The sequence below is a fragment of the Pleurodeles waltl genome, chromosome 8, assembly GCF_031143425.1.
Source record: "Pleurodeles waltl isolate 20211129_DDA chromosome 8, aPleWal1.hap1.20221129, whole genome shotgun sequence".
Lineage (NCBI taxonomy): Eukaryota > Metazoa > Chordata > Amphibia > Caudata > Salamandridae > Pleurodeles > Pleurodeles waltl.
The window spans coordinates 783,933,063-785,086,495 of NC_090447.1; positions in this window are offsets into that span (position 1 = coordinate 783,933,063).

Consider the following 1,153,433-nt stretch of genomic DNA (forward strand, 5'->3'; position numbering starts at 1 on the left):
GTTGGCCACATGATCCTGCTTTGGCCAGGACTGGCCCGAGACATACACCAGGGGGTTGGAGACTACATTGTGTGAGGGCAGGCGCAGCCCATTGAGGAGAAAGTGACCAGTCCTCCTTCCACTCTAGACCAGATGGCTGATCAGGATATGCAGGCAATACCCAGCTCCCTTTGTGTCACTGTCTAGTGGGGATTCAAAAACAGCCCAACTGTCAGTCTGGCCCAGACAGGGAATACACAAGCAGGCAGAGTCACAGAATGGTTTAAGCAATAAAATGCTCAATTTCTAAAAGTGGCATTTTCAAACAGACAATTTAAAAAACACCTTTACCAAAAGGTGTATTTTAAATTGTGAGTTCAGGGACCCCAAACTCCACATTTCCATCTGCTCTCAAAGGGAAACCGCACTTAAAAGATATTTAAAGGCAGCCCCATGTTGACCTATGAGAGAGAAAGACCTTGCAACAGTGAACAATGCATTTGGCAGAATTTCATTGTTAGGACATTTAAAACACATCAGTACATGTCCCACCTTTAGCATACACTGCACCCTGTCTACGGGGATACCTAGGGCCTACCTTAGGGGTGCCTTACATGTACAAAATGATAAGATTTCGGCCTGCAAGTGGGTACACTTGCCATGTCGAATTGGTAGTTTAAAACTGCATACACACACACGCACACACTGCGGTGGCAGGTCTGAGCCATGTTTACAGAGCTACTAATGCGGGTGACCACACCTAGTGCTGAAGGCCTACTAGTATCATTTGATCTATAGGCCCTGGGTGCCTCTAGTGCACTTTACTAGGGACTTGCTAGTAAATCAAATATGCCAATCATGGAAAAGCCAATTACACATACAATTTACACAGGAGCACTTGCACATTAGCACTAGTCAGCAGTGGTAAAATGCCCAGAATACTAAAAACAGCAAAAACAGAGTCCAGCACCAGTCAAAAATGGAAACCAGAGGCAAAAAAGGCAGGGGAGACTTCGCCAAGGATGCCAGGTCTAACAATGGCGCACACATGGTGGCGTTAGATGGGTGCTAAATGACGCAAGAAAAGTGGTGTTGGACTAGGTGCAGCTCCAGTTTTTCATATTTCTGCTCCATTGTCTTTCTTAGCTGGTGATGCTGTATTCCTATGTGTGCGGCCAATGCACCAGACAGGTGAAGGTGCACACATTGGGTACGTCTGGTACATTTAGGTGATATGTAGTTAGTGCTGCACACTTGGATGGCATTTGATATTGGTGCCACCCGGAGGCTTCGACAACCCGACAAATGTGGGGCTGTGCCCGTATGTGGCTTTCTTCACATTGACATGGCCAGTGCCATTCACATAGCTGAGCTATTCATTGTTAAGTGTTATGTGTGTGGGATCTATATTTAATTGTCAACCAGTGGACACTTGGAGTGGTTTGGGCCCAGCTTCTCAATGCAAAGAGGACAGAGCTCCAACTGTCCTTCACATGGTGTGCTGGACACATTGTGGCTGTATTATGTAGATATGGGTGTATATGTGTGTGATGCGCAATGAAAGCGGCACAGTGTAGCATGTGGCATATGTGTTGTTGTCTGTATATCTGTGTTCCCCTGTCCAAGTGTGTTTATTGTGGTGTATATATTGTTTTTCCTACAAGGTCGGTGTATTGTCTGTGTAATGATTGGTATGGTGGCTTACCTACAAGTAGCCCATTGTCATATTGACAATCCTGGAACTGCTCGTTGATGGTTGCGTGCCTGAATATGTAAGCATCATGGACGCTGCTGTTCTATTTGGCTAGGATGTTTCTGATGAGCCCATGGTGGTCCACCATGGCCTGCACATTGATAGAATGGATGTGATTACAGTTCCTGTAGAGGTGTTTCATTGCAGTAGGTGGCACAAGTTGGACATGGGTGCAGTCTATTGCACTTAGCGCATGCAAAAACCCAGCAATTCGGTAGAAACTTTGCTTGGTCTCCTGCTGCAGTTGCTGGGTGTTGGGGAAGCAGATGTGGTGGGGTGTGAAGTGGATGATTGCATCCAGAACCTTTCGTAGCATGGCCAAGAAGGATGGCTGGGAGATGCCAGCTACTTGTGCGCCCATTGTCTGGAATGTTACTGATGCCAGCATATGGAGGACAGCCAGGAGATTGATCATGGGTGGAATCATTGTAGGAGTTTCCACCCTTGCTATGACTTCTGGCACTAAGTGGTGCAGCAGGTGTACAATGGACTCCCGCTTCACACAGTAGGTTCTGATTACATCTTTTCCATGGGCACAAGGATGGCTGTGCACTGTTGAAATATCCTCTCCCACCTTCTGTGCTGTCTTAGTGGCTGCTGTGGTGGTGTTTGGGGTTGAGTTACTGCAGTGGAGCTGGTGGGGCCTGTTGTCGTGGCTTTCGTCTGCAACGCTTGCCAAGCTGGAGCATTAACAGTCCCATGTTGTCCATGGGGTTGCCAATGCTGCTCTTAGATGTTTTCCTTATGTAGTAGTGTGTGAGCCTCATTTTAACGCCTGGTCTGACTAGCCACTCAATTTTTACCCTAATCGTACTTTGAGTCATTTTTTGGCACCGGTTCTTTCATGTACCTCATTTTTGCATGGGGCAGTAAATATGGTGCTGGATAGCTAGCATCATTTTTTGTGAGTGTACGCCTACCTTGCATATCATTGTCGCAAAATGAGGAAAGGTGGGGTGGTGCTTCCAAAAAAAGACACTAACTCAGACAAGTTATAAATATGTCACTAGATTAGTGCCACTTTTGTGTCAAAAGAAGGTGCAAAGGCGGTGGTAACTTTTCCTAAATATGGGCCATAGTGTGTCCATGAAATTTTGGCACTTGATTAAATCTGGGTAAATGGGTTCCTGGTTAATAATTCCCTATCAGGTCAAGGAAGGGGCGTCCTTCCGGAGGACTTTCAGTATGGGTATCATGAAAATTGAACTGCAAATTAGATTAAGTAGGGCGACCAGCCATGTCATCCAATGGGCAGCATGTGAGGCTTTGGTTTGTGGGCCCTGAGGGTGGGGTGTTGATAATGTGAATGTGAACATTCCACCTGGTGATCTGCAGGAATTTTATTTCTTATATTAAAAGTGTCAGAAAGGATGTGATTGATTGCAGGCTGATCGGGATGGACAAAGGAGGGATGCATTTCATACTGATCTGTGGAGATTTTAACACACAACCCTCTGATGCCATTAACAGTAGTGAGACCATAACGGAGGACCACTGTTTAGGCATTCCCAAAACAACTATGAGCTGTTTCAAATCAACTAAGAAAGCTGATGCATTTTCTGACTACTTGTTAAACTGCCACCTGCATTTTTTCAATGGTTGTACTGTTTCGGACAGCACTACCAAGGTGGCCTTTAACAATGGTAGAAGCTCATCACTAATTGTTTACATAATTGTCAATATAGAAGCCTGGGAGTGCGTGTGTGATTTGGCCGAGTGGAGAGTGATCACAACCCTGTGGTACTATGCATGAAGTGGTGCTCTGTGAGGTGTGCTTGTGTGAATGTTTGATCTGAAGGGAGTTATGGACATTAGATCATCCCATCCAATAGCAGGAGGAGAATAAGATGGGGCAGTGAGAAGTATCTGCTTAAACTCCTGCAGCTCGAATGTATAGTGATTAAGTATGGTGCCTCAATCATGAATATTCTGACCAGTGATAGTGGCAGGATTTTAGCTGCATACAATGGAATGGTAAGTGAGTTGAAGCCCTGTAGTGTAGGCATGCTGTGTCCAAGATAGCTTATTTAAATGGTGGGAGGTGAATAGCAGAGAATGGCAAGTATGACGAGGACTGTGCCAGAATGAAGAGAGTTCCCCTGATGCAGCATCACTTCAGCCACCAGAGTGAACTGGATTTCAGAGAATGTAGGATAAGTACAAGTGTCTGTTAAATACTAAGGGGCTGATTTAAGAGCCCCTAGCGCTATCCTAACAACACATAAGCGTCATTTTTTTATGCTAATGGAGCTAAAATGATGCACCATATTAACAAAGTGGCGCAATGCATGCATGCCACTTGCAACCCTTTGCTCTACATTATGCTTGCACCAGGCATAATGTATGCAAAGGGGTTTTTCCCCATTGGGTGGCTGAAATATGGTGCAAAGAAATCTAAGAGACTACGGTCAGCATTTTTTATGCTAATCCTGCAAAGCTCACAATTAGTGTAAAAAATGTTGGCGCTAGTTCCCCTAACTAACACCATGGTGCGATGTATTTTAGATACAGCGCACAAATGGTGGCGTTAGGGGGGCGCTAATGGGTGCAAGAAAAGTGACACTGCACAATGTGCAGTGACACTTTTCTTAAATTGGGCCATCAGAATTTGCTGTTTCAGAAGGCACTATGGGTAGAACTTAGGGAAGTGTCATCTGAGAACAATGCCAAAAGGTTCTGGGAACTTGTAACAGGGGCAAGGAAGGGGGTGATGAATATCTTGAAAACCTATATCGGACCCACCCACATGGGTCCACAATTTCAGTAGCTTATAAAGTACTAATTCTACATGTTTACTGGATACCCTGCTGATGCAAAAAACCCTATCCCTGGTTTTTTTTGCAATTGATATTCTGATTCCAGAAGTGGAAAGATAATTCAGTGCCATGAAGAGGCACAAGGTGCTGGGCTTGTTGATGTCGATGTTTATCATGAGGAGCCTCACCTCTAGGCCACTATTCTGACTTACTAAAGTGTTCAACTCAGCCCTTGCTGGTAGTGTCATACCACCCTCCTGGCACTCTACCACCATTGTTCTGATCTACAAAAAGGGTGTTCATGGCATCCCCTCCAACTACCACCTGATTTTTCTTCTTGATGGGGCAGGGAAGGTTCTTGGGAAAGTCCTGCTCAGTCACCTGCAGGGATGGGTGGATGTCCATAACATCATGACCGAAGTGCAAGCTGGCTTACGGTCTCGTATAGGTACCATTGACCGGATCCTTTCACCTATATATGATCTCATACAAATTCACGTTAGTGAGAGAGTCCTCCCTGTATTTAATCTTTGTACACCTGAAAGCAGCCTTTGATCTAGTTCATAGGGACACACTTTGGAGATCACTGGTAAACATAGGGGTTTACACTACCCTGAAAAAGGCCATATTGGAACTTCACTCTGGCAACATGGCCAGAGTCAGATATGGACCAGGCGGTGAGGGTATGGAAACCTTCCTAGAAGAAAAGGGCATCAGGGAATGATGTGTGCTGGTGCCTTTACTTTTTAGCCTCTTCTTGAATGATGTAGCAGATTATCTGCTAGAGGAACCACTCGATCTACCCACCATAGCTAGAAAGAGGGTTCCAATACTATTGTTTGGAGAGTACGCCATATTGATGGTGCATACGGAAAATGCAACCCACAGGCTGATTAACAGCTTTGTGGATTACTGTGACGAAAAGTCACTGACTATCAATAGTAGTAAGATGAAGAGTATGGTTTTGCAGCCGTCCCCTGGCTTCAAGTGGAAGCCACTGATTGATGGTGTGTCCAAAGAAACTGTTCAGCACTTTGACTCTCTGGGTATCTAATTTGCAGAGAATTTTCATTGGGGTAACCATAAAAGGATGGGAACCATAGTCCTGAAACAAATGGCTGGGGGAGTCTTGAAGTTCAGGCACAAGGTGGGTGCTCGAAGTATCAGTATTATCCTGCGTATCTGTAAACAAAAGGCAATGGCTGCAGCACTCTATGGGGCCGAGCTTTGGGGGTTTTCGAATACTAGCCCATTACAACTGGCTGAGAATAACTTTCAGAGAGTGCTACTGAGGCTGGGACCAGTAACCCACCCTAATGGCAGAGCTTGGCCTCACACCAACATTGGAAACAGTAGCCCTGAGGCCAGGGCTCTATTGGATAAGGTTGGTCCCTAATCCTAAGGTAGCAATATAGTTGAGAACCCTGGAAGAAGCCACCTTGAGTGGTGTCTGTAGGGGGTGCTCATTGGTGTCGAAAGTGAAGAATGTCCCTAGAGAACTGCAGCTGGAGGCCTTGTGGGCACAAACCTGTACAGTAAGGCAGTATACCGCAGAGCAGATTAAAGTTCAATATCCTGAATATCAGTTGACAAGGGCACTCCTCACAAATAGGCCAGGATCAGTCTTATGCAACTATTTCAACAATGCTTATGGTCCCCTTGTGCTAGTTTTGTGGATCTGATATACCTTGAGCTTAAGTGAATGCTGTATGTAGAATACAGGTTCAGTGTGCTGCCGACCAGGGCCTACCTAATCTGTACATAGAGGCTCACGGCTGGGTTTGAGCACTGTGATTGTAGCTTTGGCAGAATAGACAACAACCTATTTTATCTTGTTTTGCAAAAAATATGACTCAGCACAGCAGCAGTGGCTACTCCCTCTCTTCAAGTCCTATGGGGTAAAATGTGTAAACACAGCACTGGCGCTCTCCACTAGGCCTGGCGATATGAATTTGCACAGCTCCATAGCATCATACATGTGGCCCGCATGGCCCTGTCTAAGAGAGCAGCCAATCAGGCTTGGTCTTATCCTTTCATGAGAGTACTTTGAGTCTACAGAGCTGTACTTGTGGGCTGAATGATCATGCCCGATAAATCTGTGGCACTCCCTTCCGTTAGAACAGTTCTATGTATATTGTGATATGTGCAGCGCCATGCATCAATGACAAAATTGTCATTTCTCTTAAGTTATTTATGTACATGCACTTTAGCACAATTTGGGCCTACATTGATAAACTGGATAGCTGCCTACTATGAACTGAAGAAAGTACTTAATGCACTGTGCTGTCAAGGCATCCAATTTATCGTATTTTACATGTATTTTAACCAAATTCTGTTTGTATTAACGAACTAGATGATTGTTTTATCGAGACTGAATGCAGCTGAAATGCTACTAGTTGACTATACTGCACATCTTTTTATGATCCACTTTATAATTCTTATTGTTTTATTCTTTCCTATTTTTCTTATTAGTGCTTTTAATTATTATAAGGCTGACAGCTGAAACAATAAGTAAATGGATATTGTTAAACGTAAAAAACATAAAAAATCACTGTTATATTTATGGTTATCTATTATAACTTGTGCCCTAAGGTAAATATAACTTGTGCCCTTGATATGCACAATTTTTTCGTAATTTTTTTTACTTCAAATATCACATTGACATTAATATTGATGTTATCAAAGATTTCATAAGTGCTGTAATTTGCCGGGTAATTAGCAGTGCATGGCGAGCGTGTGAGTTATAGTTATGTTAGGGCACGACTTATAGTTACTTGAGATAACTATAACTATAACAGATGAATTTCTTTGGTTTTGTATGTTTAAAATGTGAACCTAATTATGACATCCCTGTAAACTTCTTTTTTTATGGGAATATCCATGTTTTTTTTAAATTCTATTTCTTAACTATAATGTCCCTGTAAACTTGGATTTTTTCCAGTGAATTTCAATGTGTTTTTTTTACAGTAAAGTAATTTTACACGGCAGAGTTAGTGGAAGAGTATGTGTACACTAATTGTGTGCAAGAGTGTAGGAGGTTATGACTGAGACAGTCTTTAAAATTGTGTGTGAGTGTTTGCATGAGAGTTTGATGGCATAAAAGAGGCAATGTGTGTGCTTAGATGCATTGATTTGCATGAATGTGCGTGTAAAAGTGTGTACATGCCTGTATTGGAGTGTGACAGAAATCGCCTGTTTCGGAGAGAGGATGCAGTGGTGTGACAGTGTTTTGAATGTATGAGTGAGAGAAAGCATGATAATGAGCGTGTGTAGCATTGTTAAGAATGAGTGTCAGATTATATGCGAGAGAATGTGTGTGTGCGTGTTTTACAACACAGGTGTGTAAGACTCTGCCTGTGTGCTTTTCCAATTGCTTTGCTTACTAGTTCTGGGGACCCTCTTCCACACACACATCCACGTCAACTTTCAGATCACATCGACAGAGCCTAGTTTACAGAAGATGTTATATGCTGGCTAAAAACATCTCAAACTACCTTCAGCAAGAGTGTACATATCCAGGCACACGTGCAAGCAGAAACTGAACATAGATACTGAGTTTAGTTTCACAAGGGCATGCTTGGAATTGTAAAACACACACACAGAAACCAGTGAAAGGTTGCTGGCCATGGAATGATTAGGTGGTCCAGTCACTGGTATATATGATAACACATCAGAAGCAGAAGAGATTGGCTGATGCGAAGTAACATTAGATACAATCGGGAAAATTAGATACAATCGGGAAAATGGGTCCTCCTGAAGAAATGTTCTGGTTACCGCAATTAGTCGATGCACTCTAAGGGAAAGATGAAAACATGACAACTAAACCTGCAAATTAATGAGCTTCAGCTTCTCACGTCGTCATCAACACTTAAGAAACCACTATATCACAGATAACAAACTGTGTTATTGAACTGGGCAGTCAAAAGGCAAGCTCTTCAAGAAATAACTCAAGAAAATATATTAGCCTCTATCAACATCCCAACAGGAGTTTAAGCTGTATATTCTGTGCAATCATTTCCAGTCGGAGAGAAGTAAAACACACATATGGGTACAGGGATGTTATAGTTTTTTCTCAAATAATTAGACTGCTAATATTTCAGTGATATTTTTATTGATGTTTTAAAGGTTGTCATGAGTGCTGCAATATCTGGGGTAATTAGTAGGCCATGAGTTATAGATACCTTAAGGCGGGTGTTATAGTTACTTGAAATAACTCTAATTACTGCTGACTTTCTATGGTTTTGTACAATTAAATTCGGAACCTGTCCCTGTAACCTTTTTTTTTCAGTGAATTTCTATGGTTTTTTAACATAAAGTAATTTTAATTACTGTACGTTAATCCAACCACTGCTGCGCACTTCAAGTAACTATAACTTGTTCCCTAAGTTAACTATAACTCGTGTCCCCTTCATGCACAGTTTTCTCATCAATAATGTTGATCCAAATGTGACAGTGATATTATCAGTGATGTTATTAAGATGTCATGAGTGCAGTAATATGTGGGGTAATTAGCAGTGCATGGCAAGGGCGCAAGTTATAGTTACCTCAGGACACGAGTTATAGTTACTTGAAATAGCTCAAACTAGAACAGCTGAGTTTCTATGGTTTTGTACAGTTCAAATGTGACCTAGGGCAAATATTTAAAAATATGTGAAATCGTGGAGCATATACAGAAAATTCATACTCTAAGAACAATGTTGACAGACTGCAAGAAACAAGTGAACTGAATTATCCAAAGTTACAATTTAAATATCCTTTCCTCATACCTTTGATGCCCTCACACAGCTGGGGCAGACCTTCTCCTCGTCTGCTCACTAATGGTGACATGAATTTGCTGAGATTAAATTGTGCCTTGATCTAGTCTTTTGCCTTCTTCACTGGACTCCAGCTGTGAGTAAATTAATTTGAAAGCCAACTGTCATTGGCCTTCTTCAGAGTGTTTGTTTTTCATTGGCTGAGTAGGAAAACAATTTCCCGTTGGATTCTAAGAAATTTTGCTAAAATGTGGCATTTGTACATAATTTTCAGTAGTACATGTCTGACATATTAGAGTTAGAAAGTGAGGTGCATGTCAGGTAATCATTAAAAATCCTGACTGGGCAGAATCAGTAATATAATCAGTATTGCATCAAAAAGGGTGACACTCTTAGGATGGAGGAAGTCACTGATGTACCTGCACCCACGTATTTCTGATTGACAACATTTGAACAATCTCATGATAAAAAGTGACCAAGCATTACAACACATAACAGTCACATTTGTGAAGTGCGCATTCACTGTGTGGGGTTTCACTTTTGTGGTGCTATAGACAAATAACAGATTTGTATTGATCTCCAACACCATGGTACTCATTTCATGGAGCTCGGAAGGATTTAAGGCTGCGGTGACCTGCTTACATTTCAACCTGTGACCAATGGGCCAATTAGAGATTGATGTAGTCGTTGTATTAGTCCACTGAGCTATCACTGTCAGCAAAATACAATAATTTTGACAAATGTAAAAATACTATTATATACACAATTTTTTAAACATCTTTCTATTAATTTTTACAGTAAAAATGCAACATTCTACAAGTGTTGTTCGCATTAAGCAAATCAACACAAGGAATAGAGCTGTGCAGAGTTTTGGCACATTTCCCTGTAGCTGGCAGGAATTCATATTTAACATCAGAGTCAGTCAAGTGTTTCGTACCCCATGATGACACCTTACCACAGTAATTATATTTTCTTCATGCATCAGTCTAGATCTTAGGTTAGTCGCAAGAAGTTGTGGTGCTGGCTTCTTGTGATGGAGGTGGACCTGTATATGGTGCTTCTTTTAAGTAACCTACATGCCCACTTCTCAACCACTGTGCAGTTCTCCCAAGACTTGGCTTGTACCCAACCTTTTAGAATCAGTAGGGAGGGTATGTCAGGGGTGCATTCTTATACACCTTCTTGTTTACCCTTTACATTATTAGAATGAGCAAGCCCTCCTCTCGGTTAAGGCCGACTGTCCAAAGTTGGGGACTAGACTGCTTTCTGTGATACTGTACGCTAGTGATTCGTTCCTCATGGTGAGGACCGCAATTGGCTTGCAGTTGTTACTGGACAAATTCAGTGGCCAGTCTGGATCTCGCTTTTAACTTCACCAAGTTGATTGTGATGGTCATGGGCCCCTGGTCCACCAGAACAAAAATACTTAAGGTGGATAACCATATCCTGGCCATAGTCTATGTTTTCTCATGTCTTTGGATCTTGTTTGGCTCCAACATAAACTGGAACCCTGTGACTGATATTAAGAAGCTGGAGCTCATCAAGGCTAATGCTGCAGTAGCTAGTTTTTCTCAAAGGTGGGGGTGTAGACCCCTAGTATTTTAACCAAGGTTTACAAGACTAAATGTGCCTCTAAGTCTTAATGTGTTACTGAGGTATGGGGATACATGAAAGTTGATAACATCCAGACTGTTGAAAACATGTTTTTAAGGCCTATGCTGTGGGTCTCTCAAAGTTCCCCATCTTTTGTGTGCATGAAGAGTTAGGAATAACATATATAGGAGATTTGATTGCTCTCAGACCACTGCTGTGATGGATCAAGTTTTGGACAAGGGAGGTATCCAAGTTGAAGGGGTTGATCCTCACAGATTGTCTGTCCCTGGACCATGCTGATAAGAGTCTATGGCCCTCATTATAACATTGGTGGTAAAAACTGCCTACCGCCGCAGCCACAGCCCCCAAAAGACCATCGCCGCAACTACCATCCATCTGCCAAATTATGACCGTAGCTGAAATTCTGGCAGAAGGATGGCGGAATTCCGGCTGCAGCCATGCCGGCGGATGTCAGTAAGGTGTTTCTGCTGCCAGCAGCAGCGCAGCGCCAGTAGACCGCTGCAGACCGTATCATGACACATGATACGGCCTGGCGGTGTTCTGCTGGCAGACGCTGCTGCTGGCAGCAACGCCCCATCCCGTCTTCTGCTAGAGGACCCCCTGAAATCAGGTGAGTTGGGTGCTCCGACTGGGGGGGGGGGGTGGGAGGTGTTGTGTGTGTGGGGGGGTGTGAATGTTTGTGTGTGGGCGGATGCGAGTGCCCATGTATGGATGTGTGAATGCGAGTATGTTGTTATGTGTGAATGCGTGTGTGCATGTATGTATGTAAGTGTGTTCGATAGTGCATGAAGGTGTGTGTATGTTGAGGGGGTCTGGAGTGGGAGGGGGGAAACCAGGGGAGGCGGTAGGGAAGACCCCTATCAGTGACAGGGAAGGAACTCCCTGCCACTGATAGTGTCTACTGCCATGGTTATTATGCCGGTAAGGAAGCCAAGAAAACCATGGTGGTAGGCGGGGTCATAATCCAGCGGGTGGGCTAGTGACGGCCATCTGGCTGGAGACTGAAGTCTCCAGCCTGGCGGCTATTACCGCTGTGGCAGATGGAGTGGTACTGGCTTGAGCCAAACCGCCAATGTCATGATATTGGCAAATGTGCCGCCAGCCTGCTGGCAGTACATTTCTCCATTTTACCGCTGTCCGCCAGGGTTGTAATGAGGGCCTATGTCTTTTAAGGCTTCTTTCAATAGTCTGGGTTAGGAGGACTTATTTTACAGTCCCCAGTCCCTGCATACCTCGGAATTAAAGTGGGTGGGGGATCCTTTCTTGAAATGTAAAGCATTAGGAAGAGAGCAGGTAGAGCTGATCAAACCCAAGGTTCAGGGGTGTTTGCTTTTAAAAACAGTCCAAACTATGGAACTCAATTTATGCAATGTATCTAGTGAAGTAGGTGAAGGATTTTCCTCCAGCCGTGGTCTTCCTCATGCAAAGTACTGTGAGAAGTGCCTGTTGAGAGGAGCGGAGAGGTCTGGTGGGGACGTAGAAGGTGTCGCAGAGGTTGAGGTGGTTGGGTCCCAGGCTGTGGAGGGCCTTGTATGCATGGACGAGGAGTTTGAAGTTGATACTCTTCTTGACGGGGAGCCAGCGGGGATCTCTCAGGTGTCCAATGATGTGTTTGCGGCGGGGAACGTTCAAGATGAGTCTGGTGGAGGCGTTCTGGATGTGTTGTAGTTTTTTTAAGTTCTTCTTGGTCCTTCCGGCGAAGAGGGCATTGCCGTAGTTGAGTTTGCTGCTGAACAGGGTGTGGGTTACGGTCTTTCGACAGTCGTTTGGGATCCACCTGAAGATCTTCCAGAGGATTCAAAGGGTGTGGAAACAGGTGGAGGCGACAGAGTTGACTTTTCGGGTCATGGTGAGCTGAGGTTGCATGCCTGGTTTGTAGGGGGAGGACTACCTAATGTGGTCATCCACCAGGAGTCATCCCAGGATGATGTGGAGGGTCCCAGGGTGAGTATCTCTGTCTTGTCTGAGTTGAGTTTGAGACAGCTCTCCTTCATCCAGGCATCGGCAGCTTCCATCCAGTTTTGGAAGTTCTTCTTGGCTGTTATAGGATTTTCAGTCAGTGAGATGATCAGCTGGGTGTCATCGGCATAGGAGACGATTTTCAGTCTGTGGCTTCTAACGATAGATGTGAGTGGGCCATGTAGATGGTGAAGAGTATGGGGCTCGAGGAGGAGCACTGAAGTACTCCACAGCTGATCTCCGTAGGTTTTGACAGGTATGGCAGGAGTCTGATTTTCTGTGTTCTGCCGGTCAGGAAGGAGAATATCCACTGTAGGGCCTAACCACGGATGAATGTTGTGTGAAGTCTGGAGCAGAGGGTGTGATGGGAAACCATGTTGAAAGCTGCCGATAGATCTCTAGGATGAGGGCTGCTGTTTGGCCATGGTTGAGGAGCGAGCGGGCGTCATCTGTGGTGGTGAGGAGGGCAGTCTCCATGCAGTGGTTGGGCACACAGTTTAACTCAACACACAACCTGGGGAAGAGTGTTAGTGATGTTTCATGAAAGGATGGGTAGAGCGAATTAGGGAAATGTGGGAAACAGACAAATACAACATTCATCAAGTCCATGAGTAAATCACATCTATTTTGGAAGGAGATGACAGTTCAGTTTCTAAATGCAAACAGTCCTTCACCTTCTGAATACTCAAGTTTTCTTATTTCATTTTTACAAAAGCAATACAAATGTAAATTTGGGGATGGCCAAAAGAGTTAAAATTAGGAAAATGATACAAATATACTGTATACAAATGGATGGTCCAGCAGCATTGTTCTGGCATTGCCCATCTTGGGGGCAGAGCTGAAATGAGGGCAGTAGCTCCATGGAGCTTTCTTGTTGCACAAGACAATATTGGAGAGTCAAGGTAACAATGGTCCATGAAGCAAAGCATGTGCTAGTGCAGTAGCGTGCCATTAACAAAGAAGTGAGAAAAAATTATCTTGTACCACCAATCTCAGACACCTTACAGCATGTACCCAGGTGAATCACACTAACAATAATAACATTTGGCTGAGTCCATCTTGAGTTAGGACGGTCTTCCTTTCGCCACTTGTGAATAGGATTGGGAGTGAGTGGATGCAGAGTAGCCCCATAGTCAATATTATATTTTCCTAATGTAAATTAGCAATTCTGGGCCATTTCTTCACTGACTCTCAAAATACACAGCCTCAGCTGTGTCAGAATTGAGGACCATAGGTTGGGTGTGGGTCTATGGAGCAGGCAGGGCAGTCAAGGGGCAGATTTATCATTGTTTTGCATTGCCCTTGTGCCACACAAGATGATGTAGGGCCACACAAACCTAGAATTAGATTTATCAAGCCATAAAAGGCCACCCTGTGAAGATTGTATTGCTCCCACTGTAGGCACATGCTTCCACAAGCCATGGACCAAGCTGCCACCACTGTTTCTGGGTTCTGAGGTTTGTCTAACTTTAGACTCCAGTTCTTTCAGCCTCCTCTCATGCCCCAGCAGCATTTCCTTTTATTTCCAAGGCTCTCTCAGCCTCCAGTCTCATTTTGGATAACTGCAGCTTGAGCTCCCTTTCTGATGCCCTGTTCTCCAGCTCCTCTGGGGACAGGCCCTTTGAAGACACCCTGTTTGCTGCCTTTATACTGGGTTTTCTCTCAGTAGGCAGAGGACCTCCTTCCTTTGGAGTTTACTCCACATTAGGGTCCTCATCCTCAGAGGTCTCAGACTGAAATTGTATCCTACTGATTTCCTCAGGCAAGAAGGACTATTGGAGGTCCAGTTTCATGGCCTTCTTTCTAGCACATAGCCCCTCTCCCTTGCAGAGTTTCTGTAGCTCAGTTCTGCTAAGGTTATCCACTTTGATCACCTCCAATTCCATGGTATGAGACAAGTAGAAAGGTAACTTACATTTAAGAAAAAAAGGAAAATAGCCAATCAGAAAAATAGGATTCTGATGGTTCACCACACATGTCATCCTGAAACAAACTTCAAGAGATGGTGACAGGTAAGGAGGCAGCAGGAAACAGTGCAAAATTGATGCAATGCCTGTGATGAACAAAAAGCGTGACCCCTTACTGCATATGAGAAGTTGCCAGGCATCATCTTGGGACTTCTTCATTCACACCAAATGCCATCTGCTCTTCTTGTTCATTACAACCCCCTACCTAATAAACCTCTCTGGTTTCCAATCTCAGACACTCTCCACCAATTTCCATGCCCTCTGAATGGTCCACTATACATACAATAACCAAAGAAACAGTAGGAAATCATGCAGTCCTTCTAGAATCCATCCACACCCAACGACAAAATGTCCAAAGAAGCCCTATGAGTCTCCCTTTTAATATAGGGTGTGAGTCATCTTAGGCCAGCAGACCAGGCCAGTGGTGGAGATTACCAATTGGACAAATTTGACAGTCTTACCCCTCCTCATATGCTAGCTGAGTGTCTCCAGTCCTGAGTGCTATTGTGTAGGTCAGGTAAGATATATGGGATAAGGGCACAAATGATGCTTGGAAGGGTACAGAAACGTCAGGCCCCTGTCACAAAATCACCTGGAGATGCCTGCCAGGGATACTCTTGACTTAGAACTATGGCAGTGATTTGCCAGTTCATTTCCCCCACCTGCAGCAACAGAGCTTCTACTTCCTCCTTACTTTCACCTTCTGCCAGCCAGTGCTCTGCCAGTCATCAATCATGGTGAGCTGCCACTATTAGCTGAACACTTGAGGTCTCCATGATCCCCACTATGAGCACACCAGCTGTTAACAAATTGAGTGCTGGAATTCAATGCAACTCCTCTAGCCTTGTATACACAACTTTCCTACCAATACAGTCTGGCACAAACCCTAGCCCTGACACAAAAAGGTGTTCCCAGGTAGTGCATTGTTAGTACCAACCCATCTCTTCCTGCCTGAGCAAAAAACCCTACCACTTCTCAAAGACAAATTAAAGTCCAAAAAGCAGGCAACAACCAACTACACTGACTGACATCCAACTTCTCAGTCCCCATAATCCCACACCTCCGCCAGAGTCAAAACTCATGCACCGATCTCTCCATTGAGTTACAATATGAAAACCTGTCCTCCATCACCCTGCTGACATCATTGCTCAGGATAAGGAATGGCCCATCACCCACCCTCTTACCAGGAGATGTAAGAAACTTAAAAAAAATAAAGGTTCCAAAACGAATGTGGATACACACACCACATTTAGAACTGCAGCAGTGGCAAACATTATGGCCTTCATTATAACATTGACGGCAACAACCACCTACTGCAGCGGCGCTATCATATTATGACCACAGCCGGATTTCCACCAGAAGGATGGCAGAAATCTGGCTGTGGCCATGCTGGCAGATGGCAGTAAGGTGGCGCCTCTGCCAGCAGCAGCGCCATGCCAGTAGACCACTGCAGGCCATATTATGACGCTGCTGCTGGCAGCAGCGCCCTGTCCCGTCTCCTGCCGGAGTACACCCTGGACAAAGGTAAGTGGGTACTCCAACAGGGGAGTGCGGAGGTTTTTTTTGTGTGTGTGGGGTGTGGGGGTGTTTGTGCGTGCGTGTATGCAGGTGTGTGTTGCATTTTGTATGTGTGTTCATGTTTGGGGGTGTGAGTGCGTGTATGTTGAGTTGTGTGAATGCATGTCTGCCTGTCTGTATTTAAGTGTGTGTGGATGTGTGTGTGAATGGATAATGCATGCGTGGATGAATGTGGGTATGAGTGTGTGTATGCATGTGTGCGTGTGTGAAGGGAGGGACATGTATGATGGGGGTCTGGAGAGGAAGGGGGGTCGGGTTGAACCTGTGGAGGGGGTCATAATCACGCAGGTGGTCAAGTGACGGCCGCCGGGCTAGAGATTGATGTTTCCAGCCCGGTGGCCATTACCGCCTTGGCTGTTGGTGTGGTACATTGGCAGTTTGGCTTCAACCAAACAGCCAATGTCATAATATCAAGGAAAGTACCACCAGCCTGTTGGCAGTACTTTCCTCTATATTACCGCTGACCGCCGGGGTCAGAATGCCCCCCCTATGGTATGTATGTGGAATGGATAAGTGATGTGGAGGGTAATGCTCATGGCCATACTTGGTAAATTGCCCCACTCCTCCATCATAACTCCATCATTAATCATAACAAGAGTCCAGAGAAACGAAAATTTCCCATAGTCAAAGAAGGTCATCCTATGAGTTTGAGGAGGCAGAAGGCAGATCCTAAGTACTGAAGCAGCTCTCCCTATAAACATGCTGAAAGTGGAAAGGACAACCACGACTCCCCCTTTCAGCAAAAATGTAGGACTGGGGGCATGGTTTAAAAGAGAGGGGGGCATGAAGCCTTCACAGCAGAAACCAAGGCCAGTGGTGGAAGTAAGGCCAGGTCCAGGAAAACCCCAAGTCAAGTGAAACATGGCCTTCATCAATAATGCCGTTCAAAAAGCTCACATATCCAATCAATTGCATGGCTGAACAATTAAGAATCTACACATACTTCCATGGCTGACACTGCTCTCTCCTTTTGAGTTAATCTTGCACCATTACCCGGGGAATTGATCTTTCTCATATTCCCAAGCTCACTTCTCTCTCCACCTGTACTGTTTAAAACAAAGTAATCCGCTGAATGAGCTAAACATACTGTCATTACGTCAACCCTACCCATAATTATTCCTTTCCCAGCCATGTCTGCTCTCCAAAATGTGAAGCAAAGATTTCCAGTCGTGTTGAAACTTCAGTATGCAGACACCATCAGTAGAGTGCCATGAGCAGAACACAATGGGGACCCTTGCACCTGTGTGCTTCTTGCTGAAACCTTGTTGTTCTCTGAAGATCTGTGAGGTGAATTACCAACCGAACTACGCAAGTCATTCACTGCCAACAGGACAAAACCAATACCAAATAGTGCTTCAACCACAGAAGACCAGAACATCATGGTGGTTAACAACATTGGGATATTAGTGACTTATTTTGAGCTAGTTTGAAGATTTGTGGGTGCATATTTACAATGAAGTGGCGTAGTGCAGTGCTGCAAGCCATTTTGTTGCGCTGCCCTATGCTAATTCAATTGGACATAAATGCACCATATGTACGAGATACAATGCGTTCCTGTTTTTTCTGCCAGCACAGCGCACAATTTGATGGCTGGTGCCAATGCAGGCCCCTTTGCACCATGGTGCAGAGGTGTCTGTGTTATAGACAGGATTGTTTTTGTGCAAGAGGGGGCATCCTCTTGCACAAAAACAATCTAAGTAGGCTTTTTCCGCTTTCTATGTGGAGAATGCAGCCCACATGGAGAGAGGAAAAACAAGGAGAAATAATGATGTTTCTCCTCGTTGCGCCTCCCCAGGAGAGGTGTGTGGTTTTGATACATTCCCAGGTTTACCTGTCCTGCAAATCTAGGAATGCATTAAAACCCATGAGTGTTGCGGGAAAAACCCACATCAACGCCAATAGAATGCCCCCTGAAGCAGTGTAAGACAACGTAGCGACTTGCTCTACACCATATCTACGAGGCCATGAAAAGCTACACAAATTGGTTTTGTGTGACCTTATAGACATGAATCTGCACTCTGCTCCATTGGAGTGTCATAGAAAGTGATGCACCGGCAGCACAATGGAGTTGTAAATATGCCCCTTGGTTTAAAGATAAGCCGTGACATCTTTTAGGGCTGCTAAAATTCACCAATGATCCTCTCCTTCTATATGAATGCAGTGCACAACCTATAAAAGAATCATCTCCTTATTGAGTTTCAGAACAATCATTGCTCTCAGAAATGAGTATTATACATGAATGATTTAATTTTACTATATCATGATGTTGATAAAGAAAAACATGTTATTCTCAGAGAACTACAAATATTTTAGAAGTCCTCAGGGAATGAAATTAGCCTACTGAAACCATTTCTAATGCACTCTTTTCAGGATGGACTTCTAATGGGGAAACCTCAGGTCAAATTTGTTACTGAGCCTAAAAACAAAGCCTAAATAGAAGAAACAATCATGACTAATTAGGATACTCAGATCAAGCAAATGTGTATTTTTTCCCAAAAAGAGGAGAAATGAAACCAGCTTTGTATTGAGTGACATTTGTTTGTTTAGGTGTGGTTTGGCTTGTTTTGTTTTAGATGCAGAGGCCCTCTCAAGGTTAAATGAAGGGAGTAGTTTACTGGATAACTTTAATTGTTTCGTAACACAAGAGCTCACAACACACAATACAGACTCTCCACAGTATAGTCCAATGTCATTCCGTCTAATTTGTATGTGTCTTTATCAAACATTTGAAGCTTCTTTTGGCTGCTTCTGTCACAAATTATAGAGCGGGATCACAGGCATGTGTTCTGTGACGAGCAGTGGCCAGACATCCAGAGCACTAGTATGTTATCATTGAGCAGAAAGAGTGACAGGAATGCTGTGGTACCCAAACTGATTTTTGTGAGTGGTTAGTTTCATCACAGTGCTCCAGACATGTCATCATGTGCATGTGGGTTACCCAATATTTCCAGACTAGCTTCAGAAGCCTGATCAATGAGATCACTGATGTTAATTTAGAGCACAGGATTTGAATTCAGCAGGACAAGGCAGGGCAATACTTTAATCATAGCATTGTCATTCAAGAGGGAGCAACAGCAATAACATTGATTTAGAACATAAGGTAGTACAGATTAGTACAAAGGGTTCAGTTTCAATATTTTTCCACTTGACTCATAGTGCTCATTGTGTTCGTTTAGTGCCAACAGGAGTGCGATTCCGGTCGATCCTTGACATTCATAAGCGTGGATGGTGAAGAGTATAACATAATACCAGCTACCACCTTCTAAATTTCTGAGACATTCTGAGCCAGTTGTTCACCATCTTTTGTGAATACATTTATCCAAAGGGTGTCCAGTTAGACCTGGGGGTCTAATGAATAAGATTAAACCTAGGGGTTGATGTTTGAAAGTTTTTCTGGAGTAATACATCAGCAAACCTGGCATTAAAAGCTATGATATGAACTATGTAACATGCAGCTTTTTCTTTAACTTTCAAATTATGTTTTTCGTAGTGAAAATATGCCCACCTCTCTTTTGTAAGAGGTCTTAATAATTTGCAAATTAAAGTTGTACAAGGGTACAAATTTCAGTTGTACCCAGCAACGAACAACACATGCTAAGTACATGGTCACACATTAAACTATAGTAGCTCCAGTTTTGGTTTGGGAGAAAATGAAAATGGTGGATGACCGGCACTGAAAATTCTTTCAAAATTTTTTCACGTCCTTCAATTTGGATCTGTTAAGTGAATTTCAAAAGGTATTAAGTAGAGACATTGTGTTGTATAGCTTTATTGATTCAATCATAGATGTTCTTGCTAAAAAAGGACAAGGACCACACATTGTGCATACCAGACCACAATATTTTTATTATAAAAGAATGATAACATATTTGCTTAAATATAGACAACAATGTGATATTTGGTTATTAATAAAGAGTAAAGTATTACACAGAGGTCAAAAAGGTTTTATATGGAGTAGGGCTGTGACAATAAATGTTAAATCATGTACAAGTGAAACAGCAAGCCAAAATGCATTTTGACACCCCTGTGTGCATGTCGAGGTTGCAGAAAATACATTTCAATTCAGCCAGAGAATACATTTTGAATACATAATAAATTAGAAAGCAATCTACTTAATTGTTATCTCATCACTATACAAACAACAAAAAGCTAAAAATAGTTGCATTAAGTACAGGAATAAAAGTCCTGAAACAAAGCGGAATAAGCCGTTGACGTTCACTGTCACAATTACTATTGCTCCACATCAAACCTTTGATAAATTTGCTAGAACTTCGGAAATTACTTCTCAGGATCTTATGCTAAGAGTAAAAAAATTACATCAAACAATAAACAGATGCTTCGATCAGCTGCCAACCACATTTCCAGCCGTGCATAAAACTACTATAGAATTTGAGCATCAAAAGTCAAAAAACGAAAAACAAAAATACAGTTTTTGAAGTCGAAAGAACCAGAAGAGGTAAGGAATATTGTAAAAAAAAATATATGAAGATGTCAATGCCTATATATGTAGGAAATGTTTTCTAGCTTGATGATGAACCTACATAGTGGTATATCTTAAAGTCATTAGCCAGCATCTATTATTGACAAAATTAATTACTTGAAGATGATCGGTCCTATGGACTTGATAATTGTGGTTATTCATGCTGTGACATGTCTATCAAAACCTGTTTTGAAAAGAGCTTGCAACATTCAAGATTAATCTTGAGCACCAAGAACTCTTTCATTGCAAACAAAACAAATTGCAGCTTACACGTTCAGAAATAAAGTCTCCAAAGGTTTGATCGAAAACACCCCTATGGTGGCTTCTAGTCGTATATTTGAAAGCATTAGTATACATGTAAAATGTGACCTATCATAGATAGCAAGTATGATATCAATATATCCTGTTAGTGGATATATATTTGTATATTGGGAGAATTGGATTTGGAGAAAAAGAGAAGACATTAAAACTACACTCTAGACCACTGCCAGGCTTACAAAATAGAATATCTTTAGAATATCTGGTAGTTCGGTCTTGTGGTACAAACAAAATCCTTTAAATTTTGAAGACTTTAAATGGTTATATTTGTTTTGAGGAAAAGCCAACCAGAAAAACTGGTTCTGAAGAATCTTTTTTGTCGAACCTTTGATGACAAATTATTTGCGAAAAACTGATTTCACCAGGCCAGAGAAGCCAGCCTGTTGTATGCCAATATTGGTGAAAATGTCATTCTTCCAGATTGTTTTTTCCCTTAATTCATTTATTTGAAACCCCGATTCAAACCATTTCTGTTCCTTGTTCAATATCCTGCCCTTTTTTAAGAGAGTGTCCTTCCACCTTAAGCCCTGCTTCCTTTTCTACCTCTTTTTTATTTCCTTTCTTCTAATTTTCTTAGGGTACGTTTAACCCTACTGCCCTTTATCCTTTTTATTTCTCTTCTCCTCTCCCTCTTTCCCAAGAGTAATGAGACTCTCTATCCTCCTTTTCAACTTATTTACTTTTTTTTTGTTTTTACCCAGTAGTAACCCATACCTTTCTTTTCTACTAACCTGTGCTTTTCTTATCTTTCCTTCTTTCTCCACACCGTCAGCTTCTTCTCCTATATTTCTCATTGGAGGTAGACATAGATAAAAACTACATTGACCCATTTTCTACCATTTTCTTTTTTCTTTCCTTTATCTTTATAATAATGGCCAATGGTTTGGAAATTTTAAGACTTTTTAAAAAATGTTTTACAAATACTGGTTCCAGCATTCAAACCTCGGTTCAGTTTATCTTTTTCATGAAAAACATAATTTTTTCATGGAGAGGCACTTTTGTCTTTATAGTATTCTCAATATTCGAGTTTCATCAATCTTTTTTGTCAGGCTGGCATTCTTTAATAAAGAGTTTTGACAATTCAGGGGATGAATCTCAGATATTTCTTTATTATTAGTTCAATAATAATTTTATTGTACATCTCTCCTAAAATACATAAAGCAGCTCACCCCGTACGATGTACAGTATTTATCAGAATATACTAACCTTTCATTACTTAAATGTGTCCCGACATTACCCTCATATATATATCTTACAAAACTGAACCTAAATATCGTTACTCAATATCAATTTATAAATATATAGTCTTAAGTATATACTTCTATTTATTGCGGGGCTTCCATGAGACAGTGATGTATGGGAAGCCAATAGAAGTAACATGCACAAAGTTTCTGTCCGAAACACTGGATGCTCAGTGTTCATAAAAGAAACTTCACAAAGATTAGCCAGAATAGTACTGAAAATGAACGACTTTTCTATTTAATTTGACATGTCAATTTTAGCAAATGCCTTGGCACCTGAGTGTTTAGGAATCCTAAAAAGTAATTGCAACCCACAGCATATTCGAAAAGCATCCTCAACACTCTTGGAATATTCTTTCTTACAGCAGGTCGGTTCAAAGAAGTGCAAAAGACTGACAAAAGCATCTTCTTCCAACAATAAAATCATGACAATTCCTGTTGATCTGCCATGCTCTGATCCCCAGGATTGTCATCCATAACCCTTCTAAGATTAAGACTCACGTTATATAATATTGGAGTGCCAAACTACAGTTTTCTGTCCCCATAAATTCATATATTTCAAATTCCTCTGGAGTTCTGGCAACCTCAGACAAAACTATTTTGCAAAAAAATGTGCTGAAGATTAACAATGGAATAGACTGGAAAGGATGCAAAGATTTTGGTACCACAATCATCGTAATAATATTTCATCTTCAATTGAAGCTATGAGGGAGTCAAAGAGAACCCACAATTTTTCATAGACTGTTGCAGTATCAGGACATTGTTAGCTTCAAAAGTGTCAGATAAATCAGAGCTGTGATGGGCATATTGCACAGATGCCACATTCTGTTGCCAGCTTCACTTTAAAAAAAGGATGGTGTGTTCTAGGACTCAGGGATTGTTGTGACCATCTATTCATGCTAGAGGAATTGGAGAGAAACCAGAAATATGACATATCAGAAAACCTTAAAAAATTCAACCAAAATGCAATCCCCCTTACCACTGGATAGGTTGACATGATCTATTTCCACCTCTTTCATAGTGATTGGGGCATAAAGAAACAAAGCTTCTTTATCTTATAATCTAGCTAAAGCAGCATCTTCAAGGTATAAATCAGTTTCTTTCAGAGTGACTATCTTTCATATACACATTTTGGTAAAGCATCTGAAAGACTTTCTATTAATATCAGCTCCAGAGTCTGGCTGCCTTGCCTCACTCTAGATGTTGGATAAATTATTTCATATGCCCGCCTCCATGTATCAATGTGGAATATACTTCCCAATATTGAATTTACGGCCTGATTTAGAGTTTGTCGGACGGGTTACTCCACCACAAACGTGATGGATATCCAGTCTGGCATATTCCAATTGCCATAGTCTATAATGGGATTGTAATTAGGGGTGGTTGGTTAATAACTCTGTGGAATTCCATGGGTGCGGACTTCCTTGAGATGTGGAGGGGCCCTGAATGCACCTGCACTTGGAAGAGCTAAGCAAGGTCGGGCCTCATTAGGCCTCACCCTGCTGCATCAAAGCATACCCACAGACGTTTAGAGAAAAAATGAAGGAACAGCCAATCCAGCAAAGCCCTTGCCTCATTCAGAGCCGGAACCATCTTCATCAAGGCCAGCAACTTCCTGGACAGCTCCCAGTCTGGCTTCAGCAGCAATCACAGCACGAAGACAGCACTCCTGGCAGCCACTTACAACATCCGATTACTCGTAGACCACAGCCACACCGCTGCACTTACTTACTCCATGGCCTCTCAGCAGCTTTCAACATAGTCTCCCACAGCACCCTGCACACCAGACTCCATGACTTAGGAATCCACAGAAGAGCCCTGGAATAAATCCACACCTTCCTCTCCAGGAGGACGCAGAGAGTCAGACTCCCACCCTACACTTCCAGACCCTCAGGAGTCAACTGCAGAGTACCCCAAGGATCCTCACTGAGTCCCACACTGTTCAAAGTCTGCATAGCCCCTCTTGCTGCCACCATCTGAAGCCACGGTATGAACATAGTTTCAATTGCCGATGACACACAACTGATCATTTCCCTCACCGAAGACTCGGACACAGCCAAAAGGAACTTTCACGCAGGAATGGAAGCCATTGCCACCTGGATGAGAAAAAGCTGCCTCAAGCTCAACTCCAACAAGACGGCACTCATCATCTTCGGAAACACCACCTCAACTTGAGACAACTCCTGGTGGCCCACATCTCTCAGCATTCCCCCTTGCACAGACTGAGCATGCCAGCAACTTAGGAATCATCCTCGACTCCAAGCCATCCATGATCCGTCAGGTGAACTCTGTGGCTTCCTCCTGCTGGCACACACTCAACAAATTTCGGAAGATCTTCAGATGGATCCCAGAAAGACTGTTGCAGGACAGTCACCCACGCCTTAGTCACGAGCAAGCTCGACTATGGCAACTCCCTCTACGCCGGTAGCTCAACTAGGAACATCAAAAAACTTAAACTCACCCAGAACACCACCGCCAGACTCATTCTGGTCCTCCTTTGCCGAGAACACATCTCCCAACACCTGAGTACCCTCCACTGGCTACCGGTCAAGAAGCAAATCACCTTCAAGCTTCTCACCCACATGTACAAGGCCATACATAACGCAGGACCAGTCTACTTGAATCACCACATTTCCTTCCACACCCCCACCAGATCCCTCCGCTCTGCCCAGATGGCCCTGGCCACTGTCTCTCACATCTGCAAAATCACTGCTGGGGGACGATCTTTCACCTACACTGCAGCAAAGAGATGGAACAACCTCCCCCTGCACCTCAGACAAAGCCTGTCGCTTACCATCTTCAGGAAGAACCTCAAGATGTGGCTCTTTGGATGAGGCCCCCCGCGCCCTGAGACCCTCATGGGTGAGTAGCCAAACTTTACAAATATTGATTGATTGATTGATTGATTGCTTAGTGCTTCTGAGATCAGGGCCATTTAGGACAGGGCCATAGCCTGCAAACGCTGCAGTTTCAAGCCTTTTGTGCACTGGCCTGCCCCGTGTGCAGTCAGTGCACACACAGAAGGCCGGTGCACAAGAGGCCTGAAACAGCAGCTTTCACTATCTACGGCCCTGGTCTGAATTCAGGCCAGATTCATAAGCAGTGAAAGCTGCTGTTTCAGGCCTCTTGTGCACCGGCCTGCCCCGTGTGCAGTCAGTGCACAAGTGGCCTGAAACGGCAGCACACTCAGAAAGAGTAAAAAACAGGGAGAAATAAATATATTTCTCCTTGTTGCATCACTTTTACACCACCCCTGGGGTGGCGTAGGGTTTTGATCCATTCCCAGGTTTGAAAAACCTTGTAAATCTGGGAATGAGTCAAAATCCTTGGGTGTTGTGTTGAAACACTCACACAACACCCTTGGTAACGCCTCCCCAACTCAAAGTAAGGGAACGCATTGACTTGTGCTGCATTGCCTTACTCTTTCTCTACAAGGCCATGCAAAGCCATGCAAGGTGTCTTTGTTTGGCCTTGTAGATATGGGTCAGCAGTCTGCACTGCCAATGTCTGCGGCACAGACTGCTGGAAAATCTGGACCTAGATAAAAATCTGTGATCAACCAGACTTGTCAGCCATTAAATGGACTGTTTTGCTGTCATAGTTGATGACAATTTATGTTCGAGCTTAAGCAATGTCACTCATTGTCACCTCCTTCTTAATATTTTTAGCACAATATTCCTTTCTGACTAGTTAATGGATTCCAGTGATTTCACCTCAGTTGTCCAAAAGTACGATCTACAATCCCACATAATTTTTAATTCTGAAGAAAGAACTTGCATATATAACATTAAGAGGGTGTACCCCCTGAATACTGAATCAGCAATAATGATGGGACACAATATCAAAGACAGAATATTGAAACTAAAATATTGACAAGTAAGTCTAGATTTTCTATACCTAACTCCTCATACATGTACCTGTGTGATATATATATCTTAAAGGTACGTAGGTGTGGTGTTAGGATTAGTTAATCTATACTTCAGTATTTGCGCTTCCCTTTCAATATTTTGTCCCTCTTTCCTTGATATTTGCCACAATATTGTTGGGATCAATATTCAGTAGTACAATCCTTTAGGGGAATTAACTACCTGCCAAAGTCTCCTTTAGAGCAAAGAAACCAGGCAAGATAATAAAGAGAATCGGTTCACCATGACCAGGTTGCTGGGCATGTTCGTTAGTAAATCAGTTGCTGTAAGAGATAATTATTAATACATTTTAGAAAAGTTCTAGGTTTCTCCAAGTCTTTGCCAATATTTTTGTGGGTATTATGTCATAATCTGAAAATATAAAAGGAACATCTATGTGTTTACTGGATATGCAAGTTCAAATTCCACAGAGAGAGATCATGGAAGGTTTTTATGGTATTGATAATAAATTACCTGGGTTCTGAGCCCTCAACCCACTACTTTATATCCAACATCTTCAGGTTCTTTTTAGTTGTTGCTCAATTTTAAAATACTAATTATTTCATTTACTTTTTGCCAGCTGTTTTTTAGGATCCTCCAGATGTTCAGCAGTGTGAACCATCCACCTATTAGCTTCATCCGTGCGTTTTTCTGGTTCTCTTATTCGTATAGTCATGTCCCTGAAGTACATTCATATTTTCCACACAGAAATTTCAGTTTTGAGTAAAGTGGCCTTGACAGCAAGGTAGAGTTGGCTGGTCTCTTGCAAATGGGCTAACATCAATTGGTTAATTAATCAAAGCATGTTCTCTGTTCTATGCCCAGAATCAGGATCAGTTCCCAAGGATGGGATATTTTGCAGTTAGGTCTTACCTGGCAGCAGACTTCCCTACAGCAAGATGCCGGCCATTATATCATGATTTAAGTACTAGGGAATCTTGCGGACCACCTGCTGAATGGCTAAATAGTGTCATTTTAAAGTCTCTTCATTCTAAGTATTGATTGAATATAAACTAATATGGGACGCATCCCAGCAATTACTATTAACAACCAAGTCTGGCTGTGAGACCGCACTACCAACATTTTCATTAAGTTCTTCCATCAACACATCAAACTGTGAAGAAAATGGTTCCAAGTTATTTGTAGTATTAAACTCCTTTTGAACTCGCTGATTGCTTATTACTTGACTAAGAATCTTCCTTAAAGCCTGACAGTCATCTCTTCCTGAGGGAGATTGCAATAGAGTATTTGGATAGAAGCTTTCTTGTATGTTACTTGTTGCTTGCAGGCTGTCAGACTCCTCAGGATAAATAGCAGTGCTGAAGGCAGAAACAGCAGCATCCCCAACACTAGGGGCCAGATGTATCATCATGGCCCATTGCGATTCGGTAATAGCGATTTTTAAGAAATCGCTATTACCGACTCGCAAAGGGCCATGTATCACATTTGCGAATCGGTAATAGCGATTTCTTAAAAATCGCAAATGCTATTACCGAATCGCAAATTGCGATACCGGCCCCATTCGCACCTATGGGCCTGTTGGCCCATAGCTGCAAATTTTTTGCATTTCCAAAATTGCGATTTCTGAACCAGAAATCTCAATTTTGGAAATGCAAAAGGCCAGGGTGCTGGGGGCCTAAGGCCCCCTCTCCTGCACTCCAACATTTTTTTTTTAAACATGTAAGGTACACACATGCCAAAAGGGCATGTGTGCTTTACATGTTCAATTTAAAAATGCAGTTTAACTGCATTTTTAAATGTTGCACCAGGTTACCACCTGGTTGCATTTCATGGTATTTTGCAAGTGCAAAATACCATTTTTGGAAAAAACGCAATTTGCGATTTTTTCCAGCATAGCCTTGTGACCTGGAAATTGCGAATCGCAAATTGCAACTCGCAATTTTCAGGTCGCAATGCAAGAAATCGCAATTTTAGCAATTTCTTATTTGTGGTCTGCGAATGCATTTCATGCATCGCAGACAACTGTTTTGCACTCGCAAACGGCCGAATTTACCGATTCGCACCGTTTGCGAGTGCAAAATGTTTTAATACATCTGGCCCTAAGCCTCAGCATAGGCCTTCTATGTTTGATAAAATCTCAACTCTCAATATTAGTAAGCAGGATGTGTTTTTTTGGCATCTCATCAGAGCACTTCTCCTGATCACCGTCTTCCAAACTCTGTTTTAAGGCTCTCTTACTCCTGAGCACACAGAGAACAAAGAAATGACAGTTTGCACTGCAGGCATAAAATGCAGATCTATCAGGCTGTCAGAGCTCTTAAATTTGTTATCAATGACATGAGACGCAATTTAGTCTATCCCTCCTTTGTTAACCTTGCAACTTCCACCACTCCAAGAACTCACAGAGACCTGTCTCATAATCCTATGCAGAGTCACTTCTATGGGCATCTTCATGGGTCAGAGCCGCTGACTTCTTCTGGTAAGATCTAGTCTCAGATACTACTTCAAGCAGTTCTGCCCAAGTCAGGTACAAGCTCATCTTCCCTACACAGCCTGTGCTTCTGTCATCAATGCTTCCTTCCAACTACTGGATATGACCTGAACCTCCACAACAGATCCCCGCAGCACTCTTGAACATGCCATGAGCCCGCTTACGGCTCAGGATGTTGCCATGGTTGTAGTGTTCTCATCTGTACCATGATGCCATTACTTCCTGCACCTCCCTGCTCTGATTGTGGGGATGGGAGATTGGCTATCAACTTGAGGTTTCTGGCAATCAAAAAGACAGTCTACTTCATCATCACTGTGATGATGGTGGTGGATTCTTTCTTTGCAGCTGAAATATTAATGCATTAGAATACTATGTCTAAAATCAGTCAGCTGTTGTGGGAAGCTCTGGCATGATCCTGCCTTTGCGTAGACGAACAATTAAGGACCATGACAATGGTTACCTCTGGGCACTCCAAACCTTTGTTAAGCAGCACTAGATGCTTGTGAGGCTAATCAGGAGACTGAAGAGATGCAATCTTTTTTCCCTCTGAGTTACTGGGAAATCAACGATGAAGCGATCCAGGCATTGGCGTAACATAAGCCCCTGAAGCTCCTTCCAAGCGGGGGATGGGAGGCCCTAGCTCAAGGGTACCCCCACAACAGAAGTGGTAAGTAGTGGGTTGGGGACGGGGCCCTCTCCAGGTACTTTGCACGGGCCCCCCTCAAGTTTCATTACACCACTGGATCCAGGAAGGTTATGAATGTCATGTCATAGCTGGCTTTCCCACTGAGAACGTTTGAAGATGCAACTCGTACTATATTTATATTGGGCCTAATTCTCTTCAAGCCAGAGATTTGGAACACTAGAAACATTAATGGGGAGATTTGTTAAGAGTTCATACAGCACAGTGAAGCAAGGCAAGTTGCTCCACTGCATGAATGTGAGTGAACAGAAGAGCAACATATTTACAAAGAAATGGCACTCTTCACCTCCCTGCCAGTGCTGGAGAACTTGTGGATTTCTAACACCAACACAGTCAGCTTCCTCCATTCTGCAAGAGTGTATGTGTTATGGGTAGGATTGTTTTTGTGCAGGAAAGGATAACTTTGTGCACAAAAACAATCCAAAGAGGCATTTTTCTCATTCATTGTGTGATGGAAAATACAGCAAGCATAAAAAGAGGAAGTAATGAGGAGAAACAAACACATTTCTCCTTGTTACATCTCCGGGTGCTCGGTGTACACATTTCACGTAATTACAGCTTGGTTTATCTGGAATTACTTGAAATCCATGGGTGGATTCATAGGAACACCAATGCTCCACCCATGAAACACCTACCACTAAGAAATCTAACGCAACCCAACTCCTATGTTATGTTACATTTGTGTACAAAGCTGCGTAAGGGCATGCAAATCAGTTCTTGCATGGCTTTGAAAATTACCTACAATCTTTTGCGTTGCTATGCATGACACCAGGGTTTAGTAAATCTGGGCCTATATTTGTATTGTACAGTATATATATATTGACCCTTTTCATTTCGTACTTTATCTCATTGAATGCATTTCTTTTTAAATTGGCTGTCTCCATGGACAATGACTTTCCATATTTATTCTTGTATAACCATTCCTATGTTTCGAAAATACAATAAATATTTCAGTGAATGTCATACAAGGTAAATCCTATGATCTCGATTACAAGAGTGTTACATTCATGTACTCGAGCAAAATGAAGTTTAATTTAGGGTTGGAATTCCGAGTTCTGTAATTGTTATGTCTAACCAACTGCATATGAATGTTCTAAAGAACTACATTAAAACAAGCTATTATTATTTTTATTTCTCTTGCATTAGCCCTCCACTCTCATTGCATTTCTTCTTTCTATCAATCGGCCACCGTAGCTACATTTCTCTCGTCCCCAGGGTCGCTCGTTTCTACTGTCATTCAATTGCTCATTATCTTCGATTCCTCTTTTCACCTCAGATCCTTTTATCCCACTCTCTCACTGAAATTAGACAAAGTCTAAAAAATGTGTAATTGTATTTCCGTGCTGGGTGATTTACTATACTTCTAAAGAAAAACATCGATTTGCAATTGTTATCCAATTTGTTTAAGGTCCTTGTGAAATAATTGTAATATATTTAGAGGAAAACTTTTGTAAAATCATTTTTTTGCCCTTACAGCACACACTTCTTTATATCTGACATATTGTCAATACAGTGATTAAACAAATGGCAGGCATATAAAGAGATGCTGTAGTACACCCAACACCCACAGAAAGAAACTATATTGTTGGAAAGGTTGCTGTTGTACATTAACCCCTTAGCTGCTGGGCCTTTCGCCCCCCCAGTGCTGAGCCCTTTTTTGGCTATTTGGGGTAGTTTGCGCTTAGGGCTTCATAACTTTTTGTCCACATAAGCTAACCACGCCAAATTTGCGTCCTTTTTTTCCAACATCCTAGGGATTCTAATGGTACCCAGAGTTGGTGGTTCCCCTAGAGGAGACCAAGAAAATAGCCAAAATACAGTGAAAATTTAGTTTTTTCCAAAAAAATGGGAAAAAAGGGCTGCCGAAGAAGGCTTGTGGTTTTTTCCCTGAAAATGCCATCAACAAAGGGTTTCTGGTGCTGAAATCACTATCTTCCCACCTTTCAGGAACGGGCAGACTTGAATCAGAAAACCAAATTTTTCAACACAAATTTGGCATTTTACTGGGACATACCCCATTTCTACTATATTTGGTGCTTTCAGCCTCCTTCCAGTTAGTGACAGGAATGGGTGTGAAACCAATGCTGGATCCCGGAATGCTAAACATTTCTGAAAACTAGACAAAATTCTGAATTCAGCAAGGGGTCATTTGTGTAGACCCTACAAGGTTTTCCTACAGAAAATAACAGCTGAAATAAAAAAAATATTGAAATTGAGCTGAAAACAACAGCCATTTTTCTTTATGTTTTACTCTGTAACTTTTTCCTGCGATGTCAGATTTCTGAAAGCAATATACCGTTTTGTCTGCTGGACTCATCTGGTTGCGGGGATATAAAGGGCTTGTAGGTTCATCAAGAACCCTAGGTACCCAGAGCCAATAAATGAGCTGCACCCTGCAGTTGGTTTTCATTCTATACTGGGTATACAGCAATTCATTTGCTGAAATATGAAGAGTGAAAAAGAGGTATCAAGAAAACCTTTGCATTTCCAAAATGGGATCAAGATAAGGTTTTGAGGAGCAGTGGTTATTTGCACATCGCTGAATTCCGAGGTGCCCATACTAGCATGTGAATTGCAGGGCATTTCTCAAATAGACGTCTTTTTTACACACTCTCTTATATTTGGAAGGAAAAAATGTAGAGAAAGATAAGGGGCAATAACACTTGTTTTGCTATTCTGTGTTCCCCCAAGTCTCCCGCTAAAAATGATACCTCACTTGTGTGGGTAGGCCTAGTGCCCGCGACAGGAAATGCCCCAAAACACAACATGGACACATCCTATTTTTTTTATAGAAAACACAGCTGTTTTTTCCAAAGTGCCTACCTGTAGATTTTGGCCTCTAGCTCAGCCGGCACATAGGGAAACCTACCAAACCTGTGCATTTCTGAAAACTAGAGACCTAGGGCAATCCAAGGAGGGGTGACTTGCGGGGCTCGGACCAGGTTCTGTTACCCAGAATCCTTTGCAAACCTCAAAAAGTGACTAAAAAAACAAGTTTTCCTCACATTTCGGTGACAGAAAGTTCTGGAATCTGAGAGGAGCCACAAATTTCCTTCCACCCGGCGTTCCCCCAAGTCTCCCGATAAAAATGATACCTCACTTGTGTGGGTAGGCCTAGCGCCCGCGACAGGAAACGCCCCAAAGCGCAACGTGGACACATCCAAATTTTTGGAAGAAAACAGAGGTGTTTTTTGAGAAGTGCCTACCTGTAGATTTTGGCCTCTAGCTCAGCCGGCACCTAGGGAAACCTACCAAACCTGTGCATTTCTGAAAACTACAGACCTAGGGGAATCCAAGGAGGGGTGACTCGCGGGGCTCGGACCAGGTTCTGTTACCCAGAATCCTTTGCAAACCTCAAAAAGTGGCTAAAAAAACAAGTTTTCCTCACATTTTGGTGACAGAAAGTTCTGGAATCTGAGAGGAGCCACAAATTTTCTTCCACCCGGCGTTCCCCCAAGTCTCCCGATAAAAATGATACCTCACTTGTGTGGGTAGGCCTAGCGCCCGCGACAGGAAACGCCCCAAAGCGCAACGTGGACACATCCAAATTTTTGGAAGAAAACAGAGGTGTTTTTTGAGAAGTGCCTACCTGTAGATTTCGGCCTCTAGCTCAGCCGGAACCTAGGGAAACCTACCAAACCTTTGCATTTCTGAAAACTAGAGGCCTAGGGGAATCCAAGGAGGGGTGACGCGCGGGGCTCGGACCAGGTTCTGTTACCCAGAATCCTTTGCAAACCTCAAAAAGTGGCTAAAAAAACAAGTTTTCCTCACATTTCGGTGACAGAAAGTTCTGGAATCTGAGAGGAGACACAAATTTCCTTCCACCCGGCGTTCCCCCAAGTCTCCAGATAAAAATGATACCTCACTTGTGTGGGTAGGCCTAGCGCCCGCGACAGGAAATGCCCCAAAGCCCAACGTGGACACATCCAAATTTTTGGAAGAAAACAGAGGTGTTTTTTGAGAAGTGCCTACCTGTAGATTTTGGCCTCTAGCTCAGCCGGCACCTAGGGAAACCTACCAAACCTGTGCATTTCTGAAAACTAGAGACCTGGGGCAATCCAAGGAGGGGTGACTCGCGGGGCTCGGACCAGGTTCTGTTACCCAGAATCCTTTGCAAACCTCAAAAAGTGGCTAAAAAAACAAGTTTTCCTCTCATTTCGGTGACAGAAAGTTCTGGAATCTGAGAGGAGCCACAAATTTCCTTCCACCCGGCGTTCCCCCAAGTCTCCCGATAAAAATGATACCTCACTTGTGTGGGTAGGCCTAGCGCCCGCGACAGGAAACGCCCCAAAGCGCAACGTGGACACATCCAAATTTTTGGAAGAAAACAGAGGTGTTTTTTGAGAAGTGCCTACCTGTAGATTTTGGCCTCTAGCTCAGCCGGCACCTAGGGAAACCTACCAAACCTGTGCATTTCTGAAAACTACAGACCTAGGGGAATCCAAGGAGGGGTGACTCGCGGGGCTCGGACCAGGTTCTGTTATCCAGAATCCTTTGCAAACCTCAAAAAGTGGCTAAAAAAACAAGTTTTCCTCACATTTTGGTGACAGAAAGTTCTGGAATCTGAGAGGAGCCACAAATTTTCTTCCACCCGGCGTTCCCCTAAGTCTCCCGATAAAAATGATACCTCACTTGTGTGGGTAGGCCTAGCGCCCGCGACAGGAAACGCCCCAAAGCGCAACGTGGACACATCCAAATTTTTGGAAGAAAACAGAGGTGTTTTTTGAGAAGTGCCTACCTGTAGATTTCGGCCTCTAGCTCAGCCGGAACCTAGGGAAACCTACCAAACCTTTGCATTTCTGAAAACTAGAGGCCTAGGGGAATCCAAGGAGGGGTGACGCGCGGGGCTCGGACCAGGTTCTGTTACCCAGAATCCTTTGCAAACCTCAAAAAGTGGCTAAAAAAACAAGTTTTCCTCACATTTCGGTGACAGAAAGTTCTGGAATCTGAGAGGAGACACATATTTCCTTCCACCCGGCGTTCCCCCAAGTCTCCAGATAAAAATGATACCTCACTTGTGTGGGTAGGCCTAGCGCCCGCGACAGGAAATGCCCCAAAGCCCAACGTGGACACATCCAAATTTTTGGAAGAAAACAGAGGTGTTTTTTGAGAAGTGCCTACCTGTAGATTTTGGCCTCTAGCTCAGCCGGCACCTAGGGAAACCTACCAAACCTGTGCATTTCTGAAAACTAGAGACCTGGGGCAATCCAAGGAGGGGTGACTCGCGGGGCTCGGACCAGGTTCTGTTACCCAGAATCCTTTGCAAACCTCAAAAAGTGGCTAAAAAAACAAGTTTTCCTCACATTTCGGTGACAAAAAGTCCTGGAATCTGAGAGGAGCCACAAATTTCCTTCCACCCGGCGTTCCCCCAAGTATCCCGATAAAAATGATACCTCACTTGTGTGGGTAGGCCTAGCGCCCGCGACAGGAAACGCCCCAAAGCGCAACGTGGACACATCCAAATTTTTGGAAGAAAACAGAGGTGTTTTTTGAGAAGTGCCTACCTGTAGATTTTGGCCTCTAGCTCAGCCGGCACCTAGGGAAACCTACCAAACCTGTGCATTTCTGAAAACTAGAGACCTAGGGCAATCCAAGGAGGGGTGACTCGCGGGGCTCGGACCAGGTTCTGTTACCCAGAATCCTTTGCAAACCTCAAAAAGTGGCTAAAAAAACAAGTTTTCCTCACATTTCGGTGACAGAAAGTTCTGGAATCTGAGAGGAGCCACAAATTTCCTTCCACCCGGCGTTCCCCCAAGTCTCCCGATAAAAATGATACCTCACTTGTGTGGGTAGGCCTAGCGCCCGCGACAGGAAACGCCCCAAAGCGCAACGTGGACACATCCAAATTTTTGGAAGAAAACAGAGGTGTTTTTTGAGAAGTGCCTACCTGTAGATTTTGGCCTCTAGCTCAGCCGGCACATAGGGAAACCTACCAAACCTGTGCATTTCTGAAAACTAGAGACCTAGGGGAATCCAAGGAGGGGTGACTTGCGGGGCTCGGACCAGGTTCTGTTACCCAGAATCCTTTGCAAACTTCAAAATGTGGCTAAAAAAACAAGTTTTCCTCAAATTTCGGTGACAGAAAGTTCTGGAATCTGAGAGGAGCCACAAATTTCCTTCCACCCGGCGTTCCCCTAAGTCTCCCGATAAAAATGATACCTCACTTGTGTGGGTAGGCCTAGCGCCCGCGACAGGAAATGCCCCAAAACAGAACGTGGACACATCACATTTTTTCATAGAAAACAGTGCCTACCTGTGGATTTTGGCCTCTAGCTCAGCCGGCACCTGGGGAAACCTAGCAAACCAGCACATTTTTGAAAACTAGAAACCCAGGGGAATCCAAGATGAGGTGACTTGTGGGGCTCGGACCAGGTTCTGTTACCCAGAATCCTTTGCAAACCTCAAAATGTGGCTAAAATACCACGTTTTCCTCACATTTCGGTGACAGAAAGTTCTGGAATCTGAGAGGAGCCACAAATTTCCTTCCACCCAGCGTTCCCCCAAGTCTCCCGATAAATATGATACCTCACTTGTGTGGTTAGGCCTGGTGCCTGCGACAGGAATAGATCACACAACGGTCAATGTTGGTCCTTACGTGAGGCAGCTGTTGACCATGGGGTGATCCATTCCTGACACAGGCACTAGGTGTAGGCACTCAAGTGGGGTAGTGTTTTTATCAGGACAGTGAGGAGTCACTGGGTGGTAGGAATGTTGTGGATCCCAGCATATTCCTGTAGTTTGTGTGACAGAAATGCGAGAAAAATAGAGTTTTTTTTCAACATTTCAGCTTTGCAGGGTATTCTGGGTAAGAAAACTTTGGGGAATCCACACAAGTCACACCTCTGTGGACTCCCCCGAATGTCTAGTTTCCAGAAATGTTTGGGTTTAGTGTGTTTCTCTATATGGCCGCCAAATCCAGGACCAAAAACACAGGTGCCTGCCTTACAAAACCAGTTTGTTTTGCCATAGACAATTTTGATGTCTCCACAATATGATTTGGGTGGTGGAATTTGGGGCTGAACTAAATTGGTGAGCTCCCAAGAGAGCACTCTCTCTCTGCTTGCCGCCGCATTCACCTGCTCTCTGCGTTGGCCTAACCCACTATTACCCAGTTGCACGAACAGCTTGCGAAGGGACAGCAGGACTGTCCTCATCACCTCCCTCATAATGTACTGGAAGAGGAGTTTTCGAATGGACTCCTCTGACTGAAAAATCACTCCCAGAGTCTGCGCCATTGTCCTATCCCTCAGATGCTGTCTCAGTATCTGATGTCTCAGTCTCTGATCCTATGTCAGAGCGGTCCTCTATAACCCGAGTGCAGGCAGCAGTCATCCATCAAGATGCCATCTCTGCTATTGGCTAAACTGTTGCTCTAAAACACTAGCCTACGTAGACAGTCACAAAATCGATGGTGTGTGTGAGATACGTGCAACAGTAGAGGCCACCTTACCTGCGCTTCTTCCCTCAATCAGCACGTACTTTCAAGACACTCAAAAAACACCTTGTCACATACCATTCGTCACAGTCTTTAGCACCTCCTGCGCCCAGTCCAACAATCATTATTGGTGCTCCCACTCCCTCCTCCTCGGATTCCCTCATTACCACCCAGCAAAAGTGCCCTTCATCTCTCCATAGACTTTACTAATGTACTCAGCTATTTACATAAAATACAGATGTGCTCTTTGCAGAAGGCATATAAACCTTCTGCGCTTCTTTATGGCACTAAAACTGCCACTAGACAAGTCGGACCCTTTTCCCCCCAGGGAAACCACACACATATTGACAAAAGTGATGTATATATGACAGCCAACCACCTGAAACTCAACTCAAGCAAAACCGAAATAATCCTCTTTGGCCCTCACCAAAAAAACCTGGGACCCCCCATGGTGGCCCACCACGCTAGGCCCTGCACCCACCCCCGCCAACTACGCACGCAACCTCAGCATCATCCTAGACTCCTCCCTCTCTATGACCCAACAAATCAACGCTCTTACCTCCTCATGCTTCAACAAACTCCGTATACTGAAAAACATTCAAATGGATCCCCACAGAGACCAGAAAAACTGTCACTCACGCACTCATCAGCAGCAGGCTTGATTACAGAAACGCCCTCTACGCCGGCACCACTCTAAAACTCAAGTGCAAACTACACGCATCCAGAACTCAGCAGCACGACTCATCCTCGACCTCCGCCGACACGAACACATCTCTCCACACCTCAAATCCCTTCACTTGCTCCCCATTGACAAAAGGATCACCTTCAAGATCCTCATCCTCGCACACAAATCACTCCACAACACAGGCCCTGCCTACCTCAACGAGAGTCACCTTCCACACCCCCACACGAAACGTCCGTTCAGCTGACCTCTCTCTCGCCTCTGTCCCCCGCATCAAACACACCACCACCGGGGGCAGATCCTTCTCCTACATTGCACCCAAAACATGGAACGCACTCACAACCCACATTCGCAAGACCCAAAACCTACTTCTTTTCAGGAAGGGCCTCAAAACCTGGCTTTTTGAACAGTGAACCTCCTAGCCCCTTTCCCTCCCCCCGTCCCCCCCCCCAGCGCCTTGAGACCCTCACAGGTGAGTAGCGCGCTTTATAAATCTCTTTGATACAGATCTACCTATATATATATATATATATATATATATATATATATATATATATATCTACATAGATATATCTATAGATATATCCATTTACCTAGATATATCTATCTACATAGATATATATATATAGATATATACATATATTTTTTTTTAGTTGTTGTATGGTTTCCTTGGGGGCCAAAATGGCCCCCAGGGAAACCCTACAACATCTAAAAAAAAAATTGCCCCCACAGGGGGTCACCCTGCCCACGGGCGACCCCCTGTCATTTCATTTTTTTTTTTTTTTTTGAAAAAAAAAATCCCCTGGGGGGGGGGCGCGATCCCAGGGGGCACCTACCTTTTTTTTTTTTAAAGAAATTTATGCCGGGGGGGGGGCGGCCCGTTTTCCAGGGGGGGCGCCCCCCAAAAGTGAAATCCCTGGTGTCTAGTGGGGTTTCCTGGCCCCCGATCGCAGCTGTGCTGCGATCGGGGGCCAGGAAACCGTTTCAGAAGGCCTCGTAAGAAAGGGGAGACTCTCCCCTTTCTTACGAGGCCTTTTCAAAATGTTTCCTGACCCCCCCGATCGCAGCACAGCTGCGATCGGGGGAGCCAGGAAACCTGAAAGTGTTTCCTGGCCCCCGATCGCAGCACAGCTGCGACCGGGGGCCAGGAAACACTTTCAGGAAGGCCTCGTAAGAAAGGGGAGTGTCTCCCCTTTCTTACGAGGCCTTCCCAAACGTGTAAAAGGCCGTTTTCCCCATGAAAGCAGGAAGCGGCCGCAAGGCTGCTTCTTGCTTTCATGGGGAAAACACCTTTGCAACGTCGCGCTGACGTCACAAAGGGGCGGGTGGGGGGCCGGGGGAGACACGGTAGCTTCCGTGTCTCCCGGGGGAGTAAAAAAAAATAATAATAATTTTCGGGTGCAACGCACCCGAGGATTTATTAATGCCCTTCCTGGTGTCGGCCACTGGTCGTGACCCGCACCAGGGAGGGTGTGTGGGCGTCGGCCAGTGGCCGACGCCCGCACTTAAGAGGTTAAGCATACTGCCTAATAACACGCTCGCTAATGCAGTTTTTAGGCAGCTGCTACATATATATATATATATATATATATATATATATATATATATATATATATATATAGATATATATATATTTCCAAGGCCAGTGGTACTCAACCTTTTAAATTCTGGGGACCCCCACTTAATCATTACTGGATCCGGGTGACCCTCACTGAATCATATTTAGGATCCAGTTGCGTTATTATTGGAACCCGGGGGCCACTGGACTAAATATTTCCCAAACCAAATCAAGGGTGAGGTCATGGGCTTTGCATCTGGAGTGCATGTTTGGTTTCCATAACTGCTCTGTGAATTATTATAGATATGTACATTAATAGGGGCTATTACCGCCTGTGTCAATTGCCACTGTGTAGTTATGGTTAGGTTAAATTTTCAATATGAAAGGTAATTGTTTATTTAATAATTTTGGCACCATTTGACAAATCTATATAGGAAACTGGGCTAGGAGACATGCAGGATATGAAGCCTGCGCAAGAAATAGGTCCACAATTTCCCCTTATTGTGAACCAAGCACCCCATTGTAGTGCTTGACCCATGCAGGGTAGTAAAGTAGAGCAGTCTAAGGCCTACTCAGGGGAAGTGGTGTGAGCTAGTAATCACCATTGGCTAGCATGCATAATTAATATCAAATAATGATAATCCAGTCAGTGATTTTTCTTTAGAAAAGGAAATGTAAATGTATTACATATATAGTGCTAAGTACTATGCATTAATTTACAAATATATATGTATATAAGGTAGATTGATAATACCTTAGGTGATCATCTGCAGTCATATTTGACCTCTAAAGTGTCATGAAAGGCAAAATGGCATTATCCACCCACCTATACCAGAAAGCACATCACAATATTGGGGGGTAACTTTTTAAATGAAACAGGCCTATTGGGTTTACCAACGGTTATTTCAATATATATGGCAACCCTTTTGGCTTTGTCAATATTTCACCATATTAAAAGACCAACATACCACATGTTAAAAATCATCAACGTTTCACTATCATCATTAAACAGTTCTAAAGGCAATCCTTAAAGTCATTAAAGCATTTTAACATTGATCAAAAATCACGATGAGCATAAATGGTAAATAAAGGAGTGAAAATTAACATACCATGGGTCTGTGTCTTTTTATACACATTCAGGCTACATAAAATGCAGCCATAGAAGCAGCTGCAGAGCAAAAGCTCCAGCTTTGGGAGCGCTTGAAAACATAAGGCGAAAACCAAGGGGCGCCATAATTATTTTGATTCAGGAAACAAAGGGTTACTCTAGAAAGTTACTGGGAAGGGGTTATTGTGCCTCCTGCAGCCCCCCCCACAACTTTGTTGGTGGTGCCTCTTCTCATTTTGGAGCCACCACAAAGCACCATTGTAAATCAAAATAAGGCCCACAGGGCATTAAGAGGCGTTCCCTCGAGAAGCCATGGATATTTTATTAGCTGCTTTGATGCTTTCCTTTAGCAGCATGCAGCCTCACACCTTGAGCCTCTTTTTGCCTCTTTCATTAGGGGTGCCCAGTCCCACCCACTCTCCCTCAACTTTCAATCTTTTGGGGCCGCACGGCAAGCTGACTCTTGGATGGCACGCCGGCTCCCCACCTGACTAGCACTGACCTTGCTTCATGGGAGCCATCAGTCTTCTTCTCCTTGCCTGCTCTGTGTGGGTAGGATGCTCCATCTGGGGGTGGCTGCCACACTTCCCTCAAACACAAGCATGGGGAGCATGGAGGACACACCTGCAATTGAGGAGGCAGGACAGCATTCACCATGCTTCATTTGCTTATTAGAGCCTTAGGATGGTGTCCCGGGCCCCTTTCTGACATTGACGCCTGGGGCATGTGGGCCGGGGCAATCAGACACACCCACTCTCCCGGGTCATTCTTTAATAGGTTTCTGTGCCGACCAAGTAGGTTCACAAAAATGGTGCAGTGGTGCCCCATGTGGTCCCTACCTTGAGGGTATATGGTCAAATTCTTTGGGGAAGAATATATTGTGCACGAAGGAAAGATTTAAATGATTTGGGGCTTAATGTACTTCTGATGGTGAGCTCTAGCCACCAGGCTCAGTTCCAGCATGCCCGCTGGCCTTAAAAGCACTATGCTTTGCAGGGAGCTGGATTCAATGCCTCCTTGCACCAGCTTTTGTCCTAGTCTCTGGTGCTCATCTCTTCCTTCTGGTCCTCAAGGGGGTGTAATGGGATCAGCATCACTGGCCCTTCTGGTCCTGGAACAACCATGGGCAGAATCCTTAGTTCTTTAGAGCATCAGAAGGATTTTCCTTCCAGTTGTCCATGGCTGTTGATGCCATTCAGTTCCAGAAAAAAGCTCAGCAAAATGCACTCTTTCTCCCTTGTGCAAGAGTTTCTTAATGGGTGGAAGATTCTAGAAGTCAGGTACCCCTGACCAATCCTAATGCGCCACATCTCCTCTCCACCCCTGTCCCAACCCTCGTTCACAGCATTTTGGGACAGGGCAAGATGGTGCCATCCAGAAGTCACTGGTCACAGCTCCCCTGGAAACCTCAGCTCCCCCTCTCCCTTACATCACTGATAGGGCCTTTCCTACCAAAGCTTCCTCTTTTGTTCAGTGGGTCTGAGCTGCCTCTGCCCAAGTACAGTATGATGGCTATTCAACAGTTGAATATTTTCTTCAACACCTTTTCTTCCTCAGGAGCTGAGGAAAGCACTACTAATTACTCTTTTTGCGTGGGAAGGCCTTTGTTCCCTCTGCTGGGGAGCAGAGTAATTAACTGGCACAGCAGGGTGACAGATGACCTGCATCCTGATCATGAGATGAGTCCGGGAAATATGAGAATCCTTGATGACACATAAGATGTACATTTATCTGCTTAGGACTTCCATATGAGAATTGGGTGCACACTTTTCACCCTATGTCGTTATCTTACTTGGCTTTGTAGGCCAAAGGCAAGCAAAACTACACTCTAAGGCATATTTTACCCTATGTGTATATTAAAGTGTCACTGCAGAGAAAACAGTAAACCATACTGACTTTACCTATGAGTGCCCACTAATATCATAAGGCCTACCTTGAGTCAGTATCTAACCTTGAAGAGCTCCCTCTGCACTTGACTACCTCTGCACAGTTACTGGGCTGCACATGCCAGTAATCTTGCACATACAACTGCCCAAGTGCCCTTTACCCTTACTCTGTTGCAGCATCCTTACCTTCAAAGCTGGACACTTGTTGTACACATGCACAGTATGTTTGACATGTGACTATCATGGATAAAAACAAAAGTACTGAGACTCACCCACAGTAAAAAGTCCCAAACTGTGTGATTACAAAGCAAACAATCTGGGCATACTAAATGGGGCGCAACCTATTTTGCTACAATCTGCATGAAATGTTCCAGAACAAAACCAGTCACATTGCCTGCTTCATGGAAAATGTTGCTCTGATTCGTCAAGCAGGGCTACTAAAAGAGGGGGTGGTGTCCTATAAGTGTGATTTCCCACGTTAGTTCCCATAGGAATGATTGCTTTCTGACTTAGAAAAAAATGGCTGAAGGTAATTAGACAAAATTTGGCAAAAAGTAAAAACTTTACTTTGATTTCCTTAATGATGAAATTGAACATGCCATCATTGTTGTCTTAGGTTAGGTCATGAACAATGCATGGCAGGGGTGAAAGATATTTATAGATATTACCTACTGTCTGTCAACAGTAGGTAGTTATAGCTAAGACCTAGTTTCCATAGAAGAAACATTTTTTGTTTTGTGAATTACTTTGACGCTGTTTGACAAATCTTCATAACATTTTCAAAACTAGCATAGTAGTTACTTCAGCTGATGTCTGGAAATGTTCAGGGTAATCCATTAAGTGGGGCTAAGAAAAAGGGGGGGCCCAAAGGGATTTTAGACATGACTACAACCTGAACCGCTTCACAGAATTACACCAAATTGGACAGAAAGCTAGCTCTTGGTCCAAAAAGAGTGCTTTTTGTAATTTTGTTTAAATCCATTCAGTAGTTTTGGAGGTATTAAAGAAAAAAGAAAGATAGATTTCAAGGACGCGATTCTGCTGGGGAGCTGACAGATCTCATGCAACCAAGAAGTGTTGACAGTCATCTTGGGAGTTAGGACTCACTCCAAGTCCACCCAAAAACGGGAAAAAACAGATAGAGGCTGTGTGCACCCCTCCACTGCACACAGCAGCACAGCCACATCTCTCAACATGTTAAGTCCTTCATGCCGGATGTGAGCTTCTGCTTGGAGATGGAGGGAGAGTGAGGAGGCTCATTGGTAGGCTACGTGCCTCTTCTCTTTGCACTCAGGGGGCAAGTGCTCTGAGATCAGCAGGCAATCTTTATTTGCATTCAAAGCACAGTCTTGCCAAATGATGACATTTAGCTATATAGGGGCAATAAATACGAGTCTGCTGAGCCATACTTCTGAGCATGGGTGGGTGAGGGAGGGACAACTAAGTGTGAATACCGCATAGCGAGCATTCCTTATCTTCAACACTGTGTTAAGCGTTGAGAGGCTAAATATAGTTCTTTGGCGTGTGGCTACAGCCCCAGTTCCAGATGACAGTTATTGGTGGTTTAAAAGACCTTAAGTTCATGTTTACTGTTTTACATTTACCAGATACCAACCATGGTCCCATCATGATACCAATCATTTTGTATACAACAAAAAGCATTTCTATTATTTGAACTGAGGACATATAGGGTCTGACGTCTCAGCTCTTCCAGCAGAAATCTGACTCATCTTTGGACAGAAGTACAAGTAGGTGCCTGGCGATTCTGCCTGGAATTGGATGCACAGTCCATAGTTACTAATGCCTCATCAGCAAATCTGCTCCATTTCCTCAAACGAGTCAAAATACATAACAGCACAACAAAAAACAAGAAAAACCATCAACGTCTGACCTGTTGAATGTCTTTTTGTGATAGTACTAGCCAGGTCCTTCAGCGAGGCATGGTCCAATCAGCGGTACCCGGAGCAGCTAGAGGAAGAGGACAGGCCCAAATACAGCACCTCAACTCTTATGCCTGGCCCTGGAACGGTGACAACCTCACAGTTCATCGAGGACGGTGCCTTATTCAGGGGCGTAGTTTGGTCTGTAAGATGGGGGGGTGAGCTTTGTATTTCCCAACAATCAATATGTCACATAATGTTGAAATACATTATACAACAAGCTGGTGCACAGGAGGAGCTTTGGAGCAGCAGAACGGGAGAGGAATGCAGATTGGTAGGGACACCAAGTGAGAGAAAGCACATTAATTTTAGAAATTAGTAAAAAAAATTAAGTATTCCCAAACAGATTGAGGGAGAGAGTGTGTGTGCATTTTTGTTTGTGGGTGTTAAATTCCTGGTGAAATCCGAGATGACACCTACTACCCAACTATTTATCACAAGATACATTTGTTAGGGTGGTGTAACACCCCACCCCCTGAAGCTAAGCCCCTGGCCTTGATGTGTCAAATGGTACGGAGAGGGTCTATTAGAGGCCTATTTCAGTCAGAGAAGTGCTGCCCAAGGCAGGGAGAGGAAGAGGACAGGACAATGGAGAGGGCCCGGCGATTGGACTCTTCATTGTGCCTGAGTGAGAGATGTCTGCCTTGTGTACTTGTGTGTCAAGCAACACAACCAAAGTGTGCTAGCTGCCTGGTCCAGTCAGCTCAGCCCTAAGCAGGGCAGATAGATGAAGGCATGTCCAAGCTGAGCGCCTCGTTCCGCAGTTCAAGTCAGGAATGATCACTGCATCGTGCTTTAGTGATATGACGCTTCTTTGTATCCGTTACTTTAAGCAGCATTGTAAGGTTTTGTTAACGACCTTAAGGACCCAAACAATCCCAGAATCTTTAGCTGTTTTAAGTTGCAACTTAGAACTAGTTTCCAGTGCCTTAAGTTGTTTTTTATAACTGGTTTCTGATGAAGCCTAATGATTTCAGTTAGTGATTTTCTTTAGCAAGTGGCTTTTCCAGTGTTCATTCCCTTGGTCAACATTCATACATATTCCTGTTTCCATAAACTGACTCACAGCAGCTTTATTTCATAGGTATATTCAGTAATTCTTAAATTGGGCCTTCTTTTACCATATCTTCATAATGTATGTGAACAAAAACAAAAGTTACAGGGACGTTATTGTTCGGAAATAGAATTAAAAAAACCTTAGAAATTCAATAAAAAAACATAGGTTACAAGGATGTTATAGCTGGGTTCAAATTTTACATGCACAAAACCGCAGAACTTCAGCAGTTATAGTCACACTTATCTGAAGAAACTATATATAGTGTATATAGTATAGTATACATAGCATAGTGTGTGCATATATATGTGTATGTGTGTATATATATATATATATATATGTATATGAATACAGCAGTTAGAGTAACTATAACTCGTGGCCTAAGGTAACTATAACTTGCTACCCTGTCATGCACAGTTTTTTCTTCAATAGTTTGACTTCTAATGTTTCCTTTATATTTTTATTGATGTTATAAATGTTGGCATGGGTGCTGTAATATCTGGGGTAATTAGCAGTGCATGGCAAGTGCGAGAGTTATAGTTAAGTACGTGAATTTCTGTTTTTTTATTCGACTTCCTAACTGTAACGTCCCTGTAACCTTTGGTTGTTTCAGTGACTTTCTATGTTTTATTCCTGTAAAGTAATTTTCATTACTATAAGTTAATCCAACCACTGCTGTGCATGGCCTTCGGCAGTGATGGCAGAGGTTGGCCGCAGGGCCTAGTATGTGGTCAAGCCTTGCAGCCAACTCGCTATAACTACCGAACTCTGTGCCACACATGGCCTTTGGCCATGCGTGGTGGGGTTGGCTGCAAGGCCTATCTCTCTGGGTGTGAAAGTTTGTGTGTGAGGATGAGAGTGGGTATGAGAATTTCTGTCTGGGTGTGAGAGTAGGTGTAGCAGGGTGTCTCAGGGAAACCATCCCCCAGGGTCTGGCCTTAATTAAATGGAGGAGGGAGGATGCACTATCCCCTTCCCTGGTCTGATTTTGGCTCTGGGAACCCCATCCCCCAGGGCCTGGCCATCCTTCCTGGGCCTCCGTGGAGGGAGCCTCAGGGCCCCTATGGTCCCAGCTTTCTTCTAGACTCCTGAGGGAGCCAGACTTGTTTTTGTAAATAGGGAGCTGCTAAACATGTGGCTCCCTATGTGCAAGTGAAATAGTTTCATCTCTTTCCCTGTCCGCATCTCTGAGGGCAGGTAAAGAGATGAAACCTCTTCTTCCAGTGGACTTTGACAGCTCTTGCCCATTGGAACTGGAGTGTTTGCTGTAGCTTGGTGAGAGCTGTCAAAGCTCCCACCAATCAGAACTAAGACATACGTCCCCGGGGAGTGGCACTCTGGGACATATCAGGAGCCGGCCTTGGGGGGTTGTGGTCCCCATTGCCATTATTGGCTCCACGAGTGGGCCCGTGCAGCCCCCCTCCAATGTTTAAATTGCCCCAGGGAGGTGGTGGTCCCCAGGGCCAAGGGGCTGCAACGGACCCCCTACATCATTTTATTTCAGCCCTCGGAGGTGCCAGTCCCTGGGGCTTTGGGAGGGCCATATAGCCCCACCTTATTTGGAATGAATTGCCCTGGGGAGGTGGTAGTCCCAGTGGCCGGGGGTCCACAATAGACCCCCTTCATCATTTCCTTTCAGCCTAGAGGAGGTGGCAGTCCCTGGGGTTGCTCAAGGGGCATGTGGCCCCTAACATATAATCGAATCAGCCCAAGGGAGGTAGAAGTCCCTGATGTACAGGCATCCACAGTACCCCCCTATTGTAATTAAGGAATGTTTCCCCAGGGAGGTGGTGGTCCCCACGATGCTGGGGGCCACATGGTCCCCCAGCATACTATTGAATTTAAGTCCCGGGAGGTGTCAGTCCCCGCGGCTTAAATAAGCCCAGGAATGGCACCCTGTGCACCCTCCTGCTTCATTGATTTTATGCTCCTAGGACCTAGCCCACCTGGGAGCTCTACTAAAACAAGCGTGGGAGACCTCGCTCCCTTTTTAAAAATGTTTTTGCAGCAAAATTGTGACATCAACCCAAATTTGCAGCAACATTTTTTTTAAATAAATGCTTTGTTGCCCTGGTGGGGGTTCTCTGGGACCCCAACACAAGAGCTAAGGGGTCAATGTGTCCCTACCCTGGCACCCATTCTTTTTTTTCACTTTTATCAGGGTCTAGGCTGAAGCTGAGTCCCAAAATGACTACCATCACTTCCTGGTTGAAGTTTTGGCAGCCAATGAAAGCTCTACAGATCTCTGCACAAGCTTGTTATTATTCCAGCAGTGATCGGGGAGGAACCATTGCCCTAGATAAACAAATTTGGATTTCCCTAAATTTCTCAACAACAAATGAACAGATTTGCACCAAATAACAAAAAGTACAATCTGCAGGACAAAACCTTTCTGGCAAATTTGATGTAATTCTGCCCAGCTTTTTGGGCTGTAGTTGTGTTCAAAACTCCTCTGGGACTGAACATGGGAAACATAATTTTTTGACCCCCTCCCACTTTTTCTTGGCCCCTGCTTGATGGATCACCCCGAACCTTTCTATGCACAACAGGAATGACAGCACACTTTCTTGGGAAAATTTAATGAAGATTCGTCAAACGGTGCCAAATGTATAGGCAAGTCAAAAAATGCTTTTACTATGGAAACATGGTTCTATTACATAATGCATGTCATCACTGATAACATCTCAACTAGAATCATTGATGACAACACTGATTACATCACTGATGACATCACCCATTTTTTTTGTACTAATTGCTCAATAACGTGCAGTACCATTAAAGACATGGCAGTGAGTGCAAAATAGCTCAGGTTAAGTTGAAGCACCTTTACTGTTATCATAGATACAAAATTCATAGGTAAAGCAAGCCTGTGTTATTTGCAACATTGAATCTATACCATACTCTTCATTGGTAGCTGTCTTCATGTTCACTATGGTCCAGAGATGAAAGGGTAACCTATCCTGCACACAGTGGTCAATCTGTATATAACTGTTCTGGGAAAACCCAGTTCCTCCTGATACTTAAGCTCTGTTACATAACTAATGCACCACAGTCAACAGTCTTTACCTGTATGAAACCCCTGACTGTCACTGAATCTACATGGAGGAATGAAGTGGATATAGGTAGAAAAGTGGGTACTGTTAACACCGCATACTCTATGGAGAGAGTTTACTTTGTACCATACTGTTTGCAGACAGTGAAACCTTCATGAGAAATATACCACGGAGTATTAAAAAATATCCACTAAGCACACTGAACACTCTAAGTAAAATAAAATATGTCCAAAGAGCTACTATTCACTTAACATTAGCAAGCTATGAAAGTGTTAAAGATCATACCACCTGCAGCTTCCAAACTATGGAAAAAATTTACAGATAGCCATCTTCTGAAGCAAAACAAGCACATGTACATAAGTTAGTACCTGGTGCACACACTCTTCTTTGCTCAGTGGAAATTGTCATGTTAAGACGATTCTGTCTAATAACTGAAGGCTGCTTACAATACTCAGGAGCATATTTTTAAGCCATGCATGCCACTGGAAGAGTTACTTTTTGTGATGCATCTCAAAGACACTTCACTGCAAGTAACTGCATTTCATAATTTAATTTGATTTATACTTTATAGGGCATAACAACTACCCATAGGCATCAAGGTGCTATAGTCACAGCAGTCTGATACAAGCTGACAGCCAAGCATCTCATTATGATATTAAGAACTGCCTAAATCTTGTCCAACTGGGTCTTAAGTGTCTTCCTAAAAGGCAAATGTTCATTTATCATGGTCAATGACTGAGGGAGGGAATTCCAAGAAGGCCCTGCCCCCATCTCTTCTTACGAACTTGAGGCAAGATAAACAGATTGTGATGAGCAGAATGGAGATTTCTGCCTAGGATGTACCAGTGAAACATCTCCCTGATTCCAGCTGGACTTGCTTGGTAGAGAGCCTTGTGTACAATGCAGATAGCTTAAAACTTAATCCGCTTACGAATAGGGAGTCAATGCAGTTCACGCAGTTCTGCAGCAGCAGAAAATCGCTTCAGAATGTCAAGAATCACTCTGGCATGAGTGTTATGTGTTGCCTGCAATTTTGCCTGAGTACCGATATTAGAATGCAGATACAGCACATTACAATTATTCCTCCTGGTCATGATCAGTGCCAGAGCCACCCACTTTCGTGCTGAGAGAGGGATATAGGGAAAAACTGTCTTTAGCTTCCTTGAAAGCCAGAAACAGGTTGTTACTTTACAGTTGGCCTGACCATTAAGTGAAAGTTTGCTGTCAAGGATCACCCCAAGATTATTGGCCTGTTCTGCAGGAACAGGGAGAGTATTTAAAGTCCCAGGATCACCAGTTGTCATTCCAAATCGAAAATGGACCCCAAAGAGCAACATCTCAGTCTTTTCTCCATTAAGTTTGAGAAAAATCCTTCCCATCCAATCTAAAACCGCAGATAAACAGCACGAGAAGTTATCTGCAGTAGCTGCTGCGTTCTTAGGAATTAGCACAAAGATCTGTGGGTCATCAGTTTATGATATGGCATACAGTAAAAAAGAATGAGTAATAGTAGCAAGTGGAGAAACATAAAAATTAAACAACATAGGACCCAAAGATGAACCTTATGGTACTCCACATTGCAAAGGGAAGACATCAGATTAATGCTGCTTAACCCTTTGTGAACAATCCTTAAGGAAGGAGGACAATAAAGCCAGAGCCCTGTCTGTAATACTTATTTTTTGTAGACATTCAACCATTAGAGAAGGAGATTATGACTTTAGGAGCACCTCCTGGCCCCTTGTGCACCAGCCTGTGCTTTACTGATTGGTCCCCTAGCTACCATACAACCACGAACACTCCTCTCACAACTTCACTGGCCCTTACGTTGATATATAGAACCCCAAGGCAGCCACCTCCATTTTGTAGCACCAGTTTCTCTGTGCCCTAAAAAGCCTAGTGAGCAAAGAAGGTGGTAGGAACACAGACTTTGTTTTGTGTGTTTCAAAGCTTTAAAACTGCTTTTTTCCTCTACCCCTGACTGTTTAAATGTATCTCTTGGTTTCTGTGCAATTTGTACTTTTACAACAGCTGTTTTTTTTCTACGTATGACTCTAAATTTCTTTTCTAGTTTTTCCCTATTCTGTGCTAGGGCCTCTAGAAAGCAATCCACCCTTACCCATTTTACAAGCTAAAAAGGCAAAATACACACCAGATGCTAACAAGAGTGTGTTTAAAAGACTGCTTCATCTGCTTTGTGGTTTAAATTGTGTTTGGAAAGTGTATGTAGCTCTCATTTTTCAACTACAAAAAGTGATATGTTTAAGTGCATCAAAACACTATTTTTATTGGCTTAGGATTTGGGTTGAACCTGCAGGGTTGAACAGAAATTGCAAAGTGTGGATTGACCCTGTCTGTATCCAAGGAGGTTCTGACTTCAGGAGCATCTTGCAGCCTCCCTGCACACCAGCCTGTGCTTTACTGATTGGTCTTCTAGCTCCCTAGCAACCCTGATCCCTCATCTCTCACCTGCACAAGCCCCTGAGTTTTTAGAGGCAAATCCAAGACAGCCACTTTCATTTTGTAGTCCCAGCGACTATGTGCCCTAAATAGCCCTGTGAGCAAAGACAAAAAAGATGGTAAGAAATAGACTTTGTGCTGTGTGGTCTCAAACTTTAAAACTGCTTTTTTCATCTACCCGTGACTGTGTAAATTTATCTCTTACTTTCTGTGCAATTCATACTTTTAAAACTGCTATTTTTTCTACCTCACTACCCCCTTGCGCACCAACTTGTGTTTAAGGTCAGGTGCACCTTACATAGGTTTCTTACTGGTTGTTGCATCTGCACATATGTCTGGTCCATAGGGCTAGGGTTTCTATTGGACCTAGGGTTTAGGATTTGAGATTTGATTGACTGATATTCATGGGGTTCAGATTGGTTCTGATTGGTTCCAAGGACTAGGGTTTATTTCGAACTTAGGGCTTAGGGTTAGAGCTATGATTGGCTGAAAAGTCCAGTTAGAGTTTTGATTGGTTGATAGGTCTGGTGTTCTGATTGGTTCCTAGGTTTAGGGTTACTGTTCTGATTGGCTGCTAGATATAACATTCTGATTGGTTTCTATGGCTAACATTTCTATTGAACCTAGGAAATCTCATTTTGGACTTGTGTCACTCTTGCACCATGTTATGTGGTGCACGAGCAACACAACGTTGCTCAAAAATTTGCTCCCATATGATTCAACCTGTCATGCAGGGAAGTGCAGCAAGCCACTTTGCTGCACTGTGCAGTGTACAAGGGAAAGGGCAGGAATGTTTCAAATGTTAACTCCTCCATCATATAACTGTTATTCCATTGACCACTCACAATCCATTCAGTCCAGTCCTGCCAGCCAAGTTTCCCTGATCCATGTGTGATGTGTTACACAGTCCAAGTTGTCCTTTGAATCCTGGAACTTGTAGTGTAATCAATAACAATATTGACCAGGACTACAAGTCTCACAGCATAAAGGAAAAAACGTGATGAGCAGCACATCATGCTTCTACCCTGGAAACGTAGCAGGCATGTCTGTGCCAATGCAGGTCCAACTTGACAAGTTTGCTTGTCTTGGGGCTAGGCAGCCAAAAGTGTAATGTAATAAAAGGTAAAGTAATGTGGCTTGGAAGAGGGTCACTTTGTCATCTCAGAAGGTATCCAGGTACTGGGTATGTGCAGGCCCTCCAACTAAGTTCATTTGAAGAGCCTGTTGTACAGCCACTAGCATAAACCTATAATGTACGCAGAAGTCCTGATGTGCTTGATGAGGTTTTTACTGGTGTTTCCTGACATGTAAGGTACCATCCTAAGTCATGTCTTGCTCACTTGGATATTGGGGGTGGGAGTGAGTGCAAGTGATACAGAGCAGAGGTTCATGATGTTTGGTGGAAGCATAGATGGTGTGTGAGCTCAGTCCGTGTTAGTGTAGTGACTTATAAGTGTGGCTGATCATCTTGAACTGCGAGTGTATCTGGATAGGGAGGCATCGTATTTTGATGAGGTGAGGTGTGGATAGTGAAGGGTAGACTGAATAATAGTCTCACAGTGGTGTGATGGTAAGTTTGCCTCTGTACAGACATGTTGGTATAGAGGGTATTGGACTACAGTCTACATGTGATGAGGGCCTGGGTAATGGTCTCACAGGTATCAGGAGAGAGCCATATGAACAAATGTCTGACCATGCTAATAACCTGAAAGGAGGTGGAGTTCATACTGGGATTATATAGTCCAATGATAAGGTAGGTGTCCATGATGAAGGACAGGTTTCTGGGATAGTTGGAGTTTGAAGGATTTGGCTCAGTCATATAGGAAACTTGGGGTGAGTTCATTTAGCAGAATATCAGCACCACCATTTAGTGAGGTTGAGCATAAGCCGAGCAATTACTCTCCCTTAAAATCAGATGTGATGGTCAATGGCAAAATGTAACACATGTTGGTGGTGTTAGTGTACTAAGAGTTATTGTATGATCTGGGTGTCATCAGTGTAAGAAATAATGTAGAGTCCCTGGGTCTGAATTATGTGTGCCAGAGAAGTCATTTAAAAGTTCAAAAGAGTGGGGATGTGTCAAGAGAATTGCTATGCTCTGCAGATGAGCAACTTGGGTTTGGAGGAAATGGAGTGCGTCTCAGCTATTGTATACTTCAAAGTGTGATGGTGGCTATCCCCTTCAGAGATGGTTCTCAGTGTTTACTGTTGTAGAGTGTGGAGATGACTGTGTGAGTGCTAGGAAACTATAGGATTCCCTTGATAAATTTAAATTATGACACATTCATGCCTACCCCTTTTTCTACAGTGGAACAAGGTTGCTTGATGTGTAGAGTTGTATGGGTGTGTGTCAAATATGACACCTAGGGCAGTATATTGCACAAATTGCATGCAAGAGAGTAAAACAAGGCTCAATGGTGGGGTGAGGTATGGGAAAGGCTGAGTACAGGATTGTGAGAGTCCTGTAAGTCTTCCAGTATTAGATCAAAGTCTAGAACCTGCTACACGAAAGACCATCTATTACAAATAGGAAAGCTGAATAACAACCTTACACTAACCCCCATTAGGGAAGAGGTGACCCTCCCCTGGTTCCGAACACGTGAGACACAATGAGATGTGGCCTTATAAATGTGATATCTTTGGTAAAACACTCCTTGGAAATCAATTTGATGCTGATAAAACTGATAAATAGGATGACTAGGTACAATTGGAGTCAGTGGAGTGGATGAGCTGCTACCTGTCGGAGGGCTGTTAGGTGGGCTCACTTCATCCATACCGGTCTGACTTTCAAACCATAAACCATGGAGTTATACAGGCTTCAGCACACAGCCCAATTCTCTTTAACATTATTAACATTAATTAAAGCCCACAAAAGCAAGCTGGTCAGCTACTCTGTTGCCAAACAGTTGATTTTTTTCGTTTGAAAACAACCCACAGGATAACCTGGACTCTTTACACAACTGCATGATTGACATTGTCAACTGGCAAGATACAAATTCCCTTAAATTCAATGGGGATAAAACTTAGTTTCTGTGCTTTTCATCCAACAAACTCACATGAAACTCAATTCCAACTTCTCACCACTAACTAATGGTGAAGAGCTGGATCACTCAGAAACAGCCTACAACTTGGGGTCACCTTTGAAAACGAGCTGTCAATTGGCAGCCATGTAAACAAAGTTTTGAGCCCCTGCTTTGCACTTGAATAACACCAAAAAGGAAAAATGGCAATTGTTACAGGTCAGGCAAAAATAGGAAGAGTAGGCCCAAGTATGAAGTTGTATTGTACACTGAGTTACTATGTGGTATTGCACTAACTCAAGTCCTCTCCTCACCACTGACCACCAATGTAAATAGGGTCTCTAGTTGGCAGAGGTTTGCACCCTGTCCAAGTAGGGACCATCACTCTAGTTAGGGTAGGTCAATTACATAACCTAAATTAACCTGTGCTCATCCTCCAGTATTTTGCCACAGAGCAGGCAGGCTTAACTTAGAAGGCAATGTGTAAAGTATTTGTGCAACACAACACACATCAATACAATGGAGACATGACAAAAATACTCCACACTGGTTTAAGAAAATAGATGAGCCTATGCTCCACTCTTTTTGATTCCCTAACAAGCCCAATTTCTCTCTTCCTGCAATTTGTTGAAAACCCTTCCTTGTAATGTATCACAAATGCAACACACACTTTGAGATGCACAGAGACAGGTTGGCTCCCACATACACCAGTGTATGTCCCGCACAAATTGATGCCTTGCTGCACTGCCTAAGTCCATCTGGTGTAATACCAGTAATCCTCATGTTTTTACCAGGCAGCCATGTTTAATGCACAAAGGAAGACAAGGTCTTCCATGTAATGTTTCGGGGCACCCACTTCTGTACTCAGAGGTACATGTATGAGCCCAGTTGTGTGGTGCATGCAGCAAGCAACGTGGTACATATGCAGTGTAACTCAAAAATGAGATTTGAGAAGCCATGCAAGGCCACCTTGCATAGCCCTGAACAGCTTCATAAATCTTGAGTAAAGCAACACAGCCCAAATTGCTGCATTGCCTTACTCTGCGCTAGGGAGGCATTCCATGTTCATTGGTATTGGGTTTTCCCGCACAACTCCCATGGTTTTTGACACATACCTGGATTTACCAGAACTGGTATACCTAGAAATTCACCAAAAAAGATACACCTTACAAAGAGAGTTATAACAAGGAGTAATATCTTTATTTCTCCTTGTTACTTCCTCTTCCATTCTGCAGCACACATAGATAGATAAATAAGTCTCTCAGGATTGATTTTGTAAAGGAAAGTTCCACTTAATGCACATCAACAATTCTGCATGCAACACAGGCACCCTTGCACCATGGTGTAAGGGTGCTTGCGTTGGTGCTAGTTAGCCAAAATGGCACCAGCACAGGGGAAATTACAGGACTGCGCTGTATTCTTTTAAATACAACACATACCTTCTCTTTCCCCATCAAGCATTGCAGCACAGCCAGGTTATTTGCTGCGCTGCCCGGGGGGGAAATCACATAGCTATACCCCTCAGTGTACAGTAGCAGGACATTCAGTGGCCAGTACTGTGATCCACATGTATCATGCTACCCGCATCTTCCTGAAATGAAGCACTCACTATCTGTCTGTGCACACTGTTTAGTTCTACACTTCTTTTGAACTGTACTATAGTGTGTCACATTGTACACACACTGCCAGCAGACACACATTTTCCATGTGCACACTGTTCCACACTTTGACATATGTGCTGTGCATGTCTTGTATAGACATATTTATTATGCACATAGTTTTATCATGCTCACACTTCCTGATCAACCTGATGTTGGACAGAGGTGAGTGTAACACACATCAACTGAACGTTTGAAGAGGTGAGTGAGCCTGTAGGCCTCATTGCAATTAAACAGGGTTGAGTGGACATGTTCACTACTACTGTTTACTAAACAGCATGCTGCCACCCCCATTTTAGTTCTGTTTTCCTCCTGGCAATGGCAGTTGTGTACAGCTACTGTGAGGGCAGGTCTAAGTGTGGCCCTCTCGGTCAAAGCAGACTGCAATCCATGACACGGGCCTATGTCATGGCACACATGCATATCCCATGTTCCCCTTTGGGATTATACCAGTATTAGTGAGCCACACAAATATGCAATTTGGTACTCAGGGGAAGGGTAGACTACTCTTAACATGTAGGGGACAAATCCTACCCAAAACCTCCATTGCACCATGTTCAATGGAATTGTATATGCACACATACATTAGTTGTTGAATTTTGACATGGAATCTTCACACATTAACCCACTCTGTTTCATGCTGCAATGTGATGGTTGACAAACATCTTCCTTGTCTTGCTTCTCTGGTTAATGCCACACATTGCTACATTATCATTTTATTTTATTTTGTTACAAGTCTTTAAGCCCCCCTTCCATTGTTGAGCAAAGCATGGTAAATGTGTATTTTGTCAACTGTGGCCAGAGGTGGTATTTACATCAATACACCCAGGAAAGGTGTTAGACGTGTGCTGGTGTGTGAAACAACACACATGCATGAATGCATTCTTTACAAATTACATTTTGACATCTATACTTGAGACTAGGCCTTTGTCCGTGACAATTTTTACCCAGGATCTGTGATGGTATCTGCTGAAACATTTGCTCTCGCAAAGTGTTGTTATTCTGCATATTTGTCCATATGTGAGATGCACTACAATTAGGAATTAGCCTCAGGGACTAACTTTTTTTGTGAGATTTAGGATCCATCACACTGAGTACCATATGAAACAAACTTTGATGCTGCAGAACAATGGCAAGATAGATTGTTGTGTTGCACTGTACTGCTTAAGTGTGTGAAGACAGGAATGGCCCTTTACTATCTAGCTATGTTGCAATCTTGCCCTTTCCCCTTTAATGCAGTACACTGCATCATATTGGCTTGCTGTGGAAAAACATTTGGGGAGTATTTTTTTTAATTTTTTTTTTATTCGGTCTAAAGTTAGACCATTAAAAAACATAAAAATAAACCATACATACAACAAATACAGAGATCATAACCATCCTGGAAATGGAAAAACAATAACAAATAATACACTGCTTGTCCAACGGACCGAATGTTAAGTTGTACTCCTCAGTTGGTGCCTCCTAGCATTTTGAATACCATTTACCGAAACAGTTTAAAAGAGAAACAAATGATGTACCAAATCTTTCCTGATGTTACCTACAAAAGCTATTCTAGAACAAATTATACTTAAAAAGTAGTTCATAATACTTCATAAAATACTTCAGGCTTGCGAAAATTAAAAACCAAACAATTAAAAAGGTGCCATAGGGTTGGCCTCGTGTCTTAAGTAAATTGTTCAGGGGAATTTAATCTTACCATTTTCAAAGTGCTATGTGCTAAAATACTATGAATCGGTTTAAAGCAGATGGTATACCAAATCATTACTAATGGTACCTATAAAGACTGTTCTAGAACTAGTTATACATGAAAAATGATTCATAATGCGACGTGAAATATTTCATACTTATGAAAATTAAAAACCAGGCATTTAAAAAGGTAACATGGAGTTAATCTCATATCTTAAATAAATTGGTCAAGGGAATTAAATCTTGCCATTTGCAAAGTACTATAACTAAGATACTGCGACTTAATTTAAATGAAAAAATCCGCTAAAAACACAGGCAAGAATAAAATCTGGTATCCTAAATAAAACAACACAGATAATTATATTTGAATTCCCTAACTGCCTAGAGATCCTCGTCCACTAGCTGTTGGACCTCTCTTCAGCCAGTAGACTAGGGTCTAGAATAATCCTGCTACGAATTGTCCATGCTGCTGACAGATATTTAGAAACAGAGCATACTATCAGTGTGGAAGTGTCATATTTACATAGTCTATAGGCACTAGTTCAGTTTAGTAACAGCAATACCTTACACAAGGGAATAATCCACCTTCTTCTAGGACATTTATACAAGGGGCAGAAAAATAGGATATGCTCAGGAGTTTCGTTGCATGAGTGGCAGTTTATGCATTTGTCAGACATGGGGTTATTAGTCGGCCAGCGGGCCGTGAAGCTGTTCACTGCTAATGTTCCGTACCTGAACTGGAGGAATAAAGCTCTGGCACGTGCTGGTATGGGGAGGTCCAGGAAATTTTTGGACCGAGGTTTGTGTTTGACCAGCAAAAACTCTGCTGTCAGCCGACCTGGCCCATTACGATGGAAAGACTCCTCGTGGACTTTTCCCCAATATCGTTCTTTGATCAGCAGTCTGGCGTTAGCAGGAATCATCTCAGGATTTTCCCAATAATGGGAAAGGCCCAACTTAACCCAGGCAGATTTCATCTCCCTCAACCAACAAACTTTTTCCCATCCCTGAAATGGTGGTATAAGATCTTTGATTGCTGTTCTAAAGGGCTCAAGTTCTTCCGTTTTCCAAAGTCGAATCCAGTATAGAAGCGGCCTTAAGCATGCTGTATCTTTAATGCTATTTATGCCCAGATCTAATCTTAGGGGAATCATCGGCGTACCCTTCCCTAACCCAGATATATGTCTGAAAAAATAGTTTTCTTTGGTTTGGAGGGTTTCCAATTGCCTATGTGAACCCCAGAGTTCTGCTCCGTACAGGGCGGCAGCACAGATTTGGACTTTGTAAATTTCAGAGATAGGAATCAGAGGGGGGCTTGCTACAGTATTAGCCTTTCGTTCTAACACTCCGCTTCTTTGTCTGATAATGAGTGACCCTTTTCTTATGGCTGCATCCCAGCTGCCCTTATCTGATAGTCTAATGCCCAGATAATCGTACTCTGTTACCCTCTCCAAAGGGACTGAATCCATTTTTATATTTGTTTTCAGCTTCTTATTCGGGGTACTATATATCATAAGTTTGGTTTTCTTGGCGTTGATGTCCAGCCCGTAATCTCTGCAAAATGCACAGAACTGGTTAACCAGATTTTGGATTCCCATAGGTGTTTTGGTCAGCAAGATAGTGTCATCCGCATAAAGCAGGCAGGGCACTTTATTCCCTGCACGCTTAGGGGAGTCATTGGTGCAGTTTGCTAGATAGTTAATGCAATTGTTTATATATAGGAGGAAAAGGATAGGGGCTAGGACACAGCCCTGTCTGACTCCTTTTTCGATGGCAACTGGATCTGTTAAATCGCCATCCTTACCACTCCTAATTTGTGCATAGGTGTTCTCGTGTAGTCGGGCCATAAGTTTCAAAAGACCATTTGGGATGCTCATGTTGGCTAATGTCAGCCATAGCTGGTTCCTGGGGACCAGATCAAATGCGGCTCTAAGATCAATGAAGACCACAAACAGGTTACCCCTTCCTATTTCCACAGTCTTCCATTTGATTGTTAGAAATCTTAAGACCAGATCTATGGTGCTGACTGCTGGCCTAAACCCAGCTTGCAGATTGGAGATGGCGTTGGTTTCTAGAATCCATTCTTCGAGACGAAACAGAACTTGCTTTGCAAAAAATGTTTGACAATTATCAAGTAAGGAGATTGGACGGTAGTTAACAGGGTCAGAGGGGCTACCTTTCATGAATATGGGAACTATCTCCGCTCCCTTCCAGGAACTCGGGACAGGCGCTCCTGCAGCTACTGCATTAGAAACCAGGTTCAGGTATGGAGCCCATATATCCGGACTTGTCTTGTACAGGTCACCTAGGATTTTGTCAAGGCCAGGGGCCTTTCCCCATTTCAGTGAAACAATCGCAGCCTTGGTTTCTGCCAGGGTGAATTTGATTGGAGAGGTCTCAAGGGTCATAATATGATTCAATTCCCTGGTAGTAGCATCTGTAGACCCTGAGTACAATCGGCCAAAGTGATCTGTCCACTCTACAGGGAGTATTGAGGCACCGGGCAAACGGTTTGGTTCTTCACTAGCATCAGCCACCAGTTTCCAAAATGTCGAGGTATCATTGGATTTTGCAGACTCCAGAAGGGAAGCCCATCTGAGCTCATCCCATCTCCTGCGGGCTCTTCTGAGTTCCTGTTTGTAGTTTTTCCTTGCTTGCCTTATATGCTCTGTCTGGCCCCCTCTTAGAGCTCTCAATAGATTGTGCTGTGCTTCCCTGCATGCGGGACTAAACCACCCTGCATTACACTTTTTATTTCCTTTGTTAGCAATCTCTTTAGTGAAAAGATGTTTTAAGGAATTAAATAATAGTGTGTGGGCTGCTATAAGCCCTTCACCATCTTCTAAAATCAGGGGCATACGCTCCATATGGTCAGCCAGCTGGCTATACAAGGATATCATGGTACCTGGGTCAGTGCTCACACATTCCCATTTGACATTTCGTCTATTGTTTGTCAGTGCGAGCTGCTGCTCATAAATCTTGGGGCAAGGAGCTTCAAGTAAAGGTAGTAGGCTCCTGACCGATAAAATCAATGGCTCATGATCGCTTTCCTCGTGTTCTAAAATCTTCATATCAGCCTTATGACCCCACAACCGAATGTCAAGCAAAATATAATCTATCTGGCTCTGGACTCTACGCCTAAATGTGGAGAGTAGGTCAACATCCGAGCGGGAGCGGCCGTTACAGGCCCGAAGACCATGTGCCAGTGTGATGTCCACGACTTGGTGTGTTAATCTGTTCATTCTTGGTCTTTTGCTTGACACCAATTGGGGGTTGCCCCAGTAAGCATCCTCTTCTTTATATAGTTCCTGGGACAATGGGTAGGGCTCAAAGGTAATATTAAAATCCCCTTCGATAAGAATAAAGTGAGAGGAGGTTTTACAAGAGAGAAAACTGTCCAAAATAGCCAAAGTGTCTGACTCATATTTACTGCCCAGGCTCCTGTTATAGATGTTAATTATTAGGAGCGGTTTCTCCTTAAGTGATGATATTGATAAACCCATCAGATCGGGACAGCCCATATCTACTATTTCAACCCGACATTTGAGGGAGCAGCTAAGCCATATGAGCAGCCCACCTGAGGGTCTCCCGGAAATCGCCTTACTTGCTGGGACCCAATAGCTTTTAAAACCAATTCTGTGTTTGGGCTCCAATGCCCACGTTTCTTGAAAGAGGCATATTTTATGTTCATCTATAAATTTGCCCCATTCAGGGATGCCCATTTTATTCTCCAGCCCTGCAATGTTCCAACTAAGAACTGTATCTAAACCATCTATTTTATCTTGGGAAGCTTTGGCCATGGAGTGTCCTCTTGCAGATGAAGTGCCATGGGGAGTTTTAGCATCCCTTTCCATCATAGGTGGACTGGCCTTAGTTAGGTTATCTACTGCATTATCACCCATGATGTTACTCGCCCCATTTAAATCGGGGCCTGGCATAGTCAGTTCAAATGCCCGGACAGGCGGAATGAACCTGTGATTGCTGGTACCTGTTAAATCCGGGTTGATCTCATAAGCCATGCCCTCCTTACTAGCTCCCTAAGTGCAGATCTCCATACTCTGGTCACAGGGGAAAAAAGAGGAGGTATTTTCCATCCTAGAGAGTTCAGTCTGAGCTGGTAAAAAGATTGGTGTGGAGCCTCTGTTGTATGCAGTGAGCCTCAAGACTGCGTATTCCTATTCCTTGTGTTTTGGTAATTTTGGTTGTAAGATGATTCTTATCCCAATTTCTAGATCCTTGAGGCTTGGGTAAGCCATGCGCGGAGCTGATTTTTAGTCAATCAATTTCAGAAAGAGATGGTGAAAGGGAGCTGCGTCCTGACTGGGGGGCAGGCTGCATCTGAGAGCTGGTGGAACCTCTAAGTGGCATTAGCGCCCCCTTAATAGCTGATGAGACTATATAAGGGTAGAAAGCCTGGAGTCTACACAAAGATACTTCTCCCCCTAGAGGGTTGGATTTGCAAACATTTAAAGAGAGCTGCTGGACAAGGGTGGGTGAATCAAAATTGATAACAATACAATCCCCCGTACCGGGGTTCTTAAGTGGGCCCACCCAACCCACCCTTCTCACCATTAGTATTGAGGGTACCATGTGAAATGCAAATCTAGCGTTGCTATGTAACCAATGTATAACCTTGTTTTTCAGTTCTGTGAATGATTCGGCGATATCAGGTTTGAGTTTAGGGACGCTCGTGATAACAAGAACATAAGGGCAGGATTCCGGCGGTAGATGTAAAGTTCTCAAATTGGTTCCTTCATCCCTATGCATCCGATCTGTTGGTGAATAGTTCTGATTAAGGATATCTTTGTAGGATTTTGAGCCCATGTTATTGGGAGAAGCAGCTCCTCCATTCCCCTTCAGAAAGGGGGTAGCAGTCTTAGTACACTTATCCTATGAGGCGGTAGCCACCCTGGCAGTTGAAGCCCTCTCTGGTTGGTACAGAAGATCAGGGAAGTTCATTGAAGGGTTGCGGACCATACCCAGTGGTAGGGGGAGGTTACTGACGCTATTGCCTGGTAGGCTCGAGGGGAGAGTTTGGCGGGGAAACTGCAAGTCCAGTGAGAAGGGAGTGATCATCTGCTTGGACTTAATAAGGCCTTCCAGTTTCTCTTCAATGGCTTGTAGGCGAGTTACTATAGGATGTAGCCTTTTAGAAAACTCGTCTTTTATGTGTTCGATTATATAGTCAATTGCAGAACGGTCATCCGTAGATGTTTGAATTAATATAGGGTCCTTATTCCGAGTTGGTGTACAGTGATTGGGGGAACTCAAAATGCGGGCCCGTTTGCTCCTTAGATTTACCTCGCCTCTTTTTCTTTTACCTTTTGTATTGTGCTCGGAGTTGGGTAGAGACCTGCTTAAGGGTGGCTGAGTAAGTTCTGGTGGCTGTGTGGCATTGCTCTGGGTCTCCACGATAGACTCTTGGATAACGGGGGGAGACTGTAAATAGGGTGGATGGAGGGGATGTATTGGAATTTGCGGTGGGGATAAACAAGGGCAATTAGCTACCGTCAGTAGGGGGGCAATTAGACGGCGCTCCACCATTTCAATTTCCTCTTCTAGTGCTCCAACCGCTTTTTGGAGAAAACCGTCTAGAGTCTTGTTGTTACTGGCCTTTTCCAAGGGTGCCCCCCCTTTAACCGTCTACCCATCTTGACTCTTTGGACTCCTTTTGTCTAGCAGGTATTTTTAGTCAGCTTTTTACTGTGGGCACTATGTCTCCCCTATTCCCACCCTGTTTTCCCCTCACTGGGGCCTTGTTGAAGAAACTAAAATGTCAAAAAGGTACAAATACTGCTCACCTATAGCAGTGTATTATCCTCACGGCTGCGGTGGGTTCAAACGCTCCAGTCGCCGGACGGGCGCAGGATGGGCCCGCCCTTGGCCCGGGCTTTGCCCGGGCGCCGCCTGCGCGCATCCCGCAAGGCAGGAGTGCAAGGAAATGTTTAAAGGGCTCCTGCCCTGTGTGACGCCACCTCCGCTGATCGCGCTTCCCGCGAGGCGGGAGCGCAGGGAAATGTTTAAAGGGCTCCTGCCCTGTGTGACGCCGCCTCCGCTGATCGCGCTTCCCGCGAGGCGGGAGAGCAGGGAAATGTTTAAAGGGCTCCTGCCCTGTGTGACGCCGCCTCCGCTGATCGCTCTTCCCGCGAGGCAGGAGCGCAGGGAAATGTTTAAAGGGCTCCTGCCCTGTGTGACGCCGCCTCCGCTGATCGCGCTTCCCGCGAGGCGGGAGCACAAGGAAATATTTAAAGGGCTCCTGCCCTGTGCGACACCGCCTCTGCTGATCGCGCTTTGGGGGAGTTATGGCCACATGATTCACACCTCAAACAACATGATTCACACATGTTGTGGCCAACATCTAGTTGATAATAAATAAAGGGCTACATTTTTACATTAACATTCACACATACACAACAGAATTTATAAGTTCCATAAAATATTTATTTGTTGATAACCTGACATATTTGCTGTCACTATTACCATTACGTGCTGCTGATCAGCAGACCTGCCATTGTGTGCTGGATACTTCCAACATTATCTGCATCCTCTTCCAGTCATCAGGATTTTGTGGACCATGTCTCCACGGCACATACATTTTTAAGCAGATATTGTGTGATATTGCACATACAAGGATGAATTTAAAGACCATTTAAGGTAAGTACAATAGTCGTTTGCCTGACATGTCCAGACAGCGGAACCTCGACTTTAGGATTCGAAAGCTCCTCTCAACAACATTTCTTGTCTTGGTTAGCACGGAGTTACATCATTTTTCTGCTTCCATCTGGGGATTGTTGAATGGGGTCATGAGCCATGGCTGCACACCATATCCTTGGTCACCTGAACAGTGCAAAAAGACAATGTTAAATGATTTTGTACATTGTTATTTTGACTTAACTGACACTGTGTTTTATGTGTGGTGGCACACTAATACAAATTTCTTAAACTTTTACCAGATATGTGTTAGATACTGTTGACCATTGCTTTAAACATGTATCTTCAGGTTCTATGTGTCATTGCTTATATTGTCCATGCCCTGAAACATATGCCAATTATACATGCTGACTATAATGTTTAGGTGGTAGATAACTATGATAGGTACTTTTGAATGTTCTTAACAGCTATGTTATTTGCACCCACAATGTGTGCAGGGTTAGAAACTTGCAATCAGACTTTCTTGCATGTCAGTTGTCCTTTTCTCATCTATGATGTCCTTGATTGCCTATATAACATTAGCACTGCCTTTGACTTGTTTACTTAATTTAGCACTGCTATTTGCTAAGTACATGTAATGAAATTCCTACATGTGACATGGATAATCATTTAGGTTTTTTCAAACAGATACTGTTTTTTGTATGGCAAGGTCATGTGCTGAACTTAGAATGACACATAGGTATGGCAATGTAGGCCATTTTCATATGGGACCAACTGATATATTTAAAGGTAACTTTATACTACAGGCCTATCCACAACACTTTTGATTTTACCTGTATGTATGCACATTTCCACTGTAGGTGATTCATAACTTATATGCCTTGATTATGATGCTTTGATCCACACTGGCACTGCTGGGGACATGCCGTCCCAGAAATCTTTTGGAGGAAGGAGGAAGGGTCACCTACCACATTCTACGCACCACTCTAAAGCACCTTGTCATCTTCATTGTGTGGGATGCTTTGATCTGTGCTGGTACTGCAGTCAACTCACAGTGCCAGAATTCTTGTGGAGGAAAGAGGGGTACTACCTGCTGTATTTCCCACACAACTGCGCTTTAAAGCGCCTTGCTATTTCTTGTGGCATGGGACCCTTTGATCAGTGCTGCAACTGCTGGGAACTCACACTCTCAGAATTCTTGAGGAGGAAGCAGCAGGGGCCACCTGCCTCATTTCCCATGTCACTGCACTTTAAAGCACCTTGTTATTTCCCACAACATGGGACACATTAATCTGCGTTGGCACTGCTGAGGACTCACAGTCCCAGAAATCTTGTAGAAGAAGAAGGAGGATCCGCCTAACACATTCCCCACACCACTGAGCTTTAAAGTGCCTTGTTATCTCCTGTCGCATGGGACACTGGCAAGCTGTGCTCAAGTGAAGCCCATGCCAAAGGTGGGCCCCTCCTGTGTCTATCAGGAACAGGAAGAGGCAGAGCAGGGCCACCCCCCTTGGCTCTATGGCTTGGTGTTGCTTGGCATTTCTAGAAAGATCATCTTCACATCCAGGTACACCTTTAATTGCAGTCACTGCCCATACCGCTTCATCTGACTTCTGCTGGAGTAAGACTTGGTCTCCAAACTTCCATGGCCATAGAGATAGGACTGAGGGATAAGCATGGGGCCTCTTGATGCTTGACCCTTTTTGTTGAGCTTGTATTCAATCTCTTCCATCTGCTCTTCAGTGGGGGTTTCGGGGAGAGGGCCACCAAAACCTTGTATTTAAAAGTTAACCCTGGAGAAGGGACTGAATCATATTAGTGCCATCAAGTGTGTTTGGCTACTGTGACACGGGTTGGCAAAACGCTGCATTTCAGCTTGCATTTGTGCCCCCAGTTTCAAAGAGAAAATCCACTTGTTTTGTATTCCTTTAGTTTTTATTTGTCCCTGTTAATGTTCCCTCTGTCTGAAGTGGGAGAACTAAGTGGTGCCGACCCCCCATGACTGGATTTGTATTGGCTTCTGTTTACAGTGGTGAAAAGAAAAGCACCAGGTGCTTTGCCACCCCCACTCCCCAGATAAAGTGTACTTGGATAGACCAGAAGCTGGAGAGGGCAGTTGGGGTTATAGGCATGTAAATAGCTTTCACTGAGAGGAGGTTGTCCTTTGGTTTTTGGAACAATCCAGCACCTATTTAGGAAGCATTCCTGGATCTTCTGTCAAGCCCCCTTTCTACTTGCTCTAACTCTGACTTTTTTGCAAGCCGAAAAGCCTGCTCCTTTGAAAACTTGGGAGTATAAGGCACCTTCCAAAGTTAAACATCTTAAGAGGGGGGTGTGGCATAGAGTATCTGATGAAGCCACACAGACATATTCCCCAGCAGATATTGCATCAATGTTGGTTTGAGTGAACCCTGTAGACCAGTGTTTTGAAACATAAGTGACAGGCATGATTGTCCCTTTATCTGATTCCGTCCACTACTTATTGATGACTGTAGCACTAAATTTGAGGCTCTGGTACAGGATGAGTTTTCTCAAATTTTTGCTCATTATGAAGATATTGAAATCCAGCTTACGTCCTTTCTGGCACTGCAATCTTTGCTTCCCCAAAATTCTTCCGAGGATATCATGTCAAGTCTTATTGCTCCAGCCAGACAAGAAAATTCCTCCAGCGAGCAACTTTCAATGCCAACAGGGATGGTTCTTCCATTCAGAGGCCCTGCTCATCCTGTTTATCTAACCCCACTGGCACCTCAAATACCTGCAACAATCTACAGGGCTGGGTATTCTGTGGCCGAAGCATCTAACCTAGATTTTCTTCCTAACTAAATTATCATACATCTTCCCCCTGCTGTGTGTCGCTATGTTGTGTTTTTTTACTATTGTACCCCCTTTACCGAAACATTGTGAGGAGTTATATGGAGAACTGCACACCAAGGTATTGAATTGGTTAGTGTTGCACAGGGACGTTCACTTTTCTCTTTCAAATGAGATTTTATTTACCCGACAGATTGGTTGGATTTGTCAGGGACCTATCATCTCTGAATCCCTGTCTGTAGCTCAGGCTATATTGGGCTGGAACCTGAGTATATCCAATCCTATGATCTCTATAGTCCCGACTCTCATGTTTCTTTTTATAAACCACAATTTTTACCTGCATTCCTCCATAAATCACAGTCTTCGGCAAAGAGTGTGGGAAGGGTCGAGTATACTCTGGGAGGTAAGCCCAGTTCCTATTCAGCACAGCTCCTCTGTCATCTCTTTCATTCCCATTAATGTCCGCTTTAATGTTCCTGTGGGGAATCGGTTGGATATTCTATCTGAATTCAACTGACTGCCATAAGCTCCCTCCAGAAGTCTGTTTACTGATGTGCCTGGGAGGTGCAATTACAGTGAAGGGGTTCGATGCAGGGCCGGTTAGTCTCAGTTATTCTTTTTCACCAGTAAGTTGGGGTATGACAGGGTTAAATGATAAGATCCAAAACCCAGATTTGTTGGATTTTATTGATAAATTGATTTTGTTGTCATGCAAGAAATCTGGATTATTAGTTTGATTTCATGTCGGGGTTTTTCCTGTTATTTTTGCTCTGCCATACCCTCTTTTTATGAGAGAGCTAGGGGTAGCCTCTCAATATGGGCAAAGTTAAATCTCAGGGTAGAAGTGTCAACTATTGACTCAGGAAGCCCTGAATAATATGCTCTACTCTTTCAGGATAGTCAGAATTATTTTTATTTTATTTGATACTTAATAATTTCTCTTATTCTTTTAGTTCTTCATTTGAGGAATTGTTTTGCTTTATAATGGGCTTGAAACCTATTGGGAGTGGTGCCACACTCCAACCTAGATTTTCGTTATGTGGAGACTTCAATGCCAAACTTGGGGATGTGTCTGGGGAGTTGTGCTTTATGGGCTCTGCAGCGAAAGCAGGACCATTGGACACTAGAGGGAGAAAGTTGCGGAATATCATAGTTTCACATGATCTTGTAGATGTAATTAACTTCTTTCAGGATGAAGGCCCAAGAAAAACCACCTTCATGGGGAGGATGTCTGCTATTGACTACATATTTGCTCTGAGAAGCTTTCTTCAGTGGTGCTCTAACTGTTCAATCATAGAGACCCATTGGGGAGATCAGAATGCATTGTCAATGAAAGGGGGGCTCCACCTGGGCAGGGACACACCACCCATAGTATGTATCAACATTAATTGGCATTCAAGAGATGGGCTCAGATTGGTTTGGATTCTGAAAGATCCTTCTTTTATGCTTGGTCTCGTTGTCAAAACCTATCCGTCAGTGTTTATGGAGAGTTTAACAGAGGATTCTAGGGAAGCCTTATTTTCTTCCTATCAGATTTTATGCACCTGCATTAAGAATCACTTGCTGAAACCCCATCGTCCTGCCCTAGACCATCCATGCTGGCTTGATGCGAATTGTTCAGCGGCGAATTGCCTTCTGAGGAAAGCTTTGTCTGGTTTCATATATGCTGCATTAACTTGGGGTTACCAAGAATTAGATGAATCAAAGGTAACACTAAGGTAGCTAAAACTCTGCACAGAGCTCAGAGAATGATAATTCAACTTTAGAGATGACATATTCCTCCTGCCTGGCCCACAGACCGTCATATGTGATTTCTTGTAAAAATTACCATCAATGAAACAAAGGAGTCTACCAAAATGCGCAAGGCGCTAGATGTTCTAGCCATTAAACAGCATCGTCAGCGCATAATAATGAAGGGACGAAAACATTGGTGATTTTTTTTACGTCTCTGGTGGAGATGGACAAATGGGTACTAATTTCATTAATATAAATAATGAAATGCAGAGGTACCAAAATGCATCAATCGAGGACTCCCTATTCAGTCTGTTGAACTGTATGACCTCATCGTCCCTGAGGTCAATGAGGAATATGCACTGCTGGACAGCACAGTCCCTCCTCCTTCACTGCCTATGTGGTGATGGTGCTATCCTACTACTCCAAGTTGCAGTATGACAAGCTCCATGGCGTAGTTGAGCTTGTCAAAGTGTTTTGTGATGTTGATATTGTTAAATTATAGCCATGCGTCATTTCTTATGTCTGGTTTGTCAATCATCAGCAATTCTGGTGCCTTTCAAGCTTGTGTTGTGCTACCCAAAGATGCATGATGCAGTGGTACACCCACAAATAACAATGTGTTACAGAGGTCTCGGAATTTTGAGGGTGAACATCTATATTGCATATCTTAAATAATGTATGATGCATCTGCTCTCAGCACAGCTTTTGTCCCACGCAATCCTTATAAAAACAATTGCATTTTTGCAAATGTGTACTTTTTTAAAATATAACTTACTGCTTTAGCTGCCGTTGCACCACAATTTTTGGCGCTACGGCGGTGCAATCCTCTCATAATTATGCCCTTCAGTTCAAAGACTTTATGAGTGGCTTCAAGAACCATTTAATATCCTAATACTATTAGGAACAAAACAGGACAAAAGAAAACAAGCACCTTGGAGGAATGCAAAACGCAAAATACATAAAACAAAAAATTGCACGGCTTCAACACATTTAGTTCACAACAAATAGCAAGTTACACAAACTTCACCTACACAAATTTAACAGAATATGCAAGTCAACAATCAGTTGCCTTTCAGTGTTTTTTAATTTTGTCTCCTGTAATGTCCCTGTAACCTTTATTTTTTATTTCTATGTTTTTTTAATGTAAAGTGATTTTAATTACTATGGGCCCGATTACAATCTTGGCGAACAGAATACTCCGCCACAAATGCGACAGATATCCGTCCATCACATTACGATCACTACAAGATTTAATTAATTGTAATAGAGCTGGCAGAATATCCGTCGCATTTATGATGGAGTAACCTCATTCACCAAGATTGTAATCAGGGTGTGTGAGAGTCTGAGTGGGTCTGTGAGTGGGTGTGTGAGTGTGTAATTGGGCGTGTGAGTGAGTTAGTGAGTTTTTGAGTGGATCCATGAGTGAGTGCATGAGTCTCTGAGTGGCTCTGTGAGTTGGTGGATGAGTGTCTGAGTGGGTCTGTGAGCCTGAGTGGGTCGGTGAGTGGGTGCATGAATGTCTGAGTGGTTCTTTGAGTGGGTGTGTGAATGTCTGAGTGGACTTGTGAGTGGGTGCATGATTCTCTGAGTGGGTGTCTGAGTACGGTTGTGATGGGTATGTGGGTATCAGTGGGGGTGTGTAAGTAGCTGTGTGTGTGACTTGGCCACAAAGAGATCTCATCTGCCCTTTCATTCAACAAGAGTCTACAGCTTTGCATAAAAAATCTACCCTATCTTTCTGTCTCCTTGGGTAAATGTCCAGTATGTATTATACACTACAGCTGTGTAATGGACCACGAGGAAACATCACCAGTGACCTTGTGTGCGTTCGGCAATGTAATTGTTCCTCCTACGTCTTTCTCTAAAATGTTGTTATAACATAATTCCTCCCTGCCCATGCGGCCCCCTCCTTTCATTTTTATATGCCTGGGATCCTGCCCCACCTGGGTGCTTTACTAAAGCAAGTGAGGGAGACCACACTTGTTTTTTTAATATTTTTGCCACAAATTTGCTACCCCGTCATGAATATGTGGCAATTTTTTTAAATAAGCGCTTTTTTGAAGTGTTGGCAGCCTATCAGATCTCTGCACGAGAGAGGGAAGATTCACAAAGCCTTCACGCTCTAGATATACACATTTGCTTTTCCTTTAATTTCCCTTCAACTTCTGAATGGATCTGCACCAAATAACACACAGCATAATCTGACTGCCAAAATATACCTTTCTGCCACATTTAATGTAAATCCATCCAGTAGTTTGGGCTGTAGTCTTGTTCAAAGATCCAGGGAAAATTAACATGAGAAATGCACTTTTTTGACCCCACCCTTTTTCTCTGTCCCCCCTTGACAGATCACCCCAAAACCTCCCACAAGCAACAAGAAACACAGTACACTTTTTGGGGGAAATTTTGTGAAGATTCATCAAACGGTGCCAAAGATATAGGCAAAGAACATTTTTTCTATGGAAACGTTGTCCTAACTATAACTACTTACTGGCGATCATCAGGAGGTTATTACAAACAGTGTCTCAATCAAAAGTAAACAACATAAATATAGGCAGAGGACTGTCCATGTGGCTACAATGTTAAACACAGACAATAACCTGCCATCTTAGACTGTAAACAAAGGAATGAATCACATCGAAAAGTTATAGGAATATCCATAGTGTTACATGTTTGCATGTATGCAGTGTATACCAAAGTAAAAGGAAAATGAACAAAAGCTGATCATTGACATATTGTAATTGACACTGGGGACAAGCTGTGGAGTGTGTGTCTAATGTCAAATGTCATCATCATGCCGGCCGCCCTGAGGTGGAGCTTATGACAAGCACAAAAGGAGCTCATGATGTTAGAGTGAAAAATCAAATGTACCAATATACACAATAAATATGAAGGTTCTGTGCTGAACCCATCATATGTGTGCATATCCTAAATTAGGACTACAAGTACATAGTGGAAAACAGGTCACTGATGTGTTGATGTATGACAAGAGGACACCCAAACAGGACGCACCAGGGTTCTACAGGCCAAGTCAACAAATTTCAAGAATATAGTTACAGGTATCATCCGAACATAATCAAGAGTGCTTGTGCAAATAAGAACAAAGCAACTGAAGGAGGGGAACCCATGCTGGTTTGTACGCCATCCAAACAACCAAAGTGCACACAATAGAGCCTAAGTAGGCTAAAATAATGGCAGCACAACACACCCTGTGGAAGACATCAGAAAACCTCATTACAGTCACTAAGAAGAATTGCCTGCCAAAAGTCAATCATAACTGAGAAGCTGAAAAATGAAAACTTGCAAAGTATATCACCCAATGTGTCTGAAGTTCCTGGAAGAACCGGGTAGGGTGCCTCGGCCTCCTCTCAACACCAGCGCACCAGGTGAGAATCCCTTCTTCTCTTCCCTAGAAAAACAGAAAAAAACAGGTTTCACAAAGTGCAGAGAAAGTCAAAATGCAAGACATAACATAAAACAATAACCCCAAATTATATGCAATTCCAATGTACTACATGAAAATCATCATAATAAATTTACAGTAACATTGTAAGTGGACATTCAACTCTTCATCTGGGTTCAGAATGTAGGAATCTTTCGTGTTCAGCTCAATAATGAGGCTAGATACACATTTCCTGAGTGTAGCGATCCAATCAGCACCCCGGGGTTCAAACCTGACATGTTTGATACCAAAGAATTTGAATGATTACCTGTCACTGTAGTGATGTATTTCTAAGTGACTAGCTATGGAGTAGTGTTGGTCCTGGTTAGGGAAAGCCTTGATGTGCTCAGGAATTCTTTTGGGTACCAGGTGTATGGTATTCCCCACATATCTGAGCTTGCAAGGACATTATAGGACATAAATAGCAAAGGTGGTACTCCAAGTGATAGACTGAGCTATTGGTTTATGTTTATTGGTGTGAGGTACAAGGAAGTTGTTACAGTTGGTAGATTGTCCACAATCTTTGCACTTGCAATAAGTGTAAAAACCTGTAAGTGGTTGTCCTATCTTACTGTGTGTGTCTACACCTGTGTGGATGTCCATCTGGACTAGCATTTAACATTGTGACTTTGACCTGCAATACGTGATGTTCAGTTTCTCACGGACTTTACTCCCATTGACACAATCATATTTAAGGAGATCCCAGTTGTTGGCCCAATACCACATACGTTCCCAGGATTAAACGTAGTATTCAACCTGGTTTGATTTGCTGTGTTACACTTGCTGATCCCCCTGTTAGGCTGAAACAGTATCTCACTTCTTGAACATGTGCTACATTTTTTTATGGATTTGTCAAGGACCCATTTTGTCTAGACCACTGCAAGAAATGCTGGATCATATTCTTTTGTTCAATATGAAAGGTGCTCTCATTGTTGCAATTTCTTTTAGCCCATACTAATTCCCTTTAAGGGATGCTGCTCTTGATCTGGCTCAGCTGGCTATTAAAGTCATGAAGTAGGCTGTTGCCTGCAGTTGGTATTCTGCATAATTTTGAGGTGATATTATTGTTAACAAAGTTCACTTCCACATCCAGCAAAAAAAAAATGTTTTCCCTGCTCAAACTACAGGAAAATTCAAAATTTAAATCATTGTTGTTAAGGCGAGTCACAAACCTGGTAGCATCATATTCACTGCCCTGCCAGCACCCAAACTGTGATCTTGTTCATATCTCTTATGAATTTTTGCACAGTACGCGATGCGTCACGCTGGGACCGTGCTGGCACTGGGCTGCGTTGGCATTGAAAAAGCCACCAGGGCTTGTGAGGACTTGTGCTGAGATGCATTGGCTTCAAGGGAGAGCTGTGTTGCACTGAGCTGGAGTCAATCTCATTCTGCGTTGTACTGCATTGAGATGTGTGAAGACATGCGGAAAAACCCTCCTATGTCCTTGTATCTTGAACAGGAGGCCAGCCGACTGCCCCTTGTAGATTCCTTGAAGTCATGGGTCCACACAGGAAGACTGGATCCAGCAAGGCAGCTTGCATTAGCAGACGAGTCCTGGCGCAGCAGCAGCAGGCCTTGGGCAGCAACGTAGTTGTTGGTCAACAAGCAGGTCAGCAGGACAGACTTCACAGCTAGGCAGTCTTTTTCCTGGCAGAATCCAGAAGTCATCTGAGGAACTGAGCCTAGAGGTTCACTACTTATACTTTGTGCCTACTTTAAAATGGGAGAAGCTTCTAAAGTCCTCCCCCTGCAGAGGTGTCTGGAATTTCCTTCCTCCCTGCCCTGGCCCTAGTTTGTCTGTGGGCACAAATGACTAGTGTCACATCCTTTGTGAGCATGCTGGGACAAAGTTTTTGTTATGTGCAAGTGTGGTAGGTGACAGCTCCTCCCCTTCACCTTACAGAGATGCCCCATCCTGACACACCTATTCCCTCTCGACTGAATGTTTGAGAGTTATATACAAAGACTAACAGCCAAAGCGCACCTACTCATGTGACCTAGGATACAGACTGCTGGCCTCAATTGGTTGGGACAAGAAAATACCAACTTTCTAAAAGTAGCATTTTCAGAATTCTGACTTAAAATTAAACTTTAACATTAAAGAGGGTTTAAATTCCAGTCTTTAGAAACCAACCTTGACTTTCCTACTTTCTCCCTATTGAAGGTTGTCATTTATTAAATGTAATATGGTAACCCAATATTATGCTATGGGAGAGGTAGGCCTTGCAGTAGTGAAATACTAATGTAAAGGTTGTATCATTTTATATATACTGCACCCTGCCCTGTGGGCTGTTTAGGACATAACCTAGGGTTGACATATGTATTAAAAATGAAGGCTTAGGCCTGGTAGAAGGTTTATTTTGCCATGTCAAAATTGCTGTTTAAAACAACACACACAGGATGTAATGACAGAACTGGAACAGATTTAAAAGGGTAGTACAATCAATGCTGCAGACTAACTAGAAGCATTTCAGGGTACTTGTAGGACCACTTTTCTAGATTATTGCAAGTAAATTAAATGTGCCAAATGGGCATAACCCAATTTCACTGTGTGTAAGAGAGAGAACACAAGCATTTTAGGACATGTTAACAGTGGTAAGATACACAGAGTCCTAAAAACCAACAGAAAAGAGATCAGAACACAGGAGGATGAAGGCAAAATGTTTGTGGATGACTGTGCTGAGACATTCAAGTCCAATACCACATTTATACAGATCTCTGCATAGAAATGATAGGAGAGGATGAGAAGGAGATCTTCACAAGTTGGTTTATGAATAACATTTGTAGTATGTGAATAGAAATATTGCAGTACTATTAAATACTCTACAAAGATTTGTGATTAGGCCTCTGTGTATTTTCAAATTTATATGTTTCATTTATTGAGTGGAGGCCTCACAGGAGGGAAGGTGTTGTTGCTACAAATCATTCACAGTCTCCCCACTGCCCTAAGTGATCCAGACATAAATATATAAAAAACAAAAAACTAACAGTGCAACTGGTAGTGTATAATACAAGTATTCAGGGTTGTGAAGTATAAGCTTTTCAACTTTGCACACTACTACTTGGTTACATAGTCAGTGGCTATTTTAAAAAAAGGACATATAATTTTGCCCTAATGGATCTACCTGGGATTTGAATGTACTACACAGATTAAAATTAACTAGTTTATTCTTATACTAACCATGCTCCATTTTAATGTGTCATTGATGGTTTGTTAAGTTGTGGAAATCAGTGCTTCCCAGATCTAACACTGAAATGTAATTTTCACTTTTTGACTCATTGCTGGTCTTCTAATTTGCTCCCACCACCATGATGAAGGTGCTAAAAATATATTACCAAAATAATTTCTAACCTTGATTAGCAATTGCGGATTTATTCGCAGTTTGAACTCCTGTGGAAATCTATTATTTGCACTAACATTCTCTCACTGGGTGTCTTATAATCACCTTTGGTATTCCTCTTTGCTTCCTGTTCAGTTAAATAGGATTCTCTAGGTGCATAATATTACATGTGACATGTTTTATCATGTCAAGACCAACAAAAGTTGCACCCTTCCTGACCTGCTGACACCTTAATCCTTTTTCTGAAACCCACGATGCATTGTCAATCCATAGGCCATTTAAGACATTGTTTTACCTCCCTTAAGTCCAGTATGTTCAACTGAGGTTATTGCTGGCATTTCACTGTTTCTGCACGTCCACTTTTTCTTCAGTACTAATCAATGAGCTAACAGTCTTGTGTACAGTGAAAATAATGCTAATACCCTAACCTGGGAGCATTTGTTGAAGGCATTGCATGTACTTCAGTCGTTTACTACGTTGTTTGCTTGCCAAATCTGAAATAGATTGGGCATAGTCATAAAGATTTCTGAATCTTGGGAAAAACATAATATGCTTAAGAAAATCTCCTTAATGCATGGCGGGACTTTATAACTTCATTTAAGTACTATGGAGCATGTTGATATAATCAGTGTTACATGTTTCAAATGATTATGCTGCATTTAGTGGTGCTTTTTCAAGACCCGTATATAATTAGATATGCTTTGTGCCTTGATTAGAATTCTAGTGCTAACAATACGGGGTATGACCCTGTTCAGGAGAATGATGAGAGGGCTACTTCTAACTATAAGAAAGAAGAGGGTTCCTCATTCATCATAAATTATCATTTACTTCATGTATTTTAGTAAAATGCATTCATCCTGTCATCATTCTTTTCTTTCATCAAGTATAATTTAGTTATCATTGTGCAAGCCAAATCATATATGTCAATAGAGATTTTCAACATTATAACATTGATATGTACAAGACATACATTTATATGACAACATAACCTTTAGCAAAAATGATTCTGTGCACTTAAAACTGTGAGAGTTTGGGGTGAGCCTAATTCCCTGCTTTTGTTTTCCAACAGTCCTTGTTTATAAGGAATAATCCATTACTATATTGTCCCCTGATTGGGTGCTTTGTAATGTCCTGGAATCTAGTGCAAGCTTTCTGTCTATTTAAAACAATACAAAGGCAGTGGAATGCTTTGATGTCCTGTTTTAAACAGACAGAAACCTTGCACTATAGTCTGTTGTTTCAATGTGTTTGTGGTAATGTTTGCAGGGAAGGAGGCATTTACAGTAAATGTTTGTTGAGAATGCCAGTTAATTACATGAAGTGGCATAATGGCATAATGCTAAGAATTTCAACAAGCATAGCCCTATGTTCCCACAATTTCACAAATTATGCCAGTGTAATTTAAATTTCACTCAGACACAAATTTAATTCAGCTTGCTTTGGTAAGCTGTGCCCTTTCAATGGTCGATCACTAGCCCCTAACTAAATTCACTAAACCAATAATTAAATTCTGAACCTTTGGAGTGTGCAAAAGGGAATATATTCCTTATGGACCTTTACTTTGCTAGCTCCTACCAGAGAGTTGGAACTACTTCCTGTAAAAGTCATACCAAATGCTCGGGCAGATGAAGTCTGAGTAATAGTCAAATGAATCAGTGGTAGTGGCTCAGTGTTGACCAACTGCAGATTGTGAAAGAATATAGGTATTTAGGTATCCTTCTTAAAAATAGCCTAAACTTCAAATCATATATTTATAGATAGGAAAAGAGCAAATGTGGTTGCAGGCACAACTAAAAAAGATGGACTCTGTATTACGTTACAAATCTGTTGAATTAATCAGGGAGACCAATAGTTCATAAATAACTATTACGTTGCTTTGTGAATGCATCTGGAAAAATGGTTTGCATTACTGTGACTTTCAGTAAATAGTTTATTTAGTTTAGAGAAGGGTTTAATGAATATCAGTTTTAAGTATTGACAAAGAGTACTGAACTATTGGTTTTTATCTCTAATGCAGTGGAAGGATCGTTGCATCAACTCATCAAGCAACATCTACAGTCCAATAAATCGGAACTATGAATGGAGAACCTACAAAACATCTAATTTTGGGGAAAGTATTGTTTCTCATAGGAAAAAACTGATAAGACATATGGTCAAATAAGGATCTAGAGGTCTCCAGTGGTTGATACCATGGCTCTAGTAGCTAGAATGGCATTTATTTGAAGCGATTAAGCTCTTCCCATATTTTTGACTCATTTTCACTACTAGCTTTAAATAGCATGATAGGCATATCTGATTGGACTGGTTCAGCTCCCATTATCTAAGCTTGTATCTGGATGGAACTCACAAAGAGCTGCTTCCTCAATTGATCTTTCAATCCTAAACCCAATGCCCTTAGAACAAATGTCATGAAGGTCAGTTTTTAAGGACTGGGGAAGTCTATCTGAATAATGTTTCTATTACTCACTGTAACCACAGCTTCTAATATACCTTGCAGTACCATTTGGATAAACATTAGTATGTTCAACGTAGAAGATAAAGATTAATCAACTACAAAAGAGTGAGTGGAAGTGTTAAAATCTATTAACATATTTAATACACCATCATCTGCTGAATTTACAATTCCATGTCGGCCACCATTGGACCTTCTGAGTATGAACTGATCCATGGAAAATCATAGTGAGACAAACATAAAGAGAGTGATAACTATGGAGGTCTTACTATATGTTCAGATCCAGACTGGTGTATAGCTACTTCTAATAAATCCATTATGTAAGTGTCCCAACTACTATTTTGTTGAAGAGGGTTTTAAAATGTTTTTTCAACAAAAGCTTGCACTGGTTTTGACAGAGGTGAAGATGTGTCCTCTGACATTTTAGAGGTCTTAATTTATCACATTACAGATTTAATTATAGTAATACTCACACTATAGCGTCCCTCTACAACAGCATCTAAACATTCAGAGCAGACATTACTACACTTTACTGTTCTTTACTGGAACATGGGAATGTTCTGTCTACAGACTCTTGCTAAAGTAGAAAGACTTTGGAAAGAAATACAAAATATGAAGCTTTCACTCATCTGCCAAAAGCTCAACATATTTTGCTGGGAGGAATATGGCTTTCATTCAGTCTAGACCTTCTTAAATTATTGAGTACAATCTTTGCCTCAGCTGAAGTATATCACTTAGTATTACACAAAAAGATGCTGAGGCAACATAAAACATCACCTTTCAGTATATTCAGTGAAAAGTTCACTTCAATAGTGCATGAGTCAGGAAAGACAGACATCTTAACTTCCCACCCTGAGAAACTCCTTAAACAATTCATAAATAGTAGAATCAGCACTTATTTGATTTAACCATTTTAGTCAATGCATCTGCTTAAAAAGACAAGCATTGAGGTGAGGATGCCACAAAACTCACAAACTCCTTTGTGTTCATTCTTGGAAAAATACTATCTTTATTCAAACTGTCCTTTAATTGAACAATAAAACATCTTCATTTTGATACAACATAGCCAGCACATTTCGTCCACACGGACTTCCTCAAGGATACAAGATATATACAGAATACATATTTTATAGCAATACACACATGGAAAACTATACAAACACAATTTTTCAGAAAATCAATATTTCAGTAATACCAAAAACTGGCAATGATGAGAATGTCCCTCTCCATCTGCATTCACAAGATCTGGATTAAACACTATTGTGTGCTCGCCTATTGCTTTTATAATTTTTTAAATAATGAATACAATCATCTCATGTTACAGGATCCTATGTGATTCACTGTGCGAGGTCAACTCTTAGCTTCTGCGCTTTGGAAATTACAATTATTACAACACCACCATGAGTCCTAGAGCAGAATTAAATGATATTGCTAGTCTATAGATTACTCTAACATAATTCATCTTGGTGGACCTGCATTTGCATGCATGATCAGAATGTTATATACTATTATACCTCAAGAATGTATAATTCAGTCTTGAACAGAAATACCGGGTGCAGTAAAAGTTCAATCACGTGTAGTTGTCAACCCAATATACTAAATGCAACAAGGTTCTCTTAAGTCTTGTAACACTTATGGGACCGCATGTATGTATTTTTTTTTTAAACGAAAATGAAAATACCTGATCTGATAAGCTTTTTGCTATCAATTCAAAAAATGTAAATGTACCTTAGCGCACTGTAAACTCCCTCAGTGTAATGAGGTCTATACAGCCAATTTGGGAATCCATTGTAAACATCCTATGAATCTGTAGGTTTCATGGTGTGTCTCTTCAAAAAGATTTCATTAGCCAATCAATCAGATATAGCCGGTCCTATAGAAGTAAAACTGAAATTACTATTGTTGACACATGGAGCTTGATAGCATGTGCTGACAGAATTAACCTGGTGAGAAAAATTGACTTAAGTCTATTAAGCAACAACATATAATAACACATTTAAGAGGGAACCTCCTAACTTACTAGACAAATTGTCCCGCTCATAAGGGAGTCCCTCATAATGAACATGACAAAATTATCAGTTTACAGTGTAAACCAACAATGAAGTCAAAAACCATAAAAAGGGACTATTTCCTTCTGGAAGGTGAATAATTGCTAGCAATGGCGCACCAACAGAGCACTTGGCTAAATAAATGGATGGTTTTTTACAACCTTTTGTTAGGAACCTTCCATCTTGCTTGAAGGATAGTAATGATCTATTGTGTAAATAAGAGGACTTCCTAGGGACAGTGATGATTTAATGTTTGTCATCATTGATGAAGAGAGCTTGTATACATGCATAAAGATGGGCTGTGGTTTGGAGGCTCTGAAACATCATTAATATAAATGCAATACATGTCATTTGTAACACACCCTAATGTTGGTAGAGATGTCAAGGATCAATCTTAGAAATAATGTTTTCTTACATGATGGTGTATGGTTCCTGCAGAAACAAGGCATAGCCATGGGCTCCAGGTTTCCATTGTCCTATGCAAACCTTTTCATAGGTGTGTTTGAGGTGGAGCATGCCTGGTGTTCCGAAGCATGGAGCTGGACTGATAGCATCATCTTTTACCAACGTTTCATAGATGATATTTTAATGATCTGGAATGGCACAGTGAATGATCTTTTGTCATACCACACATATCTTAATGGTGAGATCACTTTAAATAAGGAGAGACTAGAAAGGGTTACTGAGTTTGACCATCTAGGTGTTAGATTGGTGGACTCAGGATCATGGTGTCCGCAACTAACCAAAAACTCACCGGTCATTAGCCACAGGGGATGGGCCATATTAGGACAGCAAAGAAAGCACAGTAAGTTCCAGTCAACCCCAAGGTTGATATCTACGAAATGCAGGCAAGGGAAGTAGCCCTATACAGGGCAGAGCTCTGGCAACAGAGTAGTTTGAACATTCTTGGCATAAAGGAGAAACATTTCCTCAGAATCATTACTGTGGTGGGGAAAGGGATCACCCTGGTGCCCCTTAGATTAGATTTTAGTATCCATTCTATCGCAGTACTTGCTACTTTAAGAACTTTGCTGTATTGGATCCGTGTATGGTTCACCATAAAATTGCAAAGCTATAGGGTTGGTTTTAGTGATGTACTGGGGCACATGTAATCAGTGCAGGAGATTGATTGGCTGAGGAATTTGAGGAGCTCATGGGATGTGCTGGGGCTACCAGAATTTTGGAACACAACAGTTGCAATCTCATAGAATGCCATCCCAATTCTCAAGAAGAAATTTAGGGAGAGGATATTGTTCTGGATTGAGCAGTTTATTGGCAGAGGATCACTGACTAGAGGTTAACTGTAGTTTAAAACTATACCTATGGCTGAGGCTTTTTTTGGATGTCATAAGACCAATACATGGCCATACTCTGTTGCTACAGTTTAGGTGGCTCTTTGCAACTAGCTGCCTTTTCTGCACTCTGGGCTTCTTCTGCAGATGGTGCCAAAAATGGTAAATTCTGCATTTCTGCAATTCTGATGAAACAAATGAGCACCTACTCTTTTTCTGCCCTAAAAATGCTGTGCCTAGATGTAGGAGGATTGCTCCATTATGTAGGAACCTGTCCATAACAGCTTTGCAAGAGCGATTCATCTCTAATGATAGTGTTTGAAGTCTCTAAATTCCTATTCACAGCTGCTTTGGCCACTAGACAGGAAGAACTCTTGGTAATGCAATGAATCTGTCCATGGGACTTTGAGTTTAGCTCCCACATTTTCTACTAATTGTTGCTGTGGTTTATAAATATGATAGCTCTCTGTTTGTAATTTGTTAGCTGTGTATGTCATTTTGAAGTTTTTAAATTGGAAATGTATATACTGAAATGTAGATGTTTTTATCATTATGATGTTTTTAGATTATTACTGTACTGTATGACAATGGAATCATTAATTTCAATCTGTCAATAAAGCTTCGTAAACTTCAACTCCATGAAGTCTTGTCAGTTGCCACTCTATTATGGCAGTGAAGTATGTATGTCTATAAATCCTCATTATGTGTTTGCAATTTTTTTGCGAACTTGCAACAGTTTCTAACAGTTTGATTTTCAATACTAGATGCTTCTTTACTTTACTTTACTTTACTTTATTACTCTCCAGAATACAGCAGCCAATAAAAACATATATATTTTTTTAAACAACAACACCCATAATATTCAAACGTTACATCATCTTCCCAGTACCAATCACGGTGCACCAATATGTGTAAACCAGCGAGCAACCGATAAACATCTTTTATTGCAGCTCTGCTACAAGAGAGATGAGTATTGTTTTCCCTCTATCTGTACATTAAGTTATATTGGCAGTGTTTCAACTGCGCTCACTGCAGCTTACACGCATGCCTTAAGTTTGGAGATAACACCTCACTGGATGATGCAGAGAAGCAATTACTCATTCTGTGCTTTCCGCGTTCACCCGCTCTGCTTCACTCATTCCTATCAGGCTGCATTTGTTTGTTGCACCTGGCTGGGTGTGGTGAGGCAGAGAGACAGAGTGCTTCGGTGCGAGAACATTTGTCCTCTTTTTGGCTTGCTGTCAATGCACGCGTGCAAAGCGCCGCGGATCAGTTTAATCTTCAAAATTGAAAAGCGAGTTCACACCCTGACTCTGCAAGCCTGGAGTCGGCTCCCGTTGTCAATTTCGCGGTCAAGCAGAGCATCCCTCCTACATCTGTTTGCTTTGGCTGTAAATTGGGCTAATACAGCTTCAGTCCTGAGGGGAGATAATTGCTATTGTTATCATTCTTCCTACAATGACAAAGGAAGTTATTGAAGCCTCCCTAGCAGCCTACTATTCTGGGATATATCCCCCCATTACAAACTTCGCAAAAAGGCCTTTTTCTCAGCCTACTTTCCTCAATTAATTTACAAGCTTAACACATTGTAGGCCTTTACCATGGCAGATAGGCAGATCCCTGAAAAGGCAGCGCTTTACCAGGGGCAAGAAGACCTGATCCTGGCTGAAGACATTCAGCATGCCCTAGACACCTCAGTAGCACAGTCAGTCAACAGAGCCCCAGCAGTAGCTCTATAGTGAATCGTCAGGCAACTCAAGAGGTGCGTCTTGACAATACCCCAGGTATGGGCAGCCCAGTCCAACTCCTTCTACTTCCTGGACGGACAGGTTCTTCTCCCGACTGATTGGCCCCATGCAGCTCCCTTGGCCTGACTTTACAAGAATATGGCCACAGACCACTAGTATTCGGTGCAACTTTCCCCCAGTGTCCAGGCTATCCCCCTTTCGCCTTCTGACCCACACTCCCCCCACATGGACTCTGACAATGACACTTTTCAACTCGCATAATGAAAATGTAATTCTCCTGATGGCCCCAATCGCACTAATGGGGCTACAGACCTAACTTCACCCCTTATTTTTGACCTTGATGCAATCATGCACCCTAGATCTTCCAACTGGAGAACCCTACCATCAGTCACAGAGTATGCTCAGACACAGCTTAGGAAGCCCCGAGACAAAGAGGTCAGGGACCATCCTCGTTCTGAGTGCCCCTGCCCTGATATTCCCTGGAGAGTAGCCCTCACCCTTGAATTGAACCCCAACCTAGCAACCTGTAATCAAAGACCCTCGAAGGACCCAAAAAAGGGAATCAATAGGTCCTGGAAAGTTTGCCAGGGCAATATATTGAACCTTGCAGTTCCCCTATGCAAAATATTGGACCTGGTGGTAGCTGCAAAGGACTCTGGCTCCTACTTCGACCCAGAAACCCTGGCTAGATGGGCACAGCACGCATTATGTATGCTCTGCAACGCTAATTGCGCGCTCTTCCTGGAGAGAAAGAAATCAATATTGCTGCGTGTCGACCCCAAGCCAGTAGATCTAGCCAATGCAGACCCAGGACCCCTGGCCAAAGGTCTTCTCTTCGGGGACAAATTTGTCCACACTTTTACAGCCTTGGATAGGGCCCAGACATCTCTTAATAAAGTGTTCCAGCAACTCATTTTTGCCAGGGCCGTAAGAAATTGAGGGCATCTCTCCGGCGTCTCCACCTCCCATATCCCTCTCATAGGCTACGGTACCTCAGGCAGGAGATACACGTCACAGGCCAGAGACACCTTATACCCTGTTAGAGCGTGAACAGAATGTGCCTGCTTTAACCGCAGCTTCCACGCCCAAGGCAACTTTAACGCTAGTGCCAACCCTGAAGATAAGCCTGATACCACTGTCGTCAATAACATGAGAAGGTAAATTCCTCCTTCATCTCTATCTTTAAAGTTTCATCCTGAACATCCAAAAAGCTTTCTTATTTCCCCATGTGGTCTAGACACATAGGCCCTCATTCTGACCTTGGCGGGCGGCGGAGGCCGCCCGCCAAAGTCCTGCCGTCAGATTACCGTTCCGCGGTCGAAAGACCGCGGCGGTAATTCTGACTTTCCCGCTGGGCTGGCGGGCGGTCGCCTTCAGACCGCCCGCCAGCCCAGCGGGAAAGAGGCTTCCACGATGAAGCCGGCTCGGAATCGAGCCGGCGGAGTGGAAGCTGTGCGACGGGTGCAGTTGCACCCGTCGCGTATTTCACTGTCTGCGCAGCAGACAGTGAAATACATGTAGGGGCCCTCTTACGGGGGCCCCTGCAATGCCCATGCCAGTGGCATGGGCACTGCAGGGGCCCCCAGGGGCCCGCGACCCCCCCTACCGCCATCCGACCGCCGGGATCTGGATGGCGGTAGGGGGGGTCGGAATCCCCGCGGCGGTGCAGCAAGCTGCGCCGCCGTGGAGGATTCAATGGGGCGGCGGTACACTGGCGGGAGCCCGCCAGTGGTGCCGGTCCGACCGCGGCTTTACCGCCGCGGTCGGAATCCCCATTGGAGCACCGCCGGCCTGTCGGCGGTGCTCCCGCGGTCCTCCGCCCTGGCGGTCAAAGACCGCCAGGGTCAGAATGACCGCCAGAATGTCAAGCATTGAGATTACAATACTTACTTACTTACTCCTACTACCCCTCCTGGGGAATAGGCCATCAACCAGGACTCTCCAGCCATCTCGTTCCTCGGCTTTTCTTTCAATCTAACTCCATCTCCTTGCAGTCAGCCTTGAGGTCTTGACATCAGGTGATTCTTGGCTTTCCTCTTTTCCATATCCCTTGAGGGTTCCAAGTGAGGGTTTGTCTGGTGGTGTTTGATGTAAGTTTGCGGAGGGTGTGACCTATTCATTTCCAGCATTGTTTCCTGATTTCTTTATGAGCAGAAAGTTGGAAAGTCTGCTGGCAGAGGTCATAGTTGCTAATGGTGTTTGGCCAGTGGATTTGGAGGATTTTCCTTAGATACGTGTTGAGGAAGGTATGGACTTTGTTGGTGGTGGTCACTGCTATCCTCCATGTTTCTGCTCCATACAGTATAATGGAGGACCAATTTTACTCTTATGTTAAAAAACCTGATCTTGGTTTTCAGTGGTAGGTCCTTGGAACTCCAGATCTTCTTTAGCTGAGTAAAGGCAGCTCTTGCTTTGTCAATTAATATGCTGAAATTGGTATTTGTGCTGGCCTGCTTGCCTGTGTCACTGCCAAAGTGCATTGCCTGCAAGAGTGACTCTTGTGCTGGGCATGTTAGCTTTCAGGATTTTGCTTTTAGCCCTGTGGATGTTGAGGCTAAGTTGTGCTAATATGGCTGACACATTGTCGGTTTTCTTTTGTATCTGCAGATTGGCATGGGAGGATAGGGCCAGTTGATCTGCCAAGTCCAGGTCATTTTCCGCACAGAGCACCAGATGTAAAACATCTTAAACCAATTTTCTATCCTGTGAGAAATTGGGTTGTTTGTTGAAAGTAGGTTAGGGGTGTGCCCACTGTTAAATAAACAACCACAATCACTGGCAGGTTGAACCACAAAAGTAAATACATGAACCTGTGCTTAACCCTAGGTAGATTGACACAAAAACAATCTGGCTTAATTAGAGGCAATGTATAATGTACTTATGCAGCACACAAGCGTAATAAAGTGAAAATAACATCACAAGAAAATCCACACAAATTTAGGAAAAAAATTATAAATTATTTGACACCAAAACAAGAAAAAGCCAATCTGAAGCACCAGAGATATGAATTTTTGAAGTTTTTAGTAAAAACTTGCACCAAAAGATCAAAGCGCCCAGTGTGGGTATCTAGTGGGACAAGGTCAAAGTAAAAAAATATGTCTGACCACCATGGAGTGCTGGTTGGATATAGGAAGTGCATTGAGCCAGGTCACTGCTTATCATTCACACTTAGAAGATATTTTGAAGAGAAAGTCTTAGTGAAGATTTCTACCTTCAGACCTAGTAACTTTTTTGGAAGTTGAAAATCTCCTGGGGAACAAGGCAAGAGACATTAGCCAAGGAAAATTCCAGGCTGCCAGATGCCCATTTGGCGAAAGACCGCTGAACAGGATTAGCTGCTGCAGAAAACAATGTTAAAATACGTATAAAATATGTTGGAGCTCATTATTCCTTCAATTCAGGAGAAAGGCTAAAAAGCCTTTCCACCAACAGGAAAGAACATCTTCCTTCAGTAATCATTACACACAAAATATATCCAACCCTCTCACCAACTTCAGCTCTCACTATGTACCCGTTCCTGATATCTAAACTATCCCTAAACCTATCTCCATTTTTCTTCTCCCTTGGTCCTTATTCCAAACCTTTCCTCCATCCTAATCAGAAACCTGACTCTAACTGTAAACAAATCACTTAGATGTATGCTTTTTGCCACAAACTCCACTAAAGAAGTTTTGCGGCAAAGGTTTAGCTCTGACATGCATCATTTATCAATGCCAGCCGGGCGCCGTAATTATTGAATGGTGCAAGACGATACTAAACTTAGACTAGCATCTTCAAGAAAGACGCTAGCCAGGTGGGGGTGGTGGTAGGGAAGGAGGGGGTTGTGCATCAGTAAATAACGCTAGCCTGGTTAGTGGCAAAAAGTATTGCCTCTAACCAGACTAGCACCATTTCCTGGCGCACAACCACCAAAAACATGACTCCTGTCTTAGGAAAGACAGGACTCATGCCTACCACCCCAATGGCCAGCACAGGGGACAAGTATCCCCTGGGCATGGCAATTGCACCCTGTGCCATGCAGGGGCCCTAACTTGGCATTAGAAAACAAATACTTACCCTACTCAGCTGGGATGGGGTACCCCATCCTCTGGTGTCCCTCTGGTGTGGATGGGGGTGTTCCTGGGACTGAGGTACCTGACCTCAGGACACCCCCGCGCCGCACGGCCACCAGTTGTAGCGTTTGCGTTCCCCCGCTGCTGTCCTCAGCCTCGCTGAGCCCGCCCCGTCGACCCTGCCCCCCGCTGTATTATCTTGCGTGTGACTTACTCTTGTGCTGCCTTTTCCGTTTTTTCCATTCTGTACTGTCCCCCATATTGACTGCCTGTTTCCCATAGTGTGTGCCTTATCGTTGTTCTGTGCCGTTCTCTGTGCCCCTGTGCCCCCCGCCCCGCTCCCCGCTTCCCGCCGCCTGCGTGCGGTCACGCCCCCTTTACCTTCTGTGCCCTCCCACTTCGCCATAAATGGCGACTGTGCATACGCGCAGCGTTGACGCGCAGCGGGCGCGCCGATTGTGCGCCAAAGGCGCGCAAAAGGTAAGCCCGTCTGCGCCTGTCCGCGCCTGGACCGCGCCCAGGGCCAGGACCCCTGGCCCCCGCAGACGCCAGCCCGTCCGCCGGACCTACACCACCACCGAACTCAACGCACTCAACACCGGACGGATCCCGGGATGCTACCGAGCCACCCCGAGACGAACCCACGGACCCTTCAGCTGCCACTCCTGCAAGTTCACCTGAATCCGGACCTGCACCGCACCCGCCAAGCCAAGCACCAGCAGCAACCACCTGTAGTGCATCCTGCTCAACACCCGCAACCAGACGGGAGGAGGCATCGCCATCATCCACAGGAACACCATCCACATCACGACCAACTCCGACGACACCCTCACCAGCGCCGAACACCTGCACTTCCAGACCCACACCGACCCCAAGACCACCCTCAGAGGCACCCTCATCTACAGACCCCCGGGACCACGCACACAATTCAGCGAAGACATCGCCGACTTCATCAGCCCGCACACCCTCCCCTCCACCGACTACATCCTCCTCCGGGACCTCAACTTCCAGCTGGAGAACAACAACGACCGCAATACCGCCACCCTGCTGGACAACCTCGCCAACCTCGGTCTCAAGCAGCTGGTGACCACCCCCACCCACTACGCCGGCCACACGCTCGACCCCGTCTTCTCATCCAGCAAGGACATCACCTTCAGCCACGCCACCGGACTCCACTGGACGGACCATAGCTGCGTCCACTTCAGCTTCAGAAGGACCACGATCCACCACCACCAGCAACAGGTTGCACGCAGAAGCTGGAACAAGATCACTGCTGACCAACTCGCGAATTCCCTGAGCATGAACCCTCCCACCAGCGCAACCAACCCAAGCCAGGCGGCCACCAACCTCGCAAAGTGGATCAGCAACTGCGCAGACGACCTCACCCCTCTGAAGACCCCGCCTAGCAGACCCGGCAGCAAGAAAGCCCCATGGTTCACCGACGAACTCAAGAGCTCCAAGAAGAGCTGCCGAGCCCTCGAGAAAGCCTGGCGCAGAGACCCAACACCGAACAACATGACTACCCTCAAACTCGCCACCCGACAACACCACCAACTGATCCACGCCACCAAGAAAACTGCATTCAAGGAACAACTGGACAACAACGCCCACAACAGCAAGGAACTCTTCAACATCGTTAAAGAGCTCTCCAACCCCAACGCCGGAAACAACGACATCACCCCTTCACAAGACCTCTGCAACTCCCTCGCCTCCTACTTCCACAACAAGATTGCGGACATACACAACAGCTTCAGCGCTCAACCGACGCACGCCACGACGGAACCACCGCTCCCCTCCACCACCCTCCGCGCCTGGACCCCGATCAGCACCGAAGACACCGTCCGCACGATGAACTCCATCCACTCCGGATCTCCGACCGACCCCTGCCCTCACCACGTCTTCAACAAGGCCGACGCTGTCATCGCACCCCACCTGCGGGACATCATCAACACCTCCTTCGACACCGCTACCTTCCCGGAGAGATGGAAGCACGCCGAACTCAGCGCTCTACTAAAGAAGCCATCAGCCGACCCCACCGACCTCAAGAACTACCGCCCCATCTCGCTGCTCCCGTTTCCGACAAAAGTCATCGAGAAGACCGTCAACAAACAGCTGGCCGCCTTCCTCGAGACGAACGGATCCCTCGACCCCTCGCAGTCCGGCTTCCGGGCCAACCACAGCACCGAGACCGCCCTGATCGCAGCCACTGATGACATCCGAGCCCTGCTCGACAACGGAGAAACAGCGGCCCTCATCCTCCTTGACCTCTCCGCGGCCTTCGACACTGTCTGCCACCGCACCCTAGTGCAGCGCCTCAGCAACGTCAGAATCCAGGAGAAGGCACTGGAATGGATCATCTCGTTCCTCGCCGGCAGGACACAGAGAGTCCGCCTCCTCCGTTCAGATCAGAAGCCACTGAAGTCATCTGCGGCGTTCCTCAAGGCTCTTCGCTCAGCCCTACCCTCTTCAACGTCTACATGAGCCCCCTCGCAGCCATCGCACGCCAACACAACCTCAACATCATCTCCTACGCCGACGACACCCAGCTGATCCTCTCCATCACCAATGACCCCGCCACCGCCAGAGCCAACCTACACGAAGGGATGACAGACGTAGCCAAGTGGATGACGAACAGCCGCCTGAAACTGAACTCGGACAAGACGGAAGTCCTCATCCTGGGATCTTCACCCTCCGCCTGGGACAACTCCTGGTGGCCCCCCGCCCTGGGCAGCGCACTCAAACCAACAGACCAGGCACGCAACCTGGGCTTCATCCTGGACTCCTCCCTCTCCATGACCAGACAAGTCAACGCCGTCTCCTCGTCATGCTTCAACATCCTGCGCATGCTACGTAAGATCTTCTGGTGGATCCCCACCGAGACCAGAAAGATGGTCACCCAGGCCCTTGTCACCAGCCGTCTGGACTACGGCAACTCCCTCTACGCCGGAACCACCGCCAAACTCCAGAAAAGACTCCAGCGGATTCAGAACGCCTCAGCACGACTCATCCTGGACATCCCCCGTCACAGCCACATCTCCGGACACCTGAGAGGTCTGCACTGGCTCCCGGTCAACAAGAGAATCACCTTCCGTCTCCTCACCCACGCACACAAAGCCCTACACAACCAAGGCCCAGGATACCTCAACAGCCGCCTCAACTTCTACGCTCCCACACGCCAGCTTCGATCAACCGACCACGCCCTCGCCGCCGTCCCCCGCATCCGAAGAGCCACCACAGGAGGAAGGTCCTTCTCCTACCTGGCCGCCAAGACTTGGAACTCCCTCCCGACCCACCTCCGCCTGACCCAGGACCACTGTGCCTTCAGGAAGCAGCTCAAGACCTGGCTGTTCGAGCAGTAGCGGACCCCCCCTCCCCTAGCGCCTTGAGACCCTTCGGGTGAGTAGTGCGCTATATAAATGCTTTGATTGATTGATTGATTGATTGGGGAGGACACTGTGGACCTATTACATGCTGTTTAATCATGGAAATGGGTCCACTGGTCCCCTGACACCTGGTGTGACCCATGCATTAAATAATGATGCAAAGCAAGCTTTGCTTCTTTATTTAGCCACTCCTCCCAACGTGCATCTTTTCATCATGAGGGATTAATATGGGGCTATGGGGATAGCATAATTTTTTAGATGGGAACGCCTACCTTACATCTCATTGACACAAGGTAGGTTCAGGCTTTCAAAAACTGGTGCTAACTCCAATATTTTGACGCTACATGTGTCTAGTGTTAAAATATAAATATGGAGTTAAGTTTGCCCCGAAAGTGCATTAAAAAAAATGACGCAAATTCGACACAGAGTATAAATATGCCCCTTAATTTAGAAATACAAATAGTAATTTTTTTACCTCTGCCATGGTGCTATTTTTTTAATCAAAACTGTTTCTTTCAAACGAACAATTCAGGACATTATTGGCCTCTTTCAGGCTGCTTGCACATGGAGGTCTGACTTACATGCATACTTTGTAATTCATAGAAGTCAGTTTCATACTCATAAAAAGATTTAATCACAGAGGTTTCGGTGTGATTAAATTTTCTTCTGTGGGAGGGGATTGGATGTTCCAGAGTGAAAATACCATTTGTTTGTTTTCAAGCCCATTACCACACTGAAATCAGTTGGAATTGTGCTCCTGTCACAGGCAGTAAAAAATTAATTTAAAGGGTAGAATGAGGAAGACGAAGGGTGTAGAGGAAGTGGTTTTCTACAAGGGCAAATTAACAATTTGGATCAGCCCGCATTTAGGGGCATATTTATACTCAGTTTGCGCTGAATTAGCGACAAAATAAATGACACTAATTCAATGCAAACTTAACTCCATATTTATACTTTGGCGCTATACCCGCCTAGCACCAAAGTTATGGAGTTAACATCATTTTCTGGACGTGGAAACCTACCTTGCATTAAATTAGATGCAAGGTAGGCATTCCAGTGCAGAAAATAACGATATGGCCTTAAAGCCATATTTATCCCCCATGCTAAAATCAAGCATGGGGGATTGGGGGCCTTAAATAATGGCGCTAAGCCTGCTTAGCGCCATTATTTAATGCCTGGGTATGGGCAGGGATTAGGGGACCTGTGGGCATGCTTCCATGGTCAGAGACCATGGAAAGAGCCCACAGGTGCCCTTCCCTGGCCCCAGGTACACCCCCAACCACACCGGACAGACACCACAGGATGAGGGACCCATCTCAGGTAAGTCCCGGTAAGTATTTTATTTATTTATTTTTTCCCTCTCGGGGGCCCTAACTTGGGGCCCTCTGCATGACACTGGCCCCAATGGCCATGCCCATGGGACATTTGTCCCCTGGGCATGGTCATTAGGGTGGTGGGCATGACTCCTGTCTTTACTAAGACAGGAGCCATGTCCATGGGGGTTGTGAGCCAGGAAATGGCGTTACTCTGCTTAGAGGCTTCTTTTAGACTCTAAACAGTGTAGCACCATAATTCGGCGCACAACCTTGGTTCTCCCTTCGCCTCCCCACCTGGTTAGCATCATTTACATTTACTCTAACCTGGCATTACCTCCGGCTACCGCCATTCCATAAATATGGCGCCCGGCCATTGTCCAGGATTGGCGCTAGCAGGCGTTATACTTTTACACGCAAAACTGCTCGAACACAATTTTGTGTGGAAAATTATAAATATGGGCCTTAGTATAAACTCAGTACAGTGGGGGCAATCGGTCAGGCTCCTTCATCCCTTAGTGTTTTGCCAATGTCATTTAGGGGCATATTTATACTCGGTTTGCGCTGAATTAGCATCAAATTAAATGGTGCTAATTCAGCGCAAACTTAACTCCATATATATATTTTGGCGCTAGACCTGTCCAGTGCCAAAGTTATGGAGTTAAAGTCAGTTTCTGGATGCGGAAACCTACCTTGTGTCACTGAGATGCAAGTTCCAGTGCAGAAAATGACGATATGGCCTTAACGCCATATTCATTCCCCCCTGCTGAAATCAAGCACGGGTATGGGGGACTTAAATAATGTCGCTAAGCTTGCTTAGCGTCATTATTTAATGCCTGGGTATGGGCAGGAGTTAGGGGACATGTGGGCATGTTTCCATGGTCAAAGACCATAGAAAGAGCCCACAGATGCCCTTCCTTGGCTCACGGACACACCCATCCACACCAGAGGGGCACCACAGGACGGGGACACATCCCATGTAAGTCCTGGTAAGTATTATATTTATTAATTTATTCCCTCTCGGGGGCCCTAACTTTTGGCCCCCTGCATGGCACTGGCCCCAATGGCCATGCCCATGGGACATTTGTCCCCTGGGCATGGCCATTGGGGTGGTGGGCATGACTCCTGGCTTTACTAAGACAGGAGCCATTTCCATGGGGGTTGTGAGCCAGCAAATAGCATTACCCTGCTTAGAGGCATTTTTTAGCCTCTAAACAGTGTAGCGCAAAAATTTGGGGCACAACCTCAGTTCCCCCTACGCGTCCCCCACCCAGTTAGAGTCATTTACAATTACGCTAACCGAGCATTACCTCCGGCTACCGCCATTCCATAAATATGGCGCCCGGCCGGCATTCCGGAATGGTGCTAGCCAGGGTATACTTTTACACGCAAAACTGCGCTAAAGCAGTTTTGCATGTAAAAGTCTAAATATGGGCCTTAGAGTTTTGGATCAGCCCACATTTCATCCATATGCAACATTGATATGTAAATTAGTCCTAGCAGGAGAAGACGTTCAGAAATCATACTTCAGCCTCACCCTCTGAGCGTCTTGCTGAGAGTCACCACTATCTGAATGCCATCATGTGTCTAAAGAGCACATATTTTGTTTTACTCTCCAATCATTCACAAAGACAAGCAGGTAAGGAGTGGGGGTTTCAACCTTCCTTATGCATTCAAGCAAGGCACCAGCAAATCTTTATAATCAGATTGCAAATCATCATTTTTCAGGTATTAAAATTTATGGAAGATTTAATTGCCACGTGATGTGCTGATGATCATCATGGTATTCAACAACAGATTTTAAGAGCATGATTGTGTTCCTGTGTCCACAAAGATATGTATGCCTTTGAAAAATATATGAACATACTACAGAGTAAACAAAAATTACAACGCATTATAGTAAACAAAAGAAAAGTATTTTTCATGAAATACACATAGATTTATAAAACTAAGATTTAACTTTGAAATTATATTTAGGGGAGGCAGCTATAGTAGAATGATTGCTCATACTTTGAAATTGTATTTAGGAGAGGCAGCTATAGTAGAATGATTGTGCATGTCACCATATGTTACCAGAATTTGTGGTTAGACATAGGACCTAATGAAGTCCCGGAAAGTGCAAGTAAAGAAAATGTGCTGAGCTGGTAGAAAAGACAAAGACGTAGTATGGCAAGGGCTCTCTTTGACAAATATGTCTCCTCTTTTATTCTGTGTAGCTCAAAGTAAATTTTACTTGACATTGTGAGCCTAGTGAATGGAAACAATCAGTGGCAAGGTCTTCTGCTATTTGGGCCTCATTTGCAAGGCGCATGGAGCAGAGCAGTGCAGCAAGTGGCTTGATGCACCCCCCTGTGCTACCTGCACCACCGGGAAAGGGCAGAAGTGCATCATATCTATGCAGAATGCAACACACGTAGAAAGAGGAAAAAACCAGTAGAAAAAAAGATACTTCTCCCCTTTGCATCATTCTTACGCCACCTGTGAGGTGGCATAGGAACCTGATGCATTTCCAGACTTGTAAATCTGGGAATTCATCATTTTCCTTCTGGTTCCATGGGTGTTACATGGAAACACTACAAGAAAAACCCATGGAATGCCCCTTTCACGCAATGTTATGCGTGAAAGGGGTCCAAATTTAGAAGACCATGAAAAGCCACACGTTTGGCTTTGTGTGGCCTTGTAAATATGAGCTGAAACACTGCGCCACCAGTACATCAAAAAAATGGCAGTGTGCAGCTAGTGCCTCATAAGTGAGGCCATTTATTCTTTGTGTCCATGAGGACAACTCAAGTGTTTCATTGCAATGAACTAAGGGGCTTATTTACAAGCCCCTTGCACCACCAGTGCGTCAGTTTTTATTTGGGAAAAAGTGACCCAACGGTGATGCAAAGGGCTTGTAAATAAGCCCCTTCATTCTATAGTAACGTTAATATAGTCACAGCTGCGAGTAGTGAATGCTATACTAAAACTGTATTGTGTGTGCACCTTTATTCAAGCTTTAACTAAAATGTTAATTACAAAAAAGACTACAAATATTCATAGATGAACGGCACTGATCATCCTTGAACTGAAAAACATGCTATTGAAATCAAAGTGATACCTGCCACTAAATAAATAACTTTGTTATGTCACGTCCTGAATGAAGAGTGTAAAAAATGTTGATTTAAATATTGACGAAAATGCACCAATTTTCAAAATAAGTATTCTTATTATCTTTACTGTTAAACGAGGTGCCTGGTTTCCCAAGGTTGTGGGTGGTGTCATGCTAGTGTTCTGTTGAGGAGCCACCTTAAGTCAAATAATTTACACGAGATACAAGTGTGTGGTGTCCGGAGAGAGTGGGGTTGACAGCCCTACGCCTCTGCTGTCTCTGAAGTCTGATATACAGAAGAGGAATGTGTTGGCCAAATAGTTTTAGAAGGGTTGTAGTCTTGAGCATTACAGAAGGGATATGTCAAGTCCACAATACTGTGACCAAAATATTGAAAAACAAAGGCCATATGTACAAGAAACTGGTGCAGTATGGTGCTGTGCCAAAATTAGCAGCACCACACTGTGCCAGTTTTGAAACAGAGGGATATGCTGTATTTACAAGAATACCCCTGCATTTCCCCATGCACCGGCGCTGGCATCCTTGCACCATAGTGCATGGGTGTCTGCGTTGAGGGGTGCGATTGTTTATGTGCAGTAAAGTGTCCCTTCCTCCACACAAACAATCATCTATGGCATTTTGCTTCTTCTATGTGTGCTGCAAAGTGCAGCACACATAGAAAAAGCAAAAAACAAAGAGGAATAAAAGCATTCCTCGTCATTGTGCCATGCTAATGCCACCCCTGGGATGCCATTAGGTTTTGGTGCTACCACAGCTTTACGCCTTCTTGTAAATCTGGGGCAAAGGCAATGGATGTTGTGGTGGAACACTTTAGGGCCTTGAACATCTGGGCCATAATATCGAAGAGGTAAGTGCACAGAGGGAAGTGTGAATTCACTCCTCTTATCTTTCTCTCCACCTCCACGAACCTTGAATTTATTATCAAGGTTATTCAGACCACTTAATAGTCCTTCCGTGATATTGCATACCCCCACCTTTTAATAGACCTTGCATATGGCATGCCTCACTTATTTCACCTTATTTGGTGCCTGTCATTATGAACAGTGTGACTAGCTTTTTTTGATTTTAGGTTCGAGACATATGTCTAACAGTGTTATCGTTCAAAGTGAACAATTTTTTAAGCTATTATCTCAGCAGTGCTATCTAATAGGTTTTCAGGAGCTGGAAAGGAATGACAGACTCCAGCAGGCAATCATTTGGAAGCATGATTTCTCCAAAATACAAATATCACTTGTTTCACTACAGAGAAGATTTCCATTCAGAAGGTCATATAGTGAATGCTTTCAAATATACTTTGGTTTGGTACTTGTCCTTCAGACTTAGTAAAAGAGTACTTGCTTGTGTTTACACACTCTGGAGATTGTGTTTTATTAACCCCTTCCTGTATGGTGTCTTTATTCATTATTGAACGCGATGCCTGAATTGTGAAAACATGGGAAGACTAGAAATAAATGATGCAAGGTAACCTACTTGAGAAAGAGTGGTGTTACAGAAAGACTATCCTCAATGTTTTAAGGCGAAAGTACCCTTTTAAGAATGTAGAGAAGAGAAAGGGCAAGTAAATATGCCTGCTAATGTGACCCCTCCCCACCGAAAATTATATGGTGTAGATTTATTATTTATGCTCTTGATTTACTTGGTGAAAGATTACAAGTGCCTAAAATGTCGACTTCTCTTTTTTTTCTAGGGTAGGTTAAGCTCTGCGAAGAATTGGTTTACCCAGTTCTTAGTACGCTTTGGTTACTGAGGATAGATTTCTACTCTCATTTAGCTGTATAGTCACTCGGCAGTCAAACAAGATTGTACTACTGCCAGGTTTTTCACTCACCTTTTCTGGAGCTTGGCAGTCTAATTGACGCTACACACGAAAAGAAAACTTCAAACTCATTTGGGCCAACCCAAAGTTCCAATAGGTTGTCAGGTTAATTCAGAATAAACCTCAAAATTAAGCAAAAAATTACGGGAAGCCGTTCATGTCAAAATTACAGCTCCCTATGTAGAACTACTCCTGAAATGCACAGCATTCTGCAAAATGAATATAACACACACCAGAATTAATGTACCATATACCAAAGCGAATATGAAATATGGCAAAAAAATAGATCTTGACCCAAAACAAATATGAAACAAGTTAGAGTGAATGTGCTACCTAAATGAATAACACACACTCTGAGTTGAAAAAGAGATATACTGAAATATATATAAATCCTACTGAAATGAATATGGCACTCACTGTAAACACTCACTGTAAACATTTTAGAAAGCACTGAAATTAATACACTATGCATCAAAAATAAATTGATATTTCTTGAAATGTCTGACATATGCCGAGAGGAATATGACATACGCTGAAATGAATATGCAGATTGAAATGAATATAAGTTACTGAATTAAATATATTATTTTCTGAAAAGAATATAATGCACATTGAAAATAATATGACATATATTGAAATGAACATTACACATGTTGCAGTGAATATGAATTGCATTTAAATGAATATTACCTGGATTGCAATGAGCATGACATATACAGAAATGAATATGAGAAGGTTAAAAATGAATATGACTTGTGTTGAAATTAATATAAGCCCCATTAGAATGAATTTAACATGCCTTAAAATGAATATACATAATGTTAAAATTCTCATGACACAAAATGAATATGGCTGTCTTTGAAATGAATGTGATACATATGGAAATGAATATGGCATATGTTAAAATGGGTATGTTGCAAGTTAAATTAATATGAAAATTCTTACTATGACTAGGAAATCCATTGAAACAAATATGACATCAATTGAAAGGAATATGACATGTTAAAATGAATATAATGCTTTAATATGACAATAAGCTTCATTGAAATTAATTTGACATGCTTTAAAATGAATAAGAGTAACATAGAAATGAACATGACATTTATCAAAATGAATATGGCTGAAATTTAAAGGAATATGATCCATGTTGAAATGTATATTATATGTACTGAAATGGATATGACTCATGTTAAGATTAATATAAGAGGTGTTAATATGAATGGGACATCCACTAAAAGGAATACAACACATACTAAGATAAATATGTCATACGTTGAAATTAATAGAAAGGCCACTGAAATTAATTCAACATCCCTTAAAATGAATATGACAAATGCTGAAATTACAATGTCACTTGCCAAAATGAATAAAGTATGCTTTGAAATGTATATGATACATAGAAATTATGATGTGTATTGAGTTGATATGACATGTTAAAATGGATATGACCCATGTTAAAATGAAAATGGAAAGAGTTGATATGAATATGACATTTATTGAAATATTTATGACATTCATGGAAAGGAATTTGACACATTAGAATGAATATGAACCTCTCTGTAATGAATATGGCACCTGTTGAAATGAATATGGCCCACATCAAAATTAATATGACGGTCATTAAAATCAATATGACACTTGTTGAAATGACTATGAAACTACATGAGATAAATGTGGCATGCATTGAAATGAATAAGACACATACTGAAATGAACAGAATCTATGTTTAAATTAATATGACCCATGTCTAAATGAATATGGTGTTCACTGAACACATGTTGATTAACTTTAACATTAATATTACATATTGAAATTACTATAACACATTATGCAAGCATATGATAATGACTAAAATAATTGACAGAAAGTAACAGCCATTAACACGCATTCATTTACCATGCAGGTAAGTAACATGCAGGTAAGTATGTTTATCTTTGCCACACAGTACTTTTCTACACAGGTAACTATGTTTTCATACAACAATTATTTAAGTGCAGGTAGAGGTAAAGGTAGGTAAGGGTGATTTTAGGGTGTCAGGGTGGGGAGAGGAAAAGGGAGATAAGGGCAATTTTAAGAGCCTATTTACAAGAATCTGACACATCACCATCGATGCATCAGATTTCTTGCGCTGCCCTGCACTCCTCCAATGATGCCATCATAGCACTGTATTTACTATACAGAGCTCCATGGCACACAGTGTCCACAGATGTGTCAGAAATTCTGACGCATCTGTAGCGCTACAATGACACATTGCTGGACTAGTGTGAAAAAAATGATGCTCCTGCTGCAGTGTAAAAAGACCCCCATTCAGAAAAGCCCTGCATCAGTTCAACGCTTGCTCTGAGCTGACGTTAAAAAAGTGACTTTGCGAAGGCGCAGAATGATGCAGTGAAATCTTGTACATTTCACTGCGCCAGTTTTGCGTGCCTTCTAACGGGCGTTCATCTGCATGTCTTCTAACGGGCATTCATCATACCTGGCGCATTTATAATGTGGCGCAAGGCTTTACAAACTGGCACAATGGTCCCATTACACCAGTTTGTAAATGCGGCACACTGTGGGGACTGCTTTGTGCCACCGCAGCGCAAAAAGAGAATGAGGCAATGGTGGTGCAAGGGGCTTGTAAATAAGCCCCTTAATGTTTACAGTATAGGTGGGTAGAGATAAAGTAAGGTATGGGTAATTTTAGGGTTTAGTGGTGGGTAAATGTAAAGGGAGGTAAAGGTAATTTTAGGGTTCAAGTGTGGGTTAACAGTCAGGGAATATATGGAGGGGGTCGAGGTAAAATGAAATAAGGAATTAGAAAGAGGGATTACTTCTGTAAAAATAAAAAGCAGACAAACACATATACACAGACCCATATATCTATGCTTGCATGTATAAATATATGCAAATATGTGTGTGTGCTCACACACACATTTCTATTTCTCTTTGTACACAAATATTTATACATCTATATTACCTACTGGCAGTTGTCAGTAGGTAGTTACAGTTAGGGCCATGTTTCCATAGAGAAAGCATTTTTTGACTTGCCTATACCTTTGGTGCTGTTTCATGAATCTTCATGCAATTTTTTTAAAAAGTGTGCTGTGATTCTTGGAAAGTTTCAGGGTGATCCGTCAAGCAGGGGCTGAGTAAAAGGGGAGTTTAAAAAAGGTGTGTTTCCCATGTTAATTCCCATAGGAGTTTTGAACACAACTACAGCCCAAACCACTGGACAGAATTACACCAAATTTACCAGAAAGTTAGTTTTTGGTCCTCAAATTACACTTTTTATTTGGTGTAAATCCATTCAGTACTTAAAGGAAAACCAAAATTGTATATCTAGGGCTGCAGTTCTTCCTCAATGACTTCGCGAGTAATAACTACCTCATGCAGAGATCTGCAGAGCTCTGATTGGCTGCCAAAACTTCAACCAGGAAGTGTTGTCAGACATCTTGGGACTCAGCTTTAACCGAGTCCCTGAAAAAAAGTGAAAAAAGGGCCTGGGTAGGAACACCCTAACCCCTTAGCTCTGGTGCTGGAGTCCCAAAGGGACCCCGCTGGGGCAAAAAATGACTTTTTTAAAATACAATTTGCAGCAAATTTACCACAAATTAATGGCATTTTTTTTTCAAACAAACACGTTCTCCTATGTTTGTTTTACTAAAGCCCCTACATGGGCCAGGTCCTGGGGGCGTATCAAAAATAATCGAGGGGCAACATGGAGCCACCCTCCTGGGCTTATTTGTGCCCTGGGGACTGCCACCTCCCCGGGGCTGAAATAAAATAAGATAGCTGGTCCATTGTAGACCCTCCCTCCCTGGGGCTGCTTAAATGTTGAAAGGGGGCCCTTGTGGAGCTAATAATGGCCCTGGAGACAGCCACCCTGCAGGGCCGGCTTCTTCTATGTCCTCGGGTGCCCACCCAGGGACATAGCTGCTTGCTCTGACTTGGCGGGAGCTTTGACAGTTCCCACCAAGTCAGAGCAAACCCAAGTCCGCTCCCATCAAGCAAGAACTGCCCAACAGCTCTTGTTTGCTGGAAGCAAAGGTTTCCTTTGTTTCCCTGCTCGCAGACATGCAGGCAGGGAAACAAAGGAAAGGATTGCTCTCACAGACAAGGAGCGGCATGTTTAGCAGCTCCCTGTCTGTAACAGCAATTCCAGCTCCTGCAGCAGGCAGGAAGCTGGCTGGAACCATGGGGGCCTTGAGGTGGTGTCCCATTGCACACTGGGTTCCCTGGAGGTCACCCAGGAAAGATGGCTGGGCCCCAAAGAATGGGGTCCCTAGGGCCAAAATCAGCCGAGGGAGGGGACCGCATGGCCTCCCTCCCCTATTTAATAAAGGTGGGCCCCGGGGAATGGGGTGCCGGAGCTAAAATCAGCCAGGAGAGGGAAGTCACGCAGCCCCCTCCCCCATTGAATAGTGGTGAGCCCCTGGAGATGGGGTCCCTGAGGCAGTGGGTCTCCCTTTAAATTGCTAAGAGTATGCAAATGTGCAAATCACCTGTGTGCCGTGGCTATTTGGCACCACACCGTCCACTTTAGTAATATGCATATTTTCCTCCCTTTTGCTATCTTTTGCCAGGTGGATGGACAGCTTCAAAAGGGGTAACCCATGGTGCCTCACTCCAATATGGCCACACTTTTGTGAGGCTGTTTGTGCCAGGACCATAATCCAGCTGCATCCAAGTGGCACCCGGTCCTAGGAGCACCCATTGGTCCCTTCAGAGCATGCTAATTCGAAAAATATGCACTGAAGCTGCAGTGAGCAAGCAGGAAAACCCCCAGCTCTCAGATAACATCCAGCCTGGCTAAGACCAAGATGGCGGATCCTGCAGTGCACTGAAATCAGTGCCCTGATCTGGATAAGGAGTGTTGGTTATGGTGGTGCAGCACACTTCCTCTTGGGAGCACATGTAAAAAGGCTGGGCCACCCCATTTGTCATCTTTGTGCTGATAACAGGAGGCATCCTGGAGAGAGTTGACTGAGGAGAAAAAAATAAGCGGGCCAGAAGAGACCAGTAAGGGCCTGGAGTGCTGGAAAGGGCCCTGCTCAAGCTTCCCAGTATTGGGGGTATGCCAGGATGGCTAGGTTCCCCTTATAGGTACCAACCAATAATGACAGGTTCCCATAGAACTCTCAAGGACCTTGGGTTGTAGAGGGCGTGGTCCAGGCCTGCTACTGACGCTCACCACTGTGGCCCATACATCAAGGTAAAATCCAGTCTGCTCCTGCTCTATGTACAGGCTCTATGCAGCACATCCTGGCCCCACTGCCGATGCTTGGCCTGGGACAGGCCCCAGCATGTAGTTTGGCACCCCTGCAATCCTACTGCAAACTGATTTGCTGCTGTGCCATGCTATAGGGACTAACTGTCCCCAAAAACACTTTGAGGGGAACCTGTTGGAACTCCAGTTCTGTTTGCGAAAGTAGACATGGACCCCAATGCCTTCCTCGTGGAACATTCCGCCAGATGTCTAGTCCTTTGCCAGAGCAACATTGGGATGAGTTTGGGATGAGTGGACCACATAGAGAATGGTGAGATTTGTGGCACGTACACTGCAGGGTGTGTGGCCTCTTCTTGCAATTGAGTTCCACCCTTACTGGCAAAGGGAGAACCCCAGGCCCACCTGCCTTCACCCTTATATTCATAATGGGGAAGGGTAACACCATGCAAGCTGAATTGCACTTTGAAGGCAGGAAGACACTCACTGAAATGAAATGGTGACGAATGAGTACTTTGAGACCAGATTGTGATGCAACAACTTTAGAATCATGGGTATCCCTGAGAGAAGAAACACAGGCAAAATGGCTTCTAAATCATTCTTTGAAGCTGACAGCTTTTTGCCATTATTCGCTGTGGAAATGGCCACCAATCACTGGGTCTTAGACTGTCACTTGGAGCCCAATTATTGCTAGATTGTTCAACTTTTGGGAACAGAACTTGGCCCTGCATCTGGCCCAAGAAAAGCCGACACTGACACACTGTCACACAAGGGCCCCACTCTTTTCATCTTTTCAGTTTTCACGCTAACAGTCCAAGAGGCCTGGCGGGAATATTTGCCCATTAAGCAAAGACTGCGCCAAGCTGAAATAACACATGCACTGTGCATGCATTACAACAGGCCTCATTTTTTTCTGTTGCATTTAAGTGCTTTGCCTTTTCTGAAAAAACATCAAAAATTCAAGAGCTGCCTCCCACCATGGGTCTACTGTCTTTGAATAAAGCTCGAGCACCATAGACTCAGCTAAGCAATAATTTGCCCTTTGAACTTCGTCCACCTTACAAGTATAAAAAACCTTTTCTGCATATAATTGAGTGAAACCTCTGATTGAGGCAACCACTTGACAGTTGCACACAATGGTCTCCGACCTTCTTTGCCCCAGGACTACTGATATTGACACAGCCAGATAAAGAGTTTGAGGGATGGGGCAGAGCTGCTCTAGGCCACGCAGTACCATGCTTGACATGACAGCTTGCTCCTGGGTATTTAGGAGACTGCAGTGCCTTGTTACTTAACACTAACTAAATAATGAGGGGCATATTTATACTCCGTTTGCGCCGGATTTGCGTCGTTTTTTTTTACGCAAATTCGACGCAAAACGAACTCCATATTTATACTCTGGCGTTAGACGCGTCTAGCGCCAAAGTCCATGGAGTTTGCGTCATTTTTTAGCGTGGACACCTACTTTGCGTTAATGATATGCAAGGTAGGCGTTCCCGTCTAAAAAATTTACTCCGAGGCATGTGCGCCGTATTTACACTCCCGGGCAAAAATGACGCCCGGGAGTGGGCGGGTCAAAAAAAATGACGTCCAGCCGCTTTTGCGTCGTTTTTTAGCGCCTGGTCAGGGCAGGCGTTAAGGGACCTGTGGGCTCGGAAGGAGCCCAGAGGTGCCCTCCCATGCCCCCAGGGACCCCCCCTGTCACCCTTGCCCACCCCAGGAGGACGCCCAAGGATGGAGGGACCCATTCCAGGGAACATAAGGTAAGTTCAGGTAAGTAATTTTTATTTTTATTTTTTTGTGGCATTGGGGGGCCTGATTTGTGCCCCCCTACATGCCACTATGCCCAATGACCATGCCCAGGGGACAGAAGTCCCCTGGGCATGGCCATTGGGCAAGGGGGCATGACTCCTGTCTTTGCTAAGACAGGAGTCATTTCAATGGGGGTTGGTAGTAAAAAAAAAGGCGCAAATCGGGTTGAGGCGAAAATTTTGCCTCAGCCTGACTTGCCCCATTTTTTGGCGCCCAAGCTCCATATTCCCCTACGCCGGCGCTGCCTGGTGTACGTCATTTTTTTTCACGCACACCAGGCAGCTCCGCCGGCTAACGCCGGCTAACGTCATTGAATAAATACGGCGCCCGCATGGCGCTTCAGAATGGCGTTAGCCGGCGTTAGATTTTTTGACACACAACTGCGTTGGCGCAGTTGTGCGTCGAAAAGTATAAATATGGCCCTTAATCAGTTTCTGATCTAGGTCTATAATAGTCCAGGCAGGCACCAACTCTTGTGGTGGTGTTGATAGGCTAGCACTCCGCACACCCCCACAGGATTGGAAAAGACACAGGTGCAGATCTGCCTGCAGTTTATATTATGTTCGGTTGGGGTTGGTTTGTATATGTTGTACAGGAATGTTCTGCTGGCAGGTTAGAATTGCTAGTGTGCATGTTGGGTGGGGGGTACAGGACTGGCAGAATGTTATTTAGTGCAATGCTGCTAATTTCCGCTACACATGCCTGGTTAAGTGTAGCTATTTGTGGTAACTGTCCTCCAGATGGTAAAAAAGAGTATACTGTACCTGGCCAATCAGACCAATGGGGTGATCCTCCATGACTCCTAAGCAGAGTAACTTTATCCCTGTCCATTTCTTAACATGGAATGTGAGAGGCTTAAATAATCCCAGCAAAATGGGACAGGCTCTGGCATTTCTTGATCACCACAAAATAGATATAGTTCTTCCCCATGAAACACATATTGGCGTACATTCAAAGTCTCCTTAAGCTTAAAAGTGGAGCAGCCATAAGTGACTATCAAGCTATTCCTCATATGCCTGGGGTACAGCCATGTTAGTGAGGTGATGACTCCCTCGTTAAATTACTATACACAGAAAACAACACATTTGGAAGATACAATATACATCAGGTCTGTAAAGGGGGAAACACATCACTATCCTTCCTTGCTACAGTCCCAACACTGATGACCCTGATTTCCTCTGGCAGATATGAAGCAAGTGCACTGCACTATCATCACAACTGCACACAACTATATTGTGTGAAGGCTAATTCAATATCATCCTACATAGATATCTGGATTGCTGTAGTGTCACAGCACATTGCCATCATTCAGCTGCGGAGGCTCGCTTTTAGGGCTACTAATGGGTCGGTAGACATATGGAGGTGAAGGTTCCCTACTAACATGAAGGGTACACGTATATCCACTGTACATGTTTTTTGGGCAAGGCTGGACTATGGCATATTTAACACCTTCACTCACAATTTCATGCCATTCTGCCACCATACTGACATTAGAACCTCCACCACCAAATCCCGCAAGTTCACATCCTGCCTCCCTCTTCAGGCTGTTTTAGACACAGTATTTATAGAGCAACTGAAAACTAACATTTATATTTTCTCTTGAATGAGGCCTCCATGTGAACATTAGGCGCTCTGTGGAAGTCTTGTAATGTGTGCATGTGGAGAATATCCATGGCAAAACAACACTGCATTTGCCGAGTCTTGCGGGTTAGGTTAGATAGACTGGAAATTACCTCAAAAACTTGGAAGAGAAAAAAATATACACACTCACTCTTCCTTAATAGTTGCTGGGATCAGAGCAAAATATATAAAATTTGTGTAAATTTCAGATCAAGAGGTCAAATATTCATGTAAATATGGCATGGCAGGACATATGGGCACACTGATAGACTGAGCTGGACTGTCGCAGTCTTCACACACCCTTTCTGCCTATCAAAAGTCATTACACACCCGGAGAAGAAAGATGGCACCATGCTGTCTGATGCCGTTGATAAACTATCAAAATTAGTTCATTACTACTCCAAAACATATACCTCCTTCATTTCTATGCCCCAGGTTGACAAAGACATGTACTTTGAGCACACTATTCTAACATGGATACAGGTTCCCCCATAGACAGTTCTTGGATATACCTCTTACACTATAAGTATTTACTGCAGCAATTTCCGGTCTCCTTCTATGGAGGGTGCCGGGTGGAAATGGGTTCCTTACAGAGTTCTGCAAGAAATATGCCTTGTAGCTTGCTCCTCGGCTGCAGAAGGTCTACTACGAAGTGCTCCAGCTAGGTGATCTCCCACTCACTCACAAAATCTACAATCATTACCCTCCTACAGCTTGGTAAACCAAGCTCACATCCTGATTACTATGGTCCGCTCTCTTTAATTAATATAGATACAAAGATTTCTGTCAAGATACTGGCTCAGGTTACTGCTGTTCCTCTCTGACCTTGAATTGCCAAGCAAGGTGGGTTTTATCTCCCGGAGATCAATTGCAAACAATCTTAGGACACTTTTTGCTCTCATACAGCAAATAAACCCAGATCCAGAGGTGGTTCTTCTGTTCCTAGATGCCACCAATGCTTTCTAATCCCTGAAGTGGCAATACTCCCTTGCAGTCCTGACTCGGACTAGTGAACTTTGTAATCCTTATGCGTCAACTATACACCAAACCATCCTCTCCAGTCCAAGCAGACTGCTCTCAGATCTTTTTCCAATTGTGGGTGGCACTCGCCAGAGGTGCCCACTATCCTGCATACCTATGCCCTTGCATCTGATCCACTAGCATATGACATACAACAGTTGCATGCAACAGGGCTTGCATTTTCCCCATGGAATCTGATAGTCTCTCTTTCTTGATAATATTACACTGTACTTATCCAATCATCACAAAACCTCAGTCCAGTCATCCAAGAGTTCACATTATGAAGAGCCCTATCACCTATTGCAATCAATTTTAATAAATCCACAATCCTCCCATTAATACTGGCCATGCTGCCACAAGAATTAGATTTTCCCCTCCCTTGGAGCACAAACTCCTTCAAATATTTGGGTGTGTGGATCAACTAAGATAGTGCTATAGTAATCTCTGGAAACTATCAACAGCCATAACACACACTGAAGAGGCCATCACTGGACATAACTCCTGCTATTGTATTAGGCAGAGTTGGCCTTATGAAGATGGTGATCTTACCCAAATTACTTTAATTTTTCAACAACATTCCCATCACTGAGTCAGCAATTTTTCAAAACACTGAAATCATATATGACCACCCTGGCATGACGGGCAAACAACCTCAGGTTAGGTGGGAACTAGTAACTTCACCTTACAAACGGTGCACTGGTGGCAGCAGACTTTGAACTTTATTATCATTGCACTCAACTGTGCTTTGCCCTCCCCTACAAGGTACACCTAGAGATTTAACATGACATAGCAAAACTCATTCCACTGAAGGCACTGCTGTTGCAGGTCCCGTGCCACAGTCAGGAAGAAACAGAATCACTGACGTGCAAGCCACTGGCATGGGAGGGGATCCTGCACAATCCTTGCTTCATTTCCCTTAAAGACTTCTCACTAAACTGAAAACTATCCTAAAGATGTTAGCTAAATGGGGAACCCACTAGCTGTGTGAGCTATCCCCCATTGGCCAATTTTTGGGTTGCCTTACAATAACAAGCACAGCAGATGATTCCCCAGTGGACACATTCACCTACTTTTGACTTTAGGCATTGGTCAGGGAGCACTACACTGCATTTCCCCAGGACCCGCCAGAACCCAAACCATTAACCATGTTCTTAAATGCACAATCGATTAGACACATGTTAACCAAGTTCTACTCACCACTTAGGCCTAGTTACAACGTGCCCTGGGAGGCAGACCTTGGAGATGTACTTATGGATAAAGAGTGGGCCTACTGTTGTAGCCAAATCGAGGGGCTATCATGTAATAGTAGGCTGCGTCTTTTTCACTTTTACTACTTATACCGGGACAATTCCATACTCCCCTCAAACTTTTTAAAAACAAATACTGGCCCACTCCCAGTGTGTATGATGTAACATGCCAGACGTAGGCCTCCTGCACCTGGCAAGCACCTGCCCACCAATCACTAGGTACTGGGACAAAGTATTTCTTGTCCTAGCGGAAATGAATAGCATGGATATAGACCTTCCCCAAACCTGGCTTTACTGGGCATGCCACATATGTGTGGAGCAGGGATCACATACCTATGTTAAGGACCTGGTTGCATGATATGATATAGTTCAACGACCAACTGGAACACTTCTATTCCACTATTCCATGGACTATTTGGCCCAATTGCAAGCACATTTATTAACTTATTATCTCAATGGCATTAAAGCCAATGAAAGGTTGGGCAAAAATGTGCAATGGGGGAGTGATGAGAACGTGTATATAGACTAATTCCCAAAGAAGGGCTACAAATGTATTGGTACCTGAAGTACTGCTGTGGTCCCATTTCAGCCGTGATGAATGACACTGTTTTGGAGGTGCCATCCTGATGTGCGGAAAGGATGTTCTGGGACAAGGGGGATATTGCTTAACTGTTGATGTATTATATAATATGCTGTTCCATGTGTGTAGTGTACTGTGATCTACTGCAGGCATGTGTACTGTTTTGTATTGATCTGATATAACATTAAAGCTAATTTTAAAAATTAATATTATAGAATGACTAAAAAATAACAAATCTTAAGATGGATATAAATAAAAATGAAGTAAATAACCCTGTTCTCAAAATGAATTTATGTATCATTGATATTCTATATAAATCACGTCAAGGTGCCTAGAATACTGATTGAACTGGAGAAGAGTATAAATGAAATAGATTTGGTAAATTGTGTGCATAACACACTGATAAGCACATGATACTAACAGCCAATCACAGTGGAGTTAATGCACGTTGTAGAGCTCACTGTGCAGGAACAGAAAGAACACAGTGTTGTCAATCTAGTAAGGTGCGAAGGTGCTACCAATTTTGGCCCTATATATTGGTCTGACCCAGCCCTCCTGCTCCACATTATTTAAGCACTTCCTCCTCCTCTATCCAACATTGGTGGGGCACACACTTGCTGTCCTGATGAAGGGCCTCAGGCAGTGAAGCCTCCTCTTCTCCTATTGGCCGTGAGAGGTTGTGGTGGACAGTGGCAATGGCAATGACTGCCTGCCAGTGCTCAGCAGCCACTCCAGCCAGCCCCACATTTAGCCAGGACGGCAGCCGAACCCAGACCCAGACTAACTCTCAAGTCTAGCAGCTTTGGAGCTCCCTTTGTACGGACCTTTGATGCTGGATTGGGGCTGGTAAATGGGGAAGTGAAGATCTGTCAGACCTCATCACAGCACATAAGAGAACATCGAGTCACTGGACAATTATGTGTGCAGGTCGAGCTCTGGATCATGTGTGCTGTACGTAAAAGGATTCATTTTTGTAAACCGCACATTCTGAACTTAAGTATTTAAAGGCACTCTCATATATGCTAATTAGGGCATTACCACATGAGAGCACCATAAAATATGTGAGTTCATGATGTGGGCTGAAGACAAATGAATCCTTGTTTGCAGCGCACACTATGAACAGACATATTGCATGGCCACTCATATGTGGACCCAAATCTTTGTCACGTAGATTTTTATTGCAGAGAGAGCAACATTGCAATCCAATCCACTAAAAACAAAAGGTTATAGGATATCGTGCATGCTAAACACCCATATTTAAAAGCTCTCTCAAATATGATAATGAAGTTAAAAAAATCTTGGTGAACTATAATGTTTGCTCGAGATCACGCATATCCGTCAAGGTCAGAGCATATGACAGCAGGAAAGAGTGTATCCAGCCCCAGGAATGAGTGTGTGTGCATGTCATTCACTCCAGGTTCCATCCATGCCATCTAGGCATCTGGTGCTCTTAATGGTGCATGATTATTGTAACCTAAATGTGCAGTTTGGAGGCTGCCAGGCACGGCTGAATGGTGGTATTGTTAATGCAGGCAATGGTTTGGGGAGTCAGGGTCGTCCGGTGCCTGTCTGAGTGAGACTAGTACCTCACTCATGAGATGATGAGGTGCAGCTGTGCTCTTATGTGTTAATTATCTCATTAGCACATATGACAGCGTTTTTATATACTTAAGCTCAGGGTGAGCATTGTACAAAAAAAGATAAAAATGTTTACAGTGCATGTCCTGATCTTGAGTATTAAAGGGCACTCTTATATGTGCTAATAGTTCACAAGAGCACCTTGAAATAAGCAAGCTCAGGAGCAAGTGCGCTGTACAAAAAACATACACATTTTTGTACAGCACACATCTTTTAGAGTGCCTTAAATGATAAATCTGAAGATGTGCACTGGACAAATATGAATCCTTTTTTGTACAACGCACACCTTGAGCTTGCCTATTTCAAGGCACTCTCATATGTGCTAATGATATAATTAAGACATAAAAGCGTCGCTTCACATCCTCATGTCATGAGTGAGGCACTAGCATCACTGAGACAGAAGCTGGACAGCCCTGACTCCCCTAACCCCTGCCTGCACTAACAATACTACCACCCAACCACTCTGACTGGCGGCCTCCAAACTGCATATTTAATTAACTCAATCATACACCATAAAGCCCATCAGCCGCCTATGCGGCATGGATGGAACCCTGTGACAAAAATGTATGATCTGCACACACACATTCATCTGGGGGCTGAATGCCCTCTGATCTACTGTCAGGCACTTTTAGCTGTTTTACAATACTGTGTGATCCTCGGCAAATATTATATTTCAGCGAAATGCATTTTTGATTATCATCATATTTGATAGAGATAAAGATGTATGCATTCAGGCTGTAGACTATCCCATAACCTCTTTTTTTAATAGTAGGCAATGTTGCTCCATCTTTAATATACATCTACATCATAAAAATGTGAAAACACATATAAGAGCACATTGCAACACATCTGCTTAAAGGGGTGCTTTACTAAAAGGATTCATTTTTTTCCTGTCCACATCATGAGCTCATTATTTTAAGGTGCTCTGATGTGTTAATGTCATCACTAGTACACAGGAGAGCCCTTAATCTCAGAACATGCATTTTACAAAAAAATATATATATTTTTACAGTCCAGGGCACATGATCCAGCCCTGGATCTGCACACATAATCAACAGGGGCCTGGATGTCTCTTACCTGTTGTGACGGGGGACCTGCTCAAGCCCAAGAGTCCATAACTCCAGAGCTGCTGGGCATGAATGTTGGTCCGAGGCCAGGCTTGGCTGCTGGACTGGCTGCCTAGACCTGCAGGCAGGCATTGTCAGTGCCACTGTACACCACAAGCTCTCCTTCAGCCGATTAAGGAGGCTGAGGCGGCATGGCTTGAGGCACTGCACCAGGATTACAAGTGCATGCGTGTTCCACTGACGTCCGATACAGGAGGAGGAAGTGTTTACATAATGTTAAGAGGGAGCGCGGGGTAGACCAATATAAAGTGGCTTTATTGCTAGCGCTGTCGCACACTACTAGATCTATGGCTCTGTAACCCAAACACCACAAAAGAGAACAGTTTAACAGGACTATGTATGTCCTGTTCCTGCACATTATCAACATGCTCCTGCCTACAACTCCACCTCTTGCTGAGCCCCTCTGCCCAGTTTTCAATTCGGGCTATGCTGTTTCAACTTATCTCCACTGTGATTGGTTGTCAGTGTCATGTGCTTTTCAGTATGTTATACATACAATTCACCATATCCATTTAATTCCTACCCTTATTCAAATCAATTAGTATTTTATGGACCTCAATGTGGCTCATATTCAATTTCAGGAAAGAACACATTCATTTCAAGAACAGTGTTTTTTACCTCATTGTTATTTATATCCATTTCAAGAGTTGTGGTCTTTAAATCATTCTTTAATGTTTATTTTTTAAATTAACTTTTATGTTGTATCAACTTAATATAAAACAGTACATTTGCCTGCAGTAGGTTACAGTAAGTACAGTACAAGCATGTAACAGCATAACGTATCATAAATTAACTGTTCAGTAGTATTCCATTTGTCCCAGAACATCCTTTTTGCACATTATGCTGGCATCGCCAAAACACAGTGGCATTAATCACACACTAATTGGGGCCACAAAGGCATTGTAAATACCATTACATTTGGAGCTCTTGTCCAGGAATCAGCCTGTATACACAGTCCTATAATGATCCCAACCCTTCATCACTATGCGTGCTTGGCCCAAGCTTTAACTGGTTTTGATATCTTGGGTTAACAAGTATGCTTGCAATGAACCCCAGATGTTCTTGGGACGAACATCCTGGAGTATAGTGGAATAGTAGAATTCTAGGTGGTTGTTGCAGTATATCATATCATGCAAACAGGCCCTCACAGTAGGTATGGGTTCTCCGTCCCACATACATGACACATGTCTCTTTGCTAACAGTAGTGACATCGATGTGAACAGTCTCATAGTGCATAGGATTTCCTTAGCATACTCCAGTAAACAAATTTCTGGGATGGTTCCATGTCAATACCAATCATTTCACCTTGAGCACAAGATATTTTGCTTCAGCACCTAGAGATCGATGGGCAGGCCTAGGCCAGGTAAAAAAAAAGCCCACCTGTGGCTCATTATATCTTATACAATCCGAATGGACCCATAATTTGTGGGTAAACAATTTGAGGGGAGTATGGTATGTTTTGTGTACGTATTTCAAGTGAACAAGATGCAGCCGACCTTTAGGAGATAGCCCCCCGATTCACCTACAATAGTAGGTCAACTCTTTATCTTGAATTACATCATATAAATCTGCCTCCCATAGCACCTTGGAACTAGGCTTTAATGATGAGGCCTCGGCCTGTATGGAAGGGTAGAACTTGGTTATCAGTTGTCAGTCTGACTGCGCATTTAAGTACATGGTTAGTGTCTTAGATTTCAGGAGCTCCTGGAGAAACGTAAGGAAGTGCTCCCTGCACAATGCCTGAAGGTGAACATAAGTCAAATCAAATCAAATCAAATCATTAACATTTATAAAGCGTGCTACTCACCCGTGCGGGTCTCAAGGCGCTAGGGGAAAAAGGGGGGGTTATCGCTGCTTGAACAGCCAGGTCTTTAGGAGTCTCCAGAAAGCGGAGTGGTCCTGGGTGGTCCTGAGGCTGGTGGGGAGGGAGTTCCAGGTCTTGGCCGCCAGGAAGGAGAAAGATCTCCCACCCGCCGTGGAGCGGCGGATGCGAGGGACGGCAGCGAGTGCGAGGCCAGAGGAGCAGAGGAGGCGGGTGGGGACGTAGAAGCTGAGGCGTCTGTTGAGGTATTCCGGTCCCTTGTCGTGGAGGGCTTTGTGTGCGTGGGTGAGAAGTCGGAAGGTGATCCTTTTGCTGACTGGGAGCCAATGCAGGTGCCTCAGGTGTGCGGAGATGTGGCTGCTGCGGGGTACGTCGAGGATGAGGCGGGCCGAGGCGTTTTGAATGCGTTGCAGGCGATTTTGGAGTTTGGCTGTGGTCCCGGCGTAGAGGGTGTTGCCGTAGTCCAGGCGGCTCGTGACGAGGGCGTGGGTCACGGTTTTACTGGTGTCGGCGGGGATCCAGCGGAAGATCTTGCGGAGCATGCGGAGGGTGAGGAAGCAGGCGGAGGACACGGCGTTGACTTGCTTGGTCATGGTGAGAAGAGGGTCCAAGATGAAGCCGAGGTTGCGGGCGTGGTCTGTGGGGGTCGGTGCGGTGCCGAGGGCCGTGGGCCACCAGGAGTCGTCCAAGGCGGACGGGGTGTTGCCGAGGATGAGGACTTCCGTTTTTTCAGAGTTCAGCTTTAGGCGGCTGAGCCTCATCCAATCTGCGACGTCCTTCATACCCTCTTGTAGGTTGGTCTTGGCGCTGGCGGGGTCCTTGGTGAGGGAGAGTATAAGTTGGGTGTCGTCGGCGTAGGAGGTGATGATGATGTCGTGCTTGCGTAAGTGAATGTGTCCATCGGTGAAAATCTGCTGTGTTTGCGAGTCTCAGGCAATCCAAAATTGGCTGGTGGGGCATAGGCCACTCAGCAAGTGGATCACCCATGTAGACAACTTCTGCAGGATACCTTTCTCTTCAGTGAGAAGTGTTACAAGGACGTGATGCAAGGATTGTGCATGGAAATTGCGTATTGGTCAACCCAGCCGTCTATGGACCCTGTCCCATGTCAAACACACTACTGAGTCGATCTCTACCTGTCTGTGGTGCAGGGCCTGCCCCAGAAGGACCCCAAGTGGAGTAGGGTTTGATGTGTCATGTTTAATCACAAGGTGTGCCATGAAGAGCTGCAACCTGATGCAGTAGTGTACAAAGTATGCTTGAGCGCAGTGATACTAAAGCTCAAAGTCTAGCTCTGGCAGTTCACCTTGTTCAGTAAAGTTCAGTGTCTCCTATCCAAGCTGAGGTTGTTTGCCTGCTCAGGTCATGGTGATCATATGTGATTTCAGTGTTCTTAGCAATTGCTGATGGAGTGGTATAGTAATGTTGTTAAAAAGGTAAAGTAGTTTGAGTAAGATGACAATCTTCATAAGGGCAATTCTGCTTAACAACAATGGCAGGCGTTGCTTCCAACAGCAGACCTGCTCTTTAGTGTATGTCATAGCTGTCCCATATTTATCCATGACCATTATAACCATATATTGGCTGATTTACATACCTAAATATTTGATTGAGGTTGTAGTTCATAGGAGGGGAAAAATGTAATTCTTGAGATATTGTGGCCTGTTTTAATGGAAGAATTGTGGATTTACTGCAATTTATTGCAATACCCGATAGTGATTTATACAAGGTGAACACTCGGATGAATGGGCTGAGGTTTTGGGCTGGGTTGGATAAGTGCAACTGTCATATCGGACATGGTGGTGTCTCTTATGCAACGGCACAAAGTTTGGTGGGTAGTGGGCACCCCTGACAGTGCCTCTCTGAACTGGAAAAGATCTGGACAGGTCTGCTTCATCAGATCTGAGAGAAAGGTTTGGTGTATAGGAGGTGTGCAAGGTTTACAGAGTTCACTGGTATTCCCATATGAGTCAGTACTCCAAACAGGTATTGCCATTCCATGGAGGTATCCAAGAACACTGCCACCAACTGCTGATCTAGATTTAGCTGATTATGAGAACAAAAAGCTTCCTAAGATTATGTGCAGAGGATCTCTCAGGGATAAAACCAGCCTGGTCTGGCAACACAAGGTCATGGAAGAGCAGCATTAGCCTGGTCACCAGTATCTTGGACAAAATCTTTGTATCTATATTAATTAGAGCGGTCTGTAGGAATTAAGGTGAAAGGGTGGTTTACCAGGCTCCGGGAGGGAAATGATTATAGTTTCTCTAAGTGGGAAGGAGTGGAGAACAGCCTTCAGGAGCACCTCATGGTAGACCTGAAGCTGCCGAAGAGCATGTAACGAGGCATCGCTCTTGTAGATTTCCGCAAAAAAACGATCTTTAGCCGGCACATTGCATACAGGGAGCCCAGAAATTGGTACAGCAACCTCTTCCAGTGTAAGGGGCATATAAAAACTGACCATGGGGCCATCTATCCATGCCGGAGCAGTGTGCTTAAAGTATATGTCATAGTCAACCTCAGGGCCTGGAAATACGGAAGGTACATGTTTTGGACTAGTAATTAACTAATTTCTCTAATTTATCATTGGCATCTGATAGCATGGTGCCAACGTGCCATCTTCTCCCTCCAGCTGTGTAATGGGTTGTGATGGGGGGGCAGGGCGTATTAAGAGGGTGAGGGTCCTGCTCGAGCTGTCTGTGTTCCCATCTGTCCTGGCCTTGTCATACTTGCATGGCATGAATGTTTGACCTCTTTATCTGAAATTTCCACAAATTCAATACATTTGTCTCTGATTTCAGCAAGTATTGAGAAGAGGTAGTGCATGTGTATATCCCATCAAAGAACTTGAGTTCATATTCCAGTCTATCTAGCATACCCCAGCAAAACCTTCTGAATGATGTGTTGTTATGCTATGCAGATTCCTTGCATGCACATTGTAAAAACCTCCTCTCCCAGAGTACCTAATGTTTGTACAAGGACCTTGTTCGTGAGCAAATAGTTTGAAATTTTAGTTCCTCTCTAAATACCATGTCTAAAAGAGCCTGAAGGAGGATGCAACATGTGAACCTGCAGAGTTTGTGAACAGAGGTGTCTATTGTCAGTTTGATGGGAGAATGGTCTGAAAGTGTGTGCAGAGGTGTTCAATATGCCTAATCCACCCACATATATCAGGTGTGCCTAGACAATACTCCAGCCTCACCCAAGAACCATGTACAGTGGATATATGTGTACCTTCCGTGTTAGTGGGGAACCTGCATCTCCGTATGTCTACCGCCCCATTTATATTCGTAAGGTACAAGAGAGTTGCAGCAGCCGAGTGATGGGGATGTGTTGCGGCACTACAGCAATCTAGATATCTATTTAGGATGACACTGAATTCACACCTTCCCTTCCCACAATACAGTGTGTGGTGATAGTGTGGAGCATTTGCTCCATCTCTTCTAGAGGATATCACGGTCATCAGTGTTGGGACTGTAGGAAATAAGAAAGTGAAGTTTTCCCCACCTTTTAAGCCCTGAATTATAATGTATCTGTAAATAAATTGGGTTATCAGTAGAGAGGGGTGGCAGTCCCATCAAATAATAAACACAATATTTGTCAAGGTGAACCACAAAAAGTTACTCAATATCGTGGTAGCTTGGAAAAAGCAGTAAGGCTTAACTTAGAGGCAAGCTGTAACGTATTTGTGCAACACACAAACAGTAATAAAGTGAAAACAGAACACAAGAAAAACCCAAACCAATTTAGAGATATATAGTGCATTTTAATAAATAAAATGACACCAAAACAAACTAAATATAATCATAAGAGAGTTTTTCTCTTTTTTTATTGCAAAACAGTGCCAAAAAGAACAAAGCACCAACTTCTGGTATCTGGTCTTGCAAGACAGAGCTAAGTCACAAGGTAAGGCCAACCGCGATGGAGCACAGATTGGATAAAGACACCAGAGTCGCCCCAGTCAGGAGTTACCTTCAAACTTGGAAGAAATGTTGACAATTTCCTGGAGAAGGTAGAGCACTCAGCAGGGCCAAGCATGTAGTCAAAGAGGTGGTGGTTGTTGAGGAGCCACTGAACGAATTATCTGTGAAGCCATTGATGAGGTGGAGAAAACCTCTGAGCAGGAAAAGCTAGCTTTCTAGACTGAGGGGTTGTCACTGTCAATGGGGAGCGGGTCAGCGTCGAGCCCGGTGAAGATTTCCGCCTCTAGACTTGAAAGTTTATCTGGCGTTCTAGTTACCCAAGTTAAACGAGGCTATGGGCTGTAGCCAAAGAAGGCTCAATGGGGCCAGATACTGCTGTCTGATGAGGATTTGCTGCTGAGGAAAAGGACTTAGCACAAACTCTGGAAAGGCCATTCCCACCGCCGATGCACCTTTGTTGGCTTTGCTTGCAGCTAGGTCCCATATTCCTGCTGGCTTCCAGAGCAGTTTTTCATGGAGAAGTTTTGAAGTCCCTGGTTTTTCTTTTGGGTAGAAGCAGTACACTCTAGCTGCACATCAAAGGTCCAAGGACCTGGGGGAGGGGCTGCACTTGAGGGCGAGGCTTCACTCCAGTAGAGGCCAGCAGCAGGCAGTGTGAAGGGTCCCTAAAGCTTATTATATCCCTGCAGCATACTCAGGAGATATGTCAGCTAGCCAATGGATTTGCTCTGGTGGTTCTGGGTTCAAGGATTAGGCTCAGTCTTCCTTCCTCATGCAGAAGGGCAGATCTTACAACAGCAGGGCAGTCCTTCTTCTGAGTTTTCCACAGGTCAAGAAGTGATCTGGTTTGAAATCTGAGAGTGCCATCTTTTATCCTCAGTGCCAGCTTTTCTCTGGGGGGTGGGCATTCCCTAGCCCATATCCAAACTAGTTATGATCAGTTCCCTGTACTTCCTGGGTTCAGCTCCTAAATGTCTAGGCTGACACAAAGTAGGCTGGTAGTAGGTTATTTTCTGAGTGCTGCAGAAAGGCTACCACCCAGCCATCCTATGTCACCTACTTCCTTTTTGTCCTCATTTCTACAAGGAGTTAAAAACCCATTACAGGAGATACAACCATAGTCATGTGACCCTCGCTCCAGACAGAAAGGCACTGTTGATTTTGGCACAGAAAACCCAAGTTTCTAAAATTGGCATTTCTAGAATTGTGAGTTAAAAGCCAACTTTGCCATTAAAGAGGATTGGATTTTAATTTAAAATCGTTTGAGTGTAAAACTCATTTCTCTATCCGCTCCCATTCTGGAGTTAGCACTTATTAAAATGTAATAAGGTAGCATGGTGATAGTCTTGCTTTTTAAAATACCATGCACCCTGCACTTGGAGCGGTTTAGCACCTAGCTTAGGAGTGGTTTACGTGTTTTAAGAAGGAAGGTTTAGGCCTGGAAAAAGGTTTATTTTGCCTGGTCAAAATGGTAGTTTTAAACTGCTTCTTTAGTTGCTGGCACAATGGTTGCTGTGGGCCCACTGGTAGCATTTACTTGACATGCCCAGTGTACACATAGAACCATTTAGTAGGGGCTTGTAAGTAAATTTAATGTGACGATGATTGACTCATACTGAGTAAATGAACATACTTACAGGTACAGACCTCCAGACTATGCAAGGAAGTGATTTCTCAGACATTGTCCTGTATAATAGACAAACATTGAAGCAGTAGATGTCACCAGCTTGAATCTTATCACATACCACACCAAAGTAATCTAACATCACATAATCCAAGATTCAGATAGAGAGCAATACAACTGTTCCTGATCACAGGGCCCTTATAATCCAATGCTCATGCATCTGGTGATATGACATAAACATATGCCAGTTTTTTGGCACAGGCACTGTGACCTATAATGATGAAACACATCTACAGCAACATACAGGTCATACAAAAGTGTTTAGTCAATGTGAAGGAACAATGACTGGGTCATAAGCTAGGACGATATATGTGATGACCACATGGTGACATGCATGATGCATCATGTCCCCCACAGGACACAAAACAAGTACAATGGGCACTTCTGAACCTCCACCCAAACACTGTGTAAACTGTCTTGGTACAGGTCAAATACACCCAAACTCTGCGACCTACATTACCTGGAACAATCCATGCCCATTTTGTGTGTCAGAACAGTATCACATACCTACCAATTTCACAGCTCTGAAATGCCCACATGAAGTTGTTATGTTGAGAGTACCTATACAAAGAACAAAACAAAGAGTATAGCCTTAAAACCATACATGCGACACAAGTCACACAGCTCGCATGTGGCAAACAAGCTACATTGCAAAGAAACTAACACAAACAAAGTAATATCATCCAGGTGGGGATGTGTCAAAAACTATCTTACCATGTATCCTTTGACTGATTTTTGCGGAGTATCAGCTCCCTATCTGTTTCAAAAGCACTAAACTCTACACATTCTAACAATTACAGTTCATTGTACAGTCACAGTCATGACATCACATGACATATTTACACTCATGAGACATAGCTGTGGATGAGATCTTCTTGCCAGTCAGCTCCTTCCTCTTTACCACTGTCATCTTCATTTGGCATTTCAGGATTCTTACTCAGTGGCCCTGCAGGCTCCCCCTCCTCTGGGATGTAAGAGATATTTCTCTGCAGCGCAATGTTGTGGAGCACACAGCATGCCACAATGATCTGACACAATTTCCCGCGTGAGTAGAGGAGGGTTCCACTAGTCCTGTTCAGACAGCAGAATCTGGCCTTCAGGAGACCAAAAGCCCACTCCACTGCCTGCCATGTTCTTCCATGGACATCATTGAAGAGGACTTCCCCTGGCGTAGTTAGATTCCTCAGCGGCGTCAATAATCAAGGACAGTTTGCATATGCTGATTCTCCTGTTAAGGAATGGGACATAAGTGCAACAATGAGTTACTCACTTCATGATTGTAGCACCTGACATTGTTCACACACAATCAGCACAGATGTGTCTTACCATAAATGCCAGGCTTTCTTTTGGTTGCAATTGTGATATCAGCTGGGATATGCTGCTGTTCCGCATTACAAAGGAATCATGGGCTGAGCCAGAAAAAATGGCCACACACATTTCAGATGTAGAGATCCACCAAACAGACAACTTGCACATTGATGGAATGCATTTTACTGTTGCAATAGACTTATTCAGTGGCCTATGGTAGCTCTAAGCCAACATTTGTGCCATCAATAGCCCCCACCACATATGGGATGAGAGCAAAACCATAGAAGTCAGCCTTCACATTGGCTAAATCCTCATGTCGGTCGGGGGAACCTGACATAGCTGTCAATGTGTTTCAACATTGCTGATATGAAATCTTTCAACACCAGACTGAACATAGGTTGGGACATGCAAAGATAGGGCCACTGTATGTTGGAAGGACCCCGTAACCAGGAAGTGCAATACTGACATGACTTGTACAATGGGTGGTATGCAGTATGGATTACTGTTAGATGGCATGAGATCTGTCTCCAGCTGTTGGCATACATCTAATATTGATTGCCTAATCAGATGGTAGAGCTGGATGACGTGGCGTTCCTCCATGGTCTGAAGGTCTGGCAATGGACGGTAGACTGCTGGCAATTACACAAAGGTCAAATTTCTGAGTGTGCGACAAGCAGTATTTCAGTTTTTTTTTACAATCTCTCCCTTACCTGGAAAGTAGACACTGCTAGCTTGGAAGTGTGGACTCAGCCTGTCTGTATCCAAGGAGATTCTAAATAGAGCAGCAGCTCCCTCCTCCCTTCCCAAAGGGGCTGGGGCTTGCTGATTGGCTCTCTGAGTCCCAGGCAACCTGAGCCCCTCCCACACCTGCCCTGGCTCTTTAAGTTTGTGGAGGGAACCCGAAGACGGCCACCTCCATTTTGTGAGCCCAGCTTTTTCCCTCTGCCCTAATACAGTCCAGTGATCAAGGATTCCTAGGAGACCTGGGTAAAGAGCCCCAGACGTTTCTGGGACATTTTATTATTTGTTTAAACGTGTTTTCTACTGCTACCCATGCCTGTTTACTGTAGAATTTTTGTGTTTCAGGCAGCTTGGCCTTTTTAAAATGCTGTTTTTTAGCCGTGACAATTCCAAATTTACCTCCTAGTTTGTGACAAAAGACTGCTTAAAGTCACCCCCCCCTTCATTTTTAAGGAAAAAGGCTACATACACCTCAGTGGCTAACCATAGGGTGTTTAGGAGAGTGCTTAATTTGTTTCTGTGATTAAAATTGTGTCTAGGAACTGTGTCTGCATCACCTGTTTTTGCCTTGAAAAAGTCAAATTTCTTAGTGCGCGACAAGCAGTATTTCAGTGTTTTTTTTACAATCTCTCCCTTACATGGAAAGTAGACTCTGCTAGCTTGGAAGTGTGGATTCAGCTTGTCTGTATCCAACGAGATTCTGAATGGAGCAGCAGCTCCCTCCTACCTTCCCACAGGGGCTGGGGCTTAAGTTAACTTGGCCCTTATATACGTTTCTATTAATTGTTGCATATGTGTAGGAAAGTACCATCTTGCCTGGCATGTTACCCCCATTTTTACATGTATGTCAGTTTGTTTTTGCCTGTCTCACTGGGATATTGCTTGCCAGGTCCCCAGTGCTCATAGTTTGTAGACTGAATGTGTGTACCTGTGTAGTGACTAACTGTGTCACTGAGGCTCTGCTAATCAGAACCTCAGTGCTTATGCTCTCTCTGCCTTTAAATTTGTCACTATATGCTAGTGACCACTTTTATCAATTTCAATTGGCACACTGGAACACCCTTATAATTCCCTAGCATATGGTACCTAGGTACCCAGGGTATTGGGGTTCCAGGAGATCCCTATGGGCTGCAGCATTTCTTTTGCCACCCATAGGGAGCTCTGGCAAACATTTACTCAGATAACGACTTGCAAGAATTCAACAGTTCTTCTGCACCTCTCTTTTCAACTTCTGCCAAGGATCGACCGCTGACTGCTCCAGGACGCCTGCAAAACTGCAACAAAGTAGCAAGAAGACTACCAGAGACATTCTAGCACCTAATCCTGCTGGCTTTCTTGACTGTTTCCTGGTGGTGAATGCTTTGGGGGCTGCCTGCCTTCATTCTGCACTGTAAGCCAAGAATAAATCTCCCATGGGTCGACAGAATCTTCCCTCTGCTTCAGCAGGCACCAAACTTCAGCATCACCTGTACTCTGGGACCCCTCTCATCCTGACGAGCATGGCCCCTGGAACACAGGTGGTAGACCCAAGTGACCCAGACTGTCCAATGGTCCAACTGTCCAAATTTGCAGGAGGTAAGTCCTTTCCTCCCCTCTCCAGACAGTGATTCTGTGCACCATGTGAACATCAGCTACAAGGGCTTCTGTGCACATTTCCATAACATCCTTCATGCACAGCCAAGCCTAGGTCCCCAGCACTCTGTCCTGTGATGTTCAGCTCCCTGAGTTGATCTCCGGCTTCGTGGGACCCTCTTTTGTTGTGTTGAGACACCTGCTGTGTTCAGACTTCTTGAACCAGTGTTCAAGGACTTCTGCGGGTGCTATCTTCTTGTGCATCAGCTCTCTACATTGCTGAGGGCCCCCTCTGTCTCCTCTCCCAAGTGGTGATATCCTGGTCCTTCCTGGGCCCAGGCAGTCACCTTTGTCTTCAACCGTGACTCTTGCAGCTAGCAAGGCTTGTTTGCATTATTTTGCCAAAGAAACAACTCTGCATCCTCCAGCACTCCATGGGACATCTTCTGCATGAAGGAGAAGTTCCTAGCACCTTTTGTTGTTGCAGAATCTTCAGCTTCTTCACACTGAGGCAGACATTTTGCACCTTCATCAGAGGTTTAGTGGGCTCCTGCCCCCCCGGACACTTTTGCGACTTTTGGACTTGGTCCCCTTCCTTTGCAGGTCCTCAGGTCGAGGAATCCACCTTCAGTGCTTTGCAGTCTGTTGTGGTCTTTGCAGAATCCTCTATCATGACTCTAGTGTGTTTCTGTGGAAATAGTAGTACTTTACTCCTACTTTGCAGGGTCTTGGGGTGGGGTATTTTGGACACCCTTAGTGTTTTCTTACACTCCCAGTGACCCTCCACACACTACACTGGCCTAGGGGTCCATTTGTGGTTCGCATTCCACTTTCTCAGTATATGGTTTGTGTTGCCCTTAGGCCTATTGCATCCTATTGTATTTTACAGTGTTTGCACTACTTTCTGACTGTTTTACTTACCTGAATTTGGTTTGTATATATATTTTGTGTATTTTACTTACCTCCTAAGGGAGTATATCCTCTGAGATATTTTTGGCACATCGTCACTAAAATAAAGTACCTTTATTTTTAGTAACTCTGAGTATTTGTTTCTTATGATATAGTACCTATATGATATCAGTGGTATAGTAGGAGCTTTGCATGTCTCCTAGTTCAGCCTAAGCTGCTCTGCTATAACTACCTCTATCAGCCTAAACTGCCAGAACACTACTGATCTACTAATAAGGGATAACTGGACCTGACACAAGGTGTAAGTACCATCAGTTACCCACTATAAGCCAGGCCAGCCTCCTTCAATATGGTGATGTGATGGGTTGTTGGGGTTGGTCTTTCTACTGGCCTAGGGATTAAGATTGGGTTTGTGATTGGCACTAGGGTTGAGATTCTTATTGGTTCCTGGTTTTAGGGTTGGGGTTGTGATTGGTACTAGGGTTGTGATTCCTATTGGTTCCTGGTTTTAGGTTTGGGGTTGTGATTGGTACTAGGGTTGAGATTCCTTTTGGTTCCTGGTGTTAGGGTTGGGGTTGTGATTGGCACTAGGGCTGTGATTCCTGGTTTTAGGGTTGGGGTTATGATTGGTACTGGGGTTGTGGTTCTTATTGGTTCCTGGTTTTAGGGTTGGGCTGTGATTGGTACAAGGGTTGAGTTTCCTATTGGTTCCTGGTTTTAGGGTTGGGGCTGTGATTGGTACTAGGATTGTGATTCCTATTGATTCCTGGTTTTAGGGTTGGGATTGTAATTGGTACTAGTGTTAAGATTCCTAATGGTTCCTGGTTTAGGGTTGGCGTTGTGGTTGGTACTAGAGTTGTAATTCTTATTGTTTCCTGGTTACAGGGGTGGGGTAGTGATTGGTACTAGGGTTGTGATTCCTATTGGCTCCTCGTTTGAGGGTTGGGGTTGTGATTGGTTGTCAGGATTAGGGGTATGATTGGTGAATAGGGTTGGGTCTCCCATTAGTTGTGGATTTACGGTTATAAATCTGATTGGTTAGGGTTAGAACTAGGTTTCTATTGGCCAGTAGGGCTATCTAAGCCTAGGGCTCAGGGCGTCTCAGCCCGGGCGTCAAGGCTAAGGGTGGAGAAAACAAGGACATTTGCCTGTTTGGGACTGTTCGGGACTGGTCAGGCCTAAGGCTAGAAATGCTGCCCAATTCTTCATTGACCAGAAATTACCTTACTCCCTACACATCAATCAACATGCAAACACATTATCAGCAAAGACATCCAACTCTTGCATCACAAACTAACCTCATACAGATTGCAGTGTCTCATCAACCAACACAAAACCCCATATACCACACCTATGCATATATCCACCACAACTACAACAGTAAAACACCTTCATTTGCACACAAACACTAATCTGTCCATTCCCACTAACACAGACTGCCATCACCCACACAATTGAAAACCACATTATAATTACTCCCAGCCGTCCAGATACACACTCTCTGTTCATATAAGCCAACAGCACCATCCTCTATTCCAATATGGCCGCTATTCATTTCATTTGTGCAATGTGGCCCGTCAGGCATAGTCCGTCGACTATGTTTACACTTTCCTTCCGCGTACGGCGTTTTTTAATAAATTTTTTATAAATTTCCGGCATATCTTTCAGTATTCTCGTTTACCTTAAGACGCGTTATTTACTTTACTTGACGGGTGGCAATACGGCCGGGCCCGTCTCTCTTTTCTTTCGTCTTGCTGCTGACCGGCCCGCTATACTTTATTTACCGACAAACGGCATATACTTACACTTTTCAGGTAAGGCTGACAAACGGCCCCTTAACTCGTAGTTATGACTTGGTCAATGTATTTAATTGATTTTTTTGGATATCTCTTACTTTATTTCATTATATGCACTCTGTTATGGCTTCATGCCGCCTCGAGCCCATACTAAGCCCCCCAGTCTGCTTTTATCTAATATTGGTGACATCTTTTTGGATATATGAATCGCTTTTCTCTTTGTCTTCCCTTATTTATTTTTAGCATTCTGAAACTTGGTTCGCGTCCATACATATCTTGCGAACGACTTTTCAATACAGTTTGGAACTTACCATTTGGTAGGTGGTCTGCTGTTTATGCAAATTAATATTTTTTAATTTATCTTACTTCTGTCTCACTTTAGTCTCACTTTAGTAATTTCACTTTTCAGCTCGTATCTAGGGCTTTTCGTTATTGCATGTATAATGATAGTTTTCTAAAACACACTGGTATGGTGATGCTGGCACCATTTCGTTCAGGGTTCACTGAATCATTTCACTTACCATAGTTTTTATGGTGTTCTGATATCGTGCACACCTTTTTCATTCCTTGTTACCCATCATTTCCCTTCCCCCCGTCTTTCTTTTCCTCTCTTTCTCCTTACTTTCTTCCTTGTCGGTTCTATTCTCTACTCATAACTCGAGGTTGACTTATACACAGAATTATGCCGAATATAAAAAAAAAAAAAAAAAACATCTTCTCTTTCTGTTGGGACTTAATTCACAATTATATGTAGATATTGTTTTGTGCTTTGCACTATGTAATTTTATGTAATTTTTTGTTTGGTCTTATATATTGTATGACATTAGGAACACTACTGTCATTCAACTCTTTTATGGTTTTATGTTACTCTTGCAGCCCTGAAGAAGCCCAATTGTATAGGGCGAAACGCGTTGGCTGCTTTCTTTCATCAACTCACTGTTGCAAAAAGTATTCTTGACCAAATAAAATGATTTTCTGGAAGAAAAAGAACAGAAACTTTGTATCATCACCTGCTTAATTATTTGGGACTCTTTTATAATTATTATATAAATAATATGTCTACAACCTAAAGTGGTGCACCACCCAATCCTTTCTTCTTCAACAATTGGGGTGTGCTTTTCACCCCTGTGGTTCCTTGGTGCAGCAGGAACTTTGGTGGAGGTGCACACTATATTCTACTCTTCAACATTACTTGTGTTCATTGTGATTACTTGGAAACTATTAGGGATTGATGCGTTCCTCTATGAGCTTGCTGCACTCTGTCTAATTAAGCACTATCCTCTATTTGCTCCTGCCAGACCCCCTTTTATCATGACAATACCTACTCCCAGCCTTCCAACTCACCATCTGCAAACATCCTTCCCCTCTCTTTACCAATTAAACACAAACATACAATCCTCACACTGTGTTCCACCACACATATTCCAGTCATCACAACTAACACAAACACCCCTGACATACATCCATTCCCTCTTACACACCTCATACACGCATCTCCAAAACACATCAACACCCCCTGTAATACTCTAATACCACTCAAGAGCACTAACTCACAAACAAATCCTCCACAGAAAACCACAACATCAATATTCCCTCTCGCTATTCCACAAAAATAATACAGACCACACGCCACATCAGCACATCAAATTAACACAAACTTTAATTATACTTTCCGTCACACTCACTCCCACCCTTATGACTAGACAAAGAATACAAATCCTGACCAATCTTTACCCCTATATTCTCACTCTTCACAAACATCTACACAAAAACACCCCAACACAGCCACATTCATTCATCCGTCTTTCATCCACTGCACAATTTAAAGCCTTGCATTATGATTCACATGCTCCTCCACCACCTTTAACCCATACTCCTTCCACACTAAACATACGCAAACAAAATAAACAACATGCCACTCTTAACAACTTCGCATCCCCTTGTCTATTAGATTATAAGGGTACCCGACAAAACAAAGTACACTCTTCATGTCTCTCTTAGCCACCAAGTCCACCACTGACACACACAGACCCTATAAAAAGCCTCCTAAGCCTGCTGGAAGACGAACACTATATTGAAAAGCAGGACTATTGTGACCCTCACAAAGTTATCACAACTAACAACACACCTGCTTCAAGCTCAAAATATACTGTTCACCCTTCACCTAAAGAAAACACTGCGAGTAATACACTTTTTCTAAACTGCCAGCTCATAAATGCTCGATCACTCCAAAAAAATAAGCACCACATCTACAACCTGCTCAAAGACACACAATCTGACTTACTATTCATAACAGAATCATGGTTGGGAGATGACATGGCCCCAGTATAGCATGAAGCCTCTCCTCTGGGCCACCAAACCATAACACAAAAGTGTATAGGCAAGAGAGGAGGTTGACTAGCTATTATATTCAAACAAGCAATAATTCTCAGTAAAAGAGACAACATTTCATACAAGGTTATGAAGCCCTCCTCACTAGATGCCACCCTACTCCAACTTCCTCCTCTAACTTTCTCCTCCTTTACACACCTCCACCTAACAACTCAACATTCCCAGACACTTTTCTAGATACAGTCTCAAACCTTATTATATTATACTCGAACCTATGCATTCTTGGGGACCTAAATATTTGGTTTGACAAACCCAATATGCCCCTTCCAAAAGCTATCCCTACTGGCCTAGTCGCATTGAGTCTACATTAGATTGTACACAATCCCACACACATCACTGGACAAATCCTAGATGTCATTTTTGCGAAGCCTGAACTAGTTACCATGTATAGCATCATGCCAATCACATGGTTAGACCACCATTTGATAACTTAGCAACATAAAACACCACAAATCAACACACCCCACAACTACTTACATACATGCACCTATTGACCATGGAGCAAACTCCATTTTGAAGACTTAGCAACACAACTAACAGCCAACGCAGATCTAGATGCAATTAAGTCTGTTTTCAAACGTTATGAGTGGCTACAGGAAGCTTTTGATATCCTAATACAACTCAGAAAAACTAAACAGGACAAAAGAAAACCAACACCTAGCTCAGAACACACAACATTCAAGACAAACTTCAGGGACTCAAACTTAACAGAAATTACAAATTATCAATCAAAAAAGCTAAAAAAAATGTACCACTCAGACAGAATTCAAAATGCTAAATCTGCAACCAAAGAACTTTTTAAAATTCTCAATGAATTTCGAAAACCAAAATGCATGGAAGGAAGTCATCCCACTACTCAAGATTTCACATACAAACTGACAACTCAAAACACGATCAAGGTAGAAACATTGGTCCCCTAGTTAAAACAAAAGAAAGCCATCACCACCAACCTCTCTCCTAAAATATCCTCTAAGAATAAACCTACCTAGCCTCTACAGTCCTTCAAACAAATATCACAAGGTGAATCGATGGATTTGGTCAAAGCTAGCAGGCCTTCCGGTTGCTCTTCTGACCCTTGTCCACAACACATCTCCAAGAACATTCTTTTATCTACTTCTGCTGCCACACCTGTAAGAAGAATCATTCCTAAAAAAGGCATGCATATGCCCATTATTAAAGAAAACAAACCTAGACCCACAGTCCCCCAACAACTACAGACCAATCACAAATGGACCTTTCCTGGGCAAACTGATAGAAAGAGCAGCATTCACCCAGATGTCACTATTCATTGAAGACAATTCAATACTTTCAGACTACCAAACTGAATTCCGCCCAGGAAGAGATACTGAATCAGCACTCATAGCAATCTGGGATGATCTTAAAAGCACAGTCGATCGCAATGGAGTTGCTGCACTGCTTCTCTTGGACCTCTTGACTTCCACTGATATGGTTGACCATGACACCCTAATTCAAAGACTCCACGAAGCAGCCATAGAAGGGATTGCTCTTGACTGGATTACATCCTACCTTCAAAACAGAACTAATATTATCTATTCTCCCCCCTTCTCGTCCAAACAGTACCTCACAAAAGCAGGGGTCACCAAGGATCAATCATCTCACCTTTGTTTTTCACCTTTGCTTTTCACCATCTACATGATATCATTACTAGAATTGATCAATGATTTCAACTTACATGCAACAACTATGCAGATGACACACAAATATTACTTACATTGGAATGCCTCAAAGACATTGAAAACTCACAAATCTTCAGCTGCCTCAGGGCCATTTGTTAGCTGCACAAATTGTTAGAGAGTATTTCTCTCTCTTTCCTTTTAGTATACTAATACACATTATTGACTTTTAATTGCACAAAGAGTTGGAGATCTTAATTATTGAAAATCTAACAACACCACAGAAGGGTGTTACACTTCATAGATAATTTGTCATGTGAAGGAATACTCTAGAATATTTTCAAAAGAATTTTGATGAGACTTCAAATTTATTTTATATATCATTTATAAGTATTATCTCTCCATGAGTCCTGAAGAGGCCCATATGTGAAGGGGCCGAAATGTGTCGACTTTTTGATAAGGAAATTGCAAGTAATATTGAGTGTATGGAATTTGATTAGAGCACACATCTCCCCTTTAACAAGCAGTTATGGAAAATAGAAATCTATGATGTGATAGCCGTTGCGACCATCTCTTTTATGTGGATTAGAGTTTTAATATATTTTGACAACCAAATCTTTCAACAAAATCTCGGAAAATAATGAAGACAGTTTTTGTTATGATTATATATAAGTTATATATATGTTACTGTAGGTAACTGTGATGTAAGTCTATTGTGTAGTGTTTTATGTGTGTCATTTTAGTTTTTATGTCCAAAACATGAATTTTGCTGTAATTAAAGTATGCTTTCAATGACCAATTAATAAGCTCATTGTGAATACATTAGTATTTAGATTTTTCCCTACTATTGTACCATTTGTGTTCTTAGATTGGACTCAGGAGTGGTTGTCTTGGAGCCATCTCAAACTAAATACTTCCAAAATGGAAATACTCACATGTGGTGACTGGTAAACTTATGACCCACTGTGCACCTGGCCTGATGATCTCGGACCACCTCCTCAATTAGCCAAGAAGTTAAAAACCTTGGAATTAACATGGACTCCAAGTTAACAATGAATGCCGAAGTGGACAAATTAGCATGAACTAGCTTCATCACCTTGAAGACTCTGCGATGCATCTTCCCCGCCTCAGATTTCCATACAAGGTGCAGGCTACTATCTTTCTTGTACTATCCAAACTGGAATATGCCAATGGCCTTGTAGACGGGTGTCGTCCACCTCGTCTACGGACGCACTGGAATGGCGCCGATCGCGCGCCCCCTCAGAGACCGTCCCACGTCGCCAAGGCGATGTGCGGGGTCGGGACGTCGTGTCGGCCCCGGATTTCCGGGTCACCGAGCCAGAAGAGGAGAAGACGGACTTCGGGGAAGAGGAGAGGGACGCCGGATGCGAAGGGGAGGACGCTGCCGAACGAGAGCAGGACGAGGAAGGAACACTCCAGAGAAGGAAGACCGTTTTGTCGTGAGGCGATGAACCGACGAACAGCCTGAGCAACGGAGCACGGAACGAGCGTCAAGGAGAAGAAGAGCCCTGCCACGACCCAGGAGGGTCGTGCCTTAACAAGGTACGGGCTTTGTTAAAGGGAGGTCGAGGAAAGGGGATTATAGGGGACAAGGGGAGTAAGGGAGGGACAGAAGGAAGAAGGAACATTGGGGAGGGCAGAAGGGAGGGGGACAGGTTGAGTTGAGTGCTGGGAACCTGGGGAAAACACCGCTTGCATTATTACCCTCTCACCAGCCTTCCCTTATCACCACAGCAACCTTCTCTTCTCTCCCCCTTATGCCTACACTAATGTAAAAGCACTGATCCCCGTGTTTCCTTCCCTCGCCCTCCCACACCCATACTAACACATCAAGAAGACATCCCCATACCTCCACACTTCCCTGGCCTTATCTTCTTCTTTCTCCGAGACCCCATTGGAAAAGGAACCAGGAAGAAGCAGCTGAAGAGCATCACCGCCTAAGGGAAAACAAAACGTTAAGGATTGATATGACTAACAAGACCTTCGCAAGAACCCCACCAAATAAAAAAAGGACAAAGAGAAAGGAACTGTATTATCATAATAGTTATAATCCCAACATAATAATAAATAAAATCCTTAATTCTGCCCTTTTGGGGCTCCCTGAAAGTACGAGTCAGAGTCCTCTGTACCGCCGAACCTACCACAGTGGTGTCAGAAGTGGGATACAATCCCCAGGTGGTACGGAGGTGTTGTGATCATGGAAGAGAAACCCACACTCGAGGACATGATAAAACAACTGGCAGAGGGACAACGCCACCTGCAATTGGTATGGGAGACACAACAAAGGGAGGCCAGAGAAGACCGAGAGGCCCTCCAAGCCACCCTGAAAAGTCAGGCCACTATAATGGCTAATAATCAGCTGGTGCACGAAACCGCCCTTCAAAAACTGACAGATACCATTGCTGCCAGCAAGGTACACCGTAATGTGCCTAGCTCGGTACTACAAAAATATCAAGAGGGTGAGGATCCTGACTCATTTTTTACGAACTTTGAAAGAGTGGCCTCATCAGCCCAATGGCCGGAAGACCGATGGGGTCAGTATATCGCCCCCCTCTTAACAGGTACCCTCCAAACCACCTATCAGGCTGCAAATCCCGGTGGCACTACTCCTTATTCAGACATTAAAAAGAGTATTCTTGAGAGAGTGGGACACGATACGGAATATTTTCGGATGAAGTTCCGCAAAGTTAAATGGGGACATAATGAGGATCCACGTACCTTTTACTTCAGGGTCAAGGACTTAGGACTGAAATGGTTGGGCCCCTTAGGGACCAACCACAAAGACGTTATTAAAGCCATCATTTTGGAGCAATACCTAGATTCCCTTCCTGGGAGTACCCATAATTGGATAAGACAGCATCCGAAGATCGACACCGAACTGGCTGTCGATTTAGCTTGTGCCTATCACCGGTCTGTAGATATTAAAAGCCAAACTTCCAGACCCATGAGTAAAACACCCATAGGTTCTCCCCAATATATACCCAGGCGAGCCCCTGATGAATCCGGTCCCTCCAGGAGTGCGGAGCGAAACCCCATGCAACAACCACAGTGTTTCAGTTGTGGCGAATGGGGCCATATAGCAAGTGGATGTCCAAAGAAGCACGAGGGTGTTGAACCAATGGAGATAGGGGTTACTCGAGGGAGAGTCCTGTGCATAGGAAAGGGAGATAAGACATACAAACATACTTTACAAATAAATGGACAGTCGGTCAGGGCCTTGGTTGACTCCGGATGCAGTCAATCAGTAATAAGCCGAGATATACTTAAATCTGTAAACCCAACCACAAATCAGTGGGTGACGATATGCTGCATCCATGGGGACAGGGCCAATTACCCCCTGGAGTTGATGGAAGTAGAGTGGGACACTTATCGAGACCTCCTTCCCATGGGAATCATGGACGACCTGATAGAAGATTACGTCATTGGGACTGATTATCTGAGATTTCCTGAACTCTTAGATCAAATACGTATATCCAAACCTATCGACGATTGGTGGTTGGACGCCCCGTTCTGTACCACTCCCATTAATGGGCCCCCAGAACGGAGAAAGCTAACCCGAAAAGAAAAGCAGGAAGAAAAACGAAAATATGCTTTAAATCAGACACGGGGATACCCAGAGAAAACAGTGGCTAGTATAAGCAATGCCCCAGTTTCGTTTAGAGTGAGCCAACGGGAGGACCCCACCCTTAGATATGCCCTCAGATGCGTAAAAAGTGACTCTACCAGGGAGGTAGGTCCACACTTTATAATCCATAAGGATCTTTTATATAGAGTTACCTCGACGGTAAACGACGAAAAGAAGCAACTAGTGGTTCCGGAGCCTTACCGGACTCAGGTATTATTCCTAGCCCATAATCAACCAGGAGGAGGCCGTTATGGCCGTGAAAAAAAGGAGGAATACTTACTGAGACGTTTTTATTAGCAGGGAGTCTATGCCTATATTCAAAAGTACTGTACACAATGCCCGAAATGTCAGTTAATCGACCCAGGAGCAGGAAGGAGGGCCCCTTTACATCCCCTACCAATTATAGACACTCCCTTTAGAAGAGTGGGTATGGACTTGGTCGGACCCCTTTTACCATCTACTAAGGGACATACACATATTCTCGTCCTTGTAGACTACGCTAGCCGATACCCCGAGGCGATCCCTCTCACCAGTACCACTACCAAAACAGTTGCACAAGCCATGATAAAATTTTTCTCCTGTGTCGGGTTCCCCGAAGAAATTCTCACAGATCAAGGCACACCCTTCATATCTAGTCTCATGAAACAGATATGTAAGACACTAGGAATTGCCCAGATAAAAACAGCAGTATATCACCAACAAACAGATGGTTTAGTGAAGCGGTATAATCGCACCATTAAAACACTTCTACGGAAGATAGTTGACAACTTGGGAAGAGATTGGGATCAGAAATTACCCCTAGTGCTTTATGCAATACGGACACATGAACAGTCCTCCATTGGGCATAGCCCGTTCGAGCTAGTATTCGGGAGACAACCCCGTAATTTATTGGACATGGCGGCAGAAATGTGGGAGGAAGAGAATAATGAAGAGAAACCCCTCCTAGACTATATCCACAAATTAAAAACACAATTACAAACCGTCTGGGAAGATGCACGACACCATTTGGAAAAAGCCCAAGAAACCCAAAAGAACTATTATGATCAGGGTGCCAAAGTAAGGGTTCTTCAATCCAACGACCAAGTGCTGATTATGCGACCTACCTCTGAGCATAAACTACTGGCAAAGTGGCAAGGACCGTACCGGGTAATAAAAGCAGTCTCCCCTGTTACTTACCTTATTAAATTAAGTGATCACCCTAACCGGACTCAAATTTATCACATTAATTTATTTAAAAAGTGGGAAAACCCTGAGAACAACAGCGGTCTTCCCGCTACGGGATACCTAGTAACACCCACCAATACATTAGGACTGGACCAATGTCCCACCACCCAACCCGAGAACCAAATACATCCCTATGTCAATGACTCTCTTTCTAAAACTGAAAAACATCAATTATTCGAGTTAATACAAAAACATTCTGAGTTTTTTTCCGAGCTCCCAGGCCGAACATCTCTAATCCAACATCAGATTCGGACACCCGAGGGCCAAACTGTACACCTACGGCCCTACCGGATTCCCGAGGCGAGAAAAAATCTTATAGAAGGAAAAATAACAAAAATGTTATCTTTAAAAGTCATCGAACCCTCCACAAGTCCGTGGTGCTCCCCAGTTGTTTTGGTTCCGAAACCAGATGGTTCAGTCCGGTTTTGTATCGACTTCAGAAAACTTAATGAGATATCATTATTCGATACGTATCCTATTCCACGGGTAGACGAGTTCCTAGAAAAGATAGGACATGCACGTTTTATGTCTACCATTGATTTAACAAAAGGGGATTAGCAGATTCCATTAGACCCAAAAGACAAAGAAAAGACGGCCTTTGCAACCCCTTCCGGTTTATACCATTTCACTGTTCTTCCTTTCGGACTTCACAGTGCATCCGCTACATTTCAACGCTTAATGGACCGTCTCTTACGTCCCTTCCAAGAGTTTACTGCAGCGTATCTCGATGATATTGTCATTTTTAGTACGACCTGGACAGAACATCTACAACACCTAGAGAAAGTATTTTCCGCGTTGGCGATGGCCGGTCTCACAGCTAATCCTAAAAAGTGTGTACTAGGGCAAACCCAAATAGCCTATCTCGGGTATGTCATTGGTATGGGGGCCTTGCGTCCCCAAAAGGATAAAGTAGAAGCCATTAAACGAATTCCCCTTCCTAGAACTAAAAAGGAACTCTGTTCTTTTCTAGGGTTGGTCGGATATTATCGTAGATTCATCCCACAATATTCCACCATTACGGCTCCCCTCACCGATTTGTTAAAGAAGCAATATCCTGCCACCCTTCCTTCTTTTTCACCCTCTCAGCTTCAAGGATTTCAGTTTCTCAAGGAGGCCCTCACGACCGAGCCGGTATTAAGTTGTCCTGATTTTTCTAGACCCTTTCACCTCTTCACCGACGCTTCCAACGGTGGCCTTGGGGCGGTTCTAGCCCAGCCCGACAACCTAGGACATGACCATCCTATCGTATATATTAGCCGTAAGCTATTACCAAGGGAACTCCACTACCCTACCATTGAAGAATGCCTTGCCATAAAATGGGCCATTGAATGTTTACAGTATTATCTCCTAGGAAGGCCTTTTGTCCTATATACTGATCATGCCCCGTTGACCTGGTTGGCCTCCCATAAGGACACTAATTCCAGGGTTTTACGCTGGTTTCTTGAACTCCAGCCTTTTACTTTTCAGGTCCGCCACATCTCTGGGTCCAGCCAATGCCCCGCTGATTTCCTCCCCCGCTGCCCGGATTCTACGGTCCTATACCAGTCCCGTTCTTGGGATGGGGTGTGTAGACGGGTGTCGTCCACCTCGTCTACGGACGCACTGGAATGGTGCTGATCATGCACCCCCATAAGAAGCCCGTCCCGCGTCGCCAAGGCAATGCGTGGGGGTGGGATGTCGTGTCGGCCCCGGATTTCTGGGTCACCGAGCCAGAAGAGGAGAAGACGGACTTCGGGGAAGAGGAGAGGGACGCCGGATGCGAAGGGGAGGACGCCGCCGAATGAGAGCAGGACGAGGAAGGAACACACCAGAGAAGGAAGACCGTTTTGTCGCGAGGCGAAGAACCGACGAACAGCCCGAGCAACGGAGCCGAGAACGAGCATCAAGGAGAAGAAGAGCCCTGCCACAACCCAGGAGGGTCGTGGCTTAACAAGGTACGGGCTTTGTTAAAGGGAGGTCGAAGAAAGGGGATTATAGAGGACAAGGGGAGTAAGGGAGGGACGGAAGGAAGAAGGAACATTGGGGAGGGCAGAAGGGAGGGGGACAGGTTGAGGTGAGTGCTGGGAACCTGGGGAAAACACCGCTTGCATTATTACCCTGTCACCAGCCTTCCCTTATCACCACAGCAACCTTCTCTTCTCTCCCCCTTATGCCTACACTAATGTAAACGCACTGATCCCCGTGTTTCCTTCCCTCACCCTCCCACACCCATACTAACACATCAAGAAGACATCCCCATACCTCCACACTTACCTGGCCTTATCTTCTTCTTTCTCCGGGACCCCACTGGACAAGGAACCAGGAAGAAGCAGCCGAAGAGCATCACTGCCTAAGGGAAAACAAAACGTTAAGGACTGATAAGACTAACAAGACCTTCGCAAGAACCCCACCAAATAAAAAAAGGACAAAGAGAAAGGAACTGTATTATCATAATAGTTATAATCCCAACATAATAATAAATAAAATCCTTAATTCTGCCCTTTTGGGGCTCCCTGAAAGTACGAGTCAGAGTCCTCTGTACCGCCGAACCTACCACAGTGGTGTCAGAAGTGGGATACAGTCCCCAGGTGGTACGGAGGTGTTGTGATCATGGAAGAGAAACCCATACTCGAGGACATGATAAAACAACTGGCAGAGGGACAACGCCACCTGCAATTGTTATGGGAGGCACAACAAAGGGAGGCCAGAGAAGACCGAGAGGCCCTCCAAGCCACCCTGAAAAGTCAGGCCACTATAATGGCTAATAATCAACTGGTGCACGAAACCGCCCTTCAAAAACTGACAGATACCATTGCTGCCAGCAAGGTACACCCTAATGTGCCTAGCTCGGTACTACAAAAATATCAAGAGGGTGAGGATCCTGACTCATTTTTTATGAACTTTGAAAGAGTGGCCTCATCAGCCCAATGGCCGGAAGACCGATGGGGTCAGTATATCGCCCCCCTCTTAACAGGTACCCTCCTAACCGCCTATCAGGCTGCAAATCCCAGTGGCACTACTCCTTATTCAGACATTAAGAAGAGTATTCTTGAGAGAGTGGGACACGATACGGAATATTATCGGATGAAGTTCCGCAAAGTTAAATGGGGCCTAATGAGGATCCACGTACCTTTTACTTCAGGGTCAAGGACTTAGGACTGAAATGGTTGGGCCCCTTAGGGACCAACCGCAAAGACGTTATTAAAGCCATCATTTCGGAGCAATACCTAGATTCCCTTCCTGGGAGTAACCGTAATTGGATAAGACAGCATCCGAAGATCGACACCGAACTGGCCGTCGATTTAGCTTGTGCCTATCACCGGTCTGAAGATATTAAAAGCCAAATTTCCAGACCCATGAGTAAAACAGCCATAGGTTCTCCCCAATATATACCCAGACGAGCCCCTGAAGTATCCGGTCCCTCCAGGAGTGCGGAGCGAAACCCCATGCAACAACCACAGTGTTTCAGTTGTGGCGAATGGGACCATATAGCAAGTGGATGTCCAAAGAAGCACGAGGGTGTTGAACCAATGGAGATAGGGGTTACTCGAGGGAGAGTCCTGTGCATAGGAAAGGGAGATAAGACATACAAACATACTTTACAAATAAATGGACAGTCGGTCAGGGCCTTGGTTGACTCCGGATGCAGTCAATCAGTAATACGCTGAGATATACTTAAATCTGTAAACCCAACCACAAATCAGTGGGTGACGATATGCTGCATCCATGGGGACAGGGCCAATTACCCCCTGGAGTTGATGGAAGTAGAGTGGGACACTTATCGAGACCTCCTTCCCATGGGAATCATGGACGACCTGATAGAAGATTGCGTCATTGGGACTGATTATCTGAGATTTCCTGAACTCTTAGATCAAATACGTATATCCAAACCTATCGACGATTGGTGGTTGGACGCCCCGTTCTGTACCACTCCCATTAATGGGCCCCCAGAACGGAGAAAGCTAACCCGAAAAGAAAAGCGGGAAGAAAAATGAAAATATGCGTTAAATCAGACACGGGGATACCCAGAGAAAACAGTGGCTAGTATAAGCAACACCCCAGTTTCGTTTAGAGTGAGCCAACGGGAGGACCCCACCCTTAGATATGCCTGCAGATGCGTAAAAAGTGACTCTACCAGGGAGGTAGGTCCACACTTTATAATCCATAAGGATCTTTTATATAGAGTTACCTCGACGGTAAACGGCGAAAAGAAGCAACTAGTGGTTCCGGAGCCTTACCGGACTCAGGTATTATTCCTAGCCCATAATCAACCAGGAGGAGGCCATTTTGGCCGTGAAAAAACTGAAGAATACTTATTGAGACGTTTTTATTGGCCGGGAGTCTCTGCCTATATTCAAAAGTACTGTACACAATGCCCGAAATGTCAGGTAATCGACCCAGGAGCAGTAAGGAGGGCCCCTTTACATCCCCTACCAATTATAGACACTCCCTTTAGAAGAGTGGGTATGGACTTGGTCGCCCCCTTTTACCATCTACTAAGGGACATACACATATTCTCGTCCTTGAAGACTACGCTAGCCGATACCCCGAGACGATCCCTCTTACCAGTACCACTACCAAAACCGTTGCACAAGCCATGATAACATTTTTCTCCTGTGTCGGGTTCCCCGAAGAAATTCTCACAGATCAAGGCACACCCTTCATATCTAGTGTCCTGAAACAGATATGTAAGACACTAGGAATTGCCCAGATAAAAACAGCAGTATATCACCAACAAACAGATGGTTTAGTGGAGCTGTATAATCGCACCATTAAAACACTTCTACGGAAGATAGTTGACAACTCGGGAAGAGATTGGGACAAGAAATTACCCCTAGTGCTTTATGCAATACGGACACATGAACAGTCCTCCATTGGGCATAGCCCGTTCGAGCTAGTATTCGGGAGACAACCCCATAATTTATTGGACATGGCGGCAGAAATGTGGGAGGAAGAGAATAATGAAGAGAAACCCCTCGTTGACTATATCCACAAATTAAAAACACAATTACAAACCGTCTGGGAAGATGTACGACACCATTTGGAAAAAGCCGAAGAAACCCAAAAGAACTATTACGATCAGGGTGCCAAAGTAAGGGTTCTTCAATCCAACGACCAAGTGCTGATTATGCGACCTACCTCTGAGCATAAACTACTGGCAAAGTGGCAAGGACCGTACCGGGTAATAAAAGCAGTCTCCCCTGTTACTTACCTTATTAAATTAAGTGATCACCCTAACCGGACTCAAATTTATCACATTAATTTATTAGAAAAGTGGGAAAACCCTGAGAACAACAGCGGTCTTCCCGCTAAGGGCTACCTAGTAACACACACCAATACATTAGGACTGGACCTATGTCCCACCACCCAACCCGAGAACCAAATACATCCCTATGTCAATGACTCTCTTTCTAAAACTGAAAAATATAAATTATTCGGGTTAATACAAAAACATTCCGAGTTTTTTTCCGAGCTCCCAGGCCGAACATCTCTAATCCAACATCAGATTCGGACATCCGAGGGCCAAACGGTACACCTATGGCCCTACCGGATTCCCGAGGCTAGAAAAAATCTTATACAAGGAGAAATAACAAAAATGTTATCTTTAAAAGTCATCGAACCCTCCACAAGTCCGTGGTGCTCCCCAGTTGTTTTGGTTCCGAAACCGGATGGTTCAGTCCGGTTTTGTATCGACTTCAGAAAACTTAATGAGATATCATTATTCGATACGTATCCTATTCCACGGGTAGACGAGGTCCTGGAAAAGATAGGACATGCACGTTTTATGTCTACCATTGATTTAACAAAAGGGTATTAGCAGATTCCATTAGACCCGAAAGACAAAGAAAAGACGGCCTTTGCAACCCCTTCCGGTTTATACCATTTCACTGTTCTTCCTTTCGGACTTCACAGTGCATCCTCTGCATTTCAACGCTTAATGGACCGTCTCTTACGTCCCTTCCAAGAGTTTACTGCAGCGTATCTCGATGATATTGTCATTTTTAGTACGACCTGGACAGAACATCCACAACACCTAGAGAAAGTATTTTCCGCGTTGGCGATGGCCGGTCTCACAGCTAATCCTAAAAAGTGTGTACTAGGGCAAACCCAAATAGCCTATCTCGGGTATGACATTGGTATGGGGGCCTTGCGTCCCCAAAAGGAGAAAGTAGAAGCCATTAAACGAATTCCCCTTCCTAGAACTAAAAAGGAACTCTGTTCTTTTCTAGGGTTGGTCGGATATTATCGTAGATTCATCCCACAATATTCCACCATTACGGCTCCCCTCACCGATTTGTTAAAGAAGCAATATCCTGCCACCCTTCCTTCTTTTTCACCCTCTCAGCTTCAAGGATTTCAGTTTCTCAAGGAGGCCCTCACGACCGAGCCGGTATTACGTTGTCCTGATTTTTCTAGACCCTTTCACCTCTTCACTGACGCTTCCAACGGTGGCCTTGGGGCGGTTCTAGCCCAGCCCGACGACCTAGGACATGACCATCCTATTGTATATATTAGCCGTAAGCTATTACCAAGGGAACTCCACTACCCTACCATTGAGAAGGAATGCCTTGCCATAAAATGGGCCATTGAATGTTTACAGTATTATCTCCTAGGAAGGCCTTTTGTCCTATATACTGATCATGCCCCGTTGACCTGGTTAGCCTCCCATAAGGACACTAATTCCAGGGTTTTACGCTGGTTTCTTGAACTCCAGCCTTTTACTTTTCAGGTCCGCCACATCCCTGGGTCCAGCCAATGCCCCGCTGATTTCCTCCCCCGCTGCCCGGATTCTACGGTCCTATACCAGTCCCGTTCTTGGGATGGGGTGTGTAGACGGGTGTCGTCCACCTCGTCTACGGACGCACTGGAATGGCGCTGATCACGCGCCCCCATAAGAAGCCCGTCCCGCGTCGCCAAGGCGACACGTGGGGGCGGGACGTCGTGTCGGCACCAGATTTCCGGGTCACCGAGCCAGAAGAGGAGAAGACGGACTTCGGGGAAGAGGAGAGGGATGCCGGATGCGAAGGGGAGGACGCCGCCGAACGAGAGCAGGACGAGGAAGGAACACGCCAGAGAAGGAAGACCGTTTTGTCACGAGGCGAAGAACCAACGAACAGCACGAGCAACGGAGCCGAGAACGAGCATCAAGGAGAAGAAGAGCCCTGCCACAACCCAGGAGGGTCGTGGCTTAACAAGGTACGGGCTTTGTTAAAGGGAGGTCGAGGAAAGGGGATTATAGGGGACAAGGGGAGTAAGGGAGGGACGGAAGGAAGAATGAACATTGGGGAGGGCAGAAGGGAGGGGGACAGGTTGAGTTGAGTTCTGGGAACCTGGGGAAAACACAGCTTGCATTATTACCCTGTCACCAGCCTTCCCTTATCACCACGGCAACCTTCTCTTCTCTCCCCCTTATGCCTACACTAATGTAAAAGCACTGATCCCCGTGTTTCCTTCCCTCGCCCTCCCACACCCATACTAACACATCAAGAAGACATCCCCATACCTCCACACTTACCTGGCCTTATCTTCTTCTTTCTCCGAGACCCCATTGGACAAGGAACTAGGAAGAAGCAGCCGAAGAGCATCACCGCCTAAGGGAAAACAAAACGTTAAGGACTGATAAGACTAACAAGACCTTCGCAAGAACCCCACCAAATAAAAAAAGGACAAAGAGAAAGGAACTATATTATCATAATAGTTATAATCCCAACATAATAATAAATAAAATCCTTAATTCTGCCCTTTTGGGGCTCCCTGAAAGTACGAGTCAGAGTCCTCTGTACCGCCGAACCTACCAGAGGCCTCTACCATGGATCATCTCTATCTATTATGAAAAAACTACAACTTATTCAGAGCTCCGCTGCCTGGCTGCTATTATGCATAAAGCCACAAGCCCACATCTCTCCTGCCTTGGGAGCACTATTCTGGTTACCTGTTGCCAGAAGATCCACCTTCAATCTGCTTTGTATCACCCACAAAGCAATGCATGGAACAGGACGACTTTTTATCAGAAACAAAATAACCAAATACATTCAACAAAGATTGGCACCCCGCCTTAGAACACCACCATACAAGCAAACGACTATAGGTGTTACATCCTTCTCCGTTCAAACAGCCAAATTCTGGAATTCATTACCCCCAAATATAAGATCCAAGGATAACTATCTGTCTTCAGAAGACTACTCAAGAGTTGGCTCTTTCCTTCATAACCACCATGTTCAAACAGCAATGGACTGCATGTGCATGTGTTGCTAAATATTTGTAATCTGATTATGTGTATATTCTATATATGTATAGTTCTTTAGGAAATATGTATCACTACTATGTCATAACAAAAAATTACACTTACACTCTTTAAACCTGTTTAACAGATGTATATTTACTCATGGTTGGGTATGTATATATATATATGTATATATGTGTATGTGTGTGTGTATGCATGTGTGTCTGTATGTATGTGAATGTATATACATATATATGTGTATGTTATTCTGTGCTGAAAATTTTCATAGGTCATTGCATAGCTCCTAGATAAGTTGTTATATTAGATACTTATGAATCCCTGCTCTCGTTTTTATATCACACTGATCAAATGTTTTATTATCATAAGCATTTCACTATTCAGAAATGGAGGAAAGATAAATAAATGTTAGAAAAGTACACTTATTTATTAACTTCAAATATTACAAATCTTGAAAGTCTGTGTTTATACAATATTACTTTTCTTCTCATATTATTATACCCATATTTCTTGAACACATACTCCCTTACTATGTACATATCTATTTATTTATTACTCTAGTACTACTGTACTAGAGAAAAATTAAATACAAATAAATACAATACAATCTATAAAATTCAAATGATAAATAACTAAATTAAAGTTAAAAATAATAATAATAATAATTAATAAATACATCAAAGAAACATAAAAATAATGATCAAAACATGTATATATATATATATATATAGATATATATATACATATATAGATATATATTTAAAATGTAAATTATAAATAAATACAAATAATATAAATGTACTCTCTTGTAAGCTTTACTCTGTCTATCCTCCATCTCCACTCTGACTCATCCCAAACCCATTCTACTACTTTCATCTCCAAAATAGCCCTGCCTAACCTCTTCCCTCTTCTTCCACATCTAGCTCACCTAAACCTCAGTTTACTACCATGATCTCCTAAACAACCCTACTAAATTCTCCCTCATTTATCTCACCTTTGACTCATCCAAAACCCCTTGTGCTACTATGACCTCCCTAACCCTTTCCACAGACTCTTCCCTCCTCCAACTCTCATTTACTCATCCCAAGCCTCATCCTATTACTATAAACTCCAATTAACGCTCCTGGATTCTTCCCTTCTCTATCCCTCCATTACTCTAGTCAATCCAACTAAGAAACTCACATATCCTCTGCTCAAATTAACTCATAATAATACTAAAACTGTACTCATATTTCCCTATGCAAATCCACCACTAATTCCTCTTGGGTTCTGGAGTAGCGTGTTATTCGCCAAAAAGCACTTTGACACCTCATCAGAGGTAGTAAGAACTATATAAATACTATTACAATATAACACAATACAATACAAATTAATACAAATGTGACCCCATGTTTGTGAACACATGTCCACAACATGGATTCAGGCGATGCCCAACTATCTGCTTCACAGTTGCTCCTCGAAATGTGACTGTATTTTCCGACCACCAAAAATACTGTCAGAAGTGGTCTCCTGTGGACCGCCATCACATGCCATCTGTGCCCTACAACCCACTACACCAGTGATTGTGTAGTTGGACCTAAACAACAAGACAGATTGAGGATGTTTGTGATGATATTAAACTTATATTGTTATTGAGATTGAGAACAGGGCCATACACAGTCTTTCAAGACGCCAAAATGGCGGATGCCTTACCTACTCTACTGGACATCAGGAACCGCCAGCAGCCACCAGCGGACGTCATCCGCATGGTAGGCAGTTTCAACTTGCGGGGACACAACCATAGGCTAAAGTTGTTGCATGTGGCTGTAGTGGCCCAATGGTTGCGCCCATCGGTGCTGATGACCGTGCATGTGGCGTACGTGTATGCTGCATTGTGCAAAATCAGTGACTTGACTCCTGACACTGCTGCCAGCAACACCTCCACCACTTCAGCTGCTGTGTGCCATCTCTAGAAGCAATCATGCCACGTCCAGCAGGTGAGGCCCCTGCCTTCTCTGCAGAGGAGCTGGAGAGGCTTGTGAGCGTGGTCCTTCCCCTGCATGATCAGCTCTATTGCTCACCAGAGGAGCACGTAAGTACCTCATAATTGACTCTGTTCAACACCATCCTTTCCCTCCTCACAGGCTACAATGTGCACCTGTGTGACAGTTAGATTTCTCGTGTGGGTCTGTTGTTGCAGTCTGTGTGGCACCAATAGGATGTACATGGCGCTGGTATTGGAGACCAGTACACTATGTTGTGTTCATTGACATAGGGGGTGATTCTAACCCTGGTGGTCGGTGATAAAGCGGCGGCCAACCCGCCAACAGGCCAGCGGTCCAAAAAATGGAATTCTGACCCTGGCGGCAACCGCCAACACAGCCCGCCACATTAACACTCCGACCGCCACAGCGGTACAGACAAACAGCGCGGCGGTCACCGCCAACAGGCAGGCGGCAGACAATGTACCGCCCACAGTATTACAACTCACCAATCCGCCACCTTTTCCGGGGCGGGAGCTCCGCCGATAAAAACACGGCGGAAACAGACTACGGACGGGAAAACGCTCACCAAAACACACTCCACGAGTACGGAGGACAGCATGGAACCCGAATTAAACATCCTACCTGCTCTCGTCTACCTTCTCATCTACCACGAGTACGAACACCGGCGCAGACGACAACGGTGAGTACTGCACCTACGACACACGGGAGGGGGGAGGAGGAAAGGTTACGGGCACACACATATGTGACCCCCACCCCCCCAAACTATGTACACACCAATGCAGAGCAACAATGCACAGTGACACCACCCAAACCCCCCTGAAAAATGCAAAGACATAATTAAATTGTGAAGAAAAATTGATATAAAAAATAGACTCTGATATGTATCGGTCAACTATGCAAAATATCCATAACAAAATAATACTATACACACTGCCATGGAGAACCGAGGCAATTAGTCCTCTACATCAAAGTTAAATAGAACAGTCCGTGGGCTACAGTGTAGCGACACAAGGGCAAAGCCCACACAGGAGACCTGAGTCCTTTGGAGAGAACACTGCAGGGGCATCTGATGAAAAAACTACAGGCACCTCAGGGGGAAGGGAAGGGAGGGGCACCACAGCCACATGAGTCCACGACGCCAGATCCACGAAGGGGCCACCATGCCCACTGTGCCATCCTGGGGAGTGCAAAGCCACAGTCTCTCAAGTCTCTAGAGTGGGTGGGTTGCCCACTGTGCCATCCTGGGGAGTGCAAAGCCACAGTCTCTCAAGTCTCTACAGTGGGTGGGTTGCCCACTCTGCCATCCTGGGGAGTGCAAAGCCACAGTCTCTCAAGTCTCTACAGTGGGTGGGTTGCCCACTCTGCCATCCTGGGGAGTGCAAAGCCACAGTCTCTCAAGTCTCTACAGTGGGTGGGTTGCCCACTCTGCCATCCTGGGGAGTGCAAAGCCACAGTCTCTCAAGTCTCTACAGTGGGTGGGTTGCCCACTGTGCCATCCTGGGGAGTGCAAAGCCACAGTCCATCAGGTGGATGACAGTCTCCACTGGTCAAGGAGGAGGCATGGTGGGCACAGTGAACCATAAACAGTGCTTGACAGGAAGGGCCCAGCGGAGCGGTGCTTGACAGGAAGGGCCCAGCGGAGCGGTGCTTGAGACGGCGGGGCACAGCGGAGCGGTGCTTGACAGGAAGGGCCCAGCGGAGCGGTGCTTGACAGGAAGGGCCCAGCGGAGCGGTGCTTGAGACGGCGGGGCCCAGCGGAGCGGTGCTTGAGACGGCGGGGCCCAGCGGAGCGGTACATGACAGGAAGGGCCCAGCGGAGCGGTGCTTGAGACGGCGGGGCCCAGCGGAGCGGTGCTTGACAGGAAGGGCCCAGCGGAGCGGTGCTTGACAGGAAGGGCCCAGCGGAGCGGTGCTTGAGATGGCGGGGCCCAGCGGAGAGGTGCTTGAGACGGCGGGGCCCAGCGGAGCGGTGCTTGAGACGGAGGGGCCCAGCGGAGCGGTGCTTGAGACGGCGGGGCCCAGCGGAGCGGTGCTTGAGACGGCGGGGCCCAGCGGAGCGGTGCTTGACAGGAAGGGCCCAGCGGAGCGGTGCTTGAGACGGCGGGGCCCAGCAGAGCGGTGCTTGAGACGGCGGGGCCCAGCGGAGCGGTGCTTGAGACGGCGGGGCCCAGCGGAGCGGTGCTCTTCTGCACGGCGGGCCCTGTTCAGCGGTGCCTATCTTCACGGCGGGCCCTGTTCAGCGGTGCTCTTCTGCACGGCGGGCCCTGTTCAGCGGTGCTCTTCTGCACGGCGGGGCCCTGTTCAGCGGTGCTCTTCTGCACGGCGGGCCCTGTTCAGCGGTGCCTATCTTCACGGCGGGCCCTGTTCAGCGGTGCCTATCTTCACGGCGGGCCCTGTTCAGCGGTGCTCTTCTGCACGGCGGGCCCTGTTCAGCGGTGCTCTTCTGCACGGCGGGGCCCTGTTCAGCGGTGCTCTTCTGCACGGCGGGCCCTGTTCAGCGGTGCCTATCTTCACGGCGGGGCCCTGTTCAGCGGTGCCTATCTTCACGGCGGGCCCTGTTCAGCGGTGCTCTTCTGCACGGCGGGCCCTGTTCAGTGGTGCTCTTCTGCACGGCGGGGCCCTGTTCAGCGGTGCTCTTCTGCACGGCAGGGCCCTGTTCAGCGGTGCCTATCTTCACGGCGGGCCCTGTTCAGCGGTGCTCTTCTGCACGGCGGGCCCTGTTCAGCGGTGCTCTTCTGCACGGCGGGGCCCTGTTCAGCGGTGCTCTTCTGCACGGCGGGGCCCTGTTCAGCAGTGCCTATCTTCCCGGCGGGGCCCTGTTCAGCGGTGTCTATCTTCACGGCGGGGCCCTGTTCAGCGGTGCCTATCTTCACGGCGGGGCCCTGTTCAGCGGTGCCTATCTTCACGGCAGGCCCTGTTCAGTGGTGCTCATCTGCACGGCGGGGCCCTGTTCAGCGGTGCCTATCTTCCCGGCGGGGCCCTGTTCAGCGGTGCTCTTCTGCACGGCGGGCCCTGTTCAGCGGTGTCTTCTGCACGGCGGGGCCCTGTTCAGCGGTGCTCTTCTGCACGGCGGGCCCTGTTCAGCGGTGCTCTTCTGCACGGCGGGCCCTGTTCAGCGGTGCACATCCAGTAGGTTCAAGGGAGCCAGACCTGGGCTGGACTCCCTGCTCAGTCGCCCTCCGACCGTGATGTTTCTGGACCCTTCGGTGACGGAGTCCTGGGCCCTTTGGTGTCCTCCTTTACAGCTGGGATGTGGGGCCCACCTGCTCCGCGCTCCTGCTGGCTGACTTCTCCGCCCTGCTGCCCTTACGCTCCTTAGATGGGGCTCTCGGGCCCTTGCCTCCCCTAGATGTTGTGGCTGGTGAAGTGGGCGAACTCTGCTCCTTGGGGGCAGCCGTGTCAGTCCTCGCACGGCGGCCCTTGTGTTTCCTGGTCCTCTTGCCGGGGGGGGGGCTGGATGTGTCCTTGCTGCTGATGGAGGTGTCACTGCTGGCAAAGGGTGGACTCCAGAACCCATGCACAACAGTGACACCCGAAGCTGGGCTGGTGGTGGCTGTGGTGCTCTTGGGACTCTTCGCAGATGGAGGGGGTGGGTCATCGGAGGGAAAGAGGTCAAGATTAGCCAGGAAAAGTTTTTTAGGGCCAAGGTAAAGGGTAGGAGAAGTGGTGATGGGAGTGGAGGAAGAGGATGTGGTTGTAGGAGAGTCAGGTGTGCTGTCATTGGGTGAAGGTGCTGGTGCTGTAGGCTGTCGTGAGGTGGATGTCTGTTGGGTTGGTGGCTGCCTGCGTTTGTGTGTCTTGGAAGAGGTGGTGACAGACACAGTGGGAGAGGACACAGGGGACGTGTAAATGGCAGTGGGGGTGGTGACTGCACGCGTGCGGACTGTACAGGAGGGTGTGGTGGTGATGGAAGCACTGGCTGATGTTGGTGTGCATGCAGGTGTGAGTGTAGACGTCACAGGGAGGGAGGAGGGAGACGAGGAGGAGGGGGACACAGGGGTGGTAGTGACTGTTGGAATGTCTGCATCTGGGTGTTGCTTTGGTGAGTGTTTGTGGGATCTGTGGTGCTTGTGTCTGGATGAGCTGCCCTTGGGTGTTGAGGTGTGTGCAGGCTGGTCAGATGGTGTGGATGGGATAGGCTGAGGAACAGGAGACAGAGACAGGGTGGAGGCAGTCAGAAAAGGGAGGCTGGAAACAGGGACAATGGCTGCCGTCAGTGCTGAGGCCAGAGCAGTGAACGATCGTTGATGGGCAGCCTGACCCGAATGAATGCCCTCCAGGTAGGCATTGCTCCGATGCACCTCCCTTTCTACCCCCTGGATGGCATTCAAAAGGGTAGTCTGCCCAACAATGAGCGTCCTCACAAGGTCAATGAGCTCCGCACTGAGGGCAGCAGGGGTGACAGGGGCAGGGGCTGAGGTGCCTGGGGCGAAGGAGACGCCCGCCTTCCTGGGCGAGCGGGCACGGAGCGTAGGCTGAGGGGCTGCAGGGAGGGCGGGGCTGGTGCGCTGGGTGGCGGCTGTACCTGTAGAGGCGGGGGGCACTGATGTTGCTACCACCGCTAGGGAGCACCCATCCGAGGACGTGTCTGTGTCGCTGCTCTCACCACCGGTCCCCGTTGTGGTGCTCCCCTCGCCTTCCGGCTCACTGGTGCCCTCGGTGTCTGTTCCTGGGCCCACCGGGGCCTTGTGGCTTGCAGCTCCCTCGTGCTCCGATGCCATATCTCCTCCGCCTGATGATGCTAATGCACACATGCACAAGAACATGAAGAAGAAGGGTGGGGGGAGAAATAGAAGACCTGGTTGAGTGCATGCAATGTCAACACCGTTGGCGGAGAGGACAGACACAGGAGCCGCATGCACTAAGCCGCGCATTCGGGTTACACTACTCAGTACTTCTGACTAGGACAACAGGTCAAGAGACGACAAACGCGCACATGTGTGAGGCTGGACCATCAATAGCTGTACTTGTCACCCTACAGAGGTGGGGGCCGGGAGCACAGGGCCATGCCTAAGGGAGAGGACTACACTACAGAAAGCGCCCTGGCCTAAAGTCACCCACAACCCTCCTCCCCCACCCAGACGCCTCCACTGCGCAGAAAGATAGCAGAATGTGCTGATACTCACCCCCTTGTGTCTGCTGTGATGCTCTCAAGCGCCCATCCAAATCAGGGTAGGCCACCGCCAGGATCCGGGACATCAGGGGGGTCAGGGTACGACTGGCACCCCTCCTAGGTTGGGAGGCCATCCCCAGCAGTGACTCGGCGGTCTTCCTGGTTCCGCGGCGGATGTCCTCCCACCTCTTGCGGCAGTGGGTGCCCCGTCTGACGTGGACCCCCAGGGCCCGGACTTCCTTGGCGATGGCACGCCAAATCTCGACTTTCTGATGGGCGCTGACCTATGTGACATGTACAGGGTGGGAAGGAAACATTAATCAACTTACTGCATGTTAGATGTGATTGGCACCCCCTCCCCAACCTTGCAATATAGCACATGCTCTCATCTGTCGTGCGTTGCACTCCTCATTCGCCCCCCACCCCACCAACTTACATCCACCCCACTCCACACAGGCATCGCCCATTCCATGTGCACCCGGTGTACTCACCTGTTGGTCTGGAGGACCGTAGAGTAACGCATACTGGGGGAGGACCCCATCCACGAGCTTCTCCAACTCTTCAGACGTGAAGGCAGGGGCCCTTTCCCCAGTCGCAGCAGCCATTGTCTCTTCCAGACCGAGTTCACAGCAGCACTTGCAGTATAGGTCCTCTCCTGTGGATGATCAGGTCTCGAGTGATTAAGCAGATATAAAATGGCGGTCACGCCCGCGGCGGTGCGTACCGCGGCGGTGCGTACCGCGACCGCCGGCGCACATCGTCATTGGCTCCTGAAACCCATAGGCTTCAATGTTATCCAATGCGGCTCCGTATAGCAGTCTTCGACCGCCTACCGCCACGGTGTGCTCCGCCAGCGCAGTGACCTCACATCCCATTGTCCCACTTCACAGGTCAGGCAGCCGCCATTTCAAGGGCCCACATGGCATAATTTCTACTGCGACACACAGGCCTAGGCCTTGCATTGCCACACATACACGCCTTTCAATACATAGATAACCGTGTGCTATGCAAGCTGTGGTGAACGTACCAGTGATTAGCTTGACTCTGTGCTCCATGTTGTCATTCCTAGGCACCGTCCACTGGGACTTGCGAGGAGAAGGATGAATCCTCGCGTGTACCGACCGCTGGTGGACCTGTCGACAATGGAAGAACGCCACATCATACTACGATACCGACTTGACCGTGCCACTATCCATGAACTGTGTGCCCAGCTGGAGCCAGCCCTGATGTCCCCCATCCGCCAACCCACAGGAATTCCCCCTCTGGTGCAGGTGCTGTCAGTCCTCCATTTTCTTGGAAGTGGCTCATTCCAGACAACAGTGGCCATGTCATCTGGAATGTCTCAGCCAATGTTTTCAAAAGTTTTGTCTAGAGTGTTGTCTGCCCTGACGAAACACATGCGGAGTTACATTATATTCCCTGAGGAGGTTGATTTGCCCACTGTGAAGGGTGATTTTTATGCCCTTGGACATATTCCCAACATAATTGGTGCCATTGATGGGACCCATGTAGCCTTAGTCCCCCCAAAAGACGATGAGCAGGTGTACAGAAACAGGAAAAGTTACCATTCTATGAACGTCCAGGTGGTCTGTTTGGCTGACCAGTACATCTCCCATGTGAATGCCATGTTCCCTGGTTCAGTGCATGACGCGTATGTGATGCGTAATAGCAGCATCCCTTATGTGATGGAACAGCTACAGAGACAACATGTGTGGCTAATAGGTGACTCTGGTTACCCCAACCTGCCTTGGCTATTGACCCCAGTGAGGAATCCCCGGACCAGGGCTGAGGAACGGTACAATGAGGCCCATGGGCGAACTAGGAGGATCATAGAAAGGACCTTTGGCCTCCTGAAGGCCAGGTTTAGGTGCCTGCATATGACAGAGGGATCCCTGATGTACTCACCAAAGAAGGTGTGCCAGATCATCGTGGCCTGCTGTATGCTTCACAATCTGGCATTGCGACGTCAGGTGCCTTTCCTGCAGGAGGATGGTCCAGATGGTGGTGTTGAAGCAGCTGTGGAGCCTGTGGAGAGTGAAGAGGAGGAAGACTCAGAGGACGACACAGACAACAGGGACAGAGTTATCCAACAGTATTTTCAGTAGCACACAGGTAAGAATCACACACGCCATTTTAATTTTCCTTAAAGCCTCCAGCTTCTCAACTTTGTCTATGACCCCCCAGTTCTTTAAAACTGATGTTTGATTTTCCCTTCCCTTTTCAGTGCTGTATGACCCACTGCTTGACTTCTGCTTGGTTAGCCCATGGACTAATGCTTATTGATCTCGGTATGTGTTCAGCACAAAGTTAACAGAACATAATTGATCGGTAATGTGTTATACATTTGTAAATAATACAGCCTGACTCCAGCATGATTTCAGTGCATTGAGTGATTTATTTTTGGTGCTAGACAATGGTACATGATATTAACATGGTGATACGTGGGGGTGGAGTAATGTCCATGGCAGAGTCCAGTTCTCAGTCTCACAGGTGCATTGTCCATATGCCTGTGGAAGGATGGAGCAGGGGCAGTTCAAGGTTGGACAGGGTGGCAATGTGGGACAGTGGGATGACTTCAGGGGGTATCTCATGCTGGCGGGGGTCTTGACATCCTACTCTGTCTTTTTTTTGGATCTCAGGCTCCTCTTGCGTGGTGGTTGTTCTTCAGCAGGAGGTGGGGTTCTGGTGGCCTGTCGTTGTGGTGGGGCCTCCTGTCCACTAGCGCCGGCGGAGGTGGTAGGCTGTTCCTGGTCCGGGCTAGTGACAGGGGCCCTGTGTGGTGCCACATGGTCCCGCAACGTGTCTTCTATCCGGTTGAGGGCCTGGACTATGCTCCCCATAGCGGTAGAGATGTTGGTGAGATGATTGGTGAACCCCATGTAGCGTTCCTCCTGCTGTGCCTGGATCTCCTGGAACCTGGCCAGTACCGTCGCCATCGTCTCTTGGGAGTGGTGGTAGGCTGCCATGATGGTGGTGAGGGCCTCTTGGAGAGTCGGTTCCCTGGGCCTCTCCTCCCCCCCCTGTCGCACAGCAGCCCTCCGAGTTGCCCTGTTTCCCCCGGCCTCTGTCCCCTGGACGGTGTGCCCACTACCACTGCCCCCAGGTCCCTGTTGTTGTTGGGGTGGTGGGTTAGCCTGGGTGTCCTGTAGTGGCAGACACACTGCTGATTGACCTGTCCTAGATACAGAGGCATGGGCCCGCTGGGTGGGAGCTGTGCTGTTGTTCCCAGAGGGGGTTGGGTCTGCTGTGGCCTGTGTGTGGGGAACCGACTGTCCAGAGGTCCCCAATGGTCTGGGCTGGTCATCAGGTTCCAGGTCGACAGAGCTGCTGTCATCACTGGGGGCCTCTTCCGGGGGGGGATGGACATTTCTGGACCCTCCTGGCCGGTGTGTTGGCGTTCGGGTCCTGCATGGGGTAAGAGAGTATGGTTATTGTTTCTGTGTGTGCTATTGTGTGCGATTTATGGGTGCCCTTGTCCCCCAGTGCTGTCATTCCCTTGGGGGAGGTGTTGTGGGGGTGTTTGGGGGGGGTATGTGCAGTGGTCATGCTTAGGTGATGGGTGTCCATAGTTTGTGGTGGCATGCAGGGGTTGGTGTTGGGTGGGTTGTGCTGGAGAGACATTCTCAGGGAGGATGTGTGATGGGGGGTTGGGGGTGAGGGTGGTGGTGGGGGTTAGCATGCTGGGGGGGTGTGAAGTAGTTGAGATTGTACTTACCAGAGTCCATTCCTCCGTGTACTCCAGCGAGTCCATCAGGATGCAGGATGTTTAGTACCTCTTGCTCCCATGCTGTGAATTCGGGTGGATTGGGTGGGGGTCCCCCGCCAGTCTTCTGCACTGCGATGTTGTGTCGCGAGACCATCGAGCGCACCTTTCCCCGTAAGTCGTTCCAGCGTTTGCGGATGTCGTCTCGATTTCTGGGATGCTGTCCCACCGCGTTTACCCTGTCCACGATCCGCTGCCATAGCTCCGCCTTCCTGGCTATAGTGGTGTGCTGCACCTGTGAGCCGAAGAGCTGGGGTTCAACTCTTATGATTTCCTCCACCATGACCCGGAGTTCTTGGTCCGAAAAGTGTGGGTGCCTTTGGGGTGCCATGGGGTGGTGTGGATGAGGTGTGGGGTGGTGTATATGGTGAAGAGTGTGTTGGTGTGTGGTGCTTTGTGCTTCTATGTGGTGTGTGTGATGGTGTAGTGTGCCTCTGTGTGATGTAGCTCTCTATTCTGTGATGTGTCTCTCTCTCCTTCGTCTCTGATCTTCGGTCGTAGGGGTTTGTGGGTGATGTGGGTGTGTGTTTTATAGTTGATTGGATGTGTCGGAGTGTTGTTTGTATGTGTGTCAGGTGTGTGTATTTCAAATTGTCCAATGTGGCTGTGTTTTGGAGCTGTGTGTGTATTTTGACCGCAGCGGTGTGTACCGCCAATGGAATACCGCGGTTGAAAGACCGCCGCGTGGATTCGTGGGTCAGAATGGCATGGGCGTGTTTGTGTTGCCGTGGCGGTGGAGGTTTGGTCATCTCCAGTTTTCCGCGACCCGCTGATGAGGCGGCCTTCCTTGGATGTCGGGTTTTTGGCGGATTCACAGTTGGTGGTCAGAATGACTGTGGCGGTTTACCGCGGCCGCAGCGGTAGTATGGCGGAGTTCTGACCGGCGGTAAGGGCCTTTTACCGCCAAGGTCAGAATGACCCCCATAGTGTTGAGTGATGTTTTTTGGAGCCATAGATCTTCCTTGTGTTGGATGCACATAACTAGGCAAGGAGACTTTACTGCAATGGCATTTTTTTGTTTATGATGGCTGTACATGTTAGACAACAAGTATGTGCATGACAGCATGAGCTGTGTATGCATCTTGCCTGAGTCATTTGAGAATCTTGTAAGCAATATGTATTGTGCCACAGATCTTTTACCCCACACCTGGCCTTCCCAAACTGCTGTCTGGAAGGTATATCATGACTCTCTCTGCCCTTCAGGGTGCCCCACAAGCCACATTGCTGATGGCCACATGATGTAATGTCATGCATGCAAGTGGTGAAAATGTGACTGTCATGTAGGTTCTGTATGCTCAGCCTGCAGAGACCAGGGCCGGTCACATGTATCTCCCAATATGGGACATAGTTCAGGCTGTGGGAGAGTCACTGTGGCTATGCAACTGTATCACTGTTCCTACTCTCTGTAGACCAGCAGATCCTGTCAGGTGGCCAATATGAGACTCTAGTGGCAAAACTTGCCCTGAATGCCTCAGTCAAATGACTAGATTAGGAATGGGTACAGAGGTAAATCCCTGAACTAGCCATTATGTGCATTTGGCATCATTGTCAATGTATGTCTTTGACTCATGACAGGTCTGTTACTCCCACAGTTCTGTTTTCACCTTCACACAGGTCATATTTGTCCTGTACTGGCTTATTGAAAAATTAACAGACCCATAATGCAGACAGTGTGTAGATTCCTGGGAGGACATGGCATGTGACTCAGTAGCTTGGTTACATAGCAGAAATTATACAGTACATGCCTTTGTATCTTAGATGCCATCTTGGTAGGTTTGAAACATATGTCCAAAGAGTGTTCTGTGGTAAAGGTACATGCCACCAAAACCTACCCTGAAGTGACATGATACTGCATTTGGTAGGCCACATGTTCACACATGTACAGGGAAGACACTTTTCATACCCACCATGCCAGTCCTTTCATTGTCACTAAAGTGTAAGGGTGAAGTCTGTACTACGGTAGTTGCCTGTAGTGACTGTATGCATTGAGTCAATGTTACAGAGTGTAAGGGCCAGATGTAGCAAGCATTTTACATGGTGCAAACTGCGAAAATCGCAGTTTGCGCCATGCAAAATGCTCATCGTGATGCACATTCACATTTTGCGAGTCGGTACCGACTCGCAAAATGTGAATGCGACTCGCAAATAGGAAGGGGTGTCCCCTTCCTATTTGCGACTCGCATTGCGATGCCAAATTGCTTTGTGACCACGAACGTGGTCGCAAAGCAATTCGCAGTTACCACCAGTGTCACACTGGTGGTAACCCATTCGCAAAAGGGAAGGGGTCCCCATGGGACCCCTTCCCCTTTGTGAATGTTGCCAAAAAGGTTTTTTCAGAGCAGGCAGTAGTCCAATGGACCACTGCCTACTCTGAAAAAACGAAACCAAATGGTTTCGTTATTTTTTTTGTTTTGCAACTCGTTTTCCTTTAAGGAAAACGGGCTGCAAAATAAAATAAAAAACTGCTTTATTTAAAAAGCAGTCACAGGCATGGAGGTCTGCTGTCTTCAGAAGGCCACCATCCCTGTGAGTGCAGGGACTCGCTATGGGGTCGCAAAATGCGACCCACCTCATTAATATTAATGAGGTGGGTCTTTGCGACCCCATGGCGAATCGCAGATGGTGTCTGAGACACCGTTCTGCATCCGCATTTGCGTTTCGGAAATTGAGACTCACACCTACTCGCAATTTCCGAGTCGCAAATGCGGAAATTGCTACATCTGGCTCTAAATGTGTTTGTCCAGTCAGGCCTAAGGAGTTATCCCTGGTGTTTTATTGTAGCTAACATCACAGTACAAGTTGCTGGAGCATGGGCTGCCTCATGTCGGTAGGCTTGCTTAGTCATTGTAGGCCTTGAGCAGGGTAGTGGGTTAATCTGCAGATGAATCCAAAAGTGAGTCATGTCTCTGTACTTGTTGGCATGTGTGCTTCACTCTTGTGGTATGTTGACAAATTGCCCATTTTGTGTTTGGTGTTTCTGACATGTGTGTGACACAACCATCAGGGCAAAAAACTTGTGTTTGTAATCGCTTGATTTGTCTCTTGCATCCATACAGGTAAACACCCATTCAGATGAAGGAGATTTAAAGAGCCATCGCCCAGAAGGTGCAGACCCTGGAGGTCCATAGCCAGCAGAGCGCCCAATGTCACAGGAGAAGGGAGGACCTGAGATGCTGGGTCCAGAGATCGCGGGGGTTTAGCTGGGGCTGTCCTCCCAACGTGGGTGGGGTGAATGTCAGAGCATGTCCACCCTAATGGCCCGCATTCTGGCAGTGGCATAACCGGACCTTGATGGACATTTGAGGGGACCACAGCAGCCACAAGGGTGTGAGTACAGGGCATATTCCTGCCTGTCACACAGCCAAGTTTATATGTTCGTTTCTGACATCTCCTCCTGACGATTGGGGATGGGCCATGTGTGACACACAAGATGGGTAACTGTTTGTGTAGATATGTACTTTGGTGCATACTGGTTTGCCTTTCCTATTAGCTCAGGGACATAGGACACAACTGAGTACAATCCACAAAAAAATTGCTCTCCAGGGACAACACATGGCTGTGGACAGTGATCAATCAAAAATTCTATGCAATAGACCACTACTCCTCAGTGTTGCAGCCCAAAGAAAAAGAAGTGATGAATCACTGTATTCAGCCATGTGTCTAGTCAAGTGAGTAAATAGGCATCTACTCCTCAGAGGCCACTTATCGTCAGTGTGTGAAGAGTTTCGGTGCCTCACTACTGTCTGTCATGTGAAGGTGGCCATTATACATGTGACATAGCATACATTGTTCTTTGGGTGCAGCTACAGTTCAAAACTTACCTTTGGTAAGTGGGGAATGTCCATTGAAATGATTTATGGCCTATAACTGTTGCCAATATTCTTTGTGCCGATATGTTAGCATGTGTCCCGCTCTCTTTTGACAAAATGTGTACACTGCTGTTTCATGCATCGTCTACCTGTGCACATGGGATGATTTCTGCATTTCCTCACATATATTTGCATGCCTAACTGTCTTTGGAATTGGACATATGCAACAGGTTTACATTTCATGTGTTGCCACAAACAGGAGTGTGTCACTATTGATCGTTGGCTCACACATACCCTCACCCGTCATTGCATGTCAGTTGGCATGTACAATGCGGGACATGACAGGTAGGACTAGAGTTTGACACACACTGTGCATTTCCATGCCACTGATGTGGCATCATGTGGCAAACTACACTACACACGTAAAAATGTGGAAGATTTGTTACCTGACTGTTGTCATACATCGTGGAGTGTCTTGCAGTTAATTTGGAATCACATGTCATTGGGTACAACCATTTATCTGCGGACATCCTGGTTTGCAGGACCAAAATGGAGACAGTGAAATAGCTTCCCCTTGGGCAACATTTTGAGAGCCTTCCACAAATACTTGCAAATCCCTGGACTTCTCCAACATACAAAGGACTAATGGCTTCTACTGATGCACTCAGAGTATGTCATTGTAAGAGGTGCCACACAGTAGTGGTGATTTCCCTATGGCTAGCTGATTCATTGTGTTGTGGATTTTAGAGACAGATCTCCCTGACAATATGCACATTTTGTCTACAATGTACATTTCCATTCCAAATGTTTAGTATATCTGAGCAACATTAGTACTACCTCCATGACTCCATTAGGACAAATTTATCATAGTGAAGTATGCCTTGTTGATATGTTTCCAATGTGACATGAGTATTTCCATGTCACCTTTTTCAGGATATTGTACTGTTGTCAGCAACATGGCAGGATTTTGGTGCATCATTTATTATTGCTGTGTTAATGTGTATGTGACAAATAGATGACTGCGGGACCTTGTATGGTATCTGTGGGAATGAACTTGGCATTGGCTTACTATTGTATGACAACAGGTAACTGAGGTATGCTCCATGAGACAAAGCATTGAAGGTGATATGGTCTCCTACTTGTTCAATGGTTCTTGTGATTGCACAACTTCACCCATGCAATTGGAGTTGTCTGAGATCCTGATTTTCCTGTGGGCAACTGTTGACAGTTCATGTGGCCTGCCTGCATATGGTATGGTACATGTAGGAGCTACTTTGATGTAGATGGTTGCTGGGGCCTACTCCATATCATGATAATGTTTGCTAATCACAGTTATTGTTCAAGTGTGATCAGGAACATGTGGTGACCCTTTTCCCCTTTGTATTTGCAGCATCATTCCAGGCAAGCAAAGGAGACAGGGCACAACCAAGTGGGGAAGCATCTGGCCACAGTACCTCCAGTGATGGCCAAGTTGCCCGGAGTGTGAGAGGAGTACAACGGAGGACACAGGATCAACCTTGTCATCTTCAGATTCTATCTCCAGTGGCCACTCCTTAGTGGTGACGGACCCATCAGGACCTGCTCAAGTACCATCCTTGCCCACCACTCCCAGTTCTATCACCACCCTCCTTGTTGCTCCACACCCAGTTGGCCATGCCCTCTCAACCAAGAGGGTTGGCGTCTCCATTGCCCCAGGCACCTCAGCCTCTTTTACCTCTGCCGCCCTGAGTGAGAAGGCTAAGGACCTCCTGAGGAGTATCTCTGTGGGGCAGACTGCCATTGTGAATGCCATCCAGGGGTTGGCAAGCCAACTTCAGCAGATAAATGCTTTCTTGGAAGGCCTTCATAGTGACATGTCTGGTCTTACAGTCTCTGGCCTTCTCACTGATTGCAGCCATAAACCCCTCAATCCAACCACCTCCCCGTTCCCAATCCAAATTCCCTATTCCCCTTCCTGTCCCGAGCACGCAGACACATCTGCACACCCACCGCAACACACAAAAACAGCACACATGGACACAACCACCACAAGACACACTGGCATGCAGGCACTCAGCATGCACCCACAGACACCACATCTGCCAGCATTTCAACAGACACCCCCACCACCCCCACCGACCAACACACCACATCCACCACACCCAAAGACACCACCACAACACCCAATGACACATCCACCACACCCACCACACACCCAGACAACACCTCACAACCCATGGGCCCACACACCTCAGACACCACCACAACACCCACAGACACATCCACCTTATCAGCAATACCTGCAGACCCCATCCCAACATCCACAGACACATCCACCACATTCACCATAACCATAGATACCACTCCAACACACAGACACATCCACAACATTCACCATACCCACAGATACCACTCCAACAGACACACACACACACATCCACCACTCCCACATCACCCAGCACCTCCATCTCCCATCCCCCAAGACACGCAAATTCCCACACTCACGCACACAGCACACACCACCCAAACACAAGCATACCTCACACACATACAAACCCATGGCATCTACACCCACAGAAAAGTCCACCACTCCCTCAAACTCCAAATCCCTAACCCCTTCTGATGACCAACCCGTTTTCCCAAGGAGGTTTCCTTTTCAACCTTGCCCTTTACCCTGTTACCTGTAACCCCCCTTCCAACCCTAAGAGGCCCCGCTCATATTCCAACACATCCTTACCACATCCAAGCCTTCCCTGTCACACTTGCACCTCCTGCAAGCTCCCACATTCCACCTAACCCCTTCAAGAAGAAGCCCACCCCACTGAAGAAAAAAGCCACCTTCCCAAACCCAGTCATCCAAATTCTGACCACACCTCACCCAAGGATGATCCCTGAGGTGCCTACTTGTTCACTTGATGCACCTTCCTGTGTAGGTTGCTTGGCAGTGATTGGAGTCAATGATAGGCACAGTAATGTGCATGGACTCATATGGACTGGCCAATTGCCTTTGCTCTTCAGCATCTGAATTGAATAAACTCACTTTTTTTTTTGTTGGGTACACATTTGTCCTCCCATTACTTTTCTACCTTTATGTTGTTCCTGAGTAACTTGTGTTGTATGCCTACAGTTGTGTGTGTTTCACCCTGATTGCTGATCCATTTGCTGTTGTTTGCAATATCTGACTTTGTGGGAAGTGCTGGTATCACCCAAGACAAGGGTAGATGTTCACTGTATGGATAGGTGGGTGTTGATCCAATTGGGGTGTCATTGCCTTGTATTATGTTTTGCTAGAATATGTCATCTTGTGTTGGCTAATGTCAGCATGTATGGTGTTAGATTTGTCCCCCTGATATGGATTGTACATTTGTCTCATGTGCAGGAGCTAGAGTGTAGTTTGTCCACACATGAAGGGTATTCAATTGTGCTAGCTTCCTTTGCATTTGACTGACCATGTGTGCATTTTGATGTGTATACCTTACAGCTACTTCATCAAATATGACCCAAGCTGTTGTATGAACTTTCTTGACTTCCACTTATACATTTGGAAGAAAGGTATGTCACTTGGCTCAAATAATGTCTGCGCTGCCTGGAGCTGCCGGCTGAACAGCAGCAGTCTTTCCTCTATGGGACCTCCAGCATCGTAATATGGTGCTCTAAAAACCAAGCTAATGGAGGTGGGACCACTGCCACCACCATGGCAGTGCACGGGCCGCCGAACTCGTAATGAGGCCCTTAAACTTTGAAAATGTATATCTTTGCTTGTGTATGTCTGATTTTTTTGTCATTTTGGTTTTGTTTTACTCAGATAAATATTGGCTATTTTTCTAAACGGGTGTGAAGTAATTTTGTGGTGCTTTCACTGTGTTACTGTGTGTGTGCGTATGGGTACAAATACTTCAGACATTGCCTCTGAGATAAGCCTGACTGCTCGTGCCAAGCTGCCAAGGGGGTGAGTAGGGGATATCTTAGCTGTGAGACTCCCTTACCCTGACTAGAGTGAGGGTCCCTACTTGGACAGGGTGAAAACCACTGCCAACTACAGACCACATTTCTAACACCTCCCTTTACCTCTATGTGTGCATAAAAAATTGCGTTATTTACAAAAATACTTACCTGCGTGCTAAAGTACTGTGTGACAAATATAGAAATACTTACCCGCATTATAAATGGATGCTTGTAATGGATGCGTGGTAAAGGCTGGTACCTTGTTCTGTATTCTGTTAAAAGTATGGTATATTCATTTTAGCTAATTCATTTTAGTCCATATCATATCCTTTCAGAATATGTAATATTAATGTCAATATGTAATTTTAATTGTAAAGCAAATCAATATAAGTTCAGTGCAAACTATATTAATTTAAACAGGGGTCGTATTAATTTCACCATGGCTTGTTTTCATTTTGGCTGCGCTTAATTCATTTCAAAGCATGCTACATTTATCTCACAGTTTCATATTCATTTAAAAAAGTGTCATGTTCATTTTACAGAATGCCATACTACTTTTGATGTGGGCTTTATTCGTTTTACCAGGTGTCATATTAATTTCAAAGTGGCTCATATTCATCTTAACATGTGCCATATTGTTTGCAATGAATGTCATTAATCTCAATGGATGTCATATTTACCTCAACACCTGCCATAATAATTTTTACATGGGTAATATCCATTTCAACATAGGTCATATTCATTACAATATATGCAATATTTATTTTGTTGTGTATTATATCAATTTCAAAGCATAACATACTCATTTTGACAAGTTTCATTTTAATTTCAGCCTTGGTCATATTCAATTTAAGACATGAGAATTAATTTTAGTTAATTTATATTTGTTTCAATGCAGGTCATATTCATCTTAGCATGTGTCATATTCCTTTCAATGGATGCCTCATTCACATTAGCACATCTTAATTTTAACATTAATCATATCTACTGCAACACATATCATAATCATTTCAATGTACATCATATTACTTTTAATGTAAGCCGCATTCATTGTGATAAATGTCATGTTCATTTTAACATTACTCGTGTTCATTTTAAAACATTTCAAATTCATTTCAATGAAGGTCATATTCAATTCAACTCATGTCATATTCATTTTAATGTGTTATTTTCCTTTCAATCAATGTTATATTTATTTCAACGGATAGCTCATTTATATTAACACCAGTCATATTCATTTTAAGATGCAACTTATCCATTTTAACATATATCATATTCATTTGAATATTCATTGTAATAATTTCAAGGCCTGCCATATTCATTTTAAACAATGTCATGAGAATTTCAGCTATGGTCATACTTATTTGAAGGCATGTCAACTTCAATTCAATGGTTACAATAATTTCAACACAAGCCATATTCATCTTCAATCATCTCCTATTCATTATTATATGTCTCATATTCATTGCCACCTGGGTAATATTAATTTCAACACAATTCAAATTCATTGCAACATGTTTAATGTTCATTTCAGTGCACATTATATTATTTTCAATGTGCATTATTTTCTTTTCAGAATATAGTATATTCATTTCAGTACCTCATATTAATTTCAACCTGTCATATTCATTTCAATGTTACCATATTTCTCTTGGCATATGTCAGTCATTTCAAGCAATGCCTTATTCTTTTTTATGGAAATTGTGTTTGTTTCAGTGACTGCTTTATTGTTTACAACAAGGGCCATATTAATTTCACTATGAGTGATATATATTTCAGTATATCTCTTATTCAATTTGGAGTGTGTGTTATTCATATTAATATCTAAGTAGCATATTCACTCTACCAGTTTTCATATTTGGTTTGGTTCAATTCAGATTTACTCTGCCAGGTATCGTAATTATTTTGACACATAGTATATTAATTCTAGTGTGTGTCATTTACATTTTGCAGCACCCTATGCATTTCAGGAGGTGTCCTATATGGAGAGCTGTAATTTTGACATGAACGGCTTCCCATAGAAAATACTCCCAGAGGGAAATGTGCAAACTCATACATCACAAGTCACTTGTCTAAATGCAAAATATACTTGCAAAATCACCTTGCTCTAATGTTCTCTGAGCTTCACACACATTTAAAAAAAACATAGCCACTATGTCCAACAGGAAAAGTAAACCATATCATAGGTCAATACTGTGCAATGTAACAAAATCATAAAGGAAGAATGTCACTTTGAATTGACTCACATTTTTATACCTTCAGTTCTGTGTAATGAAATGTCACTCTAAAGTGCATTGCTATAGCTTGAAATAACAAGAACGTGTATTATCAGGTTGCCTTAGTTGTGCAACTCGTTCAGATGAAAACTGATCTGCTCTAAAGATAATTCAGTTTTGCAGAGGCCCTTTTTGGTATATGTACTCTTTTTTAAATGAAACACATAACATGATTTGGAACGCTTCATCGTTGTATCCCTGCTTTTCCTAGGTGTATGTTGCAGTTTGCAAGAAGGTACTGCATCTGTGTTAACTGAGGCACTATACAACTCCATAATCTGAATAAACTGTCTGGATCCAGTTCTCAAAAACACTGACATTTTTAGCTGTTTTTTCCTTACAGTTGAAACAAGTTTAAATATTTATCTATGTGTGGGTAATTAAAAATGTGTTTTGTTAGAAACAGAGGTTAGTGACAAAAAATACTTCTACTCTCTGGTTGTCTATTTCGAGCCCTCTGACAACAAACCCCACCAAAGTCAAAAGAATGCAGAGATTTAATAAAAGACAAACCAACATAATATTTTCCCTAACTTAACGGTTCATTTTACATTTACCCAAGTGATGTTATGGTGCTTATTTGTGCTGCTTTGTCAGCCCAGGCCAGACCAGAAGACCAGGTTTGTGAGAGGGCTTAGGAACAGGCCCTATGTTTGGGAAATCAGAGACCAGATATACTTCTGGAATTATCGCTTGCTTTTGCACACTCTCCAACTCCACTTCAGCAGCAGCTCCTGTCCTCCAACTCACCACTCATGTCTGAGCCTTCTCCTTGCAGACTTTTCTTAGGCTCACACACCTTACTCTCTTGCCTGGGGATCAGCTATATCTGTCTCCCCATTATAGTGAAACATAGATCTTCTCCGACAGATGTGGCAGTGTTGGTTCACAAATCATTTGATAAAATCCCTTCATTCACTTGTTAGCTAGCTTGTCACTATAATGAATGTCTGTCTATATAGGTTTTGCTGTGTCCTTCTATCTCAGAGAAGTGAGGCTCATTACATTTGAAAAGATCCAGGTTTACTTCTTCAAGGCCTCTGATTCACATAAGTTCCATTGCCATTGTTTGCTGCCAGGAATTTTGGAATTAATATTTTGTACATCAGGGAGGGCCTCTGCCTAGCGTTCTGCATTTAGAAAAGGAATGTTGTAGTCAAGTTTTGCAGTGTAACAACTGTCTTGCAAAGGAGTTCTGACAAACTCAACTAAATCTCTGATTGTGAGGAATTTCCAAAATCTGCACAAAATGGATGTGTTAGCGTGTCTGACCTTCATGAGTAAACTTACAAGGGGAATCAAATAGGCTGATGTACCTTTTGACTCGCAATTAAGATGTTCTTACCATAGCTCCAGTACATAATCAATAACCAATACACGATTATCAATAATCATTAGCAATCAAAAACAGCAATAATCAATGGAGTCAGTAATTGTCACGCATCATGACCTTTCAGTCATGAATAACCACACCTTTCAGTGACAGTTAGAATATTTATTTCCATATATTAACCAGTTCTGTGCCTTGGACGAGGTCACCTCGTCCAAGGCTACAGTTCCAGTGTGCCTTGGACGAGGTCACCTCGTCCAAGGCACAGGAACTAGGGGGAGCGTTAGCCCTGTGCACCCCACCCACCCCCCCAAGGCGGGGATGGAAGGGGAAGCCCTTCCCCTTCCACCCCCGACCCCGCCACCCCCCCGTGACGTCAGCGCGCGCTGATTTGTCACACGGTCTCCCCCATCGCGCTGGAAGCTCTGATTTATTTTAGGCCATTTCTGCCCCCCCCCCCGGGGCCGGCTGAGCTAGAGGCCAAAATCCACATGTAGGCACTTTGCAAAAAACACCTCTGTTTTCTGTGAAAAAATGTGTTATGTCCACGTTGTGTTTTGGGCCATTTCCTTTCGTGGGCGCTAGGCCTACCCACAGAAGTGATGTACCATTTTTATCGAGAGACTTAGGGGAACGCTGAGTGGAAGGAAATGTGTGGCTCCTCTCAGATTCCAGAAGTTTCTGTCACCGAAATGAGAGGAAAAAGTGTTTTTTGGGCCAAATTTTGATGTTTGCAAAGGATTCTGGGTAACAAAACCTGGTCAGAGCCCCACAAGTCACCCCATCTTGGATTCCCCTAGGTCTCTAGTTTTCAAAAATGCATAGGTTTGGTAAGTTTCCCTATGTGCCGGCTGAGCTAGAGGCCAAAATCTACAGGTAGGCACTTTGCAAAAAACACCTCTGTTTTCTTTAAAAAAATGTGATGTGTCCACGTTGCGTTTTGGGGCATTTCCTGTCGCGGGTGCTAGGCCTACCCACACAAGTGAGGTATCATTTTTATCGGGAGACTTGGGGGAACGCTGGGTGGAAGGAAATTTGTCGCCCCTCTCTGATTCCAGAACTTTTTGTCACCAAAATGTGAGGAAAATGTGTTTTTTTAGCCAAATTTTGAGGTTTGCAATGGATTCTGGGTAACAGAACCTGGTCAGAGCCCCACAAGTCACCCCATCTTGGATTCCCCTAGGTCTCTAGTTTTCAGAAATGGACAGGTGTGGTAGGTTTCCCTAGGTGCCGGCTGAGCTAGAGGCCAAAATCTACAGGTAGGCACTTTGCAAAAAATACCTCTGTTTTCTTTAAAAAAATGTGATGTGTGCACGTTGTGTTTTGGGGCATTTCCTGTCGCGGGCGCTAGGCCTACCCACACAAGTGAGGTATCATTTTTATCGGGAGACTTGGGGGGACGCTGGGTGGAAGGAAATTTATGGTTCTTCTCTGATTCCAGAACTTTCTGTCACCAAAATGTGAGGAAAATGTGTTTTTTTAGCCAAATTTTGAGGTTTGCAAAGGATTCTGGGTAACAAAACCTGGTCAGAGCCCCACAAGTCACCCCATCTTGGATTCCCCTAGGTCTCTAGTTTTCAGAAATGCACAGGTTTGGTAGGTTTGCCTAGGTGCTGGCTGAGCTAGAGGCCAAAATCTACAGGTAGGCACTTTGCAAAAAACACCTCTGTTTTCTTTAAAAAAATGTGATGTGTGCACTTTGTGTTTTGGGGCATTTCCTGTTGCGGGCGCTAGGCCTACCCACACAAGTGAGGTATAATTTTTATCGGGAGACTTGGGGGAACGCTAGGTGGAAGGAAATTTGTGGCTCCTCTCTGATTCCAGAACTTTCTGTCACCAAAATGTGAGGAAAATGTGTTTTGTTAGCCCATTTTGAGGTTTGTAAAGGATTCTGGGTAACAAAACCTGGTCAGAGCCCCACAACTCACCCCATCTTGGATTCCCCTAGGTCTATAGTTTTCAACAATGCATAGGTTTGGTAGGTTTCCTTAGGTGCCGGCTGAGCTAGAGGCCAAAATCTACAGGTAGGCACTTTGCAAAAAACACCTCTGTTTTCTTTCAAAAAATGTGATGTGTCCACGTTGCGTTTCCTCTTGCGGGCGCTAGGCCTACCCACACACGTGAGGTATCATTTTTATCGGGAGACTTGGGGGAACATAGATTAGCAAAACAAGTGTTATTGCCTCTTGTCTTTCTCTACATTTTTTCCTTCCAAATATAAGAGAGTGTGTAAAAAAGACATCTATTTGAGAAATGCCCTGTAATTCACATGCTAGTATGGTCACCCCGGAATTTAGAGATGTGCAAATACCCACTGCTCCTCAACACCTTATCTTGTGCCCATTTTGGAAATACAAAGGTTTTCTTGATAGCTATTTTTGACTCTTTATATTTCAGCAAATTAATTGCTGCATACCCGGTATAGAATGAAAACGCACTGCAGGGTGCAGCTCATTTATTGGCTCTGGGTACATTGGGTTCTTGATGAACCTACAAGCCCTATATATCCCCGCAAGCAGAGGAGTCCAGCAGACGTAACGGTATATTGCTTTCGAAAATCTGACATTGCAGGAAAAAGTTACAGAGTAAAACGTAGAGAAAAATTGCTGTTTTTTTACCTCAATTTCAATATTTTTCTTTTTCAGTTGTTATTTTCTGTAGGAAACCCTTGTAGGATCTACACAAATGACCCCTTGCTGAATTCAGAATTTTGTCGTCTTTTCAGAAATGTTTAGGTGTCTGGGATCCAGCATTGGTTTAATGCCCATTTCTGTCACTGACTGGAAGGAGGTTGAAAGCACAACATTTTTTAAAAATGGGGTATGTCCCAGTAAAATGCCAAATTTGTGTTGAAAAATGGGGTTTTCTGATTCAAGTCTGCCTGTTCCTGAAAGCTGGGAAGCTGGTGATTTTAGCACCATAAACCCTTTGTTGATGCCATTTTCAGGGAAAAAGCCACAAGCCTTCTTCTGCAGCCACTTTTTCCAATTTTTTTTAAAAAAACTAAATTTTCACTGTATTTTGGCTAATTACTTGGCCTCCTTCAGGGGAACCCACAAAGTCTGGGTACCTCTAGAATCCCTAGGATGTTGGAAAAAAAGGATGCAAATTTGTCTTGGCTAGCTTATGTGGACAAAAAGTTATGAGGGCCTAAGCGCAAACTGCCCCAAATAGCAAAAAAAAGGCCTGGCATAGGAGGGGGAAAAGGCCTGGCAGCGAAGGGGTTAACAGTGCTAAGGTCATATAGATTAATCTTTTGGAAGTTGTGGGATTTATTATAACAATTAATTTGATACCAAACTCTTGGTATCTGTTACTTAAGAGGACTTTTAAAATTAAAATGAAGTCTCCCCATTCTAGCCTATGGAGGCCATTCACTACAATGAGGGAAAAACACATTTGGCTGTTTTACCTCACCAGGGCTTATAAAACTATTTTTATAAGGTCCCCGCTAATAGTTACATGGCACCCAGTCTTAGGGGCACATAGGGCATACCTTAGGGTGACTTATATGTAAAAAGAAGGTAGTTTAAGACTTTGGAACTACTTTTAATTCCACAATCGAATTTGCATATGACCTTAATTTAAAAGCAGCCAGCAAGGCAGGCCTGCCATTAAATTTACACTGGGCACCTCAGCAGTGCACCTATGGGTGCACTACCTATGCTGGGGTCCATAAACCTACATGCCCTACTATATACTAGGGACTTATAGGTAGGTTGACTTAGCCAATTATAATTAGCCTAATTTGAATACTGATTTTACACAGAGCACAGGCCCTGGGACTGGTTAGTTGTACCCAGGGCACCATCAGAGTCAGGAAAACACCAGCAAAAAGTGGAAAATGGGGGCAAAAAGTTAGGGGCCCTCTGCAATCAGCCCTGTTCTCTCACAGCTTCCAAAGTACCAGTATTTTTGCACACAGCGTATCCAGCTCTCAATGTCCCTGTGTTGTCTCTTAGACAAGAACCTTCAACAAAGATAATTTGGTCATTTTCTTTCAATCGGGTATCTCTAATGTCAGGTCTCAGTTTTGTGCACAAATCAGTTACTTCAAGACAATCATGCTCAACATCTTCCCTCTTGCTCAATTTTGGCATTTTCACTTGGAAGTAAGGTTGCCGGGTTCCGCACTGTACATCTTTTCAATGACACATTTGGGACCCTATGATACTCGTTTCATATCTGGTCAGCCTTGCACCAGTCAAATATTGGGTTTTTGTCCTTCTACTTAAAATCTCAATAGAGTTAGGGACCATTACCATCAGGGGATGTCCCATCACAATGCCTTTACACTGTGTAAGGCTCTGGCCAACTGTTGCAAATGTGCGCAAACAACCCGGTGAGGCTGCTGTAACTGGGTCCAAAGTAGCTGAAGAATATTCTACTGGGCGATTTACACCTCCATTGACCTGTGTCAAGACAGACAAGGAACGTGCATCACACTCATGACAAAACAATGTGAAAGGTTTTGTGTAATCAGGCATACCCAATGCTGGAGCCCTGCACAGACTCTCTCTCAATTCAGTGAACGCTTTCATTTCAGCCTGGTCTAGAACTATGTGATCAGTGACTTCCTTATGAGTCAGCTTCTGCAGTGGTCTCAAAATGACTGAACGATTTTGAATCCATTGGCGACCATAGCCTACCATCCCTAAAAACATCCTGACATCTCTCTGTGTGGTCGGAGGATTTATCTGCAATATGTTTGTAATCCTTTCTCTGGATATCTTTCTTGAACCCATCTCAATCTGATGAACCAAATATTTCACTACTTTCTGACAGTACTGCAATTTAAGCGGAGGCACTTTGTGACCATTCTTTCACAAGTGGTTCAAGAGGGCAATCGTATCATACTTGCACTCACCCCTTGTTTTGGACGCAATCAGTAAATCATCAATGTACTGCACCAAGGTTGATTGGAAAGTCAATTCCAATGACTCCAAAGTATTATTTAAGATATGATTGAATATGGAAGGTGACTCTGAAAACCCTTTATGAATTCTGCACGAGCAATAAACTCAATGCAGGAATTTGAAACAAAAGAGAAATTGACTAGCCTCATGAAGAGGCACATAAAAGAAAGCTTGTGACAAATCGATGACAGTGAACTATTCGGCATCTCATGGAAAATGAAACATTATCACTGTGGGATTTGGCACCCCAGGACAACATTTGACCACAATCTCATTTATTTTACTCAAATCCTGAACAATTCTAACTTTCCCACAGGGCTTCTTCAAACCCATTATCGGTGAATTACATGGACTACTCAGTACTTCCTTCAGAACCCTTTGCTTTACAAAGTCTGAAATAATCTGGGCTACTTTCATAAGGACATCTTGCGGCATGTGGTACTGTCGAATTTGAGGAAAAACTGCATTCGGCTTCACAGTAACTTTAACTGGCTCAACTCCTTTCATCATACCTACTTCATTTCCTGTCAGATGCCACACTTTCTCTTTAACTGTTCCCTGCAAATCCGGATGAAGCTCTTTCACTGTGAACATCGGGAAGAATTCAATCAGAGGGTACTCCTCATTTGTAGATTCACACTCTGTGTCTGGGGCTGGGTCATCTTCATCATCACTATTCAGCTGGATCTCAATTCCCTCATTTGAACAAGTAATCAAACACCTCGTTTTATACAAAAAGGGGGTCATTACAACCCTGGCGGACGGTGTTAAAGCGGCGGTAAGATCGCCAACAGGCTGGCGGTCTTATTTTTGGAATTATGACCATGGCGGTTACCGCCATGGTCATCCGCCGCTTCTCCGTTCCGTCCGCCAGGGCGGAGACGACCGCTGGGCTAAAGACCTGGGTCTCCAGCCCGGCGGTCGTGAAAATACCGCCGCCGGTATTTTGACCCGCCTTACCGCCGTGGATTTCCAGCAGTAGGAACCGCCATGAAATCCATGGCGGTAAGCACTATCAGTGCCAGGGAATTCCTTCCCTGGCACTGATAGGGGTCTCCCCCACCCGACTCCCTCCCCTACACCCCCCACCACCCCTGTGACCCCCCAAAGGTGTCAGGACCCCCCTCCCAACCCCGACCCCCGACATTACCTTACACACACACACCCGACACGCACGCAGGCACCACCAACACACATACACTCACACACACTGACACACGTGCCAACATCCACACACACAGACATGTACACCCACATTCACACATTCACGCACACATCCACACAGACATACCTACAGACATACACGCACTCATTCCCAAAACACGCAACACCCCCGCAACCATACACGCACTCACACCCCCCTACATACACAGACGCAGACCCCCACGCACCCACACAACACACAACACCCCCCACCCCCCTCCCCTAACGGACGATCGACTTACCTGTTCCGTCGACCCGCCGGGAGGGGACAGGAGCCATGGGGGCAGCTCCGCCGACACCACACCGCCAACAGAACACCGCCGCGCAGAATTCCAGGACGTGATTCGGTGGGCGGTGTTCTGTTGGCGTGGCAGTGGAGGTGGAGCAACCTCCACTTCCCCGCAAGTATGGCTGTTGGCGGCTCTCCATCGGAAAAACGACAGAGGGCAGCCAACGGTCATAATACGCCGAGCGGCAAACCGCCACTACTGGCGGTCTTGCGCAAGGCGGTCCCTCGGCAGTCTTGTTAAAAGACCGCCGAGGTTGTAATGACCACCAAAGTCTCTTCCCAGTAGGGATACTGGACATGAATCGCAGACTACAAATTTATGCAATTCCTGGAAGTTGCCAATCTCAACTTGAACTGGATCTGTAATTGGGGTTGTTAAATACTGGTTTGCTACTCTCACAACTTGAACTGTTCTACCTGAAAGGGACAAATTTGGAACTTCTGTACTTCTCGCTGTAGAGCGTGTAGCTCCCGTATCAACCAAGGATGAAATTCTGTGCCCCATGACCTTACCCTTCACATAGGGACCTCTTTGATTTACTTCTAAGGAAGTTGCAAGCACACCTGGCTCCTCATCTGAACTGTCACTTGTCCACTCATCATTTATGCCATTCTCACTGTGTAATGGGAATTGGTGCACTGTTTTACTACTTTGGTTATGCCTCTGACATGTTGAGGAAGCATCATCTGTTGCTGTTCCATCGGGGCTTGAGCTATTTGAATGTGTTGTCTAGGTACCTTGGGAACCTGGTGCTGCATTGGCTGCAACTGTGATATTTATGCGCGTGGCATTTGCACTTGCTGCATGGGCTGAAAATGTTGCACTTGATTAAAATTATTATTCTGAAAATTTGGATTAGGACCTCTCACTGTCGGTCCTCTCACATTCTGGAATGAGTTGATGTCATTACTCTGCTGAACAACATCTTCCTGCACCATCATCGGACACTCCTGTTTTCAATGTCCAACGGCACCGCAAATATGACATGGCAATAACTTCTTCATTCTCTGCACTTCATTCTGGACTATGATTCTTATTTCCTCCACAACCTCTGCCTATCATCTGGGGCTGAAACATCATGTTCCCCTGCTGCCGCTGAGGTAACTGCTGCAGAAAATTCCCTTTCACCCCTGTTTGAGCTGCTTTCATCTGCATCACCATCACTTTCTCTTTCAACTTTTTCTGCTTCAACTCAATCTCATCATTACAGTATTTTGCATACTGCAACACCTCATCAATCGGCTTTGCTTGTCAATAAATCAAATGACTCTTAATCATCTGGCCAATTTCAGGTCTCAATCCTTCCACAAATTTGAACACAAAATGAAGCATGTCTTTCACCTCAATTGTTTTTGTACCACTGTAATGCTTGAATGCCTACAACAATTTCCCATAGTATGCATGTATCGACTTCTTTGCTTCCTGAGCTGTCCTGTCAATTCTCATTTTCAAAAACTCAATCACCTTATGGTAATATTTCATTACCTCAGGAGATGGTGCACCTGTATTTTTGTCTCTCTCGGGTTCACTTGTTGGCCAATCTACACTCCTCTTACACTCGAAACACAGTTCAGCTGGAACTACTATCTCTAGTTATGTGTTCAAGTCCTCCCTTAGGCACTTTGCAAGTTTAACAAACCTGTCAGTCTGCTGATACCACTCTACTGGCTTTTCTCTCAATTTTGGATAATCATTTGTGAATGACAAAATGTCACTTCTGCTCCACTGGACACAAACACAATTTTCCCCTCGAATCTCTCTCATTGGTAAAAGTTTCACTGGATCTTCATCCTGCTGCACATTTGCAGTCAGCTCCAAAAAAATCCCCTTTTCTCTTGTCTCTTTTCTGTACCCATCTGCCTTCCCATTTGTCTAATGCTCCCCACATTTGGACACTTTTAACTAGTTCCTTAAGGTGTGCCTTCATTCCGTCGGATCTCATGTGTTCAAAATCTTTTGTCTCAAAATCTAATCTGCGACTCGCCGCCAGCTCCGCAGCTGAAAATCGCAGTTCGCCGGAAAAGCGACCGAAGAATCAACGCACGGAGCAGGAGAAACGATGTGCAGCATCTCTGACAGAGGCTGGGAGATCGCAACTCGCGCTGCGTGGTTTTCGGATCATCGTGCGGCTGGATTTCTGACTCAAGTACCGCTGGGTGTGTAAAAACAACGCAACGCCTGCCCGGACCTGAGAGTGCTGACCAGATTGACACAACGCTCTCCTGCAGAGAGAAGAAATTATGCGCCCTGATCCGATGAAAGGAGAAAAGACGCAAGGTCCCGCTCGTGAGTGGAGTCGACGCATTTCAAGCCCTTTTTGACGCCCACTCGCCCCTGCAGGGTTATTTTTGACGCACCCAAGGTACTTTTTCACGCTAACAGCATTAGTGTGTGTTTCAAACTACTTAAAGACTCTTTTTTGCATTTTTATTAATAACTTGACTTGTGTATTGTGGATTTTTGTAATTTTGGTCTTGTTTTGTTTAGATAAATATTTCCTATTTTTCGAAACCTGAGTTGTGTAATTTTGTAGTGTGTTCATTGAGTTACTGTGTGTGTTGGTACAAATACTTTACACCTAGCACTCTGAAGTTAATCCGACTGCTCTGCCAAGCTACCAAGGGGGTAAGCAGGGATTAGCTGAGGGTGATTCTCTTTTACCCTGACTAGAGTGAGGGTCCTTTCTTGAACAGGGGGTAACCTGATTGTCAACCAAAGACCCCATTTCTAACATCACCTCTGCCTCTTTGTAGGATTCTAACTTATTCAACCCCATGGTTCCCTCAATGAGTTCATCCGCTTCCATGCTTAGCCTAGCATACTTCAAATACTCCTCTTCCTTAGGAGCACTCTGAGGGGTATTCAGCTTGTCTAACCATTCAGTCAACTGCTGACCTTTCAATCCTTGTAACAAAATGTTACTTGCTTGAACTGGTGGCACCTGCTGTGCAACTACATTCGGGGTCTGAGCTGTCAATAATTTTAAACTCTGACTAACGTTTGGCGCTGCCATAGTAGCTGGAAGTGTTACAAATAGACTGAGGTCTAACAATGATCTAGATCTGTCAAAAGTCTGTCGGACAGGAGACACTACCTGAACATTTTCATTATGTCCTCCCCTCATTATATTCTAGGGCATTGCTCCCTGTTCACCTATAGTCGTTTTCTTCTGTGCAAATAGGAGTACCGCTGGACCAATGGTAATAGGTAACGATATAGCATCTGGTGCTGTTCTGGCCCTTACGCTCTGTGGGAGAGTAACTCCCACATTTTGATTCATTATCGGAGTCATGTCTGACTGTGTCCCTGTTACTGGAGTAAATCTTGGTATTGCCTGCAGCTGCACCTGGGGCTGTAAAAATGAAGTTGGTTCAGTCTCTGGTACACCTGTTCTGCAGGCACAGTTAAGTTCGAAGTTGTTTCCAAAATGGGCACATCAGGATAAATTCTCTGAATCTGCAGCGTTCGCATCTGGTTTTGCACTACAGGAGTAGTAGGCACATTAAGACTACCTTGTATCGCATTCTGTGTCAGGCTAGCATTAACCTGCATCGGACTCATTGTCCAATTCACCTGTGTTGGGGCTGTTGGATCAGCACAGGTACTCAGACCACTGCCATGTACTGTATATGGTGGTGGGTGATCCCTCAATAACTGTGTAATAAACTCATCATCATCATCATCTTCCTCCACTGTTGAAGGCTTTTAGTCTCCTTAGTCACGGACAGACTTTTGTTAGTCTTTCTAGGTCTTTCTGCCTTTCTTATCCTCCTCTCAAATCTCTGTTGCTGTTGCTGTCAGTCTACAAGCTCCCAAATCGCTAATGCCTCAAACTGTGCTAGTGTCGGAAGGGCTTCGATTCACATAGCACCATCCTTAAATGCTCCAAAACCCTCAAATCGAACATTCCATTTGTAGGAAACGCTAAGGGGGTCATTCTGACCCTGGCGGCCGGTGACCGCCAGGGTCACCGACCACGGGAGCACCGCCAACAGGCTGGCGGTGCTCCCAAGGGCATTCTGACCGCGGTGGTTCAGCCGCGGTCAGAAAGGGTAAACCGGCGGTCTCCCGCCGGTTTACCGCTGCCCCATTGAATCCTCCATGGCGGCGGAGCGCGCTCCGCCGCCATGGGGATTCAGACACCCCCTACCGCCATCCTGTTCATGGCGGGAAACCCGCCATGAACAGGATGGCGGTAAGGGGTGCCGCGGGGCCCCTGGGGGCCCTACAAAGTATTTCAGTGTCTGCTTTGCAGACACTGAAATACACGACGGGTGCAACTGCACCCGTCGCACCCCTGCAACTACGCCGGCTCAATTCTGAGCCGGCGTCCTCGTTGCAGGGGCATTTCCGCTGGGCCGGCGGGCGCTATTTTGGAGAGCGCCCGCCGGCCCAACGGAAATGTTTGAATGGCCGCCGCAGTCTTTTGACCGCGGTGCGGTCATTTGTCGGCGGTACCTTGGCGGACGGCCTCCGCCGTCCGCCAAGGTCTGAATGACCCCCTAAGTTTCTATCCTTCTCTGTCAGTTTGCACCATTGCTTTAGCCAAAGACATTGTGCAACATCTTTCTCTTCTATTACAATGTAAGCCGGTGTACCTTCTGGTGGTGTAGCCTCGCCTAATGTACGTACCCCGCCTTAGGTCACTCTTTAATGCTTTGAAAAATTTCATCTTTTCAACCTTTTTGTAATTCAAAATCAAATCAGGAAGTGACTTTCAATCCCAAGATTCCTTTGACCTACATTCTCAACCAATTGCCTCTCACGAATGTCTGCCAATCCGTGCACGATCCTTCTCACCAACCTCCCTACCCCGGCGTGGCTCCAGTGACGTCACACTCACACGTACTGCGGCTGACAAAGTCTTGCGGCTCATCCTCCCAACTCTGATTCACACAACTAATGCAAAAAATGCGAGCACTATTAAAAAAACAAAAAACAAAAACAAATCCAAATCTTCTGGTTTACTACAAGAAAGTTAACACACTCACTTCAGAAACCTTACGGATTTTTCACTGACGGCTCTATCCGCACTTACAGCTACTCCTTCTTTCTCAGTCTCCCAGATTGGGAAGCAAAATGTGACCCGCAAATTTTATCCTCAACTGGTCAATGGGTCTGTCCTGGTGCACATAGGACTCGCCAAATCTCAGTCGAAATTTCTCTTTCACTCCCTTTGCTCACTCTCTGACTTATGGAACAAGTCCGATCAACCTACTAAACCAAACAGATTACAACATAAAACCAAGTCCCTGATTTATATTTTTTGGTGCAAAACTGCACCAATGCAGTTTTGCACAAAAAGTTTAGCACCGGCTTGCACCATTTCTGAGCACCAGCTGGGCACCATATTTATTGAATGGTACAAGCTGGTGCAAAGGGTAGGCTAGCGTAAAAAAATGACATTAGCAGGGTGGGGCTGGCGGTATGGAAGGAAGGGGGTTTGCACCAAAAAATTATGTTAGGCAGCTTAGAGTAAAAAAAAATTACTCTAACCAGCCTATCAACATTTTCTGATGCAAAACCATCCATACCACATGACTCCTTTTTAGAAAAGACAGGAGTCATGTCCACCACCCAATGGCTAGCACAGGGGACCAGGGTCCCCTGGGCATGACCATTGTACCCACTGCCATGTAGAGGGACCCACTTCAGAGCCCCCAATGGCACTTTAATGAAAATAAAAAATACTTAACTGTACTTACCTATACTTACCTGGGATGGGGTCCCCCATCCTCCGCTGTCCCTCTGGTGTGGGTGGAGGTGTCCATGGGGCTTGGGAAGGGCACCTGTGGGCTCATTCCATGGTGTTCCACCAAGGAAATAGGCCCACAGGTCCCCTAACGCCTGCCCTGACCCAGGCGTTAAATAATGACGCAAAGCCTCCTCCCCCCGTGCGTGATTTTAGCACGGGGATAAATATGGCGCTAAGGCCATAGAGTCATTCTTTCCATGAGAACGCCTACTTTGCATCTCATTGACGCAAGGTCATTTTCCACAGGCAAAAATTACTTTAATTCCAATATTTTGACGCTAGACATTTTGTTCTAGCTTTATTAATTGAAGGCCTTAACTTAGCGAGTGTCTTGGCCCACTTGCCAGGCCTCATGTAAAAGCTGCATTTCTCAATGTTTAATAAAATGGCTGTCCTAGAGAATTAGACTGTGATTTCTATTGTTGTTTAAATGTACTCATAACGGAAGGTTTCTCATGAGAACTGAGTGCTAGAAGATGCTGTTCCTCTGAATGTAACATTTTATGTGTAATGTGTGTGAGACTGACTTTCTCAGTAGAAGAACAATGGAGATACTGACTAGAGTGGAAGCTGCAACAATATTGTTACCTGACAAGACGGATGATGAGGACATTGCAAGACAAACCAATCAACGACATGTGAACGGAGTAATAGAAGAATTCATAGATTTGAAGTTTTAGTTTTATCAGACAAAGGGCCAGATTTATACTTTTTGACGCAAACCTGCCATTCCAGGACGCCAGCCATGTGCCATATTTAAGGAATGGTGCAAGCCGGTGTTAAGGCACGGTTAGCGTAAAAATAAATGACGCTAACCGGGTAGGGAAGACGTAGGGAAAACTGGAGGTTGTGCTGAAAAGAATGGCGCTAGTCAGGTTAGAGTTTAAAAAAAATGACTCTAACCTGACTAGCGTCATTTTTTTGACACACAACCCCCATGGACATGACTCCTGTCTTAAGAAAGACAGGAGTCATGCCCCCCATGCCCCCAGCCCAATGGCCATGCTCAGGGGACTTATGTCACCTGGGCATGGCCACTGGGCACAGTGCCATGTAAGGGGGCCCAAGTTAGGCACCCCTATGGAACATTTACTTGGGACTGAGCTCTTTAATTTGTCTATAGTTCCCTGAGATATGAAATTACTTGATTACTTGCAGACAGTTGTCTTTTTTATTGCGTAAAATATGAGTAGACAAAAATTAATTCAACACATGGGCCCTCATTGCAACCCTGGCGGTCGTTGATAAAGTGGCAGTAACTACCGCCAAATTATGACTATGGTGGTGATATCTCAGGTAGACAGCCACTTTACCACACCAACCGCCAGGGCGGAAACAACAGCCACTACGGCGGTAGCCGCTTACAGCTGGCAGAAGCCAATGTACTGCACACCATATTAAGAGATGCAAATCCGCCACCTTTTCAGGGACAATACCAATGACATCAAAAGCCTGGCAGAAACAGAGATCAGAAGTGAAAGGACTCACCTTTGGAGACACAGGGAACAACCACACCATCATGGAGCCTGAACTTCATATCTTCCCAATGATTTCCTATGTCCTGCTCCATCATGAACACCAACAATGGTGAAGACGACCACGGTCAGTGCAGCCACCTAGCACACAGGGGAGGGAGGGAGGGAGGAAAAACAGAGTGACACACACACGCACAACACACACACCATCCCCCAACACCATACACATGTACAGCTGCAGTAATAGAACATATTGACCGTAACCCCTCAGGAATAATGCAAGGACAACAGGAATTGATGAAAGTGAGTGTAATATTATAAATACAGTAGAAATATGAAAATTCAATCTAATGGTAAATACATATGTACAGTTCAAGGGACACTGCCCATTCCTCAATGTGCATTGGCCACAGGCCAAAGTCCAATGCCCCACTTGTCACCTGCAGCAACACGGAGAGAACACTGCAGGGGCATCAGTTGGAAAATAGGCAGGCACCTCACAGGGACAAGGAACGAGGGGGGACCTCAGCCCGGCAGATGGAAAAACACCACTGGTCCAGGAGGGGACAACATGCCCTGTGCTTTGTCCTGGGGAGTGCAAGGGCACAGGCTCTCCAGTGGGTGACTTGCCTACTGGTTCTGGAGGGGGCTTTGTGCCCTGTGCTCTGGATCGTGGGGAGGATTGGGTGAGTGGGTGTCTTACCCACTGGTTCTGGAGGGGGCATTGTGCCATGTGCTCTGAATCCTCGGGACAATGGGGTGAGTGGGTGTCTTACCCACTGGTTCAGGAGGGGGCATCGTGCCCTGTGCTTCTGATCCTGGGGAGGATGGGGTGAATGGGTGTTATACCCTCTGGTTCTGGAGGGGCCATCGTGCCCTGTGCTTCACATCCTGGGGAGTGCAAGGTCACAGTCTCTCAGCTGGTTGTCATTCCCACAGAATTTGCAGGGGGCAGGCCGCACAGCAGCCTATTGAGGCAGGACTACAGACCGTCCACCGGCAGTGATGGCTGCTCAGTGTGGTGCTGCTGCTTGTGGTTGTGGGGGGGAAGCTCCAGCCTATCCCCTGCAGCCTCAGACGGCTGCCCACTGCTGGTGGTGGTAGAGCTGCTGCTCATGGTTTTGGGGGAAGCTCCAGCCCATCCCCTGCAGCCTCGGATGGCTGCCCACTGCTGGTGTTGGTGCTGCTGCTGGTGTTTGTGTGGGGAGGCTCCAGCCCATCCCCTGCAGCCTTGGATGGCTGCCCACTGCTGATGATGGTGTTGCTGCTGCTGCTGCTGCTGGTGGGGGGAGCTCCAGCCCATCCCCTGCAGCCTCAGATGGCTGCCCACTGCTGGTGGTGGTGGTGCTGCTGCTGGTGGTTATGGGGGGAGGCTCCATCCCATCCCCTGCAGCCTCAGATGGCTGTGCACTGCTGGTTGTGGTGTTGCTGCTGCTGTTGGTGGTGGGGGGAGGCTCCAGCCCATCCCCTGCAGTCTCGGATGGCTGCTCACTGCTGGTGGTGGTGGTGCTGCTGCTTCTGGTGGGGGGAGGCTTCAGCCCATCCCCTGCAGCCTCGGATAGCTGTACAACCATGGTTGGTGGTAGGGGCTCATCAGAGTCCCTGCACCAGGCCCCTTGTCCTTCCCGCCTGCTGGTGCAGGGTTCTTGCTCTTCGGGGAAGCAGCTGGGGCAGGCACACTTTCTTTGAGGCTGGCTGGTGCCCTGGATCGTTTCCCACCATGAGTGGGTGTGGAGACTACTGGGCCTGTGGACTGGGTGGCCGAGGTGCTTGCCTAGGTTTTTTTTCACTTTTGCCAGATGTGAAGGACGGGGGAGGGGTAGGGAAGAGGTTAATGGTGGAGAGGAAAAACCTCTTAGGGACATTGGGGCGGGAAGAGGGAGAAGGTTTGGGAATGGAGGAATAGGGAGTGGTTGTGGGAGGTTTCTGTCTGCTGTGTTTGGGTGCAGGTGCATAGGCTGGATACTGTTGTGAGGTGGATGGCTGTTGGGTGTCTGAGTGCTTGCATTTGTGTACCTTGGGAGGGGGGTGACAGACACAGTGGGAGAGGACACAGGGGACGTGTACATGGCTGTTGTAGAGGTGTCTGCCAGTGAGGTGTGTGTTCTACTAGGTGTGGTGGTAATGTATGCTGGTAGTGGATGATGGTGTAGTGTATGCAGGAGTGAATTTAGATGGAACTGGGAGAGAGATGAAGGAGGAGGATGAGGGGGACACAGTGGAAATTGTGGATGTTGGTATGTCTGCATCTGGATGGTGTTTGTGTAAGTGCCTGTGGGATGATGTGTGGTGCTTGTGTTTGCAATGTCCACTCTTGTGTGTTGTCCTGTGTGCATGTTAGTCTGTCTGTGTGCTTGGCATAGGATGGGGTTGAGGGGAATTGGATTGGGAAGAGTAAGGTTGAGGGTGGAAACAGGGACACTCGTTGCCATCAGAGAGGAGGCCAGAGCCTGGATTGATCTCTGTTGGGCCGCCAAGCCAGTGTGAATGCCCCCTAGGAATGCATTTGTCTGTTGCATTTGGGCTGCCAGCCCCTGGATGGCATTCACAATGGTTGACTACCCTACAGAGATGGATCGCAGGAGGTCAATAGCCTCCTCACACAGGGCAGCAGGGCTAACTGGGGCAGGGCCTGAGGTGCCTGGGGTGAAGGAGATGCCCACGGGCAACTCAATGAGGGGCTGCTGGGACGGCAGTTCTGGTACGGGGATGGTGGTACCTGTAGCTGGGTGGTCACTGAAGTGTCTGCCACCACCAGGGAGCTTCCATCGGAGGAGGTATCTGTGTCTTAACTGTCCCTTCCAGTCTCCGACGTGGTGCCCTCACCGTCAGTGGACCCGGGTCCTGTTGGATGCAGCTCCCTCTGTCGCGGGTCCCTCAGCTCCTCCGCCAAATGATGCTAATACACATTAGGACAGGATGACAAAACAAAAAGGGGGTGGAAGAGACAAAGGATACACTGGGTCAATGGCTGCACCAACACCACCGTTGGTGTACACACCACTGTCACACACAGCTAACAGTCCTACGCACTATGCAGTGCACTACCAGTAAGAATGCTAGCCACCAGGGCATGGGGAGGGGCACATACCGCCAAATGCAGCACACCTGGGACCCACACAGCCCTGACCAGTAGTGGATGCCTTCAAGCTAGGTAGCAGGATTATCACTTCAGAACCATGCCCAACATGAGACCTACTCTGCAATATCAGGCGTGGCCTAGGGGCAACCACAGACACACAACCCCAACCCGGGTACCCCCCACCATGCGTAAGGTGTAATAATGGGCACTATACTCACCCCCTTGCAGCTGCTGTGATGCCCTCAAGCACCCACCCAGCTCCGGACAGGCCACCGCCAGTATGCGGGCCATCAGCAGGGTCAGGGTTCGACAGGAACATCTTCCTCATTGGGAGGCCATCCCCAGCTGGGCCTCTGCCATCTTCCATACCCAGCGTCTCAGGTCCTCCCTCCTTTTCTGACAGTGGGTGCTTTACCTGTCGTAGACCCCCAGGGTATGCACGTCCTAGGCAATGGCACCCATATCACCTTCTTTTAATGGGCGCTGACCTGCAGATAAATACACACAGGAAAAAGTATCAGTCAGACCTTCCTGCCTGTTACACTTATGGCCCACCATACCCCTTCACATCTCCATTTGCACACACAGGGCCCAGCACACAAGCTGCACGCCGCCCAGGGGACATCCACCAACCCCCCCTACACAAGGCCTTCACACACACCACTCCATGCATTCATGCCCCATGCATCATGCTCACAGTGTACTCACCTGTTGGTCTGGAGGCCCATACAGCAGTCCGTACTGTGGTAGGACCCCATCCACCAGTCGCTGCAACTCCGCTGAGGTGAAGGCAGGGGCCCTTTACCCAGTCACACGAGCCATGGTAGGTTCCAGACACAGGTCCCAGCAGCACATGCAGTGTAGGTCCTCTCCTGCTAAAGGTCAGGTAGCAAGTGAGTGAACAGATAGAAAATAGCAGTTACGTCCGCGGCAGTGCATACCGTCACCGCCGGAGTATATTACCATTGACCACTCTACCCCATAGGGCCCAATTATAACCAATAAGGAGTTGCACGGCAGATCCTGACCGCCTCCCGCAACAGCACACTATGTCAGCGGAATTACCTCACTTCCACCTGCCCTCCACACAGGACAGGGAGATGCCATTTCAGGGGCGGGCAGGTCCTGGATAATAACTGTGTCACAGTTAAAAATTGGACACACAAGACAAATCCCACTCATACATTATAAATTAACATCATGCATTGTAATGTTGTGGCTACGATGTGCAGTTTGCGACCGGCTCCTCACTCTTTTGCCCCATAGATTGCTACCGCTGCGGATGAATAGGAGATGGAGACATACCCCCATGTACAGACCCGTGGTGTGCTTGGCAAAAATGGAAGACAAGCACATTATCCTCACCTATTGACTTGACAGTGCCACAATCACAGAGCTGTGTGCCCAATTGGAGCCTGGCCTAATATCTGCAATCCATCGCCGTACTGGGATCCCGCCTCTTGTGCAAGTCCTATCTGTGCTCCATTTCCTGGCAACAGGTTCTTTCCAAGTGACAGTGGGCTCAGCAGCAGGAATGTCACAGCCAATGTTCTTAATAGCGCTGACCAGAGTGTTGTCTGTCCTGATTAAACACATGTGCAGCTACATTGTTTTCCCCCAGGTGGAGGATTTGGCCACAGTGAAAGCTGACTTATATGCAATGGGACATATCCCCAACATCATTGGGGCAATTGATGGAACACACATTGCATTCGTCCCCCCCTGGCAAAATGAACAGGTGTTCAAAAATCAAAAGAATTTTCACTCAATGAATGTCCAAATGATGTGCTTGGCGGACCACTACATCACCCATGTCAATGCAAAGTATCCTGGGTCGGTGCATGATGACTTTATTCTGAAGAATAGCAGCATCCCAAATGTGATGGGCCAACTACAGAGGTACAGGGTGTGGCTAATAGATGAGCCCTGGTTCCCACCCAAAAGATGATGGTGTATGGGTATGGTGTGGGCCATATGGGATAGTGTGGTTAAATGTTGTCCCTCGTCGTTTGCAGGTGATTCTGGCTACCCAAACCTATCATGGCTACTTATCCCTGTGAGGAATCCCAGGACAAGGGCCTTTTTTTGTATGAGGAGGAGGCTAGAGATGGCCGTGTGGCAGCAGTGGACCCTGTGGACAGTGAGGATGAGGAGGTAGAGGATGAGGATGAGGACAACAGAACTGCAGTGATTCGACAATACTTCCAATGACACACAGGTAAGACAGTGTTACTTCACATTTCATTGACAATTATTTGCATATCTTTGGCACTGGCATGCTGTTATTTCCCACTTCTATGCCCACTTACTGTACCCTTTGGCAACTCATTTTGCAGATGTTGGTGCCCCACTATTGTTCCTGGTGTGATCACTGCAGCCAACTACAGGTCTTTCCTATTTGAACATTACAGTACATTTGAATTGCAATGTTTGAACCTGGTTAAACAAATACATACCTGAAACATTTGACACACTCCATACTTCTATTTTTCAAAGGGTGTTTATTTAAGTGCTAAGAAGAAGAGGGGCAAGTGCAGTGGGATGTGGTGATGATGGAGGAAAGTCCAGGGTATTGTTCCAGTCTATTTGTAGCACAGGCGCATTGTCCATGGGGCCATACGAAGGAGAGCAATGGCAGTTCAAGGTGGACAGGGTGACAGAGTGGGACACAAGGGTGACAATCAGGTCTCATTTCCTGGCGGGAGTCTTGGCAATAGTCTCTGGCTTCTGTCTGGATCACAGGGAACATTTGTGGGGTGGTTCACCTTCTGCAGGGGGAGGGGTGCTGGTGGACTGTTGGTCCTGTGGCTGGGCAGCCGATCCACTTGCGGCAGCGGAGATGGAAGGCAGTTCAGATGTCTGGCTAGTGACAGGGGCCCGCTGTTGTGAGGCTGCCTCTCTCATGTTGTAGGTCATGTCTGCCAGCACTCTTGCTATGGAAACCAGGGTGGTGTTAATGGCCTGGAAGTCCTCCCTGATCCCCTGGTACTGTCCCTCCTGCAGCCACCTGTTCTCCTGCACGTTGGCCAGTATCTGGCCCAGCGTACCCTGGGAATGTTGGTAAGCTCCCAAGATCTCGGTGGGTGCCTCCTGGAGAGTCAGTTCCCTGGGCCTGTCCTCCCCTGGCACACAGCAGTCCTCCCAATGTCCCTGTTGTCCTGGGCCTCTGTCCCCTGAACCGTGTGCCTACTGCCACTGACCCCTGTTCGTCTTTGGTATGAGGTGGGCCCTGGGGTCCCTGTAGTGATGGATACACTGCTGATTGACGTGTCCTGGGGACAGAGGTATGAGTACACTGGGAGGGTGCTGTGGTGGTGTCTCCTGAGGGGGGAGGCTCTGTAGTGGTCTGTGACTGTACCTGGGTAACTGACTTTCCAGAGGGCCTGATGGGCCAGGTTGGTCATCCAGATCCAGGCAACCACAGTTGCTGTCATCACTGTGGGCCTCTTCTGTTAGGGGACTGGATAGTGCTGGCACCTCTTCGCCGCTGACATTGGCTGGGGTACCTGTGGGGATGTAATGCACTGTTATTGTTTCAGTGTGTGACATACTGTGCATCGGTGGCTTGCCCTATTTGGTTGTATTAGCCCTGGCAGCTTTCACTTGTGTAAGTTGGTATGTGGTGGGCTAGCTGATTCGGTGATAGGTATTAATGCAAGTCTGTGTGTGGTGTCCATGCATTGTTATGGCATGCAGGGCTTGGCATTGGGATGAGTGATATGTGATGGTGGGGTTTGTGGGAGGTGGTGGAGTGATGGGAGAGAGGGTGAGGGTATGTGATGGCATGCAGGTAGGGGGGTTGATAGTAATAGTGTGTTGACTTACCAGAGTCCAATCCTCCTGCTACTCCGGCCAGGCCCTCAGGATGCATGATTGCCAAGACTTGCTCCTCCCATGCTGTTAGTTGTGGGGAGGAGGTGGGGGTCCACCGCCAGTCCTCTGTACAGCAAGTTGGTGTCTTGCTTCAATGGAACGTACCTTCCCCCGTAGGTCATTCCACCTCCTACTGATGATATCTCTGGTTCTTGGTGCTGTCCCACGGCGTTGACCCTGTCCACGATCCATTTCCTCCACCATGAACCCTAGCTCCTCCTCTGAGAATCGGGGGTGTCTTTATGGTGCCATGGGTGTTGTGTGAATTGTGAGGGAGAGGGTGCGTAGGGTGATGTATTGGGGTGTGTGACGTGGGGAGCGTGGGTGGTGTATAGGTGATTGTGGTGTTTGGCTCTCGTCTTGTCTGTGGTCGTGGTGTCTCTCTGGTGGCAATGATTTGTAATCGTAAAGAGTTGTGGGTAATGTGGGTGTGTGTTTTATAGTGGTGTGGATGTGGTGTTATGTAAAAGTTAGAACATTTATTTCCCTATATTTACAATGCTAATATTACGTAACTTAGGCCTTCATTATGAACTTGGCGGTAATCACCGCCGACCGATGTGCTGATGGTGACCAAAAGACCGCCAGTGCCGGTGAACTGCACACCCCCGAATAATTATGCCAAAAAGAGAAACCTCCAAAGATCCTGCAACCTCCACCTACCTCCAGGTCCAACGACGGCAGAAAGGCAGCACAACCCATCCCGCCAACGTCATGCAGACAAATCCCCCACCCACCAAATAATGATGCACAAATCCGCTTTGCGGTCAGTGAATGCCAAACAACCATTGGCGGTACGGACTGCCACAGCCAACAATGGGACCCACCAACAACAAATGCACACAATGGCAACTTTAAAACCCACATCCACAACACTATAAAACACACAAACACATACCCCACAATCCTTTGCATCGCCAGTAGCACAACTAAGATAGACAACACAACACGCATACACTGAGCACAACAAAACACAAGTCACACACACAAATACACCACCAAAACACATATAAACCCCAAACACCTTTATATGTCACACACACAACCACACACCAGCACCCTCACCAATACACCCACAACACACCACCCACAACACACACCATGGCACCCCCTAAGCACCTCCGCTTCACAGATAGGGAGCTAAAGACCATGGTGGATGAAATACTCAGGGTCGAGCCACAACTATTTGGGGCACAGGTGCAGCAGACACCTCCACCCGTCCCAAACCATATGAAGAAATGTACACAAAGGGACCTTGCATGCCATGACAGGGGAACATAAGCACAAAATAGGGCAGAGCAGTGCATCAATTGCCCAAAAAGTATCTGACACCCACATGTCCATTCCCTCCCCACAAGCACCACTACCCATGCCACCTGGACTGAAACGCCAAGGAGTGCCAGTGCCCCACATGAAGACAGAGGCCCCACTCAGGAGAGTGCTGAGGGACGTATGGAAATTGAGGAATACCCTGGCCCATCACACAGTCCTGGACTGTCACCCTCCAGAAGCCCCTGCCAGGATGCCACTGACAGCCCTACCACCCAGCCACCATCATCAGCTCTGGCCAAACGACCCCACATGAGTGTCTCCCAGCTACGGACTGGCTGCCCAAATGTACATAGGCCAGAGTCTCCCCACAAACAGGCAGGATGATGGAGGGCCCAGTGCAAGTGCCAGACCTGTGCAGGGGACACAGGCACAGGGGGCTAGGGCCAGTGGGAGGGCATCAGTGGCCCAGGGGAGTGGCCAAAGGATGGATGCTGCAGCCCATGAGGTGATATCTGAGGTCCTGGGAGCATACCTCAATATCCAGGACAGGATGGGCCACCCTGGAGCAGAATCAGAGGCTGCAGATAGCACACCACCAGGAGGCCATGGAGCAATGGAAACAGCTCAATGCCACCATGACCTCCATTGCAGGGGTGCTGCATCACCAGTACCCCAGCCAGCCTAAGTCCTCAACTGACCTGCAAGCCCCTACCACTAGCCAGAACACTGCCCTGCCTTCTACATCTGCAGCATCCACTGGACTGGTGGTACTGCTCATAGGAAACCAGCACCCCTACCCCTGCAGAGCAGCTGCACCTTTGCAAACATGCCATCAGACCCAGATATCCCACTGAAACACCAGTCAAGACCAAGTCCAGCGCCAGGAAGTGACTCTGCCCTGAACTGTCTCCCTTGTGTGCCACAGAGCTACCTTGTTGACATGCCAATGCCATCACACCATCTTCCAATGGCCACATGGACTATACCCCAGTGCAACCAACAGCTGAGCATATGTACCTGAGTGTGTTTTTTACCCCTCCCTTTCACTGTCCCAACACTTACGTAGATATTGCCATTGAATACATACACCTATGCACTCACATTATATGTCATTCATCAATATGAGAGATCAATTGTGAATGTGAATGCTTTAGCCAGTTACTATCATAACCACACTTTTATTGCAGGAGTGGATAAAACATACTGTAGTTTCTGAAGTATGTCACACTGAACCTAAAATTGCATTCCCTGGCACATGCCACTTCAGTCATGATTTAGCATTGTCACCGACAAAAGACACCACAGTACTTATTACATGAGTCAGACTGTAACTATGCAGTTAAGACATCAGCATTAATGAACAGTACCTTAGAGTCACTGGAAGTATAGCCGGATTAGCTGGGTACTAGAGTTGAGATCTTCCCCCTCTTCTTCCTCACCATCACTCTCATCCCCTCTCTGAGGTTGCAGGGCTGGTTGGACAGCACCCTCCTCTTCCAGAAGGGAGATAGCTTTCCTCACAGCCAAGTTGTGTAGCATGCATCAGGCCACCACTATCTTACACACCTTGTCAGGGATGTAGCACAGGGATCCCCCAAAGAGATGGAGGCAATGAAATCTTGCCTTCAGGAGTCCTATAGTGCGCTCTATCACCCTCCTAGTATGACCATGGGCCTCATTATAATTCCTATCTACATCTGTCCTGGGATTCCTCACAGGTGTCAGGAGCCATTCCAAGTTGGGGTAGCCAGAATCACCTGCAAAAGTGGGCGAGAAAGGGCTTGAAAAAAAATTCCTTTACTTGCATACAGCCTAGCTGTCAGCTATGTAAATGATCCAGTGTCATACACACTCACCTATGAGCCAAGCTCTGTCCCCCTATAGTTGTCCCATCATGTGTGGCACACTGCTGTTTCTCAGGACAATTAAATCATGGACTGATCCTGGGAACCTGGCATTGACACTGAACAGCAGTACACACCAATTGTATATTCATGCAGTTATAGTTCTAATGATTTCGATACACCTGTTCATTCACTCATGGGGGTATGAGAGCTATGTGAGTACCATCAATGGCACCTATCACATGGGAGATATTATTGAAGACATAGAATCCTTATTTGATGGCAGTGCATTCAGCCCTTTGGGGAAACTGGACATAAGTTTGCAAGTGTTGAACGAATGCATACCGGAAATTGGACAGGATGTGGCTGAACATTGGCTGTGAAACCCCTTGCAGCCATGCCCACTGTCACCTGAAATCCGCCCGTGGCCAAAAAATGGAGAACAGACAGCACTTGCACTTGCACAGTTGTAGGGATGTCATGCTGATTGGCCGGCTTCAGAACAGGATCCATTAATGCACAGAGGTCATGGATTGTAGCTCTATTGAGTTGGTAGGTGATCATGAAATGACGTTCCTCCATGGTGGCCAAATCTACCAGGGGTCTGTAAACAGATGGTGCCCTCCCTCGCCACATGGGTCCGTACCTACGGGGGAGGAAAGAACATGTTTTGAGTGTCAACATACACTTGCATCACATGATGTCACTGTACTTTTCAAAATGTGTCACATAGGTAACACATAAAAACTGAAATATTGAGGTACACCGTCAGGCTGATGTGTGCTGAGGTTTCTTTGTCATAATGCCATCACATTGTATACACACTTCCAACCGTGACTACATCTGTGCATCAAGGAATCATGTCAGTAATCGATGAATGGGAGAGACAGTGGGGCCATGGATGAGGCCCCCGGCAAGGCTATTGAGACCTGGTGAAAGCAAAATGGCAGTCTCCTGCCATCCAGGTATGGTAGTGTGGAAGTGACTTAATTTCGCTGGCGTATGTAGTCATGGCGAAAGGATGTGTTCACCGCCGTAAACCTGAGCATTGGATTACATGGTTGTCAATGGGGAACCTGGGCCAATCCTGATCACTGCCGGCAGTGATGGTGCCCACCGCAGCAGTATCTACAGCCGTTTTGTCAGACACTTGACTCCTGCATCATGTGAAGGGTAGTACTCCACTGCGTGTTCTGCTGTGTCCTGACTCTTGTCCCTGAGATGGCGCGTGTCACAGGGGAACAGGCCCGGCCTTCACCGCGGAGGAGCTGGAAAAGCTGGTGGACGGGGTCCTACCCCTGTATGCAAAGTTGTATAGGCTACCAGAGGAGTAGGTGAGTTGCCATCTGTTATCCTTAGATGTGTGTGATTGTGGCAGATGCCTGTATACATGTGTGTTCAATGTATGACTGCCCAGACCTAGGTTGTCTGGCACTTTCTGCCTGTAATTTGTTCATATGTATGTCAAAATGGGCCATGTCAGTATGTAAGGACATGACATTTGTATATGGGCACACACACTGACATCTGATTCTTTGCTCTTTGTGTCCCATGCAGGTCAGCACCCATCAAAAGAAAGGCCTGTGGCAAGCCATCCCCAAGGAAGTGCGGACCCTGGGGGTCTACAACTGGCGGTGCACCCACTGCAGGAAGCGGTGGGAGGACATGAGGTGCTGGGCCAGGAAGCCTGGAGAGGCCCAGCTGGGAAAGGCCTCCCAACGAGGAAGGGATGCTCATCGGACCCTGACCCCCTAAGGGCCCGCAATCTGGCGGTGGCCTATCTGGACTTGGATGGATGCTTGAAGGCAGCACAGCAGCCACAAGTGGGTGAGTACCAACACTGTTGTGATACCACCTTGATGGGTGTATTTGGGTGCTGTGCGATGCATGCATTGTAGTGCCAGACACCAAGACAGGTGTGTCCCTGCAGTCCTGCCCCCTCCACATCCTTGAAATAGTGTCATAGCTAGTTTTGGCAGTGTCTGTAGGCCTATGAGGGGTCCTTTTTTTTGTCATCTGTTATTCATTGTGGCCTTAGGGACTTGGAAGTGTATTGGCTTGGCATGGTCTCTCATGTGTGTACTTCACACAATGTATCAGAGTCGTGTTTCATGAGGGTTATGTGGTGTATTCTGGGGTCATACCTACTAGTCAGGGGCCCGTTCATGACGTTTGTTGTGTCTGCTGAGGGTCCGTGCCTGACCTGGGTGGGAGTGTCTGTGACCCAAAATGTACATACTTTCAGGATTTCACATACTTCTTTCTTGTTTTGTTTCCCCACCCCTGTGCTCTTGTGTCCCTGTGTACATTAGCATCATCTGGAGAGGGAGCTGAGGCACCGGGAAGTGGGGATGCAGCAGCCCACGGTTCCAAGGAGGCAGAGTCGACTGAAGCCAAGGGGACCAGTGGGTTGGAGGGCGAGAGGAGTACCACGGAGGAGGCAACTACCACTGGAGGTAGTGACTCTGATACCTCCTCCAATGGCAGCTACCTGGTGGTGGAGGACCCTACTGGGCCCACCCATTCGTTGTAATCTTCCACCACCCCCATACCATCACTGCCCTCCCAGCTGCTCCCCACCGAGTTGCCCGTGCCCACTCAGCCAGGGGAGTGGGCGTCTCCTTTGCCCCAGGCTCCTCCCTTCACTCATCCCAAGCACACATATAGACAGCCATGCACACAGATCAACACACAAGAAGCACACTGAGAAACACAAGCACCACACTCCTCACCACAGGTATGCACACACCCAACGTACTAAAGCACACACAACAACATCCACTTCCCCTGGTCTGTCAACCTCCGCGGCCACCCTGTCTGTTACCTCACCATGCACATCCACACGCACTGCACCCTCAGTCATTGCTGCTTCCCCCATTCATGCAGTCACCCCAGACACCACACCTGCACTCACCACGACTACATTTACAGACGCTTGCAGCACACTCAGGAGACCTGCAGACACCCAGACAACATCCATCTACACTGGCAGTCTGTCTTCTCCCACTGTGTCCTCCACCCCTCCTCCCAAAACACTGAAATGTTCGCACACATCCATACCACACACATCCACCACACAAAAGCATACTATACAGGCACCTGCATCCACGTCCAGCACACCTACACCTGGTACAAGCACTTCCTCAACCTCCACTCCTATACCTGCCTCAGAATCCCCTCCAACTGTACCTTCCTATCCCATGTTAACCTCTTTGATCCCACTGGCCCACCCTGTCTTTTCCCTAAACGTTCCCATGCGTTTGCCCAGTCCACTCCTTCCTCATCTAAATCCACCCCAGTCTGCCCTTCCCATTCCCGTGTCCCTTCTCCAGGGAGGAAGAAGCCCCGTGTTGCCCCAGGTCACTCTGCCACCCCTCGGTCCAGGCCCACTCTCCCTCCTTCCAAGGGCAAGCCCAAACCCCCTCCAGCTCCCAAACCTAAGCCCAAGACCCCCCCATCCAGACCTGAGTCCTCACACCTGCCACCCCCTGCCCCTGTTCCCTGAGGTGGCTGGCTGCCCCAATGATGCCCCTTTCCAGTGGAGTTCCCTTTGCACATGTGGGTGTCAAGTTTGGGCTATATTTGGCCTTCAGGCACTTTATGATGGACTGGCCAATGGCCTTATGTGGACATTACCTTTGTTTATTCAAATAAATGTTAAGTGGCCAGCAGTGCTGTTGGCACATTACAGTGATGTTGTTCAGCATTTCACTGTGGGGATGTGGTGTGCACAGGTGTGTACATTGGTGAAGGTGTTTGTTGTCTTGTGTCTGGTACGTACATCTTGTTCTGGAATGTATGGCTTGGGATGGTAGGATGGGTTGGGAGTGCATTTCAGGGTGGGGTGGGTGTGTAACTGTTCCCTTTCTTCCCTTGTGTACTAGGCTGCGGTACTTACCGTCGTTCTCTTCGTCGTCGGTCATGGTCCTGGAGGAATATGACAAGGAGAAGCACTGGCATGATTTCCAACTCTCGCTCCATGTCTGCGTCGGCGTGTTCTTTGTACCTTCGGTTAGTGTTTCCTTTAATATTGTTCGTTTCGACTACGCTTTGCCTGGCGGTGGTTCCCGCCCCAGAACTGATGGCGGTGTCGTGTTTCATGATGTGGTGGGTGGGTAGGGCCTTTCTGCCGGCCTGAGGTTGGCCTCCCCGTTGTCATTGGGACTAAAAAAATGGCAGTGTGTGGATGGACCGCTACTTGTTTCTCATGTGCTTCATTATTTGACGGTCCTTAACGCCAGCCTGTTGGCGGTAGTTACCGCCACCTGCCGGGGGTGCGGTGTTTAACACCATGTTTATAATGACCACCTTAGTCTCAAAATCAAATTAGAAGCACATGGAAACAATACTTGTTGACCAAATCTTCTAAAGAATCTCAATTTAATCAAAGCTTGGATCACTACATATTCTAAGGTTATGGTACAAATCAGTAGCAATAATAACTGCGCAAAAGAAATGGCATACATTTAGATTCAGCAAAGAAAAGACATCAACTATTATTAATGTGTAGCAGGCATCAATCAGTGAGTATCCCAACTAACCTTCAGATTAGAATGACAAGTTTGGGCTTAAAGCAAAACAATTTAGTCAACACAAATTTGGAAAACATCTAACTATGGTTGTATCAAAATGAGTGGTTGGTACCTAAGGACAAAAGCAAATAGACATAGCAATCAGTAACATCGTCTTTTGCCATACCTCAGTATGGTTCAGAAAGCTGTAACTGTATTCGTCAACTGGACACCTGTTCGGTCAGCAAAGCATCAGAATTCAGCATTAAAGTTCATAATGACCACCTTAGTCACAAAATCAAATGATAAGCACACAGAAACAATACTGGTTGACCAAATCTTCGAAAGAATCTCAATTTAATCAAAGCTTGGATCACTACACATTCTAAGGTTATAGTACAAATCAGTAGCAATAATAACTGTGCAAAAGAAATGGCATACATTTAGATTCAGCAAATAAAAGACATCAACTGTTATTAAAGCTTAGCAGGTATCAATCAGTGAGTATCCTAACTAACCTTCAGATTAGAATAACTTGTTTGGGCTTAATGCGAAACAATTTAGTCAACACAAATTTGGAAAACATCTAACTGTGGCTCTATCAAAATGAGTGGTTGGTACCTAAGGACAAAAGCAAATAGACATAGCAATCAGTAACATCGTCTTATGCCTTGCCGCTGTATGGGTCAGCAAGCTGTTACTGTATTCGTCAACTGGACATTTGTTCGGCCAGAAAGCATCAGAATTCAGCATTAAAGTTCAAGATAGGGAACGTCTCTTCAGTCAGTTCAGAAAGAATAAAAACTATGCTCTTGGGACGGTCAGGAAAAAATGGGGAGAATAGCCTCTCTCCTCCTGGTGCAGTCTGGCTAAGTTATATTCCCTAAAACTACTTCCCACATTGCTATTGGTCAAAGAATCGTACGTATAAATTTAGTCCATTGAAAGTAGAAACTCAAATCTAAGAATTTACTAAACCATTGTTCACATGTTGATGATTGGCTCCTCTTCTCCTTTCCCTGTCGTTGGGCTCATCAAATAACAAATGTGTATCCATACACTCTAGTCAGTGCATCCATTGTCTGCCCCTGGGAACATTGCCTTTACACATACTAAGTTATACAATATATCCTCAGCTAGTACAACATATTCTAGCAGCCAGTTCTCATGGGAAAGAATTCTAGCTACTAACATTCGGTCAATGCAATGGAAAACTACAATTTAATTCTCTAAGCAGCCATTTTATAATTTGTCTAAACAATGCAACTTGACATGAGGCTGTGCAACTAGGCCCAAGACCTTGGTAAATTAATGCCTATGATTAATAAAGCAAATACATAGTACATAACCATTAATATGACAGCCTACTGCATTAATCCAAATATAAGCTCAACATTTTACATTAATAAGCTGTTAATAAGTACACTTCGTGATCATTTATGGTCACTGAAGTAGGCACATATTCAAAACGTCTGTATTATTTTCTATATTATCTCATTTTCTATGCAGATTTAACATTCAAGATACATGAATATTCATTAGTAAAAGTTCAGCGTTAACAATCCCTCCTCTGATGACTAAATATGTCATCACATTTACATCTTTCCACACAAATTTTCTGCTTCAGCTAAAATGTGTCATCTTCATCCCTTTTAATCTTCATTCCCTCCTTGAATTTTTCCTAAACAAATATTCAATTTTTATCTCCTCTCTCCTCTGATCAATTTTCATTTTCTTTGATTTAATAACATAATACAATTTACATATTCCCCATGTTTCAGTTATGCAGATCACAATAATCAATATCCCTTGTATTATTTTCCATTTTATCCCTTTCCCAATGTTGCTGAGCGAATTTCCCACTGAAGCAAATCATTTGCCAACTTTCTCCCAAACACTTGGTTCTTACAGCTCCTTCAAATCAACACTTTCATTAGTCAGATTTGTAAGAAAGCTTCTAATTTTTTTGTTATAATCAGGAATATATGAACGACAATTCTTTGAATTCAGCATTTTGCAAACTGCACCATCCTTTGCTAAAAAGAATGTCTAACACAACGTGGTTCTGAAGAGTCATATCTTTCCACAGCCACTTCTGCATTGATTAGGATCATGGTTCTTACAAAATTTGTCAACATGTTATATGTCAATAGTAGACAACTTTCGAATCTTTATAGAATTCAGAGCGACTCCCACTGAAGGAATCATTGCTCCAAATATTTCTCCCCCCATACTAAGGAAGACTCCCTGTTTTGTTTAAAATGATGTAACTCAGTCATGTTAGGTAATCTTTTCAAGTCCTCAAGTTGGAATATCTTTGGGAAGGCTATTTCTAATTAAGTTGTGCCATACCATCCTCTTGGAAGACGGTAATGGGCATCTGGCCCAAAGATGCAATAAATTCCAGGAATCGCTGGATCCTGTCCATTCAACATTAATGTCCATTTACTCTCAAACAAGAACACATGTCTACAGTCACTCATTCCCACAAATGATATGTCAGTACTAGATTTAGGCCTATATATACAAAGCTTTCCTACATGCTGTGCATCTAAAGCTAACCTCCTTTGTGTTTTTAGTTCACTAAATGCGTAATCATTTCTAAAAGTCCTTTTCTCTAAGCCCTTTTCTAACTTCTCCTTCAATTCCTTTCTCCTGTCGTCAGTCTGATCTGAGAAGGTCTTCTCTAATGGTGTAAGCAAGCATGTCAGATTGTTCCTGTGCGCATATGCAGTGCCAAAAGTTAATGTGCTTCACACCGAGGCTCCAAACACATCTTCCTCACATGTTTTCTGATCACAACCAAGTCACCTGCTCTCAGGTTGTGTCCTTGATCTTGAGACGATTGCAGTGTGGTGGCTTCCACCTAATGAGAGAAAGAGCTAACCACATCACCCACACCCTTGAAATAGTCCAACACCATATCATCTGTTATGTTCACAAGAGCATTTGCAGGAACCTCTTGCAACCTCATTGCTCTGTCCATGAAGATCTCATGTTTCAACAATCCTGTCTTCCTGTTGGGTGTGTTTCTCATTGTCATCAGAACTAATGGTAGTGCCTCTGGCCATTTCAGATTCATGGATGCACACATTTTCGCCATTCTTGATTTCAAGGTACCATTCATCTGTTCCACAAGTCCTGATTCTTCAGGGCAGTAACTACAATTCAGCTTCTGCTCAATGTTTAAATCTGCATATAGTAACTTAACTACTTCATTGTTGAAGTGACTTCTTCTATCTGATTCTAAAGAGATCAGAAACCCAAACCATGGTATCAGTTCCCCAAGCAGTAATTTTGCTACTGTGAGGCTGTCATTTCTTTGTGTAGGATAAGCTTCAATTGAATGACTAAAAATGCAAACAATCACCAACACGTATCTCAATCCTCCACAGTAGGAGGCTGGCCTGGCTTATAGTGGGTACCTTGGGGTACTAACACCTTGTGCCAGGTCCAGTTATCCCTTATTAGTAGATGAGAGGTGTTCTAGCAGCTTAGACTGATAGAGGTAGCTATAGCAGAGCAGCTTAGGCTGAACTAGGAGACATGCAAAGCTCCTACCATACCACTTCTATCACTTAGCACAATATCATAAGAAAACACAATACTCAGAGTTACTAAAAGTAAAGGTACTTTATTTTAGTGTCATACACCAAAAGTATCTCAGAGGATATACTCCCTTAGGAGGTAAGTAATATACACAAAATATACACACAGACCAAAATCAGGTAAGTAAACAGTTAGAAAAGTAGTGCAAACACTGTAGAACACAATAGAATGCAATAGGAGACAATAGGCCTAGGGGCAACACAAACCACATACTCCAAAAGTGGAATGTAAACCACGAATGGACCCCAGGCCTAGTGTAGTGTGTAGAGGGTCACTGGGAGTGTAGAAAACACTAAGGGTGTCCAAGATACCCCACCCCAAGACTCTGAAAAGTAGGAGTAAAGTTACCCTACTACCCCTGAAAGACAGTAAAGTTGAGATAGGGGATTCTGCAAAGACAACAACTGACTGCAAAGCACTGAGGACGGATTCCTGGACCTGAGGACCTGTAAAGGAAGGGGAGAAAGTCCAAGAGTCACGCAAGTGTCCAGGGGGGCAGGAGCCCACTAAACCACAGATGAAGGTGCAAATGGGCTGCCTCCGGGTGGAAGAAGCCGAAGATTCTGCAACAACGAAAGGTGCCAGGAACTTCTCCTTTGGTCAGAAGATGTCTCACGGCATGGTGGAGGATGCAGAGTTGTTTCCACGCAGAAAGACCGCAAACAGGCCTTGCTAGCTGCAAGAGTTGTGCTTAAAGGTTTTGGGTGCTGCCAGGGCCCAGGAAGAACCCGGAGGTCGCCCCTTGGAGAAGAAGACAGAGGGGGTGCTCAGCAACACAGAGAGCCCACGCAGAAGCAGGCAGCACCCACAGAAGTACCTGAACAGGCGTTCAGAAGATCTGAGCATGACGGCCGACTCAGCACAACAAAAGAGGGTCCCACGAAGTCGGAGTCCAACTCAGCGAGTTGGGCAATGCAGGACAGAGTGCTGGGGACCTGGGATAGGCTGTGCACAAAGGAAGTCCTGCAAAAGTGCACAAAAGCCCTAGCATCTGCAGTTCACTCAGTACACAGGATTACTGTCTGGCATGGGGAGGCAAGGACTTACCTCCACCAAATTTGGACAGAAGGGCCACTGGACTGTTGGGGACACTTGGATCCAGCTCTTGTGTTCCAGGAACCAAGCTCGTCAAGATGAGAAGGGACCAGGGGACCGGTGATGCAGACGTTTGGTGCCTGCGTTGGCAGGGGGAAGATTCCGTCGACCCACGGGAGATTTCTTCTTGGCTTCCAGTGCAGGGTGAAAGCAGACAGCCCTCAGAGCATGCAACACCAGCAAACAGTCGGGAAAGCAGGTAGGATGAGGCGCTACAATGTTGCTGGTAGTCTTCTTGCTACTTTGTTGCGGTTTTGTAGGCGTCCTGGAGCAGTCAGCAGTCGATCCTTGGCAGACGTCAAATAGAGAAGTGCAGAGGAATTCTGATGAGCTCTTGCATTCGTTATCGGTGAGATGCCCACAGGAGAGACCCTAAATAGCCCTCAAAGGAGGATTGGCTACAGAGAAAGGTAAGCACCTATCAGGAGGGGTCTCTGACGTCACCTGCTGGCACTGGCCACTCAGAGCTGTCCATTGTGCCCTCACACCTCTGCATCCAAGATGGCAGAGGTCTGGGACACACTGGAGGAGGTCTGGGCACCTCCCCTGCGAGGTGCTGGTCCGGGGAGTGGTCACTCCCCTTTCCTTTGTCCAGTTTCACACCAGAACAGAGCTGGGGGGATCCCTGAACCGGTGTAGACTGGATTATGCAAGGAGGGCACCATCTGTGCCCTTCAAAGCTTTTCCAGAGGCCAGGAGTGGCTACTCCTCTCATGCCTTGCACACCTATTTCCAAAGGGAGAGGGTGTAACACCCTCTCTCAGAAGAAATCCTTTGTCCTGGCTTCCTGGGACTGGGCTGCCCAGGCCCCAGGGGGGCAGAAACCTTTCTGAGGGTTGGCAGCAGCGGTAGCTGCAGAGAAAACCCCGGGAAGTTAGTTTGGCAGTACCCGGGCTCTATGCTGGAGTCACGGGGATGCATGGAATTCTCCTCCCAATACCAGAATGGTATTGGGGGGACAATTCCTAGATCCTAGACATGTCACATGGCCAAGTTCGGAGTTACTATTGTGACGCTACATATAGGTTATGACCTATATGTAGTGCACACGTGTAATGGTGCCCTCGCACTCACAAAGTCCGGGGAATTTTCCCTGATCAATGTGGGGGCACCTTGGCTAGTGCCAAGGTGCCCACACACTAAGTAACTTTGCACCTAACCTTCACCTAACCTTAACTAAGTGAGGGTTAGACATTATAAGTTACTGAAGTGCAGTGTACAATGGCTGTAAAATAATGTGGATGTTATTTCACTCAGGCTGCAGTGGCAGTCCTGTGTAAGAATTGTCTTAGCTCCCTATAGGTGGCAAAAGAAATGCTGCAGCCCATAGGGATCTCCTGGAACCCCAATACCCTGGGTACCTGGGTATCATATACTAGGGAATTATAAGGGTGTTCCAGTGTGCCAATCAGAATTGGTAAAATTAGTTACTAGCCTGCAGTGACAATTTTAAAAGCAGAGAGAGCATAAACACTAAGGTTCTGGTTAGCAGAGCCTCAGTGATACAGTTAGGCACCACACAGGGAACGCATACAGGGCACACGTTATGAGCATAGGGGTCCTGGCTATCAGGATCCCAGTGAAATAGGCAAAAACAAACATACATACAGTAAAAATGTGGGTAACATGCCAGGCAAGATGGTGCTTTCCTACACAACCCCCAACCCCCCAAACGAGGGACAATAAGGCTAACCTTGCCCAGCTGAGTCTTCCTTGTCTAAGTGGAAATATCTGGAGAGTCCATCTGCATTGGAGTGGGTGCTTCCAGGTCTATGGTCCACTGTATAGTCCATTCCCTTTAGGGATATGGACCACCTCAACAATTTAGAGTTTTCACCTTTCATTTATTTTAACCAAAGTAGAGGTCTGTGGTCTGTCTGAACAATAAAGTGAGTACCAAACAGGTATGGTTTCAACTTTTTCAGTGCCCAGACCACAGTAAAGGCCTCCCTCTCTATGGCAGACCAATGCTGTTCTCTAGGGGTCAACCTCCTGCTGATAAAAACAACAGGTTTATCCTGGCCCTCAGTATTAAGCTGTGATAGCACTTCCCCAACCCCCAATTCAGAAGCATCAGTCTGGACTATGAACTTTTTGGAATAGCAAGGGCTTTTTAGGACAGGTGCAGAGCACATGGCCTATTTGAGCTCATCAAAAGCTTTTTGACAGCTAGCTGTCCACGATACCTTTTTAGGCATCTTTTTACTAGTGAGGCCATTAAGAGGAGCTGCAATGGAGCCATCATTCTTAATAAACCTCCTATAGTACCCTGTGAGGCCTAGAAAGGCTCTCACCTGGGTTTGAGTTGTAGGGGGAGCACATTCCATAATGGTCTGGATCTTCCCATGCCGTGATGCAATCTGTTCCCCACCTACCAGGTGGACCAGATAAACCACTTTCCCCTGCCCTATCTGGCACTTTGAGGCCTTGATAGTGAGGCCTTCCTTTTGCAGGGCCTCTAAAACTTTCCACAGGTGGACCAGGTGATCATCCCAGGTGGAGCTAAAGACAGCTATATCATCTAGATATGCTGCACTAAAAGCTTCCAACCCTTGCAGGACTGTGTTCACCACCCTTTGAAAAGTGGCAGGTGCATTCTTCAGACCATCATAGTGAATTGATAGTGCACTCCAATGGCTGAGAATGCAGTTTTAGGTTTTGCATCTTCTGATAACTTAATCTGTCAATACCCTGCAGTTATGTCAAAAGTGCTTAGATACTTGGCAGAAGCCAGTGCATCAATCAGCTCATCTGCCCTGGGTATAGGGTGAGCATCTGTCTTGGTTACTTGGTTCAGCCGTCAACACAAAACCTCATCTCTCTTTTTCCATCCTTACTGTGAGGTTTTGGGACAAGCACCACTGGGCTAGCCCATGGGCTTTCTGAAGGCTCAATCACTCCTAAGTCTAACATTTTCTGAACCTCTTGTTTAAGGCAGTCCTTGACATGGTCAGGTTGCCTATAAATCTTACTCTTGACAGGTAAACTGTCTCAGGTATTGATTGTATGCTCACACCAAGTAGTGGTACCTGGTATCAGTGAGAAGAGTTCAGAAAACTGACTTAAAATATTTATACAGTTGCCCTTCTGCTCTACAGTAAGGCAATCTGTCAGTACTACTCCCTCCACTAAGCCATAAGCTTCAGTGGTGGAGAAGAGATCAGGGAGAGGGTCACTCTCTTCTTCCTATCCCTCATCAGTTGCCATGAGCAGGGTGGGATCAGCCCTGTCATAGTAGGGTTTTAGGCGGTTGACATGGAGCACCCTAAGGGGACTCCTGGCAGTGCTCAGGTCTACCAAGTAGGTAACCTCACCCTTTTTTTCAACAATTGGATGAGGTCCACTCCATTTGTCCTGGAGTGCTCTTGGGGCCACGGGCTCCAATACCCACACCTTCTGTCCTGGGTGGTACTGGGTCAGGACAGCCTTCTGGTAATGCCATTGCTTTTGCAGCTCTTGGCTGGCCTGAAGGTTTTTACTGGCCTTTTTCATGTACTAAGCCATTCTTGATCTTAGGCCAAGTACATAGTCCACAATGTCCTGTTTAGGAGCTTTTAAAGGTTGTTCCCAACCCTCCTTAACAAGTGCAAGGGGACCTCTCACAGGGTGCCCAAAGAGGAGTTCAAAGGGGCTAAAGCCCACTCCTTTTTGGGGTACCTCCCTGTAAGCAAAAAGGAGGCAAGGTAGCAGGACAAACCATTTCCTTCTGAGTTTTTCAGGGAGTCCCATAATCATACCTTTGAGAGTTTTATTAAACCTCTCAACCAGACCATTTGTTTATAGATGATAAGGAGTAGTGAACTTCTATGTTACAGCACACTCGTTCCACATTGCTTTGAGGTATGCAGACATGAAGTTACTACCTCTGTTTGCCACCACTTCTTTAGGGAAACCCACCCTGGAAAAGATTCCCAGGAGGGCCTTTGCCACTGCAGGAGCTGTAGTGGTCCTTAAGGGGATGGCTTCAGGGTACCTAGTGGCATGGTCCACTACCAAAAGGATAAACCTATTGCCTGAAGCTGTTGGAGGGTCAAAGGGGGCAACTATGTCAACCCCTACCCTTTCAAAGACCCCCCAACCACAGGAAGTGGAATTAAGGGGTCCTTTGGAGTGCCACCAGTCTTGCCACTGGCTTGGCAGGTAACACAAGAGCAACACAACTCTTTGGTGTCCTCTGACATATGAGGTCAGTGAAGTAGGGGAACAAGCTGTCCCAAGTTTTACTTTGGCCCAAATGCCCAGCCAAGGGAATGTCATGTGCCAAAGTAAGTAGAAACTCTCTGTATTGCAAAGGGATGGCCAATCTCCTGGCAGCTCTAGGTTTAGGGTCCCATGATTCAGTATACAGGAGGTTGCCCTCCCAATACACCTTATGGCTATCACTGATATCCCCATTCTGCTGCTTAAAAGCTTGCTGTTTTGAACCCTCTAGTGTGGGACAGGTCTGCTGTGCCACACTCAGCTCTTCCCTAGCAAGTCCCCCTGCACCCAAAAGCTCAGCAGTGTCTGCCACCAGCTCCTTTGGTGTAGGTTCTGCACAGGGAGAGGATTCATCTTCCTCAAAAGGGGAATATTCTGGTGACGGAGGGATATTGGGCAAGGATTTACCCTTCCTACCCCTAGCTTTTGGGAGCACTTGGTCCATTGTTCCAGGATCCAAGTTTCCCTGTCCTTTTTGCATTTTGGCCTGAGCCCTTGAAAAAGTAAAAATATGCCTAGGAATGCCCAGCATTGCTACATGAGCCTCCAACTTCACTTCAGCCCAAGCTGATGTCTCCAAATCATTGCCTAGTAAGCAATCTACAGGTAATTCAATGGCTACCACAACTTTCTTTGGACCAGTAACCCCCTCAGTTGAGATTCACAACAGCCATTGGGTGGCTAAGTGTGTTATTGTTAGCATCAGTCGCTTTGTACTGTTAACCAAGTAGGTGTTGATCAGGGTGAACTAGTTTCTCTATAACCATAGTTACACTGGCTCCTGTGTCCCTGTAGGCCTCAACCTCAACACTGTTAATTAGGGGTAGTTGCTTGTACTTACCCATATTAAGGGGAAAAGCAACCAAGGTGGCAAAGTCAATGCCACCATTAGAGACCAAAAACAGCCTCTGTGGTCTCCCTAACACGACCAACCCCAACTACACTGCCAATAGTGAGCCCAGCTACACCCTTGGATTGGCTATTTGTAGTAGACGTCCCACCACCACTGCTTTTACTAGGGGCACTAGAAGTTGCAGTTGGGGTAGTGGTGGTGGGAGGTTTGGTGTTTTTCTTTGGACAAGTGGCATCACTTGCCCAATGGCTTTTTACTTTACATAAATAACACCAATGCTTTTTCTGATTGTTAGAAGAGGATTTGGACCCCCCACCCCCAGAGGATTTTTGTGGGCCTGATGAAGACTCAGAATGTTTTTTATCTTTGTCCCCGCCCTTGTCAGAAGACTTACCATCCTTCTTCTTGCCATTCTTGTTACCCCCTGTATGAACTTTTCTGTTCACTCTTGTTCTGACCCATTTGTCTGCCTTCTTTCTCAATTCTTGGGGAGAGGTCAGATCTGAGTCTACCAAGTACTGGTGTAACAAATCAGACACACAATTGTTCAAAATATGCTCTCTCAGGACTAGTTTATGCAGGCTTTCATAGTCAGTCACCTTACTCCCATGTAACCAACCCTCCAAGGCCTTCACTGAACAGTCTACAAAGTCTGTCCAGTCTTGAGAGGACTCTTTTCTGGCGTCTCTGAACTTAATCCTGTATTGTTCAGTGATTAAGCCAAATCCATCCAAGAGTGCATCTTTCAAAACTTTGTAGTTATTAGCATCACTTTTACTGACAGTAAGGAGCCTATCCCTACCCCTACCAGTGAAAGTTAGCCACAAGATAGCAGCCCACTGCCTTTGAGGTACTAACTGTACCATACAGGCCCTCTCAAGTGCAGCAAACCACTTGTTAATGTCATCCCCCCGCGGAAGGGGGGGCTATCTTATGCAGGTTTCTGGAATCTTGCTCTCTAACAGGATTGCTATCAAAAACACTGCTGCTGCCACCAACGAACTAACCCCAATCTCTGCCTTTCCACATCCAGAGATTCCCTGTCTAAGGCCAGCTGCTACTGATAAGCTTCAGCCTGGCCTCTTCCAACCTCAGCTTTCTGAGTTCCCTTTCTATTAAGTTATCCTCAGGGTGAGAGGCTTGGGAATTGTGAGACACAGAAGAAATGTGGGAATTGGCAGAGAGAGACCTGTCCCTAACTGGCTGGACTCTAGTAACCTGGCCTTTAGGAGTGAAAGGTGCCCTACTAATGTGTGACCCCTCCCACTACCAGTGTCACTAGATGGCCTGTTAGCTGACAGGTCCTTGGAAGAACCCTCCCCAGCAACATCAGAGGATTCCTCTGAGTCTGACTGGGTACCCCCCTCCTCTACCTCCTGATCCTGGGATGGGCCAGACTGGTACTGGTCACTTTCTAGGAGAAGGCTGAGGAGAAGATATTTTGTAGGATTCTTTCCAATTCCTAAACCTCTTTCAATGCAGAGACCCCTCAAACTTTTAAAGTTTAGATTCCCATATGTTGCCTGGACAACTGTGGGAGTAAGTTCTACTGCAGACATGATAGAAAAGGTTTAGGACAGAAAGAGAAAAGAAAACAAAAGTTTTTGTAACTTTTGAAAGAACAGAGAAAAGCTTTTTCAAACTTTTTGTAAACTTTTAAACGTTTTCAGAACTTTTCAATAACTTTTTAGAAAGTTTTAGAGAAGGAAAGTTAAACTGTTTAGGTCAATGTGTAAATTCTGAAGTATTTGGTATATGTTTTTCTTATGAAAGTCAGCGGTCGATCCTTGGCAGAAGTCAAAGAGAGAAGTGCAGAGGAACTCTGGTGAGCTCTTGCATTAGTTATCTGGTGAGATGCTCACATGAGAGACCCTAAATAGCTCTCAGAGGAGGATTGGCTACAGAGAAAGGTAAGCACCTATCAGGAGGGGTCTCTGACATCACCTGCTGGTACTGGCCACTCAGAGCTGTCCATTGTGCCCTCACACCTCTGCATCCAAGATGGCAGAGGTCTGGGACACACTGGAGGAGCTCTGGGTACCTCCCCTGGGAGGTGCTGGTCAGGGGAGTGGTCACTCCCCTTTCCTTTGTCCAGTTTCGTGTCAGAGCAGGGCTGGGGGGATCCCTGAACCGGTGTAGACTGGATTATGCAAGGAGGGCACCATCTGTGCCCTTCAAAGCATTTCCAGAGGCCAGGAGAGGCTACTCCTCACAGGCCCTTCACACCTATTTCCAAAGGGAGAGGGTGTAACACCCTCTCTCAGAGGAAATCCTTTGTTCTGCCTTCCTGGGACTGGGCTGCCCAGGCCCCAGGGGGGCAGAAACCTGTCTGAGGGTTGGCAGCAGAGGTAGCTGCAGAGAAAACCCCAGAGAGTTAGTTTGGCAGTACCCGGGCTCTATGCTGGAGCCCCAGGGATGCAATTCCATGATCCTAGACATGCTATATGGCCATGTTCAGAGTTACCATTGTGACGCTACATATAGGTTATGACCTATATGTAGTGCACATGCATTCACCCCGCATTCCCCGTGTCCCCGCATTCACAAAGTCCGGGAAATTTGCCCTGAACAATGTGGGGGCACCTTGGCTAGTGCCAGGGTGCCCACACACTAAGTAACTTTGCACCTAACCTTCAGTAAGTGAGGGTTAGACATATAGGTGACTTATAAGTTACTTAAGGGCAGTGTAAAATGGCTGTGAAATAACGTGGACGTTATTTCACTCAGGCTGCAGTGACAGTCCTGTGTAAGAATTGTCTGAGCTCCGTATGGGTGGCAAAAGAAATGCTGCAGCCCATAGGGATCTCCTGGAACCCCTATACCCTGGGTACCTAGGTACCATATACTAGGGAATTATAAGGGTGTTCCAGTGTGCCAATCAGAATTGGTTAAATTAATCACTAGCCTGCAGTGACAATTTTAAAAGCAGAGAGAGCATAAACACTGAGGTTCTGGTTGGCAGAGCCTCAGTGATACAGTTAGGCACCACACAGGGAACACATACAGGGCACACGTTATGAGCATAGGTGTCCTGGCTAGCAGGATCCCAGTGACACAGGCAAAAACAAACATACATACAGTAAAAATGGGGGTAACATGCCAGGCAAGATGGTACTTTCCTACATCCACACACAGTGAGCTCGATAAAATCCAGCTGCATTCTGCTGAATGGACCTCCTGCTCTTCCAGTGTGGCTCAAATTGACCACTGTCCCTTTGCCCATGTTCATTTGTTGACAAACGACGCAATAATGGCAAACTGCTTCAGCAACTTGTCTAAACTTTGGATTGAACCAACTCTACTTGAACAATCAAATCATTGCACCCCTCCCCACATGTGCTTGACCGTGATAATATCTAGCCATTTGAGTCAACAAATTGTTCGGCAGTACTAAATGACCCTCTTCTGAAATCCATAGTTCATCCTGTCAATACATATTTCATTGTGATCCAATGCCGTTTTTTCTCCCTGTCAACATTATTTTGCAGTGTTCTCAGCTCTTCCAAGGTATCTACAACATGCAATGCATAACTCGGACATGTCTTATCTTCCTCAAGTAACAATTCCCACTTATCCTTGAACAATATACAGTTCAATGCGCAAAACCTTGCAACTTGATCCGCATATACATTTTGCATTGACACAAAGTCTTGAGATTTTAGATGTGCACTGCAATTCACCATGGCAATCTTTTCAGGCATTTTGATAGCTTGCAGTAACTCCTGAATTCTCTCACCATTTCTTACTGGTGAACCAGAAGAGGTCAGGAAACTTCTTTGAGATCACAACTGGCCAAAATCGTGCACTATTCCAAATCAATACTGGCTATCTATATAGATGGTAACTTTAAGCTGTGTAGAAACATGACATGCTCTAGTAAGGGCTAACATTTCCGCTACTTGCGCTGAGTATACTCCTCGAAGCCAGGACTCTTCAGGTATACCAGAAATTGTGCACACATCATATCCTGCTCTTTGTATTCCCGTATTGTCCCTTGGACAGGAACCATCAACAAAGATAATGTGGTTATTTTCTTCCAATCGGTTGTGTCTCTGATATCAGGTCTTGGTTTTGTGCACAGATCAGTTATTTCAAGACAATAATGCTCAATATCTTCCAATTTCATTTGGGGGTAAGGTTGCCGGATTAAGCACTGTACATTTTTTTGTGACACATTAGGGGATTCCAGGATGCTTGTTTCATAACAAGTCAGCCTGGCACCTGTTAGGTATTGTGTCTTCATTTATGTAAGTAAATGTTCAATGGAATGAGGGATCATAATAGTCAGGGGATGTCCCAACACAATGCTTTCATACTGTGCAAGGCTCTGTCCCACAGCAGCAACTGAACACAAACAGCCTGGTAAAGCTGCTGCAACTGGGTCCAAAGTAGCTGAAAAAAATGCTACTGCGCAGTTTACACCTCCATAGACTTGCACCAAGACAGACAAAGAACACGCCTCATGACAGAACAACATGAAGGGTTTTGTGTAGTCAGACATTCCCAAAGCCCGGGGCTTTGCACAAAATCTCTTTCAGTTTGGAAAATGCTTTCCTACAGGCTTGATCTTACACTAGTGGATCAGTGATTTCTTTGTGAGTCAGCTTCTGCAAGGGCTTTGAAATCACTGAAAAGTTGGGAATCCATTGGCAACAGTAGCCTACCATCCCCAAAAACATCCTAACATCTCTCTGTGTGGCTGGGGGATTCATCTGCAATATAGCTGTGACCCTTTCTCTCGATATTTTCCTTATTCCCTTCTCAATCTGGTGGCCCAAATATTTCACTTCTTTCTGACAGTATTGTAATTTAAGTGGGGAAACTTTATGACCATTCTTTCCCAAATGGTTCAATAAGGCAATTGTGTCATATTTGCACTCATCCCTTGTCTTGGATGCAATCAACAAATCATCATTGTACTGTACCAAAGTCGATTGGAAAAGCATTTCCACTGACTCCAGGTTCTTTTTCAAGATCTGACCGAATATGGAAGGTGATTCTGAAAACCCTTGCAGAATTCTACACCAACAGTAAACTCGATCTAAAAATTTAAAACAGAAGAGAAATTGACTATCCTCATGAAGAGGCACAGAAAAGAAGGCTTGTGACAAGTCTATGATGGTGAACCATTCAGCATCGCATAGAATCTGAAACAGAGTCACAGCAGGATTTGGCACTATAGGATAACATTCGATCACAATGTCATTTATTTTTCCCAGATCCTGGACAATTAGAACTTTCCCACAGGGCATTCACAATCCCATTATCAGTGAATTGCAACGACTGCTCAACACTTCTTTCAAAACTCCTTGGTTTACAAATTGTGAAATTATGGGAGCAACTTTCTGAATGATGTCCTGTGTCATGTGGTATTGTGGAATCTGGGGGAAAATTGCGTTCAGCTTTACCAGAACTCTAACTGGTTCAACTCCCTTTATAAGGCCAATCTCTTTCCCTGTCTAATGACAAACTATCTTTAACTGTTCCATGTAAGTCAGAAGGAAGTTCCTTCACTGTGAAAACTGGAAAGAAACTAATCAGGGGGTACTCCTCATTTATTATTTCACTCTCTGTCTCTGAAACTGGGTCATCCTCATCAACACTGTTCATCTGTATCTCAATTCCTTCATTTGAGCAAGTAATCAAGCATCTGATTTTACACTACAAATCCCTTATCTAGACTAAGAATTTGGACTAAGAATTTGTGTAACCCTTTAAATTTTCCAATTTTAACCTGAACTGGATCCGTAATTGGACTGGTCAAATACTGATTCGCTACTCCTACAATTTGGACTGTTTCCCCTTAAAGGGGCAGGTTTGGAACTTCTGCAGTTCTCACTGTAGAGGGTGTAGCTCCAGTGTCAACCAAGAATGAAACCTTGTGACCCATTACCTTTCCATTCACATATGGACCTTTCTCATCTACTATTAAGGAACCTGCAAGCACACACTCCTTGTCGGCTGAACTCTTGCTCACCCATTCATTGTTTATTCCATTCTCACTGTGTGAGGGGAATTGGTGTACCATGTTATTACTCTGGCTAAACTTCTGACCTGTGACCTGTTGAGGAAGCATCACCTGCTGCTGCTCCATTGGGGCATGAGTGGTTTGGATTTGCTGTCTAGGTACCATTTGAACCTGCTGTTGCATTTGCTGTGACTACGTCATCTGCACACTTGGCATTTGCACCTACTGCATGGGATGAAAATTTTGCATTTGATTCACATTGTTTTGAAAATGTGGATTATGACCTCTCACTCTTGGTCCTCTCATATTTTGAAACAAATTGATGTCACTTGTTTGCTGAACGACACTTTCCTGCACCATCATTGGACACTTCCACTTCCAATGTCCAATTCCTCCTCAAGCGTGACAAGTCAACAATCTCTTCATTCCCTGTACATCATTCTGAACCACTACAGAACCCAAATCGGGACTACGGTTTCCGTTTCCCATTCCTCCGTGACCTGTACCTCTCACTTGATTTTGAAATACCACATTTCCCTGCTGTTGCTTCTGTTGTGGAAAATTTCCCTGCATCCCTGTTTGTGCCATTTTGACCTGCATCACCATTGCCTTTTCTCTAAACTTTCTCTGCTTTAACTAAATCTGGTCCCTACAGTACTTTGCATACTGCAATACCTCATAAATCTGCTATACTTGCCAGCAAATCAAATGACTCTTAATCGTCTGGCTAATTTCAGGTCTCAATCCTTCCATAAATCTAAACACTAAATGAATCATGTCTTTCGGCTCAATTGTTTCTCTACTACTGTAATGTTTAAACACCTGCAACAATCTTTCATAATACGCATGTATTGATTCTTTCACTTCCTGGCTGTCCAGTCAATGTTCATGGGAGAAATTATCATTAAAAAAAATCAAATAACCTTATAATGGTATTTCATTACCTCAGGAGATGGTGCACCTGTAATCGGGTCCCTTTCTGGTTCCCTTGTTGGCCAATCTATACTCCTCTTGAACTCTATCCATAAATCAGCTGGAACCATTATCTCTAATAGAGTATTCAAATCCTCCCAGAGGTATTTTGCAAGTTTCATAAACCTGCCTGTCTGCTGGTACCATTCCACTGGTTATTCTGTCAACCTGGGATAATTGTTTGTAAAGGACAGAATGTGACTTCTACTCCCGGGACCTGGACAAAGTTTCCTCCTGGAATCTCTCTCACTGGTAAAATCCTCAACCTGTTGTACATTTGCAGTAAGGTTTGCAGAATCCCTTTTCCTTTTATCTCCCTTCTTCACCTATTTCCCTTCCCACTTGTCTAATGCTCCCCATGTCTGTACAATTTGAAGCAACTCTCTAAGGTGTGCCTTCATTCTTGCAGATCTCAAGTGTTCGAAATCTTTTGAGTCAAAATCTAACCTATAACTCCTCCTCAAGAATTTGTTTCTCTATTTCTATGCCGTATCTTTCTGCTAAGTCTGCTAGCTTTTGATGCACCTCACTTGCTTCTCTTGTAATTTTTGGGCACAATTATCTCAAGTCTGCTTCTGTGTACGATTCAAGTCTGTTCACTCCCATAGTTCCTTCGATAAGTTCACCCACTTCCATCCCTAGTCTAGTATAGTTCAAGTACTCCTCTTCCCTAGGAGCATTCTGTGGGGTATTCAGCTTATCTAACCATTCAAAACTTACAGTGAAATATTGTTAGGCTGGATATTTTGTTACAGTTGTACAGTTACATTTGGAGACGGTGGTGTCAGTAACCTCAGGCTATGACTGATGTTTGACCCTTTTCCAGTATTTGGAGAAACACAGAATGGACTAAGGTCCAACAATGACCCTTTTCCATCAAAGGACTGTCCCATAGGAGAGACTATTCGAGTTATCTCATTGAGTCCTCCCCTCTCTGAATTCTGATTCAGGACTCCCTGTTCATTTGTACTGTTATTTCCCTGTACAAACAAGGGTATGACTGGACCACTACAGACGGGCATAGATATTACGTCTGAGCTTGGTCTAACGTTTGAGTTCTGTGGGTGCATAATTCCCGTATTGTGACTCATTAGTTTGGACATGTCTGTCTGTGTCCTTGTTATAGGCGTGTACCTTGGCATTGCTTGTGACTGTACTTAAGGCAGTAAATGTAGAGTTGGCTCTGTCTGAACCAATGTCAGTTTCTGGTAAACCTGTCCTGTTGGCACATCAGGGTTAATTCTCAGAACATTCGGTTGTGGCATCTGATTTTGTACTGTCGATGTAGTAGGCAGATTACGACTGCTCTGCATCGGGCACTGTGTCATGCTAGAGTTGATCTGCACTGGACTCGTCATCACGTTAACCGGTGTCTGTGCCGAAGGGTTTACAGTAGGACTCGGACCGCTCTCTTGTGCTGCATATGGTGGGGGACGATTTCTCTGTAACTTTAAAATTAACTCATCATCATCTGATTCTTCCTCAAGTGTTAACGATCTCCTAGACTTTTTTGATCTCCATTCCCTACTCTCAGAGGGACTTCTGTCTGTCATTCTGGGAGCTGTCTTTTCTTCTCTCTCACTGCCCTGTGTAATTGCAGGAAACAACTTAATACCCTGGAAAGTCTGGGTTCTTAAACATTTCTGATCTCTGTCCCATCTAGCCTCCGCTAGTGTCTTTTCTCCCTTTCTCATTCTCCTCTCAAACTTCTGTTTCTGTTGCTGTCTGGCTACTAATTCCCAGATTGCTAATGCCTCGAACTGTGCTGGTCTCGGAGAAGGTTTCAAATCATACAGTACCCTTCTCAAATTGTCTAAGCTCCTCAAATTAAATGTTCCATGAGCAGGGAACACTAAACTCCCATCTTTCTCTGTTACTTTGAACCATTGTTTCAACCAAAGACATGGTACAGCACCCTTTTCTTCTATTAGAATGAAAGCGGATGTACCTTCTGGCGGTGCAGTATCTCCTATACTCATAATGCATGTATCTCCCCTTAAATCACACTTTAATGCTTTGAAATTTTTTATTTCTGTGATCTTTATGTCATTCTTAATCAAATCAGGAAGTGACTTTCAATCCCAGAATCCTTTTTGCCGACCTTCTCAACTAATTGCACCTCACGGCTGTCCACCAATTCGTACGAGACCCTTCTCACTAACCAACAAATCCCTTTTCGGCTCCAATGACGTCACACTCACAAGTACAGCGGCTGACAAAGTCTTGTGACTTGTCCTCCTAATCTCAGATTCTCACTCAACTAATGCAAAAGTATTGCGAGCACTAAACAAAATCAAAACCCAATTTGTCAGTTTACAACGGGTAGGGTAACACAATCGCTCCAGAACCCTTACAGATTTTTCACTGACGGTTTTCCCTCTAGCAGCTACTCCTTCTTTCTCAGTTTCCCTGATTCGCAAGCAAAATTCAAACCACTAATTGTACTCTCAACTGATCAGTTGGTTTGTCCTGGTGCACATAGGACTTGCCAGATCTCAGTCAAAAAATTATTTCACTCACTTTGACTCACACTCTGACTTGTCAACCACTCCAGATCGACCTATTAAACCTGACAAATTACAACAAAACCCAAGTGTCTCATACACTTTTCAATGTACTCCGGAGTCTTAGACCTCACAGGGCCCACATACCTACAACCACATGGACAATTTTCTAGCACAAAACACCACACAGATGTGAAGTTTGACAACTTCCCTACTCTCACACTTTGGAGTATGCAAACTCCTTCTACAACTTCATTTGGAGCACACAAATGCCCTTAACCCTCACAGACATCACAATTCACCTGTGATTTGCATGAGCTGTGCTGGTGCAAAACCTACTTCATTCAAACTGTCACTAGATCACCGAGAACATCCCCAAACAATCATTGGCAATCTCCAAGCTTCTGGGAAAGTCAGTTCTAAGTATTTAAGGATACATTTTTTCTCCACTTTGCATCATTAAATCTGAAAATCCAAACTGTCTGCGAATTATTCTCTCTTTAGGGGACTAATCATGTACTGGGCCTTGAGGATCGGCTCTTAAGGAGACAAACCATCATACTCTGCTACCATCACTGTTAGCGCATCTGACCGTATTTGGTTATTTGTCATTAATATATAAGGGGATGCATCAGAGGTTTGGTGGACCGTTTGACTGTGCTTAGGGTAGTTCCCACCATAAAATCAGTTCTGGTACAAATCAATAACAACATCAATCAATAACATCAGTAATCTTAGGAGTCAGTAATTTCCACACACCATGAACCCTTGGCCATGAACAAACACACCTTTATGTAAAAGTTAGAATGTTTATTTCCCTATATTAACAATGCCAATATCATGTAACGTAGGCCCAAATGTATACTTTTTTTTAACTGCATTTGCGTCATTTTTTAATGCAAAAGTGGCGCAAAGTTACAAAATACAATCATATTTTGCAAGTTTGTGCTGTTTTTGCATCACAAAATGACATAAATGCGGTGCTAAAACAGTATAAATATGGGGCTAAGTCTCAAAATCAAATGATAGGCATCAAGAAATAAATACTGGTTGACCGAATCTTCTAAAGAATCTCAATTTAATCAAAGCTTGGATCGCTACACATTCTAAGGTTACAGTACAAATCAAAAGTAATAATAACTGCACAAAATAAATGCCACACATTTAGATTCAGCAAAGAAAAGACATCAACTGTTGTTAATGTTTAGCAGGCATCAAACAGTGAGTATCCTAACTAATCTTCAGAATAGAATGGCATGTTTGGGCTTAATGCAAAACAATTTAGTCAATACAAATTTGGAAAACATCTAACTATGGCTCTATCAAAATTAGAGGTGGTCATAGCAATCAGTAACATCAACTTATACCTTGCCTCACTATGGTCCTACAAGCTGTAACTGTCTTCATCAACTGGACATCTGTTCAGAGACCAAAGCATCAGAATTCAGCATTAAAGTTCAAGATAGGAAACTCTTCAGAAAGAATAATAACTATGCTCTTGGGACTAACTGACATTCCATCAATGCAATGGAAAACTACAATTTAATTCTCTAAGCAACCATTTTATAATTGGTCTAAACAATGCAACAATGCAACTTGACATGAGTTCGTGCAACAAGGCCCAATACCTTGCTAATTTAGGGCCTATGATTAATAAAGCAAATACACAGTACATAACCATTAATATGACATACTACTACATGAATCCAAATATAAGCTCAACATTCTACATTAATAAGCTGTTAATAAGTACAGTTCATGATCATTGATGGTCACAGAAGTAGGCACATTTTCAAACTTGTGTATTATTTTCTATGTTAACTCATTTTCTATGCCGATTTAACATTCAGAATACATTAATTTTCATTACTAAAATTTCAGAGTTAACAAACATTCCTAATAATTAAAGTGCCAAAACTGCAAAAGAGCTGTGAAATAAAGTGTTAAAACATACAATTCATTAGAGTACTTCACATCACCCACTAAAAAGCTACTCATTAAATCATGCCTCTAAGATATATCCTGAACATAATTGTATTCAGTAGTGATCCAGTGCTTAAATTGTAAATAAAAATGTGCCAATGCCGAAAGGTCTCCTCCGAAACATATGGTTGCTGCAATTAAGTGTGCTAGCAGGGAATACTGAGTCAGCTACCCCTGAAACTATTGCTGGCCTCTTTAATCCATTACAGCCACTCACTGCCCCTTCATCTCCCTCTGTTACGCTTTTTTGTTTTTCTCTTCCTCCATCTTTCCCATATGTCTTTTGCTTACAGTAGATCCTTGAGGCAGAACAAGAAGTTCTGGCCCTCAAAAATAAGTGCCCATGTCTGTGTCCCGCACCGGAAACCACCGGCTCAAGTTAAGCACTATATTCATCTAAAAGGTGTATATTACTCGTAGTACTCAAATGCTTTCCAAATTGCTATACGCCTAATTAGTCTACTGACCCGCCCTGCATATGCATCCTTCAACCCTTTAAATCTCGATATTGTTATATACCATTGATCAAAGGTTGGAACATTTTTTGTTTTCCAGCATTGCAGTATCAGAGACCAGACAATGCAAATAAAATATTGAACATTCTTGCTCCACCTGCTAGTACAACGTAAATAGCCAAATTACACTAAGGAAGCTTGCTGCTCAATAACGAGCTGAACACACTCTTGAAATAACATTCTAAAATTGACAGTGTTGACCGTGTGAAAAAAATATGTAGCCAGCCCCAGCCTCATTTATTTTGACATCGAAATTACTGATCTGAAATGACTTGAAATCTCATGTGAAGAGTGAATTGGGAATAATATGCTATCCATCTTGACAAGAAAGCCACAGTTTTATGATTGGCTGCCCTTAGCGAACTGTAGCCCATCTCTGAGATGGATGGCCATTTGCCTTTTGTTATCCTGGAATTGCAATTCTATACATTTTATGTAATAGTTCAGGGGTCACAGACTAACTAGTATTTTAGTGCAGCACCCTGTATCAATTGCCAACCCGTTAGTGTATTTTTAGCTAGGAGATTCATTACCATATATGTCTTGTTTCTCATCGGCCGATAATAAAATACACAATCTTGGTAAACCACTTTGCCTTCCACGTGTCGAAAGTGGACTGGACTTAGGCCTTATAAGGCCTAGGAATTCCCAATCCTGCATTAAAGCAAAAATAATGGTCTTTCTCTTGTTTTTCACTTGCTGCTGCGCACTCACTCACTTTTGCATATTTTACACACTTGAGCACTGTGCTGTCACTTAGAAGCATATTTATAAGACCCTAGCGCCCCCTTGCACCACATTAGCGTAATTTTATTTTCACGCTAATGTGACCCAACGAGGCCAAAATACTCGCGCCACATTTACCCATGTGCTGCAATCCATGCATTGCGTCACTTTGTAACCATTTGCGCTACATTATGCCTGTGCAGGGCATAATGTGTGCAAAGGGAGCTAGCCCGTTAGGGGGGGGGGAATGGCACAAGGAAACCTAACAGATTTCCTTGCATCATTTTTTACAGCACTTTTAACGCCTGCTCAGGATAGGCATTGAAAGGGGCTTCCATTTTTTTAATAATAGGCCCCTATGTAGTTTGCAGGAGTAGCACCAATATTTTGCCACTACTCCTGCAAAGTACATACAGCCCCATCAATAACGTCATGAAAAATGACACTATTGCCCCTTACCCTGCGCCATGGTGCACCGAATTTTAAAAACGGCGCACACATGGTGGCAGTAGGGGTAGGTAAAGGGTGCAAGAAAAGTGGTGCAGGACACAGTGCAGCGCCACTTTTCTTAAATATGCCTCTTAGTTCTTTATATATTTGCCATATTGTTAAGCGTTATTGTTTGATTTAGAGTGATATATAAAATACATGTTTATTATTTTTCTTGGGACTCTCTTCATATTTTTTTTCACTTATGTTACATTTTCCAGTCACAATTAAATTTGTCCAGATCAAATTATTGTGTTATAAATTACCCCATTACCCCACAGGGAACACTGCCTTGTTCATTCACTTTATATTACCCAGATTCATTGGTATCTTGGGTTAGCCCCCCTTTTTATTTATTTTTCAAATGATTTATAAAATCTCTGTTATTAATTAAATTACACATCGCTTTTAGTTCCTGGGCACCAAAAGCCTGACGAAGATGCCTCACTATCCACAGGTGAGGACAGCATGCACCCCACGAGAAAGCCCTGTCCTTTTTCAAGGTGCTGTGTCTATGACTGCCACAGCTGATGAGAAGTAGCAGACTTTTGTCTTCAGGGCTGGCCAGCGTTTTCCTTTCTAGTGAACTTCTATGTGTTGAAAGCCCTCAGGCAGTAGCTACAAAGTTATTAATGACTGCACTAAAAAAACACCCTTTAACATACAGGTACCTTTAGGTGACACCTGCAATCCAACTGCAACTTGGATCTTCCCTCAATCTTCCAAAGAAAAAGAAAACTTTGGTGCAAGGGACCTCCGCCCCATTCAACAATCTCCCTCCTTCAACCGCCCATGTGTCAAACCTCTGCAGAATGGGCAATTTAGTGACATTGTTAGATGGCCATGCATGTAGGAGGAAGTTGAAATTAAACAAATCAGGCCCTCCGTGAGGATCAGTTTTTTCAACAGCAATCCTCTGTTAATGAGATATTTGCCAGATAGGAGAGACCCTCCCCAACATTGCAACCCATTGTGATTTAGAACTTCCCAAGTTATTTGAGAAATAGTCCTGTGTCTTGAAAAACATAATGAAATATCTCCTAGACAAGGTGAAGCTCCATGAAGATGAAAGGTGACAAGCCTTGGCCAGTCAGATATAAAGGCCATATCACATAAGTGTCCTTGGCAATCTGAACAGTCAAGTCATGCAACTTAATAACTGGGGCACAACATCAACCAGTAAGCCCCACCTCACCCATAAACTCATCCAACAACCCATCAACATCATTCAGATACACACATGCTTCTACTCCACAACCAAAACGTTAACCTAATCTTAGCACAATGTTGAGGATGTTAAGCATGGACAACAGAAATTGCTCCAATTAACTACATATCTGGCACTCATGTTCTCATCTTCTCTTAGAACTTACAACGTTTACATTACCCATATTGCTTAACTACTTTAATAAATATCACTTGCACTTAACTTCCTTCATATGTCATCTATTGTGTGCCTCCTATGCATTCATATTTATGTGAGTAATGTAATGGACATTGTGTGTTAGAGAATGTAGAATTGTCTTCTGGATTCATGACTTGCTGGTACACTAACACTTTAATGAAAATAATGCCATGACACCTTTTGTTTAACCGTGGAACACTCTCCAATTTATTGTTATTCTCTATGGAGGACTACAGGAGCACTGAAGAAGTGATTTATGAAATAAAACACATTGTTGCAAATGGCCCCTTTTGCAGGGTCATTTGCAGACGTTTTGCCTTTCTTCTCTTCTCTTCTTTTTCTGAACCTGTTTTGTCTTGGCTTTAGGACTCTATTCTTTTTTTCACTGCTGACCAGTGCAAAAGTGCATGTGCTCTGTGCCTAAAACATAGTAACATTGGCTTCTCCATGATTGGCATATTTGATTTAATCCTAATAAATTCTAATAAAGTGCACTATGTGTGCCCAGGGCCTGTAAGTCAAATGCTGGTAGTGGTCTGGCAGCACTGATTGTGTCACCCATTACAGTACCCTTTCAAACATGCCTCAGGCCTGTCACTGCAGAGCCTGTGTGCAGTTTAAAATGCCATTTCAACCTGACAACTCTACCCACTTGCCAGGCCCAAACCTTTATTTTTATCACATGTATTTAAAAAGTTGAACATGTACTTTTAAGTTTTACATGTACAGGTAGTGAAAAACTCTTAAATTCATTTTTCACTTGTAAGGAAATGTCTCCTTGGCATGGTTACCCCCTGACTTTTTGCCTTTTGCTGATGCCAGTTATGATTGAAAGTGTGCTGGGACCCTGCTAACCAGGCCCCAGCACCAGTGTTCTTTCCCTAAACTGTAACCTTGCTTCCACAATTGGCACAGCCCTGGCACTCAGATAAGTCCCTTGTAAATAGCAACCGTGGTACCAAGGGCCCTGATGCCAGGGAAGGTCTCTATGGCCTGCAGCATGTCTTATGCCACCCTGGGGACCCCTCACTCAGCACATGCACACTGCCTCACAGGTTGTGTGTGCTGGTGGGAAGAAAATGACTAAGTCGACATGGCACTCCCCTCAGAGTGCCATGCCAACCTCACAGTGCCTGTGACATAGGTAGGTCACCCCTCTAGCAGGCCTTACAGCCCTAAGGCAGGGTGCACTATACCACATGTGATGGCATATGTGCAGGAGAACTCTTCCCCCACAGTGTCTAAGAAAAACCTTAGACATTGTAAGTGCAGGGTAGTCATTAAGAGTATATGGTCTGGGAGTATGTCAAACACAAACTCCACAGTTCCATAATGGGTCCACTGAAATCTGGAAGTTTGGTATCAAACTTCTCAGCACAATAAATGCACACTGATGCCAGTGTGGAATTTTTGTAAAATACACCCAGAAGGCATCTTAGAGATGCCCCCTGAATACCAGTCCGACTCCTAGTGCTAGGCTGACCTGTTTCGGCCAGTCTGCCACAACCAGACAAGTTGCTGGCCACATGGGGAGAGTGCCTTTGTCACTCTGTGGCCAAGAACAAAGCCTGTACTGGGTGGAGGTGCACCTCACCTCCCCCTACGGGAACTGTAACACCTGGTGGTGAGCCTCAAAGGCTCATGCCTTTTGTTACAGCACCCCAGGGCATCCCAGCTAGTGGAGATGCCCGCCCCTCCGGCCACTGCCCCCACTTTTGGCGGCAAGGCTGGAGGAGATAATGAGAAAAACAAGGATGAGTCACCCACCAGTCATGGCAACCCCTAAGGTGTCCTGAGCTGAGGTGACCCCTGCCTTTAGAAATCCTCCATCTTAAGTTTGGAGGATTCCCCTAATAGGATTAGGTATGTGCCCTCCTCCCCTCAGGGAGGAGGCACAAAGAGGGTGTAGCCACCCTCCTGGACAGTAGCCATTGGCTACTGCCCCTCAGACCTAAACACACCACTAAATTTAGTATTTAGGGGCACCCCAGAACCCAGGAAATCAGATTCCTGCAACCTGAAACAAGAAGAAGTACTGCTGAGCTGAAAGCCCTGCAGAGACGACGGAGATGACAACTGCTTTGGCCCCAGCCCTACCGGCCTGTCTCCTGACTCGAAGAAAACTGCAACAGCGACGCATCCGACAGGGACCAGCGACCTCTGAAGCCTCAGAGGACTGCCCTGAACCAAAGGACCAAGAAACTCCTGTGAGCAGCGGCTCTGCTCAACAACAGCAACAACTTTGCAACTTTCTTGCAACTTCTAAAGAACTTACTCATCCCGCCGGAAGCGTGATACTTCACCCTCTGCACCCGATGCTCCCCCGGCTCGAGCTCCAGAGAACCAACACCACAGGGAGGACTCCCAGGTGACTGCGACCTCGTGAGTAGCCCGAAACAACCCCCCTGTACCCCCACAGCAACGCATGCAGAGAGAATCCAGAGGCTCCCCCTGACTGTGACTACCTGTAACAAGGGACGCAATGCCTGGACCAAGTACTGCACCCACAGCCCCTAGGACCAGAAGGAACCGAACCTCAATGCAGGAGTGACCACCAGGTGACTCTCTGCCTAGCCCAGTCAGTGGCTGGCCCGAGAAGCCCTCCTGTGCCCTGCCTGCACGGCTAGAGTGACCCCCAGGTCCCTCCATTGATTTCAATTACAAACCTGACGCCTGCTAAGCACACTGCACCCGGCCGCCCCTGTGCAGCTGAGGGTGTGTTTTGTGTGCCTACTTGTGTCCCCCCCCAGTGCTCTACAAACCACCCCTGGTCTGCCCTCAAAAGACGCAGATACTTACCTGTAGGCAGACTGGAACCGGAGCACCCCTGTTCCTCATAGGTGCCTATGTGTTTTGGGCACCTCTTTGACCTCTGCACCTGACTGGCCCTGAGCTGCTGGTTTGTAACTTTGGGGTTGCCTTGAACCCCCAACAGTGGGCTGCCTATGCCCAGGAACTTAGACTTGTAAGTGTCTTACTTACCTGACAAACTAACACTTACTTACCTCCCCCAGGAACTGTTGATTTTTGCACTGTGTACACTTTTAAAATAGCTTATTGCCATTTTTTCTACAACTGTGTATACTATTGCTGCAATTCAAAGTTCCTAACTTACCTATGTGGAGTACCTTGCATTTTATGTATTTACTTCAAATCTTGAACTTGTGGTTCTAAAAATAAAGTAAGAAAATATATTTTTCAGTATAAAAACTATTGGCCTGGAGTTAAGTCTTTGAGGGGCATATTTATACTCCGTTTGCGCTGAAATTGCGTCGTTTTTTTTTACGCAATTTCGACACAAAACTATCTCCATATTTATACTTTGGCGTTAGACGCGTCTAGCGGCAAAGTTCATGGAGTTAGCGTCATTTTTTTGCGTGAACACCTTCCTTGCGTTAATGATATGCAAGGTAGGCGTTCCCGTCTTAAAAAATGACTGCGATGCATATGCGTCGTATTTATACTCCCGGGCAAAAATGACGCCCGGGAGTGGGCGGGTCTAAAAAACCCGCATTTGCGCTGGATTTTAGCGCCTGGGTCAGGGCAGGCGTTAAGGGACCTGTGGGCTCAGAATGAGCCCAGAGGTGCCCTTCCAAGCCCCCAGGGACACCCCCTGCCACCCTTGCCCACCCCAGGAGGACACCCAAGGATGGAGGGACCCACCCCAGGGACATTAAGGTAAGTCCAGGTAAGTATTTAAAAAAAAAAAAAATTGTGGCATAGGGGGGCCTGATTTGTGCCCCCCTACATGCCACTATGCCCATTGACCATGCCCAGGGGACAGAGGTCCCCTGGGCATGGCCATTGGGCACGGGGGCATGACTCCTGTCTTTGCTAAGACAGGAGTCATTTCAATGGGGGATGGGCGTCGTAAAAAAATGGCGCAAATCGGGTTGTGGCGAATTTTTTGCCTCAGCCTGACCTGCACCATTTCTGGACGCCCATACGCCATTTTCCCCCTACGCCGGCGCTGCCTGGTGTATGTCATTTTTTTTAACGCACACCAGACAGCGCCGGCGGGTAACGCCGGCTAACGTCATTCAATAAATACGGCGCCCGCATGGCGCTTCAGAATGGCGTTAGCCGGCGCTAATTTTTTTGACGCAAAACTGCGTTGGCGCAGTTTTGCATCAAAAAGTATAAATATGGGCCTGAGTGTGTGTTCCTCATTTATTACCTGTGTGTGTACAACAAATGCTTAACACTATCTTCTGATAAGCCGACTGCTTGACCACACTACTACAAAATAGAGCATTAGAATTATATAATTTTGCCACTATTTTACCTCTAAGGGGAACCCTTGGACTCTGTGCACACTATCTCTTACTTTTAGATAGTATATACAGATCCAACTTCCTACATCACTATTTCAATGAGTCCCATAGGATAGTATGGAGATTGCCTTAAAACATCTCTTAAGTGCAATTTCCAATTGGGAAAAGATAGAAAAATTGAATTTGGTGTCTCTAATCTCACAATTTGAAACCACATCTTTTGGTAAAGGGATTTTTTAAAATTGTCGGTTTGAAAATGCTACTTTAAGAAAGTTGGCATTTGTCTTACATTAACCATTCTATTCTTCAGCCTGCCTCTAGTCCACGTTTGGTCTGTGTAAGGTTTAGGTGACATCTACCTCTGTAAATTCCATCCAGACAGCCATAAAACACAGGACACATCTCTGCCCCTGCATTCCATCGGCATTCCGGTGGGTCTTCCTGAGCAGCACAGGCGGAGGAGCTCTCACTCACACATCAAAGGGTAGAGGCTTGACCCCGCACAAAGGATTGATAATCTTCTCACAGACCACCTGGAAAGTACTGGGCTGAAAGGGAAATGGGGCACTTCAAAACCACGCTCTCCCTCACTTCAAAGGCACCATATACTCGGAACACTTCTGGACTGAGGGCATTCTAACAGTAAGAAGGATCACTGTGCTGTTTGCTCTGCTGTGTAGGCCTGCTGCTTGCTACTTCTTGCCTGGGAGTGAGAGGAATGGATCAAACTCTCTTCATCCTGCAATTTAAAATTTCTCCAAGGGCATGACTGAGCTTGCCTCCTGTACCTGAAGTCTCAGGGACATTGAAGACTTCACCTGCATCTTGCTACCAGCACCTGGACTCCTCTGCTGAGAGTCTTGCTCTACCAAGTGGTGCCAAATCCAGTCTTGGGCCCTTGAAAGTGAGTGTGGTGCTGCATCGCAAGAACTTGCACAACAACATCATTGTGTCACTTGTAATTGACTCTTTCTGCTGCAGAAATGCCGCTTTTGCCGCTGCCTGCACCAAAGCCATGGATACCGCTTTCTGACTGCGCAACGCAAGAAACCCGACCTACAACGTAGCCCTGCTCGACCCACAAAGCACAGATGCATCAGAACTAGTACTCATCACTTCTAGACATCAACGCATCAATGAGGTTGCCTGCTAAGGAAATAACTAATTGCCTGCAAGTGCAATGAATCCCCTCCTCTGTATCAATGCTTTGTTACTGAGCATTGATGCACCTAAGGTACAGTCAGAGGGTCTGCTTAACTCTTGTACCTGGCCCGCATTCTATCGCGGTCAGACTGCACTTTTTGATTTGCCCCAGTCCAGCATGACCAGATGGTTTCGGTTGGAACTATTGTCTTCTAAGCACAGCATTTTGATCTATCCTTTACAAATTCACAAACTGAATTGTATAGGCTGGATTTTTGTTGTTTTGGTCTTTTTGACTCCGATAAATATTGGCTATTTTTCTAAATGGGTGTGGAGGCCTTTTGTGGTGTTTTCACTGTGTTACTGTGAGTGTGCACAAATGCTTTACACATTGCCTCTTTACTTTAGCCTGACTGCTATGCGCCAGGCTACCAGAGGAACAGGTCAACTTTCAGTGTACATCTTACTTGTGCTGACAAGCTCTGTGGTCCATACTTGGACAGAGTGTAAACCTCTGCCAACTAGGGCCCTAATTTATAAGATTGATGTTCAGCAGAGAGGATAGCACTTGTACTTGTGCATTGCATACAGTGATTAGTGTACACTACTTCCATATCTCAGACCATTACATTCCAGTATACATTATTTTTCTCTTTGGCAACATTTTGAGTTTTTGCAACAATCATGTCTCAATCTGGAGAGCCAACAGCTTCAACTGCAGGAGTCTATGCAGGAGAAATTGGAAACCTACATGGTGACCCAGCTCAAAGGTTTTGCTAGCGTGCCCGGTCCTTAGTAAGTAAACTTACAAGGAGACGCGTACAGGTCGATGAACCTTTTGAATCACATGGAGTATCCTAGTCATGCAGTGACCACTGAACCAACAATTAACATCAATAACCACTTTATGAAACCACAATAATAATCATACTAATAAGAAATAACCACTACTCATGGAAACGGTTAACAAGTTTTATTCCCTATTGCTTACAATTCTAAGTCATCTGTTAGTTCAAAGTTTATTCAAATCAATTCTTTATTAATTAATCAGTTAAAATACATAGGCCCCATTAGAACCCCGTGCTGACGGCCGCCAACATACTGTGTCCGCGGCCGAATCCACTAGGGGTATTATGACCCACACTTGCCCTCAGTGAGGAGGCTATTGACCTCCTGAGATCCCTCCCTGTTGGGCAGTCAACCATTCTGAATGCCATCCAGGGTGTTGAGAGGCTTTTGCAGCAAACAAATGCATACCTGGAAGGCATTCATTCTGGTGTGGCGGCCCAACAAAGAGCATTTCAGGCTCTGGCCTCAGCACTGATGGCAGCCATTGTCCCTGTTTCCAGCCTCCCCCATCCAACTTCCATGACCCAGACCTAATCCCCTCTACCTCAGCCTATCCCAAGCACACCATCAGACCAGCATGCACACACATCAACCCACAAAAGTGGCTCAGGCAAACATAAGCCCCACACATCCCACAGGCACTCACACAAGCACCATACCCATGCAGACACACCAAACTCCACTGCCTCCACTGTGTCCCACGCCTCCACCTCCTCCACCTCCCTCCCTGTCTCGTCTCCACTCACACCTGCATGCACTACATCCACAACCACTACCTCCATCACCAGCACGCCCATCACTACACACAGCTCATGTGCAATCACTACCCCCATTACCATTCATACGTCCCCTGTGTCCTCTCCCAGTGTGTCTGTGAGCCCTCCTCCCAAAGTACACAAATGCCGGCACACACCCACTCCACAGCCATCCACCTCACAACAGCCTTCAACCCATGCACCTTCACCCAAACTCAGCAGACGTACACCTCCTACAACCACTACCTCTTCCTCCAATCCCAAACCCCCTCCATCTTCCTGTCACAATGTGTATAAAAATCCTTTCCTGGCTAACATTGACCTCTTCCCTACACCTCCCCCCGTCCATCCCCTGGGGCCAGGATCTCTAGAGCCCAGACCAGCACCTCAGCCACCAAATCGTCATCCACTGTGGTCCCTGCAAGCCCGGGAGGATTGAAGGGGGCACCCATCAGGGCTGCCAGTGTGTCACCTGCTGAAGCCAAGGACCACCCGATTCTGCCACCTGCCAAGGTAAAGAAGGGGCCAGCATGCAGAAGAGAAAAGCCACTCCACCCACCAAGCAAGGCCTCATCCAAACCAAAGAGGATAGTGCCAAGGTCCCAGCAGCAACTACCAAGGTGTAGAAGGGACACAAAAGCAAAGGAAAGTCACCTCAGGTCACGGAGCCTCCGGGTGAGGGACTGGTGACCCCCACTTCTCAGGACAGTCCAGCAACCTGTATCACAGTGAGCACCGTCACCTGCACCGCCATCTGCACCCCCACCTGCACGGCAGCTGACACAACTACAGTCAGCAGCAGCATCCCCAGTGGGCAGCCTCCGAGGTGGCTGGAGACGGCCTGGTGTCTCCCTCCACTACTACAGACACCTACACGACGAGCAGGACCGCCAGCATCTCCGCCGCAGACACCGCCGCAGCCGCCACCACGTGTCCCACGACGTGCCCAGCCAGTGCCACTACAGCAGACATCAGCAGCATCCCCAGTGGGCAGCCATCCGAGGCTGCAGGAGACGTCCTGGACCCTGAACACACTACATGAGGCACCACCACTAGCACTGGCACTACCAGCAATTTGCATCTGAAGTCGTCGCAAGGTGGAGTGTGGCTCTGCCTCCATGGAGTATCATGCTACCTGTTCCCTGAACATCTCGTGGCTCAGACACCCAGGTGAGGGAATGGGAACTGCCACACCCCAGGTGCAACATCCCTTGGCACCAACCCCCCTCCAGAACCAGTGGAGAAAAGCATCCACTAACACAGTCCTTGGCAGGATGAAACACTCTGGGCACCAAGCCCCCTCCAGAACCAGTGGAGAAAAGCATCGACAAACACAGTCCTTGGCAGGATGAAGCACTCTGGAAACCAAGCCCCCTCCCGAACCAGTGGAGAAAAGCATCCACTAACACAGTCCTTGGCAGGATGAAGCACTCTGGGCACAAAGCCCCCTCCAGAACCAGTGGAACATGGCACTGACTTGAGAGACTGTGGCTTTGTACTCACCTGGACCAAGCAGTGGGCAACCCACCCACTTGAGAGACTTGAGAGACTGTGGCTTTGCACTCCCAGGACTAAGCAGTGGGCAACCCACCCACTTGAGACACTTGAGAGACTGTGGCTTTGCACTCCCTTGCACCAAGCAGTGGGCATGGAGCCCCCTCGAGGAGCAGTGGCGTCGTCCCATCATCCGGTTGAGGTGCCCTCCCTCTCCTTCCCCCTGAGGTGCCTGTGTTTTTTCAACCTGATGTCCCTGCAGTGTTCTCTCTGTTTTGAGGCAGGTGTCATGTGTGGGATTCGCCCCTGCTTTTTGGGACCACTGGTCCATGGACTTTGATGGGACAGAGTACGGACTTGTGTACTTGCTGTAAATATTTGTATATACTGATTATTTACTGTTATCCTGGGCTAACTGATTTTTCGAATATTACACTCATTAAACTCATTTTGTTTGGTCCTTGCATTCTTCCAGTGGGTGACGGGGTGTATCTCTGATGTGATTGGATATGTGTGTGTGCTGTTGTGGGTGTGGGGTGGGGGTGTTGTGTGTGTGTGTCACTCTCCTTTCTCTCCTCCCCTCCCCTGTGTTCTAGGTGCAGTACTCACATTGGTCGTTGCCGCCGTCCTTCGTACTCCTGGTAGATGAGAAGATACACCAACATTGGTAACACCTGTAGTTTGGGCTCCATGGCATCCTGGTTCCTCGTTGGGTGTCGAGAGGTGAGTGGTTTCCCTTCTGTGTACTGTTTCCGCTGTGCTTTTGATGGCATTGGTACCACCCCAGAAAAGCTGACTGATTGGTGCCTTGTAATAGTGTGGGCGGTACATTGTCTTCCCCCTGTCTGTTGGTGGTTACCGCCGCGGTGTTTGTTTCTACCGCTGTGGCGGTCGGAGTGTTAAAGTGGCTGTCTGTGTTGGCGTTTTCCGCCATGGTAGAAATTCCAATTTTTTAACCACTGGCCTGTTGGCAGTATTACCGCCACTTTATCACTGACCGCCAGGGTTGTAATGAGGGACATTATCTCTTGAAGAAACATGTGCGACAAAGCAACACCATAAGCTATGGATATCAGCATTAACAATATAATTCAGCAATAAAGTTTGTCAGTCATTTGTCACTGTCCACGTCACCCCTAACAGCCTACCTAACCAAGATTAGCATTAGCATGAGGGTCTTCTTGCAAAAACAATTTAGGTAAAAAAAATATTAATTTGGAAAAATCGACCTAAGAGTGAGTCTCTGTAATACAGCACAGTTGGTACCTAGAAGAAAAGCCACAAAATCGTCAGTCACATTTCATAGCTACCTATCCATGATGGATCAGCAACAAGTCAGTCTTCGTCTTCAGGTCATCAATAGGCAGCTACAGATCAGGCTCATGGAGTAAGAGCCCAATATTAGCACCTCGGACAGCATCTCCTGACGTCATCAACTTTCTCCTCGCAGTTCGGATTCCTCACTCCTTGTCATTAATTTTTATTAGGGTCTCCCATTCCATCCCACTAATTTCTTATTGGTCAGTCTATCGGAAGTTATGACTCTAACCTATAGTTTTTGTTTACCAAATCTTTGAGTTTGCATATGTCTTGTGTCCTATAAAACTGATTGGTTCTTCTTGCAATGAGAACATCGTCCGGCTCTTCGGGTAACTAAATTGTTGCACACAAGTCTTCAGTCAGTGCCTCTATTGTTCAAGTCCTGGGAAAGTTCATTTAGCCTACACCACACATAATTGTATCAAATTGTCTTCATCATCTCCTGTCCGTTGGTATATTTGCAGAATGTTCTAACTGAGTGGCCTGATCTCTGAGCGGTTCAAGGTTGCAGTCCCCGGTTACCAGTCGTTTGCAAGGCATTCGAATTCTCCATGTTCAGAGCAAGCGAGGCCAAGTGAAACCAGGCCCTTAGTCCGGCTAATTTAAGAATATGAATTAATATAAAACATAGGTTATACATTTCGGTATGACATATTAGTGCATTTTTCTTATACGTTTTTCATTATTTTGCATATTTTAGTTCTTTTAGTACACATGGTGATCACTCCCTGAGGGCACATTTTCAAACGTGCACATTATTTTTCTACAATTAATTTCTCTATTTCCTTATTAGTAAGCACAACCATAAGTCATTAGAAATTTCTTGATTAACATATCTGCTCCATCAGTCCCTCCTCTGATGACTAAATGTGTCATCACACCTTTCTTGTCGACACTTTACAAATTTGTCTCAGATGTATTTTGCCTTCTTCTTGAGTTTTCCCTATAAATTTGTCTCCTAGGCGGTTCTTCCCTCCTCTGATCATTTTTAGTTTTCCTTAATTTTATCTTTTGTCATAATTTGCATGTACCCCATAATCCTAATATGGAAACAATCACAATTAATATTCTCTGGACGATTTTCCGTAATACCCCATTCCAAATTTGACTAAACCAATTTCCTACTGAGGCAAATCCATTTCCAACTTTCTCCCAAACCCCTGGTTCCTTCAAATCCTTCAAATCTTTGCTTGAATTAGTTAAGTTAGTAAGTAAGTCTCTTATCCCCTTATCATTCTCTGGAATGTAGGAGCAACAGTGCCTGACATTAATCATTTTACAAATTCTGCCCTCTTTCGCTAAAATTATGTATAAAGCAAGCCTATTTTGAAGTGTCATAACTCTATCCAATGCCAATTCAGTATTTAATAGGAGTATTGCCTTTGTAAAGTTTGTCAGCATGTTATCCACAATAGTAGACAACTTTTGTATCTTGATTGCTTTCAGAATAACCCCCACAGAAGGAATTATTGCACCAAAAATATCTCCCACAATTGCAGAAGAGGTTTCCCTCCTCTGTCGCTCATGATGTAATTCAGTCACTTTCTGAATTTTCTTTAAATCATCTATCTGATAAATCTTAGGGAAAACTATCCCTAAATAGCACATCCCATACCATCCTCTAGGAAGACGGTAATAAGCATTAATTCCACAAATATAGTAGATCCCAGGAATCACAGGGTCCTGACCATTCAGTATAAAAGTCAATTTACTCGGAAACAAAAACACATGCCTACATTCACTCGTTCCCACAAATAAAGAGTCAGTGCGTGATTTTGGACTATATATACAAAGTTTCCCTACATATAATGCATCTAAAGCTAATTTTCCTTGTGGTTTAATAGCAGTGTAAGCATAATCATTCTTATAAGTCCTTCTCTAGTCCTTTCTCTAACTTCTCCTTCAATGCCTTCCTTCTGTCATCAGTATGCCCTATAAAGTTCTTTTCTAATGCGGTTAATAAACAAGTTAGATTGTTACGGTGTGCATAAGCAGTTCCAAGTGTTAGTGTTGGTTCAAAGAATCCCCTAAATAATACTATATCATGCTCCTTAGCTACTTTACTCAAATATCTAATAATGGGTACAAAAGAAAACACTAAGGTGGTCATTCTGACCCTGGCGGTCTTTGACCGCCAGGGCGGAGGACCGCGGGAGCACCGCCGACAGGCCGGCGGTGCTCCAATGGGGATTCCGACCGCGGCGGTAAAGCCGCGGTCGGACCGGCACCACTGGCGGGCTCCCGCCAGTGTACCGCGGCCCCATTGAATCCTCCGCGGCGGCGCAGCTTGCTGCACCGCCGCGGGGATTCCGACCCCCCCTACCGCCATCCAGATCCCGGCGGTCGGACCGCCGAGATCCGGATGGCGGTAGGGGGGGTCTCGGGGCCCCTGGGGGCCCCTGCAGTGCCCATGCCACTGGCATGGGCATTGCAGGGGCCCCCGTAAGAGGGCCCCTACATGTATTTCACTGTCTGCTCTGCAGACAGTGAAATACGCGACGGGTGCAACTGCACCCGTCGCACAGCTTCCACTCCGCCGGCTCGATTCCGAGCCGGCTTCATCGTGGAAGCCTCTTTCCCGCTGGGCTGGCTGGCGGTCTGAAGGCGACCGCCCGCCAGCCCAGCGGGAAAGTCAGAATTACCGCCGCGGTCTTTCGACCGCGGAACGGTAACCTGACGGCGGGACTTTGGCGGGCGGCCTCCGCCGCCCGCCAAGGTCAGAATGAGGGCCTAAGTCGTGGTTAGAATAGAAATACTGAATATACTCTTGATTATAGAATCTGGTTAGTAGCAAAATACAAGTTATGCCATATGTTAGGGGTAAGCTCTGGTACGTAACCCCTTCTTCCACAGAGGAAGGAATTTGTGTACACACAAGACAATTCCTTGCATCTATTATCTCCACATATTCACTCAACAACCGATAGAATACAGTAGAACGCTCTTCTTGAGCATTAGTGTAGTCATGCAAATATTTTTCATCTAGCTTGAACCTCTCTCAAGCTGTTTGTGTACTAGTCTCAAGAACAGGAGCAATAGCAGCTTCTTTCATCTCATGAATAGACATACCCACAATCATTATTATAAACATTATTCCACACATAATTGCCACTCAAATACCTACAATATCTAATATTTTTAACTCGATTATTTAATTCAGTCATGATCTGTTAAGAATCAGAAAGTAGAAATAGCTCTTAGTTAAAGTGCAACAGGAAAAATCAAAATCAAAAAAATAAAAATGCTTCTTTTCTCACAATTCAATTTCACACAAAGGAACCCTTTTCTCCTTTGTCAAAAATCAGTTAGCAGCTTGTCACATCCAGGTTTTCAAATTTCATATCAGGTTATCAATGTCTTTTCCGGTTTTACTTCAATAGTCTCTCTTTAGATTTTTCTTCAGATTAGCTCAACAACTCAGTCCTATTGCTTTGCTTCAGGTTGCATCAAAGTACTGATTCGGAACTTCCCTGTCAAAGCAAAAGGACATGAACTTGTTTTGCCATTCACTTGTTGCTGCATATGCCCACTCAGGACCTGCGTATCTTTGACTTGCTACTCTCTTTCTTTTCAACCTTTGTTCTCCTCTTAATTCTCTTCCACTTAGTTCGTCTTTTCTTGTAGCATCTTTTTCTTCCCCTATTGGCTCATTATGACCAATTCCTTCTTTTTTCCAATTTACGATTCAGGCCAATTGTCTCCTTTCCTTGATCCCTCTTTCAGTATTCTCTTCAAGATTGGACTCTTCTCTTTTCCTTTCTCTATGGTGTTTTCTCTTCATGGACCTGCAACAGGTTCAGGAGGAGTCGGACCACTTAGGCTTTGATCCGTCTCAACTCTTTCTCCCTTTCGAGCTTTGTGATTCAGCACTGTCTGCTTCTGGAAGAACTCTTCCTGTGATCGGTTCTCCTGCTGCATTTGTTGAGTTAGACTCTTGCTCACACTCCTGTATTTCTGCACTTTCGTCTCTACCTGGGGTTATTGACTCATCTTCCACCAGCTCTGGGTCAATTTCAGGTTCAATCTGTTCTTGTTCCGGTTCAGGTACAGCCACTTCTTTCGCTGCTGTTGGTGCTCTCAGCAACACTTCTTCATGCTCTTGCAGACTCATCGCTCTCTTGGTGTGGCTTGCGTGTATCCAATTCGGCAGTCCTGCACACTTCACAGCTGTTGTAGTTGTCAGCACCACCTGATATGGACCTTTCCAACGTGGCTCTAGGCAAGTCTTTCAAACATGCTTTTTGATGACGACCCAATCTCCAGCTCTCAAATTGTGACCTGGGTCATGGATGGGTGGCAGGGTAACATCCTGCACCTGCTGAGAGAAAGATCAAAACACATCAGCCAGACCTTTGCAGTAGTCCAACACCATATAATCTGTAATATTGACAAGAACATTTGCTAGTAACCTCAGTGCTTTGCCCATGAGAATCTCATGGGATGACAGTCCTGTCTTTCTGTCAGGTATATTTTGCATTGACATCAACACCAAAGGTAATGCATCTGGCCATTTCATATTTGTTGTGGCACACATGTTGGCAATTCTTGATTTCAGTGTATAATTAATTTGCTCTACAAATCCTGAAGCTTATGGGAGGTAACTGCAATGCAACTTCTGCTCAATCTTTAATGCTGCACATAAGAGTTTGATCACTTTGTTATTGAAGTGTGTTCCCCTATCTGATTCTAAAGAGATCAGAAATCCGAACCGTGGTATTAACTCTCTGAGCAACAGCTTTGCAACCATGAGACTATCATTCCTACGTGTGGGGTATGCTTCAATCCAATGACTAAACACACACACAATCACCAACACGTACTTCAATCCACCACATGGGGGCATTTCACTGAAATCTAAATGCATTCTGCTGAATGGTCCTCCTGCTCTTTCAATGTGGCTCAAATTTACCACTGTCCCTTTTCCCACATTTAGTTGGTGACAGATTACACATCGATGACATACTGCCTCTGCTGCTTGTCTGAACTTTGGATTAAACCAATCAACCTTGAACAATCTAACCATGGTATCTCTTCCAATATGTCCTTGGCTGTGATAATACCTGGCCATCTGAGTCAACAAACTGTTTGGCAGCACCATCTGACCTTCCTCAGAAACCCAAATCTCATCTGGTCTTTGAACGCATTTAAACTTTACCCAAAGCTTTTTTTCTTCCTTGTCGGCATTTTCGTGCAATGTTTTCAATTCCTCTAGTGTGACAATTATTTTCAAAGCAAAACTTGCACAATTATTCTCTTCTTCAGGTGTTAATTTCCACTTATCTTTGAACGATATACAGTTCAATGTGCAAAACCTTGCAACTTGATCCGCATATCCATTTCCCAAGGAAATTTAATCCTGTGTATTCTGATGTGCACTACATTTTACCACAGTCATTTCTTCAGGTAACTGAGTTGCGTACAACAACTCTTTTATCCGGTCGCCATTCCTCACTGGAGTTCCAGTAGAGGTCATAAAACCTTGTTGCGACCACAACTGGCCAAAATCATGAAAAATTCCAAATCCACATTGACTGTCAGTGTAAATTGTGACTCTTAATCTTGCAGAAACATAGTATGCCCTAGTAAGAGCTACTAATTCTGCTACTTGTGCAGAATATACACCTGGAAGCCATGAAGCTTCTAATGTGCCTGTAATTGTGCACACAGCATATCCTGCTCTCAGTGTGCCTGCTCCATCTCTGAAACACGAACCATCAACAAAGACAATTTGGTAATTTTCTTCTAAACGCGTGTCTCTAAACTCAGGCCTCGGTTTTGTACACAGCTCAGTCTCCTCAAGACAATCATGCTCAATATCTTACTCTTTTTCAATTTCAGCTGTGTCACCTGGAGGCAAGGTAGCTGGATTCAACACTGTACATCTTTTCAATGTTACATTCGGAGCACAGAATATACTCATCTCATACCTTGTCAGTCTTGCATCCGTCCAATATTGAGTTTTCATCCTTGTCAGTTAAATCTCAACAGAGTGTGGTACCATTACCGTCAATGGGTATCCCATAACTATCCCCTCACATTGGGAAAGACTTTGACCAACTGCGGCTACTGCACGCAAACAACCTAGTGAAGCTGCTGCAAACGGGTCCAAGGTAGCTGAAAAATAGGCTACTTGGCGATAAGCACCTCCATGGACCTGTGTCAAAACAGACAAAGAACAAGCATCACGTTCATGACAAAACAATGTGAAAGTCTTTGTGTAATCAGGCATTCCCAAAGCTGGAGTTCTGCACAAACTCTCTCTCAATTCAATGAATGCCCTCATCTGGTTCTCATCTACAGTAATGGGATCTGTAACTTCCTTATGTGTCGATTACTGTAAGGGTTTGGCAATTTCAGCAATATTCGGAATCCACTGTCTGCAGTACCCCACCATTCCCAGAAACATTCTGACATCTCTCTGTGAAGTCCGGGGACTTCTCTGCAGAATCATGGTAATTCTTTCTCTGGAAATTCTCCTCAATTCCTTTTCAATCTAATGTCCCAAATATTTCACTGACTTTTGGCAATACTGCAATTTCACGGGTGAGCCCTTATGTCCAAATTCTCCCAAATGATTCAACAAGGCAATCGAGTCATGTTTACACTCGTCCCTCATTCTGGATTCAGTTAGCAAATCATCAATGTATTGCACAAGAGTTGATTGGCATTGCAATTCCATCGACTCCAGGTTCTTTTTCAAGATCTGATTAAACAGTGATGGTGACTCCCTATACCTTTGTGGAAGCCTGCACCAGCTGTAGACTCTGTCTAGGAACTTGATACTAAAAAGTAACTGGCTAACCGCATTAGAGGCACAGAAACAAAAGCTTGTGACAGATCTGCTACTGAGGACCACTCTGCATCACAAGGAATCTGAAACAGTATCAGTGCAGGATTGGGCACTACCGGACAACATTTAACCACCATGTCATTCACTTTTCGCAAGTCTTGTACAATACGCACTTTCCCACATGGCTTTTTCAAATCTATTATCGGTGAGTTGCATGGGCTGCTCAGCACTACTTTCAAAACTCCTTGTTTTAAAAGGTCTTCAACTATTTGTGCCACCTTCATTAAAACATCTTGTGCCATGTCATACTGTGGAAGCTGCGGGAAAACTGCATTTGGCTTCAGAGTGATTTTAATTGGCTCCACTCCCTTAATCCCTGTAAAATCCCAGACCTCTTCCTTCACTGTCCCCTGTAAGTCTGCATGCATTTCTTTCAAAGTAAACATTTGGAAAAATTCAATCAATGGGCATTCTCCCTATTCATTGTTAGCCATCATTTCAGTCGCTTGTTCTTCTTCATCATCACTATTCGTCTGGACCTCTATCCCAGTATCTGAACAGTTAATAGAACATTTTGGTGGTCATTACAACCCTGGCGGTCGGTGTTAAAGTGGCGGTAAAACCCCAAACAGGCCGGCGGTAAAAAAAATGGAATCACGACCGTGGCGGAAACCGCCAACATAGACAGCCACTTTAACACTCCGACTGCCACGGCGGTACAAACAAACAGCACGGCGGTAACCGCCAACAGACAGGCAGAAGACAATGTACCGCCCACAGTATGACAACCTACCAATCCGCCACATTTTCCGGGGCAGATTCACTGCGAACAAAAACACGGCGGAAACAGAACTTCGAAGGGAAAACGCTCACTTCAACACACCCCACGAGGAACCATGACACCATCGAACCAGAGCTTCACATTTTCCCAGCTTTCATCTTCTTGCTCCTCTACCAGGAGCAGGAACGCCGGCGGCGAAGACCACGGTGAGTACTGCACCTACGACACAGGGGAGAGGGGAGGGAAAAAACAGGGACACACACACGCAACACCCCCACCCCCACCCTCACCCATGACAACACACACACTAATACATATTGATACATCACAGTTACACACCCCAACCCCCCAGGAAGAATGCAAAGACAAAAGGAAATAAGTGTAATCATTGTAATCTGTTGTAATCCAGTACGCAAAAATATATATACACTATTAACAAATATATACACCAGGAAGAGAAGTCCAGGTATTGCTCCATTTAAGTCTGTGGAACACTGGGCCCACACTGCATGGGTGAGGCCCACACAAGGTACCCGAACATGACGGAGAGAACACTGCAGGGGCATCAGAAATAAAACAGGCACCTCAGGGGGAAGGGAAAGGGGGGGCACCTCAGCCGGATGAGTGCACAATGCCAAATCCACGAGGGGGGCACATGCCCACTGTTCAATCCTGGGGAGAGCAAAGCCACAGTCTCACAAGTCTCCACAGTGGGTGGTTTGCCCACTGTTCAATCCTGGGGAGTGCAAAGCCACAGTCTCTCAAGTCTCTACAGTGGGTGGTTTGCCCACTGTTCAATCCTGGGGAGTGCAAAGCCACAGTCTCACAAGTCTCTACAGTGGGTGGTTTGCCCACTGTTCAATCCTGGGGAGTGCAAAGCCACAGTCTCTCAAGTGGATAACAGACTCCACTGGTTCTGGAGGGGGCTTTGTGCCCAGAGTGCTTCATCCTGCCAAGGACAGAGGTAGTGGATGTAAATCTCTAGAGGGGGCTTTGTGCCCAGAGTGCTTCATCCTGATTGTGGCGGACTCAGTAGCGTCAGTGCTCTTGGAGCTTATGGGCCAGCGGTGCTTGTGGCGGCGGTGTCCTTGGCAGCGGTGCTTGTGGCGGCGGTGTCCATTGCAGCGGTGCTTGTGGCGGCGGTGTCCTTGGCAGCGACTCTGCTGCTTGCGGTCCTGTCTGGGTCAGCGGGGCTGCTGCTGGCGGTCCTGTCTGTCGCCTCCTGGGCAGTGGGGCTGATGGCGGTCTTCTCTGCTGTGCCGATCTTCCCAGACTTGCCGGGTTTCTTGTGCCCCTTCCCCACCTTGGAAGGTGTCGCAGCTGACTCCACACTCCCACCTGTACCCCTGGGAGATACTTTGGTGGCTGGTGTCTTCCCCCTCTCCCACCGGGCACTGGCCAACTTTTGATGCTTGACAGGTGGGGGACTGTCCGTGCTGTGGCTCCTTGCCACACTGGCTGCCCTGCTGCCCGGTGCACTCCAGAATCCGGTGACTACTGGCACCACTGATCCCGCCGATGTCGTGGCTGAGATGCTAGGTTGGGACCTTGAGATTCGGGCCCTAGGGGACTGACGGGGTGGGGGAGGTGAAGGAAAGAGGTCAAGGGTGGACAGGAAAAGTTTCTTGGGAACACTGGGACGGGTAGCTGGAGGAGGTTTTGGAGTGGAGGAAGAGGTTGTGGTTGTAGGAGGTGTACGTTTGGTGACTTTGGGTGAAGGTGCATGTGCTAGAGGCTGTCGTGAGGTGGATGGCTGTTGGGTGGCTGTGTGCCTGCGTTTGTGTACCTTGGTAGGTGGCGTCACAGACACACTGGGAGAGGACACAGAGGATGTGTGAATTGTAGTGGGGGTGGTGACTGTACGTGAGCGGGGTGTGGTGGTGATGGAAGTAGTCTCTGTAGATGTAGTGCATGCAGGTGTGAGTGGAGATGAGACTGGGAGGGAGGAGGGAGACGAGGAGGAAGGGGACACAGTGGAGGCAGTGGATGTTGCTATGTCTGCATGTGTGTGATGTTTGCGTGAGTGCCTGTGGGATGTGTGGTGCTTATGTTTGCCTGAGCTTCCTTTGTGTGTTGGGGTGTGTGCATGCTGGTCTGATGGTGTGTTTGGGATAGGCTGAGGTACAGGGGTGTTGGTCTGGGTAGAGGAAGTTGGAGGGGGGAGGCTAGACACAGGGACAATGGCTGCCATCAGTGCTTAGGCCAGAGTCTTAAAAACTCGCTGAAGGGCTGCCTAACCAGAATGAATGCTCTCCAGGAATGTATTTGTTGGTTGCAACTGCCTCTCTACACCCTGGATGTCATTCAAAATGGTAGACTGCCCAACAGGGAGGAACCTGAGGAGGTCAATGGCCTCCTCACTGAGGGCAGCAGGGGTGACTGGTGCAGGGCCTGAGGTGCCTGAGGCGAAGGTGATGCCCACCCTCCTGGGTGAGTGGGCACAGGGCAAAGGCTGAGGGGCTGCTGGGAGGGCGGTGCTGGAAGGAGGGGTGGCGGCTGTACCTGTAGATGGGGGGGCACAGATGGGCCCGCCACCACAAGGGAGCTCCCATCAGAGGACAAGTCCGCATCACTGGTCTCAGCTCCTGTCCCCGTCGTGGAGCTCCCCTCGCCCTCCGTCCCACTGGTGAAATCGAACTCCGTAGTGTCGCCCTCCAGTGCCATGTGGGATGCAGCTCCCTCCTGCTCCGGTGCCACTGCTCCTCCGCCTGATAATGCTAATGCACACAAGAACAGGGAGACCACAAAAAGGGGGGGGGGACGACAGAAGAAAGACATGTTGAGTGCATGCATTACTGCTACCGTTGGCGGACACGACAGACACAGAAGCACCCTGCACTACGCCGCGCACTTGGGCTCCACTATTCAATCCCTGGGATATGGCCTACAAGGCTATGGCCGACATCTGCACACATGGCTGTCACAGGAGCCTGACTAGGTGTAGTTAGCACTGTACCCAGGTGGGGTGGGGTGCCACAGGGCCTGCCTGAAAAAGGAGACCTAACTAGCACACTCGCCCTGGCCTAGGGGAACCCACAGCCCACCTCCCCCACCCAGACACCTCCACTGCGTGCTGAATCAGCAGAATGAGAGTGTACTCACCCCCTTGTTGCTGCTGTGATGCCCTCAAGCACCCATCCAACTCCGGGTACGCCACTGCCAGGATCCTGAACATCAGGGGGGTCATGGTGCGACGGGCACCCCTCCCATGTTGGGAGGCCATCCCCAGCTGGGCCTCCGCCGTCTTCTTGCTCCAGCAGTGAATGTCCTACCATCTCTTACAGCAGTGGGTGCTCCGTCTGTGATAGACCCCCAGGGTCCGGACGTCCTTGGCGATGGCACGCCAAATATCCTTCTTCTGGTGGGCGCTGACCTACATGAATTGTACAGGAGAAAAAGAGAAGTTATTACTGTTAGAAATGGGGTTTCTGGTTGGCTAGGGTATGCACCTCAGCCAGGCAGAACCTACCCACTCTAGTCAGGGCTTGGGAGTTACACGTCCAAGATAACCCCTGCTCACCCCCTTTTTAGCTTGGCACGAGCAGTCATGCTTAACCTGGAGGCAATGTGTAAAGCGTTTGCACAATACACAACACACGTGACGCAAAATGTACACCAGAAAGTAAACACAACACTGAGCTATGTAAAAATAATCTGTATTGCACAAAACATAATTAGACCAACATTACACGTAAGTAATACCCTGCTACCTTAGCAGTTGTCAGAGGGTTACACAAGTTACTAATACTCTGCAAGAATATGCAGTTGTCACATTAGAACAAGTAAATACTCAGGATTCTGCAACATAAGCAGCAGTCAGGAATTATAGTAAAAGGTATATGCAATTGTCATGAACAATTTCTAAATTACCTCAAAGGAACATTAGAGAATATACCACAAGTCATATACATACATATCAGCTAGACATGCCTAGAAAAGGAACATTAGCACATATATGTATCACCAATAAACAGGTAGGTTATAGCAAACATCTGTACATCTATATTAGGCTTCTAGAGCCTAGAGTCTCTAGAGAGTACCTGTTGGTTGGTGGAAAAGGCACTTCCAGTGCCTAAAGACGGACACAGGGCCCCCCGGCGCTCCTGGGCACACCACGGGGGCCACATGGTGTCTGTGGGTGAGGGGAAGGGCGTTCAGCCCTCTCGCTCCTTGGAGGGTAGAACTGGCCCCTCCGGGGACCCGTGAGCCTTTTGGGGGCTGGCCTCGGCCCCCTCATACCCTGTCAATGGGGTGGGGGCCGGGCGTGGCCCAGCGAGCGAAAGGACAGGCGGGAAGAGACCTTCGTGCATGTCTCCCTTCCAGATTGTCCCGGGAAAACAAAGTGCCCATGGTGAGTAGCGTCCCGCTCCTGGTGCAGTGACTGGGAAAGGGGGGTGCTCCCCGCGCCTTCCCCGAGTCCTGCCTCACGGCGGAAGGGAGCTCGGACCCCTCCTTGGGCCCGAGGGAAAGACTCGCCCGCACCCGATGTGGTTCGCGAGTCAGGGGAAGTCGCTCCCAAGCCGTCGGGAGGCTTCCCTGTAGGGAGGAAGGCGGCTGGTGCCCCGGGGGTGCTCCCGGAAGTGGGAGGTGCCTCGAGGGCGCCGCGAGGAGCACGCTTGCTCCGATTCCTTAGCTGCTGTGCCCTAGGGGCACAGAGATGAGCGCGATCCCCGCGCTCCAAATTACTGAGTAAACCCAGCTGCGGCGGTGAATTTAATCAGCAGAGGAGCGCTTCTGAAAGCACAAGGGCACTTCCATGAGCCCGGGCAGCAGCGGTGATTTCTCCTTAGCAGTAACAGGAACGCCCTTTGGAAAGCGCTAGGGGCAAAGTTTGCAGAGAGGGTTTGCAGGGGTTAGGGGCCACAGCACCCTGCCCCTGGGAGCAAACCAAAACAAGAAGGTGCACAGGGCTGGTGGGCCCAGCTACAGGCCAGCACAAGGGGTGCAGATGGTGGTAGTTCCTCCTAGTGACCAGGCAGGTCACAGGTCAGCACAACAGCAGCAGTACAAGGTGGTTTCCTGGTGAGTCCATTCATCAGCGTTCTGTGTAGTTTCAAGTTCCAAGAATGTTCAAATTGTGGGGAAAATTCCCCTGTACTTATAGTCAGTTCTTACAGTGTTTTACAATGGTAGGGAGAGGAGGTTCCAGCCAGTTACAACTGGTTCTGAGAGTGCCCCCTCTCTCCTTTCAGCACAGGCTCCAAACATCAGTGGGGGGTTAACGACCCTATTGTGTGAGGCCAGGGCACAGTCTTTACAAATGCAGGTGTGCCCACCTCTCCCATCTCTCAGCCCAGGAAGGCTTTACAATATGTAGATGCACCTCTGTATCACCTCCACCCTCCCTGTGTTCAGGCTGTCTGAGAAGTATGCACAAAGCCCCAACTGTCAGTCTGCCCAGAGGTTGATTGGAGACAAGCTGCAAAACACCAAAGTTATAAGCACAGATAAATGTGCACTTTCTAGAAGTGGCATTTCTGTGATAGTAATAAAAAATACACCTACACTAGTAAGCAGCATTTCTTACCACTGTCACAACCATAACAAACATGCCTACGTTACCCCTCATAAATCAGACAATACCCCTTACACATAAGGCAGGGCATTTCCAATGCAATCCTATGAGAGGGCAGCACTCACAGCAGTGAGACACCAAGTTAGGCTGTTTGTTACTACCAGGACAGGCCACGCAACATGGCACATGTCCTGCCTTCTACATACATGGCACCCTGCCCAAAGGGCTAGCTAGGGCGTAACTTAGGGGTGACTTACATGTAGTAAAATGGCAGTTCTGGGCCTGGCAAATAAATTTAGATGCCAGGTCCCTGTGGCAGAAAACTGCGCACACAGGCTCTGCGCTAGCAGGCCTTAGATAGGTTTGACAGGCTACTTCAGTGGGTGGCGCAAGCAGCGCTGCAGGCCCACTAGTAGCATTTAATTTACAGGCCCGTGATACAGGGATACCACTTTACAAGGGACTTATAGGTAAATTAAATATGCCAATTAGGTATAATCCAATCATACCAAATTTGTTAGAGAGAGCACAAGCACTTTAGCACTGGTTAGCAGTGAAAAAGTGGTCAGAGTCAAAACGTCAGCCAACAAAGGTCAGAAAAATAAGGAGGCAAAAAGCAAAAAGTCTGGGGAATGACCCTGTAAAAGGGCCAGGTCCAACAATTACCAACTGCACCGTCACAGTCTTTGGCCCGCATCCCTACCCTTGCCATGTGGCACATGCACTCACCGTCGTTTCATGCATGCCTCATTCTCCACCCCACTATCTTTCATCCACCCCACTCCACACAGGCATAGCCCATACAGCATGCTCCCAGTGTACTTACCTGTTTGTCTGGAGGACTGTAGAGTAGCGTGTACTGGGGGAGGACCCCATCCAAGAGTCTCCAACTCCTCCGATGTGAAGGCAGGGGCCCTTTCCCGAGACGCACGAGCCATTGTCTCTTCCAGACTGAGGTCACAGCAGCACTTGCAGTGTAGGTCCTCTCCTGTCGAAGATCAGGTATCGAGTGATTGAACAGATAGAAAATGGCGGTCACGTCCGCGGCGGTGCGTACTGTCACCGCCGGCGTACATCGTCATTGGCTCCTAGGACCCATAGGGTCCAATGTTAACCAATGCAGAATTGCGCGGCGGTATTCAACCGCCTACCGCGACGTTGTACAACGCCAGCGCAGTTACCTCATATCCCATTGTCCCACTTTACAAGTCAGGCAGCCGCCATTTCAGGGGCCCACATGGCTCTATTTTTAACTGCGTCACACATAACTAGGCCTTGCCTTAACACTCATACATGCTAATTTCGGATTATGAATCGTGTTCTGTGTAAGCTGTGTGTATGTACCTCAGAGTTGGTTGACTCTGTGCTCGCTGTTGTCCTTCATAGGCACCGTCCGCTGGGACATGTGAGGAGATGGCGGCATACTCCGGTGTACAGACCGCTGGTGGACCTGTCGACAATGGAGGAAAGACATGTAATCATCACCTACAGGCTTGATCGTGCCAAAATCCTGGAACTGTGTGCCCCTTTGGAGCCAGACCTGATGTCAGCTATCCGTCATCCCACAGGAATCCCCCCTCAAGGGCAGGTGCTGTCAGTACTCCATTTCCTTGCAAGTGGGTAATTTCAAACAACAGTGGCCATGGCATCAGGGATGTCCCAGCCTATGTTTTCCAACGTGTTGTCCAGAGTGTTGTCTGCCCTGCTGAAACACATGCAAAGCTACATCGTTTTCCCTCAGGTGGAGTATTTACCTACAGTGAAAGGTCACTTCTATGCCCTGGGACATATCCCCAACATCATAGGTGCCATTGATGGGACACATGTGGCCTTGGTCCAACACCCCCGCAGGAGTGGACAGGTGTACAGAAACCAGAAGAGTTATAATTCGATGTATGTGCAGATGGTGTGTTTGGCAGACTAGTACATCTCCCATGTGAATGCCAAGTTCCCTGGCTCAGTGCATGATGCTTACATCCTGTGGAATAGCAGCATCCCTTATGTGATGGGGCAACTCCAGAGGCACTGTGTGTGTCTACTAGTGGAGCACTTGGAACCAAATCAGTGGGAATAGTTGTCTGGGGATATCCCTAAGAGTTAGTGTGTGTCTAACAGTTGTCCCTCGCCATTTTCAAGTGACTCTGGTTACCACAACCTGTCATGGCTAGTGACCCCAGTGAGGAATCCCAGGACAAGGGCAGAGGAACGCTACAATGAGGCCCATGGGCGAACTAGGAGGATTATAGAGCGGACCTTCGGCCTCCTGAAGGCCAGGGTCAGGTGCCTCCATATGACAGGTGGTTCCCTATTCTACTCACCAAAGAAGGTGTGCCACATCATCGTGGCCTGCTGTATGCTTCACAACTTAGCTTTGCAACAACAGGTGCCTTTACTGCAGGAGGATGGTCCAGATGGAGGTATTGTGGCAGCTATGGAGCCTGTGGACAGTGAAGACGAGGAAGCAGAAGAAGAGGACATCGACAACAGGAACTCGGTTATCCTCAATACTTCCAGTGAGACACAGGTAAGAAGACAAACCTGCCTACTACATGTAATGTAACAACACAACCTCTCTACTGTCTGTCCTTTTCACCCAGAGTATGATCACTGAGTTGTCACTTTCCCTTACGATTTCACAGATGTGGGTCCCACTGTGTGACATCTGCTTTGTTTCCTCATGGACTAGAGCTGTGTGACATAGGTATGTTAACATTACAATTGTAAGAGCATTTTGTCACTGTAATTGCTAATACACTGTTTCAAAATCACAGACAGACACCAGATTGTTTTTTGCTTTAAGGGTGTTTATTTAAGTGCTCAATATTAGAGGGTGCTGTAAAATGGTGAGGGGTGATGGTGGAGGAATGTCCATGGCAGAATCCAGTCTATCAGTCTCACAGGTGCACTGTTCAAAGGGGCATAGGAAGTGGAGCTGGGGCAGTTTGAGGTTAGACTGGGTGACAAGGTGGGACAAAATGATGACATTCAGGGCGGTCTCATTTCTTGGCGGGGGTCTTGGTATCATTCTCTGTCTTTGTCCTGGATCTCAGGGACTGTTTGCGGGGTGGTTCTCCCTCTGCAGGGGGTGGGGTGCTGGTGTGGTGGTCCTGTGGCGGTACCTCCTGTCCACTAGCGCCGGCGGAGGTGGTGGGCAGTTCATCATCCAAGCTAGTGTCAGGGGCCCCTTGTTGTGCCACAGTGTCCCTCCTGGTGTTGAGGACTTCCTTCAGCACCCCTACGATGGTGCCCAAGGTGGAAATAATGGATCTGAGTTCCTCCCTGAAGCCCAAATACTGTTCCTCCTGCAGCCGCTGGGTCTCCTGAAACTTGGCCAGCACCGTTGCCATCGTCTCCTGGGAATGATGGCAGGCTCCCATGATATCGGAGAGGGCCTCGTGGAGAGTGGGTTCCCTGGGCCTGTCCTCCCCCTGTCGCACAGCAGCCCTCCCAGTTCCCCTGTGTTCCTGGGCCTCTGTCCCCTGAACGGTGTGCCCACTACCACTGCCCCCAGGTCCCTGTTGTTGTTGGGGTGGTGGGTTTGCCTGGGTTCCCTGTAGTGGTGGACACACTGCTGATTGACATGTCCTGGGGACAGAGGTATGGGCCCACTGGGTGAGTGCTGTGCTGGTGTTTCCAGAGGGGGGAAGCTCTGTGGTGGCCTGTGACTGTGTAAGGGGAACCGATTGTCCTGAGGTCCCAGATGGGCCGGGCTGGTCGTCTAGATCCAGTTGGACAGAGCTGCTGTTATCACTGTGGGCCTCTTCTGTTGGTGGTGTGGACATGTGTGGACCTTCTTGTGCAGTGACGTTGGGTAGGGGTCCTGCAGGGGTGTAAAAGCATGATTATTGCATCTGTGTGTACCATTGTGTGCAATGGGTGGGTGACTGTGTACCCCAGTGCTTGAATTCCTGTGTGGGACCTTGTGTGATGATGGTTTAGGTGGGTGTATGGGTATGTCCCGTGGCCATGCATTGGTGATGGGTGTCCATGCTTTGGTGTTGCATGCAGGGCTTGGTGTTGGGATGTGTGGTTTGTGATAGTGGGACATGTGTGAGGAGTTGGAGTGATGGTGTGAGGGCGAGGGTGGGGGTAGGTGAAGGCATGCAGGTAGGGTAGGGGTTGCAATAGTTAAGGTTTGACTTACCAGAGTCCATTCCTCCAGTTACTCCTTCGAGGCCCTCAGGATGCAGAATAGCCAAGACTTGCTCCTCCCATGTTGTTAGTTGTGGGGGAGGAGGTGGGGGTCCGCCGCCAGTCCTCTGTACCGCAAGATGGTGTCTAGAGACCACGGAACATACCTTCCCCCATAAGTCGTTCCACCTCTTCCTGATGTCATCCCTATTTCTTGGGTGCTGTCCCACTGCGTTGACCCTGTCCACTATTCTTCGCCATAGCTCCATCTTCCTAGCTATGGAGGTGTGCTGCACCTGTGATCCGAATAGCTGTGGCTCTACCCGGATGATTTCCTCCACCATGACCCTGAGCTCCTCCTCAGAGAACCTGGGGTGTCTTTGCCGTGCCATGGGGTGGTGTGGGTGATGTGTGGGGTGGTGTGTGTTGTGATATGTGAGGTGATATTTAGTGGTGCGTTGTGTGGGGTGCGTGGATGTTATGTGGGTGATGGGGTTGTGTGCCTGTGGATGCCTGGTTATAGATTGTGGTGTCTCTCTCTGGGCTTCTTTCAGGATTTTTGTCGTACAGGTTTGTGAGTGATGTGGGTATGTGTTTTATATTGTATTGGATGTGTGGGAGTGGTGTGTGTATGTGTATCAGGTGTGTGTATTTCGAATTCTCCAATGTGGCTGTGTTTTGGAGATGTGTGTGTATTTTGAGCGCGGCGGTGTGTACCGCCAATGGAATACTGCGGTTGAAAGACCACCACGTGGATTCATGGGTCGTGATAGTGTGGGCATATTTCTGTTGGCGTGACGGTGTCAGTTTTGCTATCGCCAGTTTATCACTGACCTTTGGTGTGGCGGACTTGTGTGGGTGTCTGAATTTTGGAGGATTCCGAGCTGTGGGTCATAATAGCTGTGGCGGATTTCCGCAGCCGCGACGGTGTGTTGGCAGCCTTCTGCACGGTGGTAAGCGGCTTTTACCGCCAATGTTGTAATGAGGGCCTTTGTCTTACACAGTAAGTCTCTTCCCAATAGGGATACAGGACTTGAATCGCACACCACAAATCTATGCAATCCTTGATAATTTTCGATTTCAACCTGCACTGGTTCTGTGATTGGATTGGTCAACTGTCTGTTATCCATACCCACAACTTGAACTGTCCTGGCTGAAAGAGGTAAATTTTGGACTTCTATGCTTCTTACTGTAGAGCGAGTAGCTAATGTGTCGACCAAGAATGAGACCTTGTAACCCATCACTTTCCCCTTCACAAAAGGCCCCCTCTGATCGGCTTCTAGGGAATCATCAAGCATACAAGCTCCTTCGTCTGAACTGTCACTCATCCATTCTTCATTTATTTCATCCTCACTGTAAAATGGAAACTGGTGCACTGTGTTATTACTATTGTCTTTTCTTTGACCTGTGACCTGATGAGTAAGCATCACCTGTTGATGCTCCATCGGGGCTTGAGCTATCTGCATTTGCTGTCTAGATACCAGAGGGACCTGCTGCTGTACTGGTTGTAATTGGGTAAATTGTGCACGTGGCACGTGCATTTGCTGCACCGGTAAGAAATTCTGTCCTCGATTCTGAACATTAGGAATGAATCCTTTCATTCTTAGGACTTTCACAGTTTGAAATGTACTGACGTCACCTTGCTGAACAACACCATCCTGCACCATCAACTGACACTCCCGCTTTCAGTGTCCCACGTTTCTGCACAAATGACACAGCAACATCTTTTTAATTCCCTGCATGTCATTCTTAAAAACCACAGACCATAAATCCAGACCACGCATCATGTCAATTCCACGTCCTCTACCTCTAGGCTGAAACATAACAGTTCTCTGTTGCGGAGGCATAGGTGGTACTATAGCTTGTGGCACTCCTGGCTGGGCTGCTTTTATTTGCATCACCATTGCTTTTTCCTCCAACGTTTTCTGCTTCAATTCAATCTCATTGCTACAGTACTTTGCATACTGCAACACCTCATCAATTGGTTTCACCTGCCGGCAAATCAAATGATTCTTAATCATCTGCCCTACTTCTGGTCTCAAACCTTCATTGAATCTGAACACAAAATGCAACATGTCCTTCGGCTAAATTGCTTCCTTACCACTGTACTCCTTAAATGCTATCAACAGTCTTTCATAGTAGGTATGTAATGACTCTTTAATCCGGTGCCAATCAATGTTTTTTGGAGAAATCCTCGTCTTCAGAAATTCATTCACCTTGAAATAATTTTTCATTACCCCGGGTGAGTGAGCACCTGTTACTCTATCCCTTTCTGATTCACTTGTCGGCCAGTCTACTGCTCTCTTACACTCGACCTACAAGTCTGCTGCGCCACTATCTCTAATAGCGTGTTCAAGTCTTCCCACAAACATTTGGAGAGCTTCACAAATCTTTCTGTCTGTTGATTCCACTCAACCGGCTTCTCTCTCAATATTGGATAATCATTTGTAAATGACAATATATCACTCCTGTGCCATGGAACATGAACAAACTGCCCTCCTGGAATTTCTCTCATAGGAAGCATCTTAACTGATTCTCCCTTGTCGACACCGTCAGCCCCTTCTTGTGAATCCCATTTTTGTTTATCTTTTTTCTTTGTCCATCTACCTTCCCACTTCTCTAATGCGCCCCAAATCTGTGCACTCTGCAGCAGTTCTCTCAAGTGTGCCTTCATTCCGGCTGATCTCATGTATTCAAAATCCTTCACCTCAGAATCTAATCTATAGCTGCGTTTCAAATGCTTTGTTTTCTCAACGTCAATGTCATGTTTTTCTGCTAGCTCTGCCAATTTCTGATGTATTTTACTCACTTCTCTCGTAATCTTTGGGCATAAGTACCTCAGCTCTTCTTCTGTGTAGGATTCTAATCTGTTCACACCCATTGTTTCCTCGACTAATTGGGTTGCTTCTATATTCAACCTCACACGATTTATCTGATCTTCGCCCTTGAATGCATTCGGAGGTGTGTTTAGACTATCCAACCACTCACTCAGTAGCTGAGCTAACAATCCCTGTAATGAAATGTTGCTCACATTTGGCACTGGTAGCTATTGCACCACTGCACCTGAAGCTTGTGGGGTCAAAAGTTTCAAACTCTGACTCACATTCGGGCCATTCACTGCATCTTGAAATGCTACAAGTGGACTAAGATCCATTAAAGGTCTAGATCCATTGAAGGTTTGTCCTGCAGACAACATCATCTGAACAGGATCATTCACTCCCCTCCTCACACAACTCTGTTACAGTTCATTCTGTTCCCCTGCGTCTGATTTCTTCTGCACAAATAAGGGTACCGCTGGACCAACAGTAATTGGTAGCAATATTGCATCTGGAGCTTCCCTAACACTTGCACCTGGTGGGAATGTTACCCCCATTGCCTGATTCATGACTGGTGTAATATCTTATTGCGTTCCTGTCAGTGGTGTAAAGTTTGGCAAACCCTGTGCTTGCGCCGAAGGCAATTACATAGCTGTCGGGTCTGTCTGAACCAGCATTGGCTTCGGAAGCACTTGCTACCTTGGCACCATTATGCTCGAAACTGTCTCAAGAACTGGCACATCTGGATAGATTCTCTGCACCGAAGGTGGATGTATCTGCGCTTGAACTACAGTAGTAGTTCCTGCATTAGGTGTACTCTGTACTACCCTTGGTATCTGTCCACCTTCTGCCTGTACAGCTCCCCCTGGGCTTGAGCCGGAGCAGCTGTAGTGGCAGGAGCACTAGTGCCTGGACCCCCCGAATAGGTCGTTAAAGGTGGAGGTTGGTCTCTTAACAGCTGCGTAATGAGATCCTCAACATCAGAATTGTCATCATCCACAGAAGATTTTCTCTTTTTCTTCCTTCCTCCACTCTCATCCTCTTTAGCACTATCTTCCTTCTCTGCCTCGTCTTCCTCTGTAATTGCAGGAAACAATTTGACATCCTGTGATGTCACTGCTCTCCATCTCTTTTGTTCCCAATCCCATCTATCTTCAGTTAATTATTTTTCTACTTTCTTCATTCTCCTTTTGAACTTCATCTCTTGTTTCTGTCTGGCCACTGGCTCCCAAACCGCTAAAGCTTCAAACTGTGCTGGTCTCGGTAATGGTTTCATGTCGTACAATGACATTCGCAATTGATCCAAAATTCTCAAATTAAACGTTCCATGCTACGGAAACGCTAAAGATCCTTGATTTTTAGTTAACTTACACCATTGCTTCAACCACAAATACGGTGCTATACCTCGCTCCTCCATCACAATGTAAGCCTGAGTATTTTCCGGTGGGGTCGGCTCCCCCACTGACGCCTTAATGTAAGTATCACCCTGTATCGCACTCTTAAATGCCTTGCTTTGTTTACTTCTGATTCAATAATGAAATGACTTTTACTCCCCAGGTTCCCTTCACCCACTTACTCAACCAATTGCCTCTCACGGACCGCTTCCAATCCACTTACAGCTCTCCTCACTAACCGACCTATCCCAGCGCGGCACACTCTGACGTCACACTCACACATAGCGGCTGACAAAGTCTTGCGGCTCGTCCTCCTCAACTCGATTCACACAACTAATGCAAATTATTGCGAGCATTTACCAAAAACCAATAACTAAAACAAACCTGCTGGTTTACTTCAGGAAGGGACACAATCGCTTGAGGGACCTTACGGATTTTCACTAATGGCTTTCTTAGCTCATATAGCTATTCCTCTTTCTCAGCCTCCCACATTCGCAAGCAAAATTCGACCCGCAAATTTTTACTCTCAACTGATCAATGGGTCTGTCCTGGTGCACATAGAACTCGCCAAATCTCAGTCGAATTTTTCTTTTACTCAATTCTCACACACAACGATTTGTTGACCACGCCGATCAACCTACTAAACCAGACAGTTTACAACATATAACCAAGTGTCTCCTACACTTGTCAATATACTCTGGAGTCTTAGACCACGCAGGGTCTGTACATCACCAACAACCACGTGGATATTTTTTAGCACAAAGCGCCACACACATATGAAGTTTGACAACTTCCCTACTCTCATACCACGGAGTACGCACACCCCTACTAACCTCAACTGGAGTACGCAGACTCCCTACTTTACCTCACATACCTCACAATTCACCTGCAGTTTGCTGAAGCCTGTGCAAGCGCAACCTACCACTTTCACACTATCTCAAAACGCCGAGAACATACCCAACTTTACTAGCAGGATCCAGGATCTGGGAAAGTCATTTCTGGGCTTAAGGGGACATCATCTTTGCTACAATTGCCATTTCAGAAAAACAAAATTAAAATCTCATAAAATACGAACAACTAACCCTGACTTAGAATAGTATCATAACAGTAATCACAACATAACTAGTTCTCCAAGGAAACGAACCATCAAGCTGCTACCAAAAACTGGTAGTGCACCCGGTCCTTAGTAAGCAAACTTACAAGGGGAAGCGTATAGGTCGATGAACCGTTTGAATCGTATGGAGTATCCTAGTCATGCAGTGCCCACTGAACCAACAATCAGCATCAATAACCACTTTATGAAACCACAAAAGTAATCATACTAAGAAATAACCACTACTCATGGAAAGGGTTAACAAGTTTTATTCCCTATTGCTTACAATTCTAAGTCATCTGTTAGTTCAAAGTTTATTCAAATCAATTCTCTATCAATTCATCAGTTAATAGACATTAGTGGTCATTACAATCCTTGCGGACGGTGTTAAATCGGCGGTAAGACTGCCAACAGGCCGGCGGTAAAAAAACTGGAATTGCGACCGTGGCGGAAACCGCCAAAAAAGACAGCGACTTTAACACTCCGACCGCCACGGCGGTACAAACAAACAGCGCGGCGGTCACCGCCAACAGACAGGCGGAGGACAATGTACCGCCCACAGTATCACAACCTACCAATCCGCCACCTTTTCGGGCGGATTCACCGCGGACAAAAACACAGCGGAAACAGGACTTCGAAGGGAAAACGCTCACCTCTACACACCCCACGAGGAATCCAGACGCCATGGAACCAGAGCTGCAGATCCTGCCAGCCCTTATCTTCTTGCTCCTCTACCAGGAACACCAACGCCGGCGGCGAAGACCACGGTGAGGACTGCACCTATGACACAGGGGAGGGGGGTGGGAAAAAGCAGGGACACACATACGCAACACCCCCACCCTAACCCACCACAACACACACACTAATACAGCATGATACATTACAGTTACACCCCCCCAACCCCTCCGGAAGAATGCAATGACCAAAGGAAATGAGTGTAACCATTGTAATATATTAAAATCCAGTACGCAAAAATATGCATATATACACTATAAACAAAATATACACCAAGAATAGTAGTCCAGGTAGTGCTCCATTGAAGTCCGTGGAACACTGGGCCCACACGGTATGGGTGAGGCCCACACAAGATCCCCGACCATGATGGAAAGAACACTGCAGGAGCATCAGATAGCAATAAAACAGGCACCTCAGGGGGAGGGAATTCGGGGGCACCTCAGTCGGTTGAGTGCACAACACCAAATCCACGAGGGGGCCACATGCCCACTGTTCAATCCTGGGGAGTGCAAAGCCACAGTCTCTCAAGTCTCTACAGTGGGTGGGTTGCCCAATGTTCCATCCTGGGGAGTGCAAAGCCACGGTCTCTCAAGTCTCTACAGTGGGTGGGTTGCCCACTGTTCATCCTGGGTAGTGCAAAGCCACATTCTTTCAAGTGGATAACAGTCTTCACTTGTTCTGGAGGGGGCCTTGTGCCCAGAGTGCTTCATCCTGACAATGAATGAGGTAGTGGATGTCAATCTCCACTGGTTCTGGAGGGGGCCTTGTGCCCAGAGTGCTTCATCCTGCCAAGGACTGAGGTAGTGGATGTAAATCTCCAATGGTTTAGGAGGGGGCCTTTTGCTCAGAGTGCTTCATCCTGCCAAGGACTGAGGTAGTGGGTGTCAATCTCCACTGGTTCTGGAGGGAGCCTTGTGCCCAGAGTGCTTCATCCTGCCAAGGACTGAGTTAGTGGATGTAAATCTCCACTGGTTCTAGAGGGGGCCTTGTGCCCACAGTGTTTCATCCTGCCAAGGACTGAGGTAGTGGATGTATCTCTCCACTGGTTCTGGAGGGGGCCTTGTGCCCAGAGTGCTTCATCCTGCTCGTGGTGGCCTCAGTAGCTTCAGAGCTTTTGGCGCTCATGGGCCTGCGGTGCTTGTTGCGGCGGTGTCCTTTGCAGCGATGCTTGTTGCGGCGGTGTCCTTGGCAGCGGTGCCCTGTTCAGGGGTACTTGTAGCGGCGGTGTCCTGTTCAGCGGTGCTTGTAGCGGCGGTGCCATGTTCAGTGGTGCTTGTGGCGGCAGTGCCCTGTTCAGCAGTGCTTGTGGAGGCGGGTTCCTTTTCAGTGACTCAGCTGCTGGCGGTCCTTCATGGGCCAGCAGGGCTGGTGCTGGTGGTCCTCTCTAGCCCAGCGGGGCTGGTGCTGGTGGTCCTCTCTAGCCCAGCGGGGCTGGTACTGGCAGTCCTCTCTGGCCCAGCGGAGCTGGTGCTGGCGGTCGTGTCTGGCCCAGCGGGGCTGGTGCTGGCGGTCGTGTCTGGCCCAGCGGGGCTGGTGCTAGCGGTCGTGCCTGGTCCAGCGGGGCTGGTGCTGGCTGTCCTCTCTGGCCCAGCTGGGCTGGTGCTGGCAGTCCTCTCTGGCCCAGCGGGGCTGGTGCTGGCGGTCCTCTCTGGCCCAGTGGGGCTTGTGCTGGCGGTTGTCTCTGGCCCTGCGGGGATGATGGCGGTGGCCTCTTGGGCAGTAGGGCAGGTGCTGGCGGTGGCCTCCTGGGCAGCGGGGATGATGGCGGTGGCCTCCTGGGCAGCGGGGATGATGGCGGTGGCCTCTTGGGCAGCAGGGCAGGTGCTTGCGGTGGCCTCCTGGGCAGCAGGGATGATGGCGGTGGCCTCTTGGGCAGCGGGGCTCATGGCTGTCTTCTCCACCGTGCTGCTCTTCCCAGACCTGCTGACTTTCTTGTGGCCCTTCCCCACCTTGGAAGGTGTCGCAGCTGACTCCACACTCCCACCTGTACCCCTGAGAGCAGCTTTGGTGGTTGGATTCTTCCCCCTCCCCCGCCGGGCACTGGCCAACTTTTGATGCTTCACAGGTGGGGGACTGTCCGTGCTGTGGCTCCGTGCCACACTGGCTGCCCTGGTGGCCGGTGCATTCCATATTCCGGTGACTATAGGCACCACTGTTCCCAGAGATATTGTGGCTGAGGTGCTAGGTTGGGACCTGGAGAGTCGGGCCCTAAGAGACGGACGGGGAGGGGGAGGTGTGGGAAAGAGTTCAAGGTTGGACAGGAAAAGTTTTTGGGAGACACTGGGACGGGTAGCTGGAGGGGGTTTGGGAGTGGAGGAAGAGGTTGTGGTTGTAGGAGGCGTTCGTTTGGTGACTTTGGGTGAAGGTGCATGCGCTGGAGGCTGTCGTGAGGTGGATGGCTGTCGGGTGGGTGTGTGCCTGCGTTTTTGTATCTTGGGAGGGGGCGTCACAGACACACTGGGAGAGGACACAGGGGATGTGTGAATGGTGGTTGGGGTGGTGACTGCACGTGAGCGGGGTGTGGTGGTGTGTGTGCTGGTGATGGCAGTAGTGGCTGTAGATGTGGTACATGCAGGTGTGAGTGTAGACGAGACTGGGAGGGAGGAGGGAGACAAGGAGGAGGGGGACACAGTGGAGGCAGTGGATGTTTGTGTGTCTGCATGTGTGTGATGCTTGCATGAGTGCCTGTGGGATGTGTGGTGCTTATGTTTGCCTGAGCTTCCCTTGTGTGTTGACGTGTGTGCATGCTAGTCTGAAGGTGTGCTTGGGATAGGCTGAGGTACACGGGGATTGGGTCTGCCTTTCTACACCCTGGATGGCATTCAAAAGGGTAGACTGCCCAACATTGAGGGACCTGAGGAGGTCAATGTCCTCCTCAGTGAGGGCAGCAGGGGTGACTGAGGCAGGGCCTGAGGTGCCTGGGGCGAAGGTGATGCCCACCCTCCTGGGTGAGCAGGCATGGGACAAAGGCTGAGGGGCTGCTGGGAGGGCGGTGCTGGTCGGGGGATGGCGGCTGTACCTGTAGTACGGAGGGCACAGATGTTGCCGCAACCACAAGGGAGCTCCCATCAGAGGACGAGTCCGTGTTACTGGTGTCAGCTCCTGTCCCCGCCGTGGAGCTCCCCTCGCCCTCCGTCCCACTGGTGGAATCAGACTCCGTAGTGTCGCCCTCCAGGGCCATGTGGGATGCAGCTCCCTCCTGCTCCTGTGCCACTGCTTCTCCGCCTGATGACGCTAATGCACACAAGAACAGGGAGACCACAAAAAGGGGGGGGCGACAGAAGAAAGACATGTTGAGTGCATGCATTACCGCTACCGTTGGCGGACACGACAGACACAGAAGCCCACTGCACTACGCTGCGCTCATGGGCTCCACTGCTCAATCCCTGGGACATGGCCTACAAGGGTATGGATGACATCTGCACACATGGATGACACAGGAGCATGACTAGGTGTACTTGGCACTGTGGAGAGGTGGGGTGGGGTGACACATGGCCTACCTTACGGAGGGACCTTGCCTACTAAACTCGCCCTGGCCTAGGGAAACCCACAGTCCACCTCCCACACCCAGACACCTCCACTGCGCGCAAAATCAGTAGAATAAGAGTGTACTCACCCCTTTGTGGCTGCTGTGATGCCCCCAAGCGCCCATCCAACTTCGGGTATGCCACCGCCAGGATCCTGAACATCAGGGGGGTCATGGTGCGACGGGCATGCCTCCCACGTTGGGAGGCCATCCCCAGCTGAGCCTCCGCCGTCTTCTTGCTCCAGAGGCGAATGTCCTCCCATCTCTTACGGCAGTGGGTGCTCCGTCTGTGGTAGACCCCCAGGGTCCGGACGTCCTTGGCAATGGCACGCCAAATATCTTTTTTCTGGTGGGCGCTGACCTACATGACTTGTACAGGGGGAAAAGAAATGTTATTACCAAATGTACCGCCACAGTCATTGGCCCGCATCCCTACCCTTGCCATGTGGCACATGCACTCATCGTCGTTTCATGCACGCCTCAATCTCCCCCCCCAATCTTTCATCCACCCCACTCGCCACAGGCATAGCCCATACAGCATGCTCCCAGTGTACTTACCTGTTTGTCTGGAGGAGTAGCGTGTACTGGGGGAGGACCCCATCTACGAGTTTCTCCAACTCCTCCGATGTGAAGGCAGGGGACCTTTCCCCAGACACTCGAGCCATTGTCTCTTCCAGACAGAGGTCACAGCAGCACTTGCAGTGTAGGTCCTCTCATGTTGAAGATCAGGTATTGAGTGATTGAACAGATAGAAAATGGCGGTCACGTCCGCGGCGGTGCGTACCGTCACCGCTGGCGTACATCGTCATTGGCTCCTGGGACCCATAGCGTCCAATGTTAACCAATGCAGCATTGCGCCGCTGTCTTTGACCGTCTACCGCGACGGTGTACAACGCAAGCGCAGTTACCTCACATCCCATTGTCCCACTTAACAGGTCAGGCTGCAGCCATTTCAGGGGCCCACATGCCTTAATTTGTAACTGCGTCACACATACCTAGGCCTAGCCTCAACACACATACAGGCTAGTTTTCGGATTATGATTCGTGTTCTGCGTAAGCTGTTGGTACGTACCTCTGAGTTGGTTGACTGTGCTCGCTGTTGTCCTTCATAGGCACCGTCCGCTGGGACATGTGAGGAGATGGCAGCATCCTCTGGTGTACAGACCGCTGGTGGACCTGTCGACAATGGAGGAAAGACATGTGATCATCACCTACAGGCTTGACCGTGCCACAATCCAGGAACTGTGTACCCAGCTGGAGCCAGACGTGATGTCAGCTATCCGCCATCCCACAGGAATCCCCCCTCAAGTGCAGGTGCTGTCAGTACTCCATTTCCTTGCAAGTGGGTCATTTCAAACAACAGTGGCCATAGCATCAGGGATGTCCCAGCCTACGTTTTGCAACGTGTTGTCCAGAGTGTTGTTTGCCCTGCTGAAACACATGCAGAGCTACATCGTTTTCCCTCAGGTGGAGAATTTGCCTACAGTGAAAGGTGATTCCAATGCCCTGGGACATATCCCCAACATCATAGGTGCCATTGATGGGACACATGTGGCAGGAGTGAACAGGTGTACAGAAACCGGAAGAGTTATCATTCGATGAATGTACAGATGGTATGTTTGTCAGACCAGTACATCTCCCATGTGAATGCCAAGTTCCCTGGCTCAGTGCATGACGCCTACATCCTGCGGAATAGCAGCATCCCTTATGTGATGGGTCAACTCCAAAGGCACCGTTTGTGGGTATTAGGTGAGCACCTGGAAGCAAGACGGTGGGAATGGTTGTCTGGCTCTGGGGATATCCCTACAGGTTAGTGTGTGTCTAACAGTTGTCCCTCGACATTTGCAGGTGACTCTGGTTACCCCAACCTGTCATGGCTATTGACCCCAGTGAGGAATCCCAGGACAAGGGCAGAGGAACGCCACAATGAGGCCCATGGGCGAACTAGTAGGATTATAGAGTGGACCTTCGGGCTTCTGAAGACCAGGTTCAGGTGCCTCCATATGACAGGTGGATCCCTATTCTACTCACCAAAGAAGGTATGCCAGATCATAGTGACCTGCTGTATGCTTCACAACTTAGCTTTACGACGACAGGTGCCTTTTCTGCAGGAGGATGGTCCAGATGGCGGTGTTGTTGCAGCTGTGGAGTCTGTGGACAGTGAAGACAGAAGAAGAGGACATGGACAACAGGAACTCGGTGATCCTGCAATATTTCCAGTGAGACACAGGTAAGAATACAGACCTGCCTACTACATGTACTTTAACACTACTACCTCTCTACTGTCTGTCGTTTTCACCCAATGTATGGTCACTGAGTTGTCACTCTCCTTTACTATTTCACAGATGTGGGTCCCACTGTGTGACATCTGCTTTGTTTCCTCATGGACTAGAGCTGTGTGACATAGGTATGTTGACATTACAATTGAAAGAGCATTTTGTCAATGTAATTGCTCTTACACTATTTTGAAATCACAGACTGACTCCAGATTGTTTTGTGTTTCAAGGGTGTTTATTTAAGTGCTCAATATTTGAGGGGGTTGTAAAATGGTGAGGGGTGATGGTGGAGGAATGTCCATGGCAGAGTCCAGTCTATTGGTCTCACAGGTGCATTGCCCAAATGGGCATAGGAAGTGGAGCTGGGGCAGTTTGAGGATGGACAGGGTGACAAAGTGGGATAGAAAGATGACATTCATAGTGGTCTCATTTCTTGGCGGGGTCTTGGCATCGTTCTCTGTCTTTGTCCTGGATCTCAGGGACCGTTTGCGGGGTGGTTCTCCCTCTGCAGCGGGTGCGGTGCTGGTGTGAAGGTCCTGTGGCGGGGCATCCTGTGCACTAGCGCCGGCGGAGGTGGTGGGCAGTTCATCATCTATGCTAGTGTCATGGGCCCCTTGTTGTGCCACAGTGTCCCTCCTGGTGTTGAGGACTTCCTTCAGCCCCCCTACGATGGTGCCCAGGGTGGAATTGATGGTTCTGAGTTCCTCCCTGAAGCCCAAATACTGTTCCTCCTGCAGGCGCTGGGTCTCCTGAAACTTGGCCAGTTGTTGCCATCGTCTCCTGGGAGTGGTGGTAGGCTCCCATGATGGAGGAGAGGGCTTCGTGGAGAGTGGGTTCCCTTGGCCTGTCCTCCCCCTGTCGCAGCCCTCCCAGTTCCCCTATGTTCCTGGGCTTCCGTCCCCTGGACCGTGTGCCCAGTACCACTGACCCCAGGTCCCTGTTGTTGTTGGGGTGGTGGGTTAGCCTGGGTTCCCTGTAGTGGTGAACACACTGCTGCTTGACGTGTCCTGGGGACAGAGGTATGGGCCTGCTGGATGGGTGCTGTGCTGGTGTTTCCAGAGGGGGGAAGCTCTGTAGTGGCCTGTGACTGTGTCAGGGGAACCAACTGTCCAGAGGTCCCTGATGGGCTTGGCAGGTCATCTAGATCCAGTTGGACAGAGCTGCTGTCATCACTGTGGGCCTCTTCTGTTGGTGGTGTGGACATGTGTGGACCCTCCTGTCCAGTGACGTTGGTTAGGGGTCCTGCAGGGGTATAAAAGGATGTTTATTACATCTGTGTGTGGCATGGTGTGCAATGTGTGGGTAACTGTGTACCCAAGTGCTTGCATTCATTCCTGTGTGGGACCTTGTGTGATGGTGGTTTAGGGGGGTGTATGGGTATGTGCAGTGGCCATGCTTTGGTGATGGGTGTCCATGCTTTGTTGTTGCATCCAGGGCTTGGTGTTGGGATGGGTTGTTTGTGATATCAGGACATTTGTGAGGAGTTGGAGTGATGGGGTGAGGGTGAGGGTGGGGGTATGTGATGGCATGCAGGTACGGTGGTGGATGTAATAGTAAAGCTTTGACTTACCAGAGTCACTTACCAGAGTCCATTCCTCCATCTACTCCTGCGAGGCCCTCAGGAAGCAGGATCGCCAAGACTTGCTCCTCCCATGTTGTTAGTTGTGGGGGAGGAGGTGGGGGTCTGCCGCCAGTCCGCTGAACCCCAAGGTGGTGTCTTGAGACCACGGAACGCACCTTCCCCTGTGGGTCGTTCCAACTCTTCCTGATGTCATCCCTATTTCTTGGGTGCTGTCCCACTGCATTGACCCTGTCCACGATTCTTCACCATAGCTCCATCTTCCTAGCTATGGGTGTGTGCTGCACCTGTGCTCCGAATAGCTGTGGCTCTACCCGGACTATTTCCTCCACCATGACCCCGAGCTCCTCCTCAGAGAAACTGGGGTGTCTTTGCCATGCCATGGGGTGGTGTGGGTGATGTGTGGGGTGGTGTGTGTGCTGATAAGTGTGGTGATATTTAGTGGTGTGTTGTGTGAGGTGCGTGGAAGTTCTGTGGGTGATGGTATTGTGTGCCTGTGGATGCTTGGTAGTAGTTTGTGGTGTCTCTCTCTGGCCTTCTCTCGGTAATTGTGGTTGTAGGGGTTTGTGGGTGATGTGGGTGTGTGTTTTATATTGTATTGGGTGTGTGGGAGTGGTGTGTGTATGTGTATCAGGTGTGTGTATTTGGAATTGTCCAATGTGGCTGTGTTTTGTAAGAGTGTGTGTATTTTGAGCGCGGCAGTGTGTACCGCCAATAGAATACCATGGTTGAAAGACCGCCGCGTGGATTCGTGTGTCGTGATAGTGTGGGCGTATTTCTTTTGGCATGACGGTGGAGGATTTGTTTTTGCCAGTTTATCACTGACTTTTGGTGTGGCGGTTTTGTGTGGGTGTCTGAATTTTGGCGGATTCTGTGCTGTGGGTCATAATAGCTGCGGCGGAATTCTGTGGCCGCAGCGGTGTGTTGGCGGTCTTCTGCACGGCGGTAAGCGGTTTTTACCACCAATGTTGTAATGACCGCCATTATCTCTTGAAGAAAACATGTGCGACAAAGCACCACCATTAGCTATGGATATCAGCATTAACAATGTAATTCAGCAATAAAGTTTGTCTGTCATTTGTCACTGTCCACGTCACCCCTAACAGCCTACCTAACCAAGATTAGCATTAGCATGGGGATCTTCATGCGAAAACAATTTAGGTAAAAAAAACATTAATTTGGAAAAATCTACCTAAGAGTGAATATCTGTAATACAGCGCAGTTGGTACCTAGAAGAAAAGGCACTTAATCGTCAGTCACATTTCATAGCTACCTATCCAGGATGGATCAGCAACAAGTCAGTCTTTGTCTTCAGGTCATCAATAGACAGCTACAGATCAGGGTCACAGAGTATGAGCCCAATATCAGCACCTCGGACAGCGTCTCCTGACGTCATCAACTTTCTCCTCGCAGTTCTGATTTCTCACCCCTTGTCATGACTTTTTATTAGGGTCTCCCAGTCCATCCCACTAATTGCTAATTGGTCAGTCTATCAGAAGTCATGACTCTTACCTATAGTTTTTGTTTTCCAAATCTTTGAGTTTGCATATGTATTGTGTCCCATAAAACTGATTGGTTCTTCATCATCCGGCTCGTCAGGTAACAAAGTTGTTGCATACGAGTCTTCAGTCAGTGCCTCTATTGTTCAAGTCCTGGAAAAGTACATTTAGCCTACACTACACATAATTGTATCAAATTGTCTTCATCATCTCCTGTCCGTTGGTAAATTTGCAGAATGTTCTAGCTGAGCAGCCTGGAGGTTCAAGGTTGCAGTCCCCAGTTACCAGTCCATTGCAAGGCATTCAAATTCTCCATGTTCAGAGCAAGCGAGGCCCAGTGAAATCAGGCCCTTAGTCCGGCTAATTTAAGAATATGAATTAATATAAAACATCAGTTATACATTTCGTTAGGATATATTAGTGCATTTTTCTTATACAGTACATTTTTCATTATTTTGCATCTTTTAGTACACATGGTGATTACTCCCCGAGGGCACATTTTCAAACGTGCACATTATTTCTCTACAATTAATTTCTCAATGCATTTTCCTCATTAGTAAACACACACATATGTAATTAGAAATGTCTTGATTGACATATCTGCTCCATCAATTTCTGCAGGGAATTCAAGTGCTCTTTAAGGGCCTTACCAAAAAGGAGGAGCTGCAAAAGTGCTGAAGGCCTGGCTTGTGGCCAGGGAAGAAGCTGCATGATCAGCGGAGGGCAGCATTGTGGATGGCGAGAAGGATATTCATCTGGAGTTGTTGGATGGCCTAGAACTGCCTCTGGGACAAGGAACCAGCAATCAATGAAGAGAGGGTCCCCTCTGAAGCAGGCAGCAGTGTTTTGTTTAAATGTCTGTCCCCAGAGGAGCTGGAGGACCAACAAGAATCCAGGAGACTCAAGTTGGAGCTGTCAAAGTTCAAATTGTAGAATGACTGGGCAAAAGCTATGGAGGAAAAGAGATAGGCCATTAAGGAAAAGAAAATTCTTTTGGCTCACAAGCTGAGCATGAAGGAGCTGGACCTGAAAGCCCAGAAGGCTGAGTCCAGTGCAGATGGTGGCAGCATATCTTCAGTGTCCTCTGATGGGTGATTATATATACCCAAGAGTTTGATAACTGACTACAAGGTGGAGAAGGCCATAGATCACTGGTTTGAGGCCTAAGCGATTGCTTCACAAATTAACAGGATCTCTAAGGAGGATTGGGGAGCAGTTTGTGGAAGCTGTTTCCAACTGTGCGGGACAGACTCCTTTCTACCCCTGCAGGGGGATTATAGGAAGTAATCAGCCTGAAAGGAGGCCCTTACCCACAAATATGGGTTGGCCCGGAGATGTAAGGGCAGAATTCTAGGGAGAGGGTCAGGCTTCTTCTTCAGACCTTGATAGATTGTGTTGACTCTTTCTTCAAGGCACAGGATAGTTGGGTGAAGAGAAATGTGACAGACTATCAGGGGCTGTACAACTTGATTTCACAAGAGCACATGTTTAGTCGTTGTTTTACAGAGATGCACCAGTGCTTGATTGATAGTAAGTTATCTGACCTCAGGGAGCTTGCTAAGGTGGCAGACTCCTGGATCAATACCTAGGCCCACAAGAACATACCTAGGAGTGACTTCAAGAAGGGTGGTTCAGATTCCCCCCAGCAGAGTGAGGGGGAGGTCAAGGGAGACCCAGGCAAGTCCCAAGGTAAGAGGGAAGGAAAGGGTTCCCATGTCCCTTCTGAGAAAAAGGAAGGAGTGTTCTCGTGGGTGGTAGCCCAAGGTGCTCCTTTTCCAACCCTTCTGCTTTGAGTATTCTGATTAGGACACAAGTAAGGGGACTTTGGGGGTCATTATGAACCCGGGAGGTTCAGATTGCCATGCCGGCAGCAGGGGAAAAGACCGCCACCGGCATGACGGTCTGAACCGCCATATTATGGACACAGTGAGGGCCGCCTATGGCTGCCCTCCTCCAGCGCCAGGCTGACGCCGACAGGCAGCCTGACGGTGGAGGGAATCATTTTCCGACAGGGCAGCGCTGCAAGCAGCGGTGCCCCTCGGAAAAGGATCCCTTTTGCTCCCAGCCTTTCCCTGGCGGGTTGCCCTGCCAGAGAAACAGTGGCAAAAGGGGCGCTCAGCGGCCCCTGTGCATTGCCCCATCGCACTGATCTGCGCGACCTGTGATGCTGCACCCGCCACACACCAACATTGGCGGCGGCTCCATTTGGAGCTGCTGTCCATGTTACGGCCCTTTTCCCCGCCGGACCAGCAGGGAAAAAATTATACAGCCGGCAGGGGGTAGTCACGCTGGCGGTCATCTATTGACCGCCAGCCCAGATCTCGGAGATCGTAATGAGGGCCTTTGTCTGTCCAAAGAAACCACCCACTGGTGGGAATTCTGCAGCAGGAGCTAATGTGGCCTTAGGGGTAAGTAGTCTCCAGGGGCTGGTTCTAGACCATGCTGTGAGCTACTTTAGTTGGGAGGTGGACTCAGACGTGAGTTTGTGATCCCTGAGGGTGGGATCCGTCACTTCCACCAGGTGACACTGAACAGCGTATCTAACATTGCTCTGAGTGACAGTGGGGCCAGCTATGCCATAATGGTTGAAAGAGTACACAGGCCAGGTGTGTAGGGTGACACTAGACCATGGGCAGGACTTCTTTTGACCTATGGACCTGGTATCCCTAGAGTGGTGTGGGGAGGTGATCCAGAGAAGGGTCATAGATAGTCCCCAGTTGCCCATAGACTGCCTTCTGGGGAATGGGTTGCCCCCGTGTCAGGGAAACTGGGAGAGGTGGCTGTCACAAGTGCCCTAACAGTTTAGTTTTCTAGGAGTACCACTCCCAAGCAGAGGGGACAGGAACACAGAGAAAAGAACAGGATGAGAGAGAGCCCACCCCTGTCTCCTTTTCTTCCTTAGTGTTCAGGACCAAGGCTGGTTGATCAGACTCAGGATACCACCCCTGAACAGGTAGGAGGTAGAGTGGAAGAAGTGTGCGAGGCACCTGGAGCAACTGCCCCCCACTCTGAGAAGCATCAGAGGTCAGCAAGGCCTGGATGGCCTGTGCCCTGGCTCTTCACACTGACAGTTGTCAGTGGCCTCAGTTGGTTGTTGTCCTTGTGGACAGAGGTTCTCCTGGGTTGGGGATGAATGTCATACCCAAGGGGCGGAAAGGACCACATCACTTTGTTGGCCATGGTTCTATTAACTGTCTACTGGGATGCGTCTGTAAGCAAATTCAGGTTAGGTGATGCACAGGTGGGGTGCAGAGATGAAGACAATAGTTCCCCATTAGTCAGTTCAGTGGCCCATGGGAGTATACACAGAGGGTCCAACTGGGTTCAGAGAGGCGTAGAACTAAAACACCTATGCAGTACTGGGCCATTGTTCATGTTCTATCGCCCTAAGCAGGGAAGCCCATCAAGATATTGATTAGTCTGCCCTGGCTTTAGGCTGGAGGGGGGTTGTGTTTACTCCCAGACATTGTTGCTTTCTCCTCCTTTTTTTCTGGCCCTTTTCTTGTAGGCTTTAGGACTCTGTGTGCTTTTTCACTGCAACCAGTGTTAAAGCACATGTGCTCTGTGTCTAAAACATGGTAACAATGACATATTTGATTTACTATTAAGGGCCAGATGTAGGTAACAGTTTGCACATCGCAAACAGCGAGTTTCGCTGTTTGCGACGTGCAAACTGCACTTGGCAGTGCACAAAACCCCTTTTGCCCTTTGGTAACCTGGTTACCGAATTGCGAAACAGGTTTGCGAGTCGCAATTAGGAAGGAGAGTCTCCTTCATAATTGCGAGTTGCAGTGCAATGCCAGATTGCTTTGTGACCGCAAATGCGGTCGCAAAGCAATCACAGTTAGCACCCATTTCAAACGGGTGCTAACCTATTCGCAAAAGGGAAGGGGTCCCCATGGACCACTGCCTGCTCTGAAAAAATGAAACGAAAACGTTTCATTTTTTAGTTTTGTAATGCATCTCGTTTTCCTTTAAGGAAAACGGGCTGCATTAAAAAAAAAAAAAAATGCTATATTTAAAAGCATGGTGACATGGTGGTCTGCTGTCTCCAACAGGCCACCATCCCTGTGAGTGTGGCGAGTCTCAAGGGGGTCGCAAATTGTGACCCACCTCATTAATATTAATGAGGTGGGCCTTTGCGATCCCCTTGTGAGTCGCAGATGGTGTCAGGGACACCATCCTACATTCCAATTTGTGACTCGCAAATTGCGAGTCGATCTGACTCGCAATTTGCAAGTCGCAAAATGGAATATACCTACATCTGGCCCATAGTCCCTAATAAAATGCACTATGTGTGTCCATGGCATGTAAGTCAAATGCTACTATTGCGCTGGCAGCATTGGTTGTGCCACCCACTACAGTAGTCTTTCAAACATGCCTCAGGTCTGCCATTGCAGAGCCTATGTGTGTAGTTTAAAATGCCATTTCATCCTGGCAAGTGTAACCAATTGCCAGGCCCAAACCCTTTTTTATTACATGTAAGACACTCCTAAGGTAGGCCCTGGGTAGCCCTAAGGGCAGAGTCCAGTGTATTTAAAAAGTTTGACATGTACTTTTAAGTTTCAAATGTCCAGGTGGTAAAAAACTCTTAAATTTGTTTTTCACTTTTGCAGAAACTACCTCTTTCTTAGGCTAGTATGGGTATTGCCTTAAAACATCTTTTAAGTGCAAATTCCGATTGGGAAAAGATAGAAAAATGTAGGTTGGTATCTCTGGACTCACTATTTGAAAACACATCTTTTGTGTCAACATCAGGGCAGTGCGCGCTCTACGGGTGACTAGAACGCAAAAACCCAGCACTTTCAAGATAACGTAATTTATGCATTGTGCTGATATGCTGTTGTTTAACCTTTTGCATTGCAGAGTTTAATCCTGAAGACTTATTTTCAAGGTGCTTACAAATACTGTTCATTTGCTATGTATTGCTGCAGGCTATCAGAGTGTGTCAGGGTGTGGTCCCTTTCCAGGGCCTTCTAGAAGCTTTCCCTGCAGCATGCCTGGGTGTGGTTTGTGGGCTGGGCCAAGACTCTATATAAGGGAGCCAGCCCAGCTCCACGTGCTCACTATTCAGAGGTCCCGGTGCAGAGCAGCAGCAACTTCCTGAGCTCCTGTTCCAGAGGCCTACTTTGATCCTCCAGGCCTTGCCCTTTCACTTTGTTGGTGATTCTTGATCAGGGAGGTAAGACGGAGGTCGGGCTGGGTCCCCGATCCCGTTCTTGAAGGCTTTCAAGTTTTTGGGCCTAATTTGCATGATGAAACATTTTGGTTCTTGTGCGTGTGAGTGTGCGCTTGGTGTTTTAATGGCATTTACATGCTAAACGCTCGAACCGGCAAGACGCGCGATTCATTGCTCGTGTACAACTCTTGATATTCATTGTGAGCTACCATTTTATGGCATTTACAGGGTAGCATTCGAATCGGCAAGACGCGCGATTCATTTCTTGTACTTAATTCATGTTATTCATTATGCGCTACCATTTCTTGCCATTCACATGGTGGCATTCGAATCGTCAAGACGTGCGATTCATTTCTTGTACTTAATTCATGTTATTCATTGTGCGCTACCATTTCTTGGCATTCACATGGTGGCATTCGAATCGGCAAGACGCGCCATTTATTTCTTGTGCTTAATTCATGTTATTCATTGTGAGCTACCATTTTATGGCATTCACATGGTGGCATTCGAATCGGCAAGACGCGCAATTCATTTCTTGTGCTTAATTCCTGTTATTCATTGTGCGCTACCATTTCATGGCATTCACATGGTGGCATTCGAATCGGCAAAACGCGCAATTCATTTCTTGTGCTGAATTCATGTTCTTCATTGTATGCTACCATTTCAAGGCACTCACATGGTGGCATTCGAAATGGCAAAACGTGCGATTCATTTCGTGTGCGGAGTTCATATTATCCATTGTACGCTACCATTTCATGGTATCCATATGGTGGCAGTCGAATCAGCAAGACGCGCGATTAATTTCTTGTGCTGAATTCATGTTCTTCATTGTACGCTACCATTTCCTGGCATTCACATGGTGGCCTTCGAATCGGCAAGATGCGCAATTCATTTCTTGTGCTTAATTCATGATAGTCATTGTGTGTTACCATTTCCTGGCATTTACGTGGGGGCATTCGAATCGGCAAGACATGCGATTCATTTCTTGTACTTAATTCATGTTATTCATTGTGCGCTACCATTTCTTGGCATTCACATGGTGGCATTCGAATTGGCAAGACACGCCATTCATTTCTTGTGCTTAATTCATGTTATTCATTGTGCGCTACCATTTTATGGCATTCACATGGTGGCATTCGAATCGGCAAGACGCGCAATTAATTTCTTGTGCTTAATTCATGTTATTCATTGTGCGCTACCATTTCATGGCATTCACATGGTGGCATTCGAATCGGCAAAACGCGCAATTCATTTCTTGTGCTGAATTCATGTTCTTCATTGTATGCTACCATTTCATGGCACTCACATGGTGGCATTCGAATCGGCAAAACGTGTGATTCATTTCTTGTGTGGAGTTCATGTTATCCATTGTATGCTACCATTTCATGGTATCCATATGGTAGCAGTCGAATCGGCAAGACGCGCAATTCATTTCTTGTGCTGAATTCATGTTCTTCATTGTACGCTACCATTTCCTGGCATTCACATGGTGGCCTTCGAATCCGCAAGATGCACAATTCATTTCTTGTGCTTAATTCATGATAGTCATAGTGTGTTACCATTTCCTGGCATTTACGTGGTGGCATTTGAATCGGCAACACGCGCAATTCATTTCTTGTGCTTAATTCATGTCATTCATTGTGCACAGCCATTTTATGGCATTTACAAACTCTTGTGGAAATCCGCAATGTGCGTAATTCATGTTCCTGCATTCTAAGAAACTAAAGTGCTAGAATTCTAAATGTTATATTGTGTGTGCATAATAAGTCCCTGAAGTACATTTCCTATGGTGTTAAAGAATGCATTCAGATTATTTTCTTGTCCTCATGCAAAGACTATGGGGGTCATTACGACCCTGGCGGATTGCGGAGATGTGGCGGTAAGACCGCCAACAGGCTGCGGTCAAATTTTTCCAATTATGACCATGGCGTTTACCGCCATGGTCATCCGCCGCTTCTCCGTTCTGCCCGCCAGGGCGGAGACGACCACTGGGCTCGAGACCTGGGTCTCCAGCCCGGCGGTCGTCACTATACCGCCGGCGGTATTTGGACCCGGATGACCGCCATGGATTTCATGCGGTTTGGAACCGCCATCAAATCCATGGCGTTAAGCACTATCACTGCCAGGGAATTCCTTCCCTGGCACTGATAGGGGTCTCCCCCACGCCCCACCCCGACTCCCTCCCCTACACCCCCCACCAGCCCTGCCACCTCCCAAAGGTGGCAGGACCCCCCTCCCCACCCCGACCCCCAACATCACATCACTCATTCACACACGACACACATGCAGGCACCACCAACACACATACACGCACACACCGACATACATGGCAACATCCACACACACAGTCAGACACGCACACCCATATTCAAACATACACGCACACATCCATACAGACATACCCGCACTCATTCCCAAACACACAACACCCCTGCAAGCATACACGCCCCCACACACCCCCTCTACATACACACACACACGCACACCCCCATGCACGCACATAACACACAAAACCCCCCTACCCCCCTCCCCTAACGGACGATCGACTTACCTTGTCCGTCGATCCTCCGGGAGGGGACGGGATCCATGTGGGCTGCTCTGCCGACACCACACCGTCAACAGAACACCGCCACGCTGAATCACAGGACGTGATTTGGTGGGCGGTGTTCTGTTGACGTGGCGGTGGAGCAACCTCCACTTCCCGCTGACCGCCAGTATGGCTGTTGGCGGCTCTCCGTCCGAAAAAGGACGGAGAGCTGCCAACAGTCATAATACGCAGAGCGGAAAACAGCCACCACTGGTGGTCTTCAGCACGGCAGTCCCTCGGCGGTCTTGACAAAAGACCGCCGAGGTCAAAATGACCCCCTATGTTTGAATTTGAAAACATAATTCTAGAAGGATCTGATGTTTTCTAATCCATGTGTAACATTTCATTGAGAGGTTCATTTGAACTGTTGTATTAATCCTTCTTGATTCCTTCACAGTTAAACAGACATCTTGAGGCCTAGCTATTTAGTCCATGCTAAGTTATCCATGTTTCTAGTATAGCAATGCTTAGAATAACAGTCTAGTAATGATTAATGTGATATAATCTTGATGTTGTGTGTTTTAACCTTTTGGCTTCCTAGAGGTCTCCTTCCCAGCTGTTCCTTTCCTAATCCCCTTTTCCCCACTTGGACTCTCTTAGACTCTGTGATTTTCTAATCAGAGTATTGGAGGTGTCTTATGGCGGACGTGTTGGGAACGTGCGCAGACCCCGAGGATCTGGTGACTCTGAAATTTTGCCAGTCTGATTATGTCACTTTAAGAAAGTTGGCATTTTCTTGTGCCTTAGTTGCCTCCCATCAACGTCTGGTCTTTTAGGTGACAACTACCTCTGTGCATTCCATTAAGACAGCCATAACACACAGGGCACTCCACTGCCCATCTGCATACCAGTGGATCTTCCTAGGCACAAAAGGTAGAGGGGCTCTCACTCACACTTCAAACAGTAGTGGCTTGACCACGGACAAAGGACTGATAACCCCCAACAGACCTCCTACTAGACAGGACTGGGCTAAAATGGAACTGGAGAACTTAAAAACCACTCTTTGAAGTCTTCCCAACTTCAAAGGAACATGTGAGTATAAGTACTTGGCCTCTGACACCATATTCTCAGAACACTTCTGGACTGTGGGCATTCTAACAGTCAGAAGGATTGCTGTGCTGTTTGCTCTGCTGTGTAGGTCTGCTGCCTGCTACTTCTTGCCTGGAAGTGAGAGGCCTGGATATAACCCTCTACATCCTGCAAACTAAAGTTTCTCCAAGTGCCTGACTGAACTTGCCTCCTGTTTCCGAAGTCTCAGGGATGTCAAAGACTTCACCTGCATCTTGCTTCCAGCACTCGGATTCCTCAACTGAGAGTCCTGCTTTGCTAAGTGGTGCCAAATCCAGTCCTGGGCCCTTGGAGGTGAGTGTGGTGCTACAACGCAAGAACTGTCGCAACAACACTGGAACCAATGCACCTGCCTGTAGAAACTCTGCTTTTGTCACTGCCTGCACTGAATCCACAGACACAGCTTGCTGACTATGTGACATAATAATCCTGAATTTCAACACCGCTCCTGTTGGCCCATGCAGCACTGAAGCAGTATTCTTTGCTTCTGGACATCAACACATTAATGGCGTTGCCCAATCAGGAAACAATGTGTCACCTGCAGGTGCGATGTAACCTCTTCTCTGGATCAACGTATCACCACCGAGTATTGACGCAGCAAAGGTTCTGTCAGCAGGTCTTCTTTGACTCCTGTACCCGGCCCACATTCCGTTACGGTCAGACTGAACTTTTGGATTTGCCCCGGTCCAGCACAACCAGATAGTTCCAGTTGGAGCTATTGTCTTCTAAGCACTGCATTTTGATCTGACATTTAAAAATTCAGAACCTGATTGTATATGTTGGATTTTTGTCATTTTGTCTTGTTTGGCTCTGATAAACATTGGCTATTTTTCTAAACGGGTATGGAGGACTCATGTTGGGTTTTCACTGTGTTACTGTGAGTATGCACAAATTCTTTACACATTGCCTTTAAAAGATTAGCCTGACTGCTCTGCACCAAGCTATCAGAGGGTGAGCACCTTTAGTGTGTATCTTACTTGCCCTGATGAGGATTGTGGTTCCTACTGGAAAGAGTGCAAACCAATGCCAACTAGAAATCCGATTTCTAACACAGGTGTTTACTTTTTAATGTAAAATAAATAAGATTTGAAGGAATTAACAAAAACAAAATATTTGGATGGATGAACTGAACGATTTAGGAGAACAAATACATGGAAACTGCAATGACACTAACATCGATCTTTGAACTTTAATTCAAATGCCGTATAGTACCTTTGTGTTCTTTCGAGTATAATTATACTGGACACTGTTAGAAGCACAAATTGCTGAGATATTTGGCCCTCTCAATGACTCCCCCATAATTCAACATTGGGCAGTTTGCATTTAAGTGTTATTGCATCATATGGATATATTATACATTAGTGAAGCAGCCCCTGGTAACTCAAGCAACTTGTCTGGTTATACAGTGCCAGCTATGTTGAAGAAATGTTTGCTTTCCTGTGGTGAGGTGTCTGATTTTCCAGGGGATACTATCAATGACAGCTAGTACCCAAAGGACTCATGCAACAGAATAAAATTTCAGCCTGGATGGAGTTACATAGAAACACCATGAGATTCCGCAGAGTTGCACAAACAGACGAAATCCCGGCACGTTTTGCTGCTCATGCTGATTTTTAGCACTGGAAGCTTGTTTTGCACTGTAAAATCAGGGTGAACTGCACCATGTAGCATGCTAGAAGGTGCTGCTTTTTCCTGCTGGATCGGCAGTTTTCTCAACATGAACAGTCATGACCTAGCTTGACCACCTGCATTGATAAATCTTGCCAGGAGGCATTCTAGCACCTGAAAATCACTCTAGATAATGCAAGTTCTTGCTCGACAACTTAATGTTGGAGAGATGCGCAAGAGAGATAATTTCATCATGTGGTGGTTAGAGCAGTTTTGCTGGCACTCCGCAAAACTCCACTAACTCCACTGGAGGAGCAGAATTTTCTTCCCATCCCTAAGAAAATTCATTTGCAAGCCTTTGTCTTTAAACCTGTGACTGTAGCATTGCAATGAACTAGGATACTAGGCTGGTCATGCATATCACTATCAGTCATAAGCACAAGGGCCTTACTTGCCTTGTATATGGCTACTGTGTCCCCATTGACCCACTGGAAACTTCCAGTGGCCAGGACCTGAAGTGCAACCAGTGTTTTGACATGTTCAGGAATGGCCAGGGAGTGGTTGATTGGTTTCCCAACCTGCTGCTTCCAGTTTTCAACCATATCAAGATCACATCTCGAGAGGATCTGGATGTAGCTATGACCCCCCGGGCATACAAAAGATGCTGATCGTCTGTCTGTAAATATGCTCTCCCCTTCTCAAATACTTGTCCATCAGAATGAGGGGCAAGACACCAAAGACTTTCACTAACATAGTGAAAGTAATTTTTGATCTGTATCTTGCTCTTTATATATGTGCAGGTTTCTGTGAATAGTTGAAGTTGTATTGACTTTCACCTCTTAATAGGTGTGCGAGAGTCCTGGCTGTTTACTCACCTGCTTGAAGTTGCAGGTGCTGTGAAAATGATGGAAGCCTTGCTGCAATATGTACTTAATACTAATTGTAGCTATATTTACTGATGTCTATCTCTTTTTGAGTTAAAAAAATATTCCCTAACAATATGACAGTATTTTTTAAATATTGCCCTATATTTTTCTATGTGATGTTAATGTTATCCCGTCTCCACAAATTTGGATATGAGTTCCTTGCAGTACCAATGATTGGCCATATCCTTTGTTTGATTTACTTCAAGACTTTACAGGAATAGATTATAGCCTGTTTGGTCTATATAGCATTTTAGAAGATGTGGGTGTAATTTTGATGAATTGTAATTCATTTAAGGGGGTCATTACAACCCTGGCAGACGGTGTTAAAGCTGTGGTAATACCGCAAACAGGCCAGCGGACCAAAAAAGGGAATTATGACCGTGGTGGAAACCGCCAACATAGACAGCCACTTTAACACTCCGACCGCCACGGCGGTACATACAAGCAGCGCGGCGGTCACTGCCAACAGACAGGCGGAAGACAATGTACCGCCCACAGTATTACAACCCGCCAATCTGCCACCTTTTCCGGGGCGGATTCACCGTGGATACAAACACGGCAGAAACAGCTTTTGCAATGGGAAAACGCTCACCTTAACACACGCCACGAGGAAGGAGGCCACCATGGAGCCCGAACTCCAAATACTCCCTGCACTTGTCTACCTGCTCTTCTACGAACATCAGCAACGTAGGCGCCGAAGACAACGGTGAGTACTGCACCTACGACATAGGGGAGGGGGCGAGGCAAAAGTCAGGGGGACACACATGCAACACCCCCACCCCCAACCCGACCCTCACCCACTACAACACACACACCAATGCATTTCCAAACAGCATAGTAATAACCCAACCCCCGGAAGAATGCAAAGACAAAAGGAAATCAGTCCATACATTGGAATGTATTAAAATAGAGTAACCAAATATATACAGATACATATAAATCATACATCACGAGTAGTACTGCAGGTATGCACATATCAATGTCCGTGGACCACTGGGCCCAAAATGCATGGGCGAGGCCCACACTAGATACCTGTCCACAAACGGAGAGAACACTGCAGGGGCATCAGATAGAAATACAACAGGCACCTCAGGGGGAAGGGAAGGGGGGGCACCTCAGCCGGATGACAGCACCACGCCAGATCCACGACGGGGCTCCATGCCCATTGATGTATCCTGGGGAGTGCAAAGCCACAGTCTCTCAAGTCTCTACAGTGGGTGGTTTGCCCACTGTACCATCCTGGGGAGTGCAAAGCCACAGTCTCTCAAGTCTCTACAGTGGGTGGTTTGCCCACTGTACCATCCTGGGGAGTGCAAAGCCACAGTCTCACAAGTGGATGCAGGTCACCACTGGTTCTGGAGGGGGATTGGTGCCCAGAGTGCATCACGCTCCCCATGACGGTCCCAGTTCCGTCACTGTCCCAGCTGCACATGGGCTAACGATACTTGATTTGGCGGTCTTTGCCCTGTTAAGCGGTCTTCACCATGACAGTGCTTTGCCCTGTTCAGCGGTGCTTGCCTTTGCTATCTCTGGCCTGTTCAGCGGTGCTTTGCCCTGTTCAGCGGTCTTCACCATGGCGGTCATTGCCCTGTTCAGCGGTCTTCACCATGGCGGTGCTTTGCCCTGTTCAGCGGTCTTCACCATGGCGGTGCTTTGCCCTGTTCAGCGGTGCTTGCCTTTGCTGTCTCTGGCCTGTTCAGCGGTGCTTTGCCCTGTTCAGCGGTCTTCACCATGGCGGTGCTTTGCCCTGTTCAGCGGTGCTTGCCTTTGCTGTCTCTGGCATGTTCAGCTGTGCTTTGCCCTGTTCAGCGGTCTTCACCATGGCGGTGCTTTGCCCTGTTCAGCGGTGCTTTGCCCTGTTCAGCGGTCTTCACCATGGCGGTCTTTGCCCTGTTCAGCGGTCATCACCATGGCGGTCTTTGCCCTGTTCAGAGGTGCTTTGCCATGGCGGTCTCTGGCCTGTTCAGCGGTGCTTTGCCCTGTTAAGCGGTCTTCACCATGGCGGTCTTTGCCCTGTTCAGCGGTGCTTGCCTTTGCTGTCTCTGACCTGTTCAGCGGTGTGTGGCATTACGGTCCCTCAGTGACCAGCGGGGCTGTGGCTGCCGGGGCCCTCCAGGTCACTGACGCTGGCGGTGGTCTCCGGACCAGTGACGATACTGCTGCCCTCCAGGGCACTGACTCTGGCGGTGGTCTCCGGACCAGTGACGATACTGCTGCCCTCCAGGGCACTGGCTCTGGCGGTGGTCACCGGACCAGTGACGACAGTGCTGGTGGTGGCGTCCCGGCTGGCGGGGAGGATGGCGGTCTTCTCCGCTGTGCTGCTCTTACCAGACTTTGGAGACTTCTTCTGCCCCTTCACCACTTTGGTAGGCGTCACAGCTGACTCGGCACTCCCCCGGGACCCTTGTGAGCTGTTTTGCCGGGCAGGAGTCTTCACCCTCTCTCATCGGCCACTTTCCAACTTAAGGTGCTTTACAGGGGGTGGACTGGCAGTGCTTTGACTCCATGTCACACTGGCTGCCCTGGTGGCCGGTGCACTCCACACACCTTTGACACGCACCACTGGTACCGGACTTTTTTTGGCTGAGGTGCTACTATGGGACCTATGAATTGGAGGGGTGGGGGTGGTGGTAAAGAGGTCAACGTTGCTGAGGAAGAGTTTCTGACGAACACTGAGATGGGTAGCTGGAGGGGGTCTGGGAGTGGAGGAAGAGGAGGTGGTTGTAGGAGGTGTAATTTTAGGTGATTTGGGTGCAGGTGCAGGTACTGGAGGCTGTCGTGAGGTGGATGGATGTTGGGTGTGTGGGTGCCCGCATTTGTGTACTTTGGGAGGGGGCGTCACTACACTGGGAGTGGACACAGGGGACGTGTAAATGGTAGTGGGGGTGGTGAGTGCAGGTGAGCGGGGTGTGGTGCTGGGTGTTCTGGTGCGAGTCCTAGTGCCTGTAGATGTAGTGCATGCAGGTGAGAGTGTAGACGACACTGGGAGGGAGGAGGGAGACGACGAGGAGGGGGACACAGTGGAGGCAGTGGATGTTGCTGTGTCTGTATGTGGGTGATGCTTGTGTGAGTGCCTGTGGGTTGTGTGGTGCTTATGTTTGCCTGAGCTACTTTTGGGTGTTGAGGTGTGTGCAGGCTTGTCTGATGGTGTGCTTGGGATAGGCTGGGGTGTAGGGGGTGGAGGAAGTTGGAGGGGGAGGCTAGACACAGGGATAATGGCTGCAATCAGTGCTGAGGCCAGAGATTGCAGGGTTCGATGAAGGGCAGCCTGACCAGAATGAATGCCCTCCAGGAATGCATTACCGTGTTGCAACTCCCTTTCTACACCCTGGATGGCATTCACAATGGTAGACTGCCCAACAGTGAGTGACCTGAGGAGGTCAATGGCCTCCTCACTGAGGGCAGCAGAGGTGACAGGGGCAGGGGCTGAGGTGCCTGGGGCGAAGGTGATGCCCACCCTCCTGGGTGAGCAGGCACGGAGCGAAGGCTGAGGGGCTGCTGGGAGGGCGGTGCTGGTAGGGGGGGGTGGCGGCTGTACCTGTAGAAGTGGGGGGCACAGATGGTGCCGTCACCACAAGGGAGCTCCCATCGGCGGGCGAGTCCGTGTCGCTGTCTGCTGATCCGGTGACCGACGTGAAGCTCCCCTCGCCCTCCGTCCCACTGGTGTATTCAGAGTCTGTGGTGTGGCCCTCCATGGCCATGTGGGAGGCAGCTTCCTCGATGGCACGCCAAATGTCCTTCTTCTGGTGGGTGCTGACCTACATGACATGTACAGGGGAAGAAGAGAAGTCATTACCAACTGCACCGTCGAAGTGAGTGGCCCCCATCCCTACCCTTGCCATGTGGCACATGCATTCACAGTCCTTCATGGTCGCTGAACTCTGCCCCCTTCCTACTGACATCCAGCCCTCTCCACCCAGCATAGCCCATACAAGGAGCTCCCTGTGTACTTACCTGTTGGTCTGGAGGACCGTAGAGTAGCGTGTACTGGGGGAGGACCTCGTCGACTAGCTTCTCTAACTCCTGAGCAGTGAAGGCAGGGGCCCTTTCCCCAGACGCAGTAGCCATTGTCTCTTCCAGACCGAGGTCACAGCAGCACTTGCAGTGTAGGTCCTCTCCTGTCGAAGATCAGGTATCGAGTGATTGAACAGATATAAAATAGCGGTCACGTCCGCGGCGGTGACGTCCGCAGTGGTGCGTATCATCACCGCCTGCGCACTTCATCATTGGCTCCTGGGACCCATAGGGTCCGATGTTAACCAATGCAGCATTGCGCCGCAGTCTACGACCGCCTACCCCGACGGTGTACAACGCCAGCGCAGTTACCTCACATCCCATTGTCCCCGTTTAGAGGTCAGGCAGCCGCCATTTCAGGGGCCCACATTGCTTCATTTACTACTGCGTCACACATACCTAGGCCTACACTCCACACACATACAGGAAGAGTTAGGTATTTGGTGTAGTGTTCTGTGTAGCTCTGGGTACATACCTGGGAATTTGTTGACTCTGTGATCACTGTTGTCCTTCTTAGGCACCGTCAGCTGGGACATTTGAGGAGATGGCGGAATCCTCCGGTGTACAAACCGCTGGTGGACCTGTTAACAATGGAGGAGCGACATTTGATCATCACCTACAGGTTTGACCGTGCCACAATCCAGGAACTCTGTACCCAGTTGGAGCCAGACCTGATCTCACCAATCCGTCATCCCACAGGAATACCCCCTGAAGTGCAGGTGCTATCAGTGCTCCATTTCCTTGCAAGTGGATCATTTCAAACAACAGTGGCCATGGCATCAGGGATGTCCAAGCCTATGTTTTCCAACGTGTTGTCCAGAGTGTTGTCTGCCCTGCTGAAACACTGAAGGAGCTACATCGTTTTCCCTCAGGTGGAGGATTTGGCTACTGTTAAAGGTGACTTCTATGCCCTGGGACATATCCCCAACATCATAGGTGCTATTGAAGGCACCCATGTAGCTCTGGTCCCCCCCACAGGAGTGAACAGGTGTACAGGAACCGGAAGAGTTATCATTCCATGAATGTACATATGGTGTGTTTGGCAGACCAGTACATCTCGCAGGTAAATGCTATGTTCCCTGGCTCAGTGCATGACGCCTACATCCTGCGGAATAGCAGCATCCCGTATGTGATGGGTCAACTCCAGAGGCACCGTGTGTGGCTATTAGGGGACTCTGGTTTCCCCAACCTGTCATGGCTATTGACCCCAGTGAGCAATCCCAGGACCAGGGCAGAGGAACGCTACAGTGAGGCCCATAGGAGGACTAGCAGGGTGATCGAATGCACCTTCGGCCTCCTGAAGGCCAAGTTCAGGTGCCTTCATGACAGGTGGTTCCCTATTCTACTCACCAAGGAAGGTGTGCCAGATCATCAGCGCCTGCTCGATGCTTCACAATCTTGCTTTGCTATGCCAGGTGCCTTTTCTGCAGGAGGATGGTCCAGATGACGGTGTTGTGGCAGCTGTGGAGCCTGTGGACAGTGATGAGGACGAAGCTAAGGAAGAAGACATAGACAACAGGGATTCAGTCATACAGCAATATTTCCAGTGACACACAGGTGAGAACATTTATTTTACTATTACATTCACTTCCACACTTCTACCTCTATCCTGTCTGTCAATTAGTAGCAGTATTTGTTAACTGAGTTGTACATTTCCATTATGGTTTCACAGGTGTGGTTACCAACGTGTGTCATCTGCTTGCATCCTTCATGCACATGTGATGTGTGACATAGGTATTTTGGCATTACATTAGAAAACGCATTTTGTCACTGTCATTGCTAATACACATTTTCAAAATCACAGACTGACTCCAGATTGTTTTGTGGTTCAAGGGTGTTTATTATAGTGCTAATTATTGGAGGGGTTGGCAAAATGGTGATGGGTGATGGTGGAGGAATGTCCATGGCAGAGTCCAGTCTATTAGTCTCACAGGTGCACTGCCCTTATGGGCATGGGAAGTGGAGCTGGGGCAGTTCCAATGTGGACAGGGTAACAAAGTGGGACAGTGGGAGGACAATCAGGGTGGTCTCATTTCCTGGCGGGGGTCTTGCCATCTTGCTCTGTCCTGTTCCTGGATCTCAGGGACCGCTTGCGGGTGGTTCTCCGTCTGCAGGGGGTGGGGTGCTGGTGTGGTGGTCCTGTGGCGGTGCCTCCTGTCCTCTAGCGCCGGCGGTGGTGGTGGGCAGTTCATCATCCAGGCTAGTGTCAGGGGCCCCTTGGAGTGCCACGGTGTCCCTCATGGTCTTTTGTATGTCCTTCAGCACCCCTACGATGGTGCCCAGGGCGGAGCTGATGGTTCTGAGCTCCTCCCTGAACCCCAAATACTGTTCGACCTGCAAGCGCTGGGTCTCCTGAAACTTGGCCAGGACCGTAGCCATCGTCTCCTGGGAGTGGTGATAGGCTCCCATGATGGAGGAGAGGGCCTCGTGGAGAGTGGGTTCCCTTGGCCTGTCCGCCCCCTGTCGCACAGCTGCCCTCCCAGTTCCCCTGTGTTCCTGTGCTTCCGTCCCCTGGACCTTGTGCCCACTACCACTGCCCCCAGGTCCCTGTTGTTGTTGGGGTGGTGGGTTACCTTGGGTTCCCTGTAGTGGGGGACACACCGCTGATTGACCTGTCCTGGGGACGGAGGTATGGGCCTGCTGGGTGGGTGCTGTGCTGGTGTTACCAGAGGGTGGAAGGTCAGTGTTGGGCTGTGCCTGTGCAAGGGGAACCGACTGTCCCGAGGCCCACGATGGTCCGGGCTGGTCATCTTGATCCAGTTGGCCAGAGCTGCTGTCGTCACTGTGGGCCTCTTCTGTGGGTGGAGTGGAGATGTCTGGACCCTCCTGTGTGGTGACATTACGTAGTGGTCCTGCAGGGGTATAAGAGCATGATTATTACATCTGTGTGTGTCATGGTGTGCAATGGGTGGGTGGGTGCGCGTGTACCCCAGTGCAAGCATTCCTGTGTGGGGGCTTGTATGATGATGGTGGGGGGGATGTTATGGGTATGTGGAGTGGGCATGCTTTAGTGATGGGTGTCCATGCTTTGTTGTGTCATGCAGGGCTTGGTGTTGGGATGTGTGGTTTGTGTTATTAGTACATTAGTGAGGAGTTGTAGTGATAGGGGAGGGGGTGAGGGTGGGGGTGTGTGATAGCATGCAGGTAGGGTGGGGGATATGATAGTTAAGATTTGACTTACCAGTGTCCATTCCTCCACCGACTCCTCCGAGGCCCTCTGGATGCATGATGGTCAAGACCTGCTCCTCCCATGTTGTTAGTTGTGGGGGAGGAGGTGGGGGTCCGCCGCCAGTCCGCTGAATTGCGATGTTGTGCCTGGAGACCACTGAACGCACCTTCCCCCGTAGGTCGTTCCACCTCTTCCGGATGTGCTCCTGATTTCTTGGATGCTGTCCCACAGCGTTGACCCTGTCGACGATTCGCCACCATAGCTCCATCTTCCTGGCTATGGAGGTGTGCTGCACCTGTGCTCCAAATAGCTGTGGCTCTACCCGTAGGATTTCCTCCACCATGACCCTGAGCTCCTCCTCGGAAAATCTGGGGTGTCTTTGGCGTGACATGGGGTGGTGTAGGTGATGTATGGGGTGGTGTATGTGTTGATGAGTGTGGTGATGTGTGGTGGTGTGGGGTGTTTTGAACGTGGATTTTGTATGGGTGATGGTGCTGTGTGCCTCTGTGTGGTGGGGTTGTCTATTGCTGTAGTGTCTCTCTGGCCTTCGTCTCGAATTTTTGGTCGTAGGGGTTTGTGGGTGATGTGGGTGTGTGTTTTATATAGTATTGATTGTGTGGGAGTGGTGTTTGTATGTGTATCAGGTGTGTGTATTTCGAATTGTCCAATGTGGCGGTGTTTTGGAGATGTGTGTGTATTTTGATCGCGGCGGTGTGTACCGCCAATGGAATACCAAGGTTGAAAGACCGCCACATGGATTCGTGGGTCGTAATAGTATGGGCGTGTTTCTGTTGGCGTGACGGTGGAGGTTTTGTTTTCGCCAGTTTATCACTGACCTTTGGTGTGGCGGACTTGTGTGGGTTGTCTGAATTTCGGCGGATTCCGAGATGTGGGTGATAATAGCTGTGGCAGAATTCCGCAGCCGCGGTGGTGTATTGGCGGTCTTCTGCACGGCGGTAAGCGCCTTCTACCGCCAATGTTGTAATGACCCCCTTACTCTTTTATGGGTGTGTTTTAATGTTTGCATGTGCCCCCTATACCTCTTCCTTCTTTTACATTAACTCCACCCATTTAGCAGTAAATATTCTGCATTTTCCTCCCCCTTTATTCTCTATATTTACACTCTAAAACACATAAAACTCGATAAGCACAGTTCAGTTTTATGCGTTCACAGCATTCTGCATACAACAGATACTGTGAATAACAATTATGTGTGTAAAAATAGTACTACTGGAGTACAGTTTACCATACTCAAAAAGCTTGCATGAATATTCCCCTTGGTGAATTTCGAACGGACTGAAATGTGCACTCGTGTAGGCCAGAAAACAGCGGGTGCATATTAACAAATATTTTTATAAATAAGTCCCTTAAACGTTCAAATGAATGATCACATTTTTCATCACGTAGGACCAAGTCAACCCCTATAGGACAATATAACTTTCTCATAGTTGTAGAAACGATTTTTTTTAAGATTGATAAGCAAAGTTACATTTCGTGAAACAATCACGAACCTTAATAGAAGTTAGCAGGAAGAAACATTTCTCGGGCATGACTTTAACATATGGGGTTGTTGTGTTTCGAGCAATGGATTTGATAGGTGTCTTAGTTATTTCATTTTTCTGCTGGAGTTTCTTGTAAACTGCGAAATGTCAAGGGCATGGTATTGGAACTAAAAGTGGAAGTGTTATTGTTCATATGTTCGTTTGTTTTTTTGCAAGCTGCTGGGCCAGTAATTGTAAAATTCACACTGGGTTGAGGGAGAACTTTTCTGGCTTTTCAGATTAAGGGTGTATTGGATTCAAACGATCTGCTCTTATTCTGCTAGCTCTAAGGGTGATCATGTACTGAAGTGAAAATGAATTTTAGTGGAAGCATAATGAAACAGAATTATTAGTATTTATTAGTATGTCTTTCCAAAGCAAATAAATGAGCTGCAAAGATGCCTTAAATAATACACACAGTTGAAAACAAGGAAACTAGTACGCATAAATGAATGTATCTCAAGTAGTTGACAGTGGAATGCCTTTCATATAAACACATTAAATGAAAAACATGCTGTTAAAATGGTACAATACTAACCCGTTAATTAGATTTGCCGACTCGAAATACACCTATTTTGCTTGCAAAATTGTTAAGTTTAAGCAAAATAGAAACCTACGGAATGTAAGATAGGCTTGCAGAAAACACAGAGCACAATCCTTCAAACTACAATATGAGATAATATCGAGCTCTGAATTCTCACTGTGTGTACAGGTCGAAGAAAATGAGATAGAGCTTGCAAACTAGTGTGTAGTTTGTGTCCAGTTTCTTTTTAAATGAGAGGGTGAAACTGTGAACCTTTTTTCTGGACGGTATTTTTTTCTTGTTATATCATTCTGTAGAATAGAGTTCAATAATAAGTCCTCTTCTACACTGTTGGGCACCTTCCAGAGGTCGACTTAAATCTAACCAACCAATGCATTTTTTTCAGGGCACTTTTGAATGTAGGTCAACAAGATTTCAACTGTGGTTTTGAGGCTTATTTAGATATGGCTTGTAGACACCAGGCCAGATTTATCATGGTTTTATGTCATCCCTGCACCACGCAAAGAGGGGCACAAAAGGTGACGCAAAAACTAAGTGAGAATCATCAAGACGCGCAAGCCAACTTGCGTGGCCTTGCATGGCTTGATAAATCTGGTTAACGCAAGGCAATGCAAATCACTGCCTTGTGTTGTTCTGCCCCAGAGAAGCATTCCATGGGTAGAGCGTGGGTGTTCCATGAATTTTGGTGCATTCCTAGATCAGTGGTAGATCTGAGAATGTGTCAAAAAGCTATCCCAGGTGAGGGGTAATGAGGAGAAATATCTTTATTTCTCCTTGTTTCTTTTTCTTTCAATGTGTGCCACATTCCACTAATTGTTTTGTGCAGGAAAGTGTTTCTTCCTGCAAAAAAAGCAGTCCTTCCTACAACATAGGCAACCTTGCACCATGATGCAAGGGTGCCAGCCTTAGAGCTATGCAACCAAAAGTGCACCACCACTAGGAAAGAATGTGAAGTATAATGTTATATATGGGGCTTTCCTGCCCTCTCACACAGCACAATACAGCAAGGTGGCTTGCTGCTTTCCACTGCATGAAAGAATGATAAACATGGGCCACATTGTCTACCATATGTTGTGCAGCGAACAAATATGTTATTTTTTCAGGAGGCCAGGGATCTATATCTTTGGCCTTAGGCTTGAATATACATTGAAAGATGCGGTTCCTGGCTCCCTATTCTTTGTATATGCTCTTGAAAGCCTTTAAAATATGTTCCTTCGAATAAAGGGACCTTATGTTAGATTCAACTGCTCCCTCTGCTAAATTTAACAGATTTGATAGGCACTTGGTCAAGTCTGACTCACATTCTGTTGTGACCAGTTAGGTAGTGCACTCTACACCCACACTTGTTCGGAAATATTTGTTTTGACCTTTGACGATTTTGACTATGTATTTAGACGTTCCTGTCCAAAGCAGAAATCTATAATTGCTTTGCATCAAATTCTGGGCCTGATTTTGAACTCAATGGACGGGTTACTTTGTCATAAAAGAGGGGGATATCCTATCTGTCGAAATATAAATCCCAATGGAATTTACATTTCGGTGGCTGGGATATCCGTCACCACTGTGACAGAGTAACCCGTCTGCTAAGTTCTAAATCAGGCCCTCTGTCTTTTTAGTTAGCATCAGGTGCCTTTCGTTGCTGTCTTACATCTCCAGTTCTGCAGCTGGCTTTTGTGACAGCTTCCAGTCACACTTTTCTCCAATAATGGAGCCCTGAAGTGGTGAAACGAAAGGGGGTTGGAGGGCGTGAGCACCATAACAGAAGTGGCAGTGGCAATGAAGAGATCTCTCTGTGGACTTGTGACGCGCATTTTAGAGGGCGGAAGGAGGCAGCATCATCTCTTGAAGGGCAGGAGCCCTTTAAATTCACTGCAGCGCTCCCGCCTCGCAGGACGCGCGTTTTGGAGGGTGGAAGAAGGCGGCATCATCTCTTGAAGGGCAGGAACCCTTTAAATTCACTGCAGCGCTCCCGCCTCGCGGGACGCGCATTTTGGAGGGCGGAAGGAGGCAGCATCATCTCTTGAAGGGCAGGAGCCCTTTAAATTCACTGCAGCGCTCCTGCCTCGCGGGACGCGAGTTTTGGAGGGCGGAAGGAGGCTGCATCATCTCTTGAAGGCCGGACTGGGCCACACTATTTTCATCCTGATTTTGAGACCGGAGACCAGCGGTCGAATATACTCCAGTCACCCAAACACTATGCCAACATAGGTGAGCAGTACTCTATGCCCTCTTGTTGTTTTAGCCTCTTCAACAAAGCCCCAGTGGAGCGTAATTAGGGTGGGAACAGGAGAGGAAAAGCACCTACAGAAAAAGACTGTCAAACTTCGGGCTGGATTAAAAGTGTTTTATCAAGTCAAGATGGGTAGACGGAAGGGGGGGGGGTGCCTCTGGAAAAGGCCGGAAACAACAAGACTCTAGACGGTTTCCTCCAAAAAGCGGTTGGGGCATTAGAAAAAGAAATCGAACTGGTGGAGCGCCGTCTAACTGCCCCCCCATTGAAGGAGGCTCCACCGAAAACTTTACAACAATTCCCTGGAAAATGTCATACAGCCTCCAGAATCTACACAGCCTCTTCCAGATAGGCCTGTACCCACCCCGGAGCACAGCTCAAAGGGCAAAAGAAAACGAGGGGAGGCAAACCTAAAGAATAAACGGGCCCGTGTTTTGAACTCCCCCAATCATGCCGTGCCTACTCGGACCAAGGATTTCATACCAGCCCAAGCTTTTAATAATGACAGTTCAGATACAGCCTACATAATAGATTACATAAAAGACGAGCTCTCTAAAAAACTATACCCTATAACAACTCGCCTATTAGCCATCGAGGAGAAACTTGATGGTCTCATCAAGTTCAACCAGATGACCATCTCTTCCTCACCAGATTTACAGTATTCCCGCTAAAATTTTCCCCCGAGCCCTCCAGGCAACAGTGCCAGTAGCCTTCCCTTATCACTGAGTACGGTCCATAACCCTCGAACAATCTGTCCTGATTCCTCATATCAACCAGTGAAGGCTCCAATTGTCAGACTGGTCAATGCCTCAAAAACCAAGGGCCATATTTATACTTTTTGACGCAAAACTGCACTAACGCAGTTTTGCGTCAAAAAAATTAGCGCCGGCTAACGCCATTTCGATGCGCTGTGCGGGCGTCAAATTTATACTTTGACGCACGGCGGCGCAACCAACAGGTGGGAGTCATTATTTTGTGACGCACACAGCGGCGTCAAGTCGTAAAGGAAACCAACGTTAACGCAACGCAAATTACTGTGGGTCGATTTACGACAGCGCAACCCGGAAAGCGCTGTTTATTTTGATGCAATTGCGTCAAATTTACCCGCGAAAACTGCCCTTTCAGCAGAGGAGAGCCAAAATGGATCCCAGATGCCACAACAGACCCCAGGAAGATGACAGCAGACCAGGAACCAGCCAGGATGATCCATACAGGAACCAGGACATTTTCAGAAAAAAAAGAAAGTGTCGCTTCAGTGCAGAGGAGCAGGAAATCCTGGTTAAAGAGGTGACGGAACACCAGCACCAATTGTTCATCACCTCTAAATTGCCTATCAGTAGGAGAGAGGCCATATGGAAACAAATTGTGGACAAGATCAACAGTGTGGCTGAAGAACGCAGAACAGTCACCGAGTGTAAGAAACTCTGGCATGACTGCAAACGTAGGACAAAAGAAAAAATGGCCAGGAACAGGAAGGCAGCACTGCAGACTGGAGGGGGGAGTCCAGCACACCAGGAGGCCCTGGACCACATGGAGGAGATGGTCGCAGCCGTCATCCCTGAGGAGATCGTCACAGGGATTCAAGGACAGGACAGCACAGACTACCACGACACAACGCACATGCAGGGTAAGTCGCATGGGGAATCATAATACAATAATGATAACTGCAACCGGGGGGGGGAATACCTACTACACAATGCATGTAACTCAGCATATATATGAAGTGGCATGGGTAAAGGGGCACGGCAGGGGGGCATGGCCAGCACAGACTGAAGCTGGGGCATGACAAAATACAGCACCAACAACAGTCCCATTGGGCCATCCTGTAATTACAACAATGGAGCCAAGGGAATGCAGCGACAGGTGGGAAGGCCACTACATCAAACTTAGATCCAGGCACTCGTCAGTCAAAATGTATCCTACATAAACTAGGTCCCCATCTGTAATCCAGTAGCCAAAACAACAACTGCAATGTAACTGCGACAACAGTTGACAATAACACCTCTGATCTCTGTGCAGCTATAGTAGCAAATGGCAGGAACCTCCCCATGGAACATACATACCTAAATTAGGGGGTGAGGATGACATCTGCAACTATTTATAGAAATAAGACAAAGGCACCATTACACTCAAATGCCAATGTCCATACTTGACACATACATCAGCCAAATTAAATAGCAATAGGCCACACAGCACTAAGGACACACACATGCTGCATACGCCAGGGTCCCTCACGTGCCTGGCTAACAAGGCAACATCACTAATGTCATACTGCTCAGACAACAACATTGAGGAGGGGACACATGCAACTGGTCACTGAAACACACCTGCACAGTCTGAGAACCAAATAGGACCTTGATACGATAAACAGGGGAATCCAATTAAACACACATTGCCCAACATCATCTCGAAACACCAACAATGTTTACATCCATGCCACATCCTAACATTGCCATGCATAGGATATGCCACATAACATGTACATTTAGGTCAATGTGAATAAAAAGTGTTTGGGGCAGGTCCTGAGAGGCAAGTGTGCTGCCAGGGCATTCACAACACCCACAGCCAGTCAAAGTGTAGTGTGGTAAGTTTTACGTATACTTTGCGCATTAGCTTCAGGCTTTATGCCTTTGTGCACCTTGCCCTGAATGTACTTTTACTCATTTGCTGACAGCTTAGAGCCTCTGTGCACTTTGCACTAAATGCTATTTATTAGGCTTCGTATCAGTAATTTTGTAAATAGCCAGTTCTATGGTGTTGTTTTTTAGTCATATCAGACTGTTTTGCCTACTTCAGCACTGCAGTTATCCAGAACATATTCACTCTGTGCTCCAGTCAAGGATACAGGCTGGTACATTGCCGATAGACGTGGTAGGAGTTCAGATTTGGCGTTCCTGCGTAGGGACACTTTGTCATTATGATGACATGTTAGTTATAAAATCACTTCCTTGTCCCAATACACACAAGAGGGAGTTTCCGAACAGAGAACCACAACTAGACGCTGCCTGCCTTGCTGCAGATGCTGAACCAGATCACAGGCCATTGCTCAGATATGAGGGCTGATGTCTCCCCAGTGATTCAGATAGGCAAGCTCGAAGCTTAACATGCTGTGCTCTAAATAGAACAAGCAGAGGGAGAGTAGAAACAGTTAGGTACCATGATAGCTTTGTTCAAATGTTTTACACTCCTGGTGACTATTTCAATTCTACCATGTTGTATTGTTTGGGTTATTGTGGCTCACACCTAATTATCTAAAAGTCAGTTGTTTTATGAAATCATCATTTAAAACCAATATGGTCTTTGTCATTTGTATATGAGATCATACCGGAAAAGAGAGAATTGGTTTGGATCTGAGTGACCACGACTTCCCGGAGAAGTTCCAAAGATGTCATGCGCTTGGCTGTCTAATCATTTCTTTGCTGTGGGAGACATGAGGCACTGCTAGTTAGCCAGAGCAAAAAGAAAGAATTAGGGTGACAGAGTTATTTACAAGTGGGTCAGACTCAGTCCCCCACACCATTAGCTATCCTGCTGCCTAGAAATCCAGTAATCTCATGTAGGATAATGAGAGCCCACGCTACAAAATGTCTCTCCATAAGAATAGATATACACGGAGGGACGAGTAGGACAAAAAGATGGCTATTCCCAAATTTGGACAAAGCAACACCTAGAGGCAATTAGGCAGACAAGTCTGATAACTCAATATCATACATGTGACACACAGGTGGGCCATAGGCCTATAACAATGCCCATATGAAGGACAGCAGATACCAATACCAAACCAGAGCACAAAGTTAAGTCATCCAAAGGCTTGCATCTTATGGCAAAATTGTCACAACACAGACACACGAATTGTACCCTCTTTCATTGCAGAGGAACATGGATCTCCTGCCGATATGCCTGTCCCTGATTTCCCTGATGACATGGATGACGAGCCCATAAATTTTTCCCAGGAGACCATCCAAAAGGTCCTTGAAAGCCTCCAGACCCCACCTTCAGTCACAAGGAGGAGCACAGAAGAAACAGCCATCACAGAAGAACCACCCACCACCCCAAGTGTGAGACCTGCCAGCTTCAACACAGCTGAGGACTCTGACGACACTGGCACCAGCTTTGAAAGAACTGTAGTTGGGGTACAGCGGGAGCTGGCCAAGGAGGTGCGGGTGGGGATGCAAAACATGGCAGCCAGCCTTGAGGGGGTGCGTTCGTGCATGACGTCATTTGCAGATCAGGCAGCTGCTACGGAAGCCCGAACATCTCTCTTGCAGAACTTGCCAAAACACTGAAGGAAATCAGCACAGCTGTCATCCAGTTGACACAACACCTACAACTGCAATCCAGTCAACGTGTGCACGAATGCAACATTGAACCCCTCAGGGCCGACCTGGCTGCCTACCATCGTGATGTGGCTGCCATTCTCAAAAACCAGCAGGCCCTCCTTGCTGCAGTACTGCCCTTAATAACTCCACAGGGAACAGCCCCCGGGATGTCTGCCTCCACGTCTTCTAACACTGAGGTGTGTGTTGCTCCTTCACAACCAACAACAACAAGGACAAACCAGCCAACACACACATCAGAAGAAGAAGACATGGAACAGATCACATTCTCACGGAAGAGTACCCGGAAGCACTAGTCCCTGCACCATGGCCTACTTTGACCAAGGTCCTACGTTTTGACAAATGCCAGTCTCACTACAACTACACTCAATGACTGTTCTGCAATCCACTGTATGACTTGTCAGCATTGCCAGTGAATGTCTCTCTCCTACTATTTGTCAATTCCTGTCCCTCTGCACTGTCTGTGACATCACCCCAGCATGTCAGGAGCATCATCTAAACCCCTTCTGTAGGATCACTATGTAAGAATGCACCAGAACGGACCCAGCAATCATGGACAATGGACATTTTGCACTACAGCACCTATAAATAAATAGCACTTGCACACCTAATATGTCTCTGTGTTATTTCACACTTCAACTGTGCAGTACATAACTCCAAAGTGCCTGTGTGGCAACCATGTAGCTTGTCAATACAACTGTCCTGACATCATGTAGTCTGATACATCTGTGCAGTGGCCAGGATTGTATCATAGCCTTACCATACTGAGGAGAATAACTGATGAAGGGACTAACCACACACAATCATGCTGTGTTGGACAGAATGATGCACCATCTATAGCAATTCTAGTCAACTAATGGTGGCTGAGGTATGTAGGCACCATGCAATACTAAAAAATGAAATTATGCTGCAAAATGTAAGCAAACATAAACAAATAACACTGCATCAATCACCCTTTCTGAGTATACTTCCATGAAGGAAAGTCATGCAGAATTAGCACACACATGGTGTAGGTCAGCAATGAAGGCAACAAGACAAGAGTGTTAACAACACCGCATCTACAATGATCTCCCTGAACATCACACTGCAGTCCGACCTATGAAATTACCCACAATAACAAGTCTGGAAGCACACTTTGTGAAGTAGAATACATACTCACCAACACAAAACCTTGGTGATCAATGCAAACTACCAATGGTGGGTCTCCCAAATGGTGGATACTTACCAAGTTATCACAGGGGTAGCTGGCAAGTTAAACCTCCATTTTCTGGGGATGGCTAGCATAGGACACTAATGTCATACAAAAACATTCACCTACACTGATGTCAAGGCCATGATAAAGTAGCACCTAACGCATAATGTAAAGGGTTAACTATATATTTATTACTATTTATTCACACAAGAGGCAACTAAGGGAAAAGTAATACCTACACTAATCTAACCTGACTACTACTAACCCACAACTGTCCCTAACTAACCTAAGCTAAACTTACTCTACACATATAACGAAAAGATCTAAACATCAACCCCCCACCCACCATTATGAGACAGGACACATGCAGGACAACACTTACGAACCTACACACATACTATACTATCCTAAACAATCATATATATTTTTTTTGTTTTTCTTGTTTTTTTTTTTTTGTTTTTTGTAATTTTCTTTTTTTAAACAAACAGGAATCCCAACATTGTCCCCCACCCACCCACCCAAAAAATAAAGATAGAAAGAATAAGGACCCCCCACCCTCTTCCCTAACACTAACTAAGCTAATTACCTATACTAACCTAATACTAAACCCCAAAAAGTAAAACAAGGCAAATGTCCTAGAGGTTGGCCCTCCGTAGGGTCCGCCTGATGGAGCAAACCCTTTTTTTTTATATATACGCCACATCCTGGCTCAGCTTGTCCACCTTATTAAACACCTTGTCCAATTTACGGCTCAATGCCAGGAATGCGGCTGGGTCTACAGGAGGGGCTGATGCTGTCTGTGTGTCTGTGTGCCGGCCGAGTTGGACCTTGTGCCAGCAGTTGAATGCCCACTGGACTGTCCTGGTTGTTGAACATGGCTGGGTCCAGGTCTGGATGAGGAGCCAGGGTCAACTGTGCCCGACGTTGCTGGGGCCACTTGGGGAGACCTGGTGGATGTGGTGTTGGTGGCTGTTGTGGGCAATGTAGGCCCACCCTGTGGTGAGGCCCACCATGCCCCGGAGGCCCGATCTGATTGATATTTTCGGGCCATCCTCCGGTACCCCGACTGCACCTGCAGGATGTGCCTGTATCACATGGCACGCCTCTCAAATTGGTGTCTATCTGCGGCACTCATGTTTGCAGCTGTGAAGAGAAATGGCAAATATTTACCTTTGGAATTGCATTGGGTGGAGTAGCACAATGGGTTATTTGTACATTACTTGTAATGTATTTGTTGCAGCAATTGTCACAACATAGTTCACTTAAAGTCTCAGAGGAAGTACATGTGAAGCCTGCATACATAAGGGCATCTCACACCTAGCATATCCATGTCTCTACATGATGGATGACATCAGCCTAAACTACTCATCCAAATAATGCCTAATGCATCTGACATTATGGCTGAACCTCTTCCGCATACTGACTTCACTACATATGTCACTCTATGTGCTAACTATCACAACCCTCACTCAATGCCATTTGTAATTTGTTGTTTGCTAATATTGAACCCATGGGCCATAACCGAATGTGTACACTAGGGCCCAGATGTAGGAAGACGGAAAATTGCGACTTTCAATTTACTATGCAGAACGGTGTCTCCGACACCGTCTGCGAGTCACTATGGGGTCGCAAAGACCCACCTCATTAATATCAATGAGGTGGGTCCCAATTTGCGCCCCTTTAGCGACTATGGGCACTCACGGGGATGGAGGCCTGCTGGGAACAGCAGACCTCCATGTCCGTGACTGCTTTTAAATAAAGCAGGTTTTTTTTCCCAAGTGTAGCCCGTTTTCCTTAAAGGAAAACGAGCTGCACTTAGAAAAAAAAAAAAAAACTTTAGTTTCAGATTTTTTCAGGGCAGGTAGTGGTCCCTTGGACCACTGCCTGCTCTGCAAAAATATTTTTGGGTCCACTCACAAAGGGGAAGGGGTCCTATGGGGACCCCTTCCAGTTTGCGAGTGGGTTACCATCCACTTCAAGTGGATGGTAACTGCCACTCCCTTTGCGACCACGTACTCGGTCGCAAATGGAATTGCATACCACTGCGAGTCGCAATTAGGAAGGGAACACCCCTTCCTATTTGCGAGTCAGAAATGCATTTTGCGAGTCGGTTCCGACTCACAAAATGCATTTCTGCATAGCAAACAGACGTTTGCCACTCGCAAAGGGCGATATTTGCCATTTGCAACTTGAAAACTGTTTGCTACATCTGGCCCTAGGTTCCAAACAAAGTTGCAAAAGGTCACAAGTACGTGTAACATACTGGTTGCTACAGTCCAAGGTACCCTATCCCCAATCACATGGCAGTCTTTGAGGGTGGGGTGGGAAGAACAACCAACATTCCCAGGTTCAATGCACACCCAGGAGTGTATAGAAAGGTCAACAAGTATGTGCCTTCACACACAACACCAATGAAGGGCTAGCAACACGTTGGAGTCAGCCAAACATTGTCATATCCAAGGTCCACACATGTCAAAATGCTCTGACTCAGGCCAACATCACATACTATCATTGAGGCATGTTTTACAACACACACAGAGGAGCAAGAACACCCATGATCATGAGTCGACTGAACACCTAGGCCATTGCACTCTAGTCACACACACTTCTAGTTCAACTAGTGGAAGTACATGCCCCCGGAAGATCCAACCGACAGTGTACACAGTGCATCGTCAACTAGGAAGCTGCACATTTCATACAAGCCATTTGCCAAAGCTATCTGGGAGAATGTCAGTCTGATATGCAGACTCAGTTCAAGCCAAGTCCCAGAGCAACTCTTACATTAACCAGTGTATTCCACATGACTCATCCCATTCCCCATAGCGGCCCAACTGGAATGACCTACAGCCCCTAAATCTGAGAGATGGCTAAGTATTGGTCTACAGAAACAGAAGTGATATTTGAAATCCCACTAAAGCAACAATGCCAATGAACGGCCAGCGCATCAAATCATGAATTCTGTTGAACACACAGTAGTTCATCATGCATCACTAGCAAACAATAAATATAGCACTCAGGCCACACTCACTGTAGGTATCGGGGTCCTCAAAATGTGCCACCTCTCCCACGGTGTACGGTGCTGGTCCACCTGTAAAGCATGAAAGGAAGAATATACTCAGATTCGGTGCACTGACAAATAATTGCAGTTACTATGACACTGTGTGAATATGACATGGTAATGATACACTTTCCCACATGCTCATACTGCATGGATGAATTTTTATTCAACATTAACATTGGATGAGTCACCTGCTACAGTTACAAACCCTACTACACACATGCAGTGGCCAGGACATTCAGGTGTTGTCAAAGATACCCCTCCATTAGTATGCCCCAACAATAATGGCTTGCATACATCTCATCATGTGCATCCCAGAGAGACATCCAAAAGCTGGTTACTTGAGGACTGCATGACCCCTCACAATCAAACAGGCTAGGTGGACATTTTCAACACACAGCAACCAGACACACATGTGACATATGTGTGGACAACATAGCTAACTTCATGTGACGTGAAGGCACCACACATTTATAGCATCATCATGGGTTTACAATTTTCTGTCTAGCTATGGCGTCAACATATGTAGGTATGTTGTTTCTACATGACTTTCTCACTGGCCAATATGACCTGTAGAGTTCAAATAGAGGCATTAACGTGTCGCTTGTCTGACACAAATGCAACACTACATTACATACAGCTACAGGCATCCGGTATGTGTTGAAAACATGAGCCATCTGACTGCTAGCATTGGTCTTCCTACACATTGTACAACAAATACACATTAGGGCCCATATTTATACTTTTTTAGCGCCGCATTTGCGTCATTTTTTTACGCAGAAACGGCGCAAACTTGCAAAATACAATTGTAGTTCGTAAGTTTGCGCCGTTTTTGCGTCAAAAAGCGGCGCAAATTCGGTGCTAAAAAAGTATAAATATGGGCCTAGGTTTCCCTAGCATTACACACAGTCAGCTACTTATCTAGCAGATTGGGTAACAATCATCACATGTCCCCACACAGATTTCTTTTATTCACATGTAATTGATTTGTACTCACCAACATGGCCACCAATCCTGATTCCCAGGTGGTCCAGCAGGTCCTGCTCCCTGGATATGAGATCAGCCCAGCAGTGCTTTAGTTGATGCTCATTCCTCATGCTCCTGTACACCCGGACCAGGTGATGGCACCTTCCCCCACCGGACTTTACGTGCCTCCGTGTGATACCCCTGTATCACACGGCCCCCAGCCTCCAGCATGAGTGGGAGGAAATTGCAAACGAGCCAAATGAATCCCCCCAATTCCTCCTCACCCATCCTGGCAAGCCGAGGCCTACCTGACATATTAACTAATTTAAAGGAGAAAAATTAGATAAACAAGTAAAAGTGGGAAATGGGGAAAGGTAGAGTAGTGAAGGAAAAAGAAAACTTAAGAAAAATAGCCCAACTAACCCCAAAGTTAAACTACCCAGAACATACTCCCACAGACAATACAAACAAAAACAGGATTGGACAAAAGTACACTAAACAGACTGAGACAATATTAGACAACAAGACTAGGCTCACATAAAGACAAAATACAAGGTACACAGGACACAAAAGCAGTTAAACACAGGACTACTCTTTTCACACAACCACACAGTCTAGATAAATCTGAGACTGCAAAGTGAAAGTGAAAGTTAACTCCCAGTACAGATTTTGTAAACATGATATCCTATTACATCACTTCCTGCATAAAATGGCCGCCGTTTTTATTTTCCCGTTATGCGTCATATTTTCACGCATACACATTGTGCGTCATATTTTTTGACGCATAACATTGCACATAATGCAGAGTCAAAATTAATTTCTTCATTGTTCCCTTACATTATTGTGAGGCTGAGTTTACAGTTCTAGTGTAGAATTAATAAATTAATAAGGTACATGACATGTCCACCATATTGTCCATGTTGCCTCAAATTTCCACGCATACAGCATGGGCGTCATAATTTTTTCACGTACAGGAGTGCACAGAATGCAGAGTCAAAAAATATGATATGAAAATTAATAAATTAATAAGGTACATGACATGTCCACCATATTGTCCATGTCCCTTTATGCATTACCTGGTTTAGTGGCATATTACATTCTTCCTGCTAGGTTCAAACTGGGACACTACTGTGATGGGAAGCTTGCAAATATTTGGTTGATTGGATGACATATGTTTATATGTGTGTGCGAATGTGGATCCACTATCACCTGTCTGGGTGTATGTTGTCACTGTAACTTCAAGGTCTCCTCATGAGTTAGTGGCAGCTAATGTTGTTCCAATTGGGTATTGTTCATATCAAAAACTTGAGAGAAGCCATTGAGGACATGGTCACGTACACATGGATGGTCCCACCCTGTCACTGAACCCGTGTGATGAGACTTTCAAATGATCTACATTTTTGGGCTGAGTGAGAGACTGTCTCAGGTGTCTGGATCAGGCATGTGTAATTGCCACATTTGTACTCCTGTTGGCCTCTGTGGATGGTAATGTATCATGTAACATCCAACCCTCTGTGCATACATTTGTGATGTTTTTTTTTTGTGTCATGATTGTTATATCATTATTGCTCAATGAGACGACATTCTTCTTCGGCAATTTCGAACTAAAGGTGGGCAGAAATGAATAGGCCAAAGCATGATGTGGTGTTTGTTATCTGTGTTTATTTACAATTGTGCAATAAGTGTTGATATAAGAAATTATGAAAAAAAAATATTTACAAGCTGTTGCCGCCTACGCACTCCTGCTGCTGTGTTCGGTTGTTACCCCTCCTGTTGCAGGCCAGCATCCTCCTCTTCGTCATCTTCAGGCATGTCTGGGTTTGGTTCAAGGAGGGGAATGTTCCTTTTTACACAAATGTTGTGCAAGATGGCACAAGTGAGTATGATCTTACAGACCATCTCTGGGGAATAGAGTAGGCTACCGCCAGTGATGTCAAGGCAGCGGAACCTTGACTTTAGGATCCCAAAGGTCCGCTCAACAATGCTGCGTGTCCTCTTATGGGCGTCGTTGTATGCCCGCTCTGCAGCAGTAGTGGGGTTCCCAAACGGTGTCATTAACCAAGGCTGGATGCCAGACCCCTGATGAGCTGAAATAGAAACACAGAATGGGATCAATTAGATGTAGAAAGCACTCTTGTACAGACCTTTGAATGCAGTAGTTATCTTGTGTTGTCTGTGACTCTTTTGTGTACTAATGTGACAACCTATACTTGTAGGGTAAAAGTTTTGCATTGAGTTTTTTCCTTGGCTGAGCAAGTGTTTGTTAGCTAGCCGTTTGTCAGCAGCCTGAATTTTTATTTTCATAACAGTGTGCCCTCCCTTGCATTGCGACTTGTGATACAGGTGTCCGTGTGTCTTCACTGGGGGTGAGATGATAGTTCCATGCAGAGTTAACACATGAAAGTGTAGTTAAGACGTTCATATGAAAGTACCCTGGACATCCCATACCTTAAGACTTATGCAATGTATTAATGTACAGGTTATTGCGACACTTCCAATTTGCAAGGTGACATTTAGGCAACCACACTCATTAATGTCTTCACATTAAGCTGTGGAGTACATTCCAATGTGCGACAGGTTCAATGGTGACTTCAGAAACATGGCTAGTGATGTCAGGACCTCAGTGTGTTCCTGGCTAGGTGTTGCTATTGTGGTGTATGTGTTGTGTGTCCTAGAGGGTTGCTGTGCAGTGTGTATATAAGTTGGATTTTTGTACTTACCAACAAGTAGTCCATTGCCATAACGTCCATCCTGGAAGTGTTGGTTGATGGTAGAGTGACGGAAGATGAATGCGTCATGTACACTCCCAGGATATTTTGCCACAATGTTGCTGATCAATCCTTGGTGATCGACTATGGCCTGCACATTGATTGAATGTGTGTGCTTCCTGTTGCGGTAGAGGTGTTCTGTTGCAGCAGGTGGCACAAGGCGTACGTGTGTGCAGTCGATTGCACCAAGGACGTGTGGGAAGCCACTGATGGCGTAGAACCCCTGTTTTGTTTCCTGCTGCTTCTGCAGTGTGTTAGGGAAGCAGATGTGGAGGGGTGTCAGGCAAATGATGGCATCCAGTACTTTTGGCAGGAATGCGGAGAATGATGGTTGTGATATTCCACCAACCAGGGCACCAGTTGTCTGAAACGAGCCACTTGCCAGCAGGTGAAGTACAGCAAGCAGCTTTGTTTCTGTTGGGATGGTGTGGGGTGTCACCAAAGTGGGGGCCAACTGCTGTTCAATATTTCTCAGCAGCTGCTGAATGGCCTGCCAGTTCAACCGGTACCTCTGGATGATGTCGTGTTCCCTGAGGCCATGCAGGGTTGTTCTTGGGCGGAATATCCTCTCCTGCCTTCTGCGCTGCCTTTGGGGTCCCTGCTGTTGTTGTAGCTGCTGTTGTTGCTGCAGGGCTCTGCGTCGACGTGCACGCTGAATGAAAATCACCTCCATGTCTCCCTGTTGCTGCTCTGCTGCTCTGCTGCTCTGTTGTTTGTTCTGTGTGTTCTGATTAAATACAGGTGTGTTTGCCCCATTTTAACGCCTGCCCTGACCCAGGCGTTAAATTTTGACACAAATCGGGCTTTGTGTAATTTTTTTGCGCCGCCTCCCGGCCGAGAGTCATTTTTACCCGGAAGCATAAATACGGCGCACGGCTGTGTGCGTCGTTTTTTGGCCGGGAACGCCTACCCTGCATATCATTAACGCAGGGCGGGTTGCCGCATCCAGAAAATGGCGCACATTGCAGATTTTTCCCTTGCGCGGGCTCGGGCGTCAGGGTTTAAATATGGGGCAACGTTTGCGCTGATTGTGCGTCAAAATTTTTGAAGCACATTCGGCGCAAACGGAGTATAAATATGCCCCCAAGTGCTCCAAGACTGCTCCCCTCTTCTCAAGGGGGAATGACAAAATTGTTTCTTCTAATAATATGGGCACAAAACCTCATAAAGATACCCTTGATCAGATCCACCCTCCAGCAGATCGGATGCATAGGGATCAAGGGACTAATATGAGAACTTTGCACCTACCACCCGAAGCTTGCCCTTATGTGCTTGTCATCACGAGTGTTCCCAAGCTTAGAACCAACATCTCCGAAACATTTACTGAACTGCAAAATGAGGTCATTCATTGGCTACACAGATACGCTAGATTTGCTTTTCATATGGTACCCTCAATATTAATGGTGAGGAGGGTGGGTTGGGTGGGTCCACTTAAGAATCCCGGCACGGGAGATTGTATTGTTATCAACTTCGATGCACCTTCCCTTGTTCAGTACCTTTCTTTGAATGTGTGCCAATCTAACCCTCTAGGGGGAGAAATTTCTCTATGTAGACTTCAGGCTTTCTACCCTCACAAAGTTGTACCAGCTACAAAGGGGGCGATAACGTCACTCAGAGGTGCCACTAGTTTGCAGATGCAGCCTGACCCCCAGTTGAGATGTAGTTCCCTCTCGCTTTCTGAAATCGATTGACTAAAAACTAGCACTGTACACAGCTCACTCCAGCCTCAAGGTTCCAAAAACTGGGATAAGAAGTACCCTATAGTTGGAAATACTGAAATATATGAAATAGGGTTAGGTAATCCTGAGGCCAACCAGACTCCCACTGCAGACATCAGAGATTCCACGCCAACCCCCGCACCTACCCAGCTAGATCCTTCTAAGATGGAAATCAGTATCCCGCTTTCCTTCTGTGACCAGAGTTTGGAAATTTGTATCTGGGGAGCAAGTAAGGAGGGCAAAACGAATGAGATCAATTTAGCCCCGGATTTAACAGGCCCCAGTTACCATGGGTATTCACCACCATTTCAGGTACTCGAATTGACCACGCCATGCCCCGATTCAGACGGGGCAAGTAATATTTTGGGTGACACTGTAGTGGGAAACCCAAATGAGGCCTGTATAGTTATGATTGAAACGGGTATAAAATCTCCTCATGGCACTCCATTTGCAAGAGGGAACTTTGCGGTTGAAGTTCTCCAAGACAAAATAGATGGTCTAGACACCGTTCTTAGCTGGAATATTGCAGGGCTGGAAAATAAAATGAGTATTCCTGAATGGGGCAGATTCATAGATGAACATAAAATATGTCTTTTCCAAGAAACGTGGGCACTGGAGCCCAAATATAGAATCGGTTAAAAAAGTTACTGGGTCCCAGCAAGTAAGGTAAACTCAGAGAGACCCTCAGGTGGGCTGCTTATATGGCTTAGTTGCTCCCTTAAATGCCGGATTGAAACAATTGACTTGGGCTGTCCCGATTTGATGGGTTTATCAATACCATCCCTTAGTGAGAAACCGCTTCTAATAATTAACATTTATAACAGGAGCTTGGGTAGCAAATATGAGTCGGACACATTGACTATTTTGGATAGCCTCCTCTCTTGCAAATAACCTTCCCATTTTATTCTTATCGCAGGGGATTTTAATGTCACTTTTGAACCCTACTTGCTGGCTCAGGAACTATATAAAGATGAGGACGCCTATTGGGGTATTCCTCAACTGGTGTCAAGCAAAAGGCCAAAAATGAATAGACTAACACATCAGGTTGTGGATATTACACTGGCACATGGCCTTCGGGCCTGCAACGGTCGTTCCCGCTCGGACCCTGATCTTCACCCTACATTTAGGCATGGAACACAGAAGAGCCAGATAGACTATATTTTGCTTGATATCCGGCTGTGGGGTCATATGGTTGACATGAACATTGTAGAACATGAGGAAAGTGATCACGAGCCATTGATTTTATCTCTTAGGAGTTTATTACCCCTACTTGAAGCCCCTTGCCCCAAGATTCATGAGCAACAGCTCGCACTGACCAATAACAGACGAAACGTTAAATGGTAATCTACGAGTACTGACACAGCCATAATGGCATCTGTGTACAGGCAGTTGGCTGATCACATGGAACGCATACCTCAGCTTTTAGAAGATAGTGAAGGGCTTATAGTAGCCCACACACAACTATTTAATTCTCTAAAACATCTTCTTACTAAACAGTCTGCCAAAAAAGTCAAAAAGAAGTGCAATGCAAGGTGGTTCGATGCTACATGCAGGGAAGCACAGCACAAACTATTGAGAGCTTTAAGAGGGGGCCAGTCAGACCATATAAGGAAAGCTAGGAAAGACTACAAACAGGAACTAACTAGAGCCCGTAGGAGATGGGATGAATTTAGATGGGTCTCCCTCCTGGAGTCTGCTAAAATAAATGACACCACGAAATTCTGGAAACTGGTGGCTGATGCCAGTGAAGAACCTAACCGCTTGCCTGGTGCTTCAATACTCCCCGTAGAGTGGACAGATCACTTTTCCCGATTATATTCTGGGATCTCAGGTGCTACTACCGGGGAACTGAACCATATTATGACCTTTGAGACCCCCCTAATTGAATTTACCCTGGCAGAAACCAAGGCTGCAATCGTGTCACTGAAATGGGGAAAGGCCCCAGGCGATTTGTACAAGACAAGCCCAGATATATGGGCCCCATACCTGAACCTGATTTCCAATACAGTAGCTGCAGGAGCGCCAGTCCCGAGCTCCTGGATGGGAGCAGAGATAGTCCCCATCTTTAAGAAAGGCAGCCCCTCCGACCCTGCCAACTACCGTCCAATCTCCTTACTTGATAATTTTCAAAAACGTTTTGCAAAGCAAATTTTGTCCCGCCTAGAAGAATGGATTCTGGAAACCAATGTTATTTCCGACCTGCAAGCAGGGTTTAGGCCAGCAGTCAGTACCATAGATCAAGTGTTAAGATTTCTAACAATCAAATGGAAGACTGTGGAAGTGGGAGGGGGTAACCTCTTTGTAGTTTTCATTGATCTTAGAGCCGCTTTTGATCTGGTCCCCAGAAATCAGTTATGGCTGACATTAGCCAACATGGGCATCCCATATGGTCTCTTGAAACTTATCGCCCGATTACACGAGAACACCTACGCACAAATCAGGAGCGGTAAGGATGGTGACTTAACAGATCCAGTGGCTATTGAGAGAGGAGTCAGACAGGGCTGTGTCCTGGCCCCTACCCGTTTCCTTTTATACATAAATAATTGTATTAAGTATTTAGCAAATTGCACTAATGACTCCCCAAAGTTGGCCGGGATTAAAGTGCCATGTTTACTCTATGCAGATGACACTATTCTGTTGGCCAAAACATCCATGGGAATCCAAAATCTGGTCAACCAGTTCTGTGCATTCTGCAGAGATTACGGGTTAGATATTAATGTTAAGAAAACTAAACTCATGATATATAGCGCCACGAACAAGAAACTTAGGGCAAATATAAAGATGGATTCAGTTCACTTAGAGAGGGTAATGGAATACGATTACCTGGGTATTAGATTATCTGATAAGGGCAGCTGGGATGCAGCTATAAGGAAAGGGGCACTCACCATCAGCCAAAGATGTGGAGTGCTAGAACGGAAGGCTAGCACTGCAGTAAGCCCCCCTTTGACTTTTATCTCTGAAATTTACAAAATCCAAATCCGTGCCACTGCCCTATATGGAGCGGAACTCTGGGGTTCACATAGACAACTGGACACCCTCCAAACCAAAGAAAATAATTTCCTTAGACACATATCTAGACTAGGGAAGGGCACGCTGATGCTCCCCCTAAGACTAGATTTGGGTTTAAACAGCATCAAAGATACAGCATACTTAAGGCCACTTCTATACTGGGTTCAATTATGGAAAACGGAAGAACTCGAACCATTTAGGACAGCAGTTAAAGATTTATTATCACCTTGCTATAGATGGGAGAAAGTTCGCTGGTTAAGGGAGATGAAAGCAGCTTGGGCCAAATTGGGTTTATCCCATTACTGGGAGAATCCTGAGATGATTCCTGCTAATGCTAGACTGCTGATCAAAGACCGATATTGGGGGGAAATCTATGAGGAATTTCTTGGCTCAAATGGGTCAGGTCGGCTGACAGCAGAGTTCCTGCTGGTCAAGCACGAACCTTTGCCTGAAAGCTTTCTGGATCTCCCTATACCAGCCTGTTCCCGTTCCTTAATACTTCAGTTCAGATACGGAACATTGGCGGTCAACAGCTTCACGGCTCGTTGGTCGTCCAATAGTCCTATGTCTGACAAATGTATAAATTGTCATCTATGCAAGGAAACTCCTGAGCATGTTCTATTTTTCTGTCCCTTGTACAAATGCCCTAGAGGAAAGTGGATTATTCCTCTGTGCAAAACACTTCTAGCACAAAACCGAACCAGTGTCTACAGATTATGTAAATATGACACTTCCATGCTGATAGTGAGCTCTGTTTCTAAATACTTGTCAGCAGCATGGACAATTCGTAGTAGGATTACTTTAGATCTCAATCTACTGGTTGAAGAACGGTCTAGAAGTTAGCGGATGTAGCTTGTTACAATAGAAAGGGATTTTAAATAACTATTAGTGCTGATCTATTGAGGATATCAGATTGTATCTCCGTGCATGCTTCCCAGTGGATTACCCCAACTAAAGTGATTTATAGTTCCCTAGTATATATTATTTTGTAAACCGCAAGACACAATTCATTTGACTAATTTACTTAAGAGAACAGGCCAACCTTTTGGCTTTTAACTTTTGTAAATAGGAGCTATTCCATGAAGTTTTATGATCTATTTTATGTACAAATCTGTTCTAGAATAGTTTTATATGTTTTATCAGAAAAGATTTGGTATGCTACCTTTTATTCTAAATTGATTTGTATTATCTTAGCACATAGCACTTTGCATATGGTAAGATTTAGATACCATTTTAAATGTCTTGTTTTAATTATCTATGAAATCTTTTATGAAGCACTATGAACCATTTTTTAAGTATAATTTGCTCTATAGCAGTTTTCCTTAAGCACACTTGGAAAAGATTTGGCATATCATTTGTTTCTCCTTGTAACCGTTCTGGTAAATGGCACTTTTTTATCTGGGAAATACAAACTATGGAACTCTCACTTAACCTCTAGCCCGTTTCGATAAACAGTGTGCTAACTGTTAATGCTTCCTTTTTATGTGATGGTTTACGATTTCTATCTTTTTGCATGTATGACTATTTCTAATTTTTAAATGGCCTAATCATAGGCCGAATAAACTATTGAATTGAATTGAATTGACTTGTGAAAATCAAGATGGCACCCAGGAAGAAATGGAGGTTTTTTGTGAGTGTATTTCTTAGGACCTGCAGCAGGAGTGCCTGTCCAGAAACTCTTGGTTTGGGCTGGTTAAACCAGGACTGGTGCACCGTCATAAAAATAACAAATATATCAAACAAAGGGACTAAGGGCCACATGTACGAACATTTGGAAGTGTGATTTCCTAATTGCGATTCTATGCGAATCACAATAATTAAATCGTAATTCCAAATGTAAGAAACTCCAATGAGTTTATTTTGCGATTCCTGTTGGGTCGCAAATAAACCTTTCTCATAAATATTAATGAGGTAGGTCACAATTTGCGACACACTGGGATTCGCAAAAATCAGAGGAATGGTGGCGTGCTGGTATCAGCAGACCACCATGTCTCTGATTGCTTTTAAATAAAGCAATCTTTTTTTTTTTTAAACGCAGCCCATTTTCCTTAAAGGACAATAGGCTTGGCTAAAAAAAAAAACATTTCAGATTAATTTTTTAAGACTTGATAGTGGTCTGTGGGACCACTGCCTCCTCTTATGAAACACTTTTGCATGCATTCACAAAGGCGAATGGGTTAGCACCAATTTGAAATTGGTGTTAACCTCGATTGTTTTGCAACTGCATTCATGGTCACAAAACAATCATACATACCATTTAGAATTGTTATTAGGAAGGGACGCCCTGAAAACACCCCTTCCTAATACCAAATCGCAAAACCCAAATTGCGATTCGGTAACAAGTTACCGAATCGCAGTTTGGGCTTTGTACATCCCAAAAAGCATTTTTCTAGTCACAAACATGTACAAAATGCTTTGTACATGTGGCCCTAAAAGAGTCAAAAGGGACTTTTTCATACATATTTCATGAAAAACATGTGTGAGAGAGGTTAACAAACAACCTATCATGGGGACAGACAAATGGGAACAGTGACAGCCTTGGTATCCATTTTACAGAAACTACAAGGTGCAGAAAGAAACTTTGGCAGTGGAGGCGCACCTAGAGAACAAGAAGCTATGACAAGAGGGATAGAGAAGTCAATAAAAGAGGTGGACTGCAAGTTGCAGCAAGATGAAAGTCAAGTGTGCATACAGGAAGAGTCCTAGGTCGCAGAGTCCTTCTTAGAAAGACGAGTAGCTGTGGCACTGCTGATGCTGGACAATCATATTGAGGCCTTGGAAAAAATGTAGAGTTTAGCTCACATTAGGGTGCTTGGGAATTCCCCTTCATCATAATATCAGCCTGTCCTGGAGTAAATGGTGCGCTTTTGGAGGGACAAGTTACATTTTGAGCACACGTATGGTGCACTGCTAAAAATGGTTATAGACTTCCATTTCAGTGCCCTCTTCTGATCCATGATTGTGGCAATTGTGCTATCATCATATGTTTTGGAGATCCAAAGTTAAGGGATCCCATTTTGAGACTTGCTGCATCCCTGAAGCAGACATTGCATATGAAAGAAAGATGTATTTTACTGTTTCAAGATCTTACCACTGTGACTCAAAGAAGAAGTAAAGTGCTCCATGTTGTGCACAAGAAACTAATACCAGTGTGCCTGGAATCCTCCATGTGATAGCTCTGGTGACTGAAAGTTTCAAGGAACGGCATGTCTTATGCTTTTACCAACACAGAGGAAGTCTACATGTTATTGGATGATATCAGGAAAGCATAGTCTGAGATAGATACAGACTTACTATGGCGGAACATCTAGAAATATTGACTGTGGTTGATGCTACTTGATCCTTCAAATAGCTAGTTCATACTGTGAGAGTTGTGGCAAAACAGTTGGTTGTTTAAATTATATTAAAGTGTTGACCCCCTAAACACCAGCTAAAAATAGTTGCACTTGAAATATTGCTTCTTTTGCCTCTGCTATTTACATATCTCTATGAATGATTTCTTCTTTAGTGGAGCTATATCGACTTCTTCTTTCCATCCTCTGTGACGTTATCTTGACATCATCCATTGAAGACCAGTTTGTTGCATGTTTTATTGTTGAATGTATTTGTCCTGTGTGAGTTCTTTATTTCTAAATAAACAACCACTGCTTCAATTTTCCTCTTTATTAGACTTGATGAATACTACTTTTCCAAGTTCTCCTAATTTGTACTTCCCTATCTTATATTTCTCTACTAACTTTTATCCCACAGTAAGAAATACAAAGAGGATAATGCATGCTTTAAATTCTCTTGTAGAGATAAGAATATGATTAGTACTAGAGTTGGTCATTTTGGAGTTCAATGTTGGGAACATTTGGAGAGGTTTCTGCTATGTTTACAATTGACATCAACACATTCTTAAACCACTGTCAACTGAACCTTTCAAAGTATAGTTGCAACATGTAGTCACATTGTCACATTCCTTTTTCATTTATTAACTAAGGAGCTTTATTTTCTATTGCCCGTTGGCCTCTTGTATTACTCAGTGCTGCCTTCCCTCTTTTACACCCTCCTTTATGACTTGTTTTGTTTCTGTGATTTTCACTAGCAGATCTAAATATTCTTTCAATACGTCTTCTTCTACTAAAACCTCTAAAGAGGCATCAACAAAACTCCATTTCATTGAATTCAGCATCCAACTATTTGTTGCTTCTCCTGCTTTGCTCTCAGCTGATCAACCCTATTAATGTGCTTCAATGAATCCACCGTTTCTGCAATAACGCTAATTACAACGCCTAGTCCTCCATCCCAAACACAGGTGGATTATTAACCTCGTCGTCCAGCCGCCATACGCACTGCCTTTCCACCACCTGCCCGTTACCTAGGACTCCTGTGAGATCTCACAGAGACTCTCTTGTAGGCCACGCTTTTATTACATTCTTGTGTGGTAGTTTATGAGGAGCTTTCCTCTGACTTTGCTGTTTACTATTGCAATCCCTTTTGATGTGTGTTCCAGTCTGTAATTGTAAATAGTAGGGGTGTAAGGCTCGATCTCAGAAGGCTAAGTCAACCTGAATCATTTTAGTGTGTGAAAGCAAGTATCGAGGGATAATGTCTACTCAGTATTACAATGGGCATTACATCTAAGAGAAATCAAATAATCTCAATCATGCCTTCTTTCATCACTCTATCGATTGGAAGCTCTTTGCAAATCAAGCTGAATGGTTCTCAAACTCAATCAGTAAAACACGCCGGACATAAATAATGTCAATGTGCTAATCAATCATTTATCAGGAGCATATGCATGTTCAGACAGTAGGGTAAAAAGACAACAAATGAGTATTACAGCAACCATAATATTGCTTTTCTGTAAAAGCCTAATATAAATTAACAGTAAGTTAAAACTATTAGAACATTTTTTAAATCACTAAAATATTGCATTTTTTTAAACTTACAATAAATATGCATATGTTATTCTATCAGATGTAGCTAAAGGAATACTAATCTGTGAATTATAAAAATGACCTTTATAAAACAAGCCCACCCTCCTTCATCTTCAGTAATACACATTATAACAACTGGTTCACAAATGACAAAATAAAATACTAAGTACCTGAATTAAAGTTTGGCAGGAGGGATACTGTGTCATGAATGTGTGATGAATATCTAGTTCCCTGTACTACTAGTACATTGTATCCTTTGCTACTTGTAATACAAAATATACAACATAGATGTGATGGAGTATCCCATCTGCTGAACTCTAAATCAGGCGCTTAATTCTTTGGACAGTAGCCTAAATAAAATGTCATAAGAACTCCACAGATTAATCAGTATAAGTCAAATAAAAGTCTTTCGATGTTCCTTAAGTAAAAAACAAATTCATTTCTTCATCTTCACCGAAGCATTAGACTTTGGGGCTGGTTTTGATCTCGGTGGACAGGTTACTTTGTCACAGCGGTGATGGATAACCTGTCTGCAGAAATATTAATCGCAGTATATCCTATGGGATTTATATTTCGGCGGACGAGATATCCGTCATCATTGTGACAGATTAACCCGTCCACAGAGATCTAAATCAGGCCCTTTGTTTCCAGTGTTAGAACACTGTGGCTAAAGTTGTTGTCTTTTAGTTGGTGGTCATGGTGGTAGGGGTGTTGTCGCAGCAACTGACACTTACCCTTCCTTCCATATGTATTGGTCCTATTCTACAGAATCCACTGTCCATTGTTTCTTCCCCCAAATAATTGGCTTGCCTGAAGGCCTGGTTCCGTCTTTCACTTCCATCCATATTTGCTGTTAGGGTTAAACACTGGAAATATATATAATACTGAAACTGAACAATTTATGTTTCATTCATATAGAAAACATGCCATATTTCAGTTTTGAAATGAATATCAAAATGTAACCATAATATTACATGCATAATTTTGCATAATTTTGGTTTTTGCAATGCTGTTGCTGCATGCCAGCGGACCTCGCCCAAATTGATTATGTCATGTAAAGGTGGTCAGATTGATATATTATTGTAGTAGACATGCTAAACATTAATTTGACATTGTTTCTTAAAGAAACAATGTTAGAGAAACTGCTAACTGTCACAACACGGGTATTCAGATCACTCTTTTTGACTTGTCTTCTACATAAAAGGCGTTCTTATAGGTTTTGCTGCCTCTTTCAATTCATCAGTTGGCTTGCTTCTGTTTGATCATACAACAGTGTTAGAAATGGGGTCTTTGATTGACAGTCAGGTTACCCCCTGTTCAAGCAAGGACCCTCACTCTAGTCAGGGTAAAAGAGAATCACCCTCAGCTAACCCCTGCTTACCCCCTTGGTAGCTTGGCAGAGCAGTAGGCTTAACTTCAGAGTGCTAGGTGTAAAGTATTTGTACCAACACACACAGTAACTTAAGGAAAACACTACAAAATGACACAACACTGTTTTAGAAAAATAGGAAATGTTTATCTAAACAAAACAAGACCAAAATGACAAAAATCCACAATACACAAGTTAAGTTATCAATTAAAAATCAAAAAGAGTCTTTAAGTAGTTTTAAACACACACTAGCGCTGCTAGCGTGAAAGTTTACCTGGTGCGCGTCAAAAATAAACTGGCACGGGCGAGTGTGCTTCAAAATGGGCTTGTGAGGCATTGATTCCACTCACGAGTGGGACTGTGCGTCGTTTCTCCTTTTGCTGGGTCAGGGCATGTCGATTCTTCTCTCCACAGGAGAGCGATGCGTCAATCCGGTCAGCACTCTCAGGTCCGGGCAGGCCTTGCGTTGTTTTTCCATGCACGCAATGGTTCATGTCAGAAATTCTGCCGCAAGAAGATCCGAAAACCACGCAGTGCGGGGTGCGGTCTCCCAAACTCCGTCAGTGACGCTGCGCGTCATTTCTCCAGCTGCGGGCGTCGATTCTTCAGTCGCGTTGCAGGCGAGTGTTGATTTCAGCCACGAAGCCGGCGGCGCATCGATTTCAGCCGCGAAGCCGGTGGCTCGCCGATTTCAGCCGCGAAGCCGGTGGAGCTTCGATTTTTCCAGAAGTTGCGTTTAAATTTTCACAGCACGGTGTCTGTGCGTCGATTTCTTCTTTTTGTTCTACCAGCTTCTCCTTTCAGGGCCCCAGGAACTGGATGGGCACCACATGGCAGAGTAGGGGTCTCTCCAGAGACTCCAGGTGCTGGCAGAGAGAAGTCTTTGCTGTCCCTGAGACTTCAAACATCAGGAGGCAAGTTCTAAATCAAGCCCTTGGAGATTTCGTCTCAAGGTGGAAGGCACACAAAGTCCAGTCTTTGCCCTCTTACTCTGGCAGAAGCAGCAACTGCAGGATAGCCCCACAAAGCACAGTCACAGGCAGGGCAGCACTTCTCCTCAGCTCTTCAGCTCTTCTCCAGGCAGAGGTTCCTCTTGATGTCCAGAAGTGATCTAAAGTCTGTGGTTTCGGGTGCCCTTCTTATAAGCAATTTCTCCTTTGAAGTAGGCCTACTTCAATGTAAAGTCTCTTTTGAATGTGAAATCCTGTCTTGCCCAGGCCAGGCCCCAGACACTCACCAGGGGGTTGGAGACTGCATTGTGTGAGTGCAGGCACAGCCCTTTCAGGTGTCAGTGACCACTCCTCCCCTCTCTCCTAGCACAGATGGCTCATCAGGATATGCAGGCCACATTCCAGCTCCATTTGTGTCACTGTCTAGTGTGAGGTACAACCAGCCCAACTGTCAAACTGACCAAGACAGGGAATCCACAAACAGGCAGAGTCACAGAACTGGTGTAAGCAAGAAAATGCCCACTTTCTAAAAGTGGCATTTTCAAACACACAGGCCCTCATTACAACATTGGCGGTAAATGCTGCTTACCGCCGTGCAGAAGACCACCAACACTCCGCCGCGGCAGCGGAATACCGACACAGCTATTACAACCCACAGCTCAGAATCTGCCAAAATCTAGACACCCACACAAGACCGCCACACCAAAGGTCAGTGATAAACTGGCGATAACAAAACCTCCACCATCACGCCAACAGGAATACGGCCAGACTATCATGACCCACGAATCCACACAGTGGTCTTTCAACCGCAGTATTCCATTGGCGGTACACACCGCTGCGCTCAAAATACACACACATTTACAAAACACTACCACATTGGACAGATTGAAATACACACACCAGATACACATACACACACCACTCCCACACACCCAATACAATATAAAACACACACCCACATTACCCACAAACCCTTACTACCAAAAATTGTGAAGAAGGCCAGAGAAACAGCAAAGCAAAGACCACACCAGCATACAGAAGCACACAACACCATCACACATACACATCCACGCTCAAAACACCACACACCCCTAAACATCACCCCACACATCACAAAACACACCACCTCACACATCACCCACACCACCCTATGGCACCGCAAAGACACCCCAAGTTCTCTGAGGAGGAGCTCAGGGTCATGGTGGAGGAAATCATCCGGGTAGAGCCACAGCTATTCGGATCACAGGTGCAGCACACCACCATAGCTAGGAAGATGGAGCTATGGCGCAGAACCGTGGACAGGGTCAACACAGTGGGACAGCACCCAAGAACACGGGATGACATCAGGAAGAGGTGGAACGACCTACGGGGGATGGTGCATTCCGTGGTCTCAAGACACCACATTGCTGTTCAGAGGACTGGCGACGGACCCCCACCTCCTCCCCCACAACTAACAACATGAGAGGAACAGGTCTTGGCTATACTGCATCCTGGGGGCCTTACAGGAGTAGCTGGAGGAATGGACTCTGGTAAGTTAAGTCTTTAACTACTGCATCCCCCACCCTACCTGCATGCTATCACATACCCCCACCCTCGCCCTCACCCCCATCACTCCAACTCCTCACATATGTCCCACTATCACAAACCACACATCCCAACACCAAGCACTGCATGCAACACCAAAGCATGGACACCCATCACCAATGCATGTCCTCTACACATACCCACACAGACCCCTAAACAATTATCACACAAGGTCCGACACAGGAATGGAAGCACTGGGGTACAGGGTCACCCACCCATTGTACACCATGGCACACACAGATGCAATAATCATGCCTTTACAACCCTGCAGGACCCCTACCCAACATCACCGGACAGGAGGTTGCAGACGTGTCCACTCCACCCACAGAAGAGGCCTACAGTGATGACAGCAGCTCTGTCCAACTGGATCTAGATGACCAGCCCGGCCCATCTGGGACCTCGAGACAGTTGGCTTCCCTCACACTGTCACAGGCCACCACAGCGCCTCCCCCCTCAGGAAACACCAGCACAGTACCCACCCAGCGGGCCCATACCTCTGTCCCCAGGACACGTTAAGCAGCAGTGTATCAACCACTACAGGGAACCCAGGCTAACCCACCACCCAAAAACAGCAGGGACCTGGGGGCAGTGGTAGTGGGCACACGGTTCAAGGGACAGAGGCCCAGGAAATCCAGGGATCTGGTAGGACTGCTGTGCGACAGGGGTAGGACAGGCCCAGGAAACCCACTCTCCACGAGACCCTCTCCAACATCATAGGAGCCTACCATCATTCCCAGGAGACGATGGCAACAGTACTGACCAAGTTTCAGGAGACCCAGTGGCTGCAGGAGGAACAGTATTTGGGGTTCAGGGAGGAACTCAAACCCATCAATACCACCCTGGGCACCATTGTCGCGGTGCTGAAGGACCTTGTGAACACCAGGAGGGACACTGTGGCACAACAAGGGGCCCCTGACACTAGCCTGGACGATGAACTGCCCACCACCTCCGCCGGCGCTAGTGGACAGGAGGCACCACCACAGGACCACGACACCAGCACTCCACCCCCTGCAGATGGAGAACCACCCCGTAAGCGGTCCCTGAGATCCAGGACAAAGACAGAGAACAATGCCAAGACCACCGCCAAGAAATGAGACCACCCTGAATGTCATCCTTCTGTCCCACTTTGTCACCCTGTCCATCCTTAAACTGCCCTAGCTCCACTGCCTGTGCCCCTTTGGACAATGTACCTGTGAGACTAATAGACTGGACTCTGCCATGGACATTCCTCCACCATCATCCCTGACCATTTTACAACCCCTTCCACTATTTAGCACTTAAATAAACACCCTTAAATTACAAAACAATCTGGAGTCAGTCTGTGCTTTCACAAATGTGTATTTGCAACAACTGAGGGAAATAGCAATGTCCGTTGTATTTTCAACTTACCTATGTCACACAGCTCTAGTCCATGAGGTAACATAGCAGAGGTCACACAGTGGGACCCACATCTGTGAAATCGAAAGGCTAAGTGACAAATCAGGGTCCATACATTGTGTGAAAGTGACAGACAGATGAGAGGTAGAACAATTTTATCAGATGTAGGAAGCAGTGATGTCTTCTTACCTGTGTCTCACTGGAAGTATTGATGGATCATGGTGTTTCTGTTGTCTATGTCCTCTTCTTCTGCATCCTCTTCTTCACTGTCCACAGGCTCCACAGCTGCAACAACACCTCCTTCAGGACCATCCTCCTGCAGAAAAGGCACCTGTCATCGCAAAGCCTAGTCGTGCAGCATACAGCAGGCCACGATGATCTGGCACACCTTCTTTGGTGAGCAGTATAGGGAACCACCTGTTATATGGCGACACCTGAACCTGGCCTTCAGGAGGCCGAAGGTCCTCTCTATAACCCTCCTAGTTCGCCCATGTGCCTCATGGTAGCATTCCTCTGCCCTTGTCCTGGGAATCCTCAGTGAGGTCAGTAGCCAGGACAGGTTGGGGTAGCCAGAGTCACTTGCAAATGTCGAGGGACAACTGTTAGACACACACTAACCTGTAGGGACAACCGCAGAACCAGACAACTATTGACACTGTATAGGGTCCATGTCCTCACCTAATAGCCACACACAGTGCCTCTGGAGTTGCCCCATCACATAAGGGATGCTGCTATTCCACAGAATGTAAGTTTCATGCACTGAGCCAGGAAACTTGGCATTAACATGGGAGATGTACTGGTCTGCCAAACACACCATCTGTACATTCATCGAATGATAACTCTTCCTGTTTCTGTACACCTGTTCACTCCTGCTGGGGGGTACCAAAACCACATGTGTCCCATCAATGGCACCTATGATGTTGGGGATATGTCCAAGGGCATAGAAATCACCCTTCACTGTAGGCAAATCCCCCACCTCAGGGAAAACGATGTAGCTCCGCATGTGTTTCAGCAGGGCAGACAACACTCTGGACAACACCTTGGAAAACATAGGCTGAGACATCCCTGATGATATGGCCACTGTTGTTTGAAATGACCCACTTGCAAAGACACTGTACTGACACCACCTGCACTAGAGGGGGGATCCCTGTGGGGTGGCGGATTGGTGACATCAGGTCTGGCTCCAGCTGGGCACACAGTTCATGAATAGTGGCTCGGTCAAGCCTGTATGTCAGTATGACATGTCTTTGCTCCATTGTCGACAGGTCCACCAGCGGTCTGTACACGGGAAGATTCCTCCATCTCCTCGCATGTCCCAGCGGACGGTGCCTATGAAGGACAACAGCGAGCACAGAGTCAATCAATCCACAGGTACGTAACCACAGCTTGCACATAACACGATTCCCATTGCACTGAATAGGCTGTATGAGTGTTGATGCAAGGCCTAGGTATGTGTGATGCAGTAGAAAGTAAGCCATGTGGGCCCCTGAAATGGCGGCTGTCTGACCTGTGAAGTGCGACAATGGGATGTGAGGTAAATGCGCTGGCGTGGCACACCGTGGCGGTAGGCGGTCGAAGACCGCGGCGCTAAGCAACATTGGTTAACATTTAACGCTATGGGTCTCAGGAGCCAATTACGATGTGCGCCGGCGGTCGCGGTATGCACCGCCGCGGGCATGACCGCCATTTTCTATCTGCTTAATCACTCGATACCTGATCTTCGACAGGAGAGGACCTACACTGCAAGTGCTGCTGTGACCTCGGTCTGGAAGAGACAATGGCTCATGCGACTGGGGAAAGGGCCCCTGCCTTCACTGCTCAGGAATTGGAGAAACTTGTGGATGGGGTCCTCCCCCAGTATGCGCTACTCTACGGTCCTCCAGACCAACAGGTAAGCACACTGGGACCATGCTTTGTGGGCAATGCCTGTGTTGAGTGGGATGGATGAAAGATGGTGGGGAGGGAAGCGATTGAGGCATGCATCAAACGACGGATGAGAGCATGTGCCACATGGCAGGGGTAGGGATGGGGGGCCACTCACATTGAGCATGCAGAAGGTGATGACTATTTTTCTCCCCCTGTGCATTTCACATAGGTCAGCGCCCACCAGAAGATCGATATTTGGCGTGCCATCGCCAAGGACGTGGGACCCTGGGGGTCCACCACAGACGAGGCACCCACTGCCGGAAGAGATGGGAGGACATCCGACGCTGGAGCAGGAAGATGGCGGAGGCTCAGCTGGGGATGGCCTCCCAACGTGGGAGGGGTGTCAGTCGGACTTTGACTCCCCTGATGTCCCGGATCCTGGCGGTGGCCTACCCAGATTTGGATGGGCGCGTGAGGACATCACAGCAGACACAAGGGGGTGAGTACACTCTCATCCTGGTGACTTTGCGTGCAGTGGAGGTGTCTGGGTGGGGGAGGAGGGCTGTAGGTATCCCTAGGCCAGGGCGATTTCTGTAGGCTAGGCCCCTCCGTAAGGCATGGCCCTGTGCTGCTGCCCCCCACCTCTGTAGGGTACCAAGTACTGCTATTCATGGCCCTGTGTCATCTATGTGTGCAGATGTCATCCATAGGCTTGTAGGCCATGTCCCACGGATTGAGTAGTCGACCCCAAGTGTGCGGCGTAGTGCAGGGGGCTTCTGTGTCTGTCCTGTCCGCCAACGGTGTCACCAATGCATGCACTCAACATGTCTTTATTTTCTCCCCCCCCCTTTTTTTGTGGTCTTCCTGTTCATGTGTGCATTAGCATCATCAGGCGGAGGAGAAGTGGCATTGGAGCACGAGGGAGCTGCATCCCACATGGCCATGGAGGGCCATGCAACGGACTCCGAATTCACCAGTGGGACAGAGGGCGAGGGGAGCTCCACAGCGGGGATTCGGGCAGACATCAGTGACACGGACTCGTCCTCTGATGGGAGCTCCCTTGTGGTGGTGGCAACATCTGTGCCCCCCGCAACAACAGGTACAGCCGCCACCCACCGCACCAGCACCGCCCTCCCAGCAGCCCCTCAGCATTTGCCCCATGCCCGCTCACCCAGGAAGGTGGGCATCTCCTTCGCCCCAGGCACCTCAGGCCCTGCCCCAGTCACCCCTGCTGCCCTCAGTGAGGAGGTCATTGACCTCCTGAGGACGCTCACTGTTGGGCAGTCTACCATTTTGAATGCCATCCAGGGTGTCGAAAGAGAGGTGCACCAGAGTAATGCATACCTGAAGGGCATTCATTCTGGTCAGGCTGCCGTTCAGCGATCGTTCAACACTCTGGCCTCAGCACTGATGGCAGCCATTGTCCCTGTCTCTAGCCTCCCCCCTCCAACTTCCTCCACCCATACCCTACCTCTGCCTATCCCAGACACACCATCAGACCAGCCTGCACACACCTCAACACCCAAGGGAAGCTCAGCCAGACATAAGCACCACACATCACACAGGCATTCACACAAGCAACATCCACATACAGACATACCAACACCCACTGCCTCCACTGTGTCCCCCTCCGCCTCGTCTCCCTCCTCCCTCCCTGTCACATCTCCACTCACACCTGCATGCACAACATCTTCAGCCACTACGTCTATCACCAGCACACACACCAGAACCCCTCGCACACGTGCAGTCACCACCCCCACTCCCATTTACACGTCCCCTGTGTCCTCTCTCAGTGTGTCTGTGACCCCCTCTTCCAAGATACACAAACGCAGGCAGCCACCCACCCAACAGCCATCCACCTCACGACAGCTTCCAGCCCAAGCACCTGCACCCAAAGACACCAGACTTAAAACTCCTACAACGACAACCTCTTCCACCACTCCCATACCCACTACACCTACCCGTCCCACTGCTCCTAAAAAGCTATTCCTGTCCAAACTTAACCTCTTTCCACCAACTCCCCCACCCCGTCCATGTCATAGGACTACAGTCAGCACCTCAGCCACGACAAAACCGGGCCCTGTTATGACAGTCTGCCATGGACTGTGGAGTCCCCCACCCTCCAGGGCAGCCAGTTCAGTACGGAGCCAAGGCACGGGCAGCCCACCCCCGGAGAAACATCCCAAGATAGGCAGTGGCCGGCGCAAGAGGGTGAAAACACCAGGGACTAAAACCCCTACCATTGCTCTGGCAGGAAGTGTGGAGACAGCTGGTACACAGGCCAAGGTGGGGAAGGGCCACAGGCGATAAGGGAAGGCTGGGAAGGGCAGCACGCCCGAAAACATCGCCATCAGCCCAGCTGGCCAGGAGTGCCCCGCCAGCCCCATCCCAGGTGGGCAGGAGGCCACCAACAGGCCTGGCACTGCAGCCCAGGAGGGCCCCGCCAGCCACAGGACAGATGGGCAGGAAGGTCCCGCCAGCCACAGGACAGATGGGCAGGAAGGCCACGCCAGCCACAGGACAGGTGGCAAATGACCTCCATGCCATGGCCGGATCCCCTGCACTGGGCCCTTCATCCCAAGCACCGCTGCACTGGGCACCGGCGTCTCAAGTACCGCTGCACTGGGCACCACCGTCTCAAGTACCGCTGCACTGGGCACCGCCGTCTCAAGTACCGCTGCACTGGGCCCTTCATCTCAATTACCGCTGCACTGGGCCCTTCATCTCAAGTACCGCTGCACTGGGCACCGCCGTCTCAAGTACCGCTGCACTGGGCACCGCCGTCTCAAGCACCGCTGCACTGGGCCCTTCATCTCAAGTACCGCTGCACTGGGCACCACCGTCTCAAGCACCGCTGAACTGGGCCCTTCATCTCAAGCACCGCTGCACCATGAGCGGCAGGGGCTAGCCCGCATCTGTGTTGGGCAGGGCTGCACGAAGCAGTCTGGGCTCCAGGCCCCCTCCAGAACCAGTGGAGACTGTTATCCACGTGAGAGACTGTGGCTTTGCACTCCCCAGGATGGTACAGTGGGCAACCCACCCACTGAAGAGACTTGAGGGACTGTGGCTTTGCACTCCCCAGGATTGAACAGTGGGCAGCCCACCCACTGTCTGGATTTGTGAGACTGTGGCTTTTCACTCCCCAGGATTGAACAGTGGGCAGCCCACCCACTGTCTGGACTTGTGAGACTGTGGCTTTGCACTCCTCAGGATTGAACAGTGGCCATGGAGGCCACTCGTGGATCTGGCGTCGTACACTCATCTGGCTGAGGTGCCCCCCCTTCCCTTCCCCCTGAGGTGCCTGTAGTTTTGCTATCTGATGCCCCTGCAGTGTTCTCTCCGTTGGAGTCAGGTATCCTGTGTGGGCTTTGCCCATGTGATTTGGGCCCAGTGGTCCAACGAACAATGCCTGCTACAATGCTCGGACTTGTACATTTATGTATATGAGAGTTTTTGATGTGTATATATATTTTTAAGCCAGTAATACAATATATTCCAATGTTTAGAATCATTTCCTTTTGTATTTGCATTCTTCCAGGGGGGTTTGGGGGGGTGTCACTCTGATGTGTTGCTATGCATTGATGTGTGTGTTGTAGTGGGTGAGGGTGGGTGTGTCACGTATGTGTGTACCCGTAATATTTTCTCCTCCCCCCTCCCCTGTGTCGTAGCTGCAGTACTCACCGTTGTCTTCTGCGCCGGCGTTCGTGCTCCTGGTAGAGGAGTAGGAACACTATCGCTGGGAGTATGTGGAGTTCGGGTTCCATGCTGTCCTGATTCCTCGTGGGCTGTATGGAGGTGAGCGTTTTCCCTTCCAAATGGCTGTTTCTGCCGTGTTTTTATCGGCGGGGCTACCGCCCCGGAAAAGGTGACGGATTGGTAGGTTGTGATACAGTGGGCGGTACATTGTCTCCCGCCTGTCTGTTGGCGGTGACCGCCGCGCTGTTTGTTTGTGCCGCCGTGGCGGGCGGTGTGGTAATGTGGCGGTCTCTGTTGGCGGTTTCCACCAGGGTCGGAATTCCATTTTGTTTCCCGCCAGCCAGTTTGCGGTTTGGCCGTAGGTTTAACACCGACCGCCACGGTTGTAATGACCCCCATAATATGTATTTTATTTCTATAGATGAATATTTGAAAAATATATATTTTTATTGTTTTTAACTTATCTTTAAAATAAATCTATTGGTATCTCAATAGATACAAACATGTATAGTTATTTAAAAATTAGTAAAATATATAGAAATTAGTATAACTTTGGTTATTTTCTATAAATAGGTATTTTATATTTTAAAATATAATTATTTATTTTGTATGCAATATTTAATAAACATGTAGGGGCCAGGTATATCAAACTGTCCCACAACGTAAGGAAGAATTAAAAAAATGCTGTGCTGCATTATATGACAGAGAGGGAGCAGCAGAGCGCCAAATCTACAGAGATATGGCTCTCTCCTTCCCTCTCCCGAGCACGGCACAGATTTTAGCTGGCATGCGCCACTCACACACCTTTGTGCCATAGTGCAAGGGTGTGTGCTTGAGTCTTGTATGGGTTTTTGTACTAGAAAGGTACCCTTTGAGTACAAAATACTATGGGGGTCATTCCGACCCCGGCGGTCAAGGACCGCCGGGGCCGGGGTCGGCGGGAGCACCGCCAACAGGCTGGCGGTGCTCCGCAGGGCATTCTGACCGCGGCGGTATGGCCGCGGTCAGAACAGGAAAACCGGCGGTGTCCCGCCGGTTTTCCGCTGCCCTGAGGAATCCCCCATGGCGGCGCAGCTTGCTGCGCCGCCATGGCGGATTCCGACCCCCTCACCGCCATCCTGTTCCTGGCGGTTCCGACCGCCAGGAACAGGATGGTGGTGAGGGGTGTCGTGGGGCCCCTGGGGGCCCCTGCAGTGCCCATGTCAATGGCATGGGTACCGCAGGGGCCCCCGTAAGAGGGCCCCACTTTGAATTTCAGTGCCTGCTTAGCCGACACTGAAATTCGCGACGGGTGCTACTGCACCCGTCACACCCTTCCCACTCCGCCGGCTCCATTCGGAGCCGGCTTCCTCGTGGGAATGGGTTTCCTGCTGGGCTGGCGGGCGGCCTTCTGGCGGTCGCCCGCCAGCCCAGCGGGAAAGCCAGAATGGCATCCGCGGTCTTTCGACCGCGGAGCGGCCATATGGCGGTTCCCGCCAGGCGGGCGGCGACCGCCGCCCGCCGGCCTCAGAATGAGGCCCTATGTCTAGACAACTTATATAACACTTTGTCTACTTTGTATATGTGTTGCACAGTTCAGCACACATGCAAAGTTGGAAAAGAAAAGAGGAATGAAAGCAATTCTTCAATTAACACCTGGTTTCAAAGTGTGTTTTTTTTTTATGCAAAACTCTCTGTCTCATTTTGTTGTAGATAGGGTTTTGCATAAACAAAAAAAATGGGTGGTTACATGGGAATGCCCATGTACCAACCTGAAGTGCCCCCTTGACAATATGTAATGTAAACTAGTGCTTTGCACTGCTTTATGTTACTTTTTAGTGTGAATGTACCGTCATTGTCATGCCAGCATTCATTTGGCAATGAATACTTATACCATATTGACAGTTGTGTATGTGTTAGATATATGTTGTGTACCAGTGTATCCCCAGCCGTGTGTCGCCCTCCGGTGTCCCTGACATGTGCATGTCACAGTAACTTAAAATTTACTGTGACATGCACATATCTGCAATGGTTCTGTGCCCATGTGCAACGACCTCTCAACGTACACAGTGAATGCGGGTTGCCTATCTTCATGTCCAGTGATTGGAGGTTTTGTTTTCTCCAGGGTCCCGTGGCAGCAGCGACGGAGGGTCCTGTCCAATAATGTCCAGCTGGAAGTGGATGTTGAATTGGGATAAAAGGTGAGTTTTCACAACCTTTCTCCCCCAGTCCAGCAAGTCAGAATTGGAGGTCGGTCAGACACTTTTTGATTGGCAGTATGGCATATCCATATTTGCTTGTCACTAAGTGTGGCTGAAGTCCCACTATTAGCCACTCTTTCCTATGGCGCTGGGATGGTGGATGAAATTCCTCGGAAGAGTGGGCAGGACTCCAGTCGGATGAGCTCTATGGGAAAACCAACATCTAAATACGGTGGGTGGATCATGGTGGTGTGTGGGTTTTCAGTCAGAAAACTGATGGCGGGCCATTACCGCCAACATCTAAATCAGGTCCTTAGTCCCTTGTCCTAGAAAAAAATGTGAAAAAGATATAAGGTGGCAGAGTAGGGATACCTTGTCCCCATGGAGTTGGTGAAGAGGTGGGCCAAAAGCATTTCTTAACAAATTTTACCTCAAATTTGCTGTGGATCTAGACATCTAATGTCATGTTTTTTTAAAATTGCTGACTCTCACATTCATTAAACAAAACACATAAGGTGGGACAGCTTGTGTGGGGGCCACAACCAATTCTAGAGGGAAGGACAGGTGTTTGGCACCTCCTTGAGCCTCTGCAAGGTCTGGGGAACCCATTGCCCCAAGCAGCCTGATCTCAATCCGTTGGGGCCATCTTAAAATAATGGGAAGGGGTGCTAGGCTCCCCTCCCTAGCCTCTCTGTGGTCCATGGTGGCCCCAATCCCAGGGCCATCTTTAAAATAATGAGGAAGGCTGTTGCAAGGCCTCCTTCCCTGAGCCTCTCTGATGCCCCTGTGACCCCATTCCCTAGATCCTTCTCTATTGTTGTGCCAAGGATTTTGGGAAATAAATGTGTGCTCCCACCCGGCCGGAATTGCAAAAATGCCCCCGCAGTTCACATTTTGCTCCCACCCTGTGGCAGCAGAGAATAAAAAACTGCTCCTGTTCGGTGAGAGCAAAACCGGCTACTGTTACACCCAGGATGAGTGCATGCACAGGATCTAGCATATTTTTGGGTTGCTAGGGCTTCCCCTACAACTCCCTTTGTTGTATGTTGAGGATGAATCGCAGAGGCCACCCAAAATATACATTCGAAGAAAAGGAGCCGGACATTGATTATTTATACTTTGTTGCAAGGAACATCCCATAGTCCATGCAAAGGTTTTCAAACATTTTTTGAGCTCGGTGGTGTCTCTAGAATGGGCAGTGGCACAACCAACTATTTAATTCATGTTGTGGGAGGCTGCAGGGACTGCATAAATTCCCAGGCAACTTTCAAAAGAAAAAAAAGGATCCCCCTTGACTCAAAGGCATGTTGATGTTTTTTTTTTCAAATAAAGCTTTATTGCAATTTTTAATGACAATCATTTTTATTAAACATTGAACTGTGTGAATTAATGAAATAGACATTTAATTATAAATATAGATCATTTTTGCCAAACACAATACAGGTGCTTTATAAATGTTGATACAGCTCGTGCTTCATAAATCAATTTAGTATTCTTTTTATATTTTGTGATCTGTCCCTTTGACAAAGTCAGTTACTGTGCCTTTCTTAAAATGACACCTATGATATTCAGCCATGCAAAACCACAAACATTTACAAGGTTCGGTTATCTCAATTAGCTATAAACAATGCCCTAAAGTAACTATAAGTCATGCTCCGCCAAGCACATTGTTATGAATGACATTTCAGATGTTGCAGTGATGTTATCAATTATGTCATAGAACCTGTCATGAGTTATGCAATTTGTGGGGTAGTTAGCAATACATGGTGAGGGCTACAGTTATACTTACTTTAGACAACAAGTTATAATTACTTGAGATAACTATACCTGGTAAATTTCAGTGGTTTTGTTTGTTTAAACAGTATACTTTAACTGACATTTCCCTAACTATAATATCCTTTTAACCTTTGTTTTTTTCAGTGAATTTCTAAGTTTATCTTAATGCAAAAAAAAGAAATATTGTCATACCTAACAATAACGTTACTTTTACCTTTTTTTTGTCTAGGAGTGAAAATAAAATATGTATATATATATATATCTATTCACTTAAAAACCTAGGTTGGAGGGACATTATAGTTAGGCTCACATTTTAAATGTATGAAACCATGAAAATGTACCAGTAACTCAAGTAACTATAGCTTGTACCCTAAGGTAACTATAACTTGCTCCCACGCCATGCAGTTTTTTCTTAATTTTTTTTACTGCAAATATTGCATTGATATTATCAATGATGTAATGAAAGATGCCATGAGTGCAGTAACTTGTGAGGTATTTAGCAGTGCATGGTGAGGGTGCGTGGTATAGTTACCTTAGAGCACGTGTTATAATTACTTGCGTTAACTCTAACTATAACTGGTGGAGTTGGCTACAGCTTTTCTGGGTTTGAGAATAGGTGTGAGAGGGTGTATCTGGAGGTGAGAGTGGCTGTCAGATTGTCTGTCTAGGTGTGAGAGTCCCTTCATCAGTATTTTAGTGGGTGTGTGGGTCTGTGAGTGGGTGTATGAATGTCTGAGTAGGTCTGTGAGTGGGTATATGAGTGTCTGAGTGGGTCTGTGAGCCGGTGTGTAAATGTCTGAGTGGGTGTGTGAGTGGGAGAAATTGAAAGAAAGAGTAACAGAAAGAGAGAAAGAACGTGAGAGGGAAAGAGATATATGTTTTAACACTTTAATATCTTATATAATTAGAATGAGGTATTTGTGTTAGATTTGAAATGAAAAAAAAATAATATTTAAAAAAACTATAATATTTTTTATTAAAAAATAAATCAATAAGAGGAAAATGATTCCAGCTGGACTCGAACTGCCAAAGCTCAATGTGAAGGTCTGCAACATTCACATTCAGCTATGTATTTATTTTTTAAAACACCCTTTTTGGGCTCTCTGGGACCCCGAGGGAGCCCTCAAGGGCTCCCCCATAGTCCCTTTTTATTTCTTTATACACATATATATTTTTTTAATATATTTGTTTTTAACAAAAAGACCTTATGAGGTACATGGCACTAAGGGGGAAGCCATAAGGCTTTCCCTGCATTGGCATTGCTTCAGTGAACACGGAGTTGCTTTGACAGCAGCTCTGTGTTTGCCTAAGCATTTAATCTCTGCTCCCTGCATGCATGCAGGGGACAGAGATGAAAGCTTCGGATTTTGACTTTGTTTGCTGTGGCTTGGCTGCAGCGCACCCAGGGACATAGCAGGAGCTGGCACTGGAGGGTGGCGGTCCCCAGGGCCATTTGTGGCTTCATGCGGTGCCAATGATATAGGCAAGTAAAAATACTCTTTTTCTATAGAAACTAGGTCTTAGCTATAACTACCTACTGGAGAAAGCCACCAGGCAATTTGCATCAATATATGTATGTAAACATAGACATCTATATATATAAATATGTGCATATATTATCTAGTGGCAGTTGCAACAAGGTAGTTATAGCTACAACTAAGTTTCTACGTAAAAATTGTTTTTTTACTTGCCTATATCTTTGGCTCCGCTTGACGAATCTTCGCAAAACTTTCCAAACACATTTGTCAGGTCCGTCAGCTGCTTCCTGGAATGTTTTGAGGAGATCCATCCAGGTGGGCCGAGAAAAAAAGAGGGTTCCCAAAACACATTTTCCCCATTCATTTTTCTATAGGGTGTTTGAACAGTGATAGTGCAAAAACTACTGGCGGAAATTACACCGAATGTGGCAGGTTGGTAGGCACTGGTCCAGAAAGAGTGCTTTATTGTTTTCATGTATTTCCATTCAGTAGCTTTGGAGAAAGTAAGGGTAAAACAAATTTAGATATCTAGGGATGGGAAGAATTCACAAACCCCTAACGATCTCGCACTGAGATCTCATTGACTCAGAACACTTCAACAACAGAAGCTTTTGAAGTGTTGTCAGCCATCTTGGGGCTTGGCTTCAACCGAGTCAGCCGATTATCACTGCACCTGCTAGTTGGTTCTGTTAATTCTCGTCATGTTGCTCAGTTAGCACATCACCCTCATCAACCTCTGCCTATACTCTATGACCTACTCTACATCTTGTCGCTAACATCTACACAGATAATGCAGTACCAGCCACCACAAAGCCCCTACTTCCCAGTTACTGCTGAAGAAATGGCAACTGATTTACATTCTGCCACGAGGAATGACAATGCCAAAGAGCCAAGCAAACTCCCCAATACCCAGAACAAAAGTCGAACATTAACAGCAAACACTCATAATTTTCACAAAACAAACAATAATATGTTCTGTACACATTAATAAGCAAAAATAATGCACAAGTTGAAACACTAACTAAACTGAGACCCAAAACAGGTACAAAACAAAGCATACACTCCTAAAATGTAGACCAACACTTCTAACATTCTGCTTTAAGCTCCTTCATAATCCATGAAAGAAAATGGTGCCAGACTCACAACATTTTTTTCAGCTTCATGAAGTTACACTGCATGATCTTTCTCTTACGATGTGGTGGAAACCCTACATGCATCACAGTATGAAAGTTATTTAACACAAAATGACACAAATTACAGTAGTCACACATTTAATATTGAAACAAAAAATAAATGTATACATTGCAATGTAACTTAATGTAAAATAATCAAACTTATAGAAATGTCCAATATTAAATAATGCTGACTTAAATGTAAAAATAAATGTACATACTTAGATACATGTAAATATATAATATGTATTTTATTTCTATATTTGAATATTTGAAAATTATATTTTGTTATTGTTTTTAACTTATCTTTAAAATAAATCTATTTGTAACTCAATACATACAAACATGAATAGTTATTTAAAAATTAGTAAAATATATAGAAATTAGTATAACTTTGGTTATTTTCTATAAATAGTTATTTTATATTTTAAAATATAATTATTTATTTTGTATGCAATATTTAATAAACATGTAGGGCCAGGTCTATCAAACTGTCCCACAACGTAAGGAAGAATAAAAAAAATGCTGTGCTGCATTATATGACAGAGAGGGAGCAGCAGAGCGCCAAATCTACAGAGATATGGCTCTCTCCTTCCCTATCCCGAGCACGGCACAGATTTTAGCTGGCATGGGCCACTCACACACCTTTGTGCCGTAGTACAAGGGTGTGTGCTTGAGTCTTGTATGGGTTTTTGTACTGGAAAGGTACCCTTCGAGTACAAAATACTATGTCTAGACAACTTATATAACACTTTGTCTACTTTGTATATGTGTTGCACAGTTCAGCACACATGCAAAGTTGGAAAAGAAAATAGGAATGAAAACAATTCTTCAATTAACACCTGGTTTCAAAGTGTGTTATTTTTTATGCAAAACTCTCTGTCTCATTTTGTTGTAGATAGGGTTTTGCAAAAACAAAAAAAATGGGTGGTTACATGGGAATGCCCATGTACCAACCTGAAATGCCTCCTTGGCAATATGTAATGTAAACTAGTGCTTTGCACTGCTTTATATTACTTTTAGGCAACTTTCCAGCACAAAGTAAGTTTTGAACTGCAAAGTAAATTAAAAAAACCTTTTTAACCGGTTTGCATTATTTTTAAGATGCAAACTCAATGCAACATATTTCTAAATGACCCGCAAAATATTTGCTCAGAACACCAGGCCTATTTCTTGACAGGTTATGTCTTCAATTTTATATGTTAACTTGAAGCTCACACCGAGCATACCATTAATGACCAATAATGGATTCCTATCACTGTTGTGTCTTTAGCTGAAAGACCAATGTTTACAGATTAACATGCACAACACTGAAGACCTTTTCACAAACTGCAATTTGTAGTATGTTTAGTAGTACCACAAGTTTACTACTCACATATTACAAAATGCTATTCACATACTGACATATAGAGGTGTCTGCCTCCTTCTCTCCTATCTTTTCTGTGTGAGACCTCTGCTCTGACTGTGAAGATCTCTTCACATGGATGACTACATTTTAATAGTAAATGCCGGATGGACAGGAGTACATGTCTGAAAAATGGGGTATACTTATTATTAAGTGGGAGGGGCTTTGGGTGGAGTAAGGAGGGCTAGACGGAGGGACAGGGACTGAATAATGCAGGGACATTCACACACCCACGGAAGAGTAAGGACATTGCAATTCATAAACTTCAGTTCTAAAGTTACTGCAGCCACAAAGGACACAGTTAGTAGATGTACAACAGCTCAGACCTGGAGCAAGTCCAGCATTACCCATTAACAACTACAGGTACTTCAGTACCTTCACTAAGAAAATTTGTGAATAGCCTTTTGTAATAGCTGATTTTCAAAAGCATTTATCAGTACAGGAAAAGGCACTCTTTTAAATACTCTTATATGCCTTCGTAAATTGGCCAGAAACAACCAACCCTCTACTTGTAAAAGTGCAAAATGTGCTCTGTGCTTTAAACCTGTACTAACTACATATGATTGTGAATATTCCAAGGTTTTACCATTTTAATTGTTCAAAGCCAATTCGCAAAAGCATGCAACAGTTTGTAAAAGAGTTTTACAAGAGTACTACTTTACATACTCCAAAAGGCCTTAAAAAATAAGCCTCATAGTAAAGAAGGGTAAAGGAAATGCAATGCACACCAAATACAATGCTTAATACCTCAAAATATTTATACCAATGAACAACATCTAAAGACAAAATCTAACTAAATACCAATGCATTCTCAAATAATATTACAGTCATAGCCATCTCAGTCAAAGTGGTAAGGCTAAGTTATTTATAATATTTGTAATTGCATACTTTATAGTAAGAGAGAGTTCATGAGCATTCCATTTAATGTGCAAGTTGTGGTTTGCATGGCTGTGTTTGAGTTATGGATTGTAGTCCTAACCATGCCCTGAGAATTTAAGTGGTTCTTACTTTTAATTTGCAATTGTAACTGGACCTTAACAGTGATTCTGAGTGAATTTGTAAACTTTTTAAAAATATTTGTCAAAATGTTATATCCAAAGCTAACAATACCTTCACTTTAACCTTTGGCTTTTTCGGTGACTGTGGCTGGGCTCTTGTGCTGCCTGGCTTACTCCAAGGATGAGCTGGAGTCTGTTTTGACACCATTAGGGCTATAGAAACTTTAGAAAAATATTTTGTGAATTGCAATACTCTTACTATTTTGTAGGTGCATGTTTTTATTTGGACATCCTTCCCAAGTCTCTTCCATTTTTACTGAACATTTACCAGTATTTAAGCAATTATTTCCCATTTTCAACCACTCCCCCAATCCCTCCCATGTTTATTACAAAAATGTACTTCTACAGGTGTGGAGACCACCACCTGTGAGGGGATCACTGCACAGAAAAGATGGAAAGGCAGAAGCTGGGGTCTTCATCCATAGGTTTATGGATTACATTTTGTAGTAAGTTGTACTATGCTAGCACTAATTTATATACTATAAAATGTTGTTTGTAAATTAGGCCCACTATCTTCACAGGGAATTGAATACTTTTTTTAAACTCCTTTGTGTCTTGACATTTGACATGCTAAACTCCAGAGAGGCACTTTAGTATTCAGCGAAGCCTGGGCAGGCAGCACATTTCAACTATATGGTGAGTCTCAAAAATCCCTTGCAGACCAAATACCCAATTGGTTGAAGCAAAGGCTTGTTGACGATGGGGCATGTGGAGCTTCTTACTTCCATTGTGATGCAATGCCATTGCTGCTCTAGAAGTTTCTCTGTAAGGATTTGCTATCCTGTGTTGGTTCTAGAGATTTAGGGCCTGATTACAACTGTGGCAGTCCGAGGACTGCCACACTCACTGTCAGACTGCCAGTGGACTGCCTTCCCCACCAGGAACATGGTTTCCAACATGCTGATGGTGGTCTGAGTTGTAGTCAGCCATGGTGGTGCTGAACTCAGCGCCACCTGGCTGATTACAACTCAGTTTTCCATCAGCCTTTCCATGGAAAGACTGGTGGTAAACCTGTGCCAGAGGCTACAGGGGGGCCCCTGCACTGTTCACGTCTATGCTATAGGCAGTGCAGGCCCCCCCTGCCCAGCACCATCAGAATGTACATTGTCTGCTTTGCTGGTCAGCCAGGTGGGAACATTGTCATATGCTTGGGGAGGACACCACTGGTATGACAGTGCAGTTGGCTCGCCCAACTACCAAACTCATAATCAGGCTCTTAGCATAACACCAATAGTGGGTGATAAATTCCACTCCAGTGGCAGAGTTGGAATTTTGCCCACTCTGCATTACACTTGTAACATGGAGTTCCAGCCACATTCTGGAAACTGCTGTGTGACATAGTATTTTCTCATGCATTGCTTGCCAATGGAAAGATGTCAAGTGCAAGCAAGAATTGGCATCCCCTTGTGTGATTTTGTGTGATTCCCAAACCAATTCATGGTGAGAAAGCTGCAGCTCGAGTAGAAAATTTACTTGAGTAACTGCAAAATCAACTCATACAGCAGTGCCCTCTGGTGAGCAGCATGGTGCCATTTGCACTCATTTTTCTCTGTGGCACAATCTCCTGGTGCTAAAAATTAGCACAATCAGCCCCACTTGCTGATTTCCTCCTGTTAGCAGAACTCCATAAAATCTCACAGAGTTTTCATGTAACTTCGGAATTCCATGGCGTGAAACTCTGCAAGTTCTGCCTATCCCTACATAACACAGAGTATCAGTAGCTTTTCAGATTACTGGCTTTGCATGGCCAATTGTTCTGTGTTTTGTTGACTGCTGCATCATATATAATTGCAAATGATACATTTGCTTCTGCAAATGATTTCTACCTGGTGGTCTGTGTTATAATACTCACTATGTTCCTGACTAGTTCTGGACACTCAGGGGCATATTTAGGAGAGGCTTGTGTCACTGGAGCATCACTTTTTTTGACACTCCAGAGGCACAAGAATCTCAACCATATCCATGAAGTCATGCAATGCCACTCTACCTGGCTTTGTACAGTCTCATAGATATGGATAAAGGCAAAGCAGCACAAGTCGCTGCATTTCTTTACTCTGTGCTAGGGGGTGTTCCATGAGTGTTGCAGTGGGTTTTCCCATGCAACACGTAGGGATTTTGAAGCTGACCCAGATTTACTTATTCATGTAAACCTGGGGCAGCTCTAAAACCTTATGCATCCCAGGGGGTGGCATATTGAGGAAAAATATTTTACATTTTAATTTCTCCTCCTTTTCTCTCTTTCCCTGTGTGCTGCATTTTGCAGCACACAAAGAAAGAGGAAACCCCCTCTCTGGATTGTTTTTGTGCAGAAAGGTGCCCCTTCCTGCACAAAAACCATCTTGCATGGAACAAGACATGCCTGCACTATGGTGCAAGGGTGCCTGGTTGGCAATAGGCAGAAATTTGTGCACTGGTGCAGGGAGAAAAGGACAGCAATGCACTGTTTTTCATAAATATAGTGCATTCCTGCCCTTTCACATTGACATAGGGCAAGAAGGCTTGTGGCGCTCCCTATGCCAATTACCTAAAAATATGGTCCTGAGTACCTTTGTCCTGCTGACCTGGCACTGCAGAAACCTAAACAGGAGTAGGGTAAAGCTATCATGCTATCAGAGCTTTATTGGACACAGCTAAAGAAATCACTTAATTGGGTCTAGATGATGGTTACGCATGGAGAACCAGCTTTTTTGTTGTATGTCATTACTTCAACTACTTGTACTTCCCCATACCATTACTTCGTCACCTCTCCTTTAGCATAACTGTACTGCCCTCCTTTGACCATAAGATTTTATATACTTTTTCCTTAATAATAAACTTTACTCTAAACCTAAATTACATGAATGAAAAATGCAAATCTTATTTAATTGAAGGAAAAGGTCTTCTTATTCTAATCCTATTTCAATTCCTAAATTAATGTAACTTAATTTAAATTATGTATTACTACAATACATTTGTATTCACTCTAACCTTAACCACATATTTAATCAATTTAATTCATGCAAAAATGTAATCACTGTAGTATAATCGTAAAACTAATCCTTAATTAAGTAACTTAAGATAAAATTAAATACATTACATTTCATCAATATAGTTGTTACTCTAGTGCCTAACTAAATATAATTAATGCTATGTGATTATGAACCTTATTCAAACCCTAATGTAATTCTAACATTATTTTATTAGATGGTTTTCAGTTAATTTTATTCAAATATTTGATTACTAACATTCATTGTTAATGTTGCTGGCATATTAAAATAAGTATAATAAAATAAGAGAGTCTCATATTGCTCAGTCCATCAATTGTGATACACGATTGACTCTATATCCCTTGTGATGTGAATACAATCAAATATATATATATATGAAGCACAACAGGGTAGCTAAAAATTAGAAATCAAAAACAAGCAAGAACAATTAAAAACAGGGATTCAAAATAACCAAAGGCGCTCCACACCATATGGACTCTAAACATTTTTGTGTCCAAGGTATTGAATGTATCCTGGTGGTTTTGGGGACAGAGAGAGGAAGAGAATTAGCCGATAGAAGAAGTGAGCTAAAATTGATCTGTCTCTTTAGGACAATTGCAAATGGCCATAATACTGCAACTGCAAGGTTCACCATTTCTTAAGACGCTTTCGTTTAAGTAACTTATTATTGATGTACAAACTATTGGTAGACCTGGGAAAAACTTACATTAACTGGAATAATGCACTTGTGCTTGTTACATGAATTTCCCAGAACTGCACCATTATGCCACTTATCTTAATTTTGTGTAATTGACAATAAAAATTTACCATGAATGCCCAGAACGAAGCGGCTGTTGTGTTCAGCTTTTTATAAATGTGTCCTTGTGCCAAAAGTTGACACAAAGCGGGATGCATTTCCCATAAATCCATTCAATTATGGCAAACGTTTGTGTAATTAACCACTTCGCTGCAAGGCCTTTTCCCCCTCCTGTGCCAGGCCTTTTTTTGCCTATTTGGGGCAGTTCGCGCTTAGGCCCGCATAACTTTTTGTCCACATAAGCTAACCAAGCCAAATTTGCGTCCTTTTTTTCCAACATCCTAGGGATTCTGGAGGTACCCAGACTTTGTGGGTTCCCCTGAAAGAGGCCAAGAAATTGGCCAAAATACAGGGAAAATTTTGTTTTTTTCAAAAAAATTGGAAAAAGTGGCTGCAGAAGAAGGCTTGTGGTTTTTCCCCTAAAAATGGCATCAACAAATGGTTTGCGGTGCTAAACTCAGCAGCTTCCCAGCTTTCAGGAACAGGCAGACTTGAATCCGAAAACCCAATTTTTCAACACAATTTTGGCATTTTACTGGGGCATACCCCATTTGTGCAATTTTTTGTGCTTTCAGCCTCCTTCCAGTCAGTGACAGGAATGGTCATGAAACCAATGCTGGATCCCAGAAACCTAAACATTTCTGAAAAGTAGACAAAATTCTGAATTCAGCAAGGGGTCATTTGTGTAGATCCTACAAGGGTTTCCTACAGAAAATAACAGCTGAAAAAGAAAAATATTGAAATTGAGGTGAAAAAAACATCAATTTTTCTCTACTTTTTACTCTGTAACTTTTCCCTGCAATGTCAGATTATCGAAAGCAATATACCGTTACGTCTGCTGGACTCCTCTGGTTGCGGGGATATATAGGGTTTGTAGGTTCATCAAGAACCCGAGGAACCCAGAGCCAATAAATGAGCTGCACCCTGCAGTGCGTTTTCATTCTATACCGGGTATACAGTAATTCATTTGCTGAAATATAAGGAGTAAAAAATAGCTATCAAGAAAACCTTTGCATTTCCAAAAAGGGCACAAGATAAGGTGTTGAGGAGCAGTGGTTATTTGCACATCTCTGAATTCCGGGGTGACCATAGTAGCACGTGAATTACATGGAATTTCTCAAATAGATGTCTTTTTTACACACACCCCTATATTTGGAAGGAATAAATGTAGAGAAAGACAAGGGGCAATAACACTTGTTTTGCTATTCTATGTTCCCCCAAGTCTCCCGATAAAAATGATACCTCACTTGTTTGGGTAGGCCTAGCGCCCGCGACAGGATATGCCCCAAAACACAACGTGGACACATCACAGAAAACAGAGCTGTTTTTAGCAAAGTGACTACCTGTAGATTTTGGCCTCTAGCTCAGCCGCCACCTAGGGAAACCTACCAAACCTGTGCATTTCTGAAAACTAGAGACCTAGGGGAATCCAAGGAGGGGTGACTTGTGTGGCTCGGACCAGGTTCGATTACCCAGAATCCTTTGCAAACCTCAAAATTTGGCTAAAAAAACACATGTTCCTCACATTTCTGTGGCAGAAAGTTCTGGAATCTAAGAGGAGCCACAAATTTCCTTCCACCTAGCGTTCCCCCACGTCTCCCGATAAAAATGATACCTCACTTGTGTGGGTAGGCCTAGCGCCCGCGACAGGATATGCCCCAAAACACAACGTGGACATATCACAGAAAACAGAGCTGTTTTTAGCAAAGTGACTACCTGTAGATTTTGGCCTCTAGCTCAGCCGCCATCTAGGGAAACCTACCAAACCTGTGCATTTCTGAAAACTAGAGACCTAGGGGGATCCAAGGAGGGGTGACTTGCGGGGCTCGGACCAGGTTCTGTTACCCAGAATCCTTTGCAAACCTCAAAATTTTGCTAAAAAAACACATGTTCCTCAAATTTCTGTGGCAGAAAGTTCTGGAATCTGAGAGGAGCCACAAATTTCCTTCCACCCAGCGTTCCCCCACGTCTCCCGATAAAAATGATACCTCACTTGTGTGGGTAGGCCTAGCGCCCGCGACAGGATATGCCCCAAAACACAACGTGGACATATCACAGAAAACAGAGCTGTTTTTAGCAAAGTGACTACCTGTAGATTTTGGCCTCTAGCTCAGCCTCCACCTAGGGAAACCTACCAAACCTATGCATTTCTGAAAACTAGAGACCTAGGGGAATCCAAGGAGGGGTGACTTGTGTGGCTCGGACCAGGTTCTGTTACCCAGAATCCTTTGCAAACCTCAAAATTTGGCTAAAAAAACACATGTTCCTCACATTTCTGTGGCAGAAAGTTCTGGAATCTGAGAGGAGCCACAAATTTCCTTACACCCAGCGTTCCCCCACGTCTCCCGATAAAAATGATACCTCACTTGTGTGGGTAGGCCTAGCGCCCGCGACAGGATATGCCCCAAAACACAACGTGGACATATCACAGAAAACAGAGCTGTTTTTAGCAAAGTGACTACCTGTAGATTTTGGCCTCTAGCTCAGCCACCACCTAGGGAAACCTACCAAACCTGTGCATTTCTGAAAACTAGAGACCTAGGGGAATCCAAGGAGGGGTGACTTGCGGGGCTCGGACCAGGTTCTGTTACCCAGAATCCTTTGCAAACCTCAAAATTTGGCTAAAAAAACACATGTCCCTCACATTTCTGTGGCAGAAAGTTCTGGAATCTGAGAGGAGCTACGAATTTCCTTCCACCCAGCGTTCCCCCAAGTCTCCCGATAAAAATGATACCTCACTTGCGTGGGTAGGCCTAGCGCCGGCGACAGGAAACACCCCAAAGCGCAACGTGGACACATCCTAAATTTTGGAAAAAAACAGAGGTGTTTTTTGCGAAGTGCCTACCTGTAGATTTTGGCCTCTAGCTCAGCCGGCACCTAGGGAAACCTACCAAACCTGTGCATTTCTGAAAACTAGAGACCTAGGGGAATCCAAGGAGGGGTGACTTGCAGGGCTCGGACCAGGTTCTGTTACCCAGAATCCTTTGCAAACCTCAAAATGTGGCTAAAAAAACACATGTCCCTCACATTTCTGTGGCAGAAAGTTCTGGAATCTGAGAGAAGCTACAAATGTCCTTCCACCCAGCGTTCTCCCAAGTCTCCCGATAAAAATGATACCTCACTTGCGTGGGTAGGCCTAGCGCCGGCGACAGGAAACACCCCAAAGCGCAACGTGGACACATCCTAAATTTTGGAAAAAAACAGAGGTGTTTTTTGCGAAGTGCCTACCTGTAGATTTTGGCCTCTAGCTCAGCCGGCACCTAGGGAAAGCTACCAAACCTGTGCATTTCTGAAAACTAGAGACCTAGGGGAATCCAAGGAGGGGTGACTTGCGGGGCTCGGACCAGGTTCTGTTACCCAGAATCCTTTGCAAACCTCAAAATTTGTCTAAAAATACACATGTTAATCACATTTCTGTGGCAAAAAGTTCTGGAATCTGAGAGGAGCCACAAATTTCCTTCCACCTAGCGTTCCCCCACGTCTCCCGATAAAAATGATACCTCACTTGTGTGGGTAGGCCTTGCGCCCCCGACAGGATATGCCCCAAAACACAACGTGGACATATCACAGAAAACAGAGCTGTTTTTAGCAAAGTGACTACCTGTAGATTTTGGCCTCTAGCTCAGCCGCCACCTAGGGAAACCTACCAAACCTGTGCATTTCTGAAAACTAGAGACCTAGGGGGATCCAAGGAGGGGTGACTTGCGGGGCTCGGACCAGGTTCTGTTACCCAGAATCCTTTGCAAACCTCAAAATTTGGCTAAAAAAACACATGTTCCTCAAATTTCTGTGGCAGAAAGTTCTGGAATCTGAGAGGAGCCACAAATTTCCTTCCACCCAGCGTTCCCCCACGTCTCCCGATAAAAATGATACCTCACTTGTGTGGGTAGGCCTAGCGCCCGCGACAGGATATGCCCCAAAACACAACGTGGACATATCACAGAAAACAGAGCTGTTTTTAGCAAAGTGACTACCTGTAGATTTTGGCCTCTAGCTCAGCCGCCACCTAGGGAAACCTACCAAACCTATGCATTTCTGAAAACTAGAGACCTAGGGGAATCCAAGGAGGGGTGACTTGTGTGGCTCGGACCAGGTTCTGTTACCCAGAATCCTTTGCAAACCTCAAAATTTGGCTAAAAAAACACATGTTCCTCACATTTCTGTGGCAGAAAGTTCTGGAATCTGAGAGGAGCCACAAATTTCCTTCCACCCAGCGTTCCCCCACGTCTCCCGATAAAAATGATACCTCACTTGTGTGGGTAGGCCTAGCGCCCGCGACAGGATATGCCCCAAAACACAACGTGGACATATCACAGAAAACAGAGCTGTTTTTAGCAAAGTGACTACCTGTAGATTTTGGCCTCTAGCTCAGCCACCACCTAGGGAAACCTACCAAACCTGTGCATTTCTGAAAACTAGAGACCTAGGGGAATCCAAGGAGGGGTGACTTGCGGGGCTCGGACCAGGTTCTGTTACCCAGAATCCTTTGCAAACCTCAAAATTTGGCTAAAAAAACACATGTCCCTCACATTTCTGTGGCAGAAAGTTCTGGAATCTGAGAGGAGCTACAAATTTCCTTCCACCCAGCGTTCCCCCAAGTCTCCCGATAAAAATGATACCTCACTTGCGTGGGTAGGCCTAGCGCCGGCGACAGGAAACACCCCAAAGCGCAACGTGGACACATCCTAAATTTTGGAAAAAAACAGAGGTGTTTTTTGCGAAGTGCCTACCTGTAGATTTTGGCCTCTAGCTCAGCCGGCACCTAGGGAAACCTACCAAACCTGTGCATTTCTGAAAACTAGAGACCTAGGGGAATCCAAGGAGGGGTGACTTGCAGGGCTCGGACCAGGTTCTGTTACCCAGAATCCTTTGCAAACCTCAAAATGTGGCTAAAAAAACACATGTCCCTCACATTTCTGTGGCAGAAAGTTCTGGAATCTGAGAGAAGCTACAAATGTCCTTCCACCCAGCGTTCCCCCAAGTCTCCCGATAAAAATGATACCTCACTTGCGTGGGTAGGCCTAGCGCCGGCGACAGGAAACACCCCAAAGCGCAACGTGGACACATCCTAAATTTTGGAAAAAAACAGAGGTGTTTTTTGCGAAGTGCCTACCTGTAGATTTTGGCCTCTAGCTCAGCCGGCACCTAGGGAAAGCTACCAAACCTGTGCATTTCTGAAAACTAGAGACCTAGGGGAATCCAAGGAGGGGTGACTTGCGGGGCTCGGACCAGGTTCTGTTACCCAGAATCCTTTGCAAACCTCAAAATTTGGCTAAAAATACACATGTTACTCACATTTCTGTGGCAAAAAGTTCTGGAATCTGAGAGGAGCCACAAATTTCCTTCCACCTAGCGTTCCCCCACGTCTCCCGATAAAAATGATACCTCACTTGTGTGGGTAGGCCTTGCGCCCCCGACAGGATATGCCCCAAAACACAACGTGGACATATCACAGAAAACAGAGCTGTTTTTAGCAAAGTGACTACCTGTAGATTTTGGCCTCTAGCTCAGCCGCCACCTAGGGAAACCTACCAAACCTATGCATTTCTGAAAACTAGAGACCTAGGGGGATCCAAGGAGGGGTGACTTGCGGGGCTCGGACCAGGTTCTGTTACCCAGAATCCTTTGCAAACCTCAAAATTTGGCTAAAAAAACACATGTTCCTCAAATTTCTGTGGCAGAAAGTTCTGGAATCTGAGAGGAGCCACAAATTTCCTTCCACCCAGCGTTCCCCCACGTCTCCCGATAAAAATGATACCTCACTTGTGTGGGTAGGCCTAGCGCCCGCGACAGGATATGCCCCAAAACACAACGTGGACATATCACAGAAAACAGAGCTGTTTTTAGCAAAGTGACTACCTGTAGATTTTGACCTCTAGCTCAGCCGCCACCTAGGGAAACATACCAAACCTATGCATTTCTGAAAACTAGAGACCTAGGGGAATCCAAGGAGGGGTGACTTGTGTGGCTCGGACCAGGTTCTGTTACCCAGAATCCTTTGCAAACCTCAAAATTTGGCTAAAAAAACACATGTTCCTCACATTTCTGTGGCAGAAAGTTCTGGAATCTGAGAGGAGCCACAAATTTCCTTCCACCCAGCGTTCCCCCACGTCTCCCGATAAAAATGATACCTCACTTGTGTGGGTAGGCCTAGCGCCCGCGACAGGATATGCCCCAAAACACAACGTGGACATATCACAGAAAACAGAGCTGTTTTTAGCAAAGTGACTACCTGTAGATTTTGGCCTCTAGCTCAGCCACCACCTAGGGAAACCTACCAAACCTGTGCATTTCTGAAAACTAGAGACCTAGGGGAATCCAAGGAGGGGTGACTTGCGGGGCTCGGACCAGGTTCTGTTACCCAGAATCCTTTGCAAACCTCAAAATTTGGCTAAAAAAACACATGTCCCTCACATTTCTGTGGCAGAAAGTTCTGGAATCTGAGAGGAGCTACAAATTTCCTTCCACCCAGCGTTCCCCCAAGTCTCCCGATAAAAATGATACCTCACTTGCGTGGGTAGGCCTAGCTCCGGCGACAGGAAACACCCCAAAGCGCAACGTGGACACATCCTAAATTTTGGAAAAAAACAGAGGTGTTTTTTGCGAAGTGCCTACCTGTAGATTTTGGCCTCTAGCTCAGCCGGCACCTAGGGAAAGCTACCAAACCTGTGCATTTCTGAAAACTAGAGACCTAGGGGAATCCAAGGAGGGGTGACTTGCGGGGCTCAGACCAGGTTATGTTACCCAGAATCCTTTGCAAACATCAAAATTTGGCCCAAAAAACACTTTTTCCTCTCATTTCGGTGACAGAAAGTTCTGGAATCTGAGAGGAGCCACAAATTTCCTTCCACCCAGCGTTCCCCTAAGTCTCTCGATAAAAATGGTACATCACTTCTGTGGGTAGGCCTAGCGCCCACAAAAGGAAATGGCCCAAAACACAACGTGGACACAACATATTTTTTCACAGAAAACAGAGGTGTTTTTTGCAAGGTGCCTACCTGTGGTGTTTGGCCTGTAGCTCAGCCGGCCCCGGGGGGGGGCAGAAATGGCCTAAAATAAATTTGCCCCCCCAACCCCCACCCTCCCCCGCCGGTAGCGACCCTTGCCTACGGGGTCGCTCCCCCTGCGTGACATTGGCACCAAAAAACAAATCCCCGGTGCCTAGTGGTTTCTGCCCCCTTGGGGGCAGGTTGACCTAAACTCAGCCAATCTGCCCCCAAGGGGGGCAGAAATGGCCTAAATACAATTTGTCCCCCAGGGGAGCGACTTTTGCCTGATGGGTCGATCCCCATCTCTAAAAAAAAAAAAAAAAAGAAAAAAAAGAAAAATTCCCCTGGCGCCTAGAGGTTTCTGCCCCCCCCCCCCGGGGGCAGATCGGCCTAATAATAGGCCGATCTGCCCCCCGGGGGGGCAGAAATGGCCTAAAATAAATTTGCCCCCCCAACACCCACCCCCCCCCCGGGAGCAACCCTTGCCTACGGGGTCGCTCCCCCTGCGTCACATTGGCGCCAAAAAACAAATCCCCGGTGCCTAGTGGTTTCTGCCCCCTTGGGGGCAGATTGACCTAAAATTGGCCAATCTGCCCCCAGGGGGGCAGAAATGGTCTAAATACAATTTGCCCCCCCAGGGGAGCGACCCTTGCCTGATGGGTCGCTCCCCATCTCTAAAAAAAGAAACAACAAAAAAAAAAAACCCCAAAAAAAAAATTGCCCTGGCGCCTAGAGTGTTCTGCCCCCCCCCCCCCGGGGGGCAGTTCGGCCTAATAATAGGCCGATCTGTCCCCCGGGGGGGCAGAAATGGCCTAAAATAAATTTACCCCCTCAACCCCCACCCCCCCCCCCCCGGGAGCGACCCTTGCCTACGGGGTCGCTCCCCCTGCGTGACATTGGCGCCAAAAAACAAATCCCCAGTGCCTAGTGGTTTCTGCCCCCTTGGGGGCAGATTGACCTAAAATTGGCCAATCTGCCCCCAGGGGGGCAGAAATGGTCTAAATACAATTTGCCCCCCAGGGGAGCGACCCTTGCTTGATGGGTCGCTCCCCATCTCTAAAAAAAGAAACAACAACAAAAAAACACACAAAAAAAAAATTGCCCTGGCGCCTAGAGTGTTCTGCCCCCCCCCCCCCGGGGGCAGTTCGGCCTAATAATAGGCCGATCTGTCCCCCGGGGGGGCAGAAATGGCCTAAAATAAATTTGCCCCCCCAACCCCCCCCCCCCCCCCGGGAGCGACCCTTGCCTACGGGGTCGCTCCCCCTGCGTGACATTGGCGCCAAAAAACAAATCCCCGGTGCCTAGTGGTTTCTGCCCCCTTGGGGGCAGATTGACCTAAAATTGGCCAATCTGCCCCCAGGGGGGCAGAAATGGTCTAAATACAATTTGCCCCCCCAGGGGAGCGACCCTTGCCTGATGGGTCACTCCCCATCTCTAAAAAAAGAAACAACAAAAAAAAAACACACAAAAAAAAATTGCCCTGGCGCCTAGAGTGTTCTGCCCCCCCCCCCCGGGGGCAGTTCGGCCTAATAATAGGCCGATCTGTCCCCCGGGGGGGCAGAAATGGCCTAAAATAAATTTGCCCCCTCAACCCCCACCCCCCCCCGGGAGCGACCCTTGCCTACGGGGTTGCTCCCCCTGCGTGACATTGGCGCCAAAAAACAAATCCCCGGTGCCTAGTGGTTTCTGCCCCCTTGGGGGCAGATTGACCTAAAATTGGCCAATCTGCCCCCAGGGGGGCAGAAATGGTCTAAATTCAATTTGCCCCCCCAGGGGAGCGACCCTTGCCTGATGGGTCACTCCCCATCTCTAAAAAAAGAAACAACAAAAAAAAAACACACAAAAAAAAAATTGCCCTGGCGCCTAGAGTGTTCTTCCCCCCCCCCCCGGGGGCAGTTCGGCCTAATAATAGGCCGATCTGTCCCCCGGGGGGGCAGAAATGGCCTAAAATAAATTTGCCCCCCCAACCCCCACCCCCCCCCCCGGGAGCGACCCTTGCCTACGGGGTCGCCCCCCATGCGTGACATTGGCGCCAAAAAACAAATCCCCGGTGCCTAGTGGTTTCTGCCCCCTTGGGGGCAGATTGACCTAAAATTGGCCAATCTGCCCCCAGGGGGGCAGAAATGGTCTAAATACAATTTGCCCCCCCAGGGGAGCGACCCTTGCCTGATGGGTCACTCCCCATCTCTAAAAAAAGAAACAACAAAAAAAAAACACACAAAAAAAAAAATTGCCCTGGCGCCTAGAGTGTTCTGCCCCCCCCCCCCCGGGGGCAGTTCGTCCTAATAATAGGCCGATCTGTCCCCCGGGGGGGCAGAAATGGCCTAAAATAAATTTGCCCCCCCAACCCCCACCCCCCCCCCGGGAGCGACCCTTGCCTACGGGGTCGCTCCCCCTGCGTGACATTGGTGCCAAAAAACAAATCCCCGGTGCCTAGTGGTTTCTGCCCCCTTGGGGGCAGATTGACCTAAAATTGGCCAATCTGCCCCCAGGGGGGCAGAAATGGTCTAAATACAATTTGCCCCCCCAGGGGAGCGACCCTTGCCTGATGGGTCGCTCCCCATCTCTAAAAAAAGAAACAACAAAAAAAAAACACACAAAAAAAAAATTGCCCTGCCGCCTAGAGTGTTCTGCCCCCCCCCCGGGGGCAGTTCGGCCTAATAATAGGCCGATCTGTCCCCTGGGGGGGCAGAAATGGCCTAAAATAAATTTTCCCCCCCAACACTCACCCCCCCCCCCCCCGGGAGCGACCCTTGCCTACGGGGTCGCTCCCCCTGCGTGACATTGGCGCCAAAAAACAAATCCCCGGTGCCTAGTGGTTTCTGCCCCCTTGGGGGCAGATTGACCTAAAATCGGCCAATCTGCCCCCAGGGGGGCAGAAATGGTCTAAATACAATTTGCCCCCCAGGGGAGCGACCCTTGCCTGATGGGTCGCTCCCCATCTCTAAAAAAAAGAAAGAACAAAAAAAAAAAAACACAAAAAAATTAATTGCCCTGGCGCCTAGAGGTTTCTTCCCCCCCTGGGGGCAGATCGGCCTAATAATAGGCCGATCTGCCCCCAGGGGGGGCAGAAATGGCCTAAAATAAATTGCCCTCCCCCCCAGGGAGCGACCCTTGCCTAAAGGGTCGCTCCCTTTGCGTGAAATTCACGCAAAGAAAAAACTCCCTGGTGTCTAGTGGTTTCTACCCCCCTTGGGGGCAGATTGGCCTCATCAAAATAGGCCAATCTGCCCCCAAGGGAGGCAGAAATGGCCAAAATATAATTTTCCCCCAAGGGGAGCGACCCTTGCCTAAGGGGTCGCTCCCCACCAAAAAAAAAAAATGAAAAAAAAAAAAAAAAAAAGGTCCCTGGTGCCTAGAGGTTTCTGCCCCCCCTGGGGGCAGATCGGCCTAATAGTAGGCCGATCTGCCCCCAGGGGGGGCAGAAAAGGCCTTCCCGAAAATATGCCCCCCCTGGGAGCGACCCTTGCCCAAGGGGTCGCTCCCTTTTGTCAATAACAATAATACAAATAAAAAAAACCCTGGTGTCTAGTGGTTTCTACCCCCCTTGGGGGCAGATTGGCCTCATCAAAATAGGCCAATCTGCCCCCAAGGGGGGCAGAAATGGCCAAAATATAATTTTCCCCCAAGGGGAGCGACCCTTGCCTAAGGGGTCGCTCCCCACCTCAATAAAAAAAAAATGAACCAAAAAAAAAAAAAAAAAAAAAATGCTCCCTGGTGCCTAGAGGTTTCTGCCCCCCCTGGGGGCAGATCGGCCTAGTAAGGCCGATCTGCCCCCAGGGGGGGCAGAAAAGGCCTTTTCAAAAAAATGCCCCCCCTGGGAGCGACCCTTGCCCAAGGGGTCGCTCCCTTTTGTCAATTTCAATGAAGAAAAAAAAAAATCCCTGGTGTCTAGTGGGGTTTCAAAAGCCGGATTGCAAGCAATCCGGCTTTTGAAACCCTCGGAGGGACTTCAAAGGGAAGGAAATACTTTTCCTTCCCTTTGAAGCCCCTCCGGGCCTCCCAAGTGATTGAAAAAGAAATGCTTTTGCATTTCTTTTTCAATCGCGCTGGAAGCAGAGCTTCCAGCGCGACTAGGGAGGCCCCTGTGACAAATCAGCGCGCGCTCGCACGCTGACGTCACAGGGGGGGGTGGGGGGGGTCGGGGGTGGAAGGGGAAGGGATTCCCCGGTCAGCCCTGACCTGGGGGGGTGGGGGGGCGTCCCTCGGGAGGAGCGCTAGCGCTTCTCCCGAGGGAAGCATTCAGGACGTAATGGTTACGTCCATGGCGCCACACGGGCGCTGCCATGGACGTAACCATTACGTCCGTGGCGGGGAAGGGGTTAAATGAAAATAAAATCACAGGAATTTCACACATCCCTAATTATTGCCCTAATAAGTAAATCTAATATGGTTAGCAATCAGATATTGATTATGCCCGGGCAGAAAACTCTACTCCACTTGCAGAGTTTTCAGAATTCATGTACTTCACGCTACACGGAGTACTTCCCAAATTTCACCATCCACTGCAAAGTGGAGGTTTTTTTTCCATTTCCATTTACACACCATATTTTGTGCCCGCTCGCATGACTTACAGGTGTGACAGCACTAATACAGTGCTGCTTGCGATCACAAATGCACCTTGAGTGGATTTTCTACTCGTAAAGCATCTAAATCTATGCAAACAGAGGTTTTTGAGTGGATTTCCTTCTCCAATGGACCATTCAATATGTTATTTAGTGTGAGAAACCTTCTTTTTACTTTTTTTTTCCCAACACAATGGAAGTGCCCAAGAGACTCCGGGCCATATTTATACTCCGTTTGCGCCGAAATTGCGTCGTTTTTTTTTACGCAATTTCGACGCAAAACTAACGCCAACTAACGCCATATTTATACTATGGCGTTAGAGGCGAATAGCGCCAAAGTTCCCGGAATGTGCGTCATTTTTTAGCGTGAACCCCTTCCTTGCGTTAATGATATGCAAGGGAGGCGTTCCCGTCTAAAAAATGACTCCCAGGCCTTTACGTGGTATTTATACTCCCGGGCAAAAGAGACGCCCGGGAGTTGGCGTGGCTAAAAACGGCGCATTTGCGCCACTTTTTAACGCCTGCTCAGGGCAGGCGTTAAGGGGCCTGTGGGCTCAAAATGAGCCCACAGGTGCCCTCCCATGCCCCCAGGGACCCCCCCTGCCACCCTTGCCCACCCCAGGAGGACCCCCAAGGATGGAGGGACCCACCCCAGGGACATTCAGGTAAGTTCAGGTAAGTATAATTTTTTATTTTTTATATTTTTTTTGGGTGGCATAGGGGGGCCTTATTTGTGCCCCCCTACATGCCACTATGCCCAATGACCATGCCCAGGGGACAGAAGTCCCCTGGGCATGGCCATTGGGCAAGGGGGCATGACTCCTATCTTTACAATGATAGGAGTCATGTTGATGGGGGATGGGCGTCGTTAAAAAATGGCGCAAGTCGGGTTAAGACGATTTTTTCGACGTAACCTGACTTGCCCCATTTTAAGACGCCCATGCGCCATTTTCCCCCTACGCCGGCGCTGTCTGGTCTACGTGGTTTTTTCCCACGCAAACCAGGCAGCGCCGGTCTGATTGCGCCGTCTAACGCCATTCCATAAATACGGCGCCCGCTTGGCGCTTCAGAATGGCGTTAGACGGCGCAAAACTTTTTGACGCTAAACTGCGTTAGCGCAGTTTAGCGTCGAAAAGTATAAATATGGGCCTCCATCTTCCTGTTCCTTTTCTACAAGCTCCTCCCAGTGCTTTGTCCATCTCCTGGTCACTTTTCACTTGGATTTTGCGGTGGAAGGGTGATTCTCTTTTTCTGCTCAATACATACCTTTTGATTTAAGGACTTTGAGCCTCATTATGAATTTGGCGGTCTTTCAAATGCCATGGTGGAGGTCTGACCGCCATTGGGTTCGCAGTTGGACTGCCACATTGCGAGTCATGTGGGTCTATATAGCAAAGACTGCTGTGGTCCTGCCAGCACTGCCAAGCAGAACAGACCACCACGGTCACAAGGCAGCACAAACAGGCTGGCGGACACATTATGAGGTTACACACTGCCAATGTGACTGTGGTGGCATAATCATCTCATCTCAGAAACTGGAAGCGGGGACTAGAATGGGAGACACACACCTGGAGATAGCCTCACACATCAGGTGCCACCATGGAACCCATCACACATGTCCTGCTGTTGTTTTTGATCATCAAAGGAGCATAAAATCAACACCACTGTAGGCATAACTGACTGTAAATACACACACCTACATGTGTCATTAACCTTAATAGCAAATCATAGCGATGATGTCTACATCATATGGGAGTCATGCTACGGGCACCAAGGGCACATCTCACTGTGTACATAGACCAAATCATACATGAAGATCAACACATTCACATTTACAATACACCCCCTTTGGGCTGTATGCTTACATTTTACAGCAACACCACAAAACAACCACACATCCACACATCTTAGTCACAGGGATAGTGAAGGTAACACAACAATGCCTTACATATCACCAACAACATACAAACATAACATCTACTAATACAACTCAGACACTCATATTCCACACAGGCCAGGACTGTCATCATATACAGCACACATATATATTGATGTGGCGTGGAACAAAAACAACACTCCCAGTAAACTGCCCTGCAATGGACACACACATTACACACAACACAGCACAATGGAAGGGCATACACAGTAGACAGAGAGACAAATGGCCAAAGTGAACCATGACAAATAATACCTGCACAATAGGGATGGGGGCATCAGGAGCATTCATGGAAGGAGTCTGCACTGGGACACATATCCCTTTGCACAGGACCCAAAAAACAACATATGCACAGGAAATGCCTTTATATGTGTCTCAGGTACAAGCAGTAATAGACCCAAATACTATGCCTTTCCGCACAACGTGGGAGTGCAAGTCAACAAAGCACATACAGCTCCAATTGCAAGGGATATTTCTCTACAGGAACTAGCTGCAAAGTACACATAGCTAAATGGACACATGTATCCTCAAAGGCAAACAAGACTAGTACAACTGAACACACTCCATGTCTCCACAAACGAACGCAAGCTAACACACATCAGATGCATCCAGAAGCCACATCAGGGGGCAAGTCTAACACCATACATGTTCATATTGTACAACACAATATGAAATACTTGCCATAACAAACAGGTGACAGTTCTTTGACTCCACAATTGCATTTACCCTCACATATCCACACACCCAACATATACCCTTATCTTGGGAAACACCAGCACTGCACACGAAGTCCGATACTACAAACAACAGGAAATGGAGCAGCAAGCAGGCTCAAACAAACACAACTGTACCCACACAACACAAGTCACTCAGGAACAACATTAAGCTAGAAAAGGAATTACAGGACAAATGTATATCTAAAAATTACACCTGTTTGGGTTTAATAAACAATATGAGCCTGATTACAACTTTAAAGGAGGTGTTATTCCGTCCCAAATGTGACAGATATACCACCAGCTGTATTACGAGTTCAATAGGATATAATGGACTCGCAATACGGCTGGTGGTATATCCGTCACTTTACCGCCACTTTTGGAATGGATTAACACCTCCTCCAAAGTTGTAATCAGGCCCTAAATATTTAAACCCCAGAGGCCATTGGCCAGTCTAAAAGCAGTCCAAAAATAGCACAGTGCTGTGCCTCAACTTGACTCCCAACTGCAATGGAACCTTCACAGGAAGGGACATCAATGGGAAGGCAGGCACCTCAGGGATTATCCGGGGGGGGGGGTACAGATTTGGGATGGGGGTTTGGATTTGGGCTTGGGAGGGATGATCTTCTTTTTGGGAGGCTTGAGCATCTTCTTGAGGGCAGAGGTATGGGTATTTGTTGGGGGGGAAGCAGGGGAGGCCTGGGAGGTAGATGGGCTCCTCTTGGGTTTGGGAAGGGGTTGTGGGAACAGGGCAAAGGTCAAGGTCGAAAATAAATAATTTTCTAGGGACATGGGATGATCATCAAAAGGGGATCAAGATTTGGAAGTCAAGGGAGTAGTTGTATGCTGTTTTGGTGTGGATGTTGTAGGTGAGTGCTTCTGGGAAGTATGCTTGTGTGTGGTGTATCTGTTGGGTGGGCTAGTGAGTGCGTTTGTGTGTCTTTGGGGACTGGGAGATGGAGGTGCCATGGGATGGAGTGGTGGATGTGTGTGGGGCTATTGTGGTGGTGACTGTGGGTTGGCTGGATGTGGTGGATGTCTGTGTGCTTGTAATTGTCGTGTCTGTGGGTGTGGGGCCTGAGATGGATATCTGGAGTCTGCTGGTGTGGTGTCTGCAGGTATGATGGTTGTGATGGGTGTGTTAGTGACTGCTGGTGTTGTGCCTGTGGGTATGCCTGATGTTATGTGTGTGATGCTAGGGTAGTAGGGATGTCTAGGGAAGTCATGACTGTTGTGTCTGTGGGTGGATTTTGTTTGCTTGCATGCCTGTGTGTTTTGTGGTACTTGTGTTTGTGTGCACTCCCCTTGTGTGTTGATGAGGATGTGTGCAGATCTGTCTGAGTGCTTTGGGTAGGAAGGGGATGATTTGGATTGAGAAGAAGGAGATGGAGGGAGGACAGAAGGTGGGGGTAACTGGCCACTGTCAGTGTGGAGGTCAGAGCCTGAAAAGATCCTCGTAGGCGAGACCTTGCACCATGAATTCCTTGCAAGACTTCCTTCCAGGAATTCCTTCCAGTTATGTGTTGGTTTGTTGTAGTTTGGTGGCCAGTCCCTGAATGGCATTCACAATGGCTGACTGACCAACAGAGATAATTCTCAGGATTTCAATAGCCTCCTTACTGAGGGCAGAAGGGGTAACAGAGGCTGGGGCGAAGGTTCGTCAAGCAAAGGAAAAACCCTCCCTCTTGGGTGAATGGGCGTGACAAACTTAGTGGAAGCAACAGGGATGCTGGTGATAGAATGGGGGGCTGACAAAGATGGTACTGGGGGTGCCTCGATAGGTCCACCACCAATAGGGCATTTCCAGTGGAGGAAAAATCCAATGAGGATATGTTGCATTCTGACCCGGTTCACTCCCCTTGCCCTCCAGGTCATGTGGTCCACCTGTGTCAGTGGTTTCTTGACCCAAGGTCACAGGCCAGATGCCTCCACACTCAGCTCTGCTCATCTCCTTTTCTTGCCAGTGCTGATGCTGCAAATACAAAGAGAAATAGGGGCATCACTTGAACAACAGCTCAGATTAGCAAACTTTACAATGATGTCAAGTTGGCCCCAGCAACAAATTCTACCACTGCATGCAGGCCATCGGAACTGTCAATAGTTTGCCACAGGAAAATCAGGATTTCACACAACTACAACTGCATGGCTGGCAATCACATTAACCATTCAACCATCAGGAGACACCATCACCTGCAAAGCTTCACTCCATGGAACAGACCACAGTCACCTGTTGGCATACAATAGTGGGCCAATGCAAAATGCATTTTCACAGATCCCACACAAGGAAATGCACACATCTCTGTGTCACAGACATCATGACCCAAAAAACGAGGACTGATGATACAAAATCATGCCATGTTAATGACAACAATAAAATATCCTGGAGAAGCTGACATGGAAATACCCACATCACACTGAAAACATATCAACAACGTACACTTCATCAACTAATATTTGTCTCAATAGAGTCAAAGAGGTAGTATTACTGTGCTCTTATAGGCCACACATGTGGCATGGAAATGAACACTGTGGACATCATGTGCAACATGTCAGGGGGAGAGGTCCGCAAAATGCACAACACAATGAATCAGCAAGCCCCATGGTTAAAACCACTAATGTCTGGCACCCCTTACATTGACAAAATCTGAGTGCTTCAGTAGATGCCATTAGTCCATTGCATGTTAGAGAGGCACAGAGATGTGCAAGGATTAGTAGAAGGCCCTCAACATGTTGCAGAATGAGAAGCTACATCACTGTCCCCATTTTGCTCATGCAAATGCAGATGTCTGTCTGTGGATGAATGGGTGTACCCAAATATGTGATTTCAACATAACTGCAAGTCACTCCATGATGCATACCAACAGACAGGTTAGGAACCTTCACCATTACACATGTGCAGTGCACTTTTCCATCTGATGCCACATCAAGTGTATAGATATTCCCATTGTGGGTCTCAACTCTAGACCTTCCTGTCATGCCTCTCCTTGCTACTGCAGTTGTACATGCCACATGATATGCCTTGATGGGTGAGGGCATGTGTCAGCCCAAAAAACAATGGTAACACACTCCTGTCTGTCACAACACTATTGTTCTACCTCTGTGGGACGCTGTACATGGATTACCTGCAGCCTGGGACTCATCATTAAAAGTCAACCAGCGTCCCTTTTTGACCTCTACTTGCTTCCCTTTTCGATATTGTTTGCAACTGAAAACCTGTATTTGTTTCCATTGACTTCAAGACCCATTATGCAGTGCCTAGTAGTCAGAAAGATCTGGGATCTGCTGTACATTGCTTCCTGTGGGAAAAGTCCAGTTGTTCCTCTGTATTGGATTATATCCTCCATGACTTGTGAGAGATTGTAATGGCACACACCTGTGATCAGTCTTGAGCAGGCCAGCCATGTGACTCAACCATGCGCTTGTTGCTGCCTAAAACTGCTTATAAGCTGCCATTTTCTGAAGCTTCTTGTTCATGCATTGAAGCTTATTCACTGGTGTACCAGTCCTCTTTTTGGTTTGTTTTTCAGTCCTGTTCCTGCTTGCCTCAGCCTTGTTTGCTGCTCTCTGTTACTGTGTAATCAGCTACAGCTTTTTCCCTGCCCTGTTTATTGTTCCCTGTTCCTGTGCTTCCCGCTACACATTTTTCCCAGCCCTGTTTGCTATGTTCTATTCCTACGCAGCCTGCTACAGACTTTTCCAAGCCCTGTTTTCTGTTCTCCGTTCCTGTGAGGCCTGCTATAGATTTTCCCTAACCCTCTTTGCTGTGTCCAGGTTCTGGGCAGCCTGCTACCACTTTTTTCCAGCCCTGTTTGTTGTACTGTGTTCCTGTGCAGCCTGCCACAGATGTTCCCCAGCCCTGTTTGCTGTGTCCTATTCCTGTGCATCCTGCTACATCCCTGCTTAGTTTTGCCTTTTCTTTAGTTTGACTTTTTCATACTCTTAGTAAACCCTTGAGCTGCTCCCTTTCAAATTGTTCCTAGTGTGTTCCTTCTTTTCCTATTTTCCGAATTACTTATTCCTTTTGCTTCTACCTTAACTCCTGTAGTTTTTCCTTTGTTTCTTAGATTTTGCCTAGTTTATTTTCTCTTTCTCTTTGATTCCTTTAAAGTCTCTAGTTCTCTTGAAGTTCGTCTTTTGCTTCTTATAGTGTCCTGGATTCCTTGCGTATGACTTACCAGTTCTCCAGTTTTTTTCCTTGCATTAGTTTTCTTAATGCTCAAGTTCTTTGCTTGTTACAGTTTCCTAGAATCCTTGTACAACTTGTCTGTTCTCCAGTTTTGATTTCCTTGCATAGCCTGCTTCTGAAATATTAGCTTCAGTTCCTAGGCTCCTTTCTAGCTCTTGCTCTGTAATATCCTCTTGGGATAGTGTTTCTGGTAAGTGTACTATTAGTCCACAACTGTGTGTAAGTGTTTTCATAATTTACAGGGGTTTGCTCATGGTTTCCAGGAGGCAATTCCTGCCCCATCCTTTGTCTTTTTCTGTATGTAGTCTTAAGTGCCTTATCTATGTCAGTGTGAAATTGCTGTGTTCCAGGAATTGCCACTGTGCCTCCAGCTGGACCTACAAGGGATGTTTTGTGTCTGTAAGTACAATCCTTTTTTGTGCCCTAAGGGTTCACAGACGGAATCGCTTCTGCTGCCTCCCTTTAATGGGGCTTGCAGGGTGATTATCTGTAGGAGTAAGCTGCACAGAGGCATTGATATTCCCTGTTACTGTGGAAAGTTCTGAGTCTTACATTTGGACAACCACAGTGGTGCCCAGTGTGTTATCCATTTTGTTTGTTCTATGTTTTCTCACGCTAGGGTTGCTCTGCCTTCACTACCTTGTTCTTATGCTCAACCTATAACTGTTCTTTCCTGGTAAAGCCTTTCTCTACTCTTCTGATTTGGCACTCTACATCCATAGGGAGGTATTCCGTGACCTCGAGGGGTGCTCCGCTTGGAGTTCCTACAGACTCTGACACTGTCTGTGGTACAACATGAAATATAACCTCATTGCAAATGTACTTTTCCACAAACAGTTTGTCATGCACGTATATGTGAGGGAATACAGGCATCATCCCATTAACATAGGTAGACCATGAAAGAAACCACAGCTAATAAATGTTTTCTAAAGAGGAAGGGACACATGCTGACATGTAGGCAACAGTGATGGCACATATATCAGGTCAGTGGACATTACCAAGTTACCAAAGGGAAAGTATAAAACTATATATAACTATAACCACATCCAAAGAAAAATGTAAGCCCTGTCACATGTATGTTGGATACCTTCACATTACAGACTGCAGTGAAGCACCAGCACCTATCACATGCTGAAGAAAACTAGCTTCTGAGTGCCAACATGCACAATTACCCAGACACGTGTCAGAGGACAGTGATCCATCACCTACATACCTTTAGCTGGGAACACTGAGGAGTGGTGGTCTGTTGCATAGAAATTATACCCAATATAACAACAAACAGTACATGATTGATCAATGTACACAGCCGTATGTGGTTCCTGCAGAGCAAGTGGTTTGTAGATTACACCCAGTTATGTCCTAGGTCCCTGGTTCAATAGGCAAGGCAGATCTGTAAACAACACATGACATGTCAACACAAACAATCTCTCATCTACCATGTAACACATGGCTCATCCCTAATTGTCAGTGGGAGCTGTCAGAACCTCAATCACTTGGAAACAGGACAGGCAGGAATATGTCCTATACTCACTCCCTTGTGGCTGCTGTGCTGCCCTCAAATGCCCACCAAGCTCCGGGTAGGCCACCACCAGGATGCGGGCCATTGTGGGGGTCATGGTCCAACAGGGCATCCTGCCCACGTTCGGAGGACAGTCCCAGATGGGCCTCCACGATGTTCCTGGCCCAGTGCCTCAGGTCCTCCCACCTTTTTCTGCAATTGGTGCTCCGCCGGCTATGGACTCCCAGAGTCTGCATCTTCTTTGCGATAGCTCTCCATATCACCTTTTTTGATGGGTGTTGACCTGCATGGATGCAAAAGACAAATCAAGAGATTATAATCACAGGTTTCATCAAAAATACAGGGAGTGCAGAATTATTAGGCAAATGAGTATTTTGACCACATCATCCTGTTCATGCATGTTGTCTTACTCCAAGCTGTATAGGCTCGAAAGCCTACTACCAATTAAGCATATTAGGTGATGTGCATCTCTGTAATGAGAAGGGGTGTGGTCTAATGACATCAACACCCTATAACAGGTGTGCATAATTATTAGGCAACTTCCTTTCCTTTGGCAAAATGGGTCAAAAGAAGGACTTGACAGGCTCAGAAAAGTCAAAAATAGAGAGATATCTTGCAGAGGGATGCAGCACTCTTAAAATTGCAAAGCTTCTGAAGAGTGATCATCGAACAATCAAGCGTTTCATTCAAAATAGTCAACAGGGTCGCAAGAAGCGTGTGGAAAAACCAAGGCGCAAAATAACTGCCCATGAACTGAGAAAAGTCAAGCGTGCAGCTGCCACGATGCCACTTGCCACCAGTTTGGCCATATTTCAGAGCTGCAACATCACTGGAGTGCCCAAAAGCACAAGGTGTGCAATACTCAGAGACATGGCCAAGGTAAGAAAGGCTGAAAGACGACCACCACTGAACAAGACACACAAGCTGAAACGTCAAGACTGGGCCAAGAAATATCTCAAGACTGATTTTTATAAGGTTTTATGGACTGATGAAATGAGAGTGAGTCTTGATGGGCCAGATGGATGGGCCCGTGGCTGGATTGGTAAAGGGCAGAGAGCTCCAGTCCGACTCAGACGCCAGCAAGTTGGAGGTGGAGGTGGAGATGAGCTTGTGGGGCCTTTTTGGGTTGAGGATGGAGTCAAGCTCAACTCCCAGTCCTACTGCCAGTTCCTGGAAGACACCTTCTTCAAGCAGTGGTACAGGAAGTAGTCTGCATCCTTCAAGAAAAACATGATTTTCATGCAGGACAATGCTCCATCACACGCGTCCAAGTACTCCACAGCGTGGCTGGCAAGAAAGGGTATAAAAGAAGGAAATCTAATGACATGCCTCCTTGTTCACCTGATCTGAACCCCATTGAGAACCTGTGGTCCATCATCAAATGTGAGATTTACAAGGAGGGAAAACAGTACACCTCTCTGAACAGTGTCTGGGAGGCTGTGGTTGCTGCTGCACGCAATGTTGATGGTGAACAGATCAAAACACTGACAGAATCCATGGATGGCAGGCTTTTGAGTGTCCTTGCAAAGAAAGGTGGCTATATTGGTCACTGATTTGTTTTTGTTTTGTTTTTGAATGTCAGAAATGTATATTTGTGAATGTTGAGATGTTATATTGGTTTCACTGGTAATAATAAATAATTGAAATCGGTATATATTTGTTTTTTGTTAAGTTGCCTAATAATTATGCACAGTAATAGTCACCTGCACACACAGATATCCCCCTAACATAGCTAAAATTAAAAACAAACTAAAAACTACTTCCAAAAATATTCAGCTTTGATATTTATGAGTTTTTTGGGTTCATTGAGAACATGGTTGTTGTTCAATAATAAAATTAATCCTCAAAAATACAACTTGCCTAATAATTCTGCACTCCCTGTAGTTGAGTCACACACCACACACATGTCAGAAACAGCAAGCTAGAACGTTCCTATTTGTCAATATTCCCAAAGCGTGACACTTACAAGCCAAGACGTAGAGGGCCATGACTACAGACATACATTTCCCAATCTGAAGACTACCCCACCACCTGCTCAGGCCTGTAAGGGTAATAAGCTTGTTTAGTCACCCATTCAGGCCCTACAATGACTAAGCAGGCTTACTGACATCCTATAGCCCATGCTCTAGCAACTTGGCTGAGATGTGAGCCATTATGAGCTTCCTTATCCCACTGTGGCTTCTGAAGGGTAAACTCCTTAGGCATGAATGGAACAACATATTCACACTTTGTAAGGATGACTTTGATCATATGTTCCACACAGGCTTCTGCCAGAGTACATACTCAAACATCACACAATGGGTAACAATGAAGGGACTGGAATGGTGGGTACTGAAAGTGTCTTCCCTGTCCATCTGTGGAGATATGGACTAACAAATGCAGACTCATGCCTCATGACTTCAGGTGGTAGGGTTCTGTGGTATATAGCTGTAGCACAGAAACACTCCCTTGGACATATGTGCCCATCCCACAGAAATGACATCCTACAAACAAAGGCATGTGTTGTCCAGTTTCTGGTATGTGATCATACTACTAAGTCACATAGCATGGCCTCCCAGGAATCAACACATGGTATGCACTGTGGGTCTGTCATTCTTGCAATAAGCCTGTACAGGACAAATATGAACTGTGGGAAGGTGACCTGTCATGAGTCAAAGACACACTTTGACAATGAGACAAAATGCACATATGGACTAGCTTAACATACCAGGAGTGGGCACAGTGCCACAGTTCCATAACCACAGTAACTACACCCCAGTCTAGACTGGGATCAAAACTGGGAGATATATTTGTCAGGCCCTGTTCTCCGCAGGCTGAGGAGACAGAACCTACATGACACTCCATTCCCATCACTTACATGCATGACTATATTTTGTAGCCAACAGCAGGTCGGCATGTGGTGTTTCTGGCAACATGAAGGGCACAGTGAGTAATGATATACCTTCAAAACATCAGTTTAGCAAGGGCAGATCTTTAAGGAACTCTCTGTGGCACCATACGCACTGCTCACATTACTCTCAATTGACTCATACAATTTGCATCCTCATCTCAGCCTGTCATGCACATACATGTTGTCTCACATATACAACAATCATGAGGAAAGAGATGTCAGTGGTTGGCTGTAATGTCAAGTCGCCTAGTTAGGTGCATCCAACACAAGGTAGAACTAGGAACACAAAAAACACACACCACAATTTGAATGAACTCAACATATGGCACTGGCCACCAATACCTTTACATTGTACATCTCATGGATGCCACACAGACTGCACCTACAGGCATATGAGTAGTCAATTTGGCACACATAGGCACAGTCTTGCCTGTGAGGAGAGAAAGGATAGTGAATTGCAGAGAAGAATGTACAAATGAGGCACTTAAATGCTCCTCTGTTGCATCATAGAGCTGTTCATGCAGGGGTAGGACCTCAGTCACAAGCCTCTCCAGCTACTCTGGAGAGAATACAGGGACCCGATCACCTGCTGAATGTGGCATTGTTGCTCCCAGAGCCAGTACACAGCAGCTCAGGTAGTGTAGGTATTGCTGGCAGCAGTGCCAGGAGACAAGTGAAGGAATGTGCAGAACATGGCGGTCACGTCCACCATGTATTTGGTCGTCACTGCCAGTGGACACAGCCATTGGCTCGCGACAGCCATGGCAACAAGTTTAGCCTATGGCTGTGTCCACCACGGTTGCAACCACCATGACAACTTCCGCTGGCAGTTTCTGAGGATTCCTAATGTCCATTGGAGTAGATCAAGTATCAGCCATTTTCGAGGCCTACAATGTGATATTGGGCTTCACAAACCGTGTCACGTGTCCAAAGCTGTTGTTTTGACTTCACAAACATGCTAATCCTGTTTTGTCAAGTAGGTGCTACTACTCAAACACCATTGTAGAATGTTGCAGAACACAGAAGGATTTTTACAGTGGGGCATAGTACAGCCCGGTTAAAAGGTCATATTTGCGGTTGGGATATGCAGTCACGTTTTGAGGGGCATTTATGATCTACATCTTTGAGTTAGGTCCAGATACATGATGTGTACACATGTGTGGTGAACCATGGCCGTTACATGTGACCCTTGCGTCATTAGCAACTGTGATGTGTACTGGTTGCCATGTTCATCCCTTCTAAAATGTCTTGTCACATGTTATCATTGACATGTATCATGCATGTAGCTGGGGACACAATGACTAATGGCAGAACAAATTTCTTGTCATATATAGGTACCCAAGGAGAGGGAAGATGTGGCAACCACCTATCTAACATCCCCTGCCAGACCTACATAGCATGGAAGAACACCATGTAATACTCCCATATCATCTCAATCGGCAAACAATAGTGGACTTATGTTATCAGCTGGAACTAGATCTGACATGAGCTATCAGTTATGCAACCTGCATACCACCCATTGTACAAGTCATGTCAGTACTGTACTTCCTAGCCCCAGGGTCCTTCAAACATACAGTGGCTGTAGCTGCTGGTATGTCCCAAAGTATGTTTAGTCTGGTGTTGAAAGATTTCCTCTCAGCAATGTTGAAACACATTGACAGCTATATCCACTTTCCCCAACGTGAGGATTTAGCCCATGTGAAGGCTGACCTTTATGGTCTTGCACGCCTACCACATGTGGTGGAGGCTATTGATGGCACACATGTTGACTTGGTCTCAGCGCTTGCCAACAAACAAGTATACCACAACCGAAAGAACTTCCATTTCATTGAAGTCCAAGTTGTATGTTTGGTGGACCTATACATTTCACAGGTCTGTGCCCATTATCCGGGTTCAGTCCATGATTCCTTCATTATACGGAACAGCACGATTCCCCAGTTGGTGTCATGACTGTACTGAGTACTTTGCTGGTTGGTAAGTCACATATGTCCTGTTTGTGTGTGTGCAATGTCTGGTGTCACAATCCTGATAAGAGGGACCAGTTGGTGCACATATGTCCCATTCCTAAACAGGAGACTCTGCATTTCCAAAACGTCCATTGACTTTGATACCAATAAGAAATCTAACTTCACCAGGGGAAGTCTGTTTCAGTGACGCCCATGGAAGAACAAGGGGGGTAGTGGGACGGGCTTTTGTGCTCCTGAAGGCTAGATTTTACTAGAATGGTTGAGCCCTCCTCCACTGACCCGGAAAAGTGTGTAATGTCACTGTGGTATGCTGCATGCTCTACAACCTCATTCTAAGGCGGAATATCCCATACATCCCAGGGGAGGAACAGCCCGCCGTACCACCAGGGAGACTCATGAAATGCTGAGTGGGGTTGACAATGGTGAAGAGGAAGGGGCTGACTTGCTAGAAGATCTCATCAACAGTTACTTTTTTTGAGTGTATGTAATGTGATGTAATGACTGTGACTATATGAAAAACTGTAGTTGTTATAATGTGTCCAGTAGAGTGTTTGTGCAAAACTGTGGAGCTATTACTCTGCAATGTTCAGCCAAAGAGCGCATGAAGGATTAGACTATGACATATCCCCACCTTGATGTAGCTACATCATTTGTGTCAGTCTCATTGCAATGTAAGTTCCTTTCCATTTGCTTGCCCTATCAATTGGGAAATAGGAATTTTTGGAAGCCCATACTCCTTGTTTCATCTTTGTCCAGGTACCTTCATAATGACATCCTCATGTGGCCATTTCAAAGTTGTGATATTGACAGGGTTCTGATGCTGTTTCTACATTGGAAGTGGGCACGTATTGTTCCAGGTAATGTAGGTCACAGATTTGTGGTGTATGAGACCTGTGCCAGACAGCCTGGACAGTGTTTGTGTGGATGGTCTGATTGTACTTTTTTGATGTGCTGTGGTGGGCCAATTGCATCACGTGTGTGATCATATGCCCATGAAATCTGTTGTCATCATGTGCAAGCAAAGCATTCACCTTTCACATATGCTAATCACTCTTCTTGTATGACCTGTATGTAGCTGTAGATGTGTTTCATCATTGCAGGCCGCAGTGCCTGTGCCACAAAATTGACATTTGTTTGTGTCATATCAACTGATGCATGGTTATTGGATCATGGTGTGCCTGTGATCAGGGACTCTGTCTGCACTTTGGGGTATGTGATGTTGTTTTGCTTTGTTGTGGTATGTGATAAGGCTCAAGCTGGTGTCACCATCCACTTTTTGGTTTGCCTATTCTACAGGACAATGTCTGATAAGGCTCTTCCTTCCATGGTCTGAGGGGCTGTATCTTGGTCTGTGTACTTGAAACAATTTGAGTCACTCTTTCTTGGTTATGACAGTCCAGACATTTCAACAGCCTGTGTACTGTACAGTAGAATAAAATGTCTGGTGTGACCAAATACTTGTACCAATCTGTTTGTGTATGTTGGTTGTAATCTTTAGCGGGACACTGTACCTGTATCACATCCCTCCTTGCACTAGTATCTTTTGTCTCCATCATTTGCTTCACATGGCCTTACACCTCAACATCGCAAAATTTAGAACAGAAGCAAACACACACAAACTTTGTGATAGATGGTATGCATTAGAAATTTGTGAATAGATCAAGGAATATGTATATGATGCAATACTATAGTGAAATGTTCCGTCATGATGGATGAAACCATTGAAGTAGATGTCACAGCACTGTAAGCCCAAGGTCAAGTGTACTCCTCCCATTGGAAATGGAAGGTGGTTGAGGAACAGTCAACAGAGTGACCGTGTGGAACATAAAGGAGGTCATTTGGGAAGAGGTCACTTGCTGGCAGTGGTAGGTGTCTTGCAATCTGTACCTTTCAGATGCTTTGTTTGATGTCCCCAAATGTGGGGGGTGATTCGCTGCTACAGAGACAGGGATGTCTGAGGCCGGCCCATGTACCCTGCAGAGTCTCGCTTCCGGTGGCTGTCACTATTGTTGAGGTGCCAGGTGTCGACATGCCAACAAAAGGAGTGGAGTCTTGCTGTTGATCCATGCTCAGTGTGTGTTGATGTCCCTCAGCACCCCTGTTAGGGAGGCCATGTTGGTATTGCAGGCCTCCTACTGTCCATGCACTTCCTATAAAAATTCCCTCTGGAGTTGCTTCATTTCACGATGTTCAGTTAGTACATGGCCTAGCATACCTTGGGACTCCTGATAGACCCCCTAGACGTGGTTGATGGTGTCCTGCCCAGGAGCATCCCTAGTGGCATCACCCCACTGTCCCACAGCATCCCTTCCATGCACCCTACCCCCACAGGCCCGTGCCCTTGCCACAATGTGCCCACTGGTTCCTGGACCATAATTTTCAGAGATGTTGTGTTTTGACTAAGGATCCTGAACTGGGGGCACAAGATGGTTTTCAGTGTCTTAGAGGCACTGGTTGGGTGGCGCATGGTTGCCCATGATTTTGAGGCAACCAGGCTGGGAGGTGGTGATGTGAGCACAGTGAGACTCACTGTTGGTCTCTGACCAGATTTCCCAAATGGGTCAGAACTGTCCTCCATGTCCAGATGTCCAGGAATGTTGTCATCAATTAGGGCTTCATCCTGGGAGATTGTTGCAGTCTCTTCAGTGGCCTATATATGGCCAGTTACAGCATGACCTGTTGATGTGAAAGATACCATGGTAATGGTTGTATTGTGACATCTACCTACAATCAGTTACAGTGAAATTTCACAGAGACTGTGTACATAGTTGTCTTACATGTAAACATATTGTGACAGGTACACATGGTAATGGTTGTTTAGTCATGATCTTTTTGGAGCATGCCAGCTCTCCTTGGCTGTCACAGCTGCTGAGAGGTGCAATACATTGTCCCTTGGGGGATGGCCTTGGAGTGTCAACTTGCCACCAGTGCAGGTCACACAGTGGCTAGGCAAGTTATGTTTTTGGCCATTTTGAGGCTTAGTTGAATGTGATACAGGCGGACTGAGGAGTTTGTGGTATATGTGACAGAATTCATCATGAGGTTAGTGCAGGGTTAATGTGTGTGCTGTCAATATCAATCTGGTTATGCCTCTTGCAGCCTTTTGAGATCATTGTTTAGCACACTGGCTAAGCTGTCCTTCCTGTTCTCAATGATTTCATCTTGAGTGAGTAGGTCAGGATGGAGCTAGGTAGCCAAACACATCTCAGGGTTGGGCATGATCTGTATGCTGCTCACACCCAGTGAAATGAATCTCAAATGTGACTTATCAGGCAAGGGTATTTGATCAATTGACCACTGGTGTGGCTTTTTGATATTTGGATAAACACTGCAACCTGGGAGTCAGAGTCATATTTCTGTTTCTACTACACACACTTGACAATTTACATCATCCAAGGTGTTTAGAGTTCATTTAGGTCTTCTCTACTAGATGGGTTTGGGCAAGTAAACACTGATTTGGGTTTTGCAGTATTGGGATTAGCTTTCAGATCAGGCTCACTAATTCCCAGCATTTCACAAATGGTATCCACCCAGGTGAGTACACATCAATTGGGATTTCATAGACATGATTATTTCTGCATATGGACCCTGAGCTTGTATCTGGAGCATGACCAACATAGGCTCCTTGTCATTGCAGTCCTGCCACTGCCTCTGCTATACACACTATACAACTGGTGTCTACACTTAGCATTGAGAGTTGGCAAATTGCTCTTAAATTGTACACTGTTGTGGTGTTTGTAGTCAGACTAACAGCGCCTCCTCTGAGTTGCAGTCAGGGATGTCTAGGTACTTGTCACACCTGATCAATGTATTTTCCCAAGATGAATACACTTAGTTTGTGAATTGACAGACAGGGGTATTTAGACATGGGTATATTATGCTGGTATTTGGAGTTACAGAAACAGTGCCTGCTGGGAGTTGCAGTCCTGTCAGTCTGTGCAGTGTAGACAATATACATATGTGAATCTCCCAGGTGAGTACACTTCATTTGAAACTTGCCAGGCAAGGGTATTTGTAGCAGTGAATAATGTGCTGGTGGTTGGATTCACAGACACAGGGCCTTCCTGACCTTTGGAGTCCTGTCAGTCACTTTAGTACACACACTATATAAATTGTGTTCCCCCCAGGTGAGTACACTTCATATGAGAGATTACCAAAAGGGTATTTGGACAAGAGAACACTGTACTGGTATTTAGAGTCTCAGAAACTGTGCCTGTTGGGAGTTGCAGTCTTGGCAGTCCCTGTAGCACAGACACAATACATTTGTAAACCCCTAAGGTGAGTACACTTCATTTGAGAGATTACCAAAAGGGTATTTGGTCAAGCGAACACTGTGCTGGTGTTTGGAGTTACAGTAATGGTGCCTCCTGCGATTTGCAGTCCTGTCACCCCTTGTGTTAAGCACTATATACATATAGATAACCCCGGTGGGTACACTTCAACTAGAAGTTCACATACAGGAGTATTTGGATGGGAGAACACTGGGCTGGTGAGTGGGTTAAAAGTAAATTGGGGAAAAGGTGAACTTTGAGCAGGCATGTCATAGCCTTTTGGTGACCTTTTTTGTGCTGTGATTTACCAGACTCTACTCCCCAAATGGTCCTATTAAGCCCTCAGAATGCAGGATGGCCAAGACCTTCTCTTCCCAGGGAAAGAGGTATAATGGGGCACTGGGAGGGCCACTGCCAGGCTTCTTGGCCTGCAACTGGTGCTTGGAGGACAGCGAACGGACTATGGCCCTCATTACAACATTGATGGTAAGTGCCGCTTACCGCCAGGCTGACTGCAGCCAACATACGGCAACCGTTGCGGTTTTCCCTCTACCTGTATTATGAACCACACATAGAAATCCAACACTATACAGACACACACACAAGTCCGCCACACCAAAGGTCAGTGATAAACTGGTGGTACCAAAACCTACACCGTTACCCCAACAGAAATACGCCCACAGCATCATGACCCACAAATCACTGCGGCGGTCATTCAACCGTGGTAAACCATTGGCAGTACACACCGCTGCGCTCAAAATACACACACACTAACAAAACAAAACCACATTGGACAATTCAAACTACACACACCTGACACACATACACATTCCACACCCACACGCCCACAACACTATAAAACACACATCCACACTACTCAAAACCCTTTAGGACCCAAAGATTTTGGCAATTGAGAGAGAGACAAGCAAGGAGCACCAACTGAATCTGAGTCACAAAACACCATCACCCATACACCAGGTACACACCTTACAGCACACACCCCAACACATCACCTCATACACGCTCACACATACCACTCACACTACACCCATGGCACCACAAAGGCACCCCAGGTTTTCAGAGGAGGAGCTAAGGGTCATGGTCGAGGAAATCATCCGGGTACAGGCACAGCTATTCGGATCACAGGTGCAGCAGACATCTATTGCTAGGAAGATGGAGTTATGGCGGAGAGTTTCGGGCAGGGTCAACATCGTGGGACAGCACCCAAGAACAAGGGATGACATCAGGAAGTGGTGGAGCGACCTACGGGGGAAGGTGCGTTCTGTGGTTGCAAGACACCAGATAGCTGTACAGAGGACTGGAGGTGGACTCCCACCTCCTCCCCCACAACTAACAACATGGGAGGAGCAATTCTTGACGATCATGCATCTTGAGGGCCTGGCAGGAGTAGCAGGAGGACTGGACTTTGGTAAGTCAAATCTTCACAACTTTATCCCCCACCCTACCTGCATACCATCACAAACAACAACCCATACCCACAACCCATCACCCCACCACCTCACACATACCCCATCATCACAACCCACCCATCCCAATGCCAAGCCCTGCATGTAGCAACAATGCATGGACACCACTCACAGACCTGCATGGACACCCATCACCACAGCATGCACACTAGTAACAATCACTTAGCCAAACCAATCACAACTCACACAAGCCAAAGCTGCCTTGCTAATAACAACCATAGAGGAAAACATATCCATGCACAAGATGGCACATGCAGAAACAATAACACTGCATTTACATCCCCACAGGACCCCCACTCAATGTCACCGGAGAGGAGGTGCCAGCCACATCCAGACCCCCCCAGAAGAGACCCACAGTGATGACAGCATCTCTGCAGCCTGGATCACGATAACAAACCTGACCCATCAGGGACCTCTGGACAGTCGGTTACCCATGCACAGTCCTAACCCACTAAAGAGCCTCCCCCCTCAGGAAACACCACCACAGCACCCAACCAGCGGACCCATCCTTCTGTCCCCAGGACACGTCAATCAGCAGTGTGTCCACCACTACAGGGATCCCAGGCAACTCCACAAACACAGGACGATTGGGGACGTTGTGTCAGTGGGCACACGGTTCGGGGGACAGAGGCACAGGACAACAGGGAAGCTGGGAGGACTGCTGTGTGACAGGGGGAGGACAGGCCCAGGGAACTGACTCTCCATGAAGCACTCACCAACATCCTGGGAGCATACCACCATTCCCAGTAGACCATGGGCCAGATACTGGCCAAGTTGCAGGAGCCTCAGCGGCTGCACGAGGGACAGTACCTGGGGATCAAGGAGGACCTGAGGGACATCCACACCACCCGGGTCACCATTGCAGGGGTGCTGGCAGACATGGCCAACACCATGAGGGAGGCAGTGGCACACCAATGGGCCCCTGACACTAGCCAAACCGAAGAACAGCCCTCCACCTCCACCAATGCTAGTGGACAGGAGGCCCCGCCACAGGAACAACAGGCCACCAACACCTACCCCCTGCAGAAGGAGAACCACACGCAAATGGTCCCTGCGATCCAGGCAGAAGCCAAAGAACATTGCCAAACCGCCGCCAGGAAATAAGACTCACCTGATTTTCTCCCTTGAGTCCCACTCTGTCACCCAGTCCACCTTGAACTGCCATTGCTCCCCTTCCTATGCCCCCTTGGACAATGCACCTGTCAATTGTTTGACAAATGTATTTGTTTCACAATCTGTAAACATTGCAATTCAAATGTACTGTAATATTTACATAGGTATGACCTGTAGTGGGCAGCAGTAAATACACCAGGGGCCCGAGGGCGGTACAGAGATCTGAAAATAGAGATGCCAAAGGGTACAGTAAGTGGCCATAGAAATAGGGAATTCAGGCTGCCATGTTCAATGTCCAACACAAAACTGCAATGGAAGGTGAAGTTACAGTTTCTTACCTGTGTGTCACTGGAAGTATTGTTCAATTAGTGTAGTTCTGTTGTCCACATCTTCTTCTTCTGCCTCCTCTTCATCACTGTCCACAGGCTCCACCGCTGCCACACGACCATCCCCAGGCTCATCCTCTTTCAGAAAAGGTACCTGGCGTCTCAAGGCCAGGTTGTGCGACATGCAACATGCAACAATGATCTGGCACACCTTTTGGGTGAGTAGTACAGGGATCCACCTGTCAGATCTGGCCTTCAGGAGGCCAAAGGTTCGTTCAATGATCCTCCTTGTTCGCCCATGTGCCTCATTGTAACATTCCTCTGCCCTTGTCCTGGTATTCCTCACCGGGGTCAGTACCCATGAGAGGTTGGGGTAACCAGAGTCACCTGCGAATATCGAGGGATACCTGTTAGTCACACACTCACCCTTATGGCCAAACCCACACCCATATACCTACATCAACTGGGTGGGGACCATGGGCTCACCTATTAGCCACACCAAGTGCTTCTGGAGTTGAGACATCACATATGGGATGCTGCTATTCCTCAAGATAAATGCATCATGCACAGAGCCATGATACTTGGCATTGACATGGGAGATGTACTGGTCCGCCAAACACACCATCTGCACATTTAGTGAGTGAAAGCTTTTTCCATTTCTGAACACTTGATCGTTTCTCTGGGGGGGGGGGAACAAATGCAATATGTGTACCATCAATGGCACCAATGATGTTGGGGATATGTCCAGTGCATAGAAGTCAGCCTTTACTGTTGCCAAATCCTCCACCTGGGGGAATACAATATAGTTGCCCATGTGTTTCAGCAGGGCAGACAACACTCTGGTCAGCATGTTTGAGAACATAGGCTGTGACATCCCTGATGCCATGGCCACAGTCGCTTGGAAGGAACCACTTGCCAGGAAATGGAGCACTGACAGGACCTGCACTCAAGGGGGAATACCTGTGGGGTGGCGGATAGTTGAGATCAGGTCTGGCAATTGGGCACACAGTTCTTGGATTGTGGCCCTATCAAGTCTGTAGGCCAGGATAATGTGCCTGTCCTCCATTGTCGCCAGGTCCCCCAGGGGTCTGTACATGGGGGGATGTCTCCATCTCCTATTCTTCATCCTCAGTGGTAGAACTCTAGGGTGAAAAACCATGAGCAGAAGGTCATAGTCATGCATATTTCAACATTAATATGCAATCCTTGCTTTACAGAAACAGTATGTGAACTCGTAAGTCAGTTGATATACCAATGTCTGCTGTGATGCAGTTAGGTGCAATGGGCTGTGCCTCCCTGAAATGACGGCTCCCTGACCTGTGAGCAGGGACAAGTGGAAATGAGGTAATTCCGGTGGCGTTGTGGGCCGTTGCGGTCAATGACTGCCACGCAACACCGCATTGGTTATCATTGTGCCCTATGGGTTCCAGGAGCTAATGGTGATGTACGCTGGCAGTGACGGAACGCACCCCTGCAGACGTGACCGTAATTTTCTATCTGTGCACTCACTTGCTACCTGACCTTCAACAGGAGAGGACCTACACTGCAAGTCCTGCTGTGACCTGTGACTGGAAGCAACAATGGCTCGATTGTCTGGGGAAAGGGCCCCTGCCTTCACTTCGGAGGAGTTGGAGTGACTGGTGGATGGGGTCCTACCACAGTACACTTTACTCTATGGTCCTCCAGACAAAGAGGTGAGTACACTGTGAGCATGATGTGTGGGCCATGAATGTATGGATTGCTGTGTGTGTAAGCCTTGTGTAGGTGGGGTCTGAGGGGTTCTGGGCAGAGTGCTGCATGTATGGTGGCCAATGTATGTGCGTAAGGGGATGGGGGATATGTTGGGCCATGAGTATAACAGTCCGGACGGTATGACTAATACCTTTTCTGCTGTTTTTTCCCTGCAGGTCAGCGCCCATCAGAAAAAGGGTATTTAGTGTGCCATCGCAACGGAGGTGTGGACCCTGGGTGTCTTTGACAGGCGTAGCACCCACTGCTGCACACGGTGGGAGGACCTGCATTGCTGGCCAAGGAAGACGGCGGAGGCCCAGCTGGGGCTGGCCTCCCATCGAGGAAGGGGTGCCCATCGTACCCTGACCCCCTGATGTTCCACATCCTGGCGGAATCTGGAGTTGGATGGGTGCTTGAAAGCATCACAGTAGCCAGATTCTGAATCATGACTTTGCGTGCGTTAAGGTATTATCTGGGTGGGGGATGTGGGCTATGGGTGCTCCTAGGCCAGGGTGAACATGGCAGTGTATATTCAATGATGGGCAATCTCAGATGCACTCCATCCCCAATAATGTTAGGGGGCATCGACTACTGGGCAGGGTCGTGTGGGTTTCAGGTGTGCAGCTAATGGCATTAGGCATTGTACCCCATGGGTTGGTGACTAGCATTGTAACTGGTAGTGCATGGCCTAGTGCATAGGGCTGATCCCTGTGAGTTGTGTACACCAACGGTAGTGTTGTTGCTGGCATTGAGCAAGTGTATCCTCTGTCTCTCCCCCCCTTTTTATTTTGTCACCTTGTCCTTGTGTGCATTAGCATCATCTGGCGGAGGAGCAGAGGCACCGCTGATGGAGGGAGCTGCATCCCACATGAGGCTGGAGGCCGAATACAACGACGGTGAGGGCACAAGTGGGACGGAGGGCGAGGGGAGCACCACGACAGAGACAGGAGGGGACAGTACTGACAGCGACACCTCCTCCGATGGCAGCTCCCTGTTGGTGGCGGGCACCTCTGTGGCCACCCCAACTACAGGTACAGCCGCCACCCCCCTACCAGCACCACCCTCCCAGTAGCCCCTCTGCATGTTTCCTGTGCCCCTCACCCAGGAGGGTTGGCATCTCCTTCGCCCCAGGCACCTCAGGCCCTGCCCCAGTCAGCCCCGCTGCCCTCAGTGAGGAGGCTAGTGACCTCCTAAGATCCCTCTCTGTTGGGAAGTCAACCATACTGAATGCCATCCAGGGTGTAGTGGGGAATTTGCAATAGACAAATGCATACCTGGAGGGCATTCACTCTGGCGTGGCTGCCCAACAGAGAGCATTCCATGCTCTTGCCAACGCACTGATGGCAGCCATTGTCCCTGTCTCCAACTCCCCTCCAACTTTCTCTACCCAGTCCCAATCCCCTCAACCCCAGCTATCCCAAGCACACCTTCAGACCAGCAATCAATCAAATCAACACACAGAAGTGGCTCAGGCAAACACAAGTACCACACTTCATCTCACATGCACTCACACAAAGCAATGTCTCCATGCAGACACACCAACATCCACTGCTTCCACTGTGTCCCCCCTCCTCATCCACCTCCCTCCCAGTAGTGTATCCACTCACACCTGCATGCACTACATCCTTATCCACTACCTCCATCACCAGCACGCCTGTCACTACACACCCCTCACTGGCAGTCGCCACTTCCACATTCATGCACACGTCCCCAGGTGTCCTCTCCCACTGTGTCTGTGTCCCCTCCTCTGAAAGTACACAAACGCAAGCACACAGACACACTACAGCCATCCACCTCACAACAGCATCCAGCCCATGCACCTGCACCCAAACACAGCAGACTGACACCTCCTACAACCACTCCCTCTTCCTCCACTCCCAAACATTCACCCTCTTCCCGCTCCAGTGTCCCTAAGAAGCTTTTCCTCGCCAACATTGACCTATTCCCTCCCTGTCCCCCCGTCCTTCACCTTGGGCCAGTGGGGCTAAAACCCAGCCCAGCACCTCAGCCGCCCAGTCCACGCCCACTGTGTTTTATGCAGCATCTGGAGGTCTGAGAGGCTCCAAGGAGTCACCCATCAGCATAGCCAGTGTGCCAGCATCACCTGCCAAGGCCAAGAAGGGTCCGATACCTAGCAAGGGCAAGAAGGGGACACCAGCCAGCATTCAGTGGCTTGCAACAGTAGCCATGTTCATCATGGAGAAATCCCATACAGCTGCAAAGATCTTGAACACATTTAACAGCAAGGTGTCTGAATGTCTGCTAACCAGAAGTCTCCAAATTGGATTGTTGCCACAGACAATGGCAGTAACATAGTCCAGGTAATGGCAGACAGTGGTTATTTCAGGATCCTGTGTTTGGCGCATTGCAACAACCTGGTAGTGGAAGAATTTCTCAAAAAAGAAGACTTTGGCCCTCATTACAACCCTGGTGGTCGGTGGTAAAGGGGCGGTAAAACGTCCAACAGGCCGGTGGAAAAAAATGGAATCATGACCATGGCGGAAACCGCTAACATAGACAGCCACTTTAACACTCCGACCACCACGGCGGTACAAACAAACAGCATGGCGGTCACTGCCAACAGACAGGCGGAAGACAATGTACCGCCCACACTATTATGATAGGCCCTGCCCCAGTCAGTCCTGCTGCCCCCAGTGAGGATGCTATTGACCTCCTGAGATCCCTCACTGTTGGGCAGTCTACCAATCTGAATGCCACCCAGAGTGTAGAGAGGCAGTTGCAACAGACAAATGCATACCTGGAGGGCATTCAATCTGGCCAGCCAGCCCAACGCGAGTATTTCAGGCTCTAGCCTCTGCACTGACGGCAGCCATTCTCCCTTTGTCCAGCCTCCCCCCTCCAACCTCCTCCACCCAGACCCAATCCCCAGTACCCCAGCCCATCCCAAGCACTCCATCAGACCAACATCCATACACCTGAACACACAAGTGTGGCTCTGGCAAACATAAGCACCACACATCCCACAAGCACTCACACAACATCCACTGCCTCCACTGTGTCCCCCTCCTCCACGTCTCCCTCGTCCCTCCCTGTCACGTCTCCACTCACACCTACATGCACTACATCTTCAGCCACTACCTCCATCACCAGCATGCCCATCACCATACACCACTCACGTGCACTCACCACCCCACTACCATTCACACATCCCCTGTGTCCTCTCCCAGTGTGTCTGTGAGCCCTCCTCCCAAACTACACAAACGCAGTCACACACCCACCCAACAGCCATCCACCTCACGACAGCCTCCAGCCCATGCATCTTCACCCAAAGTCAGCATACGAACACCTCCTACAACCACTACCTCTTCCTCCACTCCCAAACCCCCTCCATCTACCCGTCCCAGTGTGTCAAAAAAGCTTTTCCTCTCAAATGTTGACCTCTTCCCTACGCACCCCCGTCCGTCCCCTACGGCCCACCTTTCCAGGTCCCAACCCAGCACCTCAGCCACCACATCACCGGGCACAGTGGTACCAGCAATATCCGGATTCTGGAGTGCGCCAAGTAACAGGGCTGCCAGTGTCCCAAGGATCGAGTCCAAGGACATTCCCCCACCTCCAAAAACACAAGAAGTTGCCCACATCCCGGAGGGAGAAGGCCAAAACACCTGCCACCAAGGGCTCAGCCAAGACAATAGTTGGGAGTGGCAAGACAGCTGCGCCACCATCCAAGGTGGGGAAGGGCCTGAAAAAGAAAGGCAAGTCAACGTCACCGCCAACCTGCACGGCGGACAAGAACCGGAACCGCCACGTGCACCGCCGCCACAGACATCGCTGCCAGCACCCTATATACTGAGCCCTTCACCAGCACCGCAGACACTGTTCCCTTCAGCAGCACTGTGGTCAGTGAGCCTGCCACCAGCACCGCTGCTACTCACACCGCCGCCTGTACTGCAGTCTGTGAGCCCGCCACCAGCACGGCCGCTACTGACACCGCCGCCAGCACAAAAGTCAGTGAGCCAGACACCAGCGCGGCAGTCAGTGAGCCAGCTACCAGCACTGCAGTCAATGAGCCAGCCACCAGCACAGCAGTCAGTGAGCCATCCACCTGCACCACCGTCAGTGAGGCCGCCACCAGCACCGCCGGCCCAATGACCGCCGCAAGCACTGCCGCCCCAATGACTGCTGCAAGCACCGCCGCCCCAATGACCGCCGCAGGCACCGCCTCTACTGACCCCGCCGCAAGCACTGCCAGCGGCCACGCAACATCCTGAGCCAGTGGCACCACCGCAGACATGGCTGCCATCCCCAGTGGTAATTCATACGAGGCTGGTAGTCAGTTCCAGTGGCCTGGGCAGCTTCGATGTTGCCCCACCGTCAGTGGAGTGTCACATCCACTACCTCAGTCCTTGGCAGGATGAAGCAGTCTGGGCACCCAGCCCCCTCCAGAACCAGTGGAGATTCACATCCACTACCTCAGTCCTTGGCAGGATGAAGCACTCTGGGCACAAAGCCCCCTCCAGAACCAGTGAAGAAAGGTATCCACTACCTCAGTCCATGGCAGGATGAAGTACTCTGGGCACAAAGGCCCCTCCAGAACCAGTGGAGACTGTTATCCACTTGAGAGACTGTGGCTTTACACTCTCCAGGATAAAGCAATGGGCAAAGCAACCACTGGAGAGGCTTGAGAGGCTGTGGCTTTGCACTCCCCAGGATAAAGCAATGGGCAAATCACCCACTCGAGAGACATGAGAGACTGTGGCTTTGCACTCCCCAGGATAAAGCAGTGGGCAACCCACCCACTGGAGAGACTTGGGTCACTGTGGCTTTGCATACCCCAGGATGCAGCAGTTGGCAACCCCCCCCCCTGGAGAGACTTGAGAGACTGTGCCTTTGCCCTCCCCAGGATAAAGCAGGGGACAAACCACCCACGGGAGAGACTTGAGAGACTGTGGCTTTGCACTCCCTAGGATACATCAATGGGCATGGAGCCCCCTCGTGGAGCTGGCGTAGTGCACTCATCCGGCTGAGATGTCCCCCCTTCCCTTCCCCCTGAGGTGCCTGTTTCATTTCATTCTGATGCCCCAGAAGTGTTCTCTCCGTTTGGAGTCTGGTATTGAGTGTGGGCCTTACCCATGCATTTTGGGCCCAGTGGTCCACGGACTATGAATGGTGCACTGTCGGGAACTGTATAGTTGGTGTACATAATTGTTTATACTGTATTTCAAGTTTTGACTAATGGATTTTTATTGATTACAATCATTCAACTCATTTCCTTTTGTCATTGCGTTCTTCCAGGGGGGTGTAAATGTAATGTTGCAGCATGTATTAGTGTGTATGTTGTTGTGGGTGATGGTGGGGGTGGGGGTGTTGCATGTTGCGTGTGTGTGTCCCTCTCTTTTCCCTCTCCCTTCCCCTGTGTTGTAGGTGCAGTACTCACAGTGGTCGTTACCTCCATCGTTCGTGCTCCTGGTAGAGGAGCAGGAATACTATCTCAGGGATGATTTGGAGTTCTAGCTCCATGGCGTCCTGGTTCCTCGTGGGTTGTGTAGAGGTGAGTGTTTTCTCTTCCAAGTCATGTTTCCGCCGTGTTTTTGTTCACGTTGGTTCCGACCCGGAAAAGGTGGCGGATTGGCCTCTCATAATGGTGTGGGAGGTACATTGTCTTCTGCCTGTCTCTTCGCGGTGACCACCATGCTGTCTGTTGGCAGTGACCGCCATGCTGTTTGTTTGTACCGCCGTGGCGGTCGGAGTGCTAAAGTGGCTGTCTATGTTGGCGGTTTCCACCATGGTCGTGATTCCATTTTTTTTACCGCCGGCCTGTTGGCGGTCTTACCGCCTCTTTACCACCGACCGCCAGAGTTGTAATGAGGGCCTATGTCATTCAAAGAGGGGGGGTACAATTGGAAAAGCTATGACCATGGATTCTGACAAATGGGGCCTACTGAGTTGCCTGACACATATGCTACTCCCCTTTGAGGTTTTCACACAGGACATTAACAAGGAGGAAGTAGGATGAGCCAAGGTATCCTGTTGTTGCTTCTGCTACAGGACCAGCTAAAGAAGGTGTCTAAAAGGGCTGCACTCGCAGGTGTGAATAAAATCCCAGAAGCGCATGCCTTGTTTGAGAGCTTAATCTTTCCCTTGGCTTGCAATGCAAGGCTGAAATATAATTTCATCTCGTCCGGAGTACATTTCTGTCACACTACTTGAGCCACTGTGCAAAACAATTCTGCCCACTTTCATTCATTTTTCTGAAGGGGATGTTTCAAAATACAGGAGGGCGATAGTTGAGCAACCAGAGACCTAGAAGAAGAACGACTGAAACTTATAGTCCTGCTCTGCAGTTATGGCGTGCCCCCTTCAACTTTCAGAGAGGGCAGTTTTGTCTCACTGCAGCCAACAACAAGAACACCTGCAACAACAGCAACAGAAGAGTCAGACCCAACCTCTGCATTGGCAGAGTTTCAATTGGCAGGTCTTAAATCCAGTGCTGAGGTGAAGGCAAAAGAAGTCAAGCAAGTGGAAGCACAAATGAACATTCAGAGGATGTTCCAGGAGTACCTGATTGTCTCAAAAAGAGGTCTATGTAGATCAAAACCCATTGATGTATTGGTATGGGAAGATCAACCAATGGCCAGAGCTCAGCAGACTGGCAATGTGGTATCTGACTTGTTCTGTAGCCAGTGTGTCTGCTGAGCATGTGTTCAGTGCAGCTGGCACAGTTGGTAAAGCGAGAAGGACCAGTCTCTTGCCTCAAAATGTTGAGAGATTGACCATGATCAAAATGAACCAACATTTCATACTACACGATTACACTGTTCCTGAAACAGCACAGGAGGAGGATTCATTAGAATCAAGGGCCAGATGAAGCAACTTTAAAATTTGCGAGGTGCAAAGTGCGAGTCCATGCGACTCGCACTTTGCACCTCGCAAATTGGTATGCAGAACGGTGTCTCAGACACCGACTGCAACTCGCTATGGGGTCGCAATGACCCACCTCATGAATATTCATGAGGTGGGTCGCAAATTGCGGCCCCATAGCGAGTATAGGCACTAGCAAACATGGAGGCCTGCTGTTGTCAGCAGACCTCCATGTTCGTGACTGCTTTTAATAAAGCAGTTTTTTTTTTTAAGTGTAGCCCGTTTTCCTTAAAGGAAAACGAGCTGCACTTAAAGAAAAAAACGAAACCTTTAGTTTCGGTATTTTTTCAGGGCAGGGAGTGGTCCCTGGGACCACTCCCTGCCCTGAAAAAATAATTTTGGGTCCATTCACAAAGTGTAAGGGGTCCCATGGGGACCCCTTCCAATTTGCGAGTGGGTTACCATCCACTTGAAGTGGATGGTAACTGCGATACGATTTGCGACCGCGTACGCGGTCGCAAATGGTATTGCATCCCACTCAGACTCGCAAATAGGAAGGAAACACCCCTTCCTATTTGCGATTCTGAAATGCATATTGCGAGTCGGTACCGACTCGCAATATGCATTTCTGAATAGCAAAGAGGCTTTTGCGCCTCGCAAACGGCGATTTTCACCGTTTGCGAGGCGCAAACCCTTTGCTACATCTGGCCCCAGGTGTGTTAACTTGCCATAGTCTGGGTGAGTTTGAGGAGAAACTGTACTCCCCAGACTGAGTATGCCAGTGCCACCATAGAACTTTGTAATTGTAAATCTCGGTAAACGTGTTTGTTTGCAAAAAAAAAAGTCGCTTGTGGAACATTATGTTTGTGTCAGATTTATGCTGCCCCACCATTTTTAGTCATATATATGGCCAGATTGGAGTTGGACCAGTGTGCATTGAAGAATCCTGCAAAATTCCTTCATGACATTGGAGACAATGCCTGCCCCCCTTGCATGCCTATCCATTTGTTTGTATCACTGAGCAGGGCTGCTCCATAATTCCAATGTGTTGCCTGCATCAAAGATACAATTGTGAAACTAACCTATCTATATTTGGATTGAAACAGGTAACTACAACTGTTGCAACAAAGAGTGAGTGATTGTGAGTGATGATTGATGATTTATGTGGTGGCAGGCTGTGAAGGAGGGTGTTCAATTAATAGTAAACTTGATTTTGATTAAGTGCAATGTTTGGTGCCTGATGGGTGATCATTTCTCCTGAAGGTGATTGTCCTTTGCAAATTTACTTAGCAAAAATGTACCTTTATTGTCCACTCCTTTTTCCAGTTCTTTAGAGACCAGACCAGTCACTTTGGTTAGCAAACACAAATCTATACAAAATACTGCAATTCTGTTTCTCTGCTTGTACTGTAACAGCAGTGTAATATAGGTCTATCTCGCTCGGACCCAGACTGGGACAGACTTAATCAGAGTAAGAAGGAGGATGGAAGGACTCAGGGTGGGACTATCTCATCAACAGCTAGAAGAAAGAAGTTATTGACTTCAAAGGGGAAACCATGGCTCTGAGGCCTAGCACTCAGCTATATGGAATGGAGAGAGGTGCATTGATTTGAGAAATGCTGCTGAGTGTGTGTATTGTGCTAGTGGAAGAAGTGAAGCTCCGAGTCATCTTGCGTTTTGCTCTGTCTCTGAGTCTTCCTGGTACACTCCTTATCAAACTTACTTTCCTTCTGACCTTCTCTTTGACGCTACAATACAGATTCTGTTTTACAATCTGCAGGCCTTCTCCTCTCCTGCCTGAACAAATGGTGAAATCTGAGCTGAACACCTCTGCTTAGCTACCAGACCAGTTCAAACAGACACCCAAGATTGGTGGACATTCCCGAGAAGAATGCAGATGTACCACCCAATTTGGCAATACAGTATAATTTTTCTTTAACAATCATATCTTTTCTTTTGGGTGGGTTAAAGTCACTCCTCTATAATTTGACTTTTTCAAAACTATAAGATAGAACAATTAGATATCTAATAACTTTGATCTCTAGGGCAGAAGGGCAGTTTTCAATGCATTTAACTAAACTATGTCAATGCAGGATCTTCTGTTACCTGAGCAATAGCTCACAACAACCCCACTTACCCAGCCACATATAATTGTAATTGCTCAGCAGCAACATCATCATTCATGCCTTTGCTATGCGTAAATAAAATGCTTAACCTTGTTAACTACAAAGTATAGGCTCTGAGTACATTTTTCCTGACTTTTCATAACTTTGGTTTTCATTAAATTCTATGCTCACTGTTGCTTGGAATATTTTCCTTTTACTAGTTTTTGTTATAATATGTGGTATTATTTGATGGGTCATGGGGGCTGTAGTCTTTCCTCAGTTTTTCTAAAAGCTACAGTATAAATGTATATGTATAACCTATCACCTCTCAGTCTTCTTTCAGTTTATTTGCCTTTGATCCTTTTCATTATTCCTACAGTTGGAGATCACCTAGGTGGAAGTGGGACCTCACTATGATGCCTTCCACTGTTAGCGCACTACCAGTACCATAAGGAAGGTTCCCTGGGAAACCCTCTATTAAGGTATTGGAAGATTGACATGCGGAGCAGCCACCAGCTATAACTTCATCTATTCAGGTAAGAGAACTATGGGGTGAAGTGAAGTACTTTACCGAGTAAGTAACTAACTTCTACTGCAGCTGAGATTAATAAATGTTTATCTAGGTTTTTGTAGTCAATATAGAGGATGTCAGCATACCCTCCTAAATAGCATACACTTTGAGAAGTAGATCAAAAAGGCAGGCTGCACAAAAAGGCATCATTGCAAAGGTAACGTAAAACACACAAAAAGGCTTCAGACATGAGGTGGATTATAAAGATTTCCCCATTACTAACGTATAAATTATACAAAAGAAACCTACCTTCCTCACCCACAACAGGTCCAGCCCTGTCCCACATCTGCCTTTATCCCCAATGAATGTTGAAAGTAAATGTAAATATCCATGTCCGTAGAGCAGATTTCCCCTACTCAAATCCCACCCTTTCCACCCAAAACAACTCCTTCCCACCACAACAATTTTTTTTTTTTAAATGGCAAGTAGAGTGCATTCTCTCTGACGGTCCCCAGGTGTTAAATCTGGGCTTCAAGGTGCGCCATCCTATGTCCTCCAGACTCTGCTGGCAGAGCTGAGCCACTATATCCTGCTGGGTTAGTAATAGGGGTGGACCAACAGGAGTAGCTACATCAGGAAAGAACAAAAAAAAAGACAAATTGTAAAGAATGCATTGTGCAACAGTGTAAACACTTGTTTTTTCAACTTATACGATATAAGTACATTGCTGATCCCCTAGGGCCATTGGAACTTTTGATGTGATTATGAAAGTCACATGGAGTGGACATGATTCTACTAACACATGCCTCACATAAAAACACTGACTGGCTGAAAGGAGGCAGAAGAAGATTTTAAAAAACTGTGTTTTTTTTCTTGGAAAGAACAGTCTAAAAAATGTAGCCAGAAAGACAGTTTGGCCCTCATTATGAAGCCTCCCGCCAAGATCTGACCGACGGGCGGCCGCCAATGCAGCCGCACTCCCACCGCAGTCATTATGAGACCCCCGCTGGGCCGCGGGGCGGAAACCTGGTTTCCGCCCCGCGGCCCAGCGGGGATCTCGGCAGCAACACAGGAGCCGGCTCCAAATGGAGCCGGCGGTGTTGCGGCCGTGCAACGGGTGCAGTTGCACCCATTGCACTTTTCACTGTCTGCTATGCAGACAGTGAAAAGCTGCATGGGGCCCTGTCAGGGGGCCCCTGCACTGCCCATGCCAGTGGCATGGGTAGTGCAGGGGCCCCGAGGGGCCCCGCAACTCCCCTTACCGCCAGCCTTTTCCTGGCAGTTCAAACCACCAGGAAATGGCTGGCGGTCGGGGACTCGTAATCCCCTGGGCAGCGCTGCAAGCAGCGATGCCCAGGCGGATTATCACCGCCGGGGCAAATATGGTGGGAAACCGCCGGCCCCGTCGGTGCGACCGCGGTGCTTCCGCCGCAGTCATAATTCCCGGGATTGCACCGCCAGCCTGTTGGCGGTGCAATTGCCACAACAGCCCTGGCGGACTTAGACCGCCAGGGTTGTAATGACCCCCTTTGTATGGAAAAAACAAAATCAACGATTAATGAGTAAGCCGTCATCCACTATGGAGTACAAGTATTCTATTCGTGTTGTGCTAAATGACTGGAAGCATGATAGCCAGTGCTTTGGGTTTGAATTTGCTACTCTCTGCAGTCTGCAGCTGAGGCAGCTGCAATGGACAAAAAAAACTTACTTTGATTCCAATGGCCCTGCTGTTCTCCAAATACCTTTCAGTTCTACCCCGATTCCAAAGAGGCAGGTGATATGTCACAAGATCCTCATGTATAACATGCGTACAATAGATATCCTGTATGCCGTAAGTAGATGTTGGGAAAACTTATGCACTACAGCACAGGGAAAGAAACAGGATATATAGATTTTATTGGGTACATCTGTCACAGAGTATCCCATTTGCAAAACATGAAATAAGGTACACTTAATCCCACTTTACTTTCTTGCCTCACTCTCAAACAAATTATTTAAATCCAATTATTGGCTTGGCAGTAAGGAAAGGAAACTTGACGTAGTGCCTTATATATAGTTTGGCAGTGGTATTACCCTATCACAAACGTGAAGGATATTCCGTCCACTGTATTACGATCTCCCTGGACTGTAATGAGATTGTAATATGGTGGATGGAATATCCATCACATTTCTGATGGAGTAATCCCCTCCACCAAAGTCTAAATCATGCCCTTAATCTGCTGCAACTGGGTAAGGTACGGTGAAAGGCTGGGTAGATGTGGTAGAGGTTTTGCTTTAGAACAATAGGGGGAGGTTCACTGATGATGTGGCTAATAAGCTTAGGCTTAGTTAGTCACTGTAGTTGAAACTGAAAGTTGATGAATGTCAAATTTGAACAGGCGTAAATCCATTATGGAAGCCATATGAACCACTTGTCCCAAAATATGTGGCACATGCCAAACATGTTTATTTGATAGGATGAGACAGAACTTAGGAACAAATAAGGGAATGCGGTATTAGGAGGTGACCGAGTGGGTACTGGAAGGAAAGGAAAGGACACCTTGTTTTAGTTTTGGTTTGAAACCCATTGAAAACGTTGTGCCACATCAACATAAGCAGATGCACATTGCACAGCTAACAGTGTGGTGCAAGATTGAACCATGCTGCAGTTAGGCATGGTCGTGGCCCATGGGTCATGATTGTAAAGTGCCATGTGCAGGGAGGTCAGGGATGGTGATGGGTGGGATCTGCCTCACAGCAGAGATTCCCCCTTTAGATTCTGCTGTTTCATCTACTACACCGGTGCTGACTCCTGCAATGGTGGTCTGTGCAGCTAGAAAAACCATTACACATTTGAGAGCCCAGATACACCTCCCCATTTTTATTTATTTTTTACCAAAAAATAAAACTGTAATATATGACTAGTTCAGTTTGCAGTATCGTCTCTCCCATCTAACATGTCACTTTGGGCATTTTGTTGGTTTTTAGAAAAACCAGCAGTCAAACCAACCATAATGGAGGGGCAGAGATATAATGATGACCATGAGTCATGTGAAGCTCAATGAAGGGGTAGAATAAATTGGTCAATGAATGAGGACATTGACCAATTTGCAAGTGCAATGGGATCACCCTCATGCAATTTTCCTGCCATGTGGCATTGTCATCAAAACTGCTGCAATACTGAATAATAATACCTGCAACACAGCATGGGAGGGGGTGTTCATAACCATGGCTACTCTGCTGTCATTTGAGCATGAACAAAAAATAGAAAGCTTTTTCAACAAACAAGCATAGAAGAGGTTGCCTTGATTTGCAAATGCTGCAATTTTCCCAGTAGACTACCTAATCTACTGTCTTGGTCTTTCAATACGAGTCCACAGAGTATACAAATTAGAGGAGAGGGATAGCTTAATAACCAAGCAGAAAAAAACCTTAAGCTACAGATTAGTACAGGAGGAAGTCAGCTACAGAAACAAAACTATAGAAAAAGGGATAATGCAGGAAAGGATAACAAGAGTAAACATTAAGTAGAATGAAGGGGATTTGAAAAAAGTCACAATATAGGAGAAAGGAGAAAAAAGTATTCTAATGTGGAGAGGTAAAAGTTAGAGAAATAAATAATATTCATGAGAAAATATGGGGGCCAGCAGTGTCATCTGCAGTGACGCTGGTGGTGACAGTGAAACTTCACCTGCTCTGCACTTGCGGTGGAACCCTCCTCTGCCCGACCCTCAGATGCCCTCTTCTAGCCCTTGGGTGCTGATGTAAGAAATGAAGAGGATAGAAAAAATAGTTTAGTGATACCGTTAATCTCCTAGAAAATATTTTGCCATACGAAGGCAAATGCAGTAACATATTAACATTGAACTTTTCTAAATCATATCTCCTATATTATTGCGTTGGCCTATTCCTGATTTCTTAAACCTTGTCTAAGCCCTATTCCAAATTTCCCAAAACACATTTGGAAATACTAATGCTTTACAACAAACTACCTTTGCTTCGTAAATTGCTATTCCCTTTGATGGTTCAACTTAGTCAGTTTCTCATACACGTATACCACACATCACAGGACAAAGGACTCAGCATAACCTCTTAAATAATCTGCCCAAGGGAGTGCCTACAGCAATGAGCAGAACTAGGTAGCACCGAGCATTTGGAGCACTCAAATTGTCTCCCATAATATTTGTAACAGTCTACAATATTGGCATCAGCATAAGCCACTGCTAGTTGCACCAAACCTCAGTACGTCGGCAGAAGCAATGGTGCACCCTCCCCACAGCAGCCAATGCTCCTTCAGGCATACCCACTTCCAGGCCTTCCGCCTGCTGCCAGCATGGAGGGAATGTGGCGCTGCACAATAAAAACAAATGCGGGCAACTCCTCCTTGCTAAAAATGGCACAAGACAGCACCCCCTGGTGCAGGGTGTGCTGTTCACTGCACTGGTGGTGCCTCTGCCTCTACCATTCGCTGCCTGCAGGGAGTAAATAAAAAAAAAGACAGGAGGTAAGAGAAAGAATAGAGAGGAAGAATTTAGGGAAAAACAAAAAGTCATAGGAAATAAAAAAAAATGCATAAACATAAAATATACCAACATAAACACACAAACTAAGGAAATAAATGTAAAACAAGCGAGGATAGGTATGATAAAGTAAGTATGGAAAAGATATAGTACAGATTGAAAAGTCAGCCCAACATCATGCACAGAACAGGAAAGCAAGATGACCGGGCAGTTGGGCGACTGCATGGTACTGTTCACGTACATGTTGTAATGCAGTGCATGCTATTTGCTCGCTTCATTCAAAGTGAAGCAACTCTGCATGTTTGCACTGAGTGAGATGGTGTTCACTGATTTGTTTTTTGTGCTCACCAGCATTCCACATAGCACAACTCTGCAAACTCTGCAAACTATGCCCCCCTTGATATTGATAAGGTTGTGACTGTGAAAATTGGATTGTTTGTTGACTGGTGCATTAACCCTGGTCAAGCACCAGCTACAATCCCTGTCAGGGTGAACCACAAAAAACACTAAGCAGTCAGGCTTAACTTAAAGGCAAAGTGTAAATTATTCAAGCATCACACAAATAGTAATAAAGTGAAAACACAACATACGAAAATAAGAAACATTCCTCACCAATTCAGAAAAAAGAGTGAATCTGAATAAATTATTTGACACCAAAATCACAAAAAAACCATCGGAAGAGCCAGAGTTATGAAATTTTAAAAATGTAAAGTGAAATCTGGTGCCTAAAAGATCAAAGTGTCAACCTTTACATCTAGTCACCCAAGACTGGGACAAAGTCATAAAATAGGGCCAACCCGATGGAGCAGGGTTCATATACAAGAAGTGGATTGGGCCCTGTCTGCGCTTACCTCCGGAAATAGAAAAAAATTGAAAAAACAACTTCTGGAAAGGTAAAGTTCAGCAGGGCAAGGCTGCTGGTGGTGCCTGAGGAGGAGGCTTCACTGTTTGGGAACCACTCGATGAAGTTGAAGTGAAGATTAACTACGTTTGGACTTAGGCCCTCATTACAACCCTGGCAGTTGGTGTACAAGTGGCAGTAATACCACCAACAGGCTGGCGGTAATTACCGCCAAATTATGACCATGGCGGATAGATCTCGGATAGACAGCCACTTTACCACACCAACTGCCAGGGCAGAAACAACAGGCACCACGGCGGTAGTCGCCTACAGCCAGGTGGAAGTCAGTGTTCCACCCACCATATTAAGACATGCCAATCCGCCACCTTTTCTGGGGCGGTACCAACGACATCAAAAGCCTGAAGAAGCACTGCACAGAAGTGAAAGGACTTACCCTTGGAGACACAGGGACAACCACGGGACCATGGAGCCCGAGCTGCATTTCTTCCCCATAATCTACATGCTGCTCTACCACGAACACGAACAATGGCGAAGACGATGACTGTGAGTACAGCCGCCTAGCACACAAGGGAGGGGGGAGGAAATAGAGGGTGATGCACATGCACAACACACACCCCATACACACGCACCAAACTCACAACAAGCTGCCCAAGAAAACTCGTTATTCCCCTTAAATTGGCTGAATAATGCAAGGACAAAATAATTTTACAAAAGTGAGTGGAATAAGATCAACACAGTATAAATAAAGATTTAGCCAATTTTATAGATATTTACAGTTGTAAAGTTTAAGGGACACTGCCCAGTGCTCAGTTTATGTGGGCCACATGGCCACAGGCCAAAGTCCAAGGCCCCACTCGTCACCTGCATCAACACGGATGGAACACTGCAGGGGCATCAGTTGGTAAATAGGCAGGCACCTCAGGGGGACAGGGCATGGGGGATGTGGGGGCACCTCAGCCAGGAGATGAAACAAGACCACTGGTTCTGGAGGGGGCAACATGCCCTGTGCTTGGTCCTGGGGTGTGCAAGGCCACAGTCTCTCAGGTGGGTGACTTGGCCACTTGCTCTGGAGGGGGCAACAAGCCCTGTGCTTGGTCCTGGGTTGTGCAAGGCCACAGTCTCTCAGATGGGTCACTTGTCCACTTGCTCTGGAGGGGGCAGCATGCCCTGTGCTTGGTCCTGGGGAGTGCAAGGCCGCAGTCTCTCAAGTGGTTGTCTTACCCACTGTTTCTGGAGGGGGCATCATGCCCTGTTCTCTTGATCCTGGGGAGGCTGGTGGGTGTCTTACCCACTGGTTCTGGACGGGGCATCGTGCCCTGTGATCTTGATCCTGGGGAGTGCAAGGTCACAATCTGTGCAGGATGGGGGGGGAGGGGTATTGAAGAGGTCAATGTTGGATAGGAAAAGCTTTTTAGGGACATTAAGGTGGGGAGAAGGAGAAGGTTTGGGAGAGGAGGAAGAGGGAGTGGTTGTAGGAGGTGTCTGCTGATTTTGGGTGCAGGTGCAGGTGCATGGGCTGGATGCTGTTGTGAGGTGGATGGCTGTTGGGTGTCTGAGTGCTTGTGTTTGTGTACCTTGGGAGGGGTGTGGCAGTCACAGTGGGAGAAGACACAGGTGACGTGTGCATTACTGTTGTGGGGGTGTCTGCCAGTGAGGTGTGTGGTCTGCTAGGTGTGGTGGTGATGCTGGTAGTGGATGATGGTGTAGTGCATACAGGTGTGAGTGTTGACGGAACTGGGAGGAGGAGGGGGGGACAGTGGAAATTGTGGATGTTAGTATGTCTGCATTTGGGTCATAATGTGGTGGGCATTGTTCTGTTGGCGTAACGGTGTGGGTTTTGATACTGCCAGTTTATCACTGACCTTTGGTGTGGTGGAATTGTGTATGTGGCTGAATAGTGACGTATTGGTGTGTGTGTGTCATAATATGGTGAACGGATATCAGCTGTGGCGGGTGTATGTTGGTGGCAGTCAGCGAGGGTGTGGCTGACAGGAGTTCCCTAGAGGCTGAAAACCCCTTTGATGCAGGACTGCTGAACAGGATTTGCTTCTGCAGAGAAGAAGGCAGCAGGAGCTATAGTGAAGTCAGGCCGACCAACGATGAACCTAGGGTAGATAGATGAGTAGGTTGGTCTGGGTCTTCCCTCAGTTCTCAGAGAAGTTTATAGCCACAAATGTTCTAAACAAGTTTTGGATTTTGACTATCTGACTTCGTTTAACACAAGAATCAAGGGTCCAGGACTAGAAAGGCACCACTGTGGGGTCCAGCCTTTTCAGTTGCTGAGGCTCTGATCAGAAAACTAGCCATCTAGTCCTTGTAGTCACTCTGGTAGTCCCGGGTTCAAGTGAGGAAGCAGGGTTCAAGACAGTCTTTCGGCAGCAAAACAATCCTTCCAGGTACAGCAAAGAGGTATTGTGGAGTACACAGAAGGCCATAGCAGCAGGCAGTTCTCTGAGAGTCCTCCCATATGTCCAGAAAGTAAACGGAAAAGTGGGTTTGAGGGTTTGAGTTTCCCAGTGGTTATCCTTTGAAGTGCTTAGAATTTCCTGACTCCCCTGCCCCTACTCCAAGCTGCCTGCAGGGACATTGCAGTAGTGATAAGTCCTTTGCGCGAAGGCAGAGCACAGCCTATTCAGTTACAAGTGGGTCTGTGCCCAGCTCTACCCCCATCCAGCCAGTAGATGGCCCATTCAGACACACATAATTGCTCTATTGTGTGACTGTCTGGGAGGAATTAGCAAAGTTCAACTGCCAACTGCACCCAGTCCTGTGATATAGAGCAGGTTTCAGGCACCAAATAGCAATGGTAGGAAAATGGCAACTTTCTTAAAGTAGCATTTTCAAAATTGTAATTTAAAGTCCAACTTTACCATTAAAGATGATATTACAGTTTCATAGAAACATGCTTACCTTTTCTCAGTCAAAAGGTAGGCTGGTACATGTTGCCTTATTTTAATAAATGCTATCCGACAGGTGCTATGGAGTAAGTAAGGCACTGATTATATTTAGTCCAAATAAAACTTAAGTGAGATGTCAGTAGTACAAGAAAGCATCTTTAATAACATTTTTGCATTATCTAGGATTGCCTCAAATAGGAGTGCCATAGTATTGATGCTATATTTATCACACAGTATAAATACTCTAACGGGGATTGAAATTAATTGTATTTAATATATTTCACAGCATGGAGTAACACAACAATGTTGGTATGTTCTGCAACAGAGTATGAGAGTCCAAGCATTTTCTGGGCATCTTTCCTGTGGAATCAGAAGATTTGACCTGTTGATATTTACCCAGTAAAAATACCAACTGCCCAATTGTATTGTACAAAGTAATTACCAAGTGTAATACATTTGGATAAACACTTAATTCCAACATCCTCATAAAGAAGGGTTTGAATATGTGTCAAACTTTACTGAGGCATTCATAATCGTGACCTGTTTTGCCTGTCCCTCTCTGGAGGGTCACCACACAAAGTTTTTGCCTCTTTCTGTACACTTTTTGCTGAATTTGTTTTCATTGGCCTCATGACTGTGCACTTTGCTACTGCAAACGACTGCTAAAGTGCTTGTGATTTGTCCCCAACACATGGTTTAATTGGGTTATACCCAATTGACATAATACATTTCCTTATCAGTCCCTTTGAGAGTGGCAAACCATATATCCAGATCCTGTAAATTAAGAGGCAGATTTATCAATGAGTTGCATCGTCTTTGAGCCATGCAAGGTGGTGCAAGGGTGAATAATGCGCTAAGTCAGATTTATAAAGTCACACAAGTGCACCTTGCATGGCTCTTCATGTCTTGATAAATGTAGAATAATGCAACACAGTGCAAATTCCTGTGTTGTATTACCGTGCCAGAGGGAGGTTCTTCATAGTTGGACCATAGGTTTTCCCACACATCGAAACATGGATGTTGGTAACTTCTCAGATTTACTATTACTGGTGCACTGGGAATGCATCAAAAGGCTATACCTCCCTGGGTGAGGCGTAAAGAGGAAAGTTATCTTAGTCTCTCTTGTTTTTTTTTTTTTTTTACTTTTTATGTGTGCTGCATTCTGCAACACACATAGAAAAAGTTAAATTGTGACCTTTCCTGCACAAAAACATTCATGTCCGCAATGCAGGCAACCTTGCACCACAGCACAAGAGTGCCAGCTCAAGGAAAGGACATGAATGTGGCATATAATGTGAAATACGGTGCATTCATAGTCTTTTCCTTTCACAGAGTGCAGAAAGGTGGTTTTCTGTGTTTCATGAAAGTTTGATATATATGCCTCTAATTGCCACTACAGGGCCTGCAGCATTTTTGTGCCACACTTTTAAATAGCCTCTTCAAAACATGTCCAGAACTACCATTGCAGCCTGAATGAAGTTTTAAGCTGTCAGTTCAGCTTGGCAAAATAAACCCCTTGCCAAGCCTTACACACCCCTTTTATTGCATATAAGTCAGCTATAAGGTAGGCCTCCAGGTAACCCATAGGGCAGGGTGCATTGTATTTAAAGTTTGGAAGCATAGCTTTATGCTTTACTAATCCTAGTAGTGAAAAACTCCTGAATTCATTTTTCACCACTGTGAAGCCTACCCCTCCCATAGGGTAACATTGGGGATTCCTTATTGCCTTTAATGATATGTAATTTCCAGTTCGGAGCATGTAGTTACTTCATGGTTGGTATCTTTGGAATTGTGGTGAAAAAGCCCTGTTTAATGGTGAAGTCTGTTTTTTACTCACATTTTTAAAAATGCTGTTTTTAGAAAGTTGCCATTTTTCTGCCCCTAGCCCTTTTGTGCCTACAGCCTGTTCTGGCTCACATGATTGGGTATAGCTGACAGTTAGACTTTGTGAATTCCTCCCAAACAGTCACACAATAGAGAGATTAGGTGAGCCTGAATGGGCTGTGGCTGACAGCATGGGGGACGAAGTTGAGCACAGTCCTCCTTGCAAATAAATAGCTTGTGCTCTGCCTTCACACAAAGGGCCTAACAACTCCTCATTGACACTTCAGCCAGCTTGGACCTAGAAAACCAATGTCTAAAAGCTTCTCCCACCTTCCAAAAGGAGGGCAAGAGAGAGGATGTAAAAATATGTCATCAGACAACAACCTTTCAATACAGTTCTGGACCTGTGATAACTCTGCCATTAAGAAGGCCTGGTGTGCTGCTAGAAGGGCTCCCACTCTGTTGGATGGCTTCTCTGAAAGACTGCTAACTTGCTGGATTGCTGCCCTGCTGCCCTGCTGCCTTGCGTCTGAGCTCAAGGCCTGGATCGCCATCTGTCCCAAATCCTCCAGAGTGACTCATAAGGGCTAGTTTGTTGGCCACTCCTAATGCTACTGCCATACAAAAAGCTTCTTCCATATTATACCTGACCTGGATCCAGTCTGAGTGAGGCCTGACCCTTCTAGTGGTGGCCCTCAAATTGTGGGCCCTTTGAAGTGCCACTTAAAATGCCTATATAGTCAAAATTAAAAAAATAGGAGACATTTTGGCCTAAAAAGTGCTCTGAGAATCAGGAAGAGACCGGGATCAACCTGTTCATCTATTTGCCTCAGCGGCATCGTAGTTTAGATTGACTTTGTGGCTTCCCCACTACATCCTTCTCCGCAGCAACAAATCATTTTCCACAGTCCATCACTAAAGCGGCATCCTACCACATGGAACTGTCTTCCAGCCCTCTACCTCTTCCCAATGGAGATTTTTGACTTCCATTTCAGATGCTAAGACTGAACGTAGAAATCTTCACAGTGGCTTCAGCTCAAGGCTATCCGACAATGACTTTCCCTCCTCGGAAATCTCCTGCAGCCTTGCCCTGCTGAACTTTACCGTCTCAGACACTTTTTAAAAGAATTTCTTTTATGTCCAAAAGTAGCGTTGACCGGGTCCAATTCACTTTTGTAGCCAACCTGTGCTCCATCGCAGACGACCATATATTTTTACTATGACCCAGTCTCACACAAATAGATGTCCGCGGGTGGCACTTTAAACTTTTTGGCTCTAATTTTCACTAAAAATGTAAAGAATCCGTAACTCCTGTTCTACTAATTGGATTTTTGTAAATTTGGTGTCAAATATTTTGTTTGAGTTTACTATATTTTTCTAAATTGGTTTGAGATTTTTTTGTGTTGTGTTTTTACTGAATCACTGTGCTGCATAAATACTTTACAAGTTGCCTCCAAGTTAAACATGTCTACTCTTTGTGCCAAGCTACCTAGGTTTAGGCAACAGATTAATTTAGTGACTTTTTGTGGTTTGTCTAAGATCATGGAATTGTCTCCCCATTCCAAATCTGGTATTGGGGGCCAATCTCATGCACCCTGGGGGTTCCACGTGGACCTCAGTACTGCCAAACCAGCTCTCTGAGGTTTCCAATGCAGCCCCATCTGCTGCCACCTCACAGACAGGTTTCTGCCCTCCTGGGGACTAAGCAGCTGAATCACAGGAAGGCAGAACTATGCATTTCCTTTGGGAGGAGGGTTTTACACACTCTCCCTTTGGAAATAGGTGTTACAGGCTTTGGAGGGGTAGCCTCCCAGAGCCTCTGGAAATGCTTTGAAGGGCACAGATGTTGCCTTGAACGGCACAGACAGTGCTCTCCTTGCATAAGCCAGTCTACACCAGTTCAGGGGCCCCCAGTCCCTGCTCTGGTGCGGAACTGGACAAAGAAAAGGGGGGTGACCACTCCCTTGTCCATCACCACCCCAGCGGTAGTGCCCAGAGCTCCTCCAGTGTGTCCCTGGCATTAGCCATCTTGAATTCCAAGGTGTGGGGATTCTGTGGAGACCTCTGAGTGGCCAGTGCCAGCAGGTGACATCGGAGACCCCTTCTGATAAGGTGCATACTGGGGTAGGTAGTCAATCTCTCAGGGCTTTTTAGCGTCTCTCCTGTGGGTGTTTCCTCAGATTCAGCTTGCAAGACTCCTTCAAGAATCCTCTGCATTCTCTGCTTCAGCTTCTGACCATCGGATCAACCTCATACTGCTTCAGGAAATGCTGTAACTGCAACAAAGTATCCAGGATGACTCCTGTGACCTGCAACTTCAGCTCCAGCCAGCATTTGCAACAGGTTCCAAGGTGTGCATGCTCTGGGGACTGCCTGTATTCATCCTGCACCAGAAGAACCAAAGGAATCTCCTGTGGAGTGACAGAGTCACTTCCCTGCTTCTGCAGGCACCCTTCTGCGACAATGACCGGTACTCTGGGACTCCTCTCCTGACGAAGAGCTGCTCCCTGGGACACAGGTGGTAGACTGACGTGGCCCAGCTGTCCAAATTTGGTGGAGGTAAGAACTTGCCTCCCCGTGCTGCAACAGTACTCCTGCACACAGTGTCATCTCAAGTTCCTTGTGCTTCTGTACACTTCTTTTAAGAATCCTTCGTGCACAGTGTAGCCCAGATCCCCAGCACTCCATCCTGTGAGGCATGACTCAGTGAGTTGTTCTCCTGCGGCATGGAACCTTCCTTTGTAGTGCTGTGACAAATGCACTTTGCATCTTCTTTGTCCCCGTGCCCTGGGACTCCCGTGGGTGCTGAATGGTCTTCTGTTTGCTTTCTGAAGTGCTGAGAGCCACCTATGTCCCCTCAGTCTGAGTTGAGACCCCCAGTTCCCTCTTGGGTCCAGGCAGCTCATTTTGATGCAAACCACATACTTGCGTGAACCAAGACTTGTTGGCAGAATCTACCAACGCAAACAGCCTGCATCCAACAACTTGACGTGGGATATCACCTACACCAAGCAGGAACCCGCAACCATCTTCTTTGGTACTCTTCAGGTACTCTTCTTCATACCGGAGAATCCACTTTTGCACCATCTTCTAGATTGGCAGGGGCTACTGTCCTTCCTGGACCCTTCTTCAACTTCTGGTCTCCTCTCTCCACAGGATTTCAGGTCCAGGAATCCATTGGTTGTTGCTTGCAGTCTTGCTTGGTTCTTGCAAAATCTCTCATCACAACTTGTAGTGTGTCCTGAGGAAACTTGCTCTACTTTACTCCTACTTTCCTGGGCTCTGGGGTGGGGTACTTTACTTACCTTTCGTGTTTTCTTACACTCCTAGTGCCCCTCTACACACTACACTTGCCTAGGGGGGAATTTATGATTCGCATTCCACTATTTTAGTATATGGTTTGTGTTGCCCTTGGCCCTCTATTGTACTTTCTAATGTCTGCACTATTAAATGAATGTTTACTTACCTGATTTTGGTTACTAGTTATATATTTTGTATAATACTTACCTCCAGAAGGAGTAATTTTACCAAGCAGCATCTCATCCATCTACCCCCCTACCGCCGCTGGAGCAAAGTCACCCAAGACCAACTGACCAGCACCCTCGTCAAAAACCCTCCACCCGACGCAGCCGACCCGAACACAGCTGCCATCAACCTCCATCAATGGATCCTCGAATGCGCTAACACCTTAGCCCCTCTCAAGAAACCCACCGCCAACCAAGGAAAGAAAAAACCAGCCTGGTTCACAGACGAACTGACCACCTCCAAAAGCCTTTGCCAGAAGCTCAAAACGAAATGGATCCTAGAACGCACACCCGACAACCTCGCCTCCCTCAAAGACGCAAACTGTGAACACCAACAACGGATCCGCGTCGCCAAGCGCGCCCACTTCACCGAACGCATCAACAACAACGCCCACGACTGCAAAGAACTCTTCGGCATCGTGAAAGAACTCTCAAATCCAAAAGCCAACGCCAACGGCATCCCGCCCTCCCAGAAACTCTGCGACGACCTCTCCACCTTCTTCCACCAGAAAATCGTGACCATCCACAATAGCTTCAACACCGGCCCACCGCCAGACCCCACCCCCGACGTCTCCACCCGCGACTGCCGCCTCACCGCCTGGTCCCACGTGGATGACGCAGAAACCACAACAACCATGAACACCATCCACTCAGGCTCCCCCACGGACCCATGCCCTCATCATGTTTTCAACTCAGCCAACGCCACCATCGCCCCCAAACTCCGCAAGATCATCAACCTCTCATTCACCTCCACCACCTTCCCGGACAGCTGGAAACACGCAGAAATCCAACCCCTCCTCAATAAACCCAAGGCCGACCCCAACAATCTCAAAAACTTCCGCCCGATCTCTCTCCTCCCTTTTCCAGCAAAAGTCATCGAGAAGATCGTCAACACACAACTCACCCACTTCCTCGAAGACAACTCCATCCTGGACCCCTCACAATCCGGTTTCAGACGAAACCACAGCACGGAGACTGCTCTCTTCGCCGCCACAGATGACATCAGACATCAAATGGACAACGGCGAAACCTCAGCCCTCATCCTCCTCGACCTATCAGCCGCTTTCGACACAGTCTGCCACCGCACCCTACTGACCCGCCTCCAGGAAGCCGGCATCCAAGACAAAGCCCTCCACTGGATCTCATCCTTTCTCTCCGACAGAACTCAGAGAGTCCGACTCTCCCCCTTTCGCTCCAAAGCCACCAACCTCATCTGCGGCGTCCCCCAAGGATCCTCCCTCAGCCCCACATTGTTCAACGTCTACATGGCCCCCCTCGCTAAACTGGCCCGCCAGCATCACCTCAGCATCATCTCCTACGCCGACGACACCCAGCTCGTCCTCTCCCTGACCAAAGACCCACTCACCGCCAAAACAAACCTCCACGAGGGACTAAAATCCATCGCCGAATGGATGAACAACAGTCGCCTGAAACTCAACTCCGACAAGACGGAAATCCTCATCCTCGGGCGCTCTCCCTCGGCCTGGAACGACTCTTGGTGGCCCGCCGACCTCGGACCCCCACCCACCCCTGCCAGCCACGCAAGAAACCTCGGCTTCATCCTGGACCCGGCCCTCACCATGTCCAAACAGGTCAGCACCGTCTCCTCCTCCTGTTTCAACACCCTCTGCATGCTCCGCAGAATCTTCAAGTGGATTCCAACAGAGTCCAGAAAGATGGTGACCCAAGCCCTCGTCAGCAGCAGACTGGACTACGGCAACGCACTCTACACAGGCATCCCAACCAAAGACATCAAACGACTCCAGCGCATCCAAAATGCTTCCGCCCGACTGATCCTCGACATACCCCGCCGATGCCACATCTCCCCTCACCTGAGGGAACTCCACTGGCTCCCGGTGGAGAAGAGGATCACCTTTACACTCCTCACCCACGCTCACAAGGCACTGCACAACACCGGACCTTCCTACCTCAACTCCAGACTAAACTTCTACGCTCCCACACGTCAACTTCGATCCGCCAACCTCGCCCTCGCCGTCGTCCCCCGAATCCAGCGCAAGACCTGCGGCGGCAGATCCTTCTCCTTCCTCGCCACCAAGACCTGGAACTCTCTCCCCACATCTCTACGCCAGACCCAGGACCTCCTCACCTTCAGGAGACTCCTCAAGACCTGGCTCTTCGACCGCTAACTGCAGCGCACCCCCCCCCACCCCAACCCCCCCCCCCCAGCGCCTCGAAACCCTGACGGGTACATAGCGCGCTTTATAAATATCGTGATTGATTGATTGATTGATTGATTGCCTCTAAGATATTTTTGGTCTTGTGTCACTAAAATAAAGTACCTTTAGTTTTAGTAACACTGAGTATTGTCTTTTATTGTGTATTAGTACTTTGCAACTATAGTGGTGTTGCAGGAGCTTTACATGTCTCCTAGTTCAGCCGAAGCTGCTCTGCTACAGCTACCTCTAGACAACCTAAGCTGCTAGGACACTGCCTCCATTTCACCAATAAGGGATAACTGGACCTGGTATAAGGTGTAAGTACCTTAGGTACCCACTACAAACCAGGCCAGCCTCCTCCAGACACAAGCAAGGGGACTCTGTGCAAATAAACCTCCCACTGGTGGGACCTCTACAGGGATAGCCAATATGGCCTTAGGAGGAAGGTAGTCCCCAGGAGCAGGAAGTAGATCATGCCCTAATCTTCCTTAGCTGTGGGGTGAACTCAGAGAGTAGACTGGTGATCCTTGAGACTGGGAATCATCATTTCCAGCAGGCCAAGGCAAAAGGTGTCCCTGTTACTGTTTTTAGGGCCATGGTCCAAGCCAGACCATGGCAGTAGAAAAGCTGGTTTCCCTGGAGCAGTACACCAGTCAGGTGTGTAGGGTAACCTAGGCCATGGGGCAGGACTTTCTCCACCCCATGGCCCAGGTATCCTTGGAATTAGGTGGAGAGATGACCCACAAAAGGTTCATAGTTACTGCCTCTGATGCTCATTGATTGTATTCTGAAGAATGAGTTGCAACAGTGAAGGAAGAGCTAGGAGGGGATGCAGCCCAGATTGCCCTGAATGCCAAGTTGTCTGGATATCCCACACCCAAACAGAGGGTATAGGGAGATACAACTGACTTCAAGTTCCCATGCAAAACAGGGCCTTGGCCCATGTTCGACTGCCTAAGCAGGGAAGGCCATCAAGGTATTGATTAGTCTATCCTCGGTTTTAGCTGGAGGGGGATCATGTTGGACTTTCCTCTTTCTGCAGGGTCATCATCAACATATTTGGTTTCACTGTGCTGTTTTCTGAACTCATTTTTGTTGACTTTTTAGGACTATGCACACTTTAACACTGCTAACCAGTGATAGAGTGCTTCTGCTTGATCCTTTAAACATGATACAATTAGCTTACACCCATTTGGCACATTTAGTTTACTTATAGGTCACTAGTAAAGTGGTACTACATGTGCCCAGGGCCTGTCAATTAAATGCTGCTATTGGGCTGGCAGCACTGATTGTGCCATCCACTTGTCACCTTTTAAACATTTCTCAGGCCTGCTACTGTAGCTGGTGTATGCAGTTTAAGAGTGCCATTTAAATCTGGCAAAGTAATCCTTTTGCCAGGCCTAAACCTTCCTTTTTAATACATCACATAACCCCTAAAATCAGTTTTCATTATTGAACAACCTCTCTGTGAGAAAGTAGCCTCTTTCTAGCATGGTTACCCTCACTTTTGGCCTGTTTGTGAGTGTGTGTCAGTGTATTTTTACTGTGTCACTGGGATCCTGCTAGACAGGACCCCATTGCTCATAGATAAAAACCTATATGTCAGTGTGTTTTGCCTGTCTCACTGGGATCCTGCTAGCCAGGACCCCAGTGCTCATGATTTGTGGCCTAATGTGTATGCCTGTGTAGTGCCTAACTGTGTCACTGAGGCTCTGCTAATCAGAACCTCAGTGCTTAGGCTCTCTCTGCTTTTAAATTTGTCACTGTAGGCCAGTGACTACATTTACCAATTTCAATTGGTATACTGGACCCCTTTATAAGGCCTTAGTATATGGTACCTAAGTACTCAGGGCATTGGGGTTCCAGGAGATCCATATGGGCTGCAGCATTTCTTTTGCCACCCATAGGAAGCTCATTGCACAGCTTGCGCAGGCCTATCATTGCAGCCTGCGTGAAATGACGCACACGTTAATTCACAACCATTTCCATTGCACTTAAGTAATTGGGCACTTATATGTCACCTATATGTCTTACCTTCACTTGCTGAAGGTTAGGTGCAAAGTCACTAAGTGTGAGGGCACCCTTGCACTAGCAAAGGTGCCCCCACATAGTTCAGAGCCATTTCCACGGACTTTGTGAGTGCGGGGATGCCATTACATGCATGCACTACATTTAGGTCAATACCTATATGTAGCTTCACAATGGTAACTCCGAATATGGCCATGTAACATGTCTAGGATCATTGAATTGTCCCCCCATTCCAAATCTGGGGAACCAATTCCATGAATCCTGGGGGCTCCACCATGGACCCCCAGTACTGCCATACCAGCTCTCCGAGGCTTGCACTGCAGCTAAGCTGCTGCCACCTCACAGACAGGGTTCTGCCCTCCTGGGGTCTGGGCAGCCCAGTCCCAGGAAGGCAGAACAAAGCATTTCCTCTGAGAGCAGGGTGTCACAACCTCTCCCTTTGGAAATAGCTGTTACAGGCTGGGGAGGGGTAGCCTCCCCAAGCCTCTGGAAAAGCTTGGAAGGGCACAGATGGGGTGCCTCCTTGCATAAACCAGTCTACACCGATTCAGGGACCCCTTCTCCCCTGCTCTGGCGGGAAACTGGACAAAGGAAAGCGGAGTGACCACTTCCTGTCCATCACCATCCCAGGGGTAGTGCCCATAGCTCCTCCAGTGTATCCCAGACTTCAGCCATCTTGCTTTGCAAGATGTGGGGGCACTGTGGAGAGCTCTGAGTGGCCAGTGCCAGCAAGTGACGTCAGAGACCCCTCCTGATAGGTCCATACCTGATATGGTAGCCAATACCCCTCTCAGGGCTATTTAGGGTCTCTCCTGTGGGTTCTCTTCAGATTCTGCTTGCAAGTTTCCTTCAGGAATCCTCTGCAACAACTTCAGACTTTTCTGACCTCGGATCAACCGCAGCCTGCTCCAAGAAACACTGTAACTGCAACAAAGTGTCTACAAGAGACACTTTTCTTCATCAACCTCATCTCCAAGTCAGCAAGTGAAACAGTTTCCATGGTGTGCACACTCTGGGGACTCCCTGTCTTCATCCTGCACCAGAAGAACCAAATAAATCTCCCGTGGAGTGACGGAATCACTCCCCTGCTCAAAGCAGGCACCTTCCAAACTGACGACCAGTACCTTGGTACTCCTCTCACGGCAACAAGCTTGCTCCTAAGGACACAGAGGGTGGACATAATTGACATAGTCTGTCCTGAGGTCCTGCTGACACAATTGGGAGGAAGTAAGACCTTGCCTTCCCCGAGAACAATGGTACCCCTGTGTATTGTGTCTTCTTCACCTCCTGAGGCCTCTGTGCACTCTCTGCAAAATTCCTTCATGTATAGACTGGCCCAGGTCCCCAGCACTCCACAATGTGATGCTCAACTCGCTAAGATGTTCTCCGGCGGCGTGGGACCTTCTTTTGTTGAGCTGCATAAACTGCATTTTGCACCTCCTTTGAACCCAGATCCTGTGGCTTCTGGGGGTGCTGGCTGCCATCCTGAGGGCTCTCTAAAGTGCTGAAAGACCCCTCTTCCTCCTCACATAGAGTTTAGGCCCCCAGGCCCCTCCTGGGTCCATCCAGCGCCATTTTGATGAAAAATTCACTTTTGTCATAGCCAAGGCTTTTTGGCACCTTCCAACACGAAATTTCATCTGTAACGATCTTCACACCTTTTGAAGTTTAGCAGCGATTAGATTAAGCATTAGCAGAAGACATCTTGTATTTAGCAACTATTGTGAACATTTCGCGGAATCCATTTTGTATTCATGGCAGCCATTTTCTCTGCCACATGCTGCCATGTGCTCTGCCCTACCTTCCTGTTAACTACTCTTGAAAATCTGCCTAGTGACAAGTTATATTTAGCATCTCCCACTTTCGCACATGTCCAGTAAGGTCTACAGCTCTGTACCACCCTCCTTTAGCCCCTGCGTGGGTATAAAAGGACCATGCTCTCTCAGTTCAGTGTGCTACTTCAAACATTACCGCCTTGCAGACACTGAAAATCGCGACGGGTGCAACTGCACCCGTCGCACCCTTCCCACTCCGCCGGCTCCATTCGGAGCCGGCTTCCTCGTGGGAAGGGGTTACCCGCTGGGCTGGCGGGTGGCCTTCTGGCGGTCGCCCGCCAGCCCAGCGGAAAACACAGAATAACCGCGGCGGTCTTCTGACCGCGTAGCGGTATTCTGTTGGGGGAACTTTGGCGGGCGGCCTCCGCCGCCCGTCAAAGTTGGAATCACCCCCTTTGTCTTTTATTTCAGTTTCTGTGCCAACTTCTTCCTATATGATCTGAGGACTTTGTGCAGAGAAGGGCGAACCCCTTGCACTAGTAGGCCTTGCTGAGGCTTACTTCAACACACTGTGGGACATCTTTTGCATCATGCAGAAACCCGCTGGTGTCTTCCTATGGTGAATTTCTGCAGCCTTCAACTAACCAGGCACTCTTCTTTTGCACTCTCTTCTGAGTTGGCAGGGGCACCTGTCCTTCCTGGAACTTCTTTCAACTTCTGGACTTGGTCCCCTTCCTTTGCAGGTCTTCAGGTCCAATAATCCAGCAGTTGTTGTTTGCAGACTTGGTTGACTGTTGCAAAATCCCAGAAACGAGGTGTAGTGTGTCCTAAGGAAACTTGCAGTACTTTACTCCTGCTTTTCTGGGCTATGGGGTGGGGTAATTTACTTACCTTTACTGTATTCTTACTCTCCCAGCGATTCTTCACAAACTACACTTGTCTAGGGGGAATTTGTGATTCACATTCCACTTTTTTAGTGTATGGTTTGTGTTGCCCCTAGACCTAGTTTCTCCCATTACATTCTATAGCATTTCCTATTGTTTGCACTATCCTATGACTATTTACTTACCTAATTTTGGTGTCTAGTGTATATATTGTGTATAACACTTACCTCCAGAAAGAATATTGTCTCTAAGATATTTTTAGTACTGTGTCACTAAAATAAATACCTTTATTTTTGGTAACACTGAGTATTGTCTTTACTTGTGCATAACTACTGTGTAACTATAAGTGGTATTGCATGAGCTTTGCATATCTCCTAGTTCAGCCTAAGCTGCTCTACTATAGCTACCTCTAACAGCCTAAGCTGCTAGAACACTACTACATTCACTAACAAGGGACAACTGGACCTGGTGTAAGGTGTAAGTACCCAAGGTACCCACTACCAACCAGGCCAGCCTCCCACACTCTCCCATAGGTACCATTGGCTTACCCAAAACAAATATTATGTTATAACATTTCATTTAGCAGGTAGATGGTTCAGGTTTGGTGTCTATGGAATTGGGAATTAAAACCCCTTAGGGCACTCTTTAATGCTTTGAACATTTCATCGTTTCCACCTTTTTGTCATTCAAAATCAAATCAGGAATTGGTTTTTAATCCCAAGATTCCTTTCACCTACGTTCTCAACCAATTGCCTCTCACGGACAGCTGCCAATCCGTGCATGACCATTCCCACCAACCGACCTATCCCAGAGTGGCTCCAATGATGTCACACTTACACTCACAAGTACTGTGGCTGACAAAGTCTTGGGTCTCGTCCTCACAACTCTGAGTCACACAACTAATGCAAAAATTGCGAGCACTAATCAAAAACCAAAACCCAAAGACAAATCTTCTGGTTTACTACAGGAAAGGTAACACAATCACTTTAGTATCCTTACAGATTTTTCACTGACGGCTCTTCCCCACTTACAGCTACTCCTTCTTTCTCGGTCTCCCAGATTGGCAAGCAAAATGCGACCTGCAAATTTTACTCTCAACTGATCAATGAGTCTGTCCTAGTGCACATAGGACTCACCAAATCTCAGTCCAAATTTCCCTTTCACTCACTTTACTCACTCTCTGACTTTTTGATCATGCCCAATCAACCTACTAAACCAAACAGATTACAACAAAAAACCAAGGCCCTGATTTATATTTTTAGGTGCGAAACTGCACCAATGCACCAGCTGGGCACCATATTTATGGAAAGGTGCAAGCCAGTGCAAAGGGTAGGCTAGCGTAAAAAAAAACATTAACAGGGTGGGGCTGGCGGTTTGGAAGAAGGGGGTTTCACACCAAAAAATCATGTTAGGCAGCTAAGAGTAACAAAAATGATTTAACCAGCCCAGCGTCATCTTCTGATGCAAAACCATCCATACCGCATGAGTCCTGTCTTAGAAAAGACAGGAGTCATGCCCACCACCCCAATGGCCAGCAGAGGGGACCAGGGTCCCCTGGACATGGCCATTGCACCCAGTGCCATGTAGGGGGCCCAATTCACGGCCCCCAAAGGCACTGTAAAAATAAAATAAAGTACTTACCTGTACTTACCTACACTTACCTGGGATGGGGTCCGTCCCCCATCCTCGGCTGTCCCTCTGGTGTGGGTGGGGGTGTCTCTGGGCCTGGGGAGGGCACGTGTGGGCTTATTCCATGGATTCCCACCATGGAAATAGGCCCACAGGTCACCTAATGCCTGCCCTGACCCAGGAGTTAAAAAATGGTTCAAAGCAAGCTTTGCACCATTTCTTGACCCATCCTCCCCCGTCTGTGATTTTTGCACAGGAGGATAAATAAGACACTAGGGCCTTAGATTCATTTTTTGCACAAGAACGTCTACCTTGCATTTCATTGATGCAAAGTAGGTTTCCGCAGACAAAAAATGAAATTTGCACCAGATTTGCCTGGAAAAAAATGACGCAAATCTGGTGCAAACAGAGTATAAATATGCCCCTTAGTCTATGGCAACTAATTACTTAAACAAGTGGGCTAATTGTGTTGGTGGCAGACAGAACTCAGACCGCAAGGGTATAAGTGAAGGTACCTCACAGGAACAACAGATCACATATGCATTGTAAGCAAGGGATGACTAGCCAAGCTTTGAGACACAGTGTGTGTCATTACACAACCTATGTGCCAAATTATTGGGGCTGTGAAGTCAGGCCTATCACCAACTCTCCCTATTGCTGTATCTCTGTGTGAGAGAGAAGAAATGTGAGATATCTATTCCTATATGGTATGTTTCCTCAGTGTTTATATGATTATCCTACTAGACAGCAGTTAAAGCCATTTCAGGGAAATGTATAGAATTGAATTGGTTTTGCACCCCATTTACCTATTAAAACCAATGTTCTTGTTATGATATTTTCAAGGATGACATGTTTTATTGCCTGTGAAATAGTGCCATTCTGTTCAGCACTGCAGGCCACAGAAGAAAAAGCTTGTCCCCAAACTGCTCATTGCACCTAAAGCCAACAAGAAAGAGTATAATGACAGTGTATGGACAGTACAGACCAGTACAGTTTAAAGCTATTTTCTCATTCATTTCTGGTCCTACTGGGTCCACCTAAAAAGATTATGGTGCAAACAGAGAAAATGTTCTAGTGCTGGAGTGTCTGAAATACAAGGAAGCCATAGACAGCTCAGTGTCTCTCAGATACTCCGTGTTATAGTGGAAAATTTAAGATTACAGGTAAAAAATATTTATGGCACCTTGTCACTGTGTGTAAGGTAAATCACATGGGTATATCTGCATACTAAGATTAAAATGCTAATTAGAATACAAAGTCAGTCAAGCTGCAAGGTCAGTTATGAGTATAAATTTGGACACAAATTAGGAATGTAATTGTAACCAAAGTCTATCAAGTTGTAACTGTGAAGAATGCTGGTGCCCACAGGCAAACTCAGTTAAATATGACTCAAAAGCACGAAAAGTAGAAAAGATTGGGGGACTCAATCTGGATGTAGCTAAATTGAAACTCTGAACTTATTCATGTTTAATATGGTCCATATCGTACCATGAAAACCCGAACAAATGGTCCAGAGCATAGATGAGAGGGTTCCAAGCGAGTCTCACTCCCAACTGGTGGATATGCTTTGAATCAATTGTGAAGGTCCTGCTTGGCTCCACTAGTAATGGTCCACATGGGAGGGGGTTCCGAAGGGACTGGACCAATGTTTAAGATTTAAGAAAAAAGTCATGTTTACCATATGGTTTACGGATACTATCACCAGTTCATGGTCACCAGTGCTAACACTGGTCTTATTCATGAAATTAATAATGAATACTCATGTATTCTGAGTGTTGAATTTGTGTAAAAAATTTAAAAACTTAAAGAAAAATAATGCACACATTTGAAAGTGTAACCATGTGAGTTGCCGCCAATGTTCACAAAGTGTATTGTTAATGGCTTATTAATCTGAAATGTTGAGTTTAGGTTTGAATAATGTAGTAATATGTCATATTAAGGGTTATGCATTATGTATTGGGTTTATTAATTGTAGGCCTTAACTTAGCGCAGGGCTTGGCATAGTTGCACGGCCTCATGTCAAGCTGCATTTCTTAGGCGTTTAATAAAATGTCTGCTTAGAGAATGAAATTGTGAGTTTCCACTGTACTCTCCATGTGCTTGTAGCTAAAAGTCTTTCTCATGAGAACTGCTTGCTAGAAGATGCTGTACTTGTTAATGCAACATTGTTAATGTAAAGTGTGTAAGATCGACTTTCTCAGGAGAATACAATGGAGACTCTGACTGGAGAATTAGCTGCAACAATATTGTTACCTGATAGGCCAGATGATGAGAACAGGACGACATGTGAACCATGTACTAGTAGAAATGTAGATTTTAACTTTTAGTTTTATTGGACAAAGTGTTAACATGTGATCCCTGATCAATAACGACTTGGGAAGTAGTTTTAGGAAATCTAATTTAGCATACCTACACTGAGAAGAGGACAGCATTTTGCATTTGCCATTTGCCACTGCATTTGCCCATTTTCCGTTTTGAGAAGAGACGTGCTTAACTTTACTGCTTAAAGACTTTGCCTTTTTTGACCTTTGATGCTGAAACCTGATGCCTTGCTGACCAGACTGATGTCCTGATGACGAAGATGGTCACAGCTTGCTGATCCAAACTGAGGATAGGTATATTGACTATGATTTTGTTTACTTTTGTTTCTATGTACCAACCACGCTATTTTGATAGAGCCATCGTTAAATGTTTTTCCAAATTTGTGTTAACTTAATTGTTTTGCATGAAGCCCAAGTATTCTATGCTAATCGGACGTTAATTAAGGATCTCACAAATGAAGTTTGCTACATGCTATAACATTTGATGTCTTTCTTAGCTGAATCTAAATGTATGTAATATAGTTTGTGCAATTATTCTTTCTATTAATTTGCACTGTAACTTCGGAATGTGTAGTAACTCAAGCCTTGATTAGATTGTGTTTCTTTCACCGCTTCAGACAGCCAGTGTTGTTTCTGTATGTTTATCAACTGATTTTCAGATTAACCTACATTATATTAGCATTGTTAATATAGGGAAATAAATATTCTAACTTTTACATAAAGGTGTGGTTATTCATGACTGCAAGCTCATGGTGTGTGAAAAATACTGACTCCTATTGATCATTAATGTTATTGACTGTTATTTATTGCACAGTTCGAGGGATTAGCGATCTGGGAGTTAGCAGCCAGACAGTAGCAGCAACATAAATTTAAGAAGAGAATGAGAAAAGCAGAAAAGACGCTTGCGGAGGCCAGGTGGGATCATGCTCAGAAATTTTGAAGAACTAAGACTTTGCAGGGGATTACGTTATTCCCAGCAATGACACAGGACAGTGAGAGAGAAGGTTGGAAAGCTACCAGAAAAACAAACAGGAACCCTTCTGAGAGTAGAGAGGGGAGACCATAAGAGTCTAGAAGATCATTGACATTTGAGGAAGAGTCAAATGATGATGAGTTTATTTTGCGCTTATTGATAAATCGTCCTCACCATATGCAGCACGTGAGAGAGGTCTGAGCACCATTGCTGATCCTTCAGCTATGACACAGGTTAATGGGACAACGAATCTGGTGCAGGTCCTAGCACGACAAAGAGCCCGATGCAGAGCAGTTTTAACACACCTACTACTACAGTAGTACAAAATCAGGTGCCATAGCCAAATATCCAGAGAATTTACCCTGACGTGCCCATTGTGGAAATTGCCACATATCTAACAGTGCCAACGGGACAGGGTTTCACGAGGTCGATGTTGGTTCAGACTGAACCAACTCCACTTTTACTGCAGCAAGGGCAGCTGAAAGTAATGCTGAGATACACCCCTATAACAGGGACCCAGACACACCCCGATAACCCCAGACCCAGACCCCGTTACTTGGGACCCAGACAGATATGGGAGTTACTCAACCACAGAACCTGAATGTCAAACCAAGGCCAGATGCTGTATCAGTACCTGTTACCATTGGTCCGATTATGCCCCTGTTTGCACAAGGGAAACCTAGTGCAGATGTACAGGGAGTCCTGAGTCAGAATGCAATGAGGGGAGGACTTAATGAGAATAGTCTCTCCTGTGGAACAGACTTTTGACGAGTCTAGATCACTGCTAGACCCTAGTCCACTAGGAGTTCCTCCGGATACTGTGATACGGTAGAACAGTAGTCAGAGCTTGAAATTACTGAAACCGCAGGGAACGAATATAGTTGTACAACAGGAGCCACTGGCACAGGCCAACATTATATCGATGCAAGGTTTGACTGCCCAGCAAATGACGGAATGGTTAGACAAGCTGAATACCCTATAGAGTGCTTCTAAGGAAGAGGAGTACTTGAACTATACTAGACTTAGAATGGAAGTGGGTGAGCTCATTGAGGAAACTATGGGTGTGAACAGAGAAGCAGAGCTGAGATATCTGTACCCGAAGATTACGAGGGAAGTGAGCAATGTGCATCAAAAGCTGGCAGACCTGGCAGAGAAATACAGCATAGAAATAGAGAAAACGAAGCATTTGAAAAGGAGTTAGAGGTTAGATTTTGAGGCTGAAGATTTTGAACACATGGGATCTGCCGGAATGAAGGCACACTTTAAGGAGTTACTTCAAAGTGCCCAGACTTGGGGATCATTAGACAAGTGGGAAGGCAGATGGGTAAAGAAAAGAGATAAGAGGAAAATTGGATTTTGCGGAACAGACTGCAAATGTGCAGTAGGACTAGGATCCAGTGAAAATGTAACCGATGAGAGAGATTCTGTGAGGGAATTTTGTTCACCTCCCTTGGAGCAGAAGTGACATTCTGTCTTTTAGAAATTATTATACCAGGTTGAGAGAGAAGCCAGTAGAATGGTATCAGCAGACAGACACGTTTGTGAAACTTGCAAAATGCCTGTGGGAAGACTTGAACACACTATTAGAAATAGTAGTTCCAGCTGATCTGTGGATGGAGTGTAAGAGGAGTATAGATTGGCTGAAAAAAGAACCTGAGTAATGAAATATCATTACAATACAAGGTGATTGAATTCCTGAGGCGAGAAGGTCACCCAAAAACACTGACTGGCAAAGAATAGACAGGACAGCTCAGGAAGCGAAAGAGTCGATACATGTATATTATGAGAGATTGTTGCATGCATTTAAGCACTACAGTGGCAGAGAAACAATTGAATTGAAAGGCATGATTCATTTTGTGTTCAGATTTGTTGAAGGTTTGAGACCTTCAATTACCAGATGTTAAAGACTCATTTGATTTGCTGGCAAGCAAAGCCGATTAATGAGGTATTGCAGAATGCAAAGTACTATAGTTACAAGATTGAGGACGCTGTGGTGAACGTGATTTGAGAGGCCCTTTGCTAACAACTAGCCTGGGGTGGGACTACATCCCCCAGGCTCCTCTTCTTCATTTTGGGACATTAGAGCAGTGCGCCCCTCACGCTGCTTGGGACGCTGTGGTGAACGTGAGGTGAGAGGCCCTTTGCTAACAACTAGCCCGGGGTGGGACTACATCCCCCAGGCTCCTCTTCTTCAATTTGTGACATAAGAGCAGTGTTCCCCTTACGCTGCGCGGGACGCACTTAGGACACGCCCAGGCACGTGCACAGGCGAAAACCGGACCAAGATGGGCCTGTCTTTGCCCGTCATCACCCGACAGAGGCTGGGCAGGGCTCACCCCTGTTCATGAGAAGTAAGAGCATTGAGGATTATTTAACTGGTGCTTTGGGGCTTATTATACTTTTCTTCTATTGTTTATAATGGGGAAACGGAAAGCCACAGATGTCCCTGCCCCTCTGAGTGGCAACATAAAAAACAAAAAATGATCTAGTAATCAAGAAAGTTCGGGTACGGCTAAAGGCTTGAACCCTTTCCAAGCAATCAATCTATTATTTGAAGAGGTTGAGGCCATTTTAAAGTGTAATCCTCATCCATTGTCTATTAGCAGTGGAATATCTACGAAGGAGATAATCCCTGAAATGTTTACAAGAAGGAAGAGGACGCAAACAACTTATCCTTCTGCTGACCTTACTACGAGCAAGGCCCTTCATGCCCCTGGAGCAATTTCCTTCCATTCTCCCTCTGTAATTTCTTGTAGCGCCTTGGGCGCTTTGGCATGCCAGAGGAATGTTTTACCCAAGGGCTCCAAGATTTTTCCCCTTCCATTAAGCCTTGTGGTTAGGGTGGTCCCTAATATTCCCTGCTCAAACCAGTTTGAGCCAGTAACAGAGGATGGAGATCCTTCTGCTTGTGTCACAATTCCTTTATCTGGAATTGTTACCGACACTATTACTTTGGCCTCATCTCCCCCTGATCTAGATGGCCCGCATCCGCTGAGCAAGGGGATTGATCTAGCTCTTGTCCTTCAGAAAGTGGATGAGGTAAAGACCATGGTGTCACTATTAATGGAAACTGTGAAGGAAAAATTAATGCAAAATAGCAGCTGTATATGACAGCAGCCTAACGGGGAGGCAAGAGGGGGTGGGATTATTGCTCCATCAGGCTTAGGGTTGGAAACACATATTTCCACTTTAGTGACAGCTGGGCCCCTGCCTCCAGATAATCCATCTACAGTCCGCATTGAGGTTAATCAACCAATACCTGCTAATGTAAGATGGGGGCATAATGGAGCTTTTAATAATAGGAATCATCGGGGATCTTATATATGTATACTGCTGCTCAGCCAGGTTCTGTCGCTCATGGGCCCAGAAGGGAAGTTACCCCTCAATTCCCTGGTAAGGTGGTTGGTCTGCCTATATCTCCTTCCCATCCTCCTAAATCTCATACTGATACTACTTCTCAATATGTTCAGAGTCTGGGAACGGGAAGCAAAGACAGCACAATTTATATGATTGATGCGCCAAAGATATCGCCAGGTGCCTCATCATGAGTCCCTGATAAATAAACCAATCCATAGGCTACGCACCCAACGTAACTGTCTTTCAGTCATTCGCATTGATATTTTAAGGGTGAATAGATGCAGTGTTCCGGGGTCAAATTTTAATTTTATTTATGTTTGTTTCGCTGATAGGGTTCTGGTGGAGCAACTCATGGACTTTGAAGCACGCACACACCATCTAAGTTCTTCGAGAGGAATTGGTATTAGTCTTGTTTCAGATCCGCCTTGTATTCACTCCATGGGAAACTCAGTCCCTCATTTAGATTGTGAATTGCACGTAGAACTTAAAATGTCCCTTGAATGACTAAATGCTGAATCGGGAGTGTTTTCGGGGGTAGCTAATAGGGTTATTAACCCTGAGGGGATTGTCACTTCCACCTTTGGGACTGAGTTGGCCAATGCTGAGATATCTTTAATGTCATGGAACCTAGCGGGACTTGGCAGGAAATTGGGAGACCCAGAGTGGACTACCTATATTAGTTGCCAGGAGGTCTGTCTTTTCCAGGAAAACTGGGCTGAGGAACAGATTTTTATGCAAGGGTATCCCAGCCCAACCCTCAGAGAAGGGTCTAGGTCGTGCAAAAGGAGGGCTATTGATGCTATTTAATAAGAAATTACAATGTGTTTATTCAGTATTAAAAATAGATTCAGTGTATATATTGGGAGTCCAACTTACATTCCATCAGGATTTTAAGATTACTCTATTTAATGTTTGTGCTCGCTCTGCCCCTCGGGGATCTGAGGCCCAGACTTTAGTCCAATTGCATGAATTTTTTGATTCTTTGCGCCCTTCAATCTTCCTGGTAATAGCAGGTGATATGAATAGCACCTTTGAACCCTCTATTTTGAATAACAGATTAACAGATGAAGAAGAATTGTGGGGAATCCCGCAATTAATTAATAATTGTCAACATACCCATTCTCGCGTGGCCTCTCATTTAGCCACATTATGTTTAAAACATGGACCTGTAATGGACGTACGGCTTCTGATATAAACATGGCACCCACATTTAAAAGAGGTATTTCCTCTAGTACTATTGATTATTTTTCAGTGGATGTTAGGTTGTGGCCCTTATTAAAAGACATGAAGGTGGAACCCCGCTGTGAGAGTGACCATAACCCCTTGCTTCTCACCTTGTGTGGAGATGTATTTAGGAGATCATTGCATGATCAACGCACAGTGGTCCCTATCCCACTGTTGAGTAATAATTTTACAAGAGTATGTTGACCAAAGGTATTGTCTAACCACTATTTAATAAGTGGCATCCATAAATTGTTCATTGATGAGATAGCAGTTTATGAAGAATATGAAGCTAATAATATTCCCATTCTTAGTATTCACAAACTACTGTTGAAAAAATTACAGAGCTTCTTCTATAAAAATACTTCCCCTAAATCTTTAGTTGCCAATAAGATGACCACCAATGCATGGTTCAATGAGGATTGTGCAAAGGCTAAGTCTGCATTAAAAACTGCAATTACGAATAGTTCCTCAGGGGAGATCCAATTAACTAGATGTTTATATAAGAAGGCTATAATACAAGAAAAAAAGTATGGGAATATTCTATTTGGCAGAATTTGCTTGCTGCATCTAATAAGAATTCGTTATTTTGGAAGCTATTATCTAAAAGAAAAAGACGGAGCATGAGCAGCTTTAGAAATCATATACAACCTAAGCTTTGGGTGACTCATTTCACCAAACTTTATGCCGCTCCCCCTAATCTTCCAACTTGCTATGGTCATATTGTCGATCTAGCTCCTTTATTGCCATCAAGTCTTAGTGATTGCTCTGATGTATCCAGTTTTGACACTCATACCCCTGTGGGTTGCATCTTTTTTTCTTTAGAAGAAACCTTAGGTGTGATCAAATCCTTAAAATCTGGTAAGGCTCCCGGCCCTGATAAGATACCGGGAGATCTATGTAAATCTGAACCAATCATTTGGTCTTGGTACATAAACTTGATTTCGAACAAAATTGCTGCAGGTGGTGCAATTCCGAGCACCTGGAAAGGTGCTGAGATAATCCCTATTTATAAAAAAGTTAATGCAAATTTGCCCGCCTATTATAGACCTATTAGTTTCATTGATAATTTACAGAAGTTTTTTGCGAAACAGCTTCTGGAGAGACTATTAAGTTGGGTACAAGATCATCAGGTTCTTTCCCCATTGCAAGCAGGCTTTAGTTCTAAAACTAGCACAATAGATCAGGTGTTCAGATTGGTGCTTCTACACTGGAAGTATGTAGTCCTCGCCAAGCAATCTTTATATGTTGTTTTTGTGGACCTACGATCAGCTTTTGATTTGGTCCCGAGAGAGAAACTATGGGAAGTATAATAGAGGTAGAAAATTCCATCTATTTTAGTTTATCTCTTACGGCACCTACATGACGACACCTTTGAGCAAGTGAGATGGGGTGACCAAGAAGAGTTGACAGATAAAATCCCCATTAAGAAGAGAGTACGTCAGGGTTGTGTCTTGGCCCTATTTTATTCACCTTATTTATTAATCAGGTGGTACACCTATTGTCTTCATGTCAAAATGATGCCCCAATATTGAATGCTCAAAAAATCCATATTTTGCTTTTTGCTGATGATTCACTTCTCATCTCTAAGACCCCTATGGGACTTCAAATTCTTGTCGATCGTTTTAAATCTTTTTGCATGGACCATGGTTTGGAGCTGAATGTTAATAAAACCAAACTAATGGTTTTTAGCCAAGGTTCTAGCAGGAGATGTATTATTAATTTAGATGGGACTCCATTAAATCGGGCCAGTTCAATAGACTATCTAGGTGTGAGGATAGCAAGTAATTTGCATTGGGAAGATCAGATTAGTAAAAGTGTGGGGCCTCTCCAGAATAGAGCAGCCGCTATCCTGCGTTTTCCTAGAAGTTCTGTATCTAAAGCTGTATCCCCAGCTATTAACATTTATTTGGCAAAGGTGCAGGGAGCGGCTGCCTATGGTGCTGAAATATGGGGTCTTCTGATTGTAAAAGGCTATCTGTGGGAGAAAATAACTTAGCTAGGGCTGTAATAGCATGCCCGCGCAGTACACCTTTAATTCCAATGTTTTTGGATCTTGGGTTCAATCGTATAATGGGTACGATAGTCCTAAGACCATTACTCTACTGGATACGGATATGTACTGTCCCCGAACTAGTTGTATATAGAGACTCCTTTCTTGATCTTCTAAAAAGATCAAATGTGACTTCCATCCTATGGGTTAAACACTTGTCAAAATGGTTTTATATTTTGGGATTGACAAGCTTCTGGGACAACCTGCAATGCTTGGAAAAAAAACATAGCACAATCCTGAAAACAACTTATTGGTCCTATGTAAGACATGAGTTAATTTGCATCAAATCCCATGGTCGTTTGACTGATTCATTTATTGACTTCAAGTGGTTTCCTCAGTATGAACCATATTTAGATTTTATACCTGATCTACCGGGGAAGGGCCTGTATGATCGTTTCCGCTTTGGGAGTCTACCGTTGTTGTCTTTATCAAGAAGCTGAGGGTCTATTCCACTACCTGATCTATGTCCAGCTTGTTATGGGAGCCCAGAAACGGTTGAGCACTTCATGTTTTTTTGCCCTGCCTATTCTATTCCACCATCAAAATGGATACGTACAATTTGTCGACATTTGGGTTTGAATCAGTGCTGTACAGCGATGAGGATTTTAAATAGTGACACTTCTAAATTTTTAATTCTTGCAGTTAGCAAGTTCCTTGTGGCTGCATGGCAAAGACAAAGTCATTTTGTAAATAACATTTTAAGAATTAATATTTAAGATATGTAAATATTTTAATATCTGTGAGACTTAAAAATGTATTTATGGACATTTTCTTTTTTTTCTTATATATTTCACTTTTTGCTTTTTCTTAAATTTTAACTGTAATTGAACTGTAATATGATGATGCTTTGATGGTTATGTTAACCGAATAAAGCTTATGTTGAACTGAACTGAACTGACGAGATTGAGTTGAAGGAGAGAAAGCAGAAGGAAAAGGCGATGGTGATGCAGATTAAAGCTGTACAAACAGGGATGCAGGGGAATTATCCACATCAACAGCATGGAAACATATTATTTCAAAATTAGATGAGATCATGGAGGTAATGTGAACCGAAGTCCTAATTTGAATACTGTGGTGGTTCAGAATGATGTGCAGGGAATGAAGAAATTGTTCCCTTGTCACGCTTGCGGAGCGCTCAGACATTGGAAACAGGAGTGTCCGATGATGGAGCAGGAAGGTGTTGTTCAGCAAACCAATGACTTCAACTTGTTTCAAAACATGAGAGGATCAAGAATGAGGGGGTCATAATCCGAATTTTCAACATAATGTGAATCAAATGCAGAATTTTCAATCCATGAAGCAGGTGCAAATGCCATGTGTACAAATGACACAGTTGCAGCCCATGCAACAGCAAGTTCAAATGGTACCTAGACAAATACAAATACCTCAAGCTCCAATGGAACAGCGGCAGGTGGTGCTCCCTTAACAGTTCACAGGTCAGAGGTCCAACCAAAGTAATAACACAGTTCACCAATTCCCATTACACAGTGAGAATGGAATGAACAATGATTGGGTGAGTGAGAGTTCGGATGAGGAGGCGTGTGTGCTTGCAGATTCCTTAGATGTAGATGTAGATCAGAAAGGTCCCTATGTGAAGGGAAAAGTAATGGGTCACAGAGTTTCATTCTTGGTTGACACAGGAGCTACACGCTATAAAGTAAGGGCTGCAGAGCTTCCAAATTTGCACCTTTCAGGAAAGACAGTCCAGTTTGTAGGACTAGCAAATCAGTATTTGACCAACCCAATCACAGATCCAGTACAGGTTAAGATTGGTAACTTTCAGGGGTTGTACAAATTTGTTGTCTGTGATTCAAGTCTGGTGTCCCTACTGGGAAGGGACTTGCTGTGTAATACCAGGGGCTCGATTACTTCCTCAAATGATGGAGTCAAGATACAGACGAATAGTGATGAAGAAGATGACCCTGCTCCAGAAACCGAGTGTGAAACTACAAATTAGAAATACCCCGCTGATTGATACCTTTCCAGTGTTCTACAGTGAAGGAGCTTCACCCTGATATACAGGAAACAGATCAAGAGAAAGTGTGGGATCTGACAGGGAAAGAGATAGGTCTAATAAAGGGAGTTGATCCAGTAAAAGTTTCTGTGAAGCCGAATGCAATTTTTCCTCAGATTCCCCAGTACCACAAGACACAGGATATCCTTATAAAGGTTGCCCAAATAATAGCAGAATTTGTGAAACAAGATGTCCTGAAAGAAGTGTTGAGCAGCCCATGTAATTCTCCAATAATGGAACTGAAAAAGCCCTGTGGGAAAGTTCAAATTGTCCAAGATTTGTGAAAAATAAATGACATTGTGATCAAATGTTGCCCTGTGGTACCACATCCAGCTCTGATAATGTTTCAGATTCCATGTGATTCTAGTGGTTCACTGTCATAGACTTGTCACAAGCCTTCTTTTCTGTGCCTCTTTACCAGGACAGCCAATTTCTCCTTTGTTTCAAATTTTTAGACCGAGTTTACTGTTGGTGTTGAATTCCTCAAGGGTTTATAGAGTCATCTTCCATATTCAATCATATCTTGAAAAAGAACTTGGAGTCATTGGAATTGCCTTTCCAATCGACCTTGGTACAGTACATTGATGACATACTGATTGCGTGCAAAACAAGGAACGAGTGCAAGTATGACACGATTGCCTTCCTGAACCATTTGGAAAATAATGGCCATAAAGTATCAACCACTAAAATTGCAGTACTGTCAGAAAGAAATGAAATATTTGGGTCATCAGATTGAGAAAGGATCAAGGGACATATCCAGAGAAAGGGTCACGACCATATTGCAGATGAATCCCCTGACCGCACAGGGAGATGGCATGATGTTTTTAGGGATGGTAGCTACTGCCACCAATGGATTCCCAGTTTTTCAGGCCACTGCACAAGCTGACCCACAAGGAGGTCACTGATCCCTTAGTGTTAGACCAGGCTTGCATGAAAGTGTTTTCTGAATTGAGAGAGAGTCTGTGCAAAGCTCCGGCATTGGCTATGCCTGACTACACAAAGCCTTTCACATTGTTTTGTCGTAAGCATGATGCATGTTTTTTGTGTGTCTTTCTGCAGGTCCATGGAGGTGAAAACTGCCCAGTAACATATTTTTCAACTACTTTGGACCGAGTCGCAGCAACTTTACAAGGCTGTGTGCGTGCAGTTGCAGCGGTTGGACAGAGCCTCACAGAGTGTGAAGGCATTGTGATGGGACATCCCCTAACAATAATAGTCCCTCACTCATTTGAAGTTTTCCTTACCTGCACCAAGACCCAACATTTAACTGATGCAGGATTGACCAGATACGAGACAAGTATCTTGTAGTAACCAAATGTGTCACTAAAAAGATGTACAGTGCTGAACCTGGCAACCTTGCTTCCAAATGAGAATGTTGAAATTGAAAAATTTCAAGACATTGAGCATGATTGTCTTGAAGTAACTGACTTGTGCACAAAACCGAGCCCTGATATTAGAAATACGCGACTAGAAGAGAATGACTGTGTTATCTTTGTTGATGGTTCTTGTCTGAGAGACAATACAGGGACACTGAGAGCAGTTTCTGCCGTGTGCATAATTACGGGTATACTGGAAGCATCTTGGCTTCGAGGACTATATTCTGCACAAGTAGTGGGACGGGTAGCCCTTACTAGAGCGTGCCATGTTTCTGCTCAACTTAATGTTACCATCTATACAGATAGCCAGGAATTTATTTGGAATAGTCCATGATTTTGGCCAGTTGTGGTCACAGAGAGGTTTCATGATCTCTTTTGGTTCGCCAGTGAGAAATGGTGAGAGGATTAAAGAATTGTTGCATTCTATCCAGATGCCTGAAAAGATTGCCATGGTCAAATGCAGTGCGCAAGACTTTGTGTCAGTTGGGAATGGATATGCGGATCAAGTCACAAGGTTTTGTGCATTGAACTACATATCATTTAAGAATAAGTGGGAATTGTTACCTGAAGAAGATGAAACATGTCCAAGTTTTGCATTGAAATGAATAGATACGTTTGAAGAATTGAAAACATTTCAGAATAATGTTGACAGGGAGGAAAAACGTTAATGGAGCAAAATGAAATGTGTACAAAGACAGGATGAACTGTTGGTTTCAGAAGAACGTCAATTGGTTTTGTCCAATAGTCTGTTCTCTCAAATGACTTGATATTATCATGGTCAAGCACATGTTGGGAGGGATGCCATGATGTGTTAAGCACGATTGGTTCAACCCAAGGTTTAGACAGGTTCCTGAAGAAGTTTGCTATTGTTGCATCATTTGCCAGCAAATGAAAATGGAGAAAGGTACAGTGGTTTTTGTGAGCCACAATGGAAGAGCAGGAGGTCCATTCAACAGAATGCAAATTGATTTTATAGAGATGCCTGTGTTTGGAGGTTTGAGATATGTGTTGGTGACTGTCTCCATCTTTAGTCACTGGATTGAAGCGTACCCTACACGAAGAGATGACGGCCTCACAGTAGCGAAATTACTGCTTAGGGAACTGATGCCTCATTTTGGGGTTCCGATCTCTTTAGAAACAGATAGAGGAAGTCACTTCAACTTCAATTAAATTACTATGTGCAACCTTATACATGAAGCAGAAGTTGCATTGTAGTTACTGCCCTGAAGCATCAGGACTAGTGGAACAGATGAATGGTACCTTGAAATCAAGAATGGCAAAAATGTGTGCGTCCATGAATCTGAACTGGCCTGACGCACTGCCTTTAGTTTTGATGACAATGATAAACACACCCGAAAGGAAGACAGAATTGTCACCGCTTGAGATCCTTATGGTCCGAGCCATGAGGTTGCCCGCGGAGCCTGCAAATACCCTTGTCAACATTACAGATGATATGGTGTTGGACTACTGCAAAGGTCTGGCTGACGTGGTTCACTCTTTCTCTCTGCAGGTGGAAGCTACCACACTGCCACCGATCCACAACACAGGGCACAACCTGAGAGACGATGACTGGGTTGTGGTCCAGAAGCATGTGAGGAAAACGTGGTTGGAGCCTTGATGCAAAAGACCATTCCAGGTAGTTCTGACCACTACCACAGCTGTGAAGTGTGCAGGAGTTCTGAACTGGATATACGCCAGCCACACAAAGAAAGTGGCATGTCCTTTAGACAATGAAAAAGAGTTGTTGAGAGTACCAACAATGACAAAACAAGTCTCAGAACCAGAAAGAGAAGAAGGAGGAACTGAGACCGGATCTGAGCCCATTGAGGCTCCTGTGAGAGACGAAGGGGAAGACCTCCAGGAGAGTGACAGTGAGCCTATCTCAATTGAGGCAGCAGGAGAGCCTAGTCAGAGGAGGGATTTCTCAGAAGCAGTTGATTTTGAGAGACAAACAGAGCAATCGCCAGACCCGAGGGGGAAGGAGTTGAGGCAGATCGAAGCCATTGTGATCTAACTCCTCCTGAACCAGTTGCATGTCCGTCAAGAGAAATTCTTGCAGAGCAAGAAGAAGTTTCAAGTTCAACACTGAAAAGAGCATAGACCAAGGGTCCACTGAAAGGAGACAAGTGGACGGAATCACAAGTAAAGAGAAAGGAAGCAGTTGTTGAAACAACAATCGAAGAAGAAGAAGTAGATACGACAAGGAGAGAGGATCTAAGTGAAGGAGAATTGAATGGGGATCGAAAGTTGAAAAGAAAGAGAATAGCATGTCTAAGCTATGCAGGTCCTGAATGGGCGTATGCAACAACAAGTGAATGACAGAAATAATTTCTGTCTTTTTATTTGGATCAAGACATTTCATGTCAATATTTTGGCACATGAAGGAAGGTAATGAACTGAACTGTTGAGACAAATTTGAAAAACAGTACAAAGAGAAAGAGACTGTTGAAAAGTAACTGGATAAGATTTGATAACTTGATTTGACGAAAAGAAAACCTGATTTGACATGCTGCCAACCCGTTTTTGACAAGCTAAGCTGATTTTTGACAAAGGATCTGGAAGTGAGACCGAAAGCCGTAAATAACTGCTGAAAGAATATTTTTGATTTTGTTTTTAATTTTGCTGCATTTTTCCAAATGTTCTCTTCTGCTTTCTGATTCTTTACAGATTATGAGTAACATTAGCCAGCAGGGTAGGAAGAACAGGTGCTGTAAATATATGAGTATTGGTTTAGTTATTGTGTATGTAATATTGTTTGTGATATTGATTGTGGGTATGACTGTTCTTGACAAATGGGGAAGCCAACCATACTTTAGCTTTAGAGACAACTACTGCATTAACTTCAATAGAGAAGTTTAGGTTGGATGAGAAGTATTTGCAGGTACGTAGTAATGCACAAGGGGACCTTGCCTCTAAGGTCTTCTATTGCTTGCTGAGTGAGTATGTTGAAACGATGGATGCGAAGAATTGTTATGTGTGTACGCAGATTCCTTCATCAGTCAAAGAAGGAGTTACCTGTCATAGTTTGCCTTTAACGTATGGGATATTAACTTTAGATGAGCAACACGTAGGGAAGCTTTGTGTATACAGACCTAAATCTCGCACTGACACTTTATTTGTGGGAAAGAGTGAATGTAGACATGTGTTTTTGTTTCAGAGTAAATGGACATTTATGTGGAATGGACAGGATTCAGCGATTCCTGGTATATATTGCATCTATGGTCCTAATGCTTATTACCGTCTTCCAAGAGGATGGCATGGAACATGCTATTTGGGGATAGTTTTCCAAAGATCTTTCAACTTGATGACTTAAATAAATTTCTGAAATTGACTGAATACATTACATTAGAGAGAAGAGAGATTCTCCTTCTAGTATAGTGGGAGATATATTTGGAGCTATGATACCTTCTGTAGGTGTTGTTCTGAATTTGATAAAGATTCGAAAGTTGTCTACTACTGTGGATAACATGCTGACACATTTTTCAGGAGCCTGATAGATACTGAATTAGCTGCTGAAAGAGCTAAAACTCTTCAGAACCGCCTTGTGTTAGACACTCATTAGCAAAGGATGACAAACTTAGCAAAATGCCTAATTCTAGGCATTGCTGTTCATTCATTCCAGACAATAGTCAAGAACTTAGAAGACTACTTACAAATCTGACTAATGAGAGTGCTGGTTTGAAAGAATTGAAGGAACCAGGTGTTTGGGAGAAACTTGGCAGAGGATTTGCTTCAGTAGGAAATTGTCTCAGCAACTATTGAAAATATTACAAGGGATATTGATTATTGTGTTTGCATTATTTGAATATGGGGAATGTATGAATTGAGTAAAATAATTAAAAATTAAATTAAAGAAGACATAGAATAATCGGAGGAGGGAAGTAAAGGAAAGAGAAAATTTGTTTAGGGAAAATTTGAAAAGGGAACAAAAATTTGAAGGGATTGAAATGACAGAATTTTAGCTGATGCAAAAATTTGTGAGTGAATGTTTAGTTCGATGACACATTTAGTCATCAGAGGAGGGATTGTTAACGCTGGTCTTATTAATGAAATTATTACAGAATATTCATGTATTCAGAGTAAACACTCGGACTCAAATTAGGAATGTAATTGTAACCAAAGCATATCAAGTTGCAAATATGAAGAATGCTGGTGCCCACAGGCAAGCTCAATTAAATATGACTCAAAAGCACTGGAAGAAGAAAAGACTGGTGGGCTCCATCTGGATGTAGCTAAATAGAAACTCTGAACTTATCCATGTTTAATATGGTCCATAATGTACCATGAAAACCTGAACCAATGGTCCAGAGCATAGATGAGAGGGTTCCAATTGAGTCTCACTTCCTACTCAGTGGATATGCTTTGAACCAATTGTGAAGGTCCCGCTTGGCTCCACTAGTAATGGTCCACATGGGAGGGGATTCCAAAGAGACTGGACCAATGTTTAAAAATTTAAAAAATGTCACTTTTACCACATGGTTTATGGATACTAACACTGTTTCATGGTCACCAGTGTTAAAGCTGGTCTTATTAATGAAATTATAATTAATGGATATTCATGTATTCTGAGTGTTGCATTTGCATAGAAAATGTAATGACTTTGAGAAAAATAATGCATGCATTTGAAAGTGTGACGATGTGAGTGACCACCAATGTTCACAAAAGTGCATTTATTAATGTCTTATTAATATGAAATATTGAGCTTATGTTTTATTAATATAGTAATATGTCATATTAAGGGTCATGCGTTATGTACTGAGTTTATTAATTGTAGGCCTTAACTTGGTGGACGTCTTGGCCTAGTTGCACAGCCTCATGTCAAGATGCATTTCTTAGGAATTTAATAAAATATCTGCTTAGAGAATTAAATTGTGATTTTCCGCTGTACTGTCCATGTGCTCGTAGCTAAAAGTCTTTATCATGAGACCTGCTTGCTAGAAGATGCTGTACTTGTTAATGCAACATTGTTAATGTAACGTATGTAAGACTGACTTTCTCAGAATACAGTGGAGACTCTGACTGGAGTATAAGCTGCAACAATATTGTTATCTGATGAGCTGGATGATGAGAACAGGACGACAGGAGCCAATCATCGACATGTGAACCATGTACTAGTAGAAATGTAGGTTTGAAGTTTTAGTTTTATTGGACAAAATGTGAACATGCATCTCTCTTGACCAATAAGGGCTTGGGAAGTAGTTTTAGGAAATCTACCTTAGCAGGACTACACTGAGAAGAGGACAGCATTTTGCATTTGCCATTTGACACCACATTTGCCCATTTTCTGTTTTGCTTAACTTTACTGCTTAAAGACTTTGCCTTATCTGAGCTTTGATGCTCAATCCTGATGCCTTGCTGACCAGACTGATTTCTTGATGATGAATACGGTCACCGCTTGCTGATCCAAACCGAAGATAGTTATATTGACTATGATGTTGTTTGCTCTGTCTATTTGCTTTTGTTTCTAGGTACCAACCGTGCTATTTTGATAGAGCCATAGTTAGATGTTTTTTCAAATTTGTGTTGACTAATTTATTTTGCATGAAGCACAAACATGCTATGCTAATCGGATGTTAGTTAAGGATCTTACAAATGAAGTTTGCTACATGTAATAACATTTGGTCTTTTCTTTGCTGCATCTAAATGTATGTAATATCGTTTGCACAATTATTCTTGTTATTAATTTGCACTATAACTTTGGAATGTGTAGTAGCTCAAGCCTTGATCAGATTGTGTTTCTTTTGCTGCTTCAGACAGCCAGTATTTCTCTGTATGTTTATCAATTGATTTTGAGAGTAACCTACATCATATTAGCATTGTTAATATAGGGAAACAAATATAACTTTTACATAAAGGTGTGGTTATTCATGACTGCAAGGACATGGTGTGTGACAATTACTGACTCCTATTGATTATTAATGATATTGACTGTTATTGATTATTGATCTGCACATGCTGGATATGCATGGTGGAAACATCTCAAGCGCAGTCACAAGGTTCATCGACCTATTGTGTCCCCTTATAAGTTTACTTATGAAGGTCAGACGCGCCAACACCAGCACGATTCCAGAGATCACAGGGGCATATTTATACTTGTTTTGCCCCAAATTTGTGTCATTTCTTTAATGTAAATTTGGTGCAAAACTAACTCCATATTTATACTTTGGTGCTAGACCTGTCTAGCACCATAATCTATGGAGGTTAAGTCATTTTTTGGACGTGGAAACCTACTTTGCGTCAATGAGATGCAAATTAAATGTTCCTGTGCAAAAATGACTCTAAGGCCCCTGGCGCCTTATTTATCCTCCCGTGCAAAACATCACGCACAGGGGGGAAGGAGGGGTAAAAAAATGGTGCAAAGCTTGCTTGCACCATTTTTTAACGCCTGGGTCAGGGCAGGAACACCATGGAAAAAGCCCATAGGTGCCCTCCCCTGGCCCCAGGGACACCTCCACTCACACCAGAGGGACAGCGGAGGATGGGGGACCCCATCCCAGGTAAGTACAGGTAAGTACTTTTTTTTTTAAAGTGCCATTGGGGGCTTTGAAATGGGCCCCATACATGACACTGGTTGCAATGGCCATGCCCAGGGGACCTGTGCTGGCCATTGGGGTGGTGGGCATGACTCCTGTCTTTTCTAAGACAGGAGTCATGTGTTATGGATGGTTTTGCATCAGAAAATGACTCTAGGCAGGTTAGAGTCCTTTGTTTTTACTCTGAACTGCTTAACGTCATTTTTTGGTGTAAAACCCACTTCTTCCATACCGCCAGCCCCACCCGACTAACATAATTTTTTTTTACACTAACCTACCCTTTGCACCGGCTTGCACCATTCCATAAATATGGTGCTGAGCTGGTGCACAGAAATGGTGCAAGCCGGTGCTAAACTTTTTGGTGCAAAACTGCATTAGTGCAGTTTTGCACCAAAATGTATAAATCAGGGCCATAGTTTGGACCTGTGAACCCTGAGGAAGCGCAATGGGACCACAGCACAAGGTTGAGCTACATGAACCCATGCTGACTTATCACAACACTCATTTAGAACTTAGCACAAGTTCATAATTTCTAAAAAAAAAAAAGACCTGCGTTATAAAAAATGTGTGTTTAGCAAAAGAACCATACTAAATCTATAGCTGATATAGAAATAAAAGCCATATCTTGATCTTTCTACCGCCATCAATATCAAGCTATATAAATCATCTACATCAGTGCATTCTGAAACACTTTATTTAAATAAAAAAAATCCAATGGTGCAGTGTGCCAGCACATATTTACAAGGCCACACAAAGCCACATTGCATGGATTTCAATTGGCCTTGTAAATATGGACTCCTCTTACGCATAACACTGTATTAAAGGAACTTTCAATGGGTGGTGCTTGGAGGGTTCCTGTGCAACACCCATGGAACCAGAAGGAATCTGATTCAGATCCTCACAGATTTACAAGTCTGGGAATGCATCAGAGTCCTACGCCACCTCAGGGGTGGTGTAAGAGTGATGTAACAGGGAGAAAAATCTTTATTTCTCCCCGTCTTTTCCTCTTTATATGTGTGCTGTGGAAATAGGAAAACATGTCTTGTGATTGTTTTTGTGTAGGAAGGTGTCCCTTCTTGCACAAAAATAATCATCCCTGCAATGCTGAAATCCTTGCACAATGGTGCAAGTTTGCCTGTGTTGGCGCTAGGCAGCAATTTGTGTACCAGTACAGGGGGAGAGGACAGAAATGCACTGTATCTTGTAGATACAGTGCATTTCTGCCCTTTTCTGGTAGCCCAGGATCAGCAAGCAGAGTCTTCTTCATCAGCTGGACATCCGTCTGATCAGCATTCGCAGTTGGGGACAGGGACTGGCTCAGCCACAATTACAAAGAAAGGGAGCACACTGCCTACACTCCAGCAACAAAGTCCAACCCCAACGCATCATGGTAAATGCAGTCGACTTCGTAGTCCATTCAGAAAGTAATAAAGTCTTTCACCTCTGTAGGCACAGCAAGTGCTGTTTATCCCTGTACACGTGTTTCTGGGTTTAGCCCATCATCAGCAGGGAGCAGCATGGTATAGGGGCTTGCTTGAAATGCCGCCAAATGTTTTCTCAGGTTAATGTACCACTCATGGCGCACAGGTGCCTCCCAAGGCTCGTCAGCCGTGGCTCAAGGGAGCCGTCCAAAGACAAAATTACAAAGAAAGGGAGCACACTGCCTACACTCCAGCAACAAAGTCCAACCCCAACGCATCATGGTAAATGCAGTCGACTTCGTAGTCCATTCAGAAAGTAATAAAGTCTTTCACCTCTGTAGGCGCAGCAAATACTGTTTATCCCTGTACACGTGTTTCTGGGTTTAGCCCGTCATCAGCAGGGAGCAGCATGGTATAGGGGCTTGCTTGAAATGCCGCCAAATGTTTTCTCAGGTTAATGTACCACTCATGGCGCACAGGTGCCTCCCAAGGCTCGTCAGCCGTGGCTCAAGGGAGCCGTCCAAAGACAAAATTACAAAGAAAGGGAGCACACTGCCTACACTCCAGCAACAAAGTCCAACCCCAACGCATCATGGTAAATGCAGTCGACTTCGTAGTCCATTCAGAAAGTAATAAAGTCTTTCACCTTTGTAGGCGCAGCAAGTGCTGTTTATCCCTGTACACGTGTTTCTGGGTTTAGCCCGTCATCAGCAGGGAGCAGCATGGTATAGGGGCTTGCTTGAAATGCCGCCAAATGTTTTCTCAGGTTAATGTACCACTCATGGCGCACAGGTGCCTCCCAAGGCTCGTCAGCCGTGGCTCAAGGGAGCCGTCCAAAGACAAAATTACAAAGAAAGGGAGCACACTGCCTACACTCCAGCAACAAAGTCCAACCCCAACGCATCATGGTAAATGCAGTCGACTTCATAGTCCATTCAGAAAGTATTAAAGTCTTTCACCTCTGTAGGCGCAGCAAGTGCTGTTTATCCCTGTACACGTGTTTCTGGGTTTAGCCCGTCATCAGCAGGGAGCAGCATGGTATAGGGGCTTGCTTGAAATGCCGCCAAATGTTTTCTCAGGTTAATGTACCACTCATGGCGCACAGGTGCCTCCCAAGGCTCGTCAGCCGTGGCTCAAGGGAGCCGTCCAAAGACAAAATTACAAAGAAAGGGAGCACACTGCCTACACTCCAGCAACAAAGTCCAACCCCAACGCATCATGGTAAATGCAGTCGACTTCGTAGTCCATTCAGAAAGTAATAAAGTCTTTCACCTCTGTAGGCGCAGCAAGTGCTGTTTATCCCTGTACACGTGTTTCTGGGTTTAGCCCGTCATCAGCAGGGAGCAGCATGGTATAGGGGCTTGCTTGAAATGCAGCCAAATGTTTTCTCAGGTCAATGTACCACTCATGGCGCACAGGTGCCTCCCAAGGCTCGTCAGCCGTGGCTCAAGGGAGCCGTCCAAAGACAAAATTACAAAGAAAGGGAGCACACTGCCTACACTCCAGCAACAAAGTCCAACCCCAACGCATCATGGTAAATGCAGTCGACTTCGTAGTCCATTCAGAAAGTAATAAAGTCTTTCACCTCTGTAGGCACAGCAAGTGCTGTTTATCCCTGTACACGTGTTTCTGGGTTTAGCCCGTCATCAGCAGGGAGCAGCATGGTATAGGGGCTTGCTTGAAATGCCGCCAAATGTTTTCTCAGGTTAATGTACCACTCATGGCGCACAGGTGCCTCCCAAGGCTCGTCAGCCGTGGCTCAAGGGAGCCGTCCAAAGACAAAATTACAAAGAAAGGGAGCACACTGCCTACACTCCAGCAACAAAGTCCAACCCCAACGCATCATGGTAAATGCAGTCGACTTCGTAGTCCATTCAGAAAGTAATAAAGTCTTTCACCTCTGTAGGCGCAGCAAGTGCTGTTTATCCCTGTACACGTGTTTCTGGGTTTAGCCCGTCATCAGCAGGGAGCAGCATGGTATAGGGGCTTGCTTGAAATGCCGCCAAATGTTTTCTCAGGTTAATGTACCACTCATGGTGCACAGGTGCCTCCCAAGGCTCGTCAGCCGTGGCTCAAGGGAGCCGTCCAAAGACAAAATTACAAAGAAAGGGAGCACACTGCCTACACTCCAGCAACAAAGTCCAACCCCAACGCATCATGGTAAATGCAGTCGACTTCGTAGTCCATTCAGAAAGTAATAAAGTCTTTCACCTCTGTAGGCGCAGCAAGTGCTGTTTATCCCTGTACACGTGTTTCTGGGTTTAGCCCGCCATCAGCAGGGAGCAGCATGGTATAGGGGCTTGCTTGAAATGCCGCCAAATGTTTTCTCAGGTTAATGTACCATTCATGGCGCACAGGTGCCTCCCAAGGCTCGTCAGCCCACGATGGGCTCTAAGTCAGCTGAACCAAAATTAGGGCATCTAATAATGAAACAGCATCTAAATCTCTCTTACTCACACTAACCCTCCATTACATCTTTAGAACTCACTCACACCCCAGCTCACGCTCTGACTGCTCCTGACAAGTGAAATCCAAAATAAAACACAATGATACAATAGTTTCCCTCATTGTCATTGGTCAGAATATCAAATGTTCACTTTAGGACCAATAAAGTCAAAATACTAGGGCCCTCATTACAACCCTGGTGGCAAATCCCATTTTCCGCCGTGCTGAAGACCGCCAACATACCGCTGCGGCCGTGGATTTCCGCTACAGGTATTACGACCCACAGCTCGGAATACGGTACAATACAGACACCCACACAAGTCTGCCACACCAAAGGTCAGTGATAAACTGCCGATACCAAAACCGACACCATCACGCCAACAGGGAATACACCCATAGTATCATGACCGACGAATCAACATGGCGGTCATTCAACCGCGGTAAACCATTGGCGGTACACACTGCCGCTCTCAAAATACACACACAAACTAACAAAACACAACCACATTGGAGAATTTGAAATACACACACCTGATATACATACACACACCACACCCACACACCCAATCCAATATAAAGCACACACCCACATCACCCACAAACCCTTACAACCAAAAATTTGAAAGAAGGCAAGAGAGAGAGACCACCTAAAATAACACCAGCGTCCACAGACACACAACACCATCACTTACACAACATCCACAAACCTCACACAACACACACCAACACATCCCCTCACACATCACAACAGACACCACCTCACACTTCACCCTCACAACATCATGGCACCTCAAAGACACCCCAGGTTCTCTGAGGAGGAGCTCAGGGTCATAGTGGAGGAAATCGTCCAGGTAGAGCCACTGTTATTCGGATCACAGGTGCAGTAGACATCCATTACAAGGAAGATGGAGCTATGGCGCAGAATTGTCGACAGGGTTAACACAGTGGGACAGCATCCAAGAACACGGGATAACATCAGGAAGAGGTGAAATGACCTACGGGGAAGGTACGTTCTGTGGTATCCAGACACCAGATTGCTGTACAGAGGACTGGCGGTGGACCCCCCCTCCCCTACAACTAAGTCGTGGTGATCATGCATCCTGACGGCCTTGCTGGAGTAGCAGGAGGACTGGACTCTGGTAAGTCATATCTTTACTACTTTATCCTACACACCCCACCTGCATGCCATCACATACTGCCACCCTTACCCTCATACCTATCACCCCAACAACCCACAGATACCCCACTAACACAACCCACACATCCTAAAACCAAGCCCTGCATGTAACACCAATGCATGGACACCCATCACCAAAGCATGTCCAGTAGAGAGACTCACTCGTGCCCCAAAATCACCAATCACACACGGGCCACGGCAATAATGCAAGCACAAGAGTAGAGGGTCACTCACCCATTGCACAAGATGGCACACACACATGCAATAACTATGCATTTACACCCCAACAGGACCCATACCCAACATCACTGGACAGGAGGTGCCAGACATATCCAGTCCCCCCACAGAAGAGGCCCACAGTGACAACAGCAGCTCTGCACGCCAGGATCAAGATGACCAGCCCGGCCCATCAGGGACCTCGGGACAGTCAATTCCCCTGACTCAGTCACAAACCACCACTGAACCTCCCCCCTCAGGAAACACCACAACAGCACCCACCCAGCAGGCCCATTCCTCTGTCCCCAGGACACGTCAATCAGCAGTGTGTCTACCACTACAGGGAAACAAGGCAACTCCACTAACACAGGACGATCAGGGACCTGGGGGCAGTGGGCACACGGTTCAGGGGACAGAGGCACAGGATAACAGGGAAGCTGGGAGGACTGCTGTGGGACAGGGGGAGGACAGGCCCAGGGAACCCACTCTCCACAAGGCACTCTCCAACATCATGGGAGCTTACCACCATTCCCAGGAGACTATGGGCATGGTACTGGCCAAGTTTCAGGAGACCCAGCGGCTGCAGGAGGAACACTACCTTGGGATCAGGGAGGACTTGGAGTCCATCAACACCACGCTGGTCCTTGTCAACACCATGAGGGACAGAGTGGCACACCAACAGGCCCCTGACACTAGCCTGGACGATGAACAGCCCTTCACCTCCGCCGGCGCTAGTGAACAGGAGGCACCACCACAGGAACAACAGGCCACCAGAACCCCACCCCCTGCAGATGGAGAACCACCCCGCAAACGGTCCCTGAGATCCAGGAACAAGACAGAGAACATTGCCAAGACCCCGCCAGGAAATAAGACCCCCTTGAATGTCACCCTTCTGTCCCACTATGTCACCCTGTCCACCTTAAACTGCCATTGCTCCACTTCCTATGCCCCTTTGAACAATGCACCTGTGAAACAAATAGAATGGACTCTGCCATGGACATACCTCCACCATCACCCCAGCCAATTTTACAACCCCCTCTACCTATTTGCACAGAAATAAACACACTTCAATCACAAAACAATCTGAAGTCAGTCTGTGCTTTCACAAATGTTTATTTGCAATATGTATGGAATATAGCAATGTCAATTTACTTGTTCCCATATCAATGTAACACAGCTGTAGGCCAGCAGTAAGCATAGCAGAGGGCACAAAGTGGGACCCAGATCTGTGAAATGGAAAGTCAAAGTGTCAAGTCAGTGTCCATACACTGAGTGAAAATGACAGACTTATGCTAGCTCCAACAATAGTATGAGATGTGGGAAGCAGTTCCATCTTCTTACCTGTGTCTCACAGGAAGTATTGCATGATGATGTTGTTTCAGTTGTCGATATCCTCTTCTTCACTGTCCAGAGGCTCCACAGTTGCCACAAGACCAGCCTCTGGCCCATCCTCCCGCAGAAAAGGCACCTGGTGTTGCAAAGCCAGGTTGTGCAGCATACAGCAGGCCACGATTATCTGGCACACTTCTTCGGTGAGTAGTATAGGGAACCACCTGTCAGATGGAGGCACCGGAATCTGGCCTTTAGGAGGCCGAAGGTGCGTTCTATTATCCTACTATTTCACCCATGTGACTCATTGTAGCGTTCCTCTGCCCTTGTCCTGGGATTCCTCACTTGGGTCAGTAGCCATGACAGATAGGGGTAACCAGAGTCACCTGCAAATGTCGAGGGACAACTGTTAGACACACACTAACCATTAGGGACAACACCATACCCAGACACCTATGTCAAGTGTATTGGGACCTTGGTCTCACCTATTAGCCACACACGGAGCCTCAGGTGTTGCCCCATCAGATAAGGGATGCTGCCATTCCTAAAAATGTAAGCGTCATGCACAGAGCCAGGATACTTGGCATTCACATGGGAGATGTACTGGTCTGCCAAACACACCATCTGCACATTCATTGAATGGTAGTTTTCCGGTTTCTGTACACCTGTTCATTCCTGCGGGGGGTACAAATGCCACATGTGTACCATCAATGGCACAAATGATGTTGGGGATATGTCCCAGTGCATAGAAGTTACCTTTCACTGTGGGCAAATCCTCCACCTGAGGGAAAAAGATGTAGCTGTGCATGTGTTTCAGCAGGGCAGTTAACACTCTAGACAACACGTTAGAGAACATTGGCTGGGACATCCCTGATGCCATGACCACTGTTGTTTGAAAAGACCCACTGGTCAGGAAATGGAGTACAGACAGGACTGCACTAGAGGGGGTATTCCTGTGTGATGGTGGATAGCTGACATCAGGTCTGGCTCCAACTGGGCACACAGTTCCAGGATTGTTGCATGATCAAGTCTGTATGTGATTATGATGTGTCTGTCTTCCATTGTCAACAGGTCCACGGGGTCTGTACACCGGAGGATGCCCTCATCTCATCACCTGCCCCAGCAGACGTGCCCAATGGAGGAGAACAGCGAGCTGAGAGTCATCCAACACTGAGGTATCACAATGTGTTATTTGCAGAAACGTTTGTAATCCGCAATGTGCCAGTATCTGTCTGTATTCCCGGCCTAGATAGGTGTGACGCAGTTTTTATCCATCCTATGTGACACCCTTAAATGGTGGCTGCCTGACCTGTAAGGTGGGACAAGGGGAAATGAGGTAACTCTGCTGGCGTTGTACACCGTCGCAGTGGGCGGTCGAAAACCGCAGCGCATTTCTGCATTGGTTAACATTGGGCCCTATGGGCCCTAGGAGCCAATGACAATGTATGCCGGCGGTGATGGTACGCACTGCCGCAGATGTGACCGACATTTTCTGTCTGTTCACTCACTTGATACCTGACCTTCAACAGGAGAGGACCTACACTACAAGTGCTGCTGTGACCTGTGTATGGAAGAGACAATGGCTACAGTGTCTGGGGAAAGGGCCCCTGCCTTCACTTCTGAGGAGTTGGAGAAACTAGTGGATGGGGTCCTCCCCCAGTACACGCAACTGTACAGTCCTCCAGACAAACAGTTGAGTACACTGTGAACATGCTGCATGGGCAATGCCTGCTTTGAGTGGTGTGGATGGAAGATACATGGGAGGGGGCTGAGGCCTGCATGTGCCGATGATGAGTGTATGTGCGTCAGGGCATGGGTAGAAACTGGTGGGCAATGAGTATGACGGTCCAAATGGGTGAGTAATTTCCTTTCCCCCGCACCATTCCTCTAGGTCAGCACCCACCAGAAGAAGGGTATTTGGTGTGCCATTGCCAAGGACGTCCGGACCCTGGGGGTCTTCCACAGACGGAGCACCCACTGCCGTAAAAGATGGGAGGACCTGCGCCGCTGGAGCAAGAAGACAGCGGAGGCCCAGCTGGAGATGGCCTTCCAATGTGGGAGGGGTGCCCGTCGCACCATGACCCCCATGATGTACCGGATCCTGGTGGTGGCCTATCCGGAGTTGGATGGGCACTTGAGGGCATCACAGCAGCCACAAGGGGGTGAGTACACTCTCATTCAGCTGACTCTGCACACATTACGAGGTGTCTGGGTGGGGGAGGTGATCAGTGTGTTCCCCTAGGCCAGGCAAACTTGGTAGGCAAGGTCCCTTGTGAGGCAGGCTATGTGGCACCCTAACCCCACTAGTGGTTGGAGCCATCTACACCTAGACAGGCTCCTGTGACTTCCAGGTGTGCAGCAATTGGGCTTAGGCCTCGTACCCCATGGGCATGTGAATTGTCTAGGAACTGTAAGTGCATGGCGTAGTGCTGAGGGCTGCTCCCTGTGTGTTGTGACCGCCAACTGTAGTGATGTTGCATGCACTGAACATGTTTTTCTTCTGTCTTCCCCTTCCTTTTTGTTGTCTCCCTGTTCTTGTGTTCTTGTGTGCAATAGCATCATCAGGCGGAGGAGCAGTGCCACCAGAGCAGGAGGGAGCTGCAACCCACTTGGCCCTGGAGGGTGAAGCCACCAGTGGGACGGAGGGTGAGTGGAGCTCCACGACGGGGACAGGAGCATACACCAGTGACAGTGACTTCTCCTCTGATGCGGCACCTCTGTGCCCACCGCATCAACAGGTACAGCCGGCATCCCTCCTACCAGCACCACCCTCCCAGCAGCCCCTCAGCGTGTGTCCCGAGCCCGCTCACCCAGGAGGGTGGTCATCTCCTTCACCCCAGGCACCTCAGGCCCGCCCCAGTCAGCCCTGCTACCCTCAGTGAGGAGGCTATTGACCTCCTGAGATCCCTCACTTTTTGGCAATCTACCATTTTCAATTCCATCCAGGGTGTTGAGAGACATTTGCAACAAAAAATGCATCCCTGGAGGGCATTTATTCTGGGCAGGCGGCCCAACAGAGAGCATTCCAGGCTCTGGCCTCAGCACTGATGGCAGCCATTGTCCCTGTGTCCAGCCTACCCCCTCCAACTTCCACTACCCAGACCCAATCCCCTCTACCTCAGCCTATCCCAAGCACACCATCAGACTAGCATGCACACACATCAACACACAAGAGTGGCTCAGTCAAACATAAGCACCACACATCCCACAGGCACTCACATAAGCTCCATACCCAGGCACACATACCAACATCCACTTCCTCCACTGTGTCCCTCTCTACCACGTCTCCCTCCTCCCTCCCAGTCTCGTCTCCACTCACACCTGCATGCACTACATCCTCAGCCACTACCTCCATCACCAGCACGCCCATCACCACACACCGCTCACGTGCACTCACCACCCCCACTACCATTCACACATCCCCTGTGTCCTCTCCCAGTGTGTCTGTGAGCCCTCCTCCCAAAGTACACAAATGCAGGCACACACCCACCTAACAGCCATCCACCTCACAACTACCTCCGGCCCATACACCTTCACCCAAATTCAGCAGACGTACACCTCCTACAACCACTACCTCTTCCTCCACTCCCAAACCCACTCCATCTTCCCATCCCAGTGTGTCTAAAAAGATTTTCCTGCAACAGTTGACCTCTTCCCTTCACCTCCCCCCTCCTCCCCGGAGGGCCAGGCTTTCCAGGTCCCAGCCCAGCACCTCAGCCACCAAATCCCCAAGCACAGTGGTGTCAGCAACTGCGGGGTCATCGAGTGAACCTCCCATCAGGACTGCCAGTGTGCCATGTAGCGAGGGCAAGGACAGTCCGCCACCTGCCAAGGTGAACAAGGTGCCCACATCCCAGAGGGAGAAGCAGCACCTACCAGCCACCAAGGGCTCTGCAAAAACAAAAGGGGATAGTGGCAAGACACCTGTGGCACCATCAAAGTTGGGGAAGGGACAAAAGCAGAAGAGCAGGTCAAGAAAGGGCACAGTGGCACCAACTGAGGGACCAGTGTCACCCCTTCTGTCCATGACAACACCAACCTGTACGGCAGCGAACACCGCAGGCTGTCCCACCACCAGCACCGCCACCTGCACCGCCACCTGCACCGCAACCTGCACTGCCACCTGCACAGCCTCCTGCACAGCCACCTGCACAGCCACCAGCACGTCTACAGCCTCAGCGACAGTCTCCAGCATCTTCACCAGTGGGCGGCCATCCGAGGCTGCAGGAGATGTCATGTTGTGTCCCTCAGCAGGTGCTGACCCATGCACCACCGCCAGCACCGCCGCCACAGACACTGCCGCAAGCACTGCCACCAGCCCCGTGACGTGTTCGGACAGTGGCACCACCGCTGACATGGCTACCATCCCCAGTTGTCAGTTGTCCGAGGCTGGAGGAGAGTTCCTGGACCCTGGCCAGCTTCCATGAGGCATGACTTCTATCACTGTTTGCACCTGCAGGTGGAAGGCGAAGCTGCAGCAGTGTGGGGTATGTCGCTGCCTCCATGGCGTATCATGCTACGTGTTCCTCAGCAATCTCTTGGCACACACACCCAGGTGAGGGAATTGTACCGGCCACACTGCACGTGGAGCACTCTGCGCACCATGCCCCCTCCAGAACCAGTGGAGAATGACATTCACTACCTCAGTCCTTGGCAGGATGAAGCACTCTAAATGACATCCACTACCTCAGTCCTTGGCAGGATGAAGCACTCTGGGCACCAGGCTCCCTCTAGAACCAGTGGAGAATGACATCCACTACCTCAGTCCTTGGCAGGATGAAGCACTCTGGGTACCATGCTCCCTCCAGAACCAGTGGAGAATGACATCCACTACCTCAGTCCTTGGCAGGATGAAGCACTCCGGGCACCATGCCCCCTCCAGAAACAGTGGAGAATGACATCCACTACCTCTGTCCTTGGCAGGATGAAGCACTCTGGGCACCATGCCCCCTCCAGAACCAGTGGAGAATGACATTCACTACCTCAGTCCTTGGCAGGATGAAGCACTCTGGGCACCAGGCCCCCTCTAGAACCAGTGGAGAATGACATTCACTACCTCAGTCCTTGGCAGGATGAAGCACTCTGCGTACCATGCCCCCTCCAGAACCAGTGGAGAATGACATCCACTACCTCAGTCCTTGGCAGGATGAAGCACTCGGGCACCATGCCCCCTCCAGAAACAGTTGAGAATGACATCCACTACCTCAGTCCTTGGCAGGATGAAACACTCTGGGCACCATGCCCCTCTAGAACCAGTGGTGAATGACATCCACTTGAGAGACTGTGGCTTTGCACTCCCAGGATACAGCAATGGAGCTCCCTCGTGAAGCAGTGGCGTTGTGCGTTCATCTGGCTGACATGCCCCCTCTCCCCCTGAGGTGCCTGTTTATTTTCAATCTGATGCCCCAGCAGTGTTCTTTCCGTTTCCAGTCAAGTATCTTGTGTGGGCTTTGCCCATGCATTTTGGGACCAGTGGCCCATGGACAATGATTGGTACACTATCCAGACTTGTGTGCTTGGTGTACATATTTGTATATACTGAATTTTGATTTTTGACAATCAGATTTTTCATCATTACAATCATTTAATGTTGTGCTTGTGTTCTTCCAGGGGGTGATGGGGTATATATGAAATGTTGCTGCATGTATTTGTGTGTATGATGTTGTGGGTCAGGGTGGGGGTATTGCATGTTGCATGTGTGTGTCACTCTCTTTCCCCCCTCCTCTGTCTTGTAGATGCAGCACTCACCGTGGTCATCAACGTGTCTGTCCTGCTCCTGATAGAGCAGGAGGAAGAGCAGCATTGGTAACACCTGAAGTTCAGCCTCCATGGTGTCCTGGTTCCTCGTTGGGTGTCGAGAGGTGAGTGTTTTCCCTTCTGTATACTGTTTCCACTGTGCTTTTGATAGCGTTGGTTCTGCCCCGGAAAAGGTGGCAGATAGGCATGTTGAAATACAGTGGGCGGTACTTTGTCCTCCGCCTTTCTGTGTGTGGTTACCGCCGCAGTGTTTGTTTCTACCGCCGTGGCGGTCGGAGTGTTAAAGTGGCTGTCTATGTTGGCGGTTTCCGCCATGGACGTGATTCCATTTTTTTTTCTGCCGGCCTGTTGGCGGTATTACCGCCGCTTTATCACTGACCACCAGGGTTGTAATGAGGTCCTAAATCTATGATATAGTTAGACAGTCGTTCACAGGTCGATGATTGGCTCATGTTCCTGTCACCAAATTTCTCCATGTAACTTTTGTTGCACTTCATTTCTCCCATCAGTATGGTCACTGTCAGCTCCTGGGAACTTCTCCTTTTTAGGCAGCAAATCTACAAATTATCAACTTCTAGTACAGGACATTACAGCAAGCAGTTCATCATAAATTTAAGCACATACATATTCATTATATATCAATAAGTCCTACTAATACATTTTAATCACTTATGCATTTTATTATAAAAGTTAATACCATGTTTTTATTGAGTCACATATATGATGGTGGCCACTCTGGTGCTCACATTTTCATGAACATTGTGGCGGTCATTCCAACCCTGGCGGTCGGTGATAAATCGGCGGCCAACCCGCCAACAGGCAGGCGGTCAAAAAAATGGAATTCTGACCCTGGCGGGAACCGCCAACACAGCCCGCCACTTTAACACTCCGACCGCCACGGCGGGACAGACAAACAGCGCGGCGGTCACCGCCAACAGGCAGGCGGCAGACAATGTACCGCCCACAGTATCACAACTCACCAATCCACCACCTTTTCCGGGGCGGGAGCCCCGCCGATAAAAACACGGCGGAAACAGACTACGAACGGGAAAACGCTTACCTCTATACACTCCACGAGGACGGAGGACAGCATGGAACCCGAATTAAACATCCTACCAGCTCTTGTCTACCTGCCCATCTACCACGAGTACGAACTCCGGCGCAGAAGACAACGGTGAGTACTGCACCTACGACACAGGGGAGGAGGGAGGACGAAAGGTTACGGGCACACACATACGCCCCCCCCCCCCCCAACTATCAACATACGGATGCAGAGCAACAACTGAGTGACACCCCCCAAACCCCCCTGAAAAATGCAAAGACATAATAAAAATGTTAATTTAAATTTATGTATAAATTAGGCTCATTGAAGTCATGGAAAATTATTGTAATGAAAAATCAAAGCAAAAATCATGAACAGTGCGAAAGCTATGTACATAGTCAATAAGCCCTGCTCAGTGTGTCAAATATCCACAGTCCGTGGGCCAATGTCTACCAAACACATGGGCAAAGCCCACACAGGAGACCTGAGTCCGTTGGAGAGAACACTGCTGGGGCATCAGATGACAAAACTACAGGCACCTCAGGGGGAAGGGAAGGGGGGGCACCTCAGCCACAGGAGTCCACGACGCCAGAACCACGAAGGGGCCACCATGCCCACTGTGCCATCCTGGGGAGTGCAAAGCCACAGTCCATCAGGTGGATTACAGACTCCACTGGTCATGGAGGAGGCAGGGTGCCCAGAGTGCAGCGTGAACACTAGCTCGACACAGAACCGGCACTGTCAATGGGCCAGCGGAGCTTGACAGGAAGGGCCCAGCGGAGCGGTGCTTGAGACGGCGGGGCCCAGCGGAGCGGTGCTTGAGACGGCGGGGCCCAGCGGAGCGGTGCTTGACAGGAAGGGCCCAGCGGAGCGGTGCTTGACAGGAAGGGCCCAGCGGAGCAGTGCTTGACAGGAAGGGCCCAGCGGAGCGGTGCTTGAGACGGCGGGGCCCAGCGGAGCGGTGCTTGCGACGCCGGGGCCCAGCGGAGCGGTGCTTGACAGGAAGGGCCCAGCGGAGCGGTGCTTGACAGGAAGGGCCCAGCGGAGCGGTGCTTGACAGGAAGGGCCCAGCAGAGTGGTGCTTGAGACGGCGGGGCCCAGCGGAGCGGTGCTTGAGACGGCGGGGCCCAGCAGAGCGGTGCTTGACAGGAAGGGCCCAGCAGAGCGGTGCTTGACAGGAAGGGCCCAGCGGAGCGGTGCTTGATAGGAAGGGCCCAGCGGAGCAGTGCTTGACAGTTAGGGCGGAGCGGTGCTTGAGACGGCGGGGCACAGCGGAGCAGTGCTTGAGACGGCGGGGCCCGGCGGGGCCCAGCGGAGCGGTGCTTGACAGGAAGGGCCCAGCGGAGCGGTGCTTGACAGGAAGGGCCCAGCAGAGCGGTGCTTGAGACGGCGGGGCCCAGCGGAGCGGTGCTTGAGACGGCGGGGCCCAGCGGTGCGGTGCTTGACAGGAAGGGCCCAGCGGAGCGGTGCTTGACAGGAAGGGCCCAGCGGAGCGGTGCTTGACAGGAAGGGCCCAGCGGAGCGGTGCTTGACAGGAAGGGCCCAGCGGAGCGGTGCTTGAGACGGCGGGGCCCAGCGGAGCGGTGCTTGAGATGGCGGGGCCCAGCGGAGCGGTGCTTGACAGGAAGGGCCCAGCGGAGCGGTGCTTGACAGGAAGGGCCCAGCGGAGCGGTGCTTGACAGGAAGGGCCGAGCGGAGCGGTGCTTGACAGGAAGGGCCGAGCGGAGCAGTGCTTGAGACGGCGGGGCCCAGCGGAGCGGTGCTTGAGACGGCGGGGCCCAGCGGAGCGGTGCTTGACAGGAAGGGCCCAGCGGACCGGTGCTTGACAGGAAGGGCCCAGCGGAGCGGTGCTTGACAGGAAGGGCCCATCAGAGCGGTGCTTGACAGGAAGGGCCCAGCAGAGCGGTGCTTGACAGGAAGGGCCCAGCGGAGCGGTGCTTGACAGGAAGGGCCCAGCGGAGCGGTGCTTGAGACGGCGGGGCCCAGCGGAGCGGTGCTTGAGACGGCGGGGCCCAGCAGAGCGGTGCTTGACAGTAAGGGCCCAGCGGAGCGGTGCTTGACAGGAAGGGCCCAGCGGAGCAGTGCTTGACAGGAAGGGCCCAGCGGAGCGGTGCTTGAGACGGCGGGGCCCTGTTCAGTGGTGCCTTTCTTCTCGGCGGGGCCCTGTTCAGCGGTGCCTTTCTTCACGGCGGGGCCCTGTTCAGCGGTGCCTTTCTTCTCGGCGGGGCCCTGTTCAGCGGTGCCTTTCTTCACGGCGGGGCCCTATTCAGCGGTGCCTTTCTTCACGGCGGGGCCCTGTTCAGCGGTTCCTGTCTTCACGGCGGGCCCTGTTCAGCGGTGCCTTTCTTCACGGCGGGGCCCTGTTCAGCGGTGCCTTTCTTCGCGGCGGGGCCCTGTTCAGCGGTGCCTTTCTTCTCGGCGGGGCCCTGTTCAGCGGTGCCTTTCTTCACGGCGGGGCCCTGTTCAGCGGTGCCTTTCTTCGCGGCGGGGCCCTGTTCAGCGGTGCCTGTCTTCACGGCGGGGCCCTGTTCAGCGGTGCCTTTATTCACGGCGGGGCCCTGTTCAGCGGTGCCTTTCTTCACGGCGGGGCCCTGTTCAGCGGTGCCTGTCTTCACGGCGGGGCCCTGTTCAGTGGTGCCTTTCTTCTCTGCGGGGCCCTGTTCAGCGGTGCCTGTCTTCACGGCGGGGCCCTGTTCAGCGGTGCCTTTCTTGTCTATCAAGGGAGCCAGACCTGGCCAGGACTCCCTGCTTAGTCGCCCTCCGACCGTGCAGTTGCTGGATCCTCCTGTGACGGAGTCCTGGGCCCGTGGGTGTCCTCCGTCACACCCGGGATGGGGCTTGTGGGGCCCTCCTGGTCCTCGCCCCTGCTGGCTGACTTCTCCGCCCTGCTGCCCTTGCCCTCCTTCGATGAGGCTCTCTGGCCCTTGCCTGCCCTTGATGTTGTGGCAGGTGACGGGCCACGACTTTGCTCCTTGGGGGCAGCCGTGTCAGCCTTCTCACGGCGGGCCTTGGTTTTACGGGTTCTCTTTCCAGGGGGGGGGCTGGCTGTCCCCTTGCTGCTGGCCGATGTATCTGTGCTGGGAAAGGGTGGACTCCAAAACCCGTGCACAATGGTCAGACTTGATGTAGGGCTGGTGGTGGCTGAGGTGCTCTTCGGACTCTTACCAGATGGAGGTGGTGGGTCAGGTGGTGCAAAGAGGTCAAGTTTGGAGAGGAAAAGTTTTTTAGGAGCAATGGGAAGGGTAGGTGCAGTGGGTATGGGAGTGGAGGGAGAGGATGTGGTTGTAGGAGAGTCAGGTGTGCTGTCTATGGGTGCAGGTGCTTGTGACGTAGGCTGTCGTGTGGTGGTTGGCTGTTGTGTGGGTGGCTGCCTGCGTTTGTGTGTTTTGGAAGAGGGGGTGACAGACACAGTGGGAGAGGACACAGGGGACGTGTAAATGGCAATGGGGGTGGTGACTGCACATGTGCGGACTGTACTGGAGGGTGTGGTGGTGATGGAAGTACTGGCTGATGGTAGTGTGCATGCAGGTGTGAGTGGAGACGTCACAGGGAGGGAGGAGGGAGACGAGGAGGAGGGGGACACAGAGGTGGTAGTGACTGTTGCCATGGCTGCATCTGGATGTTGCTTGGGTGAATGCTTGTGGGATCTGTGGTGCTTATGTCTGGATGAGCTGCCCTTGGGTGTTGAGGTGTGTGCAGGCTGGTCTGATGGTGTGGATGGGATAGGCTGAGGAACAGGAGACTGGGAGACGGTGGAGGCAGTTAGAAGAGGGAGGCTGGAAACAGGGACAATGGCTGCCGCCAGTGCTGAGGCCAGAGCATTGAACGATCGTTGATGGGCAGCCTGACCCGAATGAATGCCCTCCAGGTATGCATTGCTCCGATGCACCTCCCTCTCTACCCCCTGGATGGCATTCAAAAGGGTGGACTGCCCAACAATGATGGTCTGTATGAGGTCAATGACCTCCTCACTGAGGGCAGCAGGGGTAACTGGGGCAGGGCCTGAGGTGCCTGGGGCGAAGGAGATGACTGCCTTCTTGGGCGAGCGGGCACGGAGCGAAGGCTGAGGGGCTGCTGGGAGGGCGGAGCTGGTGCGCTGAGTGGCTGCTGTACCTGTTGAGGCGGGGGGCACGGATGTTGCCGCCACCGCTAGGGAGCTCCCTTCCGAGGACGTGTCAGTGTCGCTGGTGTCACCACGGGTCCCCGTTGTGGAGCTCCCCTCGCCCTCCGTATCACTGGTGACCTCGGTGTCTGTAGCATGGCCCACCGGGGCCTTGTGAGTTGCAGCTCCCTCGTGCTCCGATGCCAATTCTCCTCCGCCTGATGATGCTAATGCACACATGCACAAGAAGATAAAGAAAATGGGTGGGGGGAGAAATAAAGACAGGTTGATTGCATGCATTGTCAACACCGTTGTCGGAGAGGACAGACACAGGAGCCTCCAGCACTACGCCGCGCAATCGGGGTACACTACTCAGTACTTGTGACTAGGCCTACAGGTCTATGGACAACAAAGGCACACATGGGTGATGCTGGACCATGGATTGCTGTACTTGCCACCCTACAGAGGTGGGGGGGCGGGGGCACAGGGCCATGCCTAAAGGAGGGGACTACACTACAGAAAGCGCCCTTGCCTAATGTCACCCACAGCCCTCCTCCCCCACCCAGACACCTCCACTGCGCGTAAAGATAGCAGAATGTGCTGGTACTCACCCCCTTGTGTCTGCTGTGATGTCCTCACGCGCCCATCCAAATCGGGGTAGGCCACCGCCAGGATCCGGGACATCAGGGGGGTCAAGGTACGACTGGCACCCCTCCTACGTTGGGAGGCCATCCCCAGCAGTGACTCAGCGGTCTTCCTGGTCCCGCGGCGGATGTCCTCCCACCTCTTTCGGCAGTGGGTGCCCCGTCTGTTGTGGACCCCCAGGGCCCGGACTTCCTTGGCGATGGCACGCCAAATGTCGACTTTCTGATGGGCGCTGACCTATTTGACATGTACAGGGTGGGAAAGGAAATTTCAACATTTTTCAGCATGTTAGATGTGATTGCCCCCCCCTCCCCAACCCTGCCATGTGGCACATGTTCTCATCTGTCGTGCCTTGCACTCCTCATTCGCTCCCCACCCCACCCCACCATCTTACATCCACCATACACAACCCAGGCATAGCCCATTCAACGTGCACCCAGTGTACTTACCTGTTGGTCTGGAGGACCGTAGAGTAGCGCATACTGGGGCAGGACCCCATCCACAAGTTTCTCCAACTCTTCTGAAGTGAAGGCAGGGGCCCTTACCCCAGTCGCAGCAGCCATTGTCTCTTCCAGACCGAGGTCACAGCAGCACTTGCAGTATAGGTCCTCTCCTGTGGATGATCAGGTCTCGAGTGATTAAGCAGATAGAAAATGTCGGTCACGCCCGCGGCGGTGCGTACCGCCGCGGGGCGTACCGCGACCGCCGGCGCACATCGTCATTGGCTCCTGAGACCCATAGGGTGCAATGTTAACCAATGCGCCTTCGCACTGCGGTCTTCGACCGCCTACCGCCACGGTGTGCCACGCCAGCGCGTTGACCTCACATCCCACTGTCACACTTCTCAGGTCAGGCAGCCGCCATTACAAGGGCCCACATGGCTTAATTACTACTGCGTCACACAGGCCTAGGCCTTGCATTGCCACTCATACAAGCCTTTCAATGCATAGCGATTCGTGTACTGTGCAAGCTGGGTGAACGTACCTGTGGGTTGCTTGACTCTGTACTCCATGTTGTCCTTCCTAGGCACCGTCCGCTGGGACTTGCGAGGAGAAGGATGAATCCTCCCGTGTACCGACCGCTGGTGGACCTGTCGACAATGGAAGAACGACATATTATACTTCGATACCGACTTGACCGAGCCACTATACATGAACTGTGTGCCCAGCTGGAGCCAGACCTGATGTCCCCCATCCGCCAACCCACAGGAATTCCCCCTCTGGTGCAGCTTCTGTCAGTACTCAATTTTTTGGCAAGTGGGTCTTTTCAGACAACAGTGGCCATGTCATCAGGGATGTCTCAGCCTATGTTTTCTAAGGTTTTGTCCAGAGTTTTGTCTGCCCTGATGAAATACATGCTGAGCTACATTGTTTTCCCTGAGGAGGGTGATTTGCCCACTGTGAAGGGTGATTTCTATGCCCTTGGACATATCCCCAACATCATTGGTGCCATTGATGGGACCCATGTGGCTTTAGTACCCCCAAAAGACAATGAGCAGGTGTACAGAAATAGAAAAAATTACCATTCGATGAATGTCCAGGTGGTCTGTTTGGCTGACCAGTACATCTCCCATCTAAATGCCAAGTTCCCTGGGTCAGTGCATGACGCGTATGTCATGCGAAATAGCAGCATCCCTTATGTGATGGAACAGCTACAGAGACACCGTGTGTGGCTAATAGGTGACTCTGGTTACCCCAACCTGCCTTGGCTATTGACCCCAGTGAGGAATCCCCAGACCAGGGCAGAGGAACGGTACAATGAGGCCCATGGGCGAACTAGGAGGATTATAGAACGGAGGCCAGGTTTAGGTGCCTGCATATGACAGGTGGATCCCTAATGTACTCACCAAAGAAGGTGTGTAATATCATCGTGGCCTGCTGTATGCTTCACAATCTTGCATTGCGACGCCGGGTGCCTTTCCTGCAGGAGGATGGTCCAGATGGTGGTGTTGTAGCAGTTGTGGAGCCTGTGGAGAGTGAAGAGGAGGAAGACGACAGGGACGACACGGACAACAGGGACACAGTTATACAACAGTATTTTCAGTAGCACACAGGTAAGAATCACCCACGCCATTTTACATTTACTTCTGGCCTCCTGCATCTCTACTTTCTGTGTTTCCCCCCAGTTCCTTTTAACTGATTTTTGACTTTCCCTTCCCTTTTCAGAGCTGTATGACCCACAGCGTGACTTCTGCTTTGTTTGCCCATGGACTAATGCTTATTGACATTGGTATGTTGTCATCACAATGTAACTGAACATTATTGCACGGTTATGTGTAATACATTTGTTAAGAATACAAGCAGACTCCTGATTTTTGAAGTGCAATTGGTGATTTATTTTAAGTGCTACATATAGGTCCATGATAGTAAAACGGTGATGGGTGGGGGTGGAGTAATGTCCATGGCAGAGTCCAGTTCTCAGTCTCACAGGTGCATTGTCCATATGCCTGTGGAAGGATGGAGCAGGGGCTGTTTAAGGTTTGACAGGGTGACAATGTGGGACAGTGGGATGACATCAGGGGGTATCTTATGCTGGCGGGGGTCTTGGCATCCTACTCTGTCTTCTTGTGTGATCTCAGGTTCCGCTTGCGGGGTGGTTGATCTTCAGCAGGAGGTGGGGTTCTGGTGGCCTGTCATTGTGTGGGGGCCTCCTGTCCACTAGCGCCGGCGGAGGTGGTAGGCTGTTCGTGGTCCGGGCTAGTGACAGGGGCCCTTTGGGGTGCCACATGGTCCCGCAATGTGGTGACTATCTGGTTGAGGGCCAGGACGATGGTCCCCATTGCGGAACCGATGTTCCTGAGTTCGTCTCTGAACCCCATGTACCGTTCCTCCTGCTGTGCCTGGATCTCCTGGAACCTGGCCAGTACCGTCGCCATCGTCTCCTGGGAGTGGTGGTATGCTCCCATGATGATGGTGAGGGCCTCTTGGAGAGTGGGTTCCCTGGGCCAGTCCACCCCCTCTCGCACAGCAGCCCTCCCAGTTCCCCTGTTTCCCCGGGCCTCTGTCCCCTGCACGGTGTGCCCACTACCACTGCCCCCAGGTCCCTGTTGTTGTTGGGGTGGTGGGTCAGCCTGGGTGCCCTGTAGTGGCGGACACACCGCTGATTGACGCGTCCTGGAGACAGAGACATGGGCCCGCTGGGTGGGAGCTGTGCTGGTATTCCCAGAGGGGGTTGGGTCTGCTGTGGCCTGTGTCTGTGTGTGGGGAACCGACTGTCCAGAGGTCCCCGATGGTCCCGGCTGGTCATCAGGTTCTAGGTCGACAGAGCTGCTGTCATCACTGGGGGCCTGTTCTGGGGGCGGGATGGATAAATCTTGACCCTCCTGGCCGGTGTGTTGGCGTTCGGGCCCTGCAGGGGTAAAAGAGTATGGTTATTGCTTCTGTGTGTGCCATGGCGTGCGATTTGTGGGTGCCCTTGTCCCCCAGTGCTGGCATTCCCTTGTGGGAGGAGTTGGGAGGGTGGTTTGTGGGGGGGGATGGGTATGTGCAGTGGTCATGCTTAGGTGATGGGTGTCCATGGTTTGTGTTGGCATTCAGGGATTGGTGTTGTGTTGGGTGGGTTGTGCTGGTGAGACATTGGCAGGGAGGATGTGTGCTGGGGGGTTGGGGGTGAAGGTGGGGGTGTGGGTTGGCATGCTGGTGGTTGGGGGGGTGAAGTAGTTGAGATTAGACTTACCAGAGTCCATTCCTCCGCCTACTCCAGCGAGGCCCTCAGGATGCAGGATGTTCAAGACCTCTTGCTCCCATGCTGTGAATTCGGGTGGAGTGGGTGGGGGTCCGCCGCCAGTCTTCTGCACAGCTATGTTGTGTCTTGACACCATCGACCGCACCTTCCCCCGTAGGTCGTTCCAGCGCTTTCGGATGTCTTCCCGGTTTCTGGGATGCTGTCCCACAGCGTTGACCCTGTCGACGATCCTTTGCCATAGCTCCACCTTCCTGGCTATTGTGGTGTGCTGCACCTGTGTGCCGAAGAGCTGGGGCTCTACCCTAATTATTTCCTCCACCATGACCCTGAGTTCTTGGTCCGAGAACCTGGGGTGTCTTTGGGGTGCCATGGGGTGGTGTGGATGAGGTGTGGGGTGGTGTTTGTGGTGATGTGAGTGGTGGTGTGTGGTGATGTGTGCGTGGATGTGGTGTGGGTGATGATGTTGGGTTCCTGTGTGTGTTGTGGTTTGCGTTCCCTGTGCTCCCTCTCTGTGTATTGCGCCTTGTCTCTGAATTTCGATTTGGGGGGGTTTGTGGGTGATGTGGGTGTGTGTTTTATATGGTGATGGGTGTGTGGGAGTGGTGTGTGTATGTGTCTCAGGTGTGTGTATTTTGAATTGTCCAATGTGGCTGTGTTTTGTATGGGTGTGTGTATTTTGAGCGCGGCGGTGTGTACCGCCAATGGAATACCGCGGTTGAAAGACCGCCGCGTGGATTCGTGGGTCGTAATGGCATGGGCGTGTTTGTGTTGGCGTGACGGTGGAGGTTTGGTCATCTCCAGTTTATTGCTGACCGCTGATGAGGCGGCCTTCTGTGGATGTCGGGTTTTTGGCGGTTTGGCAGTTGTGGGTCAGAATGACCGTGGCGGTTTACCGCGGCCGCGGCGGTAGAATGGCGGTCTTCTGACTGGCGGTATGAGCCTTTTACCGCCGAGGTCAGAATGACCCCCTGTATTTTTTACTACATTAACTTAAAAAAATGTAAATTCCTAATCCATTTATTAATTCCAAATTCATTATTGATTAGTTTAGCTCTCGCAATCCCTCCTCTGATGACTAAATATGTCATAACACCTTACACTACAAATTTCTTTAAAGCTAGAATTTAGTTTCATCATAATTTTTAACATTTCTTTTCTTTCTCCAATTTACATCAAAGTATCTATCCTTCATTATCAATGTCTTCCCTCCTCCAATCATTTTTTATTTTCTATCATTAAATCACAGAATACAATTTATAAACTCCCCATAGGGCAATTCTAGAAATCATAACAATCAATATTTTCACAATTATACATTTCCCTAGTTTTCCTATCCAATTTTCAACATCAGCAAAACCTTTGCCAACCTTTTCCCAAATTCCAGATTATTTTAGATCTTTCAAGTCAAAGTTAACATTAGTAAGATTGTTAATAAAGCTTCTAATTTCTTTACTATTGTTAGGGATAAATGTGCAACAATGTTGCGTTTTCAGCATTTGACAAACTCCGCCCTCCTTTGCTAAAAGGATGTGAAAAACAAGTTGGTTCTTCAGAGTCATAGAACGTACTGCAGCAATTTCTGTGTCCATTAGGACCTTGGGTCCAAAAAAACTTGGTCAGTTATTCACAATAGTAGACAACTTTTGAATTTTCAAAGAATTCAGGATTACTCCCACTGAAGGAACAATTGCTCAAAATATATCTCCAACTATGGCAGCAGAAGATTATCGCTATGAGATAGCAAGATGTAATTTCTTTCAATGTAGGTTTCTCATTTAATTTGTCAAGTTGATAAATCTTTGGGAAAACTATTTCCAAATAACATGTACCATACCATTCCCTTGGAAGTTGGCAATAAGCATTTTGTCCACATATGTAATAAACCCCAGGAATCGCTAGGTCCTGTCCATTTAGCATGAATTTCCATTTACTCTAGAAAAGAAACACATGTCTGAACTCACTCATTCCCACAAATAATGTGTCAGTTCTAGACTGTGGTCTCTATATACACAAAGCTTTCCTACATGATGCACATCTTAAGATAATTTCCCTTCTGTTTTAGAGACACTAAAAGCATGATCATTTCTAAATGTTCTATTTACTAATCCTTTTTCTACTTTCTCCTTCAATGCATTTCTCCTGTCATCAGTCTGATCTATTTTCCACAGGTGTTAATAAGCAGGTAAGATTGTTACTATGAGCATAAGCAGTCCCAAACGTTAGGGTAAATTCAAAGAATCCGCTCACTAATTCTGTATTATTTTCCCTAGCAATACTAGTCATGTATCGAATTATAGGGATAAAAGAAAATACCAAATCATGGTTTGAGTTGAAATGCTAAATGTAATCCTGATCATATAATCTTGTTAGTAGAAGACTGCAACTAGTGGCAAGATATGGTGGGTTACTACCTCTTCCACTGGTGAAGGAATTTGTGTGAAAACATAGTATTCTCTCACATTCATCGTCTCAATATATTCATACAGCAAGTGATAAAAAAAACATTTGAAGAAAGATCTCTCTGTTAATTTTCTACATGTAAATATTTCTCATCCTACTTAAACTTCTCTAATTCTGTAATTTTAGTAACTCCCAAAGAAGAAGTGTGATTAGTCTCAGGCTTACTAAGGAAGTTCACAATCACAATCGTTATCAAACATACTGTCATACACACAATTACTAAGCCAATACCTATATGTTTACAGAACTTACTCTTCCTACTCTGCTTGTTATTGTTATCCATGATCTGTAAAGAATCAGAAAGTAGAAGAACAATTATACAACAAAATTCAAATCTTCTTTGCAGTTATTTACAGCTTTCCATTTTTTCTTCAAAGCTTTTCTTTGTCAAAATCAGTAATACTTGTCAAATTCAGTTAGCAGCTTGTCAAATCAGTTTATTTAAAAAAGTCTTTTTAGGTTGTCTTTAAAGTCTCTTTCCATTTATTTTCAATTTCACAGTATATTTTCTCCTTTCAGTTCATAAATCAACTTCACATGCCAAAATCTTGACCTGGAGTTTCATGATCAAAACAAAATGACAAAAATTCATTTTTTGTCCAAACCTCAGTTGCTGCATATGCCCATTTAGGTCCTAATTACCTTCGATTTGCTATTCTTTTTCTTTTCAGTGTTTGATCTCCACTTATTTTTCCATCACTCAGGTCTTCCCTTCTTGTTGTGTCTATTTGTTCTTCAATTGTTGACAATGTGGCTGATTCTTTTCTTTTAGCTTGTGCTCTTGGCCACTTATCTCTTTTCAATGTTTCCTTTTTTAATGCTCTTTTCACTGTTGGACTTACAGTTTTTTTCTTGCTCTGCAGGATTTTGACTGTTTGACTCTGGTTTGCTTTAACCCCTTCTGTCAGGTCGGTGGGGTGTTCCTTTTGCTCATTCAAATTGTCTGCTTCTGGGAGAGCCCTCCTCTGACGGGGGTCTCCTGCTGTCTTGGCTGAGACTGGCTCAACATCAACCTCCTGTATGTCCTCGTCTTTTACAGGGGTATTTAGCTTTTCCTCTGCCAGTTTAGACTCTGTTTCTGACTGTTCTGTCTCCTTCTCCACTCCCAGAGTGTCTCTGGAAGTTTTCCTTCATTGTCCAAGAGACACAGTACTTTCCGAGTATGGCTGGCATGAATCCAGTTTGGGACTCCTGTACAATTCACAGCCGTGTTGGTCACCAGTCTCACTTGAAGAGGGCCTTTCCACCGAGGCTCCAAGCAAGTCTTTCTCATGTGTTTTCAGATCACAACCCAGACTCCAGCTCTCAGGTTGTGACTTTGATCTTGATTTGGCAGCACAGTTGTAGCTTCCACCTGATAAGAGAAATAGCAAACCACATCAGCTAGACCTTCACAGTAATTCAACACCATATCATCTGTTATGTTCACAAGAGCATTCGCAGAAACTGCTGGTAACCTCATAGCTCTTCCAATGAGGATCTCGTATGGTAACAGTCCAGTCTTTCTGCCAGGTGTATTTCTCATGCTTATCATAAGTAACAGCAATGCATCTGGCCACTTCATATTCGTTGATGCACACATATTTGCAAGTTGTGACTTCAGGCTACCATTCATCTGCTCTACGAGACCTTATGCTTCTGGGCGATAGCTACAATGCAGCTTCTGCTCAATGTTTAAGGCTGAACACAGTAATTAATTACTTTGTTGTAGAAGTGACTTCCCCTATCTGATTCTAAAGAGACCGTAAAACCAAATCTTGGTATCAGTTCCCTTAGCAATAATTTTGCTACAGTGAGGCTGTCATTCCTACATGTAGGGTAAGCTTCAAACCAAAAAAAATGCAAACAATCACCAACACGTAACTCAATCCTCCACACACAGACATCTCAATAAAATCCATTTACATTCTGCTAAATGGACTTCCCACTTTTCCAATGTGGCTCATATTTACAACTGTCCCTTTACCAACATTTATCAGTTGGCAGGTAACACATTGGTGGCAAACTGCTTTGGCAATCTGTCTAAATTTCAGATTAAACCAAGTCTGCTTAAAATACAAATCATGACATCTCTCCCAACATGTGATTGTCCATGATAATATCTAGTGATTTGAGTCAGTAGACAGTTCAGCAGAACCACTTGACTTTCCCTGGATACCCAGATGCCATCCTCCCGCTGGACACATTTTAATTTAACCCATGTTTTCTTTACCTCTCTACCAGCATTTTCCTGAAGACCTTTTACTTCTTCCCAGGTATCAATGACAGTTAGAGCATAATTTACACAAATTTCTTCTTCCCGGTAACAGTTCCCATTTGTCCTTGAAAGATATACAATTCAATGCACAAAACCTTGCAACTTGATCAGCATATCCATTACCATTGAATAAAAATATTACGATCTCTAATGTGCACTGCATTTCACCACAGCGATCTTTTAGAGCATTTGCAAAGCTTGCAGCAAATCATGGATTCTTTCACCATTTCTAACTGGTGAACCAGTAGACGTCTGGTATCCTCTCTGTGACAACAACTTGCCAAAGTCATGCACTATTACAAACATACTGACTGTCCATATAAATAGTGAGTTTAAGTTTTGCAGAAACACGGTCTGTTCTAGTTAGAGCCACTAATGTAGCCACTTGTGTGGAAAATACTCTCAGAAGCCAGGAAGCTTCGAGTATACCAGAAAATGTGCACACAGCATATCCTGCTTTCAATGCTCCCATGTTATCTCTTAAACAGGAACCATTAACAAAAATAATTTGCTCATTCTCTTCCAACTGGGTATCTCAAATGTCAGTTCTGGGTTTATTGCACAGGTCAGTCACTTCAAGACAACCATGTTCAACATCTTTCAAATTGTCAATTTCAATATTTTCTTTTCGAAGTAAAGTTGCTAGGGTAAAGCACTGTACACTTTTTCAAAGCTACATTTGGTGAACCTAGGATTACAGTCTCATATTGGGTCAGCCTTGCTTTTGTAAGGTAGTGAGTTTTCATTCTGGTGAGCAAAACTTCAATGGAGTGAGGGACCACAACAGTTAAGGGATGTCCCACCACAATGCTCTCACTATGAGTGAGGCTCAATTGTACCGCTGCCACGGTTCACAAACAGCCAGGTAAAGCTGCTGCAACTGGGTCCAAGGTGGATGAAAAATATGCTACTAGGCGGTTTACACAACCATGTGCCTGTGTCAGCACTGAGAGTGCACACGCATCAAGCTCATGACTAAACAACATGAATGGCTTTGTGTAATCAGGCATTCCCTAAGCCAGAGCTTTGCACAGACTCTCTTTCAAGTCCGTAAAGGCTTTATATAGTCTTGATCTAATTCCAAGGGATCAGCATTATCTTTGTGGGTCAAATTCTGCAACAGCTTTGAAATAATAAAAAAAATGGGAATCCACTGGCAACAATAGCTCACCATTCCCAAAAATATTTTGACATCTCTGTGTCACTGGGGGGTTCATCTGCAATATGGCAGTAACTCTCTCTCTTGAAATCTTTCTTACTCCCTTTTCAATAAAATGTCCCAAATACTCCTCTTCTTTCTGGCAGTACTGTAACTTTGCTGGGGACACTTTGGCCCTCATTACAACCCTGGCGGTCAGTGATAAAGTGACCGTAACACCTCCAACAGGCTGGCAGTAAAAAAAATGGAATCATGACCACTGTGGAAACCGCCAACACAGACAGCAACTTTAACACATTGACCTCCACGGCGGTAGCGGCAGCAGTAACTGCCAACAGCCAGGCTGAACACAATGTACCGCCGACAGCATTACAACACGCCTACCCGCCACCTTTTCCAGGGCAGTACCAACGCCATCAAAAGCACGGCGGAAACAGTACACCAAAGGGAAATGACTAACCTCTCTACACTCAAGGAAGAACCACGATGCCATGGAGCCCGAGCTGCACTTTTTTCCACTGCTGGTGAACCTTCTCATACACCAGGAACACAAAAGCCGGTGAAGACAACCACGGTGAGCACTCCACCTAGCACACAAGGGTGGGGAGGAAAAAGAGAGTGACACACACACGCAACACACGCAACACACAACACCCTCACCCCCAACACCATACCCACAAGCAGACATTACATATACACCCCGTAACCCTCAGGAATAACGCAAGTACAAAAGAAATGGATTAAAATTAGTGTAATAGTACAGTTTTAGATATATACATCCGTAAACAATAAACATATGTACAATATATACAATATATACAAAAGGAGTGACAATGCCCACTCCAAAATGTCCGTGGCCCACTGGACCATAACACATAGGCCAAGGCCACACTTGACTTCTGCCTCAATACGGAGAGAACACTGCAGGGGCATCAGGTTGAAAAAACACAGGCATGTAAGGGGGATGGGGAAAGGCGGGGGCACCTCATCCGGAAGGTGATACAACGCCACTGGCCTGGAGGGGACTCCATGCCCACTGCTCGGTTCTGGGGAGTGCAAAGCCACAGTCTCTCAAGTGGGTGGTTTGCCCACTGCCTGGACCTGGGGAGTGCAAAGCCACAGTCTCTCAAGTGGATGGCTTCTCCATTGGTTATGGAGGGGGCTTTGTGCCCAGTGTGCTTCATCCTGCCAAGGAGGGGGTGAGTGGATGCCTTCTTCCACTGGTTCTGTAGGGGGCTTTGTGCCCAGTGTGCTTTATCCTGCCAAGGAGTGGGTGATTGGATGCCTTCTTCCACTGGTTCTAGAGGGGGCTTTGTGCCCAGTGTGCTTCATCCTGCCAAGGAGGGGGTGAGTGGATGCCTTCTTCCACTGGTTCTGGAGGGGGCTTGTGCCCAGTGTGCTTCTTCCTGCCGAAGAGTGGTTGAGTGGATGCCTTCTTCCACTGGTTATGGAGGGGGCTTTGTGCCCAGTGTGCTTCTTCCTGCCGAAGAGTGGTTGAGTGGATGCCTTCTTCCACTGGTTCTGGAGGGGGCTTTGTGCCCAGTGTGCTTCATCCTGGATGGGACAAGGTCACAGTCTCTCACCTGGGTGTCACTGCAGCCCATGTAGTTACTACTACACACTGCTCACCGGCGGTGACGGCTGCTCAGTAGATGTCAGTTGTGCTGCTGGTAGCAGTGCTGTCAGTGGTGGTGGAAGCCTCCAGGCCTTCACCTGCAGCCTCAGACGGTTGCCCACTGGGGCTGCTGCTGCTGGCAGTGGTGCTGCTGCTGGCAGGGCTGGTGGTGGTGCTGGCCACGGTGCAGGTAGCGGTGCTGGCCATGGTGCAGGTAGCAGTGCTGGCTGTGGTGGTGGTAGTCTCCAGGCCTTCACCTGCAGCCTCGGACGGCTGCCCACTGGGGCTGCTGCTACTGGCAGTGGTGCTGCTGGCGGCGGTGCAGGTTGCTGTGCTGGCCGTGGTGCAGGTAGTGGTGCTGGCCGCGGTGCAGGTAGCGGTGCTGGCCGCGATGGTGGTTGCCTCCAGGCCTTCACCTGCAGCCTCAGATGGCTGCCCACTGGGGCTGCTGCTGCTGGCGGGGGGGCAGGTGGCGGTGCTGGCCGCGGTGCAGGTAGCGGTGCTGGCCGTGGTGCATGTAGCAGTGCTGGTCATGGTGCAGGTAGCAGTGCTGGCCGCGGTGGTGGTAAACTCCAGGGCTTCACCTGCAGCCTCGGACAGCGGAAGTGCAATAGCTGGTGTTGTGTGCCCTTTCCTGCCCTTGGCAGATGGTGGTGCCTCCTTGCTTCTGCCAGCTGGTGTTTTTTTCTTGCCCTTGCTGGCTGGTGGTGCCTCCTTCCCCTTGCTGGCTGGTTTGCCCTTCTTGGCCTTGCTAGGTGGTGGAACCTTTGTGGCCTTGGCAGGTGGTGCTGGCACACTGGCTGTGCTGACAGGTGCCTCCATGGAGCCTCTCACACCTGCAGTAGCTGCAGAAACCACAGTGGCCGTGGACTGGCTGGCTGAGGTGCTGGGATTGGTTCTGGCCACCCTGGCCCAAAGTGAAGGATGGGGGGGTAGGGAATAGGTCATTGGTGGCAAGGAAAAGCTGCTTAGGTACACTGGGGCGGGAACAGGGTGAAGGTTTGGGAGTGGAGGAAGAGGGAGTGGTTGTAGGAGGTGTCATTTTGCTGTGTTTGGGTGCAGGTGCATGGGCTGGATGCTGTTGTGAGGTGGGTGGCTGTTGGGTGGCTGTGTGCTTGCGTTTATGTACTTTGGGAGGAGAGGGCACAGACACAGTGGGAGAGGACACAGAGGACGTGTGCATAGATGTGAAGGTGGTGACTGCCAGTGAGAGGCATGTAGTGATAGGCATGCTGGTGATAGAGGTAGTGTATGAGGATGTAGTGCATGCAGGTGAGACTGGAGACGCTACTGGGAGGGAGGTGGACGACGAGGAGGAGGGGGACACAGTGGAGACAGTGGATGTTGGTGTGTCTGCATGTGGATGGTGCTTGTGTGAGTGCCTGTGAGATAAAGTGTGGTGCTTGTGTTTGCCTGAGCCACTTCTCTGTGTTGATTTTGGTGATTGCTGGTCTGAAGGTGTGCTTAGGATAGGCTGGGGTTAAGGGGATTGGGACTGGGTAGAGGAAGTTGGATGGGGGAGGCTGGAAACAGGGACAATGATTGCCATCCGGGAGTTGGCCAGATCCTGGAATGCTCTCTGTTGGGATGCCACGCCAGAGTGAATGCCCTTCAGGTATGCATTTGTTTGTTGCAAATGCCCTGCTAAACCATAGATGGCATTCAGTACGGTTGACTGCCCAACAGAGAGGGATCTCAGGAGGTCAATAGCCTCCTCACTGAGGGCAGTAGGGCTGACTGTGGCAGGGCCTGAGGTGCCTGGAACGAAGGAGATGCCCTCCCTCCTGGGTGAGCAGGCACAGGAAACACTCTGAGGGGCTGCTGGGGGGGCGGTGCTGGTATGGGAGTGGCGGCTGTACCTGTAGTTGGGGTGGGCACAGAGATGTCCGCCACCGCCAGGGAGCTTCCATCGGAGGAGGAGTTGCTGTCGGTACTGCCCCATCCTGTCTCTGTCTTGGTGCTCCCCTCGCCCTCCGTCCCACTGGTGCCCTCACCTTCAGTGGATTCGGCCTTCAGGCCCATGTGGGATGCAGCTCCCTCTGTCACCGGTGCCTCTGCTCCTCCGCCAGATGATGCTAATGCACACAAGGACAGGGTGACAAAACAAAAAGGGGTGGGAGAGACAGAGGATACACTTGGTCAATGTCAGCAACAACACTATTGTTGGCGTACACAACACAACTAACAGTCCTATGCACTAGGCCGTGCACTACCTGTTACAATGCTAGTCACTAGCCCATGGGGTACAATGCCTAATGCCATTAGCCGCACTCCTGAAACCCACAGGACCCTGCTCAGTAGTAGATGCCCACCAACATTATTGTGGTTGGAGTGCATCTGAGCTTGCTCATCATGGAACATACCCTGCCATGTTGGCGCTGGCCTAGCGGCACCCACAGCCCACATCCCCTACCCAGGTAACACCTTAACGTGCGCAGTCAAGAATCTGAATCTGTACTCACCCCCTTGTGGCTGCTGTGATGCCTTCAAGCGCCCATCCAACTCCGGATAGGCCACCGCCAAGAAGCGGAACATCAGGGGGGTCAGGGTACGATTGGCACCCCTTCTTCATTGGGAGGCCAGCCCCAAGTGGGCCTCCACCATCTTCCTTGCCCAGCAGCGCAGTTCCTCCCACCGTTTGTGGCAGTGGGTGCTCTGCCTGTCAAAGATCTCCAGAGTCCGCACCTCCTTGGCGATGGCATGCCAAATACTGTTTTTCTGATGGGCGCTGACCTGCAGGACAAATACAGCAGAAAAGGTATTAGTGATACCATCTGGATTGATATACTCATGGCCCACCATATCCCTCCCATCTACTTGCACACATACATTGTCCACCATACATGCAGCACTCTGCCCGGGACCCCTCGGCCCCCCCTATATGAGGCTTACACACACAGCACTCCATACATTCATGCCCCACGCATCATACTCACTGTGTACTCATCTGTTGGTCTGGAGGACCACATAGTAAAGGGTACTGGGGTAGGACCTCATCCACCAGTCTCTCCAACTCCTCCAAAGTGAAGGCAGGGGCCCTTTACCCAGAAACTCGAGCCATTGTGGCTTCCAGACACAGGTCACAGCAGCACTTGCAGTGTAGGTCAGGTAGCAAGTGAGTGAACAGATAGAAAATGGTGGTCACGTCCGCGGCGGTGCATACCATCACCACTGACATACATCGCCATTGGCGCCTGGAACCCCTAGGCCCCAATGTTAACCAATGTAGTGCTGCACGTTGGTCGTTGACCGCCGACCGCAACCACACACAACGCCAGCGGAATTAGCTCATTTCCACTTGTCGCTCCTCACAGGTCAGGCAGCCGGCATTTCAGGGGGGCAAAGGCCATGGCAGCTCACTGCGTTACAGCAGACATAGGCACATCAACTGACTTATAAGTTCACATACTGTTTCTGTAAAACAAAAATTGCATATTAATCTGAGTACAAGTTTGATTATGACATTCTGCTCACCGTTTTTCACTCTAGAGTTGAACCACTGAGGATGAATAGGAGATGAAGACATCCTCCTGTGTACAGACCCCTGATGGACCTAGCGACAATGGAGGATAGGCAACTTATTCTAACCTACAGACTTGATAGGACCACAATCCAAGAGCTCTCTGCCCAATTGGAGCCAGACCTAATTTCAGCTATCTGCCACCCCACAGGTATCCACCCTCTAGTACAGGTCCTGTCAGTGCTCCATTTCTTGGCAAGTGGTTCCTTCTAAGCGACTGTGGCCATGGCATCAGGGATGTCACAGCCTATGTTCTCAACCGTGCTGTCCAGAGTGTTGCCTGCCCTGCTGAAACACATGTGCAGCTACATTGTATTCCCCCAGGTGGAAGATTTGGCCACAGTGAAGGCTGACTTCTATGCACTGGGATATATTCCCAACATCATTGGTGCTGTTGATGGTACACATATTGCCACCCCGGAGAAATGAACAGGTGTTTAGAAGTTGAAGGAGCTTTCACTCTCCGAATGTGCAGATGGTGTGTTTGGCGGACCAGTGCATCTCCCATGTCAATGCTGTTTATCCTGGCTCTTTGCATGATGCCTTTATCTTGAGGAATAGCAGCATCCCATATGTGATGTCTCAACTTCAGAGGCATCGGGTGTGGCTAATAGGTGAGCCCATGGTCCCCACCCACTTGATGTAGGTATATAGCTGTGAGGTTGTCCCTACGGGTAAGTGTTGTGGCTAACAGGTATCCCTCGATATTTGCAGGTGACTCTGGTTACCCCAACCTCTCATGGGTACTGACCCCAGTGAGGAATGCCAGGACAAGGGCAGAGGAACGTTACAATGAGGAACATGGGTGAGCAAGGAGGATCATTGAGCGCACCTTTGGCCTCCTAAACGCCAGATTCCGGTGCCTCCATCTGACAGGTGGATCTCTGTACTACTCACCCAAGAAGGTGTGGCAGATCATCTTTGCATGTCGCACAACCTGGCCTTGAGACACCAGGTGCCTTTTCTGCAGGAGGATGAGTCTGGGGATGGTCGATGGGCAGCGGTGGAGCCTGTGGACAGTGACAAACAGGAGGCAGAGGAAGAGGATGTGGACAACCGAACTACAATAATCCAACAGTACTTCCAGTGACACACAGGTAAAACACTATAACTTCCCCTTCCATTGCAGTTTTGTGTTGGACATTGTACATGGCAGCCTGATTTCCCTATTTCTATGGCCACTTACTGTTCCCTTTGGCATCTCTATTTTCAGATATCTGTGCCCCACTCTGGCTCCTGGTGTGTTTACTGCTGCCCACTACTGGTCATACCTATGTAAATATAACTGTACATTTGATTTGCAATGTTTACAGCTTGTTTAAGTAATATATATTTCAATCAATTGGCAGACACCATGCTTGTATTTGTCCCAAGGGTGTTTATTTCGGTGAGAATATGTGTAGGGGGTATTGCAATGGGCTGGGTTGATGGTGGAGAAATGTCCAGGATAGAGTCCAGTCTATTGGTGTCACAGGTGCATTGTCCAAGGGGGCTTAGGAAGTGGATCAATGTCAGTTCAAGGTGGACAGGGTGACAGAGTGGGACAGAAGGGTGACAATCAAGTGAGTCCTATTTCCTGGTGGGGGCTCTGGCAATGTTCTCTGACTTCTGCCTGGATTGCAGGGACCTTTTGCGTGGTGGTTCTCCTTCTTCAGGGGGTGGAATGCTGGTGGCCTGTTCTTCCAGTGGCGGGCCTCCTGTCTACTAGCGTCGGCAGAGGTGGATGGCTGTTCTTCGGTGTGGCTAGTGTCAGGGGTCCGTTGGTGTGCCACTGCCTCCCTCATGGTGTTTGCCATGTCTGCCAGCACCCCTGCAATGGTGACCAGGGTGGTGTGGATGTCTCTCAGGTCCTCCCTGATTCCCAGGTACTGTCCCTCCTGCAGCCGCTGGGTCTCCTGCAACTTTACCAGCATCTGGCCCATGGTCTCCTGGGAATGGTGGTATACTCCCAATATGTTGGTGAGTGCCTCGTGGAGAGTCGGTTCCCTTGGCCTGTACTCCCCCTGTCGCAGAGCAGCCCTCCCAGCTTCCCTGTTGTCCTGTGCCTCTGTATCCTGAACCGTGTGCCCACTCCCACTGACCCCAGGTCCCTGATTGTTGCTTGGGGTCCCTGTAGTGGTGGACACACTGCTGATTGACGTGTCCTGGGGACAGAAGGATGGGCCCGCTGGGTAGGTGCTGTGCTGGTGTTTCCTCAGTGGGGAGGCTCTGTGGTGGTTTGGGATCGTGGCTGTGTAACCAACTGTCCAGAGGTCCCTGATGGGCCAGGATGGTCATCCTGATCCAGGCGTGCAGAGCTGCTGTCATCACTGTGGGCATCTTCTGTGGTGGGACTGGATGTTGCTGGCACCTCCTCTCCGGTGACGTTGTGTGGGGGTCCTGTGGGGATGTTAATGCAGTGTTATTGTTTCTGCGTGTGCCATCTTGTGCATGGGTATGTTTCCCTCTATGGTTGTCATTAGCAAGGCAGCTTTGGCTTGTGTGAGTTGTGACTTGGTTGGCTAAGTGATTATCACTAGTGTGCATGCTGTGGTGATGGGGGTCCATGAAGGTCTGTGATGGGGTCCATGCATTGGTGTTGCATGCAGGGCTTGGTATTGGGATGGGTGGGTTGTGATGGTGAGGTATATGTGAGGTGGTGGAGTGATGGGGTGAGGGTAGAGAAAGGAGTTTGTGATGGCATGCAGTTAGGGGGGTAAAAGTAGTAACAATTTGACTTACCAGAGTCCAGTCCTCCTGCTACTCCTGCCAGGCCCTTAGGATGCATGATCGCCAATACTTGCTCCTCCCATGTTGTTAGTTGTGGAGGAGGAGGTAGGGGTCTTCCGCCAGTCCTCTGTACAGCTACCTGGTGTCTTGCAACCACGGAATGCACCTTCCCCCGTAGGTCGGTCCACCTCTTCCTAATGTCATCCCTTATTCTTGGGTGCTGTCCCACAGCATTGACCCTGTCCACGACTCTCTGCCATAGCTCCATCTTCCTAGCAATGGATGTCTGCTGCACCGGTGATCCAAATAGCTGTGGCTCTACCCGTATGATTTCGTCCACCATGACCCTAAGCTCCTCCTCAGAGAATCTGGGGTGACGTTGTGGTGTCATGGGTGTCGTGTGAGTGGTGTGTATGTGGGTGTGTGGGGTGATGTGTTGGGGTATGTGCTGTGAGGTGTGTGGATGGTGTATGGGTCATGGTGTTTTGTGGCTCAGATTCAGTAGGTGCTCCTGGCTTGTCTCTCTCTCATTTGGCAATATTCTTTTAATTGTAAGGGGTTGTGGGTGTGTGTTTTATAGTGTTGTGGGTGTGTGGGTGTGGTGTGTGCATGTGTGTCAGGTGTGTGCAGTTTGAATCATCCAATGTGGTGTAGTTTTGTTAGTGTGTGTGTATTTTGAGCGTGGCGGTCTGTACCGCCAATGGTTTACCGTGGTTGAATGTCCGCAATCGTGATTCGTGGGTCATGATGCTGTGAGCGTATTTCTGTTGGCATAACAGTGTGGGTTTTGTTACCGCCAGTTTATCACTGACCTTTTGGCTGGCAGACTTATGTGTGTGTCTTTATAGTGGCGGATTTTTATGTGTGGGTCATAATATCCGTAGCGGTATACCGCCGCGGTCGCGGTATGTTGGCAGCAGTCAGCATTGTGGTAAGCAGCCCTTACCTCCATTGTCATAATGAGGGCCTTTATGTCCATTCTTTCCCAAGATATTTAGTAAGGCAAAAGTACCATGCCTGCATGCTTCTTTCATTTTTGAAGTAACCGGAAAACCATGAATGTACTGAACCAAGGTCGATTGGAAAGGCATTTTCAATGGCTCCAGATTCTTTTTCAGGATGTGGTTAAAATGGAAGATGATTCTGAAAACCCTTGAGGAATTCTGCACCACCAATACACTCGATCCAGGATTTTGAAATAAAAAAGAAACTGACTATCCTCATGACGAGGCACAGAAAATAATTCTTGTGATAGGTCCACTATGGTGAACCACAGGGCTTTCGCAATCCCAGAATAGGAGAATTACATGGACTACTCAACACTTCCTTCAGGACTCTTCATTTCTGAATTCAGCAATTATGGAGGAATCCCTTCAATAGTATCCTGTGGTAGTGGGAAGTTTGAGGAAAAACTGCATTTGGCTTGACTGGAACTTTAACTGGCTCAACTCCTTCTATTAGACCTATGACTTCCCTAAAAAATCCCAAACATTTTCATCTTAACTTTCCTTTCAAATCAGAAGGAAGATCTTGTATTTTAAAAAAGAAAAAAACTAATCAGTGAGTACTCTTCATTTACTGAGTTGCACTCCGTTTCCTCGGACTGTTCATCACTATTTGTCTGAATGACAATCCCACTATTTGAACAGGTAATTGAACACCCTGTTTTGCACAATAAGGGGGTCATTACGACACTGGCGGACGGCATCAGCCACCCGCCAAGATCTGACCGCCATGCGGCCGCCAATGCGGCGCACCCCCGCTGGGGCAATTTGGAGATCCCCGCTGGGCCGGCAGGGGGAAACCTGGTTTCCGCCCGCTGGCCCACCGGGGATCACAGCCGCAACATAGGAGCCGGCTCCAAATGGAGCCGGCGGTGTTGCGGCCGTGCGACGGGTGCAGTTGCACCCGTCGCACTTTTCACTGTCTGCACAGCAGACAGTGAAAAGCCGCATGGGGCCCTCTCAGGGGGCCCCTTCACTGCCCATGCCAGTGGCATGGGCAGTGCAGGGGCCCCCAGAGGCCCCACGACTCCCCGTACCGCCAGCCTTTTCCTGGCGGTTCAGACCGCCAGAAAAAGGCTGGCGGTCGGGGAGTGGTAATCTCCTGGGCAGCGCTGTAAGCAGCGCTGCCTTGGCGGATTACATCTGCCGGGGCCATTGTGGCAGTAAACCGCCGGCCCCGGCGGTTCGACCGCGGCGCTACCGCCGCGGTCAAAATACGCCGGGAGGCACCGCCAGCCTGTTGGCGGTGCTCCTGTCGTTTTGGCCCTGCGGTTATAATACCGCCAGGGTCATAATGACCACCTAAGTCTCTTCCCAGTGGGGAAACTAGACTTGAGTCACAAACTACAAATTTGTGTAACCATTTGAAATGTTCAAATGGACTGGTTCTGTGATTGGGTTGGTCAAATACTGATTTGCAACACCTATAGTCTGCACTATTTTTCTTGAAAGGGGCACATTACAGACTTCTGCAGATCTTACAGTAGAGCGCTTAGCTCCTGTGTCAACTAAGAATGAGACTTTGTGACCCATTACCTTTCTTTTCACATAGGGACCTTTCTGGTAAACCTCTAATGAAGCTGCCAGCACGCATTCTTCTTCTCGCTCACCCACTCATCATTCAACTCCTCCTCGCTTTGTAATGGGTATTCATGTACAGTGTTATGACTGTTGTTAAATCTTTGACTGGTACCCTGCTGAGTGAGCATCTTCTGTTGCTGTTGCACTGGAGCTTGAGGTATCTGAATTTATTGTCTAGGTAACATCTGAATCTGGAGTTGTATTTGCTGTGACTGCAAACATGGCATTTGCATTTGCCGCATAGGCTGAGGACTTTACAATGGATTCACATTAATATTTTGACTTCTCACTTTTGGTCATCTCATGCCTGCAAAGGATTGTTTTCATTCGTCTGTGAAACTACACCTTCCTGACCTAGCATCGGACACTCTCGCTTTTAATGCCCGAGGCCACTGAAACCGTGACATGGTAACAGCCTTTTCATTCCTTGCACATCACTTTGTGTAACCACAGTACTCAAATTGGATCCTCGATTCACATTCATATTTCCACCACAATCTCTACCTTTTTGCTGTTTCTGAAACCACATGTTTCCCTGCTGCTTCATGGCAAACTTCCTTGCATTCCTGATTGTGCCGCTTTAACCTGCATCACTGTTGCCTTCTCTTTCAACTTTCTCTGCTTCACTTCCATCTCATCACTATAGTATTTTACATACTGCAATACCTCATCAATTGGCCTTGCTTGCCAACAAATCAAAGGGCTCTTAATCAACTGGCTAATTTCTGGTCTCAGTCCTTCAACAAATCTGAAAACAAATGGAATCATATATTTCGTCTCAATTGTTTCTGTGCCACTGTAATGCTTGAACACTTGCAACAATCTCTCATAATATGCATGTATGGACTCGTGTTCCTCTTGAGCTGTCTATTTTCTGCCAGTCAATGTTCTTGGGTGAAATTCTCATTTTTAGACATTCAGGCCCATATTTATACTTTTTGACGCAAAACTGCGCCAACGCAGTTTTGCGTCAAAAAAAATTGCGCCGGCTAACGCCATTCTGAAGCGCCATGCGGGCGCCGTATTTATTCAATGACGTTAGCCGCCGGCGCTGTCTGGTGTGCGTGTAAAAAAAACGACGTACACCAGGCAGCGCCGACGTAGGGGGAAAATGGCGTATGGGCGTCCACAAATGGTGCAAGTCAGGCTGAGGCAAAAAAATCGCCACAACCCGATTTGCGCCATTTTTTTACGACGCCCATCCCCCATTAAAATGACTCCTGTCTTAGCAAAGACAGGAGTCATGGCCCCTTGCCCAATGGCCATGCCCAGGGGACTTATGTCCCCTGGGCATGGTCATTGGGCATAGTGGCACGTAGGGGGGCACAAATCAGGCCCCCCTATGCCAAAAAAAAACAAAAAAAAAAATACTTACCTGGACTTACCTTATAGTCCCTGGGGTGGGTCCCTCCATCCTTGGGTGTCCTCCTGTGGTGGGCAAGGGTGGCAGGGGGTGTCCCTGGGGGCAGGGGAGGGCACCTTTGGGCTCATTCTGAGCCCACAGGTCCCTTAACGCCTGCCCTGACCCAGGCGCTAAAATCCGGCGCAAATGCGGGTTTTTTAGACCCGCCCACTCCCGGGCTTCATTTTTGCCCGGGAGTATAAATACAACGCATATGCATCGCAGTCATTTTTTAAGATGGGAACGCCTACCTTGCATATCATTAACGCAAGGAAGGTGTTCACGCAAAAAAATGACGCTAACTCCATGAACTTTGGCGCTAGACGCGTCTAACGCCAAAGTATAAATATGGAGTTAGTTTTGCGTCGAATTTGCGTTGAAAAAAACGACGCAAATTCGGCGCAAACGGAGTATAAATATGCCCCTCAATCACCTTATATTAGCACTTCATCACGTCTAGTGATGGTGCACCTGTTGCCAGATCTTGTGGGAGCTCTCTTGTTGGCCAATTTACACTCCTTTTGGATTCAACCCATTAATCAGCTGAGACCACAATTTCAAATAGGGTATTCAAAACTTCCCACAGGCATTTTGTGAGTTTCACAAACCTATCTGTTTGCTGGTACCATTCCACTGGCTTCTCCCTCAATCTCAGGTAATCATTCCAGAATGAGAGAATGTCACTTCTGCTCCAAGGAATATGTACAAAATACCCTACTGGAATCTCTCTCATTGATGATTTTTTTACTAGGTCATCAGTCTGCGATACACTAGCAATTAGATTTGCAGACTTCTTTTTCTTCTTGTCTCGTTTCTTTACCCATCTGTCTTCCCACTTGTTTGATGCTCCCCATGTCTGAATATTCTGAATTAATTCCTTAATGTGAATTTTCATTCCCAGTATTCTCATGTTCTCAATGTCTTTTGAGTCAAATTCTAACCTGTAACTTCTCCTCACTTGCTTTGTTTTATCAGTCTCTATGTCATATGTCTCTGCTAATTCTGCTAATTTCTGATGTATCACTCCTGCTTTGTTGGTGATTATTTTGCACAAGAAACATAATTCATCTTCACTGTATCAATCAATTCTGTTTTACCCAAGTATTCCCTCAATTAATTCCTCTAGTTCCAATTTAAGCCTGGTCAAATTTAGGGGACTATCTCCATTTGAAACTCCCGGTGTGCTATTTAAAATTTCCAGCCAGTCGGTTAATTGCTGGGTTGTCAAACCCTGGAATGCAACATTATTACTATTCACATTAGGCACTTGTTTCAACGTTAGATGTGTATCTTCTGAAGTCATCATAAATGGGCTTGAATCTACATCTGGCCTTCCTGTACGATTCGGTGGTGTTCTGAAATAACTCAAATCAATTAATGGATCTGTCATGTTATGTTGGCTTCATGGGAGTCATTACTCCTGAATTTGCCCTAAATCCCTCCATCTCTACATTTGAATTCAGAATTTTTATTGTCTCTATTACTTCCCTGTGCGAACAAGGGAATAACGGGACCAATATTCACAGGTACTGACACAGCGTCAGAGTTTGGTCAAACATTCTGATTTCTAGAGTGCCCATCTCCTGCATCTGGGCTTATCAGGGCAGAGATGTTTGTCTGTGACACTGTCATAGGTGAGTTCCTCAGAATTGCCTGAGCTTGCATTGGAGATATCAAATTCTGGGTAGACTTTAGCTGAATCAGAGTCGGCTTCTGGTAAACCTGTCTCATTTGGGAAACTTGTCCTCTCTGTATTATTAAACTTTAGCTAAAACTTACATCAGGAACTTCCGGATAAATTCTGGGCATCTCAATCTGCGACATAGGTGTTCTGAATTGTGGATACGGTTGGAAAAGAATGGCTCACCTGTACTTGTCCTTGAACCGTTCCAGTGGGCACTGGAGCTGTAGGATCATAACTAATACTTGGACCTGTCTCATGCACTACATATGGTGGGGGACTATAAAATTAACTCATCATCATCTGAAACCTCATCATAAGTCAAATACTTTCTAGGCTTCATTTCCTCAGAAGGATGCAAACCCTTTGTTAGTATTCTGTCTAACATATTTCTCTCTTTCTTTTGTTGTTGCAGGAAACATCTTCATTTCCTATAAAGTCTCAGTTCTCCAAAAGTTCTGCTCACTATCTCATCTCATTTCAGCTAAAATTTTCTCAGCTTTCCTCATACTCCTGTTGCTGTTATTGTCTGGCTACTAATTCCCAAACAGCCAAAGCCTCAAACTGTGCGGGTCTTGAAGGAGGTTTTGAATCGTATAGTACTCTCCTAAAATTCCCTAAAATTCTCAAATTAAAGTTCCATGTTTAGGAAATGCTAAGCTCCCTTCCTTTTCTGTCTCTTTGCACCATTGCTTTGCCAAAGACATGGCACAGCACCTTGTTCTTCAAATACGATATATGCAGGTGTACCTTCTGGTGGTGCAGCTTCTTCTACTCTAACTGGAATTAATGCATCTCCTCTTAGGCACTCTTTAATGCTTTGAAAAATGTCATTTTCAAATTTAACTATGCTTCAATCAAATCAGGAGGTTAATTCCAATCCCAAAGTCCCTTTCACTTGCCTTTCTCCACCAATATAGCTTCACGGTTGTCCACCAATCCCTTTGCGACTTTCCTCACTAACCGACCTATCCCACCGTGGACCAAATTACATCACACTGACATGTACAGCGGCTGACAAAGCCCTCCGGCTTATCCTCCTCAATCAGATTCTCACAAAACTAGATGTAAATAGTGCGAGCACTAAATAAAAAACAATATCAAATTTGTCTGTTTACTACAGGTGGGAAACACAATCACTTTGGAAACCTTACTGATTTTTCAACTACGACTTTTAGCTCTGACAGATCCTCATTCGATCTCAGTTCCCCTGACTCGCAAGCAAAATTCAAACAGCAAATTTTACTCTCAACTGATCATTGGGCCCTCCTGGTGCACATAGGATTTACAGAATCTCCGTCAAAAAAACTTGCATTCCCTTCAACACTCACACTATAAATGTTGTCCACCATGCAGAATTGGCCTATTAAAAAGACAAATAACAACACTGTTAGACCTGGCAGCCTTAGGGTGGCCATCCCTTAACTTTTTGCTTGCCTCCCTCCACTTTTCTGACATTGTTTTTTTCTGGTTTTAGAACTCTGCACACTTCACCACTGCTAACCAGTGCAAAAGTGCATATGCTCCACCCTTAAACATGGTAACACTAGTTAATTCCCAATTGGCATATTTGATTTACTTGTAAGTCCCTAGTAAATTGACCTACATGTGCCCAGGGCCTGTAACTTGAATGCTACTAGTGGGCCTGCAGCACTGGTTGTGCCACCCACATAAGTAGCCCCTTAACCATGTCTCAGGCCTGCCATTTCAAGGCCTGTGTGTGCAGTGTCACTGCCACTTCGACTTGGCATTTGAAAAAAAAAGTACTTACCAAGCCTTAAACTCACCTTTTTCTACATATAGGTCACCCCAAGGTAGGCCCTAAGTAACCCATAGGATAGGATATCATTAGGTCTACCCTCATATCCTGTTTGAGTGGTAGATTCTAATTAGAAAGAGGTAATCCAGTCATATTTAGAATGTCCAGAAAGGTAGTAGAAATCCGTCTTATTGGTGAGGTTGGATTTTATATTACTATTTAAGAAATGCCATGTTTAGAAAGTGAACATTTCTCTGCAATTAAAATCCATCTGTGCCTTACAGCCTGTCTCCAATCATTGTCTGGGTTGGGCTGGATGGGTACTTCCTTGTGCAATTTTGCATAGACAACCACAAACACAGGATACTCAGTCACACCTGCACTCATCTGCATACTGAATGGGTCTTCCTGAGCTGGAAGGGTGGAGGGCCTGACACTTACATTTCAAAGGCTAGTGGCCTGTCCTCACACAATGGAATGCTAAACACCCTGCTAGGACCCTGGCAGACAGACCTGTACTGAAAGGGGAACTTGTGCACTTCAAAACCACTCTTTGAAGTCTCCCCCACTTCAAAGGCATTTTTATGTATTTAAACTGGGTCTCTGACCCCACCAACTTAGACTCTTCTGGACCTGAACCTACAACCTGTCAAGAGGAACTGCATGGCTGCCGAAAGGACTCATCTGGACAGCGTTGAAGAAGGACTGCTGCCCTACTGCCCTCGATCTTGCTGAGACAAGCTCTCCAATGGCTTGGATTGAGCTTTCCTCACGTTTTCTGAAGGCTCAGGGCTAAAAAGACTTCACCTCTTTAAGGAACTCCTTGTGCACCAAATAGAGACACACAGCTTGCCGGAAAAGACACATAGCCTGCCTTGCGATGAGAAAATCACCACACAGCTTAACTGGAACAGGACAGGCTGTTTTCCAGAGTGAAGATTCGACACATCACCTGCCTTGCAACCGGAAATTTGACTCATCACCACACCGGATCGACACACACATGATCCCTGGGCATCAAAAAGATCCCTGCATCGCAGTGAGGAACCAAGCATGTGTGCCAGAAATCAAGGCAAAGACCCTTGCAGCGTGAAAAGAAACAACACATTGTCTGTGGCGCATGGAAAATTCTGATGCACCGCCTATTTTTCCACGCATCTCCTCCTTTGTGGTCACCATGTGTGTTATTTTTTATGCAACCCAGGTACTTTGTGTAGGAAGTTGGCTCTGTATGCACTATTTCAAAGTAAGGAATAGTATGCACAGAGTCCAAGGGTTCCCCTTAGAGGTAAGATAGTGGCAAAAAGAGATAATACTAATGCTCTATTTTGTGGTAGTGTGGTCGAGTAGTAGGCTTATCCAAGGAGTAGTGTTAAGCATTTGTTGTACTTACACACAGGCAATAAATGAGGAACACACACTCAGAGACAAATCCAGCCAATAGGTTTTGTTATAGAAAAATATCTTTTCTTAGTTTATTTTAAGAACCACAGGTTCAAATTCTACATGTAATATCTAATTTGAAAAGTATTGCAGGTAAGTACTTTAGGAACTTTGAATAATCACAGTAGCATATATACTTTTTACATAAAACACAATAAGCTGTTTTAAAAGTGGACACAGTGCAATTTTCACAGTTCCTGGGGGAGGTAAAGTATTGTTATTTTTAGCAGGTAAGTAAATCACTTACAGGTCACAGTTTTGGGTCCAAGGTAGCCCACCGTTGGGGGTTCAGAGCAACCCCAAAGTTACCACACCAGCAGCTCAGGGCCGGTCAGGTGCAGAGGTCAAAGAGGTGCACAAAACACATAGGCTTCAATGGAGGGAAGGGGGTGCCCCGGTTCCGGTCTGCCAGCAGGTAGGTACCCGCGTCTTCGGAGGGCAGACCAGGGGGGTTTTGTAGGGCACCGGGGGGGGACACAAGTCAGCACAAAAAGTACACCCTCAGCAGCGCGGGGGCGGCCGGGTGCAGTGTGCAAACACGCGTCGGGTTTTCAATGATGTTCAATGAGAGACCAAGGGATCTCTTCCGCGGTGCAGGCAGGCAAGGGGGGGGGCTCCTCGGGGTAGCCACCACCTGGGCACGTGAGAGGGCCTCCTGGGGGTCACTCCTGCACAGAAGTTCCGTTCCTTCAGGTGCTGGGGGCTGCGAGTGCAGGGTCTTTTCCAGCCGTCAGGACTTTAGGTTCAGGCAGTCGCGGTCAGGGGGAGCCTCGGGATTCCCTCTGCAGGAGTCGCTGTGGGGGCCCAGGGGGGACAACTTTGGTTACTCACGGTCTTGGAGTCGCCGGAGGGTCCTCCCTGAGGTGTTGGTTCTCCACCAGTCGAGTCGGGGTCGCCGGGTGCAGTGTTGCAAGTCTCACGCTTCTTGCGGGGAGTTGCAGGGGTCTTTAAATCTGCTCCTTTGAAACAAAGTTGCAGTCTTTTGGAGCAGGGCCGCTGTCCTCGGGAGTTCCTTGTTTTTCTTGAAGCAGGGCAGTCCTCTGAGGATTCAGGGGTCGCTGGTCCTTTGGAAAGCGTTGCTGGAGCAGGTTTCTTTGGAAGGCAGGAGACAGGCCGGTGGGACTGGGGCCAAAGCAATTGGTGTCTTCTGTTCTTCCTCTGCAGGGGTTTTTCAGCTCAGCAGTCGTCTTCTTCTTGTAGGTTTCAGGAATCTAAATTCTTAGGTTCAGGGGAGCCCTTAAATACTAAATTTAAGGGCGTGTTTAGGTCTGGGGGGTTAGTAGCCAATGGCTACTAGCCCTGAGGGTGGGTACACCCTCTTTGTGCCTCCTCCCAAGGGGAGGGGGTCACATTCCTATCCCTATTGGGGGAATCCTCCATCTGCAAGATGGAGGATTTCTAAATGTCAGAGTCACCTCAGCTCAGGACACCTTAGGGGCTGTCCTGACTGGCCAGTGACTCCTCCTTGTTTTTCTCATTATCTCCTCCTGGACTTGCCGCCAAAAGTGGGGGCTGTGTCCAGGAGGCGTGCATCTCCACTAGCTGGAGTGCCCTGGGGCATTGTAACACGAAGCTTGAGCCTTTGAAGCTCACTGCTAGGTGTTACAGTTCCTGCAGGGGGAGGTGTGAAGCACCTCCACCCAGAGCAGGCTTTGTTTCTGTCCTCAGAGAGCACAAAGGCTCTCACCGCATGGGGTCAGAAACTCGTCTCACAGCAGCAGGCTGGCAGAGACCAGTCAGTCCTGCACTGAACAATTGGGTAAAATACAGGGGGCATCTCTAAGATGCCCTCTGTGTGCATTTTTTAATAAATCCAACACTGGCATCAGTGTGGGTTTATTATTCTGAGAAGTTTGATACTAAACTTCCCAGTATTCAGTGTAGCCATTATGGAGCTGTGGAGTTCGTTTTTGACAGACTCCCAGCCCATATACTCTTATGGCTACCCTGCACTTACAATGTCTAAGGTTTTGCTTAGACACTGTAGGGGCATAGTGCTCATGCACATATGCCCTCACCTGTGGCATAGTGCATCCTGCCTTAGGGCTGTAAGGCCTGCTAGAGGGGTGACTTACCTATGCCACAGGCAGTGTGAGGTTGGCATGACACCCTGAGGGGAGTGCCATGTCGACTTAGTCATTTTCTCCCCACCAGCACACACAAGCTGGCAAGCAGTGTGTCTGTGCTGAGTGAGGGGTCCCTAGGGTGGCATAAGTCATGCTGCAGCCCTTAGAGACCTTCACTGGCATCAGGGCCCTTGGTACCAGGGGTCACAGTTACAAGGGACTTACCTGGGTGCCAGGGTTGTGCCAATTGTGGAGACAATGGTACATTTTAGGTGAAAGAACACTGGTGCTGGGGCCTGGTTAGCAGGGTCCCAGCACACTTCTCAGTCAAGTCAGCATCAGTATCAGGCAAAAAGAGGGGGGTAACTGCAACAGGGAGCCATTTCTTTACACAAGCCCCCCCCCCCAGCCCACAGGCCAGGAGACTCCGCCAAAGCTGGGAGAGTCTTCCTAGTCTGTCAGGCGAGGAAGAGTAGAGGAAATAGGCTGGTTTGTTGCAGGGCCTACTCTGCCTTACATCCTCCTGTCCAGGTCATTCCCTCTGGGGAACTGACCCACTTCCACAGTGATAGGACCTAATCTGAACTGCCGCTTGTCTGTGCTTTTAATGTCTTCACCCATTCTCTCTATTTTGGGGTTAGAGGTATCCACCTCTGCTAATCTTATTTTAGCCAGGGTCACCCCTAGCTTACCCAAAGAGGTTACCCAGAGCTGGAGTAACCCCACCATGACCAACAGGGTCAGGGGGCCTAACTTGCTATTTGGCATGGGGTCTGACCACCATGCCAAGGATAGTGCAGCCATAAAGGCTAACCCCCAGCAGAGGCCACTGACAGCTGTCAGTGCCCAGAACCACACCTTTAGCTCTTCGCCTACAAGGGAAGGGGCTAAGTTACAGGCTTCTTTGGGTTCAGGGTGCCTGTCTGTTGTATTAGAGTGGGGGGTTACCACATCTTGTAGTAAACACCCTTCTTCCACTCTTTCTTCTGTTAGCTGAGGAGCCACCCACTCAGGCTTAACAGTTGCCTGACTAGCCAGGACTTCTTGTGGGACAGGTTGGACTTTACCAGTGCCACTTTTGGAGTTCTCCCCTACTGGAGCAGAATCTCCTTGGCTTGCTGGAACCTTGGCTAAAGGTTGTCCACCCTTCCTACACTGTTTTCTTTTCTTTTTCTTCTGGGGCCTACTTGCAGTTACTGCAGAGGCAGCATCTCCAGAATCCTTAGGAGAGGACTGGCACTGGACCAGTTCCTCTCTTGGGCTCTGACTAACCTCTGGGTAGTCATTTCCAAGGAGACAATCAAGGGGGAGGTCTGTACTTACTACCACCATTCTCCAGCTAAAAGTCCCACCCACTTCTATGGGCACAAAAGCCACAGGCCTATCAGTGACCCTGTCTGGGCTAACTCTTACTCTGGCCATCTCACCTGGGATGTACTGGTTGGAGAACACCAGCCTGTCATGCACAATAGTGTGACTGGCACAAGTGTCTCTCAGGGCAGTGGCTGGGATTCCATTCACCAGTAGGTGGTGGAAGTGTCTACTTCCCTCTGGAATCTCCAACTCACCTGTTGGGCCCTTTTTCCAGTTGAAGGCTATGAAGACCTCCTCATCTGAGGAGTCATCCCCAATGGCTACACTGGTCACCCCTGGGATTTTGCTAGGGGGTTTGTTTTTGGGACAAGAAGTGTCCTTGGTGTGGTGCCCTGTCTGTTTACAGTTATGGCACCATGCCTTAGTGGCATCCCAGTTCTTACCCTGGTACCCACCTTTGTTTTGGGTTGTGTCTCGGGGCCCACCCACCTGGTCTGGTTTTTGGGGGCCTACAGAGGACTCTTTTTCTTTGTTTCTAGTGTCACCCACTTTCTCCTGGGGAGGCTTTGTAACCCCTTTCTTTTGGTCACCCCCAGTGGAAGTTTTGGTTACCCTAGTCTTGACCCAGTGGTCTGCCTTCTTTCCCAATTCTTGGGGAGAAATTGGACCTAGGTCTACCAGATACTGATGCAACTTTTCATTGAAGCAGTTACTTAAAATGTGTTCTTTCATAAACAAATTATAAAGCCCAACATAGTCATGCACTTCATTTCCAGTTACCCAACCATCCAGTGTTTTCACTGAGTAGTCAACAAAATCAACCCATGTCTGGCTCGAGGATTTTTGAGCCCCCCTGAACCTAATCCTGTACTCCTCAGTGGAGAATCCAAAGCCCTCAATCAGGGTAGACTTCATGAGGTCATATGATTCTGCATCCTTCCCAGAGAGTGTGAGGAGTCTATCCCTACACTTTCCAGTGAACATTTCCCAAAGGAGAGCACCCCAGTGAGATTTGTTCACTTTTCTGGTTACACAAGCCCTCTCAAAAGCTGTGAACCATTTGGTGATGTCATCACCATCTTCATATTTAGTCACAATCCCTTTAGGGATTTTTAACATGTCAGGAGAATCTCTGACCCTAGTTATGTTGCTGCCACCATTGATGGGTCCTAGGCCCATCTCTTGTCTTTCCCTTTCTATGGCTAGGATCTGTCTTTCCAAAGCCAATCTTTTGGCCATCCTGGCTAACTGGATGTCCTCTTCACTGGAGTTATCCTCAGTGATTTCAGAGATGTTGGTCCCTCCTGTGAGGGAAGCAGCATCTCTGACTACTATATTTGGAGACAGGGCTTGAGGGGCCCTGTTCTCCCTAGTTAGGACTGGAAGGGGGGAATTTTCCTCCAAGTCACTATCTTCATCCTCTGTGTTGCCATCCTCAGAAGGGTTGGCCTTTTCAAACTCTGCCAACAGCTCCTGGAGCTGTAGTTTGGAAGGTCTGGGGCCCATTGTTATTTTCTTTATTTTACAGAGTGACCTTAGCTCCCTCATCTTAAGATGGAGGTAAGGTGTGGTGTCGAGTTCCACCACATTCACATCTGTACTAGTCATTATGCTTCTAAAAGTTGGAATACTTTTTTAAGAATCTAAAAACTAGTTCTAGAATCTAATTCAAACTTTCACAAAACTTTTAAACTCTAAAAGGAAATGCTAAACAGGGACTAACACAAGGCCCTAGCAGGACTTTTAAGAATTTAGAAAAATAGCTCAAATTGCAAAAAATCAATTTCTAATGACAATTTTTTGAATTTGTCGTGTGATCAGGTATTGGCTGAGTAGTCCAGCAAATGCAAAGTCTTGTACCCCACCGCTGATCCACCAATGTAGGAAGTTGGCTCTGTATGCACTATTTCAAAGTAAGGAATAGTATGCACAGAGTCCAAGGGTTCCCCTTAGAGGTAAGATAGTGGCAAAAAGAAATAATACTAATGCTCTATTTTGTGGTAGTGTGGTCGAGCAGTAGGCTTATCCAAGGAGTAGTGTTAAGCATTTGTTGTACATACACACAGGCAATAAATGAGGAACACACACTCAGAGACAAATCCAGCCAATAGGTTTTGTTATAGAAAAATATATTTTCTTAGTTTATTTTAAGAACCACAGGTTCAAATTCTACATGTAATATCTCATTTGAAAGGTATTGCAGGTAAGTACTTTAGGAACTTTGAATAATCACAGTAGCATATATACTTTTTACATAAAACACAATAAGCTGTTTTAAAAGTGGACACTGCAATTTTCACAGTTCCTGGGGGAGGTAAAGTATTGTTATTTTTAGCAGGTAAGTAAATCACTTACAGGTCACAGTTTTGGGTCCAAGGTAGCCCACCGTTGGGGGTTCAGAGCAACCCCAAAGTTACCACACCAGCAGCTCAGGGCCGGTCAGGTGCAGAGGTCAAAGAGGTGCACAAAACACATAGGCTTCAATGGAGAGAAGGGGGTGCCCCGGTTCCGGTCTGCCAGCAGGTAGGTACCCGCGTCTTCGGAGGGCAGACCAGGGGGGTTTTGTAGGGCACCGGGGGGGGACACAAGTCAGCACAAAAAGTACACCCTCAGCAGCGCGGGGGCGGCCGGGTGCAGTGTGCAAACACGCGTCGGGTTTTCAATGATGTTCAATGAGAGACCAAGGGATCTCTTCAGCGGTGCAGGCAGGCAAGGGGGGGGCTCCTCGGGGTAGCCACCACCTGGGCACGTGAGAGGGCCTCCTGGGGGTCACTCCTGCACAGAAGTTCTGTTCCTTCAGGTGCTGGGGGCTGCGGGTGCAGGGTCTTTTCCAGCCGTCGGGACTTTAGGTTCAGGCAGTCGCGGTCAGGGGGAGCCTCGGGATTCCCTCTGCAGGCGTCGCTGTGGGGGCTCAGGTGGGACAACTTTGGTTACTCACGGTCTTGGAGTCGCCGGAGGGTCCTCCCTGAGGTGTTGGTTCTCCACCAGTCGAGTCGGGGTCGCCGGGTGCAGTGTTGCAAGTCTCACGCTTCTTGCGGGGAGTTGCAGGGGTCTTTAAATCTGCTCCTTTGAAACAAAGTTGCAGTCTTTTGGAGCAGGGCCGCTGTCCTCGGGAGTTCCTTGTTTTTCTTGAAGCAGGGCAGTCCTCTGAGGATTCAGGGGTCGCTGGTCCTTTGGAAAGCGTCGCTGGAGCAGGTTTCTTTGGAAGGCAGGAGACAGGCCGGTGGGACTGGGGCCAAAGCAGTTGGTGTCTTCTGTTCTTCCTCTGCAGGGGTTTTTCAGCTCAGCAGTCGTCTTCTTCTTGTAGGTTTCAGGAATCTAAATTCTTAGGTTCAGGGGAGCCCTTAAATACTAAATTTAAGGGTGTGTTTAGGTCTGGGGGGTTAGTAGCCAATGGCTACTAGCCCTGAGGGTGGGTACACCCTCTTTGTGCCTCCTCCCAAGGGGAGGGGGTCACATTCCTATCCCTATTGGGGGAATCCTCCATCTGCAAGATGGAGGATTTCTAAAAGTCAGAGTCACCTCAGCTCAGGACACCTTAGGGGCTGTCCTGACTGGCCAGTGACTCCTCCTTGTTTTTCTCATTATCTCCTCCTGGACTTGCCGCCAAAAGTGGGGGCTGTGTCCAGGAGGCGGGCATCTCCACTAGCTGGAGTGCCCTGGGGCATTGTAACACGAATCTTGAGCCTTTGAAGCTCACTGCTAGGTGTTACAGTTCCTGCAGGGGGGAGGTGTGAAGCACCTCCACCCAGAGCAGGCTTTGTTTCTGTCCTCAGAGAGCACAAAGGCTCTCACCGCATGGGGTCAGAAACTCGTCTCACAGCAGCAGGCTGGCAGAGACCAGTCAGTCCTGCACTGAACAATTGGGTAAAATACAGGGGGCATCTCTAAGATGCCCTCTGTGTGCATTTTTTAATAAATCCAACACTGGCATCAGTGTGGGTTTATTATTCTGAGAAGTTTGATACTAAACTTCCCAGTATTCAGTGTAGCCATTATGGAGCTGTGGAGTTCGTTTTTGACAGACTCCCAGCCCATATACTCTTATGGCTACCCTGCACTTACAATGTCTAAGGTTTTGCTTAGACACTGTAGGGGCATAGTGCTCATGCACATATGCCCTCACCTGTGGTATAGTGCACCCTGCCTTAGGGCTGTAAGGCCTGCTAGAGGGGTGACTTACCTATGCCACAGGCAGTGTGAGGTTGGCATGACACCCTGAGGGGAGTGCCATGTCGACTTAGTCATTTTCTCCCCACCAGCACACACAAGCTGGCAAGCAGTGTGTCTGTGCTGAGTGAGGGGTCCCTAGGGTGGCATAAGTCATGCTGCAGCCCTTAGAGACCTTCACTGGCATCAGGGCCCTTGGTACCAGGGGTACCAGTTACAAGGGACTTGCCTGGGTGCCAGGGTTGTGCCAATTGTGGAGACAATGGTACATTTTAGGTGAAAGAACACTGGTGCTGGGGCCTGGTTAGCAGGGTCCCAGCACACTTCTCAGTCAAGTCAGCATCAGTATCAGGCAAAAAGTGGGGGGTAACTGCAACAGGGAGCCATTTCTTTACACTTTGTGAAACCAAGAGACAACTGTTGATTTCTAAGTTTTAAGACTCTTTATAATCTTGCAAAGTGACATTTCAAATTGTGCTTATTGAATTTTTATCGTTTTGACTTTAATTTAACCAGATAAATATCTTAAATATCTTTTATATTTCTAAACTTGTGTGGTATATTTTTGTGGTGTTTTCACTGTGTTATGGTATGATGTATTGCACAAATATGTTACACATTGCCTTCAATGTTAATCCTGACTGCTCGGTGCCAAGTTACCAGAGGGTGAGCACAGGGTAATTTGGATTGTGTGTTACTCACCCTGGCTAGGATTGTGGTCCCTATTTGGCCAAAGGTGTATACCTCTGCCAGCCAGGGACACCATTTCTAACAAACACAAACCCAAAGTATCTTCTATACTTATACAATACTCAATAGTCTTAGACCACACAGGTTCATATACCAACAACCATGTGGGTAATTTCTGAGCACAATGTGCCACACACATGTGAAGTTCGACTACTTCTGTGCATATACACTTTAGAGTACACAAACTCCCTAAACAACTTCATCGGAGTACGCAAACTCCCCTAATTACCATCAAATATCACAATTCACCTGCAATTTGCTTGGACTGTGCAAGCGCAAACCCTATCTCACTCAGAGGAGCATTGAGAACATCTTCAACCATCATAGGCAAAATCCAAGGACTCTGGAAAAGTCATGGTAGGCTCTTAGGGAGACATGACCTGCTAAATTGAGACCATTAAAATTGGGAACTCCTAATAGCCTCTAAAGAGACAAAATCATCCAACACTGCTACCAGAAACTGTGAGCGTGGCTGACCTTATTTGTCCTTTGAATTAATTTATTTATGAGGCAATGCTCTTGGGGGAGGTTCAATGGGCCTTTGGACTCAGTTAAGAGTGATCTATCAGGAACACAATTCCTGCACCTAACCAACATTGTCAATGACACAACAAAATGAAATAAAACATTTATCAAAATTTAGTCAGCAACCTTCATGCACGATGGCCTACGTGACCAGGAATAACCACACCTTTTAGTAAAGTTAAAATGTTTTTTTCCCTAGATTAACAATGCTAAAGTCATGTAAAGCAATCTCAAGACCAATTGATAGACGTAAATGAATAACATAGGTTGCCCAAAACGACGGAAAAAACTAAACTTCAAAATTAATTGTTGTTAATAACATTTGTAGGGTATGGACTTTCTAACTAACCCTGTAATTTGAATGGCATGATTGGGCTTTCATGCAAAAACAAAACTTAGAAAAAAGTTAATTTGGAAACATCTAGCTACGGCGCTTTGCAAAAATATAGCAGTTGGTACCTAGAAAAGAAAAGACAAAAATCAATAGCAAATACATTTCAGTTTCAGTTATACCTCTCCTTATAGGATCAGAAAGCAGAGTCTTCTTCATCAGCAGGACATCTGTCTGGTCAGCATTCACAGTTGGGGACAGTGAAAGGACAGACTCAGCCACGATGGGCTCTAAGTCAGCTGGACCAAAATTAGGGTATCAAATTAAGAAACAGCATCTAAATCTCTCTTACTCACCCTAACACTCATTTACATCTCTAGAACCCACTCACACCCTGGCTTACGAACACTCTGATTGCTCCTGACAAGTGAAATTGGGGATAAACCTAAACTACACAATAATTTCCCTCATTGTCATTGGTCAGGATATCGAATGTTCACTTTAGGACCAATAAAGTAAGAAATGCTAAATCTATAATATAGTTAGACAGTCATTCGCATGTTGATGATTGGCTCTTCTTCTCCTGTTCCTGTCACCGGATTTCTCCATGTAACTTTTGTTGCACCTGATTTCACTCATCAGTATCGTCATTGTCAGTTCCTGAGACCCTCTCCTTCTTACGCAGCAAATCTACAAAGTATCAGCTTCTAGTACAGGTCATTACAACAAGCAATTCCCATGAGACAGTAAGGACATTAGCTAGCTTATATTGCAACATTACAACCGGTTTGGTCAAACTCATGTGAAGAAGGAACAATGAGCAGTGAAGCTTCTCTCCTTGCATCAGAAAAAAAAAATTGAACATTTCTTTAATATCTTGAAACTTAGCATGAGTCTTAGTCGAGCAGGCATAGTATTTTTACAATTTGTCTACGTATCATAAGTTTGAGCACACACATATAAATTATACATCAATAATGTGTACTAGTATATTTTATTCACTTATGCATGTTATTATAACAGTTAATACCATGTTTTTGTTAAGCCACATACTTGATGGTGACTCCCAATGATGCATTGACAGAAAGGGAGTAGTCAGTCTTGAGAATTCAAAAAGTTGCCCTTTGCAAGGAGTAAGGTCCATTTGACTGTTAAGTTGGCCTTGTGTTGATCCCTCACAAGCTGGTGTACTCTTTGGAGCTTTCTTTATCAGTTTGAATTCACTTTCAAGACCAGCTACGGATAAAGTCACAGCTTTGTCTACCAGATGACAAGACTGAGATTTTGCCATTCATCACCTATTCCACATATCAGACTTCTGGAATTTTAGATTGAGTAGATCAGTATCCCCTTCCATTGCCCGAGATCTGATTGTAGCCTAATCTTCACCCTCAATGCTGTAGATTTAATAATTATGATACAAGCCTAGGGAATGTCAACATGCATGTTCATTTTAGAGATAAATAAACTATTATTAGAAAACAAAGAATGGTATTCATCTGTGAAAAATGTGTTGATGATTTTCTTAGTCTCACAGACCAAGATGTGGTCACAACCACAGTCAAGTAAGGATGCCTTATTGAAACAGACTCTTAAAGGATTTGATTAGAGTAGTGCTAAGAAAAGAACACATAGCAGTAGGCAGAGGCATGCACATGCTTCTAACCTTCAATCTATCAATCAAGGATTTATAGAGCGCACGAATCACCTATTAGGGTCTCAAGGCACTGGGGTGGGGAGTTACTGGTCGTAGAGCCATGTCTTGAGGCGTTTCCTGAATGTCAAGAGGTCTTGGGTCTGGCGAAGGTGGAGCGGTAGAGAGTTCCAGGTCTTGGCAGCTAGGTGAGAGAAGGATCTTCCTCCGGCGGTGGTGCGGCGGATGCGGGGGATGGAGGCGAGGGCGAGGCTGGCGGAGCGAAGATTGCGGGTGGGGGTGTGGAAGGTGAGTCTGTCGTTGAGGTAGGCTGGGCCTGTGTTGTGGAGGGCCTTGTGTGTGTGGATAAGGAATTTGAAGGTGATCCTCTTTGAAACTGGTAGCCAGTGAAGGTCTCTGAGGTGGGGGAAAATGTGGTCGCAGCGTGGGATGTCCAGAATGAGGTGGGCGGATGCATTCTGGATTCTTTGCAGATTTGTTATTCCTGCATATAGGGCGTTTCCATAGTCCAATCGGCTGCTGACCAGGACGTGGGTGACAGTTTTCCTGGTTTCGTCAGGAATCAACTTGAAGATTTTGCGGAGCATGCGGAGAGTGTTGTAGCAGGAAGAGGAGATGGCATTGACCTGCTGAGTCATGCTGAGTGTGGAGTCCAAGATGAAGCCTAGGTTGTGTGCGTGGGTGGTGGGTGAGGGTGTGGTTCCTAGGGAGGTGGGCCACCAGGAGTCATTCCAACTTGAGGGGTTGGTACCAAAGATGAGGATTTCTGTCTTGTCTGTGTTCAACTTGAGGTGGATTGATTCCATCCAGCTGGCGATGGCGTGCATTCCGTTGTGGAGGTTGTTCTTTGCAGTTGTAGGGTCTTTTGTGAGGGAGAGGATGAGCTGAGTGTTGTCTGCGTAGGAAACTATGTTGATGTGGTGGGTTCGTGCGATGTTGGCGAGGGGGGCCATGTAAATGTTGAAGAGTGTGGGGCTGAGTGAAGATCCCTGGGGACCACCACAGATGATTCTGGAGGCTTCTGACAGGAACGGTGGGAGACGGACTCTCTGGGTTCAGCCTGAGAGAAATGACGAGATCCATTCGAGTGCCTTGTCACTGATTCCAGAGTTGTGGAGGCGTGTGCGGAGAGTGTGATGACATACCGTGTCGAAAGCTGCGGAGAGGTCCAGGACGAGGAGTGCTGCTGTTTCTCCTTCATCCAGTATGGTCCTAATGTCGTCTGTGGCAGCAATGAGTGCAGTCTTGGTGCTGTGGTTTCTGCGGAATCCGGATTGGGAGGTGCTGAGTACCTTGCTGTCTTCCAGGAACCGGGATAGTTGGCTGTTTACGATTTTTTCGATGACCTTGGCTGGGAAGGGGAGGAGGGAGATTGGCCGGTAGTTCTTGGGGTCGTCTGGGTCTGCCTTTGGTTTCTTCAGCAATTGATCTCCATCAATGGTTGGCTGTGGACTATCAAGCAAAGGGTGAAGTGGACTCGTGGTTGACCTTTGATTAGCTAGGGACTAATCCATTCCTTGGTCCTTGATTGACAAAACCAATTTTGGAAATTTTGGTGCCTCAATTTTAAACATGTTTTGTATAATACTATGAAGATGTGTAAAAATATGCAAAACAACAAGCGGAACACATGATATGTAGTCCTGTCCAATTGGCATGCTTCAATCCCCTACTTGGATGGTCTCAACTTGATCACACACATTACGGACCCATTTCACGTAGGTAATGTAATAATGTTTCTATTAGATTGAGTGACTTGTAATATCAATTAGACCACCAAACTATGTAGCCTCTTAAGAATGTTAACTTATCATTTATGTTTGCAAAGTGCAAATAGTAATGTATTTAGCTAACAACGGTAGAAAGCATGTGGTGTTTTGACAAGATGGCTACTGTATCATAAAGTTTAACCATAAAGACAAAGGGATACGAAACCCATGTAGCCCCTGAACAAAATGGCTATATATTTTAAAGTTAGTCTTTTTGAAGCACTCAATGTAAGCAACACTTGAGCAGCTTGTCATTCAGCAGTGCTAGCACTGTGGCCCTAAGAAACACTTTGAAATCAAGCACCATTTTTTAAAAACAAATTAATCACTGCATGTGTGCTTTGTAATAGATACTCTCCAAGGATTATCTTCATTGAAAGATAAGAGTTGGACTGGCCTGTTGGAAGATGATGACAGAGTAGGTATTGTTCCTAGTTTTTGTCATAGAACCTGTTCTTCCTCGTTTGTCATCACACAACAATTAAAAGTAGTACAAAAGAAACACACTTTTAAATAATCTCACAAGAAAACAGCAGAAAGGCATATCATTTCTATGAAATATTATGATTGTGAATTAATTTCCATTATAACAAGAGTACTTTTGTTTCAAGTGTCTAAATGGTTGTTTTTGTATCTTTTTGCCTTAATGCAGTGATCACAATTTATTTCTCTGAAGAGCACAAGTTACAGAGGTCATTCTCTTGCATATACATAAAAATATGTTTGTAGCATATTAAATTAATTTGCAAGTCAACTCAATAATTCATTTGAGCTGAGCCTCTCTCTCTATGAGGACAGCATGTTCTCTTGACTTTGTTTTATCCTGCAAAAAGAGAATGTCCTCTTCATGAAATGTTGAGCAATTTAGCTGTGACTCACAGATTCAAAGATGTAACTCTCTTTACTAGGTTAATTTTTCAGCTTTCAAAATTATTTGCCAACATTTTAAGTTCTCATGTTTTGTCACTACCAAAATAATCAGTTGAGCTCATTTGAAAACTGCACTTATTTTGCTTCACAGTATAAATATGAATAGTATATCACTTAAATGTCATGCTTCGTCTTCTGTTTGCATTTCAAAGCACATCAAACCATGACACCTCATACCTAATTTACATATGCAACACTCATGTTCATACTAAATTCTCTGTCCACATCTACTCAAGCCATGTGTAGCGAGATTTGAACCTATTCCATCCCTGCCCTTCAGAACATTTGAGTAAAATTGTCTACTGATTTCTTTTTACTGAATGAACATTGTTTGAAACCGTGTACAGCTTTACCAGAAGCTTAAGAAGGGTGCCAAGGACTATATGCATCCCCAGATAATAAAAGATAGATTTAATAGACAAATAGTTCTAGCCTCCAATGCCACTGCAGCTGCTAAACCAATAACAGCTACTCTGCTGATACCACAATACAGCTTGCTGACTTCTGCTACCCATTTCATCACACTAATTCTGTTTATTCAGTTTGTGTTTGAAAAATTGTGATTCATAGAACCTAAAACCTTTTTCTACTATTGGTGTGTTTTGTGCCTGCTGTTAAATATCCAGTTCTGATTTATAAAGTATTTTGCGTGACTGAGGGTGTTACTCTAGACCTGGGTGTGAGTCACAACTGAATACAAAAGCATGATTCTATCAATATTTTTTTATTGCCAGGTGTGTCAAGCTTCAAACTTAAGCTTAACATACTAGTTAAGAATTACTTATTCTCAATTTTCGTTAAGAAGCATGCCTTACTTTTGAATGCTACTCTAAGAAAATGCTTTCTAAATCATAGCTGGATATTCAAGTAAACCAACATTTAGGATAGAAGAAAGGTACAACAACCACTACTAAAAAAGGGTCAGTTGAGCCTTTAAAGGTTTTTCATTTTCTTTGGGTGCATAAGTATGTTTTCCTACAACATCAGTTTTCAAACTTCAATTTCACATTCATCTTTTTAGGCCAATTAGACAGAAAGCAATGGTTAGTTAGTGTGAGCAAATGCCTTGCATAGAAATGTATAAAACTTTTCAGATGTCAAGAAGTGATGACAATCTTGTATTTCAAAAACCTCTCACGTAGTAAACTTATTGATTCCTCTAAGTCTCCTTTGCACACTTGAATGTAACCCCATGTTTTATACCTGAAGAATGCCTATACATCAGTACATAGGCACTTTTCTAGTGTTTCAGGTTGTTACCGTCCCAAATATTAAGGCCCGTATTTATACTTTTTGACGCTAAACTGCGCTAACGCAGTTTAGCGTCAAAAAGTTTAGCGCCGGCTAACGCCATTCTGAAGCGCCATGCGGGCACCGTATTTATTGAATGGCGTTAGCCGGCGCTAGCAGACCGGCGCTGCCCGGTGTGCGTGGAAAAAAACCACGTACACCAGGCAGCGCCGGCGTTGGGGAAAATGGCGTTAGGGCGTCTTAAAATGGGGCAAGTCAGGTTGAGGCAAAAAAATCACCTCAACCCCATTTGCGCCATTTTTAACGACGCCCAGACGCCATTTACATGACTCCTGTCTTAGTAAAGACAGGAGTCATGCCCCCTTGCCCAATGGCCATGCCCAGGGGACTTATGTCCCCTGGGCATGGTCATTGGGCATTGTGGCATGTAGGGGGGCACAAATCAGGCCCCCCTATGCCCAAAAAAAATATTTTAAAAAAATATATATTATACTTACCTGAACTTACCTGAATGTCCCTGGGATGGGTCCCTCCATCCTTGGGTGTCCTCCTGGGGTGGGCAAGGGTGGCAGGGGCGGTCCCTGGGGGCATGGGAGGGCAGCTGTGGTCTCATTTTGAGCCCACAGGTTCCTTAACGCCTGCCCTGACCCAGGCGTTAAAAAGAGGCGCAAATGCGGGGTTTTTTGCCCCGCCCACTCCCGGGCGTGATTTTTGCCCGGGAGTATAAATACGACGCATTTGTGTCGCAGTCATTTTTTTAGACGGGAACGCCTACCTTGCATCTCATTAACTCAAGGAAGGCGTTCACGCAAAAAAATGACGCTCATTCCTCATACTTTGGCGCTAGACGCGTCTAACGTCAAAGTATAAATATGGCGTTAGTTTTGCGCCAAATTTGCGTCGAAAAAAACGACGCAAATTCGGCGCAAACGGAGTATAAATATGCCCCTAAGTTTCTTATTCCTTTACTGCCAAATATCCTACAGTGTAAATCACAATAGAACATTGGAATGCTGATTACTACATTGAAGTGGCACAGGACCAATAATGGCTGGTATAGAGCTTCTGCTCCAACATTCTAATGTTTGTCTTTCTGTTTCTTCCTGTTTAATTTAGAACTTTCTGCCCTCACTGAATGGAATGTTTTAATCAACTTATGGGGCTGATTTAGTTCTTGGCAAATGGATTACTCTGTCCCAAATGTGATGCTTTTTCCATCCACCATATTACAGTTTCCGTGGGATATAATGGAATTGTGATACAGAGGGCTGGGTACCCATCACGTTTATGCCAGAGCAACATCATCTGCCAAGATCTAAATCAGGCCCTATAACTCTTATGTATTAGGGTGAAGTGGACTGTGACGGGCTGGCGCGATGCAGCCCGTCCATTAGGTTGACTGGTGCTGATGCTGCCGGAAATAACCCGGTTCTACTGCCATGGCCAGCGAATACCGAAGGACTTCTGGCATCAAAGGAGGAGCTGGAAGAATGCTGCGGGGGAACGAGAAGCGCCATAAAAAATGGCGGACTGCAGAGAAGAGGCGCAGTGGTGACAGTATACTGAGGAGCGGCGCAGGAGGTCGGGACGAAGAAAGAAGTTGGATTCCAGGAGGAGAGATGTGGAACGACGTGACAGAAACAGCGGCCGTCCAGGAGGCGCAATGCAAGGATACCAGCCACGCTTCAGGAGAAGCGTGGTATACTCAGGTGCGTCCTGGGACCATTTAAGGGGAGACAGGGTGGTTGGGGAAGAAAAAGGAGGAAGGGGAGCAGGAACCAAGGGGGAGTGGGGAGGTTGAGAGAGAGGGAGGCAATACCGGGGGAAAGAGGGAGGGGCCACATACAATCCCAGAGTGAGAAACCCAAGGGCAGTAGACAGAACATAGAAATACGGCCCAGAAAAATGAGAAGGAGACAGAAAGTGCAGAAGGGGAAAATAATAAATGAAGGTGTGAGAAAACAGGGCTGATTGCAGAGGCCCCCTAACTTTTTGCCCCCATTTTCCACTTTTTGCTGGTGTTTTCCCGACTCTGATGGTGCCCTGGGTACTGCTAACCAGTCCCAGGGCCTGTGCTCTGTGTAAAATCAATATGCAAATTAGGCTAATTATAATTGGCTAAGTTAACCTACCTATAAGTCCCTAGTATATGGTAGGGCATGTAGGTTTAGGGACCACAGCATAGGTGGTGCACACATAGGTGCACTGCTGAGGTGCCCAGTGTCATTTTAAAGGCAGGCCTGCCTTGCTGGCTGCTTTTAAATTAAAGTTATATGCAAATTCGACTTTGGAATTAACAGTAGTTCCAAAGTCTTAAACTACCTTATTTTTATATATAAGTCACCCCTAAGGTGTGCCCTATGTGTCCCTAGAGCTGGGTGCCATGTAACTATAAGCAGGGACTTTATAAAAATAGTTTTATAAGCCCTGGTGAGGTAAAAACAGCCAAATTCGTTTTTCCCTCATTGTAGTAAATGGCCTTCATAGGCTAGAATGGGGAGACTTTATTTTAAATTTTAAAGTCTCCTTAAATGTTGCATACCAAGAATTTGGTATCAAATTAATTGTGGTAATAAATCCCACAACTTCCAGTTGTTGGATTTAATATAACTTGTTCAGGTAAAAAGTTTTAGACTTTACCTAAAAAGGTGCCAATTTCAGCCCTGCATTGTTTTTGCTGCTGTGCTCTGATTGGCCAGCCTGCAGCAGCTTAGCCAAGCTGCCTTGATGAGGTGTGAAGTGGCCTGGCTTCACACAAAGGAATGTGCCTGTGGGAGAGAATCTCCCCTCAGCAGATGGTGAGGCAGGAAGGGGGAGGGCTGCCAAACTGGTCTTCAAAGGCAGAGAAGGACATTTGGAGCACCCAGCAACACCCCCACATCCTGCAACCCCAGACAACTAGGTGCCCCCTTGATTAGATTAGGAGAGGGCAGGAGAGGGGTGTGTTTATGATTTTTTGACACACCAGTGGGTGGGCTCAGCCAGATGTAACCTCCAAAAAGCAGATTCAGCCATGATGGATTTTTAGAGAATGTTGCCTTCTGGGATGGATTTTTGCCACACTTCCCAGGAAGTGGTCATCACAGGGGGACGACCCTGTACCTGATTGGAGAACCAGGACCCCCCTGCTTTTCACCCAGGAGCAAGGATAAAACTGGCAGACCTGCACCCACACCTCAGATCCCCATCAGATTTCAACAAGAAAAGAACTAAAGGAGAAGAAGGACTGCCCTGCTGGACCCCTGGCCTGCACCTGGAACCTGCACTCAGAAGGACTGCACCAGCTGCACACTTGGGCTTCACCACAAGAAGGACTTTGCCTGGCTTCAACTGGTTCAAGGAGGGACTCCCTGTTTGCTACAGGTGAAAAATTGCTAACCAGAGTCCCCTGCACCAACTCCTGAAGAAAGTGACCAGCTGACCACTATCCAGTGGCCAAAAAGGAGTTTGCGCCAGGAGCATTCTGGGAGTTGTAGTCCGCACCCCCCAAGGACCATCACAGAACTTCTGGACCCTTGGGGTGAGCTGTGGACCCCAAAAAAACCTTAAAAGGACATCTGGGTGAAGCCCCAGAAGTTTGGTGAAGATTTGAGAATTTTTGTAAAAAAGCTCCATAGAGGGACCGACCCGCCGCAGCAACTCTAGCCGGCTTGCCTCAACCGCGATCCGGCCTGATTTGGTGGTTCGTCCCGGTAAAGAAAAATCTCCGAAAAAGAGACTAAGTCCGAAGGTAAAAAGTTGACCGGGACCTTCCAGCCATCGTATCCGAGAAGGGCTCCATGGACGTCGGATCAAGATCCAGGTTTACCCCGGTCGAAGGATTTTCACCTAAAAAAAACGACTAAGTCCGAAGGTAAAAATCTCGACCGAGGAATCCAGCATCGCGTATCCGGAGAAGGGCTCCACGAGGTCGGATTGGACTGGCAGGATCGTCCCGGTGAAGAAAATCTTCAAAATAAAGACTAAGTCAGAAGGTAACTTTTTAACCGAGGCCTCCCGCGACATGTAGCCGAGCAGGGCTCCATCGCGGTCGGCCTGAAACTTTGACTTTGCCCCGGTCGAGGTGCAACCAGATGACCCGATTGGCGCTTTTTGTTTCTAAGCGCTAGAAAAATAATAATTCTTTAAAAATTCATATCTCCGGTTCCCTTTATCCGATTTTATTCGTTTTTGTGTAATTTTAAAGATAAAAATATAAACTATTTTTATAAATTGGTTTTGGATTTTTAAACTGTTTCCTGTGTTTTATTTAATTACTGTTTTCTGATATTTGAATGCTTTACACACAGTCTCCTAAGTTAAGCCTTGACGCTCGTTGCCAAGCTACCAAGGGTTGAGCTGGGGTTAATTTACTGAGACCTAACTGGACCTAAGTGGAGGTTAGTGGCTTGTTGCTAGGTGTAGGTACCTACCTGCCCTTACCAGCAACCCATTTTCCAAAATTTTTGGAAGCAGCGACGGGATCCTGTACTTGTGTTCAGTATCACGTTACAGTTTTAAGTAAAACATATTAAAAATCCTTTAAATTGTCCTAGTGCAAAAATTGTTTTTTTTATTTATTTAAAAAAAAAAAAAAAAAAAAAATGGATTAATTTCTATTATTGAATTTTTGTAATTTTTCTAAATTATTGTTTCCAATTTTTGCAAAAAGTTTTTGTTGACACAAAACTAGGGAACCATGGAGCTTGATCTGGCTAGCCTACCCACACTGACAGTAGTCCAGCTTAGGGGGTTGTGTACTAAAAGAGGGTTGCCTGCAACCACTGACCTCAGGAAGCAAGTCCTGATCAAATCCCTGACAGCATGGGCTGAGGCCCAAGAGGTAGGCCCAGAGGAAGCTCCAGAGGAGGAAGAAGGAGGGGAGGATGCTAGCTCTAACCACTCAGGGGAGGGAGGGCATCTGAGCCTAAGTGAGGATGGGGAAGACCGGTCCTCAGTACATACAGTCACTAGGGGCAGACCCAAAGCTAGTGGTGGGAAGGGGGTCCCTTCAGAAGGAGAGAACCCATCCATCAGAGAAAGAGAGCTGGAGGCCCAGCTAGCATACATAGCTTTGGAAGCAGACAAGCTGGCCCTAGAAAAGAAAAAGTGGGCAAACAAAGAGAAAAGAGATGGTGGCAGCGACAAAGAAGCTGAGGTGTCCCTGGGTGGGGTTTTTTCCCCTAGATTACTCAAAGGGGTGGTTCCTGCTTATGTAGAGGGGGATGATATAGACAAGTGGTTGGAGGCCTTTGAGAGGGCACTCCAAATGAGAAGGGTTAGGCCTCAATACTGGGGTTTCCTTTTGTGGGAGTTGGTCCCCAACTCAGGGAGGGATAGGCTTCTGACCTTAAAGGGGGAGGAGGCAGATTCGTACCCTAGTATGAAGAGGTGCTTAACCAAGAAGTTTGGTCTGACCCCAGAGCAGTATAGAATGAAGTTCAGGAACATCCAGAAGGTGAATACCCAGTCTTGGGTTGACTTTGTAGACACCTCACTTAAAGCACTAGAGGGCTGGATTATTGGTAACAAAGTAAATACTTATGAGGGGTTATACAATCTGATCATGAGAGAGCACATCTTGACCAATTGTACCCAAGAAAGGTTACGCCAGCATCTAGTGGACTCTAATCATACCAACCCTAGAGAGCTAGGGGAGGCAGCTGATGAGTGGTTGAGAACCAGGGTGGTTGTCAAGTCCCAGGGGGGAGACTCCAAGAAGGGGGGGCAGGTCCCCAAAAACCTAAGGAGGGAGGTGGTAAGCCCACCACAGAGACTCCCTCTGTACCCCAGAACCCTAGGAAGGAGGAGAGTAAATCCCACTCCCACTCTGACAAGCAGAGACAGGGAGACCCAGGGTTAAAAAAGCTCTTGGACAGTAGGGCTTGCTTTGACTGTCAGCAGACAGGTCACTTCAGAGGAGATGCAGCCTGTCCAAAGAAGGTGGTTAGCACTGGGCTGTCCAGTGTAGCCATGGAGGAGGACTCCTCAGATGATGAAGTCCTCCTATCATTGAGCTTGGAGGCAGGACCAGATGGTAAGCTGGTGATCCCTGAGGGTGGAAGTAGGCACTTCCACCCTATTCAGGTGAATGGGATCCCTACCACGGGCCTGAGAGACACCTGTGCCAGTCACACTATAGTGAGTGACCGGTTAGTGACCCCAGACATGTATGTCCCAGGAGAGACAAGGAAAGTCAGGATAGCCACAGGGGAGGTCACCTCCAAACCTGTAGCCATAGTGCCCCTAGAGAGGGAGGGTATCCTTGACTGGTTTAGGGTGGTAGTCAGTGCTGACCTACCCCTAGATTGTATCCTGGGCAATTACCTCCCAGAGGTGGGTCTGGTCCCAGATGGGGCGGTCGCCCAGGGTGCCCCCCCAAACCAAAGTCCTGGGGAGTCAGTCCCTACAGTTAGGAGACAGGGGTCCCCAAGAAAAGGAAAGAAGAAAAAGAAGGGTAGGCCACTCTTAAAGAGAGTTCCAGGGAGCCAAAGGCCTTCTGCCCCAGTAGGGGGGGAGCCCAGAGTTGGCACTGGTGAGGCCTCCCCTGACCCCAAGGAAGTCCTGAGTAGTCAGGCAGCTGTCCAGATGCAGGGTGTTGCCCCTGCACTGACTGAAGGGAGAGTCGAAGGAGGGTGTCTGCCACAGGAGGTGGTAGCCCCCCACTCTAGACAGCAAGAGGGGTGCCAGGACCCCAAAGTTGCCCCTAAAGCAGCTCAGCCACCTGTCAGTGGAGAGCTTAGGGTGTGGTTCTGGGTACTGACAGCTGTCAGTAGCCTCTGCTGGGTGCTAGCCTTCCTGGCAGCACTGTACATGGCCTGGGAGGCAGACCCCAGGGCCAATAGCAAAGTAGGCCCCCTGACCCTGTTGGTCATGGTGGGGTTGCTCAAGTGTTGGGTGACCTCTTTGGGTAAGCTAGGTGTTGCCCTAGCAAAGTTAGGAGTAGGGGAGGTGGGCACCTCACTACCCAAGTTGGCAGAGAGAGAGGAGGAAGACCCCCTAGAGGGAAGTTTCAGTTTGAGATGGGTCCTTTCACTGTTGGGATGGCTTCACTACCCAGAGGGAGTGACCATGACAGGAGGATGTAAGGCAGAGTAGGCCCTGCAAAGGGACAGCCAGTTTTCTTCACTGTCTTCCTCGCCTAACAAGCCAGGAAGACTCTCCCAGGGTTGGGCTGAGTCTCCTGGGCGTGTGGGCTGGGGGGGGCTTGTGTGAGAAAACAGGGCTGATTGCAGAGGCCCCCTAACTTTTTGCCCCCATTTTCCACTTTTTGCTGGTGTTTTCCTGACTCTGATGGTGCCCTGGGTACTGCTAACCAGTCCCAGGGCCTGTGCTCTGTGTAAAATCAATATGCAAATTAGGCTAATTATAATTGGCTAAGTTAACCTACCTATAAGTCCCTAGTATATGGTAGGGCATGTAGGTTTAGGGACCACAGCATAGGTGGTGCACACATAGGTGCACTGCTGAGGTGCCCAGTGTCATTTTAAAGGCAGGCCTGCCTTGCTGACTGCTTTTAAATTAAAGTTATATGCAAATTCGACTTTGGAATTAACAGTAGTTCCAAAGTCTTAAACTACCTTATTTGTACATATAAGTCACCCCTAAGGTGTGCCCTATGTGCCCCTAGGGCTGGGTGCCATGTAACTATAAGCAGGGACTTTATAAAAATAGTTTTATAAGCCCTGGTGAGGTAAAAACAGCCAAATTCGTTTTTCCCTCATTGTAGTAAATGGCCTTCATAGGCTAGAATGGGGAGACTTTATTTTAAATTTTAAAGTCTCCTTAAATGTTGTATACCAAGAATTTGGTATCAAATTAATTGTTGTAATAAATCCCACAACTTCCAGTTGTTGGATTTAATATAACTTGTTCAGGTAAAAAGTTTTAGACTTTACCTAAAAAGGTGCCAATTTCAGCCCTGCATTGTTTTTGCTGCTGTGCTCTGATTGGCCAGCCTGCAGCAGCTTAGCCAAGCTGCCTTGATGAGGTGTGAAGTGGCCTGGCTTCACACAAAGGAATGTGCCTGTGGGAGAGAATCTCCCCTCAGCAGATGGTGAGGCAGGAAGGGGGAGGGCTGCCAAACTGGTCTTCAAAGGCAGAGAAGGACATTTGGAGCCCCCAGCAACACCCCCACATCCTGCAACCCCAGACAACTAGGTGCCTCCTTGATTAGATTAGGAGAGGGCAGGAGAGGGGTGTGTTTATGATTTTTTGCCACACCAGTGGGTGGGCTCAGCCAGATGTAACCTCCAAAAAGCAGATTCAGCCATGATGGATTTTTAGAGAATGTTCCCTTCTGGGATGGATTTTTGACACACTTCCCAGGAAGTGGTCATCACATGGGGACGACCCTGTACCTGATTGGAGAACAAGGACCCCCCTGCTTTTCACCCAGGAGCAAGGATCAAACTGGCAGACCTGCACCCACACCTCAGATCCCCACCAGATTTCAACAAGAAAAGAACTAAAGGAGAAGAAGGACTGCCCTGCTGGACCCCTGGCCTGCACCTGGAACCTGCACTCAGAAGGACTGCACCAGCTGCACACTTGGGCTTCACCACAAGAAGGACTTTGCCTGGCTTCAACTGGTTCAAGGAGGGACTCCCTGTTTGCTACAGGTGAAAAATTGCTAACCAGAGTCCCCTGCACCAACTCCTGAAGAAAGTGACCAGCTGACCACTATCCAGTGGCCAAAAAGGAGTTTGCGCCAGGAGCATTCTGGGAGTTGTAGTCCGCACCCCCCAAGGACCATCACAGAACTTCTGGACCCTTGGGGTGAGCTGTGGACCCCAAAAAAACCTTAAAAGGACATCTGGTTGAAGCCCCAGAAGTTTGGAGAAGATTTGAGAATTTTTGTAAAAAAGCTCCATAGAGGGACCGACCCGCCGCGGCAACTCTAGCCGGCTTGCCTCAACCGCGATCCGGCCTGATTTGGTGGTTCGTCCCGGTAAAGAAAAATCTCTGAAAAAGAGACTAAGTCCGAAGGTAAAAAGTTGACCGGGACCTTCCAGCCATCGTATCCGAGAAGGGCTCCATGGACGTCGGATCAAGATCCAGGTTTACCCCGGTCGAAGGATTTTCACCTCGAAAAAACGACTAAGTCCGAAGGTAAAAATCTCGACCGAGGAATCCAGCATCGCGTATCCGGAGAAGGGCTCCACGAGGTCGGATTGGACTGGCAGGATCGTCCCGGTGAAGAAAATCTTCAAAATAAAGACTAAGTCAGAAGGTAACTTTTTAACCGAGGCCTCCCGCGACCTGTAGCCGAGCAGGGCTCCATCGCGGTCGGCCTGAAACTTTGACTTTGCCCCGGTCGAGGTGCAACCAGATGACCCGATTGGCGCTTTTTGTTTCTAAGCGCTAGAAAAATAATAATTCTTTAAAAATTCATATCTCCGGTTCCCTTTATCCGATTTTATTGGTTTTGGTGTAATTTTAAAGATAAAAATATAAACTATTTTTATAAATTGGTTTTGGATTTTTAAACTGTTTCCTGTGTTTTATTTAATTACTGTTTTCTGATATTTGAATGCTTTACACACTGTCTCCTAAGTTAAGCCTTGACGCTCGTTGCCAAGCTACCAAGGGTTGAGCTGGGGTTAATTTACTGAGACCTAACTGGACCTAAGTGGAGGTTAGTGGCTTGTTGCTAGGTGTAGGTACCTACCTGCCCTTACCAGCAACCCATTTTCCAAAATTTTTGGAAGCAGCGACGGGATCCTGTACTTGTGTTCAGTATCACGTTACAGTTTTAAGTAAAACAAATTAAAAATCCTTTAAATTGTCCTAGTGCAAAAATTGTTTTTTTTATTTATTTAAAAAAATAAATAAATAAAAAAAAATTGGATTAATTTCTATTATTGAATTTTTGTAATTTTTCTAAATTATTGTTTCCAATTTTTGCAAAAAGTTTTTGTAGACACAAAACTAGGGAACCATGGAGCTTGATCTGGGTAGCCTACCCACACTGACAGTAGTCCAGCTTAGGGGGTTGTGTACTGAAAGAGGGTTGCCTGCAACCACTGACCTCAGGAAGCAAGTCCTGATCAAATCCCTGACAGCATGGGCTGAGGCCCAAGAGGTAGGCCCAGAGGAAGCTCCAGAGGAGGAAGAAGGAGGGGAGGATGCTAGCTCTAACCACTCAGGGGAGGGAGGGCATCTGAGCCTAAGTGAGGATGGGGAAGACCGGTCCTCAGTACATACAGTCACTAGGGGCAGACCCAAAGCTAGTGGTGGGAAGGGGGTCCCTTCAGAAGGAGAGAACCCATCCATCAGAGAAAGAGAGCTGGAGGCCCAGCTAGCATACATAGCTTTGGAAGCAGACAAGCTGGCCCTAGAAAAGAAAAAGTGGGCAAACAAAGAGAAAAGAGATGGTGGCAGCGACAAAGAAGCTGAGGTGTCCCTGGGTGGGGATTTTTCCCCTAGATTACCCAAAGGGGTGGTTCCTGCTTATGTAGAGGGGGATGATATAGACAAGTGGTTGGAGGCCTTTGAGAGGGCACTCCAAATGAGAAGGGTTAGGCCTCAATACTGGGGTTCCCTTTTGTGGGAGTTGGTCCCCAACTCAGGGAGGGATAGGTTTCTGACCTCAAGGGGGGAGGAGGCAGATTCGTACCCTAGTATGAAGAGGTGCTTAACCAAGAAGTTTGGTCTGACCCCAGAGCAGTATAGAATGAAGTTCAGGAACATCCAGAAGGTCAATACCCAGTCTTGGGTTGACTTTGTAGACACCTCACTTAAGGCACTAGAGGGCTGGATTATTGGTAACAAAGTAAATACTTATGAGGGGTTATACAATCTGATCATGAGAGAGCACATCTTGACCAATTGTACCCAAGAAAGGTTACGCCAGCATCTAGTGGACTCTAATCATACCAACCCTAGAGAGCTAGGGGAGGCAGCTGATGAGTGGTTGAGAACCAGGGTGGTTGTCAAGTCCCAGGGGGGAGACTCCAAGAAGGGGGGGCAGGTCCCCAAAAACCTAAGGAGGGAGGTGGTAAGCCCACCACAGAGACTCCCTCTGTACCCCAGAACCCTAGGAAGGAGGAGAGTAAATCCCACTCCCACTCTGACAAGCAGAGACAGGGAGACCCAGGGTTAAAAAAGCTCTTGGACAGTAGGGCTTGCTTTGACTGTCAGCAGACAGGTCACTTCAGAGGAGATGCAGCCTGTCCAAAGAAGGTGGTTAGCACTGGGCTATCCAGTGTAGCCATGGAGGAGGACTCCTCAGATGATGAAGTCCTCCTAGCATTGAGCTTGGAGGCAGGACCAGATGGTAAGCTGGTGATCCCTGAGGGTGGAAGTAGGCACTTCCACCCCATTCAGGTGAATGGGATCCCTACCACTGGCCTGAGAGACACCTGTGCCAGTCACACTATAGTGAGTGACCGGTTAGTGACCCCAGACATGTATGTCCCAGGAGAGACAAGGAAAGTCAGGATAGCCACAGGGGAGGTCACCTCCAAACCTGTAGCCATAGTGCCCCTAGAGAGGGAGGGTATCCTTGACTGGTTTAGGGTGGTAGTCAGTGCTGACCTCCCCCTAGATTGTATCCTGGGCAATTACCTCCCAGAGGTGGGTCTGGTCCCAGATGGGGCGGTCGCCCAGGGTGCCCCCCCAAACCAAAGTCCTGGGGAGTCAGTCCCTACAGTTAGGAGACAGTGGTCCCCAAGAAAAGGAAAGAAGAAAAAGAAGGGTAGGCCACTCTTAAAGAGAGTTCCAGGGAGCCAAAGGCCTTCTGCCCCAGTAGGGGGGGAGCCCAGAGTTGGCACTGGTGAGGCCTCCCCTGACCCCAAGGAAGTCCTGAGTAGTCAGGCAGCTGTCCAGATGCAGGGTGTTGCCCCTGCACTGACAGAAGGGAGAGTCGAAGGAGGGTGTCTGCCACAGGAGGTGGTAGCCCCCCACTCTAGACAGCAAGAGGGGTGCCAGGACCCCAAAGTTGCCCCTAAAGCAGCTCAGCCACCTGTCAGTGGAGAGCTTAGGGTGTGGTTCTGGGTACTGACAGCTGTCAGTAGCCTCTGCTGGGTGCTAGCCTTCCTGGCAGCACTGTACTTGGCCTGGGAGGCAGACCCCAGGGCCAATAGCAAAGTAGGCCCCCTGACCCTGTTGGTCATGGTGGGGTTGCTCAAGTGTTGGGTGACCTCTTTGGGTAAGCTAGGTGTTGCCCTAGCAAAGTTAGGAGTAGGGGAGGTGGGCACCTCACTACCCAAGTTGGCAGAGAGAGAGGAGGAAGACCCCCTAGAGGGAAGTTTCAGTTTGAGATGGGTCCTTTCACTGTTGGGATGGCTTCACTACCCAGAGGGAGTGACCATGACAGGAGGATGTAAGGCAGAGTAGGCCCTGCAAAGGGACAGCCAGTTTTCTTCACTGTCTTCCTCGCCTAACAAGCCAGGAAGACTCTCCCAGGGTTGGGCTGAGTCTCCTGGGCGTGTGGGCTGGGGGGGATTGTGTGAGAAAACAGGGCTGATTGCAGAGGCCCCCTAACTTTTTGCCCCCATTTTCCACTTTTTGCTGGTGTTTTCCTGACTCTGATGGTGCCCTGGGTACTGCTAACCAGTCCCAGGGCCTGTGCTCTGTGTAAAATCAATATGCAAATTAGGCTAATTATAATTGGCTAAGTTAACCTACCTATAAGTCCCTAGTATATGGTAGGGCATGTAGGTTTAGGGACCACAGCATAGGTGGTGCACACATAGGTGCACTGCTGAGGTGCCCAGTGTCATTTTAAAGGCAGGCCTGCCTTGCTGACTGCTTTTAAATTAAAGTTATATGCAAATTCGACTTTGGAATTAACAGTAGTTCCAAAGTCTTAAACTACCTTATTTTTACATATAAGTCACCCCTAATGTGTGCCCTATGTGCCCCTAGGGCTGGGTGCCATGTAACTATAAGCAGGGACTTTATAAAAATAGTTTTATAAGCCCTGGTGAGGTAAAAACAGCCAAATTCGTTTTTCCCTCATTGTAGTAAATGGCCTTCATAGGCTAGAATGGGGAGACTTTATTTTAAATTTTAAAGTCTCCTTAAATGTTGTATACCAAGAATTTGGTATCAAATTAATTGTTGTAATAAATCCCACAACTTCCAGTTGTTGGATTTAATATAACTTGTTAAGGTAAAAAGTTTTAGACTTTACCTAAAAAGGTGCCAATTTCAGCCCTGCATTGTTTTTGCTGCTGTGCTCTGATTGGCCAGCCTGCAGCAGCTTAGCCAAGCTGCCTTGATGAGGTGTGAAGTGGCCTGGCTTCACACAAAGGAATGTGCCTGTGGGAGAGAATCTCCCCTCAGCAGATGGTGAGGCAGGAAGGGGGAGGGCTGCCAAACTGGTCTTCAAAGGCAGAGAAGGACATTTGGAGCACCCAGCAACACCCCCACATCCTGCAACCCCAGACAACTAGGTGCCTCCTTGATTAGATTAGGAGAGGGCAGGAGAGGGGTGTGTTTATGATTTTTTGCCACACCAGTGGGTGGGCTCAGCCAGATGTAACCTCCAAAAAGCAGATTCAGCCATGATGGATTTTTAGAGAATGTTGCCTTCTGGGATGGATTTTTGCCACACTTCCCAGGAAGTGGTCATCACAGGGGGACGACCCTGTACCTGATTGGAGAACCAGGACCCCCCTGCTTTTCACCCAGGAGCAAGGATAAAACTGGCAGACCTGCACCCACACCTCAGATCCCCACCAGATTTCAACAAGAAAAGAACTAAAGGAGAAGAAGGACTGCCCTGCTGGACCACTGGCCTGCACCTGGAACCTGCACTCAGAAGGACTGCACCAGCTGCACACTTGGGCTTCACCACAAGAAGGACTTTGCCTGGCTTCAACTGGTTCAAGGAGGGACTCCCTGTTTGCTACAGGTGAAAAATTGCTAACCAGAGTCCCCTGCACCAACTCCTGAAGAAAGTGACCAGCTGACCACTATCCAGTGGCCAAAAAGGAGTTTGCGCCAGGAGCATTCTGGGAGTTGTAGTCCGCACCCCCCAAAGACCATCACAGAACTTCTGGACCCTTGGGGTGAGCTGTGGACCCCAAAAAAACCTTAAAAGGACATCTGGGTGAAGCCCCAGAAGTTTGGAGAAGATTTGAGAATTTTTGTAAAAAAGCTCCATAGAGGGACCGACCCGCCGCGGCAACTCTAGCCGGCTTGCCTCAACCGCGATCCGGCCTGATTTGGTGGTTCATCCCGGTAAAGAAAATCTCCGAAAAAGAGACTAAGTCCGAAGGTAAAAAGTTGACCGGGACCTTCCAGCCATCGTATCCGAGAAGGGCTCCATGGACTTCGGATCAAGATCCAGGTTTACCCCGGTCGAAGGATTTTCACCTCGAAAAAACGACTAAGTCCGAAGGTAAAAATCTCGACCGAGGAATCCAGCATCGCGTATCCGGAGAAGGGCTCCACGAGGTCGGATTGGACTGGCAGGATCGTCCCGGTGAAGAAAATCTTCAAAATAAAGACTAAGTCAGAAGGTAACTTTTTAACCGAGGCCTCCCGCGACCTGTAGCCGAGCAGGGCTCCATTGCGGTCGGCCTGAAACTTTGACTTTGCCCCGGTCGAGGAGCAACCAGATGACCCGATTGGCGCTTTTTGTTTCTAAGCGCTAGAAAAATAATAATTCTTTAAAAATTCATATCTCCGGTTCCCTTTATCCGATTTTATTCGTTTTTGTGTAATTTTAAAGATAAAAATATAAACTATTTTTTATAAATTGGTTTTGGATTTTTAAACTGTTTCCTGTGTTTTATTTAATTACTGTTTTCTGATATTTGAATGCTTTACACACTGTCTCCTAAGTTAAGCCTTGACGCTCGTTGCCAAGCTACCAAGGGTTGAGCTGGGGTTAATTTACTGAGACCTAACTGGACCTAAGTGGAGGTTAGTGGCTTGTTGCTAGGTGTAAGTACCTACCTGCCCTTACCAGCAACCCATTTTCCAAAATTTTTGGAAGCAGCGACGGGATCCTGTACTTGTGTTCAGTATCACGTTACAGTTTTAAGTAAAACAAATTAAAAATCCTTTAAATTGTCCTAGTGCAAAAATTGTTTTTTTTATTTATTTAAAAAAAAAAAAAAAAAAAAATGGATTAATTTCTATTATTGAATTTTTGTAATTTTTCTAAATTATTGTTTCCAATTTTTGCAAAAAGTTTTTGTAGACACAAAACTAGGGAACCATGGAGCTTGATCTGGCTAGCCTACCCACACTGACAGTAGTCCAGCTTAGGGGGTTGTGTACTGAAAGAGGGTTGCCTGCAACCACTGACCTCAGGAAGCAAGTCCTGATCAAATCCCTGACAGCATGGGCTGAGGCCCAAGAGGTAGGCCCAGAGGAAGCTCCAGAGGAGGAAGAAGGAGGGGAGGATGCTAGCTCTAACCACTCAGGGGAGGGAGGGCATCTGAGCCTAAGTGAGGATGGGGAAGACCGGTCCTCAGTACATACAGTCACTAGGGGCAGACCCAAAGCTAGTGGTGGGAAGGGGGTCCCTTCAGAAGGAGAGAACCCATCCATCAGAGAAAGAGAGCTGGAGGCCCAGCTAGCATACATAGCTTTGGAAGCAGACAAGCTGGCCCTAGAAAAGAAAAAGTGGGCAAACAAAGAGAAAAGAGATGGTGGCAGCGACAAAGAAGCTGAGGTGTCCCTGGGTGGGGGTTTTTCCCCTAGATTACCCAAATTGGTGGTTCCTGCTTATGTAGAGGGGGATGATATAGACAAGTGGTTGGAGGCCTTTGAGAGGGCACTCCAAATGAGAAGGGTTAGGCCTCAATACTGGGGTTCCCTTTTGTGGGAGTTGGTCCCCAACTCAGGGAGGGATAGGCTTCTGACCTTAAGGGGGGAGGAGGCAGATTTGTACCCTAGTATGAAGAGGTGCTTAACCAAGAAGTTTGGTCTGACCCCAGAGCAGTATAGAATGAAGTTCAGGAACATCCAGAAGGTCAATACCCAGTCTTGGGTTGACTTTGTAGACACCTCACTTAAGGCACTAGAGGGCTGGATTATTGGTAACAAAGTAAATACTTATGAGGGGTTATACAATCTGATCATGAGAGAGCACATCTTGACCAATTGTACCCAAGAAAGGTTACGCCAGCATCTAGTGGACTCTAATCATACCAACCCTAGAGAGCTAGGGGAGGCAGCTGATGAGTGGTTGAGAACCAGGGTGGTTGTCAAGTCCCAGGGGGGAGACTCCAAGAAGGGGGGGGCAGGTCCCCAAAAACCTAAGGAGGGAGGTGGTAAGCCCACCACAGAGACTCCCTCTGTACCCCAGAACCCTAAGAAGGAGGAGAGTAAATCCCACTCCCACTCTGACAAGCAGAGACAGGGAGACCCAGGGTTAAAAAAGCTCTTGGACAGTAGGGCTTGCTTTGACTGTCAGCAGACAGGTCACTTCAGAGGAGATGCAGCCTGTCCAAAGAAGGTGGTTAGCACTGGGCTGTCCAGTGTAGCCATGGAGGAGGACTCCTCAGATGATGAAGTCCTCCTAGCATTGAGCTTGGAGGCAGGACCAGATGGTAAGCTGGTGATCCCTGAGGGTGGAAGTAGGCACTTCCACCCCATTCAGGTGAATGGGATCCCTACCACTGGCCTGAGAGACACCTGTGCCAGTCACACTATAGTGAGTGACCGGTTAGTGACCCCAGACATGTATGTACCAGGAGAGACAAGGAAAGTCAGGATAGCCACAGGGGAGGTCACCTCCAAACCTGTAGCCATAGTGCCCCTAGAGAGGGAGGGTATCCTTGACTGGTTTAGGGTGGTAGTCAGTGCTGACCTCCCCCTAGATTGTATCCTGGGCAATTACCTCCCAGAGGTGGGTCTGGTCCCAGATGGGGCGGTCGCCCAGGGTGCCCCCCCAAACCAAAGTCCTGGGAAGTCAGTCCCTACAGTTAGGAGACAGGGGTCCCCAAGAAAAGGAAAGAAGAAAAAGAAGGGTAGGCCACTCTTAAAGAGAGTTCCAGGGAGCCAAAGGCCTTCTGCCCCAGTAGGGGGGGAGCCCAGAGTTGGCACTGGTGAGGCCTCCCCTGACCCCAAGGAAGTCCTGAGTAGTCAGGCAGCTGTCCAGATGCAGGGTGTTGCCCCTGCACTGACAGAAGGGAGAGTCGAAGGAGGGTGTCTGCCACAGGAGGTGGTAGGCCCCCACTCTAGACAGCAAGAGGGGTGCCAGGACCCCAAAGTTGCCCCTAAAGCAGCTCAGCCACCTGTCAGTGGAGAGCTTAGGGTGTGGTTCTGGGTACTGACAGCTGTCAGTAGCCTCTGCTGGGTGCTAGCCTTCCTGGCAGCACTGTACTTGGCCTGGGAGGCAGACCCCAGGGCCAATAGCAAAGTAGGCCCCCTGACCCTGTTGGTCATGGTGGGGTTGCTCAAGTGTTGGGTGACCTCTTTGGGTAAGCTAGGTGTTGCCCTAGCAAAGTTAGGAGTAGGGGAGGTGGGCACCTCACTACCCAAGTTGGCAGAGAGAGAGGAGGAAGACCCCCTAGAGGGAAGTTTCAGTTTGAGATGGGTCCTTTCACTGTTGGGATGGCTTCACTACCCAGAGGGAGTGACCATGACAGGAGGATGTAAGGCAGAGTAGGCCCTGCAAAGGGACAGCCAGTTTTCTTCACTGTCTTCCTCGCCTAACAAGCCAGGAAGACTCTCCCAGGGTTGGGCTGAGTCTCCTGGGCGTGTGGGCTGGGGGGGGCTTGTGTGAGAAAACAGGGCTGATTGCAGAGGCCCCCTAACTTTTTGCCCCCATTTTCCACTTTTTGCTGGTGTTTTCCTGACTCTGATGGTGCCCTGGGTACTGCTAACCAGTCCCAGGGCCTGTGCTCTGTGTAAAATCAATATGCAAATTAGGCTAATTATAATTGGCTAAGTTAACCTACCTATAAGTCCCTAGTATATGGTAGGGCATGTAGGTTTAGGGACCACAGCATAGGTGGTGCACACATAGGTGCACTGCTGAGGTGCCCAGTGTCATTTTAAAGGCAGGCCTGCCTTGCTGACTGCTTTTAAATTAAAGTTATATGCAAATTCGACTTTGGAATTAACAGTAGTTCCAAAGTCTTAAACTACCTTATATTTACATATAAGTCACCCCTAAGGTGTGCCCTATGTGCCCCTAGGGCTGGGTGCCATGTAACTATAAGCAGGGACTTTATAAAAATAGTTTTATAAGCCCTGGTGAGGTAAAAACAGCCAAATTCGTTTTTCCCTCATTGTAGTAAATGTCCTTCATAGGCTAGAATGGGGAGACTTTATTTTAAATTTTAAAGTCTCCTTAAATGTTGAATACCAAGAATTTGATATCAAATTAATTGTTGTAATAAATCCCACAACTTCCAGTTGTTGGATTTAATATAACTTGTTCAGGTAAAAAGTTTTAGACTTTACCTAAAAAGGCGCCAATTTCAGCCCTGCATTGTTTTTGCTGCTGTGCTCTGATTGGCCAGCCTGCAGCAGCTTAGCCAAGCTGCCTTGATGAGGTGTGAAGTGGCCTGGCTTCACACAAAGGAATGTGCCTGTGGGAGAGAATCTCCCCTCAGCAGATGGTGAGGCAGGAAGGGGGAGGGCTGCCATACTGGTCTTCAAAGGCAGAGAAGGACATTTGGAGCACCCAGCAACACCCCCACATCCTGCAACCCCAGACAACTAGGTGCCTCCTTGATTAGATTAGGAGAGGGGTGTGTTTATGATTTTTTGCCACACCAGTGGGTGGGCTCAGACAGATGTACCCTCCAAAAAGCAGATTCAGCCATGATGGATTTTTAGAGAATGTTGCCTTCTGGGATGGATTTTTGCCACACTTCCCAGGAAGTGGTCATCACAGGGGGACGACCCTGTACCTGATTGGAGAACCAGGACTCCCCTGCTTTTCACCCAGGAGCAAGGATAAAACTGGCAGACCTGCACCCACACCTCAGATCCCCACCAGATTTCAACAAGAAAAGAACTAAAGGAGAAGAAGGACTGCCCTGCTGGACCCCTGGCCTGCACCTGGAACCTGCACTCAGAAGGACTGCACCAGCTGCACACTTGGGCTTCACCACAAGAAGGACTTTGCCTGGCTTCAACTGGTTCAAGGAGGGACTCCCTGTTTGCTACAGGTGAAAAATTGCTAACCAGAGTCTCCTGCACCAACTCCTGAAGAAAGTGACCACCTGACCACTATCCAGTGGCCAAAAAGGAGTTTGCGCCAGGAGCATTCTGGGAGTTGTAGTCCGCACCCCCCAAGGACCATCACAGAACTTCTGGACCCTTGGGGTGAGCTGTGGACCCCAAAAAAACCTTAAAAGGACATCTGGGTGAAGCCCCAGAAGTTTGGAGAAGATTTGAGAATTTTTGTAAAAAAGCTCCATAGAGGAACCGACCCGCCGCGGCAACTCTAGCCGGCTTGCCTCAACCGCGATCCGGCCTGATTTGGTGGTTCGTCCCGGTAAAGAAAAATCTCCGAAAAAGAGACTAAGGCCCTCATTCTGACCCTGGCGGTCTTTGACCGCCAGGGCGGAGGACCGCGGGAGCACCGCCGACAGGCCGGCGGTGCTCCAATGGGGATTCCGACCGCGGCGGTAAAGCCGCGGTCGGACCGGCACCACTGGCGGGGTCCCGCCAGTGTACCGCGGCCCCATTGAATCCTCCGCGGCGGCGCAGCTTGCTGCACCGCCGCGGGGATTCCGACCCCCCCTACCGCCATCCAGATCCCGGCGGTCGGACCGCCGAGATCCGGATGACGGTAGGGGGGGTCGCGGGGCCCCTGGGGGCCCCTGCAGTGCCCATGCCACTGGCATGGGCATTGCAGGGGCCCCCGTAAGAGGGCCCCTACATGTATTTCACTGTCTGCTGCGCAGACATTGAAATACGCGACGGGTGCAACTGCACCCGTCGCACAGCTTCCACTCCGCCGGCTCGATTCCGAGCCGGCTTCATCGTGGAAGCCTCTTTCCCGCTGGGCTGGCTGGCGGTCTGAAGGCGACCGCCCGCCAGCCCAGCGGGAAAGTCAGAATTACCGCCGCGGTCTTTCGACCGCGGAACGGTAACTTGACGGCGGGACTTTGGCGGGCGGCCTCCGCCGCCCGCCAAGGTCAGAATGAGGGCCTAAGTCCGAAGGTAAAAAGTTGACCGGGACCTTCCAGCCATCGTATCCGAGAAGGGCTCCATGGACGTCGGATCAAGATCCAGGTTTACCCCGGTCGAAGGATTTTCACCTCGAAAAAACGACTAAGTCCGAAGGTAAAAATCTCGGCCGAGGAAGCCAGCATCGCGTATCCGGAGAAGGGCTCCACGAGGTCGGATTGGACTGGCAGGATCGTCCCGGTGAAGAAAATCTTCAAAATAAAGACTAAGTCAGAAGGTAACTTTTTAACCGAGGCCTCCCGCTACCTGTAGCCGAGCAGGGCTCCATCGCGGTCGGCCTGAAACTTTGACTTTGCCCCGGTCGAGGTGCAACCAGATGACCCGATTGGTGCTTTTTGTTTCTAAGCGCTAGAAAAATAATAATTCTTTAAAAATTCATATCTCCGGTTCCCTTTATCCGATTTTATTCGTTTTTGTGTCATTTTAAAGATAAAAATATAAACTATTTTTATAAATTGGTTTTGGATTTTTAAACTGTTTCCTGTGTTTTATTTAATTACTGTTTTGTGATATTTGAATGCTTTACACACTGTCTCCTAAGTTAAGCCTTGACGCTCGTTGCCAAGCTACCAAGGGTTGAGCTGGGGTTAATTTACTGAGACCTAACTGGACCTAAGTGGAGGTTAGTGGCTTGTTGCTAGGTGTAGGTACCTACCTGCCCTTACCAGCAACCCATTTCCCAACAGATTGAAAGAGAGAAAGCCAAAGACAGAGAGACACAACGAAGAAAAAAGAGGCAGAGAGGAGAATAAACAAGAAAAGGACACTATACCAGAAAACCAAGACAGAAAAACCAAAGACTGGAAAAAAGGGACAGTAGAGGAAAAGCAACGCAAACAAAGGGCAATAGAAGAGAGAGAGAAAGAAACTTCCTCTAGAGGGAGAGAGAAGAAGAAAAGAGCAGAGTAGGTAAAGGATGAACCAGAAAGATCAAAGGACTTACCTATATCCTATCTTGTTCTTTTTCCCATATGCGCTTCCTGGGAGCCCTGCATGAGAAGAGACCGAAGAAGAGGTGAAAGCCAAGTTTAAGAGTCCCGAAGAGGAATCAGCACAAGAAAGACACTCTAATGCCACTACAAATGCTCCTAACACTTAAATAAATCACAACTTCATTCACAAACAGCCGTTCTCTTCGTGTCGTCAGTGACCTACCCCGGTCACATGGGCATTAAGGTCTTATGATACATCTTTTATTTATTAATATACCCTTTTAAAAACTCCTTTCTTCTGGCCACAATACCTTAATTTTGTGCCAAACCATTTGTATCATTTTTACTCCTTCAAGGGACATAACATCAAATTTCTGTGCACTCTGTGTTGGTATACTGCATTGTTCAGTAATCACATTAAGTAGAAAAAGCTTGCATAAACATTGTTACAGAACTTTTGTTTAAAGCCTTAGAGTTCTGTTCACTGGATCTCAGTAAAATTGCACGTTGGGATCCATGTGTGTTTCGCAAGTTACCAATTATTTGTTAGAATGTAGGTAACGAGATTCATGTCTTTTTGCTAAAATATTTTAGTAATGTTTTTACAGAGTTCCTTCGATTTTTATTTAATTGCAGCTAATGTTCTAAAAAGACCTAGTATTGCAATGTCTGCCTCAGTTGCTGAGTATAGAGGTGCAGGGGGATTGCTGTAGCTCTCCGAATTAACCATGCTGGAGTTCAGAATTGAATGAACAGTAAGGTTCCCTTAAAATGTTGTTCCTATCATGTCACATTTGCTACGTGTTCAAAGACAGAAGTCAATTAGGCTGCATGTTCTGACAACTTGCTGCTAAAGCTTATTTTTCTTAGGGTTATTCTTTACAGCAGGGCCAATATATATTTTCACCCAGCATAAGGGTGTGGAGACTTAAGGCACCAAAGCTTAAAAACAAGTCAATTTAAATTGTCAGTTTGATCACATGGGTCAAAAAGAATTTGGAAAAAACGACATCTGGGGCAAAAGATGACTAACCAAAGTTGCCAAAAAGTAAAAAGTTAAAACATCTGCTTACCATAAGTTCCCTCAAGTGTCTTCTTATTGGGCTCAGGTGAAATATTCTAAGCCTCAGCAAAGCATTTAAGAGAAGGCAGGAGTAGAAAAGTCTGTGCCTCTCAGAGTCCAAGGGGATCCAGCCAGAAGAGAAAAGTGTGAAAGTCTGCAGAAGAATGCTGCTGGTCCCTCTGATGAATGGTATATTAAACTCCACAGTGCAAGATGATTCGCTCAGTCATCACTCCACATGACGCAGAAGATATGATTGTCCAATCATAATCAAATATGCGACATTGAGCTGCAACATCAGTGAAGATTCCATTTACCAACATGTAGAAGGCATCCATCTTAGGTCATCCGTATGGGTTAAAACAGTTGTATACATAGTCTGGTTTCAAATTTCCTGATTGTACTCCGCTCAAAGTTACTTTCTCAGGCAGAACTGCAATCTTCAACTCTTTCATGCAACTTTTAGAAAATTACTTTTCTGAACATCATCATCATTTTAGTGTAACCTATTATTTAACATGATACAGAATTCCATAGAGTTGAATTAATTGATTATACATTATTTTTTAGGGCTATACCACCACACTTTAGACTAATAACTCACAGTGAATGCACATTGATATAGGATTTCAGTGCATCACCTTACAACAAATCTAGTAGTACTTCAATTAAAAAAATGCAATGATTGTCTTTTGAAGATGATTACTGTGACATCACGGGTAGCAATAAAAAAATTTCTACGCCACTGCTTAATTATTACCATGAAAATTTGTGTTTACTTTTCTTTCTTCGACTGCAAACTGAAATTATTGTTAAAAATAAACTATGGACAATTTTGCTGGTGTGAAAGGAAAAGCAATTTAAATACCCATAAATATGCTGCATATTTCTTTCAAGATGTACTAGAGAGCACAAATTAAGCCATTTTTATAATTAAGAATTGTAATGGACACAACGATTTTAATAAGATCAAATCAAATCAAGACACTTTACTTGATGATCTCCAAATGACAAATATTCACTTAAACCCAATGTCCACACATTATTGTTGTGAACTATACAGTTCTATCAGCAAGAATGTATGTCTTTGCAAATTGTAGGAGCTATTTTAAAGGAGAATGTGATGTCTATAAATAACAGTGCTCTACCCACCATGCATTAGTAATATATTCACGACAGTGTGCACCAAAATGCATTACCTGTTAAATACTACAACCTTAACACAAATAGGCGTGGCTCTTTAGCTACACTTCTTTGTTATGTGACTTGGATTATTTACAAATCCTAGGGGTTCAGTAATTTAACATTGATGTCAGCACCGCCACTTTGAAAAGTGTTCCGGAACTACTGATGTCTGCAATAACATTTCTCAGAATAAGCGAGCCATTGTCCAGTGTCCAATGTCCTGCCTAATCTATGTGTAACATTTTAATACATCAATTCTGTTGAAGATATTCTGACATAACAAAATTCATTGTCAGGAATTCGTAGCAATTGTTCAGAATGTTAATGTACCTTTAAACAATTAAAGTACTAGTTTTTACATCATACTTACAAAATAGTTGCAATCATTTTTAATCTTGTCAATATGTTATTGATTCTATAGCAAGGAACATATTTAATCAAAATATTTCCAAGAAGAAAGTGATAAGTCCTGCTTTTGTTTCCGTTTAACATGAATTCAGTACTAATCGGATCTGACAATCAGTTGTGAAATTTTCCGGACGTTATGGAAATGATGTGTTCCCATTAGGATAATGGTTTAGTGTATGATAAGTTATAAATTAATTTGCTGTGACAGACTGGCGACTGTGCTTCCTCTGCAAGGTCATTCATTACTAGCTTTATTTGCCACATGCGTAACTATAAAACATCATGTAAGGCTGATGGAGTGTTTCTGTGGCCTTGAGAGCCTGACGTGAAATCTGAAGTGAGGCAATTAAAAGCCTGCCGGCTTTATTGATGGAATGTTACCAACAAATCGCAAACACCTGCTTCACATATATCACAGCCGTGCACTTCATAGAATACATCTCCGACACCTACAAACAATTCAGCACTGAGTGACTACATAAGAATGATAAAGGTCAAATGAATACCTAGGAGTTGTAAAAGGCGAAGTGACAGTTTTGAGGAGGTTAATTATCTGCGTGGCGTCTTTGTGCTTCCCTGCCAGATTTCTTGCTGGTGCAAATTGATAGCGCAAAAATCTATTCTTACAGGCATATTTATACTTTTTGCTGCAAAACAGGACTAACACTGTTTTGCACAAAAAGTTTAGCACTGGCTTACACCATTCCTGGACTTCAGCCGGGTGCCATATTTATGGAATGGCGCAAGCCAGGGCAAAGGGTGGGCTAGCGTACAAAAAAATGACATTAGCTGAGTGGGGCTGGTGGAATGGGAGAAGGGGGTATTGCACCAAAAAATGATGTTAGGGTGGTTAGAGTTAAAAAAAAATGACTGAAACCAGCCTAGCATCATTTTCTGATGTGAAACCATCCATGCCACATGCCTTCTGTCTCAGAAGAGACAGGAGTCATTCCCACCACTCCAATGGCCAGCCCGGGGGACCAGTGTCCCCTGTGAGTGGCCATTGCGCCCTGTGCCATGCAGGGGCCCCAAGTTGGGCCCCCGATGGCACTTTAATATAAAATAAAAATTACTTACCTCTACTTATCCTACTTACCTGGTATGGGGTCCCTCATCCTCCAGTGTCCCTCTGGTGTAGGTGAGGGTGTTTCTGGGGCTTGAAGAGGGCACCTGTGGACCCATTCCATGTGTTTAACCATGGAAATGGGTCCACAGGTCCCTTAACGCCTGGTCTGACCCAGGCATTAAATAATGGTCAAAGCAAGCTTTGCATCATTATTTAGCTCCTCCTACCACCAGTGCAACATTTTAGCACAGGGGGATAAATATGGGGTTATGGGGTTAGCATAATTTTTTAGATGGGAATGCCTACCTTGCATCTCATTGACGCAAGGTATGTTCACACATCTAAAAAATAGTGCAAACTCCATCATGTTTACGTTAGACAAGTCTAACGTGAAAATATAAATATGGAGTTAGATTTGCACTGAATTTGCGTAAAAAAATAATGCAATTTTGACACAAATGGGGTATAAATATGCCCCTTAGTGCTGAGATAATTGAAAATTTGTGGTGGCCAGCTAGGGTTGTTAACCAGCCCATAGAATAACCCAAAAGCAGAATATCAATGGCTGAAAAGTTATTCATTTTTAGGCTAAGTCTGCCCAGGATTTGTTTAACTATGGATTTGTTATTGAAGTTAACAATACATTCATTGCTGTCTGGTTTTGGAAGGTTGCCAAACCAGAAGACCCTACAAGCATGATTAATCACATTATGTATTGGCCATGAGCTGTCCGCCTTCCTATTAAGGCAATGCACAACCTTATCTAGCAGCTTGTTGAAATGTTCATGGGTATCTGGCTTCAACGGAGGAATACCTTTAAGAAGTAACACAAAAGGGTTGGCTTGTGTAGGTAGCTGAAAAACTTGGAGACCCAGTGGAAGTGGTGCTAATGATTGGTCCTCATTTGCACTCTGGCTTCGGATGTTTTCACTATGAATTGCAATATGGCTGGTCCCTGCACTGTTGGGCTGTTGGACCGGGTGTTTTTGATGCACCTTGGGTAATAAAGGGACAAGTCATCTGAGCATTAGCATGACTCCGTCCATTGTGGAGACTCTACTTGCATCTTTTGTACAAGGCCTAGGGGGATGGCCATTGCGGTTTCTGCCCAAAATATATGTCTCAAAAGAGTCCAGCCTGCCCAATATCATGACTATCATGTTTGTTAATTTATCCTCCAGACATGTGATCTTGCTAACTGTGTCTAGTGCAGTCATCCCAGGCCCTGCTGTAGCTGACACAGCCCCCCCTCAGTTATCAGACAAGCATCCTAAACTGATTTTCTCTTCTTGTGCTGGGGCACTACATGTTGGCTGTCGGTGACAAATAATATGAGTCCAGTGGGTTAGATACAATCAGTCCATTCTTGTGCCCAGCATCTAAGGCTGTGGGTCATCTGAAACAATTACTGCTCATGGCTTTCTCCCCCGGTACCTGACTGCCGCAAGGGAACATTGGAGCTACCGCTAGTTTCGGGCAGATCGCTAAGGTCTGTCCCACTGCCTTTTCTGAAACAGATTTAATAGCAGCACAAAACTGGTCTTCAATGGAGCCAATTTCATTTCAAAGTCCTCCCATGGCATTTGTTAAATATGATACCCTTGCAGAGGTAGATTTGTTATTCCCCATAGGGGGCCTAGTTGTACACTGATCAAACAAAAATTCAGCACAGTTGAAGAAGAGCAGAAGAAAAATAGCAAATAAACTGTTAAAGGGACATACTGCACAGCACAAACCTAAAGTTCTCAGAGGGGTGGCCCAGCCTCTTCTAGGTGCTGATATATGCAGATGGGCCCGCTCCTGGCCAAGGCAGTGCCCGGGCACGTCTGGCACATTTCCGTCCAGCGGGGTTGATCTAGAGCTATATGTGCATAGTGGTTTGGTGTACTCCCCCTCACAGCTGCTGGCAATTGCAAGGTGCATTGGGGCACAGAAGGAAGTGGGACATGTAGTCCCCACCAAAACAATGCAGGTAACCAGGTCCCACACAGCAGGAATAATGTGGTGCTATATGAAACTAGGGGTTTGGTATCCTCCCCCTCACAGCTGCTGGAGGTCACAGGGCACATCTGTGTGCAGGGAAAAGTGAGACAGGTAGTCCCAGCAATAACGATGCAGTCAAATGCAAAAACAACAGATGATGGATGGAATGCACAGCAAATCAACATTCATCCCCAGTCACGGACCTGGGTTAAATCATCAGTTTTTTTCCACACCATGCCATTCCTGTTTGGACCCAGCCATATGCAAATCAGTCTTGACCCTGTTCCCCATTGGAACAGTCCAGCCCGAACTATTAGGCCAGGTCCTCCATGGACCAGAAACAAGCATCCCGGGACCGCTTTCAGGGAATCACCCTTTATCAGCCAGCCTAGCTTGAATCCGGTGGACTAGCAAGCATGGGACCTAGGTTGGGGTATACCTTTCCCACTTGGGGTGACAAACACAAAAGCAACAGATGATGGATGAAATGCAGAGCAAATCAAACATTAACATGAGTCACAGATCTGGGTTCAATCCATCAGTTTGTTTTGCCTGCCATGCCATTCCAGTTTGGACCCAGCCATATGCAAATCAGTCTTGACCCTGTTCCCCATCGGAACAGTTCAGCCCGAACTGTCAGACCAGGTCCTCCCTGGACCAGAAACAAGGATCCTGGGTCTTCAGTGTATCACCCTTCATCAGCCGGGCTAGTTTGAATCTGGTGGCATAGCAAGCACAGGACCCACGTCTGGGCATACCATTCCCAATTGGGACGACAAATGCAAAAACAACAAATGATGGACAGAATGCAGAGCAAATCAATCATTCACCCACAGTCACAGGTCTGGGTAAAATCCATCCGTTTTTTTCCCTGCCATGCCATTCCACTTTGGACCCAGCCAAATGCAAATCAGTCTTGACCCTGTTCTCCATGAAAACAGTCCAGCCCGAACTGCCAGGCCAAATCCTCTATGGACCTGAAACAAGCATCCTGGGTCCGGTTTCAGGGTATCACCCTTCACCAGCTATTCTAGTTTGAATCTGGTGACATTGCAAGCACGAGACACACGTCTGGGCATACCCTTCCCACTTGGGGTGACAACTGGGAAAACAAAAGCTGATGAACGGAAAACAGAGCAAATCAAACATTCACCCTCAGTCACAAATCTGGGTTAAATCCATCAACATAACGATGCAGTAAAGCAGATCCACATTTTTTTGATTAACTTATAAATTAATTAATGAAACAACACAGAAAAATAAATAACTATCAAAACACTCTACTTCTTTTTTCTCTTAAACTGTAGGGACTACAGAGAAATTAGTATGCCAGCACACAGAGAAACTACTAATCTACCCAAAAACTACAAATATCACATACATAGTAAATATGAAACATTTCTCAAGATAAACCCACCCTAAAATGCTAAAAAGAAAAAAAGAAACTCACTTATCTCCCATTGGCTACCAACAAACAAAGTTTTAAAATCGGAATTTTGGGCAAAAAAAGCTGCCTCTTGGCCAACATTACAACACCCCAAATGGAAAAACATAAACTAAAAAATGCAATTTAAAGTACTGTGTACTAATAATAATATATTTATATAAAACATGCACTCATTGTTGATTATGCTCATAAATGTTTAAATTAACTTTTTAATGATTTCATTTATAAGTTAAATTATTTTCACTCTAAATAAATTTACAAAATTATATCATATTAAAATAAATTTCAAAATAATTATAAAACTCAACTTGTTTTAATTTTTTAACACAAATGTATTTTAATACAAAATAACTACATGAAAAAACCCAAAAGGTAAGCACTTGAAAAGTTTAAATGTATGTTAAATAGTATTTACATGATTTGATCATAAAAAGTGATCAAATGATTTATTGTGATTACATTTTAATAAAAATAGATATATATGTGAAATATAAATTTGAATAATTGAGATAATCACATAAAAATTATACTTTTAATATAGAAAAGTCTATAATATTTTCAAGAAAAAAATATTATTATACAAAGCATTAAAAAAAATAATTTTTAAACAAATTCCCCCAAATGTACTTATAACAATAATTTCAGATAAATTGAAAAATTACTAACATTTTAATATACATTTACCCGAGAAGGACCTGATGACCAGGAGTAGTTGGACCTACTGGAGGAGCAGGTGGCATCACTCAGCCCAACAGAGTTGGTGGCAGGAGTTGGAAGACATTACTGTGGTGTGGTTGATTACCAGGAAGAACTACAGGGTAACAAAAAAAAGTACCATATGGTTAAAACTGTTATGCAACTCAGTGAAGAAAGGCATTTCACACAGTGGATGTGAAAAAACAGGAATGTCTCACATATTAACTCATGCATCATTTAACAGTGAATTAATTGCCCAGACATATACGTTATGTCCAGCCTAGCCAAGTTTCTCTGATCTATGTGTGATGTTGACCTAGCCCATGTTGTCCATTTAAACCTGGTGCTTGTAGTGTAATCTACAACATGATGGACTAGAAGCAAAAGTCCCACAATACAAAGTAAAATAATGGGACAGGAGCAGGACATCATGCATGGACCTTGGAAACTGTGCAAATATGTCAGTGCCAAGGCTGGGCCCGTCGCCCCATGAAGTAAGAATGCTTGTCATGGAGCTAGTCAGCCAAATTTGGAATGTAATGTAATATAATGAAATGTGGTTTACCAGAGGATTAACTTCTCATCTGAGAGGGTATCCAAGTGCTGAGTATGTGCCAGCTCTCAAAGTAGGATCACCTGGAGAGCTAGTTATATATTTACTAGCACTAAACCATATTGCAGACAGCTGTCCTGATGTGGTGCTGGGCAAGGGTTATACAGGTGTTGCCTGCCATGTAAGAGACCACTCTACCTGCTGTCTTGCTCATACAGAGAGTGGAGTCGGGATGAATGGAAGTGATGCGCAGCAGAGGTCCATGATTTTTTTTTGGGAGCATAGTTGGTGTGTGAACTAGGTGGGTGTGACAGGCTGGAACCTGTTCGCCCACACTCAGACTTCACTTGTGCTGACACTGCCACTGGTGGGCCCAGGCAGCCCAGTTTACCTTCACGTGATTGGCTGGACGCTTTGGAGCGGCGGGATGTCAGGAGGTTAAAATCGCCGCTACCGGAGTTTATGGCGGCTGGGGTTTGTAAGGAAGGAGTTGGAGGCGATCGAGGAACCGTGACCTATTATCCAAAAGAGGAGTCGGAAGGAAACAGTGCGGACGCCAAGAGCAGAGGACGAAGCCAAAGGACTACACGGAGGCAGTTGAAGCACTCGTATCCTGGAGGAGACGGCTAGAGACAAGCATCGGATGCCCCGAAATCCAGTGACCGGGAGGACGAGCTGCTGCATCCCGCCATGCTTCCGGAGAAGCGTGGCAGTACAGGTGCGTGGGACCACGACCTTGAATCTGAGTGAAAGAGGAGAGAGAGAGAGAGAGAATCAAACAAGGGCACAAGCACAGCACAAACAAGGGGAAAGGGAGGGAAAGGAGGGGAAAGAAAGGGAGGGGGAGGGCTGGAAACACTTACCACTGAATATTGTAGAACACAACAATAGCCTAGATCACCAAAGCCATTGCGCACAGGATAACGAGCACTGTAGAAGGGGGGAACACAGAAAGCATAGATGTTAATCATAAAAATCACTGATAGGACTAGTATCTTGAAAAGAATAGTAAGGGTAAGACGAAAACAAAAGAAATACTTACCGTAAGACAGAAGAGCCTAGTCCACTTACTGCTACTGTTCTCTTCTTTCTGCATGTACCTCCCGGGGAACCCCTACGGAAGAGGAACAGAAAAGAGGAGAGTGAAGACCAGACCACAGACAACACCCTACCACCGTTAAAGACAATAAACACGTACCTGCACTTGTTCATCTATATTATTCCAATAAAACTTCTTTGTTGTCACACTTGGAACTCTGTTGGAATAGTTCATCCCCTACCATCCGGTCACAGTGGGCCTAGGGTAGTGTAGTGTCTTGTAGGTGTAGCATGGCGTATTTAACAGGCAGTGTGTTTGAATGAGGAGCCATTGTACTTAAGGAAGTAAGGGGTCATGTGTGTGCTGCAAGTTAGGGTGAGTTATAGTCAGGCACTGCTGTGTATAATAGTTTGCCATTTGTGTTGCAGCTGTGCAGGGATGATGCAGAGGGCATTGGTGTACTACAGTCAAATAGGCCCCCTTGTTTATACAGCGGTTGTGTGAACAATATAAAGGTATTCCCATGTGAAAGGCAACAATAGTGTAACATGGCCTGATCTACTTCTAATATCATATGTTCCAGCGGCGCTGGAGATTGAATCCTAGTACCAGCAAGAAAGCCAATTTAAAATCCGCCTTAAATATTTACAAAGAGGCTTGTTTTACGGCTAAGTCAGATTACTTCACACTTAGAATCCGAGAGGCGGGCAATTCCTCCAGAGAGTTATTTAGAGTTTTTAACGTTCTTACCCCTACCCTTGGCATGCCCAAGTTGGAGAACTCTCAAGATTTTTGCAACAAAATAGCTAAATGTTTTGAAAGCAAATTCTTAAACATCTACTCTAGCTTTATCCTGGACAATTTTCAGGGGAACTTCTCTCCTATGGTTGCTACGTCGACGCTCTCCTCCAGCTCACCCACTGCTACTCTCGATAATCCTTGTCTACTCTCTAAGTTCAAAATTCCATCTCAAGATGTTATTTGTAAGCAGCTTCTCGAATGCAAATCAGGCTCCCGTTAGATCCCTGCCCCCCTGCCATTCTTCAACTGGTCCCAGAGTTGATGGCATCTGTGCTGGTCCCCATTTTTCAGGAGGTCCTCACAACTAGCATATATCCAACTGCATGGAAAGAGACTATCATAATCCCCCTAAAAAAGAAGGAAACTGGTAAGCATGATGATTTAACTACTCTACACCCAATAGCTCTGCTTCCTTGCTTGACCAAAAGTTTTGAAAAATACATTCATAAAGAATTGGTCAACTTTCTGCTAGAGTCAGGGGCCTTAGACATCTCTCAACATGGATTCCGGAAGTCCCACAGTACTGAATCGGCTCTCATTTCTTCATCAGATACTATTCGTAGACTAGTAGATGAGGGTCAGGGTGCCTTTCTGGTTTTGTTGGACTTGTCTGCAGCATTTGATACCATTGCTCCCCATATTCTGCTAGAATGTTTGCATTATATAGGTATCAGAGATCAAGCCCTTAAGCTCATTGAATCTTTTCTATCCAATAGGTGGGCTACAGTAAGCAGCGGGGACTGTAGATCCCCTGCTTATCTTCTGCCATGTGGGGTTCCTCAGGGCTCGTCGCTCAGCCCTACGCTGTTCAATGTCTATGTGGCCCCTTTGGCAGAATTAATACGCTAATTTGGCTTTATCCCGACCTCATATGCAGATGATACCCAACTTATCATTCTGATTAACAAAGACATGGAGGAAGTTGTGGCCCGTTTTAATGCCTGTATGTTAGCTGTGAACAGTTGGATGAAGGCTAACTGGCTAAAACTGAATTGTGAAAAAATTGAGATCCTCTGCTTTGGGATCAGCAGGGAACAGTGGTCCTCTAATTGGTGTCCTAAAGATTGTGGCACCCCTTCTACACCAGGGTCCACCTCAAAGAATTTAGGACTACTGTTTGACGACCAACTATCCTTTAAACCACAGGTTAATCAGATAATTAAAACCTGTATGTGGATTCTGAAGAAATTGAAGAACATTTTTCCCTATATCTCAAAACTATGGAGAATTAATGCTACTCTGGCCCTAGTTATTTCCAGATTGGACTATGGGAATGCGCTTTTGCTCAATCTGAACAAAGGATCACTGAATATGCTGCAGCTGATGCAGAACACTGCGGCTACATTATTACTGAACCTGCCACGATCGGCCTCTGCTAAGAAGAGCCTTGAAAGTTTTCACTGGCTTCCGGTAGCCCAACTGATCTTTTTTAAAGCCCTCTGTATTACCCACAAAGCCGCACACAGGATTGGACCTAAGTATTTGACGGCTGAATTACAGTGGTACAGACCAAAAAGGCTGCTGCGTTCCACCAGCACGCCTCAAATTCAAGTCCCCCGCACCAAGAAGGTGAAGTGGGGTGACAAAGCATTTACTATCACAGCTGCTAAGGTTTGGAACTCACTCCCGTTGGAACTGAGGAGAGAACATAATTATCTTACCTTCAGGAAACGGGTTAAGACCTGGCTCTTCCCGCGATAAGTCTGTACCCCGAGTCTCTCCCAGAACCGGCACAACTTCACCACAGTTAGCGCTTCGATGCCCTTGGGCTGGAATGCGCTTTACAAATACACTATACATACATACATATCTATATGTGTACTTGAAAGTGAAATTATTCAGACTGAATGTCTCAAAAATCACTGATGTCTATATATATCATGGAAAATTATTGGCATGTGTATATCTCTTTCCAGGGGAACAAACAACACCTCCTGTAGAGCAGCCTGTCTTTGATGACCAACATGTTGAGGAGACCATCATGCCCCTCCATAGATGATGACAACTTTCATCAACTCCTGGACTCCACTAATTCACCTCCTCTGGTCTTGGCAAGTGAAGATGGAGTTGCAAGGTCTCTGTCAGGAATAAGGCTGTACGAGGTCCAGGTCCCGCCCGAAACTCTGCTGCGCATATTTGCGGCAATTCATGCACACCACTTGTCATCTCTTCCTGTTCTAAAAGTGGTCATGAGCATCACCTGCACTGTGGTAAAGCTCATGTAGCTGCAGGGTCAGGACATTGGTGGACAAGATGCACTTATCAGTGCTATTCTATGAAAGGACTACAATTCCCAGGTTTTTAGAGGCAGTGGCCATCTTGGGGTGTGTCAGACCTATAAAGCCCAGCCACATCCAAGCACATTGCTCATTATTTTGAAGACTTCAATGCAGTCAGACCTCGTGGGGGTTCCTCTGAAGAAGAGCAGATTTTCTGCATGGCAGGTTGACAGCAAGTCGAAGTATCCTTGTTTCCATGGTGAATTCAGATACAAGTAGGTCATACTCGTAGCGGTAAGGTCTTGATGAGCCCAATATTGAAGGAAGTTGTTACTTCCAAAAGTACAGCGCCCTTTAGCACAAAAAGCAAAGCGTTTCCAGTTCTAAGAGTAAAGCAGCCTTGGCGTGACGATCAAAGCGCTTCAGATCACAGGAGTAAAGCACCCCTTAGCACAACGAGCAAAGCGCTTTAGGCCACACGTGTAAAGCGCCCTTGGCACGATTATCAAAGCATTTCAGTCCACATGAGTAAAGCGCCCTTGGCAGGACAATCAAAGCATTTCAGTCCACACGAGTAAAGCGCCCTTGGTATGACAATCAAAGCGTTTCAGTCCACATGAGTAAAGCGCCCTTGGCGCGACAATCAAATAATTTCAGGCCACATGAGTAAAGTGGTCTTGGCACGAGGATCAAAACGCTTTAGTCCACATGAGTAAAAGCGCCCCCTTAGTACAACGAGCAAAGTGCTTCATGGCACAAGAGTAAAGCGCCCTTGGTACGACAATCAAAGTGTTTCAGGCTACATGAGTAAAGCTATCTGGGCACGAGTATCAAAAATGCTTCAGACCACATGAGTAAAGCGCCCCTTGGCATAACGAGCAAAGCGATTCAGACAAAGCAAGTAAAAGCGCTTTCTGGCATAATGAACAAAGCGCTTCATGTATGATGATTAAAGCGCTTCACGAACAACAAGCAAGGCGCTTCAGCCCAATGAACAAAACTCTTCAAGTTCAATGAATAAACTTTCAGGCCTAGGTAGTAAATTTGAAAACGTTTCAGAGATAAGCAAATTATAGTTTTATTGTTTTTCTTGGGAAGCATAATATGTGAGATACACATTTAAGTCTTTGAAAATTTCTAGGCTGAGATCAAATATTTATCTTATGAATGCATAATTGTTACATGATTGATATTTAGAGTATGAACATACTCCAAAGCTCTTGACATCCCAAGGTTTAGAGGTTGCAATTTGTTCTTGTTCCATGATTCAAAGAAGGGGCTACACCCAATTCACAAAGGGTCTCAATCTCAGAGACGCCTTTATTCAAGAGTCTACTGGTGAGTTATACTGTTATGAATGAATGTATGTATATTTGTTCTAACCGTTTCTTTTCAGATCTCTCTCCCTGCAGTTCACTACCCTAATTCCCTTCCCCCGCCTGGCTTCATCATAACTCTGTGCTATAATAGCCTTCTGAGTTGGTGACGCCAGGAGGTGGGCCTTTTGTCCAGCAGCGTGCAGATCCCGAGGAAAGTGCACTGTGACAGTCTCCAGAGAAACTGCCATCAGCATGACATGCCCCATCTAGCTGTACAATCCGATCTGAGGACTCTGAGGACCCTCAAGTTGATTTTCAATGGTGAGTGGATGAGTCCAGCAGGAAATGGCTGATGAGGTGTGGGCAAGGATGGAGACCATAGCGGACCCCCTGTAAGGAACTCGTAGTTATCTGAGCCCCAATAAATGTATGACAAAGGCTATTACAGACACCTACACTTGGCTCCAATTGATTAATGAGTTTCTAGCTGACATCGCTGTTGTCATGACGCAAAAAGAACAATGGCAACCCTCCACTATTGACATCAGTAAATTTGCCATGCAGCTGGTGGCCAACCTTAACATATTGAAATCAATAGAGCACACTTTGGTCTCCCACATTACAACAATGGGTGAACTCAACTGCAACATTGTTGCTTTGTTGGCAAGCTACTAGAGTCTTGTCAGAGATTTGCTGGCTGCCTTATTGGCACAGAAAAATGCTCATGGGGACAGGGAGGCGACATCTTCTGCCTCTGATGTATGTGCCTCAGATGCCTCCCATACAAACACCACCAACTAAAGATGAGGCACAAAACATATCAGAGGAGGAAGATGTGAAGTTCCCCAGTTTCCATCAGCAAACTGCCAGATAAAGTGTGTCAATGACTCCTGGCCAGTTTCCTAGTGCTCCTGTATTTAACATCATTCCACTTTCTTTGTCCCTCAGTACTGTACTCTTTGCTTGTGTACCTGTTGCTTTTATCCACTAGTGGACTTTTAAATAACCCTACCTTCCCAAATGGCAATTTGTTCCTCCTCACTGCAGTACTCCTCACCTCCGGATGTCGCATGATATGTCTCCCAAATTGGCTCTGTCTGGTCATTTAAGCTTTTAATAACTATTGGTGTTGTCCAAAAATCTACAATTTGGATCCCAGAAAACATTTTAAGGGATCTACAATATTGAATAAAAATAACTCTTAAACACCAATGTTCCCAAAACCACAAAGGGTACTGAATCATTTTTGATGAAAGGACTGCACATTCGATGGTGGAAGTTTAAACTCCTAACCCACTTGTTTGCATCTCAAGAAGAGTGAGCTAGAGTTAATTGCACATGCTGTCTTTGGATATGCACCTAGAACAAATACATCCACTGCGGTGGTATTTTGAGGAATGTGTTGTCTCCCAATGAAACGTCAGAGTGTAACAAAATGCTACAGCTACTTGAATGACACAAAGTGAGAATCAGTTTCTATTCACAAAAATACTTACCACCTATAAAGGGGACATGTGAAGCATGTGTGGCCATAGCACTGTTCTACTCATCCACATATATGTTGCTCTGTGAACATGTCAACATGATCATCTTAATATGATAACCTCACTGCTCACGCTGAAGAGATTCTACAGTACATACATTTGCATGGTTGTTCTAATTATAGCCAGATACTCATGCCCATATTCCTCATGAATTAGCATCATATCTGTGCCACATAAGGATACACAAGGCCAATCCAATACCTTAAATGTCAGTAAGCATGAAATGCAAGGGCTCCTTATGGGTGCCCTGCATTAACTGATAAATAGTGAATAATGTTACACTGTGATAAGTAGGGAAAATGTGTCCCTCTGCCCCTGAGAGGCCTCACATGTGTTGAGTGTGAATGCAACCACACAATATATTTATTGTACAGTGTACATACATATTTTTGCATAAGACTCAGAGCAAGAAACCAAACTTAAGGCTTCCCCTGTAGTGTCAGGTAGCCCGTAAAGGCCTTTTTTTTATTTATTTTGTCAACAACAAAAAAATTAAAAATATGTATATAGGGATCTCAGGGGAGCCCATAAGGCTCCCCCCCCCCCCCCCCACAGTGCCAGATAGCCCATAAAGGGATTTTGATGATTTTTTTATTTTAAATAAATAATATGAACGCCCGTAAAGGGCTAGAAAAAAAACATAAAAGCAAAAGACACCCTCAATGCTCATTACAAAGATCACAGACCTTCACACTGAGGTATGGGGGTTTGAGTCCCGCTGGACTCTTTTTCACTTTTTTAAATTAAAAAATTATTATATTTATTTAAAAAAACAAATATATTTTTTATTTGAAATTGGAGACAAATAACTCATTCTAAGTATATCAGAAATTAACGCCTTAAAAACTCTGGCCCAGAATTATGAAAAAAGATACTAAACTGTGCTAGCGCAGTTGTGCATCACAATTTCTAACGCAAGTTACTGTCATTCCCCAGCGCCATCCGTGCACCATATTTAAAAAATGATGCACTATGGCTCTAAGGAATGGTTCTCAGAAAAACAAAGGCACTAACCATTGCGACATGTCGTAGGTAAAAATGACACTAATGTTGCAAAAGTTGCACTGGACTGTTTTGTGGCATGTATTTATGTTGCAAAATGGGTTTGTCCCATTATAAGGAAATGCCTCCTTGGCATAGTTACCCCCTGACTTTTTGCCTTTGCTGATGCTAAGTTATGATTTGAAAGTGTGGTGGGAACCTGCGAACCAGGCCCCAGCACCAGTGTTCTTTCCCTGAACTGTACCTTTGTCTCCACAATTGGCACAACCCTGACACTCAGGTAAGTCTCTTGTAACTGGTACCTCTGGTACCAAGGGCCCTGATGCCAGGGAAGGTTTCTATGGGCTGCAGCATGTCTTATGCCACCCTGGGGATCCCTCACTCAGCACATGCACACTGCTTCACAGCTTGTGTGTGCTGGTGGGGAGAAATTGACTAAGTCGACATAGCACTCCCCTCAGAGTGCCATGCCAACCTCACACTGCCTGTGGCATAGGTAAATCACCCCTCTAGCAGGCCTTACAGCCCTAAGGAAGGGTGCACTATACCACAGGTGAGGGCATATGTGCATGAGCACTATGCCCCTATAGTATCTAAGCAAAACCTTAGACATTGTAAGTGCAGGGTAGCCACAAGAGTATATGGTCTGGGAGTTTGTCAAACACAAACTACACAGTTCTATAATGGCTACACTGAAAACTGGGAAGTTTGGTATCAAACTTCTCAACACAATAAATGCACACTGATGCCAGTGTGCAATTTATTGTAACATACACCCAGAGGGCACCTTAGAGGTGCCCCCTGAATACCAACCCGACTTCCAGTGTAGGCTGACTAGTTTCTGCCAGCCTACCCCACACCAGACATGTTGCTGGCCACATCGGGAGAGTGCCTTTGTCACTCTGTAGTCAGGAACAAAGCCTGCACTGGGTGGAGGTGCTTCTCAACCCCCCTGCAGGAACTGTAACACCTTGCGGTGAGCCTCAAATGCTCACCCCTTTTGTTACAGCACCACAGGGTATCCCAGCTAGTGGAGATGCCCACCCCTCTGGCCACTGCCCCCACTTTTGGTGGCAAGGCTGGAGGAGATAATTAGTAAAACAAGGAGGAGCCACCCACCAGTCAGGACAGCCCCTAAGGTGTCCTGAGCTGAGGTGACTCCTGCTTTTAGAAATCCTCCATCTTGTGAGTGGAGGATTACTCCAATAGGATTAGGGATGTGCCCCCCTCCCCACCGGGAGGAGGCACAAAGAGGGTGTAGCCACCCTCCAGGACAGTAGCCATTGGCTCCTGCCCTCCCAGGCCTAAACTCACCCCTAAATTCAGTATTTAGGGGCTCCCCTGAACCTAGGAAACTAGATTCCTGCAACCTTAACAAGAAGAAGGACTGCTGACCTGAAGCCCTTCAGAGAAGACAGAGACGACAACTGCCTTGGCCCCAGCCCTACCGGCCTGTCTCCCAACTTCGAAGAAAACTGCAACAGCGGCGCAGGAACCAGTGACCTCTGAAGCCTCAGAGGACTGCCCTGCACCCAAGAAACTCCTGTGAACAGCGGCCCTGTTAAAAAACCTGCAACTTCCTTGCAACAAAGAAACAACTTTAAAGACTTCACGTTTCCCGCCGGAAGCGTGAGACTTCCCACTCTGCACCCGACGCCCCTTGCTCAACCTGCAGAAAACAAACACCTCAGGGAGGACTCCCTAGCGACTGCGAGCCCGTGAGTAACCAGAGACGACCCCCCTGAACCCCCACAGTGATGCCTGCAGAGAGAATCCAGAGACTCCCCCTGACCGCGACTGCCTGTAACAAGGGACCCGACGCCTGGAACCAACACTGCACCTGCAGCCCACAGGACCTGAAGGAACCGAACTCCAGTGCAGGAGCGACCCCCAGGTGACCCTCTTCCTTGCCCAGATGGTGGCTACCCCGAGGAGCACCCCTGTGCCTGCCTGCATCGTTGAAGTGACCCCCGGGTCCCGACACATGTTTGCACACTGCACCCGGCCGCCCCTGTGCCGCTGAGGGTGTAGTTTCTGTGCCTGCTTGTGTCCCCCCCCGGTGCACTACAAAACCTCCCTGGTCTGCCCCCTGAGGACGCAAGTACTTACCTGCTGGCAGACTGGAACCGGGGCACCCCTGTTCTCCATAGAAGCCTATGTGTTTTGGGCACCTCTTTGACCTTTGCACCTGACCGGCCCTGAGCTGCTGGTGTCGTAATTTTGGGATTGCCCCGAACCCCCAATGGTGAGCTGCCTATGCCCCAACTTTGAGACTTGTAAGTGTTTTACTTACCTTCAAAACTAACCTTTACTTACCTCCCCCAGGAAATTTTGATTTTTGCACTGTGTAAATTTTGGAAATAGCTCATTGCCATTTTTATAAAGACTGTACATGATATTCTGTTCATTCAAAGTTCCTAAAGTATCTAAGTAAAGTACCTTACATTTAAAGTGTTTAATGTAAATCTTGAACCTGTGGTTCTTAAAATAAACTAAGAAACAATATTTGTCAATATAAAAACCTAATGGACTGAAGTCTTTGAGTGTGTGTTCCTCATTTATTGGCTGTGTGTGTACAACAAATGCTTAACACTGCCCTCTGATAAGCCTACTGCTCGACCACACTACCACAAAATAGAGCATTAGTATTTTCTATTTTTGCCACTCTTTTACCTCTAAGGGGAACCCTTGTACTCTGCACACTATTTCTTACTTTGAAATGGTATATACAGAGCCAACTTCCTACACCCATATTTAACCACAGTAGCATAAAAAAAACACACAAGCAAGAAAAAAACATTTGGAAGACAAGATGGAGAATGCAGGCTAGGAGAGTCTCCAGGGGGACCCCAATCTCCCAATTACCAGCCAGGAGGGTCCAGCAAAGTCTCTTGAATAGGAGAAGAGTAAGCGGAAGTGTTGCTTTAGTGAGGAGGAGCATGACATCCTGGTTAGAGAGGTGACAGAGCACCAACACCAGCGCTTTATCACCTACAAATTGCCAGTCGGAGAGACACCATATGGCAGGCATTAATAGACAAAGACAACAGCGTGGCAGAGGTGAGAAGGACTGTCACCGATTGCAAGTAGTGCTGGCACGATGGCAAGCACAGGACTAAGGAGAAACTGTCCAGGAACCGAAAGGCAGCACTGCAGACTAGAGGTGGAAGTTCTGCACCACAGTAGGACCTGGATGAGCTGGAGGAAATGGTTGCAGCGGTCATCCTGGAGGAGCTGGTCACTGGAATCGCAGGACAGCGCAGACTACCAAGAACTACCACAAATGCAGGGTAAGTTGCAGGGGGGGCTATCTGGGATCTCACAAATGGCAGAAGGGGGAGGCCCAGAGGACACACTCAAAGGATGTTAAAGGGTTGCATAAAGACACATAGGCCCTGAATTGAAATGCCACACAAGCCACACTTGTACTGATGCTGTGGTTGCAAAATGCACTCCGACATATACATAACATGGGCATAAGCCACTCACTATGGCTTTACTCCACCATGTAAATATGCAGCATATTACCTGGAAGTGACATGCATTTAATGGGACAGTCCCACTTCAACACCCATTGCATATTGTCATAACCCCTAATGCAACACAACTTGTACATCAGAGACTGGGACTGAAGTTAATACCACCCCAGGGGTGCTGTAAGCATGGCGTAACAGGGAAACATGCTTCTCTTCCTCCTTGTGTAATTGCCCTTCTCATGTGTGCTGCATTCTGCAGAACACATTGAAATGTCACCTTCCAAAAACAGCTTGTATATGTGCAGGTAGAGACACCTCCCAGCACATAAACAATCGATTCCCTCAACGCAGGTACCCCTTCATCATATTGCAACAATGCCTGCGTTGGTGCAGGGGGAACAAATCTGCACAGGCGCAGGGGGAATTGCAGGGGTGTACCGTATTCCAGTAATCATGACACATCCCTACGTTTCTAAACTGGTGCAGAGTTGTGCAACACATATTGGTCCTGCACTGAGCTGTGCCAATTGAGCAAAAAACAGGCCTAAAGTGTGCAACCTGTGAAATACAAACCACACAGTGTGAACCAACAACAACTCTCACACAACGCCATGCACTTTTTGGGAATGGCCACAAAAGTCAACCCATACAACACATGGGACATGTCTGTGAATATCATGTGTGCAGCTGTAGAAGTTGCTGCAATCTCACCATCTGACATGATAGAGTGTGTTGTGTGAATGGTTGGTGTACTGCTTAATGGTGCAATCAACATGCGTAGAACTGGCACAAGTGGCATCAATGTTGCACCACCGGCACAATGTCACTATCCCATAATGCAACTGTATCATCATTCAGATAGTAGCCTATGTGGATCCAAGCTGCACATTCACCATGTACCACATCAACAAAGTCACAAAATGCATGCATTGATCCACATTCAACATCCTTACACCAACACATGCCTGTTGCCGATACTTTGGCCCTCATTACAACATTGGTGGTAAATTCCTCTTACCGCCGTGCAGAAGACTGCCAACACACCGCCGCGGAATTCCGCCACAGCTATTACGACCCACAGCTCGGAATCCGCCAAAATCCAGACACCCACACAAGTCCGCCACACCAAAGGTCAGTGATAAAGTGGTGATAACAAAACCTCCACCGTCACGCCAACAGGAATACGCCCACACTATCACAACCCACGAATCCACGCAGCGGTCTTTCAAATGCGGTATTCCTTTGGCGATACACACCGCAGCGCTCAAAATACACACATATTTACAAAACACTACCACATTGGACAATTCCAAATACACACACCTGATACACATACACACACCACTCCCACACACCCAATACAATATAAAACACACACCCACATCACCCACAAAGCCTTACGACCAGAAATTTAGACGAAGGCCAGAGAAACAGCACAGCAAAGACAACCCCACCATACAGAGGCACACAATACCATCACACATCCACGCACAAAACACCACACACCCCTAAACATCACCCCACACATCACAACACACACCACCACACACATCACCCATACCACCCCATGGCACTGCAAAGACACCCCAGGTTTTCCGAGGAGGAGCTCAGGGTCATGGTGGAGGAAATCATCCAGGTAGAGCCACAGCTAACTACCATACCCCCCACCCTACCTGCATGCTATCACATACCCCCACCCTCGCCCTCACCCCATCACTCCAACTCCTCACATATGTTTCACTATCACAAACCACACATCCCAACACCAAGCCCTGCATGCAACAACAAAGCATGGACACCCATCACCAATGCATGGCCACTACACCTACCCACACAGACCCCTAAACAATTAGCACACAAGGTCCTAAACAAAAATGCAAGCACTGGGGTACAGGGTCACCCACCCATTGCACACCATGGCACACACAGATGCAATAATCATGCCTTTACACCCCTGCAGGACCCCTACCCAACGTCACCGGACAGGAGGTTCCAGACGTGTCCACTCCCCCCACAGAAGAGGCCCACAGTGATGACAGCAGCTCTGTCCAACTGGATCTAGATGACCAGCCCGGCCCATCTGGGACCCCAGGAGAGTCGGTTCCCCTCACACTGGCACAAGCCACTACAGAGCCTCCCCCCTCTGGAAACACCAGCACAGCACCAACCCAGCGGGCCCATACCTCTGTTCCCAGGACACGTCAAGCAGCAGTGTGTCCACCACTTCAGGGAACCCAGGCTAACCCACCACCCCAAGAACAGCATGGACCTTGGGGCAGTATCAGTGGGCACATGGTTCAGGGGACAGAGGCCCAGGAACACAGGGGAACTGGGAGGGCTGCTGTGCAATGGGGGAGGACAGGCCCAGGGAACCCACTCTCCACGAGGCCCTCTCCAACATCATGGGAGCCTACCACCATTCCCAGGAGACAATGGCAATGGTACTGGGCAAGTTTCAGGAGACCCAGCGGCTGCAGGAGGAACAGTATTTAGGGTTAAGGGAGGAACTGAAATCCATCAATACCACCCTGTAGACCATTGTAGGGGTGCTGAAGGAACTCTTCAACACCAGGAGGGACAGTGTAACACAACAAGGGGCCCCTGACACTAGCCTGGATGATGAACTGCCCACCACCTCTGCTGGTGCTAGTGGACAGGAGGCACCGCCACAGGACCACGACACCAGCACCCCCCCCCTCTGCAGATGGAGAACCACCCCCGCAAGCGGTCCTTGAGATCCAGGAAAAAGACAGAGAACAATGCCAAGACCCCCGCCAAGAAATGAGACCACCTTGAATGTCATCCTTTTGTCCCACTTTGTCACCCTGTCCATCCATCAACTGCACCAGCTTCACTTCCTATTCCCCTTTGGACAATGCACCTGTGAGACTAATAGACTGGACTCTGCCATGGACATTCCTCCACCATCACCCCTTACCATTTTACAATCCCCTTCAATATTTTGCACTTAAATGAACACCCTTAAATCATAAAACTATCTGGAGTCAGTCTGTGCTTTCGCAAATGTGTATTTGCAATAACTGAGAAAAGATGCAATATTCATTGTATTGTCAACATACCTATGTCACACAGCTCTAGTCCATGAGGAAACAAAGCAGATGTCACACAGTGGGACCCACATCTATGAAATTGAAAGGGAAAGTGACAATTCAGGGTCCATACCCTGGGTGAAAGTGACAGACAGATGAGAGGTAGAACAAGTGTATCAGATGTAGCAGGCAGTGATGTCTTCTTACCTGTGTCTCACTGGAAGTATTGATGAATCACTGTGTTTCTGTTGTCGATATCCTCTTCTTCTGCTTCCTCGTCTTCACTGTCCACAGGCTCCACAGCTGCCACAAGACCTCCTTCAGGACCATCCTCCTGCAGAAAAGGCACGTTGTACAGCATACATCAGGCCACGATGATCTAGCACACCTTCTTTGGTGAGTAGAATAGGGAACCACCTGTCATATGGAGGCACCTGAACCTGGCCTTCAGGAGGCCGAAGGTCCTCTCTATAACCCTCCTAGTTCACCCATGTGGCTCATTGTAGCATTCCTCTGCCCTTGTCCTGGGATTTCTCACTGGGGTCAGTAGCCATGACAGGTTGGGATACCCAGAGTCACCTGCAAATGTCGAGGAACAACTGTTAGACACACACTAACCCTTAGGGACAACCCCAGACCCAGACACCTAGTCACACTGTAGAGGTTCCATGTCCTCACCTAATAGCCACACACGGTGCCTCTGGAGTTGCCCCATCACATAAGGGATGCTGCTATTCCTCAGAATGTAAGCGTCATGCACTGAGCCAGGAAACTTGGCATTCACATGGGAGATGTACTGGTCGGCCAAACACACCATCTGCACATTCATTGAGTGGTAACTCTTCCGGTTTCTGTACACATGTTCACTCCTGCGGTGGGGCAATGCCACATGTGTCCCATCAATGGCACCAATGATGTTGGGGATATATCCCAGGGCATAGAAGTCACCTTTCACTGTAGGCAGGTCCTCCACCTGAGGGAAAACGATGTAGCTGCACATGTGTTTCAGCAGGGCAGACAAAACTCTGGACAACACGTTGAAGAACATAGGCTGGGACATCCCTGATGCTATGGCCACTGTCTTCTGAAAAGACCCACTTGCCTGGAAATGGAGTACTGACATGACCTGCACTAGAGGGGGTATACCTGTGGGATGGCGGATAGCTGGCATCAGGTCCGGCTCCAACCGGGCACACAGTGCATGGATTGTGGCACAGTCCAGTCTGTAGGTGACAATTACTTGTCGCTCTTCCATTGTCGACAGGTCCACCAGTGGTCTGTACACCGGAGGAGGCCGCCATCTCTTCACCTGCCCCAGCGGACGTGCTCTATGGAGGAGAACAGCGAGCAGAGGGTCAGCCAACACTGAGGTACGAAAACACAACTTTATTTCACACATTTTTAAATCTACTTTGTGCCTGTCTTAGTGTGTATGCAAGGCCTAGATATGTGTGACGCATTTAAAAATAATGCCATGTGGCCCCCTGAAATGGTGGCTGCCTGACCTGTAATGTGGGACAAGGGGATATGAGGTAACTGCACTGGCATTTTATACCGTTGCGGTAGGTGGTTGAAGACTGCGGGGCAATCCTGCATTGGTTAACATTGGACCCTATGGGTCCCAGGAGCAAATGATGATTTACGCCGGCGTTGACAGTACACACTGCCGCAATGTGACCGCCATTTTCTATCTGTTCACTCACTTGATACCTGATCTTCGACAGGAGAGGACCTACACTGCAAGTGCTGCTGTGACCTCAGTCTGGAAGAGACAATGGCTCATGTGTCTGGGGAAAGGGCCCCTGCCTTCACCATGGAGGAATTGGATAAACTAGTGGATGGGGTCCTTCCCCAGTACATGCTACTCTACGGTCCTCCAGACAAACAGGTAAGTACACTGTGAGCATGCTGTATGGGCAATGCCTGTGTGGAGTGGTGTGGATGGAAGATAGGGGGGGAGAATGAGGCATGCATGAAACGACGGTGAGTGCATGTGCGTCATGGCAAGGGTGGGAACGCGGGCCAATGACTGTGACCTTCCGGACGGTTACATCTTCTCCTTTTCCCCTGTACTATTCCTGTAGGTCAGCGCTCACCAGAAGAAGGATATTTGGCATGCCATTGCCAAGGAAGTCCAGACCCTAGGGGTCCACCACAGACAGAGCACCCACTGCCGTAAAAGATGGGAGGACATTCGCCCCTGGAGCAAGAAGACGGCGGAGGCCCAGCTGGGGATGGCCTCCCAACATGAGAGGGGTGCCCGTCGCACCCTGACCCCCCTGATGTTCCGGATCCTGGCGGTGGCGTATACGGAGTTGGATGGGCGCTTGAGAGCATCACAACAGCCACAAGGGGGTAAGTACACTCTCATTCAGCTGAATCAGCACGCATTAGAGGTGTCTGGGTGGGGGAGGTGGGCTGTGGGTTCCCCTAGGCCAGGGCGAGATTAGTAGGCAAGGTCCCTTCGTAAGGCAGGCCATGTAGCACCCCACCAGTGTTCAGAGCCAACTACACCTAGTCAGGCTCGTGTGACTTCCATGTGTGCAGCAAAAGGGCATAGGCCTTGTACCCCATGTCCCTGTGGTTAATTAGGGAACTCTAAGTGCACGGCATAGTGCAGAGGGCTTCTGTGTCTGTAGTGTCCGCCAACGATAGCGGTATTGCATGCACTGAGCATGTCTTTCTTCTGTCTTCCCCCCCCTTTTTGTGATCTCCCTGTTCTTGAGTGCAATAGCATTATCAGGCGGAGGAGCAGTGACACCGGAGCAGGAGGGAGCTGCATCCCACTTGGCCCTGGAGGGCAAGACAACGGAGTCTGAAGGTACCAGTGGGACGGAGGGCGAGGGGAGTTCCACGGCGGGGATAGGAGCTGAGACCAGCGACACGGACTCCTCCTCTGATGGGAGCTCCCTTGCGGTGGCGGGCCCTTCTGTGCCCCTGCATCTACAGGTACAGCCGCACAGCAGCCCCTCAGCGTGTGCCCCGTGCCCCCTCATCCAGGAGAGTGGGCATCTCCTTCACCCCAGGCACCTCAGCCCCTGCCCCAGTCAGCCCTGCTGCCCTCAGTGAGGAGGCCATTGACCTCCTCAGACCCCTCACTGTTGGGCAGCCTACCATTCTGAATGCCATCCAGGGTGTAGAGAGGCAGTTGCAACAGACGAATGCATACCTGTAGGGCATTCATTCTGGTCAGGCAGCCCAACAGCCAGCTTTTCAGACTCGGGCCTCAGCACTGATGGCAGCCACTGTCCCTGTGTCCAGCATCCCCCCTCCAACTTCCTCCACCCAGACCCAAACCCCTGTACCTCAGCCTATCCCAAACACACCATCAGACCAGCATGGACACTCATCAAAACACAAGAGTGGACATGGCAAACATAAGCACCACACATCCCACAGGCACTCACAGAAGCATCATACCCATGCAGACATACCAACATCCACTGCCTCCACTGTGTCCCCTTCTTCCTCGTCTCCCTCCTCCCTCCCTGTCACGTCTCCACTCACTCCTGCATGCACTACATCTTCAGACACTATGGGCCTGATTACAACTCTGGCGGAGGGTGTTAATCCGTCCCAAATGTGACGGATATACCACCCGCCATATTACAAGTCCATTATATCCTATGGAACTCGTAATATGGTGGGCAGGATATCCGTCACATTTGGGACGGATTAACACCCTCCGCCAAAGTTGTAATCAGGCCCTATGTCTATCACCAGCACACCCATCACCACACACTGCTCACGTGCACTCACCACCCCCAATACCATTCACACATCCCCTGTGTCCTCTCCCAGTGTGTCTGTGAGCCCACCTCCCAAGATACACACAAGCAGTCACACACCCACCCAAAAGCCATCCACCTCACGACAGCCTCCAGGCCATGCACCTTCTCCCAAAGTCAGCAAACGTACACCTCCTACAACCACTTCCTCTTCCTCCACTCCCAAACCCCCTCCACTTACCCGTCCCAGTGTGACTGAAAAGCTTTTCCTGTCCAACCTTGACCTCTTCCCCTCACCTCCCCCACCCCTTCAGTCCCCTAGGGCCCGCCTTTCCAGGTCCTAACCCAGCACCTCAGCCACTACATCTGCAGGAACAGTGGTGCCAGCAGTAACCAGCTTCTAGAGCGCGCCAAGCAGCAGGGCAACCAGTGTGCCAAGGAGCCAGACCACGGACAGTCCCCCACCTCATAGGCATAAGAAGTTGGCCACTGCCCGGAGGCAGAAGAGCAAAACACCTGCCACCAAGGGCTCTCCCAGGACTACAGTTGGGGGAAGACAGCTGCGCCACCATCCAAGGTGGGGAAGGGGCACAGAGAAAGGGAAGTCGCCGCCAACCTGCACGGCGGACAAGACCGCCACCAGCACTGCTGCCAAGGACACCGCCGCCACCAGCACTGCTTCCCAGGACACAACCCCCACCAGCACTGCTGCCAAGGACACCGCCATCACCAGCATGGCTTTCCCAGGACACCGCCGCCTCTAGCACCGCTTCCCAGGACACCGCAGCCACCAGCACCGCTGCCAAGGACTCTGCAGCCACCAGCACCGCTTCCCAGGATACCGCCGCCACCAGCACCGCTTCCCAGGATACCGCCGCCACCAGCACCGCTGCCAAGGACACTGCCGCCACTAGCACCGCTTCCCAAGACACCGCCGCCACCAGCACCGCTTCCCAGGACACCGCCGTCACCAGCATCGCTGCCAAGGACACCACCGCCACCAGCACTGCTGCCAAGGACACCGCTGCCACCAGCACTGCTGCCAAGGGCACCGCCGCCACCAGCACCACTTCCCAGGACACCGCCGCCACCAGCACCGCTGCCAAGGACACCGCAGCCACCAGCACCGCTTCCCAGGACACCGCCTCCACCAGCACCGCTGCCAAGGACACCGCCGCCACCAGCACCGCTTCCCAGGACACCGTCACCACCAGCACCACTTCCCAAGACACCGCCGCCACCAGCACCGCTTCCCAGGACACCGCCATCACCAGCATCCCTGCCAAGGACACCACCGCCACCAGCACTGCTGCCAAGGACACCGCCGCCACCAGCACTGCTGCCAAGGGCACCGCCGCCACCAGCACCACTTCCCAGGACACCGCAGCCACATGCACCTCTACCAAGGACACCACCGCCACCAGCACTGCTTACCAGGACACCGCTGCCACCAGCACTGCTTCCCAGGACACCGCCGCCACCAGCACCGCTTCCCAGGACACCGCCGCCACCAGCACCTCTGCCAAGGACACCGCCGCCACCAGCACCACTTCCCAGGACACCGCCGCCAGCAGCACCGCTGCCAAGGACACCGCCGCCACCAGCACCGCTTCCCAGGACACAGAGACGCCACCAATACCGCTGCCAAGGACACCGCCACCACCAGCACTGCTTCCCAGGACACCGTCGCCACCAGCACTGCTTCCCAGGACACCGCCGCCACCAGCACCGCTGCCAAAGACACCGCCACCACCAGCACCCTCACTGAGCCATCCACCAGCACCGCAGGCCAATGAGTGCCCCAAGCACTGCCACTACTGAGGCCGCTACAAGCAGGGTGAAGCACTCTGGGCACCAAGCCCCCTCCAGAACCAGTGGAGATTCACATCCACTACCCCTGTCCTTGGCAGGATGAAGCACTCTGGGCACCAAGCCCCCTCCAGAACCAGTGGAGACTGTTATCCACTTGAGAGACTGTGGCTTTGCACTCCCCAGGATAAAGCAATGGGCAAACCACCCACTTGAGAGACTTGTGAGACTTGTGAGACTGTGGCTTTGCACTCCCCAGGATAATGCAGTGGGTGAACCACCCACTGCAGAGACTTGAGAGACTGTGGCATTGCACCCCCCAGGATAAAGCAGTAGGCAAACCACCCACTTGAGAGACTTGTGAGACTGTGGCTTTGCACTCCCCAGGATAAAGCAGTGGGCAAACCACCCACTGGAGATACTTGAGAGACTGTGGCATTGCACTCCCCAGGATAAAGCAGTGGGCAAACCACCCACTTGAGAGATTTGTGAGACTGTTGCTTTGCACTCCCCAGGATAAAGCAGTGGGCATGGAGCCCCCTCGTGGATCTGGCATTGTGTACTCATCCAGCTGAGGTGCCCCCCCTTCCCTTCCCCCTGAAGTGCCTGTTGTATTTCTATCTGATGGCCCTGCAGAGTTCTCTCCGTTTTGATCGGGTGTCTTGTGTGGGCTTCGCCCATTCATTTTGGGGCCAGTGGTCCACGGACTATGTATGTGCAGTACATGGACTTGAATTCTTGGTGTATATATTTGTTAATAGTGTATATATATATTTTTGAGCACTGGATTTTAATTGATTAAAATCGGTACAATCATTTCCTTTTGCCTTTGCATTCTCCCAGGGTGGTTGAGAGGTGTAAATGTAATGTATCAACATGTATTTGTGTGTGTGTTGTAGGGGGTGAGGGTGGGGGTGTTGTGTGTTGCGTGTGTGTCACTCTCTTTTCCCTTCCCCCTCCCCTGTGTTGTAGGTGCAGTACTCACCGTGGTCTTCGCCGCCGGCGTTCATGCTCCTGGTAGAGGAGCAGGAAGATAAAGGCAGGTACAATATGGAGTTCTGGCTCCATGGTGTCCTGGTTCCTTATGGGGTGTGTAGAGGTGAGTGTTTTCCCTTCCAAGTCCTGTTTCTGCCGTGTTTTTGTTTGCGATGAATCCGCCTGTCTGTTGGCGGTTACCGCCGCAGTGTTTGTTTACACCGCCGTGGCGGTCGGTGTATTAAAGTGAATGTCTATGTTGCCGGTTTCCACCATGGTCGTGATTAAAATTTTTTTACCGCCGGCCTGTTGGCAGTTTTACCGCCGCTTTAACACCGACCGCCAGGGTTGTAATGAGGGCCTTTATATGCAATGACATTTTCCAAATCTACAGAGGGACAATCTATTAGGGCAGACAATCCATAATGGTTGCACTGTCCCTTCCAGTTAGGACTTGTTGGGACTGCTACAGGCAGATGAGAATGTAACAAAATCATTGTATGCAATGGACATACCTGTGCTATGCTGCACTAATCCCATCATTCATAGTGTCAATGCATCACAGCACCAAAACAGTAACAGCACACATTACACTACCTTGGCAATGTCCACCATGGTGAAGGGGAAGGCTAATTACATGCCACCATGGTGTCCGTGGCAGGGACAAGGAGCCTGCAAGGAAGTAGGTGGTGTAGGACCAATGCACAAATTGGCAGATTTAATAGTAAATGATGGTGTGCCGTGCTTTCCCAAGTTTGTCAGCATTGTGCACTGTCATTTTCAAAACTCAGGGATTCATAGTATTTACAAGAATACATGGCATCACTCTGTTACTCCTGAGCTGGTGCTAAATTAGCTGACATGGGCCAATGCAGCAACCCTTGCACCATAGTGCAAGGGTTGCTGTTGAGGGAGAGATTGTTTTTGTGTAAGAAAGAACACCTTTCAGCACAAAAACATTTTTAAAAGGCCAATAGCTCTGTCTATGTGTGCAGCAAAATGCAGCACACGTAGAAAAAGTGAAAAATGAGGAGAAAAGATGAGATTTACCTTTGTTGCCCCATGCCAAAGCCACCCCTGGGGTGGTGTTATATTTTAGCAATGCCTCTGGTTTACGAAAACTTGTAAATCTGAGGTACTGTCAAAATGCAATGGGTGCTGCTGTGGCACGTCCACAGCAACACCCATTGCACTCCCCTACCACGCTGTGTGAGAAGGGACCCTTTTTACAAGGTGGCGTTAGGCCATAATAAGTATGTACTGTCATTGTCTCAAATCTTTCCTATTGACAATTTGGACACCTCCTCACTAATGCACACTTCTTCTAACCATGTCTTATTACATGTCCCTCACCCCTGGAGTCTGATTGTGCAACAAATGGCTAAGGATTCATGGAGTCTGTGAACGGAACATTGTATAGCATCGGGAAATACACTTGTACCTATAAATAAAGCACCATCTTTCATATGTAACATTTTTGTACTGTGATCCATCAACTCTGCTAAATGAATGCATTGCGTGAAGCCATATCAATGAGTACAGAACAAATTAAATTAGTGCATTACTGTCTGACACAAAGCCACACTCTAGGATCCTAACATGAAAAAGGTGAATGATGGTGTTGTGGGCTACAACCAACATACTGAGTCTTCAATACAAGATGACATATGGCATGTATGGGTCTGAACCAATTCTATTGTAATGTACTGAGATGGGAGTACCAGTACAACTGATATGTGTGGTTCAGAAGAAGCTAATCTAATCAGTGACGGGCAGCTGTCAGAGTTGCAGGATACAGTCCCAAATTTGGCTATTCTCATATGTGCCACACTTTCCAACAATGACACTGTTAGATCCCAACAATGACGGTTGATGTTCCATACTTACCTGTCCAAGATAACGTATACATACACAATGTGAATGATTGGAACAGTGGATGACAAACATATTGACTACATAATGTTATTTAGCAGCCAACCTGAAAGCTCTTTGGCCATAGGGGATGCACATAGTAATCCATGGAAATAAAGACAGGAAGCCTACCCTAAGCCAGTTCTCCTAATTGGCCAGTGCACACCTGAGAAAACCCAGACAATCAATCAACATGGAAACAAATAGTCTAATTCAAACAGGATTTATTTGAAAATAGTTAAAACGTCAACTCTAAACATAGCCTAAAAACTACCCTACACTAAACTAATCTAAACTAACAACTTAACTTACACCTACACCTATCTAACCTCTTCTAAACTAATCGTACACATGTAACACCACACAATAAACATTGTCCCTGCAACCCCCCTTAAGAGACAAGATACAAGTAGGACAACATACATTAAGGCTACACATGCACTAACTTAACATGTATCCTAAACAAATATACATACTTTTACTTTAGCAACTTATGATTTGTGGCACACTCCTTCTCCAACTGTTCCAATCTGGCCATCATGGCGGCCATTTTCTATCTCATGTCAGATTCAAAGTTTAAAGTTATGGCTGGATCAGGTGGCTGCACGGGTGCCTGCCTTGAGACAGGTGCAGCTGATGTGGAAAAGGCCGAACCAGCTGAGGCCCCCTGGAAAGCAGATTTCAATCCCAATCTGGCCTGCTTTGTTTGTGGCTGTTGCAGAGGTCCCTCATGTGGGAATGCACGCCATGCCCCTGTGGCCTTTTCCTTAAAAAATCTCCTCTCCATCCTTTGGTATCTGGCATTCACCTCCAATATGTACCTGTACCTGTCTGCCCGCTTGTGGAAACCATGTTGTTCTACTGAAGTCATATTGGCAGCTGAAATATGAGGAGAATAAAGCATTAAATGCAGCATTGGGTGGAGGTAGGACAGATATGAAATGTACACAGCATCCGCAGATGATACATGAAGTCCACCACACAGTCCACAACAATGACTAACTCCAAATCTATAACTATTTCCTACCAGTTATTTACGGTATCATGTATATGTCACAGGGATAAAGGCTATCCATTGATGACAATCAGGGCTCAGAGGTGAGTGGACTACTGCCTCCTTGCTCAACATTTGTGTGAACAAACTAGCGAGGATTCAGAGGCCCAACAATTCTAGGTTCCCTGTGCCATCGTAAATATGTGGCTCTTTGCATGCAATACACCACTTTGATGCCCCTGGGGCTACATCAAGCCTTGCCCAGGCATCATGGATACAAGTTGGGTGTCATCTGATAGGGGGGGTGGAAACTTCCCACTGACTATTCTAAGGTTAGGTAAAGCTTCATTTATGTGTCCTGGGTTAAGAACTGCTCTGAGCATATGTTACAAGGGGGCACACCATTGCTCTTGATGTGCCCATATTTACAATGAATGCAAAGTTCCCATATAGTTTGGGCAAAGCCTGAACAACACATCAAAGTTGTCTGCAGATTCCATAACTATTGCCCCCTACTCTGTGCAAAATGTGTAATGCGCAATACACATGATGGCTGTATGGGTGCCCTTAGAGCCACAGTAAGATTGGTACTGCACTGGGTGCTGCTACAGTATTCTTATCTATTGAACGAAATGTGCACATGCATGTCAGACATCACTAAGTACCAGGTTCAAACTCACCCTTCACATTATATGCAAATGTGATGTGACCAAGATCACTCACAAATATCATGATGGGTAGAACATGTTGGTAAATCTGCTGACATCTAGCTTGCTACAATCCATAGACATTTACCACAACCATTTGAATCTGAGTTATGTACTAATTGTGTACTCCACTGACTGTTGCCCAGCACAATAGGGCTCGTTGCATGACTGCAGCCTCAATTTAAATCTGAAAAGTACTGAGGCACCAGTGGTGCAAGGGTCTCCTACATAAGCACCCTAGAGACCGCTATACATTTCCTTCATCTCTACCGTTTCATGAGTAATTGTAAGCTACATGTGGCACACAGTACTGTCAAAAGTGCTGCGACAAAGTTGTTGGCAACAGGCATGCTAATCACATAAACAGCAGATCTGACACCTATCATGATTGACATCAATGTATGAGTGGGTCTTCTTTCCATTTTCTAACACCCACAATTCCATAGCAGCACACATTGCCACTTGTACAACAATCAAGCAATTCTCAATGCTCAACATTGCATAAGACACAATGTCAACATCCAAACTCAGATGATTTCATTGCATTGGTCACACAACACTTTTAATCATTGCATTACTCACATCAGACTGTCTCACACAAAACCCTGGAATGCCGCACGTGAAGCACAAGGTGACACTTACTGGCAGCCTTGGAGTTTTGAAATCTGGACACCTCTCCCCTGGTGTAGGGTGGAGGCCCACCTGCAATACATGAAAGGAGAACATAGCTTTGTGATATTTGGACATTTCTGTGCATGGATAACAGTCTCAAAATCAACTTAAGCTGAGTGAGAAAGTCAATATAGTGGTATATCCCAGAGTTACATATCATGACAGTGACATCAGTTTGTTTTCAACTATATGTTTGTATATGTGAGTGATGCATGAGATGACTGATACCATGTGCATATGTGCATGTGTAGCTAGACTATGTCCCCATACATGTAAGCACATGCATACTATGAGTGTATATATGCATTCAAACACATATCTGTGGGTTTACCACATTGTAATGTCTGATATACAAATGTACTTATACCAACAACACAATAAATATGATGGGCTATGTCCAATACATGGTAAAGCATGTGAAAGCCATGGCAAATTGTACTCAGAGGATGCAGTGGACTACGGCTGGGTTGAAATCAATTACCCCTGGCAATGCCAAAAGGCCGCCCGCCAGCCCAGTGGGAAACAGCCCTCCATGAGGATGCCGGCTCCGAATGGAGCCGGCGGAGTGGAGGATGTGCGACGGGTGCAGTGGCACCCGTCGCGTATTTCAGTGTCTGCAATGCAGACACTAAAATACAAAGTGGGGCCCTCTTACGGGGGCCCCTGCAGTGCCCATGCCATTGGCATGGGCACTGCAGGGGCCCCCAGGGGCCCCAGGACACCCCTCACCGCCATCCTGTTCCTGGCGGGCGGAACCGCCAGGAACAGGATGGCGGTGAGGGGGTCGGAATCCCCCATGGCGGTGCAGCAAGCTGCGCCGCCATGGGGGATTCCCAGGGCAGCGGAAAACCGGCGGGTTTTCCTGTTCTGACCGCAGCCGAACCGCCGCGGTCAGAATGCCCAAGGGAGCACCGCCAGCCTGTTGGCGGTGCTCCCGCGGTCCCCGGCCGTGGCGGTATTTACCGCCAGGGTCGGAATGACCCCCTTAGTCACTTTTTGGGAGATTGTCTTCACTGGGACGAACCTGCAAGTCAGGCCTTGTTGCGGTTGAGGCAAGCCGGCTAGAGTTGCCGTGGTGGGTCGGTCCCTCAATGGAGCTTTTTTTCCAAAAGCTCTCCAAAGTCCTCCAAACTGCTGGATCTTCTTCCAGATGTTCTTTTAAGGTTCTTTTGAGGTCCACAGTTTACCTCAAGGTTCCAGAAGCTCTGAGATGCTCCTTGGGGGTGTGGACTACAACTCCCAGAATGCACCTGGCACAAACTTCTTTTTGGCCACTGGACAGCGGTCAGCTGGTTGGTTTCTTCAGGAGTTGGTGCAGGGGACCCTGGTTAGCAAGTTTTCACCTACAGGGAGTCCCTCCTTGAACCAGTTGAAGCCAGGCAAAGTCCTTCTTGTGGTGAAGCCCAAGTGTGCAGTTGATGCAGTCCTCCAGAGTGCAGTGTCCAGGTACAGGCCAGGGGTCCAGCAGGGCAGTCCTTCTTCTTCTTTAGTTCTTTCTTGTTGGAATCTGATAAGGATCTGAGGTGTGGGTGCAGGTCAGTCAGTTTTATCCTTGCTCCTGTGTGAAAAACTGGGGGGTCCTGGTTCTCCAATCAGGGGCAGGGTCCTTCCCCCTGTGATGACCACTTACTGGGAAGTGTGGCAAAAATCAATCCCAGAGAGCAACATTCCTCAAACATCCATCATGGCTGAGAGTGATTTTTGGAGATTACATCTGGTTGAGCCCACCCACTGATGTGGCTAAAAATCCTAAACACACCCCTCTCCTACCCTCTCCTAATCTAATCAAGGGGACACCTAATTGTCTGGGTTTGCAGGATGTGAGGGTGTTGCTGGGTTGCTCCAAATGTCCTTCCCTTCCTTCAAAGACCAGTTTGACAGCCCTCCCCCTTCCTGCTTCCCCATCTGCTGAGGGGAGATCTCCTCCCCAAGCACATCTCTTTGTGTTGATCCAGGCCACTTCACACCTCATCAAGGCAGGCTGGCCAATCATAGCAAAGCAGCAAAAACACAGCAGAGCTGAAGTTGGCAACTTTTCAGGTAAAGTTTAAAACTCCTTACCTGAACAAGTTATGGAAGTTGTGGGATTTATTATAACAATTATTTTGATACCAAACTTCTCATATCTGTTACTTAAGGGGATTAAAATAAAGTCTCCCCATTGTAGCCTATGGAGGCCATTCACTACAAAGAGGGAAAACAAATTTGGGCTGTTTTACCTCACAAGGACTTATAAAACTATTTTGATAAGGTCCCTGCTCATAGTTATATGGCACCCAGCCATAGGGGCACATAGGGCACACCTTAGGGGTGACTTATATGTAAAAATAAGGTAGTTTAAGACTTAGGAACTACTTTTAATTCTAAAGTCAAATTTGCATGTAACTGTAATTTAAAAGCAGCCAGCAAGGCAGGCCTGCCTTTAAAATGACACTGGTCACCTCAGCATTCGCACCTATGGGGGCACTACCTTTGCTGGGGTCCCTAAACCTCCATGCCCTACCATATACTAGGGACTTATAGGTAGGCTAATTTTACCAATTATAATTAGCTTAATTTGCATATCCAGTTTACACAGAGCACTGGCCCTGGGACTGGTAAGCAGTACCCAGAGCACAGCCAAGAGTCAGTAACCACCAGTACCTGTCCAAAAGGTTTGGGGTGACCAGGGTAAAAAGGAGGACTTTCCTACACTTCTAATTTAGGAACATGAAAGGGGACTGATGGTGTCATCTGTCACTGCCTCCTGTCATGTTGGTATGTATTAGCAACTAACAGGTTATTGTAGTGGCAAACATTAGTGGGTTATGTACTGACCTAGCCATCCTCTCTGTACATATGTTGGGTGTTCACATGTTGACATTGATGTGTTGAATTGTCAGTATTGGTCTATGTGTGTACCTTCTCTACCTTTTACCGCATAACTTGTTAGGAAAAGATTGAGTCCTACATTGCTGTCAAACTTTAGGCTGATTACACTTTGTACACATCTTCTACAGCAACATTGTCCGGTCATACATGGACAGGATGCAATATGTAATGTGTCACTTGTGTAAATTGTAGATGTACACATCTTCTAATACTGGCTACATGATAGTTGCCATCCCATTGCCTGACTTCCACACACACTTGACATTACACCTGCCACAGCACTTGTGTTGTTGCCAACTGGCCTCCCATGTTGTATCTCCAAGTATCTGAGGATATCCCTCAGCTGTTCATCCACATCCTTCCTTGAACATTGGTATATGTTTATTCCTGCATTCTATAGCCTATGTCACTTTTATCATGAGTGTATGATGTTGGTGTGTAAAATAATCTCAGTGCTGCTTTTTTATTAACAACATGCAATATATCTGTCTACTTCTACTCTCATTCATTTTTCGATGGGTCTGTGACATATTTGGAGATTGCTGGACATACCTGCACATCCCACACCTGATTGGTACATTAGAGATCTAGACATATTAGGGAATTTTGTCACTGTTGGTAACTTTCCCTTGGTCTGGCATGTGAGTGACAATGGGTGGTGTGTATTTATATGTGCTGTGTGATGGTGTAATACAGACTATACTAGGTTACCTTGTTGACACATGTCAACCATTATTGGTAATTGAAAACCCTTTGCTAGGTAGGCGATACAGACGTACATCACTCTTCAAATGTATATCCGGATTAGTTGTAGAAATGCATCAAGACAGCAGATTTATGTGGCAAGTGTGTATAAAATGTTCATATGGAGAGGAACACTCTCTGTCTACATTCCACCTAGACCTTAATTTGGTGGTGCATTGTCTCATTTTATTCTTAAATCCGGACAATGGGCCATATGTGTGGATATTGGTTCAGCACCCATTGCTGCCTCATTTGTCTGGCAACCCATAACATACTCTACAGCCAACGTATGTGGGTCATATGTAAGATATAGTGCACCATGTGGCAGGGTTGGGCCCTATGGCAATGCCAAGACATAAGCCTATTGATATACAGTGCAAGCTCTGGCTCTAACTTTGGTTACTAACCCTGAACAGTAAATGAAGGTCCATAGTTACCAATGGTGTCCCCCCTTGTCACAAATGTGCAGTGCTGGCGTAGCAGCGATCTGCCTGAGATATGACTGTTCAGTTCCAATATTACTTAAACACCATTTGATAACGGACCCTCGCTTATGTACGCCCCCTTGTATACATCCTGCCAGGCATGCGGATGATGTGGGAGAAAGGGCTTGGATTTTGCGCATTCCCCACAATGGCATGTCATACTTTGGGGTGCATGGATCTAGGCCTTCAAGAGGCACATGACTGTGAGTTATGTGACACTGATGTGTGACCTGGAGGCAATACATCCTCTTACAACATTGGTCCGTATACATATATTATGCAAGATTTCACATACAAGTATAATCTTACATATCAGTGGTGGAGCATACAACAGGGTTCCTCCTGACAGGGCCAGGTACCTGAACCTTGCATTCAGAAGTCCAAATGTCCTCTCCACCACATTTCATGTTCTTCTGTGCCCTTCATTATATGCACGCTCTTCCACCATGTGGGATTGCCAAATGGAGTCATCACCCATGGCTGTATGCCGTAACCTTGGTCGGCTGCAAAGGAATGAAAGAAGGTGTGTTGGTAATGCTTGATAGTGGTTTGGTATGCCCCTTGGCAGTTGGTAGTTTTAGGTTCAGTGGTGACTCAGACTTGCTTCTAGAATAGTGAATGTTCCTGTTTTGTGAAACGGTTTAATAGGGATGTGCTAATTGACTTGAAAATCTTGGGTTGTGGCTCGGGGACCTGGGGATTGTAATATTTAATCCAAACTGATGGTTTAGCCATTGCAAATATGTGTTGTGATGTCCATAATTGTGCCAGTGTCCTATAGTTGGTGGAACCTCTTTACATCACAGTGGTGTCATAGGTAGAGACACCATAGTAGCCCTACACAGCCAAACTCTGGCCTCCATGTTAACATGTGGCACTACGCATGCAGTGCAACACACAGGTGGTCATTATAAACACAGCGGTAAACACCGCCTTGCCGGTGGTGGCAGTAACTACCACCAACATGCTGGCGGTCCGGCCCGCCAAATAATGAAGCACATGAGAGACAAGCATCGATCCATCCACACACTGCCATCTTTATAGTCCCAATAAGGATGGAGGAGGCCGTCCACAGGCCAGTTGAAAGGACCTACCCGCCCACCAAATAATGAAAGACAAGACTGCCATCAGTTCTGGGGTGGGAACCGCTGCCAGGCAAAGTGTGGCAGAAACGAACAATATATAAAGAAACACTCACCGGAGGCACACACAACATGCCGACGTAGACATGGAGAGAGAGTTGGAAATAATGCTAGTGCGGCTCCTTGCCATATACCTCCACGACTGTGACTGCTGATGAAGACGACGACGGTAAGTACCACAACCTAGTACACATGGGAAGAAAGGGCACAGTTACACACCCACCCCACCCACACCGCAACACACTCCCACCCCTCCCACCATCCAAGCCATACATACCATAACAAGATGTACTTACCAGACACAGGGCAACAAAGACCTGCACCAAAGTACACACATGTGCATACCACTCCCCCACAGTGAAATACTGAACAACGTCTCTATATTGTGCCAACAGCACTACTGGGCACTCAAAGTTTATTTGAACCAAAAATACAGTATTGTTCAAATAAGGCCATTAGCCAGTCCATATTAAAATCCTTGAAGGGCCAATATAGGCCAAACTTGACTCCCACATGTGCAAGGGGTACTCCACTTGAAAGGGGCATCAAGGGTCAGTCAGGCACCTCAGGGAACAGGGGCAGAGGGTGGCAGGGGTGGGGACTTATGTCTGGAAGGGGGGGGTTGGGCTTAGGTTTGGGAGGTGGAGGGGGTTTGGGCTTGCCCTTGGAAGGTGGGGGAGTGGTCATGGACCAGGGGGTGGCAGAGGGACCTGGGGCACATGGGGTTTCTTTCTCCCTGGGGAAGAAGCAAAGGAATAGGACAGACTTAGAAGTGGCAGGATGGGACTGGGCACGGACATGGGCCCATTTAGGGACGAGACAGGGTGGGCTAGTGGGTTCGAACAGGTCAATACGGGAGAGGAAAAGCTTCTTTGGGGCAGTTGGAGGGGATTTGGAGGCAGGTCTGGGAGTGGAAGTTGAGGGAGTGCTTGTACCAGGTGTGGATGTGCCAGACATGGATGCAGGTGCCTGTAAAGTATGCTGATGTGTGGTGGATGTGTGTGGATGTCTGCAAATGTTTGAGTGTGTTGGGAGGAGGTTGGTGGACACAGTGGGACAAGACAGGTTGCCAGTTTACATTGATGTTGTCTGTGTGTCTGCAGGACTGGTGAGTGTGCTGCAAGTGTCTGTCAATGTAGTAATGATGAATGCAGGTGTGGTGTCTGGGGTGCATGTCTAGATGTAAGATGTTGTGGTGACTGCATGAATGGGGTAGCAGCAGTGACTGAGGGTGCAGTGTGTTTTGGTGTGCATGGTGAGGTGACAGACACGGTGGCAGGGGAGGATGACACACTGGGAGAACTGGATGTTGTTGTGTGTGCTTTTGTATATTGGTTGTGTGCATGCCTGTGGTGTGAAGTGTGGTGCTTGTGTTTGTCTGTGTGCTTCTTGTGTGTTGATCTGTGTACATGGCTGTCTGTATGTGTGCTTGGGATGGGTGAAGGGAGTGGGGTGCTGGAAAAGTAGAGGTGGTGGAAGGAGGAACGGAAAGACCAGGGACAGTGGCTACGATCGAAGAGGAGGCCAGAGCCTGAAAAGATCTCTGTAGGCCAGATATGGCACCGTGAATGCCCTCCAGGTATGTATTGCATTGCTGCATCTGGGGTGCTAGCCCCTGGGTGACATTCACAATGGTTGTCTGCCCTACAGAGATGGTCCTCAGGAGGTCAATAGCTTCCTCCGTGAGGGCAGCAGTGCTGATTGGGGCAGGGGATGAGATGTCTGGGGCGAAGGAGACACCCACCCTCCTGGGAGAGCGGGCACGGGCAACTGAGTAGGTTGCTACAGGGATGGCGGTGATGGCATGGGGTGGTGGAAAATAGCATAGAATGGGTGTGCCCTGTAGGGTCCACCACCTCCAGAGAGCTCCCATCGTAGGAGGTATCAGAGTGACTACCTCCAGTGGTAGTTGCCTCCCACGTGGTACTCCCCTCGCCATCAAACCCACTGGTCCCCTTGGCGTCTTCACACTCTGCCTCCTTGGAACCGTGGGCTGCTGCATCGCCACTCACCGGTGCCACTGCTCCCTCACTAGATGAGGCTGATGTACACAAACAAATCAAGAGCACAGGGGTGGAGAGACAAAACATGGGAAAACTTATTAAAAAAACCCTGGGCCATATTTATACTTTTTGATGCAAAACTGCGCTAACGCAGTTTTGCGTCAAAAAAATTAGCGCCGGCTAACGCCATTCTGAAGCGCCATGCGGGTTCCGTATTTATTCAATGACGTTAGCCGGCGTTAGCCGCCGGCGCTGCCTGGTGTGCGTTGAAAAAAACGACGTACACCAGGCAGCGCCAGCGTAGGGGGATATGGGGCTTGGGCGTGAAAAAATGGGGCAAGTCAGGCTGAGGCAAATCTTTCGCCTCAACCCGATTTGCGTCATTTTTTTTCACTCCCAACCCCCATTGAAATGACTCCTGTCTTAGCAAAGACAGGAGTCATGCCCCCTTGCCCAATGGCCATGCCCAGGGGACTTCTGTCCCCTGGGCATGGTCATTGGGCATAGTGGCATGTAGGGGGGCACAAATCAGGCCCCCCTATGCCACCAACAAAAAAATATATATATACTTACCTGAACTTACCTTAATGTCCCTGGGCTGGGTCCCTCCAGTTTGGGTGTCCTCCTGGGGTGGGCAAGGGTGACAGGGGGGGTCCCTGGGGGCATGGGAGGGCACCTCTGGGCTCCTTCCGAGCCCACAGGTCCCTTAACGCCTGCCTTTTGCAGGCGCTAAAAAACGGCGCAAAAGCGGGCGTACGTCATTTTTTTTTACCCGCCCACTCCCGGGCGTGAATTTTGCCCGGGAGTGGAAATACGGCGCACATGCCGCGGAGTCACTTTTTTAGACGGGAACGCCTACCTTGCATATAATTAACGCAAAGTAGGTGTCCACGCTAAAAAATGTCGCAAACTCCATGGACTTTGGCGCTAGACGCGTCTAACGCCAAAGTATAAATATGGAGTTAGTTTTGCGTCGCAATTGCATAAAAAAAAACGACGCAATTCCGGCGCAAACGGAGTATAAATATGCCCCCCTTTATATGTACCTCTCTGGCTCACACACACTTCCATCCAGGACACACACCTACATGCAGCACCTACAACATACGTCATGACTGTGCCCGTGACTAGTGGCCATTACACCAGAATACACAACATTACCCACAGAAAACACGGACCTGATAAACTGTGTAGAGTACACCCATGGAAGACCATGCCCAGCCAATGCACTTGCTAGTCAATGAGGCCACAAAGCATACCAGATGACAGAAAGGGGACCCCTCCATGGGCCTATTGGGACTGCCCAAACTTGCCCGCACACCATCCGAGGGACTTTCAGGGGGCAGGACTACAGGAACACACCTGTCCAAGTGCCTGGCACTAGAAAGCATACATTCCACAGCACCAACATACATCCATCAAAGCGGTGTATCAACAGTGTTGGCACTTACCCCCTTGTGGCTGCTGTGCTGTCTTCAAGCACCCATCCAAATACAAATAGGCCACAGGCAGAATGCAGGCCAGTAAGGGGTCAGGGTCCGACGGGCACCCCTTCCTCATTGGGAGGCCTTCCCCAGCTGGGCCTCTCCAGTCTTTCTGGCCCAGCACCTCAGGTCCTCCCACCGCTTCCTGCAGTGGGTGCTTCACCAGTTGTAGATCCTCAGTGTCCGCACCTCCTTGGTGATGACTTGCCACAGGCCTTTCTTTTGATGGGTGCTGACCTGCATGGGACACACAGAGCAAAAAAACTGACATTGGTGTGTGCACCAAATACAGATGTCATGTCGTTCCCTATAGAATGGCCATTGTTGAAAGCCATGTTATCAACTCACATACAGTACAGGCCAGACAGTCTACGGCTGGCCAGTCACAAATGAAACCCACATGCATACAGACATCCACCGCAATCACACACATCTAAGGATGACAGGCGCCAACTCACCTGCTCCTCTGTTCGCCCATACAACTTTACATACAGGCCTGTTTCCCTGTGACAGCACCATCTCAGGGACCAGAGTCAGGACACAGCAGCACACGCAGTGGAGTACTACTCTGCATAGGAATCAGGAGTCAAGTGTCTGACAACATGGCATAGGTACCGCGGCGGTGTGCTTCGTCACTGCCGGCAGTGATCATGATTGGCCCAGGTTCCCCATTGACAACCATGTCATCCAATTATGGGGTGCACGGCAGTGAACACCGCCTTCCGCAATGACGAATAACGCCAGCAGAAAGAAGTCACATCCATTCCCTCGTACCTGGATGGCAGGAGGCTGCCACTTAGCTAACACCACATTGCCATAGCGTTGCCAGGGGCCTCATCCAGGCCCTCAAAATCTTCGACCTTAATCGCTTGCTGACATGAGTTTAGGATCCTCATATGCACCCATCTTTGGAATTGTGTCCACACTGGGATGCCATTGTAACAGAGTTAAGCCTGGGGTATAAAACAACAAAAAATACAATTTAATGTAAAGCAGGTGTTATGCAGAAAGCTACTTGATTTAAAACTACATACGGAGTAAATAATCTGGTATGCCAAGGTTTATAATGTCGCTGGAGCGTTGCCCCGTCACTAGCTTTACCAAGGTTGCTGTGATTTTACATTTGTAATATTCTTTTCACTTTCTAGAAAAACTCGAAAAGTGAAGATAGAGCCTATCAAATTAGAAAGCTTTTCTCAAAACGCAATTAAAAATTCTGGTATGTTTATTGGAGTTTCCACCCTTGCAGTGATGTCTGCAGTGATGTCTGGCTCAACGTGGTGCAGCAGGCATTCTATTGACTCCTGGTTAATGACTGTAATTCCTAATGACATCTTGTTCCCTGAGCCCAAAGATCGTTGTACAGTTTCGCAATTTCCTCCCCTGCATTTGTGGCTGCTGTGGTGGTGTTTGGAGTTGCTGCGGTGTTGGTGGACGGACCTGTTGTGGTCATTGACATCTGCAGCATGTGCTATCCTGAAGCAATAACAGTTCCATGTTGTCCTTTAGGTTTCCAATGCTCCTTCTGTGTGTTTTCCTTAAGGGGTGGTGTGTGGGTCTCTTTTTAATGTCAGGTCTGACCAGGCATTAAAATTTGACGCAAACCAGCCTTTGCATCATTTATTGGGTCTGATTCCTTTCTGTGTGTTGTTCTGCAACAAGGGTAAATATGGCGCTAGAGGGCCAGCGTCATTTTTTGAAAGTGAACCTCTACCTTACATATCATAGTCATAATATAATGCAAGGTGGGTTGGCGCTCCCAAAAATTGACGCAAACTGTCTTATTTTGATTCTAGATGGCTCTAGTGTCAAAATATTAATAAAGCAGTAGAACTACACTGCTTTTGAATCACAAAGAAATGACGCAATGGTGGCCCAAACTTTTCATACATATGGGCCTTTCTCTCTCTCCCTCCCACTTTTCTCTCTCTCTCTGTTTTTCTTTCAATCAATTCTCACACACCCACTCAGACACTTACGCACCCACTCACAGACCCACTCAGAAACTCATGCACCCACTCACAGACCCACAAAGACATTCATGTAGTCACTCACAGACCCACTCAGACCCTCGTGCACTCACTCACAGTCCCAGTCAGACTCTCATGCACCCACTCAGACAGTTCCGCACTCACTCACATACCCACTCAGATGTCACACACTCACTGACGCACCCACTGAAACACTGATGTATGCACTTTCACACCCAGACAGACACTATGAAAGCTACTCTTTCCCCCAGATACATCCTCTCACACCTATTGTCACACCCAGAGAGACTGCGGCTAACTTATCCTGTGCATGCCCAAAAGGCCATGCACAACAATAGGGGGTTGGCTTCACATCCGGGCCGTGCACAGCGGTGGTTCGATTCATGGTAGAAATTAAAATTACTATAGGTTAAAAAAACACATGGAACAAAAGTTACAGGGATGTTCTGAATTTACTCGTACAAAACCACAGAAATTCGGGTGCAATGTTTGGTTAATTTAAAGAGCGCTAACTATAACTGCTGAATGTCTATGGTTTTGTGCATATATATATATATATATATCTCCATATATATATATTTCTATATGTGTGTGTGTGTGTGTGTATATATATATATATATATGTGTGTGTGTGTGTGTTTTTTTTTTGGGTGTTTTATATTTTTTGTATTTGTTTATACACTTTTTTTTTATAAACCATGAACTTCAACTTCCCCACCCACCTAAATACTACCACTAAACAACATTTATAAAAACAACTAGCTAAAAAAATAGAACATTTACCTTACACATATCCTAAACCTATATCCAATTCTAACTAACACTATGCCTAAAATCAACCAACAAATTACTAATAGGGAAAGAGAAATGTCCAGAGGGAGAGTCTCAAAGTTGTGCAGAAATCCTCTCCATGGCCTCCTGCAAAGTTAGCATTATTTTCCTCAGGCTGGGCTGCTTTTGTTTGATGCCATGCACCCCCCTGTGAATTTTGCACAAATTCCCTTGAGGATGTGATATTTGAAGATTGATCTCCTGACACATCTGGCCCTCCTGGCTTGCGTGATTGGCTCCTGTGAGGCATTTGATGGTCCTGCTGTGGCAAGTGTCTGGCCACAGCACAAACAGCTGCTGCTGTTGAACACCCTCCAGATATTTTGGCCCACCAGGTTGTGTGCTGTCCGCCTGCTTTCCAGACTTTCAAGTCCCTGATGCCTTGGCCTTTTCATATACCTTCTCAATCTTCCGGCATGCCTTTGTGATATGGCAGATGTGGTGACAGTGTTCTTTCCTCAATTCAAAGGTTTTAGCTTTGCCCGCTGTCTTGTTATCTAGGGAGTTACAGGAAAAACGTATTAGATAGTGTTGTAAATGTACATGATGTTTGCGTAAATAGGCTGACATTGTTATACAATCATATGTGACACTCCAAAAAACACCAATAATTGAAAGAGATATGGACACTATGCCATCAGGATGAGGACATCGCCTAATCGAACAAGGCAAACTGAGTCAGTGCTGTCAGAGTAAGCGTGCAATATAGAAATGTAGTCAAAATATGTTTACAACCATATCATTCAGAACAGTGAGTCACACTCATTATGATGTGTCGGTAGGAAATTGGGCACATGGTCCAGATATGGACACTTTTGATGCTGGTATCACATCATGCACGTAGGCTCAAACTTCCTTATACACATATGTGAAAAGTGATAAGCTAAGCAGGTCCATGTTGTGTGCTTCTATCTTGCATGGCTTATCTGGAGTTACACATGGTAGCACACATTGTTAACTTTACTTACTCAATGTCAGAGAGCCTATACATGGACGGAGGTTGGTTGACTACCTCCTGCAAGACATTACTGTAGTACACTTCACCATTTTACCATCAGACACATCTGAAATCTGACATATAGCTTCTCGTACACACTTCAAGCAACACCATTATGACTTTTACATAAACAAATTTCTGTACACTCATTCTCTCAGGGTGAATCCATCAGCGCACAATGTAAATAAGACAATTCATTTCAGGAGTGTGTGTATGCATGCTGGAGTACTCATCTGTGCAAGATCTTTGTGGGGTATAATTTAAGGAACCTTGCACCATGATCCGAGAGTGACTGCATTGGTGCTAGTTAGTCTAACTTACCGCACAAGTAGGTGAGCAGTGTAATGGGTTGTATTCTGCTAACATTGTGTATTCCTGGCTGTGAACTTTTCCACAGTGCAGCAACATTACTTCATACCTTGCATTGAATGAATGTCTCCGAAAAATGGAACATAGGGAATATATCGGACATGAGTTTGACATTTTACTGCCATCCATGTACATACTACTGTGTTTGGCCTACAGGCCACACCAAGCCTATGAGCCTGTATCCAGGCATTGAGGTCTACTGGCACTCCATAGGTTTAACAGCAATGGCAGTTGCACAATGTGTGCCAAAATATACACATTGCACTTAGATATGATGGTTGACATCTAGTTTAGACCTGCAAAGCCATATTAGCAGAACCCTGCCATGTGGGCATACACACTCACAATGTGCATTAGTCAGGCAGTCTGGTAATGATTTGCACAAACAGTGGTTAAATAGAGTATCAGGGCGACATCACTATAGCCTTCAGTCATCTATGTAATTGTTCCTCTGTTACTCCACTTCACATAGGTATAGCATGGACGTCTCTGAGGGATGCTCAATTACCCCTGAGAATGGATTGAAAGAGCCATACCTCAGGTTAAGTTAAGTAAATGATGATTTATAAAAACGTATGCTAATGTACTAATACCCTTACTGCAACACATGTTGAGATGTCATTTTTTTCTCTGTCATGGATAAATCCATGATTTAAAAAAATGTTGCCCTATCAGAATAACATTCACAGTATTTATCATAGGGAAAATGGTTTGATTGTCATGGCTACCCTGCTGACACTGTTCTACATGAGTTAACAATCTGGCTTTTCGTTTGGCACAGAGCCACAGTGACAGGTATGTGTCACCAAGCATTTTAAGTGTTGATCAGCAGGATACTTTGCCCATACCTGTAGTCATTCACACTGAAATTATGTGGCAGTAGAGGTTAAACATATGCAGCATGTATGAGCACAGTATAGTGCAAGATGAAGCAATATATGTGGCATATTAGCACACATTTAAAAAGCCAGATTTCATGATATCATCAAGTTTACACTTGGAAACACTGTGGGTATTCCACTTTGACGCTGCATCTGTTAAAACATTGTTTGTTATGTCTATGCAATTTGCTGTACAACAACATTTGATTGTGTTGAATATATGAAGATTTAGCACCAGATGATGGTTCATGTGCCAAATGATTCACAACTGTAGATATGCAAACATCACCACAGCTGTAAGAGATGCATGAATCCTGTGGGCCTACTTACATTGCCCTTACATGCACATTGATTTGCCTCCTTGACAATTCAACATAATTCTACGGACAAGTTTATTTGTGTTGGCACACTAACTGTAATTTGTTGCGGGTGATTGATAACGACCATGCACTTCACAATATTACAACTATCATGGATCACACGCAGACCTTACAGAGCTACAACCCTGTTCTCTTATTTGTTTCATTGGGATTCCGGAAGGTGTCAACTTATCCTCAAGTGAATTGGACCTGTCTATCTACAAGATTTGAATATTGCATTGTAAATAGTATAGCTACATATGGTCTAAATTCCATTATAAATTTTATGACATCCCAGTGATTTCAAATAATCAACATTCCTGACACACATATGAATGCATTGTGTCAATATGGGATGCAACTAGTCACCTTGCATGGGAGAGCTAGCTGAATGTTGAAGCTCAGATTCATATAACATCACATGCCTGTAGCATGTGTCAGGCATGTGATGTCTTCTGTACTGCTGGACGTCATTATCTCACGCCCCCATGCACCATGACACAAGGGGGAAACCATTGGCCTTAGGCAGCCCAAAGTAGGCCTGCATTGAAAAGGACAGGTATACTCCCTATGTAAGGACCATATCAGACTTTTCATTGTGCTGGTGCACGAAGTTCTGACTAGCAATAATGCATGCTACCTTGCAACATGGAGCAAGGGTGCAAGCTTTTTAAGCGGGTTTGTATTGTTTTGTCATGAAAGGGACATTTTCATGCACAAACACAAATTGCCAAAGGCATTTTCATCTGTCTACCTGTGCTACACAATGCAGCACCCATACAAAGTTTAACATATATAGAGATTGAAAGTATATTTCCTCCTTAGCCATCACCTGTGCAGGGTTTCCAAATGTTTGGACCATTCCCTGGCTAATCACTTATGATAAATCAGGGAATGCTTCTAAATCTATGCATATTCAATGTAAAGAACCACCCAAAACCCATAGAACAGCCCCCTGGGGCAGAGCATAGCAACACAGCAAATGCCCCTATGCTGTTTTACACTGGATTTATGTACCCACTCTGAGGCATACAAAATGGCCTTATGTTGCTTACATAATAGCATTTTAATATTTGCATCGCACTTGACTCAAACCACTGCATGCACATTTTTTCCCCTTTAATGTTTAAGCTTTTGCTTAAATGATATTGTAACATTACATCATGAAGATGGTATACCTACCCACAGGGTCTCCGATCATCAATCCCAGGATGTCCCGCCTCACATACCACAACATCAGCCCAATGATGTTTGAGCTGGGAGATGGTGCAATCAGTTCTGAATACCTGACACATGTGCCAGTGGCCCTCTCCTAGAGATCCTTCCTGTCCTTGGGTGGTAGCACTGGCTGACCCTACTCTCAGAGGCCAGCATTTTGGGCAAGTAAAGTGTCAGGAGCCAGATGAGACCACCAACCTCTCCCTCACTGTATTTTATGCCCCTACTATTGGAAACAGCCATTCTTAGGGGATTTCCCTGCAACTTTCTGCTTTTTACTCCGAGTATTTTGCTGACTATGGGCCTGATTCTAACTTTGGAGGACGGTGTTAAACCGTCCCAAAAGTGGCGGATATACCACCTACCGTATTACGAGTTCCATAGGATATAATGGACTCGTAATACGGTAGGTGGTAAATCCGCCACTTTTGGGACGGTTTAACACCGTCCTCCAAAGTTAGAATCAGGCCCTATGTGTGCATGGCCTTAAAACTCTGGGCACTTTTCCCCTGTACTGCAGGGGGAAAGTGCATGCTCCCTTCCTACTTATTCCAGGAAGAGGCGCTTACATGCGGGCCACATGATGCATAAGCATTTGGTTGGCAGTGTCCAAATTATTTGTTGTAGGTCCGGTGTGGCCCACTGTTGTCGATTGTGTCACATTTTTCTTGTGCAACAACCGACTGCACTCTCACTGCATGTGCTGTCCTTTTCACTAGTTGCGACCCTTGGAGGATGGACTGTACACGAAGCAGTGCTGCATTCTACGTTATACTGTACCACTGAACTGGCATCTGTGTGTGTGTGACAAGATTGGTCTGGTGTGGCTCAAGTCTTATACACCAAACATTGGGGCATATTTAAGAAAAGTGGCACTGCACACAAAAATTATGCTTATGCAGCATTGGAATGGTGTTAGGTGCTCTTAATAATGCCCAATCGTGCCTCATTCCAAGGAGGGGCTGAACAGGAAGGAAATTGTGTGTTCAGAGGTGCCTGGTGTGACTTACGTCATCGTACACAGGTGTGATGTCCCATTCCAGGGAGTGCTGCATTGATAGCTTTTTGTGGGCAGCAGGATTATCTGGTGTGACTCAAGTCATCACGCACCAGATGTTGTGCCTTATTCCAGGGAGGCACTGCATTGGTAACTTGTTGCATGCAAGCAGAATTGTCTGGTGTGACTTAAATCATCTAGCACCTGACTTTGGGTCTCATTTGAGGGAGGCCCTGCATTGAGCACTTTGCATCTGCATTTGGAAGTGTCTGGTGCGACTCAGATAATTGCACACTACACCTTGTGCCCATATCAGTAGGGCACAGAATTTGGTAAACTCTTTGTGTGCTCTTGGACTATCTGTGAAGTGGATTGTCTGGCTTGGCTGGGCTCCACTGTGAATAGTGTGTCCCAGGGCTACCCTCCCTCTGGGTGCTGCAGATTGGGCCCATGCCAGAAGGCCGATGTGGAGACCACTGAGTGAACTTCCCGAGTAGGGGCCAAACCTCTATTTGCCGACTGTTGCCTGATCAGCCATTCTCACCTCCTTCCCCCCTTACCTTTGCCCTGGGATCTTGATTAAGGGGGTCATTATGACCCCGGCGGTCGGTGCAATAGTGGAGGTATTGTACCCAACAGGCTGGCAGTACATACATACTTATGACATTGGCAGTTTGGCCAAAGCCAAACTGCCAAGTTAACACACAGACCGCCACGGTGGTAATGACCGCCAGGCTGGAGACTACAGTCTCTAGCCAGGTGGCCATCACTAGGCCTCCCATGGCATTTTGACCCCGCCCACCACTATGGTTTCTGTGGTCTCTGTACCTTCCTTCCCTGGCACTGATAGTCGTCTCAGCAGCATCCGAAAGCAAAACTCCGCCAGACTGTATCATGGAACATGATTTGGTAGGCAGCGTTTTCCTGGCGTGGCTCTGCTGCTGGCAGTGCCACCTTACCACCGTCCGCCGTCATGACCATAGCCGAATTCCACCAGCCTTCTGATGGAATTCAGGCTACGGTCATAATTCCATGGACGGTCAGTAGCCACGGTGACAGTATATTGGCGGCCGTCGCCGTGGCAGTAGGCGGCACTTACCGCCAATGTCATAATGAGGTCCTAAGTGTTACCACTGGCCGTGAGAGGCCTAGTATCTGGGGAAAGGTTCCCTCATTTCTTACTCTAAGGGAGGACAAGTAGTGGGAGGGTGGGAAGAGGTTTGGGTCCAAGAGGCTTCTGCAAACTCATTTACAACTCACCTACCAGTTCTCAGAGCACTCTATTAGGGTGCTGGAAGCGAGTGTGTGAAAGTGCATGTAGGTGAGCATGGCTGACATCCAGTTGGGAGTCAGTGTGTGGGAGTTAAAGTCTGGAATTGATTTCACCACTTGGCAGCACTGTTGTGCACATTGTTTATAATTGTGGTTGACAATGACGTTTACTGGTGTGTCCTAGTCCACGGAGCTATTTCGAAAGTGCAACAGTTTTCTCTGTATATATATTGCTGCTATAGTTGGGAACCAGGATACATCCTACAACTGTTTTATATTGAATTAGGACGATCGTTGGGGTGGGTCTCGTCTAAACAATGCCGTAGTACCGCATGTGGATGCGAGGAGGGAAAGTGTTATTGTTGTCACATGTACATACTGCTGATTTTGTATTGACACTGTTGGGCCTTGCACTATTAGTGATATTTCTGAATGTGATTTATGCCAAGATTGACATTAAGTCCATGTGGTGTTAATTTATGTGTGTGTTGAACACAAACTTTATTTACATACACCTCAAGTGAAGTCTCATTTGTGATGCTCAGTGTAGGTATTGTATGATTGTGCTGTGCCATTTCGTAACACATTGCCTCTGTGATAAGCCTGACTGATCCCTGCCAAGCCACTCAAAGGTCAGCGCAGGTTATACAGTGAGTGTAATCACCAATCACTGAAGGGAGTAGTAGGTTCTGCCTGGCTAGGGCCTTGCCTCAGCCATCCCGAATGTGTCACCTCTAACACCTATCCTTTCTCTACATGACCCAAACCCTCCTAATCATGACCTTTGTTCAGCCTGACAGACACTCTTCATGAGGGGCAAAAGGTAGGGGGGCATGGCCCCTCCATCCTAAAGGACGGGCCTCACCTGGTTATTTGCTAGAAGGTGCCCCCTCAAGCACAAAAAGTAATCCTGCATGCAAAACAAGCACCCTTTCACCATGGTGCAAGGATGTCCGTATTCGCTCTAGACAGCCAAAATGGCACCAACAAAGGGGAAAAAGTAGGAATGTGCTGTAGTATTTTAAATATATCACATTCCTGCCCTTTCCCTGCCATGCAGTGCAGCGCAGCAAGATGACTTGCTGCACTGTGTGACAAACCATATTAATCTACATGACTGTTTATTGCTACACTTCTTTTCAACTGTACTAGAGTGTGCCACATAGAACACAAAGTACCAGCACACACACAGTACCCATGTGCACAGTTTTTTATCAGTTTAAACTACGGGTTGTGTGTCTCACACAGGTACATGGATTCTGCACATGGTTTTCTTCGGATCACTTATCCTGACCAACCTGATGTTGGGCGGGGTGAGTGTCACACACAGCAACAGCATCTTTGAAGATGTATGTGAGCCAGTAGCCTTGACTGCAGTGACCTATGGCTGAATGGTAATTTTTACTGCTACTGTTCATTACACAACATGCTGCCATTCCCAATTTAGCTCTGTCTTAATCCTGGCAAGGGAAATAGTGTACATCTAATATTAGGGCATGTTTTTGTGCAGCCCTCCTTGTTCAAGCAGGCTGAAATTCGTGATGCAGGCCTATGTCATGGCACACATGCATATTCCATATACCCGTTTGGGTGTATACCAGATTTAGTGGGTCATACATCTATGCATTTGGGCACTCAGGGCAGGGGTACACTACTTATATCATGCAGGTTTTTTTTCATACACAACACCTGCATTGAACCATGTTTAATGAGATTGTGATGTACACATACATTTGTGCTTGACCTTTGACATGGAAGGTTCAAACATTTACCATCTCTATATTCCTGACGTGATGTGATGGTTGGCAAACATCTCCCTTTTCTTTTTCCTTCTCTGGTTAATGCTGCAGATTCCTGCTTTAGCAGTTTAATATACATTGTTACAGGGCTTTGTGACTCCTCAAATTGCTGTGCAAAGCATGGTAAATGAGTATTTTGAAAACTGTGGCTAGAAGTGATATGGACATCAATCTGCCCAGGAAAGGTGACACATGTGTAGTGTTTTTTCGATCACCACACATGCAATAATGCCTTCTTTACAAATGACATTTTAACATCTACACCTGAGACTTGTGCTTTGTCCATGACAACTGTCACTCATGATCTGTGACAGTCTCTGCTGCAACATTTGCTCCTCAAAAGTACTGGCATTCTGCATGCTAGAACACACGTGAAACACACTACAATTTTGCTGTTGCATAAAATACTGTTTTGTTGGGAGAATTGTGTTCCATCATCACTGAGTACCATATGAAACACACTTTGCTTCTGCAGAACACACAAAGTGGCTTGCTGGGCTGTACTGCACTGTTTAAATGCAGTGCAGTGGCCAATTATTATGGAGGTATTTGGGAATTCTTCCCTGTCCTTTTAATGAAGTACAGTGCATTACGTTGGCTTGCTGTGTTGATTTCTTATTATTTGGGGGTAGGGCCACATGTTGATCAACAACTTAGACAACATTATTCATACATGTTGAGGCCTATAGTTATGAAGATGTTAATGACAAGATTTTTACATTGCCATGCACACATATACAACACAATGCATGTGTTCTAAATAAGTTATTGGTTGATATGTTTACTTGTTTCTATCACTATTACCATCATGTGAAAATAATTAAGAAAAAAACTGAACACAATTTGCTCACATCTGCCCTAATCTGCTTTTGTATGTTGGATCTCTCCATCATCTTCATCCTTTTCTAGTTCTTCCGGATTTGCTGGCTCATAGCCCCACTGGACATTTGTTTTTACACAAATATTGTTCAATATTGCACATACCAGAATTATTATACTGACCCTAGGGGTTGTGAATAATAGTATTCCACCTGACATATCTAGGCATCGGAACCTGGACTTTAAAATGCCAAAACTTCTCTCCACAACTTTCCCTTGTCTTGGTGATGGAAGTGTTGAATCTTTTTCCCACCTTCACTGAGACTGATGAATGGGGTCATTACCCATGGCTGTAAGCCACATCCTTGGTCACCTGAAAAAGGCAGTTTTATCTATATTGTCAATGTAAAACACATTTCTTACACTATTAACCAATGTGTTCAAGTTCTATTTGTCATTACGCATATTGCCCATAGGACACTTCTACATCCTGACTGTCATGTTTAGGCAGTAGATTTTCTATGTCAAATAATTTGGAATGTTCTCAACAGGTCTATGCTATTTGCACTCACTATATTTGTAATGTTAAAAACATATGATCAGAATCTCTAGTATAGATGTGTTATTTTGTTACCTATGATGTCCTTGCTTGCACAAATTACATCAGAGCACCTTTTGATTTTTTCACTTAATTTAAAAGTGGTGATTTTCCAGCACAAGACATAGATAGTTGTAAAGTTTTTTGTCAAACAACACCTAATTCTTTTTGAATAGCAAGGTGTTGTGTTGAACGTAGATTGTCACATAGGTATTTCAATGTAGGCTGTTTGTATGTGGACAAACTGATGTAAGTGGGGGGGCACTCTGCTGGCTCAATCATTTTCACTTAGGGAGGCACACTGGGACCTCCCCGGCGCCCCCCAATGGGCGGCGTTTCTTAGTTGTGAGTTTAGCTAATTTCAGAGACAACCTTGCATCTGTGGAAAAGTGTGATTTGCCATCAACAGAGATTCTGAGCCTGGAGGGACATAGTAGGGAGTGCAATAGTACAGCCTTCTGGACAAGTTTTTTCACTGGTGTAAATTCGCAACGGGCAGCCTGCATACTCAGGGTAAAGTCAGGGGAAAAAGATATGTCATTGCCTTGATGTTGCATCAGGCCTTTTTCACAGGCCAAACAAAAAACTGTGTCCCTGTCACATTTCAGGAGTTTAGCGATTAGCAGTCTGGCTGGCACCAAAGGGGGTGGCAGAGGGCAAAGCGATCAATGGGCCCATACCACAATAAACACTGGGGACAGATCATCGCCAAACAGGCTGCACAACATAGTTTCAACAAAGTCTTCTATTTTCAATATAGAGGTGGACTCTGGGACACCTGTGATACGAAGGTTGCAGCATCGGGACCTGGCCTCCAGGTCCTCATTCTTGGCCTTAACGATGTCGAGTACCTTGTCCATTTCAATAGATGTTCCTTGGATTTGAACTGTTGGTCATTGATGTCTGATATCTGGGTTCCCAGGCAGTCCAGTTTGGATTTGTGTGTCTACTTGCTGCTTTACCTGGTCGAGGTGAGCAATTAGGAGGTCCAATTTGCTGTCAATATTCTTGAGACTGGTTTTTGCATCAAGGACTATTTCCTTGAGGTCAAGTTCACCCGAGCCCTCCTCTTCCTGAGGGTTCATAGTTGCGCCATGGGTCTTCTCGCCATCTGTATGCCGGATACGTTTTTTGCCCTTGAATGTGAGATTTGCCTGCTTGGTGCCCCTCTTGCCCATGATCCAAGCCAGCTAGTGTGGTCCAACAAAGTCGCCCAGCCACCTGTGGTGCCCCTGATCTGCAAAATTCCATGCTCAGGGAGATGTTCAACCCTCGGCGGGGTAGGGGCATCTGCCGGGGGGCCCTACCTCACCCTCCACCTCATCGTTGGTAGGGGGCACATGCAGGCCCCCAAAGCTCTCCCAGGTATAGGATGTGCACCAGTATCGTGGGGAGGGGGCACCTATCTGAGTGCCTGCCCTGGTGGATACCCTCATGGCTTGTTAGTCCTGGAGCCCCTCGAATATTTTGGTGGAGGGGGGCCGTGTGGGGAGTGCATGCGAAGCGGCTCTGATTTCTACGGGCACCTCCCAAGCAAGTGGCAAAGGCACCCACTCCAAACCATAAAGGGATGGCATTGCAGGTCACACAGCATGGACCAAGCCTCATTCCCTCAGACTCGGGGCCCCCTGTACCTACCGGACCCTGCTGCCTCCATTTCGGGAGTCACTGTATTGCAGAGGGCGTCCAATCTTATCCTGCAGGCCCGCCCAGGCCAATCACCATCTTCTCTCACTCCCCATCTCTGGAGAGCACAGCAGCATGCAGGTCTCACGTTGGGCTACCTGTCTGATCCCTGGCATGCCTCTGCCTCAGGCCACACAATGAGGTACGCCCGTCCACATGGCCCAACCACTTGCCGGCCAGCAGTACAGGATGGTTTGTCTTGCTGGAATGGCCCCCTCAGGTGCACGGGGGTCACCACACACCTGCCCTGCACACGGATGCCACACCAGGTTGCGCCTAGCCCTGGTCTGGCCAGCCGCCCCAGGCCATCCGTGACCTGCAGCAGAAGTTATGGGGCACTGCATCTCATTCATGGAGGGCTTCAGGTCCTCCACGTGTTTGAATATTTAAAGGATCATGTCCACCGCCCTGCAGAGCCCTCTAGAGAGTGGACATCTTGCGGCCCGGCAAGACCACGACCCTTCAAATTGTTGGATACCCATGAGTAAGCTATTCCGTTAGGTCCCATTCTGAAATTGCTCATTGATGCTACTGTGGTGGAAGATGAAGGCATCATGTGCACTCCCTGGATATTTAGCCAGCACATTGATGAACATTCTCTGATGGTCCACTATGGCCTGGACATTGATGGAATATATGTGCTTTCAGTTTCTCTATAGCTGGGATGATGCAGCAGGGGGCATCAAACGAAAACACATGCAAACAATTGCTCAAAGAACATGTGGAAATCCTGCCTTGGCATAGAATTCTTGCTTGATAACAAGTTGATAATGTGGGGTTTTTAGGGAAGAGAAGGTATTGGGGTGCTAGTTTAATGATTACATACAAAACAGAGGGGAGGAAGGCAGATAATGCTCCCTGTGAGATTCCTGTCAATCTGGCTGTCGTGAACTGGATGCCAGCATGCTGAGCATAGTCATACGTTTCACATTTTGGAGGGGAGCTGTTATTGAGCCTTGTGGGTGGTAGCTAGAGACTTGGCCCAGTCTTCGGCAGCAATTCAGTTACAGACTTGCTCTTGAATTTGTAGAATTGTATGACTTCCTTTTCCCTAAGGTCAATAAGAGGTATGTGCTGCCGGAACACACTTTCCCTCATCCTTCTCCTCCTTTGCTGCCTACGTGTTGGTGGTCCCCTAGCTTCTCCAAGTTGCAGCATGATGACCTTCATGGAATAGTTGATCTTGCCAAATCATTTTGTTGGATTGATCATTTTATACCACAGCCACTGCATCATTTCCTATGCCTGGTTTGCAGATGCACAACAATTCAGGTGGTTTTCAGACTTTGCATTGCACTAACCAACTATGTGTGATGCAGCAGTATACCAATAAATACCACAGTGTTACATTTGTGTTGTGGGGGAACACCTACATTACATATACTAACTTGAGTGTGGCCCAGCTGGTTTCAACACAGCTTTTGCCCCACTCAGCCCTTATAAAATAACAGATTTTTGCAAATGGATTGTTTTATAAATGTGCCTTACTGTTTGTGCCACCAGTGCATCATAATTCTTGGGGCAACAATGGTGCAAGTCTCTCATAAATATGCCCCCAAATATTTAGCATTTCAGGAGGGAAAGGCGGGGATGCCAACTGCTTCCACTCTTGTATGCCCTGGCTGTAGAGTCACTAGCTTTGCAACCGAAAGCACAATGCACACAGTGGTTTTCCAGTATGCAGGCAGAAGAATAACAATTTCTTAATACCCACATGACAAACTTGTATGTTTATGGCCCTGGAGAGAATCTTCCCCTATCCTTTGAGAAATTCTCCATTTTGGTGGGCTAGCTGGACATAAGATCAATTGGGGAAAATCTTTTATATTCCTTATAGCATTAAACACAGAAATCAAGGAACAAGACTTTCGAGTCTGATGCACTGAAAAGCAGATCCTCTATTTGGGCAAGTTCACAGAGAGCCGTTTGTAGTGCACAAGAGACAATTATGAAGTGATGTAGACAGACTAATGGGTCAGATAGAATGTTAGATTAGACTGCCCCTCTGTCTTACTGGTCAAGTAGCAATCATGAAGATGATGGTACTACCATGCTTTCTATATCTTTTTGCTAACATTTCCAGTCTTATACCACAACCTCACGAATAATAGTGGTGCTGGCCTTGGGGGGCAAGCACCCCAGAATGCAATGGGAAGTTCATACTGATCAGTTTGAATTGACACACGAACAGCTTGTGAACTACTAGTACCAAGGACTCTGGGATTTGCCACATGGCATTTTTTTCTTCCACGGAAATCCTATTTCATAGTCAACTAGTATAGCTGTGATATGATCAACTCTGCTTAGTTATAGTGATTATCTTTAATGGTTTAAAAGCTATGAATTCGTCAGCAATAAATGCACTCAGTTGCTTTATGAGTTATGATGAAGAACCATATGAGCAAGCCATTTTTGCATTCAGTTTGCTCATAACATTATCCCTTGCACCTGACTTTGCACAATTAACATGAGCTACAACCTGGAAACTGGTGCTAACAGTCACTGCATAGTTGAGAACAAGCACAATTTTGACTTTGGGACAGATGTGCTAAGCTTTTGTACATTCTCAAATGGGCCAGTTCACATAATTAGCCAGAGTGTGACAGCAAAAAAGTATATTGGGTTGTTTGTAATCCTAACTGTAGTTCGGTCACACATTACCAAATCACAATTTGGGTTTGCAACCAAATACATATTTCACATTTCAAAGGGGCGTAGTTAGGTGCCCGTTCCAAGCCCAGAATCAGAATGCTATGTAAAAATGCCATGTGACAGAATTCTGGTAGAAAAATATTAGTATTTTACCCACTACAGCAAGTATGCAGTAGTGACCAATTCGCAAATGGGAAGGAATCCAGTTGGGACCTCTTCCCTTTTGTGAATGTAAAAAAATAAGTTTGTTTAAGAGGAGGAAGTAGCATGGGACCACTGCATCATCTTAAACACAAAGAAAACGAAAAACTTCTGTTTAAATGAAGTACAGGTTCCTTTAAGGGGAATGTGCAGCTTTATAAAAAAGGCTTGCTTAAAAAGTTGTCACAGATACAGTTTGCTAACTCCAGCAGACCACCACCCCATTGGTGGCTACAATTCATAGTGGGTAGTAACCTAACTCATTAGTATTCATGAGGTGGGTTAAATTGCTACCCGTTATGAACTATTAACTTGCAAAGTGACCTATTAGTTCATATATTGGTTCATAAATTACCATGTTGGTGGCAAAAATACTATTAGCAAATGCTGACCAGCATTTTGCCACTAGTTCTACGTACAACTGGCTCTTAGCTTAATAGCTGCAAGTGCCTACAAGAGTGTAGAGTAGAGTTAGAAGAGTGTAAGAGTGCTGTTTATGTCATAACTTAGTAAGAAATTACTAAGGAATCTATAAAGAAATGTATAAATCTATTTTGAGAAAAAAAATGTTAAATATTTGAAAACATAAACATCAGGTTAGAACAAGAACATGGTGATTGCATTGTGGTGAAAGAACGATTAAGGCACATAATGGTCAAAGTCAGTTTATTTTCTGTACACGTAAAAACGGCACAAGGCCACCACTGTAGCCTCTCCAGGATGTGCTCCAACTGACAATTAGTGCAAAGCTGCCAGAGCACGAAACAGAGGTGGAAATCTATAATAAGCAATCTAATTCCAGTTACAACAAACCAGCAGAACGTAACATAATTCCTCTTTTTTTACAAAACAAACACAAAAGTGGACTTGACCAAAACAAAAATAAAATAAGACAACTCAGAGTCCACAACAAGGGACAAAAATATTACGTCCAAGATAATAGCCCTATAAACATTTGAAGAAGAACATAAGCATTTAATACAAAATTTAACATGAATGGGATATCTAGCTCAACATTAAAACAAATATTAGCATTATGTACATGAACCATCATATTCAAGATTTTAGTTTCCATGGTACGCGTTTTTCATGAATGGAATCCCTTTTTGAAACTGATGAATTGCCTTCCTTCTCGAACACATGATGCTTTGCCATGTTTTGCTTTTCATTTAGACCATTCCGAATATCATCCCAAAACTTTACAATTTTCCCAACATTCTGCCAATGTCCACCCTCAATCCTCACAGCATTTCTACAAACCTTCTTCACAGTCACCAGTTCACCATAACTTGGCATCCACTTTCTTTACAAAATTTGGACTCTTAACACATACCACATTACCAGGTAGAAATAATAGCTATTTGGTTGAGTCTTTGCCATCATATCTGTCTTCTATTTTACTTTGTTCTTTTTTCACCATACTAAGCATAGTTCTTGATCCACCTTACTTGTGATTTTACTTTGTATGGCTTTCGATAACAAAGCAAGATAAAGTATTGAAGTAGATTGGCATCCTCTGAGCAACTCATAGGCGTACACCTTTGTAAGAGAAAGTGCCACAGTATGATAATACTGCAGTATTAATTTCAGTGCCATAACTGTTGTTCTTGGCCCACTTTGGACACTCAACCACAACTCTATTCATTCTTTCCACCAAACCATTGGTTTGTAGATGGTAAAGTGAGCTCCTCAGATGTTTTAGTACAGACTCTTCCATAAACAATTTCATATCATGAGTCACAAATGTAACTCCATTGTTGGAGATGATGAACTGTGGGAAGCCTTCCTTCATGAAAATGTCTTTGGGAATCGTACTGCATTGCTAGCCATCGGATTGGAAAAAAACAGAACTCAGGCTATTTGCTATGGTAGCCCATCAAATGTGTAGTGTGAATGATACAGGAAAAAGTTGAAAGGTTCTACCATGTCGATGCCCACTTTCATCCATGGTCTCTCAGGTAAAGGCATTGGTTTTAAAGGTGGCTCACCACCTTGAACCTCTTTTCAGCTCTGCTACACACCACAACCTCTTTCACAGCCTTGCCTACATCCCTGTTCATAGAAGGCCACCTGTAATCCCTTCTCTTTATCATAGTTGACCCAAGATGCCCCTCATGGGCATTGATTATCAACAAAGAAAGAATGGTATCAGGAGGCACACATTTATCACATCTCATCACTACACTATTTTCAATAAAAAGCTCTTCTGCAAATTTGCAGAATGGTTGATTTTCCAAACATACAGTCCTCTCTTTTGGCCATCCATTCACAATTAACTCTTTGACCTTTGTCAATAGTGCATCTCCTCACTAGCCTTTTTTTCCAGTCAATATCAGTACATGCTTTAATTTAAACTGTATCCACTAGAGTTATAAAGCAATATTCCTTATCATTTTCAGGATTTACTTTATCCTGATCACTGACAGGTAACTTTGACAAAAAATCTGCTGTGACATTTTCCTTACCCGGAATGTACTTCAGTTTGAAATCACATCGCAGCCATTTGATGGTGAGACGGGCTATGTGAGTAGTGGTATACTTGATTTTGTCAACACTCAAAATGTGTACAAGTAGCTTGTGAACACTCTGCATCACATACTTTCTACTCCAAACATAACTCCTGAATTTTTAACTCACCCAGTAGCATGCCAGCAGCTCCTTTTCAATTCCTGAGTAATTTATTTCTGGCTTTCAAAGTACTCTTGATGCATAATTAATGATTAACTGACCCTGACTGGTACCTGGGTCAGAATAGCACCCAAATCATACTTACTAGCATTCACTGTGATGGTACGAGGTATACTTGGATCAGACGCACTCAATGCTTTTGTATTTGTCATCTCCAGCTTAACCATGTCAAACGTGTATTGTCATACATTATCTCACATAGATGGAACCTTGTTCTTCAACATGCTACATAAGGCCTTCATTTTGTTGACATACCCAGGAATAAACCTGGCATAACATTCACAAAGCCCGATAAATAACAGCAGTTCTTCCTTGTTCCTGGGGCTAGGGCACTCTACCACAGCTCTAACTAATCCACGTCTAGGGGAAATGCCCTTACTCAAGATACTGTGTCCCAGAAATTCAGGGCCAGAATTAATGGAAAATGATGGTGCACGGCGCTGCGCCAAATTTGGCAGCGTCATGCTCTGTCATTTTCAAAATGCAGGGATGCGCTGTATTTACTAGAATATGCTGGCACAAATTCTGCTGCTGTGTGCCAACGCAGCCACCCTTGCACCATAGTGCAAGGATGGCTGTTTTGAGAGGGAGAATGTTTTTGTGCAGGCAGGTCCACCTTCCTGCACAAAAACTATCTTAAATGGCGCTTTGCTCTTTCAAAGTGCGCTGCAAAATGCAACACACATAGAAAGAGCAATAAATGAGGAGAAATAAAAGCATTTCTCCTCGTTGTTCCACTCCAATGCCACCCCTGGGGTGGCATTAGATTTTGGTGCTGCCTCAGGTTTACGAAGACTTGTAAATCTGAGGCAGTGTCAAAATGTATTGGGTTTTGCTGTGGCATGCCCACAGCAACACCCATTGCACATCCCTTCCACGCACAGTGCTGCATGTGAAGGGGCCATATTTACAAGGTGGTGTTAAGCCACAAAAAGTGCAGGGCATAGCACCACCAGAGCGTCACGAAAAGTGGCACTAGGGGCTCTTAAATATGCCCCTCAATGTCTCTTTTTCAAAACTCACTATTATCTTTTTTCACCACCACCCCCTTTTTTCTAAAAAAAATATGAAGTACAGATCTGAGTACCTTGTCATGAGGACTCCATGAAAATTCTCCAAAGGTTGGTGCTTTATGTGGTGGAACATTGCGGCAGCAGAGGCCAGCACAAACAGCACTCTACAGAATGGGAAAGTACAAAATGGTGAGTTGAACACATTGTCGTGCCAATGACATATCCTCCAACACCACCTGATGGTTTGCAGAAGCCATAACAATTTTGGAGAGCCATTCAGCACCTCTAAGCCCCTCCACAAGATCACTAATTTTTGTTATAGGGTTGAGGTCCACCCAGATCTCCTTATTGAGGCTCCTCAAATAAGTGCACAAACGCATACCACCATTGAGTTTGCAGGCCACAGCTAGTTAGGAAAGCCTTAGGCTGGACTTAATGGGCTCAATCATTTCTTTTTTTGGGAGCTGATCCACCTCATGCTTGAGAACCTCCATAAGACTGAACAGAACAGAACTAATCATATGTTTCACAGGAATTGCTCCTTGTTTGACTTTTAATTTTTGTTTAAAACCCACGATCTTCCCTAAACCTGTAGAAAAGACAGTTCACTAGTTTTCAGCATAAGCACCACGCCAAAGAAGCCTTAGTGGAACCATCCAAAAATATTAAATCCTCTTAAATCCACATAGATTTTTCCTTGGATCTTGCACCCCTTAAACTTTAAGACATACTGGAGAAAACAAAACTCTCATCACCTCAAGTTTTGCAAAATAGCTCGGACATACTCATTATAATGCGTGCTCCTGAGTCAACCAACAGATGCAAGGTTTTGTCACCAACCTCAATATCAACATTAGGATCCACACAATCACTCCAGTCCCCACTGACAATGTCGTCCTCAGTGACTACAACAATCATGTCGTGGAATGCTTTTGCAAAGGGTTGGTCACTTGCTTCATCACAATCACCCAACACAACTAACTTTCTGCCCTGGCACACTTTTGCAAAGTGTCAAATTTTACCACACTTTCTACCTGACGCTTCTTGGCAGGGCATCTTCTGTTTTCTCTACTGTGTGGGACATTACCACACATAAAACATATGTTAGTGTGTTTAAAAAAACTTTTCTCCATACTTTTTGTATTTGTATGAGCTGTTTGGCTGGAAGATACTACATTAACATTCTCTTTTATGGAAGAGGTTGCATTAAGTTCCTTAAGAGATATCTGCATGAGTTCCATGCATTTTGCCACTTTTATGACATCCTCCAATGACAGAATAACCTTACATAAGAGTTTTTGTTGAGTTTGCCTGTCGGAGCAGTGATCAATCAACTGATCCCTCACATGTTGGTCATTAAATTCTCTAAATTCACACTGAGCACATCATTTCCATAGTGGACTAAGGTAATCATCAAACTTTTCATTCTGCATTTGTGAATGATTGAAAAACTTAGGGCCTGATTTATGAAAAGTTAGTGCTGCCTGTAAGCTTCTGCCACTTTTGGGTCAAAAAATTACTCAACCGCAGCGTTAACTTTTCATAAATCAGGCCCATAGATTTGCATTGTTAGTCATGTTGCAAATCGTGGATATTTTCTCGTACTTTACCATACTTTAACCTAATTGGCATTAGTTTAAATGACATGTCAGATTTGGTGTGCATTATTATTTAAGAAGAATAAAAAGGCGCAACACTTAACATATTACATTTACAGAAAAATGAATTATTTCATGTAATTTATTTACAAACCAAACTCACATTGATAAATCAATAACATGTAGTACATTGTAATGCAACCGTTGGGAAAAACTAGAAAAATTAAGGTCATTTATTACAACTTGACAAAAGTTATGAAGATTAAATTACATTCAGATATTAGAGTCATAAATCAGCTATTAACTAGACTAGTTATGACACTGAATTTAGCTCATGTAAATCAATGTGGCGATTTGAATAATATGCATTAAAAACTAGAGCTGTCCTCTGGTCGATAGGGATGCGTTCAGGGAAATCAATTGTTCATGATTCATCGGATTCCAAAGTCTGCAGGTACTATTTTAACTGCAAAATCAACTCAGCTAAAATGAAAGTTGTGACTTGAGCATTAACTAGCATGAAATAATAACGTGTTTTTATTTACATTGTATGTGTAAACATTTCAGGTGTTCCATTCCATTGGCTTTAAAGGGAGACCACATTTATAATGCCAGGAATAACACAGTGTTCGTTTTCAAATTCTTTCTAAGTTAAACTTTGAAAACAATAAAGTAAAGTTATTAGAAGCTGTTTCTTGACTTTGTAAAATCATGTATTAAGGTAGAGATGATTATCTGCAGCACATCTAATGGGAAATGAACGGAACGTTAAATTAAACAATCGCAGTGCCCAGCAAGGCATTGCAGAGATTGCTTGACACTTTAATGTTTTATTTGAATGTGAAGTCAATACTGAGTACGTATTTGCTTTAATGGAAAAAAAAAAACTTATGTGAAAAAAGTTGTTGCTTGTTACTGAAAACTTTGCCCTACGTAAGTTGTGCCGCATTCATTATGGTTGAAAGCCCCTTGTGCAGTTGCTCAATTCTGCTTTGCTCCCGATTTTCTCGTTTTTGATTAACACTGCATGTTTCCTGCACAGTAAACCCACATTCTGATTCTCTTGAAGGTGTTCTAGAGTCTCTGAGAGTTTTGAGTAGGTTGCGCACCACAAGACTACTAGCCTCTGCTGGAGGTAGAGCACATTAAAGTGGAATGCTTTTCAATATATGTAGCTACTGTTACCATGTGATTTACAGATTTTGTTTTGTTCTGTAATCCAAGTTGGACACAATAGCTAGTAGCTCGTTCAAATACATGTGTGTAATGCGTATGTCTATAGCATGTTGTGGTGTACACAGGGGCATAGGGAATCCCAAGCTGAGGTGTCTGCCAGTGTATAAGCAGCACCAAGAAGGTTGGTTGACAGGTTTGACAGCATAGACTTGAGGTATCTGTCTACTCTATCCCACTGCTTGTCAGTGTGCTAATTACATCTCTCCCTGGGCAAGCGCTGGCAATGGTAGGCAAGTTGCTATGGGTCTGGTCCAGATCCACAAACTCTCAATGGAAAAAGGAAGGATTTTTTGCTCATCTCACTGAACAAGAGCCTGCAAAGAAATCTAACTTTGGCTAGAGAAAAAAGGATGGGCACTGATAAAACTTTAACAAAGGAGATGTGTTGAGTGCCCATTCTGAACCTGCTGTAGTCAGCTCAAGCAGATGAAAGTCTGTTAGCAATTACCCGTAGGGTTAACAGCTAAGTGAACTTCACAATCCAACACAAGGTATGACATCTGCCATCACAATAGAACTAAGCTCACCAAAAACATCATGGGAAATTTACCAGGAATAGTAAACACCACACATTGCAGGTTTTCCCTCAAAATGGAGAAATACATATAGAGACAGTGTTTTCTGCACCAACTACACTTCTATTCAAATGTGCTATGCCTACCATAAAGTAAATTGCAGCAAGTTTGACCTGCCTACTTTTGACAGAGACACATTGAGAGGGGATGTGTCAATGACTGCACTACCCAGATCTGCAAATCCTGTTTCAGGGTGTATTAGAATGTACCCCTTTTTATAATCAGGGTCTAAGAGACTGAGGTTTACTGTGCGCAAGATGCACTTGAACCAGATTGGTGTAAAAGTTATGAGAAACTGACTGTTCCCAAAGGAACTGTATTAAACCTCTCCTATGATACAGGGAATGTGTTCACCACTGTCTTCCTGCTGAAGCTCTATGTTCAGCCAGAGGAAGGATTGTAACAAGGACCAGAAATACCCACAATTTGGGAACAGAATCAAATACGTGGGAAAAAGGTGTGTTATTTTTGTGACTTGAAGGAAAAATTAAGTATACTGGTCTGGTTGCTGCAAATCTCCTATATATCATGCAAAAATCTTGAGTCCAGCTGTTCAAGTGCTACCATGTGGAATGTTACAGGGAAAGTGCCCAAAGCATGACTGACTGTCATGACTAAAGAATGAAGAATTGTGCAGCTGCCCAGGTCAAAACCAAAATATTATCATCTGTAATAGGAGAAAGAAGTGAATATCACTTGTTCCTGCTGCCAGTAGCGTGAAGAAAGTGTTCAACCACTGTGCCATACAACTTGCTCAGGGTACTCCACCTGAGATCAGCACTTTCCAGTGAGAAATTACCACACGATTGCAGACTTTGCGGTGTCATTTGGTTGCTAACTTAAAATGCCACACAATGGCACAGGGATCTTTTCAGTCACCCGGCATCAACGTTTAAATCACACCGTGTGGATTATGTCAACTCAAAGTGTGGTGATATTCCAACCTTTGTATGGGAGGTCAAACTGTGGAATCTCTGACCTTCATGAAAGCCCACAAAGCTTCCCAACGTTACATGAAATAAAGTTTAACTTCACCTGTTAGTCAAGTACTTCCTGCTGGATGTCTACCAACAGAAAAAGCAGACAATCAGCTGAAGAGAATCAAGACCCTGGCAGCCAGTGACAGTGTTTTACGTTTTGCATCTCCGGCATGCTATTTATTCAACAATGGGCACAGGGATGTTCTCCAGCAGCCACATATTGATAATTTGCCACCAGTGGGTGTCTCACACCTTAGGGTGGGAGTCCGAAAGCATGGAATCATCAGTTTGTGACTGCAGAGAAGCATTTGCCCAATCTCCAAACAACTTGGCAGTACCCACCTGTCCCAACAATCTCTCTGTTTTCTGATCTGTTTTAAAAACGCTCCAAACTTCCCCTTCCAAGAAGTTCAGAAAGATTATAACAAAAATACAAGACATTCTTATATAAAACAAATTCCAACCCTCTAGCCAACATCTGTGACATTTCAGAGAAATGTCATGTTCCAAGCAGCCCGTAATCAAGGCTGCATAAGAGTCAAAGGGATCAATACACCAGCTTTACTGTGCTACACATAGCTCCTTGTCAGCTCCAGTGAGTGATTTCGACCTGCAGGTGTGTCAACCCATGCATCATGAATGAACTGATTCATGAGCATTTATTTCACTAGATTTCAACATGGACGTCCATTCTTCAAATGCTAGCAGAAGTGACATCATATGACGCCTGACACCAATCTTTCTTGGACATTATACCACATGCGCTTTATTTCTGTTACCATCACACAAACTGGCATCATTGATATTAAGAACCCTGGGGCAAGTGCATGATTAATACAGTAACAAGAATAACTTACAAAGATGTATGCAATTTTATTTAGGGCATTGCATTGATAAAGCAGGGATTCTGTCATCATATGCCTTGGTGCAGCTATCTGATGCCCTACACAATCATTTGCAGTTGCAGCATAAAATACACAGGCTCATCTGCTTTAGGTACACACGTTCAGCACCACTGTTGTCCTGACTTTATTGCAAATCATGAAATTTAAAGCATAAAAATCTGAAGAAATCAGAGGCTTCACAAAACATGAGGCCCCTCAGCCTGCAAAGTACATGGAGGGTCCCCCTTTGGACTAACTCAGGCCAAGGTACTGTACTGAGGGGGGCCCTGTGAGATTGGCTCCCTCCGCCGTTCCGCAGGGGCAGCGGGGGCCTTTGTTACACCACTAGTAGAACTGTGTAATTTATGTTCTGTTGTAATCAGAATGTCAACTTTTGAAACCCACCTGTGGTACAGAATAGGTACTTTAAGACACAAGGCAATTAGGGGGTCATTATGAACACAATGGTAAACACCGCTGTGTTCATGCTGGCTGTCTTTCCATAGACCGCCAGCCCCCCTGAGATCCCGCTGGCTGCATATGGAAAATTCTGCTGGGTCGGGACATTGCCAACGGCTCCACATGGAGCCGCCGTCAATGCTGCTGTTTGGTGGGTGCAGCAGTACCCGTCGCACAGATCACTGCCTGTAAATCAGGCAGTGACCTGCGCAACGGGGCACTGCATGGGGGCCCCTGCATTGCCCATGCCAAGTGCATAGGCAGTGCAGGGGCACCCAGGGGGGCCCAGGAGCACCCCTTTCGCCAGCCTTTCCCTGGCAGGGGAACCAGCCAGGGAAAGGCTGGGGGAAACTGGGTACATTATCCGGAGGGCAGAGCTGCTTGCAGCGCTGCCCTGTCGGATAATGTAATCCGCCGTCATCAGGCTGCCTGTCGGCGGTAGTCTGGTGGTGTCAGAGGGCCACCACAGGTGGCCCTCCCTGTGTTAATAATATGGCGCTTCAGCGCACCATGCCAGTGGCAGTCTTTTCCGCTGATGCCGGCATGGCTTTTCCGCTGACGCCGGCATGGAGGTCTGAGCCACCAAGTTCATAATGAGGGCCTTAGTATATTATATAGCTCCTCAACCTGTGTAGCCTCTAAAGTGCAGCCTCAGCACCCAATGTCAGTATTTACTGAGAAATAACATGTGCTTGCCTATCCACCATCATTACTACATTGAATTACTGTAGTACATCAGACATTTGCAAAAAGATTTCTACATCACACGTAGTACTCACATGTTAACAGTATGGACAATGATAAAATTAATACAGGTTTGACTAGGTTTAGCTTTAAAAGGTCTTGGTTCTCAAGCAGTTCAGTGTGGGACGGATCACAGGAATAACTGTTTGGGGATTATGAGATATATTTTTGCAAGTGGACAGCCACAAAACAATTGCGGTGTCATCCATAATCATGAGCAGTTTCAGCCACAAAAGAAGAAAAAAGATTTAAAATTGGGTACTTTTAAATAGCAAGTGACAAGTGGGAACAGATATCGTAGCCCTGGTGAATGCAGTAGCATCATTTGGGGAATCAGTCTATAATGGGAGGATAGATCAATACTGATCCGCCAAGAACAAGGCTACCCAGGCAAAGACAGTGCACTTCTGTCACATGCTTTAAAACAATGAGGTCAGCTGTGTCATTTGTTGAGTAGTGTGAGGATTTGTGTAATATATGATATGGATGTGGGGCCTTATTGTGGAATACACTTGCACAACCTTTCCTCGGTACAGCCAGACTCATTTGTATCACCTTTATCTCACACCCGGCAAGCTGTGGCTTCATGCAGCAAGGCTAGACAAAGGAACTTAGGCCCTCATTACAACCCTGGCAGTCGGTGATAAAGTGGCAGTAATACCACCAACAGGCCGGCGGTAAAAAAAAAGGAATTATGACGACGGTGGAAACCGCTCAGAGAGCCAGCCACTTTAATACACCGACTGCTACGGCGGTATCAACAAGCACCACAGTGGTAACTGCCAACAGCCAGGCGGAAGACAATGTACCGCCCACTGTATTATAACAGGCCTATCCCCCACATTTTCCGGGGTGGTACCAACGACATCAAAAGCACAGCGGAAACAGAACACAGAAGTCAACATGAATAAGTGCATCAAAATACAAAGGTATACATATTTACAAATGGAGGAAAACTGCCCAGTCCTCAATGTCCGTGGGCCACAGGGCCACATCACATAGGCCAAGGCCCCACCTTACTCCTGCAACAACACGGAGAGAACACTACAGACGCATCAGGACGAAAATACACAGGCACCTCAGGGGGACAGGGAATAGGGGGGCACCTCACCTGGAAGATGGTACAACACCACTGGTCCTGGAGGGGGGCTACATGTCCTGTGCAATGTCGTGGGGAGAGCAAGGCCACAGTCTCTCAAGTGGGTGGTTTGCCCACTGCTTGGTCCTGGGGAGTGCAAAGCCACATTCTCTTGGACGGCTGAGCTGCCATGGTTGGTAGTTGTTGCTCCAAATAAGTCCCAGAACCAGGCCTCCTGTACTTCCTGCCTGCAGGTGCAGGTCCCTTGCCCTTCCCTTTCGCAGCTGGTGGTGCCTCCTTGCCCTTCCTTGATGCACCTGGTGAAGGCACACTTTCAGTGCTGCTGGCTGGTTCCCGGGATCCTCTCTTACCTGCAGTAGCTGTCAACACTACTGTGGCTGTGGACTGGGTGGCTGAGATGCTCACCTGGGTTCTGACCACCCTGGCCCGACATGAAGGATGGGGGGATGGGTAGGGAAGGGGTCAACAGTGGAGAGGAAAAGCTTCTTAGGGACATTGGGGTGGGAAGAGGGTGAATGTTTGGGAGTGGAGGAAGTGGTTGTAGGAGGTGTCTGTCTGCTGTGTTTGCGTGCAGGTGCATGGGCTGGATGCTGTTGTGAGGTGGATGGTTGTTGGGTGTCTTAGTGCTTGTGTTTGTGGACTTTGGGAGGAGGGGACACAGACACAGTGGGAGAGGACACAGGGGATGTGTGCATGGGAGTGAGGGTGGTGACTGCCAGTGAGGTGTGTGTAGTGATAGGCGTGCTGGTGATGGAGGTAGTGGATGTAGTGCATGCAGCTGTGAGTGGAGACACTTCTGGGAGGGAGGTGGATGAGGAGGAGGAGGGGGACACAGTGGAGGCAGTGGGTGTTGGTATGTCTGCATCTGGATGGTGTTTGTGTTAGTGCCTGTGGGATGATGTGTGGTGGTTGTGTTTGCCTGAACCACTCCTGTGTGTTGTCCTGTGTGCCTGCTGGTCTGCTTGTGTGCTTGGGATAGGTTGGGGTCGAAGGTAATGGGATTGGGTAGAGGAAGTTGGAGGGGAGGCTAGAAACTGGGACAATGGCTGCCATCAGAGAGGAGGACAGAGCCTGGATTTATCTCTGTTGGGCCGCCATGCCAGAGTGAATGCCCCTCCAGGAATGCTTTTGTTTGTTGCAAATGGGCTGCCAGCCCCTGGATGGCATTCACAATGGTTGACTGCCCAATAGAGATGGATTGCAGGAGGTCAATAGCCTCCTCACTTAGGGCAGCAGGGCTAACTGGAGCAGGGCCTAAGGTGCCTGGAGCAAAGGAGATGCCCACACTCCTGGGTGAGCGGACATGGGAAACACACTGAGGGGCTGCTGGGAGAGCGGTGCTGATACGGGGGTGGCGGCTGTTCCTGTAGTTGGGGTGGCCACAGAGGTGTCCGCCACCACTAGGAAGCTTCCATCAGAGGAGGTATCGCTATCTGGACTGTCCCCTCATGTCCCTGCCGTAGTGTTCCCCTCGACCTCCGTCCCACTGCTGCCCTCACCGTTGGAGGATTCGTCCTTCTGGGCCATGTGGGATGCAGCTCCCTCTGTCGGCGATGCCTCAGCTCCTCTGCCAGATGATGCTAATGCACAGAAGGACAGGGTGACAAAACAAAAAGGGGGGAAGAGGCAAAGGATACACTTGGTCAATGGCTGCTCCAACACCACCGTTGGCGTACACAACACACACACACAGGGAACAGTCCTACGCATTAGGCAATGCACTACCAGTCACAATGCTAGTCACCAGGCCATGAACGGTAATACCTAACGCCAATAAGAGCATACGTAAGACCCACAGACCCCTGCCCAGTAGTGGATGCCTCCTAGCTTGGTTGGAGGTGGTTCACATCATAACCTACCTAACATGGGACCTACCCTGCAATGTCCGGCCTGGCCTTGGGGCACCCACAGGCCCACATTCCCCTCCTGGAGACCACCCCACCATGCGCAAGTAGTATATTAGGAAACTGTACTCACCCCCTTGTGGCTGCTGTGATGCCCTCAAGCGCCCATCCAGCTCCGAATAGGCCACCGCCAGTATGCGGGCCATTAGGGGGCTCAGGGTTCGACGGGCACCCCTTCCTCATTAGGAGGCCATCCCTAATTGGGCCTTCGCTGTCTTCCTTGCCCAGCGTCTCCGGTCCTCCCACCGTTTGTGACAGTGGATACTCTGCCTGCCATAGACCCCCAGGGCCTACACATCCCTGGCAATGGCACGCCATATACCCTTTTTCTAATGGGTGCTGACCCGCAGAAATATACACATAGCAAAAGGTATCAGTCAGATCGTATGGACTGTTACACTAATGCCCCACCTTAGCCCTCCCATCCCCTTACACCCAGACATTGCCCACCATACATCCAGCTCGCAGTCCAGGGCCCTTCCACCAACCCCTCTCCTACATGAGAACCTCACACACAGCACTCCATGCATTTATGCCCCATGTATCGTGCTCATAGTGTACTCACCTGTTGGCCTGGAAGCCCATACCGCAATCAGTACTGGGGTAGGACCACATCCACCAGTCTCTCCAACTCCACAGCGGTGAAGGCAGGCGCCCTATCCCAAGTGACACAAGCCATGGTTGGTTCCAGACACAGGTCACAGCAGCACTTGCAGTGTAGGTCCTCTCCTGTTGAAGGTCAGGTAGCAAGTGGGTGAACAGATAGAAACTGGCGGTCACGTCAGTGGCGGTGCATACTGTCACCGCCAGCATACATCACCATCAGCCACTGTAACCCATAGGGCCCAATGGGATCCAATGAGGAGTTGCACAACGGTTTTCGACCGCCTCCCGCAACAGCACACAACATCAGCAGAAATACCTAATTTCCACATGTCCCTCCATGCAGGACAGACTGATGCCATTTCATTGGGGGGGGGGGGCATGGCACCTAACTGCGTCACAGTACACATAGGCACCATTTGGGCCTATACAACAATATTGTGTTACAGTCACAACATGCAATGCAGTGTAGTGTTTGGAAATATGAATACTGACCAGCTACTCACTGTTTGCCCCTTAGATGGCAGCCCCTGCAGATGAATAAGAGATGGAGACACCCCCTGGTGTACAGGCCCCTGGTGGACTTGGCAACAATGGAGGATAAGGCACATTATCATGACCTATAAACTGGACAGGGCCACAATCATAGAGTTGTGTGCCCAATTGAAACCTGACCTGATATCTGCTATCAGTCAGCCCGCTGGGATCCCCCCGCTTGTGCAAGTCCCATCTGTGCTCCATTTTCTGACAAGTGGCTCCTAACAAGTGACAGTGGGCTTGGCAGCAGGAATGTCTCAGTCAATGTTCTCAATAGTGCTGACCAGAGTATTGTCTGCCCTGATTAAACACATGCGCAGCTACATTATTTTCCCCCAAGAGGAGGTTTTGGCCACAGTGAAAGCTGATTTTTATGCTGTGGGACATATCTCAAACATTATTGGGGCAATTGATGGTACACATATTGCATTTGTCCCCCCCCCGGAGAAATGAACAGGTGTTCAGAAATCGAAAGAGCTTTCACTCCATGAATGTGCAGATAGTGTGCCTGGCGGACCAGTACGTCTCCCATGTCAATGCAAAGTATCCTTGGTCTGTGCATGATGCCTTTATCCTGAGGAATAGAAGCATCCCATATGTGATGGCTCAACTCCAGAGGCACTGGGTGTGGTTAATAGGTGAGCCCTGGTTCCCACCCAAGGTTTGTTGGTGTATGGGTATGGTGTGGGCCCTTAGGGTTAGGGTGTGTCTAACAGTTGTGCCTCGATATTTGCAGGTGACTCTGGTTACCCCAACTTCTCATGGCTACTGATCCATGTTAGGAATCCCAGGGCAAGGGCAGAGGAATGTTACAATGAGGCACATGGGCGAACAAGAATAATAATAGAAAGGACATTCGGCCTCCTGAAGGCCAGGTTTCTTTGCCTCCATCTAACAGGTGGATCCCTGTACTACTCACCCAAGAAGGTGTGCCAGATCATTGTGGCATGCTGCATGTTGCACAACTTTGCATTACATCAGCAGGTGCCTTTTCTGCAGGAGGATGAGACTGCAGATGGGCGTGTGGCAGCCGTGGACCCTGTGGACAGTGAAGATGAGGTAGAGGACAACAGAAGTGCTATTATAAGATAGTACTTCCAATGACACACAGGTAAGACACTGTAATTACACTTTACATTGACAGTTTTGTATCTGACATTGTCACTGGCAGGCTGATTTTCCAACTTCTATAGTCACTTACTATACCCTTTGGCATCCCTATTGTCAGATATTTGTGTCCCACTATCGCTGCTGGTGTGTTGACTGCAGCCAACTACAGGTCGTTTCTATGTATACAATACTGTACAGTTAGATTGCAGTGTTTAAAGCTTGTTAAACGAATACATGGTTAAATGATTTGTCAGATTCCATACTTGTATTTATTCAAATGGTGTTTATTTAAGTGCTAATGATTAGAGGGGGATGTGCAATGGGCTGGGGTGATGATGGAGGAAAGTCCAGGATAGAATCCATTCTATTTGTATCACAGGTGCATTGTCCAAGGGGACATAAGAAGGGGAGCAATGGCAGTTCAAGGTAGACAGGGAGACAGAGTGGGACACAAGGGCAGGAGACTCTTATTTCCTGGAAGGGGTCTTGGCAATGTTCTCTGGCTTCTGTCTGGATTGCAGGGACCATTTGCTGGGTTGTTCTCCTGCAGGGGATAGGATGCTGGTGGCCTGTTGTTCCTGTGGCAGGGCCTCCTGTCCACTAGCGGTAGCGGAGATGGAAGTCTGTTCATTGGTTTGGCCTTCCTCATGGTGTTGGCCATGTCTGCCAGCACCCCTGCAATGGTGACCAGGGTAGTGTTAATGCACTTTAAGTTCTCCCTGATCCCCAGGTACTGTCCCTCCTGCAGCCGCTGAGTCTCCTGCAACTTGTCCAGTATCTGGCCCATCGTCTCTTGGGAATGGTGGTATGCTCCCAGGATGTTGGTGAGTGTCTCCTGGAGAGTCGTTTCCCTGGGACTGTCCTACTCCTGTCGCACAGCAATCCTCCCAGCTTCCTTGTTGTCCTGTGCCTCTGTCCCCTGAACCGTGTGGCCACTGCCGCTGACCCAAGGTCCCTGATCGTCCTGTGTTTGTGAGGTGGCCTGGGGTCCCTGTGGTGGTGGAAACACTGCTGATTGACATGTCCTGGAGACAGAGGTATGGGCCCACTGGGTGAGTGCTGTGGTGATGTTTCCTGAGGGGGGATGCTCTATGGTGCTATGGGAGTGTGCCTGGTTACTGACTGTCCGGAGTTCCCTGATGGGCCAGGTTGGTCATCCAGATCCAGGGGTCCAGAGCTGCTATCCACACTGTGGGCCTCTTCTGGGGGTGGACTGGAAGTTGCTGGCACCTCCTCTCCGGTGACGTTGGGTGAGGGAACTGTGGGGATGTAAATGCAAGGTTATTGTTTCTGTGTGCGTCATCTTCTTGTGCATGGGTGTGTTGCACTGTATGGTTGTTATTGCCCTGGCAGCTTTGCCTTGCGTGAGTAGTGATTTTGTGGGCTAGGTGATTGTCTCTAATGTGCATGCTTTAGTGATGGTTGTCCATGCAGGTCTGTGAGGAGTGTCCATGCATTGGTCTTGCATGCAAGGTTTGGTATTGGGATGAGTGGGTTGTGATGGTGGGGTGTGTGTGAGGTGGTGGAGTGATGGGAGTGAGGATAAGGGTGGCGGTTTGTGATGGCATGCAGGTAGGGGGGTAATAGTAATAGAGATTTGACTTACCAGAGTCCAGTCATCCTACTTCTGTCAGGCTCTCAGGATGCATGATTGTCAAGACTTGCTCCTCCCAGGTTGTTAGTTGTGGGAGAGGAGATGGGGGTCCACCACCAGTCCTCTGTACAGCTATTTGGTATCTTGCTGCTGTGGAGCGTACCTTCCCCCGTAGGTCATTCCACCTCTTCCTGTCATCCCTTGTTCTGGGGTGCTGTCCCATGGCGTTCACCCTGTCCACAATTCTCTGCCATAGCTCCATCTTTCTTGCAATGGATGTCTGCTGCACCTGTGATCTGAATAGCTGTGGCTCTACCCAGATGATTTCCTCCACCATGACCCTTAGCTTCTCCTCAGAGAACCTGGGGGTTTGTTGTGGTACCATGGATGTATTGTGAGTGGTGTGGGTGAGGGTGTGTGGGGTGCTGTGTTGGGGTGTGCGATGTGGGGTGCGTGGATGGTGTATAGGTGATGGGGGCGTGTGTCTTTGGTCTTGTCTTTGGTTTTGCTATCTCTCTTGTCACACTTGTTGGTAATGGTAAAGGGTTGTGGGTAATGTCTGTATGTTTTATAGTGGTGTGTGGGTATGGTGTGTGTATGGGTTTCAGGTGTGTGTAGTTTGAATTGTCCAATGTGGTGTTGTTTTGTATGTGTGTGTGTATTTTGAGCGCGGCGATATGTACCGTCAATGGTTTAGCGCCACTGAATGTCCGCCGCTGTGATTCGTGGGTCATAATGCTGTGGGCGTAGTTCTGTTGGTGTAACGGTGTGGGTTTTGGTACCACCAGTTTATCACTGAGCTTTTGGACTGTGGCTGTACAGTGACAGATTGCTATCTGTGGGTCATAATATGGGTGGCAGTAGTCCACTGGGGTAGCGGTATGTTGGCGGCAGTCAGCATGGCGGTAAGTGGGATTTACCGCCAATGTCATAATGAGGGCCTTAATGTAAAGCATTTAATGGTGCCAAACAACAGAATGAGGAAGTCACGCAACAAGAAAGAGACACAACAACAATTTATTCATTTTTGTGGATTTTTAGATTCAGTGGTCATATAAATCACTAGAGGAGTGCAGAAATATGAATTTTGAAAGCACCTAAATCTTTTAATGTAACCACAAACAAGCACTGGTCAAACAAAAGATTGTAATATTTTAAAAAGATTGAAAAAGTTTGCTCAGCAACTTCGACCCGAGTTGTGTGACCGATTCTAACAGGACGGAGGTTTCGGAGGCAAGTAAGGATATTTTTGACAGTTACCTGGCCACCAAAACATTTTTAATTCCAGTTACAAACTTTATAGAACAACCTCAATAGACTTCAATGGAGTGGTCCTGATGCTGAGGATACAGGATGAAAAGATACTCAAGGATGCTACGGTTGAGGTGCTATTAAAGGGAGCACCTTTGTGGTAAGTCCTTGCGGTCCACAGATGATGTGGAGTGACTCTGGCCACAGACGTAGGGGTCCAACAAAGCCCTCTTTGATGCAGTAGCTGGACAGCCAATGCTTGGCTACTGGTCTCCGTGCATTGTGGTTGAGGAAAAACTATTCGGTGGGTGCTAGTGTCCCTCTTGGGCTATGAATCTGGACTTTGATGGCAATCAAGGTACAGCAGACTCTGGTGTAACTTTTGTCCTTAGAGAATTAGTTACTTTGGATGCCAAGTGGCGGGTAGCGCCAAAACGTCTGTTGTGGCTAGCAAATTGCCGGTTTGGGATTCTTCCAGCTTTGTTGTCCCTAGTGCTGTTCCAGGGGGCCAGCTCCCTGATCCTTGTGTTTAGTAGCCATTTTAGCTATAATTTTAGACATGTTATTTTAACAAACTAGGGCTGTCACTGTGCACTTTAACCTAGATATGATTTATTCGAGCTTCGTCATATTATTTAAACAATAGCCACATTTGCGGTCTTGTTTTATTTTTTTCTATCTAGCTGTTCTTCTTCTAGGCCAACACAGCGATCTTAAACAAGACATTTCTTTCACTCTGTGCTTTCCCAAGGCTGCAGTAAGATAGGTTGCCAGCAAAAGTGGTACCCTTTCTCTCCAATGTTCACAGAAACATACATAATCTTACATTTCCTTTCTAGGAACATCAGCTGTTTTATTATAAAAACACTACTTGACCCATGTATGTTAGAGAGAGATTACAGCCAGATGAAAATGACTGTATGCTGATTGCTGAGTGCTTTGCTGCTTATCTAGCCTACAGGCCCCTTGCTCAGGTATGAGAAATGAATTAGAGCTTAACATGTTGTGCTCTAACATAGCCTAGGTAGGAACTATCCTTAACAATACTAGTGACACAATGGTAGAGTTATCTTTGTGTTTTACTCTCCTTGTCACAATTTTAATTCTATTGTGCTTCATCGTCCTAGTTAGTGCAGTACATGTTTTATTATCTAAGATGCAGTTGCTTCCACAAAAACCTTATTTAACCTTACTCTGCCTCTGATTGTCCTTGCATATATGAGACTAATGTAACTGAGAAAAACGGTTGAGATCTGAGTGACCACGATTTCCCTGAGGAGTCATTTTTGTCATGTGCCCCATTGCCCAATCATCCCTGCTCTTGGGTGGAGATGAGGCACTGCTAGTTAGCCGGAATAAACCCAATTAGGCCGACAGGCGTCACCTGGAGCGGGTTCAGACTCAGTCCCCCGCAGTCTGGCAATTCTGCCACCCAAATCCAGTAGTCTCATTAGGATAATAAGAACCTACGCAACATGGCGCCACCAATGTTTGGTCAGACACTAATTTTTGGGTCCTCCTCTGGTCTCACTACATGCAAAGACACCTCAGTACTATATAGGGAGACGTCCTTGGTATTGAGGATTTTCCTCCTCAGCTAAGGGAGTACCTAGCTAACGCTGTAGATTGTTCAAGCTTCAACCCTAAAAGGATAATCCCCATTTGGTGTGCTCATCTCTGAACAAAATTTACAATTCACCTTAGTGAACCCACAATGGGTAGCAGTTGCAGTCAATATGCAACCAACCCTTACTGCACATTTATTGACGCATGGCCTAATAGCCCAGGAGACTCCAGTTACATTTGTTGTTGAAGCACATCCAGCCTATAGAACAGATTTTTTTTATTCTTGGGTCACATTTCCAAAAGCTGATAGGAACACAAATACATTTCATCACTATACACCTGCAAACATACCTGCACAATACAGAGCATATGCATATCTAGAAATACCTATATCTTATCAAGACCATAATAATTGGTTTGATGGAGCCCAACCACTTGCAATCTTACATGTTCGGTTAGGTCTTCTAAGTAATGAGGATCCTACCTGGACTTTCTTGCCCGCATATTCACCACACCCTGATGCAGCAACCTTGACGGTAGCTGAAGTCCGCCGATTATATAGTGAGTTTAAGGCAATATATAGAAGGTTAGTACAGTTTGTAATGCAAACATTAAATACAAACTCAGCACGTGCTGCCCCTGCACAACCACATGCAGTAGCACCAGGCATTAAACCTACGACTGCACATTCGATCATTGGTAAAGTTCCTGCCAAACGAGAAAAGATCCCATTTTGGTTAGCTAAAAAAATAAACACACTGGAAGCAGTATTTTCCCATACGTGACCTAAGGATAAGCATAGAATATTAACTATGTACTTGCCATTTGCAATGGTTCTCACAGTAGATAACTGCAATACTTGAGGCACGGTATTTGCCACGCTCTATACTACCGCACACGGTACACTGACACTTGACAATCTACTGGAAGTGGTAAAACAAATTCAAGATGAATACGGGGCTGCCCCAGCCCTGGACTTTGGGATGCAACTTATGGGCAATTTTGCCATGATATCTTCAATCATATTAAGTAACCTTAAAGGGGAAAATGTTGCACTAGCAGTGCGTATGTGGCTCCGGGACGTTCCTCCACAGGATCAAGAATGTGAGCTATCAAAGATTATCGTTGAGACCTACTCTAGTATTGGTCTAGATAGTATGGTGGCAAGTACCGCAAAACCACAGTTTCAGGGTAAATCCAATAAAGATTCTAGCAAGCAAGCTCCTGAGGGTTCTAAAAAACGCTGGGATAATAAACAATAAACACCTTAAAAAGAAAGGGGAGAATCTCCGCATATAGAGACCCCGCAGAATAGATACAATCTCAGAAATAAGATAAAATTAAAACACCTGACAGTTATCAATATACTGATACACGCCAATCTTGTTCCTTTCAGGACTCACCTGAAAAACACAGTGAGAGAGTTGGGCAGTCAGAGCGAACATCTGAGTATGAGAAACTGAGACAGGAATCACAACGCTCAACAGAAGTTTCTGTTAAAAAAGTAGAAAAACTTCCCCAACACAAAACACAATTTAAAAAGAAGAAAAGTGGCAGCAGCTGCGATTCGTCATGCCACTCAAAAAGAGGGCTCTATTGAAGAACAAGACGTGGCACTAGCTCTGCTAGACAGCGCAGCAGAGGTCACAATAGTTCGCCAGAATCTTCAAGACCATCTGGAGGTGAATGCAACTGATGACTTCTTACATGTTGAAAACTTCAGACATGTGTGTATCAATGCCTCATAGGGTGTACATAATAATGTTACAGTTAGAAGGAGACACTGAACGCACAATCGACACAATCTTTCAGGACCATGTCGTAAACATATATGATATTATACTGGCAGAAAATGATTGGCCACCTGACTTTGTCCGTACTTTCTCATATGGGGAAGAAGTTATCAAACCTTCTTTCTCACCTCTTGTTCTTGATGAGCTTGCAGAATCCTACGCCATTGATTGGTTCTAGTATTGGTCTAGACAGTCTGGGGGCCAGAACCACAAAACCACAGTTTCAGGGTAAATCCAATAAAGATTCTACTAAGCAAGCTCCTGCGGGTTCTAAAAAACTCTGGGATAATAAACAATAAACACCTTAAAAAGAAAGGGAGAATCTCCGTATATGGAGACCTCACAGAATAGGTACAATCTCAGAAATAAGATAAAATTAAACCCCCCAACAGCTATCAATATACTGATACATGCCAATCTCGTTCCTTTCAGGACTCTCCGGAAAAACACAGTGAGAGAGGTGGGCAGTCACAGCAAAGAACTGAGTACACGAAACCGAGACAGGAATCACAATGCTCAACAGAAGTTTCTGTTAAAAAAGTAGAAAAAGTTCACCAACACAAAACACAATTTAAAAAGAAAAAAATTGGCAGAAGCTGTGATTCGTCATGCCACTCAAGAAGAGGGCTCTATTGAAGAACAAGACGTGGGCATTAGCTCTGCTAGACAGTGCAGCAGAGGTCACAATAGTTTGCCAGAATCTTCAAGAGCATCTGGAAGTGAAAGCAACTAATGACTTCTTACAAGTTGAAACTGTGGACATGCGTGTCTCTATGTCTCATAGGGTGTACTAAATGATGTTGCAGTTAGGAGACACTGATGGCACAATCAACACAATCTTCCAGGACTGCATCGTAAACATATATGATATTATACTGGCAGCAAAGGATTGGCCACCTAAATTTGTCCGTACTCGCTCATATGGGGAAAAAGTTATCAAACCTTCTTTCTCGCCCCTTGTTCTTGTTGAGCTTGCAGAATCCTATGCCATTGATTGGGCATTGGCTCGGGCACCCGAGTTATATTGCAATCATGTAGAGTGAGATAAGGATTCCCCCATCATGTAATTCCAATTAAAAATTAACCCCAACCTTAACCCCAATTCCCAATAAAACGTGATGCTAAAACACCCGCGAGGGAAATTCTCACACAACTGGAGTACCAGGGCGTAACCGAACCCTGTGTCTCATCAATGAATAATCCTTTATTCCCTATAGCTAAACCGGACCATTCATACAGAATAGTCTTAGATTAGACACTTAAACAGTCATACACACACAAATGCTATATAAAATTCTCATAGCACAGCACTTATGAACAACATAGTACACAAAACATACAAAACAACACTGGACATTTCCAATGGTTTCTTGTAACAAAATATAGCGCCTGAGAGTAGAGACTTAACATGTTTCAGTGCACTAGACTTCCAGAAAAAATTCTGTCATTTACCACAGGGGTATAAGAACAGTACAGGACTGTTCACGGCTCCTATAACTTTAATGTTGCACCACATTGACCCTGAAGCATTATCCTATGTAAATGATATCTACCTTATGGGCAATGAGCTACTGCAACATCTAAAACGGGTAGCCCGCATTGTTATAGGACTTTCCAAATTCGGCTATAAATTCAACTTTAAAAAAACAAAAAAAGCCTTTCTTAGTGTCCTGTTTCTCGGATACAAATTATCAAGTGAAGGAAAGAGCCTAGCACCACAATTCTTAGAAAAATGCGCACAGTTACAACCTCCAAATACCATTCAAAAACTCCAATCCCTCTTGGGTTCTTTCAATTTTGGCAGAGCGTATATTCCAGATTACGCATCATGCATAAAACCATAATATGACTTAATACATGCTGACTTTTCCAGTAGATTCTGGACAGTCAAACACACACGCATTATAAGAGCATTGCATCAAGACATGCTTGCAGAACAACATTTACACACAAGGAGCAATAAAAAACATTTGGTCATCAGAGTAATTGCTGGTGCGATTGGTTTCACTTTTGTCAATAAAGGTGAGACAGTCCCGATTGCATACAAATCACATTTGTACTCAACAACAGAACAACGTTTTGCTCCCACTGAGAAAATTATCACTGCTGTTCAAATAGCTGTCATTAAAGAAAGACCACTAGCCCAGGGGAAATGCATTATTATTGTATCTCCAATTCCAGCCCTTGAGGCTGTTACCAAAGCCAGCGTTCCAAACGCTAAAGCACTGCATCCACGTTGGATTCAATGGGCAACGTCTTTGACAGCCACTGAAGTCGACTATATTTTTGACCCAAAGTTACAAACTTAGGAATTTTTGCAATATGAACTAGAATACCCAGTTCCAGCAAACACGTTGCATATTGATCAATATCAAAGAGTCATGTACACCAATGGCTCAGCACAACATGCAATCGGCACAAAGCATCAAAACTCCGCTGCTTGTGCAGTTGTAAGTGGCTACATGGAGGGTAATAAGTTCTATCCAGAACATACTTTCAAGCAAACTCTAGGGGATTGCACTACACAACTAGCAGAGCTAAAGGCTCTGGTGATGGCACTGGAACATATTGATCTTGCACAGCTAACACTGATTGTCTGTGATTCGTACTATTGTGTCCAGTCCTTCAATGAATATCTGCATTACTGGCGCCAGAATGAGTTCAGAGATTCTAAAGGTAACACCATCAAACACAGATTTCTGTAGGGGAAAGTAGCGGATCTGAAGGAAATGCTACCAAATGTCCATGTTGTACATACATTTGGACACCAGCACGTTGGAATACACGTTGCTGGGAATACACTGGCTAATGAAGCAGCCAGATCAGTAGTAGTTCCGGCTTCTGGTGCTGCAGTAACTCGTTCTAGGAGAAACCGGACAATGACATAGAGGCTTCTGTGAAAGCCACGGCTGAAGACAAGCCCTTACCAAAAGCATTTCCTGTTAAATATTCCTACCGGATGAGAGGCTTCCTTGACACAGAAATAAAAATACCAGGCGTGGGAATTAGAGTAATTCCCAATAAAGACCTAAGACCAGAATTGATTAAAGCAGTGCATGAGGGGGTTGCCTTTGCCCATGCTGGTGTGGCGGCTAAAATTATAATTATTGCAAGCTCATATTGGTAGCCAGGTCTATACAAACAGACCAAGCAGTATGTCCTTTGTTGTGATATCTGCCAACAAATTAAGCGGTTCACCATCAAAGGCCCACCACAGACAGCCCTCTTAATTTCTAACACCATTACAATATGTGCATTTTGACTGCTGTGGTCCCCTGATACCTGACAGTGCATACAACTACCTCTTAGTCTCTGTTGACTCCTGCTCCAGATTTCTATGGGTATGACCACAATGCTCGGCTCACGCTCGAGCTGTTATTAAAGATTTGCAAGTCTTTATCAGCACATATGCAGTTGCAGCTTTCCACTCGGACCAGGGCCCTGCTTTTGCCCTAAGGGCATTCAGGGACACCATGGCTTCGTTAGTGGTCCAACTCCATTACTCGTCTCTATTTCATCCCGGGGGAAACAGTGTTGTGGAGTGACAAAGCCGAGAATTGAAGCAATCCTTAACATCAAGAGTATTAGGTACGGGTCATAGTTGCCTTAATCACCTGTATGGAGTCCAGAGAGCATTTAATAATCTGCCTAGAAGGTCCCTGGGGGGTACACTTCACACAAGTGCCTGTTTGGAACTCAAATGTATGTTCCAGATCTTGATGGTCCCAGCGTAGAGTTGGCAGAAACACCTTTTGACATAAATTAACGTGGCACTGTCTTGCAGTACAACAGTTCAGCGATGACAACACTTCTGCCAGTGCTGCCTCCGTAGGAATTAAGGATGTACCAATACCATCTACAGCCTGGATTCCAAAGGTTGAGAATCTAGTACGTGAAAAAGTTGCTGTAAAAAAGGAGTTTGGTCCTTCCTATCATGCACCGGTCCCAGTCCTGGGAATACACAGTACCAGAACTGTCATTCTACCACTGCTGCCTGGTTCTAAAGAAAAATGCTTTGTCTCCATCGACAATGTCAAGTTACACCATGTGGCTGATCCTGCACAGCAGACCAAGAGGAACAACCAGTAGTACCCGAATCCCTCTCACTACTGGTCATGATGTCCCTGTACCAGTTTTGAGCAGCAACGTTGAAACCTCCCCGAAGTTGGGGAGGGTGGAAAATGATCTTGCATTAGTTCCTCTGAGATCTATTACAACAAGCAACACAGATGTTGCTGATCAATTTGACTCGACTTCTACACAAACGAATCTCATCATTTACAGTGAACTACCACAGGAGACTCCTACCAGTTCTCCTCCAAACATGGCTCCAGTTTTTGGGACTCATTTGCCTCTTCTGGGTCTGAACTACCAAAAACACTTAAGCTGATAAATTGACCTAAAAATTACTATTTTATTTCCCATGGAATTATCTGTGGCTTTCCTTGACTATATTAGTTTTCCTCCTTTGGACTGGCTTTGCTATTACTTTCTTTCTACTTATACATGGTCATTACCTTCCTAAATGATCAACAGTTGAACTGGTGGATGAGGATCTAAAACCTAATTTTTCTTCTCACAAGGTCCGCAGAGATTTGTCTTTCGTGAACATTTCCACTATACCAATTCCTGATGGAATTTTTTGGGATAAAGTCACATTTGATATTATGGCCCAACGGAGGTCATTCAAATACTATATGTGTTTAAACTTTCTATGAACGATGTCATAATACCCGGAGTTGTTTCTGATGACTGGGATGTGAAAATGGTTGATCCTATGATAACCGAATTGCAGTATTTTACTGTATTGAAAGTTAGGATGTTTATCATTCCAAAGAAAATTATGGTGACATGTTTTGCTATAATTATTATGGACACAATTTCATTCATTGAGCAAGTATCCTAAAGACTATTTTTAATTATACACAATGGGAACATTGTCCAACTCCCCCACAAGGGAGTTCTAAAACATATTCAGAAAAATGTACATATTTTTCTGGGCACAATGTTAAAAATGCTGAATCATATTATTTCAAACTGCTGTTGATGGAAAATGTACATATATTATTGACAGATGCAAAATTCAATTATTCAGATTCCATTGTTTCCCGGTTGGCTCTCAAAGGCTATGAATATTGGCTGAAGTTGAATGACTTAAAAAATGTTTGGGGAACAAAACATTGGCAAATAAGGGGAAAGGAAGCTTGCCTGATACCTGTTCAAATGATATTTTTAAATGAAACTGTACAACAGACAAGCTGTTTAGGCTTAGCAAAAATTAAGGATTTGAATGCGCCCAGTATTCCTTCCCCTGCAGAAATTTTACAAACGGCAAAGGTTTTTCAATGCTACAGAAAATCATCTTGATGAATATGTACAAAATGGCACGTTTAATGCTTCACTTTCACGTCCTGGTGGGTGGTTAGTGTGGCCAATAGATATGAATGGGTGTCATAAATGTTTTGTAAACACCATGTTTTTTTTAGAACAAGTGTCATCTGAACACCAGGGAATAGTAACAACATACAGTGAAGGGAAACTATGCCAGCAGTGATTGAAGAGTTTCTTACTAGATGCTGCCAGAGAACATCTCAATCTCTTGTCTGATAGCACTGACTTACAGGATTTCCTGTTGGGCCCAGAAAACAACGCAGAAAGCGTTTCTTTTATGCAGTCTATAATGAACTTTGGAAGCTTTCTCAACAAGAAGCTGCTGCCCGGTTAAGGCAAATAGATCAGGAAAATTTGCAGAAAGCATCAGATGTTGTACATAATGGGATTAATACCCTGTCGGACTGAATATACACCGTACACAAAATAGTTTCTTCTGCAATAGACATAGTACAAATTGACTTGTCCTCTTTACACCACGGACAGTCAACTAAGGTCCATTATGCAGATAGATTGGACACTACAAACGCTGAAGACAGATTGGGTTCCCTGGCAACATGTTAGCACAAGGGACATATTTTCCACATTTAATTTAATGTGACAACAACAACTAATGGCAAAGAAAGAAACAACATATGTCATGTTAAATATAGAGAAATTAGAAAAGTTTCCTTTTACTGTGGCTGAAATACCATCTGCTGAGTGGTTAATACACAGGGTCATTAATCTGCCTATTTCAACACTTCAATTCACATCCTGCTTAAAACACAATTCAGTGGGGAGATATGAAAGGCTAGGAGATAGATACATCCATGAGATGTGGGAGCTACCCTTCTCCTACAAATGTCTCAGTGGCATGAAAGAGGTATTTCTTAGCGGTAGTGAATGTGAGGCTTGTGTCAGCCATTCAATGGTTTGTAAACAGCTGTCCTTGCACAAGGTGTGTAACGCTTCGGCAGCAAACTTGGCTTGTTATCTGAATGGAGTCCCAGTCCCCTTCATTAGACCTGCGTTCCATGTGCTCTTGAATGGCAGCTATGTTCTCCTCAATAGTGAGAGCTGTTGTGGGATGCAAGCCAGAATAGTTTAAATTGTTTTGGTCTCCAAAATTGTTACATGCTGCGAGAATGTACTTTTTCCTCCTACACGACAGAGGGAAGTAGCTGCGATTTGGCCCCATATCGCTACTTCAAATGTGAATTTTGACATGTTGAGCAGACGCAAGGCTTTATTGTTTCAAAAACATGTTCTGCTTACATCTGCACGCGAGACCTATGCGCTTCAGGTTGCAAAGTCATCGGAAGAGATACAGGGGGTCATTCCAACCCTGGCGGTAAAAGCCGCTTACTGCTGTCAGAAGGCCGCCAACATACCGCCGCGGCCGCGGTAAACCGCCACAGTCATTCTGACCGACAACAGGCAAACCGCCAAAATACAGACATCCACAAAAGTCCGCCACACCAAAGGCCAGCGAGAAACTGGCGATGACCAAACCTCCACCGTCACGCCAACAGAAATACGCCCACACTATCACGACACACGAATCCACCACAAAGACACCCCAGGTTCTCCGAGGATGAACTCAGGGTCATGGTGGAGGAAATTGTACGGGTAGAGCCACAGCTCTTCGGGACACAGGTGCAACACACCACCATTGCCTGGAAGATGGAGCTATGGAGCAGAATAGTCGATAGGGTCAACGCTGTGGGACAGCACCGAAGAAATAGGGACGACATCAGGAAGCGGTGGAACGACCTACGGGGGAAGGTGCGTTCAATGGTATCCAGGCACAACATCGCGGTGCAGCGGACTGGCGGCGGACCCTCACCTCCTCCCCCAGAATTTACAACATGGGAGGAGCAAGTCTTGGCGATCCTGCATCCTGAGGGCCTCGTAGGAGTATCTGGAGGAATGGACTCTGGTAAGTCATATCATCACTACTTCATCCCCCCACCCCACCAGCATACCAATTCATACCCCCACCCTCACCCTCACCCCCATCACATCCTGCTCCTTGCAAATGTCTCACCATCACAGCCCACCCATCCCAACACCAATCCCTGCATGCGACCACAAAGCATGGACACCCATCACCAAAGCATGCCCACTGCACATACCCATCCCCCACCAAATCACCGTCACAAAAGCCCCCGCACGGGAATGCCAGCATTGGGGTACAAGGGCACCCACCCATTACACGCTATGGCACACACAAATGCAATAACCATACTTTTATACCCCTGCAGGACCCAAACGCCACGTCACCGCACAGTAGGGTCCACAAATGTCCACTCCACCCCCAGAAGAGGCCCACAGTGAGGACAGCACCTCTGTCGACCTGGATCTAGATGACCAGCCCGGTCCATCGGGGACCTCGGGACAGTCGGTTCCCCTCAGACAGCCACAGGCCATAGCAGACCTTCCCCCCTCTGGGAATTCCAGCACAGCACCCACCCAGCGGGCCCATCCCTCTGTCCCCAGGACACGTCAATCAGCGGTGTGTCCACCACTACAGGGCACCCAGGTTAACCCACCACCCCAACAACAACAGGGACATGGGGGCAGCGGTAGTGGGCACACGGTCCAGGGGACAGAGGCCCAGGGGAACAGGGGAACTGGGAGGGCTGCTGTGCGACAGGGGGGGGACAGGCCCAGGGAACCCACTCTCCACGAGGCCCTCTCCTCCATCATGGGAGCCTACCACCACTCCCAGGAGACGATGGCGACGGTCCTGGCCAGGTTTCAGGAGATCCAGTTTCTGCAGGAGGAACAGTATTTGGGGTTCAGAGAGGAACTATGAAACATCAGTTCTGCCCTGGCCACCATTGTAGGGGCTCTGAATCAGGTAGTCACCACATTGCGGGACACTGTGGCAGGACAAAGGGCCCCTGACACTAGCATGGACCAAGAACTGCCTACCACCTCTGCCGGCGCTAGTGGACAGGAGGCCCCGCCACAGGACCAACAGGCCACCAGCACCCCACCCCCTGCAGAAGGAGAACCACCCCACAAGCGTGCCCTGAGATCCAGGAAGAAGACAGAGTAAGATGCCAAGACCCCCGCCAGGAAAGGATACCTCCCCGATTGTCATCCCACTGTCCCACATTGACACCCTGTCCATTCTTATACTGCCCATGCTCCACTTTCCACAGGCATTTGGACAATGCACCTGTGATACTAATAGTCTGGACTCTGCCATGGACAATCCTCCACCATCACCCCTCACCGATTTGCAATCACCCACCAATATAGAGCACTGAAATAAACACAGTTATTGCACAAAACAATCAGGAGTCTGGCTGTGATTTTGTACTAATGTATTAGACATTACCGTCCCAAATAGCATATTTACATTGTGATGCCAACATACTACTGTCACACAGCTGTAGTCCATGGGGAAACAAAGCAGATGTCACGCAGTACGGCCCACATCTCTGAAATTGGAAGGGAAAGTCACAACTCAGTTACCATACACTGGGGGAAAAGGTCAGACAGTAGAGAGGTAGTAGGGGTTAAGTATATGTAATATGCCGGGTTGGAATCTTACCTGTGTGTCATTGAAAATACTGCTGTATTACTGTGTTCCTGTTGTCTATGTCGTCCTCTTCGGCTTCCTCGTCTTCACTCTCCACAGGCTCCACAGCTGCTGCAACACCACCATCTGGACCATCCTCCTGCAGAAAAGGCACCTGGCGTCGCAAAGCCAGGTTGTGAAGCATACAGCAGGCCACGATGATCTGGCACACCTTCTTTGGTGAGTACAATAGGGATCCACTTGTCATATGGAGGCACCTGAACCTGGCCTTCAGGAGGCCGAAGGTTCGCTCGATCACCCTCCTAGTTCGCCCATGGGCCTCATTGTACCATTACTCTGCCCTTGTCTGGGGATTCCTCACTGGGGTCAGTAGCCATGACAGGTTGGGGTAACCATAGTCACCAATTAGCCACACACGGTGCCTCTGGAGTTGACCCACCACGTAAGGGATGCTGCTATTCCGCATGATGTATGCGTCATGCACTGAGCCAGGGAACTTGGCATTAACATGGGAGATGTACTGGTCTGCCAAACACACCATCTGTACATTCATCGAATGATAACTCTTTCTGTTTCTGTACACTTGTTCACTCCTGCTGGGGGGTACTAAAGCCACATGGGTCCCATCAATGGCACCAATGATGTTGGGGATATGTCCAAGGGCATAGAAATCACCTTTCACTGTAGGCAAATCCCCCACCTCAGGGAACAAAATGTAGCTACGCATTTGTTTCAGAAGGGCAGACAACACTCTGGAGAACACCTTGGAAAACATAGGCTGGGACATCCCTGATGATATGGCCACTGTTGTTTGAAATGACCCACTTGCAAAGAAATGGAGTACTGACAGCACCTGCACTAGAGGTGGGATCCCTGTGGGTTGGCGGATGGGTGACATCAGGTCTGGCTCCAGCTGGACACACAGTTCATGAATAGTGGCTCGGTCAAGCCTGTATGTCAGTATGACATGTCTTTCCTCCATTGTCGACAGGTCTACCAGCGGTCTGTACACTGAAAGATTCCTCCATCTCCTCGCATGTCCCAGCGGACGGTGCCTATGAAGGATAACCGCGAGCACAGAGTCAATCAACCCACAGGTACGTAACCACAGTTTGCACAAAACACGATTCCCAATGCATTGAATGGTTTGTATGAGTGTTGATGCAAGGCCTAGGTATGTGTGACGCAGTTAAAAGTAAGCCATGTGGGCCCTTGAAATGGCGGCTGCCTGACCTGTGAAGTGTGACAATGGGATGTGAGGTAAATGCGCTGGTGTGGCACACCGTGGCGGTAGGCAGTCGAAGACCGCGGTGCAAAGCAGCATTGGTTAACATTGAACCCTATGGGTCTCAGGAGCCAATGACGATGTGCGCCGGCAGTCGCGGTACGCACCGCCGCGGTACGCACCGCCGCGGGCATGACCGCCATTTTCTATCTGCTTAATCACTCGATACCTGATCTTCGACAGGAGAGGACCTACACTGCAAGTGCTGCTGTGACCTCGGTCTGGAAGAGACAATGGCTCATGCGACTGGGGAAAGGGCCCCTGCCTTCACTGCTCAGGAATTGGAGAAACTCGTGAATGGGGTCCTCCCCCAGTATGCGCTACTCTACGGTCCTCCAGACCAACAGGTAAGTACACTAGGACCATGCTTTGTGGCCAATGCCTGTGTTGAGTCGGGTGGATGAAAGATGGTGGGGAGGGGAGCGAATGTGGCATGCATCAAACGACGGATGACAGGATGTGCCACATGGCAAAGGTAGGGATGGGGGGCCACTCACATTGAGGGTGCAGAAGGTGATGACTCTTTTTCTCCCCCTGTACATTTCACATAGGTCAGCGCCCAACAGAAGATAGACATTTGGCGTGCCATCGCCAAGTATGTCCGGGCCCTGGGGGTCCACCACAGACGGGGCACCCACTGCCGGAAGAGATGGGAGGACATCCGACGCTGGAGCAGGAAGACAGCGGAGGCTCAGCTGGGGATGGCCTCCCAACGTGGGAGGGGTGCCAGTCGGACTTTGACCCCCCTGATGTCCCGGATCCTGCCGGTGGCCTACCCCGATTTGGATGGGTGCTTGAGGACATCACAGCAGACACAAGGGGGTGAGTACACTCTCATTCTGGTGACTTTGCGCGCAGTGGAGGTGTCTGGGTGGGGGAGGAGGGCTGTGGGTATCCCTAGGCCAGGGCGATTTCTGTAGGCTAGGCCCCTCCGTAAGGCATGGCCCCGTGCCCCCGCCCCCCACCTCTGTAGGGTGCCAAGTACAGCTATTCATGGCCCTGTGTCATCTATGTGTGCAGATGTAGTCCATAGGCTTGTAGGCCATGTCACACGGATTGAGTAGTGGACCCCAAGTGCGTGGCATAGTGCAGGGGGCTTCTGTGTCTGTCCTCTCCGCCAACGGTGTCACCAATGCATGCACTCAACATGTCTTTATTTCCCCCCCCCCCTTTTTTGTGGTCTTCCTGTTCATGTGTGCATTAGCATCATCAGGCGGAGGAGAAGTGGCATCGGAGCCCGAGGGAGCTGCATCCCACATGGCCCTGGAGGGCCATGCAACGGATTCCGAATACACCAGTGGGACGGAGGGCGAGGGGAGCTCCACAGCGGGGACTCGGGCAGACATAAGTGACACGGACACGTCCTCTGAAGGGAGCTCCCTTGTGGTGGCGGCAACATCCGTGCCCCCCGCAACAACAGGTACAGCCGCCACCCAGCCCACCAGCACCGCCCTCCCAGCGGTCTCTCAGCGTTTGCCCCGTGCCCGCTCACCCAGGAAGGTGGGCATCTCCTTCGCCCCAGGCACCTCAGGCCCTGCCCCAGTCACCCCTGCTGCCCTCAGTGAGGAAGTCATTGACCTCCTGAGGACGCTCACTGTTGGGCAGTCTACCATTTTGAATGCCATCCAGGGTGTCGAAAGAGAGGTGCACCAGAGTAATGCATACCTGGAGGGCATTCATTCTGGTCAGGCTGCCCTTCAGCGATCGTTCAACACTCTGGCCTCAGCACTGATGGTAGCAATTGTCCCTGTCTCTAGCCTCCCCCCTCCAACTTCCTCCACCCATACCCTATCACCTGTACCTCTGCCTATCCCAGACACACCATCAGACCAGCCTGCACACACCTCATCACCCAATGGAAGCTCATCCAGACATAAGCACCACACATCACACGAGCATTCACACAAGCAACATCCACATACAGACATACCAACACCCAATGCCTCCACTGTGTCCCCCTCCTCCTCGTCTCCCTCCTCCCTCCCTGTCACGTCTCCACTCACACTTGCATGCACAACATCTTCAGCCACTACGTCCATCACCAGCACACACACCGCTGAACTGGGCACCGCCATCTCAAGCACCGCTGAACTGGGCACCGCCGTCTCAAGCACCGCTGCACTGGGCACCGCCGTCTCAAGCACCGCTGCACTGGGCACCGCCGTCTCAAGCACCGCTGCACTGGGCACCACCGTCTCAAGCACCGCTGAACTGGGCACCGCCGTCTGAAGCACCGCTGAACTGGGCACCGCCGTCTCAAGCACCGCTGCACTGGGCCCCGCCGTCTCAAGCACCGCTGAACTGGGCCCTTCATCTCAAGCACCGCTGCACTGGGCACCGCCGTCTCAAGCACCGGTGCACTGGGCACCGCCGTCTCAAGCACCGCTGAACTGGGCCCTTCATCTCAAGCACCGCTGCACTGGGCACCGCCGTCTCAAGCACCGCTGCACTGGGCACCGCCGTCTCAAGCACCGCTGAACTGGGCACCGCTGTCTCAAGCACCGCTGCACTGGGCCCCGCCGTCTCAAGCACCGCTGAACTGGGCCCTTCATCTCAAGCACTGCTGAACTGGGCCCTTCATCTCAAGCACCGCTGCACTGGGAACCGCCGTCTCAAGCACCGCTGCACTGGGCACCGCCGTCTCAAGCACCGCTGCACTGGGCACCGCCGTCTCAAGCACCGCTGAACTGGGCCCTTCATCTCAAGCACTGCTGCACTGGGCACCACCTTCTCAAGCACCGCTGCACTGGGCACCGCGGTCTCAAGCACTGCTGAACTGGGCACCGCCGTCTCAAGCACCGCTGCACTGGACACCGCCGTCTCAAGCACCGCTGAACTGGGCCCTTCATCTCAAGCACCGCTGAACTGGGCCCTTCATCTCAAGCACCGCTGCACTGGGCACCGCCGCCTCAAGCACCGCTGCACTGGGCACCACCGTCTCAAGCACCGCTGAACTGGGCACCGCTGTCTCAAGCACCGCTGATCTGGCCACCGCCGTCTCAAGCGCCGCTGAACTGGGCACCGCCGTCTCAAGCACTGCTGCACTGGGCCCCGCCGTCTCAAGCACCACTGAACTGGGCCCTTCATCTCAAGCACCGCTGCACTGGGCACCGCCGTCTCAAGCACCGCTGCACTGGGCACTGCCGTCTCAAGTACCGCTGCACTGGGCACCGCCGTCTCAAGCACCGCTGAACTGGGCCCTTCATCTCAAGCACTGCTGCACTGGGCACCGCCGTCTCAAGCACCGCTGCACTGGGCACCGCCGTCTCAAGCACCGCTGAACTGGGCACTGCCGTCTCAAGCACCGCTGCACTGGGCACCGCCGTCTCAAGCACTGCTGAACTGGGCCCTTCATCTCAAGCACCGCTGCACTGGGCCCTTCATCTCAAGCACCGCTGCACTGGGCACCGCCGTCTCAAGCACCGCTGCACTGGGCACCGCCGTCTCAAGCACCGCTGAACTGGGCACCGCCGTCTCAAGCACCGCTGAACTGGGCACCACCGTCTCAAGCACCGCTGGCCCATTAGCGGCAGGGGCAGGCCCGCATCTGTGTCGGGCAGGGCTGCACGAAGCACTATGGGCACCAGTCCCCCTCCAGAACCAGTGGAGACTGTCATCCACTTGAGAGACTGTGGCTTTGCTCTCCCCAGGATGGCACAGTGGGCAACCCACCCACTGCAGAGACTTGAGAGACTGTGGCTTTGCACTCCCCAGGATGGCACAGTGGGCAACCCACCCACTGCAGAGACTTGAGAGACTGTGGCTTTGCACTCCCCAGGATTGAACAGTGGGCAACTCACCCACTGCAGGACTTGAGAGACTGTGGCTTTGCACTCCCCAGGATGGCACAGTGGGCAACCCACCCACTGCAGAGACTTGAGAGACTGTGGCTTTGCACTCCCCAGGATTGAACAGTGGGCAACCCACCCACTGCAGGACTTGAGAGACTGTGGCTTTGCACTCCCCAGGATGGCACAGTGGGCAACCCACCCACTGCAGAGACTTGAGAGACTGTGGCTTTGAACTCCCCAGGATTGAACAGTGGCCATGTTGGCCCCTCATGGATCTGGCGTCGTGCACTCATCTGGCTGAGGTGCCCCCCCTTCCCTTCCCCCTGAGGTGCCTGTAGTTTTCCTATCTGATGCCCCTGCAGTGTTCTCTCCGTTGGAGTCAGGTATCCTGTGTGGGCTTTGCCCATGTGATTTGGGCCCAGTGGTCCACAGACAATGCCTGCTACAATGCTCGGACTTGTACATATATGTATATAAGTGTTTTTGATGTGTAGATATATATATATATATAATTCAGCCAGTAATACAATATATTCCAATGTTTAGAATAATTTCCTTTTGTCTTTGCATTCTTCCGGGAGGTTTGGGGGGGGGTAACTGTGATGTATTACTGTGCATTGATGTGTGTGTTTTAGTGGGTGAGGATGGGGGTGGGTGTGTCGCGTATGTGTGTCCCTGTAATATTTTCTCCTCCCCCCTCCCCTGTGTCGTAGGTGCAGTACTCACCGTTGTCTTCTGCGCCGGCGTTCGTGCTACTGGTAGAGGAGCAGGAAGACAATCGCTGGGAGGATGTGGAGTTCGGGTTCCATGCTGTCCAGAGTCCTCGTGGGGTGTATGGAGGTGAGCGTTTTCCATTTGAAATGGCTGTTTCCGCCATGTTTTTATCGGCGGGGCTAGCGCCCCGGAAAAGGTAGCGGATTGGTGTGTTGTGATAGGGTGAGCGGGACATTGACTCCCGCCTGTCTGTTGGCGGTGACGCCGCGCTGTTTGTTTGTCCCGCCGTGTCGGCCGGTGTGTTGATGTGGCAGTCTCTGTTGGCGGTTTCCGCCAGGGTCGGAATTCCATTTTTTTAACCGGCAGCCTTTTGGCGGTTTAGCCGCAGGTTTAACACTGACCGCCAGGGTTGGAATGACCACCACAGTCCCTTTTAATTATTAACTTTGACACTTTGGGGAACTCATGGTATGGATATTTAATGTGTTCAGTACTACTGGAATCACACATTTCTTTAAGGCTATTAGTTCTGGTTTTGTTCACACTTTCTCCTCTATATTTGGCTTCATACGTTCAGCCATCCACTCCATATTCTCCAGAATTTTGGGGGGATTTCCGATACCTTTGGCTATTATAGGTGGCATTTTGGTATTGCTACTTTTTCTGTGCAATGGCTGTCCGGCTGCAACAAGGAGGACTGAAAGCGCTTCCAACAGGGCTGCTGTGTCGTGGGCACATGATGCAGTACTTTGGAGCATTACTCCTGAAGCAATTGAAGTGTGACTTGTTTCTTTCATTCAGACCGGTTTTGCATTGTGTGCTGCCCATGTTTCAGTGCCTCTGGTGCTCATTTGAATATGCACTGAAAGTTTGTCTTTCTACGCAGCACTTGCTTTCATTGGACACTGATCTGTTGATGTTCCTGCTGAGGGCTCATTACCAGACATGCGCGTTGGGGGTGCGTTTGCTACGGGAAGCTGTTTATGAGTTGCCCTTCATGGACCATGCAGCTCTGAACTCACTGTTGGGCACACCACAGAATGCTGCTGCCTTGGCTGGAGCTCAGGCTTTTGAACACGAATGTCCTTGGTTTTCCTTGGCGATGAACTTCCTAATTTATCAGCTGCCGAAGTGGAAGATTTCCTGTCTTCAATTATTCTAGATTCAATTGGCGATTTTAAAAATGACTCTGACTTTTGAAATTCGGCTTTTCCTGATGGCACAATTCAAATTTTCAATTGTCTTTCTAATACATGCTCAAGTGTCCTTTAACTTGTCATCATTGACATTCCCATTTAGGTGCTTTAAGATGAATTTTAGTAGCTTTTATATAATTAGGCTTTGAACCACCTTTGAACTGTCAAGGGGAGGGTGTTGTGTAGCCATTTTAGCTATAGTTTTAGACACGTTATTTTAGCAAACTATGGCCCTCATTCTGACCCTGGCGGTCTTTGACCGCCAGGGCGGAGGACCGCGGGAGCACCGCCGACAGGCCGGCGGTGCTCCAATGGGGATTCCGACCGCGGCGGTAAAGCCGCGGTCGGACCGGCACCACTGGCGGGGTCCCGCCAGTGTACCGCGGCCCCATTGAATCCTCCGCGGCGGCGCAGCTTGCTGCACAGCCGCGGGGATTCCGACCCCCCCTACCGCCATCCAGATCCCGGCGGTCGGACCGCCGAGATCCGGATGGCGGTAGGGGGGGTCGCGGGGCCCCTGGGGGCCCCTGCAGTGCCCATGCCACTGGCATGGGCATTGCAGGGGCCCCCGTAAGAGGGCCCCTACAAGTATTTCACTGTCTGCTGCGCAGACAGTGAAATACGCGACGGGTGCAACTGCACCCGTCGCACAGCTTCCACTCCGCCGGCTCGATTCCGAGCCGGCTTCCTCGTGGAAGCCTCTTTCCCGCTGGGCTGGCTGGCGGTCTGAAGGCGACCGCCCGCCAGCCCAGCGGGAAAGTCAGAATTACCGCCGCGGTCTTTCGACCGCGGAACGGTAACCTGACGCCAAGGTCAGAATGAGGGCCTATGTCTTCTGCTGGGCACTTCAACCGAGATATGTCTCATTCGAGCTTTGTTGTATTATTTTAGCAATAGCCACATTTGCGGTCTTGTTTTATTTTTCTCTATCTAGCTGTTCTTCGCCTAGGCCAGCACTGTGTTCTTAAACAAGGCATTTCTTTCACTCTGTGCTTTCTCAAGGCTGCAGTGAGATAGGTTACCAGCAGAGTGGTACACTGTGTCTCCATAGTTCACAGAAACATACACACTCCTACATGGAGATCCTTTCTGGGAACATCAGCTTTTTTATTCTAAAAACGCTACTTGACCATGTACATTAGAGGGAGATTCCAGCCAGATGACCACAACTGGATGCTGATTACTGAGTGCTTCACAGCAGCTGCTTATGTAGACTACAGGCCTCTTGCTCAGGTATGAGGGATGATGTCTTCCCAGGGGAATCTGAAGGGCAGAATTAACATGCTGTGCTCTAACATAGCCTAGGTAGGAACTATCCTTAGCAATCTTAGTGACACAATGGTAGAGTTAGTTTTGTGTTTTACTCTCCTTGTCACAATTTTAATCCTATTGTGTTTCATCATCCTACTTATTGCAATACATGCTTTATTATCTAAGATGCAGTTGCTTCAATAAAACCTTATTGAACCTTACTGTGCCTCTGACTGTCCTTGCAAACGTGAGACTAATGTAACTTAGAGAAACGGGTGAGATCTGAGAGACCACGATTTCCCTGAGGAGTCATTTGTGTCATGCACCCCATTGCCCAATCATCCCTGCTCTTACGTGGAGATGAAGCACTTCTAGTTAGCCAGAATAAACCCGGATTAGGCTGACAGAAGTTACCTGGAGTGTGTTCAGACTCAGTCCCCCGCAGTCCAAGCGATTCTGCCGCCCAAATCCAGTAGTCTCATTAGGATAATGAGAACCTATGCGACACTTGGAGTCACACCTTTGATCTGTGTCCAGGAATAAACTTTTTCTGGAGCCAGGAGCCACAGACACATTACAAACTTTACTAGCACAGAGTGCAGCAGGTGCACTCCTACTGACAGTGCAGCCTCTCTTTGTGCAGTTTCACGAGCAGCAGGGCAGTTTTTCCTTAGTTCTCCCTCCAAATCCAATATGTACTAAGATGCAGGGTGCTAGGGGTGCCATATTTATCCCAAGAAAGTGCTGCAAAGAGACAACCTGGTCGCTAGTCAATGGGCTAGTGGGCCTCCTCCTCTTTGGTTACAAAGTTTTGGTGATGTGTGGCATTGTGTGATCCCAGAGTGCAACATTCTTGCTACTGTCAAGATTACGGGACCTTTCTCAACTGTGAGGGGCCTGGTAGTCCACCCCAGCTGTGTGGCTGCCTAAGCGCACAGAAAAAAACAGTTTGGGGAAGAGTTTTCCTTCTCTAGCCCCATCTCCAACTTGTCTACATGAACAAAAGGCAGGATCTCAGAAGTGTTGTGACCATTTCCCCTTTAACGTTGGCTTCCCCTCTGAAGCTCGCCATTTGGATTAATACCGAGTGGCTTCCTGAAAAAGGGAGGTAACACCCTGCCCTTGTGGCAACTTCCTTTGTTCTTAAACCTAGGAGTCATTCACACATCTCCTCAGGCAGGCAGGCAGAAAGCTGTCTGTTGGCCAGGGCCTGTGTGAGGCCACTAGACAACTTTGTAAAACTTATTTAACTTTAAAAGTGACATTAATTTCGACTTGGCCATCAAGTTGCATTTAATGACTTGGTTAATTTGATACCTTACAGTATTCAGTTAGGTAGTCCCATTCAGAATTTAACGAGGCTGGAGCACCAGCCGGTAACCTTGTACTAGCCAGTGGGGCTACTAACCCTCCTCAGCAAAACAACAAATTAACAAGTTTTCTACTGAGACATACATAAAACTACGGGGCATTTTTACAATCCCCTTGCACCTTCTTGGGCCATCCCAGCATCATGTTGTACACTAAGGAGGCATTAAGGAGGCCCCCACCAAGCACCATATTTACAAAGTGGCACGATGCATGCATTAAGCAACTTTGTAACCCCTTGCACCGTATTATACCTGTGCCAGGTATAATGTATGCAAGAGGGTGTATCAATGCAGAGTGGCGCCCAGAACATGGTGCAGTGAAATTTACAAGATATCACTGCGCCATTTTCTGTCATTTGTAACACCTGCTCAGGGAAGGCGTTAAACTGACCCTAGCATGATAACCTATGGCCTTTCCTGTGCCTTGCTAAACTAGCGCCATCATTTATGGCTCTGATCCAGAAAAGCACCACCATAGTGTCATAAAGTATGATGCTATTGTGCTAATGTGTGCCATGGTACGCTGTATAAGAAATACAGCGCTACCATAGTGACGTGAGGGGCACAGGGTGATGCAAGAAAAGTGGTGCATCAGAGTTGATGTGCCACTTTCTTGTAAATATGCCCCTACATGTCTTGCTTAGTAATATTAAGCTCCCTGCCATAGGGCTCTATTGGCCTTCCATAGAGCCGGCATAAATATTACTAAGGGACTTGGGGACGTTGTCATTAATGGCAATGACAAAGTCGAACTTGCAGGGGAACCCTGCCTCTCCAGTCTGCAGTGGGAGGCTGGGAATGTTTGTACTTTGTCACACACGTTGGCACAATCAGTGCTGCTTCCTTAGGTAGACATGCTGCCTTACATGCCCTTTGTTTCCTAGACAACATATCCTAGAGGCTTATAAGTAAGTCAGTACTTGCCAATTGGGTATAGCCAATGCAACATATACTTTGGAATGGGTCAGAACAATGGCACTGAAGGTCTGGTTGGCAGGCCTCACTGCATTTTCAAAGTCAAAAAACATAATCTAGTAGTCCAAGTGGGTGGCAAGAAATATGGGGAAACTGCAAAAAAAAAACGTACCTTACAAAAGGTAAAAACAAAACCTGGGCACTGACACCTTCAGCACCCAACCTTTCTCATACCTCAAATAAGAACAATTCCATGCCGTGGCCTAGGTGAAAGTCTGTCTGTCTATGATGAAAATCCAAGCTTGATTTGAGTATATCCTTTCCAATCAGAAGCTCAAGAGAGAAAAGGAACAGTGGAAATAGGGTGGTTGTTGGAAGAGTCAGTGGTATCAGATGTTGGTGTCTTTATTTGTCTCTCTTTTTTCCTTTCTCTTTCATCCCCTCCCTGTCTCCCTCTGTTCCTAGTTACAGTGTCCTCACCCTTCCTTTGTCACACCCTACCTTCTTTCTTTCAATTTGACTATTTGTCTTTTTCTGTCAGCCTGTCAAGTTCTCTCCTCCCTTTTAGTCCCTATTCTCTCAGTGTTGTCAGTTTGGTTTCTTATAGATATTACACATAACACTGTTTGACTAAGGTTAGAAATTGGGTCTCTGGTTGGCAGTCAATTTGCACTCTGTCCAAGCAGGGAACCTCACACTAGTCTTGGTAAGGGAGATACACACCTAGAATAAACCCTGCTCACTCCCTTGGTAGCTTGGCAAAAGCAGTCAGGCTTTGTGTAAAGTATTTCTACAAACATACACAGTAACACAGTGAAAACACCACAAAATCACTCAACATCAGATTAGAAAAATAGCCAATATTTATCTGAGTATTACAAGACCAGAGCAACAAAAATGCAACATACACAAGCAATGATTCGAATTTTCAAAGATTAATCTTCAATATAGTACTTAAAAAAACAATAACCTTAACTTGCGCCATCACAGCATTGTTGACGGAGTCGTTCCCAACAGTCTGATGCCATTCTTGAGGACAGCGCCGGTCAGAGAGTGGTTCTGACCCTCAGCTACAGTACCTGTGGTATCGGGGAAACAAACTGGTGCACGGAGGTGAGGCGTTGCTGGATATGGTGCGGCATCTGCTCCATACTGGAGAGCAGGGAAGGTGATGTGTCATCAGTGTGAGGCATTGGTTCATCGAGATCCGACTGGGTCAATTAATCCAGCAGGTCAAGATATGTTCGGCGACCTCTTGGGTTCGAGGTCACACTATGGGGCTATAGTGGTGCGGCAAAGTCAAGTGTCATGAACGTCAGTGACTCAGCAAAGTCATGGGACATCAGCAACTCTGCAAAGGCATTGGGCCTGCAGTGTCAGTTGTGGTTGTCACACTCCAGAGGGCACCAGGGCTTTAGGTGTCGCTGAGTCGGGCAGAGACATAGGTCCTGGGGTCATCTGGAGTCGGTTCACCTGGTTCTTCTTGTTTTTAGGCTAGCTTTCACTCGCAAGGACCCAGAAACTGGAAAGCACACCACCTGGCAAGTTTGGGTCCACAGCATGCGGGCCTAGAGGCTGGTAGGTGAAGTCTTTGATGTATGTGAGACTTCTTAACAGGAGGCAAGCTCAGTCCAAGCCCTTGGAGAAACTTAAGAAGCAGTTACACAGCAAAGGCAAGTCTTTGTCTTCCTTAAGGCAGATGCAGCAACTGCAGGCCAACCTGGCAAAGCACACACAACAAAGGGGCAGTACTCCTCCTTCAGCTCTTCAGCCCTTTTCCTTGGCAGGGATTCCTCTTGATCCAGAAATGCTCTAAAAGTCTGGGGTCTTGGGTCCACTACTTATACTCATTTCTGCTTTTGAAATAGGCAAACGTCAAAGGAAAGCCTGTGTTGTTCACAAGATCCTACCTTGTCTGAGCCTGGCTTCAGACACACTCCAGGGAATTGGAGACTGCATTGTGTGAGGACAGTCAGATCCTCCCTCCCCGTCTAGCCCAGGAAGACCCAGAAGGTATGCAGGAAACCCCCACCCCCTTTGTTTCACTGTTTAGAGTGAATTCACAAACAACCCAACAGTCAGTCTGTCCCACACATGGATTCCACAGGCAGGCAGAGGCACAGAATGATTAAGCGAGAAAATGCCCACTTTCTAAAAGTGTCATTTCCAAACAGACAATCTAAAAGCCAACTCTACCAAAAATTGAGAGTTCAGAAACCCCAAATTCCAAACCTCTATCTGCTCCTAAAGGGACCTTTCACTTAAAAAATATTCAAAGGCAATCCCCATGTGAACTTTTGGGAGAGATAGGCCTTGCAGTAGTGAAAACCAAATGTGGCAGTTCCACTATCAGGACATGTAAAACTCAGGCCTACCTTGGGGGTGACATACATGTAGAAAAGGGCAGGTTTGCTTCTGGCAAGTGGGTACACTGGCCAGGTCGTATTGAAAGTGCAAAACTCCACACAGAGACACTGAAGTGGCAGGTCTGAGACATGTTTACAGGGCTACCCATGTGAGTGACACAGTCAGTGATGCAGGCCCACTAGAAGCATTTGACTTACAGGCCCTGGACACCTCTAGTGCACTTTACTAGGGACTTCCTATTAAATTAAATATGTCAATCAGGGATAACTGATCATGAACACAATCTACACAGGGAGCACTTGCAGATTAGCACTGATCAGCAGTGGTAAAGTGCCCAGAGTACCAAAACCAGCAAAGTCCAGCACACAGTCAAAACATGGGAAGCAGCATCAACAAGGACATGGAAAACCACACCAAGGATGCCAGGTCTAACAAGTATGCAGCACAAAGGTAGCAATGACCTGTAGAAAAAACCTAGGAGCATAGGTATGAGAGGCCTGTGCCAAGGTTGCATTACTTAAATGATGCAACAGCTATACAAACCTTTCAACCATATCTGTGAGGCCACACAAAGCCACTTTGCATGGCTTTGTATGCCCACATAGATATGGAGTAAGGCAAGGCAGAGCAAATTGTTGTGTTGCCTTACTCTGCATTAGGAAGGTGGTCCAATTGAGCTGTGGTGTGTGTTCCCACTCAACACAGATGGTTTTTGACACATCCCCAGATTTTCAAAGCCATGTAAAACTCAGTATGCATAACATTTTCCACCTCCCCAGGGGAGGCACAACGAAGATAAATATCTTTATTTGTCCTCATTTTGCAGCACACATAGAAAGAGGAAAATGCCTGCCAGGATTGTTTTTGTGCAGGAAGGTGCAGTGCAGTGGGTAAGGACATTAAGGTGTTGTATTGCATAGATATAATGCAATCCTGCCCTTTCCCTTTGATGCAGGGCAACCCAACAAGGTGATCTGCTGCACTGACCTGCGTAAAAAGCCTATAAATGAGGGCCTTGAAAACTTGCAACAGGATGCAAAGCTGTCAACAGAGAAGGTTTCCTTACAGAAAACTGTTAGGCATGGACAGCAGCAGTGCTTGCTGAACTCATGATAGCAGGTATGAACAGTCAAAAAAATTGCAAGCTTTACACATACTCAATAAAGGCTATATAGGAGCAATAGTAAAAGGATTCCTCACACACATAGAAGAGTTCCTGCACATAAAACAACTTGGAAGTTTTCCTCAAACAAACTGTAGATGTACAGCACTGAAAATAGATGTGCCAACATTCTTCACACGTACACACCTCATGGGCAGCTGCACTGAAGATTTCCTCCCACACAGAAAAGTCACTATGAACAGCAGCTAGAAAACCAAACTCATACACTTACAGCACATGAGTGAGCTGTGCAGGCATCCATCAGGCTGCACAAAAAGAAGTAGCAGTTTTGCAAGCTTCAATCACAGTTATAGGGTACATCAGTGGAAGCATTTCTCATAAAATTAGTACAGGATTGGCACGAGTGTTGTAAAGCTGCAGTGTGAGCACACCTTTCAAAACATATTCACCATTGTGAGCAAGCAGAAAGTAAAGCTTGCAAAACTGATGGAGACTGGGCAACAACTGTGCAGATCTCTGATACAGTACAATATTGACAGCATCAAAATAATTCAACCTCAGAACATAGGCACAGGAACTAATCATCATTTCAAGCCTCTCTTATAAAACATGAATGGGTAGGTAGGCAAAGCAGCCAACGTGCACCATTCAGTGTGTCACACCTTCAAGCAGACCTTGCCTAGTTCAATAAGACTAAAACTAAAAGTCTCAAAATGCAAAGTGCTGCTGGATTAAAAGTCAGTCGTGGCTGACAGTGTCTCACATGAAGGGCCCCCTAGCACCTTTGTGTTTACACAACCTATCTAAAGTGTGCAAGACACCCATCTCAATATATGAGAAATTAATTTGACCCTTAAGCACAAGTACACATAAAAAACATTGCAATCAGATTATGATCTTTAAAATGCACTAGCACCAAGAAGCTGGGTTTAGATTTAAGATACAGTATTCTTGGATGTTTGTGGGACTAAATCATTTCATATCAGACAATGTTTATTTTGTTGTGTTGATCAAAAGTCACTCGACTTAGAAAACATTGTTCCAGTGCCTCAGGCTTAGGCAGGTTACTTAAGTGACCACAATTAAAAAATTACAAATAACAGAGGTCCAGGGAAATGGCAGTTCACTGACTCTCCTTTCAAGCTCCATTTTCTGTGTAAGAGGCTGCTAGAAATTGGGTTGTTGGTTGACTGAAGTGTGAGCCCTGGTCAAGCTGCAAACACAATTCTTGTCAGGGTATGGCACAAGCAAACTCCATATTAGCTTGTGCTCACCCTTTGGTAACTTGGCACAGAGCGGTCAGGCTTAACATGAAGGCAATGTGTAAAGTATTTTTGCAACCCTTCAAACAGTAACACAGTGAAATCACCATACAAAAAGGATCCCACACCAGATTGGAAAAACAGAACTTAATGTAATTAATAAAACAAGACCAAAACAACAAAAACTTTATAAGTAGAACTTGAGATATAGATTTTTAAAGAATAAAATGGAGAGTAGTACTCTTAAGCAAAAACCACAAACAATGGATATCTGGTTGCATAGGACCAAGGCAAAGTAAAACATTCAGGCTGACCACGATAGAGCACGGGCCAGCTACAGGGACCCAATTAGGTCCATTGAACAAAGTACTTTAAATCATGGTTGTGGAGCATTGCGTAGATCCGAGGTGAAAATGCATTGCAAAGCCAATGCAATGCATTGGTTCTGAGGTTGGGCGAGGCTGAGGTGCGAGGTCCTGTTGTGTCAACCTCGAGGATCCTGCAGATGGGGTTTTGTGATGTGAAGGCTGGTGTTAGGGAAGCTTGGTTCTGAAGGGCGGTGAAGCTTTGACGTGGAGTTTACCATTGTTGTCGAGACTGCCATTGATGAGTGTTATGCCATTAATTGTGTTTGACCAATGACTTTGTGTTTCACCACTGTGTATTTTAGTTGCTCAATGTTTACCAGTAGCATATTACATGTTGCATTCAGTTTAGCTGCCTATTGGCTTTAACATGGCATTAGACATTACGGCCCTCATTACAACCCTGGCGGTTGGTGTTAAAGCGGCGGTAAAACCGCCAACAGGCCGTCAGTAAAAAAAATGGAATCATGACCGTGGCGGAAACCGCCAGCATAGACAGCCACTTTAACACTCCAACCGCCACAGCGGTACAAACAAACAGCATGGCGGTCACTGCCAACAGACACGCGGAAGACAATGTACTGCCGACAGAATCATGAGAGGCCAATCCGCCACCTTTTCCGGGGGTAGTGGATGCCTTTCTCCACTGGTTATGGAGGGGGCCTGGTGCCCAGAGTGCTTCATCCTGCTAAGGACTGAGGTAGTGGATGCCTTTCTCCACTGGTTCTGGAGGGGGCTTTGTGCCCAGTGTACTTCATCCTGCCAAGGACTGAGGTAGTTGATGGGATACTCCACTGGTTCTGGAGGGGGCTTTGTGCCCAGAGTGCTTCATCCTGCCAAGGACTGAGGTAGTGAATGGGATACTCCACTGGTTCTGGAGTGGGCTTTGTGTCCAGTGTGCTTCATCCTGCCAAGGACTGAGGTAGTGGATGGGATACTCCACTGGTTCTGGAGGGGGCTTTGTGCCCAGAGTGCTTCATTTTGCCAAGGACTGAGGTAGTGGATGTCTTTCTCCACTGACGGTGGGCCTACATGGAAGCTGTCCACGCCCCTGAAACTGACCACCAGCTTCGTACGACTGACCACTGGGGATGGCAGCCATGTCTGCGGTGGTGCCACTGGCACATGATGTGGCATGGCCGCTGGCGGTGCTTGTGGCGGCCTAAGTAGCGGCGGTGCTTGCGGCGCTCATTGGCCTGTGGTGCTGGTGGGTGGCTCAGTGAGTGTGCTGGTGGTGGAGGTGTCCTTGGCAGTGGTGCTGGTTGCAGTGGTGTCCTGGGAAGCGTTGCTGGTGGCGGCGGTGTCCTTGGCAGCAGTGCTGGTGGTATCCTTGGCAGCGGTGCTGGTGGCGGTGGTGTCCTTGGCAGCGGTGCTGGTGGTGGTCTTGTCCGCCGTGCAGGTTGGCGGCGACTTCCCTTTCTTTCTCTGCCCCTTCCCCACCTTGGATGGTGGCGCAGCTGTCTTGCCACTCCCAACTGTAGTCCTGGGAGAGCCCTTGGTGGCAGGTGTTTTGCCCTTCTCCCTCTGGGCTGTGGCCAACTTCTTATGTTTCTGAGGTGGGGGACTGTCCTTGGTCTGGCTCCTTGGCACACTGGCTGCCCTGCTGCTTGGTGCACTCCAGAAGCCGGTTACTGCTGGCACCACTGTTCCCGGTGATGTGGTGGCTGAGGTGCTGGCTTGGGACCTTGAAAAGAGTGCCCTAGGGGATGGAAGGGGGTGGGGGAGGTGTAGGGAAGAGGTCAACATTTAAGAGGAAAAGTTTTTTAGACACACTTGGACGGGTAGATGGAGGGGGGTTGGGAGTGGAGGAAGAGGTAGTGGTTGTAGGAGGTGTACGTTTGCTGACTTTGGGTGAAGGTGCATGGGCTGGAGGCTGTCGTGAGGTGGATGGCTGTTGGGTGGGTGTGTGAGTGCGTTTTTGTACTTTGGGAGGTGGGCTCACTGGGAATGGACACATGGGATGTGTGAATGGTAGTGGGGGTGGTGAGTGCACATGAGCGGTGTGTGGTGATGGGAGTGCTGGTGATGGACATAGTGGCTGAAGTTGTAGCGCATGCAGGTATGAGTGGAGACTTGACAGGGAGGGAGGAGGAAGATGAGGAGGAGGGGGACACAGTTGAGGCAGCGGATGTTGGTATGTGTGCATGGGTATGATGCTTGTGTGAGTGCCTGTGGGATGTGTGGTGCTCATGTTTGCCAGAGCTACCCTTGTGTGTTGAGGTGTGTGCATTCTGGTCTGATGGTGTGCTTGGGATAAGCTCAGGTACAGGGATTGGGGCTGGGTGGAGGAAGTTGGAGGAGGAGGATGGACACAGGGACAATGGCTGTCATCAGTGCTGAGGCCAGAGCTGAAAAGCTCGCTGTTGGACTGCCTGACCAGAATGAATGTCCTCCAGGTATGCATTTGTCTGTTGCAACTGCCTCTCTACACCCTGGATGGCATTCAGAATGGAAGACTGCCCAACAGTGAGGGATCTGAGGAGGTCAATGGCCTCCTCACAGAGGGCAGCAGGGCTGACAGGGGCAGGGGCTGAGGGCCTGGGGCGAAGAAAATGCCCACCCTCCTGGGTGAGCGGCCATGGGGCACACGCTGAGGTGCTGCTGGAAGGGCGGTGCTGGTAGGGTGGGTGGTGGCTGTACCTGTAGATGCGGGGGCAGAGAGGGGCACACCACCGCAAGGGAGCTCCCATCAGAGGAGGAGTCCGTGTCACTGGTCTCAGCTCCTGTCCCCGTCGTGGAGGTCCCCTCGCCCTCCGTCCCACTGGTGAATTCGCAGTCCGTAGTCTCGCCCTCCAGGGCCATGTGGGATGCAGCTCCCTCCTGCTCTGGTGCCACTGCTCCTCCGCCTGATGATGCTATTGCACACAAGAAGAGGGAGACCAAATAAAGAGGGGGAAGACAGAAGAAAGACATGTTCAGTGCATGCAATACCGCTACCGTTGGCGGACACTAAAGACACAGCAGCCCCCTGCACTACGCCATGCACTTAGAGTTCCCTAATTAATCACAGGGACATGGGGTACAAGGCCTATGCCCGATTGCCTCACACATGAAAGTCACAGGAGCCTGACTAGGTGTAGTTGGCTCTTAACACTGGTGGGGTGGGGTGCCACATGGCCTGCCTTACGAAGGTACCTTGCCTACAAAACTCGCCCTGGCCTAGGGGTGGCCACAGCCCACCTTCCCCACCCAGACACCTCCAATGTGCGCTGATTCAGCTGAATGAGAGTGTACTCACCCCCTTGTGGATGCGATAATGCTCTCAAGCACCCATCCAACTCCGGGTATGCCACCACCAGGATCCCGAACATCAGGGGGGTCATTGTGCGATGGGAACCCCTCCCACGTTGGGAGGCCATCCCCATCTGGGCCTCCGTTGTCTTCTTTCTCCAGCGGCGAATGTCCTCCCATCTTTTCCAGAAGCGGGTGCTCCGTCTGTGGTGGACCCCCAGGGTCTGGCCTTCCTTGGCGGTGGCACGCCAAATATCCTTCTTCTGGTAGGCACTGACCTACAAGGAATAGTACAGGGGAAAAGGAGAAGATATAGCCGTCCGGACCATCACAGTCATTGGCCCGCATTCCTACCCTTGCCATGACGCACATACACTCACTGTCATTTCATGCACGCCTCATTCTCACCCCCGTATCTTACATCCACACCACTCCACACAGGCATTGCCCATACAGCATGCTCACAGTGTACTTACATGTTTGTCTGGAGAACCGTAGAGTAGCGTGTACTGGGGGAGGACCCATCCACTAGTTTCTCCAACTCCTCCATGGTGAAGGCAGGGGCCCTTTCCCTAGACACATGAGCCATTGTCGCTTCCAGACTGAGTTCACAGCAGCACTTGCAGTGTAGGTCCTCTCCTGTCGAAGATCAGGTATCAAGTCAGATGAACAGATAGAAAATGGCGGTCACGTCCGTGGCGGTGCGTACCGTCACCGCCGGCATACATCGTCATTGGCTCCTGGGACCCATAGGGCCCAATGTTAACCAATACAGGATTGTGCTGCGGTCTTTGACCGCCTACTGCGACGGTGTCAAACGTCAGCGCAGTTACCTCAGCTCCCATTGTCCCACCTTACAGGTCAGGCCGCCACCATTTCAGGGGGCCACATGGCATTATTTTTAAATGCGTCACACATATCTAGGCCTTGCATACACACTAAGACAGGCCAATAGCGGATTGAAAAATGTGTGCAATAAAGTTGTGTTTTTCGTACCTCAGTGTTGGCTGACCCTCTGCTCGCTGTTCTCCTCCATAGAGCACGTCCACTAGGGCAGGTGAGGAGGTGGTGGCATCCTCCCGTTTACATACCGCTGGTGGACCTGTCGACAATGGAAGAGCGACATGTAATTGTCACCTACAGACTGGACCGTGCCACAATCCATGAACTGTGTGCCCAGTTGGAGCCGGACCTGATGTCAGCTATCCGCCATCCCACCGGGATACCCCCTCTAGTGCAGGTCCTGTCAGTACTCCATTTCCTGGCAAGTGGGTCTTTTCAGATGACAGTGGCCATAGCATCAGGGATGTCCCAGCCTATGTTCTCCAACGTGTTGTCCAGAGTGTTGTCTGCCCTGCTGAAACACTTGAGCAGCTACATCATGTTCCCTCAGGTGGAGGATTTGCCTACAGTGAAAGGTGACTTCTATGCATTGGGACATATCCCCAACATCATAGGTGCCATTGATGGGACACATGTGGCCTTGGTCCTCCCCCCCCGCAGGAGTGAACAGGTGTACAGAAACCGGAAGAGTTACCATTCTATGAATGTGCAGATGGTGTGTTTGGCCTACCAGTACATCTCCCATGTGAATGCCAAATTTCCTGGCTCTGTGCATGATGCTTACATTCTGAGGAATGGCAGCATCCCTTATTTGATGGGGCAACTCCAGAGGCACTGTGTGTGGCTATTAGGTGAGGACATGGACCCTATGCAGTGTGAATTTTTGTCTGGGGTTGTCCCTAAGGGTTAGTGTGTGTCTAACAGTTGTCCCTTGATATTTGCAGGTGACTCTGGCTACCCCAACCTGTCATGACTACTGATGCCAGTGAGGAATCCCAGGACAAGGGCAGAGGAACGCTACAATGAGGTACATGGGCGAACTAGGAGGGTTATAGAGAGGACCTTCGGCCTCCTGAAGGCCAGGTTCAGGTGCCTCAATATGACGGGTGATTCCCTATTCTACTCACCAAAGAAGGTGTGCCAGATCATCGTGGCCTGCTGTATGCTGCACAACTTGGCTTTGTGACTACAGGTGCCTTTTCTGCAGGAGGATGGTCCTGAAGGAGGTCTTGTGGCAGCTGTGGACAGTGAAGAAGAGGAAGCAGAAGAAGAGGATATCGACAACAGAAACACCATGATTCATCAATACTTCCAGTGAGACACAGGAAAGAAGACATCACTGCCTGCTACATCTGATACACTTGTTCTACCTCTCATCTGTCTGTCACTTTCACCCAGTGTATGGACCATGATTTGTCACTTTCCCTTTCGATTTCACAGACGTGGGTCCTACTGTGTGACCGTTGCTATGTTTCCTCATGGACTAGAGCTGCGTGACATAGGTATTATTGACAATACAATGGATATTGCTATTTTCCTACGCTATTGCAAATACACATATGTGAAAGTACAGACTGACTCCAGATAGTTTTGTGATTTAAGGGTATTTATTTAAGTGCTAAATAGTGGAGGGGGTTGTAAAATGGGCAGGGGTGATGGTGGAGGAATGTCCATGGCAGAGTCCAGTATATTTGCTTCACAAGTGCATTGTCCAAAGGGGCATAGGAAGTGGAGCTGTGGCAGTTGATGGATGGACACGGTGACAAAGTGGGACAGAAGGATGATAATCAGGGCAGGTGTCTTGGCATTGTTCTCTGTCTTTGTCCTGAATCTCAGGGACCGCTTGCGGGGTGGTTCTCTATCTGCAGGGGCTGGGGTGCTGGTGTCGTGGTCCTGTGGGGCGGTGCCTCCTGTCCACTAGCGCCGGCGGAGGTGGTGGGCAGTTCATCGTCCAGGCTAGTGTCAGGGGCCCCTTGTTGTGCCACAGTGTCCGTCCTGGTGTTCACGAGTTCCTTCAGCACCCCTACAATGGTGCCCTGGGTGGTATTGATGGATTTGAGTTCCTCCCTGAACCCCAAATACTGTTCCTCCTGCAGCCGTTGGGTCTCTTGAAACTTGGCCAGTACCGTTGCCATCGTCTCCCGGGAATGGTGGTAGGCTCCCATGATGTTGGAGAGGTCCCCGTGGAGAGTGGGTTCCCTGGGCCTGTCCATTCCCTGTTACACAGCAGCCCTCCCAGTTCCCCTGTGTTCCTGGGCCTCTGTCCCCTGAACCGTGTGCCCACTGCCACTGCCCCCAGGTCTCTGCTATTCTTGGGGAGGTGGGTTAGCCTGGGTTCCCTGTAGTGGTGGACACACTGCTGCTTGACGTGACCTGGGGACAGAGGTATGGGCCCGCTGGGTGGGTGCTGTGCTGGTGTTTCCAGAGGGGGGAAGCTCTGTTGTGGCCTGTGCCAGTGAGAGGGGAACTGACTGTCCCGAGATCCCAGATGGGCCGGGCTGGTCATCTAGATCCAGTTGGGCAGTGCTGCTGTCATCACTGTGGGCCTCTTCTGTGGGGGGAGTGGACATGTCTAGAACCTCCTGTCCAGTGCCGTTGGGTAGGGGTCCTGCAGGGGTGTAAAGGCATAGTTTTAGTATCTGTGTGTGCCATGGTGTGCAATGGGTGGGTGACCCTGTACCCCAGTGCTTGCATTCCTGTTTAGGACCTTGTGTGCTAATTGTTTATGGGTCTGTGTGGGTATGTGCAGTGGACATGCATTGGTGATGGGTGTCCATGCTTTGTTGTTGCATGCAGGGCTGGGTGTTGGGATGTGTGGTTTGTGATAGTGGGACATATGTGAGGAGTTGGAGTGATGGGGGTGAGGGTGAGGGTGGGGGTATGTGTTAGCATGCAGGTAGGGTGGGGGATGTAAAAGTTAAGATTTGACTTACCAGAGTCCATTCCTCTAGCTACTCCTTTGAGTGCACGTGTTTTATAGTGGTGTGGGTGTGTGGGAGTAGCGTGTGTATGTATATCAGGTGTGTGTATTTGGAATTGTCCAATGTGGTTGTGTTTTGTAAGAGTGTGTGTATTTTGAGTGCAGCGGTGTGTACCGCCAATGGTTTACCGCGGTTGAAAGACCGCTGCATGGATTCGTGGGTCGTGATAGTGTGGGCGTAATCCTGTTGGAGTGACGGTGGAGGTTTAGTTCTCGACACTTTATCACTGACCTTTGGTGTGTCAGACTTGTGTGGGTGTCTAAATTTTGGCAGATTCCGAGCTGTGGGTCGTAATAGCTGTGGTGGAATTCTGCGGCGGTGTGTTGGTGGTCTTCTGCACGGAGGTAAGAGGGATTTACGCCAATGTTGTAATGAGGGCCTACATTTGGTATTTAGGTTAGCTGCCTATTGGCTTTAACGTGGAGTTAGACATTGCATTTGAGACATTTTAGATGAGCGATGTTTTTCCACATCGTTGACCAATCTGTGTTTTTCGTATTGAATTCACACCAAACCCTAGCTGAGAAGAGAGCATATATTTTGTGTTTACCTATCTATCCAGGCTGGGAACAAGTGAGATTTGGGGACTTGGCCACTCTCCAAATTCTTGTTCGGTTCCCACACTGAGCCAGCATTTTTGCTCTAAACGGTGTCCCTGGGCAGCAGCAAGGGGACATTTTGCAGGACTTCAGTCAGGAGCGGACGCCAGCTGCCTGGCCTCCCGTTTGGGCAGAAAATCTCTTTCTTGCAGTTGAACAGGAGTCATCAACTTGCTGGCATGAGAAAGATGACAAGCAGTGGTAGGGCCTACGGTGATGAAATTTGGGCTTTTATTCTTTGCTTTGAAGTTATGCTATAATATAATCACATGTATTTGCAGTGTACATTGCAATTGAGAAGTACTATATATTTTGCTTTCATTGTTGTGGCTACTTATAAACGTGTGCTTCCAACCTACTAATCTCGTCTTTCAGGAACCTTGTGGTGAAGTAATAATAATAAATGTCTTCTTTAAAATAAGAACTGCATTCCAGAGAAGTTTTGTCAGCTCGGTCATAAGATAAGGAAAGCAAAACATTTTGGCATTAGTCGTCAGTCTGGGAGTCGAATTGGAGATTGGAGGTGCACAATTTAAAAGTGTAATTGTTTTTGTTGTTTAGAGAAGAAGCATGGCAGACCATGTTTGAACATGCATGTGAAGTTAAACTGCCTTATGGTGCTGTGAGAAACATGTTTTCTTGTTTATCAGGACTTTGTGAGTCTTGGGATGAGTGCTTTGATAAAGCAAAAGTGTTTTCATATTTAGAAAATGTGCCTTTTGAAAGAAATGATGTCCCTTTTGTTCTTGGCATAAGGATTTGGATACGTTTGTCTGCTTACAGAAAAATGCATGAGAGATGTAGGCAGTTAGAACATGAAAATATGAATTTACGTGAGCAAATTAGCCAGAACACATAATTGCAAGATAAATTTGAAATTTATGAAGCTGTTGCAAGAGAATCTGGCTTTTCACATTCCAGTAACGAGGAGGTTAAAAAAGGTGGGGGCCAGTGTGAGCCTCTTGAGCAGAGCGTAGATCTCGGAGCGCAGAACAGCCCACGGTTGTTGGCAGTTGAAGTGCATTCCTTAGAAGATTACACTGAGCACAAAGTTGAGAATGTTATATTCAGACCATTTTTGCAAAGTAAAATTAATTCAGACAAGGCAGAAGTACTGTCGCAAAATGTGCAGTTTCTGGGAATTCAGTGGAATCCAGAAAATAGGCAGATGTTGTCACAGGTAAAACAAAAGATTTAAGAGTTTCTTACTATTTGCACTAAGCAAGAGACACCGAGTTTCACAAGCTTGTTTAATTTTTGGAAACAGTATAGCCCTCATCTGAGTAAAATCTTAACACTTTGGTACAAAGTAACAAGGAAAAAACATGAGTTTGAAGGGAGTGAGAAGCAGCTGCGTGCTTTTGATCTGGCAAATTAAATAATTCTACTGACTTTAGATTAGTGCGCAATGCAAGCGAGAAACACTGATTTACATGTGAACCAGGAACAATTTTCCAATTTGAGTATGTGGCACAAACAGGAGAGGACAAGCGTGCCCCTGGCGTTTTGGATTAGAAAACTATCTGACTTTGTGGAGCGCTGTACTCCTCTTGAAAAACAGCTTTTGACTTGTGATTGGTCTCTAGTGAATACTGAGCAAATGACATTAAATAATGTAATTCTGAAACCTGAACTATCAATCATGCAGTGGGTGATGAGTTTACCTAAATCTCACAGCATAGGACAGGCACAGGAGGCTAGTATCATACACTGGTTCTGGTACATGCAAAACAGGGCTCGAGTCACTGCAGCTCTACATGAGCAGGTGTCACAAGCCCCTGTACAGGATGAGGAGAGGGTGCAGGGGGTGCCACAGGTAAAAGAGTCACCAGTAAAATTGAGTGCACCATTTGAATTCTGTCCCCGAGGATAAAAAGCGTGTTTGTTTGACTAATGATTAAGTGAAATGCATGAGTACTAAAAGACCATAGAAAACAGTGTAATACAATCCAGTTACTGAAACGCTGTTGTCTACCACAGGAGAAGGAAAAAGTAACTAATATGCAGAGTTGTAGTATGTGTGTCAGTCCTTAAAGCAAGAGCTGCTTGAGACGTGTCATTTTTACACTGATTCTTGGTTCACTGCCAATGGATTAGCCGTTTGGTTTTCCATATGGCTTGTATATAACTGGTTAATTTCCCTTGCAGATGTTAAAGCCAAAATTTCAGAGACAGAAGTGTCAACCCAGAATTCTGACTTGGTGGGGATGGCTAAGTGGGTGCACCAGAAATGTGGACATCTGGGAGAAAAAAACCACTTGCAGGTGGGCAGAGATTAGAGAGATTCACATTCCCCTAGATTTGATAAAAACTGTGATTTTGCAGTTTCCTATTTGTCAGCACACACAACAGAAATCTGTCCCACAAACAGAAAAAAGATCAGTTGGGGAGAGGAAAGGTACCAGGACAGATATGGCAAATTGATCAGGTTTTAGGGGGAGTGATTGCTGCAGATTACCAAGGAGAAATCAAAATTATGCTGATAACTAGAAAATAATCTGATTCATTCATACAGATTGGAGACAGAATGGCCCAACCTGTCAAAAGTGCAGTAAATGGATGTTTGGTAAAGAAGGAGTCTGCCCCAGCCCTTCTGGCAGTGCAAGGAAAGTGAAGCTGTGGTGCAGCAGATGAAAACCTCAGTGCTAAGGTGTGGGTTGAATCCGCAAATGACCCTCCAGAACCTGCAGAAATCATTACAAAGGGCCCCAATAACGTCCTGCTGATTATAAAACAAGGAAAGGAAGAAGAAAGGGCACATTTCAGATGACAAATGTTATTTGCAAGAAAAGTCAGACTTTTTTCTTTTGCAGATCCTACCACGACCTGCCACTGACCATGAGTGTGCTGTGTGGTCTCCCTTCGGGTATGTGCATGTGGGGTCGGCGGAGGGACCGGCCCCCCAACCTGAACCTGATTGATTAAAGTACAAACCCCATGGATCCATTTTGCGCAACTGGCGCCTTCAGTTCAAGTTCTACACAGGATCAATATAAAGTTTGTCAACTTGTTTGATTACATTCTTCCACTTTAACTAAACAACACTGCCAGTTAACTGTCTGTGATTTTCGTGTGGAACCCTGACTTTCACTTACATTCCAGCAAACCTTTCAGGTGGACAGTGTACCTTTACATGAGTAGAACTCATGCTACATCAACTTGCTGTTTTAGAGACACTGTTAAATCAGTTATTATCCCAATCAGAGTATATAAGCTTCAGTCTTTTCATTGTAGATGTATCTGATTTGAAAGGTTATGAGATCAATATGTTAATCCACTTCCATTGCTTTACAGTGATTGCTTTTATTATTTGAATCTGATTTGCTTATAATATTTTTGTTTTTTTGTTTTTGTTGTTGTTTTTGTTTTTGTTTGAAATAAGAGGTATGTAAACAAAAGTCGTTGGTCATAGGGTGGAGATGTTATGCCATTAATTGTGTTTGACCAATGACTTTGTGTTTCACCACTGCGCATATTAGTTGCTCAATGTTCACCAGTAGCACATTACATGTTGTATTCAGTTTAGCTGCCTATTGGCTTTAACATGGCATTAGACATTACATTTGGTATTTAGGTTAGCTGCCTATTGGCTTTAACGTGGAGTTAGACATTGCAGTTGAGACATTGCAGATGAGCTGTGTTTTTCCACATGGTTGACCAAGCTGTGTTTTTCGTATTGAATTCCCACCAAACCCTACCTGATAAGAGAGCATATATTTTGTGTTTACCTCTCTATCCAGTCTGGGAACGAGTGAGATTTGGAGACTTGGCCACTCTCTAAACTCTTGTTCGGTTCCCACTCTGAGCCATCATTTTTGCTCAAAACCGTGTCCCTGGGCAGCAGCAAGGGGACATTTTCCAGGATTTTAGTCAGGAGCGGACGTCAGCTGCCTGGCCTCCCGTTTTGGTGGAAAATCTCTTTCTCGCAGTTGAACAGGAGTCATCAACTTGCTGGCATGAGAAAGATGACAAGCAGTGATAGGCCCTACGGTGATGACATTTTGGCTTTTATTCTTAGCTTTGAAGTTATGCTATAATATAATCACATGTATTTGCTGTGTACATTGCAATTGAGAAGTACTGTATATTTTGCTTTCATTGCAGTGACTACTTTTAAACGTGTGCTTCCAACCACTAATCTCGTCTTTCAGGAACCTCGTGGTGAAGTAATAATAATAAATGTCTTCTTTAAACTAAGGAGTGCATTTCAGAGAAGTTTTGTCAGCTCGGTCATAAGATAAGGAAAGCAAAACAATGAGGGATGCAAGGACCTGTTCCAGGAAAGCGCCACATAGTGGCAGTTCCAAAGATATGCATCAAGTCAAAGATACAGGATGTGGTGGTGATGCAAGTCTTCTGAGCCAGATCCAATCCACGCAGCAGCAGTGATGCACCCGTTCTGCTTGAGGATGCACTGCTCAACCGAGGAGATGTGTCAGTTATGCTTTGAGATGCACTGTTCAGCAGAGAAGGTGCCTTGATTCTGCTGTGAAGAAACTTAGGCCCACTTGAAGGGATTAGGACTGGGGTGGCCCCACTTAGCAGGGTAGATTCACAGACAACAGATTTCAGGTGCAGAAGCAAGGTGGTTGGAAGTCTTTTATGTCCCTGAGACATCAAATCAGGAGGCCAGCCATCTAGCCCTGGGATTCACTCTGGGTTGCAGAGATGTAGGTCCAGTCCTTCTCACTCCCAGGGAAGAGGGCAGGAGGCAACAGTACAGCATAGCAAAGCAGGAGTCCAGCAAAGTGCAGTCCAGCAGAGTGGCAGTCCTTAAGCAGCACAGCAGTCCTTCTTCCTGACAGATTATCCACAGGTCCAGAAGTGTACTGATGTGGTGGTGCCTGAGGTCCAGTTCTTATACCAGTGGGGCTTTGATGTGGCAAAGGCTTCAAAGACATGCCTTTGAAGTGTTCAGATTTCCTGCCCTTCCTGTCGTGGCTCAAGGCTCACTCTAGGGGGTAGGCACCCTTTTGTGTGTATACAGGACACACAAAGTGTAAGTGAGGCTGGATCCAGATCAAATAGCCCATCTTGCAAGGATGGCGCACCATGTCACACTTAAGCTCACACTTTGTGTGGCTGTCTAAGGGGAATACACAAAGCCCAGCTGTCACCCATCCCCGACATGTGGTCAGAAACTGGCAGCAGGCACCAAATGGCTAAGATAAGAAAATGCTAACTTTTTTCAAGTGGAATTTTCCGAATGGCATGATCAGTGATACAGGTCCACTAATAGCATTTAATCTACAGGCCCTTGGCACACGTGGTACGCTTGTTAGGGACTTATAACTAGAATAAATATGCCAATTGAGTATATGTCAATGTTACCATAATTTAGGGGAAGAGCACAAGCACTTTAGCACTCGTTAGCAGTGGTAAAGTGTGCAGAATACTTGGGGGCATATTTATACTCCGTTTGCGCCGAATTTGCGTCGTTTTTTTCGACGCAAATTCGACGCAAAACTAACTCCATATTTATACTTTGGCGTTAGACGTGTCTAGCGCCAAAGTTCATGGAGTTAGCGTCATTTTTTGGCGTGAACACCTCCCTTGCGTTAATGATATGCAAGGGAGGCGTTCTCGTCTTAAAAAATGACTCCGATGCATGTGCGTGGTATTTATACTCCCGGGCAAAAATGACGCCCGGGAGTGGGCGGGGCAAAAAACCCTGCATTTGCGCCTCTTTTTAACACCTGGGTCAGGCGTTAAGGGAACTGTGGGCTCAGAATGAGCCCAGAGGTGCCCTCCCCTGCCCCCAGGGACACCCCCTGCCACCCTTGCCCACCCCAGGAGGACACCCAAGGATGGAGGGACCCATCCCAGGGAAGAAAAGGTAAGTTGGGGTAAGTATTTTTTTTAATTTTCTCTTTTGGCATAGGGGGGCCTGATTTGTGCCCCCCTACATGCCACTATGCCCAATGACCATGCCCAGGGGACATAAGTCCCCTGGGCATGGCCATTGGGCAAGGGGGCATGACTCCTGTCTTTGCTAAGACAGGAGTCATGTTGATGGGGGATGGGCGTCGAAAAAAAATGGCGCAAATCGGGTTAAGACGATTTTTTTGCCTCGACCTGACTTGCCCCATTTTTTAGACGCCCATACGCCATTTTCCCCTACGCCGGCGCTGCCTGGTGTACGTGGTTTTTTTTCACGCACACCAGGCAGCGCCGGTCGGCTAACGCCGGCTAACGCCATTCTATAAATACGGCGCCCGCATGGCGCTTCAGAATGGCGTTAGCCGGCGCTAATTTTTTTGACGCTAAACTGCGTTAGCGCAGATTAGCGTCAAAAAGTATAAATACGGGCCTAAGTGGAGAAAAAACAAAGTCAGCAAAAACAGGAGGTCTGTAGGCAAAAAGTAAGGGGAGAACCACACCAAGGATGCCAGGTCTAACAGAGGCATACACAGGAAGACATGATCTCTGTATATGGAACTGCCTGCTCATCCTAAACAGCACTTACCTTGAAGCCAGGCTGTTGTGATCCATAGGTATAGACAGGAGAGTAGGAGCTTACCCACCCAGCCCTGTTTACTTTTTCAGGCTCTGCAGACCATCCTGCTTTGCTTTAAAAAGTATGTAGAAGGCAAGGTAGCAAGGTTTTTTTTTTGTTCTGTTACAGGAAGTAAACAAGTTTATTGGAACCCTGTTCACCTTTTGCTCTGGGGCAAAGTGTTGCAAGAGCAGTGCCATGGGTCACAAGGATCAAGCTAGGTTTTGCAACTGTGACTCCTAGTGCTCCTACAACATGTCCATGGGTTTCAACAGACTACACTGTAGGGCTTTGTGGATTTATAGCCCCCTTTAGATAACTTTCTGACACTTTCTCTACAAACTAGACACTTCTGCCTTATATTGTGAGTATGCTAGCCATTAATTCCTTCAGATTTTGTTAATGCACATATCATCCAGCTGCATATTCTGTTGGATTGTGCTGAACAAAAAATCATATAAGGTTTAGAAGAACATTTTTACTAAGTTACTGAGGGCCTTATTTATACTTTTTGGTGCAAAACTGCACTAACGCAGTTTTGCCCCAAAAAGTTTTGCACCGGCTTGCACCATTTTTTAGCACCAGCTGGGCACCATATTTATGGAATGGTGCAAGCCGGTGCAAAGCGTAGGCTAGCTTAAAAAAAATTGGCGTTAGGCAGTTTTGAGTCAAAATAAATGATTCTGACCAGATTAGCATCCTTTTTTGACGCTAAGGGGCATAGTTATACTTTGTTTGCACTGAATTAGCGTCATTTTTTTAAAACTCTAATTCAGTGCAAAACTAACTCCATATTTATACTTTGGTGCTAGACCCATCTAGCGCCAAATTTATGGAGTTAAAGTAATTTTTTGGAAGTGGAAACCTACCTTGCCTTATTGAGATGCAAGGTAGACGTTCCCGTGCAAAAAATAACTCTATGGCCTTAACACCATATTTATACTCCCATGCAAAACTGGTGCAAGGGAGGGAGGAGGGGTCAAAAAATGGGGCAAAGCTTGCTTTGCCTCATTTTTTAAGACCTGGGTCAGGGCAGGTGTTAGGGGACCTGTGGGCCTATTTCCATGGTGGAACATAATGGAATAAGCCCAGAGGTGCCCTCCTTAGGCCCCAGGGGCACCCCCACCCACACTAGAGGGACTGCGAGGATGGGGGACCCCATCCCAGGTAAGTACAGGTAAGTGCATTTTATTTTTGAAAGTGCCATAGGGGGCCCTGAAATGGGCCCCCATACATGGCACAGGGTGCAATGGCCATGCCCAGGGGACCCCTGTCCTCTGTGCTGGTCATTGGGGTGGTGGGCATGACTCCTGCCTTTTCTAAGGCAGGAGTCATGTGGCATGGTAGGTTTAGCACCATAAAATGACGCTAATCTGGTTAGAGTCATTTTTTTTTTACTCTAACCTGCCTGAAGCCATTTTTTGGTGCTAAACCCTCTTCTTCTATACTGCCAGCCCCACCCGACTAAAGTCATTTTTTAAAACTCTAGCCTACCCTTTGCACTGGCTTGCACCATTCCATAAATATGGTGCCCGGCTGGTGCACAGAAATGGTGCAAGCCGGTGCTAAACTTTTTGGTGCAAAACTGAGTTAGTGCAGTTTCGCAGCAAAAAGTATAATAAGGGGCAATATTTTGTAAGTTTGCGCCACTTTTGCGTAAAAAAATTACGTTAATGCGGTGCAAAAAAAGTATAAATCAGGGCCTTGGTGCTAGATGGGTCTAGCACCAAAGTATAAATATGGAGTTAGATTTGCACCGAATTAGAGTAAAAAAAATGACGCTAATTCGGTGCAAACAGAGTATAAATATGCCGCAGAGTATAAATATGCCCCTAAATATGGCTTTAAGGCCATAGAGTCATTTTTTGCACGGGAACGCCTACCTTGCATCTCATTAAGGCAAGGTAGGTCTCCACTTTCAAAAAATGACTTTAACTCCATAAATTTGGTGCTAGAGGGGTCTAGCACCAAAGTATAAATATGGAGTTAGTTTTGCACGGAATTAGAGTAAAAAAAAAAGACAGTAATTCGGTGCAAACAGAGTATAAATATGCCCCTGAATATTTTATAGTGAATGAACCCTAACAATTTTGAAAAAATATATAACACTGTCAGGAGAATGTATTTACTGTTCAACATTCTTGTGTCATCTGCTACTGTGAATTATGCCCCACACTACTCTTTTAAGACAAGCATTATCTGCCCCTTTTCACTACACTCTGAGGGACCAAGCCTAAAAGAGAGGGTACTGGCTTTTAGTGAACATGGTGTAGAAGAAGGTCCCTATGGTTCCCAGGACAAAAGGCACTACTGTTTACAAGGATTGTCCAGTTCTGCTTCCCTGCCCCCGCCCTCATCATCCCCAGAATATTCAGGCCTGGGAGATGTGCTAGCACACTTTCTATAGGACAATAAAAGAAGTTCAATGATTGTATAGCAAAATAGTTTTGGAGACAACAATACTGTAGTCTTCAAACATAACTAAATGTGACCAGGACAAGATTAATTGACTGTTAACACTGAGAACAAATCTGTGTCTGAATTCAGAGTTCACACAGGTTTACAAACCTTTGGAGTTCTGTGGAAAGGGTTGAGCATGATTGTAGCTTGGACAGTAAAATTGGGGTGTGGTGTGGTTTGAGCTTCAGATTTTCTGACAATCAGGCTGGCATGTAATGTTTAAATACATTATACGACAAGCAGGGCGTACCGGAGTGTCCTAAGGGGCAGTGGAAAGCCAAAGGAATGTGGACAGGTAGGGGTACCAAGCGAGGGAAAACTAAATATTTTGTCAAATTACCAATATTTTTGATGAGTTTTAAAACTGAGAGGGAGAGTGTGTGCGTTTTTGTCAGAATGCATGTATAGATTCCTGGTATAATATGTCAGACATCACACCATACCCGACTGAAAGCATCTGTACCCAACTGTTTATTAGAAAATTCATTTATTAATGGGGGGTGTAGCACCCCACACCCCACCTGAAGCTACGCCCCAGTTTGAGATAGACCTTGAAAACATCACTACCTGTAGTCTTTAACACATTTCTAAAGAAGTTGAAACTTAGAGAGAGAAAGGGACAAATGATTCCAAAACTGTTTTGAGGCTGTTACAAAATAAAGAAAGCATTTTTCTTACTCTCAACAGGAATATGTAATGCTACAAATACCTTTGATATTTTGTAGAGACATAGGTCCACATAATCACAATCAACCCTGATGTAAGCTGCATTAATAAACTGTAGACCTGCTGCTTCTGTCATCACCAGCACTGCTGCAGGTAAAGGATGCCTTGTGCGATGCACAAACTGCACCAGGAAGAAGTGCATGCATGCTATTTATACTGACAGAAGCATACCCTTCAAGCACAAAATCCAAAGCTGAGACAAGTTCTGAAACATATCACGCATTTTGCATGTGCTGTATAGTGCAGCACATATACAATGTGTGGTGTGTTTGGAGACATGAAATTATTTTTCCTTGTTATCACTGTTGTAAAGGAGGCATTTTTTATGAAATACCCAGCTTGACTACCCTAATAAATAAGGCCTTGCACCAATGACGTTATCAACACTGAGTGGATGCATATACAGGATTACTGTAGAGACAGTTCTTGCCCTGGGCAATATTCAATTTTCTGTGATGTGTATTTTGTAAGTCTGATGCTGACACACATACCTGGCTGGGTCATGGCGATGGGGTGATGTGTCGGTCCTGGGGGCAGATGGAGGCATGTTCCAGGTCCTTTGCAGCGGTGGCTACCACAAATATCAAGGGCCGTGGGATGGAACAGGTAAATACATTTAAAAAAAAAAAAAAAGACTTACCTTTAGTCGCTGCCGCCTTCCATATTAGCCGCCTCGCTCGTTCTCCTTTCCTGTTCTGGTGTCCCAGCATTTGCTGGGACACCAGAACAGGTTTCCCAGCAATCCTGCCACTGCTTTCATGCTCAAACTAGCATGAAAACAGCGTCAGGATTGGTCTGAGCTGCTCGCACTGCCACTTGGACACAACCCTGAGGCCTGTGCAGTTTCTCCTGCTGAGTGCGCATGTGTGTTTGGAGAGCTGTCATAGGACTCCAAACATGCATGCACACTTATTGCACTCAATTCCTCATCCCCCCTAACACCTACTGTGGCCCAGACCCGCCCGCCCTGCTGGCTGATCCAGTAGCAGAACAATAAAACGATATTCAAGTATTGTTTTATTTTTCTGATGCTGGCTCTGGAAAATTCATCCCTGGTCCTTTTTCAGGCACTGAGTTGCAAACTTATCCTTCATCTAGCTTCTTGTATGCTGCCACTATTCCTTGTTGTGGTTGGCTGTGAATACCCCTACCTTCACTACTTTCCCCCTATCAGTGATTTCCTGACACATGCCTTGCTTTTGTGCTCCACTGAGCCTGTAAGGAGTCAGCCATTGTAGTTTCCTGTAGGTCAACTAGAAAGTTTAAACAAACTGTTTCCTCTTCAGTGAAATTCTGCTCCCTCTGACTTCAATTGTCTGCATCATATTGTTGTAGCCAGGCGCTGCATCGACGAGCTTAATCAGCCAATAAAAAGTGCCTAGATGTGGCGTGCATTTCTGTGCTTTTAATGATAAATCTTGCGTTGTGTTTTTGACTACGCACTAATGCAGTTTTCTTTGCTATTCTTAGGTAGTCAGAGTTCTGTGCTGCAAATCTGGATGGAACCATGATCCTGGGTTTATACCGCATACCCCAGCATAACATCTTCCTAGAAATGCAATCGTGTGATCATTACAGACTAATTCGTTTCGAATGTGAAGATATATGTGAAGATATAAAAACTAATAAACATGGCAAAACATTCTTAAACAAGGCGAGGCAGTTACTCATATTGGAACGACTTCAACCTAGCAGAAATGTAAATTAAAATGTCGCTAATTCTTCAGGAAACGCTGATTATCTATTCTGCTAACATAAAAGACCTCAATTATCTTGTAGAAAAATGTCTTTGCAATTGTTGCAGCTAGAGAATAACAATGTGTGAAGTGGTGAAAGAGAAATGTCCACCAGCAAATTTAGGAACTGCATACATAAATCATCAGCTTTTCTACATCACAGTATGGAATGGATTTTAGAGGGAAAAAATCTATCATTCCTGTTGATGTGCTCTTTCAAGTATAACACTAACCGAATAGGCACTCAAGTGTAGCAACCCAGTGAGAGAAATGGCGTATTCACAATTTATCCATTAGCAATTATAAACACTGCCTTCCTTATGTACACCTACAAGTTGAAGGTTAGTACGCGGCCATGATGACAAAGGCAACGATGTCAAATATGATTTCCAACTACTCATTGCTGGCCAATTGTCAACCCAAAGTTCAAGAAGCAGGAGAAAGAGTATACTGCTGCACCACGTCATCAGAAGGGGATGACTAAGGCATAATTAATTAGTTTCAGTAGATTTTAGCACTTGTGAGTCCTTAGTAATGCTGTAGGGGCACAGACCTATAAGAAGCGCCAGAGAAGTCACTGAGAGATATTGTAACTACTGCTTCGTCTTTTACACACAGGAGCTTGCATGACAATATCTACAGCAACCAAAATAAACACAGCAAGATGTATTATTTATTCATTTCGACGGTCAGAGCATTCAGACAGCTGTAGGTAGCAATGTGGCTTGCCAATCTGTAAAAGAGCATAGTGCACCCTTTTTTCCAATCAATTCTGATGTTTTGTGTCAAGCTAGGCACGACCTATGCTTTCCCACAAAGGGGCATATTCACATGTCCCTTTCACTACCTCAGAGCCTCCATAGGTTCATTTTTTTAATGCTAAGTCAGCACTTTGGTGACCTCTCCCCTGTGCCAAATTTACAAAGTGGCGCAGTGCATGCATTGCACCACTTTGCAACCCATTGCACTACATTATGCCTGTAGCAGGCATAATGTATGCAAGGGCAGGTGCTCTGACGCAGGAAGGCCCGAAGAAATAGCGCAGTCAAATTTATTAAGTTTCACTGTGCCATTTGTTCCATCATTTTTAATGCCTGCTCAAGAGAGATTTTAAAACGACACACCAATCAAAATCAATGTGCTGTGTGGATTAATAGAAGTTGGATGGTCACTAGAAATGTATAGCAGGCCCCGTACTGCAGGTCACACTTCAAACCTGTGGCATAATGTGAAGCAGGAATATGCCTGCACCGCTGTAATACCCTTGGATGCAGCACTGTTAGATTCATCACCAGAAATAGCAGTAATGACATAGGGTTGGAAAAAGAGTGGGTTGTGGCACCTATTGTACTGATTTATAAGGCTCTGTTTTGTGAGGGCTTTAGTGGAAAATTATATTCTGTATGACTATATGCGTGATATTGTGTGTGTGTGTGCTTTGTGTGGGGGGTGGCCCCTTGGGCAAGGGTCGCCCCCTCAAAGGGGGCAATATATTCTATGCCATTTCTTACCCCCTTGGGGGCAGATTGGCTCATCTGCTCCCAAGCAGAGACCACTAGACACCAGGGAAAATGTATAAATGGTTGATGGCGGGGAATTTGTCAACTGGTGAAGTATTTGCATTTGTGATTATAACAGTTTATTTCTCCTTTTAGTTCTAGTTCAAAGCTTTTGCTTCCTTTGCTGTGGCTTGTTGCAGTTTTGGCAGTGGTTTTCCTGTGGTTTGCGTTGTTGCATGTTTTAGGTAAGTAAATATATTTACTCCAAAGGAGTATTGTTGCTATTGATGAAGCAAAAAAAGAAAGGCTAACAAACGCTTATATATCATGTAACAAAGTCGTATAAGGCAATGTGATTTTAGCAAAAGAAAAATAATGTATGTGGGAAAATGTGCCTACGAAGTAGTTCGGCATTATTATAAACAAGCTTAATTAATCATGAAGAATCGAAAATGTAGTAATCCGTCATAATTGCATATGTATTCTATGATTTTCTTGTTGAAAACTGTTATATGCTTAGCTTAAATTTAGCAGAGGCTTTAGCCTAGTTGTCTGGTCTCAAATTTGACTGCGTGGTTTTTACTTGTATTAACAAAGGTGCATTTTAACTTTAAAGGCTGTATTTTTCCAGTAGAATGACTAATACACTTATCTCAAGGTTTCGTGCTAGGCAAGTTTCATCCCCTTTGAAGCAAGGTCAGTTTCTACAGGTGCAGACAATGAAGACACTGATACAGAAATAATTGGCAAACTTTGTTGCTACTTGTGTTCCAAAACTCCAAGGACACCTTATGCACAAATGAGTGCTAAGAGAAAGACACTATTCATTGGTCAAAGAGAAACCACCCTATGGACCCTCCAATGGAAGACCCTGAAGAACTTGGAACGTTTCTTACTTAAACCCACCGGACAAAGAGAAGTCAGCCAATTTCTTTGATGCCATTTTGAAGCAAGATTCAAGAAGCCATTTTGATGACCCTTTTATGCTTTTTCTCTATCCCAGAGAGAGAGACTTTAAGAATTCTCACCCTAGAGACTCTAACTTTAACTTTACCCCGTCTTGCCCATATGATAACTTTTGCCCCATTTTCCTTGTTGCTGCAAGGAAAACTTCCCTTAAACTTTGCCCCTATGAATTCTGCCCCATGCTGATCGAACCAGTACCTGAAGGACGAAGACTTACCTTGAATGCTGATTGTATTTGGTAATTATAAAAGGATAATTGTATTATGCATTGTGTTTTTCCTTCTTAGGTACCAACTGCTTATTTTGACAGAGTCCAAGCTAGAAGTTTTCTAAATTTGTGTTGACTAATTTCGTTTTGCATAAAGCCCCACATGCCAATGCTAATCAGAGGTTAGTTGAGGTATTCATTTGATGCACCATGCTAAGTTGAAATCTTGTTATGCTGACCGATGTATGCAATTAGTCAAATTCAGTTACTCATATTAGTGATTTGCATTGCTGTAACCGAGTGCATTATAATCCAAATTTTGCGTAGATTGCGTTTCTTCCGTCGCTATGGACAGCTAGTAATGTTCGTATACGTATATCATTTGATTTTGAGACTTACTTATATTGTGTTAGCTTTGTTAATATAGGGAAATAAACTCATTAACTTTTATCATCATCATCATATACTTTATTCGACCATAGGTCATAAAAGTTACATATTAAATTGTACAAAAAAGGTACGTTTTCTTCATTATACTTTTACACTGGCTGAAAATAGTAAGGTTTAGAATAGGAAAAGCTTCTATAGGCAATGGCCTACTATAATCCACCATTGATCCCGATACATAACTTAACATTTAGATACCAGGGTTTCTGAGACAATTACTTCATAACGTTAAAATAGTACAAATATTTAAAACTCTTAAAACAATATGGGGTGATTTCAAAATACATATTTCCCAGATGGTATCATCATCAAGATAAATACAAACTATCCGACCCAAGATGTAAAAATTTAAAGTGCTGATTTGATGTTACATAATAATATAATTCCTTAATAATTTAGATGGCATACTTTAACAAAGAGAGCCTACTACCGGCACAATCATTTGGCAAATTTAAGCACTGTCAAGTCGTTAAGACACAGTGATAAAAAGCTTATATATTAACTTAAAATGGTTATCGGATTCATGTTAAAATGGCACGAGTGCCAGACAGATGCATAAAAAATAGCTCTTTATGGCTAAAACTAGTGTTAAAATGGCAGAAACACATAATGATTACCTACATAATGTCTGAAAAATCTATTCCGAGCCCTATCCAACCCACTTCATCCAGATCATCTTCATCATCAACTTAGTTCATCAATGACCATAAAAGCACATAAAACAGAATATAATAATTCTTAAGTAAATAAATAAATACATGTCTGTAAATAGGTGTAAAATATTAAAAAAATAACTTGATTTGCACATATGGCTCTAAATCTTACCTATATAGAGATAAGACCTTAAATAACTTTTTGAAGATGGCAACGTATGCGCCAAGCTGTTGCTAAATACTTACTTACTGAAAGAATTACGTCAGCTGAATTATGGCTTTTTAGAACCCGTAGAGCCAAGGAGCAATTCTTGAATCCCATGTCCCTGCAAATCTTGCGGATCCATTTTGTTCGCGGAATCGCATAGGCTGGGCAGAAGAACATAAAATGCTCAATGGTTTCAAAAATACTGCCACAGGCAGGGCATGTATCGGGAAGATTAATCGACCCCCACCTATGAATCAATGACATCAGGGGCAGTGAGCCAAAACGAAACCTTGCGTATAAGCTCTTGCCTTGCAAGTCCGGTATCACATCCAAATAGGATTCAAACTTTGGGGACCATTTAGTATCAGTAAAGGAATTAGTTAAGCGACCATGGGATTTATGGATTATGTAGTTGTCCTTAACATAAGACCAATAGGTTAACTTTAAAACATTTTTGTGCCGTCTCTCTAATTTGTGGGGATTTTCCCAATAGTCGCCCAAGCCCAAAAGCCTAAGCCAATGGGCCACATGGCGAATCCAGGGAAGAGTATTAGCATTTTGGCATTTCAGTAAATCGAGTAATGCGGTCTTATATATATCTAGTTCGGGGGTTGTCCATAATCTAATCCAATAAAGGAGAGGTCTTAGAGTAGCTAGATCTGCTACTCGGCTTAGCCCCAGATCTAGAAATATTGGAAGCAAGGGTGTAGTGCGTGGACATGCAATTAAAGCCCTTGCAAAGTTGTTTTCCCCCACACTGATCTTATTGCAGTTAGCGTAACCCCATACCTCCGCTCCGTACAGGGCTGCACTTTGAGCCTTAGCCGTGTAAATTTTTATTGCTGGGGAAACAACCTTTGTAAAGGAGCTTTGGTAAAAACGCAATATGGATGAGGCTCTATGTTGAAGGAGCCCTGCACTTTTCGTAATCTGCTCTTCCCATAGTAGTTTACTGGTTAACCTAACTCCCAAGTAATCTATAGAGCTTACTTCCTTCAGCGGTACTCCCTCAATGTGGATGGAACATCTTTTCCTAGGTCCCTTGGATAAGACCATCAATTTTGTTTTGTTAATGTTAACCTCCAGCCCATAATCGCTACAGAATTGGTTAAACCGGTCAACAAGGGTCTGCAACCCCATTGGTGTCTTAGAAATGAGGAGTGAATCATCGGCAAAGAGCAAGATAGGGATTTTTTGTGTATTCAGGGAAGGGGCATCATTCTGACCTGTGTGTGTGTAACTTTTAATAAACAGGTATGGTTATTCATGACTGAAAGGTCGTGGTGTGTCAAATTACTGATTACTATTGATTCCTAAGTTGTTGTTTGATGTATAAATTGAGTATTGGTTATTGATTAAAATGATGATTAATTATTGATTTGAGGGATCCGACTATTTTGGATGAGGAGGACCCAACTCGGTCAAAAGGTTCACCAACCTCCGGCGTGTCCAAGTATGATTAATTTATAAGGACTGGACGCGCTATCACTATGCATTACTGACATGTTTGTAGGTGATCAACTGAAGGCAGGATTGTGTGTGAAATTGTCCTTAGATTTATGCACAATGATATTTGTGTTATCCTGTGTCTAATTTGTTTTTCTTTTTTCTTCTTAGTGGGATATCATTGGTGATTGCTGTGGCTGTGCAGAGTAGTTGCTGGTGAGTCAAGCTTTTTCAGGCAAGTGAGTGGTATATATACTATAACTCTTAGTGATAAAGCTACACTTTGTTTATTACTTATCTTACACAGTGCTGGTTGTTGGCGGTACATTTGACCAATTACTTTTTGTAGGAAGTATCATGGATAGCCGTAGGATGACTGCTAAGCAGGTTGTTGGTGTGCTTTTTGAGTCGTCTTCTGACCATGATTATGAGACTTACTCCGCATCTGAGGCAGAGGAGGAAGCGCAAGATTCTGGAAGTGAATTTTCTGTGAGGGAGGAATCATCTGATGATGAAGCCACTCTCAGTGCTGATGAAATGCCCGTGGTGCAGCAGCCAGTGGCTGAAAGGCTTCCCATTGGAAGACCTGACACGTGGGTTGCACCACACATGGAGTAGCCCCTGTTGCCTTTGTTTACTGGTTTCCCTGGGTGTCTAGTTAATACGGAAAACATTTTGCCTGTCAACTTCTTTGAGTTGTTTATGGACGATATAGTTTTGGAAGAGACTGTTGAGCAGACTAATATGTATGCAGATCAGTATTTGAGGGACAACGCTGACAGACTTAGGCCACACTTTAGTGCTAGCCAGTGGATTCCCACAAATCTGGAAGAGTTGAAAAAGTTCTTGGGTTTAATGTTTTTGATGGTGCTGATAAGGAAGCCTTCACTGTCTTCATATTGGTCTACTAGTCCGTTGATGGCAACTGCTATATTTCCTGCAATCATGAGTCGTGACCGGTATGAGCTTCTTCTTCGGATGTTGCATTTTGTAGATAATGCTTTAGCCTTGCCACGAGATCACGCTGATTCTGACGGTCTTTTTAAGATTAGACATGTCCTTGATCATTTGGTAGATCGGTTTTCAGAGATCTATGTTCCAGGCAAAGAAATATCTATAGATGAGCCTTTGGTCCAGTTCAAGGGTCATTTGGTTTTTAGGCAGTACATTCCTAGCGAGAGGGCATGGTATGGAATTAAATTTGATATGCTGTCTGAGCGTAGTACAGGATATGTTTATAATTTCCGAGTCTACACTGGTAGGGATTCCAGTATTGATTCCCCTGGTTGTCTGCCCACTTTTGGAGTTAGTGAGAAAATTGTTTGGGAACTTGGTAGACGACTGTTTAACAAATGTCACAATTTATATGTAGATAACTTCTAAAATGGCGTTCAGTTGTTCAATGAGTATTTCAGTGTGGACACTGTTGCTTGTGGCACAATCCGCTCTAATCGGAAAGGCTATCCAAGAGAGCTTTTCTGTAAAAAACCTGAGAAGGGACAGTGCAGTGCCTTGCGGAATAATGAGCTGCTAGCTCTGAAATTTGTAGACAGGAGGGATATGCACATGCTAACTACCATCCATGATGAGAGCACTTCACCTGTGGCTTTTTGCGGTCAAGTTGCTGAAGCGTGCAAACTTGTGTTCATTTTAGACTACAATAAGCACATGGGTGGTGTTGATAGAGTAGATCAGAGGTTGGAACCTTACACTGCTGCTTGTAAGGCTTCTATTTGGTATAAGAAATTAGCAGTTCATCTGGTCCACATGGCAACTTTTAATGCTTTTGTTGTGTTCAAGGATAGTTCTCCAGAGTCAAGGATGACATTTGTGAAATTTCAGAAGTCTATCATAGTGAGCCGTGTTGTGCTGAAACAGGCAAGAGTTCCTAGTAAAGCAGTGGTGGAAGATGTGGCTAATTTGAAAGATCGTCACTTTGCTGAGCACATTCCTCCCACAGCCAAAAAAACTTTCCTGCAAAGAGATATAGGGGGTCATTCTGACCCTGGCGGTGGGTGATAAAGCGGCGGCCAACCCGCCAACAGGCAGGCGGTCCAAAAAATGGAATTCTGACCCTGGCGGGAACCGCCAACACAGCCCGCCACTTTAACACTCTGACCGCCACGGCGGGACAGACAAACAGCGCGGCGGTCACCGCCAACAGGCAGGCGGCAGACAATGTACCGCCCACCCTATCACAACTCACCAATCTGCCACCTTTTCCGGGGCGGGAGCCCCGCCTATAAAAACATGGCGGAAACAGACTACGAACTGGAAAACGCTCACCTATACACACTCCACGAGGAAGAAGGACAGCATGGAACCCGAATTACACATCCTACCAGCTATTGTCTACCTGCTCATCTACCAGGAGTACGAACGCCGGCGCAGACGACAACGGTGAGTACTGCACCTACGACACAGGCGAGGGGGGAGGAGGAAATCTTACGGGCACACACATGCGCCATACACCCACCCCCCCACCACAACTACCTACACCCCAATGCCGAGCAACAAGTCAGAGTGACACCACACAAACCCCCCGGAATAATGCAAAGACACAATTAAAATGATCTATAAAATATATGTATAAATAGCTCCATTGAAGGTATGGGAAATATGCCATATAAAAGATACAAAAATAAGGAATGAACATATTCTACAATATATACATAGGCAAAAAGTCCTGCACATTCCGTCAAAGTTCCATAGTCCGTGGGCCAATGTGCACAAACACATGGGCAAAGCCCACACAGGAGACCAGATACCATTGGAGAGAACACTGCTGGGGCATCAGATGATAAAACTACAGGCACCTCAGGGGGAAGGGAAGGGGGGGCACCTCAGCCACATGAGTCCACGACGCCAGATCCACGAGGGGCCTCCATGCCCACTGTGCCATCCTGGGAAATGCAAAGCCACAGTCTCACAAGTCTCTACAGTGGGTGGCTTTCCCACTGTTCCATCCTGGGAAGTGCCAAGCCACCGTCTATCAGATGGATTACCGACTCCACTGTTAATGGAGGAGGCATGGTGCCCAGAGTGCTTCGTGAAGCCCTGCTCAACACAGAACCAGCACTGTCAATGGGCCAGCGGTGCTTGAGACGGCGTTGCCCAGCGGAGCGGTGCTTGAGATGAAGGCCCCAGCGGAGCGGTGCTTGAGATGAAGGGCCCAGCGGAGCGGTGCTTGAGATGAAGGACCCAGCGGAGCGGTGCTTGAGACGGCGGTGGCCAGCGGAGCGGTGCTTGAGATGAAGGCCCCAGCGGAGCGGTGCTTGAGATGAAGGGCCCAGCGGAGCAGTGCTTGAGATGAAGGGCCCAGCGGAGCGGTGCTTGAGACGGCGGTGGCCAGCGGAGCGGTGCTTGAGATGAAGGCCCAGCGGAGCGGTGCTTGAGATGAAGGGCCCAGCGGAGCGGTGCTTGAGATGAAGGGCCCAGCGGAGCGGTGCTTGAGACGGCGGTGGCCAGTGGAGCGGTGCTTGAGATGAAGGCCCCAGCGGAGCGGTGCTTGAGATGAAGGGCCCAGCGGAGCGGTGCTTGAGATGAAGGGCCCAGCGGAGCGGTGCTTGAGATGAAGGGCCCAGCGGAGCGGTGCTTGAGACGGCGGTGGCCAGCGGAGCGGTGCTTGAGATGAAGGCCCCAGCGGAGCGGTGCTTGAGATGAAGGGCCCAGCGGAGCGGTGCTTGAGATGAAGGGCCCAGCGGAGCGGTGCTTGAGACGGCGGTGGCCAGCGGAGCGGTGCTTGAGATGAAGGCCCCAGCAGAGCGGTGCTTGAGACGGCGGTGGCCAGCGGAGCGGTGCTTGAGATGAAGGGCCCAGCGGAGCGGTGCTTGAGACGGCGGTGGCCAGCGGAGCGGTGCTTGAGATGAAGGCCCCAGCGGAGGGGTGCTTGAGATGAAGGGCCCAGCGGAGCGGTGGTTGAGATAAAGGGCCCAGCGGAGCGGTGCTTGAGATGAAGGGCCCAGCGGAGCAGTGCTTGAGACGGCGGTGGCCAGCGGAGCGGTGCTTGAGATGAAGGCCCCAGCGGAGCGGTGCTTGAGATGAAGGGCCCAGCGGAGCGGTGCTTGAGACGGCGGTGGCCAGCGGAGCGGTGCTTGAGATGAAGGCCCCAGCGGAGCGGTGCTTGACAGGAAGGGCCCCTGTTCAGCGGTGCTCCTCCCGGCGGGGCCCGTTTAGTGGTTCTTGTCCCGGCGGGGCCCTGTTCAGCGGTTCTTGTCCCGGCGGGGCCCTGTTCAGCGGTGCTCCTCCCGGCGGGGCCCTGTTCAGCGGTGCTCATCCCGGCGGGGCCCGTTCAGCGGTTCTTGTCCCGGCGGGGCCCTGTTCAGCGGTTCTTGTCCCGGCGGGGCCCTGTTCAGCGGTGCTCCTCCCGGCGGGCCCTGTTCATCGGTGCTCCTCCCGGCGGGGCCTTGTTCAGCGGTGCTCCTCCCGGCGGGGCCCTGTTCAGTGGTGCTTGTCCTGTGTGTCTAGGGAGCCAGACCTGGGCAAGACTTCCCGCTCATTCACCATCCGAACTTTCAGTCGCGGCGCCCTCCTGTGATGGAGTCCTGGGCCCGTGGGTGTCGTCCGTCACACCCGGAATGGGGCTGGTGGGGCACTCCTGGGCAGCTCGCCTCCTGCCTGACTTCTCCGCCCTGCTGCCCTTGCCCTCCTTCGCTGAAGCTCTGTGGCCCTTGCCTCCCTTGGATGATGTGGCAGATGACGGGGCAAGGCTACTGTCCTTAGTGGCAGCCGTCTCAGTCTTGTCGCGCCGGGCCTTTTTCTTTTTTGTCCTCTTCCCAGGGGGTGGGCTGGCTGTCCCCTTGCCGATGTTCCTGCCCTAGGATCTGGTGGACTCCAATAGCCCTGCACTTTGGTCACAGTAGATGCTGGGCTGGTGGTGGCTGAGGTGCTTTTTTTACTCTTACCAGATGGAGGGGGTGGGTCAGTGATTGGAACGAGCTCAAGGTTGGAAAGGAAAAGGACTTTGGAAGGACAGGGACGGGTAGGTGTAGTGGGTTTGGGAGTGGAGGAAGAGGATGTGGTTGTAGGAGAGTCAAGTGTGCTGTCTTTGGGTGCAGGTGCCTGTGACGGAGGCTGTCGTGAGGTGGATGGCTGCTGGGTGGGTGGCTGCCTGCGTTTGTGTGCTTTGGAAGAAGGGGTGACAGACACACTGGGAGAGGACACAGGGGACGTGTAAATGGCAGTGGGGGTGGTGACTGCACGTGTGCGAACTGTAATGGAGGGTGTGCTGGTGATGGAAGTACTGGCTGATGGTGGTGTGCATGCAGGTGTGAGTGGAGACGTCACAGGGAGGGAGGAGGGAGATGAGGAGGTGGGGGACACAGAGGTGGTAGTGACTGTTGGCATGTCTGCATCTGGATGTTGCTTGGGTGAATGCTTGTGTGATCTGTGGTGCTTATGTCTGGATGAGCTGCCCTTGGGTGTAGAGGTGTGTGCAGGCTGGTCTGATGGTGTGGATGGGATAGGCAGAGGAACAGGAGACTGGGACTGGGTGGAGGGAGTCAGAAGAGGGAGGCTGGAGACAGGGACAATGGCTGCCGTTAGTGCTGAGGCCAGAGCGTTGAACGATCGCTGATGGGCAGCCTGACCCGAATGAATGCCCTCCAGGTATGCATTGCTCCGATGCACCTCCCTTTCTACACCCTGGATGGCATTCAAAAGGGTAGACTGCCCAACAATGAGTGTCCTGAGGCAGTCAATGACCTCCTCACTGAGGGCAGCAGGGGTAACTGGGGCAGGGCCTGAGGTGCCTGGGGCAAAGGAGATGCCCGCCTTCCTGGGCAAGCGGCCATGGAGCGAAGGCTGAGGGGCTGCTGGGAGGGCGGGGCTGGTGCGCTGGGTGGCGGCTGTACCTGTTTTGGCGGTGGGCACGGATGTTGCCGCCACCGCTAGGGACCTCCCTTCCAAGGACGTGTCGGTGTCGCTGACGTCTCCACGGGTCCCCGTTGTGGAGCTCCACTCGCCCTCCGTCTCACTGGTGTACTCGGAGTCTGTTGTATGGCCCTCCGGGGCCATGTGAGATGCAGCTCCCTCGTGCGCCGATGCCACTTCTCCTCCGCCTGATGATGCTAATGCACACATGAACAGGAAGTCAAAGAAAATGGGGGGGGGCAGAAATGAAGACAGGTTGAGTGCATGCATTGGCGACACCGTTGTCGGAGAGGACAGACAGAGAAGCCCCCTGAACTAGGCCGCGCAATCGGGGTACACTACTCAGTTATTGTGACTAGGCCTACAGGTCTTTGGACGACAAATGCACACATGGAGGGGGCCGGACCATGGATAGCTGTACTTGGCACCCTACAGAGGTGGGGGGCGGGGGCACAGGGCCGTGTCTAATGGAGGGGCCTAGCCTACAGAATGCGCCCTGGCCTGGAGATAGCCACAGCCCTCCTCCCCCACCCAGACACCTTCACTGCGCGCAAAGATACCAGAATGTGCTGATACTCACCCCCTTGTGTCTGCTGTGATGTCCTCACGCGCCCATCCAAATCGGGGTAGGCCACCGCCAGGATCCAGGACATCAGGGGGGTCAATTGGTGGCTCCTACGTTGGGAGGCCATCCCCAGCAGAGACTCAGCGGTCTTTCTGGTCCCGCGGCAGATGTCCTCCCACCTCTTTCGGCAGTGGGTGCCCCATCTGTTGTGGACCCCCAGGGCCCGGACGTCCTTGGCGATGGCACGCCAAATGTCGATCTTCTGATAAGCGCTGACCTATGTGACATGTACAGGGTGGTAAAGGAAATCGCATCAGTTTTCTGCCTGGTCAATGTGAGTGGCCCCCCCCTCCCCAACCTTGCCATGAGGCACATGCTCTCATCTTTCGTGCGTTGCACTCCTCATTCGCTCCCCTCCCCACCATCTTACATACACCCCACTCAACACAGGCATAGCCCATTCAACGTGCACCCTGTGTACTAACCTGTTGGTCTGGAGGACCGTAGAGTAGCGCATACTGGGGGAGGACCCCATCAACAAGTTTCTCCAATTCTTCCCCAGTCGCAGCAGCCATTGTATCTCCCAGACCGAGGTCACAGCAGCACTTGCAGTATAGGTCCTCTCCTGTAGATGATCAAGTCTCGAGTGATTAATCTGATAGAAAATGGCGGTCACGCCCGCGGCGGTGCGTACCGCGACCGCCGGCGCACATCGTCATTGGCTCCTGAGACCCATAGGGTTCAATGTTAACCAATGCTGCTTTGCGCCGCGGTCTTCGACCGCCTACCGCCACGGTGTGCCATGCCAGCGCAGTGACCTCACATCCCACTGTCACACTTCACAGGTCAGGCAGCCGCCATTTCAAGGGCCCACATGGCATGATTTCTACTGCGTCACACAGGCCTAGGCCTTGCATTGCCACTCATACAAGCCATTCAATGCATAGCGATTCGTGTACTGTGCAAGCTGTGTGAACGAACCTGTGGGTTGCTTGACTGTGTGCTCCATGTTGTTCTTCCTAGGCACCGTCCGCTGGGACTTGCGAGGAGAAGGATGAATCCTCCCGTGTACCGACCGCTGGTGGACCTGTCGACAATGGAAGAACGACATATCATACTTACATACCGGCTTGACAGAGCAACTATACATGAACTATGTGCCCAGCTGGAGCCAGACCTGATGTCCCCCATCCGCCAACCCACAGGGATTCCCCCTCTGGTGCAGGTTCTGTCAGTACTCCATTTTTTGGCAAGTGGGTCTTTTCAGACAACAGTGGCCATATCATCTGGGATGTCTCAGCCTATGTTTTCTAAGGTTTTGTCCAGAGTGTTGTCTGCCCTGATGAAATACATGCGGAGATGCATTATTTTCCCTGAGGTGGGCGATTTGGCTACAGTGAAGGGTGATTTCTATGCCTTGGACATATCCCCAACATCATTGGTGCCATTGATGGGACCCATGTGGCTTTGGTTCCCCCCAAAGAAAGTGAGCAGGTGTACTGAAACAGAAAAAGTTATCATTCGATGAATGTCCAGGTGGTCTGTTTGGCTGACCAGTACATCTCCCATGTAAATGCCAAGCTCCCTGGGTCAGTGCATGACGCGTATGTCATGCGAAATAGCAGCATCCCTTATGTGATGGAACAGCTACAGAGACACCGTGTGTGGCTAATTGGTGACTCTGGTTACCCCAACCTGTCGTGGCTACTGACCCCAGTGAGGAATACCCGGACCAGGGCAGAGGAACGGTACAATGAGGCCCATGGGCGATCTAGGAGGATCATAGAAAGGACCTTCGGGGTCCTGAAGGTCAGGTTTAGGTGCCTGCATATGACAGGGGGTTATATGATGGAACACCGAATCTTAAACTACTACTAACCTTAACAACGAGGTCGGAACACCGACCTCGTCTTTACTACTAATGATTTTACCACGAATGCCTTAACAACGATATTTCGTTGTAAAGGCATTCCTGATAAAATCATTTGCAATAGGCACCATTCACCCTACATCCCTCACCCCACCTACCCAACCCCACCCCAAAACCTAAAACCCCCTGACCCCCCACCCACTCCCCAAAACCAAAAACGCCCCACCCCCCAACCCCACCCTAAAACCTAAAACCCCCTGACCCCCCACCCCTTCCCCAAAACCAAAAACGCCCCACCCCTCCAACCCCACCCTAAAACCTAAAACCCCCTGACCCCCCACCCACTCCCCAAAAACGGCCCAACCCCACCCTAAAACCTAAAACCCCCCAGCCCCTCCTCTGCAGGAGGATGGTCCTGATGGTGGTGTTGTAGCAGCTGTGGAGCCTGTGGAGAGTGAAGAGGAGGAAGACGACGGGGACGACACGGACAACAGGGAGACAGTCATACAACAATACTTTCAGTAGCACACAGGTAAGAATCAGCCTCCCCATTTTACATTTACTTAAGGCCTCATGCGTCTCCACTGTCTGTGTTTCCCCCCAGTTCCAGTTAACTGATTTGTGACTTTCCCTTCCCTTTTCAGAGCTGTATGACCCACTGCCTGACTTCAGCTTTGTTTGCCCATGGACTATAGCTTATTGAAATTGGTATGTTGTCATCACAAAGTAACTGGACATTATAGCACCGTTATGTATAATACATTTGTTAAGAATACAAGCAGACTCCTGTTTTTTTAAGTGGAACCAGTGATTTATTTTAAGTGCTACATATAGGTACATGATTGGGAAACGGTGATGGGTGGGGGTGGAGTAATGTCCATGGCAGAGTCCAGTTCTCAGTCGCACAGGTGCATTGTCCATATGCCTGGGGAAGGATGGAGCAGGGGCAGTTCAAGGTTGGACAGGGTGACAATGTGGGACAGTGGGATGACATCAGGGGGTATCTTAGGCTGGCGGGGGTCTTGCAATCCTACTCTGTCTTCTTGTGAGATCTCAGGCTCCGCTTGCGGGGTGGTTCTTCTTCTGCAGGAGGTGGGGTTCTGGTGGCCTGTCGTTGTGTGGGGGCCTCCTGTCCACTAGTGCCGGCGGAGGTGGTAGGCTGTTCCTGGCCTGGGCTAGTGACAGGGGCCCTTTGGGGTGCCACATGGTCCCGCAATGGGGTGACGATCTGGGTAAGGGCCACGACGATGGTCCCCATTGCGGAACCGATGTTCCTCAGTTCCTCCTTGAACCCCATGTACCGTTCCTCCTGCAGTTCCTGGATCTCCTGGAACCGGGCCAGTACCGTCGCCATCGTCTCCTAGGAGCGTTGGTATGCTCCCATGATGGAGGAGAGGGCCTCTTGGAGAGTCGGTTCCCCGGGCCTGTCCCCCCCCTGTCACACAGCAGCCCTCCCAGTTCCCCTGTGTTCCTGGGCCTCTGTCCCCTGGACTGTGTGCCCACTACCACTGCCCCCAGGTCACTGTTGTTGTTGGGGTGGTGGGTCAACCTGGGTGCCCTGTAGTGGTGGACACACCGCTGATTTACGTGTCCTGGAGACAGAGGCATGGGCCCGCTGGGTGGGAGCTGTGCTGGTGTTCCCAGAGGGGGTTGGGTCTGGTGTAGCCTGTGGCTGTCTGTGGGGAACCGACTGTCCAGAGGTCCCCGATGGGCCGGGCTGGTCGTCTGGCTCCAGGGAGACAGAGCTGCTGTCATCGCTGGGGGCCTCTTCTGGGGGTGGGATGGACATCTCTGGACCCTCCGTGGCGGTGTGGTGGCGTTCGGGTCCTGCAGGGGTGTAAGAGTAATGAGGGTGGGGGTATGATTTGGCATGCAGGTGGGGTGGGGGTGGGAAGCAGTAGTGAAGATTTGCCTTACCAGAGTCCATTCCTCCGCCTACTCCTGCGAGGCCCTCAGGATGCAGGATGTGCAAGACTTCCTCCTCCCACGCGGTCAATTCTGAGGGAGTAGGTGGGGGTCCGCCGCCAGTCTTCTGCACCGCAATGTTGTGCCTTGATACCATGGAACGCACCTTCCCCCGTAGGTTGTTCCATCTCTTCCTGATGTCCTCCCGATTGCGTGGATGCTGTCCCACTGCGTTAACCCTGTCCACTATCCTTTGCCATAGCTCCATCTTCCTGGCAATTGTGGTGTGCTGCACCTGTGCCCCGAAGAGCTGGGGCTCTACACAGACTATTTCCTCCACCATGACCCTGAGTTCGGCATCACTGAACCTGGGGTGTCTTTGGGGTGCCATGGGGTGGTGTGGTTGAGGTGTGGGGTGGCGTTTGTGGTGATGTGTGTGGTGCGTGTGGTGGTGTGTGGTGTTTTGTGCGTGGATGTTGTGTGGGTGATGGTGTTGTGTGCCTCTGTGTTGTGGGATTGTCTATTCTGTGCTCTCTCTCTAGCCTTCATCAATGATTTCGGGTCGTAGGGGCTTGTGGGTGATGTGGGTGTGTGTTTTATATTGTGTTGGGTGTGTGGGAGTGGTGTTAGTATGTCTATCAGGTGTGTGTATTTCAAACTGACCAATGTGGCTGAGTTTTCTATGTGTGTGTGTATTTTGACCGCGGCGGTGTGTACCGCCAATGGAATATCGCGTTTGAAAGACCGCTGCGTGGATTTGTGGGTCGGAATGGTATGGGCGTATTTCTGTTGGCGTGACGGTGGAGGTTTGGTCATTGCCATTTTTTCGCTGACCTTTGGTGTGGCGGACTTTTGTGGATGTCGGGTTTTTGGCGGTTTGCCAGTTGCGGGTCAGAATGACCGTGGCGGTTTGCCGCGGCCGCGGCGGTGTTATGGCGGTCTTCTGACCGGCGGTAAGCGCCTTTTACCACCGAGGTCAGAATGACCCCCATAGAGTCTGTGCTCGAAGAGGTATCAGGAAGGAGACTAGGATGTACTGCCCTGATTGTCCTTCAAAGCCTGGGCTGTGTGTGGGTGGCTCTTTCAGGAGCTACCACACACAGAAGAATTATTGGGAAATACCGTGAACGTAAACTGCTGTCTTAAATTTTCATTTAGTCAGTTTCACGGTTGGCATTACTGTGATGTTTTTAGTTAGAGCTTTTGTGTTTGTAGTTTTGTATTTATTTATAATTAGTGGTTTCTTTGTTGTTTAAAAACAAAAAAAAAGTGAAGGCGGGGTGCATGGACTGGCGCTTGGCTGGCGGTGTATGTGGGGTGGTGCTTGGCTGGCGGTGTGTGTGGGGTGGCACTTGGCTGGTGGTCTGAATGGGATGGCGCTTGGCAGGCGGTTTGTGTAGGGTGGTGCTTGGCTGGCGGTGTGCCTAGGGTGGAGCTTGGCTGGCAGTGTGTGTGGGGTGGTGCCTAGCTGACAGTGTGAGTGGGGTGGTGCTTGGCTGGCGGTGTGCGTGGTGTGGTACTTGGCTGTTGATGTAAATATTGACTTGCTGTTGGCTACTGCAACACACTTCAAGCCAAACGCCAGTCCCCACACACCCATCAGCTGGTGTGATTGCTGTATCAGGCATGTGGGCATATGTAAGTGATGGGCCCTTCAGTGGCGCTGTCTGTTGATGCAAATGTTGTAATGTGTTGGGCCTGTGGCTGGCGGCGTGAATGGTCTTGTGCATGTCATGAATGAAAGGTGTGTGAATGGACTGTAAAGCGGTTGGTGCCTTGTCGTTGCTTTACAGCTCACAAGCTGTGAGTCATTGGTCCCGTTTTTTGGCCTTTCAGTTATTAACAGTAGATTTAATTTTTGTGACATCTCTTGTTAATAAAGTTTTTCACCCTTGTGCCAAATCAAACCAGTATGTGTGGTAAAAATAACAAAACCTGCTCCGCTTTAATCAGCTGTCGCAGCACACGCGTGACACGCTAGGTGTCTCGGGAGGGACCCGATGATGAAGTATGCCACCAACTTGGTTGGTGGGTGAGGGGTCTTTTTAACATAACCTAAGTGTGTTTCTTTTCACAATTTTACTGTTGTGAACATCACATAAGTACTTGGACACATCAAAATGATCAATTGCAAAACTACCTGTGTTTGGGGGGGCACCTATGTTTTTGATCCCAGTGTGACCTTCATCTAGGAAACCTATCAAACTCAAACATGTTTTAAAACTAGACACCCCAAGGAGTCCAGGCAGGTGTGGCTTGCTTGGATCCCCCATCATTTTCTTACCCAGACTCGTCTGCAAACCTCAACATTTTCTTAAAAAAGGCATACTTTCCTCACTTTTCTTTGTAGGATCACCACTTCGCACAAACTTCCTACCACCCAGCATTCCCCTCAGTCTCTCAAGTAAAATGATACCTCACTTGTGTAGGTCCCTAAAGCAGAGTCAGCCTAAAAGATGTATAAAAGAAAAATATGTGCTTAGCAAATCGGTGTGCTATCCCCTCAATCTCTACAGGTTTTTGGCATTTTTTTGTTGCAGGCACCTGAGCCACCCACACAAGTGAGGTATCATTTTTATCGGGACACTTAGAGGAATGCTGGGTTGAAGGAATGAAGGAAATCTGTGGCTCCTCTCAGATTCCAGAACTTTTTGTCACTGAACAGTGAGGAAAAAGTGTTTTTTAGCCACATTTTGAGGTTTGCAAAGGATTCTGGGTAACAGAACCTGGTGAGAGCCCCACAATTCACCCCATCTTGGATCCCGCTAAGTGTCTAGTTTTGAAAAATGCACAGGTTTGGTAGGTTTCCTTAGGTGGTGGCTGAACCAGAGGTCAAAATCCACATCTAGGCACTTTGCAAAAAACAGCTGTTTTCTTTGGGAAAATGTGATGTGTCCACGTTGTGTTTTGGAATATTTCCTGTCGCTGGAACTAGGCCTACCCACAAGTGAGGTACCATTTCTATCGGGAGACCTGAGGGAACACTGGGTAGAAGGACATTTTTTGTCTCCTCTCAGATTCCAGAACTTTCTCTTGCCGAAATGTGAGAAAAAAGTGTTTTTTTAGCTATATTTTGAGGTTTGCAAAGGATTCTGGGTAAGAGAATCTGCTCAGAGCCCCACAAGTCACCCCATCTTGGATTTCCCTACGTGACTAGTTTTAAAAAATGCACAGGTTTGGTAGGTTTCCCTAGATGGAGGCTGAGCTAAAGGCCAAAATCCACAGCTATGCACTGTGCAAAAAACAGCTCTATTTTCTTTGGGAAAATGTGACGTGTCTACGTTGTGTTTTGGGACATTTCCTGTCATGAGCACTAGGCCTACCCCCACAGGTGAGGTACCATTTTTATCGGGAGACTTTGTAGAATGCTGGGTGGAAGGAAATTTGTGGCTTCTCTCAGATTCCAGAACTTTCTGTCTCCGAAATGTGGGGAAAGTGTTTTTTTAGCCATATGTTGAGGTTTGCAATGGATTCTGGGTAACAGAACCTAGTGAGAGCCCCACAAGTCACCCCATCTTGGATTCCCCTAGGTGACTAGTTTAAAAAAATGCACAGGTTTGGTAGGTTTTCCAAAATGGAGGCTGAGCTAAAGGCCAAAATCCACAGCTATGCACTGTGCAAAAAACAGCTCTGTTTTCTTTGGGAAAATGTGATGTGTCCAAGTTGTGTTTTGGGGCATTTCCTGTTGCGGGCACTAAGCCTACCCACACAAGCGAGGTACTGTTTTTATCGGGAGCCTTAGGGGAACGCTGGGGGGAAGGAAATTTGAGGCTCCTCTCAGATTCCAGAAATTTCTGTCACCAAAATGTAAGGAAAACGTATTTTTAAGCCAAATTTTGAGGTTTGCAAAGAATTCTGGTTAACAGAACCTGGCGAGAGCCCCACAAGTCACCCCATCTTGGATTTTCCTAGGTGTCTAATTTTCAAAAATGCACAGGTTTGGTAGGTTTTCCTTGGTGCCGGCTGAGCTAGAGGCCAAAATCCACAGCTGGGTCTTTGCAAAATACACATCTGTTTTCTTTGGGAAAATGTGATGTGTCCACGTTGTGTTTTGGGGCTTTTCCTGTCGCGGGCACTAGGCCTACCCCCACAAGTGATGTACCATTTTTATTGAAAGACTTGAAGGAACTCTGGGTGGAAGGAAATTTATGGCTCCTCTCAGATTCCAGAACTTTCTGTCGCCGAAATGTGAGAAAAAAGTGTTTTTTTAGCCACAGTTTGAGGTTTGCAAGGGATTTTGGGTAACAGAACCTGGAGAGAGCTCCACAAGTCACCCCATCCTGGATTCCCCTAGGTGACTAGTTTTAAAAAATGCACAGGTTTGGTAGGTTTCCCTAGATGGAGGCTGAGCTAGAGGCCAAAATCCACAGCTAAGCACTTTGCAAAAAACAGCTCTGTTTTCCTTGGGAAAATGTGATGTGTCCTATTTGTGTTTTGGGGCTTTTCCTGTCGCGTGCACTAGGCCTACCCCCACAAGTGAGGTACCATTTTTATCGGGAGACTTGAGGGAACACGGGTGGGAGGAAATTTGTGGCTCCTCTCAGATTCCTGAACTTTCTCTCGCCGAAATATGTGAAAAAAGTTTTTTTTAGCCACATTTTGAGGTTTGCAAAGGATTCTGGGTAACAGAATCTGGTGAGAGCCCCACAAGTCACCCCATCTTGGATTCCCCTTGGTGAATAGTTTTATAAAATGCACAGGTTTGGTAGGTTTCTCTAGATGGCAGCTGAGCTAGAGGCCAAAATCTACAGCTAGGCAATTTTTGCAAAAAACAGCTCTGTTTTCTCTGGGAAAATGTGATGTGTCCACGTTGTGTTTTGGGGCATTTGCTTTCGCGGACCCTAGGCCTACCCACACAAGTGAGGTACCGTTTTTATCGAGAGACTTAGGGGAACGCTGGGTGGAAAGAAATTTGTGGCTCCTCTCAAATTCCATAAGTTTCTGTCACCAAACTGTAAGGAAAAAGTGTTTTTTAGCCAAAGATTGAGGTTTGGAAAGGATTCTGGGTACCAGAACATGGTGAAAGCCCCAGAAGTCGCCCCATCTTGGATTCCCCTAGGTGTCTAGTTTTTAAAAATGCACAGGTTTGGTAGGTTTCCCTAGGTTGTGGCTGAGCTAGATGCCAAAATCCACAGATAGGCACTTTGCAAAATACAGCTCTGTTTTCTTTGGGAAAATGTGATGTGTCCACGTTGTGTTTTGGGGCATTTCCGGTCGCAGGCACTAGGCCTACCCACACGAGTGAGGTACTGTTTTTATCGAGAGACTTATGGGAATGCTGCTTGGAAGGAAATTTGTGGTTCTTCTCAGATTCCAGAACTTTCTGTCACCAAAATGTGAGAAAAAAGTTTTTTTTTAGCCAAATATTGAGGTTTGCAAAGGATTCTGGGTAACAGACCCTGGTGAGAGCCCCACAAGTAACCCCATCTTGGATTTCCCTAGGTAACTAGTTTAAAAAAATGCACAGGTTTGGTAGGTTTCCCTAGGTTGTGGCTAAACTAGATGCCAAAACCCACAGATAGGCACTTTGCAAAAAACAGCTCTGTTTTCTTTGGGAAATTGTGATGTGTCCACGTTGTGTTTTGGGGCATTTCCGGTCGCAGGCACTAGGCCTACCCACACGAGTGAGGTACTGTTTTTATCAAGAGACTTAGGGGAATGCTGCGTGGAAGGAAATTTGTGGTTCTTCTCAGATTCTAGAACTTTCTGTCACCAAAATGTGAGAAAAAAGTGTTTTTTTAGCCAAACATTGAGGTTTGCAAAGGATTCTGGGTTACAGAACCTGGTGAGAGCCCCACAAGTCATCTCATCTTGGATTTCCCTAGGTAACTAGTTTTAAAAAATGCACAGGTTTGGTAGGTTTCCCTAGGTGGCAGTGAGCTAGAGGCCTAAATCCACAGCTAGGCACTTTGCAAAAAACAGCTCTGTTTTCTTTGGAAACATGTGATGTGTCCACGTTGTGTTTTGGGGCATTTCCTTTCACGAGCACTAAGCCTACCCCCACAAGTGAGGTACCGTTTTTATCTGGAGACTTGGCGGAACGCTGGGTAGAAGGAAATTTATGGCTCCTCTCAGATTCCAGAACTTTCTGTCACCAAAATGTGACGAAAAGATTTTTTGAGCCATATTTTGAGGGTTGCAAAGGATTCTGGGTAACAGACCCTGGTGAGAGACCCACAAGTAACCCCATATTGGATTCCCCTAGGTGTCTAGTTTTAAAAAATACACCGGTTTAATAGGTTTCCCTTGGTGGCGTTTGAGCTAGAGGCCAAAATCCACAGCTAGGCACTTTGCAAAAAACAGCTCTGTTTTCTTTGGGAAAATGTGATGTGTCCACGTTGTGTTTTGGGGCACTTCCTGTCATGGGCACTAGTCCTACCCACACAACTGAGGTACCGCTTTTATCGGGAGACTTTGCGGAATGCTGGGTAGAAGGAAATTTATGGCTTCTCTCAGATTCCAGAACTTTCTGTCACCGAAATGTGAGGAATTCTTTTTTATTTTTTTAAACAAATGTTGAATTTTGCAAAGGATTCTGGGTGACAGAACCTGATGAGAGCCCCACAAGTCTCCCCCTCTTAAATTCCCCTATGTGTGTAGTTTTTAAAAATGCACCAGTTTGGTAGTTTTCCCTTGATGGCGGCTGAGCTAGAGGCCAAAATCCACAGTTGGGCACTTTACAAAAAACAGCTCTGTTTTCTTTGGGAAAATGTGATGTGTCCACGTTGTGTTTTGTGGCATTTCCTATCATGGGCACTAGTCCTACCCACACAAATGAGGTACTGTTTTTATGAGGATACTTAGGGGAACGCTCGGTGGAAGGAAATTTGTGGCTCTTCTCAGATTCCAGAACTTTCTGACACCAAAATGTGAGAAAAAGTGTTTTTTTAGCCAAATGTCGAGGTTTGCAAAGGATTCTGGGTAACAGAACTTGGTGAGGGCCTCACAAGTCACACCATCTTAAATTCCCCTGGGTGTCTAGTTTTAAAAAATGCACAGGTTTGGTAGGTTTCCGTAGGTGCCGGCTGAGCTAGAGGCCAAAATCTACAGCTAGGCACTTTGCAAATAACATTTCAGATTTCAATTTAAAAATGTGATGTGTCCATGCTACCCACGTAAGTGAGGTACCATTTATATTGGGATACTTGGGGGAACACAGAATAACAAAACAAATGTTATTGCCCCTTGTCTTTCCCTACATTGTTTCCTTCCAAATGTAAGACAGTTTGTAAAAAAGAGGTCTATTTTAGAAATGCCCTGTAATTCACATGCTAGTATGGGCACTCCGAAATTCAGAGATGTGCAAATAACCACTGCTTCTCAGCACCTTATCTTGTGCCCATTTTGGAAATACAATGGTTTTCTTGATACCTATTTTTCACTCTTTATATTTCAGCAAATGAATTGCTGCATACCCCAATTAGAATGAAAACCCATTGCAAGGTGCATCTCATTTATTGGCCCTGGGTACCTAGAGTTCTTGATCAACCTACAAGCCCTAAATATTCCCGTAACCAGAAGAGTCCAGCAGACGTAACAGTATATTTCTTTTAAAAATCTGACATTGCAGGAAAAAGTTACAGAGTAAAACATAGAGAAAAATTGCAGCTTTTTTTCACCTCAATTTCAATATTTTTTTTTTTCAGTTGTCATTTTCTGTAGGAAGCCCTTGTAGGATCTACACAAATTACCCCTTGCTGAATTCAGAATGTTGTCTACTTTTCAGAAATGTTTCGGTTTCTGGGATCCAGCATTGGTTTCACACCCACTTCTGTCACTAACTGAAAGAAGGCTAAAAGCACATACAAAAGTAAAAATAGCTTATGTCCTAGTAAAGTGCCAAAATTGTGTTAAAAAATTGGGTTTTCTGATTCAAGTCTGCCTGTTCCTGAAAACTAGGAAGATGGTGATTTTGGCACTGCAAACCCTTTGTTGATGCTATTTTCAAGGAAAAAAATCACAAACCTTCTTCTGCAGCCCTTTTTTTCCATTGTTTTGAAAAAAAAATGTTTTTCTGTATTTTGGCTAATTTCGTGGTCTCCTTCGTGGGAACCCACAAAGTCTGGGTACCTCTAGAATCCCTAGGGTGTTGGAAAAAAGGACACAAAATTGGCGTGGGTAGCTTATGTGGACAAAAAGTTATGAGGGCCTAAGTGCAAACTGCTCCTAACAGCCAAAAAAGGTTTGGCACCGGAGGAGGAAAAGGCCTGGCAGCGAAGGACTAAATCCATAAGAGATACAACAGGCTCTGCTAAGGGCAATCAGTTCCCCTACTGTTGCTGAAGTTACATGCCACTGGTAGGATGCTTCCACAACTCCACTCAGAGTACTGATGACATACGCTGATCCTAAAATGCCACATCTTTTTTTCAAACAGGAGCCGTCAACGAGCAATGTATGATCAAATACCACCAGGGCCACATCCAATATGTCTGGGCATGGTTTGGTGTAGAGTTTGGTTACAATGATACAGTTATGGTCAATCTCATACTCGCTATGTTCGTCTGGTGTGGACAAGAGGGTAGCAGAGTAAAAGGTAGATATTCTCAATGACAGATTTTCTACAACAGGAATGATTCTCTCATAGTGGGTTAGGTGACTATTAGTCAGATGGTGTGCATGTGTATGGGTCATGTGGATTTCAATGGAATGAGGAACATAACAAACAACGGGTGACCCATCACAATATCCTCAGTTTGTTTTATACTGAGTCTAACCACTGCAACAGCTTTGACAAAACCTGGTAGCACTGCAGTTACTGTGTCGCAGAAAGATATGCAACAGAGAGTTTGGTTCCGCCATTAGTCTGTGTTTGTACAGCTAATGGCCACCCATCTTGTTCATGAAGGAACTGCACAAATTTCTTGTTGTGGGTTGGTATTCCAAATGAGGGTGCACTAAACAGCAGATGTTCAATCTCTTGGAAGGCTGCCATGCTTTCATCATCCTTTGCCACCAGGTAATTGACATCAGTGTGTGTGAGCCACTGTAGGGCTTTACAACAAATGAAAAATTTGGAATCCACAGTTTCTGACCATTCTCAAAAACATTCTCACCTCCTTTGAGTGGTTAGGAACTTTATTTTCAGAAAGGTTTCAATAAGCTCAAGGGACACTCTCATTGCTCCCTTCTCAATCTGATGTACCAAGTATTTGACTACCTTTTGGCAGTATTGTAATTTCATTGATGAAATGTTATGCCCATGCTCAGCAAGGTGGTTGAGCAGGGCAATGGTGTCTTGTCTGTAGGCTTCCTTTTTTGTTGATGCCACAAGCAGGTAATCAATATATCAGACTCAAGTGATGCTACATGTCAACTGCAGGGTCTCTAGGTTCTTCTTCAAGATCTGATATAGTATAAGGGACTTTCTGTATACCCTTGAGGAGCACAACACCACAGGAGTTCTCTCTTGCAATTTAAATGTGAACAAGTATTTACTCTATTTCTGCTTGAGGATAGGAATGGATGCCTGACATAAGTCAATGACTGTGAACCACTAGGCTTCTGAGGGAATTTGGAACAATATCACTGCTGAGTTTGGTATCCCGGAATAGAATGGAACAACTATTTTGTTTATTTTGTGAAGATCCTGCACTATTCTCCACTTCCTATTAGCTTTTTGAAAGGCCATAAACAGGGAGTTACAGGGACTCCTGATAACTTTTCTTAGGATGCACTGTTCTACCATATGCTCAATGATAGGGGTGATTCCGGGTATGGCCTCTGTAGCCAATTTGTAGGGTCATGTCCGAGAAAAAACTGCATCAGATATGAGAGTGTACAATAGATCATGCAGTTGAGTTTGCAAAGCAAGTTTCTTCCTAACAGATTTACAGGACTCGAATCACAAATCAAAAACTGGTAATGATCTCATATGGTGCCTTTCTTTACTGGAAATGGGTCTGAAACCTGGTTAGTGTGCTGCTGATTCATAATACTTACAACTTAGGCTTTCTTTACTGAGAGGGGTATGTTCAGGACCTCAGCCAACCTGATGGTTGAATGAGTGGCTCTGGCCTCATTCAGAAAGGATACAGAGGGCCTGATTATGACCCTGGCGGACGGCGGAGGCCGTTCGCCAAGGTACCGCCGCTGAATGACCGCACCGCGGTCAAAAGACCGCGGCGGCCATTTAGACATTTCCTCTGGGCCGGCGGGCGCTCTCCAAAAGAGCGCCCGCCGGCCCAGAGGAAATGCCCCTGCAAAGAGGACGCCGGCTCAGAATTGAGCCGGCGGAGTTGCAGGGGTGCGACGGGTGCAGTTGCACCCGTCGCGTATTTCAGTGTCTGCTTAGCAGACACTGAAATACTTTGCGGGGCCCTCTTACGGGGGCCCCTGCCGTGCCCATGCCATTGGCATGGGCACGGCAGGGGCCTCCAGGGGCCCCGCGGCACCCCCTACCGCCATCCTGTTCCTGGCGGGCGAACAGCCAGGAACAGAATGGCGGTAGGGGGTGTCAGAATCCCCCATGGCGGCGCAGCAAGCTGCGCCGCCATGGGGGATTCTAAGGGCAGCGGTAAACCGGCGGGAGACCGCCGGTTTGCCTCTTCTGACCGCGGCCAAACCGCCGCGGTCAGAATGCCCTGCGGGGCACCGCCGGCCTGTCGGCGGTGCTCCCGCCGACCCTGGCCCCGGCGGTCTTAGACCGCCGGGGTCAGAATGACCCCCAGAATGTCCATTGACTTCACCTTCTCCATACAAATCGCTCTGACCTACTTCCAGAACTGCACCAAGTATGCAATCCTCTCCCCCTCAGGCACCATCATTAGACCTGTTCAAATCCAATAGGAGTCTCAGGCATAATGGGCACTTGTGGAACAGAAGTCACAAATCGGTCTTGATAAGCTTTCACTTGGGGCCAGAAAAGAGTATTTTAGTTCTGTATCTGAATAAGCATCTGTGGAGCTTGCGGTAACTCTAATCTTGGATCCTTCATGTTCATTCAGGGGGCATCGTAGTATGGGGGAAACCTTTCCCGAGGCATGGGACTCGATAATTGAGCATGGAACTAGACTCAGTCAGGATTGTAATGTCTTCCCTTTTCCAGTGGCCGGCTGTGTTGCAAATTTGAGAAGGTGTGAATTTCTTCAAAACCTTTCCCATATCCTGTTCCTCTACCTTGCACTGGCACACTCTACTCATAGGGCATGAAAACTCGTAGCATTTTCACTCCTGTACAACCGACAGAGTCTAACGCTGTATTCATCATATCTACCACTCTGCACTAACTTTGCCTGCACAATCATAAACTTCTTCTTCAGTCTCTTTCGCATTGCATCTAGCATGTCACTGCAATGTTTTTCATACTGAAAAATCTTCTCAATGAAATTTGATTGTCAACAAAGTACTCTGTGGGGTATCTCAGAGCGAATTTTGAGTCACAATCCATACACAAAGGATGTGAGAAAACCTCCCATGTTTCCACCAAGAAGGTCATATGTATTAGGCCTGAGTGGAACTCGCAGAGTTTCACTTTTCAGAATTCTGCAGATTCACCAAAAAACTCCACCAGATTCAACAGAGTTCCATGAGCTGCAGAATTTCAGTACATTGCCCTGATTTTTAGCGCCGGGACCTTGTCCCACTTTGTGAAATCACTGTAAATACCACTACGCGGCACGGCAGAGAGTGCTGCTTCTTTCTGACACTCAAGAAGATTTTCTACCTAAGCAGCAGCTTTCTCAATGCGAGTGGCAGTTTCTCAATGCGAGCTATATCGACTTAGATTACCGCCCGAATTAAGAAATCGCACCGGAACTCAACCTAGCACTCAATTTTGTCACTCCTACTTGCCTACTTAACGTTGATGAGCTGCATGCAAGAAAAACTCCACCACACAGTGGTTGGTAGTGTTTTTCTGGAACTCCATACTCCAGGTGGAGCATGGAGTGGGCAAAACACAGTGAGCTCTGCCAGCAGTGTTTACTGCATACCTCAAATTCATAATACTGTGTTTTCAGTACACTTATATCAGTCTCTCAAAGTATGCAAGCACTGATTCTTTTTGCTTTTATGTCAACCTAAATTTTGTGGGATAATTCATCTTTCTGGGGACCACCACTTCGAAAAGCATGTTTAGATCATCCCACAATATCTTTAAAATAGTGACAATCTGATCAATTTGGGTGTACCATTTATTTGGGTTCTCTCTTGGGAGAGTGTTTGTGAAGTGGACGAGATCTGCCTGTTACCAGGGGATGTATATCTAAGCTCCTTCCTGCACCTCCCTCAAAGGGTATTCTTGTACTGTTGTTTTTTAACTTTTCTTCTTCTCATTCAGTATAGATTCGGATTTCCATTTGACCATCAACCTCTATTTCTTCAACCACTGCTCCCTGAATTTCTCTAGTGAATTTCTCTAAGTTGCTCCAGTCCATGATGCATTCAGATAGCTCCTTCACATGTGCCTTTAACACTTTCAATGACAGTAACCGAAAGTCTTTATCACTTACGGTCATCCTGTAATTCTTTGCAGAATTTTTCTAAGAGGCAAATCAAAACCACAATCATCCACCAGCTTCTCTATCCTTGCATGTGCCTTATGTGCCACTATTGTGGCTTTCTTTGCTAAATAGGCCAATTCATGCTTACTATAATGACCCATGTCTATGCCTACATTTCCCTTAAAAATCTCTTCTAGCTCAGTCTTTAATTGTGCAAAGGTTATTCTTTCTGAGAGGCCTGTATTTTGATGGGGTGTTGTTCCGGGTTCCTACAGTTGAAGCCTGCAACAGCTGTATCCGTGAGCCCCCCTTCCTGACTTTTAGGGATTCCAATGTCTGGTGTGACTACAGCTGAGTAGGAGATACTTGAGAAGGGTTGGATGTTGGGCGTGATTCTGCGGGTAGAGGGAAACTCATGCTAGTCAGGGTCAGAGATGTGGTCAGGACACTTTGGCCCTCATTCCAACCCTGGCGGTCATAGATCGCCAGGGTGGATGTCCACGGAAGCACCGCCAACAGGCTGGCGGTGCTTCATTAGGCATTCCGACCGCGGCGGTACAGCCGCGGTCGCGCAGCCGGCTCCCGCGGTTTCCCGCCGGAATACCCCCGGCTGGGAGAATCCTCCATGGCGGCACTGCAAGCAGCGCCGCCATGGGGATTCCGACCCCCTTCCCGACAGCCTTTGTCTGGCGGTTTTTACCGCCAGGAACATGATGGCGGGAACGAGTGTCGTGGGGCCCCTGGGGGCCCCTGCACTGCCCATGCCACTGGCATGGGCATTGCAGGGGCCCCCTAACAGGGCCCCAGCATGATTTTCACTGTCTACATAGCAGACAGTGAAAATCGCAACGGGTGCAACTGCACCCGTCGCACCCCTGCAACACCGCCGGCTCCATTCGGAGCCGGCTTCTGTGTTGCAGGGCCTTTCCCGCTGGGCCGGCGGGCGCTCCCTTGGCGGGCGCCCGCCGGACCAACGGGAAAGTCAGAATGGCCATTTGGCGGTTGCAGCAAGGCGGGCGGCGACCGCCGCCCGCCCGGGTCAGAATGACCCCCTTTGTTTCTTTGTGGACTCTTTAATTCCCATCTCAATATAACACAGAGGTGCACTGGCCTCAGTAGAGATCGGTTTTTGTGATTCCATTTTCAGAAGATTTCTGAGGTGCTTTCTCTGTTCCTGAGGCTACGTTATAGGAGGATGGTCCTCAAGAGCTCATCTGAAAAGTGATCCTCCTCATTACTCTCTGGGCCTATCTTTTCCAATGGAGCCTATTTTACTAGGGGTTTGTCCCTCTCTGGTATTTTGCTGTCTATCAGGGTATGCAGCTACTTTCTGAATTACCTGTTCTCTCCACCTTTTCTGTCCCTCATCATCCTTTAAATATAATCATGAATAAACTTTATTGTAGGTTTTAATTGCAGATCTTTTCCTGTTCTTTTCGTTTGCTTCTTGCTCCCAAAGATTCAAAGCCTCAAATTTGGTGGGTCTGGTTGGAGTTATAATTTGCACATTCTTCTTCTTAAATTCTCAGGTTTTATTATGTGAAATGTTGCACACAATAGAAATCATAATTCATCATCTTTCTCCGAACATTGGTGGCACATACAAGTGTAAAACCACCGCTTTGCCACCATCTCCTTAGCAGCTGTTACTTCTGGTGTAAATTTCGTCTTCTGACTAGAAGCCTTCTTCAAGAAGATATTCATCTATGAAAACTAGCATCCTACAGTCAAAGGTCACCAATCACCGCCCAGTTCTAGCTTCTGCCAACCTAACCCTGTGTGGCACCCTATGGTGCATCTAACATAGTGTAAGGTTGATTTTCTTGTAAGCTTTAAGCCAAAATCTCCTTTAAAGTACCATAGTCTGCTTCTTCTAACAAAGGAATCTTTACAGTAGTTTTAAGATGCAGAAATCTCTCTTGCAAGAATCACACTCATACAACTGCAGACTCCCGACTAGCAGGAGTTGCTTTGATCAACATGCCCAACCTCATGCACAAAGGAATGGACAGTTGTTGACCATAATTAGTACATTCCTTCATAGTGTTATTAAGTCCCTATTCTGGCGCAACTGATAGCACTTCACAGTCCATCTATCCTAGCAGACGGCTTTTCAAACTTCAATCAAATCTTGAGATTACAAATTCCACAACTACTACCAGTTCCTGACGGTTGTATATCGGAACCACGCATTCCGTTGCAATGCACGTCGTTACCATGAGTGTGTTACAACAAGTATGCCATTATTACGCAGGTGCCTTTACCATGTATGCCTTTACAATGAATTATGTTGTAAAATAATGTGTTTTAAAGGCATATGAGTGGTAAAGGTCCTCCCCCCGGCCAAACACCCCCCAAAACCAAAAAAACACCACCCGCCCTAAAAGCAAACTCCCCTGCCCCACCCCCTCCCTAAAACAGTACCCCACCCCCACCCCAACCCCCCTCACCCTACTCCTACCCCTTCCCTAAGACCTAACCCTCCACCCTGCCCTCTACCTAAAACAGTACCCCCAGGTCCACTACCCCCAAGCCTAAAAACCACCCATGCCCTAAAACCTAACCCACTACCCCACCCCTCCATAAAATAATAGCCCCACCCCCAGACCCAATCCCACTGCCCTAATCTTGAAAACCTATCCTGCACTAAGACCTAACCCCCATTTCGCCTGTCCCTAAAACAGTACCTCCACCCTAACCCAAACCCACACACCTTACTCCATCCCCCGCCATAATACCTAACCCCCACCCCTCACCCCTCCCTAAAACAGTACCTCCCACCCTCAGACCGAATCCCACTTACCATGCTCCTACCCCGCCCTAAAACCTAACCCCTCACCGTACCTAAAACAGTACATCCAAGCCCAATCCCCCAACCCAAAAACCACCTCCCACCTCTAACCCCTTCCTAAAACAGTCCCCCACCCCAGACCAAATCCCCCTTACCTTACTTCTAAGGCACATCGCAGCTCGTTCTGAGGAAACAGAATGATCTTTCCGTTTCCTCTAACAACACCAATAGCCTTCACCAGCATTACAACGCATACCTTTTGCCATGCATACAATTACAATTATTGTAATGGTATGCATGGTAAAGGCTATTCACTGTAATGATGCATGCGTGGTAATGCATGCGTAGTATAGGGTAGTCGTGAAAACAGCCGTGTAGTAATGGTTGTTTCCCCTTCCTGCCACTTTACATATCCAGTGTTTAAAAAAGCATTTATGCAGTGCTGTTATCAAAATACATCGAGAAAACAATTATCACAGTCCCTAAAAGCCCAAAAATCAATGCCAACAAATATGTAAATTCAAAATCCGATCATTGCATTCCAAAGCACTTTCTCAACTACAAATTCCAGTATGCACCATGCTTTCTTGCATTTGCCATTTCTTGCACACCTTGACCCACTTGATACTCACTTTGTAATCGTGGGGCAGCTGAATCAGCTGCCTCACCTCCCTGCTGTCACCATGGATCCGGACATGGACTCGGTTTGAGTCTCGTGATTTGATTCTGAGGCGCAAACCCCTGTACAGCAAAGGCACAGTTCTAGGTCTCCAAATTCAATTTACCTCTTTAAGTCTAATCAGTACATGACAGGTCCAATTGAAACCACCAACTCTGCTACCAAATCTGTCAGTGCAAAAAGCTACACCTTTCTTCACCCCTGGGTGTGCCGATTTTCTCAGACTGGGAGTGGTGTAGTCCTAGTATGGACTTTGGTGTTTCTAGATGGACCTGTCTCTCTTGTAAATAGAAATTTAGTAGTACCCTGTTATTCAATCAAAATAGAGACTAAAAAAAAAAAAAAACGAAAGTCTCAAGTTTAAAGGTTTACTTCTAAATTATCCACAGTTCAAAGCCACAAGTTGTTGTTAGTCAAACAGAAGTTCAGTGAAAGCGCTAAGCCGATTGTTTCAGAGAATGATGAACTCAGGTGAGTTCAGAGACAAAACTGACAGATTCCTCTTCCAAGAATGGGATAAGGACTTCTTCTCACATCATAAAATTGCACTCTTTTATAGAATTTCAGACAAAATGTCCATTCCTGAAATGAGTACATGGTTCTACCGCTTCTATCAATGGAAATCAAGCAAATAGAAACATTTGCAACCGAATATAGTTGAGAATGTTCTCACTATTACACATCATGGGGTTTTGTGGCCACAGCATCATGCAAATAGGGACACGGTGGTTAGATAGTATGTTATTCAGTCAGAGATAGCTAAATTCAGTCTTGAGAAAATACAATTTTATTCAGAACATTCAACAAAGTCTTCCTCTTGCCCCAATAGCTCAAAAGTAATTTTAGTGTAGAAGCGAACAAAACAGCAAGGTTAAACAATTGGTGTAGTACAATGTAACATCAAAGCCAACGACAGACGCTAAGTTAGCCTAATTCACTTAAAGCACAATTTCTGCAATTAACAACAATAAAATTCTACCGTTCTTAATCCCCATATTGCTTTTATGTTCTGAGTCATTTCTTTAGTCTACTTTGCTCCCTTATCCTTATTCTATCTTCATCCTTTAATGTGCCTGTGTATTCTCATCTCTGCTTTATACTTTATCCGTTCTCTCAACATATAGCGATGGATTTTTATCTTTCAACTTTATTACATCCTTAGCAGTGTCTATGATTCCTATCTTCCCTGCTTGTACTGTATCAAAGAACCTAGGCAGCTGTGTTCAATATCATTTCCACCTTCCTTGTTCTTTTATCTGAGTTCTTCCCATAGTTTTATGCTACAAGTCCCCACTTGGGACCCATGTAGTCATTTAGGGGGTTCCAGGGATCGCAGCTGTGACCCCTGATCTCAGAGGTAGCAAAATCACTGCTTAAATCACTGGGGAAGATCTGCACTCCTTTATTTATGTCAATTTTCATTATACCAATAGTGAATAATGTTCTAATATTCATATTTTTTGTAATATTACATGGAGGACAATAAGCAATTAGCAGGAAGTGCGCATTTGGTGTCAGCTGATGTAAGTATAAAATGACCTTTACATGTATGTTGAGTGTATGTTGCATGCATACTTATTAATTTATGTGAAAGGGAGGGTGTTTATGTGTGAGCATGGGCATCTATGTATAGGCATGTGTGTGTGAAAGTGAGTGAGACGCAGGGATATTTAGTAGCGAGAGAGAGAGAATGAGAAACCTTTAGCGCAAGGGCACATGCCAGTGCTTAATTTAAACTGGTGGCAGCCGGTGGGGGCCATTGGCACTAATTTTTGGGGACCAACACTTATTTCACTCTATTGGGCATTCCATGAGTGCAAGGGAAATAAAAAACATGCACACAGGAACTGGAATATGGGGCTCCCGTGGAAAAAAAGGTGGCATACTTGAAGAGATTATTGGCTGGGAAGCACACTTGGGAAAACAGTGGTACAAGAACATCAGAGACAATTCTTGACACGAAGAAGACAAATCTAACATATGGGAAAGTGAAAACAATTTCCAAATTCAGTTCCTGATATACGGAGGTAATTTTTCATCACTGGTGGTTTATGGGCGGCATAAATGGCAACATTTGGGCACTGGCATAATTAGAGCATCCATGCCAAAATGCTGGCCCTGGCACAATGGAGGTCATCTTCGACATTCAGGTGCACCCAGATAACATTTTTGAAAGATGGGGTAAACTCCTAGGGAGCATTAGATTTCAGTGGTTTGGAAGGCCGTGAAAGTATTTAAATAATTAATGAGCGTCCTTTCAGAACCTATAGCTTTTGAGAAAATTTATGTGAAAATTGTGCTTTACAATGCACTGTTAGACCCCATACTTTTCAAATATTTCCTGGGGGAAGATATTCAGGGTAGCTAGATTTTGCAAAGATCATGTCCATAATGTAAGTGGCATCAAAAATAGGCACGTGCCTGTATTGTGTTTTTATATTATTCATGCAAATATTATCGCACTTCAGTGATGTCAAATCAGGGTCGAGAATTTTATGATGTCATTTTCAGTGAGGCAATTTAAGGTCAAAGTGTATGTGTTGTCTCTTCCACTACCCCTGACATTTTGGTGAATTGGCATCCATGATGTGACCACTAATACCGACTCTTCATTTCCTCCTCTCAAAGTCGTTCCATATTCCTAATTCTGGGGGTCATTCCGGCCGGGGACCGTGGAAGCACCGCCAACAGGCTGGCGGTGCTTCCTGGCCAATTCTGACCGCGGCGGTAAAGCCGCGGTCAGAAAAGGGGAACCGGCGGTTTCCCGCCGGTTTTCCCCTGGCCAAAGGAATCCTCCATGGCGGCGCTGCAAGCAGCGCCGCCATGGGGATTCCGACCCCCTTCCCGCCAGCCTGTTCCTGGCGGTTTACGCCGCCAGGAAGAGGCTGGCGGGAACGGGTGTCGTGGGGCCCCCTAACAGGGCCCCATAAAGATTTTCAGTGTCTGCTTGGCAGACACTGAAAATCGCGACAGGTGCCACTGCACCCGTCGCACCACAGCAAATCCGCCGGCTCCATTTGGAGCCGGCTTCATCTTTGCTGGGGCTTTCCCGCTGGGCCGGCGGGCGATCTTTTGCAGATCGCCCGCCGGCCCAGCGGGAAAGTCGGAATGTCGGTCATCTGACCGCGGGGCGGTTTCCGCCTGGTGGGCGGCGCCCGCCGGGGTCGGAATGACCCCCTCTGTCTTTCAGTTTTAAATGCACTGTAATCTTGCCTTGATTGTGTGTCTCTCTTCCTAATTATGTTATTCCTCCTTTCTAGCTTATTCCTGAGCCTTGGTCTCCACTTCTCACTTTCAGAAGCGTTTTGGTGTTTGTGCTTGCTATCCGTTATATTTACATCTATTGTGTCATCTGAGGTTCTGTGGCTGCTTCTCTGTCTTTGACCTGTCACATTCAAGTGCCATTGCTAGTGTGTGTTATTAACTTGTCTCCCCTCTGAACAGTTTGTGTCTTCCTTTTCCTTTTCTTTCGAGTATGTGTATACCTACCCTCATGGATGTCATTTAGGGGTCACCAGGGATCACAGTTGACCTCTGGCCTCAGAGGAGGCAAAATCAGTGGCAGAAAGAAAAGAGCAGCTCCTCCTAATGGACATAGGTTGGGGCTGTAATCTCCTTGCACTTTGTAATTTTCATTACACCAATAGTGAATAATAATATCTTATTAGTACAATGAGCTGTTGAGATAAGTTGAGGTAAGTAAAACATGTTTTAATTGTATGTTGTGTGCATGCATGCAGGTGAGAGGGTGTGAGAATGTGTGATTGTGTGTATATGTGTAAGCATGTGTGTAAGAGAATGTAAAGGTCAAATGTCGTGTGATGTCACTTCCGCTACCCCTGGCCTTTTGGTGAATTGACATTCATGCCTACCCTCTCTGTGTGCTGGTTAGTCTCGGGGGGGATACAACGCTATGTTCTAGTGTGTTCTGGAGTCACTTCAATTTAGGTGCTCGAATACCCATGTTTTCAGGGCTTTTCTGATGGATAATATTGACTTGCGTAGAACTGGTGTGAAACTTATTGTTTGCTTGCAGACAATTTCTATTTGAAGGAGGATCGCAAGACTTTAAGGCTTTTTAAGAACCTCAGTGACTAAAACCTTGAACTCATTGATTGTTAGGCTGTCTCCATGTTTAGTACTGTGATAAAGGGGCATTGAAATGTACTTGTTGAGTTGTAGATGAACGGTTTATCAGTATGAGTGAACTGTGTTCCCTGGTGCAAGCCTGGAGAAGCATTGTTACTGCTGAACTTCGTAGAGAGCGATAGGCTGAATGCCGGGATTTCTAGAAATGGCACAACAGTGTAATTCAGTCAGGGCAATGGGAGGGAGATTCTGGCCCTCATTCTGACCCTGGCGGTCGGCGGAGAGACGGCGGTCGGACCGCGAACAGACCGGCGGTATTAAAAATGGCATTCTGACCGCGGCGGTCCCCGCCGCGACCGACCGCTACTTCTCCACTCCGACCGCCGCGGCGGTCATGACCGCGGGGCTGGAGTTTGCACACTCCGGCCCGGCGGTCGTCCCAAGACCGCCAAGGGTATTATGACCCTGCCTACCGCCGCGGTTTCTTGCGGGCGGGAACCGCCGTGCGAACCATGGCGGTAAGCACTATCGGGGCCAGGGAATTCCTTCCCTGGCACTGATAGGGGTCTCCCCCACCCCCCACTACCCACCCGAGTCCTCCCCCCACACCCTCCACCCCCCTGCCACCCCCCAGAGGTGGTACGAACCCCCTCCCCACCCCCACCCCGACATGCACATACATGTACCCCGACATGCACACACCCCCAACATGCACATATACACACCCCCTACACACACATACACAACGGGGACACATACCCGCACACATACATGCCGACATGCGCACCTGCCGAACAGCACACATTACCCATAGACACAGCAGCACCCCCGCCCGCATACACGCACTCACACACCCCCTCTACACACTCACACGCACACCCCCATGCACGCCCACATCACACAACACCCCCCCACCCCCTCCCCTCACGGACGATCAACTTACCTTGTGCGTTGGTCCTCCGGGAGGCGACGGGAGCCATAGGGACGTGACCGCCAACAGAAGACCGCCAACAGAAGACCGCCACACAGAAATGTGGGTCGTAATTCTTTGGGCGGTGTTCTGCTGGCGTGGCGGTGGAGGTTGACCAGTCTCCACTTTCCCGCCGACCGCCAGTGTGGCTGCTGGCGGTTTTCCGGCGGAACGCTCCCAGCGGTCAGAATGCGCACAGCGGCACACCGCCGCGGTCGGCGGTCTTCACCGCGGCGGTAACTCAGCGGTCTTGCGAAAAGACCGCCAAGGTCAGAATGAGGGCCTCTATCTTTTAGAGTTTGAGTGTATGACGGGATGACTGTAAACCATTTCAAGTGTGGATGTAGTAAAATAATCTATGCCAATGGTAACCCTGGTGTTTGGTTGTCTTTTTGTTCTCATTGACGATTCAGGGTGATAAGGCTGAGCTTTTGGTCCCACAGTCCTTTTCTCTCTCTGATTACTGATCTGTTAACCCCTTCGCTGCCAGGCCTTTTCCCCCTCCTGTGCTGAGCCTTTTTTTGGCTATTTGGGGCAGTTCGCGCTTAGGCTCTCATAACGTTTTGTTCACATAAGCTACCCACGCCAAATTTGCGTCCTTTTTTTCCAACATCCTAGGGATTCTAGAGGTACCCAGACTTCGTGGGTTCCCTGGAAGGAGGCCAAGAAATTAGCCAAAATACAGTGAAAATTTCGTTTTTTTCAAAAAAATGGGAAAAAGGGGCTGCAGAAGAAGGCTTGTGATTTTTCCCCTGAAAATGGCATCAACAAAGGGTTTGCGGTGCTAAAATCACCAGCTTCCCAGCTTTCAGGAACAGGCAGACATGAATCAGAAAACCCAATTTTTCAACACAATTTTGCCATTTTACTGGGACATACCCCATTTTTATGATTTTTTGTGCTTTCAGCCTCCTTCCAGTCAGTGACAGAAATGGGCATGAAACCAATGCTGTATCCCAGAAACGGAAACATTTCTGAAAAGTAGACAACATTCTGAATTCAGCAAGGGGTAATTTGTGTAGATCCTACAAGGGTTTCCTACAGAAAATAACAACTAAAATAAAATATATTGAAATTGAGGTGAAAAAAAGCTGCAATTGTTCTCTATGTTTTACTCTGTAACTTTTTCCTGCAATGTCAGATTTTTTAAAGCAATATACCGTTACGTCTGCTGGACTCTTTTGGTTGCAGGGATATATAGGGCTTGTAGGTTCATCAAGAGGTCTAGGTACCCAGAGCCAATAAATGACCTGCACCCTGCCTTGGGTTTTCATTCTATACCGGGTATACAGCAATTCATTTGCTGAAATATAAAGAGTAAAAAATAGCTATCAAGAAAAACTTTGTATTTCCAAAATGGGCACAAGATAAGGTGTTGAAGAGCAGTGGTTATTTGCACATCTCTGTATTCCGGGGTGCCCATACTAGTATGTGAATTACAGGGCATTTCTCAAATAGACGTCTTTTTTACACACTCTCTTATATTTGGAAGGAAAAAATGTAGAGAAAGACAAGGGGCAATAACACTTGTTTTGCTATTCTATGTTCCCACAAGTCTCCCGATAAAAATTATACCTCACTTGTGTGGGTAGGCCTAGCACCCGCGACAGGAAATGCCCCAAAACACATCTTGGACGCATCACATTTTTTGACAGAAAACAGAGGTGTTTTTTGCAAAGTGCCTACCTGTAGATTGTGGCCCCTAGCTCAGCTGGCACCTAGGGAAACCTACCAAACCAGCACATTTTTTTAAACTAGAGACCTAGGGGAATCCAAGATGGGGTTACTTGTGTGGCTCTGACCAGGTTCTGTTACCCAGCATCCTTTGCAAACCTCAAAATTTGGCAAACAAAACACATTTTACTCACATTTCGGTGACAGAAAGTTCTGGAATCTGAGAGGAGCCACACATTTGATACCTCACTTGTGTGGGTAGGCCTAGCGCCCGCGACAGGAAATGCCCCAAAACACAACGTTGACACACCCCATTTTTTGACAGAAAACAGAGGTGTTTTTTTTGCAAAGTGCCTATCTGTAGATTTTGGCCTCTAGCTCAGCCAGCACCTGGGGAAACCTAGCAAACCAGCACATTTTTAAAAACTAGAGACCTAGGGGAATCCAAGATGGGGTGACTTGTGGGGCTCTGACCAGGTTCTGTTACTCAGAATCCTTTGCAAACCTCACAATTTGGCTAAAAAAAACACATTTTCCTCACATTTCGGTGACAGAAAGTTCTGGAATCTGAGAGGAGCCACGAATTTCGTTCCACTCAGCGTTCCCACAAGTCTCCCGATAAAAATGGTACCTCACTTGTGTGGGTGGTCCTAGCGCCCACAAAAGGAAATGGCCCAAAACACAACGTGGACACATCACATTTTTTCACAGAAAACAGAGGTGTTTTTTGCAAAGTGCCTACCTTTGGATTTTGGCCTCTAGCTCAGCCGGCCCCAGGGGGGGCAGAAATGGCCTAAAATAAATTTGCCCCCCCACAACCCCCCCCCGGGGAGCGACCCTTGCTTACGGGGTCGCTCCCCTTGCGTGACGGCGCAAAAAAAAAGATCCCCAGTGCCTAGCAGATTCACCTAAAATCGTCCGATTTGCCCCCAAGGGGGGCAGAAATGGTCTAAATACAATTTGCCCCTCCAGGGGAGTGACCCTTGCCTAAGGGGTCGCTCCCCATCTCTAAAAAAACAAACAAAAAAAATACACAAACAAAAAATTAGCCCTGGCGCCGAAAGGTTTCTGCCCCCCGGAGGCTGATCGCCTAATAACAATAGGCCGACCTGCCCCCATTTATTTTAGGCCATTTCTGCCCCCCAGGGGGGCAGATCAGCCTATTTTAATTAGGCCTATCTGCCCCCAAGGGGGGCAGAAACCACTAGGCACCGGGGATTTTTGTTGTTGTTGTTGTTTGACAAATGGGGAGCGACCCTTGCCTACGGGGTTGCTCCCCTTGCGTGACGGCGCAAAAAAAAAAAGATCCCTGGTGCCTAGTGGTTTCTGCCCCCCTTGGGGGCAGATTGACCTAAAATCGGCCAATCTGCCCCCAAAGCGGGCAGAAATGGCCTAAATACAATTTGTCCCTCCAGGGCAGCGACCCTTGCCTAAGGGGTCGCTCCCCATTTGTCAAACAACAACAACAACAAAAATCCCCGGTGCCTAGTGGTTTCTGCCCCCCTTGGGGGCAGATAGGCCTAATTAAAATAGGCTGATCTGCCCCCCTGGGGGGCAGAAATGGCCTAAAATAAATTTGCCCCCCAGGGGAACGACCCTTGCCTAAGGGGTCGCTCCCCTACGTGAAATTCCCGAAGAAAAAAAAACAGGGGGGGGCAGAAAAGGCCTTAAAAAAATGCCCCCCCTGGGAGCAACCCTTGCCCAAGTGGTCGCTTCCTTATGCCACTTTCCTTTTTGAAAAAGACATCCCTGGTGTCTAGTGGGCGTTTTGACAGCCGGATTGCTTTCAATCCAGCTGCCAAAACGCAGAGAGAGACTTCAAAGGGAAGTAAATACATTTCCTTCCCTTTGAAGCCTCTCTCGGCCTCCCCCACGTGATCAGAAGAGATATGCAAAGCATTTCTCTTTCGATCGCGCTGGAAGCTGAGCTTCCAGCGTGATGGATGAGGCTCTGTGCTGGCGTCACGGGGGTCGGGGGTGGAAGGGGAAGGGCTTCCCCTTCCATCCCTGACTGTACCCCACAGAGGGAGCGCTAGCGCTTCCTCTGGGCTGTGTGCCCAGGACGTAATGGTTGGGTCCTGGGCACAGCAGCACTGTGCCGCAGAACGTAAGCATTACGTCCGCGGCACAGAACGGGTTAAATAGTAAGATGTTCAGGTAAAGGTATTGCTGTTTATTCCCAGGGCAGAATGAGCTATCGGGAAAATTATCTTTACAGACTGGGTCCTTTGCCCAGGATTTTGCAACAGGGCTCACGAATCAGATGCTGCACACATGGCGCCACATTAGTTTATCATTTTACCACAGTGAACCATACAGAGGATTATATAAAATGGTTCGTGGTGTTTGTTGTCAAACAAGGCTTAGGAGTGCCATGCACGGTGACATTCCTAAATAAACATGTGGCACGATAATAGAAAAAATTAAAACAGTATCATCGGGTCTAAACCATGCATAGGAACTATGGGCATTAATGAAGTAGACACGAGACAGATGTTGAATGCACACGTTAATCTTTATTTGTATACTGTAACGTTATGCTAAAAGGGGACAGTTTTCACAAAGGTAAAGCTTTTTGACTGATCCGTTAATGTAGAGATTTCAAAATATATGGAGTACTGAGGAGTAACAGATGTACGATTCTTATGTGACAGAGGAAAGAAAGGAGACAGATGATGAATGTACATGTTAACTTTTATGTGTATACTGTTACATTATGCTAAAGGGGGACAGCTCTCATAAATGTAACTCGTTTTGACTGATCCGTAAATTTGAAAAATTCAAGGTATATATATTATTGAGAAATAACAGATGTACGATCCATATGCGACAGAGGTTTTGAACATGTACCTTGCTTAATGGAAAAAAGTTCCAGATGAGTGTATGGGTGTACCATAGATCGGGCAATATTAAATGTTAGTTTTCACTGCAGCCCTAGACACAGAGGGGCATTTTAAGAGCCCCTCGTGCCACCAGAGCGTCACTTTTAGTGACGCTCTGGTGGAGCTAGGCATTGCACCGTATTTACAAAGTGGAGTTAAGTCAGTTTTTGTGGCTTAACGCCACCTTGTAAATACAGCCCATTCAAACGCACCACTTTGCAAGGAAGGGGCGTACAATGGGAGTTTTTCTGGGTGTGCCACAGCAATACTATTGTATTTTGACTCTGCCCCAGACTTACAAGTTTTTGTAAACCTGAGACAGCACGAAAATAGTCAACAAGGAGAAATATTTTCATTTCTCCTCGTTTTTTGCTCTTTCTATGTGTGCCTCAGAATGCAGCTCACAGAGAAAGAGCAAATCGCCAATTTTGGGTAGGAAGGTGTCCCCCTCAACGCAGCCATCCTTGGCGCAAGGGTGGCTGCGTTGGCGCTCAGCTGCAAATTTAGAACCGGCACGGGGGACAACACAGGGGTGTCCTGTATTCAATTTAATATGGCGCATCCCTGCATTGTGAAAATGATGAAGCACGGCGCTGCCCCTTTTGTCATAACGTCATGCTTCATCATTTTCTGTTAAATATGGGCCAGAGATTTTAAGACATAGGTTTGCTGAATTCAGGATTTTAGAAATATACCTTAAGGGATATTGAAAACCACACCTTACTGCAGTGGCGATAAGGTTGCACGTTCTATTCTAAGATGACTGCGCCCATTTTCATTTGCTTGCCGGGAGGATCAGTCCTCTTTTTATTTCTGTACATTTAAAGACGGGACTCAGCCACTTGCACAGGGTTTCCTACTACAACATGAGATGCTGGACACAGTATAGGAAGATGCAGGGTTCTGAGTAGCAATAAAACGCGCACTAGCAGTTTTGCATCAATGAAGGCCCTCCCCCTATGGACTCCAACTCCCAGCTTCTTGGTGAGGAGGCTGGGAGATGCTAATTTGAGGGCTGGTGAGCCAATGCAGGGGACACGCACTAGCATTTTTGCATTAGGGACGACCTGATCCCCTATGGATTCCAACTCACAGCATTCCGGTCAAGAAGCCAGGGATGCTAAATTGAGGGCTGGTGACCCGCTGCGCAGGACACACACTAGCAGTTTTGCATCAGGAGAGGCCCTGACCCTCCTACGGACTCCATTTCCCAGCATTCCAGTCAATAGGCTGGGGATGCTAAATTGAGGGCTGGTGAGCCACTGCACAGGACCCACACTTGTGGCTTTGCATCGGGGGAGGCCCTGACCCCCCTATTGACTCCAACTCCCAGCGTGACGGGCAGGAGGCTGGGGATGCTAAATTGAGGGCTTGTGAGCCGCTGAGAAGACCAGGCCAAGTGCAGGCCCATCTGCGCCCATCCGAGGCCGGCGAGGCTGGGCTGAGCCCCACCGCCTGAAGTTTTGTTCACCATCGGACCCCTGTATCTTTACGTCATCTTGGACAGTGGGGTGAGTGATGCCTCCAACTTCCATTTTTATGTTTTGAGTTGGAGGCTGGTTGTCAGAGGGCCTTCCAGAGTGCAAGAAATCGGATTCCTTTGTGCAGTAAGGAGTTTTAAGTGGATTGGTTATGGGAGGAAAAGGACATTGCTAAGTGGAGACTAACCAGTGGGGGTAGAGGGGAGCCTATCAGCTCCACGCTTGATTCTTTTTTAGCCTGTGCAGTGGAGGTCGTATCCAAGGAAATAGTCCTGATCAAGAGATGTCTTTCCATGAATCTGAATGACGGGCAACGAGCATATGCCCATGCAGAGGATTCTGTGATTATTGACATGGGAGATAGTATTTCAGAGGTGACACAGTTTAATTTGCTTAGACCCTCTGGCAGAAGAAAATAACAGTGTGATTGGGGGTGCCTTTGTCAGTGATAATGGAATTTTTTCTGATCCCCCCCAAGCTGCAGCAGCCCACCTAATAAAAAGCAAAAGCCAGTGATAAAATCTGGAAAAAACTCAAACCAGCCCTCTCTTATCCGGTGACTCTTTCCTGTCCCCAGGGGGGTTCTTCTGAAGGGTATGATTGGATCAAATTCTCTTTGTTGACAATCTTTTGGGTATATTTAAAGGACTGCTTGAAGCCTGCTTGACACCCTTAAAAGAAAAACTGCAGATGCTTGAATCAGTAGTTTCTCTGTTGTCTTCTAGGATGGGGGCCTGTTTGGCCCAAGCCTGTGCTTCTGTGCTTCTTTTGGGCCTGATTCTCATGATTCTCATGGCCTCGTTGGTCCTATTCCAGCAAAGGACGCTTCTTTGGTGGTCAACCTTGCCTCTCAGGAGGGTTTGAGCCGACAGCCTTCCCGGCGGTCTCAAATTAGTATAGGTAATCTTGGAAATCAATCCCATTGCCATGCAGTGGTTGCCCTTGTAAGTTCTGTAAGTCCAGAGGGGGTTCAGGGCAGAAATAGACCTGTGCATATAAACTCTAGCAGGTATTGCTGGGAGGATGTGCCTACAATGGAGAAGTACAGGGGGGTTTCCAAATGTAGTCCTTTGTGCCTCCTGTTCTCGTTTGGAGTTACCATTGGACTGTGCTTACCTACATGGTAATTCTTACAAATGTACCTCCATTACCCCCGGACATACATGAAACAACTGAGCAGTTCAAAAATAAGGTTGGACATTGTTTGGGCAAAAACTGTGATTTTAAATGTAGAGATCTTGAGGACATTTTGTATGTCAGATGGATTGGGTGGGTGGGCCTTTTGAGGTTGGGCCCGCTGGAGAAGGCCGGACCAGGGGATTGCATTATAGTGAATTGCATATATCCAGGGCTGGCCGTCTTTCTTGTCACACAGATTCCTATGCTTGTGAGGGTACTAGGCTAGTACCCCTGGGTTTCTTTTACAGGCATATTAAAACTCCAGCTGTTTCTTGTGCACGATGAGTACCCAGTTTGCAGGGTGCCCAGCCTTTGCTTAGCCTCTACAACAGATTTCCGGCCCTCTCACATTTAGAGGGCACTTATTGACTCTCAAGCCGGGTGGGTTTTTCCAACCATGATGGGCATCTCCAGGTTGATAAAACGGGGCCCACGTCTTGTTTAATTTCAAAGGAGGCTGATGTGAGAGATGAGTCCTCCTGGTCTTCCTTAATTTCTTGAAATTTGGCTGGGTATGATGCCAAGCTATAAGACACGTGGTGAGTAGGGTATATCTCTAGCTATGATTTCATCCTGCTCCAAGAGACATAGTCAGAGGGGGAAGCTGAATGGGTTCCTGCTGGTCGGGTTCCCAGCCATCATTCTAGGGGGGGCTTAGTGACCTTTGGCGCGTACATTCAAGATCTATTGAGCGTACCACATGAAATATAGCCATAAGGGAATTCTAACCATTTGGGTGGTTTTTTGAGCAAGTATAATGTCCTACCTGTTAATTTTTATAATGCAGTGAGAGGTAGGCTGGCAAGTTACCGCTCTTTTTTTCTGTCTTGCAGATATTAAAAGGGAGGATGGAGTCTTGTTTAAATGAATTCCGTGTGATTGTGGCAGGAGATTTTAATGCGAAGATTGGTGGTTATATCACCTAAGGCAATCCTTTCGAGTGGGAAGATTGATTCTCTATCTGTGAGGTTTTTCAGGATGCTAGGGGCAGGACCTTAATTAAGGCACTATTAAAGATGGGGCTGATTAATATTTTTGATCTGTGAGCCCATTTGTAGGCTGGCTGGCTCATAGTGGGTACCTTGTGGTACTTACACCTTGTGCCAGGTCCAGTTATCCCTTAATAATAGATTAGAGGTGTTCTAGCATCTTAGGCTGATAGAGGTAGCTATAGCAGAGCAGCTTAGGCTGAACTAGGAGACATGATAGAAAAGGTTTAGGACAGAGAGAGAAAAACGTTTTTGGAACGTTTGAAAGAACAGAGAAAAACTTTTTCAAACTTTTGAAAACTTTAGAAAGTTTTCAGAACGTTTCAGAAACTTTTTAGAAAGTTTTAGAGAATAAAAGTTAAACTGTTTAGGTCAATGTGTACATTCTGAAGTATTTGGTATATGTTTTTCTTATGAAAAGCACCAATGACAAAGTGGTGAAGCAGTTACAAGTACTTATCCCACCGCTGCCACCAATGTAGGAGGCTGGCCGGGCTTATAGTAGGTACCTTGTGGTACTTACACCTTGTGCCAGGTCCAGTTATCCCTTATTAGTAGATTAGAGGTGTTCTAGCATCTTAGGCTGATAGAGGTAGCTATAGCAGAGAAGCTTAGGCTGAACTAGGAGACATGCAAAGCTCCTGCTATACCACTTATATCACTTATCACTATATCATAAGAAAACACAATACTCAGAGTTACTAAAAATAAAGGTACTTTATTTTAGTGACAATATGCCAAAAGTATCTCAGAGGATATAATCGCTTAGGAGGTAAGTAATATACACAAAATATACACACACAAACCAAATCAGGTAAGTAAACATTAGAAAAGTAGTGCAAACACTGTGGAACACAATAGAATGCAATAGGGAACAATAGGCCTAGGGGCAACACAAACCATATACTCCAAAAGTGGAATGCAAACCACAAATGAACCCCAGGCCTAGTGTAGTGTGTAGAGGGTCGCTGGGAGTGTAAAAAAACACTAAGGGTGTCCCAAATACCCCAACCCAAGACCCTAAAAAGTAGGAGTAAAGTTACCCTACTACCCCAGAAAGACAGTAAAGTCAAGATAGGGGATTCTGCAAGGACAACAACTGACTGCAAAGCACTGAAGATGGATTCCTGGACCTGAGGACCTGTAAAGGAAGGGGACCAAGTCCAAGAGTCACACAAGTGTCCAGGGGGGGCAGGAGCTCACTAAACCCCAGATGAAGGTGCAAAAGGGCTGCCTCCAGGTGGAAGAAGCCAAAGATTCTGAGACAACGGAAGGTGCCAGGAACTTCTCCTTTAGTCAGAAGATGTCCAACGGTGTGCTGGAGGATGCAGAGTTGTTTCCACGCAGAAAGACCACAAACAAGCCTTGCTAGCTGCAAGAGTTGCGGTTGAAGGTTTTGGGTGCTGCCAGGGCCCAGGAAGGATCAGGAGGTCGCCCCTTGGAGGAGGAGATAGAGGGGGCACTCAGCAACACAGAGACCCATGCAGAAGCAGGCAGCACCTGCAGAAGCACCTGTACAGGTGTTCAGAAGATCTGAGCACAACGGTTGACTCAGCACAACAAAAGGGAGTCCCACGATGTCGGAGTCCAACTCAGTGAGTTGGGCAATGCAGTATGGAGTGCTGGGGACCTGGGCTGGGCTGTGCACAAAGTAAGTCTTGCAAAAGAGCACAGAAGCCTTAGCAGCTGCAGTTCACGCAGTACACAGGATTACTGTCTAGCGTGGGGAGGCAAGGACTTACCTCCACCAAATTTGGACAGAAGAGCCACTGGACTGTCTGAGACACTTGGATCCAGCTCCTGTGTTCCAAGGACCCCGCTCGTCAAGAATGAGAGGGGACCCAGAGGACCGGTTACTGGTTGTTGTAGGTCCGGTTGGCCTGACGGCAAAAGCTCAGGGCCATAGGGTTTGTTGGCAGCAGGTTAATATACCCACGGTTGTTGTGAGCATAGTGAATAACAACTAAAACTTGATCGTAGGGACTTTTTCAGAAACCCCCTTAGCAGCAGATCTGATTGATGCCTTAGATAGAATAAATGGCTCTGTTAGATCTATGATGAACAATAACGCAGGGTTTTCATGTAAGGTGCAGCTGGTTTGATAAAACCTGCCATGTGGCGAGGAAAACCCTGCAGAGAGCTTTGAAAAAGCAGCCTAGAGATAAGGCATATGTGAGTAGTGTGAGGGCACAGTATAACCTTGCCTTGAAGTTAAGAAAGCAGCAGTTTAAAGATCAGGCATGGAAGGAGTTGGAGTTTGCACTTTGCACTAAGAATCCAGGTTTGTCTGGAAGATTGTGAATAGATTCACTCTTGAGACATCTGAGGGGATGGGCTGTAACATTCCATCCGATGTTTGGGTGAGTTTTTTTGGTAGCATTTTTTCTGTATATACCCTTGTTGAAGAGGTGGCTGACTTGGTTGACCCTGGAGGAGGTGGTTGCTGCCCTGCAGGAGAGTCCTAGGCATATAGCGCCCAGGCCACATACGATTCCTATTGATCTGTACAAGCGTAACATGCAGATGTGTGCTTCTATTATTTTAAACATTTTATATGTGCTGATGACTTTAGGGATCCCCCCTCAGGAAAACCTGCTTGTTGTGTTTCAATGTTTAAAAAGGGAAATCGGAGATACCCTATGTACTATTGCCTTATCTCACTGCTAGACTCTCTGGTGCAAATTTTGGGCCTCATTGTTTTGTGGCGCATTGAGGCTTGGGTGGTAAAGCACGATCTTATGAGGATGGTGCAGTATGGGTTCAGAGAAGGGCTGGGGACCCAGGAACAGTGTTTAATTTTTTTTTTTGATGATTGGCAAATATACGAGTGTGAATGGGGGCACCCTCTACGTTACTTTTCTGAATCCTATCTGTGCTTTTGATAGGGTAAATCACAGCAAGCTGTGGGGCTTGTTATCTAAGATGGAATGGAGAGCACAATTGTGGAGCTTTTGTGAAAGCTCCACTCTGGTACAAATGCTTCTGTGAGATACGGGGTAATGAGCAAATGCACTGATCCTTTTCATTTAAATAGAGGAGTGAGACAGGGTTCTATTCTTGCCCCCATCCTGTTTCTCTTGTATACCAATGGTCTGCATGAATTTCTAGTAGATAGATATGAGGATGTCCCCAAAATTAATGGGAAGAGCGTGCCACCCCTGATTTATGCAGATGATGCGGTGTTGTTGGCTCATTCTATGAATGGCCTACATGTAGCAGTCAATGGTCATGTGAAATTTATTGCTGACCTAGGCCTGAAAGTAAATATTGGTAAAACTCTTTAAATGGTTTGTGCTAAACTGCTGAGAAAAGTAGGGGTTGTGGCCCTTAAAGACTAACAAATTAGTCATGTGCATGAATTTACATATCTTGGGGTAACTTTTGATGTGGGTTCCTTGTGTTGCTAGGTGTTGTTCGTGGTTTAATGCTGTTGTAGGTGCCACATTTGATTTTGCAGCCAGGGTTGGAAACAAGCCTATTTCACCCCTTCTTGAGGTGTATAGGTTTAAATGCCTTCCAGTCTTATCATATTGGGCCTCAATTTGGGACTACTCTGGCAGTATGGCACCTGAAAAAGAGGAAAATCGCTTTTGTAGAAAGCTACTAGGAGTTGGGCCAAACACATCTGGATTTTGTCTGCATGAGGATTTGGAATCTGAGTTTGTTGGCGATAGTATTAAGATTTGCCCCCTCCTTTTATGGATTTCTGTGTGGTCAAATGAATGTGCCTCCCTGAACAGGGAGGTGATCCAAGATTGCTTGGCCTGCGATCTAGGTTTAGCTTTTCCCTGATTATTTTATATTAAACGGACTGCTATTCTTCTGGGTTGCCTGGAGATTGTTAATGCCCCTCAATGCTTAAGACATTCTGATAAGTGTTGGGTAAAGGAGAATTTTATGAAAATTGTGACGAGGAATAGGGAAGCCGAGGAATTATAAAAGAAATCTGTAAGGGCTTTTTAATGCTAAAGATGCAGGCGGGCCCTGAGCGTTATCTTTTAGTGGTCCACAATGTTTAGGAAAGAGCACTCATTACTTGCTTTCTCCTGGTAACAATAAAATGTCATTTGTGTTTCCCGCTCGGGCAGTATGACCCAAAAACTATCCTTAATTGCCCATGTGATGGGATCTCTCCACCGACCCTACTCCATTTTACCCTTTTTTGTGAGTTTTATGCCACCTTTTGTCAGAGGTTTTAATTGCTGTTATTGAATCGTAAGGATTTTGTGCAATGTCGCCCAGCTTATCTCTGGCTGCGCACAGTACCTAATAATGTAGTGTATGGGGGTGTAGGATCTTTTCTAAAATGTGCCATACTTTGGCATATTAGCGTCAATTTTTAATCTTTTTAATATTTATTCTATGTTTAGATTTTAGAGGTTTTTTAATTTTGGTAATTTCCAAACATGTTTTATTAATGTATTATGTGTTTTATGGTTGTATTGTTATAAACAAATAAAGAGATCTACTATTACTGTAATTGAAATATCAAACACAGCATATTAGAGTCACAGTAAGGCCCATATTTATACTTTTTGATGCAAATCAGCACTTGGGCAGATTTGTGTCAAATATTTTACCACCAGCTAACACCATTCCAACGCACCGGCCGGGCACCTTATTTATGGAATGACTTTAGCCCGCCCTGCGGCTTGGTTTGCGTCTAAATAAATGACGGTAACCTGGCAGCAGAGAGCGATGGGAAGACTGGGGTGGTGCGCCAAAGAATGGTGCAAGTCAGGTTAGAGTCAAAAATATTGCCTACAACCTGACTTGCACCATTTTTTGATGCACACCCCCATGGAAATGACTCCTGTCTTAGCAAAGACAGGAGCCATGTCCCCCTGCCCAATGGCCATGCCCAGGGGACTTCTGGCCCCTGGGCATGGCCATTGGGCACAGTGGCATTTAAGGGGGCCCAGGTTAGGCCCCCCATGCCACCCAAAAAAATATTTATCTATCTACATACTTACCTGCACTCACCATGGATGGGTCCCCCCATCCATCGGTATCCTCCAGGGGTGGGCGAGGGTGGCAGGGGATGTCCCTGGGTGCAGGGAAGGGCACCTGTGGACTGCTTCCATGGTCTCCGATCATAGAAATGAGCCCACAGGTCCCTTAACACCTGCCATGACCCAGTCATAAAAATACAGTGCAAATCCGTCTGGGTGCCATGTTTTAAGGCCCAACTCCTCCTGTGCGTCATTTTGACCCCGGAGAATAAATAAGGCGCACATGCCTTAGAGTCATTTTTGCACGGGAACGCCTACCTTGCATATCATTAGCGCAAGTTAGGTTTTCACGTACAAAAAATGACTCAAACACCATAACTTTGGCGCTAGACGGGTCTGGCGTCAAAGTATAAATATATAGTTACGTTTACATCGAATTTGCGTAAAATAAAATGCCGCAAAACCTGCGCAAACAGAATATAAATATGGGCCTAAGTGTGAGTTTAGAGTTGTTCAGAGATCCGACAGAGTAAATGAAAATGTGATTTGTGCACTGACATTACACTGCTTTACATTTAACAGGTAGGTGTGTTTGCGTGACTTAGGCACACTCTTGGAAAGCGTTACAGTGGTAAGCTGTATACAGTTATGCTAACACGCTTCTTGTTCTAATAGTGGACACAACGCTATAGCTATTACTCGATGGATATATCGTTTTATAGGAAACGTCTTGTGGACCTACAATGTTGAGGGAAATATGGAAGCAATGTGAAGCTCAGGTACTGAAGGACTTTCATCAGATAACACGTCTGGTGTAAAAGGAGAGCACTAGCCTGAATTAACAGTTTACGGCATTTTCAATTGCATTTTGGTGCTAAAGTCACAGGAAATGTAACATTTGCATTTGATGAAGGGTTCCTTCATCGATCAATAAATCGTTTGCATGCTGTTTAATGCACTGTTTTTCTGGCATCTAAGAGCCAGTTTTTAAGCAAATACACACTGAAAGTTTGTAAGATTAAAGCTCAATATGGTTGATTTAAAGGTAGAGGGTCTTTTTTAATTTGGTATAAAGGAATTCGATTTATAAAATTGTTTTTTTAATTGGTGTGTTTTTAGATTGTAGAAATACCTATCAGTCATAAGTCCTGAAGATGCTGATAAAAGTCATAAGTCCTGAAGAGGCTGATAAAACATGCGGGCCAAAAAGCGTCAACACTATTGTTATGTAAGGAGCTGGATTTACAAATGGATATTGTCAGAAGCTGAAGCTCTAACAGTTAATAAGTGAATACATTCAAACAAATATATGTGTTCTGTGTAATTGGGACCTGATGAGTGTTTTTTTTTATTTTTAAATCCTATGTATAACCACTAGAGAACATTGTGGTCCAAAAATCAAAGGTTGGATAGGTCATCATACAAATAAATTAAAAGATGATATTGTGTATTGTATGATAATGACAGAATGTTGTTGTTTTTTTATATGAAAAAAGGAGATTGATTAAAGTTTTGTACCAACATTCAAGACATTTTGGGGGTCATTACAACACCGCCGTGCTGCCACCAATGCGGCCGCACTCCCAAGGTGCCCATTATGACATCCCCGCTGGGCCAGCGGGGATGAGGGCAGCAACATGGGAGCTGGCTCCAAATTGAGCCGGCGGTGTTGCGGCCGTGCTACGGGTGCAGTTGCACCCGTCGTGCTTTTCACTGTTTGCTCGCATGGGGCCCTGTCAGGGGGCCCCTGCACTGCTCATGCCAGGGGCCCCATGACTCCCCGTACCGCCAGCCTTTTCCTGGCTTTTTCTGGCTTCCGCCGCGGTCGTAATGACCACGGGAGCACCGCCAGTCTGTTGGCAGTGCTTCCATCATTTCAGCCCTGGCGGTCCTGTACCGCCAGGGTTGTAATGACCCCCTTTGTGTCAAAATAAATGCAAAGCAGAACATAAGATTTACCACTGCTGAATTAGGCTTACATTGCTGTGTAATTGGGTGTTCATGCGCAAATTAATTGTTGCATCTCACAAACACATTTAGTGGTGTTTATTTGAGGATTTCTTTGTTAAAGATACTTTCTTCCAGCTTTTTGCTTTTTTTTGGTCTTCAGATTTCAAGGCAAGATCTTTTGAAATAAGATTCAGCTGTTCACACTACAGTGTATAATTTATTCAAATGACAATCCATTTTACATGCATAGTCAAAGTCAATAGATCAGGGCTAATACTGGCAAATATGTTCTTTGTTGTACTTTCTGTAACAATGTATAAGGTATGTGTGGCTGTGGGTTAATAAGTTGTGTGGCAAGGGTGTAATTGATAGTCTTTGTTATAAGAATGAGTGTTTCATGTTGCAGGTGAGTTGTAAGTGAATGGGGGTCAGTGAATATAATGAAGTGGTAATGTTTGGTGATCCGATGTATCTCTCCATACCTAAATATTTTTGTATAGTTGCAGTGTAAGATCCTCCACTGTTTGTGTGGATTTTTGGTTGTCAGCTGGAAACATATGAAAAGAGCTAGCATCAGCAAACATTTCAATTTCAGTGAAACCAATGTGGCTCAACAAAAATGACAAAGAGGATGGTGACCAAACCATAAATGTTTATTAGCAAAAATTAATAAAAGTAAGAAACAATCGTTCAGTGTGTCAATTTGTCTGAAAAGCATGTATATCAATAGAATTATACAATGTAAATTTGTATATTATATAGAAAAAGATGGAAATTTAATTACATATAAAGGACAGAATAAGAAATACGTTGGTTCATAAACGCATTTCCTTCTTTGAAATACAGCATCAGAAGTATCAAGGGGAAATTCAAACAAAAAGGTGTCATCATCTGAAGAACCAAATTAAGGTTCAGGGGAAAAGCAGAGGTGCTCAAGCATGTACATTAATACCTGGGCAAGGAGAGTCAGTCAAGTTGGAAAATAGTCTTCTTTCAGTGAAGTCAGGACAGGATCTACTCAACTTTTCCATGGAACACACAATTAAAACACAATAGATGGTTCTGGAAACTTTGGGGGTCATTCTGACTCCCGCCGGCCACGGTAACCGCGGTGCCGGTGGGAGCCACCAGAATACCGATGCGCGGTCAGAAGACCGCCGCGGTTATTCTGTGTTTCCCGCTGGGCTGGCGGGCGACCTCCAGAAGGCCGCCCGCCAGCCCAGCGGGAAACCCCTTCCCACGAGGAAGCCGGCTCCGAACGGAGCCGGCGGAGTGGGAAGGGTGCGACGGGTGCAGTAGCACCCGTCACGATTTTCAGTGTCTGCATGGCAGACACTGAAAATCTTTGTGGGGCCCTCTTACGGGGGCCCCTGCAGTGCCCATGCCATTGGCATGGGCACTGCAGGGGCCCCCAGGGGCCCCACGACACCCCTCACCGCCATCCTGTTCCTGGCGGTCAAAACCGCCAGGAACAGGATGGCGGTGAGGGGGTCGGAATCCCCATGGCGGCGCAGGAGGATTCCACAGGGCAGCGGAAAACCGGCGGGAGACCGCCGGTTTTCCGTCTCTGACCGCGGCTATACCGCTGCGGTCAGAATGCCCTTGGGAGCACCGCCAGCCTGTTGGCGGTGCTCCCGCGGTCCCCGGCCCTGGCGGTCCATGACCGCCAGGGTCAGAATGACCGCCTTTGTCCCCTCAACTTCCTCTGGATGGTGCAATTTGAAGGCTCTGAGAACATGTAGGTGTTCCAGGTGTCCAGTACTAGATAGCCTTTTTTTTTAAATTCCATATTTCTTTACTTTCTGAGCATTAGAAAGCATTTCCAATTGCAAATTTATACAGTACAACAATCTTTTAACTGCGACATATCAATGCTGTGCATAGTTATTATCATGCAACACAATACATTTGACAACCATTGTAGTATAGTTATAGTTATGCATATCATTTGGACATATGTGCTCTTGCTGAATTTGTCACCAGGTTTATAGTTTTAATACCACTAGATGATGTACATATTTAATGTAACAAACAAAAAATAGAATAACAATATAACTGATATTAACTAGGTGCGCAGATCGGGTATGTTGGTATAAGCGTGAGTCGGAGTTCCATTCTACAGTTGGGGCAAGACACAGCAACATCCTACACTCTCTGCCTGCCAAGGATTCTCTCAATTCCCTCAATAAGTGTTGTCCAATCTGGGGTTCTGGGTGAGGGGCCAACAAGTGTATGTGACATCAATAATATTTGTTGCTCTGCAAGTACTCCTATGCGTAGATCTGATAGCCCTCCCGCAACTGATGGGGTTGTAGCCTATTTCCAGCACATTGCTAAGCGCCTTTTTGCTAGTATTTGCACTAAGTCTAAGATTATGTTAGTGGATTTGTTCTTAGGGGTTCTATATCGGTTATTGTTTCCCAGAACTCAACCACCTGGGCACAGGTCCATACCTTGAGTATAAAGTCGGCATTCCCGGTGTGGCATCTCGGGCATCTATCTACTTTGGATGGGTACATTTCCCCAACCTGAGATTAGTTTGGTGCAGATAATTAAATTGTATGTATTTGTAGCGAGCATTCATTGAGATAATCTTGAGGACCATATGAGCTTGTTCCCATTGTGTGTCTGTAAGTCCCCTTTGGAGCGCTTCATCCCAATATGCCCGCAGTGACCAAGGGGACATTTATCGTCTATGTGTAGCGTTCCGTATATGTTTGTGATCGCTTTTCTCTCTCCCCGTGTGTTAGTAATGTCTGCAGCAATACCAACGTATGTGGTTCTTTGGGTATGGTGCCCCAGTAGAGTGCAGCATGCCAAGTTAATGCTGCATAAGTGAGGAAGGTGCCGGGTGATATACTGAAATCATTTATTAAGCTATTAAATGGGACCAGCATATGGTCTTCAAAGAGGTCATCCCACTCACTATTCCTGCAATTCCCCAGGTGGACGCTGTCGGTTTGTGCAAATTATTAGCACAGCCTGGCAAAGCCCAAAGCGATAATTGTGGTGCATATTGGTGTTTCTGCCTTGGCTTGTGCATGTACCTGATCCAGCACTTCTTGGCATTTCTTATTAGTAGATTGCTATCACCTACTGGTGTATCTGAGCCCAAATTCATTGTCCAGCTTAGGAGTCTGTTTGTGTCACCATATTTATATGTGTCGCTTAGTTTGTGTACATTTTGTCCTGCGAGCCAGCGCATGGGCCATTGGAGTTCGGCCGCCGCAAAATATTGTTTGAAATTTGGAGCTCCCAGGCCGCCCTCTGACGTAGGTGCATAAAGTTTGCTCAAGGCTACCCAGATTCTACCTTTGCCCCATGTCAATGCTGTAAAAAGGGAACGCACCTCTGTAATCCATTTATTTGTGAGGAAGACCGGGAGGGCTGAGAAGTGGTATAATAATCTTGAGAGCACCAGCATCTTAGAGATGGCCAGCGTGTCCATTGGAGATAGAGGGAGGGAAGTCCAGAATTGCAAAGAAGATCTCACTCCCGTCAGCGCGCTACCAATATTTGTGTCTATTAGATCTTTATCCTCGTGGTATATTCTGACCCCAAGGTATTTGAAACTATCACATGCCCAAGATAAGGAGGTGATGGGTAATTGTTCACATTGAGCTGTGCTCAAGGGTGTGAGCAGGAATAAACAGGATTTCTTCCAATTTATCTTTAGGCAGGACGCCTTGCCAAACCTTTGCAACAATGTCATCAACTGGGGCACGAACTCCGCAGAGCTGCGAAGGTATACCAGTGCATCATCAGCGTATAGTGAGATGATGTGCCAAACCCCTCCCATGTATAGACCCCAATCATGCGCACTCGTCCTTAGGGCTTGTGCCAAGGGCTCCATTGCTAGCGCAAAGAGAAGTGGTAACAGGGGGCAGCCCTGCTGTGTCCCATGCCAGATATCGAAAGGCTTTGAGATCAGAGGGCCCGTCTTCACACGGGCCAATTGTACTTGATGTAACAGAGTTATCCATTTCAGGAAATTAGGCCCGAACCCATCTTTTTCAGCACCATTAGCAAGTAAGACCACCCCAGTGTATAAAATGCTTTATCTATGTCTAGTGATGCCACCCATGCACCTATCTCCCTCTTTCTTGCCCAGTCCATAATAATGAACAATCAGAGAAAGTTGAGGAAGGTGCCTCTGCCTGGAATTAATCCATTCTGGTCGGTATGAATTAATCCAGTGAGCCTGGGCATGAGTCTGTTTGCCAGCATGTGGGCCTAGGATCTTGTAATCTGAGTTAAGTAATGATAACAGCCTGTATGACCCCATCAACAAGGGGTCCCTGTTGCCCGGTTTGGGAAGGACCACCAGCGTCTCCTTTCTCATAGATGCTGGGAGGATCCACTTACCGTACGCTGCATTATACGTCGCCAACAGTATTGGGGCTAAAATTGACTGGTATGTGGCGTAGAATTCAATCGGCCACCTGTCTGTGCCTGGTGTCTTCCCCCGTGCCATGCGTTTAATTACCTCCTCCATTCTGTTAGCTGCAGAGAAGCTTCCAGTGTTTCCCTGTCTGCACGGGACACTCTAGGCACATGGAGGAAGCCCAGAAACACCTCCATTGCATTGTTCTCTACCTCCAACTCTGCGGCTGTCTATAGAGTGGAGTAATATTCATATAATGCTGTATTAATAACCTCCTGTGTGTTCAGTAGTTGGCCATTCCCACCCCGTAGTGCACTCTTTGGTATTTGGATGTTCTCCAACCGCAGGAGCCAAGCCAGGAATCTGCCAGCCTTGTCTCCTTCTGTGTGTTTTCATGCTTGGTAATCCCTGTAATGCAGCTGGGCTCATTTATCAAGCGCCTGCTTATGAGCTATTCGTATACTCACTAATGATTTGGCTGCCCCATCGTCCATGGGCAGAAGTTGCTCATAGTGTTGTAATTTTGATTCCAGGGCCTGGAGCTCCCTACCCAGGAGCAGCGCTGCCCCGATGTTCGTTTTTATTGCATGACCTCTCAGTACCACCTTAAAGGCATCCCATTCAGTCCCCACATCCATTGCCATGCCTTCATACAGTATATCTCAAAGTAACTATTAATATGCCCTCTAAGGACATCCCTATATGTTGCGTCCCTTAACGCCGTTACAGGCAGTCTCCAAGTAGGAATACTCGGAAGGGAACGGTTCCACCATATCCCTATCTGCAGAGGGGAGTGGTCAGATAATACCTGTCCAAGATACTCCGCATTGGTAACTTTTAACAATGCTTCAGAGCTGCAGTAAACTAGGTCAATCCTAGTATGCAGCACGTGCAATCCTGAGTTATATGAGTACCCGCACACAGAAGGGTGCAGATTACGCCACGTGTCATGTAGCTGGTTGTTTGTAGCCCAGAGGCTTAGTTGGTGTGCGATCGCAATTGATTGGGTGCCCTGAACAGGTGGGCGAGATCTACCTAACTCTATGCACGGGTGCTATTCAAATCTCCACCCCAGTAACATGGTGCTATAGGGTTATGGAGTACTGATACAGACAGTGTTTGTAAAAATGCATTCTGATTTGTATTAGGCGCATATAATGAAATTAGAGAAATCGGTGCTCCGTCTACATTCCCTTCCAATATGGCATATCGTCCGTCTGGATGTATCCTAGTGTCTAGTGCCACCAATGGTACCCCCTGGAGCCACCCATATCAAAGCCTTCCTGGCATATCTGGATTATGTGATCCCTATTATAGTTCCTCGCCTTCTTTTTCGTATTTGTCCCACATTTGAAGCTGTGAGATGTGTCTCTTGAAGCAGGGCCACATGTACTTTGTGGGGGCACAGAAGCTGGTAGATCTTGTATCATTTATAAAAAACACCCTAGATTCCTTACATTCCATGTTATAAAAGAGTATTGTGCCATTTAACTAAAAGTGTATAGTGTAAATCGTGTCTAGGATGGCCTGTCAGGGCAGGCAACTTGGGAAGCCAATATTGTATGTACTGCTCTCTGCCCCCTACAACAGTACCCTCCTCCCATTATGGGACCTGTCTTGCACACCTTCACAAAACCTGCTAGTAAGACATAAATATAACAGTAAATTTCCCCTCCCAGGCTGAGACATCAACAGGTGGTCAGCCAATAGCACAAAAATGCTGATGCAGAACTGAAACATGATTGTTCAACTATGGATATATGAGGTGTAGAGGGGGAATAGTGGCAGTGCAGACAGGTGTTAATAACATGGGGCCTGATTCTAACTTTGGAGGACGGTGTTAAACCGTCCCAAAAGTGGCGGATATACCACCTACCGTATTACGAGTTCCATAGGATATAATGGACTCGTAATACGGTAGGTGGTATATCCGCCACTTTTGGGACGGTTTAACACCGTCCTCCAAAGTTAGAATCAGGCCCATGGTGTCTTAAGAGAAAAAGAAAACACATTAGTCTTGCACAACCCGTAGTGTGGGTGTCGTTGATGAGCCTGCCATATATGCTGTGTTGCTTCTGAACTGTGAGCCCCTTGAAGTTCGGGTGTGGTGTGCCTTATATCACGTCCTCTGCAGTCTGTGGTGTCACCAGCAGGCTGCTGCCCAAAATTACGTGGATCTGTTCCACATCCAGGATGGGAGGGTCATTTTCTTGCTCCTCCACTCTCTCCTCGGGTGACATGGGGGAACCCGCTCATAGTTCCACCTCAGCCCGTGTCTGCTCTTTCTCGCTTAGGTTGCTTGTTCTTTAGAAGGGGCTGCACATGAGCGCGGGGCCCCGTCAGGAGGGCTCCCCTTTGTCTTGCGCCTCATGGATCATGGAGATAATCTCTGCATTTCTTGAGTTATGCCTCTGCCTTCCAAACATACCCATGCCTCCTCCGGTGTGGCACAAAAGGTGGTGTTGGTATCCGTTATGATCCAGAGGGTCGCCGGAAATTGCAATGCGTATTTAACATTATGGGCCTGATTACAACTTTGGAGGAGGTGTTAATCTGTCCCAAATGTGACGGATATACCCCCAGCCGTATTACGAGTCCCATAGGATATAATGGACTCGTAATACAGCTGGTGGTATATCCGTCACATTTGGGACGGATTTACACCTTCCCCCAAAGTTGTAGTTGCCTATATCTATATGCAAGGCATCAATCTTAAGTTCTAATGTGGACTTAATACTCTGCACTGCGTTAAGAACATCATTAAACTTCTGTGTATGCTCCGCTTGAATGGTCGTCACCGAGGCATCTGGGGAGACGCCGGGCACCTTCGATGCTGTATTCTTGTGCATACCTGGACCCGACATCCCAGGCCTGTCTGATTTGGTGTGTCCCATCCTGTATTATTATATGATTTTGTGGAATAATCTGCGCTACCACTGGGTCAAGTCTTTCACTCCCCAATATGCTCTCAAGGTTATGGCTTTGCAACCTTGCAAAGAGTGTCCGCTGCTTGATGGGTCCGGCATGCAAATCCGGTGTGCACTCCCACATGGTCCAACTCCGCAGTTCTGTTTTAGTGGGGAGTCCCCACTGGGACTGGGGCCCACAGGCAGAACCACATTTGCCGCGCCTCTCCAGCATTCCATCTCTCAGGGACCAGCACGCCGGCACAGCCAGCCTCAATGTTGGACTTGACATGGGTGGGGGGAAGTAAGGAATGCAGTGTACCCCTCCACTCCACCACCGCTGGCGCAGGGCGTCTCCTACCAGGCAGGCTCCGGGCCTGGGCCCCTCGCCTGGTCCTCGGATGCCTCCCTGCCGGACATCGGCACAGCGTGACCCAGTGCTGGAGCAGGCCGCCACCTCCCCTCACCAGGCCAAATGACCCCATCACGCGGCAGCACGTCGCGGGTGGAGGTCTCCACCGGTGATCCCCCTGGAGCCACGGGACGCTGAGATTCCGCTCCCGACAGTGGGACCTCTCGCTCAGGCCCCACAGCAGACCAATCCTAGGTCCGGCGGGGCGCAATGCACAGTGCGATGCCTGTAGGCAGACCCAGATCCATCCCCACGGAAGTATTTTCCACTGCGGGAGTCTCACACCACATCAACTGCAGTGCGGTGGTCGCAAGCCTCGGGGCTCTTGTACAGTTCGTATATTTAATTAGGCTGTCACGCTTACTTCAGGATTTTTATCGGGCCTGGAACAGAGACGGATTTAGACGTCCGCTCCGACCGCCATCTTGGCCATGCCCCCAGCTGTACGGCCTTGAAGTTAGCAACAGTCCAGTTCACCTGGTACAGAAGCCTCTCACCCATCCTCATACACTGCTTGTTTGCACCAAATTTCAATTGGACTGTCTAATCTAACAGTTCCTTATCTAAAAGACCTATTCTAAGTATTAGGTGCTCCTTAGTACCCCACCTGCAGAAGAGAAGAACATGAAACTGGAAATGTAGTTTATAAATAAATAATTTGGGTAGCTCAGGCCTAGGCACAAGTCATGTCAACGTTTAAAAAAGAAAAAAATAGCAACAAACCTGATATGGTCAGCATGAGTAGATAGATTTATTATATTTGTGTATTATATGTGACTCTCTCTACAGGTACATGCAGTCACCTACTATCCTTTTGAATAATGCAATGCATGTAAGGTGATATTGTTCTCACACAATGAGAATGATTAATATATATATGCATGGAGCACCAAATTACACTGCTCTAGGTCCTCCTTTAACCCTTTCGCTGCCTGGCCTTTTCCCCCGCAGGTGCTAGGCCTTTTGTTTTAGCTGTTTGGGGCAGTTTGAGCTGAGGCCCTCATAACTTTTTGTCCACATAAGCTACCCACGCCAAATTTGCGTTCTTGTTTTCCAACATCCTAGGGATTCTAGAGGCAGCCAGAGTTTGCGGGTTCCCTTGAAGGATACTTAGAAATTAGGCAAAATCCAGCAAAAATGTTGTTTTAAAAAAGAATGCGAAAAAAGAGCTGCAGAGGATGGCTTGTGGTTTTTTCCCTGAAAATGGCATCAACAAAGGGTTTGCGGTGCTAAAATCACTATTTTCCCAGCTTTCAGGAACAGGCAGACTTGAATCAGAAAACCAAATGTTTCAACACAGTTTTGGCAATTTACTAGGACATACCCCATTTTTACTATTTGTTGTGCTTTTAGCCTCCTTCCAGTTAGTGACAGAAATGGGTGTGAAACCAATGCTGGATCTTGGACAGCTAAACATTTTCTGAACAGTAGACAAGATTCTGAAGGAGGGGGTCATTTGTGTAGATCCTACAAGGAAGAAAATAACAGTTGAAATAAAAAGCAATTGGGAAATTGAGGTGAAAAAAACTGCCATTTTTCTCCACGTTTTACTCTGTAACTTTTTCCTGCAATGTCAGATTTTCCAAAGCAGTGTATTGTTACATCTGATGGACTCTTCTGATTGTGGAGCTATATTGGGCTTGTAGGTTCATTAAGAACCCTAGGTACTCAGAGCCAATAAAGGAGCTGCACCTTGCAATGGGTTTTCACCGATTACCGGGTATGCAGCAAATCATTTGGTGAAATATAAAGAGTGAAAAATAGGTATAACTTTTTCCTCACATTTCGGTGAAAGAAAGGCATGGAATCTGAGAGGAGCCGCAAATGTCCTTCCAACCAGCATTCCCCCAAGTTTCCCGATAAAAAAGGTACTTCGCTTCTTTGGGTAGGCCCAGTGCCTGCAACAGGAAATGCCCCAAAATACTATGTGGACACATCAAAATTATCAAATACAAAACTACCTGTTTTTGCGGAGGGCACCTGCGTTTTTGGTCCTGGGCTCAACAGCCATCTAGGGAATACTACCAAACCCAAACAGTTCTGAAAACATGAGGGAATCCAGGGAGGTGTGACTTGTGTGGATCCCCCAGTGTTTTCTTTCCCAGAATCCTCAACAAACCTCAAATTTAGCTAAAAAAATCAAATTTTCCCCACATTTCTGGGTGGGATCACTGCACCGGCACACATTTCTTACCATCCAACATTCCCCTCAGTCTCCCAGTAAAAATGATACATCACTTGTGTAGGTGGGCCAAGTGCTTGTGACAGGGAAGAGCCAGAAACATGTCAAAAATAAGGAGGAACCAAAGCGGGTCCAAAAGGGCAGTTTGAAAAAAATACATTTTTAGGCTGACAAGTGAGGCAGAATTTTCATCAGTATAGATGCAACAATGCTGGGTGGTAGGAATTTTGTGGATTCCTGCAGACTCTGGAAGGTTCCGTCACAAAAATGTGGGGAAAATGTGTGATTTCAAGCAAAGTTGGAGGTTTGCAGGGCATTGTGGGTACGAAAATGGTGCAGGGTGCACGTGAAGCACACCACCAATCCTTGGTGCCTAAGTGGTTTCTGCCTCCCCTGGGGGCAGATTGTCCTAATAAAAATAGGCCAATCTGCCCCCAATGTGGACAGAAATGGCGTAAAATAAATTTGCCCCCTAGGGGAGCGACCCTTGCCTAAGGGGTTGTTCCCCAACTGTAAAAAAAAAAAAAATCCTTAGTGCTATGTGGTTTCTGTCCCCCTTGGGGACAGATCAGCCTAATAAAAATAGGCCAATTCACCCCCAAGAGGGCCAGAAATGGCCTAAAATAAATTTGCCCTCAGTAGAGTAAACCTTGTCTAAGGGGTTGCTCCCCTTGAGTGAAAGTGGCGCAAAAAAAAATCCTTGGTGTCTAGTGGTTTCTGCCCGGCCAAGGGGGCAGAAATGGCCTAAAATAAAATTGTCCCCCAGGGGAACGACCCTTACCCAAGGGGTCACTCCCCATCTGTAAAAAAAAAAAAAAAATCCCTGGTGCCTAGTGTTTTCTGCCACCTTTGGGAGCAGATCCGCCTAATAAAAATAGGCTGATCTGCCCCCATGGGAGGGATACAAATTAGCCAAAATAAATGTGTCCCCCAGGGGACCGAACCTTGCCTAAGGGGTCGCTCCCCTTGCGTGTAACTGACATAAAATAAAATCCCAGGAGTCCAAGGGTTTCTGACCCTCCTGGAGCAGATTGTCCTGATAAGGTGGGCAGAAATGGCCTAAAATAAAATTTCCACCCAGAGGAGCGACCCTTGCCTAAGGGGTCGCTCGCCACCTGTAAACAAACTTTTTTAAACATCAGTGCTGCCTAGTGGTTTAGGCCCCCTTTGGGGACAGATCGGCCTAATAAAAATAGGCTGATCTGCCCCCAAGGGGGCAGAAATGACCTAAAATAAATGTAGCCCCCCAACGGAGCGATTCTTGCCTAAGGGGTCACTCCCCATGCATGTAACTGACATAAAAAGTAATCTCTGGCTTCTAATTGGCCCAATAAAAATAGGCCGATCTGCTCCTATTGAGGGCAGAAATGGCCTAAAAATAATTTGCCTCCAAGGGGAGAGACCCTTGCCTAAGGGGTTGCTCCCCTCTTGTAATAAAAAAGAAAAACACAACATAAACAATCCCTGGTGTCTAGAGGTTTCTGCCCCCCCCCCGGGCAGATCAAACTAATTCAAATAGGCCAATCTGCCCCTAGGGCGGGCCGAAAATGCCTAATTAAAAAATTCCCCCCAGGGAGCGACCCTTGCTCAAGGGATCTCTCCCCTCATGTCAATTACACACACATAAACAAACAAACACAAAGTCCATGGTGTCTAGTGGGCATTTCTGCAGCCCGATCGCTTAGGCTCTCATTATTCGAATGAGACTACTGGATTTTGAGCAGCAAGATCGTCCACAGTGTGGGAGACTGAGTCTGACCCAGGGTGGGTGACACCTGTCCCTGTCGCTCCAAATCCGGACTTTGCTCTGGCTAACTTGCAGTGCCTCATCTCTCCCGAAAGGTAGAGATGATTGGGCAGCCGAGCGCATGACATTTCATACTTCTCAGGGAAGTCGTGGTCACTCAGGTCGCATCCGGATCTCTCATTCACAATTCGGTCTCATATATAAATGATAATAATAAAAGCAGTATAAGTTTTAAAGATTGGTTTAATAAAACAACTGCATTTTAGATAGCAAAGCGTGAGCAGCTATAACCAGAACGACACAACACAACAATATTAAAATGGTGACCATGAGAGTGAAGCATAAGAATAATGCTATCATATTGCCACTAGAATCGATGGACTATTTTCTATCTAAATCATATTTCAAGCACGGCATGTTAAGCTCTAATCCTGCCTTTCAGGTTCCCCCGGGAGGACATCAACCCTCATACCTGAGCAAAGGCCTGTAGTCTGCGTTAGCATCTGCAACGAAGCATTCAGCATACAGTTGTGGTTTCCTGGCTGGAATCTCCCTCTTCCTGTGTGGCATGTCAAACTGTGACTGCTGCAACTTTTTTCTTTTTAAATTGTTGTTTTTGTTGGGCAGGTTCTCTTCCTCTTTAACAGAAACCTCCGAACAGCGTTGTGATTCCTGTCTCAGTTTTATGTACTCTGTTCTTCGTTCTTATCACCCACCTCTCTCATTTCTCTTTTCCGATGAGTCCTGAAAGGAACGAGATTGGCGTGTATCAGTATATTGATAACTATCAAGCGTTTTGATACTATCTCTATTTCTGAGATTATACCTAATATGTGGAGATTCTCCCCTTTCTTTTTTAGGCATTTGCTGCTTTTTATCCCAGCGTTTCTTATCACCCTCAGGTTGTTGTTTGGAGTTATCTTTATTTGATTTACCCTGGAATTGAGGTTTTTGTGGTCTGCCCCCTAGGCTATCTCGACCGATACTTGAATATGTTTCCGCTATTATTTTAGGCAGCTCTCGTTCTTGGTCTTGTTGCGGAACGTCACGAAGTCGCATGCGCACTGCAAGTGCGACTGCTTCCCCTTTAAGGTTACTTAAAATGATGGAGGACACTGTGGCAAAATTACCCATCAATTACATCCCCAAATCTAGGGTCAGGGCAGCCCCATATTCATCTTGAATTTGTTTCAGCACTTCCTGTAAATTGGCAAGTGTCGGTGTACCATGTGCAGTTGTGTAGAGCGCGGCAAATACCGTACCCCATGTATTACAGTTTTCTACTGTAGGGACCATCCCAAAGGGCAAGGCAAATCGTTAATATTCTATGTTTATCCTGAGGTCACTTATGGGGAAATACTGCCTACAGCGTATACATTTTTTGTGCTAACCAAAACGGAGTTTCTTCTAGTTTGGCGCGTACTTTACCCATAATCAAATGTACAGTCGCAGGATGTATACCTGGTGGTACTACATGTGGGTGTGCTGGAGCAGCACGTGCTGGGTTTGTATTCAATGTTTGTATCACGAATTGTACTAATCGTCTGTATATTGCTATTAACTCAATGTATAAGCAACGAATCTCAACTACCGCTAAATTTCCAACCGCAGGATGTTGTGTATAGGTGGCCAATAAAGGCCAGGTAGGACCGTCATTACTTAGTTGACCTAAGCTTACTGGTAATATTGTATGGGGTAGGGCGCCATCAAGCCAATTATTATGTTCTTTTTTTTTGTCCTCATCCCACAACCCCTGCTTCTGAAAAGAAGACCACTGGTTTGTGCCTAAGGAGTAGACCCCTCAGTACCAACTGGTCAACTACCTTTCTTACACGCACCAAATCTTCCCACATATATCATTGACCACACATTACCCTTAACTCAAATGGCGGTCATGCCGAGGCAACACCCATTGGGTGGAGGGAGTCTAATCATTGGACTTAATTCTTAGAAAAGAAAAATCAAAGCCAATTATTATGTTCTTGATAAGATAGAGGAATCTCTAAATATGCGTACGCTCTGTATTGTCCAGGCACGTTCGCAGGTGTATATTGGTGAAATGTATTTGTGTTCCTATCAACTGCTGGAAATGTGACCCAAGAGCAAAAAAGTTCTGTTCCATAAGCTGCGTGGGCGTCCACCACGAACATGACTGGACCTCCCTGGGCCATTAGGCCATTTGCTAATAAGTGTGCTGTGAGAGGTTGTCTCATGTTAACAGCTATTTGTACATTTTGGGGATTCGCCATGATAGTAACACTATGAGTTCAGAGAAGGCACGCCAAAATGGGGTTTCCTTTTAAAGTTCAAGCTTGAACAACCACCAGTTGTAATAGGATTACCTATACATCTGTGGTGGAAATCCTCAATGCACGGACGTCTCCCCATATGATATTGAGGTGCCATTATATATAATGAGACAGAGATACTGCGGAGGACCCGAAAATTAGAGCCTGACTAAACGTTGGTGGCGCAGAAATGCTCACAGAGGCATGAAGGGAAAGACCTTTCCTTTCATGCCTCTGCCTACCCCCACCTCCCTATTGGCAGAGAAATGCTTTGCATTTATCTTCCGATCACGCTGGAAGCTCAGCGATGGAAGTGAATGGAGGCGATCTCTGATGTGGTCAGCACGCGATTCCCTGTTGTTCAAGCTGCAAAGCTGCGCACAATATTCTTAGAATCACATTATTGAAATATGTTCCATGATCTGACTGAAGAGAAACTGCAAATCCAAAGAAAAGGAATGAATTCTTGCAGTAATAACTTGGCCACAGTCAGACTGGCATACCTTCTAGAAGTGAAAGCTTCTATCCATCTTAAAAAAATACACACCATGACCAGGACAAATCTCAACCTGTTGCACACAGGCATTTCCATTAAATCTTATTGCAACCTGTTAAAGGGACATCCTGATGTTCTTATATAACTCATGGATACTGGAGTTCTCATACCTGGCAAGTAAAGCAACGGTGGCAAAGATTTTCAACCCTAACTCTAAAACAGCAATTAAGCCACTCCTGCCTGAACAATTCCAACATAGCATCTTTCCCTTTGTGTGCAGGACCCTAAAAATGACTAACTATCAGGGACAACAAACTGTCTGGCAACACAGGCCTTCCATCTGCTGAAACCCAAAACTCATCTGTATTTATCGTTCAACCTGCTCTGACGCCAGCCCTGCTGTTCAATCTAGGGTGCTTATTCCTGCAATTTCTTTACTTCATCCAAAGTATCAGCAACAGTTAACAACACATTGAAATTGGTCTGAGTTCATTTATATATACCACTTTAAATGCACAAGACCCACAATTGCAAATCCAGATAATTTCACCATATAGCAGTTTCCAGCTGTTACATTATTGTTGCTGTTAGTGTGAATTTCATACTTAACTACAGCATTTCCAAAGGCACCTGTAATGCGTTCAATAATTGCATCACATAATTGAAAACTGAAAAAAAGTTTCAGATGAGGGAACCAAATGCCATAAATACTCTCTGTGACCACAGCTGTCCGAAGTCGTGAACTATATTAAAGCCACAATGACTACCAGTAAAAATGCTGAAAGGCTAACCTTCAATTGGTCTGAGAGACAGCAAGCTATCGTAGGAGGGACAAATTCAGCCACTTGGTCAAAGTTACGTCACAGAGCAAGGAGGCCTCCTCTACACCTTCTAAGGTGCAAACAGAATCTCTCAAATGTCCCCATACATCTATCAGGCATGAGCCATCCACAAACCATGTATAATCAGGCTCTGCAAAGAGTTCATCTTTAATGCCAGGTTTTGGATTGGTGCACAGTTTAGTTACGTTGAGATAGTCATGCTTAACCTCTCTCCCCTCAACTTCCTTTTCAACCAATGGCAATAGCATGACAGGGCTTAAACTGGAGCAGCAGCTCAGTGTTATATTGTCAGCTGTCAGTAGGACCTGCTTTTAATTGGTACACTGCTATTGGACAGTAGTTGGGTTTTTGTGAAGGTTATCACTTTTCAAATACCATAAGTGCAGTGAGAAGTATCTAGTGAGAAGTATCTCTACAGAATCATTGACCCTGACTATGAGAGGATAGCCCATTACTATATTCCCATTCTTCTAGATGCTGACACCTACTGCTGCAACAGTTTTAAGGTATTTGTACAGTCCTAGAGCCTGGGAACAGCAGAGACTTTCTATAAAATCTAGGAAGGCATTCAAGCTATTGTTGTCCCATTGTATCATACCAGAATATATTTGTGTGTCAATTTCTGTAGAGATTTTGACTCTAGGAAAAAGCTGAATATCCACTGGTCACAGTTGCTCACCATTACCAGAAACATGTTAACTTCACTCTGCGTAGCAGGAGGGTTCATTTTCAAAAAGGCAGAATTTCTCTCTGTGCTCCTTTCTCAATCTGATGTCCCAGATGCAGGACTTCTTTCTGATTTTAGTTTACTCGGGGCTGCTGTTTACAAAGTTTCAGCCAAATGGTTTAGCAGGTCAATGGCGTCTTTTCTTGCATGTCTCTTTGAGCATTGATTCTGACAATTGCCCATCAGTGCACTGGACCAGGACTGAGTTTCACTGAAGCTTCAATCCCTTCAGAGTCTTTCTCAAGATCTGGTTGGGGCTTACTTTATACCCTTGCTGACCTCAGCACTCTGCCAAAATTCTATTTTGTATAAGAAAGCAAAGAGAATTGGCTTCTATTTGTGCAGTGGAATGGGAAAACATGCCTGACCCAAATCTGTTATTGTGAACCACTCAGCTTTACAGGATATATAAATCAACATCACAGCAACATTCACCACCACAGAACAGCATGGGACAACAATGTTATTATTCTTTCTAGGGTCTTGGTCTATGTGGTACTTGGAATTTGGCTTTTGCATGTCCATAATCGGCAATCTTTAGCAAAATCACTTTATATATCATTTATTTAATTACAGGGACAATTCCAGCCATTGTTTCAGGTACAATATTGTACTGGGGAGTTTGGAGATAGTCAGTGTTTGGTTTGACATCATTTTGGACAGGTTCTACACCTCTGGTGAGTCAAATATCCTTGCCTGAGAATTCACAGACTTCGGGCTTTACAGTGTCTTTCAGTTCCTTGTTTGACTAACCCATATCTACAGCATGCATTTGAAGTTTCACTCCCTCAACTGGGCAGTAAATTATGCAACTTAACTTGCATACCAGATCTCTGCCTAACAAACTGACTAGTCTACAATCACAAACCACAAATTGGTGGTCTTCTTCAAAGGAACCTATCTTGACCTGGACTTTTTTGGACACAGAGTTTACAAAGTGTTTGTTTGCAACACCTGCAAATTGGATTTGTTTTTCCGAAAGGGGCAGGTTTGGGTCTTCCTCTGTACTAACAGTGAAACAAGAAGGAGCAATAGTGATCACAAAGGACAATTGGTAGCTATTCACCTCTCTTCCCACTAATTAACCACTCTGGTCCATCTCGAAGACTGAGCAAGCATGAAAACTTCCTCCCCTCTCAGGCAACATCATTGTGATTGATCCGACTCATTGCCTCCAGAAAAATAGAAGACTGGGAACTGTTGAAAACTGTCTTGATTCTCAAAGGGATTTGGATTAGCATTTGGAACGTGCTTCACAATGAACCTTGGATTTCCCATATTCTGTGGGCCATAATGGCCTGGGGAGCTTGCATCATTGGTACTTGAAACCTGTTGGGATTCTTAGGTCTCTGCATCTGTACAATTTGCATCTGCATTGAGTTCACACCCTGCATTTGACTATGAGCGTACACTCCCACTTTCAGAGGCCCAACGTATTGCAGTAATGACAAGGGTTCAACCACTTCAGTGTTGGCACATCTAATCCTGTGTTCGGGTGTACTAGAAAGCTACAACCTCTAGCTTGTGGAACATCATTTATTCTCTGCATCTTCTGTCCTCCACCTTGAAATCTAACTCTCTGCATTCCACCTCCAACACATAGGGGCCATTCTGAAATCCCTTTTGTGCAAGTTAAATCTGTACCAGCATAAAGGTCTCCTTGAGCCTCTTTGGTTTTACCTTCTGCTCATCAGTGCAATCTTTGCATACTTGAGTATCTCATCCAAAGGCTTGCTTTGCCAACAAATCATATTCTGCTAAATGTACAAGCTAATCTCCAATCAACCTCCATCTGCAGAACTTTTTCCTTCATCAAGATTATTATTTGCTCACACTATTCTATCACTTGAGGACATAAGTAATTTGTCTAAGATTCTTTCTGAGGTTCTGCATTCATCTACTGTACTCCCACCTTGCCTTAAACCCATAAATCACTAAGCATCAGAATGTAAATACAGGTATTCCAATCTTTCCACAACATCATTGAAAGTTTCACAAACTGCTAACCTGGATATTCCACAAATAGGTTTCTCCCTTAATTCAGAAAATTGTTTTGTAAATATGGCAAGATCACCTTGACTCCAGGGCACATGGAGGATATCCCCCTTGATGCACTTCCCTTAAAGGGAAAGCAACCCTATCGGTGTCTTCTTGTGCGGTCATGTTCTTTGTTCCCCTAGTATATTCCTTTCTCTTTCTTTTCTGTTCCATTCTAATCTACCTTTCTCTTATCGTATCCAAATTACTAAATTTCTAAATACTTACCACAAACTCTCTAATATGAATCCTCATTTTAGAAGTACTCATAGTGGTAATCATCTCCTCATCCACAGGTATTCTGAGACTCCTTTGCAAAACAAGACTCTTGGATATATCAATATTGTACTCACATAATTTTGTCAATTTCTCATGTGCCTTTACAGCACACCCGATTTTCTCTTTACTTAGAAAGTGGAGATTGTGCTCATGATACCTATACAGAAAGGTTGTTTCCAATTTTCCTTTAATAAATTAATCCAATTAAATAACCAATATAGGAATGTCTCAATGCTTTAAAGTCATTTCAGCCAGTGGACTATCATCTATCTCTTCTGTTTCCCCACTCCTCGGAGATGCTACCTTACTTTGGGCCATGATCCTAGATCCCAGAACCCAGTAGCACCCTGAGCAATCGGTATCAGGAACACTAGAGTGAGTTCTAGGGCTATAGCTCTTATTCGCAGGTTGCGATTCTCTAAAATAACTTTTGAGTTTTGAGTTGTGGGAACAATAGAGGTTATGTGAGATCCAGCAGCTGTGCCTGAAATTATTGCTGTTGTGCCACCACTATCGCCTGGGGGATTTCCACTAACAAGCTAGACTACATTATATGGAGGTGGTCAGGAGGACAAGAATTCCTCCAGAAACTCTTCACTAGAGTCACTATTGGTGCTACAGCTGTTCTCAACATCTGTATCCTTCCCACCCTGAGCCTTTCTTGTCTTGGACTTGTCATTCATCAGTACTGGGCACAGCTTAACTCCCTCCACCATACCTCTCATCCATACCTGCTGTTCAGCATCCCATTGGGTGACCATCCAACTTTGAAAAGTATTTTTTAGTTTTATTTTAATTATTTTATTTACCTTGTATATATGTGCAGCCCACTCCTAAGTAATTAAAGCTGTATACTATGCAGGCCTAGGTGGGGATTTTAGGTCATATCGTACTCGTTTCAGAATTTAAATTATATTCAGATTATAGGTACCATAACAGGGACATTGCAATGGCTCTTCTTGCAGTGTAGGGCTTGTGATGCAAAGTCCTGCATTGAAGATGCTTTGAGCACTGGTGGGTCCAAAGAGGCTGCGGAGCTGCAATGCAGAGTCCTGAATCATCATAAAGGTTGCCGTCAATGAGGGGCATGCAATGCAAAGGCCTGTGTCGAGGATACGTCACGAAACAGCAGTTCTGAGGAGGCTGGGATGCACCGGTTCCAAATCAGCTGTGGGGATATGTGTAAGACTGCATCAGGTTCTGCTCACAAGGCCATAGCTGGGCTGGAAGAGCACCTTCAGGCCCACTTCCAATGTTCTAGAACTGGGGTGGCACCACTTGTGGGTGTGTCAAATCCCGGTGCTAGGTTCAAGGTGTTTGGAGCCCCTGAGGCTCTGATCATGAGGCCAGACAACTAAACCTAGGAGTCACCCTTGGTGGTCCTAGGATCAATATGCAGGTCCAGGCCTTTCACTCAAGCAGCAGGGCAGCAGGACAACATAGAAGCAGTCTTCCTTGCAGCAGAACAGCACAACAGTCCTTCTGAGTCTTCCACAGATCCAGAGGTGTACTGAAGCAATGGGTCTTACTGTCCATTATTTATGCCTGGAGCCCACCTTGAAGTTTGAAAGGTTGTGGGGGGTTTCCATTCCCAGAGGTGGTTGGAGGTTTCTGCCTGTCTAAACTGAGCCCATCTTGACTGGGGTCACAAAAGACTAGAGTAAAAACCCTTGTGCTAGGCAGAGTCCTTGTGATGTGCAAGTGTGGTAGATTATAGCTTCTCCACCTTTTCAAGTCAGAGGTAGCCTATCCTGCCAGCTACTATTTTTCTTTGTCTCACTGTCTGGGAGCAACACACAAATACCAGCTACCACCTACACTTAGTCATGTGACCTTGAAATTAGGCTGCAGACACCAAATGATTAGGTTAAAAAATGCCAACTTTTTAAAAGTGTCATGTTCAGAATTATAATATAAAAACCCAACATTACAATGAAAGAGGGTTTCAAGTTACAATTTTTTAGACACCAATTTCAACATTCTTACCTGCTCTCCATTGACGGTTATCACTTTTGAAATATCACAAGTTAACCCAATATTTACCTTTGAGAGTGGCAGGCCTTGCAATAGAGAAAAACAAATGTAAGACTTTTTCCTTACTTGGCATTGTAAAAGTGGAAAGTACACATCCAACTTTTCAAATACACTGCATTGTGCCCTATCGCCTATTTACAGCCTACCCTATGGGTGACATATGTATAAAAAGGGAGGTGTAGGCCTGACAAAATTGTTTATTTTGAAATGGCAGTTTAAAACTGCATACGCAGACTGCAGTGGCAGGTCTGAGACATTTGCCAGACTACTTAAGCTGTGGCACTATGACTGCTGCAGGCCCAATAGTAGCATCTAATTTACAGGCCATAGGTCCATGTAGTGCCATTTTACTAGAGACTTACAAGTAAATTGGGTGTAGGCCAATGTCACCATGTTTAATGGTCAGAGCGCACACACTGTAGCTTTAATTAGCAGTGGTAAAGTCCTAAGGCCAACAAAAATGAGATCAGCAAACATGGAAGAGTAAGCCAAAAGGTTTGGGGAAAGATCACCCTCATACTGAGGGGTCTAGCAGACCTAATCAAATCAAGACACTTTACTAGATGCTTAAATGAAAACAAATTGCTGAAACTTGATTTCCATGCATTATAATTTGTTCTCGATGTACATTTATCAGCAAAGATTTTGGTGCCTTTTCAATGGAAAATGTGCTGTCTGTAAATGACAGTGTGCTACCACACCATGCTTTAGTGATATATTTGTGACAGTGTACTTCAAAATGCATCACTGGCTAAGTTACACATCTTCACTATTCTTGTGATGAATTGGCGTTATCATTTACTACACTCTGGGGCCTTTTCACAAGCCCCTAACGGCACCAGAGCATCACTTTTTGTGACACTCTGGTGGCGCTGTACACTGTGTCATATTTACAAGGTGGCTCTAAGCCACTCTTTGTGTCTTTAACCCCCTTGTAAATATGAGCAACACCCATTGCTTTTGACTCTTCCCCAGATTTACAAGGAATCGTAAATCACAGGCAGAGCCAAAACCTAACGCTACCACAGGGGTGGCATTAGCATGGTGCAACAAGGAGAAATACTTTTATTTCTTCTAGTTTTTGCTCTTTCTATGTGTGCTGTATTCTGCCGCACACATAGAAAGAGCAAAAGGCCATGAATAATTGTTTATGTGCAGGAAGGTGTCCCTTCCTGCACATAATCATTCCTTACACTATGGTGCAAGGATGCCTGTGTTGGCGCTGGTACCTAAATTTAGTGCTAGCAATATGAGAAACACAGGGGTGCGCCGTATTTTTGTAAATACTGTGCATCCCTGCGTTTCAGAACTGATGCAGCACGGCGCTGCCAATTATGGCACCGCACTGCACCTGTTCCTGTTCCTTGTAAATATGCCCCTAGTTCTTTGTGAATCCCTTGGATTTTTCACACCCTATGATTTCAATGATGTAGCATCATTGAATTCATATCCAATATGAAAATTGTTCCGGCACCACTGTAAGAGTATGTCCTTGTGGATTCTACATAACTTGGCAGAGGGCTGAACACACTTTTAATTAGCTTGAATGCAAATTTAATCAATAGTAGTTTCAGGAATTACTAGACGTTTTATTGCGCAGAAGCCCAGAGAACAGCACGTCGAATCCGGTCTACCGCTGTCAAAAACTGAATTAATTTCAAGAGTTAGTAGGACACGTATTAGTTAAAATTCCACAAGAGAAACGTGGATTATTTTTTTCTGCCTGCGTCATCACTTTAACTTCATTTAAGATCTAGGCAGAACGAATTCTATCTATTACATTTAAATTTGTATTTATATGACAAACAATCTAAAAGAAAAATGATTGAGTTAACGGTTTGTGTGAATGACATTGGTAATTCGACACTGAATGTTTGAAAATGCTGTCACAATGAATTAGTTTGGTGTTTAGTATGATGGAAGTTTTCGTCTTGAATTAATCTAGAATTCAGCTAACTAGCCCCCTGCAATCACACTGGCTTCAGAAGTGATGAATCTTCCGTTTTATTTTAATATTCAAGAACACAAATCAGCTCCAGCTCTCATTTCCCTTGTGAATCACTGTGCTTAACAATCAATAATGTCATAAATAACACTCAACAGCTTCCTATAGTGAAGGGTGGAAGAACATTCTGGCCGAGATAACTACCTCTGATTAAAAAATGTAAGCTGAGGGTTTATTTAACAAAATCACCCTTGCGTCTCCATTGCTTTGTCTCCTTGGCAGATGTAATTCAACTGTGATGTATTCTGACTTCGGGAAAGATTTAGACAAGGTACTCGTTCCTTCTGAGCTGGTTCAGGTTGTGTTTAATGTGAAAGTAAACTGTTTTTTACAAGACATTTATTAATTATAATGAAAAGAAAAATATGACTCACTTGGGCTTATTCACAAAGCTGGCGCAGACAGTAGAGGCCTTTTTTATGAGAGCCCCGTGTGTAAATCTATTCACTCATACATAATATTTTTTTCAGTCATAATGTTAAACGTGACATGTTTGATAAAATTCACGGGGCACATCGCAACAAAAAGGTTTCTGCACTCACTGCTTAACTTGTAAAAATGTAAGTGCCAGGGCTCAAGGTATTTCGCAAGAGTCCTCTACAGGTGACACCAACATAGCCCCTGCTGCTGCTGCTGAATGCCAGTGCCAGCAAACACGACACTCACACAAGTGTAACATTTTGGACTATTGTAGGTCAGCTCAATCAGCGTGAAAGGACCGGATGTGCTAGTTCTGTCAGGAATTACAAAGTTTATTAATATTAATATATTTATTGTGCTACTAATGTGCTCTGCTCAAACGATTGGGTAGGCACTGTCACCATGTGGTCGGCTGGTTATTAAGTACAGGTGTGTTCAGAAATAGGTGTGTTTGCTGAGCACCAGCAAACACCTGCACAAATTAAGCACTGTGTTATGTGAAAGTGAGAGAGTCGAAGAGCTCTCTCACTGAGAATTGGCAGTTTCATTCCATAGAATTTCTGTTAAACTTCTGCAGATTTTATTTGTAATTCTGCTAAGGGGAGAGTGGGCACCACAATGTGAAGTGTATACCCCTTGGTGCCCTTACGTAAATATAAGGGCACGAGTGGTATACAGTGGAGTGGATACCCCTTGGTACCCATACATACTTATGGAAGGGCACTGAGGGGTATACAGTGCACATTGCAGTGCTTACTGCACCCTTTGGTGGAATTCCATGGAAGTCAGCAGATCTTGAATATAATTCCACTGAATTCTGAAGAGTGAAACCCTGCATATTCTGACCAGCCCTAATCTTAGTAAATGTGGTGCTCTTCTGCTCTCTCCCTTTCACATAACCCAGCACCGGAGCTTATGTAAGGGCACCGAAGGATATGCACTGCACTACAGTATTCCACATACCTATCGGTGCCCATTCATACTTATGTAAGGGCACCAGGGGGTTAGTGCACTGCAGTGGTAATTAAATTGGGCTAGAAGAGAGAGCAGTCTCTCTAGTTTTCAAAATCACAGCAGATTAAAGTTGAATCTGCAGAGGTTTTTAAAACTACAGGGACTGCTCCCTCAGCAATGTCTAAATACCATAGCAGTGCCTACCATAGCAGTGCCTACCCTTTTCCTCCTATATATAAACAATTGCATCAACTATCTAGCAAACTGCACTAATGACTCCCCTAAACTTGACGGGAATAAAGTGCCATGCCTGCTTTATGCGGATGACACTATCTTGCTGGCCAAAACACCCATGGGAATCCAAAATCTGGTCAACCAGTTTTGTGCATTTTGCAGAGATTACGGGCTGGACATCAATGCTGAGAAAACTAAACTTATGGTATACAGTACCCTGACCCAGAAGTTGAGAGCAAATATAATGATGGATTCAGTCCCTTTGGAGAGGGTTAACAAAGTATGACTATCTGGGTATCAGACTATCAGATAATGGTAGCTGGGATGCAGCCATAAGAAAAGGGGCACTCATTATCAAACAAAGAAGCAGAGTGTTAGCACGGAAGGCTAATACCGTAACAAGTTCCCCACTGATTCTGATCTCTGAAATCTACAAAGTTCAAATCCGTGCTGCTGCCCTGTATGGAGCATAACTCTGGGGGTCATACAGATAATTGGATACTCTCCAAACCAATGAAAATTTTTTTTCAGACATATATCTAGGTTGGGGAAGGGCACACCAATGATTCCCCTAAGATTGGACCTGGGCATAAATAGCATTAAAGATACACCTAGTTTAACGCCTCTTTTATACTGGGTCCGACTTTGGAAAACGGAAGAACTTGAGCCCTTCAGAACACCAATTAAAGATCTTATACCACCATTTCAGGGATGGGAAAAGGTTCGTTGGCTGAGGGAGATGAAATCTGCTTGGGTTAAGTTGGGCTTTACCCATTACTGGGAAAATCCTGAGATGATCCCTGCTAACGCCAGACTGCTGATTAAAGATCGATATTGGAGAAAAATCCACGAGGAGTCTTTCCATCGCAAAGGGCCAGGTCGGCTGACAGCAGAGTTTCTCCTGGTTAAACACGAACCGCGGCCCGAAAATTTCCTGGACCTCCCCATACCAGCACGTGCCCGAGCCTTATTACTTCAGCTCAGGTAATGAACATTAGCAGTGAACAGCTTCACGGCCCACTGGCCGACTAACAGTCCCAAGTCTGACAAATGCATAAACTGTCACTCATGCAAGGAAACTCCTGAGCATGTTCTATTTTTCTGCCCCCTGTATAAATGTGCTAGAGGAAGGTGGATCATTCCCTTGTATAAGGTATTGTTATTACAAAATCAAACTAATGCCTATAGACTATGTAAATATGACACTTCCACACTGACAGTAAGTTCTGTTTCTATACCTGGCAGCAGCATGGACAATTCATAGTAGGATTATTTTAGACCCTAGACTACTGGCTGAAGAAAGGTCCATTACCTAGTGGACGAGGATTTTTAGCCAGTTAGGGAATTCACATAGAATTATCTGTGTTGACCTATCTACGATACCAGATTTTACTCTTGCCTGTGTTTTTAGTGGCTGATTTACAGTATTTTAGCACAAAGTACTCTGTAAATGGTTAGATTCAATTCCTCTGATCAACTTACTCAAGACATCAGACTAACTCCATGTTACCTTTTTAAATGTTTGGTTTTTAATTTTCATAAGTACGTAGCATTTTATGTAGTATTATAAAAAGTTTTTATGTACAACTAGCTCTTGAACAGTTTTTATAGGTATAGTACTGATTTGTTACATTATTTGTTTTAAACCGATTTATAATATCTCAAGTATGTAGCACATTGCAAATGGTAAGATTAAATTCCCTCGAAAAATTTACTTATGATAAGATGTAAGCCTTACGGTACCTTTTAAATGTTTGTTTTTTAATTCTCATAAGCTTGAAGCATTTTATGAAGTTTTGGGAACTACTTTTTAAATACAATCTGTTCTAGAACAGTTTTTATATGTAACATTAGGAAAGATCTGGTACAATACCTGCCCCTTTTAAATCTCCTGGAAAATGGTACTCAAATGCTAGGTGACACCAACCGAGGAGTTCAATTTAACATTTGGTTCGTTGGATAAGTACTGTATTATGTGTTACTGTTTTTCCCTCTCCGGGAGGGCTATGAACTCTGTATTTTGCTATATGTATGGTTCTTTCTTATGCTTTTTAATGGTCTAATTTTAGACCGAATAAATAAATAAATAAACCATAGCAGTGCTGATTTAATTCCGCTGGGTGAACGGCATAATTAATTAGTCATTCTGTATTCCATGTATAACGTGGAATTACGAAATCACTTCAATTCCGTCAGCAGACTTAAAAATTCTGCCAACCCCTAACTAAGATGTGGCACTTTTTTCCTTGGTCCCTGTGCTGCCGCACTTTAGGCTGCCATGTGCCAATGCACACACACTTGTGCTATGGTGCAATGGGAGTGTGTGTTCTGTAAGCAATAGTTTGTGTACTACAAGGGCACCCATCCTGTGGAGTCACTATACTTGAGCATTTTTCATGCTTTATGTGTGTGCTGTACAATGCAGCACGCTTGCAAAGTAGGAATAATAAGTAGAAATTAGAATATTTCTCGTCATTAAGCCTGCCTTAAGGAGGTGTAATATTTTGGCACAAATTCTGTCTATGAATGCTTCTACGTAGAGATTTGTATAAAAAGCCATTGCTGGTTGCATTCAAATACCCGTCTACTGCCCATGGAATGCCCTCTTGATAGAAAAAAATGCAAAACAGCCATTGCACACCTTTGTGTTATTTTGCAAAACTATAAAACACAAATCCTGATTTGCACTGTATAATAAATCCCAGCATAACACTTTGTGTCAGGTATGTGTTACAAAAGTAGCTCAAACCTGCTGCAAAGCGTTCATAAATGTGGGCCCCTGTTTCTCTATTTTATGCAACAGGTACTACGAAATCACTTTTAGAGGTGTGTATGCAATTTGAACACCTCCAAAATGTGTGAAAGATGCAGAGGCAAGAATTAATCACTGAGAAAAATAAATTATGGGTGGACACTATTAATAACAAATACATACAAGTGTGACTATATAAAGGAGATGGCATTTCCTAGGGGCAGTTGTACCCTATGTTCATTTCAGAACTCCATATGTTTATGCCAGAAAAAGGCCACATGGCAAGCAGGAGCTGCTCAGAAAATCGTAGGAGTTGAGGCCTTTTAATCCTGATGTCCTGGGGTCTGACCTGATATGGATTCTGATCAACTGGTCCAAGTACCATTTCTGTTACAACTTTGTAGTCCAATCTCTAGGGGATGCTGTAAACGGACTATCTGTAGCCTGGGAATCGCCATTAACACTCACCCAATGTCCCTTTCTGACTCCTGTGTGCTTCCCTTTTCGATATGGTATGCTATAGAAGACCTACATTTGCATCCATGGACTTCAGGCGTCAGGAAACTATTGCCAGCGTTGTTAAGTTCTTCCCTCAGAAAAAACGATTCCCCTTTTCCTTGTACCCACATTGGTTGCAGCGGAGTCCTCACTCCTGGTGGCTCTTGTGGGGTTGTTCTTAGAACTAGCTTCTTTGGATTTAACTGCCACTCAAGATGGTGGCCGCAAATCCTTGTGAGGTCAGTGTTCTAGTGGTTTTACCTTAGTCTTGTGCTGAAGCTTCCCTCCAGCTGTTTCTCTCTGGGAGCCCTGCACTTTAACTGTCATTCTGAGGAGAATGATCAGTGTTCCTGAGGCTCTTTGTTTGATGGAGAATTCTTCCAATTTCGAGTAGGTAATTCTTTCTCTTGTTACGGTGTGCACAACAGCTACTTTTTTCCTTTTGAAGAAGCTGAATTTTTTCCTTCTTCCAACAACTGGCTATTAGCTTTCTGAGGAGAATTTGCTGTGGCTTAACAGAACTTCAAGCAACTGCAGTAAGGAATCCTTTTGTATGATTTCCAAACTTGCCAATATACAAATGTACATATATATTCAAGAACTATTTGCTTTGCACACTTGCCAGTCTTAGAGACAAACCGCAGTGCTCAGGCTAATTCCTAGAGACTGTGATTGAGGAAACTGAACCAGAAAGATTTTTAGTTTCCTGTGAAAGACATTAGTAGTTTGTATATTTGTGAACTTTTGAACTGTTCTCCAGAGAAACTTGGAAACCTTTGACTCCTGGAGAAAAGAAGATATTAAGTTAACATTGTTCTCATAGAGAGAGGCCAGTCTCTCAAAAAATCCAGGTTAGGAGAATGATAGAATTGGGTGAATGTGAATGGCTGAACAGTTGAATGCGCAGTAGGAATGTACTTATCTATGCTCTTATCACCCGACTGCAGGTCCATCCTTTAAAGAAATCCCAATAAGAAGAAAGGTGCAGGTTTTCAGAGACACAAACTGAATATCCTATCTTCAAGTGGGAAACACAGGCTAGACCGGGATCTGGAAGCGGTCTGTCTTTTTCTATTCCCATTCCCCTTTCCCCCTAGCGGATGCAGGGTTCAGATAATCAGTTAAAGTCTGAGCGCACACCTGTTGGAGGGAGTTGGGTTAAAGGCATCTGCTCCTGTGGAAGTTTGATATAATGGGTAATCTTCTGGCAGACTGAAGTGCCTAAAAATACATATTTCCACTGGAGCAGAATGGCTAAAGGTTTAGATTTTAATGCCTTGGCGGCACTTATGGATGAAATGCAAAAACAGTTAACCCTTACCCTAGATGAAAACAAAACTTTGAGAGAGGAAATATGTTGAGACCCATGTTGAGACCCAACAGCTCATGGACAAATTAAATAACTTCACTTTTGGGAATACCGCAGGGACTAGTGGGGTTTCAGGTAAAACCTTCCCTACCTCTACCTCAGAAATATCCACACAAGTCATTCATTCCATCTCCCCTATTATTCCCCTGGCCCCACCTGAACGTTTTAGTGGAGATCCTTACAAGGCGCAGATATTTTTAACCAAGGGCTCCTTACACTTCCTTTGTCGTCCTGTTATTTTTACAGAGGATCAGTCAAAAACAGCATTCATTTTGTCCTTTTTGAGTGGAGATGGGGCTTCATGGTCCATGCCTTTGGTGTCACAAAATTACCCTCTATTATATGATATTGAAGTCTTTAAAACCGAATCCCTTCTAATCTTTGACCACAGAACAATTTCCCAAGCCACAGAAAATGAATTACTAGACTTAAAACAAGGTAATAGGGATTTGATCTCTAATCTGGCCCGATTCAACAAATTAGTTGTGGAGACTGGTTGGCCCGAGAGCAAAAGGGCTGAGGGTTTTTACTGAGGTTAACAAGAAGAACTAAAATGTGAGTTAGCCCAAATTCCAGATCGACTTACTGATGTGTCAAAATTATTTGATCTAGCTTTACAGATTGATCAGCGTCTGTTTGAAAGAAAAGCTGAACGCAAGAGAGAATTTCATCCTATCCCACCACGTTTCGATAGGAGTAAAGTGGAAAGTATCAAGACCTCTGAGACACACTCTTCGGAAGAGCCAATGCAAATCAGCAGTGTTAGAGGTTCCCTGCCTAAAGAGGAAAAGGACAAGCTGAGATCTGAGAATCTATGTCTCTATTGTGGGTTGTCTGGGCATTTCGAAGGGAATACCTAAAGAAGCCTAAAGGAGATAATTCAGGAAAAGAGAAAACTCAATCTACTAAGAGAGTAGCCCTGGTTGAGTTACAACACCAACCAGCCCCTGAATCCCAGTTAGTGGCAAAATCCTTACAGTCTGCTTCCCCTCTTCGTACCATCTCTTTTGACCTAATCTTCAGAGAAAAGAAGATGCAGGAGGTTTCAGTGATGTTTGACTCAGGAGCTACGGAAAATTTCTGTGCCACCCAGTATGCCACAAAAATGGGAATACATTTTGTAAAAAAGAGAATAGCAGAGCCTGTTTGTGCGGTGGATGGAACAAACTTGTCTTCAGGTCCTGTCACAGATGAAACTGAACCTATAGTTCTGAAAGATCATCTAGGACACCAAGAAAATACATCTTTCAATCTCATAGATGCTCCTCAATTTCAGCTGATCTTGGCCTTACCGTGGCTAATCGAACACAACCCTGTAATTAATTGGGAAAAGAGGACTGTCCAATTAACTTCAATTTACTGTTGGAATCATTGTTATGGTCCTCAAGAGATATGTAGTGGACCATCTCCCACTTAAGTTTTAGCTACTAAATCCAATGTAGTTTGTGCTCTGGAAAAGATTGTCCTTCCCCCAGAATATAAAGCATTGTCTGCATTGTTTGACCATGCAGAGGCAGAGAATCTACGTCCCCACATATCTTATGTTTGCAGAATCGAACTTGAGACAGGTGTGAATCTACCTTACAGTAGAATCTATGCCCTTACTGAAAAAGAGAACAAGTTCCTAAAAGAATATTTGGAAAAACATTTGGCAAACAGTTTTATTTGTCCCTCTCAGTCCCCAGACTCTTCCCCCATTTTTTTCATTCCAAAGATAGAGAATGAAGAATTTAGAACTTGTATCGATTATAGAACGTTAAATCAAGTTACGGTAATCTTCTGACATCAGGTCCCATAATGCACTGCCTGGTAGTCTGTAACACCTGAAATCTTCTGTCCATTGTTTCCTATGGGAATAGTCCTGTTGTTCCTTTGCACTAGATTCTCTTCTTCAGGACTTTTGAGAGACTAGAACTGCACACACATGTGATCACTCTTGTGCAGCCCAGCCTTGTGACTCCGCCCTGGGCTTGCTGCTGCCTGGAACTGCTTATAAGCTGCCATTTCCTGAAGCTCCTCATTGTGCATTGGAGTTCATTTCCTTCATGTATCAGACCTCTTGTTGGCTTGTGTTCCAGTCCTGTTCCTGCTTTGCTTCAGCCTGAACCTGCCCTCCATTTCCCAGTCCTGTTTCTGCTTGCTTCAGTCAGAGCCTGCTGTCTGATTCCCAGCCCAGTTCCTGCTTGCTTCAGCCAGAGCCTGCTCCCTGTTTCTCAGCATTGTTCCTGCTTGCTTCAGCCAGAGCCTGCTTCCTGTTTCTCAGCTCTATTCCTGCTTGCTTCAGCCAGAGCCTGCTCCCTGTTTACCAGTCCTGTTCCTGCTTTGCTTCAGCCTGAGCCTGTTCCCTGTTCCTGCTTTTGCCTCCTAGTTTGTTCCTCCTGTTTCTGTTTCCTCCTGGGTTATTGTGTCTGGTAAGTGTACTACCAATCCTCACTGTGTATAACTTTTTACTTTTGTACTGGGGTGGGCTCCTGGTTTCCAGGAGGCAATTTCTGCCCCATCCATTGACTAGTGTTATATGCAGTCTTAAGTGCCTAACTGTGACAGTGTGCTATTGTTGTTTTCCAGGAATTGCCAATGTGTCTCCAGCTGGACCCACAAGGGCATGTCCCACGTATATAAGTACAATCCTTGTTTGTGCCCTAAGGGTCCAGAGACAGAATCACTTCTGCTACCTCCTTTCTTTGGGACTTGCGGGGGTCTATCTGTAAGAGTGATATGCACAGAGGCATTGATGTCCCCTGTTGCTGTGGGAAGTTTTGATACTTACCTGTGCACAACCTTAGTAGTAACCCTGGTGTGGTTGTCCAGTGGTTGCTCTGCCTTCACTATCCTGTTTCTGTGTCTTACCATAGCTGTTCATCCCCAATATATGCTTTTAGCTGCTCTTCTTCTTCAGTACACTACCTCCATAGGGAGATATTCTGTGACCTCAAGGAGTGCCCCAACCAGAGTCCAGACAGAACTGCGCGGAACCGTGACACCTTCAGCACTTGACTTAGTAGTAACACAGGTTGAGCACTCCAAGGCTTTTCATGGATGGACATAAAGACAGGGGGGTGAACACAGGCTCAGAATTCAAAATAAATGATTTTCCAGCAAAGATCTCCCACTGGATCATGCTTCCTTAAGTGCACTCCTTTCTCTCTCAGGGTACACTGATCCTGGCGAGCAAGCCGGCAGTAGTGCTCCAGGCTCCGGGGTTAGGTGGTCTTGAACTCCCTGGGTAATGTCCCATCACTCAGATGGGAGACAAGCAGCCCTTGGCACCCCTGTCGTAGCCACAGGGAGAAGTCTTGTATAGCTTCTCCTTCTTGCACATTCTGACTGGCTGCTTGACAGTTGACAATTTTGGTGGCCTTGAGCTCCCCTTCTTATAATCCATTTCCAAACCCCAAATGTGATGTAGAGTCAGAGTCATAGAAGTTTATGTTGGGCTCTGCTTCCTTTTGAATTGCCCTCTGCTGTGCCCTGCCCTTCCCCCAGAAAGCAGTCTGTTACAGGAGGAACAAATCCAAATCTGACAGCTCCACAACATACGCAATGGGAGTTACTAGAGGTCAGCCTGAGTATCAGCAACAGTGATACGTGTATCGAAAGGTTACCCAAGGCTCTCAGTCCTACTCTTTAGAATTCTCTTCTCAGCCCTTTCTCCTTCTTGAGATGTGCCATCAAGGCCCCTTCCTAGTGACCTTTCTCTGAATCAAAGAGCACCATTTGAAGCGTACTGAAGAGCCTGGATTTCCCTTCCTCCAGTGCGTACAATCCAGCTTCACAGAAATACAGTAGTACGTAAATCTGTCGGGGTTCCCCTACCTCCTCATGTTCATCCAACTAGCTGTGGGTCTCGCAAAACTGAACCAGGCATCTTCCATGTATTGCACCATTCACAGGGACACATACATCTAGCACATGCATCCAGTACAATCTCACTGCACAATGCTACATTCTTCATGTATTGTACCATTCCCAAGCATGCATACACCATTCACATGCATATAACATACATGCACTTCAGACCACTGCATCATCACTGTAGTGAGTCAATCACAGGCAAATATACTCCCAGCACATGTATAACACACATGCGCTGCACAGCACTGTAGACCGAAACGATGTAGGAAAGGGCGAGTTAAGCACACAGCAGCAGAACTTTAAATGAATGAGCCTTTAGGTCTTACTGCAGAAAACCAGGTAAAAAACAGGTAAAAAGGCCTCTTCACTCCAATTGATCACTACACATTATGCTGCTACCCCCGGGCTTACGCTGCTTACGCTGCTTGACTGAAAGCAGTATTCTTCCACCAGTGTGAGGTTAGAGCGTTGGGTTTCTCTCCCAATCCAAAAAGACCGCAATCATTAAGACATTAAGACATCATTAAGACACGTCTCTGTTCACTCTTTATAACAAAAAATCAGTCTCAGGGATCCACACATCATAATAGTTAGGGCACTCAGGACAGGAGTGCATGTCCATAACCAAGCTTGGGGACTTTTTTGTACCATGAGTTCAAATGCCAATTAATACAGAAACGGCTCTGCATATTAGCAAGTGTTAAATCATAAGAAAGGTTTGCAGGAGTACCCAACTATTTGTGAGTTTTAACAATTTGTAAATCTGCACTGTGCATGTTTAAAAGCTGAGGGTGTAATTTTCAGATTTTTTCTGTGAACTCAGCCAACAAGGATTAGTGGTGTGAGGATCTTTTCTTCACCAGCAATCCTTTGTGAAGGTCCTGGGTTTGCACCATATGGTGGTTTGCAAAGCTTCCCTGTTTTCCCGCGCACTCAACTACACACATTGGTTTTATAGCAAAGTGATTTTGTTTGCAAAGAGAAACCAGCAGACACAAATACAACCTTCTGAGTGTGATTAGTGTTTCCTGTGGATTTGTTCTAATGATGCTGATATTTTTCACTGATTCATTACAGTTTTCAAAGCCTATCGATGCAATTCTGCACTGAAGAGAAGAAGAATAGTCATCATTTTCGGTGAAGTATATCATCTGTAGTATATATTGTTTTAGCGATGGACTAAAAAATATAGAAAGAAAACGATGGCATGGAAACCTTAAAAACAAATTGAAAGATTCCGTAGATTTTGACTCATGGTGACAACAAAATCACAGCTGTGTACCCCCCTAAATATGATTCTGAAATCTGCATTTAGCATTGGTCAGATTGAAAGGGAAATCTAAACGTCCCACATGAACGCTGATTAATCTAAACAACAAAGTCAAACACAGGAAACTTTGGAGCCGTTAGACAATCTTTGGCATGGGCCATGAAGTTACTGCACAGATAACCACAAACCAAAAAACATTCTGAGGAAGGCTGGAACAAAGTATTTGGCTATACATTTTTTCTGAGTGTCTGATGTCTCAGTTCCCCTTTTGTATGAACACAGAATCGGAAGCAAGCAAAGATGACAACATGAAATTTCAGAGATGTGCGAGTTCTGAGAATTGATAAATCTCACAATAGAGTCACAAAAAGGTTCCAATAGGATAGTAGCCCTTAAAGACATGTGGTCATACCTCATAATCCTTTTAGGTTACCTACAAGAGTATCAAGAACAAAAATGTCAACCTGCCAAAATACGGTGACAGAATTATCAGCTACCAGAGTATCATGAATGTGTATATGTCTAAGGAGTTCACAATTCTAAACTCTACGTATATTAAGATTAAAGAAATACATATATCATCAACGTACATTTTTGTGGTATTACATACAGTAAACAAAAACTTACCTCTATATACCTAGGATAAACATTAGGACTCACCTTGGAGGAGCTCATCATGCAAAAGCAGTGGTTATGAGCTTGTCAGTACTCCCACCCAAAATAGCCCATTGGGTCTAGTTTGCAAGTCTGAGGTCCTGAAACCATCTAATGAGCTGTAGGAAGCAATGATGGAGTTTCCTGGATTTTTCATCTGGGCAGGACCGCCCCAGACAATGAAGTCATGCATCTAGTCCCAGATTTTTTATGATCTTGTATTGGGGTTGCATCACTTCTTTCGGTGCAGCCAAGATGCAAAACATATTGTGGGACTTCCAAAGGAACACTAAGCCAGATTTGCATGGCTTTGTCAAAAAAAAGAAAAAAAAGAAAAAAGGAACGGCGTGGCACTGTCCTGCTTCATTATCTTGCATCAGGGATGCATTACAGGGGTGGAGCATGGGCAATGCTGTATATACACACATTCATTTTGAAGCAAAGCCATGTTTACTAAAGTCAGTAAACATGGGTTTGCCCCTACCCGAGGCTGGTATAACGAGGAGAAATATAATTATTTCTCCTTGTTACTTCCTCTTTGCATTTACATTCTGCAGCACACATACAAAGAGGAAAAGGTTTCTAAGAATAGTTTTTTTCCAGGAAGATATCCCTTGGCACAACATAGAGCAGCAACTTCATTTGCTGTGTTGCATCAACATTTAGAAAATCCTGGAACCAGTTTGGAGTCCAAGCTGGAACTGAGATCTAAAATACATCACCATTCGCCTGTGGTTGGAAACCAATCAATCATAAGGAAATTGTCACTGAATTGATTGATGAGACTTGGATCAGGTGATGGATTTGCAAGGTCCTATAAGCAGGAAATGTGGTGCTGTGAAGTGGGCCAGAACTTTTGAGCTCTCTTCCATGTAATGTTTCTAGAAAATAGGGCAATTAATTTTCAAAGACATTTGAAGCCTTTTACTGTGATCAACATACCTCTTATGTAGTGACTCAACACAGCATGAATCAAGGTCTCTTGTAAAAAAACATGTTAATCGGTTATGGACAGTGCCTTTATTTTGTTGGTTATGGTCACTGGCATTGCCCAATTCAGAAGCCACAGCATTTTCTATATAATTATTGATTGCCGTCTAATCCATCATATTCTGCATAATGTCAGATTTTAACAAAAATGTTTTTAACTCAAATAGATTATATGTTACTAAAACACTATGACACGCCATGGAACAGCAGACCTTTTGTTACATAGAGGCAGGTCTCATTCCAGTTGCTGATTGTTGTGGTTAGATGTTACATAATATTAAAGAGGAGAAAGATTTGCCTTTATAGTTTTATGACAAGATAGTTAATAAATGTTGCTTTGAAAAATGCTACATTATGCTGAATAATTTGCCTTCTCTTGCCAAATAACAACTGGTTTGTGTTCAGATTGGCGTTGGGAATTGCCTGATATTAACCTAGATTATTGCCTTTTTTCGGAACCTGTTTTTGCTTGTCATAGGACTCCGTGTACTTTACTCCTATTAACAAGTGGTGAAGTATTTCTACTCTCCTCTCTAAACATTATAATTAGTGTACCCCTACTTGCCACATTTAATTTACTTGTAAGCCCCTAGTATATGGTACCACCTGTACCCAGGGCCTGTAAATGAAATTCTGCTAGTGGGCTGCAGCACTCATTGAGGTACCTACTAAAAAGTATTGTAAAACATATCTAGGGCTGCCACTGCCCTGGGTGTGCAGTTCTAAACTGCCATTTCGATCTGGCAAAACAAACTTGTTGCCAGGTGTTGGCCCTTTTTGCAGGTTCATTCCCAGACTTTTTGCCTCCTTCCTCCTATTTTTTCTGACCTCTTGCTGTTGGCTCTAGGATCTGTGCACTTTATCATTTTTGATCAGTTCTAAAGTGCAGGAGCTGGTCCTTCTAAAGTTGGTATGATTGGCTTATACCTCATTGGCATATTTAATTTACCTGTAAGTCCCTTGTACAGTGGTATCTCTATACCCAGAGCTTGTAAATTAAATGCTACTAGTGGACTGGCAGTGCTGCTTGCGCCACTCACTGAAGTAGCCTCTCAAACATGTTTCAGGCCTGCCAGCGCAGGGCCGGCATGCACACTTTGCTGCCACAGGGACCTGGCATCCAAACTTATTTGCCAGACCCAGAACTCCCCTTTTACAACATGTAAGTCACACATAGGGTAGGTCCTAGCTATCCTAATGGGTAGGGTGATATGCATGTAGAAGGTAGGACATATCCCTGGTTGTGTGGCCTGTCCTGGTAGTGACAAACAGCCAATCTGGTTTCTCACTGCTGTGAGTGCTGCCTTCTCATAGGATTGCATTGGAGATGCCTTGCCTTATATGTATAGGGTATTGTCTGATTTATGAGGGGTAGTGTAGGCATGTTTGGCATGGTTGTAATGGTAATGAGAAATGCTGCTTACTGGTGTAGGTGGATTTTTTATCATCATTACAGAAATGCCACTTCTAGAAAGTGCGCATTTCTCTGTGCTTATGACTTTGGTGTTTTGCAGCTTGACCCCAATACACGTCTGTGCAGAGTGACAGTTGGGCTTTATGCATACTTTTCAGATAGCCTATACACATGGAGGGTGTCACAGAGGTGCATCTGCATTTTTGAATGGTCTTCCTGGGCTGAGAGAATGGGGAGGCGGGACACACATGCATCTATAAAGGCTGTGCCTTGGCCTCACACAAAGGGGTCATTTACCCTCCACTGATACTTGGAGCCTGTGCTGGAGAAGAGAGGTTGCCCTCCCAGAACAAGTTGTAACTGGTTGGAACCTCCTCTCCTCTTCTCTGTTAGGCCACTGCAAAACTGAATATAACTAGACGGGATTTTTCCCCACAATGGGGAGACTTAACCATGCTTGTATCTGGACACAGAACGCTGCTGGAGGGACTCACCCAGGAACCACTTTGGACTGCTTCTGTGCTCACCTGTGACCTGCTGGGTCACTAGGAGGAACTTCCAACTGCCTGCATTCAACTTGTGCTGGCCTGCTGCTGGGCCCTGCTGCCCTGTGCTCCACCTTGTTGTGTCCCAAAGGGGCTGGGTGCAGTGGCCCCTGCCGTCATCTGCTGAAGCACAGGAGGAGCACTTCATCTTAATTACATAGCGCTTGAAGAGCTCTCTGTTTTAATTATCTTGAAGAGCCTCAAGAGAGCTTTTGTTTTATCTGGTTTCAAGCTTTGGGAAGAGCTGTATCGGATTGCTGAGATCACCGCTGCGACCCAGGCATTTCGAAAGTCCGAGCACTTTTGGAGACGCTGCCCCTGGTGCCTAGGGCATAGAGCTTCCAGAACTCGAGGGAGAGCACTCCTAGTGGTGTCCCCGGGGTGAGAAATGCTCTGAGGAATGCCCACTGTGCGCCAACTGGCTCCTACTGTAGACGGAGCACTGCTGTGGCTCATGCGGACTGCCCTACACTCGGGCACCAGATCGGGTGCAGGCTCCCCCACCAAGCCCTCCAGGGAGTGTGAGATCAGGTGGGGAGGAAGCCTCAACAGAGGTTCTCCCGCCCCACCGGGCCTTAGTCACTTTGGAGGTTGCGGGCTGGGAGAAGCCTAATCGGAGGCCCCCTGCAACACTTAGCCCCCAGTTCCCTTTATGCTCTGCTCCCCCCCCCCCGGGAGGGCCGGTTGTGGCCCTGGGGGGGCAGCAGGGACTGTGGGTGCCCAGTACGGGCTCCAGGAGGGGCCCTTGTATACAATCTGAGGGAGTGTGTGCCACCCCCTCGTCCCCAATCATCAGCATGGCCCCCAGATTGAGCGCCCCAGTTTTGGCGTGCCACTCAAGGTGCCTTTCATATAGAAAAACCAGGTACTGTGAATGGGCATCTCTGTTTCTATCTTGCCACATGATGTGCCATGTGCTTGCTAATGTATTTTCTAATGTTCCTTTCATGGGCATTCCAGAATAATATGTTTTGTGACTTACCATATGTTTTCTAATGTTCCTGGTGTGGGTGTTTACGATATTTTTATGACAACTGCATTTCTAATGTAATTTTTCCTGACTACTGCTTATGTTGTGAAATAATGAGTAACCTGTGTGTTATATGTGACTACTGCTGGTTTTTACAGGGTAACAGTACTGTGTTCTGATAACTGCTTAGAGAGCAGGGTATTACTGACATGTTGTGTTTGGTCTAATGGTGTTCTCCACAATACAGTTCATTTTTATATAACTTGGTGTTGTGTTTGCTCTGTGGTAGGGATAGAGCATCACATGTGTTGTGTGTGTTGTGCAAACGCTTAACACATTGCCTCTGGGATAAGCCTGACTGCTCGTGCCGAGCTACGAAGGAGGTAAGCAGGGGTTATCTTTAATGTGTAACTCCCTTGCCCTGACTAGAGTGGGTGGGTTCTGTCAGAGTCACCAGATCCTCGGGGTCTGCGCACGTTCCCAACACGTCCACCACTGAACAGCTCCAAGACTCTGATAGATAAATCACAGAGGCTAAGAGAGTTCAAGAGGGGAAGAGGGGATTAGGAAGGGAAACAGCTGGGAAGGAGACCTGTAGTAAGAAAAAGGTTAGAACACACAGGGGGTCATTCAGACCCTGGCTGTCCATGACTGCCATGGCGGAGGCCGGCGGAAGCACTGCCAACAGGCTGTCGGTGCTTCCTGGGCTATTCTGACCACGGCGGTAAAGCCGCGGTCAGAAAAGGGGAACCGGCGGTTTACCGCCGGTTTTCCCCTGGCCCAGGGAATCCGCCATGGCGGCGCTGCTTGCAGCACTGCCATGGGGATTCCGACCCCCTTCCCGCCAGCCTGTTTCTGGCGGTGTCCACCGCCAGAACCAGGATGGCGGGAACGGGTACTGTGGGGCCCCTGGGGGCCCCTGCACTGCCCATGCCACTTGCATGGGCAGTGCAGGGGCCCCCTAACAGGGCCCCACAAAGATTTTCACTGTCTGCTTTGCAGACAATGAAAATCGCAACGGGTGCCGTGGCACCCGTCGCACCCCTGCAACACCGCCGGCTCCATTCGGAGCCGGCTTCCTGGTTGCAGCGGCTTTCCCGCTGGGCCGGCGGACGGCCTTTTGGCGGTCGCCCGCCGGCCCAGCGGGAAAGTTGGAATGACCGCCGCGGTCTTTTGACCGCGGTGCGGTCATTTGCCGGTAACCGCATGGCGGGCGGCGACCGCCGCCCACCGCCCGCCGAGGTCAGAATGACCGCCACCGTGTGAAAATTACATCTCCTGAAATCAATACTAGACTATGATTCTAAGCATAGTCATTCTGAAAACATGAACAATCTAAGAATTAAGTTTAAAATGACTACGTTTCAAGATGGCCGGATACCTGTAAGGGAATCAAGATGGATTAAATGAAAACTTTCTTATTCAAGTACTTTCCTTTACATGAGAATCAGAAAAACGTTCTGACTAAATTTTAAACCAGTCATATAAATCCTTTTTTGAGAATGCATACTAGGACCATACAATATTGCATCCAGACACTCTGATCTTCTGTGTACTCTTAAAATGTTTCAACACAAATTGCGCAAATTGTAGATTTTTATATATATATATATATATATATATATATATATATATATATATATATATACATATATATATAGTAAACACCATAAAAGGATTGTGCACCATGAATAACACAATATGGATTCAGGAAAAACAAATCACATAACTTGTCAACTCGAATATTACGTGATAAATATCTTAGAATAGTGGCATACAATAAACAACATGAATTAAACTTGAGGAGAGAATCGTGCGTCTTGCTGATTCGTAACCCACGATGTAAATGCCAAGAAATAACAGCTCACAATGAATAACAAGATCAAGGTACAATGAAACGAATTGCGCGTCTTTTGCAGATTCTTAAGCCACCATGTAAATGTCAAGAAATGGTAGCGCGCAATGAACAACAAGGTTAAAACACCATAAAGCGAATCGCGCGTCTTGCCGATTCTTAAGCCACCATGTAAATGTCAAAAAATGGTAGCGCGCAATGAACAACAAAGTTACAACACCATAAAACGAATTGCTCGTCTTGCCGATTCTTAAGCCACCATGTAAATGTCAAGAAATGGTAGCGCGCAATAATTAACAAGATTAAATTATCATGAAACGAATCGCGCGTCTTGCCGATTCGCAGGTCACCCTGCAAATGTCACAAACACTCACTCGCATATTTTACACGCGCAAAGTACTCTGTCAAATCATAAAAGAATTAGGCCCAAGAACATGAGAGTTCTCAATAACAGCGTCGGGAGGCCAGCCCAACCACCGTCTTACCGCCCAGAACAAGGATCTCCAAATGAAGAATGAAAGTCAGATGTCTGGAAGATCAAATAGGCCACCGGGACAGGAGCTCAGGAAGTAGCCGCTGTTCTGCACCGGGACCTCTGAATAGTGAGCACCTGGAGCTGGGCTGGCTACTTTTTATAGAGTCTTGGCACCGCCCACAACCACACCCAGGCATGTTGCAGGGAAAGTCTCTAGAAGGCCCTGGAAAGGGACTACACCCTAACACACTCTGAAAGCCTGCAGCAATACATTGTAAATGGACAGCATTTGTAAGCACATTAAAAATAAGTCTTCAGGATTGAACTCTGCAATGCAAAAGGTTAAACAACAACATATCAGCACAATGCATAAATTACGTTGTTTTGAGAGTGCTGGGTTTTTGCATTCTAGTCGCCAATAGAGTGCGCACTGCCCTGGTGTTGACAGGTTCTGCCTGGCTTAGGTACATACCCTAGCCAACCAGACACCCCATTTCTAACATCAGGCTTAAACCTTCCTTTTCAGTAGCTACCTCGGAGGAAGGTCCTAAATGTCCATAGGTTAGAGTGTATGGTATTTGAAAAGTAGGGCATTTATATATAATGTTTTACATGTCTTGGCAGCAAACCAAAGGTAAAGGCATTCTTCACTGTGAAAGGCTAGCTCTCCTGTAGGAAAATACTGGGTTCCACTATAACAACTTAAACTGATAATTTAATTTTGGCAGCAGCAAAACATGGTTTCAGGGCTTATTTTAATTGCAATTTAAAATCCAACTTAATCCCAGTGTCCAGCTGTCAACTGACCCCTAGTGGCTCTACAGTGGTGAGAGGTGTATTGATCTCAGACAGTGGACAAGGGGCTGGGAGTATGGGGAGGGGAACTACCTTGGGGGATGTGCCCAGTCCCCTCCTGAGCTTCAAACTTTGTTGATGGTAGATGAAGCTCATACCTAGACCTGCTTCCCTTTCGTCTCTTCAGTCATGCTGGCATCAAACCCAAAAGAAGGGGAGGAACTGACCAGACTTGTTTAGGAGACAGACTAAGGCTTGCCCCCTCCCACAAGGTAATACTGGAAATAAAACTGGAACCTTCAGAACGCTCATCAGAACAGCCTTGGACTTGTGAAGAATCAAAATATTGACTGTTCTGATATCTGAAGAACCTAAAGGAATCCTGGACCTGCTTGACTTGAATCCTGGATCCCAGAGGAACCTCCAAGGGCCAGATGGCTGACCTCCTGTTTGGGCTACAGGAACAAAACAAGCTTCCACGGTGTAATAGAGATGATCTCCAAAATAGGGTTCAAGAAGGTTCCTTATTGGAGATCATCCCATCCATGAACATGTAGCTTCCATGTCCAACAGCAACTGGCACCAGAGCATTACAAATATATCACCTAAACTCTGGAACCTTCCCACATTCTACATTCTCCCCTTTGTAAATCAACAGATCCTCTCAATGCAAGAAAAAGGCATTGGAAATACCTAAACAACATAGTTGAATACATTACTAGATACTATGCACCTTCCCCCTTTGCAAACCAATACAAAAGTAATTGTAAACAAAAAGAAAATACTAGAAATAAAAACAAAGGAACACATTAAACAGGCTGTAGGTCTGCATTGAAGAAAATAACCTATAATTGCAGGATTGCATACTTCATACTGAATCATGTATTTTTTAACCCTATTAAGATTTCAGATTCTACCATTTCCCACCTTTACAGTATTGCGAAAAAGCGTGACATTGTTTTGTGGACCCATAAATTTGGATTCATTTTTAAATAGCACAGGTTTCTTTATCAATATTAGATCACCTATTGACAGGTCAGATTTTTTCACACCTTTCTGGAGATCATAATACTTTTTGCTCTTTTTTATGTACTCTTTTTTCTTTTGATTACCACCCTTCATTGGCTCCCATGACACATTTTCAACCTTAACTCAGTTCATTCACCCGGGAAATAATAAGGTATTAGATTTCCTCCCTCTAAATACCTCAAAAGGAACTTCACTTGTAGTTGTTTGACAAGAGAATCCATGTGCATTCAAAAGTCTCTTCAATTATTCTGTGCAGTTTCTTCTAGCACTCATCTCCAACTGCATGGATTCCTTGACTCTGCTAGTAAATTTCACAACAGTACGATGTCCTTTTACAATGAACACCTTCTATGCTTAATTCCATTCACACACAAAACGTCTTTCATCTCAAAAGGTACAAATTGAGGACTTTTGTTTGTCAATATGGCATTGGGCAAATCTTCATGATTGAGTATTTCACTTAAGACTTATGTAATCTTTGTAATCTCAACACTACTGGCAATTTGCATTTTTGCCCAGCAAGAGAACTGATCAATCAGTATTGTAAGGTAAATAGAGGTTCTTCAGGAGTGAAAAGGTCCATCAATATCCACAGCCACCATTTCCCAAGGCTGAGACGGGAAATCTCTGCAACACATGGTGGGATTCCTCACTTTATGTACCTTGTCACTGCTACTACATTCAGGACATTCTCTGATCAAGCTCTCTATCATTAAATCCATTCTATGCCACCAATAATTGGGATGAACCCTTGCCTTCATTTGGACATCCCTTGATTTCCTTTACCACCTAAACTCATGATTCTTTCTTTCAACTCAGGGGGTACAACGAGCCTTTAACCAGGCAAAACTACTCCACAATCAATTGATAATTCATATTTTCCCTTCCAATAACTTCCTAATAAATGATCCTTCTTTTATCACTGATTTCCACCCTTTAAATAGAGCCTCACCTATTTGTTGTAATACTGGGCCACAGGCAACAGCTCTGAGCCATTCTTCCTGTGACACACATCCTTCTTTGATACTTTCACTGTCTCATTATCTTCCAGAACTCTGTTCTCAATTACAGAACTGAGGGCTTCATTTACACGAAGCTTGCATTGCCATTGCATCACTTTTTTAATACAGTGGTGGCGCAATCAGTGCTCTACACTGCTCCATATTTACAAATTCACTTATTAGGCCTAATGCATCAGTTTGTAAAGGCCTACGTCAGATTATACATGTGCCAGACATAATGTATGCAGAGTAGGCGTTCCCATTTAAAAGCCATGCAGAATGACACAGTGACATTTTCAACTCTTCACTGCACCACTCTACGACTTAACTGCGTCAAAGTCCTTACGCCTGCTCAGACCAGGCGTAAGGATTGATATAGGAATTTTAACATAGGACTCTCCTCTATGTTCTGAAACATTGCTGGAGTTGCATCAGTTTTACCACGCAACTCCAGCAATGAATCACTTTAGCACTAACAGATGTGTCATTTCAGAATTTCTGACGCATCCATGAAACGTGCACCATGGAGAACTGTATTGTAAATACAGCACATCAATACCATTGTTAGGGCATTTGCGGCCGGTGTAAGAAATCTGATGCATCAATGCCAAAGCGTCAGTTCTTGCAAATGAGGCCCATAGTCTTGAAAGACAATCAGCAATCGTGTTATATGCTCTCAGAACATAGTGCACATCAAAACAAAAGCCCTAGAGACCCACAATCTATTTACAAATCTGCATGGATCTGATATTAAGCCCATTTTTTGTGAGCATTTCAACCACTGGTTTGTATGCAATGTAAATGGCAAAGTCCCTTACCCACATAAAATTTCTAAATTTCTTGACTAACCAAAAAGCACTCAAAGCCTCCCTTTCAATCATGGAGTATTTTTCTTCTGCCCCATGCAGTGGTCTGAAGATATACGCAATGAGTCTAAGTTCACCTTCTTCTCTCTTTCTTTGCATCAAGACAGCACCAATTCCCTTCATGCTAGCATCTGTCATTATGACACAATCCTTAGTGGGATCGAAACAACTCAATTTATCAGCATCACCCACCTCTATTTTGATGCTTTCAAATTCTCACGCTCATCACCTCACACAAACTCAGCTCCTTTTTAGGCAGTTTTTCATATGGAGTCTTTTAGAAGCTAAGTTTGGTAAAATGTTTGCATAGAATTCCAACATTCTCAAGAACTGCAACTGCAGCAGATCAGCTTTTTTATTCTGGACTTGGCAAATTCTTTATATTAGTGACCAAGGGCCAGATGTAGGAAGGAAGCAATTTGCGAGTTGCAAATTGCGAGTCCTTCCGACTCGCAATTTGCAACTCGCAAATTGCTATGCAGTACGGTGTCTCAGACACCGACTGCAACTCGCTATGGGGTCGCAATGACCCACCTCATGAATATTCATGAGGTGGGTCGCAAATTGCGGCCCCATAGCGAGTATAGGCACTCGCTAACATGGAGGCCTGCTGTAGTCAGCAGGCCTCCATGTTAGCGACCTGCTTTTCAATAAAGCATTTTTTTTTTTTGTGGAAATGTAGCCCGTTTTCCCTAAGGGAAAACGAGCTGCATTTCAAAAAATCCGAAACCTTTTGTTTCAGTTTTTTCAGGGCAGGGAGTGGTCCCTTGGACCACTCCCTGCCCTGAAAAAATATTTTGGGGTCCATTCACAAAGGGGAAGGGGTCCCATGGGGACCCCTTCCCGTTTGCGAATGGGTTACCATCCACTTCAAGTGGATGGTAACTGCGACTCCATTTGCGACCGCATAAGCGGTCACAAATGGAATTGCATACCATTGCGAACCGCAAATAGGAAGCGAACACCCCTTCCTATTTGCGATTCGGAAATGCATTTTGCGAGTCGGTAACGACTCGCAAAATGCATTTCTGCATAGGAAACACGCATTTGCAAGTCGCAAACGGCAAATTTTGCCGTTTGCGACTCGCAAAGTGCTTCCTACATCTGGCCCCAAGTTCTTTTTTGGAAAGAGACCCTCAGCATTTAATCTGTGACCTGCATACTCAATTTCACTTTTTCCAAAAGATCATTTACTCAATTTGGGAGTCAATACATTACTTCTCAATATGTTCAATTCATCTTTAACTCTCATCTTGCACCTGTTTAGTGTCACCATAGATTCGGATATCTTCTTGGAAGCACTTGACACCCAACAAACTTCCAAACAACTGGTACAGTATATGATGAAAAACAGCAGCTGCTATCACTAAGCCAAAAGGCATACGTACAAATCAGTAAGTTTCATATGGAGTTATGAATGTGGTATAGTCATTGTGGTCAGGATGCAGTCTAATCTGATGATAAGCCATAGTCAATTCCAAGGTAGTGAAGTATTTAGCACTATGTAGTAGAGGCACAATCTTGGTTATGTTGGAAAGAAGAAAATGGTCACTCACTGCACACCTATTGAGAGGTCCTAGATCTACACACAGACTCAACTTCTACGTCCCCTCCCGCCAACTCTGCTCTGCCAACCTCTCCCTCGCCATCGTTCCCCGCTTCCAACGCAAGACCTCCGGCGGCAGATCCTTCTCCTACCTCGCCGCCAAGACCTGGAACACCCTCCCGACCCCCCTGCGGCAGACCCAGGACCTTCTCACCTTCAGGAGACTCCTCAAGACCTGGCTCTTCGACCAATAGCAGCACCCCCCACCCCCCATCCCCCCTCAGAGCCTTGAAACCCTAACGGGTACGTAGTGCGCTCTATAAATATTGTGATTGATTGATAACCTGATCTCGCCAGAATGTTTCCGTGCAACCACAATAAGAGCAATCCATTTTTAACTCTTCAGGTTCATTCACACCCTCTCAACAAAATGTTTTATTTTTGGCCTCCACACCATCTCTCATGGAAGTAGGAATGGAGCTCACCTTTGCAATAACCAGAGTGGATACTTGTTTCAGTTTTATTTGGTGTAAACAACCCATTTTTTCACTGAAGACTTCAGGAAACTCATCACAAAACGTAGCAAATTCATCCCCTTACTGAACCTTAACTTCTTGCACATTATATGACTATAATTATTTTATATAATCTTCCTTGATTAGCACAGGAGGAGGAGAATTTGGAACTACTATTATTCATAGCTATCTCTGACATGACCATTTAACACATTATCCCCTTTAATTGGAACATATATTTTCCCTCGCGCCTCGATTAGTATGAGTTTTGAATTTGATCTCAGATTCAAAATACCCCCTGAGATCTATAGTTTGGTCTCCATAGGCCCCAGGCACCACATCAGGGTCTTTCAGAATAATCTTGTCACTAAGTTCTTTGTCGAACAATTCATTAGAAATCAAAATGAGCCACTCTCCAGAATCAAATAACTTCTCAACTTTCAAAACTTCTATCACAACTCGATCATAGTGTAGCCTATACATTAAAGAGTACAAAAAATTCACAGTAGAATTGTCTAAAAGTAATGCAGGTCAGTATTAAACACTGCTACTAAATTGTATTTTTCCTCACAGGCAGTCGTATAGCAGATGGAGATAACAATAAGTGCCATTAAATTGTATAATTCCTCACAGGCATGCCCATCACTGATGGTGAAACAGGCACAAAGTATAAAATGTCAGATTGTAATCCAAGTATGTTTGTTACGTTATAATGTCAGCAGACGTGTAGCAGGCATGCCAGTCGCTCACAAATTAACAAGCACACTCTGTTTATTATTTACGTGCTGTACATTGTTTCCGTGAACAGTGGACCTTGTAATGCCAATGTCAAAGAGAATCCAGGAAAGTCAATTTCAATAGGAAGTTGGCCGCACTACATTAATTTAGTCTATGTCTGCGTCAGATAGAATCTTCCAATAAAAACGACATCAGGTGTAATCCTCAAGCAGAAGCGGGCACAGTAACGTCTCTGAGCTTAAATGATGCAATTGGCATAGTATGCTGAATGGTGGAATCCTCAACCATTAGTATTTATGAGATCAAGGTGATATTTCATAGCTCTCTTGAGACAAATGGCTGTATCCTTGTATTCCTTGTTTTTTGTGAAAACTTTGCATAATCCTTGTGAAATGATTGATCAAATCATTGGTACAGTACAGTTTGTATGTACAGTATCAGGTTCCTGGTTTTATCAGTGACATATCCAAAGATATCCCAATGCACTGATGGATATGTGGATGTAGATGTTGAGATGCTTTCTGTATTCTGCTCGTTGCCAGTGTAATAAAGAAAAACTCCAAAAATAGGGATCAAGTTGTTTCTTTATTGAAGAGCATCCCAACCATGAACATGTACCTTCCAAGTCCAACAGCAAGTGTAAGAGAGCATTACAGACAGATCACCTCAAATCTGGAACCATTCTACATTCTTCCCTTTGTAAATCAACACTGCCTGTCAATGCAAGAAAGAAGCATTGGAAATACCTAAACAACATAGTTTAAATACTTTACTGGATACCAGATACAGGCCCCTCTCCCTGCAGATGCCCAGTGGACCAGTTCCAAATGGAACTGCCCCGGACCCTGCTGCTGGCCTACTATAAAAGTGTACTGTTTCTGTCCACAAACTAAAAAAAATGGAACTTAGCAACAATTTGCCAACTCTCTGCCTGGAGAGTATGGGATAGCTGTCAAAGCCACAGCCATCGACTTTGAATCATGGGTCAGCCTCAACTTGCTGTTTTGCCCTACCAAAGGAGACCCAACTTCCACAAAAGTTTCTTTTTTTTATTAAATGATATTAAGTCTCTGATGTTCAATACAAAAAGATACACAATGTAAGGAATATATCACAATTATTATGACAAATATACAAGAAATTATTATCAAAATACAAATACTGTTTTTTTTATTTTTATTGGGCCAGAGCATAGGAGAAAAGTTAAAAGAAAGCATGAATACAGTGGCCAACATAGCTAAGCCAAATAATAATGGACATAAACATGCCACAAATAACATTTCGAATTCAGGGGATCTCAATTAAAAGCCTCCCATATTCATTGAGATTTTGTGTGAGACAGGAGCCCTCCAGCTTTAACCAATGCCAGTTCAAGCTCACATGCTTGTTGGATGAGTGTCCACCATTTGGACAGCTTTGGAGGGGGAAGGGGAGACCCATGATCTGCCAACAAAGAGTTGAGCAAAACTATTCTTATAGATAGTAAGTGGTTCAGACCCCAGTCCAGTTCCAGCTTGACTCCCATCAGGATCATTTTGGGGGAGATTTGAACTGCAAAACCCAAACCAGGTGAAGGTAGTTTAGAGACCCCCTCCGAAAATCCCTGAAGGGCAGGGTTTGTAGCAAAAACATGTACAATTTCTTCAGCTCACCAATAACACTTAAAGCATCTAGGCTTCTCACAGCCAGGGCCCCCCCATTTAAAACTTTTCTGCGGTGTATGATACATCAAACAAATTGTCCCGCATTGCTGTAACTTTAGATTTTCAGAATGTGCAGATTGGTCATCTATTTTAAGAGCACATTGAATTTCATAAGCTGAGCTCTCTGATGAGAGTAACCTACTCCACTTAGCTGCCAACAAGGTACTGTCATCTGTCCTATACTGACAAAAACCTTGGTACAGTATACTTATTGAGGGCTTCCTATTGACTTTGTAGAAACATGATATTAATGCTGTGCCTTCAGGATCAGCCATTAATTCATGGCCTAAAGGAGAGAAGAAGAAGTCCCTGAGCTGCAGGTGTTAAAAAAAGTAATGCTGGGGGAGATCAAAGAAGGCCTGGATTCCTGCAAATGAACATAATCCATTTAAATAATAGCTTTGTCTAATTGTGCCCACCCCTAATCATGCCCAGGTCTTACACACAGGACTGTGGAAGACCTGGGAAAGAACTGGGTTATCCCATAGTGGTGTATCCTTATTTAACAGTGATTTTGAGTGTTTGACAGAGACTTCTAGCCATATACGAATGATGTCCTTTATAATTTTAAAGCTCACACATTTGTGATAGTTAGGGTCCCCCAACCAATTAAAAGAAGAGCTTCTATTCTGAACTTAATGCTATTTGATAGCCATAAGATGATATGTTTTTGTTCTGCTGGAATTAACAAACTATTCAAGTGACTGGCAAATGCTGCCCAGAAGTATAGCTTAAAATCCGTAAGATGTAACTCCCCCTGTGTATATAGAGGTTTAAAATACCAGCTAGCACTTCTTGCCCTCCTATATCCCCATATAAAGCTACTAATTGCATTGTCCAAACGCTTAAAAAAAGAATCAGGATCCCGCAGCGGGACTGCCCGAAATAGGTGAAGGAATTGAGGCAGAATATTCATTTTAATGATGTTGCACAGTCCCAAAATGCTAATTGGGAACCTGGTATAAGTCTTTACCTTTGAAATACCTGAATATAACAAAGGTTTATAATTCAATTTGATAATAATGTTGATGCGACTGTTAAGTTTAATTCCCAAATACACAGTTGTTGTGTTTACAGCCGGGGTGGTATATCTGGAGCAAAATTCAGCAGCACCTGAGTTTTAGATATATTAGGCTTATAGCCCGAATGTGTTCAAAATCAGCCTCAAGAGTTATGCATAACCCAACAATGTCTGTGGGTTTGTAGAAAAACCAATGTTGGTTGAAGTTTGCAATCTCCGAACCTCAGCGGGTGAAATACCATATTAGCATGAAGCAATTGCAAAAATGGCTCCATATAGAGAGCAATTAGAAGTGGAGATAGTCGGAGCTAAATCATATATGAAATGCGAATGACTGCCTCCCAGTGTACACAAGTTTGGCACGAGGAGTCATATATAATGACTGTACCAATTTGCAGAACCTAGCCTCAATGCCAAATTATCCCAATGTAGTCCACAAACACTCCCAAACAACATGATTGAATGCCTTCTCGGCATCTAATATTATCATACCAATTCTAACATTATATTTTTTAGCACTATAAAATGCTGTGATTGCCGTATTAGTGTGGCTAATATTGTCCCTACCCGGTATAAAACTGTGCTCCTGTTTAGAAACTACCACTGGAAGGAGAGGGGCTAGTCGGGTAGCTAAAACTTTAGAGAATATATTTGCGTCTGGGTTAATCAAGGAGATGGGTCAATAGGAACCAATATCCTCAGGTGGTTTACCGTTCTGTGGGAAGACAATGATGTTGGTTAGATTTCATGAAACCAGTCCTAGCCCCCCGTCATAGATATGTTGAATCACTTAAAAAAATCTGGAACTACTATATCCTTGAAAACCTTGTAAAACTCAGATGGGATGGAATCCTCAGCTGCTGCTTTACCGGACAGGAGAGCGGCAAGGGCAGCCTCAATCTTACCCAACGAGAAGCTCCCCTGAAGCCTGATCCCCCATTCAGCAGGGTAATCTGCAGCCCTGAATCACCAGACCAGGCAGGTTAACCACTGGAGACTGCATATATAGAGCCTGATAGGATAATGTGAATTGCTCCATAATCGCCTGGGGTTTAGAGTAGAGAATTCCATCACTACCTCTAATGATTTGTATAGTACCTCTTGACTGCCTGTCAGATATCTGATTTGCCAAAACTTGTCCCACCCTTTCCCATACTCATATTGTGGAGCCTCATTCTTTGAGTAACTAGCTGCTATCTTCTCTCTTTGCCCTGTCCAAGCAGGGAATGTTTCTCGATTAATTTGAGATAAGGGTAGATTCACTCATGCTACCCTGAACTATTGCCTGAGCGTGCTTGATTTCCAATTGGAGAATAGCCTGATGAAAGAGCCTGGCATTTTCCTAAAGATCCTTATTTTGCATCAGAGTAACCTGGAGTGACATGCCTTGAATGTATGCTTTCATTGCATATCAAACAACTGGGGGTGCTGCTGTGTCACTGTTAACTTAAAAAAACTGTGTAAGCAAACTTAAGATATGATTTTGGTAATCATGATTAGAGAAAAAATGGAGAGGAAATGCAAACTGGGACTGTTCTACTGTGCTGATAGTTAGTCTGAGAATCAGGAAGATAGGATTATGGTCAGACGTAATCTTGGGATACACCTCCATTACTGCATCCTCAACCCACAATCTCCTAGCAAAGACCATATCTATCCTAGAGTGGTGCAGAATACAATGTGTAACCTGGCTAAGAGGGATGTAATATCCTTCATACATCCGACAATCCAAATAAGACCAAGCTCAATATGAGCTGACTTAGTTTTGTACGGGTGGTAGCAAAACAGTTACAGGAACCAATGGCATAGCCCATCAAGCCATTAAGGTCACCCATGATACTTATTTCCCCAGACCAATCCACTAACTCAAGAGAAAGCATATCAAATACACTGGGTTTATAAATATTTGACCCATACACCACACATATAACAAACTATACCTACTGGGCAATTTCCCATCTACCCCTTGGGTCTGAAGCAGTTCTCAGGACCTTATGCTTTAAATGTTTTGCAGAAATTATAGCCACCCACATATAGACATGATTGTGAAGTGCTGACAATAATATCATAAACAAGTTGTCTGAGCAAAAGCAGGTTTTTGTGTGCAAGATGAGTCTCTGCCAAGGATATTAGCTGTGGCTTATACATTTTTATTTCCTCCTGCACTAGTTGCCGTTTGCTGGATGCATTTAGACCAGACACATTCCAACGCATACACTTTATCCTTGCCATAAAGTCAGGCATCTATACCAGAATAGTATCTAATGTTGTGGACAAAGGCTCAATTGCACCAAAAAAGGTAAAAATCCAGATTGACTGCTATGAACAAAGTGACTTCTTTTAATCCACACCAGTAAATCATAGGGATTTTCATCTCCATAAACAATTGTTGCAATCCCCAAAAGAACCCACCCTTACCCCAACCTAACCCTATGCCCCAGTATCTAAGGAAGAAATCATCCTACTCCCTTTACTGCCGTTGACTGGGCAGACCTGAGCTACTTCTACCTCATGTCCCCAATCCACAATCCACCAGTCATTAGCCTCTGGAAGTTACAAAATCTGTGGTATGTCTGAAATATTATAACTAAGCTGCCACCTGCTTAGCAGTGAAAGTAAAAAAAAGAAAAAAAATGGTGAGAGCAAAATCATTTATACAGAGGTCATACCAGATGGCTATCGAGCCATTATTGCCCAGGTATGCAAAAAGCAAGGTTAGAGGAAAGGCAATGTATTTTCTCAAACACTACATCCATAGCTAAGAGGACGACCCCTTGAGGTGACTCAAGACCTGAGTAGCATCCTGTTCTGAGTGACCCACCCATATCTGTCCATCCTTAATGATCTTGAACTGAGCTGGTTCTTGTAAGAATACCTGTGCCCCAACAGCTTTAGGTGGGTAAATAAATTGATTTAATTTCCAATGCATATCCATGGTCAATTTACAAATTTCTGATTGAACCAAAATTGACAAAGCATCCACCAGAGTAGCTGGACGAGCCTTTAGGGAGATTGCCTGCCCTAATAAAAAGTTCCTCAAATATATGAGAATCTGGCGGGGTGAGCAGACTTGAAATCAGCAGGCCTGAGGTTGTGGCTAATAGGCAGGTGACAAAAGTTTTCAAGTTCGAACATAGAGGGGTTCATTAGGACTGACACCGAGCAGCATACGATCGACACCAAGATCTACCTAGGCACCGACTTCGGACTTGCCTGCTCTGAGCTTTCCTGCCTTATCTCGCCACATGTCTGATTCAGCTGCAGTTTGTCCCACTGACGACTTCTTGACTCCCAATTTTTCCCCATAAAACTTTCTAAGTCAGTAGGTAAACATTCCAGCAGGATGAACCTGGTCTCTGTATCCAACCAGAACTCCATCGGTGTCGGCCTTAACTTTTGATTTTGACCATGGCTAATGTGATCAGACAACACGGGTTTATACTTTGTGCTTTTTGGAGCTATTTGTAATTCAAACTTCAAAAAGTCATATCTCCGATTCTACTTATTGAATTTTTGTTATTTAGGTGTCATTTTAATTATTAAACTATTCTCTATGTTTCTAAATTTGTTAGTGATTTTTCATATATCGTGTTTTTACTTTACTACTGTTGAGTACAGTGTAAATACTTTGGCCCATATTTATACTTTTCGACGCTAAACTGCGCTAACGCAGTTTAGCGTCAAAAAGTTTTGCGCCGTCTAACGCCATTCTGAAGCGCCAAGCGGGCGCCGTATTTATGGAATGGCGTTAGACGGCGCAATCAGACCGGCGCTGCCTGGTTTGCGTGGGAAAAAACCACGTAGACCAGACAGCGCCGGCGTAGGGGGAAAATGGCGCATGGGCGTCTTAAAATGGGGCAAGTCAGGTTACGTCGAAAAAATCGTCTTAACCCGACTTGCGCCATTTTTTAACGACGCCCATCCCCCATCAACATGACTCCTATCATTGTAAAGATAGGAGTCATGCCCCCTTGCCCAATGGCCATGCCCAGGGGACTTCTGTCCCCTGGGCATGGTCATTGGGCATAGTGGCATGTAGGGGGGCACAAATAAGGCCCCCCTATGCCACCAAAAAAAAATATAAAAAATAAAAAATTATACTTACCTGAACTTACCTGAATGTCCCTGGGGTGGGTCCCTCCATCCTTGGGGGTCCTCCTGGGGTGGGCAAGGGTGGCAGGGGGGGTCCCTGGGGGCATGGGAGGGCACCTGTGGGCTCATTTTGAGCCCACAGGCCCCTTAACGCCTGCCCTGAGCAGGCGTTAAAAAGTGGCGCAAATGCGCCGTTTTTAGCCACGCCAACTCCTGGGCGTCTCTTTTGCCCGGGAGTATAAATACCACGTAAAGTCCTGGGAGTCATTTTTTAGACGGGAACGCCTCCCTTGCATATCATTAACGCAAGGAAGGGGTTCACGCTAAAAAATGACGCACATTCCGGGAACTTTGGCGCTATTCGCCTCTAACGCCATAGTATAAATATGGCGTTAGTTGGCGTTAGTTTTGCGTCGAAATTGCGTCAAAAAAAACGACGCAATTTCGGCGCAAACGGAGTATAAATATGGCCCTTTACATATTGCCTCCATGTTAAGCCAGACTGCTCTGTGGCAAGATACCAGAGGGTTAAGCATAGATTTATTTAGAGACTTTAGCGGTTCACCTGACAAGAATTGCTATTATGATTTGAAGGATGTTAATAACCACTTCAACCTTTTGGAGGTTGCTGACTCACAGGCAACGAGAGGGTAATGTTATTCCTAATTTTCACATCCTGCCTGAAAGATGGGTGTCTCATTTTTCCGAGATCTATGCCTCTTTTGAGCAATTACATCATGAGCCCTATGCGGGTGGTAACTGTAGATCCCTATTTGAGGGTCCCCTGGAGGACATTGTTTTTACAATTGCTGAAACCACTGCAGCTATTAATTCCCTGAAACCTGCTAAGGCCCCCGGACTGGACAAGATACCGGGGGACCTGTTTAAGTCTGAACCCGTCATTTGGGCGTGGTACATTAATACTTTATCAAATGCCATCGCAGCAGGTAGCCCCATTCCGGACTCGTGGCTCGGAGCCACAATTATCCCTATTTACAAAAAAGGAGATGTGGGTCTGCCAGCCAATTATCGCCCAATTAGCCTCATTGACAATCTTCAAAAGATTTTCTCTAAACAAGTTCTTGATAGGCTAATGGACTGGGTCCAAGCTAACCAGGTTCTTTCCCCCTTTCAGGCTGGGTTTCGTTTAAAAATTAGCACTATGGACCAAGTCTTTAGATTCTTTTTGTTACTTTGGAAATACGCTACCCTGGCCAAACAAAATTTGTATGTTGCTTTTGTTGACCTTAAGTCCGCGTTTGATCTTGTTCCAAGGCAGAAATTGTGGGAAGTCCTAAAGAAAACTGGCGTCCCGCTGAACCTGGTGCATCTAATCCAAAGATTACACAAGAACACCTATGCTCGAGTAAGATGGGGCAGCCAGGGGGAACTCACTGATCGTATTAACATCAGGCGGGGAGTACGCCAGGGCTGTATCCTGGCTCCTACCCTCTTCTCGTTGTTTATTAATGAAGTAGTGCAAGTTGTAACTGACTGTCGAAACGACGCCCCTACTTTGAATAATACAAAAGTTCCAATCCTTTTATTTGCAGATGACTCCCTCCTGATCTCTAAAACACCTATGGGCCTCCAGGCCCTCCTGGATAGGTTTGGTGTGTTTTGTGCAGATCATGGATTGGAACTTAACTCCAGCAAAACAAAACTTATGATCTTTGGTCCTGGTAGCTCAAAGCGATGCAACATTTTGTATAATAAGGTTCCCTTGAGTAAGGTATGCTCTATCGATTAGTTAGGGGTAAGAATCAGTAATGATATGAACTGGCAGGCCCAGGTAGGGAAAAGCTCAGCCCTCTTAGCACATAGGGCAGGGGCAATTTTGCGTTTTCAAATGTCTAATATTGAGAAAGTTGTTTCCCCTGCTATTAAAATGTATTTAGCTAAGGCTCAGAGTGCCGCGGTCTATGGTGCTGAGGTCTGGGGTTGCTCTAAATCCAGCAAGTTATCCGTGGGGGAAAATAATTTTGCAAGATCACTCTTGGCATGTCCTCGTAGTACGCCCCTGGTCCCAGTGTTTTTGGATCTAGGGTTCCCTCGCATTTCCGATGTAATAGCCTTAAGGCCTTTAATTTTTTGGGTTCGTATTTGGACTACCCCTGAACTAGACACTTACAAGGAATCCTTGCAAGACTTATTGGATAGACCAAATGTACTCTCTATCCCCTGGTTCAAGTACATTTCAGAATGGTTCCATACTTTGGGACTCAGTCACTTTTGGAGCCAGCCCAATAAGTTAAGGAGGGCTCACAAGGACCACCTGAAATCTGCTTACTGGTCCCATGTTAGGGAAAAATATCTGCTTTTCACTTCACATGGTAGGCTTACATCGCTCTTCCTCGATTATAAGTGGTTTCCCCAGTTCAAACCCTTTCTGGACCTAATTACTGATCAACTAAGCAAAAGTTTGTTTGTTCGACTTAGGTATGGATGTCTCCCTCTGAAGTCTTTTTCCAGTTCGTGGAGCTCCACCCTGCTATCCGACAAATGTCCGTGTTGTAATGACTCTGTGGAAACAGTAGTGCATTTTTTATTCATTTGTCCTGCCTATTGAACTGCCCGGCAGAAATGGCTTTGTCCCGTTTGTAGAAACATGGGGTTGAGAACATGTAGAGATACCCTTAGGCTGATGTTGAGAGATTTCTTCTCTCCTTTAATTTGTGCAGTCAGCAAGTTCCTTGCGTCCGCTTGGTATATACGTACATACTTTTTAAAATAAAATAGGACTATAAGTGATTTGTTATTAATTGTTTTCTGATTTTACCTTATTTTACTCATTTGTTTTATAAATGTACTTTTTATAAATTACCGTTGTGGAAGCTAAAAGCAGTCAATCAAAGGATCTTTTATATTTCCCTTTTATCTACAGGCCGGGGCATATATGTGAAGATATATCTGACTTCTTTTTCTCTTTGTACACTCGCAGATTCCTCATTTTTCATTATTCTTATCTCTCTTTTATCACCTATTTTTTAACTTTGGTGTTATATATTTATTATGTATAAATCTTGATTTTATTATTGTAAATGATTGCTTTGATGGTTATTTAGACCGAATAAAGCTTGTTTGAACTGAAAAAAAACAAAAAAAAACACTTCAACTAATACTCCTATCATTTAAAAATGGAAACCCTTTTATAAGCTAATTCACCTAAATTTAGCATGTCTACCCTGTTATCAATTCACATTGTTACATAGCAATCAAGATATTGCTCCATGATCTGATTTATTGTTGTGTCTGGTGTCTGGGGCTCTGCATAGATGTAATGGACCACTGTATAGGCCACAGGCCCAAAGCAGTGCGAAATTCAGACTTGACAAGCAAGATGAAATGGATCCTTCTCTCTCAGACAACTACCGCAGGTATCCAATTTGCAAAGGACAAAGCTGATGGCAACTATTTGCAAGGAAAAAGTGTTGCATTTTGATTTTTACAACTACCAACACAAAGATGTATTCATGACAAGTGGGTTGAGCTATTATATCAACTGAAGTTATTTGACAAAATGGACTACTGGAATTGGTAAGTGTGCTTAGCAAACCATATGGAGCTGAGTGACTCAGCTTATTCCTACCACATTTAGCAAACCATTCTCTATACTTCTGTAATGAACTGTACTAGGATGCACGGATGGACATCAAAAATGATCCATAAATTCCAAGTGTTAGTGACTTGCATGTGGCCAGTGGAGTAATGATGCAATTCCAAAGCCTTGTTATGCAGTTCTGAAGCTGGAACAGAAACAATCTATTTTTTGTTTCTTTACATAAAAAATCAGGTATCAAACAATTCATTGCATCAAATATGACCATTTCAATCAATCATCTTATATAGATATGTGAAAGAAGAAAAGGAAGAATATAAATATATAAAGAAGGTGAGCTAGGAAGAGTTTATTTTGGCCACTAAACCTCCCAAACTCCCCTAACTTTTTTTAATGCTCCCATCCTTTGCAATTGAAGCTCTTCTTGCCGCTGGATTAACAACATTGTGGTAAACCATGCCTCAAAATTGGGAGCCACAGTGGGCTTCCACTTTTGAAGAACTAGTGACTTAGCTGCTAAACCCCAAATAAATTCGTTAGATGATAATTAGTAGTAGTTATCCCCCATAAAGCTTCCTGCAGATGTGGTAGAATTTGTATTCTAAGTGTTTACCCTACTGAAGAGCAAATTATTTGCCAAAAATTAGCTAATGCTGGACAGAAAAACCTAACAGGAGGCCAGTCACTTTGGGCATGCTCACACCTAAAACATGCCGCCAATAAAGATGGGTATATTTGATATAGGGGAATAGGGGTATAGTAAAGCGCCCATTTCGAAAAGAAAGCCATTTTTTCAAAATTAGCTCCTCAAGTGGCCTTCTTTGATATGTGAATCTGAAGCTATTGCTGCTGAAGCGGCTGACTCTTGCAAACAAAGATGTAATATCAGATACCAATTCTGCAATCGTGTGAGCTTTCTCACAAAATGGGCTTTACTTATGTTTTCCTTAGCTGGGCTAAATACCCTAATATGAGAGCACATACAGATGGTCATTTGAAAATACGAGTGAAACCTTAAATGTCCGAGACTACTTGAGCCCACGATTTTATGCACCCTGCAAGGGGAAATTGTTCAATCAGGAAAAGCCAATTCTTTCCCACTGCTCGATAATAGTCTGTTTTTGAAAGATAATCCAATCAACCGACAGTGGATCTAACAGGGTAACTGATATTTATCCTGGACCTGCCTGAATTTCCTACTCAAAATGTATGGGAGCTTTTGGGGACTTCCAGGATTTTTAGGGAAGGGGAGAGCTATGTGTCTACTTCTTCAAGCATACAATGCAGATACAAACAATTAATTGAGCTATGTTTACATTCAGTGCAGTTTAGCCAGACCAGAATAGGTACTTGGCAGTACTTCCGCATACGTGGAAATGCAGCCCTTTGTCCTGTGTGTTAAACTGAATTGTAGATAATTAAATATGCAGCTTTTTCTCTTGCAATAGGAAGTAGCGTATGATTTGGTCAACGTCTGAAAAAACAGATTGCCGAACTTTAATCACCACATTCAAAAATATAAAAGTGAACAAAGGAAGAATCAACATTTCAATAAGTACTACATGCCCTCTAGTAGTCAGAGGTATGGTGAACCAGTTGATTAGCAACGTATGCACCTAATTCAATATAGGAATATAATTTAGCTTGAATAAAAAGTAGATGGGAAACAAAATACCCAAATACCTAATTTATCTTGTATCAAAAAATGCTGCTGCAAGTCAACGGGCAAAATTGTTGATAAACAATAATATATGAAGACCTCATTCTTATTATAATTGATGTTGTAACCTCCGATATCCGAAAAAGTGTTAATTTTACTAAAGAGGTTAGAAATATTCTGAGTATCACCTGCTAGATAGAGAATCATATCAGTAGCAAACAATTTAAATTTAGCAGCTCGTGATGCGGGGTCCGAATCTGGAGGTATTGTCTAAGAGCCACAGCCAAGGGTTCTAAAACCAGAGCATTGTACATTGTACATTACCATAATGTTAGCCACCGCCTTGGTTTATTCATTTTTCAACAAATGCACTACCTGGATGGGAAACACGAATTGAAGCAAAATGGCAAAGGGAACATCCCACTAAATGTGGGTGAAGGCCTTTTCAGCATTGAGCATAATTATTGTGGCCTTGATCTTATTGTTAGTGTAATAGTTCATTGCTTGAATAAGAACATTTGTATTGATTGTCATTGATCCCCCTGGCAAAAAGCCATTTTGATCTCCATGTACCACTGATACTGTGGCAAGTGCAAATCGTAACACCCAAATGTTTGTGAATAATTTATAATCCCAATTTAACAGATTGATGGGGCGATATGAGCTGGGGACTGTAGGGGGCTTGTCGGCTGGGAGGCCATCCTTGCCACACACCTTGGCTTTAGGCAGGAGATTGATGGGGTCCTTATTTTCTGTAATTGTAATCGGGCCCCCACCATTTCCTGAAGCTCTCTATACAATACAGGTAACTCTATTGGACGTGAAAATATCATCAATTACTCCAAGGGAGGGATTAATAGTGGAGGGATAAAGATCTGCATAGTGCTCTAATAAGACCATGCCAATCTGTTCAAATTCTATGACAACATGATTGTTTTTTGTGTCAAAATAGATTGAATTACCCCTTAATTTTGTTTCTATTTAACCGACCAAGCCAGAAAGCACCCAGTATGTTCACTTACCTCATACAGTTGGTAAAAAAATGTATTTTGATTGATTAATTCCTTAGAGATAATGAGTTGCTGAAGGCTTTGGCCCGTAGCTTCTAACTTAACTTTGAAATCAATTGTGTGAAGAAGAGAATCTGCTCTGTGAGCTTCCTCTAACTCATATTGTAGAGAAGAGATTTCCTCTTGTCTCATTTTATTAATTCACGTTAAATAGGAGATTGCTTCTCCTTGTATAAAGGCCTTGCATACCCCTCAAAATGGCAGTAGTAGATGCTATACCCTGGTTCCTCTGCAGAAACTCTTCTAGAACCACCAGTATGGCTGCCACCCAGTTTTCCTGAGTTAATAAGGCGTTAAAAGGGATTTATCCAATAACCTCTGTGGTCGCTTTTGTGAGAGCCTATTCTTCTTAAGATTCACAGGGTCAGAGAAGGGGTTTGAAAATATACCAGTTCGGTCTCTTCTTCAATTATATGTGGTGGAAAAGGAATCAATATGGGAGACAGAGGCCTTGTTGATATGGTGTAAGGCAACACAGAGCAAGTCACTGAGTTGTCTTACACTGCGTCAGGGATGCGTTTCATGGGTGCTTCAGCAGGTTTTCCCACGCAACACCCATGGGTTTTAAAGCATTCCCAGATTTACAAGTCATTGTAAACCTGGGAATGGATCATAACCTTACACCTCCTCAGGAGAGGCGCAACAAGGAGAAATATCTTTGTTTCTCCTCATGTTCTCATCTTTCTATGTGTGCTACATTCTACTGCACAAATGGAAAGAGCAAAAAGTCTCCATAAATTATTTCTGTGCAGGAATTTGTCCCTTACTGCACAGAAACAATCCTGTGTGCGACGCAGGCATCCTTGCATCATGGTGCAAGGATGCCTGCGTTTGTGGTAGGCAACTCATTGTACACAGGAGGAGAAGACAGAAATGTGCCATAACTTGTAGATACAGCACATTTCTGCAATTTATGGCACAGGGTAATAGAGGAAGGTCACTTGCTGCACTGCCCTACGTCACGGGGCTTGTAAACAAGCTCTTGAGTTTCCATTTCTCAAAGGCAGTCCCAAAGGCCAATATATCTGTTTAAGCAGTGGAGCAGTTTTCCTCTGCTGAGCACTTTCTCAAATAATAAAATTATAGTGGATAAACCCGGCACATTGTTGGGTGCCCCTGCAACAGAACAGCCCAAACTAGAGGCATCTATTTTTGCAAATTAGTGTAAAATATGGTGTGTTTTATGTAGTACTGGAGCAGTAGTGAATCTTGTTTTCAGAGTTTCTGAATGCTTTTTCTCTTATCACCCATCGGAAAGTGTTCCTGTTTGGAAAAGCCATTCAACAGGTATTGTTATTTCTGGAAATACATCTGAATGCACCTGAACATATCTTCCTTTGAAATTTGCAATTCACAGAAAACTATGGATCTTTTGGGAAAACTTTGGCCTGCGATATGAAGTTACTACACAGATTTTGTGTTGCTGCCTGGATGAAATGTTGACCCTGGAAATGTATGCTCACGGGGGCTATTCCCTAATCTTTCACACATTGCAGAACTGCAAACCAAATTTGTTAAACTGTGTTTTGAAAGGACAAGAAACAGTGCAAAGCAATATACCTCAGATTACAGCATCTGCTGCTGTCATCCCCTGAACTGGCTTTCAAATAAACCACCTATCATGACAGACAGCCTTGAACCATGGTGCAAAGGTGAGTGTATTGTGTCTTTCTTTCTAGCACTTGATTTTGCAGGAGGCATACTCTTCCAATAAAAAAAAAACCTATGTCTAGGCAAATGTAGAATGCTCCCACAAGTACAGGATTGTGTTGTGTACTTCAGGGCACAAGCAATGTACGGGCTTTTTGAGAAAAAAAACTGGACCCTTGTTAACACCTGTGACAAAGAGGTGTTAGCTTTTGATGCATGCCCAGCCTGGATATCTTAAAAAGGCAGGCTTTTATCAAAACCAATGTAGTTTTGCACTGATTTGTCCAAATAACAGTGCAGTAACTCCCCTTTGATTCAGAGTGATGCCTTTTGCGCTGAGAAATGGAATCTTTTCTAGCACAAAATATCTTTTGGGCAGGAAAGTAATTACCACTTTGCCACTTTGCATTGCATTGCATCGAACGTATGACAGATTAACACTGCTTGTACCACACATGCCTTTACTACACAGTCTTTACTGTGCATATACCACTGCCTCACATGTTTTCATCACATATGTTACTATCATGCACATATTTAAGGGTATAGTATAAGTACCATTAATACGTGTACTCTTACCATGCATACCACTACCAAGCTAACATTTTCCAAGCAATTTTTACATTACAGATTATGTAAATACTAAGAAAAGGTTGTAAATAAAGATACTAAAATGCTACACCTATGCATATGGTTGGAACAATAAAAAGATGACATTACTTGTATATAATTAAAAAATGTATATTTTAAAAATGTCTTTGTATGGCAATATTGCATTGCGTGATGCATCTCCACGCAACATAATATAACCCAATGCAATTTACTGAAAACAATTTACTGAAAAACCACACAAAGCATTGCAGCGATACTCAAAATATTTTCAACACAAAATTGCTAATCAAGTCTTTTGAAAAAATGCAGCACTGCAACACTCTCTAAAACATTAAAATAAAATGACGCAGCACTACGCAAACCATGACAACACTCAAAAAATTTGCACCACGTTTTCAAAATATAAATACAATTTGGAAAACACATCTGAACATAGTACAAACATTTTCAAAACGTTTTACAGCTTTAACAACTATACATTCATCTTTCTTTCATTTCAGCATAAGGCATGTTCCTTGTCCCCAACCAAGATAGTTGTTGCATACTGCGAAGAAGGTCAAAAACAAGTTATTTTTCACAAACAAAATAATTATACATTCAGTCATAGTTTAAGTCAGAAAAAAAAACTTTTTTAGCGCATATTTCATTATAAGTTATTGCATTTCCCCTAAAAACATATAAAAGCAGCCATCACCACCATTTTGTATTCAGTGGTTCACTGTCTTCTGACGTGAAAACAAACAAACCACTGAGTACAGGAGAGGGCACCTCACCCATTTGTCATCTATGTACACAAGTAAGTATACCTTTAATACTAATCATCCTATTACAATATTGACTATAAAACCAGATCAATAAATTATAAAAATATTTTTCGTCTACAGACTTCATGAAGGTTACCTTCAACACCCATCTCAATCTATTTATTACTGTTGGAACTCTGTGGTTACCATTAACCCTTTTTTCTGTAAAAAATAATAGCGAAATTATAATTTGGATAGAAACTTTGACCTGCTCAGGGAAGGTGCTGGACAGTGTTTTGGGGGGCAAGTTTACTAATCTAACTCTGCCGAGAACTTACCTCAGAGAAGCACATGAACAGCGACAAGATGGCAAAATTGCCATTTTACTCCGCTGATTACTTTCCTCAGGAAGGTGCTGGATAAGGACTTGAGGGACAAAATTACTATACTAACTTCACTGAATATTTACCTCATGGAAGGTGATGGACAGTGATTGGGGGCAAAATGACTATTCTACCTCTGCCAAGTACTTACCTAAGGGAAGGTGCTGGACAGTGACTTGTGGGTGGGTGGATACAAAAACTATTCTAACTCCTCTATGTACTTACCTCAGGTAAAGTGCTGGAGAGCGACTGGGGCAAAATTATTATTCTAACTCTACTGAGTACGTACCTCAGGGAAGGTGCTGGACAGTGACTGGGGCAAAATTATTATTCTAACTCCACTGAGTACGTACCTCAGGGAAAGTGCTGGACAGCGACTGGGGCAAAATTATTATTCTAACTCCACTGAGTACGTACCTCAGGAAAGGTGCTGGACAGTGACTGGGGGAAAATTGCTATTTTAAATCCAGCAAGTAATTACCTCAGTGATGGTGCTGGCCAGTGACTTTATGGGGCTAAATTACTCTTCTAACTCCACCAAGTTCTTACCAAAGGCAAGGTGCTGGATAGTGACTGGGTGGCAAAATTACAATTTTAACTCTGGGAAGGTGCTGGATAGTGACTCAAGGCCAAAATTACTGTTCTAACTCCACCAAGAACTTACATCAGGGAAGGTGCTAGAGAGTTTCTGGGTCATAAGATTACTATTGTAACTCCAGTGAGTGATCATCTCAATTCAATACATTCCAGTGATTGGGGATCAAAATTAGTGAAAAGTCAAACACCATATTTCAAGAAATTCAACAGTGCATATGAAATAATTCCAAAAAAAAGACTAACTGCAGACAAAACAGAAAATCTATTAAAGCAGCAAATACCTCACTCTTTTCTTTCAAATCTCAAATAGATATACAAAAAAGAAAGAACTTGGACATAACTCAAAAACTCTACAATCCACTTCTGAATATTTAGAACCACACCAAAGTGTAAGAAATACTCACTAGGCACTACATTTTTACCAAAAATATAGAAAGCTGCCAAACCTAACAACTTCTTTTCCACAGAATATGACCGTAAGAAGCACTTAACTTTCTCTGTTTTTAATTAGCTCTAACAAATATTTCACCCCCTCAATAGACTGCATAAATTAACAAGATATATATATTTTTTAAACAGAAAGAATTTGATCAACAAAAATTAAGTACAATGTTAATAAATTGCACTCATGATTTTTTTTTTCTTTTTAACAAACAGATTATTGTGAAATAGAAAACTTGAAATCAAGCAAGCTACATCTAATCTAGAACAGGAAACAGGCTGCTAAAGTATGGTGGCTACATTTTTTGCAAAGCGAGATTGACTGGGCCCAGGAGTCATTGAATGTGTATTTAGTATTTTTCATCCCATTACAAAGGCAGTGCGGTTATTCTGGGTTGTTGATATGCCTAAAAACAATGTCAACGAACACCATGATATGTTTCAGCATAATAACGAATTAGCTTTGCATTTCTTGATTCTATCCAACATGACCTCCAGTCGACCCTGAGCCAGAAGTATGTGGTCAAGCAGACCCCGCGACCCAGGCCTGAAGCAACTGATTGACAGATCACAGCTGGGGTGGCAGGTAGCCCTTAGACAAACACACTGAACAGGAAAGACCAAGATTGATTCCCGAGATAGGCAGCAACACCACAAAGGTCATAGGAAATTGGCCCCCAATAAAGCATATCTGGCCTGTGGGGTAATCATTCCCAATACACCATAAAGCTAATTGCCACATGAAGTGAGAAACACACAGCCAATAAGAACACAGCACATACATATACCACATGCAGTGATCACGCTCTCACCATGCTGGATATCTTGACATGTTATCTACTGTCCCACACTATGTCCACGCAAGGTCGAGACCACATGTACACTTTATCAGACGGTCAGATTTATGGCCTCATCATCAATGTACTCTCTTTTTGCAGAGTCTGAAAGGCATAGCCTGGTATTCATAAATTTGTACGAAACACTGTCTTCCCTTCATCACCCTCTCGGATCCTGACAAGGTGGTAAGTACCTCTCAAATCCAGTTTTGTAAAAATGAATGCCTTTCTGACATGGTTAAGGAGACCGGCGATCAAGGGTAATGGGTCACTTTTTTACCATTATGTTGTTCACTGCAAGATAGTCAATACATGTACACAGATCGCCCTCTTTTTACTTCACAAAGAAGAGGGGGGATGAAAAAGGAGACTTGGAATAGCAGATATGAATGTAGGTGATTGTTCTTTTTTTGGTGAGTGAATTTACCCTACCGCAAGGTATTTTGGCTCCTGGAAGTAGATTTATACGGCAACCAAAACATTTATGAGGAGGGATGGTGTTTCCACTCTTCTTATCAAACATCGTTGACAAATTGTTATATACTTCAGGGTAGGGTTCCTGACTAATAGTACATGTAACTACCAAAGGGGATATCTGGACCTGGATAGATCAATCATGTGATTCTCCTTAATGGTGATATTAGGAAGACACACAATATGCATAATACAATGTTATCACTCTGGGTACCCAGTGTATCCGTGGGTTGTGGATAATGAGCCACGGAAGACCTAGGATGAGTTTGAAATGGGGGCATTGATGATGTCAAATGATACGCGTTCTTTGTGGCCATTGGTACAGTACATGTCCACGGTTTCAAAATGTAATGTATAAGTCCCGATGTTAGATTCTCCCATCTACCACTTTCACGGTTTTGGATTTGCTTTTCTCTATGATAGAAATGCCTAGAACCAAAAGGACCCGGGTTTCTATAAAGTTCCCTGTTGCCCCCAAATCTATTAGTGCTTTAGTCTGCCACATCTTACCAGTCAACGGAGCTAGGGTCACTGCCATGCCTACATGATGATGGGATATGTGAGGCAGGCCCCTTAAGGTCTGTATGATGCTAAACCCAGAAGGCAGACTCATCTCCAAATAAGCTTGGTTGGTTCCTGTCTGCTCAGAACTAATCACAGGAAGGGCATACGGTCCGTTTAATTTGGGTTTTGTAGGATTAACTGGACACTCTTTCACATAGTGTCCATTCCTTCCACAATATAAACACAGTTTGTTTTCGTCTTTTTCATTTCTAGTCAATGGGTCTTGAATATCTCCTATTTGCATTGGTTCAATGGTCTTTGTATTTTTTCCTACTCTGTTCCTAGGCTTTTCTCTGAATAGCAGATATCGGTGTTCCCCACCCAGTCCTTTTTCCAATCTCCGCTCCTTTAACTGGAAATTAAGTTTAACTGCCAAGTCTATGAATGCCCCTATCTCTCGAGGTGGATCTGCCATTTGTGATATTAAGGCCCATATTTATACTTTTTTAGTGCTGCATTTGCGCCGCTTTTTGACGCAAAAACTGTGCAAACTTTCAAAATACAATTGTATTTTGCAAGTTTGCTTTGTTTTTGCGAAAAAAAATGACGCACATGCGGCGCTAAAAAAGTATAAATACGGGCCTAAGTCCTTTAGATCTTCATGTAGACCGTGATAATAGATGGATATCTTCTAGGGCTCAGGCCACTCAGCTTTGATGACCATACGCTTGAATGTGGTTACTTAATGAAGTCAGCGCTACCCTGTCTCAAATTTAGGAGTACATTATCTGCTTCTAGCACAAATGTGTGGCAAGCAAAAATCCTTTGCATTGTATTTTTTAAGGCTATGAAGTTGGATAGGATAGGATCATTGTTTTGCCCTAACGGAATAGACGATCAGACAGCATCACCCACCAAATAGGGCAAAACAAAGGCCACCTTGAAGGCATCATCAGGAAAGGCTGCAGATCTGGTCATAAAGTGTAAATGACATTGATTAAAAAAATACAGAATTTATTGTTATGTCCTATAATCATTCAGGTGCTGCCGAGGGTATGGGATAAGGTGTAATCACTTGTATCTGTGTCCCGAGGGCAGGAAGAACTGTTTCTGGAAAATAAGGTATTGTACCACCAGTAGGAAATGCAGGTGCCCTTACCACCTCCTTGCTTGGGTTTGATGGCTGGATCAGGACCCCATGCACCGACATGCCTGGCTAAGACTTGGCTTTGCAGTGTTGTGATGTCTTATATAAGGCTTTGATTTTCTGCTTGTATGCTCACCTGCATTGCAGCAATTTCCTGTAGCATGATCTCTGGGTTGTTAATGTTGCATGGGCGAGATAATTGCACCTTCTGTGAAGTCACATGAACGTTACCTTCTGCCTGTTACCTAATCTTGCATAGACGACAAGAACAAACTCTACCAACCTTTTTCTCCTTACTTGTGATTGTGTGTAACCCAGACAAGGAAGGGGGCTAGAGCACGGGAGCAGGTCCTGGGCGTTCTGTGTACTGGTCCCCGTGACAAAGCATTGTTGCATTCAATAAAGGAAGAAGAGGTTCAATACTCATTAATCAAGTGAGCCCTCCTCCCTGTGTGCGTCCACCAACACCTAATAAAAAATCACTAACAGATAGGTTAGGAAGAGACAGTTGTATTGGGAATATCTGTGGTGGTTGGATGTAGAAATGCGATGCTTGGAAGTGGAGATTATTGAAGTAAACTCAACTCACTCCTGCATGTATATAGTAGTGTCCAAGCATTTCTGCATGAATGGACACCTTTCTGCAGACAAGAAAAGCCTGTTCCTGCGCTGTGGTGAATAGTTTTTATTGGGAAGCAGGAGATTACCTTAGCCCTTTGACTTGCATGCCTGTGCCTTCGTCACCTAGTGACTTTTAACCTACTTAGCTTGCTCTGCCTTAGCCCATTTATTTTATTATTTTATTTTAAGATGGCTGCCATTGTTTACAGTAATATTTTGATTTGCATTATCAGTGCCACTCTGTGAAGGCGTCACTATCAGCATCATAATTAAGTGATGTACGCAAGTATTCACATCATGTCCCTTTCCCACTTATGTGTGAAAAGAACATAATGTACATTTGGTGGGAATTGTTTACATAAATTGCTGCCACAAGCCTGCCCCCTTATCTATTGTTTAGAAACATACCTGTTCCAGGGGTCCTACATGATCTGTATAACTACATCTCACACATACAAGGTTATCAGGGGGATTCCTTCCAGATGCCATCTACGCCATCTATGCTGCACGTCACCCTGCTGCAGAACTCAGCCTTTGTGTCACCACAGAGTCTGGCCTAGAGACCTCATTCCAAGGTAACAAGGGTTTGGGGGCACTTCTCATGAACATGGTACTGGCAAATTAGGTTAATCACCCCTAGCTCTCATTAGGATAGGGATTAGGTTCACTATGCTAGGGATTTTACATTTCATATTTATTGCAAGATGGTCGGGGTTTTTGTATTCACAACTCTCATCTTTACAATCATGCTTCTTTTATTATACATTATACTAATCATTGAAGCTTATGCATTTTACTGTAGACTGCAGTCTTTTCAATACACCTATTGAAAACTCTCCTGCATCTCTTTCATTGCCTGTGTGTGACTGAGACTAGTTGCTAATGTGAAAAAAGAGTAGCTTTTCTTCCACCACTACTCCCCTGAGATGTCGCAATCTAGAGTCCATGGGTAAGGCTGCCAGAAATCACCTTTCTGTTTGGGTTTTTTGGTGAGATACTGCTTGTGAGATGAGAGGCTTGGGCCGACAGTAGTGACTTGTTGTATGATTGGCTCAGTCGCCTACAAACAAAAGTGCTGTCATCCCTAAACCAGCGGTGTCACCTAGGAGTGAGAGTCCAACTACGACAACCTGTATGTACACCAGTAAGAATATCAATATGAAACACGCTCCTGTGCATGTAGAAAGGAATGGCGAAAGGCAGTGTCAGCGTGCTCCTGCATGAGTGGACACCACCATAAAGATCAATGTGAAACATGCTCCTATGAGTGTAGAAAAGTATGAGGAAAGGCTATGTCAGCACACTCCTGCACAAGTGGACACCAATATCCTACACAACGTTACTGACGCTCTTGCGCATATGGCATGAATAAAGTAATAGTCTTACGCTTATAGAACCTAACAAATTATGCAACTTTACAAGCATTCTTGTGTGTATGGCACACAGTAGGGTGAACAATGCCACATGCGCTCCTGCATGTGTGTCATGAATAAAGTAAAAGCAATGCAGGCGCACTCCTGCATGTATAGATCCCAACAAAATATACAATCTTACACGTGCTCCTGTGTGTATGGCATGCAGCAAGGTACTTTGGCCCTCATTACAACCCTGGCGATAAACGACGCTTACCGCCGTGCAGAAGACCGCCAATGTACCTCTGCGGCAGCGGAATTCCGCTACAGCTATTATGACCCACAGCTCGGAATCCGCCATAATCCAGACACCCACACAAGTCCGCCACACCAAAGGTTAGTGATAAACTGGCGATAACAAAACCTCCACTGTCACGCCAACAGGAATATGCCCACACTATCACGACCCACGAATCCACGCGGGGGTCTTTCAACCGTGGTATTCCATTGGCGGTACACACCGTAGCACTCAAAATACACACACATTTACAAAACACAACCACATTGGACAATTCAAAATACACACACCTGACACATATACACACACCACACCCACACACCCAATTCAATGTAAAGCACACACCCACATCACCCACAAACCCTTACTACCAGATTTCTGAAACCACGCCATAGAGAGACACCACCATAAACAACACCAGCATCCACAGACACACTACACCATCACTTACACAACATCCACGCATCTCAAACAACACACACCAACACATCCCCTCACACATCACAACACACACCACCTCACACATCACCCACACCACATCATGGCACCTCAATGACACCCCAGGTTCTCTGAGGAGGAACTCAGGGTCATGGTGGAGGAAATCATCCGGGTAGACCCACAGCTATTCGGATCACAGGTGCAGCACACCTCCATTGCAAGGAAGGTGGAGCTATGGCGCAGAATTGTCAACAGGATCAACGCAGTGGGGCAGCATCCAAGAACTAGGGATGACATCAGGAAGAGGTGGAACTACCTACAGGGGAAGGTGCGTTCCGTGGTCTCCAGACACCAGATTGCTGTACAGAGGACTGGCTGTGGACCCCCACCTCCTCCCCCACAACTAACAACATGGGAGGAGCAGTTCTTGACAATACTACATCCTGAGGGCCTCGCAGGAGTAGCAGGAGGACTGGACTCTGGTAAGTCAAATCTTTACTGCCACATCCCCCCCACCTGTATGCCATCACATACTCCCACCCTCACCCCCATCACTCCAACACCTCACATATGCCTCACTATCACAACCCACCCATCCCAATACCAAGCCCTGCATGCAACACCAAAGCATGGACACCCATCACCAAAGCATGTCCACTACAGATACCCAGACAGACCCCAAACCAAATATCACACAAGGACCAACACAAGAATGCAAGCACTGGAGTACAGGGTCACTCACCCATTGCACACGATGGCACACACAGATGCAATAATCATGCCTTTACACCCCTGCAGGTCCCCAACCAAAAGTCACCAGACAGGAGGTACCAGAAATATCCAGTCCCTTCACAGAAGAGACCCACAGTGATGACAGTAGCTCTGCACAACTGGATCAAGATGACCAGCCCGGCCCATCAGGGACTTCGGGACAGTCAGTTCCCCTGACACTGGCACAAGTCACCACAGAGCCTTCCCCCTCAGGAAACACCAGCACAGCACCTACGCAGCGGGCCCATCCCTCTGTCCCCAGGACACGTCAATCAGCAGTGTGTCCACCACTACAGTGAACCCAGGCAAACCCACCAACCCAAGAAAATCAGGGACCTGGGGGCAGTGGCAGTGGGCACACGGTTCAGGGGACAGAGGCTCAGGAAAACAGGGAAGCGGGGAGGACTGCTGTGCGACAGGGAGATGATAGGCCCAGGGAACCCACTCTCCATGAGGCCCTCTCCAACATCATGGGAGCTTACCATCATTCCCATGAGTTGATGGCAACTTTACTGGCCAAGTTTCAGGAGACCCAGCGGCTGCCGGGGGAACACTACCTGGGGATCAGGGAGGACCTGAAGTCCATAAACAACACCATGGTCACCATTGCAGGGGTGCTGCAAGACCTTGTCAACATCAGGAGGGACACTGTGGCACAACAAGGGGCCCCTGACACTAGCCTGGACGATGAACAGCCTCCACCTCCGTCGGCGCTAGTGGACAGGAGGCACCGCCACAGGAACACGACACCAGCACCCCACCCACTGCAGATGGAGAACCACCCTGCAAACGGTCCCTGAGATCCAGGAACAAGACAGAGAACATTGCCAAGACCCCCACCAGGAAATGAGACCCCCCTGAATGTCACCCTTCTGTCCCACTTCGTCACCCTGTCCATCCTTCAACTGCCATTACTCCACTTCCTATGCCCCTTTGGACAATGCACCTGTGAAACAAATAGACTGGACTCTGCCATGGACATTCCTCCACCATCCCCCCTGCCCATTTTACATCCCCTCCACTTATTTGCACAGAAAGAAACACACTTCAATTACAAAACAATCTGGAGTCAGTCTGTGCTTTCAGAAACGTGTAATTGCAATAACCATGGAATATAGCAATGCCAATTTACTTGTGCACATACCGATGTAACACAGCTGTAGGCCTGGAGGAAATTTAGCAGAGGGCACAAAGTGGGACCCACATCTGTGAAATGGAAAGGCAATGTGGCAAGTCAGGGTCCATACACGGAGTGAAAATGACAGACTTATGCTAGCTCCAATAATAGTATGAGATATGGGAGGCAGTGACATCTTCTCACCTGTGTCTCACTGGAAGTATTGCATGATTATGTTGTTCCTGTTGTCGATATCCTCTCCTTCTGCCTCCTCTTCTTCACTGTCCACATGCTCCACATCTGCCACAAGACCACCATCTGGCCCATCCTCCTGCAGATAAGGCACCTCGCGTCGCAAAGCCAGGTTGTGCAGCATACAGCAGGCCACGATGATCTGGCACACCTTTTTTGGTGAGTAGTAGAGACAACCATCTGTCATATGGAGGCACCGGAATCTGGCCTTCAGGAGGCCGAAGGTGCATTCAATCACCCTCCTAGTTCACCCATGTGCCTCATTGTAGCGTTCCTCTGCCCTTGTCCTGGGATTTCTCACTGGGGTCAGTAACCATGACAGGTTGGGGTAACCAGAATCACCTGCAAATATCGAGGGACAACTGTTGGAAACACACTAACTCTTAGGGCAACCCGATACCCAGACACCTATTCACACTGTATAGGGTCCTTGTCCTCACCTATTAGCCACACACGGTCCCTCTGGAGTTGCCCCATCACATAAGGGATGCTGCTATTCCTCAAAATGTAAGCGCCATGCACTGAGCCAGGAAATTTGGCATTCACATGGGAGATGTACTGGTGTGCCAAACACACCATCTGCACATTCATAGAATGGTAGCTCCTCCAGTTTCTGCACACCTGTTCACTCCTGCGGGGGTACCAAGGCCACATGTGTCTCATCAATGGAACCAATGATGTTGGGGATATGTCCCAGGGCATAGAAGTCACCTTTCACTGTGGGCAAATCCTCCACCTGAGGGAACACGATGTAGATGCGCATGTGTTTCAGCAGGGCAGACAACACTCTGGACAACACGTTAGAGAACATTGGCTGGGACATCCTTGATGCACTGGCCACTGTTGTTTGTAAGGAACCACTTGCCAGGAAATGGAGTACTGACAGGACCTGCGCTAGAGTTGGGATTCCTGTGGGATGGCGGATAGCTGACATCAGGTCTGGCTCCAACTGGGCACACAGTTCATGGATTGTTGCACGATCAAGTCTGTAGATGACTATTATGTGTCTCTCTTCCATTGTCAACAGGTCCACCAGCGGTCTGTAAACCGGAGGATGCCACCATCTCAGCACCTGCCCCAGCAGATGTGCCCTATGGAGGAGAACAGCGAGCAGAGAGTCATACAACACTGAGGTATCACAAAATGTCATTTGCACACATTTATTAATCCGCAATGTGCCTGTAACTGTGTGTATTCAAGACCTACATTGGTGTGATGCAATTAATATTAATGCCATGTGGCCCCCTGAAATGGCGGCTGCCTGACCTGTAAGGTGGGACAAAGGGATGTGAGGTAACTGCGCTGGTGTTGTACACCGTCGCGTTGGGCAGTCGAAGCCCGCGGTGCAATCCAGCATTGGTTAACCTGGGACCCTATGGGTCTGAGGAGCCAATGACGATGTACGCTGGCGGTGACGGTACGCACCGCCGCGGAAGTGACCGCCATTTTCTGTCTGTTCACTCACTTGATACCTGACCTTCAACAGGAGAGGACCTACACTGTAAGTGCTGCTGTCACCTGTGTCTGGAAGCGACGATGGCTCATGTGTCTGGGGAAAGGGCCCCTGCCTTCACTTCGGAGGAGTTGGATAAACTAGTGGATGGGGTCCTCCCCCAGTACACATAACTGTACGGTCCTCCAGACAAACAGGTGAGTACACTGTGAGCATGCTGCATGGGCAATGCCTGTTTGGAGTGGTGTGGATGGAAGATAAATGGGGGGGCTGAGGCCTGCATGTGCGGACGGTGAGTGTATGTGCATCAGGGCAAGGGTGGGAACGTGGGTGAATGAGTATGACGGTCCGGATGGGTAATGATTTTCCTTTCCCCCAGTACTATTCCTCTAGGTCTGCGCCCACCAGAAGAAGGCTATTTGGTGTGCCATCGCCAAGGACATCTGGACCCTGTGGGTCCGCCACAGATGGAGCACCCAATGCCATAAAAGACTGGAGGGCCCGCACCGCTGGAGCAAGAAGATGGCGGAGGCCCAACTCGGGATGGCCTCCCAACGTGGGAGGGGTGCCCGCCGCACCATGACCCCACTGATGTTCTGGATCCTGGCGGTGGCGTATCCGGAGTTGGATGGGCGCTTGAGGGTATCACAGCAGCCACAAGGAGGTGCGTACACTCTCATTCAGCTGACTCTGCTCGCATTACGAGGTGTCTGGGTGGGGGAGGTGTGCAGTGGGTTCCCCTAGGCCAGGGCGATCTTGGTAGGCAAGGTCCCTTCTGAGGCAGGCTCTGTGACACCCCAACCCCGCTAGTGGTTAGTGCCATCTACACCTAGTCAGGCTCCTGTGACTTCCAGGTGTGCAGCAATCGGGCTTAAGCCTTGTACCCCATGGGCATGTGATTAATCTAGGAACTATAAGTGCATGGCGTAGTGCAGAGGGCTGCTGTGTTAGTTTTGTCCGCCAACGGTAGTGGTGTTGCATGGACTGAAATGTATTTTTCCTGTCCCCCCCCTTTTGTGGTCTCCCTGTTCTTGTCTGCAATAGCATCATCAGGCGGAGGAGCATTGGCACCGGAGCAGGAGGGAGCTGCATCCCACTTGGCCCTGGAGGGCGAAACAATGGAGTCTGAAGCCATCAGTGGGATGGAGGGCAAGGGAAGCTCCACGGCGGAGACAGGAGCAGAGACCAGCAACAGTGACTCCTCCTCTGATGGGAGCTCCCTTGCGGTGGAGGGCACCTCTGTGCCCCCCACATCAACAGGTACAGCCGCCACCCCCCCTACCAGCACTGCCCTCCCTGCATGTGTCCCGTGCCCGCTCACCCAGGAGGGTGGGCATCTCCTTCTCCCCGGGCACCTCAGGCCCTGCCCCAGTCAGCCCTGCTGCCCTCAGTGAGGAGGCTATTAACCTCCTGAGATCCTTAACTGTTGGGCAGTCTACCATTGTGAATGCCATCCAGGGTGTTGAGAGGCATTTGCAACAAACAAATGCATACCTGGAGGGCATTCATTCTGGCCAGGCAGCCCAACAGAGAGCATTTCAGGCTCTCGCCTCAGCACTGATGGCAGCCATTGTCCCTGTGTCCAGCCTCCCCCTCCAACTTCCTCCACCCAGACCCAATCCCCTGTACCTATCCCAAGCACACCATCAGACCAACATGCACACACATCAACACACAAGAGTGGCTCAGGCAAACATAAGCACCACACATCTCACAGTCACTCACACAAGCATCATACCCATGCACACATACCAACATCCACTGCCTCCACTGTGTCCCCCTCTTCCACCTCCCTCCCTGTATCGTCTCCACTCACACCTGCATGCACTACATCCTCAGCCACTACCTCCAACACCAGCACGCCCATCACCACACACCGCTCATGTGCACTCACCACCCCCACTACCATTCACACATCCCCTGTGTCCTCTCCCAGTGTGTCTGTGAGCGCTCCTCCCAAAGTTTACAAACGCAGGCACACACCCACCCAACAGCCATCCACCTCACAAAAGCCCCCAGCCCATGCACCTTCACCCAAATTCAGCAGACGTACACCTTCTACAACCACTACCTCTACCTCCATTCCCAAACCCCCTCCATCTACCCGTCCCAGTGTGTCTAAAAAACTTTTCCTGGCTAACATTGACCTCTTTCCTACACCTCCCCCCCCCGTCCTTCCCCTAGGGCCAGGCTTTCCAGGTCCCAGCCCAGCACCTCAGCCACCACATCCCCAGGCACAGTGGTGCCAGCAACTGCGGGGTCATGGAGTGCGCCAACCATCAGGGCTGCCAGTGTGCCACGGAGCGAGGGTAAGGACATTCCACCACCTGCCAAGGTGAAAAAGGTGCCCACATCCCGGAGGGAGAAGCCGAAAACACCTGCCACCAAGGGGTCAGGGAAAACGAAAGGGGATAGTGGCAAGACAGGTGCGCCACCATCAAAGGTGGGGAAGGGCCAAAATCTGAAGGGCAGGTCAGGAGAGGGCATGGTGGCACCAACAGAGAGACCAGTGTCACACCTTCTGTCCACGTCGACGCCAGCCTGTACGGTGGAGAGCACCGCCACCTGCACCACCACAGACCCTGCCGCCAGCACCCCCGCCACAGACCCCGCTGCCAGCACCGCCGCCACAGACCCCGCCACAAGCACCACTGCCACAGACCCCGCCGCAAGCACCGCCGTGACTGACACCGCCGCAAGCACCGCCAGCGGCCCCGTGACGTCCTCAGACAGTGGCACCACCGCTGACATGGCTACCATCCCCAGTGGTCAGTCGTCCGAGGCTGGTGGTGAGTTCCAGGACCCTGGGCAGCTTCCATGAAGCATCACTGTCATCACAGCTGTCACCTGCATATGGAATGCAAAGCTGCAGCAGTGTGGGGTATGTCTCTGCCTCCATGGCGTATCATGCTACCTGTACCTCGGCAAACTCGTGGCACACACACCCAGGCGAGTGTGTTGTTCCGGCCACACTGCATGTGGAGCACTCTGGGCACCAAGCCCCCTCCAGAACCAGTGGAGAGATACATCCACTACCTCAGTCCTTGGCAGGATGAAGCACTCTGGACACTATGCCCCCTCCAGAATCAGTGGAGAGATACATCCACTACCTCAGTCCTTGGCAGGATGAAGCACTCTGGGCACAAAGCCCCCTTCAGAACCAGTGGAGACTGTTATCCACTAGAGAGACTGTCGCTTTGCACTCCCCAGGATAAAGCAGTGGGCAACCCACCCACTGGAAAGACTTGAGAGACTGTGGCTTTGCACTCCCCAGGATAAAGAAGGAGGCAAACCACACACTAGAAAGACTTGAGAGACTGTGGCTTTGCACTCACCAGGATAAAGCAGTAGGTAAACACCCACTGGAAAGACTTGCGAGACTGTGGCTTTTTACTCTCCAGGACCAAACTGTGGGCATGGAGCCCCCTTGTGGAGCAGTGGCGTTGTGCGGTCATCAGGCCTAGGTGCCCCCCTCCCCCTGAGGTGCCTGTATATTTTCTATGTGATGCCCCTCCAGTGTTTTCTCCGTTAGGAGTCAGTTATCTAGTGTGGGCCTCGCCCATGCATTTTGGGCCCAGTGGTCCACGGACAATGATTGGTGCACTATTAAGACTTGTGTATTTGGTGTACATAATTGTATATACTGATTTTAGCATTTTGATAATGATATTTCACATGATTACATTCATTCAAATCATTTCCTTTTGTCCTTGCGTTCTTCCAGTGGGTTGGGGGTGTATATGTGATGTTGCAGCATGTATTTGTGTGTATGGTGTTGTGGGTGAGGGTGGGGGTGGGGGTATTGCGTGTTGCTTGTGTGTTTCACTCTCTTTTCCCTCCCCTCCCATGTGTTGTAGGTGCAGTACTCACCGTGGTCATCGCCGCCGTCAATGGAGCTCCTGATAGAGGAGCAGGAAGACCATTGCCAGCAGTATCTGCAATTTGGGCTCCATGGCGTCCTGGTTCCTCGTGGGGTGTGGAGAGGTGAGTGTTTTCCCTTCTGTGTACTATTTCCGCAGTGTTTTTATTTGCATTGGTCCCGCCTCGGAAAAGGTGGCAGATAGGCGTGTTGTGATAGGGTGGGCGGTACATTGTCTCCTGCCTGTCTGTTGGCGGTATCCGCCGCGCTGTTTGTTTGTACCACCGTGGTGGTCGGAGTGTTAAAGTGGCTGTCTATGTTGGCGGTTTCCGCCATGGTCGTAATCCAATTTTTTTTCCACCAAGCCTGTTGGCGGTATTACTGCCGCTTTAACACCGACCGCCAGGGTTGTAAGGAGGGCCATAATGTCATACATGCTCCTGCTCACGTAGCATGAATAAAGTCAAAGTGGTGTAGGTGCACTCCTGTGTATATAGACCCCAACAAACTACACAATGGTACACGTGCTCTTGCAGTTATGGCACAGAGCAACTGACAAGTATTTACCAAACCACTCCTGTGCTGTTAATCATGAGGTCTAGAAACAGCCAGAAAAGGTAACCACATGCCCAGCGCATTCCATAGGGCAGTCGTAACAGCTTCAGGAGAGAACAAGAGGCAAAACATTTCCGTGTAAGTGAACGTGACTTTTTATAAGTGTTACAACCCAGAAGAAGCAGACTGAACAAAGGCATATACCACTAACCTGAAAGAAGATATGCGATAACAAAAAGGCTTTGAAGCGCTCTCAGCCTGAATCCTGACACTGCTATTCCATTAGTATACAGTTTACTCCCTAACAAGCAATCCTCAAATTAAAATTAATTTTTATCAGCAAATAAAATCCAAAACTGTGAGCAAAATTCCTAGGAAAATTATAATTTATTTGGAATTACATATAATTAATACTATGGTTTTCCACTGACTGGTGGAATTGTTACTCGAACTGTTGAGAGGTAGATGCAAAAACAAACAATGCTATAGAGGGGTAGCATAATTATTTCAACAGTTCTATTGGTAAATCGCACCCTAACCTATATCTTTTTCTGGAAATTTTGAAGAAAAAAGCAAAGTTTCCAGGAAATGAGAATGGTACATACATTGTAGTCTGAACAAAGCAAAGAAATGTCTGAAAGACTGTTAGAAAAATATCCATCAATTTCCATTGATAGGAGCGTCAGGCTACCCAAACAATGTGGCATACAATTTTCACTACTAACATTTATTAATACCCTCTGAAATTACCCACCTGTTTTAACATTTCCAAATTCAATTGCTGTTTTTAAAATTTTTGAACAAATGTAAACAATACTTTTTTATCCTAACTGTAGTTGTCTTCTTTCTGCGTCTCTTCGTGATGTTTCATAAAATATGTCACCAAGACTCATGAACAATCCAATAATCCAAAGAGTTTAACCAAAATCCACAAAAATGGCCTACACTCATTTTTGAAAAAAAAAACTCTTCCCCCACATTCCATTTTTTAGCACTCCACAGAAAAGCAAAAAAAGAATTAAAAAATCGAAAGACCCCAAAAAACCAAAACAATCCAGTTGCTAAAGCAGTGTAAAAACATCCAATTCCTGAAACAATTTTTCCACCAAAAAATGCAGCTGCACTCCATCCATGAATCCCGAGGTTTTCTGACAAGGCTGTCATCTTTGTCTTCTCAAGTGGCAAAACCATGAAGAATCATGATGCAAAGAAATTTAAAATGTTGTTTTTATTCCGAATATATCTTAAAAAGCTATGTTCATGATTTTTACTAACTTTTAAAACCTACGTTAAAAAGCAATCACCCTAATGCGTTCATACGATCAGGACCTGCATGGGGAAGCAAAAGTGATTAAGACACCAATAAAATACATTTCATTACTTTACACCGTCTATCTACCTGCCCCATTTATCCTTACAATACACTTAGCCACCAACACGTTTACAAAATTAAAATATTTTTTTGTTATATGACTGGAGCTCTTCCTGGCATGCAATTTTGACCATATCATCCCACTAACTGCCGAAACAGACACAAAATCATTTACGTCGAGCATGTAAGTAAAAAGAAAAAAAGGACAATTTCTACCTTTGAAGTCTATGGGAAACTATGTGAAAATGCTTTTCATAATATGAAAAAATATGTTATAAATCATATATATCATATTTTTTATAAAAGAAATTATGTTTGAACCTACAATTTTTTTCAGATTTAAAAAAATTGTTTTTGTAAATATTTTAATTAAAACTCGTTGATTCTTTTGTCTTTTGCAATAAAATATTTTATAGTGATTTTATAATTTTACAAATGTATTTTAGGGATGTTTGCTTTTTTTAAATGGTAAACATATTGTATATCTTCCCCCTACGTTTAGTTTAATTATGTATCATACCAAATGTGTAATATCTAAGGTTTTACATTATTACCTATGCACAAAAATGAATACCTGGGTATTAATACACTTCCCAAACTATTACCCCTAGGTCCCTTACATCGTCTTCCTAATGGTAATTTTTCTAGGTCATAAACATTTTTTTTAATGATTTTAAGCATAAAAAAGCTACATCTTTCTAAAATGATGAATACTCAGTTTTTAAAATTAATATGTGAATATTAATAAACCTTCCAGCCAAATACACCTATATCCCTCACAACCCATCCCTAAATATTATTTGTGAAGGTTTTTAATTATATGCTAAAAACATTATTAACATTAAAAGCCCCTTAAGTTCAAAGTATAAATATGAGTGCTCAGGTATTAAATGTAATACCTAAGTATTAATACACTTCTACACCCAGTACCCCTAAATCCCTTACATCCCATTCCTAATTCTTACTTTTCAAATTAAAAAACATGGACATACTATTAGGCAGTAAAAAAAACCTATACATTCATATTGTAAAAATGTACTCTCAGGTATTAAAGTTAACACCTGGGGATAAATACACATCTTCACCCAACATCCCTTTATCCCTACAACCCATCCCTTATTGGTATTTTTTTAGTTGAAAAAATATTTTTCATAAGTATTATTTGCATTAAAATTCCCTTTAAATAATAATATAAAAATTGTTACTCAAGTGTTAAAATGAATACCTGTGTATTAATTAGGCCTGGGCAGAGTTCGCATAGTCGCTCTACGCGGAAATCTGCAAAGTGGTAAAGTAACTCTACTTCGCTTCGTGGAGTTCGGCCAGCGGACGGAGTTTCTTGCTGCGGCTGTTCATGTGATGTTTTAGGTCAATGACAACACAAAGTGCATTCTCACGCTGGAAGTCTTGTGCAAACTGCACCATGTTGCATTGACAGGGCCAACTTTATCTTTGCTCTGCTGTAGTGTTGAGGCCTACTTTAATCCCTCATTAATTTCTTTCATCCTATGGCTATAAAACTTTTTCTCCTAATTTTTATTGATTATCTTACCTTTTCTCTTTGTGTATGTTTTTCTTTTTTTATTCTTTTGTGTCTTGTGTGACTATTATACTTTTTAATTTTTTTGCTGTACTTTCTTAAGTTTTCCTTCCTTTCTCCTTTTTCCATTATTCTACCTTCCCCCGGTGCCTGGAGCTATGGCAGAGCAGGGGAGTGGCAGTGCCAGCCCCCCTCGAACCACCAGCTGCCTTCCTTGGGAAGGGCAGTGCTGTGAAGGGGCACAGCCCACGTCATATTTCCTGAGGTGGAGGTGGCAGCACTAGTTTTTCTATGTGCAGAGCCACCTCCCCTCCACACTAGTTTTTTTATGTGCAGAGCCACCTCCCCTCCACCCTGGCAGCAGTCAGCAGGCTCAGGAGTGGGTACAACCTCCCGGAGTGCAGGCAGTGCTGGGAGAGGGTGCGCCGTTGTATGTGCCACAGCTCTGGGGTCCAACACACCAAACAACAGCTGACGCGCTGGTGGGCTGACATCCTAGATCAAGAGAAGGACCTGCTTCACCTGCTAGGCATGGAGGTTGCGGACCACATTGAGTAACAAATAATTATTTATTAATTGTGTTCTACGCTAATATCTTTTCCCCAAATAGCAAGCATGCTGCTATCACACACAAGTAAGTTAAGTTTATGGTACAAATATTATGTGATTATCATCTAGACAGGTACTCGGCAATACCTAATCTTACTTGTTGGTGCCTGCTTGGGCTGAATATTTAAGAATTAATGCAGAGACTCCTGTTTCCTGTCACTAAGATAATGATAATTATTTGTATTAGTGAGTTAGCCCGTTCTCTCACTTCTCTTTGTCTTTATGTTTTGTAGCTCGTACAGTGCCAAGCAATTTCCCAGTGATGTATAATGTGCATGCATGCACCCATCTATACATTACAAATGCAGACTGAGTTGACCCATGGGAGGGAGTTGAGAGATTGAGAATGAGGTGAGAAGCAAAACACATTCATTGCAATTTATTAGTAATTCCAAAATGTAGTTTAGGAAATTTTGGAAAAGGGTTAGGTTTAGGAAATCTAGAAAAGGATGGTTGATGGTACTAGTACTATACAGGTGATCTGATTTAGAAAAGTTCAATGTTACTGCATTTGCCTTTTCCTGTCCCCAAAAATATTTTTGGAGAGATTATTAACTGTATCACTAATCTTTATTTTTTTTCCTTTATTTCTTACATCAGCATCCAGGGGCAAAAATAGGGCTGGTCAGTTGGGTGATTGAGCTGCAGGTGCCCCTGCAACAAGTGCCACGGCATATGGCTCAGCTGGTACCAGTAAGTCCTTCTTTTGTTAATATTAATATTTATTTCCCTAACTTTTACCGCTTCACATTTAGAATTAATGTTTACCTTTTTACTCTGCCTGTCTCCTATTTTTTCCAACTCCTCTTCAATTTATCCGTTTCCTAAACTCTTCTTATCTCTTCATTGTCCTATTTACTTTTTTTCTGTTTCTGTATCTTACCTCAAACTGTCTGTACTAGTCTGCCTGTAGCTTCCTTTCTTCAGCTTTGTCAGTGAGCTTTCCCTCTCCCCTTATATATCTGGTGGGCTGGTGGTACTGTAGGGCTCAGAGAACCCATTTAAGGTCGGGTACTCTATTGTAAAGATTGCATAACCAAGTAAGGTATTCTACCATGTTTGTTGAGAAGGCTTTCTTTTTCTTGCTCCTTCTCATTCAATAAAAAAAGAATGTTTGGACATGGTCATGTAATTGGATCCTCCAATGTTGTGTATGTATGTATTAATATTATAGTATACTAGCAGTTGTTGACAGTTCACCATGGCTGGAAGTATGAGGAGGGTGTGCACCCTTTCTCTTCAAACACCCAGATTCAACAATAGCTCTGCCCTTCCATTTCAAAAAGTTTTAGTTTGGCTTCTCTCCCCGGCTTTTCAAAAATTGCCAACCAACAAAATGCCCACCTGATATTTTTATAGCAGATACTGTAATCAAATTGTAGTTATGTATTGTAGTTGCATTTGCAATAAAAAAACAATAGGGAGAGCCATATGAGGCATCTAAAATGTGTAATGTTCTTTTTCTAGCCACACTGACCACCTGTGCCGGGGCCAGCAGTGCCAGCACAGCAGATGCAGCAGTGGTAAAAGGGGGGGCCTTAGCGGTGGCAGTGGCAGGTAATGGTAAGTCCTATTTCTTGCTTATTGACAATTAGTAATATACTCACTGCAAGGATGTACTAGTGTTGACTCACTTGTGAACACCCCGCACAGCAGATACAGCGAGAGATGAGTATTAATGGCCTCTCCCATCTGCAACTCAGCAGACAAAGGTTCCTAATGAACTTTAACTATGATGGGTGGAAGGAAAAAGGAAAGAAGGATGGACGGATAGAGGATGGGTAAAATATAATGTGAATTAAATGATGTGTGGGTGAAAGGATGAATATAGGTGGGTGATAGGATGCATTGGTGGGAGAAGGATGGATGAAAGGTTAAACGGGTGAAAGAATACCTGCCTGGGTGGATGAAAGGGCATGGGTGAAAGGATACCTGCCTGGATGGGTGAAAGGAATCCTCGGGTGGGTTGGATGGGTGAATGGATGAAAGGATTCATGGGTGGGTATTGGGTAAATGGATGTTGATGAAAGGTTCGTTGAGAGCCATGTTTGGAATTTGGATGGATATGGATGGTTTTCAATGGTGAAAGACTGGATGAGAGAATGAAAAGCTTAGATGGTGTGTATCAAAACCAAGGGTGAAGAATAAGAATACTAGATGAACAATGCAATGATGAATGGATAAATGCTTGGATTGAAGAAATAAGGGAGCTAGATAGAGGCATTCTTCTCCCTTGACTCACAGTATTTTTCAAGCGATGCAGATATTATGTATCCCACCCATCATCAATCATCACCTCTCTACCTATAGAATTTCACCTGTGCCACCTATGATGACCTAACAGTTGCATGGATCAATTGGGCACTACAGCGTTGGCTGTGCAATGTGTGTTTGCTTAAGTAAAGTTAACGTGCCATTAATTTACATTTTCAATGCATGTCAATGCAAAAACAAGGTGTGTTTCCCTTGCCTCCCAGTGCCTACTTAGTTACTTCCTAGTACTTCACTCCTTTAATCTTTCTTAAGTTCTGTCTCAGCTTTCCAAAAAATGTGAAAAATCAATTTTTTACATGTGCCACATTTTTCTAGCCAATTGATATATCTTATTATGGCATAAATAACAGATTTATGTCTGTACAAAGTTTTTCCTTTCAACATTTGCCAACCACAGTGACTCACTAATAGCCAAACCTTAGGCATATGATGATGAAGATGATCAGTAAAGCATCTACCTACCCAGCCTAATCCCCCCTAACTTACCCTGCAGTAAACTAAGTTAAGATTCCCTTCCTGACTGCCAAGCAAATGTTTTTTGTTAGAAAAAAGTAATTGCAAAGTGCTGCGGAGGAGGGTGAGGCCAAGGAGTAAAGTGGGACTAAGTAAGTGCGTTGACTTTTCCGGATGGGATAGTCTGTGACAAGTGTGCTGGATACAATCTATATCCCATTCCTTAATCCTTTCCCTGTATTGCAGTCCATCGATTTTCCCACCATCTGCTTATGGCAAGCAGGATGTCTGCATGATTTGTTTGATAGTACGTGATGTGTATCATTGATACTATTCATCTGCCTTGTAGCCATGGTAAAATTTAAAGGCATTTTGGAGAAGAACAGGGCCACTGGAATAAGATAATTGACTATTGCAGCTACCCCAGCTGCAGACAGTAGCAAAGTATAGCAAAGTATGACTAACGAGTATGACTAGGGTGCTAGCTGAGCTAGCATGCCTCCATTGATTTAGCAAAACAGGAGAGAGAAGAATACTTGTACTCCATAGTACCTAATAGCAGTGACTCTAATCACATCAAAATTGAATGGCCTGAGGTGACCAGAGAACGTACTGCTACTGTGCTACTATATAACTTTAAACACAGAGCGTGTGTTTTGCACAGAGCAGTGCTTACAATGTGACTTTTTTTATTTTTATATAGATACTCCTGATGGTCTACCTTCCAGGAAGGAAATAGCAGCCGGCTGCAGCAGCAGAAGCTGGAGGCCAGCAGGGCTGAATACCAGCAGCTGGTGGTCCTAGAGGAGGGGGAGGAGGAAGCAGCTACCAATGCCCAGGGTACCAGCCAGCCCCCAGTGCTTCCAGCCTCTCAGCAATGGTGCCACAGGCTGCTGACAACCACCCACCACCTTCCCATCACTGCTGCCCCCCCCCCAAAACTGCTCATTTCAATTCCAGGTCCTGTGAAGGCTGGCACTAATAGAAGCCAGACAGGCACATGTGGAGGGGCTCCTCAAAAAGCTTGTGGCCCGCTGTTAGTGCCCTCTTCTGCCACTTTTTTATCCTTTGTTTTGTGGGTGGGACTTGTTGTGGGTGGAGAATGTGGGTTTTTGGGACCGGAACAGTTTTTCTTTTATCATGGGCAGTTGAGTTTTTTGGACATTGGTTGGGGACAGGGAGATTTGTTTGGGGAGAGGGGTGGGCCAGTTGTGGTTGGAAGGGGTAGGTTTTCTATTATTGTTAGGGTTAATAAATATTTATTTAATGTTAATTATGCCTCAAATATATTTTGGGTGTTTTACATTGCACTGCTGCCCTTTAGTGTAGTGTGTAATCTGCTGATAGTGTTTAACAATTAGTTATGCAGTTAGGTACCCTTGTCCTACTAGTCTCCTACTCTCTGCACTGTAGTCTGCAACTATATTGACCCCTAAGGAGTGGGGGGAGGGATTTTCCATTGCCTATTAAATTGCCTAGAAGTGCGACAATGCTCCACAGTTCCCCTAACCGAAGGTAGCATGGTTTCCCAAGGTGCCACAGTGGTGGTAGTAGTAGCATGCTAGTGCATTAGCACTGAAGGCTTCAGGGGCGAAGTCCCTCTCCCACCTAGGTAAACTCATACTTTAAGATGAATCGGAAGCACTATCGCAGGCAACTAAATGGAAATAAAGACTGAGTTACTGGGTTGCATATTAATATATCAAACTTTTACAAACAATTGAGACAAGAATACTACACAACAAAGAATACCTGATATATAATATATTATTAGCATTGCTAAATTAAATTATTCAGAACAAGAGTAACTAGCATTGGACTCAAACTCTGAAGTGGACAAGTGTAAGTGTTTACGCAACAACAACACAGTGCCTGAATGATGATGGCAAATGATGTTCTTCAGAAAATATTTATTACTTTTATGCATGAGTGGGTAAATGGGGCAAGTGTGGGCCATATAGAGCTGGAGATCCTGCACACTGAGTTGGTGTTGCTTTTACCACTTCCTCCCCAAAATGTGTGTGATCAATTAATAGTGCAAATTATTGAGTCACAACTCAATAAATCACATAGCCTGAGGGAAGAGGGTTAGGGATTTGATGAATAAATTGAAAAGGGGATTTCGGGAAAGGTTTGACAAAAAGACAAACACTGCACAAACACAATATTCATTTGGGCAATGATCAGCAGCCTGTTGTGGAGGAATAGAAATGAATGAGTATGACACAGTTAACTTAAATGCATTGCTAACAGTCCATCAACCCTGGAGAGACCCAAGTTATATATCTAAAAGTTCTGTCACCTAGGTTTCAAAAATAGTAAATACAAATAATGTTGGATAAAATGAACACACACAGTTCTAAAAAAGATTAAAAGAAAATTATACTGTATTTGACGAATTGGGTGGTGAATCTGCATTATTCTTGGATTGCCCCATCAATCTTCAGTGCTTTCCTGACTGAAAAAGTCAGATAAGGTTAGCATGAGTGTTATGGTGCTTTTGCCTTTTGTGCAAGAGAAGAGAAGGCCTGTGGATAGTAAAACAGAAATGAGTATCATGATATTGTAGAATCTAGAAGAAGGGTAGAATGGAAGGTAAGCTTCATGACGAGTAGTTTACCAAGAAGACTCAGAGAGGAGACAGAGCAAGAGCATAGTTGTTTGCAATCATTCAGGACACACATGCATCAGCTTTGCATTTCTTAAATCAAGTAATCAATGCGCCTCTCACAGGTCCACAGAGTTGAGTAGGCCTCTTAGAGTCATCATCCATGCTGATTTCCTTAAAGGTGATAACTTACTTCTTCTGGCAGTTGTTGAAGTTGTCAATTTATGCCCTGAGTCCTTCCATCATCCTCCTGACTCTGATTAAGATTATGTCCAACTCTGTACTGACTCCTCCTGAGAGTTCAAGTCTCCCGACCCAATAGAGAGAGACCGACCTGTAGTGCAATGTTGTGATGAACAACAAAAGAAACATTGGGTAGTTTTTTTGTGTAGAGTAAATTTGTGTTTGTTAGCTAAATGGACTTGTCGAATCTTTGAGAAGTGTGAACGAGAAAATAAAGAAGTATGAAACAGGCAAACAAATCTCGCTAAGTGTCAAAGGGGAAGCAAAAAAATCACCGTCAGGAAACAAAATGATCACCCATTAGGCCTCCAACATTGTAAATCAATCATAAATACAATCAAGCATAATAATTAGAGTTAAACAATAAACACCCACTCTCACTGTCTGCCTCCATATGAATCATCTCAACACTGAAACATGCGTCACTCATATATCATATATATTATATATATATACCTGTTCCAATCAAATATGCTGGTCAATTGCTGATCCTCTTTGATTCACAAAACAAAACACACATTGGCCAGTCTAAGTTTTAAATCAAATATTCTGAACAGTCCTGCTAGGGGATAAAGGACAGGATAGGCACAGGTTGGAGGCAGGCATTGCCTCTCTAATGTCCTGGAAGGGGTTTGTCCGGGTGCTTCTTCACTGCACACTGGTCCAACTCCAATCTAGCCATACATTTATCTAAAACAGTGGTGGTTCATTAGTCAGTGAGACACACACAAACAATGTAATAATGTTCCCTTAGCTAGCTATATCTTTCTATTCTTTTTCTTTTTTTTTCAAAGCAGTTTGTTGATTGAAAGTTCTATGGTGGCCCAGGTCTACTCAGTAATCAAGGAAGTGGAGTTCATCCTCAAACTCATGTGGTCCCCAGAAGTTGGTCAGCTAACACACTACCATGACCTGAGTCTAACCAATTACCCTCATCCCCCTCCAGTTGTACTTCATTATGCTAAAATTCGGGGGTATAAAGTGCTGATCAATTTTGTTCATGATCAATCTGTTGACATTTTGGGGTAAGAGACTGGTCCTTCTCACTGTGACAACTGCACCAGCTGCACTGAACATATGCTCAGCAGACACAGTGCCAAAAGGGCAAACCAGATACTTTATTGCAAACCTGCTGAGCACTGGCCATTAGCTCCTCTTCACATGCCAATACACCAATGGGTTTTGATCCAGCTAGACCTCCAGTGGGTCATCCAGGTAGGCCTCGACCATCCTCTCACTAGTCAATGGTACTCCACCTTGCTCAACCTCTTTTGCATTCACCTCTGCCCTGGACTTTAGCCCTGCCTTTAGAAACCAATCAAATGTAGATTGTGAGTCTGCTTCTCCTGTTCCTGTTGTTGTTGTGGCAGGTGTTTGTTTTGGCTGCTGTGAGCCAACAGCAGTGTCTGCAAGCTCTAAGGAAGTTGTAGGCTGTACCCCTGAACCTCTGCTCTAATTCCCAGCCATTCTTCTTCTAGTCCAGTGGTTTGCTCAGCAATCCACATCTTGTAGGTTAAAATACCCCTGTTTGTAAAAGGAATGAAAGTGTCCAGTAATTGTTTGTACTGTGGGTCAAGAATTGTGGCATAGATGTAATGTTTGGAAGACACAATGGCCCTCATTACAACCCTGGCGGTAAATCCCGCTTACCGCTGTGCTGAAGACCGGCAACAGACTGTTGCATTGGCGGAAATCCGCTACAGGTATTACGACCCACAGCTCGGAATCCACCACAATACAGACACCCACACAAGTCCGCCACACCAAATGTCAGTGATAAACTGGCGATACCAAAACCTACACCGTCACGGCAACAAGAATACGCCCACACTATCACAAGCCACGAATCAACGTGGCGGTCTTTCAACCGCAGTAATCCATTGGCGGTACACACCGCCGCGCTCAAAATACACACACACTTACAAAACACAACTACATTGGACAATTCAAAATACACACACCTGATACACATATACACACCACACCCACACACCCAATCCAATATAAAACACACACCCACATTACTCATAAACCCTTACAACAAAAAATTATGAAGCAGGCCAGAACGAGAGATTAGCTAACACAACACCAGCATCCACAGACACACAACACGATCACTTTCACAACATCCAAGCACCTCAAAAAACACACACCAACACATCCCCCACACATCACAACAGACAGCACCTCACACACACCCACACCACATCATGGCACCTCAAAGTCACCCCAGGTTTTCTGAGGAGGAGCTCAGGGTCATAGTGGAGGAAATCATCCAGGTAGAGCCACAGCTATTCGGATCACAGGTGCAGCAGACATCCATTGCAAGGAAGATGGAGCTATGGCGGAGAATTGTCGACAGGGTCAACACAGTGGGACAACATCCAAGAACACGGGATGACATCAGGAAGAGGTGGAATGAACTACGGGGGAAGGTATGTTCCATGGTATCCTGACACCAGATTGCTGTACAGAGGACTGGCAGTGGACCCCCACCTCGTCCCCCACAACTAACAACATGCGAGGAGCAAGTCTTGGCAATAATGCACCCTGAGGGCCTCACAGGAGTAGCAGGAGGAGTGGACTCTGGTAAGTCATATCTTAACTACTTCATCCCCCCCACCCCACCTGCATGCCATCACATACTCCCACTCTTACCCTCACCCCATCACACCATCATCTCCATATGTCCCACTATCACTACCCACACATCTCAATACCAAGTCCCTGCATGCAACACCTATGCATGGACCACCGTCACCAAAGCATGTCCAGTATAGATACCCACACAGACTGCAAACCAACTATCACAAAAGGGCTAACACAATGACGTAAGCACAGTAGTAGAGGATACCTTACCCAATGCACAAGATGGCACACACAGATACTAAAACTATGCATTTACACCCCAACAGGACCCCTACCCAATGTCACTGGGCAGGAGGTGCCAGATATATCCAGTCCCCCCACAGAAGAGACCCACAGTGATGACAGCAGCTCTGCACGCCTGGATCAAGATGACCAGCCAGGCCCATCAGGGACCTCGGGACAGTCGGTTCCCCTGACACAGTCCCATACCACCACTGAGCCTCCCCCCTCAGGAAACACCACCAAAGCACCGACCCAGCGGGCCCATCCCTCTGTCCCCAGGACACGTCAATCAGCAGTGTGCCCACCACTACAAGGACCCCAGGCAAACCCACCAACCCAAGAAAATCAGGGACCTGGGGTCAGTGGCAGTGGGCACACACTTCAGGGGACAGAGGCACAGGATAACAGGGAAGCTGGGTGGACTGCTGTGTGACAGGGGGAGGACAGGCCCAGGGAACCGACACTCCATGAGGCACTCTCCAACATCATGGGAGCATGCCACCATTCCCAGGAGACCATAGGCACGATACTGGCCAAGTTTCAGGAGACCCAGCGGCTGCAGGAGGAACACTAACTGGGGATCAGGGAGGATTTGAAGTCCACTAACAATACCCTGGTCACCATTGCAGGGGTGCTGGTAGACCTTGTCAACACCGTGAGGGACACAGTGGCACACAAACGGGCCCCTGACACTAGCCTTGACGATGAACAGCCCTCCACCTCTGCCGGCGCTAGTGGACAGGAGGCACCGCCACAGGAACAACAAGCCACCATCACCCCACCCCCTGCAGAAAGAGAACCAGCCCGCAAACGGTCCCTGAGATCCAGGAGCAAGACAGAGAACATTGCCAAGACCCCACCAGGAAATAAGACTCTCCTGAATGTCACCCTTCTGTCCCACTTTGACACCCTGTCCACCTTAAACTGCCATAGCTCACCTTCCTATTTCCCATTGGACAATGCACCTGTGAGACCAAGAGACTGGGCTCTGCCATGGACATTCCTCCTCCATCACCCCAGCCCATTTCACACACCCCTCCACTTGTTTGCACAGAAATAAACACCCTTGAATCACAAATCAATCTGGAGTAAGTCTGCTTTCACAAATGTGTAATTGCAAAATTTCTGGAATATAGCAATGTCAATGTACTTGTTCACATACCAATGTTAAACAGCTGTAGGCCAGGAGTAAACATAGCAGAGGGCACAAATTGGGACCAAGATCTGTGAAATGGAAAGCCAAAGTGAAAAGTCAGGGTCCATACACGGAGTGAAAAAGGTAGACTTATGCTAGGTCCCACAATAGTATGAGATGTGGGAAGCAGTTTCATCTTCTTACCTGTGTCTCACTGGACTTATTGCATGATGATGTTGTTTCAGTTGGCTACATCTTCTTCTTCTGCCTCCTCTTCTTCACTGTCCACAGGCTCCACAGCTGCCACAAGACCACCATCAGGCCCATCCTCTTGCAGAAAAGGCACCTGGCGTCGCAAAGCCAAGTTGTGCAACATACAGCAGGCCACGATGATCTGGCACACCTTCTTCGGTGAGTAGTATAGGGATCCACCTGTCAGATTGAGGCACCGGAATCTGGCCTTCAGGAGGCCGAAAGTGCACTCTATTATCCTCCTAGTTCGCCCATGTGCTTCATTGTAGTGTTCCTCTGGCCTTGTCCTGGGATTCCTCACTGGGGTCAGTAGCCATGACAGGTTGGGGTAACCAGAGTCCCCTGCAAATATCGAGGGACAACTGTTAGACATCCTCCAAACATTAGGGAATCTCCCATACCCAGACACCAAATGAAACTATGTGGGGACTTTAGGCTCACCTATTAGCCACACACGGTGCCTCTGGAGTTGGCCCATCACTTAAGGGATGCTGCTATTCCTCAAAATGTAAGCGTCATGCACTGAGCCAGGATACTTTGCATTCACATGAGAGATGTACTGGTCTGCCAAACACACCATCTGCACATTCATTGAATGGTAGCTTTTCCAGTTGCTGTACACCTGTTCATTCCTGTGGGGGTACAAATGCCACATGTGTACCATCAATGGCACCAATGATGTTGGGGATATGTCCCAGGGCACAGAAGTCACCTTTCACTGTGGGCAAATCCTCCACTTGAGGGAAAACAATGTAGCTGCGCATGTGTTTCAGCAGGGCAGACAACACTCTGGACAACATGCTAGAGAACATTGGCTGGGACATCCCTGATGCCATGGCCACTGTTGTTTGAAAAGACCCACTGGCCAGGAAATGGAGTACAGACAGGACCTGCACGAGAGGGGGTATTCCTGTGGGATGGCAGATAGCTGAAATCAGGTCTGGCTCCAACTGGGCACACAGTTCCTGGAATTTTGCACGATCAAGTCTGTAAGTGATAATGATGTGTCTTTCTTCCATTGTTGACAGGTCCACCAGGGGTCTGCACACCAGAGGATGCCCGCATCTCATCATCTGCCTCAGCAGACGTGCCCTATGGAGGAGAACGGTGAGCAGAGGGTCATACAACACTTAGGTATCACAATACTGTTTTGCAAAAACGTTTCTCCATGTGCCTTTGTCTGGCGTATTCCTGGCCTAAATAGGTGTGACGCAGTTATTTGGCCTGTCATGTGGCCCCCTGAAATGGTGGCTGCCTGACCTGTAAGTTGGGACAAGGGGAAATGAGGTAACAGCGCTGGCGTTGCACACCGTTGCGGTAGGCGGTCGAAGACCTCGGCGCAATTCAGCATTGGTTAACATTGGGCCCTATGGGTTCCAGGAGCCAATGACGATGTACGCCAGTGGTGACGGTACGCACCGCCGCAGACGTGGCCGTCATTTTCTAACTGTTCACTCACTTGATACCTGACCTTCAACAAGAGAGGACATACACTGCAAGTGCTGCTGTGACCTGTGTCTGGAAGCGACAATGGCTACAGTGTCTGGGGAAAGGGCCCCTGCCTTCACTTTGGAGGAGTTGGAGAAACTAGTGGATGGGGTCCTCCTCCAGTACACACAACTGTACGGTCCTTCAGACAAACAGGTGAGTACACTGTGAGCATGGTGGATGGCACATGATTGTATGGAGTGTCTTGGATGGAAGAGGGAGGGGAGGGGGACAGGCCAGCATGTGAGGATAGTGTGTGTGTTTGTATGTCTGGGCCAGGGTGGGAGGTTTTTAGGCAATGCATGAGAAGAACTGTACGGGATAGTAACATCCATTATTACTTCACTATTCCTCTAGGTCAGCACCCACCAGAAGAAGGGGATTTGGCATGCCATCGCCAAGGAAGTGTGGACCTTGGGGGTCTACCATAGACGGAGCACCCACTGCCGGACAAGATGGGAGGACCTGCGCCGCTGGAGCAAGAAGATGGCGGAGGCCCAGCTGGGGATGGCCTCCCAACGTGGAAGGGGTGCCCAGTTGTAGAAGAGCAGGGGGAAGACATGCAACTCAGGGTCCATGGCGGAGTGGTTCTTCCCAGAGTCTCCACAGGTGAGTTGTTTTCCTTCTGTGCAGTGTTTCCACCAGGCTTTTAATGTCATTGGTACCGCCCCGGAAAAGGTGGCGGATTGGCATGTCTTAATACAGTGGGCAGAACACTGTCTTCCGCCTGGCTGTAAGCAGGTACAGCCATGGTGCCTGTTGTTTCCCCCTGGCGGTCGGTGTGTTAAAGTGGCTGTCTGTCTGAGCTGTTTCCGCCATGGTCATAATTTGGCGCTAATTACCGCCGGCCTGTTGGTGGTATTAATGCCACTTTATCACCGACCGCCAGGGTTGTAATGAGGGCCAAAGTCTTTAAATCCAATGATACATCCAGGAAGCAAAGAGAGTGATCATTCTAGCTCGAAAGCCAAGTGAAAAGTGGCCAGGAGATGTACAAAGTACTGCTGGGCAGGAACAGAATTTTGGAGTCTCTGGGGCACTTCCACTTGTTAAAAAAAAGCAAATTAAAAAAGTACTCCTTGCTCAAAAAACAGCCCAAACGGTCTATTAGAGAAGGTTTTAAACTCCAAATTGTCTTTTTGAGGAGATTTAGATGCTTGATCTTCTCCAGGTTGCAGCTGTGGTGTATCACGTTAACTCATGCTCACCTATGTCACAAAAAAAATGCTGGAAGTTGCTGGCGTGGCTGCAAAATCTTGGGGGCGGGTAGAAAATCTTGTTTGAGTTTGCGCGTACCTGGCATGTCTCTCATTGCATTTCCTGTGCATGTGCAATGACATCAATGACATTAAGAGCGCACCAATTGGAAAAAACTGTGCTCTGGTGTGGAGTGTTGAGTCTGTCAGTAACTCCGTGTTCTCTGAGGAGCTGGCAAATTCCGCAAACTCCATGAGTGCAGTGGAGTTTAATGCCCAGAGCCAGCATGTTAAAAAAATAATGTTAGAATTAAAAATCCTATACATTACTATTTTAAAAATTGATACTCAGATATAGAAATTAATACCTGACCATTTAAACACTCCCTATCCAATACCCTTCATCCTTTACATCCCTCCCATAACACTTTCTTTAGCTAACATGATAACTGTTTTCACAGCAATTCTTTTATATATATATTATAATTCATGAAATTTAACAATATACATCAAACTATTCCCACAAACATCATTCCATGCTTACATGTAAATACCTATATATTTATTCAATAATGCATGATAAAGATATGCGTGGTAAGGGCATTCATGTTAAAGGCATTTTTGGTAAAGTTATTTGTGTGATAGTGATGTCCTTGGTAAAGCCCTATGTGTAGTAATGGCTCTGTTATAATTGTAATCTATTGTAGAGACCGGGTGGTAAATGTTGCTTCCCTTTTACATCACTTTGTTGTGGTGTAAAGCCTTAGTAAACCTGAACCGAGGTGTGAGTTAATTCCTGTTATCCACCTTGGAAGTGTCCCTGATATGGATCAACTCCCAGCAGGCAGAAACACTTTGTTTGGATTCATGACAGATCTTGAAACTCACATGGTGGTCTGTCAAAGAGGAGGAACTGACAAAATATACTTCATAATATCATTAACATATTTCTATTAGAATGTGCACCATTACCATAAAAGAATTAATAGATATGTTTTACCTTAATTTGTATTAATTTCCTTTAATTTAGTTCAATGTAATTTAATTTAACTTTATTTATTTTAGTTTAAGAGAAGCATTCTGGGAAGAAGGAGCTTTTGGCCTCATTTACAGGCCCGTGGTGCAGGGTGGTGCAGCAAGTGCCTTGCTGCGCCACCCTGCACTACCAAAAAAGGGCATAAATCCACCATATCTACAAGATACAGCACATTCTGTCCTCTATCCCTGCGATGGTACACAAATTGCTGCCATGCGCCAACGCAGGCACCCCCTGCACCATGGTGCAAGGGGGCACCTGAGTTTTGAGGATGATTGTTTGTTGTGCAGGAAGAACATCTTCCTGCACAAAAACAATAAATGTAGACAACTTCCTCCTTCTATGTGTGCTGCAGAATGCAGCACACCTGGAGGAAACAAACAGGTAGAAATAAAGATATTTCTCACGTTGCATCAGTCTTATGCCACCCCTGGGGTGGTGTAGGCTTTTGACGCTTCCCCAGGTTTACAAAATCTTGTGAATCTGGGAATGCCTCAAAATCCATGGATGTTGCATGGGAACACCCACGCAACACTCATGGAAACACCTCCCTGATGCAAAGTAAGGCAAATCAGCAACTTGCACTGCATTGCCTTACTCCATATCTACAAGACCATAAAAAGCCCTGCAAGGTGGCTTTGTATGGCCTTTTAGATATGGCTCAGCAGCCTGCACTGCTGGTGTTTCACAAAAAGTGATGCACTGGCGGTACAGCCACTTGTAAGTATGGACCTGTGGGTTTGCACTCCCAAGAAAGAAGAAGAAGTAGTTTGGATTTTTTGTTAGTCTTAGAAATATTCAAACAAAGGGCCTGATTTACATCTTGATTGTATTACCCCCAAGCCGCTTCGGTGGCAGGGTAAAAAAGACCATCATATTGGCAGTCTCCCATCTAGCATGGTTAAATGAATTGCAGCTGAGCTGCAGGCCGCCATGATGAAGTGTACTCTGTTGCGCCAGCCGCAGCCGATGCAGCGGACTCCAATTCTGACGATTAGCACTCCATCGTCGTCTTGACAGCGGCATCCCGCCAAGCCTATTTAGATCTCACATTCATGCTGAGAGTGTGTGAGTGGTGGGCCCATGATGGCAGGGGTCCATGGAGGGGTCTGTTCAGTATGGTACCATAGCTGTGTCCATTGGTGGAATGCTAATAGCCCACACCTGTTGCAAATTGGGCATTTGTGAACACCTGCAAAACACACTATAAAACACACTACATCATCTTGCTGGGCACCGTTTTTCATAATTAATCACAATGGCAGGGAGAAAAAAAAAAACATTTAACAGAGGGAGTGTTGTCTGTCATGGTGGATGAAATCATTAGAGGACAATCACAATTGTTTGGATCACAAGTCCAAATAACTACTATTTCCCAGAAAAGGCAAATGTGGTCCAGCATAGTTGGCCGGGTGAAAGCAGTTGCCAACATCCATCACACACAGGAGGAGAATAGGAAGAGGTGGAATGACCAGCGGGGGAAGGTTCATTCACTGACCTCAAAGTGTCACCTGGTAAAACAGAGCACTGGTGGTGGTTCTCCCCTCTCCCCATTAAACTCTTTCCCTGGGAGGAGAAAGGTTTGCAAATCCTTCATCCTAAAGGCTTTACTGGAATCGCCGGTGGAGAGCAGACTGGTAAGTCAGATCTATGTATGTCTCACTAATCGCCAATGGAGTCTTGCACATAAGGTAGACTTTAAGAATGCTGCAACAACCTTAGCAACACAGACATAGCTAATTTTGACTAAACAAAATCTGTTGTGTCATACAAAATACTAGCAGCATGGGTATAGCTCTCCTCCTAACAGAATTCTACATGGATGGTCAGATTGTGTGTAGTTCTCCTTGGATCATCCCTTGCATGAGCTCTGCCAATTACTATCCATCAATGTATGTTGTTGTGCAACTAAAAACTGGTCGAAAACTACATCCATTTTCACAGGAGTTGTATTGTCCCCTAGTCATATGATAGCCATATGTGTGTACCAGTTGCGACCATGTTTTCATCTCTAATACAGTCATTGAAAGTGATATATTGAAGCTATTTTCCAAACATGTATTGTCTATGGTGTCAACAGATGACTACAACTACCATGATGCACTGTTTATGGATCTGACAATCAAAAGTGGAATGTAATGTTGTAACACTGTCCTTTACTTCCATATACACACTTTTAGAAACTCATGAATTTGTCAGTCCCCATGTCATGTTTAGGAATAAAATATAATCTCTTGCGCGTCTCAACCATGTTGACACCTGCTCACAGCTACATTGGATTGATGAAAATGCTTACATAAGTCATTGTCTGTTTAACAAAGACATATGAAATGAACAAACTAAATTTCAATCACATATTCTCTGTATCATTACAAGGTCCAACCACCCAGACCTGTGTACCACCGTCTGGCAGCCAAGAGACCTTCACTCCATCACTGGAGCGAGCCTTCAGTGATGTCCCCAATGCTGCAATTCCAGATGATGAGGACCAAGCTGGCTCATCTGGTCCGTGTGGCCACACAGCTCAAGTGAGTCAAACCCAGGCCACAGCTACACCTCTCACCACAGCTGCAACAAGATCTCAGTGTTAGGATCCCTCCACTTCCTGTGCACTGAGACTCAGCACACCAATCCTGTGCCCCCAGTCCTCGCTAATGCTGAGCCACCAACAACTGAGCCTCCAGTTCTGCCAGAATGCAGTGGTTTGGGGCATAATTCAAGGGCACAGGCTAGTGGGGGTAGGGGTCGTGGGTGGGATCTGTGGGCCAGGCACGTGAGGATACTGGGGTTTTTGTGGCCCTTGTCCAAGTCTTTGAATCAGTATCGCAGTCCCAAGACGTTATGTGCCAGGTCCAAACAGAGCTCCGGGACATTAAGCAGGTGCCGAGGGAGAACAATGAGACAATGCAAAACAGAATTTCCACTTTGGGCTCGTTCACTGGGGTGGTGAATGACATCTATCAGATCATGCACAAGGCTTTTCCTGATCCATCTGCCCATGTCTGTGGTCCCTCAACATCTGGGCAAACTATAACTCTACCAGCTACAAACAGGGAAGCCCTGTCACAGGAGGAGCCTGCTCCTATCACCTCACCCCTGCAACTGTGCACCCCCCAGGAGAGGAGGTTCATCTGGACCAGCAGCAGAGGATGGCAAGACCAACACCACTACCGACAAGAGACGCCAAACTTAATCCCCTCCTTCTGTGTGTACCATTCACCCTGTGGACCACTCCATGAGCACATGTACCTTTGCTGAGGACTGTAGTATTGTGGACCAAGGAGTTGGACATGTTTCCATCAAACGTTATAGATTCTTTTTTGCTCAATTCATAATTTGTGCTTCACATCACACTTGTGTTTGTTTCTCCACAATAAATGTAATGGATACTGAGTACAAGACTCTTGCTTGATTATTTATGGCATTGTTTTTGTCATGTCCAGCTTCCAACATAATGTTGGGAACACTAAAGAACAATCATGTCAGAAAAAACATTGCATTTAAAAAGAAGAAAAGTAACAAAGCTAGCCAATTCTACTGACAATGTATTTGGAACTTACCAATTTTGAAAAAAAGCCTAGGTAGTAATAGAGTCTGGGCAACAAAAAACAGTCCTTACCGCAACATCTCTGCTATTCAGGGTCATACGCTCCACTACCTTGATACCACAGAGGAAAGGAAATATTCAGTGGGCACAAATTAAATAAGTACACTATCACTGATACATGACCTCAGTCGGAGCCATTCATCATGCCCTCATAAGAGGAATCCTAGACCAATAACACCAATCGTCTACATCATGCCAGTGACAACATTTGAGGCCCCATGACCAGTACAGAACACTATGGCAATATATAGTGCAATGGCACATTCACCATTTAGTGGTGTGCTAACAAAAAGTCATATGACCAATGATGAAACACATCAACATCTACCTTTACTGTCCATAAATAAAAGATGCAGCAAATGGGATGGAAGAAGAGTGTGCTAGGGCTTCACATACACGTGTAGTTTGAGCAACGCAAGTGACATATGTTGCCTTGATGGCACCATCACTCAGGAAACAGGTCAGATACAATCTTCAGAACTCCCATGCCATCAGAGCGCAAGTTGTCTTTAGAAAAGGTTTCTTCATCCCAAGTGAGTGTCTCTCTCAGGATCAACACATGTCTACTTTGTACTTCCAAACAGCAAGATATCACAGCAACTGTCACAACGTTGAAATGTCCAAATGTAGATGACATGGCAAAGGACCCTGAAACAGAATAACAAGGTAAAATAATTTTTACCACATAGAAAAACTAAGTCAATTGACAAGTGATGAGAACACACATACTTAGTGCAAGCACATTTCATCTATTCCAGTGGCCACATAATCCAATGTAGGGGAAATCCTGATCCACTACCAACTTTGCCTTAAGCTTCCCTGCACTGACCATTCCTACAACATATACCTTAGCAGACAGATATGTACCCTAAGACACAATTTGTGCTGCATTACAGCATTTAGGGGCAGATTTTTTACCCCATTTGTGCTGAAGTTGCGTCATTTTTTTTTTACACAAATTTGGTGCTAATCTAACTCCATATTTATATTTTGATGTTAGACCCGTCTAACTTCACAATATTAGGGTTTGCATCATTTTTTAGATGTGTGAATCTACCTTGGGTCAAAGAGATGAATGGTAGACGTTCCCATCTAAAAACTGGGGCTAAGCCCATAGCCCCATATTTATCCCTATGCTAAAATGACACAAGGGTGAGAGGAGGGGCTAAATAATGGTGCAAAGTTTTCTTTGCACCAATTATTTAACACCTGAGTCAGACCAGGCGTTAAGAGACATGTGGACTCATTTGCTTGGTTAAACACCATGGAATGAGTCCACAGGTGCCCTCTTCAAGCCCCACGAACACCCCCACCCACACCAGAGGGACACCAGAGGTGGGGGACCCCATCCCAGGTAAGTAGGGTAAGTGTAGGTAAGTAATGTTTTTTAAATTAAAGTGCCACCGGGGGCTCCAACTTGGGGCCCCCTGCATGGCACAGGGTGCAATGGCCATGCCCAGGGGACACTGGTCCCCTGTGCTGGCCATTGGGGTGGTGGGCATGACTCCAATTTCTAAGACAGGAGTCATGTGGTATGGATGGATTTGCATCAGAAAATGACACTAGGCTGGTTAGAGTCACCTCTTTGGTGAAAGACCCCCTTCTCCCATACCGCCTAACATAATTTTTGTTTCAGCCAGCCCACCCTTTGCACCGGCTTGCACCATTCCATAAATATGGCTCCCGGCTGGTGCTTAGGAATGGCGCAAGCCGGTGCTAAACATTTTGTTGCAAAACTCCGTCAGTGCAGTTTTACACCAAAAAGTATAAATATTCCCCTAAATTTGTAAAGGTAAACTTACACTCAGGTGAAATAGTGGGCAATCACATATTGATATAAGTCAACTCCATTTTCTTCACCACTGTCATATTCATAGGGCATTTCAATAGCCTTAAACGGGGACTCATCACAGTTTTCCTCTTCTACAATGATAGGTATGTCTCTCCTCAGGGAGATATTATGGGGAATACAGCAGGCAACTATGATTTGGCACACCTTATCGGTTGAGTAGATGAAGGCTTCACCAGTCTTGTCTAGGCACTGAAACCTAGCCTTCAGGAGCCCGACAGCCCACTCCACTGGCCTCCATGTTCTTCCATGGCCTCACCGAAGCAGACTTCCCCTTGCATTGTTGGGTTCTTCAGCAGTGCCAATAACCATGGTTGGTTAGGATACACTATGCCTCCTACACAGAAGCAACACGTCAACAGATTACTATCATATCAAACCAATGTCCCTTCCTAAACTAGGAATCAGGCAAACAATCTACAAGTCATATGGTACTTACCAACAGGCCAGGCCCTCTCTGGTCCAAGTTGTGACATGTGCATGGGTATATTGCTGTTCTGTAGTAGGAATGCATCATGTGTTGACCCAGGGAAGAGGGCATACTCACTTAAGATGTACAAGTCTGGTAAGCAGACAACCTGCACATTGATGGAATGGAAGTTCTTCTGATTGCGGTAGGTGGCACCAAGGCAATGTGTATGCCATCTATTTCTCCAAACACATGTGGTATTCCACCCAAAGCATAAAATTCTCCCTTCAGGATGGCCAAATCCTGTGGATGTAGGAATTGGATGTAGCTGTTGATATTCTGAATCAGGGAAACAAGGACTTCTTGTTGCACACCTCTGAAAGTTGACTGGGACATGCATCCAGATGCTGCCACAGTGTATTGAAATGTGCCAGTGGCCACAAAATGCAGTACTGCATACATTATTGGTGTTGTGGCTGTTGGATTCATATTGTGAGGTAGGAGATCAGGCTCCAACTGCTGACACAAATTCAGGATATTTTGCCTATTTTGACACTATTTCTTGATTACGTCCCTTTCCTCGAAAGTGGCAAGGTCCGGAAAGGGCCAGAACACTTGAGGCTGTCTCCTTCTACCCATGTCAGTGTTCAGGTGTCTGTAAGTATGAAAAAGAAAATGTCAGATGAAATTGCCACACCATACTTCTAATGTCAAAGCACATCTGACTTCTGGATAACTGTAGAAATGTCATTGGGCAATACATGCACACACATTGACATCAAATATTTGGCCTACTAAGATATAAACTAACTGTTTTTTCCCCCTCATTATGTGTTAATAATATATTTGACTTGTATTATTTGCACCTATTTTTATTATTATTATTTTCATCAAATACCATCAATGGGGTTAGTACTTCCCCTGTTGCAGTATCATTGACAAAGTGTCAAGGTTCTCACTTTTTTGTGTTATATCTTGCCCAGAAAAGTATTGTTCGTATTTGACTGTTAGAAATGCACGAACCTCCATTTTGAGTGCTGGGGACACATAATCAACTGAAAAATGCACTGCTACACACCCTAAAATGATGGCTGCCTGACCTTGCTGTCAGTGCATTGCCTAGCGGACAGCTGCCAGAGGAAGTTGACTACATAGTAGGTGGTAACCTCCATGATCGTCCGGCTAACACGTGTGACAGCTACGCACGAAAGCCAATGAGTGTGTCCATGTCCGTCATGGTTTGTGTCCGCTGTGTACTTGTATGCTGCATTGAGTAAAAAAATCACTTACCTCCTAACACTGCAACCATCAAGACCTCCTTAATTTTTCTGCTCTTACCGACCTCTAGGAGCCAGGATGCCAAGCAACACAGATTTAGGGGCGCCTGTCTTATCCCCTGAGGAGCTTGAGCTCCTTGCCAGGGAGGCTCTGTTTCTGTACTTCCAACACTATGGGACCCGAGAGGAACAGGTACATGTCTGATTGGGGAATGTCTGACTGAGTAAACTCTTGCTTCACGGTACACAGAATATTTGTTTTCTTTTTGGAAAGGTGGGTGTTGTTGTGCTTTGAGCTGACAGAACAATGCATCTGGGACAGATTTTTTTGATCAATGTCTGAATTTCCTGGGCATGCCAATGTTAAGCCCCCTGACATTAGAAGCTGTAATGTGCATCTATGTCACACACAAATCCTATTTCCTCAGACAGTAGAAGGTTTATCAGTTGTATGACCGACAACGTACAGCCAATTTTGAAATGACAGGCATGTTGTTTGAAAATTGTAGAGTCTGCAGTTGTCTGATGCTGTACTGTCACATGGTAGTCCAGCACACTTGGTACATCATTTAGGACTAGATGTATCAAACAGTGCGAATCGGTAAATTCCACCAATGTGAATGCAAAATCGCCTTTAAGGATGTATGAAAAGCAGTGAAGTGCAATTTTAGGAAATCGCAATATTTAGCGATTCCCTAAAATTGCAACTGTGAATAGGGAATCGCAAATTGTGATTCCCTAAATAGGAAATCCCAAATAGGGAATTCCTATTTGCAATTTCCAAAGCACATGTATTATGCATTTCCTAAATGCGAATTGGCATTTGGGAAATGCAATTACCACAAATTCAATTTTAGAAAATGCATTACAAATGCATTTTTAAAAATGACATGTAGCACACACATGCCCCTTGGGCATGTGTACACTTTACATGTCCACAAAATATTTTTTGGGGTGCATCAATGTGGGCCTTAGGCCCCCAGGACCCTGGGGTTTGCATTACCTAATTTGCGAATTCCTAACAGGAATGCAAAACCATTCGCACCTATGGGACTACAGGCCCATCGGGATGAATGGAGTCCCATTCCCCAATTGCGATTTGGTAATAGGTTTTGTGACTTTTAGGTAATCGCTATTACCGATTTGCAATTTTCATACATCCCATTTTGCATTTCTTAAATAGCGATTTCTTAAAAATCGCTATTTAGAAAATGCAAACCGGATTGATGATTCATCTGGCCCTTAGTTCTGTATAATTTTAACCTGTCATGGAGCCACATATAGGCAGTTGTATTTTAGTTGCAGCAGGTTCAGATGACAGTGGATCACCATCATCCATCCCAGTCTGTCCAATTAGAAGTGTTGATGTTGAAGTGTTGATAGTGCGCATGCAATCACCGTAAATCAGTATTTTCACTCTACCTATGACTGTGTTTTTTTAAAAGAATAAATTATAACTGTTTTGTGTATTAATAAAATATGATGTCACTACAGTATTGCCCAACAGTGACACTGAATTGCCTTTTCCAGTTCTTTTATGTCATCTCTACAGGTCAACACCCATCAAAAGTAGGAGATATAAAAGACCATAGCAAAGAAGGTGTGGACCCTGGGGGTCCACAAGCTGCATAGCCTGCACTGCCAGAAGAGGTGAGAGGACCTGCGTCATGCTACCAGAAAATTGACTGAAAGTCAAGTTGGGAAGTCCTCTCGGAGATCCAAGAGGGTGCACCTCACCCTGACCCTCCCAAATGGCCTGCATCCTTGTCGTGGCTTGCCCAGAGATTGATGGGCAGTTGAGGGCCCAACAGCAGCAACAAGGGGGGTAAATCATTTTTTAAACATATTGTTGTTTTTCTCCTCTTTACTTTCCTGCTATGTTGTATGTTAACAACTTCGAGGAAGACATACATCCAAAGCCCATGATGATTTCTGGAGATATAAGTTGGTCAGCCTATGTCTGATGCTGTGCATGGTGGTTTGCGTTGTGCTGTATCATGGCACTTGATAACTCCTACCAAGGCACTTGCTGTTGTGGGAAAACACATGACTCCACACAAAGAAAGAGATTGCCAGCGTGTTCACAAAGGCATAAGGGACAGTTTCTCAAAACATGCCCCAGGTCATGGTTAGGTTAGATATGATGGTCATTAATGTGTGCAGTGAATATAGGGTTCTTTACTGGTGACAGCTCATATATCAGACCTGACATTGCTAAGTTGGTGCTATGACAATGTGAGAATGTGCATCTGCACTGACAATTTGGATATTCTATGTACAGTGACATCATTCCTTATCTGACACATGTTGGAGAGCTGTTTTTCCAAGAAACTTATAATACTTAAAGTTGACCGTAACTAGTCCTTAGCCCCTCACAAATGCGCATGTAAGCCAGTCTGTGATTGGCAAGATTAATTTATTTACCAAACTGTATTGTAAGCAACAAACAGGAAAGTGTCCACATTAGTGAGAGTTGTCTGCGTCCCAAAGACTACATTTTGGTGTCCTTAATCCTGCCCAGAAGGGAAGTTGATGATGGACAGCAATGTGATCTTGAAAGGGATATTTGCTTGTGGAAGGTAACATCACATAGATGTTGTGGTGTCCCATTTTGGCAAGAAAATTTCCATCCATAAATCTTACCCTTTGGGAGAAGGGAAGCAATTTTAGCTCTGTACTGCAGTGGTTCAGATATGTAGCCAGGCCTATGTGTTTACTTATGCTGTTGGAACCCTTTGTTATGGAGGGAACTACAAGTCTATGAGTGACAAAGGCATGCATGATGTAGGAGCCACGTGAACTTGATACTAATCTTGTGTGATGTACATTGATGTAGAGTTCTATTTTCACATATACACTATAACTGTTGTATAAATATATTTTCAGCATCAACTGGGCAAGGCAAGGGTGACAGCAGACACATCGGCAGGGTTGAAGCTGGCCACTAGGGATTAGGTGCTGAGTCAACCAACACCAAGGGACCCAGTGGCACAGAGGGTGAGGGGACTAGCCAGGAGGACACAAGTTACTCGATATCTTCCTTGGAGTCCTCTCCCTATTGGTGGCAGACCCTAGAGAGATTATGACAACTGCATCTTCATCCACCCTCTACATTCCCAGCTCCACCCTCCCTCTTGCTTCCCCCAGTTGGCCATATCTGCCCTCCTAAAAGGCGTGGCTCACCTTTGCTGCAGGCACCTCAGCCCCTGCCCCAGTGTCCCAGGCTGCGCTCACTGAGGAGGCTGTGAACCTATTCAGAACAATTGCTGTAGGCAAGACTGCTCTATTGAATGCCATTGAGGGACGAGGTGGCGAGAGCACCCAGGTGCTGGCTTACCTGGATGGCCAGCACCTGGATGGCATTCAAGGTATCCTATCTGGCCTTCAGCGGTCTGCGCTCCTCATAGGCCACAGCCTCCCAACCACCACAACTTCATGCCCAGACTCGTACCCCTTCCCCATCCCAACTCCCTCAACCCAGCCCTGTCCAAAGCACAAGCAAACATGCACATACCGACAGCAACCACAAGCAGCACATCCCAACACAAACACAACAAGAAACATAAACACAGACACAGACATTCAGACACCACCATCACAGTCACACCCCCAGTCAGTACACCCACCACTACACAACCACACACACACAGCTGTATTACGGAATACAAAATGCTATTAGAATGAATAGCTTTACAACAGAAGTGTTGTAATGAAAATACCTTTACAATGAAAGGCTTTTAAACTGAGATTTTTTTGAATGAATATGCCTTTAGAACAAGCTATATATATATATATATATATATATATCCAAGAACAATGCGGTCAAGTATAGCAACGGGCTCCTCAGCTGGTGCGAGGCACGAGGGCTGACCGAGCCCTCAATTATGAATTTAAACAAAAAACTGTTGGCGACGCACTCCGTTAAGGGCCAGTTCTCAATTATTCAAGTTTATTCAGTGCAACAAAAACAAAACAATGCGTTTCGACTAAGCAGTCTTCTTCCTGGTTTCAAACTCCTTTCTCTCTCTCTCTTTTTATACTCTTTTAGTCCAGTGACTAGTACAACAGTTTTTTGTTTAAATATATATATTACCAAGTGGCAGTCGCCACTAGGTAGTTATAGTTAAGACCTAGTTTCTACACAAAAAAGCTTAAAGGCTGTGCCTGGGCACACTCAAAGGGTTTGACAGTAGTCGTTTCTGATCCTAGACAAGCTGAGGCCAGGGCAGGGAGGCAGGAACATCTAAGCACTTCCTACTTCAAAGTGGGCTTCAGGTATAAATATTGGACCCTCAGACCCAATGCTTCAGTACATCTCTGGAGCTGTAGAAGGCTCACCTTAACTGCTGTGGTGGTGCTCTGTAAGAAGGACTGCTACTCTGCTGCCCTGTTGCTGAGTCCAAAAAACTGTCGCATGCGTAATGTAGCGCAAACGGTTACAAAGTGGTGCAATGCATGCATTGGTCACCTTTGTAAATATGGTGCAGCATTTTGGCCTTCTAATGCCACATTAGCATAAATAAATGATGCTAATGTGGCACTGGAATGGCTCTAGGGGTGGGACTTAAATAGGCCCCTATGTACGTAGTTCAAATGTACAGAATAGGAAAATAGTTACCTCTGACCAAAATCAAAAACTCTAGACAGCAATAGGAACCAAAGGCATATGAATAAAAGCAGCCCTCACATCTCTACCTCTTATCTTTGTGACTCACCTAAGTACAGAGATGTTCTTTTATCTTGTTCAGAAATAAGACCTTTTGCATATCCTCTATGTTGAAATTTCTCAAGTAGAATTTGTTTCTAAACTGCTAGTCTTTATACATGGCATGAGTTTCCTGGAAGCAGATTTATGTAGGCCTTTAACGAATATGGTTTCCCCACTATTGCCCAATCTTGGGGCAGGAGAAGTACAGGCCATTTGTGCTCTTAGTTAATATACAAATAGGGGCTATCGGACAGTTGGCTATTAGCTAAACAAACTCCAAACCCATGCCTATTCTCAATATTGGACAACGTGGATAATAACTGTTTTTCCTGTTTTTGGTCTGCTCCTTTTGCACCTTCTTTACAACCCAAACTGAACCACCCATCCACCCTCACCTACTTCAGAGTTTCCTTGTGACAGCCACTTGGATATCCCTCTCCCCTCCTCTCCCCAGCCACTACAACAAAACAAAGATACAAAATGAAAAGTGTTGCCAACACAAGTGGGCTTACAAATCCTTATTTGCTATCCAGTAAACCTTAAACCTAAGCAGAGTGCTCTCAAGGACCCAGAAAACTGAATTTATACCATGAAAGAGATTTCTCTTACATCAGTCAAGTCAATCACAAAAGAAAATCATTGTAATTATTCCAGCTCCAATGGCCCTCCTCATGCCCAAGCAGAAAAATATTCTTGACCTTTAGGGCCATATTTATACTTTTTGACGCAAAACTGCGCTAACGCAGTTTAGCGTCAAAAAATTTAGCGCCGTCTAACGCCATTCTGAAGCGCCATGCGGGCGCCGTATTTATTGAATGGCGTTAGCCGGCGCTACCAGACCGGCGCTGCCTGGTGTGCGTGGAAAAAAAACACGTACACCAGACAGCGCCGGCGTAGGGGGGAAATGGCGTATGGGCGTCTTAAAATGGGGCAAGTCAGGTTGCGTCGAAAAAATCGTCTTAACCCGACTTGCCCCATTTTTTAACGACGCCCATCCCCCATCAACATGACTCCTATCATTGTAAAGATAGGAGTCATGCCCCCTTGCCCAATGGCCATGCCCAGGGGACTTCTGTCCCCTGGGCATGGTCATTGGGCATAGTGGCATGTAGGGGGGCACAAATCAGGCCCCCCTATGCCACAGAAAAAAAAAAAAAAAAACTTACCTGAACTTACCTTAATGTCCATGGGATGGGTCCCTCCGTCCTTGGGTGTCCTCCTGGGGTGGGCAAGGGTGGCAGGGGGGGTCCCTGGGGGCAGGGGAGGGCACTCTGGGCTCATTTTGAGCCCACTTGTCCCTTAACGCCATGCCTGACCCAGGCGTTAAAAAGCGGCGCAAATGCGCCGTTTTTGGCCACGCCCACTCCCGGGCGTCATTTTTGCCCGGGAGTATAAATACCACGTAAAGGCCTGGGAGTCATTTTTTAAGACGGGAACGCCTCCCTTGCATATCATTAACGCAAGGAAGGGGTTCACGCTAAAAAATGACGCACACTCCGGGCACTTTGGCGCCCGAAGCGTCTAACGCCATAGTATAAATATGGCGTTAGTTGGCGTTAGTTTAGCGTCGAATTTGCGTCGAAAAAAACGACGCAAATTCGGCGCAACCAGAGTATAAATACGGCCCTTAATATCTGTGGATGAAAAATGTTTAGTTATTGCGACTTGAATCTGCAGGGCAACAATGATGGAAAAAAACACTCTTTGTAAATGCCATGTCCTCTTCACTGTTTCAAGACAAAGATGAGAGTTGACCATGAAAAATAAGTCTAGTTTCACAAGTTTAGAAGTTGGATTGCAGGTTATAATGAATTGCCTGGCTGACAAGTTGTCTACATGTTTAAAATGTTTTGATGTCTTCAGTATCCAAGAACCCATGTCCCAGTCTCCCTCATCAAATGCCCCCACATATTATCACATGTCTACCCCTTTCACCCTCCTCCAGGCAGTACACCCAGTTTGTGAATATTTTTTCAACACTGACAATTGTTTAGATTTTCTAGTTTCTTTACTGGGCAATAGACTTTTCCCAGACCAGAAAGTCTGTGAATCCCTTCCTTGCTACTATACTTTAATTTCCCTCTCCAACTGTACAGATCAACTCCCCAGGTAGTTGGCAATAATAGGCATTAGAGGTTGTGGTCTTAAATTAGCTGCATCTACTCTAAGGTGGTCTCTTAGTGTGTCTCCCTAATGTGCTTCTTCAAGATTAAAGATTACTAAAAGTGAAGTACTCTTTATTCTTATAGCCCCAACTCAGATAAAGGGAGAGGGGTGGTTAGGTTGATATCCCCCCACCTAAATTGTATTTAGTGGGTTTTATTATCTTGGGTTTGTCCTGTTTCATGGTGAGGTAGCTTCTCTAGTAGTCCCATTTCAATATAAATTACAAAAATTCACAGCTGAGTGCTAAGGTCCCTCAGCATGATCAATCTGGGTCTATTTCAGTATCATTTGTACAGCCAGAAGTGTTTGTCAGAGAGAGGAATTGCTTCTGAGCATCTACAGCTCCTAAATGTGATTTACATAATCCTTCTGAGTTACAACTTTCTGCTTTCATAAACCCTGAAAAGGAGCTTTGTGTGAGTGCTCCTGAGCCAATGCACTCTCTCTAGGCTTTTTTCACTTACAATGGTTCACTTAATTTTAATTCTAGGGTGAGTCTGATCCCTTACAGAGTTGGTCCCTAAGGACTCAAAGTGTGCTAAGTGCAATGATTAAAGGCTAGTCAGAGTGGAGGTGTGTATGGTTGCTTTCAGAAGTTTGGTGAGCCACCACATGAGGGTAAGCCTGTGCTCATACGTGACTATGCCTTTGAGACCTATATTCCCGCACTGTCTGAAATAAGAGACATCCCCTACCATTTTGTTCAGATTGGTACTTGCATCATTTTTCCTTCCAGTGACCACCCTACTCCTCATCTGCTCAGCAGGTCACTTCCTGTTGACCAGAGCCAAATCTCAAGAAAGTATCTGCTTCCAGCTCTGCATCCACCTCTGAGGGGAAAACTCTGGCATTTACCACACAAATTGATCTGCCAAGGACTTCCAGAACTATTTCTTCCTTTCCATGGAAACAGAACTCCTCAACAGGTTAATCATTTTCAGGAACTGCAAATTCCCCACTACCTGCGCTCCTGCTAGAGAGGTGTTCTCGAACTAGACATTTACCTGGTAGCCTCATTATCCTGTCTATTATTGAAGGTCCTGAGGAACATAGGCCGGATACTGATATTGATGAAGAAGTTGGAATGTTCTTTACAAGCTCAACCTCAGGTCATTGTCCTCCATCATGGAGAATTGTACACTGAGCAGGAGAGAGGTTAAGATTTGGACTTTTTCCTAACTTCACTGAGCAGGCCTCCAGCATCTCTCTTACAACTTTCTCAGACAGTGGTGTTCCTTTTTTCTGTCCTTAGTGTGAGCTTGATGACAGGGCCATCATCTGTTTCTTAAAAAAACTTCTGGTTTGTAACAGTGGTGAATTCCTCAGGAGAAATACGTGTTTCTCCCCCTGATGCTGCTCCCTGGCACAACCGCAATTACCATCCTAGATTGGGAAGAGTGGTTTTCTGCTACTTGACATCTTTTTTTTTTCTTGCTTCTCATTCCCTGCTCTATCCCACTACTCCCTGTGGTCTGAAATATAGATGCCAAACACAAAGCAAGAGATCAAAAGAGCCCTGGGTTGCAGTCAACAGCATCCCCTTACCTACGCCATGAACCTGCCAGTTCTCTGCAGCAGAGATGAGACACCCTTAAGAGACTTTGAATACTGAATGGCATGTCCAATGCAGACAGAGCACAGCTCCCACAATCCAGGTAAGGATCTGCATCCCACGTTTCTAAATTTTCAAACACCTAAGTGCATGGAAAATCTATACCTAGTAATGGTGAGGTTGAAGACAGGTCAAAGCCATGCAACAGCAAAACTCAGCTGGCTGCCATTTCCCCCATGTATCCCAGCAGTTGAGAATGTGGGAGTTATGAGAGAGACCTTTTAAGGCATGAGCAAAATCGATAATTGAACTTTCTTTTTACTTCTTACTATTTCTGTGTATCAACTAGGCCCTGGCAGAATTATAATTTTGCTTGTGGAGTTGGCAGAATTTAGTAACTCCATATTATGTCTGCAACGCGGAATTCCTGACAAATTCCACTAATTGGCTGCTGGTGGAATGATTCTGCCATTCAAACCTCATGATGTTCATGGGAGCAATGCGAGGCTCACTACTGTGGACTTGCAAGCGAGATTTGCTGTCTGTTAGAGTGATTTATGGTCACTCAGAGCCTTCCAGTGCCACTTTGTGACGCCAGCAATCATGAGTGGCTGCTTCTTGAGTAGATTTTATATTCTAGAAGCAGCTAAATCAACGCAAAAATACCTTTTCAGGTGCATATTCTACTCAAATGGATAGTTCAGGTTGTTATTTAGTGTGAAAAGCACTTTTACAAATGTTTACTTTGTTTTCAACAGGAAGTAAGTTCCACAAGACTCCAACTTTTCTCCCAGTGCTTTGTCTCTCTCCTGGTCACTTTACATTTTGGATATCATGTTAAACGGATCACTCTCTTTGTCCGCAGTTGCTGCTTCATATATCCTGTTGTATTTTAAGGTTTTTATGACTCATTACTAAACTTCAAAGAATTTGGATAAGGGTGTTGTTTGATAGAGGTTGTTAGAAATGGGCTCTTTGGTTGACAGTCATGTTACCCCCTGTTCAAGCAAGGACCCTCACTCTAGTCAGGGTAAAAGAGAATCACCCTCAGCCAACCCCTACTGACCCCCTTGGTAGCTTAGCACAGCAGTAGGCTTAACTTCAGAGTGCTAGGTGTAAAGTATTTGTACCAACACACACAGTAACTTAATGAAAACACTACAAAATGACACAACACCAGTTTAGAAGAATAGAAAATATTTATCCAAACAAAACAAGACCAAAACGTCAAAAATCTGCAATACACAAGTCAAGTTTTCGATTAAAAAGCAAAAAGAGTCTTTATGTAGTTTAAAAGACACACTAACACTGTTGGCATGAAAATTAACCTTGGGTGAGTCAAAAATAACCCTACACGGATCAGTGTGCGTCAAAAAGGGCTTGCGATGCGTCGATTCCACTCACAAGCGGACCTTGCATTGTTTCTTCTTTCGTCGGGTAGGGCGCTTAGTTTCTTCTCTCTGCAAGAGAGCGATGCATCGATCCAGTCAGCACTCTTGGGTCCGGGCAGGCCTTGCCTTGTTTTACACGCCCAGCGTTGTGTCAGAAATCCAGCCGCACGATGATCCGAAAACCACGCAGCGCGGGTTGTGATCTCCCAGCCTCCTTCAGCGGTGCTGCGCGTCTTTTCTCCAGCTCCGTGCAACGATTCTTCGGTCGCGTTTCCGGCGAGCATCGATTTTCAGCCACAAAGCAGGCAGCGCGTTGTTTCTTCAGCCGCAGATCGGAGTCACGTCGATCTTTTCCCCACACAGCACTCTGTGCATGGATTTCCTCCCCTTAGGCTGCCAGCTTCTCCTTTCAGGGTCCCAGGAACTGGATGGGCACCATAGGGGAGAGCAGGAGTCTCTCCAGAGACTCCAGGTGCTGGCAGAGAGAAGTCTTTGCTGTCCCTGAGACTTCAAACAACAGGAGGTAAGCTCTAAATCAAACCCTTGGAGATCTTCACAAGATGGAAGCCATACAAAGTCCAGTCTTTGCCCTCTTACTCTGGCAGAAGCAGCAACTGCAGGATAGCTCCACAAAGCACAGTCACAGGCAGAGCCGCTCTTCTTCCTCAGCTCTTCAGCTCTTCTCCAGGCAGAGATTCCTCTTGTTTCCAGAAGTGTTCTAAAGTCTGTGGTTTTGGGTGCCCTTTTTGTACCCAATTTCTCCTTTGAAGTAGGCCTACTTCAAAGTAAAGTCTCTTTTGAATGTAAAATCCTGCTTTGCCCAGGCCAGGCCCCAGACACTCACCAGGGGGTTGGAGACTGCATTGTGTGAGGGCAAGCACAGCCCTTTCAGGTGTTAGTGACTACTCCTCCCCTCCCTCCTAGCACAGATGGCTCATCAGGATATGCAGGCTACACCCCAGCTCCCTTTGTGTTACTGTCTGGTGTGAGGTGCAACCAGCCAAACTGTCAAACTGACCCAGACAGGGAATCCACAAACAAGCAGAGTCACTGAAATGGTATAAGCAAGACCACCTTCTAAAAGTGGCATTTTCAAACACACAATCTTAAAATCAACTTTACTAAAAGATGTATTTTTAAATTGTGAGCTCAGAGACTCCAAACTCCACATGTCCATCCGCTCCCAAAGGGTATATATACTTTAATCAGATTTAAAGGTAGCCCCCATGTTAACCTATGAGAGGGACAGGCCTTTGCAACAGTGAAAAACAAATTTAGCAATATTTCACTGCCAGGTCACATACAACACATTACGATATGTTCTACCTTAACCATACACTGCACCCTGCCCTTGGGGCTACCTAGGGCCTACCTTAGGCGTGTCTGACATGTAATGAAAGGGAAGGTTTAGGCCTGGCAAGTGGGTACACTTGCCAAGTCGAATTTACAGTTAAAGCTCAACACACAGACACTGCAGTGGCAGGTCTTAGACGTGATTACAGAGCTACTTATGTGGGTGGCACAACCAGTGCTGCAGGCCCACTAGTAGCATTTGATTTACAAGCCCTGGCACCTCCAGTGCACTTTACTAGGGTCTTACAAGTAAATCAAATATGCCAATCATGGATAAGCCAATTACATACAGATTTTGTAAAGGAGGACTTGCACTTTAGCACTGGTTAGCAGTGGTAAAGTGCCCAGAGTAGCAAAAACAGTAAAATCAGAATCCAGCACACATCAACAACCTGGGGAACAGAGGCAAAAAGTTAAGGAAGACCATGCCAAGGATAAAAAGACTAACAGAGGTCATGCACCAGTAGGGCCCTATTATTTTTGCACACAATTTGTTAGCTTTTATAAGGGAAAAGTTTGGACAGTAAAGTACATTTTCTCAATGTATGATTAATTTTACCATGAGACCTGGTCTGCCCATAATCCATCCAACCAGTAGGAACCATTGGGAAAATGAAAACAACTGTTTCTTTGGTATGTGTTGTTTTAAAACATCTATGATTTAGGCCAGGGGAGGCATTTGATTAAATGCAAAATATGTTTTTTTTTGCATTTCACATTTGTTCTTGTGAGAAGCGTATTTTGGTGGGGTAGTATATTTTGATGCCTTGGAAGGATGTGTGTGGTAAAATTTGAATAGCTCACATAATTTTGATCTTTGGGATTCCTGAATTAATTGTAATGTTTTCTTCATTGTTTGCCACGCCTACGTTTTGTAGCCAGAGTGTGTGTGTGTGTGCTTTTGCCATAGGCTACCATTTTATCTGTGGTCTCCATGCCAAGGGGCCCTGGTATCCATTTTGTGCAGTCAGTGTCCTTAGGCCTGCATGTGTTCTTTGTTTTCAATGCCCCCATGCTTATTGTTGTTTGACCATGTGGACAGCATTGATTCAATTTTTTTCTGCACCCTATTCCTGTCGTAGCTCTCTTAGGCCATGGGTGCAAACCAGCATTCGAATTTTAAGGATGGTAAATTTTTCCCTGCACGACCAACCTGCCATAGGTCTTTTAGGCCATAGGTTTACACCAGCATTCACTTTTTAAAATTATTCTTCCATTTTCCCTGCACCCCAGCCTGCCATCCGTCTCAGAGTCTTAGGCCATAGGCAAACACCAGCATTTACTTTTTTAAGGATTATTATTCCATTTTTCCCTGCACTCCCTATCTGCCACAAGTCTCTTAGGCCATAGGTGCACACCAGCATTCACTTTTTAATATTTATTCAATTTTTCTCTGCACCAACCTGCCTTCCACAGATGTTTCACTTTAGAGGCACATAAAACAAATGTTTAAATCTGTGTGGTGCTGTTATCGTAATTGAAATATGATTATATGGTTTTGATTGGAATGGATACTCGATTGTTGTTAATTATTTGGGGTAACCTCACTATTGTCTGTATGAATAATTCAAACTGCAAAAATGTCATGTTTCACTGAATGTTTTTCTTGCTTGTATGCTTAGGTGCACAAAATACATCACCTACAGTATTGTTAGACAGAAGGCCACCACAAAATGACACCAGACCATGCCACATGAATTCTTCTGTGCCTGCTTCCGTTTGTGCAGATAAGTATCAACTAACAGAGCTTGAAGATGGTACCAAAGAAAGGTGTTCCTGCCTAGAAAGTGGCCAGTGAGGAGAAGAAGGAGAAGCAGATTGCCACCACTGGCATTCCTTCTTTCACCTTTTTTTTTTGGGAGGAGCATTCCAACATGAAGACACCACCGCAACCTAAGCACAAGGCCTTGCTTCTCAGTGAGAAGCCACTACAATCATGGCACCGAGCAGTGAGTCTGAATTGGATTTGTCTCAGCCACAAACTACTAAGTTATTCCTCCTGCTGAGCAAGATGTAGCTCTTCAACGACTGACTTCCCAATCTCCAACAAGAAAAAGAAAGGGTACTCCACCATCTTTTCCAAGCCCCCCTTCTAATGATCTGAATATGGATTGGACCTCGGCTGAAATCGAGCTCCATCACGAGACACAAGGTAAAAGGATAGTTTTTGAATGCCTTAGAGTTGTAGAAAGTGACAGTACTGAGGATGATTGTCAGTATGGAACAAGGTGACTCAGAGGACACCAAGATTACCCCTCCCAATCCACCTGTTCTTACATTGCTTCCACCGCCACCATTGCTAGCTTCCATATTTGTATCTGAGACCTGCATACACTGCTACTTTACCTGAAGCACGCCCTGCAGAGAGGCAATCATCAGCACGCCCACCTACCTCCAGTTCTTCAGGCATTGTACAGTAAAAAAGTTTTCCTCTTCAGTTAGGGACTTCATTACGATTAGGAAGCAGGACCATAATAGTGCAATATGCTCTATTTGCCATGCAAGTATTTGTAGAGGAAAGCCTTGTTCACACTATGGTACTGGAGGCCGAACATCCCATATGAAAAAACATCACACAAACCGGTCAGAGGAGCACCTTTAAAAGGTAGCTGCTGGTAGTGGTGGTGATGAGAAAGGGGAAGCAGTTCAGATGATGATGATAAAAGATGTGATGGGTGAAAAAGAGGATAACAGTTTTACATAAAGCAGCCCTGTCCCCTGCAGTGTGCCACCATCACCCTTATTAGCAGCTTCAAAATGGCACAATAGTCAGATGCAGACCCCCACCACATGAAGTGTTTCCCCCAAGATGAACATTGAGTCTGCCACCTCTTGGATCTCTCTTGAAGTAAATGTGTCAGTGGCAGCATAAAATAAATAAATCCAAGGTACTGTTATGAGTATGGTTAGGTATGAGGAACTCTACAAATGCAAGCACCCAATGGCATGTTTGTACAATGGGAAGCTGGCTAAAATGTTAGCGCCGGACCACCTCCCTTTGTCTTTTTTGGAAGCAGTTGGATTTTTAGAATTTGTGGTGGCCATCTGCCCGAAATGGAAGGTTTCCTTTCGGACCAATTTTGCCAGAGTTGCTGTTCCAGCACTCCATCATGATGTGCTGCAATTGAATGGACAAGCTTTGCAAGGGAGTGCTGGTCACACTATCCACCTGATGACAGACATGTGTGGCAGTTGTCAAGCAACTATTTACATATATGTATCACTGCACGCTGGATCTCTTTTGTGGTGGTTTGGCAACTTTTACCTGCAAGTCTCAGCACTGAAGAAAGTTTTAAAGGTGTTCAATGGCATGCAACAGTACTCATGTTCACCATGGAGAAATCCCATATTGCTGCAAACGTCTTGGAAGGATTCAAAAGCAAGTGTTTGAATGGTTGAGACAAGACGTCTCAGAAACAGATTTGTTACCATGGGCAATGGCAGGATTATGGTCAAGGTAATGGCCGATTATGGATATTTCAAGGTCCAGTGTTTGGTGCATTGCATCAACAAGATTCTGCAGGACTTTCCAAAAAAAAGAACGCATAGTCAGCAACATACTGGCCACCTGCAGAAGAATCTGCAGTAATTTCAGTCATTTTTTGAAAGCCTGGAAGCAGACAAGGATCTTTCAGTGTGCTAATAGAGTACTGGTTAAAGCCTTTATACAGGAGGTGCCAACATGCTGGATCTTGACCTACCATATGGTGCAACATCTCCTTGAGCAGTACAGACGTAACAACAAATGCTACTTCCTTTTGAGGTTTTCACATGGGAAGTTAGCAAGGAGGACAGTACAATGAACCAAGCAATCCCCTTGTTGCATCTGCTACAAGACCAGTTAAAAAAGGTTGTTGCACAGGTTTGGGGTGTGAATAAAGAAGCGTATGAGTTGGTTCACAACTAAATCCTGCACTTGGTTATTAGTTCAATGCTTCAAAGAGAGATTGTGCCCTTCAAAGAGTACATCTGTGCTCCAATGCATGTTCCATGGTACAAAAAACATACTGGCCATTTTCATTCTTTTTTCAGAAGGGAATGTTTCACAATACAAGAGTTAGGGCCTGATTTAGAACTCGGCTGACAGGTTTCTGAGCTAACGGTGACAGATATCCTTTCCACCAAAATCTAAATCCCATAGCATAGAATAGGACGTAGATTTCGGCAGATCAGATATCCGTCACTGTTGTGACAGAGTAACCCGTTGGCTGAATTCGAAATCAGGCCCTTAGACTGCTGAGCAAGAAAGAGATCTGGAATAAGTAAGGCTAGAAGTTAGAGTACCGGGCAGAAGTTCCGGCATGCAGACATCAACCTCCAGAGAGGGCAGTGGTGTTGTCTCACAGCAGCCAACACCAGCAACACCTGCAACAACAACACCAGCAACAATATCAGTAAGAGAAGAATCGGACCCAACATCTTCAATGGCTTGATTTCAAGTGACAGGGCTTAAATCAAGAGCAGAGGTGAAGTCAACAAGCAAGTGGGTGCACGAATGACCTTTCAGAGTATAGTGTAAAACTATCTAGATGACCCAAAGGAGGTCTTCCTGGATTAAAACCCATTGGTCTGTTGCAAAAAAATGAATATGCCGATAGGAACATGTGTATATTTGGTGTCTAACTTATGCAGCCCCACTATTTATTCACATGTATGGTCAGATTCGATTTGGACCAGTGTGCATAGAAAATGCCTCCTTTTCATGTAAAGGAAATGAAGACAATGTCTGCCTTTGTCCCATCCCAAGCCTTTTGTCTTTTCATTCCCTAGCTGGGCTGCCCCAGTAAAAATAATTAATTTACAACACTGCCATTGGATTGCTTCAAGCAGAAAATAGAAGATGCAAAGAAAGAAATGTGTACCACCATGCTTGGATTAGAGTCGTTCATTATTGTACCAATGAGGATATATATTGAGTGAGAGTGAGTGATGATTCATGTGGTGGCAATCAGTGAGAGTGTTGTCAACTAATTTATAAACGTGAGTTCGATGAATTGCAATGTTTGAGGGCTGATGGGCAATGTTCACTCTAATTTTGTTCCGTCCTGCGTGCCAATGAATGATCTCTGTGCACCACCACCAAAGCTGTGTACACAAAGACATTAATCAAATCACTTTGGAAGTGAATGCAACACATAAGCCATCACATGCTAAAACTTTAGCTTTTGATTCACATTGCCATTTTAGTGTCCATAAAAAGGCAACCAGCTTTACATTCACTTGACAGCTGCTGTGTCACCTCTAGTGGTCTCAATACTCGAACAGAGGATATTTAAGGACTAGCAGTGTAAACGGCTTGGAAGAAAGGTTCTAACCTCATTCCTTTCCTAATGTCAGTGCTTGATATTTTGCCTGTGATATTATGGTTGCACAATATTATTGAAAATGTATTGTGACATAAAAACACCTCATATAATTTCCATCCATGCCATTAGATCCATCCTCACTCCCTTTGGGATCTTGTGGACAACTTTGAATGTATAGCATTGCTTTTAACACTCACCTCTCCATCGTTATTTGTACTTATTTCTCTGCTCCCATTTCACCCAAATTAGGAGTACTTGGAATGAGATAAAAGGCTTCTAGTAAGAGTATCTTGAATGCTCAACATGCATGAAATCTTACACTGGGGAGCAAACAGTACTCTGATGCAGCTTCTATTATCTTACTATATCCAACTGTTTGACCTTCTCTGTGTGTGAAGAACAATCACTGCTGATTCTTATTTGCAGTGCTGCCTGCACTATAACCAATAGTGGTGGGTGTCTGCATCCTCAGTGGGCAATCCCTTGAATTACTTTTTAAACATATAATAGAGTAACTGCCAGACAATGGATTCTAGCTTTCCATGATTTTCTGCATCATGTGTTTGTTGGTCTCAAAATTCAGTGGCTCTCTGGGAGAATTTGTGGTAATGGCACGGTTCAAAGATGAATAATGTTTATTCATGATTAGTGTTAGAAATGTGGTCTCTAGTTGGCAGAGGTATGTACCCTGTTCAAGCACAGACCACAATCCTACTCAGGGTAAGTGAGTTACACACCATAAAATAACCTAGGCTCACCCTCTGGTAGCTTGGTACACAGCTGTCAGGCTTAACTTAGGAGGCACTGTGGAAAATATTTGTGCAACACATAAAACAGTATTGCAGGGGAAACAACACACAAAAAAATCCATACTAACTTATAAAAATAAAGCTTAATTACAAGAACAGAACAAGACCACAACAAAAATCCAATCAATTGAACTCTAGAAATGCATTTTTTAAGGATATTTACTAATACAGTGCTTAGAAGCATAAAGCACCAACCGGCGCTTTCTGGTCACACTAGACTGGGTGAAATCTGAAAAGTCAAGCAGACCGTGATGGTACAGGGTCCAGCCTTGCCCGCTAAAACAGTACCTTGGTTCAGGGTTGAGTCCAAATTGTGGAGCGATGTAAGAAGCAGCGGTGTTGACGATTCATCATCAATCTTGGTGCTGTAGGTGTTGCGTCATCGTCGAGCCATGCAGCGAGTAATACAGATGCAGTGCATATGTTCTGTACTGTGCAGTCGGGGATATGTCACTGACAAACCCCTTTGGTGTAGGCAGCCATCGCCAAGCTGCACAGCCAGCAATGCGATGTCTCCCAAAGCTGTGACATGTTGAAGATGATGCATTGGTTCCAACCAGAGCAATGATGGTGATGTGTGGATTTCTGCACTGCATGAACAGCTGAAGAACCCCCTCCCAAGAGCCTCAGACTGGATTGGCACTACTTGGCAGGGCAGGACTCACAGTTGATATGTTTCAGAGGCTGTGAAAGGGTTGAATGAAGTCTTTGATGTCCCTGAGACTTGAGAACAGGAGCCAAGCCAGCAAGCCCTTGCAGCCTCTTTGGGTCTGGGGATGCAGAGATGCAGGTCCAGTCCTTCTCACTCCCAGGGAAGTAGGGCAGTCAGAGCAGAGCAGGAGCTCAGCAAAGTCCACAAGAGTCCAGCAGAGTCCAGCCGAGTTACAACCCCTTTAGCAGCAGAGCAGTGCTTCTTCCAGGCAGAATGTCCTCAGGATCAGAAGTGTACTGAAGTGGTGGTGTCTGAGATCCAATACTTCTACCCAGTTGTGTCTTTGAAATGGGGGAGACTTCAAATAGATGCCTTTGAAGCACACAAAGTATCTGCTCTTCATGCCCTGAATCCAGACTCACTACAGGAGCACTTTGTGTGGGGATAGGCATAGCCCATTCAAGTGCAAGTGTCAGATCCTCCCTCCCACCCTACCCATGATGTCCCATCAGGATATGGATGGCCTATAAGGCTTCCTTTATGTGTGGCTGTCTAGAGGGAATGAACCAAGCCCAGCTGTCACCAACCCAGACGAGTATTCAAAGACAGGCAAAGGCACAGAATAGTTAAAGTAAGAAAATGCCAACATTCTAAAAGTGGCATTTTCAGAATCACAATTTAAAATCCGACTTCACCATAAGTTGTGGTTTTAAATTGTGATTTCAGAGACACCAAACTTGAAAGTCTACTAATGCACCATGAATTTGGGGCTGCCCTAGGGGGTGACATGCATTTAAAATAAAAGTTTGGGACTGGCAAGGGGGTTAACTTGCAAGGTTGACATGGCAGTTTAAAACTGCACACACAGGCTCTGCAGTGGCAGGCCAAAGACGTGTTAAAGGGCTACTTAAGTGAGTGGCACAACCTATGCTTCAGGCCCACTTTCACATTTAATTTACAGGCCCTGGCACATGTAGTGCTATTTACTAGAGACTTACAAGTAAATTAATGTGCCAATTGTGGTTCAGCCAATATAACTACATTTTAAGCAGAAAGCACATGCACTTTATCACTGTTTAGCAGTGTTAAAGTGCCCACAGTCCTAAAATCAACAAAATGAATTCAGCATAAAGTGGAGGGAAAAGGCAAAAAGTTTAGGGATGACCCTGTAGAAAGAGCCAGGTCCAACAATGTGGAGCTTTTGTACAGCGTATGAAAGACTGAAGTAGCAACAAACTGAAAAATTGTAATAAATAAAAATAATCCATGACAACCCTCTGTACACTGGTATTCCTTTACCTTGAACACAGCATGCTCTTAGTGTTTGACAATCTGTATTCATACCTTACAGTATGCACTGTATGAAATCACCTTAAATCTGCAGCATGGCACCAAGTGCTGCTATAAACATACATGCAAGAAAAGCATGCAAATGTACCATTCCTGACTCCCAGAACTGATTAAAGAAGTACCAAAATTTAGCTTGATACTAGTCTCTATAATTGATCAAGGAGACAATTGTGTGTGTGTAGTATTCGCTATACACTTATGAAACATTTTCAATACACTGACTGAAGGCCAATGTAGATATTTTTGACAAGATGGCGATTCTGAAAGGCAGTAGTCAGTTGCAATGAAACCCCTTCCCTGTGGGCTTCTGAATTTTCTGACATTGGGCTAACCCACATGTTTAGACAGCCAGACACCCTTCTGTGAACCATGTTAGATAGATTAGAACAATGGTAGGTAGGTGAGAAAAAGAGATACCGTCTTATTGCTGAACTGCACAAATAGGGCTATCAGTCCTTCTTTTGTTCATGCATCATCCTGGCTTGGAGCCATCTGGAGGACAACACCTAGAAGCCCCTAAAAAACGGAAGGAAACAAAGGTGTACAACTTTTAACCACTTCACAAATACTTAAAATAAACTATTAGAGGCAGATTTTTTACTTTGTTCAACCCTCTATGCAAGAGATGTGCTTGCACTATAATAATGAATCAGGAGCTATTGGTCTTTAGCAGTAATTATACAAATATGTATTTAAATGCCACATACTCTTTTTTTAATTCTTTTATAGCGCTGCTCTTTATGGTATAAGGGGCCAGAGAGCTTTACATTACATTCAGATGCAAAATAAATCATACAACTGTGTAAACAATGTACAGGAAATATTGCATAGAAGAATAAGGACTATAAGGTTTTAGGAATAACATATCATCCATACTTGTAAACATTACACAGTAAGAGTGAATGGTGGGGGAAGAAATTCAGGCTATAAAACAAAACACAGAGATCATCATTGTCTGTACTAACAGGACTTTATTAAGTCCTAAAGGAATCCTTTTTTACAACATTCGAATAACAAATTGAGGAAAAAAAACAATAAGGATCTAAACTCATGACTTACAGTTTACATGAAGCTGCTTGATGCTGATGAATAGATCACTGTGCTAAATAAGAAGGCCTGCAAACTATAAACTGGTAAATTGGAGTAACAATATGATCTCAGCATCAAAAGCAGTAGCCCACTTACCTCTCTAAATAAAATACTAATTTGAGATCTGCATGTTACAAGATATGCAGGTAAATTAACCCTCTATGCTGCTTTATGAGTCAAAACTGTGAACGGACAAAACACAGAACCCTCCCAGAACTGTACTAAACACTAGATATATCTTACCACTATTACAATCCTGTCTGAATTGCAGGCACACAATGATCTCTGCAGCAGGCGTCTCAACACTGTCAGATATTTTCAAATGCAGCCTCTTTGTTACCAGTTACATAAGCTAGAACAAAAGTACTCTCACGTGTCCTTGTTGCCAATTTCTGTGTAGCAGATTGTGTTTTTAAATAATTGTGTATGTTGACTTTTAAACTGTTTTTAATGCCCCTAATGACTCCACCCTTTCCTCTGCCACCTCTTGACCCCTAATTTATAGTTTTCTATAGTAATTATTTTCCAATTCTAGCACTGGATTTTCGCAAACATTTTGTTTCCCTGAGCCTCCCTTCTCTGCATTATCACACATGAAAGCACCATGAGTTCAGTGTGTGAGCTGCACACAATCCACTTGTATGTTGATTTAATAGACTATAATCTTGCTCCATGCAGAACGAGTCTAGGCTACATACTGGATGCACAAGAAAACTGACTAGCCCCTTGATTTGTTGTCAGAGTGAGAGGCCTGAATGTGTCTAAGCTCATTTTTTAAAAACGTTCACTTTTAATTAACATCTCTCAGTGCAGTGATGTACTAAGGTGAAGCAGTAAAGAACTACATTCTCTTAACTTTTGAAAAGGCTTTACCATACTTCTAGTGGTGTTACTTGCATGATTTACATGATTTGCATTTACCTGTAACATTTTCAAGGCTCAGCCTTTACAGTGAAGTGAGACCCAAAAATTGTCTTTGGTCTACTTCTTAATTTACTTGCTCACGCACCACTTATTTATGTCAAATGCTAGATCAGTACTTCTTTTTCTCAGAAGACAACCCATCAGCTCCCTGCATCTTTGTCACCTCCAGGCTGATGGCATAGCTTTCTCCCATTGCAGTGCAGGACATGCCTGGCCCCTTCCCAGCCAGGTTCCTTTGTATTCATTGACATGCCATCCAACAACAAATTTGGGGCCATATTTATACTTTTTGATGCAAAACTGCACCGCTGGCTAACGCCATTTTGGTGCGCCGTTCGGGCATCAAATTTATACTTTGACGCACGGCGGAGCAAACCACAGGTGGGAGTAATTTTTTTCTACGCACACCGCAGCGTCAAGTCGTAAAGTAAAACAACGTTAACGCGGCAGAAATGACTGGATATGCACCTTTTTTTGGCGTCAAAAAACCCCGCAAACACTGCCATTTCAGCAGAGGAGAGCCAAAATGGATCCCAGATGCCACTACAGACCCCAGGAAGATGACAACAGACAACAGACCAGAAACCAGCCAGGAGGACCCACACAAGAACCAGGACACTTATAAGAAGAAAAGAAAGTGTTGCTTCAGTGCAGAGGAGCAGGAAATTCTGGTTAAAGAGGTGACGGAACACCAGCACCTATTGTTTGTCACCTCAAAGTTGCCAATCAGTGGGAGAGAGGCTATATGGCAACAAATTGTTGACAAGATTAACAGTGTGGCAGAAGTACGCAGAACAGTCATCGAGTGCAAGAAACGCTGGCATGACTGCAAGTGCAGGGCCAAGGAAAAGATGGCCAGGAACAGGAAGGCAGCACTGCAGACTGGAGGTGGGAGTCCAGCACACCAGGAGGCCCTGGACCACATGGAGGAGATGGTCACAGCCGTCATCCCTGAGGAGATCGTCACAGGGATTCAAGGACAGGACAGCGCTGACTACCAGGAGACAACGCACATGCAGGGTAAGTCGCATGGGGAATTAAAATGCACTAATGTCAACTGCAACCAGGGGGGGAATACCTACTACACATTGCATGTAAGTCATCATATACATGGAGTGGAATGGGTAAAGGGGCACGGCATGGGGGCATGGCCTGCACAGACAGAAGCTGGGCCACACCATTACACTACACCAACAACAGTCCCATGGGGGCATGCTGTCATGCCACAGATGGAGCAAAGGGAATCCACACCAGGAGGGAAGGCCACAATGTCAAACTGACATCCATGCACACATTAGCCAATGGCAGTAACCTCCCCATGGATCATACACACCTAAATTAGGGGGTTGAGGATGACAACTTCAGCAATCCCCTGAAACAAGGCAAAGGCTCCAGTCCTGTCAAATGTGAATGCCCTTAGTTGCTGCAAACATCAGCCAATTTCAACAACAGTAGGAGCTACACAGCACTAAGGACATACCAATGCTGCATATGTCAGGGTCCATCCTGTGCCTGGGTCACAATGTAACATCCCAAATGTCATACTGCTCAGGCAACAACATTGAGGGGGAGGACATATGTAACTGGTCACTGAAATATACCTCCACAGTCAGAGGAGGAAATAGGACACTGCTACGACAATCAGGGCAATCCAATGTACCACACATTCCCCAACATCAGCAGTACACATTACCAATGCCAACATCCATATCGTGTCATAACATTGCTATTCATAGGATATGCTACATGTCAAATACATTTAAGTGGATGTGAAAGATCAGAGATTGGGGCAGGTCCAGATTGTTAAATGTGCTGCCAGTGCCATCAGAACACCCACAGCCAGTGAAAGGTCTCACCATGAGAATGGATGTAGACGGAGGGTTGAGTAGGACAAGAAGGTGGCAAATCACTATTTGGCCAAAACCAACGCCTAGAGGAGATGATGCCGACAAGTCTAATAACTTAATAACATAAATGTTTCATGCAGGTGGGCCATTGGCCTGGGAGAATGCCCATCTGAAGGACTGGAGCAATGAACATGAAACAAGATCACAATGTGAATTCATCACAAGGCAGGCATGTCACATCACCAATGCCACAACACAGACACACTAATTGTACCCTGTTTCATTGCAGAGGAAGATGGATCTCCTGTGGATATGCCTGTCCCAGATTACCCTGATGACGTGGATGACGAGCTGATAAACATTCCCCAGGAGACTATCCAAAAGGTCCTTGAAACCCTCCAGACCCCACCTTCAGTCACAAGGAGGAGCACAGAACAAGCAGCCATCGCAGAGGATCCACCCAACACCCCAATTGTAAGACCTGCCAGCTCCAATACAGCTGAGGACTCAGACGACACAGGCACCAGCTTTGAGAGAACTGTAGTTGGGGTACAGCGGGAGCTGGCCAAGGAGGTGCAGGTGGGGATGCAAACAATGGCAGCCAGCCTAGAGGGGGTGCGTTCGTGCATGATGTCATCTGCAGATCAGGCAGCAGCTATGCAAGCCCTAACATCTATCTTGCAGGAACAGCAAAAAAAACAGAAGGAAATCAGCACAGCTGTAATACAGTTGACCCAACACCTACAACAGCAATCCTGTCAAAGCGTGCACAAATGCAACATTGAACCCCTCAGGGCCGACCTGGCTGCCTACCATCGTGATGTGGCTGCTATGCTCAAGAACCAGCAGATCCTCCTTGCTGCAGTTCTGCCCTTAAGACCTTCACAGGGAGCAGCGACCGGGATGTCTGACTCCACGTCTTCTAACACTGAGGTGTGTGTTGCCCCTTCACAACCACCACCACCAAGAACAGAGGAGGCAACACAAACATCAGAAGAAGAAGACATGGAACAGATCACCTTCACACGGAAAAGTACCCAAAAGCACTAGTCCCTGCCACATGGCCAACTATTACCAAGGTCCTGCGCTTTGTAACATGCCAGTCTTGCAACAACTCTACTTAATGACTGTTCTGCTTACCACTGTATGTCTTGTCAGCCTGCCCAGTGATTGTCTCTCTCCTACTCATTGGCAAATCCTGTCCCTCTGCACTGTCTGAAACATCACCCCAGCATGTCAAAAGCATTTCCGTAACCCCTTGTGTAGGATCACAATGTAAGATGACACTCTAATGGACTCACAATCATGGACAATGTACAGATAGCAAAACAGCACTTTTCAATAAATAGCACTTACACAACAAATCTGTCTCTGGGTAATGTGACATATCAACTGTGCAGTAGATAACTGAAATGTGCCTACTGTCAAATTACGTAGCTTGTCAATACAACTGTCCTGAAATTATGTAGTCAGAGAAATCTGCACAGTGCCCATGATTGCATCATACTCTGCCCATCCTGAGGGACATATCTGATGAAGTGAGAAACCATACACCATCATGCTGTGTTGAACAGAATAATGCTTCCTCAAGGGATATCTAAGTCATAAAATAGTGGCAGCAAAATGTTGTCACCATGCAATACTAACACATATAACAGTGCACACTAATCTAAGCAAACACTACAAAAACTGCATGAATGAAGGTGTCTGAGTTTACATAGAAATAGGTAATCATGCTGAACTGTGTCACAAATGACGTATGTGAGTCATGAAGACAAGAATACTAGAGTGCCTATGATAACTCATCTTATAAGGGTGTCCTTGATCATCACACTGCAGTCAGACCTAAAACTGTTCCCCCAATACCAAGTCTGGAAGCACTGTTTGTGACGTAGAAAACACACTTATCAACAGAAACACATTGTCATCCATATTAACTGTGATTGGTGGTTGCAACGAAGGGTGGAAACTTTGCAAGGTAGCTCTGGGGTAGCTGCCAATCTTACAGCTCAGTTGGGATTTGTTTGTAGCATAGGACACAAATGTAATAGTACAAATTTCATGTAGACTGATTCCAAGCCCAGGATCAAGTACCATTTAACACATACTGTTAAGGGTTAACCAAATATTTATTAAATGCTAATCAAAGAAGAAGAAACTGAGGGAAAAATCTTACCTACCCGAATCTACCCTGACTACTCATTACCCACAACTGTTCCTAACTAACCTAAGCTACACTTACTTATCACATGTAATGAAACGTTCTAAACATCCACCCCCCACCCCCCTTATGAGACGGGACACATGGAGGACAACAGATACTAACCTAAACACATACTATACTATCCTAAACAAATATATATTTTTTTATTATTATTTTTTTATTTTTTTTATTAAGCACACAAGAACCCCAACATAGCCCACACATGTAATAAGATAAAATAGAAACAATCAGGACCCCCCACCCACTTACACTAACTAAACTAACAGCCTATACTAACATAACACTAAGACCCCTAAGCCTACTAAGTATAAGAACAAGGAAAGAGGAGGGAGGGGAGGGAATCATGTCCATATCAAAAACAGTCTAGAGGTTGGCCCTGCGGAGGGTCCTCTTGATCGACTTCACATGCCGGTTAATGTGGCGCACATCCCGGCTCAGGTGGCTTAACTTGCGCAGCACACGGTCCATCTTCCGTTCCATGTTGTGGAAGGCTGCAGGGTCAACAGATGGAGCTGGGGCAGTCTGGGTACCGGTGGAGGAGGTCTGTGTGTGTGTGGAGCCAAGGCCAGTGGGCTGTCCTGCACCTGTAGCAATGCTGGGGCCTGGAAGTCCGGCAGATGTAGGCACAACAGTCCCAGCTGTGTGTGGGGCCACCTGGCTTGAAGTGGTGGTTGTGCAGGTGGTGGCTGTGGTGGGCAAAGTAGGGCCACCCTGTGGGAAGGCCCTCCATGCCCAGGAGGCTCGTTCATGGCGATATCGACGGGCCATCCTCCTGAACCCCGACTCCACCAGCAGGATGTGCTGGTATCTCATGGCCCGCCGCTGGAACTCATGGACCTGGTCTGGAGTCATGTTTGCAGCTGTGAATACAAATGCAAATAATTTACATTAGGAACTGCATTGTGTGAAATGGCACAAGAAGTTAATCAGACAATACATCTACTGTACTTGTAACAGCTCATATCACAATACAGATCATTGAATGTCCCTGAGGAAGTACATGGCAGGCCAGCCTACAAAGGTTACATCACACATAGCACATCCATAACCTACAAGATGGGTAACAACTGGCTTTGACTTGCCATCTGAGTTCTGCCAGTTATCAGCTAACAATCATGCTGCATATCCTCCGCCAAGTCCTGGGCTACAAATGTCAGTGTACGGAATGCAAAACTAAAGCCACATGGTCTGCAAGTTGTAATAGGACTTGCCTGTATAGTACCAAGTGCCAAACCTGAGTGTGTATACTAGGTTCCAACCAAACAGTCACTTATTCACATGTATGTGTAACATACTGGTAGCATCAGTACTAGGTACCCCATTCATAAACCCATGCCTGTGTTTGAGGGTGGGGGGGTGGATCAGCAACTATCAATTTCCAAAAGCATGTACACCGCGGAGTGTATTGAAAACTCCACACATGTTTGGCTCTACACACACACAGGTAAGGTCTATCAACAATTAGGAGTCAGCAAACCCTAGACCAATCATAGGGCCACACATGTCAGGACATGCAGAACTTGGTACATAACATATACTTCCAGTAAGGCCTGACTTACATCAGACACAGAGTTGCAAGAACACCCATGATCATGATTAGCATGCACACCTAGGCCATTGCACTCAAGTTCCACATACTTGTAGCACTACATGTGGAAGTACATGCTGCTAGGAGGGTCTACCTACAGTTTAATAAGTACCTTGGAAAATAGGGAAGCAGAAGTCTATTGGAAAGCAATTTACTGTACCAATCGTGGAGAATGTGGGTCTGACAGGCTGACTAAATCTGAGCTGACTTCCAGAGTGACTCTTGTTGATACAAGTGTCATCCACATGACTCACCCCAGTACTCACTGTGGTGCCTACAGGAATGGCCTACAATTCCTAGATAATACCATAGGATACGCATTGGCCAGCTCAAAACATTTGAGAAACTGAAATCCCACTCATGGAACAAGACAAATGATTGCCCAACACATCACACCTTGCTATGCGTTCAACACACAGGAGTCCATAACCAGCAAACACATCACATAACATACATATCAACACTTACTGGAGTGGTCGGGGTCCTCAAATGTAGCCACCTCTGCCACAGTGTAGGGTGCCGGTCCACCTGTAAGGCATGGAAGGAAGAAATGTGCTCAAAATCTGTGCACAGACCAACAATTTCATAAACATATACAATGTGTAGGCTGAATAAGGAAATGGCAGCCATTCAGACATGATGATACTGCATCTGATATATCACTGCCAACTTGTACATAGCATGGGTCTCCTGTGACAGTTACACACATATCTGCACACATGCATTGGCCCTAACTATCATGTGGTGGCAAACATGCCCAGTCATTGGTGACCTGAAAAAAATGTGGAGTGTAATCGTCTCATCATGTGCATCCAAGAGAGACATCCAAAGCCTGGTTACTTGAGGACTGCATTACCAGTCAAACATGCTATGTGGCCATGAGACATTTATGACACACAGGTACAATGTACAGAGGACAGGGACTTTTGTAAGCCCTCATGTTGTTACAGTTTATTCATTTGATGTGGCCCAGCTATGGTGATTTGCACCAACCATGGAGATGTGAACCCATGTGCATACCTTTAGACTGCCATCCCTAATTGGAATGTGGCACAACTAACTCCAACAAACATTCGAAGATGTTAGCTGAGGGCACCTTACACGTTTTCACGATGTTTCCAAATCCAGATCTGACATGTGTCCAAAAAGATAAAGGACCACAATAATCTCTAAAATTCATAGTACTTCCGTGAACACTTTCCTTCCACACTCATCAGACTCACATGAGACATATGTCTGAGCCACTTTGCTATAATCAATTGACGTGAAGCCAGCACTCATTTTCTGCATCATGTAGTGATTCTAAAGTCAGTCTAGCTATTGCGTCAACAAAGTTAGCCAATATGTTGATACATCTTTACTTCTCTGGCAAAAGTGCCCTAAATAGACATGATTGGCTCCTATTTTGTTTGGTTGTCTGACACAAAGGCCGCACCAATTTACTTCACGGAAAAGTATCCTGTAAGTTTGCTGAGCACGTGCTACCTGACAGCTAGCAATTGTGATCCTTCCTATAGTGCATCAATTATCCCAGTATGTTTCCCCAGCATTACACACAGTCAGCAAGTTAGCTGGCAGACATAGTACAAATCATCTGATGTCACTACAGAGCATTTAATCATGCACATTTAGATGATTAGTACTCACCAACAGGGCCACCAATCACGATTCTCAGGTGGTCCAAGAGATCCTGCTCCCTGGTGATGAGGTCAGCCCACCAGTGCTTCAGCTGGTGGTCACTCCTCTGGCTGGCATACACACGCTGCAGGTGATGCAGCACCTTTCCCCACCGGATTCTGCGTGCCTCTGTGTGTTACCCCTGTATCACCCTGCCCCCTGCCTCGATCATCAATGGCAAGAAATGGCACTCAAGCCATATGAAGCCCCCCAACTCCTCTTCACCCATCCTGCCAAGACGTGGCCTACCAGACATTGTGGAAATGTGAAAGGGAATAGGGGTTAAAGAAATAGAAAGTGGAAAAGGGGGAAAGTAGGGGTACAAATACAGAAGAAAAGTAAACTTAACCACTAAAAGAGCCCAACTTCCCCCCAAACTACCACTACCCACAACAGACTCCCACAAACAACAAAAACACTAGATAAATGGACAAATGTACACAAAACACAGTAGGACAGTATACACCAACAATATTTATTTCACAAATTGACAATAGAGACAGCACACAGGACAAAAAAGCACAAAATCTAAGGACACCACTCTCTACACAGCCACACAGTCTAGAAGACTCATAGAATGCAAAGTGAAAGTGAAAGTACACCCACTGTACATGATCTGTAAACAGGATATCCTATTACATCACTTCCTGTATAAAATGTCCGCCCTTTTTTGCGTTTTGCGTAATGTTTTGTCCACCAATACTGTATTTGCGCAATTTGTTTTTACGCACAGGAGTGAAAATTAGCCCACATCCAGATAATTATACAGGCCATGTACTATTATTTGGATGCGGCCTAATGTTCACTCCTGTGCGTCCCAAAAAATGACGAAAATACAGTATTGGTGGACAAAAAATGATGTATAACGCTAGGAACGTCAACATTTCAGTGCGTGAACTGGTTTTGGGCATTTTTTTCTGTTTTTATGTTATGTTACATTTGGAACACATCATAGCTAGGCTGATGGCACCCACTATGGTGTTGATGGTGTATGTTCACATGTGTGATATCATACTGCAGCGGACCATGATCCGCTACTTCTTTCACAGTATTTTTACGGTTGACTGACGCACTAGATGGCCATACGTGTGGCCTACATATATGTATTGCACAAATTGGGCATGTTTGGCATAAGGAGAGGATAGCAATGTGACGCACATATGTACAATACCTAAATGCCTTTGGCTCAATGTATGTGCTTTGGCAACTAATGTATTTGTTGACCAAGTGTGTGTGTATCACATGATGCATTATTGCACATATGATTGTATGAATGTGACGTCCATGTGTCCAATCCTTAGATGCAAGTCATTGTGGAAATGAGAGAGGACATGTGTTAGTCATACATGTAACAACATCCGTAATGTGGACTTCCAAGATTTAGGGTAACGTAGACACCACATGTGACAAAGCATGCACAAATAGATGGCAGACACTTGTTCATGTCAATGGTCCACATTTTCAACATCCTATGTCCTAGAGTTTTGGTAACAGCTTCCTAGGCACTAGTTAGTGAATCCCACAGTGAGTCATACACATGCATTGAGGAAGTGGGTACCATGTTGTTTGCCCAGACAGACAAAGGTGAATCACAAATGTATGATAACACCACAGTTGAGGTCATAGAAGTGAGCCACAACTCTCAAGTGGCTGTGGTGGACCAGCAGACGAGGCAGCACTTGTCCACATATTTCCAGTGAACAATTGCACATAGGTGTCTTGTTCATGTGTGTGGTCCAATGATGATCCTGTATATTTTTTGGGGTGTAATTTGTCACAGTTCGGTCCAGGACTCATCATGAGTCAGTGGCAGCTATTCCTGTATCTCCTGGGTATCCTTTGTTGATCAATGTGAGTAAAGTGGATGTGGACATGAGAACCTACATGGGGATGGTTCTGCTGAAGGCCCCGTACCCAATCCCTGCATACGGCCCTGGGACACTGTCACACTTTGTCATTCATGCATAAATGAGACCCAGACAAGGGATGGGCCATGAATTTTGCTTTTCACAGAGGATTTAACTCATATGGTACAATTAAAATGGCAGATGATGCTATACAATGCATTTGGGTATGCATTGAAGAAGCCTATGCCCAAATACCCCCTGATGAATGAGAGGTTTGCTAACGCAAGTGTGCTACATATGTAGACGAGGGATACTATAGTGTGACGCACAGACAGATGCCAGTCAGGCTGACAGAATACAGGGTGAATCAGGATCCAGCAATTTGGCAAGTTACATAATCAGTGGTCTGACTAAGACTGTTTGGAGGACAAACTAGAGAGTTGACATGTCAAGCTGTGTATGTCCTGTGTTTTTGAAGGTGACAAATGAACCCAAGGGCTGTGTTACACGGCTTAATTAGTATCAATGCTTAACGGTGTATTTGACAAAATGGCAACTCCTATGCTGGTCAAGGCATCAGCAGGGGCAGTGCTTGTTGAAATGGGTGGTGTGCATGGAGGTGATAACAGGTGTGGGCTGCATCTGTTTCTCACAAGTCCTGTAAGTGAGATTTGCATTCTAATGGCCAACAGACATTTTCACAGGGAAGCAATCTACAGGTGCTAACAGGGCTTAGAAACTAGAAGCCAGTGTATTAATTGACCTGACGTCCATGCAGTCAGATGTTTTATAACAATGGCATACCATAGGAAAGGTTGTAGCACACTGGATTGCTATTGACAGGCTGTGTGTGTAGAGGGGGGAATATCAGGGTACACATCTTAGTATTCCAGGGACCTCTTCAGACAGGTGGGTTGTGACCAGGTGCATGGGTGTGTCAGGAGTTAGGAAATGGGCTGACATGTACATGGAATGTCATGTGCGCAATGCTGCTCATATGTGTGACACTTGTGCTGTCTATGTACAGCTTCTAGGGAACTCTGGTCACAGATAGTCCTTGCAAATATTGGATGCAGTTGGACTTACTGCTGTCAAGGGTCTGGTCAGACATTTCTGTTACTGATGCAAAAGCACATCGACTGCCACATGTATGAGGCTTGTTTTCCCCTTATTGAGTGATGGTGTCTTAGTTGTGTGCCATATGCTGCGTTGGACCTTGATTTCAACATGTATTTGTGAAATAGGTGTGGTCCTCTGCTATTGGCCTTCAAAGGAGAAATGTACATGATATATGTCATTTACAGTGTGTGTGTATGTGACCATTGTATGTTACGCATCACATTAGCTCTGGGATTTTCAGTGTCCTAATCAGTATATCAGCAATGCTCCATGAGGCAACACTCTTATTCTGATGGTTAGAGATAAAGGTGTGATTAGCCAGACCATGATATGGTGATTATTATAGGTGTTTATTTAAATTAGTTCATAAAGTGGTGTTGGTGATTATATTTAAAAGAAATTGTTCATGATATGTTGCCGCCAGCGTATACCAGCGGCCGTGTTCTGTAGTTCCCCCTCATGTTGCAGGCCAGCATCCTCCTTTTCCTCCTCTTCAGGCATGTGTGGCTCTTGTTCCAGGAGGGGAATGTTCCTTTTGACGCAAATGTTGCGCAATATAGCACATGTTAGGATGATCTTACAGACCATCTCCGGGGAATATAGGAGGCTACCACCAGTGATGTCGAGGCACCGGAACCTTGACTTGAGGATGCCGAAGGTCCTCTCGACTATGGAGCGTGTCCTCCTATGTGCTTCGTTGTAGGCACACTCTGCTGCAGTACTCGGGTTGCCAAATGGTGTCATTATCCATGGCTGGATGCCATACCCCTGATCAGCTGCAAGAGAAAATAAATGGGATCATGTTGATGTAGCTAGCCCCATTGAAATCACCTTGCATGGCAGTAGTTGTCTTGTGTTGTCTGTGACTCTTTTGTGTTATGATGTCGCACCCTAGGCTTGTAGGATGTACCATCTGCATTGTGTTGTTTCCTTGGCTGAACAAGTGTTTGGCTGCTGACCGGTTGTCAGCAGTATGTTTTGGGATTTGCAGTACAGTGTGCCCTTCCTAGCATTGTGACTTGTGATACAGGTGTCCGTGTGTCTTCACTAGGGGTGAGATGATAGTTCCATACACAGAATCATTTTGACAGTGTTGTTAACACGTTCATATCAATGTACCCTGGACATCCCATACCTTTAGACTTATGCAATGGATTAATGTAAACGTCATTGGGACACTTACACTTTGCAAGGTGACATTTAGGCAACCCACTCCACACGTTGTGATCTTTGACGTTTTAACATTAGGCTGTACAGTAATTTCAGATGTGTGACAGGTTCAATGGTGACCTAAGAAACATGGCTAGCGATGTCACGACCTCAGTGTGTTCCTGTTCACATGTTGCTGTTGTGGTGTATGTGTTGTGTGTCCTAGAGGGTTGCTGTGCAGTGTGTATATAAGTAGGTTTTTGTACTTACCAACAAGTAGTCCATTGCCATACCGTCCATCCTGGAAGTGTTCATTGATGGTGCTGTGACGGACGATGAATGAGTCATGGACACTCCCAGGATATTTAGCAACGATGTTGGTGATCAATCCTTGGTGATCGACAATGGCCTGCACACTGATAGAGTGTGTGTGCTTCCTGTTGAGGTAGAGGTGTTCAGTTACAGCAGGTGGCACAAAGCATACATGTGTGCAGTTGATTGCACCAAGGACGTGTGGAAAGCCACTAATGAGGTAGAACCCCTGTTTTGTTTCCTGCTGCTTCTGCAGTGTGTTAGAAAAGCAGATGTGGCGGGGTGTAAGTCCAATGATGGCATCCAGTACTTTGGGCAAAAATGCAGAGAATGATGGTTGTGATATTCCGGCAACCAGGGCACCAGTTGTTTGAAAAGAGCCACTTGCCAGCATGTGAAGTACGGCAAGCAGCTTGGTTTCTGTTGGGATGGTGCGGGGTGTCAGCAAAGTGGGGGCCAACTGCGGTTCAATGTTGCACAGCAGCTGCTAAATGGCCTGCCAGTTCAACCTGTACCTCTGGATGATGTCGTGTTCCCTGAGGCCATGAGGGGTTGTTCTAGGGCGGAATATCCTCTCCTGCCTTCTGCGCTGCCTTTGGGGTCCCTGCTGGTGTTGTTGTAGCTCCTGTCGTAGCTGCTGGGCTCTGCATCTTCGTGCATGCTGGATGAGAATCACCTCCATGTCTCCCTTTTGCTGCTCTGCTGCTCTGCTGTTGCTTCTGTGTGTTCTGATTAAATAAAATCCAGGTGTGTTTGCCCCATTTAAACACCTGCCCTGACCCAGGCGTTAAATTTTGACGCAAATCGGTCTGTGCATCATTTTAATTTTTTTACAAGATGTGCATTTAGACAAGAAACACTGGAGCGGCCTGGGTGCTCTATAACAGACTTTGGGTACTTCAGAGGAGGTGTTAAAAGGGGGCATACTATTATCTATAATGAGTCCCCACGTACTCTACAGGAGTTGCGCCAAAATGTTGGCGCTACTCCTGCAGAGTACATCTATAGCATCAAACAAATTATGCTATTGCCTCCTACCCTGCGCCATGGTGCGCAGTATTTTAAATATTGTGCACACATGGTGGCAGTAGGGGGGCACTAAGGGGTGCAAGGAAAGTGGTGCTGCACTAGGCGCAGTGCCACTTTCCTTAAATCTGCCCCTTTGTTTTCAGTGTGTAATGCATTGCAACTTCTGTAATGCCATATTACCTGAAGCAGGTGCACATTGCACAGCTACACACCACAGAGCTTAATTGAACTATGATGCAATTAGGTCACAGGTGGTGAAATGCCTTGGGCAGGGAGGAGATGATGGGTGGTATATCTGCCTCATTTAACAAAAAAGTTAACTAAAAAAGTCAATAAGCAAGCAAGGTGATTTACCACTGGAAGTGCTTTCTCTCCAACCGCTTGAGCCTCCTCCAATGCACTCACTGCCTAGCTGCTTGAGCTGGCTTCTGCATGGGTGATCTGTGCAGCTAGAAAAAACATAAATTACCAATTTTTGATGCCAGATTCACCACCTAAGTAATTATTATTTTGCACAAAATACAACAGCAATACCTCATATAGTAAGGGTAGTAGTATCTTCTATCGAAACTATCACTTTGGAAGGTTTGTTGGTTGACAACATGTTATAACCATCAGGAAGTCAAGTTAAGCAAAACTTTGTTGACCTAATGGAGGGACAGGGCTATGAAAGTATGAGAGTGAAGGGCAAAGAAGGGGTGGAAAGGAATGGTCAATAAAGGACATATGATCTTTGATAGTAATGGGATCTCATTTCTTTAATGGCATTCTTCACTGTAATGGAAACTGCTAGTACAATATACATATATATATATATATTTATATATATATATATATATATCCCAAATAAATGACTTCTTAATCACAGTGAGGAGTGCAAAAATTTCTGTGCCAATTCTGCAGTGATACAGCCTTTAGGATTTAGGGCGGCTGTCGCATCCGCAGCTCGGCACCAGCCCCGTATAGTGGATGAGACCAGAGTACGTGATCTAATTTAAAGGATATATATATATATATATATATATATATATATATATATATATATATATATATCCTATTGGTGGTCGCCAGTAGGTAGTTATAGTTAGGACCATGTTTCTATCGAAAAAGCGTTTTTGACTTGGCTTAATTCTTTGGCACCGTTTGATGAATTTTCATGAAATTTTGCAAAACAAAGTGTCTCAGTGATTCTTGTTGCACATGGAAAGTTTTGGGGTGATCTGTCAAGCAGAGCCGAAGAAAAAGTGGGAGTCAAAAAAGTTGTGTTTCTTATGTTAATTCCAATAGGACCTTTAGACACGACTGCAACCCGAACTGCTTGACAGAATTACACAAGTTTTTGGCAGAAAGCTAGCTTTCGGTACGTAGATTACACTTTTGCTTATTTGGTATAAATCTATCCAGTAGTTTTTGCGATATTAAAGGGAAAATACATTTGTATATCCCGGGACGCGGATCCTTTGTGATGTATTCATGAAGAATGATGAGCTTGTGCAGGAAAAATGCAGGGCTCTGATTGGCTGCCAACACTTCAAACCAAGAAGTGTTGGCAGCAACCTTGGAACTCGGCTTCACCCAAGTCCCACATTTCTTTTTTATTAAACGACAAGGGACCAGGCTTGAGTTACATGACCCCTTAGCTTTGGTCCGGGGATCCCAGAAGGACCCCCCCTACCCCTCCTCCCCCAAGAGCTAAAAAGTATTTTTAAAATTTTCACTGCAATTTGCCATGGATTCAGTTGAAATTAAAAAGAAAAGCATTGGCTCCTGTGCTTGTTTTCTATAGAGCCTCTTGATTGGCCAGGTCCCGCTGGCATTGATTTATATGTTCGGAGGGCACCCACCCACCCGCAGGCCAGGGACAGCCACTTACCCGGGGCGATTTCAGTTAAATGTGCAGAGGGGCAGTGTGGCCCTCCCGTGCCCAGGGCACCACCACCTCCCTGGGGAATAATGCTTTTTTGATGTAGTGGAGGCTCATCGGCCTCCCTCACAGCCCCGGCGACAACCATCTCAACAGAGCATTAAAGACATTTGGAGTGGGGGGCTGTGCAGAACCCCTACAGCCCCAGGGAACACCACCTACCCTGGGGCACTAAAGAAATTTGGTGTGGGGGGCTGCGCGGTTCACCACCTTTCCGGGGAAAACACTAATTACAATAGAAAGGGGGTCTGTTTCAGACCCCCTGCAGCCCCAGGGACCACCACCTTCCTGGGACTATTCTTTGTTAAATGGGGTCTGCGCGGCCCCCGTCATGGAGCCACTAATGGACCTCGGGACCACCACCCCCCAGAGCCAGCTCCTGCTGTGTCCCGGACTGGCTTGGGGCAAGTCACAGCAAACACTGTCAAACATCTCTCCCTTCATCAGAGCAGAAGTTTCCTCGGTGTGTCAGCCCGCAGAGATGCAGGCAGGTATACAGAGAAAACTGCTCTCACAAAGAGGGAGCTGCTTTAGCAGCTTTCTCTCTGTGACAGCAATGCTGGCTCCCACAGGAGGTGGGGAGCCAGCTGGGACTGTGAGGACCTTCAGGCTCCTCCTACGGTCACCAACATTGAGATTGGCCACAAAACCAGGCCTTGGGGAATAAGGTCCCTGGGACTGAGATTGGCCCTGGGGAGGGGGACCACGTAGCCCCCTCCCACCCAAAAAATAATTGGGCCACACCTGAGGGACGGGGTCCCTGGGGCCCAGATCAATTCTAGGAAGGGAGGCCGCGGGGACCCCCTCACAAAAAAAACCCAAAGGAGACTAGGCCTCAGGGGATGGGGTGCCAGGCGCCAAGATCGGCCTGGAGATTGGGGCTGCACAGACCCACTCTCCAAAAATAAATAAATGTTTAAGGTGGGCTCTGGGGTATGTGGTCCCTGAAGCGAGATCAGCCTGGGAAGGGGGGCCATGCAACCCCCTCCAAAAAATTTACATTTAGGCCATGCCCCAATGGATGGGATCCTCGAGGCTGAGATCTGCCTGGAGGGCATGAAGCCCCCTCCCCCCCAAAAAATATTATATTTATGCTGGGCCCTGAGGGATGGGGTTCCTGGGCCCGATTTCAGCCAGAGGAGGGGGGGCATGTGGAAATGGATTGCTGTAGGGGGCCCTCCCCCCAAAAAAAGAAATTTAGAAGGCCAGCCCTGGGAGATGGGGTTTCTGGAGCCAAAATCGGCCAGGGGATGGTGACCGCGTGGCCACACTCCTCCATTTATTGAAGGCCAGCCCCATGGGATGGTGTCCCCAGGGCTGAGATGGGTCCGGGGAGGTTGGAATGCACATCGGAAGCCAACTCCCACTGCTCATGGCCAAAGGCCGAACACAGTGTGGGGTTAGGTGGTCAGGGGGCTGGCCACAGGCCAGGTCCTGTGGCCAACCATTGCCCGCACGACCAAAGGCCATCAACGGTGGTGGTTGGATTAACGTATAGTAATGAAAATTATTTTACGTTAAAAAAAACGGACATTGACTGAAAAAAACAAAGATTACAGGGATGTTATAGTTAGCAAATAGGAAAAAAGAACATAGAAATATTTTTTTCAGCACATAGGGAGTTTGCAAGGCTCTATGGTCAACTCCCTGCGTTAAGGGAAAAAAAATTGAAATTCACCGAAAAAAAAACAAAAGTTACAAGGGTTATAGTTAGGAATTGGCATTTAAAAAATCTTAGAAAGCAATGGTTACATGGACTTTATAGCTAATTTCTGAATTTACACGTACAAAGTCAAAGAAATGTAGCTGTTATTGTTAGAGTTATTTCAAGTAGCTGTAACTCGTGCCCTAAGGAAACTCTGTCTCGAATTATGTCATAGACTGATGTAATATGTGGGCTAATTAGAAGTGCATGGCAAGGGAGGAACCCAGAAATGCTCTGTCTATGGAAAGTTGCTCCTAACTATAACTACCTATTGGCGACGAGCAGTAGGTACACATAGTTAGGACCTACTTTCCCATAGGAAAATAATGTTTTGTTTTGGCTATAACTTTGTCTCTGTTTGATGAATCTTCACGAAATTCATCAGTAGTTTATATAATTAGTCAATCACATCATGTACATTTAACTCACATCTGAGTGTGGGAATGATATTTGAAAAAGATAGCAATTTTAGAAAACAAAAAGTAAATATTGCTCACTGAGCCCTGCAACCACAACACTGAGCAGGTTGGGCAGGTCCTGCTCTCAGTCTATTATATGGGCTCAGTAGTTTGACAGCTGCTGCATTGCACTCTGCACCCCTGTGCTGTGGCTCATGCATGCCCTACTCTCCCCCACAGCAGCTGACCCCTTGACAGGCCTGCCGCTTGCTGCCAACAGATGTGGAAGGTGGCACTGGACCCAAAAGGCAAGTGTGATCACCTCCACCTCACTAGAAATGGGATACCGCTGCACCCCTTCACTGTGGCGGCACCTACAGGACATGCAAGTGGCTCTGCCACCACCACTGCCTTCTTCTGCCATACCGCAGAAAGGAAAGAAGTGGAACAGGAGAAGGAAGAAACAAGGAAAGGAAAACCAAAAGAAGTACAAAAATGTCACACAGACAGAAACGTGAAATTACACACACAGAATGGCAGTGATAGGAATGAGTAAATGAAGGGCAGGATGAAATAGGAGTGATCAGATGGGGAAGGACTATGTATGATTAGAATTTAGAAAAGCAAGCCAGGAGGAGAAGCAGAAGCAGGTAAAACAAAATGCCCACGCCCATGCTCATTATGTGGTGCTGTTCGCGCTGATTTTCAGTGTGGAATGCACTACCAGCATGAACAAAACAGTGTGAATGGCAGGTAGATCATTTATCTGCCTGTTCACGAATTTCCAGGGAATTCCACTGAATATTACAGAGTTTTTTGATAACTCTGTGGAATTCTGCAGCTTGAAATTCCACAAATTCTGCCAGGACTAGTATCAATCGTTCTCATCTCTGCATACGTCTGCCTCTAACCTTGTCTCTCTTTGCCCAGGGTCACCTATACAATATTTTAGGGGGGGAGCAAGGAATATCTGTTTTTGTGTTTATCAACAATTTCTGGTTTTAACTTACTGGTAATAAGAAAAGTAAGCAACTCCATCGTTTTAGAGATTAAGGGCCATATTTATACTTTTTGACGCAAAACTGCGCTAACGCAGTTTTGCGTCAAAAAAATTTGCGCCGGCTAACGCCATTCTGAAGCGCCACGCGGGCGCCGTATTTAATCAACGACGTTAGCCGGCGTTAGCTGCCGGCGCTGCCTGGTGTGCGTGGAAAAAAACCACGTACACCAGGCAGCGCCGGCGTAGGGGGATATGGGGCTTGGGCGTCAAAAAATGGGGCAAGTCAGGTTGAGGCAAATTTTTCGCCTCAACCCGATTTGCGCCATTTTTTTCGACTCCCAACCCCCATAGAAATGACTCCTGTCTTAGCAAAGACAGGAGTCATGCCCCCTTGCCCAATGGCCATGCCCAGGGGACTTCTGTCCCCTGGGCATGGTCATTGGGCATAGTGGCATGTAGGGGGGCACAAATCAGGCCCCCCTATGCCACAAAAAAAAAAAAAAATGACTTACCTGAACTTACCTTAATGTCCCTGGGATGGGTCCCTCCAGCCTTGGGTGTCCTCCTGGGGTGGGCAAGGGTGACAGGGGGTGTCCCTGGGGGCATGGGAGGGCACCTCTGGGCTCCTTCCGAGCCCACAGGTCACTTAACGCCTGCCTTTTCCAGGCGCTAAAAAACGGCGCAAAAGTAATTTTTTTTGACCCGCCCACTCCCGGGCGTGAATTTTGCCCGGGAGTGTAAATAAGGCGCACATGCCTCGGAGTACATTTTTTAGACTGGAACGCCTACCTTGCATCTCATTAACGCAAAGTAGGTGTCCACGCTAAAAAATGGCGCAAACTCCATGGACTTTGGCGCTAGACGCGTCTAACGCCAAAGTATAAATATGGAGTTAGTTTTGCGTCGGAATTGCGTAAAAAAAAACGACGCAATTCCGGCGCAAACGGAGTATAAATATGCCCCTAAATGTATATTTCAATGAATCCCAATAGGAGAAAGACAACACTGTGTTGAGGGGATCTTAGGTATGTGCTTCAGACACAGCTGCCCAAGGTCAATACAGCAGAATAGTATGAACGGACATGAAAGTATAACTCAAGTTTGTGTATCTGCTAAAGATGACGTTTTAATAAAAAATTATATGCTATGGTCCATAAGCAGTAGTACAGTAAAGCATAGTGCGACAATCTATAATTTTCAAGGAAGAATGATGAGACTGATGGCAGAGGGGCAAGCAAGTCAGGCAAGAAACCATTCATTTGTCAGGTTGTGCTTGTTAAAACGTTGTTTTATGTGTTTACTTCCTATGAAAAGTTCTGTAACAATGCTACTTTATCCGCATTACACTGGAGATTTCATATTTGTAAACGTGCGAACAGCAATAACTTTCAGTATTTTCTTGATGTATCTGACCAGCAAGGCCATCACATTGTACATTCCTCTGCAAACATTTTACTAGTTTTGACGTTGTGTTTCGAAGTCCACATTACGAGATAGAAAATGCCTTGGGCAATATCACAATATAGAGTTATATTTTTCTACGAAAAGACGAACTTGCAATTTTAAATCAGCGGTATGTGGGATTAGTTTCTCGATTCTTTCTCGACAAGCAGAACACATCCAAGCTCTTGGACGTAGAAATGTCATTACAGATTTCTTGTATAGTGCACCCGTGTATGACATTTGCAAGATTAATACACGATTGTAAGTGAACCACTTCAGCACACAATCTTTTTGCGCTCCAATATCAGAAGTGATGCAGGTTTTTGATCGGCTGTTTTGAATGCACAAGAATTCATCTCGTTGACTAATTTGTGTCAAAGGTTGCCGGTGGTCACCGCTGCCACTTATTTCGGGAGTCCGGCATTAATTTTATATTACCAGAACTTCACACAGTGCACAGGCCGTGACGAATGAATGATTTAATTCACCTCCTTCACTGTAGAGCATCAGTGCCACTCAGCCTGCGGTCTACACTCTTATTGTACTGTATGGTAAATGGATATTATATATGGGCGTCTGCAATCACGGTATAAAAGCCTGCCCCTTATTGTCCGTACCCGGTCACCTATTATAAAGAAATAACTAGCCACTCCACTGTAATAATTAAAATAGTTGAGTTCTGACATCACAATGCCTGTAGGATAGGAAAGGCAGGGCAAGTCACAGACCATAATTAAAGCAAGGAAATGTTTTTTATTGGAAAAGGCCTTTCTGCAGGGTCACCCCCAAACTTTTCGCCTTCCTTCTTCTCTTTTTCTGACCTAATTTTTTCTGTCTTTAGGACTCTGCCCACTTTACTACTGCTGATCAGTGCTAAAGTGTATATGCTCTCTCCCTAAAACATGGTGACATTGGCTCATACCCAATTGACATATTTAATTTACTTGTAAGTCCCTAGCAAAGTGCACTACATGTGCCCAGGACCTGTAAATTAAATACTACTAGTGGGCCTGCAGAACTGGTTGCGCCACCTACATAAGTAGTCCTCAACCATGTCTCAGGCCTGCCACTGCAAGGCCTCTGTGTGCAGCTTGACTGCCACTTCGACTTGCCATTTAAAAGTACTTGCCAAGCCTTAAACTCCCCTTTGTCTACATATGTCACCCATAAGGTAGCCCCTAGGTAACCCATGGGACAGGGTGCTATGTAGATAAAAGGCAGGCCATGTACCTGTGTAGTTTATATGTCCTGGTAGTGTAAAACTATAACATTTGTTTTCCACTACTGTGAGGCCTGCTCCTTTCAAAGGATAGCATTAGGGCTACCCTCATAAACTGTTTGAGTGGTAGATGATGATCTGAAAGAAGTAACAGGGTCATATTTTGTATGGCCAGAATGGTAATACAAAATCCTGCAGACTGGTGAAGTTGGATTTAATATTACTATTTTAGGAATGCCACTTTTAGAAAGTGAGCATTTCTCTGCACTTAAATCCTTCTGTGCCTTAAAATCCATATCTGGCTGGGTTAGTTGACAGCTCCCTTGTGCATTTCACTCAGACAACCCCAAACACAGGATGCTTAGTCACACCTGCACACATCTGCATACTGAATGGATCTTCCTGGGCTGAGAGGGTGGACGGCCTCACATTTACATGTCAAAGCACAGTGGCCTGCCCTCACACAATGGACTGCCAAACCCCCTACTGGGACCCTGGCAGACAGGATGGAACTGAAAGGGGACCTTGTGCACTTCTAAGCCACTCTTTGAAGTCTCTCCCACTTCAAAGGCACATTTGGATATTTAAACAGGGGCACAGACCCTACCAACGCAGACACTTCTTGACAAGATACCTACTGGGAAAGGAACTCTGAACCAGAACCTGCTAAGAGAAGCTGTCTGGCTGCCCAAAGGACTCACCTGACTGCTTTGCTTTAAAGGACTGCTGCCTTGTTGTGGCCCTGGTGCCTGGCTGCCCTGTGGCTCTGCTGAAAAGTGCTCTCCAAGGGCTTGGATTGAGGTTGCCTCCTGTTTTCCGAGGTCTCAGGCCCAAAAAGACTTAATCTCTGCAAAGAACTTGTGTGGCGAAAATCAATGCATAGCCTGCCAGAACTGACACACAGCCTGTCCCATGGTGAGAAAATCACTGCACGCCGAACCTGAACAATGCATCCCAGCTCCCCGAGTGGAGATCGATGCAGCATCAGCGTTGCGACCTGAAATTCAACGCGCGGCCCACTGGGTCAACGCTTTGCTGAGCCGGAACAACAAAGCCCGACCTCCTGCAAAGCGGAATCGATGCAGCACCTGCCGAGCGTCAGGTATTTCCCCGTATCGCCCATCAGATCGACGCAGCTCCTGTGACTTCGTTCCGCATGTCCAGGATTTCTCTGCATCGTCCCCGGGGTGTCCAAATACCCCGCAACCTGAAGAGGATCCAAGTCTGCGCGACGCACGGACCATGCTGCGTGGAAAATATCAACGCATCGTCTGTGTGCACCCGGAGAAACAGACGCACACCTCCCAGTTTTCCACACAACTCCTCCTCTGTGGTCCCTTGTGGATAATTTGGACACAAACCAGGTACTTTGTGCTTGCAAGAGACACTTATTGCTTTTAAGAACTTGAGACTCTTTTTATAAATTTCTAAAGTGATATTTCAACGTGTGCTTGAACTGCATTTATTCAGATAAATATTCTATATTTTGCTATACCTGTGTTTTGTATTTTTGTGGTGTTTATACTGCGTTATTGCATGATTTATTGCACAAATACTTTACACATTAAGCCCGACTGCTCAGTGCCAAGCTACCAGAGGATGGACATAGGAAAAGTTGGATTGTGTGTGACTTACCCTGACTAGAGAGATGGTCCTTTCTTGGACAGGGGGTACCCTGACTGTCAACCAAAGACCCCATTTGTAACAGTTTTCTTTCTTTGTCCTTGTTTTTCTAGCTGTACAGAGACAAGAAACTAGGAGATATCTATGGCAACTTTTTTCCACTCCTCAGATAATTATAGAAAAACTAGAATCTTTCTGCATGTTTCTACACACTCCAAGATACCGTACCTTTATTTAAAAACTGACATGTGTAACCTGATTCTAAGATATTTTTGCAACAAATTTCTATTATCTTTCCTGCAATTCATTTTCCCATTCTAAGGCTTATTTATGAGAAGGTGACGCAGTGCAGGTAATCACCTTGCTGCACCTCCCTGCTTGACAGTGAAAGGGCAGAAATGTGCCATATTTAAAAGAATATGTCTCATTCTGCCTTTTCTCTGCACTTGAGCCAGTTGTGTGTGCCTAGCACTAATGGAGGCACCCTTACACCGTGGTGTAAGGGTGCCTCTGTTGTAAGGAGTATTGTTTTTGTGCAGGGAGGGGCACCTTCCAGCACAAAAATAATCCTCTAAGGCATTTTCTTCTTTCTATGTGTGCCATTGAATGCTGCACACATAGAAACAGGTAAAAATGATGAAAAATAAAGCTATTTCTCATTGTTACATCTCACCTGGTGTGGTGAAGCATTTTAGTGCATTCCCAGGTCTACCACTTTTGGTAAATCTGGAAATGAAGCAAAATCCATGGGTGTTGCGTGGAACATCCATTGAACATTTCTCTTGGGCAACACAGGGATTTGTGCATTGCTCTGGATTCATCAAGCCACACAGGGCCACACAAGGTGGCCTTGTGCTGCTTGAAAAATTGCATTTTTAGAGCTGCGTCAAGCACGCACCACGTTGTATAGTGCAAGAGAGACGAATCTTCCTCATAAATATGGCCCTTTATTTTTATGCTTCATGTTTGCAAACATGCTCTCTCTTTCCTGTGAAAGAGTTATGCATCACAAACATAAGCAGTTTGATGGAAAGGTGATGGTATGATCATGTTTTATAAGGAATATAGTACCCCCTGCTGTATATGAAAAGCATATTGCACGTCATTATGGATGGTAATACCTCATAAAGTAACTCAGCTTTCAGCCTTGTTCATCTACATGGTCCTGGAACTCGTTAGTGACTTGCAATCTCCTTATAATGCAGAGCAGGAGGTACTTATCCCATGTTTAAAGGGCTTGCTAATACTCCATAGACTAGAGTTGGAGCTCACACAGTAAACCGTGAAAATGGCGAATGCAATAATGCATCACTCCCTGTGCGCAGTGTGAATCACAAACTGCTCCTCCTGGTCTCCTGGCCCTCACTAAGTAGGGCTCTCAAGTCCAGTTCCATCTGAAGTCCACGGCACCTGTATTAATTAATTACCGGATCACAAAAATCACATCTCAGCCATTCAATCAATTGGAGTCATTGGACGTTTAGTGCATCTGCTCTCTTTTAAACACATTAAGCAATGATGCTCCCTACAACTTCCTTTTTTGAGTGTGCACTATAACAAAACCACTTGAAATGCAGAGTGACAACGAATGTGGAGTGCACTTTGGAAAGAAGTTTTTACGTTCACCTCAATATTCCCTTTATTCATTTGCTTTCTGTATAGTCTTTCTAAGGTTGTTCAAGATGCTATTTTGGTTTATGTGCCAGAATGTATACTACATGCAGGGTGTAATACTGGTTCACATTCAGGGTGGACTGACTGATGTACCATGAGGACTTTTAAGTAATAAGTAGCAGAACCATTTTGGCCACAATAGAATAATTCAAGAGGAGGGCAGATAAGTTACCTCAAAATTCAAAGAGGAAAGTGTTCCATTATTTCTTCAAGTTATCTCCATATGTTTTCAATGCTGTGTTCTGCAAGTAATATCCATCTAAAATCCACTTTTCCCCTTCGACAGGGACATCAGAAACACTAATATTACCTTGCCAGCTCCGAATCTACTCACAACATGATTGATGTTGTAGGAAGGTGGAGTATTATGTGTCGATGCTGGTTAGGCTTTGTCATAACCAGAGCAGTACACGCTCTATTGGCGACAAAAATGCAAAAACCCAGCACTCTCAAAACAACGTAATTTATGCATTGTGCTGATATGTTGTGGTTTAACCTTTTGCATTGCAGAGTTAAATCCTGAAAACTTATTTTTAATATGCTTACCAATACTGTTCCTTTGCAATGTATTGCTGCAGGTTTTCAGAGTGTGTTAGGTTGTGGCCCCTTTCCAGGGCCTTCCAGAGACTTTCCCTGCAACATGCCTGGGCGTGGTTCTAGGCTGGGCCAAGACTCTATAAAAGAGGGCCAGCCCAACTCCCAGTGCTCACTATTCAGAGGTCCTGGTGCAGAGCAGCAGCTTCTTCCTGAGCTCCTGTCCCGGCGGCCTATTTGGATCTTCCAGTCTTCTGCCCTTCATCCTTCATTGGTGATCATTGTTCCAGGCGGTAAGACGGTGGTTGGACTGTTCCGACACCGTTATGGAGAATTTTCATATTCTTGGTTTAATTCTTAAATGAGTAACAGATTACTTGAGCGCTACCATTTCTTGACATTTATATGGTAGTTTACAAATAGGCAAGACATGCGATTTGTTTCATAAAGGTTTGACTTTGTTATTCATTGCATGCTACCATTTCTTGACATTGGCATGGTGGCTTAAGAATCGGCAAGACGCGCAATTCGTTTTATGGTGTTTAAACATTGTTGTCCATTGCGCTCTACTATTTCTTGACATTTACATGATGTTTTATGAATTGGCAAGACGCGCAACTTGTTTCGTGAGGATTTAACTTTGTTGTTCATTGCGCACTACCATTTCTTGACATTTACATGGTGGCTTAAGAATCGGCAAAAGAAGCGCGATTCATTTCATTGTACTTTGATCTTGTTATTTATTGTGAGCTGTTATTTCTTGACATTTACATCGTGTTTTACGAATCGGCAAGACGCGCGATTCGATTAATGATGATTTGACTTTGATATTCATTGCGTACTACCATTTTTTGGTATTTTACATGGTGACACTCGAATCGGCAAGACGCGCGATTCTCTCCTCGATTTTATTTCATGTTGTTTATTGTATGCCACTATTCTAAGATATTTATTATGTAATATTCGAGTTGACAAGTTATGTGATTTGTTTCCTAAATCCATATTATGTTATTCATGGTGCACAGTCCTTTTATGGTGTTTACTATATAAATATATATATATATATCTGTAATATGCGCAATTTGTGTTGAAACATTTTAAGAGTACACAGAAGGCCAGAGTTTCTAGATGCAATATTGTATGGTCCTAGTATACATTCTCAAAACAGGATTTATATGACTGGTTTAAAATCTAGTCAGAATGTTTTTTCTGATTCTCATGTAAAGGAAAGTACTTGAATAAGAAAGTTTTAATTTAATTCATCTTGATTCCCTTACAGGTATCCGGCCATCTTGAAACTTAGTCATTTTAAACTTAACTCTTAAATTGTTCATGTTTTCAGAGTGACTAGGCTTAGAATCATAGTCTAGTATTGATTTCAGGAGATATCATTTTCATATCGTGTGTTCTAACCTTTTTCTTACTACAGGTCTCCTTCCCAGCTGCTCCCTTCCTAATCCCCTCTTCCCCTCTTGAACTCTCTCAGTCTCTGTGATTTATCTATCAGAGTCTTGGAGCTGTTCAGTGGTGGACGTGTTGGGAACGTGCACAGACCCCGAGGATCTGGTGACTCTGACAGAATAGTGACCCCACAAATTATTATCTTCCTGGCTTGTGTATGTTCTCAGCATGGCCACGCTAGAGGAGTTAGTCAAGGCTATCACCCAGCTCCAAGCAGAGGTGGTATCATCCAAAGAATTGACAACTAGCTTAGCAGAGAGAGTGAGTCAGTTGCAAGATAAGGTAGAGAAGAAGGAACAAAGTCCCACAGGTGTGTCTTGGCCAGTTACTTCTTCTCAGGCTTCTGGAAGTAATCCAATTTCCGTAAATGTTCCTTCTGCAATTCCTTTAGCTCCCCCAGAACGTTTCTCAGGTGACCCTTTGAAAGCGCAATCTTTCCTGGTTCAAGTGGAACTACACTTCACCTGCAGACCAAATACTTTCCCCGATGCCCAGTACAAAGTAGCTTTCTTGTTATCATATCTGTCTGGGGATGCAGCTACTTGGGCAATTCCTCTTGTGAGTAAAAATAGTCCCTTGTTGTACAACTGGAGAAATTTTGTTCGGGAATTTGAGAGAGTTTTTCATCGTAGAACTGTAACACAGTCATCAGATCGTGATTTATTAGATTTACGCCAAGGGAATCAAGACCTAGTGTTGTATTTAGCCAACTTTAACCGGCTGGTTGCCAAAACATCCTCGCCTGAAGAAAAACAAGCGGTCTTGTTTTACAAGGGACTCAAAGAGGAACTAAAAGATATCTTAGCTCAAATCGACCCACAACCTACAGACTGTCAAGAATTAATAAATCTTGTCTTGAGACTTGATCATCGTTTAGCAGAACGTAAAGGAACGTGCAAAAAGATTGAAAAATATTCATGGCGCGTTCATGATAACAGAGACTCAAGAACTCCGAAAGAAAGAATGCCGGAACCGATGGAAATTGGAACCATCAGAAGACCTTTGACCAAAGATGAAAAGGACCTATGCAAAAAAAATGGAAAATGTCTTTATTGTGGGCGAAAAGGTCATTTTGCCAAAGATTGTCCAATCAAACCAAAGAACAAGCAAGGTCCAGTTCAGAAGGTCGCAGCCAATGCACCAGTCAAGTTGGAAAACTAAAACACCCAAGATGCAGAGAAGGGTTTCTTTTGGGTGTCACCGTGGACCCTTCACAATCTAGACATCTTAAACTGGAAATAAGAGTTCAGGTCAAGAAAAAGATCTATTTAAAAAAAGCTCTAGTCGATTCTGGGGCTACTGGGAACTTTGTTGATGTCCAATTGGTTCGTGCATGGGGGATCCCATGTATGTATGTATTGAAAATAAGACCCCAGAAATCATCCAGGCAGTCGATGGAAAACTCTTGACTGGAGGTCCGGTAACTCTTCAGACTATCTCCTTGTCGATGATTTGTGAAGATAAGAATCAAAGAAAGAAACATAAAGAGAAAATCATCCTTGACGTGATCCATGGTCCCCAATATGGGATTATCCTCGGCTTGCCATGGTTAACTCATCACAATCCGGAGATCAATTGGGCAGAATGAAAAATCGTGTTCTCATCTGCGCTATGTAACAAACAATGTCTCCAAAAGATTCAAGTACCAAAAGTTTGCAACTCTTACATAGCTACTTCCGCGGAGAAAGAAATTTAGCTGCCCAAACAGTATTCATCTTACAAAGATGTATTTGATGAGAAAGGAGCAGAGACTCTACCTCCTCATAGATCTTATGACTGTCAAATTGATCTAGCACCAGGTGCGATACTTCCCAACTGTTGTGTATATGCCCTGTCAGAACATGAAAATCAACATTTACGAAAATACTTAGATACATTTTTGGAGAATGGCTTCATTCGCCCCTCTAAGTCTCCTGCAGCTTCGCCTTTGTTTTTTGTTCCAAAGCTAATGGAGAACTTCGAGCTTGCATCGACTATAGGGGTTTGAACAAAGTCACCATCAAGAATAAATATCCTTTACCCCTAATTCCGGTCTTATTGGAACAAGTAAAGAGAGCAAAAATCTACATGAAGCTTGACCTTCGAGGTGCTTATCATTTGGTCAGAATGAGAGAGGGTGATCAATGGAAAACAGCGTTCAAGACAAAATATGGCCTTTTTGAATACACCGTCATGCCTTTTGGTCTGTGTAATGCTCCAGCAGCATTTCAGTTTTTCTTGAATGAAGTTCTTAGAGAGTACCTCGACATATTTGCCATAGTCTACATCGATGACATTTTGATCTACTCAGACAATGAAAACGAACATGTCCAACATGTCAAGAAAATTCTTGCAGCCCTTCGAAAACACCATTTATATTGCGAACTAACCAAGTGTGAGTTTCACGTTACTACTGTTGAGTTTATAGGGGTTATTCTTACCCCTCAAGGTATGGTGATGGCAGAAAAGAAAGTAAAAGCTGTATCTCATTGGCCCACCCCAAAGACTGTTTGTGATGTACAATGTTTCCTGGGGTTTGCAAATTTTTACCGGAGGTTCATAAATCATTTCTCCCAGACAGTGGCTCCAATCACTAAGCTACTAAGAAAGAAAGAAAAGTTTGTATGGTCCCAAGAAGCTGATCAAGCCTTCTTGACTTTGAAGGAAGCTTTCTCTACTGCCCCAGTCTTGACTCATCCTGATGCGAATCAACCTTTCATAGTGGAAGCTGATGCTTCAGATGTAGCAATAGGAGCCGTCTTATCACAACGAAATAAAGACACTGGTCAACTTCATCCTGTAGCTTATATGTCTCGGAAGTTGAACGAAGCCGAACAGAACTATGTCATTGCTGAAAAAGAGCTTCTGGCGATTCGTGACGCCTTTAAAGAATGGAGACATCATTTGTTGGGTGCCAAATACACTGTCACAGTATATACTGATCATCGTAATCTGAGTTCCGCCAGGCTTTTGACCACTCGGCAATTACTCTGGATGCTTTTTTTTGCCGAATTTGATTTTGTTGTAACCTTCCGGCCTGGTAAAGATAATCGCAAGGCTGACGCCTTGTCCCGTCAAGAGTCCACCACGTTGCCTGCATTTTAATCCTCCAGAGCTATCATTGCTCCTGACAAGGTTCTATGTATCATAAAAACTGAAGATTTCTTTGAAGAAATTCGCAACTCTTTCACTGTTGAAAAATGGCAAACATGGGCCCAAGTAGATCCCAAAAGGTCAATCAAGAAAGGTTTACCCATTCATGATGCTCGTTTGTTTGTACCCACTACCAAACTTCGCAAGATAGTGTTTCATTGATTGCATGTTACACCTACGGCAGGTCCCCCAGGCACTCCTAAAACTCTTGAACTGATCCAGCGCTATTTTTGGTGGCCTACCCTAACAAAAGATATAAAAGCAATGGTAAACAACTGTGAAGTTTGTGCTCGTATTAAAACAAGTCATTCAAAACCAAAAGGGTTGTTACATCCACTTCCAACCCCGAGTCGTCCATGGGAGCACTTTTCTTTAGACTTTATTACCGGTCTGCCAGTGGTTCAACAGCATTCAGTAATTCTGGTGGTAGTAGATAGTCTCACGAAATATGGACATTTCATCGCCTGTAAAAACTTGCCCACTTCTAGTGAATTGGCAACTATTTTACTAAACAGAGTGGTTCATTATCATGGACTGCCAAAGGTTATCCTCTCCGATCGGGAGTCAGAATTTTCCTCCAATTTCCGTAAGACATGGTGTAAAACACTCCAAGTGACATCTACGCTATCTACTAGTCACCATCCTCAAACAGATGGTCAAACGGAGAGACTAAATCAGACTTTGAAACAATACCTACATGCCTACACTGAAAAGGCACTTCATTCTTGGACATCTATGCTCTGGTTAGCTGAGATAGCTTACAATAACTCATTCTACACTTCTATTGGCGTTACACCCTTTTTTGGTTTATTTGGCTATCATCCTGACACCTTGCCCATCACAATTCCTCAAGAAAGTTCTCTTACTCCAGCTGTGTCAGAAACCATTCAGCATTTACATCAAACCCAGAAACTGATTCAACAGCATTTAGAAAAAGCCAAACAAAAATATAAAAGGCATTATGACAAGAAACATTGTGAGGGACCGCAATATCAACCAGGTGACAAAGTGTGGCTTTCCACAAAACATATAGACTTCAAGAAGAAGCACATGTTTTACCCCAAATTCATAGGTCCTTATACTGTCCTTCAGCAAATCAATCCGGTGACCTATAAACTACAATTGCCCAGATCCTTACGGATTCATCCAGTGTTCCACCCTTCCCTCTTGAAAAAGGCAGTCCAAAAGGTCCACCCTCATCCAGCTCCTGTTCTAGTACAAGGGGAAGAAGAATATGAAGTCAAGAAAGTGTTTGATTCTAAACTGAGAGGGCGTAATCTATGGTACGTAATCTCATGGAAAGGTTATGGTCCTGAAAGTAACTCATGGGTTTTCGCATCTGATGTTCATGCTCCAGTAGTTGTGAGACGCTTTCATCATCTTAATCCAAGCAAACCAGGCCCTAGAGCGCGTCTGGGAGAGGGGAGTACTGTCAACACCAGAGCAGTACGCGCTCTATTGGCGACAAAAATGCAAAAACCCAGCACTCTCAAAACAACGTAATTTATGCATTGTGCTGATATGTTGTGGTTTAACCTTTTGCATTGCAGAGTTCAATCCTGAAAAGTTATTTTTAATATGCTTACAAATACTGTTCCTTTACAATGTATTGCTGCAGGTTTTCAGAGTATGTTAGGGTGTGGCCCCTTTCCAGGGCCTTCCAGAGACTTTCCCTGCAACATGCCTGGGCGTGGTTCTGGGCTGGGCCAAGTCTCTATAAAAGAGAGCCAGCCCAACTCTCAGTGCTCACTATTCAGAGGTCCTGGTGCAGAGCAGCAGCTTCTTCCTGAGCTCCTGTCCCGGCGGCCTATTTGGATCTTCCAGTCTTCTGCCCTTCATCCTTCATTGGTGATCATTGATCCAGGCGGTAAGACGGTGGTTGGACTGTTCCAACACCGTTATTGAGAATTTTCATATTCTTGGTTTAATTCTTAAATGAGTAACAGATTACTTGCGCGCTACCATTTCTTGACATTTATATGGTAGTTTACAAATAGGCAAGACGCGCGATTTGTTTCATAAAGGTTTGACTTTGTTATTCATTGCGTGCTACCATTTCTTGACATTGGCATGGTGGCTTAAGAATCAGCAAGACGTGCAATTCGTTTTATGGTGTTTAAACATTGTTGTCCATTGCGCGCTACTATTTCTTGACATTTACATGATGTTTTACGAATTGGCAAGACGCGCAACTCATTTCATGAGGATTTAACTTTGTTGTTCATTGCGCGCTACAATTTCTTGACATTTACATGGTGGCTTAAGAATCGGCAAAAGAAGCGCGATTCATTTCATTGTACTTTGATCTTGTTATTTATTGTGAGCTGTTATTTCTTGACATTTACATCGTGTTTTACGAATCGGCAAGACGCGCGATTCGATTAATGATGATTTGACTTTGATATTCATTGCGTGCTACCATTTCTTGGTATTTTACATGGTGACACTCGAATCGGCAAGACGCACAATTCTCTCCTCGAGTTTATTTCATGTTGTTTATTGCATGCCACTATTCTAAGATATTTATTATGTAATATTCGAGTTGACAAGTTATGTGATTTGTTTCCTGAATCCATATTGTGTTATTCATGGTGCACAATCCGTTTATGGTGTTTAATATATATATGTATATATATATATATATATATATATATATATATATATATATATATCTGCAATATGCGCAATTTGTGTTGAAACATTTTAAGAGTACACAGAAGGCCAGAGTTTCTAGATGCAATATTGTATGGTCCTGGTATACATTCTCAAAACAGGATTTATATGGCTGATTTAAAATTTAGTCAGAATGTTTTTTCTGATTCTCATGTAAAGGAAAGTACTTGAATAAGAAAGTTTTCATTTAATTCATCTTGATTCCCTTGCAGGTATCCGGCCATCTTGAAACTTAGTCATTTTAAACTTAACTCTGAAATTGTTCATGTTTTCAGAGTGACTAGGCTTAGAATCAAAGTCTAGTATTGATTTCAGGAGATATAATTTTCATATTGCGTGTTCTAACCTTTTTCTTACTACAGGTCTCCTTCCCAGCTGTTCCCTTCCAAATCCCCTCTTCCATTCTTGAACTCTCTCAGTCTCTGTGATTTATCTATCAGAGTCTTGGAGCTGTTCAGTGGTGGACGTGTTGGGAATGTGCACAGACCCCGAGGAGCTGGTGACTCTGAAAGGCTTAACCATGCAATACTATCACAAACCTCAAAGATTGTCTTTGGATTCACACTAATAAAATCTTTGCTCAATTCTGGTAGAGTGACAAAAAGCAGTCAGGCTTTACTAGAGGAATATGTGTTAAGCATTTCAGAGTACAAACATTAACGATAAATACTTGACATGACTTAAAAGAAATCTGAATCAATTTATAAAAAGTAAAGTAGATTTTTATATAAATGTATGCACCAAATTGAACTTGATCATATACATATAAATGGAGTTATGGATTTTAGAAAGAAAAATAAATCACAGCAATTCAATACTGCAGAACTTTTGCATTGCCTTCAATGGGAAAAAGTAATAGTGTTGATTGGTCACTTGCAAGTCAAGTGGCGGGGAACCCACGAAGGGTAAAGGTGGTGTGGGTTCCAGAACCAAGCCACAACCGTGAGTTAAATTTTACCTGGCCCATGGAAGTTGGGTGCAGAGTTGTCCTGGCTGTTAGTGGTGCTGAATGGGAGCTGCAAGAAAAACTGTTTTTACAACTTTCACAGTGCTGCAGGGAATAAGATGCAAAAGCACAACAAAGGAGACAGTGCTGATGAAGGATGCAAGTTGGGTGGAGTTCCCCCTAGGTGCAGCATCAAGTATGTGGGCAGTTGCTGGACTGGCGACAAACAAACCTTGATAGTGGTAAGCACAGCATGAGGTTAATTTGATACCTAGAGGTCCAGGGGAACACAGTAGTGGCCTGAATCTTTGTGGAGGGCTTGAAATACAGTTCCCACAAGGCACAGGTGATCCCTCAGAGGGCCTGATGTCCATTGAGTTTTTGGTTTTGGGGCGTTGTTTTGCCTGCAGATTTGCAGGGGATGAGTGCCATTAGTCTGAGGAAGTCCCTGTCTGAGGGAACTGACATTTAGCCTACAAAGAGTCTCTATCCAGCACTTCCAGGATCATTGTCATAGGCACAGAGTATACCTCTTTTTGTTTGTGTTGTCCTGTTCACTGTCCTCTTTAATGTAATTTTAGTCTGAACTGAGGTTCTGGTGTCAGGGAGGCCCCTTAAATCCTAGATTTAGGGTTGTTAGGGGTATGGGTGCAAGTGGCCAATGGGCAACTAGCCTCACTGGCTAACCCACCCCTGAAGTGGCCACATCTGGTCGGGTAGGTCACCTTTTACACACAAAATATGCAATTTCCACCACTTTACACCATCGCAGAGGTCTTCCTAGCTGTACAGATCAGGCATCCAACCTTAGAGGTGTGGCTAGACTTCTGGGGATGTACATCTCCTGCATATCCAATTTCCCACCTCTCCAGGTGCAAATGCGAATATGAGCAGGGGGAAGGCTGTTTTCTCCTTTGGGAGTTAGCCCTGACGCATATCAGAGGCGGTGTGGCATTTGAAGCTCACAGCCTTGATGTGCCACTTCATTAGCCTTCCTGGGAGGGAAGAGGTGTCAACTCCTACCTGCCTTTGTTCCTGACTTCTGGGAGTGTTCACACTGCCTGGCAGGAGGTAAAAATCCCTTCTTGGAGGCAGCAAGTGCGGGCTGCCAGCCAGAGCACAAGATAGCTGGGGCAGCCAGATGGGCAAACTCTAAGGCAGCCACCTGAGTGCATGACATGTTGCTCTTGACACAAAAAACGTGTCAGGGGTGCGGAGGCATGTTGTTTGATACCACACACAACACGTTTAGATGGTACCATTATGGAACTACCATCCCGAATTTGCCCTGGTGCCAGCCTATATTATCCTATGGAAAGCCTATCTCTTAGAGTGTCTTTTAGTGATAAAGGCCACTATAGGGATATATAAGCTTGCTTTTTTTTATACTCTCGCCCTAAATATAATGCACTCTGCCTCCTGGGTAGATGAGCCCTTCCTTAGGGGTGGCTGACATATTAAAAGATAGTGTTTGGCCTTGCCACACACGTTAAGAGCAAAGTTGAGTTTGTGCAGTTTGCACTACTGCTGCAGTCTGCAATGGCAGGCCTGGCAGTCAAAAGTTTACTTGGGTCACTTAGGGTGGCACAAACAGTGCATTAGGCCCTGGTGACACATTAACCACCCATGCCCTGAGTACCACTGGTACCATTTGATAGCGACCTATAAGGGGGATAACGTCCTTGGCAATTGAGGTTACCAATTCACACATATCAGTTTTAGGGAGACAGCACTGGCAGTGGGGCCTGGTTAGCAGCCACAATGCACTTTCAGAGCCAGACACACCATCATTTGAGCTAAAACTGGTGGGGGGGGTTGACCATACAAGAAGGCACTTTCCTACAGGTTCTTTAACATTTTGCTAAGAGAAACTGCCCTTGGACAATAGGGGATTGAGCTAATAGCTGCTCCAAGTTGGCATCTGTCCAACACGGAGCTCTAAGGTCCCCTAGCAAACTATTAAATGCCAAGCTTCTCAGCAATTATGTTTGCTGATGATATATGGAAGCACGCGCTACCATCGAACACATGTCTTTTCTGTCCTAAGTTGGAATCCTTCTGAAACAAAATATCTAGTAACACAATAATCATCATATTGAAAGACAGTGGATGACCATCAGTGGACCTCCATTTTATCTCCTTAGTTCCCTCTAAGTCCCTAGAAACGAACAAATTCATATTATATGATCTTCTGAAAACCTTTGCACTACAATTTCAACCTTTATCCTATTTGCAGCAGTGGAACTCAGCCTGCTCTAGAGACTCCTCTGACCTCCTGTTCAGCGTCTGTTGCCCTCCCCTCTGCAGCTCCATCTGTTGGTGCTGTTGCCTCTGCCTTGAGCAAACTGAGAGCCAGCTTGACTCTCAGTTTGAGCCCCACCGCCACCCACAGGCTCCCACCTGTGCCTCATCCCTGGTGGCCTAGTGGCTATCTGTATGTAAGTATCTTCTGTCTCTCTTCACTCCTGCCTTTTACTTCTCCCTTTACTTCTGTTTTTAATTCCATTTTTATTTTTCTGTCGTATACTCTATTTTTCTTCCCTTGTCTCTTTTTCTCCCTTCTCTTGCCCTCGTTTTCCCCTGTGCCGCTGCTGCCCCTGCGGCCCTGTCCCCCTCCACCTGCAAAGCACTTTTCCTGCCCTCCCGCCTCCCAACTGACTGGACCCCGACTCCCCACTGCCCCCTCCTTAATGGCAGCTGCACACAGTGGGTGCTCTGCTGGTGCACCAAAGGCAAGCCCGTCTGCGCCCGCCCATTCCTGGACTGCGTCCAGGGCCACGGACCATGATTCTCGCCTCATCCGCTGGTTCGATGCCTGCACTCTAAGCACCCTCAAACCGGGAAGATCCTCAGCCTGCCACCAAGCCAAACCCAGGAAAACTCATGGACCTTTTTCTTGCTATGCCCGCCTCAGCACCCTCCAAGGACCATTTATGCTCCCGCATCTAGCACGGACGGCCACTTCAAGGCATCCTCCTCCACATGCACTCCCTTGTCAATCACGCTGTAGAAGTCTGGGACCTCCACGATTTAACAACCCCAGAAGTTGCATTCTTCACGGAGACATGGATCACCCCCACCGCTGCCCAAGAGATCACCAAAGCCATCCCAGACAACTACAAAATCATCCACAAGCACAGAGCCAACCGGCCTGGAGGAGGCATTGCCATAGTCTAGAAGAACAACTTCCGCCTGACAACCATCGAGTCACAGTCTCAGTCAACCCACTACCACATACACTTCCAGATTCAGACCAGCCCAAACACCTCCCTCTGTAGCACCCTTATCTACAGGCCGCTTGGACCCCGACTCCAGTTCTGCGAAGAAATCGCCGACCTTGTCACCCCCCCAAGAGCTCATCTCCTTCCAGTACATCCTACTCAGCGACCTCCACTTCCACCTTGATACCCATGATGAACCCAACACCACAAACCTCCTGGACAACCTCACTACTCTTGGCCTCAAACAACTCGTCTCCGTCCCAACCCACAGAGCAGGACACATCCTTGACCCCATTTTCTCAAAAAGGGACAACATCACCATCTCCCTCACCTCCGAACATCATTGGACCGACCACAAGTTTGTCCACTTTACCCACACAGAGAATACTGCATGCCACTACGCCCCCCTGTCCCTCTGGAAGATGATGGGGCAAAGTCACAGAAGCACAACTCACCAACGCTTTCAACCACTCCCTCCCACCGGACGCAGTGGATGGAAATGAAGCCGCAAGCAACCTACACCACTGGCATTCGAACACACCAACAACGTAGCACCCATAAGGAAAAAAACAGGAAATCAACAAAGCAAAACACCTAAATGGTTTACAGCAGACCTACAGGAATCCAAGCGCTCCTGCAGATGACTAGAACAGAAATGGAGGATCAGCAAATCAACCGAAGAACGCACAGACTACAAAAATGTAATCCCCATGCACCACCAGAACATCAGAGCCACCAAAAAAATCCACCTTTCAAGCATGCCTCAACACCAGACTCACAACAGCAAAGAGTTTATGAACCCGAGACAGAACCTCTTCCATCCCTCCCTCCCAAGGCCACTGCAATGACCTCGCTGCCTTCGTTCACCGAAAAATCCAGGACATCTACGAAGGCTTCAGGAACCAAAATCTGCCAGCACCACTCACCACCACAAACCTAGCACCTCACCAGATACTCCTCGACCCCCATCACCAAAGAGAACACCCAAAGACTGATGAACTCCATCCACTTGGGAGCACCCTCGGATCCATGCCCTTATCATAACTTCAACCTGGCCAGTGCTACTATAGCACCAAAGCTCTGCCGAACTATCAACCGATCCTTCGAGACCGCCACCTTCCCTTCAGACTGGAAGCACGCTGAAATCAACCCACTACTCAAGAAACCCACCACTGACCCTAGGGAGCTGAAGAACTACAGAGCCATCTCTCTGCTCACTTTTTCAGCCAAGGAAACAGAGAAGGCTATCAACCAGCAACTCACCAAATTTCTCGAGACACACTGTATTCTAGACCCATCCTAATCTGGATTCAGAATCAATCACAGCACCGAAACTGCACTCTTAGCAGCCACTGATGACATATGCATCATCCTGGACCACGGAGGCACAGCCGCACTCATCCTCCTCAACTTCTGTGCTGCATTTGACTTTGTCTCCCACTCCACTCTCTGCGACAGACTACATGACACTGGCATCCAAGATAAAGCTCTAGATTGGATCAGGTCCTTCCTCACCGGAAGAACACAGTCTCAGACTAGTGCCGTTTATGTCAGAACTCAAAGACACATGCTGCAGAGTGCCTCAAGGATCTTCACTCAGCCCAACGCTTTTCAACATCTACAAGGCCCCGCTTGCCAGGATCATAAAACAACATGGGCTAAACATAGTCTCCTATGCCAACAACACCCAACTGATGCTCTCCCTTTCTGAGGACTCTGCTGAGGCCAAGAGAAATTTCCACAATGGGATGAGAGCAGTCGCCACCAGGATGGAGGCCAGCTGCCTCAAACTCAAGTTGGACAAGACAGAGATCCTCGTAATCGGCTCCACCCCCTCTGCCTGGAATGATTCCTGGTGGCCCACTGCTCTGGGAAACACCCCCACGGACCAAGCACGCAACCTGGGCATCATCCTGGACTCCTCTTTATCCATTACTCACCAAGTCATCCACATCTCTTCCACATGCTTTCCTGCCTTCCGACTCCTGTGTAAGATTTTCAAGTGGATTGCCTCAGACACAAGGCAGACAGTCACCCCTGCACTCATCTGTAGCAAACTGTAGTATGGCAACACACTCTATGCCGGCACCACCAAGAAACTTCAATCAAGACTACAAAGATTCCAGAATGCAGCAGCCAGACTCATTCTGGACATCCCCCAACACAGCCGCATCTCCTCCCACCTCAGAGACCTACACTGGCTTCCAGTCAACAAGCGCATCACATACAAACTCTTGATCCACACCTACAAGGCACTGCACAACAGAGGACCGGCATACTTCAACCACCTTCTCGCCTTCTGCGCATCCAATAGACATTTCCGTTCCTCCCAGCTCGCTCTTGCAGCCAACCCCAAGATCCAGAAATGCACAGCAGGAGGAAGATCCTTCTCCGGCCTAGCAGCTCAGACATGGAACATGCTACCTCTCACTCTCAGGCACACCCCATCACTGAAACAGTTCAGGAAGGACCTCAAGACCTGGGTCTTCGACTGAGCAGCACATCCACAAACAGTGCCTTGAAACACTATTGGTGACTAGCCACACCCTACAAACCTATGATTGATGCTTGATTGCTTAAGAGAACTGATATCAATTTGGACAAACGGGCACACTACAAGCCTAAATGTGAGAATAAAGGGTTCTGTTGTAATATTTCTTATTCAAGTACCCAGCAATCAGTTTGGAAAATGTGGAACATTTCTAAAACACAAATCACTTATAGAAAACACTGGTACATAACTAACTTCCCCCAAAATGTACTGTTTTCTTATCAGAGACGCCTACTCGTGTGCTGATTTTCACTATTTGTTGCACCAATTTTAAAATTCTTAAACTATTTTGAACACAAAATCCTGTTTTGCGCCAAGGGCCTCGGTACACAAATGCATTCCACTGACACCAGCTCGATTTGTGTATCTAGCGCCTATATCTATGTTTACTATATAAATATGTCTTACAAAGTTAATGAATGAGTCGTGCTCATGCATCAAGCTTTTTCAGAATTCATTTAAGATTCACCCAAATTGTAATAAGAGAAAGTAGTCTGACGCGACGGAAGGGAAAGATAGCAGTTTGAATATTCTGCTGAACATTAATTATGCAAATCAATGTTCACGGTAGGAAGAAAGTGGCACAGAGTATATGGATGAAATTCCACGACTGATATAGAGTGATGAAATGAAACCTTAAAATATTTTTTTTACTGTGGTAATCATCGACAGCCAGTCTACGTTAGTCAGTTGCCAGTGACAGCTCATGTACTGGAATTGGGGCTCTGCCTCGCCCAATTTAAAGGCTGTTCCCTCCAGATAAATTGTATTCTCACCTTTTGCTTTGAAATGTTAATATCGCTGTCTGGCCCTATCTGCAAGCAAGGATCGGACTCCAGTCACTGTTGAGTGTACTGTGGATGTCACGTTGAGGCTATAGTCCTCAAGGGTTGCAGGCTGTACCCCAGCGTGAGGCCGAATGAATGGCGTGATTATGCAGCCACAGAAAGTTATCTCCCGCACTGCTAGCTCCTAGTTGTACGGATGAAAGTCACCTGCTTCATCCGGCCTCAGAGCCTGAATTATTAAACCAGAGTCTTCAGCCCTGAATATCTTACATGAGTTATGTTAATGCGTCACAGTCATAACAGGCATATGAATGTGCTATGAATGTGCTATGCCCTTTAAAATATATCTCTTCTCTCTTGCTATCGTGTTTTTCTCTGCCTCTGATGCCAGCCATCTCTTCCGTCCTTGCTCTCCTATTCCAGTCTCCCTCGCTCTATATGTTTCTTTAATCTCACTCCGAGTAAAAAATACTCTTCAAATGCCACTGTCTCTCCATTACTATCACCTCTTTTCCATGGATCAACTCTCCAAAGCATACCTTGCCTGGTTGTCTCAATTAAACACTAGAGCTATGATGCTCTGCTGAGAATTTAAAACTGATATGTGAACGGTATAAATTTGTTGACAGCAGATTTTAAATTCTTCTGTGCCACAACTGGCCAAATATGAAATGCTAATGAATGGAAATAAGATCCAATATTCTCAGCATTTGATGCTTTTATATACTTGTCACACTCTACATAACTTGTTTTTGAGTAACATACATTCACCCAGAAGGGTATTTTGGCACTGAAATTCATATATTTATTGTTACCTACATTAAAAAGGCGCTCATTCTATCAACCGCAGAAGGATGAAAGGCTGAGTGGCCAAACCTAGATTCATACGTGTGAATAGGCATTCAAAAATATTACTAGAGTGGATGCATTAGCTCACTGAGCCATTTAACCAAAGGCAGACTTTAACCTTTCTCTTCGATGTCTCTCCCTGCTGACACGATTTGGCGTTTGTATGTATAGTATATGTGTGCGTTCATGTTATATAAGCATGATTTTATGTCTCTATGCATTATGTATGTGTTTATAAATGTATATAGCATGTACAACTAGGTATCCAGCTGTGTGAAGGTGTGATTAGTTTTGTTGAAAATGCAACTGAAGCTGTTATAAAACATTAAACCCTCATCGCCAGTGATTTCTCAGAAGTGTTTTTTAAAATGTGATACAATCGGAATTGGAATTTAAAAGGTGTGATCATTGTAGCGTACTACAAGTTCTGCCCTTAAAATGGGACATGTGTTGCAGATTTTGGTGCTCAGAACACCACAATCTAGGAATACTGGCATTTATCTTGCGCTTTTGTCTGGACTGTTGAAATTTACTGGACAAAACTTCAGGGATGCTTTCATTAATGCGAAACTCGTGATTTCGATCCTAGTGCAGCCATTAGTTTGCACAGGGATTAGAAAAACAACGGTCCAGTCATAATGAGCCACGACAACTTTCTAGGTTGCTGTAGTTAACTGTTGGGGATGGCAGCATCCCCAAGAACATCTTTCACCACTGCTATAGGCAGCTCCACGGATACATCAGTTAGTTCATGCTCACCTACTGTATTCATTTACAATCATACTTTTATTTACACCTGGTTAGTGTGCTGCCTGTGACCACATTACTATTAGGTAATGCTTCCTTTAAAGTCACTAGGCATGAGAAAAAACTTTATATCATGCACATTTTAGACTATTGCATGTACTGTTTTAAGGCAAAGAAAGAGACATTGAAATTCTACATTTCAAAAGATGCAACGCCGGTGGCAAACTCAGCATCCCAAGCAGTTTTGTGCATTATCACTGCACAGTGAGCATCTTTGGCCTTATTGAGCAACACCGCTGGCACAATGAGCAGCCCTGCCCTTTTTGTGCAGTACCACTGGCACAGTGAGCAGCCCTGGCCTGTGAGTGCAATACCAAAGGCATAATGAGCAGCCCTGGCCTTTCTGTGCAATACTACTGACACAGTGAGCATCACTGGCATTTGCAAAGCCACTGAAACAAAGAGCAGCTCTGGTCTTTTGTGCAATACCACTGGCACAGTGAGCAGCCCTAGCCTTTTTGTGGCGTACTACTGGCACAATGAGCAGCCCTGGCCTTTTTGTGCAATACCACTGACACAGCGAGCATCTCTGGTGTTTGTGTACAACACCCAATGGCATAATGGGCAGCCCTGGCCTTTCTGTGCAATACTACTGACAAAGTGAGCATCACTGACTTTTTTGTGCAAAGCCACTGAAACTAAGAGCAGCTCTTGCCTTTTGTACAGTATCACTGGCACAATGAGCAGCCCTGGCCTTTTTGTGCAATACCACTGGCACAGTGAGCAGCCCTAGCCTTTTTGTGGCGTACTACTGGCACAATGAGCAGCCCTGGCCTTTTTGTGCAATACCACTGACACAGCGAGCATCTCTGGTCTTTGTGTACAACACCCAATGGCATAATGGGCAGCCCTGGCCTTTCTGTGCAATACTACTGACAAAGTGAGCATCACTGACTTTTTTGTGCAAAGCCACTGAAACTAAGAGCAGCTCTGGCCTTTTGTACAGTATCACTGGCACAATAAGCAGCCCTGGCCTTTTTGTGCAACACCACTGGCACAATGAGCAGCCCTGGCTATTTCTGCCAAATGATTCTTTCAAGCTGGTACACTAAGTATATGGAAATATGGAAACTCTTCAATATTTGAGTAGTTTCTTTGCGTCTGTAAAACTTCAGTTAAAACATGTTTTTGAGCTGAGTTTGTTTGAAAAATAAGTCGAATACATGCATCATTTAGTTCCATTTTCCATATGATACCCACCAAATTCAACTTCCTGCTTCCTATACCTCTGGGGAGAATCGGGCTAGCTGGTCATGCAAACATTCCTTTGAAACCCTATATAAGTGTTTCTTCAAAAATGCCTGCATAAAGTACACCTTTTTGATCATGTTTGTAAAGAAGACATTCTTGAAAATGTATCATTTATCTTGAAGAAAATTCGCAAACTCCCCAACACCCGCCCCCTTCGCCCCCAAAATGCCCCCTGAACTCTCCCTTCAAAAAGCCACCATTTGGGAGTGAGCGTGTGCCAGTTTCATTTGCTATTCTCCCTTGCATTTTTTGGTGCAGGATTTCTGCCCCACAACTTTTAGGGGCATATTTACAAGCCCCTAGCACCTCCTTGCATCGCCTTACCATCATTTTTTTTGTGTTAAAGTAGTGTCAAGGAAGCCTTTTTCCCGTGACATATTTACAAGTGGATTGCACCACTTTGTATCCCCTTGCATCACATTATGCCTGCACCAGGCATAATGTATGCAAAGGGGGAATTCCCCCACAGGGAGGCCAAAAAATGGCGCAGTGAAATTTTCGAGATTTCACTGCACCATTTTTCACCTCATTTTTAAAGCTGGCAGGCGTTAAAGTGACGCTCTCATTGTTTCCAATGGGCCTCCCCACTCATTGCTGGACTAGGGCCATAATTTTTGCCGCTGGTCGACTAATGCACCACCATAGAGTCCAAAATGTTGACACCATTGTGCTAATGTGCAACATGTTGTGACATATTGCAAATACTGTGCTATGATGGTGATGTCAGGTGGTTGCAGGGGGGTGCAAGAAAAGTGGCATATCACAGCTGATGCGCCACTTGTAAGTATGCCCCAAAGGCTGATTTGCATATGGCTGGGTCCAAACTGGGGTGGCATGGTGAGCAAAAGAACGATGGATTAAACCCAGATCTGTGACTGGCGGTGAGTGCTTGCATTATTCAGCACTGGGAAGGGTATGCCCAGACGTGGGTCCCTTGCTCACTGTGCCACTGGATTCAAGCTAGCTTGGCTATTGAAGGGTGATACCCTGAAACCGGTCTCAGGATGCTTGTTTCCGGTCCAGGGAGGACCTGGCCTGGCAGTTCGGGCTGGAGTGATCCCATGAGGAACAGGGTCAAGACTGATTTGCATATAGCTGGGTCCAAACTGGGGTGGCATGGTGAGCAAAAGAACGATGGATTAAACCCAGATCTGTGACTGGGGGTGAGTGCTTGCATTGTTTAGCACTCCGCCCATCATCCTGTTGTGTTGCTAAAGTTGCCCTAAGTGGGAAGGGTATGCCCAGATGTGGGTCCCTTGCTCACTGTGCCATTGGATTCAAGCTAGCTTGGCTGATGAAGGGTGATGCCCTGAAACCGGTCCCAGGATGCTTGTTTCCGGTCCAGGGAGGATCTGGCCTGGCAGTTTGGGCTGGACTGTTCCCATGAGGAACAGGGTCAAGACTGATTTGCATATGGCTGGGTCCAAATTGGGGTGGCATGGTGAGCAAAAGAATGATGGATTAAACCTAGAACTGTGACTGGGGGTGAGTGCTTGCATTGTTCAGCACTCTGTCCATCATCCTTTTGTGTTGCTAAAGTTGCCCTAAGTGGGAAGGGTATGCCCAGACGTGGGTCCCTTGCTCACTGTGCCATTGGATTCAAGCTAGCTTGGCTGATGAAGGGTGATGCCCTAAAACCGGTCCCAGGATGCTTGTTTCCAGTCCAGGGAGGACCTGGCCTGGCAGTTTGGGCTGGACTGTTCCCATGAGGAACAGGGTCAAGACTGATTTGCATATGGCTGGGTCCAAATTGGGGTGGCATGGTGAGCAAAAGAACAATGGATTAAACATAGATCTGTGACTGGGGGTGAGTGCTTGCACTGTTCAGCACTCCGTCCATCATCCTTTTGTGTTGCTAAAGTTGCCCGAAGTGGGAAGGGTATGCCCAGACGTGGGTCCCTTGCTCACTGTGCCACTGGATTCAAGCTAGCTTGGCTGATGAAGGGTGATACCCTGAAACCGGTCCCAGGATGCTTGTTTCTGGCCAGGGAGGAACTGGCCTGGCAGTTCGGGCTGGACTGTTCCCATGAGGAACAGGGTCAAGACTGATTTGCATATGGCTGGGTCCAAACTGGGGTGGCATGGTGAGCAAAAGAACGATGGATTAAACCCAGATCTGTGACTGGGGGTGAGTGCTTGCATTGTTCAGCACTCCGTCCATCACCCTTTTGTGTTGCTAAAGTTGCCCTAAGTGGGAAGGGTATGCCCAGACGTGGGTCCCTTGCTCACTGTGCCACTGGATTCAAGCTAGCTTGGCTGATGAAGTGTGATACCCTGAAACCGGTCCCAGGATGCTTGTTTCCGGTCCATGGAGGACCTGGCCTGGCAGTTCAGGCTGGACTGTTCACTTGAGGAACAGGGTCAAGACTGATTTGCATATGGCTGGGCCCAAACTGGGGTGGCATGGTGAGCAAAAGAACGATGGATTAAACTCGGATCTGTGACTGGGGGTGAGTGCTTGCATTGTTCAGCACTCTGTCCATCATCCTTTTGTGTTGCTAAAGTTGCCCTAAGTGGGAAGGGTATGCCCAGACGTGGGTCCCTTTCTCACTGTGCCACTGGATTCAAGCTAGCTTGGCTGATGAAGGGTGATACCCTGAAACCGGTCCCAGGATGCTTGTTTCCGGTCCAGGGAAGATCTGGCCTGGCGGTTTGGGCTGGACTGTTCCCATGAGGAACAGGGTCAAGACTGATTTGATTATGGCTGGGTCCAAATTGGGGTGGCATGGTGAGCAAAAGAATGATGGATTAAACCTAGATCTGTGACTGGGGGTGAGTGCTTGCATTGTTCAGCACTCCGTCCATCACACGTGGGTCCCTTGCTCACTGTGCCACTGGATTCAAGCTAGCTTGGCTGAAGAAGGGTGATACCCTGAAACCGGTCCCAGGATTCTTGTTTCTGGTCCAGGGAGGAACTGGCCTGGCAGTTCGGGCTGGACTGTTCCCATGAGGAACAGGGTCAAGACTGATTTGCATATGGCTGGGTCCAAACTGGGGTGGCATGGTGAGCAAAAGAACGATGGATTAAACCCAGATCTGTGACTGGGGGTGAGTGCTTGCATTGTTCAGCACTCCGTCCATCACCCTTTTGTGTTGCTAAAGTTGCCCTAAGTGGGAAGGGTATGCTCAGACGTGGGTCCCTTGCTCACTTTGCCACTGGATTCAAGCTAGCTTGGCTGATGAAGGGTGATACCCTGAAACTGGTCACAGGATGCTTGTTTCCGGTCCATGGAGGACCTGGCCTGGCAGTTCAGGCTGGACTGTTCACTTGAGGAACAGGGTCAAGACTGATTTGCATATGGCTGGGCCCAAACTGGGGTGGCATGGTGAGCAAAAGAACGATGGATTAAACTCGGATCTGTGACTGGGGGTGAGTGCTTGCATTGTTCAGCACTCCGTCCATCATCCTTTTGTGTTGCTAAAGTTGCCCTAAGTGGGAAGAGTATGCCCAGACGTGGGTCCCTTGCTCACTGTGTCACTGGATTCAACCTAGCATGGCTGATGACGGGTGATACCCTGAAACCGGTCCCAGGATTCTTGTTTCTGGCCAAGGGAGGAACTGGCCTGGCAGTTCGGGCTGGACTGTTCCCATGAGGAACAGGGTCAAGACTGATTTGCATATGGCTGGGTCCAAACTGGGGTGGCATGGTGAGCAAAAGAACTATGGATTAAACCCAGATCTGTGTCTGGGGGTGAGTGCTTGCATTGTTCAGCACTGCGTCCATCATCCTTTTGTGTTGGTAAAGTTGCCCCAAAGAGTTCAACAGCTGCCACTTCTAATTATCCTGCACAATGAAGGCTTGTATTGATTTTACTCTGCTTGCTGTATTACTCTGTGCACTGTCTTATGGGGGCGCCAGTGGACTCGCTTTGATCTCAGAGTTGATTATGGAACAGAGATCTTTGTGCTTAATAACCTTGTGGAGCCTTTCGTCGCATGTATAATAAAAAATTGAAGGTGAGAAATCAAACAGATCACAGCTCTGCAAGAAATGCTATCTTTTATTGAGATAAAGAGTCATTCAATAAAGATAATTAAAAATACGTTTTATTTGAAATGTGTGGTCAGTCCTCGGGTTCAAGTAAGCTTGCCAGGAGTTTACAAGCAAGAGTGAAGATCTGCGTTACTAGGTGAGAATGAAAGCCATTACTTTGCCTTTAATATGTACTATTCACCTCACCACTGCTGTCATTTAATGTGCCATATAAAACAGGGATGTGAATGAAAAATGGCAGGCGTGTGACCTCAGTAATGTCTTAGATAGTTGATCACAGCAAACTGCCACAGTTTGGCTTAGCCACACAGTGGTCTACAAACCTTTTAAAGCTGCGCTCCCCCAAGCAAAAAATAACAATTACTGGGACTCCCCTCTGAGTTTTTCAAAATTATTCCATCAAATTGACAATGTTTAAATATGTGTACACTTATTTGAACATTGAAGTTAAGTTCTGTTACTGTTTTAAAACTCCAATCAAATACTTGATGACAAACATACTATTCTGGCCAGGCAGGCCTTATTAGCAGGTAAAAGTATCCACAGTGTGATTATTAGGGTGGGGTTTTTGAAGAGTATTTGGAGTTAATTCCCTTTTGACACATACTCCCAAGTTGGATGTAAATGACAAAACATGATAGTGATGGCCCATTACAGAACGGTTTACTGTTGCTGATTTTTTTAAACTTTAAACTAAAGTTTCCCAGGTTGTTGATGTGTGCTGGACTCTGTTTTAGCTGTTTTTGTTACTCTGGGCAGTTTACCACTGCTGACCAGTGCTAAAGTGCAAGTGCTCCTATACAAAATGTGTATGTAATTAGTTCATCCATGATTGGCATATTTGATTTACTAGTAAGTCCATGGTACAGTGCACTAGAGGTGCCCTGGCCTGTAAATCAAATGCTACTAGTGGGCCTGCAGTACTGGTTGTGCCACTCACATTAGTAGCTCTGTGAACATGACTCAGACCTGCCACTGCAGTGGCTGTGTGTGCAGTTTTAAACTGTAAATTCGACTTGGCAAGTTTACCCACTTGCCAGTCCTAAACCTTCCTTTTTCTTACATGCAAGGCACACCTAAGGTAGGCTCTAGGTAGCCCCAAGGGCAAGGTGCAGTGTATGATTAAGGTAGGACATATAGGCCCTCATTATGAACACAGCGGTAAACACCGCCGACCGTCGTAGCGACGGTGAACAGAAGACTGCCACTGGCGGTGAACAGAGACCCCCCATATAAAGAACAAAAATCTGATTCTGACAAAATTCACCAGTCCATCAGTCTCCGCCAGGACCTTGTCGGTGGAAATGCTTGACCTCCCACCCCGCCACTGCCGAGAACACCAACACCCCGCCCTCCAAGTAATGATGCACAAATCCCCTTGGTGGTCATTGGAAGACAAACGACCATTGGCGGTACAGACCGCCACGGGCGACAAGTGGACCCAACAGTAAGAAGTGCACACATTGGATAAGTTAGAAACCCACACACCTGACACACATCCACAACACCATAAAACACTCACAGACACACCCCACAATCCTTTGCAATGAAAGTAGGCCAACAAAGACAGACATCACCAGAAGCAGGCAGCGAACGCCATAATCCACGATACTTACACCCAACCACAGAAGAGCACCCTCGCTGAGATCCACACCAGACACCATCCACGACACTCACCATGGCACCCCCCAGACACCCATGATTCACAGAAAGGGAGCTAAGGACCATGGTCCACAAGATCCTGAAGGTCGCGCCAAACCTTTTTGGGGTTCAGGTGCAGCACACACCCATCGCCAGGAAGATGGAGCTATGACAGACAATAGTCAACAGGGTCAATGCAGTGGGATAAAATCCACGCACCAGGGACAACATGCGCAAGAGATGGAGCGACCTGCGGGGGAAGGTTGGGCCATGGCATCTAGGCACCACATTGCAGTCCAGAAGGTGGGGGGGGACCTACACCACCAACTACACTGAATGGGAGGAAAAGGTACTGACCAGACTCACTGGAGGAATGGACTCATGTAAGTCGTCTACATTTACCCCATATCCATCACACCTGTAATGCATGCAGCACCCCACCCCACAAACACCCACAAGGACCCACTACCTCACCCAGCCCACAGGCACTGAATCCACTCCCCCTGCATGCCCACAAACCCACTAACAGGCCCACATCCCTCCCCCTGTGCACAGCCACCCCCCTGTGCACAGCCACCCACCCCTGCAAGGAAACACAATGGCCTATACCACCCACAATGCACCTCCACATCCTAAGCTAAAAGCAATGCTAACCCCACTAAAGCATCCTGCATGGCCCCAAAGTGTGTAAGCTGTACAAACCTGCCCAGGCGCCTGCCCCCCATCCGACCATGATAATGTAACAGACATGTCCATTTCCCCCAACAGGCACTACCACCCATGCCACCCTGATGGACAGGACAAGGAGTGGCAGTGTCCCCCAGGGAGACAGAGGCACCTCATAGGACACTGGGGATGGAACCCTGGACACTGATGATCAGGCTGGCCCCTCACACAGTCCTGGACTGTCACCATCCAGCAGCCCCACCCAGGATACCACTGACACCCCTACCACCCAGCCAATAACATCAGCACAGGGCAACCGTCCCCACACCTGTGTATCTAGGCCACAGACTGGTGGAACACAAGTACAGAGAACACAGTCCCCTCCTACCAACAGGCAGGAAGACAATGGCCCCAGTACAAGTGGTACCGCCAGACCTGTGCAGGGGACACAGGCACAGGGGGCTAGGACCAGTGGGAGGGCATCAGTGGCCCAGGGGGAGGCCACAGGATGGATGCTGCAGCCTAGGACGTGACCTCTGAGGTCCTGGGAGCCTACCACCATACCCAGGACAGATTGGCCCAGATAGTATCCACCCTGGAGCAGAGTCAGAGGATGCAGCAAGCACACCACCAAGAGGCCATGGAGCAGTGGAAACTGCACAATGCCAAAATGACCAGCATAGCAGGTACACTGCTGCAGCTTGTCTAAACACAGCCTGAGGCCCACACAGAACAAGAAGCCCCCACTACAGCACAAGAGACAGACCAGACAACAAGAGCATCAGCAGCAACTTCACATGTACTACCCTCTGAGAAAATACAGGGGACATCCATCTCATCTCCTACAGGCCAACAACAGGCGCCCAAACGGACCTTCAGGCCAAGATATGGGACAGGAATACCTGCCAAGAACAGGCCCCCCTCTAAAAAGTGACTCTGCTAAAAACTGTCCACCAACTATCCCACTCAATCAACCACCAAACAGTGCTACAAATAATTAAAAACTCATGTAAGCATGGATGGACTTACCAATACTGACAACAATGCTGCTAATATGTTGCCATTTTAGATAACCACCATTGACCCACTACCATCACTGTAATTTGCACAATTTTATCCTTGTACCAAATAAAACACATATCACACCTGTTACAATGTCCCCTGTCATTATGTTTGAACAAAGGGAAGTATGGATGCAAATGGTTGATAACTCCTTTATTTGTACCTGCGTAGCATGAAAAGCAACACTCGCCTTACATGTTGTTGTGCCCAAATATGTTTAGAAAAAAATACACTAAATTGTAATCTGTCCTATGCAGACCTGGACACAGTGGCAATTAGTATTAATCCAACCCCCCTAGATGACAAGGCACACTGACAGTATGATGCACAGACACCAATCTCATCCATTTGTCCCACATAGTTACTGGAAGTAGAGTTGTGTCAGTTGGGTCCTGGAATTTACATCTTCCCCTTCCTCATCATCACCATCACTCTCGTCCCCTCTCTGAGAAAGCTGGTCTGGATATACAGCACCCTCCTCCTCAAAGAGGGGGATAGAATTTTTCACAGCCACTTTGTGCAGCATGCAGTAGGCCACCACAATTCTACACACCTTTTCAGGCCCATAGGCCAGGGAACAGCAAGAGATATGTAGACAATGAAATCTAGCCTTCAGGAGACATATTGTAGACTCTATCACCCTCTTAGTACGTGAATGGGCCTCATTGTAATTCCTCTCTGCATCTGTTCCAGGATTCCTCACTGGTGTCAGGAGCCAACGCAAGTTGGGATAGCCAGAATCACCTAGAAAAATATTCACAACACAACTTAAAATGACAAGCCTCAGAGGCAGACAGCCTGGCTGTCTGCAAGGTGGCAAAAAGTGACAGAAACACCTACCTATGACCCACCCTCTGTCCTCTTGTAGTTGTTCCATCTTCTGTGGCACACTGCTGTTCGTCAGCACAAATTAATCATGGACTGAACCAGGGAACATGGCATTAACATGTGTGATATACAGGTCTGCAGTACACACCAATTGAATGTTCATGGAGTGAAAGTTCTTCCGGTTTCTGTACACCTGTTCACTGATTCTTGTGGGATGATAGTTATGTGGGTGCCATCGATGGCACCTATCACATGGGGTATGTTGGCAAAGGCATAGAAGGCTGACTTGATAGCAAGGAGGTTAGTACTTTGGGGAAACCTCACATAAGACTGCAGGTGTCGTACAAATACATTCAGGAATCTTGTAAGTATAATGCTAAACATTGGCTGTGAAAAACCAGCACCCATGCCCACTGTCACTTGAAATGAGCCCGTGGCCAGGAAATGGAGTGCAGAAAGCACCTGCACTTCAGTAAGGATGGCATGCTGATTACGATTTGCCGGAGTCAGTGCAGGATCCAGTAATGCACAAAGTTCAAGAATAGTTGCACGGGTGAGTCTGTAATTGATAATGATGTTATGCTCCACCATGGTTTGCAAATCCACAAGTGGTCTGTACACCACGGGGCCCTTCCTCGCCACAAGGGTCTGTACCTAGGAGGAGTTTGAAACACGTGTGAGGAACACACATACACCTGCACACATTGTCAGTCATTGAGCACTGCTGGCTTGATTGTCGTTGACACAAATGCATAGTGTGTATGGCAAAACAGCAACCTGACAACAATGAGAGATCAGGGCTTGTCAGGTGAGGTAATGTTAATTTTCACATGCCTATGGATGTTTGGGGAACAGTAGGACCTGCATTGTGCAGATAGGAGTTTTATAAATGCGTAGCTTTTTCCCAAATGTCCGCTCCATGTAATCCAGAACTGTCATTGTGGGAGTGACCTCATACCACTAGCGGTTGACGTAACAGTGTAAGGCAGTGTTTACTTCTGTGTGCAAATTCATTGGTTAACATGGATGTCAATGGGAATCCTAGTGTATCATGATCGCCGGTGGCAGTGACGGTGCACACCACCGTCACCCCAACCTTACTTGACTCCCTGATCTCGTGCAAGCAAGTACTCCACTGAGTGTACTGCTGTGTCCTGCCTCTGGTCATGAAAGTGGCACGTGTTGCAGGGGAAAGGGCCCCGGCCTTCACTCAAGAGGAATTGGTGAGGCTTGTGGACGGGGTCCTGCCCCTGTATGCCAAACTCTATGGACGGCCAGAGGTACAGGTGAGTAGGAGGATTGGGGGCCATGGATATGTGTAATGGTTCATCTTGGCAGCATACATGTGTGCACCTCTGACACTGGATGAGCCAGGGTTCCTGACATGCTGCGTGTGTATGTTCTGTTAGTCCGTTTGTACTGTCCATCCCATAGTGGACGTATAGCCAGCTGTATATGATTGGCCAGTGCCTGACCTCTGTGTTACATTTCTGTGTGTCCCTTTTAGGTAAGCGCCCACCAGAAGAGGGCACTTTGGCATGCCATCGCCAAGGAGGTGCGGAAACTGGGGGTCTACAACCGGCGGAGCACCCACTGCAGGAAGAGGTGGGAGGAAATGCGGCACTGGGTGTGAAAAATCGCCGAGCCCTAGCTGGGGAAGTCCTCCCAAAGGGGAAGGGTTGCCTGTTGGGTACTGACCCCCCTTATGCTACGCATCCTGGGGGTGGCGTACCCAGACCTGGATGGGCGCTTGAAGGGTGCACAGTAGTCACAAGGGGGTGAGTACACATACCATATTTTTGACCCTTGATGGATGTGTGTGTGTGTGTGTGTGTGTGTGCATTCAGGTTTATGCTGCTTAGTTCCAGGGAATCTGACTGCATCTACATTATGGCCTCTGTGGGAAGTAGGGGTGTTTTGGTCAGGTCTCCTACACGTCAGGTCCTTAAGTTATTTGGGGAATGGCTGTAGAGCAGGGTTCTGGGCGCTAGTCAGGGGAATAGCCATGGGTATAGAGGTAGGTGCTGCCTGTTGGAGGGTATTCTGGGTGGGTGTATGTATGAACCACTATGTTAACTCCATTCAGCTATTTACAAATCTCTCTGCTTTTTTGTCCCCTCATCCCTGTTCTCTTGTGTTGTCTGTGTATATCAGCGTCATCTGGCGAGGGAGCTGAGGCACCGGCGAGTGGGGATCCAGAGGCCCACAGATCCTCAGAGGCAGAGTCGTACGATGCAAAGGGGACCAGTGGGTTGGAGGGCGAGGGGAGTACCACGGCAGAGGGTGCTACCACTGGAGGTAGTGACTCCGATACCTCCTCTGATGGGGGCTCCCTGGCGGTGGTGGACCCTAGTGGGCCCACACCTATTGTGTCATCTTCCACCACCCCATACCATCACTGCCCTCCCATTTGCTCCCCACCGAGTTGCCTGTGCCCACACACCCAGAAGGGTGGGCGCCACTTTCACCCCAGGCACCTCTTTCCCGCCCCAGTCAGCCTTGCTGCCCTCACAGAGGAGGCTATTGACCTCCTGAGAACCATCTCTGTAGGGCAGACAACCATCGTTAATGCCATCCAGGGGCTAGCATCAGAGATGCAGCAGACCAATGCCTATCTGGATGGTATTCGTGTCTGGCCTACTGAGATCTTTTTAGGCTTGGGCCTCCTCTTTGATGGCAGCCAGTGTCCCTGGTCATTCCAACCCCTCTCCAACCTCCTCAACCCCTTCCAGCACCCCACTCTCTTCAACCGTCCAAAGCACACATTCTGACACTCAAGCACACACCTCAACACACAAAAAGCACACTTCAAAACACAAGCACCACACCTCCCAAAACAAGCATTCACACAGCCAAAATACACATGCACACACAGCAACATCCACTTCCCCCAGTGTGCCTACCTCTTCCGCCTCCCTGTCTGTAACCTCCACATACACACCCCCAGGCACTGCACCTTCAATCACTGTTGTTGATCCTATTCCTGCAGTCACCACAATAGCACACATCCATAGATGCACCCTAGACACCACTCCTGCACTCACCACAACTATTTGGTTGACACATGCAACACACTCACCAGACTTGCAGACACCCAGACAACATACATTCACACTGGCAGCCTGTCTTGTTCCACTGGGTCCACCCCCCTCCTCCCAAAACTCTCAAACACACCAAAACACCCACCCATCACACATCCACCACACCTCAGCATACTGTCCAGTCACCTGCACTCACACCTATCCCATTTACGACGACTCCCTCTACCTCCACTCCCACGCCTTCCTCCAGGCCCAACCCAATTGCACCAAAGGAACTTTTCCTCTCCTGTGCTGACCTATTCCAACCCACCAACCCACCCTGTCTCGTCCCTAAACGCGCACTCCTCCTTCCCCTATCCACTCCCTCCACGTCACAGCCCGCCCCTGTCTGCCCTTCACATTCCTGTGCCCCTTCCCAAGAGAGGACAAAGCCCTGTGCTGAGTCTATTCCATCTGGCTCCACCCGGTCCAAGCACACTCCCCCACCTTCCAAGGCCAAACCCAAACCCCCTCTATCTTCCGAATGAAAATCTAACCCCCAACCCTGTCGTAAATCCCCACCCCCACCACCCCGTGCCCCTGTTCCCTGAGGTGCCTGGATACCCCATTGTTGCCCCTATGAGGTGGAGTACTGTAGCACTTGTGGGAGTCAGGTTGGGCCCATTGTGGCCCATAGGACTTCTTGCACTATGGACTGGCCATTGGCCTTATATCCAATTTGTTTGCTCAGAGAGCAGAATTAAAAGTTAATGTGTGGCCTGTGTTTTTGGCGGCACAGTCTGGATCCCTGGTCTCTCGTTTCATTGTTTGTGGGTGTGGGGCACATGGATGTACTTTGGACAGGTTGGATTTGCCTTGTGTCGGGTAAGTCTCTCTTGCTGTGGGGTATATGGCTTGTGCTGCTGTGAAGGGTTGTGGGAGCGTTGCAGGGAGGGTGGAGTTGGTGGGTCTGTAACTGTGCCCTTTCTTGCCTTGTTTCATAGGTTACGGTACCATAGTCGTCTTAGTCGGCGGTCTCGGTCATGGAGGCATATGACAAGGAGAAGGGCTGGCATGATCTGCAGCTCTCTATCCATGTCTGCTTCGGCATGTTGTTAGCCTCCGGTGAGTGTTTCCTTATATTTGGTTTGTTTCCTCCTGGCTTTGCGTGGCGGTGGTTCCTGCCCCGGAACTGATGGCGGTCTAATGGTTCATTATTTGATGGGCGGGTAGGGCCTTTCAGTCGGCCTGTGCGTGGGCTCTGCCATCATTGTCAGCACTCTTCTGCTGGCGGCGGGTGGTTTTCAGGATGCCTGTGTTTCAGTTGGTTCATTATTTGGCGGTCCGAACCGGACCTCTGTTGGCGGTTTTTAGGACCATAGTAATGTGTTTTATATGTCCTGACAGTGAAATATGGCTGAATTAGTTTTTCACTGTTGCAAGGCCTGTCCCTCTCATAGGTTAACATGGGGGCTACCTTTAAATATGGTTAAAGTGTAGATTACCTTTGGGAGCGGATAGCCATGTGGAGTTTGAGGTCTCTGAGCTCACAATTTAAAAATACATCTTTTAATAAAGTTGATTTTAAGATTGTATGTTTGAAAATGCCACTTTTAGAAAGTGAGCATTTTCTTGCTTAAACCAATTCTGTGTCTCTGGGGGTTATTACAACTTTGGAGGAGGTGTTAATCCGTCCCAAAAGTGACGGTAAAGTGACGGATATACCACCAGCCGTATTACGAGTTCCATAGGATATAATGGACTCGTAATACGGCTGGTGGTATATCCGTCACTTTACCGTCACTTTTGGGACGGATTAACACCTCCTCCAAAGTTGTAATAACCCCCTCTGTCTGTTTGTGGATTCCCTATCTGGGTCAGTTTGACAGTTGGGCTGGTTGCACCTCTCACTAGACAGTGACACAAAGGGAGCTGGGATGTAGTCTGCATTTCCTGAGGAGTCATCTGTGCTAGGAGGGAGAAGAGTAGTGGTCACTTACACCTGAAAGGGCTGTGTCTGCCCTCACACAATGCGGTCTCCAACCCTCTGGTGTGTGTATGGGGCCTGGCCTGGGCAAGGCAGGATTTCACAAACAAGAGAGACTTTCCTTTGAAGTAAGTCTACTTCAAAGGGCAAAATTGGTATAAGAAGGGCACCCAAAACTACAGACTTTAGAACACTTCTGGAAACCAAGAGGAACCTCTGCCTGGAAAAGAGCTGAAGAGCTGTGGAAGAAGAGCGGCCCTGCCTGTGACTGTGCTATGTGGAGCTATCCTGCAGTTGCTGCTTCTGCCAGTGTAAGAGGACGAATACTGGACTTTGTGTGTCTTAATTCTTGTGGAGAACTCTCCAACAGCTTGATTTAGAGCTTGCCTCCTGTTGTTTTGAGTCTCAGGGACAGCAAACACTTCTCTCTACCAGCACCTGGAGCCTCAGCTGAGACTTCTACTCTGCCAGGTGGTGCCCATCCAGTTCCTGGGACCCTGAAAGGAAAAGTTGGCAGCCCAAGAGTGAGAAATCCACGCACTGACACCGGTGCAGGGAAAAGATAGACGCAACTCTGATCTGCAGCTGAAAAATCGACACGCCGCCAGCTTCACAGCTAAAAATCAACGTTCTTCTGCAACTTGACCGGAAGATCAACGCCCGTGGCTGGAGAAATGACACGCAGCATCGCTGACGGAGGCTGGTGAGATGGCAACCTGCGCTGCATGGTTTTTGGATCATCGTGCGGCAGGATTTCTGATGCAAACATCACTGGATGTGCAAAAATGACGCAAATCCTGCCCGGACCGAAGAGTGCAGTTCAAATCGACGCATCACTCTCCTGCTGAGAGAAGAAACAACACATGCCGACTTGACTGAAGGAGAAACAACGCAAGGTCTTGCTCGTGAGTGATATCGATGCATCAAAAGCCATTTTGGACACACCCTCGCCCATGCGGGATTATTTTTGACGCACCCAGGTATATTTTCATGCTAACAGCATTAGCGTTGTGTTTAAAATTAAATAAAGACTCTTTTTGGTTTTTGATTGATAACTTGACTTGTGTATTGTGGATTTTTGTTGTTTTGGTCTTGTTTAGTTTAGATAAATATTTTCTATTTTTCTAAACCTGTGTTGTGTCATTTTGTAGTGTTTTCATTAAGTTACTCTGTGTGTTGGTACAAATACTTTACACCTACCACTCTGAATTTAAGCCTACTGCTCGTGCCAAGCTACCAAGGGGGTGAGCGGGGGTTAGTTGAGGGTGATTCTCTTTTACCCTGACTAGAGTGAGGTTCCTTGTTTGGACAGGGGGTAACCTGACTGCCAACCAAAGACCACATTTCTAACTCAGGGGGGCTGTCTCCAGTGTCAATATCATGGACACACAATTGGGTGAGTCTAGGAGTAATGGAAAACAGGGAATAGAACTGCTCCAATAACTCATAGCAGTCTCCTCTCTGATCTAGAGTCAGGGAGTCAGAGAGATTGACACCCCCACTGACCCATCACCTTCTTTGGCAGGGAGGAGGTTGGGGAGAAGCGCACACTCCTCTTCCATGCCCTCAGCTGTCACAAGGAGCATACTGACCTCTGACCTCTCAAAATGAGGCTTGAGTCAATTGTGGTGGAGAACCCTCAGGGGGGGGTCTAGGGGACTTGAGGTCCACTAGGTAAGTGGCCTCCCCCTTCCGCTCCTTGGTCTCAAATGGGCCAGTCCAGCTGTCCTGGAGAGCTCTAGGCTCTACTGGCTCCATTACCCAAACATTGTCTCCAGGTGAGAATTCAACTATAGTGGCCTTCCGGTCATACCACTCCTTCATCACCTCTTGACTGGCCTTAAGGCTACTTTTGGCCTTCTTCCAGAACCTTTGGGTTTGGTTGCGGAGTGCCAGCATGTAGCTGACCACATCCTGAGAGGTGTCTTGGGATCTTTCTCCCAGCCCTCTTTCACTAGCTTGGGGGTCCCGAGTCAGAGTGACCGTAGAGAAGCTCAAAGGAGCTGAACCCCACCCCTTTCTGGGGCACCTCCCTATAAGCAAAGAAAAGGCTTGGCAAGAGGACGTTCTACTTACCCCTCATGGCCTCAGGTTGGCAAGTGATCATGCCTTTTAGGATCTTGTTGAATCTCTCAACAAGCCCATTGGATTGAGGATGGTAAGGGGTGGTAAACCAGTAGTTTACCCCACACTCATCCCACATGGACTTCATGTAGGCAGACGTGAAGTTTGTTCCTCTGTCAGACACAATGGTTAGAGCGGCAGACCCTGATGCAGAGATCTGGCCAGAGACCAGGGTTCAATTCCTGCCTCGGCGGGTCTTGGGCTCAATTCCCTTGGACCAGATAATTCTCGCCTCGGTGCCTAATCTAATTAATGGGTACCACTCTGTAACTCTGGGCAATAGCTTGCTTAATCTCCACAACGGCCCTGACAGCACTTGGATGTCTGGCTTCACCCTGGGGGTTGCCCAGGAGTGGGCGCCTCACAGGGAAAAGCCTGGAGGGGTTCCACAACGGTATGCGTACAGTGCCTTGAGACCCTAACGGGTGAGTAGTGCACTATACAAGTGCGAAGTTTTACAGTTTTACAGACACAAATTCCTTAGGGAACCCCGCACGAGTAGTTATTCCCATCAGGGCTCTTGTCACCACTGGTGCAGTCACTGTTCTTAGAGTGCTTGCCTGTGGGTATCAGGTGGCATGGTCCATCAAAACCAGGATAAACCTGTTGCCTAAGGCAGTTTTGGAGTCGAAGGGACCAATGACGTTGATGCCCACCCTTTCAAAGGGGGTGTCAATGATGGGGAGTGGGATCAGGGGGGCTTTAAGCCTTTTCCCTGTCTTCCCATTATCCCCGCAGGTGGGGCAGGCCCTGCAGAAATAATCTGAGGGTACCCGCATTCTAGGCCAATGGAAGTGGGTGACAAGCCTGGCAAAGGTCTTATCTTGGCAGGTTTCTTGTGTCTCTTGCCCTTCCTCTGTGCAACTGTCTGGAATATTGTTCCAGGCTCCAGACGCCCTTGACTCCCTTCCTGGGTAACCATGGACCTTGTGGTCATGTAGACCCACTCAGGATAACCTAACATCTCCAGGTGGGACTCGAGCTCTACCTCTTTCCAGGCAGTATGCTCAAGATCATTGCCTAACAGATAATCTACAGGCATGGCAGGACTCATAGCTACTTTTAGAGTGCCAGAGACCCCCCTACTGAAAGGGAACCAGAGCCACCAGTAGGTGACTCTCGTGATTGTCAGCAACTATGACCTGGTGGAATGTATTAGGGACTATCTGCTCTGATGACACCAGCTGACTCTTGACAGTAGTCATACTGGCTCCTGTGTCACGCAGAGCCTCCACACTTTGCGTATCAATGTTGACCCACTGCCTATACGTGGAAGTATTAGCAGGCATATGGGCTTTTGGCACCATCTCCTTATCTCCCAGGGATACTAGGGACACCTCTCTGCCCCCAAAGCTAACTGCCACTGTCTCCTCCGAGTGCTACACGAGCCAACCCAGGTGTCTGCCCTCCAGTGGTGGGCTGTGCTCTCTTGGAACACTGGGAGTCACCCTTAGAGTGTCCATGTTGGTAGCACTCTAAGCATTTGGTGATGAACTGCCCTATCTTCTTATCGAAGTACCCTGTTTTCTTCCCAAACTTAGATGAGGAATGGTTACCACCCCCTGTTAATTGTTTTGGCGGCCTTTTGAGAGTTCCTTATCTTTAAGTTCCCCCCCCTCTTTCTTCTGTTGGGAACCCTGACCACCTTTGTGGGTGTCCCCCCCAGATACCTTTTTTGGACACTCTGGTGCTAACCCAGACGTCCGCTTCCTCAGCAAGCTTCCTGGGATCAGTCAGCTTACTGTCTACTAAATGCTGGTGCACCTCTGTAAAACAAACACTGAACATATGCTCTCTCAGAATCAAATCATATAGGTGGTCATTCTAACCCTGGCGGTAAAAACCGCCAGGGCGAATGACCGCGGTAGCACTGCCAACAGGCTGGCGGTGCACCGCTGGGCATTCTGACCGCGGCGGTTCAGCCGCGGGCAGAAACGGAAAGTCGGCGGTGTACCGCCGACTTTCCGCTGCCCTTGAGAATCCTCCATGGCGGCGGAGCGCGCTCTGCCGCCATGGGGATTCTGACACCCCCTACCGCCATCCTGTTCCTGGCGGGTCTCCCGCCAGGAACAGGATGGCGGTAGGGGGTGCTGCGGGGCCCCTGGGGGCCCCTGCAGTGCCCATGCCAATGGCACTGCAGGGGCCCCCGTAAGAGGGCACCACAAAGTATTTCAGTGTCTGCTATGCAGACACTGAAATATGCGACGGGTGCCACTGCACCCGTCGCACCTTCCCACTCCGCCGGCTCAATTCTGAGCCGGCGTCCTCGTGGGAAGGCTGTTTCCCACTGGGCTGGCGGGCGGCCTTTTGGCGGTCGCCCGCCAGCCCAGTGGGAAACCCAGAATGACCGCCGCGGTCTTTCGACCGTGGTACGGTCTTCTGGCGGTTCCCGCTTGGCGGGCGGCTCCCGCCGCCCACCAATATCAGAATCACCCCCATAATCCTTTGTAAGCATTTGCTTTGCTGCCCAGCACCCATCCATTCAGTGCCTTATTGGAGAAATCAAAATAGTCTACCCAGGTCTGTGTGGAAAGTTTGGTGCTGTCCCTAAACCTCTGACGGTATTTTTCAGGTGTCAGCACAAACTTGGCCAGTAAGGTGGCTTTCATGGGTGCATAGACATTTTGATCATGTGGATCTTGTGTAAGGAGTGTGTCCCTCCCCACTGCTGATACATAAAACCACAAGGCCGCCCCCCATTGCTCCTCTGAGGTCCCATGAGCCCTTAGTGCCACTTCATAGGCAGACAACCACTTATCAATGTCATCTCCCACCACATAACTTGGCACCACATTTTTGGGTATACAAACCTTTCTCTTCCCAACAGGTCCTGCATATATGCTGCCACCATCACTGCTGGACTCAGACTGTCTTGCCTTGATCTCCAGCTCCTTGAAACTCAGTTCATGAGCCAACAAAAGTTTATTTTCAGCCAAGGCTCTCTCAGCTGCAGCCTCAGCTCTCTCAGCTTGAGTTTACTTGGCTGCTCTCTGAACCTTCAGCCTGTTTAGCTTCTCTCTCTGCCCTCCTCTCCTCCTGTTGAGCTTCAATTTTTAACCTTGCTCTTTGCAATTGGAATTCTCTCTCCTCTCTCCTTTCCTCGCGTTCATGCTCTGATCAGAGACACTTCTCCCTGGTTCGGCAGGGGCACATTACGGTGGTAACATCCTCCACCAATGGCACTGGCAAAAAATCCTCTGAGGGGCCATCCTCTGGAACCTTCTCCTCAACATTCTCATCAGAATGGGCTTCTGCCCAGGCCCTCAGCGCCTTTTGGAATTCCTCCTCTCTGGAGACCTTTTGGGTAGGTACTCCCATATCCCTGCAGAACCCCTTCAGCTGCCTAAAAGTGTAGGTGTCCAGCATGGCTCGATCAAAATCTTCATCTCCTGCTTGAGACCCAGCCAGAGACATGTTGAATAAAGGTTTTAATTAAAAAATTTCAGGTAGAAAAAAACAAAATTGCTGAAAAAGATAAAAAATCAAGTTGATCTTCAGCTGTGGGTAAGTAGTGAATACTTAGCTATTGTATGTCACTGCACAAATACAAGTCCTATCCTCACCGCTGATCACCAATGTTAGAAACTAGGGCCCATATTTATATTTTTTGACGCACAACTGCGTCAAAAATTTTACCGCCGGCTAACGCCATTCCAACGCACCATGCGGGTGCCTTATTTATGGAATGACGTTAGCCGGCGCTGCGGACTGGTGTGCGTCAAAAGAAATGACTCACCCCAGGCAGCGCCGGCGTATGGGAAAATGGGGGTTGTGCGTCAAAAAATGGGGCAAGTCAGGTCTGAGGCAAAATTCAGGCCTCAAACCGGATTTGCGCCATTTTTTTTGACGCCCAACCTCCATTGACATGACTCCTGTCTTAGCAAAGACAGGAGTCATGCCCCCTTGCCCAATGGCCATGCCCGGGAGACTTATGTTCCCTGGCATGGTCATTGGGCATAGTGGCATGTAGGGGGCCCCAAATCAGGCCCCCCCTATGCCACAAAAAAAACGGAAAAAAATACTTACCTGCACTTACCTTTACTTCCCTGGGATGGGTCCCTCCATCCTGGGGTGGGCAAGGGTGGCAGGGGGTGTCCCTGGGGGCAGGGGAGGGCACCTCTGGGCTCCTTCTGAGCCCACAGGTCCCGTAACGCCTGCCCTGACTCAGGCTTTAAAAAACGGCGCCCATCAGGCTGTGCGCCATTTTTTAAGGCCCACCCACTCCTGTGCGTCAAAATGACACCAGAGTATAAATAAGGGGCACAGGCATTAAAGTCATTTTTTGGAAGGGAACGCCTACCTTGCATATAATTAACGCAAGGCTGGTTTCCCCTTCCAAAAAATGACGCACATGGTGGAATTTGGTACCCGCGGGGACGGACATCAAAGTATAAATATGGGGCAGGGTTTGCGCTGATTCTGTGTCAAAATTTTTGACGCACATTTGACGCAAACAGAGTATAAATATGCCCCTAGGTTTTTGGTTGGTAGTCAGGTTACCCCCTGTCCAAGCAAGGACCCTCACTCTAGTCAGGGTAAGTCACACACAATCCAAATTATCCTGTGCCCACCCTCTGGTAGCTTGGCACTGAGCAGTCAGGCTTAACTTAGAAGGCAATGTGTAAAGTATTTGTGCAATAAATCATGCAATAACACAGTAGAACACCACAAAAATACACCATGCAGTGTTTAGAAAAATATATAGTATTTATCTGATAAGATGCAGGTCAAAACGATTGAAATGCAATACGTATATGTTGAGATATCACTGTAAAAGTGATATAAAGTGTCTTTAGTCTTTTTAAAAGCAATTAATGTATCTTTCAAGCACAAAGTACCTGGTTTGCTTTTAAAATCTCCGCTAAGAACCGCAGAGGAGGAAATGTGTGGAATACAGGGAGGTGTGCGTGGATTTCTCGGGGTGCACACAGCTATGCGTCATTTAGTTTTCACACAGGGAAGGATTTGCGTTGATTTCCGGTGCTCGGTCTTGGATCCTCTTCAAGTTGTGGGGTTTTCGGACGCCAGGTGATGATGCGTGGATTTCCAGCACTGACAGGATGAAGTCACAGGGACTGTGTCAATTCGGTGGGCGTTGCGTAGGAATTTCTAACGCATGGCAGGCACTGCAGGCACTGCATTGATTCCTCTCTGGAAGTCGGGCTTTGTCGGTCTGGCTCGGCTGTGCGTTCATCCAGTGGGCCTTGCGTCAAATTTCCGGTCGGTATGCTGGTGCTGCGTCGATCTTCTTGTTGTAAAGTCGGGTGTGTCGTTCCAGTTCGGCATACGGTTAATTTTTCACCGTGATGCAGGCTGTGCATCATTTCTGGCAGACTGTGCGTGGATTTTGGCCACACAAGGATTCCTTCTTGTAGAGATGAAGTCTTTTTGGTCCTGAGACTTCATGGAACAGGAGGCAAGCTCTGTCCAAGCCCTTGGAGACCCCTTCTCAGCACAGTCAAAGAGCAGCAAGGCAGCAGGGCAACAGCAAGGCAGCAGTCCTTCAAAGAAAGCAGTCAGGTGAGTCCTTTGGGCAGCCAGGCAGTTCTTCTGGGCAGGTTGCAGATTCTGGTTCAGGGTCTCTTCTCCAGGAAGTGTCTGAGTTGGTATGGGCAGAGGCCCTGTTTAAATACCCAAATGTGCCTTTGAAGTGGGGGAGACTTCAATGAGTGGCTTAGAAATGCACAAGGTCCCCTTTCAGTTCAACCCTGTCTGCCAGGGTCTCGATAGGGGATGTGGCAGTCCTTTGTGTGAGGGCAGGCTACTGTCCTTGGACATGTAATTGTCAGCTCTCCACCCTCTTGCCCAGGCAGAGCCATTCAAAATGCAGATGTATGCAAGTGAGGCTGAGTATCCTGTGTTTGGGGTGTGTCTGAGTGAATGCACAAGGGAGCTGTCAACTGAACCCAGCCAGACGTGGATTTTAAGGCACAGAAGGATTTAAGTGCAGAGAAATGCTCACATTCTAAAAGTGGCATTTCTAAAATAGTAATATTAAATCCAACTTCACCAGTCAGCAGGATTTTGTATCACCATTCAATACAATACAATACCATACAATATACCTGATGGGTGCTTTGAGTGAAAATGTATGCTCAAAACAAGACTGTTCAATTCAATCCAATTAGCATTTTTAAAGCGCTCTACTCACTTGCAGGGTATCAAGGCACAGTGGGGTAGGTACTCAAGATTCAGTCAAGAGCCAGGTCTTGAGATCCATCTTGGATTGAGATAGCGATAGCGATACTGACTGCTTGAGGTGGAGAGGCAAGGTTTTCCAACATTTTGCACAAGGTAGGTGAAAGATCTCCCTCCAGCCGAGGACTCCCTTATGCAGGGTACAGTGGTGAGCGACTGCTGGGAGGAGCGGAAAGGTCTGACATGGGAGTAAAAGGTGATGTAGTGGCTGAGATAGCTGGGTCAATGTTTGTGGAGGGCCTTGTAAGTGTGTATGAGGTGCTTTAATTTGATCATCTCCTCGACCGGGAGCTAGTAAAGATCTCTCAGGTCTCCTGTGATGTGTTCCCAGTGGGGATGTTCAAGATGAGTCTGGCGGAGGCGTTCCAGATTTGTTGTAGCTTGCTCAGTTTCTTCTTGGTGGCTCCGGCATGAGGGTGTTGCCGTAGTCAAGTCTGCTTGTGATCAGGGCATGTGTTACAGACTTGCGGCAGTCACTTGGGATCCATCTGAAGATCTTCCGGAGGAGTTGAAGGATGTGGAAACATGTAGAGGCAATGGAGTTGATCTGTCTTGTCATGATGAGTGCTGAGTCGAGGACAACGCCGAGTTTGTGTGCGTGGTCTGTAAGGGTGGGGGACTGCCAAGTGTGGAGGACCACCAGTAGTCATCCCAGGCTGAGGAGGAGGGTCCCAGGATGAGGCTCTCAGTCTTGTCGGAGTTTAGCTTAAGGCAGCTCTCCTTCGTCCAGTTACTGACTGCTTCCATCCCATCTTGGAAGTTCTTTTTGGCCGTTGTGGGGTTTTCAGTCAGGAAGATGATCACCTGGGTGTCATAGGTATAGGAGACAATGTTCAATCTGTAGTTTCTGAGGATTTATGGCAAACAGGGCCATGTAGACGTTGAACAGTGTGGGACTCAACAAGGATCCTTGGGGTACTCCACAGCTGATCTATGTGGGTCTGACAGGTGTGGCGGGAGTCTGATTCTCTGTGTTCTGCCTGTCAGGCAGGAGTGTATCCACGAAAGGGCCTTGCCATGCATGCCTGCTGCATGGGGTCTGGCGCATAGGGTGCAGTGTGACACTGTGTCGAGGGCGGCTGATAGCTCCTGTAGGCTGTGGGCTGCTGTTTGGCGTGGTTAAGGAGAGAGCGGATGTCATCTGAGGCGGTGAGCAGGGCAGTCCTGGTGCTCTGGTTAGTTCTGAATCCTGATTGGGAGATGTCCAGGTTGTTGTTGTCCTCATTGTGTTAGCAGAGCTGAGCATTAATTGCTTTTTTAGCGACCTTGACTAGAAAAGGCAGCAGCGAGATGGGGCAGTAATTTTTTAGATCTGTGGGGTCGGCCATTGGTTTTCTTCGGGAGCGGGCGTATCTCAGCATCCTTCCAGTCCTCAGGGAAGGTGGCCGACTCTAGGGAGCAGTTAATGGGCTTGCAGAGCTCAGGTGGGATTGAGGCACTGGCTTTGTTGAAGATGTAGTGGGGGCAAGGATCGGTTGGGGCTCCAGACTGGATGCTGCTCATGATGGAGCGAGTCTCGTCCATTGTGAGGGGGGGTCCAGGCATACAGGAACTGTGGGGGTTCAGTGGATCTGAGTTGGGGCATTGTTGGTGAGTTTAGAAAGTCTTGGGGTCCAAAGCTGTCGTAGATATCCTTGATTTTCTGATGGAAAAGGTGGCTAGTCAGTCACAGAGGTCCTGGGATGGAGGGATGTTAGTGGCCTCAGCTTGAGGTTTAGTGAATTCCGTGATGACGGTGAAAAGTTAGTTTCTGTTGTGAGTGGTGGCATTGATACGGTCCAGCAAGGTGGTTTTTCTAGTGGCACTGATGAGGCCATGGTGGGATCTTGTGGTGGATTTGAAGGCTGCAAGATCCTCTAGGGATTTGCTGTTCCTCCATCTTTTCTCCAGTCACCTTCAGGTGCACTTCAATTCCTGGAGTGCGGGGTGAACCAGCTGGATTTCTTGGTGGTGTGTTTCCCTATGTTTGAGCGCAGTGGAGCTAGGGTGTTGGCACAATCGTCGATCCATTGTTATTGGTTGCATGCTGAGGTGTTGGCGTTTATTGTGTTGGGGTGGCGAGTCGCTGAGCTCATACTGGAATATTTTATGTTACAAGCAAAATGATAAAAGCTATAGGTCTGATTAGTTTATTGGGAAAAGTTATGTCAAGTGACATAAGTCTGATCTGTGTGTTACAAATGTTATGACAAAGACAGCAACCCTGGTTTATTTATTGAGAAATACAAATGTTAAAGCCAATAAACATTTAAGGGTAGATTGGCACTGCAGTGAGTTAAACATGCAGACATGTATTATGTTGCATGAAATCTCACAGATTACCCTTGTTATCATAGAGTTTGTTGTGCATTATCCCCCTTGACAAACCCAGTGGAAGAAGATTTGTACTGTAGTCATTTCTTGTTTGAATCCCTTCAGAAGGCCTGGCAGGCTTAGCTATCTGCCAGCATCTTGCAATAAAAATGTTAAATGAAAATAAACACACATTCATGGTTATATAAATATATTCTTAAATAGAAGGGCTTTGAGTTAGCTCTCTTCTACCATTGAACTGTAGGAGTGTCATTTAGACTCTGCTTCCATCCATGACGGCAATCAGTATGGAGAAATAGGTTAACCTACACCTTCCACACTTTTTTTGTATTTTAATATTTTAGAATATTAATACTTTTGGACATTCACCGCCTCAAACAGTTCTAAAGGGGGGCTTGCTTGCACAAAATGTCACTGCATCTAAACCAGGTGACCATAAGTGAATGGTTTTGTCCATAGTATGCCATTGTTTTACCATTCAAAGATGTCCTATGCTTCTAAATGTGACAGAGTACTGATATAGAAAGATGTATCATCAATGCAAGAGCAAAGACCCTCCATGAAGTGGCAATGGGGATCTTTGAAAGTATTAGTGTGTAAATATCTTCCAATGATTAGAGTGAGCCACCAGGTTAAGCAAGCTTGCTCAAAGAGAGTTCCAGGGGCCAAGAAGAACATTTAAAATACCATTTGCACTCACACTTGCAAGGTCATAGATTCCGATAGGGCACTCTTGAAATATTTAATTACTTTTATCATCTGCAAGCTTGGCCTTCCCCAGGAGTACTGGAGGTTATTTGGCTAAGGAAATATCTGAAAAATGGAGGGAACATTGTACATTTATCAGCACAATTTCCTTGACAAGAGTCTAACAGTCATTGTTGATACAGACATTTCAGGAAATGTTGTTTCACATGCCCTGTAAGTTTTTTTGGTAAACAGGTTTTATTGTTTTTTGTTATGAAAGTACTAAAAAAACCATAATACCATCCAGTAGAAATGAAGTGAATTAAGTGCTACATGTGTTCAATCTCAATCCCTGTCCACCCTCCTTCGGACACTGCCACACCATATGAAGGAAGTCAGCTGTATGACAACATGTAAAGCCAGGGTCTGAAAGTATACCTGCTGTGCTATGGTGCTGGGCGTGGCCATGCAGGTCTGGAGTAAGTAGTATAATTGTATCGGACAAAGGTGAACAGAGATCACTAGTTCTTGGGGAGCCATGCATGCCTCCCGCCATTCAACCTCCTCCATCTTCCCCACCTCCGGCAAAGCCTCTCCAGTGTCTTCGGGACATTCTTCACCAGGGTACTATAGAGTTTGGAAGTGCCCCTACACCCCATTTTCCCCTTCAATAATTTAGTTTCGAGAGGGGTAAATTCTGGGATAATCTGAAGGTGTGCACTATAGCAACAAGAGAGTGACGCATCTGTCAATAGTTGAGAAATTTAGTGTGAGAAAGTCAGAGATGGGTGTGAAGGTTGGCAAATGAATACATAGTAGGTGCATGCCAAACTACAGTGAGCATGGCAATCCCTATTAGGTCCCATTTGCGAAGGCCCTCCAAGCGTGATAGGTGTTCCAACCAGCGACCCCTTCTAAACGGGGTCTAGCTGGTTAAGTATTCATCCCAGCCCATAAAATGAAGGGCCCCCAGCAAAGCAAGGATATCACCCTTGCGACTCCCAGAATTATGAGAGAGATTGGTCAGCCATACAGGTAAAGCATCACCCCATCAAGACCCAGTCCACAGAGTTCCAGTCGATATGCTGGATCATCCAAACCTTCCATCAATAATTTTTGATCAGCAGGTGGGATGCCCAGAGAGGCAAATGTCCACTGCAGCAATTCCTTCATCGTGAAATGAGTGGCCGTATTTAGCATGTGTAATACAGGAAGGGTGACCACGCCAAAGTAAGGATCGCAACAATGCTGCTACTTAATGAAACACAATGTTTGGGATATAAAGTGGGAAATTCTGCAGGGTGTATAAGAAATGGGGCAGTATCATCATATTTTATGAGGGCAACCCTACCTAGGAGATTGAGAGGGAGGTTCTGCCATACTGCTAAGTTGTTCTTGGTGTTCATCAAGAGGGGCACTAAGTTAAATGTATGGGCAGTTTGGGCAGCATTGTCATATGAACACCAAGGCATTTAAAGTTAAGATGATGAATGAGGATCCCCTCCCCAACAGGCACTTGATGGACTGTCGCTCCACAGCGGGATAAGGAAGGAATTCCCTTTATTTAGGCAAAGGCTGAGATCTCCTCAAAAAGACGGAGGAGCTCAAGGGCATATGTACCAGAGGTGCCGCGCCCGCAAGGTACAGGAAGATATCATGAGCATATAATGGAATTCTGTCTTCGGGGCCTCCGGCCCACCACCAGCCCCTCATCTGTGTATCACATCTGATCAATTGCATCAGTGACTCAATAATGAGGGGGAAGAGGAGGAGGAAGAGAGGGCAACCTTGAAGGGAGCCTCTCCAAATCGGAAACACATGAGATAAAACCCCATTGATCATGACCTGAGCTATTGGGTGGGAGTAAAGGAGAAAAAACATTGCCCGCTATGGGTGCCAAATCCCATTCGGATTAACGCTGCTTTCAGATAGTTTCAAATGACTATGTCAAATTATTTTTCAAACTCAACTAATGGTAGGGTTATGTCTTCATACAGTTCATCCATATGATCAAGACAACCTGCAAGCGCCATATGCAGTGTCTCATACTACGTCCTGGAATTAAGCCACATTGATCTGGGTAGACCAGGGAGGTGATAACCGTTTGGAGTCTAGTCACCAGAATTTTGGCGTAGATTTTAACATCAGTAGTAATCAAAGAAATAGGACTGTATGTCCCATGGTCCTTTGACAGCTAGTCAGTTTTGCGGATTACAACTACAGTCACCAGATCACGCTCTTGGGGAAGGACCCCACTTGTATTGCTTCTGTATAGAGCTTGAGCAAGTGGGAGGTTATAATGTCACAGAAATTAAAATAATATTCAAGGGGAAATCTGTCCGAGCCTAGAATCTTCCCAGGTTTCAAGTCCCATATGGCCATTTGGATTCAGAGGTTCATCTATTGTCTTGTGCTGGGCTTTTGTTAGGATGGGGAGGGGTATATCCACCAGCATTGGCTGTGTATTTTCCACTGAAGACCGTGGATGGCGAGCATAAAGGTCTTTATAATATGCAACAAAAGCAGCTGCATGTCCTCACCTAAGGTGGCTAGATCTCCCAATGTGGTCGTCAAGGTGTCAATAAAGCATGATTTGAGGCTTCTGGTCACCATTAGGTATAAGACGATGCTACCTTTATCACCATGTTCATACACATGTTGGGTGGTCATGCACCAACATTGGCTGGCCTCATGAGAGACGAGGTGGTGGAGCACCATTCTGTACAGGTCAAGTTGTCAAGTCAGTGCTTCCATCCCACGGAGTCGGGACAGCTATTGTGTCTCCCCCCAAGAGCAATGCACTGTGTGGCAGTGGCGTAATCACTTGGGTTATGCATTGAAAAAATTGTGTAATTGCGGGGGTACATGGACACAAAAGAAGGTATATGTGTTCCCTTCCAGTGTTGCCACCACTCCAACATACCTACCCAGTGTGTTGGGTAGCACCTGGGTGACCACTAAGGTAAAGGACTTGTAGAGAAAGATTGCTGTACTCCTTAAAGCCTTGGACAAAGCAGAAATGAAAAGCACAGTTGTAACCGAATATGCATAGGAAGGGGTATGAATGCAGAGAAGCTGAGTCTCCTGCAGTAAAGCTGCACCGGGGCAGTGGCACTGAAGCAATTTGAGGACAGTAGTGCGCTTGATATGGTCTAATAGACCATTTACAGTCCAAGAGATAAGATTAAACTCCATATCAGAATTTGTAATGTACAAGCGAATGCATGTGGTGGAAGCAACAGAGGCAGTCTCTCAGAGTGAATGGATCGGTAGGAGGATCATGTATCCATGGTAACATATGCCAAAAACAAAGAACAACCAAACATAACATCCAATGTAACACACCCCATCCACCCCACCCCACCCTACACTTCTTCCTGGGAAGCATCTTTTGCCCACAAAACACCCATCAATAACAACTGAAAACATAACTAGGATATTGGAGGAAGACACCCCCATCTTCAATTATCAGATTAAGAAGATACATATATTGCTAAGCACCCTGGGTCAAGGATATGTTATTGGAGACTTCCGTAGGAGGTTATGGTGGTGGCAACTCTGTCAGTGAGTTTGTGTAGTCTGCAGCAGCGTCATCCCCAGTTTTGGACACAGCTTCGGACGGCTGAGGTGTGGTGCCATTTCCACACTCCAACTGGGAGTCATTGTGGTAAGTCACCAGGGCAGCTGGAGATTTCTGTTGTCCGTCTTTTCTGTTTTTGGATTTAGGGTGGTTTTCAACCTGGAGTGGGCACTGGTCGGTTTCTGAGGAGTGTGGATCAATTGTAGACTTCTTCTTGGGAGGGTAAAATTTACATAGAGATCTTTGTTCAGTGCCCCATTCCCAGACGGCCTCTGGAGTGTAAAAATGTTGAGAACATGAACTATGAACTGCACGTAGTTTCACAGGAAAAAGCAGTTCATAAGGGATCGACATTGCTCTGAGTATCTGTTTGACCTCGTCAAAGGATTTCTGCTGAGTTTATATTGCTTTGGTATCATCTGGCAATATCATAATATGGGATAATTGAAAGAGGAGCTGATTATCATTTTGGGAATTGTGGAGTTCAGGATTTTAATTATCAGCAGCTGAGGAGAGCCTCTGGGGGGGTGTTGTTGCACCAATGAGCAGTGCGTTCATTCAACCACAAAGCAAGGTGATAAGGATCCTTCTGGCATTCAGAAGCGAAATCATGTCTGCACAAAAGTCCTTGGATGAGGGGTATCAGCTTCTGCCAGACAGCCTACCAAGCGAGATTGCTTTGCCGGAAACACTTTTCTGCATCTTCCACCCTTGCCTCTAGAGTTCGAATAGTCACCAGCAGAGAAGTCACTTTGGATTTGAGATCTGAGGAATCATCCTCCAGTGTCCAAACACGCATCTCCTCTCTGTCACCCTTCCCCCCACAGTTTGGAGTTCCTGCCACAATAGGGCAACCTCAACACCAACCTCTCCAATTTAGGACTACTGTATAGGGCCTACCAGGACACCTGAATAGCCTGGAGGATATGGTGTACATCTGAAGGTGTAGAGGGTGCCGGGTAGGGGTCTCCATCAGTGAGCCTTCTGTTAGCCTCAGGAGCACTGGTAGTAAATTTTTCATTTTTGGTTTGTGAGCCAGATGTTGAGGATGTGTCTTTTCCTATGTTGATAACAGGGGGGTCAAGCAGAGTGGGGTTCCCCGCAACACCTCACCACCTCAGTCAGAGGGACCCCATGAAAAGGAGTTGGGAAGGAACAAAGAGGAAAGGGAAAATGAGGGGTCTCCCCTCAGTCTCAGGCCATCTGGGTAACAGGTTGTGAAGCAGTATGAAGGCTTCACCCATATCCTGCTTGCACCAGGTAGAGATAACATGAGCACTAGGGGTAAAGTGGCAGGGGGAGCAGCTGTGGGTGAATGACACGGGCTTCCAGCTTACAGACCCACAGCCCTCATGTCAACCCTGCTGAGCAGTTTCAGGCATCACCACAGTCCTCAAGGCAGTCTAAGCAAGCAATGGGCCCCATAAGGGCCACTGCCAAGGCACGCCTCACACCTGTGGGGCCCCATCACCCTCATGCCAGGGGTAGGGAGGGAAGTCTTGGCCAAAGATTGTCCCAGGGGAGGTCCACTTACAGGATCGTTAGCTGAAAGTGAAGCAGTCAGGCCATTGCCCACACACCTCAGAGCAGCAATGTTGTCTATGCCCCTAAGGCAGGTGGTTCCATCAGGGTGGTGCAGCAGTTCACAGCCTCTTCTACAATGACCCAGCTCCAACAGAGTGCTGCCACCACTTTAGTTATGGTCTCGGACCACTGCAATGCCTTCCATGCCTAGGAAGAGGTAAGTGCGGCAGGGCAGGTGCAAGACAGCAGCATATAGGCTGGTGGATTGCCCTGGGTCAGCTTCTAATGTTTTTTATTTCACAGCATGTCCTCCAGTCCCACTGGCACCTCCTGTGGTGCAATCCATGGTGCAGCGATGTCAGGCCTAAGGGCCAACAGCCCAAATCAGGATCGGCAGGCTACATGAGTGAGACCGATGTCGTGCTTCAATAATCCAGCCAGTTGTGAGCCTCTGCAGCTAAATGCGGCTGTCCGATACACAGGGAACACTGAGGGAGGGGGATGTGTGGCCTGAAAGCTCTGATGCCTGTGCATTGTTGAGCAGGACAAGACCAGTGCAGAGCACAGGTGACGGGATTTCTCCCAGCCACGCCTCAAGTCACGGCCATCAGAGGAGTTACAGCCTAACAACTGTAAGGTGAAGGGTCACTCCAAGGGCACTCAGTTGCAGCCAAGGGTAATCACAGGCACTGCCATCTTAGGTCTTCATGATGCAGCTCATCCCTGGAGACAAAGTGCCATGCGTAAGGCCCCAGGGCAATGCTTTAGGAGGTCCACGCCACAAACAGTTTTCAGTTTATGGGTGGGATTCAGTGTGCTGGGTTATGGACGATGGACGAGGAGGTCTCAAGAGCATTACCAGAACCTCCCCTCCATCTTGGCTGCATTGGCCATGCCCCATGCCCTCTAGGCTTTAATTATATCTTTCTATATTCTGAATTTAATTCTTCCTTCCTGATCCTTCCAAATAATTTCTTATACTCTTGAGCAGGTGTTAACAGGAGGCACACCATTATTTCTAATGGGCCTCAATGTGCTTTGCAGGATTAGTGACAACATTTTTTATGCTAATCCTGCAAAGCACCAAATTAGCTTCAAAAATGTTGACGCTAGTTCCCTAACTACCACCATGGTGCACCGTATATTAAATATGGCGCACATATGATGGCGTTTGGGGGCGCTAAGGGTTGCAAGAAAAGTAGAGCCGCAGTGGATGCAGCACCGCTTTTCTTAAATCAGGCCCAAAGAATGTTTGTGATCCTTGGTAGGCAGATTTAGGCTGATCTTGGCTGATTTTTGTAGGAATTTGCAGGAAAGAAAAGGGTGGCAGAATAAATTAGTTGCATCCTAGATTTCTGTAGTGCATACTACAATCACTCGGTTTACTACAATATTTAATTTCAATGAGATTAATTTTATTTTTTTCTGACATTGCACTAAGTAAATTATTTTCTTTTTTATCTTTTTTTGTTTACCTTATAATTTTGTTCTTTTGGTTGTTGCTGTTTGAGTCCGTTGTTTTTTTTTCAGATCGACCAAATGCTGATTAACCTAGCTTCCAAGTGTGAGGCATTCCTTACAGAAATCAGTTAAATTTAGAGGAACCTTATTGTGCTCGCTTAAGGGAGCTCAATCACAGTTACCATTAAACCTGTAACCACTCTCCCTCACAGATTAACTAGCTGGCTTTCTGCAGTGCCCAAACATCAGTTGTTGTCTTTGCAGAATCCCCTATCTTGACTTTACTGTCTTTCTGGGGTAGTAGGGTAATTTTACTCCTACTTTTCAGGGTCTTGGGGTGGGGTATCTTGGACACCCTTAGGGCCATATTTATACTTTTTGACGCACAACTGCGCCAACGCAGTTGTGCGTCAAAAATTTTAACGCCATTCCAAAGCGCCATGCGGGCGCCTTATTTATGGAATGACGTTAGCCGGCGCAGCTGACTGGTGTGTGTAAAAAAAAATGACCCACACCAGGCAGCGCCGGCGTAGGGGAAAATGGAGCTTGGGCGTCAAAAAATGGGGCAAGTCAGGTCTGAGGCAAAATATTGGCCTCAACCCGATTTGTGCCATTTTTTTTTACTCCCAACCCCCATTGAAATGACTCCTGTCTTAGCACAGACAGGAGTCATGCCCCCTTGCCCAATGGCCATGCCCAGGGGACTTATGTCCCCTGGGCATGGTCATTGGGCATAGTGGCATGTAGGGGGGCACAAATAAGGCCCCCCTATGCCACAAAAAAAAATACAAAATAATACTTACCTGAACTTACCTTAAGTTCCCTGGGATGGGTCCCTCCATCCTTGGGCATCCTCCTGGGGTGGGCAAGGGTGGCAGGGGGTGTCCCTGGGGGCATGGGAGGGCACCTCTGGGCTCCTTCCGAGCCCACAGGTCCCTTAACGCCTGCCCTGACCAGGCGTTAAAAAATGACGCAAAAGCGGCTGGACGTCATTTTTTCAGGCCCGCCCACTCCCGTGCGTCATTTTTGCACGGGAGTTTAAATAAGGCGCACATGCCTTAGAGTCATTTTTTAGAAGGGAACGCCTACCTTGCATATCATTAATGCAAGGTAGGTGTCCACGCTAAAAAATGACGCAAACTCCAAGATCTTTGGCGCTAGACGGGTCTAACGCCAAAGTATAAATATGGAGTTAGCTTTGCGTCGGATTTGCGTAAAAAAAAACGACGCAAATCCGGCGCAAACAGAGTATAAATATGCCCCTTAGTGTTTTCTTACACTCCCAGCGGCCCTCTACACACTACACTAGGCCTGGGGTCCACTCGTGGTTCGCATTCCACTTTTGAAGTATATGGTTTGTGTTTCCCGTAGGCCTAATTTCTCCTATTGCATTCTATTGTGTTCTACAGTGTTTGCACTACTTTTCTAAGGGTTTTACTTACCTGATTTTGGTTTGTGTGTATATTTTGTGTATATTACTTACCTCCTAAGGGAGTATATCCTCTGAGATACTTTTGGCATATTGTCACTAAAATAAAATACCTTTATTTGTGTTAACTCTAAGTATTGTGTTTTCTTATGATGTAGTGCTATATGATATAAGTGGTATAGTAGGAGCTTTGCATGTCTCCTAGTTCAGCCTAAGCTGCTCTGCTAAAGCTACCTCTATCCACCTAAGCTGCTAGAACACTACCAATCTACTGATAAGGTATAACTGGACATGGCACAAGGTGTAAGTACCATCATGTACCCACTATTAGCCAGGCCAGCCTCCTACAGCCATATATTACCACAATTGTGCTAGGGCTAGCATTACATTATGGGTGGAGAGTGGTCACAATGATGGCATGGCTTTATACAAAATGTGAAGAATCATCACCATCTTTCCATGGCCAGCATTTAACTTGGGGTGAGATTCAATCTAGCTTTCCGTTTTCAATCATTTTGTAGGCATTTTTGAAGATTTACTGCACTGACCTACCATGCCAACCTGCGGAGAGACCCTTTGGCTAACTACACATACCTACTACCCAGTCTAACACCACACCACAGCCATGATGATTCTTTCTGTTTATGTTTTTACAATTTCCAAATTTCTTCAAGCTCTTGAATCTGAGCTCATATCTATTTGGGTATTTAAAATTAATCGTCTGCAAAGTCTTTTTTTATATTTACCATTGTTTAATTTGTGCCTATTTCTTTCCATCCCAACTCTGTCTTGTAAACTGACTTGAAGTTGTGCCTTTTTTGTATACCCTTTTTTACCTATGTAAAGCATGCAGATTTTCTGAAACTCACATGCTACAAAATGGCATCTGCTCAGTTATTTAAAAAAATATTGTATACAGTTTATTCCATCTATGTGCTCGTTCGTACACCCCTCTGAAGGTTAGTCCTGGGCATCACCCTCACTCTTTTCCCCATGTCAAAGTCACAGCTCGCAGGAGGGAAAAAGGGCAGGGTGGTGCGTGGCAGGGGGAGGGCACAAAAATATAATATTAATAATTTTTAAAATTTACCTTTTTCGCTGCTCCGGTCTTGCATTGCAGGTACAGGCTCCCAGCCTGCCCTGCATCCAATCCTAATGCTGCTTTCATGCTACTAGCAGCATGAAAGCAGCACTAGGATTGGATGGAGTGCCCAGCCCGGGCGCTCTGAGGCAGAGTGGGAGCCTCTGCCTGCTCTCTCCAACACGGCAATGCATGTATGTTTGGCCAGCCTGAGACTGCAAGCCAAACATACATGCACATTGACGGGGAGTGTTGTGCACTCCCCCTATGTCTCTGTCACACCAGTGGTCCCACCCCCTTTACAGTAAAAACATAATCAACATAGTTGATTATGTTTTTACTCTAAAAGTCTTGCAAATGCTGCTGCTGGCGGGGGAGCGACGCTCCTGCGCCATAGCGGAGGAGCCGCCCCTGCAATGCCACATAACGCATAGGTTTTAACATAATTCGTGAATTTCAGTCTGATGGATAAAGCATACTGATTCAAACCATACATCATCCACTTGCAGTTTAATAAAAAAATCAAAGGTGAGTGACGGAATTTGGGAGTTTTATGCTTGCAATTGCCACCTTTAGCAAATGCAAATTACTCAAATAAATATTAACAGCAAGCAATAAAAAACACTCTTTCTGGATGAAGTTGTGCTTTCATGCCAATTTAAATGTTAATCAGGTTTGCAGCTTTTCCTCTGGCGGAGAGCAATATTTCCTATATGAGCTTGAACGGATAACGTTTCTTTATTGACCACTTACCTGCCCCCGCAGCAAAACCTTTTTGACCCACTTATCATTTGCACAAAACTTGCCATGCAACTGCTTAGCTGGATACAAAGAGGAAGTGTCAAATTTCGTACAGGTCTTCAGAATGGAGCCTATTTTACTAGCAAAGCAAAAAGTGCGTTTTGAATGAAAAGTGTGACATTCATAACTACAGTCTCGATTTCCGACTGTGCATTACAGATATTATGCGTGCGCGTGTGTGAGTTTATGTGGTTGAGTATTTCACATCAAAAAGACGAATTATTAAGCAGAACCTTTGAATAATAGTCATAATAACCAGGAAAGGTTGAGTTTTTTTGTAAACAAGTATGTTATATTTTTATAGATATATGCGAATTCAATTAAAGGAGTTGTTTCAAACTATAAAAATAAACACACTTGTATGAAATTCAATATTTTTCATGTGAAACACAAATTTTCATTTGCCCTTCATTGAGATTGATGAATGAGAAGTCGTATTTTTACAAGTATATCATTATCTATTAAATATACATACATATCATGTGAGGGTGTCCTGGAGAGAAGAAATAATGTACATGATGAGTATCTATTTGATTTGTACGTGATAGATAGGAGCATAGTTACACCCAAAATATATAATTATTTTGTCATTGTGAAAGTAGCTGGGAATGGGAATCCACAGGGAGTAAATGTTATGTATCTCGAAACTGCTTATCGGGACCAGTTCCCGGTCATAGTGCATTGTACTCTCACACCTAAACAAATAGACATGAAATCCATTGCATCTAAGTGACCCAGTTATGGCTGAAGTGAGAACATGGAATAGTATTTGATGATCAGATGTACATTTAGATCTCATCATATCAGCATTACATTCGAGGATGTCTGTGTAAGAGTCACATCTGTTAAGACACCTAACCTATTCCTGGTATAAGCCATGTCTGTAAGTGGGCCTTGGTCTTTGCCCATGTGACAGCCCAAATGTTTGGTTTCATTAGTAAATTAGCATTACAGATCAGAAAGTAGCATTTATCAACATTTTAGATATTTTTCTCTGACACACAGTCCATCGTGGTATTATAACGTTTCAATGAACCTGTCTGAGCATACCAGCATTTCCTATGTAGCTCGAATAAAAGATATAGGGCCTTATTTATACTTTTTGGTGCAAAACTGCACTAAGGCAGTTTTGCCTCAAAACGTTTTGCACCCGTCTAGCACCAAATTTATGGAGTTAAAGTCATTTTTGGGAAGTGGAAACCTACCTTGCCTTAATGAGATGCAAGGTAGGCGTTCCTGTGCAAAAAAATGACTCTATGGCCCTAACACCATATTTATACTCCCATGTAAAAATGGTGCAAGGGAGGGAGGCGGGGTCAAAAAATGGGGCAAAGCCTGCTTTGCCCCATTTTTTAAGACCAGGGTCAGGGCAGGCGTTAGGGGACCTGTGGCCCTATTTCCATGGTGGAACACCATGGAATAAGCCCAGAGGTGCCCTCCCTAGGCCCTAGGGGCACCCCCACCCACACTAGAGGGACTGCAAGGATGGGGGACCCCATCCCAGATAAGTACAGGTAAGTGCATTTTATTTTTGAAAGTGCCATAGGGGGCCCTGAAATGGGCCCCCATACATGGCACAGGGTGCAATGGCCATGCCCAGGGGACCCCTGTCCTCTGTGCTGGCCACTGGGGTGGTGGGCATGACTCCTGCCTTTTCTAAGGCAGGAGTCATGTGGCATGGTAGGTTTAGCACCATAAAATGACGCTAATCTGGTTAGAGTCATTTTTTTTTACTCTAACCTGCCTAAAGCCAACTCTAGCCTACCCTTTGCACCGGCTTGCACCATTCCATAAATATGGTGCCCGGCTGGTGCACAGAAATGGTGCAAGCCGGTGCTAAACTTTTTAGTGCAAAACTGAGTTAGTGCAGTTTAGCAGCAAAAAGTATAAATAAGGGCCAATATTTTGTAAGTTTGCGCCACTTTTGCGTCCTAAAATGACGTTAATGCGGTGCAAAAAAAGTTTAAATCAGGGCCTTGGTGCTAGATGGGTCTAGCACCAAAGTATAAATATGGAGTTAGTTTTGCACCGAATTAGAGTAAAAAAAAATGACACTAATTCGGTGCAAACAGAGTATAAATATGCTGCAGAGTATAAATATGCCCCTAAATATGGCGTTAAGGCCATAGAGTCATTTTTTGCATGGGAATGCCTACCTTGCATCTCATTAAGGCAAAGTAGGTCTCCACTTTCAAAAAATGACACTAATTCGGTGCAAACAGAGTATAAATATGCCCCATATTGTTCAGAACTTGCCTATTTGCCCTAATTGGCAAGAAAGATAATTATGTACAGTGAGTAATCGACATGCATGTCAAAGCTATGCTGTGTAGTTGGAATGGTGAATGGAGGTGATAACAGGCCTCCTCTGTGGCATAGTTTCCTCTACACTATGTAATTGCTTAGGTTTCTACTCATTGTAAACATCCCAACAATTTGAAAAATATTCCACTGTTTCAAAAAATGCTAATGGTATGTTACAGGAATTGTAGGCCATGGTTGCATAGCTGAATATAGCCTAGCAACACTGCGGGTGCTTACTAACATTGATGAATAGCAGTGTAAGAGGCTGAGTTGCAGGCTGGGATGCGTAGTGAGCACCTGCAGAGTTAGGGGCATATTAACTAATATTTGGTGCAATGCAATACAGTAAGACAAATTGCTGTGCTGCATCAAATGGAGAGGGTGAGAATTCTCCACATCTACTAAGATATGACACATTCCTCCTCTCCCTCTGTGTTCACGCACTTATGGCTGCCAAGCGCCAATGCAGGCACCCTTGGTACAAGGGTGCCTGAGTTAAAGCCAGGATTGTTTTTGTGCAGGAAGGGGCATTTTCCTCTTTCTCAGTGCGCTACAGAATGCAACACTTGTAGAAAGAGTAAAGAAATGTGGAAAAATAACTATATTTCTCCTTGTTATGCCCGCCCTGGGGAGGTGTACCATTTTGATGCATTACCAGGTTTACAACTCTAGGAATGTGCCAAAACCCATGATTGGATGTGTGTGAACAACCACACTCCATCCATGGAACACGTTCCAGGACAGAGTTACACAAGGTAGTGACCTGCGCTGCCTTATGTTACTCTAAATTTGAACTTGTGTCACCTTTTGTGAAGTAAGGGGAATGTAAACCCTTGATAAATATGGCCTTTAGTCTTTGCAGGGAATCTGCCCAGAGCATTTCATTCAGTCAGGGACTGCACATATCTCTTATGCTCTGAGACTCAATGTGCTAAGCAAGTGTGTGCACTGAAAGCTGCAATCATGCTAGGGGTCATGTGTGTTAAGGAGATGAAAATTGGGATCTTGACTCTGGAGGTCTATGAATGATGTACGTGACGGAAACAGACACTGACCTTAAGGCACACAAAGAGGGGCTGCACGGAGACAATTACAAGGGTGATAATGGGCTATCTTCTTTCATTTTTTATGCTTTTCAAAACATTCAAAAGTGTTTGAAAGTGGTGGGTGGTGATTCACATATGTTTTCATTATCTTGCAAGACATTAATATAAATTTCCCTGTTTCCCTATGTTTGTTTTAGCTGATATTTAGAAGTATTTACATACATTTTTAAATATGTTTATCTGAAGATTTACATCACATATATTCCATTCCCTTTCAGCACTCAGCTCAGTCACTGGTGTTATAACATGAAACTTAGATGGGGCTTTATTTACTAACTTCATGAGGAGCAGTGACCTAAGTACAACAAGCTTTGGCGATGCCAATAGGTTTCGCCTGTATAAGAGATACTGGGGGTCATTCTAACCCTGGCGGTCCGCGACCGCCAGGGCTAAAATGACGGAAGCACCGCCAACAGGCTGGCGGTGCTTCCCTGCCCATTCTGACAGCGGCGGTAAAGCCGCGGTCAGAAAAGGGGATCCCGCCCGATTTCCCCTGTCAACGCCGCCATGGAGATTCCGACCCCCTTCCTGCCACCCTGTTTCTGGTGGTTTTTACTGCCAGGAACAGGATAGCGGGAACGGGTGTCGTGGGGCCCCTGTGGGCCCCTGCACTGCCCATGCCACTGGCATGGGCAGTGCATGGTCCCCCTAACAGGGCCCCAGCATGATTTTCACTGTCTGCTTAGCAGACAGTGAAAATCGCGACGGGTGCAACTGCACCCGTCGCAACCCTGCAACACCGCCGGCTCCATTCGGAGCCGGCTTCTGGGTTGCAGGGCCTTTCCCGCTGGGCCGGCGGGTGCTCCCTTGGCGGGCACCCGCCGGCCCAGCGGGAAAGCCAGAATGGCCTCCGCGGTCTTTTGACCGCGGAGCGGCCAAGTGGCGGTTCCCGCTTGGGGGGCGGCGACCGCCGCCCGCCAATGTAGGAAGGACCCCCACTGTCTTTGGCAAAGAGTTTTTGCTTTGGTGTACACCAGTATGGCTCCTGTTCAGCATAGCTAAAAGTTAGTGGCATGGAGTGTCCTGGAGTGTAGGGTGGAGTAGAGTACTGTAGACTGAATTTGCTGGAGTTGAGTGGTGTAGGGGGAGTGGAGTGTTGTAGAGTTGAATAGAGGGGAGTAGAGTTCAGTGGTCCATTACAAGAGTGTTGTAGAGTGCAATGTCACAGAAAGGAGTAGTGTGGAGTGGAGTGGCATAGAGTGAAGTGGAGTGGTGTGGAATAGGGTGGAGTGGGTTGGAGTTGGTTAAAGTAGTGGGATGGATTGGACTAGAGTAGATATGAGGGGATTGCATTGGGGTAGAGTGAGCTGGATTGAGTGGAGTGAGGTGGATTGAGTGGATGGACTGGATGGGGTTGATTGGATTGGAAAGGAGTGGATTGAATTGGGTGGGGTTGATTAGATTGGGGTGTATTGGAGTGGGATGGATTGAAGTGGAGTGAGTTAGATTGGTATGGGGTGGGTGGATTGCATTGGAGTGATAGTACTGTGGTGGGGTGAATCGGATTGAGGTGGGGTAGATTAGATTAGAGTAGGGTGGTTTGGAGTGGGGTGAACTAGAGTGGAGTGGGGTGAGTTAGACTAGAATGAAGAAGGGTGGAATGGGCTAGACTGGAGGAGGGCTAATTGGTTTGGAGTGGGTAGATTGGATTGGAGTGGGTGGTTTGGAGTAGAGTGGGCATGATGGACTGGGATGGAGTGGAGTGGGATGGACTGGATTGGAATGGGTTGGACTGGATTGGAGGAGCAAGGATTGGAGTGGGGTGGATTGGATTGGATTGGATTGGAGTGGAGTGGAGTGGGCTGGATGAATTCAATTGAGTGGGGTGGACTGAACTAGGGTGGGGTGGATTGAAGTAGAGTGGTGTGGATTGGAATGCAGAGTGTGGGGTGGACTACATGGAGTGGATTGGATGAAGTTTGGTGGGGTGGATTGAATTGGAATGGGGTGGTCTGGAGTTTGGTGGATTGGATTGGGGTGGAGGGCTGGATTGGATTGGGTAAAGTCGAGTGGGATGGACTGGAGTGGGGTGAATTACATTAAGGTGGAGTGGATTGGAGTGGGGTGAAATGGATTCAGTGGGGTGGGCTGGAGTCGGGTGGAATGGTGTGGGGTGAATTGGACTGGGGTGGAATGTATTTGCAAGAGATGGAGTCGATTGGAGAGGATTAGACTGGATTGCAGAGGGGTGGAATGGAATGGATTAGATTGAGTGGGGTGGATTGGATTGGATTGAGATGAATTGGGGAGGAGAAGGGCTTATTGGGTGGGGTGAACTTGATAAGGGTGTGGTGGTTTGGATTGAGGTGGATTGGATTTGGCTCCATTGGGGTGGCATGGATTGGTGTATGGTAGATTAGATTGGAGTGGGGAGGATGGGACTGGAGTGAGATGGATTGGATGGGATGAAGTGGATTGAGTGGGGTGGATAGAAGTGGGACGGATTGGAGTGGGGCGGAATGGAGTGGGGCTGATTGTTTTGGGTTGGAGTGTGACAGTTTGGAGTTGGGTGGATTGTTTTGCATTGGAGTGGGGCAGATTGTTTTGGATTGTAGTGGGCAGATTGTTGTGGGGTAGATTGGAGTAGGGCAGATTGCTTTTCATTGGAGTGATGTGGATTGGATTAGGGTGAGATGGATTGGATTGGATTGGAATGGGGTGGATTGGGAAGGGAGTGGGGTGGACTGGACTGGGGTGAGGTGGAGTGAATTGGAGTGTGGTAGATTGGAATTGGTTAGGGATGATCATTTTGGATTGGAATGGGGCAGATTGCATTGAGCGGATTGGAGTGGGCCAGTTGTCTTGGATTGGAATGGGTAGATTGGAGAGGAGCAGATTAGAATGGGGCAGACTACTTTGGATTGGAGTGGGGTGGATTTGATTGGGTGGATTGGAGTGGGGCAGATTGGAGAAGGTCAGATTAGAGTGGGGCAGATTGGAGTGGGGCAGTATGTTTTGGAATAGAGTAGGGTGGATTGGAGTGGGAAATATTGGAGTGAGGCAGATTGCAGTGGGCATATTGTTTTGCATTGAGTGGGGCAGATTGGATTGGGGCAGATTATTTTGGAATGGAGTGGGCAGATTGTTTCGGAATGAGTGGGAAGGATTGGAGTGGGGCACATTGGAGTGGGCCAGTTTGTTTTGGATTAGAGTGGGATAGATTGTTTTGGAGTGGAGTGGGGCAGATTAGTTTGATTAAAGTGAAGCCAATGGGAGTGGGCATGTTGATTTTGATTGGAGAGGCAGATTGGAGTAGGGCAGATTGTTTTGGTTAGGTTAGGGCTGATTGGAGTAGGACAGTTTGATTTGATTGGGGTGGGGCAGATTGGAGTGGGGCAGACTGAAGTGAGGAAACTGTTTTTGATTAGAGTGGGGCAGATTATTTTGGATTGGAGTGGGGCAGATTGTTCTGGATTGGAGTGGGGCAGATTGTTTTGTATTGGAGTAGGATAGATTGTTTTGGATTGGAGTGGGTGGATTAGCAACGGAGAATGGGGTGGATTGGATTGGGGTGAGGTGGATTGTATTGGAATGGGGTAGATTGGATTAGATTGGGGTGGAATGGACTGGTGTGGGGTGGGTGGGATGGACTGTGGTGGATTGGAGAGGGGAGGATGGAAAGGGTGGATTGGGGCGAGGTACAGTGGACTGGAATGGAGTAAATTGGAGAGGGGCAATTCAGAGTGGGACATACTGTTTTGAATTGGAGAGGCTGGATTTAAAATGGGCAGATTGGAGTGAGGCAGAGTGGAGAGAGGCAGATTGGAGTTGCGCATACTGGATTAGGGCAGATTGGAGTGGGGCAGATTGGAGTGAGGAGGATTAGAGTGGGGAAGATTGGATTAGGGCAGATTGTTTTTGAATGGAGTGGGCAGATTGTTTTGCAATCAGTGGGACGGATTGGAGTGGGGCACATAGGAGTGTGGCAGTTTGTTTTGGATTGGAGTGGGGTTGATTGTTTTGGAGCGGAGTAGGGCAGATTAGTTTGACTAGAGTGAAGCCAATTGGGGTGGGGTGGTTGTTTTTTATTGGAATGGGGCAGACTGCAGTATGGCAGATTGTTTTGGTTTGGAGTAGGGCTGATTGGAGCAGGGCAGTTTGATTTGATTGGAGCAAGGCAGATTGAAGAGGGGCAGGTTGAAGTGGAGCCAATTGTTTTAGATTGGAGCAGGGCAGAATGAAGTGGGGCAGATTGTTTTTGATTGGAATGGGGCAGATTGTTTTGGATTGGAGTGGGACAGATTGTTTTGGATTGGCGTGGGGCAGATTGTTTTGGATTGGAGTAGGACAGATTGTTTTTGATTGGAGTGGGTTGGATTAGTGACGGAGAGTAAAGTGGATTGGATTGTGGTGAGGTGGATTGTATTGGAATGGGGTAGATTAAATTAGCTTGGGCTGGATTGGGTGGATTGGATTGGTGTGGGTTTCATTGGACTGGTGTGGTGTAGGGTAGATTGTGGTGGACTGGAGAGGGCAGGATGGAAAGGGTAGACTGGGGTGAGGTGGATTGGTCCTGGAATGGGGTAGATTGGGGAGGGAGTTGGCTGGACTGAACTGGGGTGGGGTGGATTGAATTGGAGTGGGGTAGATTGGATTGGGTTAGATTGGGTTAGGGATGATTATTTTGGATTTGGATTGTGGCAGATAGGAGCAGGTGAATTGAAGTGGGCCACTTGCTTTGGATTGGAGTGAGGTAGGTTGGAATGGGGCAAATCAGAGTGGGGCATACTGTTTTGGATTGGAGTGGAGTGGATTGGAATGGGAAGATTGGAGTGAGGCAGATTGGAGAGGGGCAGATTGTAGTGGGTGGATTGGAGTGGGGCATATTGGAATGAGGAGGAGGGAAGATTGGAGTGGGGCAGATTGTTTTGGATTGGAGTAGGGGGATTGGAGTGGGGCAGACTGGAGTGGGGCAGACTGGAGTGGGGCAGATTGGAGTGAGCAGATTATTTTGCATTGGAGTGGGGCAGATAGGAGTGGGGCAGATTGTTTTGGAATGAGTAGGCGGATTGTTTTGGAATGAGTGGAGTGCACTAGAGTGGGGCACATTGGAGTGGAGCAAATTGTTTTGGGTTGGACTGGGGCAGATTGTTTTGGAGCGGAATGGGGCAGAATGGTTTGTTTGGAGTGGGGCAGGTTGGAGTAGGGCAGATTTTGGGGGATTTGAGTGGGGGAGAATAGATTAGGGCAGATTATTCTGGCTTTAAGTAGGGCAGATTGGAGTAGAGCGGTTTGATTTGGATTGGAGTGGAGCACATTGGAGTGGGCCCTATTAAAATGGGGCAGATTGTTTTAGATTGGAGGAGGGCAGATTATAGTGAAGAAGATTGGAGTGGGACAGATTAATGTGGGGTGGGTTGGGAGGATTATAGTGTGGTGGATTGGAGTGGATTGCATTGGGTTGAGTGGTTTTGATTGAAGTGTGATAGATTGGATTGATCCTAGTGGATCAATTGAGTGGGGTTGATTGGTGTAGGGTGAGGTGGGGTGGACTGGCATGAATTGGAATGTGGGAGATTGGAGTTGGATGGATGAGGGTGTTCTGCATGAATATGTGTTAAAGCACCATTTAAAAAATTACACATAAAAAAGAAAGAATATTGCTTTGCAATAAGATAATGCCCAGTTTTTGAGAACAGCATCTACAAGCAAAATCAAAAGAAAACATGAGTGCACAGTGAGAAAAGAAGTGTTGGCAAAGTAAAAAAAAGGTTAACTATAGAAAATAAATCTTTTTTATATTGTGATTGTCCTGTTGGGCACATTTTTGCCAGTCACACCTTTTTTTTGTGTGCATGGCACTAAAAGTTAAAAGAACAAAATAGTGTCTCAATCACATAGGGAGCAGTGGATGGACACTGATTATGTTGAATCAATCAATGTTTGGTCCCTGCTCCACTGAGAGGAAAGGAAATTGTGCTAGGCCTGGCCTGATGAATTACAAATCTGGAAAGAAGAATGCCATGCAAGCCAACAAATGGTAAACAACAAGCTGGCTCCAAGCCCTTTTTTGTAGCAACAGTGTGTCTCAAGCAAGACGTGTGCACTAGTGCACGCTCTCTCAGGCTCAACCCTAATAAAAATGCAGGTCATACTTTCAGCGCAACTGAATCCTAGAGAAATGTCTATCAGAGTTACATGCTTTTTAGTGTAAGTCAGACCACTTTGGAGATCCATTTTAACCTACCTTTACAAAAAAATCATCTATTAGAGGTTCACTCTGCCTCTGTAGTCAAGTGAGAGTCTGGGTAGAGTCATTCCTCATTACCATTCAGAAACCTTTGTCAATTAATATCAGACCTCTGCACAGTGAACTTAGAGTACACTTGTCCATTCATTTTGACTGCACTCCAACTATTTATGTTGTATGTGCTGCACTTTGTTTTTTATCAACAGATTATTTTAAATGGGTAGCGATCCTACCAAGTACGTGGCTTTTCACATTAAAAACTGAGAATGAAAGCAATTTACCTCACATCATTAGTTTTGTAAAGTGTGTAGCAAGTTTATTTCAGCATTAATCATTTTTTGTAGTTCAATTGCTTACCTATGTGTTTTTTATCTACCTCAGCACCAACATGGCCAACAACAGCGTTGTTGTTCAGTGCATTCACCCTTTCAAGTTCCTTCTGTCACTAAACACTTTGGCCACATCCAAAGTTACTTTCCTGTGATCAGGGCTTCCCGCAATAACTCTGAAGTACTTTTCAGTATAACAAAAATTAAACTAATCCCCACCTTAGTCTGGTTTAGGCTACATGCGCCAATACCTTGTGGTACATTTCTTTGAATTCCTAACAGCCACATTATTGACTCTAAACTGGTTCCTGAACTGAAAGGTGTAGGTAGAAAACATGTTTTTCTCAACTCTATGAGAATCTAACTAAGCTGTGAGTCTTGTACTCTTTGTGGTGGGGGGGGGGTCTTTAGTTTCCTTACTCTTAGAACAGGGTTTCACAAACACGTCTTCACTTCTTAGTAATTCAATTTCCTGAGCTGTACCTCATCAAACAGTGAGAGACCATTTGAAGCAGAGTAATGTAGGTGGCACTCTGTCAATAAGAATCGCCATCTCAATTATCAGCGGGGTATCTGCAAAGCTGTGCTGAAAATAAAATGTGATCCTTACCGATGCTTTTCACTTTTGTGTTCTAGGGACCCCATAGACAACTTTAGCTTCAGTCTTGGTGTATATTTGATGTCACTCAGAATCCTTTGGTGAAAAATATACTCTTTACTCATAGCTACCCATCTATAGCTATTGCTTATAATAATACTGGACCGCTTGAAATCCTCTTTTCACTGTCCTTATAATAATCACTTTGGGCCTGATGTCAATATTGGCGGAGGGGATTACTCCATCCTATCCTCCCTATTGCTATCTCATTATAGTCTATGGAAATCGTAATATGGCAGACAAGATATTTGTCACGCTTGTGATGGAGTATTCCCTCCGCCAAGATCTAAATCTGGTCCTCTGTTTGAAAAAAATGTAATTATAAATTTGAAGAAAATATAACTGCAATAAGTTTCATACAGCTTCTGACTAGCATGAAAGTGTAGGAAGCTGGCATTTTATATAGTGGACCAAAAAGAGGTACACCGTCTAAAGAGTCCAAGCAAATACCAAAGGAATTAGAGAGGCACAAATGACACCCCAAACACATTCTTTTGTGGTAGTGTGGGCGAGCAGTTAGGCATATCAGAGGGTAGTGCTAAGCATGTAATGCACACACAGTCACTAAGTGAAAAACACACTCAATAAAAAAAACTGACACCAATTTCTAAAAATAACACATATTTTTAAATACAGTTTAATATCAAGATCATTGAAATCAGGTGAGTACATTTCGGTTTATGAATTTTTACAGTTTTAAAAAGTGGACACCAATTTTTGGAGCAGTGATGTTATCGTATGAAGGAAAAACATATACTGCATATGAGTACTTAGCAAAGATTTACAGGACTATTCTTCTGGACTTGAGGTGAGTATGGGGCAGGGTCCAAGACCACACCAGGGAGTCTGGGGGAAAAGATGTGTTACAGCGTTGTTTGTCCTATTACTTCAATGTAGATGGGTCTGGTCTGAAAGAAGCTGCAAGCAGGGACTGGAAGGCAAGTTCAAGGGAACTCACGGTGGGGCTCGACCTTTGAGGTCCTCAGGTACATAGGGACACTGTTGGTCCACTTCTCCTTGGGCTGTAGGGCTCGGGTGAAGTGGCATCTTTTGCCATCCGGTTCTGGTGCAGGGGATACTTGTGGTACGAGGGGACCTGCAGAAAGAGGCTGCAAGTGCTGTTGGGAAGTCCACAGTGGGTGAACTCATGGTGAGCTTCATCCCTGGAGGGCCTGGGAACCACGCCAATGGCCCACTTCAGACCTGGCTAGGCAAAGGCTCTCAGCCCTGGGAGTCAGAATCTCATCTGTTGACAGTAGGATGGCTAGAACTAGTCAGTAAGCACACCAAAACTTGGTAAGTTTTCAGGGCCACCTTTAAGGTGCCCTCTGGGTGCATGTATTAATAAATCCATCACTGGAATCATTGAGGGTTTATTAATTTGAGATGTTTAATACCAAACATCCCTAAATTCAGTTAAGTCACCATGTAGCTGGGGAACTTGTACTGAACAGTGTCTAGCACATGTATTTAATATGTCTTCCCTGCACAGTTTCTATGTCTAAGATCAAAAAAAGATGTAGCAGAGACATGTCTGCTCTTGCAGATATGCCCGCACATGTAATATAATGCACTGTGCCTGAAGGCCTGCTGTTGGGGTGACTTACAAATATTAAATGTTAAACAGCTGTCACTTGCTGGAAGCGGAGGTTTCCTCTCTTTCCCTGCCCTCATACATGCAGGCAGGGAAAGAGAGGAAGCTATTGCTCTTACAGAGACAGAGCTGTGTCTTTAGCAGCTCCCTCTCTGTGACAGTAATGCTGGCTCCTTCAGGAGATGGAAACCATGTGGGACCCCGGGGGCCTTCAGCCTCCTCCCGTGGTTCCCAACTATCCAGATGACATGGCCGGGCCCTGGGGGATGGGGTCCCAGGACTGAGATCATCCTGGGAGGGGCGCTGCACACCCCACCACAATACTAAATGTTTAGGCCAGGCCCCTTGGAATGGGGCCCCTGCAGCCAGGATCAGCCTGGGGAGGAAGCCTGAGTGCACCCCTCCCCCCAAAAAAATCAGTGTTTGAGCTGGGCACTGGTGGATGGGGTCTCCAGGGTTGAGATCGCCCCAGGGAGGGGGGACATGCAGCCTCCCGTAAAAAAAAAATATATATGAAGGCTGAGCCCTGGGGGATGGGGCTCCCAGGGCCAAAATCAGCCAAGGGAGAGAGGCCGCATGGCCCCTTCCCCCAAAATAAAATAACTTAGAGGATTGGCCCTGGGGGATGGGGTTCCCAGAACTAAAATCAGCTGGAGGAGGGGGCCACATGTCCCCCATCCCTCCCCAAAAATAAATTTAGAAGATCAGGCCCTGGGGGATTGGGTCCCCGGTGCTTAGATTGGCCCTGTGAGAGGGGTCCCACAGTTCTACCCCAAAAAAATATTTTAAAATGCCAGGCCATGGGGGATGGTGTCCTTGGGGCTGAAATCAGCCTTGGGAGGGGGCCACATTTCCCCCATTGAATTGTAGTGGGCCCCTGGGAGTGAGGTCCTTGGGCCTGAAATTGACTGGGAGGGAGGGGGCATGCAGACTTGTGGCCAACTTCTGCTGTGCATGGCCATAGGCCATATTCTGTGTGGTGTTAGGTGGTTTGTAGGTTGGCCACAGGGACCAAAGGCGTCCCCTCCCCTAGAGTGCAAGGTCTTTCGCCTTTTGCCAGGATGATGAACAACTTCCCAAAGGGCCCCCAGTGTGTCTCCCACTGCTTCCAATGGTGTGATCTTGATGCCAAGGAATATGAGGACAACTCCACAAAGGAAAGAAGGACTTACTACATATAGATCAGAGGAAGTGGCTTATGCGCAGCAGGGGGTGGGTGGTAATAGGGGGTTGGCCACATGGCCTGGCACAGGCCTGCTTTTCTTTTGCTCACGCAGAGTGGGAGCAATCAGAGCATTTACCTGTGTGAGAGCACAGGCAAGGAAATGCTTTTTTCTCCCGCAGGACAGGAATAGTGTTGTGCTCCCACCCAGTAGGAGATCATTACATTTTATCTGCTCACATTCATGGTCAGGGAAACAGGTAGTGCCACATTTAAGAAAAGTGGCTCTGCACCAAGTGCAGCTCCACTTTACTTGTGCCCCTTCGCGCCCCCAAACGCCACCATGTGTGGTCCGCATTTAAGATATGGTGCACAATGTCAACATTTTTCAAAGTGATTTCGGAGCTTTGCATGATTAGAATCAAGCATTTTGACTCTAATCATGCAAAGCCCATTGAGGCCCATTGTAAACAACTGTGTGCCTTATTTTAACACCTGTTCAGGTGTTAAAAGTGCTGAAAAAAATGATCCATAGAAATCTCTTAGAGATCTTTGTGACATTTTATCAGTCCCCCCTAATGGGGGAGCAACCCCTTTACATCCAATATGCCTGGCGCAGGTATAATGTAGCACAAAGGGTTACAAAGTGGTGCAATGCATGCTTTGTGCCACTTTGTAAGTTTGGTGCAGTGATTTTGGCCTCAGCACACATTAATGTAAAAAGAAAATTATGCTAATGTGGCACAAGTAGGGGCTAGGGCCTCCTAAATCTGCTGCACAGTGTCCCGGGGGTTGAGAACCCCAAGATACCACCACTGAGCTAGTCCCCAGGGAAGAGTTAGCAGAGACAATTGTATGGCTGAGGTAAGGGGGCCACCCAGACCTCCTCCCTTTTATAAAATGATTTGGTCCAAGGGGGCCTCATGGAGGCCTGTGGAGGTCCATGCACCCCACCCCTTAAATAAAGTCTGCACCTTCCCTTGGCTCAGGTCCACCAGGGGAGACTTTATATGTGCAGGAGTCTGCACTTTTGTTTATTTTTGCAGCAGATTAGCAGATCCTCAATAGAAACAATTTCAAAAAAAATTTTTTGGACCAGGTCTGTTCTCTGTCCCCTTATGTCATTTTTCCATTTTCCCCAGGATTCTGAACTGAGTCCTGAGTCCTAAGATGTCTGCCACCACTCCCTGGTTGAGGTGGTGGGAGCCAGTCAGACCGCATGATGAGATCTGTCAGCTAACATGGCATGATATATACAATTTTGGGAACCTTTACTTTTCCAAATCCACTGAACGGATTTACATCAAAGCACAAAAAAACACTCTTTCTGGACCAAGATCTAGCCTTCTGTCAAATCTGGTGAAAATCCATTCAGCAGTTTCGGTTGTAGCAGTGTCTAAGTTTCTTATGGACAAATGAATGGAGAAGAGGTGTTTTAGAGATTTGTCAAACGGCACCAACGTTATAAGCAACACAAACAAGCACTGGCAAAGCCAGTAGCTCTCGCCTGTACAAGAGCTATTGGCCTTGGCAATGTGCTTTGCCATGTTGTACAAAAGTGTAGCTGCTGTCCAGCATGGCTAAAAGATAGTGGTGTGGAATGTCAGAGGTGAGTGGGGAGTAGAGTGTGATAGAGTGAAGTTGTTGGAGTGTTGTAGAGTAGATTAGGGAGAGTAGAGTGTTATAGAGTTGAGTAGAGGAGAGTAAAGTATGGTGGTTCTGTGGCAGAGAGTTTCATAGAGCGGGGTGGGGTAGAATAGGATGGAGTGGGTTGGAGTAGATTGAGGTAATGTGGTGGATTGAATTGGAGTATAGTGGGGTGGATTGGATTGGGGCACAGTGGAGTGGATTGAGTGGGGTGGATTGGTGCGGGGTTGATTGGAGTGGACTGAGGTGGGCTGAAGTTGATTGAGGTGCATTGGATTGGGGTGAATTTGAGTGGGGTGGATTAGATTTGATTAGGTTGGTGGTTTGAATTGGAGTGATAGGGCTAGGATGCAGTGGATTGGACTGGAGTTGGGTACGTTAGGTTGGATTAGGATGGAGTGGGGTGGATTAGATTTGAGTGTGGTGGTTTGGAGTGGGATGAATTGGATTGCAGTGGGGTGGGCTGAATGGATTTGATTCGAGTGGGGTGTACTGAACTCAGATAGAGTAGAGTGGAATGGATTAGGAAAGAGTGGGGTGGGTTGAAGTGAGTGGAGTGGATTGGAGTGGGGTGGAGAGGGGTGTGCTAGGGTGGATTGGGGTGGATTGGGATGGGGTGGTATGGATTGAAATGGGGTGGATTGGATTGACATGAGTGGGTTGGGGTGGATTGGATTGGGGTATGGCATGGTGGGCTGCAGTGAGATGGATTAGATTGCAATGGAGTGGATTGGACTGGAGTGGGGTGTGTTGGATTGGATTGGGGTGGACTGGAGCAGGATGGATTGAAGTGCGGTGAATTAGAGTGGGTGGATTAGAGAGGGTGCATTGCATTGAGGTAGGGTGGACTGGAGTGGTGTGGATTAGAATGGGGTGGATGGATGGATTGGATTGAAGTACAGTGGGCTTAACTGAGATGGGTGGTTGGATTGGTTTGGTTTGGACGGGGTAGAGTGGGGAGGATTGTAGTACAGTGGGGTGGACTGGAGTGGGATGGATTGGAGAAGGGTGAAGTTGATTGAAATAGGATGTAGTGGATTGGGATGATGTGTGGTGGACTGAGGGGTGGATTGAATTAGAGTAGGGTGGACTTGATTAGGGTGGTGTGTTGTAGAATGAATTGGATTAAAGTGGGTTGGACTGAAGTGGGGTGGACTAGAGTGGGGTTGATTGGATTGGGGTGGATCCGATTGAGGTGAATCAGATTGAGATGGGTCAGACTGAGATTGATCAGATGGAGGTTGATAAGATTTGGGTGGGGTGGGGTGGGGTGGATTGGAGTAAAATGGATTGGATTGAGTTGGGTGGATTAGGGTGGGGTGGATTAGGGTGGGATGGAGTGAATTGGATTGAATATGGTCTGTATACCTGAGTGTGGTGGATTGGATTGGGGTAGATTGGATTGGATGGGGTGGGGAAGGGTGGAATGGATTGGGGTGGGGAGGGGTAGAATGGATTAATTTGGGGGAGATTGGAGTGGGCATAGTGAATTAGAGTTATGTGGGGATTGGAGTGGAAAGGAGTGGATTGGACTGGAGTGGGTGGATTAATGTGGACTGAATTGGACTGGAGTGGGGTGGATTAATGCAGAATGTATTGGAGTAGGATGGATTGAGGTGGTGTGTGTGGTTTGGATTGGAGTGAGGTGTATTGGGTAGCAGTAGGATTGATTAGAGTGAGGTGGATTGGAGTGGTGGGTTTGTATTGGAGTAGGGTGGGTTGGACTGGAGTGAGGTGAGATGTATTGGAGTGGGGTGGGTTGGATTGGAGTGGGTTGGATTGGAGTGGGGTAGATTGGACTGGAGAGGACTGGATTGGGTTGAGTGTATTGGATAGGGGTGAGGTGTATTGGATTGGAGTGGGATAGATTGGTCTGGTTTGGATTGGGTGGATTGGATTGGTGTCAATAGGCAATAGGGAGCCAGTGGGACAGTGGTGGCATTGATGCTCTTCCCACAGTACCAAAAACTTTAGAGTGGGTACCCCGCACACTCAGTAACATTGACCGGCCTTCTAAGATGGGGTCCTTAAGCATAAATCAGCCTATAGATGGGGGGGCCACATTGCCCCACTCACATTTTTTAAATAGTATATGGGCACTGAGAGGTAGTGGTCCAAGATCGGTCCGTGAGACCCCCCTCATGTTTTTTTTAAAAATGTAGCCCCAGGGAAATGGTGGTCCCCGGGACCGGGGGATCTGCATGGCCCCCCTAACTTTTTTTAATAGATCGCCTGGGGGAGAATGCTGGTCCCAGGGCCCAGGGGGGGGCATGCAGCCCCTCCATACATGTTTTTAGTTTTGTCCTGGGGAAGGTGTGGTTCCCAGGAGTGGGGGCGTCTCCGTGCCCCCTCTAATTTTGTTCATTATGTATCCCCAGGGAGGTAGTGGTCCCGGGGGCAGTGGGGTCCCCTCATATATTTTTCTAATGTTTTCCCGGGGAAGTGGTGGTCTCTGGGACCTGGGTGGGGTTTTCACAGCCCCCCTAACTTTTTTATTATGTAACCCCTGGGAGGTTCTGGTCCTCAGGGCCTTAAAATATATATTTAGTATTGCCTTCTTTAAGCTCCAAACCCCTTAGACCGTGCCTGGTGTGGGGTTGGGTGGTTATACCCAACCCACGGCCAAAGGCCATGCCAGGTGCAGGGTTGGGTAATGATAAGGGGGGTTGACTGTAGGGCTGGCCCCATTCCAGGCCCTGCAGCCAACCCACCTTGTCCATGGCCAACCATCCCGCGAACAGCTGAATGCCTTGCATGGCGATGGTTTGATTGATCTATAGTAATTAAAATTACGTTACAAAAACCATAGAAATTCACAGAAAAAAACAAAGGTTACAGGGACGTTATAGTTAGCAAATAGCATTTAAAAAAACATAGAAATTCACTTAAAAAAACAAAGGTAACAGAGACGTTATAGTTAGGTTGACATTTTAAACATACAATATCATAGACATGTATCTGTTATAGTTAGAGTTATCTCAAGTAACTATAACTTGTGCCCTAAGGTAACTATAACGCGTGCCATCACCATGCACAAATCAAAATCAAATCAAGGTTTATAAAGCACACCTACTCACCTGTAAGCGTCTCAAGGCACTAAGGGAGTTTGTTTGCTGAGCTTCAGTTGAAGAGCCAGGTTTTTAGGCCCTTCCTGAATTGGAGTAGCGACGATGACTGCCTGAGGTGCAGGGGCAGGGTTTTCAAACTCTTTGCCGTGAGGTAGATGAAGGATCACCCAACAGCCAAGGTCTTCCATATGCGGGGTACGGTGGCTAGTGCTGATGTGGATGGCCCCAGGATAAGGATGCTGAGTGCTGCCAAATCCAGTCTGGGCCCTTCAAGGAGGGTTTTGGTACTACAAGAAGAAAATTCACGCAGCGACTCATAGTGTCATTCTGAACCAACGCATCGTTGTGAGGATTTGACGCATAGCTGCTGCCCGCACCAGAGTATGGTCCCTGCATGAAGCAACAACCGCAGTTTTCAATGCAGGTCCCAGCTTTCTGTCGCAGCATGTCAGAAGAACCACCGCTATGCAAGTTTTGAGCACCGCATTATCAAAGTCTGTGATGGACCGCCTTGACTCCTACATAGCTCCTGCTTCATCGATTTGAGATCGATGCACCACAGCTTCACTTTTGATGCATTATCGATCCATCGTAGCTGGGTGTCATTTTCTTCATTGACACCGCTCCGATGTAAGGAACAGATGCCTCATGCTGCAACCAATGCATCACCTCTACTGTGGCAGTAAGGATCCAAAGCATCACCTCCCATGCCTAGCAGTGAGGGACCAATGCATCACCTCCTCTGCAACAGTAAGGAACCAACACATCTCTGGATCTTTCAATGCATCAGCTCCTCTGCGGCCCGCATTATCTTAATTTTTGATGCATCTCAAGTACTTTGCCTCAGTCAAGCGCTTCATTGATTTTAAGGACCTACAATTACATTTAATATTTTAATACTGATATCTTTGCTTGTGTATGTTGGATTTTGTATCATTTCGGTCTTGTTTTACTCAGATAAATATTGGCTTCGTTTCTAAACTGATGTGGAGTGCTTTTAGGGGGTTTTCACTATGTTACTGTGTAAGTGTGCATACAGATACTTTACACATTGCCTCATAGATAAGCCTGACTGCTCACGCCAAGTTACCAAGGGGGTAAGCAGGGTTTATCCTAGCTGTTTGGTTCCCTTACCCTGAGTAAAGTGAGGGTCCGACTTGGAAAGGTGCAAACCACTGCCACCACTTATATTTCTAATACATATATCTAACACACACACACACATATATATATATTCAAATCCACACGAGCTACTCTCGCAAAACAAAGATTAATAGTTACTTTGCAGCAAAGTAGATCACAATTGCATCAACAGAATCTAAAATTGTCCATTAGTTCACTTGTTTATTCTGGTGTCTTCAAAGTAGGTCAAATCATATAGGTAGTTTTCTTGAATATCACAAACACATGTTTTGTTGGAAAGGCTGTAGGCCAATTACTTCGTCAGGGCTTCAACAGATACAAAGTATAGAATCAAAAAGACTACAACCAAGTAACATGATCCAATAAAACTACAGAGAAGTAACCAATCTCTTATTCAAAATGTAGATAGATACAAAGTATGAAGGTTTAATTAGAAATTAATTATCCATGCAGAATAGAACCACACCAAGTCAGTGAGTAGCAGAGTGTAAGTGCCTAAATCAACTCCAAATTCAAAGATATATAAATTCCAAAGTTCTTACCAAAATTATGATTCAATACTATATTGCTTTTTCTTAAACTTTTTGACTACTAATGTTTCATTTATAGTTTTAAGGATATTATAGAAGTTGTTATGATTGTTGTAATATCTGCGGTAATTAATGGTGCATGGTGAGGGAGCGAGTTATAGTTACTTTAGGGTGCGATCTTTAGTTACTTGAAAGAGTTCTAACTAGAACTGCTGAATTTCTTTGGTTTTGTACGAGTAAATTCAGAACCTTACTATAACGTCCATGTACCCTTTGGTTTTATCAGTGAATTTTTAAGGTTTTTTCAATTGTATTTCCTTAGTATAATGTCCTTGTAACATTTATTTATTTTTCAGTGAATTTCTACATTTTTTTAACATCAAGTAATTTTCATTACTATACATTTATCCAACCACCTCAGTGAATGGCCTTCAGCTGTGTGCAGTGGCAGTTGGCCGCAGAGCTTGCAGCCAACCCCTATTGCAGCCCAACACTGTGCTGCGCACGGCCTTTGGTTGTGTGCAGCAGGAATTGGCCACAGGGCCTGGCCTGTGGCCAAGCCCTATAGCCACCCAACCCTTCACAGCCCAGCCACCCCTCCCAGGCTAATGTCCCTATTACCTTTGTTTATTTCAGTTAATTTCCATGGATTTGTTTCTTGTGAAATAACTTTCATTGCTATATGTTAATCCAATCACTGCTGCACACTGTGGGGGTTTGCAGCAGGGACTGATCTGTGCCAAGTCCTTGTGCTCGCCTCCCTGGGCCTATACCAGCCCCAGGCACCACATAGCCCGCATTAGTTTAGTGTTGGTGCCCTGAGGTTGTGATGGTCCCGCAGCCCCCCTTCATATAATCAAACAGCCCCAGTGAGGTGGCGATCCCCAGGGTAGGGTCCCCTCATTTATAATTGTCATTTAGCCCTGGGGAGGTGGTGGTCCTCAGAGTGTGGGGGTCATGCCCCCCACTGACTACTGAATTGAAGCCCCAGGGAGGTGGCAGTCACCCGGGCATCACAAAGCCAAGGAGAGGGGGCCTTGTACGCCCCTCCTTAATTTTTTACATGCCTCTGGGACCCATCCCACCCAGAGGTCTTATTAAAACACGTGTGGAAGACCACAGTTTGTTTTTAAAAAATGTTGCCACTAATTTGTGTTAATAATTTTTGTTAAAAGTGGCCTGGGACGCCAGCACAAGAGCTAAGGGGTCAGGGTTTCCCTAAACTGGCCACTTTTCTTTTTTTTCACTTTTTGTTACGGACTCAGATGAAGTCAAGTTCCAAGATGGCTGCCATCACTTCCTGATTGAAGTGTTACAGGCAATCACAGGTCTGCTGATCTCTTTATGAGCTCTTAGTATTCGCGAAATCGTTGAAAAGGGTCCACGGCCCTAGATATAAAAATTTGGATTTCCTTTAATTTCTCTTAAACTTCTGAATCGAATTACACCAAATAACAAAATATGTAATCTGCGTACCGAAAGTTACCTTTCTGCCAACTTCAGTATACTTCTGTCCTGCAGTTTGGATTGTAATCATGTTCAAAACTCTTATGAGATTCAGCTTGGAAAACACATGTTTTTTGACCCCCCTCTTTTTCTCTGCCCCTGCTTGATTGATCACCCCAAAACTTCCCATGCACAACGAGAACCACAGGCAATTTTCTTTTATTTCTTAAAAATGTTTGAAAGGGTGCCAAAGATTTAAGCAACTCAAAAAACGTTTTTTGTGTGGAAAATCTCCACCAATCAGTTTCCTTTCAACCAGTGACCAGCTGCATCACTAGAATATCATTCAGCTGCATCAATGTGGCTTTTCTTTGAAAGAAGAAATGTTATTATGTTTTGGCACAACAAACATATAAGCAATCAGGGCTGACGCGTTTTGGCAAGATGCCTTTAACAGGACTTATGCGTAGACTGTGACAGGCACCATTATAATACATCGTCCTTTCACCATTTCTTCAGCCCAGAATACTAGACATCCTCTAACCCATATCATTCCATGGCTGAATTTGTCCTTCATTTTCTTGCAAGATACACAACCCCTTCAGTAATATTTATTCACCCAAGTGCTATATAAGCTGTTTTAAAGTGATGTAGGCATCACAAAATAATGTAACATTTCAAACATCTCATAAATGTTCCTGAAATCAATAATGAATTCATATGTTACACATTTCCAATTATCCACAAATCAAAACATATGTTCCTAAAGGAGAAGTTTCTCATCAACAGTTTTTAACATCCACATGATATTTCTCTTTCCCCAACCATAGACCTGTCCACTCATGTATTAATACATCACGAGACATCCAATCCGTTATTTTATACACTTTAACTATTGTTTCCCCCATTTTTGGTCTGACATGAGTCCTCGATGTAAAACCCATGTGATGGCCTCTATACGAATCCCCATGAGAAGATAGCACTATTCAAGTCTTACCAAGATCTAAAGGTAAGTTTGTGTTCTTTCACAATAAATAGGACACACTTATCTAAAATTTCAATTGATCAAGGGCAACATCAGGAAGCCATGTACTAAGTCAAACGCCTGTTGTCCATTTATCTTGACTACTAATCCATGGACTCACAAGGTGACCTCCAACTCCAAAATGCCAACTCTCTTGTGAATACTTGAGAAGCATGTAGGGTACTGTTACTTTCATAAGGTCCAAATGTTAAGGTACCCCAAAAGGCAGTTGCTAGTCATCCTCATAAAATCCATGTAAATTACTAATGCTTGTTTAAAATGCAACTCAATGTAATGCACTAAAAAGTAATCACTAATGATATTTATCACATATAAAGTGGTAATGCTTTCTTAAAGTGCCTCCTCACATGTAAAGTGCTAGTGTTTTCTAAAGTGCAATTAGCATAATGAGCTAAAGGACAGTTGTTGGTGAAATCCCCTTCTAACAGAGGATTACTGTCAATCATGTAGTTCCCCACTGCATTGTATAGTATCACACCTCATTGATCCAGACCGCATAAAGTGCTGATGTTTCCTCATTGCATAAATCAGCCTGATATTATAAGGGATACTGACAATGTGCAAATATATGAAAATCCTCCTCAACTGCCCAACATCCCCAAAACTCTATTCTTTGAACTATCATGTATGCAAGGAATCATATTAAAGTTAATTACAGTACAGCCAACCATAAGTGAGTAGGATAAACCGTTTGTACCTCCTTCGGGTGAAAGTCAATCAATCATCAAATAGGTGAATCATATAATACTTCCTAAATGGAGGGGAACAATTCACCAATAAGAGAATGTCCCCCCAAAAAGGTAAGTGCTCATAAAAATAAAGTACATAATCTCATGTAGTTCCTTGACCATATGAGGACAGAAATCCTAATCCAGGGCTGCAAGAGATAGACCTAGGATCATCGTCAAGGTGCAGGCACAAGATCCCACTCCAAGTGAGTGCTACTAGTTAATAATAAAATCATAGGACAGTTACCAAAAGAAACTAAAACAACCCTACAGATGGACATGTAATTCGGCATCAGTATTATGTCCCCAGGGTACCTTAGTTCCCAGTGACATAACTAATCGGGATTCACCCTTCTCAATTTCTTCTCTCTGTCTCCCCCTCACAGGTAGGGTTTAACATGTTTGATCCTGTAATACTGGAAACTCGCTAGGACCTGGCATGATGTTGTTCAAAGTGACCAGCCAGCGGATAACTCCAGTAAGCAATTTTAGTAGCTCGAATATGCTGCAGGATTCTAACTTTCTGTTTCTTAATAGTGCTGCCCACGTATATCTTGTTGCACCCACATTTTAGTACATAGATAACATGATCTGTGTTACAAGTTATTCTATCTCCTATTTTGATGGTCTGATCTTCATAGGTTCGATATTCCTTACAATTTAGAACCATACCTGCAAGTTTTACAGGTATCACACTTGTTAATCCCCTTGGTGTTACTCATTAACCAATTTTCTGCCCCCATTTCTCTTTTGGAGTCAAAAAAAGCTGCATGCCAATATATCACCTAGTGACCTAGTTCTCTTGAAGGATACTTAGGGACCAGTTTTCACAATGGTTTTCAAGTGCTCATCCCTATGCAGAATATGGCAGTTTTTGCACAAGATTCTCCTCACACTGGATTGGGCTGTATTATACTCCAAGAATAATCTTTTGTTTCCTTCAATATATATATGAGCCCAACAATGTACTGTGTATGAACTCAAATATTACATCACTCATGGCATGGTCAGTGACATCACTGATGACATCTCAAATGACATCACTAATGACATCACTGATGACATCATCTAGTCAGCGTAAGTGGTTGTATAGATGTGTAAGTGGGAATATGAATGGCTGTACAGGTGACTGGGTGCATGTTTGCTTGTATGGGTGAGTGACAGAATGTGTTTGTGACTGTATCAGTTAGTGAGTATGTGAGTTAGAGCCTGTACTGGTGAGTGAATGGATGTATCACTAGGTTTTTGAATACATCTGTGGATGTGTCAGTGCCTTTATAGGAGAGCGAATGGATGTGTGAGTAGCTATAATGGTTAGTCACTGGGTGTGCCAGTGTGTGCATTGGTGAGTGAGTGAGTGAGTGGGTGTATGAGTTGCTGCATGGGTGAGTGAGTGGGTGTGTGAGTAGTTGTAAAGATGAGTTAGTGAATGCATTAGTAACTGTATTGGTGAGTGAGTGGGTGATTCCGTGACTGAATGAGTGTCGAAGTGGGTGACTCTACATAAGTGATAGGCTGGATCAGTGACTCTATGGGAGAGTTAGTGGATGTGTGAGTGGTTCTCAGTAAGTGAATTGGGGGGTTATTCTAACTTTGGAGGAGGTGTTAATCCGTCCCAAAAGTGACGGAAAAGTGACGGATTTACCACCAGCCGTATTACGAGTCCATTATATCCTATGGAACTCGTAATACGGCTGGTGGTATATCCGTCACTTTACCGTCACTTTTGGGACGGATTAACACTCCTCCAAAGTTAGAATAACCCCCTTGGTGTGTTAATGTCTGCACGGGTGACTGAATGGGTGTGTCATTGATTGTATGGGTGAGTGACTGGGTGTGGTAGTTTTGTATTGGTGTGTTACTTTATGTGTAAGTGTCTGTATCGGAGAGTGTCTAAGTCTCGAACTAGATAGTTGTATGTGTGGGTGTGTGACTTCTTGCATGGGTGAGTGCACATCTTGAAAGATGCATGGGGCATTGGATGCTCTCAGATTAAACAGGGAAGCTAGAACAGACAGGAAGGGAAACAGACGACAGTGTGGAAGAAGAGATAGCAAACAGACACCATCTGCAATGGAGTGATAGCTAATCTCTTTTAGCCCCCAATTCAAACTCAAAGGATGCTACTGATGAGTGAGAATATGGCCCTATATTAAATAGAGATAAATCAGTAGCAGAAGATGAGGGTAATATTTGTACAGTGGTGACGCGGCGTTGATGAGGTCTGGAGCAGTAAGAGTGAGTGCTAATGGAATAAAACCATATAACAATTGACTGGTTCAGGAGAGCTGGCTTGTTTGTCACGCTGTGTGTTCATTCTAGCATAAAACAGCACCTGGCCATGGAGAGCTGGAATTTGTGGGACGAACAAGTGATTTCAGACATTTAGATGTGAAATTAAATTACTTCCCGCCACACAATTAAATACTTAGCCACATGTCAAATAACCGTAGGGTGTTCGTGGGAGGTAGTATTAGACCAGTCAAATGAACTGGAAAAGACATATAACTTCTAAAAGTTTTGAGTTGTTGTAATAGTAACGGGTGAGATATGGCCTGTTTCTTTGTTGATTTGCGGTGGTTTTCAGGCAATGCTGTGGTCGGGGTGAAGGTGTGGGGCATTAGGATAGTGCCCCTCACTGTTTGCCTGAACAGCGTGGAGGTAGGTGAGAATAGCGTAGGGCAGTCCTGCGAGTGGTGGCATACATGATAGAAAGTGTGGACCTTTTATTCAGTATTGTCTTATTATTTACTTGTCTTATTTATTGTTCACTTGAATTTTTTGCTTACTTTCATTTTAATGTGATTCTACAAGGCTTATGTTGAGATTATAATGCAATTTTGGAATACAATAGCTGTTAAAGTGGCCTTTTTTTTCTTTATTACTTTGCGAAGTCTGCGTGCATTTAACATTTTGGCTACCTTGGATTTGGCTGCTTCAAACTCGGTGGCTCAAACGATTTCAGTGGCTGAATATATTATGTTTATTGGTCCCTGTTGGGAAGGCAGACAGGCAGTGGGACCAAACACCTCTTCAAAGTAATCTCCCCCCTCTCATTTTAGCAATACATCTCCCTTTTGCAGACTATGTGAAGGGGATACATTAAAGTCTCAATGCAACTAGTTGGACTAATGGGCCGGTGGATAGTTTCACTGGCCTGGCCTTTAGGCGGCTTAGGGCTGTTAATAGGTATGTATCCATTACCTCTTACATTTCACAGGTGTGAACAATTATCATGAAGAGGTTTAAGTATAACGCTGCTGCTGTGCTGCAGTTTATCGTGATTTGGAGCCTTCCATTATCACACAGAAATGTGTCAGGACAATTTTAAGGTGAAGGCTGCTGCTAGTGGGAATTGTGTCATAACTCAGTTTGTGTGATTGCATGTCTTTGACTGTGTTAACTTTTGCTTGGGTTGGTTTTAGACCTCGCATCCTTGGTGTAGTCTCCCCAGTCTTTTAGCCTCTGCTTCCTATGTTGTAACTGTGAGCTGGATTTCGTTTTTTTCTGGTTTTTGCTACTCAGGGCACTTTACCACTGCTGACCAGTGCTAAAGTGCAAGTGCTCTCTGTGTAAACTGTTAATTGGCTTTTTCATGATTGGCATATTTGATATACTAGTAAGTCCCTAGTAAAGTGCACTAGAAGTGTCTGGGGTCTGTAAATCAAAGGCCACTAGTGGGCCTGCAGCACTAATTGTGCTACCCACACATGTAGCCCTGTAAACATGGCTCACACCTGCCACTGCAGTGTCTCTGTGGGCAGTTTTAAACTGCCAGTTCGACCTGGCAAGTGTACTCTCTTGTCAGGCCCAAACCTTCCGTTTTTGTACATGTAAGGCACCCCTAAGGTAGGACCTAGGTAGCCCCATGGGCAGGGTGCAGTGTATGTTAAGGGTAGGACATGTATTGATGTTTTTTACATGTCCTGACAGTGAAATACTGCCAAATTCGGTTTTCACTGGTGCAGGGCTATCTCTCTCATAGGTTAACATGGGGACTGCCTTTAAATATCTTTTAAGTGCAGATTCCTGTTGAGGCTAGAGTGGGGAGGGAGGAGCTGACACACCTGAAAGGGTTGTGCCTGTTCTCACACAATGCAGTCTCCAACCCCCTGGTGTGTGTCTAGGGCCAGGCCTGGGTATGGCATGATCTTGTCAACAACAGAAACTTCCCTTTAAAGTTTGCCTACTCTAAAGCAGAAAGGGGTTTAAGTAGAGGACCCAAACCCCCAGATTTTTAGAACACTTCTGGATCAGGAGTAACCTCTGCCAAGGAGAAGAACTAGAGGAGGAATACTGCCCCTTTGCTGTGTGTGCTTTGCTGAGTTGGCCTGCAGTTGCTGTTTCTGCCATAGAGAGGGCAAAAACTGGACTTTGCTGTTTAACCTGCTTGTGAAGTTTCTCCAAGGGCTTGGACTGAGCTTGCCCTCTGTTCTGAAGTCTCAAGGCCATCAAAGACTTCCTCTGCCAGTTCCTGGACTTTATTGCTGAGACTCCTACCCTGCCAAATGGTGCTTAATCCAGTCCCTGGGCCCTTGAAAGGAGAAGCTAGCCAAAAACCAAGAAAAAACAACTGTACTGACTTTGGACGATGCCCGGACTGATGTCGCTGTCGGATCCCGCGAACCTTCCTGCCAATGAAGCTGTGGTTCCCGCTGGAGTGCGACGACCTCGACAACCTTGCAGGCCTAACACCACTGCAGCCTCTCTGAAGTCCGTGACTTTGTGAGTTGCAAAGTGCAGTGTCACCCACGTCTTTGACACCCAACTCCGCCGTGGCACTTGCAGCCATGTGGCGAGACCATGACCACTTGAGGTCGCCGCACCACGTCATGGCCGCCGAATATCGACCCCGTCGGAAGTGCAAGGATCCAATGCTTCACAATGATTCCACCTCACCTCCACCGCTCTGTAGCAAGGACCTGAAGCTTCACACCGGCGCCTCTACTCCTTTGCTCTGCAGCACCGGAACCAGTGCTGCACCGGACTCAGCGATACCTTGATCCCCACTTCATGCACCGGCTTGATTCCTCAAACAAGACCTGGGGGTCCATGCGACTCCATGACCAGCACCATTGGCATCAGATTGTTGGGAAGGTCTCCGCCACAATGCCCTGATATCACTAAATTGAAGCATTTATGTTTCTAAGCGCTATATTGAAGTTTAAAAATTCCTAATTTTGTTTGTTGGATTTTTGTCATTTTGGTCCTGTTTTACTAAGATAAGTATGAGCTATTATTTCTAAATTGGTGTTGTGTCTATTTTGTAGTTTTTTCACTGTATTACTGTGTGTGAGTGTACAAATACTTTACACATTGACTCTGAGATAAGCCTGACTGCTTGTGCCAAGCTACCAAAGGGGTGAGCAGGAGTTATCCTAGGTGTGTATCTCCCTTATGCTGACTAGAGTGACTGTCCCTGCTTGGACAGAGTGCATACTGACTGCCAACTAGAGACCTAATTTCTAACAGTTGGAGGTAATGGTTTTTGTCCATGGTGTTCAGTAAGGGAAGTGACCAGTAAGCCTTAGGTAAGGACTGTTTGTTTTGTTTGTTATCTCCTGGGTTATGCAGCCCTCTTTGGGATGAGAGTATGACAATTTTCTCTTTTTTGTCCTGTCCTCTGGGTGGTGGGGACAGGTGGAGGCATTTGAACTCAAATGATTTCTTCTGTAATGCCTTTTTCTGAGTGGTAAAGGGTGCCATTGAGATGAGCTGTCTCATTCAACACCTCTGTAAGCATATGCAAAGGGTTTTGGGAGGCCACACATGGAGCACATCCTGCCTTGTGCTGGGCAGCCCTCCACGGCCTGTGGCTCTTTTTTGTGGTAGTCTCATGTCCCCCTAGATTTATTTGGTTTGCTGGAGTCTCAGGGGCTCCTACCCTTGTACTGAGTCAATGTTCTCCACGTTGTTCACTTGCAGTCTGCGATTTCCAGCCTGACAGACATTTTTAAAAGGACGTGTTAAATGTTCCTACACATACGTTTTAAATCTCATGTGATCTGCCTAGAATGAGGTAAGCCTCTAGGCACATTCTTGGTTCATGTAAAATCAGCCTTCTTAGTGTCAACTACTCACCTTCTTGGATGGCTGGTCTCTTAAGTCCTTGGTCTGGTTCTCATCAAAGCAGATAATAGCCAGTTCAAACAGGTGGGTCTAAACGTCTCCTAGTGATTCTCCTTTACAGTGCTGTGATGTGACTCTGTGTGGATAAATGGGAGTGCAGATAGAATTTCGGGTTAAAGTTTGCTTCTAAAGCAGGGACAGCTTTATTTTAGTCCCCCATTATTTCCAGTGACATGGAGATTTGTTTATAATTTGCATATTTTATTTCCTGCTTAATTAAGCAAAAGTTACTTTTTCACCTCAAAATGTGGGACAACATGCACTTGCAGTGTCCTGTTTTGTCATGCACTTTCAATTTCCTGTTTTGATTGGCTCCTGTGGAAAACTAGTAGCATGATTATCAGTTTTTGAACCTGGTTATTTCTAGTACATCACAGCAGTGCAAAGAAGAAGTGATATAGGGTTAAAAGGGGAAGTCATTCTTCTCCTGTGACCTCAACATTTCCTTGCCTCCAGATACCTGAGCAAAGCAGTGGAGTGGCAGCTGGTGCTCTCCACTGGTCTCTTACCTTCTCCAGCCAACAAAGGATCTCCAGAGACTCAAGGGAAGTCTTAGAAGATGACCAACACTCTGCCTCAGCGAACCATCATGTCCCTCTAGCCACGAGTCTCTGGAGATCTGTGCTGACATTGAATTAAAAACTGCTTGTGTGACTCTCCAAGAGATGGCAGCACTGTGCTGGCTGCCTGCTGTACTGAGCAGAGAACACAACTCTTGCAGTCATAGGGAGGAAAGGCACAGAGGGCCTGATTACAAGTCTTGCAATCTCAAGACCGCCAGACACATGGTGGCGGTCGAATCGACGTAGCGGTGGTTGTCCACCCGCTACATTAAGACGAACAGTTGGACCACCAGGAGACCACCATTTCTACCAGGATCTCTGATCTAGACGGGCTGATTGCAGTCTTAGTTCTGATCACCCAGGGTGGCACTGAAGTCAGCGCAACCCTGCAGATTACATCCATGTTCTCTGACAGCCTTTTCATTGCGGTTCAACTGCAAAGAAAATGCTGGTGGAGAATAAGTGCTGGGGCCTCAGGGGGCCCCTGTATTGCCCACAACATTGTCGTGGGCAGTGCATGGTCCCCTCTCTCCAACACTGTTCGAATATGCATTGTCTGCTCAGCAGACAGTGTGCATTCCAAGGTTGCTAGTCGGCCCCCCTCTGTGACGGCATTGGACTCGGCTCCATGTAGAGCTAAGCAGAATGCTGTCTCACATTTTACACTAGGCTGACCAGTGGACACTAAGGTTTCTGCTTTTCAGCCCAGTGGAAAACTCATATTAGGGCAGGGGAGGAGATGTGCAGATCTGCAGCAGTCTCATCACAAAGGATCTGACAGCCAGGTTTTCTGACCCCCAAACTCTTAATCAGGCCCAGAGAGTGGTGGGTGTGAGTGGAAGAAGGAGATGATCAAATGGGATGTGATACCTAGCATAAAATTCTAGGTTGGAAAAATGAACAAAGGGATTTTTTTATCTCAGGGTTCAGAGTGACGTTCTATACAACTCAAGCTTTGCTCGCTTCTCTTCGATGTCATTCTGAGACCCTTGTGGAAAAATGTCCTATTATTCAGTTTCCCATCTATAATTCTATATCCCCTTCTCCAACGGGTGTACATGGAATGCAAATTTCAGAGTGTGCAATTTGTGCCTGGAGAACACACAAATTGTGGCCCAATCATGATGTGGGTGAAAGTTTCTAAACCTAAATCAATGATAGTTTTTAGGGAAGTTTACCTGGACACTTGCTGTGCCAAAGATCAGAGAGATAACACGACTCAAAAGAGAAAAACTTAGGTCAAAATGTCTAAAACTCACACTTTGTCCTTGATTTAAAGAAAATGAAGGGTCATGATGCTGCGCCACATTTGGCAGCTCTGCGCTCTGCCATTTTCAAAATGCAGGGATGTGCTGTATTTAATAGAACATGGCGCATCGTGTCGTTTCCCCAGCGCCAGCCCTAAATTTGCTACCGAATGCAAATGCAGCCACCTTTGCGCCATAGTGCAAGGATGGCTGAGTTGCGGGGGAGATTGCTTTTATGTAGGAAGAGAAACCTTCCTTTACAAAAACAATCTTCAATGGTGATTTGCTCTTTCAATGTGTGCGGCAGAACGCAGTACACATAGAAAGAGCAAAAAACGAGGAGAAATAAAATCATTTCTCCTTGTTGCGCCCTGCTAACCCCCCCCCTTGGGGTGATGTTAGATTTTGGCACTGCCTCAGGTTTACAAAAACCTGTAAATCTGGGGCAGCCTCAAAATGCAATGGGAGTTGCTGTGGCACTCCCACAACAACACCCAATGCATGCCCCTTCTAAGCAAAGTACTAAGTGTGGAGGGGTCATGTTTACAAGGGGGGTTAAGCCACAAAAAGTGCTTTAATGCCACCTTATAAATACGGCGCAGTGCATAGCGCCACCGGAGCGTCACTGTGGTGTTAGGGCCTTTTAAATCTGGCCCTAAATTTTACTGCAGAGTAACCTTACTTCCTAGTGCTGGCAATATACCATCAATGCCTACCTTTACATTACACAGCTCACAACCATTATCACCTCGGGCTCCTTTTCTTATTTTCTCTTAAGTTTTTTCCAGCTGCAATTTTATTGTATTCTCTGGAAGTGGGGTGGGGGCTCAGAGGGAGCTGTCCACCTATCTTTGACTGACATATTTATGAAAACAACATTTATCCCGCAGGAGGCATATCAATATTGCTAAAATATGAGACTGGCTACTGTAACCTCCCATTGCATAATGTTTTTGTAGCATAAATTCAGCATACTTATGCATCATTAAAAGACAGACAATTTTTTTTCTGCCTACAGCGACTCTCAATATGTGTGATTCTCATATGCAAGCAATATGCGTACTACAAACCACACTACTTATGTGATTTTAAGCTCTGACAAAGCTCTAACAGTACAATTTTTGCACTGCAATTGCTAAGAAAACTGCAACATCGAAAACGTTACTGTAGTAATGTTCTTAGAGAAATCGCTTTCTTCGCCCATTAATTTTCAGTTTATTTTTATTTTCATCAATGCACAATTCAGTTTTTAGTTCTAAGGTCATGTCACATTTGCAGTGGTGTCAAAAACAGGGCAAAATAGTGGACCATTTTGGGAATGTGTGTATTAGCTATAGGGGAAAACAGTGTAGACCTGTCTTGCATAGGTCTAGAAGGACACAAATCCATGATAGATTCTAAAGGCATTCATATTAAATATATGTGTATATTATGTATCTAAATGGAGCTCCTTTGTGCCACTGGACACCACAGAGGCAGTACAAGCTGACCTCAAGCTGTTTGCACTGCTTAAATGGTAAAAGTTGATAAATATATTACCTCCATTCTTCAGATATGACATCTGGGTCTGTGTTTGCGCCAAGATCACCTTCTTCTGCTTTCTCATCACATAAGACGACAAAAAGTTATTTACGGATGGCGATTTCTTTGTAAATATCTTTTTAAGTCATACAAACTGTGTAAGAAACCCGTTTGTTACACATGGTTTAGCCAACACCTTTCTCCTTTTTTGCCTTTGTGCAAAAATCCTTCACTCATCGGGACTGGAGCACTGTTTTTCCCTTTTAATTTAATATCGCACAAGAAGCAAAAAATAGTGCAAATAGATTTGCCCTTTTTTGCACAGTGCAAGGAGTCTGTGATGGAGCAAGGTTTGAGAAAACTGGAACGTTTTCTATGAGACCTGTTAGCACATCTGACCTTAATAAGTAAATTTACAAGGGGACGCGAATAGGTCGATGAACCTTTTGACTCACAATTAAGATGTTCTTACCATAGCTCCAGTACATAATCAATAATCAATGCACAATAATCAATAATCATTAGTCATCAATAACAGTAATAATCAATGGAGTCAGTAATTGTCACGTACCATGACCTTTCAGTCATCAATAACCACACCTTTTAGTAAAAGTTAGAATATTTATTTCCCTAAATTAACAATGCTGAGGTAATGTAGATTAATCTCAGAATCAGATGAAAAAAAACATATAGAAACATTACTGGTTGTCCAAAGCTGCAGAAAAAACGCAATGTAATGAAAGTTTGAACAACAATACTTTCTAAAGTTATGGTGCAAATCAATAGCAACGCCAGCTGCGTCACTATAATGATGTAAATGAAGTTTAGCAGAGAAATTCACCAACCATTAGTCCCTGTTATCATAATTCATTAGTGAGGATCCTTAACTAACATCAGACTATCATCAGCATGTTGGACTTCATGCAAAACAATTTAGTGACACAAATTTGGAAAAACCTCTAACTATGGCTCTATCAAAACAGCGCAGTTGGTACCTAGAAAGAAAAAGCAAATATGCATGATAATCATAGTTTATGTTATGGAACCTATCCTCAGTATGGATCAGCAAAGCAGAATCAGTCTTCGTCCTCAGGACATCAGACGATCAGCAAGGCATCAGGCTTCAGCATCAAGGTTCAGGAAAGGCAAGGTCTTTAAGCATTAAAGTTAAGCACATCTCTTGTCAAGATGCCATATGGGCAAAAGTCGGGACAGAATTTCTCAGAATGTATAACAACAAAAATGGGCAATGGTCAGAATGAATGCAAGGGCAGATTGTTTGTCTTCTGCCCCCCCAAATCCCTATTGGTCAGTTAATCGTATGTCCAATAAAACTAAAATCTAAAATCTATGAAGTCCAATATTACCCCGTTCACATGTCGTTGATTGGTTTGTCTTGCAATGTCCTCATCATCCGGCTTGTCAGGTAACAATATTGTTGCAGCCTCTACTCTAGTCAGTATCTTCATTGCTCTTGTCCTGGGAAGTCAGTCTCACACACTTTACACATAAAATATTACATTAATAGAACCATCATCTCCTAGCAGTCGGTTCTGATGAGAAGCAAGTCTCAGCTATGAGCACATAATACAAAATGGAAAATCACAATTTAACTCTCTAGGACAGCTATTTTATTGAACGTTGAGAAATACAGCATTTACATGAGGCTTGGCAAGTAGGCCAAGACACTTGCTAAGTTGAGGCCTACAATTAATAAAGCTAAAGCTTATTTTATAACCCTTAATATGACATATTACTACATTAATCTAACATATATTCAATATTACATCATATTAAATCATTAATTAGTACAATTTGTTAACACTGGTGGCCATTCTTCGTAATCACATTTTCAAATGCGTGCATTATTTTTCTAAGTTATTTTATTTTTCTACATAAACAGGTATCAATAATTTCTATTAAAACACCTGCGCTAGCAGACCCATGCTCCTTTTGAAAGTTAAAATTATTAAACTGATGAAGTCTGAAGTTATCAAAAGACAAACCTTACACTGGACAACGATTTTGGGTAGTTCATATATTTTGTAGATGCTGCCCAACAGAAGAAAATTCACGGAGAACGAAACAAAACAGGGGAGCAAGGGAACATGTTAACAGTCTTCCCAAAAGTCTGAAGATATAAAATATACCTTTAACATCCCCATTCTTCTGGTTGCATAAATCTTGTTTTAGATATTTGAAGACATCATTCTACCAATGTTTGTTCGCTCTTGGCATATTTATGAGCCCCTAGCGCCACCTTGCGTCACATTAACTGCATTTATTTCTACGCAAATGTGGCGTTAAGGTGGCATTTCAATGCTTGCATTGCACCACTTTGTAAACCCTTGTGCCATATTATGCCTGCACCAGGCATAATGTATGCAAGAGGGGGGCGTGCCCAATTAGCGAGGCTGAAAAAATTGCGTGAGGAAATCTGTGAGATTTTCTTGCGCGCTTTTGCACCCTAGCCTGCACCATGGAGTGCCGTAGTTTAAATACGGCGCACACATGGTGGCAGTAGGGAGGCGCTAAGGGGCACAAGGAAAGTGGCACTGCACTAAGTGCAGCGCCACTTTCCATAAATCTGCCCCTTTGTTTTTTCTGCTCTACCATTTTTGTCTCTAAATCTTTTTGACGTTCTTCACTGACGCTGAGCCATGTACAGCTCACATTCGATAGAATCCCACCCATGAACGAGTTTCTTTGGTAACAGCTTCCTAAATCTTCACTCTATCTAAAGAAATGAAAACAGCGTTACCTTTTCCAGGAATTTATATCAGATTTTCTACTACACCAATGGCCGATTACCCAATGATTAATGGAACAACTTCCTTTTCACTAGATAAGATCCATATTCACACAGTGCTTATAATAAATCTAATCACCTTGAACGTCAGAAAAAGTGCAGAGAAAGCAACTAGCGAATCTTGTTGGACTTGTAAGGAAAGGACACCTATTGTTTGTAGGTTTTGACGTTTTTAGGCTGTACTGCACGAAGAGCGTACTATGAGATTTACTAGTTTATGTTTTTTTAAATTACTCTGACAGATTTCCATGACGCCAGAATTCATAAGAAAGTGCAGCTACGTTTGTGATAGCGGCCCCAATGTCTAAACTATTGCCTTCACACTAGTGCAGACTGACAATTTATAAAAACTGAGAAGCAAGGTTGTAAATATTTTGTACCATATGTTATGCCTTCTTCCTCTCCTTCAATTATATTGAGCATCCTATATGACAGTGGTCTTCAAAGTGTGATAAATATCATACAGATACAGATGAGCTTGAAATCATACTGTGTTTCCTCAAATTGTTCGTCACATGTTCTGCTTCAGGCTGTAAACCAGATCATCAACATCATCATATTAGCTTTATTGCGGTCCAAAGCACCATAAAAGTACAGTAAGACAGATATACATTGCATAAAAAACATAAATTGCGTACTTGGTCTTGTGAAATACAATCGATTCATCTAATACTAATTAATATGTACAAAAATACAAATAAAAACAAGCAACCTCAAAAAAAGCCTAAATCTAACTCCAAAATGTGTGCACCATGCCATCTGGCATGAGAAATGCCATAGGAGGGCTTCAGGTGCTTTGTCTCTCCCTAGGGCAGTGGTTCCCAACCTTTTGACTTCTGTGGACCCCCATTTTATCAATACTGGAGGCCGGGGACCCCCACTGAATCATTATTGGAACACGGGGACCCCCAAGGAGTCATTACGGATAGCTGGGTCCTAATATTATTACATTTTTTAAGCAGCCGCAGACCCCCTGAGGAGGCTTTGCGGACCCCCAGGCGTCCCCGGCCTACAGGTTGGGAACCACTGCCCTAGGGTGTTAAAGTCCATTGTGCATAAAAAACACTCTTAAAAAAATACAATTTGGTGAACAAATGCAGCTGAAAAGCCTAACATTCCAATTTTTGAAACAATACGTAGATAGGTGAAAACAAAATAAAAAACAGGTGTGAGGCATTCATTCCTGTGGGGGAATGGGGAGTACTCTATGTCTCATTAGCATGGATGCAATTAGATCACGATCCATGACGCCTGAAGGTATCTAGCAACCACAAACAAACACCAGTCTAGAGGCATTTAGATCTTAAAATCCTTGTGGCAACCAGATAACTCCTAACACCCAATGATCTACATAGGGAAGTAGCCATTTTCTCCTCTGAACATTATATGCTGGGCAAAAAAACAGGAATGAGGTAGATATTCTTAAGGTCCCTTACTACCTGGGCACTCAGAGCACTGTTGATGCATATTTACCCACTTAGCACAGAAGTACCTAAATGGTAAGGACTGATATCTAAATTGTAAAAACAATTTCCTAGCCAGGGTGGGAGTAATCTCATCAATTGTGGCCTCTTAGCTGGGGGATGACTTAAACTCTCAAAAAATCTAAGGTCAAGATGGCTCTGCTTTTGCATATGCTTTCCCTGTGTTCCATCTGCAATTAGGCAGCTTTAATTGTCCTCGAGCTAGAAACACAAGCCTCAGGTGTTACTCACAGATCTTCCAATCCAAGCTTTCCAAGCAGGGACTTTACATGCATAAGCCAAGGAATCCACTGGGTGCTGGAAAGAGCTAGCACATCTCTAATAGATGCTCTATAGGAATTTGAGGTGGGTGAGCACCAGATCCTATGCCAATATAATAGAAGACAAACCTCAACCTTCCAAGAAATTGTCTTAGATTGTCAAGATTAGGATGAGAAAAAAAGTAAGGGTGACGCATCCTTAATTGAAATTTCAGGACTGGCTTTAATGAAGTATGGCTCAGAAGTTAACACAAGCCCAGTTGGACACTTGCACCTTGCTGCAAGATTCTGAAGGCCATCATGGGAAACAAAGCTGCACACTGGCTTGCTGTTTGCAAGTTTGCAGAGAGTTAAATAAAAAGGTAGGAGCTTGTAGTGTCCTGCAGGGACACGTCAGGCAGCAGCCCCTCCCTAGGGGCTGTTTTAACACCAACCCCTCATCCATCCAACAGAGGCATCACCAGTCAAGTGACCCTGTTTGATGCACGTGTCTTGGGCTTGTTCTCCAACCATATCCCAGGTGTCTGTGTCACTCTAGTTTAGCACGTGGGCCTCTGGCCCACAACCCTACATTGGCGATGAGAGGGACTTACCCAACTTGCAGTGCTGCCTTGAACCTCTGTACAGCCAGGGGAGGCCAAAGCTGCTCGTCGACAGTGAGAACTACTCTGCACCTCCAGCACTCAAGGCTTTCAGCTGGTTGCTGTTCTGAGAAAAGTCTCACATCTCTATCATAAGGAATGGAGCTGCAGCACCAGCCATAGAAGAGAATAGTTTACTTGTCCTGTATACTAAGTATGTCTTAGCAAGAATGGTTCCCAGCCTCCTGGGCTGCAGCAGAGACTGAGGCTGCGAGGAGAAAAGAGAGGAATCAGGCTGCCTCCCATTGCTACCCCGCAGTAGTTAAAGAGAAGAGGCTTTTTCAAGCCTGTTGTACACCACATGGTGCCTGGTGGTGACCTATCACCACTCCAGTCACCACCACAGGAAGGAGAGAAGCCCTGTCACATCCTGCCCAATGGCAGACAGGGGGCCCAGCTACAACACTGCTGTACAGCTACCAGAAATAAAGACTCAGGACTGCAGTGAGCAGTTTCTCCTGCAAAGACAAGCTATAACACACTGGTCAGAAAAGGAAAAGTGAAGGCAGAGCCACACCACATGACCGTGTTCAACTTACTGTGAGTTTCCCTAAAAATATAAAAAAAAACACAGGCAAATAGCAAAGGTTTTAACCCACCTGCCACTTGCTGCAGAAGTAAAGGTGAAGCACGATGAGCTGACCAAGAGATCTCAAAAGGTGGATGTGTGCTGATTCCCCCTCAAGTCAACAGAGGTACTGCACCAACTCATCATTACAGACAGAGGAGAGATCAGCCACCCTGGACTGACTCCCCACCACTACCACTGAAGTTTATGGAAAAGCAGAAAAGGTCTGAGGGAAGCCAGCCCATGCAACATGGAGAGTGTAAGCCCTGCTGTGTGCATTCTATGGGACAAAACCATAGAGCTGGCAACCTTGGGGGCAGAGAGAAGCACAAGAGGTGAAAAATCCCCACTCACAACATATGGATCAACCAACATTAGGAAGCGCAAAAGGCGAGCAGCCCCAACAGCAACATAGGGAGCAGAAGAAAGGCAAAGAGGAACTTGAGAGTCATTAGCACAAGGGGACACCTAGAGCACCACCCAATGAATGGCAGCGGCTAGTCCCAGACCCCTCCAGATATGGTCTGGCACCCCAGAAGCAGAAGCCCTTCACAACACTGCAGACAGAGCAATGCAAGAGAGTGCACCAACATACATGGGTGCCCAGCCACACAAGCCAAGCCAAATTGTAAAACCTCAAGGTGCAAGCACTGCATGGTTAAGGGAAAGTGAGGCTGAACCACACAATCATAGTGCCCATGGAAGAAGGTCCTAGAAAAAGGAACAGAACAGAGTAGGAGCTCCAAGAAGGTCCCTGAAGAGGGAATGTGCAATATGTGGCACAGCACCACACTGACCCTGAGAAGAAGAGGGTCAGGCAGTGGGAAGACCCTCGAAGCAGAGGGCCAGCCACACAAATTTTATCATGGAGTAAGAGCTACAAGAAAGTCCCTGAGAAGGGAACATACGACATGTGGCTGGGTGTCACACTGCACTCAAGAAGAAGAGGAAAACAGGATCAGTGAGAGACTTCATCATCATCAAGCCAGAGTTCAACACCCAAGGCCAGTGACTGGACTACAGAGACAGTCATCCACTGAGAGGCCCTGTTGGACAGTCCTAAAGAAGGTGCATGCTACTGCATCTAGAAGAAGAGATGTGAGCAATAAGAATTCTTGTCAGCATAAGTGAAAGGAAGGCACATGCTGAAGCACCAAGGTGAAAAAAGAGACTGAAGTGGGACCTGATGGTCCACACTTTGAAACCTGACGACCAACCAAACCCAGGAGAGAAGATCAAGAGAGGCCACTCCCGAAAGGCATGCCCAAGAAGACTTGAGTTGCTGACAGAGCACATCTAGACAAACAAGCAGCAAGCAACTGAGGTAACAAGAGGAGGAGCTAGTGGCAGTACAAAGGGAAAACCAAGAGTAAACCGCAAGCATGTGCAAGCATAGTCTCTGCCCCATGCTTCCCAGCATATTCATCCAGACACAGTCACCAACGGCTCAGCAACACAAAACCTACAGGCACAAGGATGCAGATGCCACCACAAAGGAAATATGAAAACACCTTTCCATTATCACACCCAGTTGTTGACAGCCCAAGGAAAAAAGGCCTGAAATCATCAAGGCAAGTTATCGCCACCGGTCATACAGGTTCACCACAGGACTGACAATCCCATCATGCCAGCTCCTGTCCAGTGCATCATCGCTGCCATCCATGGGGCAGAAAACATCCCTATTGGAGTTCAACACTGTTATCAGAGGTACAGAGAAGAAACACCAGTAACACACGGAAGAGTCAGTCAACCAGAGGCTGCCTGCTCACCCTTCCTGCACCCTGATTCCGGTAGCGAAAGCAAAACTTGACCAACACCCATCTGCCACTTCAGTTGCACAAGCGACTAGACAGTGGCTACTCTGGGGTCTTGACGTGGCGCAGACGTGACTCATATGCAGCCCCATCGCAGACCACACACAGTCCCTTGGCAACCTGTTGGACTTTTTTGCTTATGCAGGGTCATCCCCAATCTTTTTGCCTCCTGCCTCCTATTTTTTTCTGACCTGTTGGCTTTTGAACTCTGAGCACTTTACCACTGCTAACCAGTGCTAAAGTGCATATGCTCTCTGTGTAAATTGTATGTGATTGGTTTATCAATGATTGGCATATTTGATTTACTAGTAAGTCCCTAGTAAAGTGCACTAGAGGTGCCAGGGCCTGTAAATCAAATGCTACTAGTGGGCCTGCAGCACTGGTGTTGTCACCCACATATGTAGCTCTGTAATCATGTCTCAGACCTGCCATTGCAGTGTCTGTGTGTGCAGTTATAACTGTAAATTCGACTTGGCAAGTGTACCCCCTTGTCAGGCCTAAACCTCCCCTTTTCTTACATGTAAGGCACCCCTAAGGTAGGCCCTAGATAGCCCCAAGGGCAGGGTGCGTGTATGGTTAAGGTAGGACATATAGTAATATGTTTTATATGTCCTTACAGTGAAATATTGTTAAATTTGTTTTTCAATGTTGCAAGGCCTGTCCCTCTCATAGGTTAACATGGTGGCGACCTTTAAATCTGATTAAAGTGTAGATTCCCTTTTGGAGCGGATGGACATGTGGAGTTTGGGGTCTCGGTGCTCACAATTTAAAAATACATCTTTTAGTAAAGTTGATTTTAAGATTCTGCATTTGAAAATGCCACTTTTAGAAAGTGAGCATTTTCTTGCTTATACCATTTCTGTGACTCTGCCTGTTTGTGGATTCCCTGTCTGGGTCAGTTTGACAATTGGGCTGGTTGCACCTCACACTAGACAGTGACACAAAAGGAGCTTGGGTGTAGTCTGCATTTCCTGATGAGCCATCTGTGCTAGGAGGGAGGGGAGGAGTGGTCATTTACACCTGAAAGGGCTGTGCCTGTCCTCACACAGTGCAGTCTCCCACGCTCTGGTGAGTATCTGGGGCCTGGCCTGGGCAAGGCAGGATTTCACATTCACAAGAGAAATTGGGTATAAGAAGGGCACCCAAAACCACAGAGTTTAGAACACTTCTGGAAACAAAAGGAACCTCTGACTGAAGAAGAGCTGAAGAGTTGAAGAGAAGAGCTACCCTGCCTGTGACTGTGCTTTGTGGAGCTATCCTGCAGTTGCTGCTTCTGCCAGAGTAAGCGGGCAAAGACTGGACTTTGTGTGCCTTCCATCTTGTGAAGAAATCTCCAAGGGCTTGATTTAGAGCTTTCCTCCTGTTGTTTGAAGTCTAAGGGACAGCAAAGACTTCTCTCTGCTAGCACCTGGAGTCTCTGGAGAGACTCCTACTCAGACAAGTGATGCCCTATCCAGTCCCTGGGCCCTTGAAAGGAAAGCTGGTGGAAATCCAAGGAAATCGACTTCGGATGACTTCGGACCGGCGCCGCTGCTGAATCCGGTGACACCGCCTGCAGCCGACTCCGTGATCTTCGCTGGAACGTGACGACCTTCGCAGGCCTGACGCTGCTGCAGCCCCACTGAAGTCCGCAACTCTGTGGAAGTCGCCGCACTAAGTCATGACCGATGCCGCTCGAAGTGCGCAGATTCAACGTTTCGCACATATGCCGCGATCCCCGACTTCGCACATCGACTTGTTTTCACTCTTCACCAAAGGTACTGTACTTGGGGGTCTAGACGACTCCGTGTCCGGCACCGCTGGTGTCTGCTTGTTGGGAACGACTCCGTCATGATGCCGTGTTAACACCTCATTGAAGCATTTTGTGCTTCTAAGCGGTAATTTTGAGTTTAATCTTTAAAAATTCATAACTTGACTTGTGTATGTCGGATTTTTGTCGTTTTGGTTTTGTTTTGTTTAGATAAATATTTCCTATTTTCTAAACTGGTGTTGTGTCATTTTGTAGTGTTTTCATTGAGTTACTCTGTGTGTTGGTACAAATGCTTTACAACTAGCACTCTGAAGTTAAGCCTACTGCTCTGCCAAGTTAACAAAGGGGTAAGCAGGGGTTAGCTGAGGGTGATTCTCTTTTACCCTGACTAGAGTGAGGGTCCTTGCTTGAACAGGGGGTAACCTGACTGTCAGTCAAAGACCCCATTTCTAGCACAACCCATCCAGGGAGGCTCTGCAAGTGTGACAGATGGAATTGACACTACCTCACCGTCAGATACCAGTTACCAAGGTGGCCTTCAGGAGGCCAAGCAACATCACCAAAGTATGATTCATCATTGATGCTTCACGTGGACTCCAACAACTCTCCAGATGCAGCAGGTTTTTAAATTGTTGACACTAACCACAAATCATCTGGAGCATCAGCAGATTGGGCCAACACCACATAAGAGACATCATGCAGCCGAAAGGTTCCTGACATCTCTGAACCAATGTTTGTGTCCTGAACCACTCAGGTTAACTTATGAATGTGAGCAGAGATGTCCTGTTGCTGCCTTTTTTCATCAGCCCACATGCCCACTGCTGACCTGCTGATTGACTCCAGAGAGATGGACCAGGTGAAATCAAGTGTATTGTTGTTTAGTTTCCATAGGTTGGACTTGTTTTTCTGTTGGAATGAGGCAAAATAATGACACCCTCACAAAACATTTCATTTTATGATTTATTTTAAGCCTGTTCCTATATTGCAATGCTGTTAAATCTATTTACCTAGACTAAATTAGATTTGAAATTTGATTACTATCTTGTGCAGACCTATTCGAACATCATCAAGTCATGCAATTCAGGTCCCACAATGCATCAGTGGCTTGCAGTATTTTATCAACAAAGTACTTCATGACTCCATAGAAAATTATGTCAACATTTACATTGATTATATAAAAAAATTCACAAGTGAAATATACTGTGAGAATCACATCAGACAAGTATTAGATAAAAAGAGAGAGAACCATCAATTTGCTATGGTGAGAGATATACTACAAATACTATAGAATTTTTATGATTTGGTGTGTAACCTTCAAGTTTGACTATTGATCCACACAAGATAGAGATGATTACCAAGTAGCACCTTCCTACATGTGTTAAGGCAGTGTGAAGAGGGTTTTTTCTACTGCACATTTATCAAACACATTTTACTTGTAAAGAGGGCCACTAGCATTATGCAGTGGTATAACTGGAAATCCTGGTTGTTACAGTAGGTACTCTGTCCAAACATAAACCAGCAGAAACCACCACATCTAGTCAGGGTAAGCTAGATACACACTTAGAAATAAACTGTGCTCACCTCCTGGTAGCTTGGCACAGAGCAGGCAGTCTTATCTAAAGCGGGAATGTGAAAAGTATTTGTGCAACACACACAGTAACATGAAACACAGCAAAATGGCTCCACACGGGTTAAGAAAAACAGAGAATATTTCATTGAAATAAATATGAGACCAAAATGACAAAAATCCAACCAGTAGAATTTGAGAAATTAATTTTTAAAGAATAAACCAAAAATAGCGCTTAGAAGTCAATAGCTCTAAAAGGTTGCTTGAGGTCACGTTAGACCGGGGTAAATCCAAAGTTCAGGCTGACCACAAAGGGTGACAGTCTAGCTAGAGGACTCATGCAGAGCCCTCTCAAATAGTACCTTGGATAGAGCAAGTGTCACCGTTTTGGAGTGATGCAGAAGTGATGCATTGGCTCTGATTTGTGCAGTCGGGTCGATGCATCTATGTCGAGCCTCACAGTCGGGTCACTTGTCAGTGTCAAACTCCATTGAGATTAATGCAGTGTGTCGCCATTGGACCTCACAGTTGGGTCCTGTGTCATTGTCGAATTAGCAAAGTATCAGCATCAGAGGGCACTGCCTAGAATCCGACCAGGGAAACGGCTGCGATGCATCAATTCTTGTAGAAAACACAGCTGTAAACCCACTTCCAAGGCCCAGTATTGGATTGGCACCTCAGATAAGTGTAGGACTCACAGATGGCAGAGTCCAACAGCAAAGGCAGAGTTGCAGGCAGTCTTTCATGTCCCTAAGACTGCAGGAGAACAGGGGACAAGCCAGCAAGCCCTTGGAGTCACCCTGGGTCAGATGAGAGGGTCCAGTCCTTCCTCAGCTGGGCAAAGAGTCAGCAGCCAACAGCTCATCACGGCAGAGAACCATCCGTCTCAGAAAGCACTACAGCAGTGGGGCACTCTTTGTAACACCACAGTCCTTTCTCTAGGCAGAGTTCTTCCCAGGTCCAGTAGTGTACTGATTTGGTAAGGTCAGAGACCCATTTCTTTTACCCAAATGTGCCTTTGAAGTGGGGGTGACTTTAAAGAAGGGTCTTTGAAGTGCGCAGAGGTCCTTTCTTCCTAGCCCTGGCTCAAGACTACAAGTAGGGGGTAATCAGCCATTTCTGTGAGGATAGGTACTTCCCCATTCAATTGTGTCATCTCCCCTCCACCCTTTCTACCCAAGGGAGGCCCATCAGAATGAAGATGAATGCAGATGTGTGTTAATACACACCTAAGCTTCCTGTGTTTGTGGCTGCTAGAGGGAATGCACAAAGTGTAGCTGTCATCCACCCCAGATGTGTATTAGAGGTCGGCTGCAAGGCAGACAGAACAGTAAGAGCAGGGAAGTGCCCACTTTCTAAAAGTAGCATTTCTAAAATAGTAATCTAGCATACCTTAGGGGTGACTTAAATACAATAAAAAGGGAGTTTGAGTCTTGCCAAGCGGTTTTAAATGGCAAGCCTAAGTGGCAGTGAAACTGCACACACAGCCTCTGCAGTGGCAGGCCTGAGATATGTTTGAAGGAATACTTGAGTGGGTAGCACAATCAGTGCTGTAGTCCCACTAGTAGCAGTTAATTTACATGGCCTGGTTATATGGTTCAGCACTTTACAAGGGACTTATAAGTAAATTAAATATGCCAGTTGTGTACACACCAATGTTACCATGTTTTTAGGGCGAAGCACATGCACTTTAGCACTGATTAGCAATGGTAAAGTGCTCAGTATACAGCACACATGTACACTGTCAAAGACCAAAGTGTATATGTGTGCTGCACAGAGGCCCATGATGAGTAAAGCTTCATTTATAGCAAAAGTGAAACTGAAGAAAATAAGGGTACAAGCACCAATCCATGTGCTTCAAAGTACAGCGGACAATTGCCTGTTTGCTTAGTTTGAACACAGCTGCTGATGTGGGACTGGTTTCTGTGAATTACAACAAGAATACTCATCATAAAATAGTAAGTTAATTCCCTTCATTGTTTTATGGTTTGGGAAAGTTAAAGACTAAGGGCCCGATTCACAAAGGTAAACTTAGACTTTTGGTCTAATCTCACAGAGCAGAGACTCCACAATCGGGGCAGAGAATTTGCAGTTGGTCCAGAACCCATCAATATCACACAGGAGATGACAAACAGGAACAGAAAGCTTCTGGAAGCCATTTTACAGTCATTCTGAGCCATCCTCACCTGCAAACAATGTCCTCTGCCATTTTGCTGCTCTGTGTGACTGACTTGTCCCCAACATGGCTGAGGGGACTTGATGACTAGGCACCTCCTTTCAGCAAGTCTGAATTAAACATCTTAGCTGAGGGAGTGCTTCGTAATTACTCTTAGCTTTATGGGGACCGCACACAACAGCTGAGTATTGCAGCATGCAATCGATTTTGAGAGGACATCGCAGTGCGCTGCAGTGTAGTGGGTGTTTACCATCAGCCAGTCAAAATATATGAGAAGCACTGGCAGGTCCTGCAACACTGGCCTAGGATTAAGGCCTAGGGATGATTGGGCTTCTCCTCCCAGCCACACGTACATAGGCCCCGCCTCAGTCCACTGTACCAGAGTGTCCTCCCTTTGCATTCTCGGCATGCTCAGCAGTAAAGCCTGGCAGAATCCAACCTCATTATCTTTTTTAAGGGCTAGTTCTGTTACTACTCTCCTTCCATGTGCCCTCCCAAAAGAGCTGAGGGAGGCACTTGCCCCCGACACCTAACACCTCACATCTCTCTTGTTCAACCCAGACCCATCCATGTACAATGATTCCTCGGGCTGCCTCACAGGAACTGATGCTGGCATCTGAGGTTGAGGGGAATGTGTCTTCTCAGATCATACAGGAGATCAGAGATGAGCTCTTTTTGTCTCTGTTGGTCCAGCATTCTCCCACCACTTTTGTGATGTCTCCAAGTTCATCTTACTTCTCTGTTTCCCTGCTAACCCTCATACCTCCCATGTTCCCCGCCCTGTGGGTTGTCTGGTCCTGCCCTGTCCAACCAAGAACAGTCCACAGGAAAAGATGGTTTGGACAGACTGGAAAGTGACTGGACATTGTTCTGACAGTGGACTGTTCCTTTTGTTTACCCCTTGTGCATAAACTGCTTCCTGATTTTTTATATTTCTTTTGTCCACTCCCCTTGCCCAATCTGTTTTAAGATTCTATTTGATTTCCTCTCTCCCATTCCAATGTACGCTTTTTATTTTTTAAGTAATATTACTGATAAAATTAAAACAACTACATCTCTGTGTTGTGTGTTTCATTATATTTGCTTATTCCTACTACTGAAATTACATTGTTATGTGTTTAGCTATGCGTTCAACATGATACAATTGTACATTGATGGTCCTACTAATATACATGTCGGACACACATTTAACAACACATGCATCACCTACAACTATATTAAGAAATTGACCATCATGAACTATTACTTTTCTCATTTTAAATGTGGAACATATATTTAATTTATAAAGAGTAGTGAAAACATATTACTTTGATCATGGGGGATCCCTCTTGTGACTTCACAATTGTGGTGGTGAGAATATCTGTGAGTAAGTGGGTTTAATGTGTTGGTGCTGATGTGTGGGTGTGGTACCTGTGCTTGTACAGGAGATTAGGGTGGCTGTACAGGTGGGGGATGTGTCTGGAGAGGGGGTGATGGTGGCTGCTCAGGTGGGGGATATGAGTTGGTGGGGTGTAGGTGGTAGATGGATGTGCAGGAGGGTGATGTGACTGGACAGGGGTTGAGGGTGTCTGTGTAGGGGGGTGATGTGGCTGTATAGGTAGGGATGTGATTAGGCAGAAGTAAGATGTGACTGTGTAGTGGGGTACATGTAGAAGAGGAGTGGTTCCTGCGAAGGCTGGGGGTGTGTCTGTGCAGGTTGTGGTACTAGTGGCTGGGTGTGACATGGTGCAGGTAGATGGGCTGGGTGACTTCCATGAGTTGGCCATGTAGGGTGACTTTGTATCGTTTTCAGCATTGCCCTCTATCATCTTCATGGTGTAGGCATGGTGTCTTGCACTTTCTTCCCTGTAGTTGCCCACGGTGTTAATTATCTTCTTGGACATGTTTTGTCAAGACTTATCCATCCTGTTCAAGATCTAGGTCAGTTTGTTGACCCTCTGAGTGAATTAGCGCATGTCCTGTAGTGAGTCAGAAATGTCAGACAGAGTAGCCCCCATGGCACAAATGTCCTGCCTCATATCAGCCTACTGTTGGAAAAAGTCCCCCTCCCACTGGCCACAATGACCATCCGTCAGCCCCCTCCACATGAGAAGGCTTCAGATACCACCATCAGATCCAGCAGCAGGGGATGGTGGCAAGAGGGATGCTATGGGATGGATATTGGTGCATAGGGGATACCTTCTCCTCACCAGGTGTGGTAGGTCCCTTAGAGGGTGGAGAGAAGGCCTGGGATGCATCGTCATGCAAGGAATGTGAAGAGGAACCAAAATGACTGACCTGGGCGTGAGGGTTCTCAGGGGTTGATGGTCCTGTTGGGGTATGTGAAAGTTGTGGCTAGTTGGCTGACTGCTGGGAATGGGCAAACCTTGGGGTGGGGAGTGGGAGGATCTATGATGGCCAGAGCAGGTGAAGGCTTAGATATTTTGCCCAGTGGGCCAACAATGGTGGGCAGTGGATCCGTCTTATTATCCTCTACAAACAACGCCAGAACTTCTTCCTCCTCTGCTTCCTCCTGCTCCTCCTGCTCCTCCTCTTGTACTTCCTTGGCCTCCTGCTGTGCATTAATGGCAGCTGACAAGGCTGCTTGGACGAGGAGTGGGTTCTCCCCTTGGATTGCCCGTCAACCGCCACTGGTGGATGGTCCTTCTCCGAGAAGTGACTCATCTTCCTCAGCACCTGAAAACCAGAGTTTGCAGCAGGATATGTATTTGCCTTAGAATAACATGTGGTGCAACGCAAGAGTTGAGTAAAATGATTTGTGCATCAACAGATGTCCAACATGTGATCAGGTTTGTGTACACCTACGCATGATAGCTCACACCAGAGCATGAGGTGTTCAATGCAGATGTGCAATACGAAAGCAAACTCACCAGCTCCTGTGTGGTTTTGGGATCTCCCGCGATGTCATCTGCTGAACCTGGCTCCTTAAGTATGTAGCAGAAGATATGCTTCTTGATCCAGCAGCTTGAGAAGGAAGAGACAGCTTCTTAATGGTCTGCAATAATTATAAGTTAGCATGCACACTTAACACACACATCACTGATTATGCTGGGAACATTTTACACACCAACTTCAGATGCTATGCAAAAGTGGCTAGACCTACTAATGTCCTTGAATGAATTTGGATTCCATGGCTTACAGCACTGTATGGTACGCTTAGTGGGTTTCAATTCTGCAGGCAGGATGTCTCCCAAATCCCTGGATGGTGCCTTCAGGAACATTGAGGGCAACCTGACATCAGCTGTAATGTGACATATATCTCCATATTTAAGTGCAAGGGGAGATGGTAATTATTTGACATATCTATGTCATAGGTATAAACCAGTGATCTGCAATTTATGGGTGGGGGCCACATGTGACCTCCTGACCTTTACATACAGCCCCCTGGTCAACAGCAGTACTGGGCAGCTGCTCACTCAACATGGCATTGACATCAACAAGATTTCACGTTAACCAGCAAACATGTATTATGAGGTTACTGATAACACTTCCCTGGGACAACAATGCTCACTGTGGCTTGGAAGGTCAGACATTTGTGCTGTCTACTTCTTTTGTGTCCTGTTTTCCCATTGTACATGAACAACATCATTGTCAATTTCACCTGGTACTGGATAAGGTTCTGTACAGCACACATCCTGAAGACATGTATTTCAAGATTTGCCTATATGTGATTGCGGAGGTAGCAGGGAGAAAGTAAAAATCAACATATGACTAGGATCACAAATTGTTGTCAAGTGGAGAATCTGGGATGATCCCCACATTTACTGGTTCCACATTGTGTAGTTCTACCACCAAATTAATATGTTTCACTTCCTCTACGCTCACCTTACCCGCCACAGTCCCACTCCCCAAACACAGCTCTGCTGGCACCAGTGCAGCCATCATACACATCAATTATCATATATTTTGGGCACTTGGATTTTGTTAGCAAGTATCCACATAATGGTCTTGCAAACAGTTATTTCTACTCCTCTTTATAAAAGTCAATATGAGCAAATAGGTAAGCACTATACTTACCTACTGTACATTTTGAGATATCTTTCATTAGGTAACAAGTTATGAAGTTGTATACTCTTATGAGCCACATGTGAGAATATGGGGCCACTAGTACGAAAACCTTTTCCCATACACATAGAATGGGTAAACCCGTTGATACATTTGGCCATGGAGATTAGAGACAACTGTGTTATTAGTCACACACCACATACAGCTGACATTTAGGCCACTTCTTAGGAGCATGAGCATTAGGTAAAGTCATTATTATTTAATCTTGCAAGGGTCCCGCATCTGCTCAGTGTGTGGTGCCTGACCACATGTCACATATGAACGTGTAGCAGAGATCGCTGTTGGCTGTGGTATTCTGGACATTGTCACAGGGCCTACAATGAAATGTGTGTTGTTTTCAGTTTACATTCTAGTTGACATATGTGATGCATAACCTTAACTAGTTTGGTTCAAAGGTTTGGGACTGTTGGTGGATTCTATGTCGTATATCTATGGGTTGTCAGATCACAATGTAGGGGTTTAGTCCCTCTCCTGGCCTTATTTATGTACCAGTTTATGCTGCCGATATGGGTTGATGTGCCCTATGATGTTGCCTCCCTGCTGGTAAAGGGACCTCTGCTGCAGTCGGTAACTGTAATCCGGATATGTGGAAATAAATGGAAAAAAACACAAGACATAGCCAAAACATGTTGAATATGTGCAACTTTCACATATTTACACACTTGCATCCACATGCCAACAGTAATGGTGAGCGAATGAGCCACATTTTCTATTGTCATTCACCAATGTAATACACCAGCAGTAATGGGCCACTTTTTTGAACTGAGGAATTTGAAGTTGCCATTTCTATCACAAAGTATCTTGGGACTTGTAGTGCAATAGTCTGCATGAAACACATTGAAGTCTGACTCACCATGCAATTTTTACATTTCTAGGGCAAACTCTATATTCACATTTCTAGTGTATCACAGATAATTATCATTTAGTGTCACTGTTCGATTCATCACAGATTGCCTGGCACCAGATCAAGGTCATCAACACACAGACAGCCCATGGAACAATTGGGGGTCTATGGTGGTGAGGACATCCCTCTCAAGTGGGGGAGAGATGGGGACTGGCTCCCACTGGTCTGCCAGAGAGAACTCTGACCACCTCTATCCTGCTGTACCTCTCCTTCACCCGCCTCTTTTTATCCTGCCACTTCTTCCTGAGATCTATGACTGTATGGACATTCTCCCCCAATTCTGTGAGTGACATAGCCAAATGTTGCCGTAGTACTGCCTTCTGTGTGGCACTGCTGCTGTAGGGGGGAGACCGTACATTGTTTTGTATTGCCTCACTATGAACTTGGGTATCATGGTGGTCTCCTCTTCATTGTAATTGTTCTTCCTCCTCAAAGGTAGCATGTTTTCCATATTCCCCAGCACACAGCAGGCATGCTCAGTGTTGGTATGGAAAGACCAGAGCCTTAAATGTGCGCTGCTTTTATGCTCCATTATGAGAGTTGATTAAGAAAAATGTTTTGTTTCAATGGTCACAAGAAAGAAAGAAAAGTTTCAAGAGAATTAAGCATGCCATTGAAAATGCTACGGAAATAGTGTACTTTTATCCAAAGCTTTATGCAGAGATTGTGGTTGATGCTAGCCTGTCGGGTTAGGCACTAATTTTGCATAGCATACTGGACTCCCAAATGCTAGATAGCATATTGTGGCCTATGCTAGTAGAAATCAAACAGAATGTGCTTACTCACAGCCTGAGAAACAAAGTTTGACTGTGGTATGGGCATGTGGACAATTCCATGTGTTCCTGTATGGAAGCCATTTACGTAGCTGACTGATCATGAAGCTTTGCTGACCATCTTTGGCAATCCAAAAACCAAGATGCCTCTCACATTGAACTTTGGGGATAAAATTGCAAGAGTATGATTATACAATTATATATCATCCAGGAAGGGATCAGAATTATGCTGATTACTTTTCTAGCTTGGCTATACAGGGTCACAGTACTTCATCCAAGATGGCTGAGGCCTATATTGGCCTCACTGTCAAGTCAAGCACACCAGCTTCGGTATCATTAGCCCAAATTGTCACTGACACAAGTCATAATAGTGACATGCTGAAGTTAGACTTCAGTAGTGGAACAAACACATTCAACCTCTCATCAATGATAGTGAGTATCAACAATACCTAAATGATGGAGATGAGTTATCCATAACTCAGAAAGGAGTTATAGTGAGAGGATCCTGATTCCAGAGAGTCTGAGACAAAAAGTGATAGAAGTGGCTCACGAAGAACATTGTGGTATTGTTGCCACAAAGAGCGCTCTCCAAGACCAAGTTTGGTTCCCATACTTAAATGAAAGAGTTGAAAAGGAACTCAAGGCCTGTCACATACGCAATTGCCTGTCAAGCAAGGCTACTCAACGTACTCTGAGCACGTCAGAACACCCTAAATACGCCTGGGAGAGAATAGTCATTGATTTATTTGGTTCACTTAATGAGTGACATCATTTATTTGTGATTGTAGATGAATGCTCATGTTTTCCTTTGGTTGAAGATCTCTCATCCACAACTCATGAACGAGTAATCAGAAAACTTGATGGCTTCTTTGCATGAGGCATACCATCCATTGTAGTCTGACAATGGTCCACCCTTTATACAAGCTTATCATTCGACAACCCACTCAACCATATGTGAAAGTCCTGTAACTATGATGTCCTGGTCAGCAATAACAACCAAGTTACCTCAATGAACCAACAAGAGAGAAAGAAGTGAGATCACAATTTGTATGAGGGACTTGGTTAACAAGCAGAAAATGAAAGCCTACATGGAAATACACAACATGCAAAGAATATTGCTTTTAATATAGGACATTTAGTGATTGTATGACAGATGCGAAGAAGGAAATACGTTGCTCCGTATGATGCTGAACCTTTCAACGTGGTGTCTGCCAAGTGGCACATGGGGACTACAAAGTGCCATGGGAAGCCTCTTACCAGAGACTCTTCTCACTTTAGGCCTTTGATTCACCGATCTTCAAATTGAGATGATGAAGGAAAGACTGAATTGAGAACACACTGACTGATGTAACCTCTTCACTGTCTTCAAAAATCTCTGACACTGAAGATGACGGCTCCTATCTTCCAGTAACCAGATCAGGCCGACTGATCAAAGCAGCAAAAAAATTGATTGAAGAGATGTACTTGTACATTCTTTTATATATAAATATGTATACAGATTTAGTAAAAAATGTAAATTGTTTATTTAACAAAGGAGTAGGTGTGGTGTCTTGTGATTGTTAGGACGGAACCTTTTTGGCGACGAACAGACTCCCTAGAAATGTGAGTAATTGCTAGAGAGGAATGCAATGAAAGCTTGGTTTAGAATGTTGAGCTTGCGGTTACAGGCAGAAGAATAAAACTGTGTAATAGTCAGTTCCGTGTGTGGTGTATCCATTGGCGGGTGTCCATGCTGTAGAAGGCGATATACCCACTATACATTTTTCAAACAAATCTCCTGCAGGTGACAGACACATATTATGACACCCAATTGAAATAGCTGTTTATCTTATTCTTTTTTAATTATATTTATTGAGAATAAATGAGCAGGCAAAGACATTAGAGTATCAAAATTACAAATCAAAATTACGAAATATTAATAAACATCATTGCAGTGTAGTATTTTGTGCTAAGTTACAGTTTTGTTTCGCTCTTTTCATAGTATTAATAGTCTAGCATTTCCTAAAGCCATAGTGGTTCATTATACTTTGGATTTCCATACAATTTATGAATCTGGACCTGAATTAAAGTTAAGTTAGAAATAATGAATCAAACTGAGGATGTAGGCGTCTTCTCCTATATGCACTGATGCTTCAAGTGGTCCTGATTCTTTGAGCATAGAGAAGTTCTTTAAATTGGAGTGCCCGCAATATCTTGTCCCGGAGATTGTATGACGGAGGCTGGGGAGTTCTCCATTGCTGTAATATCAAAGATTTCACAGTCATTGTTGCAATGAAGAAATATTACTTTGAATGTTTTGACAACGCAGGATGGTTAGATATACCAAAAAGTGCCCCCATTGGTTGTGGTGGTAGCGAAACCTGGAGTCTTGCACTGATCGACTGAAACATTTCCGCCCAGAAATTGGTGATGATAGGGCAAAGGAAGCAGATATGAAGCCACTCCCCAACCTTGCAATGGCATTGGATGCAGTTGCTCTGAATTGATGGAAACATCTTGTTAAGTTGTGCAGGGTTACAGTAGAGCAACCACTTTGTGAAAAATTACATTGTCTTAAAATTAGCACCTCTTAATGCTTTAAAAGAGTAGATATTATAATGTTTCCATGATTGCTGATCAATCACACAAGCTGTAGCAGCTGTTATCCTGGTTAGTGCAGGAGGAAGAACTTTGGCTGTCAGTTCTTCTTGGAGAATACAATACCAATTGCTGACCCCTGTACGTTTCTGACCCCACATTACTTGTGTAATTTTGAAAGAGTGAATCAGATGGATAGTGGGCTACAGGGTGTATTGACTGAATAAAATAAAATATCTGAAAGTATGAAAAGATTAAACAGGCTGGGATAGTAGGATTATTGACTTTGAGCTGTGCCCATGTTTTAACGCTGTCTCCTACTATGAAATCCTGTACGAACCCCAATTTGTCCTAATCATTTATAACTTAACTGGTGAGGGGGAGCCCAAATGCTCTAGCTTCTCTTAAGGAAATAGCTGGATGGAAACAAGTAAAGTGATAGCTCTTTTGAAGCTCAGTACTTCTAGACCAAATAAAAATTGTGATCTTATATCTATTATGTTTCGAGAGCCATGGCATTTTAAGAAAATTAGATTGATGGATGTTATTTTCAAGAAACATCTGTTCCAAAACAAAAATTATAGTTCACATGGTGTGTAGTAGAAGCAGTTACAATCCAATCTGTATAGGTTTGTAGAAGGCAGGCTTGGTTGGTAGTGGGTACCTAAGATACTTCCACCTTATACCAGGTCCAGCTATCCCCTATTAGTGAAATGGAGTCAGTGTCTAGCAGCTAGGCTGTCGAGAGGTAGCTTGTAGCAGAGCAGCCAAGGCTGAACTATGAGACATGCAAAGCTCTTGCAATACCACTGTAGTCACACAGTACTCACACACATGAAAGAAAATACTCAGTGTTACAAAAATAAAGGTACTTTATTTTGGTGACACGAATGCCAAAAAAACCTTAGAGACTATACTCCCTTAGGAGGCAAGTAATATACACAATATCCACACTAGTAACCAAAACAGGTACCTACACAGTCAGAAAACAGTGCAAATAGTGTAAATCACTATAGGTTGCAATGGGCCTGGGGGAACACAAACTAAATACTAAAATAGTGGAATGCAAATGTTGGATTCCCACCTAGACAAGCATAGTGTGTAGAGGGGTGCTGGGAGTGTAATAAAACAGCAAAGGTAAGTAATAGAACCCACCCCAGCGCCCAGGAAAGCAGGAGTAAATCACAGGAAGTTTCCTGAAACACACAAGAAGTCGTGATAGAAGATTATGCAAGAACCAGAAGAGACTGCATGACACCAATGATGGATTCCTGGACCTGAAGACCTGTGGAAGAAGCAGACCAAATCCAAGAAGCACTGAAGAGTCCAGGGAGAACAGGAGCCCCTACTAACCCGGATGAAGGTGCAAAAAAAGAACAACCGGTAAGAAGACAAAGGGGGTCATTACAACATTGGCAGTAAAAGCTGCTTCCCGCCGTGCAGAAGACCGCCTACACACCGCCGCGGCTGCGGAATTCCACCACGGTCATTATGACCCAAAGGCCGGAATCCACCAAAATCTAGACACCCACACAATCCACCACACCAAAGGTCAGTGATAAACTGGCAATAAGAAATCCTCCACTGTCACGCCAACAGGAATACGCCCACACTATCACGACCCACAAATCCATGCAGCGGTCTTTCAACTGTGGTATTCCATTGGCAGTACACACCGCCGCGCTCAAAATACACACACATTTACAAAACACATCCACATTGGACAATTCATAATACACACACCTGATACACATACACACACCACTCCCACACACCCAATACAATATAAAACACACACCCACATCACCCACAAACCCCTACGACAACAATTGCGACTGAAGGCCAGAGAGAGACATCCCAATCTACAAATTCGCATCCACAGGCACTCAACACCATCACCTACATAACATCCACGCACCTCACACAACACACCACTAAATATCACCCCACACATCACAACACCCCACTCATCACCCACACCACCCCATGGCACGGCAAAGACACCCCAAGTTCTCTGAGGAGGAGCTCAGGGTCATGGTGGAGGAAATCATCCGGGTAGAGCCACAGCTATTCGGATCACAGGTGCAGCACACCTCCATAGATAGGAAGATGGAGCTATGGCGAAGAATCGTGGACAGGGTCAACGCAGTGGGACAACACCCAAGAAAAAGGATGACATCAGGAAGAGGTGGAACGACCTACGGGGGAAGGTGCATTCCATGGTCTCAAGACATCACATCGCGGTACAGAGGACTGGCGGTGGACCCCCGCCTCCTCCCCCACAACTAACAACATGGGAGGAGCAGGTCTTGGCTATTCTGCATTCTGAGGGCCTCGCAGGAGTAGCTAGAGGAATGGACTCTGTTAAGACAAATCTTTACTACTTCATCCCCCACCCTACCTGCATGCCATCACATACCCCCACCCTCACCTCCATCACTCCAACTCCTCACACATATCCCAATATCACAAACCACACATCCCAAACCCAAGCCCTGCATGCAGCATCAAAGCATGGACACTCAGCACCAAAGCATGGCCACTGCACATACCCATACACCCCCCAAACCATCCTCACACAAGGTCCTACACAGGAATGCAAGCACTGGGGTACACGGTCATCTACCCATTGCACAACAGGGCACACACAGATGCAATAATCATGCCTTTTCACCCCTGCAGGACCCCTACCCAACGTCACCTGACAGGAGGGTCCAGACATGTCCACTCCACCCACAGAAGAGGCCCCAGTGATGACAGCAGCTCTGTCCAACTGGATCTAGATAACCAGCCAGGCCCATCTGGGACCTTGGGACAGTTGGTTCCCCTCACACTGGCACACCACTACAGACCTTCCCCCCTCTGGAAACACCAGCACAGCACCCACCCAGCGGGCCCATACCTCTGTCCCCAGGACACGTCAAGCAGCAGTGTGTCCACCACTACAGGGAACCCAGGCTAACCCACCACCCCAACAACAACAGGGACCCGGGGGCAGTGGTAGTGGTCACACGGTTCAGGGGACAGAGGCCCAGGGAAACAGGGGAACTGGGAGGGATGCTGTACGACAGGGGGAGGACAGGCCCAGGCAATCCACTCTCCACGAGTCCCTGTCCAACATCATGGGAGCCTACCACCATTCCCAGGAGACGATGGCAACGGTACTGGCCAAGTTTCAGGAGACCCAGCGGCTGCAGGAGGAACAGTATTAGGGGTTCAGGGAGCAACTTAAATCCATCAATTCCACCCTGGGCACCATTGTAGGGGTGCTGAAGGAACTCATCAACACCAGGGGGGACACTGTGGCACAACAAGGGGCCCCTGACACTAGCCTGGACGATGAACTGAACACCACCTCCGCCGGCGCTAGTGGACAGGAGGCACCGCCACAGGACCACCACACCAGCATCCCACCCCCTGCAGAGGGAGAACCACCCCACAAACGGTCCCTGAGATCCAGGACAAAGACAGAGAACGATGCCAAGACCCCGCCAAGAAATGAGACCGCCCTGATTGTAATCCTTTTGTCCCACCATGTCACCCTGTCCATCCGTAAACTGCCCTAGCACCACTTCCTATGCCCCTTTGGACAATGCACCTGTGAGACTAATAGACTGGACTCTGCCATGGACATTCCTCCACCATCACCCCTCACCATTTTACAACCCCCTCCAATATTGAGCACTAAAACACCCTTAAAGCACAAAACAATCTGGAGTCTGTCTGTGATTTAGAAATAGTGTATTAGCAATTACAGTGGCAAAATGCTCTTTCAAATGTAATGTCAACATACATATGTCACACAGCTCTAGTCCATGAGGAAACAAAGCAGATGTCACACAGCGGTCCCCACATCTGTGAAATCGTAAGGGAAAGTGACAACTCAGTGACCATATACTGGGTGAAAAGGACAGACAGTAGAGAGGTAGTAGATTTAAAATTAGATGTAGCAGGCAGTGTTGTCTTCTTACCTGTGTCTCACTGGAAGTATTGCAGGATCACCGTGTTCCTTTTGTCGATGTCCTCTTCTTCTGCTTCCTCGTCTTCACTGTCCACAGGCTCCACAGCTGCCACAACACCTCCATCTGGACCATCCTCTTGCTGAAAAGGCACCTGTCGTCGCAAAACCAAGTTGTGAAGCATACAGCAGGACACAATGATCTGGCATACCTTCTTTGGTGAGTAGAATAGGGAACCACCTGTCATATGGAGGCACCGGAACCTGGCCTTCAGGAGGCCGAAGGTCCGCTCTATAATCCTCCTAGTCCGCCCATGGGCCTCTTTGTAGCGTTCCTCTGCCCTTGTCATGGGATTCCTCACTGGGGTCAGTAGCCATCACAGGTTTGGGTAACCAGAGTTTCCTGCAAATGGCGAGGGACATCTGTTAGACACACACTAACTCATGGGGACATCCACAGACCCTACAACTATTCCCACTGTATTGGGTCCATGTGCTCACCTAATAGCCACACCCGGTGCTTTTGGAGTTGCCCCATCACATAAGGGATGCTGCTATTCCGCAGGATGTAAGCGTCATGCACTGAGCCAGGGAATTTGGCATTCACATGGGAGATGTACTGGTCTGCCAAACACACCATCTGCACATTCATCAAATGGTAACTCTTCCGGTTTCTGGACACCGGTTCACTCCTGTGGGGGGGACCAAGGCCACATGTGTCCCATCAATGGCACCTATGATGTTGGGGATATGTCCCAGGGCATAGAAATCACCTTTCACTTTAGGCAAATCCTCCAACTGAGGGAAAACGATGTAGCTCCGCATGTGTTTCAGCAGGGCAGACAACACTCTGGACAACACTTTGGAAAACATAGGCTGGGACATCCCTGATGCTATGGCCACTGTTGTTTGAAAAGACCCACTTGCTAGGAAATGGAGTACTGACAGCACCTGCACTTGAGGGGGGATTCCTGTGGGTTGGCGGATAGCTGACATCAGGTCTGGCTCCAACTGGGCACACAGTTCATGGATTGTGGAACGATCAAGCCTGTAGGTGATGATCACATTTCCCTCTTCCATTGTCGACAGGTCCACCAGCGGTCTGTACACCGGAGGAAGGCGCCATCTCCTCACATGCCCAAGCGGACGGTGCCTATGGAGGAGAACAGCGAGCAGAGAGACAACCAACTCTGAGGTATGTAAACACAGCTTACTCTGAAAATATTAATAAATCGCAATTTGACTGTATGAGTGTTTAGGCAAGGCCTAGGTATGTGTGACGCAGTCAAAAATAATACCATGTGGCCCCCTGAAATGGCGGCTACCTGACCTGTAAGGTGGGACAAGGGGATATGAGGTAATGGCGCTGGCGTTGTACACCGTCACGGTAGGCAGTCGAATGACCGCAGCGCAATTCTGCATTGGTTAACATTGGACCCTATGGGTCCCAGTAGCCAATGTCGATGTACGCCGGCGGTGACGGTACACACCTCTGTGGACGTGACCACCATTTTCTGTCTGTTCAATCACTCGATACCTGATCTTCGACAGGAGAGGACCTACAGTGCAAGTGCTGCTGTGACCACAGTCTGGAAGAGACAATGGTTTGTGTGTCTGGGGAAAGGGCCCCTGCCTTCAGCACGGAGGAGTTGGAGAAACTTGTGGATGGGGTCCTTCCCCAGTACACGCTACTCTACGGTCCTCCAGACAAACAGGTAAGTACACTGTGAGCATGCTGTATGGGCAATGCCTGTGTGGAGTGGGGTGGATGAAAGATAGGGGAGGGTGAGAATCAGGTGTGCATGAAACGACGGTGAGTGCATGTGCGTCATGGCAAGGGTAGGGATGCGGGACAATGACTGTGATGGTGCAGTTGGTAATTACTACTCTTTTACCCCAGTACAATTCCTGTAGGTCAGCGCCCACTAGAAGAAGGACATTTGGCATGCCATCGCCAAGGAAGTCTGGACCCTGGGGGTCTACCACAGACGGAGCACCCACTGCCGTAAAAGATGGGAGGACATTGGCAACTGGAGCAAGAAGACGGCGGAGGCCCAGCTGGGGATGGCCTCCCAATGAGGGAGGGGGGCCCGTCGCACCATGACCCCCTGGATGTTCAGGATCCTGGCGGTGGCGTACCCGGAGTTGGATGGGCGCTTGAGGGCATCACAGCAGCAACAAGTGGGTGAGTACACACTCATTCTGCTGATTCAGCGTGCATTGTAGGTGTCTGGGTGGGGGAGGTGGGCTGTGGGTTCCCCTAGGCTAGGGCGAGTTTAGTAGGCAAGGACCCTTCTTAAGGCAGGCCCTGTGGCACCTCACCCCACCTGTGTACAGTGCCAACTACACCTAGTCAGGCTCCTGTGACATCCATGTGTGCAGAAATAGGGCATAGCCTTGTAACCCATGTCCCTGGGATTGAATAGTGGACTCCATGTGCGCGGCGTAGTGCAGGGGGCTTTTGTGTCTGTCGTGTCCGCCAACGGTAGCGGTATTGCATGCACTCACCATGTCTTTCTTCTGTCTTCCCCCCCTTTTTGTGGTCTCCCTGTTCTTGTGTGCATTAGCATCATCAGGCGGAGGAGCAGTGGCACCTGAGCAGGAGTGAGCTGCATCCCACATGGCCCTGGAGGGCGCACTATGGAGTCTGATTTCACCAGTGGGACGGAGGGCGAGGGGAGCTCCACGGCAGGGACAGGAGCTGACACCAGCGATATGGACTCCTCCTCTGATGGGAGCTCCCTTGCGGTGGCAGGCCCATCTGTGCCCCCCACATCTACAGGTACAGACGCCACCCCCCTACCAGCACCGCCCTCCCAGCAGCCCCTCAGCGTTTGCCCCGTGCCCGCTCACCCAGGAGGGTGGGCATCACCTTCTCCCCAGGCACCTCAGCCCTGCCCCAGTCACCCCTGCTGCCCTCAGTGAGGAGGCCATTGACCTCCTCAGGTCCCTCACTGTTGAGCAGTCTGCCATTTTGAATGCCATCCAGGGTGTAGAGAGGCAGTTGCAACAAACAAATGCATACCTGGAGGGCATTCATTCTGGTCAGGCAGCCTTTCAGCAAGCTTTTCAGACTCTGGCCTCAGCACTGATGGCAGCCATTGTCCCTGTCTCTAGCCTCTCCCCTCCAACTTCCTCCACCCAGACCTACTCCCCTGTACCTCAGCCTATCCCAAGCACACCATTAGACCAGCATGCACACACCTCAACACACAAGGGAAGCTCTGGCAAACATAAGCACCACACATCCCACAGGCACTCACGCAAGCATCAGACACATGCAGACACACCAACATCCACTGCCTCCACTGTGTCCCCCTCCTCCTCGTTTCCCTCCTCCCTCCCAGTCTCGTCTCCACTCACACCTGCATGCACTACATCCTCAGCCAAAGTCACCAAATGTACACCTCCTACGACCACAACCTCTTCCTCCACTCCCAAAACCCCCTCCAGCTACCCATCCCAGGGTTCCTAAAAAACTTTTCCTTGCCAGCCTTGACCTCTTTCCCTTACCTCCCTCACCCCTTCAGTCTCCTAGGGCCCGACTCTCCAGGTCCCAACCTAGCACCTCAGCCACAACATCGGTGGGACCAGTGGTGCCAGTAGTCACCGGATTATGGAGTGCACCAGGCAGCAGGGCAGCCAGTGTGGCAAGGAGCCACAGCACGGACAGTCCCCCACCTGTCAAGCATAAAAAGTTGGCCAGTGCCCCACGGGACAGGGGAAAAAAAACAGCCACCAAGCCGCTCCCAGGGGTACCCTTGGGAGTGTGGAGAAAGCTGCGACACCATCCAAGGTGGGAAAGGGGCACATTAAAACTGGCAAGTCTGGGAAGATCTGCACGGCGGACAAGACCGCCAGCAGCCCCACTGCCCATGCCTCGCCCATGCCTTTTGGGCCCAGTGATCCACGGACTATGATGGTGGAATCCCTTGGACTTGTGTTCTTGGTGTATATTAGTGTATATAGTATAAATGTATATATTTGTAATTATTTTTTATGTATGTAATTGAATATATCACAATTATTTGACTAATTTCCTTTTGTCCTTGCATTCTTCCAGGTAGTTTGGGGGGTGTAACTGTAATGTATCAATATGTATTAGCGTGTGTGTGGTAGTGGGTGAGGGTGGGGGTGGGGGTGTTGCGTGTTGCGTGTGTGTTTCACTCTCTTTTCCCTCCCCCCTCCCCTGTGTCGCAGGTGCAGTACTCACTGTGGTCTTCGCCGCCGGCGTTCGTGCTCCTGGTAGAGGAGCAGGAAGATAATGGCCGGCAGAATATGGAGCTGGGGTTCCATGGCGTCCTGGTTCCTCGTTGGGTGTGTAGAGGTGAACGTTTTCCCTTCGAAGTCCTGTTTCCGCTGTTTTTTTGTTCGCAGTGAATCCGCCCCGAAAAGGTGGCAGATTGGTGGGTTGTAATAGCGTGGGCGGTACATTGTCTTCCGCCTGTCTGTTGGCGGTTACAGCTGCGCTGTTTGTTTGTACCGCTGTGGTGGTCGGAGTGTTAAAGTGGCTGTCTATGTTGGCAGTTTCCTCCACGTTCGTGATTCAATTTTTTTTTACCGCCGGCCTGTTGGCGGTTTTACCACCGCTTTAACACCGACCGCCAGGGTTGTAATGACCACCAAAGTCAGTTATGCACTCAAAAAGACAGATGCTGTTTCCTGGTTGGTGCAGAAGATGGCCCGCACTGGATGGATGATTGCAGTCTGGTTTGCATTGCTGGATTCCACCAACAAGCCTTGACACACGCAAAACTCACGGTTGGCGGAAGATGGCGCTGCCCGGGACCAGGAGGGAGCTGGTGGCCTCTACCCAGGAGGGGGAAACAGGGCGGGCTCTCAGAAACTCAGAGAGCCCTCAGAAGACCAGGCAGCGTCACAGGAGTTCCACAGCACAGGGACAAAAAGGTGCAAATGAAGGCCCATGTAGCACGACACAACAGGATCCCACGCCAACGGAGAACCACTCAGGAAGCTGTGCATTGCAGGATGGAGTACTGGGGACCTAAGATGTGCTGTGCATGAAGAACGTCTTGGAAGGTTGCACACAAGCCTTGGCAACATCAAGTCAAGTGGTGCAGGGGGTACTGTCTTGCGTGGGGAGGCAGGCTCTTTCCTCCACCAAAGTTGGACAGCTCGACCTTGTGACTGCCGGGGTCACTGTAGTCCACGACCCGTGTTTCTGGATCCATGCTCGTCATCTGGAGAGAGGTCCCACGCCACCGGTCATCGCTGCAGAGAGGTGCCTGCTGAAGCAGGAAAGTGTCTTTGTCACTCCACAAGAGGTTCCTTTGGTTCTTCTGGTGCAGGCTGAAGACAGGCAGTCCTCTGAGGATGCACAACCTGGAAACTGTTGCAGTTGCTGGCAGGAGCTGAAGTTACAAAGTTGCAGACCTTTGCTTCTTTGTTCCTGGAGGGTTCAGCAGTGGTTCCGTCGGTAGAAGATGAAGTAAAGGACGCAGAGGATTCCTGCTGGAGTCTTGCAATCTGAATCTGAAGAAACACCCAGAGTAGGGACCCTAAATAGCCCTTAAAGGGTGACTGGTCAACTAACCAGGCAACCACCTATCAGGGGAGGGCTCTAACGTCACCTGCTGGTGCTGGCAACCCAGATACTGCCAGAGTGCCCCACCACCTTGGAGTTCAATATGGCAAAAGCCAGGGACACTCTAGAGGAGCTCTGGGCACCACCCCTGGGGTGGTGATGAACAGGGGTGTGGTCACTCCCCGTTCGTTTGTCCAGTTTCATGCCAGAGCAGGGACTGGGGGCCCCTGAACCGGGGTAAACTGGTTTATGCAAGGAGGACACCATCTGTTTCCTTCAAAGCATTTCCAGAGGCTCTGGGAGGCTTCCCCTCCCATGCATATAACACCTATTTCCAAAGGGAGAAGGTGTAACACACCCCTCCCAAAGGAAATCCTTTGTTCTGCCTTCATGGGCTTGAGCTTCCCAAGCAACAGGAGGGAAAAAACCTGTCTGTGAGGTGGCCGCAGCTGGGGCTGCCTGGAAAACCTCAGAAGGTTTGTATGACAGTACTGGGAGTCCACTCTGGGATTGTGCAACCAATACTGGAATCAGTATTGGGGTACAATTCCCAGTTGTTAGACACCTTACGTGGCCATATTCGAGGTTACTATTGTGAAGCAGTGTATGCGTAAAATGGCACCACCACAATCACGAAATCTGGGAAAAAGGGCCTGGATGATGTGGGGACACCTCTGGTAGTGCAGGGGTGCCCTCACACACAGGTACTTTGCACCCAGCCTTTAGGGTTGAAAGGCCTGACGTATAGGTGACTTATAAGTGACCTGGTGTAGTGGGAATGGCTGTGAAATAGTGCATGCACTATTTCCCACAGGCTGCAATGGCAGCCCTGTAGAAGCCTTTGCATGGGCTCCTTATGGGTGGAAAAAGTAATGATGCAGCCATTAGGGATCCCCTGGAACCCCAATGCCCTGGAAACCTAGGTACCATATACTAGGGACTTAGAAGGGAGGACCAGTATGCCAATTTGGAGTGAAATACTGAGTTACCATTATGTAGTGGCAAATTTGGAAACAGAGAGAGCATGAACACTTGGGTCCTGGTTAGCAGGACTCCAGTGACACTTTTAGAAAACAGAGAAACACACTGACAAGCAGGCCATAAACCATAAACACTGGGGTCCTGATTAGCAGGATCCCAGTGACATGGACAAAACACACTGACATCAGGCGGAAATTGGGGGTAACATGCCAAAAAGAGGGTACTTCCCTACAAGGTTACCTCGTAATATATTTCTTTAATGGGGTAGAGTTAGGCCTCCGTGCTCCATAGTCAGCTGGGTTGTCTCCAGCTGATTACGAGGATTTTTATTTGCCCAAATTAATTCGCGTAGCATTTAATTAAAATCCCTGACAATTTTTTGGGGAGCCTTGATCATAATGTTGATTAATATAAATAAGAATAGCGGTAGTATCATCATCTTGACCAGGGTGATGCGACCAATTATTGTTAGTGGTGAGTTCTGCCATTTGTGCATAAGAGCTTGTGCTTTCTTGAGAGTAGCGAATAGAGGTCAGACATATGTTGAGAAACATAAATACCAAGGTATCTAATAGAGTGGGAAGCCTGATAATTAATTTGCATCTCAACAGGCAATATTGTGCCTTGAGTGCTGAAGAGCAGTGTCTCAGATTTCGATGTATAATAGCCTCCCAAATTGGAGAGCACTTGAATTTTATTAAAGGCATTCTCAATATTCTGAGATTCAGCTGCAAGATACAAGATTGCATCATCCACAAAAAGTTTTAATTTGGGTGCATCTACCATCAGGTGTTTTATAGAATTGTCTTACCTCAGAGCCGAAGCCGAGGGTTCCATAAAGAGAGCATAAACGGAGATAAAGGGCATCCCTGTTGAGTCCCACGGCATATTGGAACCTTGCCAACTACTTGTGAGTTAACTGAGATATTGGCTCCACCCCTTCATAAAGGTTTCAGAGAAGTTGGACTATTTTATTGGGAAACTTGAATATCGTGAGGATTGCAAAGAGGAGCTCCCATTGTACTAGATCAAATGCTTTTTCAGCATTATTACTGCTGCCTTGATTTTGTTCTTAAAATAGTGGTCAATTGCCTGCAGCAAGAAACTTGTGTTAGTTGAAATTGATCTTCCCAGGAGAGACCAGCACAGATCAAGATGGATAAGGCCCTGGGCTAAGGGCGTAATGCACGCTGCCAGATTTTCATGAGGATCTTACAGTCATTATTAAGAAGACTAATAGGGCGATAGGAATCTGGTTTCTCACCAAGCTTATCTTTCTTGAGGAAGCTGACTATGACCGCCCGGGTGAATGAGCCAGGTAATTCTTGGCCATTAAGTATTGCATTGAATAATGCTGCTAAGGTTTCTGTAATCTTCTCAGACAGGGCCGTGTACAATTCTGCAGGGAGACCATCTTTGCCTGAAGTGTTGCCATTTGGAGAGCTCCTAAATGTTTCAGCTACTTCTAATTTGGTGATTGTCTGCACCAGTGCGGCCTGGAGCTCTTCGGTGAGACTCGGTATAGAAACCTATTCAAGGTATTTATAAAAAAGGTCGTTGTATACTGCTGTCTTGGTAGTATAGCGATTCGTATAGTGTGCTGCGAATACCTTCCCTATCTCCTCGGCCTGATCCATGATTCTCCCCTGGGCCTCATCAAAAATGGTTTTGATTAATGAGGCATTCTGATGTTTTTTGACGTAATGTGCCAGAAATTTCCCTACATGCTCACTCTCTTTGTAATATTGCTGAAAACATGTATTGAAGTTGACTATCTCCTGTGATAAGAAGGAATCCTTCAAATGTATTTTGGCATCCTGCAAGCAAGTCCATGAATCATGTTCATGGTGTAACTGATGAAGACACGTAGCATGATTAAATTCCTGATGAAGGCTGTCTACTTTTTCCTTCCTTGATTTTCCAAGAAAGGACTTGAAGGCAATCGCTTCACCTCTTATATGTGCCTTGCATGACTCCAAGATAGCAAAGATAGCGACAGTTGCTTAATTTCTGTTGAGGAACTCTGCAGCTGATGCTCTCAGAGCAGAAATCCAGGCCTCATTGGTTAATAAAGATTTGTCTAGGGACCACCTGGTTCTTTCTAGATGTCGACCAGAAAGAGATAGTTGAACCAAAGCAATGGTGTGATCCAAAAAAGGGTTGGATATTATGGGGGTCATTACAACATTGGCGGTAAAAGCCGCTTACCACCGTGCAGAAGACCGCCAAAACACCGCTGCTGCCGCAGAATTCCGCCACAGCTATTATGACCCACATCTCGGAATCCGCCGAAATTCAGACACCCACACAAGTCCGCCACACCAATGGTCAGTGATAAACTGGCGATAACAAAACCTCCACCGTCACGGCAACAGAAACACGCCCATGCTATCACGACCCATGAATCCACACGGCGGTCTTTCAACCGCAGTATTCCATTGGCGGTACACACCGCTGCGCTCAAAATACACACACATCTCCAAAACACCGCCACATTGGACAACTCGAATTACACACACCTGATACACATACAAACACCACTCCCACACACCCAACACAATATAAAACACACACCCACATCACCCACAAACCCCTACGACCAAAAACTATAGACGACGGTGACAGACAGAGAGCACAGCAATAGAGAACCCCATCACACAGAGGCACACAACACCATCACCCATACAACATCACACGCACAAAACACCACACACCACTACACATCACCACACTCATCAAGACATACACCACCCCACACATCACCTACACCACCCCATGTCCCGCCAAAGATACCCCAGGTTTTCTGAGGAGGAGCTCAGGGTTATGGTGGAGGAAATCTCACGGGTAGAGCCACAGCTATTTGGATCACAGGTGCAGCACACCTCCATAGCCAGGAAGATGGAGCTATGACGAAGAATAGTGGACAGGGTCAACGCTGTGGGACAGCATCCAAGAAATCGGGAGGACATCAGGAAGAGGTGGAATGACCTACGGGGGAAGGTGCGTTCAGTGGTCTCTAGGCACAACATCGCGATTCAGCGGACTGGCGGCGGACCCCCACCTCCTCCCCACAACTAACAACATTGGCGGAGCAGGTATTGACCATCATGCATCCAGAGGGCCTCAGAGGAGTCGGTGGAGGAATGGACACTGGTAAGTCAAATCTTAACTATCATATCCCCCACCCTACCTGCATGCCATCACACACCCCCACCCTCACCCCCTCCCCTATCACTCCAACTCCTCACTAATCTACTAATAACACAAACCGCACATCCCAACACCGAGCCCTGCATGACACAACTAAGCATGGTCACCCCTCACTAAAGCATGCTCACTGCACATACCCATAACACCCCCCCAACCATCATCACACAAGCCCCCACACAGGAATGTTTGCACTGGGGTACACGCTCACCCACCCATTGCACACCATGACACACACACATGCAATAATCATGCTCTTATACCCCTGCAGGACCACTACGGAACGTCACGAGACAGGAGGGTCCAGACATCTCCACTCCACCCACAGAAGAGGCCCACAGTGACGACAGCAGTTCTGGCCAACTGGATCCAGATGACCAGCCCGGACCATCATGGGTTTTGGGACAGTCGGTTCCCCTTGCACAGGCCAGCCCAACACTGACCTTCCACCCTCTGGTAACACCAGCACAGCACCCACCCAGCGGGCCCATACCTCCGTACCCAGGACACGTCAATCAGCTGTGTGTCCACCACTACGGGGAACCCAGGAGAACCCACCACCCCAACAACAACAGGGACCTGGGGGCAGTGGTAGTGGGCACACAGTCCAGGGGACGGAGGCACAGGAACACAGGGGAACTGGGTGGGCTGCTGTGCGACAGGGGGCGGACAGGCCTAGGGAATCCACTCTCCACGAGGCCCTCTCCTCCATCATGGGAGCATACCACCACTTCCAGGAGACGATGGCAACGGTCCTGGCCAAGTTTCAGGAGACCCAGCGCATGCAGGAGGAACAGTATTTGGGGTTCAGGGAGGAGCTCAGAACCATCAGCTCCGCCCTGGGCACCATAGTAGGGGTGCCGAAGGACATACAAAAGACCATGAGGGACACCGTGGCACTCCAAGGGGCCCCTGACACTAGCCTGGACGATGAACTGCCCACCACCTCCGCCGGCGCTAGTGGACAGGACGCCCCGCCACAGGACCACCACACCAGCACCCCACCCCCTGCAGACGGAGAACCACCCCGCAAGCGGTCCCTGAGATCCAGGAACAGGACAGAGCAAGATGGCAAGACCCCCGCCAGGAAATGAGACCACCCTGATTGTCCTCCCACTTTGTTACCCTGTCCAGATTGGAACTGCCCCAGCTCCACTTCCTATGCCCATATGGGCAAAGCACCTGTGAGACAAATAGACTGGACTCTGCCATGGACATTCCTCCACCATCCCCCATCACCATTTTACAACCCCCCTCCATTTTTGAGCACTTAAATAAACACCCTTGAAGCACAAAACAATCTGGAGTCAGTCTGTGATTTTGAAAATGTGTATTAGCTATGACTATGACAAAATCCGTTTGAATTTTTAATGTCAACATACCTATGTCACACATCACAAGTCCATGAAGGATGCAAGCAGATGACACACGTTGGTAACCACACCTGTGAAACCGTAATAGAAATGTACAACTCAGTTACCAAATACTGCTTCAAATTGACAGACAGGATAGAGGTAGAAGTGTGAAAGTGAATGTAATAGTAAAAAACAATTCTCACCTGTGTGTCACTGGAAATATTGCTGTATGACTGACTCCCTGTTGTCAATGTCTTCTTCCTCAGCTTCCTCCTCATCACTGTCCACAGGCTCCACAGCTGCCACAACACCGTCATCTGGACCATCCTCCTGCAGAAAAGGCACCTGGCGTCGCAAAGCAAGATTGTGAAGCATCGAGCAGGCAATGATGATCTGGCACACCTTCCTTGGTGAGTAGAATAGGGAACCACCTGTCATATGGAGGCACCTGAACCTGGCCTTCAGGAGGCCGAAGGTGCGTTCGATCACCCTCCTAGTCCACCCATGGCCTCATTGTAGCGTTCCTCTGCCCTGGTCCTGGGATTCCTCACTGGGGTCAGTAGCCATGACAGGTTGGGGTAACCAGAGTCCCCTAATAGCCACACCCGGTGCCCCTGGAGTTGACCCATCACATACAGGATGCTGCTATTCCGCAGGATGTAGGCATCATGCACTGAGCCAGGGAACATAGCATTTACCTGGGGGATGTACTGGTCAGCCAAACATACCATCTGTACATTCATGGAATGATAACTCTTCCGGTTCCTGTACACCTGCTCACTCCTGCGGGGGGGACCAGAGCTACATGGCACCTATGATGTTGGGGATATGTCCCAGGGCATAGAAGTCACCTTTAACAGTAGCCAAATCCTCCACCTGAGGGAAAACTATGTAGCTTCTCACGTATTTCAGCAGGGCAGACATCACTCTGGACAACACGTTGGAAAACATAGGCTTGGACATCCCTGATGCCATGGCCACTGTTGTTTGAAATGACCCACTTGCAAGGAAATGGAGCACTGACAGCACCTGCACTTCAGGGGGGATTCCTGTGGGATGGCGGATTGCTGACATCAGATCTGGCTCCAACTGGGTACACAGTTCCTGGATTGTGGTACGGTCAAACCTGTAGGTGATGATCAAATGTCGCTCCTCCATTGTTAACAGGTCCACCAGCGGTCGGTACACCAGAGGATTCCGCCATCTCCTCACATGTCCCAGCTGACGGTGCCTAAGAAGGACAACAGCGACCACAGAGTCAACAAATTCTCTGGTATGTACCCACAGCTACACAGAACACAACACCAAATAAAAATCTCTTCCTGTATGTGTGTTGAGAGTAGGCCTAGGTATGTGTGACGCAGTAGTAAATGAAGCCATGTGGGCCCCTGAAATGGCGGCTGCCTGACCTCTAAACTGGGACAATGGGATGTAAGGTAACTGCACTGGCGTTGTACACCGTCACGGTAGGCGGTCGTAGACCGCGGCGCAATGCTGCATTGGTTAACATTGGACCCTATGGGTCCCAGGAGCCAATGATGAAGTGCGCCGGCGGTGATGATACGCACTGCCGCGGAAGTCACCGCTGCGGACGTGACTGCCATTTTCTATCTGTTGAATCACTCGATACCTGATCTTTGACAGGAGAGGACCTACACTGCAAGTGCTGCTGTGACCTCGGTCTGGAAGAGACAATGGCTGCTGTGTCTGGGGAAAGGGCCCCTGCCTTCACTGCTCAGGAGTTGGAGAAGCTCGTGGACGGGGTCCTTCCCCAGTACACGCTACTCTACGGTCCTCCAGACCAACAGGTAAGTACACAGGGAGCATGTTGTATGGGCTATGCATGTGTGGAGAGGGCTGGTTGTAAGAAGGAAGGGGGCAGAGTTCTGAGTGCATGAAGGACTGTGAATGCATGTGCCACATGGCAAGAGTAGGGATGGGGGCCACTCACTTCGACGGTGCAGTTGGTAATGACTTCACTTCTTCCCCTGTACATGTCATGTAGGTCAGCGCCCACCAGAAGAAGGACATTTGGCGTGCCATCACCAGAGACGGAGCACCCACTGCCGTAAAAGATGGGAGGACATTCGCTGCTGGAGCAAGAAGATGGCGGAGGCTCAGCTGGGGATGGCCTCCCAACGTGGGAGGGGTGCCCGTCGCACCATGACCCCCCTGATGTTCCGGATCCTGGCGGTGGCCTACCCTGAGTTGGATGGGCGCTTGAGGGCATCACAGCAGACACAAGGGGGTGAGTACACTCTCATTCTGCGGACTTTGCGCGCAGTGGAGGGGTCTGGGTGGGGGAGGAGGGCTGTGGGTTTCCCTAGGCCAGGGTGAGTTCCGTAAGCTGGCCCTTCCGTAATGCAGCCCATATGCCACTCCACCCCACCTCTGTAGAGTGCCAAGTACAGGTAGACATGCCCCTGTGACATCTATGTGGGCCGATGACACCCATAGCCATGTAGGCCATATCCCAGGAATTGCATCTGCAGAGGCCAAGAGCACGGCGTAGTTCAGGGGGCTGCTGTGCCTGTATTGTCCGCCAACGGTAGCGGTAAACCATGCACTCCACCTGTCTTTCTTCTGTCGTCCCCCTCCCTATTTCTGCTTTCCCTGTTCTTTTGTGCATCAGCATCATCAGGGGGAGGTACAGTGGCACCAGAGCACGAGGGAGCTGCATCCCACATGGCCATGGAGGCCCACACCACGGACTCTGAATACACCAGTGGGACGGAGGGCGAGGGGAGCTTCAAGTTGGTCACCGGATCAGCAAACAGCGACACGGACTCATCCTCTGATGGGAGCTCCCTTGTGGTGGCGGTACACTCTGTGCCCCCCACTTCTACAGGTACAGCCTCCACCCTCCCTACCAGCACCGCCCTCCCAGCAGCCCCTCAGCCTTCGCTCCGTGCCCGCTCACCCAGGAGGGTGGGCATCACCTTCACCCCAGGCACCTCAGCCCCTGCCCCAGTCACCCCTGCTGCCCTCAGTGAGGAGGCCATTGATCTCCTCAGGTCACTCACTGTTGGCCAGTTTACCATTGTGAATGCCATCCAGGGTGTAGAAAGGGAGTTGCAACACACTAATGCATTCCTGGAGGGCATTCATTCTGGTCAGGCTGCCCATCATCGAACCATGCAATCTCTGGCCTCAGCACTGATGGCAGCCATTGTCCCTGTGTCTAGCCTTCCCCCTCCAACTTCCTCCACCCAGATCCAATCACCTGTACCCCAGCCTATCCCAAGCACACCATCAGACAAGCATGCACACACCTCAACACACAAAAGTAGCTCAGGCAAACATAGGCACCACACAACCCACAGGCACTCACACAAGCATCACCCACATACAGACACAACAACATCCACTGCCTCCACTGTGTCCCCCTCCTCGTTGTTTCCCTCATCCCTCCCAGTGTCGTCTACACTCTCACCTGCATGCACTACATCTACAGGCACTAGGACTCGCATCAGAACACCCAGCACCACATCCCGCTCACCTGCACACACCTGCACTCACCACCCCCACTACCATTTACACATCCCCTGTGTCCACTCCTAGTGTGTCTGTGATGCCCCCTCCCAAAGTACACAAACGTGGGCACCCACACACCCAACATTCATCCACCTCACGACAGCCTCCAGTACCTGCACCCAAATCACCTAAAGTTACCTCCTACAACTACCTCCTCTTCCTCCACTCCCAGACCCCCTCCAGCTACCCATCCCAATCTTCGTCAGAAATTTTTCCCGAGCAACGTTGACCTCTGTGCCACCACCCCCACCCCTCCAATTCATAGGTCCCGTAGTAGCACCTTAGCAAAAAAAGTCCGGTACCAGTGGTGCGTGTTAGAGGTCTGTGGAGTGCACCGGCCACCAGGGCAGCCAGTGTGACACGGAGCCAAAGCACTGCCAGTCCACCCCCTGTAAAGCACCTTAAGTTGGACAGTGACAGACGGGAGGAGGTGAAGACTCCTGGCGGAAAAACTGCTCACAAGGGTCCCGGGGGGAGTGCCGAGTCAGCTGTGACTCATCCCAAGGTGGTGAAGGGGCAGAAGAAGTCTCCAAAGTCTGGTAGGAGCAGCACGGCGGGGAAGGCCGCCATCCTCCCCGCTGGCCAGGACGCCACCGCCAGCACTATCGTCACTGGTCCGGAGACCACCGCCAGAGTCAGTGCCCTGGAGGGCAGCACAATCGTCACTGGTCAGGAGACCACCGCCAGAGTCAGTGCCCTGGAGAGCAGCAGTATCATCACTGGTCCGGAGAACACCGCCAGAGTCAGTGCCCTGGAGGGCCCTGGCAGCCACAGCCCCGCTGGGCAATGAGGGACCGTCATGCCACACACCAATGCACAGGTCAGAGACAGCAAAGTCAAGCACTGCTGAACAGGGCAAAGACCGCCATGGCAAAGCACCGCTGAACAGGTCAGAAACGGCAAAGTCAAGCACCGCTGAACAGGGCAAAGACCGCCATGGCAAAGCACCGCTGAACAGGTCAGAAACTGCAAAGTCAAGCACCGCTGAACAGGGTAAAGACCGCTGAATAGGGCAAAGACCGCCATGGCAAAGCACCACTGAACAGGTCAGAAACTGCAAAGTCAAGCACCGCTGAACAGGGCAAAGACCGCTGAACAGGGCAAAGACCGCCATGGCAAAGCACCGCTGACCAGGTCAGAAACTGCAAAGTCAAGCACCGCTGAACAGGCCAAAGACCGCTGAACAGGGCCAAGACCGCCATGGCAAAGCACCGCTGAACAGGTCAGAAACTGCAAAGTCAAGCACCGCTGAACAGGGCAAAGACCGCCATGGCAAAGCACCGCTGAACAGGGCAAAGACCGCCATGGCAAAGCACCGCTGAACAGGTCAGAAACTGCAAAGTCAAGCACCGCTGAACAGGGCAAAGACCGCCATGGCAAAGCACCGCTGAACAGGTCAGAAACTGCAAAGTCAAGCACCGCTGAACAGGGCAAAGACCACCATGGCAAAGCACCGCTGAACAGGGCAAAGACCGCCATGGCAAAGCACCGCTGAACAGGTAAAAAACTGCAAAGTCAAGCACCGCTGAACAGGGCAAAGACCGCTGAGCAGAGCAAAGACTGTCATGGCAAAGCACCGCTGAACAGGTCAGAAACTGCAAAGTCAAGCACCGCTGAACAGGGCAAAGACCGCTGAACAGGGCAAAGACCGCCATGGCAAAGCACCGCTGAACAGGGCAAAGACCGCCATGGCAAAGCACCGCTGAACAGGTTAGAAACTGCAAAGTCAAGCACCGCTGAACAGGGCAAAGACCGCTGAACAGGGCAAAGACCGCCATGGCAAAGCACCGCTGAACAGGGCAAAGACTGCCACGGCAAAGCACCGCTTAACAGGTCAGAAACTGCAAAGTCAAGCACCGCTTAACAGGGCAAAGACCGCCATAGCAAAGCACCGCTGAACAGGTCAGAAACTGCAAAGTCAAGCACCGCTGAACAGGGCAAAGACCGCTGAGCAGGACAAAGACCGCCATGGCAAAGCACCGCTGAGCAGGTCAGAAACTGCAAAGTCAAGCACCGCTGAACAGGGCAAAGACCGCCATGGCAAAGCATCGCTGAACAGGTCAGAAACTGCAAAGTCAAGCACCGCTGAACAGGGAAAAGACCGCCATGGCAAAGCACCGCTGAACAGGGCAAAGACCGCCAACTCAAGCATCGTTAGCCCATGTGCAGCTGGGTGACGGAACTGGAGCCGTCACGGGCAGGATGAAGCACTCTGGGGACCAGTCCCCCTCCAGAACCAGTGGAGACATGCATCCACTCCGTCTATCCTGCACTGGATGAAGCACTCTGGGCACCAGTCCCCCTCCAGAACCAGTGGAGAACAGCATCCACTCCGTCTGTCCTGCACAGGATGAAGCACTCTGGGCACCAGTCCCCCTCCAGAACCAGTGGAGAACAGCATCCACTCCATCTGTCCTGCACAGGATGAAGCACTCTGGGCACCAGTCCCTCTCCAGAACCAGTGGAGACATGCATCCACTCCGTCTGTCCTGCACAGGATGAAGCATTCTGGGCACCAGTCCCCCTCCAGAACCAGTGGAGACATGCATCCACTACCTCTGTCCTTGGCAGGATGAAGCACTCTGGGCACCAGTCCCCCTCCAGAACCAGTGGACAATGTTATCGACTTGAGAGACTGTGGCTTTGCACTCCCCAGGATGTAAGAGTGGGCAAGCTACCCACTGTAGAGACTTGAGAGACTGTGGCTTTGCACTCCCCAGGATGGAACAGTGGGCAAACCACCCACTGTAGAGACTTGAGAGACTGTGGCTTTGCACTCCCCAGGATGGAAGAGTGGGCAAACCACCCACTGTAGAGACTTGAGAGACTGTAGCTTTGCACTCCCCAGGATGGAAGAGTGGGCAAACCACCCACTGTAGAGACTTGAGAGACTGTGGCTTTGCACTCCCCAGGATGGACCAGTGGGCAAACCACCCACTGTAGAGACTTGAGAGACTGTGGCTTTGCACTCCCCAGGATACATCAATAGGCATGGAGCCCCGTCGTGCTGTAATCCGGCTGAGGTGCCCTCCTTTCCCTTCCCCCTGAGGTGCCTGTTATATTTCTATCTGATGCCCCTTCAGTGTTCTCTCCGTTTGTGGACAGGTATCTAGTGTGGGCCTCGCCCATGCTTTGTGGGCCCAGTGGTCCATAGACATTGATATGTGCATACCTGCACTACTAATCGTAATGTATAATTTCTAGAATGTGTATATATATCTGTATATATTTGGTTACTGTATTTTGATAAATTACAATGGTTGAACTCATTTCCTTTTGTCTTTGCATTCTTCCGGGGGGGTTGTGGGTTGTTACTGTGATGTTTGGAAATGCATTGGTGTGTGTGTTGTAATGTGTGAGGGTTGGGGTGGGGGTGGGGGTGTTGCGTGTGTGTCCCCCTAACTTTTGCCTACCCCCTTCCCTATGTCGTAGGTGCAGTACTCACCGTTGTCTTTGGCGCTGCCGTTGCTGGTATTCGTAGAGGAGCAGGAAGACAAGGGCAGGGAGTATTTGTAGTTCCGGCTCCATGATGCCCTCCTTCCTCGTGGACTGTGTTAAGGTGAGCGTTTTCCCATTGCAGAAGCTGTTTCCGCCTTGTTTTTATCCACAGTGAATCTGCCCAGAAAAGGTGGCGGATTGGTGGGTTGTGATACCGTGGGCGGTACATTGTCTTCCGCCTGTCTGTTGGCGGTGACCGCCGCGCTGCTTGTCTGTACCCCCATGGCGGTCGGAATGTTAAAGTGGCTGTCTATGTTGGCGGTTTCCGCCACAGTCATAATTCCCTTTTTTTTCCGCCGGCTTGTTTGCGGTATTACTGCAGCTTTAACACCGTCCGCCAGGGTTGTAATGACCACCTATATCTGAGCCAGCTCTATCCCAAGAGTGAGAGACTAAAAAGAATACAGTCCTTGAGGCCAATTTAAACCTTTTTGAATAACAAGTATAACATTGGTCTTGTGGATTGGCCAGCCTCCAAGGATTTTGTAGTGCCAGATCACAGATGAATTTTGCCAAAAATCAGGAGTCTTGTGGCTTGTTCTGTGAACTATTTTTATGGGAGCCTCTAGTTTCATATCTTGAATTATGTCAAAGTCGCCTCCCACTATCAAGAGACGAGAAAGCGAGCTCAAAAGCTCGTAGAGGCTCTGCAAAAAGTCACCTGTCTTCTATGGGACCAGAAAAGCTTGACTTGAGATATGCATAAACTGCCTTCCTACCTTAACGCTAACTACTTCCCATATAGCTTGGATCGCGGAAAACCTGAAGAACTTCTCCTTGGAAGTCCTGGGTTAAGAGAACTGCAGCCCGGCTGAGCTATCAGAGGCAAAAAAGGAAAGGAAATTTTTTTTGGGAGTGCTAGGACACTTTCCTCTCGCTTAAAATTGGTTTCCTGTAATAGAATCACCTGGGCCTGAAAGGATCTTAACCAATGGAGTATTGCTCTAAATTTATGTGAGTTATTAAGCCCGTTATCATTGCAGGAGACAATTTTGAAAGAGCTGGAAGTACACGTATTGATTTGGCTATCAATCATTTGGCTAGAAGATAGAGCATGTCCAGGCCACCTATTAGCTGCGATGCTGAGGACATCCTTGATGACCTTTATCCTCAACATGCCATCTTTCCTCAGCACAGTAATCATTAAGTGAATATTTTCAGCGTCATTATGCTTGTCACCTGCACTTTACACCCACCTTAATGCACAGATCCACTCACCAAGTGACCCCACCCGCACCTGCCAAAAGGGGTTGAGCTCATCATGACCCCACCACCCTGTGGCACCTCACCCTTCCCCATGACCCCCCACCCAAAGCTTGAGTGCACTGGCATGACACCCTAGAACCTATATTCCGGAGGGGTAGGCAAGATGGACAGTAAATTAATCACACACTCGACATATATCACATATACATCACATATAGCAAATTTTTGGTCAAATCATAAAAGTAAGCACCAAAACAATAATAGATGTGAATCTATGAGCAAAAAAGAAGAAAGTTGTTCACAGGTTCCTGAGTGAACCCAAGAAGTCCTTTACCTGCTGTATCTTTTGGAAGACGTGAGCCTGACCATTATGGAACACCTTGATTTTAGCAAGTTAGACAATGCCGACTGGGGCCCCTAATTTCTTAAAATCATCGATGAGACTAACAAATTTGCGACGCCGTCGTACGGCTGGAATGGACATATCAGCGAACACACGAAAGCTGAAAATATCGGTAGTGTTGAACACCTTAGCTTTAATAGCTTGCGATAAAATCTGATCCTTGATCCTAAAATCGCTAAAGTTGACAAGAATAGTACATGGATATTTTGCAGTCATGACTTTCGTTGAGGGAACCCTCTGTGCCCACATAATGGACAGATCAATATTGGCTGCAGCTTTTTCTGGAAGAATACACTCATAGATAAGGTCAGATATCACATTAGTGACAAAGGATGTTGTTTCTAACCCTTCGGGATCCCAGAAAATCTCAAGTTCAAACCTAGTGACCTATTTTTAATATCATCAGGTTTTAGTTGTAGCTCCTCAAGCTCAGCCTGCATCTGGGTAGTTCTTGATCCATAGCAGGTTTGTGCATTTTCCAGATCTGAGACCCACTGTTCTGCTTGAGAGACCCGTGTGGAGAAATGAGTTAAGTTGGCGTTTATTTGGCCCAATTGCCCTTGATTTTTCAATGGTCCTCCTCCTGTGAGACTTTCATTGTGCATAGCTCTCAGAGGATCTGACTGAGAATAGTTTCAACTGATGTCTGACTGGAAAGAAGACCAGGAGGGATTGAGGAGTCTGTATTGAATGGATGATTGGATAGAGCCTGATTGCAATCGGTTCTTCTACTGCTAGTCATTATGTCTGGAGCCTGACTAGGCACGCCACTCTTTACTGGATTAAATGGAGTTGATATTGATTGGTTATTTGAGGTTACATTAGGCACTGTCTTATTTCTCTCTTTCTCACCCCCCCTCATATTACTCATTGGAAACAGGGGATATGCGGGCTTCTCTTTAGAGTGATCCACAGAGTCTATGGCAATAGAACAATCAATGGCAGAGCGAGGTGTAGGAGGTGGCGAGATGTCCATGCTGAGAGTGGAGGAGGTCAGATGTTCATCGAGAGTGAAATACTTCTGCTCCAAAATAGAAGATGGCAATAGAATTCCCTCACTCTGCAGTGCCTGCTGGGTGGTTGTGGGGTAGTGTGGTTCCTGGAGTGTCGGCGGCCTGGTCGTAGTGCTGGTAGAGATAAGTGGAGCAGTTGTGAAAGAGTGAACGGAGTTAATTGGTGAGGTTGTAGACCCATAGACCCCCAAAGAGTTGTGTAAAGGGAGTTCTGGGTGGTCCTGTTCCCTGGGGCTCGTTTTTTGTCTTTGTCTCCCCATCATTGGAGTCACGTTTTTTAATGTTCTGACTTTTTGAGCTTTGTTGGTCAAACGTGATTTGAAAGCAGTGTTTCAAGTAATACACTTCATAATGGTTAGCAAGGAGCTGGGGGGTCTAAAGCGCAGCAAGCCGTATCTGTGCTCCACAGACCGCTTAAGCTACGAAATCTATCCCTCACTCTGCGTGTAGTGCTATCTACTTCCTTTTGCTCCCCCTTTCTTTCCTCCTTTTCATCACCTTACTGCTTGCTCTTTTCTCCTCACTCTACTTCTCTTAGCCAATCAAAAAATACCCCACACAAATCATGCTCGAAAATGCCTCTGTAAGTCACTGGACATTAACGAAGTTCTCTCGATGTCCCTCGATAGAAAGTTTCAAACCTTTAGTAGTTTCTGACTTGTAACTTGAAGCATGCGATGTACAGTGCTGCACAAGCAAGAGAATCAGAGTCAGTTAAGAAAAAGAAAACAAGATCAAGATTGATGAGATAGTTCATGGAGAAAAAGCCAAACCGTGACTCTCCTCCACTCTCTGATGCTCCCAGCAGCTCGCTTTCTCTCTACACCTCCCCGCAATTCTCCGTACCTCTCCTCCTCCACCTCTGTCCAAAAGCAGTTCAACGCGATGGTGCACTACTCTACTGCTGTCATCCAGGCATCCAGCCGTTATTTGCAACTCATGCTCAGCATGTTCCGATCTACTAGAGGCGAGGGATGGTCTCACTGCCAAGTCAGGCTTGGAGTCTTTGTGTGCACTGCAGCAGCTGCAGAGAACCTCAGGGAGATTAGGATGTGCACAGATTGTGCAAGATGGCCATTTTGCTCCCTCCCAGAAGGGCTTAGTCACGGAGCATAATAGGAGTTCTATGTGACCCTCCAGCTGTTTATCTTATTCTTACAGGATTGCACAGATAGGATTGCACAAACACCTGTTCAAGGCAGTGGTATACTTACTACCTACAACACCCACTTCATAAAGAGGTTTGATAACTATGAACTGACAAACTTAACACATAAGAACAATACACTACCACCTCTGTGTTTTCATTTATGGATGAATATCTTCTCATTATCCCCTTATTTTTACAAAGTATTTGACATTTGAAAGTGATTCTGAGTAAAGAAAATCTTGGTGGGATCCAAACAAGCCACAACATGCTGGACTCTGATGGGTCTCTAGTTTTCAGAAACATCTGGGAGATCCATAGCTCAAGCACTGGAGCCACCCCACAGGGATTTTAAAGCTGTTATTGTCCTTTAAACCATACTTCATATTTTTATGGGTTTTAGTCCTTTCCTGTCTGGTATGATAGGCCTAGCAAGTGGGGTATCATTGTTTTTTTGAGAAATGTGGAAATTCCGGATGGTAGAGGTTTTGCTGACTGCTGCAGTGTTTCAGGTCACATGTAAAAGTAGATTTGTTTAACAAATTTTTTTTTAGAAGATTCTGGAGGTCAAAAAAGTGTTGTTATCCATGCACACCACAGCACTCTACATTTCATTGGGACCTATTTTTTTAATAATGCCAAAGTTTAGGCTTGTTCTTAAGGAAGTGGTTGACCTCAAGCTCAAGCAATGCAGCCATCCCACTTGAGTTTTCAACAATGCTTCCAGTTCTGTAAAGTATGGCCTTGATATTGTTGGCCCTCCACACAAAGGGTGTACAAGAGTGAGGATAAGTCCAATAAACTCCTTTACTGGTTAGCCACAAGAGACATGACTTCAAGGATAATCCCCATAATTCTTGGCCCAGACTGACACCGTTAAATTCTTCTGAGCAGATATAGCAGCATCATTTACTGAGAACCACCATAATGTGTGCACAGACCGACCTCTCCCTCATATTCACAGCCAAGGACTCTGGTGCTGATTAACGGAGTTCTCTTTGACTCCTTCCCCTTCCGCAGGGGGCCCGAGAAGAAAGCCACTGTCCTGGCTCTTGTTAGCCCTTGCCATCAAAGCATTAGCCCAACTAACAAGATGGGACACACAACTGCAGGGGTGGTGGTGGGAGAGTACCACAGAGGAAAGAACTGTACTTTTTGCCAATAACCTCCTCCTTTTTTAAGAAATGCTCATGTAATAGGACCATGCTGTCTTTCAACTTTATAAGGGGACCTCAGGACATTGAGGAAATATGAGCAAATCCCTGTTAGTACCAATTTAGGGCAATAGTGAGGGCAGACAAAGGCAACTGTAAATACCACAAAAATGACTGAGCTTTAAATATCTGGAAAGTTACATTTCATGGATCCCTGAGCTGACCTGGATCCTTAACATGTTGCCTCACATAACCTGGATAAAATTGGACCTTCAACCCTGGGCACCTCTACCACTCACTGTACTGGGCTGCTTGGTCCTGTTTAAAATGATGATAATACTAGGATATGTATGCACCTTTCAGAACTTCCCCCTGGTGATCACGGACTGGTGGTTCAGGAATCTGACATCCCCAGTACACACCTTTCTCTGGGCTAGTCACCCACCCCAGATAGCTTTGGCTGAATGCTACATGTCTATTTACGAAGGTAGCATTGGTACAGCAGTCTTCGGAACCATATTAAGGGCCTCATTATGAATTGGGCGGTTGAACCGCTACAACTCCAATACGATAGAGGTGAGGCAGCCGTCATGCCATTGGCCTCACCATCACCATATTGCGAAGTTTCCATCGGGATGACTGTCAGAAACTGTTGTATTACACTTTTTCTGCTGGTAAGTCCAGAAGAAACAGTGAGGCGGCATTTGCCTCGGTTCCTGAGTGTACATTCTGAGGGTGCTGACAGGGGGGCCACAGAACTACCCATGACCCTGCCATGAAAAGGCTGGTAGAAAGGGATAATGTGATCAGCACGGTGGTGCCAAACTCAACACCGCCATGGCTGACTGCAACTTTGACCACTGTCAACCCATCGGGATCCCTGATGCCAGTGAAGACGGCCGTCTCCTTGCAGTTCGACTGCCAGGATAAGAATCTGGCATTTGGACCGCCAGGAGTGCGACGGTCGAACTGCCACCATGAGTTTGGCAGTCTCAAGACTGTCAAACTTGTGATTAGGCCCAAAGTCTTTCCAGGACCAATGGCCTGATGAGCCCCAGCAAAGAACCAGTTCCAGAAGTACCTGCAAATCAGATACTCTCAAGTCATGCACAAAGACTGTCTTGACGAGCTCCCCAAATACAATCTATTGGAAGCCAGGCTGCTGATGGGCATGTTGGACAGTGATGGTGTCTCCTGTATATGTACTTTAGCCGGGTCACCAATGCCATAGATGTCTTTGCTCCTGTGTGGCAGAAATGGGAGACCGGGATCAGCCCACTAGAGGACTTGCACTGGCGGGTTGCACCATGGCCCACCACGAAATTGCCTATCGTCTGAATAAAGGCTAATCCAACTGAATGACCTCCACTGTACCTACCTCACTCCCCTGAAATTGTGGCACACAAGGAAAATATCCACCCTAATCTGCTTCCAATGCCCAAATACGAATGAAGACTTTTTCCATATGACATGGCTATGCTCTTCATTTGCTGACTATTGGAAATGAATAGCAAATCACCTGACACTGGTCACCTGACACTGGTATTGGGATACATGACTGAACTAATACCCAAAGATGCCCCTTTGAGGATACTGAATGATCTAGAGCATACAAGGGTGAAAGTGCTTCAATGGAATGGCCACAATGATAGCCCAAAGAGACAATGCCCAGAGATGAGAGACAGTAGGCCTGCCCACAAAGAATGAATGGGAAGCAGGAACAGATTGGTGTGTGAAACGGGAGGAAATCATTTATACAGAGTGGCTTTGGGCTGTCCCAGCAAACATGATTGGACCGGGGAGATAATAGTGGAACTATTATGGTTTTGGGTCTTTGATTAGATAGACAAATTTCAGACAGCTAAGGACTGCTTAACTACACCAACCAGTTGGTTCCCCTCATTCAACAGACAGGTTACCCACCACCCAAAACCCCAAAAATGCAATAAAACACAAATAGAGAGGTAACATTCCAAAAGATATTAATTAGCTCCAGAATTAAGGCTCTAGAAATCTTATGCCAATCGTATTAAAATTACATTCCTTATTGTTTATCCAATTCCCGTAATAAAAAATACAGCCATGCAGCGAATGAGTTTCGATCATACACCACAAGCTTCCTGAGGACTGCAAATGCCAAAAATATAAACAATTAAAAAAGAAGGAAATCACAAACCTAATTACACATGAAAACTTGAAATAGGTCCATACACGGAACAATATAAACACACAAACACAGTCAAAGAATATGGGAAAAGTATACAACAGAAAACAGAGATATTAAAATATTCATCTAAACTACATAGGGAAGAAAATAACTCCACTCTCCGTTCAATATAATATTGTTAGTAATGGGGTCTTTAGTTGGCACTCAGGTTTCCCCCGTCCAAGCAAGGGCCCTCACTCTAGTCTGGGTAAAGGAGAATCACACTTAGTTAACCCCCGCTCACCCCCTTGGTAGCTTGGCACGAGCAGGCAGGCTTATTTCAGAGACAATGTGTTAATTATTTGTACCAGCACATACAGTAATATAGTGAAATACTACAAAATGGACACCACACGATTTAGAAAAATAGTAAATATTTATCTAAATAAACAAGACCAAATATGGTAAAAATCTACAATACACAGTTAGAAATATGATTTGAGCAATTAAAAACACAAAGATAGTGCCTAAAGGTGCAAATGCTGCAATTTAATATTAAGCAGCATTGTGACTGAGTCATTTCCTACAATGGGACGCCACTGGTGCCAATTACAGAGTTGTACGGGCCCCCAGGTTCAGTCCCTTTGTAGAACAAGTAAAAAACAGGCCGGTGCACGGAGTCGCGGTGCGCAGCATCTCTGGATCCAAGGCAGCGTCAGTTCCGGTGCTATGGGGCAGAGGAGCAGAGGCGTCGCGCATCAGTGTTGGTTCCTTACTGCAGAGAGGTGGAGGTGAGGCGGCGTCGGCTGCGAGGTATCAGTCCATTGGTACCTCCAGCAAAGACAAAGTCCGACAAAGTCACGATTCTGCCGAGCGACCTCAAGGGGTTGCCCTCACGTCACAGGGTTACAGGCACCGCAACGGAGTCGGGTGTCATGAACATCTGTGTTACGGCACTCCGATGTCAGCAAAGTGATGTGGGATCAGCGTCTGCGACGATGTGAGGCCTGCAGAGTCGTTGGGGGTCACTGAGCTTCTGCGAGGTCAATGGCTTCAGGTGCAGGCAGCGTCGCAGGTTGTGTGCAGCGGCATCCTTAGTGAACGGTGTCATCCAGTGTTGTTTCATATGATTTCACCAGAAATTCACTTCCAGGGGCCCAGGAACTAGAATGGCGCCCTCTGGCAAGCTAGAGTCCACAGCATGTAGACGCAAAACTGAATGGTGGGGCCTTTGCTGGCCTGGAGGCTTCAAAACAGGAGGCAAGTTCTACTCCAAACCCTTGGAGATACCTCTGAAGCAGGAATGCACAACAAAGTCCAGTCTTTGTCCCCTTTTACAGGCAGAAGCAGCAACTGCAGTATAGCCCAACAAAGCACAGTCACTGGCAGGGGCAGTACTTCTCCTCAGCTCTTCTCCTTGGCAGAGGTTCCTTTTGATTCCAGAAGTGATCTAAAGTCTGGGGTTTTGGGCCCACTAATTATATCCATTTCTGCCTTTGAAGAAGGCAAACTTCAAAGTAACGCCTCTGTTGTTCACCAGGCTGCAGACACACACCAGGGGGCTGGAGACTGCATTGTGCGAGGGCAGGCACAGACCATTCAGGTGTAAGTGACCACTCCTCCCTCCACTGTACCTCAGATGACTCATCAGGATATGCAGGCTACACCCCAGCTCCCTCTGTGTCACAGTGAACAGCCCAACTGTCTGTATGACCCAGACAGGGAATCCACAAACAGGCAGAGTCACAGAATGGTTTAAGCAAGAAAATGCCTACTTTCTAAAAGTGGCATTTTCAAACTAACAATCTAAAAACCAACTTCACTAACAGAGGTATTTTTAAATTGTGCGTTTGGAGACCCCAAGCTCCATATTAATTTCTGCTCTCAAAAGGAATCTGCACTCTAAAAATATTTAAAGGCAGCCCCCATGTTAACCTATGAGAGGGCTAGGCCTTTCAACAGTCAAAAAACAATTTGGCAGTATTTCACTCTTAGGACATGTAAAACACTTCAGCACATGTCCAACCTATAACAAACACTGCCCCCCGCCCAAAGGACTACCTAGGGTATACCTTAGGGGCCTTGCATATATAAAAAGAGATGGTTTAGGTCTGGCAAGTGGGTAAACTTGCCAGGTCGAGCTGGCAGTTTAAAACTGCACCCAGAGACACTACATTGGCAGGTTTGAGCCATATTTACAGGGCTACTCATGTGGGTGGCACAACAAGTGTTGCAGGCCCACTAGTAGCATTTGATTTACAGGCCCTGGATCTCTAGTGCACTTTACCAGGGACTTATTAGTAAATCAAATGTGGCACTCATGGAAAAGCCAATACATACAATTTTACATAGGGAGCACTTGCACATTAGCACTGGTTAGCAATGGTAAAGTGCCCAGAGTAACAAAAAAACGCAAAAACAGAGTCCAGCACACAGAAACAACCTGGGAAGTAGATGCAAAAAGTTAGGGGAGTCTACACCAAGGATGCCAGGTCTAACCAATATAATAAATTGGGCCTAGAATACAGTGTGGCAATTCATATCTTAGTATGATAAAAGTTTACAGAAGAGTTTACACATTATATTTCAATTCTATCACAAATTCAATACCTGTACATTTTTGTGGTTCAAGACTACCTATTACTTTACAGTCATATCCATTCTTGTCATTCCTTAAGGGTTTGTACTCTCAATGACACATGTACATTTAAATTATACTTGACTTTGTTTTATGCGAAGCCTGTTATTATATCTAATATACATACACCTTATTTCAACTCTAAAAACCTTAATGTAATATTTGTACTAGGCCTGGGTGCAGAACTCCGCTCTTCCAGTGGAGTTATCAGAATTTGGGCACTTCGCAGTGTGTGACGGAGCAGCACAGAATTTAAGAATACCGCCTTCTGGTGCAGAGCGGACTTCAATTGTATGCACAAGATTTGATTTTGACACTCCCTTGCGAGTGCCACAATAGTCTTGGGTCACTAGCTAGCATGTGCAAGACTTAACATGTCATCGCGCTGTTTGCTGCCGAGCCTTTGTGTTCTTCATGCTGCTTTCAGACATGCACATGCAACACTTCACATTTTCTCGCAACTCTTCTGGCTGTGACGGTTGCCCAAATAGTGCCGTGAATGAGTGCAAATGCATGTGAAGTAGATTTTCTACTCAAGATAAATCTAAATCTAGTCAGAAAGAGGTTTTTGAATGGATTTTCTTCTCCAATGGACCCTTCAAGTTGTATTTTAGTGTGAGCCTTTTTTGAAACAGGAAGGAAATGCCCCACAGACTCAAACTTCCTTTTCGTTTCCAACAGGCTCCTCCTAGTGCTTTGTCCATCTTCTGGTCATTTTTCACTTGGATTTCGAGGTGCGAGGATCAATCTCTTTATCTCCTAGATATACCTTTGGATTTAAAGACTTTGGGGGTCATTCTGACCCTGGCGGCCGGTGACCGCCAGGGTCACCGACCACGGGAGCACCGCCAACAGGCTGGCAGTGCTCCCTCGAGCATTCTGACCGCGGCGGTTCAGCCGCGGTCAGAAACGGAAAGTCTGCGGTCTCCCGCCGACTTTCCGCTACTCGGTGAATCCTCCATGGCGGCGGAGCGCGCTCCACAGCCATGGGGATTCTGACACCCCCTACCGCCATCCTGTTCCTGGTGGGTCTCCCGCCAGGAACAGGATGGCGGTAGGGGGTGCCGCGGGGCCCCTGGGGGCCCCTGCAGTGCCCATGCCAATGGCATGGGCACTGCAGGGGCCCCCGTAAGAGGGCCCCACAAAGTATTTCAGTGTCTGCAAAGCAGACACTGAAATACGCGACGGGTGCAACAGCACCCGTCGCACCTTCCCACTACGCCGGCTCCATTCGGAGCCGGCGTCCTCGTGGGAAGGTAGATTTGCCCTGGGATGGCGGGCGGCCTTTTGGCGGCCGCCCGCCAGCCCAGGGCAGATCTCAAAATACCCTCTGCGGTCTTGAGACCGCGGAGCGGTATTTTGTCGGGGGTAGACTGGCGGGCGGCCTCCGCCGCCCGCCAGTCTCGGAATCACCCCCTTTGTTTTTGTGAAATCACACATGTAAGATAAAAAAAAAAACTATTATATAGGGGTGTTTGTTTTCTTCGGCATGCACCAGTATTTCTTTGTACTTGAATTTGATTTTTATATACTATAGTAGCGGGTGACCTGAAGTTTAAGTAAGGTTCTAGGTATTATTTATTTTGCATTTAATCTTTTGTAAAGGAAAAGTGTTGCACAGTTTAGTACCTTTTCTACATGCTTGTAACATTTGAAATACTGTTTTACTATGTGGCCTAGATTTCTGAAGGGCCCTCTAGCCAGTAGGCCAGGTACAATTAGTAATCAGTACATGAAATAAAAGTTTCAGTGGTCTATGTTTTTGAAACTTAATTTAGGGCAGGTATGACATTAGATTACATTAAAAAATGTGTCTATTGGTTGCATTTCATTTTTTCTGCAAAACGTGTATATGTTCTAGGGTAATATTTGATGCATAGAAAGATCTGTGTTGTTTTTATAGCTCAATTAATTTTCATGTTTTGCATTGCTGAATTAATGCTAGTGTTTTCTTCAGTGTTACAATCATGTCTCCTTATGGCCAATCTGTGTATGTTAGTCATCGTCCGCCATTTGTATTTGTTCTCCATGCCGTGTGGCCAGGGGCCGTTATGTGTAGTCTATGCCCACAGGCTTGCATGTATTCTATGTTCTCCATGCCTCCTTGTTCACAGTTGTTGTTTGACCATGTGGCTGGCAGCCATTTTGTGCAGCCAGCCAGTTTATCTTTGCCATAGGCTTGCATGTGTTCTTGATTCTCCTTGTTTTTGTTTTGTGACCACGTGTCCGGCAGCCAGTTCGTTCATGCAGTCAGTGTTCCTTTGCCATAGGCTCCATGCCTCCCTGTTCCTTGTTGTTTGACCATGTGCTGGAGGCCATTTTGCACACCCAGCAAGTGTCTTTTTGCTAATGGCTTGCATGTGTTCTTTGTTTCAAAGGCCTCCTTGTTGTTGTTTAATCATGTGGCTGGTGGCCATTTTCTGCTTCCAGCCAGTGTGGATTTGCCATAGGCTTGCATTTGTTCTTTATTTGATCCACATGCTGCTTTGCCCCTTGATGTTTGAATATGTGACTGGTGGCCATTTTGTGCTTCCAGCCAGTGTCTTTTTGCCATAGGCTATCATGTGTTCTTTGCTCCCCATCCCTCCTTGTAGTTGTTGTTTGACCATGTGGCTGGCGGGCATTTTGTGCATCCAGTTAGTGCTATTTTGCCATTGGCTTCCATGTGTTCTTCGTTCCACAATGCCTTCTTGCTTGTTGTTGTTTGACAATGTAACTGGCGGCCATTTTGTGTATCAGCCAGTGTACCATTGCCATCTGCTTGCACGATTTAATATGATACCAGTGTATGTGGATATGCTTGGGGATCACTGCAGTACATGTACACTAAAAGAATGTGACTCTGATGAATATTGCTTATATTAGTTACTCCTTTTTTTGCATTTTTTATTTTTCCTCTCATTTGTCTTTTCTTCATAATAGGTTTTTCTTCACGTCCTTCCATACAAACATGGGTATTTATTGATCATTTGTTTAGGTTTACATTTTCATTATCTATTTTTATTTTTATTTTAATATTTTATCTTATTTGTTTAATTTAATCTCTTACTTTTTATTTTTATTTTTATTTATTTTTAATTATTTTAGATTTTTTAAGTTGTTTATTCTTTCAATGTATTAAATTCTGCAGCATAATCCTCTTTTAATGATTATTCCATGTCACCTGGACAACCTTGCTGGCATAGAATACGGAACACACACACAAGGCATGAATGATGATTTGATTGGGCCGGTGTGGAATATTGCTCAGGTAGAAGAAGGCAGAAGGTCATGCAGTGAGTTGATGTCACTTTCACCACACCCGCCCCAGCAAGTGTATGATTCATTTATGGTGTAAAATTAAGTCACACATCAATAAATTACACAGCCTGGGGGGAAGAGGGGTAGGAGCTTGATGAGTGGATGGGAAAGGAGAATTGGGGAAAGGTGTGACAAAGACAGACCGTACACAAAAAAAACAAAAAACACAGCAATGTTCATTGGTGCACTGAGCAGCACTCCATCTTCAATCTGTTGTGGAAGGAAAGTGTAAACAAATGGATAAGTATGACACAGTTCAGTTAAATGCATGCAAAAAACTGCCTGTCTACCCCACAGAGGTCCCAGATAGTATATCCTAAATGTTATGTATTCTATTTTTGAAAAATAGAAATAAACGAAGAATGAAGATAACCCATGCAGTTCTAATAATTATGATTGTTATTATATATATATATTTTTTTTTTATTGTGAAAGAGGACGCACAGTAAGGTACAGCAATGTAAGAGATAAAGGGCAAACAAAGACTGCACATCACTTTCCATATCATTGAGTATTATACTACCATTAACAAATTAAGGAATTATCACATTCCGAATAAACAACATTCAATGCTGGCCATCTATTTTCCATTTAGCCATTGAGTCAGAGGGATCTCCAAATGATCTATGGAAAGTATACGAGCCAGCCACTGGTTAAACGTTGGCGGATCAGGTTTTAACCAATCTGAAGCAATACAGCACTGTATAACAGCCATGGCCAAAAACACAAAACATTGAGATTGGCCTGCACACACCTCTTCATCAATCCCCAGTAATACAAGTCGTGGTGTTAGACAGTCTACCTATTGTACTGTCAACACCAAAAACTCTGCGATGTCAGAGAAAAGCATTTGGAGCCTATCACAGCTAAAAAGCATATGGACTAAATCAGCTCTTGTGCTATTGTCTGGGGCAGCAGATCCCATTAGACTTTCCCCATTTGGAGATTCTAGTGGTGGTACAATTTAAAATAAATTAAATAGAGTTTTATAGTGTTGAGCTTATGGTCCCACAGAAAGTAATATACGTTGAGCCATTTCCAAAGAAGCTGAGAAAGATGTTTCAGAGGCCCCTATCCACCACCCCCATCTCTCTATATGCTTCCCCAAATCATCTTGGATGGGGTTGAATAAGAGTGGGTAGAGTTTTCATATGCCACATTCTGCTGTATTCTCAAGCACCTCCATAATTGCAATCTTCTCCCCAATAATCCTTCCCTAGATGAAGACAACAAAATGTTTCTAATTTGCAGGAATTTTAAAAAGTCTCTGCTCTCAAAAGCAAAATCTTCTTTTATCTCACTAAAGGATTTAATTTGCCTTCCATTATAAAAGTCCCCTAGTTTTTGGACACAGTCCTGTACCCAATTATCACACCATTAATCCCCCAAAATCCAAGGAAGGGTAGGGGTGTTCCAAACAGGAGTGTAATAGCAGAGCCAATCAATTCCCATTCTACGCTTGATTTGAGACCACGCTTTAAACGCAGACCGTATTGTTTTAAATTTGACTTTTTTAAAGTAGCTTTGCGCTACAATTCTCATAAAGGCAGCGTTAGCTGTACTACCCTAGATCATGCTATATGTAGTTGGGCAAGCCGTCCCTGGTGGATTAGCAAGGTCATTGTATATAATTAGGGGTTTAATATATTGCAAGAATGCAGCCCAGCAATATAGGTGGAAGTTGGGAACTGCCCATCCACCTCGTGCCCTAGGGAGTATTAAATACTTAAAAGCTCGATGTGCTCTAGAAAAGGACCATGTAAAGCTGCTAGCTAATGCTTCCATGCAATTAAACCAGCTCTCACCGAATTCCAGTGGAATAGTTCTGAAAAAGTATAGGACCTGAGCTAAGAAAAGCATTTTGATAACATTAGATCGTCCTTCTATTGAAAGGTACCTGTTTTTCATACCTTATAATTCCTTTTTAATCTTGGCTAGCACTGGGGCAAGGTTATTATCAACATAATTATCCAAATTAGTTGTTAGCCTAACTCCTAGATAAGTTACTTGTGCTGCTTTCCTGTCGTCCTCTAAAGTTGTCAATAACAAAAGTACACTGTTCCTAACTCTAGGGTGAACAGTTAAAGTTTAGGAGCTAAAAACCCTCACACACCCGAAAGGGTGTCATGCTTCATCATCGGGAAGCTCCTCGTCAGACCGGCTGGTGCAATGTCTGACGGGCTCCCCTTTCGGGGGCTCTTTGCCGGAGATCTTTTTGATATGTGGTGGCTGCCGTTGATTTATGAAGGTCAGACACTCTGAATGGCAGGAGAGTGATCAAATTAAGATTGATTAGAAACCCCTGAACTTGTTCTGTTTTAATATCTAACCAGAGGGGTTACGATCAAGATTAAAAACATAATAAAGTGGGGAATTTGAATGATGCTCAACCACTTTAGAAAGCCTGGAGTACTGGGAAATTGTCACCTGTCCCCTAGGGTATGGTCAACATGTTTCGCGTAATATTGGTCGTGAAAGATCCTCTAACGCTTCATCAGGACCTACAGCAAACTAGACTTCTCCTGGCTGTGTACAAAAGAAAACACTATCTAATTACGTGTATGAGAGATAAATAGCAGTCACTTACAGCATTTCTGTGAACTGTCTCGTAAACAAAAAGGTCGCCCCGCCCTCTGCTTTTGGGGGGCCCCTTAGGGAGTAGCACGATCCAGCCTATAGCTTTTTTATATAGGCGTCCTCAATTCGAGACACCTACCCACAGTCGTGCTCGCCCTCTAAAGTTGCACATTCATTGACCATTATCTGGTAGTTGGCCCTGTTCAGAAGATAGCCCGATACCTCAATGGATTTGGAGGTTTCCTTCTCTATTTTTATTTACGATGTCTCTTGGTCTGGTGATACCATAGTGATATCATCTGCATATGCTAACGTTATAAAATTCCCCTCTATAATTTCCATTGGAGCAATTAACTTATTGTCTAGTAGCTTTCTTATAAGTCGATCAATATAGAGCTCAAAGAGCAGTAGTGCAACTGCCTTGTGCCCCTTGTAATAAACAAATCTTCAGATCCTACCCTGACATTTGTACCCTTGCAGTGGTGTTCTGATAGAGCCCCTGAATGTCCCTAATAAAGCTAGAATCAATATTGTATTTAAGAAGAGTCGCCCATAAATAAACACAGTTCACACGATCAAAAACCTTCTCCACATCTAATAGAATTAGTGACATAGATTCCCTCTACAGCCTGAGCTGAGTCTAACAGTGCTGTGACCCCTCTCACATGCTCAGTGGTATCCCTACCTGGAATAAAGCCATGCTGCCAGTGGGAAACCAATTTATTAATCACTATTAATTAAGGAGATAGGGCAATAAGAGCTTAGTAATAATGGGTCTTTTTCTTTTTCAAAACAGTTACGATATTTGCTGCCAGCCATGATACCAGGGCAAGTGCTCCATCTTGGACTACATTAAAGAAGTTAATTGCTCAATTCCTGATAAAACACCTTAACAAATTCCAAAGGAATCATATCTGGACCTGCCGCTTTTCCACTGGCCAGAGAATTCAAAGCTGCTGCTATCTCATCGGATGTTATAGCGTCGCAAGCTATTAACCTCATGCAACCGCCCCAGGGGGATTTTGTCCGGATATAAATTAAGCTTGCGTCCAACATATCAGCATCCTGGGCCTCCTGCTGATATAGTGTATGATAATATTCTCTAAACACCCTTACAACCTTCAAATTTCCCTTCACTATCTGTCCATCTTTCTCTTTGACCACGCTAATAAAAACGCAAAATCTTTTGTCTAGTTCTAAAGGCCAAAAGCCTGCCAATCTTTTCGCTACATTCATAGCATTCCTGTTGATGTGTCTGTGTCTTGGCAAGGTCTCACTGTAAATAAAACAGAGAAATTCTGGTCCTTACTACTGCAATTTGGTTTAAGATCTCTTGCATAGAGAGGTTGTATTTATTCACCTCCACTATCTGAGCTTCCAATCTTACCAATTCGGCCTGGACAGTGCTTGTGAATTTTGATCGTAGCTTTTCCTTACTCAAACTATAACTTAGGGTCTTCCCTCGGATTCCTGCCTTTAAGGCATCCCAAACCACCCCGCTAGGGGCGGATCCTCAATTGATTTCCAGGAAATCTGGAGTCCACTTTTTCCTATGTGTGATATATGCCTGATCCAACAGCAATCCCCTGTCAAATGACAATATCTTAGAGTGTTGTGCCTTACTGAGAGCCGATAGTTCTATTACCAGGGGGTTGTGATCAGTCATAATTCTTGGATGCTTTTCAATCCATAACCCCTCGCATAATGAGGCTGATAATAAAAAATAATCTAGCCTAACAAATTTCTTATGGGGATAGGTAAAAAAGGTAAACCCCGGGTCAGGGGCCTTACATTGCTACCACGCATCAACTAACCGATGGCTTGCGACCAGCGTTTGAAAACCTTGATATACTTCTGGTTTCCTCCCTATATATTGTCCCTGTTACAGGATGAGCAAATTACTATCAGTATGTATATTCAAATCCCCACAAACAATGATTGGTAAAGCCCAGGTTGTTAGTTCTATATTAATAAAGTCAATTACTGCTGGTTCATCAAGATTAGATTCATAAACGGAGCAAACAGAAAATCTAGACCTGCCTTTTAAAATCAACTATCGGCCCAGTTTATCTGAAGATCTCTTAACAACTTCTAACATCTTAATACGTACCACTACTGCCACTCCCTTCGTTGTTGTTCCCTGTTTAGTATATACCAATCATTGATACCCGGGGAATTCCAATGAGTGTTTTTGGGAGACAATAATATGTGTCTCCTGCCTACAGATAATATCCCCCCTCAATGTTTTTGCCCCTTCAACTACAAAACTCTGTTTTCTACTGTTATTTAACCCACCAACATTTAGCGTGGCAATAAACAGGTTATTGTCATGTCCCATTTAAATATATGTATGCGTGTGCATGTGTCCCTTCAACTCCAAATATGAATGCACGAAATTCAATACATTGACCTTCGGTGCGCCCCCCAACCCTGGCCCCCCCCAAGCTCCTCTACCTCCCTGTGCCATCCGTTACCCCACACCCAACCCAACAACCCCCTTCCAACCTACCCACCCCCCCATCTCTACCAAATGAGACTACCAGACTGTTAGGTCTGTAAGATGGATAGGTTGCCCCCTCCCCTACCCGATGGCATTAATACTTCTTAGAGTCCTAGGGCCAGATGTATCAAAGGGGTTTATCCATTCTGTGTCTATGGGAAAATGCTTTACTACATATGGCCCCTAATTCCCAGTTGGCTGTTTTTTTTAATAAAAAACATAGTGCATGGGGAAAAATCGCAATAATCACTGCAGTATTGTGGTCTCAGACTTCTTCCCATGGCCTGTTTCACAAGTGTCCAATAATCTTGTCTTATACCATTAACAGTCTAACATTAAGTCAGTTTTTCCAAATATACGTTGGCCTTATATACTGAGGAGAATACCTGTACAGTGCTCCTATGGCCAGTTTTTAGCCGGACAGGGTTGAGTGGATATGCTTCTGCCCCTATCTCCTGAAAGGGGGCTTATCATTTGTCTCAGTCGCCAATGCCATTCAACAGTAGCATGGCAGTAGTCAGGGTGAGAAAAAAAAAGAAACACTCTCGCAATCAATTTTGAAGTCGGGCGGGCTTTCTCAAAAAACGCCTGCCACAGCAAATAGTTGCCAAAATAAACAATTACAGCCCTGGTTTGTGGTTGAAGATCTGTGGATTTTTCCCTTCATTTTTTCAGGTTTAACGGAAACCGGTGGGCTCTCTGTATCTCCTACTCCCAATCCCAGCTTTCTAGTTCAGAGAAGGCACCTCTAAATAGTTTGATGATATAAGCCTTCATATCTTGGCAATCCACCCCTTCTTTAATCCTCAAAATTTGCAGGTTGACGATTTTCAAAATATTTTACTTTCCACTGAAGATTGTAATCTGTGACTTGTGCCTTGCAGATTGTTGTGTCAAAGTACCCACATCAGTCTCTAACATGCTAGTACGACTCTCCATTGCAGTGATATGTTCACCGATCTCTGAGCAGGACTTTGCAATCTTTCTTACTGACACTTGGAGCTGCTTACTAGCAATCCTGATCGTCTTGCAGTCACTCTGCGTCTGTTTATGATGTAACATCATTGTTTGGTAGATAAGGTGTAGAGAAGAAGGTTCAAGAAGCTCTACCCAACCAGGGTCAAGGTCCATGGGGTCTTTAGAGGGGACATCTCTATTATCTTGGAGTTGCTGGGTCGCAGAGTACTCCCATGACAGTGCCCTCGCGCTTGCCGCCCTGGCGGGCTTTTTTTTTTCTTTCCAGTTATATTCTTTTCTCTTTTCCCAAAGTCAGCTTTTTTAGATCCTTTTTTGGGTGCTATCTCTCTTGACCCCACTTTAGAGGGGGTTGAGCTGCTACTATAATCCAGCTCTGTTGATGAGCTGTAGTCCTCCCCCTCCCTGGATTGATCTGATAGTGAAAAAAGGTTTCCACAACCTCACCCTGTCCAGGTTTGAATTCCTTAGGTGGTCTGGTGTCTATAACGGCTGCAAAAGTGCCTCCAAATCTCCTTGGGCCTTCACCAGGGTACTGCTGTGCATGAGCTACCTCACCATTGTGCCTCATATCCTGTATGTGCTGAGGTGGTGACACATTTTCACTTTCGTTTTGCGCCCCTGAATGGGCCCGCACTCTCTGACCGATACTGGTGCCTCCATGTTAGACTTAAAAACTGCATTGCTTGTGCCAGCCGCTAAGGAGTCTTCTAAATACTATTGTCATTGACTTGGAAGGGGTTAACATCGAGCCCCGACTGTGCCACTGTACAGAGGATGTCATCTGTTTCCAGCCGCTTCTGCGGCTGATCTTGCTGTGCTGAAGTTGTAGAGCCATTACCCCTTTCCCAGTTGGGGTTGTTAACTGTTTATTTGTTGAGGGGCTCTAAGAATATCCGGGATCACTGGTCCATCACCAGACTGTAAATCCACCCTAAATCCACGCTCCAAGTTGGAGTACTCCAGCTGGTCATGCCTTTTCCTGAGATAAGCCCCCTGGGGCTTAGAAGTCAGCCTCCGTCCGTCATTGGAGGCACCCCCTAAAGAAAGAGGCTGCCTCCATTCTATTGCACCGGCACCAGGTTTTCCCTGCATGCTGGTTTTTTTTTCGGAGCCATACTGAGTGGGCACGGCTGCCGACGCCTACTTCCCAGGCAGCCATGCCCGCAAGACCGGTCTCTCCTCTGCGGGCTCCCCACACCGCTGATGCATCTGAACGCCGGTGCACCAGCACGGCCCGCGGTCCGCAGCCGCTACAGGACTGACCCTGCAGCACTACCACACTGACCAGTACCACCAATCCAGGCTTGCACATTCCACAGCAAGGGAAAAGGAAAAAAAGGCACTCATGCCATCGAGAACAGTGGAGAGGAGACTCCCTGCAGCTGCTCACATACATTCGGCCACCTATCTTGTCTCTAAAAAAAGAAAAATTATGATTGCTAAAAGGAAAATTATGCTGGAATGTTGGTCTCTCCTTGGTGCCTGTCTGAAGTCTGACCCTGAAACTGTCCGGTAGGTAAGCTAGAGTCTTAAGCTTTCTCCAAGTTTTGCTCATGCAAGAGAGGACTAGGATAAGGCTTGAGTATTGAGAAAAGACAGTAGTTGTATTATAGAGTGAAGGAAAAGGACAAAAAGAAGCAGGGTAAGCTTCATGAGGAGTCAGGAGTGTACCAAGAAGACTCAGAATCAGAGCAAGAACATAAGGAGTTTCACATGTGAGCCAGCAATACAGCAGACGCATACTTGCCTGCATTTCCAAATCAACGCACCTCTCTCTAGTTCACAGAGCTGAGTGAGTGAGTAGTAGGCCTCAAAGCTTTTGCCACCATCATGAATTCTCTTTGAAGTCGATAACTTTCTCCTTCTAGCTGTTTAGGTAGTCCTGGCCCGAGTTCTTCCATCCTTCTCCTCCAGATTCAGAGTAATTCCGTCCCAGTCCCAAACCGAGTAAGCTAAGCCTGTGAAGTGTACTGCAGTTGAAATGAAGATTAGAACAAATAGAGAAACAAATCTGGAGTATTTTGTGTGGATTTGTGTTTGGTAACCAATGTGGCTGGCCCTTTCTGAGAAACTAGAAAAAACTAAGGAGTGGACCCTGCAGGTAAATTTCACTAACTTTGAAAGGCCAATCACTTTCATGAAAAAAATGATCACCCATCAGCCCCCAAACATTGAAAATCCTCGGAAACAAGTCTACAGATGTCTTGAACTCACTCCTTCAACGCAGCCACTACAAATATTAGTCATCACTCACAAATTTGACCACTCATTCGTGCAAATAGCGTTACTTTAGTACTAGAAGTAGTTACCTCTTCCAATCGAAGTTGGGTGGTTGAATAAAATATCTGCTCTTTGATAGCAACTCAACAAATGGTTGACCTTGGCACTGACAGACTTTTGTTTTAATCAAAGATCTTCTAGAGCAGCCCTGCTAAATAAAAGTAGGATAGGCAGTAACATGTGAGGGAGGCAGTCTTTGTCTGCAAATGTTTCGAACGGTATGTAGGGGCTTATTCACTGCATGTGTCCAACTCCAATCCGGGCTTCTAATGTGTGACTATAAAAATGGTGGGGCAGCATAAATCTGACACAAACATAAAGCTCCAATTTTTTTTGCAAAGAAAGAAAGACAAAAACAAATTCAAAGAGAAATCAACTAATTACAAAGTTCTATGGTGGCAATGGCATACTCGGTCTGGGAAGTAGAGTTCATCCCCAAACTCTGGTGGTTCACCCTGAAGATGGTCAGCTAACACACATGATTTTGACTACTCATCCTCTTCCTCCTCCTGTGGTGTTTCAGAAATGATGCAATCAGGTGGTATGAAAATCTGGTTCATTTTAATCATTGTTAGTCTCCACATTTAGAGACGAGTGACTGGTCCTTCTGACTGTTACATCTGTATCTGCTGCACTGAAAACATGCTAAGCAGACACAATGGCTACAGGATGAGCCAGATACTTTATTGCCAGCTGTTGCACTCTGGCCATTGGAAACTATTCTATTACCAATACACCAATGGGTTTTGATCCACTTACACCTCTTTCAGGTCATCCAGATACTCCTGGAACATCCTCTGAATGGTCATTGGTGCTCCCACCTGCTCCACTTCTTTCTCCTTCGCCTCTGCACGCACTTAAGACCTGCCACTTGTAACCAAGCCAATGCAGACGCTGGGTCTGATTCTTCTGTTGCTATTATCACCAGTTTTCTTGTTTGTTGGGTTGGGGGATGTGAGACAAGACTGCTCCCTCTGGAAGTTGAAGACGGCATACTGGAACTGCGGAGTAGGACTCTAAGTTCCAGACGTTCTTCTTCCAGTTCTCCTGCTTGCTCAACAATTCACCTTTTGTATTGTTAAACATCCCCTTAAGAACAAGAAAAGGTATCAGAACGTTTTTTTTATTGCATAGATCTAGTAGGCTAGCACAGATGTACTATTTAGGCGAGATGATGTCATTTCGCAGCCTTGCATTACAAGACAAGCAATAGCTTGGGCTAATAACCAAGGCATGAGCTTCCCGGTCTTCATTCCGACCCCCTACTGTAAACCTTTCAGACACCTTCTTTAGCTGCCTCTGTAGCAGATGCAATAACCAGATAGCTTGGCCAATTGCACTGTCCTCCTTGCTAACTTCCCGCATGAAAACCTCAAAAGGGAGCAGTATCTGTGTGATGCATTTGACTAGACCCCATTTGTCAGCATCCATGGTCAAAACTCTACTGATTGCATTAGCTCCTCTTTCAATGACATAGTCACTGATCCGTTTATACTTCTCAAAAAGTGGTTGCAACATATAATAGGTTGAGCTTCAGTGTGTTTGTACCTCCTGTATCAGTGCTTTAACTAGTACACTGTTATGATGTTGAAGAATCCACAACTGTTTCTGGGCTTTAAAAGAATGGCTGAAATGAGTGCAGATGTGTCTGCAGGTGGTCAGTATGTTGCTTGTTGCTAACTATGTCCTCTTTTTTAAGAAAGTCTTGCACAACCAGGTTGATGCAGTGCATCAAACACAGGAGGCTGAAATAGCATCCTTTTGCCATGGCCTTGACTATGTCACTGCCATTGTCCGTGGCAACAAATCTAACTCTAAGATCTCTGGGTCACTGCCATTCAGACACCGTACTATTAAATTCCACAAAGATGTTTGCAGCAGTGTGGGACTTCTCCATGGTGAACATGGCTACTGTTGCGTGCTGCCGAATGCTTTTAAAAATTTCTTCAGGGCCAAGACCTATGGATAACTTTTGCATTACCCCCAGAAAAAAGATCCAGTGTGCAGTGGTGCACATGTAATCGGTCACCTGGCAACTGGTCCACATGGCTGTCATCAGGTGGATGGTGTGGACAACACTTTGCTGCAAAGTTTGTCCAACCAATTGTAACCCTTTGTTGTGCAGCTCCAGCAAAATAGGACCGGCTTGGAACCTTCCATTTTGGGAAGAGGGCCGCCACAAACCCTAAGAATCCCCCTACTTTCACAAAAGATAAAGGGAGGAGGTCTACCATTAACATTTTTGTCAGCTTCCCATTGTACAAATGTGCCATTGGGTGGTTGTGTTTATAGGGCCCCTCCTGACTAAACATGCCCAAAATGTTAGCCTGGATTGGATTTTCTTCTTCTTTTGTGGGGCCACTGACGCCGGTGGCTTTTCAAAGGAAGGTGGTGGTAGACTCAGTGCATGTTGTGGTGCAGTCACCGCATGCTGTGGTGGCTCCAACTGACTCTGACTCTTCCTGTGCATTGTGAGGTCCCTGGGGCGGGTGATTCTGATGCACTGCTGGGGACAAGGCTGCTTTGCATGAGGATGATGTCATCCGCTTCTTCCTCACCTTCCACCGTGGTGTAGCTGATGTTTCCTGGCTTTCCTCAGGTTCACCACTGTAACCACGTTGAGCCGTTTGTTTAAGGTGCTGCTCCCACTATATTGTGTGTTGTTTTTTCATATGGGTCTTCTGTACTCCAGTACCATGTTGTGAACCAGGCTTACCTCAATGAACACTCGCGTGGCAAATGGAGCATATGGCAACTGTCTCCTCCTGTTTTCTAATTTTGAAAAAGTACAAAACTGGGGAGGAGTACTTTCTAATTGGGCCACTGCCAATGCTTGGAGAAGAGCTGGATGTAGCTGGTCGTGGTTGTGTCAATTGCCTCTCTGTAGTGCATGCTTGTACTGCGATAGGCGTTGTTGCAGGTCACTGCTATGGCCTTAAAAATATTGGAGCTGACGTGCTGCCTGTGCCAGATTCCTCAGAGTAGGTTGGATAGAAATGTCGGACTCCACTGTAGCAGCTTCCACAATGACTGTGTTGTCTTCATCATCCTCATAATCCCCTTCCATGATTCTAAGGCTTTCTGGAACTTTTATTTTCCCTTGACTCTCTTGGCATCTCCCAGACGTTGCCGGATCCACTCCATGTCCCTATCATCGTCATCAGAAGTGGAGCTTGGAGAAGATGGTGGAGAGGTACCATTCCTTTTACTTGCTGAAGATCTGGGAGTCCTTGCTTCTAAAAGAGGAGGTTCTTGCTTGACAGAAAGCTCAACCTCCTGTTCTGCTCCAACTTTGGGAAGATCTGGCTGAGACTGCTGTCCACTTTGCTCTGTTTCCTGAAATGATTGGGTACTACTTTAAGAAAAGGGCAAATCCAATTCAATATCACTGCTTGTGGGCATCGCCATGATTGCAGTGGCTGCCTCACTGACAGGCATGGGCTTGGGTTGGGGTGGTGCTGTTGATGCGGGAGTACTCCCAGATTTCTCCCCAGAGGCTGGTGTGACAGCAAGCCAACAGCTCCCAAAAAAGGTTGCAGTTGGCATGCCACCAGTAGAAAGCTGCTTCTTCTCACTGGCCACTTTCTTGGGAGCTACTTTCTTTGGGGGCATTTTAACTAGCTTTAGGTTGGCACTGGCACTAAGATGCACTAGTCAAAGAGTTTGGTGCCTGTGGACTGTAGTAAATGTAAGGCCTTCTCGTTTGCAGTATAGTGGGTGATGTGGGGTCTCTTCTCTTGTACACCTAAAAAAGGAAGCAAGAAAAAAATTTAGGTAATGAAAGGTGGCATTGTTGCTGCATGTTGAAAATAGTACAGAGAAATGTAATCTTGGTGTGGTTGGTTTCTTATGAAATATACCTAGTATTTAATAAAACATTGCAAACGCAAACCAAACCATCACACCATAAAAAATAAAAAAAATCAAATCAGACAGCACACTAGGCATATCTAGCTCTTTGTTTATTTCCATCTGGTTTAGGAGACACCTTGGGTAGTCAGAGAGAGGTGCATGGGTAAATGGAATAATCCTTTAAATTAAATAACCTATGACGGCAAGGTGGTCCAGGAGAAATGGAATAATCACTAACAAAATAATTTATACTGTTGCTTTGTCTACCGTGCTCCACAACCAGGGTGTCCTGGAGGAAATGGAGTCCCACCTAAGAAACTGAGGCCCTCATTACAACCCTGGCGGTTAATCCCACTTACCGCCATGCTGGCGGCGGTCAAGATACAGTGGGCACGGAGGAAATCCGCTACAGGTATTACGACCCACATCTTGTAATCCTCCACAATACAGACACCCACACAAGTCCGCCACACCAAAGGTCAGTGATAAACTGGTGATAGCAAAACCCACACCGTCACGCCAACAGGAATACGCCCACAGTATCACGACCCACGAATTAACGTGACGGTCTTTCAACTGCGGTAAACCATTGGCGGTACACACAGCCGCGCTCAAAATACACACACATTTATAAAACACCACCACATTGGACAATTCAAAATACACACACCTGATACACACACACACCACACCCACACACTCACACCACTATAAAACACACACCCACATTACCCACAACCCCTTACAATGAAAGATTTGGAAGAATTAGAGAGAGAGAGAGAATAGCAAACACAAAACCAACATCCACAGGCACACAACACCATCACTCATACAACATCCACGCACCTCAAAGAACACACACCAACACAACACTTCACACAGCACAACAAACATCACCTCACACATCATCCAAACCACATTATGGCACCTCAAGGACACCCCAGGTTTTCTGAGGAGGAGCTCAGGGTCATGGTGGAGGAAATCATCTGGGTAGAGCCACAGCTATTCGGACACAGGTGCAGCAGACATCCATTGCAAGGAAGATGGAGCTTTGACAGAGAATTGTTGATAGGGTCAACGCAGTGGGACAGCATCCAAGAACACAGGATGACATTAGGGAGAGGTGGAACGACCTACGGGTGAAGGTGCCTTCCATGGTATCCAGACACCAGGTAGCCGTGCAGAGGACTGGCGGTGGACCCCCACCGCCTCCCCCACAACTAACAACATGGGAGGAGCAAGTCTTGGCAATAATGCATCCTGAGGGCCTCCCAAGAGTAGCAGGAGGACTGGACTCTGGTAAGCCAAATCTTTAATACTATATCCCCCACCCTACCTGCATGCCATCACAAACTCCTACCCCTACCCTCACACCCATCACCCCAACACCTCACAGATACCCCAATATCACTACCCATACATCCCAAAACCAAGCCCTGCATGTTACACCAATTCATGGACACCCATTATAGACCTGCATGGACACCCATCACCAAAGCATGTCCAGTAGAGAGACTCACCCAGCCCACAAAATCCCCAAGGCAATAATGCAAGCACATGAGTAGAGGAAAACTCACCCATTGCACAAGATGGCACACACAGAGACAATAATAATGCATTTACACCCCAACAGGACCCCTACCCAACGTCACCGGCAGGAGGTGCCAGACATATCCAATCCCCCCACAGAAGAGGCCCACAGTGACAATAGCAGCTCTGCACGCCTGGACCAAGATGACCAGCCCGGCCCATCAGGGACCTCTGGACAGTCGGTTCCCCTGCCACAGTTGCAAACCACCACTGAACCTCCCCCCTCAGGAAACACCACCACAGCACCCACTCAGTGGGCCAATGCCACTGTCCCCAGGACACGTCAATCAGCATTGTGTGCACCACTACAAGGACCCCAGGCAAAACCAGTAACCCAAGACAATCAGGGACCTGGGGTCAGTGGCAGTGGGCACATGGTTCAGGGGACAGAGGCACAGGACAACAGGGAAGCTGGGAGGACTGCTATGTGACAGGGTGAGGACAGGCCCATGGAACCCACTCTCCACAAGGCACTCTCAACATCATGGGAACATACCACCCTTCCCAGGAGATCATGGGCACGGTATTGGCCAAGTTTCAGGAGACCCAACGGCTGCAGGAGGAACAGCACCTCTGGATCAGGGAGGACTTGAAGTCTATTAACACCACCCTGGTCACCATTGAAGGGGTGCTGGTAGACATGGCCAACACCATGAGGGAGAAAGTGGCACACCAACGGGCCCCTGACACTAGCCTGAACGATGAACAGCCCTCCACATCCGCCGGTACTAGTGGACAGGAGGCCCCGCCACAGGAACAACAGGCCACCAGCACCCCACCTCCTGCAGAAGGAGAACCACCCCGCAAACAGTCCCTGCAATCCAGGCACAAGACAGAGAACATTGCCAAGACCCTGTCAGGAAATAAGACTCTCCTGATTGTCACCCTTCTGTCCCACTATGTCACCCTGCCCACCTTGAATTGCCATTACTCCACTTCCTATGCCCCCTTGGACAATGCACCTGTGATACAAAGAGACTGGACTCAACCATGGACATTCCTCCACCATCACCCCAGCCCATTGCACATCCCCCTCCACAGAATAGCACTTAAATAAACACCCTTGCATCACAAAACGATCTGGAGTCAGTCTGTGCTTTCACAAGTGTGTTATTACAACCTCTGTGACAAATATCAATGTCAATGTTCATTTGCACATACCAATGTATGACAGTTGTTGGGCAGCAGTAAACATAGCAGAAGGCAGAATGTGGTACCCAGATCTGTAAAAAGGAAAGGCAAAGTGAACTGTTAGGGTCCATACACAGAGGTAAAAAGGCAGAATCATGCAATGTCCTACAGTAGTCTGATATGAGAGGAGCAGTGCCAGTCTCTTATCTGTGTCTCACTGGAAGTACTGCATGATGATGTTGTTACGGTTGTCTATATCTTCTTCTTCTGCCTCCTCTTCTTCACTATCCACGGGCTCCACAGCTGCCACAAGACCAACATCAGGCCCATCCTCCTGTAGAAAAGGTACCTGCCGTCGCAAAGCCAGGTTGTGCAACATACAGCATGCCACGGTGATCTGGCACACCTTCTTCGTTGAGTAGGATAGGGAGCCACCTGTTCAATTGAGACACCGGAACCTGGCCTTCAGGAGGCCGAACATCCGCTCTATAATCCTCCTAGTTTGCCATGTGCCTCATTGTAGCGTTCCTCTGCCCTTGTCCTGGGATTCCTCACTAGGGTCAGTAGCCATGACAGGTTGGGGTAACCAGAGTCACCTGCAAATGTCGAGCAACAACTGTTAGACACACATTTATCCTTAGTGACAACCCCATACCCAGACACCTATATCAACTGTATTGGGACCTTGGCCTCACCTATTAGCCATACACGGTGCCTCTGGAGTTGCCACATCACATAAGGGATGCTGCTATTCCTCAAAATGTAAGCATCGTGCACTGAGCCAGGATACTTGGCATTCACATGGGAGATGTACTGGTCTGCCAAACACACCATCTGCACATTCATCGAATGATAGCTTTTCCAGTTTCTGTACACCTGTTCATACCGGCGGGGTGGGACAAATGCCACCAATGGCACCAATGATGTTGGGGATATGTCCCAGGGCATAGAAGTCACCTTTCACTGTGGGCAAATCCTCCACCTGTGGGAATACAATGTAGCTGTGCATGTGTTTCAGCAGGCCAGACAACACCCTGGACAACACGTTAGAGAACATTGGCTGTGACATCCCTGATGCCATGGCCACTGTTGTTTGAAAGGAACCACTGGCCAGGAAATGGAGCACTGACAGGACTTGCACTAGAGGGGGGATTCCTGTGGTATGGCGGATAGATGAAAGCAGGTCTGACTCCAACTGGGCACACAGTTCATGTGTTGTGGCACGATCAAGTCTGTAGGTGATAATGATGTATCTGTTTTCCATTGTCGACAGGTCCACCAGGGGTTGGTATACCAGAGGATGATGCCATCTCATCATCTGCCCCAGCGGATGTGCCCTGTGGAGGAGAAGGGTGGGTAGAGGGTCATATACCACATTGCTTGCACAAGGGTGTTTTTCAACATTGTGATGTAATCGGTGTGTGGCACTGTCTGTCTGTATTCCTGCCATGTGGCCCCCTGAATCGGCGGCTGCCTGACCTGTAAGGAGGGAAAAGGGGAAATGAGGTAACTGCGCTGAAATTGTGCAGCAGGTAGGCAGATGAAGACTGTGGCGCAATTCAGCAATGGTTATTATTGGGCCCTATGGGTTCCAGGAGCCAATGACGATATACCCCGGTGGTACGCACAACAGCGGACATAACCGCCATTTTCTATATGTTCACTCACTTGATACCTGACCTTCAACATGAGAGGACCTACACTGCAAGTGCTGCTGTGACCTGAGTCTGGAAGCGACAATGGCTACAGTGTCTGGGGAAAGGGCCCCTGCCTTTACCGCGGAGGAGTTGGACAACCTGGTGGCTGGGATCCTCCCCCAGGACACACTACTCTACGGCCCTCCAGAAAAATAGGTGAGTAAACTGTGAGCATGTTGGATGGGACATGAATGTATGGAGTAGCGTGGATGGAAGATATGTGGTTGGGGGGGCTGTGGCCAGCATGTGAGGATGGTCAGTGTATGTGTTTCAGGGCATGTTTGGGAAGTTGTGGCCAATGAGTAAGAATAACCGGACAGGGGAGCAAAATCCATTCTGACTTTGCCTTTCCTCTAGGTCAGCGCCCACCAGAAGAACGGTATTGGGCGTGCCATCGCCAAGGAAGGGCGGATCCTGGGGTCTACCATAGAAGGAGCACCCACTGCCACAAAAGGTGGGAGGACCTGCGCCACTGGAGCAAGAAGATGACAGAGGCCCAGCTGGGGATGGCCTCCCAACGTGGAAGGGGTGCCTGTCGCACCATGACCCCCCTGATGTACCAGATCCTGGTGGTGGCATATCTGGAGTTGAGGGCATCACAGCAGCCACAAGAGGGTGAGTACAGTCTCATTCAGCTGACTCTGCGCGCTTTACGAAGTGTCTGGGTGGGGGAAGTGGGCTGTGTGTTCCCCTGGGCCAGGGCGAACTTACTAGGGTAGGTCCCTTGTTAGGCAGGCTCTGTGGCACTCCAACCCCAATAGTAGCAGTGGACATCTACACCTAGTCAGGCTCCTGTGGGTTCCAGGTGTGCAGCAAATGTGGTTAGGCACAGTCCCCCATGGCCAGGTGATTTTCCTAATAACTGTTAGTGCATGGCCTAGTGCATAGGGCTGCTACCTGTGTGTTGTGTCCGCCAACGGTGGTGTTGTTGCTGGCATTGACCATGTGTCTCCTCTGTCTTTCCCGTCCGTTTTGTTTTGTCACCCTGTCCTTGTGTGCATTAGCATCATCTGGCGGAGGAGCATTGGCACTGGAGCAGGAGGGAGCTGCAACCCGCATGGCCCAGGAGGGTTGATGTACAGAGTCTGAAGGCACCAGTGGGACGGATGGCGAGGGGAGCTCCACGACGGGGACAGGAGCAGACACCAGCATCAGCGACTCCTCCTCTGATGGGAGCTCCCTAGCAGTGGCGGGCACCGCCTGTGCCCACCGCAACAACAGTTACAGCCGCCGCCCCCCCACCAGCACCGCCCTCCCAGCAGCCCCTCAGTGTGTTTCCTGTGCCCGCTCACCCAGGAGGGTGGGCATCTCCTTCGCCCCAGGCACCTCAGGCCCTGTCCCAGTCAGCCCTGCTGCTCTCAGGGATGAGGCTATTGACCTCCTATGATCCCTCACTGTTGGGTAGTCAACCATTTTGAATGCCATCCAGGGTGCCGAGAGGCATTTGCAACAAACAAATACATACCTGGAGGGCATTTAATCTGGCATGGCGGCCCAACAGAGAGCATTTCAGGCTCTGGCCTCAGCACTGATGGCAGCCATTGTCTTTGTGTCTAGCCTCCCCCTCCAACTTCCACTACCCAGACCCAGTCTCCTCTACCTCAGCCTATCCCAAGCACACTATCAGACCAGCATGCACACAAATCAACACACAAAAGTGGCTCAGGCAAACATAAGCACCACACATCACACAGGCACTCACACAAGCACCATACCCATGCAGACACAACAACATCCATTGCCTCCACTGTGTACCCCTCCTCCACGTCCTCCACCTCCCTCCCAGTCTCGTCTCCACGCACACCTGCATGCACTACATCCTCAGCCACTACCTCCATCACCAGCACGCCCATCACCACACACCGCTCATGTGCAATCACCACCCCCACTACCATGCACACATCCCATGTGTCTTCTCCCAGTGTGTCTGTGAGCCCTCCTCCCAAACAACACAAACGCAGGCACACACTCACTCAACAGCCATCCACCTCACAACAGCCTCCAGCCTATGCACCTTCACCAAAAATCAGCATACACCTCCCACAACCACTACCTCTTCCTCCACTCCCAAACCCTCTCCATCTTCCCGTCCCAGTGTGTCTAAAAAACTTTTCCTAGCTAACATTTGACCTCTTCCCTACACTTTCCCCCCGTCCTTTCCCTAGGGCCAGGATGTCCAGATCCCAGCCCAGCAGCTCAGCCACAAAATCCTTGAGCACTGTGGTCCCTGCAAGTTCGGGAAAAGTGAAGGCGGCACCCATCAGGGCTGCCAGTGTGCCACCTAGTGAGGCCAAGGACCACCCTATACCACCACCTGCCAAGGTGAAGAAGGGGCCCACATTCCGGAGGGAAAAGCTGCACCAACCACCCAGCAAGGCCTCTTCCAGAGCCAAAGAGGACAGTGCCAAGGTCCCAGCAGCGACTTCCAAGGTAGGGAAGGGACACAAAGCCAAAGGGAATTCAGCTCAGGGCACAGAGCCTCCAGGTGAGGGACTGGTGTCACCCCTTCTGCAAGACAGAACAGCAACCTGTACGGCGGTGGCCACTGCCGCAACTACCGTCACACCTGCACCGCCACCTGCACAACCACTTGCATGTCTGCTGCCTCTACTACAGTCCCCAGCATCATCCCCAGTCTGCACCCTTCTGAGACTGCAAGAGATGGCCTGGTGTCTTCCTCCACAGGTGCTGACACCTGCACTACCGCCAGTATCTCCGCCGCAGACAGTGCCGCAGACACCGCCGCAGACACCGCCACCTGCCCCGCGCTGTGGCCAGCCAGTGCAACCATAGCGAACATCACCATCATCCCCAGTGGGCACCCTTCCGAGGCTGCAGGAAACATCCTGGACCCTGAACACACTGCTTGAGGCACCACAACCAGCACTGGCACTACCAGCAGTTGGCAGGCTCAGTCGCCGCAGGGTGGAGTGTATCTCTGCCTCTATGGAGTATCATGCAACCTGTTCCCAGAAATTCTCATGGCTCAGACACCCAGGTGAGGGAATGGGAACTGCCACCTCCAGGTGCAGCATCACTGGCCACCATGTCCCCTCCAGAACCAGTGGAGAAAAGCATTCACTACACCAATCCTTGGCAGGATGAAGCACTCTGGGCACCATGCCCCCTCCAGAACCAGTGGAGAAAAGCATCCACTACCCCAGTCCTTGGCAGGATGCAGCACTCTGGGCACCATGCCCCCTCCAGAACCAGTAGAGAACAGCATCCACTACCCCAGTCCTTGGCAGGATGAAGCACTCTGGGCACCATGCCCCCTCCAGAACCAGTGGAGAAAAGCATCTGCTAGAGAGACTGTGGCTTTGTACTCCCCAGGACCAAGCAGTGGGCAAACCACCCACTTGGAGACTTGAGAGACTTGAGAGACTGTGGCTTTGTACTCCCCAGGACCAAGCAGTGGGCATACCACCCACTTGGAAACTTGAGAGACTTGAGAGACTGTGTCTTTGTACTCCCCAGGAGCAAGCAGTGGGCAAACCACCCACTTGGAGACTTGAAAAACTTGAGAGACTGTGGCTTTGTACTCCCCAGGACCAAGCGGTGGGCAAACCCCCCACTTGGAGACTTGAGAGACTGTGGCTTTGTACTCCCCAGGACCAAGCAGTCGGCAAACCACCCACTTGGAGAATTGAGAGACTTGAGAGACTGTGGCTTTGTACTCCCAGGACCAAGCAGTGGGCAAACCACCCACTTGGAGACTTGAGAGACTGTGGCTTTGTACTCCCCAGGAGCAAGCAGTGGGCATAGAGCCCCTCATGGAGCAGTGGCGTCACCCCGTCATCCGGCTGAGGTGCCCCCCCTCCCCTTTCTCCGGTCTTGCCTGTGTTTTTTTCGAACTGAGGCCCCTGCGGTGTTCTCTCCGTTTTGAGGCAGGTGTCATGTGTGAGCTTCGCCCATGCTTTTTGGGACCACTAGTCCACGGACATGTAATGGAACAGTATAAGGACTTGTGTACTTGCTGTAAATATTTGTATATACTGATCTTTTAAAGTTATCTTGGCCTATCTAGTTTCTCAATGATTGCACTCGTTACAATCATTTTGTTTGGTCCTTGCGTTCTTCCAGGGGGTGACGGGGTGTATCTGTGATGTGTTTGGATGTGTTCGTGTGTCTGTGGTTGTGGGTGGGGGTGGGGGTGTTGCATGTTGCGTGTGTGTCACTCTCTTTTTCCTCCCCGCCTCCCCTGTGTGCTAGGTGCAGTACTCACCTTGGTCGTCGCCGCCGTCTTTGATGTTCCAGAAGAGAAGGTAAACCAACATTCATAACACCTGTAACTCGGGCTCCATGGCATCCTGGTTCCTCGTTGGGTGTCGAGAGGTGAGTGGTTTCCGTTCCACAGACTGTTTCTGCCGTGCTTTCAATGGCGTTGGTGCCGCCCCGGAAAAGCTGGTGGATTGGTGCCTTGTAATACAGTGGGCGGAACCTTGTCTTCTGCCTGACTGTTGGCGGTTACCGCCGTGGCAGTGGAAGTGTTAAAGTGGCTGTCTGTGTTGGCGGTTTCCGTCGTGGTCATGATTCAATTTTTTGGACCGCCGGCCTGTTGGCTCTATTACTGCCGCTTTATCACAGACCACCAGGGTTGTAATGAGGGCCTGTATGCTGTAATTAAATTAATACAATTAAAAAAACGTAATTAAAAAAAGAAAAAAGTAAAAAAAAAAATATATTAAAAATTAAATATAAAAATTGAAAGAAAAAAGAAAAGAAAAAATTCAAAGAAATAAGTAAAAAATAAAATATAAAAATAAAAAATAAAAAGTTAAATAAAAATGATGGTGTTAAAAATTTAATTAAAATTAAAATTAGAAGTGTAAAAAATAAAATAGAAAAAATAAACGTAGAAACTCAAAAACAAATGATTAATATTTAATGATGTTTGCATGTAAGCCTATGTCAAAAACACACTGGATGCACAGTGTACACACAAAATGGCTGCCAGCCACATGGTCAAACAACAACAATAAGGAGGAAGCTTGGAGAACAAAGAACCCATACAAGCTTGTGGCAAAGAGACACTGGCTGCCTGCACAAAATGACTACCAGCCACATGGTCAAACAGCAACATGGAGCAAGGAGAACAATGTAGAACACATGCAGACCTATGGCAAAGGTACACTGGCTGCATGCACACAATGGCTGCCAGCCACATGCTCAAACAACAGGGATAAAGAAGGCATGGCAAACAAGGGTTACATGCAAGCCTGTGGCAAGGGACACTAGTTGGATCGACAAAATGGCTGCCAGCCAGCCAGCCACATGGTCAATTAACAGCAATGGGAAGCAAGGAGGATGCATGGAGAACAAAGAACACAGACAAGCCTATGTCAAAGGGACTCTGGCTGCATGCACAAAATGTCTGACAGCCACATGGTCAAGCAACAACAGCAAAGAGCAAGGAGAACAAAGAAGAACACATGCAAGCTGACAGCATAAGGACACTGGCTGCATGGACAAAATGGTTGCCAGCCAGCCACATGGTCAAACAACCACAACAAGCAGCAAGGAGGCATGGTAAACAAAGACCACATGCAAGCCTATGGCAAAGGGGCACTGGCTAGGTGCACAAAATGGCTACCAGCCACATGGTCAAACAACAAGGAGCATGAAGAACAATGAAAGACATGTGCAAGAATATGGCAAAGGGGCACTGGCTGCATGCACAAAATGGCTTCCAATCACATGGTAAAAACAACTATCCTCCTATGCCATCAAATATTATTACTCCACAATATATACACTTTAAAAAAAATTAAATGCAAATAATAGCCAACATTTTAAATTTAATCCAATGTCATCCCTGCCCTAAATAAACTTTTAAAAACACTGAAACATTTATTTCATGCACTGATGACTACTAGTACTGTGCTGACGGACTAAATGGCCCTTAGGAAATCTAGGCCACATACTAAAACAATATTACAAATAGAAACATGTAGAAAAGGTACTGAGTCATGCAACAATTTTCCTTTACAAAAGGTTAAAAATCAATGAAATGCAAAACACATAATAACTGGGCCCATTCTTAAACTCCAGGCCACCCACCACTATACAATTTTAAAATCAAATTAAAATACAAAGAAATACTGGTGCATGCCCAAGCAAACAAACAAAACCCTTATTCAATATAGTGTTAAATATTACTTGTTTGATTTCACAAAAACAAAGTCCTTAAATCCAAAGGTATATCAAGGAGACAAAGAGAGTGATTCTTCCACCTTGAAATCCAAGTGAAGAGGGACCAGGGGATGGACAAAACACTGAGAGGAGCATGCTAGAAATCCTTCCTATTTGAAAACAAAAAAGTTTCTCATTCTGAAAATCAAATTGCAAGGTTGATTGGAGAAGAAAAGCTCTTTTTCAATAGATTTAGTGGCTCTGGAGCAGAAACTCTACTTCTGAATTGAGTTTGCCCTCGCAAATGGCCCGTTTTGGCCCCTGGCACAGCTGGAAGCAACATGAGAGAATGTAAAGTCTTGAACATGCTCGCTAGCAGCCAAGTAGAATAATCACACTCTCAAGAGAGAGAGTGCCAAAACCCAATGAGTGAGTGTGAACAAACTCCGCTCTGTGCCAGAGAGTAGAATTCAGGAACTCTGTGTAGTGCAGAGCGCCCGAATTCCACAAACTCTACCGGCAGAGCAGAGTTCTACACCCAGGCCTAGTGAACATTGCAATATGCTCCATTTGTCACAAAGGTGTTCGTCAAGGTAAGCCTAGGTCATATTATGGTAATGGAGGCTCAATCTGTATCGGTGGTGTCTTGACTCGTGGCCAGATGCTTCTCCACTTGGCTGAACCCTGTCCCCTTTGCTTGCATGGGCTGATGCTGCAAATGCAAAGAGAAATAGGGTAACCACATGTCCCTAATCACACTTAAACAACAGCTCTGATTAGCAAACATTACTTTGATATCAAGTACGCCACAGCAACAAACTCTACCTAAGTGGCCCCTACACGTACCATACCAGATGCTTGCATGCCATTTGAACTGTCAACAGTTGCCCAAAGAAAATTCAGGATCTTAGACAGCTACAATTGTAATTATAACTCACGCCTCCACCATGCATAGTTTTTTCATCAAAACTTTTACAGCAAATATTACATTGATATTATTCATTATGTTATCAAAGATGTTATGAGTGCCATAATTTGTGAGGTAATTAGCAGTGCATGGTGAGGGCATGAGTTATAGTTACCTTAAGCCTAAATTATAGTTACTCTAGAGATAACTCTAACTATAATAGGAACATTTCTATGGTTTTGTACATTTAAAATTTGAGCCTAACTATAACGTCCCTGTAACCTTTGTTTTTTTCAGTGAATTTCTATGGATTTTTGAACATATAGTAATTTTCATTCAACCACCACAACGCATGGCCTATAGCCAGGCCCTGCTGCCAACTGCCTTAACTCCACAACCCTGAGAGGGAGAAAAATTGAGAGATTGAGGGAGACACAGTGATTTGGGCTTTGATTAATTATAGGCGTGGAATTAGATATTGCCGGACAAATTGAAAAGAAAAATGTTTTTTATCAATTAAAAAGAGTGGGATCACCTTTCTGTATGTAATGTAAATATTTATAGTTGAAAAGAAACTAAAGCAGGAAATGACCCCAGACTCACCTAGACTGGACCCCTTGGTCATGGCCGGCTGCCCAAGTTGAGTGGACTCCCTGTAAAAACAGGCACAAAGGAGCTAACCACAGTCCCCTGCATCAAGTCCTGCCTGTAGAGCCCAGCTGGCCAGCATCCAGTGGCCATTTTAGCATTCTGGACAGTTTTCTGGAACCTTGATTTGAGTTGCGGACACTTCAAGGACCCGGAAAGAACTTATGGAAGAAGATCCGGAAGTTTGGAGAATGCTTGAGGCAATTTTAAAAAAAACCTCTATAAGTAGACCGACCCGATGGCATGAGTTAAGCTGGCTACCTTCAACTTGACCTGGCCTCAATTTCAGGTTTGTCTCACTGAAAACTCCGGAGTTCCAGACTTCCAGGATTCAACCAGGGCCTTGAGCACAGTTATAATACACAAGGACAGTGTCATTTTGGTTTTAGGCATGGGGAGATTGAGTGATTTGCCTAGAATCACAGGATGTCAATTTGATGGCAAACCTTGCACCTGGTTCCCCAGTTGAAAATTCTGCAGCTCTGGCCTTAATGCCACATCATCTCCCTTAAGTGTAACACATACTCAAATGATCAACTGGATAAAAAAGACAAAAATAGCAAATCATTTTAAATTGCTTTGTCGCTGTATGACAACTCAAAAAAAAAAGGTCTTCAATTTAGTTGTTAGAGAGCTAAATCATATTTTTTATGGGACTGAGACCCTCCCATTTTTTATATTTTCTAAAGAAAATGCTTTAGGTATTGCAGTTTTGATTACATCAAGATGAAATCAGGCATACCATACCTTTGTAGTAAATATAGGATGTTAGCAATTTAGTTGTTCATTACAACATAGTGGGGAGCAGAGGTCAGGGTCATGGCCACATATAATTGAGGACAGGGAGGAGGGCGCAGCGGCAACAAGTTTACATGCTGGGCAGGCCGGAGAGGCAGTGGCAGCACAAAGGACCATGGAAGGCAGGGGAAATTGGGGCAGGGGAACCAACCAACAATGGGAAACAGACAAGAATGGCTTTGGTAATATAACAGAGGGCAGAAGGAAGAGGCAGTGGCAATACAGCCATCCATACCGACAGACCCAAGTCAGGCAGGAGAGTCCCAAAGTTTTAAGCCCAAAAGGGCTTTTTTTTATCTGCATTCTGCCTAAAATCTCCTTTTTATCAATGTAAGTCAAGGGGGAAACTAATTCCCCAGGATTTGTTCAATATTTCCCTCTTACCAATTTCAAAATGTTGCCATGTATGGTACATTGGATCACAAATGGCAGAAAAAATGGGGTAGGGAAATTGACTCGGCTGACAGAGGGCAGGAGAGAGATGGACAGGGGCAGACCTTACAGTGCAAGAATCAGGGGTTGCAGCAGCACAAAACACCACAAAGGGCAAGCAGTATGAAAGTGCAGCACAACAGAGTATGGGAGGGGACAGAGCCATGTACATGGACAACAGAGAACAGAGGAGATAGAGGCAAGTGTGGTAAGCTGACCATGCCAGACAGACAGAAGGAACATTTGCAGCTTAACAGAGGAGGAGGGGCAGGAGGGAGAGGGCAGTGGCGAGATTACCCACCAGACAAGGCAGGACAGAGGGGATAGGGGACTGCACATAGAAAATTGAGGGCATGGGGCAAGGGGGCAGGGTTGGATGCATGCAGCCAACCCGCTGCTTTTTTAAAAAAACATAGAAATTCACTGAAAAAAAAACGAATGTTACAGGGATGTTATACTTAGGAATTAGAATTTTAAAAACCCTTAGAAATTCACTGAGTAAACCATAGGTTAGAGGGATGTTATAGTTAAGCTCTGCATTTACATGCCCAAAACCAGTGAAATTCAGCTGTTACAGTTATTTCAAGTAACTATAACTTTTGCCCTAGGGTAACTATAACTCGTGCCTTCACCAAGCACTGCTAAATACCCCAGATATTACATTACTCATGACATCTTTTATAACATTATTGATATCACTGTAACATTTGCAGTAAAATTATTGATGAGAAAACTGTGCATTGTGAGGGCGTGAGTTATAGTTACCTTACGGCACAGTTAGAAATGGGGTCTTTGGTTGACAGTCAGGTTACCCCCTGTTCAAGAAAGGACCCTCACTCTAGTCAGGGTAAAAGAGAATCACCCTCAGATAACCCCTGCTTACCCCCTTGGTAGCTTGGCAGAGAAGTAGGCATAACTTCAGAGTGCTAGGTGTAAAGTATTTGTACCAACACACACAGTAACTTAATGAAAACACTACAAAATGACACAACACCAGTTTAGAAAAATAGTAAATGTTTATCTAAACAAAACAAGACCAAAACGACACAAATACACAATACACAAGTCAAGTTATCAATAAAAATGCAAAAAGAGTCTTTCAGTAGTTTTAAACACACACTAGCGCTGCTAGCGTGAAATTGTACCTGGTGCGCGTAAAAAATAATCCCGCACGGGCGGGTGTGCGTCAAAAATAAACTCGCACATCGGTACGTGAGTCTGAAATCCAGCTGCACGATGATCCGAAAACCCCACAGCGCAGGTTGTGATCTCCCAGCCTCCGTCAGCAATGCTGCGCGTCATTTCTCCTGCTCCCTGCGTCGATTCTTCGGTTGAGTTTCCTGTGAGCGTTGTTTCTCAGCTGCGGAGCCGGCGGCGAGTTGTTTTTTCAGCCGCAGATAGGAGTCGTGTCAATCTTTTCCCCGCATGGCGCTCTGTGCATGGATTTCCTTGTCTTTAGGCTGCCAGCTTCTCCTTTCACGGTCCCAGGAACTGGATGGGCACCACAGGGCAGAGTAGGAGTCTCTCCAGAGACTCCAGGTGCTGGCAGAGAGAAGTCTTTGCTGTCCCTGAGACTTCAAACAGCAGGAGGCAAGCTCTAGATCAAGCCCTTGGAGATTTCTTCTCAAGATGGAAGGCCACAAAGGCCAGTCTTTGCCCTATTACTCTGGCAGAGGCAGCAACTGCAGGATAGCTCCACAAAGCACAGTCACAGGCAGGGCAGCTCTTCTTCCTCAGCTATTCAGCTCTTCTCCAGGCAGAGGATCCTCTTGGTTCCAGAAGTGTTTCTAAAGTCTGTGGTTTTGGGTGCCCTTCTTATACCCAATTTCTCCTTTGAAGTAAGCCTACTTCAAAGTAAAGTCTCCTTTGAATGTGAAATCCTGCCTTGCCCAGGCCAGGCCCCAGACACTCACCAGGGGGTTGGAGACTGCATTGTGTGAGGGCAGGCACAGCCCTTTCAGGTGTGAGTGACCACTCCTCCCCACCCTCCTTGCACAGATGGCTCATCAGGATATGCAGGCTACACCCCAGCTCCCTTTGTGTTACTGTCTATTGTGAGGTGCAATCAGCCCAACTGTCAAACTGACCCACACAGGGAATCCACAAACAGGCAGAGTCACCGAAATGGTATAAGCAAGAAAATGCCCACTTTCTAAAAGTGGCATTTTCAAACACACAATCTTAAAATCAACTTTACTAAAAGATGTATTTTTAAATTGTGTGCCAAAAGTATCTCAGTGAGTACCCTCAGTTAGAAGGTAAGTAATATACACAAGTCATATGTACACAAACCCAAAACAGGTAAGTAATAGTACGAAAAGTAATGCAAACAGTGTAGAATTACAAAAGGATGCAATAGGTGAACATAGGTCTAGGGGCAACACAAACCATATACTCCAAAAGTGGAATGCGAATCACGAATGGACCCCAGACATGTGGGAGCTTGTAGAGGGTTGCTGGGACTGTAAGAAAACAGTCAGGGTGTCCAAGATACCCCACCCCAAGACCCTGAAAATTAGGAGTAAAGTACTCCCACTGCCCCAAAAGGGCACAATAGTCATGATAGAGGGATTCTGCAAGAACCAAAAACACCAGCAAAGCTCTGAAGATGGATTCCTGGACCTGAGGACCTGCAAGGAAAGGGAACTAAGCCCAAGAGTCGCTATAGTGTCCAGGGGGGGCAGGAGCCCAGGAAACCCCGGATGAAGGTGCAAGAAGGCTGCCACCGGATGGAAGAAGCCCAGGATTCTGCATCAACGAAGAGAGCTAGGAACTTCTCCTTTGGATGGAAGATGTGTCACGGCATGCTGGAGGTTGCAAAAGTATTTCCAAGCAGAAATACAACAAACAAGCCTTGCTAGCTACAAGGGTTGTGGTAGAGGTTTTTGGGTGCTGCTGGGGACCAGGAAGGACCAGGAGATTTTCCCTTGGAGGAAAGACAGAGGGGGCACTCAGCAACTCAGAGAGCCCCCACGGAAGCAGGCAGCACCCTCAGAAGAACCAGAGTAGGCACTTAGAAGATTTGTGAACTGTAGCTGGCTCAGAGTCACAAAGGAGGGTCCCACAACGTCGGAGTCCAACTTAGAGGGTTGAGCAGTGCAGGACGGAGTGCTGGGGACCCAGGCTAGGCTGTGCACAAAGGAATCCTTGGAGAAGTGCACAGAAGCCGGAGCAGCTGCAAATCACGCAGTACACAGGTTTGCAGTTTAGCGTGGGGAGGCAAGGATTTACCTCCACCAAACTTGGACTGAAGGATCACTGGACTGTGGGGGTGACTTGGATATAGCACCTGTGTTCCAGGGACCATGCTCGTCAGGATGAGAGGGGACCCAAAGGACAGGTGATGCAGTGTTTTGGTGCCTGCGTTCGCAGGGGGAAGATTCCGTCGACCCACAGCAGATTTCTTCTTGGCTTCCAGTGCAGGGTGAAGGCAGACAGCCCCCAGAGCATGCACCACCAGGGAACAGTCGAGAAAGCCGGCAGGATGAGGCGCTACAATGTTGCTGGTAGTCGTCTTGCTACTTTCATGTGGTTTTGCAGGCGTCCTGGAGCAGTCAGCGGTCGATCCTTGGCAGACGTCGAAGAGGGAAGTGCAGAGGAACTCTGGTGAGCTCTTGCATTCGTTATCTGAAGAATACCCCAGAGTAGAGACCCTAAATAGCCAGAAAAGGAGGTTAGGCTACCATGAAAGGAGGATTGGCTACCAAGAAAGGTAAGAGCCTATCAGAAGGGGTCTCTGACGTCACCTGCTGGCACTGGCCACTCAAAGCAGTGCAGTGTGCCCCCAACACCTCTGAATCCAAGATGGCAGAGGTCTGGTACACACTGGAGGAGCTCGGGGCACCTCCCCTGGGAGGTACTGGTCAGGGGTGTGGTCACTCCCCTTTCCTTTGTCCAGTTTCACGCCAGAGCAGGGCTATGGGATCCCTGAACCGGTGTAGACTGGCTTATGCAGAGATGGGCACAAAGCATTTCCAGAGGCTGGGGGAGGCTACTCCTCCCCAGCCCTTCACATCTATTTCCAAAGGGAGAGGGTGTAACACCTTCTCTCAGAGGAAATCCTTTGTTCTGCCTTCCTGGGCTGTGGTTGCCCAGACCCCAGGAGGGCAGACTCCTGTCTGAGGGTTTGGCAGCAGCTGCAGTGGAAACCCCAGAAAGGCAGTTTGGCAGCACCCGGGTTCTGTGCTAGAGACCCAGGGGATCATGGAATTGTCCCCCCAAAACCAGAATGGTATTGGGGTGACAATTCCATGATCTTAGACATGTTACATGGCCATGTTCGGAGTTACCATTGTGAAGCTATACATAGGTAGTGACCTATGTATAGTGCACACGTGTATTGGTGTCTCCGCACTCACAAAGTTCGGGGAATTTGCCCTGAACAATGTGGGGGCACCTTGGCCAGTGCCAGGGTGCCCACACACTAAGTAACTTGGCACCCAACCTTCACTAAGTGAGGGTTAGACATATAGGTGACTTATAAGTTACTTATGTGCAGTGAAAAATGGCTGTGAAATAAGGTGGACGTTATTTCACTCAGGCTGCAGTGGCAGGCCTGTGTAAGAATTGTCTGAGCTCCCTATGGGTGGCAAAAGAAATGCTGCAGCCCATAGGGATCTCCTGGAACCCCAATACCCTAGGTACCTAAGTACCATATGCAAGGGGATTACATGGGTGTACCAGTGTGCAAATGAGAATTAGTAAATTTAGTCACTAGCCTGCAGTGACAAATTTAGAAAGCAGAGAGAGCATAAACACTGAGGTTCTGGTTAGCAGAGCCTCAGTGATACAGTTAGGCACCACCCAGGGAACACATACAGGGCACATACTATGAGCACTTGCGTCCTGCCTAGCAGGATCCCAGTGACACAGGGCTAAAACAAACATACATACAGTGAAAATGGGGGAAGACATCCCAGAAGAGTGTGGGTTGAGTGTCAGGGACAGTCAGGTACTGTCTCACCAGTCTCAGGTGGGTGATGTGGGGTGCTTTTTCAAAGCAGAGTCACTGGATGGTTGGGTGAAGGGTACTTTGGTTAATTCATGTGAGGGTCTGAGTGATGTAATTGCTGGAGAGCATATGTCAAGTCCTTATTTTCCAGAGCTACGCCAACACCAGGTGGAGTGTGAGTTCTCTGACCCCAGGGAGCTTACAATGGAGGCAGACTTCTGGGTGACTACCAGAGGGTCTGAAGAGGCATTTGGGTGTGCTCCTGAGAGGAGTGGTCTAGGTATTTCCCAACCAGGTGAGGTAGGGAAGGATTGTAGTGTCCCAGATAGGTCCCAGAGTAGAGGGATGTGTGAAGGACCCCATGTCCAGTCTCAGAGGAGAGGGGATTGGGATGGGCTGAGGCCCAAGGTGCCCAAGATCCGGTCCCACGTCCTGGAGGGTTCCATGAGGGAACACCAGGAGGGGAGCCTAGCCTGTGCCATAGGGCCATCTGTTTAGGGAGACCCCACAGTGTCAGGAGAACTTTGGGGAGCGGCTGTAGCAGGCGTCCCACCAGTTCTGGTGTCTGGCAGTACCACTCCTATTGAGGGGGTACAGAAGTCCAGACAGAGGGTTGAGAGGGGGTTGCGGAGAACCTGGAGGGTCAGGGGTCATCTCTGAGAGCAGAGCCCCCCAGGAATGACCTTGGTGAGACCATTTCTGGGTTGGGGGAATCCAGACTCTGTCAGATGGGCAGAGGTCAGGAGACCTGAACCAGCCAGACTCTTGTGTGGCCGTTGGGGATGGTGTGTCCCTTGAGGGGGTTAAGTGTGCCCCCATGGAAGTCCTGGTGTGCCAGGCTATGGTTCAACCGCAGGGTTTTGACTCTGGGTTGAATGATCAGGTTCAGGGAGTAAACTCTGACCTGATGGGGGGGTAGGTGTGCTCCCAAGGAAGTCCTGGGTTGCCAGGCAGTGGTCCAGTCTGTGGGTACAGACCCTGGACTGGAGGATCAGGTGCAGGGGGTAAACTCTGACCTGAAGGGGTGGGCGGTTTGCCTAATCACCCCCCGGTGTGATTTCAAGGGGTACTCTCCCTGGGGGGGGGGTTGCAGAACCCTGAGAGTAGGGGCAGGCGAGAGAGAGCCTCACCCCTGGCCCCAGTGCAATCTAACGGTACAGACCCTGGATTGGAAAGCCAGGTTCAGGGTGTCCCCCCTCACCTGGAGAAAGGGACTACTGCTAACAGTACCCCTACCATGTTGTCTTCTGCGGGGCCACTCCTTGTTGGGGGGGGGCAGGACCCCAGAAGGGAGGGCAGGGAGAGGGAAGCCTCACCCCTGGCCTTGGTCCAACCTGAAGGTACAGACCCCAGGTTGGAGGACCAGTTGAAGGTTTACATCCCTGTACTGGTGGAAGAATTGTGTATGACTGCTTCTACAAGCACCCTGACAATTTTGGACTCTGGGGGTGCCGCTCCTACAGGGAGGGTACAGAGCCCCAGAGGGGAGGGCCATGGTCAGGTTGTCATCCCTGACCTGGTGGAAGAGAGAGTGGTCAAAGGGTACCAGGCACCTGGGGCTACCGCCCCCCACTCTCCGCAGTCACAGTGGTTGGAGAGGCCTGAGGTCGGGCTCTCATCCCTGACAGTTTTCCGGGGCCACTGTGGCTTGCTGTCCCGGTGGACAGAGTTGCCCCTGGGGGGGGACGAGAGTCACACCCCGGGGGTGGAGTGGGCAACACCACTGTGTTGGCCCTGGGGGTGCTATCTGCCCATTGGGACATCTGTGAGCAAAGTAATGTTAGGTGCTGCACAGATGGTATCTGCAGATGTGGAGAAGGGTTCCCCATGGGTTAGCTTAGTGGGCCCTGAGAGTATGGACAGAGGGATCCAACTGGAGTCAGAAAGTCGTAGAACTGGAACATGCCCCTGCTGTTGTGGGCCTGGGTCCTTGTTCTATCGCCCCAATCAGGGAAGTACAGCAAGGTATTGATTGTTCTCCCCTGGCTTTAGGCTGGTGGGGGGTTGTGTTGGAAGTGGCCAATTCTGCAGGGTCATCCCCAGTCTTTTTGCCTCCTGCCTCCTTCCTCCTATTTTTTTCTGACCTGTTGCTGTTGGCTTTTGAACTCTGAGCACTTTATCACTGCTAACCAGTGCTAAAGTGCATATGCTCTCCGTGTAAAATAGTGTTTTCATTAAATTACTGTGTGTGTTGGTACAAATACTTTACACCTAGCACTCTGAAGTTATGCCTACTGCTCTTCAAGCTACCAAGGGGGTAAGCAGGGGTTAGCTGAGGGTGATTCTCTTTTACCCTGACTTGAGTGAAGGTCCTTGCTTGAACAGGGGGTAACCTGACTATCAACCAAATACCCCATTTCTAACAGTAGTTGTATTAGAGGTATGAATCACAGACAGGGATAGGTGACTAGAAATATATTAATAAACTGAACCCACTGCCCCCTCTTTGCCATTGGATGCCTAGCACAAAGAAAAGGAACTCACCTTCTCAAGAAACAAACATTGCCAAACATATTAGGTTTCACTTTTATTAAACATTCAATCACAAACCTTCTAGTTCTAGATTCTTGTTAATGGGAGGTGTTTGGTAACATTCAGGTGTCATTGTGAATATTGCCTAAAAAAGGAAAGCATTGCTTAACACATACTTTGAAAATGGGTCAATATTTTTGGCACAGTGGTAAGAAACCTATGCGTGCACGTCTTTTTTTTGTAAGCAAAAAAAGTGCAAATCCAATAACAAGTTTTAACAACAACAGCAACGCTTAAGGGGTAGATGCACATGTTATAAATATGAGAACAGAGTATAACAGATTAATTTACAAGGGTCATTAGTGAGTAGCCTAATCTCCCACAAGGCCAAAAAACAAACTTCCTAAATAAAGTTAGAAACAAGCAATGAAAAAGACACCATGTCTGCAAAGTAAATATGTCTAAGAACACACGCTGACTCTAAAATACAAGGTTCACATCCTACCTGCTTCTAGTGTCTAGCAAAAAGAGAACTTAAGCACCATTACCAATGAGAAAACAAACTGGAACAATGCCACTATTCTCAAAATGTCATGACTTTTGTAGACAACCCATCCAAGCAATAGCATACCATGAAAAACCAATGAAAGCCAATGTTTAGAGTGAGCTCATCCAAACCCAAACTCCCTCTGTGCTACTCCTTACACCTTCTTTTCAATGTATTGGCAACATGAGGCTGTGCATACAAATAAAGAGATGTGATACCTACAAAGTACTGCATGGGCAGTTTCCACACACCTTTGACTATTTATCAAGTATTGGCACTTCACTTATGTTCCGCAAATGACAATTAGAAAAACATAGACATGAAATCATCCATATTCCAGAAGCGGCTCCTCCGTTAGGACGTAAGAGCGTTGCCTCACTAATAAAAATGCTCCTAGAAAATGCCCCAGAGATGAAAAATAAAATGGTAATATAGTTGATTTATTACCATTTTATTTTTCACTAATCTGCGTCTTGATCCTCGAGCCCAGTGTCAGGGCAGGGCGGGGTCATTGCTGGTGAGCGGCAGCAACAGGGAGGAGTGGTGGGCTGGGCACTTAAGTTTGAAATGCGCATGTCACTTTGGCAGGTAGTCTTGCGACGGCCAACCAGACATGCATACTTTAAACCTCTCCAGCACAATGGAGAGAAAGCACAGGCCTCCAGGTTACCCTGGAGTGCTGAGACAGCCCGCTCCATCCAATCTTGGCACTTCTCTCATTAGGAGAGTTGTTTGGGGCCCTTCGATGGATAAGAAAAGAGCACTGGGACTAGAGGGAAGATGCGCAGGAAGGTAAGTGAATATTTTATTTAAGCTTTTAATGTATTTAATGTTCTAATGTGCACTAAACCACCAACATGCATTATATTACTGTTTTGGAGTTAAACATGTTACCTTTGAAGTGATAATGTAATGCATGTCTGCAATTTAATTAATGTTATTGTGTGTATTCATCCACCAGTTTGACCGCCCCACTACTCTCCATAGTTGTCAGCCGCCACTGCCATATTCAATATGAGCTAGCGTTATTGTTAAAAGGATTCATTACTTCATAATTTGGACAGGAGAAAAAAGCAATATAATGGACAGAAAATGTGACAGTGAATATACAAACAGACGGCATTGCAAAATGTCAAATAATTCAGACATTATGTTCTACTGTCATCTTTTGCATTTTTCCAAATGTTAGACTTCTTCCCTATGTTAAACATATTTTCAATGCTTTATTTCGAATTTTAATAGCAACCAACTTTTTGTGTTAATAGACAGGTCAAGGATTATCTTTGTTTTTCACCAGGAATTGGCCCAAGCACTGTCTCTGTAAACTAAGTCAGAGCCACTCAATGTGATGCAACAGACAACTGCATTTCGTTTGCATCTCTGACCCTTATTATAAGTGCAGTCTTAAATTCTGATCTCTGTGCAAACGCTTGTACAGGGATTGGAATTAAAAATTGTGTGATAATTATCACACCCTTATACATTTCCCCTGACAGACAGATAAGCCAAACGTGCCAAAATGTATCAGAGGGGAAATGCTTTTGAAAAAAGCCAAAGCAAGTGAAATTTGGTCTGTTAAAAATTGATTCTAAATGTTGTGCCTCATCTGCAAAGCAAACACTCAGCCTAGGGGGATTTACCACATATAGTGATCACCTCAAGAAAAAATAACGGTATTCACCACATGTGGTAAATACCTCACCCTATGTCACCTAATTTTTAATGAGGGCCTAAAAGAAACCAAGTATAGTAAATTCATGAACTGAGGGACAGGAGTAACATTTTACAAAGGATCACAGAATGTTTCTACTGGGTCAGTCACCTAGGATGGAGAAGAAGTAATAAAACATTAGACTGTTACATCAGATTAGCTTCAAAGTTCATTACTTTTATTCTATGTTTAGAAAGGGACCTAGCAATTAAGTTTTTCTAACCTAACAATTCAATCGGGCACTTCGTTTCCTCAATAACAAAATCGCTTTGGCTTTCTTGAATACCTCTGAAATTGCTCATAAAGACGCTGATGTTTTATCGAATTCGTTTTTGTGGAGCTCAAATGCATCTGCTCAGGAGTTTCCTTTTTTGGAAGAGAGAAGGAATCTACTGTAGAAATTGGAATAGATGACATTTTGTGTACTGCTTCCAAGAAAACCCTTAACATATTCATTGAAGAAAAGCAAAATTAATCAGCAATACCTGGTGAAGAAAATTACATATCCTGTGTTGATTTGATCTCCTGGCATTCCGTTGCCGCTCAAAATTGCATTGACTCTGTAGAGATGCCATACCCAGAACTATACTGAAGGTTTTTGAAACACATATTATTCCGCCATGAAAACATCTATCTCTGATTATGCTTTACTTTCCTTACTGAACTTTTGCAGCAGCAGAGAAAGTGAAGCATAGTCAGAGCATAATCCTCCCCGTGTGTTTTTAATATAAGTGAAACTTTCCTTCAGGTTATCTAGGAAATGTTTCATTCTTTCAACAAACCCTCTCTGCAGTATTCATGATACTCATTTAGTTAAAACAGCAATTGGAATTTGGTTAAATAGATAAACTATACATATCTCAATTTGTGAATATCTCACTCTGTTGATCCCCACTAAAATGTGTCACCATTAACAAACAAATTAAACTAAATATACTTGGTTAGCATTCATCTGGACAGGAAGTGCCCAGAAAGCCCTTTGCCAATTGCACTTGAGACAATGGGCCCATCTTCTTACTCCCTTTTCAAGCCAAGGTCTGGGGGAAAGCCATCAACAAACAACTCACCAAGCACCTTGAGCAGAACCATCTTCTTGACACCTCCCAGCTGGGATTCTGCAGCAATCTCAGAACTAAGACTGGCCAGATAGTAGCCACTAATGACATCAAAGCCCTCCTCAACAAAGGAGAGACAGCAGTCCTGATCCCCCAAAACCTCTCAGCAGCATTCAGCACCACATTACACCACACACTGATCGGTAGGCTACACAACATCTGCAGTCACATGGGGCGCTCTCAGATATATTGTCTCATTCTTCATCAGAAGAACACAGAGAATCCTCCTTCCTTTCTTCACCTCTGAACCCAAAGAAATTATCTTTGGTGTCCCTCAGCACTTATCCCTCGGTTTCACCTTCTTCAACACTTACACGGCTTCCTTGGTCAACATCATCAGATCCCACCGATACTCTCCCTCTACCTCTCCAAAGACCCCACCATAACCATCTTCCACAGGTGCATGATGAGCACTGCCAACTGGATGAGAGCCAACTGCCTGAAGCTCACCAGTGACAAAACAGAAGTGCTGATCTTCAGCAACAGCACCACTTCCTGGAACACTTCCTGATGTTCTATGGAACTAGTATCAGCACTTCCCCGTCAGGTCACACCAGAAACCGCAGCATCCTCCATGACAGCAAGCTGACCATGAAGTGCCAAATCAACACGATAACCCCTACCTGCTTCTTCACACTGCACATGCTACAAAAGATCTTTAAGTGCCTCCCCCTGAACACAGTTCACAAGCAAATGAATCCAAACACATTTACATTAAAGCAAGTTTTGTTTCAAAATGCTTGTGAACCAGCTTTGTTCTGACAGACAGCCTTTTCCATCTATGCACCAACCCAGGATCAGAAACAACATCCCCTCATGCATCAGGACTGCTCCAGCACTGCTCCAATTTTGAAAGAGTTGAAGTCTCACATCTTTGAAAAAAACACTACATTAGAATGCATTACCTGCCCACAACCCAGCTTCCTCTCTTGCTAACTTCATGAGTGCCTTTCATCATGGGCAGCTCTCCGCTGCCTTTTGGCAAGGTCCACAGTATGGAAAAAACATATCCATATATAGATAATGCCTTTTCCATGTTTGCAGGAAAGTAATTCAACTTTTTGAACTATAATTGCTTTTTGTGTGCAGCACATCATGTTTTTTGGACACTCATCCAATATAATTGTTTTATTTCTGCATATATCCAAATTAAAGAGATGTTTTCAAAGAATTCAAAGTATTTTTAATCAAAAGGCTGTGGTATGCATCACTATTTTGTAATTGTTGGACCTGGCTTGTTGACAGGGTCATCCCCAAACTTTTTGCCTCCTTCCTCCTATTTTTTCTGACCTGTTGTTGTTGGCTTTTGAACTCTGGGCACTTTACCACTGCTAACCAGTGCTAAAGTGCACATGCTCTCTGTATAAATTGTACTGTTGATTGGTTTATCCATGATTGGCTATTTAATTTACTTGTAAGTCCCTAGTAGAGTGCACGATATGTGCCTAGGGCCTGTGGATTAAATGTTACTAGTGGGCCTGCAGCACTGGTTGTGCCACCCACTTCAGTAGCCCCTTAACCTTGTCTCAGACCTGCCATTGCAAGGCCTGTGTGTGCAGTTTCACTGCCACTTCGACTTGGCATTTAAAAGTACTTGCCAAGCCTAAAACTCCCCTTTTCTACATATAAGTCACCCCTAATGTGTGCCATAGGTAACCCCTAGAGCAGGGTGCTGTGTGGGTAAAAGGCAGGACATGTACCTGTGTAGTTTATATGTCCTGTTAGTGTAAAACTCCTAAATTCGTTTTTACACTACTCTGAGGCCTGCTCCCTTCTTAGGCTAACATTGGGGCTGCCCTCATACATGGTTGAAGTGGCCGCTGCTGATCTGAAAGGAGCAGGAAGGTCATAGTTAGTATGGCCCGAATGGTAATAGAACACCCTGCTGACTGGCGAAGTCGGATTTAATATTAATATTCTAGAAATGCCACTTTTAGAAAGTGAGCATTTCTTTGCACTTAAATCTTTCTGTGCCTTACAATCCAAGTCTGGCTAGGTTTAGTTGACAGCTCCTTGTGCATTCACTCAGACACACCCCAAACACAGGGTACTCAGCCTCACTTGCATACATCTGCATTTTGACTGGGTCTTCCTGAGCTGGGAGGGTGGAGGGCCTGCCCTCACACAAAGGACTGCCACACCCCCTACTGGGACCCTGGCAGACAGGATTGAACTGAAAGGGGACCTGGTGCATTTCTTAGCCACTCTTTGAAGTCACCCCCACTTCAAAGGCACAATTTAGTATAAAACAGGGCCTCTGCCCTACCTCATCAGACACTTGCTGGAGAAAAAACCTGAACCAGAAACTGCATCCTGCCAAGAAGAACTGCCTGGCTGCTCAAAGGACTTACCTGTCTGCTTTCTACAAAGGACTGCTGCCTTGCTGTTGGCCTGCTGCCTTGCTAAACTCATGTCTGGCTGTAAAAGTGCTCTCCAAGGGCTTGGATAGAGCTTGCCTCCTGTTCCCTGAAGTCTCAGGACCAAAAAGACTTCTCTTTTTCATTTGGACTCTTCATGCGCCAAAAATTTCCACGCACTGCTTGCTACACGGCGAGAAAATCACCGCAGGCCGACCCTGCTCGACGCGTCGCCTACGGCGCGGCCGGAACTTTGACGCATGGACTTGCATGGACCACGCCGCCCGACTTCCAGAGGGGAAATCGACACGAGGCCTGCCGTGAGAAAGAAAATTCCACGCACAGCCTCGTGGAACAACACGCAGCCGGAAAACAAGCCGAAGAATCCACGCACAGACCCTGAGACATCTGGTAATCCCGCGAACCACAGAAAGAGACTGTCCGCATGCCGGAAAACGACGCACAACTTCCCTGCATGAAAAATAACGACGCAAGTCCGTGTGTGCAGGGGAGAAAACGACGCACACACCATTTTTCCATGTATCTCTTCTTCTGCGGCCCTTTGCGGAGATTTTCCACTTTAAACCAGGTACTTTGTGCTCGAAAGAGACTTTGTTTGCTTTTCAAAGACTTAAGACACTTTATATCACTTTTTAGTGATATCTTTACAAATTCATACTGCATCTTTGATCGTTTTGACCTGCAAATACCCAGATAAATATTATGTATTTTTCTAAACACTGTGTGGTGTATTTTTGTGGTGCTATATTATGTTATTGTATGATTTATTGCACAAATGCTTTACACATTGCCTTCTAAGTTAAGCCTGACTGCTCGTGCCAAGCTACCAGAGGGTGGGCAAAGGATAATTTTGGATTGTGTGTGACTTACCCTGACTAGAGTGAGGGTTCTTGCTGGGACAGAGGGTAACCTGACTGCCAACCAAAAACCCAATTTCTAACAGTAATTTTATGGATCGTCCAAATAATTTAGCAGATTTCACTTGGAGAGATATGAGGCATTTGGACTAGATTTATCAGCACTTTGTGGAGGTCCAAAGTCAGCTGAAGTGATGCAAACTGATACAAAGGGACAGATTTAGAAGCCCCTTGTGCCTCCTTGCACCACACTAGCGTCCTTTTTTTACGCTACTGTGGAGCCATATTCACAAAGTGACGCAATGCATGCATTGCACTACTTTGTTATCTTTTGCACCACATCAGGACTGATGCATCACTTTCTTGTAAATATGCCCCAAAAGTGTTGAATTTGGATTTACTTTCCATTGTAAAACCCGTTTTCTACTGGACTGTTGCTTTCAAGTACAACAAAGCAGTGCTTTGCTCTACTTGTATTACTTTGCAACACGGGGGCACACATTAGGTGGGTTCTAGGCATTCCCATGGAGCTGCCCACACTTTTGATGCAAAGCCCTCGCTACTATTTTTTGTAGTCAGGGCTTTACATGTGTTCAGTACTGTACTGACTATATATGAAGTGGGAACACTTTATAAGTTAGTCTAAGCACAGCATTCTGAATTGGTAAGGTATTATTCCAATAAGAAACCTATACTAGACTCACATACTCACCATGACACCAGTGTCCAGCAGGCCCTGGACACAGGACATTCTCTTTGGCATGTTCTGTTCGCAGGCTTTGTCATCAATATCCTCATCACAGAGAATGCCTAGTGCTATCTTTGCCAATGCTGTGCCCTAGAGATGGCAGCTTTGCTACCGGGATGCTGTAATATTATTGATTCTGCACAGCAAAACATGCTTCAATCTGAATCAATACTAACAGAGGTGTGTAACATTCTTTTTAGACATGCTCACTAACTGCAGGGATTTTAGCACTGCCTAAAACACTTGGGGGAGATTTACTAAGTTCTGGCATAGCGCAGCAGCAGCAAACGTTCAGTGCTACATTGCATCAAAGGATGACTGAAAAACAGAGCCATATCCACTAAGAAATTGAGCTTTTTTTCTCTCTGCACTGACATACTTTCAGCCTGCATACACCCACACATACCCTCGCATTCTGTCATTGTTAGGGTCGAGCCTGCGATGCATGCGCTAGCGCATGCGTATCGCAGCGAGACGCTTTAGTTATTAAAAAAGGGCTCGGAGCCCTGTCGACGTCACGTCAGTGTGTTTCATTGGTTCTTGGGCTTGCCTAGTAAAATCTGCTTGCTTTCATTAGTGGGAGGCATGCACACGTCATGCCTTTTCCGGTAGCTAGCCCTCCTCGAGCGCAGCGACCAAGTACAGAAAACATGTGAGATTTGCTGTTTTCTGTCGGATCGTGGACTACTTTTTCGCTATTTTCCTAGCGCGATTTCGCTTGGCAGAAGTCGAGCACTTTACACAGTTAATTTTACCTTTCCGGGTTACCTACATAAAAGCACTTTTGCCGATAGATGAAAAGTCGGGTTAGGAGTTTACAACGCGATCAGCTCTAACATGAGCAAACGCGAGACCCGTTGCATTGCAAATGCTTGTTTTTGTACTGAATGCGGATCCTTTTAGTAAATAAAACTATGAGTTTTCCCACTTTGTATATGTGTTGTACAGTACAGGACACTTGGAAAGTTAGAAACAAATGTGGAGACTTGTGAAAGCTGCTCCACTGCCATGCCAGCCTCAAAGAAGTGTAATTGTTTGTTGCAAATCCCTATGTACAAATATGTATTTATAGTGATTGCGTGGAATGTTACACCGGTGCCACACTTTGTGTGAATTTGCACAACTTTCCAAAGCAAACCATGGTTTTTGTTCGCAAGGAAATCCCACCACACTTTTGTGAGGCAAATTTGGTGCAAAGTGATTATAAATCCAGGCCATGATGTTGTGAAACCATACATTGCTTTAACATTTGCTTATAAATTTTCGTAGCCATTCCATATTTAGAATTGTGACGGCAGGTGTGTTCACAAGAAGGAGAGGTGAGGCACATCTGCTTGCATGGGCAAATTCTACATAAAGGAGGCTAAGGAAAAAGAGTGGAATTTAAGATTATGCCAAGAGAGTAGGCAACATTTACGGGCGACTTTCTGAAGATGTGAAACTCAAATTTTTTGCGTGCTTTGCGGAATTAGAGTTAAGCCACAGGAAAAAAAAGGACGCCTAAAACTCAGCGAGTTACTTTTAGGGACACTAACCAGGGCTGTGTGATATAATTATGTTAATTGCCTTTTCGTAGTTACATTGACTGGATCTCTGACAGTGCTCTGAAATGAACTTCCTCAATACGGAAACCTACGTGCAGCGCCTGACTACAGTGTCCTCGTCTCACTCAACCCCGCAGGCGCCAAAGAAAGGCTCTCAGGCACGGAACGTTACGTTCAAGACCTGACACCTGAGCAAAATTCACTTATTGCAATCACCAGTAGAGTAATTACAATACTCGAACTCTTGCCCTGCTGGATAACACAAGTATTCCTTTCATATTGCAGTCTGAAACGCGCACATGCTTTGTGTTCCTCATTGAGTGGTATGAGGAAATGGGTATGCTGCAAGTATTTCACCTGCGCCTTCTGTTTTTTTTTTTTTTTTTTTTTAAATCAGGCCAGGCGGATGCAAAAACGGAAAAAATATATAGTGGATTTTTAGAAAAATGCCTACGTCTAACTGCAGCTACTTGTAAGCAGGTGAGGTTGGTTGGTCAGCTATTACCAAGAGGTGGGGTGACTAGATCATCTTTTTTAGAAGAGATGGGGTGCCTGAAGGTTACAATGTCCTTCCATGAGGAGAGAACAGCACTTCAGCTGCCTGGCACAGCTGACATTGCGAGCGTGGTTAATGCCTGTCTCACACAGACGTGTTTTTTTCCTTCTCTGTAGTGCAGAAATACTTTAACTTGAATTGTTGCGCAAATAACTAATTTAACTGCAAAAATTGGGGCTAATTAGTCTGAATGTTAATCAGGTGCTAAATTATGTTGTCAAACATCAAACATTAATATTCGGTGTCTGTGTGCGGGTGTGTGGCATTTAATTATGGACTGGTTCAATAATCGAAAGGTCACAATTGAGAATACCTTGGTGATTGCGTCTAAATTAGTAAACTTCACAAAGCCACGTCCCAGCCAAGCAAAAATGAACATTAAATTAATCATATAATTATCACGAATTATGTACGCTTCATCTAATTTTGGTATACTTGCTGCTTGATGTTCTAAAAGCTCGGTTAACAAAACAGCTAAATAGTAATTCAGAGTTAGCATATTATCTTTTTCTCCTCATTCTCATGCTCATTGATATTGTCTTTGAAAACTGTTAAAAGTTTTCAATAGAAAACAAATAAAGAATTTGAATCTGCCCATGGATCTTTTTTCATAATATTTGTATTGATTTTGTCATTGGAATACAGCATGCCAACTAAAGTACAGCAAATTATTGCTCTTCACAAAAAGAGTTTAGCATATATTCCACAGATAGTGTCCCATGGTCAACTTCCAAATTGTTCCTTAAAATATTTTCTTCAGAAATTAACAAAACGAGGGGGATAATTTTGCCATAGGAATTATTGTTAGTGCTGTGGAAAGCAAAATTAGGATACATTTACTATGACTACTCAAATATATTCCTCATCCATTGAAGGATACTTTAAAGCAGCAGACTTCAAGTGATCTCCTTAAAAACATTTTCTCTAGCAGAGGATCAAGAATTTTTGCTTGAATCAAAGTATATGACGACACTTACAAAAATATACAGTGATGGCCTAATAACGAGTTTGGCGGTCTTCAGACTGCCAAACTCGTGGTGGTGGTCAAACCGCCACACTCTGACTGCCAGATTATGATCCTGGCTGTTGCACCTCCAGGAGACTGTTCCCACCACCAGGATCATAGACCCCGTCGGGTTGGCCGAGGTCGGAGTTGTGGTCAACCACGGCGGTGCCACGTTCGGCACTGCTGTGCTGTGCTGTGACTCCGCTTTCCACCAGCCTTTCCATGGCATTTGCGCCGCCATGGAAAGGCTGATGGAAAGACAGTACTCGGGGCCACAGGGAGGGCCCTGCACTGCCCAGGACCATGTTGTGGGCAGTGCAGGCATTGGCCTCGCTCCCTAAGGGAGTTGAGGTCAATGCTGTCCAACTGTTTCCACCCGGCTGAATGACAGAAACATCGTAATACAATATTTCCGCTGGTCAGACCAGTGGAAACATCACAATACAACGAGGGTGAGGTCAACATCCATTTTGCCTTTGAAAACTTCAAAATGAAAACACTAGCCTACGTCCCTGTCACAGATGTAGTCAACCACTGTAACTTAATAATAAAAAGCCTTTTCTACCAACAATTTGAAAATAAACTTAGTCCCCTAGTGGACTGTTTCGAAGACACATTGTAGGAGGCTGGTCTGGTTTGTAGTGGGTACCTTGGGTACTTACACCTTATACCAGGTCCAGTTATCCCTTGTTAGTGAATGTAGTAGTGTTCTAGCAGCCTAGGCTGATAGAGGTAGCTATAGCAGAGCAGCTTAGGCTGAACTAGGAGACATTCAAAGCTCATGCAATACCACTTATAGTTACACAGTACTTATACACAAGTAAAGACAATACTCTGTGTTACCAAAAATAAAGATATTTATTTGGGGGACACAGTACCAAAAATATCTTAGAGACAATACTCCTTCTGGAGGTAAGTATTATACACAATATATACACTAGACACCAAAATTAGACAAGTAAATAGTCATAGAACAATGCAAACAGTAGGAAAATCTATAGAATGCAGTGGGAGAAAATAGGTCTAGGGGCAACATAAACCATATGCTAAAAAAGTGGAATGTGAATCACAAATTCCCCCCTAGACAAGTGTAGTGTGTGCAGAATCGCTTGGAGAGTAAGAATACAGTAAAGGTAAGTAAATTACCCCACCGTAGAGCCCAGAAAAGCAGGAGTTTCCTTAGGACACTCTAAACCTCGTTTTTGGGATTTTGCAGCAGCCAACCAAGTCTGTAGGGAACAACTGCTGGATTATTGGACCTGAAGACCTGCAAAGGAAGGGGACCAAGTCCAGAAGTCAAAAGAAGTTCCAGGAAGGACAGGAGCCCCTGCCAACCCAGAAAAGGGTGCAAAAGAAGAATCTCTGGTTAGTTGATGACTGCAGAAATGCACCCTAGGAAGATGCCAGCAGGTTTATGCATAATGAAAAAGAAGTCCCACGGTGTGAAGATCGTTGCAGATGAGATTTTGTGTTGGAATTCACCAACAAGCCTTGGCTACAACAAAAGTGTATTTTTCATCAAAATGGCACTGGATGGACCCAGGAGGGACCTGGGGGCCTCTACTCTGTGTGAGGAGGAAGAGGGGGTTCTCAGCACTTTAGAGAGCCCTCAGGATGCCAAACAGTACCCCCAGAAGCTGCAAGATCTGGGTTCAAAGGAGGTGCAAAATACAGTTGATGCAGCACAACAAAAGAAAGTCCCACGCCACGGGGGACAACTCAGCGAGTTGAGCATCACAGGGTGGAGTGCTGGAGACCTGGGCCAGGCTGTGCACAAAGGAATTTTGCAAAGAGTGCACAGAGGCCTCAGAAGGCAAAGAAGACACAAAACACAGGGTTACAGTTGTTCTCGGGGAAGGCAAGGTCTTACCTCCTCCAAGTTGCGTCAGCAGGACCTCAGGACAGTCTATGTTGATGATGTCCACCTCTGTGTCCTTAGGAGCACACTTGTCACTGTGAAAGAGTCCCAGGGTACCAGGCTTCACCTTGGAAGGTGCCTGCTTGGAGCAGGGGAGTGACTCCGTCACTCCACGGGAGATGTTTTCAGTCCTTCTGGTGCAGGATGAAGACAGGGAGTCCTCAGAGCATGCACACCATGGAAACATTTGCAGTTGCTGACTTGGAGCTGAGGTTGCTCAAGAAAAGGGTCTCTTGTACATACTTTTTTGCAGTTACAGCGTTTCTTGGAGCAGGCTGCGGTTGATCCGAGGATAGAGGATGCTGAAGTTGTTGCAGAGAATTCCTGAAGGAAACATGCAAGCAGAATCTGAAGAGAACCCACAGGAGAGACCCTAAATTGTGCTGAGAAGGGGATTGGCTACCTTATAAGGTATGGACCTATCAGGACGGGCCTCTGACGTTAGCTGCTGGCACTGGCCACTCAGAGCCCTCCAGAATGCCCCCACACCTTGCAAAGGAAGATGGCTGAAGTCTGCAACACACTGGAGGAGCGCTGGGCACCACCCCTGGGGTGGTGATGGAGAGGGGAGTAGTCACTCCCCTTTCCTTTGTCCAGTTACCCGCCAGAGCAGGGGAGAAGGGGTCCCTGAGCCGGTGTAGACTGGTTTATGCAAGGAGGGCACCATCTGTGCCCTTCAAAGCATTTCCAGAGGCTGGGGGAGGCTACCTCTCCCCAGCCTGTAACACCTATTTCCAAAGGGAGAGGGTGTAACACCCTGCTCTCAAAGGAAATGCTTTGTTCGGCTTTACTGGGACTGGGCTGCCTCAGAGAGCTGGTTTGGCAGTACTGGGGTCCATGGTGGAGCCCCCAGGGTGCATGGAATTGGCTCCTCAATCCCAGATTTAGAATGGGGGGACAATTCCATGATCTTAGACATGTTACATGGCCATATTCGGAGTTACCATTGTGAAGCTACATATAGGTATTGACCTTTATGTAGTGCACGCATGTAATGGCGTCCCCACACTAATAAAGTGCAGGGAAATGGCCCAGAACTATGTGGGGACACCTTTGCTAGTGCAAGGGTGCCTTCACACTTAGTAACTTTGCACCTAACCTTCAGCAAGTGAAGGTTAGACATATAGGTGACTTATAAGTTACTTAAGTGCAGTGAAAATGGCTGTGAAATAGTGTGTGCACTATTCCACGCAGGCTGTAATGGCAGTCCTGTGTAAGGGTTTGTCTGAGCTCCCTATGGGTGGTAAAAGAAATGCTGCAGCCCATATGGATCTCTTGGAACCCCAATACCCCGGGCACCTAGGTACCATATACTAAGGACTTATAAGGGGGGTCCAGTTTGCAAATTGAAATTGGTAAATGAAGTCACTGGCCTACAGTGACAAATTTGAAAGCAGAGAGAGCTTAAGCACTGATGTTCTGATTAGCGGAGCCTCAGTGACACAGTTAGACACTAAACAGGCATACACATTAGGCCACAAACTCTGAGCACTGGGGTCCTGGCTAGCAGGGTCCCAGTGAGACAGGAAAACAACATACTGACATGTAGGTTTTTATCTATAAGCACTGGGGTCCTGGCTAGCAGTATCCCAGTGACACAGTAAAAACACACTGACACACACTCACAAACAGGCCAAAAGTGGGGGTAACCATGCTAGAAAGAGGCTACTTTCTCATACAGATGGGTTGGGAGACTGCATCGGTCAGAACACAGGCACCATGCTAAATTTCACAAACCATTGTGGAATGTCTATGACTGAGCCTTGGCTCAGGAATCCAAAACAAGCAACACAGTGGAAGGATGACACAATTCATTCCAATCCACACTAGTCAGAATCCAACCTACATCATCCAAATTTATCGAAGCAGTACAAAAGGACCAAAGCAATTAAGAACTAAAAATAAAACAATCTGTGCCCCAAATTGGCTCTTAACTTAGCTCTTAACATAACAAACAAACGAAAAAATCCACGGAATGCTACAATGCAAAGTCACAATCTTTATAAATAAAAAAAGACTAGACTACTTAGAACTGACAGCCAAATCCATCCTCTAAAACACGTAAAACCTAAAAAACTTCAACATACTCTAAACCAATTAACCAAATGTATGTTTTTTATACTATTCATATAAATACTATATTTCATTAGTGAAATAATAATAGAAAATCAAAAAATCAATAAACATTGATATAATGAAAATAGACATATTCATTATTTAATAAATAAATTACTAAGCAACTAACAAATAAAAATTCAAACATACAATACAACAGATAATCCAAACAACTCCACACAATAATAACATTAACATAACATAATCAATATATAACATTTCCTACCACAAACAAAATCAATACAACACTTAGGGGGTCATTACAAGCCCATCGTTTGGTGGTATAGTGGAGGTATTACCGCCAACATGCTGACGATACCTACCTCCACTATTATGACATTGGCGGTTTGGCCAAAGCCAAACCGCCCAGTCAACACACCGACCGCCACAGCGGTAACGTCCGTCAGGCCCCAGCGGGCGTTACTATGCCGCACATAGAATTCTGACACTGCTCACTGCCATGGTTTCCGTGAGTTCTGTACCGCCACAGAAACCATTGTGATAGGCACTATCAGTGCCAGGGAATTCCTTCCCTGGCACTGATAGGGGTCTTCCCTGACCCCCTCCCCATCCCCAAAGTCCTCCCCCACCCTCTTCCTCCCTCTCCTGACCCCCCACACATTTACACACATACAGGCACATACATCCGCACCCATACACACAAGCATTCACACACATTTACCCACACATTCATACATCCATATACACTCACAGCAACACTCACGCACATACATCCAGGCACACACGCAATCTCATGACACAACATGCATGTACACTCACTCCCACTCATGCATACACGCATTACACGCACATGCACGCATTCACACACAGTCACACACACCCCCACACACGCACACAATGTCCCCCACCCCCTTCTCCTATCAGAGAACCCAACTTACCTGCTTGCAGGGGGTCCTCCGGCAGGAGACGGGATGCGGCGCTGCTGCCAGCAGCAGCGTCTGCCAGCAAAATACAGCCAGGCCGTCTCATGGAACAGAAATGGTAGGCGGTGTTTTGCTGGCGTGGTGCTGCTGCTGGCAGCAGCGCCAACTTACCGCCAGCCTTCTGGCAGAATTCTGCCTACGGTCATAATACCATGGATGGTCTGTAGCCATGGTGACAGTATGTTGGCAGCCGTCGCAGTGGCAGTAGGTGGCATTTGCCTCCAATGTCATAATTAGGGCCTTAGTGTCTGATTATGAGTTTGGAAGTCCTAAGACCATCAAAGTTGCAATGGGGGTCCGACCCCGCAATTCTGGCAGTCTGACTGCCAAATTATGATCCTCGCAGTCGGCCAACCAGGAGACTGCTGCCACCACCAGGATCAGTGATCCTGATGGGTTGGCGGTGGTGAAACCCATGGTCAGCCACAGAGGTGCTGATTTTGGCACCGCTGTGCTTGTCACGACTTTCCTTTTTACCAGCCTTTTGAAGGCAGGGTCCTCGCCATTAAAAGACTTGCAAAAGGAAGAGTTGGGACCAAATGGGATCCCCTGCACTGCCCACAACCATGTCATAGACACTGCAAGGGCCTGTCTATCAGCACCCTCGGAATGCCACCACACTGTTTCCGCTGGTCAACCTGGCAGAAATATTGTAATACTATGTTTCTGCCGGTCAGCCCAGTGGAAACACTGGGCCTCATTAAGAGTTTGGCGGTCCTGTGACTGCATAGGGTGGTGGGGCAGACCGCCAAATTATGAGTTTGGCAGTGCTGCACACAGAACAACGCCAGCGGTCAGCCGGCACCGCCAGTTAGTACAGATCGTGACGGTCATCTAGAGGCACAAACAGTCTGGGTGGAGACCATGTTTCTGCCACACCTGTTAGGAAGTTGCTCACTGCCAATGTGACAGTTGCTGTCCAACAACCACGGAGCACCAGGCGGAAATGCACAGTATAAAAGGAGACACTCATCCACAGGAAGCCATACACATCTAGACCCACCATGGAACCAGAAATAGACGGCATCCTGCTGTTCTTGCTTACCGAAAGACAACGTAATAATTGCTGACGTAGATGACGACAACAACCGTAGGTGCACAAACTCACCTGTTACATATGTAAAATGCATACATTTGTACAGTTACATAACACACCATAGGGAGGGTGGTGCGAAGGACTGCATTCACACATAGCAGCATAGTGACACACATTCACTTACTGCGTCAAGGACACCCACACATACACATCACTCACACTTCAGCCAGCACACACACACATCACACTGCAATACCACACATTTACGCATGACAACACAACACAGGCCCAGGGTCACAAATTCCCACATAACATACATACTTGTAACAACAACACAATAACTGTACAAATACATGTCACACACTCACACCTAACACTGACCAGGCAGTGGTCACACTAACAACACACATGTACATCCATATGTAATGGAACACGCAAAACATCACCATCATACAAGCCATCAATTGACACACGTATCACACACAGCACATCAAACCTATTATGCCATGCACAATACATGCAGACACAAACAGTCAAAACACACAAAGTGACACATCATATTAACACCAGCACAGTAGCGATGGGAGCTGCCAAACCATACATGTAAGGAGGCCATACTGGGACACATCTCATGTTGAACAAGGCCCACAAAAACATGCCCACATGAACAGGCCCCATTCAGATCTCATGGACAAGCAATGACAACAATAAATGTAATGCACAGTCACACATATGGGTGAAGGGCAAGGCTACAAGGCAAACACTACCCCAAACACCATGCAAGACACCAGCCAGCTCTGAGGGACACACTCCTAAATAGTCACATGCACACAAAAGCAAAGTACACTTGCACAACTCAACGCACTCCATGTCGGCACTGAAACAAATCCACAACACACACCACATGTACACAATATCCACATCAGGGGACAAGACATACACTATACAGGACCACATTGCGCATCACTACAACAAACACATATGTATGTATGTATGTATGTATGCCGTGATTTATAGAGCGCATTCCTACTCAAAAGAGCATTGAAGCGCTAGGAGGAGAGAACATGAGAAGAAGGGGACGCAATAAAGGGCACTCAACGGAAAAAGAAAGAAAAAAAGAGCTATAAAACACACAATAAACAGAAGAAAAAAAGAAAGAGAAAAATCCGAGCACAAGCCATAGACCACCAAGAAGAAATGTTTAATGAGGAAAGAGCCAAGTTTTTACCAATTTCCTAAATTTCAAATAACAGGATTCCTGCCTGATGTTCAAAGGGAGCAAGTTCCACCTTCTGGCAGCAGCCACAGTAAAGGCTTTATCCCCCCATTTAGCTTTATAGGTTCGAGGGATCTGTATCCAATAAGCTTGAGAAAACCTCAGATTTCTCTTAGGTACATACCAATGAAGTCTGGAAGTCAAATACCGTGGTCCAATTCCATGAGCTGCCTTAAATGTTAGACAGAGCGATTTAAACTGTATACGCTGAACCACCGGCAACCAGTGTAATTGCTTAAGGTTCTCTCTAACTGATATCCACCGAGGGAAATTGAGAACCGCTCTGGCGGCAGAATTCTGAACTAATTGAAGCCTGTTAATCAGCCCCTTGTCCAAATTAAGAAATAAGGCATTGCAATAGTCTACCTTGGACATCACCAGTGCCAAAATGGCGGATACTCTCCATTTATGAGACGAATAAGGAAACATTTTTCTGAGCATTTTGATGGACCATAAACTAATCTTTACCGTATGATTAACCTGCTTTTTAAAGGATAACTGTTCATCAAACAAAATGCCCAAATTCCTACTAACAGTTGAGGGCACGGGACAATTGCCACATTCAGAAGGCCACCACCGTGAGTTCTATAGCTCCTTCCCAAGTCCAAAACATAAAATTTCAGTTTTGGTGGCGTTCATTTTGAGCCAGTTGGTATTCATCCATTTACTCACTGCCAGCATACAATCGCTAAACCGATCCGCCACCTCCTCCCATGACTGATTAATAGGAATAATAAGCTGGGAGTCATCTGCGTAAGAAGATGGAATGAAGCCAAAAGTTTGAATTAAACTAGCCAACGGAGCTACATACACATTAAACAGCGTGGGGCTGAGGGAAGATCCCTGAGGGATTCCGCAAAGCAAAAGATAAGGTGTGTATTTAAAATTGCCACAACTAACTGTGGTCCATCTATTCGTAAGAAAGGACTCTAAGAGCAGAAGCGCCCGGTCCCTTATCCCCACTTGATGAAGACAGAGACGTCAACAATATAGGCGAGATAGTGCAAAGGCCGCTGATAAATCTAAAAGAACCAGAGTAGCCCCCTGGCCTTCATCAACTATCCTCCGAATAGCATCAGAGGAAGAGATCAAGGCTGTTTCAGTGCTGTGCACTTTCCTGAAATCATGTTGGGAAACATCATGGACTTCCACTTCAGTTAAAAACTCAGCCAGTTCCAAATTCAGAATGTTTTCTAAAATCTGCGCCAAATATGGGAGAAGTGCTCTTGGCGGCAAATTACTCAGGTCCTGGCTATCACCATCTGTTTTTTTCTTGAGGGGTACCACTACAAATACAACACAATACCATGGCAAATTTTGTTTTCTACATATACATAACTATCACACAACACACACCCTACCCCTGGTGGACAACAGCATTGCACACAACCTCACATACTGCTAAAACAATACATGAAGCAGCAAGCAGCATATACAACAAAATACTGGCACACAAAAATATCTGCCAGGAACAACTCAAACCTATGAAAGTAAATACAGGACAAAGATGAAATAAAAAAAAAACTGGTTGGCTTTAATATATTGTTAGTGAAAAATATATGAAAGTAAACTCCATTGGTCAGTCCATAAGCCTCAATTTCTGCACCAAAGACACAAACGTATGCCCCATCTTGACTCTTTACTTCCATGTAAACTCCACAGGTAGGAGCATCAAGGGGACAGGCAGGCACCTCAGAGAGTATTGGGGGGTAGAGAGGGGGTTTGGGCATGGGCTTGGGAGGGGTGGGCTTTGGCTTTGGTTTGGGGGGGATGTTTTTGGGAGGGGTGGACCTTTTCTTGGGGGGAAGAGGGGCATGTGTGGTGTCAAGGGGGTAGGGGAGGCCTTGGAGGTAGAGGGATGGTCTTGGGGAGGGAAACAGGGGGACAAATAGGGAAAAGCTCAAGGTTACAATGAAAACTTTTTAGACACACGGGGACGGTCATCAGAAGGAGGTTTCGGTGTGGAGGGTGAGGGAGTGGCTGACTGGTGATTAGGTGTGGATTTCATTGGTGTGTGTTTGTGGGAGGTGTGCTTGTGTGTGGTGGGTGTCTGTTAGGTCGGTGAGTGGAGGCATTTATGTGTCTTGGGCTGAGGGGCATGGAGGTGCTAGGGGATGCCATGGTGGGTGGCTGTCTGTTGGAGTGGTGACTGCAGGTTTGGTCATGTCTGTAGTTGTGGTGTCTGTGAGTGTGGTGACTGGGGTGGGTGTCTGAGGGTCTGCTAGGGTACTGTCTGTGAGTAGGATAGGTGTGGTGGCTGGATCAGTGAATGTTGGTGTGGTGTCTGCAGATGTGCAAGGTGTTGTGTCTGTGATGCTGGGGGTGTTGGGGTGTCAGGGCAAGTTGTGAGTATTGCTGTGTTTGCAGGTGGATGTTGTTTGTGTGCATGTTGGTGGTGTGTCTTGTGGTACTTATGTTTGTGTGCACTTCCCTAGTCTATTGAGGTGGATGCATGCCATGCTCTTTATGTGCTTTTGGCTGGTTTGTGGAAGAGTGGATTTGGACTGGGAAGGGAAAGATAGAGGGGGAACTTTAGACAAGGGGTGACTGACTGCCCTCAGTGTGGAGGCCAGAGTCTGAAAAGAGCTCTATGAGCCAGTGATTGGACTGTGAATGCCCTCCAGGAAGCTTTGCTTTGTTGTATTTGGGGTGCCAATCCCTGAATGGCATTCATGATGGTGGACTGACCTCCAGAGATGCTTCTCAGGAGGTCAGTAGCCTTCTCACTGAAGGCAGCAAGAGGAACAGGGGTTGGGGCAGAGGTGCCTGCAGCAAAGGAGACAACCCACCCTCTTCGATGAGCACAGCAACTGGGTGGGGAGCTACAAAGAGGGTGGTGATAGAACAGGGGTGGCAGCCAGAGATGGTTCTGCAGTGGTCCCTGTGGCTCCATCACCACTAGGGAGTGGCCACTGGAGGAGGACTCAGTTAAAGATGTTCCAGATTCGGGCTCCCCGTGGCACGCCCCTCACCCTCTGGGTCACAGGGTCACTCAGTGTGTGTGATGTCATGACTGGAGGTCCGGTGGCCAAAAGCTTCCCCACTCTGTTGTGTCCTGTCTCCTTCACCTCCCAGTGCTGATGCTGAAAATAGATAGTGAAGTAGGGTCATAACACACACATGATAACACTTCCATCACAAATCAGAAAGAAATCACATGCCTTCATGTCAACTGCCCCCCCAGGAAGTTCCAGCAAAGTGCCAATATTGTATAACAACACAATACAATGCATGGCCCTCAATTTTACAACTGTAACACACCAGCAAAGCAAGCTAAGAGACAACTACAATACCAGGAATGACGTTGACTAGTCACACTGACCATACCATTACTAGGTGACTATTCCACCAGTTGTTTAGTCATTTTAGCTATAGTATTACACATGTTACTTTAGCAAACCAGACTTGCTGCTGTGCACTTTAACCTAGACATATTTATTCAGCTTTGTTTTATTATTTTAACAATAGCCACAGCGGTCTTGCTTTATTCTCTCTATCTAGCTGTTCTTTGCCTAGGCCAGCACTGCATTCTTAAATAAGACATTTATTTCACTCTGTGCTTTTCTCAAGGCTGCAGTAAGATAAGTTGCCAGCAAAAGTGGTACGCTTTTTTTCTGATGTTCACAGAAACATACACACTCTTACGTGTGGATACTTTCTTGGGAACATCAGCTGTTTTGTCATAAAAACACTACTTTGGCCCACGTACATTAGAGGGAAATTCCAGCCAGATGACCACAACTGTTTGCTGATTGCTGAGTGTGTTGCTGCAGCTGCTTATGTAGACTACAGGCCTCTTACTCAGGTATGAGGGATGATGTCTTCCCAAGGGAACCTAAAGGGCAGAATTAGAGCTTAACATGCTATGCTCTAACATAGCCTAGGTAGGAGCTATTTTTAACGATCTTAGTGACAATATGATAGCATTATTTTTATGTTTCACTCTCCTTGTCACAATTTTAATCCTGTCATGCTTCATCATCCTAGTTACTGCAATTCATGCTTTAATATGTAAGATGCAGTCACTTCAATAAAACCTTATTGAACTATACTCTCCCTCTGATTGTCCTTGCATATGTGAGACTAATGTAACTGAGAGAAATGGATGAGATTTGAGTGACCACGATTTCCCTGAGGAGTCAATTGTGTCATGCGCTCGGTTGCCCAATCATCCCTGCTCTTGGGTAAAGATGAGGCACTGCTAGTTAGCCGGAACAAAACCCGGATTAGGCTGACAGGTGTCACCTGTAGTGGGTTCAGATTCAGTCCCCCACAGTGCAAGTGATTCTGCCACCCAAATCCAGTAGTCTCATTAGGATAATGAGAACCTACGCTACACACCCAATACAGCTATCACAATCAACACAGCATAGTTAAGCAGTCGACAAGCAATGGATTCCTATTGAAAGGTAGCTTACCAAAGACACAGACCCAATCCTTACTACACACATACCTTATCCTGATATCATATACCAGGCAATTACATGTGTTACCAAGTAGTGGCAGGCAACCCTGGAACAAACAAGACATACTTTCATCAAGTGACGTAGATTCAAGCATATCACTATGGACACATACCATCATATGGCATATCAACATGTCACACCTGCCAAATGTAAGTCAAGGAGGTAATACACATGTCATATACACATCCACCAATTGTGATGTAGCAAGGAGTGACAATGGACTCCGGTCCAAAATACCTAGGATCAATGTCTCCAGAAGACAAACACTATTAGTCATGTAAGGACCAACTAAGCTCAAACCAATGTCCCACACATATTTAGACATTTACTATTTTGTGTATATATTACATAGACTGCTGTACTGTGCAGGAAGGAGGGAAACAGACCTCGCAAACACTGCCATGAGTAAACTAATTTGTCACAGAATGAGAAGCAACATCACTCCCCACACATCAGACATGGCAAGCATGACATATGTCTGTGGAGGATTCCTAGAATCAATTCATAAGTGATGCTAGCATAACTGGTACACCAACCATGATGCAAGCCAACAGTCAGTTCACACCCTACCAACCTACACACAAGTGTTTATGAACTACCACAACTGCACCAAATACATTTATCATCAAACATGAAGTTCTAAAACACCCTGGCCTCATGTGTCATATCCTTCATAGCTCCAGCAGGCACACATGATAAATTCCAACAGTAAGGCATGATTTTTGTTATCAGATTACACATGGTGTTGACAGAGTACTGCCTGGGCCATAGCTGTGAATGGACAACCATTGCCCATGTATCATATCTACAAATGTATACCGTGGACAAAATATGTGACAAGTTTCTGATATCAGGATACCAGCATGGCAATCACTTTCTTTTATATCTGATACCAACATATATGTCCCAGTGGAAATGTAGCATAGGCACACTGGTATCCAACATGCATATTGTCAACTCTGATGGGATATCACACATGTCAAAGTACATTCCTCACTTACCAAAGGGAATTTCCTTGCAACAGGTGTGAAGCTGTCAGCTATGTTTGCCATGTGACATGTTTGATGGACACCACCGCATCACAAAATGCTGTGACACATCAGAAACCAACAAACACTGGAGATGACTTGCCCCTGCCTGCCTTAAAATAACACACAGACATACCACTTGATGCATAGCAGAGGACAGAGAGCAGGAGCCTACACATCTTTCTACTGTAACATTAGGGAGGAGTGATCCATTTGTGGGAACTAACACTCACCAGTGTAGTGAAAATAGATAACTGGAACCCAAAGCTCAGTCATATGTTCTCTATTCTGTGCTAGAGAACTGAGGAGTCCCCATACTTGAGTACCATCTCTCTAAACAAAATGAATGTGCACACCTGTTGCCAATACATGAGCCTTGTACACCAATGTGAGCACAGAAGATCTGTGACACAATACACTTCCCACATTCTCAGAGCTCGCATTCTGTTCCTGACTCAATCACCTGGTAAAGAGGCAAACATTAGTTAGGTCCGTACTTACCCACTTGTGGCTTCTGTGCTGCCGTCAAATGCCCATCCAACTCAGGGTAGGCCACCGCCAAAATGTGGGCTATTGGGGGGATCATGGTCCAATGGGCACCCCATCCTCATTGTGAGGACAGCCCCAGTTGGGCCTCTGTGGTCTTCCGGGGCCAGGCGTCTCAGGTCCTCCCACCTCTTCCGACAGTGGACGCTCCACCTGCTCTGGACCCTCAGGTTCTGCTCCTTCTTGGTGATAGCATGCCAAATCCCCTTCTCCTGATGGGCATAGACCTACATGAATGCCAAAGGCAAGAAAGAAAATCATGTCTACAAGTACCATGCAAGAACAGAGTTAACTACAAGTCAGTCCAACAAGCCAATGACAATCTGTCTTGACCATCCTGTCCACCTATGGCACACAACAGACATTAGATAGGGGGAAATTACTGCTAACACTCCCCACTAGGCTACCCATCACAACCACTAGCTCAGCCACTGCATTGGCCAGGTACTAGAGCAGTGTGTTTTGTGTGACATGAGCAATCTACCTGACATTGACCAGGAACACGATATAACATATGACCCAAAACGACAAGTGACAGCTACACCAAATAGCAAACATTGAACACATACATCCACAACCCCTTATGATCACAAGCTGCATATGGTCCTCAGAGGTCACAGCTAGGCTACAGACAGGCCCATATTGCCAGGACAATATGCAAAGGAGTCACATGTTTTGCCCACAAACATGCACGCCTCTACATGTGTGCACCTATGCACATACACATGCACCCACATGCTACTTCAGGAAGTTAAGGTCCTTGGTGTTAGTCCAAATATTTGGAACTATACTTCCAATACATGTGTGCACACAGAAACTATGTCAAAGAAAGATACACCCAGCCTTGCATTTGACATGTCCCACATCATGTCCAAAACACTGAGTCACACATCATGGAACATCAGTTTACAACACAGTGTTTGCAGAAGTTCAATGCCAAATAAACTAGGAGCATGCATAGCACACATCATAGCTGGATTGAGGAGCCAACAGGGCAGTGTGACATTGGACCTGTCAAGGATAAGTAACACAAATGGGCAGAGTTGTTATGAACACATCTATCACATCTCTCCACAATGCCCCTAATGCCATGACAATGGTATACTCTGGGCAGAGGCTGAATTCAGTGAACCTTAGTAACCATAGTAGTGATTCTCGTGCTGTTTATGTATACAGGGTGTGGCTATAGGCTCACACCTGCAGTACAAAGCTATACAATAACAGTCCAGAGGGCAATATTTACAGAAAGTGGCAATTTAAAGGAAACTTTCTCTGCAGGTAGACCACAGAAATCAACACAAAATACCATGTCCCAAAAGGATAGATGCATCACAATACTACATGTATCCCATAGCCAATTCCCAATGGCTATCACTGTGCAGAGTTTAAAGGCCATAGAGTGACATTAGCTGGCTTCAGTACAACACTACAACAATGCCACATGTGGCCACCGATGTATGTGCGGATACAGAAAGGGCCCAAGTATGGTGAGCAACCAACAATCATCAACGCCTTGTGATGTCATAGTAGCACATATGAACACATCAAGCACATCTAATGATGAGATTTAACTGGTGATGTCTGTCATGACACCTCAGCTAACCATGTGCAACAGTCACAAGGTGTGTCAGGGAACACTCATTGCACACTCACCACAATGTCTCAGGACTCTAAACCTATCACTTCACATAGATACATGGTCAGGAACTCAACCATTTAAGCACACTGATAGCATCTACCGGGCTTTAAGTCATATTCTGACATATTGGCGATAAGCCTAGGTTAACTAAATTAAAGCTCAGTAGAGCTACTGGAACAAATTTGCACATGGTGCTCTTACCTGCTCCTCTGGTGCACCATAGAACTGTCCATACAGGAGTAGGACCTCCTCCACAAGCTTCTCCAGCTCTCCAGGAGAGAAGGCAGGGTCCCTGTAGGGTGTGGCATGATTGTTCCTATAGGCAGTACACAGCAGCTCAGGCTGTGTAGGTCTTGCTGGCAGCAGTGTCAGGAGTCGAGTGAGAGATTAATCAGGAGATGACGGTCACTTCCACCACGTACATGGTCATCACCACCTGCAGACAATGCCATTAGCCGAAGACTGCCACAGGCAGCAATGTATTCCATTGGCAATGTACGATGATGTAGTATTCGCCTACAGTCATGACCACTTCCGCCAGAGGTCATAGTCATTTCCTACTGTCAAGTGGAGTATGTCAGGCAGTCTCCATTTCAAAGTCTTTTGATGGTTGGAAAAGTCACTTTGTGATGTGTCACAATGTGGGAAACATTTCTACTGCATAATCGTCAGTGCTGGCATTGTCCATAGATGCATATTTGTCCTGATTAAAGGAACATTTTCTCATGTTGTCCAACTAAGTTTAAAAAATCTTTGGTGACACAGTCACCAACCTCTCGGCCATGGGCAAAAATGTATTTTGGGAATTTAGGGCCAGATGTAGGAAAAACCGGCATTGCGACTCACAATTTCCGAGTCGCAATGCAGGATGCGGGATGGTGTCCCTGACACCATCTGCGAGTTGCAAGGTGGTCGCAAAGGCCCACCTCATTAATATTAATGAGGTGGGTCGCAATTTGCAACCCCCTTGCGAGTCGCAGCACTCACAGGGATGGTGGCCTGCTGGAGACAGCAGACCTCCATGTTTGTGACTGCTTTTAAATAAAGCAGTATTTTTTTTGTAATGCAGCCCGTTTTCCTTAAAGGAAAACGAGATGCATTCCAAAATGAAAAAAATTAAACGTGTCAGTTTCATTTTTTCAGAGCAGGACCACTGCCTGCTCTGAACATTTTTTTTCAAGGCCATTGACAAAGGGGAAGGGGTCCCATGGGGACCCCTTCCCTTTTGCGAATGGTTTACCATCAGTGTGATACTGGTGGTAACTGCGATTGCTTTGCGACCGTGATCACAGTCACACAGCAATCCTGCATCGTGCTGTGACTCGCAAATAGGAAGGGGAACACACCTTCCTATTTGCGACTCACAGTCCCATTTTGCGAGGTTACCGACTCGCAAAATGGGAATGGGCATCGCGATGTGGGTTTTGCGCCTCGCAAACAGCGATTTTCGCTTTTTCCGATGCGTTAAAGCCTTTAGACATCTGGCCCTTAATCAAAGGCATTGTTTGATGTAAGTACCACATAGTCTCGCTGAGGAATCCATTTATATATACATATCCTATTTGAGGCAAGGGGATTACAGGTAACTAAAGTGACACTTTTACCGTTGGTATGTGCTGTGTTCCATGTTTCCACTGTATCAAATGGCATGTCACATTTTTGTACGTGACATATGTGTTGTCACTTACAAGGGGCATAATGAGTGATTGAAATATCTTCTTATTTTCTCTCACATAGTTACCCCGGAATGAGAAGGGTCAGTCAACCTCCTGTGTACCGTCTATTAGCAGAATTGCAGACCATGGAGAATAGACATGACATACAAATTTACCGCCTGGAGAGGCAGGCAATCAATGATCTCTATTGTCAGTTGGAGCCAGGTCTGATGCCTGCTATCAGTCATCTAAATAGCATACCACCCATTGTACAAGTCATGTCAGTGCTACACCTCCTGGCCACAGGCTTTTTCCAAAAAGTAATGGCCCTAACTGCAGGGATATCCCAGCCTATGTTCAGTCTGATCTTGAAGGATGTACTGTCTGTAACGTTGAAACACCTGGACAGCTACATTCAATTTCCACAACATGAGTGTTTGGCCCATGTGAAGGCAGAGTTCTATGGTTTTGCATACATCCCACATGTAGTGGGTGCCATTTATGGTATACATGCAACCTTGTTTCCCCCACATGGCAATGTACATGTCTATCAGAACAGGAAGGACTGCCACACTATAAATAACCAAGTATTCTGTTTAGCTGAGCTCTACATTTCCCAAGTATGTGCACGGTACCTAGGTTCAGTCGACGTCTGTCCTTTGTCATGCAGAACAGCGCTATCCCACATCTGATGACACATCGGTACCTAGAGAGGGCCTGCCTGGTTGGTACATTACATTTGTCATGTGTGTTTGTATGTATGCTCTGTCTGCAGCCAAATGTGATGATGCCCTGGTCTCATGTTTGCACACATGTCACAATTCCATACAGAGGACTCTGCGACCTAAACCATCTCTGGTTGTTGTCACCAGTGAGGAAGCCAACCACCCCAGGGGAAGTCTGCTTCAACGAGGACCGTGAAAGGACACAGCTGTCATGCATCAGGTTTCTGGGCTCATGAAGGCAAGATTCCACAGCATTGATAAGTTTGGTGGAGCCCTCCTCTACTCACCCGCCAAAGTGTGTCAGATCCTTGTGGCCTGCTGCATGCTCTACAACCTTGCCCTGAAGCAACAGATCCAATGCATCCCTGATAAGGGGGAGCTGGCAGTTCCACCAGGTGAAAATGCAGAAATGCAAAGTGAGGATGACAGTGATGAGGATGAAGGAGAAGACATGCGGGCAGATCTCACCAATCAGTACTTCACCTGAGTGTAAGTATATGGTAGTCTGTAATTTCACTGACTCAGTCGGGTAGTGTAGGGGTCAGGACTGGTGAAGAAGGGTCTCTGTGTGACCATCAGACAGGTCATTTTATGCTGTGCAGTGTACAGTTCAGGTTTTCAGCCAAGTTTAGAGTTTGAGTTGTGACTCTCCTGAGGATCTCCTTTGTTTGGGGCAGTCAAAATGCACAATCCGAGAAACAACAATATTTGGAACAGATTTTCATGGCTCGTGTAAGCCTTTCCCTGCCTGAACTCCTTGTTTGTCACTTTCTTCTTCTAGGTCTTTTCACAATGCCATCCTCATGTGGACTTTCCTGAGTTGTGTCAATGGCAGGTGGCCTTAGCTGGTCTGACATGTAAGGTGGACATGGATTGATCCAGGTACTGTGCTACATATTTTTTGGGGGGGTGAGTTCCATGCCCAGGCTGTCAGGACAGTGGTATGGCAGAGATCCGTGCTACACAATGGACCAGTTTGCCAAGGTATATGGGTCCAATGGTGTCATGCGTGATCATGTGTCTTTACCACATGTCATCCTGTTCTATCCATTCACTCACCCTTCACATTTTTTTGAAAATTATTAGGTTTTAATTATATGTAGTTTTCATTGTGGTCCCCACAATGCAGGCCACTGTGCATATGTGTCAACACTGTCATAGGTGATGAGCATGCCTACAGATGCCTGGCCATTGTAAGCAGAAGTTTGTCTGACTAGAGACTGTTGTACTGTCCTTTGTCTATATTATGGGGTATGTTGATTTGGTAGGCATGGTATAGGTATGTGATAACAGTTCAGCTGATGCCAATTTCCACCAACCTGTTATGCTATTTGGAGGGACACAGTCTGAAATGTGCCTTATTTCAGTGGTCAATGGGATGTTACTTATTGACACCTAGGAAGAAGAAACAAATGTTTTGACCTCCTTGACTATGACAGTCTTGCCATTTGGTCAGCCTATGTGCTGCACAGGGTAATAAACAGAGATTGGTGATTGTCCACTTGTGTCATTGTGCTGGTGGTGAACCCCAGCATGACACTACCTGTGGCATGCCCCTCCACATATCCTTCCTATGAGTTAATCATTAGCATGAAATACATTTCTGATTAAACTACCCACACAGCTGAAAAAAGGCTATCAAACATAAAAGTGTTTATTGTCATGCGCACAGGATATTAGGATGTATGTGAGCAAATAAATAATGTTTATACTGTGAAGGGATCAGTCACAGTGGATGGCATCATTTGAACAGCTGCCACACCATTTTAAGTCCCAAGTCCAGTGTCCTACGATCCTGGGAAATTAGAAAGGGAATGTAGAAAAGTCAACAGGGTGCATCAGAGGCACAAAAAAGGGAATCTATTAGTTAGAGGTTACTTCCTGGCAGTGGTTGCTGTCTGGCCATCTGCACCTCCTGGTTGTTTGGGTGGTTGTTCACGCTTGCAGGGGTGTTCTTTTTTAGCTACAGAGTTAGGGGGGTCTGAGGCATGTCTTTCACCTGGCAGGGCCTCCATTCCACTGGATGCCACAGATGTTAAAGGGGCTGATGTAACTTGGCCAATGGAAGGGGTAAGGTGTTGTGGACATTCCCTGCTCAGGGTTATGTTGATGTCTCAACATCCCCGCTAAGGAGACCATGTGGCCATTGAGGGCCTCCCTCTGTTGCCTGACGTCCTGGTGGTTGTCCTGCTACAGCTGCCTGAACTCTCCCATCATTGCAAGTACCTGGCCCATCAGTCCTTTGGATTGTTGGTAGGCTCCCAAGACTTGGGAGATTGTGGCCTGGCTAAAAGTATCCCTAGCAGCCTCAAGCTGCTGGCCCATACCCTCCCTCCCATGCACCCTACCCCCACGTGCCTGAGCCTTTGGCACAGTTTGCCCACTGCCACTGGTGCCAGGTCCATCATTGTCAAGGATTTTGAGTTGTGCTCTGGTACCTGGACTGGGGGGCCCATTATGGTTGTTACTGTCGTTGGCACACAGGGTTGGGGGCGACGGGTTGCCTGAGATGTTGTTACAACAGGGCTGAGAGGAGTCGATGTAGGCAGGATGAGGCTGACAGTTGTTGTCTGACCAGGTGGCCCAGATGGGCCAGAGCTGTCGTCAAAATCTCCTCACTGAGGGCTTCATCCAGGGGAGAAGTGGTTGTTTCAGGAGTGCTTTCCATGGTCACAATGGCAGGTAGACCTGTTGAAGATGGGAAACAGACAGTACAGGTTGTTATGTGAAATGTAGCACCAAAATTGAAGGTAGATATGCTTTGGGCCATGTACAGATTGGCTTTGTTTGATGCTTTAAAGGGCACAGATGTTGTCCTCCTTGCATAAACCAGTCTTCACCGGTTCAGGGACCCCCAGTCCCTGCTCTGGCGTGAAACTGGACAAAGGAAAGGGGAGTGACCACTCAGTGTCCCTGGGTTTTGTCATCTTGGATTCCAAGGTGTTTGGGCACTCTGGGAGCATCTGAGTGGCCAGTGCCAGCAGGTGACATCAGAGACCCCTCCTGATAGGTGCTTACCTCGTTAGGTGACCAGTCCCCCTCTCAGGGCTATTTACGATCTCTCCTCTGGATGTTTCTTCAGATTCGGATTGCAAGACTCCAGCAGGAATCCTCTGCATCCTTTACTTCATCTTCTATCGACAGATCAACTACTGACTGCTCCAGGAACTCTACAAAACTGCAACAAAGAAGCTAAGACGACTTCTGCAACATTGTATCTTCAGCTCTTGTCAGCAACTGCAACAGTTTCCAGGTCGTGTATTCTCCGAGGACTGCCTGCCTTCAGTCTGCACCAGAATAACCGAAGGAATCTCCAGTGGAATGATGGAGTCACTTCCTTACTTCAGCAGGCACCTCTCTGCAGCGCGACCGGTGGCTTGAGTCCCCTCTCCAGACAACAGGGGTGGATCCAGCAACACAGGTGGTAGACTAAAGTGACTCCAACAGTCCCAACTTCCAGCTGTCCAACTTCAGTGGATGTAAGAGCTTGTCTCCCTACGCAAGACAGTACCCCCGTGCATTGCGTGACTTGCAGTTGCCAAGGCTTGTGTGCAACCTTCCAAGAAGTTCTTCATGCACAGCACAGCTTAGGCCCCCAGCACTCCATCCTGTGAAGCACGGCTTCCTGAGTGGTTCTCCGGTGACGTGGGAATCCTTCGTGTCGTGCTGAATGATCCTCCATTTGCACCTTGTTAGAAATTGTGTCTTTGGTTGGCAGTCAGCTTAACCCCGTCCAAGAAAGGACCCTCACTCTAGTCAGGCTAAGTCGTACACAATCCAAATTATCCTGTGCCCACCATCTGGTAGCTTGGCACTGAGCAGTCACGCTTAACTTAGAAGGCAATGTGTATTTGCGCAATAAATCATGCAATAACACAGTGCAAACACCACATAAATACACCACACAGGTTTAGAAAAACATAGAATATTTATCTGAGTAGATTAAGGTCAAAATTATCAAGATTTCTTAAATACAAGCTGAAATATCACTTTTGTAATGATTAATAGAGTCTTTAGTTCTTAAAAATAACAATGGTCTCTTGCGAGCGCAAAGTACCTGGTTTGCGTCTAAATTATCCACACCGGACCGCAGAGGAGGAAATGCGGGGAGCTGTGTGTCAGTTTCTCCTGGTACACACAGATGATGTGTCGATGTTTTTCCACGCAGCAAGGGTTTTGCATCAATTTCCATTGCACAGGCTTGGATCCTCTTCGGGTTGCAGAGTATTTGGATGCCCCCTGGACAATGCAGAGAAATTATGAGCGTGCAGGAAGAAGTCACAGGAGCTGCATCGATCCGGTGGGCGATGCAGGGAAATTTCTGTCGCACAGCAGGCAATGCATTGATTCCTCTTGCAGGAAGTCAGGCTGCGCCATTCCGTTTCTGCGATGCAGTTATTTTCTCACCGTAGGGAAGGCTGTGTGTCGATTCCAGCAGGCTGTGGGTTGATTTTCGCCACACAAGGAGTTATTTGCAGAGATTAAGGCCCTCATTCTGACCTTGGCGGTCGGCGGAGAGGCGGCGGTCGGACCGCGAACAGACCGGCGGTCAGAAAAATGTCATTCTGACCGCGGCGGTCACCGCCGCGATCGACCGCCACTTCCCCACTCCGACCGCCACGGCGGTCATGACCGCCGGGCTGGAGTTTGCGCACTCCGGCCCGGCGGTCGTCCCAAGACCGCCAACGGTATCATGACCCTGCCTACCGCCGCGGTTTCTGGCGGTCGGGAACCGCCATGCGAACCATGGCGGTAAGCACTATCGGGGCCAGGGAATTCCTTCCCTGGCACTGATAGGGGTCTCCCCCACCCCCCACTACCCACCCGAGTCCTCCCCCCACACCCTCCACCCCCCTGCCACCCCCCAGAGGTGGTACGAACCCCCTCCCCACCCCCACCCCGACATGCACATACATGCACCCCGACATGCACACACCCCCAACATGCACATATACACACCCCCTACACACACATACACAACGGGAACACATACCCGCACACATACATGCAGACATGCGCACCTGCCGAACAGCACACATTACCCATAGACACAGCAGCACCCCCCGCCCGCATACACGCACTCACACACCCCCTCTACACACTCACACGCACACCCCCATGCACGCCCTCATCACACAACACCCCCCCTCCCCCTCCCCTCACGGACGGTCAACTTACCTTGTGCGTTGGTCCTCCGGGAGGCGACGGGAGCCATGGGGAGGTGACCGCCAACAGAACACCGCCAACAGAAGACCGCCACACAGATATGTGGGTCGTAATTCTGTGGGCGGTGTTCTGCTGGCGTGGCGGTGGAGGTTGACCAGTCTCCACTTTTCCGCCGACCGCCAGTGTGGCTGCTGGCGGTTTCCCGGCGGAACGTCTTCACCGCGGCGGTAACTCGGCGGTCTCGCGAAAAGACCGCCAAGGTCAGAATGAGGGCCTAAGTCTTTTTGGCCCTGAGACTTCAGGAAACAGGAGCCAAGCTCAATCCAAGCCCTTGGAGAGCACTTCTTAGCAGAGCCAGGGGGAAGCAAGGCAGCAGGGCAACAGCAATGCAGCAGTCCTTTACAGCAAAGCAGTCAGGTGAGTCCTTTGGGCAGCCAGGCAGCTTCTCTTAGCAGGTTGCAGGTTCTGGTTCAGAGTTCCTTTCCCAGTAAGTATCTTGTCAAGAAGTGTCTGAGTTGGTAGTGTTAGAGACCTGGTTTAAATACCCAAATGTGCCTTTGAAGTGTGGGAGACTCGAAGAGTGGCTTAGAAGTTCACAAGGTCCCCTTTCAGTTTCATCCGGTCTGCAAGGGTCCCAATAGGGGGTTTGGCAGTCCATTGTGTGAGGGCAGGCCACTGTCCTTTAACATGTACGTGTCAGGCCCTCCACCCTCCCAGCCCCGGAAGACCTATTCAGTATGCAGATATGTGCAGGTGTGACTGAGCATCCTGTGTTTAGGGTTGTGTGAGAGAAATGCACAAGGGAGCTGTCAACTAACCTAGCCAGATGTGCATTGTAAGGCACAGAAGGATTTAAGTGCAGAGAAATGCTTATTTTCTAAAAGTGGCATTTCTAAAATAGTAATATTAAATCCAACTTCACCAGTCAGCAGGATTTAGTATTATCATTCTGGCCATACTAAATAGACCTTCTTACTCCTTTCAGATCAGAATCTACCATTCAAGCAGTATATGAGGGTAGCCCTAATGTTGCCTATGAAAGGAGCAGGCTTCACAGTAGTGTAAAACTAATTTAGGAGTTTTACACTACCAGGACATATAAACTACACAGGTACATGTCCTGCCTTTTCTCTACATAACACCCTGCCCTATGGGTTCCTGGGGCCTACCTTAGGGGTGACTTATATGTAGAAAAAGGGGAGTTTAATGCTTGGTAAGTGCTTTTAAATGCCAAGTCGAATTGGCGGTCAAACTGCACACACAGACCTTGCAATGACAAGCCTCAGACATGGAAAAGGGCTACTTATGTGGGTGGCTGCAGGCCCACTAGTAGCATTTAATCTACAGGCCCTAAGCACATTTAGTGCACTTTACTAAGGACTTATAAGTAAATTAAATGAGCCAATTGGGTATGAGCCAATGTCACCATGTTTAAAGGGAGAGAGCATATGCACTGGTTAGCAGTGGTAAAGTGTGCAGAGTCCTAAAACCAACAAAAACAGTGTCCAAAAGTGAAGAGAGGCAGGCAAAAAGTTGAGGGTGACCACTCTAAGGCTGTCAGGTCTAACACACCTTCTTTATCCCCATGCTGTGGGACTCCTGTGCACACTGCCTGGTTTTCTGAGGGTTCCCTCTGTCTCCCCCTCCTGGGTAGAGGCCACCAGGTCCCCCCTGGTCCCAGGCAGTGCAAGTTTCCGCTAACCGCGAGCTTTGCGTGTACCAAGTCTTGTTGGCGGAGTCCAGCGACGCAAATCTTCTGCACCAACTAGGAACCCGCATCTGTCTTCTTTGGTGCAATACTGACTTTGTCTTCCCACAGGTGGTTCTTCTTTTTCATCTACATCCAGGTTAGCAGGGGCTCATGTTCTCCCTGGACTCTTCAGTGCTTCTTGGACTTGGTCTTCTTCTTCCACAGGTCTTAAGGTCCAGGAATCCATTTTTGGTATCTCGCAGTTTCTTCTGGTTCTTGCATTAACTTCTATCACGACTTCTAGTGAATTTTAGGAAGCTTACTGTGTTTTAATCCTGCTTTCCTTGGCTCTGGGGTGGGGTCTATTACTTACCTTTCATGTTTTCTTACATTCCCAGCTCCCCTCTACACACTACACTTGCCTAGGTGGGAAACCAACTTTCACATTCCACAATTTTAATATATGGTTTGTGTTCCCTCTAGGCCCATTGCAACCTATTGTGCTTTTCAAAATTTGCTCTGTTTCGCTACTGTGTACTTGCCTGTTTTTGGTCACTAGTGTATATATTGTGTAATTTACTTACCTCCTAAGGGAGTATAGGCTGTCATTTTAACCTCAGAGGTAAAAACCACTTACCGCCGCGGCAACAGCCGCCAAAAGACCATCGCCGCGGCTAACATCCGTCTGCTATATTATGATGACAGCTGGATTTCTTCCACAAGAAGGGCAGAAATCCGGCTGTGACAATGCCGACAGATGGCGTAAGGTGGTGCTGCTGCCACCAGCAGTGCCATGCCAGTAGACCGCCACCAGCCATATTATGACCAATAATACGTCCCGGCGGTGTTCTGCTGGTGGGCGCTGCTGGCGGTAGCAGCGCCCCGTCCCGTCTCCTGCCGGAGGACCCCATGGATCCAGCTAAGTCGGGTCTCCGACAGGAGAGGGGGTGGGGGTGTTGTGTGAGTAGGGGTGTGTGAATGTTTGTGTGTGCGTGGATGCAGGTGTGTGTTGCGTGTTGAATGTGTGTATGCATGTATGGAGGTGTGAGTGCATGAACATTGTCTCATGTGAATGAGTGTCTGCATGTATGGATGAAAGTGTGTGCAGATCTGTGTGTGAATGAATGTATGCATGCCTTTGAGTTTTGAGAATGTGTGTGTGTGTGTGTGTGTGAAGGGGGCGTAAATGGAGGTGGGGTGGGGGGTTTAGAGTGGTGAGGGGTGGGGGAGGGTAACTGGTGAGGAAGGGGAGCAGACCCATATCAGTGACAGGGAAGGAGTTCCCTGTCACTGATATGGCCTACTGCCATGGTTTTTATGGCGTTACGAATGCCACGGAAACCATGGTGGTAGCCAGGGTCATAATCCTGCAGGTGGAACAATGGCGGCTGCCTGGCTGGAGACGGATATCTCCAGCCCGGTAGCTGTTACCTCTGTGGCGGTCAGAGTGGTACATTGGCAGGCTGGCTTCAGCCTGTTGCCGGTACTTACTGCCATATTAACGCCGACCGCCGGGGACGTAATGTCCCCCATAGTCTTCAAAGTATTTTGGCATTATGTCACTAAAATAAAGTACCTTTATTTTTGTAACACTGAGTATTGTCTTTCATGTGTGTGAGTACTGTGTGATTACAGTGGTATTGCAAGAGCTTTGAATGTCTCCTAGTTCAGACTTGGTTGTTCTCCCTACAGCACGTCTATACAACCTGGCTTCTAGACACTGATTATATTTCACTAATAAGGGATAAATTGACCTGGTAGAAGGTTTAAGTACCTTTGGTACCCACTATAAACCAGGCCAGCCTCCTACATTGGTGGCAGCAGTGGGATAAGTACTTGCAATTGCCTCATCACTCTGTCACCTGGTGCTTTCCACAGGAAAAACTACTCCTTACCTAGAGACAACATAATACCTAGAGCAGGAATCTAATCTCTAAAGTTTAGGCAAGCTAGGGCATAGGCGTAGCTCTTTCTCTAAACTTCTTTCTGAGAGACTAGAGGTTACGTAGGTTAGGTATGCCCTACACCACCCTAACACACACCACATCTACAGCTGGACCTAGCTCTGAGGTCATGGACTCTCCCTATAAGGGCCTGACCTTCAAGGAATTGAAGGGGCAGTGTTCAGGGAGAAAGCTAGACATGGGGAAGAATCCTAACAGGAGTCTGCTCTTAAGCCTCCTTCTTCAGGATGACCAAGAACATGCTGGTGGCCAGGAGGAGGAGAAAGAAGGAGACTCTAATCCCATTGAGTTAGAGAATAATCTTCTAGTACCAAGGGAGGGTTCTTCAAAGGACCTTAAAGTTATTAGCTGACTGTTAGACCTGACAGCCTTAGGGTGGTCAACCCCAGCTTAGTCCCTGCCTCCCTCCAGTTTTTGACACTGTTTTTGCTAGTTTTAGGACTCTACACACTTTACCACTGCTAACCAGTGCTAACATGCATATGCTCTCTCCCTTAAAACATGGTGACATTGGCTCATACTCAATTGGCATATTGTTGGAGTCTAATCCTCTATGTAGTGTACAAAATCGAGTACACAGTGCAGAGGGTCCGGGCAACCACACGTTAGTTTCCAGAGGTAAAAATTAGACCACCTAATGCTGCAATTTTTAAGGCAGCTGGTCGAGCAGATAGGCTAATCCAGGAGAGGTGCTAAGCATTTGCTATACTCACAAATCCAATCAAGCACCACACACACTCAGTGGATAACTCAAAACCAGACTTTATAAAACTACTTCAGACATTTATATAAATTTTAAGACTAAGATCTTTAGAATACGTTAAGGACTTTTCAAGTTATGACTTTTTGAAGTTTTAGCAAAGTTAGTCTTTCTGTGCGTAATTATGCACCATTGGAATCAATGCACAGTCTCCTTTTAAAATGCAGTAAAAATCACACAGTTGAGTAACCATGTCATCTCTTGCATGGTGGTCGCAGCAGTTGGTGGGCACACTGTGCCAGCTGGAGAGTCTCATGCGGCTCCCAGTTCGGGCGGGAGCAGCGTTAGAGAGGTTCTTGGCACAGGGCAACCTGGAGGGGCCACTTGGAAAAGAAGCTGGTTTGCAGATATAAAGCTGGTGCCTCGGGGTCCCCTTGGGCTGTTGAGGTCGCAAGGGGTTAGGGACCTGGGGCACACAGCAGATCCTGTGATGAAAGGACCAGAGCGGCCAGGTGCAGGGTGAGTTGGAGGTCCAGGAGTTGTGGGCTGCTTACCCGACAATGGGGCACTCCGGTCGGAGGTCCCTGGACTGGGGCTTCCTCCTGATCCTTTTTCAGGCCCGATGTCAGCTGACTAGTACCCAGAGTATTGGTGTAACTCTGCTACTAGAGAGCACAGTGCCACCAAACATGGCACAGTTGTAGATCACATCCTGACAGTCATCGGTGTGTCATTGTGTCCAGCTGTGATGTCCAGTCATGGAGATATAGGCATTTCAGTGAAGTAAACCTCACTGGTTTGTTGGTCCTTTGCAGGATTCTTGATTTTCTTGAGTAGTGCCTCCACTCATGAGGAAGATCTGGGATGATTCTTGAAGCCTAGAGGTACCTTCGGTGTCTTGGGGTCAGTCCAGTGTCCAGTTCCTCCGCAGCAGCGATTTTCAGGTCCTGGGTGCAGCAGACAGGGTTTGGCGCCTTTTCTTGTGCAGCAGGTCCTCAGTTCTCTTGCTGTAGTCTCCTTTTAGTGCTGGTCTTATTTTCTTCTTTGAATCCTTTTCAAAATCGAATTTCTTGGTCTATGGAATCACTGTAAATACTGAATTTAGTGGACATCTTAGGGGGAACCTGGTAGTGTCCAATGGGACACTTAGCCTTGGGCGGCTACACCCACTACAGTGACCACTTCCTGTAGGAAGGTTCATTTCCCTAAACCTGATTGGCTATTTACCTCCATTCCAAGGTGGAGAAAAATGTAATGAAGGGTCCACTTCGCATGCAAGCCCGAGGGGTGGTGAATGCTCAGTGAGGTCACTCATCCTGTTGTTGAGTGGTTTCCCACCTTTGCTCCCTCCAAAGGGGTAGGCCATCTGCTGCTAGCAGCAGGCCTGGGGGGGGGTTGAGTGCCAGGGACAGTGCACATTCCTGAGGGAGTGGAAGTTAGCTCCTCCACCCGGGAAGGGCTCTGTTTCACAAACCAGAGAGACAGGGCTCTCCCTTAGGCTTTGTGTATTGGCTGTCTGAATGTGGCAGGCTTGCTGGAACCAGTAAGTAACCAAGCCACAATAGTTGGTTTTTCCACGGGGAACCTCTAAGGTGACCCCAGGTAATTTTTAGAATAAATGCAGTACTGGTACCAGATTAGATTTATCATTCTGAGTTGTTTAATACCAAACAACCCAGGGTTCAGAGTGGCCATTATGTAGCTGGGAAACTCGTTTTGACCAGTGTCCAGCACATATATTAAAATGGCTGCTCTGTTCACTCACTATGTCCCAGGTGTGGCAAGGACACAGTGGGGGCATATTGCTCATGCAAATATGACCCACATATAGGATGGTGCACCCTGCCTTAGGAGTGGAAGGCCTGCGAGAGGGGTGACTTACCCATAACATATGCAGTGTAGGGTGGGCAGGGTACACAGGGAGTGTGCTATGTCGAGTTTGTATTTTAGGTTTGCACCAGGACACTCAGTTTGCTATGGCAGCGCTGAGTGCATCTGGATTCATAGCCCTTGAGGGTGGCACAACCAGTACTGCTGTCCTTAGTGGCCTACCCATAGTACCCCATGCCCTGGGTACCTAAGTACTTTTTACTAGGGACTTATAGTGATAGCTAAAGGTGTATCCAATTACTTTTACCATGTTTTAGGTAAGGAACACTGTCACTGGGAACCTGTTTAGCAGGATCCTAGTGCACTCCAGTCCAAGTTGCATACGGAAACCAGGCAAAAAGTGGGGGGTACAGCAACAAGAAGCCAGTCTCTCACACATATTTAATGTATTTGTAAGTCCCTAGTAAAGTGCACTGAACTGGCATATTTAATTTATTTGCAAGTCCCTAGTAAACTGCATTGCAGATGCCCAGGGCCTGGAAATTAAATGCTACTAGTGGGCCTGCAGCACGTGTTGTGCCACCCACATAAGTAGCCCTCTAACCAAGTCTCAGGCCTGCCAAGGCAAGACATGTGTGTGCAGTTTACTGCCACTTCCACTTCACATTAAAAAATACTTGCCAAGCCTTAAGCTCCCCTTTTTTTTTTACATATGTCACCCCTAAGGTAGGCCCTAGGTAACCCAGAGGGCAGGGCGCTGTGTAGGTTAAAGGCAGGACATATTTCTGTGTGTTTTATATGTCCTGGTAGTGGAAAACTCCTAAATTCATTTTCAACTGCTGTGAGGCCTGTTCCTTTCATAGGCTAACATTAAGGCTACCCTCATAAACTGTTTGAGTGGTAGATTCTGATTAGAAAGGGGTAAACAGGTCAAATTTAGTATGGCCAGAATGGTAATACAAAATCCTTCTGACTGGTAAAGTTGGATTTTATATTACTCTATTAGTAATAACACTTTTAGAAAGTACGCATTTCTGTGCACTTAAAATCCTTCAGTGCCTTACAGCCTGTCTCCAATCCACATCTGGGCTGGGCTGGTTGACAGCTCCCTTGTGTATTTCACCCAGACATCCACAAACACAGGATGTTCAGTCACACCTGCACACATCTGCATACTGAATGGGTCTTCCTGGGCTGGAGGGTGGAGAGACTGACATTTACATTTCAAAGGACAGTGGCCTGCCCTCACACAATGGACTTCCAAACCCCTTACTGGGACCCTGGCAGACAGGGTTGTACAGAAAGGGGACCTTGTGCACTTCAAAAACACTCTTTGAAGTCTACCCCACTTCAAATACACTTTTGGGTATATAAACTGGGTCCCTGACCCTATCAACGTAGACAATTCTTGGGACAGACACTCTGCATCAGAACCTGCAACCTGCCAAGAGAAGCTGCATGGCTGCCCAAAGGACTCACCTGGACTGCTTTGCTCTAAAGGACTGCTGCCTTGCTGTTTCCCTGCTGCCTTGCTGCCCTCTGGCTCTGCTGAGAAGTGCTCTCCAAGGGCTTGGATCGAGCTTGCCTCCTGTTCCTGAAGTCTAAGAGCCAAAAAGGCTTCATCTCTGCAAAGAAACTCCTTGTGCAGCAAAAATCAAGACACAGCCTGCCGGAATTGATGCACAGCCTGCCCATCGGTGAGAAAATCACTGCATTGCTGAACTGGAATAATGCAGCCCGGCTCCCCAAGTAGAGATTGACGCAGCACCAGCGTTGCGACAGGAACTTCAACACACAGTCCACCGGATCAACGCATTGCCGAGCCGTAACGACGCAGCCTGATTTCCTATTTGAGGAATTGACGCAGCACCTGCCATTTGATAGGAAATCTGACGCTTCACCCACTGGGTTGACGCAGCACCTGTGACTTCGTCCAGCATGCCCAGGATTTCCCCGCATCGTCCCTGGGCATCAAAAGACCCCTCATCGCCAAGAGGATTCAAGCCTGCGTGCCAGAATTTGACGCAAAGTCCTTGCCATGGGGAAAAGAATCAGCGCATCATGTGTGTGCACCCGGAAATCCTATGCACACCTACCTTTTTCCACGCATCTCCTCCTCTGTTGTCTTCGTGCATGTAATTTTGAAACAAACCAGGTACTTTGTGCTTGCAACAGACAATTGTTGCTTTTAAGATCTAAAAAATCTTCTTATCATCACAAAAGTGATATTTCAACTTGTGATTATCAAATCTTGATCGCTTTGACCTTAATTTAATCAGATAAATGTCTTATATGTTTCTATACCTGTGTTTTTTTTTTTGTTGTGTTCTCACTGTGTTATTGCATGATTTATTGCACAAATACTTTATAAATTGCCTTCTAAGTTAAGCCAGACTGATCAGTGCTAAGCTACCAGAGGGTGGTCAAAGGGTAACTTGGATTGTGTGTGACTTACCCTGGCTAGGATTGTGGTCCCTACTTGGACAAGAGTGTATACCTCTGCCAACTAGAGACCCCAATTCTAACACAGACCAGCTAGTGTAGCTGGTAGTGGGAGGAGAAGTCACACAGGTGGGCTCCCTTTACACCCAGAGGACAAGTAGCTAGGGTCACTAAGACTAGGGAAAGATCCACTTCTGCCGAATCTCATGTCACCTCAGTGTCTAAGGGGGTCACACTGCACAACTCCAGGGGATGACTCTATAGATAGAGAGCTCAGGAAACGGAGACTGGAAGAGGCCAGGTTGAGGTTGAAGCAGCAACAGCTAACCCTAGATAGGGAGGCCTTGGCAGTGGAGAGGGAGAGGCCAGGGTTGGGGTTACCTCCCCATGGTGGCGGCAGCAACAGTTTCAGGGATTATAGAGTCAGGGAGGACTCCATAGATTCCAGAAACTTGCACAAGATTGTTCCCTCATGCAAGGTGGGGGAGGACATCTATAAGTGGTTTGTGAACTTGAGAGGGCCTGTATAGTTCAGAGGGTCCCTCAAAGGCAGTGGGCTGCTATTTTCTGGTTGTCCTCCTCTGACAAGTGGAGGGATAGACTTCTCACTGTCAGAGAAGAAGCTGCAGACAATTACACTATTCTAAAAATAGCACTCTTAGAGGGTTTTGGTTTCACCACTGGACAATACAGAATCAAGTTGAGGGAGACCAGAAAAGAGACCTCACAGGATTGGGTTGACTTTGTGGACTGTTCTGTTAAAGTTTTAGAAGGCTGGTTACATGGCAGCAAAGTGTCTGACTATGAGGGACTGTATAATCTATTACTGAGAGAGCATGTTGTGAATAATTATGTGTCTGACTTGTCACACCAGTACTTGGTAGACTCAGATCTGACCTTTTCCCAAGAATTGGGAAAGAAGGCAGACAAATGGGTCAGAACAAGGGTGCGCAGAAAGGCACATACAGGAGGTGGAAAGCGCAAGAAGAAGGATGGTAAGTCTAATGACAAAGGTGGTGACAAAGATAAAAGTAAAAAGTATTCATCTGGCCAAAAAACTCCTCTGCGGATGGGTCTAAATCCTCTTCTCATCACAATAAGAATAAAAAGCCTAGGTGCTATATTTGTAAAAACAAAGGGCATAGGGCAGGAGACAGCTCTTGTTCTAAAAAAAGCACCAAACCTCCTACCACCACTACCCCCACTGCTACAACTAGTGCCCCTAGCAAAAGCAGTGGTGGTGGGAAAACTAATACTACAAATAGTCAGTCCAAGGGTGTAGCAGGGCTCACTCTGGGAAATGTAGTTGGGTTGGTTTAGTTAGGGAAACCATTGAGGCTGTTTTAGTTTCTGATGGTGGCATTGACCTTGCCACCCTTGTTGCGTGTCTGCTTAATATGGATAAGTACAAGCAACAACCCTTAATAAATGGTGTTCAGGTTAAGGCCAACAGAGACACAGGTGCCAGTGTCACCATAGAGCCTGAAAAACTGGTAGCCCCTGAGCAAAACATACTTGGTCATCAGTACCAAGTGACTGATGCCCACAACAATACTGTGAGCCACCCCATAGCAGTTGTTGATCTCAACTGGGGGGGTGGTAAACTGGCCCTAAAAAAGTTGTAGTGTTCACAGACCTACCTGTTGTGTGTCCACTAGGGAATGACTTAGAGACTTCAGCATGGGCTGAAGTAGAGCTGGAAGCCCATGCAGCCATGTTGGACATTCCTGGGCATATCCTTGTTTTAACAAGGGCTCAGGCCAAGAAGCAAAAGGAACAGGGAAACCTAGATCCTGAAGATATGGACCAAGAGCTTCCCAAAAGCAGGGCTTAGAAAGGTAAGAAAGTATCCCCTATCCCTCCCTCCACTGATGATTCCCCCTTTGAGGAGGAGGAATCAACTCTTAGGTTCAGGGGGACCTGCCAGGGAGAGGTAAGTGTGGCACAGCAAACTTGCCCCACATTTGAGGGTATGAGACAGCAAGATGTCAAAGAGGAAGCAGGGGTTGTCAGTGGCACCCACAGGCTGTACTGGGAAAACAATCTGATGTATTCAGAAGCAAGGGGACCCAAACATGGTGCCACTACTAGATTGGTCATCACTCTGCAATACAGAGAGTTTTTGTTGACTTTGGCACATGACATTCCCTTGCTGGTCACTTGGGGCAAAGCAAAACTTGGGACAGACCTAACGTTCACTGGCCCCACATGTCAGAAGACACAAAGGAGCTTTGTCACTCCTGTGTCACTTGTCAAGTCAGTGGCAAGACAGGTGGCATTCCAAAGGCCCCCTTAATCCCACTGCCAGTGGTTGGGGTACCCTTCGAAAGGGTATGGGTTGACATTGTTGGCCCCCTTGACCCTCCCACAGCTTCTGGAAACAGATTCATTCTGGTGGTGGTGGACCACGCCACCAGGTATCCAAAAACTATACCTCTAAGGACCACTACAGCTCCTACAGTGGCCAAAGCCCTACTGGGAAACTTTTCCAGGGTGGGTTTCCCAAAATAAGTTGTATCAGACAGGGGAAGCACTTTCATGTCTGCATACTTTAAAGCAATGTGGAAAGAGTGTGGTGTAACACACAAATTCACTATACTGTACCATCCTCAAACAAATGGGTTGGTTGAGCGTTTTAATACAACACTCAAAGGCATGATTATGGGACTCTCTGAAAAACTCAGAAGGAAATGGGATGTCCTGTTACCATGCCTCCTCTTTGCCTGCAAGGAGCTACCCCAAATAGGAGTGGGCTACAGCCCCTTTGAACTCCTCCTTGGTCCCCCTGTTAGGGGTCCATTGGCTCTTGTGAAGGAGGGTTGGAAGCAACCCCTGAAGTCCCCTAAACAAAATATAGTGGACTATGTACTTGGCATCTTATCAAAGATGGCTGAGTATATGAAGAAGGCCAGTAAGAACCTCCAGGCAAGCCAAGAACTGCAAAAGCAATGTCATGACCAGAAGGCTGTCCTGACTGTGTACCAACCAGGGCAGAAAGTGTGGGTCCTGGAGCCTGTGGCACCAAAAGCACTCCAAGACAAATGGAGTGGACCACACATCATAGTGGCGAAAGGGTCACTTATTTAATGGACCTAGACATTCCAAGAAGTTCTCTCAGAGTACTTCATGTGAGCTGCCTAAATCCCTACTATGACAGGGCTGATTTAACCCTGCTCCTGGCCACTGATCATGGACAGGAAAAAGAGAGTGACCCTCCCCCTGACCTCTTTTCTAATTCTGCAGCTGATGGTTCAGTTGAGGGATAGTCTTAGCAGATTGCCTTTCTCAGTCTCAAAAGGAAGACTGCAGAAATCTCCTAGGACAGCTCTCAGAACTATTTCCCCTTACACCTGGCCAAACCACATGGTGTGAGCACACCATTGATACAGGGGACAGTCTGACTGTCAAGAGTAAAATCTACAGGCAACCTGATCTTGTAATGGGTTGCATCAAAGCAGAGGGGCAAAAGATGCTTGACCTAGGAGTCATTGAGCACTCAGATAGCCCCTGAGCTAGCTCAATGGTTCTGGTCCCAAAACCACACTCTCAGAATGGGAAAAGAGAAATGGGGTTTTGTGTTGATTAGTTGACTATAGAGGGCTCAATTCAGTAACCAAAATAGATGCTCATCCAATCCCCAGGGCAGATGGGCTCATATATATCCTGGCTACTGCCAAGTATCTTAGCTGTTTTGACCTTACTGCAGGCTATTGGCAGATTAAGTTGTCAGAAGATGCTAAACCTAAAACTGCATGTTCTACCATTGGAGGGCACTACCAATTTACAGTAATGCCCTTTAGTTTGAAAAATGCACCTGCCACGTTTAAGTGGCTGGTGAACACGGTCCTTCAAAGTCTGGAAGCCTTCAGTGCAGCATATCTAGATGATATAACTGTCTTTAGCTCCACTTGGGATGACCACCTAGTCCACCTATGGAAAGCTTTGGAGGACCTGCATAAAGCAGGTCTTCCTATCAAGGCTTCAAAGTGCCAGATAGGGCAGGGGAAAGTGGTTTATCTAGGACACCTAGTAGGTGCGGAATAGATTCAGCCACTACAAGGGAAGATACAAACCATTTTGGAATGGACTCCCCCTACCACACAAACCCAGGTCAGAGTCTTTTTAGGTATCACTGGGTATTACAGGAGGTTTATTAAGAACCATGGCTCCATTGTTGCCCCTCTTAATGACCTTACTTCCAAGAAAATGCCTAAGAAGGTATTATGGACAGGCAGCTGTCAAAAAGCTTTTGAGCAACTTAAACAGGCCATGTGTTCTGCACCTGTTCCAAAAAGAGCCCAAACTACTCCAAGAAGTTCATAGTTCAGACTGATGCTTCAGAGGGAGGGAGTGGGCAGTTCTCTCACAACTTAATACAGAGGGCCAGGTTCAACCAGTAGCTTTTATCAGCAGGAGGTTGACCCCCAGAGAAAAGCGTTGGTCAGCCATAGAGAGGGAGGCCTTTGCTGTGGTCTGGGCCTTGAAGAAGCTGAGACCATACCCTTTTGGTACTCACTTCATTTTTCAGACAGACCACAAACCACTCTTATGGCTTAACCGGATGAAAGGAGAAAACCCAAAATTATTAAGGTGGTCTATTTCCCTATAGGGAATGGACTTTACAGTGGAACATAGACCTGCGAGCAACCACTCCAGATTGACTCTCCAGATATTTCCACTCAGACACTGAAGACTCATCTGGGCCAGGTGAGCCTTTTTGTCCATAGTTTGGGGGGATTGTGAAGGAAGGTATCCTCTTTCTTGACATGATTACCACCATCTGATGTCAGTGTGTTTTACTCTGATCTCTAGGATCCTGCTAACCAGGACCCCAGTGATTATGCTCTCCTTCCCAAAAGTCTGTATTTCACCCTCAATTGGCATAATGGTGCCCCCTTATAAGTCCCTAGTATATGGTGCCTGGTACACAGGGCATTGGGGTTCCAGGGATCCCTATGGGCTGCAGCATATATTTTGCCACCCATAGGGAGCCCATGCAAAGGCTTCTGCAGGACTGCCATTGTATACTACGTTTAAAGGTGCAAGCACCCTTTCACTGACATTTTCACTCCACCAGGTCATTCATAAATCAATCCTATAGCAGGCCCTCCAGCCCCAAGGGAAGGGTGCAAAGTACTTGTGTGTGAGGGTACCCCTGCACTAGCAGAGGTACCCCCACGAACTCCAGGACCATTTTCATGGACTTGGTGAGTGTGGGGATACCATGTTACGTGTTTACTGGACATAGGTCACTACCTATGTCCAGCTACATAATGGTAACTCCGAACATAGGCATGTTTGATGTAAAACATGTTGGAATCATACTCCAAGGCTTTTGCAAGCATTGGTTGTATGATTCCTTGCACTCTGGGGGCTCCTTAGAGGACTTTCAGTATTGCCATTTCAGCCTTCTGAGGTTTTCCAGGCAGCCCCAACTGCTGCCACCTCACAGACAGGTTTCTGCCCTCCTGTTGCTTGAAAAGCTCAAGCCCAGGAAGGCAGAACAAAGGATTTCCTTTGGGAGAGGGGGGTTACACCCTCTCTCTCTGGAAATAGGTGTTACAGGTTGGGGAGGGGTAGCCTCCCCAAGCCAATGGAAATGCTTTGAAGGGCACATTTGGTGCCCTCCTTGCATAAACCAGTCTACACTGGTTCAGGGACCCACAGTCCCTGCTCTGGCATTAAACTGGACAAAGGAAAGAGGAGTGACCACTCTCCTGTCCATCACCACACCAGGGGTGGTGCTCAGAGCTCCTCCAGAGGGTGCCTGGGTTTTGCCATCTTGGTTGGCAGAGAACTCTGGGTGCCAACAGCTGATGTCACAGCCCTCCCCTGATAGGTGCTTACCTGGTTAGGTGACCAGTTCCCATTTCAGAGCTATTTAAGGTCTCTCCTTTGCTTGGTTCCTCAGATTGCAAGCCTCCATCAGGAATCTTCTGCATCCTCCACTTCAACTTCTCACTGGAGAAATTGCATCTGGACCCTCCAGGGACCTACAGGCTGCAACAAAGAAGCATGATGCCTCTTGCAAAATTGTATCTCCAGCTCCTGCCAGCAACTCCAACAGTTTCTCAGTCATGCATCCTCTGAAGACAGCCCGTCTTCAGACTGCATCAGAAGGAAGAAGGAATCTCCCTGGCGGTGAAGGAGTAATTCACCTTCTTCTGCAGGAACCAACTATGATGCCGACCAGCTGCGTGGATCCCCTCTCCTGCTGAGCTGCGTGGATCCTGCATCACAGGTGGTGGACAGCTATGGTCCCGATGGTCCTCTCTTCCAGCTGTCCCACTTTGGTGGAGGTAAGACCTTGCTTCCCCATGCAAGACAGTACTCCCTTGCACCGCACCTTTTGCAGCTGCCAAGGCTTGTTGGCATTCTTCCTCTAAGTTTTGCATGCATCTTGTAGCTCTGACCCCCAGCACTGTAAACTGCGACGCATAGCTTCCTGAGTGGTTCCCCAGCAGCATGGGAGCCTTTGTCATAGTGCTGTGGGGGCCTCTTCGGCAACTTTCTTGTTTCCATCCTGTGGGACTCCTGTGTGCACTGCCTGGTATTTTGTGGACTTCCTGTGTCGCTGACGTCCCCCTCTGACTTTGCCTCCTGGTAGAGTCCACCTGGTCCTTCCTGGTCCCCGGCAGCACCATTTTCCCCTAACCGCGAGCTTTGCATCTGCCAAGGCTTGTTGGTGGACTCTGACAGCGCAACCCAGACTGCAATCCTCCATCCGGGGTGGGACAACAGTTGCACCCTCCCGGAACTTGACTTCATCTTCTTGGGTGCAGTACAGATTTTTCTTCTCCACCAGTGGTTCTCCTTTTGCACATTCATCCGGGTTAGCAGGGGCTCCTGCTCTTTCTGGACTCTTCTGTGCTTCTTGGACATGGTCCCCTTCTTTTACAGGCCTTCTCATCCAGGTATCCACTGTTGGTGTCTTGCAGTCTCTTCTGAGTTTTGCATAATTCTTCTTCTTGTGTCTGTGTTTGGGAAAGTTACTGTGATTTACTCCTTCTTTCCTAGTCTCTGGGGTGGGTTGTGGCACTTACCTTTGGGCTTTTCTAGTACTCACAGCTCCCCTCTACACACTACACTTGCCTAGGTGGGGGACAGACTTTCACATTCGACTTCCTTAGTATATGGTCTGTGTCCCCCTAGGTCCATTTCGAACTATTCTGATTTTCACTAATTGCACTATTTTATAACAGTTTTTATGCGTATTTCTGCATACTAGTGTATATACTTTGTGTATTACTTACCTCTTAAGGTATGTTAGTCTCTATGGTGTTTTTAGTATTTGTGTTATCAAAATAAAGTACCTTTATTTTTGTAACACTGAGTATTTTCTTTCATGGGTGTGAATACTGTGTGACTACAGTGGTAACGCATACGCTTTGCATGTCTCCTAGATAAGCCTTGGCTTCTCATCCACAGCTACCTCTAGAGAGCCTGGCTTCTAGACACTGCCTACTCTATACTAATAAGGGATAATTAGACCTGGTATAAGTACCATAGGTACCCACCACACACCAGGCCAGCTATCTACAACAGCAGGCTGACTAACCCCAGAAAGCTTGTGCAGGAAGTGATCCAGTGGGAGAGCACCAGGGTCCAGAAGTTGTATGGGGGAGACTATGCCAAGGGTGGGCAGGGGCCCCATCAGAAGAAGTGGGGTGTGTAAGGGTAAACAAGGGGAGTTCTCGAAAGGGCCCCAACCTAGTTTCCCAGGTAAGGATTCCCAACCCCCAGCAGAAAGGAAACCATGGGTCTGTACTGGGAAACCTGCAAAGAAGGGTTCCCACAAGAGCTTTGCATTTGATCAGGTGGGTCACACAAGGGATGATCCCAAATGTCCCAAAGGGGCACAGGCACTCACTGGTGCTCAGTCATAGGGTTCTGCCATTGTAGCTCTTGGGGAGGAGTTGGTTCCTGGTGGGTGGGAGCCAGCTGAGATGCCCCTTGTCTCTCTAGGGGACAGTGAGATGGTCCAGAGGACCCTTGTGCCAGGGAATACTAAGAAATACAGGCTGCGGGTGTCCATCAATGGACAGAGGGTGGAGGCTCTGAGAGACACAGGAGCCAGTGTGATTATAATGAGAAGTCACCTGGTGTCTGAAGAGCAGATAGATCCCCATGCGCTTCACTAAGTAGTTGCAGTAGACAACTCTGAGTGCCTGTGCAGAGTGGCGTAGGTTCCCTTAGAATTGGGAGGTCTCAGGTTCCTTGAGGGTAGCTGTGAGTCCAACCCTGCCTGTAGATTGTCTTCTTGGCATTTACCTGGAGGATTCCCCTTGGAAGGAGTTGGAACACAGGTCTCACTTGGAGATGTTTGGTTTGCCTGGGTGAGGGTGTGTGTCTACCCATTCAATGGTGGCCCGTCAGGGTGATCAGGAGACCGTGAAGCCTGAAAGAGTGGCCCAGGTGTCTGCCAGTAGGAGGAAGGCCAAGGGGTGTGGAAAACCTGCCCCAGGTGTTCCCACAGTCCGGAAGGAGGCTGAACCTGAGGGGAATGCCCTGGAGCCTACAGGGTCGTAAGTGGCTGAGCTGGGGGAGGTCCCTGAGCTGACACAGTGGCAGCAGGAAAGGGGACCCATCAGGGAGGCATTCTGTGAGGCACAGAAGACATGCTGTACTCTGGAGTGTTTGCGGCACTAGGCTTCAGACCAAGCGTCTGGCAAGGAGTCTGGGTCACATCTGATTTATTGGGACAAAGGCCTCCTCTGTAGTGAGCCTAAGGTTGCTGAGCCTGGGGCAGCCCATGTGCTTGTGGTACCCCAGTGCTTCAGAGCCTTCCTACTGGGTCTGGCTCATGATGTGACTTTGGGGGGACTTTTGGGGCAGAAAGGACCTTTGAGAGGCTTGTCACCCACTTTTACTGGCCCCAAATGCGCAGGCAATCTGATGCATATTGTAGGCCTTGCTAAACTTGTCAGGGAAGTGGCAAGAGTGGGGGGAAATGCAAGACTCTCCTCCAACCTTTCCCTGTTGTCAGCACCCCCTTTGAAATGGTGGGTATTGACATTGTGAGGCCTCTGGATCCCAAGACAGCCATGGGTAATACATTTATCCTGGTTTTGGTGGACCATGCCACCCAGTACCCAGGAAGGTATACCCCTGAGATAAATCTCAGCCCCAAGGTGGGAAGGGCATTGATGGGGGTTTTTCCCCGCATGGGGTTCCCCAAGTAGGTTGTACCAACTTCATATCTATTCATATGAAGTCTATGTGGAAGGAGCGTGAGGTGACATATAAGTTCAGCACTCCTTACCACCCCCAAGGAAATGGTCTGGTTGAAACATTCAACTGCACCTTAAAAGGCATGATTATGGGCCTGGTGGAGCCCTTGAGGCATAAGTGAGACATCTTATTGCCATGCCTCCTGTTTGCTTACAGGGAGGTGCCACAAAAGCAACTTGGTTTTAGTCCCTTTGAATTGTTGTACGGACATTCTGTGAGAGGGCCTCTGAGTCTGGTTAGAGAAGGCTTGGAGAAGGTCTCCAGTATGCTCCCATAGAATGTATTCAGCTACATGTCTGGCTTTTGAGAACGAGACAGCTCACTTCATGAAGCTTGCCCAAGAGAACCTGGAAGCAAGCCAGGAAGATACGAAGCACTGATATGACCAGAATGCCACTCTGGGTGAGTACCAGCCTGCCAAGAAAGTGTGGGTAATGGCCCCAGTGGAGCCTAGGGTGCGACAGGACCAGTGGACTGGGCCTTTTAAGGTGGTGAAGCGCAAGAGCAATGTCACTTATCTGGTGAACTTGCAGACTCCCAGGAACCCTTTGAGGGTCCTGCATGCAAACTGCCTCAAACTTGACTTTGAGAGGTGTGAGTTGACAATGCTCCTAGCAATAGATGACGAGGTAGAGGAAGAAAGTAACCCTTTTCCTGACCTCCTGTCTGCTAAGGAGAAAGATGGGTCTGTGAAGGGTGTGAACCTCTCCCCCTCTCTGATCACAGAGCAACAGAGGCATTGTCACCAGGTGCTGGGACAGTTCGCCTCACTGCTTTCCATGGTCCCAGGGATCATTCATTTGTGTACACTGGGGAAAGTCCACCTTTAAAACACAAGATTTGCAGGGTGACTAACAAGGTCAGGGCTAACATCATGGATGAGGTGTCAAAGATGTTAGCCTTAGGGGTTATTGACTTTTTTAGTACCCCTTGGGCCAGGCCAGTGGTCTTGGTCCCAAAGGCTGCTGCTCCTGGTGCCACTACAGAACTCAGGTACTGTGTGGACTACTTGGACTCAATGTGGTCACAAAGATTGATGCACACCCCATCCTCTGAGCTGATGAACTCATTGATCGTTTAGGGTCTGCCAAACACCTCAGCATGTTAGACTTAACATCTGGATATTGGCAGATGGATCTGACTGAGGGGGCCAACGAGATGTCTGCATTCTCACCTCAGATGGGCACTACCAATTTAGAGTGATGCCCTTTGGCATGAAGAATACCCCTGACACCTTTCAGAGGTTGGTTAACCAGGTTTTGGCATGGGTTGGAGGTCGTCAGTGCCGCCTACCCGGATGACATTGCTGTGTTCAGCTGTAGCTGGGAGGAACACATTCAGCACCTCTGCAAAGTGTTGTAGGCTCTGCAGAAGGCAGTCCTCACTATTAAGGCAAGTAAGTGCCAAACATGGCAGGGTTCTGTCGGGTACTTGGGACACCAGGCGGGGAGTGGCCAAGTGGCACCCCTACAGGCAAAGATTGATATCATTCTGGCTTGGGAGCCTCTGAAGACTCAGACTGAGATGAAGGCCTTTCTAGGCCTCACAGGATGCTACAGAAGGTTTGTAAAGGGGTATGGCACTATTGTTGCTCCTTTGACTGAGTTAACCACCAAAAAGAAGCCCAGAAAGGTGATCTGAACTGAGGCTTGCCAGACAGCTTTTGATGCCCTGAAGGCAGCCATGTGCACGGCACCCGTGCTGAAGGCACCTGACTTCTCGAAATAATTTGTCGTGTAGAATGATGCTTCAGAGCATGGCGTGGGAGCAGTGATGTCACAGCAACTGAAGAGGGCCTAGACCAGCCTGTAGCCTTCATTAGAGAGAGGTTATTCCCTCAGGAACGTAGGTGGAGTGCAATTGAGAATGAGGCTTTTGCTGTGGTCTGGGTGCGAAAGAAGCTAAGACCCTCCTTGTTTGGGACTCACTTCCAGATTCGGACAGACCACAGGCCCCTCAGATGGTTGATGCAGATGATGGGTGAGAATCCAAAACTGTTGAGATGGTCCATTTACCTACAGGGAATGGACTTTATGGTGGAACACCACCCTGGAACAGAACACGTCAATGCTGATGGTCTGTCCAGATTCTTCCACCTTAGTGATGAGAACTCCCACAAGGTTGGGTAGTTCTCCCCACTTTCAGCTGGCCTGGCATCCTTGATGTGGTCTCTCCTATCTTTTCTGCCTCTGCTTCTCATGTTTTGTCTGTGTGCTGGACTCTGTTTTGCTGTTTTTGGTACTCTTGGCACTTTACCACTGCTGACCAGCGCTAAAGCGCAGGTGCTCCTGTGTAAAATGTATGTGTAATTGGTTGTCCATGGTTGGCATATTTGATTTACTATTAAGTCCTTAGTAAAGTGCACTGGAGGTTCCTGGGGCCTGTAAATAAAATACTACTAGTAGGCTGCTGTACTGTTTGTGCCACCTACATTATTATCCCTGTAAACATGGCTCTGACCTGCCACTGCAGTGTCTATGTGTGCAGTTTTAAACTGCCAAGTTGACCTGCCAAGTGTATCCATTTGCCAGGCCTAAACATTCCCTTTTTCTACATGTAAGACACACCTAAGGTAGGCCCTAGGTAGCCCCATGGGCAGGGTGCAGTGTATGTTAAAGTTGGGGCATGTACTGGTGTGTTTTACATGTCCTGATAGTGAAATACTGCCAAATTAATTTTTCACTGTTGCAAGGCCTATATCTCCATAGATTACCACATGGACTGCCTTTAAATCATATTTAAGTACAGATTCCCTTTGGGTGCAGATAGAAATCTTGAGTTTGGTGTCTCTGAACTCACATTTTAAAAATACATCTTTTGGTAAGTTGTTTTTTAAATTGTCATTTCGAAAATGCCACGTTTAGAAAGTGGGCATTTTCTTGCTTAAACCATTGTGTGACTTTACCTGTTTGTCGATTCCCTGTCTGAATCACACTCACAGTTGGGCTGTTTGTGAATCCCCTTTAGACAGTGAGATAAAGGGAGCTGGGGTTTAGCCTGCATATCCTGATGGGCCATCTGAGCTAGAGTGGAGGGAGGAGTGATCACTTACACCTGAATGGGCTGTGCCTACCCTCACATAATGCAGTCTCCAACCTCCGGTGTGAGTCTGGAACCTGGCCTGGGCAGGATCTTGTGAACAACAGGGACTTTCCTTTGAAGTTTGCCAACTTCAAAGGCAGAAAGGGGTATAAGTAGTGGACCCAAACCCCCATATTTTCAGATTACTTCTGGGATCAAAAGGAACCTATGCCACGGAGATGAGCCAAAGAGCTGAGGAGAAGTGCCGTCCCTGCCTGTGACTGTGCTTTGTTGGGCTATCCTGCAGTTGCTGCTTCTGCCTGCGAAGGGGGTACAAAGACTGGACTTTGTTGTGTCTTCCTGCTTGAGAAGAAACTCCAAGGGCTTGAACTGAGCTTGCCTCCTGTTTTAAAGTCTCACGGCCATCAAAGACTTCCTTTGCCAGCACCTGGACTCTCTGCTGAGACTCCTGCCATGCCAAGTGTTGGCCTATCCAGTCCTCTGGCCTTTGAGAGGTGAAGTTGGCAGAACAAGGACTGAAAGCCATGCACAGAACACCATGTGGGGAAATATTTTATGCACCACCTGCAACGCGGTGGAAAAATGACATGCCACCCACTTTGCTGAAAAAATCGATGCTCCACCTGTATCGCAGCTGGGAGATGAACGCATCATGGCTAGAGAAACAACGCAACACTCGCTTGCGGATGCTGGTTATGATGCAAACCCCATGCAGCGTGGTTTTCTAACACCGTGCGACAGGATGTCTCATGCACCATCTCTGGATGTCAAAGTCGTTGCGAACCTGCGCAGATCTGAGGTGCCCCGTCCGTAAATCGACGCATCGCTCTTGTGAGGGAGAACAACGATCATCGCCTACCCGACCAGAGAAGAAATGACGCACGGCCTCACTTTCGATTAATGAATCGACGTGTTGCAGACTTTTCCGATATATGCTCGCCCAGGCATCTTTATTTTTAGTGCAAACCAATACTTTGTGTAAAATCAACACTTCCATTGTTTTCTATGGAGTAAGACTCGTATCATTCTGAAAATTCATATCCTGACTTGTATTTGTTGGATTATTGTCATTTTGGTCTTGTTTGATTGAGTTAAATATTACCTATTTTTCTAAACTCGGGTGGTGTACATTTTGTAGTATTTTAACTGTATTACTGTGTGTGTTGGTACACATACTTTACACATTGCTTCTGAGTTAAGCGTACCTGCTTATGCCAAGCTACCAAGGAGGTGAGGATGGGTTAACCATGTGTGTTTGTACTTTGCCCTGACTAGAGTGACGGTCCTTGTTTGGATAGGAGGTAACCTGACTGCCAACCAAAAACCCCATTCCTAGCACAGGGGTATTCAGACAGTTCGACACAGGGGTGGTGAGGTGGCAAAAGGTGATCAGTGAGCATGCATGACAATACATTTTGGTGTCTTTATTGATGTAGTGACTTACGCAAGTCCACTCCCCCCGCTATTCCAGTTAAGCTCTCATGATGCAAAATGACCAAGATCTTCTCCGCCTATGATGTGAACTCTGGGGGTGGAGGTGGGGGACCACCGCCAGTCTTGAGGACCATTTGTTCGTGCCTGGCTGACATGGAACACACCATCCCCCCGAGGTCTTTCCACCTTTTCCTGATGTCGTCCCTTGTGTGTGGGTAGCTTCCTACGGAATTCACCCTGTTGACTATTCTTGGCCACATTTACATTTTCGTTTTCAATTGTGGTCTGCTGGACTTAAGCTGCAAATAAATGTGGCTCTACTCTGATAATTTCATCCACCGTGACTCAATTTGTGTGTTGTGCGGGTGTAGAATAGTTATTATGCAAATGTTGGAGTGGTGCGTTATGTATGGTACTGTGTCTCTGATTTTGGGCTCTGGCTTCTATGTGTGGCATGGTAGATACAAAGGATTGTGATATATGAAGGGGTTTGTTTTATAGTGCAGTTTGTAGGTCTGTCGGGTATGTGAATGTGTGTCAGCTGTGTTGATTATAAATCCTTCTAATGTGGTGTTGTGTATTACTGTGGGAATAGCCGAATGCCGTGGTTCGTGCTGCCATTCGTAGACCGACATGGAAGACCCCCCATTGTGATTTGTGAGTCGTAATAGGTTTGGTGGTTGGTTGCATGGTTGGTGGTACTGGTGATTGGACCGTCTATTTCCTGCCCTCCAAAGTCCTGGCGCTGTTGTTTTTTGCCGTCTTTTGATGGTCCTGGCTGTTCAACAGATAATTAGGCAGTCTATGAGACTGCCAACATGGTGGTCTTTTGGTGGCCGCCACCAGAGTGGTCTGGTAGTCAGACCACCAGACTCTAATGAGGCCATTGTATTACAACGGAGGTGAGGCCGCTGGCGTGACAGCAACCTCCCCACCCCGATATTGGAGTTTCGGCGGTTCAACCGCCAAACTGACAATCAGCCCTTTAGCAGTTTGTAGCTGTAGATCTTTCTCTATCTCCAAGTAACAAATATTAATCTATAAAAAGAAAGTGATTTCCAAAAGCCCCAAAAATTTAAAATATAAACAATCCAATCAAAATCCCTTAAAACAATCCAAAGTGTGTAGGTTCCATAAAAAAAAAACTGAAAAGGTGTTTTAATAAAAAAAACACTCTAGGAAACCCAAAAAAGAAGATCAAAGTAAACACTATTTGTTTATAGTAAACCAAAATTGATTTCCTTTAAAAAGAATCAATAACTCCAAACTCCTATCAAAATCATTCACAGATAAGAACATGTAGAAGAAGATAAACACCCACCCATACAATGCGTAACATTCCCAAATGCACACAAACATTACATGTAATCATCAAAACAAAAGTAACATTAAATATTTTAACGGAACATAATCATACATTAGTAGGAAAATGTAAAAAACATGATATGACAAAATAGTGCAAAACATAATAAAACACATCTAAATGTACTGTAAAGTCCTGAAACAACATTATACCCATCATTTAATCATTCATTCTATATCCCCTTACGCTAAAAAACCTTGAAAAATTATTTAAAAAGGACTTACCTGTCACGATGAACAGGAGAACCTAACCGCAACTCTGTTCCCGGAAAAAAAGGCCCAAAACAACACCAATAGATTGCAAAAGAGAAGATGGCCACTAAATTAACGTAAAAAAAGACTATCTACTCATAGAAGGCAATGTAAACTATATTAACGATGTTTAATAAGTTTAAACAAAAATGTAACAAACATATTAAAGATTTTAAATTTGTCAGACAATATTATTGTAAAAAATATGTATTTATACTAACTAAAATATGTTAAAAAATGTTTACAAAGCACATTTTTAAAATGTTTCAAAATGTGTAAACATAATATTCAATGTAAAATCATATGTGAAAAGGTACATTACACAAATATGTAGAAAATTTCATTTTTTTCTTTTTTTTACAAATAAAAAGGAATTATTTAATTTACTTGACTTTATAAATATAATATTAATGTATCTATATTTTTTTATTAAAACATATTTAACAAAATGTTTAACAGTATCATAAATTAGGATTGTCAAAAATACAAATTATAAAATATTTGTGACATCTTTTTATTATACTAGATGTGAACATTTTGTACACTAAAAAGGTGACATTTACTTTTCCTACTCCAGCTTAATCAAACTTGAAAAGGTGTTGGACACTAAACAGTTCACATTTACTATTCTCAGTCCAATCTAAACCAACTTGGAGAAGGTGTTGGATACTAAAAGGGTGACACTTGCTATTCCCACTCTAACATAAACTAACTTGGGGAAGGTGTTGGGTACTAAGAGGGTGACATTTACTATTACGACTCCAGCCTAACCATATTAGGGAAGCTGTTGGACACTAAAAGTTGTGACAGTTACTATTCCCACTCCAGAGTAATTATTTTCAGGAAGGTGTTGGACACTAATGTGGTGACACTTAATTTTCCCACTCCAGATGAAACCCAACATATTGAAGGTGTTGGACATTAAAGGGGTGACATTTACTGTTTCCACTCCGATGTAAGCCAACTCATAGAAGATGTTGGGCACTTAAGGGGCAATATTTACTTTTTCCACTCCAATGTAAACCAAGTGAGGAAAGGTGTTGGACACTAAAGGTGTGACAGTTACTATTCCCACTCCAATCTAAACTAACTCATAGGAGGTGCTGCACCTCCTAACTAAACAAAATTGGGGAAGGTGTTGACGATAAAAATATAAGATTTACTATACTACCATTCCAGGTCAACCATATTTGGTGCTGAACAGAAAAGGGGTGACAATTACTATTGCCATTCAACTCTAACCATATTGGGGACGGTGTTGGACGCTAAAGAAATGACAATTGCTATTCCCACTTCAGACTAACCCAACTCAGGGAAGGTGTTGGACACTAAAGGGGTGACATTTACCATTCCCAATTCAATGCACACCAACTTGGGGAAGGTGTTAGACACTAAAGGGGTGACATTTACTTTGCATACTCCAATGAAAACCAACTCACAGAAGGTGTTGGACACTAAAGTGGTGACTTTTACTATTCCCACTGCAGCATACACCAACTTGGGGAGGGTGTTGGACACTAAAAGGCTGACATTTAATATTCCCACTCCTAACTAAACCAATTTGGGAAAGGTGTTGAACACTAAAGAGGTGCCATTTACTATTCCCACTCCAATTTAAACCAACTTGGGAGAAATGTTGAACACTAAAATGGTGACATTTACTATTCCCATTCCAGCCTAACCATACTGGTGAAGGTTTTGGACAGTAAAGGGTGACATTTACTATTGCCATTCCAGTCTATACATATTGGGGCAAATGTTGAACACTAAACGGGTGACAAGTACTACTCCCTCTCCAGACTAATCCAACTTGGGAAAAGAGTTAGACACTAAAGTGGTGAAATTTACTGTTCCCACTCCAACCTACAGCACCTAGGGGAAGATATTGGACACTACTGGGGTGGTTACAAGTTTGGTGGTCGCAACATGGGACCGCCAAACTCGTGGGGAGGGCGCCACTGCCATGGCGATGGCGTCCCCTCCTCCCTATTACAAGATTTCTGCCAGTCTGAACGGGCTGACTGGCTGAAGCCTTGAAATAGAGTGTTCCTGCCAGTCAGAGCAGAGGGAACAGTGCTACGAGATAGCACTTGCCACCCGTAAAAGAGCCAAGTGCTATCTCATATCACGGAGTCAGCCTAAAAGCACCCTCAGCCTTGCAAACAGTGCTGGGCAGAGAGTGCCCTGCACTGTCCATGCCATGGGCATTTCAGGGCCCCCCTGTGGCCCCCAGCACTTGTTCTCCACCCACCTTTTCATTATTGGGAAACTGCCATGAAAAGGCTGACGAAGAACAAGGTTGTAATCATCAGAGCAGTGCTGAGTTGAGGGTCGCCCTGGCTGATTACAACCAGGATTGCCGTGAGCCCTTCCGGATCTTGAATCCTGGCTGAGATGGCGCTCTGTTTGGGGGGGCCTGCCTGCAAAACTCATAATGTGACCACCAGACTCGTACCCAGGCCCAAAAGGGATGCCATTTAATATTATCAACCAATATAAACCAACTTTTAATCTAGTTCCAAAAAGCCTTTTCACTTGTATTTATAAAAATGCACAATACACACTTAATAATACAAATTGTCATACATAAATGTTTCTATTTACAAAAATATATTATAGGACACTATTTTACACTTTTAACATTTATATATCAATTTAAATAAAAAAATAACATTTAGATTTGTTTTATTAATACATTTTTCAAATGTTTTATTAATATTATCTACCATTCACAAACTTAACAGGTTTTTCTAAAAGAATTGTATAAATAATTCTTATATTTTTGTATGAGATAACTTTTTAAAAATATATTTTAGATGTTTTCTACTTTTTTCTACATTTTAAATATTTTATAGAACTATAAGAACTTCATTAAAACATTAACATTTTTTAACTGAAACATCTAAGTCAATCCAAATGTAATACTTTATAAAATTATAAAAACTGTTTAATTTTTTTTTATTTACATTTTTATTTTCTAAAAAAACATTAATTGGCCAAGTGGACACACCTGCAAATCACACTATAAAATATACCCCATCTCAGACCATGATTCTTTGTCTCTCCACTGCAGCACAACAAGACAAATATCACATTTTATTATGTAAAATGAGGCAGCCCTTTTTCCCTATCACATTTAACACTTTCCTGATACGTTTTTGCATTTTTTGCCACCATCCCTTGTATTTATGTATTTACTGGCACTCACTTTAAATTAAAGTCATGTCATATCCCCAAAATACATGTTTTTCTGAATTGAGAGTCATAGTTGATGAAATCATAATAGTAGAGTTGCAATTGTTTTGAGCCCAAGTCCAACATACTCCTCTCAGTAGGAAAATGGAAATGTGGCAAATGATATTTGACAGAGTGAATGCTGTAGGCACCAACCTGCGCACAAAGGAGGAAATTAGGAAGAGTTGGAATAACTCGATGGGGAAGGTGTGTTCCCCAGCCTCCAAGCAACACTTGAAGGCCCAGAAGACTGGTGGTAATCCTCATACAACTGGGTTGAGAAGGTCTTGGCCATCCTGCATCTTGGTAAGGTCCCATACCTAAATTGCAGATAGATCTTCCTGGCAACAAGGGGCTCTATTTCATTCTGGAACTGCTGTTTCTGAAAATGATCATTTAACACCAGTAAGGCTGATGTCAGAGGACCCACGTTAGATTGGCATTGCTGTAAGCTTATTTGGTACTGCCAAAAGGCCTTCTTTATCGGCCCTTTAGATGTCACACTAGCCTCCTCTGGGGCATTCCACAAATAATCAAGCCCAATTTCCATTACTATTGTTCTTACATGCTTGATCTATGGAAGGTCACTTATACCTAGAAGGGACAACATTTTGACCATTCGCTGCTGGTAGAGGCTCAGTTCTGGAGTTGTCCACAGCATCCTTCTGAACAAGAGGGGTCCTAGCCTAGCTACCTGCGTAATAATTTTCAACTCCATATCTAATCGCAGGGGAAGCAATGGTGTACTGGTCGGGACACCAGTCAATTGCGTCATGAAACTATTTTCAACAACATCTAAGGCTGTAGCTTCCTTACGGCCCAAAGTTCCACACCACACAGTGCAGACCCAAGTGATTAGGAGTTATAGACCTGCAGTGCCGGAGAGATGGGGCAAACTTGGGAAGCTTTAAATATCTTCAATAGTCCCCCAGTAGTCTGCTCTAGTCCAGGTTTACATCTGGTGATGTGAGTCTGCCAGTGAAAGTGTTTATTGAGAACCATGCCCAGATATTCAAAATTCTGGACTTGCTCCTGGGGGTCCCTCTCAGCGTGGTAGTAGGTCTAGAGGAGGGACAGGGGTTGAACACCATATACTTGGTTTTTGCTAGATTAATATCTAGGCCCCTCGCCTCACAAAAGCTGTCAAACCTATCCAAGATTTTTTGAATTTCAAAAGAAGACTTAGAAAGGAGCAGAGTATCATAGGCAAATATCAGGGCAGGAATCCTGAGGTTTGCCAAGCAGGGTGCGTCTGACTTAACATGGTCCACATACGCTGCCAAAGAGTTTATGAAATGCAAAACCAGGGTGGGGACCAAGCCACACCCCGTCCAACTCCTCTGATGACCAGTAACTGATCAGTCAGTTTCCCCAACTGGCCACACCTTACTTGGGCATAGTTGTGGTCATGAAGCCTTATTTTCAAATTTAGCAGGTAAAGCAGAAATCCCATGCCAGCTAAAACATGCCATAACTTAGATTGAGAAATGAGATTGAAGGTTCCCTTTAGATCGACAAATACCACATTCAGTCGTCCGCGACCTAACTTAACAAACTTCCAGTACAATGACTGTAGCTGGAAGACTTGGGGCCTGATTATGAGTCTGGCAGTCTCAAGACTGCCAGATTCACGGTGGCCATCAGACAGCCGTGGCTGTGGCAGTCAGACTGTCGGACTGCCATCTCTGCCAGGCTCTCTGAACCTGATGGACTGAAGGTGGTCTTGGATGTGATCAGCCAGGGAGGCACTGAAGTCAGCTCCGCTCTGCTGATTACAACCATGTTCTCCACCAGCCTTTTCATGGTGGTTCGACTGCCATGAAAAGGCTGGCAGAGAATGCATGTTGGGGACCACAGGAGGGTCCCTGCACTACCCACAACATTTTCATGGGCACTTCAGGGGCCCCATTCCCCGGCACCGTCGGAATGTGCACTGTCTTCTCTGCAGAAATTGCACATTTCAAGGGAGCTGGTCGGCCCTCCTGTGCGACGCCATTGGACTCGGCTCTGTGTGGACCCAAGTACAATGCAGTCACACATTTTTCACTGGGCTCACCTGTGGACACCTTGGTTTCCACTGGTCAGCACAGTGGGAAACTTTTAATAGGGAAGGTGGGGAGACAGCAAGGTCCGTGGTGGTCTCCTCACCACGAATCTGGTGGTTTGGTTTTCTGACCCCTTAACTCATAATCAAGCGTCTGGTCTAGTGTGCCAGCAGGCTCCCTAAATCCTGCCTGCAAAGGAGTCAAAATATTTGATGCAGACATTCAATCTGTCAATTGGCCCAAAATGACACTCATAAAAAGTTTTTGGGCATTCTCAATCAGGCTTATAAGCCTGTAGTTTGAAATAAGAATCCTAGATCCTTTTTTAGAAATGGGCACAATCTCTGCACCCTCCCAAGTGGCAGGAATAGGGGCCCCTTTCAATACGACATCAAATAATATGGTGAAATAAGGGACCCAAATAGCCACTTCATCCATAAACAGTTCACAGGGTCCCTTATCTAGCCCTGGGGCTTTTTTCTTCACATTTCTTAATGGTTTGCTTGATTTCTCCGCAAGTAAAGCTCATATCTTCCAGTGGGTCACTGACCAAAGTAGGTGATCCCAATGTGGCTACTAAATCTTTTTGATTTACCACGATCTCATCACAAGTTACCAGTCCAAGCCCTACACTCTACTCTTCTTGGGAATATAAACTGGTAAAGTGGGTAACCCATTTGGCCATCTCAATATGGGTTTCAACAGGAGAGAACCCTTCAATAGAGCCAGTGGAAATAATATTCCAAAACAAAAAGTTTTCGAATCTCTACTTTTAAGTGCTACTAGCAAGCTTTCCCATTTCTTGATCTACCAATCACACATAGCACCCTGTGGGTCTTTTAAATATTCCCATCTGGCTTGCCTGATCAACTGCCTGTCCTTGGTCTTAATGTCAATCATCAGTGCCCTTCTTGCCTCCTTGTGTCGATAACTATACCACGTAAGTGCACTAGATCTCCTGATCATTCAGCTGGCCTCCACAAAAACATTTTCCCTCAGCTTTTGGAACATTTGAGTATGGATTTCACTCATTTTAGATAATGCCATGCCATCCTCCCTGAGCAGGTCTAGTAGTGGAAACAACTCCTCCGCCCCATCAGCAACCACCCCATAAACTTCTGCTACCAATTCCCCGGAGCAAGATAACAAGCTCCCTTTGACCCTTCACCCTTTGGAGGACGGGGTTAGCCTTCTATCTAAGGGCTAGTTGCAATGTAGCTGATCTACAGAAGCTAAGCTTCTCAGCTCCAAGGCAAGGGTGTTATGATCACTTTCCTGCAGTGAAGTATCACCATATGTACCATTTTAGGCCACAGCCGTATGTCAAGTAGAATATAATTGATGAGGCGTGCTCTGTGGTCAATTAAACTTGTGGTTACCTTCTATATTCAACTTTGATGTGCCGTTACAGATTTTCAGCCTCTGATTTAATACAACAGAGTTGAGCTGTAGAGCCAAAGAAGACCACTTCTTTATGGGGAGCATTGTCAGTGCTGGTATTGACCACAGTTGATCTTCCTCAAGTCACGAAAACCCCACATGCGCATCAAGAATTTCAAACTAGGAACTGAACCACCTCCCCCTATAAACTTGACAGTCTCTGCTGGGAGTTAAGCCAGATAGGCAGATAGCATTCATATAACATTACATTCTGCTTTATTTGCAGATGATCTGCAATAAACTTTGTAAATATAGGTCAGGACAATGCAGATCTAGACAGTTCAGGTCTACTTTCTTGGCACAGCAGTAAAGGGTTGTCATGACCCAAGTTGTCAAACCCCCTATTGGCCTGCCTCTCCCTGTTGTAGCAGCCTCCTTGGTGAATTATATGAATCATGCGCGATACACAGGGCTGGTCAGCCACGTTTCTTGAAGCAGCCATTTGTCATATTCATCTATGAAAGTGCCCCACTCAGGGCAGGAATGAAACCCCTGCTATGTTCCAAGATAGCAATTTGATAACAGAATTAAAATCAACCATTGCTACGCTCACAACCCCACCACCAGCCATGTTGAATGGAACAAAGTCTTCTATAGCCCCACCCTCACATTCAGAGACACCAACTGCTTGAGCTGCCGCTTTCCCAAGTGAGGGTGCACTTCACCAGCATCTCAATTAACTAAACCACCCATAACACTATCTGAGCACCCACCCACACATTTGTCCACTTGAAGTGCCTTGTGCTCAGGCCCAGTCAGTCAGTCTATATCAGCCAAGGCACTTTTTTGAGCAGCCCTCATCCCTGCAGCCCTATGCTCACCCCTCATTCCTTTTCGCTCAAGGCGGATGAAGGATCTATAAAAATAACACAGGGGCAGTGTGGTAATACTACTGTTGGCCCACTGGTTATTTGGCTGGCCGACAAGTAAGTGCTGCATCACATGAAGTAACCTAAAGTTTACAATAATGCACCCCGCCTATCCTTAGGTCTCACACCAATGCAGCCCACCCTTCTTGTTAAGAGAATACTACAAGCCATGGTAGAGGGAAAGTTATTGTAGTCACCCAACCAATTCAAGGTCTTGTTGAATAGTTCCACCTAGGACCCTCTTGGGTCCAGTCTCAATTGAGGTACTACAGACAGAACCACCACATATGGAGCAGAGGCCGAGGGTAAATGAATGACTGGGTACAATAAAAAATGTGGGTGGTTTCTCTTGGCATCATTATTTATGACTTGTGGTTTGCTAGTAGTGGCAGCCATTTTCTCATTAAAATTGCATTGATCAGAGGGTCTGGGCCTGAAGGTACAGGGGCCCTCACTTCCCTCAGGACTCAAGATGTTGGAGTGCGACCTTGGCACCTTGAGCAAAAGTCCAAGGGCAGAATGGTCAGCAGGGCCAGATAGAGAACTCAGCAAATTATTCTGAGGCAAAACAGGATCTTCTGGATTTTTTGGCCTTGCAATAATGGTTGGTCCAGGGTCCTGACCACATCAATCCCAAATACATTTCAGATTTGCTATTGCCTGTTCAATGGCATCCACCCGGAGGAATATGGGGGATAGCTATGCCCACATAAATGTCATTATTTTATCCAAACGCAATTCTCCAGCATTTTGTCCTCCCCCAGGGATTTAAATGAATGGACTGTGGCTGCTGGTTGGCCAAGCCTACTGACAACACTGGTCGAGGCTGAACAGTTCACTTTGAATGCTTATCCACCACCCATGTATTCCAGCCATAAGGCGGCCTAGACAATAGTGATGAAGAAGGTGGTGTAGAGCGGCTTGTGTCTGACAGAGCAGTATGCACCAGTGGGCAGCCTAATGGTACTGGTGTGGGGACAGGTGAAGGAGGGGGAACAGAGCCCCTCCCTGGTAAAGAACCAATTGAAAGTCTGCATTCTGTAAGGTCAATTTCATTACTTATAACACTCACTGCTTGCTGGATCATCCTGTCTATTGAGGTGATTTTGGTAGGTGGCGATAGAACAGAACTAACTCCTCCCTGCAACCTCTTCATCATGATGACTAGAACTGTGGCAGGGCAGTACTGGATCAAAATGTTTTTCTGGCCACAACTGTCAAAGCCCCTATTTACAAGCCTGCAGGCGAAAGAGGGATGGCATATTTCAACATCAGGACAGTGCGCGCTCTACGGGCGACAAAAATGCAAAAACCCAGCCTTTATGCAAGAGCATAATTCATGCATTGTGTTTATATGTAGTTTGTTAACTTTTTGCATTGCAGACTTTAACTTTGAAAAACACTATTAATGATGTTTGCACTAACTGTTCAATTGCAAGGTATTGCTGCAGACTTATTGAGTGTGTTAGGGTGTGGTCCCTTTCTAGGACCTTCTAGAAGTTTTCTCTGCAGCATGACTGGGTGTGGTCTGTGGGCTGGCCCATACTCTATATAAGGGAGCCAGCCCAGCTCCACGTGCTCACTATTCAGAGATCCCGGTACAGAGCAGCAGCAATTTCCTGAGCTCCTGTTCCGGAGGCCTACCTTGAAGTTCCAGGCCTTCCCGGAATATCTTGGTGATCCTAGAGCAGGGTGGTAAGACGGTGGTCGGGCTGGGCCCCAGACCCCGCTCTAAAAAGACTTTTGCATTTTTGGGCTTATCCTCGAAACTTTCAGAGTACGCAAAGCATTGCTCTGATGTTAATCTTGGTGTTCAGATCGGCAAAGGTTTGCGCAATCGTTTCATGGCATTTGCATGCTCTTGTTAGAATCAGCTGTGTTCGCGATTCATTTCTTGCATGACAACCTTAGTGTTCGGATCAGCAAAGGTTTGCGCGATCATTTCATGGCATTTACATATTCCTGTTGAATTCGGCTGTGTGCGCGATTCATTTACTGCATGACAATCTTGGTGTTCGGATCGGCAAAGGTTTGCACGATCATTTCATGGCATTTACATATTCCTGTTGAAATCGGCTGTGTGCGCAATTCATTTCCTGCATGACAATCTTGGTGTTCGGATCGGCTAAGGTTTGCACGATCCTTTCATGTCATTTGCATACTCTTGTTAGAATCGGCTGTGTGCGCGATTCATTTCCTGCATGACAACCTTGGTGTTCGGATCGGCAAAGGTTTTCGCAATCATTTCATGGCATTTACATATTCATGTTGGAATCGGCTGTGTGCGCAATTCATTTCCTGCAGGACAGTCTTGGTGTTCGGATCGGCAAAGTTTTGCGCGATCATTTCATGGCATTTACATATTCCTGTTGGAATTCACAGTGTGCGTGATTCATTTCACACATGTTAGATTTGGTGTTCAGATCGGCAAAGGCTTGCGCGATCAATTCAGGACATTTACATATTCCTGTCAGAATCGGCAGAGTGCACGATTCATTTCCCTCATGTAAAACTTGGTGCCCAGATCAGTGTGTGCAATCATTTCATGGCCATACAAAAAACTTGTAATGTTATTTAAAGTGCACATATTTATTCTGTGAAGATGACAAATCCTAAATGTGACGTTCTTTGTGCATTTTAAGTTCCTAGTACAATTCCAATTGTTTTCCAGGGATGGTTTTCAGACAGCCTTTAGTCCTAATGTTAAAAAGGCAGTGTTTGTTCTGAAGCAGTATTCTAGAAGGTTCTTGTATTTCTAGACATTATGGTGGTCATTTTAACCCTGGCGGACGGTGATAAAGCGGCGATAAGACCACCAACAGGCCGGCGGTAAAGAAATTGGAACTACGACCGTGGCGGAAACCGCCAACAAAGACAGCCACTTTAACACTCAAACCACCATGGCGGTACAGACAAACAGCTTGGCGGTCACCGCCAACAGACAGGCGGAAGTCAATGTACCGCCCACAGTATCACAACCTACCAATCCGCCACCTTTTCCGGGGCAGATTCACTGCGGACAAAAACACGGCGGAAACAAGACTTCAAAGGGAAAATGCTCACCTCTACACACCCCACGAGGAATCCGGACGCCATAGAACCAGAGCTGAAATTTTTTCCAGCCCTCATCTTCTTGCTCCTCTACCAGGAGCATGAACGCCGGCGGCAAAGACAACGGTGAGTACTGCACCTACGACACAGGGGAGGGAAAAAACAGGGACACACACATTCAACACCGCCACCCCCACCCTCACCCACTACAACACACACACTAATACATATTTAAACATTATAGTTACACCCCCCAACCCCTCGGAAGAATGCAAAGACAAAAGTAAATGAGTGTGACCATTGTAATATATTAAAATCAAGTACTCAAAAATATATATATATATACACCATAAACAAAATATACACCAATCTTAGTAGTCCAGGTAGTGCTCCAATGAAGTCCATGGAACACTGGGCCCACACGGTATGGGCGAAGCCCACACAAGATCCCTGACCATGATGGAGAGAACACTGCAGGGGCATCAGAGAGCAAGAAAACAGGCACCTCAGGGGGAGGGAAAGGGGGGGCACCTCAGCCGCTTGAGTGCACAACGCCAAATCCACGAGGGGGCCACATGCCCACTGTTCAATCCTGGGGAGTGCAAAGCCACAGTCTCTCAAGTCACTACAGTGGGTGGGTTGCCCACTGCTGCATCCTGGGGAGTGCAAAGCCACAGTCTCTCAAGTGGATAACAGTCTCCACTGGTGCCCAGAGTACTTCATCCTGCTAAGGACAGAGGTAGTGGGTGTAATACTCCACTGGTTCTGGAGGGGGCCTGGTGCCCAGAGTGCTTCATCCTGCTAAGGACAGAGGTAGTGGATGTGATACTCCACTGGTTCTGGAGGGGACCTGGTGCCCAGAGTGCTTCATCCTGCTCGTGACTGACTCTGTAGCGTCAGTGCCCTTGCTGCTCATGGGCCAGCGGTGCTTGTGGCGGCGGTGCCCTGTTCAGCGGTGCTTGTGGCGGCGGTGCCCTGTTCAGCTGGGTTTGAGGCGGCGGTGCCCTGTTCAGCGGTGCTTGAGGCAGCGGGCTCCTTTGCAGCGACTCAGCTGGTGGCGGTCCTCTCTGTCCCAACGGGGCTTGTGCTGGCTGTCCTCTCTGTCCCAGCGGGGCTTGTGCTGGCGGTCCTCTCTAGCATAGCAGGCTTGTGCTGTTGGTCCTCTCTAGCCCAGCTGGGCTTGTGCTGGTGGCCCTCTCTGGCCCAGCGGGGCTTGTGCTGGTGGTCCTCTCTAGCCCAGCGGGGCTTGTGCTGGCGGTTCTCTCTGTCCCAGCGGGGATGATGGCAGTGGCCTCCTGGGCAGTGGGGATGATGGCGGTGGCCTCCTGGGCAGCGGGGATGATGGCTGTGGCCTCCTGGGCAGCGGGGATGATGGCAGTCTCCTCCGCTGTGCTGCTCTTCCCAGACTTGCCGGGTTTCTTGTGGCCCTTCCCCACCTTTCAAGGTGTCGCAGCTGACTCCACGCTCCCACGGGACCCCTGGGAGTGGCTTTGGTGGCTGGAGGCTTCCCCCTCTCCTGCCGGACACTGGCCAACTTCTGATGCTTGACAGGTGGGGGACTGTCCGTGCTGTGGCTCCGTGCCACACTGGCTGCCCTGGTGGCCGTGCACTCCAGATTCCGGTGACTACAGGCACCACTGGACCCAGAGATGTTGTGGCTGGGGTGCTAGGTTGGGACCTGGAGAGTCGGGACCTAGGAGACGGACGGGGTGGGGGAGGTGTGGGAAAGAGGTCAAGGTTGGACAGGAAAAGTTTTTTGGAGACACTGGGACGGGTAGCTGGAGGGGGTTTGGGAGTGGAGGAAGAGGTTGTGGTTGTAGGAGGTGTTCGTTTGGTGACTTTGGGTGAAGGTGCATGCGCTGGAGCCGGTTGTGAGGTGGATGGCTATTGGGTGGGTGTGTGCCTGCGTTTGTGTATCTTGGGAGGTGGCGTCACAGACACACCGGGAGAGGACACAGGGAATTTGTGGATGGTAGTGGGGGTGGTGACTGCACGTGAGCGGGTGTGGTGGTGTGTGTGCTGGTGATGGCAGTAGTGGCTGTAGATGTAGTGCATGCAGGTGTGAGTGTAGACGAGACTGGGAGGGAGGAGGGAGACGAGGAGGAGGGGGACACAGTGGAGGCAGTGGATGTTGGTGTGTCTGCATGTGTGTGATGCTTGTGTGAGTGCCTGTGGGATGCGTGGTGCTTATGTCTGCCTGAGCTTCCCTGGTGTGTTGAGGTGTGTGCATGCTGGTCTGAAGGTGTGCTTGGGATAGGCTAGGGTACAGAGGATTGGGTCTGGGTGGGGGAAGTTGGAGGGGGGAGGCTAGAGACGGGGACAATGGCTGCCATCAGTGCTGAGGCCAGAGTCTGAAAAGCTCGCTGAAGGGCCGCCTGACCAGAATGAATGCCCTCCAGGAATGCATTTGTCTGTTGCAACTGCCTTTCTACACCCTGGATGGCATTCAAAATGGTAGACTGCCCAACAGTGAGGGACCTGAGGAGGTCAATGGCCTCCTCACTGAGGGCAGCAGGGGTGACTGGGGCAGGGCCTGAGGTGCCTGGGGCGAAGGTGAAGCCCACCCTCCTGGGTGAGCGGCCACGGGGCAAAGGCTGAGGAGAGCGGTGCTGGTAGGGGGGGTGGTGGCTGTACCTGTAGATGCCGGTGGCACAGATGTTGCCACCGCCACAAGGGAGCTCCCATCACAGGACGAGTCTGTGTCGCTGGTGTCTGCTCCTGTCCCCGCCGTGGAGCTCCCCTCGCCCTCCGTCCCACTGGTGAACTCCAAGTCCGTAGTTTCGCCTACCATGGACATGTGGGATGCAGCTCCCTCATGCTCCGGTGCCACTGCTCCTCCGCCTGATGATGCTAATGCACACAAGAACAGGGAGACCACAAAAGGGGGGGGACGACAGAAGAAAGACATGTTGAGGGCATGCATTACCGCTACCGTTGGCGGACACGACAGACACAGAAGCCCCCTGCACTACGCCGCGCTCTTGGGGTCCACTGTGCAATCCCTGGGACATGGCCTACTAGGCTGTGGACGACATCTGCACACATGAGTGACACAGGGGCATGACTGGGTGTACTTGGCACTCTACAGAGGTGGGGTGGGGTGGCACATGGCCTGCCTTATGGAGGGATCTTGCCTACTAAACTCACCATGGCCTAGGGAAACCCACAGCCCACCTCTCCCACCCAGAAACCTCCACTGTGCGCTAAATCAGCTGGATGAGAGTGTACTCACCCCCTTGTGGCAGCTGTGATGCTCTCAACTCCGGGTACACCACCGCCAGGATCCTGAACATCAGTGGGGTCATGGTGCGACGGGCACCCCTCCCACGTTGGGAGGCCACCCCTAGCTGAGCCTCTGCTGTCTTCTTGTTCCAGCGGCGAATGTCCTCCCATCTTTTCCAGCAGGGGGTGCTCCGTCTGTGGTAGACCCCCAGGGTCCAGACGTCCTTGGCAATGGCACACCAACTATCTTTTTTCTGGTGGGCGCTGACCTACATGATTTGTACAGGGGGAAGAGAAACTTATTACCAACTGCACCGTCACAGTCATATGTCCAAACAGCTTTACATATCTGATAAAGTCACAACTATGAAAAGTTCAAATGAAGTTGCCATAGTGAAGGTACCTAAACACATCAAAATGAAGAGATTAGCTATGAAACGATACATGTGACACAGCTCATGTAGTAAACTTCTGGAGAGCACAGTCGATGATATTATTCTAAGCTAAACAAACCAATAATAACAAAATGAGCATGTCTCAAAACCTTCCTCTACAAACACCTTTTGATGGAATTTGCCAGAGCTTCAGTTTCTTAACATTTTCCCTAAACACACTCCTCACATCATCACTATACGAGTTGCTTTAATGGTTAAAGGGATAACATCTCATAACATACGTACATTCTTGAGACGTAGATGTTGATGAGATCTTGATGCTCCTTCCTCTTCACCACTATCATCATATTTGGCATTTCAGGATTCTCGCCTGGTGGCACTTCAGGCTCTCCATCCTCTACAATATAAGGGATGTTCCATTGCAGAGTGATATTATGGAGCATATAGCAGGCCACGTTGATTTGACACAATCAATCAATGCAGTTGTTAAGCATGGCTTATCACCCTGAGGGATATGCAGGTGCTCTGGGAAGTTTGTTGTATGCCGGCAGCTACTCCTCAAACAGCCATGACTTGAGCTTTTTCATGACGTCAAAAAGGGTGTGTGATGTGGGCAGTTGGAGGGGAGGTCACTCCAAGACTTAGCGGTGAGGTAGGAAAAGGAGTGACCTCCACTGTGGCTGCAGCGGATTCTCAGGAATTGCGCAAGGGCGAGGGTTGTAGGACAAAGCACCATGGTAGTAATCACACCTTTCTGGATGAGTAGAGAAGGGCTCCCCCAGTCTTGTCCAGACAGTGAAATCCACCCTTCAGGAGCCAGAAAGCCTACTCCATTTGCTGCTGTGTTCTTCAAAGGCCCTCGTTGAAGCAGACTTCCCCCAGTATAGTTGGATTCCTCAGCAGTGTCAACAACTAAGGACATTTGAGTTATGTTGAGTCTCCTGTTCTGAATAAGACATACGTTCAACAAAAAGTCACACACTTTCTGATTAGAGTACCTGACATTACACACACTAAGGTATGACAGATTACACTTACCAACAAGCCAGGCTCTATCAGTAGCAGTTGTGACATCACCGGGGGTACAGTGCTGTTCCTCAGTATGAAGGAATCATGGGCTGAACCTGGGAACCGGGCACGGACGTTTGAAATGTACAAATCTGGCAGGCAGGCAGATTTCACCTGGATAGAATGGAAGTTCTTCCTGTTCCAATAAGGTTTCTCACTGTCTTGTGGTAGCACCAATGGAATATGGGTGCCATGAATGGCTCCAACCACATGTGGGAGGCGGGCAAATTCATAAAAGTTAACCTTCATATTGGCTGAATCCTCACCTCTAAGGAACCTGATATAGCTGTCAATGTGTTTCATCATTGATGAAAGCATGTCTTGCAATACACCACTGAACATAGGTTGTGACATACCACTAGATATAGCCACTGTATGTTGGAAGTTTCCTATGGCCAGAAAATGCAATACTACCATAAATCTCACATTTGGTGGGATATATGTAGGACTAGTGTTTTGAGGTAGGAGATCAGGCTCCAACTGATGGCATGGATTCTGTATTGTCTGCCTATTCGAATGAAACGTCTTTATCAAATCCCTTTCTTCCATGATTTGAAGGTCTGGAAATGGGCAATACACTGGAGGTTGTTGTCTACTTCTTCTTCCAGTGTACCTATGTGTGGAAAACAAAAATGTTGAGCAGTGATCACAGTGGCCAGAGTAACTTATATGAAGAGTAAGCCAAAAGTAATGTGACAAAACGTAACTGGTTCAAAAAGCAGTGCACATAGTTCTCATAACCTTTGACTACTATCCAAAATCCACCTAAAGTCCCCATTGTCATCTACACATGTGTCTCTAACAGAAATGTATACATTATATACCTAAATATGCTCATGAGCACCTTTATATTGTAACGTTAGATTTGTTCTCCCAAAATACCATCACCAACAGTGTATAGTGCACCATGGTTATGTGGCGTTTATGCCCAGTAACACACTACACTGATGTTTGTGTAAAATAATTTACAAAACAATGGAGTAATACATACGTAAACATGATACAACACAGGTGTAGTGGCGGTCATTTACTTAACAGTAACCATTACTGTAGTTTCTACCGCTAAAATAGCTGATGCCTGATCTCTCATATTGCACATTTGCAAGCTTCCTCCACCGGTAGAAGACAACTGTACGTTGGACGGTTTCATCCACGGCGGACACAGCAATAGTCTCTTATTGTTGACAGTGATGGCCGCGGGCCAATGGCTGTGTTCATCTATGCTGATGACTGTGTACATGGTGTACATGTATGCCATGGTTTGAAAAATTTCTCCTCCTGACACTGCTGCTATCAACACCTTTTCCACTTTAGCTACTGTCTGCCACCTCTGGGAGCAATTATGCCTAGCCAAGCAGGTGAGAGAGCCCTTGCCTTCTCCCAAGATGATCTAGAGAAACTGGTTGACAAAATCCTTCCCCACCATGGCCAGCTCCATGGTTCTCCTGAGGAACAGATAACTATCTCATATAGATATTATGCTCTGTTCAACTTCATCCTTTACATTTCCACAGGCTACAATGTGCCTCTGAGTTCCAGAGTGAAATCAGATGATTGTAGAAACATTTTGTGGTACCTACATAGGATAAAAATGTAATGGACTGTGGAGCCCTGTACTTTGTGTACTTATCATCACCATTGTGATGTGTGATGTGTGATAAGCCTGGGTCCTCCTTGTGTTGCATCACATATCCATGCAAGTATAGTTTTCAGGTACCTATGATACATTTGCTTATCAGATCATGGCAATGAGAAAATAAATGTGAATGCATTACATCCTGAGCTTTATACGTATACTGTTAGCAGCAATTGAAGATGATGTTAGCTGTGTGTACAGTCCCACATATCATGCAGCCCAGACCAAGCCTTGCCAAACTATTGTCTGAGAGCTTGAATGGCCACAATATGTACTTTTATGTAGCGATGTGATGGAAAAGTGATGTTCATGTGGGTTCTGTATACTCAGCCTGCAAGGCCTGACAATGAGCTGTGTCCATTATGAGCCATGGCCCATGCTGGAGCAGAGTTACTGCAGCAACACAACTGATGAACAGGGTAATCTACCTGTAGACTTGGAGATTCTTGGATGTTCCCAAAATGAGCCTTCTGAACCAATAGTAGCCCTGATTGCTTTTACATGTGCTAGATTTGGAATGGTGATGTAGGTCATACTTCCATCCATTGACCAACATCGTTAATGTGTGACATTTACTAATGATAGACCCCGTACTTCCACAGGTCTGTTGTCACTTTTCCATAGGTCAAGTTTACAATATATAGGCCTATGGCACGTGACGACAAATTTACAGTGCAGATAGTTAGTTACTTCCAAAGAGATCATTTTATGTGAATCACTAGCTTTGTTACATTCAACCAATCAAACAAAACTTACAATGGTGTGTGGAATGTAATCTCTGTAACAGTGCCACATATGGCAAAAGGTGTGTCCGGTGATGTTAGCCCATACCACACAAACTCATTCAGACATAGGTGGTCATTACAACCCTGGCAGATGGTGTTAAAGCGGCGGTAAGACCACCAACAGGCCAGCGGTAAAAAAATTGCAATTACGACCGTGGCGGAAACCGCCAACAAAAGACAGACACTTTAACACTCAGACCGCCATGGTGGTACAAACAAACAGCGCGGCGGTCACCACCAACAGACAGGCGGAGGCCAAAGTACTGCCCACACTATTATGACAGGCCAATCCGTCACCTTTTCCGGGGCGGATTCACCGCGGATACAAACACGGCAGAAACAGGAATTTCGAAGGGAAAACGCTCACCTCTACACACCCCACGAGGAACGAGGACACCGTGGAACGGGAACTCCAAATTCTACCTGCGATAGTCTTCCTGCTCCTCTACCAGGAGCAGGAACGCCGGCGGCGAAGACCACAGTGAGTACTGCACCTATGACACAGGGGAGGGGGGAGGGAAAAAACAGGGACACACACACGCAACACCCCAACCCCCACCCTCACCCACTACAACACACACACAAATACATGTTGATACATTACAGTTACACCCCCCAAGCCTACGAGGAGGGGGGCACAGTGGAGGCAGTGGATGTTGGTGTGTCTGCATGTGTGTTGCTTGCGTGAGTGCCTGTGGGATGTGTGGTGCTTATGTTTGCCTGAGCTTCCCTTGTGTGTTGACGTGTGTGCATGCTGGTCTGTAGGTGTGCTTGGGATAGGCAGAGGTACAGGGGATTGGGTCTGGGTGGAGGAAGTTGGAGGGGGGAGGCTAGACACGGGGACAATGGCTGCCATCAGTGCTGAGGCCAGAGTTTGAAAAGCTCGGTGAAGGGCCGCCTGACCAGAATGAATGCCCTCCAGGAATGCATTAGTTTGTTGCAACTGTCTTTCTACACCCTGGATGGCATTCAAAATGGTAGACTGCCCAACAGTGAGGGACCTGAGGAGGTCAATGGCCTCCTCACTGAGGGCAGCAGGGGTGACTGGGGCAGGGCTTGAGGTGCCCGGGGCGAAGGTGATGCCCACCCTCCTGGGTGAGCGGGCACGGGGCAGAGGGGCTGCTGAGAGGACGGTGCTGGTAGGGGGGGTGGCGGCTGTACCTGTAGATGCAGGGGGCACAGATGTTGCCGCCACCACAAGGGAGCTCCCATCAGAGGACGTGTCTGTGTCGCTGGTGTCAGCTCCTGTCCCCGCCGTGAAGCTTCCCTCACCCTCCATCCCACTGGTGAATTCCGAGTCCGTAGTCTCACCCTCCAGGGCCATGTGGGATGCAGCTCCCTCGTGCTCCGTTGACACTGCTCCTCCGCCTGATGATACTAAAGCACACAAGAACAGGGAGACCACAAAAAGGGGAGGGACGACAGAAGAAAGACATGTTGAGTGCATGGATTACCGCTACCGTTGGCGGACAAGACAGACACAGAAGCCCCCTGCACTACGCCGCACTCTTGGGCTCCACTGTTTAATTCCTGGGAAATGGCCTACAAGGCTATGGACAACATCTACACACATAGATGACACAGGGGCATGAATAGCTGTACTTGGCAGTCTACAGAGGTGGGCTGGGGTGCCACATGGCCTGCCTTACGGAGGGGCCTTGTCTACGGAACTAGGGAAACCCACAGCCCTCCTCCCCCACCCAGACAACTCCACTGCGTGCAAAGTCAGCAGAATAAGAGTGTACTCACCCCCTTGTGTCTGCTGTGATGCCCTCAAGCGCCCATCCAACTCCGGGTAGGCCACCGCCAGGATCCTGAACATCAGGGGGGTCATGGTGCGACGGGCACCCCTCCCACGTTGGTAGGCAATCCCCAGCTGAGCCTCCGCTGTCTTCTTGCTCCAGCGGCGAATGTCCTCCCATCTTTTCCGGCAGTGGGTGCTGCGTCTGTGGTAGACCCCCAGGGTCCAGACGTCCTTGGCGATGGCACGCCAAATATCTTTCTTCTGGTGGGCACTGACCTACATGAAATGTAAAGGGGAAGAAGAGAAGTCATTACCAACTGCACCGTCAAAGTGATTGGCCCCCATCCCTACCCTTGCCATGTGGCACATGCATTCACCGTCTTTCATGCACGCAGCACTCTGCACCCTTCCTTCTTACATCCAGCCCTCTCCACACAGGCATAGCCCATGCAACATGCTCCCTGTGTACTTACCTGTTTGTCTGGAGGACCGTAGAGTAGCGTGTACTGGGGGAGGACCCCATCCACGAGCTTCTCCAACTCCTCCCATGTGAAGGCAGGGGCCCTTTCCCCAGACACTCGAGCCATTGTCTCTTCCAGACCGAGGTCACATCAGCACTTGCAGTGTAGGTCCTCTCCTATTGAAGATCAGGTATCGAGTGATTGAACAGATAGAAAATGGTGGTCACGTCCACAGCGGTCACGTCCGCGGCGGTGCGTACCGTCACCGCCGGCGTACATCGTCATTGGCTCCTGGGACCCATAGGGTCCAATGTTAACCAATGCAGCATTGCGCTGTGGTCTTCGACCGCCTACAGCGACTGTGTACAACGCCAGCGCAGTTACCTCACATCCCATTTTCCCACTTTAGAGGTCAGACAGCCGCCATTTCAGGGGCCCACATGGCTTCATTTTCAACTGCGTCACACATACCGAGGCCTCAACACACATACAGGCCACTTTTTGTGTATGATTGGTGTTCTGGGTAAACTGTGGGTACGCACCTCTGAGTTGTTTGACTCTGTGCTTGCTGTTGTCCTTCATAGGCACCGTCCGCTGGGACATGTGAGGAGATGGCGGCATCCTCCGGCTTGACCGTGCCACAATCCAGGAACTGTGTACCCAGCTGGAGCCAGACCTGATGTCAGCTATCCGCCATCCCACAGGAATCCCCCCTCCAGTGCAGGTGCTGTCAGTGCTCCATTTCCTTGCAAGTGGCTCTTTTCAAACAACTGTGGCCATGGCATCAGAGATGTCCCAGCCTATGTTTTCAAACGTATTGTCCAGAGTGTTGTCTGCCCTTCTGAAACACATGCGGAGCTACATCGTTTTCCCTCAGGTGGAGGATTTGCCTACAGTGAAAGGTGATTTCTATGCCCAGGGACATATCCCCAACATCATAGGTGCCATTGATGGGACCTATGTGGCTTTGGTCCCCCCCCCACAGGAGTGAACAGGTGTACAGAAACTGGAAGAGTTATCATTCTATGAATGTACAGATGGTATGTTTGGCAGACCAGTACATCTCCCACGTGAATGCCACGTTCCCTGCCTCAGTGCATGACGCCTAAATCCTGTGGAATAGCAGCATCCCTTATGTGATGGGTCAACTCCAGAGGCACCGTGTGTGGCTATTAGGTGAGCACCTGGAAGCAAGTCAGTGGGAATGGTTGTCTGGGTCTGGGGTTATCCCTCCAGGTTAGTGTGTGTCTAACAGTTGCCCCTCACCATTTGCAGGTGACTCTGGTTACCCCAACCTGTCATGGCTACTGGGGTCATGGCTACTGACCCCAGTGTGGAATCCCAGGACCAGGGCAGAGGAACGCTACAATGAGGCCCATGGGCGAACTAGGAGGGTTCAGATGCCTCCATATGACAGGTGGATCCCTATTCTACTCACCAAGGAAGGTGTGCCAGATCATTGTGGCCTGCTGTATACTTCACAACTTGGCTTTGCAACGACAGGTGCCTTTTCTGCAGGAGGATGGTCCAGATGGCGGTGTTGTGGCAGCTGTGGAGCCTGTGGACAGTGATGAGGAGGTAGCAGAGGAAGAATACATGCAGAACAGGGACTCAGTGATCCAGCAATATTTCCAGTGAAACACAGGTAAGAATACAATCCTGCCTACTACATGTACTTTTACACAACTACCTCTCTCCTGTCTGTCGTTTTCACCCAATGTATGGTCACTGAGTTGTCACTTTTCCTTACGGTTTCACAGATGTGGGTCCCACTGTGTGACATCTGCTTAGATTCCTCATGGGCTAGAGCTGTGTGACATAGGTATGTTGACATTACTATTTAAAAAACATTTTGTCACTGTAACTGCTAGTACACTATTTTGAAATCACAGACAGACTCCAGATCATTTTGTGCTTTAGGTGTGTTTATTTAAATGCAAAGTATTGGAGGGGGTAGTGAAATGGTGAGGAGTGATGGCAGAGGAGTGTCCATGGCAGAGTCCAGTCTATTAGTCTCACAGGTGCATTGCCCACGTGGGCTTAGGAAGTGGAGCTGGGGCAGTTTAATTATGGACAGGGTGACAAAGTGGGACAGTAGGATGACAATCAGGGTGGTCTCATTTCTTGGCGGGGGTCTTGGCATCATTCTCTGTCTTGTTCCTGGATCTCAGGGACCGTTTGCGGGGTGGTTCTCCGTCTGCAGGGGGTGGGGTGCTAGTGTGGTGGTCCTGTGGCGAGGCGTCCTGTCCACTAGCGCCGGCGGAGGTGGTGGGCAGTTCATCGTCCATGCGAGTGTCAGGAGGCCCTTGTAGTGCCACAGTGTCCCTCCTGGTGTTGAGTACTTCCTTCAGCACCCCTACGATGGTGCCCAGGGTGGAGCTGATGGTTCTGAGTTCCTCCCTGAAGCCCATATACTGTTCCTCCTGCATGCGCTGGGTCTCCTGAAACTTGGCCAGTACCGTTGCCATCGTCTCCTGGGAGTGGTGGTATGCTCCCATGATGGAGGAGAGGGCCTCGTGGAGAGTGGGTTCCCTTGGCCTGTCCGAACCCTGTCGCACGGCAGCCCTCCCAGTTCCCCTGTGTTCCAGTGCCTCTGTCCATCTGGACCGTGTGCCCACTGCCCCCAGGTCCCTATTGTTGTTGGGGTGGTGGGTTATCCTGGGTTCCCTGTAGTGGTGGACACACAGCTGATTGACGTGTCCTGGGGATGGAGGTATGGGCCCGCTGGGTGGGTGCTGTGCTGGTGTTTCCAGAGGGGGGAAGGTCTGTGGTGGCCTGTGCCTGTGTGAGGGGAACCGACTGTCCAGAGGTCCCCGATGGTCCGGGCTGGTCATCTAGATCCAGTTGGACAGAGGTGCTGTCATCACTGTGGGCCTCTTCTGTTGGTGGTGTGGACATGTGTGGACCCTCCTGTCCGGTGATGTTGGGTAGGGGTTCTGCAGGGGTATAAAAGGATGTTTGTTAAATCTGTTTGTGTAATGGTGTGCAATGGGTGGGTGAGCGTGTACCCCAGTGCTAGCATTCCTGTGTGGGAGCTTGTGTGATGGTGGTTTAGGGGGGTGTATGGGTATGTGCAGTGGGCATGCTTTAGTGATGAGTGTCCATGCTTTGTTGTTGCATGCAAGGCTTGGTGTTAGGATGTGTGGTTTGTGATGTTGTTACATTTGTGAGGAGTTAGAGTGATGGGGTGAGGGTGGGGGGTATGTGCTGGCATGCAGGTAGGGTGGGGGATGTAATAGTTAAGATTTGACTTACCAGAGCCCATTCCTCCACCTACTCCTGCGAGGCCCTCAGGATGCAGAATCGCCAAGACCTGCTCCTCCCATGTTGTTAGTTGTGGGGGAGGAGATTGGGGTCTGCCGCTAGTCCGCTGAACCGCCAGGTGGTGTCTTGAGACCCCGGAACGCACCTTCCCCTGTAGGTCATGCCACCTTTTCCTGATGTCCTCCTGATTTCTTGGGTGTTGTCCCACAGCGTTGACCCTGTCCACTATTCTTCGCCATAGCTCCATCTTCCTTGCAATTGAGGTGTGCTGCACCTGTGCTCCGAATAGCTGTGGCTCTACCCGGACGATTTCCTCCACCATGACCCAGAGCTCCTCCTCTGAGAACCTCGGGTGTCTTTGCCATGCCATGGGGTGGTGTAGGTGATGTGTGGGGTGGAGTGTGTGGTGATAAGTGTGGTGATATGTAGTGGTGTGTTGTGTGAGGTGCGTGGAAGTTGTGTGGGTGATGGTGTTGTGTGCCTGTGGATGCTGTTGTTCTTGCTGGTGGTGTCTCTCTCTGGCCTTCTTTCTGAATTTGTTGTCGTGGGGGTTTGTGGGTGATGTGGGTGTGTGTTTTATATTATAATGGGTGTGTGGGAGTGGTATGTGTATGTGTCTCAGGTGTGTGTATTTCGAATTGTCCAATGTGGATGTGCTTTGTAAATGTGTGTGTATTTTGAGCGCGGCGGTGTGTACCGCCAATGGAGTACCGCGGATGAAAGACCGCCGCGTGGATTCGTGTGTCGTGATAGTGTGGGCGTATTTCTGTTGGCGTGACGGTGGAGGATTTGTTTTCGCCAGTTTATCACTGACCTTTGGTGTGGCGGACTTGTGTGGGTGTCTGAATTTTGGCGGATTCCGAGATGTGGGTCATAATAGCTGTGGCGGAATTCTGCGGCCGCTGTGGTGGGTTGGCGGTCTTCTGCACAGTGGTAAGCGGCTTTTACCGCAAATGTTGTAATGACCGCCATAGTATTATATTCCATTAAGTAGTCCACACATCCACACATCCTCAGAACTGAAGCTCTCAGTGACACAAGTGCCAGCCCTTTCATTGTGACCTAAGTCTTAGGATGTACTCTATAATATAGTACTAGCCTCTATGGACCGTATGCAACAAGTCAATGGGCCAGGCGGTAAAGGTGTTTGTACAGTTATGCACAAGCAGTTTACCCTTCAGAAGGTCACTATGGTGTGTTATGTTTCATTGTAGTTCAAATCACAGTACATGCCTGTTGGCCCATGGCTACATGATGTTAGTGGGCTGGCTTAGTCAGTGCAGGACATGACCAGGGTTGAGGATAGTCAGCAGAGGACTACAAAAGTGTGTATTTATGTCTCAGTACTTTTCAGAATGTTAGATTGACACATGTGGTGTGTTGACAATTTTATGATGCTTGTGCTAGGTGTATACAAAATGTGTGTTAACTAAGCAGATATCCTAAAAATTTGCTTTTATGGTCTGTTTTTCATCTATTGCATCCTTACAGGTCAACACTTGCACAGAAGCAAGCCATTTGGAGAGCCATTGCCCAGAAGGTGCAGACCCTGGGGGGTGGTCCTATCGCCGTCGCAGCATCCATTGCCGGAAAAGGTGGGAGGACCCGAGATACTGGACCCGGTCCTCCCAATGTGGACAGGGCATACACCAGACCCTGACCCCCTAGTGGCCTGCATACGGGTGGTGGCCTACCCGGAGCTTGATGAGCAGTTGGGAGACTCACAGCAGTTGCAAGGGGGTGAGTCCTGGCCAGAATAATTCATGTTAAATTGTCAACGTTTTGTTCTACAGGCAGGCACCTCACCATCAATATTGGGGGGGGGGCATGTGCGACTCACAAGAAGAGTTATTATTTGTGTAGGTCTGCTTGTAGGTGTTTACTGATGTCCTTTGCCTATTGTCCTTATGACCAGGAATACAGCAGAGTTCAATCCACTACAAATTTCCTGTCTTAAACAGACTCATAGCTGAGTAAAGGGATTAATTAGCTAATGTTGTTTAATGTTGTAGGTGACATTTATACCCAACAGGACACTTGACTTCAGTGTGCCAAGAGTGATGCTACCTTTCTGCTGAGTCTCATGTGATGGTGAGCTTCTTACATGTGACTTAGCATACACTGCAGTTTGGGAGCAGCCACTGAGCAATATGTCCATTGAGAAGTGGAGAATGTACAGTTACAAGAGATAGCAAATACCAATTGTGCTGTCAGTATTAGTGCTTACATGTTGACATGTGTACAATCCCCTTTTGTAGTATCATCTACACAACTGTTTCACACATGATCTACATGTCTTCATAGGGTGATGCCTGATTCCATCACATATGTGTGTGTGTGAAGGCTAAACTATAGTGGAAAATAGTTATATGTCATGGGTAAACAGTTCATGTGTTACCACAGACAGCTGTAAGTAAATATTGACTGGTAAGTCACACATACCTTAAGTCGTTACTCAATGCCATTATTTGGGTCCAATTGATGAAGCAATGAAGGTCATGACAGGTAGTACATTACAGTAATTTCTTACAATGTAAATGTCCATGCCTCAGATGTGGAAGTATTCAGCTATGTGATTTGCACATGTTGATTTGTGAAGGTTCATTCACTGACTGGTGACATGCATCAGAAAGTGGGATGTAGCAATGTTGGGATCATGCAAATGTCTGCACCTAGTTCTACAAGGCTATTTGTGTTTTCAAAACTGAATGATGCTGTGACATGCCATCCCATTATGACTGAGGTGTGTCCACCTCTTCATGTCACAGATATTCACTGACCACCAACAATCTTCAAAGGTGTATTTGCTTTTAGGAATGCAATCCGAGAATGGTGTTGTCACCAGTATCAAGCAAGATTGGGGATATTCATAGGGCCCTTTGAACTTTCCTTATATGTGCATTTGTAGGCGATGTCTTCCAATGCTTGGTCATGATTCTCTCCAGCCTAATTTTCTATGCTACGTGTGATATGGAGCAGGGTTACCTCAGTATAGATTTAATTTTACTATCCTGACAATGGACGTATGAGGTAGTATCAAGGAAAAACATTACATCAATGTGAAAAGAGCATTTGCATATGACTTGATTTCTGCTACAGCACTTATTGCAGCTACTCTGCTGTATGACTTGGCCACAATCACATCATGATGTTGTTTTGGGGAAATGAGCATCAGCTGTATCCGGGGGCTTGTGTGGAATTGTAGGAATGTATTTTTGTTAGGCATCATATCTCGTGACATCAGTTCAGTATGATATACTACAGGGCCCAGAGTAGACAAGGTGATCAACTATCCTGGTATATACCAAGGATATTGTGTACACAAGTTAATTCATAGTATAGGATCTTTTGTGGTTATAACATCACTGTGACCACCTGTTTTGAGCCAATGTAGCATGCATATGTGCCCTTCTATAATGTTTTATGTTTGAATATGATGGTCAGATATGTTCACACAAATGCATTGAAACATTTTTTAGGTGTCATTTCAGATTAATTCAGGGCAAGTGAAGGAGACAGGGCCAATATCGCTGGGGAAGCAGCTGGCCACAGTGATTCCATTTAGGAATATACTGACACAGAGGGACCCATTGGCCGAGAAGGCATGGGGAGTGCCATGGAGGACGCAAGCTTGACACCATCAGAGCCATCTTCCAGTGGACACTCTAGAGTGGTGGCGGACCCCACAGGAGCTGTTCCTGCTTTGTGCATGTCTGGTACCCTCAGTTCCATATTCACCCTCCCTGTTGCTCACCACTTAGTTGCCTGGGCCTGCTCTCCTGAATGGGGAGATGTCTCCTCTGCACCAGGCACCTCAGCCCCCGCCCGTGTCCCTGTGCTGTACATAGTGAGGCAGCTATTGACCTCCTGAGAACCATGTATGTGGATCAGACTGCCATCCAGGGGCAAAGCAGCCTTCTGCAGCAGATGGCTGTGTACCTGGAATGCATTCACTGTGCAATGTCTGACCTACAGAGATCTTTTCAAGGTCTGGCCTCCTCCCTCAGTGCAGCCTGCCATCCCCCCAACTTTGTGTCCCTCCCCCAGCTCCTTCCCCATACCAATACCCTATTCTCAAACCTATCCAGAGCATACACAGACATTTATACACACAAACACATTCAGACCTAAGCAACACATCCACTGATAAGCACAAAGACAAAAAATGCATGAATCCAAACATAGGACACTGCACCCATCCCCACAGATACCCACTGCACCGTCATATCCACAACCAGCACTAACAACACCACATCCACATACTCACACCACTCCCTATCACAAACCTACACAGCACAGAAGATAATACACAGGCATGCACATACCAAACCCCCACTACCACATCCACATCCAGCATAGACAACAGCACACCTACATGCATCCCCTCACCCATCATCACATCCATTCACACACCGAACATAACTAAACCCACTGTCACCTCCACATCCACAACACCCACACTCAGTATTAACACTGCACCAACATCTATAGATACAACAGTCCCTTTGTACACACCTAAGAAACACAGATGCACACAATCAAGTACCCAACAGACACCATGTATACAAGACACACCCATACTTGCAGCACATATACCTGACACACATGCACCTACACCCACAACAGGCCCAATCACTCCCTCTCCCTCTGAAAACTCTACTCCTTCCCATTTCCATTCCTAAGTACCCTATTGAAAACCCTTCCTTTTCCCTGACCCTAAACTCTCCCAAACCTCTGCCCACTACTCCCTTGAAGGTTCCTACTTTTCCCACACCCCATTCCACCCCTCCAGCTTCCAACCCCACCTCTATTATCTACTTATCCACTCCTTCCAATTCCCAAGGTACATCAACAAAACATCTTTCCACCCCATCCACTTCCCACCCCCTCTTAAAGCTATGTCTAACCCTTCCTCTTCCCAACCCACAACTTCCCACACCAAACCCACCCCTTCCAAACCCAAACTTCCCACTGTCAAATTGAGGCCCATACTTTTCTAGCGCCGCATTTGCGCCGCTTTTTGACGCAAAAATGGTGCAACCTTACAAAATACAATTGTATTTTATAATTTTCGTGCTGCTTTTGTGTCAAAAAATTGCGCAAATGCGTGCTAAAAAAGTATAGATATAGGCCTAAATCTTTGAGGTGCCTGCCCTGCCCAATGGATGCCCTTTGTGAGGAGGTTCCCTGGTAGTGTCAATATGGCCAACTGTGGTGACACAGCAAGAAGAAAGAAAAACATGAACAGGATCAGGGCACTCCTTAAACAATAATGCGGCAGAAATATGATGAAGTTACTGGAAATGTTTTTATTCCTTTTTGAAGATCAAGAAAAGAATTGTTCAGTGAATACAAATGTTCATAAACGATACAACAGAAATCAGCCAACACGTGTTTCGTCCTATCGGACTTCCTCAAGGCTGCAAAATAAAAACAAAACAAAAAACAAAAGGAACCCTCATAGAGAAGGGGAGACTGTGTTATATACAGGTTACAACGTGTGTGTACACATGATTAAATACAAAAGTTTAGTTTGATAGTATGTGTCTGTATATCATATTGTTGTCGCCCAGTCCTCACATGGTAAAGAACCAAAAAGAGGTGAAATGCATGCGAGAAGACAGATGAGAGTATAGAGAGTACTCTGGCCCCAGGTGCGAGGAAGCTAGTTGTGTAGTCCGGGACAGATCGAACTAATATCGTGCATCGTGGGTATGCAAGGTAGGATGATGCAGTGTGTAGGAACCACACCCAAATGTTGAAGTTTACCTCTGAGACTTATGATAAAAACCAATAGAGTCCGGGAAAGCCTTCCATCAGATTTAACAACAAGTTCGTTGCTAATATCTAGGAGAAAAGACCCACCGACCGACTTATATTAAAAAGAAAGAAATTTTTTTTTGGGGAACTGTGGAATCAAAGAAATATTTTTTGTGTCATAAACGTTGTCAAAGGTAATGATACCTACCTAGGAGAGCAGAGAATTACAGTACACGTGATAAATGGTGTCGAAAAAAGTTGGTGAATTGTTCCAAGATGTAGACAGAAAAACGTTCAGTTTGACCCCGTATGGGTAAGGGAAAAACACTCTGAACTTGTATCTGGGCATATATCTGTGGATGACATGAAACAAGAAAACCCCCCTGTAACAATAACCTCTCATATCGTATGTGAAGGAACAGATGAGAGACGCTAAACATGAGTTAAATCGGTAAAACAGTGAGATGGGTAACCGGGGTGCCCTAGTTAAAAACGTGTTGCTAGAGTAAATCTGTTACAAGAAAAGTGAGCGTTCGCGTTATCGTAATGAGAACAGTAAAAATGACTAAAAAGTAAAAAAGATTCCAGGTAGTAAATAGTGCCTTAATAGGTTCAGTCTGACTACAATCACATATTAATGTTAGAAAAACGGAGCAAAAAAAAAACATGGAATTGCCAAGGACACTAGGACAGTGATAAATGGGAGTATTTAAAAAGTTAGAATGATTCCTCCAGAGTTATGCACGCTAAATGTGCGTATGTCCCAATGCCGGGGGTGAGAAAAATGACGTAAACAAGAGCCGAAAAACTAACGCGTAATGAGAGGGAAACGATCTGCTAACAGTATCCTACCTTAAAAATGAAGTGAACCTGTCCTAAGTGTCGGAACGGGTGAGTATCCAATGTTGCACGGTTGCTGAGAGCGCGTGGTAACGCTTAAAGGCATGTAGGCAACTCAGTGTCTATAAAAGAGCGTTGTATATATGACGCCATCCCGGAAGTGCCGATGTGAGCGCAGATGGAAGGATGCAATGTAAGACGGGTGTTAGGAGGGTTGAAAAAAACGAGCAAAAAACGGTCGCCATCTTGGTGGTGTACCTTCACCGTATAAACAATATAAGCACGAAATGCAACGTGTTGTTTAAACAAATACGGTGCGCATCGGACTCACTGTAGAGATGTGTCCTTGCGATGGAGGAAAAGAGAGAACCACTTGTGTGAAGAGAAAGATAAAAGAGAGAAACAGAGGAGGACAGATGGAGGGATTTATAGCAAACTACTAAATGGTGATTCTGGATGTTGGAGAGAGACTGGGCGGCTAAGGGAGAGAGCACAGAAGAGAGGAAAGAGCAAAAATAAATTGAAGCACAGTATTGCTTAAATGGACATACATCAAAAAAATATGTGGTACATTCTTAACAACAATGATGATAGGGTGAGAGGGATAAATAACATTGGCATATCATTAGAAGTGCGGTATAAGTACAAAGTCACGTTGAGCAGGGACTAGGTGGCCGATACGGAGCCACACAGGAAAAAACCGAGCTAGTACATACAGTATGGTTAATGAAATGTGTACAGAACAATAAAATGCTTTAGCTGAGCATTTACAATATGTGCATAGTGCCGGTCAACAAAATCGTGCGAATGACACATAAAATACATGAAATAGAACACTTCTCATGTCATACTTCTCCTTTCCATAAACTGTGGAGAAATACAGATCTTTACAGAATCTATGTAAAGATAAACAGAGGAAGATATGATAAATTTAAATTCAAGACACTAGGGTCGACAGGTGGATGTTATACTATTATACATGTACTGGACGGCATAGAGGAAGTAAACTCTATTAACAAAATACTAAAAATCCCCACAGCAAAAAGGGGGGGGGGCACATATATACACATGTATATAAATTGACCACGTGACATTATAATAATTGAAAGACACATGCACATCGAGAGATAAATAGATCGGACATGCGGTATGCTTCAGAGGAAAACATGGAGATCCTTATGAATATTAAGGCCCTGTTCTACTGCCCTTAATTTAATTATCCACCTACTCTCTAGGCGTCTGAGGGCCAAAGTGCGGTTTCCCCCTCGTGGTGTCTGGTTTACAAAGTAAATCCCATGTACGGAAATGTCCAAGAGATCTTTTTGTCCATGTGCCTCATTGTAATGGGTGGCCAAAGGATAGTTTGTGTTGGAAGTTCGGATGGCCCTGAGATGTTCCTGGATTCTTTCCTTGAGTGGACGAATGGTACTCCCAACATATATCAGTCCACATGTACAAACAATGCAGTAAATTACAAAGCTCGTGTTACAGTTAATGAAATGTTTGAGTTGGTGTGTGACAGTGGTGTTATATTTGAATTTAACAGTTTTATCTTTAATGTACCTACAGATGTTGCAGTGGCCACATCTGAAAGTGCCAGGAGGTGGTTTAGGTAACCAGGTATCCCTAATCTCAGATGGCATAAAGCTATGACATAGGTGGTCCCGTATCGTAATACCCCTTTTGTAGATGATGCTAGGTTTAGAGGCGATACCCTTTTTTAGTGTGTCATCCATTAGCAGTAGAGACCAATGTTTACGAATGATGTTTGATACCTGTGGTGACACAGCAGTGTGCTTAAGCACACAATGTTGATATAGATTGGCCATTGGCCTTGATTTCTTCAATCAGTTTATACCAAAGTAAAGATTTGCTTTGTTCGGAACACAATAGTCATGCCATTACTTTACAACAATTTGATGTTATTGGATACTTTGTGGTGCATGACTACAGTTGTGTTTGTTTCATACCTGATTGCTGATCCATTTGATGTGGTCAGTATGATCTGACCTTGGAACCAGTGTTGGAGTTACACAGGGCAAGTGGAAATGTTTAATCAATGGATATGTGGGATGAAATCCAATTGGAGGGGCCATTGCATTGGGTCGTATTTCATATGGTAAGTATTTAATCTTTGCTTGGACAATGCTAACATCATTTAGGTTGCACTTCTCCCTCTGATGTAGGCTGGATATGTGTTTGATATGTGCAAGTTAGGTATTCGTCCTTCGACACATGGAGGGTGTTAAATTGTCATACCTCATTAGGAATTATAATCGACATGTGTCCATTTGTGTGTGTGTGCACCTTACACCTAATTCACATTAATGTGAGACAAATGCTGTTACTGCTGTGTTTGCTTTCATGACTTGCACTTACACATTACCCACATATTCATGTCACCTGGTTATGCTATTGGTTGTCCCCCCTATACTTCAAACCACAGGTCCTGTGCACATAGATGTCTTGAGGCATGTGCAAAGTGGATTGTGGCACACAGACCCAGCCTTCCAGGAGTCCCCTTGGTATTGGCAAACCTAATCTGCAGAGAGTCTGAACATTGTAACCTTTGAATGTTTCACACATTGATTATTTTGAATCCCATTTACCTAACATTACCTTTAAATGTGGGTGATGTGTGAGTGTCCATTATAGAGATTTAACAGAGAAGGTGTCTTTTAATTCCATGACACATCCATACAGATGTATTTGTGATATCACAACAGGGCCTAGCATGTGGACAATGTGAGGGTGTCACTTAGATTAATAGGCATGTAATTGTCGAGGACACAGTGTAATGCACACATCACTATCCCTGATTATGAGATGTGAACACATGTTGACTTTTATTAAGTGTGCCTTGTGCAGTGTCAGTGACCTGGCCAAAGATGGCATCATAGAGCTGTAATCAGTTTCTACATTGTGAATAATTCTGAACAGGCAGCCACCAAATATGTTTAGCCTAAGGACCACATAGCCCTTGTCAGGTCCAGGGCAGGGCATCTATTTGCTGAGAAGTCAATGAAATGGGTAACAGTTTAGCTTACCATTGGCTGCATCCATGACGGTGTCAGTTTTGGATATTATCAAGCAGCAGCAGGGTTGGGTATGATCGGCTCTATGGTTGCACAGGACGTAAGAAGCTGAATGCAGGTACATTTCAGCCATATTTCCCTCCTTTTCCGCCAGCTCAGATGTGGTGGTTGGACCGCCACAGTCACGTTGGCGGGCAGGAACTTTGTAATTGGGCTGGTGTTAACACTGGTGGTCCACCCTCTGGCAGATGCATTGGCCTATCTCACTGCAGTCGAAATTTGCTGGTGATGTTGGAAGAACCCCGGCTGACTTTCATCTGTTTAACCGCATGCATCATAGTAGGGCAGTCGGACTGCCAACAGTGCAGCAGTCATTCCAACACTGCCGCCACAGTGGTGCCATGACTGCTAAACTCGTCATCAGGCCCATGCTATTGAACAAAAAAACATATTATATCCAATGATATTTACTACGTTCATATTTCTACATCAATATTATAAACAAAATCACAATTTTTTTATCATTTCGCCTTTGATATTCCTTACCACAATATATGTGAAGTCATAATATTTGTGACACAATATTTCAGCAGCACAGTATTTACTATCTGATATTTTCTCCAAGCACCTTCAGGCACTCTCTCAAATCCTGCTACCAAGAGAACTGTAGAAGATGGACCCCCTCCACCTTGAAATGTTCTGTACATTTTCCATGCTTTAAATTCCCTCAAATTCAAAGCTAATCTGAAACTCCCATCTTTCTTTTCTACTAGGAAAATGTTGTTGATAAAGCCATTGAGATGGCAAACATAGAAGCACATTGCCCCTTTCTCCAGAAGTCTCTGAACCTCCCAATTTTTAAAACCCTTGTTCAGGAGAGGGGTGCCATAATACTAAAGTTTGTAAACCTGGATAGTCTCTAGAACCCAAGCGACCTGAGATATTGAAATACCATTGGCCATGAAATGTTGAGCTCCACCCTCCAAAATCACTTCATTCCCGGTGACAATTCTCACCTGTGAAGACAGCATCTGCTCCTGTTGAGGACACTGCATGGTATTACTCTTTGTTGAATGTTCCTTGGCCACCTCTTGACTTGGACAGGAAGAAGATGCCTCCTTTTGAGCAATTGTACCATCCTTAACAACCTCGGAAAGCATATCCTGTCTGGGGTTCTTGAAAGAGATCGTGCCTGGCGGTTGACCCCTGAATTGCCTGGCCCTGACAAAAAGGCTGCTTTTGTACATCTTATTTAGGGACAGCTGAGCCTTGTCCAAAGCTCTAAAGGTAGACATGAATTTCCCCAAGTCTTTAACAAACAGAGCACCAAAACAAACACTTTCCACTATCAGACCGGCTTCTGAGCTTGCAGGTCTGTTTAGTTTGAGGTCTATCCAAATCAAGATTGATTGACATCTTGCCATCAAAATCTTCACAGTTGACATTCTTCAACTGGAAGATTACTCTCTGTGCTCATCCTGCAACTATGTTTGGATTTATGGGTTCCACTGTCTTTGACTCCATAGTCCATCTCCAGGATCTTTGTGAGCAGACTCATCATCCAATTTTTGTCTTGGCAATTGCGCCAAACACAGTCCAGCCCTTTCTCTGGCTCTCTAGTGCATTTTGTCACAAAGGTGACAACACAAGCGTCTACCTCCTGGGTCTTAGTCACTTTTCCTAATATTTTGGCTTCAGGCAATTGGCCCACAAGTGAGTTTGAACCTCTTTTTCAAAGTTCTTTTGAATGAGAGCCTGAACATAATCAGGGAAAACGTCCAGCACCTGACAATGTTTTTCGGGCCCAAAAGAGGGTCTCCTGAGTTTTGAGTTTCTTCTTACTAGACCCTTGTTCTTCATCATTGTGGGTACAATATGAGTTGGAGGAATTATTGGTGTAATTAAGTTCACTACTTTTGTGTCTTCACTGTAAGCAGCATATTCTCCCTCGTAAGGTTGGAATTGAGCCATACTAGGCGGTAATCTTAACCCTATTCCACATGCACTATATATGTGTGTATATATATATATATATGGTAAAAACCTCAAGTCAGGCAAAAAAACAGCAGTACGATATGGAGAAAGAAGCATGACTCACACTCCTGGGGCAACCCCTGAGGATTTTACAACCTCAGTAGTCTCAGGCTGAAAGGGATATCTCTAAGGGACACCACCTACCAAAACTTCTAGACAATATAAAAAAAACCTGCTCACTGCTGGAAACCTGCTAGTAAACTGCTGGGGTCTGCAGCATCTCGCCCATGTTCCAAACTGCTGCAGTACAAGTATAGGCATAAAAAGAGGAATTTGTGTGTCAGAGTTGCCAGTTGATGCAGTCTGGCTCCCTGCTCCACCTAAGTCCACAGTTATCCAGAATTGAGGGACTTTTAGAAACAGGCACAGTGCTCACACAAATGCACACTAAACCATATCATTTTTATAATAATATTTGCTGGTAGAACTTAGTCATGCCAATTGACCTACTGAGAACAGACACACAGGGTCCCAATAATGGGGGTGGAAACACAACTTTTGCAGTTGCGGAGACAGAAACAAACAATATCAAAACCTTAACCATACAAAAGGTCAATAATTTGAAAAACATGCAAGGAACTTAACTCAGCTTCTCAGCAGCAAAGAAAGAGGCAAAATGGTGTCTTGCAAACTTATTAGACAAGATGCTGTCTGATTGGTAGATATGACCTATGGCAAAGCAAATATGGTCTGAGGAAATATAATTTTAAATGTATAGAGGATATTGCAATAAATAAAGAAATAAGGGAACTTGATAATAAAAAAGTCTCCCAAGGTGGCAACCTAAGGGAAAAAGAAACAAAATAAAGCCCAAATATGGCCAAATTAGAGAAGTGTGCAAAATGCTTAAGTAACTTGGACAACAAATAATCAAATGAAAAAAAAACATACAAATGTGCAACTAGTTTAAAGCTTATAGTTGCTAATTGAGAACTCAGAAAATATGCCAGCATTTTGGCTTTCTAGAGCACTAACCTCTAATTTCTATGAGGAATGCTTTAGGGTCTTACAGTTTTGATTCCATCAAGATGACTTCAGGTGTGCCACACTTTTGTCATAACGTATCCTTAAAGCTTGCCATAGCGTGCTATACTGGCAATTAAAGGCCCTGCTGCTTTAGTGTTAAAGGCTGATTGGGACTTTAATGCTGGTACAACCTAGCTACGGAGGGCTATATGACTACTAGAATATCCCACCACTAGAGGGCAGAATGTTCTAATAAATAAACTAAAGTCCTCATGGAGACCGAGAGAATTGAAATCCCCTCAATCTCCTTGAGGCCTTTGTTCACAGCAACAGTTGTGAAAGACATTTGAATAATCGAATTCCGGGCTTTTACCAGCTATATGGAGCCAGGAGCACGCCATTGTTTTCACTGGAGCTCTCAGTACAAAAAGTTAATGCTCCTGTTGTTCATTAGAACACTATGGGTATAGAGTTACCACCTGGCTAGCTCTCTATGGCATGATCAGTATGTTCATGTCCCGACCAGTGCAAAATTTAGAAAAATCACCTAAAGTTGGTATTTCCCCCCTTTCAGGACATACTTAAATGTAAGAAGAAAATACTTAAAATGTGATTGTGTTCCACACCTGCCCTAATGATACCCTTACTGATAATTAAAGTAAACAAAAAGAGAAAGGCCATGCTAAAAAAAAATGCTGACTGCCTCACCTAAAGATCTACTTAAGAATAATGTCCAGGCTTTTGCAGAATGTTAAAAATTGACAGATGACTTATATTTGTTCTTTGGGAAAGGTGGCAAACTTGTGTGGAAGGGAGGAAGCAGGGGTTGGTGTAGTGCTGAGACAGCAAAGTGAACACACGGGGCAGGTGAAAGGGGCAGTGGCATCACAATGGACCATACATGGCAAGCAGAAGTGGAAGTGGTAGAAATATGGACCATAGAGTGGAAGCAAAATGGACCGTGGAGAGCAGGAGTGATGGGGTACCGGCATGAACTTGAACAGTAAAGGGCAGGAGGTAGGTAGAGGGCAGCAAGCTAACCGTGCAGGGCAGACACAATGGGTTAGTGGCAGCACAATGGACAATAGAGGGCCAGCAGAGGGCAGTGGCAGCAAAATCGATCATGGGGGGCAGGAGGGAAGTGGCAGGGTCATGCATACAGACAACAGAGGGCAGACAGAGGGGTAGGGATAGCAGGCTCACCACAGATGGCAGGTGAAAGGGCAGTGGCAGGAAAATGGACAATGGAGAGCAGGAGATGGGGGAAGTGCATATTCACAGACACCAGAGGGCACAGGCAGAAAGGCAAAGGCAACAAGCTGACAAAACAGGGCAGGCAGAAGGAGCAATGACAGCACAATCAACCAGGAAGGGCAGAAGGGAGTGGGCAAAGGTTTTCCAACAGAACTTGGATGGCATGAGAGAGGAGTGGGCACACAAACTCAGACAACAGATGTCAGGAAGAAGGCAGAGGAAGTGACAGGAAGAACATGCTAATCATACAGGGCAGGTGGGAGAGATAGTGGCAGCACAGCAGACAATGCAGTGCATTTGGGATAGACGTTGAAAGCCCCGTGTGGCATTAATGGCAGGTGAGAGGGGTGGTGGAATCGCAGCATATCAAGTGTGGGAGGAGAGATTTGATAGGGGAACAGACTTAGAAATGAAGGGTAGGGGAAGCGGGCAGGAGCAGCAAGCTGAAGACACAGGCCAGGCATGATCTGCATTGCTAGGACAATGGACCATGCATTGAAGGTGGGGGCAGTTCAGAGGACAGGTGCTAAACTCAGACAACTGATGGCAGGGGGAGAGGATTGAAGCAGGGTCAGCAAGCTGATAGCACAGGACAGGCAGAAGAGGCAGTGGCAAAACAATAGACCACACAGGCCAGGAGGGTAGCAATGGCAGCACAACATCCATGAAGGGCATTAGCAAGGGGCAGCACAATAGAACATGGAGGGCAGGAGGGATTTTTGAATAGTGACACAGAGCAACGGCTAAACAGAACTACAACAATACTGGCAGAAAGCTAGGTCTTTACCAACGAAGAAATGCTCTAATTATTTGGTGTCAATTTGTTTAGCCGTTGTTGAGAAATTAAGGTAAAAAAGATTATGGGGGTCATTACAACATTGGCGGTATAAGCCTCTTACCGCCGTGCAGAAGACCGCCAACACACCGCCATGGCCGCGGAAATCTGCCACAGCTATTATGACCCACATCCCGAAATCCGACAAAATTCAGACACTCGCAGAAGTCCGCCACACCAAAGGTCAGTGATAAACTGGCGAAAACAAAACGACACCGTCACGCCAACAGAAATACGCCCATGCTATCACGACCCACGAATCCACTCGGCGGTCTTTCAACCGCGGTATTCCATTGGCGGTACACACCGCTGCGCTCAAAATACACACACATCTCCAAAACACCACCACATTGGACAATTCGAAAGACACACACCTGATACACATACACACACCACTCCCACACACTCAGTACTATATAAAACACACACCCAATGACAAAAAAATCTGAAAGAAGGCCAGAGAGAGACACCACCATCCACAAACTAGCAGCCACAGGCACTCAACACCATCACCCACACTACTTCCTTTTTTTTTTTTTTTTATTGGAAATAATCATACAACAAATATATTCTTACATCACTTTACACTGAAAACATAAAATTCTGAACCGAGAGTGGAGAAACAGACAGGGGAGAAAAAAGAAGAAAAAAAAAAACATCGCCTGACTAAATAATACAGTGCATGACCATCCGACTAATCCAGATTAGGAGTAATACCCAACACTGAAAAGGGGGGGGGTTTATTTAAACGCTAATCATTGTGAGTCCGGATCCAAACCTGAAGTGGCCCCCATATTGCCTTCCCTTTCCTCCTAGTGTGCTTCTCCTTGCGTTCATATAATGCCATCTCCAAATGATATACAGAAAGCAGCCTAGCCAACCATTGCTGCCAGGACGGAGGTCGTACATTCAGCTTTGCGGATGATATACATATTCGATATACTGCCATAGCTACAAAAATAAATGCTCTATGTGGACCACCCACATCGCCAGCAACCCCGAAAACCATATTCTCGGGTGTAAGGACAAAATCACATCCCAAAACCTCCTTCAAAACAGATTGAATACCTTCCCTCGAGGCCTTTAGTTCCCCACATGTAGCCATCATATGTACGATATCTGTGCCATACATCCCACATCTTGGACAGTTTGTTCCTGCCGAACACCCCCATTTGGCGAGGTGAGCTGGAGTATGATACAAGTCGAACATGGTCTTATAGTGTTGCGCTTGCAAGGAAGAAGATAATAAAATGGTACATCCCAACTCCAATGACCTCATAAAGTTATTACTCCCATCCACCAGTATTTTGCTCCACCTCTCCTTATGCTTCTCTAAATCATCTAGCTGATCCGCCAACATTAAAGGGTATATCGACCTGATAGTTATATTGGGATTAGCCAGGATATCATTCAGCAGTTGATTACTTCTAAATCCCTGCACACCTCCTGTTTTTTTCCCCACATGAAAAAATTCAACATTTTTCATACAAATAGTGAAAAAATCCCAATTTAATATTTTTTAGACCCAAAAGGGAGAAAATCGAATTTCAATTTTTTTCTTCAAAAAAGTGAAAAAAGTCACATTCTGAGAGGGCACTTAAAAAAATTCAACTTTTTTCATCCAAAAAGTGAAAAAATTCAAATTCAATACATTTCTTCAAAAAAGTCACAAAGTCCCATTCTGAATGAATGTGCAGAAGACCGCCAACACACCGCCGTGGCCGCGGAAATCCGCCACAGCTATTATGACCCACATCCCGAAATCCGACAAAATTCAGACACCCACACAAGTCCGCCACACCAAAGGTCACCCCCATTTGGCGAGGTGAGCTGGAGTATGATACAAGTCGAACATGGTCTTATAGTGTTGCGCTTGCAAGGAAGAAGATAATAAAATGGTACATCCCAACTCCAATGACCTCATAAAGTTATTACTCCCATCCACCAGTATTTTGCTCCACCTCTCCTTATGCTTCTCTAAATCATCTAGCTGATCCGCCAACATTAAAGGGTATATCGACCTGATAGTTATATTGGGATTAGCCAGGATATCATTCAGCAGTTGATTACTTCTAAATCCCTGCACACCTCCTGTTTTTTTCCCCCCTAGAAAATCCGGTATCTGTAAATATTTGAAAAAGTCCCTTTGCTCTAGACCATACTGCTCCTGTAAATCTCCAAATGCCTTAACCCCGAAATTATCAAAAAAATTCCCTAACCTGCTTATGCCTAAAGAGGTCCAGTTTGCCATGTATTTATCCTGAAAAATCTCAGGGAGCAATGGGTTCTTCTCAATCATGGTATAATGATTATATCTACCAAATCCTTTCTTCTTATACCATAATCGCCAACACTTATAGGCTGCTCCCAAAACCTTATATCTAGTTTTCTTATAATATCCAGGCTCATGATATGTTACCAGACACCCATTGGTAACTGATCCTATCTGCAACTCGTATATATTGGGGCAGTCCACTTCCGTGATTCCTTCTTTCTTGGGACCCCATAATGGGCGCATTTACTGAAAAGCTGCTGCCATTTGATATAATTTTATATTCGGTAAAGACCACCCCCCCCTTTCTCGAGGAAGAGACATAAGTTTGCTTGCTCTTCTACACTTACCATATGCCCAAATAAATCTCATAATCACACTTTCTATCTCTTTAAATCTGAGATTAGTAAAACTCAATGGTATGGCACGAAATAGATACAACAGTTTAGGGAGGAAAATCATTTTCACCATATTACACCTCCCCACAATAGTCAGATGTAAATTATTCCATCTGCACATATCTTCTCTGGCTTTCGCAAGTATAGGATCTATATTCAAATTAACAATTTCATCTATCATTGGTGTAATATTGATACCTAAATATACTGCATGATCCACCCTCTGAGTGTCTTTGGTATTTGTGTATTGATTAACCAACAGCTGCGTTTTAGCACTATTTAACAGGTATCCAGAGAACTTTCCAAATTTTGTCGTCACCTCTTCAACCTCTCTCAGTGCTAAATCGGGGGAGGGCATTAATATGGCTATATCATCTGCATATGCTAAAACTTTTGTATCCCATCCCTGCCTACGTATTGGTGGAATCTTGCTATTTGCCTCCAACTGTCTGAGCAGAGGGTCTATATACAAAGCAAACAAAAGAGGGGAGCATGGGCATCCCTGCCTAGTACCTCTCCTGATCAAAATACTCTCGGATTGTCCTCCCATTAATTGTATTTTCACAGCCGGTGATCTATGTAGAGCCCTTACTGCTACAATAGATTTCTTCCCTAACCCATAATATTCCATAACATACCACAGATAATTCCAGTTCACCCGGTCAAACGCCTTCTCTGCGTCTAATAATGCGACCGCCATAGGCTCCTTTGCTACCGCCGTAGCATCCAAGAGTGCTAAAACTCTCTGGATATGATTAGTAGTATCTCTTCCTGGGACAAACCCATGCTGCCTAGGGGAAACAAGCTTCTTGATCACCAGCGATAGTCATGCGGCCAGTATCTTTGAGTATATTTTAACATCACTATTTATTAATGTGATCGGGCGGTATGAAGCCGGATTTAAAGGGGGTTTCCCCTTCTTCAAAAACATAACTATATTAGCCAGATCCCAAGATGGGGGGATTTCCCCTCCATTCTGAGCCTGAATAAACAACTCTGCCATTACCGGGAGTAATAATACTTTAAAAACTTTAAAGAATTCTAAAGGAATCGAGTCGGGCCCCGTAGCTTTTCCGGTAGGTAGATCACTCATTGCCCTATCGATTTCTGAAATGTCTATCCGCTCTCCCAGGCGTAGATTGTCACTCTTGACTAATTTCTCAACCTTAATGGGGTATAGAAACTCCAACATCTCTTCCTCCGGATAGACAGATATATCATTATATAATTACTGATAATATCTATGGAACACCTTTCTAATTCTGTCCACTTCTGCTACTATCTGGTCTTGCCAGTTTTTAACCTCTCTGATAACCCCAGATGCTGTTTTCTGGCTTGCCCGTATCGCTAGCAAACGCCTAACTTTTTCTCCATACTCAAACCCTTGTGCACGCTGTGCTAAATATTTCTCCGCTATTCTTTGGGCCGTATCCGTGTTCATTGCTGCTTTTACTATAGCAACTTCCTCCTGAGCCCTCCTTCTATCGACTCCAGTTTCTATAGCTATAATCAGTTGCCTTTCAGCCTGCTGCAGCTTCGCTTGGGACTCTTTTATTCTGCCTTGGATATCCTTCTGTCTTTTGATACTAAAACTCAATGTTTCACCACAAATTCCTGCTTTCAAGGTATCCCTGACTATCTCCACTGAAGCTGACCCCTGATTAAACCCCAAAAATTCCACTATCCACTTTCTCATATGCTCACAATATTCCGGATCCTTAAGGAGCCCTCGTTCAAATGTCCATCTACTAACCTTTGGTTCTAACCCATCCAGTTCTAAGTCTAAAACTAAAGGGTTATGATCTGACACAATCCGTGAATATAGCTCAATCTTACCCTGCTTCAAAAATATGGGAGAGATTAAAAAATAATCGAGTCGTGCTAGTTTCGCAGGAGGAGCCGAATAATAAGTATATCCAGGGTCTGGCTTGCGCAGCTTCACCCAAGTGTCCACTAATCCTAATTCTTGCTGGATAGCAACCATTGCCTTATATACCCGAGGTTTGCGCCCCTGATACCTCTTGGTTGTAAGTGCTAATAAATCCTGTAGTCCCTCCCAGGATCCATTAAAGTTGAAGTCCCCGCATATAATATAGGGAGGGGCCCATCCTGTTAACTCGATGGCAAGAGTATCTACAACTATTGGGTCGTCCGTAACCACCCTGTATAGAGAGCATAATGTAAAGCTACTATGTCCATTACTACACTCTACTATTACCCATCTTCCGCCCGTATCTGCCTTCTGCCGAGTAATATTTAGTTTATTGGTCCGATCTAAGATTGCTACTCCTTTAGTTCTAGCTTCTTGTTCTGACCGAGCAATCACTTTCATACCAAGCGAACCAAGGATCCCACAATTTTTATATTCCACATGTGTCTCTTGTAAGCAAAAAATATCTGCCTTAAAGGTTTTTAGTTCTTCGGCCACTCTCCTTCTTTTACGTGGGTCATTTAATCCACATATATTAATTGAGACAATTCTAAGCCTAGCCATTAAGGGCCATATTTATACTTTTTGACGCAAAACTGCGCTAACGCAGTTTTGCGCCAAAAAAATTCGCGCCGGCTAATGCCATTCTGAAGCGCCATGCGGGCGCCGTATTTATTCAATGACGTTAGCCGGCGTTAGCCGCCGGCGCTGTCTGGTGTGCATTGAAAAAAACGACGTACACCAGGCAGCGCCGGCATAGGGGGAAAATGGCGTATGGGTGTCCACAAATGGTGCAAGTCAGGCTGAGGCAAAAAAATCGCCACAACCCGATTTGCGCCATTTTTTTACGACGCCCATCCCCCATTGAAATGACTCCTGTCTTAGCAAAGAAAAGAGTCATGCCCCCTTGCCCAATGGCCATGCCCAGGGGACTTCTGTCCCCTGGGCATGGTCATTGGGCATAGAGGCATGTAGGGTGGCACAAATCAGGCCCCCCTATGCCACAAAAAAAAATAAAAAAAAATACTTACCTGGACTTACCTTAATGTCCCTGGGGTGGGTCCCTCCATCCTTGGGTGTCCTCCTGGGGTGGGCAAGGGTAGCAGGGGGTGCCCCTGGGGGCAGGGGAGGGCACCTCTGGCTCATTCTGAGCCCACAGGTCCCTTAACGCCTGCCCTGACCCAGGCGCTAAAATCCGGCGCTAATGCGGGTTTTTTAGACCCGCCCACTCCCGGGCGTCATTTTTGCCCGGGAGTATAAATACGACGCATATGCATCGGAGTCATTTTTTAAGACGGGAACGCCTACCTTGCATATCATTAACGCACGGAAGGTGTTCACGCAAAAAAATGACGCTAACTCCATGAACTTTGGCGCTAGAGTCGTCTAACGCCAAAGTATAAATATGGAGTTAGTTTTGCATCGAATTTGCGTCGAAAAAAACGACGCAAATTCGGCGTAAACGGAGTATAAATATGCCCCTTACTGTTTTTGTTGTTTCCCATTCCCCCCCCCTCTTTCTGCTCCCTTAGGTCCTTAAATCTAACTGCACCTTCTCTTAAGTCCTCTATTCCCCCTGCTCCACACTTCTTATTTTTCCACCCCATTTCTCTTGCTTCCCTTGATCCTTTCCTTTCCATTTTTCCCCCTCGTTTTTCCCCCCTCCCTACCCCATTATCCCTCTCCTCCTCCCCATTCGCCACCCACCCCCCTTCCACCACCCCAGACCAGTCTCCTCCCTCCCCCTCCCCAGCTCCTTCCCTCCCCCCCGGAACTGGCCCCCCACCTTGTTGAGCAATCAGACCACCAATGGCCTGAATATTGGTGTCGTGTATACAACGGCTCACCCACCCACCCGTCTCCTAAGCACCACTTCCTCCCCTATATTTCTACACTCTATTGCTTGACCCCCATCAAATATTATTTTGCCTTAATTTCTGAGGTAAAGACTTTTACTTTTCCATTCATTACTGTTTTAAGTCTAGCAGGGGCCAACAGGTATGCTTCCCCTCCTTTGTCAAAAAATGGTTTAATGAGCTGTCGTAGCACCCATCTCCGCTCTACAGTAGCATGGCAAAAATCGGGGCGGGTAAAAAAAGGGACCCCATCCAGAGAGCGTGGGCTATTAGGACGAGTTTTGTCAGCAATCTCCTGTTGTAGTAAAGAATTCCCAAAATAGACCAAAATCGCTCTTGGATATTTAGAATCTGCCCGTTGTCCCCCCTCCCGTTGAGTTATGGGAAACCTATGGACCCGCTGCAGCTCGTTATGCCAATCCCGGTTCCCCAGTTCTGGGAAGGCCCCACGCAGAAGGTTGACCATATACGCCTGTATATTATTTCCTTCTAGCCCTTCTGGTATGCCCAGAAATCGAAGATTGTTCCTTCTCTGTCTATTTTCCAAATCTTCCATTTTCCACATCACATCCGTCAGTTGTCCGTCTCTCGCAGCGCTCTGCTCTTTAAGAGTATCCACATCCTCCTCAACCGCCACTATCCTTTCTTCCATTGAACTTAGCTTAGCTTCAATCTCTGTACATGATTTTGCTACCTTACGGACCGTCCCCTGCAGTCTCTTTGTAGCGATCCTTGGGCGCCGGCTTTCAATCCTAGTCTAAGTTTGCAGCTCCTTAATTGAGCTATATATTGACTGCAGGATCCCTGCCTCGGTGCCCATCGTATATGCGTTGCCAGGGTTACCAGCAGAGGCTCCCGTGTCAATTTTCTCGTTAACAGGGCCCTGAGAACCACTGGTAGGAATATCTGCTAGGCCAATACCAGAATAGTCCCACTTTAAGGTCCTACCACTCATAGATGCTGCATTTTCAAAACCCTCCTGAGAGCCAGGGCGTGTTCTGACAAGTTTCCGTTGTCGGTACTGCCGCACTGTAAGTTCATTACTTGGAGATTTGTTGCCAGCCTCAGATGTCTCACTCCCTTCAGATTCACTGAAACTGCGATCAACACTGCTGAGATCGGACTCTTCGGTCAAGGAATAAAATTTATCGCTACAATCTTTACCCCAATCCATGCGTTGGGGGTCTTTTCCAGCTACTTTATCCCATTTTTTAGAGTTTCCTAAAGGGTTAGTTAAGTCGTCCTTTTCTAGTGTGGGTCCTGATGCACTTATAGTTCCTTCCTTATATTGACACTCCGACTGCTCATTTTGATCAGGTTGTTGTGTTCGGGGCTGCCTGCACCCAGGGAGACCAAGCACCTTCTAACTTATCTCTCTATTACTATCTTCAGTCTCTGTGCTAGCGCATGGAGAAGTGGTTTCTTCCCCTAACACATTGCTTTTCGAGGAGGGGGTTATATGTACAGGAAGACTATCTTGCACCCTGCCTGCAAGAAAGGCCGTGATAGTGGACTGGTTTTTGCCTTTCAACCTAGTTTCCGACGGGGGTAATACCGTCACCCATCTTGGCATCTCTCATCGATCCAAACATATTCTTCCCAGCCGCTTTACCAGTTATTGAAGTCAAGCGTTTATTTGCCCCTACTGTCTCTCCTTTATCCTTGCCAGTACGTGTCGTCTTAGCTCCCTCACTCTTGTCTCCAAGATTCCGGATGGTTTTGGGCGCCATATTTGCTTTTACAGCATAAGATAACAATCTAATAAATCTTGTAACTCCCGCCACTGCTGCTAATACATCCGATATTGTTCGTTCAATTACACTCCTCAAAGGGCCTTGAGGGGATAAACAGATGCCAAGATGCATTACATTGCATTACATTACACGCCTGAAGCTTTCAGTTTTTCATTTATCCCTTCCTGATTTTATTTAGCTTTAAATGTTTTAGCCTCACTCCTCTATTTCCCTGGAGATGAGAAAAAGGGGCTGTATCGAATGGGAGAATCTAATACTACTAGTTGATATCGTACTCCTGTATTCAAAATACTTTAATAGATGGTCAAAAGAAACCGCCAACTGTTAATGTTTATACATCTGTATCAGTGTTGAAAAGAAGATTTTTCACTCCCCCTTTTCTTTTTTTTAAAAAAAAGAGAAGCTAGTTGGTTACTGTGCAGTTTTTGATCGTTGCCATTACCGTCCTCCACGTGCCTGGTTCCTGCAGCCCCAGAAATAATAAAATTTTAAAGAGCCCAAGGGATATCCCAGGTTTCTCGAGCCCTTTCGTTTCTCAAATGGAAGCCAAAGAAAGAGCCTTTTTCCACAGCCCTCCGGGGACAGCAGCAAGGTCCAGGGGTCTCTGCGCGCTTACAAGTTAAAAAAATCACTCACTGTACTCACTGTGTGCTTTCAGGATTCCTTCTCTCTTTTTTTTTTCCCCCTACCAGAGCGCGGCGCGCGGCAGTTCAGCGTCCTTACTCCGAACGCCGGTCCAGCCTTGAGAGCGTTGACCGCGTCTCTCTGATTTAAAAAAAAAAAAAAGGAAAAAAAGATAACAGCCGGGCGCCCCCGCGTGCCCGCGTTCTTCAGCGAGGGGACAGGGGCGATCCTCATCCCAGCGGCAGAGGCAGAGGCTGTACGCCGGGTTTTCCGGCGAAGGAAATCCTCGTTGCAGCACGGCGGCGGGGGAAGCAGCAGCGGCGGCTTGGTGCTTGGTTCCGGTGGGCGGGACTTTCCGAGCCTCTCCACTACGCCGACACCATCTTGCTCCCACCCACACTATTTCCACGCACAAAACACCACACACCACTACATATCACCACACTTATCACCACATACACCACCCCACACATCACCTACTCCACCCCATGGCACGGCAAAGACACCCCAGGTTCTCAGAGGAGGATCTCAGGGTCAAGGTGAAGGAAATCGTACAGGTCACAGGTGCAGCACACCTCCATAGCTAGGAAGATGGAGCTATGGCGAAGAATAGTCGACAGGCTCAAAGCAGTGGGACAGCACCCAAGAAATAGGGACGACATCAGGAAGAGGTGGAATGACCTATGGGGGAAGGTGCGTTCAGTGGTCTCCAGACACAACATCGCGGTACAGATAACTGGCGGCAGACCCCCACCTCCTCCCCCACAACTAACAACATGGGAGGAGCAGGTCTTGACTATTCTGCATTCTGAGGGCCTCGCAGGAGTCGGTGGAGGAATGGACTCTGGTAAGTCAAATCTTAACTATCATATCCCCCACCCTACCTGCATGCTATCACAGACCCCCACCCTCGCCCCCTCCCCTATCACTCCAACTCCTCACTAATGTACTAATAACACAAACCACCCATCCCAACACCAAGCCCTGCATGACACAACAAAGGACGGACACCCATCACTAAAGCATGCCCACTGCACATACCCATAACACCCCCCTCAACCATCATCACACAAGCCCCCACACAGGAATGCTAGCACTGGGGTGCACGCTCACCCACCCATTGCACACCATGACACACACAGATGCAATAATTATCCCTTTAGACCCCTGCAGGACCACTACCCAACGTCACCAGACAGGAGGGTCCAGACATCTCCACCCCACCCACAGAAGAGGCCCACAGTGATGACAGCAGCTCTGTCCAACTGGATCCAGATGACCAGCCCGGACCATCGTGGGCCTCGGGACAGTTGGTTCCCCACACCCAGTCACAGGCCACCTCAGACCGTCCACCCTCTGGTAACACCAGCACAGCACCCACCCAGCGGGCCCATACCTCTGTACCCAGGACACATCAATCAGCTGGGTGTCCACCACTACAGGGAACCCAGGATAACCCACCACCCCAACAACAACAGGGACCTGGGGGCAGTGGTAGTGGGCACACAGTCCAGGGGACGGAGGCCCAGGAACACAGGGGAACTGGTAGGGTTGCTGTGAGACAGGGAGCGGACAGGCCTAGTGAACCCACTCTCCACGAGGCCCTCTCATCCATCATGGGAGCATACCACCACTCTCAGGAGACGATGGCAACGGTACTGGCCAAGTTTCAGGAGACCCAGCGCCTGCAGGAGGAACAGTATTTGGGCTTCAGGGAGGAACTCAGAACCATCAGCACCGCCCTGGGTACCATCGTAGGGGTGCTGAAGGAGATACTTAACACCAGGAGGGACACTGTGGCACTCCTAGGGGCCCCTGACACTAGCATGGACGATGAACTGCCCACCACCTCCGCCGGCGCTAGTGGACAGGAGGCACCGCCACAGGATGACCACACCAGCACCCCACCCCCTGCAGACGGAGAACCACCCCGCAAACGGTCCCTGAGATCCAGGAACAAGACAGAGCACAATGCCAAGACCCCCGCCAAGAAATTAGACCACCCTGATTGTCATCCTATTGTCCCACTTTGTAACCCTGTCCATAATTAAACTGCCCCAGCTCCACTTCCTATGCCCATATGGGCAATGCACCTGTGAGACTAATAGACTGGACTCTGCCAAGGACATTCCTCCACCATCACCCCTCACCATTTTACAACCCCCCTCCAATATATAGCACTGCAATAAACACCCTTGAAGCACAAAACAATCTGGAGTCAGTCTGTGATTTTGAAAATGTGTATTGGCAATGGCAGTGACAAAATGCGTTCTCAAATGTAATGTCAACATACCTATGTCACACATCTCAAGTCCATAAGGAATCTAAGTAGATAACACACGTTGGAAACCACACCTGTGAAACCGTAATGGAAATGTAGAACTCAGTTACCATATACTGGTTGAAATCGACAGACAGGATAGAGGTAGAAGTGTGAAAGTACTTGTAGTAGGCAGGAATGTATTCTCACCTGTGTGTCACTGGAAATATTGCTGGATAACTGAGTCCCTGTTGTCAATGTCTTCTTCCTCTGCTTCCTCCTCATCACTGTCCACAGGCTCCACAGCTGCCACAACACCGTCATCTGGACATCCTCCTGCAGAAAAGGCACCTGTCGTCGCAAAGCCAAATTATGAAGCATACAGCAGGCCACGATGATCTAGCACAGCTTCCTTGGTGAGTAGAATAGGGAACCACCTGTCATATGGAGGCACCTGAACCTGGCCTTCAGGAGGCCAAAGGTGCGTTGGATCACCCACCTAGTCCGCCCATGGGCCTCATTGTAGCGTTCCTCTGCCCTGGTCCTGGGATTCCACACTGGGGTCAGTAGCCATGACAGGTTGGGGTAACCAGAGTCCCCTAATAGCCACACCCGGTGCCTCTGGAGTTGACCCAACACATAAGGGATGCTGCTATTCCGCAGGATGTAAGTGTCATGCACAGAGCCAGGGAACATAGCATTTACCTGGGAGATGTACTGGTCTGCCAAACATACAATCTGTACATTTATCGAATGATAATTCTTCCGGTTCCTGTACACCTGTTCACTCCTGTGGTGGGGGACCAGAGCTACATGGGTCCCATCAATGGCACCTATGATGTCGGGGATATGTCCAAGGGCATAGAAGTCACCTTTCACAGTAGGCAAATCCTCCACCTGAGGGAAAACAATGTAGCTCCGCATGTGTTTCAGCAGGGCAGCCAACACGTTGGAAAACATATTCTGGGACATCCCTGATGCCATGGCCACTGTTGTTTGAAATGTCCCACTTGCAAGGAAATGGAGCACTGATAGCACCTGCACTTGAGGGGGGATCCCTGTGGCATGGCGGATTGCTGACATCAGTTCTGGCTCCAACTGGGTACACAGTTCCTGGATTGTGGCACGGTCAAACCTGTAGGTGATGATCAAATGTCGCTCCTCCATTGTCAACAGGCCCACCAGTGGTCGGTACACCAGAGGATTCCGCCATCTCCTCACATGTCCCAGCGGACGGTGCCTAGGAAGGACAACATTGACCACAGAGTCAAACAACTCAGAGGTATGTACCCACAGTCTACACAGAACACCATTCATACACAGAATCTGGCCTGTATTTGTGTTGTGTGACAAGGCCTAGGTCTGTGTGACGCAGTTGGTAATTAGGCCATGTGGGCCCCTGAAATGGTCGAAGACCGCGGCGCAATGCTGCATTGGTTAACATTGGACCCTATGGGTCCCAGGAGCCAATGACGATGTACGCCGGCGGTGATGCTACGCACCGCTGCGGACGTGACCGCCGCGGATGTGACCGCAATTTTCTAGCTGTTCAATCACTCAATACCTGATTTTCAACAGGAGAGGACCTACACTGCAAGTGCTGCTGTGGCCTCGGTCTGGAAGAGACAATGGCTGGTGCGTCTGGGGAAAGGGCCCCTGCCTTCACTGCAGAGGAGTTGGAGAAGCTCGTGGACGGGTCCTCCCCCAGTACACGCTACTCTACGGTCCTCCAGACCAACAGGTAAGTACACAGGGAGCACGTTGTATGGGCTATGTCTGTGTGGAGAGGGCTGGTTGTAAGAAGGAAGGGGGCACAGTTCTGCGTGCATGAATGACTGTGATTGCATGTGCCACATGGCAAGGCTAGGGATGTAGGCCACTCACTTCGACGGTGCAGTTGCTAATGACTTCTCTTCTTCCCCTGTACATTTCATGTAGGTCAGCGCCCACCAGAAGAAGGATATTTGGCGTGCCATCGCCAAGGACGTCCGGACCCTGGGGGTCCACCACAGACGGAGCACCCACTGCCGGAAAAGATGGGAGGTCATTCACCGCTGAAGCAAGAAGACGGCGGAGGCTCAGCTGGGGATGGCCTCCCAACGTGGGAGGGGTGCCCGTCGAACCATGACCCCCCTGATGTTCCGGATCCTGGCGGTGACCTACCCTGAGTTGGATGGGGGCTTGAGGGCATCACAGCAGACACAAGGGGGTGAGTACAACATCATTCAGCAGACTTTGCACCCAGTGAAGGTGTCTGGGTGGGGGTGGAGGGCTTTGGGTTTCCCTAGGCCAGGGCGAGTTCCGTAGGCTGGCCCCTCCGTAATGCAGGCCATGTTGCACCCCACCCCACCTCTGTAGAGTGCCAAGTACAGGTATACATGCCTCTGTGTCATCTATGTGTGCAGATGTCGACCATAGCCATGTAGGCCATATCCCAGGAATTGCATCTGTAGAGCCCAACAGCGCGGCATAGTGCAGGGGGCTGCTGTGTCTGTATTGTCCGCCAACGGTAGCAGTAAGCCATGCACTCAATCTGTCTTTCTTCTGTTGTCCCCCCCTTTTTGTGGTCTTCATGTTCTTGTGTGCATCAGCATCATCAGTCGGAGGTACAGTGGCACCGGAACACGAGGGAGCTGCATCTCACATGGCCATGGAGGGCCACACCACGGACTCGGAATACACCAGTGCGACGGAGGGCGAGGGGAGCTTCACGGCGGTCGCAGGATCTGCAACCAGCGACACAGACTCGTCCTCCGATGGGAGCTCCCTTGTGGTGGTGGCAAAATCTGTGCCCCCCACTTCTACAGGTACAGCTGCCACCCCCCTTACCAGCACCGCCCTCCCTTTGCCCCGTGCCCGCTCACCCAGGAGGGTGGGCATCACCTTCACCCCAGGCACCTCAGCCCCTGCCCCTGTCACCTCTGCTGCCCCAGTGAGGAGGCCATTGACCTCCTCAGGTCACTCACTGTTGTGCAGTCTACCATTTTGAATGCCATCCAGGGTGACGAAAGGGAATTGCAACACACAAATGCATTCCTGGAGGGCATTCATTCTGGTCAGGCTGCCCTTCATCGAACCCTGCAAACTCTGGCCTCAGCACTGATGGCAGCCATTGTCACTGTGTCTAGCCTCCCCCCTCCAACTTCCTCCACCCAGACCCAATCCCCTGTACCCCAGCCTATCCCAAGCACACCATCAGACCAGCAGCACACACCTCACCACACAAGGGAAGCTCAGGCAAACATAAGCACCACACATCCCACAGGCACTCACGCAAGCATCACACACATACAGACACAGCAACATCCACTGCCTCCACTGTGTCCCCCTCCTCGTCGTCTCCCTCCTCCCTCCCAGTCTCGTCTACACTCTCACCTGCATGCAGTACCACTACAGCCACTACGTCCCGCACCAGCACACCCACCACCACACCCCGCTCACGTGCACTCACCACCCCCACTACCATTTACATGTCCCCTGTGTCCTCTCCCAGTGTGTCTGTGACGCCCCCTCCCAAAGTACACAAACGCAGGCACACACCCACCCAACAGCCATCCACCTCACGACAGCCTCCAGCGCATCCACCTTTACCCAAAGTCACCAAACGTACACCTCCTACAACCACTACCTCTTCCTCCACTCCCAAACCCCCTCCAGCTACCCGTCCCAGTGTTCCTAAGAAACTTTTCCTGACCAATCTTGACCTCTTCCCCCCCCCTCCAATTCATAGGTCCCGTACAAGCACCTCAGCCAAAAAATCTCCGGGACCAGTGGTGCCTGTTGTTACAGGTATGTGGAGTGCACCGGGCACCAGGGCAGCCAGTGTGACACGCAGCCACAGCACAGCCATTCCCCCCCGTGAAGCACCAGAAGTTGGACAGTACCCGGCGGGAGAGGGTGAAGACTCCAGCCAGTAAAGCCGCTTACAAGGCTCCTGGGGGGGAGTGTCGACTCAGCTGTGACTCCTCCCAAGGTGGGGAAGGGGCAGAAGAAATCGCCAAAGTCTGGGAGGAGCAGCACAGCGGAGAAGACCGCCATCACCCCCGATTCCCAGGAGGCCACCGCCAGCCCAATCGTCTCTGGCCAGGAGGCCACCGCCAGAGTCAGTGCCCAGAAGGGCAGCCCGATCGTCACTGGCCAGGAGGCCATCGCCAGAGTCAGTGCCCAGGAGGGCAGCCCGATCGTCACTGGCCAGGAGGCCACCGCCAGAGTCAGTGCCCAGGAGGCCACCGCCAGCCACAGCCCAGCTGCCCAGGAGGGCCCCGGTCAGCCACAGCCCAGCTGCCCAATGAAGGACCGCCGGACCGCCATGGCAAGCTCTGCTGAACAGGGCATGCACCGCTGAACAGGGCAAGCACCACTGAACAGGTCAGAAACTGCAAACTCAAGCACCGCTGAACAGGGCAAAGACCGCTATGGCAAGCACCGCTGAACAGGGCAAGCACTGCTGAACAGGTCAGAAACTGCAAACTCAAGCACCGCTGAACAGGGCAAAGACCACCATGGCAAGCACCGCTGAACAGGGAAAGCACAGCTGAACAGGTCAGGAACTGCAAACTCAAGCACCGCTGAACAGGGCAAAGACCGCAATGGCAAGCTCCGCTGAACAGGGCAAAGACCGTCAACTCAAGCCCCGCTAGCCCATGGGCAACAGGGGCAGTGACGCAACTGGGACCGTCACAGGGTGAGTGATGCACTCTGGGCACCAGTCCCCCTCCAGAACCAGTGGAGACATGCATCCACTACCTCTGTCCTTCACAGGATGAAGCACTCTGGGCACCAGTCCCCCTCCAGAACCAGTGGAGACATGCATCCACTACCTCTGTCCTTCACAGGATGAAGCACTCTGGACACCAGTCCCCCTCCAGAACCAGTGGAGACATGCATCCACTACCTCTGTCCTTCACAGGATGAAGCACTCTGGTCACCAATCCCCCTCCAGAACCTGTGGAGACTGTTATCCACTTGAGAGACTGTGGCTTTGCACTCCCCAGGATGGTTCAGTGGGCAACCCACCCACTGTAGAGACTTGAGAGACTGTGGCTTTGCACTCCCCAGGATGGTACAGTGGGCAAACCACCCACTGTAGAGACTTGAGAGACTGTGGCTTTGCACTCCCCAGGATGGTACAGTGGGCAACCCACCCACTGTAGAGACTTGAGAGACTGTGGCTTTGCACTCCCCAGGATGGTACAGTGGGCAAACCACCCACCTTGGTGGGTTGGGGGTTGTTACTGTAATGTTTGGATATGCATTGGTGTGTGTGTTGTAGTGGGTGAGGGTCGGGTGGGGGTGTTGAGAGTGTGTGTCCCTGTCTTTTGCCTCCCGTCCCCTATGTTGTAGGTGCAGTACTCACCGTTGTCTTCGCCGCCGGCATTGATGATCGTCGTATAGGAGCAGGAAGACTAGTGCAGGAAGAATATGGAGTTCCGGCTCCATGGTGTCGTCGTTCCTCGTGGAGTGTGTAGTGGTGAACGTTTTCCCTTTGAAATTCCTGTTTCCGCCGTGTTTTTATCTGCGGTGAATCTGCCCCGGAAAGGGTGGCGGATTGGTAGGTTGTGATACTGTGGGCGGTACTTTGTCTCCCGCCTGTCTGTTGGCGGTGACCGCTGCGCTGTTTGTCTGTACCGCCGTGGCGGTCGGAGTGTTAAAGTGGCTGTCTTTGTTGGCGGTTTCCGCCACGGTCATAATTCCCATTTTTTTACCGCCGCTTTAACACCGTCCGCCAGGGTTGTAATGACCACCTATATATCTGTGTGGTTGGTCCTGCAGACTAACCTAAACATAAACAAAAGTTAACATTTGAAGAAGTGCATACTGCGCCTCTTTAACCTTTGTTTTTTTATTGAATTTCTAAGGCTTTTTTTAACTTACGTTAAAATCTTACTCACTTACTTATAACTCCACTTTAAACTTTTATTCAGTAAACATAGAAATGTTCACTGAAAAATACTGAGGTTAAGGTGACGTTGTAAGTGGGTGACGTTCTTAGATGTTAACTTTCATTTAAAAAGGAACAGACATTTATTGAAAGAAAATAACAGTCAAAAAGAAGTTATACTTAGATGTTGGAATGACACTAAACTAAGGTTAAAAAAAAAAAAAAAAAACATTGAAATATGCCAGTGATAAATTTAATGAACTAACTATAGCTTGTGCCCCATCATGCACTGTTTATTGCCTCACATATTACATCACTCAAGACATGCTGAATGACATCATTTATGAAATCACTGATTATGTTTAAATATCAACATTGTTGAAATACCTGACCACATGTTGTGGCAGCCATTACAGAACTCATAGACACACTCCCCATATAAATGCGTTGTAGTGAATGGCAGGATTTGAGAATTAAAAAGGGAACACTTATAAAGTGTGAAAAAAGAGTTTAGCCATATTATAAATCATTTGCTGGTGGTGCCATACTGATTTTAGGAACTGTGGATTATTCTAAGGTGACTTTATTCTGTGAAAAATGTTGACTATCTGTTGTGAATTGAAGAACCATTCTGAATGGAAACAGGCTTCTCTCATGATTGTGTCATGTAGGTTATGGGGAGGTGCTTCAGAAGTTAAAATTAAGGTACATTTACTGTAAGTTCCTACTATTGTCTTTATCCATATGAAAACAAAATGAAAAATTAATTAGCTAGCGTGAAGGAAAATTTCAGTTCTCTTAGGAACACAGAGACGCAGAATATGTGCTTAACTTTCTTTACTTCAAAACTCACAACAGCAAATATTATTCCCATGAATAACATCATCTTGTCTCCAACACCACATGCCACAGTATCCAATCATTCTGTCCTTCAGAATTCAACAGTCCATGTCATCCACTTCTTCTCATATTTCTTTGTGTGTACAGTGGTCCGTTTCACTTCTCCTTCCGGCTGCAATGTTCATCACTGTTTATCTTACATTACTTGAAGGAAACAACATTTGTTAATGCTCTGCTTTCATGAGTCCCTTAACATAACCATAAATGACTTGACAAGGTTGAAATGCACAAAACAATGATGCAGATATACATGAGTCACAGTGTAATGTAAACTACTAATACCCAATGCGGTATTCTGATTTTCAGACATTGGAATGGGCACTGTATGAACTAGAGGGTGGAGGATAATCTGCACCTCCATGCCCTTAATAGAATTAAAAGTTTACTCCAGACTAGCTAGGAAACTTTCCATTGTGTGACAGGACCAGAGGCCTGATTATACTTGTTTAAACCTTAGTTACCAACTATAAAGCCAACTGATCCGTTGGTATTCACAATAGAATCTCTTAAATGTGGAATTGGTGGACCAATCAGCAGTTCATAAAACATCTTCTAATCTGGCCCCTACCATGAAAGCCTTGGATGCCATAGTCCCCCTGGTGAAGTGTTCCCCAAAAATGGAAACATCAACCCTGACCTCCTGCATCACCCATCTAACTCATTTGGTCATTGTGGGTGTAGATACTGCCTTGTGAGGTTTGGTAAATGAAAACAATAAATGGATAACCTCACCAGTTTGGATTCCTCAAGACAGACTTGCAAACCCTCAAACAACAAACTACACACAATCTGGGGTTGTCTGGAAATGCCGGCAGGATACTGTTCTAGTGTTAGATTTGTTCCATTGTGATTCAGTAAACATTACATCCTCTGTGATGTTAGTAACTTCCTTGCAAGTCCAATTCTCTCATACCTGACACTATTTGCATGAAATACAACAAAGTAGCATTGTTAGTTTAGCAAACAGTTGGTCGGTGTTAAAGCGGCAGTAATACCGCCAACAGGCCGGCAGTAAAAAAAATGGAATCACGCCCATGGCGGAAACCGCCAACACAGACAGCCACTTTAACACTCTGACCACCACGCCGGTAGAAACAAACAACGCAGCGGTAACCGCCAACAAACAGGCGGAAGACAATGTACCGCCCACTGTATTACAAGGCACCAATCCGCCAGCTTCTCTGGGGCGGTACCAACGCCATCAAAAGCATGGCGGAAACAGTTTGTGGAACGGAAACCGCTCACTTCTCGACACCCAACAAGGAACCAGGACGCCATGGAGCCCGAGTTACAGGTGTTACCAATGTTGGTTTACCTCCTCTTCTACCAGGAACATCAAAGACAGCGGCGACGACCGCAGTGAGTACTGTACCTAGCGCTCAGGAGAGGGAGGGAGGAAAAAGAGAGTGACACACACACACAACATGCAACACCCCCATCCCCACCCTCACCCCCAACACCATACACACAAATACATGCATCAATATTACATTTACACCCCGTCACCCCCTGGAAGAACGCAAGGGCCAAATGAAATGATTGTAATGAGTGTAATCATCGAAAATCCAGATAGGGAAACAGGTCTGTAAAAGATCAAAATATACAGAAATGTACAGCAACTACACAAGTCCGGATAGTGTTCCACTCATTGTCCGTGGACCAGTGGTTCCAAAATACATGGGCGAAGCCCACACATGATACCTGCCTCAAAACTAAGAGAACACTGCAGGGGCATCAGGTCGAAAATAAACAGGCACCTCAGGGGGAAGGGGCGGGGGGCACCTCTGCCGTATGAAGGGACGGCACCACTGCTCCACGAGGGTGCTCCATGCCCACAGATTGGTCCTTGGGAGTGCAAAGCCACAGTCTCACAAGTTTCTCAAGTGGGTGGTTTGCCCACTGATTGGTCCTGGGGAGTGCAAAGCCACAGTCTCACAAGTCTCTCAAGTGGGTGGTTTGCCCGTTGATTGGTCCTGGCAAGTGCAAAGTCACAGTCTCACAAGTCTCTCAAGTGGGTGGTTTGCCCACTGATTGGTCCTGGGGAGTGCAAAGCCACAGTCTCTCTAGTGGATGCTGTTCTCCTCTGGTTCTGGACGGGGCTTTGTGCCCAGAGTGCTTCATCCTGCCAAGGACTGGGGTAGTGAATGTTTTCCTCTACTGGTTCTGCAGGGAGCATGGTGCCCAGAGTGCTTCATCTTGCCAAGGACTGGGGTAGTGGATGCTTTTCTCCACTGGTTCTGGAGGGGACATGGTGCCCAGAGCGCTTCATCCTGCCAAGGACTGGGGTAGTGGATGCTTTTCTCCACTGGTTCAGGAGGGGGCATGGTGCCCAGAGTGCTGCACATGATGTGTGGAAGTTACTATTCCCTCACCTGGATGTGTGTGCCACGAGATTTTCTGGGAACATGTAGCATGATACTCCATGGCGGCAGAGACACAGTCCACCCTGCAGTGACTTTGCCTGCCAACTGCTGGTACTAACAGTGCTGGTTGTGGTGCCTCATGTAGTCTGTGCAGGGTCCAGGACGTCTCCTGCAGCCTCGGACGGCTGGCCACTGGGAATGATGTTCATGTCGGCTGTGGTGGCACTGTCTGTGCATGTCACAGGGCAGGTGGCGGTGGTTGCAGCGGTGTCTGTAGTGGAGATGCTGCCGGTAGTGCATGTGTCAGCACCTGTGGAGGGAGACACCAGGACGTCTCCTGCAGCCTTGGATGGCTGCCCACTGGGGATGATTCTGGGGACTGTTGCAGAGGCAGCAGACGTGCAGGTGGTGGTGCAGGTGGCGGTGCTGGTGGCGGTGGTTGTGGCATTGCCCACCGCTGTAGAGGGTGCTGTTCTGTTTGGCAGAAGGGGTTACACCAGTCCCTCACCCAGAGGCTCCGTGCCCTGAGCTGACTTCCCTTTAGCCTTGTGTCCCTTCCCCACCTTGGAAATTGCTGCTTGGACTGTGGCACTGTCCTCTTTTGTCTTGGATGAGGCCTTGCTGGGTGGTTGGTGCGGCTTTTCCCTACGGCATGTGGGCCCCGTCTTCACCTTGGCAGGTGGCGGAATAGGGTGATCATTGGCCTCACTAGGTGGCACACTGGCAGCCCTGATGGGTGCCGCCCGCGATGTTACTGGACTTGCAGGGACCACAGTGCTCGAGGATTTCGTGGCTGAAGTGCTGGGCTGGGATTTGGACATCCTGGACCTAGGGGGAGGACGGGGGGGAGGTATAGGGAAGAGGTCAATGTTAGCCAGGAAAAGTTTTTAGACACACTGGGACAGGAAGATGGAAGGGATTTGGGAGTGAAGGAAGAGGTGTGGTTGTAGGAGGTATACGTCTGCTGAGTTTGGGTGAGGGAGCATAGGCTGGAGGCTGTTGTGAGGTGGATGGCTATTGAGTGGGTGTGTGCCTGCATTTGTGTACTTTGGGAGGATGGCTCACAGACACACTGGGAGAGGACACAGGGGACGTGTGAATGGTAGTGGGGGTGGTGATTGCACGTGAGCGGTGTGTGGTGATGGGCGTGCTGGTGATGGAAGTAGTGGCTGAGGATGTATTGCATGCAGGTGTGAGTGGAGACGAGACTTGGAGGGAGGAGGGAGATTTGGAGGAGGGGGACACAGTGGAAGCAGTGAATGTTGGCGTGTCTGCATGGGAATGGTGATTGTGTGAGTGTCTGTGGGATGTGTGGTGCTTATGTTTGCCATGTCCACTCTTGTGTGTTGATGAGTGTGCATGCTGGTCTGATGGTGTGCTTGGGATAGGCTGAGGCAGAGGGGATTGGGTCTGGGTAGTGGAAGTTGGAGGGGGGAGGCTGGACACAGGGACAATGGCTGCCATCAGTGCTGAGGCCAGAGCCTGAAATGCTCTCTGTTGGGCTGCCACGCCAGAATGAATGCCCTCCGGTTATGCATTTGTTTGCTGCAAATGCCTCTTGACACCCTGGATGGCATTCAAAATGGTTGATTGCCAGTGAGGGATCTCAGGAGGTCAATAGCCTCCTCACTGAGGGCAGCAGGGCTGAATGGGGCAGGGCCTGAGGTGCCTGGGGTGAAGGAGATGCCCACCCTCCTGGGTGAGTGGGCACGGGAACCACTCTGAGGGGCTGCTGGGAGGGTGGTGCTGGTAGGGGGGGTGGCAGCTGTACCTGTTGATGCGGTGGGCACAGAGCTGCCCGCCACCGTAAGGGAGCTCCCATCAGAGGAGGAGTCGCTGTCGCTGGTGTCTCCTCCTCTCCCCATCGTGGAGCTCCCCTTGCCCTCCATCCCCCTGTGGGTTGCAACCCCCTCCTGCTCCGGTGCCAATGCTCCTCCACCAGATGATGCTAATGCACACAAGGACAGGGTGACAAAACAAAAAGGGGAGGAAAGACATAAGAGACACATGGTCAATGCCTGCAACAACACCACCGTTGGAGGACACAACACACAGGGAGCAGCCCTAAGCACTAGCCCATGCACTAACAGTTCAGGGGAAAATCACATGCCCATGGGGACTGTGCCTAGACCCATTTGATGCACACCTGGAACCCACAGGAGCCTGACTAGGTATAGAGGGCCACTACCACTTTTGGGTTTGGAGTGGTACTGAGCCTGCCTAACAATGTATCTACCCTGGCACGTTTGCCCTGGCCTAGGGGAACCCACAGCCCACTTTCCCCACAGAGAAACCTCATAAAGCGCGCAGTCAGCTGAATGAGACTGTACTCACCCCCTTGTGGCTGCTGTGATGCCCTCAAGCGCCCATCCAACTCAGGATATGCCACCTCCAGGATCCGGTATATCATGGGGGTCATGGGGCGACGGGCACCCCTTCCACGTTGGGAGGCCATCCCCAGCTGGGCCTCCGCCGTCTTCTTGCTCCAGCGGCGCAGGTCCTCCCATCCTTTACGGCAGTGGGTGCTCCATCTATGATAGACCCCAAGGGCCCGCACTTCCTTGGCGATGGCACGCCAAATACCCTTCTTCTAGTGGACGCTGACCTAGAGGAAAAGTGAAGTAAGAATGGATTTTAATCCCTCGTCCGGTTCTTCTTACTCATTGGCCACAAACCTCCCACCCTGGCCTAGAAACACATACACTGACCATCCTCACATGCTGTCCGCTGCCCCCCACCCCTGTATCTTTCATCCACGCCACTCCATACATTCATGTCCCATCCATCATGCTCACTGTGTACTCACCTGTTTGTCTGGAGGACCGTAGAGTAGCGTGTACTGGGGGAGGACCCCAGCCACCAGGTTGTCCAACTCCTCCGCGGTGAAGGCTTTCCCCAGACACTGTAGCCATTGTCGCTTCCAGACTCAGGTCACAGCAGCACTTGTAGTGTAGGTCCTCTCCTGTTGAAGGTCAGGTATCAAGTAAGTGAACAGATAGAAAATGTCAGTCACGTCCGCGGCGGTGCGTACCGTCACCTCCAGCGTACATCGTCATTGGCTCCTGGAACCCATAGGGCCCAATGATAACCAATGCTGATTTGCACCACGATCTTCGACCGCCTACTGCGACGCAGCACAACGCCAGCGCAGTTACCTCATTTCCCCTTGTCCTTCCTTACAGGTCAGGCTGCCGCCATTTCAGGGGGGCACATGGCAGTGCAACTAACTGCATCACAGCACTTTTGGCCAGGAATACGACAGACAGCGCAACACACCGATTACATCACGATTGTTCTAGACACCCTTGTGCAAGCTATGTGGTGTATGACCCTCTGCTCACCCTTCTCCTCCATAGGGCACGTCTGCTGGGGCAGATGATGAGATGGCGTCATCCTCCGGTATACAGACCCCTGGTGGACCTGTCAACAATGGACTACAGACACATCATAATCAGCTACAGACTTGATCGTGCCACAATCCATGAACTGTGTGCCCAGTTGGAACCAGACCTGATGTCAGCTATCCGCCATCCCACAGGAATCCCCCCTCCAATGCAGGTCCTGTCAGTACTCCATTTACTGGCCGGTGGGTCATTTCAAACAACAGTGGCCATGGCATCAGGGATGTCACAGCCAATGTTCTCTAACGTGTTGTCCAGAGTGTTGTCTGCCCTGCTGAACACATGCGCAGCTACATCGTTTTCCCTCAGGTGGAGGATTTGCCCACAGTGAAAGGTGACTTCTATGCCCTGGAACATATCCACAACATCATTGGTGCCATTGAAGGTACACATGTGGCATTTGTCCCCCTCCGCAGGGATGAACAGGTGTACAGAAACCCCAAAAGCTACCATTCCATGAATGTGCAGATGGTGTGTTTGGCAGACCAGTACATCTCCCATGTGAATGCCAAGTATCCTGGCTCAGTGCATGACGCTTACGTTTTGAGGAATAGCAGCATCCCTTATGTGATGGGGCAACTCCAGAGGCACTGTGTGTGGCTAATAGGTGAGCCCAAGGTCCCAACACAGTTGACATAGGTGTCTGGGTATTGGAGAGTCCTAAGGGTTGGTGTGTGTCTAACAGTTGTCCCTCAATATTTGCAGGTGACTCTGGTTACCCCAACCTGTCATGGCTACTGACCCCAGTGAGGAATCCCAGGACAAGGGCAGAGGAACGGTACAATGAGGCTCATGGGAGAACTAGGAGGATAATTGAGCGGACTTTCGGCCTCCTGAAGGCCAGGTTCCGGTGCCCCCATCTGAAAGGTGGCTCCCTATACTACTCACCGAAGAATGTGTGCCAGATCATCGTGGAATGCTGTATGTTGCACAACCTGGCTTTGCGACACCAGGTGCCTTTTCCGCGGGAGGATGGGCCTGATGTTGGTCTTGTGGCAGCTGTGGAGCCTGTGGACAGTGAAGAAGAGGAGGCAGAAGAAGAAGATATAGACAACCAAAATAACATCATCATGCAATGCTTTCAGTGAGACACAGGTAAGAGACTGGCACTGCTCCTCTCATATCATACTACTGTAGGACATTGCATGAATCTGCCTTTTTACCTCTGTGTATGGACCCTAACATTTCACTTTGGCTTTCCATTTCTCAGATCTGGATACCACTTTCTGCCTTCTGCTATATTTACTGATGCCCAACAACTGTTGAACATTGGTATGTGAAAATGAACATTGACATTGCTATTTTTCTGAGAGGTTGCAATTACACATTTGTGAAAGTACAGACTGACTCCAGATTGATTTGTGATTCAAGGGTGTTTATTTCTGTTTTAATAAGCGGAGGGGGCTGTGCAATGAGTTGGGGTGATGGTGGAGGAATGTCCATGGTGGAGTCCAGTCTATTGATATCACAGGTGGAGAAGTGTGGCTCAATGGTTAGAGCGGCAGACCCTGATGCAGAAATCTGGCCCGGGACCAGGCTTCAATTCCCGCCTCGGCAGGTCTTGGGCTCAAGTTCCTTGGACCTGATAATTCTTGCATCAGTACCTAATCTAATTCATGGGTCCCACTCTGTAACTCTGGGCAATAGCTTACTTAATCTCCACACCGGCCCCAACAGCGCTGGGATGCCTGGCTTCACCTTGGAGGTTGCCCAGGAGTGGGCACCTCACAGGGAAAAGCCAGGAGGGGTTCCACAGCAGTATGCGTACAGCGCCTTGAGACCCTAACGGTGAGTAGTGCGCTATACAAGTACGAAGTTTACAGTTTTACAGGTGCATTGTCCAAGGGAGCATAGGAAGTGGAGTACTGGCACTTCAAGGTTGTCAGGGTGACATAGTGGGACAAAAGGGTGACAATCAGGAGAGTCTTATTTCCTGGCGGGGGTCTTAGCAATGTTCTCTGTCTTGTTCCCGGATCTCAGGGACCATTTGCGGGGTGGTTCTCCTTCTGCAGGGGGTGGGGTGCTGGTGGCCTGTTGGTCCTGTGGAGGGGCCTCCTGTCCACTAGCGCCAGCAGAGGTGGATGGCTGTTCGTCATTCAGGCTAGTGTCAGGGGCCCGTTGGTGTGCCACTATGTCCCTCATGGTGTTGGCCATGTCTACCAGCACCCCTGCAATGGTGACCAGGGTGGTGTTAATGGACTTCAAGTCCTCCCTGATCCCCAGGTACTGTTCCTCCTGCAGCCGCTGGGTCTCCTGAAACTTGCCCAGTACCGTGCACATGGTCTCCTGGGAATGATGGCATGCTCCCATGATGTTGGAGAGTGCCTCGTGGAGAGGGGGTTCCCTGGGCCTGTCCTCCCCTGTTGTAAAGCAGTTCTCCCAGTTTCCCTGTTATCCTGTGCCTCTGTCCCCTGAACCGTGTGCCCACTGCCACTGACCCCAGATCCCTGATTGTCTTGGGTTGGTGGGTTTCCCTGGGTTCCCCGTAGTGGTGGACACACTGCTGATTGATGTGTCCTGGGGACAGAGGGATGGGCCCGCTGGGTGGATGCTGTGCTGGTGTTTCCAGAGTGGGGAGGTTCAGTGGTGGTTTGTGACTGTGGCAGGGGAACCGACTGTCCAGAGGTTCCTGATGGGCCGGGCTGGTCATCTTTATCCAGGCGTGCAGAGCTGCTGTCATCACTGTGTGCCTCTTCTGTGGGGGTACTGGATATGTCTGTCACCTCCTGTCCAGTGACATTGGGTATGGGTCCTTGTGTGATTAGTGATTTTGGGGCCTGGGTGAGTATCTGTACTGGACATGCTTTGGTGATGGGTGTCCATGCATTGGTGTGACATGCAGGCCCCGGTTTTGGGCTGTGTGGATTGTGATAGTGGGGTATCTGTGGGGTGTTGGGGTGATGGGTGTGAGGGTTGGGGTAGGAGTTTATGATAGAATGCAAGTAGGGTGGGGGGGGATATAGTAGTAAAGATATGACTTACAAGAGTCAAGTCCTCCTGCTACTCCTGCGAGGCCCTCAGGATGCATGATTGCCAAGACTTGCTCCTCCCATGTTGTTAGTTGTTGGGGCGGAGGTGGGGGTCCACCGCCAGTCCTCTGTACTGCTACACTGGTGTCTGGATACCACGGAACACACCTACCCCTGTAGGGCGTTCCACCTCTTCCTGATGTCATCCCATGTTCTGGGGTGCTGTCCCACTGCGTTGACCCTGTCGACAATTCTCCACCATAGCTCCATCTTCCTTGCAATGGAGGTCTGCTGCACCTGTGATCCGAAAAGCTGTGGCTCTACCCCGATGATTTCCTCCACCATGACTCTGAGCTCCTCCTCAGAAAACCTGGGGTGTCTTTGAGGTGCCATAGTGTGGTGTAGGTGATGTGTGAGGTGATGTTTGTTGTGCTGTGTTGGGGTGTGTTCTTCGAGGTGCGTGGATGTTGTATGAGTGATGGTGTTGTGTGCCTGTGGATACTGGTGTTGTGTTTCCTATTCTCTCTCTCTCTCTGTGTCTTCAAATACATTTGTTGTAAGGGGTTGTGGGTAATGTGGGTGTGTGTTTTGTAGTGGTGTGGGTGTGTGGGTGTGGTGTGTGTATGTGTATCAGGTGTGTGTATTTTGAATTGTCCAATGTGGTTGTGTTTTGTAAGTGTGTGTGTATTTTGGGTCGTGATAGTCTGGGCGTATTCCTGTTGGCGTGACAGTGTAGGTTTTGGTATCGCCAGTTTGGTGTGGCGGACTTGTGTGGGTGTCTGTATTGTGGCGGGATTATGAAATGTGGGATGTAATACCTGTAGCGGATTTCCGCCGTGGCCACGGTATCTTGACGGCCGTCAGCACGGCGGTAAGCGGGATTTACCGCCAGGGTTGTAATGAGGGCCTTAGTCTATGAAACAATGGATGGGAACCTACTGCGTCACCTGCTACTAGAAGATGATCTGCTGAAATTGCCGGGTGCAATAAATCAACAGTGGAGTAAGCTCTGCCTACCTCAGCCACTTGTGATAAGAAGTTGCTATAAGAACGCTGACAAGGCAGGCTTGTATTTCTTATGGGTGCCTGCTGCCCATGCCTCTCCCATGAAAGGCAAAGCTGCCTGTGAAATCCCTGGCACCTGCCATCTTGCCTGGATATCAACTAGGCCATAAGATGCAGATTGATCCCCTGAAATATCTGGTGAAACTCTCCTCCTGGACCTTTTATGAGATCTAGCAACATTAGAAGCGGTATAGGATAGTCTCACAACATCTCCAGAAGAAGTAGAAACCATGGATGTGACCCCCCAAACCAGAGACACCAAGATCAACTTAGCCTGCTGATGTTAAACTTGTGACACCACTCTGCTGATGATGAAGAAGGTGGAAAACACATAATTCAGTTCCTTGCCCCAGTCCTGAAGAAAAGCATTCAACCCCTGTGGCCTCCGGATCTGGCCTTCAACTATTGTACTGTGGAACCTGAGCATTCAGGTGGTCATTATGATAATGGCAGTCAACTGACTGCCATGACGGCGGTGGTGGTTGGTCTGCCGCCAGGCCGGCGGTGAAGAATGCCACATTACGACCACAGCGGTGAACAGACCCAAACATAGCCACAACCCATCCAATACTGCCAATGTGGTTTAACAACGGACGACAGCGGTTGCCATCCTCAAGCCTGCAGAAGGCATATCCCTGGCCACCATATTACAAGTCAGCAGACCGCCACCATATCCGGGGCGGACCGACCGCCACCAAAAGCCTGGCGGAAACGACCAGTAAATAATGTCCCACTTACACGTCCGCGGCCGACATGGAACCAGAACTGGAAGTCTTCCCTATGCTCTGCCAGGCAATCCAAGTACAGAAACAGCGACAATGACGAAGATGACAACAGTGAGTTCAGCCATCTAGCACACTAGGGAGGAAAGGGGAGAGTTACACACCCACATGGAAGATAAACACCCGCCACGGCCTGCCACTCACATATACACTTGTACATAAACAGCCATCCGGATACACACACAGCCACAAACAAAGAAACCCATACAAATCACAGACAGGCACAACCAAAACACACACACCACTCTCAACACACACGGCACACACATATCATATACAGGGATAAACAACGGTTCCAAATATTGACAAATAACATTACCACACTAAATTAAAGGCCGGAAAAATCACTGAAATCAACACAAACATCATCAGTTGGGCAGATGTATTTGTTGGAAATGTTTCAATGAAAAACTATGTACAAAAATAGGCCATTGGCCGGTCCAACTAGTGCAAAATGGACACATGGGCAAGAAATCAGCCCAACTTGACTCCTGACAGCCTCATGGCCTCCACTGGGCAGGGACACAAATAGGGCGGGCAGGGCAGGCAGGCACCTCAGGGGTCAGGGGGTGGGGGTGTTGGGCGGGGTTTATGTTTGGAAGGGGATCATTGAGCTCTGGTTTCAGGCTTAGATGGTGGGGGAGTAGTCTTAGAGCAGGGGGGTGGCAATAGTCATTGCCTTAGAGGGAGGCTTTTTGGCTGGGGGAGGGACATGGGAAACAGTAGGGGGGCATGGGAGGACTGGGAGCTGAAGGGACTTGGCTTTGGGAGGAGAACGTGACACTTAGGGACAACACAGGGCTTGGCTGGAGGAGGGAACAGGTCATGCCGGACATATACACTTGTACATAAACAGCCATCCGGATACACACACAGCCACAAACAAAGAAACCCATACAAATCACAGACAGGCACAACCAAAACACACACACCACTCTCAACACACACGGCACACACATATCATATACAGGGATAAACAACGGTTCCAAATATTGACAAATAACATTACCACACTAAATTAAAGGCCGGAAAAATCACTGAAATCAACACAAACATCATCAGTTGGGCAGATGTATTTGTTGGAAATGTTTCAATGAAAAACTATGTACAAAAATAGGCCATTGGCCGGTCCAACTAGTGCAAAATGGACACATGGGCAAGAAATCAGCCCAACTTGACTCCTGACAGCCTCATGGCCTCCACTGGGCAGGGACACAAATAGGGCGGGCAGGGCAGGCAGGCACCTCAGGGGTCAGGGGGTGGGGGTGTTGGGCGGGGTTTATGTTTGGAAGGGGATCATTGAGCTCTGGTTTCAGGCTTAGATGGTGGGGGAGTAGTCTTAGAGCAGGGGGGTAGCAATAGTCATTGCCTTAGAGGGAGGCTTTTTGGCTGGGGGAGGGACATGGGAAACAGTAGGGGGGCATGGGAGGACTGGGAGCTGAAGGGACTTGGCTTTGGGAGGAGAACGTGACACTTAGGGACAACACAGGGCTTGGCTGGAGGAGGGAACAGGTCATGCCGGGCAAGGAAAATAATTTTAGGAACAGTGGAAACAGGTTTAGAAGTGGAGGTAGAGGCAGTGGTTGTAGGACGTGTACATGTGCTGAACTTGAATATAGGTGCATGCAAAGTTTGCATGTGTGAGGTGGATGACTGTTGGGTGGGTGAGTGCGTGCATTTATGTGTCTTGGGAGGAAAGGGGGAAGAGAGGCTGGTGGAATGTGTGAATGTATGATGAGGTGGTATCTGCAAATAAGGTTGGTTTGCTACATGTGGGTGTGATGGTGGTGGTGGTCAGTGTGGATGTGGATGTGGTGGATGTGGTGCATGTCTGCGTGTCTGCTGTGGTGGTGATTTTTGGCAAGGCTGAACTTGTGGTGGGATCTGGAAGTGAGGATGCAGTGCTGGCAGGTGTGAGTAGTGATGTGACTGTGACTGTGAGGGAAGAGGTGGTGGGGAGACAGTGGAGGCAGTGGCTGTTGTTGTGTTTTGGTTGGTGTGTGTTAGGTGTGTGCATGCTTGGGATGTGATCTGTGGTGCTTGTGTTTGTCTTTGAGCATCTTGTCTGTTGTCTGGGGTGCATGCAGGTCTGATGGTGTGCTTGGGATGGGTTGGAGGAGAGGGCTCTTGGACTGGGCACAGGTAGCTGGAGGGGGTACGGATGAAGTACGGGCACTGGCTGCTGTCAAAGAGGAGGCCAGAGCCTGAAGCAATCTCTGTTGGCCAGCCAACGCACCGGGAATGCCGTCCATGTAGGCATTGCTTTGCTGCATCAGGGATGCCAGCCCCTGGATAGCATTCACCATGGTTGACTGCCCCACAGAGATGGATCTCAGGAGGTCAATAGCCTCCTCATTGAGGGCAGCAGGGCTGACTGGGGCAGGGGCAGAGGTGCCTGCTGCAAAGGAGATGCCCACCCTCTTAGGTGAGCAGACACAGGCAACTTAGTGGGGAGCTACTGGGAGGGTGGTGCTGGTAATGAGGGTGGCGGATGATGTAGTTGCTGGAGTAGTCCCAGAGGAGTCCACCACCATCAAGGAGCTTCTATCGAAGGAGGAATCATAGTCAGATGTAGCAGTTCCTGTCTCTCTCATGGTGCTCCCCTCCCCCTCCAACCCACTGGTCCCCTTGGCGTTGGTAGACTCTGCCTCCTGGGTCCCGTGGGCTGCAGCTTCCCCACTCACCGGTGCCCCTACTCCTTCGCCTGAAAATGCTAATGGGGGAGAAAGAAAGAGAGCATAGGGTCAATAACCACAGTTATGTCACATATGAGACACGCTTTACAATAATACACAAGCAATATTCAGTATGCTGTGCCAAACACCAGACCAAAGGAATGGCTACTGGCAACAAGAAACCTTGCAAATTGAAGCCCCTACAATCCTCCATCTACAACACTACACTGATATTGTAGCAGACTGTTACTACTCAACATTCAATGTGTGGGAGTTAACTGTGGGACACCTACACTTACCCCATGACAGCGTGTGCATAACCTGCATTTGCCTGGACATACCACATAGCTAGTTCAAACAGCAGTACACAAGAGTCACCAGTCTTCACATTAGTCCCAGGATGTAGCCCTCTACATATGTAGCCATGTCTGTTGCTTACAGCTACCTACCAGACAGACCAATTAGCATTACAATGAGGACCTCAGCTACAAACCCAACCTGAGGTTACTTGGGAATCCACTAGCTATTAGCTAACTAAACAATCACTATGCAATTCAATACCAACATGAAGAACACTGTAAGTACTCACCCACTTGTGGCTGCTGTGCTGCCCTCAAGCGCCCTTCCAACTCTGGGTAGGCCACCACCAGCATGTGGGTTAGTAGGGGGACAGGGTCTGACAGGCACTCCTCCCTCATTGGGAGGATGTCCCCAGCTGGGCCTCTGCAGTCTTCCGGCCCAGCATCTCAGGTCCGCCCTCCCCTTTCTGCAGTGGGTGCTTTGCTGTCTATGGACTCCCGGGGTGTGCACTTCCTTGGCGATGGCTCACCACTAACCATTCTTTTGATGGGTGCTGACCTGCATGGGAGACACAGAGATAAGGAGACATTTATGTAGACTTCTAAACCATTTATAGCATTGGACTGCATACTGTATACATATCACAGTCATGCTACACATTACACGTACCTATGTACACATTAGGGTTACACAACACAACACTCTGAAAAGGACATACTGCATGCACACACATGCAACTACATGCAACCATGTTGCATCTACTATACAGAAAAGCTGCTAACCTGCTTATCGGGAGCCGCATACAACTGTCCATACAGGGTAAGACGCCATCCACAAGCTTCCCAAGTTCTTCTGGTGTGAATGTTGGGGCCCTATCCCCTATAGAATGGGCCATTGTGGCTTCCAGATACAGGACACAGCAGCACACTCAGTGGAGGTCTTGATAGCTGGACAGTCAGGAGTCAAGTGAAATGACATCTAGAAAATGGCGGTCATGGCCGCAGCGGTGTTCACCGTCACCACCGACGGTGCTCTCCATGACCCCTGTTCCCCATAGACATCAATGTTATCCCATGAGGAGCTGCACAGTGGTTCCAACCGCCCATGGCCATGACAAAAAACGCCGGCGGAGTGAGGTCACTTCCATCTGTCCTCTGCAGGCAGGACAGGCGGTTGCCATTTCATACTCTAATTTATCATTGTACCCAATAATATGTGCATCATAGAATAATCTGGTACACTACATGCCAGGTCCTACACATTTTGAAGTTACTCATCTGAAATGATAATGCCTTACAATATTTGCATCATAATCGATGCTCTGCTCAAAACTGTCTGACCTAGGAAACTGTGGTGTGCTATATGGTTTAGTGACTCATATCTTCACATGTCTCCACTCATTGTACATTTGAGCTGTAGACAAACAATATAACAAAAGGGGATTGTATTTTATGGCTGTCAGTATGTAGGAGAAACCAGTGAAGAGATGGCAAATAGGTTGCCTGTGAGGTTGATATTTCAGCATTGATTGATTAAATGGGTGCTCAATATGTATTTTCTTTGTTCCACTTGTATTGTTTGCTATGTGTAGATACCGGCCAATGCAGAGGCAGAGGATTGCCCCTCTGTGCCAGCCCCGGTTGACCTGGCTACAGTGGGATCCGGGATCTCATGCCTGCTAATCGTCATCCAAATACTATTCCTACTACTGTACAGGTGCTTTCAGTGCTCCACATTCATTTTGCCCACTGGCTCATTTCAGGTGACAGTGGCCTTGACAGCAGGTAGGTTTCAATCAATGTTCAGTTTAGTGTTGAAGGATGTTCTAACTGCCTTGCTAAAACACATTGATAGGTACATCAAATTCCCACACGGTGCAGATTTGGCCACAATTATGGCAGATTTGTATGCTATGGGACACATCCCACATGTAATTGGGGCTATTGATGGTACCCATATAGCTTTGGTGCCTTCCAGGATAAATGGGCAGGCATTCAGAAACAGAAAAAGTCATCCTTCCATGAATGTGCAGCTAGTGTGCCTCGCTGATCAGTATATCTTACAAGTGACTACCAAGTTCCCTGGATCTGGGCAGGACACCTATATTATGAGGAACAGCATTGTCTCACAACTGATGGCACAACTAGAGACAGAGAGTGGCTAGCTCATAGGTGGGTCTGAAGTTTATATTTACTGTCTGTGACAGCATCTATCCTTTCCCTTCTCCTCTACATTATTATACATATGTTATGTGTCATTCCACTATTCCCAGGTAACTCAGGCTACCCTAATGTATCCTGGCTGTTGACACCTGTGAGGAATCCAAGAACAAAGGCTGACAATCGCTGCAATGAAGCACATGGAAGGAACAGAAGAGTGATAGAAAGGACCTTTGGCAATCTAAAATCAAGATTTCGGTGTCTGCACATGTCCAGTGGATCCCTTGTCTACTCCCCTGATAAGGTCTGCCAGATAGTCATAGTCTGCTGCATGCTGTACAATTTGGCCCTCAGAAGGCATGTGCCATTACTGGAAGAGAAGGGGGGTTCAAATGCACCGCTGACAGCAGAGGGAACAAGAGACAGTGATGAAGATGGGGAGGATGATGATGTGGACACCAGGACTCAGCTGATTCAGCAGTACTTCCATTGACAGTTAGGTAGGTTTGTGGTTGAGTTTCTTATAATCACCTTATGAGGTGCAGTGTGGCAGCTCTCGTATTCATTTCAGTAGTATATGGGTTGCTCTGCCTCAGTCATCTCAGTGTGGTTAGTGGCACAGGAGGGAGATATGAGGTTACTGTTCTCCTGCCTTTGCTATGTTTCAACTGTATGTTTGCTCAGATTGGTTTGGCCAACTAACATTTTCGACTCAGAGTGCCTCTGTAGTTGGGAAGTGCTGTTGGTAGTGTAATGGCTGTACGGATGGCCTCACATTTCACCTCTGTGATTGGGTCTCCCTGACACTTTCCCCAGCACTGGATGCCATGCAGGAGAGTATGCCATACAAACAACATGGCATGGCTCTATTCTTGGTTTGTGTTCTAAGGCTATTAGGGAGGTGGTGCCATGTGTGCAGTAATATTGATAGTTCATTACAGTGCTGTGTTTGTAGGACATGAGGCCTGTGAATCTAGTATGGTATTTGACACTGGATCATGTTGTTTGACAATCATCTATTTCCCATGTGCATGTCATGGATGTTTTATCCTTATTACAGATCTTGCAGTGGTCACTACTGTGTACCCATGTAATAGCTGCTGACTGCTACCACTGAGATTGGTGGATGGTGAATGGTAAAAAGCACTTACACTGAGAAACAATACAACAAGCTGACAATACTTTGGATAGAAACTGATGTCCAGTAACATTTACATTGTCACATTGTAGTACAGATATTGCATAGTGATTAAATGAAAGCAGGAATACATCAGCTGTGTTTAAGTGTGTTTATTTTCATTACAAAAAAGAAGGGACAGTGCAAAAGAGTGGGCTGATGGTGGACGAAGTCTTCAGTGTAGTGGCCCAAGCAGCTGGTAACACAGGTCCATTTTCCATGGTGCCACCTATAAATGGAGCAATGGCAGTCCAAAGTCAACAAGGTGTGTCAGTGGCACACAAGGGAGGCATGTTAGGAGAGGGTCACTTCCTGGCCGTGGTTTTGGTCTTGTCTGCAGTCTCTGTAGGATGTCTGGCTTACAGGGAACATTTGCGTGGGGTTCCTCAGCTACAGAGGGAAGGGTGCTGGTGGACTGTGAGTCCTCTGGCAGGGCCTCCAGTCCACTTGCTGCAGCAGATGTAGAGGGTTGGCCATGACTCTGGAAAGTGAAAGGGGCCTGCTGATGGGTGGAGTACACATGCAGACTGGTGGCTATATCCCTAAGTCTCCCTACAATGGAGGCCATTGTGGCATTGTGGGCCTGCCACTGCTGCATGGCCTCCTTGTGGTGTTTTCTCTGCAACCTCTAGTTCTCCTGCAAAGTGGTGAGTGCCGGGCCCAACCTACCCTGGGACTTTTGGAAGGCTCCTAGGACTTGTGATTGTGCCACCTGGGCAGTCAGTTCCCTGGGTTGCCCCACCCCTTGGCCCATGGATGACCTCCCACTGGTCCTCGCCCCCTGTGCATGTGTCCCCGGAACTGTGTGCCCACTCCCACTTGCACCAGGTCCTTCATCGCTTTGCCTGGAAGGTATTGACTCCCGTCCCTGTACAGGTGGGCACACTGTTGATTGACGTGTCCTAGGAAACAGGTCTGGGGGCATTGGGCAACTGGTGTTATATCTGCCTCAGTAGTGGTGCGGGCTGGTGTGGCCTGGGTGAGGCTTGTGGAGTGTGAATGACCAGAAGTGCCAGGCGGGCCAGTGCGATCTTCCAGATCCAATCATCCAGAGTTGCTGTCATCACTGTGGCCTTCTTCTGGTGGAAGACTGGGTGTTCACGGCACAAGCTTCCGGCTGACATTAGTAGTGGTACATTGTGGACAGGAAAAAGAGACATTCACATCTGCCTCACATTTTCACATTTCCTAACCTGGGACATGGTGCTGGATGGTTGCTCCCCAAGTATGCATTGCTAATAGGCAGTTTATTGTTTGCACAGTGGCAAATAAATGGAGTTTCATTTATTTTTTTATATCTGATATGTGATGACATATCAGTTTTTTTGCATTACTGACATTGGCATTTCTTGGTTTGCTCTTGGGATCTGCTTTTTCAGTGATATATGTCAATCTTTCCTATTTAAGTATGCCTATGGGATGGGTGTTGTGCATTTTTAGGTCAGTCAAGGGTGATGCATTGTGGAATTGGTAGTGCTTCATGATGAACATGCTTTACCGATAATTGTGAGTGCAGACATTGGGAAGGTGTTAGTTAAGTGGTGGGGGCATGCAGGGGTAATGGGCATGGGTGGTTAGGGGGGTGGGTTTCAGTGTGAGTTTGCATGGGTTGGGGAGTGATAGGGTGATGAGATACATGCAATACAGGTGGTCATAGTGGTAGGGGAGTATAGGTGACTTACCACTTTCAATTCCTCCGTTGATTCCAGTCAGGCACACTGGATGCAGGATAGCAAAGACCTTCTCCTCCCGTTATGTTATCTCTGGGGGAGGAGTTAGGGGTCCACTGCCGGTCCTGTGGATGGCAAGCTGTTGCTGTGATACCATGGAGCGCACCTTCCCCCATAGGTTGTTCCACCTCTTCCTAATGTCTTTCCTTGTGCATGGATAGTTTCCCACTGAGTTCACCTTGTGAATGATCCTCCACCATAGCTCCATTTTCCTGGATATGGATGTCTGCTGCACCTGTGGACTGAACCCTCCCGATTTCGTCCACCATGGCACGCAACTCATCATCTGTGAAACAAGGGTGCTTTTGCGGGGACATGGTGATGTTGATGTGTGTGTGGTGGGTGGGTTACGCAGAGGGTGGTGTGTTTTGTGGGAGGTGGTGGGTGTGTGGTTATGTGGTATTGAGTTCTAGTGGTCTATTGTGTAATCATGCAGTGCGTGTTTATGTGCAATGCTGTTGTGTGGTGTGTAATTGTTGTCAGTGGCTGTGAGTTATGTGGCAAATGTTTTCCATTGGAAAAGATTGTGGGATGTGTCGGTGTGTGTTTTATACTTGTGGGTGTTGCTGGGTGTGGCTGGGTGGTGTTTGTATGTGTATATGGTGTGGTGTATTTGAAATGGGCAATGTGGGGTTATTTTGTTGAGAAGTCAGTATTGGGGCAGCAGTTTTTTGGATTGCAATTTGGACGGTGATCTCTTCTTGGCGTGGCGGTGAGAGTGGTGGGATAGCCTCTCTTCTGTCATAGTTCAGCCTGGCGGTGTCAGATTTATGGCAGCTTTCTGGCAGTTTTTCTGTGTGTGACTCATTATACAACAGTAGATTTACCAACTCCACGGCGGCCTTTAGGCAGCCGCCAGCATGACGGCCTTCGGTAAAGACCACCAAAATCATAATGACCACAGCAGACTAGATGCAAACAAGTCTGTGAGAGGGGTCACCTATCTCTGACACTGGTGGTTGAATACTCTAGGATTGAGTCTCCAATAGCTGGATTCCCTCAGGATTTGTGGGTTCCAATCTGCAACGGGGTTGGAGCTGCTTAGGAAATGCTTCACAAACACCAAAATTTTGTTCCCTAGGCAGAAGTGTGAAAAACCTTTATTAGTCGTGGCCAGGACTTTGGATATTGTCCCTCCCAGTTCCTCCCAGTTTGTTGATGGACTGCACTGAAGAGATAGAGCTAATTGTTTACAGAATGCAGCATTATATTTCGTCCTTTGCTAGGACTGTGAGTGGAAAAGGACCCCCCACAATTCCAGGCAGTTTATATGGAGCTTCATTGCCTCTTGTGACCATCTCCCTCTGGTGGATGTGGATCCACATCTGGCTCCCCAGCTTCAGTGGCTGGTATCCAATTTGATGACCATCTTTAGAATAGAGCCAAAGATTATGTGGCCATTCCATGCTTCTGTGTGGTCCGGCCACCACTCCATCTCTTTCCTGGCCTAACTTGTAAGTGCCACCTCTTCCTGATAGGTTAGGGCCATCTGAAAAAGTTACTTCTTTAGCTGTTGTAAGGCCCAAGGAAGATCGCCTGGATCAATGATGCAATGATGCAAGAAGACCTACCACATGTGCCAATTAACTTAAGGAAATCTGTCCCTCTGTTATCAGCTGGTTTATTTCTGACTTGATTCTGGAAATTTTGTTGAAGGGCAGTTCCAACGTTGCTGTGATAGAGTTAATGGTAAATCCTAGAAAGTCCATCTTGTGTTTGGGAGTGGGATTCGATTTAGTAAAATTGATTATGGTACTCAAACAGAGATATGGTAGTCTGTGCTAGCCTTATCATGTGGCCCTGCCCTGTGACATCATAATCATGTCATCCAGATAGATGATTATGGGGGTCATTCTGACCTCGGCGGTAAAAGTCGCTTACCGCTGGTCAGAAGACCGCCATAACACTGCTGCGGTCGCAGTAAACCGCCACGGTCATTCTGATCCGCAACTGGCAAACCGCCAAAAACCCGACATCCACAAAAGTCCGCCACACCAAAGGTCAGTGGGAAACTGACGATGACCAAACCTCCACCGTCACGCCAACAGAAATACGCCCATACCATTCCGACCCACAAATCCAAGCAGCGGTCTTTCAACCGCGGTATTCCATTGGCGGTACACACCGCCGCGGTCAAAATACACACACCTTTACAAAACACAACCACATTGGATAATTCAAAATACACACACCTGAGACACATACACACACCACTCCCACACACCCAATTAAATATAAAACACACACCCACATCACCCACAAACCCTTACGACCACAATTGCGAGTGAAGGACAGAGAGAGAGAGCTCAGCATAGAGTAGACCATCACACAGAGGCAAATCACATCACCCACACAATTTCCACGCACAAAACACCATACACCACCACACTCACCACACTCTACAACACATACACCACCCCTCACCTCATCCACACCACCCCATGGCACCCCAAAGACACCCCAGGTTCTCTGACGCGGAACTCAGGGTCATGGTGGAGGAAATAGTTCGTGTAGATCCCCAGCTCTTCGGGGCACAGGTGCAGCACACCACCATTGCCAGGAAGATGGAGCTATGGCAAAGAATAGTGGACAGGGTCAACGCAGTGGGACAGCATCCACGCAATCGGGACGACCTCAGGAAGCGGTGGAACGACCTACGGGGGAAGGTGCGTTCCATGGTATCAAGGCACAACATTGCGGTGCAGAAGACTGGCGGCGGACCCCCACCTACTCCCCCAGAATTCACAGCAATGGAGGAGGAAGTCTTGCACATCCTGCATCCTGAGGGCCTCGCAGGAGTAGGCGGAGGAATGGACTCTGGTAAGTCAAATCTTCACTACTTCATTCCCCCCACCCCACCTGCATGGCAAATCATACCCCCACCCTCACCCCCACCCCCATCACACCAACTCCTTGCAAATGGCTCACCATCACATCCCACCCATCCCAAAACCTAGCCCTGCGTGCGTCCCCAAATCATGGACACCCATCCCCAAAGCATGCCCACTGCACACACCCATCACCCCCACAAGCCACCGTCACAAAAGCCCCCACAAGGGAATGCCAGCACTGGGGGACACGGCCACCCACCCATTACACGAAATGCCACACACAGAAGCAATAACCATACTCTTATACCCCTGCAGGACCCGAACGCCACCACACCGCCACGGAGGGTCCAGAGATGTCCATCCCACCCCCAGAAGAGGCCCCCAGTGATGACAGCAGCTCTGTCTCCCTGGACCCTGATGACCAGCCCGGCCCATCGGGGACCTCGGGACAGTCGGTTCCCCACAGACAGCCACAGGCTACACGAGTCCTAAGCCCCTCTGGGAACACCAGCACAGCTCCCACCCAGTGGGCCCATGCCTCTGTCTCCAGGACACGTCAATCAGCGGTGTGTCCACCACTACAGGGCACCCAGGTTGACCCACCACCCCAACAACAACAGGGACCTGGGGGCAGTGGTAGTGGGCACACCGTCCAGGGGACAGAGGCCCAGGAACACAGGGGAGCTGGGAGGGCTGCTGTGCGACAGGGGGGGACAGGCCCAGGGAACCGACTCTCCAAGAGGCCCTCTCCTCCATCATGGGAGCATACCACTGCTCCCAGGAGACGATGGCTACGGTACTGCCCAGGTTCCAGGAGATCCAGGTACTGCAGGAGGAACAGTACATGGGGTTCAGAAAGGAACTGAGGAGCATTAGTTCCGCAATGGGGACCATCGTAGTGGCCCTCAACCAGATAGTCACCACATTGCGGGACCATGTGGCACCACAAAGGGCCCTTGTCACTAGCCTGGACCAGGAACAGCCTACCACCTCTGCCGGCGCTAGTGGACAGGAGGCCCCCACACAACGACAGGCCACCAGAACCCCACCTCCTGCAGAAGAAGAACCACCCCGCAAGCGGAACCTGAGATCTCACAAGAAGACAGAGTAGGATGCCAAGACCCCCGCCAGCAAACGATACCCCCTGATGTCATCCCACTGTCCCACATTGTCACCCTGTCCAACCTTGAACTGCCCCTGCTCCATCCTTCCACAGGCATATGGACAATGCACCTGTGCGCACTTTAATTAAATCACTTCTTGCACTAAAAAAATCTGGAGTCTGCTTGTATTTTGAAAAAATGTATTAGACATAACGGTGCCAAAATGTTCAGTTACATTGTGATGACAACATACCACTGTCACACAGCTGTAGTCCATGGGCAAACAAAGCAGAGGTCACGCAGTGGGGCCCACAGCTCTGAAAACGGAAGGGAAAGTCACAACTCAGTTAACAGGAACTGGGGGGTAACTCAGACAGTAGAGAGGCAGGAGACTTTAAGTAAATGTAAAATGGCGGGGTTGATTCGTACCTGTGTGCTACTGAAAATACTGTTGTATCACTGTGTCCCTGTTGTCTGTGTCGTCCCCGTCGTCCTCCTCCTCTTCACTCTCCACAGGCTCCACAGCTGCTACAACACCACCATCTGGACCATCCTCCTGCAGGAAAGGCACCTGGCGTCGCAAAGCCAGGTTGTGAAGCATACATCAGGCCACGATGATATGGCACACCTTCTTTGGTGAGTACATTAGGGATCCCCCTGTCATATGCAGGCACCTAAACCTGGCCTTCAGGAGGCCGAAGGTTCTTTCTATAATCCTCCTAGTTCGCCCATGGGCCTCATTGTAGCGTTCCTCTGCCTTTGTCCTGGGATTCCTCACTGGGGTAAGTAGCCACGACAGGTTGGGGTAACCAGAGTCACCTATTAGCCACACACGGTGTCACTGTAGCTGTTCCATCACATAAGGGATGCTGCTATTTCGCATGATGTACGCGTCATGCACTGACCCAGGGAACTTGGCATTTACATGGGAGATGTACTGGTCAGCCAAACAGACCACCTGGACATTCATAGAATGATAACTTTTTCTGTTCCTGTACACCTGCTCACTTCCACTGGGGGGAACCAAGGCCACATGGGTCCCATCAATGGCACCAATGATGTTGGGGATATGTCCAAGGGCATAGAAATCACCCTTCACCGTAGCCAAATCGGCCACCTCAGGGAAAACAATGTAGCTCCGCATGTATTTCATCAGGGCAGACAACACTCTGGACAAAACCTTAGAAAACATAGGTTGAGACATCCCTGATGATATGGCCACTGTTGTTTGGAATGATCCACTTGCCGAAAAATGGAGTACTGACAGAACCTGCACCAGAGGGGGAATCCCTCTGGGTTGGCGAATGGGGGACATCAGGTCTGGCTCCAGCTGGGCACACAGTTCCTGTATAGTGGCTCGGTCAAGTCTGTATGTAAGTATGACATGTCTTTCTTCCATTGTCGACAGGTCCACCAGCGGTCTGTACACAGGAGGATTCCTCCATCTCCTCGCAAGTCCCAGCAGACGGTGCCTAGGAAGGACAACATGGAGCACAGAGTCAAGCAACCCACAGGTACGTAACCACAGCTTGCACAGTACACGATTCGCTATGCATTGAAAGGCTTGTGTGAGTGGCAATGCAAGGCCTAGGCCTGTGTGACGCAGTAGAAATTCAGCCATGTGGGCCCTTGAAATGGCGGCTGCCTGACCTGTGAAGTGTGACAATGGGATGTGAGGTCAATGCGCTGGCGTGGCACACCGTGGCGGTAGGCGGTCAAAGACCGCGGCGCAAAGCAGCATTGGTTAACATTGAACCCTATGGGTCTCAGGAGCCAATGACGATGTGCGCCGGCGGTGGCGGTACGCACCGCCGCGGGCGTAACCGCCATTTTCTAACTGCTTAATCACTCGAGACCTGATCATCCACAGGAGAGGACCTATACTGCAAGTGCTGCTGTGACTTCAGTCTGGAAGAGACAATGGCTGCTGCGACTGGGGAAAGGGCCCCTGCCTGCACATCTGAGGAATTGGATAAACTTGTTGATGGGGTCCTCCCCCAGTATGCGCTACTCTACGGTCCTCCAGACCAACAGGTAAGTACACTGGGAGCACGTAGTATGGGCTATGCCTGTGTTGAGTGGGGTGGATGTAAGATGGTGAGGAGGGGAGCGAATGAGGAGTGCAACGCACGACAGATGAGAGCATGTGCCACATGGCAAAGTTGGGAAGGGGGGGCCACTCACATCGACCATGCAGAAAAGTGATGATATTTATTTTTCAACCCTGTACATGTCACATAGGTCAGCGCCCATCAGAAGATCGACATTTGGCGTGCCATCGCCAAGGACGTCCGGGCCCTGGGGGTCCACAACAGACGGGGCACCCACTGCCGCAAGAGGTGGGAGGACATCCGCCGCGGGAGCAGAAAGACCGCTGAGGCTCTGCTGGGGATGGCCTCCCAACGTAGGAGGGGTTCCAGTCGTCAATTGACCCCCCTGATGTCCCGGATCATGGCGGTGGCCTACCCCGATTTGGATGGGCGCGTGAGGACATCACAGCAGACACAAAGGGGTGAGTATCAGCACATTCTGCTAAATTAGCGCACAGTGGAGGCGTCTGGGTGGGGGAGGAGGGCTGTGGCTATCTCTAGGCCAGGGCGGTTTCTGAAGGCTAGGCCCCTCCATTAGACATGGCCCTGTGCCCCCGCCCCCCACCTCTGTAGGGTGCTAAGTACAGCTATCCATGGCCCGGGCTCACCTATGTGTGCATTTGTTATCCATAGACTTGTAGGCCAAGTCACTATAATTGAGTAGTGTACCCCAAGTGCGCGGCGTAGTGCAGGGGGCTTCTGTGTCTGTCCTCTCCGCCAACGGTGCCGCCAATGCATGCACTCAACATGTCTTTCTTTCTTCTCCCCCCCCCTTTTTTCGGTTTTCCTGTTCATGTGTGCATTAGCATCATCAGGCAGAGGAGAAGTGGCATCGGCGCATGAGGGAGCTGCATCTCACATGGCCCCGGAGGGCCCTGCAACCGACTCGGAGTTAACCAGTGAGACGGAGGGCGAGGGGGGCTCCACAACGGGGACTCGTGTAGACGTCAGAGACACCGACACGTCCTCGGAAGGGAGCTCCCTTGTGGTAGCGGCAACATCCGTGCCCACCGCAACAACAGGTACAGCCGCCACCCAGCGCACCAGCTCCGCCCTCCCAGCAGCCCCTCAGCTTCTGCCCCGTGCCCGCTCGGGCAGGAAGCCGGCCATCTCCTTCGCCCCTGGCACCTCAGGTCCTGCCCCAGTTACCCCTGCTGCCCTCAGTGCGGAGATCATTGACCTCCTCCAGATGCTCATTGTTGGGCAGTCTACCCTTTTGAATGCCATCCAGGGGGTAGAAAGGGAGGTGCATTGGAGCAATGCATACCTGGAGGGCATTCATTCGGGTCAGGCTGCCCATCAGCGATCGTTCAACGCTCTGGCCTCAGCACTGACGGCAGCCATTGTCCCTGTCTCCAGCCTCCCCCCTCCAACTTCCTCAACCCAGTCCCACTCCCCTGTTCCTCGGCCTATCCCAGACACACCTACAGACCAGCCTGCACACACCTCAACACCCAAGGGCAGCTCATCCAGACATAAGCACCACAGATCACACAAGCATTCACCCAAGCAACATCCACATGCAGACATGCCAACAGCCACTGCCTCCTCTGTGTCCCCCTCCTCCTTGTCTCCCCCCTCCCTCCCTGTGACGTCTCCACTCACAGCTGCATGCACACCACCATCAGCCAGTACGTCCATCACCACCACACCCACCAGAACAGTCCGCACACGTGCAGTCACCACCCCCACTGCCATTTACACGTCCCCTGTGTCCTCTCCCAGTGTGTCTGTCACTCCCTCTTCCAAGCCACACAAACGCGGCAGCCACCCACCCAACAGCCATCCACCTCACCACAGCCTCCAGCACAAGCACCTGCACCCAAAGACAGCACACTTGACTCTCCTACAACCACATCCTCTTCCTCCACTCCCATACACACTGCACCTACCCTTCCCATTGCTCCTAAAAAGTTGTTCCTCTCCAAAATTAACCTCTTTGCATCACCTGACCCACCCCCTCCATCTCGTAAGAGTCCAAACAGCACCTCAGCCACCACAAGCCCTGCACCTACTAGGACCATCGTACAGGGCTATTGGAGTCCACCAGCTCCTAGGGCAGGAACATCGGCCAGCAGCAAGGGGACAGCCAGCCCACCCCCTGGGAAAAGAACCAAAAAAGGGAAGGGCCGGCGCGACAGGCCTAAGACGGCTGCCCCCAAGGACACCACCCTTGCACCGTCACCTGGCCCATCCACAAAGGGAGGCAAGGGCCCCAGAGATTCGGCCAAGGGGGGCAAGGGCAGCAGGGCGGACAAGTCCGGCAGCAGGCGAGCTGCCCAGGAGGGCCCCACCAGCCCCATTTGGGGAGTGACGGAGGACACCCATGGGCCCAGGAGTCCAGCACAGGAGGGCCCCGCAAGCGATAGGTCGGATGGCGACTGAGCAGGAATAATTGCCCAGATCTGGTTCCCTAGGAACACAAGACAAGCACCGCTGAACAGGGCCCCGCCGTGAGAAGCACTGCTGAACAGGGCCCCGCAAAGACAAGCACCGCTGAACAGGTCCCCGCCAAGACAAGCACCGCTGAACAGGGCCCCGCCGTGAGAAGCACCGCTGAACAGGGTCCCGCGGTGAGAAGCTCCGCTCCGCTGGGTCCTTCATCTCAAGCACCGCTCCGCTGGGCCCCGCCGTCTCTGCACCGCTCCGCTGGTCCCTTCCTGTCAAGCACCGCTCCGCTGGGCCCCGCCGTCTCTGCACCGCTCCGCTGGGCCCCTCCTGTCAAGCACCGCTCCGCTGGGCCCTTCCTGTCAAGCACCGCTCCGCTGGGCCCCTCCTGTCAAGCACCGCTCTGCTGGGCCCTTCATCTCAAGCACGCTGGCCCATTGGCAGGGCCGGATCTGTGTCGGGCAGGGCTTCACGAAGCACTCTGGGCACCATGCCTCCTCCATAACCAGTGGAGTCTGTAATCCACCTGATGGACTGTGGCTTTGCACTCCCCAGGATGGTACAGTGGGCAATCCACCCACTGTAGAGACTTGAGAGACTGTGGCTTTGCACTCCCCAGGATGGTACAGTGGGCATGGAGGCCCCTCGTGGATCTGGCGTCGTGGACTCATGTGGCTGAGGTGCCCCCCTTCCCTTCCCCCTGAGGTGCCTGTGGTTTTATTATCTGATGCCCCAGCAGTGTTCTCTCCAATGGAATCGGGTCTCGTGTGTGGGCTTTGCCCATGTGTTTATGCACATTGGCCCACGAACAATGGCATGTAGCCAATATGTGCCGAACTTTTGGACTATGTATTCATTGTTCATGTTGTAATTTATTTATTTTATAAATTTCATATTTCACTTAAGTTCAAATATGCTTTAATATACTTCTATTTTAATGTTCATTTTATTTTGTCTTTGAATTATTCCGGGGGGTTTGGGGGGTGTCACTCTGACTTGTTGCTCTGCATTGGTGTGTGGGGATTTGGGGGGGGGGGGGTGTCGCGTATGTGTGTGCCCGTAATCTTTTCTCCTCCCCCCTCCCCTGTGTCATAGGTGCAGTACTCACTGTTGTCTCCTGCGGCGGCGTTCGTGCTCCTGGTAGAGGAGCAGGTAGCCAATAGCTGGTAGGATGTTTAATTCGGGTTCCATGCTGTCCAGATTCCTCGTGGAGTGTATAGAGGTGAGCATTTTCCCGTACGTGGTCTGTTTCCGCCGTGTTTTTATTGGCGGGGCTCCCGCCCCGGAAAAGGTGGCGGATTGGTGGGTCGTGATAGGGTGGGCGGTACATTGTCTCCCGCCTGTCTGTTGGCGGTGACCGCCGCGCTGTTTGTTTGCCCCGCCGTGGCGGTCGGAGTGTTAAAGTGGCGGGCCGTGTTGGCGGTTCCCGCCAGGGTCAGAATTCCATTTTTTTTACCGCCTGCTTGTTGGCGGGTTGGCCGCCGCTTTAACACTGACCGTCAGGGTTGGAATGACCCCCTATGTGTTGCCTTCATTATCACAAAGATGCTGCTACTGATTTCAGCAGTTTTGTGAAATGCCACAGTGGTGATGACAGACCAAAGGATAGTACTGTGAATTCCCAAACCTGACTCCCCCAGAGTAATTGCAGGAAACATTTGTTAAAAGGAAATGATTGAGATATTAAGATGGGCATCCTTCAAGTTATAGCTGATCATTCCATCCCCCTGTCAAGGCAAATCTCTTTGAAGATGAAGCCTCTCTATACTAGTTAGCCATTGAACTCTCCTAGGTTTATGACCGGACAGACCCCTTTATCCTTCCTTTTTACTGTGAAAGCATTGCTCAAGAATCTGTTTGGGTGTAAAAAAGATATGACTATGGTGCCATGCTCTCCAGCTCTAGCACCTCCTGATCTATCTTGCCACAGACCTCTTTCTAAAAAATAAGAGGTTTCAGTCTTACCTTTTGGGCGGCAATACCCCAGAACTCTTTCCGAAACACTTGCGTAAGGGTGTATTTCCTTCCATTTCCAGAGACATTTTGCTGTTCTGCCACCCCCAAGTTTTTATATGGAAGAAAACAAAACTCTCTCCTGTGGAGTTGTTCATTCCTCTGCCTCTCCTTTTTGCTCATCCTCTTTAGAATGTATTTCTGGGTGGGAAGAAGGAAGACGGTCTGTTTTGATATGTCCACTCTGTGTGTTTGGGCCTTGGAAACCTCAACCCTCATGGAAGGGGGAGCAGCTGATGAGCAACCCCCACCACATCTGGCCAAGCCAAATAACACAGAAACTGAAAATTCTTGAATAATATTTAAGTCTTGGCCAGAGCCCTAGAGGCCTTGACAAACATTGCCAGATTCCTCATAAAGGTGTCTCTGAAAAGAATACCCATTGCATCCAGGCCCCTTCCATGGTGGGCAATTTCGCCACCTAAGAGTGTCTACGCTCCGCTGACGGGGCACAGTTCATCTTGTTTAAAAAGACAAGTAGCCCTCTGAACCCATACTGAAAGGACAAGCGGGTCAATAGGCATGTCCGTGGGCTTGGTGTTCTCCACCAGCTCCATGACCTTTATAATGGGACCAGCAACAGCTAGTTACTTATCTTGGCATGATCTCCAAGATCTGTCAACACTCGTCCTCTGTTCCTTAATTAGTCGTCCCATAAAGGTCACAATTGTGGTATGCAGTTTAGGGGTGGAAGTGACCTCATCCGCAATGGCCTGGAGTTTGTTGTGAACTTCTTTGTCCAACTGCTGTTGTAGTCTCTGCTTCAAATAATATGCCATCTTCTCTGAGGTCTCCAGCTCTGAAGAGCAGAGGGTGCATAATAGCCTCAGGATTGATTTTCGTTCATACGCCAGAGGGGTGCCATTCTCAAGATCTTTTAATTCCTTGTGGAGTCATTATTAGTGGAGGAAGAATCCATCGCCCTGGGGTCCAGGCTAAAACAAGGGTCCTGTATCTGTTTGATAAAATAAAACACTAGGGCCTGTCTCCTCTTGCAGGAAGTCCACTTTAGAATTATGTATGAGGCTGCAAAGTTTGCAAAAGGATGCCACCAAATCTTTGAACTGGTAAAAGCCCAGCACCCCAGTGGGGGCCACAATAGCACCCACATAGTGCATCTTCGGGAAACTACCAGAAGAACCCTGGGGGGTCTTGATGGAGTTCTGCCACTTTTGAAATGTCATTGATATTGCCAACTCAACTGACTGGTAAACTGCCAAATTAATGATGAAAGCTAGTTCTGGGTCCATCTCATACTCCTCTGTCACCTCCTCCTGCCTCCCACATGCATGGTCTCAGCCACTGCAACAGTTGAAGGGGGTTAGTCTAAATGTATTGATTACCTTACACAGAAGACCATACCTGACAAACTACTGTAATCACTATAAGGGGAAGAATCCCAAACAAACAACAGTCGTGGCTGGTGACATTTAAAATGGTGGAGAGTAAATGGCTGCCCTGAGGCCATGTGGTGAGTGACCCAAGGTGTTTTAGCATTGAGGGATTCCCCAAAGTCCCTGGGCAAGTTTTTAAAAATAGAGGCAAAAACAATGTGTTTTACTTCACATATTTAAAAAAAAATTCTAAAGAGGTAATACTGGAGTGTACCTCATAAAGTACAGTTTACACTTTTCTGGTCAAAGGTAAAAATGTTAGCACTTCCAGGAGAAAGCATCACACAGGTGTCAAGTTTAAGTGTGTTGGACAACTTCAACCTTTTTGGCCTAGCAAACAGTAAATTATATTCTGGGGAACTGTACTTTCAATGTTTTCCTCATAAGCATGCACTCATGTTACATGCAAAAACAGGTCCCTTGGCATTTATGGAGGAAGAGACTGTAACTGAATTTGTCACTGGGACCTGGAGATCAAACATTATTAATTGCAGCAGAGATGGTAACTACCTTACTCATTCTCAATGGTAGCTCCACAGTGCAGACTTTTCAGAATAACTTTCCATTCATCTAGTTACGAGTTGAAGAGGACTCCATGCACCTTTATTCGTCTTCTGCACTGCTGCTCATCAAGGTTTTTCTGCAATGCCCACTTAGTGTTGCTTCCCACCGGCATGCTGAGGGCTGCCCCTTCCCAGATTCTCTAGCTACATGGCTGTTCTGCCAGCCCCTGTGGTGCATTTCATTCATTGTGGTGCAGTTTGTTTCCTGTAAGCCCAGCACAGCTAATCCCAACACTGCTCTTAAAATACAGAATAGTAGACTTTACTGAAAGTCTGCCATTCTGTATTCCAAGAACAGAGTTGGGATTTGCTTGAGCAAGACCTTTCAGTGCTCCATCCAAGATCTCCAACCTGCTGTCTCTGTCCTCCATACTCTCTTTTATGATGCGGGTTAAGGGGCCTTTAAAGTGTGCGTGTCAGATTGGCATCTTCCCAGATCTTGTCCAGCCTGACATGGTCACTTTAATTCACAACAGCCCTGTCACCTAAATAGTCTTTATGAGAGCGGGAATATGCTTTTTGCACTACATGACGGCAAGTACAAAACTGTGTGGTGCTCCACATAACATTTTGTGAATGTTTTCCGATTAACTGGGGGAATTGAAAATTAAAAACAATACAGTGCAGCTATCAAACATTGTGTGGCAGCACCCAAGTGAGGGGGCAATGCTTAATTATGTCTAAGGATGAGCCGCCGCTGACTAATAATCTTGTGGAGCAAAAGGCGAGCAGTTCAAACTGTGAAGGCTAATAATGTTAGTTTGAATGTGCACCCTGACTGTTTCACAAAATGGCTGATGCGACACCTCCAGACCTGGCTAGTAAAATACCAGGTGCCTCGGTGGAAAAAGAAAGCTGAGAAAAATGCTGTGCAGCATTGAGTGAAAACTCTCATCAGGATCAGGAAATTTGCAAGCCTCCAAACACTCCAGGGGGATCACCACTCCCAGGGACAGAACACCTGTCAGTAGGGGAAAAGAACCTCTGAGTGAGCGTAAGCAAAACACCCAGGAGGAGAGAGGAGATGCACTGAGTGCCCACAAGCCAGTCGCTGTATGAGGTAGTGCCAACTTGATTTGTCAGTTTGCAATGCGCAGTCTACAACAACCAAGTAAACAGATAACTGTGGAGCAAATGAAAGCACACTTATCATGAGGCTGCCGTGAGTAACAAAGCAAAGGACAGAAGGAGGATGACATGGACTGTTATAGCCTGAAAGGCATTATGTTTGGCTTCTGTGTAATGTGGTGTTCATGACATGATGGTCTTATTCATGCGAGTTGTAGTTTACATTTCTTTGCTGCTGTGAGTTTTGAAGAAAGTTATGCATTATCAAGCTTCTGGTCCTTTCAGGAATCTGATATGCAAAGTAAAGTATGTGTTTCCAACAGAGGCAGCAACCAGTCAGTTGATTGTCCTGTGTTCTTTTGCAGCTTCCCACAATGTTCTAATGAACAACTAGATTGGTAATATTCTTTATTTGTGACAACACTATGGCACACATGAATCCATCTTGATAGAATGAAAGCTGTAAAAAATAAACAAAAAGAGATTCGTTTTTGTCATGGAAATTATCGTTAGTTCTTTAAAAAGATAAAATGAGTCATCAAATATCTTTCACATCCATGCCAGTAAATCCTTCCAACATTTGGAGTCATGTACTTCCAACACCAGCAGCAGTCTATCAGTTAAATTCCTAGTGTTCTACTGCAGCTTACCTCAGTGTAATAATAAACAACTGGAGGGCTAACATACTGTATTTATGACAGTAGTGTGGCACAATTGAAGCCATCTTGATGGAATCAAAGCTGTAAAACGTAAAACATTTCACAAAGAAATGAGAACATCAAAGCTATATCTTTGTCATAGAAATTATGGTTAGTGCTACAGAAAGCTAAAATGAAGACACATTTTCTCTGTGTTCTCAAATATCTTCCTCATCCATTTCAGTAAAAAATGTTGACATGCAGAATGAAAAATGTATTTCAAACACTAGCAGCAGTCTGCCCATTAACTCCTGAGTAATCAACTGCAGTTTCTCACTGATGAACAACTAGATCATTAACATTCTGTTCATGTCACACCTAAAACATCACCTTCATGGATTTAAAGCTGTAAATTCTGAAGCCTTTCTGAGAATGGGTAAGGCGGGGGGAGCAGGAGCAGCAACCGAGGGCAGTGGCAGCACACAGGCTGTGGCAGCTCAACAGACCAGAGAGGGAACTGGCAGGGGCATGCACACTGAGAATGGGGTCAAGGGGGAGAGATGCGGAGGCATGGGCAGTAATGGGGAGCACCAGAGAGGGGCAGTGGAAGCACAAAAGACCAGGGAGAGAGGGTGTCAGAACCAAAAGTCATTAACTCTTACCTTATAGTTCATGACGTGGCCTTGTGAGGTTGATATGGATCCAGCTCTTTGTCCAGACCATTCGTTTGTATTCATGGTTTTATTTCCAATGAAGTAGGATAGATCAGGAGCGAGGAAAAGGATCTGCTAAAGTAACCCTGTATGATGAAATGATGAGCTGTTGGCCTTTAATGGGAAAAAGAGAGAAGATGGAGTGACCTGATTAGTGGTAGTCTGTCTGCTGGTTATCAGTGTATGTACCTATGTCCACAAACCCGTCCTCCTCCTTACAAGGTCTTGTAGACAAAGTGAGGGCCTTGTGTTGGGTGGGGTTTAAATTACTGCCACGCCCAACATAGCCACCAAGAGTTGCCTAGATCTCGGCAAGCCTCAGCAGGAGTCAGCCAACCTGCAAACCCTTGAACAAGTGCATTCCCTCAGTTGAAAAACACTTTATGGGCACACAAACAAAGCATGAGGACATCTAAACAAGGACACAAGGGATACATGTGTGCCTTGATGCGCGGGGAGAAAACAGTTCAAATAAAGCGTGGTGGTACTTGGGAGATAACTGCAACAATACTCATTATGGGGAGATGGTACTCCTGCCTGAGATAACCCAACCAGTACTCCAACTAGGAGACTTCAAGGGGGGACAGAGATACTGCTCTCATGTCCGAACAATCAAGCTAATCACAGAAGGCAAGCTCTTGTGGGTTGGCCACACATGGGGGGTGGGCTTTGGCTGACCCCTCACTGCACATGGCCAAACGCCTTGCAAAATGGCAATGCTAGCTGAGTATGATAAAAAAAATCCCCCAAAGTCCCAGAAAAAAATGAAAGGTTAAAGAGAAATTATAGATAGGTATGGTAATATGATCTTTCCTAATATTAAAAAAACTGAAATTCACAGAAAAAACAAAGATTAAAGTGATGTTCTACTTAGATATTGTAATAAGATTTTAGACTTTTTAAACTGCAATCCCCTAGAAATTAACTTAAAAACAAAGTTCAAAATGACATTGTAATTAGGTCTTGAAATGAGTTAAAGTGTTTAAAAAAACAGAAAGAACACTGCAATTCCCTAGTTATGGTTTATGGAGGTCACTATAAGTTGTGCTCCCTTCATGCACTGCTTATGCCCTCAGATAATAGAGCACTCATGAAATGTTAAATTATATCACTGATCACATTATCCAAACTGCTGACCCACAAATTACTCCATAAAGCACTAGGGGCCAGATGTATCAAGATTCCAGTTAGCGATTCTCAAATGGCAATTTTTAAGAAATCGCTATTTAAGAAATGCAGAAAGCAATGTATCAAAATTGAAAATTGCTAATAGCAATTTCTTAAAATTCGCACACGCAATTTGCGAGATGCAAATACCGAATCGCTAAAAAAATTGCGATTCGGTAATTGAAAATTGCAAATAGCGAAAACGGCAAACCGGAACGGCCTGATGACATCACAACCAGGAAGTGAGTCAGGCCATGCTGTTTCCAGGAGCCACACCCACAGGAGCAGGAGCAGGGAGAGAGACACAGCCCAGCACCAGGGAGCCAGAATTGTGAGCAAGCCAGGACCAAACAGCAACATGGCCAATGCTGGAAATGGAAAGGAGAAGGGAGGCAGGAAGAGGAAGCTCAAATTCAGTGAGCAAGAATTGGAGGTGCTCACTGAGGAGGTTGTTATGAACCATGACAGACTATTTGGCAAGAACTCACTCCAAGTAAGTGAGAGTGAGAAGCAGAAACTCTGGTCTGACATCCAGACAAAAATATGCGCAGTGGGTGTTGCGCAGCGCTCTGTGGAGGAGATACGCAAGCGATCGCATGACTTGCATTCCAGTGCCAAAGAGAGGGTGGCCAGCAGGCTAAAGGAGGCAGACCATCCACCCAGACACCGTCCACCTCCATGGAAGCCCCGGTGGAGTCCACATTGCTTCAAGAAGCTATCAGTGGCATTACTGACATTGACACCTTAGGGACACCCAGCAGCAGCAAAGGTAAGACCAGTAATTATGTGTATCCCCATATGTGCATGTACAAATACCCCTTAGAAATAGCTATTAGCTTGATGCAAAGTGAAAAGTAGTCCATGTCACATCTTACATACAGCACAACTATGCCTTATGGGAGTGGTAGTGCACAACCCTAAGGTGAATACACAACATAAATAGCAAGATGGTGGTCAGCCGCACACAGAAGCACCACAAACGACTTATAGTGACACAATTTATTTGTACATTTAAAGCAAAAATTCGAAAGTCTGTGAAAAATGCAAAAACTGACATGCTGCACATTGTCCTTGCAGATGCCCCGGTCCCTGCTGCAGTCTGACTCAAATACCATTGAGTCCAACAGTATTGCACCTACTAGATGCAGTGCAAGGGTGTTACCACTCCCAGAGTATAACCTGGACTCAAATGAGATGCCAGAGACCAGCCCACACCACCACCAGAGGCTAGTCCCACAGGAAGAAAGCAGTCCCTACGCCAGCGACAGCCACAGTCAACTCCCCTCAGGAGGTGCCACGATGCAGGCAGACAGTGCACAGATGAAGGAGAGGGCCCATCAATCTTTGGCGGCCTTGAAGCTTCCATGCTGAAGGTGCAGCACCTGCAATGCAAACACATGAGGTCACTGCACAGACAGTTTGTGTCTCACACTTACAATATGGACTTACTACAAAAGCAGTTGAAGACTCTGATTGAGGGTCAGCAAACAGCAGCTGAAAACACCAAGGAGTTGACACACGCCATTGGGGAACCCTGCAACGAGATATGGCAGAAGCGCGTCAGCCAGCGCAGGCGCCATCACCAATTCTTGGGAAGGTTTGATAGCTTCTGTAGATCTGTCAATTGGCTTGCAAGTTCAACAACCTTGATATCACGGCGTGCCATGGCCACACAGGTGGAGATGGCACATTGCAGTCAGGACGTTGCGAAGGAATGGTGCAAATAACCAACATACTTGATGCAATGCAAACAGCACGCAGTGCCACAACCAGCAAGCTGGGTGTTGGGGATAGTGAGGAGTCCTCTAGCCTCAGCAGTCTGACAGTCCCTGTGATTGATCCGAGGTGTCGCAGTGCCAGACACAGTACTGCATGTAAACCTGCCACAAGAGGTGCCAGCGAGGACACTGAGCACTCAAGGGGAGTGCGTGGACGTAAGAAGTGATGTTGAGGGCTACAGGGGACTACCTAAACATGTAGCATTACAGTTATACTATGATGCTAATAGGGTGACACTGTTAATCATTCATGTCTACCTACTATGCATAGCTATGTCCTAGTGACACTTTTGTTACCTGAAGTCAAGGTAATAAAGATGCTAACTACAGAAATACATATTATTGAAGTGGAGTTGTCATTACTTAGATAAAAAATGGTTGCGCTTGATGTCAGCACGTCTTTGCCTGCCCTCTGTTGCACTGCTCCTGTCTGTTGGTTGAAGGGGTGGTAAGCGATCATCATCCTCATCTGAGTCCGGCTCCGTGAGTTCCACTGGTATGCCCCTGGTCGTTGCTATGTTGTGCAAGATAGCACATGTGGCCACAATTTTGCATGTTGTCTCTGGGCTTTACTGTAGTGCACCACCACTCTTATGGATGCACCTGAAGCAGCTCTTCAGCAGCCCAAATGTGCCCTCCACCACATTGCGGGTTGCCCTATGTGCAGCATTGTACCTCCTCTCTGCTGGAGTTGGAGGGCTCAGGTAGGACGTCAGCATATAGGTGCGCACAGCGTAGGCACTGTCTCCTGAATGCAAAGAGAGTACAATGAGTACTTGTGATATCTGACGTCACACTTACATCAATGCAACAGTGTAAACTATCAAATTACCTAGTAGATATCCTTCACCAAACTCCCCAGCTAGCAGTCTTCTGTGAATCCCGCTGTGGCGAAAGATGTACGAGTCATGTGTGCTACCTGCGCATCTGGCCACGAGATCGGTAATGATGTGGGAGGCAATGCATATCACCTGTATGTTCATAGAATTATTGTTTTTACGGTTGAGATAGCCATACTCGATTGCCGATGGTGGACAGATTGCTACATGTGTCCCATCAATGGCACCTAAGACATGTGGGAACTGTGCTATCTGGTAGAAATACATTTTAGTTTGTTGTAATGCCTGTGGGGTGTTGGGGAATCTTCTGTACAATTATATTCTGCTCAGCATGGCATTGAGGAATGCATTGAAAAATCTAGAGAGGGCACTCTGTGAAACCCCTCCAGCTGCTTCTATGACCCCTTGATATCTCCCTGAGGCTAGTAGGTGCAGGGAGCATGTTACCTGCACATGGGTGGGTGTGCTATTGGTCCTGTGTGTTGTGCGCTGCAGCATGGGTTGTAGCTCAGCTATCAGGTCAAGTATCATGGCTGAGCTTAACCTGTACTTATCATAAATTTGCTCCTCAGTCTGGTCAAAAAGGGTAATGTGCACTCTGAATATGTGCTCCTGTCTTCTCCTCCCTCTCCTCAAACCTGCCAAGATCCTCATTCTCCTCACCATTACGTAGAGTGCAGCCATTGTGGAAGAGCAGCTGAGGCATTCTGGGCCTCTTTATATAGGTTGCACCTGGTTACCACCTGGTTTCAATTCGTGGTAAATTGCATGTGCAAGAGGCCATTCTGTGAATAATCGCAATTTGTGATTTTTTGATGCATCGCATTGCGATTCAGGTTTTGTGTGTCGCAATCAGCATATCGCAAAGAGCGTCCCAATTTAGCGGATCGCTATCTGCGATTCGCTAATCGGTGTCGCAATTTGCGTTTCGCAATTAGCGATTTGGTAATTCATATTGCTATTTGCGATACGCTGTTTGTGACACGCAAATTCATGTCTCATTCGCAAAAAATTGCTATTTTAGCGATTCCTTTTTTCGCACTGCGAATGCCTTTCATACATCGCAAACGTTATTTTTGCATTTGCAAACGGCCAATTTTTGTGATTTGCGCCGTTTGCGAAAGCAAAAAGCTTTGATACATCTGGCCCTTTATCATTTTAGAACACAAAGTAGGTATGAATAGAGGAAACTTGGGAAATATACCAATGTTTCTTACATTTGGAATAATTAAAAATAGTTTTAAGTGAAATATTAATGTAAAATACCGTTTTTATATTTATTTTGAATGTAGAACTAAGGAAACAAAGTGTTAAACCTTTATTTGAAATTAATTTGGTATTTATTTTACATATATTTAATCAAAACAATTTTTCTGAAATTAAACTAAATATTAAATCTCCATAACAAATACATTATTATTATTTACCAATTACATGTGATGTATAGAATGCATTACAAGGTTTTTAATAATATTTAGTAAAATGTTTAATTTATTTTTCCATTCAAAAATAGTTATTGAACTATTTAAAAATTTAATTAAAAATATATATGATGTTTATATATTTCCTTGATGCTATAATTCATTGATTCACATGTTTAATTATTTAAAATAATTTAATGCAATTTAAAATTGTTTGCTATGAGGTCATATTTAAAGTCCCTGGGCCTGAGTCACAAAGATAAACTTACAGTTTTGTCTAAGTTTACATCTGTTTTGGAATTCACAAACTCTGATTCAAAAGTAAGTTCACAACTGCTGAGACTCCGCTGTCGGGCTGAGAACTCTGCACATAAAAAAGATACGCCACGCCGATCTATTTATGTGCGTAGATATCCGCCCCGACTGCAGAGCTTCTGCAGCCGTAAACTTACTAGTACATTGGAGTTTGTGTGAATTGCAAAGCAAACATAAACTGATACAAAAATTAAGTTTACCTTTGTGAATCAGGCCTTCAAGTTCCATTCTTTTCTATAGGAGTGTGTTGCTGTACCAGTGGTTGTCTATGTGTAGTGATGTACCTTGCTACAAAAAAGTAAGTTACTTCAAAAGAGCAATTTGTAAAAACCAAAAAGCAGTAAACTTATTCAAAAGTGCAGTTTCTGAATAAGACCCAACATCTTTTAGGAAAGGATAACAGATGATGAAAGATACCCATTTTAAAACTTTGCTAACATTGATTTCTTGTACAAACAAGTTCTATTTAAGGTACATTTTAGGAGTCACAATAGGTGCTTACAGAGGGTTTCTTAAGCTCCATATTCACGTTTCACAAAGGCCAATTACACTTTTGAGTGACTTACAATATTCAGTAAGTTTAATGCTTTTGAATATTTATAAAATTCTAGTTTGAGGATCTAGTAAAAAAAAAATGGTATTGAGTCTACCACCACACATGCCTTCCACTGGTGCACCAATACTCTCCCGTAGAAAACAATGAAGGTAGGAAATTTAAATAAAATCTCATGGAATTTTTTTTTAAATTACCTGAAATTATTTAGAATAGTTAAAAGTACATTTAAATATAATGAGATGCTAAAACATAACTAAAATATAACATATTTATTATTAAAATATAAATTATTTTAATTTCCTTTTTTGTGTTTAAACAATATTATAACAATACTTTTTAATTAGATCAAAAATAAGTTAATGTTAACTATCCATAGATCACTTTTAATAATTGTTAATGCATTATGAAAAATTAAGAATATTTTCTTTTGGGAGGAATTTAAATAAAATAATTTAACTCAATATATTTTCATTTGCAAATATTGAAAATTAAATTAATAGTGCTGTGGCTTTTTTATTTCGTTCTACATTTAAACTAAATATATACAATTAATTTACATTAATATAATCATATACAAATATTTGTAATGTTTATTTTGAGTTAAACACATTTTAAAAAATTGTCCTTATACTTTACAAGAGAGCATCTGCACTATCAAGGCCTAATCCACTGACCCACGCCCACTCAACACATTATTGTGGCCTACAAAGTTTCATTTTGCATGGATGCATCTTTTTCATTGTTTGCAATCAACAAAAACACATCAAAGTGGCATGAAACATATACCCCAAGGTCAATGTGAATGATACATACTCTTTTATATAGAAAATCATACTCCCCTGACACATACACAACATCACCCTGGAACACGTTTAGTTTCACTTTGCAGCCAACCACTTTGCACCATTTTCATATTCAATAATCAAAGAGAAAAAGCACAAATCAAGGGCACATGAGGGACATAAAACCCACACCCTGAGTTTGCATGAGCGAAGCCTATTAGGCTCATTACACATTTAGGGGTCTCAACGTGGGACCGCCAAACTCACACAGAGAATGCCTTATTACAAGGTTTCTACCAGTGTGACTGGGCTGACCGCCGAAACATTGAAATAGAGCGTTCCCACGGGTAAGACCGGTACTACGAGATGACATTTGGTTCCCTTAAAGGAGCCATGTGCTATCTTGCAGCGCAGAGGGAGCCGACCAGACCCTTGGAATGGGCAGACAGAGCGCATTCCGATGGTGCTGGGCTGTGGCGCACCCTGCATTTGTTCTACACCAGCCTTTTCATGGCGGGAAACTGCCATGAAAAGGCTGGCAGAGAACAAGGTTGTAGTCAGCCAGGTGGCACTGAGTTCAGCACTGCCCTGGCTGACTACAACGAAGACCACTGTCACCCTGTCGGGATCTTTGATCATGGCGGTGACGGCGGTCTTTAGGCGGGTCCGCCCATCAAACTTGTAGTGTAACGGTCGGTCCGCCACAGCCAATGTTTGCTAATATTAAACGCATATGTGGGGCTTGGATAAGCATGCAAACATGGTGTCAGAGTCACCAGATCCTCGGGGTCTGTGCACGCCCACCACTGAACAGCTCCAAGACTCTGATAGATAAATCACAGAGACTGAGAGAGTTCAAGAGGGGATTAGGAAGGGAACAGCTGGGAAGGAGACCTGTAGTAAGAAAAAGGTTAGAACACACAATAAGAAAATTATATCTCCTAAAATCAATACTAGACTATGATTCTAAGCCTAGTCACTCTGAAAACATGAACAATCTAAGAGTTAAGTTTAAAATGACTAAGTTTCAAGATGGCCGAATACCTGTAGGGGAATCAAGATGAATTAAATGAAAACTTCCTTATTCAAGTACTTTCCTTTACATGAGAATCAGAAAAACATTCTGACTAAATTTTAAACCAGTCATATAAATCCTGTTTTGAGAATGTATACTAGGACCATACAATATTGCATCTAGAAACTCTGGCCTTCTGTGTATTCTTAAAATGTTTCAACACAAATTGTGCATATTGCAGATATATATATATATATATATATAGTAAACACCATAAAAGGATTGTGCACCATGAATAACACAATATGGATTCAGGAAACAAATCACATAACTTGTCAACTTGAATATTATATAATAAATATCTTAGAATAGTGGCATACAATAAACAACATGAATTAAACTCGAGGAGAGAATCGCGCGTCTTGCCGATTCGAGTTTCACCGTGTAAAATACCAAGAAATGGTAGCACGCAATGAATATTAAAGTCAAATCATCATTAATCGAATTGCGCGTCTTGCCGATTCGTAAAACACAATGTAAATGTCAAGAACTAACAGCTCACAATAAACATCAAGATCAAAGTACAATGAAACGAATCGCGCTTCTTTTGCCGATTCATAAGCCACCATGTAAATGTCAAGAAATGGTAGCGTGCAATAAACAACAAAGTTAAATCCTTATGAAACGAGTTGCGCGTCTTGCCAATTCGTAAAACATCATGTAAATGTCAAGAAATAGTAGCGCGCAATGGACAACACTGTTTAAACACCATAAAACAAATCGCGCGTCTTGCCGATTCTTAAGCCACCATGCCAATGTCAAGAAATGGTACCACGCAATGAATAACAAAGTCAGACCTTTATGAAACAAATCGCGCCTCTTGCCTATTTGTAAACTACCATATAAATGTCAAGAAATGGTAGCGCGCAAGTAATCTGTTACTCATTTAAGAATTAAACCAAGAATATGAAAATTCTAAATAAAGGTGTCGGGATAGTCCAACCACTGTCTTACCGCCTGAAACAATGATCACCAATGAAGGATGAAGGGCAGAAGACTGGAAGATCCAAATAGGCCGCCGGGACAGGAGCTCAGGAAGAAGCTGCTGCTCTGCACCGGGACCTCTGAATAGTGAGCACTGGGAGTTGGGCTGGCTCTCTTTTATAGAGTCTTGGCCCAACCCACAACCACGCCCAGGCATGTTGCAGGGAAAGTCTCTGGAAGGCCCTGGAAAGGGATCACACCCTAACACACTCGGAAAACCTGCAGCAATACATTGCAAAGGAACAATATTTGTAAACATATTAAAAATAAGTTTTCAGGATTAAACTCTGCAATGCAAAAGGTTAAACCACAACATATCAGCACAATGCATAAATTACGTTGTTTTGAGAATGCCGGGGTTTTGCATTTTTGTCGCCAGTAGAGCGCGTACTGCTCTGGTGTTGACACATGGTGGTTGCTTGGTTCCAGGCTGTCACCTGACCGTCCTATCCCAACCATCCACCAGACGAAAAATCACCTCTCCCAACAAATGAGGTAGGATAGGAGATTTCAGAATGGCCTGGTGGATTGCTTTGAGAACCAATCCCTCCATGCTGATCCTTTTCCATAGAGCTGGCACAGACCTTTGAGTAGCCATTTCTCAAAATGGCAGAGCCACTCTACTAAGACCGTTGAATGTCAGGAGTTTTCAGAGTCTACTTCAGACATCTGCATTCCTCCTCCAATAACAGGTAGAATGTGAGGCCAAACAATTTATCCTACTGAAAGTGATCAGATCATGGCGCGAGAAAGCCTCAACCCTGCCTAAGTCAAAGGACAAGCAGGTGTAGAACTCTTAAAGTGTGGTCGAGCCTGGGTGAGGTACCAGAGGCTTGCTGGGCTGACGACCAGAGGCTCTGAGCAAACATGAGCAACAAAGTCTGCAAGAGGAGAGACATGAGGTGACCAGGCCCTGAAGTGAGAGTCAGGCAGCAGGTGAGGGCACCAAAGTCCAAGAAAGACGTAGGAATCCTTTCCAGTGAACAAAGAACTGTAAGTGGCTTCTGAAAATCTGAGAATCACCGACCTCTTTAACTTTGTACTCTGGCACTCCATCTACCATAACAGATAGGGGAGGAGAACTCTGATGCAAAGGGTCAGTCACAAAGGCTTCACCTTGGGGACACGAAAAGTAGGGTGAATCTACCACTTGAGGTAGATTTACAAGGTCAGGTGTATGTGGTGCCGATATCACAATGGAAGCTCCAGCATTGTGCCTCATATGAAAATGTGTTCAGAGAGGAAATCAAGAATGCAAATAGGAGATTATGTGATGTGGGTGATAGGACTGTGTCCTCTGCCAGGGTATTATGGTAAGCCTTTAAGGTGACCATATAAGGGAAATGTATGGCCATGTCATATGGGGTACATAGGTTGCTGGGGCGCACAGTTATGGTATTGGAATGCCAGATAGGGAATATAGATAAGTAGGTCCCACATGATGTGGTGACCTGGGAGAGTTGACACAAAGTGGGGGACTGATCTAGAAGAGCCCCAGGGAACACTCGAGCAACATAACTACAGAATGTATCCTGAAACCCAACATGAGCAAGGGCATAAATCAGGACACATGCTAGCATGGCTAATCAATGGAGAAAAGGGTGGGAGTACTGTTGTGTCTCTTAAGGCCGTCATTAGAGAAGTACAGCCAGCTCAAATTGCCATATTTGACCAATTTGCAGAACTTTACAAGGCACTACATTAAAAAGTGCAACAACAGTTATGAGGCAGGCATAGATGCCATATTGCTTGAAGCACATTTACCTACAGTAAATGTGGCTACAAGGGTTTTTCTGAATGCTCCAATAGAGGACACAGACATGAGGTGGGCCTGTGGGCACATGAACACAGGGACAGCACCTGGTAGTGGTTGGCTGTCAATTGAATTTTACAAGCCGAATGTGGATTTGCTTTGAACACCTTAGCTAGCTATATATCAGGAGGAGTTTAAGATGAGAGTATTACTAGCTTCACTATGGGAGGAATATATAAAAGTTTAACCCAAACCTGGGAGTGACACCATTGGTTGCGAATCATATCCCCCATTGTCAATGATTAATATCAATGCTTAAATATTGGGGAAAATATTAGCACAATGCCTAGCAAATGCAGCAGAAGGGATAATACATGCTGATCAGATAGGATTTGTGGGTGGGAGCATCTGAAAGGCATTCTTAATTATGGAACAGGCCATGCAAAGAGAGAAACCAAGTACAATTGCCAGTCTAGATACCCACAAGGCTTTTGATAATGTTAATTGGGTATTTATGGACCATATATTACAATGCTATGCCTTAGAGGCAGATTACTTACAATGGGTAAAGATGATTTATAATGTGAGCAAGGCAAGAGTGAAAGTAGGTAATAGAGTGTCAGACAGTTGGTCGATAGAGAGAGGAATTCGGCAGGGATGTCCTCTTTCTCCACTGATATTTTCCCTAATTATGGAACCACTGGCACAAATTATATATACCAAACACACCAACAATGGTATCATGGTGGTCGGAAAGTGACAAACATCTTAATATGTGCTGATGATATACTGTTAACACTGAAAAATCCAATGACCACAGTACATTAGCAAAAGTGGGATGCACTCAGAGTTCTGCCCTTAACCCTTTGCAAGAAATAGACAGCTACACAGTTACAGGTTAAAACCATACTACATATATGGGGACAAGCATCTAAAAGAGAAGGGGGTGAGTGCATTTATATGCAGCAGCTGATTCCCTGGTACTCTGGGATTAGCCCAATGATGCTGCCTTTCCTGAGACACAGAGGTAAGAGAGATACTCCACATGACATGGGAGGCCTGTTGAGGATGGCCATATGGCGGGCTGCGTGGATTTTAGTGATAAATGGGGGACAGCTGGTGGATGCTCCCTGTTATATGCTGGTTTGGCAGTGGCTGTTCGCAAGGCATAGGAAGGATTTCCACAAGAACCGGAAAAACAGGTTTTAAACCAGAACCTCCCAGACATGGGAAGTGAGGCCAAACTCATCACTCAAATTTACTCATTGTTGATACCATGCACAACTACTTGTATAACCACACTGAAGACGCAATGGGAAGGTGATATGGGCATGGAGTTAAGGGAAGGGGACTGGACATCCATTTTGGGTAACTGCAGGAGAGTTACACGTAATGCAAGATTGAAACTTATACATTAAGAATGTGTATAGAGGGATTACATCACACCACAGTGGCTTCACAGACTACATTCTTCCAGATCTGAACAGAACCTCAAATGCAGAATAACAGAGGAAACCTATATTCCCATGTGGTGGACATGCCAGGTGTGAATGCTTTTTGAGGTGAAGTAATTCAGAATTCAGGAATACTAACAAAATTGCAAATACAGTCAATGATACAGAAGTGCTTACTGGGTCTAATCACCCTTAACAAATACACTTAATATGTGGAGAAGGTATTGAAACCAGTCCTTACTGTGGCAAAGAGGTCTATAGCACTAATGTGGATGTCCAAATGACTGCTTACACGAAATTTGCGAGGTGGGTACGAGCTAAATGTAGGGTAAGCCACAGGTTGGTTTACAACAGAGTGGAACAGGGAGAAACAGGGAGAAAGGATGTAATGGGACTTAGTAGAAGTCCGGATACAAGAGAAAATGAGAGATCCTCAAATGGGACAAGATGTGGAGAGGACAGTTGATTAATACTCTTTAGATATGTCTGTGATGCTAATCTGCTGTAATTCAATGCAATAGTGCTAATTATGCTGTTTAAGTGATCCAGTGCTATTTATGGATTCATATTTATTTGCACAGAGTGTGACTCACATACCTCTTCTGTTGTAGGTGCTGGTGGGAGGAAGATAAGACAAGTTAATGAATTGTAATGTTATTTTCTTTTAAAATCAATAATTTATTTTAAAAAGGAAGATGGAGCCTAAGGCAATGGGATTGATGTGTTAGGTTGTTACAAAGCAAAGGAAAAGAAATTGAAAAGGAAACCACACTAGAAATTTTCATGTGGGCAAGAACCAAGAAGACAGCCAAACCTTCTCTCCCATCTTACAGTTTGGGACCAATCTTTTTACTCTTGGTACTTGTCTTCATAGCAGTGTTAGAATTTTGTAAAGTCCTCACAATCACTTTTATTTCAAATCAAGTCTCCCTAGGAAATCAGCAGCAGCTGGCATAAGAGGAGTGGACAACAGAGCAGATGGAAAGCAATGAGGATGGAGACCCTGAATACATTAAAATGGAGAGAATGTGGAGGTACGGTGAACAGATTTCTTATACGAGCTCTGCACATTTGTTTTGAGTGGCATTACAGAAACACCTCAGATAAGGTTCAAAACTCTTTTGGCTTTCTATCCACTGGTTTGTTGGTAGTAACCTAAGGACAGGATAGAGCAAATTGAGCACAAGAACCTATTCATGTGCTGACAGCTGCTGTCTGATATTATAGTGTCATTGATCCAATGCTGACAGATGGAAACCTCAAGAACAAAGAAAAGTAAGCCATTTTAGAAAAGAGGTCTACTATGACCATGATCATTTGCTGCAAGGGATAAGTCCATAATAAAGTTGAAAATTGTGTGCCATGGATTAAAAGAGGAAGGCAAAGTCTGGCGAAAGCCCAAAGGCTTATTGTACATTGCCTTCAATTGTGTACAAACAGGACAGGATTTACCATAAAACTCTACATCTGTGTAAGCAGAAGGCTATCAGAAGGAATGTAGGACTAGCTATAAGGTTGACTTAACTCTGCAGTGACGTTCTACTGTAGTCTCAGGACACATTTCCTGAACCTCGTTTGAAGGACTTTTGTAGGGATTAACCAGGTCTGCTGGAAAAAATATAGATTCTAGTGGTAGGCCAAGGATACTTGACTCTGCAGAATATTAAGGCCCATATTTATACCTTTTTAGCGCTGCATTTGCATCATTTTTTGACACAAAATCTGCACAAACCAACAAAATACAATTGTATTTTGTACGTTTGCGCTGCTTTTGCATCACAAAATGATGCAAATGCGGAGCTAAAAAAGTATAAATATGAGTCTAAGTTCTTTGAGAGAGATCACAGTATAATAGTCTCACACTCCAAAAATGAGCTTGATAGATAGACAACTTTGTTAGAAAACAAAAGGACTGGAGTCTCAGAATCCTTAACCAAATGTCCCATCTACATGTCTCTGTGTCTTGGATGTGAGTTACATAGAAATCATACTGATAAAATACATGCGGCCAGCAAGCTTGTCTGCTGTTTTTAAATTGCATGCTTCCAGAAATGGAAGGACTGATGATCAATTTGGATCTCAAAAAATTCAACTGCTGTCATTAACAGATGCTGCCACTCCATGCAAGCATGCTTGAGGGCAAAAACTTAGTGTTTCAGAACTGAACCCCATTGTTCTCATGTATTCAGGGCAAGGAAGAGATACAAATCTGGATGCTTCAGCTTCTCACCCTTCTAGAGCTGAAATAGCACTCCTCAACAGCAAAATTTGAAGCATCAGTAACAACAGAAAACTTTATGGATGGATCTGGGTGTCTCAGAATAGGAGCTGGGTGAAAGCCTCCTTGAGATTGACCAAGGCCTCTTGGGCTATAAGAATTAAAAAAACCTTTAACTATGTTTTCCTTCTTCAAAGTGGCAGTGTTAGAAATGGGGTCTCTGGTTGGCAGTCAGGTTACCCCCTGTCCAAGCAAGGACCCTCTCTCTAGTCAGGGTAAAAGAGAATCACCCTCAGCTAACCCCTGCTTACCCCCTTCGTAGCTTGGCACGAGCAGTAGGCTTAACTTCAGAGTGCTAGGTGTAAAGTATTTGTACCAACACACACAGTAACTTAATGAAAACACTACACACTGATATAACACAGGTTTAGAAAAATAGAAAATATTTATCTAAACAAAACAACACCAAAATGACAAACATCCACCATACACAAGTCAAGTTATCAATGAAAATGCAAAAAGAGTCTTCATGTAATTTTAAACACTCACTAACACTGTTAGCATGAAAATGTACCTTGGGCACATGAAAAATAACCCCGCTCGGGCGAGTGTGCATCAAAAAGGGTCTGTGATGCGTAGATTTCACTCAGGAGCGAGAACCTTTGTTGTTTCTCCTTTCGTCGGGTCGGGCGCGTTGTTCTTCTCTCCGCAGGAGAGCGATGCGTCGATCCGTTCAGGACTCTCGGGTCCAGGCAGGCCTTGCGTTGTTTTGACATGCCCAGTGGTACCTGCATCGGAAATCCAGCCACACGATGATCCGAAAACCACGCAGCGCGGGTTGTGAACTCACCAGCCTCCGTCAGCAATGCTGCACGTCGTTTCTCCAGCTCCGTACGTTGATTCTTCGGTCATATTGCAGGCGAGCGTAGATTTTCAGCCACAAAGCTGGCGGCGTGTTGATTTTCCAGCAGCAGATCGGAGTTGTGTAAATCTTTTCCCCGCATGGCGTTCTGTGCGTTGATTTTTCCTCTTAGGCTGCCAGCTTTTCCTTTCAGGGTCCCAGAAACTGGTTGGGCACCACTTGGCAGAGTAGGAGCCTCTCCAGAGACTCCAGGTGCTAGCAGAGAGAAGTCTTTGCTGTCCCTGAGACTTCAAACAACAGGAGGCAAGCTCTAAATCAAGCCCTTGGAGATCTTCACAAGAAGAAAGGCAATACAAAGTCCAGTCCTTGTCCTCTTACCCTGTTAGAAGCAGCAACTACAGGATAGCTCCACAAAGCAGAGTCACAGACAGGGCAGCTCTTCTTCCTCAGCTCTTCATCTCTTCTCCAGGCAGAGGTTCCTCTTAGTTTCCAGAAGTGTTCTAAAGTCTGTGGTTTTGGGTGCCCTTCTTATATCCATTTTGCCCTTTGAATTAGGCCTACTTCATAGGAAAGTCTCTCTTTATTGTGAAATCCTGTCTTGCTCAGGCCAGGCCCCAGACACACACCAGGGGGTTGGAGATGGCATTGTGTGAGGGCAGGCACAGGCCTTTCAGGTATGAGTGACCACTCCTCTTCTCCCAGCACATATGGCTCATCAGGAAATGCAGACTACACCCCAGCTCCCTTTGTGTCACTGTCTAGTGTGAGGTGCAACCAGCCCAACTCTCAAACTGATCCAGACAGGAAATCCACAAACAGGCAGAGTCACAGAAATGGTATAAGCAAGAAAATGCTCACTTTCTAAAAGTGGCATTTTCAAACACACAATCTCAAAATCAACTTTACTAAAAGATGTATTTTTAAACCGTGAGCTCAGAGACCCCAAACTCCACATGTCTATCCATTCCCAAAGATAATCTACACTTTAATCATTTTTAAAGGTAGCCCCCATGGTAACCTATAAGAGGGACATGCCTTATAACAGTGAAAAACTAATTTAGCAATATTTCACTGTCAGGACATATAAAACACATTACTATATATCCTACCTTAAACATACACTGCACCCTGCTCTTGGGGCTACCCAGGACCTGCCTTAGGGGTGCCTTACATGTAAGAAAAGGGAAGGTTTAGGCCTGGCAAGTGGGTACACTTGCCAAGTCGAATTTACAGTTAAAACTGCACACACAGACACTGCAGTGGCAGGTCTGAGACATGATTACAGAGCTACTTATGTGGTTGGCACAACCAGTGCTGCAGGCCCACTAGTAGCATTTGACATACAGGCCCTGGCACCTCTAGTGCACTTTCCTAGGGACTTACTAATAAATCAAGTATGCCAATCATGGATAAACCAATTACCCATACAATTTAAATAGAGAGCATATGCACTTTAGCACTGGTTAGCAGTGGTAAAGTGCTAAGAGTTCAAAAGCCAACAGCAACAGGTCAGAAAAAATAGGAGGTAGGAGGCAAAAAGATTGGGGATGGCCCTGCATACAATCAAAAGTCTAACAGGCAGATATATGGCTACTCATGTAGCAAAATATTTTCTGGGCTGCCTCTAAATGTTAGCCAGCTTTAAGAAGCTCTGGATCGCTTTGATTAACCTCTTAGCTGCTGGGCCTTCCCCACCCCGTGCTGAGCCCTTTTTTTGGCTATTTGGGGTAGTTTGCGCTTAGGCCTTCATAACTGTTTGTCCACATAAGCTATCCACACCAAATGTGCATCCTTTTTTTCCAACATCCTAGGGATTCTAAAGGTACCCAGAATTTGTGGGTTTTCCGGGAGGAGACCAAGAAATTAGCCAAAATACAGCAAAACTTTTGTTTTTTTTAAAATAAAATGGGAAAAAAAGGGCTGCGAAAGAAGGCTTGTGTTTTTGTTTCCTGTAAATAGCACCAGCAAAGGGTTTGCAGTGCGAAAATCACCATCTTCCTTGCTTTCAGGAACAGCAGACTTGAATAAAAAAAAACTAATTTTTCAACACAATTTTGGCATTTTACTGGGACATACTTAATTTTTACTGTTTTTGGTGCTTTCAGCCTCCTTCCAGTTAGTGACAGGAATGGGTGTGAAACCAATACTGGATCTCAGTAAGCTAAGCATTTCTG